The sequence below is a fragment of the Gopherus evgoodei genome, chromosome 1, assembly GCF_007399415.2.
Source record: "Gopherus evgoodei ecotype Sinaloan lineage chromosome 1, rGopEvg1_v1.p, whole genome shotgun sequence".
Taxonomy (NCBI): domain Eukaryota; kingdom Metazoa; phylum Chordata; order Testudines; family Testudinidae; genus Gopherus; species Gopherus evgoodei.
Window position 1 is genome coordinate 134,886,791 of NC_044322.1, and position 1,131,245 is coordinate 136,018,035.

Sequence of the window (1,131,245 nt, forward strand, 5' to 3'; positions counted from 1 at the left end):
TTATCCCTATTTCCAGATCATTTATGAACATGTTGAAAAGCACTGGGCCCAGTACAGACCCCCGGAGAACACCACTATTTACCTCTCTCCATATTTACAATTTCCTATACCAGATTGGGTCAACAGTTCACATTCAGCATGTGGTCTATGCTTAGTGCTTCATGTGATGGCCAAGAAGGCCACCAGGTCCCTCCTCTACCACCAAGGGAGAAACGTCAATACTGTGGGAGAGGGGGTGACTGGTGAGCAGGAGTCCTTTGGGGAGGCAGGCGCTTTGTGTATGGGGAAGTAGGATCCTCCCACCTCTCTGCTGCCTGCCAGATGGATTCTGAGCTGGGCGCCTGCTCTTCTCCCTGCCCCAGCTCATGAAAGGGGGGGGGGGGCGCTCTCTCTTACAGTGTATAGCACAAGTGCGCCTCTTCCTCTCTCCCCCAGGAGCTAGTGCCCCCCCCCCCCAGCCTGGAGGTGTGTATTCTCCATCATCTCTCCTCCCTCCGCAGTGCCTCCACGCGGGCTCCCGCTGTCTCGTCGGGGCTGCGTTGTGGGAGGCTCTGTTGCACGGGCCAGCTCCAGGCAGCCGCCGGCTGCGGAAGGAGCCAGCGTGCAGCGCTCGCTTCTCCTGCTGCCGCCCTCTCCAGCTGCGCCCACCCAAAGGCGCGGGAGACACTGGCAGAGAGGCTCGCCCCCGCCCCCCTTGCTCTGGGGGTACTGCAAGCACTAGCGGGCTCCTGAGCGCGGCCGCCTCCCGCCGCTTGGCCGCACAGAGAGGCGGGGGCCTGAGCTGAAGCGTCTCCTCCCCAGCCATTCAGCCTCTGAGTTTCCCCGGGCGGGGGCGCCGGGGGGGGGCTGCCCTCAGCTCAATGCTGCTGCTCCGAGATGCTGCACGCCCAGCTCCCGGCCGGAGGGGGGTAGCAGCTTCTGCCGCCAGCGTCTTCCTCCGCAAGGGCTGCTGCTGCTGCTGTTGGAGACTCGGGCACCACCTCCTCCCCACCATGGGGCTGCTGCTGCTGGAGTGAGTGAGCGAGCGGAGGGCACAGCTCGCTGCTTGCATGGATGGATGTGTTCAGCTTTGTGAAGATTGCAAAACTCTCGGGGTAGGTTGCTGCTCCCTTCCCATTAGCAGCTAGCCCCCCTTGTGCGCGCCCTGCTGCACTGCTGGCCCCTGGCTGCTGACCCCCGGGGTGCCTTCCGAGGCGTGGGTGGGGGGCGGAAAGACCCTGCCGGGGGGCTGTAGCAAATCCCGCAGCCAGAGCTGCTGCAGCATTCCACTTACCTGACACTCGGGTGAGCTCCTGGGGTTTGGCTGGTGATGGCTTATGGCGTTTCCCCCCTGGCACCTGCTGTGGGATCGTGTAAAAAAAAAAATGTATCCCAAGGCTGCTGCGAAGATAAAGCTGATGAGCTTCTGAGCCTTGGGATGTGATGAAACGTTGTTGTTAATGGGCGATCAGTGGTTCAAACTGTTTGAAAATGTGAAGCCGGCGCCCTGCCTTTAGTTTCCCGTCAGGTTGCAAACAGCTGTGAGGGTGCCCTAGCCGGGGAAGTAGCTGTAGGCAACAGTTACCCTTCTGGGGGTTGACGTGGAACTTCGGATAGGTTGGACAGATAACAGAGCAGTATTTTCAAAAAACACACCGTGATTGACACCCCTCTCACACATACACGAAACGCAATCTATTTAAGAGTTCTTGACTTTTGCGCTCTGAAGTATGGTACTCAGCTTATTGCGAACCGCTTTCATGCCCTACAAAATCTGAGACACAATAGGGGTGATTTTTTAAGAGATGCTGTGAAATCATAATCAGATTGGAAGTGCAGCCTTGTATCATCACACCTAAGTCCCAGGGAGTGCAGTCTTCTTTTTAGCTCTTTCTTGTAAGGTAACATCTGGTTGCTTGAGCTGGTGTCTGATTTAAATACTTTTCCTTCCAAATAATTTTTCTCTCACTGTTAACTGAATGCTGGCCTCTAAGTGCAGAAGGAACTGCCTCTAGATAGTCCTTAGGCCCAAGGCTACAGAGACACACGCACAATCTGAATTGCTCCCTGCCCCCACTGAAAACATTTCCCCCATGGTTAAAAATAATGTATAATATTATTGAGAAAAGAGTTGTGGGAAACCAAATTCCTTCTCAAAGATGGAGTATAAAAGTGCTGTAGTTGCAGGATTTTCCTGATTTTGGTGCAGATAATCTTCCTAAAGGATTTAGCTTTGAATCAGAGTAGCTATGAGTGTTTTGAATTCTTATGGTTTAGTGGTTAGCACTGGCCTTTGCCATTTCTGAAGTGTTCACTGAAGTGGAATGCCATTGGAGGTGGGGAGGGCTTGTTGTAGAAATGAAGCATATATGTTATTTCTGTGGCGTACACGTACAGTACTTGTCAAAATGATTGTTCTGTAAAATTCTATAAAATGATTTTTATAGCAAGCACTAGGTGGACTGAAGTTGTAAAGTCCCATGGGTGTGTGATGTTATAATCTGTGTTTACTCAAGCTTTTTGCCCTAAAATTTACCACCATTGTTACCATGATCAAAGCTCTACTTAAGGGAGTGCTAATATAGAACAACTGCTACTATTCGAACTACATGGCTATCTAACTTTGCTCTGAACAGGTTTACCTGACATGGTTAAAACACCGACAGTCTCCTGAACCTGATGTACACCACCACTCCGACTGTTACTACCACAGGGGAAACTGCATCAGTGGTAACAATTGTGGAAAATTTTAGGGGATATTTTATTTGGTATAGACAGGACCCTAAAGAATAATGTGGCATCTGATTTTTGTTTCAAGATATATTTAATTATTTAGCTTCTTTGTTCAGGATCCGGGGTTAACAAACCCTTTCTTGCAGTAAATGTCACACTTGAGTTCAAATCAAATGGAAAGAGCAGGCACTGGTTAAGGATCAGATGTAGCTCAAGACAATTTGCCAACCTAGGCAAAACTTCAATGTGCGCCCCCAACCTGCTCAGAAATTTGTGGCAGAGCCCCCAGCATCTCCCCAGCTGCTGCAACCCCCAACTCAAGGTCAGAGGCTCACAGGGCAGACCCCAGCTTGGGGCTTCAAGGTCACTGGGCCTGTTGCCGGACCCTGTGGGATGGGAACATTCTGACACCTGAGTGGACTGAGCCAGCCCAGGCCATGGTGAAAGTCCCCTAGGCCCTTGCAAGCAGTTGAGACCCACTCCCTAGATGAGTGATACCTGCAGATGGGGCTGCCCTTCCCAGTGGCCCTTTGTGAGTGGGTTGGCACCAGCTGCCTAAAGCTCAAGAGAGGAGCGAACCCCAGCTCAGCATCCCTGAACAGCGAGCCGCTCAGCTCAACCACAGTGAGACCTAGGCACCAGCCGGGAGCAGCTCCCAGCCCATAAGGCTCTAGTTAAGGCACAGCATAACCATCCCCAAATGAAGCCAACCAGGCTGGAGGTGCTGATCTCACTTGCACAGTAGACTCCTTCCCTGGACAGAGTGGGGTTCTCTGCAACCTGGCCCTGCACCTTGGCCCCTGTACTGCCAGTCCCTGGCCCAGCCCTCCATTCCCCAGCCTATCCCAGCCCACCTGGTCCCCAGCAACCCCCACACTCCCTAGTCTGCCCCTGCCTGCACTTTTCCAGATGAGCTCCTCACTGTTGGGCTCATAAATTGCAGCATGACAGCACCTTCAGAGCCTGGACATGGTGGTGATGAAGCAGTGGCCCCAACTGGGGCAGGAGCCAGGGGCTGCTTGGGCAGCAGGACCTTGGGGACTAGATGCGGAGCAGCAGGTGCAAACTGGGTGCAGAAATGGAGCCAGGTGGGTTGTGGCACTTGTGGCCAGTGCCCTGACAGCATTTGCCAGCAGCAGACCTGAGCTGTGGCCGTGATTTTACCGGCAATGGGGATGGGGAGCAGCTGGAGATGAGGCGGGAGCACTTCCCTGGCAGCCTGGCAGATGGCCACTTCCTGCTTCCCTGAGCCCCGGCTGGTAATCACTCCCTCCCCAGGTCATCTCCTGCCACCACCAATGGAGGGAACCTGGGCAACTTTATACTCGCAGAAATCTGCCGCCTCAGGCAACTGCCTAGTCTACTCTAGCTAGAGCGGCCTCTGTTAAGGATGCTGCACAGAAGACAGTATCATTAAATCAATATACTAGGAATGATTCTTCTAACATTTTAGGAGTCAATTTAACCTCTAATAACACTGGTCTACAATTTTAGAGAAGTCATCTGCTTCAGAGATAAAATGTGATATTTATTATGTATTTTGACGTGCTGAATTCAAATATGACAATTAAAACAACTGGCTACTGTTTCTAAGATATTTAAGTTTTTACATTTTATGTCTATGTATATTGTGTAAATAGTAGAGTTTTAATCATAAATTGTAAACCTAGGTCTTTTCATGTGTTTATGGTTGCTTTACATGATAATATTTCACCTGTCCTGTTTATGTAACACTTTAAAAAACAGCAAAAGGGTTATATAAATAAAATTTATTATGAAACAAAAGGCAGAAAACTATTATGTACATAGTTTAGTTCTATTCAGTGTCTACTCGGCTCTTCTTGGCTTGTCTCTTGTATTCATTAAATGGAGCATCTCTTGTGACTGTCCAGCAATAGTCTGCAAGCATTGATGGGCTCCATTTGCCCTGATAGCCTGCCAGGAGATTCCACTGCTGTAGTCTGGAGCCCAACAGTTCTGCCTTACTCTTGGGTAGTTCCAAATCCCTGACAAGGTCATTCAGTTCACCTTGTGTTATGAGGTGTGGTTCAGAGGAGGAGGATGGGAGAAAATGTGGGTCCTGTGACATTGATGGTTCAGGACCAGAAGTTTCATCCTCTTTCTCTTCCTCGTCTGACTCAAGTGAGAATGATTCTGGTGCATCAGGAACTGGCAGTCCTCCTCCGTGGGGTACTGGGCGTATAGCTGATGGAAAGTTTGGATAATGCACAGTCCACTTTTTCTTCTTTGACACACCTTTCCCAACTGGAGGCACCATGCGGAAGTAACAATTGCTGGTATGATCTGTTGGCTCTCTCCAAATCATTGGCACTGCAAAAGGCATAGATTTCCTTTACCTGTTCAACTACTGGCGAAGATTTGTTGCACAAGTATTGCAGCATATGTGTAGGGCCCACCTCTTGTCCTGATCTCCAATTTTGCAGCCAAAATAAAGGTGATAGGCTTTCTTAACCATAATCGTTATACTGCACTTTTGTGATGCAAAAGTCACTTCACCACAAACATAGCAGAAGTTATCTGCACTGTTCACACAAGTACGAGGCATCTCTGCTCACTTTGGCTAAACAGAAGTGTGTCCTTTTGCAAAATCAAACACTGACAAATAAGAGAACACGACACTGTATGATTTCTAGAGCGGATATAGGGCAATTTGTTCAGCAGAGTGATGTAAGCTTCATTATGATTGCATCACCCATGACTTCTAGGAATAACATGATGCAATTCCTATCATGTATGATGCAATACCAGCTTCAGATTGCATCATTCATTGTTTTGCCTAAAAAGCAAGTACTGTCCAAACCCAGTCATAGATTTATTCATAGATCCGGTCAAAGATATATTTTAGTCATTTCTGGTTTAAATTGAGATCCCTTCCCTTTATAACTCACTTATCCTCCGCCATTCCCAAGTCAAGGGTCATATATACTGACCCATTAGCATATCTTGAAAACTAGAGCCAATCAACAATTTTAAGCATCATTTTCGTTCTCAGTGACCCAGAATTAGTAAAGTTGGACTACATTTATTTCAGAAGCATTTTGGCTGTAGAGCAGTGTAACTCTTTCTTCCCTAACTCTGACCTGTAGTTGACTAACAACATACCTATTGCCGTTACCCAGACAAAGCTCTCCAGCATATTACTCTTTCTCTTCAGGCAAACCAAAGTTCTTTCTGCAATTGGATGACAGGTTTCAAAGCTCAAAACCAGCTTCATTTGATATAAGGACTATAAAGTTCAGATATTGGACTGAGTTAATGCTTTGCTTTGCAATAAATCAGTTTTATGTGGAGTTACTTTTTCACTCTTATTTTCTGGTTATTAAACCAATTAATAGTGTACACAGGGCTTAACTTTGCTGTTTCCTTGGTAACTGTTAGATATATCTTCCCAGTTCGCTGTGTAGAAGAGAGTCTTATGGAGGAACCAGTTTCCACTGTAAGCCCTATTTTTAGCTCCTTCTGTATCTGTTTGGACCTGAAAACTGCCTGTTTTCTCCTAAAGGCAAAGGAGAGTTTTTCTGAAAAGTCTGGGAAAACGGGTCAGACTGTTCTTGATTTAGAGTCTGATCCTGCAGTACAGCTCACTTGGAACAAGGGTTGTCAGGATCTTGGCCATACATAATGTTTCTTTGAGTTCCTGTAGGTCATTCAAATTTTCCATCTAGATAAATCTTGAAAACCAGTGCACAGGCTCTGTCTACTTGTAAGTAACTTTACCCATGTGAATAATCCCATTGACTATTGGAATTTATAATTGTAATAATAAGGTGAGTATTTAAGGTTTGTGTTGGCCCCATTTGTGTACTATAGAAGTGGTTGGTAGGACTTCATAGTTGCAATAGGCATAAAATGGGACATAAACTCTGTCTTTTCTCTAGAAGTAGACAACCAGTTGATGTGAAATTATACACACAATTAGTTATCATGTCCTTCAAACTTCCTATGTAATTTTTACTCCCAGGGTACTGTCCATCTGTCACCCCCTTTAATTACCTTTCTGCATATAGCCCTTTAAAGACTACCCTCTCACAGCAGAACCAACTGTTACACCAAACATCTACAGCTACTATTGTTGATGGGTGGAATAATCTGGTGAATAACCCTTCAGAAGGATGAAAGCAGGCTGCCCTAAATACTTCACAACAAATGTTCTGTTAGTTAATTTAGAAAAATGTGTAATGATTGACCTCAAATGAATATCATAATATTCTTCAGATATACTGACTTCTCTCTCTCTTCCTTGGTAAATAAAGGCTTGACTAGACTTGGAAACTTACCAAAATTGCTATTCCACTCAGAGAGTTATTTCTAAGTATAGAGAAGCCTTAAATAATGGACTAGCCTAGGTGGGTACTGTGTTGTCTACACTGTCTGCATGTACAAAGGCCTGGGTAAATGTGGATGCAGTGTCCATCTGGAGTGTGGGGTCTTTGACTTGTACTGGGATGATAAGAAGGAAAGATAATGAGGTTAACAGTACGTGTTTAGAGGGCGGATGGTGAAGAGAGTTTTGAGTCTTATGGTAGTAATAGTGAGGGACAGCATGATGTGAAGTGGGAAGTTTTGGGTGGGGGAGGGTTAAGGTGGTGATCTGTATATGGAAGGTGAGAGGCCAAGATTTGTGTCTCTAATAATAATAGGAAGTGAACTGTAAGAGTGGTCAGTGGTGGTTTGGAGGGTGTTTAGCTCCCATTCAAGGTCTATATTATTAGGATTTGAAAATCTACTCGCTGATAAATGGAAAGCTTTAACTGATGAGTGTGGGGATCTAACCTATTCCCCGCAAATATGAGCTTTCATATTTGCAAAGCTAGCCTTCCAAATATTGTGTGAATGTGATTCAGTGCAGTGTTGTCCTCCAGAACCTGCTGACAAATAGCTCTAGTGCCTCTGCTGCTATTCATAGCTTTGCCAAGCAGCAACATAATGAAAGTAATTATAGACCAGTCACTTACATTGTTGCTGTTCATTATCCTGTGGGCAAGAGTGTTTGAGACAAGAGTCAAGTCAGTTTCATGCCACTGTTGCTTGTTGGGCTAACTGAGCAATGGCAGGCTTTGGAGTTAATCACAGGGAAGGAATATCCACAGAATGGAGGTTGTAGGAAAAGAGTAAGGTAGTATAGACTTGGTCCATCTCACAGCAGCTGGGAGTTGTGGGAGAAGCAGAGAAATAGGGTATGCCTACACTGCAATAATAGAGTTATCGGTATGGTTGAGGCTGGCCCAGGTCAGCTCACTTGCGCTCAGGGGACTTGGGCTGTGGGGCTAAGAATGTCAGTGTAGCTGTTTGGGCTCAGCTGGAGCATGAAGTCTGAAACCCCATGATAGGGGTGGGTCTCAGAGCCTAGGCTCCGGTGTGAGCCTGAATGTCTACGGTGCAATTTTTAGCCCTGCAGCCTGAGATCCACTAGTCTGAGTCAGTTGACCCAGGTTCTAAGGCTTGGTGCAGTGGTATTTTTATTGCAGTGTAGCTGTATTCATAGAGACCCTACCCCTAGCAGAAACCACAAAGTTCAGGATAGGGCAAAATAAACCAAGTTTCTAATCTTTCAGCAGCTTTAGTGCTAGAAAGGAGAGCTTCAGATTTAGAGATGTCTGTCTTAAGGTTTTATACTACTAGCAATCACCGCAATACCTGAAACCATGAAAATTGGCTGACACTAGCCAAGTCCCAAGTGGACTTCCAGGAGTCAGATTTTTTAAAAATAAAAGCCTGCTGCATGCAAGATGGCACCCTGGGATAAACTCCAGCACTCAGCCTTTCTTTCCAGGTGCTGTGGTGTGTCTGGGGCTGGGATTCTTACTATGATTCATAGACATCACTGGTAGAGCATCTCTTGACTTTCATATATACTTCTGTCTTGTTAGACATTTGTTAATTTTCCAAGCCCTATATGTAATTTAGATTTTGCAAGGGTTTCCAGACTTGGAACCTGGTGGGCTGATCTAGCAGCTGAGGAAGGTGAAATTTCACTCCAAGCAATAGCGCAGCTCCAGTTCTCTTCTCAGGAATTTCATTTAATTAATAATGATTCAAAACAAAGTAACCCAAAAAACTGCCCCTGTTTTACCTTAATCTGTCTCTGGGGCTTCATGGTTCTTCCAGCCCTCCACAGCTGACTTCTGCTCCCTGTAGGTATCCTTCTTGGGTTTTCTGCCTGACTGATGAGAAGAATTCCTCCCATGGCCTTCCTCTGCCTAAGAGACAGGAAGCCCTGTATGCTGTTTCTTGTAGGACATGGGCCTATGACCTGTGACCTGCAATTTATGGCTCCTACTTTTAAAGGCGCCAAGGGCTATAACAGGTGCACTGGGCTACAGGTGTGCACCCTCAGACCCAAAGCCATGTTACTGTAGTTTGAGGGTGAGCAGCTGTATAGTTGGCAGAGTAAAGGTTGTTCTTGGAATCTGCAGTGGGATATTTTATTGTGTGTGTATTTCTTTAAGCAGTTGGTGAAGATATCTGAATATTTATCTGTCTTCTCTGTAAACCATTTCAGTACATTTAAATGTTTAGGTTTTTTTAACTGTGACTTTCCTTAGCATGTTTATTTTTCAATTTCAGTGTTAACTAGCAACCTTCATTAAAAGATAAAAGAAGATTTTTATCTGTCAGTAAAATGTAGGCTATATCATCTGCATACTATTTTTATTGTAAGTACTCTTTTCAATGACTATATCTCATAACATGTGAGTTGTTTCTACTGTTTACCAAAAAATGTGTCAGTAATAAAGTATATGATTATCCTTATGCTCAAGGGAGGTAATTTAAATCTGGAAAATATTTTATTACTCTGTATGATAATTCAAAGACTATGAATTCATCTTTCCTTTCTTCTTTGAGAGGACATGATACTTTGTTCATTGAAAGATTTGACTATATGCATTTTACCTTATGTTTTATTATCTGCTATATAGTGGTGTTATATTTTATCATGTGTCATATATTATAAAGACATATGTCTGTGGTGATGACATTGTTATTACCACTGTATGTAATAATAAATCTCTGGTCTGACAAAGGCTGGTAATTATTGAATCCTTGTATTATAGGCTGTCATGAACTTATAGAATGGTCAGTAAATAAAGGCAAGACAGGTAGCAAACCTACCCTGAAAACTGAAGTGTTCTGTCTTCAGACTAAGTAGAGCGTGTGCAAGAGAAAAGTAAATTTCCACCTGCCATCTGGCTAATGTGCTGTTCCGGGAGGATGAGAAGGGAGCTCAGTTTCCATTCCCATGCAAGCCTTGGCATCTGTTTTCTTTCTTTTATTTTTTTTTAAATGTACAGTGGCATGAACTGTGATATGGCTTTTGTGGTGTAGACACTTGTCCCCAAAGAACAGGACAAACACACCATTTCTTGAGGGAACCTGATTTAGGAAAGTGCCTTTTTTTCAGGAAGCAGGCTTAAGCACATGTTTAACTTTAAGCATGTGCCTAAATCCTCTTGACTTCAATAGGACTTAAGCTCTACTGAAGAGAGATGTGATTAAGCATGTATGGAAGTGGTTTTCTGAATCGGAGCCTATTATTGCACTAGGAGTCTCTGAAACCCTTTCTTTCTGTGAAAAGTCTATATGGAACTCTTTTTTATAGGTTGATTATTACATAGATAAACATGCAAGAAAACTACTTTGGGAAGCTCTTAATAACCTAGATCAAAAGTATTTTAGGAAAAAGTTGCTAAAATAAAGATATTGTAAAGAGGTATAATGAACACATAGAGAACACAACTTCGTAGGGCAGACATGATAAGAGTCCAGATTGTATGAAATTATTCTTCGTTAACTAATGATTTAAAGGAGGAGTGGGATGAAGTAAAAACAGGAGGAGCTTTTCCTGCTAAGCATAGGGATTTGTGAGGCTTCTTTCCAGAAGAGCAGGCAATGAGCAGGACCTGGAGAGAGAGGTCAGAGACATGCTGGCTTTAGGGGTGATCCAGCCACCCTCCAACCCCTATTGACTGTAAAGGGAATTGCTACAGGACAATTTAGGGGTTTCCACAACAGAGTTAAAAATGGTTTTGGGAAAAGAAGCAAGTATTTCAGGTAAGGAATTACTTTATCATAAAAATATTTTCAGTGATTACCAGACTGCAAGCTATTCAATTTTCATTTCAGTAGCAAAGGTATTAAAGGGGATCAACAGCTGTTAGTGTTAGTTTTTAGTAACTACAAGGAGTTTTGGGATATAAGGCACAGTGGTCTTAGAAGAACAAGGGGTATTGGATTAGAATAATAAGGAGGCAAGGGGAGACTTACATAGAATGAGAAGGAAGGCAAAAGAGCCAGAGTAACTACAGAGTGTATGACTGTATGTCAAAGTCACATGGTGGTGCTGGGGAATCAATCCTCTTTTGATTTTTTATGTCTCTTCAAGAAATTATTTTTTTTACAGTCATGCATAAAATGTTGTGAAACTTTCTGTGAATGAGTCTCAAGGAAGTGTTTTGAATATATGATGACAGTTTTCACGTATTCCTTTATAATGGACCATATCATGATTGGAATAGTGATGTTGAGAATGGTGTATTCCCTTCCAGTTCAGTATAGGCATATTAATCACTTATCTTTATAGTAAATATTTCTTGTAATTTTTGAATGATACAGGTCTTTGTTATCCACAGGATCTGCTAATCTTATATATAATAAGAGGAAACCGGTTACATAACAAATGTATGTACATAACAGATGGTCTATAAAACCTTTCAGGTTTTGCTTATGGATTTCTTGATTTCACTGGCTTTGGTTTTTGCTTGTTGTTTTTTAAATCTTCAATTTGTGTTTTACAGTAATCTGCTTTCTAAAAAGGCCAGTATTGCCAAGTCCAAAATGCCCATTATTCTATGGCAGTAAACTCTGAAAGAACTGCTAACAGCTGCCCCAGTGATGGAGGTCAAATTATGCACGTTCTACATCTTACATCTGTTTATTTCTTTTTGTTACAGTATGTTCCATATTTGAAAATGGTCCATATCTAATAAAGTCACTGAGCCCAATTTAGACCAAATGAGACACTACTTTCATTTACTCCAATTCCTGAGTAACTTCATTGACCTCAATTTGCTTAAAGTAGAACCGTCTAAAGTTTGTTTTTCTCCAAATCACCTGCTATAACATAAGCCATTTATGTATAGTCCTAGTGTTCAGGGCTAATAGTAACTAACTTGCATACAATGCTTTCCTTTTCCTCATGGATTGTGTTGAGCAGCAGTGGAATTGCAGACTGCGTATTACATATGATGAAGAATATCTAAAATATACACTACTGTATCCTACTGAGACTTCCTAGTTGTATACGTGAGTGTGCATTTTAGGAATGGATATAGGTGTAATGGTTCTGCTGACTATATGCAAAAAATGAGTAAGGCTGTTTTACAAACTTTTTATGTAGCTTTCAGTAATCTATTGTAGGAAATGACCTTTCAATGAATGCACAAGAACCAGGAGTAGATTAATTCCTTACCCAATAAGGAACCTCTTGACAAGCCAGGTCATGGTTATACATCTTCGGAAGACCTCTGCACACCTATATTGCCTGTTGTTCTATGGCCTTAGAATCTTGAGGAAAGATTCTGCAGATGAAGATGGGGGTGGAGGGAAGGGTTAAAATGTAGAATCATCTAAACTAGAGATGGAAAAAGTCATTAGATCATCTAGTTCTTCCTGATTCTGAGTGGAATCTATATTCATATTCAGCTTAAATATTCCTGCTATGTGATCCTATTAATGACCTAGGACTCTAAAAGGCCTTTTCTGTGCTAGGGAAAAGTGCTTTTTTAATGTGATATATAAAATTGTATAATTCTAATGCAGATAGAACAAATTGTCGCTTTACCTCGATTTAGCTGGTTGAGGTGGAGGTTCACCTCAACCAGTTAAATCAAGATACAGCTGTAACTTTCCCTTTCCAGTAGAGCTGGTCAAAGATTTTCCATCAAAACTATTTTTCCACAGAAAATTGGGTTGTTGATTTAAACAAAATTTTTCATGGAGAGTATCTGCTTTCCTCAGATTATTAACTTTTTTGGTTGGAAAAAGCAAAGTGTTTTGGGCTCAGAAATCTTTAGTTTTCATTTTTTGACAAAAATTCAAATATTTTCCTTAGGGAGAAAAAAATACAATTTTCCAACCATCTCTGCTGCATACATGTGATTTTACAGTGTGTTGAGTATCACGTTATCTGTCATGTTTAAAAAACACACCTTCTTCCTTGTGTAGACATACCTTAAAGAGAGACAGAGTGACTACATCATAAAAAGTACTCTCTCCCTTCCTTGTACTATACTGTTCAGTGTGTTGGCACTGCAGGGCCCGTGGAAAAGAAGTAGGGAAAAGCAAGTTAGTGAATGTGCTGTTTAACAAAATCTTATTTGCATTGAGTGAATTTGAAGCAATCAGTCAAGAATAGCTGATCTTTATGTAAAGTTTAGCTTGTTCTTTGTTCTAAGTCTTTGTCTTTAGATCTCCTCTACATCCTTTCCTTTTTCACAGTAGCCTATGATGATAAATACCTGTTTCACTAAACTCACCATGATAGGGCATCAAGTGTTATCCCCCGACTCCTGTTCTGTGTCCTCTGAGAAAATTAGTTTTCTGTTTAGTATAAACAGATTTTTTTAAGAATCCTTTGTTTTTGAATTTTACTTCACCGAGGCTAGAAGTGCACGCACACACACACACACACACACACCCCAGAGCGCTTTCAAAGGATTATAATACATTGCTTTTACAGTATGAAGTTTCCAATTGGCAATAAAGTCAGAGCTTAAAATCTCACAATTTTCAGCTTTATAATATGAACCAAATTATCTGACTTGTAACAAACTTAAATAACATGCATTCCCTCATAACAATAATTTTCTGGTTATATAGGGTGTCTCAGTTATGTCCTCAAAGTTCTGGAGGCATTCTAATGAGAGAATAGTGTCTGAACTAGAAAAAGGATATTTTATGGATATTACTACAGTTATACTTGTCATGATTATATGTTTCTGAAAACATAGAAAATAATCAGAGACTATTAATGGCTTGTTTCCTTATGTTGTCAGTTTCCAAGCTGAAAATGGATGTTTTGTGGCTGCATTAATTAACTTCAAATATCTTTTTAATCTTCTTTGAACAAGTTTTTTTAAACCACCAGGAATGTTTAGGTAGACAGTTTTTCTATTCTGTCTAACCTGTTTCTTATATTAAATGGTAAATATTCCAAAGTGTCCAATAATAGGCAGTAAAAAGGTTGATATATTTATCAACTAGTTTTGATAAATGTAAATACTGTGAAAAAAATCCCAAACAAGTCCTCTATGGAAAAGGTTTTAAAAACAGCTCTTCCCTGAATTGTTCAGTAAAATTAATTTCTCTTTGTGCTTTATTTTCATTTAGCTATACAAATATTTGTGAAGAATGACTTGTCAGGAGATACGATTAAGAAGGTAGTGAAAAATACGCCAAATGTCTAGATGCTTATCCAATTGTCAAATCTGCAGTATAAGTTTCATAGAGAAGATAAGTTTGTATGCAGTAATCATAGAACAAAAATCAGTAGGAGCAAGTGTCTTTTTTACTCCTTGCTAAGAGCTTGATACAAAAAGATTTACAGGGTCGGAATCTTGGAAATTAATATTCTACTTTCAACAGATACCAACTATCACATGTGGTTATTAAACACATCACATTCAATACATCCCTATTTGGTAACTTTCTGGTCTCTTGTAGACATAAATATATAGCATTTTGATATCAAGGCTTTGCTACAGTGCAGTGTTCTGAGAGCAATGGAGGTGGTGATATGGAGATTTGTCAAGTATGGCACTATGAAGTGAGAGTTGTGGATGTTTAACTAAAGCATACAGGATTTGCCATAGTGGATGATTCACTCATTCATCAAATCTGGTTATCCTGCCTCTGCCAGTGGCCATTACTTCAGAGGAAATGCATAGACTTAATAGTTTAGTGTGTGAAAGGGGAAAGAAGAAAGTTCCTTCCTTACCCTTAAAGATTATATGCTTATGCTTTGAAGCAAGGGACATTACCACACTTACTTAGCATGAATAGCTACGTGTCATTAATGGTAAGCTATTCAGCTCTTTTAACAATTCATCTCCACCCCATGACCTCCTGTACTGGTGAATTACATAGGATATGTGTATACGGTGGGAAGTATTTCCTTTTTCATTTGTTTTAAACTCACCAGGCATTAATGGCATTGAGTTGATCTCTTGTTTTCAGATTATATTATAGTTCCCAGAAAATGAACTAATCTGTGTGTGGGGTGTTGAAATGTTTCTTACACAAGACTAAATAAAACAGTGTTAGTCAATTTAGTTTTTAAAATGACTCATTCACTGACATAACCATTAGCAGTCTAATTAAAGACACAGTACCTGATTCTGGAGTTGATCCTATTATATATATTGTATCAACCAAAAACAGCTTGTGTTTATCAAATGATATATTAGTTATTACTGAACAGTCTTCTCCCTGGTGTTCTTATTTCAGCAGTTTAAGCTCACCCACCCCCAAATATGCACTATTTCTTTCTCTTCATTGCTTTTGATTTTCTAATACACTTTGTGACTTCCATTCTGCTTCATTTTATTTGCCCTTCATTTGTTTTTCACTTGGGAAGATTTATTCTGTCAAATCCCCCATTTCAATAATGTTACATAATTGCTTGGCAATCTTGGCTATGATATAAGTGTCTGGTTTATCTAGCCTTCAAAGCCACATCCACTGGTGATGCTCTGCCCTGGCATCCTAGAAAACAGTGATCCCTCTAGAGCACCAACTAGCTCCATTAAGACACATGTCACATGGAAGTTGTTAGATAACTGGAATCACAGCAATAGCTCAATGTTAATTTTGTTTTTCCTGTTTATGAAGAAAGGGAGTCATTTTGGCCTTTTCTACGTGTATAGTAGTTTTTATATCAGTCTCAAGCTTCACTTTCTTTCTAAGAGCCCAGATTCACTGCTTGCTCAGTAGCCGGGTGGTAGTAAGGTTTAATTAATGTTTAGGCAGTTCTTTGGCATTCTTGAATGAAGGTAACTTCACTATTGAATTTCCATGTGATCTTTGAAAAAGTTTGGTACATAATGACAAATAAAATTAAAGTAGCTGCTGCTGGAGCCAAAAGTCTGCACAGATTTATTTCTAACTCTTCCCCTGATCTTCTCATTTATTAATTTATTTTGGTGAACTAACAGATGCCAAAATTTGTGTGAAATGGTCTTAGGTTCAGGCGATGGTCTCACCCTCCTCCCACCAAACTTTGCTCACATTTCCTATAGGCAAAATCACCTTCTTCTTGGGGTTTCTTAATTAATAAGGTAAATAATACCTCTGAATTACCTGGCACTGGCCACTGTTGGTAGACAGGATACTGGGCTGGATGGACCTTTGGTCTGACCCAGTATGGTCATTCTTATGTTTTTAATAGTGTAGCTGAAATCCCAGCCAAAGCTTTTTCCCTAAATTGACTGTTGCTGCGGTTCTGCGTGTAGGAACTCTGTCTCAGAGTGTAGCTTCTTTGGCCTACAGGGCCCCTACCATCTCCCCATATCCGGAATGGATTTAATGAGATGCATTTGGTACAAATCTTCAGTAGACAGCAGTCAGCAACTTTATGCAAGGGTCTAACATCTGCTATCAGTGTTGTTCAACAGAAGAGCCATGCCCCATGATTTTGCATCTGCTTTCCAGTTTTGGTGGAATGCTTCTGCTGTGACAGCTCCATGATTGGCCATCTTTTCTCTTAGCCTTTTCTCCTGGGAATTTAAAATTTGCATTACATATGGAGATAACATGATCTGTTTTCTAAGATGACAAGCTTAGTTTGACAGTTGATTTGATCTATTTACCGAATATGTTGCATTGAAAAAGACAAACTATATGTGCAATAGAACCCTGTTTATCAGACCTTCCTTTAACTGGCTCTCCGCATTTACTGAACAACCAGGAATCCAGGGCCAGAAGCGGATCATCTGTCCTGTGGCTGCTAGCTTGTGCTGCAGCATCGCATTTTCCCATTATCTGGTTTATCCAGAGTTTTGATTATCTGAGCTGGCCCTGGTCCCAGTTAGACCAGGTAAATGAGGTTCTGCTGTATATAAAATTATAACCCTTTAAAATAAACCTAAATTAATCTCTGTTGAATAAATGGAATATGTCATCTGTGAAGGGTGATTGTGTTTCTTTCACTCTTGGGTAAGGTCATCATAACTCATGCCTAGTGTGTCAAAAGTTAAGGCTTTTTCATTATGTGAATAAACCTAATAAATCACCCTCCATGGTGGGATTTCTTATGTTTTGGTACACAGTGACTTATGTCTTGTGTGGTAGCAAATGCTATAAAATATGACACAAATGTTCAAACAGTGATCATAGTAACAGTCAACTGAACGGAAAACTCATGTGTGTAACTGTCAGTAACTGACTTGGTTTGTGGATTTGATTTCGTGATTGATAATTTTACTGGACAAGAATTTCACTACTAAATACCTAGGACATGGTTTTCAAAAGCAGAGTGTAATTTCGAGTGCCCCACTTGAGATATCATCATAAAGGGCTGGATTTTTATTTAATTCAATTTTTTTTTCAGAAAGGGCTGAGCATGTGTCGTCTGATAATCAGGCCCTTTTAAGGTGGCTGACGTTGACCACCAAATTCCTAGTCAGTTTTGGAAATCTTGGCACTGCATTATAAATTTCTTGTTTGCCCTTATTTGTTATTCCAGATAATTATCAGATCTTATTTCAGTTTTTTTTCCCCACAAAGACACAACATTCACACCCTGAAACATCTTGAAAACATGTACCTTTTCCTTTATACCTCTGGTATTCAGACTCATAGACTCATAGACTTTAGGGTCAGAAGGGACCAATATGATCATCTAGTCTGACCTCCTGCACAAAGCAGGCCACAGAACCCTACCCATCCACTTCTATAACAAACCCCTAACCTATGCCTGAGTTATTGAAGTGTTCAAATTGTGGTTTGAAGACCTCAAGCTGCAGAGAATCCACCAGCAAGTGACCCATGCCCCACGCTGCAGAGGAAGGCGAAAAACTTCTGCCTCTGCCAATCTGCCCCGGAGGAAAATTCCTTCCCGACCCCAAATATGGCGATTAGCTAAACCCTGAGCATGTGGGCAAGACTCACCAGCCAGCACTCAGGAAACAATTCTCTGCAGTAACTCAGATCCCATCCCATCCAACATCCCATCACAGACCACTGGGCATACTTATCTGCTGATAATCAAAGATCAGTTGCCAAAATTAAGCTATCCCATCATACCATCCCTTTCATAAACTTAGTCTTAAAGCCAGATATGATGACTTAGACAGATGACTTCACTGTCCCATGTGTCCCTCTAGTAATGCTGATTGATTGCAGTGACACTGGGTGATGACAGAAGAACTGATCATCTGCAGCTTGCCCAAATTATTTCTGAATTTATCCAGGAATCTGCTCCACCAGATGGGAACCACATAAACATTCAGTGGCCCTTCTTTCTTTCATTCCAGATTAGAATGCCAGCAAAGCTCTAGAAGCACTTTGTCTACAGTGTTTTGTTTGAGGTCTCCCTGTCAGTTATTTGGAAGGAATAATTTGAATGACTCATACACACTGCTAGGTTATAAATTAACTATAACCACTGGACATCGCTGTGGAAAGCTCAGTGAAAGCTTCCTGTCAATGTAGAATGGTGACCAAAAAAGCAAACAAAATATTCTGATGTATTAGGAATGGGATAGAAACTAATCCTGAAAATATTACAATGCCATTATGTAAATTGCTTTTATACCCTCACCTGGAATGTTGTATTCAGTCTGGTCACCATATTGCAAAAAAGATTTAGAAGAAATAGAAGGGTGACAAGTGCCAAAAATTAGAGGCATGGAAAGATTTCCATATGATATGGGATTGAAAAGATTAGGACTGTTCAGTTTAGAGAGTATCAGAGGGGTAGCCGTGTTAGTCTGGATCTGTAAAAGCAGCAAAGAATCCTGTGGCACCTTATAGACTAACAGACGTTTTGGAGCACGAGCTTTCGTGGGTGAATGCCCACTTTGTCGGATGCATGTCAGATGCAGTTTAGAGAGGAGTTGAATAAGAGAGGACATAATGCATGAATAAAGGAGGTAAATGGGGAACTCTTTTATTTACGCTTTCTAATAATAAAGAACGAGGGACATTCAGTGAAATTGAGACGCAGCATATTTAACACGGATAGAAGGAAATAGCCTTACACAAGACATATATAACCTGTCGAACTGTTTGCCTCAAGATAGTAAGATAAGAGTAAAAAGTAGAAGTAAAAAAGAAATATTTATATTGATAATGGAAATATCCACTGTTACATTGGATAGGATAAAATGCGTAAGAGACATAAATCCATACAGAAATCCTTATGCTTCAGGGCATAAGCCAGCCACTCACTGATCAGAGTTTGGGCAGAAACTTCCTCTCGGCAAAGTTTATTTCACCCATCATGGTTTCAGTTGTGATTGGCCATATTGTATGTGTTAGAAAGAGACAAAGGGGTTGGAATAAAAATTCTTGAAGACAGCTGCATTTTTGTTGTTAATTACTTTATTCATTAGTTCATCATATTAATCAATGTAAGGAGCTGTAAGCCAACAACTGCTATCTACGTAGGTAGGTGGAAGGTTTTTTTAATTACATTTTTCTGTATGGTGAATGGTGCAGTATTTTGGTTTTATTTAAATATAAACTGTAATCAAAGGTTTATAAAAGTCTATAGCCTGACATACTGATTTTTAATGTGTGCGGAGATGTATATAGCTGTCTAAACTTTGGTTACTAGTTTGAAAATTAAATTGAGATTAAAAAAACTCTCTGGATTTTATATTATCTACTTAAGTGAACAAATGCTATAAAATTTTGAGAATCTGAAACTGGCGCACTCAGTTGGTTGACAGGTGTTTGCGAATTGTTTAAAACAAAGAAACAGAAAACCTTTTGGTTAGATATCTGCAGGATTTTTCTTACTGTAATGCAGACTTGCTTTTAATTTCGGAACTATAAGAAATTTTATATCAGATGGGGACATTCTAAAAATCACTCTGTCCATTCAAGGAAACTTTAATAAAAAACGTCTTGCTTTGTAAACTCTTACCTGTTGTCTAGAGGAAGCCATAGATTTTTATGTCCCCTCCCTTTCCCCACCTTCCTCAAATGCCCATCACTGTAATCCAGCATCTCCAAAGATGTTTTGTAATAGACTGGGCAGTTAACAGTTTCCCTAAAACAAAACCAGACAAAATATTTCTAATTCAAATTTGACAGTGCTCCAAAGAACATAACTGTCATAATATTTGACATATTTTACCAAAATGAGTTAAGAAAGCTATGCTGCTGGAAAATACGGCTTTCGAAAAATAGATCCCTAGTGCAGCACAACATTCTAATTGGAAAGTAAGCGACTATACAATTATGTTTTTCTTTCCTGATTCTCCGATTCTTTGATTCTAAAATCAGTACAAATAAATAATCCAGGGTCTTACAGCTCTGGAAGACATTCTTAATTACAAAAAGCAACCATAAAATGGATTATTATTTTATAAACCATGAACATTTAGATCTTTTTGTTGATAAACATATGCAAATATGAAAATTATTTTGATTTTATTGCCATTTTTCGTCTGTAGAAGTAATCGTGTTTGTAACATCAGCATGTGTTTACTGCTTGGTGGAACGATACTCAAATTAGCATTTGGCCGGGTATAAAATTTGAACTTGGAATTATTTGCATATGTTCTTTCAAATTTAACATTTAGCCTATCTCATACGGGAGTGAGATTAGAAATGTCACTTTGCATGACCACTGGTGCCACTGCTGAAGGCTCACAAGGTTGCTTAGCTGTGATCATGTAAGTCAGGCACTTCAAAAATGAAATACAGTGGAGTTGCATCATAGACACATTTAATTTACGTGATTTTAACTATACACAGTCGGAAAAAAAAATTTAAAAATGTAAATACTGTACCTGTAGTATGAATTATTCCACCCGCCATTCCACTCAATGAACGTTTGACTATAGGCGATTTTTGCCTCACGTGGTGACTTCAGAACCTAACCCATGCATAAGATGCGACTCCCCCTGTACTTAATGTCCCTGTCATGGGGTGGCCACCACCCAAGTGCCCCCTTGTGGCCAGGAATGCCTCTGCAGTGCCCCCATCTGTATTTCCCCCTTCTTCAAGGCATCTTTAAGAAACTTCACAGTCTTTCTCTTTCAATAACAGCCCTTCTTTAAGTCTGGTTTTCCTTGTTTACAAAGTTATTGAAAGCAAACACAAAAAGGAATTTCCCCAGTCACTCAGTGTCCCCAAAAATCTGTCCCAGGGCATGGCTCCTTCCTCAGAGCCTGGGGGAACAGGAAAAGTTTCCTTCACAGAACCTCTCTTACCAGCCTGTCGCTCCCTCCCCAAGCTGACTCCCTTGTGGCTTTTGCTTTCAGTTTTCTTATAAGAAACCAGCCGCTGGAGGTTCCTTTACTGTGCCTGGTGTCTCTGGCTGGCTCAGTTAGCAAGCCTGCTCCAGGCTTAAGGTCTCCTGCAGGCAGCTCCCTCACTCCCTCTGTTCTCTCACCATTCCATTAAAGCATATTGCAAGTTCTTTTGCTGGAGAGAAACACTTAAAACCCATCTGTCAAGTACTCTATTTAAAACCCAGCAACCAATTTACCTTCATAAAACACAGTGAGAAGTGTTCTATGGGTTATAAATATTTATTCTTCCTGCTGTTTCTTCACTTTGTCATAGAATGTTTTAAAACAAAAACTGTTAACCACTCTGTCTGTCTGTCTAGGCTCTGCATGGTTATGTACTGTGTTTTTGCTAAAACAGTGGAGGCAACGCAAATTAACAAACCTTATTGTTGAAGGTGTGAGAGTGATATCAAGAAGACTGATAGGCAATCATGGAAGTTAAGCGAGTGAAGTCAGAATGGCTTGGGCTCTTGGTGTGTGAAGCGTAAGAGGCAATGAGACTAGTGTTTACCAAAGGGAAAAGGACACTGTATCTAAGGAGGAATTATAGTCAAAACTAGAAAAAGTAGTGTACAGTTCAGTTCCAGTTCTCTGAATTTCCGTTATCTGAAACTCCTAGTTATCTGAATCCAAAGTGCATTCCCCATGCAGCCCTATGTTAGTTAATCACTTGCTAATAACTATAATAATGGCTGTATCAGTTATTATAATTACAAACTTGAAAATCTGTCTCTTTCATCAACAGAAGATGATCCAATAAAAGGTATTACCTCACCCACCTTGTCTCCAATATCCTGGGACCAGCATGGCTGCAACACCACCACAAATGTTAATAACTTCTCAGTTAGCCTCTTTGTGCCTGTTAGTGCTTATCAATAGCTTTGTGTAACAGTTTTGAAATTACCTGCAATTTGGGCTTTTTTACACTACTGGGGTTACAGCATCAGAGCTGCGGTGCCACAGCAGTTCTGCTGTAGCACCGTAGTATAAACATATCCTGCAGTGACAGAAGGGGGTTTTCTGTTGCTGTAGGAACTCCACCTCCCTGAACAATGGTAGCTAGGTTGAAGGAAGCAATCTTCTGTCCACCTAGCCTTGTCTACCCCAAGAGTAATGTCAGCATAGCTACAGTACTCATGGGCATGAATTTTTCATACCCTTGAGTGATGGTAGCTATGTCAATCTAAATTTTTAGTGTTGATCAGGCCTTACTGAGGACTATATCAATGAACCTACAGCTCAACATAGCACTTCTGTTTATCTGAACAGCCAGTTGTCTGAAAGGTTTGGCTATCTCTCAGGCCATTTGGATAAATGGGAGTGTACTGTACTTGGCATTCTGCCTTTGAAATGAGACCAGGAGACTGAATCTTGCCACAAATAACTGAAATTTATTAACTCTGGATTTAAACTTAGTCTTGTTTAGCTGCGATAGTGTCTTTGTTTTATTAGGTCTGCATATTGTGCCGCCCTCGATTCATGAGCAGGACTCCCACTGATATCTGTGTGCTGATTATGAACAGTGAACAATCCTTTAAAGTGGAACTTAAATTTACTGCAGGTTTTTCAAATGTACAGTAACTCCTCACTTAATGTTGTAGTTATTTTGCTGAAAAATGCAACTTTAAGTGAAACAATGTTAAGTGAATCCAATTTCCCTATAAGAACGAACGTAAATGGGGGGGTTAGGTTCCAGGGATTTTTTTTTTTGCCATACAGTACAGTACTACAGTTGCGAGATGCCCCTGCATTACCTCACACAGGCACAGCCCACTGGCACTGGAGACAATGAGGCAGGCAAGGAGGCTGAAGGTGCTGTAGGCTAGAAGAAGCACATTACGCAGCAGCAACGGCAGCTTCCCCTACTGTGCAAGCACCAGGGACAGGGGGGCTCAACCCTTGGCTCACCCACGCCACCCCTTCCCCCAAGCACCCACCCTTAACCCGCTTCTTCCCCCCCCTTTACTCCACATGCCCCATCCTTGCTCCTCCCCTGTCCTTCCCCTGCCTCCTGCCTGCGGCAATCAGCTGACTTGCAGCGTTCAGGAGGGAGGGGGTAGGAGCAAGGACATGGTATGAAGGCTCCCCCTCCCTCCCCTGCCTCCTGAACACCGAAAGCTAGCTGATTGCCACGGCAGGAGGCAGGGGAGGGAGGCGGGAGATGCGCTGCATCCTTGCTCCTCCCCCTTCCTTCCCCTGCCTGCGGCAATCAGCTGGCCTGCAGCGTTCAGGAGGCAGGGGAGGGAGGGTCCTCGTTTCTCCTCACTCCCTCCTGAATGCCGCAAGCCAGCTGATTGCCACGGGCAGGAGGCGGGGAAAGGCACTGATCCGTGGGGTCTGCCGGTGGTAGGCGCTGTGTGTGCGCCTCCTGCCACCGGAGTGGCAGTGTGTGTGTGTGCTTGTGTGTGTCAGGGGCGTAGGGGAGCTGATGCGAGGCTGCCAGCTGTGGACAAAGCAGGCAGCCAAACGACGTTATAGTGAAGCATTGCGCAACTTTAAAGGGAGCATGTTCTGTAGGTGAGCAGGGATGTAAGACAGAAACAACATTAAGCAAGAGGACGTTAAGTGGGGACTTACTGTAATTTAATGTAGAAGTTAGATTATATTTTAGACCATGTAGTATTTTTGCTAAGACTTTCATTTTGATGAGGTACTAGCTTTGTGGAGAGCTTATTGTAAAACGAGCACTTGATTTTTTTTGTATTCTTACTTAAGTTCTGTGCATTACCTTAGTACATTTACTTCTAAGGACCATAGGCAGTAATTCAGCCAATGAGGGCAGGGGACTGGACTCGATGACCTCTCGAGGTCCCTTCCAGTCCTAGAGTCTATGAATCTTTAGCTGGCAAATATTCTCTAGCAAAGGCATTGGTGATTAATATCTCTTACTTTGTAAATCAGTCACTCACAACTGTGGTCTATGTTTTGGGAGAAAAGATCTGTTGGCAGATATGCAAACCATTTCCTACCCAAACTAACCAGAATGTCAAGAATACTATCTTCCCCAGCAGTGTCTTTTGCATTTCAATATTGGCCTCATTATTTTATTTTAGGAGTACACTGTATTAGAATGATATTTTGCACAGGATGGTCAATCAAAAAACAAACCCACAATCCTATTAGTAATTTGCATGTTTTGTTTTGCAGTTCTTTCTGTTTTTCGAGATAGAAATCCAGAAATGTATATCGGTAACTATTTTCTTTCTTACCCTAGATGTGCAGGTTATGATGTTATATTCATAGGCCTAACAAGCTTTTCTAGGAGACTAAAGCAGAACTGTCATTTTGAAGTTACTCAGTTGAACGCTCTTTGAAATCAGTTTAGAAGGCTCCAAGACTATTTTTGTGCTCTCTTTAATTTTTAAGGAAATGTATTGACGCTATCCGCTGATGGTGTTATTTATTAGAGGGAGGGAAGCCATAAGAAAATTGCCCCACAAGCCTGGCAGTACTTCAGGTGCAGGGATGTATCTGCCAAGGCATCAGAGCCCTGATAGAAATCTTTTTCATTTGGGAACTGTGCCAATTGGAAGCCTCATCCCTAGAGATAAAAGGCAAGTGACTTAACCCATTGGTTATGAATAGCTTTCCGTTTCTCAGAGATTTTTTATTTCCTGGATAATTTATAATGCTGAATTTGGAAAAGACGTGCTTTCATTTCTGAGTCAGATTAATTTCCTGAGGGCGGGGAGATATGTTTCCCTAGAACTGTGATCAGTGCAGGCATTGCATTGAGAAATGTTATATAAGGATAGCATTACAGTAGGGGTGTCTCAGGTATGATGTGGGAGCCACACATTTTCCAATAGTACTCCTAATATGGTCCAGCGCAAATTCTCAAAGACTATAGACTGTTCCAATGTGCTGTCCTCTATAATTGCCATATCCATGCCTGAAGGAGGAGATGGCTAAAGCACAAATCAGAAATAATAGCATGTTGTTTTTTTTTCCTATAAAAGAGACTTTGGCTGTGGGAAACTTACAATGAATTGGCAAGCAAAGTTTCAGTGGCTTGAGGAAGTGTGATGTCAGTGAGACAGAACAACACTCCCAGAATGCCTGTGCCCCAAAGCCTCAAGTCTATACACACCCAGGTCCACATGTCCAGAAAAGTTTGACCATCCCTATACTATGGCAGCTTTGCATTAATGAGGACAAATGGTGGTGACACCGGTTAAGTTCTGATCCTTTGGCAGCAAAATGCAGTGTGTCCTGCATGCGGTATTATTGTGATGACGAGCATGCCTCAGAATAGATAAAATGTGTTATAAGTTTATACCAAATTATGATACTTCTGTGAAAGTAATTTGAAATTGAGTGCATTAAAGTCATAAAACACATTTTGTCTTATGAGGATTTATTGCTGTCAAGCTCAGTTGGATTAGAGAGAATGACTGTTGGCCTGCAGTCTGGAGGATAATATTTACTACTGTTCATTACTTCACGTATAAGAGATGTTTAAGTGATTTTAATACTGCTCACATGAAATCTCTAAAGTGAGTTGCATGGGACTGTAACATAAACATTCCCCAGTAAATGAGTAAGTTTACCTCATCAAGTGCTGTTCAGATGGTTTCTTCAGCCACTGCCATTCTTTACTTGCCTGTTGTGCTGTTTGGGGTACAAATGGGCAAATATATTCTTGCAAATAAAACTCAAATTTCCTTCTCTGACCTGCACCTTTTATTCACTTTGCCACTAACATCTGGCTGAGTAAACTGGGTATTCACCAGAATGTTCTCAGGAAGCAAAATGCATTGCAAGTACTCGCATATGCATAACATGAATAAATATACATTCTCATCAGAAATGCACCCACAGCCATTTAGAATACTCATTGCAAATTGGAATGGGGAAGAGGGAGGTTTTGGCAGAGGAGCAGGAGGGAAAAATAAATGAAATGTTCAGCAAAGGGTTAGGAGATGTTGGATAGGGTGCTGTCATCTCCAGGAGAATTGGCAGAAGGGTTCCTCCCCGGCAGGGACATTCCTGGTCATCTGGCTTTGTTCCTGTAGTGCAGCCAGGCAGTGAGGTGGGTGAAGCAGTGCCCTGGTGCCTGTTCCTTTTGGAACACTTTAAAGATGGCATCAAGAGATTTTTGCTCTGCTGCATCTTTATTATACTATATAGATTCTTATTCTGTGCCTTCCAGTAGTGCATTAAGCAACATGACTAATATCTGTCACATGTTTGTTCTCTCACCCTTTTCACAGGGCAAGAAGTGTGTGCAGTGCAGTGGGGTGTTTACACACACACATATGTTATGAGTTTGTTAGAGATGGCAAGGTCAAATAAATGTGCCTTGCAGTGGGAGGGGAAGATGGTGAGTTTTGTGATGGTCCATAGTTCCTGTGAAAGTTCATTTCAGAGTCTGAGACTGGCACCTGAGAAAGCTGTCTGTTGGAAGAGAAGGTATTTGTAGCTATTTGTATTTGTAGAGGCAGTGTGCTGGGAGAGAAGCTGAGCCCTGAGTAGGGGGCAGGGCTTCTCTGACTAGAATAGAATATCAAGGTTGGAAGGGACCTCAGTAGGTCATCTAGTCCAACCTGCTGCTCAAAGCAGGGCCAATCCCCAAACAGATTTTTGCCCTAGATCCCTAAGTGGCCCCCTCAAGGATTGAGCTCACAACCCTGGGTTTAGCAGACTAATGCTCAAACCAATGAGCTATCCCTCCCCTCTTTATAGGAGTCCTATAAAGGTAGCCAGCCAGTCAGGTAGTGGCATAGACAGCTGCAGCGGCACAGGAGCCAGCAAACAGAGCTGTAAATAGGGGAGTTTGATTGGGAGTTTGCAGGGGGAGCTTGGGGGAAGACTAAGAGAGGCAGGCAGAGGATCCGACAGGCTAGTGAAGGGAGTGTGCAGTGTTCTAGCAGTGTCTTGGTGCTTGTTGGGGGTTTGTTTTGCTGTGGGTGGTGGTGTTTTAGTTTGGTTTGTGTTTCCCAGATTTACAGGATTTAGGTGAGAAGGCTATGACAGATACAGAGGCAGCAGTGGTAGTGACCCAAGCCGTGGAGAAGACAATGAAGATGACTGGATGTGGAAGCTGCGGCATGTACATTTTCTTGGAAGAGGTACTTGATAAGAATTTTGTCTGCATGAAGTGCCACCTGATAGAGTTGATGGAAGAAAAGATCCGAGGATTGGAGATGCAGGTGGAAACTGGTTGATTTAGAAGGGGGTTTGAGCGGATGATGGAGCAAAGACATGAGGAGCCTGAATGGAAAAGCTCAGACTTGCAGATGAAAGCAGGACCAAAGAATTTGGAGGGGAAACTGCTGGGTGAGGAAAGTGGACGGTGGAAGCATGTGACTAAGAGAACCAGGCAGAGGAAAAAATGGGCTAATGAAGGAGAAATAAAGCTCAGGAACAGGTTTAGGGAGTTGGAAAATGAAGAAGGGGCACAGCGGGTAGTTGCTGAAGGTGAGAGGGCGAGGAAGAAGAGAAGAGCAGGTAGTCCTGTAAGAGGGGAAGAGTCAATGGAAATAACAACACCAAATGTGAGCCCCAGGAGGATATGGGATGGGTTGCGGAGGATTGCAAGGGTGAATAGGAATTGAGAGGACTTGCAGCCAGAGGGAACAGAGGATAGACCAGAGAAGCACACTATCACCAGGAAAAGGCAGGTCTATGTGATTGGAGACTCCTTACTGAGAAGAATAGACCGGCCTGTAACCAGAGCTGATCCAGAGAACAGAAGGGTGTGCTGTCTGCCGGGTGCTAAGATATGGGATGTGGACCTCAGGCTGAAGAGGATCCTAATGGGAGCGGGAAAGAATCCACTGATTGTCCTTCATGTGGGAATGAACGGCTATATTCTCGCTGGAACATATCAAGGGAGACTTTGCCAGGCTGGGGAAGACGCTTAAGGAAATTGAGTCTCAGGTGATCTTCAGTGGGATTCTGCCTGTTTCTAGCGAAGGGCAACAAGGGTGTGACAGGATTATGATGATCAACAGGCAGTGATGCTATACGGAGGGCTCTGGGATGTATGGCCACTGGGAGGCATTCATGGACAGAGGACTGTTCTCTTGGGATGCAGTTCACCTGAGTAGGGAGGGAAATAGACTTCTAGGATGGAGGCTGGCACAATTGATTAAGAGACCTTTAAACTAGGAATTTGGGGGAGATGGTTGGGAGATTTCCAGGTAATCTCCATGCTGGAATTTAACATTGAGAGGGAAGAAAAAGAAGATAAAAAGGATACAGCCATGGGTAGGAGAATGGACATAAGGAGGAAGGGTAGTGTAGATACTAGTCTGATAGGTGATACTGGTGGTAGAATGTCTGTGCCTAATCGGGTAAAGAATGTCAGTGAAACCAAACAGCAAAAGTTAAGATGTTTGTACACCATTGTGAGGAGCCTAGGTAACAAAGTGGAGGAACTAGAGTTACTGGTGCAGGAAGTAAAACTGGATATAATAGGGATAACAGAAACGTGGTGGAATAGTAGTCATGACTAGAGTACAGGTATTGAAGCTATGTGCTGTTTAGGAAAGACAGAAATAAAGGCAAAGGTGGTGGGGTAGCATTGTATATCAGTGATGAGGTAGACTGTAAAGAAATAAGAAGGGATGGAATCGATAAGACAGAGTCTGTCTGAGCAAAAATCACACTGGGGAGGAAAGCTACTAGCACCTCCCCTGAGATAGTGCTTGGGGTGTGCTTTAGACCACCGGGATCTAATTTGGGTATGAATAGAGATCTTTTTAATGTTTTTAATGAAGTAAATACTAATAGGAATTGTGTGATCATGGGAGACTTTAACTTCCCAGATATAGACTGGAGGACAAGTGCTAGTAACAATAATAGAGCTCAGATTTTCCTAGATGCAATAGCTGATGGATTCCTTCACCAAGTAGTTGCTGAAATGCCATTTTAGATTTGGTTTTGGTGAGTAGTGCGGACCTCATAGAAGAAATGGTTGTAGGGGACAACCTTGGTTCCAGTGATCATGAGCTAATTCAGTTTAAACTAAATGGAACAATAAACAAAAATAGATCTGTGACTAGGGTTTTTGATTTCAAAAGGGCTAACTTAAAAAAATTAAGGAAATTAGTTAGGGAAGTGGATTGGACTGAAGAATATGGGGATCTAAAGGTGGAGGAGGCCTGGAATTACTTAAAGTGAAAGTTGCAGAAACTATCAGAAGCCTGCATCCCAAGAAAGGGGAAAAAATTCGTAGGCAGGAGTTGCAGACCAAGCTGGATAAGCAAGCATCTCAGAGAGAGGTGATTAAGAAAAAGCAGAAAGCCTACAAGGAGTGGAAGATGGGAGGGATCAGCAAGGAAAGTTACCTTATTGAGATCAGAACATGTAGGGATAAAGTGAGAAAGGCCAAAAGCCATGTAGAGTTGAACCTTGCAAAGGGAATTAAAACCAATAGTAAAAGGTTCTATAGCCATATAAATAAGAAGAAAACAAAGGAAGAAGAAGTGGGACCGCTAAACACTGAGGATGGAGTGGAGATTAAGGATAATCTAGCCATTGCCCAATATCTAAACAAATGCTTTGCCTCTATCTTTAATGAGGCAAATGAGGAGTTCAGGGATAATGGTAGGATGACAAATGGGAATGAGGATATGGAGGTAGATAGTACCATATCTGAGGTAGAAGCCAAACTTGAACAGCTTAATGGGACTAAATCGGAGGGCCCAGATAATCTTCATACAAGAATATTAAAGGAACTGGCACATGAAATTGCAAGCCCATTAGAAGATTTTGTAATGAATCTGTACCATATGCCTGGAGAATTGCTAACATAGTTCCTATCTTTAAGAAGGGGAAAAAAGGTGACCTGAGCAACTACAGGCCTGTTAGTTTGACATCTGTAATATGTAAGGTCTTGGAAAAAATTTTGAAGGAGAAAGTAGTTAAGGACATTGAGATCACTGGTAATTGGGACAAATTACAACATGGTTCTACAAAAGTTAAATCAGGCCAAACCAACGTGATCTCCTCCTCTGAGAAGGTAACAGATTTTTTTAGACAAAGGAAACGCAGTGGATCTAATTTACCTCTATTTCAGTAAGGAATTCGATACGGTTCCCCATGGGGAATTATTAGCTAAATTGGAAGAGATGGGGATCAACATGAAAATTGAAAGGTGGATAAGGAACTGGTTAAAGGGGAGACTACAACGGGTCGTACTGAAGGGTGAACTGTCAGGCCTGAGGGAGGTTATTAGTGGAGTTCCTCAGGGATCGGTTTTGGGACCAATCTTATTTAATCTTTTTATTACTGATCTTGGCACAAAAAGTGGAAATGTGCCAATAAAGTCTGCGGATGACACAGAGCAGGGAGGTATTGCTAATACAGAGAAGGACTGAGATATCATACAGGATGATCTGGATGACCTTGTAAACTGGAGTAATAGTAATAGGATGAAATTTAATTGTGAAAAATGCAGGGATTAATAACAAGAATTATTCTTATAAACTCAGTTGGAAGTAACAGAGGAGGAGAAGAACCTCAGAGTATTGGTTGATCACAGGATGACTATGAGCTGCCAATGTGATATGGCCCTGAAAAAAGCTAATGCGGTCTTGGGATGCATCAGGCAAGGTATTTCCAGTAGAGATAAGGAGGTGTTAGTACCGTTATACAAGGCACTGGTGAGATCTCATCTGGAATACTGTGTGCAGTTCTGGTCTCCCATGTTTAAGAAGGATGAATTCAAACTGGAACAGGTTCAGAGACGGGCTACTAGGATGATCCAAGCAATGGAAAACCTGTCTTATGAAAGGAGACTCAAAGAGCTTGGCTTGTTTAGCCTAATCAAAAGAAGGCTGAGGGGGGATATGATTGCTCTTTATAAATATATCAGAGGGATAAATAACAGGGAGGGAGAGGAATTATTTAAGCTCAGTACCAATGAGGACACAAGTACAAATGGATATAAACTGGACACTAGGAAGTTTAGACTTGAAATTAGATTAAGGTTTCTAACTCTCAGAGGAGTGAAGTTCTGGAACAGCCTTCCAAGGGGAGTAGTGGGGGCAAAAGACATATCTGGCTTCAAGACTAAGCTTGATAAGTTTATGGAGGGGATGGTATAATGAGATTGGTTTTTGACTATTAGCGGTAAATATGCCCAATGGCTTGTGATGGGATGTTAGATGGAGTGGAATCTGAGTTACTACAAAGATGTCTGGCTGGTGAGTCTTGCCCACATGCTCAGGGTTTAGCTGATTGCCATATTTGGGGTCGGGAAGGAATTTTCCTCCAGGGCAGATCGGAAGAGGCCCTGGGGTTTTTTCGCCTTCCTCTGCAGCATGGGGCATGGGTCACTTGCAGGAAGATTCTCTGCATCTTGAAGTCTTTAAACCGTGATTTGAGGACTTCAATGGCTCAGACACAGGTTTGAAAGGGGAGTGGGTGGGTGAGATTCTGTGGCCTGTGTCATGCAGGAGGTCAGACTAGATGATCATAATGATCCCTTCTGACTTTAAAGTCTATGATTCTATGATTCTTCTATACAGAGAAGTTTTACCCTATTTTAGAGAGTTACATTGTGTCAGAGGAGCAAAGCTGTTGACCACGGTCTCCATCTTGGAGCTTTAGTTGATCTTTTAGATATCCTTGGCCCAAGTCAAGTCCAAGACCTTGAATTTGATTTGAAATTCTGTGGGAAGCCAGTGAAGAGAGTGTTGGAAAAGTCTGAAGTGCTCATCCTTGCCCATAAAAAAAAAATGATTTGGCATATCTGAAAAAGGTTTATGCTCTGAGAAGGCCCAGTTTACTGTACACAGGATAATGATACACTAACAATGGGGAAAGGGCACCAAGGACAGAGGAAGACACCACAAAAGATGTCTAGGGGCCAGTGTAATATATGCAGAAAACTCACAGGTTTATGTGGATTATGTGGATGAAAGCACAAGTAGCACTATCTCTTTGATACTTAGTGTATAGCAGCAGCTACCAACGTGAAAAGGTAGAAACTTGGGGTCAGGACTAAAGGATTAAGACAGGTGGAGAAGAAACAGCAAAGAGAGTGGAAGTGAAGATAAATGGAAGAAAATGACGGGAGGGGAGAGAAAATTTAAATAATTTATGCCTTACGAAGAATGCATTGCTCTTGTCTTATTCATAGTCAGACCAGCAGCCCTTTTAAGCTAATTACTGTAAATCACATCAATTGCACCATAACATACCAAATTGCTCCAACTTTTCCAACCTTTTTCTGGGAGATCTTGTCTTAGTAGTATTCTTCAAAAGAACAATCGGGCGAGGTAGCTTGTTCATATGAATTCTTTTATTGCCACTTTAAAAATGAAATGTTGGCAACTCTGAGGTAGGAAGGTAATTATGTCTTTGTTGTGGAGTTCCAGTCATTATAATTCTGGGTGCCATCACCTTTTTATTCTGGAGAAAAACATTGAAATTAGTATGAAACAGCAAAGGAGGGAAGTGGGGACTGCGCTTTGGTGATCAGAGTCTTCTGTATCACTACCTCATGGCTGTTTCTTTGTGGATGCGGTGGCAGTACAGGGCTATTCCAGATGGATACAAACAATTAAACAATGTGAAACAGATGGGTTGAGAGGACAAGTGTGTGTGTGTAAGCGGGTGGGGTGGATGAGGAAGATGAAACTCATTTTACACTTAAAAATAAAAGCAACCCTCAGTTTATGGGGCCTAGTTGGCCCCTAGAGCTCTGCTTAAATTGTTCTTTTGAATCCAGGAATGGGCTTCTCAAGAGTAACCTGCACGGAGAGCAGGGGGACCCTGAGGAGAGAGGGTCAAGGTCCACAAGCATGAGCAAAGGCTTCAACCCTGGTAGATCTGTTCGCTCATGGGGGCTGTAAGTCAGAGATTTTACTTTAATCATGTTTATGTCTATGTAAGTGCTGTGTATCTGTGTACAGTATGTATGTAGATATATATGCAGTGGATACACAGGATGATAAATAGTTTTATTTAATTATTTTGCCATGTTTTTGTCATATTCTTGGTAAATTCCTTTGAACTAAAAAAATTCTATCAACTGTACTGAAGTATTTTGTGAATACTTTTGACATGTAGTGTAAATGTCTTGGGAAGCTGTCTGCACTAGAGATGTTTTTTCCAGGATACAAATGTTTGTGGTTTACTAGGAGAAGTAATATATGTTTGTCTTCTGGCACAAAGATTTGAGTATTCATGCTAGCCTTTGCAACAATGTTATCTACCAGGAGATATTTGGCAATCTCTGGCACACAAGCTCTTATTGGCTTCTCAAGCACTTGATCCTCCTTTTTTTTCAAGTGCTTTCACCCTTCTTTACAAGCACCATTTTCCCTCCCTCCTCCCATCACCATGACTTAGCAGCACATTTTTGCGACATTCTCTACTATATCACGACATTAAGCAAATAAACATATAGCATTGGTTGGGGGGGAAGTGAAGACACATTTCTCTTGCCCCACTATCTCTTTCTTTGTATTTTTATTATCCTGCGTTGAAATGAAGAAGAACAACAAGGAATTTCTATAGAAAGTCTATTGTAGTTTCAATTCCACCAGACATTACTTAAGTGACCTTCTAGCATGTTTAATTTCTTACTGAATTGTAAGATTTGTTTTTATCATATACAGCTGAAATAATAAAATACTATAAATTTTCTGTTGTTTATGTTCTAGCAGATCATATTAGTGTCAAAGTATTGTTTGGTTTTAGAGTTAAAACACAAATGTCACATCCTCTCACATTAGCAAATTTTCTTTTAAGTTTTATTTATGCTAAAGTGATATGAAGTCGAAAAGCATTGTTGAAAGTTACTAACAGACTAAAATTTTAGCTGGGTCTTAGCAGAAATGAACATGGCATTAATGTTCTATGGCATTAATGTAATATTACAGATCATTTCTAACAACAAAATTTGTGTAATACCATCAGCAACCTTTGTATCTAATTTAAAAAAATTTGTATGGATACAAAATGGAAGCTCTCGTATTATTTAATACAATGAAACATAATTTTGTTCTTTTTATGTCATTTCATCCAGACACTATATGCGTTTGGCATGGATCTTGGAAAAAAAGTGAAAATAAGAGAGAAATTAGAAGGCTGCCAGTGTTTTTTCTCATAAATTAATTTTGCCCATCTCCCTATGTCATTCTGTGTTAAAATTGAGACACTTAAACACTTGGTGCCTGATCCACTGACCTCAGTAGGCCTTAGACCAGGCCTTTAAAATGGGAAAAGAGGGTAAACCTAGAAATCAAATAATGCTAGCTGCAAGATTTTAAGGTGTACATTGTGCTGGGAAAGAGGTCAGAATTAAAATGGATCCTCTTCCTCCAGTAACTCAGCTAGTAGGGGATGGATTTTCTTGTAAGCATTGCCAGTTACATGAAAAACACACATTTGATATTCTGCAGTTTGGTTCAATTAAAACTTGCATTCTGATTAATGGACACTGGACAATTTCTGCACATAATGTAGTATTTTGGAGAAAAGATTTTGTACAAATAAGTCTTCTGAATCAAACAACTTTGCAATTTAGCCGTTTCATATTGATTATGTGCTAGATTTTATTGTCTAATATTTGAATATAGTGTATGGATGGTAGAATTTTTCCTTCTACAAAGAGCCATTGGAACATTTAAGCACACTTTTTAAAGACCTAGCTTCCATTTAACTGTTACACAATGTATTTTTTCTCACTATTTTAGATTCCCATGGTACATGCATGTAATTAAAAAGTTGTGTTCTATCATCATTCTCCTTTTTCTTCATTCAGTGATGCCCCCTTGCATTGGTTTACTTATCAAAGTCCCCGTTCATCAAAATACTTAGTCGTGTGCTTGAGTGCTTCTCTGAACTAGGGCTAAAATAGTGTGTGTGTGTGTGTGTGTGTGTGTGCGCGCGCACGCGTGTGTGTAGGAATGGGGCATGATGAGTAATAGGCTGATTAGGGCCCTGATCCGGCAACCACACAGATGCTCAACTTCATCATCATCATTATGGCAAATCCCAAAGGGATGTGTTCTTTTTGCAGATTGAGCATCACCTGGATCAACCTTTGGCTAGATCTTTAAGGTGGTATGTTTCTATATATTCAGTTTACGTACATCACTGGCAATCTTATCATGCCATGAAAGCTTTTCACACCCTTGTGATTGTTAGCTGTGCAGCTTCATTCCTTGGTACATTAGCTTTGGAATTTGTTGGTCCTCCATTCTAATAATAGATACCAAGAAAGCCAGCAAATCTGAATAAATGCTGATTGTTGCCTGATTTTATGGGAAATGAATACTATTGTTTAGATAGAGTTATAGGCTTGCCAGTTAATCTGATCAGAAGATAATAAGGTTCTTGTCCCAGAATCAGGATACACAGAATTTGAAGGGACCTTTGGGATGTCTGACAAGGAAACTCACACTGAGAACAAAAGGCAGCTTTAATCCTTTTATTGAGATAAATGAAATAATCAAATAATCAATTACAAAAGCAGTAATATTGTTCTAGCAGTACAGGTAGTATTATATACTATAAGGTTTCTCGATCAATGTATTCTCATCCTGCCTTGATAACCCGGTGATCAGAGAAAGGACCAGCGTTGCCTCTGCCCTACCAAGAGACTTCAATGGTCCAGATTCCTCAAGTCTTGAGGGAGAGGTGAAGAACTTAGAAGAAACTAAATCCAGAAGCTGTAGAAAGACTACAGAAGCTAACTTAAGAGTTTACTTACAACTAACAATTAAGAACTAACAATGACAAACTAACAATGAACTAGCTAAAACTACCCAACAAGGTAGGTTGCCCCTATTATAGAGCCCTAAGTACCCTCCTTCTATGTCCAAACAACTTCCTGACACATAAAAATGTAGGGTGCACTTACTCTGTAGGCTGGCATGTTCGTTCATATGAATGACATATTTGTAACTATTAGAAACTGTTAGCCTCACCTGTTATTTCTGTTCTAACCAGTTGTTTCCATGTTCTTTGTGGTGTACCTGTTAAGTCTGAAAAAGGCCATGAACTTGGTTGGCTTTAACCACTAACTTGCTTTAACTGTCCCACTTAATCTATGTGAAAGGTCACACACATATATACTGTATACTTTAGCTCATCAGCACCTATCTAGGGTAAAGCTCTCGATCATATATATGTTAACTTGCATTAGTTTAACAAACAGGATGTTGTCCATAGGTTCTTTGCATTACAGTTAAAATACTCTAATATAAATTGATAAACCCATTATAATAACAACAAACCTATAATGTAACAAAGATCAAACTCATAAGAAAAGATACATATGCAATCAAGCAGGAGAGCCCTAAAGGCTACATGATGGAGGCGGTTGCTGAGTTCAGCTTTGAATATCCTCATTTCTCATCTCGTCCAGCCACTTGATATGGGGCAGCTGACATAGATGATGAGACTCTAAAGTGTCAATCTGTCGCTCTTCAGCATTCCTCAGTGCTTCCATAAAATAGAGTTGGCATAACCATCATTCTGTAGACTCACAGCTTTGTGGCAGGTTTCACAATATCTCCACAGAGGCCACTGAAGGGTCCGAAACATAGTAGTAGCTGCTAATATATGTGTCCACATCTTTCAGACACACTCCAACAAAGTCTGTGATGCGGCTGAAGTATTTGACAGTTATCATGTGCTCAATGTCCCATCCAGATAGGTTAATACTGAGCTGATTGTAATCTGGAGCTGGAGGTTGCTAGATGATAATGACCAGAGGTGTAGTTTTATCTGGATTAATAACCAGAGCAATGCACGCAGCTTCTTGTCTGACCAGATAGGCCATCATTTGCAGCAATTTACCAAAATGAGCCAACAGCACAGTATCATCGGCATATTCAAGATCTCGAAACAGAATATTGTCCAGGTCAGTGCCACTGAGAGCTGCCTTTTCAATCTTATCCATCAGCTAATCAAAGTCAGTGTTAAACAATGATGGTGATAGAACACAGCCTTGCCAAGCTCCTGTGGAAATAGGAAAGCATGTTGTTTATCTGCCATTGATTTGAACCTATGCTAAATTTCATGCACATGAGTAATTGCTCTGAACTCAAAGGAATTCTGCACTTAACATAAATGTTTGCAGGACTGTAGCCTAAAAAGGAAAGTTTTTACTGTATTAAGACCCAAACATCTTAGTAGCCATCAGTATTGAAAATATGAAAAAAGTTCATGGTTCTTGCAAACGTAATACTGCAAGTAGTTCCATTGGCTTCTATTGCCTTTGGTGTGCAGGATTTTTTTGTCTCCTCCAACTTCATGCTGCTTGTTTACTTGTCGTATTTCTCTCAGTTTGGACAATGGAAATACTAGATAGTTTCAGTTTTTCTGATTTCATGTACTTTTTTTGCTGTCATAAAGCGGCACTACTTGGGTTGAGTTTTATTTTTATTTTTAATTCTTTTAAAACTTTTTTTCCCCCATTGGAAAATTTTAAGCCTGTAATTGGATTTAGGTTTTGATAAAAATTACTTTAACAAAAGCGACATTTTTGGTCCAAATTTGAGGTGCCATTGTCAATTTAAAAATGCCTGTGTCTGAAATCAGTTCAGTGAATCAGCCATGCCTTTCAACAGTGTTATGTTACAGCTGGGATTGGTTTTTGCTTCAAATTTTATATCAGAAATTGGTAATTTATAATGGTCATGCATTTATTTTAATGAAAAAAAGTAAGGTGCAAACATGGGATCTGCTCCTACAAATAGTTATTAATTATCAGAATGTTTACTACCAGGATTAATCATATCTCAAGTGTTTTCATTAAAATAAATTCAAGAGAAATGCAGATCAGTAGTAGCCTGGTTATCTTATTTTACTGATATATTTTTATTTTACTAATATATTTGTATGTAGATCATGTAAAAAACTAGCCAAACAAAAAAAAAAGCCCAACCTAAGTTAAAATAACATTAAAATTGAAAAGTTAGCAACTGTTTGAACTAACATGCCCCTACACCATTAATTCAGCTCCCTTGTATGTATACATTATGATACACTCCTTAATTACATGATCCCATACTTCACTCAGTGCAGAGCATGGATGGTGCTCACTGAATGAGCAACTGTTCGATATTTTCTTTTCTTCTCATTGTTCAGTGTATGGACAATTGACAGTGCACTATCCAAACACTGCATAGACTACAGAATAATTAATTTCTTCATGGCTGTTTCTGTGGTGTTCTCACCATGCTATCTGAGTGCTTTCCAAACACTTATCAATTTATCTTCACTCCCCTGTGATACTTGTGTGTGTGTATTATCCATATCTTACAATGCGGAACTGAGAGATGAGAGAAATTAAAGCCAAGATTGTAATGAGTCCATTAATTTTTGGTGTCCAACCTGAAACAGTTAGGGCCTGATTTTTTTCAGAGTGCTCAGCATTTTTATAGCATTTTATATGTTCAAAGTACATCTCCCATTGACTTCATTTGCAGTTGTGAGCACTTAGTACTTCTGAAAATCTGGCCAGAGGATTCAGGGGGGCCTGGGGCAAAGCAATTTCGGGGGCCCCTTCCATAAAAAAAGTTGCAGTATTATAGAATACTATATTCTCGTGGGGACCCTTGCGGGGCATGGGGCTTGGGGCAAACTGACCCACTTGCCCCCCGGGGCAGCCTTGCACCTGTGAACACTTTGGTTTAAGTGACTTGCCCGAATCACATAAGAACTCTGAGGCAGAGGCTGGGATAAAATCCAGCATTCAGCTGCCTACACTACAAAACCATCCTTTCTCTTCTTGCAGTTCCCTGCCTCTTTCATTACAAGCCTCCTAACTTCTGCAACAAATGAGGCTGGGGTCCTGCAGACAACAGCATCCTTTATTACAAGGACTTGATTCATTCCCTGAGCACTATCCATTCTGTGCACTAAATGAAGCAGGATAGTGAGTATGTAGTATCTGATTATAATGTATATGCACAGTGGGGTCATGGTGAAGTTGCACTGGCAATGTTAATTCTGGATTTTTCTAACTTTTGAGTGCTTGTTTTTGCAACCTTGATTTTGCATAAAAGAATGATTTTAATTTTCTGCCTTTTTAATGTAATTTCCTAATATTTAAAAAGCAAACAAAAAAAACCCTGAAAGAACAAATTCCATCACATAGAACCGGGATCATTAACCTTTGGCATGCGGCTTACCCTGGCGGGCCTGGCTGATTTGTTTACCTGCCGTGTCTGCACGTTCGGCCGATGGCGGCTCTCACTGGCTGCGGTTCACCATCCCAGGCCAATGGGGGCTGTGGGAAGCTGCGCGGGCTGCGGGATGTGCTGGCCGCCACTTCCCGCCACCCCATTGGCCTGGAGTGGCGAACCCTGGCCAGTGGGAGCCGCGATCGGCCGAACCTGCAGCCACGGCAGGTAAACAAACCAGCCCGGCCAACCAGGGGGCTTACCCTGGCGATCCACGTGCCAAAGGTTGCCGATCCCTGACATAGAACTATACTGATCCCCATATTAGTCATCAGCAGCACTGGGATCAATAGATTTACTGCACAGACCCGTACCACTTGAGCTAATGGAGTAACTGACAGCAGTAGCAAGCTGTTAGCTTCTGGTTGAGCTGCTGTAGGGGGATGAGACACCCACACTTTGCCAGTGCGCTTCACAGATACTTCCTGACAGCTGAAGTATGTTAGGTTCAGTTCCAGTGTCTATTGGTAATAGATCCTTATGCACCAATATCCTCTGCCCTTATCCACCCCCTCTCTCCTCCACTACTCCCCTCCATTCTGCTCTCTACCCCTCTGCATTTGGATTAGGCTGCTTCCTCCTTTTTCTCCTCACTCTCGGTCCTATGCTTTCAATATCCCTGCTCTTAATTCCAGTGTTTGGCACCACAGCAGCCCTTAGTAGACAGGAGGGGCAATTGCAAGTAAACTCTCTGCTCAGCCCTTGCAACCTTGGGATAGAACATGCTCAGTTGTTCCATAGGGATTCGCATGGTTAATTTCTTGGTATATAGGAGCTAGGTGGGCATGGAGTATGCTCTGCACAGACAGAATCACTGGAGACTACTACTAGCTAGCTTCTAACCTAACATGGGCTACAGCATTTTTTTAGGGGCTTATGACTTGATCAAATCTGGGTCAATTTTCATAGGGATGGCAAAAGGCACATCCCTGACACTAGGATGTCAGCATCCTTGTCAAACTCCAAGTACCTGCTGTGAAGCATGGAAGTGCTCAAGCTTCTTAGTGAAACGATTAACCCATACTAAAATATTCTTCCAAATAATGTAATTTTCCCTCTCCTCATTCTCACAAATGGCCCAGAAATGTTTTAGTTGACACTTCCCATAATAATTCAGTTAGAGGCAAACACATAGCATGGAAAATTTCAGCCCAAACTCTTAAAAGTTTGGCAAAGATTTAAGTAGCTGAGAACAATCTCATAATGGGAAGCATTACAGAATAGCTCCACCAACTTCACCTTTAATTAATCTAACAAATTAGTTGGATGTCAGTCTCTTGAATTTTCGTGTTAAAATAGCATTACACAACTTTCAGTACCTGGAGAGTCTCTGCACGTCAATATTTGAACTCTGACATTTCATCCTTAAGTGATACTGCATTATTATATAGTGCATTGTCGTGCCTTCTGGAGCCACCTATGTGAATTGATGATATTCTGTGTACCAGTTTCATCCGTAATGAGGTGGTTTTTTGCTTTTTGTTTTTTTTAAAACATATCCTTCCACAGAAAGAAAAATAAATATATTAAAATATATAAAATGTGGGTAATCGATTCTATAAAGTGGAACTAATATGATCCATGCTGAACTTTACTGTAACATCTCAGATGTTGCTGTCTATTCATATTCAGATTATAAACTTCTTGTAGTAATGTGAGTAATAAAACAAACCTGTAGAACAAAGATGCTTGTAAACTAACATTGGATTCTAGTGATGTTGCAAATGTCTTGGACTTGGTGTTTCTGATATATAATGTTGGCATGTCAAACATCATCATCATAAATAGTGTCATACAGATAGCATAACAGTTTTGTTATAGGTAGACCCTCAAATCTGAAACAAGCTCCCTCCTCTACTTCTCCCCTTGGTCTAATGTAGCCCTGGTTTATTGGTCCTTAGGGCATGCTGGAAGATGCATCTCTTGCGACAGGCTGCTATGGAGAGCAGATTTGGATGGGGTTAGATCTGGAGGGTCTAGGAAGGGAGTTCTGTTGCCCATTTAATTTTGTTTTTGTAATTTTCAGATAGGGGATTTTCCTTTTTACAACTCTACAAAAATATAAATCCATATTTATATTTGGGGCTAGATTCTCTCTGTGCATGTATGTGCTATGTGAAGTCAATGGGAACCTTATGTGTTTATCTCATGCCAGCATTTTGGGCCTAGCTATTCACTATTCCATTGGTTCAATTGGGTGCAAGTGACAATTTGTAGAAAAACTGAGTTTGGATGAATAAAAGAGATGGTTAGAGTTGTCACTAGAGTAACCAGTCAAACAAAGACGACTGAATCCAGTCCAGATCATGCGATTGACTTACCACAGATAGGGTTAAATACCAACATTGAAGCTAGTTGCACCTGCACTACAGTGCAGTACAGAGAAATCTGAAGTGGGGCTGTTGAAAGGGGAAAAGGAGCTCCCCCTCTGCACAGAAATATTTGCTGCCTTCACACACAATCAACAGCGCCTACTGGCATGGTGGGGATGGAGAAGCAGATCTAGTCACATTCTTTCTTAGCTGCCCCAAACTTAGTCCCTGGGACTAGTACTGACCCTCCCAGACTCTCCTATAGCTTAGATATACCCTCTCCCAGAACTCCAGCCCTGTGGGTGTTCTGGGTCCACATATTAATTCTTGAAGGGCACGTGATAGGTGTAACAGACAGAATTAATTTTAACACACTATTTCTCTTAACTGCATATGAAATACCTAGATATAAACAAAACTAATAAATCCCACACACATTTTTACCACTCTAAGGCTTCTTTGGGCTAGGGTCAGAGTCCTCTGGGGACATCCAGGGTCCTTCTGCTGTAACACATAGCTTGTCTTAATCATGGAGCCTCTCTCTCTCCTTCAAGTCAGCTTGCTTTGAGCATGGTTGCTCCTTAAGCTAACCTGAGCATCCCCTGCTACAAAAGCATGCCTGTTTCTTTCCCTGCTCCTGCCCAAAGCTTCCCGAGTCTTTCTGAGTGCTCTGAGTGTGTTCCACTACCAACACCTGATTCCTTTGTCCTGCTGCTGGTAATTCTCCATTCTCCAAACCCCAGCCTCCTGCAGACTAGCTGGAGGAAGTGGCTTCTCCCAACTCCAGCCACCCTCCTTAGTAAAGAAATTAATTGGTCAGAGTAGTTGCTAAGGTTAACTACTTTCAATTGTATCTAGTCTGGGAGAGATATGCTTACAGACTTGTCAGCAAAGGTGAAAGCACATAGATATAGAGACGTTCCATGATACAGCAATTTTCCTAAAAGCAACTTCACAATGTCACTGAGAATTCGTAAGTTGTACAGACAGATTCTGCAAATTGTCACTGAGCTACTACTGAGTTTGCACTAATTTCTGGGCAGAAGGGGAACATACAGAATGACACTTGTAGAATTAATTGAGAAGAGTAAACGGTTTAAGAAAAGGCTTTATTTTTAATTATAGCCTGCATGTGGTATGTGGAGTAAATCATTAAAATGTTCTAATTTTTGCAGGATTCTTGTGAATCTTACCTTGAGAGCTCAGGCACATTCTTTTATTACTAAAACGATTTGTTGTTGTGGTATATTGTTCCTTATCTTTTTCTATGTAAAGTGACATACCTTTATCATTCACTACTCTGAAATACAAGAAAGGGGAACTCAAAAGCAGAAGAAAGTCTGACTTTTATATCCTGTAAAGTACTTTTATGTTTCCTGTAAAGCCAAAAATTTATTAAGGCTATTTGTGTCTTTTAACTCCAGTCTATAAATGTGCTCTCTAATCATGACAATTGCTCTATTTCCTCCTACAAACAATGAAACACATGCCCCTTTTTCTAGTGTTTTAAGGGAAAATAGATATTGCACAGCACTGAGATTTCACATTGTTACAACTTTTAAAATCTATAAGACTTCTTCCTACTCTCCTCCTCATCCCTGTATTTAGTGACAAAAAATATAATTATTTGAAAATGAAGAGTATAACTAATCAGTTTTCTACCAAAAGATGGGTGCTACCATTTATTCTGTAAGGATCCACATACATTCCAGTTATAACTCTTGGGATCTGTTCTTTAAACATTAATGAGTTATTTATTCTGGTTCTCATATGCAGTAGAGCTTGCACACTTTAATCTGCATTTGTTTAGATCCTGCCAAATTGCCTCCTTCTCTTCTGTGCCAATATGTTTTTTTGTGTGTAATCCACATCCTGGTTGATGTATTAAAGATCTCTAGAAAAAATGTGCACCATCTGTTTTTAATGAATCAGATTCTATAGTGTGTTCATTACATGTACAGCAAGACTTTATAAATACAACTGCTATATAATAGAGTATATGTATTGAAATGTATGTCAGTAGGTGTAGAAAAGAGTGAAGTGGTAACTATTTTTTCGATATATTTGTTCCCTTGGTATGTTAATCTGGAGCTTTCAAATCTGAGTACATAAAGAGTTGATGAATTGATTCAGATTAACTAAATCTGATTTATTTAATTTTCTTGTGCATGTAAGCAGGGCTGAGGGGCCGAGAACAGGGAGGTTGCTGCTTCTGGTATGGACTAAACAGCCTTTTTTAAATGCTCTGTGGAACAGCTAAATATGTCACTGGTTTGAGACCTGATTCTTCAGCCTTGAAATGAATAATAAATATTCTACTGACTTCAGTAGCATTAGGCTTTGGGTGAATTAAGTCTGCATCAAGACTGTTAATGATGAAGCAGTGTCTCAATTGCATAGACATATCTCAAGTACTGATGCAACATGACAGGATCAGAATACAGGAGTTCAAAAGAGACAGACTTTTCTTTGCAGAATTACCTCAATAACAGTTTCAAAGCTCATTTTTTGGCCTCAAGTTACTCTGACATTTGCTTTGCTTCACTCATTTTCTTCCCAGTAGCTTAAAATGACATTGTTATACTGTGTGTCTGTAACAAACCTATTTGGATAGGAAGCTGTGAAGCCTGCACTGCTAAAACAGTGGTCTAGGTTAGGAACCAGAGATAGCAAGCTCTGAACAGGTGGCAAGCATAGCTTAGCACAATATGACATTAATTTATACTGATGTATTTCACAATGGAATCTGGTTGCTAATTGAGACTTTAATGCAAGACTGTTCTCTGAGACAAAAACTGCCTTTGTCAAAGTATTAGCAATGTGGAAAAGAATGTTTCCAGGGGATTCCCAGGCACAATTCAAATGAGCAAAGATATTTAAATATTTCTCTCTCTCTCTCTAATATATATATGGGAAAGCATTATGTTGGAAAAAACGTTAAACTTAAATTTTTGGCATTAGATAAAATTAGGTAAAATTAATACGGCTGAAGAGTGTGAGCAAGGTGAGAGAGGAAGAGAAAAAACAGTTCACTATTTTTGTGTGAGGTAGAGGAACACAGTTAAACTGGAATGCTGAAAATTACTTTGTAATGAGCTATCCACATTTTGAGGGAGATCAGTCATAGAGATGACCATAGAAACCTTTTAGGTAACAAAGGTATCCTCATTCCAGAGTGGGCTTGTTTCATAGTAGAGGTGAGCCCAGAATGAAACCGTGCATCTGCATTACCTCTGAACTTTGAAAAATTTAACAGCCAAACTGCAGATTGTGCCTATCTCTTTTCCTTATGGTTTATTTTCCAGTGTTCTGTTCAGTCTTGATTTGAATGTCCCAAGCCCTTGCGCTACAGCCACTTTTCTTTGGATGCTCTTATACCATCTGATAGATCTCATTGTCCCTCCTTTATGTCTTCCCATTTCTCTTCAAATAAAATGAAATAATTAAGTGTCAACATAGAGACATAAACCATTTTATTTCAGGTTGGGAAGCAGAGGTAATCTGGATGAGCAGTGTCAAGCTAACAGCTGTACTGTAAAGGAGATATGGGTATAATGTAAAAGCCTGAAGTGCCAGAATGAGGGCAAATTGTGAGATGAACTTTCTTTTTGGCCCAAAATAATTATTTCTGAAATTAATAAATGTTGTCAGTTAGTGTTAGCTTCTGCAATTATGACATCAGACAATTTGAATGTAGTTTTATTAAAACAATATTAAGACTAATATTACAGAAAGTTATTAGCAAAGTTAAATTTTAGCCACATTTAGTACTAACCAAAACTCATATTGCATCCAAGCCACTCTTGTTCAAATTTATAATATTTGAAGCAATAAAAAGTTAAAATGTGGATTTGCTATAATGTGCATGTGAGAACTAAAACCTGAATAAAAGCTAGCCATCTGAGGAATAATTTTACACCTATCCCCCATTATATAAAATCCAGTGAGATAATATCAGTGGAATAACATGTTGTCAGAGGATAATGGTCTCCTGCTGCTACATAGAAAGGCTGAAATACTTAGGGGAATTGTGTGTCATGGAGAAGCCAAGATATTTATTTCCAATGAGGCAGTCACTGATCCTGTGTGAATTTATTACTAATACTTTATTTATCTTATCAGTACCAAATGATTCATAGAGTTTAAGGCCAAAAGAGACAATACGAGTAATTTAGTCTGACCTCCAGTATATCGCAGGCCATTACATTTTACTCTGTTACACCTACATTGAGCCCAATAGCTTGTGTTTAACTAAAAGCATATCCTCCAGAAAGTCATCCAATCTTGATAGGAAAACTGATGGAGAATCCACCATTTTCCTTGCAAGTTTGTTCCAATGGTCAATCAACTTCACTGTTAAGGCACAATTCTTATTTATTTTAATTTGTCTGGCTTCAACTTCTAGCTATTGGTTCTTGGTTCTACATTAAAGAGCCCTTCAGTAACTGACATTTTCTCCCTATTGAGGGTACTTATACACTGTAATCAACTCACTCTCAGTCTTCTTTTTGATAAACTACACAGATTGAGCTTTTTAAGTCTCTCACAATAAGATATTTTCTGCAGACCTCAACATATTTTTGTGGCTATTTTCTGCAACTTTTTCACTTTTGCGACATCCTTTTTAAAATGTGGATTCTAAAACTGTTCACAATATTCTAGTATCAGTCTCACCAATGCTGCGGTAAACTCACCTCCTTATTCCTACTCACTATTGCCCGCTGTGCTCCTCAGTATTTATCACTCTGCAGATCTTTGTGCCATCCACAAATTTTATCAGCAGTGATTTTGTATTTACTTCTAGATCATTGATGCAATAGTGCAGTTTTTCACAAACTTGGGATGCCACTTGTATAGGGAAAGCCCTGGTTTGTTTACCTGCCCCATCTGCAGGTCTGGCCAGTCGCAGCTCCCAGTGACCGCAGTTCGTTGCTCTGTCTGAAGCAGCAAACTGACTTCTTGCATTCCAGGTACCCAGGCCAGTGGCTCTTGTTGATCTGTCAATAGACTTAGGACCAAAAATCTCCCTTGCAGGGCTCCGTCTAACTGTTCAGCTGTAAGACCTGCTAGCAAGTGTCTTGTCTCTAATCATGCACTTGTGCTGTAGAGCTTTCCTATTGTCTCAGAGTAACTCTCCTGTGCTAGTAACGAAAGATGTAACATGATGTTCCCTTGGCCTGCGCCACTTCCAGCAGCTCCCATTGGCCTGGAGTGGCGAACTGTGGCCAGTGGGAGCTGTGATCGGCCGGACCTGTGGATGGGGCAGGTAAACAAACCAGCCCGGCCCACCAGGGGCTTTCCCTATACAAGCAGCGTCCCAAGTTTGGGAAACACTGCAGTATAGAATAGTGTGAAGGCTAGGACTGATCCCTGTGGAATGCAATATGCACCCTATTCAATGATTTGCCATTGACAATTATTTTTTGAGATCTGTCAGCTAGTTTTAACCCATTTAACATTTTTTTACTGATATTTAAGTTTAAATATATTACATGTATGCAATTACCTTTATCAACCAAACCTGGAATTTCCTTTAAGTCAGGCCTGTCAATCAAATCTGCCCTTAGTAAAACCATGTTGACAACCTTAATTATTAGAGCTGGTTGGAATTTTTCTAATTGAATATTTTTCCATTGGAAAATTCTGATCTGTCAAAAGCAAAATGTTGAGTGAACCTCTTTTTTTTTTTTTTTTTTTTACTTTTGATTCACTGACATTTTTGGAATATTTTATTTTAGTTTGACGCAAACGGAATTTTTTTCACCAAGTTTTTGGAGAAAACCAAAGATAAAATCACCTGTTTGCCCATCTCTCCTCCCGTCATTATACCTTGACAGTTTTGTCTGATCTAACTTTTTTAGTTTCATATGCTAACCGAATGAAAAGGCTAAAAGTAAAATTTTCAAAAGCACCTAAGTGACTTAGAAGCCTAGGCTCTAAATCACAGATCTGGCTATTAAGTAAATACTTACTGTACATGGGGTAATACTGAAGCAAACTACTAACATACCCTGTACAAAGAAAACATTGGTGACAAAATTATAATTTTAGCAAAACAATGTATCTAAACATCTAGTGCAATTGTAGGGAGATTTTTAAACCAGTGTACAATCTACAATATAGTTTCTGTACAATAAGTTAGCATCACTTTGAAATATAAAAAGATCCCATAAAGGGAGTTGGATATGTACACCATATTATTAGCTTCATGGATAGTAGCACCTAAAGCTAGTGGAATCCATATAATATCCTCTGTTCATAGAATATTATGGTTGGAAGAGACCTCAGGAGATCATCTAGTCCAAGCCCCTGCTCAAAGCAGGACCAATACAAGCTCATTGTAACCAATACATGTCTCACCGTTACACTTTTTTTAGCTCCCAAAAGCTTTCTACAGGCTATTTTATATTTTGTTTTCAAATGGATTGTCACTTTTTGAAAAGTTTTCACTTTGAAATCTTTAAAAATGAAAAGTTCAGTGATTATTATTCTGACCCAGTAATATTTCCTGAGCAATGACACTGATTACAGAGCTAAAAAGATCTCTCAGAGAATATCTGATACAGTAACATGTTTTGGTTTCACATTTCCTCATCATTTTGAATCACCCCAACATTTTTGTTGTTCAGCATGAAAATAGAAATGAATAACTTTGGGAGTAAGATTCCAAGGAGCAAATACAGTATCTAATACAACTCAATTAAAATGGAGTCCTTATGACCCAACATTAGCTTGTTTATCGTGTACTTCTACTTTGAAAAATGTCCGAAAATTACACCATCAGAATCTGTTTGTGTCTCGATGGTTTTCAGAACAAATTTGCACAAATTATTTAAATAAAATGTTGTTTTTCTAACGGTCCTACTTGCAAACTCAAGTTGAACTGAAAGTCACAATGTCTTACTGCTGATTTATACATCATCATCCCTGTAAAACAGATCCTGCAAGGCCATATTTTGCTACCCCATTTTCAAAGAAGTGACACAGGTGTAAGGGAGGGCAAAAGGCAGCATTGTAGTTGGAACTTAACCATGGTTAATGCATGACCAGGAATGCAATCCAGTTCACTCTATCTTCACAACCGTGTTTACTCTAGAGGAGGAAAGTCAGCTTAATGAAGACATAGTAAGGGATAATGGAACACACAAGGTAGGAGTATTTTCTGCAAGTGGAAAGAAATTAAAAATATTGATTAGAATTGTAGGTAGGTGTTACAGTTAGAGAAAGGACTACCTAATCTGGACAGAAAACTCTGTGAGATCTGAGGCATACAACTAAAATTCTTGTACATGAATTCAAGGAGTCTGGGAAATAAAAAAAAAGAGGACCTGGAACTACTGGTGCAGGAGATCAAACAGTATATTATAGGGATTACAGAAACATGGTGGAATAGAACTCATGAAGGGTATGTGCTGTTTAGGTGAGATAGGAATAAAGGTGGCATTGTACATCAATGAAGCAGTTAATTGTAAAGAAATAAGTGATCATTTGGACAAAAGAGCCAGCTTGGGTCAAGGTCACTGCAGAAGGATTGTAAAAGAGGCTCTATTAGGATAGAGACTGGTGAATAAATGCTACTAATACTGGTAGTTCCAGTTATTCCTTGATGCGACAGACAGTATTCTTCATCACTGCACCAACACGAGGTGATGCAATTTAGACTAAGTTCTGGTAAGTAGTAAGGAGTCGTAGAAGAACTGGTCATAGGAAATACCCTTGGATTCAGTTTAAATTAAATGTAAGGATAATCAAAACGAGGAAATGAACTGTGGCTTTTTATTTCAAAAAGGAAGATTTTGGGAATTAGTTAATGAAATCAACTGGCTTGGAAAGCTCAAGGACTTAAATGTGGAGGAGGCTTGGAAAATCTTCATATCAGATATACAAAAAGCTGTCTGAAGTTTGCATCCTAGGGAAAGCCTCACCCCCAACTGGATGAAACCCTTCAAAAAAGTTCTTAGGTATAAGCAGAGAGCCTAGAGAGAGAATGGAAAAAGGGATTGATCAGCAAAGAAAGTGACATCTCGAAAGTTAGAGAATGTAGGAATAAAGTGAGAGTTGATAAAAAAAAATCAAGCTGAATTAGCTCTTGCCAAGAAAATTCAAATAAATAATAGGGGGTTTTAGCTGTATAATAGAAAAAGAGACAAAAGAAGAATAGGATTAGGCCACTGTGGTGTGTGGATGGGAAGGAGATTAAAGATAATCTGCGTATACCCAAAAACTCAATGAATGCTTGGTTTCAATAAGGGTGGTGATATGGAACATGGTCATGAAGGCAGGATGGCTGATGGAAATGGTGTATAGAAATGGAAGTTATCACATCTGAGGAGGGGAAAAAAAGAGTTTAATGTGCTCAAATTGGGCAGACTGGATAATTTCCATCCCAGAATACTGAAGGAATTGGCACATGAAATTGCTAGTCCAGTAGCAAGAATTTTAACTACATCTATTCATTCTGGGGTAACACCATATGACTGGAGACTAGCTAATGTCCTACCTGCGTTTTAAAAAAGGGAAAAATTGGGATCCAGACAATTAGAGACCTGTTACTCTGATGTGTGGTGGAGCTTGGGCCAGCCTCCACAGGCTGTCTCACTTTGCCCCAGGCTCTACTCCAGACCTGCCCCAACTGTGGCCAGTGCTCCGCTCTCAGCCCTCCTCCTGGTTGTAGCTCTGCTCCTAACTGCAGCCACAGCCATGGCCCCTGGCCTGATTGTGCCTCTGGCCCCATCCTAGCCGCGGCCCCATTCCCAGCCCCGACTTCTGGTGTAAGGAGGGGGTGTGACTGAAAAAGTTTGAGGCCCACCGTCCTAGCCTCATTGAAGTCAATGGCAGTCCTGTTTTAGCGTTATTGATAATTCAGAACCACAGGATCTTGAATGCATATGGATCAGTGTGCTACTTAATAATGGCTGGTGGGAGTCTGTGACAGACCACCAAATTAAACCCAGAGAACAGGATGAGTTACTCCATCAGCATCTGTATGTAAAGAAAAATTGTTGTTATGGTGAACTTCAATTTGGAAGACACATGCTGGAGGTCTCATGCAGCCACTAGTAAAATATCATTACAATTCTAAAAATTGTAGATGATTTTCTAACACAAAAAATACCACACCCACGATGAAGTAACTATATTTTGAACCTCATTATAATGGATTAAGATAAATTAATCACTTGCCTGGAAGTTTGTGGTTCCTAAGGACCAGTCATCATGACCTCATTGTATTCAATATGGGTAAACAAGGGATAGTCTCAAGGAGTAATATATGCATTAGGTGCTTCAAAATGGCTAATTTCCCAAAGCTGAGAAAAATCATGAGCAAAACTGTCAGAGAAGAAAAATTTGAATGAAAAGTAGGAGTTCTTTAAGAAGAGTTTATTAGTTGACCAAAAAGTCTAGAATCCACAATCAAGAAAGAGGATAAATTTGGCTAAAAACCATCATGGTTCAGTGGAAAGTGAAGGCAGGAATAAGAATTTTTTTAAAAAGGGAAAATAGCAATCAATATAATAAATGAAAAATTACAGGTATAAAGACAATTTATAAAGTAAGCTAAAGACATGGCTCTCAGGGCTAAAGACAATAAGGAATTTTTGAAATGTTTTAGAAACAAAAGAAATCCTAGCAAAGGTGTTGGCCATTCAATAAATATTTCTGTATTTGCAAAGGAACAAGATGATATGCTTGTTTCACATTATGATGATTATGTACTTTCCAGTCTATTAGCAACTAAGGAGCAAGTTAAACATTTTAGGGATAAAAATTTTAAAATTATCAGGTCCGGATACCTCGCACCCAGGAGTCCTAAAAGAATTGACTGAGGAGACCTCTTACCTGCTGATGTTAATTGTTAATAAATCTTAGAATACTAGAGAGATTCCAAAGGCTGGAAGAGTGCTACTGTTCTGTCAATATTCCAAAAGAACAAACTGGATTACTTGGGTAACTTTAGGCCATTTAGCCTGACATCGTACAGAATCATACATAATTCAGTTAATAAAGAGTTAATGGATATAAGTATAATTAATAGAACTGGCTGGGAAATAGACTCAGCTCTTCAAAAAAGTTAGTTTGTCCAAACTGGAATTTCTTGCTGATTTAGATGTCTGCAATATTTCATTTGACTGCAGGAACATTTTTGAAACGTGTTTCAGAAACACCCAGAAACCCTGAAAGCACCTTCTCCACGACAGTCTGCCATGCCAGTTGCCAGGGGGCTGGGGACCTTAGGACGCTTAAATGACTGCTATTCATTTCCCCTCCCCCCCCCAATAGAAACAGCAGTTTTTAAACTTACTTGAACTGCTGCATAATTCAGCACCTCATTTAGAAGCTGGGGAGCTTTTGCCTCAGGATTTAGCTCCAGTTTGCAGCATGGTATGTGGGGCCTTGATACCGATGTTTGTCATTCACTCTGGCACTGGAAAAATCATGGGTGTGAATAAAAGTTGGGATTTGTCATCCTTGATCAAGTTTTCTGCAAAACTCTAAACCTTTATTTTTTTTAATCCTAGCTTTTCTGTACACAGTGATACTTTGTAGTCCCCATTCTTGTAGTAAACAGCTTCTAGCCAAAGATGGTAGCATAGGCGCGACACACTCTTCTCTTTGTTTGAATGAGAGGTTCATTAGAAATTATTAATGGTAACCCAATCCTGAAGAGTTTTGGGCACATGCATAGCTTTAGTCTTGTGAATGTTCTCATTGACTACTCATATGAATAATCCCTCTGAAGAACTCAACATGTTCCAAAAGTGTTTGAAAACGAGCAGGATTATGATTGCTCACATTAGTAAATTATGGTAATGCCAAAACCGAATAAGATGGAGTCAGTGCACACTCAAAACTATTGGGAAATATGACGCTGTTGATCCCTGCATGGAAATCTCCTTGATTAATGTGCTAGCTGCATTATGATCCTGGCCAGTAATGGTAACTGCCATCATGCTTTATTCTTTCCTTTTTCCAGGATGGTCTCTTTGCGAGTTCTTCAGAAACGGACTTTGAGGTTCTCTCATTATTTGTGGGATTGTTCCTTTTCTATTTTCAACCCTCAGGAGCATCTGGAAGATGGATGAACTTTTTTTTTTCACCTTCACTTGCTAAGAAAATGGTCTTGTACATTCTGCACTATCAAATTTCTTATACTTTATTGATACTGTCATTGGAACCTTGGTCTTAGGCCCCATCTAGCTCAACAGAATTAGAACTGAGCTTTAGAGGAACATTGAGTTCAAAATCCAGTTTCTCAACAATTTATTTTCCATGCACAGTGTGTGTGTGCATCTATACTTATATATAATATCAAATTAGTACTTTGTTCTAACACTGTGTTAACTTCCTAGGCTAATGTCCCCCTTCCTCCCCCCCACCAGGCTGAACGTAAGCATAGTCTTGGATGTGTTCCTAAGGAGGATGATGCAGGCTTGTGGAATTCTTTTTGCCAGTCACTGGGCTTCCCTGAAGCTGCAGCAGAAAACATGAAAAGATGAAAAAGGCAGGTCCTAGTGATTCTGGTTTTTCCCCCGTTTCCCCCTCTCCTCTCCTGGTGCAGTGTTTCAAGTACCGGTATTGACTTTCTACATCATGGATGGTGATGAGGCCATCCTGGTGGGCCCCATCTTCCCTACAGTGGGTAGGTGAAGGGGATGGTGCCAGTGTGCCCTAAAGGAAGTGAAGGTGAGGGAGAACCCATGCTAAGGGTAAGCACATGTGCTCTTGAAAATCCCATTCTGTAATAAATTAAAAAAGGCAATATGCTTACAAAATGTTTTACTAAGTAATATGTCAAAATATAACTTCTGAAATATCCATAGTTACATTTACATCTAACTATACACATTACAAGATTCCCTGTTTATTGTGCCTTAACGACTTGTAGAACAAATGTGCAAGAGAGAGTTTCGCTTTGTTTAACCTTTGTACCCTGCAAACTCATCCTGGGATCTGAGAGTCAAATTATATTTTCACTTACATACATGCAGCCCTCCTGAAGGCTAACAGAGTTGTACTGGTATTAGCGAGGACCTAATTTGGCTACAGTATTTTTATTTTTGGTGATGTGTGAGACGGATGGAACTCAGCTTGACTCTGATTCCACAGTGATTTTGCATGGCTAACAGTTAGAAAACCATCACTCTCTTTGTGAACTAGGCCATTTGATCTTAGGGCTTGGCTACACTAGAGAGTTGCAGCACTGGTGAGGGGGTTACAGCGCTGCAACTTAGGATGTGGCCACACTTGCAAAGCACGGCCAGCGCTGCAACTCCCTGGTTGCAGCGCTGGCTGTACACCTGGTCGAGCCTCGGGTGTAGGGATTCCAGCGCTGGTGATCCAGCGCTGGTCAGCAAGTGTGGACGCCCACCAGCGCTTTTATTGACCTCCGGGGTATAAGGAGGTATCCCAGAATTCCTGTCCACAACAAGCCGGAAGAAAGGGAGAGCTTGGAGTTCAGCCAAACTGCTTATTTAAAAAACAAACACAGCTCCTGTTTGCTGAGTGAGCTGAGGCAGGCAGGGGAATTACTTTGGAATGTTCACAGCTGTTTGCTTGAAGAGAGAAACAGCACTCTCACACGGCAGGGGGGGGAGGGGGAAGTCCGTGTTCAGCAGTTGCTGATCTGGTCTGACGGGTATTTAGCAGTACATAATTTGCATTTAGTGAATGAGAGAGGAGTGGGGAAAGGGAGTTAGAACTTTTAAAATGATTGAAGGTAGGCACAGTCCTTAGAACTTGCAAGGCAGGGAGCTGAGAACAGTGTCAACTCCAAAAATCCATTCTGTCTGTCTCCTCCACGCTCCCTGTCACATTCCACCCCACCCTCCTTTTTTGAAAAGCACGTTGCAGCCACTTGAATGCTGGGATAGCTGCCCACAATGCACCACTCCCAACAGTGCTGCAAGTGCTGCAAATGTGGCCACACTGCAGCGCTGGTAGCTGTCAGTGTGGCCACACTGCAGCGCTGGTCCTACACAGCTGTACGAACACAGCTGTAACTACCAGCGCTGCAAAACTGTAAGTGTAGCCATATCCTTAGTCAGTGAAACAGAATAAGCCTCAAACCCATTAATGCCTTTTGAATTGTCAATGGTAAGAGTGAAGCTGCACTTTACACATAGTTCCAGCTATCTCTGGTTCTAACATGATTTTTCTGGCCGCTGTAGGTTGGTCCAATTTGGAAGGTAGAATCCAGAGTGGATTTATATAGAAGATACAGAATGTTAAGCAAATACTGATTACAAGCTAATTTTGATTTTATTGTGCTTGGGAAAGTGTTTAATATATTGCAGAACAATTGCAGAAAACAAATTAAGCAACATTAATTTTTAAAAAATGGAAATAACTAAAAAGAATATGATATAGATACCGTCATGCCTATTTATTCTCCCCCAAAAGTTAAAACAGAAATTGGTAAAAATAAAAATATTTTTTTTAAAAAGTGTCTTGAGAATCAAAAGGCACAAACTATATAGAAGACTATTTTTAAAAATAAAACCAGTGTTGTAAGAGGTAAATTAACTGAGGTATAAATCTTACCTTATTTTTGCAAAGCACTGCATTAAAATTAAATTGTTTCCCTGTCAGTGAGGCAAGAGGGAACAAACATTTAAGGGTCAGTAACACATCTTAAAAAACTGTGTCTACCTACCTGCTTGATCCTATTAATTGATAAATTAAATTTGCAGTTATAGTTCATCTCAGGATTCATGTGAGGTTTCATTTACTATTTTTGCATAAACATATCTAGTGCGTTTTAACACAGCATATATTATCACTTGTAAATATTTTAAGATTATGTTTTTCTTAATGTGGTGTAATGTAGTGAATTCCATGATATGCCCCTCCTTCCCTCCTGCAGCCTTAGCTTTTACTGAGTTATGTATTCAGCAACAATGACGTGTCAAGGAAAAACCGAAGAACCTCTCAAGTTTTTTGCTTTATTTCTTAGGGCTCAGAAAACAGACCAAAAATATATGTGTTTTAGCCATCAGCAGTCACGATTTTTGTTATGGCAGAGATGCTACTTATGTTTCTTTTAACTTAGGGTTCTTAAAAGAAGTATTGAATAGGAGAAAGAAGATCAGAATGGAAACCCAAAAGACATTCCACTCAGATTCTTTTAACAGGAAAATTAGGATTAATGCCATATTAAGTACATCAAAATCGACTTAAATGAATGCTTGCTTAACAGATTTATTGAAAAGAACACTTTCAGAGAGTACCAACCATTAATGATTGGGTAAATAATAGTAGAACCCCCATTAAGCTAGTAATTGATAAGGGAATATCTCAAATGAATATGGACTGAAATATGATTAATATTCAAGCAGTTGAAGGAGGGGTAAATGAATGAAATTGTTTATGCAGCAGTTTATATTAGTTCTTGATACAGTGAACCTCTTATGTAAATATTTGATGGAAGGAATAAACTTCATTCAGCCTGTTCATAAAAAAAGGTTTAAGTGCAGGAAGGCTATGTGCATAAAAGCGCTAAATGTACCCAAGACAAAGTAAGGTAGAATGGGCTATTTAAAATAAATAGGATATCTATCACAGAGCTATTTGAGATATGCCAAATACTGGGAAACAAGTGGATCAAACGAAGAATAAGGAAAGGTCATCTGCCAAAGGAATTTAGATGAGGCTCTTTATAATGAGATAAGTCAATGCAAGGAATAGACTTTTGAAGGCAGCTATTGGCAAAACTAGTGTAAAATACATAAAAGAGGAGCTAAACAAATATTTGGAAGGGAAAATGATGTATGACACAGCTGCTCATTTAAATGAATGAACAGACTTGGAATAACTACTTTTTTCTCTTCTTATCTCTAGAGTTGTATAAAGGTAAAATATGTTAGTGACTTTTGCAGATATGGTTTTCAGTACAATCTTTCAAACAACTTTGGGAAACTGGCAGTATTTTTGTGAGCGTTGGTCAATGTAATTTCAAAAATTGGCCATCTTTCTATTTGCTTGTAGTTTGAAAATTGTACACATGTGAAATGATTTCTTTGGGAACCTGATAAAAAGCTAAAAAACCTAGGTTATGGTGCAAGTCGTTTTGTTAAGCTGTGTCAATGGTATGCCTAGATTAGGATAAAACTCAGAACATGTTAGCTAGCACATTCTAAAACTGTAGTGTACACTTGACAAGTTGTACTTCAGCACACGGTAGGTGGTTATGGTGAAGTCTTGTCAAATCTACACTAGAGTCATACAGTATGTTAGGTAGAACATGTGAGCTACCATGTTCTAGCTCTCTTCCCCCTCTCTGCCTGTATCTTTTATCCTAGTTTAGACAAACCCTAGATGTGTCCTGGGAGTGCCAATGTAAAATTGTGATTTCCTTGACAGAGTGTTGGGATAATAATATTCCTGCCATGGCAGTACTTTTCCCCCAGATGATCAAATGCAATGTGGTCTGCTTGTCTAGACAGATGTGGTGGCTCTTTGCTATTCACTGTAAAGTATAAATTAAAATTAACACCAGATGTTTCCACATTAGATCAGATTGAAATTAACATTGCTTTGGATTTGTAACTCTGGACACATTGTATCACTCTCCTTTACACCAATAAAGTATAGGAAGCTCCAGTGGGCTAGTATAATTGATTCTGAAACTTTTGACTCCTGACAAATGACTCTACCTACCTGCTATTTTTGTGTGGTAGAATGGGGGTGAAGAATCATATTGAGGGCATGTCATAAACAGATAGCTAAGGGTTAATGTTCTTTTACCTGGAAAGGAGTAACCTGAAACACCTGACCAGAGGACCAATTAGGAAACAAGACTTTTTCAAATCTGGGTGGAGGGAAGTTTGTGTGTGAGTCCTTTGTTCTTGTCTTGTGCCTGTCTCTCTCTCAGCTATGAGAGGATTTCTGTTTCCTGCCTTTCTAATCTCCTGTTTCCCAGTTGTAAGTACAAAAAGATTGGTTTTTTTTGTATTTACATGTGTGTAGTTGCTGAAGTGTTTTAAATTGTATTCTTTGTGAATAAGGCTGTTTTATTCATATTTCCTTTAAGCAATTAACCCTGTATTTTTCACCTTAATACAGAGAGACAATTTTTATGTATTTTTCTTTCTTTTTACATAAAGCTTTCTTTTTAAGATCTGTTGGAGTTTTTCTTTAGTGGGGAACTCCAGGGAATTGAGTCTGTAGCTCACCAGGAAATTGGTGGGAGGAAGAAGTCAGAGGGAAATCTGTGTGTGTTAGATTTACTAGCCTGACTTTACATTCCCTCAGGGTAAAGGAGGAGGGTGGAGGGGAGCTTGGTTCTCTCTCTCGGTACCTATTCCTAGGACAGGAAATAGGGAGGATGGAGTTCCACTGTTTAGATTCACGGAGCTTGCTTCTGTGTATCTCTCCAGGAACCCAGGGAGGGAGCACCTGGAAGGGAGAAGGGAAAGGAAATGGTTTATTCCCCTTTGTCGTGAGACTCAAGGAATTTGGGTCTTGGGGTCCCCAGGAAAGGTTTTTGGGGGGACCGGAGTGCCCCAAAACACTCTAATTTTTGGGTGGTGCCAGCTTTACCAGGTCCAAGCTGGTAACTAAGCTTGGAGGTTTTCATGCTAACACCCATATTTTGGATGCTAGGGTCCAAATCTGGGAATATGTTATGACAGGGCAGCCTTTTGTATCCTGACCATATGTAATGTGATGCCAAGGCTGCTTGGTTCATTATTTACTCCTGGGGATTCTGTGCCACAGTGGATGCACAGAATTCATATCCAGTGTAGAATTTTTTTCCCACAGAAAATACTTTCTGCCCAAGAAGTGCTGCATTTCCACTTTTTGCCCAACAAAGGCCACTGTGGTGCCAGTACAGCCAGCTGACTGGCAATAACAGCTAACTGTTGGCTGCGTTCATCACAGCAGCCTTCCTGTGGAACCAGATTAGGAGGCAGTGTGGGGAGTGGGTGGTCACAGACAGAGGTTCAGAAGAGCTAGTGAAAGGGACAGACTGGGGCGTGGACTCAGGAGTTAGTGGGATGACAGCATTGAGCCAGGGGCTGAATGGGAGGAGGGTTACAGGGCCACATAGGGACAAGGGAGTAGGGAGGCTCCAGGGCCACATGGGGATGAGGGAGAAGGCTACAGGGCCACTTGGGGCTCGGGACATATGTGCTTGATTGAATGGGAGAGGCTCAGCATCAGCCAGGATATGCATGGGGGAGGCTCCCCAACTCTCTAACAGTTCCTACCCCGCCCCCAAAGAAACTGTTCAGTACTTCTCCCCCTAACACCCAGCAACTCTCCAGGTTCACTCCCAGTCTGCTTTCCTTTCCCTCAGCTCCTCTATTACCCCCGACTCCCCCAAACCTTTACACATCTTCTGAGGGGTGCGGGAAATATGTTTCTGTATTGTAGTTTAAATTCATTATTCAAAATTTTGTGTTAGTAGTCAGGCAATAGATTCCTTCTTAGGCATCTTTTTTTTTGGCCTGTATTGTTACAGACATACTTGCTGACAGATATTTTGATATAAATTCCCAAAATAATTGAAATTGGCACGACTATATCGGCAAATAAAATATGCAGAATTTTGCACTCTTTCAAAATATTGTGTGCAGAATTTTTAACTTTTTGGCACAGAATTTCCCCACAAGTAATTATTGCTCTTTGTGTTTAATCTATCTTTCTAGGCATTTATACAATGTTTATTGCCATGGTATTTGAATGCCACATACCCCTTTGTTTTGAGTAGATTTATGTATTTGTTTGTTTACTTATTTATTCTGTAACATTATGAACAAAGTGCCATAAATGGTGACCATCTTCTGTCTTGTTGGCCCTGGAATGTTATCTTTCACATGATGCTGTTTTATGACCTGTTGATATAAAATATGTCAACTCATTACTGGGTTTTTGACAAATGGGTTGTTATCATGGGCAGCGGGTGGAACCCCCCCCTTCAGGGAGTATAACCCCTGGCTCCGCCCCTTCCACCTGCACCCCTGCTTGGGCTGGACCCCCAACAACCCCCTGCCCCACCCATGGCCGGAGCAATGAGCCCCTCTCCCTCCCCCCTGGCTTGAGGTGCCCTGGGCTGGCCAAAACCCTAGCCCCCCAGCTGCCCGGAGGAGCCCTGACCCATTCTCACTTGCCTGGAGGAGCCCCAGGCCAGCTGCAGCTGCACTGTGTCTCCCCTCTCCAGACCCCAAGACACACAGGAAAAGCCACAGCGTCTCTTCTGGAAGACAAATCTGAGCTTTAGATATGCCCCATGCATGTTCTGGGGCAGCTAAGGCAGTGGTGTCTGCTACTCAGCTTCCTGGGTTCATCAGTAATCTCTCTGGAGTCAGGGAGATTACTGATGAACCTGGGAAACTGAATAGCACATACTGCCTCCTCAGGCACCCTGGAATCTGCATGGGCATAATAAAGCAAAAACTTCCCCACCCAGACCCACAATCAGCTCCAGCGTCAGTGCCTCCCCTGGCCTATTATATCCCTGCACGTGGTTGTTATTTAAAGCTTTATATTATACTTTTTGACTGATGCACTCACACTGTCCTCCTGCTGTTTTGCTTGTTTCTGGGAGGATAAATGATGAAAAACGTGTCTTTTTCATCAACAGAAGTTGGTCCAATAAAATATATATTACCTCAGCCACCTCGTCTCTAATACCCTGGGTGTATGACTACAACAACAGTGCATATGAAAAGTTAGATGCATTTTTAGTTAATTATCAGTGATAATAGTAACAGTGAATATCACCAACATTTGGTCAACACTCAAACTAGAATTTGCAGATAACCATCGTAACAGAAGAATGTTAGGTACTGTAGAGTGCATGTGTATACAATTTTTGTTCATACTATGCTGAATTTCAAAGGAAAGTGTTCTTTAGAGAAGCAAGTGGAAACAAAACTCTCATTTTTTTTGTGAAAAGGGAGGAAAATTATCAGAATAACTGATACCTTTTTTGGATACTTTTTCATGTAAGTATTTCATCCTCATTAGATACAAATGTTGGGGAGTGGGGAGGCAATCTCCTCTATTCTGGGAAGAGGATGATTACAAACAAAATGAGAAGTGAAATATGATAGATGATGAAACGCTGGTTATTTGTTTAAGCTTTCCTGAAGTATAGGATCAGGATCTTATATAATGGTTTTCATATTGTTTATTTCATATATTTGCCTGAAGACAAATGATTGTTAGGTTTCACTGTGAAATATGATTATATTTTCTTCCATATACATTTGGAATTATTTGTAAATGAGAGCAAATACATTAAGAGAAGTTTATTGAACTTGTTTCTCTCATGATATTACAGATGCTGCCTTAATTGCTTGAAGAGATTAAATATATACAAATGAGCAGAAAAGAACATTTGTGTTTAAGGTTATAGAATAAAATGGAAATCTAAGTGCAAACATTTTGCTGAGGTATCATCTTATTATGTAATCTTTTGGATTCTACTTATCAGTGCAATTATGAAACCTATCCACAAGGCTGATGGATGCTAATTGTCAAGAGAGGATTAGGGCACAAAACTGGAAGAAAGTATGTCTTAAACAAAAAAAAAAAAAGCAAATGTTTTTAAAAGGATATTTTCTGTACCTGGTGAGCAAACGAAGTGACTTAGCTTATAGTTTGCAATGTTTTTGAGATGATAGTATTATTATTCCCTTGTTCTGAATTATTGAGCTTGATGCAAAAATTACTGAGTGAAATTTTTACCTTTTTATGTTAGGCAAGATGTTAGATTAGATCATTTTAATGGTTCCTTTTGGCCTTATTATCTATTAATCTATATCACAGGTAAAACAATTTTTACTTCTAAGCCAAGATGTTCAAAATTTATTAGTGATCTTGAATGATTCAAATTTTGAATGCCCAACTTGTGTCCTTAAATAGATTCCATTTTCAGAAAATCGCGCTCCATTAAGGTTATTCAGATTCTGAAAATCTTGTCTCTTAACTGTGTGTTATGAAATGCCATTTTCTGTACCTAAACATTTTTGGTTTTTGCTCCTTAATATCCCTTTAAAGTGAGTAAACAGATACAGGACCTGCTCAGCGAATTCAGATCTACCAGGCCTGCTACTGCCTAGTCCATTTCTCTGAAGTCAGCTCTACCCACTCAGCTACAGCGTGGTCGCGTTCCATAAAGTCAGCTCCACAGAGAATGGGTCCATTTTGACACAGCCAGCTTTTCACAGGTTCCAGAGAGTCTTTGAGTGGGAGAACTCAGTGCAAAGAAAATATTTCTTTGGAGGGTCTCTACTTGCTGGCAGAACCCTGACTTCCGTTGTTGAATTTGGGGTCAGTGTTCACTGTCAGCTCAGAGTGGGCCATTTCCTGTTTTAAATAAAGGTATCTAATATGTAGTCTCTGAGTGCCCTTCCAATATTGGAAGTTATAAAACCAAATGCTCAACTTAGTAAGCTTGCCTCCTCTGCCATGCAACAGCTCTTAATCAAATAAGATTAAGGCGCCCATACACTAGTTTATACCTCAATTCTCCTACTAGAGACGAGTGAAATTTTTTGGCTGATTTTTTTTTTTTTTTTGCCAGAGAATGCCTGTTCGGGTTGACAGAAATGTTTTGTGAATTTGTGTCAAATTCACCAGATTGTTTCAGCTCAGAGAAAAAAAAATCCCCAGAAATCTAAATGTTTCATTTAAACATTTTCAAAACAAAATGTTTAATCTTTTGAAGTGTTTTGTTTCAAATTTTACTTAATTTTTGTTACTTTTTTAAAATAAAAAGCCCTCCAACTGTAAAGGACTGGGGTATAGGCTGTCTGGCCTAGTGGACACAGCTGGGCTGGTGTCATCAAGACAATGACAGCCATGAGGCAGTATAGTCAGTGAGCAGGGATCAGAGTAATAGCCAGAGCTGCGATTCGTAGCAAGTCAGAGTAAGCCTAGGGTCAGAGACTGGAGATAGCACCAAACTGGAATTGGGAGGCAGGGTCAGAGGCAGGTTGGGGTCAGAGACTCGAGATCAGAAGCAAGCAGTAGTTTGGAGAAGTCTGGGTGGTTGCCCAGACAACTTCCTGGACAACCTCCCAGGGTTAAATAGTGAGCATGGGCCAATCAGAGGGTCATAGGATGCTGTCTCTCTAGACCGGTGGTTCTCAAACTTATTTGATGGGGCCCACCTTCTTTGTGTCTGTACTCATTTACACCTGCCCGCACAAATACGTATCTCACCACTCAGCTCTGAAGGCAGAGTGGAGTGCAGTGGCTGGGCACACTGCTCTGAAGGCAGCGCCACACCAGCAGCAGTGTGGAAGTAAAGGTGGCAATGTGCACAGTGATATTTGTCAATATCACTTTTCACCCTTACTTCTGTGCTGCTGCTGCCACCCTGGGGCCGACAGCCAGAGCCTTGCCACCTCCAGGTGAAGGATTGGGGGAAGGGAGGAGAACTTGAGCCCAGGTTGCCTTCCGGTGAGGGAATGTGGGTGGGGAAGGAGAGTCTGGGTTGCTTTATCCAGCTGTCTCCTTTATCCCCACCTCCTGGGTATGTATGGCCGTTCTGCATGAGCGCCAGTCACCTGGGTCTGACAGCCAGAGCTCTTAAAAACCCCAAACCCCACACAGCTTGCGTCTCTTGACACATTCCTGCACCTCCCGTGGGAGACCTGCGAGAACCACTGCTCTAGACCTTTTGGGCAGTACTTCCTGCGCACCTAATCTCCACTATGCTCTTGGGAGGTGACTCTGCATTCCCTCCTAATGGCAACATGCGAATGTCAGTTGTCCTATGTTGTGCAGAGCTGAGTTCGCTCTCATGGATTCTTACATAAACAAAATGAAATGTTTTGTTTGACTCTCTTACCTCTCTTAAAAAGCCCAGGTGAAATAAACAGGCCCAGTTGAGTGCAGGTCTAATTCATCTCCAAATTATTCTTTGTAAGCCACGAAATTTTTGGGTTTTTTTTAAATTGGCAGATATGAGAACTTAACACACCTAAGTAGTGGGTTCATATTGATCTCCAAGGAATGAACTCATACTGATCTCCTAAAAACAAGAAGGCTGTTCTCATGACTTGCGTGTCAATTTCCAGTGTCAGTGGAAGGGTTGCCACTGGATGCCTCGTCATGTTTGCCACCATAGTCTTGTTCTTGTGTACTCTTCTGTTCCTGAATTCTACATGAGCTGTCTGTCTTTAATCTATATTTTTTCTCTTTTTCTTCCCTGTGTAAAGCGATGAGATGAAAGTCTGATTTGATTACTAGTAAAAGTTCATATAAGTTACTATATGTATGTGGCAGAATTATTCAGTTGAGTGGTTGGGTTCACTCTGGCAAAGCTGTTTGTTTATCAGACTTGTACTCCTTCTCTGGCTGCTCTTTCTTTAAGTTTGACTTGCATGTGTTGTTTATGCTGTCTCAAACAATCATCTTTCTGTAGAGTAATGTGTATAAATACATAGCATGTAGCAGAGGAAAGTACCAGGGAAAAGTACCTATAAATTCAAAGATAGTGAGCTGTCAGATCTAGCTTTCAAGGCAAGAAGTTAGAGCCAAATATCAAAGATTTAGATATCAGAGATTTTGTTACAGTGCAGAAAGAAGCTGGCCATAATGTAAGTTTAATTTCAGAACAGCAACTGCAGCTTTTGATTTTTTTTCCAGGAGTTTCTATTGCTTCAATAATCTGTGAGGAAATAGTTTTTCAATGGCTATTCAAATATTTCTCCTTCTTTAATTTCCCTTTTTCACAAAAAACAGGGTTAGGAGCTGGAAGGATTTTTTTTTCATCCTTATTGTTAGGCCTGGGAATATGTAGCGAAAGCATGGTAAGATTTTCTGTGGACTGAAAACTGTTTATAGTACGTTAGCCAGAATAGAATATGTTGAAGAAGTAAACAACTTTTGTTGTCTAATATTGATGTAAAGAAATTCAATTTATATGTGTTTTTTATTTCCTGTTCCTCCCCTTCTTGGGTGTTTGTGCTGAACATTTAGTAAATCCAAAGATTTCTCAGTCAGGACATCCATATGTGGGTGTCTCCAGAGTGTCAGACCAATTGGCAGTTGGCATCCTACTGTAGGACTGTGTCTTACCTTATTCTGTTGGACACCAATGACACAAACAGTCTTGTCTTCTTCCCAGGAGGAAGGCAAACAGGTGCTATTTCAGCTAGATTGTCTTTATAGTTCAGTTAACTAGTGTATCTGAGGAGTCTTCCAACCTCACAGGTTCTGACAGCTGCTTCATGCGTGCATGTCCAGAGTCCATTAGGTTTTTGGGACTACGTTTCCATCACTGAAAAATGTAATCGGCATTTTTGTGCTATTTTCTACCACTCTCTCTGCTAAAATAATAGTAAGGGCCTAATGCAAACTGGAATTCTTTCTTGTATCTGCCCCATTGTCTTTAAGTCATCCATCTTGAAAAAACGTGTGAATTATTGACCATATTATTACCTATTTCTCCATTGCTTTGAATACTTCTGCTTGTAAGTGAATGAAGCTTATAATAATGGGCAACTAGCTCAACACGTGCTGTCAGAGTATGCATTATTCTGAGATCTTCTCATTTATGTCACACTTCAACCATTTAGAAGGTGCCTAGGGCAGAAAGACCAAAGCCACCTCTCTGCCAAGATGCGATAAAAGTTTGGCCTGAAACTTTACTATATGTGGAGGAATTTTAGACCTGGCTGATTCTTCATCAAGACTTTGAAAAACATTCTTTTTAAAAAATAACTTTCCATCTACATGTATTTTCTGTATTTCATTGCTGCATTAGCTGTATAACAAAAGGATATATGTTTCTCAAAGTACAGTTTGATTCTGAAAGAGGGCCAGATGTGACTAGGAAAAAAAAGCGTATTCTTATACACAGATCTTTCTATGAGTTCAGAGTCAGATCTCCTGACTTCAGTGACAAAAATCCAGTTTTATCTCTACTTTTGTAAGCTGTTAAGAGCCAAATCAATTAATGTACTCCTATAGCTAATAGACGTTATTTACTCACCAAGAGTATCTGAGCTCAGCTCAGATTTATCTATTGTGTGTGTGTTTGATAAGAAAAATATCTTCTAACCTTTTTATTTTCCAATGTCCCATAAGTTTTTTTACAATGAATTTATGTTTGTGCAAATATTTTCTTGATTTGCAGAACCACTGGTGGCCCTCTTAGGACTCTATAGTAAAACTACTGCAACACTGGTTCATGGTTTATGATTTATAAGCTGGTTTATGAATATTTGTCAAGTGCACATTTTTATTGCATTGAACATGCCATATCTTATTTGCAAATGTATAGTCCTATTACAATGTATTGCCATTGTCCATTAACACGTATTTTTCAGTTTAGACTACGTAATCCTATTTGCCATGATGCTACCCCAAAACTTGCTACATTTTTTATATAACTATGCCTTTAAATTAAAACACATACAAAATATTGTTGAGCTGACCTGTCTGTTTGTGGTGATGCAGTTGCTTCCCGTGAATGAGAGCTTACACAAGGAAGCAGGATAACTTACAGTAGTGATTTGGTTAAGAGAACACAGCAATAGTAATAATGGCTTGAACATATTCAAGATACACTTCTTCAGAATACAGTGTGTGAAAAGTGTTCTCTAGAGACAAAAACACCTGCTTTTGTTCAGCTCTGTCTCTTTACACTGGCGTGCTCACTGCTGATGCATAAAGCTAGAGAAGTCAGTGTCACACAGAGTTACTGGAGGAGGGTTTGATGGTGCAGGGATCTGTGATTATGAAACAAAGGAGCTGATGGATGTATGTGCACAGTTTACTGACTGAGCACAAGTTCCTCCTCATTATTTCATTAACTGTAAATGATGCAGAAAGGTCACATATTTGCTTAAAGGAGCATATTATAGACATTTCTTTAAATGGACATATTTCCATGTCATACTGAAACTAACCATGCTGGAGAAAGATGATGACACCTTGATAGCTTTTTTAACCATGTAAGCAATTTCTTGAAGTTCTTGCTAGTTTACCATGAACGTTCAGTCTCTCCGGGTAGAAGCAGCATCCATGGAATAGTTTAATAGGAAGTTTTATTGTGGTTTTAGACGCAGTCTGTCAACCAACAGCAATGGGAGACTAGATCAAAGATTCTAAAAAAACAAAAAAATTAAACTATTAAAAATGGTGGGAAGGGGCCATTTAAAAAAAAAATTGAATCAGATTAGCTGCCATTGGCAATTCATTCTGTTTTAACCAATTCTCTCATCTTTAATAAAAGAAGACTGCTAATAACAATATTAATAAAAATATGCTGAGAATGGAGTTGAGAATGATAAAAGGATCCAATGTGGAATCTGTTTAGAGTGCAGTTGTCCCTGAGATAAAACTCAAATGCTTTTTATCTGCAAAGCCATCTGAATCTCCATTCATAATACTTATATGCTTCAGAGTTTATATACTTGGAGGGTAACTCCATCCAGTAAGTCATCAGTGCAATATGTGTATGTTGAATGGCTATTGAACTTCAAGCAAGGAAAATGTTAAGGCCTTGTATAGTCGTGGTAATGTAATGAGGCTGTTTTGAAATAGAGAGTGCCTGATAGGTAGCATTATTAAATCATTCATTATAACTTATGATAGGCAAGGGATCTGTGCCACTGCTGATGTGCAGAATTCTAATAGAATGTTACTACTTCAGGGGCTCCCAGTAGCTACTGTCCTTGTGCAGTCTGCTGCTCAGGCTTGCTAGTAACAGCATATTATTGCTGGGAGGAAGCACTGCCTCCAGGAAAGCCAAATCACCTTCACTTCATCTGTATTAAGAAATGGTTACAGGGCAGAGTACATTTCTGAGCAAATCTTGGCATATAGATTTTGTGCTTGAATTTTGTTTTTATTTTTTATATTAAGTAAAAAGATGATTGTGTTGCTGCATGCTATAAAACATTGAAATGGTAGCTGCAAAATTTTAACTGCTGAATGCACGTTTTTTGGTTGTGCTTTAAACTCCATGCTTGTTTTCCTTTCCTGAATGTGGCTTCCCAACAGTGTCTTATTATTTTGTTTAAAACGAGAAAAGGAAATAAATGGAATTCTTTTTCCTCCCTTTGTCAATTAACAATATACAAAAATAGAATTCCATGAAACTTACAGTAGCATGACCAGCTATTGAAACGTGTTTTAGCATGTAATTTAATAATGCCAACAATTCAGTAGTTCCCTTTTTACCTGTCAGACATGTTGTCTTAAATAATATAATGTGTAGTGAAAGACAGTCCCTGTCCCAAAGACAAGACAGACAAGGGTGAGTGGGGAAATGGAAACACAGAAAGGTAAAAATGCCCAAAGTCACAGAACAAGTCAGTGGCAGAGTTGCGATAACAATGCAGAGCTGCAGTTCTAAGCCCTGTTGACTAGGACACTAGCTTGAAGGCATTCCTTCTGTGTGTGTGTGTGTGTGTGTGTGTGTGTGTGTGTGTGTGTGTGTGTGTGTACACACACCACCTCAATGACAACAACAAATCAGATTCACTAGGTCTATCATCATTTATGTAAGTGTAAAAGACTGGTCTGAATGAGCCCTCCTGTCCATCTACTGATGAAGTGAAGGAAAAGACCTCAAAGCAGACTGAATTTACATAGACACACCTATTTTTCCAGGGTGATCAACTTTGGCTGTATAGCAGGGGTCGGCAACCTTTCAGAAGTGGTGTGCCGAGTCTTCATTTATTCACTCTAATTTAAGGTTTTGCGTGCCAGTACATAATACACTTTACATTAATACATTACAATACATTAATACATTTTAATGTTTTTAGAAGGTCTCTTTCTATAAGTCTAATATATAACTAAACTATTGTTGTATGTAAAATAAATAAGCTTTTTAAAATGTTTAAGAAGCTTCATTTAAAATTAAATTAAAATGCAGAGCCCCCTGGACCAGTGGCCAGAACCTGGGCAGTGAGAGTGCCATTGAAAATCAGCTTGCGTGCCGCCGGTTGCCTATCCCTGCTGTATTGTGTTAAACTTCATTTAAGTCTTGAATGAAGGGGTAATGAATTGTTGTTACCATTATTGTCTGATTAAAGGCTAACAGAACTTTACTTAATATGCCCTGTTTGAGAAGTCATTATAACTGTACCTCAGTCACTAAGTGTGTGGTAGTGAGTGAAATCTAATTCAAAGAGACAAGGGAGGGGGGACAGGTGTTCCTAGCTGGTGGTCAGGACTTTAAGAGTTCTAGATACCATTTAATCCTTCCCTTCTAGTGTTTAAAGACAGACCTTAATAGCCTCAGTTGAGAATCCTCTCTTCTCAGGGGTCACTACAGGTGAAATCCCTGTTAAGCTTGTTCAGGGGTTGAGCCCTATATGTGGTACGGAGAAGTGTACTGGTGTAAGACAACATGGGAAAAAGCAGTGGCAGTGAGGATCCACGCTACTCAGTGAAATCTTTAGAGCTGAAATAACTAAGAAATGGGCTAGGTGGTTGTGGTGCTGTGGGAGTGGACAAGAGAAAGGACTTAGCAGAATGGCAGTGGAAGCATCATTCACCCTGCTCCCTCCTCTAGGGCTGGTGAACCCACCTGTATGTACCTGTGGCCTCAGGGACTTCATTGGCCTTAGACAACAAACGGGGAGTGCAATGTTAAAGGGACCTTTGTCCACTGGACTTTCACACCACAAGGTAGGAAACCGAGGGTGCTGTCTAAAGATACAGTAGGATCAGTGTCTATTTATTGTTTGCATACTTCTGAGTCGCTGTTGTTGTTATTTTCCAAAGTAATGCTGTGTTCATGCTTCCTTAATAAAATGTTTTCTCTGTTTCATAAACAAACTCTGTGCTTGCCAGTGAAGCTGGTTTTGTTTTCCAATTTTAAGAACACTCCTTAGATATTGAACGCAGCCCTTCTTGCTGCTGATACTACCTGGGAGAAGGTTACATAAGCATGGCCTTCTGTGTTCATGTTATCTGGGAATAATGCGGCAGTGAGTGAGCTGAGCGGATAAGAGGATAGATACAAGAAGGATTGATTTATTGATTTTCCTTTATGGAAATCTGCACTCTCAAACCTGCCCCCCCCCCACCCCCCGGAAGCAAGTGCATGCATCTTCAGTAGAATGTGATAAAGAAACTCAAAAATTCAATATCCTTTTCTAAGAAATATGGAATTGTTGTGTCATGTCCACAGAGGGGTCATTTTCCTCCTCCCTCTCATGAATTTAGCCTGTAATTTTCACAGTTAAAACCACAATAAACAACCCATAAAACTGAAGAAAAGCAAACATACAGTACCTGCTTACTGAAAAATCTATTTTGCCTTTTTTGTAATCTTGTAAGAAGTATAGGAGTTCTCACTGCATATTGATTTTGCTGGTATGTGTTTTGAAAAGGTGGGCTATATCCTGAGGTCGTATCCTCCCCACTTCATTTATACTCCCAGCCTTTGAGGTAAGATTGTGGGGAACTAGAAATAATTCATTAATTTTTCTGTAAAAGTGAACGAATGGTGTTTGTACAGTTTATTAAAGATACAACTGCCTCTGGGTCTAACTCCTTACCCTTTTTAGTTTCTGCTGCACTGAAGTATTTAATGCTGAAGTTGCTGCCTAGAAGCAGTGGGGAGGAGGAAGAGACCTACTGATTTTAAAAAGTGTATGTTTACCATACAACTGACCGAAGCTTTTGCATTGCATGTGATACTTTTTCAGAAACTCCCTGTGACCTATCCCTCACTGCCAATGATGTGATTAACTTTGGTGAATTACAGGCCGTGCATGCCACTGCAGGAAGGACTGAATATCAGTTAAATGATTGGCTGAAATAACTAGCAACCTCTTAGGTTGTAGCAGTGAATGGTATAGCTGTGGAGGAGTATTAGGAGAGCACCTTGGAGAATAGAAAACTACAGATTTTGTTAATATGTTTGTTGTTTTGAAGTACAAACCAGAACACTCTATCTACCAATATACAAATAGAGACACTTGAGAACAGTGACAGAGAACAGGAAAGAGCTGGGAAGGAAACTTGCATCCAGAATATATATAGTCACCAGGGCCGGCTCCAGGCCCCAGCGCGTCAAGTGCGTGCTTGGGGCGGCATGCCACGGGGGGGCGCTCTGCCGGTTGCCGGGAGGGCGGCAGGCAGCTCTGGTGGACCTCCCGCAGGTGTCCCTGCAGAGGGTCCGCTGGTCCTGTGGCTCCAGTGGAGCATCAGCAGGCACGCCTGCGGGAGGTACACCGGAGCCGCGGGACTGGCGAGCAGCAGAGCGCCCCCCGCGGCGTGCCACCGTGCTTGGGGCAGCAAAATGGCTAGAGCTGGCCCTGATAGTCACCAGTGAATTCCATGGAGATGGTGACAAAGCTGCCATTTTTCAGCTTCTTTGTTAGTGATTTTGAGCAGGGCTAGGCCTTTAGATTGGAAAAAAATGCTTTTGACACTCAAATTGAAAAGACAATTAATATTGTGCCTTAAGTGACATACATTACATGCTCTTCATGATGGTTTAAATATGTTAGGGGTGTTGTCAATGAAAGAACAGAGATTTTTAATGTGATCAAAGTCATTGTGCTTTAGCAGTCTGTGATGTGTTTTTCCTAGCCCCTAAAGTAAGTCCTGGAGTCCTGCGCCCTGCCATAGTGTTGTCCAACTGAGGCACTGGAAAGCCGCATGATTTGTTTTTTCTTTCCAGATGGTTTGGGGTGGCTAAATCATAGCAAGAGTTTTCAGAGTGTCGCCCTGATCTGAAACAATCTCATGTAGCTTGGTCAGTTTAAGGTCAGATGCTTAAAAAGTGACCGGGCTCCTCTTGTGAGAGGGAAAGATTGAAATGGCTGACTAGAAACCTGGATAGAGAGCTTTGCAGATATATTAGTTGGGTATTTCTTATATGTTGTTAGATCAGATGTACACTATATTTATGAAGTTTAAACCACGTGGCTTGGGAATATGATTGGAGGCTTTGCCAGTTTGGGTTCTTTTGAGTGAACCATAATCCTGTAAATAACAGGAAACGCCACTGAGGGCTTTTTGGTCCTTCACCTGGGACTCCTATGAACCTTCTCTCCATCCATTCAGCCCCTGCCACAGAGACACAAATTACTTGGGAAGGAACTGAAATGCGCTGACCTAAAATGGGACAGTATAGCAGTAACAAGAAGATGGAAATGCTGTTTTCAATTTGTATGTTGTGCTGATTTATTTATAATGTGCCCATCTAAAGCTCTGGGCACATGTACAAAATGTTTTAATAAAACACTGTGATGGGGCATCTGCCCCACACTGGCAGAAAAGGGGCTAAAAGCAGCCCTATGGAGGCTGTGCAGGAGGCAGCCAATCACAGAGGGGCTTATAGGAGCAGCAAATCAGGGCCGAGCTGGCCTGTATAAGAAGGGCTGCAGAGCAGAACAGAACAGAGCAGGAGCAGTCACTCCCTGGAACTTGAGAAGGGAGGAGGACTGGCTGCCTTGCAGGCAGTGGACAGCAAGCACCCTAGACCACGCAGTGTTATAGGCAGAGACCCACAGAGCTAAAGGCAGCTCCTGGCAGGCTGCAGGGATCTGCAGACTGAGGCCCTGATGCACGTGCAAAGAAGGTGCTGGAGCCACTGAAAGAAGCTAAACAGGTCCCTGTGGAAGAGGGGGGAATATGGAGTGTGGCACAGCTGGAGGACAGTGTCCCTGAAGAGGATGCCGTGGTCCTCGGAGTAACATGGGTCCAGGAATAGAGGTGACAGCGAGTGAGACACCACCAAAGAGGATGCAGTGCTAGTTCCCTGGACAGTCAGCAGGAGGTACTGCAGTGGTGAGTCATGCCCCATCACAAGCACATACAAAATACAAGTGGGACAAACAAAGTTCTCCCTGACTCACCTGCTATATGAGTAATTGAAGGAAAAGTGAGGCACTAACAGGGTGAATACAGGTGAGTTCAGAGTGAAGGCGATAAAGTCCTAGGTAAAACCAGCTGATTATTTTTTGTGCAGTTATCTCTTTGGCTGTAAATGGGCCAACCCATGTAAACATAAACCGTTATGTTTTGTGCTGGGAAAGTGTAAATTCAGAGCTGACTGGAGAGATTCCATTCTCAGGTGCAGTGAGGGCATGTTCAGGGTGAGCATAGGGGAGTTTGAAGTGCATGGGACCTGTAAAATTATCCCTTGCTTTATCATTGCATTAGCATAGATTTTTGCTTTTTATATGGTGCAGATGTGTGCATATAATTACACCCCCCCCACACAAACACATGTTAAGCAAGACACAGGATGAGCTTTAGTCTCCCTCTTGAGGTTTAAAAACCTACCCAAAGAAACTGAATTTGGACAGCATGTACAAGTTTTTTATTTATTTTCTGATGGCCAATACCTTGGATTTGTTTTTAGTTATATTTGGAGCTTGATCCTCTGGTCTGATGCCTGTTGTATCATTGTGCATTGCTTTTAAGAATCTCTCAGTGATTTTTAGATAGATGAATGCAGAGGTGGTTGTGGTAACTTTATTTAGAATATTTTGCAGCAGGAAAAGGCTGTTCATTGGCTTACAAAAATATCCTTAACTTGCTCTTTAAAACCAGCTTTTGTGATCTCCTAGTTGCCCTAACTTCTCTTGTATGTACAATCTCAGTATTTCTCATTTGCTGAACAGGTGAGTTACATTTATATTATTTATGTTGCCTTAATTTGGTCATGCGATTGCACTGTTATATTAATGTTGAAGACTTGCTATTATGACAGTAATTTAGAAACATACAGACACAAAAATCAATGTGTTTTTTGTGCACAGCTTTGCCTTCGCTTTATTATCTCAGGCTTTGCCCAACCTGTGGGTGTGTATATGTAATATATGTAATTATATTGTTGCCTTCCCTTACTTCAGGGTTGCTTGTACCCCTTTTGTGGTCCCTTCCTGTGAATATTAAAACAATTCAGTTTTACTTGCACACATTCTATTGGGTAGTGAACTTTTAAGCTCATGACTCAAATATTTGCACAAGAAGTGGTGTGCTAAATGTGAGATGGGACACTGCTTGACACAGCTGAGGGAGAGAGATTCAAAGATCCTTTACTGAAACCCTGGCACAGAGGCAGTTAAATGAGCCAAAAAAGGATGTGGCCCACCCTTCACAACTGTGTATGGATTTCACAAGGGAGCATTAAACTGTAATTTTCACCTCGCCAATAAATCGTACAATCGACAAACTCATTTAGATACGTTGCCCAAGGCCTTTGTGGGAGGAAAAGATTTAAATATTAGGGAACTTTGGAAATACTCTTTTGACTGCTCCTGCTTCTTGAGAGATTCAAAGACTCAGTGGTTTCTTGTTAGAAGCATTACATTTCTCCGATCAAAGAACAGGATCAATACCACATGACTTGTGTGATTAATCACATGTAACCAAAACAGCTTGAATTTCAAATATAGTCTTGTCATAAACAGATTGTTAAGGGTTAATGTCTCTTGTACCTGTAAAGGGTTACAAGCAGGGAACGGGACACCTAACCAGAAGACCAATCAGAAGACAAGATACTTCTAAATTTGGGTGGAGGGAAGCTTTTTTGTGTGTTCTTTGTTTGCTGTGTGTTCTTCTCTTGGAGGGTCTGAGAGAGACCAGACATTACTACAGGCTCTCTAAGTTTCTTTTCTAATAGTAAGTAAAAACAGGCAGTTTGGGTTTTTTGATTGTTTTACTCTATTTGCAATTGTGGATCTGGCTGGTTAACTTTTATATGTGTAGTTGCTGGGAAAATTTTGATTTGTATTGGTACTGGGGGGAAAGTCTCTTTCTGGTGTCTGTAAACTATAGGACCCTGTATATTTACATCTTGAAGTTACAGAGATAATTCTTTACTTTTCCTTTCTTTTATTAAAAGATTTCTTTTTAGAGAACCTGATTAATTTTGTTTTGTTTCCCTTGTTTTAGTCCAGGGGATTGGGATTACTCACCAGGACGGGTGGGAGGGAGATGGGAGGGGGAGAGATAGAATCTCTCTTTGTTTTCCTTGAATCTGTTTGCCTCTTTGTGAAAGGGAAGGGAGATGCTTCTCTGTATGGTGATTGAAGAGGTTGGATCAGTATCTCTCAGGCTAGCCCAGGGAGGGAAATTCTGGGAGGGGGAAAGATGGGGGAATGGTTTATTTCTCCTTGTTTTAAGAACCCAAGGGATCTGGGTTCTTGGGGTCCCCAAGGAAGGTTGGGGAGGTCAGAGTGCCCCAAAACACTATATTTTTGGGTGGTGGCAGTGCTTTCAGATCTAAGCTGGTAATTAAGCTTAGAGGTTTCAGGTGCTAGTCTCTCATTTTCTGAACTCTAAGGTTCAGATCTGAGAAAGATTGCTATGACATGGTGGTAGAGGTGGGATAGATAAGAATCCAAAAGCCAGTAAGATTATTAATTGCTTCTCTGCTAGCTGGTTATAAGCAGAGGGAAGGGGTTTATTTTTTTTAAACTGCAACCAGAGAAATTTTTTTTCCTTGCTCCGTGCTAGCTGGGGATAGGTGAGGGCTATTAAGGTTTAACGACGGTCATTTGTTAGACAAAGCAGCCTTAAGTGGTCAGCAACGCACTCCAGCCAGGACACATTTGTAAATGAAAGAGAGTTTTCTTTTGCTTTTTAACTCTTTCGGGAGAGGCTAGTAAGTTAAAAAGGACTCTGTTGCTAAGCAACCCCAGGAAGCCAACAGAGAACCAGCAGTTCAGGCAGTAAACACCAGAGGGCATCCCAACACAAGAAAACAGAAACCATGACTACCAAGGACCTGACACAGGAACTGGCAAGACTGGAGGCAGAAGAACAAATCAGAAACCCAGACCACAAGCGAGACATGGAAAAGAAACTACAAGAACTAGAAATAAAACAAAAGGAGATGGAGCTGAGAGAAAGAGAAGAAAAAATCAAAGAGGAAACCTACAAAAGAGAGCAAGCAGCCAAAGAGGAAGCCTTCAAAAGAGAGCAAGCAGCCATAGAGGCTGCCCACAGGAGGGAGCTGGAACTCCAGAGGGAGACCCACCGGCAGGCCCTGGACTTAGAACAGGCTAAGCAACAGAACACAGCCAATCCTAACAACACTTCGCTAGTTGTTGTTCCACATTCCAAGAAACTCCCCACCTTCAAGGCAGGTGATGACACTGAGGCCTTCTTAGAAAATTTTGAAAGAGCCTGCCTTGGGTACAGCATCTCTGAAGACCAGTACATGGTAGAATTGAGGCCACTGCTCAGTGGACCCTTAGCAGAGGTGGCGGCTGAAATGCCTAAGGAGAAAATGAACGATTATAAACTTTTTCAAACCAAGGCCAGATAGAGAATGGGGATAACACCTGAACATGTCCGTCGGCGGTTCAGAAACCAAAAATGGAAACCAGATGTGTCATTCCCCCGACATGCCTACCACATTGCAAAGAATTATGAAGCCTGGATATCAGGAACAAAGGTTAACAATCTGGACGAACTGCATCTCCTGAAACAAATGGAGCAGTTCTTAGATGGTATTCCTGAGGAAATAAAGGTACATCCTAGATGGGAAACCCAAAACGGTAACTGAGGCGGGGGAGATTGGAGCCAAATGGATGGAAGTGGCAGAAAAGAAAAAAGCTATTGTCAAGGGGAACGAATACTCCAGAGGGCACACCGACCATAAACCCTACAACCTAGGGCAGCCAAAGGCCCCACCTACAACCCAAGAAAAGCCACAGACACCCTATTCTTCCACTTCACCAGTATCTAGTAACCCACCTCGACCCAGTGACCAGTCAGCTGGAAGATGCTTTAAGTGTAATGAACTGGGACATATAAAGGCCAATTGGAGAGCTAAACTCCAACGAAGAAGTTTCTTGTTGTTCCCCTTGGCAGTATGAAGCCACTTTAGTGCAGCATGGTCAGTTTGTAGTTGGAACCGCCGTCCCCAAACATATGGGCGTAGCTTTTCCAGGGCGTACACAATGGCATAGCATTCCTTTTTACTGACTGACCAGTGACTTTCCCTCTCAGACACTTTCTTGCTGAGAAACACGACAGGATGGAAGTTGTGATCTGTTGCTTCCTGCATGAGCACTGCTCCTATACCACGCTCAGATGCATCCGTGGTTACTAGGAATGGCTTGTCAAAGTCCGGGGCCCTGAGCACAGGGTCAGACATGAGCGTTGCGTTAAGCTGGGTAAAGGCTTTTTGACACTCATCAGTCCACTTAACGGCATTTGGCTGGGTCTTTTTGGTTAGGTCGGTCAATGGGGCAGCGATTTGGCTGTAGTGTGGTACAAATCGCCTGTAGTATCCGGCCAAGCCTAAGAAGGATTGGACCTGTTTCTTTGACCTTGGGACAGGCCACTTTTGGATAGCATCCACTTTGGCCTGTAGGGGGTTTATGGTTCCTCGACCCACCTGGTGCCCCAGGTAAGTCACTCTGTTTTGGCCTATTTGACACTTTTTGGCCTTAACAGTTAGTCCTGCCTGCCTGATGTGCTCAAAGACCTTTTCCAGGTGTAGTAGGTGTTCGGGCCAGGAGTCTGAAAAAATGGCCACATCATCGAGGTAGGCAACTGCAAATTCTCCCAGTCCAGCTAGTAGACCATCTACCAGCCTCTGGAAGGTGGCGGGTGCATTTCGAAGGCCGAAAGGAAGGACATTGAATTCATACACCCCCGCATGGGTGACGAATGCTGACCTCTCCTTGGCAGGTTCATCTAGCGGTACTTGCCAGTACCCCTTGGTTAAGTCTATTGTAGAGATGAACTGGGCACGTCCCAACTTCTCCAATAGCTCATCGGTGCGTGGCATTGGATAGTTGTCCGGACGAGTTACCGCATTTAGCTTACGGTAGTCCACGCAAAAGCGTATTTCCCCATCTGGTTTGGGTACCAGAACCACTGGAGATGCCCATGCACTGGTAGATGAGCGGATTATACCCATCTGTAGCATGTTCTGGATCTCCCGTTCTATAGCAGCTTGGGCATGAGGAGACACCCGGTAGGGTGGGGTTCTGATTGGGTGAGCATTACCTGTATCAATGGAGTGGTATGCCCGTTCAGTCCGTCCTGGGGTGGCTGAGAACAATGGGGCGAAGCTAGCGCACAGCTCCTTGATTTGTCGCCGCTGCAGACATTCCAGGGTGGTTGAGAGGTTCACCTCTTTCACGCCACCGTCTTTTTTCCCGTCGTAGTAGACACCGTTAGGCCACTTAGCATCATCTCCCTGGACTGTAAACTGACAAACCTGTAAATCTCTGGAATAGAAAGGCTTGAGAGAATTAACATGGTACACTTTAGGCTTTAGTGAGGAATTGGGAAATGCTATGAGGTAGTTTACAGTTCCCAGGCGCTCTTGGACCGTGAATGGCCCTTCCCATGATGCTTCCATCTTATGGGCCTGTTGCGCCTTTAAGACCATAACCTGGTCTCCTACCCTGAAAGAACGTTCTCTGGCATGTTTGTCATACCAGGCCTTTTGCTCTTCCTGAGCATCCTTTAGGTTCTCTCTAGCAAGGGCTAAAGAGCGTTGGAGGGTGCTTTGTAGGTTGCTTACAAAGTCCAGAATGTTAGTTCCTGGAGAAGGCGTAAACCCCTCCCATTGCTGCTTCACCAACTGTAATGGCCCCTTAACCTCGTGACCATACACAAGTTCAAATGGTGAAAACCCTAAACTGGGATGTGGTACAGCCCTGTAGGCAAACAGCAACTGCTGCAACACTAGGTCCCAATTATTGGAGAATTGGTTGATGAATTTTTGTATCATGGCCCCCAAAGTTCCATTGAACCTTTCCACCAGGCCATTGGTTTGATGGTGGTACAGGGTGGCAACCAAGTGATTCACCCCATGAGTTTCCCACAGTTTTTCCATGGTCCCTGCCAGGAAATTAGACCCTGAATCTGTAAGGATGTCGGAGGGCCAACCTACCCTGGCAAAGATGTCTGTTAGGGCCAGGCACACAGTGTTAGCCCTGGTGTTGCCTAGAGCTACTGCTTCTGGCCATCGGGTAGCAAAGTCCACTAAAGTCAGTACGTACTGCTTTCCTCTGGGCGTCTTTTTTGGAAAAGGGCCCAGAATATCCACAGCTACTCGCTGAAATGGGACCTCAATTATGGGGAGTGGCTGGAGAGGGGCCTTGACCTGGTCTTGAAGCTTTCCCACTTTTTGGCATACCTCACAAGACCGGACAAACTTGGCAACATCCTTGCCCATCCCCTCCCAGTGGAAGGACTTCCCCAACCGGTCCTTGGTTCTGTTCACCCCAGCATGGCCACTGGGATGATCATGGGCTAAGCTTAAGAGCTTCCCCCGGTACTTAGTTGGAACCACCAACTGTTTTTGCGGCTGCCATTCTTCCCAGTGTCCACCAGAAAGAATTTCCTTGTATAAAAGTCCTTGGTCTATAACAAACCTGGATCGATTAGAAGAGCTGAGAGGTGGTGGGGTGCTCCGTGCCGCCGCCCAAGCTTTCTGAAGGCTGTCATCTGCTTCCTGCTCAGTCTGGAACTGTTCCCTTGAGGCTGGGGTCACCAGTTCTTCCTCAGACTGTGGACTTGGGCTTGGTTCCTCTGGAAGCGATGTAGGTGATGGGGTTGTTTCCGTTGCTGGTGAACCGCTCTCTGCTGGTGCACCTGAGGGTATTTCAGGCTCTGGCTGAGCCTTTTGGGTATGGCTGTCTTTTGCTTTTGCCAGTTCTGGCTCGCTGGCGCCCTCTGGCGTTGAGTTTGAAGATGTGGTTGCACTTGCTGGTGCTGGTTGCTGTTCCAGTTTCGGGCCTGGGACTGGAGATACTGTGGCTGTTTCAGTGGTAGGCATGGAATCCAGGTCCACTACCTCTGTCTGGGTCTTTGGTAACACAGACGGGGCCTCTGTGGACGGCTCAGGAACAGGAATGGGTCTGGAAGCTTGCCTGGTTTGGCTACGTGTAACCATTCCCACTCTCTTGGCCCGCCTCACCTGGTTGGCCAAGTCTTCCCCCAGTAGCATGGGGATAGGATAGTTGTCATAGACTGCAAAAGTCCACATTCCTGACCAGCCTTTGTATTGGACAGGCAGTTGAGCTGTAGGCAAGTCTACAGCTTGTGACATGAAGGGGTAAATTGTCACTTGGGCCTTTGGGTTGATGAATTTGGGGTCAACGAAGGATTGGTGGATAGCTGACACTTGTGCCCCCGTGTCTCTCCACGCAGTAACCTTCTTTCCGCCCACTCTCAAATTTTCCCTTCGCTCCAAGGGTATTTGAGAGGCATCCGGGCCTGGGGATCTTTGGGGTGATGGTGGTGTAATGAATTGCACTCGCATGGTGTTCTTGGGACAGTTGGCCTTGATATGTCCCAGTTCATTACACTTAAAGCATCTTCCATCTGATGGGTCACTGGGCCGAGGTGAGTTACTGGAGACTGGTGAGGTGGAAGGGTAGGGTGTCTGTGGCTTTACTTGGGTGGTATGTGGGGTCTTTGGCTGTCCTCGGTTGTAGGGTTTATGGTCTGTGTGCCCCCTGGGGTAATCGTTCCCCTTGACAGTAGCTTTCTTGCTTTCTGCCAGTTCCATCCATTTGGCTCCAATCTCCCCCGCCTCAGCGAGATCTTTGGGTTTTCCATCTTGTATGTACCGTGTGATGTCTTCAGGAACACCATCCAAGAACTGCTCCATTTGTATGAGGAGGTTCAGTTCTTCCAAGGTTTGAATGTTGTTTCCTGTTATCCAGGCCTCATAGTTTTTTGCAGTGTAGTAGGCGTGTTTGGGAAATGACACCTCTGGTTTCCACTTCTGGGTTCTGAAGCGCCGACGGGCATGATCTGGGGTTATCCCCATCCTGTATCTGGCCTTGGTTTGAAAAAGTTTATAGTCATTCATTTGCTGCTTAGGCATTTCAGCTGCCACCTCTGCTAAAGGTCCACTGAGTTGTGGCCTTAATTCTACCATGTACTGGTCTTCAGGGATGTTGTACCCAAGACAGGCTCTTTCAAAATTTTCCAAGAAGGCCTCGGTGTCATCATCTGCCTTGTAGGTGGGAAATTTCCTGTGCTGTGGAGCAATAATTGGCGCCGGGTTGTTAGGATTGGCTGGCACATGCAGCCCAGCTTTTGCCAACTCCAGTTCATGTTTTCTCTGTTTTTCCTTCTCTTCATTCTCTTTTTGTTGTTTTTCCATTTCTTGGCGGTGGGCCGCCTCTCTTTCTCTCTCTCTTATTTCCATCTCTGTTTGTTTTATTTCCAGTTGTCGCCTGTGTTCAGCTTCTCTGAATTGGTCTTCGGCCTCAATTTTTGCCTTGGTAGACATGGTTCCTGTTTTCTTGTGTTGGGGTGCCCTCCGGTGTTTCTCTTCTGAACTGCAGGCTCTCTGTTGCCTCCTGAAGTCTGCCTAGCAACAGTGCCTTTAGTTAATCTTCAATGTTAAGTAACCTGAAAAACCACTTTATTTGCATGTATATAGTGCTGGTATGACTCTCAATGGGAGTGCTATTGTGTGACAAAAGACTTGTGATAGCACCTTAACGACTTCTTGCTTAACATGCAAGCCACAAACTGCCAGAGAGAGCAGAAAAAAAATCTCTCTGGTTCCCTTTTAAAACCAACTGTTTCTCTCTGCTAAAAAGCCCTTAGCAGAGAAAAGAAAAATATAATATTCCTACTGGCTTCTGGATTCTGTCTAGATCCCACCGCTGCCACCATGTCATAACCTTAGTCCCAGATTTGGACCTTAGCGTCCAAAATATGGGGGTTAGCATGAAAACCTCCAAGCTTAGCTACCAGCTTGGACCTGTTACTTGCTGCCACCACCCAAAAAATTAGAGTGTTTTGGGGCACTCTGGTCCCCCTGAAAAACCTTCCCTGGGGACCCCAAGACCCAAATCTCTTGAGTCTCACAACAAAGGGAAATAATCCTTTTTCCCTCCCCCCTCCAGGTGCTCCTGGAGAGATACACAGACACAAGCTCTGTGAAACTACACAGAGTGACTCCCCCTCTCAGTTCCCAATCCTGGAAACAAAAAGAACTTTCCTATTCCCCCAGAGGGAATGCAAAATCAGGCCAGCAAATCCAACACACACACAGATCTCCCCGATCTCTTCCTCCCACCAATTCCCTGGTGAGTACAGATTCAATTTCCCTGAAGTAAAGAAAAACTCCAACAGGTCTTAAAAGAAAGCTTTGTATAAAAAGAAAGGAAAATACATACAAATGCTCTCTGTATTAAGGTGATACAACACAGGGTCGATTGCTTAAAAGAATATTGAATAAACAGCCTTATTCAAAAAGAATACAAATCAAAGCACTCCAGCACTTATATTCATGCAAATACCAAAGAAAAGAAACCATATAACTTACTATCTAATCTCTTTGTCCATACACTTAGAAACAGAAGACTAAAAAGTAAAAACTACTTCTCCAAAGCTCAGAGAAAGCAGGCAGGCAGAAAACAAAGACTTAGACACACACTTCCCTCCACCCAGAGTTGAAAAAATCCGGTTTTCTGATTGGTCCTCTGGTCAGGTGCTTCAGGTGAAAGAGACATTAACCCTTAACTATCTGTTTATGACACGAGTGCAGTTCATTACACCACCATCACACCAAAGATCCCCAGGCCCAGATGCCTCTCAAATACCTTTGGAGCGAAGGGAAATTTTGAAAGTGGGCGGAAAGAAGGTTACTGTGTGGAGAGACACGGGGGCACAAGTGTCAGCTATCCGCCAATCCTTGGTGGACCCCAAATTCATCAACCCAAAGGCCCAAGTGACAATTTACCCCTTCATGTCACAAGCTGTAGACTTGCCTACAGCTGAACTACCTGTCCAGTACAAAGGCTTGTCAGGAATGTGGACTTTTGCAGTCTATGACAATTATTCCATCCCCATGCTACTGGGGGAAGACTTGGCCAACCAGGTGAAGCGGGCCAAGAGAGTGGGAATGGTTACCCGCAGCCAAACCAGGCAAGCTTCCAGACCCATTCCTGTTCCTGACCGTCGACAGAGGCCCCGTCTGTGTTACAAGAGACCCAGACAAAGGTAGTGGACCCGGATCCCATGATTTCCATAGGGAAACAGCCACAGTCCTTCCAGTCCCAGACCAAGAACTGAAAAAGCAGCCAGCACCAGAACTGTTGCCAGCACTGACGACAGTGCTTGCAAATCCATCTTCAACCCCAACGCCAGAGGGCGCCAGCGAGCCTGAACTGGCAGAAGCAGCAGACAACCGCACCCAAGAGGCTCAGCCAGAGCCTGAAATACCCCCTGGTGCATCAGCGGAGAGCGGTTCACCAGCAACGGAAACAACCCCATCACCTACATCGCTTCCAGAGGGACCAAGCCCAAGTCCACAGTCTAAGGAAGAACTGGTGTCTCCAGCTTCAAGGAAACAGTTCCAGACTGAGCAGGAAGCAGATGACAGCCTTCAGAAAGCTTGGGCGGCGGCACGGAGCACCCCACCACCTCTCAGCTCTTCTAATCGATCCCGGTTTGTTGTAGAACAAGGACTTTTATACAAGGAGACTCTTTCTGGTGGACACCAGGAAGACTGGCATCCTCAAAAACAGTTAGTGGTTCCAGCCAAGTACCGGGAAAAGCTCTTAAGCTTAGCCCATGATCATCCTAGTGGCCATGCTGGGGTGAACAGAACCAAAGACCGATTGGGGAAGTCCTTCCACTGGGAGGGGATGGGCAAGGACGTTGCCAAGTATGTCCGGTCTTGTGAGGTGTGCCAAAGAGTGGGAAAGCCCCAAGACCAGGTCACGGCCCCTCTCCAGCCACTCCCCATAATTGAGGTCCCATTTCAGTGAGTAGCTGTGGGTATTCTGGGTCCTTTCCCAAAAAAGACACCCAGAGGAAAGCAGTACATACTGACTTTCTTGGACTTTGCTACCCGATGGCTGGAAGCAGTAGCTCTAAGCAACACCAGGGCTAAAGCTGTGTACCTGGCCCTAACAGACATTTTTGCTAGGGTAGGTTGGCCCGCTGACATCTTTACAGATTCAGGATCTAATTTTTAGCCTGAGGGCCACATCAGGCTATGGAAATTGTATGGTGGGCCATGAATGATCATGAAATTGGGGGTAGGGGTGTTTGAGTTGGTGAGGGCTCCAGCTGGGGGTGCGGGCTCTGGAGTGGGGCCAGAATTGAGTTCAGGGTGTCAGAGAGGGCTCCAGGTTGGGGTGTGGGGGAGGACTCTGGGGTGGGGATGAGGGGTTTGGGGTGCAGGAGGGCTCCAGGCTGGGATTGACGGGTTTGGAGGGTGTGAGGGGGATCAGGGCTGGAGCAGGGGTTTGGAGTACGGGGGAGAGGTGTAAGGGGTCCGGCTGCGGGTACAGGTTGTAGGGTGGGGCTTGGGATGAGGGTTTGGAGTACAAGTGAGGGCTGAGAGCTGGGATTGAGTGGTTCAGAGGGGGATCAGGGCTGTGGCGGGGGATTGGGGCATGGTTGGGGGGTGCGGGGTGCTTACCACAAGCAGCTCCCAGAAACATGTTCCCACTCCGGCTCCGAGGCACTACCTAGAGACTGTGTACTGCCCCGTCTGCAGGCATCACCCTTGCAGCTCCTATTGGTCAGGAACCACAGCCAATGGGAGCTGTGGGGGTGGCGCCTGTGGATGGCACAGCATGCAGAGCAGCCTGGCCACGCCTCTGCCTAGTAGGAGCCGGAGCGGGGTCATGCTGGCTGCTTCCTGGGAGCTGCATGGAGCGGTGCAAGCCCCTGACCCTGCCTCCCCCCCCCCCCCCCGGCTGGAGCGCTGGAGTGGGGCAGACTTCTGACCCTGCTCCCCGGCGGGAGCTGAAGGCCAATCTGACATGTCGGATGTGGCCCGTAGGGCATAATTTGCCCATCCCTGGTCTAACACTTGGAGTAAACTGTATGAAGTCACAGTACTGCCAACCCCAAACATTTAAAAAAAAAATGAATCAGGCCCTTCCCTTCCCTTCTGTGTTCCTCCGCCCTGCCACCCCGCCCCCAAGCCCCAGCAACATGTGCTTGATTAAATATCATGAGATTAAAAAGAAGCCTAACTTTTTATTTGTCTTCTGTTTTTTTACATTTGTAAGATTTAAGTTTTTTCAATCTTTTCTTCAGAGCCATGAGATCTAGAAACTTACTTCCTTAACAAAACAAAACCCTAAACACCTGCTTCAGGGTTCTCCCAGGATTCCAGGAGCTGGTGCTAAAAGAACATCTAATATTGCAAGGCTTGTGATAATATCATGAGGATTGGCAATGTTCAAATCAATCTGAAGAATTAAACAAACCGCCACCTACCCACACTAAAAAAACAAACACACAACCCTTCCCTCCTAACCAACACACACAATAGTCTCCCCACTACCCCACCCCACAAAAAAAAATTAAAAATCCTTGTCTTAATTTGGAATACTGCTTAATTGAATTTTTCATTTCTGCTGCTCTATCCACAAAGATTCTTGGAATACAATGCAATTTGCTCTTATCTGCCTCCTTTTATCTGGTGTATCCTTAAGGCATTTTTTGGTTCATAAATAAATCCGCATCAAAAGCAAAATCCTACTGAACTGCAGAAACCATAGAAAATAAATATCTTCAATTTAGACTTTTAAAAGCACGGCTTATATTGCCCTTCCAAGAAGACAAATCATGCCACATTTTAAATGTCTTCCTTTACCTAGGTTTTGCCTGGCGTTCTCCAGAGCAACTTCGGTAGATGCCATGCAGAGCTCAGGAAAAAAATAGATACCCAGGACCTAAGTAATGGTTCCATGCTACTTATGGCTATTTACTTAATCAATATTTTATTTTTGTTTTTTTTTATTCCTTGAGATTTGCCAAGAAATCTCAATATTTCAGTTGCATCCAGACATGCAGATGACAGCTAGCAGGTAGTTTTTCCCTGGGAAAGCTGTCCAACTGGAGAAGCTCTTTTTGGCAGAAAAAATCAAGTACTTGGCTCCAGCAGTCAATGGGATGACATTTAAATCTCTCTCTTTTTCTCCCCCCCGCCCCCCCAAGGAATGGGAATGGGAATGCCAACCTTTGCTTTCTGTCACTATTGCAGAGTATCACTTCTAAGCAGCAAAGGCTACCCCAAGTGACTCAGCTTCAAAGTCATTATATACATTTTTACAAATTTTACAGTGATTTCAGTGAAATGTCATATCCAGTATTTAACATAGACTTTTCTAGACCTGAGTGAGGATTTGCTTTCTTTAATCCGTTGGTTTGTAGTGCAGATAGTAATAGGCAAATTTGGGGTGTATTTTCAGTGTTTAGGTTTTTCTTTAAAGCTTCCACTTGTGTGAGATGCCAAAGCCTAAACATGTATCTTAAAAGAATTGTTATGTCATGTGACTGGTACAGCCTGAAAAGAGCTGTTTTAAATAATGTGTATAAATTACATTTATCATCCTCCTTTAGCTGGTAAAGTTCAGTTTTCAGGGTTGGATTTTAAGCTGTAGGCAGAAACGTGTGTGGATTTTTTCTCTATTTAGATGCTTCATTTAGATCTCTTTCCTTCCGCGCTCCCAGCTTAGAAGTGGAAAAGCTCTATTAGGACGTGTAGCCCTTTCCCTTGCTAATGTGGGAATGTTCTCTATAATCCAATTTCAAATGAGACAAAGCCAGGATACCCTCAGCACCTCTCTCTGTTTTACCCTCTTTATGACTGATTAGAGTTTATAGCAGTTCCTTTTGCTGTTTCACATTACACACATCCTCTTTGGAACGGTACAGTACTGGTGGCTAGTCATAACTGGACTATTTGTGTAGGTTTGTCTTTAGGTAGAAAAGAATATGAAGGTTTTTGATATGACATTCACAGATTCTGTGTAGTGAGACATAAGAGAAAGACGTTATGATCTCTTGTTCCTGAAGTTTCAGACTGAGTCTGCAAAAACTCCTGTTTTTGTACATTTTAGAAATCTTCTTTGATGTGTTTCAATGTTCCGGATGAAGAAAATATTTCTCAAAGGGAACATTTTTTTTTCCTTTTAAATTCTACATTATATGGCATGATAGTGGTGAGAGCAAAATTTCCATTGACTTCAGTGGTACCAGGATTCACTGTAGTTGTCAGAGTCTCTGCCTTATGGGTATAGGAATCATTTCTCCCTCCCTATGCAAGAGTGGAGGATGAAGGGAATTCCAGAACTGCTAGAAGGTGAAACCCTAAATTCAGTGGATTGTTGTGTGGAGGGAAGCTGAAAGGCACAAGTGTTTGGGGGGTGAAGAGTGCTTACTGCTACAGAAGTGGAAGAGTGAGCAGGGAATATTTTTGGAATGTAGCAAAATAATCCAAGATCCCATTGTTCTAGCTACAGTCCCCGTCCCTCAGTCCCCCACAAATCCACAGTTTCATACTCCCAGATACTCTTTTCTCCCTCGCCTCCTATTCCTCTACCTCCTCAATCTGTTGATAACTGTGAATGATTCAGTTAAGTAGGGCTTCCCAAATGGCTGTTTAATTTTCTCTTCTGACCCCCTATAGCTTTTGTAACAGGCAGCTGATCTGTGGCAGCCCATGCATCATTTCTCAGACACACATACACTCTCCTGCTCCCACTACTTGTCTTGCAATTCTTCCTCCGCTGATTTCAGCACCCACTTGTGCTATCTGCTAACCCCCTTGACCCCCCATATTTCAGATTTAGGTGGACAAAGAAATGATATGCCCCTGTTCCATGGACAGTGTGCCCTCATATAATAAGAAATCTGAATGTTCTATGTTTTTAGTCGCACAACCCCCAGAGATGCTGCGTAGAAAAATGACATGGTGATGCAACAACCATCACTCAGTATTTTCAAATAACCTGTAAGAAAAATAACTCTATCCATCTGCCCAAGACACAGCACACACAAGTGAGGGATCCCTGTTGCTCAAGTAAATTCAAAAAGCTAGGAAGCTCCCTCTGCAACTTTTCTAAACTGCAGCCATCTCTTCCCTAATCTATGCAGCTACTCAGTAGGCTGAAAGCACTGAAGATGGAACTTGAGAGAAACTGTTTGTGGCACAAACTAATCCATAAAATTTTATTTTGTCTATACACTGATAGGTTCTTGGTTTACAGGATCCTCTGAGGAAAAGATTTAGGAAACATCATGGATAGCACAATTGATGATGTGCAGTGGCAATTAAAAGATCAAAATAGATGTTGGGGTACACTAATGAAGGAATAGAAGATAGTACAGAACACGTGAAAACAGAGTGCTCTTATTTGTGTTCTGTTTTGTTTGGTGACCCTTAAAATATAGCCGAGATTGAAGAGGTCTGTGAAGAGAAATGCAATAGCTACAAGAAGAAATTTAGATATGAGTTGAGAATCGCACTAACTAGGGTGATTTTAGCCTTGAAAGGAGAAGTGTAATCCATCTATTAATGTATTCATATGCTTAAAAAGGCATATATTCCTTATGTCCCATATGATAAACCACAAATAATATCAAAATATGTCACGGAAATTGAAGTAATATCCAAAAATCAAACTAGGGTGGATGCCTACTGGTGGGTAGTACTCTGCATAACATTTACAATGGGAAATTTTTGACGAATGACTCCAGAGAAGATCATTTCTCTTTTTATATATAAAAAAGTGCTATGGGATGTGTAAGGTCCACACAAAGCAAATGAGACTTCTGTTTTTCAGGAGTTATGTAAAAGGCACCCTCCAAATGCCATAGATTGAGAAACCACTTGTTCCAGTGAGCCATCATTTTCTTAAGAAAACTCTTGCAGCTCTTTTTATTGAAATTCAAAAATGATGTTGTCTTTCAGTATTTTCGCAAGAGGAGATATCTGTGCCCCTGTTGCTTCTGAACTCTAACAAGAAATGTGGGTATTTGGAACAGCTTGCTGTACTACATCACTGTCCCGGGATTCTTTGAGGGACATAAGCATTAAGAATTCATTGAGGCTGCTCTGGCGTTGCCTATTACAAATGTGTTTTTATGTACAAGTAACTGAGAAATGGAAAAAATAGATTGGCTTGTCTAATGCTAATTGTGTGTGTGTTTGTGCCTAATTCATTGGAGAGATTGTTGAAGAATGTCATCAATCCATGTGCAATGATTGCACCATAACGATTCTGAAGTTGGTGCCTGCAGGGCCCTTCTGTCATCTGCTGTGTAAGGACTGAGGGCAGCTATCATCTGGTCAATTGACTCCTTTGGAAGCTTTGCTGAGTCTTTCTTTGGTGAATTTGTGAGGCATATTCTTTTGGATTTTCCATTGGAAGGGTGGGGGGGAAGATAGGCACAGTTTGAGTGTGAATGTTTCTCTCTTTTTGCAACTCCCTAGTATGCCTCAGGGCTGGTCTACACTATGGGGGGAAATCAATCTAAGATACGCAACTTCAGCTACGTGAATAATGTAGCTGAAGTTGAAGTATCTTATATCGAATTACCTACAGTCCTCATGGCGCGGGATCGATGTCCGCGGCTCCCCATGTTGACTCCGCTACCGCCGTTCGGGTTGGTGGAGTTCCGGGATCGATATATTGCGTCTAGATGAGACGCGATATATCGATCCCCGAGAAATTGATTGCTACCCGCCGATACAGCGGGTAGTGAAGACGTAGCCTCAGAGGTGTGTTGTTGTACTACTGTAGGTATATCCTAAACCCTAGCAGCTGAGCCCTATAAATGGGAAACTGTATGCCACTGAACTGTGCAAAATTCAGATTTACACAGAATGCAAATAAGGCAAGATATGAGTCCTTTCTTTGCAGAATGTTTTCATTGTTTCGTACAGTATATTTAAAATAAAGGGGTTATAGAATAGTACAGGTATATAGCAGAAATGTTTTGATTTTTAATTTGACTTTGAGCACTGACAAACTTTATTTGAATTTTCAATTACTCAATAGCTTTCCTCACCACATTTCATTCCTTACCAAACGCAGTGTTCCAAGTGGCTCAGTCCATTTTATTGGACAGAGGCGATACTTGAAAGTAAAAATCTTAAAGTACAGCTATTAGTATGTTCTGACAAAACTAATTGTTCAACTGGTGCTTGGATTACTGGGTCCTTCGTCATAATCAGTCATTTGTCATCTTTGTATGGTGGTTGTGCAAGAATGTGGAAATGTGTTCAGTTGTTGTGGCAACTTGCAATTTACCTGCACTGAACCATCGTAACTGCTCTCTCTCAAGGAGAAAAGAATGTATAGTTAAGCAGAGCCACACTTTTAGTGAGATACTTGAATTAAATTTTTGAATTTGGAAATGTCACTAATTGGGCAGGTAGTTATTTATTTATTTATTATTTGTGTCATTGCATCTAGGCATTCTAGTCATGGACCAAGACCCCACTGTGTTAGGTGCTGTACAAACACAGCACAAAAAGTGGTACCTGTCCCAAAGAGCTTAGAATTCTAAGTATAAAACAAGGCAAAGAGATCTAGACAGGGGAGTACAGGGAAACAATGAGGCAGTATTGGTCAGCATGGTAGGCAGAGGTCTCTGCATGTAAGCAATCTCACTGATGTCAAGTTTTCTTTAGGCTTCACATCAAAGGAGAGTTTTAAGGAGGGTTTTGAAAGAGAATATTGAGTTAGTTTTGAAGATATTTATGGAGAACTTCTCCTAATTTGGAGTGGCAGCATGCGGATTAGCACAAGGTACTTATATGAAAATTTAACATGTGGATGATGAAGGCTATGACTTCATTTTAAATGGTTACTTCTCTGTTTTCCTTTCCCTCTTAAACCACCTACTAGTTTCCCAGTCTCATGATTTAGTTTAAAATATTTATATGGACAAGTTGCTTCAGATTAATGCCATACACCAAGCCAAACTTTTCACTTTGGGATTGACTTCTAAAACAAATGTTTGTTCATCTGTTTTCTCTGAACTTCATTTATTGCTGATCCGGCTTAGGTCACACTCGTTATGATGGAGTTTAAGGATTTAGGGACGGGTTAGTGAGAGAATTATTTGAGATATACCTCAAACTATGGTAGACTGACTCATTTTACATAAACAGAGTATGTGTTTGGGGGTGGTTCTTAGGCCTACTTAGCCGCCTGCTGTAGAAATGGAGGCCCAGCTGCTTGCTTCTTTCAGCTTTAGCAATCATTTGACCCTGAGATCAGTTTAGATTTTTATGGCTATCTTCACAAGAAACTTACAGTAGAACCTCAAAGCTATGAACGCCTCAGGAATGGACGTTGTTCATAACTCTGAACAAATGTTATGGCTGTTCTTTCAAAAGTTTACAACTGAACATTGACTTAATACAGCTTTGAAACTTCACTATACAGCAGAAAAACGCTACTTTCCCTTTATTTGTTCAGTAGTTTACATTTAACACAGTACTGTACTACCGTACTATATTTGCTGCTGCTGCTTTTTGGGGGGGGGTGGGTGGGTCTCTGCTGCTACGTGACTGTACTTCCAGTTCCAAATGAGGTGTGTGGTTGACTGGTCAGTTTGTAACTCTGGTGTTTGCAACTCTGAGGTTCTACTGTAATTTTTGTTTCAAAATGAGAGCTGAGAGTCTCTTTACTTTTATAATTATCTCAAATCAGGGAGCTTCACTGCTATGAGCCCCATGATTAACTCTGACAGCACTTCACTGGCATTGTATTTGTATTCCCTTCTCTCCACTCTCTGTGACATTTAGCACAATTAGGTAAATGACAATCTCAGAGGTCTAGCCTGGTGCTCTTCCTGATCCCAAACACAGTATTACACAACAGCACTACTTATTTAGACTTATGAAATATAATAGTCCTCAGTCACTTAATGCATAAACAGAACATTGAAGCTGTAATCGAAGCAGAACGCTTCAGAATGTCAGTAAAAGACTCTAATGGATTCCAAAGTTGAGGATCTCTTGCTAGGGATTTAACACCATTAATTTGGGCTTGAATAGGTACTGGGAGTGGCTGGCTCGCTACAAAAGCAAGTTGGTATTGACACTTCCCCATCAGTTATTGGGAGTGGACCACATCCACCCTGATTGAATTGGTCCTGTCAACACAGGTTCTCCACTTGTAAGGTAACTCTTCTCTTCATGTGTCAGCATATTACAGATGCCTGTATCTGTAATTTTCACTCCATGCATCTGAAAAAGTGGGTTTTTACCCACAAAAGCTTATGCCCAAATAAATCTGTTACTCTTTAAGGTGCCACTAGACTCCTTGTTGTTTTTGTGGATACAGACTAATACGACTACCCCTCTGATTCTTGTTAGGGATGTCTTGCCAGCAGTCCCCTCCCTTGTAATCAGAGGACTAGGGGACGGAGCAACTTGCCATGGAATCATAGAGATGTGATCTCTAAGTTAGAAAAGTCCCAAACTCTTGAGGGTTTTGCAAATCAAACCCTCTACTCTAAGCTACTTGCAGAAGTTGGGATTGGTAGATGTTGTAATGATTTCCTCCAAGATCACGGTTTTGTAACTTGAAAATCTCAGCATTGATGGGGTTTAGTCCAAGGCACATGCTCTTTGAATGTGTAGCAGGTGGCTGGAGTGCTGCTAATACAAGAATATTCATTCCATATCTTTGAGTGGGCTGGGATTTACTTCCACAAGTTACTACAGAAACCAGAACAGATTTCTGGGTAATCAGGGCTACATGTTCCCTGAGGAAAATATTGCTTAGTAGGTAGGCTGCCATGTTCTGTCCTATCTATAATTTCCAGATCTTAAAGTGTAGCTCCATGTCAAATCCTTTTTTTCCCTCTTAAAGGAGACTCTTCAAAAGGGGAGCTAAACCAACGGTCCTGAGACCAAGGTCACTTTATTCATAGGACAGGAGTGCACAAGTTCATCAGAATTGTCCTATCAGTCTGTGCCTCATCTTAACCTGCTGCTTCCAGGAGTGAGAAGAGTTTGGTCCATATGTCCCTTTAATCCTTTTTCCATTTGTTTTGAACACACACAGAGATGCCAATTGTATGTTGGGCTGGATTGTTTTTGTGATCATATCTGCCCATTGAATACTGGTCTGAGCTCTTCTTTTCAGCTGCTATGAGTCAGCAATGTTCATTCACATGGTAGCGTGTGTAGCAAAAGTTACTAAGCCTGTGGTCCGTGGATGGCATCAGAAACAACTCTGACATCTTAATCAAACAGGCTGACAAAGAAAGTGCTGTTGTTGTCATGAATAGGTCGAAATATGAACAAGAGGCTGCTAGGCAGCTCTCCAACACCCCATTCTATAAGCCATTACCCTCTGATCCCACTGAGGGTTACCAAAAGAAACTACACTCTCTGCTCAAGAAACTTCCTGAAAAAGCACAAGAGCAAATCCGCACAGATGCACCCCTAGAATCCTGAGCAGGGGTATTCTATCTACTACCCAAGAGCCATAAACCTGGAAATTCTGGATACCCCATCATCTCAGGCATTGGCACCCTGACAGCAGGACTGTCTGGCTATGTAGACTCCCTCCTCAGGCCCTACGCTACTAGCACTCCTAGCTATCTTCGAGACACCACTGACTTTCTGAGGAAACTACAATCCATTGATCTTCCTGAGAACACCATCCTGGCCACTACAGATGTAGAAGCTCTCTACACCAACATTCCACACAAAGATGGACTACAAGCCATCAGGAATAGTATCCTAGATAATGTCACAGCAAACCTGGTGGCAGAACTTTGACTTTGTCTGCACCCATAACTATTTCATATTTGGGAACAACGTATACCTTCATATCAACGGCACTGCTATGAGTGCCCGCATGACCCCACAGTATGCCAACATTTTTATGGCTGACTTAGAATAATTCTTCCTCGGCTCTCGTCCCCCAACACCCCTGCTCTACTTGCACTACATTGATGACATCTTCATCATCTGGACCCATGGAAAAGAAGCCCTTGAGGAATTCCACCATGATTTCAACAATCTCCACCCCACCATCAACCGCAGCCTGGACCAGTCCACGCAAGAGATCCACTTCCTGGACACTACAGTGCTAATAAGCAATGATCACATAAACACCACCCTATGCTGGAAACCTATTGACCACTATACTTACCTACATGCCTCCAGCTTTCATCCAGAGCACACCACACGATCTATTGTCTACAGCCAAGCTCTACAATACAAACGCATTTGCTCCAACCCCTTAGGCAGACAAATGCCTACAAGATCTCTATCAAGCATTCTTACAACTACAATACCCACCTGCTGAAGAGAAGAAACAGATTGACAGAGCCAGAAGAGTACCCAAAAGTCACCACCTACAGGACAGGCCCAACAAAGAAAGTAACAGAACACCACTAGCCGTCAGCTTCAGCCCCCAACTAAAACCTCTCCAGCGCATCATCAAGGATCTACAACCTATTCTGAAGGACGATCCATCCCTCTCACAGATCTTGGGAGACAGGCCAATCCTTGCTTACAGACAGCCCCCCAACTTGAAGCAAATACTCACCAGCAACCACAGACCACACAACAAACACTAACCCAGGAACCTGTCCTTGCAACAAAGCCCGTTGCCAACTGTCATAAACAGATAGTCAAGGGTTAATAGAACAGAAGTACTTCATCTCTCTTTTGCCTGTAAAGGGTTAAGTTCAGTGAGCCTGGCTGTCACCTGACCAGAGGACCAATCAGGGGACAGGATACTTTCAAATCTTGAGAGAGGGAAGTTTGTGTGTGCTGTTGTTCACTCTGGGGGCTCAGAGGGACCAGACGTGCAACCAGGTTTTTTTCCAATCTCTCCGATACAGGCTCTTATAAGTTCAGAACAGTGAGTAGTAGGTAGATAAAGTGAGTTAGGCTTATGTTTTCTTTATTTGCAAATGTGTATTTGGCTGGAAGGAGTTCAAATGTGTATTTTGCTGAAAGGATTTTAATTTGTACTTGTATACTTAGGCTGGGAGGGTATTCCCAGTGTCTATAGCTGAAAGACCCTGTAACATATTCCATCTTAAATTTACAAAGATAATTTTTACTGTTTTTTCTTTCTTTACTTAAAAGCTTTTCTTGTTTAAGAACCTGATTGTTTTTTATTCTGGTGAGACCCCAGGGGACTGGGTCTGTATTCACAAGGGAATTGGTGGGGAGAAAGGAGGGAAGTGGGGGAGAGAGGTTAATTTTCTCTCTGTGTTAGGATTACTTTCTCTCTCAGGGAGAGTCTGGGAGGGGGAGAGAGAAGAAGGGGGGAAGGTGGATTTTCCTCTCTGTTTCAAGATTCAAGGAGTTTGAATCACAGTGATCTTCCAGGGGAAGCCTGGGAGAAGCAACGGTGAGGGAAAGGGTTTACTTTCCTTGTGTTAAGATCCAGAGGGTCTGGGTCTTGGGGGTCCCTGGACAAGGTTTATGGGGGGACCAGAGTGTACTAGGCACTGGAATTCCTGGTTGGTGGCAGCACTACAAGTACTAAGCTGGTAATTGAGCTTAGAGGAATTCATGCTGGTACCCCACCTTTTTGGACGCTAAGGTTCAGAGTGGGGAATTATACCATGACACCAAATCTGTCCACATATCTATTCAGGGGACACCATAGGACCTAATCACATCAGCCACACTATCAGAGGCTTGTTCACCTGCACATCTACCAATGTGATATATGCCGTCATGTGCCAGCAATGTCCCTCTGCCATGTACATTGGCCAAACCAGACAGTCTCTACCCAAAAGAATTAATGGACACAAATTAGACATCAAGAATTATGACATTCAAAAACCAGTCGGAGAACACTTCAACCTCCCTGGTCATTCGATTACAGGCCTAAAAAGTTGCAATATTAGAACAAAAAAACTTCAAAACCAGAATCCAAAGAGAGACAGAATTGGAATTAATTTGCAAACTGGACACCATTAAATTACTCTTGAATAAAGACTGGGAGTGGATGGGTCATTACACAAAGTAAAACTATTTCCCCATGTTTATCCCCGCCCCCCTCCTCACAACTTTTTGTCAACTGCTGCAAATGGACCATATTGATTACCACTATAAAATTTTTTTCTCTCCTGCTGATAATAGCTCATCTTAACTGATCACTCTCGTTAGAGTGTGTATGGTAACACCTATTGTTTCATGTTCGCGTGCTCTCTCTCTGTATGTCTAATCCTACTGTATTTTCCACTGTATGCATCTGAAGTGGGCTGTAGCCCACGAAAGCTTATGCTGAAATACATTTGTTAGTCTCTACGATGCCACAAGTACTCCTGTTCTTTTTGCGGATGCAGACTAATGCGGCTGCTACTCTGAAACCTGTCATGGTTTTTAGGCACCCTTTATTGTTTGTTCAGTCTTGGCCAAAAGTGTCTCATGAAGGCACGTATCAGTTATTTCAAAATCTTCATGAAACTATCTCCTTTGAACACTTGGTTCACATATTGCTACATAAGGCTTAATGCGTTCCGTTATCATGGTGAATGTTTTTGTGAACGTGTTGATTGCTCACAGTAATGCTTTCTGGTCCTTCTCCAGGCTGCTCCCTGGGTTATGGAGACCTCTCCCACTCTCATTCTCTCACCCACCTACTGAATGGAAGGTTAGCTTGTTTATTTTGAATGCTCATAAGAAAGATTATTTTCTGCCCTAAGTATGGCTCTCTTTGGCCCTCTGTTTACCTATTGATGTATTTACATTGTCTGTAGATGTGCCTAGCCTTCTGTGAATAATTTCATAACACTTAAATAACAATAAGGTAAGAGTTATGATGCATCTCTTCACTTCATTGGCATAGTTGTTCCTTCTGTGGCATGCTTGTGCCATATTGCTAAGCAACACTTAACTGCTACCCACATTCTGTTTGTACTTATTATTGAAATATTTCTAACATTTAATTTCATCTTTTTGAGTGAGCTGTTAGCTATATTTTTGCTGTCATATTGAGTATGGCTCATTCAGAGGAGTAGGGACATTTAATGGCACATACTACATGGTTGACATTGGACATAATTTCTTTTTATGTCCAAGGTCTGGCATAGCATTTGCTTGAAAGTCAGTTCATGTTAATGCTATCCAAAACAGATTTGCTGTTGAAGAATATGCCAGGTGGTTGTCCATGTCTAAAGGCCAATCATAGTTTAGCTAGGAATTTGAATTTCATAAACCCCACTTTTTTTCATTCACCACAGGGGAGACATCCACTGTGCATAAGAACATCAGTGTAAAACTGAAGACAGCAACTTATCTTTTTCTTCTCCTTATCCCATCAACTGGGGTTGACTTGTCATGTAAACATTACACCACCTTTGTCTGCCCAAGGCGGCACTAAGATGCACCTACTTATCTTTTTTTTGATGCAATCCGTCCATTGCTACCTTGACTTTGCTCATGGTTTCACCCTCTCCTACCATGCTACCTTCGCCAGATTACTTTGATTCATCCTCTGCATTTGTCCGAACCAGTAAAGTTGTGGCACTGCTTAATTTGTAATGAAAGATGCCGGGGTTCAAGCAATTTTTTTACATAGGTGCTGGTGCTCAGTCCTAGCAAGCCCTGGCACAAATTAAGCACTGAGTTGTGCTTTCTGGATTTTTGTCAACCACATCACAGACTTTGTGTTATTCCACACTCTTCCGTCACTCTGAAGTCTAGCCTGTGTCTCATGTTCAAGCTTGCCATCTTCTGTGGCCCAGCTGACAAGGTATTTAAACTGGTTTAGTCTCACTCCATTAATCTCGATGTCCAGTTTCCCTGTGGCACCTCTGCTGACCCCCATTCTCATTTTCATGCCATCCGTACTTAGGTGGTCATGTCACTGGCTTGCTGTTTCTCTAGAGCCTTCTTTTGAGGATGCCCTTATTGCTATGTTAGCAATATATAGCATCCTTTTCACATTTTTCCATTGGAATCTTCCTGCTGATATAGTCCATCAATATGATAAATAGCTCTGGACTGAGTGCCAACACCTGGCTCATGCTTTCACTTCAAAGGGAGCTGTCATTCCAAAACATGTTGAGATCACTTTGTTAGGTGATCTATATAGGGCATTCACCATAGTTATAAAATCCTCAGACACCACAGATACTTATTTCCTCAGCTCAGTGGTGCGAGCATTCTTCTGTCCAATTTCTTGTACATTTTTTCTATGTCTATAAAAGCTATTCGTTTGGTGTTCTAGCCAGTTCTCTATCCCTTGCCAAAGTACCAACATGGTATCTGTGATACCTCATTCTTTCTTAATGCCAAACTAATCTTGTCTGAGGAGGGGTTCTACCATTCTCCTAATTCTAGCATCCGGAGTAGGTTCCAGTTCCAGTATTTTATTTCATGTTCCACAAATCAAGAAGAGCTCTTTTGATTGATTTCTCCCCCCCTAGACATGCAAATAACTTAAGACAATTAGTGAGTGATTTATCAATCCATAACTAATGCTCATCTTGCAAAGGATTTTGCAATTGACTGGGTTATTTAAAGAGTGACTGAGGAAAATTTATTTTGCCATGGTGCTCAATGAGACCAGTAATGGTTAAAAAGGAAAGATCGTTACTGAGAAAGAATACTTAGTAGTTGCGCAAAAGTACACAGATGTACTATACTCAGGGTAGATGAAAATCAATGATTTAAAAAAAAAACTTCCTGCATAGGCATGGCATTACATAACTGTCCATTATAAATGTATAGTCTGCAGAACTGAACACTTTCAGAGACTTGTTACTAGACTAGAAGGGGCTAGAAGTAGGCGAATCCTACTTTTTCTTGTTCCACATGTTTTAGAACATCAGAACATGAGGTGAGTCTTTAACATTCATTAAGTGACCATAAGATTCCTATACAATAGAGTATATTAAGAGATTTACATTTCTAACCATCTGCATGGCCAGACTACATAATCAGGGAGATTGCTGATTTATGCAAACCAATAGCATTAGTTAAAACTACATAAAATGGTTCTAAAATAGGAATGGGGGAGGGGGAAGAGGGGAAGACACACTGTTTGCTTCTAGTCCTGCAGGGCTGAAACATAAGGACTTTTACAAGGTTTTATAGCTCTTAATTTTACATGTGGGATTCATGGTGAAGATAGTTAGCCCTAGGGTAGCTGGGGCACCTTGCTTTAAGGTGCAGATAATTACCTGTTGAAAGACTAATATTCATTTCTCAATTATTTGACTCATTGTAGCTTCCGCCCCCCCCCCCCCCCGAAAAGGAAACACTAAGGCCTCATCTACACCTAAAAGATCAACCTAGCTACACCGCTCAGGGGTGAAAAATTCACACCCCTAGTTAAGATGATCTAAGACCTGGTGTTGACACCGCTAGGTTGATGGAAGAATTCTTCCATCAACCTACCTACAGCTTCTTGTAGAGATGAATTACAATGGCAGTGGAAAAACCCCTTCCAGAAGTGTAGGAAGTGTCTACACTACAAATGCTACAGCAGAATAGTTGCAGCACTGCAGCTGTGCCACTGTAGTGCTTCTAGTGTAGGCATAGCCTAATCTTTCAGTAATACAACCCAGACACTGAACTTGCCAAATCTTGCAAGCTAAACAGCGTGAGCCTGGTCAGTGTTTGGATGGAGAACATCTGGGGGAAACCCATGGCTGTGCAAGAAGTGATACTGGTGGATTATACCTCCCTTAGCTACCACTGAACCAGTGCCACAGCATGATGTGCATTGTGTGGTTGGAGTGGCAGTCTTTCTAGTCAGGTATAAAGCTGCTTGACCACTTTTGCCATACTAATGGTCGTTAGGGTTGCCAGTTTTGGTTGAACATATTCCTGAAGTTTTCATCACATGACATAATCATTAATGAAAGATTAATCTTTAATTCCTGAAGACTCCAGGAGAATCCTGGAGGGTTGGCAACCTCAATGGTCATGGGAAATTTTTTTTGCAATAGAACAATTTTTAGTTCAAGTATGCAAGTCAAAAATGACTTTGCTAATTACATCCTGCCTATATAGATTATACTGACAAGTTCAGTTATCCTGTAGAAAGAGAAAAGGTGGGTGAAGAACATAATGGTCAATGAGGGTGAGGTTTGGCAGTTGAATGGCTGCAGTGGTAGGAAAGGGTGGGATGAAAGTAGACCAACAACTAATGGTAATAGAACAAACAAAAGCAAAAAATATCCAGATTCAAAGTTTTGGAGTTGGAAGAATAGGATAGTCACTTAATCCATTCCGTGATAATATGAGATTAATTTAGTGTTGATACATGGATATGCAGAAGTGCAAAAGAGATGTGACATTGGCTAGATTCAGATATAAGATATGAGTAGGTACCATAAGGGAATATGCAAGTTGAGAACTGGAGGGAGGGGAGAGAAAGGTGCTACATATCAAATAACATTTATATATTTAATATTAAATATGTCAGACTCTTTGCAACATAAACTACACATCAGTTTAGTCATAAATTTTGAGATCATTTTAGTTTTTCCCCTATATAAGACTTAGAGTACATCTACACTACAGGATTATTCCGATTTTACATAAACCGGTTTTGTAAAACAGATTGTATAAAGTCGAGTGCACGCGGCCACACTAACCACATTAATTCGATGGTGTGCGTCCATGGTCCGAGGCTAGCGTCGATTTCTGGAGTGTTGCACTGTGGGTAGCTATCCTATAGTTCCTGCAGTCTCCCCTGCCCCTTGGAATTCTGGGTTGAGAGCCCAGTGCCTGATGGGGCAAAAATCATTGTCGTGGGTGGTTCTGAGTCCAGCCTCACCCCTCCGTGAAAGCAGCAGACAACCATTTCGCACCTTTTTTCCTGAGTGAACTGTGCAAACGCCATAGCACAGCAAGCATGGACCCTGCTCAGATCAATACCGCAATCGTGGATGTTGTAAACACCTTGTGCATTCTCGTGCAGTCTATGCTGAACCGGGACCTGCAAAGCCAGGCGAGGAGGAGGTGGCAGCTATGGCAGCGCGGCGACGAGAGTGATGAGGACATGGACATAGAATTATCTCAAACCGCAGGCCCCTGCTCTTTGGAGATCCTGCTGGTAATGGGACAGGTTCTAGCCATTAAACACTGATTTTGGGCCCGGGAAACAAGCACAGACTGGTGGGACCGCATAGTTTTGCAGATGTGGGACAATTTGCAGTGGCTGCGAAACTTTCGCATGCATAAGGGCACTTTCATGGAACTTTGTGACTTGCTTTCCCCTGCCCTGAAACACCAGAATACCAAGATGAGAGCAGCCCTCACAGTTGAGAAGCGAGTGGTAATAGCCCTCTGGAAGCTTGCAATGCCGGACAGCTACCGGTCAGTCGGGAATCAATTTGGAGTGGGAAAATCTACTGTGGGGGCTGCTCTGATGCAAGTAGCCAAAGCAATCAGTAAGCTGCTGCTACGAAAGGTTGTGACTCTGGGAAACGTGCGGGTCATAGTGGATGGCTTTGCTGCAATGGGATTCCCTAACTGTGTGTGTGTGTGTGGGGGCGATAGATGGAACCCCTATCCCTATCTTGGCACCGGAGCACCAGGGCACCCAGTACGTAAACCGCAAGGGGTACTTTTCAATGGTGCTGCAAGCACTGGTGGATCCCAAGGGACGTTTCACCAACATCCACGTGGAATGGCCAGGAAGAGTTCATGATGCTCGCGTCTTCAGAAGCACTGCTCTGTTTAAACTGCTGCAGCAAGGGAATTACTTCCCAGACCAGAAAATAACAGTTGGGGATGTTGAAATGCCTATAGTTATCCTGGGTGACCCAGCCTACCCCTTGATGCCATGGCTCATGAAGCCATACACAGGCAGCCTGGACAGTGGTCAGTAGCTGTTCAACTACAGGCTGAGCAAGTGCAGAATGGTGGTAGAATGTACATTTGGCCATTTAAAGGCGCACTGGCGCACATTACTCACTCGCTCAGACCTCAGCCAAACCAATGTCCCCTTTGTTATTGCTGCTTGCTGTGTGCTCCACAATCTCTGTGAGAGTAAGGGGGAGACCTTTATGGCGGGGTGGGAGGCTGAGGCAAATCACCTGGCCGCTGATTACATGCAGCCAGACACCAGGGCAATTAGAAGAGCACACCACGAAGCAGTGCGCATCAGAGAATCTTTGAAAATGAGTTTCATCATGGGCCAGGGTACGGTGTGACTGCTGTGTTTGTTTCCCCTTCATGAACGCCTCCCCTTTATTGACTGCTTCCCTGTAAGCAACCCACCCTCCCCATTTGATTACAGCTTGCTTAAGGAAATAAAGTCACTATCGTTTAAAAATCATATATTCATTATTAAAAAGTCCATTATAAAAAGAGGGAGAGAACTGACAAGGTATCCCAGGTGTGGTTTGGGAGGAGGATAGGAGGGAAGGAAAAGGCCATTAAAAACATTTCAATGTAATGACAGCCTTTTGGTTGGACTGTCCCATGGGGGTGGAGTGGGCGGGTGCACGAAACCTTCCCCCACGCGTTTTTACATGTCTGTGTGAGGAAGATATAGAACATGATGAGTGGTGGAGGTGGTTACACAGGGGCTGCAGCGGCACTGTGACCCCGCTGCTCTTCCTGAAGCTCCACCAGATGTCGGAGGAGATCAGATTGATCACGCAGCAGCTACAGTGTTGCAGCCCGCCACCGCTGATCTTCTTGCCTACACCTCTGATCTTCCTGCCGCCACCTCTCATCTCGAGCGTCTCTCCTATCCTCACGTTCATCCCTCCTATCCTCACGTTGGTCCCTCCTGTCCTCACATTCACTGGCATCTTTCCTGTACTTTGCTACCACGTCCTTCCACTCATTCAGATGAGCTCTTTCATTGCGGGTTACTTCCATGATTTCCAAGAACATTTCGTCTCACATCTTCTTTTTCCTCCACCTTATCTGAGCTAGCCTTCGGGATGGAGTAGGGAGGCTTGAAAAATTTGCAGTGCATGAGGGAGGGAAAAAAAGGGAGAGAAGTATTTAAAAAGATACATTTTACAGAACAATGGTTATACTCTTTCACAGTGAACAACACTATTCACCTTACATAGCACATGTGATTTCACTACAAGGTTGCATTTTGCATCTTAATATTGAGTGCCTGCGGCTCTGGTGTTACAGATCTCACAGACGCATGTCCGGGCATAAGAATTCAGCTTGCATGCGGCCATGATAAGCCATTGTCTTTCGGCTTCTCCAGCCTTCATATACACAGTGCCCTCTGATGCGTCTTTCCTGTTAACATGCAGCAGCAGAAGCCAACTCCCCCCATCCAATTCTCTAGGATGATTGCTTTACCCCTCCCCCCCACCGCTGATGGCTGGTATCATGGAAGATCACTGCTCATCACCGCCCCCCCCCCGCCCCGCGTGGCTGGTAGCCAGGAAGATTCCTGCTAGCCAAACGCGAAAAAGCTCAGCACTATCCTTCCTCCCCTCCTCCCGCTTGGCTACATGCAAGGAAGGATTTCTTTTAAGCAACAGCCCAATAGGAAAATTCCTGAATTTCAGCCAGGTTACCATGAACGATATCACTCTGCTGAGGATAACAGAGCGAGATAAAGAACGGATGTTTCTTGAATGCCAACAATCACCGGGACCATATGCAGCTAGGCTTTGTCATGCAATGATACCCGATTACTTGCTACATGCATGGCATGGTAAAGTGTCCTACCATGGTGGATGGAACAAGGCTGCCTTGCCCAGAAACCTTCTGCAAAGGCTTTTGGAGTACCTCCAGGAGCGCTTCATGGAGATGTCCCTGGAGGATTTCCGCTCCATCCCCAGACATGTTAACAAACTTTTCCAGTAACTTTACTGGTTGTGAATGCATCCCAAGCCCTCATGGCAGATCAATCATTAAAAAACGCTTGCTTTTAAACCATGTTTTATATTTACAAAGGTACACTCACCAGAGGTTGCTTCCATGGCTTCACTGTCTGGGTTAGTGGCTTGGGAGGGCTGGGAGGGTAAGTCTGTCAGGGTCACAAAAAGCTCCTGGCTGTTGAGGCTAACGGAGTGCTGTGTGCTCTTTGCAGAGTCATCATCCTCCTCCTCCTCCTCCTCATCTTCCCCCTCCGCAGAATCCTCAGCCATGGTTGAGATTACAACCCCCACCTCGGAATCCACGGACGGGGTAAAGTAGTGGTGGCAGACCCCCCCTAGAATTACATGCAGCTCAGCGTAGAAGCGGCATGTTTTTGGCCCTGACCCGGACCTTCTGTTTGCTTCTTTGGTTTTCTGGTAGGCTTGTCTGAGCTCCTTAACTTTCACTCTGCACTGCACTGAGTCCCTGGTGTGGCCTTTTTCCATCATAGCCTTGGAAATTTTTTCAAATATTTTTTCATTTCATCTTTTGGAACGGAGTTCTGTTAGCACTGAATCCTCTCCCCATATAGCGATCAGATCCAGTACCTCCTGTGCGGTCTGTGTTGGAGCTCTTTTTCTATTCTCAGGAGACTGCATTGCTACCTGTGCTGATGAGCTCTGCGTGGTCACCTGTGCTGATCAGAGCTCCATGCTGGGCAAACAGGAAATGCAATTCAGAAGTTCGCGGGGCTTTTCCAGGTTTACCTGGCCAGTGCATCCGAGTTCAGATTGCTGTCCCGAGCGGTCACAGCGGTGCACTGTGGGATACCACCCGGAGGCCAATACCGTCGATTTTGCGGCCACACTAACCCTAATCCGATATGGTAATACTGATTTTAGTGCTACTCCTCTTGTTGGGGAGTACAGAAACCCATTTAAAGAGCCCTTTATATTGATATAAAGGGCCTCATAGTGTGGACGGGTGCAGCGTTAAATCAGTTTAATGCTGCTAAAATCAGTTTAAACGTGTAGTGTAGACCAGGCCTTAGACATTAGGATAAATTCCGAAGTATAACTTGTGTGTTTTAGCTAGGCAGACTCCACTGTGACTCTTTAAAGTGGTTGTACAGGGCTTTAGCTCATCTCCAATGTGTTGTTTATACTTCACTATTCACAAGTGAATTTTGATTCAATATTTTGGACATAATTCAAATTCAAACTTTAATTGTAGTTAAGTTAATAGTTTTAGGGAAAAACAGAATCCTAAGACTTCATTTTACATACATTGTTTCTTTTTCTGTTACAATAATAAGTGCATGCGCAACTGACTTTCCCAATACTCTGTTATGTAACAATAAAAAGACAAGGAGAACAAGCTTGTTTGAAAGTGAATATTAGTCTGCTGAAGTCTGAAATGTGGAGTGAAATAGAACCCATATCTTCATTCCAAACCATCGCAACATTTGTTGTGATCCTTCCTTATCATCAATTTAAAAATGCTCCTTTTTCTTCAGCTGGGCACCAAAATAACCTGAAACAATGGGACACTTATGATCAGATTCTAGTCAATTTTTTTCTGGATTTACAGATCAGAATCTGGCCCTAAACCAAACTCTTATTCACAGCAAAAGTGTAATTAACTTCAAGAGAAATCAGCTCTGCAGTGCTTAGCTTTTTCTTGGTAAAATGCTGCCTGAAAAAGGTGAAGTGTTTGAAACCAAAACCTGTCAGACACTGCAGAGAATAAATATATAAATGTTTATGCTCTTTGAAATGATGAAGAGCTATGCCTTAATTCAGTCTCCCTGTCATTTTTATCGGTTTTCAGTTGCTGGAGATGCTCCTGTTTGAATATCAAAAGCAGATTTACATTTACTTTGAATATTTACATTATTTCTTTTATTGCCAAACTTTAGCTTTTAGCTTGTCTGTTGTAGTAGGTTCCCCGTGGACATTACAAAACATGTAAGACAATATTAATATTGACTGTACTGCAATATATATATATATATATATATATATATATATATATATATATATTAAGATTACTATTATTGTGATTTGTGGAGTGTTCTCCCTTTTTTATGATTTTCACTCTATAATAATGAGATAATAAATGTGTTATTAGATAAACTCTGAGGGAGGGTCTACATTAGAAAAACTACCATTTGCTATGAATGAGTTCAGCTGCACATGATTTGAATACAAGCATAGACCAGGACAAACTACTTTCAGCAGTTTCAGAAAAATGAGGCTCAGATTTGTTTTTGGTTTTAAACAGGGCTGGACTAAAATGTTCAATTAACTTAATTTTCTGTCAGATTTTTTTCATTGGAGTAAATTTTACCAAAAACTGCATCTTTTCTTCAGAAAATTTTTCATTGAAAAACAGAATGCTTTAAAACCAAAATATTTCCACCAAGGACAGACATTTTGATGTGCTGTGCTGCTGTACTGCCTCATGTGAATTATAAGTTGCCTCATGGTTCCTATTTTCCTTTATGGGCTGAGTTCCTCAGCAGGACTACATCTCACATGGTCAAGGACTCCAAAGATATATTGACTCCTATCTCCAGGAAGAGAAACTGTAGAGCATGGTGGGAGAGGAAGATTGCCCTATAGAAGAGAATGGAAGCATGAGGCATCTGAACTACAACTCCTATGAAGCATCACAGTAGCATTTTGAAATCAAAATATTTTCATGTTTGTCCAAAAATTTTCTGTTTTTGAATTTTTGCCAAAAAATCTCCTGTTGCAAACTTAGAAAGCCAGCATTTTCAGCTCCAGTTTTAGCCATGGTTTTTTGAAAAAGGTAAAGTGCAAAAATTTTGTCCTAGATGACACTTACACTGAAACACCTGCAGCTGCACCTGTTGCTGACACATGCTGTAGATACTCATTCTAGTGCAGAACAGACCTGAGGCTGAAGGCTTTGCCCTGAATAGCAGATAAACTCTGATTTGAAGGCAAAGTTCTTCATTAGTTCAGGATATAGTTATTACTAAGTTAACAGGAAGTACTCCTGAGCTGCTGCTGTCTTACAATGAATCTTTAAGTATATATTCACATTTAAAATGAGAAGAGAAAAAAACTTCAGAAAAAATGGACTGTCCAACTACTGAAAGGTGGGTTTTTTTAAATTGAAAATTCTTTTGTAAAATTTGTTTCCATCTTCTCCCATGTATCTTATTCCACCTCTTCCTCTTTCCTTTCCTCTCCCCCCCACCAATACCAACCTGTCTCATTCTACAGGTCGTCATGGTTCCTCTTCCCATAATTTCAATCTATTTTGTTTATACTGTTTCAATCATGAATGGGAGAGACAGGAATCAGTGTTCCCTTTGTAACCAAACTGTAAACATGAATGATGGACAGTTACTGGGACAAGAGCCCTGCTGATCTTGGCTCTGATCCACAACCTGTAGACTTCAGTGGACTTCGGATCAGATCCCTCATAAGGATGGGATTACTGGGTGAGAGAGGAAGGGGAGGAAGATAAGGCCGATTTCATTTGTTTCTATCAGGGTATTTTATCAGTGTTTATCCAATAAACACTGGAAAACACCAGTAATGGTTACTTGTATCTAAGGGCTTGTCTACATGGAGCAAATGCAGACTATGGGGTGTGATTTCTAACGCACACTAATGTGTTGGGCATTAATTGGTCTGTGAAGACCCTGCCGGTGTGCACACACTAGGGAACATAACATTAACATCATGCTGTTTGAAATGGTACTGTTAAAGTGAAAAGGGGAACATTACAAAGAGCTTACTCATTACGCATTACAGCAGTATATATGGTAATGTATGTTAGGAGCTGTGTGAAATCTTGTCTTGGATTAAAACCCCATTGAAGTTGATAGATGTGAATTCACACTTTAGTTAACATAACTGTAAACATAAGCCCCTCCTAAGACAAAATGTTTATGTAAACCACCCAGGAGCTTCTGGGTTAAGTATTTTGGGTAGAAAACACACAGGCCTGGTCTACACTATAGCATAGATCAACGTAAGGGAGTTTGTCGACCTGACTCTGTGAGTATAATGTACACTAAAATGTAGCTTGCACCAATGTAACTCATCCGTTACACCGATTTAATAACTCCACGTCCACAGGAGATGTAGCGATTAAGTGGATGTAGTTAGGCGTTGCTTACATTGGTTGTTGCTGCCTTTCAGAACCATCCACAATGCCCCATAAGTTAAGGCAACATTCACACTTAACAATCTACCAGTCTCCAAACATCTCAACACTAACACACTAGTGCACTGACTGACAACCTTTTATTCCCATTGTTTCCTCATCATAAATCTGTTATCTCAAATCTTTCTAAAGCAACCCATATAATTGTTTGCTTGTGTAGCAGTAGCTCCTACTATATCCGGTCATGGATCAGGACCCCTACAAAAAGATGCCCCAAAGACATACAATCTAAACTAATCTATTTCAAAATTTTGCACTTTGCTTCCATCTGTCCTGATTCTGCTCATCAGGTGCCTTTTACTGTTTACTTTTGAAAAATATAACTAGATCTTCACTTTAAACCTATATAATAAAACATGTACACAGTTTGTGTAAACTCCCTGACCCTCCCCAAACAGAGTGGGATACAAAACTCTATTTTGCACTTCCTCTGGAATGATGGCCAAAGTATGAAGGGACATATGAATCTTTAGCACATTTGGCATGTAAATATCTTGCAACACTAGCTACAACAGTGCCACGCGAATGCCTGTTCTCACTTTCAAGTGACATTGTAATTAAGAAGTGGGCAGCATTATCAAACATAATCACTCAGAAACAAACTTGTTTCTCTGAGTGATTGGCTGAACAAGAAATAGGACTGAGTGGACTTGTCGGATCTAACATTTTACATTTTGTTTGAGTGAAGTTATGTAATAAAAACATTTGTAAGTTGCACTTTCATGATCATGAGATTGCCCTTCTGTAATTGCATGAGGAGAATTGAAAAATAGTATTTCTTTTGTTTATCAGGTTTACAGTTTATATTTATAATAAAAAATAATATAAAGTGAGCATTATACACTTTGTATCTGTTGTAATTGAAATTGATATATCTGAAAATGTAGAAAACATCCAAAACATCTAATAAATTTCAATTGGTGTTCTATTGTTTAACAGTGCAATTAATCACAATTAATTTTTTGAGTTAATCGCGTGAGTTAATGGCGATTAATTGACAGCCCTAGTATTTTGTGTTTTTGTAGATGAAATACATACAATACTGTTGTTCTGGCAAAGATGTTAATAGACGCATGTAATGATTTATTGAAGTATGCAGTGTTGGTCTGAGGGAATTAGAGAGAAGGCGGGTGAGGCCACATCTTATTGGACCAATTTCTGTTGGTGAGAGAGACAAGCTTTCGAGATTTCTGAAGAAGAGCTCTGTGTAAGCTCTAAAGCTTGTCTCTCTCACCCACAAAGTGGATCCAATAAGGAAGATCACCTCACCTACCTTACGTCTGTAATGATTTATTGAAGTAAGGAGTAACCAAGAAGGGAGCTTGGCCTAAGGAAGCCCATGAGGTTTGGCTACCGCAACAATGCTGTAAGGTTGTTAAGGGCATGAATTATATACTCTTTGGACTGCATGGGGACTAGCAGAAGATTCAGCTTCAGAGGTGGTTGTTGTAATCAGACCTCTCTGAGGTTCAGTTGTGTTGCAGAGCAGCTTCACCAAAGAAGGGTTAGTGGGCAAACCTTCTCAAGGAAACCCTTAATTTTGGCAACACAAACTCCATGCCAGTGACAAGGACTTGGCCTAAGGGGTTTCCTGAGTGGAAGGAATAGGGCACAGTTAGCAGAGAGGAACAGACAAAGATCTGAAAGCAAGGGGGCAAAGATCAAAGGTGAGGGAGAGTGGAACTGTTTCTTGGTGGCAACTTTCCTAAAGTTTTTGCAAGTGGGATTGCCTATGTATGACTGCGTGTGCACCTGTGTTGGTGGTAAATAGGGCTTCTGTTCATCTTCTGAATAAACAAATCGAGCTAGAAGAGACAATGCTGTCACTAGTTTCTCTCCCAATGGGAAACCTTATCCACTGCAAAGGTCCAAAATCTGACTTTTCTTGGTAAAGGGCAACAGTTACAATACTAAAGTGTGGTGGGTTTTTTTTTTGTTTTTTTTGTTTTTTTTAAGGATCTCAGAAAAGAGTTCCCAGATCTGTGCACAGTTATAATTACATGTGAAAAATCAGGTAAATGTGCACATGAATGGGTCATATCTTGCCAGGTGCAAAGTATTCCCTGCTGGATGATGGGAGTCCTTGATCAGCATAAAAATAAATGGGACCTCAAGGCACTGAACACCCAGATGGTTGTACCCCTAATTATCTTGCTAAATAGGACACCTATCACCATTAGCCAAACAAATGGTCTTTTTTTCAGGTGTATTTAAGTGATTTATTTACGCAGGCCATTTCTACTCCTACAAGCTTACCGCAGCAAGGTTTTACCGATACAACTGTGCCACTGTAAGATCACTTGTGTAGCCACGTTATGCCAACAGGCAAGAGCTCTCCCATTGACATAACACCAGCTCAATGAGCTGTGATAGTGAGAACGTCTCCCACCGACATAGTGCTCTGCATATGAGCACTTATGCCAGCAAAATTTATATTGCTCAGAGGAGTGAAAGAAGTTTTGCTGACATAAGTGCTAGTGTAGACCTGGCCTGAGTTATTTCAAGTGCATAGACACTTGCCCTTTGATACATGCAACTTTGTGTGCGCAGGCTTGGGCCTCTGACTTCTGAAAATCTGGCCTGCTATTTAATCTGTAGAGCCTGAAAAGGTGCTAACACGTAGCTCTTCTCACAAGTTCTGGATGTCCCGTGTAACTGACAAGTAGCAGAGTGAAGCAAGTCTTATTTTGTGCTGAATTCTAATTTGCAACAGAACCTGCATCTGTAAAGGCAACAACATCTGCTGTTTCTTGCTAAATATAATTCCCATAGAAGAAAATGTATAAATATTCAGTTAAACATAAATCCAAAAGGATCACGTACGGAATCACAGCTGGTCTGATGCCTTCAGGAATAAAAATGTATCTCCATTAGTTTCTGTGAAAATTTTTTAGCTGACTTTTTTAAAAAGTTGCCTTAATATGCAACCATTTGTGTAAATAGTGTTTCAACTGTTGCTGTTGTCAACATTTTTGCATATCATTTTTATTAAACTATGTGATTGCTGACAGCTTGTTTCTTTAGATAACTCCAGTCGGCTTTTTAACTAAGGCTTACTTGCTTAATAGACACTTTTCTTTTTCTCTTGATTGATTAAACTGTCCTTTTTAACTCCGTCAGTTAGTCACTAGACAGGGCTCAGAGGATGACAAGCTTCTGTTTCTCTTGTTTGGTTTTTTTAAGCACCTCTCCTTTGAGATAAAGCTGTTCTTTCTCTTTGTTTTTACCACGGTGAGTTTTTCGTCATTCAGGCTAAATATTGGATGAGTCATTTGCTCCCCTGAATGCATCCAAACATGATTCAAGCCAAACATTGAGCCAAAATTGATTTATTCACATATGTATATTATCAATTTTTGGCATTTGCTGTTCTTGTCTACATTGAACAAATTTAAAAATGAAATCCCGGGAAATGTAAAATTATAGAAGTCCTTGAAACTAGTAACATTAAAAATAGCAATTATCAAGAGTAATGGTTGATGGCATTCTATAACTTGCTCATGAGAATATCTGTCTGCATTCTGGAAACTTAAAATTCTATCTCTGTTTAGGACATTTTCTGCTGTACTGTATGAAATCCATTGAATAGAATTGACCAAAAACAAAACAAAACAAAAAATACCAAAAAAAAACCCCAAAAACTCCACACACTTTCTGCAGAACAAGAAAAATTACAAGGTTCCAAAACTGGACATTTAGAGTTGGTTGAAAAAAGAATCAAAACTTTCTCAAAAAGTGTCTGTCTTGTTTTTTTAGTCAAACCTTCAAGAATTTGAAATTTTGGCAATTAAATATATAGAAATTTTAAGTTTCTTGTCAATGTCAAATTTTGACTGAGACAAAGAACAACAAAATAAATTTTTCATACACACTTTTGAAAATTTCTTTTTTGCTTAAATTTTTGAATTTTTGTTGCTAGCTCTGCTGCTATTTGGCATTGTAGGCAATCGGCAATGGGTGACTGGGCAACAAAATAGCAGATGAAATTCAATGTTGATAAATGCAAAGTGATGCACATTGAAAAACCATAATCCCAGCTATACATATAAAATGATGGGGTCTAAATTAGCTCTGACCATGCAAGAAAGAGATCTTGAAGTCATTGTGGATAGTTCTCTGAAAACATCCACTCAGTGTGCAGCGGCAGCCAAAAAAAGCGAACTGAAAGTTGGAAATCATTAAGAAAGGGATAGATAATAAGACACAAAAGATCATATTGCCTCTATATAAATCCATGGTATGCCCATATCTTGAATACTGCCTGCAGATGTGGTCTCCCCATCTCAAAAAAGATATATTGGAATTGGAAAAGGTTCAGAAAAGGGCAGCAAGAATGATTAGGGGTATGGAACAGCTTCCATATCAGGAGGGATTAATAAAACTGGACTTTTCAGCTTGGAAAAGAGATGACTAACAGAGGATGTGATAGACTTCTATAAAATCATGACTGATGTGCGAAATAGTAAATAAGAAATTATTTACTTCTCATAACACAAGAACTGGGGTCACCAAATGAAAATAGGCATCAGGTTTAAAACAAACAAAAGGAAGTATTTCTTTACACAGTACACAGTCAGGCTGTGGAACGCTTTGCCAGAGAATGTTGTTGTGAAGGCCAAGACTATAACAAGGTTAAAAAAAGAAGTCGATAAGTTCATGGAGGATAGGTCCATAAATGGCTATTAGCCAGGATGGGTAGGGATGGTGTCCCTACCCTCTGATTGCCAGAAGCTGGGAATGGATGACAGGGATGGATCACTTGATTACCTGTTCTGTTCATTGCCTCTGAAGTACTTGGTATTGGCCACTGTCAGAAAACAAGATACTGGGCTAGATGGACCTTTGGTCTAATCCAGAATGGCTGTTCTTATGGTTTGTGCTACATTTTGCCAGGGTAACTTTGTCAGTTTGAGTTTCAGTAAACATGCCTAAAGGAGTTTTATTTTTGGAAATGCTATTTTACTACCTGAATCAGTCTTGGGGCTGCTATGTTTATCATTTGTGAGCCTTCTTCCTAATTGACTGGTATCTTGTTTGCTATGACAAGGTAATTGTCAAAGCAATGGTTCCCAAATTGTGGGTCACAACCCCAAATCAGCAGATGGCAATCCCTTTTGCTCTACAAAATGGCATCCTCCACACACACTGCGACCTCCTACATATGATGCACATGAAGCCATGCTGTGTGGAGGATGCCATTTTGCTTTCCATGCTATTTGGAGTCCCAACAGCAAATCCTTCATTAAAATGGGGTCGTGCCAGGAAAAAATTAGGGAACCCTGTGCTTGAGGATTCCTGAAGTTCTTTTTATTATTTAGCTAAGATGAGATCTGACAGAATTGAAATGATTACATTTCATGATATTCTCTTTATTACTGAGACCTCAGATTTATTAGTCATGATGATTTCATGTCACTTGAAGCAACATTCTGCTGTAATCTCACTTTGGTCTGATAAACTGTGCTTCATACGGTGAAGATCATTTGTTTCAGCAGTCCTCCTAGGAACAGATATCATAAAGCAGAAAGAATAGATAAACTTAACCCAGTTAAGAGTGGAAAATTAAATGTTCTGAATGAACAAAAAAAAATGGCAGATCATTCTTAACTTACATTTTTCGGTTGTTTTAGTTATTTGTATATATGATTTACAAAATATTTCATGGCTCCATTATTGGCCCATATAATTAGTGGGTTTTAGTGCTTTATTTAACATTTCTACAAAAGTATAAATTGAGATGCCATTGGTTCTACTCTGCAGAGGTCATCATGATTAGACCCAGGGAAATAACTGATTTTTGAGTTCACCGACAGTTCTGAAAAATTGGGGAGGGGAAAAAAATCAGTTTGACCTGAACTGAACCCAAATTTTTTCAGAATTTTGGATGAATTGAAAAAAAAATTTGGTTTAAACACAAAGTTTCATTCAACTTAAAATGTCTGTTTTGATTTTGAGCCTGATTTTTTTTAAAAAAGGGAAATTAAATGCACAAAATGGAGACTGTGGGGATACCCCCCTTTATACACACAAGCCCCCAGTGTGAGAGTCTCAGATTCAAATCTCCCCTTTGGAGCAGGGACTTGACCCTAGATCGCCTTCCCCGTCTCCCCCCAGGTGAGTGCCCTAATCATCAGGCTCCGGATTATTTCTAGGGTGAGTTTCTCTGTCTGTCCTATTGAAGCTATTCCACTTTGTATAAAATACTTGAATAGTCATTGGGCCAGAGAGACCGAGAATACCACTCTATGCCTAAGCAGCAAAGAGTCCTGTGGCACCTTCTAGACTAACAGACATATTGGAGCATGAGCTTTCATGGGTGAATACCCACTTTGTCGGATGCATGTGGTGGACCTAGGAGGGGAGTTAGAACCTGGGTCTCCCATATCACAGGTGAATGCCCTTAATCCCTTGGCTGTTGGGTGCAAGAGGCACTATAGCCCCACTCCCCCATCATCATCTTGTTTTATGAATGGTACCTGAATCATCTAGCATAAAAAAGCCAAATGTTTCATTTGAAGTTTGTAACTTTTTTCATTTCAACCTAGACAATCTGCTGAAATCAATATGAATTCATAAAATGCTTGTTGACCTGAATCTGCATTTACTGGTGAAAAGTTTTGGTAAAAATTTGTGCAGCTGTAGTCAATTCTATTTGAAGTTTAACCATGTGTCTGGGGTAGAGTGCGGCGGGGAAATGGGATGGTATAAAATCTCTCAGTTCTTGATAGCACTTTTGATTGTAGCCATTAGTACTCACATTAATGTTACATGAACTAGGGGTTCTTTTCCAAGTTCACTGTGCAAAGGAATTGCAGAAGATAACAAGTTGTGGTTAATACTAAATCATGCTGATTGCAGCTGCTGTTTCAGTTATATCACACAAAGATGAAGGAGGACAGCTAAGACAGGAAATTCTGAGATAGTGGTGACAATACCAGTCCATTATGTTTAGTAGATGTTCATTCTGTTCAATATACAAATGCTCTGTATTTTTAATAGTAGCTATAACTTTAGCTGACTCATACCTTATCATCCTCCTATTGGAGCAACTTACTAGCAATTCTATAGTTAGAATTTAAAGTTGTTTTTTATAGAAACATTTTTTTCATATCACAACACCGGTACAAATGGTTCTTTCTAAATGAAGTTTCTCATGTTTTGGTCTTGATGTGAGATGTAATTTATTTTCTGCCAAGTCTGGCAATATTTTGTTTAGCCACTTTAAAATTATTAGCATGCTAAAACTGACAAATGTTATGTTTGCTGTATTTTTGCTCTTAAATAATTTTTTTCTCAAATTGAGAGAATCTGAAACCTTGCCTGTCATAGGTCTTTATAATATGTCTAAACAGCAACTAGACACTTGCTGCTAGTCTGTGCTAGCTGACTTGGGCTACAGGACTGTTTCATTTCTATATAGACTTCTGGGCTTGGGCTGCAGCCTGGGCTCTAGAACCTTGCAGGGGGAGAGAGTCCCCAGAGCTTGGGCTGGAAGTCTACTGAGCAATGAAACCGCGCAAGCCCCATTAGCCCGAGTCAGGCAGCAGGGGCCAGCTGTGGGCTTTTCTTTGCTGTGTAGACCTAGGGAGATAGTCAGTTTGCTTTGTTTGAACAAATATTTCTTGTTCAGTGTTACAGAAATTCATTATCCAGATTGATATGTTGAGCATACAAATGAGATCATTTTATAATGTAGCTTTCTTTCTTTCTTTCTTGGAAATAGATTGTAATGATACAAAGTTAAACATAAAATGTCTATTGAAAGTTTTTGCAGTGACCGCTTTAATTTTTTATCCTGACCTTTTGGCAACATATAAAAACATATTGCACTACAGATATTTGGTGGTTAACCTTATTTTGTTGCTGTTCTTGAGTCACTTGAATGTCTGTAAATGCTCCTTCACTACTTACATCAATAGATACAAAACCTGTTTCTTGGCAATTTTATCTATACTGCCCCATTTAAGTCAATGGGAGTTTTGCTATTGACTTCAATGGAGCCAGTGTTTCACCCTTTGTCTCAATGACCAGAGTTTATGTGATAGACTAATAATAATAATCCCTAATCCTTATATAGTGCATTTCATCAGCAGATCTCAAAATGTTTTACCATGTAGGAAAGCATCAATATCCTCATTTAACAGATGGGAAAACTGAGGCCTGTGGCCATCCTGGGAATAGGCTTCAGCTGTCCATCTTCATACCTACCAGTGTCAGTAAGAAACTCTGTCCACTAGACAACATTGCCCTGATCAAGTGAAAGACCCTTCTAATGACCAGTTGGTGATCACTGACTTAGGGTGAGATTTAATGAATCTGCTCAACAGCCTTAGCTAACAGCCATACGGGTTTTAGCTCCTGCAGTAGAAGCTCATCCACTAGGCTTCAGAGGTTCCAGGTTCAATCCCACTCGCTGACGACCGGGGTCTGTCGGTGTTACACAGGCAACTGTCCTCTTAAGGGCCTGGGACCAGTAGCCCTGTACTGCAGCTTAGAGCAGAGTTCCTCTCTGTGATGGGTTGCCCCCCTTGGGATGCCACCTGATTTGCTGAGATACCACTGAGCCCACCTGTTCTGCCAGCCTGGGCACCGTTCTTACCTGTTTTACTGAGCCAGACTATTAAGCCTCCTCCAGCACACACACAGGCAGGGCCACACACAACTGGAGAATGGCACAGAAATTGTGAACAGCTCTGGGAAGACTCAGCTTAAGGGGTTTGCCTCCAGCTAGGGTGACTAGACAGCAAGTGTGAAAAATTGGGACAGTGCATGGGGGGGTAATAGAAGCCTATATAAGAGACTCAAAAATCGGGACTGTCCCTATAAAATCAGGATATCTAGTCACCCTACCTCCAGCACTCTGGTGTCCACCTCCTTGGAGTGCGGATCCAAAGTATATTATTAAATCTGCTCCCTCCCTCAATGTGAAGGAAGGTCTGAACAGCCTCTTACACCCTCCCCCCCATTATGAATTGCACAAACTAGGTTATATTTTAAGCAAGAAATAAGTATTAACTTCAAAATGTAAATTTTAACTGATGGCAAACAGAACAAAGCAGATTACTAAGCAAATAAAACAAAACGCACAAATTAAGCAATTTCTATAGGGAAACAAGGAAACAAATAGTATTTGTCACCCTAGGTATTGTTGCAGGCAGATTACAGAAAGTCTTGAAAGGCAGCTGCACTGATCTCCCTCTTGAGACCTCAGGTATTACTCACAAGCTAGGTACCCTTCCAGCTTGGGTTCAATCCTTCTCCTCTCCAGTTCAGTTCTTGCTTCTTTTTCAGTGTTTCTTTGGATGGGGAGGCAGAGGAGAGAACCCTGATGATGTCATTCCCTTGCCTTATGTAGCTCTTGTGTATGGCGGGAACCCCTTGCCTCCCAGTGGAAGAACACTGGTCTTCCAAGAGGTGGGTCCAGTACCAGGTGACTCAGACCTGTGTCTCTGCAGGGCTGTGGCAGCCATTACTCCTAGGCTGTTTGGACTGTCCACGGGAAAACAAAGCTTTTTCACAGTCCATTGTCTTTGCTAATGGGCCATTAGCCCTGTCTGGCTTTTCCATTGTTGTACCTGAAGGCTGGTTGGGGGTGACACCCAAAGTAACACATTTGAAATAGATGTTATTATTATTATTAATTTTCCTAACTTCAGATACAGAAATGATACAGGACAAATTGGATAATCACATTCAGTAAATCATAGCTTTTCCAATGATATCTTACGTGAGCCCATCTTGCATAAAGTATATCTGTTATGGCATATCCATATCATAAGCATATTTTCATAAAGAATATGGAGTGAAATGTCACACCCTCTTTCCCAGCTAATTGAGAGGCACTCTCTGAAGGAGGGCTGCCTTCTTCCACAGAACAGGGAAGATGCTGACAAGAGAAGGAAGCCAAAGCCAGAAAGCTGAGCTCCTGCTAAGATGGGCTAGGAATGGTGGCTTGCTGAGGATAGAAGAGTAGCTCTGTGTGTGGTTGAAGAGCCAGAGCCGAATATGAACTTTTGGGTGGTGGTGGTGGATTTTTTATTTTGAGGACCTTGAGGGCTGTCTTGAGCTGTTTCTATTTAACCAACCTCAGGGAGTGAGAAGGACCATGAGGGAGACTGTGAGGGAGACTGTAAGGGGCCCGGAAAAGGAAAAACAGAGGCAGGCCACATTTGAGCCTCTGGTGCCCAGTGGTGGGGGATCAGAAGGTGGCTGCCCTAGTATAGAGGAATTGAACTGGATCACCTGCATCCCAGGTGAGGTGCCCTCAATCATTGGGCTCAAAATTTTAAAGGAGGTTGTGCTGCTTCCTCTAGTGTTTAGTAAATCTAGCCTGAAAAATCAGAACGGACTATTCTGGAAATGTAAAAAGTTTGTTTGAAAAAAAAAATTCAGTTCAACTGAATGTATTCACCAGAATTGACACACAATTCGCAAGTAGTTTCAGTTAACCCAAAATTATTATGGCAAATCTATTTTTCCCAAGAATGTTACCCAGCTCTACCTCTCAGTATTCATAACTACAAGGGGTAGAGTTAACGTTCTCATTCATTTTCTTGCTTTTGAGGATAAAGCCATCAAAAACTGCATTTTTTTGATGTAGTATTTGTAGTGTTGCAGTGTAGTATTCAACTATGAGCGATTAGGCTATTGAATGGAATACCTACTTTCATATGAAATCCTTAATAAACAATCGAGGGTTTCTGAGAATGACATGCTATAACCAAGAAAATAAATGCAGGTTCTCTGTCTGTCTTAAATCATGCTCGCTGCCCTGGTCTGAGAGCACCTTATGGTAGTATCACATCCAAGAGGTGTGGCTATCTTTGCTCACTCTTTGCCTCCCGCCCCCCCACCCCGTGTCGTATCTTATATATCTGAAGCCAAAAGCAGAAAGTTAGCAATAAAAACATGTAATTAAAACCATGTACAATGTATTCCTGCAGATTCATTTTTGCAAGAGTCTGTCCGTTATTATGCACAGGGAGAGCATAAGAGTGAGAGAAAAACACAGGTGATTATTTTAACATTACAATTTAATTTCAAGCTTGTTCTGGAGAGCGTAGTGGTGTGATTGACAACATAGGTAATTCAACTAGCTGTAATACACTTCACTGTATTAGCATAGTGAATTTCTGCTCTTTTAAAAGGAGTTATTTAAAAGGAGTCACTTCATTAATCCCAATGTAATGATTATGGTGTTGCAGTCATGAATATAGCCATTGGATGACATTCATCACCATGATCTTTGTCTTTTTTGGAGTTGCAGGTAAGGGCTAAGAGGAAGGGTGAAGTGGACAGGCTAGCTAGCCATGGGATTTTTCACCTGTGATAGAAATAATTGAAGGTGTTGCATCCTGAAAAGTAAGGAGACCTGATTCCTTGTGCTTAGAAAATGGGTACATGGCAAAGGAAGGCTTATATGTGTCTCCTGCTTACTCATTATTGGGTGCTTGATATACCTAACCTCAACAAATATAAAAGAGAAGTGAAATTGATTTAGTGCTCTGGCTGCCATTTGATTTATCCAAACTATAAAGCAGTCCCACAAGGGACTAATTTATATAACTAGATAAAACAAAATTAAAATAAAGAGTTCTCACATAACCTGCAAAGACCAGGAAAATTAGTATGAGTGCTAAAAGTTTTTGTTCTTAACTCTCTTGTTCTCCCTTGTGCTCATGTGTTAGAAATCTGCTAAGAGAATCCATAATAGAAAAACATTCCCTCTTAAACATTAGCTTGCTGGCATCTTGTTCTCCTAAAGGGAGGAACTGACAGTCTCCAACACTCACAGGCCTAATGTCTCACTGCCTAGACTAGCCAAAATAGGCATGGATCTAAATCACTGCATATAACCTAGCCACCCCTAGAACTTCTAGAGCTGTGTGAGCAAAGCTGGTTGAAACCCTGGTAGAAAAGATGGATTTGTCCTTTATTGTCAAGAATCTGTCAGCACAGAGGCTAATCATTTTTGAATCTGAGCAAACGTACCTATGAAATAAATGGAAAACTCCTCAAAATGAGTAAAAGTCAAGTCTATATAATCAAATGTAAACAGTTCCTCAGGTCATCTTTGCAAAAGTATCTGGGTGCCAGTGCCTACATGCTACAATGATTGGAATGTTAGAAATGCATATAGATTAAAAAGGTCATCTTCAGCTATCCCTCAACGTGAGGATGATGTCTGCCAAGGAGGTTCATTGGTGGGTTTTTAAATGGCTGGGGAGCCCAATTCGTGCCCTGCATATTTTCCCACAGAAGTAACAGATGTAATTTTGGAGGAGACATAGTTGTTGGCTGGACTGTTTTGCCCTTTATTTCCTCCTTTATCTCTTCTCTGTCTCATGAGTACGTCTGCCCTCCTCAAAATGAGCTGTGGCTTGGTGTGGTGTGGTGCCACTGTTCAGCTTTGTGCCAAGTCCTCCCAGTTTGTTGGGTTGATGCCTCCCTTTTTAAGGTGTACTTTCAGTATGTCTTTGAAACGCTTTCGCTGCTCTCCACGTGCCCTTCTTCTGTGACTTGAGAGAAGAGTACTTGCTTCAGGAGGTGTGTGTCAGGCGCACATACACAGTAGCCAGCCCAGCGGAGTTGGTGTTTCATGAGTTGTGCTTCTATACCGCTGATGTTGGCTACAGAGAGAACGCTGATGTTGGTGCGTCGGTCTTGCCAGCTGATTCTGAGAATCCTTCTGAGGCAGTGCTGCTGGAACCACTCCATCTGCTTGAGATGTCGTCTGTAGGTTACCCAGGTCTCACACCCATAGAGAAGGGTGGGGATAACTGTCTTGTAAACCAAGATCTTGGTGCCTTTTGCAGATCCCTATCACTGATGACTTGTTTGATTAGTCTTCCAAAGGATGTGCTGGCACAGTGCATCCTGTATTCACTTTCTGTGTCAATGCTGGCTGTTTAGGAGAGGTGGCTGCCAAGGTATAGAAAATGGTCCACATTTTCCAAGAGTTCTCCACTGGTGGTGATTTGTGGAATACAAAGAGTAGTTTGTGCAGGTGAGGGCTGGTAGAGTACCTTGGTTTTCCCAATTGTTGAGACACCCAGGCTGTGATAGACCTCTGCAAAAAGGTTTAGGGTGCTTTGCAGGTTGACATCTCTGTGTGCAAGAATGACGCAGTCATCTGCATACTCATCAGTGGTGCCAATCCTCGTGATCTCTTAGTAGACTACTAAAATGATTCTGAACCCAATGAGGATTTTTCCCTTATGGGATTTTCCCCATAAATTTTAATGTATACTCAACTCACTCTGAGGCTGTAGCTTTGCATGCTAAACATGTTTTTTAAGCACAGTGGAAAAAGTGGTTTATAATGCAAACATTGATGCAGTTTTAACTATGAATCAGGGCAGATAGTGAAGACAACTTGTCACTTATCTGTAGGACCTCTGCTTCACTTGTTGCAGGAGTTGTAAGGTGTGTAAGAGGAATGGCAGGAAGCAGGGGTCCTACAGATAAGTGACAAGTTGTCTTCACTATCTGCCCTTCTTCATCCCCAGAACAGCTCCGGCCTGTGCACTGAATGGTGCTGGATCCTGTGAGGGGGAAAAAAATAGCATGTGATCATGTAATTAAAGCTTATATCATAACCCATATGCACAAGGGGACTGAATTAAAGTGGCATAGGCAACTTTAGTTCTGGTATTTCCTAATTTCTCAGTGCTTGTTTTTGCAACCTTAACTTTCTTTTAACATAGTTTTATTTGTGTGTAATTTCTTCGGTTTTTAAAAGATTGGTCACTCAATAACAATCTCCCTGGTCATTCAATAACAGACCTAAAAGTGGCAGTTCTTCACAAAAAAAACTTCAAAAACGGACTCCAACATGAAACTGCAGAACTGGAATTAATTTGCAAACTGGACATCATCAGATTAGGCCTGAATAAAGACTGGGAGTGGTTGGGTCATTATAAAATCTAAACCTAATTTTCCCCATACTCCTTTCCCCCTACTGTTACTCACACCTTCATGTCAGTTGTTTGAAATGGACCATTCTCATTACCAGGGCCATCCAGGGCGCGCCCCCCCCCCGGAGGCCCTGCTCATTACCACTACAAAAGTTTTTTTTCCTCCCTTGGTATCTCACTGTTAATTGAATTGTCTCATTAGACTGACCTCACACTTGGTAAAGCAACTCCCATCTTTTCATGTATTTATACTTGCACCTATATCTTCCACTCCATGTATCTGATGAAGTGGGTTCTAGCACGAAAGCTTATGCCCAAATAAATGTGTTAGTCTCTAAGGTGCCACAAGGACTCCTCATTGTTTTTGCTGATACAGACTAACATGGCTACCACTCTGAAACCTAAAGATTTTGGGCATTTGATTGAAATTCATTTTGGTGGTAAAGGAAGCCCTTTTAAAGGACTTGTCTGCTTTTGCTATGGCTTCTTTTATTTAGTGTTATCAGGAATGACTAAATCTGCTTGATGACACTAACACTAGCAATTGTATCGCTGTAAACTAAGTTTGGTAGCCATGTAGTGAGTATGGCTACTGTGAAGCCATATTACTAATGATAGTAAAATACATTTATTTAGAAGGAATTAAACAGTTATAAGCACACTCATCCCTGTTTGACATCATTTTCAGCCCAACTAATTAGAATGTACTTAAAACCATAACTGAGCATTCAGCAAAATCTGAGGCACTGAAATGTACATGACAGTCAGATATAATGTATGAGAACAGTGACACAAAAGAATGTAAAGTTAATGCACTATAAAGAAACTTCTCTGAAACAAGAGTGGTGGTGGTTAGTCTGTTGTAGTCCCTTGTTATAAGTAATAACTACTGAAGAAACGTCTGTTCATAAATGAATCTACTATTTTGTTTACCCAAAGGAATAGCATAATAGTCAGCCAATGTGCATGTACTGCTGCAGGTTACTCTTTAATGATAGTACACAGGAGACATAATTAACAAAATATTGCAAAGTCACTCTTTCCCCTATTTCTTTGCTTTCAGGACAGGTTGTCAGGTCACTGTCTGAAGTACAAATTGGTTTTAAAATTAAGCAGCCTGTTTTATTAACAGGAGAGTGAGTGTGTGGGGGGAGGGGGGATTAGGGTTTGAGAGAGAAGGCCAAACAGGAATTCATATGAAAACACTGCATTGAGAGCAAGAGCCACAAAAGAAAATATATTTTGATTTTTTTTAAGACCTCAGGCCAAGTGAAAGTTAATAATTGAATTTGATTTCAGAAGGAGCATATGGAATGCTTTAATAGGTTCATTGAATTTTGTTTGGGAAGCAATATTTGTGGCACATGGGTCTGTAGAGCTGATCTATGAGAAGCAGGCTATTCTCAAGCCTTGGTAATAGCCAGTTTAAAAAAAAAGTTGAAATAAAAAAATAGCTGCTTTTACTTAAACCAAAATGTAAGTTGCAGCCATGTAGCATTATTTATTGATGTCTTCACTCACTAACAAAAATTAAACAGGCTGTCCCTATTTGAACAGATCTATTTGTGCTTCTGAACCATCACTTCCTGGCAGCTCCAAATGGAGCACTAAATTGCAACTTGCGTGATAAGCACCATCAGCGCTCCTGAGAACTTCACTCCTGGTTTATCTGTGTTCTAAGATAAGATGCAACTATTTATCTTTGGTTGCTTCAAAGTCATGTCCTTAAGAGTTTTTCTGTGCTGAACACATCCCTTTCTTGTGCCTCAAAAATTAAAGGCCTTTTCTATGTAGATAGAAAGAGCAAAATTCTGAGGATGACTCTGCAGAGTTTCTTGTGAAGCCCCCTCCTTTGAGTTGTGGCATAAGCCTCTTCCCTGGTATTTGCTACTTGGAGTGGTTTCTCTCCTTGCCTCACTTGGATTGGGTTTTCTTTTTGTGCTGCGTGGTGTTTCTACCAAGGTGTTTTCTGGAGTATTAATTTAGATGGAATATATAGGCCAAAGGTGTTAACATAATGCAGTCACTATCTAACAGTAAATGATTTTGAACAAGTTTTGGAGTTTAGTAACAAAGATTTCAGCCTTTTTAGTGGCAAACACACCATTAAAAATCCTTATAACCTGTTATTAAAGATACAGAAAAGAAGGAAAAACAATTGAAACATTTGAAATGTATAGTATTAAATAAGGCATTTATTTTAACAACATCCCTTGTTCCCTCTCCCTTTTACTGGAAAGGATTTTTAGAAGGAAAAACAACCAACCTTGTTTGACTTTTTTTTTTTTTTTTAGATGGCAATAAGTGTCTTTTTTGGGGAAAGGAGAAATTAGTTAAGATGAGCTGGAGCGGTTAGTCTGATCCCATTTCCTAGAAGACGCAACAAGACAAACCCATGCAAGGAGGAGAGAAGAGAATAGCAGAAATAGAAAAGACAGTTTGTGTCACTGGTGTTGACTTTCACTTGCACCCTCGGTGCTGGAGAAACACAGGCATAGCACACAGTTTTATCAGCTACTCTGAGACTAAGCAAACTTGTACCAGCATCAGGCTGTATATGGCATTGTTGGGAGTGGGAATGAGCTTTCCTGCTTCTCACTCAGCTCCCAGCCTCAAAAGCTCAAAACTGAAACCACTCTCTTGGTCTCTGAGTCAGGCTGTGGCTCATCATTGGGCCAGCAAGTTGTCCAGATCACTCCATGCAGAAGTTTCCATATTGGCCTCAGCATGAGTTTGTTCCATTCTGTCTGAACCACTGACTTCAAGCATGCAGGGAAATTAGTAACCATTACTGTATTCCAGTAATTGTAGAACCCGTTAGAGGCTCAATCCAGAGTTCCAGAAGCTGGCAAACTACAAATGGGAGCTACACCTGCAAAGTCACTTCTCAAGAGAGGTTGCGGGTGGCAGTGGAGTGTGAGGGTGGTGAGCCTTCTCAATGTCACAGAGCATGGGGTAATCCATAAGAAAGGCACCATTTAGATCAGTGGAAGCAGAAGACTTCCACGTGGATAGCTTCCTCTCCCTGATAGTTCACTAGTGCACCTTTGGTATGATCCATTTTATCATTAGCTAGGTTTTCCTGTAGGTGCGCAGAAGCAGCTACGGAGGGTCAGTACAGATTGTAAATGTGTTAAATCCAATCACAGGTTTTTTGTGTGGGTAACTTAGCACATCTTCTAAGGATAGTGTCAGAGAAAACAGATGTTTTCTTGATGCTCTGTGCCTCGTCCTTTAAACCTGAAGGAGTCCCTATGGTTGGATTTTCCATTAATTGCAAGGTAAGGAGGACACAGGGAACACATAGAGCTTTCAGGTGCTCTGGTCTTATGGTACTGAACTACTGTATATGTATTCCACAGAGTACCATATTTTCTTTTCTCAAGGGGATTAACCCCAGTATATTAGTGTCACCAGGGATAACTAAAACTAAGGGTGTTATGTAAGTTACCGTATGATGATATAGGACTCCTCGCAGTCCTTAGCTATGAGAAGAGATATCACTCTTTGGCCTGGGCTACACTGGGGGTGTGTGTGGGGGGGGGGGGTGGGATCGACCTAAGATACGCAACTTCAGCTACGAGAATAGCTTAGCTGAAGTTGATGTATCTTACATCAACTTACCTTGCGTCATCATGGGACGAAGTCGACTGCTGCCACTTTCCTGTAGACTCCGCTTCCACCTTTTGCTGCGGTGGAGTACAGGAGTCGACGGCAGAGCAATCGGGGATCGATTTATTTTGTCTACACTAGACATGAAATAAATCTATCCCCGATAGATCGATCACTACCCACTGATACGTTGGGTAGTGTAGACGTACCCTTTGTTAGTGAACTCAGTGAATTGTGAAACAAAATGGGTCTTCATCATTAAGGGGTGTGTGTGTGTGTGTGTGTGTGTGTGTGTGTGTGTGTGTGAGAGAGAGAGATTTATTGGTTAAAAAGGAGATTTTCCAAGGAGTATGTGGTATCTCATGCGGAGCGAAGAAAATTCACACAGTCAACACAGCTGCAAACAAGTCAGGAATCACCTTTATTCTTTTCCACTACCTCCTTATATAGTTAAGTCTGGTTACATAAGAACCAATCATGTGGGCTAACATTATACATGCTAGCAATCTAATTGGACAGAAAGAAAAATCACGTGCTTACCATGCCTCTAATCACGCGATTGGCCAACCGCAACAACGCAATCCCTGACCACACAAAGAAGGATCTACAGCCTCCTCCCCTCTCCTATCCTGAACCAATCGCTCCGTGTGAAACACAGAAAACAAGCGGCTCGGACCAGCCCCCCCAGCCACAGCCACAGGACTCCAGCTGAGGAGGCAACAGACACTCACGTGTGACAGCTGCCGCCCACCTCTGCCCGCGGAGCGCCCTGCGCAGAGACCCACACATACCCGAGATCAGAGGCCGGAGCGGCGCTGAGCCCGGCCGCCTGGGCTCCCCGCGCTGCCCGGCCGGGGCCCCAGCAGCGCCCGGCGTCAGAGCGCATGAGAGGGAGCGAGGAGCGGGGGCCGCGGCCCGAGCCGCTCGCCTCCTCTCCCGGACGGCGGCAGCAGAGAGACCGGCCCGGGGGGAAGCAAGGAGGCAGCGAGGAGGCGGCGGCTCCACGCGAAGAGCCCGGACACAACCCCGGTCCAGCGCCGCACTCCATCAGAGTAGGGAGGATAAGTCCCCACAGGAGTAAACAATGTTGTGGCTGTAAACTGGTTATATACCATTTCCACTGGGTTTTCTTGTTTCACTTCTGAGGTCAGTGTTTTGAGACCCACACAAAAAAGAAATAAAAATAAGCCAGAAGAGAACCATTCTAAATAAATTCAATCTTTCCCATTTTTATTCTTACAGACTTCTCAGCTGGCATGGATTAACCCGTGAGACCTCAGGTTTCTTATTCAAAGCAGACTGAAAGTTTTTCTCCACCTGACAAAAATCAAACCATTTCTATTGATTATGAGATGAACCCTCTTGAACTGTGGACACCAGAAGTGCACACAGTATTCCAGCAGAGATCTAACCAATGCCAAATACACCTCTCTACTCCCACTCAAGATTGTCCTGTTTATACATGAAAGATCACATTAGCCCTTTTGGCCACAGCATTGCACTGGGAGTTCTTGCTCATCTGATTAACCACCCTACCACCCAAAAATCTTTTTCAGAGTCACTGCTTCCCAGGATAGAGTCCCCCATCCTGTAAGTATGGTCTAGATTCTTTGTTCCTAGATGAATACATTGACATTTATCCATATTAAAATACATATTATTTGCTTGTGCCAAGCTTACCCACTGATCCTGATTACTCTGTACCAGTGACCTATCCTTCATTATTTAACATACGCCAATTTTTGTGTCATCTGGAAACTTTATCAGTACTGATTTGACGTTTTTGCAGGAATTTCTCACTGTCAGAAGCAGTGTATGTTGTTGCCCTTTGCAAATGAAGGAGAATTTTTTCCAATGCAAATGCATAACTTAGTTGAATAATGGGGAGTTGTGTGCATGTACATAAAAGGGGCAATATAACTCTAAAGAAAAATGAAAAGAAGCTTTCCCTGATGTGCCTCACTTTTTTCAGCATCGCTGCACCTGAACATATGCACAGTAATTCATAAAGACCAGGGACAGAGCATAAGAACAGCAGTTATAGATCTTAAAAGAAAGCACCTAATAATGTATCCAAAAAAAGCATAATTGTAAAAATACAACCGCACTTACAAGGAAGGAAAACCAATGACAGACAAACAAAGGAATGTTGTGAACTGAAAAATAACAAACTTCTGTCTGCAAATTTTGTGCTTGCTCTTGTTACAAGTAACATTAAAATTACTATAATTGAAAGAATTTAGAGAAAAATACTTCTATTTTCCATTTGTTTACTTTGTTCATTTGCAGCACTTTGTGGATAATCACTTTACCCCTGTACAATCAGCCAGTTTTCTCTGTGTGGGATTTTCCATACGGGAACATCAGAGAGTAAAATGTTTGGGGGGAACAGGAAAATGTGGATGTAAAACCACAAAAATCTGGGAGTGGACTTGGGTATGTTTAGTATCTTGAAGCTGTTTTTATTTTTTCAAATTTATGGTATTTTAAGATAGTCAAGATTTGGCTATTTACTGAAATACCAGCAAGTATAGATGAATGTGGGAAAGTGGAAGTCTTGAGTTCTCCTGAGCATTTAAGCTCCATAAAACTGAATTTTCCAAAGGCTCCTTCAGCGTGCAGCTAAGCTCCTGTAATTTAGGATTGCTGTAGAATTGAATCCTGAAAACTCCCACTCTAACAAACTGCTGAGTATCTGAACTGAACTGGTTCCACTAATGGAAGCAGTTCAAGTAATCTGGATTCTACAGTATTGGGAGGCGATCTGTTTGCATGTGCAGAATAGATAAATACAGGTACAAATTTTGAATTGCCTGTGTAACAATCTGTCTTGTGGAAGCAAATGTCAAGTTTAAGACATCCATAGAAAGAAAGAGTGGCCGTGTAGTTAAGGCATTGCCTTAGGTTTCAGGTATCTTGGTTCAGTTCTTTGCCCTGCGGCAGACTTTCTGTGTGGTATTGGGCAAAGTTCTTTACCCCTCTGTGCTACAGTTCCTCCTGTAAAATGAGGATAATAATGGTTTTCCTTCTCCTACCTTTTGTCTTGTATATTTAGATTGTGAGCTCTTCAGAGTAGGGACTATATATGTCTATACAGCTCTCACCAGCATGTGTGTGTCAATTTAATTTGGGGCCTGGAGCGTCTACTAGAATACAAGTAATAAACACGATAACAAAAGCAGTTCAGTAAAGAATGAATGGCTAGGAAACACTTAACATTGCATATCCTGTACACTTTCTTGTAAAGAGAGCAGAGGATCTTGGCGGCAGCAGCATCCAGTGTGTGTATTTGAAAAAAAACTTTTTAATTTTTAAAATACAATACACTACATATTGTTTACACTTTTTTTTACAGCTTGGATATTTTTCTTTTGTAATTGTGTCCAACCCTAAGTGGCAAATATTAATTTCCATCCTTTTTCCCACCCACCTTCTCTGTGTGGAGTGTGTGTACCAAAGCAAACTGATAATTGGGGGCAGGTTACATTCCTTCGGGGGTGATGAACCAGAGTGGAAATTATCAGACTGGAAGGGCTGTTGAGATCACGCTGCAAGGAGTAGGTAGGCTGTGGCAGCCAGATTGAGACTTTATTCTTAAAGGATGGCTATTGTTATCAAGGCTCTGAGCCATAGCAGCCTATCATTAAGATACCCGAAGTTACAAGGCAGGCAGTGATAGAAACTCTTACTGGTCAGTGTGAAAAACGCCACAATCCCCTCAGCTTTGTTATGGCATTAATAAATTCATCTCAGTGGACATTAATGATGCTCACCAGGATGCAGAGTACCATTTTACTAAGTCCAGAGTAATGACTATAAACACCAAATGATCTGAAGCTACTTAATTTATTTCTGCGGTTCTCAACTGGAAGGCAAACAAGCATATCAAAATGAAAATGTTTTCAGTGCCTAACTGAGGTTTCAGCTCTGAATTAGGGTCTGTGCAGAAAGCTGGAGGATTGGCCTGTGATCTTCCTAGGGGACATCTTTCTTTAGAAGTCTACTGCTTTGAATTTTGACACATAATTGACAATGTCAAAGAGGAGTTATGAAGCTTAAAATCTGGAGGAGCTGTGTCAGCGGAAAGGTCATTTGAAGGTGAATTTGGGAATAAACATGTATTTTGCCTTTTTAAAATTACGAGATAATTATTGAAGAACATTAAAGAAGTGTGAGTCACCCTAGAGGTATAATTCTAACTATTTTTTTTACAGATAGAAAGGTAGTGGGAAAAAAATGGTGCTACTCGGCATGTTTTAAAATTCTGACGACTAAATGATGGCAAAAATGGTTTAAAATGTGGGATAGCACTCTTGATTAGAACAAAACATTTAAAGATCCTTTAGGTGACTGGAAAGATGTTTGTGGAGAGTTTGGCACATTTGCTAGGATTATAAGTGATATCAGAGATAACTATGTGATGCATTTACAGTGCCTGCAATATGGAAGTTTTCATAGACACTATTATACAGTATTTCAAATTAGAGATAGAAGATCTATTATCTAGTTGACACATTGCGTAGTGTTTCTTCTGGTCTAGTGCAGCATATTTTCTAGTTCATTTTTCAATTTAATTTTAAATGACAGAAGCAGTGGGGCTTCATCCACTTCTGAATGTGTCACACAGTTTTTCATGATACTCAGAGTGAAGTATCTTTAAGCTTACCCGCTTGTACTAGCTTAATGTGACACAGTGACCAGTCACATTCTGGGGAGTGAGGAGGTGAGGGTTAACAACAGCAGCAAACCCAGTCGGCTGTAGATGATCTGGCAGGCTCAAATCAACCACCACCCTCTCAGATTATATATTTTCACTGCAGTTTAAAAAAGCTGTGATTGGCCCATACCAGCTGACAGGCTCGGGCTCAAGGGCTGTATAATTGTGGTGTAGATGTTGGGCTTGGGCTGGAGCTCAGTCTTTAGGACCCTGCAAGGTGGTGGTGTCCCAGGGCTTGGGCTGCAGCCCCAATGTATACACTGCAATTAAATAGCCCCTCTAGCCTGAGCACCCATAGGCCAGCCATGGGTGTCTAATTTCAGTGTAGACATATCCAGTGACTGCTAGGAGTGGAAGGGGATCATTCATTCATTCAACTCATTCCAGAGGGGGCAGGGCTAGAGTCAACTTCAGGAATGGTGTTCTGTTGCTGAAAGTGGGAGCTGGTAAAAATTTAGGGTTGCCAAGCCTCCAGGGTTGTCCTGGAGTCTCCAGGAATTAAAAGATTCATCTTTAATTAAAGATTGTGATTTGATGAAACCTCCAGGAATATGTCCAACCAAAACCGGCAGCCCTATGAAAATTGGATATTTGGAGATTCGCAAGTAATGCAGGAAGGCTAGGGCAGAGCCAAGAAGCAGAGTATTGGAGAACATGACAGATGCTTGGAAAAGAAGGAACTGAACCAGTGGGAATTTGGGCACAGAGGGGCCTACCTCCCTTTAAAATCTTGAACTCCAGGAAGGAAGAAAAAGACTTCAATTGGATTTGAATAAGCTGGTGACACCTAATTAATATCTCTTGATCCTTGGTGTTTACACTTGTCAAAAATTGTAGACTGTTGTCATGCTTCCTCTGACTCCATTAATCTTTGGTTAACCAAGCTATAGTGTTCACAGTTTAAATGAATGTAGTATTTATAAATGTGCTTGTAAGTGTAGGAAATACTGAATTAAATATAACTCTGTCCAAGTGGTACATCTCAGTTTTGGATGTTTGATTATACAACTTTCAGTCTTTACTTGCAGTCGAAACCATTTAACCTCTTATTTTTTCTTCTTCTTCTTTGAACTCTCTCCAAGTTGTCTGCATTTTCTGGAACTGAGGTGTCCAAAACAGAAAATGGTGTTATCCCCATTTTATAACATGGAAAACTGAAGCACGCATAGGTTAAGCTAGTTGTCTAGGTCATGCAGTTTTTAGCAGAGCAAGGTATAGAACCCAAATCCAATCCTCCAATCCAAATCTTTTGCCTTAAACACATTATTTTCTCTCCATATAACAATTAAGATCTTGCATCTACTGCATTCCTCATCCTCTGATTTGGTAATTCTATCCTTCTAGTGTAACGACTGCAGTCTAGGGAAAAAAAATTTCCCCTCCTCTTCCTGCTTCCCCAAAATGGTTATCAGATCTGTTTGCATAGTTAGACATGACTGAACTAGTAAGGAGATTACTGTACAAGTGACCTATTTGTTTATCATATTTGAAGACTTAGAATTAGTTTATTTCCCTATATGGACTTCACAAATACCCAATTTTACCTACTAGACTGTGTTTCTGTTCAAAACTGATGATTAGCCCTGACAGGGAAAGTACACATCTGTTGTTGCCAACCTCGCTGAGAAAAAACTTAGTCTAGTTTTAAAAAAAATATTCAGGCTTTATTGGATGTGGGAATCTTAGAGGCAGAGTGGGTTGTATGGGATGCTCACATGCATGCCAATATTCAGAATGCTTTCACAGACTGTTACTGTTCCTTAGCAATATTGGAGCGTAAGAGGGTGTGTGTGTGTGTGCGTGCGCACACTCCCACTGATTTCTTAGCTATGAAGTGCTGTATAAGAAAACTATGAAAAGCATTTCTCCATACCTCGTTCCATTAGAGAAATCAATAAATTGCTACACTTTGCCTTCCTTTTCTGTAACAGCAGGATAAAGGACAGGATTTATATGCTTCATGCCTTCTTTTAAGGAACAGAATTGTCATTTTGTCTTAGAACTGTGTTCCAATCAGAATGTTCTTGTGCTTGAGATCTGATATAAAATATGATAGGAATAATGTATTGGGACGGATCTTTAATTTGTATAAATCAGATTTCAGTTGAAGTAAATGGAGGAATGACCGTCTATACCAGTTAAGAAGCTGGCCCAGTATCTGCACTTCCTGTTTTTACCTAAATTATATAAAATCCGACAAATTAATTTACTTCCTTAACTGGCTCATCTTTTAGCTGGGAAGGACTAGCTATTCCTTCAGGTTTTGAACTGGAAACATCTTAGTATGCTAAAGGTTTCTAGCTTGCCCTGTCATCTAGTCAAGATAGTTTTATATATAATGCCCATGTCTTTAATTGTTTATCTAGGTGGAGGCCATTCATTATTGCTGTCTGTTTAGGTACAGAATAGGTTTTGAACTTTTAAGTGTCGCAATTAATGTTTGTCTCACAAATACAAAATTTCATGTTTTCCAGGTGTATCACATCTTTTTGAAAATGACTTAAGTCAAAACAGTACGTATAAATAAAAAAGCTAGAGAAGAAAACTTTAATTAAAATCATGTTTTCCTCTTTCTCTGTGGTGTACGTAGCTCACATGTGAAGGAAGATGCACTGTTTCCACAATTAGCATATGTAAAGTTTGATTGCTGTATAGATCTGATATTAAGCCTCAATTTAGATACTTAAAGTTACATAGAACTTGTGGGAAGACAAGTTACTGCAACCCTCAAGGATGAATGTTTTAGCATATTCATCTTTACTAGGTTTTTACTGTAATTATTTCACTACTTTTCTCTTTTATTGAATGCTATTAGATTAGCATCTTTCAGGTACTTAAATGAATGGTGCCAGGTTGTGTGGTAGTATTAAATAGCACCAAATATGTGAGTTATCTTGAAAATATGTACAATGATCTAATTTTGGTCTTACCTCATTTTCATAGATAATTACAGATACCCAAGGGTGCACTGGCAGTTTTGTAAGTGACTACACCTATCATTATGTAAAATATACTGAAGAATAGCTGGCTGTGAACCAAATTTTTGGTTGCCATTCGGTTGCCTTCTTCATCTGTTTCTCTGCCACATTGATTACACATCCATTGCAGTGTTACAGCATTAAATCAACTCATCGTGATATGCTATCCTGCTGTAACACCACAACACAATGATGTGTCACACACCATAAAATTTATTTCAGGATTAATAATAAAAAATCATGTACAATTTGAGGTTGGTAGCAACCCTGTTGTGTATTCAGATCTGAATACACTTCAGAAATTATTATCCTTAATTTTATGACTCTACTGTGGAGTACCTGTTTTAATCTGCCAGAAGAATTGATAAATCTCTCATGCTTAGTAGACTCAGCTTCTAAAAAGATTATATATAGCAGATTAACGATGAAATCTGCCCCAGTAGTTACCTCCATGTTGTAGTTGATTTCCTCTTGGGGATCACAGGGTAGATGGATGATATGGTACTGCATGTCTCTCAATTTAAGTTTTATTTAGTGAGTATAGGTTGGGGGCTGGGCCTCTGGGATTTCACTTGAGAACTTAAGATCTAGGTGGGAAGAGCTTCTGGATGCCTAGTTGCACTCAGATAAGGATACTCATGCTCCCTATCTATAGCAGTTTTGTTTATTTTAAATTGACTCTGAGATGAGAGGTATTTGGGCTGTCCTTTTTTGAGGAGGATAAGGTGGAGGGGGAAATCTCACAGGGAGTTGATATTTGTATTGTTCTATGAATAGTGGCCCTCTTTGAACATACCTTTCTTTTGCTGTTGATCAAATTTTTGTTAAAAACGACACACGTGAACCAACTGACTGAAGAGGCTGCCTTTCACAGCACCACACATTTCAAGCTGCTGTGGGCTGAGATGCTCATGTGTAAAGGTCTGACATGATTGGCTCAAAACAACTGCTCAAACTTTTAAAAAAAAAAAAAAGAAAAAAACCCTCCTCATTTCCCGATCTAAACTACTTGATATACTGATTTGTAGTTCTACAGAGGTATTTGCTAATATGGAAAGGCAGAAGAGCATTGTAGAAGCATTACTGTCATAGTTGACATGGATACAGGCAATGTGTCAATATGTAGGGAGTAGAGGCATGATATCCAAACACTGAAATTTCAGTGTGGTGGATGGCAGACATGACACATGTATGGCTGGGGGCAAAGTACTGGATGTGTTGCCTGAGCTGTGATACCATTGCTAGTATGATAGCTGACGGATTCGTTATCTGCAAAATTACCATGGTTCTAGCACTTAATATTTAAACAGTGCTTACCATCCACATCAAATATGCCTCACTTAGTGCTTGGCTAAGTAATAAGTAGGATGTTTTGTTTTGAGAACATCTGTTTTCTTATGCCAGTCATGGCTTACAAGCATGGACGCTTCCAGCCTATTGTCCCATCTGGAGCATAAAAGATTTGATTTGTGTTTTTTGTTTTCTTTTAAATCATAAACTGCAATGGGGATCCAACAAGTTTTGCCAAAAGAATTGTGTGGCATCTGAACAATTTTGTCACTAGCTTATACAATAGTAACATTCAAGATGCCAAGAATGTGAGCTTATTTCTATATGTAAAATAAAAATAGGATATTCTTCGTATATTAATTTCACTGCAGTCCTGAAAACAGAACATATTGGTTTTGATTGGTAGAAAATCAATTATAATAGAAACCCTCATGTAACAGCTGTGTTTAACAAACTGGATAATGAATAGAATCTCCTTTTTTACTGTTGTTGTTTTGGACACTATCTGGTTCTCCTACAGTGAGCGGTGTCGGTCTCTGTTTAATCCCTGATATTCAGTACCCTTACCTGCTAAAGGCATTAAATACCCTTTAATGAGTTGCACTTTTCTCATCGTTTGCTTGAGTTTTAAACCTGTGTACAAGGATACTGTCAGCACTACAGAGTGGTCAAGAACCTTTGGCCTTAAGTCAGCTGGTTATTTCCCCTGCAAGGGAGAAATGAAAGGATTTTCATATAATTATAGATGCACAAAAACAAGGAGGAGTCCTTGTAGCACCTTAGAGACTAACACATTTATTTGGGCATAAGGTTTTGTGGGCTAGAACCCGCTTCATCAGATGCATGGAGTGGAAAATACAGGAGCAGGTATAAATACATGAAAGGATGGGAGTTGCCTTACCAATGTGAGGTCAGTCTGACAAGACAATTCAATAAACAGCAGAATTGTCTTGTTAGATTGACCTTGCACTTAGTTAGACAACTCCCATCCTTTCATGTATTTATACCCGTTTTATACCTTTATTACCTTTCAATGCATCTGATGAAGTGGGTTCTAGTCCACAAAAGCTTATGCCCAAATAAATTTGTTAGTCTCTAAGGTGCCACAAGGACTCCTCATTGTTTTTGCTGATACAGATTAACACGACTACCACTCTGAGACCTATAGATAACACAGGTATTCCTAGTATATCCTTTACTCATAATCTGTACAGACTGTAGATTTAAACAGAGAACTTCCTTTGAACAGACTGCTTGCACTACCAGCCAACATCTGCACAGAACTATCCCTTACGATTATTCATCTCCACAAGGTATTGTGTGGGTCAGGAAGTAGAGTGTGCCCTGTGGGCCTGTCAGGATGCGTTCTGAGAATTCAAAGGAGTCTAAATGTTTCCCTGAGGCGATTTCCATCACTGTGCTCTTGTTAATTGCAAATGACAGCATTCTAAGAAAGATCTTGCCCTTTGAGGGTAAGTGACTGTCACAGAAACTATGTGCACTTAATGTTTGAAAATTCAGGACAGGGCCTTGGAGGCTGTGTTCAGATATACATATGACTGTGCAGGCCTGGGCCTGCACTGCCGGAGACTGACTGGTTCAACAGAAAGCTTGAGAGGCACATTACAAAACAAAATATAGTACCTCACAGGCTGAAAGTTGCAGCCCCAAATAGCGAGTACATGCTCTCCTTTCATAAACCATGAAGTCTTTATTTTAAATATCTGTCTCCTGCTCCATTTATGCTGTGGACTTAGATTTAGATACTCAACTTCAGGGGATCACGGAAGCTTATTACATCTTCAGCCTATAGTCTTCCTTCTTTTAAAGAGGAAAATTAAATTAAAACAAAACACTTCAGAAATGTCATTGAGTTAAGTATGTGTTGTATCTGAACTAGTAAGAGAGGACAATCCTAATGCTCCATCTGGAATTAAAAGAATAAAATTGTCTTCGTCATAAAAATAACTATAGACTATAGGAAGTAGGACATGGAAGTATTCTCACTTAATCAGTCGATTTTAAATGTTTTAAACTCTTCCCTAGTTCCTTTATGACTTTTCTTTGGCTGTCAGCAGTGGAAGAGAAATAGCCAAGTGCCTGGCATGTATGGCTCTCCCTGGGTGACATTAGGACCAGATATGTCACCAGAGAAGACCTCAAGTTCAAATTCAGGCCATAGCACTTCTGTGTCACTTTCCCCACTAGGGGATCCTGTATTTCTCTTGTGAAAAGAGGTGGCCAGGACTAGAACTGGGCGAATAGTTGATTTTTTTTCTGTTTGCTAGCAGTTCGGGAGGGAGGGAGGGAGTGCTTTGGGTTGAACCATGTTTGAAAGCCAGTTTCAGGTGAAATAAAACATTTTGTTCCACCTGAAATGTTTTGTTTCTGGGAATTTTTAAAGGGCTAGATCTGAGGAGGAGGCTGCGGCGATGGTGCCACCATTGCCTGCCATATAAGCCATTACATTTGCCTGATGTGGAGAAGAGGTTTGAACATAGCTCTGGGATTGGACTCTCCAGCTGAAGTTGTTCCACTTTGTACAAAATATTTGAATAGTCACTGGGCCAGAGAGGGCATGAAAATGATTCTCTCTCTAGCCTGGTGATATGGTGTTTTTATCAAGGTCAAGTCTCTGCTCCCGTAACCATTAATTTATTTATACACAGAGGAACAGCTTCAACAGGAGAGACCCGCATCAGAATATTCCATAGTCCCTGTTTAAATCTGTTCTCCTTATCTGACAGAGAATTGAATGAGTCTCTCCCACATCCCAGCTGAGTGCCCTAACCACTAGGCTAAAGGTTATAAGGGGGGTGGTGGCACCATCTCCTCTGGCTGTTTCGTGAATGGCTCTACAGTCTTGAAAAAAATATTTTTTGGCCATAACTATTTGGTGAATGCATGTCAAATCTGCAAATAGTTTGCTGAAAAATGCAAATTTTGGGAAATTTTACTTTTCACTGAAAAAAGTTGCCCAGTTTTAGCCAGCACTCCTAATATTTATCTTGCTTATCCTACTGTGTTGATGATTTGTGCTCAGAAGGTGAGATGAAGCTCTCCTGCTGATGATTGTGCTTGTGCTTGTAGGAGGCACTTGCTTTGTTTTTGACCTATTCCTACAGTAGATTAACTCTGTAATACTATAAAGGGTGTTTGCGAAATTGATCTGTAGCTATAGTTGATTATTTTTCTGCTATACACAAAATAAGGTTCAATTATATTTGCCCTGACTTTGCTCCTTCCTTATTTTTCCAGGTCATTGGGAGTAAAACTTAGCAACTATTAAGAAAATATGTTCTCCTTTGGGTTCCTGTTCTCATATTGGCCAAATGATGTCCATTCTCCACAGCAATTGGGAAGGAATCTTTCTCTGTATTAAGGTGCCTGAAGTACTCTTAGCATGGTACCAATTGTCTTCCCTAACATGAATCTCAGGAACCCAACAGCCACAAATTGCAATTAGGTTGGGCAAAGTTGAGAGAGAGTGTGAGCAAACAGAACATTTTTAATTCCCCCCTTCCCTCCCCAATCTTCTCTATCCCTGTGTCTGTGAAGGGACCTCTTTGCAGTCTCCAGGGACAAGCAGCTGGGGATGTTGCTTTTTCTGAACCGAGTCGTTTGGGGGTGGTGTCAAATACTGCAGATGTAAATCTTGTGAAACTTCCTTAATTTCTGCAGAGCTTTACGGAATGTCTGTCAATGCAGTTTGGCTTTCACTATATCAGGTTAATTCTGAAAAGCCTAACTTTATTGTAGCTACTTTCTGAATAGATAGGAATTGTATGCCCCCATTTATTTTGACTAGGTCTATCTATCTAAGCTATTTCTATAGCTTCCCTCACCATAGAATTGAAGCACTGTATTGTTTTATTGCCATATGTTTAGTGTGGAAAGTTAAGGTTTCCTTCTTGCAGGCCATTATTCATTAAGATATATTTGCTGTATATTCATTCATTTGTTCAGCAGCAGAGAATTGGTTTTGAATTAAAACGGGTGGGGAGGAATGTTTATTTCTCCAAATGCTCCTTTGTTCAGAAACACTGTGCTGTGTGGAACCATTAAAAAGCTAGTATGGGGAATGCAGAAAATTAAAAAGATGTACTCTCTTACCTGACACCTCACCAACCTGAAAGCTCTATAAACCATTATTTCTGATCTTCATTGAAATGCCAGTTCATAGTCTGTTGGCATGGGGCCGGCAAGGGTTGGGGCATAGGAGGGGGTGGAGGGGGTCTGGAGCGTGGGTTCTGGGAGGGAGTTTGGGTGCAAGAGGGGGCTTGGGGCACAAGAGAGACGGCTGGATCCAGGAGCTGCTCACCTCGACCGGTTCCCCACAAGTAGCGATCTGACCAGCTGCTCCTAAGTGGAGGTGCGGGAGGTGGCTCTGTGTGCTACCGCCGTCCCGCCCTGAGCATTGGTTCCACAGCTGCCATTGGCTGGGAACCGTGCCCAATGGGAGCTGTCGGGGCAGAGCCTGAGGATGGGGGCAGTGCACAGAGACATCTGCCACGCCTCTGCCTAGGAGCAGCTGGGCAGGTTGCCACTTGCAGGGAGCCGCCCAAGGTGAGTGGCCCCTTGATCCGGCACCCTGAAACTCCTACCGAACCCTAGCCCTCTTTCCCAAGCCTCCTCCCAAACCCATACTCCCTCCTCGAATCCATGCCCCGCACCCAAACTCACTCCCTCTGAATTAACTGGCATTTTTCACTTACCGGCACCCACTATTTCCCCAACATGCCAGATAAAACAGCTTTTAATGTATTATTGGTGGCTTGCATAATGACTATCTTTCAGGACTTTTTTTAGTCACCTCTGTCCTTACAAAAACTAAACAAAAACCCCAACACCCAGTATTCAATTCCAGGAATTTAAAGTTTAGAATTTACATTTGCACACTGATATAATTATTTAAAGATAATACAGTTGTTGGGGATCTTTCATACTGTGAAAGGTTACAATTCCAATTTTGCAAACATTTCAAGGGTATATGTTAACATTTTAGAAAACAAAAAATAATCAGTGGAAGCAATAGTTCACAGTACAAGCTTTCAGTTGAGAATACAGCAAAATGACTTGTGGTTATATGCATGGACTAAAAGGGGTCTGGGTGTGTGTGTGTGTAGTGGGCAAGAAAGTCAATTATATTACCTCATCTTAGAGCAAACAGTAGACATAACAGTGGCTATTAGGAAATGCGATATAAAAATATATTTTAAATTTAGTATCTCCGCTAACTTTTCAATACTGTAACAAAAATCACTAGCCTACATCATGACAAATTATTCCTATATTAAAAAAATAATGCTAAGCCCCTTTCCTTCCAAAATCTTGAAATGGAACTCCCTGGAACTAAAGAACAATTATGTAATTTCTAGTAGTCTTGTGACTTTTTTTTAAGTAACTGTAAAATATACAGAATTGGAAACATTTTGACAAATAGCATAAGCATTAGTTATGTACAAAGGGAGAGGGGAGTAAAGTGTATGACCAAAGGTACACTACTCTGCGTACAGCAAACTCTTTTACAGAGCACTTCAAGCACTTGAAAACCAAAAGGAAGATATAAAAACAGATAGAGCATATGAAAGAAATGAAGCGGCTTAGTAGAGGAAGTGATACCAAAATATGCTAATACATTCAGCAATGCGCATTCTTATAGGTGGTACTGAACCACAGCATTTTAGTTGTAAAGAATATGTTCTAATGCTGTTTGACCATAGTGAACTACAGAATTGTATAATGTACATATACTGTTCATAGTTTAAACCAGCCATTTGTCTGATAGTTTTCTGTGGAGGGCGAAGGGTATTGGTGGGAGTTAGAAATTTTAATGGAGTCTTCATTTCTATTGTCTTCTGGCTGTGGGAGATTATCTCAGATTTTTGATTATTGAAGACCTTGGGAGAGTGGAATTAGTTTAGTTATATTGTGGTGCTGGGAGCTCTTTAGGTCAGGGGCTGTCTTTTCATGGATTAATAGTTTTAAGTTGACAACAGCTACCATTATGTTAATTTAGTCTGACCTGCAACATACAGGCCTTGGATTCCACCAAGTGGTTCGTGCATCAAGCCATAACTTCTGACTGAGCTAGGGCATATCTTTTACAAAGACTTCCTATCTTGATTCAAAGATTCCAAGTGAGGGAAAATCCATCACATCCTAGCTAACATCTTACAATGATATATTATGCTCACTATCAAACAAAACTTACACTGTATTTCTGTTCAGTTCTATTTTTGTTCTTTGTACAACACCTAGCACAATGGGGTTCTGATCCATGCCTGGGTTTCCTGGACATTCCTGCCGTATAAATAATAACAATGATAATTACACACTTAATTATTGTTGGTGTGCTCAGAGCTTAGTATGGGCATTTTGTAATGTCAAATCAAAATAAATATGTGCTGGCAGTTGTGTGTGGGTCTCTGCCTTCTGCTGGATGGGATCTCTGACCTTCTCAAATGTGTGTCATGAGCCTGAAGGTACAGGTGCTAATAGAGACTCTCCTTTAATTCAAATATTAGTGATTTTTGTTTTGGAGCATAAGGATGAGCCTTCTCTCTGGCTAAAACTACAAATTCCTTTGTGGCCACAGTGTGGAGCCCTTTGTATCTATGGATTTTTTTAATACTACATATTATAAATATCAGTTTTAAAGAGTTTTGTGTATACAGTTATTTGTTTGCTTTAATTTACTTAACATTTGAAACTCTATTCCCCAATTCCCAAGTATGAAAAAAGGGAATTGCCATGTCAGACTTTGCCTTGACTTGAAAACTCACCTACGTTCTCTGTCTCCTTTCCATTCTGGAGCCACCATTTACCATCCACATTTTTCAGACTTCTGCATACCAGCTTACAGCAATTATTACTTAGCCTTCAGATGCACACCATCCTGCACTACCACTTTCAGTGCCTTACATCAACCTGGCCAGCAGGGTCACAGCTCACATCCTCAAAGTCTGATTGTGTCACCTGAGTGGCTTGGCTGTCAGGGCTTTTGTGCCCCTTTCAACTGGATTGAAGCAGATTCTCTTGGGATATTTGGGTGGACTGTTCCATGATGCAATGTACTTCTCTGGTGGACTGTCTTTGTTTGGTGAATGCAATTTTGAGTGTGTTAAGGTGTATGTCCTGGACATTCTCCTTTGTATGTAATTTGTCTTGTCAGAAGCATGGGACAAATTCAGGCCATTTCCCCTTAAAAATATGTAAGTAGAAGTATTATTATTAAATGATCAGAGATAATGAAATCATAATGAAATATTGTTCCGTTCTAATTACAAGTCTGCTGCTTCCTACTTTGTCTGAGTTTACTGGCTCCAGCAAAAACCACTGGATGTCTGAATGCACTGTGTAAGTGCTTATCAGTCTAATGTCAATATTCTCGAAGTTCCTATAGATCTTGATATTAAAGAATGTGGCAAAAATGGTCACGTGCAACATTCAACAACTCTAGTTTAATAGGAGTCTTGTATTTTAACTCGGCAAAATTGTTGTTGTTCTAAAAATAGAGCAAACAAATAATTCCTTTTGTCACTGTCATCATAGACATTTCAGTTTTTATTCCTAATGATATATATCAGAGCATCACTAATTCACACTTCACTAACTTTCCCGCTTAAGAATTTTTAAGAATAATAAAATAAAAATGGTAGTCTCTCTTTCTTTCACAAGAGAAATGCAGCAGCAGGTGCTACAATGAAGTCTATGTTCTTACAAAACATACTACTTAACTTATGAAGCACTGTAAATAATTACAGCTAAATTACAGCTGTCAACACAAATGAGCGAAGTATACTTTGTGACTAGAATCCTTACATTTCTAAGCTTTCTATACTCATTCGCCAAATTCAGTAATTCACATTGGGTCTTCATATCTATCCATTGCATAGATGAAATATTTCCCAATCAAAAGCTTAAAGGGGTGTACTTCTGTTTCTCTGTGTCACCATGTACTCTAATGACATACAGTATGCAATAGTAACGTTTATTTAAAATTTTATTTATACCTATATTTTAATTAAAGCCATTTGTGCTGAGCTAAAAGAATGAACTATATAACTTGTATTAAAAAGCAACATGTCAGAAGTTACAAGGTCAATAACTGTTCAATTAAGACTTTATTTATTTATTTATTTATTTTAAAGAAAAGATGCAGTACTTTGGTACACCCTTTCAATAGCATTTTAGAAGCAAAATTGTAAATCCTTCTGTAAACGGGCGGCACTCACCCCCACGGTGCCTGCTACTGGTCATCCTGGGAATTAGCTCAAATTCCAGCTCGGAGCACCCTCTGCAGGCCGGTGATCCGCCTTTTGGCTACTGGCCCCGTGTCCCTCCCTGGATGCCAGTGCCCCTTTTATGTCCCTGGCAGTGACCCCTTTCTCTTTGGGGATTCCCCCTCCTGGGAACCCCCCATCCTCTATCCCCACTTTGCTTCAGTATTGGCTACTGCCAGTCATTGTCTAGCCCCACGCCCTGGAGCAGACTGCAGTATCAGCCACTCATCATCAGCAAAGGGGTTTGGACCTGCTGCCTTGGCCTACCCCTGGGTTGCACCCTGCAACCCCAGTACCTCCTGGCCTAATCCTAGGCTGCAGCCTGGGGCTTTCCAGGCAGGAGCGCCACTGCCTTTCCCCAGCCCTGCTCCATGCTAGGTACCTTGTCTGGTTTCTCGGCAGCCAAGCCCTTCTCCCTCTACAGCCAGAGGGAGACTCTTTGTGCTCCTGGCTTCTCTACCTTATATAAGGGCCTGTTGCTCAGTTTGGGGCGTGTCCCCAGCTGCTGCCACTTCCCCCAATCAGCCCAGCCTAAAAGGCTGCTTTCTCCAGCTCCAGCCCCAGCCCTTATCCAGGCCTGTTTTCACCCCTTCAGGGCAGGAGCAGGGATCCACCCTGCTACACCTTCCTAGCCCATAAAGGCACTCAATGGCCATCCACAGTAGTCGGGAGTGGCGCACTGGCATGTTGGTTACAGAGGCCTCTTATCTACTTTAACCTCTTGGAGTATATCTACACCGCAATTAAAATCCGCCACTGGCATGTGCCAGCTGATTCAGGCTCGTAGGGCTTGGGCTAAGGCTAGAGTTGCCAACTGTCTAATCACACAAACCCAAATACCTTTACCTCGCCCCTGCCACGTCCCTTCCCCGAGGCCCCACCCCGCCATGCCCCTTCTCCAAGGCCCCAGCCCACTCCTTCCATCCCCACTCCCTCCGTTGTTTGCTCTCCTCTACTTGCCCCAGGCAGGGGGTTGGGGTGGAGGACGAGGTGTGGGGTTCTGGCTCTGGGAGGGAGTTTGGGGGTGGGAGGGGCCTCTGGACTGGGGTAGGGGGTGGGAGTGAGGGGTGTGGGCTCTGGCCGGGAGGTGCTTACCTCGGTCAGCTCCCAGTCAGTGGTGCAGTGGGGCTAGGGTAGGCTCCCTGCCTGCCCTGTCTTTGCACCACTCCCGGAAGCGGCCGGCATGTCCCTGTGGCCCTTGGAGGAGGAGCGGGGGGCTCCGTGCATTGCCCGTGACCACAAGCACCACCACCCACAGCTCCAATTGGCCGCAGTTCCTGGCCTGCCTTAGCCCCACTGTGCCGCAGGACTTTTAGTACCTAAAATCTCCCAGTTTGGCTTCAGTAGCCTCCGGGAGACAGAGCCCGATTCTGGGAGACTCTCGGTGAAACCATGAGGGTTGGCAACCCTAGCTAAGGTGCTGTTTAATTGTGGTGTAGATGTTTGGGCTTGGGCTGGAGCCTGGGTTCTAGGGCCTTGCCTGGGGGAAGGTCCCACAGCCGGGCTCCACCCTGAGCCCAAACAGCTACACCGCAGTTATACATCTCCTTAGCCCGAGCCGAGAGGGCATGGGCCAGCCGTGCATGTCTAATTTGCTGACTCCCTTGCCTTGAATCAGCAAGGTCTGTTGCTGTAGCTGGTGAATGCTGCATTGGTGCCACTTCTTCCCTGTGCTGTGAGCACACACAAGTGTGGTCTGAGTGCAATTTGTGTCACTACCTCCTTGAGGGAAGAGGAAGAGAATGGGGACTCAGTGAGAGAAAGGGGATATTGGAAAGGTAGAGGGAGATAGTGGGGACCCAAGAAAAGAAGGGGGCGAAGGTAGATTCAGGAGGAGGTCGAGCAGGCAGACTGGGGAGTCCAGAAAGGAGACATCAGGGCAGATAAATCACATTTGGGGAGAGAGGAAAATAGAAGTTTGTTTGAGAACAAAGAGAGGAGGAAAAACATTGCATGGGTAAATAGGGAGAAAAAATGAGGAGAGAGTTGAGTGAGCATTAGAGTTAAGCTGAGAACTAGAGAAAGGAGGAAAAAGATGTAGTGGCAAATCCCAGGCTTGGGCAAGGAAAGTTGTAGTTTTGCACCTGTGGAGCATACCCCTGCACAAAACCTGAATAAAGTTCTCCAGGGCTAATCATTGCTTTCCTGAGCTGCTATCAGAATTTGCACCAGAACAACTACACTGATGGCTGGCCATCGATTGCTAAAATTGGGGCCAGAGCCATGGACTGAAAGGATTTAGAAGAGGGAACAGGCAGGGGAAAAGAAAATGAGTGAGAAGGTCACCATCACAGAAAATTGAGGAAAAAATAAGACAGTAGCAGCAGAAGTAAGACAAAATCTTGTAGAAGACAGCGAGGTAATGTGGTAAAGGCTGTTTTTTTTCTATCCTGCCTGTTAGTATAATTCTTTTTTTAAATGAAGCTGAATTGAAGGTAGGCTGGATGGGGTAGTGGGAAGTTGGTGGGAGTGGAAGTGGCTCAGTCCCTGTGTGGCTGTATTGATGCATCCATAATCTAGCGTAGCCTTTAGAAGAGAAGATTGATAGCTTCCCAGCCCAATTCCTTGTTTCATTGCAAATGGTGAAGGGTAAACAAGTATGCAAATACTTTTCATACATGTTGTTCTTTAGCATGTCTCAGCCTACAGCTGGATGCAGACAGTATTTCTGAAGAGTAGTCATTTGTGATGAAAACAATACGGGAACCCAATGGAAAAGACTATGAAACCAGTTTCCAAATTACTTTAATGTTGCTTGAAGAGTCGAAAGCAAAACCATTTGTTTTAATGTTTAAAAATGAAAAAAAGATTTTTAAAATAATTAAATACTAACCAAGCAGTTTGAGAGCTAGTTTACCATCTTTATTTTATTTTCTTACTATTATTATTATTATTATGCACATGCTGTCAGCGTGTTAGTATCACAAATGATTTCACTCTTGTTCTTGGTGACAGTCATGCTTTATCTCATGGACTGTCATGTAGGGTTCCTGAGCTGACCAAATGAGTGTAATTTTACAACAACAAAAATGTTTCAGCGCCCATATTTCATCTTTTGTTTCTTTTAGTTCAGAGAATAATAGCACATGGATAAAGTACCCTGGAGGAAAATGTCTAAAAATGGAAACAATTTTTAGCGTACTATTGCCTTTGTATAAAGCATCTTTGTTCTTTTTGTGTTTGTTTTTTACTTTTAAGGACTATTAAAATGTGTTCTACATATTTATGGTCAAAAGCCAGTGTGGGGTTGGTTACTGAAATTTAAATGCAAGTGCAATTACTATACAGTTATGGAATAGGATATCAGCAGTTTTGTGCTTTAGTGTGGTGCATTATACTTTGCAGGGCTTCAGCATTTCTATTTTAGCACATTGGAGAGTGTAACTCCTGTACTAATGAAATGATGGTAGGAGCACCGTATGGTTGAAGGTGAAGCCATCTCTAGGAGTTCTAGAAGGGGTCAATGAGATTATCCTCTCCCTTTTCATTTTTGCCAACACCCTTCAAAAATTAATGGGCTCATTTTACATTTTTTTTTTAAAGAGGCCTGGCAGGAGGAGCATGGGGAAGATATTAGGCAACCATGTAGTCATTCCGTGGCTACCCAGTAGAGGTTTCTCCATTCAAGATTCAAATAGTGCTCTGTGGGTATAGAGTCAGACTAAGGTGTGGAGCTCAGGCCATACCTACATCACGGAGGGCTTTTAAAACCAAATCTCACAATGGGGATCAAGGCGGAGAACTGTTTTTAAGCTCACCAAAAACTAAAATGAAGTCTTTTCTGAGGTGAAAGATGGCATATATTATAATTTCACCGCATCATAAGGATTTGAAGAGCTAATCCAACTGTGATAAGGGGAATTTTAAGTGGGCAGAATATTACTGGCGCAAATTAGAAATGGCCGTTGTACCACTACTGCTGGGAAAAATGTAATGGGCTCTTGAATGATCACAAGTCTTCAGACTTCTGATTTATGTCTCGTAGGGAATACACTGTCTCCTAACACCATGATGGGTTATTGGTTCCATGCAGACTCATAGGACTGCTGATTGTAGTTACAGAAGTAATCAGCTTTGTTCAATTAAATGACGCAGAGGAATGAGCTATTTATATAAAAGGGCAAAAGGAATTTTATTCATTTTTCTAGACTATAAAAAGTTAGGAGTTTCTTGGACTGAAAATATGACTTTTCAAATAAATGAGACCTCGGAGGTGCTATATAGAGGTACAGAATCTACAATAGCCAACTTCTTTTAAGCTTTAGAGGTTTGATTTCCTGTTTTAGTCCCCAATTAAAATAAAATTAGTTTAAAAAAGTGTAGTGCTGCATTAGAAAACACATAGAATGCAACATGCATAAGCTGTAGTATTCTAGGAAAGTGCTGTCAGCTCCATGTTACTTTTAAACTGCGTATGCATTTAGACTTTCCATAAGGAAAATAGCACAATAACTATTGTCTTTTAATAATGACTTTAAGGTTGAATTTGCCTACAACTATGTGTGAGACTTGGAAGTGCTTTTACATTTCAAGGTGATAAATCTTCAGATGTAATAGAGTATGCTTTAATTGTACCTATATATCTGATAATTAATTTAGAATACTATTAAATTATTATTTTATCTTGTGTTTTTGATTGGTACGCACTTGTATGCATGCCCTTGAAGTTACAGAAATCCTAGAGCTCCAAGAAAGGATGTCTTGGCTTTCTTAGGGAGAAGACGTGGGAAGAAATTATAAAGAAGTCACCATATTTAAAAAAAAAACTCCACTTGCATCATGAGAATTATAATAATTGTTTTAAACTTGTATTCTTATATTACAATTTTATATTTTAAAAATCCAAGTCCCCATCATCTGTTCTGGTCACCTATTTCATTAATTAAAACACACAGTTTACAAAAGATTTGCTCGTGTTTTTGCTCCCAAACGTCGTCCACCCCTCTTTAAAAGTTTGAGAGAAAAATAGATATTAAACACATAGGTGGCACAATGGCTTATGTGCGTTTAACTTTTCCTGGGTTCAAATGATGATCAGGTCACAATAAACAGATTTAAAAACCAAATGCATTAATTTCCATTTATATTATTACCAAACTCTCCAATGTTTTCACTGTCTTTGGTCATGAGAGGCCAGTGTTTGGGATGTTGTAGTCAAGACCAAAAGACATTGGCAGTGCTATGGGGAGCAATTCCTTGGTTTCTCTCTGCAGTATGGTGGGCCCAGACTACTGCTACTTGCTTTTCATCACTAACTCACAACACTTTCAAAAGCTGAAATAAAATAAGCCTCTGTTGAAAGGTTTTATTAAATGGTCTGTAACAGTTTGCTATGGGCTAAAACATGATATGCTGGGCTCCAACCTAGCTTTTCTTTTAAGCAATGTTAAAAGAATCAGTTTAGTCATTTATTACTTCATGAAAGTGCTAAAAAGAAGTTAAAATAGGGGGAGATTCAGATAATGTTTCTTATCACTCAGAAACTTAGTTTTTCAAAGCTGAAATCACAGGATTTTCAGCTCCATGACCCCAGATCAGTACCTGACAACATATGCTGGCTTTTGGGAGCCAGTGGTTCATCTGGGCCGACAGCTCCTCATCCCCTAGGAGTAGTAGGGGTTACATACGTGGAGTAGTCCATGTTATCCTGCCAACTAACCTGCCAGACAGTATATAACATCTGCTTGCTAAGAGCACTTGGGAGCACTGGGCCAAGCCACTGAGCCAACAGTCAGGTCTGTAGCCCAGAAGGTTGTAAGAGGTGATTTTCTCAGTGATGCAGATGTGTTTCTCTAAGGAAATAAATATGTTGCTCAAAGACAGTTACAGAAGAAACTAATCTAAGCCCCTGTGGAGAGAGGCTGTGGTGTGTTGTTCTGTTAGGTCCTAAATAAATAGAGCATCCCTATTGTAATTCAGGGTGAAACTTGGCCTTGTATTTTGAAGATAGTTAGTGGTTCTGTTGCTGATTCATGTGTCAGAAAATATCCCAGCTCAGTCCTTCATAACTGTTAGGTTTGTCATGCTCACATGAGTAAAAAGTACCAAAATCTTATTTTGGTTACTAAAGACAGTAACAATGTCTTAACATATATAGGGACCAGATCTGATGAGAAAAAGAATTTAGATTTTTATGTAGTTACATTGCCAGTCATTTGATTTTTGGGGGGGATCTTATTTGGTTTCATTTATTTTATTGGGGGTGTCTGGAGATTTTGTTCTACGATTTTGGAATGTAGAAAAGTTAAAATGTTATGACATTCTAGATCTAGATGCTTTGTGTTTTATCATATTTGTATTTTAAATGATTTAATGTAAATTACTTTAAACAGACATTCCATAAGACTTATAAGAATAGTATCATCAAAAGCAAGAAAATACTTAATGAGATGTTGAACAAATGAAGCTCTTAACTTCAGTCTCAAAATGTGACAGGTGCAAAAACATGTATCCTGTTCCAAAGTTTTACTTATCAACCAGGAGGTCAACTAAAGATATTTAAACTTGAATTTGCAATTTCCTTGGTAAACATTACTTCCTTTATTATAACATTTTGAATTCTTTATAGAATTGTTGTCTGAGTCTCCTGATTTGGAAATATTGCTAGTTATATGTTAATATATTAGATTTAGATGTTAATATATTTTGTAAGGTAGATACTTTTGTATGTTGTTTGAAATCTCTTATCTTAAAAAAATTAATAATAATAATAATCCTTACGTTATAGTCCTTGACAATGAAGGAGTAATCTGATGGTAAATGCAACTAGAGTTTAGTAAAATATTGTTTTAAAAATTGTTCTTTGAGGTCTGTTGCCTAGTTTTATGTCAAATATGTATCTGAGGTCCTCCATATGTTAGTGAGGGATGAGCAGTGATGCATATCTTTCCTCTATGGCTACAACAAAACCAAAGCATTACTTCGAGGTCTTCTGCCTTGCATTCATTTATAACCAGTTCTAGAGTTAATATGTTGTCACTGAAGGGAAGAGTTTGATTTTGCTAAATGCAGAGTGAGCATATGTGTTCTGTCCATGATGTTGATGTAGTACTAATCAGTAATCTGCATGTTGATATAAAGAAGGAACTGAAGTATTGCAAGGAAGTTATATTATGTTTACAACAAGTGTAGAGTAATTTTAATCCTTTCAAATTCCTGATGAAAAGATTATCATTTGGATGTATCACTATAGGACATTGGATAATTTCTTTTTGCATCTCAGAACACCAAAAGTCATTCTGTAGTGGCTGGGATTTATTAAATTTTTATTTTTAATTTGGTGCAGCATTTGATTTGTGATTATTGTCAGATTAATTTTCTCAGTAACCTTGTATAGTATATAAAAGTGCTATTAATTTCCATGGAATTTCTGTGGAGGTAAACTGAGCAGGACTTCTCCCTGATTATCAGAAGAGCTTCTTGTGATTAATATAATTACACTGTATACTTAAGGATTTGATCAGTTAGTTACTAACTACAACCCATCTACAACCTATCCTGGACAATGATCCCACACTTTCACAGGCCTTGGGTGGCAGGCCAGTCCTCACTCACAGACAACCTGCCAACCTGAAACATATTCTCACCAGTAACTGCACACCGCACCATAGTAACTCTAGCTCAGGAACAAATCCATGCAACAAACCTCAACGCCAACTCTGCCCACATATCTACACCAGCGACACCATCACAGGACCTAACCAGATCAGCCACACCATCACTGGTTCATTCACCTGCACATCCACCAATGTAATATATGCCATCATATGCCAGCAATGCCCCTCTGCTATGTACATCGGCCAAACTGGACAGTCTCTACGGAAAAGGATAAATGGACACAAATCAGACATTAGGAATGTACAATATACAAAAACCTGTAGGAGAGCACTTCAACCTCCCTGGCCACACTATAGCAGACCTTAAGGTGGCCATCCTGCAGCAAAAAAACTTCAGGACCAGACTTCAGAGAGAAACTGCTGAGCTTCAGTTCATCTGCAAATTTGACACCATCAGCTCAGGATTAAACAAAGACTGTGAATGGCTTGCCAATCACAAAACCAGTTTCTCCTCCCTTGGTTTTCACACCTCAACGGCTAGAACAGGGCCTCACCCTCCCTGATTGAACTAACCTCGTTATCTCTAGCTTGCTTGCTTATATATACCTGCCCCTGGAAATTTCCACTACATGCATCTGACGAAGTGGGTATTCACCCATGAAAGCTCATGCTCCAAAACGTCTGTTAGTCTATAAGGTGCTACAGGATTCTTTGCTGCTTATACAAATCCAGACTAACACGGCTACCCCTCTGCTACTAACTAGTATTACTTAAGTACATCTGAATAGAGCTGAGTGGGAAATGGTTTTCCTGTGCCATGAAAATTGTGAAGATTTTAGGAATTTGTATTCATCATCAGAACAACTTGAGACCTTTTGAATTATTTTGTGAAAAGTGAGAGCAAGAGACTTGCCCTAGAATAGCCAATAGGGTAGTTAGGGAATTAACCTGAGAGATGTGAGACTCAGGTTCAAGACCCTACTTTGGCTGACTTGAAGGAGGGACTTGAGCCTGGGTCTCTTACATCCTAGCTGAGTGCTCTAACCACTGGGCTGTAGAGTGAGTCAGTCTCTTGCTGGGCTAATGAATATGTAATTATTTATACAACTGGGAGAGCTACAACAAGAAAGGTTTAGAAAGCTCCACCCCAGAATAGCAAATAGGCTGCTGGTGGTTAGGGCACTGATGAGGGTTCAAGAGCCCCCTGCAAATTGGACAGAGCAGGGGATCTGCATCTGGGTGTCCTAGATGAGTGTTTTAGTCCCTAGGTTGTTGGCTGTTTCTGGGGTGGGACACTCACTCATTCTCACTCTCGGATCTGAGAAACCTTTCCTGTGGAAATGTTTCTGTTTTGACAAATCACATTTTCCCAATAAAAAGCAGCTTTGTTAAAAAAAAAAAAAAATTCCAAATCAGCTCTACATCTGAATCCCGCCCCGCCCCGCCTTGCCAATCCACTTGTTTAATATAACCCTGGGTGTTAGACTATTTTAAAGGAATTTTTAAAGCTCATATGTGTCCCGATTTGACCCTGTCATTTTGTCTAATGTGAATCTGGTTCATTATCCTAAATGGATTGGAGCTGAATACTCCTCATAATAAAGACTTTCTGTTGTCAAAGTGTTCTGAGCCAGAAAATTGTTCTGCAGTTCTGGTATTTGGATGGACTTTTGATTAAAGTCACAGAAGATATGTGTAAAGTTATGGGCAGTCCTTGTGTGGCCCAATGTGGTGCTGTGAGTGTGCCCAACCTTAATTTCCCCTGACTGGGCAGCAGTTGGTTTGCTTTAATAGCCTGGGGAAAGGAGATGCCAACACACATTAGCAAAATAGCATGCCCTCGTTTTGATAAGTTTTTCAGGGCAGGAACAGGTACAACAAATAGTACATAAAGTCTTCAGCTCAGAGTCCTGATTAAGCTCCAAAACTTAAAATTAACAAACTCTCTAGTTAGTCTGGTCTTCTAGAGCAATGGTTCTCAACCCTGGGGGTCCACATACTGTGTCGAAGATTTCCAAAGGGGTCTGCATCTCCATTTGAAATTTTTCTAGGGGTCCACAAATGAAAAGAGGTTGAAAACCACTGTTCTAGAGTACATGTAAACAGCCTGCATCAGCAAGCCTTCCCAACACGGGTCGACAGACTTGGGCCAGTGGGGCTTGTGCTAGTGCTCTAAAAATATATGTATAGTCAGCACTTTGAAGTTGCAGTTCTGGCTGGAGCTCGGGATCTGAAGCCTACGGAGGGTGCTCACAGTGTTCTTCTTTTGCTCTCAGGTGGGCCAACTCTGCCCCCGTTTTATGACTTGGGCCAAGACATGGATGCTAAAGGAGTGCATCTTTTCTAGCTCTGGCGAGTCCTCTGCTTTGTGTGTCTGTAGGTTGTTTATCTGTGCAAGGACTTCAGCCCTGATCCTCTCAGCTGCAGTAACCTTCTCTTATAATTCCTTCCAACTTATTAGTGGATGGGTTTGCTGGGGAACTGTAGTGGGTATCACCATTAGCGCAGCTTCATTTGCAGACAGTCTCCATATTTATGCATGTCAGTATCCAGTTTTTTGAGGGGTGTTCCACTCCTCTCTTTGCATAGTCCTCTAGAACATCGGAGTCATCACTCCACTTGCCTGTATAGACACCAACATCCTGGTAAGTTACTGCCACGATTTCCGCCATATCGCATGTACTAGTGCTGTCATGATGTAGCTGTCCTCTCCAGAGTTGTCCTCTTTAGTCCTCCCTATTTTGTTCCAGGACCGAGTCTGTTCCTGCCTGAGTTTCAAAGCTTCTCGGTTACTTTCTTTTAACCAGAGATACAGGCTTGATGGTCTTGGTAGACATTCTTCTAGTCTCTTAACTGCCCTGCTCATGTCCTGCAGCTCATTCTGGGGTTGCTCTTTCTTGAGCTGTAGGACTAGTTTGAGCCCTTCAGTTCCAACTTCTGGGTGGTTTTCCCTTGTGTAACTCCTTTCCCACTTCAGCTGCCTGGTAGCCAGCAGTCAGGCATTTCTTGGTCTCCGAGTCCCTTGGCTTTTCCAGCTGCGCTATCCTTGTTTCTACAGCCATGAAGAAAGACTGGTACTTGGATCTCATTGGGCTTTCCAGATCCTACAGGTTGGACTTCAAGTTCATATTACCGGGCTGACCTTCAGATTTAATTTTCTTGAGCTGGTTATTCACCATTTCTTTGTTGTTTTGTTCCTTCTCCAGCTGAGTCTGGCATTGCTTTTCCTTTAGGGACAGTGCTTCTTGACCCTGGCAAAGGGCAATCTCTGCAATCACATCATCCTGTTGTGTCATGCCAGGCACCTGGCACATTTAGCAGTTGTCATTTTTTCTTGCTTTTGGACCATCTCAGCCTTCATCTACTCCTGCAGGTGCTGGAACTTCCTCCTTAGCCTCCAGGAAGCCATGCAGTTAACACAGATCTTCTTCAGAAGAGCACCCTATTCATTTTCTAGTGTGTTGATTCAGTCCTTCAGTGTAACCAGAACCAGGTGGCTCCTCTCCTTCTCTGCACTCAGCTCTTTCTGGTTGTTTCCTACTTGTAGGATTTGGCCCTGCTAGTCTGTTTTAGTAAGAGACTGCATCTGGACCTGCAAGTTAGCTAACCGATTTGCAGGAGTTGCTCAGTTTTATAAGTTTTTCCAGACACAAATTGATCCTTAACAGGAAAATTAAACATTTCATATTTACCCAGCCAATCCATTTTCCAATTTTGAGTTTGAGGGAGTGGAGGGGGGGACTAAGTTGAGAGCCTTCTTCTGTTTTCCCCCTGCATTATGGTATATTAGGACCCAGTGGCTCCACTTGGAATCAGGGTGGCACAGTGGGCCAAACAGGGGCTTTTTGTTCCACTCCCACATCACCTTCTTTTTCACTTCCCCCTAGTGGTAGTGGTTCCCTTCACCCTTTTCCTGACTCATTGGTCTTGTTGGAATTAAGCGCTCTCCCTGTGAGGTCTGTAAATGTTTTCTGTTCCACCCACTGGGTGGCTGCTACAAATTGCTGGCTTTTCTAAACCAGGGCTTAGTTCATGGCAAGGTGAGGTGATATCCTGCTTTGAAAGTAGACTAAAGCTCACCAGGGAGCTTTTTAATGCCCAGCAGCAGGGTCCACATGGACACTTAGTGCACGGCAGGCTAGTACATCTCAGCTTTCTACGAACTAAGTGTTCGTTTAGAGTAGACAAGCCCTGCCTCTCTGTCTCCCTGTTGGTTAGCATAGACACAGGGAACACAGGACAGAATCTCTGTTTACTGGTTATGTGTTCAGAACCAAGTGTGCTTTATCTTGAACCACATTTTTGAATGCTTCCTCCCTCTCATCCACAGGAATATGCTGGAAGATTCCTTCTCCTTGAACTAAAAATAAATTTAAGTCCTGCATAAGGGTGTAATGAGTCACCAAAGATGTGAAGGAAATTGCAGAGAAGCTAAATGATTTCTTGCATCATTAAACACTACAAAGAATGATGGGGAAATATCTACCCTAGAGCTACGCTTTGCAGGTGGTGTGGACAGAAGTATCGAAAAAAGGAGACGCAACAACTAGAGAAATTATATTTGGATAAATACCATGTGGGGTTGGTGATTTATTGCAGAGTTCTGAAGGAACTAAAGGCTAAAATAAATGATCAGCTTACTTTTTAGTGATAAATTACATATTATAGTTACTAGTATACCAAGGACTGGAGCGTCTTACAGGGAACAGGACACTAGGAGCTTTACTTTAGTGTCAGGAAAAATACTTGTTAAAATAACAGGAAATAGTTATAAATGACTTAGAAAATGATGGGGACAGATTGGCAAGGCTTCTGTAAGGGTATATAGCACCTCTTTAACTTGTCATTTAAAGATTGAACAAAATAGCTGATAGAAAAGATCAAGAGAATGTAATATTTTAGACTTATGATTTCTTGATTAGTGAAGATTAGAGATACACTGGTAGGTTCAGAATTATTTGTGACCACTCAGGAAAAATGAACTAAGTGGAGGGTCAAAAAGAGAATAAGGCCTTAGATTGTATTAAAAAAGGAACAGAGAAGAAGGCAAAACATGTCATATAAATAAATAGTCGGTCCTTAACTAAAATACTGTTTTTGATCAGCTTACCTCAAAGAAGATGTAGCAAAAATGGAAATTGTTCCAGAATGGTCAACAAAAATTATTAGTAACCTGAAATATGAGGTGAGAGATATTAGCTGTATTATTTAATTACACCTCTACCGCGATATAACGGTGTGCTTGGGAGCCAAAAAATCTTACCGCGTTGTAGGTGAAACCGCGTTATATCGAACTTGCTTTGATCCACCGGAGTGCCCAGCGGCCCCCCCACCCCCGAGCACTGCTTTACTGCATTATATCTGAATTTGTGTTATATCGGGTTGCGTTATATCAAGGTAGAGGCATGTTATTTAATAATAATCATGAGAGATATTTGCAATGAAATCTAAAACTATACAAAGATCATGTGATTTAGGATTTCATTACAAACTTGAGACTTGGTCCTAGCTTGATGGTTTACGAACATTTCTACTGAACATGGTCCGACTTACGGATTTGAACCATATAAAATTCATGATTTTAAAAAGGTTGCAGTGTGAAGCCAGATAAAATTAAGCAGTTTCAAGTAATTTTCATTGTATGGTTTTGTATTTGATGAAAACTCTAATCTTTAGAGGAAGACGGGACATGTGCCCACCTGAAACTGAGAAAAATATTTGCATGTATCCCTGCTATGTGAACCTTTTGAGTTTCATGCAGCTCTGTTAAAATTAAGTGGACTATTTGTTTAGAAAGAAGAAGGATTATGATCATTTTAAAAATGCTCAATTCTGTAGTTTATTCTCAGGCAAATGTGCCATTGACATTAGTTGAAACTAAGTTGAAAAGCTTTTTATGTTCATGGACCTTTCCAGGGAGATATTTCTCTTTGAAAAGGTTTTCATGCAGAATTCTGTCTCTAATATTCCTTCCAATCATTATAAACTACAATATTAATGTATGTGTGTTTCGTGATTCTGCTTAATTGGCAATGTATATCAGACTTTAAGATAATCAAATGAATGAGAGGAATCATCTATATCTACCTAGGTGGGACTAAATTCATCATATGAGAGCTACAGTGACCATATGGATAATGAGTGCAATGACTTGTGTGTGAATGAGTAAAAATTGTGTGTGTTCTATGTCAGCCTTTCTTAGGATATTAAGTGGCTCCTTTTGTTTGTTTACACTCTTTCCTAATTTCCCCATCTCTTCTCCAGGCCTCCACACACACATTAAGGAACTTGCACCAAGAAACTCATTTTCAGTTTATTTATTTTAAAGAGTCTTTTTGTCTTTTGCTTTATGGCTAATATTTGTAATGCTTTCTAAAATGATTCATTTTTCATGTTCTTATGTATGATGTAAAACTGCAATATAAAAAGTCCAAACAAACAAGAATACAAAGGTACTCGATTAAAAGGCCTCAGATTTAAGCAGATGCAAAAGTACCCCCCAAAAAACCAAAATATTTTTAACATATAATTAACTGTTGAAACTAACTTGACACAGGAGGTTGTTGGATAAAATATTGTAGTGAGATCCAAAAAAGGGATTTAACATTTATTTATATGTATCTGTGGTTACATTAGCGAAGATAAAAATTATGAGGGCCGTCCATTCTTTTCAGTGTATGTGAACTGATCACCAGATGGGTCATGATGAGGAAAATTCTTTCTTTCCCATCTCCCTGGTATATGTTTGCTAATTTGAGTGCGTTTATGGAGGATTTTACAGATTATTTTTCAGATCCTGCAGTCGCATTCTTGGATGCAGGATGGTAGAAGTAGATGAACCACTGATCTGTTCTATTGTGGCAACTCCTAGAATCCAATAACTAGTCAGTTTTTCCTGATGTAAAGATTTACATTTTGGTCACTGGACCTCTTTAGTTAAAAGTTTTATTCTGAGCTAGAGAACCAGTTATAGACCCTGTAGAAATCTTATCACAATGGGCTTGTTGTGGTGTTCATTGTGTAAAAGGGACCATAGAACATACTGAGTAAATTACAGTAGATTCATATGTGTTTATTTTGGTTTCTTTAATGTACCTATCCACAACACTAGGCCCCTTGTATACAATTTTAACCTCCGAAATCAGGAATAAAATTCAGAAACCTATGGCTTAATGTAATCTGTGCTTACTTTGAGCTGATAGGTGTATTTTTTTTTTTTTTACTGAATGCAGCGTGAGTTGAGGGAAGGAGTACCGTTAACTTCTACATACAAATCTTCATAACATGAATATTTTTCACATTAGTCTCTCTCTGAATCCAGCTGCCCCAACTCCAGGCTGTTTCCCTGTTCTCATTCCAGAGATGGAAGGAGCATCGAATGGGAAATTCTCTATCTAAAACAAAGACTGGAGATTTACCCAAGAAGAAAAAAATGGGTCCATATATTGTCCTCATGCAGAAATCCTACTGATGTTAATGGAAATTCTGAATATAGACTGAGACCAGTATATGGCCATTAAACATTAAGGGCTAAATTACTGTTGTTAACAGTGACTATATAGTCTTTGGATAAGGCTGAATTGCCCTTACACATTTTATTTAAAGTGGCTTTTTTCAATGTAGGACATAATTGGAGAAATTTGTGTTGGCCATTTCTTGATTTTTATGGAAGCTTGTTTCTAGATTTCCCCCAATGTGCACACTTGGCTGTGCTGCTTTGTTTTTCTTTCACCTTAGCAATATAAATGATTGTGAAATAAAAATCTATCTGAGCAGTGAACATTAACAGTGACAAAGGAATCCTTCCTAGCAATGTAACAATCCATCCAATGAAGTCAAACATTGTCCGGTGATGGAAAGAGATGCTTTTGAAACCAGAGGGATTATAAGAGGAACAGGTGTACTTGGGAGGAATAATAACTAGCCTTATTTCAGTTAGTGGAATCTTCAGATATGTCAGGTTTCCAGATACAGTGTTATCTGGACAGGACACAGCATATCAGAATTTTAAGTATACATCTCAACTGTTATAGTCTGTATTTTCAAATCCTTTTTTCTTATAGACAACAGGCCATGTTTACATCTCAGCATTTAAATTGTAACTGAAGTACAATGCAGCACTCAATCTTCTGCGGAAAATTAGCATTGATATGGTGGAAAGGGAGGCAACCAAGGACAGAGCAGATATGAGAGCAAGTAGCGGAGACTGAGTGATATTAGACCTAGCTAGTTTAGCTCTCTGAACAGTAAGTAGTACGGTGAATAATAAATGGAATAAATAGATATATTTAGTTGATACATCCTTGCATTGTTAGGCTGTGGACCCAGTACTGCTAACGCAAAGCTTTCAAAAACTATAAATCAGGCCATCAAAAATTATGAGATTGGCTAAAGATTGTGAGATTTTAAAAATACTGTTATAATCCTGGATGAGTCATTGGGGGGAAGGATAGCTCAGAGGTTTGAGCATTGGCTTGCTAAACCCAGGGTTGTGAGTTCAATCCTTGAGGGGGCCACTTAGGGATCAGGGCAAAAAATTGGTCCTGCTAGTGAAGGCAGGGGACTGCACTCAATGACTTTTCAAGGTCTCTTCCAGTTCTAGGAGATTGGTATATCTCCAATTATATTATTATCCATCCCCCCCTTGTGCAGGGTCACTGGTCTGCTGTATTGGGTAAATTTTTTGGATCCCATGTACTTCTAAGCCAGCTGGGTCTGAGCAGTCTCTCTCTCTTTGGCCTTTCTGGTATATTCGTGGGGTGCACATTTCCTATATGGCACCCTTCCTAGGGTAAAAGGGCCCTGCAGTCCAACTGCCCTCAGCCCTGAGACCAATGCTGAAGACCCCAAGTATCTAATGCACACACTTCCTGGTGCTGCACTCTAGATTGCAGTTTAACTCTTTGGGGATAACATGACAGGTATAGGAAGGAATAGACAGGTCTTGCTAAGAAAATTCTTAAACAACAAACTTTACTACTAGAAAGCAGTCAAGGGACTTGCAGATCTGTAGGAAACCAACAAACACTTGAACACAATTCCCTCCCTTGGTGACCTCACCACTGTCGAGAATATTTTCGGTTCTGGTTAGTGTCTTTCAGAGAGATCAATTTTTTCCTGCTCCCTCTTCTCCCACTCCTTCTTGCTGAGTCTTCTGGTTCTGGCAACACTCTCCCCTGTTGCTAGAGAGGCTGTCTTTCTAAAAGCCATCTGTAACCTCTTGTGAAGGGGTCAGCTGGAGAAAAACTGCAGCTCTTCCAGTCATGTGCTCAGGCTGGGGAGGATTTCAGCACCCACCATTTCCCCTAGACATGTTTCTGTGAAGAGATAGTGCATTCAAAGGCAAATGCCCCTTCTGGCAGAAACTCCATTGTTCAAGACAGAGAAACCCAGTTACTGCTGATATCTCCTTGATAGTCCTATCACATTTTTCAAGACATTTTACTCACTGTGTGACAGGATCCTGCTAGCAAAAAGATAATCCAATTCACAGTCCTTGCTACAATCATACGTATTTCACAAAACAAATAGGAATTAATAAATAGACATAGATCTGTTTTGGGATTTGCATTCTGGCTTTGAGTCTTTATGGTTCTAATTTTCATGCTTTTTGCCACAGTGATGATTTCTGGAAGCTTACTTTTTGAAACCATGAAAACTGAGATGTGTTAGGGTGGCCAGGTGTCCTGTTTTTGACCAGAAAGTGCAGTCGAAAGGAGGACCTGATGGTGTCTGCTCAGATCTACTGACTGGACACCCAAAGTCCAGTTACTGCAAGCAGGAGAGACACCGAGTTATCACCCACACCAGCCCCTACTCAGCCAGGACCACCACCTACCTGCATCAGGTGGCTGCAGTTCCCAGCCCTGGCTCTGAAGAAGAGTCCCTCCTGACCTGGGCAGAGGAGGGGGAAAGAACGGAAGACCAATGAGGGAGGGGGAAAGAGGAGCAAATGGTGTGTGTGGGAAGGGGCAGGGCAGGGGTGAGGACAGCGAAAGGGGTGGGGCAGGAGAGGTTCTGGCACTTCTGCTGGAATGTCTGATTTTTAAATATTACAAAGTTGGCAACCCTAGATACGCAATCTGATTCCAGAAGCTGTGGCTTTAAGAAAAGCGCCAAATATTTTGAGTTGACCACACTATTTCTTGTCTGATAAAAAAGGTAGATATATGGTACACAATCCTGTGTAGCATTCACGAGCATAGGACCATGGTTTCTTACCCTGGACAATAATATAAATAGTTCAACTTCAAAGCATGGTTAACAACTCTGAAAAACTAGACAACTCTGTAGTGGACTAAATTGGTGGGCAGATGTGCAGTGTGAGCTTGTTATATTTGTTTGGCCAACAGCAAAGCAACACTTGGTAGTCAGAAGGCCATCAGGCAATAACATTTTCCAGCGACTCCTCTTAATGCTGTGAAAGTGGCAAAAACACTTTAAAAATTACCCCCCCCCCAGTATGAGATGATCTGTGTACTATTTTCCACCAATACCACTGATATCCCAGATGTCAGGCTATTCAAGGTTTCAAGTAATTGTGCTCTTTTAAAATTCATCTTTCTCATCACCTCAACGTTTGTAGTTTTGGTTATCCAGCTAAATCTTAACTTTCCTCTGTAACACCAAAACTTAAATGCCCTGAGTTGTCTGTGTCCTCTTTAAGTGTCCAGCTCTTACATCCGTACAGGAGGATTGACCATATGTAGCACTTCAGCAGTCTGATCCGGATGTATAGTTTTAACTTTTGACAACACAGGAGCCTTTGGCTGTTTCTGAATATATTTTTTGCAAGCGTAATCCTTTCGATTTCTTCATTGCATATTCCATCTGATACTAGATTCCCCAAATCGGGGAAACTATTCACTTGTTTTACTACTTGACCCTAGATACAGGTGTTGCCCACCTTGTGCATTACTGTGTTTACATATTATCATACTTTTTTGTCTTCATAATGTTGATTGTCATTCCATATTTCTTGATGGCATTGTTCACAGCAATAAGCATGTTTTAAGGTTCTTCTCTAGTTGAAGCAATACAAAGTAAGTTGTCATATCTTATGTTGATGTATACGTCATTGACATGTATGCCCTGGTTGGTGTCTTCTAAACTTACCTTCATTATGCCTTTTATGTATATGTTGAATAGTTGCAGAGGTAGGATACAACTTTGGCATACATTGTTCTTGATTCTGCAATACAATACTCAGAGATTTCATAATTCATTCAGATTGCTGCTTTCTGTTTCCAGTACATTAATTTTAGATTTTAGAAGTCAGTACTACATTCCTCAAAGATATTGTGATAAAGTTCCTCCTCTACCTTGGTGGGTCCTGTGCTTATTGGCAGATTTGCTCGCCTCAGAGATCTTCCCCACAGTCTCGGTCAACTTCTCCTGTGTCTGATCAGGAGTTGGGATGTTTGGGGGGAACCTAGGCCTGCCCTCTACTCCGGGTTCCAGCCCAGGGCCCTGTGGATTGCAGCTGCCTATAGTGCCTCCAACTACAGCTACAACTCCCTGGGCTACTTCCCCATTGCCTCCTCCAAACACCTTCTTTATCCTCACCACAGGACCTTCCTCCTGGTGTCTGATAACGCTTGTACTCCTCAGTCCTCCAGCAGCACACCCTCTTGCTCCCAGCTTCTCATACGCATCCCACAAACTGATGTCAGCTTCTTGACTGGCTGCAGGTGTTCTAATCAGCCTGTCTGTCTTAATTGTTTCCAGAAAGCTCCTGATTGTTCTGGAACCTTCTCTGTTACCTTACCCGGGGAAGGGGAACCTACTTAACGTGGGGCTGCCTTCTATCACTTTTCTGTAGCCATCTGGCCTGACCCTCTCACAATATGTATCCTCTTGTTATATTGGATTTTATCAAATGCTTTCTCAAAATCCACAAAACACACACACATTTCCTTTTGCACTTCTATCACATGCTCACATTAGAGCTACAGGGAAAAAATTGCTTCCTCCGTGTCTACTCCTGGGTGGAAAACAAACTGACTTCTGCTAATTCTTGTTGTGAGATGTTGCTGTTTCTGTGTGTCAACAATTTTTAACAAAACTTTTAGTGTGGCTTACCAGACTTATAGTTCATTGTTGTTCACTTTCTCTGGCATTATTAACCTTTGCTAGAGGAATGAAGATTGAACTCTTAAAGTCCTCTGGAAGGTCTCCTTGCATATATATCTGATTAAAATGTTTTAGCTCATAAGTTTTTGAATCTTTATTCAGATTGTAGCATTTCAACCATCTACCCTCACTGCTTTTCCTTGCTTTCCAGGGGAGGGGAGAGGAGGGATTGCTCAGTGGTTTGAGCATTGGCTTGCGAAACCCAGGGTTGTGAGTTCAATTCTTGAGGGGGCCACTTAGGGATCTGGGGCAAAAATCAGTACTTGGTCCTGCTAGTGAAGGCAGGGGGCTGGACTCAGTGACCTTTCAAGATCTCTTCTGGTTCTAGAGGTTGGTCTGTCTCCTATTATTATTGTACTTTTTAGTGTTTTTTCAAGTTCTCACATTGTAACAGGCAGTGTTTTTTCTTCTGTTTCGATGTCTACATCTTCCAGTTTTTCAGATTCATCAAAAAGTTCCTTTGACATATTCTGTCCGTCTTTCTGGGTTACTGTTGGTTTTGTAGCATATTCTATCTTTCTTAGTTCTAATACCACTATTTCCTTTTCTTGGTTTCTTTATTTGTTTCGTGGTTCTTTTTATGGTGTGATGAACCTCTTTGTGGTTATGTCTGATTTTATATTCTTTGATTTAATCGCATCTTTGTTCTAGCCATTTTTCTTTTGCCTCTGCTTGCTTTTTTAATCTGTGTAACTTTCAATATTCCTTCACTTTTCCTATTTTTACACTCTTCTTGCATTTATTAAGTTTATAATTTCCTGTATCATGCATGGTTGCTTAGCATCACATCTTTTCTCTCCCAATACACACACAGTGTCTGTATGTAGTGCTGTGTTAAACGTCTCCATTTCAGTCTAGAGGGTCTTCATTATTGTATTTGTGGGAGATATCAAAACTTTGGTTTGACTTTTGATTTATATGCTTGTTGTAAATAGACATACATAATGAATGAGCTGCTCACATTCATTGCTTTAGATACATGTAGATTTATATTTCTTGATTTGAGAAATCAAGATTTGCAAAGGTTTTCATAGTGGCAATATATTCTCTTATTTGTGTAATCTCTCATTTGTGCTTCTGAGAATCAGATATCTCCTACAGTAAGCTTTCTTCCTGATATTTGGATCTTGAGACAATTCCATTAGACCTGGCTGAAAATTTTCTATCAAAACTCTTTTTTTAATGGAAAATTGGGTTTTCAGTGCAACATATTTTTCTCAACAAACTCTGCTTTCTGCAGAAAACTTCAATATTTTGTCTAAAAGATGCCCTAAACATGAAATATTTTGAGTCAAAACAGTGCTGCAGTGCCTCATGGGAGTTGCTTATCCTGTTTATACTCCCATTCTCCTCTATAGACTGAGTTCTGTGGCTGGACTCTATCTTCCATTATGCGCCACAGCCAGAGACTGCTATAATTAATTCTTTTCCCTTACTAGTGAGAAAGGTGGGTGCATCATGCGAGATGGAGTTCAGCCATTGAGCATAAGCTCCAGGACTACAACTCCTATGTGGCACCATAATGCCATTTTAAATAAAAATATTTCAGTTTTCAGTTGAAATATTTAGTGTTCTTTTTATATTTTGCCAACATTTTCCACATAAAATTTTGAAAAAAATGTTTTGTCCAAATTTCTTCATGAAAATATTACTATTTTCTGACCAGTTCTAATTTTCATGGAGTTCAAGAGTCAGAAATGCTATGCTAGAATCACCTATAAAAGTTCAGTGTACAATTTCCCATGCAAGATGGAGTTTGCAAGGAAGGAAATAGTCTTTCTACTATATCAAAAAGGGGGAAAAAAACATGCAATCCTACCTATATGTTCTTTGAATATGGTTGGGTGAGACCTGTCTCCTTCCATAATATAAGTAAGACATTTTCAAGCAGTGTATCTTTTTAAATGCATTTCATATTTGCCCCTGAATCACATCAGTGGTCTTGTTGTGAATCAAGTGAAAACATAAAGAATCTCAAGATCAGACATATTTGTAAAATCAAAATGATTTGTCACCATACAGGTTGCACATTGTCACTGACTTAATTTAATTCCTTTTCACTTTTTGAGTGTACTTGTGTTGCACTCTGAATCTTAAATAAGACTCAGAACAACAACATTCTTGTTTAGCAATCGTGAGTTTCAGGCTTTAACAGTATTTATCAGAAGCTTCTTCTAATGGCTCTAATAAGTAATTTCAAGCAACTGAAATAAAACAAAAACATCTTTAAGAAAGGGAAGAGAGGATAGAGGTTCCTCTTTTACCCACCGAGCATTCATGTTACTGCCAAATTTACATCATTGACATTATGGCGCTGAGCAAATTATCTCTACCGTTGTGAAAGAGGATTTTGATTAAAACACAAGAATAGCTGATGTAACATCACCTGCTTTCTGTTAACATTTTTATATTTGCATCTGTTCTTATTGGGGTGCAAGTTTCCTGGGTTCAGTACAGATACTGTTTTAAAGTAAACCAGTCACAATAGTAAAGAAAACTGCTACATGATCACATTTAGTTATTGTTGTTACTTGCTATTATTTTGGGGCATGAAGTGTGCAAGGATGACGACTTGCCTGAAGAGCTTAAAACAGAGGTCCCCAAACTGTGGGGTACAGAGGAACATTATGGGGAGCACAGCAGGAGCAGGGCCTGGGCCAGCCCCCACAGGAGGTGAGGAGCATCACCCAGCCCCCAACCCTGTGCCTGGCCCAATCGTTGGCTCCACACCTAACCATGAGCCTAGCTACTGGCTCCCGCTGTGGCTTGGCTCCCAGCCCCGCTTCCATCCCTAGCCTTGTCCGCGGCTCCATTCCAATCCCAGGGCCAAGGCCGGGAGTGGAGCTGGACACAGGCCCAGCTGCCAGCCCCCACTAACAAGGGAGGTAAGAAGGGGCATGACTCTGAAAAGTTTGGGGACCACTGGTTTAAAACCTAAATTCAGACATGACACCAAAAGGCAAAATATTGTTGCAAGTGCAGTGATCTGGGAGGCTACTGTTCACACTAGAGCAGACAACTGTTGTCATTGCTCTCATGCCTCGCTCTGCACTCTAAAATTTGGACAAAATCGGGCAGAGCCTTACAAGTGTAGGCAGAGCAACTGGAAGCATCTCCCATGGAGATGACGGCAAGGCCTTTACCTCCATTATAAAGCAGGGAGGGCTCAAGGAACTGGGGAGAGTAGAGAAAAGAACATTTCCTAGCTCTTCAACCCCTTCTCTTGGGTGTGCTGCTGGAACCTGCTGGGAGGCTGTGACATATCCCTGAGATACAACCTGAAACTGTGGGACTACTGTGCCCCCTTAACTATCCAGCCTGAGCTGTCTCGGGATGCTTTGCTAGTGACAAGCAACACCAGACCCCTCCAGGTGCTGTGATCATTCGTCAACAACATGTAGGGACACGTCCAGCTAAGTTGCATGAATGCCACTCATGAAATATACATGGGGAAACACCAGCAAATCCCCCACAACCTTGCACCGTCCTACACTGCTCAAGACTTCTCTTGAAACTGTTTTCTAGACAGCAGTAGATAGTGGAGAGAAGAAATTTTGGATTCTATACCAAGCTTTGGAATGGGAGGAGAGTCTGGTTAGTTAGAGCAATGGTTAGAGCTAGGATAGCCAAAGAAAAATGATACAACATAATCAGCTTGAAAGACAATGTGTCTAAGACTTGGGTCTGCCATGTTAGAGACTTGGGTCCTATTCCAAGTTCTGCTTGGAATGAGCTTGTGCTGCCTCAGCCCATTACTTGAAAAATTGGGTAGGTTAATATTTGACTGCCTTCTGTGGGACACTGTGTGGTCTTGGTCAGTAATAAAAGGATCTGCTGTGTACAGAACTATAAATGGCAGAGGTGAGACCAGAACTTCTGGATCCCACTTAGTGCACCTGACCCTAGGCTACAAGGTTTTTCGGTGGGAATCTCTCTCTCTTGTCTGCAGAAAATTGCACAGTTTAGTGGAGTGGATAGCCTGGTCCAACTTGAATGTGGAATTTTCAGCAAAATTCATTACACATGAGAAGTATAGTGTGTGCAATTATTTTTTATCCTGAGACATGCACACAGAAATGGGGGTCAGTGGGCTTTTTTTCAGAGTGTTCAAATATCAGAATGCAGAGCCTAAATATCATGCAGTGTATATTTCTGTATACACACATTTCTTTCAGTCTGTCATGATTTTGTAAGTAGAGAGGTTGGCAGTGCTGCAAAACAAGAAAATTCATAAACAATAAAGGAGGGGGGAAAAAAGAGGTAGGACAAGGGTTAGAATAACATCCTACAGTTACTCAGCAAGGCATGTACACGTGATGGTTGTGGTTTGATTTTAATTCATGATTTATTCAGTGACTATTTACAAATCTGGGATAGATGAACAGAGCTTGGCAGCATGTCTCACATTCTGAATCACTTTTTTTCAGGAATGAGAACTTGTTTTGCTCTTAAGCAGCCATTTTGTCTGCCAAGTTGACGTTTTCTTGCTTGGCATATTCAGAAGAAAGCCCCTAGGAAAGAATTAATGCTAAGCATCTCCTGAACCATAATGCAGCTGATATACTATGCTGTGTATAAAACATTGACGATTTACTCATTTTCACAATATTTCAAAACTACCAAGCAAGAGTTTGATTTTAGAAATAAAACAACATTTTTTATTCATGGTACAAACTACAGCTATGGAATTTTTAGGGGGGATTACTATTTATGAACATTTTATTTGAAAACCAGATTGTACTTAGTAAATTGTGCCTGACTAAACCTGATCCTGATGATTGAATATGTACCAGCTGGCTTTTGGTTTGCTAAACTTTTGATCTCTAAAGATTGTTTTAAATCAGAGCTCACACTCTCTAGAAGAAATGCCTCTCTCCCTGATCCTGTAATTATATTTATACTATTATACAGAATTGGGTAGTAAATCTTTTAGACAAGGAGATTTTTTTGTCTCTTTTGTCTCTGCACGGTTTTGCTTTCAAAGGCTCTGGAGGAGACTCTCTGTGTTGGAAGCAGAGCACAGCTCCATATTCAAAGGTAGGCCTGAAATAAGCTTTGGAAAGGGACACTCTTCACAACTAGGATACCCCAGAGGAATGCATTGCTACTACATCTTGTTAAAAACCAGGAGGTTGTGCTGCTGCTGTTGTGTTCGTAAAGATACAGAGTTTTGCCTCCTCTGTCAGTTTTGTGTCTTGGTAGTGATTTGAAATCAAGCTGCAAAAAGAGTACTGCTGTTACCATCCTTAAGAGGACCAAGTGTGATGGGAATTTGTGTTCTCCTGTGTCCAGCCGTTGAAACTTAGTTAAATTTTGTGTATGTTTCCTGAAAACATAACATTATGTGCAGATAATTCCTTTTACTGTTTTACTCAAGAACCTAATTAAGATTGTGACGTTCTATACCTTGGAGTGTACTGTAACCCCCATGTTCCTCATTTTCATATAATCCTAATCTTACATATTAACTATGCTTTGTAAGGTATCAGGTGAAAGGTTATGATCTGCTGAAAGTCATTTCTCTCTCCATAGAGTATATGTATATCATTAATGCATATGAAGTCATGAGAATTGTGTAGTATGGTTGTCACTAAAACATGCTGTGCATTGGGGGAATCAGCCAGATATTAGCTCTCCAAAGGCAACAGCAAGGAAAGCAGCCAACACCTGGGTGGGGTGTCAATCAACCCATCAGCAGCCATTGTCCAGCAAGGGAGCTACAATGCGATGACTCACCTGCATGAGGCCCCACCAGGGGAATTGCTCAACCTTGCTTGAAGAGACTCAGTAATGCTCACCTGACTTTGAAGGAGGTGGAGGCAAATCCAAGAGGGAAGAAAGGACATGATAAAAGGGAGAGACATTTGCCATGCTGGCTCTCTCTCTTCTACCTACATCTACAGAAACCACCACCACCAAGCGACTGAAGCACTGATCAAAGGGGAGAGCCTGACTGAAAAGTAACCAGACAGTCTGTGGTGAGAAACACCTGAGTTTGTGAGGGCACTGAAAGTTTTAAGATCAGCTTAGAATTAGTTTTGCTTTTATTTCATTTGACCAAATCTGACTTGTTATGCTTTGACTTATGATCACTTAAAATCTATCTTTATGGCTAATAAGTTTATTTGTTTGTTCTACCTGAAGCAGTGCATTTGGTTTGAAGTGTATCCGAGGCTCCCCTCGGGATAACAAGTCTGGTACATATCAATTTCTTTGTTAAATTGACAAACTCATATAAGGTTTGCAGCGTCCAGCGGGCATAACTGGTTCCTAGGGTTGTGTCTGGGATCGGAGATATTGGCTAGTGTCATTCGGTTGCATAATCCAAAGAGCAGTTTATATGCCAGAGGCTGTGCATGAACAGCCCAGAAGTGGGGGTTCTCACAGCAAAGCAGGGTAGGGCTGGCTCCTAGAGTCAAGGATTGGAGTGGCCTAGCAGATCATTGGTCCAGGTAACACCAGAGGGGAATGTTCATTAATTTTTTGCATGCAAGGAGACTCTGATGTGAACAAAGACGCAGACTTATTTTTAAATCTGTAACCTGTAGATACAATTTGTTTCCTTTGAAAAATTCAGAATATTTCCATTGTATTCAGGAAGCGGTATTAGAATCCCTTTGTAGCTAATGAAATACTTGTACATTCACATATCAGTAAATAGTAGTAAGTTTTCTAGCAATGTAGTTACAGATTGATGTATTTTAAGCCCTTTTCTATAAAGAAAAGAAATACTTTTGTTCCAAAAAGTAATATCAGATACAGAGCTGGGTGAATAATTTCTAATGAATATTTTATCTAATGAATATTGTCTTTCTCTGCATTAGCAGGGACATACCAACCTTTCTTTTTTCAAACTTATTCATTGTTCAGAATTGTTCAAAGGATTATTTTTTTGGTTTAGCTCTTTTACCTGCTATTCAAAATTCAAACTGTTGCTTGGTTGTAGATCACATAAATATGTGACCTAGTTTTTTTCCTCTTTTCTGATTGGGTGAATGCCATTTTTATTATATGGGTTCTGGCAGAAATGCTTATGGGTAAACAAATTTAATGTTTGTGGAGGCTTAGCACCTGCTTTTTGCTGTAAAACAGAAAGTGACCACAGAAGGCATACAAACCTGCTTATTTGCATAAATATGTTTTTAGCCCTTCTCTAATCTAATTCAAAACATTTCACTAGTGCAAGTTCAGCCTTAAATAAAAAAGAAGCAATATGTCACAGAAAAAGATTAGTTATAAAGAGTTAATAAGGACACATTAAATTTAATATGGTTCTTCCTATGGTTTATAAACCACGTGTATTGGGAACAGAGGACTTGACTCAGTCACAGCCCTAATTTTCATATTGAACTTGATAGTTGAAGCAGCTGCCATTTTCTGTAGCGGCTTTTCAGTACATATTACACATTCATAAATGGTTGGATTTTTTAGACTATTTTTTTAAATGTGAAATGTTTTGTTACAGGTTACAGTGGGGAAAGTTAGTTTGGGACCTTAGAGCCCAGAGAAAGTATCTATCCTTCCTTGCCTCCACAATATGGTATGGTGCTTATATTACAAATGTTATCAATAAATTATATTTCTAGAGGAGAATTTCCTGATAATACTGGGGGCATGATTGTGATTGCTCTACTTCTTGTACTTGGGGCACCACTAATTCCTTTTAAGCTTAGCTGCTGCTGCTGGCGACTCCTTTGCTGCTCGTTAGCAATTTGGTTTGAAGGAGGACACGTTGTCCTGTGAATTATTTTTTTGTTTCTTCCTTTTTTCTTGTTTCCTCCTTTTGTCTTCCTCTTTGAGGATCATTCATTAATTAACTCCAATTATGGTAGTACTGTTCTTGCAATTTACTGTACTTTCCCATATTATCACTTTTCTTTAAGGCTTCCAAAACTTCCTTGCACAAGAATAATTTTTTTTCTCTCTTAGCCACAATTTTGTAAGTTACCATTGCAGGTCTCCAGATAAACTTTTGCCTATCTGTCAGTGATTTAAATGTAAAAGACATAGTGATGTGTGCAGGATTCATTTATAACCCTCACCAGACTCATATGAGAAATGGCATCATTAATTCATCACTGGACGTCTGTGAGCAGTAGCGGGACTTGTGTTAAAAATTTTCTAATGTAAATATCCTTTGCTTGGTCCCTGGAAGGAGATTATTTAGCTCACCCTAGGTGTCATTACTAATGGCTTGTAACTGGACTTTAAAACCAATCAGTGAGATAATGTTTATGGCACATTAGGCTGTATAGCAGGTCTGTGCTCTGCAGGTAGCCAGGGCCTAGTTATGTTTATTAAAAATATCCTGAACAAATATGCTTTAAGCCGTAGTCAATTATTGGATGGCTAGACCCTTTTCCCCTTGACTTTTTCCATGACGTTGAATATGTGATTACCCATCAGCAAACTGGTGTGCTGCAATCAACGTTTTGTTTCATTAATTTGATTTTAAAGGGTCTATTAGCTAAGTAATGAAAAAAATAGATGTCAGACTCAGAATGACTTGGTCACATATGTTTTCCCATATAGTATTTTGTATCTGCTTATTTTTAGTTTTATTTAATCTAATCTCTTAACTGTATATACTTCAGTTTTGTATCTTAATATGGTTTCTTCTGAAGCATTCATCTGGGGCTTTGCCTTCTTCCACCAGGATTCGTACTTTACCATGTTCATTCTTCTTCAGCCTGCTTGCTAATGGGAATGTTTTTGTTTCAGGCATGGAAAAGCATGATTTATTATATCTGTTTATTTCAGCTTATAACTTTGCACTCTAAAATAAATAAATAAATATATTGCTGATAATGCGTGACCCCCTGCTGCAATCTGGACAAACCAGTATATACATCAAAGATTGTTCTATCCCTTCTGTTAGGTGGCATTCAGTATCCTGGTGGCATCACTGCCTGTTTCAAGGGAGCACGGGCAAATATTTCTAGAGATTAATGGGTCCTCTTACTGCTGGGGAAAGAGAAATGTTACTTTTATAGAATTCAGTGTTCTTCTCACTCACTTCCCAAGGCTAGCATCTCCTCACAAACGAAAAAGAGCCCCTCCTCAAATCTGTTTAATGACATTTAACACTTGCACAATCATTCCACTCTACTTTTATCTGCATCAGGTTTTCTCATGGGCTACGTTGCTATTCTAAAGTATTTGTGAGGGGAGGCGATTCCAAGGCTTCAGGTGGATTAACAGCCATATGAAAATTTGGAGGTTCAAAATGGAAAACTCTTCACTCTACCCCAAAAAGCCATCAGGACCTGAGGATATTATGGCATTTGTTAACCTGAGATTGCTTCATGTTACCTGTGCTGTGGATTAGACCATCAGAATTTTTATGTCCATTCCCTGGGCAACCTCAGGAAAGCAGACAAAATCATGGTGATAACAGCTGCAGTAATGGAGTGATGGCTGTTTTTTTTTGTTTTTTGTTTTGTTCCAGGATGGAATCCCACATATGGTGTTAGAACCAATTTGGGGGAAAAATCTCAACCGCATCATGTTCTGGGAACTCGCCCTAATAATGAACTGGGGAGGGGAAAAAATCTCACATTATCACCACAAAACACTCACCTAAAAGTTTTGGTAGACGTCTAGATAGGAAAAGAACCCATTTCCCCTCAATTGAGAGGACAGCAAAAACTGAAAAAGCAAGTCCCTCATTAATTTCCCTGATTCAGTTGTAACAATGCCAATCCCACCTGAGGCAACAATAGAAGCTAATTGCCCTTCAAATTCCTTCAGAGAGGACAGGTCAACTCTTGCTTATGTTCTCAAATAGGAGGCCCTCTTTAGATAGTATTGGCTGTGGACAACATTCTTTTTAAGCTATGGAAGCTCTCACGTCAAGAGGAAAGTAAATATTTTTTATCTCTTCTGTAATCACTTTTGGTTGGTCTGTTTGACAGCTAGGAGGAGCAAACCTCATCATCTGGCCTAGTGGCAACCACGTCACAGAAAACAGCAAATTTACTGGAAATGGTGTTTTTCCACTTGAAATGATTTTCTTATTAGCTTAAAAATACAGCAAGAAGTATTAGCTAAAATTAGCACCACTTCAACCACAGAAGAGAGAATAAATTGAAAGAGGTCTTGACACTTAAATGTGAGCAAAAGCATATTTACAACAGTTGTTTTCTTTACAAAATGTTTTTCCAGACAAGACATGATCATGTACATTAGTCCATGCAGCTGTCTGTCTGTCTTTCTCTCACTCTCTCATTTACTCATTTATTTTATAATAGTCTTGGGCAAACATAAATGTGTTTTTCAAACCCTAGGCCTGTTTGGCCCATCTCCCAGGTCCTTAATGCAGAGAACCAAAGTCTTTTAAACAACAGAGCTGCATGTACTTTGAACTGCTTATGCTTAAATGGAGCTCTGCGGCTTTGGTGCATGGATATATTGGCCGTCCTGAATTGATTTAGCTGCCAGCCCAGAGATATTAAATAGAATGGAAATTCTTTGAAAAATAGAAACAGCCAGTAATCAAAGTGCCTGCTCTCTGCTTACTTGTCATACCAAATAACAAAAATGTTGTGAAGCGGCACAACATTTTCAGTGTGATTTGTTGCATCACTTACACACATTTAGATGGCAAACCATGACAAGCATTACAAGAAGTAATGGGCTTTAAGCAGGGAGAAAGTCACAATTAAGCTGAAACTTAGAGAACTGTGAATACAGTTGAACAATGTAACATGCTCTTAGGAGAGCTAGTGATATCATTGCCATGGAGATGTTCCAAACTGGATTTGACACCTATGTTTGGGGGATAATTTTATCAGTCCTCCATCTAGAGGAATGGACTAGCTATTAATAGCCCCTTAGATCTCTGTTTGAATTCTAATGAATCTGTGGTCTACTGCATTTGAAGCTGCCTTAAAAGTCTATGAGCAGTTCACTATCTTATCAAGTCATTTTAAACCCCATTGTTTGGTTCCTTCGGTTAGTAATCAGGAAGAAATGCTGAGGATGGCATGATCTCCTGTAATTTCTAGAAACAGAAACTGAAGACCTGCATCTGCAGCAGATTGTGTGACATCGTATTTTATATAATAATTTGGCAAATGTGACTGGAGCTGGGAGAAATTTTGACCAAAACATTTTTTAGTGAAAAATGCAGATTTGGGTCCATGGAAACATTTCACGAATTTGCAACCACGTCACTGACTTGTTCTGGCTCTTTCTTCTTCTTCTTCTGGCCACCAGTCTCCACAATGTCTGAAAAAAAAAATCAAAATGCTTTGTGTGACAGATATGGCAATGTTCTGGGAGACCTTACTGAATTAAATTTAAGTATCTTTGGCGTTCCATTGTATTAAATTAAAACCGTAGCTTATGTATTATTGTGGGCTGGGAGTGTGTGTAACCTCTTGAAAGGTGGAGATGTTACAGATGTGATACCTGGGAGTTCAAAGAAGTATATTGAAAATGTACCAAGCAAACATGCATTTCTGGAACCATAAATGTTACATGGATTTCATGGGGAATATCTCAGTACAGGTTAATGCAAATATTCCCTCTCTGGCTATGCAGAAATCCAGCCTCTTGAAGCTACACTCTGAACAGAGGGAGCTTGTCTGCTGATTACTTGTTTTTGGAGACTAGATATCAAAGCCTGAGATGTGTAAAGAAATGGCTGAACTGCCCAGCATGAGTTCTGGTTCTGAATCAGACATGTTTATGAACTTGTAAACATGGGGAAAACCCAGTTGTGGGTTTTGAAGGACTGACACTTACTAAGAAACCTAGGCTGAAGTTGGAGGTCACCTATAATAATAATAATTAATAATTAATACCTCTGGTAAGCTTTTTAGCATGCATGTGGGTTCTTTCATTGTTTTTAAGGCATTTTCTCTATAATGCTTTCAACTTAAGAATACATATGCTTACTGAGAAAGGGTTATGTGGCAACCTATAACTGTGGTCAATACACTGGTCACAGCCTCTGGAGAGAAAGCAAAGCACAGATTCTGGCCTTTTAGGCATGCTGGCTTGCTGGGGATATTGCAATACATAGCTAGGATCTGTGCAGCCTTAAAAACTGCTGGTCAGGAAAGAGTAAGACATGAGTCTCTGCCCAAGAGAAGTGATAATTTGGAGCTGGAATCTTGTAAGTGGGTGCCCTCGAGGGACCGTGGAAGGGGGAATATAGGTGCAGTTCACCTGAAATGCTAACGTTTTGTTTTGATGTTTTCAAATGTTTCAATTTTTTTATTTGAAATGACAGTTTCTGAAAATTTCCAGCAATTTTATTTTTAAAAAATCATTAACAGTTATGGAAATTTAAATGAATCATTTCATTTCAAGTCAAACTAAACATTTTGTATGACCTAAATGATTTAAAAATTTTTTAGAACTGTCAACAAATCAAAAAATCAGTTTATTTGCAAAGCGGTAGTCATTACTCTGTGATCAGTGGAACAGTTGTGTTTCTGTCTTAATGGTGAAGGCTGCAAGCTGAAAAAAGGGGCAATTTTGTCATCCTAGAAAAGTTTCAATTGTGCATGTCTCATTCTTCAAAACATTCACTGTGAACCTATAGCATTCCACACACACATATTTAATTGCTACTGTTCTAGGACTCCTAAACCTTAGTTGCTTAGTGGCAGCAAATTGATCAGAATCTTTTAAGTTCCACTTCCTTGCTCTGCCCACTGACCAAACTAATGAAGTGCAGCATTGGGCAGACTGTTATAATCTTTGAACCAGTTTGCTAATTCTGAGTTATTGGAGAGGAACAAGAGACAGACAACAATAGGAGAGAGAGAAACAAAAGCCTGAGGAAGCAGGAGACTGAAACAGGCTCGGATACAACAAAAACAAAGTAGAAGGGAAATAGAGGAAACACAGGCATGGGCTGGAGACCAGAAGAAATTGTAGAAGAGACAGAGAAAAATATTAAAGGGAGAAAGAAAATGAAAGCAAGAAGCAATACAAAATAGCCCAGGAAGATTTAAGGAGAACCAAAATGGCGGGGAAATTATATTAGGATGAATGTCTTATTGTTAGATGTGTTTGAAGAGACTGTCAAAAGAGCACATCTAACATAGAGAGAGAAGCTATATTAATGAAAATTTGGCGCATGCATATAGGGGAATAAGAACTCTGCATCATCTGGGAAATTTCTGTACACTGTTGGCATTTTTGCGGCATTTGTCTTTTGATAAGATGTATGAGAGACGCTGGGATTGGGAAGGCGGTAGTGGAGATAGTTCATGAGAGGATTTCTCTTGTACGTGTGTACAGAATGTAACCTAATGGAAACCAAGGTAATGCCGGTGGCCAGATATTCTAAGAATGACGACTGCATTTCAGGAGTGGAGAGAACAAAATGCATGAATTCACCATAGGCCAGTGTATATTTTTTATTAAAAAAGCCAAGAATGCAGTTCAAATGTATGGGTTCACCCCCACCCCAAAAAGTAGTGAGATTTAAAAAAATATTTTTGGGATGGTTCAAGGGTTATTTGCTTTATTTTTGAGCCCTCAAGATTTATGTTTTCAAGCTTTTCTCCACAAAAATTAGGATTACAAGTGTACCTTTAAAAAAAATGAAGTAATGACATGGATCCAGTAGCTGGATTGTAAGAAAAATTCCAAACATTGAGACTTATGGTAAAGGGGCTGATCCTCAACTTGTATAAATTGTCACAGCTCCATTAATGGGCTGAGGATCTGCCCCAAAATCACCAACACTGAGTTTGTCATGTCTTCGCTTTTAAGTTAGTTTCTTAATGATTTCTACCAAACTCTTATTTTTTTAAATGTTTATCTTCAAAGGAAGGACGGGAAATGGGATGACTCAGTAGAGTTATGTCCAATGGCAGAAAGGGCTGATTTGGGTAGAAGTGTAGCTTCTATTTCGACCAGTGCTGTTTGTTGCAAGTCAGTATGTTAAATAGTTTAAATATAGTGTCTGTGAGGAGTTGCAAATGATCCTGTGGGAGTTAGGCACCCAACTCCCATTGAATTTCAGTAGGAGTTAGGCATTTAATTCCCTTAATTGTCTTTGGAAATACCAGTCAGAACATTTGAGGCTTGTTCAAAACAACATATTGGGCTAGATTCAGCAAAGCTGGCCCACAGAGGTGCAAATTCCAACTTCCTGCACCAGCAATGACTATCAGCAGAATGGGAAATTACCATTATGCAGAAAATATGGTTGTAGAAGTTCTGTCAATGGTGGAGCCCTTTAAAACACACCACATTTTCTTCAGAGAGCTGTTGCATCCACAGGCTTTCTAGATGAGCTGGCCAAATCTTGTGTTTTGGCCTGCACTCACCATTTTTGGGACAGTGTAAGCCTCTTACATGCCCTACCTTGCAAATGTCGTCCTAAACTGTAGAGTTACAGCTGTTTTGTGCTGCTGCAACCCAGTTGATGGTGCATTTGGCCCAATATCCGTATGAAATATAATCACAAGTTGACTGTGACAATGTTAATACAGTGCCTCTACTAGCTGTGTAAGAATACTTATGTAGACTAGGCTGATCATAAGACTATCTCTGTTATTCTAGTTCATACTCTGTATTTCTCCTTTACAGAGATGCTTTCCAGGTATTGATTTCTGTGCAGGTTCCTATAGATAACTACTTCTGATAAATCGCTAGTGCTTCTAAAGTAATAAGGGTCTCTTCCCTGTTGTATACAAGTGGTGGTTTTGTTAGTCCTCTCTGTTTTAGGTACTTATACGCCCCTATCACTGTAGTATCTGAGCACTTCACAATCTTTTAATCCCTCAACACCCCTGCAAGAGAGAGAAGAACTATTATTCCCATTTTACAGATGGTAACTGAGGCAAAGTGACTTGCCAAAGGTCACACAGGAAGCCTGTGATGGATCAGAGAATGTAAACCTTGGTCTTCCAAGTCCTAGGCTAGTGCCCACACCAGTAGCCCTCAAGTTATGAAGTCATGGAATCCATGACTTCCTGGCACCCGGGGACTACAGAGTTACCCCACAGGCCGTAACTTCCTCAAGTTAGCCTGTACAGTGAGAGAGCTGGCTACTGTTTCCTGCACTTTCCTTTCCAGTTCCTTTGTCATTATGAAAGCCTTTTTAAGAATCACCATAGCTTTCCTTCTAAAACTAGGATTAATTTCATACTTGCCAAGAGGTGACTGTCGCTGGTGTTTGCTCTTGAACTTCTCCAGACAAGGTTGATGGTATATCATGTTTAGATTTGGTCATGGTCTTTAACATTATATTTATATGAACAGAAATATTTCATATTCTGATTCCTTTATGTGTTGGTTGTATAGGATTATATGCTTTCCTGATTAAAAGCACTAGTTGTCCAGGAGGTCAGAGATAGAGGACGATAGTTATGTCATGGTTATATCTAATATTCTGAAACAGTTAAGTGGTGACCACAGTAGAGCAGAGAAGTAACTTCAAATTTATAACTCATTATTCAGAGTTATAAATAGAGTTAAACAAAATATGGCACATTGGTTCAACTGTTACATTTTGCAGATCAGATATTGATGTTATACTGATGTTTGATATCAGGATATTTTTCTTTTTATTGCACCCTTCTGCCCATTAAAAATTAGAGTAGGTAACTGGTTCAGTTGTTCTGCCAAATAAAAAAAAAAAAATTCTGGTTCTGAAAAAACCAACAAAAAACCCCACACAAGATATTTTCTGTGCTTGGAAATATGTTCAGCTAGGGTCATTACAGGCAGAAGATAACATTTTGTATCACAGTAAAAATGAACAACTCAAATATCAAGCTGCTCAATATTTATTTGGTATTCTGTCTGTCAGCTCTTTGTGAGATGGGAGAAGCCCCACATACCATACACAAAAAGAACATTGCTGTTTTAAATCAAGTGCATTGGTTTCAGTGGGCTTCACAGTAGGGTTGCCAGCTTTCTAATCCCAGAAAACTGAACACCCTGGCCCCACCTGTTCCCTGAGGCCCCGCCCCTGCCTGAGGCTCCACCCCCTGCTCTCTCCATCCCCGTCCCCCTCCATAGCTTGCTCTCCCCTACCCTCTCGCATGCTCATTTTCCCTGCAGGGCCCAAACAGGCATATTTATTGTTTTGATAGATGTATTATGCTAAATTCAGGTTTTATTTTTTACAGGATGCTAGAGCTGGCAGCAAAATAGTCAAAAAGGGTAATTTAAAAAAAAATGAAATTTCACAAAAGTTTTCATGATTCTTTCCCTCTCCTCTTCCCATTTTTTGTAAGCAGCTCCATGTTCTTTGTTCACTAAAGTTATTGTAATTTTATGTGTGGAATTAGCACCATACTTTATCATTGCTGCAATGGGTCCATTAAAGACCCACTCCCGAACCCCAAACACAAATCTACAGAGCACAATCACAGAGATGGACACCTGTCCAAATACGTATATAAATAAATATGAAGAAACTGACTCCCACACCTTCATGCAGATACACACATGTATTCATGTGTACACATCTAGCATGCACTAACACACACACTTCCACATTATTTATTATTACAATTGTTAAGTGTCTAGAGACCCCAACTAAGATCAGGGCTCCAGGGTGGTAGGTGCTGGACATACACATAAAAAGAGAGAGTCTGCAATAAAGAGTTAATGTAGCTAGACAAAGGTGGGGAGAAATGTATGATACATTGGCGCTTCTGCAATTACTAGTCATCAACGTTCACTTTTAAGAAATAAAATACGTTTCTTTTAGAGTTCCTGTCTCTTTTAAAAATGTGTTATGAAATGAATACACACATTTTATGTCATCAATTTTTTGTAAGCAAGTCCAGCAAAAGGAATAACAGTCAAAGAGTTAGGCTGCAAATTTTATTCACACAGGTATACACACATGCGACAGTACATGCAGCTCCCTACACAAAGAGACACTTTTTCATACAATTTTCCAGGGGCTGCCTAAAACACCCAGCCGGGAAGGGAGGAGGGTGGGCTAGAGAGGAAAATATGGGGGAGTGGGTGGAGGAGAGAGGATGGGGAAGGAAAGAGGCCAAGGACAAGAACAAGGTGGGGGTGAGAGGGGGCAGTGACGGTAAGAGGAGGGGGTGTGGGGGGGGTATGTGTGGTGAATGGGGTTGCAGGGAGAGGCAGAAGGCTACAGGTGCATGAGGATGTCGGGGGCACAGGAGTGTATAGGGACATAATGGGAGTGCAGCAGTGTATGGAGGTGAATGGGGTTCAGGGCTGTGGGGGGTGAGGGACATGGGAGTGGCGGTTCTGGGAGATGGAAAGGATGGGTGGGAGAGCTCTGTGAAGGGTACAGGGCTGAGATGGGTAGGTGTGGGCGGCAGGATGGGATGGGACAAGGGAGGAATGCAATGATCGGGAGTTGGGGGATGGGACGGGGAGGGTTACAGTGCGGGGGATAGGGGTGCAGCCTCATTCCCAGCACTCGGAGACAGGGATACACAGACCTCCAACTCCTGGGTGCCGGCGATGGGGCGACAGACCGCGGTTTGCAGCAGGGCACACGCCACAGCTTCAGCCCAGCCCCGCGAGGAGAAGAGGGCCGGTCAGCAGCGGAAGAAGCACGTGTGCCATGTGACCCCTCAACAGCCACTTGCTGAATGCTCGCGAGTGGCGCTAGTTTCTCCTCTGCCCAGACGCAGCCAATGGGAGCTGTGCCTGTGGGTGTGTGTGTGGGGGGGGTGCAGCATGCAGACCCCTTCCCCCTGGCAGCCCCTAAGGCTAGGAGCCAGATATGCTAGCTGCTTCCAGACCCAGGAGTTGCGTGGGCCATGGTATTAGCAGGGAGCCTGCCAGCCCCCCTGCGGCACCGCGAACTGGACATTCAACAGCCCGGTCAGCAGTGCAATCTGATTCTGTGAAGTTTTGACGTGGAAACATTATGTTTTCTATCCATAATGAGGAAAACGTGCTTTGTCTGGATTTCAGATTTTAAAAAATCGGGGGAAAAAGCGCTTTCAAATATGAGAGCATAAAGTTAAGTTTATAAATCCATATTTAGACCACTAAGTAAGTGGCCTGCTTGCAAATGTAGTGAGTATCCATCAGTCTCCATTGACTTCAGCAGGAATTTCTGCTCAGTGCTTTTGAAACTCAGGCCACTTATACAGGTGACGTAATACAGATTTAGAAAAAGTTTGAAAATCTGAGCAATAATGTTTTCATGAGAGAGTATACTTAAGCCATCTTGAACTGATTCATAGTTCTGATCCCCCAGCAGACTGGCAGGTTAACTTCTTGTACCTTCCTCCAACAAAAATTGGTGCAATAAAAAATATTACCTCCCCTTCCTGATCATGTTAACTTAGGGGTCGGCAACCTGTGGCACGAGTGCCAAAGACAGCATGTGAGCCAATTTTTAATGGCACGCTGCTACCTGCTGGGGTCCTGGCCCCACTCAGATCCTCCGCCCACTGCTTTCTCCTGTGGGAGCAGGAGGCGGAAGCTTGGTCCTGCCAGCAGCCAAGCTCCCACCTCCCCACTTCTTCCCCCAGCACGGTGCTTTCCTGCCCCTCCTCCTCTCCCTCCCTGCGCTGATCAGCTGATCACCCTTGCAAGGGGGAGGGGGAGCAGAAACGCAGCGTGCTTGCTGCTCTGGGGAGGAGGCAGAGAAGAGATGGGGACAGATGGGGTCCTGGGGAAAGGGGTGGAATTGGGGGATATCCTTCCAGCTCTCTGCCGTGAGCTGCTCATGGCAGGGTGCTGGGAGTACCCCCACGAGCCAAGCACCCCAGCCCTCTGCCCCGACCCCTGCACCCCCCCTCCACACACCCAGCCCTCTGCCCTGACCCCTGCACCTCTCCACATACCCAGCCCTGACTTCTGCACCCCCCCACATGTACCCAGCCATCCTACACCCTGACTCCTGCACCCCCTCACACACCTCCAGCCCCCGTTCTGACTCCTGCAACCCCCACATATACCCAGCCCCCCACACCCCATGCGCTGACACTTGCACCCCCCCACATCCCCACCCCCACCCTGAGCACCAAACAGGAGCTCCTACAGCCCACCCCACACACACATTCCCACCTGCACCCTGGTCTGGAGTCCCGGCCACCGGCCCCATTCAGCCCACTGCCGCACTAGGTGAACGGAACCCCGGGCGGGCAGTGGGCTGAGACCCCAGCTGGCAGGAGCCGGCAGCTGAAACCCCAGAGCGGCGGTGGGCTGAGCCGCTTAGCCTGCTGCCGCTCGGGGGTTCCAGCTGCTGGCCCTTACTAACCAGGGTCCCCACTGCATCCCCACTCACCTTGCTTCTGTTTGGAGTTCCAGCGCAGGCCCCTTGCAAGACAGGATCCAGGCTTCCGGTCCTGCTCAGATTTACCAGCCGCCAGCTCCCCTCTCCTCAGCTGCCGATCTGGGGTTCTAGCTACTGACCTCCTGCCAACGGTTATCAGCTGATCACTCAGAAGCCTGTGTGCAGCTTAAAGTATCCAAATACGTGCCACCAGACATTCGAAAACTCAGCAAGGAACAGCAAGGGCAAGGATCACACTAAATTAATAAGATCTGCATTTTAATTTAATTTTAAATAAAGCTTCTGAAACATTTTGAAAACCTTGTTTACATATAAGAGTAGTTTGGTTATATATTATAGACTTAGAGAGAGATCTAAAAAACGTTAAAATGTAATACCAGCATGCGAAACCTTAAGTTAAAGTGAATAAGTGAAGACTTGGCACACCACTTCTGAAAGGTAGCCGACCTCTGTGTTAACTCCTTATAGTTAAAGCAATTTAAAGGTGCAGTACATCAAATACAAAATCATAACATTTCTTCTATATTTACATAACTATGCGTACCACCAGAGAAACCTGCTTTTAACACATAATTTTAATAAGCTTACAGCAACAAATGAAACAGAGAGCAAAAGATACCCCAGTAGTAATAGTCTAAACCTACAAAATGTATATAAAATTATCCATGGCATGAGTCTTTACAGAGTCAGAGTCTTTCACATCAAAAATACTTGATGAACCCAAGAGAAAAATCCCAGTTCAAGCCATAATAATACATACATTATTACTATAATTTTCATCTTGAAAATGCTTTACCTACATTAGCTAATTTAATCCGTCCAGCAGCAGTACTTTGGCAGAGCTCTGATTCTGAGGGCAAATTTTCATTAAAACTTTGATAGGAATACAATTGCTCCTTCTGTGCCTTCATCCATGAAAGAAATTTGTCACATTCCAATGGAGACTTGACAGGACAGAAATGATATTACTTGACCTTTTCTACCAATATATGTATATGCTGCACCAATTGACTATTTTATGCCTAATTGGATGCAAAACTCCTAAAGGAACTCAGTGGAATCTTATCCTACATTTTAGCAAGCTACCCTTTCTCCTTCATCTCTCTCCACTTCCCCCCGCCCTTCCTACCCACCCCTTCCCGCCCCCCAAAAAAAGAAAAAGGAAAAAAGCAGGTAGAGAACTAAGAATACCTAAGAGCCAGATAATCCTGCCATCCTTATTCACCATAAATACTACTGATACCTCACTACACAAACAATGGTGTGTACATAAGGAAGAAACTTGAAAGCATTTGTGCAACTTTTCTAATCCCTATAAATTACCAGGAATTTACTTGAAAAGCGATAAGTACCAACAAAGTTTGAACTGAACTAGTGTGTCATACTGGCATAATACCAGCTTGTCATACTAGCTCACAAAAGGCACTGATGACTTTTACTGTAATTTCCTGGGCTGTCCTGCCACACTGCAGCTATTGTGAGAACAGAGCATTTCTCAGAACACGCATAGCCTTTCTGAAACTCCCTATCAAGTAAAGTGAGGCAAGTGTGAGTCTGAAATACCTATTTTCTGGAACCAGTGTGTCACTAGCATTAGCTGCAAATCTAATATTCTTGGTGTACCAAGTCCCAGAGTGCAAGTGGTAGGATGCAGCTGTTGCCAAATGTGAAGAATTCACGAAGAGTGCAACTTCAGAGTGCAGGTGGTAATGAAGAAAAGTTGTTATAGGAGGTAGCTCAGTGATAGGCAAATAAATAAGGAGACTAAAGAATTATAACGTAGAGTTAAAAGGAATGAAATGGGGGATTTGATGAAGGCAAGGAGATAAACAAAAATAGATTTAAAAACCAAAAAAAAGAGGCAACATAATTTAAGGTTAGTAATCTTTTTTCATTTTTCTTTGACTAAAAGGAGATGTGGAGGAGATGATGGTGAGATAGGATGCAGAATCTTTGTCAATCATGCTTCCAAGTTTGGTGACTGTGCTGAGTAGGGAGCAAACCAGCACCTTTGCCCCCAGTAATCTGAAAACAGACTACCTGTTTTTGTTCTGGCTAGATGACCATAGTTTAACAACCCTCCCCCCCGCCAATGTCTTGCTTGCTGTCTTGAAATTTGAGCTCTCTGGGCAGACACTGTGATTTCCTACATATGTGGAGGTGCTACTTAATATAAATAATAATTTAATGGTTGAGAACTGTAGAATGATATGTGGATGGCAAGAAAAACTCAGTGTTTGCCAAGCCTGTTAGTTATTTTTTGATAGCTGGTTAAATCTAGTTATCCCAACCCAATAGAGATGACCTAATATGAAAGCCAGTATAGAAGGAATAATTTGCAAAATCATCCTGCAGTGTCCAAACGCTTAACATTACAATATAGTCGTCTTTAAAGGACTACAGAATCTGGATAGTTCAGTATGTTTAGTTTCTATGATTTTTATGCAAATTACTATCAGGGAGCTTTAGAAATTAATGTGTGTGTCACATGGATTACTAATAAAGGGGATAAAGCACAATTATTTTTAGCCCAGTATTGCCAATAATATCTTGTTATATTTCTAAGGGTCTTAATGTCCAGTAAGTTATATGTGTAAAATACAAATAGAACGTACAATAATGCACACGTTCACGTCACACACGAACAGTACCAGTAAATAAATTAGATTGTTATTCAAAAATCTTCCTAATTGGGTTATTATACAGATATAATAGAATTTGTCCACTTTATTAGAAATCCATGGGGGACACACATTATAATTTCTATTTCTATATTTACACAGAATGTATATCTAATATATGTATATATACAGACTATATATACAAGTATACATATAATGAATAATTGTAAAATGTGGAATAATTGCAGGCATGATAATACATAGCAGTGAAATGTAAGAGAGCCTTGTAATAAAACCTCATTGAGGATGCAGAGAGTATGTTTCAGCATTAGGCATTCTCCTCATGTTTCACATAAATGCATCCTGTTCTCATGAGAAGCTGAGCAGTGCATTTGCACCGGCTCATTCAAACTGAATGTTGGTAAAAGAAGAGTCTTGAGCAAACAGAGAACAGCCTGGCATTTTTTAAAGACAGGAGAAAGGTTAAGCTGTCTGCTGCTCATACTGCTGTTTATTGGATATTTTAGCTGCTGGCATCCATGTATACTGAATGAGTACTTCAAAAAATCATTGGCAAGCTTTTGGATTGCTGCACAGCACTGGGCTGGATGAAATTAAACAAAGACTGTTTTACAATAAAGTTAGATCTTCATAATCTTTTTCACTTGTGGTTGCATCTCTGAGATTGGATAGATAGCATTTTTCTGGGAGGGGAAAAAGGATGAGAAATGCCTTTCCAGGTTTATGCATCCTTCTTTTTGTTTTTTTACTAAATTGTGACAGCACTGCAGCTGGAGCTGGAAAAAATATATATATAATTCCACGCATTTGGCATTTCCTAGACCAAGCAATTTAAAAAAAAAAAAGGGCTCTGTATTTACAACAGCTTAAAAACCAATGTGCAGAGCACTGAACCTGAACTTGAACATTTTCTCCATACTGCAGTGAGTGATTACATGGAGTCAGATACCCCTTTTGGGTGAGGTACAGGCATCATCTCGCGTCTCTGTGGGATATTTTAAGAAGAACGCTAACTGATCACAGTAAGGAAAAGGTAAGACTGCAGATGCATACAAGGTTATTTCTGTTTTGTCCAATGTTTTTCTATAGTTTTTCCAAAGAGAAGAGTTAGAGTGCTAAGACATTTATATATTCTTGTAAATTACTGGTCTTTTATTCAAGTTGAAGGAAAGAACTTTCTTCTCCTTTTGAAAGTGCCTCTACCTTTATATCTAGCTATCAGTTACGCACTGCTACCCAATAACAATTTTTCTTAATATTTAAGGAAGTACATAACACATATGTTGTCAGGGCTATTAAAGTCTGAGAATCGAAGGCTTCTTTTACAGGACTAATGCTGAGAATCCTTCTTTTTTTTTCCTCCTTCATGATGCAGCAGTGGGGGCATGCGCATAGTTTGGGGGCAGGGGAGGCATTGCCCTCTCATATGGCAAGCCTTGGACAGGCATGGCATCTGCCCCAAACACACGGCCCTATTTGCCTGACTGGAGCTCTTCCCCTACCCCAAACTACATTTATGGGTGGGTGTGAAAGGTTTTGCAGGGATACAAATCCAAAGAAACTTTCGATGTGGCTCTGTGTGATGCAAGTGATGTTCACTTGCTAGGTGAATGTAATCTGCAGTACTTTCTGTGAGGGAAAATGTCACTTAAAAAAAACGGTTTTGAGTTAAAGAAACCTGACTTACTTCACAAATGTAAATTCTGTTTTGTAGCTGGCATGTCAAACACTATCTTTGGTTAGTATTCATGGAAAAAATAAGTGTATAGCAGTTGTGTAACCAGTAGCATCTCATGGCTGCTTTGGCATGTCTCTTTACACACTCTTTGGTTCCAAGTTCTGCATAGGTGTAAGCTGAGCTCACATGCATAATAAATTGCTTTCTTGATTGGTTGGATTCATTTAAAAGCATTATAACAACAGCGTTGTAGGTAATAACATGTTCCATGCACACTATCTCGAGGAATTGGAATGCAGTAATATTGTCAGATGAACAATATACATCAAATGGTCCTAATACCATTTTTATCACTTATCATAAACCATGCACTAATGAACATTCATAACAATTGACATTTCTATATAGAGTGGTGATTTTGTGTTTATAATCCTGGGTATGTGCAGGGAGGGGGATTGGGAGATTGTTTGCACAGTGTTGGAACTACAGCAATGGCACCGGACACTAGAACCACATGAATCACAAGATCTAGTGTAATAAAGCATGCTGTGCAAATAAAAAATAAATGCTTTCACAATGTGCCCTGGGTGTCTGTCTAATGGACTTTCAGAATGGATGGTTTTCCTAGCTGTATTTTTACACCAAAGTATTATGTGCACATCATTGTTGTTCAGTCATATGTGGAATTGTTAGTGTAGTCTACTGTGGGTTATTGTGAAGGAGCTGGATGCCCTCTCAGATTCCAGTAAATGTCCCATGTTAGAGAAGGGAAGAAATAGTCTGGCAATACAATTACAGTCCAAAGGATTTTCCTTGTGCCTTCATCACATGTCCAGGACTCTGGGGTGAAATATTCTTTTTTCTTGGTGGTAGAGACTGGCAGACAACTCTTTGTTATGAAAAAAGAAATAATATACCTTTGAATGTTACCGCTTCTCAGAATTGCTGAGATAAGAGACTAACCTTCATGTGGGATAGACAGCCATTTCAAATCTGATGGACAATTCAATTAGATTTTGATGTTATCAAATAATATATTTTCACCAATTTGTCTGTTTTTAATTGCTTTTTCAGAGATGCCTATCATCTCAATTTTCTTTTGGGATTATCTGAGGGAAGTCAGGGGTAAAATCAAAACATTGTTAGTGAACATTTAACAAGTGTATGTGATAACATTTCAGGCTTTTCTGAAATCTCAGGATTAATGTTTTATGCACTTTAGAGCTGCATATTGTTCATCATGTCAGGAATGTGCTTGAAGGAGTCTTCTTGCTTACTTTGCTAAGATGGGGGCCAACCCATTTTGCTGAATACCACCCACTATCAGAGCTAATCTAATCCTAGTGCTTTTATGCACTGAGGCCTCTGATTCAGTAACAAACCAATAATAACCAGTCAACCAATATATTTACATATTTGTTTGACCTCTCCTTTCTTGGATTTACTAAAGAACAGCTCTTAGCCAGTTCTCAAGTTGGAATCAATATTGTATATTAGGTTTTAATTTTCTTGGTCAACCTCTACAGTCTCTCTCCCAGTAAATTTTAGTGTATGTACTACAGAGTGACAAACATATGGCCCCTTTGGGCATCTTGTCTACTATCAAGTGTGAGAGCAATGGAAAACATGTCCATAGTTTTCAGAACTGGGTGTTAGCTGATGCAGAAAGCTGGAAGGTGTCTGATGTACTAGTGTTGGAGGTTTTGGAAATGGAGATACCTGTTAAAACCTGCCTATTCTCATAGACTCATAGACTTTAGGGTCAGAAGGGACCAATATGATCATCTAGTCTGACCTCCTGCACAAAGCAGGCCACAGAATCCTACCCATCCACTTCTACAACAAACCCCTAACCTATGTCTGAGTTACTGAAGTCTTCAAATTGTGGTTTGAAGACCTCAAGCTGCAGAGAATCCACCAGCAAGTGACCCATGCCCCACGCTGCAGAGGAAGGCGAAAAACCTCTGCCTCTGCCAATCTGCCCCGGAGGAAAATTCCTTCCCGACCCCAAATATGGCGATCAGCTAAACCCTGAGCATGTGGGCAAGACTCACCAGCCAGCACTCAGGAAAGAATTCTCTGCAGTAACTCAGATCCCATCCCATCACAGACCACTGGGCATACTTACCTGCTGATAATCAAAGATCAGTTGCCAAAATTAGGCTATCCCATCATACCATCCCTTCCATAAACTTATCAAGCTTAGTCTTGAAGCCAGATATGTCTTTTGCCCCCACTACTCCCCTTGGAAGGCTGTTCCAGAACCTCACTCCTCTAATGGTTAGAAACCTTCGTCTCATTTCAAGTCTAAACTTCCTAGTGTCCAGTTTATACCCATTTGTTCTTGTGTCTGCATTGGTACTAAGCTTAAATAATTCCTCTCCCTCCCTGATCTTTATCCCTCTGATATATTTATAAAGAGCAAGCATATCCCTCAGCCTTCTTTTGGGTAGGCTAAACAAGCCAAGCTCTTTGAGTCTCCTTTCATAAGACAGGTTTTCCATTCCTCGGATCATCCTAGTAGCCCGTCTCTGAACCTGTTCCAGTTTGAATTCATCCTTCTTAAACATGGGAGACCAGAACTGCACACAGTATTCCAGATGAGGTCTCACCAGTGCCTTATATAATGGTACTAACACCTCCTTATCTTTGCTGGAAATACCTCGCCTGATGCATCCTAAAACTGCATTAGCTTTTTTAACGACCATATCACATTGGCGGCTCATAGTCATCCTGTGATCAATCAGTACTCCAAGGTCCTTCTCCTCCTCTGTTGCTTCCAACTGATGTGTCCCCAATTTATAACTAAAATTCTTATTATTAATCCCTAAATGCATGACCTTGCACTTTTCCCTATTAAATTTCATCCTATTACTATTACTCCAGTTTACAAGGTCATCCAGATCTTCCTGTATGATATCCCGGTCCTTCTCTGTGTTAGCAATACCTCCTAGCTTTGTGTCATCCGCAGACTTTATTAGCACATTCTCGCTTTTTGTGCCAAGGTCAGTAATAAAAAGGTTAAATAAGTTTGGCCCCAAAACTCATCCTTGAGGAACTCCACTAGTAACCTCCTTCCAGCATGACAGTTCACCCTTCAGTACGACCCGTTGTAGTCTCCCCTTTAACCAGTTCCTTATCCACCTTTCAATTTTCATATTGATCCCCATCTTTTCCAATTTAACTAATAATTCCCCATGTGGAACCGTGTCAGTTGCCTTACTGAAATCGAGGTAAATTAGATCTACTGCATTTCCTTTGTCTAAATAATCTGTCACCTTCTCAAAGAAGGAGATCAGGTTGGTTTGGCATGATCTACCTTCTGTAAAACCATGTTGTAATTTGTCCCAATTACCATTGACCTCAATGTCCTTAACTACTTTCTCCTTCAAAATTTTTTTCCAAGACCTTACATACTACAGATGTCAAACTAACAGGCCTATAGTTACTCGGATCACTTTTTTCCCTTTCTTAAAGATAGGAACTATCTTAGCAATTCTCCATTCGCATGGTACAACCCCTGAGTTTACCGATTCATTAAAAATTCTTGCTAATGGGCTTGCAATTTCATGTGCCAGTTCCTTTAATATTCTTGGATGAAGATTATCTGGGCCCTCTGATTTTGTCCCATTAAGCTGTTCAAGTTTGGCTTCTACCTCAGATATGGTACTATCTACCTCCATATCCTCATTCCCATTTGTCATCCTTCCATTATCCCTAAGCTCCTCATTAGCCTTATTAAAGACTGAGGCAAAGTATTTATTTAGATATTGGGCCATGCCTAGGTTATCCTTAACCTCCATTCCATCCTCAGTGTTTAGTGGTCCCACTTCTTCTTTCTTTGTTTTCTTCTTAGTTATATGGCTATAGAACCTTTTAGTATTGGTTTTAATTCCCTTTGCAAGGTTCAACTCTGCTTGGCTTTCAGCCTTTCTCACTTTATCCCTACATGTTCTGACCTCAATAAGGTAGCTTTCCTTGCTAATTCCACCCTTCTTCCACTCCTTGTAGGCTTTCTGCTTTTTCTTAATCACCTCTCTGAGATGCTTGCTCATCCAGCTTGGTCTACAACTCCTGCCTATGGTTTTTTTCCCCCTTTCTTGGGATGCAGGCTTCTGATAGTTTCTGCAGCTTCGACTTAAAGTAATTCCAGGCCTCCTCCGCATTTAGATCCACAAGTTCTTCAGTCCAATGCACTTCCCTAACTAATTTCCTTAATTCTTTAAAGTTAGCCCTTGAGAAGTAAAAAACCCTAGTCCCAGATCTATTTTTGTTTTTCCTTCCATCTAGTTTGAACTGAATTAGCTCATGGTCACTCCAGCCAAGGTTGTCCCCTACAACCATTTCTTCTAGGATATCCTCACTACTCACCAAAACCAAATCTAAAATGGCATCCCCTCTTGTTGGTTCTTCAACTACTTGGTGAAGAAATCCATCAGCTATCACATCCAGAAAAATCTGAGCCCTATTATTCTTACTAGCACTTGTCCTCCAGTCTATATCTGGGAAGTTAAAGTCTCCCATGATCACACAATTCCCATTAGTGTTTACTTCATTAAAATAATTAAAGAGGTCTCTATCCATATCCAGATCAGATCCCAGCGGTCTGTAGCACACCCCAAGCACTATCTCAGGGGAGGCTCTAGTAGCTTTCTTTCCTAGTGTGATTTTTGCCCAGACAGACTCTGTCTTATCCATTCCATCACTTCTTATTTCTTTACAGTTTACCTCATCATTGATATACAATGCTACTCCACCACCTTTGCCTTTATTTCTGTCTTTCCTAAACAGCACATAGCCTTCAATACCTGTACTCCAGTCATGACTACTATTCCACCATGTTTCTGTTATCTCTAGAATATGCGGTTTCACTTCCTGCACCAGTAGCTCTAGTTCCTCCATTTTGTTACCTAGGCTCCTCGCATTAGTGTACAGACATCTTAATTTTTGCCGTTTGGCTTCACTGACATTCTTTACCCTGTTAGGCACAGACATTCTACCACCAGCGTCACCTGTTAGACTGGTATCTACACTATCCTTCCTCCTTATGTCAATTCTTCTGTCCACGGCTGTATCCCCTCTTACTTTGTTTTCTTCCCTCTCAAGGTTAAATTCCGGTGTGGAGATCACCTGGACATCTCCCAACTATCTCCCCCAAATTCCTAGTTTAAAGCTCTCTTAATCAGTTGGGCGAGCCTCCATCCTAGAAGTCTATTTCCCTCCTTACTCAGGTGAAGTCCATCCCGAGAGAACAGTCTTCTGTCCATAAATGCATCCCAGTAGCCGTACATCCCAAAGCCCTCCTTATAGCACCCTGCCTGAGCCATCTGTTGATTGCCATAATCTTGTCACACCTTTGTTGCCCTTCTCTAGGAACCGGCAGAATCCCACTGAAGATCACCTGAGCCTCGATTTCCTTAAGCGTCTAACCCCAGTCTGGCATAGTCTCCCTTGATACGTTCCAGTGAGAATCTAGCCATATCATTCGTTCCCACATGAAGGACAATCAGTGGATTCTTTCCCGCTCCCGTTAGGATCCTTTTCAGCCTCAGGTCCACATTCCGTATCTTAGCACCCAGCAGACAGCACACCCTTCTGTTCTCTGGATCAGCTCTAGTTACAGGCCTGTCTATTCTTCTCAGTAAGGAGTCCCCAATCACATAGACCTGCCTTTTCCTGGTGACAGTGTGATTCTCCGGTCTATCCCCTGCACCCACTGGCTGCAAGTCCTCTCGATTCCTATTCACCCTTGCTATACTCCTGGGGATCATATTTGGTGTTGCCTCCATTGACTCCTCCCCTCTTCCTGTAGGACTAACAGCTCTTCTCTTTTTCCTTGCCCTCTCTCCTTCAGCAACCACCTGCTGTGTCCCTTCTTCCTTTTCCAACTCCCCAAACCTGTTCCTGAATGCTATTCCTCCTTCACTGGCCCGTGTTTTCCTCTGCCTGGTTCTCTTAGTCACATGCTTCCACCGTCCACTTTCCTCACCCAGCAGTCTCTCCTCAGAATTCTTTGGTCCTGCTTCCATCTGCAAGTGTGAGCTTATCCCTTCAGCCTCCTCATGTCTTTGCTCCATCATCTGTTCGAACCCCCTTCTAAACTCGACCAGAGTTTGCACCTGCATCTCCAGTCCTCAGATCTTTTCTTCCATCAGCTCTATCAGGCGGCACTTCATGCAGACAAAACTCTTTTCAGGTACCCCCTCCAGGATCACGTACATACCGCAGCTTCCACATCCAGTCATCCTCATTGTGTCTTTCACTGCTGCCTCTGTATCAGTCATAGCCTTCCCACCTAAAACCTGGTAGTCCAAGAAACACAACACAACACAAACCCCCAATAGGCACCAGAGCACTGGCAGACCACCACCCACTCCCTTAACTAGCCTGTCAGTTCCTCTGTCTAGGTCTCTTAGTCTCCCCCTGTCAACTCCCTCTGAAACTCCCCTGTTTACAGCTCTGTTTGCTGGCTACTCTGCCGCTGCAGCTGTCTATGCCGTTACCTGACTGGCTGGCTACTTTTATAGGACCCCTGAGCAGGTAAACCCCGCCCCCTAAACAGGGCTCAGCTTCTCTCACAGCACACTGCCCCTAGCAGCCTCCACAAATACAAACTACACAATACAATACACAAAATACAAAAACCTGCTCCTCCTGATCCCTGCTGGTGAGGAACTGAACTGATTTCTTGAGACAAGTAAAAATCAGAGCTGAGATTTTTTTTGGGTGGAGGGGACTCATCCTTGTGTTTGGGGGAGAAAAAAAAACCTTTGCCACTGCTGTCCATGAAGTTCTTCTTCTGTGGAAATCCTTAGGCTTACTCAGCCTTAAGTGTATGTGCAGACATGGAACTGCAAGGCTAAGTATAGGAATTCCATGCAGGGCTGGTTCTAGGGGCAATCTAGCAGGGTGGTCACCAACTTCCAGGGGGCATTGTGCTGTTGGCCTTTTTGCCCCCTCCTCTTTGATTTGCTGGCAATTTTTGCTCTGCTGTGATTGGCAAGCCTTTTATTTTCCTGCAATGATTGGCTGGCGTTGTTTTTTTTTTGCTGGTTTGTTTCTGTTGGTTTGGTTCTTTGCTCAGTTTCCAGGGAGGGTGGATGACACCAAAAATACGTTGCTCTCTAGCTGGCAAAACAGCTAGGGCCACTCCTGATTTTGTGTGTGTGTGTGTGTGCGCACGCATTCGGATGGTGGTAATATTTGAAGCATACTTATTGAGTATGGAAGTACGATTTGAGAGGAATAGTCTTGTGCTTAAGGCACTAGACTGTGACTCAGGAGAGCTGGATTCAGTTTCTGGCTGTGCTACAGTCTTATGTACATCCCTCCATGTCTTAGTTTCCAATAATAATACTGCTCTACTTCAGTGGGGCGGCGGTTGAGGATAAACTCAGAACCATTTTTCTGAGGTTCTTGGAAACCATCAATAAAAGACCATAGAAATTCCTAGAAAGACAATAGAAAAGTCCTGACCTATAATATGTCATCATTTATTCCTCTTTTTGGTCACCATTTAGTTTAAAGGGGAAAAATTTCAAATGGAAGATAAGTTGTCTTCTAAGACATGAAATTAGCTAACCCGTGATGATGATGCTAGTGGGATTCTGCATTCATTTCTCTTGATTTTAATAGCTGTGGCTTGTTCTAGAACTAGTAGGTTGTAATTTTAAACTTGTATAGTCCAGGCTACACAAAAGGAAGGTTGTGAAAAGTGAATTTATATATTTTTTTGCCAAATCTGATTTAGAAATATGTTATTGTGAAGTCTCTAGAGTTCTGCTGATTTAATTTAACCTCACTTTTTGATGCAAGTTACATTTTGATATTCAGTTGACACTTTTTAATCTAGTTATGTAGGAATTGCCATACCGGATCAGATTACAAAGTCTGCCTAGTACATTGTCTTCTATCTCACACTAGCCAGTACCAGATTTTTTAAGATGCTGAACAGAAAGGTGCCAGTTACTCTGTAGTGGGCAATCATGGAATAACCTAAAGTCAGGTTAGAATAGATCCATAGATGTTAAGGCCAAAAGGGTACATTATGATAATATAGTTTGACCTCCTGCATAACACAGATGAAATAACCTTGCCCAGTAATTTTTACATGAAGACCACAATTGTAGCATAGTTGGTCTGTAGCACAATTTCTGAAAACAAAAATCCAATCTTGATTTGAAGACTTCAGGTGATAGAGGATCCACCACTTCCCTAAATAAGTTCTTCTAATGCAGGGGTTCCCAAATGTGGTTCGCAGCTTGTTCAGGGTAAGCCCCTGGCGGTCCGCGGGATGCTTTGTTTACCTGAGTATCTGCAGGTATGGCCGCTCGCAGCTCCCAGTGGCTGCGGTTCGCTGTTCCTGGCCAATGGGAGCTGCTGGGAGCTGCAAGCGGCCATGCCTGTGGATGCTCAGGTAAACAAAGCATCTTGTAGCCCGCCAGGGGCTTACTCTGAATAAGCCATGAACCAAGTTTGAGAACCCCTGTCCTAATGGTTAATTACTCTCACTGACTAGAAACCAGGAGAAAATGTTTAGGGGCATGTGAATAGTGTGAGGAGGACTGCTGCGATGGTCTACAGGGAGAAAGATGATTAGAACATCTAATTTATGACAAAATAAAAGTCCTCTTTGTTTGTTACAGACATTTTTGTGTATAAAACACATAGGATGATAACTTCATAGACACAAAGGGCAGTTAGGTCTTAAGCTCCCACTGGCTATCAAAGGGAGTTGGTTGTCTAACTGCTATTTATGCCTTTTGAAAATCTTACTCATAACTTACTGGAAAACTTTTTTTCAGTTTTCAAGACTTTCTTCTCTATGTTTAAGATTACGGAGAATGTAAATGTCAAAGTTCCATAATTAGTTTTATCTAAGGGCTTGGAGAAGAAAATCACCTTATTAGTTGAAAGACCAGAAACAAAACTAGACTTAGAGAGAGAGAGTGTGTGTTTAAAATGAACCTGTAAAGGAAGGAGTTGTCAGTTTGCAAAGAAGGGCTGGATGAATTCATTAAGTGTGTTGACAGACCTGCGCAAATATTTAGTAATTGCTCATGTGATTACACTGAACAGGATTCTGTAGTTCTCTATTATGTGGCAGATATGTGAGGAATGAGTTCTAGAGACAGTCTCTGGAACGACTATATTATATTATATTTAATAAATAGAAAAAGGCTTATGTTAGAGATACAATATACAATGCCAACTAAAAATAAACTTCTAGCAGATTGTCACCATCTGATATAAGATTTTAATAGCAAGATAGAAAATAGAATAAATTACAGCAAGATTTGTATGGCCTTGTTTCTTCAAAGAGTAAACAATGCCTACTGCAGAAGGTGTTGCTTACAGAAGTTTGTTGCTCTCCATGGTGCCATGAAACATTTTGCATGCATATATATCTTTGAGCATTATAAAAATATAGAACAGCAATATAAAAAAGAGAGGAAGCATTTGTAATAAATGTGAATTATAAGACTCTCCCTATTTTCAAGTAATACAGTCATGTAAAGTAATACAACCTTTTCGGCATGACAAGATGCAACACAATAAAGGATGTGTTGAAAAGTTTTTCCTGTAATATCCCAGTGATACGTCCTTGGCATTAATGACTAATGATTAATGGTTACTTTGCTCTTAATGCTAGCTAAAAAAGCCATATTGGCTTGAGTTAATGCAGTGGGACCACAATGGAGTATGTAATTTCATCTGATCAGAGTCCCCATTGCAATGGAGCAAGACTCATCAGGAAGAGAGCTCAGACCAGTAGTCAAGGAAATGGGAAATAACCACCATTTTTTTCAAAATAAATAGCAGACATATCTCTACTTTATGGCTTTGTATCTGTTTGATATAATTCTATATATGTATGTTTAGGCATGTTATTGAATAAAAACAAATTTGAATTAATATTAGCCAGAAACACCTCAATAATCACACACTGCTATACCAATGTTGATGGCTAAACCATAATTGATCAAATCTGACTTGAAATCCCAGGTTCAGCTTGTAGACCTGGCATTTAACTGTGTGTCGGGGGGAAGTTGAAATTAAACTAAAGCTCCAGTCTTGAAAACTGATCCCCGTGATCCTTGTTGAGCCCCACTGATTTCACAGTTGAGCATTTTAGCTTATTTTTCTAACATGGTTATCTTCGGAGAGAGATCATAAGCCATTCTTGGCCATATGCATGGGGGGGTACAAAAGCTTGGCCATTATGCATAGGGAGCCAGCTAACGATTTGTCTGGTGTGAACCAGTGAGCTAACCTTACACAACATACATCAAAGCCCTCAGCGTAGCTAGGAGATGTGATCAAAGCTGTTGCACTCTGGCTATCTCTGGGCACTGGAACATCTTATTGAGGGTATGTGATCTTCATGCAGCTTAGAACAGACTTGAAGCTGCTTTAAAATGCATAAGGATTGAAGGAATGCTAAGGAAGAGGTGAAGTAACATTTACCAGTTCCCTCTTAGATCTTACACTAAACATACCTTTGCTAAATGTTGTGGGATAGGAGTATCTTCGTTTATTTTTGCTAGCTGCTTCCTTGTTTGGAATGTTTTGGGTTAGACATGTTGTATCAACTTGACATGAGATTATGAGAAATAAAATGGTATCCCCAAGTTTCTTGAGAATGTCTTCATTCTTTGCCTCCAGATATCATTTTTCAAAGATGGAGATTCCACACTTTTTGTGTGGCTGTTCCAGGTTTTTCCCAAAAAGAAATTTCATTGCTATAGAAAGCAGTGCAATCCATTAATTGTTATAGAAAAATTAATACACGCTCACCCTAAGCTGAGACAAAGGAATAAACAAACAGATGCAAGATGAAAGAAAGATGAAAGGTATCTTGTAAGCTGTGAAGCTAGTAATGAGCTAGCTATGTGTTTTAAAAAATTAAAAAATAAGTTGAGCACTACTTTGTTTGAAAACAAGGTTTTTGTTTGCTGTGTGGTTGTTGGTTATTTATTATTAAAATGACATTGTACTGGGACTGTACAGGACACAAATGTAATTAGTTCATACCCCAGTGAGTTTACAGTCTAATGTATTCACCATACTGTTTTCTAGCATCTTAATCTGAGGGAATAGTGAAATAGTTGTCTTTTCATGGTTAGTATAATCATTTTTTTGGATTAGAATAGGGATTACTGCATATACCAGTGAAATTGTCCTGCCTTGGATAGTTTATAAAATCTCAACGTATTTTATAAAGGAATTGGTTAGAGTAGTTATTTGTGTATGAAAATGGTGCCAACAATAGTTCATACAAAGTCTAGGATACCCAGCTGTTTTCAGAATTGCATTTGGATCTCTTAACTTGTACTCAGACAGCCACCAAGGCTGGGCAAGACCTTGTCTTAATTTCTCATCCAAAGGATGGAATGAAGTTGAGATGATGGTAATCCTATAAAAACAACTGTTAATCATTGTGTTCTGTTCTGCACTCCCAAGGACTCTGTGACAGGTTAAATTGCAGATGATAATAATAATGGATCTCTGTAAAAGTAGTGGGGGACTTCTCGACATGCTGGAGCTGAGAGATGACAAAGAGGGCGAATATAAAACAAGGAAGCAAGGCAATGAATCAGAAAGAAAGTTCCTCTCCAGAAACTGATAGGTTGCTAATGGATGCCCTTATGACTCTCTCAGCTATAATCTATATATTGCATGCATTTAATTTATCTGTTGGAATGTTCACATTACAAAATACTTTGGGTTTCTTCCATTTATAAATTATACATTTACAAATGATGATTCTAAGAAGCTAAGACCAGCTTCTTTAAAAAAGTGTTAAGTATCAGGCATAGTCTTTCTGACGCAACAAGTGGGATCTAGTTTTGGCTTTTCTAATGTCTGAATAGTTAAACTGTGAACAAAACTCTGGTGTTGAGCGAAGTTATTTATTATATTGATTAGCTATAACTCACAGCCATCTAGCAGAGCTAAAGTGCAGTTGTTGTTTACATCTCAGTGCTCGTATTTCATTCCTGTTTTGAGCCAAAGTGCTGAACCATGACAAATCTACAATGCAAAATGTTTCCTTATAAAGATTAAGCACAGTGATTTTGCAAACTGGAATAGAGTTTATTTAACAAAGTGTCAGGAAAAATATCAAGTTCACTAGCCAAGCCCCCATCCCACTACAGGGTGTTATTTCCAGGCCTAGACAGAGCTTGATTTCAGTTTGCCACTTCAGAAGCTTGACATTTACTGCATATTAGAGTTGGGTATTGGGCACTGACATATTAAGCTGAACAAGCATCTGTTGTCATAGTTGTGGGGCAATGACCAGCAACAATAGGAGTTCTCCATCTGCAAATGTGATGCATAATGGATCCGTTTCCAAAGCTGTAGTGACAAACATCTTCTCAAGAAAATTAAGACACTGGAGGTTTCATTGGGAAGAAACAGGAATGCACCAATAGGGTATAGTTACAACATGCATTGTCTGCAGCATTTACAGTATGTGGGGCTGAAACTGAGATCTGAAATTGGTGTCTAATTGGAGTCTTATTACTTGCTGCTGAGAAAGAGAGAATTTAATAGGGGAATTGCAGAAGGATGAGGTAGGGTGGATTTCCACCAGTTATAGTAGCTCAATCTGCCATAGATATTGTAAGGCATCTATTTGCCAGCTGCTATTCATTAAGCAATTTTAAGGTGTATTTTGAAACATTAGCAGTAGTTCAGTTGTTGGAGAGGAGAAATTTTTTTTCTGGGTTCTGATATATCAGAAGAAATAGCTTCTAGAGAGGAAACAAATTAGATGTTTTGAGAGGCGGGATCTGTTTTCAATTTAGGAAGGAGATTGTAAAGTGAAATATGAAGAAGAGGGTTCCACCACTCTGTCCCATATTGTAACCAGTTTTTATACCTCTTCTTTAATATGTAAAAACTACTGATTGTATTTGGTCCATTCTTTTGAATTTCTCTTTAGATTATAAATAAATGTAAATTCTCATTGGTACTTTGGTTTGGTTTTACATGTTGTTCATTATATAACAGAGCACAGGAAGTGCAACCATTTACATTTTAAGGGAATAAAGAACAATTGTTTGAAAAGATATGGGGGGACAGCTGTATTTTAAGATACAACATACAATATGTTGTTTATGGTATAAAATCATACCTTTAGATCACAGGATATTAGCCCTTGCATAACATTTGCTTGAAAGCTGAGGCAAACATTGTCAAGCCCAAAGCTAAGCTCCTAAATCTGTGATTAGTCTCCCAAATAAAAATAGCCTGATTATAATAGATGCTGAGCCCCCACAGAGCTGATTGAAAATGGTTAGTACCCTTGAATATTGGGCTGCTTTTATTTAAGAACCTAAATATAGGTTTAGGACCCCAGGTTTGATAAGTTTGGCCATAATTTTTATGTAGACAAATGCGTCCAAGTAGCTCCTTACTGGATATGAGTCATGGGACGTTAGGCACAAAATAAGAGCTGTCCCTTGAAGTATGCAATGGATGGGCATCATGAGCCGCAGCAGAGATATGTAGCATAACTATTATTCCTCTTCAGCATTTTATTTCTTTTGGAGCCTCCTTAGGTTTTGGGAGCTGGCAAAACTGGTATGAACAACCAATATTTAAAAAAATTCTTCTTTCTGAGTGCTGCTATAATAAGCATAGGATCCACCAATCTCTGTGACAACTATATATTTTTCTTTTTATATGCTCTTTCCAGAGGAGCAGTGTGCAATCTAGGGCTAGTTTACATTGTTTATGTCTGGTTTTAGACAGTGGATATTTAGATGTGTGTAAGGGGATAAGGAAAAAAACTGGGAAAGAGAAAAATGGGGCTAAACCAGGCAATTCTGAAGCTCAGAAAAATGTGTGTAAAACAATTTTAAAGCTGCTTCTAGATCATTCTAACTTGTGTGACCTGGTTGCCGTTGGTCTTTCTAACCTTGTTTTAAAGGTTTTGTATTTTTACAAGAATTAACTTTTTAAAACCATGTCTTCCTAAGAATACAGTGTATGTTAGGCACAAATAGCTTTTCTTTAATATAATCTATTTTAAGGCATCTTGTTCTAACTTTTTCAAAAAACAAAAGTACCACATCAATTACAAGGAAAATTCTATTGTCCATGCATATTTTAATTTTGTGCATCAGAAATTATCCTGAAACAATATTCAGGATGTGAACACCTTGAATTTTGAGGACATTTGGATCTTGAACCAAACTTTCCAGCTCTGAACCATTTCTTCTTTACATTTTCAAGATGTTACGTGTGGTAAAACAGGGCTGTGTGTAGTTCAGTGATCACACGCCGGGTGACGTTTTTCTTTATTTTACGTATCTGACAGGGACAGCTGCTTTTTGCTCATGTAGAGTCATGAAGCTTGTTTTTGTGTGTGTGTGTGTGTGTGTGTGTAAGCAGTAAAGTAGTAAATATGTGCAGGTGGGAAGCACAGAATATCGAGAAGAAACTCGTGCTGTGCTATTGAAAAATGCTTCCTGATCAAACCATGGGATGCGGCAGAAGAGTTCAGATTGTCAGGATTACTTCCAGAGATACCATAAAAGCAACATAATGACATCCCAGGCTAATGCAGAGATAGTATTAAGTATTTCCAGACTTCGAAAGCTTTGCTAAAAAGGTACTTGGAGTATATAATCTGGAAATGTATTTCAATGTAGAGCATTTTTTTGTTGATCAACCAAAGAAGGTTTTGAAAGTTCTAAAGGTTTTACCAGAATGCTTAGGACACTCTGTGAAGCAGGTTAAGACTCACCTCACACCTTAACCCATCTATTCTGGATGGGTTAATATTATTGTATGGGTTAATATTATTGTCTAGCATCTTAAATTCTTTTATATTACTTAAAGTAACTTTATCAACTTAAAACCTGGTCAATTTTAAAAAACAAATTAAAATAACATGAAGTTCTACACCTGACCTTGAGTTCTGGCGTTGATTTTTGTTGTTTTTAAAGTGACATTTATTTCCACTCATTCCTCTTGCTTTCTTCATGTAGAAGGAGGAACTGATTTACTGTATGGAGTAGAGAGGAAATAGTAATGCTCTCTATATACGGAATGCTATCAAATGCACAGAGTAAATAAATGATATGCAGAATTATTTTCTCTAATATTTTTCGCTTACAGTAATCTTAGCAGTTACCTATAGGGAACAATAATAGGTAAATTATTTATGGACAGAATGCTATTTTTATTTTTTTTAAGTTAATCATTTTCCTGCAAACTGAAGATGTCCTCTACAAAGTGACTGTTTAAATATACCATATTTTTACTGCTCCCTGCCTGGCCCAGTGTCATGTCATATCCAACCTATCTGTTCCCTCTGCTTCCAGAGTTGATCATCAGACATTAGTAACAAAATGTAAACTTTTTCTCCTGTTACCATTGTAAGTCAACTCAGCTAAGACAGAGTTGAAGTCTACTCTTCCTTGCACATCATCTACAGAGTTTACTGTATGGAATGTTCTAGTATATTTACCAGCTACACCTTTATTAGGGTCCATTTTCTTGTACCTTTGCAAACCCACTGATAGGACTGGAGTTATACTAGAGTTACTGAAGGTGTAATCTGGACTGCAGAACTCTTTTTTTTTTTTTTTTTGTGGGGAGTGGAGGGAAGAACTCATAGTGATTCATGAAAATACAAGATTTTGGCTTGATTCTGAGTTCTCAGTTGAGATTAGAGGACTGGCGGTGAGAAAAAAAACAACCCCTCTTTATTTGTAATTTAGCACATTTGATTTGGAAATAATTGAGAGACAGCAAGAAATATGGCACCCCACAATCACATTTTGCAGTTTCAGGATGGAACTGCACTTTAAAGTTTATTGTATTTAAAAGACTCCAGAAAGTGCCTGCTTTTCTGTTTTTTTTTTAATCAATTAATTTTGAAACATCAGGGGACAAAATATCATTTTGTTTTCCTTTATTCTAAAATGTTTTTATGGAAAGTATAAGAATATTTATGGTTGTGGCACTTGCTACAAGATTATTTTAAGTTTTGAAAGTTTGTTTACTATGTGTATATTTCTTGATTGCAATTAATTTCTCAGTTTCAGTTTTATGATCTTTATTCATGCATTTAAAATAAAATATTAACATATTAACAGATTTCTGAAGCCTATCAATTCTCTGTGAAAACAGATGGACCAGTTCTGTGAAACTATATGGGAAAACAGAAGGAAAGAGCCTCAGCTGTGTCATAGGTTAGAAGTAAAAAAGGCCTGAGCTATACTAGATAGTTGAAATTAGCCTCTCATGTCATAGAATGAACGTAGAAGCTGTAAACATTTGATGTCCTGATTCTCAGAAGCACTGAGCACCCAGAAATCCCAGTGATGAGAGGAGCTGCAGGTGCCTCACATCTCTGAAAATCTGGTCATGAAGATGTCCTGCAATTTAAGTAATTTAAAAAAAATTGTCATGTGCAGTGGCTTTTATTTTTGTTGTTCTGTTCGTGCTGCTTTACCATGTATTTTAAAAAAAATTTCTGGAGGACCTCTTGGAGGAGAATAAATGTGACCATTTGGTATCTCTATCTCACGCACTGCTCTCCCATGCCCAGAGTAGAGCTCCAAGACTACCATTACAGTACATGGTCAGGAAAGAGTATCTCTTCCCATAAAATAGCATGTTAAACATTTATTCAGGTAGGAGTCAAAACACAAACTTTTATCTAATTTCTTGGAGCTTGGAATGATGTGAGATCAAAACCAGGCCCTTAAGGAGAGCTCCTTAATCTCTAGTATATGATTGAGTATAGTCAGAATATTTTTTCAACTAACCTTAAGGATTGTTGATGTCAAGGAGAGTTGTGTGTGCAGATTGGGGTCAGCAGAAGGTCCTAAAATTTAATGTAATAGGTGAATTGCTGTGGTCTGCACTTGTAAAGTTCCTGATATCAGAAGCTTATAAAGTAAAGTTATAGGACACTAAAGAAATGTTTGGTAAGGGAAAATATCCACAAAAACTACTATTCTTTCTTGATATATACTTGGAAAAAAATGACCTGGGATACTTGTTAGTTGCTTTAAACACTGGTTTTCATAGAGAAATAATAGAGCTGGTATTTATTTGTGTCAGGCAGGCAGTAGCCAATACAGCTCTCTTGTACAGTATTTAATAGAAGCCATGAATTTATATAAAGTATGTACTTTTTTGTGTAGTGAATTAAAACTAGTTTGGAATTCACTTAGGAAAATATTTGCTGGGTTTGTCTGCCATAGATTCTGAATCTTAGAGAAATGTAATTGTTATGCTCAGTCACATCTAAGCAGAAATGGGAAAAATAAAGAGCATGCTTTTATTGCAGAGGGCACCTGGTTTTGCAATTACTGAGTATTTTTCCATGTGTACCGCAGCTTCTAGATGTTGAACTCATCTGTCATAGACTCCAAATAAAAGTCTGCTGCGCAGGAAAAATCCTTTTTTTTTTCAAGTCACAAATCCCGTTACCTTCCACCCCTTCTGACTTGCCATTTTACTTTCCCCCAATTTCAATTCTGTTATGGTTTTAGAGGTTGCTGTCTGGAGACTAACTAGAAACTAATTATTTACATCAGCTTTTGAATGGTAAGAAACCATTCCTGTCAACGTCTTGTGGGTTAAAAATGGTGTTATAACTGAAATGAGAGGAAAAAGACAAGATGATAATCAGAATTATGTACCAGGTCTGTAATATATTGTATACCATTAGAAAAGTGATAAATCCAGGTTTCTACTGGTACCGTTCAACGTACTCATTTCTAGCCTTTATGGGTCCTAAAATACTAGACCGTATAATTGATATTAATCCCATGGTTTAGAGTTTCAGGTTAGATCATCTAGTCTGACCTCCTGTATATCTGGCACTGATCCATGTCTTACTATAGCAAGCCTCAGACCTTTGCCCAGTGTAACTTGCAACCCCTTTGTACTGAAATAAAATAACGTTAAAAGGAGGGTATGTTAGTATAGCCCAAGCTGAGCAATAATCTACATGCTCTCTGATTTTTCTTTGAGTTAGGAATGGAGTCTGCCCCTAATTTGCTTGTAGCATATTTGACGAAGTATATGACCTGATTTTTCTCTGTATTTTAATTAACAGAGCCTGGAAACAAAATGATGACAAACATAGTATTCTAACAGGCAATGGTATCAAGAGGAAGTTGAGTTCTTAATAAACATGTTTGATTTGTCTTCTCATGTTGAAAGAGTCCATCTGTGAAATGAAAATTGCATTTAGCAGACTCAGCCAGGATCATAGTGTTTAGAGGCAGTGGAGGAGGAGGATATTGAAAATAAAGAATACCACCAATAACTTGAGTTGAATATTCAAAATAGTGAGTGTGAATTTAAGACATTCAGTTACAAAATGCTCATAAAACGAACAAGTATTTCAAGAATAAATTAGTGAGACAATTTTCAAAAGAGCTTATTCTACATCTAGTTGGTTTTGGGTATTTTGATGTATAGACTGTTCTATTGCTCTTGGTAGGTGGACATTGAATTATTAAAAAATACTTCTCATTCTGGGCTCCTTGTTGCTTTTCCTTGTAATACCAGGTGTTAAATAGACTCCATTTTTCACTAGTCTCCCCTCATGGGTGTGATAAGAATGGGTATGATCTGTGTTTGAAAATTCTTCATTGACCATACCTAATCACAATTAGAGACACATTTTAAATAACCCTGTAAAACAACAAATACATCCATTACAATAAAGACTAGACAGGTTGGCAAGCACTTGCCACTTTCACAATTTCTGTTTCATGCCATACCTGTAAAAAAGCATTCTCAGCAGCAAATTGTCCCCACACCATTATAGGTCATTATAGCTCCAAGGGAAGTGTGATACTTGCTGTGAATCATCAGTACCATTTCATCAACAGCCAGTTGCTATACAGAGGTTTCGCAACCAAGGTTTACTGTTTAGCTAGCCTAGCAGATCTTTTGGAATCACAACATGTAGTGATATACCAACTGGTTGGACAGAAAGCAGCTATTGTGCTGTCTTTCCTAAAAAGCTTGTTTAAATGTTATTTCAGTAATCAGCTGGCAGGGTGCTCGACACACTCTTTTGTGGAAATACGTGTCCTCTCTTCAAAAGAGCCCCAGTGGTGGATCCCATTCTGATAGGCATTGTACAAATACCAAATGAACAGGTGTCCCTGCCCCAAAGACCTTTATGTCTTGCTCTTCAGGTAGCCTTAGGAATGGAGTTTGAATTTAGGGTTGCCCCCAAATCTGTTTTCTGTCATAGTCAATACAATTGGTACTGTTGTAGTATTACCAATTCTTTTTATGGCTTCTCAGTTTAAATTATAGATTTATCAGTGATATTTGATGGCCCACATTAAGTTGTTTAATTCTCATCCCAAGCTAGTTATCAAAGTACTTAAAATTGGGAATCATACCACTCTGTAGGGAGAATTAAAGGAAATTTTTGTACTTGATTCTTGGCTTGCTTCCTGAAAAAGGAACTAGATGTATCTTTTGTTACTGTATAATTGAAAGCTATAAAAATGCCATCTAGGAGTTAGGTGGAAGCATGGATAAAACATTGGCATTACATCTAAGAGTCTGGATCTTCCAAATCCATTCTGAACTCCTGAAGGAACTATTATTTCCTATCTTACAAAAAGCCTGTGCATAGAATTTTGGCACAGGTTGCTGCTGTAAGTGGCAGGAACTAATCTAATTTAGGTTTAAAGAAGAATTCTTGTGGGCAGGTTTTCATTGCTTCCTGAAGACTACAAAGAGAAAAACAAGAGGTACTCCAAAACTCAATATATTGCAGGGGAAGATTAAAATAAACTAGTGGTTTTATTTCTTATTACCTTTTGAAACAGAGTTGTGCAATTTTTGAGGATGGTATGGTATGTTCCAGCAATGAGATCTAGTCTTTACCTGGGACAAATTTTGCTCGGAATCGTTTTCAAAGAAGGCATTTGACACTGTTTGAAGTAGTGTATGTCTGTATTGCTAGTTGGGGCTGTCAGCCTTTTCAAAACATCAACCATTCAAGTTTTAAAAAAAATCTGGTTTGGAGGGTAAGTGAAGGCAGCTATAAAAATAATAAAATAAAATATTAATAAAAATATATAACAAATGGAAGAAAGGTGAAGTAATGAATATAAATTAGAAGCCAGGAATTAACATGACACACATGATGTGGATTAAAAGCTGGCTAACTGATAGGTCTCAAAATATAATAGTACATGGGGAATCATCACTGAAAGAGTGTGTTTCATATGGAGTCTTGCAGTTCTTGACCCTTCTATACTTGAGATTTTTATTAATGACCTGGAAGGAAATGTAAAATCATCACTGAGACAGTTTGCAGATGATGCGAAAATGGAGGGAATGGTAAATAATGAAGAGGCTAGGTCACAGATAAGAGTAATGTGCAAGCAAGCCATGTATTTTAATATGGCTAAATTTATACATCTAGGAACAAAGACTGTAGGCCAGGGGTCAGCAACCTTTCAGAAGTGGTGTGCCGAGTCTTCATTTATTCACTTTAATTTAAGGTTTCGCGTGCCAATAATACTACTTAACCTTTTTAGAAGGTCTCTTTCTGTAAGTCTATAATATATAACCGAACTATTGTTGTGTGTAAATTAAATAAGGTTTCATAATGTTTAAGGAGCTTCATTTAAAATTAAATTAAAATGCAGAGTCCCCTGGACCAGTGGCCAAGACCCAGGCAGTGTAAGTGCCACTGAAAATCAGCTCGCATCCCACCTTTGGCACCCGGCCATAGGTTGCCTACCCCTGCTGTAGGCCATACTTACGTGATAGGGGGCTCTATCCTGGGAAGCAGTGACTCTGAAAAAGATTTGGGGATCGTGGTTTATCCATACTGTGTGTGATGTATGCATACTGTGTCCAGTTTTGGTGTCCACACTTCAAGAAAGATGTTGATTAAATTGGAGAAGGTTCAGAGAGCTGCCACAAGAATGAATGAAGGATTAGAAAACATGCCTTATAGTGATAGATCCAAGGAGCTCAGTCTATTTTGCTTAACAAAGGGATGGTTTGATTACAGTCTTTAAGTACCTACATGGGAATAAATACTTAATAATTGACTCTTCAGTCTAGCAGAGAAACTTATAAACTATCCAATGGCAGGAAGTTGAACCTAGACAAATTCAGAATGCAAACAAAGTGTACATTTTTAACAGTGAGGAATATTAACCATTGGAACAATTAACCAAGGGTCATGATGGATTCTCCATCACTGACGATTTTTAAATGAAGATTGGATGTTTTTCTAAAAAATATGCTCTCGGAATGACTTAGGGCCTGTGTTATAGAAGTCAGATTAGATGACCAGGAATCAGGAGTTCACACTAGATGACCACAGTGGTTCCTTCTGGCCTTGGAATCTATGCGTGTATATTCATGTACTTGAATAATACATGTGTAACCCTTCTGCCCCTCTGAGTTGGCAGCAACAAGGGCCGGGTTCAGTATCCAGGGGTTCCGTTTCAGTAACACAATGCATAACCGGCTCGAGCCCCCACCCAGTGACCTGGTACACTCACATATCACACCCCCCTGGGCGCCTCTAGGAGGCAATACTTCCCCTCTTGCAAGCACGGAGTCTGAGTGTAGCAAAATCTTTTTAATAAAGGAAGGAATCTATGCCGCATCCCATTGGAGAAACACCACAAATAGGGTTATAACATAAACCATAAACAAAAACCCACCTCCAAATACGTTTGGCACTGTCCTTTTTCCCCTTAGGGTTTTAAGTCCAATCACCCCAAAGTCCAACAACCCAAAAGTCTCTGGTCAATGCCACCCCAGAGTTCGAGAGTTTATCTGTAGAGGTCCCTCCCCGCAGCCTGGGTAGAAAGGGGCACCTTACGTGGTCCGGGGCCAACTGCCCTGCCTCTCCGTGGGTTCTGCTTCCGCCTTCTCCATGAACTGCTCCGCTTCACCAGCTGCTCCACTCTGCTCCTCCAGCCATCCTCAGAAACTGCTCCACTCCACCAGCTGCTCTGCTCCATGAGCTGCTCCAGTTCTCCCTGCAAACTGCTCGGCTCTGCTCACTCTGTGGGCCGCTCCACCCGTCCCACAGCTACTCCGCTCTGCCAGCTGCTCCGCTGCCACCAGCCGTCCCGTGACCCGCTCCAGCTGCCCCCGCAACTGCTCCACTCCGCCAGCCGCTCTGTTCCACAGTATATCTTCAGGCTCCCCCACTAGTTAGCACTGTACTCAGTGCTCTCAGCTCAATAATTTCAGCTTTTTAGTGATTTCAACTCTTAGTAGGGGAGCTCCAGTGCTAGTGCACCATTAGCCCAAAGTGAATTCAGCTCAGTAACCTGTATTTAGATTCTTGAGGGAATAAAAAAATCAACTCTGACATTCCACAGTGGAGAGAGAAGGAGGTGGAACTGGTGCTTCTGGTTCCACAAGGAGACTGCACCACCAGGCACAGATACCTGTCCCCAGCCTCTCTCTCCTCACTGGGTTTTGGAACCCATGTTCCTTGTCTAGCAAGTAGCACCCAACTGAGTCATTTGTCACCAAGCAGTCCCACAGCTCGGCAGTCTGGGATAGAGTAGGCGTGCCTATGCAAATACACTCTCTGAAATTCTTTCCACCAGATGTCAGGGTAGAGCTTATCCTGACTCTGCTTACACATGCAAATGTATTACATAATTGTAATACTCCCACACTTTAACATAATACAATAAATACATCTTAGACCTGAAAAAACTAGGCTCCCAGTGTCTTCACTACCACAGTGTAGTCTCCAGTATGATCTTCATTGAAAGACTCCTCAGCAGCCTCCATCACAACCATCCTCACATAACTTAATTTATAAATTAAACCTCCTCATTTATAATTTAAAAAAATACTCAAGGGCAATTTTAATAATGGAGTGGGTATCTGTCTCTAGGGATCCAAGATATCTTTAGCAGTAGCAAGCCTTCTGCCATTTCTGGTCTATTTTTGATAGTTAAAACCCAGCAGCTATGGAAAGGGCCATTAGTAATAATTTTGGCTTTAAGCAAAAACTGATGATAAATCCGATTTTTATGCTTACTTCAGCTGAGGTCATAATTGCCGCAATGGGGGAAGCTCGTTTTTAATTTGACAAATGTTGGATTTTCTCTGTATTGTACTAAAGAAATAAGGCAGAGGAGCTTATGTATACACTATGGTTATTCAAAGGCCAGCTCCTTGACATCATGTTGTCCCATCTTCTGGGTGGTGGTGGGAAATGCCATTCATTTGGGAACAATAAATTAAAATTAGAGATGCTTTCTTTCAATTATTCATGCTCTGCACATAGAGAACAGGAGGCAAAAGCAAACTCTTGTTATTAATCACCTTATATTAGATTTTAGACAGAGTGTGATTGCTGCCACATCAAGAAGTCTAAAAGTCTCTACAAGGAGCAGCAGCAAATTGAGGAATATAAGAATTTAGGATTTCTACATGGAGATTTAGAGAAGTCCACTGTCTCTGAATGGGCTTGGTTGACTGAGGATCTGGAAGGGTAAACAGCAGTGGAGTTGGTAACATCCAGATACAAGGTGGAACAGAAAGCTGAAATATAAAATATATAAGACAGCAGCTATTGAAGTTAAGTATTTCTAGATTATCAGTCCCCTCTCTTATCTCATTCTCCATACTTTCTGTTTCAAAAGTAACTCCAGAGGATCTTAAACAGCATCTACAAGAGTTAAACATTTTAAAATGGACTGGTCTAGTTAACTTACACTCCTGCATTTTAAGAGTTTTTGTCTAAGGAGCTGTCTGAACTGTCAATATTGCTTTTAATAATTTTTTAGAGAAATGTGAAAATTTCAAAGGCTTGGAAGAAAGCCAGCACTGTGCCAATATTTAGAAAAAATAAATGGGATGACCTGGGTAATTATAGGCTGGTTAATTTGACACTGAAAAATAATGGAATGGAAAATATGGAAATCAATAAATAAAAATTGTAGGTCAATAATGTAATTAATGCAAATCAGTCTGTTTTTATGGAAAAAGGTCCCAAGAAACAAACTCAGATTATTCTTTGACAAAACCAAAGTCTGCTTGATAAAGGTGTTGACATAATAAACTTGGCTTTTTTGACTTACAACCACACAACATTCTAATGGAATCTTAGGTGGTTTCATCACCGCTGTATGAAGTGTATTATATCAACCAACTTTGTCCTTGTTCCACCACAGACTTTTTGTGTGACCTTGTGCAAGTCTTAGTGTCTCTGTGCTCCAAATACCCATTTATAAAATGGGATAATCATACTTTCCTACATCATGGTGGTATTTCAAGGCTAAATACATTAAAGGATTGAGGCACTCTGATACTATGATGATGTACCTATGATAGATGTGTTCCAAATACAGAACAAAATTATTTATTGAACACGTCTGCATTCACTACAGCATTTCATCACCTCCACTTAGTAATGGACCCAGTGTTAGCATTCCTTTTTTGTTCCCTGGTATATTGGAAAAATTCCTCCATATTGCTCTTAACCTGTTTGGCCGTAGATAACTCATGAATACTGTTAGAGCTATTTTCAACAACGTTTGTTCCCTTTCTAGTCAATTGATATGTTCCTTGCATCCACAAAGAAGATGTTTTCCTGGGTTTTCAGAGTGGCTAAGGAACATCTCAAACAGGCCTTGAATTTTCAGGGCAAATAGTGACTGAGGTTGAACCATTTCATACTTGGCTGGTGACATGCCAGTGTGGATGGAGCTGCCTGCATAAATGTTTAAAATAGTTCTCTGACCAGTAGAGTGTGTCAGGAGTGAAACTACCAGTTCTGCTGCACAGTTACACAGCTCAATGTTTTCCAAACTTGGGACGCTGCTTGTGCAGGGAAAGCCCCTGGCGGTCCGGGCCAGTTTGTTTACCTGCCCTGTCCGCAAGTCTGGCCGATCGCGGCTCCCACTGGCCGTGGTTCGCCGCTGCAGGCCAATGGGTGCTGCTGGAAGCAGTGGCCAGCACGACCCTTGGCCTGCACCTCTTCTAGCAGCCCCCATTGGCCTGCAGCAGCGAACCACGGCCAGTGGAAGCCGCGATCGGCCAGACCTGCGGACAGGGCAGGTAAACAAACCGGCCTGGACCGCCAGGGGCTTTCCCTGCACAAGCAGCGTCCCAAGTTTGGGAAACACTAACCTAGCTGATGAGCATTCAGCAGTTTGCTAGCTGAGTACCCTCTCTGACTTCCCTCCCAAATGTTGTTCCCTCTGTCTATACACTTATCTCAGCCTCCACTAATATCTGTCCTACTCATAAACCTCAGGTGGTTTGTTGGCTTAAGATATGATTAGAGGAGGGGCCTTTTTGAGGTGAGGTTAACATACGGGGCTTGACTTACAGAGGGGTGCATTTCTGAGGGTATGTCTATATCTACAATTTTGCAGCGCTGGTTGTTACAGCTGTATTAGTACAGCTGTATAGGGCCAGCGCTGCAGAGTGGCCACACTTACAGCAACTAGCGCTGCAAGTGGTGTTAGATGTGGCCACACTGCAGCGCTGTTGGGCGGCTTCAAGGGGGGTTCGGGGAACGCGAGAGCAAACCGGGGAAGGAGACCAGCTTCGCCGCGGTTTGCTCTTGCGTTCCCCGAACCCCCCTGCAAACCGCAGGGAAGGAGACCTGCTTGCACGGGGGTTCGGGGAACACGAGAGCAAACCGGGGAAGGAGACCAGCTTCGCCGCGGTTTGCTCTCGCGTTCCCCGAACCCCCCTGCAAACCGCAGGGAAGGAGACCTGCTTGCTCGGGGATTCGGGGAACGCAAGAGCAAACCGCAGGGAAGGAGACCTGCTTGCTCGGGGATTCGGGGAACGCGAGAGCAAACCGCAGGGAAGGAGACCTGCTTGCTCGGGGATTCGGGGAACGTGAGAGCAAACCGCAGGGAAGGAGACCTGCTTGCACGGGGGTTCGGGGAACGCGAGAGCAAACCGGGGAAGGAGACCAGCTTCGCCGCGGTTTGCTCTCGCGTTCCCCGAACCCCCCTGCAAACCGCAGGGAAGGAGACCTGCTTGCACGGGGGTTCGGGGAACGCGAGAGCAAACCGCAGGGAAGGAGACCTGCTTGCACAGGGGTTCGGGGAACGCGAGAGCAAACCGCAGGGAAGGAGACCTGCTTGCTCGGGGGTTCGGGGAACGCGAGAGCAAACCGGGGAAGGAGACCTGCTTGATTACCAGAGGCTTCCTCAGGTATGCTGGGATACCTGCTTATTCCACGGAGGTCAAGAAAAGCGCTGGTAAGTGTCTACACTTGATTACCAGCGCTGGATTACCAGCGCTGGATCCTCTACACCCGAGACAAAACGGGATTACGGCCAGCGCTGCAAACAGGGATTTGCAGCGCTGGTGATGCCCTGCAGATGTGTACACCTCCTAAGTTGCAGCGCTGTAACCCCCTCACCAGCGCTGCAACTTTGTGATGTAGACAAGCCCTGAGAAGGGAAGGAACTACAGAGGGCATAGATAGAGGAAGAATGGCAGTGGTATGTGTGACACCTCACACACACACACACACACACACACACACACACTCTCTGAATGTTTTTGCTGCTTCTGTTTAAAACTAACCAATTGAAACATAAATCATTTCAAGTGTCTTTGGGTGACAAAGACTTAGAAAGAAAGCGGAGACAATTTGCTTCAGAAGCTGATGAGCAGTACAATATCTAATCACTGATGCAAATTAAAAGTATTGCAGTGGGGGTGTGATATTGGCTAACCTACAATGGAGGAAAAGATAACACTGAAATAACAACGTTGCTGTGAAGTTCTTGGAGGCAGAGGAAAATTTAAAATCTTCATGAATTGGTATAATTGGACATTTCCCCAGGGTATCAGAACATTTTTGGTTGCAGGGAACCATTTTGTCCGTCCACCTAGTTCATGTTTGTACCTTGTCATGTTTCTCATCTTTAAATGGCTGTCTACAGGAGCTAGTTAATGTTTTCTGGATTTTGAGTTTCTGATGGGAGAAATCAATTTTTGAAATCTATTTTATTATACAGAAGAGTATAGATAACAATTATGTAAACCAGGTTATTTGGTGGTGTTTTGTGAGTATTTAAACTTTATCATTATATCATTAAATAGTCCAACAAATTACTTAAAATATGTCTTTGGACAGGCAGCCTACAAACCATATTATAATGACACTTTACTTAGCATGAAGGGTGACAGCCTACAAAGATGGATCCTGATGATTCCAACTTGCATTAGAACAATAATACTTCACATCTATATAGCATAGTATTTCCATCAGTATCTCAATGTACTTTTACAAACACATCAGTCTTGGAACAGAAAGATAGGTCACCTATTAAATCTATTTTGCAGACTGGTGAACTGAGGAACAAAAAGTTAAGTAACTCACCCATGTTCATTCAGAGAGTTCATGCAGTGGGGTGGAAATAGAACCCAGGAATGCTGACTCCCTTTCAAAGAGCCATTAGATCAGGCAATCTTCTATTCCATCTTTTACTCTTACTGCCAAACTTCATAGGGATTGTATCAACAGTCTGTAATTTTAGGTTTATATCTCATTTGAATAGAGAACAAAAGACCCTTGTTAGAGCCTTGGTATTTTTAAAAATGGTGATTTCTGATACCATCTGCAGACAAGACTTTCATTTTAGTAAAACACACAAAAAATCCTGTGCTTTAAGTTACAAGACTTTCATACATCTTTCAAAGAAGGGACTGCTGTACCAAATTCAAAGAAAAAATTATAATGAGAATGGAACTGAATAGTTTTCTTTATAGAAATCAGTGCTTTTTAAAAATAGAAATAGTCTGACATTGTTTAAGATAGCTCTTGGTGTATTCACTGCAGCAAATATTCCATTACAAGATAGCCATTATTTTGGCTAGTCAGCTTATTTTCCTGTCCCAAAAATCATGCCAATAATTCCCATTGGCTGATGTGACCTCTGCTGGAGGGAAAAGAGTTGATCCTTCTGTAGTTGTTCCTGACAGATCGCTTTGTGACATGCTCCTTTTATTCATTTATTTATCGCTACATCAAATGTTTCTACACACCAGGGGATTGAAATAATCTGCATGGTTTGTCATTTATCTCTTGCCATACATCTCATTAAAACAAAAAATGAATGAAATTTTTATCATAATAAGCTTGTAGATGAACTTGCTCTCCAGCTTTCTACAACTTGCAATTTGCTGCTATTTTGTTTCATTTCTATTTTTGTAAATGAAAAATCTCTCTTCCTAATATTTAGATCCACAAACAATTGCTTCCTTGCTTTCCTCAGAATCTTCCCTTCCACCTTCTCCTGTCACACTATCTTCACCAGAGCCTTTTCGTTCATCCTTTGCTGTGTCTGAGGCAGCAAAGTTGTGCTTCCTGGTTTTTGTAAGCCACATCATGGATTTTGATTTCCATCCTAATGCTTTCATTTTGAAATCTGCCATCTCTTTATCACTATGCTGCTGCACCATTCAGCGTTATGGGGTGCATCAGGATTCTATACAGTTGGTATTTCAGTCTCAGGGGCATCCACTTGTTATATGCAACAAGTCAGATGTTATTCCACACTCTTCCAGTGCTTCCCAGTCTGTACTGTATCTCATGGTCAAGCTCATTGTCTTCTGTAACCTAGCTGGTAAGGTATTTAACTGGTTACTCTGGTTTGGTTGAACTCTATAACCGGGTCCTTTCCTCGGTCCCCCTAGCTGAAGCTCTTTGCTGTTCCAATAAAGCACTATGAGCCTCTTCTTAATGCAGCACCTGTGGCTTTTATTCACACAAAGTCCCCACCACCAGTGATACTATTTACAGAGCTTTACAGGTCTTACTGTCTCCTCTTTTACAGGGAGTCTACTCTAGCCTGGAGACTGCCCTTTCTCTGGCCATTCCCCCCTCCTTCTGGCTGCCAGCCAGCCTTTATGGCTCTTCAACCTGCAGACCTACAGGTGCAGCCAGTTCCAGAGGCCAGGCACCAGACTTCTCCCCAGCCCCAATCTATTTCCCCTGATTGGGGCTGAGCAGGGGCTACTTAGGTGCCCTTGCAGCAGCACCCTGCTACAAACTCCATTAATCTCTATATCCAGTTTCTCCCCTGGCACCTCTGCTGATCCATATAACCTCAGTTTTAGTCATGTTCATTTTCATCCCATGTCTGCTTGGCTGGTCATGCCGCTGATTTAGTTTCCCCTACATCTTCTTTTGAGGGGTGCCCTTATTGCATATAGCAGCTTTGCACTTTTTCCCATTGGGACCTTCCTGCTGACATAATCCATCAATATGATAAATAGCAGTGGATTGCGGACCGACCCCTGATGCAGTCAGACTTTCACTTCAAAAGGACTTGCATAATGTTGTAGCTGTGTCGGTCCCAGGGTTAAAAGGTATTACCTCACCCGCCTTGTCTCTTCAAAGGGACTTGTCATTTTAAAACACACTAAGATCACTGCTTTAAGTGATCTATATAGTGCATTCACCATAGCTATTAAATCTTCAGATATTCCATGTTTCCTCAGGACTGGCGTAAGCATCCTTCTGTCCACTCTATTGTATGCCTTTCCAAGGTCTGTAAAAGCTCAGATGCTGTCTTGTGGGTACTCTAGCTGCTCCTGTATTTCTCAGCATCTTCATCCCATGAAACAGTAGCTTTATCCCTCAATGGTTTCTGCATTCCTGGATGCTTTCCTTTTTATTGGGACCAAGATAGACCTGTACCAATCTTTGGGAATTCTGTTGTCTTGCCATGCAGATTTAACCACTCTGCTCATCCATCCTGTGTCTCTTTTGCCCAAGACTCTCACTAGGTCCACATGTCTCCATCAGGTTCCACTGCCTTAGTGTTCTTCATTTTCTGGACAGCATTTCTCATCTCTCCCTCAATTATGTCAGATTCGGGCATCATGACAGGAACACACATTTGCAATTCTACTCAAAAGGGGTTAGCGTCATTTGAGATTATTGAAATATTGTTTCCAAATCTCTTAATTTGTTTGGCTTTTACTAGCAGTGTCCCCTGGTCATCATTTACAAATGGTGTTGCAGTACCATCCTCTTTCCCTTTGTGTCTTGTTTTTTGCAAAATTATAGACCGTTTTACTAGCCAGATTTGGATAGTTTACAAGCTCATTGTAAAGTAGTTTACAAGCTCATTTAAAGCACTCTTGGGCCTTCTTCACAGCTCGTTTTCTTCTTTATATTTGCTTTCATTGTACTCAGTCAATTCATGTATTTTTCTTTACGTACCATTTTCTTGTTTCAGATTGGTAACTGCAGTTCATCCGTCCACCTCTTTCCCTTAGATTTCCCCGTCTGCATTAGGGATGTAAAATGTTAAATGCATTAGGCTAATCGATTAACCAACATTAACCGTTAACCCCCAGCCGTGCCGCACTGGCTGGACTGGCCACGTAGTGCTGGGCCCTGGCTGTGCAGCGTCTGCTGGCCAGCTGACTGGCCCCAAGAGCAACCCCAGCCCCACTCCCTTTAATCAGTTAACCATTTAAATGATAGAATTTTATTCGTTTAAATGGTTAACTTTTTAAACTAGATTTACATCCCTAATCTGCACCATCCACACACTCTTCTGCTGCTGCAATCCATGTTCTTTTGAGCTGGTTCCATTCCTTTTCTGCTGATATCAAATCTATTTTCAGATACTTATCCTATACTGCTTACCCAAACTTCTCTGCCACGCTTCCCCTTAGAACACTTTAATTTTGTTTCTTTTGAGCTTAGCTACCGACTTGTCCATTGCTCTACTGCAGTCTTTGCCACACCCCTTGGCTATATAAAATTGTCTATAGATTGGCTCTGTAAAATTGTCTGTAGATTCATTTTCTGTTAAAACATATAAGGTATGTACCATAGTTCTAGAAACCTTAATATGCTTTCATATTAAAAGGCTTATTACTTCATTTTGAAAGATACAGTAACACACAATGTTCTGTATGTATATGATATTCTGCATATAAACTGATTAATCTTTCATTTTCTAAGTGATTTTTTTTCTGTCAAAACCTCAAAATTCAGAAGATGTCAACAATTTCTTATTTATTTGAAGCTCTGACATCTTGTCACTATATTATCTTATTTATGGGTTACCAACCTAAGTACCCAGAGTGCATTCTGGGACAGTATGTGTACTCTGTTTACACTTACAAAACTAATAAAAGGCACTTGAGTGAATTTGCTTAATCACCCACCAGGGTTCCTAGTTCCTGGAGTGCTGTGGTCATCCTTCTCCACAGAATTATATACAATCCCTGGCCCACAATGATAAGTCCCAAAGAAAATGCAGGAAATTGTCATTTGTCACAAATACCACTGGGTACTTTTCTTGGTATTTTATGCCATTGCACATAGTTCCCCAGAAAGACAATACAAGGACTATCTTCTTGATGAGAGGATGACTGAATTTCTAATTATTCATTTTAATATTCTTTAGTTTGTTTTGTGCTTTGAAGAGAGAGATTTGCATAGTTTTTTGTTTGCCAATCAGCAAAAGATGTCTTGACTGTAGTAGATGATTATTTACATGCAGAATGAAAGGGTAATGTTTATAGAATTGTCCTGGGATTTGGCCGTATAATTGTTATAATGGTGTCTTTCCCAACCCCAAACTGCCAAAAAAGCATAAAAATATGCATTTCACATAGGATAATTGCAATATGCAGTCTTGGATCAAAGAGCCTGTATTAGAACAGAGGGGGAAAGAACAGGGCATAATTTGCCTTAGTTCACCTGCCAAAAATGTTTCAATTGGAGGCTTGCTTCTCTAGAGGGTGGGGGAAGGGTTGGAAATGAAGGCTGGTTGTTCAGTAATTTTCTGCCTATTAACCCATAGCAGCCATGTTCACACTTCAAAACAGACAGTGCATAGAAACCACTATAAAAACCAATTTAATAAACTGTTTCAGATAGTACAGTTTTTACCTCTGTGGGCACAGAAAGAAGACTGGAAGATTTCCTAATGGCTCTATCTCTTCTCTAATTTCTGTGATTCTTTGAATTTTCTAGAGGCCAAATTTCTGATCTTATTTCTGGGAGTCAGCGTTGTTTTGGGTAAACTGATATTCTCATTTATGGCCATGTACTCTATTTAGGGCTTCCCTTCAGGTTTGGTTAGGTACTACTACTTAGGTCAAGCAATTTGACCTCCCCAAAATAGAGCAGTGACATGATTGCAATCTAACATTTAAACTTGTGAGGAAAAGCAGGATTTTATTGAAGGATGGGTGTCGCATGTCCAGCATGCAGGATGACAGCAGGTCTTGTGCACACTCATTTCCCAAATCGCACTGTTGTATTAAATAACATTGTATTATCACTTGCCATATATGTTAGGATTATTTTCTGGTTTCTGTGGTGTGAAAAACCTTTTATGGTAACTCCTGCCATGCCTGACTGAAGTTAGCCTACTACATTAATTCTGTCAAAATAAGGTCTAAGTCACAAGTTAGCAATAACCTACACAGTAGAAACTATGACCCTGCAACTGTGGTTGTTAGTAAGCACTCTAAAAATCATGACATATCAGGTAGTGAGTGCTGAAGGAAAACTTTAATAGGAATGCTTCTTTAATTCTGTTTGTAAAAGGGACTGCAAGGAGCATTTGGATTTGAATTTATAAGCTTCCAGTTATGTGATACATTTTGTTTGTTTCTGTCTTTTCATACAGAAGGAGAAAAAAATCAATGCCATGGCTTTACCCATATTACATCATTTGGGCTGAATCTCACAAATATCTCCATTAGTTTCTTTCCTTTTATATAGAAGCTAAAAAAGCCAATCAATAGATTTGACTTGAAAGCTTCTATTTTGAATTTTTGTTCACTTTAGAACAAGTAGTTTTGCAGATTAACTCTGTTGTGGGGGATGGATACAGAAGATGTTATGCTCCCAAATTATGGGCTGCTGCATCATTTGGGCTTGTTAGTGGATAGTTACAAATGTTGCAACATTGTATTATATTTCATGCAAAAAAGCCTACAAAATTAAATGTATCATTTACATTTCCAGCTTTAATGAGTGACAGCAAACCTGCAATAACTCATTAATGTTCATGGACCATTTAGACTATTTCCCAGTGGAACTAAATAATAGATAAAACTATCCAACAAGGATTATGGATTTGTAGCATCTGCTTTATGTTGTGATGGTATTGCAATTTTAACCTGAATGTTTTGAAAGCTTCTTGTGTATAATTGAGGGGACAAACTGTGTGTTTTCTCCATCAAGTTAAAATTACAAATAGGTTTCCTAGAACTTTACCAAGATGGAAAAAAGAATTTTTGTTTCTACTTGATATATTTTCTGAGACCTATATTAGTTCCACTATTCTTCCTGAATGTGTGCCACTTTTTAAAAAAAAAAAACTATGTACAATTTCAGTGCCCTCAATTTCACAATTTACATGAAAAGGAACTTCTCCACACTAGATTTTATAAAACTGTTCTAAAGTGTAACCAGAATGACAGTTGCTCTGTCAATATCCCCAACAGTAATGCATTATTTAGCATGTTCATGCTCCACTGTACATAGTAGAGCAGCTCTTTTTTCTGTGCCAACTTTTAAGATAGGAATAACATAGTTCAATATCTTTAGATTTAAAAAAATAATAATTTGGATTATTTGAAATCACTTTGCTTTTATAGGAGAAGGAAGTGCTGTTCCAAAGGTTGAATCTCAAATTGACATACTTTTTTTAGATTTCTTCGCGTGCCCTCCCTCCCCCATTTTTCCAGTGCAGATTAGATAAGGGTCTAATTTCCTGAAAGAGTAGGCCAGTTGACAAGTACTCCCTTGAGAAACTGATGAAAACGCATGTAATCCGAAGCTTGACTGCCCCTCATAGTAATAATTTCCAGTCTTGGAAGGTATTACTTCTAGCTGGGAAAGTAATTACTTTCTTCTAGCTGGGAAAGTAATAATTTGGTCCATTGAGTAATAGTCAATAGTTACATTTTCATATATTCTTATCTTTGAGGAATCTGTGAGATAGTCTTAAAGTGCATTTACCTCCTTTCCTTTGTCTTCTTTCGCATTTCAGGTCCATACTGCACCCATGCTGGATGTATGCAACTGATTTCTTGAAGGCTCGTTATATAGTCTCTGCTTGTCTCTTTTTTCTTTCGAGTTACATCTTTGCTAAATAGCTATCTTTATGCACCCAAAATGAATTAATGTATATGTGAGTACAGTATGGAGGCATTAAAAAGAGATTTTCACAGTTTTCTTCAAAGAACTGAAGAAAATAAGACACTCCATCCATTATCAAACTTCTTGGCATCTAATCTCATCTTAAAGCATGGAGCATTTACAGTGCAGTTCCGTTAGTGTTTAATGGGAGACTTGTTACTCCCTCTGAGCAATAAAACCGGTTTGTTTGGGCAGTAAAATTGCTGAATAGTTTTTTGAAGCCGTTTTCTAAATGTTGTGGAATGAAGAGTATTTTAAATGTTTCACTTAGACTAGTTTAGGTAGGAGAATTGAAAACTACTCCTTTTATTTAAACATACATACAGAAATGAAGTGTACAGGTAGTATTGATGTCTGTCTCAGGATTGAAATACTCTGGTTTCCAGAACAGTTTGAGTAAAAGGTGCTTTAAGTTTCCTTTCATAGCCAAAGAATCTCTGCTAGACGGCAGCTATTTGCATCATAACCAACCTGGGTTGGATTCCACTCACAGGCAAAGGGATACTGTAAAAGTCTCTATATCCATGGCTAATCCCTTGAGACATCCAGTCCCCTTACCTTGACAGCATTTCTTAAAATATAGAACATCCTGAAAGAGATTGTTGTGTGTTGGAAGTTAGATCAGCAATCTCAGCTACATTGGTTGGCGTATTCTGTTTTGTAAAGCTGGATGTCTTAGAGTTCAAGGATTTATTTTCTCAACTGACTCATCCTTCATATTAGAAAGACAAAGTGGGGGAGGTAATATCTTTTATTGGACCAACTTCTGTTGGTGAGAGAGACAAGCTTTCAAGCTTCACAGAGCTCTTCATCCTTCATGTGTCACATTTAACCCCCACCCCCCAACATTCTGACTTGCAGTTTAACAATAAATAACAACACTTGGGTTATCTCCTATTATACATAGTGTATAATATATTGTATTAGACACAATGGTTCATGCATGGAGTTTATTACAGATTGACAGGAAGTAATATATTTGAATTGGTGGTTTGGCTGGGGGGGTTAAAAAATAGCTTTGGAGTTTAACATAAGGGTTTCCAAGTAGGAATACTATCATAGTACTGTAAGATAGTTGTTTTTCATAATTAACTTAGCCATCACAGTGTTGTTTTAAAAGTGAATTATGCAGGCTTTGGAAAAATGAGTAAGCCCTCTGATAAATGCTGTGCGCCTCAAATAGAAAAGCTAAAAGAGAAGATAAAGTTTTGTAAATGTGTAAGTCACTGTGGAGCCAAAGTCTTATTCACTTTCAGATAAAATGTATAATTGTCCCAAATTGTTTGCAGTCTACCTTTAAAATGATGTCCTCCTTTAGAAAATAGCATGTGGTTTTGTTTTATGCAAATATTTAATAAATATACTGCTTCAGCTTCAGACATATTTGGTCGTTGTTAGTGTTTGCAGACAAAGCATCCTATTAAGTATTTGATAATGCCAGTTTGAGTGTAATAGTTTCATAGCATTAAGGTTTCAGGTGAGTAATTTGGAACAGCATAGTCTCTTTTACCTTTTATGGGTAAAATTACATTTTGCACCTTAACTACAAAACTAAAGTGACACAAACAGCTTTCAGCACTGGCTTTGTTGGGCAATAATTGAAAACTGACACCTTTTTATAAATATGAAATAGAAATATGTAACAGTAGGAACTGGATGCTCATCTTGCAGGATGGAGCTTTACCCATGCAGTCAGCCTTATATAGTGTTCATTGGGTAAAATTCTGAAAAATAAACTCTTAAGATCCTGCCATTAAATGATTCACAGAACCCAATCTCTCTCTCTCTCTCCCTATCTCTCTCTCATTGTGTGCTGTCACCCATCACCATAATATCTGAGCAGCTCCCATATAAAATCAAAATCAATAGCAACAGTATAGTTCATGGGACTTCTCCCTTTTTGGGTCAGGTTTTTTGTTTTTAATCTTTTCTATTTTATTAATGTATGTTTCTCAGGTTTGTTTTGATTCATAGGGGTTTATTGCACAGAAGAAAGTATCAGTATTGTGAGTGTCATGCTTCTTGTGGAAAGGTTTTTTCAAAGAGGATAGTTTGCAGCATTTCCTAAAAGAAGGTCATATTCTGGATTTGCCTATCTCTTTTGGAAGTTTGTTCTCTAGCTGGATCCCCTCTACCAAGAATGATTTATCCCCAGATCTTATGTGCTTCATCGTGGGCCTTGAGATCTGCGTTGCCACAGAGGAATACGGCTGTCCAAGTGCTTCATTGATTAAAATGGGGTCTTTAATGTAGCTGGGGCTTGATCCATTGCTTGCTTTGAAAATTAGAACCGATGCCATAAACTGGCTTTGAAAGTTAACTGGGAGCCAGTGAAGGTGCATAAGCACAGATCTGATGTGCTTATGGATGTCTAGAATATGGAGAAGGTGGGCAGCTACAGTCCAGACCAGCAAGAGCCTGTGCAAATGACTTCACATTCAGTTTGAGAGTCATTTCCAACAGTCTAACCTGAAGGTGACAAATCCATAGATCACTGTGGCCAAGCCCTTCCAATTGCAATTTCATAGCAAGGTGTAGTGAAAGATATATCATTTTAGATACTCAGAAAGAACAGGAGTACTTGTGGCACCTTAGAGACTAACAGATTTATTTCAGCATAAGCTTTCTTGGGCTACAGCTCACTTCTTCGGATGCATAGAATGGAACACACGGACAGGAGATTTTTATACATACAGAGAACATGAAAAGGTGGAAGTACCCATACCAACTGGAAGAGTCCAATCAATTGAGATGAGCTATCATCAGCAGGAGAAAAAACAAACAACTAACTCCCCCCCCCCCCAAAAAAAAAAACCTGTGAAGTGATAATTGAGATGACCCATAGAAGGTCTGAGGAGAACTTAACATAGGGAAATAGATTCAATTAGTGTAATAACCCAACCATTCCCAGTCCCAGTTACATTAGGAATATATTTTAAAAACTCAGCTGATTGTAAAATGGGATCATTTTCTGGCAAACAGCAAGGTACTAGTCTTTTTATGGTTCTGGCTTACCTGTCCTTCCTTAATGAATCAGTTTTGCTATGAAAAAGTTAACGGTTTCAGTGTGTTACTTCTGACCAAATCCTATGATGCAGAACAGCTTATGAAATCTCCCATCCATTATCTGAACCTGTAAAAGAAAGGGAGAAAAATCTATATATCATGGATTTTATTCAGCTTCAGGCAGTCTGTGACTTATTATATTGTGATTTGGCAGCCATATAAAAATTAAATGCTATTTGGATTCTTGTCATCTGTATTACTTAAAAACTGAAAGTTTCAGTAAACCAGGCTATAGAATAGCATTAGATGGGTTATTATTCCAAACGTTTTAACAGTCCAAAAGAAACTAGATGTTTTGCAAAAACTGGAGGGAAAAGGAAATGGGTTTTGGAGTGTAATATGATACCTCCTGTGGCCTCTGAACACATGTACAATCATTTGACATAATTATTGTACAAAAAATACCAAGCAATAAAGAAGTAAATAACATAAAACCGAAAGGATAAGGACAGTGTTTTACCTGGACATTTATAGAATAGACCACTGGCTTCACGGTATTTTATCTCCAATATATCTGTAACACGGCTAGTATCCTTTAGTCTCTGGAGGCCAATCAGTGCATCAAACATGATGGGTGCAAAAATGAGCCCTAACCTCAGTGTGAAGGAGGTAAAGAACTGAGCAGGAAAAGACCTTGGAAGGTTGTAGTCTTCATGCTTCAGTCTTAACTCCCAATCCAAAAATAAGATCCAAAGTGTGCACACGCATAGACACAACCACTGCCTAGAATAGTTCCATAGTGGCCATGAGCACCTTAGACCTTGGGTACACTTGCAAGTTAGAGCACATTAAATCAGCCCTGGGTGCCCTAACTTCTGAGGTGTCCACACTGGCAAGGCACGTAGACCGCCTGGACTCTGCAGCTGGAGTGTTCCTGGTAATCCACCTCCACAAGAAGCACAGAGCTTGCTGAGCCCTGCCTGGAGTGCTGGGGTGTCACTGTGGATAACGTGTTGCATTACTGAGCTGTGATTGGCCTTCAGAAACATCCCATAATCCCCTGAAGTCAAGTGGCCACTTTTGTCATTGTTTTGAATTCGGCTGCCGGCATGCAGATATCCCCTTTCAAAACTCTGTTTCTGACTGTCGGCATGCTTATCTGCTCTGGGACAAAGGAACCATTACTGAGGAATGCTCTTGCTGCAGAGGCAGGTGTTTGTGCATGTGTGTGTGTATGTGAGAGAGAGAGAGAGGGGTTGGAGAGTGGGCGCTGATGTTAGGGTTTTCCCCTTCTCCCTGCCGCTGTCTGAACTTACAAGACAACAGACTGACACACTCTGCCCCCCAAAACACACGGTCTCTCCCCCTACATACATACAACACACTCCCTGTCACACTCCACACAACCCCCCACTTGAAAAGCACGCTGCAGCCACTTGCACACTGGGATAGCTACCACAATGCACTGCTCTCTGTGGCATTGCAAGAGTTGTTAATGTGGCCACGCCACTGCGCTTGCAGCTGACAGTGTAAACACAGCAGCGCTTTCCCTGCTGCGGTCTCCAAGGGCTGGTTTAACTCCCGGTGCTCTGTATCTGCAAGTGTAGCCATGCCCTTAGTCAACACACCAGAGCAATCATCTGCAACTAAGGAACAAAAGGACTTGCTGTCTCCGGTACCACACTGGAGAAAAACATCTATTCCTGTCAGATAGGGAGATCTGAAGTGCAGAGGGACTAGCCCAGATTTAATTTTATCTAGGGATTCTCATGCTGTGTGGACATAGAATCATAGATTATTAGGGTTGGAAGGGACCTCAAGAGATCATCTAGTCCAACCCCCTGCTCAAAGCAGGACCAATCCCCAAATGGCCCTCTCAAGGATTGAACTCACAACCCTGGGTTTAGCAGGCCAATGCTCAAACCACTGAGCTATCCTTCCCCCCAAGGAGGGATGTTCAGACCTGCTTCTGAGATGAATGTCCTCCTTCGTATGAGGTTAAATGCAATCAGCACAGCTGCACTGTTTTCCTGGCCTTCTCTGTGCTCATTCTAAACTGAGTATATTACCAATGAAAGATGAGCCAATAAACTCTGATGAATCATCCAGACAGATCTCAGCAATGCATGCAAATCAGGGACCTTATGATTGAATTATGGTTTATGACAACCTCGTTATCCAAAGAACATGCATTAATCAGCATGAACTTTCCTATAGGGTCAGTCAGGTCTCTGTCAGCCACTGTTCTGTGTTCCACAGATGGAACCCCAGAGAGGACCAGAATAAATGTTGATTGCTGGTCTACATCTGGAAAAAGTCTTTTGACCTTCATTTACCATGCCCACTACAAACTTTGGTGAATCAGTCGTCTCTCCCCTTCAGACCCAGTCTCTATTTCCCTATTCCTCCAAATTTCTACTCTAATGCTTGTTGTTCTGTCCTCTTAGCCACCAGATGGTAGCCATTAAAGGGACAGGACTGCTGTAGCTGACTTAACCAGTAAGGACTTCCAAGTAATTAAGGTTTTTCTGACAGACAAAAGATTTTAGAAAGCAGTGCATTACAGGCAAAGATGGAAGCATACAATCAAGAATCCTTTAAAACCACCTCAGATAGAATTTCCAACCCCCAAATTGACGGTCACCATCTTACCACAGAACTGCTGCCAGAGTAGAACACTTGTGTTTGAAGGTCTAGGGTAGAGGGATTCTGTGGACATCTAGCCATTCTGCTATTGAGGTTAGTCAAAGTAAAACACACAGGGATGCATCTCTTCCACAGAGCTGGATATCTAGTATCCCTTAAGAACATCCCTCACAGTCTACACCCATCCAGCCATCATACGCTGTCCATAATTACAAAATGTCCTCTCCCACTAAGCATTGACAAGGGCCTCAGTTCCTGTTGTGGGAAAGACGTGATTAACAAATACTGTAAATAAAACCTCAGCCCTGTCTTTCACTGTAGGTGTGAAATACCATGGTGGAACTTGGCTATGACGGAGTGACCACAGCCAAAGATTCCATACCTTACCTTTTTAATATCTCTCAGTAATGTCAGCTAAAGACTGAACTCAAACATTTCCTACTTCTTTAAATAGCACAGTTCTAACCCTTTGCCTCTCCCACTGTTGCCACAGCAAGGTTTTATTTTGCTTCTTTTCCTTTGCTTGGAATAGATAAAGAAGGATGATGTAGGCAGTTCAAACGGAATGTAGTGTACCCCCATATGATCTCATCCAAGTAAGGACAATTAAGATGTTTTTTACTTGCATTGTTGGATGAATACACAGGATTTTTGAGCAACAGGATTTTCCAGGAACGTATCTGTGAACTCAACTGAAGGTTAATGTAAATGTGTGGGATGCTCTAAAGGTATCATTACAGGAATCACTGAACTGTGTCACAAGCATTTCAGGGATCAGAATAGAGTATAAAATGAAATCGGGCAGTTCTAGTCTGATCCCCAAATCTCGGCATAAGAAAATGCATAATTCAAATGATAACATCAGGAGACTGCATAAATGTACAGTATTATCAAATCTTAAATATCAAAATAAAAAACCTAAATAAATGAAGTATATTTACTGACCTTTTCAGTTCTTCTCTCCTCTTAGTTTAAATTCAACTTCAAGAAAACAATCTTACGGAATTTTACCATTTTTTTTTCTCATTCAAACATGAGCTACTTTCTATTCAAAATGATATATTTATTTGGTAGAGTATTTTGCCCGTTACATTGCCCCCTTTCTACTGTAAATAATGAACAAATAAACTATAGCCAAAGAATGAAAAAAAAAAACCCTTTTACCTGAGACCGCTTGGAATGTATTTAAGGTCTTAAGGATTTCATGAAAAAAATAATTTCCTGAAATGTGAATTGCTGTAACTCCATCCCTAGCAAAAAATGAACATCTAATGGTATTAGTTACTATGGAGTTAAGTCTATTGCTATTGTCTGAATTTAGTATATATACATAAAATAACCTTACAAGCCAAATAAAACTTGTTCTATCAGCCCATTTATATTTACCAAAGGGAATGTAATGGCTTCTTCATTACATTCTCTTGATCTGATAGAACAAGTTTTATTTGGCTTGTAAGGTTATACACACAAATAAACAAAGAGCATCACAAAATGCTTATAAAATATGCCAAATTTTACCCCCCTGAATGATTACTTATGCTTTCAATTTAACATATGGATCTTAAGAAGAGTAAACATGGAAATATATAATGTAGATTTAGCTAATCTCTGCTTCAGATTTGCATTCTATTTCCAGATGTTTGCATCAGTTGCTTTTTCTAGTTATTGAATCGTTAGTGATAGAAAAACAGCCCACAATCCAGCAATGTTTTCTTTGCAAAGAGACTGCTTGATGTATAGTTCTGTACATCGCAGAGCACCAGATGAGGTACTGTAGTCTACAAAAGGCATAAAATACTCTACCAAAACAAATGTCAGGAAACTATCTCTATACATAAAAGAGCCTATAATGATTCAATCATATTGCAGTGAATATCCAGATTTATTATGCTTCAAATAAATCCAGATGGCCTCTGGTCAATCATTTTTGATATTCATCGTAACAGAAGTTAGTACCTCCTTATTATGTACTTGGAATCTGAAACACTTAAGTGTAAAATACAGGCATTTTGGAGTTGTGGGAATATCAAAATGCATTTAAAACTGATAGGCATCTACTATTTTTTTTGCCATCCTTTTAATATCAACAGTTTTGATATTTGCTAAGTTTTTTTCCTCTGCAAATCATCATATAGGATCATATATAGAGAAAATATTTTTGTCTGAATTGTAATTCAGTTTGTTTCCCTTTTTTGTTAGGGAGAAATGAACTCACTTTGCCTAATTTTTTCCCACCCAAACAATGTGGGTTTAAAAAATGGAACTCAAATAGGGTTTGTATTCTACTTACAGGGACCTGTTAACTTAAAAAAAATCACATTATCTCTGAAAATTGCTGACCAAGTATTTCTCCACATAGCACCTATAATTACTGTAAATGACATAGTAGAGGAAAAATGCCTCCCTCCCCCTTTTTTTTACTTCATGCATTGAGAGAAAACTCTATATACAGTGATCAATTTCACAGTTTCTGCTACAATAGTCAATTACAAGCTCACTGGCGACCTGGTCTTATACTGGTATTCATTAGTGTGTATACCTGTGCCAGTGAAAAGTTCTATCTAAATCAATAGTTCTCTGCACAGGTACAGGGATCCTCCAGTAGTGAATCCTCCTGTAGGATCAGGGCCTCAGTAAGTTCACTCTTTTCTTTGTGTGTGGGTTTCTCTCCTTCCCCTCACCCCACACTCACAGCAAAAGTGGGAAAAGAATTTTTTTTTTAAAGCAAACCACAACAATTCACAAGGTATCTTCGGTGGATGTACTTTCTATAACTACTTTGGACTTTTTTAAAAAAGGATTCAAGTTGAGGGGTCACTTATAAGAAACTGGCGGAAAAAGGAGCAAGAGAAAATATAGGATGAGACAAGGAACAGAGCGTGCTAGGGGGGAAAACTCACAGAAGAGCCAACATTAAGGAACAAAGAAAGGAGAGCGAAAAAGAATCAAACTTGTTTTAAGTTAAATTCTTTCTTTATTTTTAAAGATGAAAAAGAGGGGCTGAGTACTTAAACTAATTATTGGGTACATAAAACTAATTAGAGAGGTTTGCAAAATCTTGAACTCTGAGCTCACTTTTTAAATGGGATTTTAAGATCTAAAGGAGGGAGGTGTTAGGGGAGTCTATTAATGGGAGATGAAATCAATCAAACCCTACTAGATGGGCATGTTCATGTTTTCCCCTGTCCCAATTTTGAGCTGGATGTCCCCGTATCCTTAGGTTTGTAGGATCTGAAACAATCGTGAAGTATCCTCAGACTGGTGTAGTACTGTATCATGATGCAGCATCCTGCTGTGATGGTCAAACTTCACATTTTAGAGAGACAAGGTGGTGAGGTAATATCTTTTATTGGACCAGCTTCTGTGGGTGAAGGAGATAAGCTTTCAAGCTACGTAGGTACTGAAGAATAACTCTATGTAGATAAAAGCTTGTCTCTTTCACCCACAGAACCTGGTCCAGTAAAAGGTATTTTCTCACCCCACCACCACCCTTGTTTCTCTAATCTCCTGGGACTAACACAGCTACAACACTGCAAACAAACTTCAGTTATGTAAGAAGGTAGGAAGGTCCAGGGGACGAAAAGCCAGGTCAATAAGAATCCACAGACATCACAGCATCATGATGTTTGTGAAGGTGGTAAAAGGTTAACCTCTTCCCTTGAAACTTCAGAAATATTTCAGTTACCACATGTGAGAAAACTCTCACTATGGGTGCCATATGTGAAAATTGCTCCATATTTCTCGCATTTCAGTAAACTAAAAAACATGTCCATTCCAGATAGTCACGGGGAAAACAATAAGGTAATCATGAATCCTTCACCCCAGGGTATCCACACAGTAATAGGTTATAGGGTGAAATCCTGGAAAGGCAAAACTGCCATAGAGTTTATGGGGTCAGGTTTTCACCCACAGCATACCACACTGTAAGATTATGGTTGACATTCACCCTCAATTGCTTCCAACAATAATTCTGTCATTAAGCAAGTGTCACCCATTGACAAGTGAGGCTAACTCCTATTTATCAGCATCTGGTCTGCAGGTCCAAGAAGCATTTTACAAAACACCAGTGTGGGTCTGCAGTATCCAGGAAATAATCCTGCATAAGCAGGCCATAGCTCACATACATACATTAAAGATCCAAGAATTTAAGGTTAATGGCAGCATATATGAATGAAAGCAAAAAAGAAAAGTGGAACTCTGTATTTGAGCTTTTCCATATTTCTCTTATTCTCTGTATCTTACATTTCTTATTAATGGTCTTCATTGCATGTTACTTTGAATGGTTTGTTTTGTTTTTTGCTTTAAATGAAAGGTTGAAACAGCCCACTATTTGTTTTTGAGTTATCTTTTAACAAATATGTACATATTGTGAGATATTCTATCCAACAGCTAGCAGATTCTATCATATATAGTCTGTACAGCTTTTTGATGTCATTTTCGAGGATGGACTTTAATCATGAAAGCAGTGTCTGATTCTATATGTATTTAATATATGCTGTGACATTCATGCCTTTAAGAACTGCCGGGTGAAATAGTAAAAAGATGTTTAAACATATCTGATTAATTATGTGTGAACCAAGGAAAGCCCCAAATTCTAAGAAAGTGAGGAAAAAATAATGTAAATTGCATGAGTGTTTTCAAAACTGTTTCATAAAGTTTTATATCAAAATGTGATCATCGGCTACTAGGCTGATATCTTTCCTTCATGTAGAAAATACAATTCCTTGTTCTGGTCCTTTTTAAGTGAATGTGGAACTTAATAAAACATAGAAACATGCACAGACATCTGCGGTAATCATGTTATGATGAAGTGCTGTATTCAGTCTAGTGAGCAAGCACAATATAATTACAGAAATTTCCAGTGTGCTTGGTTGGTTCTGTTGTTGGGTGTTGTAGTTATAAAAAGGTTTGTTGCTTCTCTGCATAGCCTATGTGGTATTTTTATTATTTCAGTTGTATTTGATTTGTGTATTTGCAAATTTAATTGTGTTCCCAACTGCCATTGTAAATGCAGCAAGACGTTGTCTGTTTGTCCATCGTGAGGAGAGAAGTATGGCATCTAGAATGAATACATTCAGGAGATACTCTGTAGCAGTTACAAAGCACTGTTCATTCTTGCATAGTATAATCTCAGTATGAATAATAATTCATGTCCAGCAAAATGTTATGACTGCAGTTTTAGAGAATTAATATTCCTTCCTCTGAATCTGCATTCAAACACAAATTAATAGACCAAACTCTGTTAGGTAGATACTAGTCATTTAGGTGGCATAAGCCTCATTTAACCAAGGATGTCCTACTTGACAAAAATTTGATCCTGACATTTGGAATGTGCCTATGTGTGTGAGAACATGTTTTGTTTGCTTCCATAGTGACAAAAGATGTAAGAAGCTCTTTTTTTTGAAAGAGGAAATTGATTTATTGGTTTAGATTTATAGAAAATACCTTTTTATTATGTGAAAAATTGCCACTGACTTCAGTGGGCCCAGGATTTCAGCAATGGTGATTGTTACAATGAGTGATTCGCATCAGTCCAGGATCAAAATTACAGAAATTCCTGGGTTGGAGAAACTCAGTGAGGGTAATTCAGTTAACTGAAATGATATTGCAAATTATTTTATGTGTGTCTATATATAAAATAATCCTCAATATCAGTTCAGTTAACTGAATTAACATATAGATGGTACTCAGCAAGGGATTATGTTTCATTTGAATTGCTATCTTTAAAAAGCTGTAAAATTAAAACACAATGATTTCTGCTGTATGTCTCTAAAATGGCATTGGGAAGTAGTAGCTAAGTGAGACATCTGAGCAAGGCCACTAGAGCTGGATGAATAATTGATTTTTTGGTTCACTTGATTTTCCAAAAAGTTGAGTGAGGGGGCAGGAAAGGTTGGGGTTTAAACTGAATTTGAAAATTTTTGGTGAATCATCAAAAGAAGCCTGGTTTGGGTGGAACAAAATGTTTAATTCCACCAAAAATGTTTTGTTTTGTTGGTGCTTTTAAGGGGCTAGATTCAGAAAATGGGGGGAGAAGAAGCTGCTGCTGCCTCCCCTCGTAAGCTTTAGCTCTGTGGTTAAGGCTCACCTGGGATATGGGAGATACTTTTTTCAGTTCTCCCTTCCTCTTGCTTGGGAGAAGGGATTTTGAACTTGGGTCTCCCACAGAATGGGTCAGGATATTTGCTCCGGGCTATGAGGTGCTCTCAGTCTCACCTGTTGAAGCTGTTCCACTGTGGATAAATAATTAAATAGTCATTGGAGCAGGAACATGAATTTGGGTGTCCCATCTCCCAAGTGAGTGCGCTAGCTCACCACTCTTTCTTTGGCCCAAGGACTATTTATTGATACAAAGTGGAACAGCTTCAACAGGAGACAGAGAAACACCTACTGTAGATTGGCCTGTAGCCCAGGAGTTCGGGCGCTCTCTTGATATGTAGGAGATCAAACCTTAAATCACTGCTTGAATGATAAGATTGTTCAATTATACGAAGCTAGAGGCTGCATTAAGCAACCAAACACAGTTTAAAGTCATTACAGAATGGCTCTCAACTTTCTTTCTCTCCTGACCCAGTGATAAATAACATGTTATTAAGGAATATATTTTCAGGGATCACTGAAAGTTAGTAATGCTTATTATCTCCCTCACTAATTCATTTCCATTATACTAGCAGAATACAGTTTTTCTGTCCAGTTTGGTGTCAGGCAAAATCTGGCTGAGGCCATACAGATTATAATTAGAAGAAGGTAGAATAAGGTCTTAAATTTCAGTGGGCACCCGAAGACAAAAATAGATTATGATAATATCCCATCTCTCTTTTGGAAAAGCGTCTGCCCCTTAGATTTACCTGGGAGACTATTTATGTAAAAGTTAACATTAAAGGAACACCAACTTCAAAGGAAATAAACATTATTGGATAAATTGATTTTTTGCACAGCTACATTATTATTGTTCAGGAATAGTATAGGAGAAAGAAACAATTTTGCCTAGCAGAAGGTTAAAGGAAGCTGACTATGGTAGATAAACAAGGTTCTGTGTATTAGGTCTGCCATGTGAAACAGGCTTGAAATTGTTTGCCTGAATCCTTCCTGCATCTTACCGCTACCCCATGACCTCCTGCCAGGCCCCCTCCCCCACTTAGCAAGTACTGGAAAAAGATTAAATGGGTTCTGCTTACTGACAAGCGACTTGTTACATGGGCCAGATATAAGGGAGATGGAAATGGCTATCTAGATGGAAGGTGTGGGCTGAGAGAGGAACCCTGAGTTGAATGTCAGTTAATTTGGTTTGTTTTTTGTCAATAAAGCCAAACCTCAGGCAAGAGAAGAACTATTCACTCAGCATAGTTTGTGGACTTTGCTTTAGAGCAGATTGGGGAAGGCCACCTGCTCGCACCATGCTTTCTGACACACCTGTGGACTGCATACACGATCCAGTTGTGCTCTCAAGGAAGACAAAGCTGTTGCAAAGAAGCTAGATTAATTCATTGTATCAGTCTTCACTGCAGAGAATGTGAGGGAGATTCTCACATTTGAGCCATTCTTTTTAATTGACAGATCTGAGGAACTGTCCCAGATTGAAGTGTCAGAGGTGGTTTTGGAACAAATTGATAAATTAAACAATCAAGTCACCAGGACCACATGGGATTCACCCAAGAGTTCTGCAGGAACTCCAATATGAAATTGCAGAACTAGTAACTGTGGTTATGTAACCTGTTGCTTAAATCAGCGTTTGTGCCAGATGACTGGAGGGTAGTTAATGTATAATTGATTAAAAAAAAAAAGGCTCCAGAGGTGATTCCAGCAGTTAGAGGCCAGCAAACCAACTTTAGTACTGGGAAAACTGGCTGAAACTACAGTAAAGAACAGAATTATCAGACATGTAAATGAACATGATAAGTTGGGGAAGAGTCAGCACAGCTTTTGTAAAAGGAAATCATGCCTCACCAATCTATTAGAATTATTTAAGGCTGTCAGTGAGCATATGAACAAGGATGATCCAGTCAATGTAGTGTATTTGGACTTTCAGGGCCATCAATATTATTAGCCAAGATGTTCAGGGAAGCAACCCTGTGCTGGGTATTCCTAAATGTCTGACTGCCAGAAGCTGAGACTTGATGACAGGGAATAGATCACTCAAAATTACCCTCTTCTGTTCATTCCCTCTGAAGCATCTGGCACCAGCCACTGTCAAAAGAGACAAAGAATCCTGTGGCACCTTATAGACTAACAGACGTTTTGGAGCATGAGCTTTCGTGGGTGAATACCCACTTCCTCAGATGCATGTCAAAAGAGAGGATACTGCGTTAGATGGACCATTGGTCTGACCCCGTATGGCCATTCTTATGTTCACTCAGAATATAAGGTTATTTATTATCAGATTTAGCTTTTCTTTCTTTTATAAGCATTCAGTGTTGTTCAGGCATAGTCTTGTGTTCGGAAACTGTAGCATTTATGTTTTATAGTTTTCTGTTGTATGCAGAAAATGGGTCTCTTGGGTTTATAAGAAACCTGAGAATGTAATAATACATGGACTACGACATACCCTTAGTGTAAAGGTGAGATACTATAAAGAGCACTCTTTCTACATTATTTGTCATTACAACTATTTGAAACTTTTCCCCAAAAAAGTTTTGTAGTTGATGAATGGTTCTTTTGCAAAACTAAAACTTTTTATAAAAAATGTCTTTACTATAAAAACGTTCTGGATTTTGTGCAATTTTCTATGAAATATTTTATCAGAATTTTTTTTTAGATCATGGAAGATTCAGTTTATTTGAAAACTGGGTTTTCAGTAAATGGAAAACTTCAAAATGTATTTCAATAAAAATTTTGGAAATTTTTTTAAACTTCTGAAGAACGGATGATGTATCCATTTCAAAGACACATTGTAGTGAGACTGTAATGGGAGATACTTAGTGGTGTTGGGTTTATTTTGTTTTTTTTTTTGTTTTTGTTGGAAAAATCATTTTCCTTTTATTTAACCAGCTTTACTTGGTATGTTTTGGACTTTATGGATTTAATTTCAATACTTTCCATCTTTGTGTAAAATACATTTTGTCTCATAGCTAAAGCTAAGATTTTGTCATGGATATTTTTAGTAAGTCAGGGACAGGTCACAGGCTTCCGTTAATTTTTCTTTATTGCCCGTGACCTGTCTGTAACTTTAACTAAAAATATCCATGATAAAATGGGAAGGGGCTGGGCAGCTGTGGGGTGGCTGGGAGCTTCAGGGCTGCAGGATTCCTCTGCCCTCTTGGCAGCTTGGGGGCTGCGAGGATCCTCCTGTCCCGCTGTGGCAGCTTGGGGGCTGCGAGGATCCTCCTGTCCTGCTGTGGCAGCTTGGGGGCTGCGAGGATCCTCCTGTCCCGCCATGGCAGCTTGGGGGCTGTGAGGATTCCCCTGTTGCCACCGTGATGGGGAACTGTCGGGGATGCCCCTGACCTGCTGCCGTGGCCGGGTAACTGTGGGTTACCCCTGCCTCCCCGGGTAGCTGTGGGGATACCCCTGACCCACTGTGGTGGTGGGGAGCTGCAGGGTACCACCACTGCCCATGGTGGCTTGAAATTTGGGGGGCCCCTGCCTCATGCAGTAGAGGTACATCACAGCTCCCTGCCACTGCGGGAGGCAGCGGGACCCTGCACCTCCCAGCTGTTGCGGTTGAAATCACAAAGGAAGTCACGAATTCCATGTCTTTTGGGACCTCCGTGACAAAATCATAGCCTTACTTATAGCACACCAAATAAATAAGTTGCTCTATTAATTAGAAAAGAGAGAAGTTTTCATACTTAAAACAATATTAGGCTGCTAATGCTTCTTTACAAGAAGCCAACCTGGGTGCCAAGAATTCAGTTACATTTAATCTGTAGAACATATGGCATTTCCCAAATGTTAGTCAAACAAATACTTAGGAGGAAAAAAACACTTGTTGTGTAGTATGTGTGTAAAATCACGTATATAAAATTATATATGTGCAGCTGATAAATTGCACAGCGATGGACGAAACAAACTCATCATGCACCTTTGACAACCTCATCTGTCATTTTTCCACTAATTCATCTCATTTAGATTTATTGTAACATGTAGCAACTTCAAACAGCTGCTGACTTTTTAAAAATCTTGCCAGTGAAATGGTCCTTCCACCAAATTACCTTGCCTGAGGCTCCAGGCAGGCAAGAGTCAGTTCTGTGTTAATAACTGCTCTTCTATAGGTAAAAATGCCAAGAAAGCCCCATGATATCAGACCTTCAAATCATGACTTATTTATGTCTAGAAAACCTACTCTAGTTCTCCTTTAGATATTTTTATGGCTCCTCTTGAATTTTGTTCACACACTTTAGACTTGTAAATCATATGTAAAATGGGGGGGGTTTAATGTATATGGCATATATGAAGTACATTTCGTGTGGTTTGAAGGTTTTGTCGGCATTCACTTGGGAAGACATACACAATTTACTGAAGACTTTGTCTATTCCAACTTCGTGCTGATAAAACCTTATACTTCACCACACTATCATGTATGCCCCAGAAATATGTTCTGTCCCTCCTCCCACTTAGAAATACACATCTGACAATGTTCCAAAGGTTAAAAAAGGTCAACTGGAGAAGTGTTCTATTCTCTATACAAATAGTAGCAAGACGGTTTAATAGGTATCATCAATATGCCGACCCAACAGGGAAGTGGGAGCTCATTGAAGCTTAATACGTTAAAGGGAACTTACCAAATGATATCCCAGACTGTGGGCACTCTCATATTCTTACTAGTCCTCCCTCAGCCTCACTTCCACTTAGCAAAATACCAGTCAGTGGTAAAAGTTTCAGTGTGGTTCTCTATAGTCATATAATGTACGTAATTCTAAATCTTCTGTTCTTAACAGTTCAGCACTATAAAGGCAATGATTAGAAGAATTACCTCTCTTGAAGGGACAGGAAGCCTTGGAAGGGATGCTTATACTTGTATTTTCTTCTGTCATTTAGCTTACTCTTTAATATTTATATTTAACAAATTAAATCTCAAAATTGTGGCTTATAATGGATACATTGGCCTTCCTGATCCTGCCACAATTCTAGTCACCGTTCTGACTTCTGTGTATGAATTCCCATAGTTTAAAATGATTCATGTATATATCTAGTCTCAAACTGAATGTTCCCTCGGAGGATCTTTGTGTAACTAGTAATATTTCTTGGTCTATTCCTATTATCATTTTGGAAACTTGCACAACCAACAGAAAAAGGTAGATAAAATCCCACTACTCTACATGGTGAGGCACTCTGAGATCATGAAGAGAAGCATGGTATAGGAACCTAGAGAGAGAGAGACTGAAGAGGAAGGAATTATGCTCTGCCAAATAAAGAGCCTTTCTCAAGAATGTTGTTCTTGCTCTGGCTTTTAAATGTCTGGTCTTCACAAAACAAGAAGCACAAGTTACTATACAGTAAGTGGGGTAATTAAAATTTTATTACAAGTGTAACGGGGTACACTCACTGCAGGCGGAACCTCCTTGTGGCTACATCTGTGGAATAGCTCCCACCTGATCTGGCTCCCCCTTCTGTTGGTGACTCACACAGTGACTCTTTCTCTCTTCAGTCCTCCAGCCAGGTCACGATATAGTCTTTCCCTTCCAGGGTACCATTGACACAGCAGATACTCAACTGTTTCTTGGATTTTGCATGTGTCCCACAACCTATCTTTGTTGTGGTTTAAAAAATATAAATGACTATTCGATCAGTGACCTGTTGGAGCATTGAAGATATCTGGAGTGCTATCATTGCTATTAAGTGTACTATTATCCTCAAGCTTAGGACATATTTCACAGAACCTTTACCCGTTTTTCCCTCTGTGTACCATAGCTCTTGTTATTCCTTCTTAAATTCTTTCTTAACCAAACTTTTGAAGTCCTATTTACTTAAAGGGATCTTTATATCAACCGCCTCATTTTTAAGGCACTTTTTTTTGCTGCTTTATCTGCCTTTTCATTGCCTGGTATCCTGACATGCCCTGGAATCCTGACTATTACTATATGTATACCTAATTGTGCTATCTTCGTAGTTAAGAACAGTAGTTCATTGATTATGTCATTTCTGCTTTCCATGGTTTCCTTTCTAATCACCATTATTCCCCATAAAGGGTCAGATAGGATAGCAGTCATAGTTGGGCATGTACAGCCCTTATCCAGATCAGAGCCAACAGTATGCCCATCACTTTGTCCATCATAATGGCCACAAACCTGGATAGTGTCATAGATCTCTTAATTCCAAATTCAGGGATACAAAAGTTCCCACTCTGCCTGTGTTGTCATCTCTAAAGCCATCAGTATAGATTTGGCAATGCTGACCCCATATGCCATGTATAAACACACAAATCTTAGATGTCATATTTGACAGTTCTGTTCTTCCCTTTGTTTTATTATATAATTCTAAATCCACAATTGGAGAGAGAACCGTCCAGCTATAATCTGATTTCCAATGACTAAAGATTTTAATTTCTCCAGTCCTTCCTTTTCACTCAACTCCGTTAGCCACCTTTTGACCCTGTTAGCATATGGGAGTTTGTGGCATCCAGTTATTCTTTTCTAATTAATTCCCAACAATCCTCATATATTCATTTAGTACTCATCTTTGTTTTCTTAGCCCAAAAAGTTAAATCTAACTATTTCATCCTTAAATTTATAGGCATTTTGGTGATTGCCACCTGCAGCACACACAACGGAGTTGTAATGCTTGCACCACTTGCAGTTGGTAGATCTTGGGCTTGGATTGGCGCTAATATTTTAAGTTTTGATTTAGAAGCTGAATTAAAGTTTTGACATCCATTATCTAAAACTGGTCTTATGAATGCCCTATATAGTATCAACAGTGTTTTCTTATCTATACCCCAGTTGTTCTCAGCAATACTTTAAAGCAGATTCAGCCCATTTTTAACATTTAATCTTGATCTTATCTCTTGTCAGTGGCTCTCAACCTTTCCAGACTATTGTACCCCTTTCAAAAGTCTGATTTGTCTCGTGTACGCCCAAGTTTCACCTCACTTAAAAACTACTTGCTTACAAAATCAGACATAAAAATACAAGTGTCAAAGCACAGTGTTACTGAAAAATTGCTTACTTCCTCATTTTTACCATATAATTATAAAATATATAAAGTGGAATGTAAATATTGAACTTACAGTTCAGTGGATAATATATAGAGCAGTATAAACAAGTCCATTGTTTGTATGAAATTTTAGTTTGTACTGACTTTGCTAGTGCTTTTTATGTAGCCTGTTGTAAGAGTAGGCAAATATCCAGATGAGTTAATATACCCCCTGGAAGACCTCCGTGTACTCCAGAGGTACACGCATCCCTACCTGAGAACCACTGATCTACATGACTCTTCCAAATAAGTTTGCTATGGAACATAACTCCTGAGAATGTAAAATATTGAACTACCTCTATTATTTCTGTATAGAGACATAAGTTCCATTCTTTCCTAGGCTTTTTTTTTATAAAGATCATTCCCTTTGTTTTAGCAAGTGAGAACTGTAAATCCCAAGTATCTCCCCATTTTGAAATCCCCCTGGTTTCTTTCCCAGTTATCTTAAGTTTTCTGGGTTGGGCCCAAATAGCATAGCTGTCCACAAATAGAGTAGCATCAGGTCTTGTGCACAATTTGCCAGGTTTTCCTATTGGTATACAACCGCTTGCTTCCATGGTATATCCCTTCCCCATGTAATTTCAATAAAACCCTTAAATTCTCTTCCGGTAGGTGCTTAAGCATTGAATTACATATGTTGTCTTTACCTGGACCTGTATTTTTAATTTTGTCTCTAGATGTTGTAAGTTCCTGTATGCTGAAATTTCCATTCAGTATGTCATCTTTACATTGTACCCAGCCATGTAAGAGCTCACAATTTCCTTCAGCAAACATTCTTTTTTGTTCACAAAACTCTAGCCCCCTTCTGCTGCAAACTTTCTGGCTTTATACCTTAGCTAGCTTTTTCCTCAGCCAGGCTTTATTGGCTGTAATTTTCAATCAAGCCAGACTCTCCAATAAATGCATTCTATAAGGTTAATTGGCCCTATCTGCACCATCTTAACCCTTCAGAGCTGGTGTAGGGTGAAAACCGCATCACAGCAAGAACAGACTCAATGATGATCACCCCAAGGTATTACAGAGCATAGATTGCATTGTAGTACAGACACTGTGTGATGTAAATTGAAATTTAAACACTCTTAACTGAAATGTATTTTTAAATATTCATCAGAAAACTGAAGTTTTGCTTCACTTGTCCTTGGCTTGCAGCTTCCCCAGTTATGTTGTTGGACCTTCATATTTTGTAGTGAGGGTATGGAGAAAGCTGCAAAAGTCTCCAGGAGGGAGACTTGTACCTGAACTTTGAAAGCAATGCTGTAAGCAAGTATTTCTGTTTTACCACAGTATTCCAATCTAGGCCATTGCTTTCACACATGAATTAGGTTATTGCCACAATAGTTAAAAGAAGATGCAAAAGAGACAGTTACAGTCTCATACTCCTCTTTTTATGCTGATTACTCAAATTGGTAAAAATTCTGGCCACTCTGTTAAAAAGAAATACTAAATGAAATCACTCTGATCCAGTTACCTCTACTGCAAGCAGCAAAGAATCCTGTAGCACCTTATAGACTAACAGGTGTTTTGGAGCATGAGCTTTCGTGGGTGAATACCCACTTCATCGGATGCAAGCAGTTTTCATGAATATAAAAGTTAGAAAGCTTTTACTATTAATGTGAAAAGGAGGAGGAAGGAATACTCGATTAGTGCACACCTTTTAATCTTTTAATCTCAAAGCCAAATTCTTATTCTGATCTCACAACAGTGTAAGGGGGTCACTACATCAAAGCCAGTGAAATTACCCCTTTGTAACCTGACATAAAACCAGAACTGGATCGATTACTTGCCAAATTATTAAAAATAAAGTGTAGTTTATATATCAGTTTAACTGCAGATTCTTTGGAATGAAAGATGATGAAAAGAAGGAGCCAAATTCTTTCTGGTATAATTCCATGGGCTTCAGAATAGGAATGATCAGCATAAACTCCAACCCTACGTATATCGCTGCTTTAATTTCCTCCAATTTTCCCTCTTTAATACCCAGAATTGTTTTGTTCTTGCACTGAACAAGGGACTTTATTGGAATAAGAAAAGTATTATCCCTAAAGCTTTTCTCTCTTTCACTGTAGAGTTTCTACCATGAAAACCATGAGTTTTACCTATATCCCTCCCCCACCCAAAGGAAAAAAAAACCTAGCTTTCTGCTTTGGATATAATGAAAGGGTACATATGTACTTACACTGTATTTTTCTCAAACTCTTGCCTTTATTTGTTGTTCATGCCTCTTTCTGTAGGATGCTTTCTGGCTCCTGTTTGGCCAAATGGCTTCTCTCTCGATTAGTATCCTTAAAGCACTCCTCTTCTGTGCTTGCAAGGCTTTTCAATTCTAAAGTTCAAAGTGTGGGTAGGAGAATGGTCAGAGGCAACACCAGAAGATCTCTTCAGTGGAGACATATCCTAAAAGCCCAAGAGAAGATCTGCTGTAATTCTCACACAGGCAAACCTCCAGGGGTGGAATCCTGGCCCCATTTAAGTCAAAGGGAGTTTTACCATTGTTTTCAGTGGGGTTAGAATTTGACTCCAGGCAAATTAGAGTTTTGCCAGATTAAGAATGGCAGGAGCGGCCCCTTTAAATTGAAAATTTAGTACTTATTGTATCTTCCTCTGTAGCGGCAGAATGCCCAGTCTGCCTACTATACACAATAACATATATACAGACTTCCCAGAATAAACTCACCTTTGAGCTGAGACTAAGCATGAGAAATTTTAGCCCAAAGGAATTTTGTGTGAGTGTGTGGAAACTTGAAGCAGTGGAAAATGGAAGTCAGGATAGAATAGGCCCTGCAAGCTACAATTTCTACCTTACAAATGTATACAGTTTTACTGGGCTTACAGGTTGCCTAATTTCCCATAACATGAAACCTAGCGCTATGTTTTTCATTTTGTAAAAAATTTTTTTTCTTTTTTGGAAAACTACATGAATTGCTCAGAGGTAACTATAAAGTAGTTTTGAATAAATTAGGGCATGCATCCGACGAAGTGGGTATTCACCCACGAAAGCTCATGCTCCAAAACGTCTGTTAGTCTATAAGGTGCCACAGGATTCTTTGCTGCTTTTACAGATTCAGACTAACATGACTACCCCTCTGATATTTAAGGCTATCTATTATTTAAGGAAATGCAGAAAGACAACATACATACTTACACAGCCTTACAGGCCATGGAATCATAGATTCTAAGGTCAGAAGGCACCACTGCGATCATCTAGTCTGACCTCCTGTATAATACAGGCCATAGAACTTCCCCAAAATAATTCCTAGAGCACAGTTTTAGAAAAACATCCCAATCTTGATTGAAAAATTGTCCATAATGGAGAATCCACCACGACCCTTGGTAGTGAGCCCTTTCCTGATCATAAAATAATTCATTGCAATGGGGTTGCAAATGGTGTTTTGCTCTCTGAAGAACCAGTGTGGAAATTCATTTTTAAAATGTCACGAGGTTGACTTTAAATACCTTGTTTTTGTTTCAGTTATTTATTCATTCCATCTGAATTGCCTCGGTCTTTATTTTTCTTGTCATTTTATTAATGTCTTCTCCCAAATGAAAATAATTTTAGGGCTGGTTTATGTTATAACGATCAATATTTGGCTAACAAGTTGTCAGTGACCTTTTACAAACAGTTAAAAGACCAGCCTGTTTTTATTATTAATATTATTAATTTTGTGCTGTGCAGTTGTTATAACTTTTTATGGCTAGTTATAAATGTACCAGGTGTATGATTCAGCGCCAGTAAAAAGCTTGTAAATGACTACTGATGAGGCCAAAATTGGTGGTTCTAAAAATGAACTGCTATGAGGAGTTCTTGTAGTTCAGTGAATTGCCACCTTGAAGCAGAGTTAAGATTGACACAGCCAGTCTGGTGAAACCATGATAGAGGCTCTGAAAGCAGCTGTTCTGGAGATAGGCACGGGAGTTTTATCTTGAATGCAGTTGTATGTATTTCTGATTTTGAAAGAGGAAAGCAGAGCACAATTCAGGGCATTTGTGGAAAGTCATGACATAATCTGAATCTCATCTTTTAATTTGTTTTTGTATTATTCAGTGCTGCATAACATTGGAAATTGTTGCATTAACTGACTTATGGCAGCGTAAAACATCTCTCCTATTGACATTACCAAAATGCATCTCATCCAACTAGAAACTTTTAAAATAAAACCAGACAGACTACTCCTGGTTTTCAGTTTTGATACAAACCCAAAACTTGGACCAGGTTTTTCAAAATATTTGCAAACCTTTTAATAGTGAATTTAATAGTTTTGATGGAACTTGTTTTGAGAAGATTTTTTTTTTTTTAGTAAACAAGAAGAAAGTTTAGGCAAGGGGTGGCCAACCTGTGGCTCCAGGTCTACATGCAACTCTTCAGAAGCTAATATGTTGCTCCTTGTATAGGCGCCGACTCTGGGGCTGGAGCTACTGGTGCCAACTTTAACCATGTGCCAGGGGGTGCTCACTGCTCAACTCCTGGCTCTGCCACAGGCCCTCCCCCATTCCACCCCTTCCCGCCCCCTCCCCTTAGCCTGCTGTGCCCTCGGTTCTCCCTCACCCAAGACTCCTGCATGCCAAGAAACAGCTGATCAGGAGGTACGGGGAGGGAAGGAGAAGGAGGTGCTGATCGGCGGGGCTGCCAATAGAGTGGGAGGCACTGGGAGCGGCGGCAGGGAGGGGGAGAGCTGATGGTGGGGGCTGCTGATATATCACTGTGGCTCTTTGGCAATGTCCATTGATAAATTCTGGCTCCTTCTCAGGCTCATGTTGGTTAGGATTTTTTTTAATGGCAGGAAGTATATTTAAAAAAATCCGAAACAAAGATGCCTGAATTTTATTTTTAAATGGCCTAATCTTAATTCCTAGAAGCTTGTCTTATAGCAGGAGATATTATTTGATTAACCTTACTGAAAATTATTTTATATATATATATACATACACTGTTGAGGACATGATGCTACTACCCGACAGTCTTAACTCATTAAGTGGACACCCTGGAATTCTAGATGGCTATTAATATTTCATATATTTATACAGTCATGAATGATTAATGCAGGTTACTGCACTACAGTCTAAGAGTTTAAAAGGAGGTTGGGAAATAAAAAGATGACATGGCATGCTTTCCACTGTGAAAAGATTTCCCAGGGGATCAGTGAAGACTGAAGAGAGGGATCCAGTGAAAAATGGAGAATTAATTTAAAGAAAATGCTTTAACTTGTTGTAATTTGATAAGATGTAACATAAAAATTTAACTCGCTTGAACATTATATTGCTATCTACTTGATAAGGAATACCTAGAAATATAAGTATCAGTGGCATTAAATATCATAAATTAACCGCAGAGATTTTTTTCAAATAGGCTACAAAAGGAAGGTTATTATCTTGAAATTGTCTGTACTGTGGGCAATTCCTCTCGTCAGTGTGTTTTCTATCCCCATTGTATGGTTGGCTCTGCCATTTTTTGAGGTGTTGCTGTTGAGAAGCCGCTGTTTTGAAGTGTTTTTTGTCCGTTGGACTCAGGGGAAACCTTGTCTGCTCCAGTACATGCAAAGCTCCCTGGGTTGGTACCTCTGTGGGGGAGTTTACAGTCTAAGTGATTCACCTTAATGACCCCCCCCACACACACACACATGGTTTTTGGTTCCTAGATGAGCTGTGGTACCCCTCCCAACTGGAGTTGCTTACAAACTCTGGCCCACAGTGATACACAAACTTAATACAATATGTTACATCAAAGATAATGCATGAGATTCCAATATCTATCACAGTACTAGCTGGTATTTGATTTCTGCAGAGAAAACACTAAAAGTATAAGGCTTGGTCTCCACCTAAGATTTATTGGCATAGGTATGCCAGCAAAAGGCCTACTGTACACATGTTTATACAGGACTGACAAAAGCTTCATCAGTATAAGCACTCTTATACGGACATAACACCAGCCGCAATAGAGGGTTTTTGTTGGTATCGCAATACTTGTATAATTATACTGGCAAAACATTTCTGAGTTGTTTGAAAGTGTCATGAAATCCAGTGCTTCTGTGCACTGCTGTGGCAGTAAATTTTTTAGGCAATTGAGGAGAATATGTCTGGAGAATGTGTGCTGTTTTGTTGCAAACCATGCAACTAAGAAAATACAGTTTGTGCCATACTACCTCAGTTTGGTTTGGCTAACCCATTTGTTCTCTCTTTAAAGAGAGAAGAGGTAGAGCTGTTCTTGGGGTTCAAGCAAAGGACTGAGTTGTCAGGAGATGTTACTTCAGTCCTCTCCCACAGACTTCCCGTGTGACCTAGTCTCTCCACGCTGTAATTTTCTGATCTGTAAAACAGGGATGGGTGATAACATTTTATGAGAGTTTTATGAAGCTTAATTCAATAAAGTTTGTAGACTGCTTTGAAGTCCTTAAAGGAAAGATATAAGAAATAATTTATTGTAATAACTTGAGCGCTCTCTGTTATTTACAAAATAATAATCCTAACATAAGTAAACTTCAAAGTTGAGGGTGTCTTTGGAAAAAAACAGGCTGATAGCTAAGGAGTTTCTTAACCCAGGTTATGGTTAATACCGAGTTAACATGAAGTTATGGAGAAGTGCTGTCTTACTCTGTGTTCTTGTATAATGTTGTTATCCCACTCCTATTTGAAATGTCACAAATATGAATTTTGCCCCCAAAGTTGGTGAAAATGTTAAATCTGGTTTACCTTGCAAGTGGCTTAATTAATCAGTTTCTGGCTCAAGAGTGTGTCTCTGAAAACAAAACTTTTCTAAATAATGCTCAGGTGTACATTTGCTGGGAATTTTACCTTTGCAGTGCAGCAGATAATGTTTAAGGCAGCTATATTAAGACTCATAGAGCTCATTAAGTGATTATGGATTTAGTCAAAATTTACACAGTAGGAGGAACCATAAGTATCTGGTTACCAAGGTTGTATTGCATTGTATGCTCAATGTTCATTTTCAGTCATCTGTTAATGGTTTCATGTTAACTAGTATTATCAAAGCTATACGTGGAGTAAAGAGGACACATTCTGTACTTGGAATGTTAATGTTTTATTCTATGTCATTTTTCATTGTGATGTATTCTCAGTTCTAGCAGAATTAACTACAAGGAGTTGCGGTAGAAGGGATGAGATTCATAAGGAGGCTATTGCATGTGTTTTCTTGCCTTTCCTGTTTGGCAATATGTACAATTATTATGAAGCCAGATGTTGATGCCAGCATGATGGCTCAATATGCAGGAAAAAGAGTGCAAAGCCTGTCAGGGATGGCCACTGGGCAGAACTGGTTAGATTAAGAATTTCAGTTTGGCTCTGTTAGTACAAATGTCATCTGAAAGGATTTTTTATAGTGTCAGTTGTGTCTGCAAAGGGGAATAAAAAATATCAGGAGGTAATGATGTATTATTGACCTTGCATTGTTGAGCTGGTATAGAATGCTATAATTTTTTTTAAAGACTATACCATGAAGATGATGGATATAGGATATAAAAAAGAAATAAATTGGGATCTGTATAGCTGAACTTTGTATTTCCTCCTCCCAATGCAGTGTTTGCTCATTCTGTCTTGCCACTGGACAAATGCATTTGCTTCTTCACCCTTCATTATTATTATTATGTGGTTATGTACAAAAAACTGTCTAGATTTTATAGCCTATGACTATAAAATTAATTGTTATGTCTAGAGTACGCTGTCTCAGTACAGAATGCTAGAGCAGACAGATGAGTCCAGTACTGAAGAATCTTTAGATGAATGATACTTGTGTTTGCTGGTTTAGCACCCTCCTCTGCTACTCCTTTTGTGCTTAGAGTGCCTCTATACATGTAAGACGTTCCTTTTCTTTTTTTAGAAATAAAAGAAATGCTTAGACTGAAGAGAAGGTGAAAGTTGTAGAATCTTTTGAATTGTTTGCTGAAGTTGTTTTTCCTGGTTCGCAACACAGCAAATCATTTAGAGTTTGTTTTGCTTTCAGGGTCTGTAGGAATTAACCTGTATCTGTTGTCTGAATTGATACCTGATGCTAACTGAACACAGGAGTGAAAGTAACGTTAAGCACTTACCTGTATGAGCACCTGGCTCTGGAAGACGTGGGGCCTCAAGCGGAAGGGGCAGGGCTAGGGTGACCAGATATCCTAATTTTATGGGGCTTTGTCTTATATAAGTGCCTATTAACCCCAACCCCTGTCCCGATTTTTCACATTTGCTGTCTGGTCACCCTAGGCGGGGCTGGGGGTCAGACTCCCCCCAGCCAGCCCATCCATGCTGCCTGTCCCGTGCCACCCGGGCTCAGGCAGTGATTTAAAGGGCCCAGAGCTCTGGCTGCTGCTGCGGTAGCAGCAACAGTATCCAGGAGTCCTGGGCCGTTTTAAATCACCGTCCGTGGGGCAGCTGCCCCTGTTGCCTCCTCCTGTCAGCGGCCTGGGGCGGGGAGCAAAAGGGGCAGCTACGTTAAAGCGCTGCTGCGGTAACACTTTAACATTGACTGCGTACTGGCCGGTACTTGTGACCCCTTCTTAATGGTACACCGTACCGGCTTACTTTCACCCCTGATTGAACATCAAGAAACACATTTTCCTTTTAATATCAGCAGCAGGGCCGGCTCCAGGCACCAGCATTCCAAGCTGGTGCTTGGGGCGGCAAGCTGCACGGGGCGGCAGTCCCTGTTGTTTTGCCCCCAAGCAGCGTGCCGAATTTCCACCGTGGACAGCAGGGGGAATCCATGTGCCCTTAGGGCGGCTCGCGTGTTTCCGCAGTGGCAGCAGTTCAGCAGCAGCTTCTGTGTTTAGCTGTCAGTAGTGGCTTCAGCTAAACATAGAAGCTGCCGCCGAATTGCCGCTGCCGTGGAAATGTGCCTGCCGCCCTAAGGGCACACGGACTGCCCCTGCCGTCTGTGGCGGCAATTTGGCGTGCTGCTTGGGGTGGCGAAAACTGTAGAGCCAGCCCTGATCAGCAGAAGTATTGCAGGTGAAGATGGAACTGCATTGACTGAGCTATGTAGCTGGAGAACATAACAACAGCCATACTGGGATAGACCAATGTCTATCTTAGACCAATATCCTGTCTTCTGACCATGGCCAATGCCAGGTGCTTCAGGGCAGTATTTCGAGTCTTTTACCTCTGAGAACAAAAATCCACATTAACTGAAAAAGAAAAGAAATTGAAAGAGAACAGGTTACAATTAGCTAATAGCTAGTTTTAATCTAAGACAATGTACTGGGGTGTGGGAAGGAGGGGGAGGACAGGACATTAATGTTTGGATCAGCATATACAACTGAAATGTCACACAGTTTTGAAAATATGTTAGCCAATACTTTCCCCTTCATATGCCCTCTGTCAGTTTTCCCTTCCAGCACTAATGAGTTCGGAATACTTTCGGGTCCATGTTCAATGCTGTCTTTCCTCACCTTGATATGTTTTCTGAAGCCCAAATAGAGGCTTTGTTGTTCTCCGCTGGTTACAGGATGTAGAGACAGGCAATTCACAACATTTCTGGACTAATCACTTGAAAGTGCACATGCAGTCATTAAGAATTTTTTTAGTTAAAATCTCTGTACTTAGAGTCCTCCAATGCCTTCCAGAATCTGAAGGCGTGCTTTGTTTGTTCTTTTCTCAATCAGATAAGGATCTCAAACAGTACATGGATTCTGCATAATTATTTTATTACAATAAAAATCTCTCTAGAGGGGCAACGTTTCATTTACTTTATCGTATTTTTCAGTGTAATCCTATTTGTCATTGCACAGAAGCTAATGTATAGCAGCTTTTTATTTAATGCAGACATGGTTACCGATTGCTGCTTGCGGATCTGCTCTTACCCTCTTGCAGTATTCACACCCCCACTACGCATCCACAAGAGGTCTGTTGTAACTAAGGAAGGAGTCTCATTTGCTAAGCTGCTAAGTATGGTTATTCCAAATGTTGCTGGTTAGGGCTGGTTTTCTTTATTCAACATGTTTTCAAGTGAACTTGATTTATCTTTTTGAAAGAGATTATGACTACATTGTTTCTTACTTCCCTTGGTTTCTGGCCATGAACAAGTGTCTCAACATTGATGTTCACCTCACTAATTAAGAACTCTCTTCCTTTTGTATCTGCTGTGTGTGAGACAGAACAAGGTTAATGGAAGTTTAAGCATATTTGAAGAATATCATTGCTTTAATACTTGGCACTGTCTGGAGATGCTGATTAACTTGGCATCAGTCATTTTGTCTAATTGTAAGTGTTAGCTTTCATAACTGAATTGCCAAGTGCTTCGGAAGGCTAACATAAAGTAAAACAGCGTGTTACTTCATTGCATTTTGCCTAAAAATAAAGGTCTTTTTTTAATACAATGTAAAGCAGATGGAAAGAAAATACTTCGAATTCAAAAATCCAAATCTATGCTGAAACCAAATCTATATGCAGACTGTACTGTAGATACAGAACATATTTACTGCAAAAGTAACACTATTTTAGTGTTTTAACGTGAAAGTTTATGGAAAATATTCTACTATCCATTAAGCAGTTGGAGTAATACCATGCACAGAACAAAAATATTTTACATGAACATCTTCTTATACATCTGAAAGGATTTTTATTTTTAAAAATCTCATATGTTGAAAAATGTCAGTGTCCAGCATGTCACTTTGAAGATGGAAGAGGCTCTGGCAAGGGAATTAATCCTTTCACAGTATGTCAATAACATAAAATATCCACAAAAAAATAATCATTAAGCTGTCACAGTTCAAGGAATTTTTACTGAAAACTTGCGTAACAGCAGCTCATGGTAATGGATGCTATAGAAATCCCAAAGACAGATCGTTATCTACCAACTTAACCTACCTGCCTGATTGCTGGCTGAGTGTGGAAATGCCAATGGTGTAACAGATACTTTCCCCTGCAGGACTGTGCACCTTTTGCTGATTTCTCTTATAGTACAGATGGTTTATAACACAACTGGGTTGATAGTAATTGCTGTAATACAGAAAAGAACCTGATAGGAATACTTGGTATTATTTCAGATTAGATTTTCAAAAAACAGTCTTAATTGCTTATATACTCTCAGTTGTTTAAAGAGCCATTTTCATGATGATAATGAATAGGGATTGCATGATGGCATATCTTAATAGTTTCTTTGGCATGAATTTAGTATTGCTGCAATACTCATCAAAGGTGAAGCCATAAGTGGGGTATTGGATAGCGTTCCAATCATGTGCTAATCAACCTTTGTATATACTACTCAGCATCAAGTATTCACAATGGCACATATTTTAGGGAGTTAATATTTTGCCTGGCATTTTTTTGACTTTCTCTGCTTATGCAGCCAGGCTTCCCTAGATACCATGGATAAAATCCTGGCAACACTGAAGTCAGTGGTAAAACTCCCATTTACTTCAGTAGGGCCAAGATCTCTAACCATGTGCCCAACAATATAGGACTCAGAAAAAACTAAATTTTAAATAATGTTATAGGAACTATACCTAAATAGCTTTTCAATACATAATGACATTTTGATTTAAAGGTCCAATATCCAGAAACCTAACATGTCTGTGCTGTCGTATTGAATAACTGAGAAATTCTCCGCTTGACAGTTGAAAGCGGCGGTCCTCAAGCGGTGGGTCAGGACCCTAAAGTGGGTTGCAACCCCATTTTAATGAGGTTGCCAGGGCTGGCTTAGATTTGCTGAGGCCTAGGGTTGAAGCCAAAGCCCAAGCCGCACTGTCCTGTGCCAAAGCTGAAGCCTGGGGCTGAAGCCAAAGCCCAAGGGCTTCAGCCCTGGATGGCAAGGCTCTGGTTACAGGCCCACTGCGGTGGGGTTCAGGCAGGCTCAAGCTTCATTCCCCCCTCCTGGGGTCGTGTGATAGTTTTTGTTGTCAGAAGGGGATCATGGTGCAATGAAGTTTGAGAACTCCAAGTTGAAAGCACTGATCCTTAAGCTGTGGTTTGTGAACAGGTGGTGATTTGGGGAGAGCTAGCTGGTCCACATGATGGCGAATGGGAGGGATAGCATCCATCAGACAGTCTGTGTGTGTTGAGATGTAGTATATGCTGTGACCAAGTTTAAAACTACCTGGTGTAAAACTCCCATTTGTAGCTTTGATTGGTTGTGAGATGTTGGTCCTGAACCTTTCACAGGCGCATGACTGAATATTGCTTATCGAGGGCATGTGTGATTTTTAGGGAGGGACAATCCATATTTGAGGGAAAATAAAACATTTGTGTCACCTGTTTTTAAAGGTAGCTGTATGGAACTGCTCAGAGGCTGATAATATTAGAAATAGTCCTGATGGAGATGGATTAGTGGGCAGAGTGAGGGTGAGGTGGTCACAGATGAATAATAAATGCAGTTTATAGCATGGATCTGCATTTTGTCATGTAGGTAACATTTCATCACATTTGATGTGTGAGATTTCAGTACTTAACTGGTAAATAACAGAGACGTTAAGAATTATAATTTTTTAAACTTTAGTTAAATAACCTGAGGGGGATGAAAGCAAATAAATGACAAAATTGAGAGGGAGGGAACTGGTTCCTTTTTAATACCATCCAACCTGTGGTAGGTGTGTGTTTGTGTCTTGTAATGCCAGAAGGGATGTATATGTCTCTTTATTGCTGTGCTGGCCTTTATTTCACACTGCATCACTCTGTGATGATGCAAGATGAACAAACGATTCTCAATAAATATAGCGGTGTATTCTCATCCTAAATATGCCAGGATTTTGTGTATATCCATAAATCATATTAATTCAAATTAATGTAAATATGCATGTAGTGGGGTGGACTGCCCCACTCCCTGGGAGGATGGGCTGTGGCAGGCCAGGGAGCCTGCGCAGCCCAGGAGCCAATCAGAAAAGGGCTAATGGGGAGCCAATCAGGGCCCAGATTAGGTGGAGCCAATCAGGGACAGGCTCACCAATATATAAAAGCTGCCCAGAGCAGGAGCAGTCACTGTCCCTGGCCTTTAAGAGGAGAAGGTCAGTCTCCAAGGGGGGAGACTAGCACCATGGACAGTGCAGTGCAGTGCAGTGCAGTGATGGGCAGTGCTGGGCAGTGCTGGGCAGTGCAGTGCAGTGCTGGGCAGGGTCAGGGAGGCTTGAAGGCTCTAGCCCAGAGCCACCAGGCTGCAGACCCTGAGGGGAAGGGCCTAGCGGGTGCAAGGGGCTGTAGGGGAAGCGGCCCAGGGAAACAGACAGAGGAGGGGAAGAAAGAGGACAGCGAGGCTGATGCCAGAGGGTCCCTGGGCCGGGACCCAGAGTAGAGGGTGGGCCTGGGTCCCCCCCCTTCCTTCTTGCAGTACATCCAGCCATTGGCCATAGGGAGCGGCCATTATAGACCATGCCAGATCCCTGCCAAGAGGGATTAGACTGTAGGGCATGTGGTTGCACATGATGGCTGGAATGGAGGACTGCTGATGATTGATCCCTGGAAGGGGGTGCAGATGGACTAAGGGGCACTGCCGGAGGGCAGTGGCCTCGAAGAGGACGCCACCGAACAGGGAGCAACGTGGGTCCAGAAATGCCAACCGAGGGCAGAAAAATGGACAGGACACCACCAGGAGGGGGCGCTCCACTGGAATTGAACTAATTCCCAGAGTTACCAGCAGGAGGCGCCGGGTGGTGAGTCCCAACCCGTTTACAATGCAGATTTTCAAATTGAGATGAAAACTGCTTTTGCTGAAGTTTTGGTAGTATCTGATCACTAAATTTGTGAGCAAGATAGTGAATATCAGAAGAAATCTGTCTTGAAAATATTTACAGTAGCTTTGATCTTTCCATCAGGCTAATCTTCAGAAGGGTGAATGTGCAACGTCCTCCATGAGGTGCTGGGGCTTGTCAGCACTACTGCTGATCAGCAGGAGGTGCTTGCTGGTGACAATAGTACATTTATCCTGGATTGGAGATGCCGCTCCTGCAGTACTCTCAACCACTAGGAGTCAGTTCCCCTGCATGACAGCACGCCGCATTGACACTAGATTGCTGGGCTACCTATGCTTTTGGTTTTTAATCAGTATTAATATTTAAAACTGATCTATAATAATGGTGTATTTTGCCCAGGAGACTTTTTGTCTAGCTCAGAAGAGTAGTTTTAATGATACAGAAACTCCCAATGTGAGGATGCTGTTCTGCTATGTTATATGAAAGCCAGATAAAGCACAGGTGCTTGGACATGCAGCCTGGTGTATTAAAATAAATCAGAATAAAAGTGCTAGTTTAGAGAATATCAGGATAAACAGTCTTTTACTTAAAAGTCTAAAATTGCCTGCTTGATGCCTAGCCAAAGGACATGGTACTACTATCTTTTAATTAAGATGGCACTGCATTTATTTTCATGCAACATTAAGTTAATCTGTTCCAATTGAGTCCAAATCAGAGAAAAAAATGTGCACACTTATAAGCCATAAGGTTCTTTCTATGTTAATGTCTGGAGTCGAATTATAATTTTACACAGAGAGGGGAAGGCTGACATGGAAGCAAAACCAAAGCTATTGGACCAATTGATAACAAATAGTCACTGCAGAATATCCACAGTAACTGCATACTTTCATTTATCTATTGTATGAAGGATAGGCATATTTTCCCCCCAGTGCTTAGGTAGTACAAGATAAATGTAAAGTTGCCAATAAATAAATAAATAAATAAAATTAAATTAAGAAATACATATTCTCTTGTAGTCAATATGTAAAGTTTACATCTTGACAATGACTAACTTCTATTGTGTCATAATTCTGGAGTAAATCAGTTGGAGATAAATGAGTTATTTTGGCTGGTATAATCTAGAGCAGAATTTGACCCAATGTATTTATTTGGATTCTGGGTCTAATGTAAATTAAAAGAAGATTTGTTTGTAAGGACTGACTTTACATTCGGAATTGAGATCTGAGACCATCTCTTGGGATGACATCACAGGACATGAGCTGAGCAAGTTTTTGCCCTTAGAAAACAGGATACTCTTGTTCATTCTTGGACAACCTTTATATGACAATTCTGGGGGCTAGTTAAAATGCATGCTGATACAATCTGCTTTTCAAAAGACTTCCACATTTAAGTAGCTAGCTCCAGATTTTATAGTAGTTAAGATTTCTAATCTCAGAGTAGGATTTCTGTTCATTCTACAAGCTTATTTACATATAAGAAAAAAGAGACACACCCCCCCCCCAGAATTGAATAGTTCATAGTGTTGCTTTTTTTCATTACAAACACTTATCACATCAGAAGTTTGTTCCTATTACTGATATGGAAGCATGTAAACAGTCCAAGGAGGAAGATCCTTCTCTCATTCACTATCCCTGTTCTTGTATATTGCAGTCTACTCATTCCTGTTTGTTTTCAGCAGCATAGACCAACTTGAGTTTGTTTTCATCAATTTCTCTGCTTTCTGCTCTGATTTGAATTATCAAAATTCTAACTCTGGGACAACATTTCTCTCCCTTCTCGTCAGTACTTCCTTTCACACTTCCCCTCTGATCATACTATTAATTCTGAGGCATAGGAAGAAAACTTGTCCCATAATCAGATTTTGGATAATTGAAACTTTTAGCTACTATAAAACCTTGAGTAAAAAAAACATTTCATCACCTTTCTCATAACTACAGTATGGTACCTATAACATCTGTAAATCACAAATGTTGATGTTCCCCATGAGGTGTCACCCAGGATGCTCCCTGTCTCCCTTTTTGATTCATCTGTCATGGGTCATCTGTAAATCGTTGGGACCTTAAAGGACAACATTGGTGGCAAAGGTTTTTCATAGATTTTAAAACCAGAAGGGACCATCATAACTTTCTAGTCTGACCTCCTGAACTTCACCTGTTAATTTCTTCATCAAGCCCCTAACTTCACTTTGAGTAACAGTATTTCTTTTAGAAAGAGATCCAATTGTAATTTAAAGAGCTCAGGTGATGAAGAATCCATTGCATCCTTAGGTAATTTGTTCCAATGGTTAATTAGTTTGGATTTGTCCAGCATCAGCTTCCCACTACAAAGACTTGTTATGCTTTTCTCTAGTTTAAAGAGCCATCTGCTATCAGAATTCTCTTCCCAATGAAGGCACTTGTAGGCCATGTTAAAGTCATGTCTTAACCTTCTCTTGGATAAACTATATAGATTGAGCTAGGGTACTTAAGGGCCATTAGTGCAGGAGAAAAGATTAGTTAATAAAATACTATTAAACCATTCACAGTGTTCAGCTGTCCCTAAAGGCTGCAGGAAACCCAGTACTAGCACCCAGTAGGTCTCCCTTACCTCAAACTGAAGGAGGCAATGGTCAGTCCATAACAGATGAGTAATATCTTTTCCAACTTCCACTCTTTTTGTGTGACTTTTTATTGACTTTTATATGAAAAAAAGACAAGCAAAAAATTATACCTTTTTGTATGTTCCCCAATATTACACGCATCCCAGGATTGCTGACAGACTTGTGCAATTTTAAAGCTCATCGAAGCTGCAAAGCCTGACAGTACAAAACCAAACATACTATCTAGACATAACACATTAGGGTGGGGATTTTAGTAGTAAAATAGGAGAAGACAGATAGAAATGGGAAAATGAGGGAAGAAAGAGATGAGGGAGAGGTTTCTGTACAATAGATCCACAAAGTGCCGAACCAGAAGCCTTGGTAACTGCAGCGCCACTGTCATGAAGAATGTGATCTTCCTGCCTAGAGTCTCAGTGCTGGAGGGAGACAGATTTGATGTAGTGGTTAACTTTTCTGAACATTTATCCAGAAGTCAACCCCCCCATTAAATTTGGTACATTACAATTTGACCCTCCAACCTTTAAAAAGGATACACCATTTGCCACTGCTTTGCCATTGCTTATGTCTTTTTCTCCTTGATAACTACAATTGTGTATATTTTTTAAAATAAAAAACATTGTATTGATTGTAAGCTTACAATCAGGAAAACATCTGATAGGACCCAAAATACTGAGGTCCCCTAGCCTTCCCACAATTCTTCTCCAAATTTACAACTAAACTTAATTCGATTTCTTTTCCATTTGTGTTGACTATCTAGTGTGTCTATCTGTACAACCCTGAGTACTCCAGCAGGAGCTGGGGAGAGGAAGAAGCTATAAATAAAATAATTTTATTATTTAGAAGGACTTTACAGTTTTTCTCCAGCAATCGCATACCCCTCCATGTCAATATCAACAGTAGAACAAGTTTATCGCCAACTGTGTGCAGTAAATCATACTGTCTGAGAAAAGTGAAATGAGAGTGCCGTGCCTGAAGGAATATTTTCAGTTTGTCATCCCGCGCAAAGAAAAAAGGTCTCTTCACTTTACTATTCCTCCAGGAAAGAACAAGAGAATAAAATGCCCAAGATCAATATTGCTCCTGGTATATCATTCAAAGCCTTCCCTTAAGATGGGAAATAAAAATCATGCTGCTTGTGTTTCACAGTTGTGGTCCTTCTTTCCTGTGCAAGTTCTCTACATGACTGCATGGCATTCAACAAAGCAGCCAAATATGGTGCCTCCGACTGGCATTGGGGTGGAGTTTGATTTATGTTCTACTTTAAATATGATTTTCAAAAGGAAGAAAAGGGATTTTTTTATCTGTTATGAATTGTATATATTTACAAGAAATGAAGACTCTACAAAGTACTTATCAATCAAGCTACAACCCATATATGTGAGGCTTTTTTTTTATGGCTTCAGATGTGTGGCCTTTTTGAAAATCTACTGATGCTGCTACGTGAGACACAAATTATTGTCATTGTCACTGGACTTTGGATATCGATCTGGCAAGATTAGACAAAAGACAAGCCTCCAAGTGTAAATCTGTGATATGATGTAAATAGTATCAAGTGTTTCGTGCCTTAAAGGGGAGTCCCACACACAAAGAAAGTTACAAATGTAGAAGTGCGGTCCAATCCAATGCTCTGACAAACTATAAAAAAAGACTTAAAGGCACTCAAACAGGAATGGAATATGCTTTTCAAGCTTCAGCTGTGGTAAATGTTTGATGAAAATGTAGATATAAAAAACAAAGGTAACCCCCCTAATGGGGATGGAAAACTTTGTGCTTAAGCTATTTGTATCTAAATAGAAATGACGCTGTGATCTGTCTTGGCTTGGGTTATATGTTTCATTCATCCATACATAAAATTAAAAGGTTGTAGTGCAAAGCTCTGAGCCATATTTCACTCGAAGATGTGTGTTAAGCTAGACTGGTTTACTGGCCTCCTTCCAAAAAAAGTCTTTCTACTTTGTCTGTTTGTTAGTTAAACCAATGGGTATTGTCTTCCAGTAGAATAGAAGAGTATTTCATTTTGTTTTCCTTACAAGTAAAAGAATAAGTAATAGGATTAAGTAGGTATCAGCCTTAATTGCATGAATGTAATGAGGAGAGACATTGAACAATTTCAGAGAACGTGAGGAATTTTCATGTTTTTTTTCTAAAGTTGATTTAAATTCATTTTGGTTAGGGACACCATAAACTAGAGCTGTCTTTCTTTCATCAGTTGAATGACAGCCCCTTTTCCTTGGGCTATGGTTGCATTCCCAAAGTACAGTGATGAAGAGAAACTTCCCCTGAAGGTCACTCTCTTCTGTTTCAGAAGCTGATGCATCTTTCAAAGTAGACTAGTAAAGGCTTTCGCTAAGCTGAAACAGGCAAAAGTCAGGATAAATCAAGCTATTTCAATGAAACTTGGACATAGAGAAAGGAAATAGAATTTTGAAAGTATTTTAGAATACTTACCCTCAATTGGCTTATCAAACCAAATACCATGTGGTGAATGGGATGAATGATTTAAGGAGGAAAACAGTTTAAGAAAATATCTCCAATATGGTTGTTCATGTGTAATCATCTAGTATCTCTGTTCAAGTTGTGTTCTTGTCCATTGAAAAGCAAATGGTAGTGAAAACGTGTACTATGAGAACATGCTTTTTCCACTGGCTGGTTTATTTGCCTTCAGCAGTTAGTCTCTTAAAATCATAGCTAAGGATTAAAGTGTTGATAAGAATATATTGAATGACAGGATAGTTTATATTAGCCACTAGAAGTTACTAGAATGAATTAATGCATAGCCAGAGTTTAGCTGAGGATGAACTTTATCAAGCATTGACAGGACTGGGCCCTTGATATTCAGAGCTCTCTTGAAGTCCATGATATATTTAAGCCTGGAGTAATTTAAATGTTTGCCACGCAATTTTGGGGATGAAGACATTTTAACATGGATGGACTAATGGAATTTATGTAGCTCCATATGCTGCAACATGAGAAATCAGCAGCCGCAGCAGTTAGTGGTGTACTCCTTTTGTGTACTGAAAATTCTGTCACAAAGAACAGCTGTCAGATTCTGCAGACACCTGCACAAACAAGTGCATGCTCTGCACTTCATGCACCTATGTACTAACGCCTTTCACAAAATATAATCTGCAAGCCTCGTGTTTTCTTGGGTTTTAAATTCTGATTAAATCTCTCCAAATTTCTAATTGTTTGTTTGTATGTGCACACTCACATGCACATTTCTCAAACTGGACATCCTGACCCAAAAGGGAGTTGCGGAGCGGTGTGTGAGTGGGGGTGTCACAAGTTTGTTTTAGGGGGATTGTGGTATTGCCACCCTTACTTCCGCACTGCCTTCAGAGCTGGGCAGGAGAGAGCGGTGGCTATCGGGTGGTTGCTCTGTTCTGAAGGCAGCACCCTGCCAGCTGTAGCACAGAAGTAAGGGTGGCAATACCATACCATGCCAACTTTCTGTGCTGCTGCCTTCAGAGCTGGGTGGCCAGAGAGTGGCAACTGCTGACTGAGGACCCAGCAGTGCAGAAGCAAGGGTACCATACCGTGTCATCCTTCCTTCTGTGCTGCTGCTGGCAGTGGCTCTGCCTTTAGAGCTGGGCTCCCGGCCAGCAGCTGCCGCTCTCCAGCTACCCAGCTCTGAAGGCAGCACCACCACCAGCAGCAGCACAGAAGTAAGGGTAGCAGTACAGCAACCTCCCACACCCACAATAACCTTGTGACCCCCCACACACACACGCAACTCCTTTTTGGGTCAGGACCCCTGCAATTACAATACCATGACATTTCAAATTTAAATAACTGAAATCATGAAATTTACTATTTTAAAAATTCTGTGACCATGAAATTGACCAAAATGGACTCTGAATTTGGTAGGGCCCTGCTGATAATGGAACTGCATGGCCAGAAAGGGTTTTTTACAAATACGTAAAGAGCAAGAGATCAAGGACACAGAAGTGCTGAGGGGAACCTGGTGACAGATGAGCTAGATTTTTTTGGATGAAGGGAAGGGGAGACTACATTATTTTATGCCTGCCGGTGCAGCAAAAAGTGTGAAGGAAAATTTAGCAGAAACTGATATAAATAATTTCATCCTCTAAGGACCATGAATATTAATGAAGCAAAGGGTGACAAAAAACATAAAAGAAAGTAGAGCCATTTTAAAAAGTGAATGCTGAAAGAAAATAGCTGGTATCCCCTAATTCTGAAAGGGAGGGTGGAGGAACTTTTATAAAATAAATAATTAAACAAAAACAATAACAACAACAAAACCAACAGTTCCCTAGAAACTAGAGAGACCCCACAATGTTGAAGAGACACTAACATGAAGCCCATTTTTAAAGGAGATCAAAGGAAAGATGAGATAATTAGACATGTGAGAGTTTGAGCTCTACCTGAAAATATTCTGGAGTCATTGTTCCAAGGCAGAATAAGAGAAGACTGAGAGAGTGTAATAGATCTTGCTGCCCCTTCAAAGAGAAACCCTAGGCATAACTGTTACTGTCTCTGCTCAGGACTAGGGTATTCTGGGGCGAGAGGTTGTGCTTTTGGCCGGGAGTCCAGAAACTAGGCTGGAAGCAAAGCGTTATGAGAGAGAAAATTTAAGAAGCATCTTTTTTCATTGTAGGGAGGGTTAGGGCTAGGCTTGTTCATTCTGTGTGAGAACAAAATTCAGAGTAAGGTATGCAAATATTCAGAGCTTGTGACCATTCATGTCATAATCCATTTTGTCATTTTTCAAACCTCATTTTCTTTTCCTACGTATGGGGTGTGTGTCTACAGTGCAATTGGGAGGTGTGATCATCCAGGTCCTGGGTGGGTGGGACTAGCTCATTCTACTGCTGTTTCACTTCCATTGTTACTCGAGCTAGCTTTGATGTAGCTGGATCAGAGCTAGCTTGTATATACCTACTTGTGCTTCATGTATGCAGTGGTGTTATAGCTGTGTCGGTCCCAGGATATTAGAGAGACCAGGTGGTTGAGGTGATGTATGTTATTGGACCAACTTCTGTTGGTGTGAGAGACAAACTTGAAGAGTTCTGTGAAGTTCTAAAATTGATCTCTGACCAACAGAAGTTGGTCCAATAAAAGATATTACCTCACCCTCCTCATCTCTCTTCTGTCACTCCTCCTCATTGCAGTGCAGACACATTCCCAAATAGTCATAAGGTCCACCACACTGATCAGAATAGGGAGCTGTGAGTTTTATTAGATATTATAGAAGTATAAAACAATCAGTTCAGTGTCTAACTGAAAATTGGGTAAAGCGATCGTATGTCCTGAGATTTTTTAGCACAATCCAGTTTTTCAGTTGTTCTATTGGTGTCTCAAAAACTTTTCAGGATACCTGAAATGTCCTGTTTGTTGTTTCATCAATCAAAACATTTTTAATATCTAATATAAACCTAGTTTAAGACATAACAAGTAGTTTTTGCTTTGTATGTACATGGAATAAGTGTTCATCTGCTAAACAAGATTTGGATTGAAAAGTTAAGTTAGATAGAGTGTGACCTTATGAAAACCTGCTTTTTCAAAAGTGAAACTTCATTTCTGATTTTCATTTTTTTTCATTTTTTTTTCTTTTTTCATATCTTTCTCTCCCTTTTTTCTCTCAGCCTTCCCTACATGCACTCGCCCTCAACCATTCATTGCCAAAATGGTGAAAGGAGAAAAGGAGAGGGAAAAAAAAGAAAAGGTGGGAGGAGTAGAATTTTCTAAATCAGTTCTTTTTGAAAATTCCAAACCAAAAATATTTTTGCAACCATTTTGTTTGTTTTTCACCCAGCTCTTGTGTAGACACCATCAAGGCTCCTCTTTTTTCCCCCCTCTGAGTACGTGCTAGAGGTTTCAGTGTGGCATGACAAACTCAGAAAACTTGAGTTATTGGAAAAAATCCTTCACTCTGAGATACACGCACATTTCACTGTTAAATCAAAAGCTGGAAGCAGTGATGGCAGCACACTTAGACAAAACTTAGAACACCTTTTTTATTTCATAACCTTAAATATGTCATCACTAGGTTTTTATTTTTTATTTTGGCAATACAGTCACCTTAACATTGGGTTGTAGTACAGAGCACAGATTAGGTGAGCTACTGATGACACTGCAAACGTGCATTATTGTGTACAACATTGCATGAGAGCTGTGAAGATTTACAGTAGAAAAAGTAGAGAAGAAAGGAAAATGCTAGAGGCTAACGAGACTTCTAATGAGTAGTTATGAAAATGAAGTTCAGAATAATTAGAGAAGTGTACAGTTAAAGTGATATTCTCAGGATACATCATGGTTTTTAAATTCCTTATTAATAGCATTGTAGATTATTAGAACCTATTTAAAAAAAAAATTCGCTGCCTAGTATGCCAATAAGTCTGTCTGCCATGGTACAGCCAGTTGATGAGAGATGTTGCATTGATGCGATTTTGAACAAATAGATTTTATTTTCTGGAGAACATTCTTTTTTGAAAAAGAGAAAATACACATCATGGGAGCAGGTTATGAGTTGTTAAAGTGTAATCATTCTTGTTCATAAGGTAAATAGACTTAATGGTTGCAAGAGCCTGAATTAGAGATGTTTACCCAGGCAGTGGAACTAATGAGGTCCAAACAGCCTGATGACTGTCTGCAAATATTGACAGTCTGAACAATAATTTACAGATCCTCAGCCATCACCTGCCAAATCTCACACTGCATGAGATGTTAATGTACACGACAGTGCTAATGAGCATGCACTGTACCCCGAAGCACACCACCCCAATGCATACACTTAGATCTGATCTACACCTAAAACTTAGGTCTAGCTTGCTGTGTCACTCGGGTGTGTGAAAAATTCACATCCCTGAGAGAAACAGTTAAGCCAACTTAAGCCCCAGCCAGTGGTCACCACTAGTTCAATGACAGATTTCTTCCGTCGACCTACCTCTTCTCAAGGGAGAGGCTTAACTACAGTGATGGAAAAAAGCCCTTGCATTGTTGTTGTAGTAAGTGTCTATACTAAGAGCTACAGAAGGATAGCTTTCAGAGTGGTAGCCATGCTAGTCTGTATCAGCAAAAAGAACAGGAGTACTTGTGGCACCTTAAAGACTACAAATTTATTTGAGCATAAGCTTTTGTGGGCTAAAACCCACTTCATCAGATGCATGCAGTGGAAAATACAGTAGGAAGATATATACACACACACACACACACAGAACATGAAACAATGGATGTTGCAATACACACTATAACAAGAGTAATCAGTTAAGGTGAGCTATTATCAGCTGGAGAAGGGGGGAAAAAAAACAAACCTTTTGTAGTGATAATCAGGATGGCCCATTTCTAACAGCTGACAAGAAGGTGTGAGTAACAGTAGGGGGAAGATTAGCATGGGGAAATAGTTTTACTTTGTGTAATGACCCATCCACTCCCAGTATTTATTCAAGCCTGATTTAATGATGTCCAGTTTGCAAATTAATTCCAATTCAGCAGTCTCTCATTGGAGTCTGTTTTTGAAGTTTTTTGTTGTAATATTGCGACTTTTTTAGGTCTGTAATTGAGTGACCAGAGAGATTGAAGTGTTCTCCGACTGGTTTTTGAATGTTATACTTCTTGACGTCTGATTTGTGTCCATTTATTCTTTTATGAAGAGACTGTCTGGTTTGGCTTATGTACATGGCAGAGGGGCATTGCATAGACATACCCACACTAACTTACAGAGATGCCTTTTTGGTCGTGATGTAGACATCAAAGAGAACCAAATTGTGTTCCATCACAGCTGTGCAATGCCACAGAATTCAGCAACTTCAGTGGGCTTGCATGGGTGAAACTGAGAGTATAACTAGACTCCATGGGTGAAATTCTTGCTCCAGTGAAATCAATAACAAAACTCCCTTTCCCCTCAATGAGATCAGGATTTCACTCTGTGTGTCTTTTATAATAGTGATGCAAAATTCTAGTTCTAACAGATAGGTTCTGTATTCTTAGGTGCTTTTGTGGGAATTGTTTACAGCAGAGGTGGGCAAACTAAGGGCTGCGGGCCACATGCAGCCCACGGGACCCTCCTGCCCGGCCCCTGAGCTTCTGCCTCGGGAGGCTAGCTCCCGACCCTCCCCTGCAGTGACCCCCTCCCCTCCAGCCTCAGCTCGCTCTGCCACCGGCACAATGCTCTGGGTGCAGGGCTGCACACTCTTGCCAGGCAGAGCAGCTGCAGAGCCTGGCCTGACCTGGTGCTCTGTGCAGCCTGGTGGCGTGGCTGGCTCCAGCCGGACGGCGCAGCTGTCCGTCTTGGTGCTCTGGGCTGCGTGGCTGTAGCGCTGCCAGCCACCAGTGCTCCAGGCAGCGTGGTAAGGGGGCAGAGAGCAGGGGGGGTTGGATAGAGGGCAGGGGAGTTCGAAGTGCTAGTCAAGGGCTGGGGGTGTGGATAGGAGTTGGGGCAATAAGAGAGCAGGGAACAGGGGGGTTGAAGGGGGCAGGGGTCCTGGGGGGCAATTCGGAAGGAGGGGGGGGTTGGATGGGGCAGTGGGGGACAGTCAGGGGCAGGGGTTCTGGGGGCTGTCCGGGGAGGTTGGGTGGGGCAGGAGTCCCAGGGCGGCCATCAGAGGCTGAGAAGCAGGAGGGGCTGGTTGGGGGCGGGGGCCAGGCCACACCTGGCTGTTTGGGGATGCACAGCCCAATGTGGCCCTCAGGCCAAAAAGTTTGTCCACCCCTGGTTTACAGGCATCTAAGGGCAGAATTTATTCCCTTAACTTCAAGATGAGTGATTTAAAATTACTTATTTACAGTAATTCATTTTCATTAACTATCTTGTTCTACTGGAGAAATTATTAGTTGATAGAAAAAACTATTCAAAAGGCTTGTGAATTTGTGATCTTCAAATAAATCGAATTAATGGAGCAATTTAGCTTTGATCAGTTTAATATTCCTTTTTATTTTACACCTGCAATTTGTCTTAAAAGGCTCTCAAAAACTTGGAAACATTTTTAAAAAAGCAATTAGTAAACATTTGTACATCAACTTACAGTATAAAAGTTGCAAAGTAAGGTTACATGCATGAAATAGATCTGAAAATTAAAGAAATGGGGTGTGGGTGATGAAAGTAACTGGATTGGCATGAGATAATTCACTCTTTTTCTGTCTTTATGAATAATTCTTACCTGGGTTTCAAAAACTCTCAGCTATCAGTTTGAATCTGTCAGTCATAGAAAATTTTTACCTGCTCCTTTGTTTTGGTTTCTTTTAACTTTGTTTCTGTCTATTTAACTAGAAAAGAGAGAAATGATGTAGCTGATATAGCAGACATAGGGGACATGTACAAGAGAGGAAGTATGGCCTGGTGGTTAGGGTATTAACCTGGCACTTAGGAGCCCAGGTTCAGTTCTGTCTCTGCTGCAGCCTTCATGTATGATCTTGGGTAAAGCACTGAGGGCTTGTCTCCATGGTACCACTAGTGCAGACTAGATGGGTGAGAATTTATAGAGCACTCTAAATGCCCCTTGTAGACCCAGCTGGCATGAACTAAAATACCTAGTGCCTAACCCCCATTTGGAAGAGAACTGTATCAACATGAACTATTGTACTAGCATGGTCTACACAGGGCAGTCAGAACACAACACATAAGAGTGCTTTATAAATCACACCTCTGTAGAGTGCACTGCAGTACTGTTCCCTAAGTGTGTCTGTGCCTCAGTTCCCCATCAGTCAAATGGAAATAAAAATGCTTCCCTACCTCATGGGAGGATGTGTATATGAAGATAAATACATTAAAGATTATAAAGGTCTATAACAACTTCATGTACAGAAGTTCTTAAACTAGAAAAAAAGTAAGGAGGCAAACACAACAGCGAAGTGAAAATAGAGTGAGGGGTTGTATTGGAAAGATAATGGTAAATTTTGCTATAGCAAGTCTTAGCTGAAGATTGAAAAGATTAGAAAAATCTCAGTGTAGTAAACATCACACTTGGAAATTAATCCTGCTCTCCATGGGTTTCTTCTATTGGAACTGGGGACCATCTCATTCCAGTTCACTGTAATACTGTTAGTAGTAAGCACCAACAATGTGAAGTATAGTGTATAAAATGGTTTAAATTGAATAATTTGGCTTCTTTTTAAACCAGCTGTAACATGTGGTGCATATGCTAGAGCAGGGGTTGGCACCACCGTGTTGCGCGATGGACACTTAACAAAATTACCGTACTTAGTGACGGACATGGGTGGTGAGGGGAGGGAGGCGGGTTATGTCATTTGGTCATTCAATTTTTTGAAAAATTACCATGGACCTCCAAATTTTTACCACAGAGACGTTGCTGACCCCTGTACTAGAACTGCATTCATCCCTTACTGGCACAGTGAGCCTTCCTGCAGCAGTGTGGCCCATTCTGGTGCACAGTATATGCATCCTGGAGGAGGGCAGGTCACGTTTCCACTGTTGGTGCCCTTCCTTGCTGATTCTATCAGTGTGGGGCACTTGCATCTTCTGCTGCAAACCCATAGGCAGTGACTGCAGAGAGAACGTGTTGAATCAGTGCGACCTCTGCTCACACCTCTTTCCCCAGCTGGCCTTAACCCACTCTTAGGTGGGTTGTTATCCTTCTGTGGGCGCCACAGTGGAGGAGTTTGCAATGGTCACCTTTCGCTATTGCATATTTCTCTCCAAAAGAGCTTTGCATTGCCAGGTGTCCTATACTCTAGTTTATTCAGCAGCAACAAGCATAAATCATGGGTGATTTAAAAAAAGTCTTACAGGCACAGGCAGTTCATCCATCCAGCCACTTAACCTTTGATAGATCCTGTGCCTTAAGAGCCCTGAATGTATGTAATAACAGATGTTTATTTTGCCAATACTTTCTCTTCTACAAGTTGCTAAAGCACCAGCCACATTTAGAGCACTGTATTGATAATGTATTGAATTAGAGGAAAATTAAACTACTTCTTTGAGCGCTGGTCCCTATGTGTATTCCACACGTGGGTACAGTGACCAGACAGTAAGTGTGAAAAATCAGGCTGGAGATGAGGGGGTAATTGGCACCTATATAAGACAAAGCTCCAAATATCGGGACTGTCCGTATAAAATCGGGACATCTGGTCACCTTACATGTGGGTATGCATGAGCGCCATGCACCTGCATGTCTAGATTCTTAACTAGCATTGTCTGTTGGCCTGCACATGCACAGTTGTTCTCCGCATGCTGCAGACTGAGGGCATAAGTGACAGTGTGGGACAACACCTCTCCCGTTCCTTCTTACCGCTGTATGGCTTGAATCAGAATCCACTGTATCTACAGATTTCTACAGCTTCTTATAGCCTGTGAACAGATATTCTAAATAATTTTTATATTAGCATGGTTTGAGTTTTATATGCTATGGTTAGTATAGCTTTGTTTCCCCCCTTGCTGGGCACTTCATCCCCACAGTCTGAGATTATGCCCAGAGTTCCCCATTTCAAGAATTGCTTCTCTTGGCCTCTTTCCTTCTCTGTGAAAGATGACCACCAACGCTGCCTCTACTCTCTCGGTGAGATGCACATCTCTGCAAAGTGCAGCATCTGCTGCTTGTTTCCCCTACAAACACATGAAGGTTGTGAGCATCAGCTGAGGAAACATTTTATGCAGAAGTCCATGAGACCTCACTGATCCGGGCCAAGGAGAGTCTCCCCTGTACATTGGCCCCAACCAACAATTAGCATGCCTCCAAGCATGATCTTTGGAGTGGAGCCATTCAGAGGTTGTCTGGCATACCCCAGCCTCCTACACCTCCACACCTAAAAGAGCTGAGAGGCCAAAGGAGTAGAGCTCCTTTCCCCCCACCCAGCACCCAATTTGCTGATGGTGTAGGCAGCCATGGAAAGAGCAAGGTCACAACATCCTAAGATCACTCCAGCTGACAAGGACTCAAAGAGGTTGGACCTTTTGGGAAGAAAGGTATTCTCCTCTACAAGCCTGCAATTCTGCATTGCCAACTATCAGGCTTTGTTGACAGAACATGATTTTAACTACTTTAGACTAGCGGACTTTAAGGATAATCTTCCCCTTGAAGACAGAGCCCAATTTCAGTCCTTCATTGAAGAAGGCAGACTAGTGGCAAAAGCATCCCTACGAGCTGCAGTGGATGCAGCAGGCACGGCATGTAGAGGGCTAGCTGCTGGTGTAGTTATGAAGCATGAGTCTTGGCTTCACTTTCTGAGGTTCCCCAGGAAGATGCAGAATGCCATAGAGGACTTAACATTTAATGAGTCAGACTTATTCAGCAAGAAAACAGAGTCTCCACACTCCTACATTGACCCTATGGTCCCTGAGAATTTAAACCCTGGCCCCAAAGAGAAACACCACAGGCAGGTATATAGGCCAAGACTGCCCCCTCCACAAATGTTCTACCACCAGTGTCCAGCCAAGCCTCTGGGCAAGCAACAGAGAGTTCAAAAACCTTGATTTTCAGCTCTCTCTACTACTATGACCTCTATCCACTCCCACCCACTCTAAGTGCTTCTCTTGACACCTCAGTTGAGAACTGCCTCTCTTTATTGATACCAGCCACGTCTGTCCCCTCCCCTCCAGTCTTTGGAAGATCTCTCTCACTTTGTTACCCACAACTGGGACTCTGGTCTTGAAATCATCCACCATGGTTACTCTGTTGAATATCTCTCTCTTTCCCCTCATAAACAACTTTCCCAGTTCCTCCTCAAGGGCCAGTCTCATGAGCATATTCTTTGCTAAAAGACTGATTCTCTTCTCCAGTGAGCGGCAATAGAATGAGAGCCACCTCAGTAGCAAGGCAAGGGTTTCTATTCTCCATACTTCTTAGTTCCCAAAAAAGACAGGGCGGATACCCATTCTGGACCTTCGACAACTGAACATCTTCATTTAGAAGTTAAAATTTAGGAGAGTTACACTATCATAAATCTACCTACAGGAGGGAATGAAGTGCGTGGCTCTCAACATGAAGGATGCCTGTTTTCATGTAGATATTCATTCATCCCACAGACAAGTTTCTTTGGTTTCTGGGAGTTCTGAAACACTGAGTTCATTGTGTCTCTCTTTGGACTAGCAACAGCACCCAGGGTTTTCACAAAGGATTTCTCTGAGGTGGCAGTCCAAATGAGATGTCTCAGCTACCCAGTCTTCTCATACTTGCATGACTGGCTCCTGACAAGTCACTCTAACCATGAGGTCAGGTTGGTGACATTATTCCTGCTCCATCTTCTAGCAGCACTTGCTGGCTGCATGAACAGAGAAGAATCCACTTTGACTCTCACAGGGATGATAAACTTTATCAGAGTGACACTGGACTCAGTTTCAGCAAGAGCTTTCCTTCCAACAGAAGGATTTCAATCAATGAGCAATCTGATATCACATGTTAGTCGCAGACCAAACACTATGTCAGAGTGTGCCTTTCTCTACTAGGTCACATGGCCTCATGTACTTATGTGACGCCATTTGCCAGACTTCATTTACACTGCCTACAGGCCTACCCCTGGTCCATCTACTCACCGGACAAGGACCACATGAACACCAGTGTGACTGTTCCCCACCAGTGTCATCACCTCTCTTACCTAGTGGTCAAACCCAGAATGAGTTTCAAGTGGGAGTCCCCTTCAACACTCCCACCACCAGTGTCACCATCGTAACAGATGCATCCCTTCTAGAATGGGGTGCTTGCCTGAACAACCATACCCTACAGGGCATTGGACCATGCAGGAAGCCCAGACTGCACATCTACTTCCTGTGGTATGATACATCTACTTCCTGGAACTGAGAGCAGTCCAACTGACCTGCAGGGCCTTCCTCCCTTTCATACATTGACTTCTTATCCACATAATGTCAGACATCACCACCATGGTCTTTTATATAAACAAGCAGGTTGGAGCAAGGTCCCTCCTCATCTGCCTGGAAGCAGTCAGGTTGTAGAATTGGTACATTAGAAAGCACATCTCTGTCCAAGCCACATACCTACCAGGTGCTCAGACTTCTGTAGCAGACAGCCTAAGTGGGCATTTCTCTGCAGATCATGAGTGGGAAATACATAACTCTGTCCTGAATGATGTATTCACTAAATGTGGAACACCACAATACGATCTTTCCAGGTCCCAAACCAATAGGAAACCTCCAGAGCAACTGTGGGTCACGACTCCGAGGGTGATGCTTTCTTGTTATCATGGACAGACCAACTCAGACGTGCCCTTCCTCCCATGCCCCTGCTACTACAGGTCTTGTGAAAGATCCATTATGACAGGGCATAGCACCCAATGGACAGTTTTGGTTCCCAGAACATCTAAGAATGTCAGCTGTCCTCTCATCAGGATATGTCTTTTCCTGGATCTTCAAACTCAGGAAGATGGCAAAATCAGACACCCCAATCCAAACCCATTTAGCCTCATAGCCTGGATTTTGGATGGGCATTAGATCTAAAATGCTCATGTTCGGAAATCATCCAAACCATTTTTACTCAGAGTAGGAAAGATTCAACTAGGACCTGCTAACTATCTAAATGGAGACATTTCTGATATATTTTTGATATTAAAATACTCTCTGGGAGCCCTTTTCATAAGCCTCATCAGAATTAATATATTTTCATAAATGAAAACATTTAACTTTGGTTTTTGAGTTGAAATGCTAATGCAGCCATTGGTTCAGTGTTTTCTTTTCTTCAGGATCTTAAATATCACATCAATATAGTGTAATTTCTCTACTTAACCAAAGCACAATCAGTCTTCCTCAGACTCTGCAGATATTCCAATCATTTTAGGTTATCTCCTGTTACTGAAGAACTCAGGTCTTTCCCTTTGCTCATTGCAAGTCCATCAAGCAGTGATCAATGCCTTCTTTCCTCCAGGAGATGGGCATTCCATTTTTACTCACCCAATAGCAGTTAAATTCCTGAAGGACCTAGTCAGGACCTTTCTGCCAATGATTAAGCCTACACGCTAATGGGACCACAGATTTGTCAGTACTCATCAGACCAACATTTGAATCTTTGGCCACATGCCCCACCTTTCCATGAAGGTTGCATTTTAAGTTGCTATTACTTCGGCCACAAGGGTGAACAAGATGGCAACTCTCATGCTGATCCACCATATGCTATTTTTCATAAGGAGAAGGTCTCCCTTCACCTTCATCCATGTCAACCAACCTATCCACTTACCTCTTTCTTCCTGTATCAGAGGGTAGCCGTGTTAGTCTGGATCTGTAAAAGCAGCAAAGAATCCTGTGGCACCTTATAGACTAACAGACGTTTTGGAGCATGAGCTTACGTGGGTGAATACCCACTTCCTCAGATGCATGTCATGTATTCACCCACGAAAGCTCATGCTCCAAAACGTCTGTTAGTCTATAAGGTGCCACAGGATTCTTTGCTGCTTTTACTGTTTCTTCCTGAAGCCTCATGCTTCCATCGAAGAGAAAAGACTTCATTCTCTGGATGCCAGACATCAGAGGTGAAAGTAAGCCCCAGGCCCTTTAAATTGCCACCAGAGTCCCGCTGCTGGACTGGGGTAGCAACGGGGCTCTGGGGGTTATGTAAAGGGCTGGAGTTCCCGCTGCCTCTACTGCCCTGGGCCCTTTGAATAGCCGCCAGAGCCCTGCCACCACTACCCTAGGGCTCCAGGAGCTATTTAAAGGGCCGGGGCAGTAGAAGCAGGGGAGTCCTGGGCCCTTTAAATAACCCCCAGAGCCCTGGAGTAGTGGCAGGGCTCTGGTGGCTATTTTAAGGGCCTGGGGCTCCCGCTGCCTATAGGGCCCTGGCCCTTTAAATCGCTCCCAAAGCCCTGCTGCCAGATCCTGGTGTAGCAGCGCGAGCTGGAGGCTCTGGCAGCGGTTTAAAGGGCCTGGGGCGATAGCGGTGGCCAAGCCCTGGGCTCTTTTAAATAGCTGCCAGAGCCCCCAGCTGCCACTGCTACCCTGGTGGGGGAGGAGGAGGGCACTTACGGGTACAGGGTGGGCTGGGGTTGGCTCTGATCCCGCCTCTTCCACCTGAGGCCCCGCCCTTTCTGGGGGCCTGAGCCGGCCCCAACCCAGCCCTGTACCGGTACATCTTACTCTGGCATTCTACCTACAAAGGACCAAACCAATCAAAAAATCACCAATTCTATTTCTTGCTATACAACAAGGGTCACGAGGACAAGCAGTATTTTCTCAGACAATCTCTAAATGGATTTCTGGTTCATCATCACATGCTACCAATTAGCACATGTCCCTCACCCAGATGAGGTAAAGGCATGCTCCACGAGATTGCAAGCTGCTTCGGACATACATATGAAACCAGACATACACAGAGCGGCTATCTGGTGTTCCTGTCACATGTTCACAAAATGTTATGTGCTAGCTGAGGCCTTTGCTGCAAATACAGCTCTGGGGACTGCAGTTTTTCAAGCCGACATCCTCGCACCCTCCTCTGGACTGAATACTGCTGATTAGTTACCCAGGTGTGGAATACACAGAGAGATCAGCACTCCAAGAAGAAATGGAGGCTACTACTTGTAACTGGAAGTTCTTCTGGATATGTGGTACCTAGCTGTATTCCACTATCCACCGCTCTGCTTTGGATCCTGTTGGAGTCACGGTAAAAGAAGAGGAACTGGAGAGGTGTTGGTTCATGCCGCCTCTTATGCTCTTGATCTGGAATATAAGGAGAGGGAGCACGTGCGGGCCATCGAACACTGCTTGTTAAGAATCTCTGAACTTGGGCACATGGCACGAACATGTACCCACATGTGGAACACAGATAGGGAGCAAGCATCTTGAGGAACTTCCATTTACAAGTAAATCACCTCCGTTTCTTCTTCAAGAGTTAAGATACATTTCTTTTTCCACTGATTTTAAGATTAAAACTAAACAGAAAATGTGATGTAAAAATGCATCTACAAATGAGATCAAAGCATAGGCCATGAAACAGAAAAGCAAAAATTCTAAGCAGCATCTTTGTTTTCCAAATAGTCTTCCACTGTATGCAAGTGAACTAAAGCTAACTGTGTCACATACCTTTGTAGCAGTAGGAACCCTTTAGTTTTGCAGTGTAGTGCAGAAAAAGATCTGTGAAGTATGAAAATCTGTTAAAACATGAGGCATTAAAAAGTGCACCATTTGTAACCTGCTGGGTTTGTCTTTAACATTGAGCTGAGCATCTTGAAGTTAGTCATGGTCTTTGCTGTTCAATGTATATAAAAGAAACTGTGTGTTCAGGTTAAAACCTATCTATTTGAGAGAACTGGTATTAAAAATGGCATTCCAGTTAAATGCCAAACCTGGCTCTCATGCAGTGTTGTTGCCAGACCTGAAGAAGAGCTTTGTGTAAGCTCGAAAGCTTGTCTGTCTCATCAGCAGAATTTGGTCCAATAAAAGATACTACATCACCACCTGTCTCTGTAATAAACCTGGTTCTTGACACTAAAGGAAAATCAAAGAAAATGATGCATCCATGAGAATGCATTTAAAAATACCTCTTTGTTTCTCTTTAGCATAGCTTTCATTTCAGGTTTTAAAAGCCTTTTATTTGTGGTCCCATTAATAACCATTTTGACCTCTCTGCTGGCATAAATGACTGAGCAATTGAAAATCAAAGCAACATGGTGGGATTGGTAGATATGAATGGTAGATAAGAACCAGGAGATTGCTGTGATATAATGCAGCATATTAAAGGACATGATGGATGAAGAAAATGATTAGGAATGAAATCTGCTTATTCGCCAATGGAATGAGAATGACATATTGTTCATTTTCTTATTCCATTTTTGACAGTTACTCTAACTTGTGTCTCTCTGTATCCAAGGGTTGACAGGGTGGGGGAGGAAAACTAAAATTAGAGCACATATTGCTAATGCATTGTAATTGCTTTAATCTCTGATTGCTGGACCATCAGGACTTAGATAATGTACTGCCAGATTACTGATTCCACTTGATGGGAGTGCTGAAGCACAACCCTAAATTTCCTAAACCTCTGTCATTTATTGCACAAAAATATACTGTAACCCATTTTTCAAGGCATGTAATGAAATATTATTTTGTGAATACTATCAGTCCAGGTAAATGTAACCCTACTGGTCATGGTGAACAAAGCAACATTCTTTATTAAATTGTGCACTGATAGACACACCTACTAGAAGTGGAAATGCACACAGTTTTTGCATTTGTTTATTGCCACAAGCTGGCTGGCCCTTTAAGGCAAGCAAGGCTCAGCCTTGCCTGTGACCTAGAAGCTAGTTTCCAGCTGATAGTGATAGGACAATTTACGGCTAATTAGTGACTCCAGCTGTGAAATGGTTAGGACAAGACTATACAGAGTGGGTGTGGTGTGATGGGGGGGGCGGGCGGATAAAAAGATACTGTGGAGAAAACAACTCTTCTGTGGGTAGGCGAACCAGCAGAGTTCCTGTGGGGGAGGCCCTCAGGTAGGTCAGTAAAAGCACTTTATTGGAGGCCACAAGAGGTGGAAGACTTATTAGGTCAACTGGGGAGGGAGAAGCCCCAGGCCTAAGTACCAAAGGGAGGTAAGCACAGCTGCAGGGAAGCAGCTAAGGGGACTAATAGGTAGGAAGTGGCCCAGGGAAACAGCAGCACATTTGAAGGAATAGACATAGCTATTTAATGCAGGATCCCTGGGCTGGATCCCAGAGTAGAGGGTAGGCCTTGGTTCCCCAACCAGCCCCTAAGGACGGGGTATGCAATAGTATAAGCCGATTAAGGCTTCTGGGAGGGAGGACCTGAGGGAGGGCCAGTAAGAACACTTGGGTGGTGCCCAAGAGGGGTGGAAGAATTATTATTTGGACATACACCTTTGAGTTCTAATTGGACCTTTTGTTATCCAAGAAGGGGACTCGACATCATGTGACTTGGCCAATGGGCCAAACCATGGAAGATTCAGTGAGAGGCAGACAGCCAATAGGAGGCGCCAGAGACAAGGGACTCTTGCAGCATCGCACCCTGACACAAGGGGGCACTGTGGGTGATGAGTACATCACCATACACCTACCTGAAAATGATGCAGTGAGTCCTTGTCTGGCTACAGAAAGAAAGAAGATGAAGCCTCTTTAGGGAGCAGCACCCAAAGGAATTGTGAAGAGGGGGGGAAAGGGAACTCACCTGGACAGAGCCTAGGGGGAAGGGACATGGCAGGAAGAGATTTGGGGAAACAGTAACCCAACATGTGTCTGGAGAGAAGGTTGGGTCTTTATACTCGTGCACCTCGGTAAAACCTGTCTCTGTCTTGGTCCAACAGCTCTGATTCATGGGATCAGTATAAGGCTAGGTTTGTATGTTCAGTCCTGGGCCTTTCACTAGTCACCTTTTTCTTTTGGGGCTGGGAAGGAATATTTCCTGCTCTGCTACACTGGCCAGGCATGGGGAGAGGCAGGAGGAATTGCCTTCCCCACAGCTGGTCAGAGATAGGGTTAGGTCAGATATGTTGCAACTTAACAGATAACGGGTTTGGCAGGTGTCCTGTGCAGGTAAATAGGATTTAGAAGGGGTCTTGTGGAGAGGCATCCACTAAGGAAATTGGGGAAAGTAGGGTTGGGTTGCCTAATGTTTGATACAGTGGGGAGACAACCACCCTGCTTTCTCCCCAGTACCCCCACCCCCAAACCTTATATAAGAGGAGAGTGGCAGGGTCCTAGTAAAGGATCAGTTTGTAAATGATGAAAGATGTTGAGCTGGATGGGATGGTTTATTGCCTACTGTTCCCAAGTACATTAAGTGAATAAAGTTACAACCTAATTCAACCACATCCATCATATTCAGTCTTTCTGCGTGGCTGGGACAATGATATGATTCACAGACCTATCTGACAGAGACCAAAATATGTCACTGTCTCCAATGTTTTGATACTAGTTACAATTTGTTTTCTGATATAAGCCCATACTTAAGTGACTATTAGCAACTTCATGTAAAAGGGAGAAATATTTGAATTTGATCTTTTTCTAAATCATACAACTCCATGCTACTGCTGATTCCCTCTCCCTCTCCCCACACACACCTGGCACACTAATTTTAAAAGCTGCCTTTTCTATTTATTATCCAAAACAGGATACTGTTTAAGGTCTGAGATACACCAGCTGTTGCTAATCAAAACAAAAAAAGAAAGAAATACTGTGATTTGTAAAGTAATAGCTAAAAGCCTGCAGTGGCCTTTTTAAAAAAAAAAAAATTCTGAGTTGACAATCTTTGGAAACAGTGGGCTGATTTAGTGATCTGGTCCTTTAGTAACATTATCATCGAATCATATCCTTTGGAAGCAGCATACCATATATTTTGACTGCCAAGAAAAGGAGAGGTCACGTAATGAAGGCAGCAGTGTGAGCTTTTAAAAAAGCTATTAATTCTGTGTTCTGCTGATTTTTTTGACAGACTGTATAATCTGAAGTAAAAAAAAAAAATTGTTCATTACTACAGAGTACTGGAAGGTTAAAATGTGAAATGAAGCATTTTACACAATAGACCCACACAATAATCTAGTGTTACCTCAAGTGTTTTATTGCTCCTCCTGTCAGACTTCATAGGCAAATTGCCCATTTATCAATCATTATATTAGCAGTTATTTTTCCAAAGGAAGCCTAGAGACCATTAGCATAACTTTAATTTTAGATGTTTATCTTATATGTATGTTTTTAAACGCAATACATGAGCAATGTTATGGCATAACTTAGCACTGTGCTATCTTAGAATTAATTTTGCACAGTCAGGCTACAATGAAAGTACATTATGAACTTTAAAAAAAAAATCACATTTTGGTCTGGAAATATTTGCCTTCTAGTGGTGTTCATTTTAAGATCACTAAAGCTGAAAGAGAGAAAAGTAGTTTCTTTATTTTTTCAGTTTATTTACCTTATTTGTTTTTTACAGCATTTTGTGTAAATGTGCAAACTTCACTGTTTCCCCTCTATAGGCAGTAAATCACCATCACCTTTTGTTTGTGTCTGTCTCTCACACATCTTAAACAGCCAGAAGATGTGATTGTAACACCACACAAATTGTGAGGGGAATTCAGTTGAAAGTATAGTTCCTGAAACTACTTTTAACTTTTTTTTTTTTTTTGTAATTGACTCTCTAACTTTTTTTCATTTCCAAGATAATATTTTAGCTGGCAATTATTTCCATATCTCTCTCTCTGCCTCTCTGCCTTCCCTTCAGGCTTTCTTCTTTTGTATCTTTCCGGAAAACTCTGACTTTCTCTGGAGCTTCAGGTTTCCAGTGCCAAATACCAGAACAGCTATCAACGGTGGTTTATTTCACTGATATTTCAGAGTGGTTTCATACTTAGAGAATTTTCCTTCTGAAAACCATCCTTGAGCTAGTGGTTGGGTCAGTTGGCATAGAGAAGAGTGAAAGGTCTGTAACATGAATGGACCTTTTGTCTACTATGTGTGTTTGGGGTCTAGGATACGCTGAATTAGTTCCCAAGCTAGGCTCTGTTAGGAATTCTGCCTTTAGTTGCACATTCTTTTTTATGTATTTTCTTTTTAAAAGAAGAAAACCAAACAAAGCTGCTGTTTGAATTAATTCTTCTGATTAAAAAAAGTTCCCAACGCTGCCTTTGCAAACTTTCTTTTAGGCTTCCTTTCTTCTGGCTGATGTCATCATCTTGGTTGACTTTGCATGACTCTTCCTCCTTAGGTTCAGATTCCTGTGTCAGCCACTTTGTTTGAAAAAATGCCAACTTTGAAGTGGCCTTATCTTGTTTTGTACAATCCATCTACATTCTTTGATGCCTTCATAAACATATTTAAACAGTAATATAAATCACTGAAGTCATCTTCTCCAGCAGTCTTAATGTGGCTCAACATCAGTAGGATGAAACAGCTATATAAATCTTCAGCCTCTGTATCAATACCTGTTTATTGTGCTTTCTTACTCGTATATGATTTACATGCTGTCATTGCTTCTGTTTGATTCTGAACAATGTCTACATAACTTCTCATCAAGCATTTAACAAGCCTTATGAGTCATGACCCCGGGTTCTTATGATGCTTGGTGGTTGGCTATCCTCCAAAGGCTTTCACTTCATATTAGCTTTTTAACACACAAGTCAAATATTTCATCAGGTCCTTGAATATGCTCTAGATTCTTTGAGTACCTTTGATTATTTAAGTACTAAATGTTCATTAAGGAACATTTCATATTTACATTTGAAAATACAAACATTTTAATTGCCTTGTATAGTTATTTCTACCTGAGCAAAGTTAGTGCAAAACACAACCATTCTGCTTTGATAGTGTTTACACTCAATTTGCACTGGTGTAAACTACACAGGGTTTAGGGCAACAGAGAATCAGGCCTGTTTTCCTGGCACTATGTCCTTATGGTTTCTGAAACACAGAATTTCTTCAGACTGATGTTTGTTTTCTTAAGGGTGCCTGTGTCCAGAGTGCTTTAAATAGGTTAAGAAACTGTATGGAGATTTGTGGTTTTCTCCTTCTTTCTTGGTCAGTGTGATTCTCCATGAAAAGGGATTGTCATTCATGTAATAGCTCAATAGGTTAAAATACAATATGCAACTCTCATTCCCTATTATGATGTAAACCAGACCACAGATAAAGAGAAGCACTTCTTTCACCAAAGCAACAAGAGTTTCTGGTAACCCGGCCAGCTGGTTCTCAATGTGAAAACTGTTGTGACACTTCCTGGGAGTATCCCTTGGCATGAGGAAGCTTTGTCTGTGCCTGCCAGGGGTCAGCTCCCCAAGTCCATCTGCCATGGGCAACACAAACACTCCTCCCTAGACCTACGCTGGTCCTGCTCATGTTCTCGTTCTCTCTCTCTCTCTCTCCAGGTTAGTGATGATAAGCACATTCCAATCTCCAAGCATCTCCTTGCAGTGTCCAGCTCCTGTTGCATGAGACAGTCGCAGTATTCACAGATTCACTGCTTCCAAAGAAGCAGTACACCTCAGTTCAGGGCCAGCTCCAGGCCCCAGCGCGCCAAGCGCGTGCTTGGGGCGGCATGCTGTGGGGAGCGCTCTGCCGGTTGCTGGGAGGGCGGCAGGCAGCTGTGGTGGACCTCCCGCAGGCACTGTCCGCTGGTCCCGCGGCTCTGGTGGAGCATCCGCAGGCACGCCTGCGGGAGGTCCACCAGAGCCATGGGACCGGCGAGCAGCAGAGCGCCCCCTGCGGCGTGCCCCCTATGCACACCCCGCGGCGAAATGGCTAGAGCCGGCCCTGCCTCAGCTTACCGGCTATATCTCAGATCATCACTCCACTTAACACTGTGATAAAGTACCTTCTCTACCTTGGTGGGTCCTGCACTTATTGGTGGATTTTGCTTGCCTCAGAGATTTACAGTAGCCCTCAGTTTGGCCACTTTTGTGGCTCAAATCTGCTGTTCGCTCTTATAACCACATCACTGGCTAGTATGGGGAAAAAGAGTAAGAACAATTCCTGCAGTTTCTGCTGATCCACCATGATGTGGGTCAGGGAACAGCCCAGAGACCCTCCACTCTGATGGAACCTCCTGTGTTGGATCAGGAGTTGAGAGGTTTGGGGGAAACCTGGGCCCACCCTCTACCCCGGGTTCCAGCCCAGGGCTCTGTGGATTGCAGTTGTCTAGAGTGCCTTCTGGTACAGCTGTACGACAGCTACAATTCCCTGGGCTACTTCCCCATGGCCTCCTCCCAACACCTTCTTTATCATCACCACAGGACCTTCCCCCTGATGTCTGTTAACCCTTGTACTCCTCAATCCTCCAGCAGCATGTCCTCTCACTCCCAGCTCCTTATGCATGCTTCACTAACTGGAGTGAGAACCTTTTTAAACCAGGTGTCCTGATTAGCTTTAATTCGAGCAGCTTCCCAATTGGCTACAAGTGTCCTAATTAGTCTGCCTGCCTTAATTAGTTCGAGAAAGTTCCTGAGTATTCTGGAATAGTCCCTGTTATCTTACTCAGGGAAACAGGACATGTTGAACCTGGAACTAATGTATCTACCTTCGACCACACTCTTGTAGCCATCTGGCCTGACCCTGTCACAACACACAGTTCTTAAGTATGTTTATAGGGAAAGCAAGTAAAAGTTTATTTGACAAAGTAGAGAGATTCTCAAGAGATACAAAATGCTATGAAACATTTTGCTGAGTTGGTTCATTTAATGTATGGTGTAGGAAAGGAAACTGTGGGAGAAACTCTTCTTAATATTTCTTTTTATTTTATTGCTCCCTAAAACTTTCATATTCGTCCTCATTTTCACTTATTCCCCTTTTCTCTCCCCTTGATTCTGTCATTTCTTCTGTCTACACTGTTCCATTTATCTGCTTAGCCCAATCCTGACTAGAGCCTTCTCTCATTCTGTTGTGGATATGCACAGCAGCCTTCAAGTTAATATGCAGCAAGCTCCTCCCGCTTCTCCCTCATAACTAAACATCTACTCTATGCTATATAACATCTGCAGACATTGCATCACACTGCTTGTTCTGTGTTGTACTTGGATCTCACCTCCAGTGTTTGCTCTGACTGCTATATAAATAATAATCTTATTACACATAAAAATATATTTCCCGTGCACTTTTCAAAATGGAGTGTGCTGATCCAGATTTTAATGAAAATGTAAAATGTACCTAGAATCACACAGATGGCAAGCTTTCATGCTACATAAAACATGTAGTGTGTAACAAACTAGTTAATATATTGTATCATTTATTTAAAATATGATGAAAATTTGCCGTGTTAAATTCCAAATGATCTAATCTATACTGCCATAAACTGTGATTATTAGGAGCAGTAGATGAACTCTACAACATCTGCAGATGGTTTTTTTTTGTTTTTTTAAGGGAAGAGTGGCTATAGATTTTCTTTTGTACATTTGGATTCTGTTTTCTCTCTGGGACGAAGCACAAGTTAAGTATGAATGAGACTTTTCCGTAGATGATTGGGCTTTACATTGGAAAAACTGGGAGGGAGAAAATGATTTAGCTGCATGAATGGGACAAGACCTTTTAACATAAGAGCAACAAAAAAAGTTGCATTTTCTACTTTTGTATAATACAATAGTCTTCTTTAATATTAATTACTGTTCTGCCAGGCATAGGATTTAAATGTTGATGCTTCTCATTTTATGGAAAGTATTAGTGCAGCTAATATGATACTAAGCATGAATTTTGTTTATCACCCATACAAAGGTGTTAGCCATTATGTAAGAGAACTTAACAAGTGCACAGATTTGCTAAGAAATGAGGCATTTTAAAAAGACTAGGTCCAGAAATCAAGTTTTGTCTGTTTACTAAGCAAGAAAGAATCAAGCATGCTTTACCAGTCCCATTTTTTTTCTAAAACATTGAATAAACTTGATCATAGAAAACTATGGTCAAAAAAGCTGTTTAAGCAGAAAAGCAACCCAGCACACGCTTCATTTCTTAAAAAATAGTCTCTTACTCTTTCTGTATAATAATGTTGTATAATAGCGCATAGCTAGACTGACCAGACAGCAAGCAGGGCCGGCTTTAGGCCTATTCCACCAATTCCCCTGAACTGGGTCCTGCGCCTAAGAGGGCCCCGCACCCAGTGAGAATCCCTTCCCTGGCTAGAGGCGCCTTTAATTTTTACTCACCTGGCGGCGCTCCGGGTCTTCGGCGGCACTTTGGCAGTGGGTCTTTCATTCACTCTGGGTCTTCGGCGGCACTTTGGCAGCAGGTCCTTCAGTGTCGCTGAAGGCCTGGAGTGAGTGAAGAACCTGCCGCCGAAGACTCGGAGCACCACCCTGTGAGTAGAAGCCCCCCGTGTTTTGTTTTTTGTTTTGTTTTAAAGTCATCCCTGCCAGGGCCCCGTCGAAACTGTTAGAATTGGGCCCCACACACCCTAAAGCCGGCCCTGACAGCAAGTATGAAAATCAGGGGTGGGGGAAATAGATACCTATATAAGAGAGAACCCCAAATATTGGGACTGTCCCTATAAAATCAGGACATCTGGTCAACCTACGCATAGCTGCAGCATCTTATAGACAAGCAACTGAAACACAGGTAAACAAGCCTTTTTTAAAAATCCAGGCCCAAACCATAGTTTGCCAGTTAAGTTAGATTCAGGTGCTCACAAGACTAGACTCTGAAGGGGGAAATATTTTCTTCTGAAATTGTGACTAGCTCTAATGGGGTTGATGAGCCTCAAACCAAAAACCACCACAGCAACAAAAGAGAATTTTTCTTCGAGTGATTACACATGTGCATTCCACTCTTGGTGTGCCTGTCTTCTGTGCACAGTCACCAAAATTTTTTCCCTCGGGGGTACCATTTGGGGTGACTTGAGCGCCCTCAGCTGCTGCAGGATGCTAGTGCCAGTCTAAAGAACCCAGCCCTCCCCACACCTCCTCAATTCCTCCTTTCTGGAAATTCCAATGTAAAGGGGTAGGAGGGCAGGTTGTGGAATGGACATATGTAACATGAAGAACAACAGTTAAAAAAGGTTAGTAACTGTTTTTTCTTGTGACTGTATACAGTGAGTTCACAGTGATGTTAACAATGTGTGGGGGGAGTGAGAAAATGAAGACAATATGTGGGTCATGTATGAGACAGCAGCAGGTGAACAACAAAAGCAGCTGAACCTAGTGGAAGGCAGAGATGGGGGGAGAATAAGACGAGAGAGGAAAAAGAGGGGAAAGCAAGAACAATTTATGAAAAACTAAGAATTCTCAGATCTGAAAACTGTAAAGTACAGCTGCTGCTGCTGCTACAGGGAAAACTAGAGGCAGGTTCCAGAGAGAAATTCTACAGGAAGCCGACAGATGCCTACCATCTGAATAAAATAAGGTTAGGAGCAGAAATTCTGATCATAGAATCATAGAAGATTAGGGTTGGAAGAGACCTCAGGAGGTCATCTAGTCCAAGACCCTGCTCAAAGCAGGACCAACCCCAACTAAATCATCCCAGCCAGGGCTTTGTCAAGCCAGACCTTAAAAACCTCTAAGGAAGGAGATTCCACCACTTCCCTAGGTAACCCATTCCAGTGCTTCACCGCCCTCCTAGTGAAATAGTTTTTCAGAATATCCAGCCTAGACCTCCCCCACTGCAACTTGAGACCATTGCTCCTTATTCTGTCATCTGAATCAATTTTGAAATTGAGGAAAGTGATCAGGAACAGTCAGCATGGATTCATCAAGGGCAAGTCATGCCTGACTAACCTAATTGCCTTGTACGATGAGACAACTGACTCTGCGGATGAGGGGAAAGCAGTGGACATGTTATTCCTTGACTTTAACAAAGCTTTTGATATGGTCTCCCGTGGTATTCTTGCCAGCAAGAAGTATGGGCTGGATGAATGGACTATAAGGTGGATAGAAAGCTGGCTAGATCATCGGGCTCAACGGATAGTCATCAATGCCTCCATGTTTAGTTGGCAGCTGGTATCAAGCAGAGTGCCCCGAGGGTCGGTCCTGGGGCCAGTTTTGTTCAATGTCTTCATTAATGATCTGAAGGATGGCCTGGATTGCACCCTCAGCAAGTTTGCAGATGAAACTGAACTGGGAGGAGATATGCCTGAGGGTAGGGATAGGATACAGAGGGACTAGACAAATTAGAGGATTGAGCCAAATGAAATCTGATGAGATTCAACAAGAACAAGAGCAGAGTCCTGCACTTAGGACGGAAGAATCCATGTACTGCTACAGACTAGGGCCCGAGTGGCTAGCCAGCAGTTCTGCAGAAAAGGACCTAGGGGTTACAGTGAATGAGAAGCTGGATGAGAGTCAACAGTGTGCCCTTGTTGCCAAGAAGTCTAACGGCATTTTGGGCTGTATAAGTATGAGCATTTCCAGCAGATTGAGGGACATGATCATTCCCCTCTCTTCGGCATTGGTGAGGCCTCATCTGGAGTACTGTGTCCAGTTTTGGGCCCCACACTGTAAGAAGTATGTGGAAAAATTGGAAAGAGTCCTGCGGAAGGCAACAAAAATGATTAGGGGGCTGGAACTTATGAGGAGATTTAAGAGAAGAGTCTGAGGGAACTGGGATTATTTAATCTGCAGAAAAGAAGAATGAGGGAGGGATTTGATAGCTGCTTTCAACTATCTGAAAGGGAGATCCAAAGAGGATGGCTCTAGACCAGGGGTCGGCAACCTCTGGCATGCGGCTCACCAGGGTAAGCACCCTGGTGGACCATACCAGTTTGTTTACCTGCCGCCTCCGCAGGTTTGGCCGATCATGGTTCTCACTGACTGCAGTTCGCTGCTCCGGATCAATGGAGGGAGCAGGAAGTGGCGCAGGCCGAGGGAAGTGCTGTCTGCGGTTTCCCACCGCCTCCACTGGCCCAGAGCAGCAAACTGCCGCCACTGGGAGCCGCGATTGGCCAAACCTGCAGAGGCAGCAGGTAAACAAACTAGTCCGGCCCGCCAGGGTGCTTACGCTGGCGATCCACATGCCGGAGGTTGCCAACCGCTGATCTAGACTGTTCTCAGTGGTACCAGATGACAGAACAAGGAGTAATTGTCTCAAGTTGCAGTGGGGAAGGTTAAGTATGGATAGTAGGAACACAGGAGGGTGGTGAAGCATTGGAATGGGTTACATAGGAAGGTGGTGGAATCTCCTTCCTTAGAGGTTTTTAAGGTCAGACTTGACAAAGCTGTGGCTGGGATGATTTAGTTGGGGACTGTGGTCCTGCTTTGAGCAGGGGGTTGGACTAGATGACATCTGGAGCTACAGGGCATTCTTCCTTCAAGAGGAGGTTTCATTGACATTTCCCCAACCAGCTGTAGCTTTATCCTGTAGCCCAGAGAGCTAGTCTTAGCATTTTACTTTACTTAGCACTAATGCAAAGAACCTGCAGGCCTGTATCCTGTATGGTAGGGGTTCTCAAACTGGGGGTTGCGACCCCTCCGGCTGTCATGAGGTTATTACATGGGGATCGCAAGCTGTCAGCCTCCACGCTAAACCCCACTTTGCCTCCAGCATTTATAATGGTGTTAAATATATAAAAAAGTGTTTTTAAATTTATAAAGGGGGAGTTGCACTCAGAGGCTTGCTAAGTGAAAGGGGTCACCAGTACAATAGTTTGAGAACTACTGCTGTAAGACATTAACTTAAGCAGTTAGCATAAGACTTTGAAGCCTGTGAACTTTGGCAGAGATAAGTGGCCTGTCAGTGACCATGGGTTTTGGGGAATTGGGAACAGGATGCTGGAGGGCTGGTGGAAGGCTGTATAAAGTGTTACCAGGTAACCATAGGAATAATTAACTGAGACTAGACTAGGATATTTTAGGATAAAATGTTGGCAAATGCTTAATTGCGAACTTGCCTTGGGAACGAATTGATAATGGTGATGGTAATAAGCTAAAATAATTAATATACTAACCTATAGGGTAAGGAGACCACAACATTATTAGGGTGAAGAAGGTAGATCTGGACAAGGGAGGCTGGACATTTTGTATGAATATTCACGACAGTCCCTAGGCCCTTTAATAGGCCAGACCACCAAGTAAGAGGGATCTGACCTTATCTGGATCTAGATCTGGATCCTTGGATCGTTTGGTGTGCCAGTGACAGAGCAGGGCTGTTGTCTCTTACATCAGATTCCCAAGAAAGGGTGTGAGTATATGCAAGGAGTGGTAAAAGATGCTACTATAGTTCTGTATTTTTGCTGTCTTTTTATGTGGTAGGGAGCATTTGTGTCTTGTGCTAATAAAATTGCTTCGAGTTTTGCTTTGCCCATAGTGTGCATGTCTTCATTGTGCACACCAGAGTTCCCAGTTAGATACTAAACCTGATAATCTCGATTCTGTTGTGCCTGTTTCTGGGACTAGAATCCTACAATTGCAGCTCATTAGTGTGTAATTAATTGGAAATCAAATAATTAATAATCCATAACCACTTAATCATTGGGCAACAATCACTAGCTCTAGCTATCATGTGTCTAATGCAGGGACCATGTCTACAAACACATTTGTAAGGACCTCAGCTCAGTGAGGCCCTGAACCTAATTTTGGACATCGCCACAGTATAAATAATAACAAAGAGCAGTCTGCCTGGTTGGAAGCAAAAAGTGCCTTATTCACTTCATCACGCTACTTGTAGCTTTATTCTTTGCAGTGGGACGAACTGGAACACAGAGAAAAAGAAAAGTAGAAGAACAGGAATGAGCTCACAAAAAGACTAAGGGAGGAGTATGATGAAAAGTCTAATTATAGTGTGTCCTGGATGTTTTTAATCCTCAAACTAGTACGGAAGTAATGGTATGTGATTAGAATTGCATACAAGGGTTATTATATGTGGAGGGACGTGTAATTGATGGAGTGCAGGTTCAAAATAGGGAAATAGCAGGCAACTAATGATGAGATGTCGACAAGTCAGAGTGGTACAGAGCCTTTAAACTGAGCATAAAGAGTTTTGAATTGATGCTGGATGGGGAGGGAGTGTAAGTGAAGAGACTCATGAAAGGAGTGATGTGGACAGAGCTCTGGGCTCAAAGATGAGTGTTGTGACAGCAGCCAGCTCTGCACCCCCTGCCCACAGCCACCCCCTGCCAAACCCCCTACCCTGTCTCCAGCCAACCCCTGCCACACACCCCTGCAGCCTTGCCCAAAGCCAGCCAGCCCCTCACACACCCCTGCCCGCTCCAGCCCTGCACACCCTTCCCAGCCCGCACCCGCTGCCCTGTCTCCAGCCAACCCCTGCTGCACCCCCCTGCCTGAAGCCAGCCAGTCCCGCACTCCTCTGTCTCTAGCCCTGCCAACCCCTGCTGCACCCCCCTGCAGTCCTGCCTGAAGCCAGCCCGGCCCACACTTCCCTGTCTCCAGCCAGCCCCGCACCCCTTGCCCTGCCTGCAGCCAGACCCTACCTCCAGTCAGCCCCTGCCCTGCCTCCAACCAGCCCCATGTCCACTGCTGCCCTGCAGTTCCCAGGGCAGTAACCCTGCACACTTGCTTCAATAAGGGGGACAGGGAGCAGCTGGGACCCAGTCATGTGCACACCTCCAGGGAGTGGCGGGGACCCACACATGTGAAATGGCAGTCATTAATAACCAATCAATAGCATATATGATGCAATGTACATAATATATAAATTTATTATTTATATGGTTATGGAAAGTAAATAATACATGGTAGAAATGAGAGGCTAATTTTTTTACTTTTTTTTTTTTTTTAGTCATCTCTGCCAGGGCCCCGCTGAAAATGTTCGAATTGGGCCCCGCACTTCCTAAAGCCGGCCCTGATCCCCACGCAAGCTATCTGCTGGGGTGGGGAAGCAAGGGCTGCCACTGCTTCTCTTCGGGAAGGCTAGAGCCTCCCTCTTCACCAGCTCATCATTTCCTAGACAAACACCTGTCAGGGATGGTCTAGATAATACTTGCCACGAGCTAGATAGCCTCTTGAGATCCTTTCAGTCCTACGATTCTATGATTCCTGATTTCAGATGGGATGCGATCCTGACCTCTCACTGGCCACCTTATTAGAGAACGTTGTGTGAACCCCTACAGCAGAGGGTGCAGGTGGTGCAGGCAACAGCCTTCCCTGACAACCAGGAAACCACCTCCCTCCCTTCCAAAAAGGCATCAGCAGCCAGAGTGCCCTTGCACAGGGAGCAGGAACCAAGGGGCTTCTTGTGTGAATACCAGAAGATCAGCAACAAGCAGGACCCTGTCTCTTCTTTTTACCAGCAGCCCAGCAGTGGCAGATGGGTCCATCTGAGAAGAGTGGCAGCAGCAATAGTTGGGGATACTCAGCCCAATGTACATACCAAAGTTCCTGCTGGGCTGGACATAGACAGACTGCCTAAGAGGCATCTTAGTGGTCCCCCATTGAGATGAGTCTGGAAGCTCACAGAGTCAGTGGATGAATTCGGAGCTAGAACTTATTAGAGGGAAATGAACCTTGTCATAGGGTGAGCTATGCGCTTTTGTAGGGGTTCAGCGTTAAGTTCCGTTTTGTGCCTGATTTTTCGTTCCCCAATTACAGGAATTCTGGGGTTTGTAGTGCCATTAGACTTGTAGGCTGGGAGGAAGGAGAATAAAAACCAAGCCATTTTGTATTGCCATGTGAGACCTGTGGAAAGCAAGGAATAATTCATAGATTTATGAGCTCAGTAATTATTAATATTTGGGAGTGTCTGTGCTGAGAGACCTGAACGGGAACAGTTTAGCTGTTATGTTTCTGCAGGGAAGGGTGACTACTTCCTGGAACATCTATGCCAATAGGTGAACCCAGGCATCTAGGGGGTAGGACTTTTTGAACTTGTGACACAAAGGTAGAAAGGCTCTTTGTATCACTAATGAGAGGGATGGGGCAGCCTGAGGAGGTGATCTGAATGTTTGGGGTTTTCCAGAACAAGTGTTGAGACACACAGTGACTCCTCGCTTAACGTTGTAGTTCTGTTCCTGAAAAATGCTACTTGAAGCGAAACGATGTTAAGTGAGTCCAATTTTCCCCATAAGAATTAATATAAATGAGGGGGATTAAGTTCCAAGGCAATTTTTTTCGCCAGACAAAAGACATTATATGCATATATAGTATATATTTTAAATAATTTTAAGCAAACTATTTAATTCTGTACTCACTAATGATGATGATTGTGAAGCTTGATTGAGGTGGGGCATAGAGGGGTTGGGGCATGGAGGCTTACCTCACTCCGCCCCTCACTCCGGCGCTCCTGCCAGGGAGCGGGGTCAGGGGCTTGCCTGCTCCCCGCCTGGAATGCTGGGCGGGCGGAGTGGGATAAGCCCTCGCGCCCTGACCTTGCTCCCCAGCTGGAACGCCAGGTGGGTGGAACAGGGCAAACTCCCGCTCAACGGCTGGAACGCCGTGCAGGCAGAATGGGGCAAGCCCTTGTGCCCTGACTCTGCTCCCCGGCAGGAACACTGGGAAGGCAGGCAGATGGAACGGGGTAAGCCAAACAACCTTATAACGAAACGTTGCATCACTTTAAACAATTATGTTCTCTAATAGATCAGCAATCTAATAATGAAACAATGTTAACTGGGATGATTTTAAGTGAGGAGTTACTGTATTTTGTTTATTTTTAAACAATACCCCAGGAAGGGCAGACTTTGTTTGTGGAACTCTAGTTGTATTGTGTGATTACACCAGACCCAAGAGGAAAACTGTGTTTGGATGCTAGAAGACTGACATTCCTGTGTATTTGTCTGAAACAGCTGTATGTTGAACGGGGTCAAGGACCTGTAGAAAGGCCATGGGATTTGTCTGAGGAGGGTATCCTTATTCAAATTATGTAAACATGAAAAGAAATGTGACATTAGGGCCAGACAGTGGTTCTTTCCACCTCCCCCAGCACAGGCAGTGTTTCTTTCTTTCTCTCTCTCCCCCCGTTCTGACTCAGTTTGCCATCAATTGAATTCTAGAAGCCTAAGCACATGTGTGGGATGGTTTTCCTGAGCTTTGTTTCATTTGTAGTAGTGCTTCCGAGAATACAAAAAATGGTGCACATGGTGTACGAGAACTAACAATGTCTTGTTTGTTCACTATGACCGTGATCCATCAAAGCATGAAAAAACATGCTTAACTTTAGCCTCTGTGAAGCCCCACTGAGGTCTCCGTCTGAAGTGAGTAGGAGTCTTCTCCTGTGCTTACGGTGGTTGGAGGCTTAGTGTGACTTTCATTTGTAATGATGTCCATGAATCTTACTCATGCACTTCATTTTCTCTAGCTGTGCTTGTGCTGTATACTTCTGGATGTATTTGTTGAGTCAGTCAGTAAATCACCTGGGGAAACTTTGGCTGGGGGAGGGAAGAGCAGATTTTTCTTGTTGGAGTCATGTGGTTTTTCTGAGTCAACACCAAGTATGTTCCTAAAAAATGTATTTTTCTCAGTTGTTTTCTTAAAGTTAATATGACTGGTTTTCTGCTTGACACATTCTTTTATCAGAAGGTACATCCCATTTATTTTCCTGTGCATTCTCTCACGCGGTGTCAGGTCCAGACCCTTGTCCACCACTGTATCCAAATAGTGGGGGCTCCGGCACATAGGTGGATTCCTTCACAGCGTATAACATTTCTTGTTGAGTGAGAAATGGTTCAGTGTGGAACTAGAGCTATCTCCTATAGACAAATGCTTTGAGAGCTTTCCCCTCCACCGAATAGCTGCTGGATATGAGCAGAACAGGCCTTGTAAAATATTTGCTCAACATTTTGTGTGTGTGCAGAGATAACAGCCCTTTGAGCTGTCCTTGATCATGCAACCAGATTTCTGTGTCTACTCTGTCGTCTGGTGTGTCTTGCTCTGCAGCAGGGTTTTGATAGGAGGCTATGACAATTGATCTTGATAGCACAGCAGTGCACTCTCTTTTTTGCAAGTTAAAATAGAAAGATTGACAGGCCTAGTGGTTCAGTGCAGGCTCTTGTCTTCCGGAATGAGGGACAACTGGGCTAAGCATTTTTATTCCTGAGGTGGGGGCAGATTAAATGTCATAGAAATAACATGTTTAGTTTTCCAGTTTCCATTTTGTTTTTTTAAGTTATTAGCATTTAACAATGGAGTGATTTCAGGGGGAAAATAAACAAAAACCCTAAAACCAGCTGGATATTAGGATAATAAAAATTTGCTTTCAAAAATTTAAGTGGTTTCAGTTTTGAGGTGTAAAAGGAGATACTGAGCAATATGCATTTTCATTAGCTACTTCTTGTAATGGTTTCAATCATACATATTCTGAATACTATTCAATCTAAATACTGTATTTATTGACAAGATGGATCACTGATCTGTAGATTAAGGACTCTCTAAGTACATGTAGATGTGATAAATAGACTCATAACATTCCCTAGCCATATATATTATGCACACTACTGATAATAGGAGACTCAGGTTTTCACTTCATCTAGAAGTCCTGAATGCTGTCATGAAAGAGATGGCCCACTACTGCAAAAGATGGAGACTTAAACCTTGTAAAAGATGGGTTCCAGCTGCTTCCATTTATACCATGCAAAGGCCAACAAACAGCTCAGCATGTTCCCGAATGGATACTGGATGGTTCACAACCCAAAGTCTGTGTATCTTGGTGTTGCATTGGACAATACTTTGACTTGCAAGGAACGCCTTACCAAGACCTCATTGAAAGTAAAGACAGGAAACAATCTGATCAGCAAACGAGCTGGTTTAATGTGGGGAACCAATCTACAGATGCTACAGTTCTGGACTTGCTTTCTGATATTCTGTTGCAGAGTATTGCTTCCTGGTGTGGTTCAGCTCTTCACGTAGACACTCAGCTCAGTGGAACTGGATAAAATAACAAGTACCAGGATAATGAGCGGCCTGGCCTGGCTGGCATTCCGGTCCTATATTGCCCCTCCTGGCATCAGCAACACGTTGCCTTGCAGAGAGAGAGTCTGCTCCTTAAAAAGATGCCACATCTACCCATTTAAAGATGTGTTTAATCTACCGAGCTGAAGCTCAAGGTGTGTTTGGACAATTCCCCTAAAGAATTTCAGTTTCACTTCCAAGTATCATACTAGGTAGCAAGGACAAGCTCAGACATAGCCAGTGCCCATCTTACGGCAAATCCCCTAGTTTTGACTTTCTATGCCATCTTTGAGTAAAGCTCAGTTATTTCAGAGGTGGAGTGATCAGATTGAGACCACATATTTGCAGGCTGCATCTGTCAGCAAGGGCTGCCTGGTTCCCTCATGAACTTGGACAATGCCCTTTCTTCACCTATTGAATGGTTAAGTCAATTAAACTAACATGCTTGACTTGACCATTTGTGAGATGCTGTGTGTGTGTGTGTGTGTGTGTGTGTGTGTGTGTGTGTACACACACACACACACACTCTCTCTCTCTCTCTCTCTCTCTCTCTCTCTCTCTCTCTCTCTCTCTGAAACGGAGCTGTGATATAGTTTTCCAAGTGAGATGACAACCGTTCTGTGTAATTTCAGTTGCCACTTAGACACTTTCATGGATTTTGTAATAGGCCTGAACCAATTTGAACTCAAGCTTCCATACATTTGAATCAAAAACTGTAAATGAAACTCAGAGGATGTAAATGAATGGCTTGTCTATGGGTATAAACTGGACACCAGGAAGTTTAGACTGGCATTAGAGGAAGGTTTCTAACCATTAGAGGAGTGAGGTTCTGGAGTGGCCTTCCAAGGGGAGTAGTGGGGGCAAACGACATATCTGGCCTCAAGACTAAGCTTGAGAAGTTTATGGAGGGGATGGTATGATGGGATAGCCTCATTTTGGCAATTAATTGATCTTTGATTATTAGCAGGTAAATAGGTCTAATGGTCTGTGATGGGATGTTAGATGAGGTGGGATCTCAGTTACTACAGAGAATTCTTTCCGTAACTCAGACATAGGCTAGGGGGTTGTTACAGGAGTGGGTGGGTGAGATTCTGTGGCCTGCATTGTGCAGAAGGTCATATTAAATTATCATAATGGTCCTGTCTGACCTTAAAGTCTGAGTCTAAACAGAGAGTGAGTGTGCAACAAGTTGGGGTGTAAGTCTACCTCGCCGCACAATCTTTACCGTATTTAGCCTCACGACACTCCTGTGAGGTAGGGAATTGCTATCATCTCCAATTTACAGATGGGAAATTTAGTCATACCTGACTAAGGGACTTTTTGAGGATCCCACAGGATGTCTGTGACCCAGCAAGAATTTAATTCGGGTCTCCCATTGCCTGGGTTAGCATTTTGCTCTGGGGACATGCTTCCTCCCCACTTACCAGTGTGGAGACTGCCCATCCCATCTCATGATTGCGCTAGATGAAGAGTCTGACCAACTATTAAGGGGGGCACATGAACAGGCAGCCAAGAGATCATTTATATATAACCAGGAAAAAGGCAAGATTCCCAGCTATAAAAAAATGGCTTTCCAACCTAGGTTTATTTTGTCACAGGTACAGGTCAAGCTGTGCTTTAAACTACTTTTAGACCCATCTCAGGTGCACCCTTTAGGTGACAGGTTTGGCTTCTTGCACCTCTTTCAAGGGGGGGACTCTGTGGTCCAACCACTGTTAGACTGGGTAACTGGGCCACCATAGCCACCTTGTTTTCTGACTGTGTAAACATGACAGCCTCAACTAGGGTGACCAGACATCCCAATAAAATTGGGACTGTCCGAATATTTCGGTCAGGACACAATTTGTCCTGATATTTTGCAGCACTCCCCCCCCTTTTTTTTTTTCTGCTGGTGGACCCCCCCACTCTGTGTTCCAATATTTTCTTCCTCTCATCTGGTCACCCTAGCCTTAACTATACTAGGCACCTGCAAGAAAATTTCTCTTAAGGAGTCTGTGACGAATGGCTGATTAAAGTAACTCAACAGTTTTATCAGAACAAACATTGCTTATTCACCCGAAGGTACATAGTAAGCGGTAAAAGGGATAAAACCGCTGGTTCTCACCTACAATGTATTCTTTCCTTGCACTTTATCCTTTCCATGTTAGGTAAGTTCCACTCAGCCTAGCCATTCCAGTTCCTGGGCTGGTAGTTGACAGACCGCCCCTGGGACATCCTCCAGGCTCCTTGTTAGAAACTCCTCTCCAGTCATTGCTGCCCATTCATTCCCACTTCATCTCTAGGCTGGAGTTTTCAGAGGATTAGTATCCTCTTTGATCCCAAGTTCCAGCCTGAGAAGAATAAACCTTGCTAGTCTAGCTGGAATATCCACCTGCCTGGCTCCAAAGTTAATAGCTTCCCCGTTGTATCCATGAGAACCCTTGGGATTCCCTCTGACAGGACCTTTTCATTGGCATTGTTTTGGTTCCTGTTTCTTCCCCACAGCCTCCTTTGAGTTAACTCCTTGCAGTTGGACAGAATAATATCAAGCAGCTAAACTGAAGTGCATATGGTAGTTATAAAAAAAAAAAAATAAAGAATACTCCTTCATTCTTCATGCTGTGCAAACTGCTGGGAAGTATCAATGCTAATCAACCCTGAGCTCCATTAATGCAGCAATTTAAAAACTATATTTGGATGGGAGAAGATTATCTAGATCTTCATGAATTGTGAAAAGCTGCATGGGAAGTATGGGAACATTAATAATAATAATAATAATTCTCAGCTCATACATAGCACTGTTTAACTAAGTGTTTTACAACATTGAATAATGTATCTTTTTACAGATGGGCAAACTGAGGTACAAACAAGTGAGTGATAGTGTATCTTTTCAGTGAAAAGTATTAAAATTATAAAAAAACCCTGTTCTTACGGCACATGTCTACACACATAGTTTCTAGGTAGTTTTATTACTATCATGAAAATTACTGTTAAAATGTGTTAGATAAGCTCTTAAGTATTAATTTGAGTTGGAGACATCAGTCTATGAACTATATGGAGTATATTCTGTAGGCAATTTACTACTCATTTTAAAATCTCCCACTCTGATGTTTTTGCTTTCGATATAGGCTCCTCAACTGTTCTTGTCTTCCTCTATCAGATGCCTGTAAGCTTTGAGAGGGATACAAGACTGCATTATACAATATTATTGAAGATTCATTTTTAAAAGCATTAATTTTCTTCTTAATAAGAACACTTGATTTGTTAAACTGCTTTAATCAGGAATGGCTTAGTTGCTTTATCTGGGATAATGTAGCAAATCTGACATTTATTTGTTTCTTTAACATGAGTAATCTTAATTTTATTAAGATTTCCAACATGCTCAAATATTAGAACTAAGCTCTGTTTTATTGAAATGCCTATGTTTAGATATGCTTATTGAAATGTTTTTTACTCCTTAAAGATACAGTGCTTACTTAGTGTGATTTTGTAATGAAATTCTCTAGCACTCTATTGTAATTCTCTATTTTATATGTAAATTATATTTTGAAGCACTGTATCTTTCCTCAGTAGTGATTTAAGCCTTCAAATAATGAAAAAGAGGTTAGTTTGTTTGTTTTTAATGATTCATTACTCCTTTGGGAAAGACAAACTATGTACACTGTTACAGAATTCAGCAGTTTGGAATAAATTGTTTAGTACCCATAGATAGCTATTTTTCATTTTTATTTTTTTTAAGTGCTCACTAGGTTACACTTCACTCTGTATTTCTCTAGAGGAAATAGATAGGTGGATATAGATATGTCTTTTTTATTATTTCAGTAGCCTCATTGGTGGTCATTATGGTAAATATGAGATGAGGCCCCTGCTCACAATGTGGCTTATACAAATACCATGAGTAAAAGTTACAAATACCATGAGTAAAAGTTACCACTAGCATGGGATAGAGAGAGGAATGGGTTTATATATATATATATATATATATATAGTTATAGAATCCTAAAATTGGATCAGATCATCCCATCTCCTTCAGGGTCTGGAGCAGGGGTTCTCAGACTTTTGTACTGGTGACCCCTTTCACATAGGTAGCCTCTGAATGCAACCCCACCCCTTATACATTAAAAACACTTTTTTTTATATATTTAACCTCATTATAAATGCTGCAGGCAAAGTGGGGTTTGGGGTGGAGGCTGACAGCTCGCAATTCCCCCATGTAATAACCTCGCAACCCCCTGAGGGGTCCCGACCCCTAGTTTGAGAACCCGTGGTCTGGAGGGTCTCTGAATGGATTCTATGTGTTGTGGTGTCCCCTGCATCCCTTCCTACTCCACACAGATATCCATGCTTCAGTTCATGCTGTTACAAGTCTAGACTTAGGCTCTATGCCTGTAACTCCCTGAGTGGTGGCATTTATTCACAGGACCTGGAACATCTCTTGCAGAAGAGGGAAAGGACCAGGTTATAAAAGTTGACTTTCCATGGGGCTGAGACCTCCCTGCTTATGTGTGGAGTTGGAAGGTCAGACATTCCAAAACCTATCCAGGATGATGGGGCCCTTAGTTGGAAACACAGATGAACCTTCCATGTACCCCTCTTGTAGGTGTTTCTTTGGAGTAGTACAGTTTGGCCCAGATCAGCAATGGAGAGTGCTGAAGTGGAGATCAGCAGCAAGATGCTGGCAGAAAAAATGTGAATTGCAAGAAGCTATTTGAAGGAGAAGTAATGGATAATAAATGGATGTAATTACAAATACATATAGAATGGATACAGCATCCCTATACAGTACCTAAGTATGATGGATTTTCTTTATTACCACATAAGAAACGCATAATAGGTTGATAGTAACAGGAGTGTGCATCACATGGGAATTGAACATTTACATAGCTTCTTGTGCCATTTAGTGCATTAACGTGCCTAGTTTGCCACAAGGATTCTATGATTAAACTGTAAGTGTTGGGAATTTATCATACTGGAACAGAGGAGTTAGCAAAGACTAGAACTGTTTTTGTCTGTTTTTTCTTCTCTTGATTGTGCTGCAATATATAGGAAAAATAATTGTAGTGATAGATATATGTGGCCATACCCTGAGTTCAAGTCCCTTTCACAGACAGGACCTTATAAATGATTGCAAATCACATTCCTTCATAACTACTAGGAATAAGTTGATTGAGATTAAAACTGAAAAGACTCCTTTCTGCAACCAGGAGATTGTCTGAGAGAATATTTCACAGATCTGAAGCTACTCAGATGTCACAGTGGTAGATGTGGTATGCAAGTATTGATAAACTAGAAAAATCAGACTTTCTCCTTTGTTTCTAAGTTTATTTTTTGCTAATTTTCAGCCACAGGACCAAGTCTTCAGGTTGGCCACATCCTTCAGGAACCTGGAGCTTGAACCAGGGCCCACCCTATGGATGGGAGATGACGACAAACAGAGATGGGAGAGACTACTTCATCAAGTAGGTTGAACAGATTTAGCATGAGCTTTTTGCTACAAATGGGTGAAGGTTGCAGTTCAGTACTATAACTCCAGTACTTAGCACTCTTTCTCTCTGCATCTTGAGTTGACATCAGCTTCAACTTTACCATATTCATATTCAACTGATCTGGTTTGTGCACAAAGGGATGGTCTTGACCACTCTTTATTGTATCCTGTCTCTTTCATGCTTGCATATCATGGGTATCTTCTGATACTGATAGAAAGACAGATAACTTAAGGATCTGTTTTTCTTGGTATTTGATGTTCTGCTGAAGACAGTTTCCTAGAAAAGAACCTTACAGTGAAGAATTACAGTAAATATGATTCACAAAACATCCCCCCCAGATTTAAAGAATGAGGCAAAAGATCAGTTTTGACTGGGACTAACAAATCTGCTCTGTCTCTGACATGTGATCTCTTTTAGTTTGCCTAATACATTCATCATACTGGCAAAGAGAAAATAAGTTCTGTGATCCTATCTAGTGTATAATCTAATTCTTAGCTGTGCAGGCAAATGGAAATCTAAGATCCATGATCCTTTGCCTCTGGGTTTAAAGGATTGTAAGAGAAATTAAAAGGAATGATTAGATTGTAAACAAAGTTTGTTTGCTTTTTTCCCCTTTAAAATATTCCATAATTACTCTTTTGAACTCTTTATGTGCCTCTGATTTAAAATAGATTTTCCTATCTAAGTAAGTGGAGCTCTGGTTTGGACTGTAGTTTGGAACACTTTTTTGCTAAGAACAAATGAAATAGCAGAACTATCATTTGGTTTTACTCTATTTGCTACATATTAGTCTAATTTACTTCGGCAAAGACCAGGCTAAGTGTTATTTCAGAAGCAGGATTTCAAAAGTGCTCCACATATAGAACTGGTGGTCAGAATTTCTGAAGAGCTCAGCTCCTGTTAAGGCACCTAAATTAAGTGTCCAAAATTTCAAAAGGCCCTAGAACCCAGCAGCAGCCATGGTTCTAACTTTAATTGTTCTTAATGGGAGCTCTGGGTGCTGAGCGCCTTTGAAAATCTGGGGTGAGATCCTCATCCACACTCTTTACGCTGTTGGAATGTTATAAAGGGTTGGAATGTTATAAAGGAGCCCTAGAAGCTGTGCATCTAGTTTAAGGCGAATTGTCCTAGCACAAAAACTGAGGCAGACAAAGAACTCACTCATAGGCACAGGAGACATAATGGAGGCAGGAAGGGTGCACTGGGGACAGAGCCACAGAATGTAGATTCTGAGTAGGCCCTGGGCAACCAGGGACATAAATTTAAACAGGCCTCAGGGTGTTTAAATTATGTCAAGGGCTGTAAACCAGCCCAGGACTGAGATGGTGTAGCCTACCCTAGCCACCCTCGCCACAGCCATTAGTTCTCATCCGTGGACTTGAACATTTTTCCCAACTCATATATCACATGACCTTACAGGCTGGGATGTTGTCATAGCATTCTTTCTCAAATCTGAACCTTAGAGTCCAGGAATGAGATACTAGCATGAATTTCCCTAAGCTTAATTACCAGCTTAGATCTGATAGGCTGCCACCACCCAAAAATATAGTGTTTTGGGGCACTCTGACCTCCCCAACCTTCCCTGGGGACCCCAAGAACCCAGATCCCTTAGGTTCTTAAAACAAGGAGAAATAAACCATTCCCCCACCTTCCCCCTCTCAGAACTTCCCTCCCTGGGCTATCCTGAGATACTGATCTAACCTCTTAAATCACCATACAGAGAAGCATCTCCCTTCCCTTCCACAGAGAGGCAAACAGATTCAAGAAAAACAGAGAGAGATTTTATCTCTTCCCCTCTCGTCTCCCCACCGTCCTGGTGAGTTATCCCAATCCCCTGGGATAAAACAAGGGAAACAGAGAAAAAACAATCAATGAGGTTCTCTAAAAAGAAATATTTTATTAAAAGAAAGGAAAAAGTAAAGAATTATCTCTGTAACTTCAAGATGTAAATATTACAGGGTCTTATAGCTTACAGACACCAGCAAGAGACTTTCCCTCCAGTACTAATACAAATCAAAATATTCCCAGCAACTACACATATAAAAGTTAACCAGCCAGATCCACAAATGCAAATAGAGTAAACAATTAAAAAACCTAAACCGCCTGTTTTACTTACTATATGAAAAGAAACTTAGAGAGCCTGTAGTAATGTCTGGTCTCTCTCAGACCCTCCGAGAGAAGAACAAAGAAATCACACCCAAACTTCCCTCCACCCGAATTTAAAAGTATCTTGTCTTCTGATTGGTCTTCTGGTCAGGTGTCCAGTTTCCTGCTTGTAACCCTTTACAGGTATAAGAGACATTAACCCTTAACACTCTGTTTATGACAGATGTGTGTGTCAATACAATAACTTCTCACTTAATGTTGTAGTTATGTTCCTGAAAAATGCAACTTTAAGTGAAATGATGTTAAGCGAATCCAGTTTCCCCATAAGAATGAATGTAAATGGGGGGGTTAGGTTCCACTGGAACAGGTACAGAGAAGGGCTACTAGGATGATCTGAGGAATGGAAAACCTGTCATAAGGTTTATAGCTTATAAACCTGTCATAAGGTTTATAGCTTTATACCCCACACAGGCACTCAAAGAGTTTGGCTTGTTTAGCCTAACCAAAAGAAGGCTGAGGGGAGATTTGATTGCTCTTTATAAATATATCAGAGGGATAAATATCAGGGAGGGAGAGGAATTATTTAAGCCTAGTACCAAGGTGGACACAAGAACAAATGGATGTAAACTGGACATTAGGAAGTTTAGACTTGAAATTAGATGAAGGCTTCTAACCATTAGAGCAAGGGTAGGCAACCTTTCAGAAGTAGTGTGCCGAGTCTTCATTTATATACTCTTTAATTTAAGGTTTCGCTTGCCAGTAATACATTTTAATGTTTTTAGAAGGTCTTTTTCTCTAAGTCTATAATATATAACTCAACTATGGTTGTACGTAAAGTAAATGAGTGTTTTTAAAATGTTTAAGAAGCTTCTTTTAAAATTAAAATCCAGAGCTGCTCTGACCAGTGGCCAGGACCCGGGCAGTGCGAGTGCCGCTTAAAATCAGCTCGCGTGCCACCTTCGGCACACGTGTCATAGGTTACCTACCCCTGCATTAGAGGAATGAAGTTCTGGAACAGCCTTCCAAGGGGAGTAGCAGGGGCAAGAGACATATCTGGCTTCAAGATTAAGCTTGATAAGTTTATGGAGGGGATGGTATGATGAGAGAGCCTAATCTTGGCAAATAATTGATTTTTGATTATTAGCAGGTAAATATGCCCAATGCTCTGTGATGGGATGTTAAATGGGGTGGGATCTGAGTTACTACAGAGAATTGTTTCCTGGGTGCTGGCTGGTGAGTCTTGCCCACATGCTCAGGGTTTAGCCGATCGCCCTATCTGGAGTTGGGAATGAATTTTCCTCCAGGGCAGATTGGCAGAGGCCCTGGAGGTTTTTCGCCTTCCTCTGCAGTGTGGGGCCTGGGTCATTTGCTGGAAGATTCTCTTCATCTTGAGGCCTTTAAACCACGATTTGAGGACTTCAATAACTCAGACATAGATTAGGGGGTTGTTACAGGAGTGGGTGGGTGAGATTCTGTGGCCTGTGTTGTGCAGAAGGTCAGACTAGATGATCATAATGGTCCTTTCTGACCTTAAAGTCTGAGCCTGAGGGTAATTTTTTTTGCCATATAGTAGAGTACTATAGTTGGAAGATGCCCTTGCGTTACCCCACACAGGCACTGGAGACAATGAGGCAGGCAAGGAGGCTGAAGGTGCTGTAGGCTAGGAGAAGCACATTGCTCAGCAGCGGCAGCTTCCCCTACTCTGCAAGCACCAGGGGCAGGGAGCTCAGCCTACCCGTACCCTCAGCCTACCCGTACCACTCCTTCCCCCAAACTCCCACCCTTAACCTGCCTCTTCTCCCCCACCCCACACCACATGCGACATCCTCACTCCTCCCCCCTCCCTCCCCTACCTCCTGCCCGCAGCAATCTGCTGGCTTCCAGCATTCAGGAGGCAGGGAAGAGGAGCAAGGACATGGCACACAGGCTCCCCCTCTCTCCGTCTCCTGCCTCCCGAACACCGCAAGCCAGCTGATTGCCGCAGGTAAGAGAAGGAGAGCCTGCGGGCTGAGTCCTTGCTCCTCCTAAACGCCACAAGCCAGCTGATTGTCGCTGGGGGAGTAGGGGAAAGGCGCTGATCCACAGGGTCTGCCGGCACACAGGAGGTGCTGGGGGGGAGCGTAGGGGAGTTGATGGGAGGGCTGCCAGCTGTGGACAAAGCAGTCAGCCAAACAATGTTATAGCGAAGCATTGCACAACTTTAAATGGAGCATGTTCTATAATTGAGCGGGGATGTAAGATCGAAACAACATTAAGCGAGAGGACGTTAAGTGGGGAGTTACTATCTTTCAAGTATCTTTTTGGGTAAACTGTATTTTAGTACCTCCAGCTACTAGCCAGCAGAGATACTTTAAAAAGTCAGTAGTTTTCTTTAATAATTACCTCTCGAATTCTTATGCTTACACTCTGCTAGATTAAATTCAAAGTGCTGTGGTGTTTCCATTTACAGGATTCTTTCTGAAATATTTTAGTCATTTAGTATTTAACTGTCAGCTTTACTGAATATGATTACCCAGCGGTAACTAAAAATCCCAAAGACTATTTCCAAAATGCACTAATCAGGTATATAATTTGGGAAGAATCTTTTAGAATTGTGCATTTTTGCTATTGTTACAAAGGCCTAGTGAAGAATTTAGACAGGATCTTCCCAGAACTTTATAGCTGTCATTTGCTTTAACAGTAGTATCTAGCTAGTGAAGACAACCATTAAGCTTGATTCCTGTGTCCTCTAACTTCCAGAATGATACTAGTCACAAATGATAGTCTAATTCTCATGGATCAGTACGGAGCTGTACCTTACTATATTGAATGCATTAGCACTCATGAATTCTGTAAATTAATAGAGCATTTTCAAAGTTAATATCTTACTGGTAATTATCACCTCTGTCTGCAATTTTTGTTGTTTGATTCCCTCTTAATATGTTGAAGCCCCATATTGTTTTACTGCCTTTCAAAATATTGTCGAAATTATCTGATCAAAATTCCTTAACAGTCAAAAGGACCTTTTATGTTGCCAAATTATACTGACCTTAGCATTTAATTTTTGTATTTAGTGTGTGTTTAGTGCTCATAAAGATGCTAAATTAACATTCTAGAGATGATAGCCCTCTATTCCCTTTGGGGCCATTATTCTAGCTGCAATTGGCTATTTATTTGTTTGGATGTATACAAACTGTAATTGAAGAGCACCCAACTGGTGTTCTGGATGCCCTTGACAGTTCTTTTAAAACGGTAACATAAGTAGGCCCATTAATTTTTCACACATCAACAACTGAAATTAGTTGAGTTTGCGCACAACCCCCAGCCCTTCCCAACACCCATTTCCTCGTAGCTCAGAGAAATGAGATGAACATTACCATGTTTTTACAGAACTGGGAACGAAGTTAGGACTTGTCTGCGCTTAAAATGCTACATTGGTGCAACTGCACCACTGCAGTTGGCCACTGTAGCGCTTCAGTGGAGACACTACCTGTGCCAATGGGAGGGTTTCTTCCATTGGAGTAGGTATTCCACCTCGCTGAGAGGTGGTAGCTAGGTTGATGGGAGAATTCTACTATCAGTCTAGTGCTGTCTACACCAGGGGTTAGGTCGGTTTATCTGCGTCCCTCAGGGGGCATGTCTACACGACAAACTTAAATCAATCTGTGTTAGTATGACCTACAGCCATTGCGGTGGCTGATGTCCACACTACCCTCCTTCTGTTGGTGATGTGCATTCTCACCAGGAGCACTTCTACTGACTGAAGAGGGGCAGTGTGGGGGCTGAGAGATGGAGTCTCAGCTCTCCACTGTTCCCCACTGGGAACCCAGCTGCCCCCCGGGCTTCTCGCCTTCCCACTCCCTACCAGGAGTGACTTCTTACCTCCCCGAGTGGGAGCAGAGTGCTGGGATGAGGGGGGCAGCTGGGCTCTAGCTGGAGTCCACCCCCAGCCTCCAGCTTTCTTGTCAATTTTCATGGAGCCCTGAAATTGACAAGAATGACAGCTAACAGCTGATGTACCTAATGCAGTGTCTAGAGGTACACCGTGTCGCCCTAACTGCATTGACTTGAGCCCTGCACCTCTCATGTGGGTTGTGTTATTAGGATGGTGATGTAGGGCACTTACATCGGCAAGAGGAAGTCTGTAGTGTGTACACTGATGTAATTAGATCAGCATAAGCTGCCTTACATCAGCCTAACTCTGTAGTGTAGCCCAAGTCAGGGATGTGGAGTTTTCACACTCCTGAGTGCTATAGTTATACCAACTTAATTCCCTAGTGTAGACCAGGCTTTAGTGCCAAAGGCGGAGGGCCTAGCTGAGAACATCCTGCCAGCCACTCCCTCTCTTTTATACAGACCACTCTGGGACAGTATTTCACTGACAGAGAGCCAGTGTTTTAGATAAATCATTTAGTGCTTTACAGGTCAAAACCAACATCTTAAAATCAATTTGGAAATCACGAGGCAGACAGTGTAGGCTATAGAGCATAGATTTAATATGCTCATTTGCCACCAAATTCTGCACTAGATTTAATGTAGCCCCACGTAATGTTCATTGCAATAGTCTAATCTCATGGAGGCCAAGCTAAGGAACAATCCACATCTGAAAGAAAAGTGCAGCAACCTCTTAGCTGTCCACAGATGGAACAAAAACTGACCTGGCTGTAGCTGGTACCTGATTAAACTCTTAATGTTTAAAATGCCCAAATACTTGGTTGATAAGTATAGCCATCTTACTAAAAGCTAAGCATGGTTTGACTTGGTCATGACTAAGATGGGAAAACTCTTTGAAAAAAAGTAAGGTGACTGAACTAATAGCACTGTCTGGTGTTGGACGTGGAGGATGGGCAGTCTGTTGCTGAACATCCTTAGTTTTGAATGGGAAGTAAAATGAGGTGCTGACAACTTCTGGCTATTAACAATTCTGTGGTACTTTTTAAGGCTCCTGTCCTTGACAAATGCCAATTAAGACATTCTACTTCTTTAATATCCCTTTGCATTATAACCAGATACAATAGTTATCATAATTTCTCATCATTAAACTGTTTTGCTGTGTTGCTGACACCATTTTAATGGCTGGTATGTGTCATCTCTGAAATTGCTGTGTTTTTATGATAGTTAAACAGTTAACACTATGGGTATGTCTACACTATGAAATTAGGTCGATTTAATAGAAGTCAGTTTTTTAGAAATCAGTTTTGATACAGTCGATTGTGTGTCCTCACTAAGCGCATTAAGTTGGTGGTGTGCATCCACAGTACCAAGAATAGTGTCAACTTTCGGAGTGTTGCACTCTGGTAGCTATCCCACAGTTGCCGCAGTCTCCGCCGCCCATTGGAATTCTGGATTGAGCTCCCAATGCCTGATGGGGCAAAAACATTGTCACGGGTGGTTCTGGGTACATGTCGTCAGGCCCCACCCCCTACCCCCGTGAAAGCAATAGCAAAAAATCGTTTCTCGCCTTTTTTCCTGGATTACGCAGGCAGACGACATACCACGGCAAGCATGAAGCCTGCTTAGCTCACTGTCATCGTATGTCTCCTGGGTGCTGCTGGCCAACCTCGGTTAGTTTGGTCGGGGTGCCTGGGCAGACATGGATGCTCCTGGCAGGCCTTGGTGAGGTCGGTCGGGGGTGCCTGGGCAAAAATGGGAATGACTCCAGGTCGTTCTCTTCTTTCATTTTCGTCTAATGGAGATTCAGTCCTGCCTGGAATATCATGCCAGCTGGAGGCTTCTGCCTCAGGCTGCTCTCCCAGTCAGCAGCACCATGCTACCTACCCCAGCCTACCCCTTGCTCCCATGGCTCATGAAACCTGGAGAGCAGTAAGGAGCAGTTCATCTATAGGCTGAGCAAGTGCATAATAGTGGTAGAATGTGCCTCTGGACATTTAAAAGCTCGAGGACACAGTTTACTGACTTGCTTAGACCTCAGTGAAACCAATATTCCCGTCATTATTACTGCTTGCTGTGTTCTCCACAATATCTGAGAGTAAGGAGGAGATGTTTATGGTGGGGTGGGAGGTTGAGGCAAATCGCCTGGCTGCTGATTATGCGCAGCCAGACACCAGGGTGGTTAGAAGAGTGCAGCAGGGCATGCTGCACATCAGAGAAGCTTTGAAAACCAGTTTCATCACTGGCCAAGCTACAGTGTGAAAGTTCTGTTTGTTCCTCCTTCATGAAAACCCGCCCCCTTGGTTCACTATACTTACCTGTAAGTCAACCGCCCTCCCCTCCCACCTTCGATCTCCGCTTGCAGAGGCAATAAAGACATTGTTGTTTCAAATTCAAGCATTCTTTATTAATTTGCCAAGGTAGCCCAGGTGGTGTGGGGGAGGAGGGAAGCACAGGGGTGGAGTAGTTGTAGGGGCACCCCCTAGAATGGCATGCAGCTCATCATAGAAGCAGCATGTCTGGTGCTCTGACCCGGAGTGGCTGTTTTCCTCTCTGGTTCTTTGGTAGGCTTCATGCAGCACTGCTGCGGGTCCCTGTTATAACCTCTGTCCTTCATGCCCTTGGAGATTTTTTTTCAAATATTCCGGCATTTTGTCTTTTGGAATGGAGTTCGGATAGGATGGATTCATCTCCCCCATACAGTGATCAGATGCAGTACCTCATGTTTGGTCCATGCTGGAGCTCTTGCGATTCTGTGCTGATGACCTCTGCATGGTCACCTGTGCTGATCAGCTCGCTACGCTGACCAAACAGGAAATGAAATTCAAAAGTTCGCAGAGCTTTTCCTGTCTACCTGGCCAGTGCATCTGAGTTGAGAGTGCTGTCCAGAGCAGTCACAATGGAGCACTCGGGGATAGTTCCCGGAGGCCAATACCATCAAATTGTGTCCACACTACCCCAAATTCGACGCAGCAGGGTTGATTTCAGCGTTAATCCCCTCGTTGGGGAGGAGTAGAGAAATTGATTTAAGAGCCCTTAAAGTCAACAAAAATGGCTTCATCATGTGAACGAGTGCAGGCTAAAATCAATCAAAGGCTGCTAAATTCGACTGAAACTCGTAGTGTAGACCAGGGCTATGTGTAGTTAGCCACCGTTTGATGCAGGTGAAAGGTGATCTGTAACTAATGGGTCTGATGCATCACTGCATTACTTCAGTTATATATTGATGTAACTCCACTAAAAATCAATGCAGTTTAACCAGCATAAAACTGGAGCAACACAGTGCTGAAGGAGGCCTCACATCTTTATCAGTTTCATAACACATGCAGCCATCGCAAAGGTAGTTTCATTAAATTTAATCAGTGAGGTTATTTTTCAATCTTTTGCTCCCATGTGCTCCTCATTCTGATGACCATACCTTGGCAAAGAGGGTTAGCTGGAGCTTCTCTAAGGAATCTGTCATGACATTCCTTGAGTTAGCTGAAGGGTTTGGGCAGCACAGATGTGAAGTGGTTATTCCCTTAGGAACTAAGGGTATTGCCTCTGCTGCTCTCCTAGCCCATGGTGAAGGACAGAGCTTGGTACCTGCAATCAGAGCCTTTACATTGCAGTATGAGCATAGATCACTATGATACTGGTACAAACCCAGGAATTTTGTGTATCATCCTATCTGATGGCCAGTGACTGGAAGTCCCAAACATAACCAGCTTAGGGCCCTGGGTTTACCAGACTTATAGGATCCCTTATGATATATGTAGGGGCTAAATCTTAATGAAATTCAGATACACTTAAGTCAGCGGTTCTCAGACTTTTGTACTGGTGACCCTTTTCACATAGCAACCCTCTGAGTGCGACGCCCCCCCCATAAGTGAAAAACACTTTTTTAAAAAATACATTTAACACCATTATAAATGCTGGAGGCAAAGCAGGGTTTGGGGTGGAGGCTGACAGCTCATGACCCCCCATGTAATAACCTCTCGACCCCCTGAGAGGTCCTGATCCCCAGTTTGAGAATCCCTGACGTAAGTTATTGTACGCAGATATATTGAACAGAGGTAGGTTGAAAATAATTAACATTTTGTCAGTAAGGCTGAAAGTAATCAAAGCAATGATGAATTCATATTACATACAAAAACAAATATACCGATTTAATGGAAGGGAAAGAATGAATGCTCTGGTGGGATAAGATTATGTAGTCCTTTGGTACTTCATGTCAGTCTCACTTGCCTGCTGATAAAGTATGTGGACCGCACTGGTTGGATGTTATATTGCATTGTTTATCGTGTATTTTATATTAGTGGCTCTCAACCTTTCCAGACTACTGTATCTCTTGCAGGAGTCTGATTTGTCTTGTGTATCCCCAAGTTTCACCTCACTTAAAAACTACTTGCTTACAAAATCAGATATAAAAATACAGAAATGTCACAACACACTATTACTGAAAAATTGCTTGCTTTCTCATTTTTACTATATAATTATAAAATAAACCAATTGGAATATAAATACTGACATTTCAGTGTATAGTACAGGGGTCGGCAACCTCTGGCACACGGCTCGCCAGGGTAAGCACCCTGGTGGACTGGGCCGGTTTGTTTACCTACCGCGTCTGCAGGTTTGGCCAATCGTGGCTCCCACTGGCCTCAGTTTGCTGCTCCAGGCCAATGGAGGCTACGGGAAGTGGCACGAGCCAAGGGATGTGCTGGCCGCAGCCTCCTCCAGCCCCCATTGGCCTGGAGCAGCGAACTGCAGCCAGTGGGAGCCACGATTGGCCAAACCTGCAGACACGGTAGGTAAACAAACCGGCCCAGTCCACCAGGGTGCTTACCCTGGTGAGCCACGTGCCAGAGGTTGCCGACCCCTGGTGTAGTATATAGAGCAGTATAAACAAGTGATGTTCTATATGAAATTTTAGTTTGTACTGACTTTTCTAGTGCTTTTTATATAGCCTGTTGTAAAACTAGGCAAATATCTAGATGAGTTACTGTACCCACTGAAAGACCTCTGTACCCCCAGAGGTACATGTACCCCTGCTTGAGAACCACTGCTTTACATGAGAAAAATCACAGTACATGTTACTGTATGAGACATTTTGTAATGATGACTAAGGATAGCACTAGCTTTTAAAACACTCTGATCAGCGTGCATCATCCCTCTGAAGTGGTAATGCATATTACGTTAAATAACTATCACTTGGGTGCATTAGAAACAGCTACTTTCAGAGAGCAAATAGCTCAAGAATTTAGTTATGAGATTTGAAGCCATTTACTGCTGCACCGAGTCACCAGTTCAAATCTAGCAACGGTTGCTAGTGAACTATGGTCCTTACCATCTATGCCCCAGTGGCCTGTGTGAAATGTGGTGCTGGTACCTCGGTGTATATCTACACTGGAGCCCTAAGTCAACCTAAGTTAGGTTGACTTATAGCCCACTACAGTAATTACTGCAGTGGATGATGCCCACAATACTCCCCAGGAGTGGCTATACTGACTGAAGAGGGGCAGTGTGGGAATCAGCTCCGTGCAGCTCCCTACCAGGAACCCAGCTGCCTGGTCTTAGCTGGGAGTCGGGGAGAGCAGCCTCCCAGGCTTCTTGGATCCCAGAGTGGGGAGCCTCCGGCCAGCAGCCTAACTGGGAGTGGGCTTTCTTGTCAGTTTCACAGCTCTGCCAACCAACAGTTCATGTAAGTAATTCAGGGTCTACACAGACACTGCTTTGCCGTAACTACACCATCATAAGCTGTACACCTCTCATGGAGGTGGAGTTCTGTCAATACAGTAGGGCACTTACATCAGCAGGACAAGGCTGTACTTTACACACTGACATAATTAGGTCAACATAAGCTGCATTACATGGACCTAACTGTGTAGTCTGGACCAGGCCTCAGTGATGAATATGGAGGGTAATGCATAGGACAGTAGACAGATCTTAATGAGACAGATCTCCACATCACAAAAACAGGCATGAATTTTAATCCTTGTTGGCCATCTCAGAAGAGGGGACCAAAGATAGACTTAGTAATTACTCACTTGCCCTTGCAGTGGTCCCTTTCAGGCTTGAGTGAGACACAGAGATGGGGACAGTGTGCTCTTGCTGCTGCTATGCTTGTATTTGTTAGTTGTTTAAGTAGAAGTCTTCAGTGTCAATAACTGTTAAACGAGCACCTTTCATGAGCACTAAATTAACTTAAAAATAAGGCCAGTAATTTCCTTTCCTTCCCTTCATTTTGACCTCTGGATTCTCAGAACAAAAGAGCACGAGGAATGCTTTGGAAATTGATAGTTATGCCTGTGGAAAAAGAAAAGAGATCAGCAAGATAGCAACTCTCATGTTGTCTTTGAGGTTTTAATATACATACAGTTAACAAATTATATTACATTGGAGGAGATATAGCAATTTATATCTTTTTCTCGTTTTGACTAAAACTCCTTAAATCAAGTATACAAGGTGCCGATGGGTTTTGCATAAGCAAATGAAATAGTTCATCCAATGCAACATTGATTGCTTTTTGAGTTGCATTATTTACTGTGTCATATGTATATTTCCATTTAACAGTAGGCCATATTTAAACATATTGTAGTTATGAAATTAGAGGGAAAGAAAATCTAATAGCATCTCTATATGAAATAAAAGGTAACTTATATGGTGTCAACGCAAAGGCTTTCTGGCATGAGTTCTAAGCAATGGTGTTGGAACTAGGTCACTCTCTGACTTAAAATAGTAATAATACACCACAAATACATGGTTTCCATCTTCAGCACCCCCACTATAAAAATTGTTTCAACATCCCTGATACTAAGACATGTTTATTCTTTTCACTGAAGCAAATTTGGTTCCTTCTTTCAAATATGGGACTGCACCTGTGCACTGAGCTAATAAATGGTAGCTTCCACTGCCTGACACTTTGCAGAATTGATACAAAAGCCTTTAATTGAAATACTTTGAGAAGCGACTATCAGTTCACTACGTCCTTTTTACAGGATGCAAAATGGCCATCCTGTTCAACTTCAAAAGACACTTTTCTTGAATTAGGTCAAGTTTTCCATTAGCTAAAATTCTATTAGGTAAAACTTCTTACTCCTTTTTTTTTTTTTTTTTTTTTTTTTAATGTGCTCACTTGCAATAGCCTCATGAGATAAACAACTAATTTTAGTAAAGGTTGCATGGGGATGGCAATTGTATCATGTTAATCCTCATATTAATCCTAAAACACACACAATATAATGCAGGATCAGTATAGAATAGCTAACAGCATATATTTAATGCACTGCTGGTCTATTTTCTATACATTTATTATATAGAATACATAATACACCATAATTTGAAATGTTTACAATGTGAATTTGAATACTAACCTGAAATTTAGGCCAGGTTCATTAGTGGATATGGCATGAACTTGGAGTGATCATAGGGTTTCAGGAGGAAGCCATGTAAAACATGATGATTCTGAGTTTCACTTAGTTGTTTAGTTTATTCAAGTAAAAATTCAGAGGCTATGAACCCAGGTGAATTGAAACAATGTTTTGCATAACCCACCTGTGAACAGAAAACACCACATTTTCCACTGCTCAATTGATTTTGTTTATTTCATGTGTTCCCATGTGACCTGCATTTGCGGGAAAAAATCCTGCCAACCTGTTGTAGATCACAAGGGGAAATGTTTGGCCTCCATTTTAATTCAGATCAGCATTTTGCCACACCAACAAACCAACACTGAGTTGGACACATCTTTCATAGTCTGCTCAAAAAAGTCCCAAGACTATAAAAATCAAGATTACAATGATTGTGTAGAATTGTACTCACAGCTCCAGCAAGATGTAATCAATTATGTTGTTCCCAGATGAAATCCCCCAAATGATCTCAACTTATTTAATTTACATCATGTTCTCATTCACTGGTATCCTCAAAGACATACTCAGATTGCTGACTGAGTGCATTCTAACTCCACCCGTTGATTTAGACTGGATAAATTTCTGTCTTGCTGCATTGGTATGCCCCAATGGTTGCATCAGTTGAAATGTCCTGCAGTATATTTTATCATCCCTGCCCACTGCTGTTTTTCACATGTGATTCAGACATTTTCAAGCATAGTATTCTCCTTTACTTTTCCCAGCTGTATCTGAAGATCACAGTTCTCTTTCCTGAGACATATAATGTTATCAGCTTTGTGAATTTTGGCTTGTGAAATTGTTGTCCTTCACCATCATTGCCTAGCTCAACAATGGCACAGTTGCAGGATGGCTAAACTGTTGTCCAAAGTCATCTGTGCTTGTAAACAAAAATCCTGTCAATAGTGTCATGTAATTCATGACTTCACAAAACACCAAAGCATACACAATTCATCTATTTCACAATATATCTATAGCCAGAAGGACTATTTTGCCCCAAGTAATAAGTCTGTAAGTCATACTGTGTGTGTTTTACCTGAACTTATGTCCTTTGGTGAACTTCATCTAACTCTTTTGCTGCTTGTTGTCCTCCTGGACAGTTTCTAGAACAGTAAGCCTGGTTGTCTCTTCTAGCAGACATGAGTTTGCTTCCTTCTTGCATATAGTTTGTACATCTGGCTTTCTGATAGTGTGGTCATGACGGCAAACAATCATTGATGATATTAATAGCAAGCCATTCAGACACCCTTATTACTAAGAACCAAAAATGTATACCTGATGTAGAAGGGAGGCTCACCAGCATACTAATCAGTTTGCCTGTCTAGGATATCTCCAGATCAGCTGATCTTCTTTCGTAGTATCCCTCTAGAGTTTGGTCCATCAGAAGGTTCTCAAGGATATCTCCAGGGATAGAGTATGGTGAAGGTCTCATGGTCGTTACCCCACTATGTTCTTGGAAGAGCTACTGTAGTGTAAATCACCTCTCAGTTTAGTCTCAGAGAACAGAGTCACAATGAAAATTTGAGGCGGCAGCTACCTGTGCACTGCCTGGTTGCATTGCCATCCTGCAGCTGTCTCTCCAAGAGAAGAATCACATTGAGGTAGTGCAGAAACCAGTTACAGTTTATTTGGACAGTTTGCAAAGTGGCGGAAGAGGAGGCAGTGATGGGTTAGCCTTGCATTGCTTTTGGAAGCAGCATTTTCACGGTGTTACCACAAGTTGAGTGGAAGGAATGCTATAGAAGAGTGCAAACCGAAAACTACAGTAGGGAAATTTACCATTTCCCCCTAATTTTGTATAGATTGCATATGATACATTAGGATATTTATTAAATTGTAAATAGTAATTTTAGTGTGGCTAAGCTGACTTGTTTTTATTTCGTCCTCTCAAATGAGCATGTCAGTTCTAAGAGGCAAGTAATAACACTTTTATTTGGCAAGCAGGATGAATGATTCATTAATTATTTCAGACTCTCATTGGGCATCTCCACTTAGACCCAACTCAGTAAATTTCTTCTTCCCCCATACACTTAGGCACAACAAAACCACGCAGGGTTGATCTGTGGGTGTTTTCTCTTCTCTAATAATTTAAAATTGTAAAAACAAAACAACCCTCAGTTTCAGCAAGAATTTGAGTGGATAAATGTAACCATTTGAAAGTTACTGAGCCTACTGTATACAAAATGAAGAACATTTTGAGCTTCTGCTCACCTTTTCTGCATGAACAAAGATATCCAGTGAAACTGAAAGGCAACAAATTTAACAGTGAGAAAGTAGTAGTTTGTTTTTATAACCGGTATAAATAACATGTGTAACTCATTGCCACAGAAACAGGGTTAGAAATGTGCATCTCTAATTAATCCTCTTGTGAAAAAACAACATGTAATTTAAATGTGAACAGATATAAATCTATACGTTTTAGGCAGGTTATTCTGTAATTGTGAGGTTTCTTGCACCTTCCTCTGAAGTATCTGATATGGGATGCAGAGACAAGATAGACTAGATAGACAACTCTTCTGATTGGTATGGCAATTACTATTTTTCTGCTCTTCCTGCAACTAAAATGAATACTGTGCTGTAAGGGGAAGTATAGTATCTCTCTTTCAGCCTGCCTGAGAATTTGCTTCATAAGGCTTGCACCTGCTCTCTCAATTGATGTTTTCTTGAGAGGTAGAATTGTTCCAATGGGGAGGGGAGTTGGAGTAAAAGACAAAACAACAGGGAAGCACAAACACAAATTAATGCTTAAAGGATAGTTGAATAATTAGGAGGAAGCAGAAGATTTTTTTATAGAGCAACCTAAGTGTCAATGGTCTGCTTAGAAACAACTTTCATACATTTTCGAAAGGAAAGTGACTGTTAGATTAATCAAACTTCTTGCAAGAGGGAGGGGACACTGAATTTAACACTAGTCCTTCACTCTCAGAAAGGGTTGCTTTATTTATAAAATACGAGAGATGTAGTGAACTGAATATTGACTGAGAAATCCTTTTTTAAACAAATAGTGATATGACATTGGCATGTGGGATTACTATATTCTAAGTAAATGAACAATAAGGCCAGGGAAGACTGATGCCCTTCAGAAAGAGTTGAGAGGGATAATAAACTAGTCTAGAAAGAAGACACTTCATTTTAGGTTAAGTTATATATTAATGGACCGTATTCAGCAGAAGAGAAATAGTTGTTTCAGAAAAGCATAAACTGGCAGATAGGATTGTTTAATTGTCTATTTCCCTACATTTTTTTGATAACATGGTGAAGCCGTTCATTTCAGGGTCCTGGTCTCAACATTCAGGATCTATTTTGTGACCTTTTCCCCACCATCTTTTCCAAATTCATATGCCATGCGAGCTGGAGGCATGTAACTGAAGCTTAGTGTTCCATGGATGTCTGAGAGATCTTACATCCTGAATTAGGGTGTGTGATGGAAATTAGTTGGAATAAAAGATGGAGATTTCCCAGCAGATAGGGGAGGGCGTTGGGATCTGCGGAACTCATGTGTCCTACTTCAGAAGACATCCTGTTTATTCAGCGGGCTCAACTAATTTTCATTGTAGAATCCTGATAGTATGAAGTAACTTATACTTCACACCACCAGTAAGTATGTGCAGTAAAACATCACATCAACATTTCAGCATGCCCTTCAGCGAGTGGTGTGCAAGTTACTTCATTTGGTGAAGAATCTTATCCCTAGGTTGTAAGTATTATCTGTTTTCTATACCATTATTTTTTATAGAGGAATTAAATAAAAGCATAACTTCCTGTTTATGTAGCACCTAGAATACAAAATGCTATGTTCAGGTTCTGCAGAGCCAGCCAGTAAGAAGAGAGGTAGAAAAATCTAACAAATTAGCAATCCTAGTCAAGATCATTGCATGGAAACACTGTAAATGAGAGAGAACCATATTGATTTGCGCTCCAGAAACACACGAGAAAAATTAGCCTATGCCTAATACAAAGGAATTGCAGAACTGTGGAGAAAAGGGTGGGGGGGATGAAAATTACCAAAATATACTGATGTTGTGCCTTTAAAGAATACAGTCCAGCCATACAGAGCTTCATGTCATGTATGTGTGGGATCTGAAACAATTACTTATTGTATTGTACATCTTTCAGGAAATATGGTATTTATGATGACTTTGCAACAGCTCTTAAAATAATTTGAAGGGCACACAGATTGAGGAGAACATGATTGCTAGAAGCAGAAATTGATATTGGAGCCAACAAAGAAACAGATAATGATCTATGAAAATGCAATCCTATTGTAAGACATAATTGTTTGGAGTATTACTGTAGAATAGTGTAATACTTTGTTTTAATAAGGGATACTCATAATGCTAATGAAACACTACATAATTTAATTCTTATTTATATGTGGTCCTATTGTAAATTACCTTTTCTACAATAAAATACTACTTCATTACATTCAAAATGTTGAGCTCCCAACTATAATGTTAAGCAGACACACTGTATGTGTATGTTATGAATGCATAAAATGAGCAAATATCTTAACTGCACCCAAGCTAATCTAGTCACTAACAGCAGTGTGACTCATTGGAACATTTAAAAGGTCATTTATCTGTCTAATGTTCACTAGTATCCTATGCTGTTCTATGAAAAAAGTCTCAATTTAAAATAAACCAATTAAACTGTGTGGCTGTTCAATTAAATTTTACCATGGCAACAAGGATTAGGCACATAGAGTACAAACCTGCTGACAGTGCAGAGATTATTCCTAGTTTTACCCTAATAGCAATAGCCAGTTGCAGTTAAATTTTCTGCACCAAACATTGTGAGATGTAAAATGAAGGGGATTGAAGTGCTTGTGATGCATCTTGGGACATCAGAGAATATTTTCCTGACAGGGGAAGTAATTAGCTAAAATTACAAATAGGAACATGACAGACATAAAAATGTGTAGGATCATGGGATTTAATCAGCGTTCCCTAATTAAATCCTTGGGATGCATTTTGTTTAGAATACATATAGAATGTAATATAAAGGAGACTGCCATAATTCTATACATTCAACAAACTGATAGCTTCTTTTTCTTCATTTTTAAATGAAAAGGGACCTTTCAACAATTTTAAGTGGGAAGGGGAGAATTGTTGTCTGCAACCACACTATGGAATGCAATTTTCCTTTCTAATCTTTCCTTTTATACACACATGAGTAAAGTTACATATATAGTCCTTTTGAAGTGTGTATTTTTCCTATGCTTTGATCAGGGCAAAGTGTTCATTGATCTGTCTGTGGAATCCCATGAACACAATCAGATTTTAGATTTCTCTTTAGAAGAATATTCTGGCTGCTGTCATAACATTCTGTTGATGGAATGGTAGGACAATACAATGATCTGTCCTTAACCATTGATATGGTAGCTTCTAAATGCATTCTTCACATTATCTTCCTAAATCAATTTTGTACACAGATGACTTTTGACCAATGAATTGCATAGGGTGTATGTTGGAATGTCAGTGACAGAAATCATGCTCCAAGTTAGATTGACTACAACAGAGTTTTTAAATCCCTATGGTGTGTCTGTAGTAGAGACAATTAACCTTTACTTTTCTCATTGCATCTGTTACATCCTAGTCAGTGACACAGGTGTTGCTGTTGGATAGATTTATTAATCTCATTTTCCTCTGCTGGGATACACAGAACCAGCAAGGAGTTTCTCATTTACTTTGAGTGTACTGATTGGATTCAGAATGAATTGGATATTTTCATGGTGCCAGATCTGTGTCTGGAAGGGATAAGTGTAATATCCTTTCTGGTTTGCTCAGAGGCCCTAAAAGAGCTACCTCTTTACCATGAAACTAATTGCTATCTGAGATCTTCCTGTCTTGTGGAATGGTAAGCTGCTAGTTACCCTCCGCTGTATATTTCTTGACGCTGGAGTGTTTACCACTGCCTCAGAACTTCATTTAAAGATTATTGAGGAGGGTGTAGTAAAGCAAATGTGGTGCTATCTGGAGTCCTCAGTTTTTCATGGTCCCTTTCAATTCAGCTTTGACACAATACAATATAGAACTGCACTAGTCTCATTGGTTGAGCATCTCCTTCTCTTGATGGATAAACATGAGGTGACCATGCTAAATCTCTTATTTCATTGAAGCATTAACCACCAGGTTTTGTTTGTCCTCTAGTGTTCATTCACTGGGATAAATGGTGCTACCCTAGACTGGTTCTCTTCTTTCCTCTCTAAGAGATCCCTGAAGGTGATTTTGGTGTCATGTTTATCTGCCCGGAGGTCAGTTTTCCATATGATTGTGATTTTTTTCTGCCACTCTTCCCATTCAACTTATGACTGAGACAGCTGGAGACAGGTTGTAAATCTGTTTGGGTCAAAATGCTATCAACATATGAATGATCTGTAGCTATGTATCTTGTTTTTGGCAAATCCAGGCTGCATGGTGTCTCCCAATATCTGGTTAGGATGTGGACTTTGATGAGAGTGAGTTAGCAGATATGTAATCCAAACCAGTAAGAGTTGATAGTAAGATGAAAGATATTCAGGTCATGATTACCCTGTCCCCCAGGTTGAGGTGGATTGTCCATGAAAGAGGTCTGCAGTTCGGAAGATGCTTTTGGATGCATGTAGGCACTTGTTCCCAAAATCTCCTTTTTTTAAAATCTATCTTGTAAAATACTTGCAATCCTTTCTGTTAGATCCAGAACTTGGCTGAATTAAACCATGCATCTGTGACTTGTAGGTTAGATTGTCGCAGTATATGACACCCATGAAGACAATTCTCTGGCTATAGCTGGTTCAAAATGCAGCTGCCCACCAACTGCATTGGCTTCCAATTCACTTCAGGTGCAATTCAAGCTACTGGTTGAATATATGGCTTGGGTCATCAATATCTGAGAAATCTCTCTCTCTCTCCATGTGTACATTCTCAGCAGCAGAGATCTTAAGCTGGATTGCTCAGGATAAGAGTCCCTATATGTAAATGTTTGGCTGATATGGGGATATTCATACTAGAGGGACCTTGATTCTGAAATTTGCTTCCCACTATGGTCTGTCAGAGTCCAGATTTGTTGGGTCTCCCATGATGTTGCAGGTCGTTTCCTTTTCTGCACCTTTTTGTGGTGTAATTTATTTTGTATTTGTTTAGATGAAAAACTTTTTTTTGAATTAAGAATCATGCCATCATACCTGCCCGAAGATGTATTGAGTGCATTTATAAAGGGACAAATAAATACTGAATACTCTTTATACTGGCTTGTACAGTTTGTGCTGACTTGAAACTGTTCTGTCTGTGTAGGGGCTTAAATCTGCCAAGGTTTAAAAAACAAAATCCCATATCCATAGATTCATAGAAGTATGTTTAAAGTTCATGAGACAGATGCAGGGGCTATACCAAAGCACCAGCAGTCAGAATTAACTCCCTGCTCAGGTATCTCGTAGGTGTAGAAGGGAGAGGTAATGAGACATAGATGGAGACTTAAGGCAAAATTAGGAGGTCCAGGAAGCTCTATATTAAAAAATAATAAAAAAAAACACCATTAGCCAACCAGGAGGAAACTTCTTAGGAGTCAGTGCTCACTCCTGGGGTGGGGAGGGATAGCTCAGTGGTTTGAGCACTGGCCTGCTAAACTCAGGGTTGTGAGTTCAATCGGTGAGGGGGCCATTTAGGGATTGGGGCAAAAATCTGTTTGAGGGTTGGTCCTGCTTTGAGCAGGGGGTTGGACTAGATGACTTCCTGAGGTCCCTTCCAACCTTGATATTCTATGATATGGAGAGAGCAGTGTTTTATCTGCAGCCTGAGAAGGTATTTTTTTCCTTAAAAACTTCTTGTTTTAAAATCCAGCTAGTGCCTCAAGTTGCACAATAAAAACTTAGAGAAAAGTCATCTTGATAAAACATTTTGTTTTGTCATGAGGGTCAGCTGTGCCAAATTACACAAATAGTACATAGGGATTTAGTTGTATGAATCCATTCTCAGCATTACACTAAAAACGTATCTACTAGTCTCCTAACACCCTTTAGGAAAAGAGGTTTTGTGTTTGGAGGTTTTTTAATTTAGATTGGTTAAAGATAGCTATTATGTGCTGAAGAATCCCAAAGCATCCATTTGGATTCCTCCACAACAACGCTTACGATTTTTAAAATATACAAGATTTCAAAAGAATGAGAGATGATGAGGAATGTAACCCATCTAGGTCTCAAAGGCCGTTAGCACAGCTCGCTTTAACCTGGGCATCTGTACCACAGCTGGCCAGGAGCAACATAGGACATTAAATCCAGTCATAGTTATCAAAACATTATGGGAGTTGGAACAGAGACTAGAGTGTTCTCTCTTTCTCTGCTTAGAAACAGCTCTGTTCATTTTCAGACTACAGTTAATTAAAGCAGAAGCAAGCTAATGGCTGAATCATGAGACAACCTGCATCTATGGCACAATATCCTAAAGGGGAATCCTATCTCTTGAACATAGTGTGTAATGGTTACACAACTGCCTAATCCATCTCTTGAGATGGAGTCTATGATTTTAGGTAAAAAATTGGGTCCTTTGCAATGATGCCAGGATGTTAGGGCCTAGTTAGGACAGGATAAGAATTAGCTTATGTTGTCAGATGTGGTGTTGTCAGATGCTACCAGTAAGGTGCTCTGCTCTCTCCTTGTTGGTATCACTCGGCTGCGTGTGTGTGTTCCCTCTTGTGCTGTCCCAGCTCTGCAGATAGCTGACACAGCAGACCCGAAGAGAACCCCCAATGACCACAGAGTCTAGTAAGGCACGTCGGCCAGGTTTATTGCACTCGGACACACTTGCAGGGTCCCCGTAGATTACTTAGTCTACCGGGCATACTGCGACAGAGTGCCTCTTGTCAATGGACTCGGCTCAGTTAGTGGCGGGACTTTCCACTGCCCCCTAGGCCGGACAAAGACATCGCCCCAGGGATACATTTTTATACACAGGTACAAACAAGTTACACATCACTCCTGACGTATTGAGGTGCAGCCCCTCTACGTAGTAAGGTACAACCTCTCTATGTAGTAAAGTGCCGCCTCTCACCTTGTACATGTTGGTTCAATCAAAACAACTCTATCCATCATATTACCCTTTTGCTCCTGTCATTGGGATGGGTCGGCCTGTTCCTTGTTATCTGTGTGGAATGTGCAAGTATGTGAATGTTCTGATCTCTAGTGTTCAGTACCTTTTAGGTACGTATCTTCTTGCAGCATCAGCCCTTTCCTTGCCAGCTTCTGTGAGCAGGGCCTGCCTCTGGCTCACAGCTTCACTTTGCTTTATGTTAGCAAAGTCTTGACCATTACTTTAGTTCAGGCCTCAGGCCTCATACTGGGCCTTTATTAGGGCCTTCACTTACTACATTCCCCCACTTTTTGTCTTTTTATGGGGAGGATGTTTACCCATTGTCCCGGAAAAGCATAATGCATGGACTAAAGATAACCCAGTGGGCTAAACACTGTTATGTGGTTACCTTATTTTACCATCCATACACTTATGCCCCATCTGTCTGTTTAGTCTGCACATCATACTGGGCCTTTATCAGGGCCTTCACTTACTACAGCTTACAACTGCTTGGAGCAGGAAGTTTGTTTACCTAAATTCCCACGTGCATGGCAACAAGCAGTACTGCACATCCTATATGAGTCTAGAATAGATTGAGGTTTCATCCACCTACTCCTTACACATCAGACTGATCATCCCCAGGATCAGTCATCCCAGTGCACAAACAGGACACCAACTCAAAGTGGCACCACACCCTGTCATAACCTACAAACATATCTCTTCTGCTGTGATGATCAACAGACCTTTCAAGATCCAAGGATCCTGTACATGTTTATCACAGCATGTGGTGTACCTCATTCAGTGCATGAAATGCTGCATGTGGGTAAAACCAGATAATCACTTAGCTCCTGAATGAACTCTCACAAAACTTCAGACAAAAACACCATCTCACCCATCAATGAACACTTTTCACAAAGCGATCATTGCAGTTCTGATCTTTCAGTACTTGTCTTCAAAGAAAATCTGCACAATATCTTCAAAAAGTGAGATAGTGGGAACTTAAACTCATAACTCTACTAGACACTAAAAACCACGGACTCAACAGGGACACTGGTTTTATGGCTCATTACAATTTGTAACACTCCACAACCTGCTAACTGTTAATTGCTTCAAACCTCTTATACATAAGTCTGACCCTCAATTGTCCACTTTATTGCAAGTATCTTTGTACAGTAGGTTACCTCTTATGCTTAACAATGTGTCCCAACTGGTATTTAGCTCAGATACTTTGATTTCCCTCCCCAGGCCTGAGGAAGAGCTCAGTGTAGCTTAAAAGCTTGTACCTTCCACCAACAGAAGTTGATCCAATAAAAGATATCACCTCACCCACCTTGTCTCTCTCAGAGCCAGCTGTATACCAGTTAGTCTCCTGTCACTTACATTGGAGTCAGGATTTGGTCTTATGTAAACATTTTTAACTGTTTGAACTCCCAGGCACATCTGGGCAATTCAGAATGCCACAGATGATATATTGCTTGCACTGCAGTAACACCTAAAGTCTACCAACCATTGTCTACTGGGGCTCCATTGTGTTCAGTACTGTAGAAATCATAATAAGACGTGATCCCTGCCCCACAAGCATGTAATCTAGATAGAGAAGTAATGTGGATCGGGAGAAGGGAAATATCCCCTTTTGCAGATGGAAAACTGAGGTACAGCAAGATTAAAGGTCTAGTCCAATGGCACACAAAGTTTGTAGTAGTCCAAGGAATTGAACCCAAACCTCCTGAATTCTAGTCCAGTGCTTTTACAAGACAACTTTTCCTTTGCCAGTATGGGCTGTAAATGAACTAGAGGATACAGGGAAAGAAGTAATCAAACCTCTATTTGGTGGGCTAAATATTGTGGAAAATACATGTCTAAAAGCAATAGTGGTGGTTTGTTGCAAAGATTAATGGTAGAAAGAAGATCCTTTTGCTCCCCTTTTTGTTTTTTAAAACTTGTTTTGTCACATGAACAAATACTAACACAAACCATGTACTTACCTGAAATACGTATTTAGCCATCTTTTGATTTCCCATGATTTCAGATGGTTCTAGTGTGGAGATAATTCATTAGCGTTGATTTACATTCCTTAGAAAAGAAGATGAAATAAAGCATTTGCTTGTGTGATTATTTATGTACTGTAATTTCCATTTAGCAGCCACAAACCTCATACTGAAATATATGTGCCAAAATTTCAAACTTGGGTTCCTAAAGTTTGACACTTCAAAACGTATATGGGCTTCTGATTTTGAGATGCCAAAACATCCACAACCCCCAGTAGGAGACACTGGCTCAACAGCTCTGAAAATCCAGTTATTTTATTTTAGGAGCCTGAATAAGCATTTAGATTATGAACTTTGCCACCCAGGTTAGGATTTTCGAAAAGATCTATGGGAGATGGATGTTTAAATCCTTGATTCCCTGTCATGGGATCACTTGTCACATTGGCATCTCCTGCTCAGTGTTTCAGGAATTAGCTCCATCCCATTGGGTGTGCCCTCGAGTGGTGGTGGTTCTCCCATCCTTGCCTCCACCTGCAGACCTGTCTGCTTCGTGGCACAGCCCTCCAGCCGTGTCACCATCTGCTTCCCCCCCCTTCAAGGGGGACTCCTTGAACAAGAGTCCAATCACTCCTCGCAGCAGCTTGGCAGTCCATAGTGGGGCTGCTCCTTCAGTGGCTAGTGGTTGGCAGATGCCCAGTCCGATCCATTACTCCGGGGCCCCAATGCAGGGACCCTGCAAACAGCAGCTTCCTGCTGCCTCTTCCTTACAGCTCACTGTCTCTATCCCCTGAGCGACTTCCTCACAGCCTTAGCTCCTTCTGCTCCTGCCTCTGGCTCCAGCTCCTTTACCCTCTTCCCAGGGCCTCGAGCCTGTAAGTCCTGGCAGCCCATCAGGAACTTTCCCTAGCTTCCCAGGTCTGGCTAGCACCTGCCCTCCCCCAGGAGCTGGTCTCTCTGTAGCCCTCTAGTAAGCCAGTCTTCTCCCTAGGGCTTCCTGCAGCAGACTCCCTCACTCTGGTCTGCAGCTTCCTTTTATATGGACTGGCAAGGCCCTGATTGGCTGGTCCAGCCACCACCCTAATTCTCTGTACCTGCTGCCCTAGTTGTCTGTTTCCCCCACAGCCACTCCTTTGGCTACCTATGGCTCAGCCTCCCTAGGCTGGTTTTAACCCTCTCAGGGCCAGTGCAGAGCAGGCACCCCGTCACACTCCCCTTTTGAAAATCCCAGGCTCAGGCTTGGAAATATTGGCCAGAATCATGTTGTGTGTGAAAGTATAATATAAAATACACTAGCATGTTGTGCACCTTTTTTTCTTGGTGGTAACAGATTATGAAGAGACTTTAAAAAGCAAAATTAGACTGTTACTAACACAGACACTTTTGAAATGACCTATTTTTAGTATCTGTTTGAAGTGGCCCCTATTAACATAATAATGCCTGAGCAGCTCACAATCATTAATCAATTTATTGCCAGAATACCCCGTGAGGTGGTATTATCCCCATTTTACAGATGGGGAACTGAGGCACCAAGAGAGACTAAATGACTTACCCACAGTCACACAGAAAGTCTGTGGTGGAGTGTGGAATTGAACAGAGGTGTCTTGAGTCCCAAGCTAACATCCTAAGCATTGGACCAGCCACCAGCATTATCTTATTCATATAAACCCTCTATCTGGCTACCTATTCTAGGATTTTCTTTAGACCTGGCAACATAGAAGCTAAGCATTCAGCTTATAGATGGGCAGTGGATTTCCAACCATTGGAGGACCTTGGAAGGCTTTACAAATACTAATGAAACAGGTAGGTCAGCTCAATCAGCTCTGTTTTACAGACAGCTCAAGGCAATTTAGCCTTCCAGTTTAAAACTGGAATAAAGACCAATGTTTTTAGTATGATGGATGACAACTCCGTAAAAAGCTATTTTGCTTTCATCGGGAGATAGCAGAGGAAATGTATTTCCTTGTTTATTTATAAGCAGGAACAGCAAAAAATAGTCTTTCAGGAAAATAAGAAATATCTACAATTTTATTAAAGTGAAACCACTAAAGTGAACTGCTAATATGGGGACAAGAAGCTCAGTGTGTCAGCCATATTTTATTACTAACATCTTTGAGTTTTATATTATTGTCCAATAAGGGCAGGGATGAATCAATTAATTTCATCAAGATATGTAGACTGTCATCTTTTACCCACATTGGTAAAAAAATAATCGCTGATATCTGAAATATTCTTTTGACTGCAGGGTGCAGAATTCTGTAGCTCATATGCACTGGTACAGTACTATGGTAAATGTATTCAGTGACTTTAGAGCTGGAGGAACATTTCTGAATCAGTTCTACTACTACCAGTAATGTAAAGCCTCATGCTTTGTAAATGTGCAAATCTGACAATTCTGCAGACCCCAGAATAATAACACTTTGAATTCATTTGTCATTGGAATGATGTGAGCTTCCAAATCCTTAGCAGTTATGGCATCCTATGTAATAATGTCCTTTTTTAAAACCTAAAGTTGCAGGTTGATCTTTCAAAACATCAGTCTGAAGGCAGTCTTTTTCCTCAGTGTTCAATAAACACAATGTAGTGCTTGGCAGCTACAGTAAATGGTTCCTCTGAGCAAATCCACCAACAGCTGCAGAGAAGGGGCAGCTTATGCCCCAGAGTACCCAAGCGAGGTTCGACTTCAAATACACTGTAAGAATGTGCAGACTATAGTAGATTGCCCTTGGTGTGCAAGTAGGTTTCAACAAAGTAAATAGAGTCAAGCACAACAGTGCTGCTCAAATATAGGAGGGTAGGAATTGCCATACTGGAACAAACCCATCGTTTATCCATTCTAGTATCAGGACTCTGACAGCCTAGATGTTTCAGAGGGGAAATGCAAGAGACCCCATAGTAGACAGATGTGGGATAGAGTGCCCTCCATGAAACCCCATGTTGTTAAAGATTGGCTTAAGCCTTGAAACATGAGGTTTTTAATCTTTCCCAAACTTTTGTTTTGTTGTTATAATTCTGGTTATTCTTGAGATCCATGTAAATATCCAATCTCTCTTTGAAATTTTGCTAAATTCTTGGCCTCAACAATATATTATTGTCTAATTACACATTGTATGAAAGAGTATTTCTTCTATTGGTTTTGAATTTGCTGCCTTTCAGTTTCACTGAATGTCCTCTTATGAGACAGGTAGAACAAAAGTCCCTATCCATCTTTTCAGTACATTAGTGAGATATGGTGGGTGAGTGAGGTAATATTATTGGACCAACTTAAGAAACTAACTCACTCACCTTGTCTTCCTAATATCCTGGGACCAACATGGCTACAACTACACTGCATTTTCAGCACATTCATTATTCTGTCATGTTCCTTGTAATTCATCCCCTTATTCTCAGGGAAACAATCCCAATCTTTTCTATGAATGATATTACAAAGGTTTTATTTATTTTCGTTTACTGTTTCAATTAAAGTAATTTTAAGGCGATGTACAAATTAAATCAAGAAGATGCAATATTTTGGTTTGTAGGTTACAGATGAACCATGCCATTGCATCTTTAATATTTCATTTACTGCACAGCTACTTCCTCTTCCACTTTCGCTGGATCAGTTAATCTTTTGCCTGGAGCCGCCCCTGGTGCCAGACTTGCCCTACGTGCAGCAGCTTTGCTTGCAGTTCTGTCAATTTCTCCATAATATGAGTAACTATCCAGAATTCCTTAACTACCAGTTAACAGGATCACCAGTCCAGCTACTTTTGAAAACATTTAGTGAAGAAAAAACATATACTATACTAGAATGTCCTCTATTAGTATGGCCACAGGAAATGAAACAACTAAACAGGCTATGGACTGCTTTTCTATTCTGTGTAGGTTCTTATACCACCACCACCATCATAGTATATCTGCACCTTAAAGTAGTGTATTAAACAACATGACTATCATCTTTCACAAGTGATTTGTTCTGTCTCTCATCCGCTTCCCCAGTGAGAGAACTGTGTGTACAGAGTTTTCTTTTGTTCTGGCAGAGTTTTGTTTTTGTGTTTTTTAATGTACTCTGTTATAGATTAGAGAATGTAAAAATTTGTGCAGCAAAATTTGAGTTCAGTTATGGGGGAATTGATAGCACTATCTAAAACAGAGGTGGGCAAACTATGGCCTGCGGGCCACATCTGGCCCACGGGCCCATCCTGCCTGGCTCCCGAGCTCCTGGCCCCTCCTGTGCTGTCTCCCCTCCCCCGCAGCCTCAGCTCGTTCACTCCGTTGCCAGCACAGTGCTTTGAGTGGCAGGGCTGTGAGCTCCTGGGGAAGCGCAGCTGCAGAGCCTGGGCTGACCTGGTCTTTGTGCTGCATGGTGGTGGCAGTGGCAGCGTGGCCCAGCTCCAGCCGGGCAATGCGGCTGTAGCATTGCCAGCCACCGGTGCTCCAGACGGTAAGGGGTCAGGAAGCGGGGAGTGGGTTTGTTGCCGGCAGATAACTGCCTGAGGCCAAGCAACAGCTAGGGGGGTCTGTCACTTTGTGTGCCACGCCAATAAACACACCAGGGTGGAGAAGCAAACCAAGTTTATTTGAGCTCAAATAAGGTGCAAGGGAGAAAATCTCAAATCCTGCCCCCCTAAGACAAGCAGTTTCTTCCTTTTATATCCCAGTTGTTTACTACAAAACTTTTTCATGCTGACTAGCTGATTTCTCACTCCCCCCTCCTTTCCCATCCAGCTGCAGTATCTTTTCTCATTCAGTCTTTTGTCTTCCCCCTTCCTCCCCCCTCTCCGCTGCTGAGACATGTATACAGTATCTTAAACGGCCTTGAGCGTGCTTTAGCCTAGCTTTAATGTATTGCAGCAGTGAACCATTGTTCCTCCATGTTAAACACTTTGTGTAACCTAGTGTAACCTAATGTACTAACAGCTGCAAAAATGTAGTGTTAGCAGTTAGTTTTCGGTTGTAACAGCCAGTTCATTGAGGCCTACAACAGGAGGGCTTCATTGACACTTGTGGTCTACCCCCTTTTCGAGTTACCTAGGGTTATGCCAGAGTGACATCAACAGGTTGGATAGAGGGCAGGGAGTTTGGGGTGGTGGTCAGGGGATAGGGGTGTGGATAGGGATCAGGGTGGTTGGCAGGAGGGAACAGGGGGTTGAATTGGGGGTAGGGATTCCGGGGGATCAGTCAGGAAGGAGGAGGTGTTGGATGGGATGGCAGGGGGCAGTCAGGGGATGGAGCATCGGTGGTTGGATCGGGTAGGGGTCCCAGGAGTCTCAGGAATGAGAGGAGGGTTTGGATGGGGCAGTCCGGGGACAGGGGGCGGGGGTGTGTGGATGGGACAGGAGTCCCGGGTGGGGCAAATAGAAGGTGGGGGCCAGGCCACGACCCCCTCCCCTAACCGGTCCTCCAACAATTTACAAAAAACAGTATGGCCCTCAGGCCAAAAAATTTGCCCGCCCTGATCAAATATTAAGCACGGTTGGACATTTCCCATTATAAAACCATGCTTTTAGTGGCTTAATACTTAGCCAAACTTTAGATATCTGGTATGAAATTTTTCTTGCTGTGTGTCTACCTCAGGCTGTTAAGTCAAAATGGCTCAGCAGATTCTGAGACCAAGACCAGCAAAAAAAGTGTTGTTTTGCCCATGTTATAAAATTCTGGCAGCCTTTTATGAGAGAAGCTCTAGTGCACCCACAGTTTAGAGCAAGGACTTGAAATTTGGCAGATAAATTGACTTTATGTCAGGAATGTGCCTTTGGCCATTCCTTTGAAAACTGCCCAAATTTAGCCATATTATAAACCTTTAAAAATGATCAGTAGATTTTTCAGACTTCAGCAAAAACTCACTCATGCTTGAGCTTTTGCATGTGACTGGATTGTGCCCAAACTCAGACACTGAGCATGCTCCATCTCAGGGTTACAGAGCATCAGAAAGACATTTCTGTGTATTGGCTGCTCTGGGTTGGGCCAGGGCCGAACACAGGAACCAAGAGCAGAGAGTCTATCTCTCCTGTGCTCTTAATAGCCCTCCTGCTGACACCGAGGCTGTTTCAGTTGTAAAGAGTGAAGCTTATTGCATATTGAATAAATGGAACTTTATTAAACCCTGGGGACTGCCCTGTCCATGAGGTTGAGTTGTGACCAAGTTCTCGATTTCCATGCTGTTCTTTCAACAACAATCCCTCCAAGGATCATGGGCCCTCTGATTCCAGTTCCACTGATCATGATGCACATGCAGGGTGGTGGAGAAGCCACCTGGCTCGAGGACTGGAATTCATTGGGCAAATAGGCTGGCACAAGGAGCTAGGGAGGAAACTGAAATTGGATGAGGAGCCTTGGCAAGAAGAGATGACTGAGGTGAAAAGCCTGAGGAGTGGAGACTTGGACTGGGTGGGCAAGGAGAATGGGACTGGGATGAAGAACCAAGAGAAGAGGACACAGCACTGGGACAGGGACAGGTTGGAGGGGACAGAACAGAAGCGGTCAAGCTTCAAAAAGGAGACAGACAGAAAAAATCTGTGACTGCTAGACACACTTGCCTCCAGAGCTTGGAATGGAACTGAAGATTTCTGAGTTTCTCCATTCCTCTGTTGTTGGCAGAGTTCTGTGAAACCCACTAGCAAACTGTCTCATTCCCTTCTACGGCTCATCCATATAGGAGTGACAGCCTACTATTGCGATCATTACCTCAAGTAGCAAAGGTCTGTATAGTGGATTTAATGGTTTCAGCCCTGCTGATGAGTCATGTGGATGTTAGTGTGATTCTGTATGATGGAACTTTTTTTTTTTTAATTTTGCTTATTTAAAAACCTAAGAGATCACACAGCAAGAACTACATTAAGAGAATATTATTCAGATTGCAAAGTCAAGCACTCACAAGTTAGGAAATAGCCTTAATTAGGCCCTGTTGTGCATTTACATTATGCTAGTCTTTAAGCCCATGAACTTGCTCTGGTGATGAATCAGGGTTGTGTAATAAAAGAGTTTATTTTCTGTCAGACCTCTGCCTCCTTTATTTCAGAAGTTGGAAGGTCTGTGGTGAATGAGACAGGGGACTGCAGGAAGAGAAAGAATTGATTCATGAGTAAAGCAGTTGAATGCTGCCCTGAAGAGCTGGATTCTGTTTTTGTCTCTACCATAGACTTCCTCTGTAGTCCCGCTGGAATCCAGGAGGTGGGCGGGCGAAAGCTAAAGAACCTCCACCAGTCTGGGATTCCAAATAATTGCGAGGGACAACTAATGATATAACAGGAATGGGAGTGAGGTCACAGGGCTAAACAAAGGGAACCTGATGAGAACACCAAGCAGAGAACCCTGGATAGTGCCCACTGCTCCTCAAAGGTGTCAAGGGAGCCAGTGGACGCTGCCCAGAGGAGCGGAATGCGTGAGCGGACTGAGAAGCAGAAATAGGCTCCACAGTTGCAGGAAACCCTGTTGGCCAACCTCCTCTCCCTGGTTTTGTAGATGGTCATTTTGGCCAGGGCTAGGAGGTCCTGCAAGTTTGTGGGGACACAGATAGGTAGTGCGTAGATAAGAAGGTGAAGGGAAAAGTGCAACTAAAAACATAATAAAATATCTAGGAGGAGCCGGAATAGGAGCTGCAACCTGGCGAACTCCAGATATACATGCACCAGGGTCTCCTTCATGCCGCAAAAGGGGCAGGTGTCCAGGAGGAGAGTTAACAGCACCAACTACACACCTGTGCTCACGGCTCCGTAGTGTTAGGCAAGCCACTTACACCAAACTTATAATGTGTTCCTCATTTTCTGGATGCTCAGTTTGCACAGACAACCTTAATTCTGGCATTTACTAATGTCTGAGTGCCTGAGTATTCAGCCTTAATATTCTTTTAACACAGCGTGGCGGGTGTTTCTTAAATATTGTTTTAAAGCAAAGGTTCTGTCTCTTATGAGTGTTTTGACACTCACCACAAGCGTAGTGACATTAAACCTAGTGGCCTAGTTTGGTTGATTATCCTTCCCAAACACGCCGTAGTTTGTTTTATAAGGTATTCTTATTTCCCATCCTAAAAAATTGGGTAGTGTTAGTGTGTGTTCTACTTGTATGTTAGTGATGGGTGAAGTAATAGCAAAAGAGACAGTGTATAAATAAATCTTTCTAATAGAAAGTCAAACAGCCAATTTATAGTCTTAGATCTACATATTTGGCTCTCACTGAAAGCAATAGGAGTTGCATGTATAGATTGTAGGTTAGAATTTAGGTCCTTTTTCTAAATGCCTTTGGATTTTTTTTCTGGATAAAAGGTATGTGCTAACCAAAGGTCATGGTAGATTCTCTGTTGCTGATGATTTTAAAATCAAAATGTGTATTTTTTCTAAAATAAATATTCTAGGAATTATTTTGGGGAAGTTGAATGACCTGTATTCTACAGCAGGTCAGACTAGATGATCACAATGGTTCTTTCGGGCCTTAGAATCTATGAAAGAAAATATCACTACCATTAATAACAATTCTGTTATACACAATAATGCTACACTCTGCTGTCTGGACGGGGAGGGTGGGGGGCATAAGGGAGGAAATTGTGTTTTCCCCAAAATATATGTTTTATATTGGCAGGTAGGGAGAATCACTAATCAGCATTCTGAAATATGGAACAATGAGGGTTTATAAATTTAGTTTTCGTGATTTTACACTCAATTGACTCCCAGAGAGTTTATGCAACTCTTTAATCAACTTAATATTTTTACTGAATTTTGTAGAATGAACCAACATTTTCAGTTTTCCCATGAGAAAGTTTACCTAACTCTATCTTCCTCCATGTGCTTGTCCATGCCTATGTGTGCATGCATATTTATATATAGGGCCTTTTTTGTCTTCCTCTCACCTTCCTTAGTCCATTTCTCCTCCTTTTCCTGGCCTTGAAAGCCATAAAGCCTAATGCTTGTTTATCTCTCTACCCTTTTCTCCTCTTGCTTCCAGGAGATCCCTTTCATCCCGCCAAAGGCACAACTACTTCACCCATTTTGTAAAAGCAGCAAAGAATCCTGTGGCACCTTATAGACTAACAGACGTTTTGGAGCATGAGCTTTCGTGGGTGAATACCCACTTCCTCAGATGCATGTAAGGTGCCACAGGATTCTTTGCTGCTTTTACAGATCCAGACTAACACGGCTACCCTCTGATACTTCACCCATTTTGTGTTCTCTTCTCTCTCTTCTTCCCGTGCTCCCTTCATATTTGTCTTCCAGAATGCCTGTACATTCTAGTCTCCCTACAAAGAAGTGTTAATAAGCTAGGTGATCAAAGTTAATTATATATGCAAAACAAAAATAATGCAGCTAGGTACTATGTGAGCTAAGCATTTCCATTCAGTCACTGTGTTGTCACTATAGCCCATCCTTCTACAACGTCTATATGTTGCTTATTTTGAGACTAAATTCGTTAGGCAGAGGGAATTTTTGTTTTCATTATTGTTTGCACACTGCATAGCAAACGCTATTTCTTCTAGATGAAAGATTAACAGTACTGTAATAACAATAATATTCAAATTCAAATTACCTTATTCAGATTACATAAAAACCATGTAGGCAAATATTATGGTCAGATACATTGTCCATATTAATAAATTATGTTGGGACTCAGGAATGGCTTCAGATAACTTGCATGCTGTGAAGATAGGTAATCTGACAGAATCTAGAGTTTAGAAAAAATATGGTGTCGTTGTCCCCAAACATGAACATTATTGGTTTTAAAGCATGCACCTCATGCTAGGCTTTTATGTACTAAGTTACTGTGACAGCATATCTCCCTCAGAGATGTTGTTCATTGTTTAATAATGCATTTCAGTGCAGTTGGTAAATAAAGGCTAAAAAATGAATACAAGAAAAGCTTTATTGACTCTTTTATATGGACTCCGTTCATGTTATCTTGATTTCACACTGAGGAAATAGCTTTATTAAGAATGATTGACATGCACTAACTTAACAAATTAAGGGGCAGATTTTCCGGTGGTGTGAATCCGCATGGCTTCATTGACTTCAATGGAGCTGCACTGATTTATACCAGTGATGCATCTGGCAGGAAAGCTTTTGTTATGATATTTTACTGCTTTACATATGAGCTGTAACATTGCAATTGTTTAATGACCCTTAACAATTTATTTTTCTCTTTTCTTCCCCTCTGCACTTCCATCATTTGACCAACCACTTCAGCTTTCAAATGCTATCCTCATTAACTGTGTCTGAGTAATTGTAGATTATGGTTCAGAACTGTAGTGCTATTGCATAATTATAGATGATACATTTTAATTTTGCTTTTTAATTAGAAATAATAGTCAAAATGTGCTTTGGGTTTTTGTGAAGTTTTCAGTTGGCAGCATATGGCTTTCCTTTTCTCTCTCCTCTATTAAAGCAGCTATATTTGGAAGTTTGCTACTTGTAAGCAGAAATCCTTTTAGTATCATATTAGAGTCCAATGTTGTGAACATTTATGCACATGCTTAACTATAAGCACATAAATAATCCTACTGACTTTGGTGGGGCTCTATTATGCAGTTTATAAGAGAAGCACATGTAAGTACGGCAAGATCAGCACCTTATCTGCTACAGATCATATGGAAAATCTCTTGCCAGAATAGATAAGTTTTGGTTGTACTCAATTCTGTGTAAGTCATCCAGCAATTAAAATCATCCTTATATTTTGATATAATAAGGCAGGACAATTACAAGAAAAACTAGTTTAAAATGTATCTTCAGAGTTGTAATACAAGCTCCTTTTCCCTGAGTATAAATATTTAATTCTTTGAAGGATAAAGAAAAATAATGGTTTGGCTCATTTCATAAAAGGTACCTTTTGGAGTTGGAGTAATTATTTTTCCATGCAATAGAATGAAACAAAATCTTCTTTTAGAATAAAGGCAAGACAGCAGTCTAAAATGATCAAAACAAAATTATTATAGATTATTACCTAGCAACCTGGTGTGTTTTTTAATGAACCTTCTACTGAGCTACATTTAAAGATCTTCAAATTTTGACTTTCCATGTGGAATTGCTTGCAATTTTATGTCTTATTCAAAATATAAACTAAAAAGGCAGTTCTGGGTGAATAAATGTTTCATACATTTTTAACCTCATACATGAGAGGCATTTTAAAATAGGTTTAAAAACTAATGTGTTTGAAAGCAGATTCATTTGATTCCATTATAATCAGCTCGCCACTCTACCTTTTCTGGATATAATGGGACTGGCAAAGGCCCCTGTATTTATAATTGCACTACTCTTCTCATTCTAAACTCCTGTTTGTTACTAATAACTTTCCAAAACATTCACATTTCAGACTGAAATTCTGTAAACTTCATCTCTGACAAATTCCAAACATGATTTTCTTTTTTAGTGTTTTGAGCAAATATGATTCAACTATTTGCCATTTGTGAGACTGAGTACGGTGGAAACAAATAATGTTTTGGTTTTTTTTTAAAGCATCTGTTTTTTAAACCAGACTTAGTACTGAAAAAGCTGAGGATAGAAAGTTGAAATATGGAAGGGAAATATCCTTCACTGAAAAATATCTATCTTTGTTCTGATGAAAACTGCTTTTCATGTGACTGTGTTGTGACTGTTTGAAAATTGCTGTCCGGATTCACACAAATTGCTCTCTGGGTATACAAATTACATTGACTAAGATCGGGGCGGCTCCAGGCATCAGCACGCCAAGCGCGTGCTTGGGGTGGCAAGCCACTGGGGGCGCTCTGTCGGTCGCCACGAGGGCGGCAGGCAGGCTGCCTTCGGTGGCTTGTATGCGGAGGGTCCACTGGTCCCGCGGCTTCGGCAGACCTTCCGCAGGCAAGTCGCCGAAGGCAGCCTGCTTGCTGTGCTTGGGGTGGCAAAATGCCTAGAGCTGCCGCTGACAAAGATAACACTAAGCTCGTAAAGTGCTGCACGCAAATCTGTACCTAACTTATGTGGCGAATGAGGTAGGGCTTATCTTGTAACATGCACAGTGAATGAAGGTGCTTATCTTGTAAGACTCCCCAATGTACACATTTGAGATGCCCTGGACTCATTAAGGATACACAGTTCAGCGCACTAAAGTCAAAAAATAAGAGCACTGAGGTTTTCCATGCATCCTTAACTCCGTCCATTTGTGCTTATGCATTACAATACAGTCTTTAATTCCACAGTCACACATTTTTCAAACAAGTATTATATAATATCATAATTTTTCTGCAATTTTGCATGTTGTATATGTGTCATGCCTTGTCATTTTTTTCCTTCATTTTACGTTTTCAATATGGCCAGGATTTTTAAAAATGACTAGTGATTTTAGGTGTCCAACCTGAGACACCTTAAAAAGGCATAATTTTCAGAGGGTGGCTGCTCAGGGCTTTCTGCAAATGACTCTTTTAAGTCATCTCAAGTTAGGCATTCAAAAAAGGAGACCATCAAAGTAAGTAGATATTTTGGAAAATCTTGACCTATGGTCAAGCCTACATAAAATGTTTTTATGCAATACATTTTTTTCTCTGGGAAATATATATTAGTAAGTTAGTTATTTAGACATATGCAGTACTGTTCAATTTCATCTAGCAATATATCTTTTCATAGGGTGCTATTCGGGAATTAATTGATTTACACCAACACACAAGGAACATGCTCTTTCTAAAGAGCAATTCACAAACTGAGGCATTTGACTATAAAACTAACCTACCTGCATACTTAGTTGGCCTATAAATAACAGCAACATTTCACTAATGCTCTATGTTGCTGTATTTAATTTATATTACAAAGTGTAAGAACTAAATACTGTGTATTTTTATAGAAAAGCTTTATTGGCCTGTGTATCTGGCAAGCACAAAGTAATGGAATATTATACGGTACCATACGTGTGGTCGTAGAGGAAAAAACAAGATACTGTAATATTTGATAAATAGCATTCAGTCAGGTTCTATGCAAAAGGGGCAGCGTTAATGCAAAAGGGGCAGCATTAATGTTTGTGTGTACGACCTTAACTTTTTCATTTCCCAACTCCTGTGTACTTAAGCATGCAATCTTAATTTTTTCTTAATGTATTTTTAAAAGATATTTAAGAGAACGATTCACAAAATGTTTTATCTGCTTGTTCATGTGTTATTTCATGCATCTTCTAGAAGCTATTGGAAAAAATAGTTAATGTTACCCATAAATTAAGAGCCATTTCTAAATTCAATGTGGGAAATATTGCTATTTTGATAACATGGATTTTGGATTTTGCCCAGGAAAGTGTTGTCATGTTGATGTTTGTAGTTTAATTGCCGCTGCATTAAATGCCAGAAAGTGGGTAACTGACTCCTGTATAATATAGTTATAGAGTCATGTCCTGTAGCCCTTTCTGCATGTGGCATTCCCACTGGTTTCACTGGAAGTTCTGTGTGCAGAATAGTTGCAAGATCATCATAAATTTAAGCCCCCTAAGTTTCTAAGTCTTTTATTATCATCCTTTGTTTATTGTCTGACAATGTGGACTCTCACAAATCCCCATAGTGTTAGGAGCTATGCATTTATATTATATATTCCCAGCCCCGGATTGTTTATAATCTCTTATGGTACTAAATTGACTTCAGAAGTATCTGGAGAAATAAAAATAAATTGGAAGTATTTTTATCTTAGTAAAATTCCAATTTTTCCACCATATATGAATATTCACTTTTATTACTAATCCACTTGGAAAAGTAGGGGGTTCCTACTTCGATAAGATCCCATTTTATACAAGTCCTTGGAGAACTTGATTAAGAACACTTAAATGCACTTAGAATAAGAAGATCCTATCATGTCACTGAAGCTTACAAAATATATTTATGCAACACTCTCTCATCCAGCTGGTTGAGCCGTGCTTCTTGCATTCATTACATACTACATAGCAGCCCACAGCTACTGCAGCCTCCTGCCACAACTGTTCAGTGGCAACCTTCAGCAGGCACCAACAACAGGGCTGACAGGGACATATATACTTAAAAGAAAGATTTGTTATCTGAATTGCAGAGGTAGACAGTGAATTGGGCTCATTCTGAACCTTGATTTCTGTGCCTTTGTATCTTGATTAGCAACCTATTGGTAGCATGAATTATTCTTTCAGAGTTTCTTAAGAGGAGGCTTGAAAGTTATTTTCCAAAGTACCCAGAACGAAAGCAAATTGCATTAGATCTATATTTTCCCTCCAATGTTTTATTAGTCGCAGTCTTTGGTAAGCATGAGTAAATCAGTAGACCATTTGCACAGAAGTAAAGTAAAACAGCAATCATTAACTGTTATTTATCTAAGGTAAATCCTAGGTCCTTACTAGCTGTCTTAAAGAGAACCTATAAATTCACTGACTGCTGTCAGGCGGGTGAAAATTTAGACGGTTCTATTTTTGTCTTGTATAGTTGAGTTTTTTATATAATGCATATGATATACTAATCTCCATTACTTCCCAATGAGACTACAGCAACATACTCTACCTGGATATGGAAAATTCAAGTGATATGGAAGGCCATAGCACATCATCAGGATAAGTTACTGTGAGAACATCAGACGTGATCTCTATTTATTATACGTGCTCCCTATGGAATATCACATCAAATAAAAGATCTCAGTTTTTAACTTCAAGACTCCTAAGGAATCTGGCTCAGGTTACTTAAATGATCACTTTGTGCTCTGGGAACAAGTCCCCAGTCGATGATGGAACTGTCGACTGCAAGGATAAATCTTGTTTGTGCAGTAGATGGAACTTTCTCAGAGGCCTGTGCAAAATGGTAGAACTCTCTCCTGTGGAAACTGAGGGCCATTTCAAACGTCACCACTTTCTATTCCAAGTGCAGGGTGCACTTCTTCAGCCTGATCATCACAAACGCAAATCACATAGTGCTTCTTAATAAACAAACAGTTGGAAAAGGGACCATATGTGACAGACACCAGGTGATTTGTTTGGGTGCATCTCTGGAAGGTCATAGGCGTGATATACTTATTATTTGTATTATCATAGAGCCTCCGAGTACTAGTCTTGGACCAGTGCCCCATTGTGCTGGGCGGAGTACAAACAGAGAACCAGAATATAATTCTATTAAGAGATCCCAGTATGTATAAAGGCACCTAGTTTAATCCAGCCCTGTCTGCTTAGTAGTTTCCTCTGGTCAATAAACAGTCACTTACGCCATACCTGTGCCTATTGAAGAATTTCATTTTCATCTTTTAAAGGAAGTGGCAACCATTTTGTTGCTTTATCTTCCCAGTTTTTATGGTAGATTCTGTTGTCTAGTTTAATATTTACTAGTAGTGATAACTCAGTGCTAGAGATAGACTTAACACTAATTCTGGGTGTCGGTGCTCTGGAGAATCCTGCATTCAGAATTATTAAACAGACCATATAGACAGACACTTTGCCTATAACTTGTTTGCTCATTTATATACAGAAGAATGGAGATGAATAGCTAATTTTGCTGCAGAGAGTTGCCTGCTCTGAATCCCAAATATTCCATATTTTGAAACCTGCAGGAGCTTGATCAAAACGATATAGCGCACTCTTCCACTGACAGCGGGGATTAATTGTTCAACCCCTCCATTCCCCCTCCTTCCCCAATCTCCAACAAAAGAGAATTTGCATCATGATTTAGAAAGTAAATTAAATACTTCCAGCATGGCTAGCACAGCTCTAATGTCTCCTGAAGATTACACTGGCATTGTAGACTTCCCTGAAGGAGCAGAAAGGAAAGTGCATAGAAAAGCAAAAAGAAAGTGAGCACCACAAAAAGAGCTGTATGCACATATTTAACTGGATAGGTCTTGCCACTTAATTTCAGTGTAAGGGATTCATCTGGCTGTAACTGAATGCAAAATGCAGAGGTCTGGCCATTCAATGTGAGAAATGAATACAGGCCAATTTTCAGGAGAGCTCTGAGACTGAAGAGATTTAAGAAACTAAGTTTTATAATACCAAAACTTTAAATTTTTAGTGAGGTCCTAGAATAAATCACCAGTATATCCCAAGTAAGGTTAATTTTGCCAAGAGATGAAGAAATGACTATGTTTGAAGTTCATGACAAATATTGGTAGTATTATGAAAAGAGTTGGTGGGAAGGCCTTGTGCTGTGTTTTCATGACCGGAAATACACGATTGATGATGATGGCTATTTGCACACTGGTACTGTGATCACCAGTATGGAAAGCATAAGTCACTAGTATTTGAGCTGGACTCTCTATTAGCTGTCAATATATGTAGCAGGCTCTCCTCCTTGTTAGGGCCATATGCTAATCTTGATTCATCTTTGTCTAGGTTCTTAAATAGTGCCCATCACTGTAATATCAAAGTGCCTCCACAGTCACAGTGTGTATCTTTTTCTCCTTGATATGGTCAGGTCTTTTTCTAATCCTTTTCTCCCCCCACTTCTAATTCACTCCCCCTCCCCACACACACTATTACTTCTGTTCAGTCTTCCTCTTTTTTCTCCTTCTTTTTTGAAGGCTGTGTTCATTCTTTTCTCATCCTGCAATGAGTACCACTGCTTTAGACTCATAGAATATCAGGGGTGGAAGGGACTTCAGGAGGTCATCTAGTCCAACCCCCTGCTCAAAGCAGGACTAATCCCCAGACAGATTTTTGCCCAGTTCCCTAAATGGCCCCCTCAGTGATTGAACCCACAACCCTGGGTTTAGCAGGCTAATGCTATCCACTAGTTTTGGCCTTGTTGCTGAGAGAGTCTCTTTTCCTTCTGTCAAGAGCTTTACCCTTGAGTCTGGCCTTGCCTGTGGAGCGTAGATGTGGTGGGAGTGTGATGACTGGTGTGCATTGCCTTCTTGCTTATTGCTTCCTGTGCCTGTTTATTTCCTGTTACTCAGGACCTGCTGCTACATACCCACCATTTGGAGTGTTATGATGCTTTGTTTACACTGTTGCTGACTTAACTGGTTCATGGTTATTACCGACCTGCGTGTCTTGCTTTGATTTCCTTGTTTTGGGATTGCTCTTCTTGTTGTGAGGGGGGAGGGATAGCTCAGTGGTTTGAGCATAGGCCTGCTAAACCCAGGGTTGTGAGTTCAACCCTTGATGGAGGCTACCTAGGGATCTGGGGCAAAAATCAGTACTTGGTCCTGCTATTGGAGGCAGGCAGCTGGACTCAATGACCTTTCAAGGTCTCTTCCAGTTAGAGAGAGGCTATCTCCAAAAGAGGAACTATCTGCAGAATCTTGGATCATTTCCATTGCAGGCAGAACACAAGGGGAGGTGTAACATCCATGTTGAAAAAGATGCAGGGCAATCTATGACTAATTGTAGGTGGGGATAAAAGCAACTTTTGCTACATCACTATCTAAATATTCAGCAGAAGCCTAGGAGCACACCTTGATTGTAGACTGATTTGACACACTGAGGGCAGACCAGTTTGGTGGAGGGTGAGGTGATTATGATTGCCAGGACCTCAACATTTTTCTCTCTTCTCACCAGCATCACATCTGTCTTGCCCAATTTCAGTTTCAGCCAGATGCTTTCCATCCAGGTGCTGCTACCCAGCCAGGCATAGAGCGGGGCAGGGGTAGGGGGGCAGAGGGTTGAGAGACATTGCTGTTAGCATCAGAGGTGAATGAAATGTAGAGCTGGGTATCAGCCGCATACTGCTGGCATTTGGGGCACTGCTGCCTCATGATTTCATGCAACCTCTTTTAGATGTTAAAAAAGGGATATGGGAAGAAGTCTGGATCGTCTGTGACAGTGGTATGGTGTGGGGGGTCATATGCTACATTTGGGATCAAGTTGTGGGGTTTCTCTCTTTAACAGTGGCTTAGCTATCCCTGTCAACAGGAGGTCTTAGCTGATTTGTTGTTTGGAGTTTAGAGGTATTTGATAACATTTTTTGCCAGTGCTACTCCAGTTTCCTTCCTTACTGAGAGGATGTATTTCTCTTTCTGGTGAGTGTCCGTATGGGTGGAAGCCAGCTTTGTGTATTTTAAAGAGCTGTGGCAGATATAATGTCATTTGTTTATAGAAGTGGCTCCTATTATGTATCTGTTCCTACTAGAAGGGAAGGAGGAGAGAAACTAAACTGGCTGCAGTTACAGGCTGTTCTGGTTCCTTAATGTTGCATGTATTTGGTTCTGAAAAAAAGTCAAGATTCAGAAATATTTTCCTAGGACTGGGACCATTACTTTGAACCACTGTGTTACTCTACAGAATTCATATTGAAAACTTTATACAATGTGAATGTTCCTCTAAACCACACATGATTTATTTTCCTAGTAACAAAACAAAAATGGACAAACATAATGATCCCTGAACAAGCAATACTTAGAGGACCTTTGAAAATGAATTTGATTTAAAATATTAACCATTTCCAGCATCAGTTGCTGGTGTCCATAAATGGCTTGGACCTAACAATGAGCAGATTACATATACCTCACTGAAGAGGACGATCTTCCTCACCAGATGTTTAATCCATTTAAACATAGTAAAGGGAGTTGTGGTGCTTTTAGTTCCGTTCACTTTTTTAATAGCATGTGTGAGTTTAAGATTTCTGTGAAATGGTGCACAGTGTTCTAAAACAGAACTTGCAGGATGCGGGAGTAGGTTCTGTTTTTTTCTCCTTTTTATTTATTCATTTTTGTGATTTATCTGGTTTGTAAAATTAGGCTCCTTGACAAAACTGAGTTACTGAAACCTCTGTAATCAATCATCATGAGTTCTTGATTTGTGGCATAATGAAAATTTGATTTACATATTTTATTAAATAAAAAAAACTCTGATTAAATGGTGAAGACTGACTCTGTTTATAGACTTGACTTTATGCAAACTGAAAACACATAAAAGATCTGTTGTCTGGGTAACTGTGCCTTATTTTTGAGCTGATGTGTGTAAAAACATTAACAGTCAATCTGTCTACTGAAGAGTATGCATCTCCTATGGAATGGCCTCTTTATTTTGTGAGTGAAGACAACAAATTACAAGCTAAGTAGAAACATTAAAATGTAATAGTACTTAGGGGCAGTAGGATATTGCATGAGTCAAAATTACATAATTCTCAAAGATATTACTTTTACCTTTAAAAAGGTTTTTCAAAGTGCTGTCTTCAATGCCTGACAAATATGTAACATAAGAATGGTCATACTGGATCATACCAAAGGTCAATCTAGCCCAGTATCCTGTCTTCCAACAGTGGCTGATGCCAGGTGCCTCAGAGGGAATGAACAAAACAGGTAACCATCAAGTAATCCATCCCATCGCCCATTCCCAGCTTCTGGTAAACAGAGGTTAGGGGCACCATTCCTGTCAGGATAGGGTCTAATCCTGTAAAACAGTTACTTCCATGAGTGCTTGCCACTGTGAGTGAACAGGACAACTCAATGCCAGTGCTTTCTACTTACTGAAATGACTGGGACTACTGACAGTGTTAAGCACTGAACCTAGTAATATCTCTTTGCCTGGTTGGGGCCGTACATTTGAATCTATAAAAATGCAAGAAATACTTGACCTGAGTGATCTCAGCCCTGCTGGTGAGGCTACCTGTGTCAGAGCATACTGCACATGGGATTCCAAAGCAAAGTTGGACCTTTTGGTGTGCTTATTTACATGCTGAGACACAAAATGCACTTCCAGAGCACAGATGTTTCAGAGTAATATTGCTGACTGATATCTGAGAATGAACTGACAGTTTTGGGCGTGATTCTGGGCAGCAGTCAGTTTACCCTTACTCAGTAGCTGGCTGTACCGGTGTTACCCAGGCATGAGTGTCACAGGTCCCTCTCTGTGCTGACCCACACAGGATAAGAGCTATTACAGCCCCTGGTTTAAAAGCTCTGGCTCTTTAGCTCATCCTGAAGCAGCTCATGCTTTATGGTCTAGAGCAGGGGTAGGCAACCTATGTCACGCGTGCCGAAGGCAGCACACAAGCTGATTTTCAGTGGCACTCACACTGCCCGGCTCCTGGCCACTGGTCCAGGGGACTCTGCATTTTAATTTAACTTTAAATGAAGCTTCTTAAACATTTGTAAAACCTTATTTACTTTACATACAGTAATAATTTAGTTTATATATTACAGACTTATAAAAAGAGACCTTCTAAAAATGTATTATCAGCGCGCGAAATCTTAAATTAGAGTGAATAAATGAAGACTCGGTACACCACTTCTGAAAGGGTGCCCACCCTGATCTAGAGGTCACTGGTTCCTTGATGGGGAGCTATATGGTGAGTGGGTGTTGCAGGTCCCACACTGTGCTGATCTGCTGAGGGTGATCGGCCAGCTATATCGGAAGAAGGACGGGAGATACTGGATATGATTTAATCAGGCTGTAACATTATTATTAGATGTCTGGGACTACCTAGCTAATAACCTCATTATCATTTCAATATCTACCCCGGGGACTTCCGCTAGCATCCCCTGTTCTCCATCCTGGTCCCCAGCCAACCCATTGCTGGGACCTTACCATCCCCTCGCCTTGAATGAGAGTTAAGGTGGGCTGTAAAAGAAGGGTGGTTGGCTCCCGGTCATGCCAGTCAGAGGTGCCCTGAAACCTTCCCTCCGACCCTCCATTCTGATCCTTTAATGAATACCTCTTTTAAGTCCTTTACCAAGCCATTTATCTGGTCACTGTACCTGCACTGGACACCTGCCCCAAACTTACATCATGAGTTGCAACAACATAGCCTAACTCCCTTCCCTACTCACTGTAACAAATCCTCCCCATCCCTGAACTTGCTGTGGAGAAGGCGAAAAACCCTCCACTCCATCTTTGCCAATCTGGTGGTGAGGGAAAATTCATTCCCAGCCCCTCCCCCAAGAAAAAAGCAGCTAGCACAATGCCCACAGCAAATCCTGACCAAACCTGGTATTTGCCACTTCCCGAGGGTCAGAGGGTGAGTGCTGCTCTACCTGCTTTGGGGAAAAGAAGCTTCTCCCTCTGGGCTTACCCTTTATCAATCCCCCAGCCCTTCCAGTCCCTCAGGGATGAGTCAGCATCATGACACTGACCCACTCTGCTTTTGCAACAGTGTCTATGCCTCTCTCTCACCCCCTACCTTTAAAGCGCTATAACCCTTCCCCTGGCAAGTCAGATACTGTCCTCCCCTTTAATGTGTAGTGCAGTCAGTTCTTACAGTCTCCAGCTACAGAGTCTAGGTTCTTTAGATCAGTTCATGCTTTCAGCTCTAAAGATCCATGTTGTGTCAGTCAAGACACCATCCATCACACCAATATTTCTCAATATGGCTCTATTGGATTCTGCAGACCTGAAAAACAAAATGGCTCTTCTGAAGAAGTATGATTTTTAACAGCAGGTTTGAAATATTTAGGGCCTGACTTATTTACCCTAACATCCTTCACACAGATGTGGCATAAATTGCATTTTTACTTAGTATAAATGAGAATCAGACTTCAGTCCCCAAGGAGTTGCATTTTCAAATATAGACGGGTTTTGCTCAACTCCAAGGTGTCCTGAGCACTGAGGCATCTGACATCTATGGGTAAGACCAATTCTGGGTGTCTCAAATCTCCCTAAACTATCATGACTCTTAAGCGTGACTTGATAAAAAGTAATAAATGGAAAGGTTTGAAAATGTCAATGTTTGTACCTTTAAAATTATTCAATTGATTTCCTTCAAGCTTGGCTTGTTTCTAGGTCTTCTGAAGATTTAAAAAATCAAGTCATATCTGAATACTGCATGTACTGTAAATTAACGTGTGTGAGATTGTATAGAAATTCTAGTTTGCATTATTATAGTAAGTAAAAATAATATTATAGAGGCTTTTCTTTTAACCTTGACTGCATGGCCCAAATTCAACCTCAGCATTACCTTTTTAAGGTTAGAGATTTTTGCCTGGATTATAACAGTACTATTTTTCAGTACAAAATAAATATTTCATTTTATTCATTGTAGAATCCAAGTAAATTGAAATCAGAAAAAAAGCTTTACACACACATTTCAACAGACATTCCAGAGTTTTGCATACCATGGGTTCAGTAAGTCAGTGATTTTTTTTAAATAGTGTATACATGTTCATATGAGGAAAGTGGGAACTTCTCTAGACATATAATTAACTCAAAAATCAAATGCAGTAAATGTGGTAAGTTCTTATTAATATGAGTGCCTGTTATTTCAGATGTGCTGAGTACTTGTGGCTGCCACTGACTTCAGCTGAAGTTGTGTCAGTATTTATGAAAATCAGGCTATAAGATGCTGATACTGTAAAGGACTAAGTGCTTGTAACTCCATTGAAATCGGTAGGAGTTGTGTGTGCTTAGCACTTCTCGGTATCATGCATTATGTTTGTAAGTAGTTTTAGGAATTCAATTAGGATTTAACAGGGAAGCCTGCATGAAATTAATTGGATATCGGTAAACTTAATTACTGAAAGTTCTGACATTAAGCATGCGTATGTTACTTTATTTAACAAAGATGTAAAATAGTTAATTAAACGTAAAAGTATTGCATTTTTCATTAACATTATTCTGCCCATTATAATGTTATGTTAATTACATTTGACTTTCAATCTGCTCTTTAAAAAAAATGCATAACATTATAAATGCCCTGTTAAAACCTTCATATGCCTATCTCATCAAAATTAAATGCTTATTTAGAGACCATGTAAAACTCCACTTTATGCTGTTTGCAATGGTGAAAAGAGAAACTGATACAATAAGATATACTGGAACTATTATGCTTCCCTTAATTCATTTGTACAGTTATTAGAGTTTTACATAATGGTACATTAATGTAATATAAAATATTCTAAAACATTTTTGTGGTATTTGAAAAATTAGAGAATTAATATGCAGTATTAATGGAAAATATGTAGGCTGAATATCTCAAAATACTCTTTCCTCTATTATCATTCTCTTCGCTAAAGATTTATACCACGCTAATCGCTGTAGTATTTGAGCACTGTGCGATGAGATTACACATCTGTCATGTGTTGTTTTGCTCTCTCACCTGGGGGGGAAGCATGTGCAGAACAGTGTCTTCTTTTAGTAGGGTTTTAGGTGGGATATTTTGTTTGGTTTTTGCTATGTATTATGTTGGAGAAGACAAGGGCAAAGAAATGCACGCAAAAATGGTTTGCACAAATGTACCTGGTGTGGTTGGTTTGTTGATCTAAGACCTTTAAGCTAAAGGCAGCACTAATTTAGTTTGCCTGTTCCTATATTTATAAGCTTGGCAGAATTCTTTTTATATAATTTTGACATATTGTCAATATTTATTTATAAAATTAAATGTTCACTGTGGGGTAAATTATGGGGAGGGGGTGAGACAATTACTAAATGACAATAGATGTTGAGATTCAAAAAGTGAAAGCTTTATAACTGTGAAAACACAAACTGTCAACATCAAATGTCAACATATGCAAAGTAAATATCCTTAAATCAAACTCTAAGTTCTCAAGCAGCATTTTTCTGTAAACTTTGATTATCGAACATGGAAATACGTTTGCATCAGTTTGTGTGTGTACAATGAAATCTACGTTTATTGACATCTACTGATAAGTCTAATCCTTCAATCCTTCCTATCTTCTTATTTTTTCATAAAAGACAAGGTTATACTCTTCCTTATGGAGAGAATCAGCAGTCCAGCATTTAAGCTTCACAAGAGCTTCATTTGAAAACTTATATTTTAGTAGTAACTGCTAGGAAAGGATTGCTTATAGAAACAAAGAGAATAACGTTTGGCAGTCTCAGCAAAAGACAGAAGAATAAAGATTTGCAATAAATTCATATATGTTATGCAATAATACATTAGTTTATCGTTGTCAAATTAAGCATTTCCTGACACTTAACTGACCTGATTAAACCCATATGGATATGTTTCATATGTTACTTATGGATTATGTAATGTATTATAGAACTTTAACATTAGCCCGTATATGATCTCATGAGTCAAATATATAAGCATGTGTCTTTTATGATCTACAAGTTCAAAAAGTTGTTGAGCTCAGTGTAGGAATTACTGGGTGACATTCTACAGCTGGTGTTAAGCAGGAAGTCAGAATTAGATGATTAATGGTCCTTTGTGGCTTTAAATATATTAATCACATTGTCGTATCAGTTGCATATATCTTTGCTGTATGTGAAACCATGCTTGCTTCACTTCACACTCTCAGGTCTTTCACGGTTCTTATCTGGAAAGGCTCTGTCTTTTAACCTTCTTTTTACTATACCTCCTTGTGGTGGGATTTTTGTCAGTTTACACAAAATAATCAGGGTTGGTCTGGATGAATATTTGGATGGGAAATCTCTAAGGAGCACCTAGGTTGGTGATTATTCAGTGCGCTTCAGCCTGCGCTGAAGCAATGGTCTTGCTTGATGTACAGGTGTACTGTGTGGCTGGAGAGGAGGTCTGTTACAACAGATATAAAAGCAAGGCCCTGAATACAGCTGGTGGAAAAATTTCCAATTTCCATTTTTTCTAATATGAACAGAAGCAAATTTTTCACGTTTCGTGGCTCTAGTTCTGACAACGGCATTTTTGGTGTTTATGTGAGGGCCAGTAGTGTATCCAGCATTGTACAAAACATAGAAAACACAAGGGGCTTATAACTGAAATTTAGTACAATTGGTACAGTCCATGCCTATACACATACACACATATATTAGATATAAGGTGACCAGACATCCCATTTTTAAAGGGACAGTCCTGTATTTAAACCCTCCTTGCAGCTATCCCAACTTTTTCTTAAAAACGGGCAAATTGTTCAGTATTTTCTGTCTCCCTCCCCCATCAGTACTGGTGGGTCCTGCTGTTGGTTAGATCCTTGCTTGCCAGCTGCCTGTCCACCAGCAGTGAGTGTGGAGGGTCCAGTGGCTGATGATGGGGGTGGGTGTGCAGGGCGAAGATGCAGTGTGCGGGACCAGCTGCTCCCCTTGCTGGTCTGTCAATGCAGCCCCTGCTGCATGCTGGCTCTCAGCCAGCAGTGCCCTCCCCCCCCCCCCCCGTCCCATTTCCAGCTGGCATTGGCTGCACACTGGGAGCTGCGGTGGCTGGTGAGTGTGGGCAGGTGCCAGGCAACCGCTGGTTACGTGTCACCTCTGCTGCCCACCCGGCAGCCCTTTATGTGCTCCCCCTCTCTCTGTCCTCTCCCTGCTTTGCCCCCGCCCAAGCCCCGCCGCTCCCCCATATCCTCCATGGCAGGACACGTCCCACTCCCAGCGCTGTGCAGAGAACCAGTCCCTGGTTGGAGCCCTCAGCTCACCAACAGCCTGGCCATCAGGCTCCTTCCTTCCCCCACTGCCTCTGGCTGGCCCAGCACCCTGTGAATTTCCAAGACCCTCTGGCCTGGGGTGCTGGCCAGGAGGAGCCGAGCCCTGCGTGTGCCAAAGCACCTCACAGCACTGGCACGAGGAAGTCTCTTTGCCCCTCAGCTAAGCTCTGGAGTGCTGGTGGTCGGAGGGAGCGATTTCCAGTCTATTCCCGCCATGAACCTGCAGGCTCCATAGCAGTTCCCGGGGCCTAACAACCCTCTTCAAACCTCCCCATCCATCCTGGTCCTGCCCCCAGGGAGCACGGGGCTGCTCTGTCCTCTAGGCACCATCCCCTGCTGAGTCACCTCTCTGGTGGGTTTCGCTGAAGCCCTGGCAGTCAGTGGTGCACAATGCATCCTTCGGGCATAACCCCTTCCTGCCTGTGCTGTAGCCAGAGGCAGCTGGCTTATGTTGATAGCCAGCAGCAGCCTGGAGGTGTTAGCTACCTTTCACCACTGCATGGGCAGGAAGGAACAAGCTGCTTCCAGCCACTCTGGGGAAGGGGTGGTGAGGGGAAAGAGAGAAACTCTGCAAAGACATGGGCCATGTCATCCCTTCCCTCCCGCACAGTGCCAAAAGGCTGCTGCTGGCCACATTCTGGTGTGAACCCTGGCAGAAATCTGGGGCGGGGGGGGAATGTGACCCTGCGTGCCCTCACCCTCATGTGTTGCCTTGGGAAGACGCGCCACCAGGTACCAGGAGAGGTGGGTCTGTCCCAGGGGCCCAGCCAGGCATGGAAGGCAGAGAGCACTGGGCAGAGAGGGTTGGGTTGGTCAGTTACCCTCCCCCCTGTGTGAGAGAAGTGTATGGAAGTGTGTGTGTATCACCTCTCCGTGTGTGTGTGGGGAAATAGGGGTGTCTGTGTCACCCCTCCCCATGTGAGCCTTAAAGATAAGAAGGTAAATAAAGAATCCAACTACGCAGTATTTCTTTTTAACAGGGGCTCAGTCAACTTGATGTTAATTTGAATGTTTGTACTGCATCGTTCTGGTTGATTTCTTTTCAACTCGCTTGAATATGAGTAATTTTACCAGGTGTCCTGTATTCAGCATAGGAAAATATGGTCACCCTAATTAGACATATGTAGCACATTGATGATGCATATGTGGAACATTAGAAATCCATGCTGATAGTGGATTTTTTCTGTTAAATGTATATTGAATACTTGGTTCTGGTTGAAAGGCTTTGTGGAATAAGTGAGTTTTAAGGAGGGATTTGAAAAAGGAGTTGGAGGTTTACTGTCCAAGAATGGGAAGGAGTAAGTTTGAGGAATAAAAGGTGGCATGGAAGAAAATCTGTAGATAGGAATGGAAGGAAGTGACAATGACACGGGTGGCTAGAGAAACCCTGTATACAGTGAGATGGGACGTGAGACATAATGAAAACAGATGCGAGCATGGAAAGAGTTTGGACAAATCAGGCTGATGTAGTTAATCACAGAATATGTCATATGAAGAGAACCATCTCTGATTTATGGTGGACTAAAGCCTGAAGACTAGCTCTCTACTATGAGGTCGATGCACTTAAGAGGAAGTTCATCCCGGTGTAGAAGGGCTGCATCAGGCCCTATATGCCACTTAAGCTCTCCACAGGAGTCTGAAGTGGGACAGGAGTGATGCTTAGGTCTCAAAATAGAAATAATCTCACCAATACAGAGGAGATTTGACTGTGGTGAGACATTGTTTGAATGAATGCTAGCCCTATTTGTGTTATGTTTATTTTTATGGTTGAAGTATACGAAGAAGATCAAAACTGTGACATGACAGATCATGTACTGGCAATAAAGACAGAGGGGCAAAGTTGCTATTTGTGTTAACTCCAATGTTGTTACTTGCGCTAAATAATGTGGAGGGAAATAGATTAGAGTAGCTGATGATATCAATTAGATAACTAACAGTTTTGCTACTCCAGTCTTAAAGTGGTAATATTTTGGTCCATGTCTAATGTCTTTGGTCTATACTGTAGTTTAAAGTGATCACGATAAGTCAAGTGCCTGTACTAACAATTTTTTCTACACTTTAAATCTTAGTTCTCTTGGAAATTGAGAAATTCATATTCTATCTGTCCCTTTCTGAATGAATAATTTGCTAGGAATTCTCACTTTCCTATCAAGGCATAAGAAATTAGGGGGAAAATCGTTTACGAGAAAAGTCTGAAATGTAGCTAGTCTTTGTGATAGTTTTCATTACTAATGCATGTTATCAATACATGGTCTTAATAAAGATACTGGATTTATGGCATATTACAATGATCTGTAAGCCACTAACTCCGCTTTTTGTCATATGACTACAGGGATGTTAACAGGCCAATTTATCTAGAATGGTAAGAATATGTGCTAATTACTTATGCTAAACTATCTGATCAATCTTGTATTTAGCTGTGGCACTCTTAGAACTTTTCTTCAGGCTGGGAAAGATACTGAGTGGCTTGAAAGCTCTCTCTCACCAATAGAAGTTGGTCCAATAAAAGCTATTACCTCACTCAATTTGTCTCTGAAATGCATGTTAGTCACAGATTTAGAAAGAGGAAAATACAGCTACATACCCTATCCTAAAAGAAGCATCATAATTTTATTTTACCACATTTTTAATGTTGCCCCCAAAGGTGTTTTTTCTTCTAAACCCATTTGAGTAAGTACAGAAAATATGTATTCTACTTGTCCTTTATTATTTGTTTTTATTTTTTTAATTCCTAAAACATTATTTTTGTATTTGAATATAAAATAAAATAATTACTACATACTTCTTAACACTCACTACCATTCACACCGTTGCTTTCACTACCACTTTAATAAAGGTATAGGTATATATTGGCAGAAAGATATTTAAAGGGACACTGGAAACTTAAAAGTTACACTTCTATTGTACCTACTGTTATAATTAAAACCTAAGATTACTGTAACTGAACGAGATAGATTAGAGGAGAAAAATAGTAATTTATTTTTGCTCTTTATTTACTTTGTGCATTTGACAGCCTTTTGTGTACACTGGTAGTCAGTTTCAGATTCATATATAGTTAGTTTCTCTATTACTACTCTGGTAATTCCCAGACTATAAAGGAGATAAAATATTTTTGAATAGAATAGGAAATGTGATTTCATCCCCAACAAATTGGCAAGATGAGGTTAGGTGCAGTATTTGAACCTACTGGTAATTTTTTTTTCAGTTCACTAGATTTCAAGTTTCTCTTTGTCCCTTTAAAGAGAGTTCAGAATATGATACAAATCTAAAACAAACAAGGAGTCAAAACCTTAAATTTATAACTTGGTTCTTGTCATGTTCTTTACATTACCTAAATTTTGAGGATGAAATTCTGACCTCACTGAAGTTGATTGTTTTTCCATTGATTTCACTGGGGTCAGGATTTCACCCAGGGTTTTTTAATTTCCAAGCTTTGGGTTCTTTGAAAAGAAAAATAAATTATGGACAGTGCTAAAAGGTTATATTGTTAAACTGACAGAGTGTAGTTGTTCAGTGTAAATAATGAGGTAGCACATATGTTGTTTTTGACAGATCAGCATATAACCCTCTCGGCTCTATGTAATAAATGGTAGAAAAGAGGGTAAATCAAGAAAAATACACGACACAATGTATTGACATACCAAATTTTATGCCACAGGAATCTTTCTATAAGGGACTCACGCAACACGAAAACAAGAGTTTATAGTGGAAACACTTATACATGCTTCACTATTGCTCATTTACATATCCAGATCATAAAATGATTATTTGTGGATGGTCATATTCATAGGCCAACAGTGGTAAAAGAACTCATTTAGAAATCCTCTTGCTAGCCCGCTATTAACTCTTTAGACAATGTTTTACAGTCAGTCTAGGCAAAATGCATCACAGTGCACTTGTTCTACAAAAAGGCCATGTGAACATTTAAACACCACTCAAACCCTGGGTCTTTAAGTGTTGTACAGAACCTTCCATAAAATGATGTGTACCTACAGTGTCTTCCGGATGCGGATGATACCAAGTTACATATCTCCTCCATTTTCTCTGACCAGGCTGAGGCAGTGGAGTGAATGGCCCAATGTCTACTGTAAGTCAGGGCTTTGATGAGGGCTGTTGGTTTCTGAGTGAAGTTCATAGTGTTGGTTTTAACCTGTAATGCCCTAACTGGTTCAAGTATCAGAAGGGTAGCCATGTTAGTCTGGATCTGTAAAAGCAGCAAAGAATCCTGTGGCACCTTATAGACTAACAGACGTTTTGGAGCATGAGCTTTCGTGGGTGAATACCCACTTCGTCAGAGCATGACAAAAGCTCATGTTCCAAAACGTCTGTTAGTCTGTAAGGTGCCACAGGATTCTTTGCTGCTCTAACTGGTTCAGGATCTAGTTATCAGAGAACTTGCCTATTTTCTTATATTATCTTTCCAGAATTGAGAACACCAGAATTACTCAAGCTGGGGTTAAAGGAAAAGGGCTGCTGGTGTGGCATCTTGGTGGGTTCTATGGGTGTCCCCCAATTTGGAGTTTGTTTCCCAGATTGGTTGCTATAGGCAAGACAGATTATCCTATTGGACTTAAAAGCCCACCCCTTTCTTCTGGGCATTTGAGTACAAGGTAGATGGAGGGATGTGGAATTGGGTGAGAGGGCTTTTGAGTAGACTGTAAACTCTCTGGGGCCAGGAACTGACTCTCTTTCTTCTTCATGCAGCAGCTATCGCAGTGGGGACGTGCTCCCTGGCTGGGCACTACTGAAATACACATTTTTTAAAACCTTGATTATTTTATACTTGCATATTGTAAAATGTAATGTGTTGTGTTGTAAATGTTCCCAGTGAAGTGGATGGGTGTTTGTTATAAAGATGAGTAAATAAAACTCTCCGCTGGCCCAGTATGATCCTTATTCCCCCCCCCCCGCCCCTAGGCCTAATTTCAATGTATGTACGATAGCTTGAGGGGCACGACAGTTATGTCCTTTTCAAAGAAAGTTGCTAACTGCTTTATGGAGGAAGTTGACACAGAAAATCATTTAGTTGCATTGTGTTAAAGGACAGACAATGATCTATCAGACAATTTAATTAACACACACATTTCCCTCTATATCCCAAGTTTAATTTTCACGATAGCTCTATTGGACAAACTTACCTCCTTACAGTACAATATGTCATTCCAGGTTATTTAAATTTTGTTCTCTATGATCATTTTGCCAGGGAGAAGTTGAGGCAGGTTAGTAGTCAGGAACAGTAACCCTGCCTATTTGTACACTTTGAATGAGCAAGGGGGGGTTCCCTTCGTCTTTCCTTCCCACTCTTTACAAAATAGGAAGTAACAAAAAGAATAAGAAATGCTGAGACTCTCAGCTCTGCATTTTAGAGATTACTACAAAATCTTGATAATTTCTGTAGCAAGTAAATATATTCCATGCACATTTTGTTGCCTCTAGATCCCTTTTATTTAATGTTAAACAGCTACTGTAAAGTGGCCAAACTATAAAGAGCTCTTTCTCCCACTTGCTTTACTTCACTGCATTAACAGAACTTCCTTGTGAAAGCATTGTATCTTCATAAGCTTCTCTGCCCATGAGTCTCCAGAGAGAAGAATATATACAGTGTCTGTGGAATAAGAGACAGCTCACTGCACTGAACTAGATTCTTTCCCTATATGTGTGTGAGTGATATGCATAACTGAATGCTTTCTTACAGGTCTGTTTTGCTGTCAGTCAGAGCTGAAATAAAAAGGCTGAGTCCAGTGAGCTGCATTTAACAAAACTATACAGCGGTTTATGCCACATAATATCTAAACCTTTAAAACCCATGAGTTATGGATAGATTGTAGCAGTTCTAATATTAGGCTGTTTCTTCTCAATACATGGTGAGAGTAAATATAAACATTTATGTTGCTACTCACACATCACTTAAGCAGAGAAACAGAGTAGCCTTGCAAGAAATTGGTGGATGAAATGATCAGTCCTTTCCTCGTTACTAATCCCTATCAGCATAGTGTCTAGGAACCCAAGTCATGGACCTGTCCCCAGTATGATAGCTCTCTACAAACAGAGAGCAAAAAGATTATTCCTGCCACCCAAAGTATTTCTCTCTCTCTCTCTCTCTCTCTCTATATATATATATATATATATATATATTCCCCTCTCTCCTCCTCAACAAAAAAGTTAAAGATGAGTAAATAAAACCCTCCACTGGCCCAATATGATCCTTATCCCCCCAGGCCTAATTTCAATGTATGTACAATATCTTGAGGGGAACCCCCCTACCTTTGACTCAAGGTTTCTAGTCTGCATGTCCCACTGACAAACTATAAAAAGATGAAAAGGATGGAAATAAGCAGTTTAGTCATTCAATAGCCCACTTCTATACCTGCTTATCCATTCCCTTTCTCAACAAGGAGACTAAATTTAATTATTAAAGTGTGAAACAAAGGGAATTTCTTTAAGTACCAGCTACTAATGTCTCTACTACACACACCTGAGAGACCACCCTGTGTGATTCTGCCACAGTTTCAGTTAGTTGAGATACAAGAAAGAAGGGACTGCCAGTGGGGCATTTTCTGTGAGGGCTCTTGGCCCTGGAGCTTGCTCTTCACTGAGATCTGAAATAAACTAAAACTGTTGATATTTAGAGCACACTGCAAACCCCATCTATTTGCCAAGTCTTTGGCAGACAGCTGGGGCTGTGGGCGGAATTGGATTAGAATAGAGAGGTGTACCTTTTTTGCTTACTTAAGTTACTAGCTGGAAAATTCATTTGCATTCTGTGGTGTGCTTGCTGGGTATTACTTTGTGGATTGTCATTTTAAATAATTATTAAAGAGCCTGTCTTTTGTGCTTAAAACAAAAGAAAAATATGAATGTACAATTAGTAGGGTGTCGAGCAATTAAAAAATGTATTGCAATTAATCGCATGATTCAAAAAATTAATCATGATTCATCGCACTGAATACCATTTATTTAAACATTTTTGAATGTTTTCCACATTTTCAAATATATTGATTTAAATTACAACACAGAATACAAAGTGTGCCATGCTTACTTTATATTTATTTTGATTACAAATATTTACACTATAAAAACAAAACAAAAGAAATAGCATATTTCAGTTTACCTAATGCAAGTACTGTAGTACAATCTTCTTATCATGAAAGTTGAATTTACAAATGTAGAATTATGTACAAAAAATAACTGCATTCAAAAATAAAACAATGTAAAACTTTAGAGCCTACAAGTCCACTCAGTCATACTTCTTGTTCAGCCTATCGCTCAAACAAGTTTGTTTACATTTGTAGCCGATAATGCTGCCCGCTTCTTGTTTGCAATGTGACCAGAAAGTGAGAACAAGTGTTTGCATAACATTGTTGTAACTGGTTTCGCAAGATATTTACGCGCCAGAGATGCTGAACATTTGTATTCCTCTTTCATGCTTCAGCCAGCATTCCAGAGGACAGGAGTCCATGCTGCTGGCGGGTTGTCAAGGCTGATTCTTCACTCTGGCACTTCGAGTGCAGAAAGTGGGGGTCTGCAAGGATTCTAAAAATTAATACTGGCCACTCCAGGCTTGTATTAAATTCACAAGATTACAGCTTCTCTCTGACCTTGGATGGGTAGATGCTGCCACCATCCAAGTGCAGAACCCATTTGAGAGCCCAGGAAGGCACACTTGGGAATTCCTTCCTGTGGGGTACCCTCAAGCCCTTTCACCCACTCCGGGGAAGAGCTGAGAAAGGGGGGGAAAAAAGGAAATCAGCTGTTGCCACCAGCTAATTAAACAAAATGTGCACAAACCTCTTAAACAAAAATCCAATTCTGTTCTTACAAAAGGTAAATTGTATTATTAAAAAAATGGAAAATACATCTGGGAACTCAGGCTATTGCTAGAGCAACTACAAGAATTAAGCTTTCTTGAGGTCCAGCTTAAAGGTTACAAGCAAAACAAAAGCACCCGGGGTTAGCACAGAGGAATCCACAAGCTATAATGAAATAAAAGGGATAAACCTAATTGCATCTTCCTAGACATTTCCTGATCTACTTACATATCTGGGGGTTTAAATTAGTAGTTTCTAGGTACAATACTGGTGATTTTTTTCCTACCTGGCCCAAGCTTCTTACAGCATAGCTGCTGTCCTTTCTGCCTGTCCCCGGGAGAACATCAACAGACAACTAAAGGGGAGTCTCTTTTCAAGTTTAAAAAGTTCTAGCCTTCCCATTGGCTCTTTTGACCAGGTGCCCACTCACTTCCTTTTACCTATACATAGCAGTGAGACTTTTTAACCCTTTACAGATAGAGCAAGTAGAAAACAGCTACTCGGAGGGATTTTATAGCTACTGGCTGGCTGGGTGGCCATAAAAGAGAGCTTACCCCTCATCCCCCTTCATTTATCACATGGGTTCTGCTCGATAACTATGCTAAGTTGTGTGGACTGACTCATGTTCATTTTCATCATCTGAGTCAGATGCCACCAGCAGAAGGTTGATTTTTCTTTTTTAGTGGTTTGGGTTCTGTAGTTTCGGAGTGTTGCTCTTTTAAGACTCCTGAAAGTATGCTCCACACCTCTTCCCTCTCAGATTTTGGAAGACACTTCAGATTCTTAAACCTTGGGTCGAGTGCTGTGCTATCTTTAGAAATCTCACATTATTGCCTTTGCGTTTTGTCAAATCTTCAGTGAAAATGTTTTTAAAATGAACAACAAGTGCTGGATCATCATCTGAGATGGCTATTCCATGAAATATATGGCAGAATGTGGATAAAACACAGAACAGGAGACATACAATTGTCCTCCAAGGAGTTCAGTCACAAATTTTAATTAAGCTTTTTTTTTTTTTTTAACAAATGTCATCACCATGGAAGCATGTCCTCTGGAGTGGTGACTGAAGCATGAAGGGGCATATAAATATTTAGCATATCATATAAATACCTTACAAAAGTGCCATGCGTATGCCCGTTCTCACTTTCAAGTGACATTGTAAATAAGAAGCGAGCAGCATTATCTCCCATAAATGTAAACAGACTTGTTTCTCTTAGTAATTGGCTGAACAAGATGTAGAACTGAGTGGACTTGTACGCTCTTAAGTTATACACTGTTTTGTTTTTTTAGTGTAATTACATAACAAATCTGCGTTTTGTACCTTCGCGATAAAGAAGTTGAACTACGGTACTTGTATGAGGTGAATTGAAAAATATTTTTTTGTTATTTTACAGTGCAAATATTTGTAATCAGAAATACCGTAAGGTGAGCAGAGTATGCTTTTTATTCTCTGTTGTAACTGAAATGAATATATTTGAGAATGTAGAAAGATATCCAAAAATACTTAATAAATTTCAATTGGTATTCTGTTGTTTAGCAGTCCGATTAAAACAGCAATTAATCGTGATTAATTTTTTAATCACAATTAATCTTTTGAGTTAATCATATGAGTTAACTGCAATTAATTGACAGCCCTAATTAGTAGTAGTATTGTTAATTTTCCACATTCTACTTTCATTGTGGGTGTTTTTTCCTCTCCAAATCCTATTTACAGTAATAGAAACTACATAGATAAGTCTCTCACATACATGATAAAAGACAGTATTTCAGTCATGTGTTTAGGCTATACCAGATGTGGCAATGTGGTCTGATGGGTATTCTCTAATGTGGTGTGCTCCACATTTTCTTATTGCAACAGGCACATTCACCATGCTGTTAGGGCACCCTCGTTCTGTGTTTACAGAGATAGCAACTTGCCTCTGAAAGCAAGTTTGATCTCACCTGAACAGTCTCTAGTGAGGAGCTTGCATATTCTAATCAGCACATCAGAAGCCAGGACCTCATTTGAGGTTTTTCTCTTTTGTCTTGCTCTGCTGGTTAAGTGAATTCTTCACCTTGGATTGGATATACTAATTCCTTATTCTTGCTGAGAGAGTAATGCTCAGGGGCTCCATTGACGCCCCATTTCCACTTGATATGCAGAGCTTGGGTAGGCACAAGTAGATGGATTACTGTCTTTCCACTTAGAATGAAACCTGTCAGAAGCAGGACAAATACGAATTGCTCATTCCATTTTGGTGTGGACTCTTTCAACCCCAATTAATTTACTGTATATTTTCAGTTCAGAAATCCTCTAGCCTTTTTCTCCTCTTTGTCTTAGGAGTTGCATTCCACTACGCTCAGCAACAGGGATTCACTGATGCATGTAAAGAAGGTGGCAGGAAACTAAGTTTCAGCTCATTTTTAAAAGGGCCTCAATTAGTTTTTTAATCAAAAGGTAAACAAACACCTTTCATGGAAAAGCTCCAGTGTAGTTTAAATCATAATCCAGTAAGTGCCAACAGCTCCTATTTTTAGAACTTGTAATAATTCTGCTTCTAAATAGAAACTACTGTACAAGCCTTCATTAAATGGTTATTCTGTGGGCCTATCTAGACCAGGAGAATGATTTGTCAGCTCTCTTTATCCATAAGACTAATTGTCAAGGCCACATAGGCCACGTCCAGACTAGATATTAAAATCGATTTTAGATACGCAACTTCAGCTACGGGAATAACGTAGCTGAAGTCGAATTTCTAAAATCGAGGTACTCACCAGTCTGGACGGCGCTGCATCGATGTCCGCGGCTCTCCGTGTCGATTCCGGAACTCCGTTCGGGTTGATGGAGTTCCGGAATCGATGTAAGCGTGCTCGGGGATCGATACATCGCGTCCAGACTAGACGCGATATATCGATCCCCGAGCAATCGATTTTAACCCGCCGATGCCGCGGGTTAGTCTGGACGAGGGCATAGAAAGCATCGGATTCTTCTCTCACTTATAGCATGTCAAATGAAGAGTAACTCCTAATGTCAGTGAAGTTAGTCTGATGTATGTGAGAGAAGAAAAAAGCCAAGAAACAATAGGCAGCAGCCCAACACCTGGGCAGGAGGGACTACCAAGAACGTACCACTGTTAGGGTATGGCTACACTTACATTTGTGCAGCGCTGGGAGTTACAGCTGTGTTCGTACAGCTGTGTAGGGCCAGCGCTGCAGTGTGGCCACACTGACAGCTACCAGCGCTGCAGTGTGGCCACATTTGCAGCATTTGCAGCGCTGTTGGGAGTGATGCATTGTGGGCAGCTATCCCACAGAGCACCTCGTCCCATTTTGGCGCTGTGGGTTGTGGGAAGGGGACGGAAGGGTGCGGGTCTTTCCGCTTCCTGTTCCAATGCCCCGTGGTGCTTTGCTACACATTCCAAGCAGTTTGGCGCCATTGTGAGTCTGCAGCACGATTTCTGTTACAAATGGAGCCCGAGCTGCTGAGGACCTTGCTGATGAATGTTGCCAGCACATCACGTTTGGCAGTTGAGCTATTCCTTCAGCTCCAAAGTGACAGTGAGGAGTCAGACAATGATATTGAAACGCCTGATGCGCAAGACACTAAATTGCTTGTTGCAGTAACGGACGTGCTCAGCACTGTGGAACGCCGCCTTTGGGCTCGGGAAATGAGCACTGAGTGGTGGGATCACATCATCCTGCAAGCCTGGGATGACGAGCAGTGGTTGCAGAACTTTCGGATGAGAAAAGCCACTTTCATGGACTGTGTGCTGAGCTCACCCCTATCTTGCGGCGCAGGGACACGAGATTGAGAGCTGCCCTGCCAGTGGAGAAGCGGGTGGCTATTGCAATCTGGAAGCTGGCAACTCCAGACAGCTACCGATCGGTGGCGAATCAGTTTGGAGTGGGAAAGTCGACCGTTGGAATAGTGTTGATGCAAGTTTGCACGGCCATTAATCGCACCCTGCTAAGAAGAATCGTGACTCTGGGGAACGTGCAGGACATTGTGGATGGCTTTGCACAAACGGGTTTCCCTAACTGCAATCAATGGGAAGCATATTCCTATTCTGGCACCACCCCACCTGGCAGCCGAGTATATTAATCGCAAGGGGTATTTCTCTGTGGTTCTCCAAGCGCTTGTGGATCACCATGGGTGTTTCACTGACATTTACTCAGGATGGCCTGGAAAGGTGCATGATGCACGCATCTTTCGGAACAGTGCCCTGTTCAGGAAGCTGCTGGCTGGGACTTTTTTCCCAGACCACAAGATCACAGTAGGGGACGTCAAAATGCCCATTGTGATCCTTGGAGACCCCGCTTACCCCTTAATGCCATGGCTCATGAAACCGTATACAGGGAAGCTTGACAGGAGCAAGGATCGGTTCAACTACAGGCTGAGCCGGTGCAGAATGACTGTGGAGTGTGCTTTTGGCCATTTAAAAGCGCTCTGGAGGTGTCTCTACTGGAAGCTAGATTTGGGGGAAAGCAGCATCTCCGCTGTTATATCTGCATGCTGTACCCTCCATAATATTTGTGAAGGGAAAGGTGAAAGATTCAGTGAGGAATGGACCTCCGAGGTTCGACGCCTAGAGGCTGAATTTGCACAGCCAGAGAGCAGGGCTACTAGAGAGGCCCAGCAAAGGGCTTCAAGGATTAAGGATGCCTTAAGGGAGCAATTTGAGGCTGAAAGCCAACAGTAATGTTTGGTGCCTTTGCTGTGCCCGTTTTCCCTTGGGGTACAGTATTTCTCACTTTCTGCAATAATAAAAAATGTTTTAAAAGCCAAGAAATCATTTATTCAAAATACAGTACATAAAAGGGCAGGGGGGTAGCGTGGTGGACTGTCCATTCAGAGGTTTGAATATGTCCTGCTTGGATTGCTGTTCAATGCCTGCTGCACTTCAGGATTAATATGCTGCATCGTGATGGGGGTTGAGTGCATAGGGTAAGGGTTGTAGTTCTCAGGGCTGGTAGGTGAACATACAGGTGTTGGGGGCAGCTAGTGGTGGTAAGAACCAGGCTGCTGGAGAAAGGTGTTTTGTGCAAATACTGGGGAACAAGGGAGAGAGCTTTGGGAGAGGTGGGAGTTACCACAGTACTGATCTGCCTGCATGGCTACGAGAGACTGCATACAGTCCGTTTGGCGAGCCAGGAGGCTTATCAGCTGCTTTGTGCTTTTCTTGGTAGCCAATTCCTTTCTCCTGCTCTGTGTTTGCCTCCACTCATGCATTTTCTCTCTCCAGTCCTGCAGCCTCTTACTGTCTCTGGCGTACTGATTCATAACTGCTTTGATCAAATCTTCTTTTGATTTTCTAGGATTTTTCCTCAAGTTCTGTAGTCTTCGCGCAGGCGGTGATAGGGCTGGAGGATTCAAGGACACTTAAAATAACAGAAATAGAAACATTTAATACAGAGGCTACATTGTTTATTATCACAGTGAAGGAGTTTGTAGACTTTTTGTAGCATCATTTCCACATACCAAACATAGCACAGAGAGGCCACGGCAGCGAAGGCATGGCGAGCAATGGGGTGAGTGTTTCTGTCGCGACTTCACCTGGGAAGGGGAACTGCCTGAGGGCTGGGGTTTCTGTGCATTGGGGAAAGCAGAGGGCAGCTACTTGGGGACCTGCACTGAACACTCATCACTACATTTTCAACAGGATTTTCTACTGCCAGATATATCACTTCTGCGTGTTACCTGGGAAGAGAGGGAGGGTCTTCTACAGCAATGTGGATTCCGCCCTGGTCCCTATGCAGCTTGCCTGTGTGCAGCAATGGTCCCCCCACCCCTTGCGGCATGGTGGTGCGGACGAGTTAGCCTGACTGGGACAAGGACCACGGTGGCTCTCCCTATAAACTTGCGCAAGCACATTGCCCACGCTCTGGCTGCAACTTTTGAAGAGATTACCGAGGCCGATTACAGAGACGTGATAGACCAAATCAATGGGCTATTCCACATTTAGGCATGCATGCAGGCAGCCATAACCCCCACCCTCCTCTCACAAAACATTTCCATCCTAAAAATAAAATCTGCTTACCGGGAACATGCTCCTCTGCTTCTTCTTCACCAACAAGTTCCAGCTGCTGTGACTGGCTAGCCTCCTCCTGGCTTGAGAAGAGCTCCTGGCTGCATGCCTCCTGGGACTCTGGGGTGTCTCCCTCCACCCCAGTAGCCTCACTCTTGGCTTCCTCTACACCCTCCCCCATTTCTCCCTGCTCTGAACTCTCCATCGTGCTCCTCGGATTGGCAGTGGGGTCACACCCAAGTATGGCATCCAGCTCCTTGTAAAAACGGCAGGTCGTGGGGGCAGCTCCTGGGCGGCGATTTCCCTCACGGGCTTTGCAATAGGCACTGCGCAGCTCCTTTACTTTTACCCTGCACTGCAACGCATCCCGTTAATGGCCCCTTAGCAGCAAGGACTTTGATATCTGCCCATAGGTATCATAATTTCTACAGCTGGAGCACAGCTGTGATTGCACAGCTTCCTCACCCCAAACACTGATGAGGTCCTGCAGCTCGGAAGTGTTCCACGCTGAGGCTCGTTTGGGGCGTGGAGGCATGGTCACTGATTGATTGATTGCACTCCACACCTGGCTGAGCAAACAGGAAGGGGATTTTTTAAATTCCCGGGACATTTAAAGGGCGGGTCACCTGAGCCCAGGGCAGTGGAGTGTGAAACGATGAGCAGAGTGGCTGAAAAGCTATGCTGGGATACCTCCTAATACCCCGGAGGCCAATAAAAGTGCTTTTGGTGTCCACACTTGATGACCAGAGCTGCATCACCAGCGCTGGAATCGCTACACCCCAGGCAGACCAGGTGTACAGCCAGTGCTGCAACCAGGGAGTTGCAGCACTGGCTGTGCTTTGCAAGTGTGGACACAGAGTGAGTTGCAGTGCTGTAACCCCATCAGCAGCGCTGCAACTCTCCAGTGTAGCCATGGCCTTAGGGGTTAAGTTAAAACCTCGTTCAAACTGCTGTGTGAATGTGCTCTTCATTTTAGATAATTCTTAAGGGGCCAAGTCTACACTTAAAATGCTGCACGAATGCAGCTGTGCCGCTGTAACATTTTAATGAAGAAACTCTAAGCCAATGGGACAAAAATCTCTTGTTGGCATAGTTAATCCACCTTGCAGTATCAAGGTCAGTGGGAGAAGCCTTCTCGCCAACATAGTGCTGTCTACACCAACACTTAGTTCAGTATAGCTGCTTTGCGCAGGGGTGTGGATTTTTCCATATGTAGCTTTGACATAGTTATACCGAAGTAATTCTGCAGGGTAGACCTGCCCTTAGAGTCTGCCCAGAAATGAGCACCATGTGGTAGGGGTGGTTTTGTGACCAGGTGTGCTGCGGGGGCGGGGGGGGGCCTGTCTGTGTGAGAGAACATACACAAACTCAGAATAGACCCAGCAGAAGCAAAAAGCAAGAAAGCCAAGCCAGTACCCAGTGAGCACAGTGTGACCCTGGGAAAAGCTAGAGAAAGCATTTCCGAGTCTCTCTTGGCTAAAAAGGCTTGGGACTGTACACTAGGAAACTGCTTCTTTTGTTCTTGGTTCCTCCTGCATTTGGAGGAGGAGGACTTTTTGTACGTTCTTTGTAAGTAAACAAGATTGAATCAAAGAAAATACCAGACTCCATCCATCTCTATTTCCAGCTGGAACATCCCTCAGGCTCTGAATTTTGGATATCTGCTTGGGTCAAAAAGGGGCAACACTACACTCCATTTGTCTCCAGGTCCAATTAGAGCCTTCAATGGACAGAGCTGCTTGGATGTGTCAGAGAAGGAGTGACACCAATACAGTGGTCACTATGAAAATCAGCATTGCCAGCTGTTTACTACACCATGCTTGGCTCTCCATTCTGGCTATATATGTCAAGAGGTGAACACTGTTACTGAAGGAGAGATGAGTGGATTGGTGTTTTCCGGCAGTCCCATGTAGCTGGCAGAATCAAGGGTGCAAGTGAACAGCATTTTTCTGATACTAATGTTTTAGATTTTGAAAAATTAGATGTTTTGTATTCATCCCTTGTGGATGAGTCAATTTAATTGAGGTGGTTCTCTATGAAATTCAAAGGGATAGTTCAAAAATGCCATATCATTTCCCCTCCTTAAGCAAGCTGAGGCAGCATGACTTCCTATTCTCTGTTACCACCTCTCCTGTTATGCATAGCTCCTTCCCTCCCTGGAGAGTCTCTTGGCAGGAAAGTCTCTTCCCACCTACCCATCCCTGTTTGTCCCTTTTCTCCTTTATCCCTCAGTGCCACTGAAAAGTACTATGTCACTTCCATTATGCGGCTTGTGCCCCAGGTGTCTTAAGGCAGTGAGCCAGGCTCAAACTTTAAATACACAGAGGCCTGAAAATGTTGGAGTGTGACTTGAGAAAAAAACAAACACTTCCGAAGGCCAAGTTCTTAGACAACAAAACAAAATTCAAGCAAACGGCTGCTAATTTATGGATGTAGTTTGAATGTGAAGTAGGGCTTATTTCCAAATCCTTTCATGATTTGAGTCTAACAGATTGCACAACTGCTTACCTTCCTAAGGCAGCATTAGAATGAAGCTGAAATATATTTAATATCCTATCATCAACATCAGAGCAGTACCTGTCATTATAAAAATATCTGCAATAGCAGAAAATCTCTCCCAATACCTGCCTGAAAATGAGGGTAAAACACTGCATTTTTCCCTTTCAGGTCGGTAATCATGCAGGTTCTGTTTGTTAGGATTTTGTTTCACTTTATCTTGCTCTGGGGTACATCACATGGGAAGTGGAGGAGGAGGAGGAGAAGGAGTCTGGAAAATGTTTGTGCATGTCAGATTTCACTGTATCCAATTTCATGAAAAAGCTGCCGACGACTTCTGAAACCAGCAAAACCTTTTTTCTTTCTAATTACATTTTCACCATATGCTCATCCAGATGGCTTATATTGACATGTTCTAGGGTGTTATAAATGACCTTGCTTTAGAGAATTTAACCACTGAAGAAGCTTATGAAAAAATAGAATTGACACTGACAGAAAAATGATCAGAATCTTTTCTTTCTAGGACAATTCTTCAAATTATTTCTTGTATCTGTGATATTGACCCAGACTCTCACACAATTAGTCAACTTTTGTCAGGCATCACCATTCATTGCAACAGTGGAAATACAGGATCAGGGTTTTATTGATGTCTAGACATTAACTCCTTCATGAACTGATTAAAATGCGTTAGTTTCTAAAAAGAAATTCTGCAATTCCAATTGTGAATTACCTTAATCTTTACTGGACAGTAGAAGAGTGTATGCAGCCACCAGATTCTCTTTCAGTAGTGGTCACTTTACTTAACAGCCTATCTAAATATTTTAATATCTTTTCCAGTGTTTCTGTTGCCAGGAGAAAAATAAGCAAGCTTGATGCATATTTGTTGAGCGCATTTAACTGCCCTAATTCTAAACAACATGCATGGAATCTCAGAGTGTAAATTAACTTAGAGAAAAAGCACATGTGAGGGTACAAGGGACTGGGAAAAGGGATATAGAGTGTCTCATCTCAAGGTTATTAGTTTAAAATAGACCAGGTTGATAGTGACCACAAGTTGCAACCATCCAGTTTTTTAGGTAGTCTTTGTGAAATGAGTTTGATGGTCTTATTCCGGCTCTCAGACACCATAATTGGCTTTAATTGTCATCATTGCTGTGGCAGTCTCAGCAGAGAAGGCAAAGACTGAATGAGTATATAGGCAATGTCAAGCCGTGTTGCCATGTCTCACAGTTTTATCCCAAGTCTCAGGATATCAAGTATTTGGAGGTTTTACTTGACACCGCAGCTTCTGGAGATGAGGGATTATGTACAAATCACAGCTTTCAGCTAAAAAATTTTTTGGCACTCAGCAAAGGAAAGCTCAAAAATGTGATCTGAGAACACCCTCATGGGTCAAAATACAGGAAGAAAATAAAATGAACCGTAAACTTATTATTTCGAAAAAAATCTCAGAATTAAACCAATCTCTGGATTTTGGAAGGCATGACTCATTATTTTTGAATGTTTGAGGTTGGCAGTCTTTCTTCTGTCCTTTGGCCTGTACCGAAGTACATTGCAAGGGCATTGTTCAGTGTATCTAGGACTGTATCTACATTGCAATCCAGAGGTGTGATTGCAACCTATGTAGATCAATCTAGCTCAGTTATGTCCACACCTGCTGCAGTCACACCTCTGAATTCAGCATAGACATACCTTAAATGTGAATAAATTTGGCTCTTTATGCCTGTCAATCTGGCTGCTTTCGTATGTGGTAAATTCACAACAAGTTTTTAAAAAATTTAAAATAAAAGAAAATATAATTTAGTTGAGCCTCAGTAAATTAAAGTTTGTTTGGAAATATATAAGGATTTGATCAATCCACCTCTTTTTCTTACAGACCATTCCATTTTTTTCATTAGTCAGACGCCCACAAAATACTGACTTTGACTCAACCTCTGACTTAGATATTATTCATTCAGGCTAAGATTTTCCAAAGGGTTTAAGGTACCAACTTCTTATGAATGTCAATGAGAAAATTACAGCCTTAATCAATAATATACAGCCCTGATCTTTTAATTCATAAAAATGAGGTTTCTACAGTCACCGTTGAACAATATGGATACCGTTGTAACCAGGACAGGAAGTCTTTCTGCTGGAAAATCCTACCTCCATTCCAATCCAATTGCCAGTCACTCAGTAATCCAAGAGATCTGACATTTCTGTAGACTCTCTCTCTCTCTCCTTTCAGTTATTGAAACTGACTGCATCTGCCAAATTTCAAGGCAAAAACTATATTAATAAGGAGTTGAAATTGAGAGTACAGATCAGTAATTTAACAAAACCTACATTAAGTGATGTTGTAATTATCCCAAACCAAGCATTATAAATGCATGAAATTCAGTGTTCAGATTAAATTAAAAAGAATTCAAAACATGCTGAAGTATGAAAAGGCACAAATGAGGTCTACAAACAACTTAAGCTCTGGGCTGTAGTGACATGCGATGGGATGTGACTCACCACGGCAGCACCTCCTACTGGGAATTAGCTCTGCACCCTCTTCTGGTGGTGTCTCACCCACCAGCACCTCTGCTCCTGGACTCACATCACTCCCAGGACCGTGGCATCCCCTTCATGACACTGCCCTCCGGCTGTGCCATGCTCCATGTTCTCCCCTTCCAGGAGACCTACAATCTCTGCCCAACCACTTCCCCCAGTGGCAACTGCCATCCATTGTCCTGGGGCCACTTTCCAAGCAGCTCCAGCACCCTCTTCTGCCCTTACCTTAAGGCCTCAGCCTGCAGGCCCTAGCAGCCAGCCTGGAGCTCTCTCTGGCTCCCCAGTCCCTGCTTGCAGCACTGAATTGTCTCAGGTGCTGGGGCTTCTTCCCCCCTGCTAGGAGCCTGGTCTTCTCCCCTCAGGTTCTAGTCAGCTACTGAACTCTGCTCTGCCTGCAGCCCTTCTTATATGGGCCTACCAGATCATGACTGGCTACTCCTCTCAGCCCCTTTCTAATTGTCTACCTCTGGCACAGCCTCCCTAGGGCTGCTTTTAACTCCTTTTCTGCCAGTGAGAGCCCAATCACGTGACACTGTGCAATAACCATATGATTATGATTAATGAATGTTAGTAACTGTAGTCACAGATTATATTAAATTTGTCAAGACACATTAGAATTGTTTTCTCTCTGGGTATCATTGCAGGATATAGATAAAGTTGTTGGGGCATCTTAACTATGCATTCCATAATAGCATGCATGATAATTACAATTTCCCTGTAATGTATTTTACCTTAAAATTACTGATACATATTCTCAATCTGAACTCCATTTTAAACTAGTTTTTGTCTGGGAATTTCTTTGGGTATTTTTGTGGTTTAAAATTAAAAATTTCACTCATGGACCTCAAAGAGAGTGTTCCTATGTAAGATGTCTAATGAGTGGCAGATATTGCTTAAAAAAATGTAAACATTTTTGGCCAGGCACTCGAGTATGCTCTGGCTGTTTTATGCCACTTTGAAGCAGTGCAAACCAAGTGGAGCATACTGGCCAGTTAAACTGGTTTTGCAGTTTCTTTGCAAAGCTCCTGGAGTACTCCCACCCCAAGTTTCCCCTCCCTCTTCTAATTTCCCCCTTCCTGTCACACCTCACTACATTCCCCTGTGCACATGCACACACACCAGTTTTTACCTTCCTTTTAAACCCTCACACGCGCGCGCGCACACACACACACTCCTTCCCTTGTTCCTCCCTGTGATGAGGTTCCCTCACCATTCGTGGCACCTCCTCCTGGCCATACTGGGGATTATCTCTGCCAGATACTGCACCCTCCTCAGCAGACTCTCTATCTATCTTCTCAGTCTATAGCCTCTCATGCTCTTGGAGTGGCAGCCTCTTGTGCTCACAGAGCAGAGGGCCCATGGCTTGGCCCTCCAGCAGGTCTTTAAGGCCCTCCCCTTCCAGGGAAATCACAGTCTCTCTGGACCAGCTGCTCAGCAGACGTTGCCAACACCTGGTGCCACTACCCAGTGGCTGGTAGAACCCAAGCCTGCCCTCTGCACTGGGTTCCAGCCCAGGGAACCTATAACTTGTAGCCAAGACATGTACTATCCTTGCAGCTGTTTCCCTGGGCCTCTTCCTATGTACCTGGCTCCCCTCTCTCTTTGGGTTTGCCAGCCCACTCTCCGTCTTCTCAGGGATCAGAGAGGTAGCCGTGTTAGTCTGTATCAGCAAAAACAACGAGGAGTCCTTGTGGCACCTTAGAGACTAACAAATTTATTTGGGCATAAGCTTTCGTGGGCTAGAACCCACTTCATCAGATGCATGGAGTGGAAAATGCAGGAGCAGGTATAAATACATGAAAAGATGGGAATTGCCTTACGGAGTGAAGGTCAGTCTAAACAAGACAATTCAATTAACAGCAGGATACCAAGGGAGGAAAAATAACTTTTGAAGTAACAGTAGGGGGAAATTAGCATGGCGGAAATTAGGTTTAGGTTTTGTAATTACCCAACCATTCCTTGTCTTTATTCAGGTATGTTCATGGCTGTGAATTTGGCAGGGCTCTAACTGTGGTGCTACAACTGGCTCCTCAATATTGAGCAGATTGGAAGAGAAAAAGTATCTGTGTCAACACCTGCCAGCTGTCGCAAAGCTTTGAGTAGTCATCTTATCTCTAATAGGGGTCTGTCCTAGGGAAACCCCACCTGGAGCACCCTTCCTCAGTAGGCCATGGCATAACAGGCATACTTGCCTCAGTTTCCCTTCTTCGGAGTCCCGAGTAACTCTGCTGGAAGCATTCTTTATCCAGTCACCTCAGGCTTTCTGCTCAATGCATTGCAATCCACTCTTCCTAGTGGGAATCCCCACAGCTTCTCTGGAGGGAATTCATTCTCACCAGTAAAGCCTCCTTACTCCCCCTGTCCCTCAGCCCTCTTCATTCCTCTGGCTCCAGCTTTACAGCGTGGAGATGTCAGTGTATAAGTCCTGCTGCTGTTCCCCTGCCTTCAGCTTTTCCCAGGAACCTCCTACAGGGACCTCCCACAGTCTCCTGATCTCTGGCAGCACTAAAGTGCCCTTTCCTTAGTTCCTTCAAGGACATCCCCCCTCTGCATTCCAGATGCCCTCTCTTAAAACCCAGTTAGGAAATAGCTGAGGAATCACAGGTGCACTGACCTTTTCCTCCTTAAAGGGCCAGTGCCACCCTGTGAAAGAGTCATATACATTCATCTTGCTGTTCACCTGTAATCCTTCTGGATAAGGTTCCTATATACAGGAGTGTTCTGTACAGCCATTTGTGGAAGTGTAAATTGTGGTGACTTATTAGATGATATTTTGTAGGTGGATAGCCTTAAAAAAAATCACTAAAACAGGCTGCGCTACTCAAAATCATGATTGACTGCTCCCTGCTGATATTCTGTTTTAGGCTTTGGATAATAGATACTGTGCTGCCACTGGGGATTCTTAAGATAAGATGATGCAAAGGGTGGAACCATGCATCAAAGAGCACAGCTGCTCCTTTGAACAGCCCCTGTTCCTGTTGTTGGAATTTGTTATCTGGGATGCTACAGTTGACACCATTTTCTCCTTATTCAATCCAGACTAAATGCTAGAGTACCTGGGGACCTAAATATACAAAGGCAGAAAAGGACAGCAATCCTGAAAGGCTAGTATTTTTCCAAGGCTCAGGCACTGGCATCCAAATCATTCACTTATTCACCATTTTGTAAATACTTCAATGTATTGATGGCAGCCTCAAATGATGAAGAACCTGTTACAGAAATGAAGGCTACAATCACCAGGAGAAAATGATTAGACATAGGATTTTAACATAATTTAGAGGAGAAGGTTTTCAAGTGAGAGATACAGAAAAACAAAGGGAAGATGTTTGAAACCTCATGATCACTACCCAAGTGCAGTTTAAAATGTTAAATAGGCAAGTTTCTGAAATGTCAGTGTCCTCTAAAACAGGGTCTTGATTAAAGACAAGAGCTTTGGAAACCCAAATCAATAGCTGGAATTGATTCTGGGGATCCTGAAGATACTGACATAAGTACTATATTTCAACCACTATAATCAAAATAGATGGCAGCTTTTCTAAACATCTCATAAAAATTGACCCAATATCAATAGAAAAATGTTACAAGATTCTCAAGGGTGGAAGTAGGAGACAGTGTGGGCCGGTTGTTACTAACATTGCTTGATGTATAGGAAAAGAGGGAAATTACAGGCTGAATTTATTCCTTGTCATAGTTCCCAGGCCACAAGGGGCCATTGTGTTCATCTAGTCTGACTTTCTGTATAACATAAGCCATAGAACTTCTCCAAAATAATTCCTAGACATATCTTTTATTAAAACATCTAATTGTGATTTTAAAATTGCCAGTGATGGAGAATCCACCTGACCCTTGCTAAATTGTTTCTAACGTTAATTATCCCCACTGTTAAAAATATATCCCTTATTTCCCGTTTGAATTAGTCTAGCTTCAGCTTCCAGACACTGGATCATATTATACCTTTCTCTGCTAAATTGAAGAACACATTATCAAATATTTGTTCCTAATGGCAGCAGTGTTCCCTCTAATTTTTCCCACCCATGTGCAGAATGAATTTTGTTATGTGCACCAATATGGAGGTGATGTGTGACTCATCACCTCCATATTGGTGTACATAACAAAATTTATGTGGTGGTGTGGGGCCAAGGGGTTTGGAGTGTGAGAGGGGGCTCAGGGCTGGGGCAGAGGGTTGGGGTGGAGGGCGTGAGAGCTCTGTCTGGGGGTGTGGGCTCTGGGGTGGGCCTGGAGATGAGGGGCTCAAGGCTGGGGCAGAGGGTTGGGGTGCAGGGGTAGGGGCTCTGTCTGGGGGTGCGGGTTCTGGGGTGGAGCTGGAGATGAGGGTCTCAGGGCTGGGGCAGAAGGTTGGGGTGCAGGGAGTGAGAGCTCTGTCGGGGGTGTGGGCTCTGGGTTGGGGAGATGAGGGGGGTTGGGTGCAGTGGGACTCCCTGGGGCTACTGTGGGGAGAAAGGACTTTCCCCCTACCCCACCCCACCTCACCCGAGCTCTATCTCCCTGCAACAGCAGCAGCACCTGGGCTGGGAGGAGAGAGAGACACCTCTCCCTGCTGTGGCAGGTCCAGGCCAGGCTGGATTGGGGCCAGGGGAGGGGCGCCTGTCCCCTGGCCGCAGCAGATTCGGCGCTGGGCTCAGTCAGGGCCAGGGCAGGGGCACTGTGGCAGGTCCAGAGCTTAGGGAGAGACATCTCTCCTCGCCGCAGTTCTGAGTGTCTGTGAAAGGCTTAATAGGCATCTGTGCGGCCGTGCAGCTTAGAGGGAACTTAGCATGTCTGTACTTATAGACTGTAATTAAGTCAGCCCTTAACCTTCTCTTTGTGAAGCTAAATATATTGAGCTCCTTTAGTCTATCACTCTAAGGCATGTTTTCTAATCTTTTAATCATTCTCATGGCTCTTCTCCGAACCCTCTCCAGTTTATCAACATCCTTCTTGAATAGCGGGCACCAGAACTGGACACGCTATTCTAGAACTGGTTGTACTAGTGTCAGCTTTGGAAGTAAAATAACCACTCTGTTCCTACTCAAGATTCCTCTGTTTATGCATCCAAGATTTGCATTAGCCCTTTTTGCCACAGCATTGCACTAGAAGCCCATGTTCAACTGTTTATCAACCATCACCCCCAAATCTTTTTCAGAGTCACTGCTTCCCAGGATAGAGTCCCCCCATGCAGTATGTACAGTCTACAGTCTTTGTCCCTAGATTTAGCCATATTAAAACACACATTGTTTGCTTGCACCCTGCATACCAAGTGATCCTGGTAGCTCTAAATCAGTGACCTGTCTTTTTCATTTCCCTCCCCCCAAGTTTTTTTGTCATCTGCCAACTTTAGCAGTGGTGATTTTATATGTTCGTCTAGGTCACTGAAAAATATTACATAATGCAGGCCAATTTAGAAATAAAGAGATAAGATTCAAATGTCTAAGGTGTTCATTTTTGTCATATGTGAGCTGTACTATACAAACTAGGAGAAAATACATTTCTAGTCATAGAATAAGCTGGGACAGGACAGCAGGTTCTTTTTTTGCTGACTCACCCTAATGCAAATATTAGGACCCTGCACAGAGGTACAAAGCTGTTTCAGCTGACTTGCTCTGACTCAGACTAAGTCCTATTAGCACCAGCCATGACTATAAAAGGGTTTGATCAAGGGAACCCATGAGCATAGATGGAGAGGTCCTGCAGGGAGAAACTTTGGAAAAATACTGAGGCTTGTTTTGTTGGTTCTTTTTAAGTTAACAATAAAAACTAACTACAGGAACAGAGAACATTTGTACCGGTACCAGTGGGACTGTATAAGTGTGTTAGGTGTAGGGAGGAGAAACCACCAACTTGAAGAGGCTTTAAACATGGAAGGATGATTGGTGCACACAGCTTTTCTACATATTACAAGTTACACATACATTTCCTGGGGTGTTCTTGCAGGAATGTGAAAACCTCAATTCTTGAAGATGGAAGGAGAGGGAAGATGAGGTAGACCTCTGAACCTGAATGAAATCCCACCCAATTCTCATTTATTATGAATGTTTTTTATGATATAGAGGGAGATGGTGTTTGAGTCTGCTAGTATTACAGTCCATATATTCCTAAGGAGACCGACTTTCAAACTGACAATATGTCACACTGGATGACTTTCCTGTTCCTTAACCTTTTCTGCTCAAAAAGGGTGCTTAACAGCACGATCTTCTCCTGCCAGATAAAGACTTCTGTTTTCTACGATATGACTTTGATAACTTAAATTAATTGATTTTAACCATTTCTTATGCACAGAGTTTGAGTGTGACATTCTACCAGAATAAACCGAGACTTATCTTTTTGAGGGTTGATTCTACCTAGTACTGTAATAAGAAGACAAAGTCATCACCAATTGTTGTTGTTTTCCTTCTCTTCTTTTTCATTTTTCTTTCTCCTCTGTATTAATCTTCTTTTGATCCAAAAACAAATGATCCAGTGTTCTAAATATACAATTGAGTGTTACATTTGTTTCCAGGGGCTTGAGGCTGCTCAAGTATATGCAAACTGTGCTGAATGTTTTATACTTAAGGCTACACGTTGACTGGGAATGCCCTCTCCTCTCACACATGTTACAGCAGATAATTGGGCACTTCATTTTCTGGAATGTAATTGTAACATTTTAAATAAATACAAGGTTGCTTTATTTTCCTCCTCTCCCTGGCAAATGGAGGATGAAAAATTCAAAATACAAAAGCGGAAACCTTGATTTTTCTCATATATTTAGAGCTGGTCAAATGTATACTGTCAGATGTGGGAGTTGTGTGCAGGTATAAGTATTGGTTAGTGAATTAGCTCTTTAGTCTGAGATATATTATTAACCTCTGTGTAAGAAAACTAATGCATAAGATTGTAAAACATTAATTAAGCTGAGACTTTGGTTCTTTCAGAGAGACTATCTCAAATATTCCTTCTATCCTGTAAGTGTAAGGTGTTTGGCTTGCATAGGTACCACAAAAACACATTTTAATGATCCTTTCCTTTTTTTCATTCATTTTTTCCCCACAGTCACATGACACAGTCGGCCACATTTGAAGATCCTCGAATAGAGAGCTGCCAAATCACCCCTCCAGCCCCTCGTAAAGTGGAAATGAGGAGGGATCCTGTGCTGGGATTCGGTTTTGTGGCTGGCAGTGAAAAACCAGTTGTTGTACGCTCCGTAACACCAGGTATGGTTTTTCCCCTTGCCTGGCCCCAAAAGCAGGTTTTGAGACTTTACTAACTCCCTTTCTATGCTGGCTGTATTGCTGGCAGTGAGATGGATGTGCTCAGATTTCCAGCATGACTGCATTGACTTTTAATGTTGTCTGCTAAGAGATTTGATTTCTTTGGAATTGCTTTTTTAAACTGAATTTAATGTAATAATTTTGAACTTGTATTTACACTGACTGAGGCCTGCTGGGACTAAATACCACAGCACATGTGAGTATTATTAATGCATTCCAGTAACCAAGTGAATCATGGATGCTAGATAGAATCATAGAATATCAGGGTCGGAAGGGACCTCAGAAGGTCATCTAATCCAACCCCCTGCTCAAAGCAGGACCAATCCCCAGGCAGATTTTTACCCCAGTTCCCTAAATGGCCCCCTCAAGGATTGAACTCACAACCCTGGGTTTAGCAGGGAAATGCTCAAACCACTGAGCTATCCCTCCCCACTAGTATTCCAAGGGTATGTCTACACTGCAGTTAAAATCCTGCAGCTGGCCCATGCCAGCTGCCCTGGGCTCAGGTGCTCAGGCTGCAGGACTGTATAATTGCAGTATAGGAGTTCGGGCTAAGGCTGGAGCTCAAGCTCTAGGACCCTATGAGGTGGGAATATCCCAGAGCTCGGGCTGCAGTGCAATTAAACAGCCCCGCTAGTCTGAGCCCCATTAGCCTGAGCCCTGCGAGCCTGAGTCAGCTGGCACAGGCCACCCACAGGTGTCTAACTGCTATGTAGACATACCCTACATTCTGATATGCTGAACATTCCTTTATAATGATGGAATGATGTCAGACTGGAGGAGGTCTCAAGTGGGGTTTCACAGGGATCTGTTCAGGATCTGGTGTTGTTTAACATCTTTATTAATTTTCTAGATGTAAGTATAGAGAGCATAATGATCAAGTTTGCAGATGACACAAAGCTAGGGGACAGTTGCCAATACTTTGGAGAATTCTGCTAAAATTCAAAGGGATCTTGATAAATTGGAGGCTGGGCTATAGACAACAAAATGAAATTCAACAAAGACAAATGTAAGGTCCTACAGTTAAGGAAGAAAAACCAAATGCACAAATACAGAATGGGGGAGAACTGGCTTGGCAGCAGCACTGCTGCAAAGGATCTGGGAGTTGTGGTGGCTTATGCCTTCAACATGAATCAGCAATGTGATGCTATTGCAAAAAAAGCAAATACAATTTTGAGTTGTGGCAGGGGGCCACAGGCCTCCATACGCTGCTCCAACCCCGAGCACCAGCTCTGCACTCCCATTGGCCAGGAATGGGCCAATGGGAACTGGGGGAGGCAGTGCCTGCAGGCAAGAGTCGTGTGAAGCCTCTTGCAGGCCTCTGCCTAGCAGCCAGACCTGCCGCTGGCCACTTCTAGGGAGCAGAGCAGTCCGCGGTGCCAGGACAGGCAGGAAGCCTGCTTCTGCACACTGGCTGTGCCACTGACTGGCAGCCACTGGAGGTAAGCCCATGCCCCAATCCCCTGCCCCAGCCCTGAGCTCCCCCAAACCTGAAACCCCTTCCTGCACCCCAAACCCCTCATCCCTAGCCTACCCCAAGCCTGCACCCCCAGCCCAGAGCCCTGACCCTCTTCTGCAACCCAACCCTGTGCCCCAGCCCAGAGCCCCGTCCCGCACCCTGAACCCCTCATTCCCAGCCCCACCCTGCTGCCCTCACCCCCGCACCCTAACCCTCTGCCCCAGCCCTGAGCCCCTACCACATCCCCAGCTCCATTGGGTCATAGGCATCAACAATTTTCTTCAACTGGGTCCCCAGAAAAAAGTTTGAAAAACACTGATGTAGGGAAACTGGAAAGGATCGAGAGACAGGTGACAAAGCTGATCAAAGGGATGGAATACAAACCATATGAGCAAAGACTGAAGGAACTGGGTATGTTTAGCTTGGAAAAGGAGAGATTAAGGCAGGGGATATGATAGCAGTCTTCAAATACTTGAAAGGCTGCCATAAAAAAAGATGGAGAAAAGTTGTTCTCTCTTGCCACAGAGGGCGGGACAAGAGGCAATGGGTTCAAACTACAGCATAGCTGACTTAGACTAAATCTCAGGAAAAACTTCTTAACTGTAAGAACAGTGGGACAATGGAACAGACACCTCAAGAGGTAATGGAAGCTCCTTCACTGGAGGTTTTCAAAAGGAGGCTAAAGAGCCACCCGTCTTGGATGATTTAGACCCAACAAATCCTGCATCTTTGCAGGGGGTTAGACTAGATGACCCTTGCAGTCCCTTCTAACCCTACAATTCTATGATTCTGTAACGGCTTGTACTTGGGAATATTGTTTCTCACTGCACTCGTTCCAAACTTGTTAGCAGCAAAAAGCCAATATCATAGTTATTATTCTTAGCCATTACTGTTGTTTGACTTTACTGGTTGACCAACTTCATTTAAAGAAAGAATTTTATTCAATTTTTATTTCTATTCTGTATAGTTTCTTATACCACCCACCTCACATAGTTTCTGAACTTCTTCCATAATGCATTCAGTTATGTGATTAAACTATGTTATGTATAAGTTTTTCTTCTCTCATCCACTCATCAGGGTGAGAACTGAGTGTGCAGCGTAGGGTTTTATTTTGGTAGGGATTTTGTTGCTGCTGGGGTTTGGTTTTTTGTTTTCTTTATGGACACTGCACTGTGTTTATATTAGAGAAGGCAGGATCAGAGAAATGCACCTTTCACTTGTCAGGGAAGATGGTGAGGTTTGTGACAACCATTAGTTCCTGGGAGAGTTTGTTCCACATTCTCAGATTAGACTAACAGACGTTTTGGAGCATGAGCTTTCGTGGGTGAATACCCACTTTGTCAGATGCATGTAGTGGAAATTTCCAGGCCTGCATATATATACCTGCCCCTGGAAATTTCCACTACATGCATCTGATGAAGTGGGTATTCACCCACGAAAGCTCATGCTCCAAAACGTTTGTTAGTTTATAAGATGCCACAGGACACTTTGCTGCTTTTACAGATCCAGACTAACACGGCTACCCCTCTGATACTCGATATTATCAGATTGGCTGCTGAGAAAGCTCTGTCTCCTATATAGAGGAGTTTTGCCTTTGTGATAGAAAGTTCAATTTTGCCTCACAAATGGAGTTATTGATCATGGTCTTCATCCCGAAGTTTTAGGCAAACTTATAGACATACTGGGCCCAGGCCATAGATTGCCTTGAAGACAAGGACAAAGACCTTAAACTTTCAATATTCTTTTGAAAGCACTGTAAAGAGCAGAGGACAAGCAGAACTGCCAGTAGAACATCTACATGTGATTTGCCCAGATGTGTGTGCAAATGGTGTTTGTACTGCTTGCAAATAAAGCAAATTATGCAGTTAGGATCTAGCCCCCCTGAAGTCCTGATTAATCTCAGACAATTCTTTCCCCCGAAATAGCTTTACTTAGTGTAACTCTCATATTTAAAGCCCAGTTGGGGAAGCATATTTATATTCAATCACCAAAGTCATTGCTATTTATATTCAATCATCAAAACAAGAGTGGGGACAAATACAGTGGAACCTATGTGCATTTGTACATAGCGAAACTCCATTTATAGTGGATTCAGAAGTAAAATAAAACTCCAAACCAAACAGAAGCACAGCTTCCGCTTGTTGTCTGAATGAATTGTGTCAGGCAGTAAGAATTTTTTTCTTTTAAGATTTCATCTTCTGTTTTATACCATTGTTACAAAGTTTAAAGACAAGACATTAGCACAAGTATAATCTTTCATCTGAGGCTGTGACACTGTGCTCCTTTTTCGTGAGCTTGTTAAGGGAAGCAAAAAGCTTGTTGTGTGCTTCCAAAGAGTAAAATTGTTGTTATAGTGGTGCAGGAGTGCCACTATTCTTAAGGTTGCGTCATGACATCTGTGTAAAAGTTGATCTTTCTAAGTCCTATAAAATCAACATGCTTAGTCAGATGTTTTGAAACCTGTTGTGCCTTAGGAGAGTACCAGGTAGGGTTAATGACCCAAATCTGAAGTCATTTAAGACAGATGTTCCCCAAAATCGATATTTGTTTTAAAGTTTCTAGGTTTCTGTTTGTTTGTTTTTTGCCTAGAACTAAAGACCAAACTATTGATCTGATGCAGGTCAAAATGGTCTCAGTCTGTCAAGGTTTGCCCAAGGGAGTGCATGGCACCCATTAAATCTTTGGGGGACTCAAACTGAGAACAGTAATTATGAAAATGTACATTTTTACACTGCACATGCACCAGTACAGAAGAATGACTAGAGGGTCTCTTCCAATATTTTATATGCTTTAAAGCTAGACTCTTTTAAGTGCTTTAAAATCCAGATGGTTAATCTGATGCTTCGAAATTTGGTGTGCCCCATGGGGGTGTGGAGGTAGCACAGGTAATTCAAATTTGACCAAAAGGTTTGTTAAAGTGAGAAGTATTAACAAAGGAATGAATCATAGACCTCTTGATTGCTGTGAACTCATCCCTCAATTAACATAACTAAGGATAATTTCATTGAAAGTCCCCACCTAAGACAAAAGAAGTTCTGGACAGGGAGGGTTGCTACCATTTGTGAGTCATGGCTAGCAATTTTCTTCTGGGGTCAATGTAATCAAAGTATTAGTGGGGGAGGGGGGAATTAGACATGCGAATGCTTCCTGGGAGGGAAAGTGTATCAGAGGCCAGAGGAGTGTGGGAACTGGGGGAGAGGAGTTTAGGGAACCAGTGATGTTACGCCAGGGCAGAAATGGAGATGGATGGTATGGGAGGCAAGAGAGTTTGGGGACTCAGACACGGGAGGCATGGCACCTCCTCAGCTCTGCCAGTGCACCCTAACTCTCTTGCACCCTGAGTTCTACCTGTGCACTTCAATCCCCTCATCGCAACCACCCTGCAGCCTGAGCTTTGCCGATGCACCCAAACCCCCATGAACTCCACATTAGAGCCCTGCACTGGACTATTTTTAATCCTGCAATACCCACTCCTACACGCTCTCGCTATTATGGCAGCAAGTCCTGTGGGACCTGCAGGATCCTGCTATCTCTGCACTAATCAGGCACAGGGCTCTATTCCACAGCTCTGAGTGCACCCCAACATGCCTGAACCCCAACTCCACAGCTCTGACAGTGCATCCCAACCTGCATGTGATGCATCTTGGGGGCACCCAGGGCTGTAAGTTTGTTGCCACATGCCTCCAGCACAAACCAGTCTATCAGCCACTCCAGCACTCTCCTCTGTCTTTGCCCTGCAAGCTGACAATAGATGGCTCCAAGTCCCTTCAAAGTGTCTCCTTGTGTTTTCCAGCCACTGATCCCTGAATACCCACAGAAATCCCAGATCCTCCGTTCCCAAAGGAACAGTGTACCCCAGTTTACCAGCTTTACCTTAGACAAGTGGTTCTCAATCTTTCCATACTACTATACCCCTTTCAGAGTCTGATTTGTCTTGTGTACCCCAGTTTCAGCTCACTTAAAAACTACTTGCTTACAAAATCAAACATAAAAATACAAAAGTGCCACTGCAAACTGTTACTGAAAAATTGCTTAGTTTCTCATTTTTACCATATAATTATAGATCAATTGGAATATACATTTCAGTGTATAGTATTGTGGCAAAGTACCTGCCTCTCCTCTGCTAGCTCAGTCCTTCTTAGTCTTGGAGACACAGGCTTGGGCAAAGCAAAAGCCCTTCACAGTCGCTCAGGGTCTGGCTGATCCCTTCTCAGTCAGGCCCTTGTTCTGTTTTCCTCTCCTTCTGGGGAGAGTGCAATCTGCCTTGCAAGAAAAGTTTCAGAATTCAGCTGCCCCTACTTGCTGGCAGCTACTCTACTTCTCTCCTCCCCCCTGCTTCCCTGCCAGGGAGGGTTTAAAAAGGTTTCCAGCCATTGGGGCCACCTGAAACTAATTAGCTCCCTGGTAACCGCTGTTCCAGCTGAACCATATTCCTCCATGGTTAAGCCTTCTGGGACTAATTACTACCCCTCTCCTGGTAGCTAAGTGTCCTGAGTTTGCCACATATCCTTCCCCCCCACCCCCCCGCTCAGCACTACGGGGTTGGGCTACTTGGGTCGGAAAGCAGTGCACCCTCGACAGGCCATCCGCATTGCCATGTTGGGTTCTCGACCTGTGTCACACCGTGAAGTGGAAGGGTCGAAGCGATGGGAACCATCTCGTTACTCTCGCATTTTTGTCCTTGTTTTGGTGCATCCACTGCAACGGGGCATGGTCCGTGACCAGGGTAAACCTCCGTCCCAGTAGATAATAGCGGTGGCTTTCAACGGCCCATTTTACTGCCAAGCATTCCTTTTCCACTATGGCCTACTTCCATTCCCTAGGCAGGAGCTTTCTACTGAGGAAGAGGACGGGGTGTTCGTCATCTCCGACCATTTGTGAAAGCACCGCCCCCAGCCCTACTTCAGAGGCATCTGTTTGTAGGATAAACTCCTCCGTCCAGTTGGGAGCTATCAGTACGGGGTCTGTGCAGAGGGCCGTTCGCAGATCTGCAAAAGCGGCTTCAGCCGCAGCAAACCATTTTACTATATCTGCGCCCCGAGCCCTGGTCAGGTCCGTTAATGAGCATGCCCTGGTGGCGAAGTGGGGAATGAAACGTCTATAGTACCCCACGAGTCCGAGGAATGCTCGGATCTGTTTTTTCCAGAGTGGCCGGTGCCACTTCTGTATGGCGTCTAGCTTGTTGCGTTGGGGCCTCACCATGCCCCTCCCCACTATATATCCAAGGTATTTGGCCTCAGCTAACCCGATCGAACATTTGGAGGGATTTGCAGTCAGTCCAGCCTTTCTCAGGGTATCCAGGACTGCCTCTACCTTTCTTAGGTGCGTCTCCCAGTCGGGGCTATATATGATGACGTCATCAAGATAGGCAGCAGCGTACTCCCCATGGGACTGTAACAGTTTGTCCATCAGCCGCTGGAAGGTAGCGGGAGCCCCATGCAACCCAAAGGGAAGAACAGTGTACTGATATAGTCCTTCTGGGGTTGCAAAGGCCGTCTTCTCCTTGTCGGCTTTAGCCAGGGGGATCTGCCAATAGCCCTTAGTAAGATCAAGGGTAGACATGAAACGGGCCTTTCCCAGTCTGTCAATCAGCTCAGCTATCCTGGGTAAAGGGTAGGCGTCAAATTGGGACACCTCATTTAGCTTGCGGAAGTCATTGCAGAACCTTATACTGCCGTCTGGCTTAGGCACTAAAACCACGGGACTGGACCATTGACTGAGACTCTTCAATGACTACTAAGGCCAGCATCTTCCTGACCTCTTTCGTAATCTCTTCTCTCTTGGCCTCCGGGATCCGGTATGGCTTGATGTGCACCTTCACTCCAGGTTCTGTGAAGATGTGATGGTGAACCTCAGTAGTCCTGCCTGGCTTTTCCGAGAACGCATCTTGGTTGCGTTTGATCAGGCTGACCACTTCGGATCGTTGTTCCGGGGTCAGCTCCGGGGATATTCCTACCAGGTTGGGCTGATCGCCTTTAGGGGATGGTGCCCCCAGCGCAGCTACCAGAGCTTCTCTATCCTGCCAAGGTTTCAGCAGATTTATATGGTAGATCTGCTCCAGCTTCCGGCGACCCGGCTGCCGGACCTTATAGTCAACTTCTCCTACAGCTTCGATTACCTCATAGGGCCCCTGCCATCTGGCCAGGAGCTTGCTCTCCGCCGTGGGTATGAGCACCATCACCCGGTCCCCCACCTGGGACTTCCGGGACCATGCTTGACGATTGTAGTACGTCCGTTGCGTCCCTTGGGCCTTCTCCATGTGTTCGCACACAAGAGGGGTGACTCGGGCTATTCGGTCTTTCATTTGCAGCACATGTTCCACAATGTTTCTCCCCGGGTTCGGCTGTTCTTCCCAGTCTTCTTTAGTCAGGTCCAGTATGCCCCTGGGGTGTCGACCATATAACAGCTCGAAGGGGGAGAATCCAGTGGAAGCCTGAGGAACTTCCCGTATGGCAAACAGTACATAAGGTAGCAGGGCATCCCAGTCTTTTCCGTCGCGGCTAATCACCTTCCGTAACAGGCTCTTCAGCGTCCTATTAAAACGTTCAATGAGGCCATCGGTCTGGGGATGGTAGACCGACGTTCTGAGGGTCCGTATGTGAAGCATGGTACACAAGTCCGTCATCTGTTTAGAAACAAAGGGGGTCCCGTGGTCCATCAGGATCTCCTTAGGTATCCCTGCTCTGGAGAATATCTAGACTAACTCTTTGGCTATGGTCTTGGACATGGCATTCCGTAGGGGGATGGTCTCGGGGTAGTGGGTGGCATAATCTAGTACTACCAGGATGTATTGATGGCCCCGGGCTGACTTCTCCAATGGCCCCACTATGTCCATAGCTATTCGCTCGAATGGAACCTCAGTAATCGGCAGAGGTACCAGAGGGGCCCTTAAGTATGGTCAGGGCCCATGTATTTGGCACTTTGGACAGGAGGAACAATATCGCCAGACTGCCGCATAAATACCAGGCCAAAAAAACCTCTGTAGAATCCGATCGAAAGTCTTATGCATCCCTAGGTGGACCCCAAATAGATGACTGTGGGCCAGATCCATTACTGCTTTTTGATGCTTCCGGGGGACCAAGAGTTGTTCAATGATTTGCTCTTGGACGCAGACTACTCTATACAGCAGATCTTTTTTAATCATATAATACGGCCCTGGGCCCTTAGTTCTCCCCTCCACTGGGACCCCATTTACCTTGACTACTTCCTTAAAAATGTTGTGGTATGTGGGATCGTTGGCCTGATCCTGACCAAAAGTCCCACGTGCAATCCCTATTGGCCCTATTTCAGAGGGGTCTACCTCCGTCTTCCCCTCAGGGACAGCGCCTGGGGAACCCGGTCCAACAATTTGGTTGTAGTTGGCCGACCCCGTCCTGCTGTCAGCTGAGTCCCCTCTTTCCCCTGCCAGTGTAAGCGTCAGGTACCGAGTCAGGATCCTCGTCCCCCTCCTTTTATCGGCCCTCCATTCCCTCCGAGTCTTCCTGGACTTCCCCAGTGGGAAGAACACATCCTGGCTAAACTCGTGGAAGGCGGGGAGAGGGTCCCTGATCTGGGCCACCCTTTGGGTCCCAGAGTCCTTCTCCCTCATCCCTGGGGAGTAGGCCATCAAACCCCGGGAAGTCTCATCCAATAAGGACAGGGTAAGGGAGTTTCGGAACGACTCCCACTGTCAACTCAGCGGGGTTCCCAAGAACTTCTATGAGTACGGGAACGGTCAGATAATAGCTGATATCCCCATGTACACAGGATATTCCCGAGCGCTTGGCCTGGGATAGTTGGCCCGGCCTGACCAGCTTCCCTGAGACCAGTGTGACTGCACTTCCCGAGTCTATTAATGCTGTGGTCTCTATACCATTCAGTGTAACGGGCCTAGTGTACCTATGGGGGACCATCGCAACCCCGACTAGACTTATTAGCTCGCATGGTCCCCCTATATCTCCCAGTTCACACTGCATGGGCTCTCCTAGATTAGGGCATTGGGCAGCAATATGCCCTGATTCACCACAGGCATAACAGCGGTACCCCCCTCGGGGCAGCCCCCTATTTTTCGGGCTGCTGGGATTTATCCCCTGAGCCTTTCTTCCCCAGTCCTCCAGTCTTTCCGGGGCTGCTGGCAGCTCTTCCACCTCCTGCCTCCCCTCCATTTTCCGGCCTGGAGCTAGGGCAAACCGGGGCCTCGGCGCAGAGGCTGGTCTCCGATACTGGCGCCTTCCTCCCCTGGTGGTCTGAGAAAGTTCTTGGGCTGCTAAGTGCCTCTCCACAAGAGCAACTAGATCGTCATAAGAGGAGGGATCATTTTGGCGGACCCACCCCTGTATGTCGGGCAGCAACCCTCTCATGTACCTGTCCAATACCAGGGTTTCTAGTACCTTCTCCAGCCCACGGGCCTTGGGGCAGAGCCACTTCCACGCAAGGTGTATCAAATCAAATAGCTGGGACCTCGGTGGTTTGTCCTCCTGGTACTTCCACTCGTGGAAGCACTGGACCCTTATGGATGGCGTCACGCCTGCCCTCGCCACGATTTCTGCCTTCAGCCGAGGGTAATCCATAGCCGCTTCTGCGGTCATGTTGAAGTAGGCTTTCTGGGCCTCTCCACACAGGAATGGAGCTAGCAGACCTGCCCACTGGTCTTGGGGCCAGGCCTCCCGCAGTGCCATCCTCTCGAACACGAGGAGATACGCCTCTATATCATCATCTGTTGTCATCTTCTGTAAGTAGTTGCTTGCCCGTAGCGGCCAGGTCCCCTGGGCCTCGTGCGTCATCGTGGTCAGGGCCTTCAACTGGTTCACTACCTTGGTCAGGGTGGCTCAATCTTGGGCCGCCTGGCTCATCAGCAGCTGGTTGGTCTCCTGTTGTACCTGTACGGACTCTCGCTGGGCCGCCACCTGTACTTGGGTAGCCTCTTGTTGAGCCGCAGTGGCCTGCATCAACGCCTTCAGTACATCCTCCATTCCCCTCCCCCCAAAATTTTTTTCTCTTTTTTTTTTTTTTTTTTTTTACTTTGCCCTGTGATGGCTTGCCACCGAGCCTTACTCACTAGTACATCCCACTCCTGACGCCACGTGTGGCAAAGTACTTGCCTTTCCTCTGCTAGCTCAGTCCTTCTTAGCCTTGGAGACACAGGCTTGGCCAAAGCAAAAGCCCTTCACAGTCGTGCAGGGTCTGGCTGATCCCTTCTCAGTCAGGCCCTTGTTCTGTTTTCCTCTCCTTCTGGGGAGAGTGCAATCTGCCTTGCAAGAAAAGTTTCAGAGTTCAGCTGCCCCTACTCACTGGCAGCTACTCTACTTCTCTCCTCCCCCCTGCTTCCCTGCCAGGGAGGGTTTAAAAAGATCTCCAGCCATTGGGGCCACCTGAAACGAATTAGCTCCCTGGTAACCCCTGTTCCAGCTGAACCTTATTCCTCCATGGTTAAGCCTTCTGGGACTAATTTCTACCCCTCTCCTAGTAGCTAAGTGTCCTGAGTTTGCCACAGTATAAAGAGCAGTATAAACAAGTCATTGTCTGTATGAAATTTTAGCTTGTACTGACTTCGCTAGTGCTTTTGATGTAGCCTGTTGTAAAACTAGGCAAATATCTAGATGAGGTGAGGTACCCGCTGTAAGACCTCTGCCTTGCACCCCAGGTTGAGAATCACTGCCTTAAACCACTGCTCCTGTATTACACACAGCACTCGAGTTCATTTATAGCAGATGATGATGTCCTCCTTGCTTCTTCAGACTATTAATTCCTAACAGGAGCGTATCTTTTCATGGTCAAAAACCTTGGAAATTCAGTGGCAAATAATTATGTTAATACAAAGTTAAGGCTGAGTAGAGCAAAACTCAATCTTCTGAAAACTAGGAAATGTGCAGTTAAGGTTGCCCATGCAACTGTAACTCTACCCTCTTTCAGCACTGCCACAATATGCCCTAGTAACATGTACCTTTGCTCGGCCAACCCCACAGTTGCTGAAAATGTATAGGCTCTTCACCTCCTTTGATAACCCATTCACACTCACTTACAGGATTGCATCTAACACTGTCAGAGAACAAAAAGGAATTTCGTGGTCAGAAGTTTGAGTTTTGCTCATTTCAACCTTCTACAAGGGGATAATGTACCACCAAGAAATCATAACCTTACATTTGAGTAGAGTTGGAAACCAAAGCTCTAGGCTGTAGCTTTCATATCCGAGCACCTAACATTAGAGTCCTATTGTAATTCCATAGAGGCACTTAAATAAAAGTGGCCTGATTTTTCACCTGAAACTCCCATTGACTTGTTGGGGAAAATCAGGTCTCAGTTATTTAAGTGCCTAAATATAATTTTAAGAGCCTAACATCAGGCACTGTGGTATGTACATTTAGGTTGTTAGCTTTCCAGTGAGGGTGTATTATCAGCAAAGTGCTTTAGACCTCCAAGCCAAACCATATGTAATACCTGCACAGTAGAGGAGACTGTTCATGGGTTTATAATGGTCTACTAACCCCTGCTTATTTCTCACTTTTCTCCAGGTGGCCCCTCTGAAGGAAAACTTATACCAGGAGATCAGATCATAATGATTAATGATGAGCCAGTCAGCACTGCTCCAAGGGAGAGAGTCATTGACCTTGTCAGGTAGTTGATGCCTTCGTCCTACCAAATAAACCATGAGCCCAGTGGTTTACTGCCAGTACAGTCACTTGATAATGTGGCATTCTTGCCTTCTCAGAGAAGAGAAAGTGGAAAATAATGTTACTGAGCTTATAACAAATGTTGATGGAATTGTGTATTACTGACGGGAAACTTCCTTACATCTATACTGCGGAAGTATGAATAAATGTGAAAAAATATATTAAAGCACCTCCAAAAGAGTTGGTGGTTGAAGGACAGGTTACCTTGACGATTAAAGGTTGTTTCATATGCAGAGCTTGAAAAACCCACTCGTCTGGTTGCTTGGGTAAGGGAAATGTTGGAACAGTTTGGCCAGTTGACTGGGACAGGGTACGGAGAATCTGGCATTTTTGGCGTCTTCCCTGAGGGTTGGGTTGTGGGGACAATCCTTAGAGCAGAGTAGGCCAGGTGGTTGCTGCTTTACACTGTTTTTCAGGACAGTAGTGGAGTGGGACTAAAGAGGGAACAGAGTAGCCTAGGATATGGGGCTATCTTACCTTCAGGGTTGGGGAACGCAGGAAGAGGTGAGCCTGTGAGTGGATAGGTGCATATATGTGTCTGTGGGGAGGAGGGGGAGCGGCTTTTGGGTAGTGCATGCTTGAGTGGACAGCATATGAGTTTGTGTGAGTAAGTGTGTGTTGGGTGGGTGAGTGTGAGGAATGAGGGAGATAAATTATAAAAAGTACAAGACAGAGGGAGAAGGAGGGAAAGAAGTTAGAGAACAGAAGACAAAGTAGGAAAAGAAAGATGAAGTTTATTGTGGGGTGGAGAAAGAGAGAAGGAAAAGAGGGAACAACACACAAAGATGCAACGTGATGTATAACAGTGGGAAAAAAGTGAAGTGAAGCCATAGAGATGAAAGAAAGCATAACAAAACTCAGGAGCTGGAGTAAGTTAGAGTATGTTTTAACAAGTTTATTAAATAGAAAGTTGATTGGCAAAAAATATAGTACCCAGTTGTTTTAAACTTCAGAGGCATGACTCTTAGAGGGCAGTGTGTTATATGTATTTTTTTCACTTGGACTAGTACGCTTTTTTCTTGGGCTACCTGGTGTCAGGAAAACTTCAGGATATGATTGTATACATTTTTTGGCTGATAGGTTAAATGGAGGGTCCTTCTCTCCAAATCTGGCAACCACCAATGTTGAAAGTAAATTGCCTGTGACACTTTTCTAAAAGAGTCAGTTCTGAATTTCAATTTATGAACTTCTACAACAGCTGTGATTCTCTGGGATGATGCAGATCACAATACATAGGATGAAGCGCATGAGAGTTGAGGACAAAGTGTTCTCTGTCAAGGGAATCTGGCTGTGCAATAAAACAGGAGACTGTGTGACTCAAAAGTTTACCATCTTTAGGAAATGCTGCATACCTTCCTTTTCAAAAATTATTTTCTGCTATAGCAAGAAAGATACGTCAAGGTTCCTTCCCCACTCTGAACTTTAGGGTACAGATGTGGGGATCTGCATGAACACCTCTAAGCTTAATTACTAACTTAGATTTAGTACCACTGCCACCATCCAGAATTTCAGTGTCTGGATCACTCCCTGTCCCCCCAAAACCTTCCCCTCCCTGGGTAGCCTTGAGAGACTCCTTCACCAATTCCCTAGTGAGTCCAGATCCAATCCCTTGGATCTAAAAACAAGGAAAAATCAATCAGGTATTAAGAAAAGGCTTTTAATTGAAGAAAAGAAAGGTAAAAGAAAACCCTCTGGGAGAGATTAGCATACCAGCTACTCTCTCAGACAACAGATTCAAAACACAGAGGATGTTCCCCTGGGCACAAATTTAGTTACACAAAAAAAAAATACCCAATTTGATTCTATCTCTATTTGCATAAGACAGGTTAGAAAGAAACAAACATAAACCTATTTATTCCTTTCTAAAACTTACTGCTCTGATAAGAGGCCGGTTCCTTGATCTTTTTCACTCTGGCTGAAACTGAAAACTCTAAACAAAAGAAAAACTTCCCTCCTTCCTTTTGAAACATCTTGTTCCCCCAGTGGTTCCTCTAGTCAGGTGTTAGCTAGGCTAGGTGAATTTTTTTATCCCTTTACAGGTAAAAGAGGCATTAACCCTTAACCATCTGTTTATGACAGATACGCACAACAGTGACATGACAACTTTGAAAAATAAAAGAAAATAAAAAACTGTAACAAACAACTGAACCAACCAATAAAAACAAAATTCATAAAGCAGAGATTTAGCCCCAAAAAGTGTTAAAGTCTCTATTGGGTCCATTTAGGAGCTTTGCTATTGCTTAATTTTATGTGGAAGCACTCCGATATTACAGTGATGGGTGGCAGTATGAAACAGATAAGATAGTTTTATGTAGCATAAAGGCATCCCAAAGAAGTTTCAATGACCAGTTAAATACTATCATGTTGTAGTATATATGCTTTTCCTGATTGTTTCGGATGTATAACACATAAGTCCCATTATCGACAGTGGGATACAGCCCCAACTCCCTCCCCTGTTTCAGTAATTTACAGTAATAGGAAAAATAGACTGTCTAATTAGGATTGAGGCAAATTAGGAGGTCCCTCTGTGAAGAGAAGTTGAGAAGCTGATCCATGTTGAATGTGAAAGTAGTACTCTTTGATCATATTGACTCCTTAGATAGTGTCTTGGCTATGCTACTGTAAACAATCCTTTAAGTGTTGTTGAATTCCATCTTTTCATGGTGCTTTCCTTGTAGTTGAATTGTATCACTGCTCTCTACATGTGCCTGTCTCTGGGACTTTGTCAGAAATTGCTTTTTCTTTGAGTTTCACAAAGGGCTGTATTAGCAGTATGTACATCATTCCGCATAAAGAGCTTATCATCATTTCAACAGTGACATCTGGAATGATTAGACAAGGCCTGCAGTCACCACATCATGACAGAAGCAGTTCACTGCACCAGTACAGTAGTGCATCGCTTTCATATCTTATCTAACCCAAGGTCATTCTTGGGTCGGACACATTCATATCTTTGAAAGCTACACTTTGTCTCAGTTTGCAGCGCAGACAGAGGAAATTTTGAAATCTTGTTTTTTGACTGGTAGGCATATGTCTGCAGTCAGTGATGGGTAAGCTCTCTTCCCAGAGAAGGATATATATTAAAAAGATATAACCGCATAATATTGCAGGGGAGGGGGAATGGCGAGGGGATGCATGACCTTATTGTATACTGCAGATCAGGTGTAAGAACTGCTTAGCATTAGCTATGTGAAAGTTGCTTCTATCCAACCCTGCCAGGAAGCTTAGTGCAAAACCAAGAAAGGATTTGCTTTTATAGTTGTAGAGAATGGAAGAAAAAAATCAGTCTCATTTGAAAATATAGCCGTCTTGTGCCAAATATAGAGGAAAGCTTTAAAAGTATTTTTACACAACGATAAAAGGTTTTAAACTGAAATATGGGCAGGACTCAATGTTTCAAACAAAAGTATATAAAAATTAGAGTTGTCGAGCCAAGTCTTGAATATTATATCAGAGTATAGATTCTGTTTAATTTCTAATTGCATGCTAATCAAAATCAAGTAAATGTAATGGGGAAATATCTTTGTGAGGACAGTATTGTTTTAGAAGAGAACATCAAAATGGGGATATTGATTAAATGTAACTTTAAATTCAAAGAAAGAAAAGATTTATACTTCAGAATCCACACCAAAAAATGGTATCTGAATTGTGATGAAATTATATAGCTGTCTTTCCCCATTCTGCCATTAGAACAAACCACTTTCCCAACCAGTAAATTTGCAGTATTTGTTTCCTCAAAATTGCCAGGGGCTACCGTTTTGCTTCAATTGCTTTCCTTTGGACTGGGTGCTATTAGTGCCAAAGCTCCTCGGTAACTTTTTCCTTCCTATGTGATGCAAAACGAGTAGAAAATTATTGCAATATAAGGTGCACCAGTTTTAGTAAATGATGGAGGAGATACACTTGGTAGTATGAAATTTGCACTGTTGCATCACTTTTTCTCTTCATGAAATGTTAATATGTTATTACATCACTTGGGGGTCATTTTAGAATTGGTTACATTAAAACAGGCCGGTTGTAAAAATTTTAACCTTCCCATAAACTGCGTAACTCTGCACTGATGCAACATCTGGGTAGTTAAGAGGTTTCTCGTCAGAGACACAGTAAAGGATTTTTTTGTTTATTTGTTTTTAAGTAGTCTGTAAATTGAGGAATACTACTGCTAGGCTGTGAGGTCTGGAGATTAGCAAGGATACATATTATATAATAATGAACTGTGTCTGTAGTTTATTCTCATCCATCTCATTTTCCTTGATTCTTGCTTTACTAGTAACATTTAATTAAAGTCCAGGTCATCACTGAAACCCATAGTCGCAGAGATATTGGTAATGCATGGTTTGCAATTGTAACATGTAAGCTCTCATTATTTCTGGTAATGTTCAATGGCTTTTGGGCTGTATTCTACTCAGCTGAGCTATTTCAAGGAAGAGACACAGCAGTCATGTTTATAATATTTCCTAAAAAAGACAGGTCACATTTTTATGAATAACTGGTGGCTGCATTTTAAAAGGGATCTCTTCAGGAGCAAATTACGGAAAAATGGGAAAAGGAGATTACTTGAAAACAAGTTCATTTGTAAATGTATCATTAATATCTAGGCAAGGAGTAGGCAAACTGAATACCAAATAAAGTAAGATCTAGTTAAAGAACAGACTGTGCAACATTGTAGCAGTAGCTGCGAGATCTTGTTTTTATTATACATCTGCTACAAATGCTGTGACTCTTAAATTTATCACAGATTAATTAGTTATCTCCCATACTGGGGGATAGCTTTAATGTCAACACAGATTTTTGTGTGTTTGAAGGTGAACTGTGTCAACCTAACCATGTTATATGGTATAGAAATTAATTGCTGACTAAATGCATGAAGATCTTGGAGCTTCTGTAGTATTACATTTCTCAGCAACATTTCTTATTTTTATTAATTAATTTAAAACTTGCATCGCCACAGGTAAACAAGTCAATATAGCCAACTCAGTTTTATCACGGTTAGGTAAATATTTTTTAATGAGTCATTTGTTTCCTAATGTAATGTATATGTATGTAAGGGATGTGTGTGTGTATTATGTATGTATCTAATGTAAATATTTTGAAAATGTTAATATTTAGGACGTATGTGTGTTTTATATGTATGCACATATATTTTATATACACATACACTCATTCTAAGATTAGCAAATTAAAGTATTTTTACTTAACAATATGTTTTAATTACGTTTACAGTGTCTGTGACCCAAGGCACCCCTATACTCACATCCTACACGCTACTGCAATAATATTTGTTCAAAATATGCCTTCTGAGGTATCATTTGAAAACTAACAACACAATGGAATATATGTAACAACAATTTCATTGTGAAATATATGTAACAACATTATGTGTACAGATATAAACTCTCTCTCTCTCTGTAATATTACTAGGACATGTTTAAGACCAGACAGCCTAACATAGGTGAAGGTAATAACAGGTTTGCCCTAGACAAAGCAATGAGTTTTTACCTCAATTGCTTATTAGCAGTAAACAAAGCCATCAAGCTAAACTAGCTGGGTTTATACTGAACTCCAGAGACAGAGATTTAACATGTCTTATGCATGCCAGCAGGGCCACCCAGAAAGGGGAGCAAGAGGGGCAATTTTCCCTGGGACCCGCAGGGGCCCTGCGAACCCTAGTCCGGTGGCGGTCCGAGTCTTCAGCACCGGGGGGGCCCTTCAGTGCTGCCGAAGACCTGGAGTGACTCAAGGGCCCTCCGCCGCCGAAATGCCCTGCAAACCCTGGCCCAGTGGTGGTCCAGGTCTTCGGTGGCATTTCAGCGGCGGGCGACCCTTCAGTTGCTCTGGGTCTTCAGCGACATTTTGGTGGCGAAGGGCCCTTCAGTGCTGCCGAAGATGCAGAGCTAATTTGATGGTGTCAAGTTTGCAGATTAATTCCAGTTCTGCAGTTTCCCATTGAAGTCTGTTTTTGAAGGTTTTTTTATTGAAGAATGGCCACTTTTAAGCCTGTTATTGAATGTGTCTACCTTTATTTTTTTACTTGATATCATTTAATCCATGCTGTTTAATAAACTTGTTTTGCTATCATTATAAATCATCAGTATTAGGTAAATTCCATAAAGTCTATGCTTCTAGTAAGCTGACAGGTTGGAGAGGCAGAGACCCTACTACTTTTTCTGTGAGGATCTTGTGAGAGGGACAAGTACCTACAATAGGACAATTTTGGGGCTAATTCAGGGCTGGAAGGATTTTAAGGTTAGCCTGCGTTTGGATAACCTGGTTGCAGGGCCGGCTCCAGACACCAGCCTACCAAGCACGTGCTTGGGGCGGCACCTTGGGACGGGGCAGCATTTGGGGTTTGGTTTTGGTTTTTTTTGGTTTGACCGGGCGGCACTGGGGGGAGGTGGGGACTTGGACAGCTTGGCGGGGGCGGGCTTCAACAGCACGGTGCTCAGGGGGGCGGGGACTTGGGCGACGCGACGCTTGGGGGACGGGGTGACATGACACTCGGGTGGCGGGGCGGTGCTCTTTGTTTTTGCTTGGAGCAGCAAAAATGTTAGAGCCGGCCCTGCCTGGTTGTGCAAAGCCAGGGTGAGTCTTGTCAACTGTTAGCAAGCTGTTGGGACCAGAGCTGTGAACTAAAGCTACACAGCCACAAGACACCCAGAATTACTAGGCAGACCTTAATGCCTTATTGGCCTGGCTGAACCCAAAGTGTCACAGTGACACATAAACATTTTCAACCAATATAGCAAACTCCACCTCTGCCAATTAAAAATAAGTTTGGCTATTAAAGGATTTGATAACAGCATTCTTTGCTTTAATAGCACTGTAAATGTAAAAATTCTCTCCTTTTATTAAAGTAGGCCTCTAGTTCTTTCCATAAATAGTCTGTTTTTCTCTATTGCAAAACTCACTCATAAATCATTGTTTCTAGTTTCAGTTGTGTTTTCTTGGGGGTATTTTTCTTGGTATTTGGATGTTTTATTACAGGAACATGTATTATTTTCACGTTAGAAAAAAAGATGGGGTCTCTGAGACTAATTTACTGCTGTAATAACAGTATTTCAGTTTTTGCAGTATTCCACAAAAAGACTAATTGCAAATTGGAACAACTGAGGATAGTTCAATCCATTATGTGATGTCAGTCCTATTTCATATTTAAGAGAAGTGACTGAAAACCATTTCTGAAGTAACCATTGCCTTGGCAAATTAGCATATCCTGCGGCATAAAGATCTGGAAGATTCTTTCTCTGTAATTTTACAATTTATTTTTCTCTCTATTTTTACAATTAAAGAAGTTGCATATTGAATTTAATCACTACCATGGGATTTAAATACAGGATGCATCTACTCTATCCATCTACCCATAATGGCTAAACATGCACACTGCTGTGGAGTTTCACTTGATAGACTGCATGTACTCGCTTCTTTCTTCAACAACAACATAACAAAGTAAATAAAATCAAATATAGTCAAGTACTACCATATATTTCTCCAAGATATTACATATCGGCCAAGACATTTGAAATCTACTTTTTCCAGTAGATCACATGTATGTTAAGTCAGTATTTCAGTAAACCAGTGCTTGTGGATTATTACTCTAGCCTAGTGTTTGTAAGTATAAGCTATATATATATGTGTCTGCATGATGTTATTGTACTTGCAGCTCAGTTGATAAATCCAATAGCACCAGGTACTACATGTTTTGTTTCAGTGTATGATGTGAACCATCATTGTTCTGAGCCTTTGAGTTTTAGTATTGAACATGTTAGCAAACTCACAAATAGAAGAGGTGAAACCCATTGAAGTCAGTGAGTGTTCTGCCATTGACTTCAAGGGGACAAAGATTTTTACATAATGGGCGCCTTGAGTCAAGTCGACTGAGAATAGAACTGGGAGTCAGAACACTGGGGTTCAATTCCTGACTGACTCTGTGAGATTAGAGAAATCACATAAGCCTCTTGATCATGCTTGCCTCAGTCGGTCATCTGTAAAATGGGTTGAAAAATGGTTACCCACCTTGTTAAAGCTCCTTAAGAGCTAAAGATAGGGAAATCATCTAAAGTATTATTTGTTATTAAAAACTAAGATCAATCATGGAAGTTCTTTTTTTTTTAAATAATTATGTCTGAAAAGAAATGGACACACATTCACACCTACCTTTAAAGAGCAGTAAACTGACCTACCCTATAAAGATTTGGGCACAAGCAGTGAACAAAGTTAAATGCAATAATCAAAATGTTCAGAACATGATCCCTTTATTCCTTTCTTTTTGTAAGTTCTCTTTCAAATGTATCAGGCTGGATATTTTGTAAAACCAGCAAATTGTCAGCAACTAACTCTGACCTTTTCAAAATTCCTGGATTTGATGTGTCATCCAAATGAAGTATTATGCCTCAGGTTACATCATCATGCCATGTTACTCTTTGGAAAGAAGAATTATCGCTGATAAATTTCAGGTCAGCTATTCAGTAACAAATTGCTATATGGTTAGTGAACACTATAGTTAGGACAAGGAGATGTGAAATGGCTGTGCTAAGAGCAAAGAAATTGTGCAAAATGACTTTTTTGGATGGAACCAACAAGGATAGCTTTTATCTTTCCGGTCTGATGGAAACTGACTTACCACTTACCTGAAACTTAGACAAAATTAAATCTTACTGGGAATATGTAAAAATAATAAAATGCCAAAAACTAAGATTAAGGTGCTTTAGAATCAATGTGACAAGCTGAAAGTCTGATTTTTATAGTCTTTCTCTCTCCTTGTTGTGCTTTGATAATATAATCTACATGGTAGTTAATCATGCTTTGGGGACCCCTCAACATGTACATGTAGGTGGGCAAGTTACAACGAAGCATCAGAAGATGGTAGAGTGTCTGATCTCTCTATTGATCAGGATACACTGGCAAGTGAATGACAGACATGGGTGGATTTAAGCAAGTGTAGTTTCTGAAACTATTTTTAGTTCCTTTTTAAAAATGAACTAGTTTTCATGGCAATGGTGTATCTTTAAGGGCCACATTTCCAAAAGTGCACACATTTTTCACACACCCATCTTAATTGCATAATGTGTGCATACAACTCAAGGACTTGCTGCTCACCTGCCTGTGCGTAAAACTCAAACTTTCACATGTGCATCAGGTATTGCATGAATACTTTTTGCTCATGCTTATGAATTTTTTGCTTTACAATCAAAATTAAGGACTTCTCATGCCAATTCTTAGAGCTGGTCCCGAAATTGTTGTAAAAATATTTTCTTGCTTTTCAATGGACATTTTTTTTGCCAAAATTTTCTGACAAGCTCTACCAATTAACCAACCAGCCAGAACCCAGAGAACTGCCAAAAAGGTTAAGCATAGAAAGACAACTTTTTAAAGGTATATAGGTATTTGATTTCAATAAGAGTTAGATGCATAATTACCTTTTAAAAATTTGGACCATAATTGAATTTCAGTGGCCAAAAAGGATGAATTCCCAGTTAAGGCAAATAATAGAAAGGAAAAAGGAGTAGCAAATACAAATGGTCAAAGATAGACTCCTTGTAAGAGAAAAGATTTGCTGAAACCTTCTAAAGGCACTCACCATGGAGTCTGCCAAATATTTGAGGCAGAGAAGACCAGAATCCAACTATGAAAGTTCTATGTTCAGCCGAAACCTGTCTTTATATTGGGAGTGATGATAGACCAGCTCCAGTTGATAATACCCTTTTTTCCATTATTGAAATGTAAGAGAAACCTAATTTGAGCTTGTGCATGTTTTTTTCTTCTTAGTCAGTTTCCAAAGTTGATATTCTCTAGGTATTAGACTTTCCACTTGCACTGACATGTTCCAGCCTCCACTGGACTAGAGGAAGCAGCAGAAGCAGCAATAACAGGGAAACGTTTAGTCGGATTTTATTTCATACGGAGTACGTCCCTCAGGGATTCCGTATTCTTACTTTGTCTTCATATTATACCTTATATAAAATAAGAATTTCAAAAATCAAACCTCAGAGGTGAACCCAAAATGCAATAAAAACGGACAGCTTCTCCCCACAGGCAGGTTTGCTGTACAGTGTGTAGCTAGTAACAGTATGTGATGAAATGTAAACTGTTTTTGTTTGTTCTTGTACTTCTTTCCACAGGCTGGAGGCTCTGAACTATTTTACCTTCTCTGTAACAAAAAATCATTTTAGTCCATTGATTTCACTCTTATTTCCAGTAATTCAGTTTAATTAAACTAGAAGGCTCAGTGAAGTCCAAGTTTGTACTGACCACAGGTCAAAGAATAAAGAACTCAAGAGAGGCAAAATCTTGTCACCTCCTACTGCGAGATGTTACCACAGTATGACATCCACTTTTCTTTTATCTTTTCAGCAGGTCTTCTAGTCAGACCTCAGTGCACAAAAAAGACATCTCTTTTTCTGAGGGGGAAAATAGTACCATTGTCTGAACTTTCTTGTGTTTTTATACTTTACTTACAGAAATAGGAGCCATGAGGCTAAATCCCTGTAGTGAAATTTTCACTTCATGCATTCTGTTTCTCTTCAATGTTTTTTTTCTTCTGCGCATCATTACAATATGTCTGAACTTCACGATTAAAATAAATTGATTTTCCATAGATATCCTAGCTAACAAAGGACTATATTCTCTGCCTGAAACTTTAAGGAGAATAACAACAACTCTTAGTTTTAGAAGACAGCTCAAAATATTAAAACCACTTGATCAATCCGTTTTGCTCTCCAGATACTCCTGAATTCTTTAGCTTATGAACAAATCTGTGCCCTTTTCTGCTTTTTTCACAGTTTTTGAGAATGTTATGTATTTTTAAAGTTGGCCTTTTAGACCAAAAATAGTCTCTCTCCTTCTCCTCACCCATTCCTCTCATGCTCTTTCTCTGAAATTTCCACTTGTATCAAAAGCCTTTGAATTAAATATTGGTACAAATAAATTAGTAGTTTTATTAAGTCATAAGATAATTGAAACTATTTATGAATGTACCATAGCAACCATGATCATATGACATTTTCATTTGAGCGACTGTCCAGCAGACTTGCCAAGGTCAGCAGTAATTCACATAATTGGCACAGAATCAAAGAAGGAAATAAGCTGTATATTGAAACCAGCAAATGGAGGAAAGATAGGCAAGCTCCTTTTAAGCCTTATTTTTCTGGGAGAAAAGAGGCAACATAGTCTCATGTTTAAGTATCTAGGTCATAGTGTATTAGGCATGTTTACAATATGCAAATATCATTTTCAAGACCTTTCTCTATAGAACAAATACTGTATCATAAATATGGTATGTGTGTGTATGTATATATGTATGTATACATGTGTACATACAGAGAGATGGGAACATGACTGTGTGGCATGGCATATAAAGGTTTTATCAGCATAACTTTGGTATACATTCGTTGCTCGTAAGTAGCAAAACCCCACGGTTATGTAGGTTAGCCTAAGTGAGAACTAATTAAGCCTTTTTTGCCACCTCATATCATATGTACTGTGTACATGCCATATATGTGTTACAGGAAAAATTATTTTGTAGACTTTTGAATATTTATTGGATCTATTTTTGTATTCTTTTTCTGATAAAGTCAAGGGCCATAATTAGCATGAGGTCAAATGATCTAAAATTGTTATACATAAAAAATGACAAACTTTGAAATCTGTCATCTTGAACCCTTCCACTGGTAGCAGCACTTGGTGTGTGTCCTGTTGGGAAGCTGAGAATTTCCTCTCTCCAAGGAAGCTTAAACTATTTGATTTATCCAAGAGAATGTTAAGAGGTGACTTGATCACAATCTACAAGTACCTATGTGAGGAAGAGATTTTGGATACTAGATGGTTATTTAATCAAACAGAAAAAGGCATAACAAGATCCAATGTTGGGAAGCATTGGGAAGCTGGAAATTTCCCTTTTCCACTAACATAAAACTCTTATTTCAAATCCAAGTTAGTCATGTATGGAAAATCTGTCTCTGGTCTGGGAATAGGCATTGAGCTGGAATAATTTTGGCAAAAATTCCATATTTTACCTGAGGAGGAAGCAATGTTTCTATGGCAAATTACTTTTCAAAAATGGGATTGAAACTGGGTAGAGGATGTGGCTATTAGAATAAATCCTGGGGCATACTGATTAATGGACAGATGGCAGGTGAGGAAATCAAAGCTGTGTGATAAATTTATCACATGCCTCTGTAGATTTATCAAATGATTATTACCTCCACATGTAGATAGATAGGTAGATTAGATTAGGCTCCTAAATCCATATTAAAATAGCCTGATTTTCAAAGTACTTAGGCCCTCCTGAGATACCATAGAACAGTGGTACCCAACCTTTTCGTGTAGCGGGCGCCAGACGAAGGACCATGGCGGCGGTGTAGCATCCGCCGAAATGCCACCCAATTTCTGCAGCATTTCGGCGGTGACACCTCTCGATGATGCTGCTTGCCCCCACGGTGGGGATCCCTACCATAGAATATATCTATCCATGCGACTGCACTTTATGTTCACAAAGAGCTTCCTATTCTATAATCATAACTTTTGCTTATTAGGTTAAATAGATGAGTGCACAAATGGACGCAAATCATAACAAAAATACAAATTACAATGGGTTTCTTAAAAACCTTAAATCATTCAGTGACTAATTTTTAAATTTTGGTTTAGAATATTGCAGTGTTATAGATGCATAAATGTAGGGATTAATTTACCTTTTGAAGTCTGACAGGTTTCAGAGTGGTAGCCATGTTAGTCTGTATCAGCAAAAAGAATGAGGAGCACTTGTGGCACCTCAGAGACTAACAAATTTATTTGGGCATAAGCTCTCGTGGCTATTATCAGCAGGAGAAAAAAACTTTTGTAGTGATAATCAGGATGGCCCATTTCCAACAGTGGACAAGAAGGTGTGAGTAACAGTAGGGGAAAAATTAGCACGGGGAAATAATTTTACTTTGTGTAATGACCCATCCACTCCCAGTCTTTATTCAAGCCTAATTTAATGGTGTCCAGTTTGCAAATCAATTCCAATTGTGCAGTTTCTCGTTAGTCTGTTTTTGAAGTTTTTTTGTTGGAGAATTGCAACTTTTAGGTCTCCACTAAAACCTCTCCAGCGCATCATTAAGGATCTACAACCTATCCTGAAGGACGATCCCTCGCTCTCACAGATCTTGGGAGACAGGCCAGTCCTCGCATACAGACAGCCCTGAACCTCAAGCAAATACTCACCAGCAACCACACAACAAAAACATTAACCCAGGAAACTATCCCCCGCACCTTTTAATGTCTTGTCTGGACTATCATAGCAGCTGGAGGCTGCCTCCCCCTCATTTTATCTCACTAACAAGTCAGTGTTTCTTATTCCTGCATTCTTTATTACTTCATCACACAAATGCGGGGACACAGCAACGGTAGCCCAGGAGGGTTGGGGAAGCAGGGAAGCAACGGTGGGGTTGTTGCAGGGGCACCCCCTAGAATGGCATGTAGCTCATCATTTCTGCAGGATCTGACACAGAGTGGCTGTGCTCTCTAGTACACTGGTTCTCTAGCACACTTGCCCCGTATTCTAGGCAGGACTGACTCTATTTTTAGAACAACATAAAGGAGGGAATGACCCTGGGGGTCATTCCTATTTTTGTCTTTGCGCCCCCAGCCGACCTCAGCCAGGAGCACCCATGACAGCAGCAGACGGTACAGAACGACTGATAACCGTCATCTCATCACCAATTTACAATGGCATGGCAAACGATACAGAACAACTGATAACTGTCTCTGCTATCTTGCAAAGGCAAATGAATGCTGCTGTGTAGCGCTGCAGTACCGCCTCTGTTAGCAACATCCAGTAGCCATACGGTGACAGTAAAAAAAAAAAGCTGAACAGGCTCCATGGTTGCCGTGCTATGGCATCTGCCAGGGCAATCCAGGGGAAAAGGGCGCGAAATGATTGTCTGCCGTTACTTTCACGGAGGAAGGAATGAGTGACGACATTTACCCAGAATCACCCGCGACACAGTTTTTGCACCATCATATATTGAGGTCTCAACCCAGAATTCCAATGGGCGGGGGAGACTGTGGGAACTATGGGATAGCGACCCACAGCACAATGCTCCAGAAATCGACACTAGCCTCGGACCGTGGACACACACCACCGAATTAATGTGCTTAGTGTGGCCGCGTGCACTGGACTTTATACAATCTGTTTTACAAAACCGGTTTATGTAAAATCGGAATAATCCTGTAGTGTAGACATACCCTAACAAAACACTCCAGTGAAGAAAGCAAAAAATATTCAAAATTGACCATTTTTGTAACTTAAACATCATTTAATCTGCTAACAAAATGGCTCAAGAATTTGTAGGTGACTTGATGCCATCTGTACATCCTAGGACAGATCCTTTAAGGAAAAAATGTATTTTAACATTCTATTTATTGATTTTAAGTGTGTGAACAATAGAAATTCCTAACCATAAAAATACTAAAATACGTATTATTGTGTGTGCCATGTTATATACTAGATCCATGCAATCCTTTTCTATCTAACAATAAATGCTCCCTTCCCCAAGGGATTGTAAAAGGAAATGTTTGACAAACATATTTATAAAGGGACCGTAAAAGAGAGCAAAGCCACATGGCTTGTGCACCAACCCTCAGTTTACTTAGGACAAGTATAGTATAATAGTTCTCCAGCAAAATGGGCCTGATCCAAGGCAGTTGAAGTGAGTGGAACTCATTTAATTGATTTCAGTGGAATTTGGATCAGCCCTTATGCGAAATGCCTCACAGATTAATTATAACAGCAGTATATCTACCCTGCTGGTTTATAGCACGCACGGGGATAAAATAAAAATGTAACACATTTTTTAAGGAGATGTTTATTCATATTGATCCTAAAAGATACATAACTTTATGATAAAGCATCATCCCAAAGGCCAGCCATTCTGACCATTGCAGATCCATTTCCCATCAATATACCTAATCCTAGCAAGCAGGTGTGTGATCTCCTCATATGGGTGCCTACTGGAAGTACAATATACCGACAGATGAAAATGGAAGGTATTCCAAGGAAGCTAAACCCATTTTTCCCTGCTATATATACTATATTGATAGTATAAAATGCAAAACTAAACAATGTTTGCATATTCTGAATGTGATATGTTCTATGAATGTTTATAAATCAAAATAAATAATAATTTTAAGTAAACAATTGTAGAAAGGTGACTTTACCTAAATAGTGTCTTGCAAACACACTCTCTCCATTTTTTGCTTCTCTTTGTCCTGCTTCCACATCAACACCTCCAGTCATTGGTTCTACAGAGTGTATTGTGTACTCAACGGTGGTGCTAATGTGTGTTGCCCAACAGCACTCTTCCATTTTGGTTTTCACCAATGATTGGTGATGTAATTTTTGAGTGGCAGCAGGGAGTAAGCTCTCTTTCCATGCCACCTTCTTCTGTCTCCCCAATCAATTTGCTAAGGCTGCCCTAAGCTGATGGACAGATACACCAACCAGGAAAGGTGTATTAAAAAAAAAAGTGTTGCCAACTCTCGCAGTTCTATCACGTCTTACAATATTCATTGTTTTCTTAAAAACCCACCTCCTGGAATCATGTGGCTCTGGATATATCTACACTTCAGTGTAAGCCCAGGGTTGGAACTCAGATTCAAGCTTAACCCACTTTCTGTCTGCACACAAAGTGCACTAACCCAGGATCTCAGGCTCAAACTCTGCACTCATGGGTCCTAAGTCAAGCTGGGACCCAGGGTTCAAGCCTTATTACTTTGCACTGTACATGCAGCCCCACTGGACTCATGCTCTTGGAGTCTGCTCAAAGTATCCCACAGGTCAACTTTCTTTGTCCTCTGGACAGTCAACTTTGATGGACAAGTCAAGTTTTCCCAGATAACATCACAAACGAAAGGCTAGAGTGGCCACATTTTGGGAGGGCACTAGGAAGTCTGAGACAGAGGTGTTTACATTCAGGCCCACATAATGCAGTGTAGATCCTGGGGCCCCAGGGTGGGAACCTGGGTTCAGCATGACCCCTCAAGGTTCAAACATCAGAAGGCAAATAAAAAGATCCAAAAATGATCATTTAAAAAAAATCCCATGAATGGGATCCAGTCTGATGATTTGTGACGCCAGACTCATCACTGTTGAATGCTTGAGGTTGGTTCTGCTAAAACAAACCTTCCAACACAGTTCTTTTCCTCAGGGTTTCACTTTTTTAACACAAAGGGGTCCAAAAGAAGAGAAAAATCAACTCAAAACACTTGGCAACCACTTCCAGAGGGCTTTCCAGCTTTCAGCAAGGCAGGGAAGCAAGGACACTCCCCTTCCTTTTACAGTGCCTCCTCCATCATACCTTTCACCTTCCTTGTGCAGACTCATCCCAGGTCAGCCACATGATAGGCTGGGACTCTAGTAACTCTTTACCAGCTGGAAGAGATGACTCACTGGGGGGGGAGCATGTGGGGTCACATACCCCCCTCTCTCCAATTTGCTCCTTGGCTTGTGCTGAGCATGCTCAGTAACACTGCTGAACCTGGCTGCCTTCACTCTAACCCCCTCCCATCAGCAGGCATGAGTCCTCTTTGCCAGCAAGGTTGTAAGGAATGTCTTCCTATCTCATCACAGCTACTTTCTCCTCTTGTGTTATAGGTGAGAGATCATCACAACAAAAACGTTTTAAAACTCTAATTGACTTTTTACCACTTTTGCTGTTTGTTTTTCACTTTCCTGAAGCTGCGTGGTGTTTCACTTTCCATTCCAAAATGCTGTTTGGGTTTTGGGTTTTCAACCCTGCATAAGAATTTTTTCCTTCTTTAAAACTCTTATTATTCGTTACAATGTAGATTAAATCATCCTATTAGAACCTTTGGGATTTTGACATTGTCCCTTTAAAGTGAATAAATTGTATTGTGCTCTTCAATGGGATTTCCATCTTCCATAGGACATCCATCTTGGCTTAAGCATTAAGCCCACCAGACGTTTTTTAGCATCATAGTTTACGTTTATATTCTGTTATGCTCACTGTCACATTGTTTGCAACTGCTGAAGTTCTAATGGAGTTGATGAACTGAGATGAAAAGCAAATGTCAACCAGTGCTCCTACAGTATCATATGCAACTGTTGAATGTGTGTTTGATCATAAATATTAATAAATAGTGTCCTCGTTACCTGGCAAGGGAATGTAAGAATTTACTATACAGGATCAGAACCAACATCCATCTAGTCCAGGTCCTGTTTCTGACAATGGCCAGAATCAGCTGCCTCAGAGAAAGGTGCAAGAAACGCAGTAGTTATGGAATAACCTGCCCCAAGGAAGGCATCTTCATAAAATTCCCTTTAGCTAGAGATTGTCTTATACCCTGAAGCATGAGGATTTATATCCCTTGTAAAACTCTTGCTTACCATTTAAAAAAAAACATAACTCTGAATATTCTTGGTATCCAAATAAATATTCAGGCCTCCTTACATGTGTTGTATTCTGACAGTGAGTTAAAGGTCCTTGCTTTCTTCCCTCCCACAGTCCTTTGCAGTCTTTTACACTATCTCCTCCTCACTTGCTGTATATGAAAGTAAAGGATCTCCTTGCAGAGAGTATTAAGGAGCCTTGTGAGATCTTTCCAGTGCAAAGATAGTTGCCCCCTGCTCCAAGATCTGTATTCGGAGGCATACCTCTGCATGCAGATTTCCCCACTCTAATGGAGAAGGGAGGACTGGAGTTGGGAGTGATGATGCTGTGGAGATGGATGAGTCATTTGCCTAGTAAATGGGTCATCCATCTCCACAGCATCATCAACCCCAACTCCACCCGTCCCCTGTTCTAGATCCCATGGAGAGCACCATGCGAATCTGAGGTCTGCTCTGTAGGAAAGGATGGAGACCGGATGGGCCAAGGGAAGAACTGGGGAGATTGGGAGGGGAGTGCACCTTTTTCCTTCTCTAGCCCTATGGAGAATCTCCAGAAAAGATATTTGTATTATCTCTTCTGCTGCCTCTCCCCAGTGGGGGCTTCAGGGGCAATTGAATGCAGTTGAACCACACTACAAGACACTATTGAGAAGTGGGGAGCAGAGCCGTGGCAAAGGTCTCTGGCCTCCTGTGGGTGCCCATGGATTTGTAAGTTTTGTGGGGACGAGGGAGAGAGAGAGCAAACACTGCCACCTAATGGGATGAAATGGAGAATCTTTTCAGTTTTATCTCACCAGTGGCTCTTACAATGTTTTTTCCAACGGGAGGAAATCATGTGGCCTTGGTGTCTTTTCGCAGTGCAATGGCACAGAGCTCAGGAGAGTCACTAACACTATTAAACTCTGAGAATCATAGCCAGACAGCAATATTACTATGACGATTAAAGCAAGAAGACACTTTCCAGTGGGAACTTTATATATTCGGTGTACCAGAACCTCTCAGAACAGATAAGTGCTATTGACAACTGCTGTGTGCCGTACAGCCTAGAGAAGAGTTACTCATTCTGTCTCCTAGCATAAGGTGAGGAAGAGTCTCAGTTTTTAATGGGCTTTTCAGTGTGCTGGTGTAGTTAGTTGAAATGTTGAGCTTCTGGGTTTTTTCCTTTCTGGTGACCTTTGAGACATTGAGAAAGCTTAGCTTACCTCCCATGAACCTGACCTCCATTCTTCAAAAAAGCTGCAGGGAAGATACAAGCTTTGAAAATTTTCTGGCAGATGGCAGGAGAGGAGGAGGGAAGAGACTGGCAGCTGAAAAAAACTCCTTGCCCTTCCTTTTTAATGTAGAATCTTCTCTGCTAACTTTGAGTCCAGTTCTTCCAGGAAAACTTCCTCCCCTATATCCTTGCTTTTAAATAATCATGTGACCGTTGATAATTTACAGAACAGGAACTCATACTCTGAGACAGACCTTTTAACTTCATTGAAATGAAGGAGAGGTTTCTGGAGTAGCAAAGCAGGCAATATAATAAATATTTCTCTTTTTTTAAAAAAAAAAATAATTGTGTGCACAAGATTTTAGAAACAACTCCCAAGGCCTTGACTGGATTTACATACAAGATGATGTTCAGTCAGGGATTGTTTTCTACTGTTATATTTTTATTAAACCCTCAACCATTGTGCAGTAGGTGGCATTAGTTCCCATGGGAGTTAGGCACATAAATACCTTTGAGGATCTGGGCCTTTGATCAGAGGATGGAGAGAAAGTTTTAATATCCAATACTGACAGACTGACAACTTTCACTAGCGCTAAATTTAATTTTTAAAAAGTTTTTGTTTCTTTGTTTTTAAATAAAATTCTCAATCAGTGTGTGTGTGGGAGGGAACTATGTGACCATGCAGTGAAGACTATTATGTCCATGGGGCACTAGTGATGTCAGATTGACCTCTATGAGATTAAATTTTGACAAGTCTACTTTAAATTCTGTGTTTTGACACTTACCCTTTAAATCAGGAGTTCGGCCTATGTCCTTTGTATGCTAAACCTTCTGGTGCATTCCCCCTGAGTACTGAATTTTAATGCCTGCCCTTGGAGTGAAGAATTTGTTCTTACACAGGTAGATCATTGTCAGCACACCCAAATCAACAGCTAGGGCTCTGGAAGCCCTTATGCTTATCACAAAATTACAGCTAAGGTGAGGGGCAGCTATTGAACCTGATGACTCTGTCAATTGTCTGAACATTCTCAGAAAAATAACAGATTTAAAAGTACAAGACTGTTTAAGAATAGAAAGAAATGTACACTAGAGCGGGAGGTAAAGCAAGCCCCCAAAATACTGCACTCTAAATCATTGTCCTGTTATAGCAGAAAAGATTAAATATCTCATTTTTCCACAGACTGTCTGAAGCCTGTTTGCATGCTTAGGATGTTAGTGAGATTTTTTCCCTTATGTAATTGCAAAATATAGCTTTTTAATTGTATTGTCCAAACATTGTTTTAATATCTAGGCAATGTGGATTACATAATAAACTGTGATATTTCTTCTCCAGTTTACATTCTCAGAAACCATGGCCTTGATTTCAAGAGGGGCTTGATATTTTGCAGTACATATTCTGCTCTTTCTGCATTCAGCCATCAAGGCAGGAGGAGTGGTAGGCAGAAATGAATTTAATAATGAAATGTTATATAACTAAGAATACAATGAATATTATCTCTGGCTTGACATAAAATTGTGACAGTATTCTTTGGTTTCTGTAAGGTAGGTCACCAAATATGTAGCTCTGTTTTTTTTTTTCCTTTTAATTGAGTGGCTCTCAACCTTTCCAGACTACTGTACCCCCTCAGGAATCTGATTTCTCTTGTGTACCCCAAGTTTCACCTCACTTTAAAACTGCTTGCTTACAAAAATCAGACGTAAAAATACAAAAGTGTCAAAGTACACTGTTATTGAAAAATAGCTTACTGTCTTATTTCTACCATATAATTATAAAATAAATCAATTGGAATATAAATACTGTACTTACATTTCAGTGTATAGTATACAGAGCAGTATAAGCAAGTCATTGTAAGAAATTTTAGTTTGTACTGACTTCACTAGTGCTTTTTATGTAGCCTGCTGTAAAACTAGGCAAATATCAAGATGAGTTGCTGTACCCTCTGAAAGACCTCTGTGTACCCCCCAGGGGTACGTGTACCCCTGGTTGAGAACCACTGCTTTAATCTACTTGCTGCTAAAATTTTAAAATGTGCATAGAACTGGCATGTGGCTTCTAGAAAGAACCACATGTATAACCTTAGTCTTCGATGGGACATTCTGATACAGATGACAGTCAGGAGAGAAAGGACCGTGGAGAGGATTTATCTGTCTCTGGAACCTAATTTCATTTTCTGTAGACAAAAATCAATGAGCTTTCCCGGTTCCACCTGGAAGAGTCTCATGACTGGCTTCTTAATTTTAAATATATATTGAAATAATGATATCCATTTTCAGTTAGTGGGTTATGGTCAGGGAATGCTCCCCAAAGATGGAGCAAAGTTATGGTCAGGCAAGGCTTTCTTCTTTCCTCTTGCACACCATCTACAGCAGTGGTCAACAACCGGTAGATCAGGATCAACTGGTTGATCCTGGAGATTCTCCCAGTCGATCGCGATCTCTGGCCGCTAGAAGTCCAGCAGGGTTTGCTCGCTGCTGGCCGCAGCCCCATGCCACTCCTAGAAGCAGCCTGCATGCCCACGCGGCCTGGGGGGCAGAGGTCTCCACAAGCTGCTCCTGCCTGCAGGTACTGCCCCCACAGCTCCCATTGGTGAGAACAGGGAACTGTGGCCAATGGGATCTGTGGGGGCTGTGCCTGCAGAGAGGGGCAATGAGTGGAGCCTTGTGGTCCCCACTCCCCATCCCCAAAGGCTACAGGGGTGCGTTGGCCCCTTCCGGGAGTCGCATGCCTTAGCCCCGCTGCGCCACTGACCAGGAGCCGCTCACAGTAAGTGCTGCCCGACAGGAGTCCACACCCCAACCCCCAGTCCTGAGCCTCCTCCTGGAGCCAGCACCCCATACACTCTCCTGCACCCCAAGCCTCTGCCCCAGCCCTGATCCCCCTTCCAGAACCGGCACCCCTCACCCCCTCCTTTACCCCAACACTCTGCCCCAGCCCATAGCCCCTTCCTGCACCCAGACTCCCTCCCAGAACTTGCACCCCTCACTCCCTCCTGCACCCCAACACTCTGCCCCAGGCTCAGCCTGGAGCCTCTTCTCACACTGCGAACCCCTCAGCCCCAGCCCAGAGCCCACACCCTCTCCCAACCCCTTACCTGAGCCTGGTGAAAGTGAGTGAGGGTGGGGGAGAGTGAGTGATGGAGGGAGGGGGAATGGAGTGAGAGGGGTGGGGCTTCAGGGAAGGGGCAGGGCCTCGGGGAAGAGGAAGGATAGATCCTGGGTTGCACTTAAATTAAAAAAGTGATCTTGGGCATAAAAAGATTGGAGACCACTGATCTACAGTAACTTTTGGAAGCTCTAAAGCCAAACTTTGAAAAATATGTAAGTAGCTAGTATCCATGAACTAATCCAGTCATCAAAGCATGCCTTGTGACTAGATCCAACTGTGATTTCACTTCCCTGCAACATGGAGTCTAAAAGCATAAAAAGAGATTTGTAGTAGTGTGTTGCCCTTAAAGTTATGTTTTGCCTGTGGGGTGAAAAGCTTTAAAAACAAGATGAGTCAGGAGTATACAAAAGATCTATTTTCTCTCACATGACCAAAACCTACATTTAACAAAATTTTCTATCTCCTACATTTATGTTGTTAACCTCTCCATGCCCCCTGCCCTGTTTACTGTAAAGCCTGAAAGCAGACTTTTGTTTGTGACAAATTACTTCACAGAAACATTATTATGGAAATTAGTAATATGGACATGGAAATGCCTTTTCCCTGAATCAAAACTCTTTCTTGGTTAAATATTTTTCCCTGAAGGAAAGTGTTCTAGTATTACATGTAGTTAAGGAAGGAGTTGAAAGGGGAAACTCATAATTTGGGTTGTTCTCTAAGATTGCTCTGTCTGAAAAATGTACTGCAGAGCTAGAACTCTCTTAACCACATTCCCAGGCTGGATCGTCTGCCTTTTGCTCCCTTCTCCTCATGGATGTGAAGGGGAGTACTTGGCCCATGGTGCTGGGCATTTTAATTGTAAGGTGGCCTGCATGAGACATAATGTGCAAGCAATGATTTGGGTCTATTAATCCAAGATAATTCTCCCTGCCATCATCACCTTCAACAAATTGAACCCAGAATCTTGATGCTGTGAACCTAGCTGCCTGAAAAACAAATTAAGTGGTCACTCCGTGAAAAGATGTTTTTTATACCCATAGGGACAGCAGCAATGTAACCTTTCTGCTGCCACTGCTATACCTACTATCTAATGAAAAAACAAATGTTGGCAATACCAGTCCCTAATCTTCATTAGCATCGATATTCACTCCAAAAATAATCAATAATGATTTACTATGATTAACGTGGGAGCAATTCGCATAATTCACATTGGAAGCTCACATTGGAAGCCAAAACAACTCAATCTGAAAGAAGAAGTTGAGGGCTTGAAAAATGTACCTAATGTCTACTAGCCAGAATGAAAAAGCCCCGTGATGCCATGCCCCCTGCAATTTAAAGGAATAATACAGGTCTGGTCTCTTGCAGGTGTTGTATACTTGATTGAATTGTGACTGTACAAATCTACTATTATTATTTCACTCCATTTGGGAAAGCTGCGTAGCAACAGAGGCTGATGCTGGGGCTTTTCAGTGTGATGAAGAACCAAAAGCAGAGATCAAGTAGGAAGCAGGGTAGCACAGATGCTGCACACAGCAGCTAGAAGGTTGCTTCTGTTAATGTTCAAAATGTGTTAGCGACAGGTGCTTTGCAGTTTTGGAAGGGGACACAGGACCTGCGGTGGAGCAAACAATCTTTTCAATATTTTAAGGGCTGATTGAATAACAGAAAAATATATATCCTTTGCACATGTAATTCAGTGAATGTATCTGTTCATCAAATAGTACGTGACCAGCTACAAGAGCTGGTCGGATACTACAAAAAGTGGTTGTCAAATGAATTATTCAACAAATACCTGTCAAATTCATCCAATGTGTTCTCTAAGTTTTGTTCTTCCTTTTTTTATATTTCCTTTTCCCTCCTGACTTCACTATATTTTTAATCTTTCCTCCCTCACTCCCTCAGCTTCCCAGATGCTGCAAGGTGGGTTGTCTACTATTCTACCCTCTCTGCTATCCAGCGCTAGTGAACAGCTCCAGAGTCTGCTACTGCTCAGAGTTTTCCCCAAACAGCAGTGTGAGAGTTTACCTGATTCTGGTCAGTTAACTGCTTCCCTCTGGGTTCTGAATAGCAACAGTGAACCCTAACAAGACGGATTAGTTTTTATTCTGCTCCAGCTTGGCAAAGCTCTGAGCCACAGCAGTAAAACTTAGCAGTAGTAGGCTTAGGAACTCAAACTGCATCAATTTACACTTGGTTCAGACTTGGAAGCTTATCTTCACAACAGTAAGGGATAAAACCTCCTTTACTAGTGAAAGCTTAGATTCTGCAGAAGTTGATAGCACTTGCCTTGGAAAGATTCCTACTCACTCTGAGTGAGTGAATTTTGTGAAATTTGCAAGCAATTGATAAATATGCATTTGCTTTTTAGTTTACCTAAAATATTTTTATTAGCAAGCTTATTTTGTCAAAGATAATACAAAACAAATTATGTACATTACTGGTAATGCATACCACCCCAGTTAGGAAAGATTTTTTTTTTTCACTGCAGAGTGCTATGAGCATAAATACAATTATTTTAATTAGCCAAGACATTCTTTTCGGTCTCTGAAAACTAATAAAAGAAAAAACTAAACCCATTGTTTTACACTGAATAGATTAACAACTTACCCAAGTACTGATTTTAAAATAATTTTTGAAGTAAAAATAAAAGTGTAGCTTTAGAGCTTTACACACTCCAGATTCAAAACATATGCCCAAGATGCTCTTTACAGTAAATTATATAAATGAATGAGAATATGTATTAAACTGGCCAGCAACACTGCTGAATCAGAATTTCTGCTTGGCTTCTGCCCATTTTCTCAAATCTTTCTTGGGGTTAGGAGGGAGAGATTTATGGCAATCATTTCCATGTGGAAAAGACTTCCATATACAGATGCACAAATGAAGGGGTTTAAGTGCCAGGATTCTGGTCTGAATTACTGTGCCGTGTGCATGAGAACTTGGGACAGGTCCCCTGTTTAGCCGCTAACAAAAACCATTATAAAATCTCATTTGCCATGAGTTTGTGCAGCTTCCAATGACACATGGATGTATGTTTTTGGCAACCACCATACCAATTTTCCATCCCACACTCAGTAAGCAGAAATCATTCTGAATTAGTCTCTGCAGTTCAGTGCCTGCTAATGGTCTAACCTTGGAGATATAACAGAAAAAGTCAGCCAGTGACCACCTAAATTTTGCTTAATGTGAAATTAAATAAGTTGGAAGAGTTGCTCTTTAAATTGTCTCTATGTCGATGTGTAATGATTTAAAACTTACTCAAGTAGAAACTTCTTCACATAGGAAAGGGAATGAAACTCTTAGATTAGGTCAAAAAGCCTAGTCCTCAAAAGTAGATAAGAATTCAAGTAGCATTCAGGCAGCTGAAAGAAAAAAGGGTCACTCTTTGGCTGAATATCTTTTTTAACCAAGAGCAATAAACTTAATAATGTCGGAGAGAGAGAGAGAGCACAATCTCTGTAATATAGCACTTGAAAATTCAATATGCTTCAGAAATCAAGAAATGTACTTCATTTCAAAATCTTTCCCCCTCTTCATTTTTTCTCTTTCTGCTACTGGGTTATTGTTAAAAGCTTAGACAATGTTTTTAATGTGCTTTAGACACAAAAATCATTACATAAATGTTAGGTATTAGTAAGTCTATAAAACAAAATATTCCCAAGACATTTAATGGATTTAGGTTATCTTCTAATCTTCAAGAGTTTATCAAAATGATATTCAGAAAAAAAAACAATTGGAAGCTTCATATGAAAAGCATATGTCAGAAGAATACCTATCCCTGTATTGCAACATACATCATGCACTGGTCTAACAGGATAGGGAAAATATCAATGAATATTGACAACAGGAGCCTCTTATAAGCATATGCTATAGCTGTTGGGTCTCATTGCAAGAGTCAGAAAGCTAGAATAAATATTGTAAAAGGTTATGGTTGTTCTGCAGCATCATTAAATATCCTCAAAAATGTACCTTATTTCAAATGAACATGGTCTCTGCAATATTTAATGCACTGTTCTTAGAAATAAGATCTAAAAATCAAATAATTATGTGTGAAAATCTCAGTCACCACTGATGATGTAAGAGGTCTTCTCTGCAGCATGTGATATCAGGAACAGCCTTATATTTCTGTGTATCACATCATTGTCTCATTTCAAATTTAAAACCTATCCTTTACAGATCTGAACTTCCTTCTTTCTCTGACAGTGTTTGTGTAGCTGTCATATGATATATCTGCACCACTGCTTATTTTAACTAATATTAATTATCTTTAAAGTATTTTGGGATACAGCATGTACAAGCAGTACAACGTTGCATTTTAGTACATTATAAATATTAAATTCTCCTCCCTAACCTGGGTTTGGGCTTGGCTACACTTGCAGATGTAGGGTGCTGGGAGTTAAACTAGCCTTCGGAGACCACAGGAGGGAAAACGCTGTTGAGTGTTTACACTGTCAGCTGCAAATGCACTGGCGTGGCCACATAGCAGCTCTTGCAACGCCACAAAGAGCAGTGCATTGTGATAGCTATCCAAATGTGCAAATGGCTGCAACGTGCTTTTCAAATGGCAGGGGGTAGAGTGTGACAAGGAGTGTGTTGTGTGTATGTTGGGGGGAGAGAGACCATGTGTTTTGGGGGGCTGAGAGTGTGTCGACATGCTGTCTTGTAGGTTCAGACAGCAGCAGACCCTCCTCTTTCCCCCCCTCCACACACAACAGCAGCATTCCACACTAATGGTTTGCTTTGTCCTGGAGCAGATAAGCATTCTGGCTGTCAGAAACGGAGCTTTGAAAGGGCATATCTGCATGCAGCTGATTTCAAAACAATGAGAAGAGTGGCCACTTTACTTCTGGGGATTATGAGACATTTCCAGAGGCCAATCACAGCGCAGTAATGCAACACCTCGTCCACAATGATGCTGGGGCGTTTCAGCCGGGGAGCAGCAAGCTTTATGCTTCTCATGGAGGTGAATTAGCAGGAGCACTCCAGGTGCAGAATCCAGGCACTTTACGTGCCTTGCCAGTGTGGACCCCTCAGGAGTTAGTGCGCCTGGGGATGTTTTAATGTGCTCTTAACTTGCAAGTGAAGCCAAGCCCTTTATTTAGGTGTTTCTGAAACCTTAATTTTCACCTTGCTCTTGCAGCATTCATAAATTATGTACTTATTGAGTGTTCTTACATCAAGTATCACTGGAAAGATAAACCATTCTCATTTCCCCTGGTATATAACAATTTGATGAATTACAAACCACTGTTATACATACCCACTTGTCACTGAGGTGTAGAGATTCCCCCCACACACACACACAAGCTGTTACATAAAAAATGGTGTTACTGGCCATAATGAATCTTTGACAAAGTCTGCCTATGACAGAGCTGTCTGCTGGAAAACTTGCAGGGTAGGGAGAGGAAACCTTATGGCAGGTATGCTGAAAGCATGACCCATAGGCCAAATGAATCCTGCCAAATCCTAAAATGCAAGCCACAGAATGTAACTGCAGAATGAGAATAAAGCTAGCTGATCTTCTAGATGTTATGTTGGGATTCTTTTTTAAATTCTGGGTAAATTAGAAAATAAACTATTATTGTGTCTCTCTCCAGGATGATGTGTTTGAGCAAATATGAGTGTTTGTATTTACCATATTTTGTAATTAAAAAGTGTTGACAGGTGGATGCAAGTTAGGCGTCAATACAGTCTTCTGTGTTGCAAAGTCTGGGCACTGCTGCCTTAAGAAGACTGACAAACCTCACTCTGTGCTTACAAACAGGAGTGGTAGAACTGGGGGATGGGAGGAAGGGAGCAGTGGGGGGCAGTGCCCCCGCAATAGAAATATTTTGAGGACTGACCTGTGTTTACACCCCTATTCATAGTTCTTAAGCTAGTTGTTTTGTGCACTCAGGACAGGGGTGGGGTTCCAGAGCTGCTGAGGTGGAGGCAAGAGCGGGACCTAGAGTGACTGAAACACTTCCATGCCTGGGTGACCAGGATTGGGCTGGAACACAGGCAGGATTGGGGATGATCAGGGAGAGCCTCAATAGCTCCCCTTGTGCCCCGTGCAGAGTACCCACCCTGACTCCCCTTCCTATCTCAAACTCCCTGCTCTGCCCGCTGCCCCAACTCCCCTCTGCCACTCCCTGCATAGAGCACCCACCCTAAGGTGACCAGATGTCCCAATTTTATAAGGACAGTCCTGATTTTTGGGTCTTTTCCTTATATAGGCTCCTATTACCCACCAGCCCCGTCCTGATTTTTCGCACTTGCTGTGTGGTCACCCTACCACCCTGACACTCAGACCTCCTCCTGTTCCCGCAACTCTCCCCATGCTTAGTACACTTAGATTTCAGCATGTACCTCTGCCCCTCCCCGCCATTCAAAACAAGCTTCCACTGCCTCTGCTTACAAACACTTACTGTAGACCCCAGTTCAGAAAAGTGCTGACATAGCACTGTGTTGACACTGCTTTAATTCGATGTAAGTTACGTCGCTCGGGGGGGGGAGTGGTTTTTTCACACCCCTGAGTGACATAACTTACATTGACTTACACTCTAGTCTAGACAAGCCCTGAGCCTCCTGGGCCGTGTGGCATTGTGCATGAGCATTGTACAGCACGCAAGACTCTGACTCAGGCCTCTGCAAGCCTGGCTAACCACAGTGTACTCCTCTTCTTATCATCCCCTTAACTTGGTTCTCACTGAATCTCATTACAGTGGGAGCTGGACAGGAGCAGCCTTCAGAATGGGAGCCCACTTAGGACCTATCAGAACACAAGGCCTCTGGACCCAAGGAGAACTCTCCCTGCACATCAATGTCAGGGAACTCAGGGCAATACGCCTAGCATGCCAGGCATTTCTGCCCCACTTGACAGGCAAATCTATTTCATTCCTTACTAACAACGTGATGGTCTTGTTCTCCATAAACGGGCAAGGGAGTACACGTTCTTCCCCCCCATCTCAGGAAGCAGTCTTTTCAGAAGTGGTGTGCCAAGTCTTTGTTTATTTACTGTAATTTAAGATTTCACGTGCCAGTAATACATTTTACATTTACAGTGACTGACAGACGGAACACCAGACTGGCAATGGGCTGAGCGGGGCTGGAAGCTGGGACCCCGGCTGGCAGGGGCCAGCAGATGGAACCCCAGACCGGCAGCGGGCTGAGCCACTCAGCCCACTGCCGGCCTAAGGTCCTGGCTGCCGACTCTGCTCAGCTCACTGATGGCCCAGGGTTCCGTCCATCCATGTCAGCAGATGGCTGAGCGGGGCCAGTGGCCGGGACCCCGACTGGCAGCAGAGTGCCACTAAAAATCAGCTCGCGTGCGGACTTTGGCACTCGTGCCGCAGGCTGCTGACTCCTGCACCAGAAGCTTCCTACCCTCCCAGGGCTCAGAACCTGCTAGCAGATCACCTCAGCATGTCTTTCTCTTCTCATGGTCTCTCCATCCAGACATTGTAAGGGACATCTTCCAACAGTGGGAGACTCTCCTTATAGACCTGTTTGCCACCCACATCAGCAGGAAATGCCACCAGTTCTGCTCCCTCAGGGGCCACAGCTCGTGGTCTCTTGGAGATGTGTTCCTGTTACCATGGACAAAGCACCAGTACTGTTCTTTTCCGCCTACCCCACTGATCCACACAATTCTGATGAAGATCAAGCAGGACAGAGCACAGGTCAACCTCATAGCCCCGGCATGGCCCAGACAGCATCGGTTCTCCTCCCTCGTGGCCATGTCAGTGGAGATGCCCTTAAAGCTCCTGTCACATGCGGACTTGATATCCAGGGATCACGGTTGAATGCTTCACCCAAATCTCACTGCATCTGACGGCCTGGAAGCTCCCTGGCTAAGTCCAGAAGAGGTTTATTCAGAGCACATCCAAGAAGTCCTGATGGGCAGTAGAAAGCTATGTACCAGGGTTGCCTCCCTGGCAAAATGAAAGAGGTTCTCCATCTTGTGTTCACAACGACGAGTCCTGCCTCTGCAGTCTTCTCCTCAGCTCAGTCTAGACTACCTGCTTTCATTAAGAAAGCAATGGCTAGCCCTTTCCTCGGTTAAGGTTCATCTAGCAGCCATCTCGGCCTTCCATCCCAAGATCGACAACTATTCTGTCTTTTCACATGACTTGGTAGTCAAGTTCTCAAGGACCTGGAGAGGGTGTACCCACAGGTTAGGGATCCCACCCCTCCATGGGATTTAAACCTGGTCCTGTGAAAGCTTACAGGACCCCCTGTTTGAACCATTGGAAACATGCTCGCTGATACACTTATCTTGGAAAGTAGCCTTCCTGGTGGCCATCACCTTGGCCAGATGGGTTTCAGAGATCCAAGCTCTCACTTCAGAACCCCATATACAGTCTTTTTCAAAAACACGATCCAGTTGCGACCGCACCTGTCATTCCTCCTGAAAGTTATGTTTTAGTTCCATTGCAGTCAAGCAGTTTTTCTGCTGGTGTTCTAACCTAATCCTCATGCGAACACGAAGTAACAATGACTCCACTCACTGGATGTACAGCATATGCGAGCCTTCTACATACAAAGGACCAAACCATTCTACAGATCAACTCAGCTGTTCATTGTAATAGCAGAAAGGATGAGAGAGATCCCCATTTCTGCACAAAGAATTTCATCATGGATCACTTCATGTATCAAGACATGTTACACTCTTGCGAGCAGCCTGCCCTTAGCTAACCTGATGGCTTATTCTACAAGGTCTCAAGCCTCTTCTGCCACTTCCTTAGCGCAGGTCCCACCCTGGTTGTTGGTTCATACATTCATCGTGCACCATGCCATGACACAACAAACCAGAGACGATGCTGACTTCAGCCGGCCCTTAATCTCCGAACTGACCTTCAGGTCAACTGCTTGTGAGTCACCTACATTGGAATGGATATGTGCAAGCACTCAAAGCAGAAAAATGGTTACTAACCTTTCTGTAACTGTTATTCTTTGAGATGTGTTGCAGAAGTCCATTCCAAATCCTCCATCCCCTCTTCGGAGATGGTCAGTAACAAGAAACCAAAAGAGGACAGGGTTGGCAGGGCGTATATCAGCACTATAAGTGTGCAACGCCAGAGGGCACTAGAGCCAACCCAATGGATACCAGTAAGGGAAAAATTTCCAGCAACTGTATTCGTGGCACACAGCTACCTGCATTGGAATGGACATGTGCAACACATCTCGAAGAACAACAGAAAGATTAGCAACCATTTTTTCTCCTTTCCTAGCATCCCCTGATGCTTCCCATGACTCAGCCCTCAGGCCAGATTATTTTAAGTCTCTCCGTTTCCAGAGAAGATTAAACTACAGTAAAATAAGGCCACTTTACTTCAGATTGAAAGTGTCCACATGGGATTAATGCTAAGAAAGCAATCTTGTCTGTGTTTCACTAGTGCTATGTTAGAAAGTACCAGTCCATCCTTTGTATTCAATAAGGTGTCATCTGTGGCTGACCTTTTCATCCGCTGCAGGAAGTGAAAGTTTTGATTACTTCAGTCCTGGGCTGTTACTTGTTACTGTAATGAGTGGAGAAGCACAGAGCCTATTTAGAAAGGGGGCTTTCTTGACAGGATCTGCAATTCAGTGAAAAGAAAAATATCAGTTCTTTATGCCTCCAAGGATATTCAAACAATAATGGGAAGTAATCACTCAGTAAAAGTCACAAGTTTTGGAGAGTTACTCCCATATTTCCATAAATATACTTTACCTTCTTCCACCAATGGGGTAAAAATCAAGTGGCCAGGTAATTTCATCAAGACATCTGAGGGAGTCTCCAAAACTTATTTTGATCACAGAACAGCCTCTGCATCCTGAAACTCATTCAAAAACATGACTCACTCAGTGCCTCTTCCCTCACCCATCCCCAACTGGATTGGTTCTGAACCCACTAGGAACATCAGAAACATCCCAAGGAATTTAGAGCATGAGAAAAATATTTAAAAGACTAGAAATTTCTAACATTTCTACCTTTTTTTGGTAACATGAATGTATTCATCTTGACAGTGTTTGCTCTGTTTTTACTGTCGAAAGCGGAATATTTGATATGCCTGCCTGAGAAGGCTTGCTCTGCACTCCTCCACTTGCACTTGCAGTTTAAGTCCTCAACAAGTATGTTGACACAAAGGGTCAGAGTTTTGTATCATATATGTGCCAATGTGTATCTGATGTGTCACCTGCATATAACTGATTGTATTTGCACACATGAAAGTATGCACTAAATTGCACTTGTCTTGCCTGAAAACTCTGTCCAAAACTGTGCATCCATTTTTGTAGGAAACACTCTTACTCCGAGACAATGCACACAATTCATGCAATAGCAACAGTGCGGCCTGATGAATGAAGTCTTAGTTTTCAAGGGAATGGGAGCTGCCTCTTTTTTAAGTGAGATCTCCCTCCTCTGTATACTGATTTAAAGTAATTTACAGTACTTCTGTAATTCCCTTCTTAGAGACATGAGATAAATAGCCATCTTGGGGCCAGCCTTCATTGCACCTTATTGATTATACATCTAAAGTTAACTCTGCCTTAGAGCTCTTGGAACTTTGGTAATTAACAAAAGAGAGTGCGCAACATTCAAAACTTTGGCCTGGCTGAGTTATCTCCGACTTCCAGATGAAGGTTCATCTCAATTTATCTATTTTTGATCCTGTAAAACAAACAAGCAGAAAGGCCAATTAGAAGAGGAAAGCTGAACAATTAATTATTAGACAAGTGAGCTCCATTTTTAAAAGGTCAGTTTTTCTCACTGGGAGTATACTGTACACAGCTGCGGCCTGGTTCTCTGCTGCCTTACACCTTGTGTAATCATTTACATAAGTGCAGAGTGGCCAGAAAATTATGATTGGATGAAAGACTCATTCCTACTGAAATATACATGCACATCAATCAGGCTCCCCATGCTTAAACACTGGTCACAATGAGCAATGCTGGTTCTGTTGGATCAGTAGGGCATGTGAACTCTAGGGCTGAAGACATTCCACTTAACACTACTGACCATGGCACCCTTGAGAATTAAATTGGGGGCCTATCAACCTTCCTAAGCACTTTGAACTGATAACAATGATCACAGAGCTGTATGAAGAGAAAGCTGATCTAATAAATAACTTTAAATTGTACTGGAAGCCAGTGTGGAAAGAAAGAACTGAGGTAATATGCTTGATGCAATTAACATTGCTAAGCAGCTGAGGAGCCACAATCTGCTCTAGTTGATGCTTCCAAAGAGTTTCTGATGCTACTTGTATTGTTGTAAATGGAGCTCAAAATACTGTGGGTCCTATATAAACAGTTGGCATTTTGGCTGGTGTATTTGTTTTTGGGGAACCAGCATAGGAGTTAAATCAAGTGCCACCCATAGGTTGGCATGGGCGCCATTTCCAGTTCAGATGGAGATGTTAAGGTTGCTCATTTGGAAGTACCTGAATAAAGCAGATGGAGGCAGATTTCTGTGGGTTTAGGAGTTTGTTGATGGGATCTATAAATAATACACTGTCAAACAAAACCACTATTAGTCATGGGTATGGATGACTCGTAATGTGCTGTCAGGCAAAACATATTAAAAGTCAGGGGCGTGGTTGGGCTATGTGGTTTAAACAAAAACAAACAAACACAAACATGGGATTCCACAGAAATCAATTGAGGGCAGGGTAGCAAAACCTTTCACACAATGGCCTGCACATAACATACAGGTTTATCTCCTGGGGCTTGGTCCTCAAATAGGCTCCAGGATAATCTCCATTACTTTATTGCCTTTCCTGTGTTTATACTGGCATAGCAGATGCCTTGCCTCACTTTTACAAAACAGGTTTTGGAAGATGGCACCAGGAGCCAGCCAAGAACCTGAGTGAATTTTGCTAGCTACATGGAACCTGGGGTAGGATGGTTAGCAATGTAGCATGGAGATCCACTGACTCCTTTCACATGTCAAAGCTATGGGACAAGTCTCAACAAATTCATACAATTACAGGAGCAGAAAGGCTGATCACCCAATGGCCCATTACAGAGCAGCGGGTGCTGCAGTGCACAGAGTCACGTGCAACCTATCAATTGGCATCCTCAACAATCTTGGAATCACCTCTCGGCTGTTACATTTATCGTTTGGCTAAATGGTTATCCATATGACACAGCAGTCTTAACTCAAAGGTTGCTGGCAGTGTGGTGGTTTTCCAATGGCCCCATGCAGCAATCATGCAGGCACGTCACAGTTAACATCCTTAGGAATCTAAGTGGTCTTGCTCAGAGCAGCATTCTGAAAAACAGTTTGGGTACTTTTGGAATCAGCAAGCTGATGCCTGGGTTAGGTAGAGGCATTGTGGAGTGGGGGCTTGGAACTGGGTTATGTACACCAGGAGGGTCAAGCAGGGATATTAAACTTGCGATGATCAATGACTGATCAAGGAGACTGGGCAGCATTTGCTATCTTCCTGAAAGGCTGGGAGCTTGGTTCTGCCTTATGGAATTTGGTTCTCAGTCATTCGCAATCAAGGGCCACAAGAGCAGTGGTGCACCGGGGTACAGGGGCACCGGCAATTCTGACAATTGGATGTTGGCATTCAGAGGCATACAATATGATGTGCAACCTTGGGTGGTCAGTCTCCATTAATGTGTTGTGATTCCATTCCAGATGAGGGCAAACTGGCCATCAAGGCGGTGTTGTGGATCTGTGAGCACAGGATTGTTTTTCTTATGCATATAGGCAGATGTCCTAGTGGCCTTAAGGGTTGGCAACTGGGGTCCAGTGACGGGGCAAGGCTGCGTTAACATGGAAGGAGAAGCATGTTATTGGACCAGCTCGTGCCACTGCTGTGCACTGAGGGGCCTGTCAGCAGTCACTGACATGATGTGGAGAACACTAGTTGGGACTGTGTAAAGGAGTTCAATTACTGCCCAGAACAAGAAGGGGCTTGATGCAGAGCTGTGTTGTCAGACATGCATTAACGCAGGGTCTGGCTGGGAGCCATGGAGCGCCACCTAGGTGGACGAGGCTCGAAAGATTCTAACAGCGGGGTGGCCAAATCCCTTGGGGTCATAAAAGGCTCAGCAATTTGGGCATCCTGGGGCATCAAATTATTCAGGGAGTCTGGGCTTCCCCTGTAAATCCTGGGAACCCATTTGTTTTGCCCAATATAAAAGGGGGGGGCAGTAAAAGATGTCTGGGAACCCAAATGTGTTTGGCGGAGAGGCAGTCAAGCTAATCACTGGCACCTCCTTGTGGCAGCTGTCCAGTGCACGTATTCCATAGGGAAGGTACAGTAACCAAATAAATGGCTTGGAAAAGGACTTAAAAATAGGTGTTAGTTAAAGGAACAAATGGGCGGCAGTTGGGGACACCTCTGACTGGTATGGCAAGGAGCCAACCCCCCATTTTTATAGCCCAGCTTAACCTTCCTATGAGGGGGGTGGATGGTAAGGTCCTAGCAATGGATTTGGTAGAGGGACCTGGATGGAAAAGGAGGGGGAGCTGGTAAAAGCCCCCCGGGTAATTACAGAATAAACATGAGGTTACCTGAACTGTACAAGTTTATCTGCTGGGTAGTCTGACACAGCTAATAATAAAGTTGCGGCCTGATTAAACCCATATCAAATGTTTCCTGTCCTTCTTTCTGTATAGCCAGACAATAACATTGCTAAGCCACAATCTGCTCTAGTTGGCGCTTCCAAATAGCTTATGATGCTACTTGTATGCTTGTAAATGGAGCTGAAAATACTGTGGGTCCTTTAGAAACAATTGGTGATTTAGATGGTGTATTTGTTTCAGTTTGCTTTTTGTGGTGGTGGTGGTAATTTCTTAGGTAGTAAAACAGTGACATTTACATAGGTGGAATTCCTAGGACTTTCCCCACCATGACAATAAAGGAAAAATTAAAGTGAAATCAGTTCCCATAAAACCGACAAACAGTCCTAGAGAATGAGGGCTTCTTTCTCCCCCAAATCTTTATAGCAGCAACACAAGCTTCCTTTCACTATCAGCCAACATGCCTCAATCCTGATCTGACGGGGCCACTTCTAATAGCAAGAGAATAATTCAATCTCCACACATACTCACTCCTTGGCCCCGTGCTGAGACTGCCAAGAAGAGTTCCAATTAGTGCCAATTGCAGACTATGACAGTTTTAAAGATCGACTTTCACACTGTGCCAAATCTTTAAAAGAGAGAACATTTATATAAAAAGCAATGTGCTTTGACAATAATTTTCCGTATTGCTGTTGCTATTATTGAAGATATTTATGTTAGAATCAGTGTCTCCTCTCTCTCAACCTAGTTTCTACTTCTGCTTGATCTGGCAGTGCAGTAATAATCGTATGCTTGTGTCTTTTTATGTGGCAGTGACCATTTTAACCATCCATTATTTGAACTATTTGAGGGGTCAGATTTGTTTGAATACGAACCCTGCAAAACTACCAGCTTCACATGCAGACTAATTCTGCTTCTGGAAATCTTCACATCTGTAATATCAGACTTAAATCTCTCGAGAAGATTTTTTTTAATGTTTTTTCCTGAATCGGTGCAGCTATCCGAACTAAAATACTGCTAGGAATAATTAAATACATGAAAAAATGCGTTAGAAATTTTGGTCGATTGGCACTGGACATCCCCAAATCTAATGGCTCATTGTATTTTCCTACCAGTTGCCATGGGTGAGGTTCTCCAAGAGTCTTAAGCCACTTTTGTACTTCAGCCCTCCCAAGAGCTTACAGCGGCACAGCTGCACCACTGTAAGGTCTCCCATGTAGCTGTTCTATGCTGGCAGGAGAGAGCTCTCACATCTGCATAATTAAACCACCCCCAACAAGCAACAATAGCTATGTCAAGAGATGCTTTCCTGCCGACGTAGCGCTGTCCACATCAGCATTTCTGTCAGTGTAACTTATGTCACTCAGACAAGTGTTTTTTCACACCCCTGAGCGACATAAGTTATACCGATAAAAGTGCTAGTGTAGACATAGCTCTGGGTGCATGTCTCAATTATGGGAGCCCCCCAGGGGCTACCCTATAGCCACAGGGCTGCCTGGAATTTCCTCAGTACTGTGTACAATGGCCTCATCCCTGATATAGCAGCGCTTGCAAAAGAGTCTTTGGGAGGCATCCATCTGACTGTCTTTTTCAGTAATTGTACTGGAGGAATTCTGCCCCAGCCAGAACCAGGGTTTTAAGACCCCTTTACACTGCTCCAGATCTTTTATAAAGAGGTTAGGAGTGAGGATCTCACCCAGAATTCTAACATGGTACTGTGTACCACCATGGAGCTGATTATGAGCTCTTAGCCATACCTTTAAGTTGTGGAGGGTGCTGAGTCACAAGCCCAGATCCACAAGGGTACTTACTGACCAAACCCCCAGATGTAGGTGCCTAAATCCCAGGTTTAGGCTCCACTACAACTCAGAAAATTCCCACTGGCATACCCCCAAACCCTGTAGTCATCTAAATTCATTCAGCACCTGAATATTCAAGGTAAAAGTTGCGTAGGTGCCTATGTTTCTGCCTCTGGGCATCTGCACTGCTGCCTCGCTCCAGGTGTCTGGATGCCTGTTTCCTGCCTAAGCTCCAATGCTATCCACAAACCAGAGGAAGACAAGCTTCACTTGCCTGTGGGGCCTGATCTAGTAGATGTGCCCCAAACATGCCTAACATTCGTGGAAGTGGCCCAAGGTGTAGGAGATGCAGGTTCAATTCCTCCCTCTATCTGACTAGGAGAAGGGATTTAACTAGGGGTGTCTAGCCACTAGACCATGGGGTAGTCTTATGTGGGGCTCCCTCAGTCTCTTATTGAAGCTGTGCTACTGTGGATAAATGAGTCATAGGTCCAGAGAGAAAGAGCAAGTGAAAATAACTTTATAGCCTGGTGCGGTGAGAGACACAGGGTTCAGTCCTCTACTCCAGTAAGTCTTTAAGAAATGTTCCTGACCTCTGCTAGATCCCATAAATTCACATGGAGCTTGGAGACAACCTCTGTCCCTCAGGGGAACAGTCAGCCAGAAACTTTAAAATTCCAAATAGATTGGAGTTTTGAATTCCCTTACATAAGGATAACTCGTGTATGAGAACTCAGGGATTGTGTAGGTGGGTGTGTGGGTATGTGTGTGGGGACGATGTATACACACACACGGATATATATGCAGTTAAAATAAAGCAAACCCTTTGAAACCAAATATAATGGACTACAGTAGATTGATCTCAGATTTAAGATGAAAAATCTTTTGCTGTCTTAATGTTTACAGTAATGAATGACATTAAAATGCATAGTCACAGAGCTTTATTAGTCTAGTTCTGGGAAGTTAAAAATGGCTTCATTTTGCTTTGAATACGATTGATATTTTTGCCAACCTATTACTTTTGGCTTCCAGATTTTAACTCAGAGGATGAACACAACACTATGTTTCTTTAAGTCAGAAAATGTAATTATGTATGGAGTCTCTGGTGACAATCATAATTCTCAGCCCAACAAGATTCAAATATGAAACACAGACCTTTGTCACATATGGCAAAGACCCAAAATGCAAGACACAGCATAGACATTTCAGGGAAGGAAGATCTTAGTGATATCATCGTTATCATTGCATTTCCAAACAATAGTTTTAGAATCTCATGATTCATACTGAATGGCTCAGAGATAAGTTTGAGCCTAAAAGGGAGGGCGTCCCTGATTGACATAATATAAATACTACTGCTGTCGTGTAATACAATTTCTAAGTACTGTATACAGTGTTAGCTGCTCTTGCTGGGGACTTGGCCTCCTTATCTGTACAGAGTGAGCAGGGGCAGCTGTAGACATTTCACTGCCCCAAACACAGCGTCATGCCGCGGGGGGTACTCTGCCGGTCGCCGGTCCCGTGGCTCTGGTGGACCTCTCACAGGCGTGCCTGCGGAGGGTCCGCTGGTCCCGCGGCTTCCGTGGAACCACGGGACCAGTGGACCCTCTGCAGGCATGCTACCGAAGTCTGCCTGCCTGCCTCCCTCCCGGCGACCAGCAGAGCGCCCCCCGCGGCATGCCGCCCCAAGCACACGCTTGGCATACAGGGGCCTGGAGCCGCCCCTGAGAGTGAGATACCTAGTATGCATCTGAGTGCTGTGAGAGTTCATATTTTTCAGTAAAATAGATAGCAAATAAGTTCTAGTGCTCAGTTCGTAAGAATGAATACAGATTGTGCCCGTCCCTCACTCTCCTTCCTTACATACTGTATTTTCTGTGATTATGAAGCACAGAGACAACTACTTCCTTGGTCCATATCTCTCCACGTGCAGCGGCAGCTCTAGGCACCAGCGCACCAAGCGCGTGCCTGAGGCAGCAAGCCGCAGGGGAGTGGGCTGCCAGTCCCTGTGAGGCCGGCAGTCAGGCAGCCTTCAGCGGCTTGCTTGTGGGAGGTCCTACAGTCCCGGGGATTTGGCAGCAATTCGGCCTCGGGACCAGCGGACCTCCTGCGGGCAAGCCACCGAAGGCTGCCTGATTGCCGTGCTTGGGGCGGCAAAAAAGCTAGAGCCGCCCCTGTCCACGAGATACTGCCCCGACCTACTCTGTAATTTGATTCTCAGACCTCTTTTTCTTATGGCTGAAGTACCTGCAAGGAGTAGGTGGAATGAACAGATATAAACATAATACAGGGCTTTGCAAAGGTCAAAGAGATGAAACACTGAATTTCCCCTTCTCTTTGTAGTTTTGTATGTCTCAGTTAATTCCCTTTCCTGAAATGAAGAGAACTTGACCATAGGTACTTGAATTCTTTGTTGGCTGGGCAGATGATAGAGCACCCTAAAAATCTAGAGGTTTCGTCAATGCCATGAAATACAGATTTGGTCTCTTAGCTTGTATGGTCTAAATTCTGCTTTTGATTACAATCTTTTTTCAACTCATTAAGTGATGGGTGGATCAGTAGAATAAAAATGTGGAAATCTGATGGAAATTACAGACATTTTGATATGCATAAATACCTTCTGAAGCTATACTTTAGTTATGGGGATAAAAAAGAAAAGAAGGCTTGTGCAAAGGGAAATTTTGACAGATTTTTATCTTTGTCATAGAATCATAGAATATCAGGGTTGGAAGGGACCTCAGGAGGTCATCTAGTCCAACCCCCTGCTCAAAGCAGGACCAATTCCCAACTAACTAAATAATCCCTGCCAGGGCTTTGTCAAGCCTGATCTTAAAGACCTCTAAGGAAGGAGATTCCACCACCTCCCTAGGTAACCCATTCCAGTGCTTCACCACTCTCTGAGTGAAAAAGTTTTTCCTAATATCCAACTTAAACCTCCCCCACTGCAACTTGAGACCATTACTCCTTGTTCTGTCATCAGGTACCACTGAGAACAGTCTAGATCCATCTTCTTTGGAACCCCCTTTCAGGTAGTTGAAAGCAGCTATCAAATCTCCCCTCATTCTTCTCTTCTGCAGACTAAACAATCCCAGTTCCCTCAGCCTCTTCTCATAAGTCATGTGCTCCAGCCCCCGCTGGACTCTTTCCAATTTTTCCACATCCTTCTTGGAGTGTGGGGCCCAAAACTGGACACCAATGTCGAATAGAGGGGAATGATCACATCCCTCGATCTGCTGGCAATGCCCCCTACTTATACAGCCCAAAGTGCCGTTTGCCTTTTTGGCAACAAGGGCACACTGTTGACTCATATCCAGCTTCTCGTCCACTGTAACCCCTAGGTCCTTTTCTGCAGAACTGCTTCCTAGCCATTCGGTCCCTAGTCTGTAACAGTGAATGGGATTCTTCCATCCTAAGTGCAGGACTCTGCACTTGTCCTTGTTGAACCTCATCAGGTTTCTTTTGGCCCAGTCCTCTAATTTGTCTAGGTCCCTCTGTATCCTATCCCTACCCTCCAGCGTATCTACCACTCCTCCAAGTTTAGTGTCATCTGCAAACTTGCTGAGAGTGCAGTCCATGCCATCCTACAGATCATTAATGAAGATATTGAACAAAACCAGCCTCAGGACCGACCCTTGGGGCACTCCCCTTGAAACTGGCTGCCAACTAGACATGGAGCCATTGATCACTACCCGTTGAGCCCGATGATCTAGCCAGCTTTCTATCCACCTTACAGTCCAATCATCCAGCCCATACTACTTTAACTTGCTGGCAAGAATACTGTGGGAAACCGTATCAAAAGCTTTGCTAAAGTCAAGGAATAACACATCCACTCCTTTCTCCTCATCCACAGACCCAGTTATCTCCTCATAGAAGGCAGTTAGGTTAGTCAGGCATGACTTGCCCTTGGTGAATCCATGCTGACTGTTCCTGATCACTTTCCTCTCCTCTAAGTGCTTCAGAATTGATTCCTTGAGGACCTGCTCCATGATTTTTCCAGGGACTGAGGTGAGGCTGACTGGGGTAGTTCCCCAAATCCTCCTCCTTCCCTTTTTTAAAGATGGGCACTACAGTAGCCTTTTTCCAGTCATCCAGGACCTCCCCCGTTCGCCATGAGTTTTCAAAGATAATGGCCAATGGCTCTGCAGTCGCCTCTGCCAACTCCTTTAACACCCTTGGATGCAGCGCATCTGGCCTCATGGACTTGTGCTCATCCAGTTTTTCTAAATAGTCCCGAACTACTTCTTTCTCCACAGAGGGCTGGTCACCTTGTCCCCCTACTGTGCTGCCCAGTGCAGCTGTCTGGGAGCTGACCTTGTTTGTGAAGACAGAGGCAAAAAAGACATTGAGTACATTAGCTTTTTCCACATCCTCTGTTACTAGGTTGCCTCCCTCATTCAGTAAGGGGCCCACATTTTCCTTGACTTTCTTCTTGTTGCTAACATACTTGAAGAAACCCTTCTTGTTACTCTTAACATCTCTTGCTAGCTGCAACTCCAAGTGTGATTTGGCCTTCCTGATTTCACTCCTGCATGCTTGAGCAATATTTTTATACTCCTCCCTGGTCATTTGTCCAATCTCCCACTTCTTGTAAACTTCTTTTTTGCGTTTAAGATGAGCAAGGATTTCACTCTTAAGTCAAGCTGGTCGCCTGCCATATTTACTATTCTTCCTGCACATCAGGATGGTTTTTTTCCTTCAACCTCAATAAGGATTCTTTAAAATACAGCCAGCTCCCCTGGACTCCTTTCCCCCTCAGTTTGTTTTTGTATTTAATATCTAATAGCACACACACACCCGGCAGGGGTGGAGGTGAGTAGGTTGTGTGTGTGTACATATATCTACACTTTATATATACTCCATATATATATAGAGAGAGAGAGAGAAAGATACATACTTGATGGAGTAGTGTAGTATGCAGGTTTTATAGTTTTAATATACATGTGCATATATACACATCTATATAAGAATTATATGGTGGTGTGCATGGTAAGGGTTTCATCAGCATGAGTTTGGGCTAGTTTTGAAGTCATGAGTGAGTGGGATAATGATACAAGTGCTGTCAGATTGAAAGATGAAAAGCGCTATGTAAGAGCAAGGTTTTATTATTCCTTCACGAGGTGCACACCAGGTCATCTCAAACAGATGGTGGTAAAACATTTACATTACATGCCACCATCGTGTATTTTGCATGAGCCCTATGTACTACAGAAAACTATTTAAAGTAATGTTTTAGAATCTTTAAAAATTGTATTTTAATGCCTACTTTGTGTGCCTCTCTGTCCATAAAGCCAGGTGCCTCGGTATTATTAATCCAATTGTACAAGGCTCAGAAGGAGCCCTAAAAATGACCAGATATGCCTTCTTACACCTAAAAATACCTGATTTATGGTCCAATTTCAAAGGTCATTCCAGTGCAAGTGCTGGTCCTATTGGGAAGCTGGGAATTGCCCCCAAGATTGAATTTTAAATTAGTGACCATTTTGTTATTAAAAAATAAATAAATTAAAAAAATCTGATACTGGCCCAGTCAGAATCTTGCCTATCCTGGGTCTTGGACAGGTTTAATTTAAGGAGGAAAAACATTTCTATGACAAATTATTTTTTTTTAAATGACAAGACTTTAAAGTTGCCTGTAGCAGAGTGCAGCAGGGCCCCCTCAGCTCCTGCCTCTACTAGGTCCACAAAGTCACTCTTAGACCCTGGGGGTAGTAACCACTGGTGCAATTTATTTACAGGCTTGTTCCCACCACCATTTAACCATGTACAGTTGGCCCTTCACCACCTATAGGAAGGAGGTGCTACCTCCCTGCCTTTTTCCCTTTATTTCTGCTCCCCCTTTGGCTTTCTTCCCCTGAAGCTTTTATACATCCCCAGGCTAATTAGGCAGCAGCTGTCTTTGCTTCCCCAATCAGGGCCAGGTTATCTCCAGCCAGCTCTAATTTATTCCCCTAAATGAGAGCTGGCTGACTGAGGGTTGAATCAGCAACCCCTTTGCCCAGCACCCTGTCACATACCCAATGGTTGAAATGTTAGAATAAGTTCCTGGGCCGATGCATCAGTGGTGGCAAGGAAGATGGCCAATTGGACATGAAATATTTGCCTGTAAATCAGTTTACTTACCTACCTTGATGGATGTAGATATAGATAAATATGTAGACACCATATCTATAGTGATGAGATTTCTCATGATAAATTGCATTTATTGCATATTTTTGATTGCGCAAAATTGTAGTAGGTTTTTCACTCAACCAGATATAGTTCTATTATTTTTATTAGTTGATTATAAACACAGGATTGAGATTTTCTTAAAATCTATTAGCTTTAATTTAATAGAGGTTTAAGGTAATTCCCTCTATAAACTTCCATGATCCTAAAATTTGCTATTTTTCCTCAGAAATATCAGCACCATGAGTCAAGGAGCACATACTGTTTCATGAGTGAATACATCTTACTAATGGAGTCTAGCCCTAAATGCAGAATATGATTTCTGAAAATAAAAAATTCATGCTTGTAATATTCTTCCAAGCAACTATTTATTTTAACTAGACTAAAATGATTTGTAGACTTTTCTATGAAAGGATGTTTAATTTATGTACCATATGTAGCTCTTCCAAAGCTTCACTGTCGTTCAGTGTTGTGGTGGTGGTGGTTGTTTTAATTCTTCTTCTTCTTCTTCTACCTGGGATAGAGGATACAATAGACAAAACCAAAGCTTTCAATTCCTCTTGCTCAAGGGGACATAGCAGTTTTCAGGTATCTAAAATGATGTCATAAGGAAGAGGGAGAAAACTTGTTCATCTTAGCCTGTAAGGATAGAACAAGAAGCAATGGGCTTAAACTGCAGCAAGAGAGGCTTAGGTTGGACATTAGGAAAAAGTTCCCAACTGTCAGGGTGGTTAAACACTGGAATAAACTGCCTAGGGAGGTTGTGGAATCTCCATCTCTGGAGATATTTAAGAGTAGGTTATATAAATGTCTATCCGGGATGGTCTAGACAGTATTTGGTCCTGCCATGAGGGCAGGGGACTGGACTCGATGACCTCATGGGGTCCCTTCCAGCCTTAGAATGAATGTATGAATCTATGAGTCTGTACTATTTTAATGAAATAATGCAGATATTATGATTAATGGGATAATCTCGTTGATGCGAGAACTGAGGAAGTCTTATCATTTTGACTCAAAATGTGTAGAGTTTCCCTGAGTTGCACGTGTGCAATGCCATGGACAGGAGTAGAATCTGATAGGCTGGTTGGGGTAGTCTGTTGACCAATTTTCATAGCAGATGATGGAACCCTGCAAGAAAATGCTGAGTTCACCAGGCACATGCCAAAGAGATTTTCTTACCAGTCCTTGAGTGTCTCCTCTATTTCCTTTTCCCACGGTTCCATTGATTTTTTTCCAATGGTATTTCAAAACAGCACAGGGTGATTGCATACAGAACCAGTGATATGGTGCTTAACCCTACATTTGTGATTTATTTTAGTTTATTCTACGGAACAGTTCTGGCATTCAAATTAGTTTCACTTCACTTGGCCAGGCAATAAATCACATAAGCAGGCAATTAATTACATTTGAAATTAGGAAAACCTACAGAAAATCAACTCCATCTCAACCAAATGGCAACTTACCTTTTCTTAGCTAATAAAAACCAAGCAATCCAATGATGTAATAAATGAAGTATTGACTTGGGTTTTCTCTTTTTATAATTGAATAAGCATTTATTTGTCCCTTTAAATTATCAGAATCACTTGATCATGCAAAATCCTAGTGGTTTCCTCTCCAGTTTTAATAGCCTTGACATGGAATTTAGGGTTGTCCTGTAAACTCTCCTGCTCAGATAATTGTGCTGCTTACCTGGTTTCAATTCACTGGTTTACCCAAAGAAGAGCTATAAGATTTTTAAAGAATGATCTTTCTTTGATAATGTTGTAAATATTTTACTGTAAATGGGATATTCTCAAAATCTTCCTTTCCTCCAGTTCCCAAAGATGAATTCAGGACGCCTCTCGGGGCCAAATTCTGCCTTCACTTTTACCCATCCCTCCCCAGTATCTTAAATCTGCAGGAGCTGGATAGCATGAGAAACAACTGCATTTTATTAAGCAAGTGAAAGAAATATGTAGTTTGCAAATGATAAACAGATTTGATGAATCCAAATCTATTCCACGCTCAGTAGGGAAAGCTATCATTGCCACGCACAATTGTTTGATGAAGCCAATAATATCTCCCAGTGTAAACTGCATAATAAGGTTCAAGTCAGGTTGCTCTGTTACATTGGAAAACACTTCATTTTTTATATTCATTGTGACTTTGGCATATTATTCATCTCTCTAATGCTCTGCTATGTGATTGTAATAAACACTTGGCCACAGGATCACAGTTTTCTCCATTAAAAAGAAAAGCTTATTATCTTTAGAGCATGAAAGTATGGCTCTTCACTCTTTTTTTCCCTTTACAGAAGCTGCAAAGAATCGATCCTCCTGACTGTTGTTCAGCCTTACCCTGTAAGTATCTATAATGTTTTCTGAATGAGTTTCCTAGCAACGTAGATGCTTTTGTCTGCCTACTTTCTGTCTGTCTCTACCTTATCTACATAACAAAAAATGTAAGAGAAACAAAGCCAGTGCCTTTGAAGATAAAATTTAAGACTATACACCACTGCGTACATCAGTGGAACAATTTAACAGTGATTTAAATAGTAATGGTATGTTTTGACTTGTACTAGGAGTTTACCTAGTGCTTAGACAGCAGGCTGAGTTCTATTCCCAGCAATCCTACTGACTTGCTGGGCAGACTGACCAACTCTCACGGTATGTCAGCGAGACTCCTATTTGTAACCAAAAACTCCCAACTCCTGATTTAATAATGTTATCTCCAGCAGTGTGGGAAGGGGATCTCAGGACAGGTGATCTGACAGTGCCAGAGCCAGGAGGGAGTGGAGCAGGAAGCTGGGAGGGGAAAGCCCTATCTGCATGCTGTGGTGAGATCTTCAACCACTGCTGGAATGGGAAGTCATGAGCTTTGCCATCTTGAATCCTAGAGCTCAAAATTGAACTGCTCCATTGGCTCACTCCTTACAAGACAGGGATGATGCTGGCATGCTGTTGTTTGAGGTGGGAGTGATGGGCATGGCTTGGTGAAGGGGCATGGCTTGTATGTGTTTAGGAAGGAGACTCAGGCAGGCCAGGGAGATCTCGAAAGAAAAGCAGCCAAGGAGAGCAGGGAATGTGGGAAGCAGAGGTACTTGCCACCTTCCCCTGTTGGGGGGCTCAGTGCTGGGTGGGGAGAGAGAAGGAACCCCATTTGGGTCTAGGGGGAAAGAGGCTGAAAGGAGAGTAAAGCTCATATTGGCTCAGAATCTGGAGGGGCTGAGTCTTTTGAGCTGGACAGGAAGGGGCATTGATGGGCTAGAATCTCAGTTCATTGAGACACAGATTTGGTCTGTTACTATAATGGGTTTTGGGGTTTTCCCTCCTCTGCAAGTCCCCCCACCCACCCAGCTTCGGCCCAGGAATAATCTGGGGGTTGCGATACCCTCAGAAAAGGTGTACATTTTGTGATGAAAGATAAATATAGCAAGCTTCCCCTCCCCGCTTATATGTTTGTAAAAGGAGAATTAAACCAATAGTAAAGGATTAAAATATTGAAATGGGCAACCTTTATATGTAGATTTAATTTGCTAAAACTTTAGCTCTGTGTGGGTGGAAAAATCAGTGCATCCAAGGTGTAATTATTTTTACAGAGTACAGATTAAATATATTAGCCATTGTCAAATTAAATGTCCCACTTTATACATTAGAAACATTACTGTCAAAGAGGCATATGCATAGTAGAAAGTCATATGGCAGCCTGTTTTCCAGTAGTGAATGCTGCAGCGAGAGCCAGCACACAGGAATGGGGAGCTAGGCCAGCCCTGTGAGACAAGAGCCACCACTCTAGGGTGAGCTTCGGGCTGGCTTGCTCTCCAACCCACCCACCCCCTGCCTGGGCCTACCAGTTCCTGAGGGCAGGACACAAGCCCCCCCTCTCCTCAAACAGATCACATCCCGCAGGGGTAGGACCCAACCTCAGGGTCTCCCATCTCAGGGGGGGGAGTCAACCCCCATTAGCCTTCCATTCCCTATCTTCCTGAAATTAGTTTGAAAATGTTGATCAGTAGGTTGCTGGGTGACTGTGGGCAAGTCCCTTAACTTTTCTGTGCTTCAGTTTCAAGCTCTGTTATATGAGGATACTTACCTACCTCACATGGCTGTTGTGAGGCATAAATCAGTATTACAATGCACTTTGAGATCTTTAGTTGAAAGGTGCTATTTCAAATGTGTGGAGTTGAGCAGTATGATAGCGCTTTACAGCCATGTTCTACACTGAGCTGACCAATTCTGAACCTGTTTGGATCTTAGTGTGTAGGTAAGCAAATGAGAATCCAGTCCTGGTGGATTCTCATGAAAAATTTTAATTTTGAAAAAATGCAATTATTTGACAAGTATTTTTTTAGAAAAATTTCATCCAGCTCCACTCCTGAGGAACATTTGTGTTTCCATTACTGCAGGAAAAATGCCCACCAATGGGAATTACAGGATTGTCATTATTTCTTTATTATTTTTCCTAAGACAACAGTTTACACTTGCTGTGTTTAGCATTTGTATTGTTTTCATGCTTAGAACAAACTGTAGGTGAAAATAGCAATAATGCAGATTGATAATACTCTGCTCTGCTACTCAATGTAACTCACTTAGTATTTTTTTAAAACTTTACAGATAGGTTTTGTTTAAGCTCATTCATTTTAATTACAACCAAAACAAAACACTGTGGTCTTTTGTTCTTCCTGTCAATCTAATAAATCTTTCCCAAGTTAATTTGAATATCATCTCTTCTGATAAGAAAATGGTTGAACAGCTGAAGCACTTTGAAGTAGTTTAAAGTTTTGGTTTTTTGGAAGTTTGATATTTGATTATCATTTGAAACCATTTTACTCTGTAGATGAATTACCATCCCACAAGGTATCTTACTCTGTTTAGTTCATTAACTGGCCTATTGTGTTATGTGTTCAGACTTTGTGAATGGAACTCACTTCATAGTCTGACAGGTTTTCTTCGTTAACCCTTTAATGACCCCACTGAAGTGGCTGGGAATTTTGCACTGACTTCAGTGGGACCAGGATTTCAACCCTGGAATGTAAGGTAGTGTGATGGAAAAGGACAAACAAGTCCAGTTTCCTTTTTATGGCCTTTTAAAAAGTGCTTCTGGACATATGCATCCATATGTCAAACAAAGTCAACATTTATTGAAAAACTTCAGTAGATTATACAGATTCATGTGAGCATGTGAATTATAGACAATGTAGCCAACCCTTGTGATTTGCTTGTGAGTCTCATGATATTTGGAGTTTTCCTTGAAAACCTAGCTCCTAGAATCACATAATTCGGAGAGAGTCCCAGCTTTCATGTAAAAGAAAAAATAAGTTTCTAGCCCTCACAGTTCTGGAGAAAAGCTTGAAAACATGAAGTGAGGCTCAGAAAACATTAGGCAAATAAAAAGAACCCAGAATGAATTTTTTTTTATCCCATGATTTTGTAGCCAATCTCAAACCGCATTTTTTAAAAAAACCTAGGCAAATTGCCATTTTTTCACACCCACTCCTTAGACCTTGTCGAAAGTACAACTTCTAAACAGAACCTTATCTCTCTAGTATGCTGGGACCAAGTCAGCTACAGCAACACTGCAAACAACTTTTAAACAAGTTTTTAATCAGTTATAGGCATAGTTGGCTCTAAATCCATCTGCACACAACATGGTTAAAACTTGGTTAGTAATAATGTCACTGAGTGTAGCACTCCTAACAGAAGTCTTGTATCGTACCTTGTAGTCTTCCAGCAACAGCCATTTTCTTGTTTGGGCATGACCTCTCAACTGTGTTTTGTATAACAGGTTTGCTTGTCTATCAGTAAATGTTAGTTACCATCCACACACAAACTGATAAAAAATATTTCTATTGGTAATAATTGAAGTTTACAGATGGGCAAAGTAAGAAAAATGCTGCTTGAGAACTTACTAGAGTTTGATTTAAGGAAATTTACTTTATATGTTTTGACATGTGATGTTGACAAGCTGTGTTTTAACAGTTATAAAGCTTTAACTTTTTGAAGCTCCGTGTCTACTGGCATTAAATAATTACAGTCTCATCCCTCTATTCTCTGACACCCTCTAATAATTTCCCACAAGTGTGAAAATTTAGATAAATAAAAACAGCAACAATTCTTAAAATAAACATGTATATTATCCATTGAAAGTATTAAAAAAATAAAGAATTCTGCCAAGCCAATCTATCTTCCTCCCATCTTCATATGCAGTACAAGATCCCCGATTTGCATTGCCCCTCCTGTTGATGGCATTTCTCCTTCAAGGTATTCTTCAAGCACACAATCCTCATTCTGAGGCAGTATGCGATAACTGTCCAGGTTTTCCCAGAATGCATTTGTGTAAACAATTTGGCAGCATTGGATATGTGAAAATAAGAACATAAGAACAGTCATACTGGGTCAGGCCAATGATGCATTTATCCCAGTATCCTGTCTCTGACAGTGGCCAGTACTAGGTGCTTCAGAGGGAATAAACAGAACAGGGCAATTATCAAATGATCCATCCTATTGTCCAGTCCCCGCTTCTGGTAGTTGGAGGTTTAGGGACACCCAGAGCAAGGGTTGCATCCCTGATCATCTTAGCTAATAGCCGTTGATTAATCTATCTTCAGTGAACTTATCTAATTCTTTTTTTAATCCATTTATACTTTTGGCCTTCAGAACATCCCATGGCAACGAGTTCTACAATTTGACTGTTTTATGTGAAGAAATACTTACTTCCTTTCTGCCTATTAATTTCATTGTGTGCTCCTAATTCTTATGTTATGTGAAGAGGTAAATAACACTCGCCTATTCACTTTCTCTAGACCTTTCATGATTTTATAGATCTCTATCATATCCCCCTTAGTTGTCTCTTTTCTAAACTGAACCGTCTCAGCCTTTTAAATCTCTCCTCACATGGAAGCTGTTTCATACCCCTAATAACTTTTGTTGCCTTTCTCTGTACCTTTTCCAGTTATAATATATGTTTTCTCAGATGGGGTGACCAGAACTGTACACAGTATTCAAGATGTGAGCATACCATGGATTTATATAAGTGGCATTCTGGCAATATGTTTTGTTTTGTTATCTGTCAACATTCTATTAGCTTTTTTGACCACCACTGCACATTGAGTATTTGTTTTCAGAGAACTATACAGAAAGACTCTTTGTCATGCCTTATTACATTTGTGCACTTGACTTGCCAGAATTTATGTTTCTTTCTGTTTTCCTCGCTAGGATTCGACTTCCAGTTTCTAAAGAATGCCTTTTTGCTTCTAACCACCTCTTTTACTCTGCTGTTTAGCCATGGTGACATTCTTTTGGTCCTCTTACTGTTTTTATTTCTATATTTATTTGGGGTATACATTTAGTTTGAACCTCTATTATGGTGTCTTTAAATAGTCTCCATGCAATTTGCAGGAATTTCACTTTTGTGACTGTTCCTTTTCATTTCTATTTAACAAGCTCTCTCATTTTTGTATAGTTCCTCTTTCTAAAATTAAATGCTACTGTGGTAGCTTTTTTTGGAATTTTTCCCCTACAAGGATGTTAAATTTAATTACATTACGGTTGCTATTTCGGAGTGGTTCAGCTATATTCACCAGATCCTGTGCGCCACTTAGGACTAACTCAAGAATTTCCTCTCCCGTAGTCAGAAGAATGGAAGAGTGCCTCAAGCTTATTCTCTCTGGTCCTCTCTTTCCAACATATTTTGTCTTACCTTTTACCCTTCCAGCTCTCATTCTTCTGCCCTTAGTTCTCCTTTCCTCCTAAACTTACCCTTTTTCAATTCTCTCTTTATTCCTCCTCACATGCTCTTCTTTACATCTGGTGGCTGGATCTGGATTGGCTGATGGTACTGTCAGTCACAGAACCTACTGTCCTTCCTGCAAAAGCTGCTCTGTAGAGCTGAGTGTAGTGCAGCACTACTCACTCCTCACAGACACACACTTTTTCTTTTATGCCTCTCAGCTGTTGAATAAGAAACAGAGGCCCTTCCACATGAGACATAATCAGCAAGAGTAAGGGGAGTAGCAGATACCCAAGTGATCAAAGGAGGTATAACTGCGCAGGTGATCAGCACAGCAGTAGTATAGATATGGAGAGAAATAGGCCAGGCAGGAGGCCAGGTGATACGTCCCAGCATTCCACTAAATCTGGAACAAATCCTTGGTTTCAGTAGAATCATCTGGGACCATCTCTGTAAACTAGGATGTCTGATGATTTAGCTACTCATCATTGTTTACTATAGAATGAACCAGATGATTTTTCCATGATGCTTTCATTAAAATAAATATCGGTGATTCTTCACCTTGGTGGCATGTGCTGTGTATATGCATGGCCAATAACTGCTCTAAAAATAGCAAAATGTAATTGGTTGGCTCTGATACACAACATTGTTTTAAAAACCTCAAACAGTTATCAAATGCCAGGAATAGGGTAGCTACTTCAGCATTGAAATTCATGGTTCAAAAATTTATCAGTCACTGTGCATTGAAAATAATCCATCAGTGCAATGTGGTTGTTATATATTGTGCAGTAAAAAACTGACTTTTCAGTTTTTGATGTTTTCATTATTTTATTACAGTACTTACACGTGCATTGCTGCTGTTCCTGTTGCAAACCAGTTGAGATGTCTAAGTGAACAGCAGGGCTGGCTCCAGGCACCAGCATTCCAAGCTGGTGCTTGGGGCAGCAGTCTGCAAGGGGAGGCAGTCCCTGTTGTTTTGCCCCCAAGCAGTGCGCCGAATTGCTGCCGCGGACGACGGGGGGCAGTCCGTGTGCCCTTAGGGTAGCAGGCGCATTTCCGCGATGGCAGCAATTCGGCAGCAGCTTCTATGTTTAGCTGTCCATGGCAGGGTCAGGGCGGTAAGATTGTAACGTCAAGTATATGGGGTGCAAAGCCATGGGGTGCAAAGGTGGTATTCAGTCTTCACCCTTATATCCCCTCCAAACAAACCTCCAAGGGTGTATTACTCCATCTTGTTCAAAGACCAAACTAACTGAGATACCATATAAGAGTCTTGAGTGTGCTATCTGTTGGCTGATTGGACTATTAATGAAGTTGTCCATGAGAATAAAACCCTAGACCATAGGGAGAAAGGTATTTTTATTTCATTGTCCATATACAAGTAAACATGATACAACTTCAAAGATAAATCTGAACTCTTAACAGAAAGAACTGTTATTGGCATTATTTAGGTTGTGCTAGTATTTAGTTTGCATTTACATATTCTGATTCCTCCATTGAAATGGATCCTCACATTTGCAAAAATAGTTCTAATTAGGATGCTTTTATCACAGACAGTGCAAATATCTCACAATGACAGACACATTGCATCAGTGTAAATACCTCCCGCTTAAGGTCATTAACTGAGAATAATGTCTTCCATTTGGCTAAAAGATGATGCATCAGAAACAAATGAACCTGTCACTTTGTGATTCATTAATCACTGGTATCGTATGCTCAGGCTACAAATATGAAGACATTAAGATGGAATTCACGTACTGAATATCCCTTCTATTTTCTTACTGGTCTTTTGTTAGACATATGAATTATGAAAGTTAATAAAAACTATTTTTCTTCTCTGAATTAGTTCATCAGCTTTTAGAATGAAAATACTAAGAGCCGGGTTGATGTGGACACCTATGCCATAGTATGCCAAATGCAGAGGTCACACCATTATTAAAATTCTTAACCAGCTGGGACAATTCCCTCCAAATACTCGGGAGGGCTGTTCCAGTGCAAATTTTCACTGGTTACAAATGGCCCTGGCTTCTATAAATCTGAGGGCAGGTCTGAGGGCAAAGGCCACTCTATACCCTCAGGCCTGTCCAGGGTCCCTGACTGGAAGCCAGAGTGCCAGCCCCCTCCTTCCTCCACACAGGAAATAGGAGAAATGGGATCTCCATGCTGTGCGGGACATAGAGGCATGTCCCCTCATCATGCAGTGGTACACTCAGGGGCCTGTCCAAGCAACCCATTGTGTTACTGAGACTTCATTTTGGAACCATTTAAACCCACAAATAGCTCTGGTATCCAGCAAAGTTATGACAATATAATTTAAACTCCCAAGCAAGATTTCTGAGATGCCAAATGGAAGGTGAGAAAACCCACACAGAAATTTTGCCAATATTGTCATATGGGAAAAATTCCTTCCAGGCTCCAGACAAAACTTGTCAATCAGCCTAGTCCTCGGCATCATAAGAGCTCTAGCTCTAGGGAGGTGTCTCCTGCTCTTGATGCAGTCTTTCTTGGGGTTCCAGCTTTTTCTTAACTGATCTCCTTCAATTCACCTACAGTTAGACCAGTCCATAAACTCTGAACCCAAATTGATTCTCTCCACCCTCCAACTTCAGGGCTTGCAGCCTTCTTTTGTTTCCTTGTTTGATTCTTAGAGGCAACCTGGCATGGTGCTGTGGCCCCTTTGCTGTCTTGGGCCTTTCTGCCTCCCTTTCTCTCTGTTCTCCTTCCTTGATAACTGGGCTTGTTTTCTTTATTGGTCAGAGCCTCCACGATTGGCAGTTCTGGCAGCTGCACTGGAGTGTGGTCAGCCTGATTGTCTGTAAGCAGAGAAGACTCTCTCCTCCCTTCTGCCTTTTTCGGTATGGGCTTTGTAAAGCCCATTACAGATGGGTAAGGGCAGGGCTGGACCAGAGCCAAATTAGTGATTTACCAGCATTAAGAGCAAATAGAAACTATTCCCTGCCTTGTCAGGTGAGAGCCAGTCAGCCAGCCCCCTCATGGCTCTGCTTTCCACTGGCACCAGAAGTAGAAAGGTCAGGCTCCATTACTTGGATACCATGTGGGATAGCACCCTGCACACACTGGAGAAGGGAAGGAATGAGAAGGAAACATCACCCTTTCTCTCTCCCATACACACACACATTCAGAGAGGGTGAGGGGAAGTAGAAGGAGCATGTGTAGCACTGCCCCAGCCGCTTCCCCTGAGGGATATACCCCTCAGCCCCTTCTGGAGGAAGGAGAGTGTCCCCATTGCCTCCAGGTATGTTAAAGTCACACCCTGGCTAGTGAGGAGAGCATTGCCAGAGGGACCTCAACCCATATGCTACAATTGACCACACAATTTCCAAGGCAACTTTTGAACATTTGGGCCTAAATCTTTGAGTTTCATCTTCTGCTCAGTGCCCCTGAAAACACTGAACAGATATGCATATACATCCTTCTGGTCATTCATGTAGCGTCTGATATCTAGTGACCGTGTTGTGTTGGGTCTCTCTAACAAAAAATTGTCAGGAGACTAATAAAGGGCTAATGCAGTTACATTTGAGGGGAAAGAATCATTCTCCATGTTTGTTGCCTTGAATTCTCTAATTCTAGAATGAATCTTCATGTGGTGAAGATTAGAGCAGAATAAATTTAAATAGTGGGTTGTGCAGTATTTTCAGTTATCTGGGAATCCTGATATGAAACCTGACTTCATTCTAGTTCCCTCTCAAGCTCTCTTGAGAGTATCAAAAGAAACTAAATGGGACCAGTGCACCATTCTTTCTCCCTCTGACAAAAGTGTATTTCAACAAAACTGAATTGCTACAGAGAGTCACACAGCAGCAATGCTCCTTTTGCCACGCCTTGAAGTGTGTCTATTAGAAGATCAGTTCACAACCAGAAAGCAAGTGATCTTTTCCCTAAAGCATATCAGCTGTGGATATTTTACTGTTCTACATCATTCACTGGGAACTCATGTGGACTGTGAAATTTTACTTTGTTTTGTTTTGGTTTTTTGTTACCTTGCATAAATTCTTGCTGTGACCAATAGATTTTGACAGCAGGTATAGGCAAACAATGCCTAGCAAAATAACATCCTGCTGTCCCCAAACTATACTCTTCTTGACTCAAACCTGTATTCAGGCATGGATCTTTACTTCCTCAAGAGATACCTGGTTCAGGATCCCTGACATCCCACCCCAAACTTTACAGTACCCAGACTTCTCTCTACATTACTGCTTTCTATGTTTTGCCCTTCTCACTGAATGTGAGCGCCTTGGATTATTTTTCGCCAGAGGAATTATTAGCTTGCATTTTTTTCTAACCTGATTCTCATTTTGTTGTTTTCTGGGTCATTGTTTCTAATCTTTTCAGCTCTTTCTGTATTATTTACAGAACTGGTTTTTGCAATTCATCCCAATTAGTCTTACCTGGGAATTTCCTGTCGTATAACATTTCTAATATGCAGCTTACAGTCAGAGCTGTCAGAGAAAGGGCAGATACACCTGATCCATGAATGTGTTTCCTGGCTCAAGTTTGGATTCAGGGAAGTGGGGTGACGCTAGGGTTTGCTAATAGAATACAGAACCTTTCACTCCTAGTGCACCCAGTTTGTGTTTCGTGGTTTGTGTAGTTGCTGCAGTTATTGCCAGCTAATGGCTATTCATTAGCCTGTGTGAAATGAGTTTCTGATGTCAGTCTGGTTTCTAGAAGCCACGTGTCCAAATCACGAAAAATAATTTTTAATCAGTCTTAACAAAGGCCAGGGACTGGAAGGACATGGAGGCAGAACTAACTCCATGGTTACTATGCCTGGGCAAGGTTCGAAGCATAGTGTCAGGGAGTGTTGAAATTATACATTACTGTGCTTTGTGGATAATGGAGAATTAATTCCAGGATCATCAATCCATTCATGCACTAATTTCTCTCTCTCTCACACACACACACACAGACACACACACCAACCAACCAACCTTTTGGGTATTGGAATTCTACAGAGCTAATGAAATAACTCTTCAATACATGGGGTGAATTTTCAGATATGCTCCCCATTGGCCTACCTCAACTGTTGAAGTCAGTGGGTGACAGCTGAGGCCCATTGAAATCAATGCCACAACTCCCTTTGACTTCAAAAGGGCCAGGATTTCATCCAGTGACCTGGATGGGGGGGGGGCAAGAGGATAGAGTCAGACCAAAGCTGATTGCTTTTGAAAATCTCTCTCAGGAGCCCTAAGTATGTTACTGATCTCAAATTAACACATCTAAAAAATGGAAACCTTTTCTTTTTGTCTGAGCAGAAGTAATTTGTTGTTAAAAATAGGCCAAATCATCCAGTCATGGCTCAGCCAAAACTCCTAATATTCAATAAGAATTTTTCTTGATTAACGGCTGAACATTTGGCCTTGAGTGAACTTGGTGTGGAGTGCAATGGACAAAAGTAGACTAGAGGATTCCTAAATTAGGGTCAGTGATGAATTATCTTTAATTTTGTAACAGTTTTCAAAAGTGGGAGAATGAGGGAAATATCTCTATTATTTTGTATAAACATCATGTGCACTTCAGTATATCTATGTGATATCCTGCCAAAGGAGGCTGTAAGGGGGAAACCAGGGAGGATTGAAATAATGGCAAAAGTAAGGTGCTATTTTAGAGAATGCCAAGGGGAAAAATGGGGAAGGTATTAATTGGGAAATACCCATTGCCTTGGTAATGATGCTGCCGGCATTGCAAAACTTTCAGAGACTGTGTGTGTGGGTATGTGTGTGTGTGTCAACATTAGGCAGCAATTCTGCAGAAAAGGACCTAGGGGTTACAGTGGATGAGAAGCTGAATATGAGTCAACAGTGTACCCTTGTTGCCAAGAAGGCTAATGGCATTTTGGGCTGTATAAGTAGGGGCAATGCCAGCAGATCGAGGGACGTGATCACTCCCCTCCAAAGAGGATGGATCTAGACTGTTCTCCGTGGTACCAGATGAGAGAACAAGGAGTAACCGTCTCAAGTTGCAGTGGGGGAGGTTTAGGTTGGATATTAGGAAAAACTTTTTCACTAGGAGGGTGGTAAAACACTGGAACGGGTTACCTATGGAGGTGGTGGAATCTCCTTCCTTAGAAGTTTTTAAGGTCAGGCTTGATGAAGCCCTGGCTGGGATGATTTAGTTGGGGATTGGTCCTGCTTTGAGCAGGCAGTTGGACTAGATCATCTCCTGAGGTCTCTTCCAACCCTGGTATTCTATGATTCTATTATTCTCTTCTATGATTAAACAGTGCAAAAGTTTTCCATTTGAATAAAAGGTCACTGACTAGTCACTGATCAAGGCTCACTCATGCAAACAAGCATGGTTGACAGCAATCAATGAAAAAGCCCCATGAGGAGTTCCCAGTGACTGTGTGAGCACTTTGTATTGCTCCAGTCTGGTCGCTGAATAAACTGCAAGCTTTCAATGCATGTGTCTGTATCTACTTAATTTTTCCATGCCTCCAGGAATACTATGATTTACGTTAATTATTCGATTAACAATGCACAGAGCATATTGTCATATACTTGGAGTACCTGACATATGAGAAAATGGAGAGTATAGGTCACTGAGGCAAGAAGGGTAGGTTATGCTTGAGAATTATATTACATGTTTTATTTATTTCTTCCAGTCTCCTAAATCAGCATTTATCAGTGCTGCAAAAAAGGCAAGATTGAAGTCCAACCCGGTCAAAGTGCGCTTCTCTGAAGAAGTCATTATCAATGGCCAGATTTCAGTGAGTACCTCAAGCCATTTTAACTTGAAGAAGGAACAAGACCATTTCAGTCAAAGGCACTCTATAAAGTTCTACAGAGAGAAAAGTGTACAGTAAGCACAACTTCGGTACCATTGTAGAAAATATAGTAGAGGTTTTGGAAAGACACATTTTAAAATATCTAAATAAATTAAAGTCCTTTAATTAGGCTCAGAGCACTACAAACTTCTATAAATATAAAATTTTAAATTCCAGTAGGATTACAGTTCATGTGTCTCATATCTTAATTTAGCATATGGTTTGTTTTTCTTCTGTAGAGTTGTTGGGGGTTTTGTTGTTGTTTTAAAGGAAATTTTGTAACTGGAAAACCTGTAAACTCCGGTGAAGTAGTATGTCAGGAAAACAGATTAACACTAATTTAAAGACCTCTTTAAAATTCAGTTTATCAACTGCATGTCATTCTTTCTCTAACCTGTCCCTGGGCAAAGTCATCTCTCCTTCCAAAGACAGAGCTTTTTAAAGATGAACTCCTGGTTTGCTTGCTTGTTTTATAAATTGCCAGAAGATGATGATTCATATATGTCTTCTTCTGAGTTCTTTGTATACATAGAGCAAACTCATAATTTTCATTTTGTTAATCGGCAATTTCACTTAGAAAAACCAGTAATCACCTTCTGTTTTGCCCCCCATGAATGAATCAAATTTCCTTTTAACATTACCATTTCCAGACTGCCACAAAAGAAACTAGCAATATACATTATTGTTTGTGAATGATAATACTTACACTTCATTGCCAGCAACACATTGGTGAGACTCCACAGCATTCTCACGCTACCACAGTAGGGATGCTGTAATATAATCCGTGGATTAAAAGTATGGTAAATTAGCATTCTGCAGTCAAAGGGAAATTTTTGTTTTTCATTTTTAATTTAAAATCTGTATCTGTTTCAGTTTTAAGATTTAAATTGCACAGGATACAATAAACAGGAAAATAATATGTTCACCCTGAGTCATAGCAGTAACATGTAACATCAACTTTTACTCATACAGTTCAAGTAAACAAGACTGAATTCTTAAAAAAAACCTGTATTCTTTTAAATGTATCTGGCCTTCTAGTTTCTAAAAAAATTCTTTCTTTAACTTATCTGAGGAAATATTATTTTAAACAATGGTTTAGGTTTCTGAATTGGCTTCAGGTGTCAGGAATATGTGCCACTTGCCGGTGAAAAATTACTTTGGAGGAGCCTGTCCCAAAACCCCACATCCCAACAGCCCTGAAATATAGGTGTTCGGAATAGAGCTGGGCAAAATGTTTCAGTTGAATAGTAAATTTGCCAGAAAATGCAGTTTCAGGATGACTGAAAATTTTCACCAGTTCATGAATAGTTTTAGCCAAATAAATAATGAGAAGGAAAGATTTTGAAGTTGAAATGGTTCCTTTCCATATTTTCTAAATTAACTGTTTTGACAGTTTGTTTTTAATCAACATTCTCTAAACAAAATGTCATTTTGAATTGACCTTTTGAAATTAAATATTGTTTTGACTTGACTTTCATTTCATAAATATTGTTTGAAAAATTTTGAATGTTTTTTCAATCAACCCAAATGAAATGTTTTCATTTCAGTGAGGAAGAAATTAAACAATTCAGTTTCTGTTTGAAATTAGCCTTTTTTTCTGAACCAAAAAATCATTAATTTACTCAATTCTAGTTCAGAATCCAGAGCTGTATTCATATCCTGCTGTTTGGCACCAGCCCTCACTGCTACACATTGCAGGAAAGAGTATTGACCAGTTCTATCCCTGATGCATCTTTAGGGATGTCAATGAAGGTACACCAGGAATGAATGTGACCATATGAGTTTAATTTGACATCATGAGAGGTCAGCCTGTTATACAATGTAACTTTACAGTGATGTGATAAATAGTTCCCAAATAGATATTTTCTAACTGCATCTGCATAAATCACACTTTCTTGCACAACATTATCATAGAAAACAAAGCAATGGTGCAAAAGGACAGTTAAAATTGATAAATTTGCAGGAATTTTGTGCTGCATTCTTATCACTTAAAAACAAACAACGGAATCATTTCTGCATGAAAATACAGATTTCTGTTGTAAATGAGGACAGAACTTTCATTATGGTAGGCATTTACTTGTAATCAGATTTATCAATTACAGATGGAAAAGCTAATGCAGTCTAACAATTAGTGCGTCTGTCACTTACAGCTATAGTGCATATCACTGGAGTCTCCTGAGGCAAGGCATTGCTAATTCTGCTTTGGGTTTGATCCAACATTCCATTTTCAGACGTCACCAGCCTTCCCTGCTTTGTGCTGTCCTTCCTATAGAATAAAATTTATGTTCTTCTTGTTGCATGCAAAGTGTAATCTAATTCACTAATCTGTTTTAACAGGAAACTGTTAAGGACAATTCACTTCTCTTCATGCCAAATGTACTGAAGGTATATCTTGAAAATGGGCAAACCAAATCCTTCCGTTTTGACTGCAGTACTTCAATAAAGGTAGGCTAATCTACCAAACCTCATAACGTACACTGCCAAGGATGCCATTAAAGCATTCTGAAAGGCCTTTGTAACAGAAGAACAAAAACTCCAATAGTCTCAGAATTTGGGCCTGAGCCTGGACCATCATGTTGTTCATAGCTGGCTTCATAGATGTGAATAGTAAAGAAGTAATAAGATTCTGCTCTGGTTTTCTGCCAATAAAAGCATAATGTTGTATCAATGAAGCAAAAATAGGAGTGATAATTTTAATGTGACTGCAGCTTAATTTAATTATATACATGGACCTTGCTCAGGTTTGATATTCTCCCAAATGCCAGCATGATTTGTCAGCAAAGCCAAAAGGTAAGGAGATAAAGATGTTGGTTGCTAATTGAATATCATCTAGCCTGTAGTCTAGTGAAATCAGGATGGGATAACGTAGAGTTATTCTGACAATAAATTGTTCATGTCAGTGTATTGTCTCCTTTTCTTCAACATATTTCATAGAGAGCCTAAATCACAAGGTGAAGTTGTGACATACAGTTACTGCAAGTAGGGCGTAGAGCCTGTTCCGTTCAGTTCTAGGTAGGTTCTTCTACCTCACTCATCACTGTAATATCTGAGCACCTTCCGATAGTGCATTAAGAAACATAACTAACAGCTGACGTGTTTGTTCCTGCATGTGTGCAGTGGAGTGTTTTGTTTGATGATGTCATACACACACACATTGCTATATGTTTATGTTAGAGAAGGCAAGGTCAAAGAAATGCACTTTGCAGTTATAATGGAAGGGGTGAGGTTTGTGGTGGTCGTTAGTTCCTCTGGGAGTTCCTTCCATAGCCTAAGACCAGTGCCCGAGAAAGCTCTGTCAGGATGACTTCTCTCTGTCAAAGTCACAGGTGAGTTTTCAAGGTACTATAGTGATGAAGATCATATAAGTAGATAAAGAGTGACTTGAGGGATTTCTTCTTTTGCACTTCAGCACCTGATGTTTTCTATCACAACCATTTATTCAAAATTTTCCTGTTTTATTTTTCAACATGAGTCTCATGGTGATTATTTCATGATGTTCAATCAGTTTGACCTCAGTTTTCTTCAGCTGCAGTGATAAGGACAGATTTTTACTGAAGTGAAGGCAGGGAAATTTTGATTAGTTGGTTAGAAGATACTGGGAACTGGGAGAGAAGATTGGTTAGGAATTAATATCAGGTGCTATACAGATTAAAGAGAAAAATGTTGGCTGGTTTTAATAATTGGACGCATGCACCTCTTATTAGCATATTCAGAAAAAGCAATTAGTAAAAAGCACATGTCACAGTGTCATGTTACTTCTCATTAGCAAACATCTTTCTTCAAATTACTGTTATATTGTTTGTTTTTGAGCACAAATTAGAAGTGTCAATAAGAGTAGATTGACTGGGTAGGTTTTAAATTCCCTGTGAGTCAACACAGTAATAATAGTAACTTGCACTATTTAAATGGTGGCTTGCAACTGGTTAATGACGTGGTTTATTTTTTAAGGTTTATAGACTCCTGTCCAATCACACACACACACACACACACACACTCCACTCTTGCACCAATTTGTTATACTTCCATGAAAAATGGTTAATTGATCTATTAGTTGGATTGTTATTCATCAGATGCTCTCTTTAGGATCCAGATGGATAGAATTTGCTAATGTATATTTAACAATCATTGGGATGAATGTAAATGCTTTAATAATTTCACCAGTATATCGTAAATCTGCATTTCAATGTTGATTTTATTTTGTCTTTCCCTCTGTCACTGCACTTACCAAACTAACAATAATTGCCGAATGATGTTAATGGTCTAGATATGCTTTATAGATCAACATAGAAAGTAAAGTGATAATTAGGGATAGTTGAACAGGTTTGGGTGAAATAAAGATTGGATTTAGACAATTTAATACTTAATTGTAATTTTAGAAACAATTACACTTGAAATGATCACCCTTATTTTAAGATTTATGTCATTGTGAAAGAGTTTTGCTATAATCCCTGTCTGCCTCGCTTTTATAATAAAAACAAAACCCCAACTTTGGGGCTGCCTAGGAGACGTCATTATTGTTGACTTTATTTTGATCATTTTTAAATATATAAATATGGCTCTACAAATCAGGGGTATTAATGTCTCTTAACAAGAGATTTGACTGCATATTTTTTTAAAAATCCTTCACTATAAGTACAAATCTATTCAGATTCATTGAAATATATGGGAATTGTGTCCAGTCTCACCCTATGATTTGGTGGTCCCACTTTGAAATGCTGGAGAGGTTTATGTTCTCTGTTTTGGAGGGAGATATTGCCTATTTTTAGGGTGAATCTGAGGCATATAGTTTTAGAATTGTATGAACATAATTCAGTTGCCACAAAAGACTATCCATCACAATAATTTTATATACAACATACATTTTTCGTACACAGTTCTAAAAATCTGGTCCCAAAGGTCTGGAGTTTAACTCAGAGAAGCCTAAACATAAAGGATCTTATTCTGCACTTGTTTCTATCTTGTATAATTGTTTACAGCTGTGCAAAGTGAGAGTAAAACACAACCATTCTGACTTGGAGTATTTAACTTCCACTTTATACTTGTGTGAATGACTAGACAATCTGCAAGGCAATGGAAAATCAGGCCGCAAGCCTTTTCTGATTTTAATCACATTTTATAAATCCTCTCTTAATTAGGATGTCATCTTAACGCTCCAAGAAAAGCTTTCCATCAAGTGTATTGAACACTTTTCATTGATGCTGGAGCAGAGGATTGAAGGAGCTGGAGCCAAACTTCTCTTGCTGCATGAACAGGAGACTCTAGCTCAGGTTGGTGTAATAATACATGGAAGTTGATATTAGATCATCTGTAAATTAACTGTTCCTCCAATTACTTATGTGAATTAATTAAGATGCACTGAATGAAACACTACCAGCATCTACACATGATTATTGGTTATGATAGTATGACTCTCCCGGAGTGTCAGTTTGTCTATTATCTAGACATCATATTTTGATGCTTTGGTAGCCCATTACAAAGGGATATGAAACTTCATAAGTGATCATATTTATAACTAGAAAATATGTATCATATCCTTTTTCGTATCATATATAGTACTACTCATAAATATAATTGAACAGACAAAAAGTTTCATTGCAACAGGCCGGAGAACTTTATTCAGTTTATCAAAACTCTTTTAAATATTTATGATTTAGTCTTTTGCATCCTGACTGGTTACCAAGATATTTCTGTGTAAGTTGAAGCTGTCTTCCTTCTGGTCATTTCCCACCTATTTTAGCAAAACTTTCCAAAAAAGTTTCAGGGGTCCTATGGAAAAATAATTACAACTCTCAAGGGCACTGTGATCATGTAGTTAAAGAATGTATCATAATGCAAATGCACAAGGAGGCCTGTGCAACCCTAAATCTTGTATTTCTTAACTTTGAAGTGCTTGATTATGCAACCTGAACATTCTTTGAACATATTTTTGTGTGTCGTTTATATGAAGTATATGGGATTTTCAGAAGCACTCAGTGCTGGCCTCACTTTGCTCCCTCTTTGAAGTCAATGGTAAAGCTTCCGTTGAAATCAATGGGAGCAGAGTTAGGCCAATGCAAGGGGCTTAAGAAAATCCCATTCAGAGCTTTTATGTATACACACACACTATACCTTGGTATTTGGGAACAGAGATACAGAGAAAGTGCAGGACAATCTAAAGGTTTAGAGGGGTTTTTTTAAGCAAATATATTATACACCTCTACCCTGATGTAATGTGACCCTATATAACACGAATTCAGATATAACGCGGTAAAGCAGTGCTCCAGGGGTGGTGGGGCTGCACACTCTGGCGGATCAAAGCAAGTTCAATATAATGCGGTTTCACCTATAACATGGTAAGATGTTTTGGCTCCCGAGGACAGCGTTATATTGAGGTAGAGGTGTGTGTATGTCTGTGTGTGTGTGTGTATATATGTATATATATATATATATATACACACACACAAAAAAAATATATTACAAAGATTGCTAGAGCAAGACAGTTATTCCTTAAAAGATTTTAATGCTAAGCATAGCTTCTGTCAATCAATGAATAGAATAATATGATTATAAATTGTTAATATATAATGTTATATTTATAAATAATATAAAATGCTAACTTTCTATCCAGATTTGGTAGAATTAAATGGACTACATTTATTATGCATTATTCTATGGCTTTCTTCATTGGAGTTCCTACTTCAATTTACCATCGTACACTTGCTACTGACAATATTTTATTGTAGCAGAAGTGGAGAATGACCAATTTATCCGATTTTCCCACAACTTACTTGGTAGCTTGACTTTATGCTCAGCCTGCTGTTACTTTTATAAGTTTTATGCTGCCTGTCAATTAAAGAAGTTTATCTTGAAATAGTGGATGACTCTATTGTCATCATGTAGTGCAAGAGTCTTTATATCTCTTGCTCTAGAATCACATAGCTAAAAAAGTGCTTAATAGGGATTGACTCAAATCTCTTTTACAAATAAGGTTTTTTTTTCCCCCTGAAACCACCACCTATTATTTTCTTTCTCAAAAGGTAATTTTCAATAAGATTTTCTTGCAAATCTGTATCAACAAATGTTCTGTGACTGAGAAAAAAACATACAAACAAAACCTGTTTAATCTATTACTTTGAGGGCTACCAAGATCAAATACTTGGAAATCATACCGTGAAAGTCTCTTAAAGTTAATTCACTTTTTTCATGGAACAAATTCACTGTCAGTGGAGAATAACTATATCCAACATTTTAGTTTGCACATTGCACTGGAAGAATCCAGTACTTTCATTGCACTTAGATGTGTTTGGGCAGTTTGTGTCCTGATAAATCTTCAGCTGTTCCTGGTCCCACACACATACATATTTAAAGACGGACAGAGTTCAATTTTCATTTTGCCAAACCTGATGCAATGCCCATTAAGTCAAGTCAATGGAAGTCTCTCTGTTGACGTAGGTGGGCTCTGGATCAGGTTTAAAGTATCTAAAACTAAGAACAGCATTCCAAATCCAGTGTTTCAAAGTGCTAATAAGATAATTGCACTCTTCTAGGTAACCCAGAGGCCAAGCTCCCATAAGATGAGATGTTTGTTCAGAATCAGCTTCGTCCCAAAGGATCCCATTGACCTTTTAAGAAGAGATCCAGTTGCTTTTGAATATCTATATGTACAGGTAAGTGAAAACATAACTAGTCTTAGTATAAGCTAAGAAAACATGTAGATGGCAACTTTGAATGTACTTTTTGTTTGTGCTTTCACAGATAAAAATTGGGCAATGGGAGGGTCCTGATTTTTAAACATATTGATTATGTTACCTAAACCCACCACAGTCTGAAAGATGTGCAGGTGTTTATTTTCCAACAAAGTCCCTATCCCCTCCAAGTCCTCACAGAAATACCTCTTATATGCTAATACTGTGGCATCCTTCCAAAGAGTATGCAGCTCTAGGAGCTTAAGGAAGTGAGCTGGCAGCACTTCCCAGCAATTGTTTCTTGTCCTGTAATGTCATTCATGGAAAATCTCTTGGAGGATAGGAAAGATGGTGCGCACACAGCGGGGATGCAGGCAGAACATGCTTGTATCAAAATACATATGCCATTTGCTCTTTGGCAGCTACCTGGATTCTTCTGAGGCATCCAGACCTTCATGAATACCCAGCGCATCTGAGAGACATAGCTTACTGTCAGTGTAATGCCACCTTTCAGCATGGGGTCAATCCATAATGGAGCCTTCTTTAAAATCTATCAATAAAAGCTTGTTTATGCTTCGCTTTTTAAGTCAAAGATTTTTAAACTTGATGCTCCCTCTCCTGGTTCTTTGACAGAGCTGTAATGATGTGGTTCAGGAGAGGTTTGGACCTGAGCTGAAATATGATATTGCTCTGCGGCTGGCTGCATTGCAAATGTATATTGCGACTGTGACCACCAGACAAACTCAGAAAATCTCCCTCAAATATATTGAGTAAGTATAGTGTATAGAGCATTCCTCAAAAACAAAGGTTAGAGAGTGTTTGTAGGTCTTTTGCATGTTGGTCGATTGGTCTGTCTGTCTGCATATCCTGATTTTAGATTTGTGTGCTTTCAGTGCACTTTTAATTCTCGTATTGTACTTGCCCATCTGTTGACTAAACCATGCTTAGCAAGATGGCCTCTACCTGAAACACACCAGCTTTAAACCTCTCTTCCTCTGTGATTGCCACAGACCCCAGAGCACTGAGCTGAGAGCCTCATGTGATCCCTATGGCTAATTTGGAAGTGATTCCACTTCACTTTTGAGGGGGCAACATTTACAGCTCTCCCCATCCAGAAGGATGGTCAGCACAACACAAAGCCCCTGAGAAAGAGGTGCAGTTGCCAATTTTGACCTGATTGTTCCTTGACTGTTGCATTCCATCATGTCTCCAAATACACAGGTTGTATAACACATGCTGAGCTAAATTGCCTTCTCAGTTACCCTGGTGCAACCTGTGGCCCAGTGTGCTCATAGTGGGGTGTAATATGAAATATAGGTCTAAAAACCCCTTATAAAGAACAAATAAAACAGAGCAAGGAGACCCTTGCCATTGTGCCTAAAGAAACATTCCTTATAGAAAATGTAGAATTGTACCACGGTTTATGTGTATATTCCTGCATCTATTCATAAACTGGAGGTGAGGAACTAAAGATTAAAAATAAGAGTCTTTGAAAACAGCTTGGAAAATCCCTGGGGTAGTAAGAGCCTCACACTGCAAATGTTAAAGCATCTTATTTTTCTATGAAACAGTATGTACTCTGAGTACAGAAAATAATCTGTTATAGCACAACTGGTGCCTTCACCAACTCTCCCTGTGCTTTCAGGCATTCATTTTCTCAGCATCACAGCCACCATCTAGTCTTAGATAAATAATCAACACAGGAATGTGAAATTAAAGATATGCCTTTTATTGCAGAAAAGAATGGGGATTAGAGACTTTTCTTCCATCTGCTGTGCTGCAAAGCATGAAAGAAAAGAACATAAAGAAAGCACTTTCACACCTTGTCAAAGCAAATCAAAACCTAGTTCCTCCGGGTAAAAAGGTATTTGCATCTTAATGGAAAATATATTTTAAAGACCAGAGAGGACTGCATGCACGGGAAATGTTTAAAATTAGTTCTTTGGAGAAATACCTAGCCAGTATATTTTCAAAGATTGTTAGACTGTATAACTTTCAGTGCCTATTACCACATTTCCAAGAACAATTAAAAATAATTAATTATACCCCAGCTAAAGCATCTCTTCATTTTTAGAATGGTGGAAAATTGATTATTAACCACCAGGGTATGCCTAGGATTTTTAAAATTCATTTAGCACCTGCTGTTAATGCAAACTTGTTAGAGAATTACGTTCTGTATGCTTCTAATGCTCTAAGCTATGTTAACCAATGAGCCTGGCACAGACATAAGACATTTTCATGGTACTACAGGATGATTTGCTCTGGCGCCGCAAGGTAAAGTGACCACAGTTGGCAAGATGTCACTTGATAAATTATCTCCCTTATTGTAATTGAATCTTCCGTGTTGTTATAATATGCCTAGTCTTGGTATTAAGCCTTTGCTTCAACTGGGAAAACTGTGAGGGAAAATGTCTGAGGACATTTGTCTGTTTATACCATATATATGCAGCTTTTAGATACTGAGACACTCTGTGAATGGCAGAATACCAGCGGCTTGATCCAAAACCTATTGAACTCAACAGAAAGACACCCATTAACTTCAGTGGGTTTCAGCTCGGGACCCAAGAGAGGAACATAATTCTATGTTTATTTTAGTACCGCTAAATGTTAGCGGTTAACTGAAAGCTAATTGCCAAATTTTTAACTGAACAAACTAATGTTTAGCCTTTACATAGTTGCAGCAAAAGCTGAAATGGTGTCAGCTCTATGTATTTTATCATAGTAGTTCAGGTATGTTTGAATCCATCCCTGCTGCTGGATTCCCAGCTGGCAATAGTGGCCCACAATAGCTTATGCTATCTTCAGTTACAACAGAGATTACAATGCTGCCTCCCTGATGCACACCTTGACAAAATTATCTATGCTTTTTGTTACCTTCAGGTTGGGCTGCTATCATGGGCTCTGCTGAGGGCTTCTCTTGAAATACATAGTGCAGCCACCTGCATGTTTAGCAGGACAAGACAACGTGAAAACCCTGGTGCTCTGTAGTGACTAACAATCCGCTCTGGGAGTAAATCCAGGAAGTGGTTATCTTCTATAAATTTGGTTCCCTTCAGTGATTAGGACCCTTCCTATCTCAGAGGTTTTGTCTCTTTTTCACAATCATTGTGTTCCATTTGACTACTTTAGCTATCTGTCCCCAGGACTGAATCCCTAGTGAAGGATAGGAGAAGACATTTTCAGTAGAAGACTGAGCACTAAAGCCTAAATCTGGAGACCTGTAGGATGGCAATGCATGATAAATGTATTTATTCAAATTTTCCTAATATGGGCATGAGGTATACCACTGGACAGGATGAAGTGGTAAAATCATAGAAATGCAAGACTGGAAAGGACCTCGAGTAGTCATCAAGTCCAGCCCCCTGTGCTGAGGCAGGACCTGTAAACCAACATCATCCTTGACATGTGCTTGTTCAACCTGTTTTTAAAAATCTCCAATGATGGGGATTCCATAGCTTCCTTTGGAAGTCTATTTGATAATTTAACTGCCCTTATGATTAGAAAACTTTTCCGAATATCTAACCTAAATCTCCCTTATTGCAGATTAAGCCTGTTCCTTCTTGTCCATGTGCCCACTTTTTGGAACTAAGGGGGGCTTGATTTGCATGCAAAATATATTTTTTAAACTGTGGATTTTGAGGTTTTTGCCTGAGCAAGGGCTGCAGATTTTGGGCTACATTATTTGTATGAATTTAAGAGAGTTTTTTTTTCAGTCTAAAAATTATACTCGAGTTCTTAATTTTTAAATTGTTTTCCCCAAAAAATTAAACAGCAAGCAAACACAGCACTCCTGCCCCCCCCAAAAAACCCTTCATTTAAACCTATATGTAAATTATTCCTATTTTTCATGGGAATAAATTATGGCATGTTTGTATGTATCTCTTTCTATTTTTCAGGTTCATCCTCTGTTACGGGTAGTGGAAAAGTAACTAAATTACTTCTTAGTAGTAAGTTAGAAATAAAATCCTATATATCACAAATATCTAGCAAAATGTGCCATTTATAACTGTTCTTAGCAATTTTTTTAACATCTTGTTCTTTTTAAATTCACATTGGTAAACCAAATTTTAAAGAACTGCTACTGATAGTGATCATGAATAGGAACTCCAGTCTACTCTTGAAATCCCTCAATGAACAGATGTTTAATCTGAGTAGTCTAACATTTTCCTTTTACTGGAAAAGTTCCTATGTACTTGCAGTGCCCTGATGCAACCCATGCATGAGTCTTGAGTACATCTGATCAAAATAAATAAGATTTTAATTCCAAGATCTGAAATCCTGTTCCTTCATCAGGAAGTCAAATATGTAATGATTTATCGTCAGTCTGATGAGCTCTTGTCACAGTCCAGTCTCCTTAGGCTGTGTAATCATGTTTTAGTTCTTCCATTTCCATATGTGTGGATTCCCCCCACTGCATCTTACTCCTGTAATAACATCAGAGGTTTCCTTCTCCTCAGCTGTCTGCTCTGCAAGCCAAGGTGCATTACCTCAAGTTCCTCAGCGATCTGCGATTATATGGGGGGCGTGTGTTCAAGGCAACATTAGTGGTAACGTTTTCCTTTATTTTCTTGATAATTTTCTCCCATTAATTTGTATCTGCCTCATTCTCACATTTGCTTTAAGGAAATTCAAGTCCAAATCAAACATTCTAAAATAACATATACACTATGTTGGATCATACCACGCAAACACTTTTGTTTTATTCTTCTTGAAAATGTCTTCCGTTGTATTCTGATTTGCAGCTTGGAGGTAGCATTCATTTGATGGATGATACTATGGGTATAATTATAAAATACTAAAGCTGTTGAATAAAAAATTATTCTTTTAAGACATATACTCTACATTCACCCATGAAAACCACAATACAGTCAGTTTCTAACAAAAAGAAATTGTGACATGATAACTTTTATTTTATTCATTTTACTATAAATCTAGTACAATCACGTACCTATTGTTGGTTTTGTTTGGTTTTGCCTTTTACCGAAGAATTTACTAATTCATGGCAAAGAACTACTATGCAAATGAAATCTCATAAAAATGAAACAGGGTAGAAATGGTGTTTTTGTTTCATCTTATTTTATTTTTGTTATGCAAAACCTGTCAGGTTTCTGACTCTTTTTTAAATTTTTATTTTCTTCTGTTTATGTTATAGCAAGGAGAAAAGCGTTCAGAAGTGACTTTGTTAGTAGGGCCCCGCTATGGTATCAGCCACGTGATCAACACCAAAACGAACTTGGTGGCCCTGCTAGCAGACTTTAGCCACGTTAACAGGATCGAGATGTTTACAGAAGATGAGAGCACTGTTAGAGTTGAGCTCCATGTCTTAGATGTAAAAGTAAGTTGACTGTTGATTTGTATCAATTTAGTATCTTAAAATAGCACAATTTTCATTTTCCCTCTGTATTGGAATAGTTGATAAAGTTGTGCATGATTTTGTTATAAATATTTCATGCTACCAATATTATGAATGTGTATTTTAGAATTGTTTTAGCCAAATGGCATACAACTGATTGCTTAGGAACATAGGAATTTCCATATCACTTAAGACCAGCTAGCTAGTCCAGTAGTATTCTGTTCCAGATGCTTCAGAGGAAGGTAAGAGAAACCCCACAGTGGACAGCTCTGGAACAACCTGCCTAAAAGGGAAATTTCTTCCCAATCCCAGTAACTCTTCTGAATTCTTTATTCTATCTACTGTAATTGTGGGGGCTCTTGTTCTTCATATAAATGTCTGATCCTCTTTTGAATCCTACTGAGCTCTTTGCCTCAGTGGAAATGAGTGAAATCTTGCATATTACATCCTCTCAGTGCAGTTTATAGGATCTTGAAGCTTTATGGTGGAAGCTTTCATAGACTTTCTATAGAATTGTATAGAGGATAAATAGAGCTTAAAGTGGGAAATATCACAGTATGCAAAAGTTCGATACTTTTAAGCTAAGGATGCTACCAATTTTCCTTTTTCTTACAAAGGTATATGGAAAAATTACACATGGAATGTTTACCAAGCTCTTCTTTCAAACACTTAACTTTTATTGACAAGTATTAGTTCAGTATATTTAAGTTGATAATATTGCTGCAACTTGATCTGGATGCACCAGAAAACATTATTGGCTGGTGAGCACCTTTAGCTCCCTGGACAATAATAATATCAGAAGATCCCAGAGTGCTTTATAGCTATTAATGTCACAGAGCACCCCTTTGGGGTAATTATGTGGATGGGGAAACTGAGACAGAGCTAAATGACTCATTTTGTTCACACAGAAGTTTTGTGGCAAAACCAGGAATCTCCTAGTCCTACGATGTAATCAGAAGATCATCCTTCCTCTGTGTTTAAGACCAGGTAGTTTGAAGGAGCCAGGAGATGGGAGTCTAAGAAGGCTAAAATACTTTATAATACTAATTAGAGCTGTTGATTAATCACACTTAACTCATGCAATTAACTAAAAAAAATCACGATTAATCACAGTTTTAATCGCACTGTTAAACAATAAACTACCAGTTGAAATGTATTCAATATTTTGAATGTTTTTCTACATTTTCATATATATTGTATTCTGTGTTGTAATTGAAATCAAAGTGTATGTTATTTTTTATTACAAATATTTGCACTGTAAAAATGATAACAAAAGAAATAGTATTTTTAATTTACCTCATACAAGTATTGTAATGCAATCTTTTTGTTGTGAGAGTGCAACTTACAAATGTAGATTTTTTTTGTTATATAACTGCACTCAGAAACAAAACAATGTAAAACTTGAGAGCCTACAAGTTCACTCAGTCCTACTTCTTGTTCAGCCAATTGCTAAAACAAACAAGTTTGTTCACATTTATAGGAGATAATGCTGCCCTCTTCTTATTTACAATACCATCAGAAAGTGAGAACTGTCATTTGCATGGCACTTTTGTAGCTGGTGTTGCAAGGTATTTGCGTGCCAGATATGCTAAACATTCATATGTCCCTTCATGCTTTGGCCACTATTCCGGAGGACACTCTTCCATGCTGATGGTGCTTATTAAAAAAATGTGTTAATTAGATTTGTGACTGAACTCCTTGGGGGAGAATTGTATGTCCCGTACTCTTTTTCACCTACATTCTTCCATATATTTCATGTTACAGCAGTCTCAGATGATGACCCAGCTCATGTTGTTCATCTTAAGAACACTATCGCTGCAGATTTGACAAAATGCAAAGAAGGTACCAATGTGAGATTTCTAAAGATAGCTACAGCACTGGACCCAAGGTTTAAGGTTGAAGTGCCTTCCAAAATCTGAGAGGGACAAAGTGGGGTGCATGCTTGCAGAAGTCTTAAAAGAGCACACTCTAATGTGGAAACTACAGAATCCAAACCAACAAAACAGAAAATCATCCTTCTGCTGGTGGCATCTGACTCAGATAACAAAAATGAACATGCGTTGGTCCTCACTACTTTGGATTGTTATTGAGCAGAACCCATCGTCAGCATGGATGCATGTCCCCTTGAATGGTGGCTGAAGCATGAAGGGACATATGAATCTTTAGCACATTATTAGCCAGCTACAACAGTGCCATGAGAATCCTGTTCTCACTTTCAGGTGACACTGTAAACAAGAAGAGGGCAGCATTATCTCCTGCAAATGTAAACAACTTATTTGTCTGCGCGATTGGCTGAACAAGAAGTAGGACTAAGTGGATTTGCAGGCTCTAAAATTTTACATTCTTTTATTTTTTAATGCAGGTTTTTTTGTACATAATTCTACATTTGTAAGTTCAATTTCCATGATAAAGAGATTGCACTACAGTACTTGCATTAGGTGAATTGAAAAATACTATTTCTTTTGGGTTTTTTTACAGCGCAAATACTTGTAATCAAAAATATATATAAAGTGAGTATTCTACACTTTGTTTTCTGTGTGGTAATTGAAATAAATATATTTGAAAATGTAGAAAACATCCAAAAATATTTAAATAAATGGTATTATATTATTGTTTAACAGTGCAATTAATCGCACGATTAATCGCGATTAATTTTTTTATCGTTTGACAGCCCTAATACTAATAGCTAAGCAACACAGACCATAAAGCAGAGAAGTAATCTGTAGTAACCTGCCAGTTCAGTGAGGGAAGAGAAATATAAATGATGAGTATCAAGAATGACAAGGAAAATGAGTCGCGCAAGATTTATATGGACTAAGTAGCAAGAGGGTCAAAATATCTATTCTGCTTCCTGTCAAAAGGAGAAACCTACCAAAAGTAGTGTTATGATGGCACTTGAATAAGGATATGGAAATTTTGCATATGATTATCAGTAACTGAAAAATAACATGAAACAGAAGTTCCACTATCACAGTGGGTAGGCCTAGGAAGTGGTTGATATTGGCCAGGAAATAGGCATGACCATAGCAACTGGAAAATACTTTAAGTACAAAATAAATCTGCTCAAACCCTTGACAGAAATCCAGAATGAGGGCACCACTAACAGCATTTGCCTTCCACTTATGATGAATTCCTCCATGGGATGCAAGGGGAGGGAGTGGGCCTCACTGAGTAAGGAAGGGGTAATTTACATCTGCCTGTAGTAGCACTAGTGAATGTGGCCAAAGTCTTCATTCCTCAATCAGTAAAAGGGAATGATAATATCTCTCAGGGTTACTGTGAAGCTTAATTAGTTAATGCTTGTAAAGCACTTTAAGATCTTTGGTTGAAAAGTTCTATAGAAGTGCAAACAGCTTGAGTCTTTCTTTTACCATTAATTTTCTTTTTCAGTATTCCCTCTACCATGTTATTTCCAAAAAGTCATCCATAAAAGTTTAGTTGCGTATAGGTTATGAAAAGAGTGAACAGCAGGTCACAGTAATGCTCTTGATATTTAAAATCTCTCTGAAAATCATCTACTTTTATTGATCCTCTCATAAAATTCAGCATCAAGAAAGCATTTCAAACACCTCTCTATATACATGCACACCTGCTCCATCTTAAGACTAACATAATAAGAATTGATTCACTCATCTTTGGTTAATAATTTGTTTTAATTTTATGCCCAAAGTTGACTGCTTTGTGTCAAGCATGTGTCCTTATACCAAGGCTCCTGTACTTCTGAACAAAATCTCACATTGCCCAGAAGCAAAATGATAAATAACCATAACAATAATTGCCTGGATTTTTCCATTGGGTCTGAAACTGCACATGTGAATAAGGGTGTCATGGAATTATGTCAACACCATGTGTATTGGCTTAAGATTCTACACTATGGATTTTAAAAAAACACATATACCCTTGTCATAAACAGATAAGTAAGAGTTAATAGAACAAAAGTGCTTCATATCTCTTTTGCCTGGATAGGGTTAACAAGAACAGTGAGCCTGGCTGTCACCTGACCAGAGGACCAGTCAGAAGACAGGATACTTTCAAATCTTGAGGGAGGGAAGTTTGTGTGTGTGCTGTTAGTTTTTGGTTGTTGTTCACTCTGGGGGCTCGGAGGGACCAGATGTGCAACCAGGTTTCTCTCCAATCTCCCTGATACAGTTTCTTATAGATCCAGAATAGTGAGTACGAGGTAGATAAAGCAAGTTAGGCTTATGTTTGTTTTCTTTATTTGCAAATGTGTATTTGGCTGGGAGGAGTTCAAATGTGTATTTGGCTGGAAGGAGTTCAAATGTGTATTTGCTGAAAAGATTTTAATTTGTACTTGAATACTTAGGCTGGCAGGGTATTCCCAGTGTCTATAGCTGAAAGACCCTGTACCTATTCCATTTTAAATTTACAAAGATAATTTTTACTTTTTTTTTCCTTCTTTAATTAAAAGCTTTTCTTGTTTAAGAACCTGATTGTTTTTTTATTCTGGTGAGACCCCAGGGGACTGGGTCTGGATCCACCAGGGAATTGGAGGGGAGAAAGGAGGGAAGGGGGAGAGAGAGGCTAATTTCTCTCTGTGTTAGGATTACTTCTCTCTCAGAAAGAGTCTGGGAGGGGAAGAGATAAGGAGGGGGAAAGATGCATTTCCCTCTCTGTTTAAGATTCAAGGAGTTTGAATCACAGTGATCTTCCAGGGTAACCCAGGGAGGGGAAGCCTGGGAGAGGCAACGGTGAGGGAAAGGGTTTTCTTTCCTTGTGTTAAGATCCAGAGGGTCTGGGACTTGGGGATCCCCGGGCAAGGTTTTGGGGGGACCAGAGTGTACCAGACACTGGAATTCCTGGTTGGTGGCAACGCTACAGGTCCTAAGCTGGTAATCAAGCTTAGAGGAATTCATGCTGATACCCCATCTTTTGGACGCTAAGGTTCAGAGTGGGGAATTATACCATGACAACCCTATTTTGTGCTTTGTCTTAGACAGCTATGATCAGAGAACCTTGTTTTGATCAAGAGGGCAAGTGCACAGCCTCCTTCAGGACCAATTGTCAATTAGTTTGCAGGAGAGTCCAATAAAATCTTCCCATAAATGTGGATACTGCTACAGCAAGTGTCGGCAACCTTTCAGAAGTGGTGTGCTGCGTCTTCATTTATTCATTCTAATTTAAGGTTTCATGTGCCAGTCATATATTTTAAAATTTTTGAAGATCTCTTTCTATAAGTCTATAATATATAACTAAACTATTGTTGTATGTAAAGTAAATAAGGCTTTTAAAATGTTTAAGAAGCTTCATTTAAAATTAAATTAAAATGGAGAGCCCCCCGAACTGGTGGCCAGGACCCGGGCAGTGTGAGTGCCACTGAAAATCAGCTCACATGCCGCCTTCGGCACCCGTGCCATAGGTTGCCTACCCCTGTGCTACAGTATGGCACTCCCGGACTTTCAGCGAGCTGTAGCAGTGATCGCATGGGTCATTACAGTGTAGCAAGGTGCTGGGCTCTAGATCCACACCCTGGCTTTCCAGGCAGTTACTTACCATGTAGACAAACTCTAGGGTACACCAGTGAGAGAGGTGAAAGGTTTAGTTTTAAAATTTTATGAACAATATTAACATTTTAATAAGTTCTAGATGTTAAGCATCTTAGAACTCACTTGAGAATTGAAGCGTTTATTATTAATAATTATATAGACAGCAATACAAATATTAGTTAAGCATCAAGTTAATTTAAAATGTCCAGTTAGACATTTTCCTTGCTTCATCTCCCGAACATTTTGTACCCTAAATATTGTTTTCAATCAGACCTTTCAGAGCTGAGGAAAACTAATTTATTTTTTGATTTTCCAATGTAGCATTTGTGAAATAATTCCTATAATTTACATTTTATAAATATACTAATTTTAATAAGTCATGTTTCAGCAAGTAAATGTATTAAGAATGAATAGCCTTAACGAAGACTTGGTTGTTTCCTTCATAGCCTATTACTCTGCTAATGGAATCATCAGATGCAATGAACCTTGCCTGTTTAACAGCTGGATACTATAAACTACTGGTTGATTCAAGGCGCTCAATATTTAACATGGCCAACAAGAAAAATGCAGGAAACCGAGAAACAGGTATTTATTGCATAATGCATTAACAGAAGTCACATGTATAAAACAAGGCCTCGATACTGTGATTGGACCCACGCGGACAAAATTCCATTGATGTCAGTAGTGCTGTGTGCAGGTACAGGGGTATGTCCACTCAGATCTGATTGCTAGTTTGGGGCCTAGAGTTGTAATATATAAATTTGGCATTGTAGTATTTTAAGGTTCAGCCATTGTTCGTATTAATGGTAACATAAAATGTTTAATGTATTACTCCTCGTGCCACAGTGAAGCAAATGAATGATCATTTGTTTGCATACAGGTTATAACATTTTATATAACTAGAGTCTTCATGCAGAAATGTGAGGTGCTGGGTTTTTTTAGATTATCATAACAAGTCCTGGGTTATTATTTCACCTAGTTTTAGTTTAATTCTCTGCCCTTACAGCATAAAAACATCCAGTTAATCTTAATTCTTAAACCAAGAGATCCATATCTTGAAGTAGAGGAGCGTTTGAAAATGGTTTGACTGTAAAAGGGACAAGTTTATGTAGCTGTTCTATATTTAAAACATTGCTTATTCAGAATTAACAAGTCAATATTATAAAATTTGATGAAGCGGTTCATTTGTTAAATGACTGTTGCTTTTATTTTGCCAAACTGTAGGAAATGAAAATAGAGGGAAGTATAACCTCCATGCTTCTGAGTGGAACTGTGTACCAAAAACTACTACATTCATGGCTGAAGGGGATCAAGAGGTCCAAAGAACATTTGTAGACCCAAAACAGAAGACTGCAGAAGTTTCCGAAAGCCCCACGTGTCAAAAAGACCACAGGCATGTGTACATAGAAAATACCTATAATTCAGGTGGACTCGATCAGAAGCTGACCAAACAAGATGACTCCACTGAGGCAGCAGAAAACAGAAGTTTAAACCAGCAGTCATTACTGTCACTCTCAGGACTGGAATCTACCAAGAAAGCACAGGACTCTCCAAGGGGAGCAAAAGTATCCTTTATATTTGGAGATCACAGCTTGGATGGTATCAGTCCCCAAACCCTTGGCTATGAAAGACTTCTGGATGAAAGTCCAGAAGTATTGGACAAACAGAGAGCTATTTATATTAGCAGTACCAATGACATTAAAGGTCTAGAATTGTCTCCAGATGTTGAAAGCATTCAGTTTGCTACAAATTCTGTTTATGCAAGCATGAACGATGGCAAAATATTTGGAGCTGCAGAAGGGATAGAAGAGCCCTTGTTGCATGACATTTGTTATGCGGAAAACACAGATGATGTTGAAGATGAAGATGAAGTTAGCTGTGAGGAGGACATTATGGTAGGAGAAATCAGTAGGCCTACCCTTCTCAGTCTTTCTGGTTCAAGTGATGATATTATTGATTTGACATCACTCCCCCCTCCGGAAGGTGATGATAATGAAGATGACTTCCTATTACATTCTTTAAACATGGCCATTGCTGCTCCTCCACCTGGCTTCAGGGACAGTTCAGATGAGGAAGACTCTCAGCACCAAACAACACAGTATTTAGAAGACAAGGAGCAAGCTAGCAATGTAGGAAATGATGACATTCCAGTGTCACTCATTGATGCTGTCCCTACTAATACTGAGGGGAAGTGTGACAAGGGGCTAGATGATGCTGTAGTCTCCACTCTTCAAGCACTAGAGGCTTTGACTGCTTCAGAGGAACAGCAGACAAATGGCAATTCAGGTTCTTTCACCATAGTTACATTTATTCATTGAGCATCATTCCACTTCATCCATTTGCGCCATTTAGCCTTGGAAACATTCCATTCTATGTTTTTACCATCATGTACACACCTCACATTCCATATCATGTGGTGGAACTACCATAAAGTTGCTAAGTTATCTTTCTTGGGGATTATGCAGTAAAATTGGAGTATGCTTTAAAATAAACCATAAAAATCCCTTTATTTTTATGTTTAACACACCCCATTTTCTAATCCGTTTATTCAAGTGCCTCAGATGCTTTCATTAATTGGCTCTTATTTTTTGTGGCATGCAGGTGTAGCAATCTTGCGAGCATATAGCCCTGAGTCATCTTCAGATTCTGGCAATGAAACAAATTCTTCTGAAATGACTGAAAATTCTGAACTAACCGCAGCACAGAGACAGTCAGAAAACTCCACACGTATGTTTTTGACCACTAGTGAAGGGTACCAACCCCTTGTGGAAGAGCAAACAGAGTTCCCCGTTGCTAAGAATCAGGCTGGAGGACCACTTGCAAAATTCTCACAGTCCATAGCCGATTGTCAAACTGCTGAGCTACAGTCAAAAGTTGTGCCTTCTTCGAAGCAGATTCTTCATTCAGACAGTATGGAAATGGAACCAGAGACCATGGAAACAAAATCTGTCACTGACTATTTTAGCAAATTGCACATGGGGTCTTTGGTATACTCTTGTACTAGTAAAAGGAAAAATAAGATGACTGATGGTGAAGTGAAAGCAGCCTGTGATGGTAATGTTACTGTGAAGAAGTATCAGGGAGCTAAAAAAGCAGAGACTGATGAAGATCTAAATGCTATATGTGGTACTCTTTCTTCAAGAGATGGTCAACGCATAAGCACTTTTAATGTGGAGAGAACTGCCTTTCGCCAAAGATGGTATGCTGCTGCCGATGATGAAGCAGCAGATAAACCAAGCTCAGAAACAGTGAATGGGAAGACATTTCCAAGAGTTTCTGGTCTTAGTAAAACAGATACTGGCTCTAAGAATGAAGTGAATGCTGAAGTTAATGAGGGTGATACTTCAGCACTTGGCCCAGGTGAAAACTTTTTGTCTGATATGACTAATGTGTCTTCAGCCAAAGACCTAAATGACTCAGAAGATGCACATGACCATTCTTCAAAGCTACCGGAAGCTGAGCAGAGTGTGAGTAGACTTTGTGAATATCACTTGACCAAGCGCATGTCATCTTTGCAAAGTGAAGGCCATTTTTCTCTGCAAAGCTCCCAGTGTTCTTCAGTGGATGCAGGATGCAGCACAGGCAGTAGCCCATGTGCTACCCCAGTTGAATCTCCTCTTTGTACTTCTGATGTTAAGCACATTATCTCGGATTCATCTGTGAAGGGCATTAGCTATATTCCAGCAGATGAAAGAGTTGCCATTCTTCCAAACCATGGAACAACGTACAAGGAACTACATCAGCAGTCAGAAGCTGTGTGTCATAGAATGACAATGCCTGCCATTCATTCAGCAGTTAATGCTGAACCACTGTTTGGCACTTTGAGAGATGGATGTCATCGGATCCCCAAGATTAAAGAAACTACAGGTACAGCAGTTTCAAAGCATGTGTTTTTAAGACACATATTTAATAGGGTGTATATGTAAAAACCAAGTGTGAAGATTACGTCATCTCTTATCTGAATGCATACTGTCAATCTAGAGTGGACAGTGAAATTAGGTCTAAACTGTTTCTATTCATTCTCACTTTCTGGTTCTGCTGTGTGGCTTCTGCTAAAATAACCCCAATTAACATGTTGACACTCAAGAAAACATTTCTATTAGCATTAGCTTTTTTCAAATGTTTCCCAATCTCCCTGACAAGGCTGTCTATTGGAAAGAACATGGCTTGAATGCTACATCAGAATTTCTAAAATGTTGTTTCTTTTGATTTTCTGCATACTTCGGTAGAGCTAGATATATTTGAGCCATATAAGCTTTAACAATGTATGTAAATTTGGGGTAGTGAAGGAATCTGTGATTTAATTATCACATATTATATACTATTTGCCTTCCATGTGGCTAAAATAAGTGACTTTTGCTAAAATAAACAGTTGTACAGAATAATCTCCAGATAGCAATATGAAAAGTGTGTGGTTATTGATAGGCCAGGAAAGCCTTAGAGCACTAACTGTAAAGAAGAGAAAGAAATGGGATTAACTATGCATCCTTTTAATTTAAAAACCCATTGCATAAGTTTCCTGTAGGGATAGCTTAGGTGCAGTATCCTAATCACATAATTTAAGACCTAATTGTCATAACATTTTTCCCAGATCTGGACCTTAGCGTCCAAAATATGGGTGTTAGCATGAAAACCTCCAAGTTTAGTTACCAGCTTGGACCTGGTAAAGCTGCCAACAGCCAGGAATCTATACAGTGCCTGGCGCACTGTGGTCTCCCCAAAACCTTCCCTGGGGGACCCCCAGACTCAGATTCCTTGAGTCTCACAACAAAGGGGAATAAACCATTTCCCTTCCCCGTCCTCCCCTCCAGGTGTTCTCTCCCTGGGTTCCTGGAGAGATATACAGAAGCAAGCTCCGTGAATCTAAACAGAGGGACTCCACCCTCCCTGTTTCCAGTCCTGGAAAACAGAAGTACCGAGAGCTAATCTCTCTTCCCCCCTCACCCAGAGGGTATGCAAAGTCAGGCTTAGTAAATCTAACACAAAGAGATTTTCCCCCTGACTTCTTCCTCCTACCAATTCCCTGGTGAGCTGCAGACTCAATTCCCTGGAGTCCCCACTAAAGAAAAACTCCAACAGGTTTTAAAAAGAAAGCTTCATATAAAAAGAAAGAAAAGGACATAAAAATGGTCTCTCTGTATTAAAGTGACAAATACAGGGTCATTTGCTTAAAAGAAAAAAATGAATAAACAGCCTTATCCAAAAAGAATATAATTTAAACATTCCAGCAACAACACACATGTAAATACAAAAGAAAACAATATAAACCTTATTGTCTTACTATCTTTGTACTTACAACTTGGAAACAGAAGATTAGAAAGCCAGGAGATAGAAAAATCACTCTCATAGCCGAGAGGGCACAGACACAAGACAAAGAACAAAGAACTCACACACAAACTTGCCTCCACCCAGATTTGAAAAAGTCTTGTTTCCTGATTGGTCCTCTGGTCAGGTGTTTCAGGTTACTGATGTTACCCCTTTACAGGTAAAAGAACATTAACCCTTAGCTATCTGTTTATGACACTAATTTTAAGAGATTTTATAAAATTTTGGTTTGGGGGGTTTTGTTTGTTTTTAATTTAATTGAAAACAATATTTTGTTGGGGGTTTAAACATTCTGGTTGCAACTGAAACACAGAAGCATTGTGTAAGTTTATGAGAACCAAAAAATGAAGCTGACAAGAAGCAAAAGTGAAACAGTTTCTTTTCACTGCCTAAAAAATGCATATTGCGAAACAGAATAAAAATAAATGGAATTTTCAAAATTCTTTCCATTTTAGTAACATAAGGGATTTTTATGTCAATATCCCTTTAAATACTAAATGGGGAACTTCCATTCCTATTAGCAGAGGAGTGATGTTCATGAAAGTTCTGTGGAACAATTTTCTGCTGCCTCACATTGTAAGTCAGAGTGTGGTAATAGAGGGAGTAGTCAGTTATTCATAAATGAGAATATGTTGATAGATTTATTTTTTAATTTCATGTTTAGAGAAACATGAAGACATCTGACTATTTTCTGAAAGACACATTACTATACATGCATGGTACTAACTGAAATGGGGGTCCTGGAAAAATATTGTGAATCTATTAGGACAGGTCATTTTTTTTAAAAAGTCCATAAAAGATACTTAGAAATTCAGTCTATGAATATTATCAGTGTGATGCTTAATTATTCTCTCTGTTCTTCTACTACCCCTAGTGTAGCTTTCACCGAGCCTGGAAAGGGAAGACGAGGGGGCATGCCTTCAGCTTTTCCTAAACAGCCTCTAACTGACTCCATCATGCTGTCATCCAACATTCGCTCAGAATCAAAGGTGCCGAGTCAAAATCAAGACTCTTGTGACATTCCTAAAGTAAAACAGGGATGCGGGGCAGCAGTTAGTTTATGGCCATATGACACAATGGGAGGAAGCCTCAGAATGCCACACAGCAGGAAGGTATTGAGACGCAGCAGCAGTGTCATTGCAGGATCCACAGGCATTGAGATGCTTCTTGAGAAGAAGAAGGCTGCATTCGGTCTGAAATGTCTAGACATTGCTGCAAGAGATGATTCCAAGGCAGAAAAAAGAGTGGAACTCCCTCTGGGCAAAAAGTTATCCAAAAGCTATTCTCAAAGTTCTGTGAATGTTAGCACTGACATCAAAGACAATAAAAGGTCTTCGGTCACCAGCTCCATGCGGAAGGACTCCAAACAGTACAGAATATTGCCCTTACGAAAGTCAGATGCCAGCAACTGGAGATGCCGGGGCCCGTTTAGCTATTGTTTCCTAAACAGAGGAAATGACAATGAGGATGATGAAGATGATGGAGACAACAACCACCTCTCATGCCTCTATGAACCACAGATACCGTGTGGATTACCAGAACCAGCCAGTCAGTCTTTTTCCATTGAAAAGGAGAAGAAAGCTATTGAGCCCCCCAAACAGATACTAAATAGTACACCTGACAAGAGCAATGCTGAAGACCAAGGTGGCCAAACTGATACGAATCTCAGTGACATGGCCTTTGATGCACAAATCACAAGAATAAATGTGATGAAAGAGAAAACTTATGCAATGCCTGATGGATTTCGTGCAGCACAAAAAGATGCCAATGAGCTGCTCTCTATGGTCCGAGCAAGTGTGGGGAAGAGGGAAGATTTACATCCGGAAACATATGACCTTAAACTTTCTCAGTACAAACAACTGTTATCCATAGGATCGAGACAGTTGGGAAGTGCCTGCAGGAAAATGGCCATGGCTGATAAAAGCCCCGAGGAAATGCTTCTAGCTATGACTTCCAGCTTTCAAGTGCTCTGTTGCTTAACAGAAGCCTGCATGCGTTTAGTGAAAGTCATGAACTCTGAAACACAGCAGCAGGAAATTATAGCTAAAATAGATGAGGTCGTAATAAACTACATTTGTCTTCTGAAAGCTGCAGAAGCAGTGTCAGACAAGACCTCCGATGATCCTAGCATTAAACTCTTGGCTCGACATTCGACTACCATGGCCGCTATTGTAAGCACACTAACACGTTCTCTTAAAATGCTTTTAAACAAATAAAATACAAACGTCACTTCATAATCTACCTTTGCGAAGCCATACATAAAACCTTTTGTTTACTGTATGTGTATGAACTAATATAACAAACTCAGCTCCTTCTATCTGTATATTTTGTTATTTTATAAAAAATAAGTGAGAGAATAAAAAAAAATAGTTCTACTACCGAACATTGACAAAGTACTGGCCAGATCTATCCTTCTGTTTATATTTTAAATAAAATGACAAAAAAAGAAAAACAAAAAACAAATATTCCCACAAGAGCATATTGACGTTTGGCTATTTTTCATATAGTCAAATCTACAGGTGTGTGATGTGAGATTTTAAAGCCTGTGATGTCAGAGGAATTGTTTCCTGTTCCCTCCGAATTTCCATTTGGAGAACATTACATCCACATTTAGAAATAAGAAATGGAATCATAATGTATATAACACAGTATTTAATGTTTTAAAATTATAATTTTTAAGCATTGGAAATAGCAAAAAGACATTTAAAATCCAAAAGACTATTATGACTTACTAGAGAATATATATGTAATAAATAACTCTTTTGTTCATATTGCCTGGTTACCTGATGCTTCTTTTCTAGGAAATGCTTCTATATTGTAAATAGAGAAAATGATAGTATCTGATATACATGGTAGAATGTTGCATTTTGGGACCAAATGATAACTGTGTGGAAGGTAGGGAAGAAGGGTGGAGGGCATAGAAGGTAGAATGGGGTTATTTTTTTCTTTGTGATGAAAGAACTGCAAGAAATGCATTGATTTAATTGAAGATAGAAGAACCTAATGGCCAGGTCTAAAATCCTTTCATTGGTGAACAGAAACCAAAGGAAAACCATTAGGAAGTTACAATTCTTGTACAATTTTATCATAAATAAATGAATCATGTTTATTTTGTTAATGTATTTTACAGTTCATGTCAGATGATTCTAGATGTATACATGTAAACACCTTCAAAATAAAATTAATCTTTTGGAAAAAAATAACCTTTTTGCCAAAAAAACAAACAAACTCTCAAACAGGTTCTTTTACTGGTGTTGGAAAGAGCATTTTGTGACAGCTTCTCTAATCAGAACTTTTCTGTAAAATATACAGTAGCATTAAAGTTGCAACCCAGGCAAGGTAAAAGAATTCAGAGTTTCAGCAACTCTTAGGCTTTAAAGGGGAGATTTTTTTAAAGTGCCTCTGAGCTTTAGGCAACCCAGCCCTAGTGAATGCGTTAAATCCCTAAACTCTTGTGAAAATATTCCCCCTAACTTGTACCTCGTGTAGGTATTATGGCCCATGTTTTTCATAATCTCGCATGTAGGGGTTGATGTAATAAAAACAACCATAAAGGTCTTGATTTGAAAACTGCACTTGCCTACTCAGCTGTAGCAAAGCTGAGGCTTTCTTTGTTGAGTGAGGGGACCTAAGACCTCAGAATCGAACCATTTGCTAAAAAAAAGGAAGTGTGATTACAAAGAATAACCTACCGAGCGTGAAGACAAGCAAGCAGTGTTGTCTTCGTGAGTCTGCACACAGACAACTCCAGAGACTGTGCTTCAGTTTATAGCTTTGTCAAACAGCAACAAAGTGAAATTAAAAAGACTATGGTAAGCTTCACTGCTGCCATTCGGTTTTATAGCTGCTATTTCACTGTGAGCAGCATTAAAATTGTCAAGATAGATCTTCATCTCCCTCAGCAGTGATGTTTAAGCATATTGCACTGAAAAGATGAAGTGAATTATTTTACTTGAGACACATTCTTCCACTGCTTAGACACCTATGTCAAGTCTAGAGTGAAGGATAACATTTTCAGAGATGCCTATGTCCCATTTTCAAAAGCTACTTAAATGCTTAGAAGCTGAATCCCAATTGACTTACAATGCAGTTTTTGCTTCATAGGGTATTCAATGGGTAGCGATCGATCTATCAGGGATCGATTTATCACGTGTAGTGTAGACGCGATAAATCGATACCCGATTGCTCTCCTGTTGACTGCTGAACTCCAGCTCGGCGAGAGGCGGAAGCAAAGTAAGTCATTTTAATTTGATCTAAGTTACGTCGAATTCAGTTACGCTATTCTCATAGCTGAAGTTGCATATCTTAGATCGATGCCCCTCTCCTTGTAGACCAGTGCCTACATCGCTTTTGAAAAAAATGGCACTTAGGTTCCTAAGTCACTTAGGCACTTTTGAACGTTTTGTCCTAAATTCATCTCAGTTGTAGCTCTATTGAAATCAGATTATTCGAGTTAATGGATTTACACCAAGCATGAATTTGGCTATGCAGGTTTAATTTTCATTACCAGTATTGTTAATTATCGTTACTCTTTGTACTGTCATAGCAGGTAGTCAGCCCAGTCATCAACCAGATCCCCATTGTGCAAGGTACAAACACAGAACAAAATGATGGACTCAACCCCAAAGAGTTTTCTGCTAAGAATGTAGCAATGATATTATCCATAGTTTATAACTTCCCATATGAAGCTCAGCAAGTAACAAGTGCTGATTTTTGGACAAAAGAAAGTTAATTAATAAGCCACTGTGACAGCTTTGAAATCCCTAAAAAATATTTTGTGCACTTCTTTGACTTGGCTGAATGGAGGCAGGGAAAGAGACAGTTACCATATTTTTTAATGGACAATTCTATTTTCCTCCAAGTGTTCTCTAAACAAAACTTTGAGATCCTCTGTCAGTGATAATAGGGTTTGGACGCCCTTGGCAACTGAAAAACCCATCAGAGCCATTTAATGATGATGCTATAGGTCCTGATTTAACCTGCTACTTCTACACAGTGGAAATAGCAGTCTACAGGAACTAATAATGGGACAGCAGCTTTTCTGTCTGAAATAACCAGGGTGAGCTGCGTTAATAATTAATCTGGTGGCACTTCCCTAGGAGCTTAAGGAGGGACCTGTCACCACTTCTGAGAAGCCAGGTAGGGAGCCTGCCAGCCCTGCCAAACCTCACCTCACCAGCACCAATGGGGGTCCCAGGCTGCTCCCGCCCGAGCACCCGTGGTGCCTCCTGGACTGCCTCCCCGAACACTCGCAGTGCCCCCTGCACCGCCCCACCTGAGTACCTGTGGGGACCCCCCATGCACCTGCGGCCCCCCTCTGGCCACACACCCCCAGAGCACCCATTCAGCCCCCAGGCCACAAACCGCCAGAGCACTTGTGGCACTCCCCTGGGCCGCATTCCCCCCCCAAGCACCTGTGGTCCTGTGCCCCTGCAGCACCCCCTAGGCTCCCCTGAGCACCCGCAGTGCACCCCCACCCCCCAAGTACTTGATTAAATTTTGGGAGTGCTGCAAGTCATGGACGGACGGGTCACCGGCTAAGTTCCCTCTAAGTTGTGCAGCCATGCAGCTGCCTGTTAAGTCCCACACAGAGGCTCAAGGCTGTGGCAGAGAGAGGTGCCTCTCCACCATCCCCAAGCTGCTGCAGCGAGAGAGGGCTGGGGGGAGTCCTCTCTCCCCACTGCAGCCCTGGGCAGCCTTCAGCCCAAACCCCTCATCCCTGGCCCCACCCCAACCTTCTGCCCCAGTCCTGAGCCCCCTCCCAGTCCCCAAACCCATCATCCATGGCCCCACCCAAGAGCCTTCACCTCTAGCCAGAGCCCTCACCCCTGCACCCAATCCTCTGCCCCAGCCCTGAGCCCCCTCCTGCACTCCAAACCTCTCATCCCCAGAGCCCGCACCCCAGCTGGAGCCCTCACCCCCTGCATACAACCCTCTGCCCCAGTTCTGAGCCCCCTCCTGCACCTCGAACCTTTGAGCCCCACCCCAGAGCCTGTACCCCCAGCCAGAGCCCTCCTCCCCCTGAACCCCATCCCTGAACCCTGTCCCAAAGCCAGAACCCCTCATCCCCAGCCCCACCCCAGAGTCCACACCCCCAGCCATAGCCTGCCCCCCCTTCCACACCTCAACCGTCTGCCCCAGCCCTGAGCCCCCTCCCACACTCCGAACCCCTTGGCCCCTCTCCCACCACATGAATTTTGTTATGTGCACCAATGTGAAGGTGATATGCTGCACATCACCTCCATATTGGTGCACCTAACAAAATTCATTCTGCACATGGATGTACAAAATTAGAGGGAACACTGGTCACAGGCTGTGAATTTTTGTTTACTGCCCGTGACCTGTCCATGACTTTTACTAAAAATACCAGTGACTAAAACGTAGCCTTGTTCATACTACATCAATAAAATTGTTAGTCATCTCTGAAAGCCAAAAGCGGCCATCAGTTACACCTGTGAAATACCACAGCAGGCTTATGGGATTCCTGTGGTGTAATGGAAAACGATGGGTTTGTACAGATGAGGGCAGTATTAGGCTTGCAAAATATTTACTACTGCTGATGATATGTGAGCCAGAGGAATGCAGTTTGACTCTAATGTTGAATGTGCAGGTAACAGTAGCTAGAAAAAGCATATTTTTAAATGATGATACAGGGATCATTGAGAGATGTTAAACATGAGACTCCTACATTAGACTCCTACAATGCTATTTTTAAATTAACTTTTCAGAGAGGAAAAAATCATTTTAAGTCCTTCTTTGGTTATATACTGCAATGCTCCTCATTGTTTTCTGTGCTTTAACAGTTTTCACTCAAAGGACTCGGTAGACAAAAGACACCATCTGTACGATTTACTTCATTCCATTCAGGAGTTTGAGGGGTGGGGAGCTATGGGGTTCAGAACTGAGATCAGAAATCTGTTTTGCATGATAATTCACCATTGAAGCTATGGTCCACGAGCTCCATTCAGGTCCACGGATAGTTCCCTCTAAGGTGCGCGCCTGGGCAGATGCACACAAGAGAACGAAGGGCCACCTGCCTAATTAATGAAGCCGTGCAGGCTTAGTTCCACTAATTAGGTGCCTGGACCCTGGAGATGTGCATGTAAGGTGAGGTGGTGGCCTTGAGGGGAATAAGGGGTAGGTGGGAGGAGGCAGTGGGGTGAGAAGAGGGGTTGGGGTAAATTTGGGATGTGCAGGGCTGCGGTGGCCAGAGTAAAAGACGACTTTCCCCAGTTCCATGGCTGCATCCACCGGGGAGAGACCCCTCCCTCCTTCCCAGCCCCCGCTCAGGGGCTGCTGCAGCGAGGGACAGAGGGCACATCGATCACATTAGAAAGGTAAGACTACTGTTATTAAAATGAGTTGTGTGCTTTTATTTGTAGAACAAAAAATTTAATTATTAAGGTTTTTATCTAGCACTTTTATCCAAAGTGCTTTACAATAGTTACTAATGGTACAAACAACATTTGGAAAGATCATTAAGTGGTCTGGCAAGACCGTCAGCAATTTTCAAGTGGTCTGTGAAAAAAAAGTTTGAGAATCACTGTTTTAGAGCAATGGACAGCGTCAAGACATACTACAGTTACTGTTATGTGCTCTCATCTTAATTCTAGTATAATAAAGTTTGTTTCTGATCTCAGACCTATTTCTAACATCACTACCTCACATCTAAATTAGTTAGGCGTAAAGTCTGATAACCCTATACTCCCAGCCAGCACCGAGAGCTTTGACTTCAGTGCATGTGATGTGGTCCTTCCACACAGTGGGTAGGTTTTCAGAGCCCGTGACAGGTGGATGTTGAGGAGAGCTTCGTGGGAAATCCCTGTGACTCAATATGCAGGATGACTGGAAGGGGAGCCAGGGGATCCATTTTTAGTTTGGATTTTTTAGTCCAGGGGTTCTCAAGCTGGGGGTCGGGACCCCTTAGGGGGTCGCGAGGTTATTACATGGGAGTTCGCGAGCTGTCAGCCTCCACCCCAAACCCCGCTTTGCCTCCAGCGTTTATAATGATGTTAAATATAAAAACAAGTGTTTTTAATTTATAAGAGGGATCACACTCAGAGGCTTGCTATGTGAAAGGGGGTCACAAGTACAATAGTTTGAGGACCACTGCTTAGTCGTTGTCATCCATGGAGTGAGCCTATGACAACTGCGGGATAATCCACTCCTGAGGCTGCAGTAGGGGACATGATTCTGCTGCTGCTCTGTCACATGGAGAACTACAGGATTCTCTAGTCGACAGTCTGCCTACTTGGGTTGTACAACAGGGACAACAGTTGGCCCTTAAAATGGTTGTGCTGTGAATAAACAGTGCTATCCCCATATCTACCAGAGTTCTAATATCTACTGACTTCTCAGGGACCATCCCAAGGGACTGAGGCCTTCAACCTTTTCTGTCACATCAAACCATTCTTGCCTCTCCTTTCTTCTGATGCTTTCTGCAGTGTGAATGGAAAACTGCATGCCCTGCATGCTGCCAGTTTTACGTCAAAGTCAACATGCAATTTAAATGGATAATCTGAGCTTCCCAAATGAGTCTAAATATTTAATTTTTAGTTCTGTTGGTCTGACCCAGTAACTTTGGTTTGTAGCTACACGTGTCATACACCTAATTCTACAGCTGTCTCTCACCCAAATAATACTTAACCATTACTGCCTGAAATGGTCAGTTGTGTCTGCTGAGTTATTCCAATCTCAACAACATTGTTTGTGAAGTATTTATCCACATAGGACTACATTCTATTTAGACTCTGGCTTTCTGGCTTATTAATAGCAGTTAATTCATGCAATAAACTCAAAAAAATTGATTGTGATTAAAAAAAATATCATGATTAATCACAGTTTTAATCGCAATGTTAAGCAATAGAATACCAAGTGAAATTTATTATAATATTTTGGATGTTTTTCTCCCTTTTCAAATAAATTGATTTCAGTTACAACACAGAATACAAAGTGTACAGTGCTCACTTTATATTATTTTTATTACAAATATTTAAAAATTATAAACAAAAGAAATAGTATTTTTCAATTCACCTTATACAAGTAGTGTAGTTCAATCTCTTTCTCGTGAAAGTGCAACTTACAAATGTAGATTTATTTTGGTTACATAACTGCACTAAAAACCAAAACGATGTAAAACTTTAGAACTTACAAATCCACTCAGTCCTACCTCTTGTTCAGCCAATCTCTAAGACAAACAAGTTTATTACATTTACGGGAGATAATACTGCCGGCTTATTATTTACAATGTCACCTGAAAGTGGAGCAGGCGCATGCATGGCACTTTTGTAACCGGCATTGCAAGGTATTTATGTGCTAGGTATGCTAAACATTCTTATGCCCCTACATGCTTCAGCCATCTTTCCAGAGGACATGCTTCCATGCTAATGAGGCTCATTTAAAAAATAATGTTTTAATTAAATTTGTGACTTAATTCCTTGCGGGACAATTGTATGTCTCCTGCTCTGTTTTACCTGCCTTCTACCATATATTTCATGTTATAAAAGTCTCGGATGATGACCCAGCACATGCTGGGGTTTTTTAAGAACACTTTCACTGCAGATTTAACAAAATGCAAAGAAAGTACCAGTGTGAGATTTCTAAAGATAGCTCCAGCACTCAACCATGAGTGGACTTGTAGGCTCTAAATTTTACATTGTTTTATTTTTGAATGCAGGTTTTTTTTTACATATTTCTACATTTGTAAATTCAACTTTCATGATCAAGAGATTGCACTACAGTACTTGCCATAGAGGAATTGAAAAATACTATTTGTTTTGTTTTTTACAGTGCAAATATTTGTAATAAAATATAAAGTGAGTATTCTACACTTTGTATTCTGTGTTGTAACTGAAATCAGTATATTTTAAAATGTAGAAAACATCCAAAAATATTTAAATAAATGGTATTCTATTATTGTTTAACAGTGCAATTAATCGTGATTAATTTTTTTTATTGCTTGACAGCCCTACTTAAGACCCCTATCCACAAATTACTTTGGCATACTGGCCTTGTTTAACCCCTTGATTTCAATTCATTGAAGATAATTATGGTTAGGATTTCATGGGTCTGCTCTACATTTTTGCCAGTTTTTATTGCTTATTTTCACCTTGTTTTATCAGGCAATTTAAAAAACGGAGAAAAACTTCTCAACAAGAATGTTTCATGGGGTTTTAGTTTCAAAAATCTCTCATATCCTTTTACAAGAAATGTACTTATTGCAATATTTTTTCTAAATCATTCATCGCAGCATAATTGTAAAAAGAACAACCTATTTCAAATGTACAGCGTGTGAGATCAGAGCAGAACAACACTACATTTCTCAAGGCGCCTAGTACAGTACATATTAAGAGCAAGTAAGGGTGTGGCAGGGGGGTAGTTATTTCATTTGTACAGTACTTTGACTATAAAGTCAGCTCAGCCCTCTCACAGAGAAAGAGCAACAAATGAGCCCCAGGGAAGGAACTCTTGAGGATCCCTTTGTGGAGATCACCATCCCATCCAGTGGGCCCCATTCCCCAACCTGGTAGATTACCTCGGGATCTGTAGGAGGCCAAAGCCATCTGCGAAGCGGCTCTCTGTTCTGTCCTCTCATATATCCCTTTCCATGACTTAATGCAATGATAAGATTGACAAATCAAGCACTTGTTTGCAATGTAATTGTAGCCATGTCAGTGCTAGGATAATAGAGAGACAAGGCAGGTGAGGTGATAGCTTTTAGTGGATCAATATCTGTTGGTGAAACAGACAAGCTTTCACAGAGCTCTTCAGAGCAGACTTTAAGAGCTCTGTGCAGCTCAAAAGCTTGTCTCTCTCCCCAAGAAGTTGGTCATTATCTCACTCACCTTGTCTCTGTAAATCAAGCACTTGATAGAGAGTGATCTAGGACTGTGATCACTTTGAAATCTAGGTAGCTTTTCTGTATGGATTTATCTCACTGCCAGTGTGTGTAGGGAGGGGAGTTAAAAAATATTTAACATCTTTTTCTTTCCTCTGTTCCTGTATGAAAGACCCCATCAACAGGGGGAAATAAATGTTACATCATACAGGGGAGAAAGGGAAACTTACTGTATATATTGTCCAATGCACACAACAGACAGCAAAAGTAGATATGTTTCTAATCTTTTTACAGGTCCAAAAACAATTGTAACAATAATTAATAAAAAAAAATTAAGAGTGTGATTTTCAAAAGGGTTTGTCCTGTTATTAGGACTTAATTCTTCACTGACAGTTTATTTTAGAAATCCAAATAAATGTTAGGATTGTTTACTTGCCTGAGGTATTCCTTGTTTTGGTTTGAATTTGGGGGTGGGGGAGAGATAGCTCAGTAGTTTGAGCACTGGCCTGCTAAACACAGGGTTGTGAGTTCAATGCTTGAGGGGGCCACTTAAGGATCTGGGGCAAAATCAGTACTTGGTCCTGCTAGTGAAGACAGGGGGCTGGACTTGATGACCAAGGTCCCTTCCAGTTTCAGGAGATAGGCTATCTCCATCAATTGGCATTATTAGTATAATCTTGCTCTAAAATGCATGAAATTGCACTTGAATTTTCAAAATTTTCTGGGGAGGACTTTCATTTAAAATGTTCTTGCTGTTTTACAGCCTCCCTATTTGTGCTTGCCACTGGCTGACCTCAGGCAAGTCCTTTCAACTCCCTGATCCTCAGTTTCCCCATCTGTTAAAATGGGGATTATAATGCTTAGAGATGACCTACAGATGGAAAAACTAGGGATTATTATTATTAATTGCATATCTGGGTGCTACATGAATGCTTTCTAATAATAAAATGTTTCAAGTCAATCTACAAAACAAGGCAAAACTGAAGAAAACAAATTATATACAGAGTTTCTGAATCCCACAGAAAGTTTGCACATCACTGTACATGTAATGTGTTGAAATATATAAATGATTAGTGGAACAAGAAGAATTAGGACTTCTGGTGATGTTTAGCAAATGAAAGAGTTTTAAAACCTTATTTACTTTACATACAACAATAGTTTAGTTATATATTATAGACTTATAGAAATAGACCTTCTAAAAACATTAAAATGTATTACTGGCACGTGAAACCTTAAATCAGAGTGCATAAATGAAGACTCGGCACAGCACTTCTGAGAGGTTGCCGATCCCTGCTCTAGTCAGTGCCTTTAAGGAGGAGTGGGCACAGTTGGGAGTTCTCTGCTCAGCATCCCCTTCTGATTCCCTGATTTTTAATCTTTAAAATTCACTCATGTCCCTCTCTATTTTATTTGTTGTCTCCATTATTTATTTGTGGTCTGGGTTCAGTGGCCCTTCCCCCTTCGTTGAGTAGGGAGCGCTTTTAGCTTTGGGTGGCCTTAGGCCCTCTGCTTCCTGGCAACCACAGAAGGTACACACCTTCCAACTTGTGTAACAAATGAGGCAGGGGTTCTATGAACAGCCTCCTTTCACTACACAATCCTGATCTGTCTGCAGTGCATATCCAGCCTGTGGAAAGAACGAGACAGAGGTCCTGTGGGAAAAACAGAATATGAACATGTAATTAAATAATATATCATCAGACCTCTTATCCTTAGGTTTACATGGTCCATCTAGCCCAGTATCCCGTCTTCCGACAGTGGCCGATGCCAGGTGCCTCAGAGGGAATGAACAGAACAGATAATCATCAAGTGATCCATCCCCTGTCTTCCACTCCCAGCTTCTGGCAAACAGAGGCTAGGGACACCATCCCTGCCCATCCCGCCTAATAGCCATGGATGGACCTATCCTCCATGAATTTATCTAGTTCTTTTTTGAACCCTGTTATAGTCAATGTAGTCCTATTAAATCTTGTATTCTGTTTCCAAGACCACATTATAATGTGATTTAGACACTTTAAACAATAAACATCTGACCAATAGAAAGGAAATATGGGAAGAGCAAATTTGTGTTTCAGAGTCATTTAACGTACTACTCAAACATTTTATAGGGAAACACTTATTTTAAATTGCTTGTAATGGGCTTATTACACATTTTAATGCAAATTGAGATGTCATTTTCTATGTAAAGGTTAACCATCCCACTGAAAGAACATTCAGTTATGTTATATCCATACATTTGTGCAAGTTAAATCATAGAGCAATACAGCACGCAAGAGCACAGTTCCTATTTGTGTCCAGGCTTGGTAAAGTAAAAGATAACTAGATCCCTCTTGCAGTGTCTGCTATCATGGGCTTTCAGCTGGCAAAACCATACTTGATGAAAATAAGAAACAATGCTTCTTAAAATGTATAAAGTAATTTCTAGTAAAACTAACTGTATGGAAATATTTTTAATACAACTTCCAGTTCTCTAGTGGCTGAATTGGCATTCAAGTGAATTCAAGTTCAGAGGGTATAAGCCTGGCATTTTCTCTTTTCTACACTTCTATTTGGAACAAGAGAAACATAAAATGAAGACAGGTTTCAGAGTAGCAGCTGTGTTAGTGTGTATCCACAAAAAGAACAGGAGGAATGAAGAGAGGAGTGACAGATGAAAGAAGTAAAAGTTAATATGAAGCATAAAATGATCAATAAAAAAGTACAAACTAAATTACCTTCAATTCCAGCTGTTAGAATGATCTGTACACTTTAAGAGAAAAGTGAATAGATTTTTTTTTTCAGAATTTTTATTCATGAATATCTCCTTTGTCTTCTCCTAATCCCATCATATGGGGTCAGGCTGTCATGCGAGTATCTGCCATCTTTTTCTGTCTGAGGCAGCACCAAGATCTACCTTATGACAATCTTCTTTGATATAATCCATCCACTGCTTTTTCAGCTGTAATGTGTATATGAATACACATAAAACAGAATTTAATTAATGAATTCAGGCTAATGAATTAATTAATTCGGGCTATAATTTCAGTTCAGACGTGTGCCTTGTTCTCTCCTGCCAAAAACTGTACAATGCCTCATCTAGCTAGATCTTGTAGGACTGATAGGCCCAGGTCCAAAGAAAAGTACAAACAGGAAAAAAAAACAAAAACCTAACCTTGTGCTATGAGTAACAAAGGGAAAATTGGTTTCCTTATCTGTAGCTTTTGTTTCTCAGAATGCAAACATAATCTGATCTGAACAGCTCTGGTGAATAGATTGCTAGGTTAATAAACTTCCCCATTTCACAGTAAGAGAAGCATCTGAGACAATGTTTTTGTTTGTTTGTTTGTTTGTTTTCCTTGAATTTACTCTCACGGTGCTGGACCACTGCAGCATTGTTTGCTGACCTGAAAAGAGCACTTCCAAAGTACATTCATTTGGTACTTGGTAGAAGTATTTCTAATTATGTTGTAGATGACAGGAACAATAGAGTTACAGGTGTAAAATGCACAAATTTAATGTGATTAAGAATATTTTGTTATATAAGGAAGATCTCTACAGCCCCGTGGGTGCCCCCTTTATATGTAGGTATTTCAGACCTATTGCTTAGGCCATGTCATAAACAGATGGTTATGGGTTAATGTCTCTTTTACCTGTAAAGGGTTAAGAAACTCAGTAAACCTGGCTGACACCTGACCAGAGGACCAATAGGGGGACAAGATACTTTCAAATCTTGGGGGAGGGAAGTCTTTGTTTGTGCTTTTTGTTTGGTTCGTTGTTCGCTCTGGGGACATCATTCCAGGTTTTCCCAATCCTTCTGAATCAGTCTTTCATGTTTTAAAATTGTAAGTAATAGCAAGGCAAGGTGGATTAGTCTTATGTTTGTTTTCTTAACTTCTAAATGTGTCTTTTTGCTGGAAGGATTTTTACCTCTGTTTGCTGTAACTTTGAATCTAAGGCTGAGGGGGGTGTCCCTCCAGTCTATATGAATCTGAGTACCCTGTAAAGCATTTTCCATCCTGATTTTACAGAGATAATTTTTACTTTTTCTTTCTTTAATTAAAAGCTTTCTTTTTAAGAACCTGATTGATTTATCCTTGTTTTAAGATCCAAGGAGTTTGGATTGGTGTGAAGCCTCTCAAGGCAACCTAGGGAGGGGAAAGTCAGGGGGGAAAAGGAGGGGGATGGTTAATTCCTCTTTGTTTTAAGATCCAAGGAGTTTGGCTCTGTGTGAAGCCTCTCAAGGCAACCCAGGGAGGGGAAAGTCGGGGGGAGAAAAGGAGGGGGATGGTTAATTCCTCTTTGTTTTAAGATCCAAGGAGTTTGGCTCTGTGTGAAGCCTCTCAAGGCAACCCAGGGAGGGGAAAGTCTGGGGGGAAAAGGAGGGGGATGGTTAATTTCTCCTTGTTTTAAGACCCAAGGGGTTTGGGTCTGGGTTCCCCAGGGAAGGTTTTGGGGGAACAGAAAGTGTGCCAGACACTAAATTCTGGCTGGTGACAGCGTACCAGACCTAAGCTGATAATTAAGCTTAGAAGTGTTCATGCAAGTCCCCACTTCTTGTATTCTAAAGTTCAAAGTGGGGGGAAAAAAACCTTGACAGGCCCTAAGCAGTTCTTCCAACCAAAAGTATGCATAAGTGGTAAAAGGTAACATTTAAAAAAATCACTTTTAATAAGCTAAAATGTTAAAAGTAACAGAGGGAATAGTTTTTTTAATGATTTACTCAACATTCTGACAGCTTACCTTTAAATGTCCCTTGATATGTCAATTCTCTGAAACCATTTTTCTTACTATTTTAATACATTCCACATTCTTCTTAACCTAGAAGCCCTTTTGTATTAGTGAGAGGCAGAATTACGTCTCTAGAGTCCACCGCTAATCATCACACTGGCTGCAGGACATAGTACACTGAATTCTAACTCCATATCTTTCTATTTCACTTTACCAAATTATACAATGAATGTATTTGAAATAAAGATAAAATACAATTCCTGGAAAAAAAAAAACCTTCAAAAAAACTAAAATCAAATCGATGCACGATTTTTAATTGGTCTTTCTCATGCCAAAATTATACAAGATGTCTGATTGGCCTTTGTGACACCCAGGATGGAAGGAGTGTTAATGGGGAGGACACAACATTGATTCTTCTGGAATGTATAATAATTCATTTTTTGAAACAAATCTTAGTTTCTTCTGCCTAAGGTTATGGCTACACTACAGAGCTAACAGCAGTGCAGCATCGATGCAGCTATAAGCTCTCTAGTGTAACCTGCTATAAGGACCAGTCTACACTGGCAAAGCTAAAGCGCTAAACCACCTCAACAAGGGCTGTAGCTCCCAGCTCTGGGGCACTGTTAACACTGTCACTTTACAGCGCTGCAACTTGCTGCATTCGGGTGTGTTTTTTCACACCCCTAAGTGAGAAAGTTGTAGCGTTGTTAATTGCCAGTGTAGACAAGCCCTAAACCAATGGAAGAGATCTCTCCTGTCAATTTAATGAATCCACCCCAGGAGCGGCAGCAGCTAGGTCAGCAGCAGCAGTTCTTCCAGCAACATAGCACTGTCCACACCAGTGCTTATGTCAGTGTAACTTATGTCGCACAGGCGGTAGCTTATTCACACCCCTGAGCTACATAAGTTATACTGACATAAGTGGTAGTGTAGACATAGTGTCAGTGTCTATAGGAAAACCTCACAGTCTGACTGACTTTCCATAATCTGTGCTTGGTTCCAGGTCATCAATCGGATTTCTTAATGATTTGCAGTGTTATGTATTTTAAATTAGAATAGCCCTGTGTCAGTCAGTCAGCCCTACCTTTTCCATTATTATCACAGTCTCAAGCAGTCTTGAATAAAAGACATCAGACTTCTTGCCTATGCAACTATTTAAAGACTGAATCACCATTACTTATTAAGATCTGTTACATGGGAATTCAAAGCTGTATCTTTTAATGGTGTTAACCAAAACCAGGTTGGGAATGTGCCCTGTTTATTAAAAGCATGAAACGAAAATGCTGACTCTTTAGTAGACTCTTTTTAAGTTCAACAACGACAACAACAACAAAGCCCCAGTGGGGGTTCTCCATCTTCCTAATAACAAAAAACAAACCAGTTGCTAAAGGCACTAAGCACTAAAGCCTCTACAGAAAAAAAAAATAGATGCAATCAATTTGACTTCAGGACTGTCCAGATCCACCTTGTTGTTTCTGACTCATATCAGTGTGAAAAAAGCAAACTATTAAATCACCATCTCAACTATATATCGCCATATCAAAATGGAATAAAAACTTGATATAGATTTGCCGTATTTGTCCTTGAAAAGGTGATAAAGGCAGAGGCCATTCTACCTTTTTCTGGTAATAAAAAAGATACTTTTGTGCCAAATAACTGAATTCTTTAGGTGTATATAATGTATCTGTTGGCACAAAAAAATGAAACATTACAGTAGAATTGTGTGAAAATAAACACACAACAAAAAAAAACAAAGGCAAGCTGCATATTCACCTCAGTTAATTTTTTGCACTGCCATGTGGCCCTCTGCTGGGGACTTTTTGCTACTTGTCTGTTGCTGAGCAGTGGCCATGGAAGAAGTGGCTGGCATAGTTAAGTCTGCCTATCTAAAAATTATTTTCTGTGATCTGATTTTTGGAGAGAGTTCAAATCCATGAATACAGGAAAAACTTAAATTAGAGCTGAATTTTCCAGTGCTAGTCAATCATATGCACTTGAAGAAAGATGCTTCTCTGGGTCAAAGTCTGAGTATGATAATATACGTGTTAGTCATACAACAGCTATCACGTTATACCTTCTACTTTATCCATTTATATTAAAATCGATTGAAGTAACTAATTGTTGATGCTGACAATGATTTTAAAATGGAGAAAATTACCAGTGCTAAACTCTGATTCCTTGAGTAAAATTTTTCAGGTTGCTACAGATCAGGGCCATTATGAACAATAACATGAGTGTTACTTCACATTTTTAGACTACAGTAAAAGCTGTTTTATCCGGCACTTTACCAACCAGCAAGCTCTATAAACTGCCATTTCTGATTTTCATAGGAAGTCTGGTTTATACTCCAGTTGGCGCAGGGCTGGCAGGCTCCCTACCTGGGTTTGCAAGGCTCCCTGCAAGTGGTGATGTGTCCCTGCTGCTCCTAGGTGGAGGAACAGCCACAAGGGGTTCGAAGTGCAGAGGGGGTGTGGGCTGGAGGTTGGGGTGCAGGAGTGGGTACAGGGTGTGGGTTCTGGGAGGGAGTCTGGGTGCAGGAGGGGGCTCGGGGCAGGGGGTTGGGGTGCCAGATCCAGGCAGTGCTCACCTCGGTGGAGGCTCAGCTGTGGGAGCAGTGCCTGTGAGTGGAGGCAGTGCACAGTAACTGTATTAAACAGGAAGTAAATGGGGATTATCTTGAACACAGAAAGGCTCAAGCTTAGGTATCATGTTCCTGTATCAGAAATGGACTGGCTACAGAGCTTACTTATATACACTAGATGTATTCATTGTTAAATCCTTTACTGTTCTACCAGCTCTGACTGAGGTTCGTTTAAATAAGGTATTGTATACACATTGCCACCTAATGGCTGTACAGTATAATACAGTTTAGCATTCCATTATATCTCACCCTTTAAATTCTACATTCCTACCATTTACAGTATTATGCTGTCTTTGAAGTTCAGTATGTATCAGTCTGAATCATACTGGTTATTTAATTACATGATCCGAATGCGTAACAACTTGGTCATCTGGCTGTCCATTAGTTGCAGCAACTGACCAAGGCCAGTTTGGAATCCCTGAGTTGTCCTCTTCTTGTTCGGCACCTGCCATCTGTAGAGTTTGTTCTGTGGATTGTTCTTTCATAGGAACAAACTGTAGATGTTGACAGTTTCTGCTGAACTCTTCACTATCGGTCTTGATCACATATAATCTGGTTGCTGAATTCTTTTTCTTCATGAGAGCTGGAGTTGTCTACCCTTTCTCTCCATCAAATTTGACATGAACATGGTCACCAGTTTTTAGACCTGGCAGTTCTCTAACTGAGTGATGTCCATTGAAAAAGGGTTCATAAGCTCTTATAACCTTTTTTTTATCTGATTTGGCTACTCTCTTCAGGTCTGGCCACTTTGAAAATAGGTTCTTTTCCAAAGTTGAAACAGTAGTCCTGTGTTGTCTTTGTATCAGGGGTTGGGCTGGACTATATCCAATAGCTGCTGTTGGTGTTGATCTGTAACACATAAGAGCAATTAATGGATCTTCCTGCTGTAGGATTTTCTTGGCTGTCTGTACAGCTCTCTCGGCCTCTCCATTCACTTGTGGGTAATGTGGGCTGCTAGTAATATGATCAAAATCATATTTCTTTAGGAATTATTTAAATTCTGCTGCAGTGAATTGCAGTCCATTGTCCATCACTAGTTTTTTTGAAATACCAAAGTGAACAAAAGCACACTTCAGTTTCTCAATAACACTAACATTATTTCAATATTCCAGGAAAAACAGTCCATGATGATCAGGTAATGATGTCCTCTGAATTCGCATAAATCTACAGTTAGTCTCTGCCATGGTCTGTCTGGTAGATGTGTTGTTAGTAAAGGTTCCTTGTGTTGTGTTGGTCTATTAGTTCTGCAGTGTTCATGTGCAGATACTTTGGTCTTTATGTCCTTGCTGATGCCTGGCCACCACACTAACTGGTTGGCTCATTCATGGCATTTAGTTAATTCTTGAACCTTCATGGATAAGGTTTAGGATTTTTTCGTCTCATTTTGTTTGCAATTATGATGCCATTAAGAATATTCAATCATTTGACTCAGTTAATTGTCCATTTGACTCACTTAATTGTTCACTGAAAAATAGTTTCTTGTCACTTCGACAGTGTCCTTTGGATACTTGGGCCAGCCACCCCAAATGTAACTTAGAGCTTCCTGAAGTTACGTGTCTGTCGAGATTACTTTTTGTAGATGAGGTAGTCTTTCCTGTCCACAGCATCCACGTACACATTTATGCAGGGACTGGAACCATTAAAAGGTTTGGTTAGGGTCTGGTTTGGGTTCATCAATATTTCCTAACTCTCTGATTTAGACACTAACTTAGAATGATGGTTTCGTAACCAGTTCAATCACTTTGAATCTGTTTGAAGTGGTTCAGATACATATCCTGAGGACTAATGTTACACACTCTTATGCTTGCATTATAACTTCTACTAAAAAAAAAAAGATAAATATTTCTTTCACTTTAGAAAAAATATATTTTAAACAAGTTATTTGCACATATTCGTACAACATCTTCCAGAACTCTGTCAGTCATATTTGACCACTGAGGTGACAACCTGTATTTCACCACAGAAAATGCCCTTTATACACTGACTTACGTAGCAGGAACAAGCACTCAGCAGAACGTGGGGAGAGGGAGGAGATGGAGAGAGAAGAGAGGTGTTCTGGGAGTTTTAATTCCCTTCCATGGGCAGACCTCTACCTGGACATAACAGACAGAAGGACTATCAATCCCAGAACCCCTCTCTCCCCCTCCTCCCTCTCTTTGCATCTCCTGCAATAGCATCCTGAGAAGTATAGTCTCTGCCCCTCTCTCTCTAGGTTTCGAGCAGAGAGAGACCCTTCCTCAGCACCCCCAAAAGACCCTTCCCTGGGACCTGATTATTGAACCCTGTTATTTTGAACCAGATACCAGGTTTTTTAGGTGTTTTGGGGGAATTGTTGGTTTCAGCTTAGGTTCAATGTGAGTGTGAATTTTCAGGTCAGTTTCAGTTCCGGTTCACTCAAAAAACCTATCTGAACTATTTTCCGGGTTCAGGTTCGAGTTCAGTTCGATTCCCTGCCTTTACATCATCTTTGTACTCATGGGTAGTTGAGTACAAATGCAGAGCTTCTTGACAGAGGGTCTGCTACTACCAGATTTTCCCCAGGAAGATGTTTAGCAATTGGGTTAAATCACATTAACCTTAGCAATAGATGTTGGCATCTCAGTGGTGCTTGATCCAGGTCTTTTCCGTTGATGAGGGTTACAAGCAATTTATGGTCTATTATCAGTGTAAATGAATCCAGTCCATACAGATATCTATAAAAGTTCTCATATGCCCTGTCATAAACAGATAAGAAAAGTTAATAGCACAGAAGTACTTTATATCTCTTTGACTGTAAAGAGTTAACAAGTTCTGTAAGCCTGGCTGTCACCTGACCAGAGGACCAATCAGGGGACAGGATACTTTCAAATCTTGAGGGAGGGAAGTTTTTGTGCTGTGCTGTTAGATTTTGGTTGTTGTTCACTCTGGGGGCTCAGAGGGACCAGACGTGCAACCAGGTTTCTCTCCAATCTCCCTGATACAGGTTCTTATAGATTCAGAATAGTGAGTGCTAGGTAGATAAGGCGAGTTAGGCTTATGTTTGTTTTCTTTATTTGCAAATGTGCATTTGGCTGAAAGGAGTTTAATAGTGTATTTGGCTGAAAGGAGTTCAAATTTGTATTTTCGCTGAAAGGATTTTAATTTGTATTTGAATACCTAGACTGGGAGGGTATTCCCAGTGCCTATAGCTAAAAGACCCTGTACCTATTCCATTTTTTTAAAATTTACAAAGATAATTTTTACTGTTTTTTCTTTCTTTAATTAAAAGCTTTTCTTGTTTAAGAACCTGATTGTTTTTTAATTCTGGTGAGACCCCAGGGGACTGGGTCTGGATTCACCAGGGGATTGGTGGGGAGAAAGGAGGGAAGGGAGAGAGAGAGGCTAATTTCTCTCTGTGCCAGGATTACTTTCTCTCAGGAGGAGTCTGGGAGGGGGAAAGAAAAGGAGGGAGGAAGGTGAATTGTCCTCTCTGTTTTGTGATTCAAGGAGTTTGAATCACAGTGATCTTCCAGGGTAACCCAGGGAGGGGAAGCCTGGGAGAGGCAACAATGAGGGAAAGGGTTTACTTTCCTTGTGTTAAGATCCAGAGGGTCTGGGTCTTGGGGGTCCCCGGGCAAGGTTTTGTGGGGACCAGAGTGTACCAGGCACTGGAATTCCTGGTTGGTGGCAGTGCTACAGGTTCTAAGCTGGTAATTGAGCTTAGAGGAATTCATGCTGGTACCCCATCTTTTGGACTCTAAGGTTCAGAGTGGGGAATTGTACCATGACATGGTGTGCAGTGTATGGGATAGATAGATAGATAGATAGATAAGATAGAATCCAAAAGCCAGTGAGGTTTTTATTTCTCTCCCTGCTAGCTATCTGCAGGCAGACTGAGAGGTTTGGGTTTAGAAGCAAAAGCCAGTAGGATTTTTTCTCTCTCTTTTCTCTCTGCTAGCTGTTTGTAAGCAGGAGAGAGGGTTTTTAAAAATAAACAAACAGCCAGAAAATTTTTTCCTTTTCTCCTTTCTGGTTGTGCAGAGAGACTGCCTGAAGGCAGAGGCATTAGAGTTTAACAAGGATCTTTGTTAAACAAAGGGACTCCAGTTGTGAGTCACCATACACCAGCAAAACACATTTGCAAATGAAAGGTACCCTTTTGTTCTAGTTTTATTTGGGAAGGCTTGTTAGAAACACTCTGTTGCTTAGCAACAGAGCAGGCAGCAGAAGAACAGTAATTCAGACAGTAAACCAGCAGAGGGCACCCCAGCTCAAGAAAGCAGGAACCATGACTACCAAGGATGCCCTAAAACAGGAGCCAGCGAGACTGGAGGCAGAGGAACAAATCAAAGACGCAGAGCACAAGTGAGATATGGAAAAAAAATACAAGAACTAGAAATAAAACAAAAAGAGATGGAGCTAAGAGAAAGAGAAAAGGAGGCTGCCGACAGAAGAGAATTGGAATTCCTGAGGGAAACCCACCGGCAGGCCCTGGAATTAGAAAAGGCTAAGCAACAGAACCCAGCCAATCCTAACAACCCTTCACCAATAATGGTTCCACAGCACAAGAAATTTCCCACCTACAAGGCAGGTGATGACACTGAGGCCTTCTTAGAAAATTTTGAAAGAGCCTGCCTTGGGTACAGCATCTCTGAAGACCAGTACGTGGTAGAATTGAGGCCACTGCTCAGTGGACCCTTAGCAGAGGTGGCGGCTGAAATGCCTAAGGAGAAAATGAACTATTATAAACTTTTTCAAACCAAGGCCAGATACAGAATGGGGATAACACCTGAACATGCCCGTCGGTGGTTCAGAGCCCTAAAATGGAAACCAGATGTGTCATTCCCCCGACACGCCTACCACATTGCAAAGAATTATGAAGCCTGGATATCAGGAACAAAGGTTAACAATCTGGACGAACTGCACCTCCTGATACAAATGGAGCAGTTCTTAGATGGTGTTCCTGAAGAAATAGAAAGGTACATCCTAGCTAGGAAGCCCAAAACGGTAACTGAGGAGGGGGAGATTGGAGCCAAATGGATGGAAGTGGCAGAAAAGAAAAAAGCTACTGTCAAGGGGAGCGACTACCCCAGGGGGCACACCGACAATAAACCCTATCACCGAGGGCAACCCAGGACCCCACCTACAACCCAAGGAAAGCCGCCAACGCCCTATTCTCTCACCTCACCAATCTCCAGTAACCCACTTCAGCCCAGTGACCAGTCAGCTGGGCGATGCTTCAAGTGTAATGAACTGGGACATATAAAGGCCAACTGCCCCAAGAACCCCAACCGAGTGCAGTTCATTATATCTCCATCACTCCAAAGATCCCCAGGCCTAGATGCCTCTCAAATACCCTCGGAGCGAAGGGAAATTTTGAGAGTGGGCAGAAAGAAGATTATCGCGTGGAGAGACACGGGGGCACAAGTGTCAGCTATCCACCAACCCTTGGTGGACCCCAAATTCATCAACCCAAAGGCTCAAGTGACAATTTTCCCCTTCATGTCCCAAGCGGTAAACTTGCCTACAGCTAAACTGCCTGTCCAGTACAAAGGCTGGTCAGGAATGTGGACATTTGCAGTCTACGACAATTATCACATCCCCATGCTACTGGGGGAAGACTTGGCCAACCAGGTAAAGTGGACCAAGAGGGTGGGAATGGTTACACGCAGCCAAGCCAGGCAAGCTTCCAGACCCATCCCTGTTCCTAAGCCGTCCACAGGGGCCCCGTCTGTGTTAGAAGAGACCCAGACAGAGGTAGTGGACCCGGATCCCCTGCCAACAACTGCAACAGCCACAGTACTTCCAGTCCCAGACCCGGACCTGGAAACGCAACCAGCAGCAGAACCATTGCCAGCACTGATGCCAGCACTTGCAAACGCATCTTCAACCCCAACGCCAGAGGGCACCAGCAAGTCTGAACTGGCAGAAACAGCAGACAACCATACCCAAGAGGTTCATCCAGAGCCTGAAATACCACCTGGTGCACCAGTGGAGAGCGGTTCACCAGCCACGAAAACAACCTCATCGCCTACATCGCTTCCAGAGGGACCAAGCCCAAGACCACAGTCTAAGGAAGAACTGGTGTCTCCAGCCTCCAGGAAACAGTTCCAGACTGAGCAGGAAGCAGATGACAGCCTTCAGAAAGCTTGGGCGGTGGCACGGAGCACCCCACCGCCTCTCAGCTCTTCTAACTGATCCCGGTTTGTTATAGAACAAGGGCTTTTATATAAGGAGACTCTTTCTGGTGGACACCGGGAAGACTGGCATCCACAAAAACAGTTGGTGGTCCCAACTAAGTACTGGGGGAAGCTCTTAAGCTTGGCCCATGATCATCCCAGTGGTCATGCTGGGGTGAATAGAACTACAGACAGGTTGGGGAAGTCCTTCCACTGGGAGGGGATGGGCAAGGATGTTGCCAAGTATGTCCGGTCTTGTGAGGTATGCCAAAAAGTGGGAAAGCCCCAAGACTAGGCCAAGGCCCCTCTCCAACCACTCCCCATAATAGAGGTCCCATTTCAGCAAGTAGCTGTGGATATTCTGGGTCCTTTCTCAAAAAAGACACCCAGAGGAAAGCAGTACATATTGACTTTTGTAGACTTTGCTACCCGATGGCCAGAAGCAGTGGCTCTAGGCAACACTAGGGCTAAAACTGTGTGCCAGGCCCTAGCAGACATTTTTGGCAGGGTAGGTTGGCCCTCCGATATCGTTACGGATTCAGGAACAAATTTCCTGGCAGGGACCAGGAAAGAACTGTGGGAAACTCATGGGGTGAATCACTTAGTTGCCACCCCTTACCACCATCAAACCAATGGCCTGGTGGAAAGGTTTAATGGAACTTTGGGGACCATGATCCGTAAATTCGTGAATGAACATTCCAGTGACTGGGACCTAGTGTTGCGGCAGTTGCTCTTTGCTTACAGGGCTGTACCACATCCCAGTTTAGGATTCTCACCGTTTCAGCTCGTGTATGGCCACGAGGTTAAAGGGCCATTACAGTTGGTGAAGCAGCAATGGGAGAGGTTTACACCCACTCCAGGAACTAACATTCTGGACTTTGTGAGCAACCTACAGGATACCCTCCGACACTCTTTAGCCCTTGCTAAAGAAAACCTAAAGGATGCTCAAAAAGAGCAAAAAGCCTGGTATGATAGACATACCAGAGAGCATTCCTTCAAGGTAAGAGACCAGGTTATGGTCTTAAAGGCGCAACAGGCCCATAAAATGGAAGCATCATGGGAAGGGCCATTCAAGGTCCAAGAGCACCTGGGAGCTGTTAACTACCTCATAGCATTTCCCAATTCCCCCCTAAAGCCCAAAGTGTACCACGTTAATTCTCTCAAGCCCTTTTATTCCAGAGACTTGCAGATTTGTCAGTTTACAGCCCAGGGAGAAGATGATGCTGAGTGGCCTGACGGTGTCTACAATGAAGTGATGGTGGCGTGGAAGAGGTAAACGTCTCCACAACCCTGAAAGGTCTGCAGTGGCAACAGATCAAGAAGTTGATGCACTCTCCTATGAAATTTCCCTAAAATCAACTGGTTAAAAATTGTCCTTACAATGTGAAAAATCTTGTAGTTTTACTTAATTAGTGGCATATGTAAGGATGCATGTGTTTATTGATCTGTTTATTTTAAAGTTCTAGGGAGAAATCATTGCCAGTGTACTTCCACACTGTCAGCGATTTGGGTGGCGTGTCATAAACAGATAAGAAAAGCTAATAGCACAGAAATACTTTATATCTCTTTGACAAGTTAACAAGTTCTGTAAGCCTGGCTGTCACCTGACCAGAGGACCAATCAGAGGACAGGATACTTTCAAATCTTGAGGGAGGGAAGTTTTTGTGCTGTGCTGTTAGATTTTGGTTGTTGTTCACTCTGGGGGCTCAGAGGGACCAGACGTGCAACCAGGTTTCTCTCCAATCTCCCTGATACAGGTTCTTATAGATTCAAAATAGTGAGTACTAGGTAGATAAGGCGAGTTAGGCTTATGTTTGTTTTCTTTATTTGCAAATGTGCATTTGGCTGAAAGGAGTTCAAATTTGTATTTTGGCTGAAAGGATTTTAATTTGTACTTGAATACTTAGACTGGGAGAGTATTCCCAGTGCCTATAGCTAAAAGATCCTGTACCTATTCCATTTTTTTTAAATTTACAAAGATAATTTTTACTGTTTTTTCTTTCTTTAATTAAAAGCTTTTCTTGTTTAAGAACCTAATTGTTTTTTTTTATTCTGGTGAGACCCCAGGGGACTGGGTCTGGATTCACCAGGGAATTGGTGGGGAGAAAGGAGGGAAGGGAGAGAGAGAGGTTAATTTCTCTCTGTGCCAGGATTACTTTCTCTCAGGAAGAGTCTGGGAGGGGGAAAGAGAAGGAGGAAGGTGAATTGTCCTCTCTGTTTTGTGATTCAAGGAGTTTGAATCACAGTGATCTTCCAGGGTAACCCAGGGAGGGGAAGCCTGGGAGAGGCAACGGTGAGGGAAAGGGTTTACTTTCCTTATGTTAAGATCCAGGTCTTGGGGGTCCCTGGGCAAGGTTTTGTGGGGACCAGAGTGTACCAGGCACTGGAATTCCTGGTTGGTGGCAGCGCTACAGGTCCTAAGCTGGTAATTGAGCTTAGAGGAATTCATGCTGGTACCCCATCTTTTGGACTCTAAGGTTCAGAGTGGGGAATTGTACTATGACATGCCTATACACTTGCCAGGCACACCTTTTCAATTTGTGCATATCATTTTTCAGGTTCTGTAAGTGTGTGAGAACAAACTGCAACTGGCTTCCACTCAGAGCCATATTGTTGCAACAACATACCACACAGGCTGTAGCTTGTGGTGTGAGATTGTGCACATCATAGTACTTGAAAACTGGAGCTGTTGAGCTCATTTCTTTGACGTTTTAGAAGGCAGTTTCTTGATTTGGCCCCAAAGTCAAATGCATCTTCACTATGAACAATTCAGTCAATGGTTTTTTTCGTTGTAGAAAGGGCTTGTAGGTATCGACCAAAATAATTTACTATCTCTAGTATACCTCTCAGTTCTGGTACATTAAATTATGCATTCAATTCTCAAAGTGCTTGTACTTTCTCAGGGCTAGGACTGTTTCCATCTTTGTTTATTGTCTGTCCAAAAAACTTGATTTGGGGTAGACAGAAAAAGCATTTTTCCTTGTTTAGCTTTGGTCTAGACTGACTGATTATGCCTAGGAATTCATTGAGGGTTTTTTGTGTTCTTCCATCAAAGATGCATATATCAGAACATTGTCCATGAAAACTATAACTCCCTTGTGTTTAACAGTTCTGGCATCGTTCTTTAGAAAATTTCAATTCCACTGGTAGTTTCGAAAGGTCACCTTTGAAAGCAAAAGCTCTCAAAATGTGTGATATGTGTAGTCAGTTTAGCACTTTCTTTGGCTAAAAGAATTTGCCAGAATCCACTCGAGGCACCCACTTTGCAGAATACTGTAATTCCTTTTACTTTGGGGAGAAAGTCATCCCAGTGTTGGGAGGATATATTTTTCTCCCATAACTGCTTCATTAAGTCTTTGAAGATTCACACAGATTAATATTTTTCCATTTTTGTTTATAACTGGTATCCTTAGGGCACATCATGGTGTTGTCTGAGATTTTTCTCCGTTATGTCAGTGTGCTCCATCCTATTTTATTTTGTTTCCACTTTATGAAGTAATGGGATAGCAAGGTGTATGTACGCTATATGCAGAGGTGAAAGTAAGCCTGTACACGCCGGTACGGCATACCAGCAAGAGCTGGTGCACCATACCGGGGCGGCCCGGCTTCCCCACGCTGCAATTAAAGGGCCTGGAGCTCCCAGCAACAGCTGGAGCCCCAGGCCCTTTAAATTGCTGCCAAAGCCCCACTGCCGGAGCCCTGGGGTAGTGGCAGTGGGGCTCTGGGGGTTATTTAAGGGCCAGGGCTCCCGCTGCCTCTACTGCTCTGAGCCCTTTAAATAGCCACCGGAGACCCGCTGCCGCTAACCCAGGGCTCCAGCAGCAGGGCTCTGGGGGCTATTTAAAGGGTCGAGGAGGTAGAAGCTAGGAAGTCCTGGGAAAATTACAGTCTATCAAATATGATTATGTAAGCAAAGTCAGGATGAGCTCTACCCTGACATCTGGTGGTGAATTATGGGAAGTGTGGAAAGAATTTCAGGAAGTGTGAAATCTCAGATATTTGCATGGGCACACCCAGCATAGCCCAAGGCAGCCTGAGATGGTTATTTTGACAGCTCTGGGATCCCCAATTTCTTTGTTATTGGGGCAGGATAAATAAAGTGTTGCCACCTGATTATGTGAATGAGGAACTACAAGACTGCTTTATGTCAGAGATGTCTCAATATAAATTAAGTGACGCTTGCTAGACAAGGGACATGAGTTCCAAAACCCAGTGAATTGAGAGAGGTTGGGGACTGGTGTGTGTACCTGATGATATGGGCCCCTTTTGAGGGCCTGGAACACCAATTACACATTCTCCTCTCTCCACTGTAAAAGAGTAGAGCTAATTTTGATTCCATTAGGAGTCCATCTAGAGACTGCTGAGCTGAATTCATGTTGGTCCAATGGTGCACCAGCACCAGGGCTCCCCTACTAAGAGCTGAAATCACTGAAAGAGCTGAGCTGAGATCACTGAGTGCTGTGTTAACTGGTGGGGGAGCCTGAAGACCTATTGTTAAGCAGCTGGCAGAGTGGAGCAGTTTGCAGCATGTTGGAGCAGCCCATGGAACAGTGAGTGGAGTGAAGTGGTTTGCAGGTATGGCTGGAGGAGCGGCACAGCTGGTGTAGTGGAGCTGGTCGTGGTGAAGGCTGCAGCAGAACTCCACGGAGAGGCGGAGCAGTTGGCCCTGGCCCACGTAAGGTGCCCCTTAACACCTTGTGTGGACTCCCCCCCACAACCCCATTTCCACTCAGGCTTGGGGGGTAAAACTCTGCAGATAAACTTTTGAATTCTGGGGTGGCACTAACCAGAGACTTTTGGGTTGTTGGACTTCGGGGTGATTGGGCTTAAGACCCTAAGGGGGAAAGGACGTTGCCAAAAGTACTTGGAGGTGGGTTTTTGCTTATGGTTTGTGTTATAATCCTGTTTGTGGTGTTTCTCCAATGGGATGCCTCACTGTTTCCTTCCTTTATTAAAAGGATTTTGCTTTACACAGACTCCGTGCTTGCGAGAGGGGAATTATTGCCTCCTGGAGGCGCCCGGGGGGGTGTGGTATGTAAGTGTCCCAGGTCACTGGGTGGGGGCTCAAGCCGGTTATGCATTGTGTTATTGAAACGGAACCCCTGGATACTGAACCCGGCCCTTGTTGCTGCCAACTCAGAGAGGCAGAAGGGTTACAATTATCCTGGTTAATATCCATGTATCATCTTTGTATATAAAGTTATGAATATTGATTATGTATGTGTATCTTATACATGTGTTGTATTCCTGGGTAACAACCACCAGATAGGATTTACATCAAGACTAGACAGCTATGTGTTGATGGCCCATTAAGGACACTTCACTCTAATAATGGGCCATAGAAGAAACTCACCCCATCCAGTAGGTCTTCCGGTGGACACCTCAAACTCTGACTGTGACTCAGCAAACTATGTAAGAACATGTGATATGTTCATGTGACCCTGGACTCCATCTTGGGCCACTAACTTTTCACAAACACGGGCTGCGGACTTTGTTTGGGACATTACATTTCTATTCAGATGGCAGAGGATGTAAAAAACGCACCTGGGACATTTACATTTTGTCTTCATTTCCCGCTTCATTTCTCTGTACTAGATTTCTATCAAGGAAGCTCTGAAAAAGGACTGATGACTCCCAATCTGTTTGGATAATTCCAGAGAGACTTGTGCAAGCTAGCAGTTTATTCCATCACTGCTACAAACCTGATATACATATAAGTGATTGCAAAGTCTTTATATGATATCTTAAACATTTATAACTCTCTTCTGTTTTATATTATTAAACCTTTAATTTTTCGTTATTAAAAGATTGGCATCTTTTTCTTGGGTAAAATCTGAGTTATATATTGACCTGGCTAAATGGCTGATCCATTGGGATTAGAAGGACCCTATATCTGATTAAATTGGTTTTCAGTAACTACTCATCATAAAGTCCAGTGTCTGAGTGATGAGCCAAGGGCTGGAATGCCTAAGGAGACTACATTTTTGACTTCTTGTTAACCAGAAGTTCACTTTTGTTACTGGCATAGTATAATCTAATGACAGAATAACCACCAGTTTGGGGTGAGTCTGCTCTATTTCTCAGCAGTCTGTCCTGAATTTGACATTCTCAGCTGGGACCCGCTGAGGCATGATGACAGCTGTGATAGGTTTTTATCTGATATTTTCATTTTTTGCATTCCCATAATCAGATTTTTCAGCCAATGAATGCAAATCTCTTATAAAATATTCAACATTTCCCCCTGGTTCTTGAATTCTCTGGTGGAAACATGCTCTCTCATAAACGGCATTTCTCTGAGGTATAAAGTATGCATCAAACAAAACCAGAATCCTTACTTGTTATCTTTGTGACTGTCTTCCGTAAATTCAAAGAATTTAAAGATATGCTCTGCTTGCTTCCCCATAGCATAAATTAAAGATACCTGTACATCATCTGTTTCTTTGTGGAGTTTGTTTGCAATTCAAAGTCTTGCAAAATACTGCTTCCAGTCTGTCTACTGTGAAGGTTTGTCAAAGCTGAAATTCTCTGGGGCACTGAAGTGTGGGATGTTCATAAGATCCTCCAACCTCTGTTGCTTTGTTCCTTCTGTTTCTGTTCTTAGATTACTCCTGACATCATGTCATGTTCCTGTACCAGATATGGACTGGCTGTAGAGCTTACTTATACACACAAGATGGGTTCCTCATAAGATCCTTTAATGCTCTGCCAGGTATGGCTGAAATTTGTTTAAATAAGGTATTTTGCAAATACTGTCACCTAGTGGTTGAACTGTATAATACAGTTTAGCATTAGAGAGATTGCTTCCAGGTACCCAGAAGCCTGTTCTCAGGGAACCCTGCATGCAGGCCTGGGACTTCCAAGCTCACCGAACAGCAAGTCCTACCTTTTCAGTGGCTGGCTCCAGACCCTCTCTCAGAGTGGCTTCCCCCCTCTCATACTATTCCCAAGGATGGGCATTTTACTGAAGACTTTCTTTACTGGTCAGGTTACCTCTACTTTCCTGGGCTTTATTCTTGCCCATCATTTGAACTCTAACCTTCAAGCCCCTTTCTCTCAGAGTGTGTCTGGCTTGCAGGAAAAATCCCATGGTACCAAGTCTCAGAGCCCAGGTCAGCTGACTCAGACAAGGGCTGCGGGCTAAAAATTGCTGTGTAGCCATTCAGGCTCTGGCCTGAGCCTGGGCTCTGATACCCTACCCTCTTGTTGGGTCTCAGAGCCCCGGGCTCCAGCCCAAGCCTGAACATCTACATGGCAATTTTATAGCCCCACAGCCCAAGCCCTATGAGCCTGAGTCAGCTGACCTGGGCCAGCTGTGGCCGTGCCATGAGCCTTTTATTCATACCTTCAAATAAACAATGAGAAGTCTGGTGGCACCTTAAAGACTAACAGATTTATTTGAGCATAAGCTTTCATGGGTAAAAAACTCACTTCTTCAGATGCATCTGAAGAAGTGGGTTTTTTAACCATGAAAGCTTATGCCCAAATAAATCTGTTAGTCTTTAAGGTGCCACCAGACTCCTCATTGTTTTTGTGGATACAGACTAACACAGCCCCTCTGATACTTGATACCTTCGAAAGCTGCTCCTTCTCTGATGAGGTGTGTTGATGGCCATCCAGGCACAGTGGCTATAACTCCCCTGAACCATCAGGGGCCCATCATTCAAAATAGTGTCTCTCCTCTCTCCATCTTGGTTGCCTAGCAGACTCTGAGTCTGCCCTGAGTCCTCCTACCATCCAGGGACAGCACCTCCCCCTGAGTTACTTGCATAGAGATCCAGGAACCAAGGTAAATGCCACAGGGGTTACATTTGTATAAAGTACTCAAACCTATCTGGGTGGCCTCCCAAATCCTCTACTGAGATATAATGACATTTATAGTACTAGTCCCTGTCTAAGCCTTTGAACCAGTGCATTCAACTGCACTGACCCAAGAGGAACTCTAAAGGGGAAAGTTGCCTTCTTGGAGCTACAAGGCACACATATGCTATGTTGCTTCAGGAGCTGTGGGGCACACTCCCAACCCCAGAAGGCTGTGCTGTATAGAGTGGGAGGGCCATGTCTTACCTTTCTGGAAGTGTCTTGTGTCCCACCAATCATAAGGAGGGAATGGTCCGTGTGCCCTACCAAACACAGGAACTGAAGTTGTGATCTGGTGCTGCTCAAGAGTTCAGTGAGATGGGTGGTCCTTATCCCTGCTCCCTCCTTCGAGGAACAACCAGACACAACCCATAGTATTGAGGAGGAGATGTCTTTTAAGGCTTAACTTTTTTCAAAGAATATTTACATAGTCTCTATTTGTCATAAACCAACCTTCTCCCATGTACAGAGTTTGAATATGCCTTCTCCCAAATACAAAGGGCAACTGCACATCTTGGTGCCCACAATGAGCTCTCAGCTGACCTCCTGAGTCTTAGTTACACAGAAAAGAGAAAATATATTTGAATTTTAGGCACTGACTCCCTAAGGTGGGCCTCTTAGGTTCTGCAGCAGCTCTTGAGTACCAACAAAGCACCAGTCACTGCAGTATCAAAGTAGTGCCTACTACAGGTGCCGGCTTAGTCTGAGTACCGGGGGTGCTCAACTCCCTGCTCTGTCCCAGGCCCTGCCCCCACCCAACCCCTTCTCCTGAGCCCCCACCTGCCCATTTCCCACCCCCACTGTGCCCCCACCCCACTACTTCCCACCCAGTTCTGCCCCCTCTTCCCAAGCACACCTTGTCCCTGCTCCTCCCCCTTCCCCCGCCAGCACCTCCTGCATGCAACGGAATAGCTGATCGTGGCAGGAGGGAGGCTCTGGGGGGAAGCTGGCTTCCAGTGGGTGCTAAGCATCCCTAATTTTTTTCCATGAAGTCAGCATCACATGACATGACAATGTGAACATTTTAGGTCCAAACATTACATTAAAGCTGTTACAATGTAATCAGAAAAAAAATCTTTGATTGTAATCTACAACTTCATGACAAAGAGATGCTAAAATATAGGTGTATAGCCACTAGTCTGGCAGACCTTCCTGCACATAAACAAAATGGGGCAAATTCCAGCTCTGGAAACAGGTATATTACTTATACTGACTTCAGTGAGAGATGTAAGTAGAGGAAGGTAGAATTTGGCTCAATGTGCTGTACTTGTACTCCCCCTTCTGGCTCTGTAACAGTTGTGCTGGCCTCAGGCAATGATGCTGATGCACAAACAAAAGTGCATTGGCAAGATAAGGTAGGTTATGGACATAGAAACTGTTTCTGTTTAACAAGAGCAGTTGTGTTATACCTCATCAATAAGGCTACATTTTAGTCACCGGTATTTTTAGTAAAAGACATGGAAAGGTCACGGGCACTAAACAAAAATTCACAGCCTGTGACCTGTCCATGACTTGTACTATATATCCCCGAATAAATCTTGGTTGGGGAGTGCTTGTGGGGGGATGGCACCCGGGGAGCACCACAGGTGCTTGGGGGGGTGGTCTGGGGGGCACTGCAGGTGCTCGGGGTGGGCTAGGACCCCCACTATTGCTGGGGGGGGATTTGACAGGGCTGGCATGCACCCCTCAAGGTAAGCACTTCCCAGAGTCATCACCCTCTCCTGTGCCCCATCCCTGAGCCCCCTCCCACACGCACCCAAACGTCTGCTGCTGGGGGAGCAGTGGCCTGAGACTGCCCCTGCAGCAGCTGGTGTGGTTGGCCCAGGGGCTGCCCGAGCTGCTCAGGTGGCCCCTGGGCTGACCGCACTGGCTATTGCAGAAGTCACGTAGGTCCTGGAAAGTCACAGAATCCGTGACTTCCGTGACAAACTCGCAGCCTTACTCATCAGTAATGGCAGGCTTAGAATTCATTCTACACTAATATTTTACTTTTTGAAAATATATATCCAACACTGGAAAATCTCTCAGCTCCTCCAATCAAAGGGCTGCAATACTATTCAGAATCTAGCTCCTTGGGGTGACCAATCACCTCATCCAATACTCTACACTCTTTTTTTTTTTTAAGCATATGTTAAACTACTGTTTCTATGAGTCCTTTGTTCTCATCTATGTAGAAAGAAAATAACCAACCAACAATAAATTTGAAGGCCAAACATTATCCCACCTACCTACAAATAGTATGACCTTAAAAAAAAACCCAAAAAACAAAGACAGATTTTGGAACAAGCAAAGTTTGGCATGAATTCTACAGCAGAGGCCTCCTCTCTTTGGAACCCCCTTAGTTAAAGCTTGAAGCCCTCTGCTAATTGCAAAAGTGGCTGTGTGGAAAAAGCACAGAGGTGGCTCTCATGTAGACTCATCCCAAGCTATAAATGGATACACAAGTCAAAAACCAAACATTTTAAATTTCATCTGGAAATAAATAGGCAGCCAGTGCAGATCATGAATCCTGCTAGTGGCATTTTCCCTAATTAATGCCAGGTGATTTCCCACCTTCCATTAAAAGTTTCTTTTCAACACTCAGACTCCATGCTTGTGAGAGGGGAAGTATTGCCTCTTAGACACGGCCAGGGATGGTGCGTAATTTTTCCACATTATGGGTGGAGGCTCAAGCTGGTTCTGTGTTGTATTGTTGAAAAAGAACAATTAGATATTGAACCTGACCTTGGTTGCTGCCAACTCCACCTGGCAGAAGAGTTACATATAAAAGAAAAGTTGCCACCTCCTGGCTATGAAAGAAAATTGTCCTGGTCACTGCAGCTCAAATGCTCATTTCACAGCAGCTAAGATCACAAATTGAGAAATTAAGAAACAAACTAAAGAAATAACTTCCCAATGGCCCCATGTGATAGACCTATGACATCACCTTTGGGGATAATGAGCAGAAATACTCAGCAAAAAAGGGAGAGATCCAAAGTGCAGCCTATCTACGCCCGCTACGGGCCACAGGCAAGTCAGCAACATCTCATGATCAATGGTATCAAAGGCAGATGATGGATCTTAGAATATCAACAGGTGAAATCCTGGCCTCATTGAAGTAAATAGAAGCTTTGCCATTGACTTCAGTTGTGTCAGGAATTCACCCTTGATCTTTATCTGAACATAAGATGAGATCATCTATCAACAAAGAAAATACCATCTTTATTCCATTCCATCTCTGCAAAATGCGGCTATGAATGCTCAGTACATGACTTTCAAGTGTTCATTACTTTTAAAAATTATTATTTTTTTCTAGACCAGCTATTCTGCAATAAGAACAGGAGTACTTGTGGCACCTTAGAGACTAACAAATTTATTTCAGTATAAGCTTTTGTGGGCTTATGCTTGTCTGTTGGTACTTAGGCACATAAATGAAAGTAGTCTAATCAAGGACTTCTGAAAATATATGCGATCATCCGCAATGCTAGGTAAGGACTTTAGTGACATCAACAAATTTAGTGGTTTCAATTACTCCATGATTTAGCATTTATAAAGAGTTTGGGGATCTTTTACGACAAAAGGTACTGTAGCTAATGTAACATTTTTATTTATTATAAAAGTGATTTAAAATCTGAGGTAAAGAAAATAATATCTGCTGTGACCATGGTCCTAGTGGTCCTAGTGGGGAGCCACCTATGGCCAATTAGGGTGAACTGCAAAGAATGGGGCAGACAATCCCCATAAAGATGCTGGATATTTCAGTACTTAGATTCACCAAGCCAGCATAAAACAGCTTCTTTATTACCATACTGGTTATTCAGAAGTCCAAACAACACAGTTCAGCCTCAGGCCTCCATCCAGGTTCCCACATCAAATATGATGAAAATTTCTGTAAATCTTATTTCATTATATAAAAGAAAAGGTTCTACCAATCCCAAAGGATCGGACACATTACCTCCCAGGTTAATGAATGTTTCAGATCTTACCCAAATATATGCTACAGTCAATTCTTATTAACTAAACTAAAATTTATTTAAAAAACAAAAGAGAGAGAGTATGGTTAAAAGATCAATATACATACAGACATGAGTTCAACTCACTGAAGTGCAGATTCATAGCAGAGATGGTGAGCTTCGTAATTGCAAAGAGTTCCCTTAAAATTCAGTTCATAGGTTATAGTCTAATGTCCAAATCTCATATTCAGGGCATATCAGTAAAGGTGCCAACTTCCACTGTTCCCAGTGGGTGCTCTAGCCCCCTGACCTGCCTCTGCACCACCCTCCCTGCACCCATTCCATCCCTTCCCCAAAGTCCCTGCCCCCATTCCACCACCTTCCCCAAGTCCCCGTCCCTGCTCCGCCTCTTCTCCACCTCCTCCCCTGAGCGTGTCACATTTCCGCTTCTCCCCTCCCTCCCGGCATGCCGCCAAACAGCTGTTTGGCAGTGGCCGGATGGAAGCACTGGGAGGTAGGTGTAGGAGCGGGGATTCGGCATGCTTGGGGGGGAGAGTAGGGGAAATATGATGGGGGGTGATGGGAGCTTGGCTGCCAGTGGGTAAAGAGCACCCACTAATTTTTCCCTGTGGGTGCTCCAGCCCAGGAGTCAGCACCTATGCGAATCAGCATAACTTAGACCTCAGTCTTATGACTCAAACTTCCCTGATGAAGCCTAAGCAAATCTGAGATGACAGAATCAGGACCCAAGGATCTTTTATACAATTTCATGTCTTTTGACAAGTTGGAATTCTTCAGGGAAGGAAAGGTAATTAGGATGACTTTGAAGGAGATCCATCACTGGTACTTAGCTATATGAATTAACATAATGCCATTTGCTTGTTCCTCCACCATTCACAGTACATTTCAAAGAGAGATGAATACTGAAATATCCCGTGTTTACAATTCATTTACATGACAGGATGTTCTTTTGACCTCTGAATTATCAGAATACAGCATAGACAGGGACTGTTGATTACATTGTCCGCCATACTATACATATGTAAATACACAAAACCACAAACATTATCTCTCCATACCTCTTCTGTGGGTTATTCATTTTGCAGGATGTTTAACCCTTTCTTCTAGTCAGATTTCATTTTTCAATAAATATTTTTAGAAGAATGACTGAGCTCAGAAACCCTAATTGTTCAAAATTGATAGCAAATTAATCTGTGAATTTATTTATAAGCACATGAGGTTCTCTCTGACACTACTGACTTTTGAAACTTTGCACAATGGAGTTCACATGAGATGCATAAGACTCAATGCTGGCATTGAGTCTAGTTGTCATGGGGAGGAAAGGAACCAGAGGAACACAGCCATCTATTCTGTAGAAACTAATTTAATCATATCCTTCAAGTCTGGGAGACCGAATCAAATCACAGAGACTTTTAATGTCAATGAGCTGCTAGCTATTTGCCCTGCAGAATTACAAGGAAACATTAATGATGATAACACTTTATTAATGCCATTAGCTTAACACCTTTTTTAAAAAAATCTTTAAGGTCAATAAGAATTACTGCCTGAATTGCCTGGAGGCAAATTAGATTGAAATTGTTTTCTGTGATTTATGTGTTTTTCATTAAAGATTTCAACCTTCTGTAAAATCTGTACAGAAGTAAAAGCTGTCCATGGTCATTTATTACAGTGACAAAGTGTGGGAGACTAAGAAGTAAAGCCATCGTTCTTTGCATTCACTCAGATACAGTGTCACTGAACTTACGGAGTGCAAACAGTTTTAGTACTCACACCACAATTTGCCTAATCATGGTGGAGGTGGTGGAGAAGGAAGCACAGCTAGGTCCCTTGTACTATATTATTTCCTAGCACGTGATGTTTGTTTAATGCAAGCTAATTTTCTGCTGTCACTTCCAAAAGTACCATCTTCTGGAAGCCACTTTATACTAAGCTTAGGAAATGACTCCCTCCCCATGAGGTTCTGAGGTGTTTTCCTGTATGAACTTCCTGTGTTACTGCCAACCAGGAAAATGTACAAATCAGGAGACAGACATTAAAAAAGCACGAGGCTGGTATAAAACTCATGAGCTTTATTTGATTCCCATGACTTTGGGAGAGAGGGTCTGTTTTCTAATTTGGTAATTCAGGGAAATGTATACTCTTTCTGTCTGTCTCTGGTACATGTACGTTCCAAGCTGAAGCACACACACATGCTTACAGCTCAGTCCCTCACTCTCTCATAGCTCACTGAAGTAGAACTCTTCATGTGTTTCTCCTCTGTTTTTCCTGTCACTGAGAGAATTGGCAAAGCTGAGGAACTGGTAAATCTTTAAGCTTAATGAATTTCAGGTTCTTAGCCATCAATCAGTGAAACTTGATTTAAACTAGCCAGAACTTTAAAAGCTGCCACAGGCTTTAAAACCCTGTAAGGTGCAAAATATGGTGATATTTGTCATTGGTGCTATCAAAAATTTACCACTTTGGGTTCAGAAGAGTTTAGATAAAAATGTCATTCTGGTTTGTGCACCCTTTAAGTTTCACTTTAAATGAAGTTCTACCTTAAGAAGTGAATAATGACGTAGGGTTCTGTTGGCATTTATTTCCTAGCAAATTTGCTCACTTTGCACTTTTATTTATTTATTTTTCTCAGAGTATGGCATTGACCCCCGCAAACTCACCATGGGATTTGGCAGTCATGCTGGCCTCTTTCTGACTTCTGCATCTGCACACATAATAAAAGTTCTAAAGGACAAATTGAACTCTGGAATAGCTGTACACTGGTTTTAAGAGAGGTCACAGAAGTGTCACTGATGACATACACCTGTACAGTTGTCAGATTATCTGAGTGTATAATTTTGCCTGCACAAACTGTGTTATAAGAGATGGAAAGAAACCAGCTTGACTGTCAGAGTCCAGGGGGAGTTTGTTGGACTAGAACAGGGATCGGTAACCTTTGGCACGCGGCACACTAGGGTAAGCACCCTGATGGGCCGGGCCGGTTTGTTTATCAGTCGCGTCCGCAGGTTCGGCTGATCGTGGCTCCCAGTGGCCACAGTTCGCCGCTGCAGGCCAATGGGGGCTATGGGAAGCGGCATGGGACGAGGGATGTGCTGGCCGCTGCTTTCTGCTGCCCCCATTGGCCTGCAGTGGCGAACCGCAGCCACTGGGAGCCGCGATCAGCTGAACCTGCAGACACGGCAGGTAAACAAACCGGCCCGGCCCACCAGGGTGTTTACCCTGGTAGGCAGCATGCCAAAGGTTGTCGATCCCTGGACTAGAAATTAGAAATAAATCAAAATATCAAAATTAATGAGATACTATCAATATGGAACCTCAAAATGCCCTTATTACTTAGAAATACATATCTAAAAACAGCATTGTGGATTCCATGTTTGTGTCTCATTGGTTCTGTATCAACTTAGAACAATTTTCAAGTAAAATTGTCTTTTCTTCACTGTGAGGCTATACCCCATAATGCTTTATGGGAATATGACATAACTGGAATATATTTTGTGCCGCCTGTGCCATGTAACATATCTCTGTAAAAGTTATGGTCTACTATATCTAGTCATCCTATTTGTACACATATATCATTTTGTACTTGAGGTTAAGAATATTGTCTATATACTTACTTAGAAATCAAGCAAGCTTTGTGAGGCATTTGGTCAGTTTCTTTAGGAAGGAATTTGCAAGATTAAGTACTTGATCAGGAAGCACTTGGGAAACAATGGATCTTGGAATACTCCAATCCACATAAGGTGGCTTCCTGGAGACATACAAGATACCATGTGGGCAACAGCTTCTGCCTGTAAAGACTGTGAGTCATGCATGGACATATGACTTGCCCAAGTGACTCCTAAACTCCATCTTGGAGCTAGACTTTGCATAGGAGTGAAGAGGGGGGTCTCCACCCACAAGAGAAAGTCTAGTTAAACCCCTGGGAGACCTCTCCATTTGGTCTTCAGCTGGTTAAAGAGGGAGCATCTGCCCCCCGCCCCAGGATACTTGGAAGAAACTGGAACAAAGTGGTATGAGTGATTGCTGGATCCAGGCTAAAAAGGGAGCATTCTGGAACTGGTGAGGATCTTATCTGTATTCAGTTTGATAGACATAGATTTGCACATGTTATTTTATTTGCTTGATGACTTACTTTGCTCTGTTTGTTACTACATGGAGCCACTTAAATCCTACTTTCTGTATTTAATAAAATCATGTTTTATTTATTAATTAACTCAGAGTATGTATTAATACCTGGAGGAGAGCAAACAACTGTCCATATCTCTCGATCAGTGTTATAGAGGACGAACAATTTATGAGTTTACCCCGCATAAGCTTTATACAGGGTAAAACGGATTTATTTGAGTTTAGACTCCATTGGGAGTTGGGCATCTGAGTGCTAAAGACAAGCACACTTCTGTGAGCTGTTTTCAGGTAAACCTGCAGCTTTGGGGCAAGTAATTCATACCCTGGGTCTTTGTTGGAGCAGATGGAGTGGCTGGCTCAGCAAGACAGGGTGCTGGACACCTGAGCTGGCAGGGAAAACAGGAGCAGAGGTAGTTCTGGCACATCAGTTGGCAGCTCCCAAGGGGGTTTCTGTGATCCAACCCATCACATTCATCTCTCCCTCACCCCACAGTTGGCCCTGCAAATTCAACATGGGAAGTAAACATCAAAATGTTTTTTTTTTGTGTTTGTGCTTCATCTCAGTAATAAATGAGCCTGCAGATAAAATTTTGCCCTCAGTGATATCTCTGTAACCCCATGGAAAGCAGCATAATTTGACTTGCAAAATCTGTGTTACTGGGGGTGGTATGTGAGAAAGAAAGACTTTACATTCAGTGGGTTGAGTTTTCAGGACTTGCAGATAGAAATTGTAATTTGAGTATGTGATCTGCAAGTCATTGCTGCGAATTAGAGATAAAAAACTTTCCTTGAAAACTAAGGGTGGGAGGGTGACTGGTAGCTTATGACAAATGTTTCAGTAGAGTTTTTCTTTCCCTTTTTGCCTCTCTCTCTCTCTTTCTAATACAATCTCTTTCTATTTGTTTTCCACTGTTTCCCACTGTCTGCTTTATTTTTCACTGTTTCAAATTGATTTTTTTTTCTTTCTGGTCTCTTTTGTCTAAACCGAATGTGAACCCCTAGTACTGCTTAGGTCTGAGCTGAACTTTCAAATCCATGATGTTCAAGAAAGTTTAAATTACATGGGTGTGACCTTCCCCTGTGATGTTATCTGGACTGGTGATCTGCTAGGTCACTCCAAGTCTTGACTCTGGGAGCCAGCCTTACCCTACTCTACTGCAAGAATCCTCACTCCTGGGCTGTTCACGCACAACCTCTAGAAGATGCTGTTTGGATTGTGAAATCGAATGACACTAGCCAATACTTCAGTCCCAGACACAACCGTAGGAATCTTCGCCTTGCAGTGTCCAGTTATGCTCACTGGATGCTGCAAGTTTATATGAGTTTGCCAGTTTAACAAAGAAATTAATATGTACCAGGCTTGTTCTCCCAAGGAGAGTCTCTGACACACTTCAAACCAAATGCACTGCTTCAGATAGAATAAACAAATAAACTTATTAACTATAAAGACAGATTTTAAGTGATTCTAAGTCAAAGCATAACAAGTCAGATTTGGTCAAATGAAATAAAAGCAAAACACATTCTAAGCTGATCTTAACACTTTCAGTGCCCTCACAAACTTAGATGCTTCTCACCGCAGGCTGGCTGATTGCTCTTCAGCCAGGCTCTCCGCTTTGATCAGTGCTTCAGTCGCTTGGTGTGGTGACTGTAGATGTAGGTGGAAGAGAAAGAACATGGCAAACGTCTCTTCCTTTTATCATGTGCTTTCTTCCCTCTTGGCTTTGCCCACCCTCCCCCCCGCACCTTTCAGAGTCAGGTGAGCATTACTAAGTCTCTTCAAGCAAGGTTGAGCAATTCCCCTGGTGTGGCCTCGTGCAGGTGAGTCATTGCATTGTAGCCCCCTTGCTGGACAATGGCTCTTGATGGGTTGTTTGACACCTCGCCGGAGTGTTGGTTACTTTCCTTGCTGTTGCCTCTGTGGAGCTAATATCTGGCTGATTCCCAAACTTACAGCATGTTTTAGTGACAACCATACTACACAATTCTCATAACTTCATATGCATTAATGATATACATATACTCTATGGAGAGATAAATGACTTTCAGCAGATCATAATCTTTCCCCTGATACCTTACAAGGCATGCTTTATACATAAGACCACGATTATATGAACATGAGGAATATGGGGGTTACAGCATGCTCTCCCAAGGTATAGAATGTCACAATGGGCTCTCTCTTTCTTAAAGATAGCCCAAGGTTTTATCTTCCAGAGTCCCAAATCCACAGTTGTTTTAGACTACAGGGAGTTACCATGCCAGCACATAATATGACACTGTGACACAAAGGAAAATAATGGGACCACTTCATCTTGCCTGGAGATGAATTTTACAAATACTATATTTTATATATATAATTTTTGCACAAAATAAAATAAAAAATAGTTGAGCTAGAGACTGAATATAGTAACTAACACTATCGTTAGTAAGTATGACAAGAAGCTTCTCTGGGCTTCCCAACAAACTAAATTAAGTTACTCCCAACCTTAATGCTGCATTAAAATTTTGTATATTTAAATTACTGTGTTCTGTGCACAGGCCAGAGGCCTGCCTAACACTAATGACAACAGTTAATATTTTGTACATATAAAATATCTTTCTTCAGAGGCTCTTCAGGGGGCTATATAAACCTTTATGCCAAGGAAAAAGAGAAACAAAAGGTTCCCCTCCTTTTCCTGCTAGGTTCTTTATCTACATAAAGATGGAGAGGAGATTGTATCCCCAGTTCATGCATGTGCCTCCGTGCCTGGATCTCTCCCCATATCTATATAAGAGGCTGATCAACCATCTCCCCAGCAGCATCCCCCACCTCCCTGGCAACCCTCAGTAGCCTCCCTGCTGGTCTGTGGACTGGTAAAAAAGTAGACAGGCTTACTGGAAAAACATGGGGAGAAAAAGGGGAAGGGAAGGGACACATCATCCTCTCCATTGCCATGGAGATTGGACAAGAAAGGTAACACAGCCCGGGGTGCATTATCTGTTCTGCAATATCCCAGGGCAGCCATGCCCTGGGCAGGTCAAAGATTGGGGCAGAGCTGCCCTGAAGCAAAGCTGTAGAGAGGCCCTGGCCTCCCTATCCTCTCTCACAAAGTTTGGACATAGGTCCCACAGTCTATACTGTGTAGGGCTGGCGGCAGCGAGGTGGGGTCAAATTCCACCCGCAACTAAACTATTAGGGAAAAAACTGCATGAGAAGATCCTCATGGAGTTTTCTTCTCTGGAACCACACAGCAACCCCCTGTTGAGATTTACCGCAGGTGAGCTAGATCGGGCCTATAATAATTCTGTGTGCTTCAATATCCAAAAATAGTACATTTGACATTCTTTTGGGGCGATTTTGGAATTACAGAGATCAGTTAAACAAAGCTGTTTGCTGAGAGAGCAAATCATATGGCTGACCCTTGGGATTATGTGAGGTAGGCCCAGTCTCTCTCTTGCTCACAGATGTTGTAATTCATGTCACCTATACCACATGACATTTAGCAGGAAGTTTTACATGTACTCCAAAACAAAAGCATGAAATTGAGTTTTGAAATATGTGTCCAACTGTCCAGATATCACAAAGTGCTTTGCTTCCAATTTCTGTGAAGGATTTATGGGCGTCAAAAGGTTTGGCATGAAACCTAGCTAGTTTTTCTTTCCTTGTTCTTCTCAGAATCCAAGCAAATTTGTGTGGCTTTGTAATGAAACATACACATAGCTTTATTTAAGTAGTCCCTTTCAGTTTAAGAAATTAGTATTGATATTCTGGTAGTGCCCACAATGTGCAATTTATGATCCACACATACAGGAAGACATTGTCTCTGTGCTGAAGGGCTCACAACCCAGAATTTAGCCATGACACAATGAGTGAAGGAGAGACAAATAAAGGGAGAGGCTTAGGGGTTGAACAGGATTACAAAAAATAAGATTGTGTGATGACTGGGTGAATTCCAAGGTCGGCTCCAGCTTTTTTGCTGCCCCAAGCGGCAAAGTGGAAAAAAAAAAGAAAAGAAAAGAAAAGATAAAGCTGATCATAGACTCTAGGACTGGAAGGGACCTCGAGAGGTCATCGAGTCCAGTCCCCTGCCCTCATGGCACGACCAAATACTGTCTAGACCATCCCTAATAGACATTTGTCTAACCTACTCTTAAATATCTCCAGAGATGGAGATTCCACAACTTCCCTAGGCAATCTATTCCAGTGTTTAACTACCCTGACAGTTAGGAACTTTTTCCTAATGCCCAACCTAAATCTCCCTTGCTGCCGTTTAAGCCCATTGCTTCTTGTTCTATCATTGGAGGCTAAGGTGAACAAGTTTTCTCCCTCCTCCTGATGACACCCTTTTAGATACCTGAAAACTGCTATCATGTCCCCTCTCAGTCTTCTCTTTTCCAAACTAAACAAACCCAATTCCTTCAGCCTTCCTTCATAGGTCATGTTCTCAAGACCTTTAATCATTCTTGTTGCTCTTCTCTGGACCCTCTCCAATTTTTCCACATCTTTCTTGAAATGCGGTGCCCAGAACTGGACAAATACTCCAGCTGAGGCCTAACCAGTGCAGAGTAAAGCGGAAGAATGACTTCTCGTGTCTTGTTTACAATACACCTGTTAATGCATCCCAGAATCACGTTTGCTTTTTTTGCAACTGTATCACACTGTTGATTCATATTAAGCTTGTGGTCTATTATGACCCCTAGATCTCTTTCTGCCATACTCCTTCCTAGACAGTCTCTTCCCATTCTGTATGTGTGAAACTGATTGTTTCTTCCTAAGTGGAGCACTTTGCATTTATCTTTATTGAACTTCATCCTGTTTACCTCAGACCATTTCTCCAATTTGTCCAGATCATTTTGAATTTTGACCCCGTCCTCCAAAGCAGTTGCAATCCCTCCCAGTTTGGTATTGTTCGCAAACTTAATAAGCGTACTTTCTATGCCAACATCTATGTCGTTGATGAAGATATTGAACAGAGCCGGTCCCAAAACAGACCCCTGCGGAACCCCACTTGTTATACCTTTCCAGCAGGATTGGGAGCCATTAATAACGACTCTCTGAGTATGGTTATCCAGCCAGTTATGTACCCACCTTATAGTAGCCCCATCTAAATTGTACTTTCCTAGTTTATCTATAAGAATATCATGTGAGACCGTATCAAATGCCTTACTAAAGTCTAGGTATATCACATCCACCGCTTCTCCCTTATCCACAAGGCTCGTTATCCTATCAAAGAATGTTATCAGATTAGTTTGACATGATTTGTTCTTTACAAATCCATGCTGGCTATTCCCTATCACCTTACCACCTTCCAAGTGTTTGCAGATGATTTTTTAATTACCTGCTCCATTATCTTCCCTGGCACAGAAGTTAAACTAACTGGTCTGTAGTTTCCTGGGTTGTTTTTATTTCCCTTTTTATAGATGGGCACTATATTTGCCCCCTTCCAGTCTTCTGGAGTCTCCCCCGTCTCCCATGATTTCCCAAAGATAATAGCTAGAGGCTCAGATACCTCCTCTATTAACTCCTTGAGCTCAGTCTTGCCACTTCATTCTTCTGTGGCAATTCGGCAACAGGTCCTTTGCTCCCTCTCTTCCTCTTTGGTGGCACTTTGGCAGCAGCTCAAAGAGGAAGAGAGGGACTGAGGGACCCACTACCAAATTGCTGCCAAAGACCTGGACGTGCTGCCCCTTTCCATTGGCCGCCCCAAGCACCTGCTTCTTTTGCTGGTGCCCGGAGCTGGCCTTTGTGAGTTCCAACCATTGCAGTGTTAATGTGATGGTCACATAGCTGAGAGCAGGCCCTGACTAAGATACTGAGCAACTGTGCTATTATACCATCAGAAAACAGGCATTGCAACAATGGAGGAAAAGAGAAACAACATACAACAGAGGTGAAGAATAACTGGAAAAGACGATCTAGAGAGAGGCCCAGATCTTCAAAGGTATGTAAGTGTCCAACTCCATTGAAATCAATGGGAGTTAGGCACTTAAGTACTTTTGAGGATCTGGGCCAAAACCTTATGAGTGCCCTGTAATTTTTTTTCTATTACTCCTTTCAACTTACCAGAGTCATCTAGGGCCAGATTCTGATACCCTTACACATACCAAATACTGTAGTAACTTGCTTCACAAATCTTGAAGATTTCAACTGAACTCTTCATAGAGTAAGTACTATACAAGGTGAGTAGGGAGATCAAAACCTGGCCCTTAATGTATAATCTATTCCTGCATGTTTTTGTGCATATAGGTCTGATAAATTGAGGGGACTTAGGCAAAGTTTTGGGAGCTGCACAAAATATATCATCTGGACATCTTACAAGCATCCATTTGGCCTTGGAAGGAAGGGTACTAGAGGAAGAGGGGGTGAGTGACGCTTGGAAGGAGGAGTGGTATGCCATGCTCAGGTACAATAAAGAGTCAGGACAACAAGCTGGAAGGAAGCATCAATATGCTGTGGACCGGTCAAAATATATTGTCCTGGTCATGCCACTGTGCATCCAGCATTCTGTCCCTTCTGTGAACCAATGTTACAAATAAGAAGACAATATATATTCTAGGATGGTAAAACGTGTTTGTTTCTTGAGCAACATTGCCATCTAGTTAGAGTGACCAGACACCCGTTTTTAAAGGGACAGTCCCATCTTTAAGCTGTCCTGCAGCTGTCCTGACTTTTTCTTAAAAATAGGCAAATTGTCCCGAATTCTCTGTTTCCCTCCCACATCAGTACTGGTAGGTCCTGCTGCTGGCTGGATCCCTGCTTGCCAGCTGCCCGCCCACCAGCAGTGAGTGTGGAGGCAGGAGGACCAGTGGCTGACGATGGGGGTGGGGGTGTAAGGCTGGTGGCAGAGCGAAGATGCAGCGCATGGGACCAGCCACTCCCCTTGCTGGTCTGTCAGTTCAGCCCCTGCTGCATGCTGGCTCTCAGCCAGCAGTGTTGCACCCCCTATCCCATTTTCGCTGGCATTGGCTGCGCGCTGTGAGCTGCAGTGGCTGGTGAGTGCAGGCAGGCGCCAGGCAGCCGCCAGTTACATGTCACCTCTGCTGCCCACCCAGCAGCCCTTTATGTGCTCCCCCTCTAGCAGTCCTCTCCTTGCTTTGCCCCTTCCCCCTCCCAAGCCCTGCTGCTCCCCCATATCCCCCATGGCAGGGCACATCCCACTCCCAGCGCTCCCACATCCCATTCCAAACACCCTACGGCCTGGGGTGCTGGCCAGGAGGAGCCAAGCCCTGCATGTGCCAAAGCCCCGCACAGCACTGTCACGGGGAAGCCTCTCCACCCCTCAGCTAAGCTCGGGAGTGGTGGTGGTGGTGGGAGCGATTTCCAGTCTATTCCCACCATGAACCTGTAGGCTCCATAGCAGTCCCTGGGTCTTAACAACCCTCTTCAAACCTCTCCCAGCCCCCAATCCACCCTAGGTCCTGCCTCCAGGGAGCGCAGGGCTGCTCTGTCCTCTAGGCACCCTCCCCTACTGAGTCACCTCTCTGGAGGGGTTTGCTTGAAGCCTCTGCACAATGCATCCTTAGGGCTTAACCCCTTCCTGCCTGTGCTGTAGCCAGAGACAGCTGGTTTATGTTGATAGCCAGCAGCAGCCTGGAGGTGTTAGCTACCTTTCACCACTGCATGGGCAGGAAGGAACAAGCTGCTTCCAGCCACACTGGGGAAGGGGTAGTGAGGGGAAAGAGAGAGACTCTGCAAAGACATGGGCCATGTCATCCCTTCCCTCCCGCACAGTGCCAAAAGGCTGCTGCTGGCCACATTCTGGTGTGAACCCTGGCAGAAATCTGGGGAGGGAGGGGGAGGAGGATGTGACCCTGCTTGCCTCGGGAAGACCTGGTGCCAGCTACCAGGAGAGCTGGGTCTGTCCCAGGGGCCCAGCCAGGCATGGAGGGCAGAAAGCACTGGGCAGGGAGGGTCGAGCTGGTCGATTACCATCCCTCCCGCCCCCTGTGTGAGAGAGGTGTATGGAAGTGTGTCTGTGTCACCTCTCCCCATGAGTGTGTGTGTGTGTGGGGGAAATAGAGTGTCTGTGTCACCCCCTCCCCATGTGAACCCTAAAGTCTTAAAGATAAGAAGATAAATAAAAAGAATTCAACTACGCATTATTTCTTTTTAACAAGGGCTCAGTCAACTTGATGTTAATTTGAATGTTTGTACTGCATAGTTCTGACTGATTGCCATTGAACTTGCTTGAATATGAGTAATTTTACCAGGTGTCCCGTATTTAGCATAGGGAAATATGGTCACCCTACAGCTAGTTATTTAAAAGCACTCTCTGTAGTATCTAATTGATTATGTTAAATCACAAAGGTATAAAATTGTCTTGAATTAAGCTGTTTAAAGTTGTTTTTAATGGCTAGAACATAAGATAAACACAATTGCTGAAAATAAAACAAGGATCGATTACATCTACTGAAACTATAAGAGATCACTTTGTTGGCCAGCAGCAAAGTCCTGTAGTACAACAACAACTAGCTCCAGGTCTATATAAGACAGAATAATATTTGATATCTTTCTCTCTGGAATTACTGTACCTTTCCTCACTGAGAAGTTCAACAGCTTCATATCAGCAGAAAACAGATTGGACACAGCAAAAGGATTTTTGTACTCTCACTAATACCATTTAGTTTTGCTGGCAAGTATGAGGAGAGTCTTCTGATTGGTATATTGTGAATATTTGTACAGAATAGATAAACATCTATGCATTTTTCTAAAATGTAGTTTATACAATAAACATTCATCAGTTAGTTAAATACTTTTTATATTGCCTCTCACTCAAAAAGTACTTAGGTGTTTAACATAAATTAATTAAATAATGAGTCCTAAATTTGAATTAATAGATCAGTTGTAACTCTTCAGAAAAAAGACACACACACACACACACACACACACACACACACACACACACACACACACACACACACACACACACAAACACACACAAGGCAAAGATTCATAATGAATTGTAAAAACAATGTCAGAGAAACTCCAATGGACAGTCTTAGGCCCAGAATTATCCCTCTTCAAGGGACGCAAGGACCAATGGGAGGCAGGTTGGTTCTCCCATATCCTGAAGTTACTGAAGAGGTCTGTTTGGCCCCACGTGGAGGTTAGGGCTGCCCTAAATTGCACCTTGGCTGCCATGACCGCTCTGTGGGGAATAGCCAGGATATTAAAGTGCCCTAGCCATGCTGTTTCCTGCCACAGCACACCTTCCTCCCACCAGTTATTCCTCACCTCAGCTATGCCTCCAGAACTAGGAGCTCTTCTGAAGGTAAGGGCAGCGGTGTCCTGTCAATACACCCTCTCTCTCCTACTTCAGCCACGCCTGTGCTTCAGCCACTGCCACATGCTCAGTAGTGAGCTACTGTGCCATGTGCTTGCTTGCCGTTTAGTTGTTTGTAGGATGCAGTGGTGTCACAAGGGGGCCTCAGCACACTTGCCAACACTGACAGACCAAAACAAATAGAATTTTAATTTGCATAAATGTGTATAATTCAGAAATGCAGATCATTTAATTCTAAACTCCATAATTTATTCTTCCTCCCTTCAAAAACACCCTCTACCTCCACCACATCTCATTTTGCCTCTTCTCCCCAACATGCACAAACATCCCAGACATACACACACATTTAATTCTGCATCTGCCTTCGTGTCGATTGTCTCACTGCAGCTTTTGCCCTGTGCTCAGTCACAGCTCTGCCTCTCAACAGGGATCTGGTCTTTGCTCCCCGTCCTGTCCTATGAAAAGAGCAATGCCTTCAGCTGCTGTGATGTAGGAGTCAAGGCCTACCAGCCTGGTTCTTCAGCTCCTTCCCTCTTGTTTTGGGACCCCAGCAGCTGTCACAATTTTAGGTTTGTCCTGTTCCTATCCCCTCTGGGTGGTTGGCAGAACAGCAGGAAGCTGTTGTTCCCCACTGTTTGTAGGGCAAGGGGAGAAAAGCACTAGCTACTTCATGTACCAGAGAACCAGGTTCTGCCCTCAGCAGCTGTAGCAGCTCTGTTTGACTGCTTTGCCCTAGAATGTAAGAGGATAGAGAATGGGGTTGCCAACCCTCCAGGATTTCCCTAGAGTCTCCAGGAATTAAAGATTACTCTTTAATGAAATATTATGGCATGTGATTAAATCTTCAGGAATTCATCCAACCAAAGCTGGCAACCCTAACAGGGAAAGGCAGTCAATCAGATGGGAATTTCTCTATAGACTATGGATTTTCTTTGTAGATCCACAGGAGAGCTGAAAAGTCTATTGAGTTGCAAGTCTGGACTCAGAGAGGTCACAAGCATCTGCAAGTGAGCAAGAAATTCCCCCAACTTTCAGCTCACCAGCCTCAGCTCCATCCTGACTGCTTCCTGTAGTGGTCTTCTCACTGTCACCAGAGGTTGATATCACCATGTCTGCAGTAGCAGGGATTCTTCTCTCCTGAAAGCTGCCTGCCTAGGCTGTGACTATAGTTCTGTTCCTGATGCAGAGTAGAGCGAGAGCCCAGGCCAGGAGGAGATTCAACGGCTAGACTCATGAGCACTGAAAACTGAGTCCAACTCCTATCACTCCCAACTGTGAGTCAGATCTACTAGGACAAGGAGAGGCAGGATGATAATTGAGGAAGAAATAAAAATATATCTGTGTTATACTTCTCTGCTTGTTCTGAGAATTAGCTTGAGTTTTTCCCTCCAAGGTTGCATTCACACTGCTGCTCATCTTTGGGAATATTCATAGTCATGCATCTTAAACTGCAAATGTACTTTTTGCAATTCTAACCTGACTAGATAGTATTATGATGTTACAAATAGATTATAGAGGGAACTGATGGTGCAGAATATTGGATTATGGGAACAACTGCAACTCTCCTTTTCAAGGTGCTTGTATGCAAATGTAATATATGGGTGATAAGAGGCCAACATCATGGGCTGATCAGAGATTGAAGTCAACATCTTGACAGTAATTGGGAGATGATAGGTAGGATGTGGATAGGCCATAAAGGGTCCTGAAAGTGAAGCCAAGCACCTTATGTTTGGTGCAACAGAACAGGGGAGCTAGTGAAGGGATTCAAAGAGATGGGGTTGTACACATACAATAGTCTGCAAAAACCTCATGATAAAACCATTCTCCCAATTCCTACAATAAAACATAGACAGGTACAGTGATTTTCTATTCTCCTCCTCTGGGACATCACTGCCAGGTCACCTAGCTAGAAGTCCACCAGCACTCAGTTCCCAGTTCCTTTCTGCCTTTGTTCCAGGGCCCCATTCTTCAGGCCATGCACCTGAGAGTGACCAGCAGTTGCATGACTCTTTGGCCCAAAATATAGTCCAAAAACTCGTCCATTTTCAGCTTCCTGGCACTGGCTCTCCAGCTCAAGAAGGTCACCAAACTAGCCCCTCCACTGGGCTTGTAGACCTTCTTCTCTGTTCCCAGAGAGGAACTGCATAGTTTTCATCTCCTCGCAGGGTCCCTGTTTCTCCCAGGCAGCACTCTCCTGCACCTTTCTTTGCTCTCAATCTGTGCTTTCAGGCAGCTCTCTCCTGTCTTCCCTGTATGTGCCCCAACTGACTTCTTTTACCCCAGTTGGGAGGCAGCTAATCAGGTACAGGTGCACTGGACCCTATTCTTTCTCAAAGGGGCCAGTCACCCTGTGACATGGTCAAAGTGACAGGCCAAAAGAATGCTCTTTGCAGTTGCCTTGTGAATGTATATAAGTGGGGGAAAGCTTGAAAAGAAAATTGTGGTCACTGGGAGCTGTGGGGGGCCGTGCCTGTGGACAGTCAATGTAAACAAAATGTCTCATGGCCCGCCAGTGGATTACTCTGATGGGTCACATGTCGAAGGTTGCTGACCCCTGGTGTAAAGGGTCCTTTGGCAGCAGACCTGGTGCAGTTCCACTTGACAAAAATAGAGGCAGGGGTGTGGAGCCCAGATCAGGGAGAATTCCGTGCACAGCTTCTAATGGGAGATTTGGGGGTATGCCGGGAATGGGGTAGAGACAGAAGATCTTTCCCTCTTTCCCTATTTGAAGATCCTGAGACTCTACCTGAATTGCTCAGAGAATTTCCCCTTATGTAGGCACTTTTTGTATGAAGTATTTTTTTTAAATTAGCTCTTCTTTTGTCACAGTGAATGTTTTTTGTATTGCTTTTCCTTTGGGTACCCTACATCTGTGTGGTGGATGATTAGGGAATGATTCCATAGGAATGAATGAAGAAGAAAAAAAGAAATGAGGCTAATAAATCACAAACCAGACTAAATTTTGAGGAGTGATGAAAAATATGTCTTTCTGTATAAATAATATATGAATCCTGGAGAACATGACTAGAAATTTCTATGAAGTGGGACCTTGAATACAAAGCAATAACTTTATATATAAAGGTTTTGAAGTCTTTATAAAATAATAAAGCTCCTCAACTGATTTATTACTGTGTGTCTTATTTACAAGCTATTTTATACACTGATATTTTTGACAGAGTATTTGAAGGTGTTATTAGAGCTGCGTCTAATTTGGGATCAGGCTACAATACCAGAAAGCAAACTTAGGGTTTGACTACACTTGCAGGTGTGCAGCGCTAGGCGTTACAGCTGTCGTCGTACAGCTGTGTAGGGAAAGCGCTGGAGTGTGGCCACACTGACAGCTACCAGCGCTGCAGTGTGGCCATGTTTGCAGCATTAGCAGCAGTGTTGGGAGTGGTGCATTATGGGCAGCAATCCCACAGAGCACCTCATCCCATTTTGGCGCCATGGGTTGTGAGAAGGGGGTGGAGGGTGCGGGTCATTCTGCTTCCTGTCCCAACGCCCCGTGATGCATCGCTTCACATCCCAGCAAGCTCTGTTTTTCCGTCCATGTTTGGCGCCATCTTGACTCTCTCAATGGTTTCTGTGCAGCACGATTTCTGTGGGAAATGGAGCCCAAAATGCTGAGGAGTATGCTGACGAGACTTGCCAGCACATCACGTTTGGCAGTTGAGCTATTCCCTAAGATCCAAAGTGATGAGGAGTCCGACGATGCTAGAGAGTCGCCTGATGAGTATGACACTAAATTGCTTCTGGCATTCACGGAAATGCTCAGTACTATGGAATGCCACTTTTGGGCTTGGGAAACAAGCACTGAGTGGTGGGATCACATTGTCGTGGAAGTCTGGGATGACGAGCAGTGGCTGAAGAACTTTCGGATGAGAAAAAACATTTTCATGGAATTGTGTGAGGCACTCGCCCCCACCCTGCAGCGCAAGGACACGAGATTGAGAGCTGCCCTGCTGGTGGAGAAGCGGGTGGCTATTGCAATCTGGAAGCTGGCAACTCCAGACAGCTACTGATCAGTCGGGAACCAGTTTGGAGTGGGAAAGTCGACCACTGGAATCCTGTTGATGCAAGTTTGCAGGGCCATTAATCGCATCCTGCTAAGAAGAACCGTAACTCTGGGGAACGTGCAGGACACTGTAGATGGCTTTGCACAAATAGGTTTCCCTAAATGTGGAGGGGCGATAGATGGGATGCATATTCCTATTCTGGCCCCACCCCACCTAGCATCTGAGTACGTTAATCGGAAGGGGTATTGCTCTATGGGTCTCCAGGTGCTTGTGGATCACCATGGGCATTTCATTGACATTAACACAGGCTGGCCTGGAAAGGTGCATGATGCACGCATCTTTCAGAACACTGGCCTGTTCAGGAAGCTGCAGGCAGGGACCTTTTTTCCCAGACCGGAAGATTACAGTAGGGGATGTTGAAATTCCCATTGTGATCCTTGGAGACCCCACTTATCCGTTAATGCCTTGGCTCATGAAGCTGTATACAGGGAAGCTTGACAGGAGCAAGGACCAGTTCAACTACAGGCTGAGCCGGTGCCGAATGACTGTGGAGTGTGCTTTTGGCCGTTTAAAGGGGTGCTGGTGATCTCTGTATGGGAAGCTAGACTTGGGGGAAAGCAGCATCCCCGTGGTTATATCCGCGTGCTGTACCCTCCATAATATTTGTGAAGAGAAGGGTGAAACATTCAGTCAGGCATGGACCTCTGAGGTTCAATGCCTGGAGGCTGAATTTGCACAGCCAGAGAGCAGGGCTACTAGAGAGGCCCAGCACAGGGCTGCAAGGATTAGGGATGCCTTGAGGGAGGAATTTGAGTCTGAAAACCAACAGTAATGTTTGGTGCCTTGTACGAGAGTGAAGTGCAGTGGTTACAATGTTAGTAGGAATCTGTGTTTCCTAAGCTGATTTGCAGTGTCTGTTTCTCTCCTGGGCTAAGGTATCTTTGACTTTCTGCAATAATAAAGACTGTTTTCAAAGCCAAGAATTCATTTATTGAAAAGAAAATAACTTTACTGACAGACACACAACATTTTGGGAACCTAAAAGGGCAGCGGGGTGGGGTGTGGACCTGTACAGTCACAGGTTTGAATATGTCCTGTCTGGAGTGCTGTGCAATGACTGCTGCACTTCAGGATGGCTATACTGCATGGTGATGGGGGTTGAGTGCAGAGGGTAAGGGTCCTAGTTCTCAGGGCTGGTTGGTGAACATACAGGTGTTGGAGGCAGCTGGTGGTGCTAAGAACTTGGATGCTGGGGAAGGGGGTTTTGAGCTGACATTTGGGACACAAGGGAAAGAGCTTTGGGATGGGGGCGGGGGCGGCAAGGTAGTGCTCTGTCTGCATGGCTACAACCGCCTGGATAGAGTCTGCTTGGGGTGCCAGGATGCTTATCAGCTGCTTTGTGCTTTTCTTCCTGGCTGCTGCGTTTTTCTGGCAGATCCTGCTTTCCCTTTTCCTCCAGTCTTGCACTTTTTGATTCTCTGTGACAGAGTGATCCATAACTGCCTGCAGCATGTCTTCTTTGCGTTTTCGCGGCTTCTTCTGGAGGTTTTGGAGTCTTTGAGCTGTTGATAACATGGGCAGCCAAGGTCTTAAGGTTGCTTGTGGAAAGACAAAAAAAGGCAACACTTAACAGAGGCAGCATTGTTTATATCAGACAGTTATTCCTAGACAGTGAAGGAGTTTACAGTCTTCACAATAGCATAATTTTCCCATACCAAAGAGAGCGCACATAACCCACTGGAGCCCCAAAATGGTGAGTAAGGGGGACTGATTGCTTCAGGGCTGTACTGTCCTCAGGGTTTCTGTGCATTGGGGAAAGCAAACAGCTGCAGGGGGCACCTACACTGAACACTCTCCCAACATTTTCCACAGGAGTTGATCCTGGAAGATATCTCGCTGCTGCAGGTCACCTGGGAAGAGCAGGATGGTCTTCTACAGCCATGCGGATTCCGCCCTGGCCCCTATGCAGCTTGCCTCTGTCTTGCAATGGTCCCCCCACCCCTCGCGGCACAGTGGCATGGACGAGTTAGCCTGACTAGGACCACAGTGGCTCTCCCAATAAACTTGCGCAAGCACATTGCCCATGCTCTGGCTGAAACTTTTGAAGAGATTACTGAGGCCGATTACCACGACGTGATAGACCACATCAGTGGGCTATTCCACATCTAGGCATGCATGTATGCAACCCTAACCCTCCCTCCTCTCATGAAAAATTTCCATCCTGAAAATAAAAGCCACTTACCGGGAACCCGCTCCTCCGTTTGTCCTCCACCAAGTACCGGCTGCTGCGACTGGCTACCTTCCTCCTGGCTTGAGAAGAGCTCCTGGCTGCATGCCTCCAGGGACTCTGGGGTGTCTCCCCAAACCCCAGTACCCTCACTCTCGTTTCCTCCTCCCCCACCATCCTCCTCCCTCCCCCCGGCTCTGAAGCGTCCATTGTGGTCCTCGGATTGGTGGTGGGGTCACTCCCAAGTATCACCTCCAGCTCTTTGTAAAAACAGCAGGTCGTTGGGGCAGTGCTGGAGTGGTGGTTTCCCTCGCGGGCTTTGCAATAGGTACTCCGCAGCTCCTTCACTTTAACCCTGCACTGCAGCGCATCCTGGTCATGGCCCCTTTCCAGCATGGCCCTTGATATCTGCCCATAGGTATCATAATTCCTACAGCTGGAGCGCAGCTGGGATTGCACAGCTTCCTCCCCACAAACACTGATGAGGTCCAGCAACTCGCCATTGCTCCGTGCTGGGGCTCGTTTGGCGCATGGAGGCATGGTCACTTGGAAAGATTCACTCCACACCTGGCTGAGCAAATAGGAAGGGGATTTTTAAAATTTCCAGGGCATTTAAAGGGCGGGTCACCTGAGGCCAGGGCAGTAGAGTTCGAACTGATGAGCAGAGTGGCTGAACAGGCATTCTGGGATACCTCTGAATAACTCTGGAGGCCAATAACAGGAGTTTGGTGGCCACACTGGCGGAGCAGTGCTGAATCACCAGCGCTGCAGTCGTTATTCTCGAGGCCGAGGTGGAGTACAGCCAGCGCTGTAGCCAGGGAGATACAGCGCTGTATGTGCCTTGCAAGTGTGGACAGTGAGTTGTAGTGCTGTAAAGCAACCACCGGCGCTGCAACTCTCCAGTGTAGCCAAGCCCTAAGGTAGTTCTTTTCAAAAGGTCTGAAATGTGACAACCCATAGTAAAAACACAAAGACCATTGAGTATGCTATAAAGTTCTTAAATAATTATGTTTAAAAGTACATGCTTTCTTATTCAACTTTTAAAAGACTTCTTCCCTTAGCCTCACACTAAAAGTGAACATTATAGGCAACTGCTCAGCTCGTGCTGATGTAAAATAGGGGAAATTTTTTTCATTCATTTCTGTAACATTCAGCAAAATCACCACACTTTTTGATAATCTGAGCTGCATAAAAGAGCCTTGCAGAATTCCATTCATCCACTAACCTGAGCTAAACAGGACTTTTTCTTTGGTGATTATAACAAATGTATTAACTTTACTATCAACAATCCACTCTTGTTTTAATTTATTTAAAAGTTTTTTGCCATTCTGGTCATGGAGAAAACCTTTATAGTGTAAAATGAGTATAACCAAAGTTGCAGTTGGCTAACTTCCTCCAGCTTTTTCTTCCATTCCTTGTTGTAATAAATTTTATCAGAATGTAAACTGATTTGGAAACTTTGCCTTTAGAAATGTCAATTATTAACATCCCCTGATTTAATTCTGGTATCATTTCTGCATTTGCTTTGAGCTTGGACTTGTTTTGTACTCATGCTGAAGTCATTTATTTTTTATGTTTTTGTTTAGTATTGTACTTATATGAGAATTGTTTGCCCATTACCTAAATCACTGGCAACATTTATAATAATTATATAAAAAATGTAACATACTGCTAACCAGAGGCACCGACTTTGTGATTTGCCAGGGAGTGCTCGATCACCCACTCCACCCCCTTCCCCAACCCTGCTCCACCTCTTCCCGCCCCCCGCCCCATCTCTTCCCGCCTCCGGTCCAGTCCTGCCCCGTCTCTTCCCGCCCTATTCCCCGAGCGCCCCACTCCTCTCCCCTTCCCTCCAGTGCCTCCTGCATGCCACCAAACAGCTGATCCATGGCAGCAGGAGGCACTCGGGGGGGGAAGGGAGAGGAGCTGATTGGCAGGGCTGCCAGTGGAGCACCTATGGAGACGGCACCTATGTTGCTAACAACTATTTGCATCCAAGTTTTACAACTGCTCCAGTTAAACAAAATTCAGAGTAAACATCTCTAACCAATAGCCAAAACCTGTAAAACATATAATACTCTTTCCCACCAACCTTCTTCAGGTAAGAGAATGAAGGCTTGATCACCTCCCACCCAGGACCAAAATCAGACCCTTAGGGTATGTCTATACTTCAATAAAAGACCTGCAGCTGGCCCAGGTCAACTAACTCGGGCTCATAGGGCTAAAAATTGCAGTGTAGACGTTTGGGCTCAGGCTGTAGCCTGGACTCTGAAACGCTTGCAGAGAGTCTAATGGAAGACAGAAAACTCTGTGGGTGGTTAGATTCTTTTCTTCAACTCCTGCACAATGGGTATTATTCTACCAACACAGAGACCTTCAGATCCACAGGTAGCAGGGCCATCTACAATGAGGCTCAATGCCTTCAGACAAGCTCTGTGTGGCCTTCTGCCTCTGCACAGGCTTCCTGGCAACACTGAAAAGACTTTTCAACAATGTAAAAGAAGACATAGAAAAGTGATTGCAGTCTCAGATTATTGATTCTGTCAAAATTTCAACAGAAACCTGGCAGGTTGGTTTTCTGCCCACCTGGGATCTCTTGGCAGCTGGGTTCTGGACTGCCCGAATCCAAAGGTATTTGCCTCCCAAGGCTACCCAATTCCCCAACTGCCCATTTGCCAGACTCCCAGAGCAGTCCAACTTCCTGGCTTCCAAGGCTCCTTACTCCCTGCGCAACTGCCCTCCTGAGTTCTGTGACTCCCCAGGCAGTCAAGGAGCCCAGAGAGCTGGTTGCCTGGGGAGTTAGACTCTATGAGAATTTGGAGAACGAGTGGAAAAACTCCATTTTGGTTCTCTTGAAATGGAATTTTTCATAATGTTTTTGTTCCAATTAACCCTACATGCAGCTCAAGCAGGGGTAAACTCCACCTGTGTAAATCCCTGCTTTCCTTGTCTACACTAAGGATTTGCCACTGTAGCTATACCAAAGACCAAAATTGGGACTAATTCCCAATGTAGTCAAGTCCCTAATGTATATCTGTGTGGTGGGGAAGAAGTAGCGCTGCTGGGCCTTGTTGTCCTCTGATCTAATGGAAAAGGGAAGGGGTTTTTTTATGTTTTCAATTTCCTTCTGTTGGTATTTGCAACCTAAACAATGCAGGATTGTGCCAGCATGTGGCAAACTGAAATGGACTAGAAACTGACTAAAAACAGAAGATGGTGCAATAAAATATATATATTACCTCGCCCACCTTTTCTCTCTAAAAACAAGTGAAACAGGTTAGTTTATTTTCATTCTCCAAACCAAAAGTACTAAGCAATATCATAAATGGTGAAAAATAAATTAGAGTTTTTTTCAATTTTAATGATATTTGCAGAAATAATGTTTTTAATGTTTTAAATATAACTTTTAATCCGACAGTTTTCCTTTAAATTACTAATCACTTATAAAGCACCGTAAATGGATGCAGCAGTTTACAAAATAAAAAAATAAAAAATCTTCAAAAGTCATCTTGTTGCCAGGTCTGAAGATTTTATTGCAAGTCTGGTGATAACTGCTGTATTTCTTAAAGCCCAACTCCTAGAATCAAGAAATTGCATGAGAATATTACAGTCTATGGAAAAAGAAAAGAAAATAAGTTTCTATCCCTCCTAATTACAGAGAAAGTGTTGAGAACATGAAGTGAGTGTACCCTAAAGGCTCAGAAAGTAAATAAAAAGAACCTAAAATATATTATTTTTGTGTCATGAGCCTGGGGGGGGCCTGACATGTTTTTGAACATTTGCAGTTGGAAATATTGCTAAAATAACTCACAAGATAACATCGTTAAGCCGTTAAGGCAAGAAATTGAGAACAAGGTACTGAGAATTTGGTGAAACCATGCTGAAGCTCTTATTTCTTTTAAAATTATTTTATTTGTATTATTTATTATTTGTAATTTATACTTAAAAACCAGTACAGCTCTGGAAGAACTGATCATTGTTTGAAAACAATGAAATTGCAGTGCCAGAATATGAGGACAGTAGAGTTACACAGGTATAATTGTGATATTGCCAGTTCTTGCTATTTTTTTCCACAAATCTCACAACGTTTGATGTTTATCTTTAAAAGCTTCAGTTTCAAGAGAAAAGTGACTAGGTGAAAATCTCTGCTTTCATTAAAAAAAAAAGAAGTTTCTAGCTTCAAGGTTGGAGAGGAAAGATTGAAAATGTGACCCAAGCATACCCTGGTAACTCAATGCAAATAAAAATGATCCTAATTATTTATTTTAAATCTCACAAATTTTAAATCAATTTCATAACTCTATCTGTGGCATGACTCATGATTGATGAACATTTGGGGTAGGCAATTCTGTAAATGAGGGCAGAATTTGGCCCACAGAATCTTTTACAAGAGATAACTGTGAAAGGCAGGAAAGAACCAACTTAACATTTAGTTCCCACGCCTCACTGAAAAGGCTGAGTTTAAAAAAAATAAAAATTGTTATTTACAATAAGAGGAAATTTTTACCAGAATTCATTGTGAGACAATAAACGTGGAAACCCACAGCGACATTTTGTAGTTTGAGCACTGGCCTGCTAAACCCAGGGTTGTGAGTTCAATCCTTGAGGGGGTCACTTAGGTATCTGGGGAAAAATCAGCATTTGGTCCTGCTAGTGAAGGCAGGGGGCTGGACTTGACCTTTTGGGATCCTTTCCAGTTCTATGATATATATATATATACATATACCTATGTATATATGAGTCATTTCTCAGAGTATAACAGTTTTATTTTGAGGAAATTGGAAAGAGGAATAACACTGCTGACTTACCAGGAAAGGTTTGCAAAATGTTTGTTCATAGCAAGGGGGGTAAAATGGGTGAAAGGGGAAAAAAGCAATAGAAAAACAAAAATAGTTTACAGTTTCCTAGAAATCAGTTTACATCAGGATTCTGACTTCAGCTTCTGAATTCTTAGAAGAAACTTATCTTCACTACCCTACATTACTAGAACTCTGTCTTGGGCCTGGTCTACACTACGCGTTTAAACTGAATTTAGCAGCATTAAACCGATTTATATATCGATATAAAGGGCTCTTTAGACCGGTTTCTGTATTCCTCCCCAACGAGAGGAATAGCGCTGAAACCAGTATTGCCATGTCGGATTAGGGTTAGCGTGGCCGCAAATCGACAGTATTGGCCTCCAGGTGGTATCTCACAGTGCACCATTGTGACCGCTCTGGAAAGCAGTCTGAACTCGGATGCACTGGCCAGGTAGACAGGAAAAGCCCCACGAACTTTTGAATTTCATTTCCTGTTTGCCCAGCGTGGAACTCTGATCAGCACGGGTGGCGATGCAGTCCCAAATCCAAAAAGAGCTCCAACATGGACCATATGGGAGATACTGGATCTGATCGCTGTATGGGGAGACAAATCTGTTCTATCAGACCTCCGTTACAGAAGACGAAATGACAAAGCATTTGAAAAAACCTCCAGGCTATGATAGACAGAGGCCACAGCAGGGACTCAGCACAATGCTGTGTGACAAGCATAATGGAAAGCCAAAGAATCAAATGGACACTCATGGAGGGAGGGAGGGAGGACTGAGGACTCCAGCTATCCCACAGTCCCCGCAGTCTCCGAAAAGCATTTGCATTCTTGGCTAAGCTCCCAATGCCTGAAGGGTCAAAAACATTGTCCGGGGTGGTTCAGGGTATATCTCGTCAATTTACCCCCACTCCCCGCCATGAAAGAAAAGGGATAAAAATCATTTCTTGCCATTTTTCAATGTCACCATATATCTACTGCATGCTGCTGGTAGACACGTTGCTGCGGTGCTGAACAGCAGCATCCTCTCCCCTTCCTTTCCTGATGGCAGATGGTACAAAATGGTGGAAAACCGTCATCAGCCCATGAGTGCTCCTGGCTGGCCTCGGTGAGATCTGCCGGGGGCGCCTGGGTAAAAATGGGAATGATTCCCTGTCATTCCTGGCAGATGGTACAAAATGCTGGGTAACCGTCCTCATCATAGCAGCTGGAGCCTGAGGTGCATCAGCACCCCCCCCACCCCCTTTTGTGTCTAAAGAAAAGATTCTGTATTCCCTGGACTATCATAGCTGCGGGAGGCTGTGCTCCTCTCCCCCCACCCTTTAATGTCCTGCCTGGACTATCATAGCAGTTGGAGGCTGCCTCCCCGTCATTTTATCTCGCTAAAAAGTCAGTGTTTCTTATTCCTGCATTCTTTATTACTTCATCACACAAATGGGGGGACACTGCCACGGTAGCCCAGGAGGGGTGTGGGAGAAGGGAAGAAATGGGTGGCGTTGTTGCAGGGGCATTCCCTAGAATGGCATGCAGCTCATCATTTCTGTGGGATCTCTGGGGCTCTGACCTGGAGCGGTTGTGCTCTCTGGCTCTCTAGAAGACTTGCCCCATATTCTAGGCAGGACTGACTCTACTTTTAGACAAAACATAAAGAAGGGAATGACCCGGGGAGTCATTCCCATTGTTGTCCATGTGCCCCCGGCCGACCTCAGTGAGGCCAGCCAGGAGCACCCATGACAGCAGCAGACGGTACAAAATGATTGATAACCGTCATCACCAATTTCCAGTTGCAAACGGTACAAAATGATTGATAACCATCATCTCATCGCCAATTTACAATGGCAGATGGCGCAATAGGGATGGTAACCATCTCTGCTACCTTGCAAAGGCAAATGAATGCTACTGTGTAGCACTGCAGTAGCGCCTCTGTCACCATCATCCAGTACACATACGGTGACAGTGACAAAAGGCAAAACAGGCTCCATGGTTGCCATGCTATGGCATCTGCCAGGGCAATCCAGGGAAAAAGGGTATGAAATGATTGTCTGCCGTTCCTTTCACGGAGGAAGGATTGAGTGATGACATTTACCCAGAATCTCCCGCGACACTATTTTTGCACTATCATGCATTGGGATCTCAACCCAGAATTCCAATGGGCGGGGGAGACTGCGGGAACTATGGGATAGCTACGGGATAGCTACCCACAGTGCAATGCTCCGGAAATTGATGCTAGCCTCGGTACATGGACGCACGCCACCAAATTAATGTGCTTAGAGTGGCCGCGTGCACTCGACTTTATACAATCTGTTTTACAAAACCGGCTTATGTAAAATCAGAATAATCCCGTAGCGCAGACATACCCTTGAAGACAGCAACAGGTTTCTGCACCAATACTTTTCCACTGCAGAATTACCTATATTGCCCCAGTTCTGCTAGTTGGTAGTTGCTATAACTGTGGTTCCTTAAATTAGCCACAGCTGAACTGACTGGGGTCTACTACCAGGTAATTATCAGGAAACAGGAATCTCTTTTGATCAAGGAAAGCGAAAAATTCTTATGTCCCACATCAGGTAAGAATCTCTCTGCTTTCAGGGGTTGGGAGAAAGGAGGAACTACCTAAAATAAAACTTTTTTCATTGAAAGACAGTTTCTCTTCCTATAGCCGAGGGTTTCTACAAAATTAAGTCAACTTAAATTAACATAAAGCCATCACAGTAATTAAAGCAGTTGTTCACGTCCACACTACGCTCCTTCTGTTGGTGGTGTGTGTCCTCACCAGGAGTGCTCCCATGGACTGAAGTGGAGCATATGGGGTACTAATAGTTGGAGTCCCAAAGCCCTGGTGCTCACAGCTGGTCCTCTATCTGCTCCAGTGCCAAAAGCCCAAGCTGTTTGTCCAGCAGGGCCTGCGCTTCCATTTAGGCGACCTAGGCGGTCGCCTAGGGCACCAGGATTTGGGGGGGCGGCATTTTGCCACCCTCAGAGGCAATTCAGCGGCAAGGGGTCCTTCCGCGCTCCGGGTCTTTGGCGGCAATTCTGCGGCGGGTCCTTCACTCGCTCCGGGACCCGCTGCTGAAGTGCCCCGAAGACCAGGAGCGCAGAAGGACCACCCCGCCGCAGAACTGCCACCCACCAGGAGCGCGGGAAGGACCCCCTAGGCAGGGCTGGCTCCGACCGGGACCGCGGGAGGCGGCAGGCGGCTTCGGTGGACCTTCCGCAGGTGTGCGCAGGTGCACGCCTGCGGCAGGTCCACTGGAGCCACAGGACCAGCAAGCGGCAGAGCGCCCCCCGCTGTGCTTGGGGCAGCGAAATGGTTAGAGCCGGCCCTGCACCTAGGGCGCCAAAAACCCTGGCGCCACTCCTGTTGCCCAGCACTCAGTTCACACCTTGGGCTGTCAGCTTGGGGACGAGGGCAGATGACAGCTATAAGCCCTGCTGTCAAAAAATCCAATTTTCTGCTCAGAAATAATTATGATGGAAAATCTTTTGACACTTCATAAATATGGAATATTACAGTTTATCCTGCTCCTGCAAGCACTTTTACAGGAGCTTAACATTACTATCCATTGAAAACATGGATAGTGAAATTAAACATATACAAGAGTTTGCCGCAGTGGAGCCTCAATTTTCACAGATTACGTTGGAGGAAACTGAAGTGTTCCTGGGACATTATTCCAAAGGCTTTTGGCTGTGTGGAATTGAAAGTAGTAAATGTAAAGGGAAAGACAGTAGAAAGTACTGAGTGAAAGGGAAGCAAAAATGCATTAGATAACAAAACCTAATATGTTTTTAAAACTATCAAAATAGATCTATAATTGAATACAATTGTAGGTTATTCAAACTCCCAGGAAACTGACACTACCAGATTAAATTATACTATACCTGAATTTTTTTTTTTACATATTGTTGTTACAAGTAATACTGTAACTGAAAGATAGGCAAACATACTTTTTTCTCTTGTTTACTTTCTGTATTTTGTGGGTATAATCCCTGTGGTAGCATGGACACAGAGTGGAAGAGGAGAGAGAAATACTTTTTAAAAAACAGAAAATCCGATTACAAGCCTAGAAAAACTGGCAGAGGGGTCAGGGCAGGTGCAGCACCTCAAACTTTTATTACTTTTAATGACTAGCTTTTGAGTTGATGGCATCACTCAAAACACAAAGCTACAAGTGTGGGAGATGTCATCGCACAAGTGGATCCCTCTCATCTGAGCGTGAAGGAGATGCATGCGGATGAGGGAATGATGGCCCTGTCCCCTTGCATCACCAATGCAGATAAATAACAGCTCCTATGTTCAGGGATGACAAGGGGAACGAGTGCACCATGGACCCCAAACTGTCTGTGTAACTACAGCAGAAGGGTTGGGCCTGGTGATTATAATGAGCCCTGGGGCCCCAAATGTCCCTTGCCAGGCCTGTACATTGCTGGCTAGGCTGCTGCTCGCTCTCTAGCGCGCCTCAGCTCATGGCCCAGCCTCTGCATGGGCTAATGGTGCACTTCAGTGCCGGGCCAAAGGTTGATGCTGACCCATGACCCAGGCTGATGCTGAGATCTTGGGTTTGCATCCTCCCAGCTCCCCTCTGCTCTCGTGGGCCCCAAGCCCCCCTCGACTGTCAGCCAACCTGGCCAACCCACAACAGCCTCCCCCAACCGTCACTCTCATTCCAACGGTCACCATACCCCGACTCCCCGCCACGTGCCCCTATTGGCTGGGCCGCCGCGCCGCACCGCCCCCTCCTCCCCGCGCGCTGGCAGGGGGCGGGCCCGGGGCCGCCTGTTATTTGACCTGGAGCCCGCGCGCGCTCCCGCGCTCTCGCTCTTTCCGCCTCCGCTGGGGAATCACGGCTCGAGCTCTGCCGCCGCCGCCGCCTCCTTCCCGGCCATGCCTAACATCGTGCTCTTCAGCGGCAGCTCGCACCAGGACCTGTCCCAGCGCGTGGCCGAGCGGCTGGGCCTGGAGCTGGGCAAGGTGGTGACCAAGAAATTCAGCAACCAGGAAACCAGGTGAGGCGCGCGCGCGCGCGGGGGGGGTTAATGAAGCGGGGCCGCTTGGGGGGTGGGGGCAGGGCCTGCGTTACCTGCTCTCCCCCGCGTCACTGGTCCCGCCTGATATTTGGGGGAGGGGAGGCAGGGAGGAGAAGACATTGTATTTACGAGTTGTGTGTTTTAAGCACTAAGCTTAAGAGTTGTGTGTGATGCTGTTTTGATGACCCCCCCCCCTTGCTGTGGTATGTAGGTGTCACCTAAATGAACATCTGTTCTTTCCCAAAAGAGCCTAGTATTTTTGTTATTGGCTGCTGCTGTTTTGTTTTGCCCCATTCGTAACTTTGTCTCCAGGAAGGATGCTGCTGGCCGTTCTCTATTCTCTCTTTTGGAGGGAAGGTGTAAGGATCATCCTGCTGTCAGCTAGTAGGTAAATTATCTACAGCTGTTAAATTAACAGTTGAGAGTATGTGGCAGAGAATGCCCTCACTGGAGAACATCGTTTTAGGCCTTGTCTACACTGCCACTTCACAGTGCTGCAACTTTCTCGCTCAGGGGTATGGAAAAAACACCTCCCAAAGCACTGCAAATTTCAGTGCTGAAAAGTGCTAGTGTAGACAGTGCACAAGTGCAAGTAGCCGTGTTCTCAGCACTGGTAGCCACTCCCCTTGTGGGGGTGAGTTTTTTATCTCTTTCCCAGTACTGGTGCCGCAACTGCACAGCCATGTTAAAGTGTTTTAACGTTGCTAGTGAAGACATACCTATAGGGCTTGGCTGCACTTGCAAGTTAGAGCTCATTAAAGCAGTCGCAGGCACCCTAACTCATGACCTGTCCACACTGGCAAGGCACTTAGAGCGGCTGGACTCTGCAGCAGGAGTGCTCCTGGTAATCCACCTCCACAAGAAGCATAAAGCTTGCTGTGCCTCTGCTGAAATGCCCTAGCGTCAGCATGAATGAAGTGTTGGATTATTGCGCAATGGTTGGCCTCCAGAAATGTCCCATAATCCCCTTAAGTCAAGTGGCCGCTCTTGTCATTGTTTTGGAATCGGCTGTAGGAATGTGGATATGCCCTTTCAAAGCCCCGTTTCTGACAGCTGGCTGCTTATCTGCTCTGGGACAAGGAAAGCCATTAGTGTGGAATGTTGCTTGCTGTGAGTGTATGTAAGGGGGGGGGAGGTCTGCTGCTGTCTTAACTTACAAGAGACAGCATGCTGACGTGCTTTCAGTTCCCAAAAAAAACCTCTCTCTCTCTCTCCCCCTACATACACACAACACACTCCCTGTCACCCTCCACCCTGACTCCCCCATTTGAGAAGAACATTGCAGCCACTTGCACACTGGGATAGCAACCACAATGCGCTGCTCTTTGTGGCATTGCAAGAGCTACTCATGTGGCCATGCCAGTGCATTTGCAGTTGACAGTGTAAACACATGGCAGCATTTTCCCTGCTGCATTCTCCGAAGGCTGGTTTTAACTCCCAGCGCTCTACCTCTACAAATGTAGCCATGCCCTTAGACTCATGCTGTAAAGTCCTGTTGATTGATTGTATCTGTAATAGTGGATTTTGTGACTATATACCTATGAGTTTGCATAGTATAGAATTCTATGAGGTAGAGCCTGAAGGGACCTCAAAAGGTCATCTAGTCCAGCCCCGTTCTCTGAGGGAGGGCCAAGTAAACCTAGAGAATACCTGACAGATACTTGTCCAATCTGGTCTTAAAACGTTCAGTGGTGGGAATTCCACAACCCCCCTTGGAAGCCTATTCCAGAGCTTAACTACGTATATCGTTAAGTGGGGTTTTTTGTTTTTGTTTTTTGTTTTTTCTTGTATACCTAACCTAAATCTTGTGGCAGATTAAGCATGTTTCTTTTTGTCCTACCTTCCGTGGGCACGGAGAACAATTGATCACCCTCCTTTGTACAACACCCCTTAATGTATTTGAAGACTGTGATCAGGTTCCCCCTCGGTCTTCTTTTCTCAAGACTAAAAATGGCCAGATTTTTTGTGATAGATCGGGTTTTCTAAAGCTTTAATCATTTTTGTTGCTCTCCTTTGGACTCTCCGGTTTGTACACATCTTTCCTAAAGGGTGGTGCCTGCAGTTGGACATAGTACTGCAGCTGTAGCCTCACCAATACCAACTAGAGTGGGACAGTTATCTCTCTCACCTCTTAAATAAATCGCTTCTGTTAATACACCCCAGAATAGCTGTCTTTTTTTTCTGGTTGCATCATACTGTTGACTTGTATTTACTTTGTGATCCACTATAACCCCTAGATCCTTTTCAGCAGTACATCTGCCTAGCCCAGTGGTCCCCAAACTATGGGTCATACTGTCCTGGGGGGAGCATGGAGGAACATTTGGTTACGAACTGGGGACTGATCAACCACACAGCTCATTTGGAACCAGAAGTACGCAATCAGGCAGTAGCAGAAATTGGTACTGTTTTTAACATAAACTGCTAAAACAATAAAGGGAAAGGTTTTATAGTGTGTGTGTGTGTGGGGGGGGGGTGTTTTCCTTTTTTAAAGATTTGACATGGTAAGGAAACTGTTTGTTTCTGTGCTTGTTTCATTTAAATTAAGATGTTTAAAAGCAGCATTTTTCTTCGCATATTAAAGTTTCAAAGTCAATGTTCAGTTGTAAACTTTTGAAAAACAACCATAACTTTTTGTTCAGATTTACCAACAGCCTCCATTCCTGAGGTGTTCATAACTCTGAGGTTCTACTCTAACTTAATCTAGACCACACTTCCCTACTTTGCTTATGCTAATATTGTGTGGAGCTGTGTCAAAAGCCTTACTAAAATCAAATCTACTTCCACTGCATCAGACACGCTGTCTAAGAAAGAAATTAGGTTGGTTTGGCATATTTAGTTCCTGACAAATCCAGACAAGCTGTTCCTTCTAAGTGTATTACCTTCTAGGTGCTTACAATCTGATTGCTTGATTACTTGTTCCAGTATCTTTTCTGGTGTTGAAGTTCGACTGACTTGTCTATAATTCCCTTGATCCTCTGTTCCCCCTTTTAAAGATAGGTACCGTTTGCCCTTTTCCAGTTCTCTAGTACCTCACCTGTCCTCTGAGTTCTGGGAGATAATGGGTAACGGTTCCAAGATCGCTTTTGTTAGTTCTTTAGGTACTGCAGGATGAATGTCATCAGGCCCTGCTAACTTTAATGCATCTAACTTACCTAAATATTCTTTAACCTGTTCTTTCACTATTTTGGCTTGCATTCCTTCCCCACTTGTTGTTAATATTGTGTTGAGTATCTGGCCACTATTAACCTTTTCTAGTAAAGTTTGAAGCAAAATAGGCATTAAACTCATCAGTTTTCTTGATGTCATTAGTTAACTCTCCTCGGCTGCTAATAAGGGGGCCTACATTTTCATTCATCTTTCTCTTGCTCCTAATTTATTTAATAAGCTCTCTTTTTATTGCCTTTTGTGTTCCTTGCACAGAGTAACTCATTTTGTGCCTTAGCCTTTCTGATTTTATCCATACATGCCTTTGTACTCCTTGGCAATTTGTCCATGTTTTCACGTTTTGTAGGATTGCTTTTTGATTTTCAGATAGTTAAAGAGCTCCTGTTGTAACAATATTGGCCTCTTACTAGTACTCCTTTTTCCTTTGCAACAAGATAGTTTTCAGTTGTGCCTTTAATATTGTCGTTCTGAGAAACTGCCAGCTCTCCTTTACTACTCCTTCGCTTAGATTTTCTTCCCACGAGACCTTACCTGCCAGTTCTGAGTCTACTTTGTATAAACCAGAAGGTTCTCTTTCTAAAATGATCATTGGGAAAAGGGAACACTACTTTCTCATTTTGTATAAACAAAACCTAAATTGTACCAGAAGCATATCTCTGAGTCTTATTGTATATAACTGTAATCTTCTTTCTGTATCAGTTTTTTTTAAGATTGCTAAAATGTGTAACTAAGTAAATGTGCATTGTTATGCAACACATTGCACAGAAGTCAATAATTAACCAATTGACTCAATATTAAAATACTCAATCATCCCATAAGAGAACCTCACTCTTTTCACACAACACTTACACAAAAACCTGTGTAAATAGATAAACCTTGCTCTCAGGGTCAACTAACTGGTGTTCAGCTATGGGAGATAATCCCAGGGACGAAAGACCTTAACTATAAACTATAAACTTATTGCTAAACCTGGCTCATGCTTATGCTTATGGATTTGGCAATCATAATCTGTCCCCTTGCGCAAACTGCAACAGATTTTTAAGGCTGTACAATCATGAAAGCTGGAGGAGGGCACCCCTGCCATTAAGTGTGGGGCTAGGCCACAGGAAGGTCCAGTGTCAAAATGTGCCTAAAATCCTAGATTGCCTTAATTTGGGCCTGTAAATATGTAAGAATACTTGGAGTGGTGATGAAACAGAAGCCTTGCATATGGAAAAGAAGTGTGTAGTGAAATATGAGCACTCCATTTTTGAGGGCTTCCTTTGCAATTTTAATGGCTAGAGACTTTTTTTATTTTTTTAAAAAACTGAAGAATAGATGAGGTCTCTCTTCTTTCCCCTCCCACCAAGCCAACTAATTTCCCATGAAGGCATGCCCCATACTTTGGGAAACACTAGATTGGAGCACAAGTCAAAAGCTTCTATTTCTGAATCTGCACCAAATGTCTGAACACTTGTGCCTGAAATTACTCATCTGGAAAATTGAACTAAAATAATAAATGGTGGGTATATCAAAATATTATCATTTGTAAAATGAGTAAGATTCTCAGAAGGATACAAAAGGCAAGATTTTAAAGGTATTAGGTGCCTTGTGAGATTTTTTTTCAAAAGCACCTAAGGTGCCTAACTCCCATTAATTTAAATGGGAGTAAGGCACCTAGTTGCCTTAAATGACTTTGTACTCTGTGCCATTTTCAAAAGTGAACTAGGCACTTAAGAGCTTGATTCTCATTGGGGATTTGGACTCCAGGTTGCCTAAGTCACTCTTGAATTAGAACCTAAACACTTCTCAAAATGTTACCTTAGTTTTTGTTTTTAATTAAAAACTTCTTAATTATGTGGCTTAAGGTAGATCCTATGATTGGACCTATAAGGCCTGTACTTCAATCTGTCTTCAGATATTTTCATCTCTCCCATTTTTTTTCCTGTTCCACCACAGGCTTCTTCTACATTTTAACATTTTGATTAAAATTCCCCATCAATGCTAATGCTGCTTGGAACATACAATGTGTCAGAATATTTCAGATGTCTCCCTGATTTTGAGTTTCCTTGAGTAATGATTGCATGCTTGAGCCCTTCGACTAATACAGGCCTGCACAACGTATGGCCCTCAGGCCGTATGTGGCCCACGTGGGCTCACTGTGTGGCCCGTGGGGGGTGAGTAAGCAAGCGGCAGAGTGGGGCAAGCCAATGGCTGGCTAGCTGGCCGGCCGGGGTGGTGAAGAGGCCAGTGGCGGGCTGGGGAGTGAGGGTGAGGCAGCAGCAGAAGGTAAGAGGCTGGCAGTGGGGGGAACTAGTGGGTGGCTGACCTGTTCTACTGATCTTGTGTCTCATAAAAATTGGTTCTTTTTGCTGCTTTTCTCTGGGCTGTGGGTTGTCCCAATGCTGCAAGGAGAGTGTTTTCCAAAGGAAAGTGCTTGCTTCTAACCCCCAAGGCCATCAGTATGTCTGCTCTTCTCTAGTCAGCCCACTTGACTTTGATTGTCCTTGGTCTGGCTCCCATCCCCTCTTCAAGGGTTGCAGCTGTCTTGAAGTGGCTGCCTTCCATGCCTTTCTCATTCATACCTCATTCATTCAACAGGGCAATTGATTACAAAGTGGGGGGAAGATCTTATTCTACTTCAAGCAAAAAGACATTTTTCTTTTACCTTAATTATACTATCGTAGGGGCCTGCTATAATATATTACCAAGGTTCAATAGTGCTGTTTTGGTGGGGCAGTGCGCGGGGGGGATGTGTTTCAGGGGGGCTGCGCAGCGCTCAGTGGGGGGGGGGGACGGTAGTGGGTTTTGGCCCTCAGCTGTTTTCTTTGGAGTAATATGGCCCTCGCAGCTTTGAGTTGTGCAGGTCTGGACTAACAGAAGAAATGTGTGTAAGGATGGTCTACAAGCCTTAACTTGTAATTCCATTGAAGTTATGGTGAAGTTTGCAGTGAGTAAACTTAAACATGGTACAAGTCTTTGCAGTATTGTGGTCTAGGAGAACACTGAAAATTTGTTCTTGTGCCTACTTGTTAGAAGTAGTTGTAGAAAATCACATACTCTACTCCTGGGGAAACTCTGTGCCATGCATGCACACAGAATTCATGGCTCCACAATTTCTTTGCTTCGCCACAGAAAAATGGGGAAGTAAAGAAATCTGTGGGGCACACATACATCTTCCCCAGCAGCCCGAGTGCATCTGTTGGAGCACTTGGAGCATCTGGTGGAGATGTAAATCAGCACGGGGGAGACATCAGACATCTCTTTTGCTGGCTATTGTGGCATGCTGGGTGTGGAGGGTTAGGGCTTCAGGTTGTTTGGAGGTAAGCATGATGCAGGCTTTGTCCCCTCATAGCAGAAAATGTAGTAGCCTGCCTGCATATTTGTTACTGTTGCTATTAGTGAATTCTTCCCATTCTTAGTCAGTTCCTCCAGGAGCATAAAACACATTTAAAATTTTTAAAAGGCTCCTTTACATTGCCAGAATGGTGTAAAGGAGCCTTATTGTAAATGAAAGTAAGGGAGTCCTCAGCTAGCAAGATCTCTATGCTTTCTCGCTTTTGTCCTGTGCCACAGTGGGACAGTGGCATAGGTTACAGCTCAGGATCTGTTTTACTTACCCATTTAAAAAAGACTTTTTGAGAGCAAATAAAATATCTATCAAGTAGTCAATAAAATGTCAGGACTGTCTGAACCAAGCACTTCTCAAAGTAGCCATCCAGATCCAGATAAAGTTACAAAAAGGGATATTCGTTCTTTTGCACAATGTGAACAACCATCACATTGCGCATCAAAAACGGCTAGATCAGCTTCTTGTGCTCGAGAATTCCCTACAAAACTGCATGTGGATGGGGACAAATTATTTTGCACATCCTGCAATGTTGTTCTCAACTTGAGTCTGGCATTTGAGAGCGGGAAACCTTGCACTATTAAAACATTTGACGTTCACGAAGAATTGCAGATATATTTTTAGTTCTTATCTAGAGCTCCTTTCAGAAAGCACCTCCAAGTTCTTCAAATTTAGGGAGGCTGAAAACTTGTCCCCTGTTGAAAGACTTACCTTTCTAGATCTCTTTTTAAAGAGGCATTCCACAAAGCTTCTGAAAAGCTTGACAAACATTTGTCGTTTGGAGAACCGGGTCTGAATTTTCTGAAGGCTTATAAGTTATTTGATCCTCATCATGTTTATATACTTCCAGAACACTGAATATTTTCAAGCAATACCTGGTTGTTTTTTCTTTTTCCTAAGGTACCTGAATAAGAGCTAAAACTGTACAGAAAAAAGATTTTGCCTGAAGCTATTGAAAGTCAATCTATTTTTGTAGACCTCCAAGTGTTTTGGCTTTCAGTGATAGAGAATTCTAAATATTTCCAAACTGGCCTTGAATTGTGTAAATGCTGTCTCAAACTTTGCAGATGCAGAGAGAAGTTTTTCACTGCACAACTTGATCCTTTCTGCCAGAAGGAAATTACTAAGTGAGAAAAACTTGAAAGCTTAGTTTTCTGTACTATAATTTAAATGAAAATACAGGATTATCACTGGAATGCAGGCTATTGGTACCAAGTATTTGTAACTTAACTTTCATGTGCTTAGGAAATGCTGAATAGTTATTGTGGCTTTTTTCTGTATTGTAGATTAAATAAACTATCAAAATAATTGAATCTGGTGTGATTAAAAATTCTGCGTACTTTGTCAAAATAATGCAATATAATTTTTCGGTGCAGAAATTGACCAGGAGTAATAATTTCAAGTGCCACAAGTGCTACAATTTCTAAGCAAATGGGTGAAGCATAAAGCTGCATCTAGCAGTTTGGTTGTTAGTGGGGTTTTTTTTTAAACCTACCATGAAAGATCACTAAGGTAAAATTACTACTCAGTGAGTGTCAACAGAATCTCTATGTGAGTAGTTTAGGTAAACTGAGTATTACCAAATAGTTGAATCTGATTAAACTATGCAAAAAAAAATAGTTGTAATATTAGTGCAAAGGCATGGATCTTACCCCTTCTCTACATCCTCACTAAATTACATTGTGTAAACATAAACAATCCAAAATAGATTGCCGTATATACTCGTTCATAAACCAAATTTTTTTAGTAAAAAAGGGAAGTACCAGAGAAGGAGGTCAGCTTATGAACTGGTATAGAGAGGGAGAGGTGGGACACAGTCCATCCCCCGCCAACAGAGAGCGCAAGGAGAGGTAGCACAGCCAGCAGAGACAGAAGGGAAGAGGCGGTGCCAGTGTCTCTCCACTTATGGCCACGCTGCTCTCCCCCCAGCCTCCGAAGCAGCTGCAGCTCCGGGGCTGGCAGACTGCAGTTATGCCGCTTGGACCTGCCCCCCAGAGCAGGCTGTGGCCGTGCCACCTGGCCTGCCGGACCACGCTGTGGCTGTGCCACCCGGCCCAGCCCACTGGAGCAGGCTGTGGCCGCACTGGCCAGGCTGCTGGAGCAGCTCCAGCCAGGTCAGAGACCTCCTCCCCTGGCCCTCCCCAGATAAGGTGGGAAGGGATGTGATGGGAATAGTGTGGGGGTCCCGGGCTAGGGGTGGGCTCTTGTGGGGAGTGATCATAGGGGTTACTCCCCTGACTCCTAGCTTCTCCCTTCCAAAAAAATTTCCCCACCAGTTGCTGTCCCGGCCCATCAGGATAAGCAGCTGGCACACCGGGAGACTTTGTTTACTTAGGTTTACCTCCATGTCTGTGGACACTCGAGGTAAACAAACTATCTGGCCCCCCAGCAGCTTGTCCTGTTGGCCTGGGAGCCAAAGTTTGCTGATCCCTGAATTATAGTGTCGGCTTATGAATGGGTTATAACAATTTTCCATTTTTACTTGTCCATCTTGGGGGAGGTCGTCTTATGAACGAACAGGATTGACTGAGTATATACAAATTAGTAATTGGGTCCCGATACATCTACAAAAGTCACTTTTTTCCAGTAATATATCTAGGCTTTTCAGAATTCAACTATTATCATTTTGATTGGATAATATCTATTTTTAAGAATTTTTTTCCTATTTTTATAGGATGTTGTGGGAAATTATGGGGAGGAGATCAGACAATTTAATGTCAAACATTGATTCAAAAAGTTAAAGCTTTATAACTGTTAAAACAAACTGTCAGCATCACCGTCAAAATACACAAGGTGAAATCCCTAAACTCTTGTTTTCAAGCAGCATTTTTCTTTCCTTGTTTATAAATTTTGATTATTGATGGAAATATGATTTTATTGGTTTGTGGGTTTACAGTGAGGTAGACATTTGCTGATTTACCAACTAAAAATCTCAGTTACCCTAGATATACTTGGGCTTGTATCTGTTAAAATTCTGACTTATGTTAGCTTAGTATTTTAAGAAAAAAAAGTGGCTACTGATTTCATTCTTGCTCTCCTACTTCTGTGCTGTTGTACTTCTTATTTGTCTTCACAATAGATGGTTTTATTGAATCTTTCTAGGAACTTTTTTGTATGCACTTGGGTGTAAACTGAAGACACTGAGAATTAGACAAACAACTGGCAGAAGATCATACTTCTCTCAAGGAAAATTCTGACTAATTTATCCTTTATTAAATTGCTAAATAGTGGCTAAGGAATGAGTTGCATATCCAATCTGATGAGTTTTTGCTGCCTCACTTCAATTCTGAACTTTGAGAAGGTAAACATTGAGAGTGCTAGCATGTTGCATGACTATCTTTAGCTAGTTGTAAGAAAACCTTCTTGTAGGCAAACATACTTTTTCACTTCTGTGGTACCTCTAATTAGATTGGGGTGGCCAAACTTACTGGCCCTCCGAGCTACATATGGCAATCTACAGAAGTTCGAGAGCTGGAGCACACCTGCCGAGGGTTGGGACGTGGCCCCACTCCTGCTGAAGCCCTGAGCCCTGGCAGAATCCCGAAGCCCTCCCTACCCACTGTGCAGAAGCCCCTCTCGCATCACTGTGCTGCAAGGCAGAGGTCCTGAGCTCCTCTTCCACCCAGCCTGGTAGGTGGAGAATGGGGGTTAGTGGGGGGCTCCACAAGCTGCACTTTAATAGTAAAAGAGCCGCATATGGCTCGTGAGCCACAGTTTGGCCACCCCTGAATTAGATGATCACTAAGTGAGCTATGAAAATGTTAATTTCAGCCTGATTTCATCCTAAAATCTTTGTGTGCACATTGCTGTAGAGGTTTGCAAACACATGACCTAACAGCTCTCACTTGTGCCTACAAAATAGGTGTGTAGTTCTGAGGTGAAAAACATGGCCTCAAATCTCTATACGCTGAGAGTGAAGGGAACATTATTCTCCTTTTCCAAGTTAGTCAGTAGGCTTAAAGGTCGTAGCTAGCTCAAGGACATTAGTAAGCAACAGTCATTGGTATATTGAAAAAGAGAATGCAGGCTAAGTGGCTCCCAGTGCTATGCTCTAATCCAGGGGTTCTCAAACTTTCATTGCGCCATGACCCCTTTCTGACAACAAAATTACATCATCACTCCAGGCAGGCTGGGCCAAAGCCCAAGAGCTTCAGCCTCAGGCATAGGGCCTGTAATCTGAGCCCCACTGCCTAGGGCTGAAGCCCTTGGGCTTTGGCCCTACATGGAGGGGCTCAGGCTTCTGCCCTGGGCCCCAGCAAATCTAAGCCAGTCCTGGTGACCCCATTAAAATGGGGTTGCAACTCACTTTGGGTCCTGACCCGCAGTTTGAGAACCACTGCTCTAGTCACTGGAATATACTTCTCCCAAAGGTATATACATACTGAATGCATAAGCTACATTATTGGTTCTATTTTAATTATTTTAGTAATAGCTATAAAGAAAGTTAAAAATGTTACAACAAACTGTCTTCTGCATGTAGTAAAAATGAATACACTTCAGTTAACAAACTTTCCCCAACTACATAACTATTTACAAATTATTGATTACTTGTTGTAATTACTACAATCTTTTATTTCTTTCTTCCACTTAGCCTTTCTCTCTGTCATTCTGAGGCTATTTCTCAGCTTTGGCAGTGTCTCCTTTTTACATTTCACTTATTCCTTCTCTTTCCCTTGTGTAATAGTTCTCCTGATGGGTATAAAAATAAGTCTTTAACTTTAAAGATTTTATTCAGAAGAAATGTTACAGGGTTCTTGTACATGGTGATATTATGAACCATTTTCCTAATCTCCTTCAGACCTATCCCAAAGTTCTTGCGTGCTAGGGTAACGTGTTTACTGAGAGGTTGAGAGAAGTCCACTTTAGGGCTAGATTAGTAGGGTCAGCACAAATATTTGTTTTTTAATTATGCTTAGATATTCGAATACTTGATGCAAGTGTGTCACTGTCCCTGCCTAAACTGATGCCCCCATATGCTAACATGAAATTAATTTTTATTATAGGTGGGGCCAGTAGCATCACCTATCATTAAGGTTGCTTGACGCTTCCCATTATAAGGCATGGTCTTCAGTTGCATGTAACTTTGTCAGACTTCAACCATTTGGGCTGAAATTGGGTGTCTGCCTTCGGGTGAACTTTTTTTTGTTTGTTTTTAAATTTCAGTCAAAACGAACGGTTTTGAGAATGAGGCTAGGAAAAAAATATTGTTTTGTCTGTTATAAAACTCTGGCAACCTTTCCTTTGAACAGTTCTAGTGGCCCCATGTTTTGGCACAGGCACTTGAAATTTGCAGAAGGGTGGCCTCTCTCAGGGATGTGCCTTACCCGTCCCTATAAAAATTCTCCCAAATATTTGACCACGTTATAAGCCTTTGAAAATTCTCAGTTTGCATATGATCAGTAGAGACTTGGTAGAGGTTAACAGCAGATCTCCAAAGATTCCATCTTCACTGAGTGTGCTCAAGCTTCTCATAGCTATTAATGTTGACCAGAGTTCATGGGTCATGCCTGCAGAGTGGAATTGCATGAACCTACTTCCTCAGGGCCATGGAAGTGAATCCAGACGTTTGCTGTAATGGGTGCTGTGGGTTGGGACCGGGGACTGGAATTGATAGCAGAAAGCGTCTGTCACCTGTACTATCAATGACCCTCCCACTTGCTGGTGACCAGGTAGCATGGAGGAGGAAGTAGTCAATCAAATGCAAAGGGAACAAAAGCTGGACCAGAGGGGAGGGAAAGGAGTAGTTTAGGACAAGGAGTCTGGTGAGGCTGGGACTGGAGAGTGGGGAGAAAATCCTGGGTTATAGGAGTCTGAGACTGGGTTGGGAAACCTGAATTGTGGAGGCTGGGATTGGGTAGACAAGGAGAATGGGACTGGGATGAGGAGCCAGGGGTGGAGAAGAGACAAGACAAGGGACAGATGGAGGGGATGGGTGGAACTAGTCAAGCTTTGTGGGGAAGGGAACAGGCTGAAGAGTCTAGAATGGAACCCAAGATTCTGCAGTCACACTGTTCCTCAGCTGTCACCAAATATCTGTGAAACCCACTGACTCATCTGCCTCTAATGCTGGTCCGCATAGAAGATGACAACCTACCATTGCTATCAGTTAGTCTGTTAACTCAAGTGACAGAGGCCTGTAGTGGATCTAAATGTTGTAGTCCAATCTGGACATCAGTATGATGGCCCCTGATGGGATTTCCGTTTTACCATTTTGCCTCTTTTAAAAACTTACGAAATTGCACACCAAACAGAAATGTTAAAAGAACATTACGTTAGCGGAGTCTAACACAAGTTAGAAAATTCAAGAATTAAGGTTCCCTGTGCATTCCTATTTCAGACCTGAAGTGCCTATGCATTATGCTGCAGTCTTTAATTACATGATCACTTGCTATTTTTTCCACAGGACTCTTGATTCTTTTAGTGTGCAGAATGGGGTCACACACTGAACAGTGAGGAGAAAACAAAATTTTGAATAGATACTCATTAAGTGAGCACAGTCCATTCTGTTTGTAATGTTTGTTCAGATGTGTATACATGCAATACAAGGTGTACCTCTCCTTCCTGTAAGTGCTTCATGACACATGTAAAAAAAAAAAAAAACTACAGTATACTCTCACTATTATAAACCTGTTGAGAGCCAAGCCTTTTGTCCATTATTGCCAGGGGGTCGTTATAGCAAAGGGACAGTCAAAACAAGAACAATAAACTGCTAAAGTTAATGAAATCACTTTGGATAAAGGTGTTAGCTAAATTCATTAATAAAATAACTACTTGTGACACGAATCCTGTACTGTTTCAGTTCTAAAAGAGAATATTTCATCAGTTTTGCTTTGCCATGCTGGTTGCATGGAAGCTGTATGAGCCAACATCAGCATTTGACAAGAGTTGTAAGATGTTTATTGCCTCAACATCCTTCATTTCCATCCATGCAATCGCAGTCTCTAACCTCAGATGCAAATGGGGCAGGGAGTGCTGATTCATCTGTGTCCTTAATTTCATTTTCCTGGGCATTTGACATCCTTAACACTTTGCAAATGATGTCTTCATCTGTCAGCATGGTGATCACTGCACACTTATCTACATGAAGCCATTCACTACAACTTCAGGATCCTCTACTCCAGTGGTTCTCAACCAGAGGTACATGTACCTCTGGGGTACACAGAAGCCTTCCAGAGGGACATAAACTCATTTAGATATTTGTCTAGTTTTACAACAGGCTACATAAAAAGCACTAGTGAAGTCAGTACAAACTAAAATTTCATACAGTTACTTGCTTATAGTGCTCTATATTCTATACACTGAAATGCAAGTGTAATATTTATATTCCAATTGATTTATTATGATAAAGTAAGCAATTTTTCAGTAATAATGTGCTTTTATTTCTGATTTTGTAAGCAAGAAGTTTTTAAGTGAGGTGTAAACTTGGGGTATGCAAGACAAATCAGTCCAGAAAGGGGTTCAGTAGTCTGGAAAAGTTAAGTCACTGCTCTACTCCATCCAGCAAATGAAAGCATCCAGACATCGAACAGAAAAAGCATCCAGACGTCGTACAGAAGTTAGTCATTGTTGTCGTTTTCCAGTTGTGCATGCATGTTCAGTACTGTACTGTAGTTGGGATCCAGGTACAGGTTTGTTATAGACTAGGATTTGTAATTATGAATTATGATATGGCGAGGCGTATTCTTCTACAATCCTCATAATTATAATGCATCTGAAAATATAGTTAGGATTTTATGGTCTCCCACGAGGGTCATCCTTGTTCCTTGCAGCTACGGGGCCAGCCTGAAGGGTGATGAATAGGACTAGGGTGAGTTCCCAAGCTATGGGGCTCTCATGAAACCATGCCTGCTCCCTCTAGTCTCTTCTGAGCAGGGCTCCAGCTCCTGATGATTGCATTGTGGCAATGTGGCTAGGACATTTGAAGCTTTATAAATCTGACTGTCTGATTGGATTATGAACCCAAATATAGATATGGATTTAAATGAGCTGATAGTATTACCATGCAGGACAAGACAAGACAAGAATAGTATGTTGTGTATGCTTAAGGAAGAGAAAGAGACAAAGGGTTGAGCAAATTTTTTTATTTTTATTTTTAAATTAGACCACCTTCTGTAAGTGAGAGAGACAAACTTTTGAGCTTCCACAGGGCTGCTCTTCAGGTTTAGGAAATATACTCAGTCACACTTTATAGCGCTGCAAGTTTCTTGCCCAGCGCTGTAAGCTAATCCCCACAGCTCTCCCAGCGCTGGCGCCGCGATCACACTTTCACTTCAAAGCACTGCCGTGGCAGTGCTGTACAGCTGCAAGTGTAGCCATACACTCAATCACACTGAGGAAGAGCTCTGTATAAGCTCTCCTGCTTCTCTCTCTCTCTCCCCAACAGAAGTTGATCCAATAAAAAATATTGCCTCACCCACCTTTTCTCTCATATCCTGGGATTGACATGACCACACTAACACTGTAATAAGTTAGTTTAATGTCTGTGATTAGTACCATGCAGAAGGTCTCGGTTTGCTTCAAGAGTTTGATTTCTTGCCCTTTAGGCCTGTAGGGAGCCAAAAGTATGTAGTGCTCCATGCTCAGCCTATTGCATTTTTTTAAATTTGCTTTGCCCTTTTAAATCAGCTTTAGCTTTACATTCTGTGGTAGGGGATGTCGGTACATTGCATGCTGCAGTTCCTTGGGAAGCATGAGGCATTAATTTTGTGGCAAAACTGAACATTGTAAATCTGTGGAAGAAGGGAGAGTAAAATAAAGGGAACCTCTTACATTCCAGTGTAGAGAAATAAAGGAAGCAAACCCAGTTTCAAAAAAAAAAAAAAAGCAGACTGTTTAAGTATTTTGAATTACAAGCTGAAGTAAAAACTGCTTTTCATGTGCTTTTGGGAGTAGTGTCAGTTTCTTGATCTGAATAGTGTTTTTTAGTGTGGAGGAAAAAATTCGTTGCCTCTAGGCAACTTCATAAAAACAAATATTTTCTCTAGCTAAATAAACAAATAATGGAGTCGAGTGATGAAATAATTCTAATCTATCTTGTTGATGTTTTAATGGCTTGTGATCTTTTGATGCTCCAAGCCTCCTTTGGAGATAGCAAGAAGACCATGTAAAACAAGTTAAGATTTTCTTTTCAGTGTCTACACTACCAGTTATGTTGACATAATTTATGTCGCTTAGGTTGGTGTAACTTCTGTCGCTCAGGGGGGTGACTTATTCATACCCCTAAGTGCCAGTGTGAACAGTGCTATGTCAGATGAAGAACTTCTCCCGCTGACATAGCTACTGGTGCTCGTTGGGGTTGGATTAATTAAATCAATGGTAGAGCTCTATCCTGTTGTCTTAGAGCAGCTACACTAGAGAGCTTATAGCTGTGCAGCTGCATCCGTACAACTATGCTACTATAAACTCTCTAGTATAGCCATAGCCTCAGTGTTAGACTGAATGAGAGTGGCTTTTGTTCTTTATCAACTATAATTTTATGCAGCTTGGTATAAACCTTTCAGGTGGTGCATTTAGAGTAAAATAGCAAAGTTTCGATATTTTTTTGCAATATACATAGTAAAATGTACTGTGTGTGCTAAATGAACAATCATATATCTACACATACTGGACTATTAGAACTACTGAGAGCTATTAGTAGTTTTCTTTTTAAAAATCCATTTCATGAACTCAGAAGTGTTTGTTCCTATAATTATTTCTTCTGTTTAAGTACTTTAAATAATTCATTGGCCTAACCTTACTCTTTTTCAGTGTAGAGATTGGTGAAAGTGTGAGAGGGGAAGATGTGTACATCATCCAGAGTGGCTGTGGAGAAATCAATGATAACTTGATGGAACTTCTAATAATGATCAATGCTTGCAAGATTGCATCATCGTCCAGGGTGACTGCAGTAATTCCATGTTTTCCATATGCCAGGCAAGATAAGAAAGACAAGGTAGGTGAGGTGTGTTGAATTACAAAGCCAATATCAAACTACACTCGAATTTCTTTCCCATTTGTCCGAATCAAAATTTTTTAAGATAATCAATACATTTTTGTAAATGCTTCTAGGAGACTGACCAGACTTGTTTACATTACCAGTATTTGCCTTTCTCAAAAATTATTATATAATTCTTGAAGGACTGTTGGTAACCAAAATGAATAAGACAAGCCATTCAGTTATTTATATTTTGATAGACAATTTCAGCTAGGAGTCTGTTCACAGGTGCAGGTTTTGTGTGTGTTCAGTCTTCTGTTTTGGAAAACTATGTTAAGTTAACTTCAGTTTTGAGGGCTATATTGTTTTGGAGAGTGTCTTTCTATAATTCAACACTTCTGTACATTAAAAGAGAAGGGTACACCCTTTATAAACTAATTGAGTTGTTACGTTTTAATAAATACTTAAACATAGGCTATATTTTATTAAACGTGAAATAGAGGTCATAGAGATGTAGGAAAAGAGACATTAATAGAAGTGAAGAACAACCACTAGAGTGGGAAAACTGAAGTGCTCTAACCATTCTTCAGGCAGCTGGTGGAGGTGGGAATGGGAGCCTCGGATAGATAGATTATACAGAAAAAGGGGTAGCTAATAGTAAAACATTCCATTAACATCCTTGCAGGGGAAGGAACTGTCATTGGTTATGCCAGGTTAATGAAACTGTTTGTCTGGAAAACTCTTCAGTCATGTTGCTAGATATTTATTTATTTTGTGTAGGACATAGTATTAATCCTGTAAGATGATTTGTTAATAGAAAACTGATATTTTCAAATTAAACACGTACTTGGATGTTCTGGATCTGCGCTCCCTAATATCTAACTTAAATCTTCTTTGTTGCAAATTAAGACCATTACTACTAGTCCTACCTTCACTGGGCATGGAGAACAATTGATCACCGACCTCTATATAAAAGTCCTCAGTTTGTTTGAAGACTGTGATCAGGTCCCCCCTCAGCTGTCTTTTCTCCAGACTAAAAATGCATAGTTTTTAACCTTTCCTCATTGGTCAAGGTTTCTAAATCTGTTATTTTGCTGTCCTGTGGATTCTCTCTCCAGTTTGTCCACATCTTTACTAAAGTTAGCACCCAGAACTGTTAGCACCCACTCCACCTCCCCTCTGGCAACTACCTCTTCTCCCCCCCTTCCTTCCCGTGGATGCCTACACTCTTCTTACGTTGGAGAGAAGTTGTATACATAGTCTAAGAATCAAATCCCACAAGGTATTGGCGTTGCAGGTGTTTACCAGTCCTCAGAATTTAGTGCAATGTCACTAAAAAAAAAACAAACCTGTATGACAGTGGTACTAGTATATAAAAGAAAACAAAAACTTAACCCAGTTTTGAAAATTTTAATCACCTTTGTAATTAAAACAGTTGGGAATACTTGCCGTTTTGTCTCCTTTTCCTCTACTTGCTATAGAGGTAGACAGAGTTTTGAGGGTGGGAAGTTGTGGCTAATTTTTTTTATTTGTGCGGTTGGGAGGGAGATGCTGATTTTTCTCTTTTTAATATCACCCCATATAAGATATAATTCTTCTATATAGGCATGTAAATTAGTAAAATAAATGTTAAGTATTGTGATCATGTAACTAAAGAGTGTATTTAAGTTTGATTTAAGACTTCGTGTACCATCTTGAGTGCTTCCTAATGCCAGTGCAGTGTTTCAGAAATTATTAAATGCCATGCTTAACATTAAAAAAAGTTTCTAAATAATTTTGCCAATAGTAATGCATGTAAAAACTTTTTTTAAAATTTGAAATATTTTGATTATGTAAGGAAGAAATTGGGAAGTTAAGTAATGGCAAATGTATTAAATATTGCAGCTGCTTAAAATAAAATTTAGCACTGGAAGAAAAGCCAACAATGACTTTAGATGCATTGAAACTTGAAATAAGCAGTGAGCAAGAAGTAGATTGGGGTAGGCAATCTATGACACAGGTGCCAAAGGCGGCACACAAGCTGATTTTCAGTGGCACTCACACTGCCCGGGTCCTGGCCGCCAGTCCGGGGGGCTCTGCATTTTAATTTAATTTTAAATGAAGCTTCTTACACATTTTAAAAGTCTTATTTACATTGTATACAACAATAGTTTAGTTATATATTATAAACTTCTAGAAAGAGACCTTCTAAAAACATTAAAATGTATTACTGGCACGCGAAACCTTAAATCAGAGTGAATAAATGAAGATTCGGCACACCACTTCTGAAAGGTTGCTGATCCCTGAAGTAGATCTTTCTCTTTAGGTTAAATAATGAATGTGTTCTCTGTCTTACATTGCTGATTTAGAGTTCTTCCCCCATCCCCTTCTCTTTCTCTGATTTACCAGGAAACAAGTAGAATGAGCAAACTAATTAATTTAAACAACATTCAGAAGTAATATGATCTATCTGGGTCTCATGGCCATCTCAGATACATTTCTTGGATATGAGGAATTCTTCAAATAGAAAAAACCCATATTTTCATTGTCTCAGTATCCATTTTGTCATTTGTCCCATTTTTTGATTCTATTTATCTACTTTGTTTTTCCATAACATCAGTATGTTGATATTTTTGTTTTCTTCTATCTGAGATTAAGAAACAATATCAGGTTGGGATACTACAGAAGATGTAAAGTGAAATCTCTAAATGTGTATCTAATAATTGTCTTTTAAATTTAATTTGACTGTATCTTTTTACAATTTTGTAAAACATGGCTTGTTCCTCAGAGTCGTGCTCCAATCTCTGCAAAACTTGTTGCCAATATGCTGTCTGTTGCTGGGGCTGACCACATCATCACCATGGATTTGCATGCTTCTCAGATACAGGTAATTACAAGTTCTTGTTGACTGCAGCTAGGAGTTTCCCTATTGTGTTAATGTGATAGGTTAACTCCTTGCCAAACCACATTCCTTTTTGTGCTTTTCTCACAGCTGTGAGAGAGAGGCTATTCTGATGCTCCAGGGAGAAGGAAAACTGTCCCAAAGATTATTTAAATATACATAATTTTAACGCAGAATTTAAGAGAAACAAACCTTGCTTCAGGACAGAGACCAAGCCTACCTTAAGTAGCTGACTTGCTAATATTAATATCATTCATATTTCTAAATCTGAGGGGTTTGACAGAATTGGGTAGAAGTTCAAAGTGTACTAGAACCCCCAGCGCATACAGTACACAGGCAGTCTTCTATTTATAGTATTTCATAAGTATTTAGTACAACTAAAGTATTTTGCTAATATAATGGGGGGTTCTAATCTTGTATACTTATTGATGAGTGTTAATTGAATTTAACAGTAAGATATGAAGCTTTCTTCACTTCTATTTTTGTGAATTATGTGTTAATGAAAGTGAAAAGTTGATGGCTTTAGGTAGAACCAGACATGCAGGGTAGTCACTGTTCAGTATCCCTGCACACAGCACTATCAAGCTGTCTTATTTCTTACTAGCAAATACCTGCTTTTTCCAGTCTTGAGGTTCTATTTAACCAGAACTACCAGTCACAGTAGTTTTTAAAGTGTGGACCAAAGACCTTTTTACTTGTAATCTAACCTGATTTTCAGGAGTGACATACTATTGTATTGCAATCTTGTACAAGTATTATAAGGGGAAAAAATACTTGTTAATTATTCTGCTGATGCTAACTTGCATCTTCCCGGTCTTGAAATACCAGTGTTCATTTCTAGCAGTTATTCTTTTAATATTAAAAGAATAAGAAAATAATTTATAATAGACATTACTTTTAGCTTAAGTTCCTTTTAAAATAAAGCTTTCATGAGAATGAGTTTACTCAGCTATGTACTTAAGGCTTCTTCTCCCTGCCCCCCCGTCCCCCAAAATTACCCTCTGGTTTTAGAGTGTAAAGTCATTAGTGATGCTTTCCCTTCCCTTTATTGCTAATGAGTGTGATTTTTAAAAGGGCTTGTGTTTGCCTAACTATACTCACATTGAAGTAAGTGGGAATTTTACTATTGACTTCAGTGAGAGCAGAATTAGGCCAGTGTAGAAAACTTTTTTGAAAAGCCAACCCTACATGTTCAAGTTGAGTAAGTGATTGTTTTTTATTTTTTTCTAATAATTTTATTCTAAACAAAGCATAGTGGAAAGCTAATATATGTTAAGAACTGTTTTTCTGTTTGTACTCAGGGTTTCTTTGATATTCCAGTGGATAACTTGTATGCAGAACCTGCAGTGTTGCAATGGATTAAAGAGAATATTTTGGAATGGAGAAACTGTATCATAGTCTCACCTGATGCAGGTGGAGCAAAAAGGTAGTGTGCAAACTATGACTTGTCCATAGAGTTCAACTATTAATATACAGTCTGTTTCAGAGAAAGGAATGGTTTGCTCATACTTCTTGGCTGATTTTTTGTTTATTGCTGAAAATAGTATGAGGCAGTAGCTATAAAGACTGATGGCTCCAGTTCCATTGTAATGAAACAATAGTCCTTCCAATGTAGTTCATGCTTGGTTATATGTAGGAATTTTCTGTATTCTAAAGAAAATATTTTCTCTCTCTCCCTGAATATGGCCTCATTACCTGAGTCCCTGTACAGGAGGAAAGAGGCTTTTCCTGCTGCATGCTTCTTTAGCACAGTTACTGCACCTCTTCCTGCTTCTCTCTGGAGCTACATACATTTCCCTTCTCTATTCAAGCATGTGGCCTACTCTCACTGTACCTGCTGGAGTTTAGATAAGAGCGTACTTGAGTCATATTTCTTTAATAATAATAATTAATTTTAAAAAGAGTTGTTGCATTCCTGGCTGAAAAGCTATTGACTCAAGTTTAGTGATATGTAATCAGAAAAATAATTTGGTGGAAATATTAAACAAGCTTGGAGAGAGGGGAAGAAATGTGGAGGTGTTAGGTTAATGGCATATTACTTCAATCATGGTATCCATTATTACTCATTCAGCAGATCATCTTTTGTTTGGTTCTGGTCAAATATGAATTGATGTCAGAATTCTGAATCATGCTATCTGTGAAGTGACAAAGTACTCCTTATAGATGGAACACTTCCCAAGCAGAGATTGTTGGTCATCCTGCTGATAAGAAGTCAACTGGAAACTTGGAGATTGTGGCAGGGAGGGGGAGAACAGTTAGGTCATCTAGTCCAGGAATGGGCAAACTTTTTGGCCCGAGGGCCACATTGGGGTTGCACAACTGTATGGAGGGCCGGGTAGGGAAGGCTGTGCCTCCCCAAACAGCCTGCCCCCTGCCCCCATCTGCCCCCTCCCACTTTCTGCCTCTTAATTCCACCTCTCAAAATCCCTAACCCATCCAACACCCCTGCTTCCTGTCCCCTGATTGCCCTGACCCCTATCCACATCCCCACCCCTGACAGCCCCCCCCAAGACTCCCACCCCCTATCCAACTGCCCTCTGCTCCTTGTCCGCTGACCAACCCCTCCCAGGACCCCCACCGCAACTGCCCCCTGGGATTCCACCCCCTTACCCACCTTCCCCTGTCCCCTGACTGCCTTCCTGACCCCTATCCACATTCCCACCCCCTGGGATTCCCACTCCCAATCCTCCCTGTTCTCCATCCCCTGACCGCCCCCCTCAGAATCTCTGCCCCGTTCAACTGCCCCTCTCCTCCCTGACTGCCCCCCAGGATACCCTGCTCCCTTACCCCCTCCCCCCCGCTCCCTGCCCTCTTACCAGCAGCAGGAGCTCGCAGCCACGCCACCTGGCCAGAGCCAGCTGTGCTCCCTACACTGTCTAGCGGGAGTGGTGGGCCAGAGTGGGGCCAGCATGGCTGTGGGGGAAGGGGGGCAGCGGGGGAGGGACTGGGAACTAGGCTCCCTGGCTGGGAGCTCAGGGGCCGGGCAGGACGGTCCCGTGGGCTGGATGTGGCCCATAGGCTGTAGTTTGCCCATGTCTGATCTAGTCCCTCTCATTGCCGGTGAAGGACTGCCATAAAGTGGATTTGACCAAAGCCTCATGTTTGTCACAAGTTTAGATGGTTAACAGCCAAAAAAGAGAAGGGAAAGGTATCACTTGGCTACTTAGCATACATAATCTATTTTGAAGAATATTACAGATTTGGAGAGAGACTGTGTATAAAGCATTCCAAAGATAATCTAGAAAATTAAGTGACTTCCATTTTCAGTCCAAGATGATGATATTTATTTCCCCCACCCCCTCCCCAGAGCTGAAACAATTCAGTCTTGTGGTAGAATTCAGCAAGTGGCAGAGACAAGCTATCTGGTAAACTTTATATATTTTATCAAATTAATTGCTTACAAGGGCTTTTTTTACAAAAAACATTTGCTTGTATTTAGCATGACTGTATTTAGCATATCTTCATGTTGTAAAGTAATCAGACACTGCCTCTTGAAGTGGGGGACAATTTTCTTTAACATGAAAAGACAGAAACATTTATGTATGTTATCCAGCTAATTACTACACCTCTACCCCGGTATAACGCCACTTGATACAACATGAATTAGGATAGAATGCGGTAAAACAGCGCTCCGGGAAGCAGGGCTGTGCACTCCGGCGGATCAAATCAAGTTCGATACAACACAGTTTCACCTATAACGCAGTAAGATTTTTTTTGGCTCCCGTGGACTGCGTTGTATCAAGGTAGAGGTGTATATTCTGTGTGAGAGAGAGGACTACCTAAACAAGCTCCACAATTAACTCTGGATTTCTAAAAATAATTAGCAGTAACACAAGTTACTGGAAGAGCAGCATGTTGGGGGTTTTTCTTTTAATGAATGATCTTGACCTAGATCTGGAAATATTTACAGATAGAATGATTTGCATACAGTAGAACCCCATTTATCAGACCCTCCCTTAACTGGCTCTCTGCATTTACCGAACAACCAGGACTCCAGGGCCAGATTTGGGTGATCTCTTCTGTGGCCGCTAGATGATGCTGCAGCATCTCATTTTTCTCCAGTTTATCTGGAGCTGGACTTAGTCCCAATTAGTCTGGATAAATGGAGTTCTGCTGTATATATTAGAGACAAGCTGGGTGAGGTAATATCGGTTATTGGACCAACTTCTGTTGATCAGATCTGAAAAAGAGCTCTATGTAAGCTTGAAAGTTTGAGTCTCTCACCAACAGAAGTTGGTTCAATATTGCCTCACCCAGCTTGTCTCTCTCATATCCAGGGAAGGACCAAGGTTTCTGCAACACTGCTTACATGCATATGATTGTGAAGATTTGGAATATCTGGATTCTGTCACTTCCTCTTACAACCCTATCCATTGTCCTGTTAGCCAGCCTATTAAAGGTATTTTGTGATTTGAAGTTAGACATAAAACTACTGTTGATGATTTGTGCTCCTGTATTATCAGGACCTGTTATGAAAATATGTGCTCTAGTGTACAAAAAATGTAAAAATACTTTGACTTATCCCATTGTAGTCAAATAGAAGTCATTTTGAGATTATATTTAAAAGATGACACCCTCTGGAAACTAAATTCTGATACTGGTTCAGCTGTGGTTTTGGGTGGTATACAAGAATAGTCCCTATTTCAGAAAGATTGAGATTGCCTTCTGTCTGCTGGTTGTCTTTATTAATACATAACAGAGACTGATTATTTTTAAAGATTAATTGAATATTGGTGTGGGGAATACTTGAAACAGTAATTTTTAAAGGAAAGTACAGTTTAATTTTTTTTACAATCTTAATATGAAAAGGTATCAATCTGTTTTTTAAAAACAATCTTGTCAAAAATTTGTTATGCAATAGCTAGAATTTAATATTTTTGTAGAGATCAGTATGTCCACAAGAGGTCACTCTTAGCATCCTATGAAATCTTCAGTAATTAAAAGTAGCTTGTAGATGAACGTTGTGAATTACGAACCAAGTGCTGAACATCAGAAAAGAGACATGGAGAATGAAATTAGTCAAGTCCTCCTCATTTACTCCAGTTTACAAGTGGCTATAAGGTTGTTAATTTAAAAAACCCAACTATGGTACTATCCATTTCAGTTGAAATGCGATTTTTAAACATGAAGATCTTTTATATATTAAGGCATTTCTAATGTTATCAGTACAATGCCATTTTTTATAAATAGCCCCAATTCTGAATTTACTTATTTCTAACTAATCTAGTTGTGTTTAAATATTGCAATAATCTATTAGAACAGGGGTTCTCAACCTTTTTCTTTCTGAGGCCCCCCTAACATACTATAAAAACTCCATGGCCCACATGTGCCACAACTGTTTTTATGCATATCCAGTAGATTAAAACCCAAGGCCAGCATTAGGGCATAGCAAGCAGGGCAATTGCCCGGGGTACCACACCACAAGGCCTTACATGAAGCTAAGTTGCTCAGGCTTCACCTTCAGCCCCAGGCAGTTTACTACCCCTGTTCTTCTTCGAGTGATTGCTCATGTCCATTCCAGGTAGGTGTACGCGCTGTGTGTGCACGTCTGCCAGAAACTTTTTACCCTAGCAACTCCAGTGGGCCGGCAGGTCGCCCCCTAGAGTGGTGCCAGTATGGCACCAGATATATACCCCTGCTGGCCTGCCCGCTCCTCAGTTCCTTCTTACCGCCGTGTCGGTTGCTGGAACTGTGGAGTGCGGCTTGCTGACCTCCACGTCCCTAGCTCTCCTGTTCGTCGTTTGACTTGTAAATAATTCTTAGTTAAGTGGTAGATAGTCTTTTAGTATAGAAATAGTTAGAATCTTGTAAATAGTTATCGACCGTTGCCTGCGGGTGGGCCGTTGCCCTCCCCGGCACCGGGCCCATGCCTGGCTCGCCGGGTTTCAAGCAGTGCTCGGCGTGCAAGAAGCCGATGCCCACAAGCGATCCCCACGACGCGTGCCTTAAGTGCCTAGGGGAATCGCACATTAGTGACAAGTGCCGCATTTGTAAGGCTTTTAAGCCTTGCACTAAAAAGGAGAGAGACCAAAGACTCCGCGCTCTCCTTATGGAAGCGGCTCTGTCTCCGGCACCGCAGTCAGCCAGTTCCACTCCGGCACCAGACTGCGCCGGCACCGCCAAGACTCCCCGCCACCAACCATCTCCGGCACCGGGAGCAGATCTACGTCCCTCGGCGTCTGCGACACCATCAAGGCAGACCCGAGGGGACCGCCAGGCACCTACCTCAGCCGCGGCACTGCCTGCAGGACTGCTGTCGACTCCGGGCCCGGAAGGTCTGTCAAGTCCAGCCCCACCTAGCTCCCCCATAAGATCAGGGGTTGAGCTAAGGGTCCCGTCGACGCCAGAGACTTTCGCCTCGGCTCGGGACTTAATTGCACTGACGGAGCCATCTCAGCCTCAGCCGGCACCCCCGGGACGCATAACTTCCAGGGGCAAGCCGATGCTTCGAGCACTGTCTCCCGAGTCCCGGCACCGATCACCTCGGAGGCGCGAACGCTCACGCTCGGGGCACCGCTTGGAGTCCCGGCACCGGTCGCCCAGACGGTACCGGTCGTACTCGCGGCACCGATCACCATCCGCACGGTCCTGGTTGGGCTTATCTCACCGCCGGCACCGAGACTCCAGGAGCCGTTCACCTCGGTGTTCGGCCCCACGGTCGACCTCCCGGCCCCGAACCGGTGGCAGGTCCCGAACCCGGTCGACCTCCCGGCACCGCGCTGGTAGTAGGTCCCGGTCTCCGCTGCCGTCCCGGCACCGTGTTCTCAGAAGGTCGCGGTCCCGCTCCCGACACCGACGTTGCTCCCGATCCCAGTCGGGATCTCGGCACAGATTGTCACGCCGTTCTCGGTCCCGATCCCGGTACCGATGTGGATCGCGGCACCGGGCCTCGGCACCGAGGGGAGCGTCAGTCACGGCGCATAGAGCTGCATACCAACCAAGCTCAGCGCCCCCTTGGCCTTCTAGGGAGCCGTCAGTCTCCTCCCACGCTGACAGTGCCTATGCCATGGCACAGGACAGGCACGCTGCCCTGTTCCAAGACCCTCCACCACAAGAATGAGGGCCTCCACAGTGGGGGTTTTGGACCCCATGGGCATACTCTCAGGCCCAGGGTCTGCAACACATTACCCCCCGCCTTGTGGCGGAGCGCAGACCACCGGAGGTGACGGTGTCTAGACCCCCTCACTCCCCGGAAACAGACGGTACTCACCGGGACCCAGAGCTCCCTCCGGAAACGAAGGTGCAGCCCCTCACGGAACCCCCCGTGGACACTTTGTTGCCGGGGGTCTCCTCGTCCTCGTCTCCGGATGAGGCAGTGGCGGGTACCTCGTCCTCCAGTCCCCCCCCCCCCCCGCTGGATTTGAGGGCACACAAAGACCACCTCCGCTGAGTGGCACAGAACCTGAACTTGCAGGAGGAGGAGGTATCGGAAATTGAGGACCCGGTGGTGAGCATCCTTTCAGCTGATGCGCCCACCAGAGTGGCCCTACCCTTCATAAAAACGATCCAGACTAATGCCACTAACATCTGGCAGTCACCGGCCTCCATCCCTCCGACCGCTCGAGGGGTGGAGCGAAAGTACATGGCCCCCTCAAAGGGCTATGAATACTTATATGTTCACCCGACCCCCTGCTCGTTGGTGGTCCAGTCAGTGAACGATAGGGAGCGCCACGGGCAAGAGGCCCCAGCGCCCAAGTCGAAGGAGGCGAGGCGGATGGACCTCCTGGGCCGCAAGATCTATTCGGCGGGGGCGCTGCAGATCCGGGTATCAAACCAACAGGCCCTCCTCAGCTGCTACTCCTTCAATTCCTGGGTAGCGGCGGAGAAGTTTGTGGAGCTCTTGCCCCAGGATGCACGCCAGGAATTTTCCACCATCCTGGACGAGGGCAAGAAAGTAGCAAGAACATCGCTACAGGCCTCCCTTGATGCTGCCGACTCGGCCGCTCGGACCCTAGCTTCGGGGCTCACGATGTGCCGGATCTCTTGGCTGCAGGTCTCTGGCCTTCCGCCGGAGCTCCGGTACACAATCTAGGACCTCCCCTTCGAAGGCCAGGGCCTGTTTTCGGATAAAACAGACCCTAGACTGAAAGATCTTAAAGATAACAAGGTCATAATAAGATCGCTGGGCATGCATACGCCGGCGACACAACGCAGGCCATTCAGGCAGCAAAACCAGCAGCAGCGGCGGCCATACCCTCAGTTCCGCCTGCGGCAGGACCCTTCGAGGCGCCGAGGCAGGAACAACCGCTGCAGGCAGTCTGGTGGGCAAACGGGGCAGAACCAAGGCTCCACCAAGGCCCCTCCAGGGCCTAAGCCTTCATTTTGAAGGTGCGCCCGAGGGCGCAGTACCAGTTTCCCCTCCGGATCCTTCCCCGCAGTTTTCCAACCGCCTTTCCTTTTTCCTCCCGGCGTGGACCCAAATAACGTCGGACCTTTGGGTCTTGCGTACGGTGCAGGCCGGTTATCGCCTGCAGTTTTCTTTGCCCCCACTCTCCCACCCACCATCCCCGTCCCTCTTCAGGGACCCCTCTCACGAGCAATTCCTCCGTCAGGAAGTGCACGCACTCTTTGCCAAGGGAGCCATAGAGGCGGTTCCGGAAAACGAGAAGGGCAAGGGGTTTTATTCCCGTTACTTTCTAATCCCCAAATCCAAGGGCGGCCTCAGGCCCATCCTCGACCTGCAGGAACTCAACAAGTATATCATGAAGTTGAAGTTCCGCATGGTATCCCTTGGAACCATCATCCCATCCCTGGATCCCGGAGACTGGTACGCCGCCCTCGATATGCAGGACGCCTACTTTCACATCTCTATTGCCCCCCAACACAGGCGTTTCCTCCGCTTTGTGGCCGACCGCCAACATTACCAATTTGCGGTCCTTCCGTTTGGCCTCTCTACGGCCCCGAGAGTGTTTACAAAATGCATGGCAGTCGTCGTCGCACACCTTCGACGTTGCCGCATCCACGTCTTCCCCTACTTAGATGACTGGCTGATCCGAGGCACGTCGGAACTGCAGGTCCGCGACCATGTCGCCAGGATCAGCACCCTCTTTGCGGCCTTGGGCCTCGTAATCAATGTGGACAAGTCTACTCTACTCCCCACGCAGTGGATAGAGTTTATCGGGGCCGTTCTAGACTCTGCCCTGGCCAGGGCCTTGTTACCCTTGCCCAGGTTCCAGTCGTTGTCGGATATCATTCTATGGTTGCGAGCGGCCCCGCTGACCTCAATACGAACATGTCTGGCCCTCCTAGGCCACATGGCAGCCTGCACGTTTGTAATGGCATGTGCCCGACTCCGCATGAGACCTCTTCAATCATGGCTCATTGCGCAGTATCGGCCGGCCAGACAGTCGTTGGACACGGTCGTCACCGTCCCTCAGAGGGTGCTGGACTCTCTTCGCTGGTGGCTGGACCAATCTGTAGTCTGTGCGGGGCTCCCGTTCCATCCGCCCCAACCTTCGGCATCCCTGACCACGGACACCTCCGATCTGGGCTGGGGGGCTCACTGCGGCACCCAGAGAACTCAGGGCTTGTGGACACCACAAAAGATCAACCTCCATATCAACGTATGAGAGTTGAGAGCGGTCCGCCTTGCTTGTCAAGCTTTTGTCCATCTCCTCAAGGTCGTTGTGCCGCGGTGTTCACCGACAACATGACGACCATGTTTTACATCAACAAGCAGGGCGGCACCAGGTCCTCTCCCCTCTGTCTCGAGGCAATATGTCTCTGGGAGTTTTGCATAGCCCATTCGATTCACCTTTCCGCCTCCTATCTCCCGGGAGTGCGGAACACCATAGCGGATCGGCTGAGCAGATCCTTCCGTTCGCACGAGTGGTCCCTCCGTCCGGACGTCGCCCTCTCACTCTTCCAGAGGTGGGGTTGTCCCCGGACGGACCTCTTCGCGTCCAGGGTGAACAGGAAGTGTGAACAGGAAGTGTTGAACATTCTGCTCCTTCCAGGGTCGGGAGCCAGGGTCTCTAGCGGATGCATTCCTGATCCCATGGACAGCCCACCTGTTTTATGCTTTCCCGCCCATTCTGCTGATTCACAGAGTTCTCATCAAGGTGCGCAGAGACAGAGCCCGGGTGATTCTCATAGCTCCAGCATGGGCCAGACAGCACTGGTACCCCATGTTGCTGGACCTCTCAGTAGCCAACCCAGTTACCCTGCCCCTTCATCGGGACCTGATCACTCAGGACCACGGCAGGCTCTGTCACCCGGACCTTCCGTCTCTACACCTTACGGCATGGCTCCTGCGTGGTTGACAGACTCCGAGTTGCGATGTTCCACCCCGGTTCGCGAGGTTCTCATGGGCAGCAGAAAGCCTTCCACCAGAGCGACTTACACAGCTAAGTGGAAGCGTTTCTCCTGCTGGTGTTCAGAGAAAGCTTTTCGCCCTATGGAGACTCCCGTCACCACTCTTTTGGACTACATCTGGTCCCTTAAGACCCAGGGTCTGGCATTGTTGTCCCTCCGAGTCCACCTAGCCGCCATCTCTGTGTTTCATTGTGGAGTGGACGGATGTTCTGTCTTCTCTCACCCTATGGTGGCGAGATTCCTGAAGGGGCTGGAGCGGCTTTATCCACAAATTCGCCCTCCGGCCCCTTCATGGGACCTCAGCCTGGTCCTAACTCAGCTCATGGGCCCTCCATTCGAGCCATTAGCTACTTGCTCCCTGCCCTACCTCTCATGGAAGACCGCCTTCCTTGTGGCCATTACCTCAGCTAGACGAGTGTCAGAGCTGAGGGCCCTCACGGTGGACCCACCGTATACCGTCTTCCATAGAGACAAGGTACAGCGGCCTCACCCTGCCTTTCTTCCCAAGGTGGTCTCAGCTTTCCATGTGAACCAAGAGATTTTCCTCCCAGTCTTCTTCCCCAAGCCCCATTCGTCCCGCAGGGAGCAGCAGCTCCACTCGCTAGATTTCCGATGGGCACTAGCATTTTATGTGGACAGGACCACACCCTTCCGCAAGTCACCTCAGTTATTTGTGGCAGTAGCGGACCGGGTCAAGGGGCTGCCGATTTCCTCCCAAAGGTTATCTTCATGGGTTACCTCCTGCATCAGGACCTGCTACGACCTGGCCCAAGTTCCGACGGGCCGTGTGACTGCTCACTCCACCAGAGCACAGGCATCATCGCTGGCTTTCCTCGCCCGCGTGCCAATACAAGAGATCTGTAGGGCGGAGACCTGGTCATCGGTCCATACATTCGCTTCCCATTACGCCCTGGTCCAGCAGTCGAGAGATGATGCAGCCTTTGGTTCTGCAGTGCTCCAGGCTGCGACTTCTCACTCCGACCCCACCGCCTAGGTAAGGCTTGGGAATCGCCTACCTGGAATGGATATGAGCAATCACTCGAAGAAGAAAAGACGGTTACTGTTGTTCTTCGAGATGTGTTGCTCATATCCATTCCACACCCGCCCTCCTTCCCCACTGTCGGAGTAGCCGGCAAGAAGGAACTGAGGAGCGGGCGGGGCGGCAGGGGTATATATCTGGTGCCATACTGGCGCCACTCTAGGGGGCGACCTGCCGGCCCACTGGAGTTGCTAGGGTAAAAAGTTTCCGGCAGACGTGCACGCGCGGCGCGTACACCTACCTGGAATGGATATGAGCAACACATCTCGCAGAACAACAGTTACAAAGATGAGTAACCGTCTTTTCTCTGGTTTATTTTCGCAGATCCCCTGAAACCTGCTCACAGACCCCCAGGGTGGCCCCGGACCTATGGTTGAGAACCACTGTACTAGAAGTTTATGAATAGTTGGCATGTATTGTGTATGCATAGCACTTGCCAACAAGATACTAACAAACCTAAACTTTGACTTGCCTACATTTGTCTGATATGCAATATTTGTTTCAAACTTCAGGAAAAGGAGATTTTAAAAATAACTAAAACATTTAAGTCAGCAGTCTATATACCTTTAGCATTCAATATTAAGCTGGTGTTTAGCTAATGAGTTAGATTTCTTAACTACATGTAGCTTTTCTAGTTTACTTCCTAATTAAAACATAACCTGTTCTTTCCATCTTCTTGCAATATGACAAGCCCTGATGTCCCCCTAGATCAGGGGTCTCAAACACATGGCCGGCAAGCTCCTCACAGCCCCCTCAACCCTCCTGCCATCCCCCAGCGTTTACCTAGAGTGGCTCTGGCCCGGCACACACTGGAGGCAGGATAGGCTCCCTGCCCCTGTGCTGCTCTGGGAAGGGGAATGAATGTGGGGGAAGAGAGGCATGGGAGTGTGTGTTGCTGTTGCTTCAGGCACCACCCCCAGCAGCTCCCATTGGCCGCAGTTTCCTGTTCCTGGCCAATGGGAGCTGCTGGGGGAGGTGCCTGAAGCAACAGCAAGGTGTGCCTCTCTTTCCCCCATGTTCTTTCCACAGTGAGCCTGCCCTGCCCCTGGTGCATGCTGTGCCAAAGCCCCGGAGGTCAGGGAGGAGGCAGAGCTGGAGTGGGGGTTTTGGGGAAGGGGGGCAGGGCCGCAGTGGGGGTGGGGCTGAGGTGTCAGTAATGTAGCCCTCAGGGCAGTATACTAGTCCGCATGGTCATTTGAGTTTGAGACCCCTGCCCTGGACAGTAGCCTTTCTTTTGGGAACGCCATCTAAGGCTGTTTTCACTACCACACAGTATGTTTTGTAGTGCTGAAAGGGATCAGGCATCAGAGGCCTATCTTTTCTTCATATTAGTGGGACATCAAGGCTTCATGTATTGCAAAGTGTGCTTGTAGCACTAGGCTTTAAACAGCTAGTTATATGGAGATATGCCTATCTCATAGAGCTGGAAGGGACCTTGAAAGGTCATCAAGTCCAGTCCCCTGCCTTCACAGCAGGACCAAGTACTGTCCCTGACAGATTTTTTTTTTGCCTCAGATCCCTAAATGGCCCCCTCAGGGATTGAACTCGCAACCATGGGTTTAGCAGGCCAATGCTCAAACCACTAAGCTGTAGTTGCTTGGGCTGTGCTCAAGGAAAATTCTCTGATTTACAATACTTTGTAGTAAACCCTTAAGCATGTATCTTTATAATGCAAATATGAGTAGACCATGTTAAAAAAATGTTTTCTGACATGGACTCTTTACACTGGGGAAGTGATGAATACTCTTCCTCATCCACATAAAAGCACTAGTGGATTATTAATTCTGCTATGTGCCCCAAATATGGTTAAACATTCCTGTTCTCATTAAATATATTTGAATAGTGGCCTTCTGTAAGGAAGGAGTTCAGTACCTGAAAACTAAAAAGTCAGTCCAAAAAAACCAAACAACATACGTCTGAAGAATGATTTTTGGTGTCTTATGCTGCTGTGGCTGTAAGCCCCATTGCTTAACAGAAGAGCAGCATTGGTGCTACTACCTACATCAATATGTTGTGATATTTGAAAATGTTTTGGTGTATTGTAACTTCTTTTTTTCTTTATTTTAAGACAATTATTTCTACAGCAGGCACATGCAGTTTCTTTTCCTCTTGTTTCTGAAAAGTGTATTTCAAAAACATGTTTTTGTCTTTCTTACAACTTAGGGTTACTTCAATCGCAGATAGATTGAATGTTGAATTTGCTCTGATTCACAAGGAAAGAAAGAAAGCTAACGAAGTGGACAGAATGGTCTTGGTTGGTGATGTGAAAGATAGGATAGCTATTCTTGTCGATGACATGGCTGACACATGTGGCACAGTGTGTCATGCAGCAGACAAGTAAGTATTGTTCCAAATTGACGGAGTACCCCACTGTACATTCCCCAGTCTGTTGCAAGTTGGCCAGATTGCTTGGTCCTTCGCCTCGCTGCTTCCATTTCAGCTGGGTCTGGATAGTGTCTAGTTGTTAGATTTTTTTCTCGGTCTGTAGGGCACACTCCTAGCCTCAGACCCCATGTCTGACTTCTTCCTTGGGGCCTGGAGTGCCATCACCCTTGAAATCAGTGTGTGAGACTTACCAAGCTCCCTAGTACTTATACATGCTCCCTTAGAGCTCCCCTTATGCTGTGGTTTGAGTTTCCAGTTTGACCCCTTCAGAGACAACGTAGCAGAAAAGCAAGGAACATAGGCTTAGCAAGAAATTTCTTAACCAGAGTGACTTTACATTTAAATACATGAGAATTATAGAACTTTGAAAATAGAAGTTCTGGAATACACTCTGCCCTAATCTGATCTGGCCAGTTCTGGGAATCTAAAGTCTGTCGGCATTTCAGATTGGGCAGAGTCCTTCTGGCAAGTCACATTGGTGAGGATCAAACCTCCCCCGTGCCCCTCCCCCCACGACAGCAACTTCACTCTTAAATAGAGCCTCATGGTGCTATCTGCTTCTGCCCCACGGGTAGTTGTTGCCCCTTCTTGTAGGCTCCTGTATAGAGAAACTGTTGTTCTGTGGTGGTAGGCCAGTACATGGGAAAGAGTCAGTGGCCCTAGGTTGCTTTGTTGTGGCTTTTAATGCTCTTCAGTGAGGTGTCAAACACTCTCCCTGAGCAGGACAGCAGTCTGGAATGCAGTAAAATAGTATATTCTTGGGCATGTCAAGGCTTGTGCAGTCACAATACCCAATACTTCCACGCATAGCATAAGTCAGCTTACGTGTGTAAAGTTATTTGTGCTTAAACGTTTGCAGGATTGGGACCTCAGGCTGTAAATTCAGCAGAGCAGGGCAGCTTTTTTGTGTGTATTTATAGGACACCTAGCAAGACAGACCCCTCTTGGGTGGCCTTGTTATTACTATATGTATAAAATGGCGGGGTTTAAATTAGCTGTTACCACTTAGAGATCTTGGAGTCATTGTGGATAAATCTCTGAAAACATCTGTTTAATGTTCAGAGGCAGTCAAAAAGGCTAACAGAACGTTGGGAATCTTTAAGAAAGGGATAGATAATCGGACAAAAAATATCATATTGCCTCCATATAAATCAGTGGTTCTCAAACTTTTGCATTAGTGAACCCTTTCACACAGTAAACCTCTGAATGTGCCCCTCTCCCTCAATTAAAAATACACTTCTACCCCAATATAACGCTGGCTTACCACGTTATAGGTGAAACCGCATTATATCGAACTTGCTTTGATCTGCTGGAGTGTGCAGTCCCTCTCCCCTCCCCTGAGCTCTGCTTTACCACGTTATATCAGAATTCGTGTTATATTGGGGTAGAGGTGTACATTATTTATAATTAACACTGCTATAAATACTAGAGGAGAAGCAGGATTTTGAGGGTGGAGGCTGATGGCTCACGACCTCCCATGTAATAACCTCACAACCCCCTCAGGGTAACGACCCCCAGTTTGAGAACCCCGATATAAATCCATGATATACCCACATCTTGAATACCATGTACCTATCTGGTCACCCCATCTCAAAAAAGATGTATTGGAATTGGAAAAGGTACAGCAAAGGGCAAGAAAAATTATTAGGGGAATGGAACGGCTTCTGTATGAGGAGAGATTAATAAGACTGGGACTTTTTAGCTTAGAAAAGAGACAGCTAAGGGGGATATGATAGAGGTCTATAAAATCATGACTTGTATGGAGAAAGTAAATAAGGATGTGTTGTTTACTCCCTCTCATAAGACTAGAGGTCATCAAATGAAATTAATGGGCAGCAGGTTTAAAACACGCACAAGGAAGTATTTCTTCACATGATGCACAGTCAGCCTGTGGAACTCTTTGCCAGAGGATGTTGTGAAGACGAAGACTATAACCAGGTTGAAAAAAGAACTAGCTAAGTTGATGGAGCATAGGTCTATCAGTGGCTATTTGCCAGGATGGGCAGTGATGCAAAACCATGCTCTCAAGTGTCCCTAGCCTCTGTTTGCCAGATGCTAGGAATGGGCGACAGGGTGATTACTGTTCTGTTCATTCCCTCTGAAGAATTGGCCACTGCGCGAAGATAGGTTACTGGACTAGATAAACCATTGGTCTGACACAGTATGGCCGTTCTTGTGTTCTTATAATACAAATAATAAATGATAATGTGGTGTGAAAAGCACTTAGAAGAATTCTCAAAGAAAAATAGGAAAAATAATTTAGTTTTGTTTTAACTGTTAGAAATCCTGCTTCATCTAATGCAACAATTCTGGGAAGAGATCTCTGCTCTAGTTTAGAGTTACAGCTCAAAGAGGTGCTCTCCTTATATACATAGCTGCCATTCTTTTTAGGCTGAGTAAATCAGATGGAACTTTTAGAATTTACAGATCTTTATTCATAATGGTCTTCAGAAAAATCTTGTGAATTTGAAAGAAGTAATGTGCAAAACCATAATTCTTTTCAATATGGTATGTAATGCAAAGGTTTATTCTGCATTTTTTAGCTCACTTTGGATACTCCGTAATATAAACAGCTAAAAACAAAGCTAATTTAACTTAAATTTGAGAGGTCAGTACTGACTGAACAAATGGTTCTTATCCTGACTAAGCAGGTGGAAAGGGTTTTGTCTGGCTGAACCAGGTTTTCAGCTAGCTTTGTTTGTTTTTAATTTGTTTAATTCTGTTTATTTAAAAATAGACAGAACTGTATTGCCTTCTCTAGAAAAAATGTGTGATGAATCAAGTTTGAACTCCTGTAAAAAAGCGGCCTTTGGCAGGACGCTACTGAGAGTATCCATTCAGGACAAATTGCTTAGAGCAGGGCAGTCACAGCCCAAGGCTGGGGGTCCTTCACTACTAAGGCACACCAAACCAGCGGGACTTTGGTTTTACCCCATTGGCTAACCAGAAGTCATATAAGCAATTCCTTCAGACACTCCAGTTCCCCAGTGTCACCATCCGCACCACTTCTTATGGGGGATGAATAGTTATGAAAACCAATACCCCAGGGGGGAAAAAAGGTTCTCCTGATCCCAGAGGACAAAACCCCAGGCCCAGGTCAATATAGAAGTCAGATCTTACCCACAAATCAAGCTGTTGCCAATCCGTTAGAATCTAAAATCTAAGGGTCTAGTCATTAAAAGAAAGAAATACAGATGCATTAAAATTGGTTAAATGGAATCAAATACACACAACAATTGCAAAATTCTTAGTTCAGGTTGTTTGAGACTTGATGGGATTACTGCTGATTTAAACCAATTAAGTTCATGTCAATAACATCACAACTGCATAAGGAGCAGTTTGGAGGGGCCAGGCCAGTGGACTGCACTTCAGTATGTATTAGACAAATACCTGTCAAAGATGGTCCAGATAACACTTAGTCTTGCCATAAGTGCAGGGGACTGGATTAGATGGCCTCTCAAGGCCCCTTCCAGTCCTATGATTATGTTCTAATTAATTTACTGAAGCAAGAATCACTTAGCAAGATTATGGCTACTAATCTCAGATGTGGTGTTTGTCTCTCTACAATGTAGAGGAGTCAGAGCCCTCTTTCCTCTTACTATCTCCCACTCATCAAACTTACAAAAATACCATCTGCAATTCCAAAAACTTGAATCAGGTAGCTAAATGGTTCTGTCTGATCCAGCTCTTCTTTGAGTAGCATCCCTAGGGTGTTCCACTCTGGTACACTATAGTGCCCCCTGCGCCTTTGATCAGAGACTTCTAGCAGTGTCTGTTTGGCCTGTGCACCACCCTCAGTTCCTTCTCAACTGCCTTGGCTTGAGACGGAGGTCTGGCAGTTGTCCTGTTGAGCTTTCCTCAACTTTAGCTTCTGCTTTTATTAATAGTTAGTATGAGTTTCATTAGTTAGTAAGTAGTAATAGTATAGCTTCTTGTTAAAAAGGAAAATATATATAATTTTCTCTCATATTGTATTTAGTTAGTACTTCTGCTTTACTGGAAGGTTGAATGTTTGGCTGGCTTCAAATGTTTGTCATGCCTGGAGGAGATCCTGGTTGGTGACAGGCACTCCCACTGCATCGTTGCCTCGGGGAATTGCATGTTGCCCAGAAGTGTAAGTTTTGTTTGGCACTAAAGTCAAGAGCCAGAAAAAACAGAAGGCTTCATCTCCAGGTCTCCCAAGAGGAAGACAAGACTTCTGTCAAAGGAATGTTCCCCTAGCACAATAGGTAGAGAATCTATCTCTAAAAGGCAAGGTCATCAGTATCTTCAGTTACTTTGGTGCCATTGGCGTTTCAATCATGTACCAGTGAGGTTAATGGTTCCTCTGTGACCCAGGGCATGGCTAGACTGAAAGATAGGAAAGCCTTGGACCTGGAGAGATCTTTGGTACCATTAACGGATTGAGGCACCAAAAAAGAGCTTTCTCACTACTGAAGAAGTGTGGAGTTATGACTGTGCTTTCCTCTGAACACCCTGAGACTTATGGTACCGTCAGCGCCCTTGGCCACAATCACCTTGGTGCAGGCTGCAGGCTCTGTACCAATAGCACTCTTGGTACCACAGGAGTTCTGTTTTCCCCAGGACCTGGCTATATCTGAGATGTCTGATTCTCTGCTCCTCAGTGTAAATGTGCTGTTGACACAGAGGACATGGAGATCACCTAAAGTTCACTTGGTACTGATGGATCTCTCCTGATGCTTTACTGTTCCAGTCTGAGCTTGAGGAAGAGGATTCTGGTGCAGACCTTGCCTTGGAGTCTCAAGTGTCAGTTCAGGATTCTCTCTTCGCTTCTATAGAGGCTCCTTTCTAGAAGCCTCTGGCAAAGCTGCAACTACTTGTGGCCCACAATTGCCACCAACACGTGGCTGGCATGAGCACCCCTGGATGCCACCTCCTGTGCCTTATGCGCCTCCTCGGCCATATTGGGACCCAGGGGAGGCCTATTGCTCATTCATTTGCCTGTCTTCCATCCCAGACTGCATCTAGATAATCAGGAGACACTGCTTTATCCCTTTATGGATGCTAAAAACTGTATGTCTTGTTTACTGTGTCCTCTCCTGTAGAGAGATGAGGCCTAATTATTGAACTTTTGATAGAGTAAAGAGAACCATAATGCATTAACAAGAGGAAGATCCTGACCTGCACAAATAGATGGCTTTATTAGCTGATTGAGGAGTTCATAAAGCAATACTTTTATCCTGTGACTTTTTTTTTTTTTTTCCTTTTCCACCCCGAAATCTGAAGCTTGGAAAGAAGTCTTACATCCTTTCTTCATTGTTTCCAAACATAATTGAGTCACAGGGGACAATAAAGATGTGGCCCGTATCCCAAGTAATCGCCACAGATGTTTGAAAATGTCCATTTCTAAATAGTTTATACATGCAGTTCAAGTAAGTTGGATCTCCAGCAATCTACTTGATTTGAACTTTTTCTAAAAAAAAAAAGTATTGGAATTCAGATTGTAGACTAACCTTGGTTAAAGTGTAACTATTTTAGATCATCACAATAGCTACTGACACCCATTGACTTAGTTCATAATTATTCACTAGCAAGTGTAGTGTTGGGAGCTCACTGGGATGTGTTTTTGGTCAGCCTTTCCTAATATCCATACTGTCAGAGTTCAGGGCAACTGCGCCTGCGTTTTCCCCTCAGTGGTCCAGCAAGGGCACCCACTTTAGGGTTCTGGCTCCCAGCCATCACCTCTTGGGTAGAGACCCACATATCTCCCTCCCTCCTGACCATAGAATTTCCAAGCTGAGAGTCAGTTTACTACTAGATTATTTATTCCAATGTTCTTTTTTTGGTCTGCTGGTCTCCAGTATCCAGTTTGAACCATTGAAGGGACCATGAATGAGTAATCAGCTAGACAATGGATCTCTTCCCCAGGGTTAAGCTTCAAAGAGCTGATGACTGGAGGAATTATAGTAGCATCCCCCATCCTCCTAAAGAAGTTACATATAATCTCATAACACAAAAAAAAAATTACATTTTTAATACAAAGGATGTCAAAAGTGTTAAACTTAATAAGGTTTATCTGAGGGTATTGCTTTATTATGCATATAGGCTAGCAGATGCTCAAAACTGTACTACATGATTTTACAGGGGTTATTACCTTTATGTAGTCTATTGAAGGAATCAGTATATAAACTAATCTTTTATACCAAGAAATTATCTGGTTTTGTTATATCCTAAGTAACACTTTGCAAACTTACCTGTTTTTCCCCATATTTTTTAGGTTAGTGTCTGCTGGAGCCACTAAAGTTTATGCTATTCTGACTCATGGGATCTTCTCTGGCCCTGCTATTTCTCGGATCAATAATGCTTCATTTGAGGCTGTTGTAGTAACTAACACAATCCCACAGGATGAGAAAATGAAAAATTGTCCCAAGATTCAGGTACTGTGTGTGTTTGGTGTAGCTTTTCATCTGCTTGATAAAATCTAGAATTCAGTTCTAGATGCTAGGATCTCATGCCACTGACATAAGATACTGTTCACAAATTCACTGGACAGTTGTCTTGTTTGTAGAACTTATTCCTAAATGACATTGAAGGATTCGACTGTCCCTTTAAAATTCTGTTGATATCTAGTGAGTTTTAAAAAGACTTCATATACGGCAGCTTCTCCTGAATACCTCTGATTTCAGGGGGTTGGGGCTGGGGGGTTTAACTGGTGGGTCAAACTAAGAAGTCCCCCTTTTTTTGCTGACAATGTACATCATGTTATGTTTTCATATGAGAAATTAATATAATTATATTGAAGTCTTTGATTTGATTTCCTGATGTCAAATCTGACATCAGGAATCATTACATTCAAAAACCAGTGGGAGAACACTTCAACCTCTCTAACCACTCAGTGACAGACATGAAGGTGGCAATTTTGCAACAAAAAAACTTCAAAAACAGACTCCTGAACTCGAATTAATATGCAAATTAGATACAATTAACTTAGATTTAAACAGAGACTGGGAATGATTGGGTCATTACACAAATTGAATCTATTTCCCCATGTTAAGTTCTCCTCACACCATCTATGGATCATCTCGATTATCACTTCAAAGGTTGTTTTTTTTTCTCCTGCTGCTGATAGCTCGTCTCAATTGATTGGCCTCTTAGTTGGTGTGGGTACTTCCACCTTTTCATGTTCTCTATATGTATAAATATCTTCTGTCTATGTGTTTCATTCTATGCATCCGAATAAGTGAGCTGTAGCCCATGAAAGGTTATGCTGAAATAAATTTGTTAGTCTCTAAGGTGCCACAAGTACTTCTGTTCTTTTTGCGGTTACAGACTAACATGGCTGCTACTCTGAAACCTGATTTGTTCCTTGTATTGATTGAGGTGTTAGTTTAAAAATAACTTTTTTTTGTGAAATACCAGACAGCTGAAGTTACATTGTACCAAAAAAAGTTTGAATGAATCTCGGGACAACCTCACAAAAAGCCTGGTGCTCCCTTGGGAGTTTCTTCTGGAGAAAACAAAATTTTGTTGTTGTGATGGTTTTGTTGATTTATTTTAAAGCTGCTTCAGCTTGAGAGCACCAAAAGGCACATTACGTTCTGATATAATACAGTAGTCAATTGAATAAACTAAAGCCAATTTGGTATTAACAGAAACAAGACTTGTGGTAAAGATCGGTAGTTCTGTAAACTTACTTCAAGGAGACATTGCCATCTAGTGGATAAAATTGTTAAGAAACTTGATTGTATTCCTTGCTGTGTAGTTTTGGATTAGTCTCTTAGTGCTCAGTTTATCAATTTTTAAAATAGATATAGTAAGCAGTCCTCAGAGGTGAGGTTTATCTAGTTAATGTTTGTAAAGCACTTTGAGTTCCTTAGAAGAAAGATGCTGTAAATTCTAATGGTCACTAGTGTTAGTGGTATAATTGTATTTTCTTGATTGCTTTTAGGTTATTGACATTTCCATGATTCTGGCTGAGGCAATCCGAAGAACACACAACGGCGAATCTGTGTCCTACCTGTTCAGCCATGTTCCACTATAACTGCAAGAGATTAGTGTTTTCCTGTTGGTTGTGTCCACCAGCACTGTCACCCTTTTTAAATAATGCGACTCAACAATGAGTTGACTCTCTTGGTGAAAAGCTTCAGCTCTTGCATACTTAAAGATGTTTTTGTTTTCTAATAAATCTTTGTTTATTGTAAATGGGTAGTACAGCTCCATTTTGCAAAATCTCTTGTGAATACGCTTAAGGATTTTGAAGGGGAGACTTCAATACTTACCTGTAGGAATAGTCACAGGTAACTTTTTGATTCTGTATTTGTCTATAGCAAGAAGGTCAATATCATTTCAAAACTTTTTGTATTTGTGGGGCTGCCAAAGGTAGCCCAATTTTAAAATATTTCATTTAGTTTATATTTAATAAATTGGATGGGCAATGAGGTAGTTCTCCTGCTGTATAATATTGAATCTTGTCTAGGCTGTTAACTAAACATTGGAATAAGGGATCAAATGTGTATTCTTTTAACAGTTAAATATTTTTTTACTTGGCAAAATTCTGTGGTACCTTGATGCCCACCTACTTCATATACCTCATGATTAAAAATTGCTGGGCAAATTGACTTTTTGTGGGGTCAGCATAAGTGTAGATTGGAGATTAGTTGCTTGTGTTCTCTTCCTACTAAACTACTGCCTCAAATGTCTAATTTCTAAAGCTGGGACCACAGCCGTCACTTCTCTGCATATGGTAGTTAATAGAATTTGTACATTCAAAACGTTATGCTTCATTTAGAACTAAATGTCTCAATTATAGGGATCTTGTATCTATACATTAGTCTTTTAAGTAACCTACTAAAATTTGAACTTTATTTACATCTTCAGTTTTAACCATGAGTCTGTCACTTTATAGGTCTTTTCAAAAAAATTTGAGACTTCCATAACAAAATTAAAGTGAACTAGTGACACAGTATTCAGTGTGCTACATTATGGAGTATATCAAATTCCAAAGTTCAAACAGTGATTGATTGTGTATGTGTGTAAAATTAGTTACCGTTTTTCCCCCTCTGGAAAGCTCATTGCACTGTGTCATTCTGTTCTGCTCTATGTTGGTCAGCTGCAGTTTTCAGTTTTCCTGTTTCATAGTTCAGTATCTGACATGTCAGCCATACATGTTAATACATCTGTTAACATGTAAATTCTAATAGTCACTAGTATTAGTGGTACAGTAAAATATTTCTTAAAGCTATCCTACCTCTTTACAGACAGTGGACCTTGACCATTCTGATAGGTGAGATCTTTATTGTTGTACAGCCAGCTGAGTGGTCTGGTTTCTCAACAGTTGCAGGTACTCCGTAACAAAGGAGCAAAAACCATTGTGAAAATAACAGTTTTGAGTTGAAATGTTGAGACTCTTACCCTTAAGTATTGGTTGTAAATTCCTTTAGTAATTGTAAGGGTTTATGACTAAATCAAAATCCTTACTCCTTGGAGATTACAATTCCAAGTTCTGAAGGGACTTGGCGACCTAAAAGCATGGACAGCACTCAGACACAGCACACTAAAGGTGTTGAGGTTTCAGTTGAGCTAAGGTAAAATTCACACACACAGATCATGAGAGGATATCCAGGTTTCCACCTGATGTCGTTAATTACAATTTCATTTTCCATATCTTAGAAATGAGTCTTTTTTTTTTAATTGTTGTGGGGATCCCCCCAAAAAACCCTGATTTCTGCCAATCTTACTATATTATGGTACGGTATAACTTTAAATATGCTTATTTTTCAGTGGCATTTTAGGCAGCCTAATGTTCTATTCCAGTGTCTGCCTAATATAATTCTAAAACTGCTTTAGTTTGGTATTGCCAGCTCTTTCCAGGGATTTTTAAAAAATCCACTTGTACTGTTTTTATCAGTAAGGAGAGAAATAGTGGTGGTGAGCATATCCATGTCAATAATCCAAAGAAAATGCAATTCAGGCGTCTGTCTACTGAGAACTTCTAGCCCTGATTTAATTTTCAAATCTTGTAATATAACATGACAAGACGAATCTGTTGCCTACCTGCTGCAGAAGAGATTTTATATCGAATTATTTTACCTCTTGTAGTCTTAATTTTAGAGATGTCTAGCTTTATCACATTGCAGTTAAGTCTACCCCAAAACTATGGCTGATTAGCCATGATCATACCAAACTTTCTTTTAACTTACCTGTTCTTTTGCTAGTATATTTAGTACTATAGACCATATCTGTTGTCTTGCTCTGCAGTCAGGGCTCTGTTACAAATGAAATGTTCAACTTTGCCACTACCATGCTCATGTATTTTTAATAAATCTTAAAACTACTTGTGTTTACAAGTTGTTGTTTTCCTTTATTCTCTTGTTGCATTGGTTTATTGAGACCGCTTATTACAAGTATTGAGTTGAGGAGGCATGGGAAGCGTAGCCTGTGGTATTTTTCCAAGCCCTGCTTACAAACTGTGCACAGCCATCCCAGACACCAAAACAAGCTACCCTTCCATTAGTGCAGATCTTCGTAATAGGTTCATCTTCCTCCCTCTTCAAATGCTCTAACAAGCACTAAAATAGTTACAGTAATGTTTAAATTATTTCTATTGGGCATCTGATAAAACCTATATGAACAGGGGCAGTTCTTGCTTCTCAGGTTATGCATTTTGAAGTTTTTCAGAAAAAATGATTCAATTGAAACAATTTAGGAGGATGATCATGAGGGTCAGAGGAGGTGAAGTGGCTTTTGATGACCCTGTGAATATCCAGCTAGTCTTGGTAAAGTTATAAGCCACAGGAAGTGGCTTTATTATGTGTTCAGTAGATTTTGTTGTAAGCTTGCTCCTCTATTTTCTGATCATGTGAATTGTGCATGCTTCCTATCCCCAAGACACAGTCCCTATCATTTTGAGTCAGCCATACAGACCAAATGAACCCCTCCTCCCATCAAAATACCAAATACCATTTGGCATAAAGAAAGAAAGAATTAGGTTGCAAGCTAGTAAATCCAGAGTTCAGTTTTGGCTGCTTCTGATTGAAATGCATGACATGAATAGCACCAACCTTATTATTGAGCAATTCTAACTCTACCAAATCAGTGTATGTGCAACATGCCCAGACGTTTGATGGCATCAGGTGGATAGCTGGTAGCCCACCATTGAAATAAGTCAGTGGGCACTTATCAAGGATATGAAACACAGTCTGAAGTTGACCACAGCTGCATTGCAGGTCATTAGAAAAATCACATTTTAAAGAGATTGGCAGCACAGTTTCCCTATCCTGTTTGAAACTGGTTCAGAGATGACCACGGTTGCCTTGGCATATCAAAACCCAGTGGACAGATGGTTGGGTCAATGACAGGAAAGTGATTTAAGAACGATTGTTACTGACCACTCATTGCAACAAGCAGATTCCACTGTCACGTCCTGTGGTGGTGTAAAATGCATCTAGAAGACACGCCAACTGGTGGGTGGTTGAAGAGCTCTGCATACAAATACAGGTTGCTGTTCTCACATTTTTTGGCAAACAGCATGTCAGAGATCCTCCCACAGGGGCTGAGCAGGGACCTCCTTCCCCCGGGCTGCCCCAGGTGCTGGGCAGGGGCCACAGCAGGTGTGTGGCACAGGGGAAGTGTGCTGTGCTCCAGCTACTCACCTGTGCAAGGTAGGGGTGCTGGCTGGAGGGTGTGGGGTGCAGCAAGGTAGGAGCAGCAGTGGGAGTTGGGGGTGGAGCACTCTCACTGCCCATCCCTGACACTGCTGTTGCCACTGCCCATGATGCTGACATTGTGGGAGGTGTAAAGGGAGACTCTGGCATGGGTGACAACTGGACTTCAAGTGTCTGGACAGCATTTCTGACTGGACCTTTTGGTCAAAAAGGACACCTGGCAACCTTACACCCACCCCTACCCTCTCTCACACCTGGGGACTGACTAACCAAACCCTCCCTGCCTGGTGCTTTCTGTCCTCTTAGCCCTGCTGGCTCGCTGGGACAGGCCCACATCCACTACCTCATGTTGCATCTTCCAAGCCTGAGGTCACCACCTGCTCCCACTGACCAGCCACCACATTGGGCAGCCACCAGGAAACAGGATTCGGAGTGGGACCCTGCTGGCTGACAACTGGCACACAGTAGGGGCTGTGCTTATGGATTTGGCAGTAGGAGTCCCCTGGCACCACATGCTGCATCTTCCTGTCACCACCTTGTGCACCCATCCCCACTGTCAACCCCCATCCCTCACCATTGGTGGGCGAGTGGCTGGCAAGCAAGGATCCAGCCAGCAGAAGGACCTGTTGGTACTGAAATCGGGGAGGCAGAAAATACGGGACAATATGCCTGTATTTAAGCCGTCTGCCAGATGCTGGATTTTTTGCTAAATACATTGACTGTTCCGTTAGCTAGGGTGACTAGACATCCTAGTCTATGTGGTGTAGTGTTACAATTGTACATGACAGAACTTGTAATCTTAAACAATCCTCCGATAGGAACTACTATACAAAACCACCCTGTGTTTTAAAGTATTTTAATAAAAATTACACAAGCATGCATGTTTGAAAACACCATAATTAAGATTTACGTGGAATGTTAAGTTTTGTGTATGCTTTATGCCAGTGTCTTCGATTACATGATCATGTACTCCTCCCCCCCCCCCCCAAGGGCCCCTGCTTTTCAGTGCTTAGGTTGCAGACCTGAAAAACCATTATTTCTGCATTCTTGTGGTAAAGACTCTGGTTTTTTTCCTACTTTGAATATGTACATGAAGTTACAGTAAAAACAAATCACATAAACCAATACCACAAACAAAATATCCATCTATTCAAAGGCCAGTAGGGACCATTGTGATATCTCATCTGACCTTCTGTATAGCACAAGCCATAGAACTTCTCCAAAATATTTCCAGAGCATATCATGTAGAAAAAAACCCAATCTTGATTTAAAAATGGTCAATGGTAGATTTTCCATCCCACATTGTACAGTTCATCCCTTGGGTGGGGAAAATGTTATGTAAACAAGCAGGCCTGGGAGAGTGTGTGGGGAAGACCAACACACTGTAGCTCAGTTGGAGCAAGTCAGAAGCAGATTCCAGAATCAAGGGCCCTTTACTGAAAAAGCCCTGCCCCTTAACAGACTAATCTAGTGACTGCCAGCTTGAGTGCCCCAACTGTCTGAGCAAAGCACAAGTGGTCTTTAAGACAGCACTCATAATAAAAGGCTTTATAAAGCAAAACCAAAACTTTTTGAATTATGGCTAGAAAGCAGTGCTATTGTTGAAGAACATACATGATATGGTCAACTTAAGGTGTACTAAATAAATAACATGCATTCACTAATTATTTACTCATCTTCAAGCATTGGCCAAGTACAGCCAAACTTTCCTGCAGATTGGATTTTTGCAGTGGTATGGATAAGAGGGGGCTGATGAAGCATTCTTGGTGGCTGATGGAAAAGGACTTGCCTCTGCAATTCATGTTCTTTTCTGGCTCAACAGCTCAAATGTGATGACTTTTTAGACTTGTTACAAGGGCCACCTATTTCTAGGCTTTTTCTAGATGTGGGTTGACTGAGGAGGAGATTGAGAAGGATAACTGAGACAGGCTTCGAAAGATGTAGGAAATTCTGATCCATCTGGTTCACTTATGGACCTGATATGGGACCCTTATATAAAAACAACCTTAATAAAATATGTGCAATATGCTTAGCACCTGGGATCGATGCTATAAATAAAATGTAGTAAGATCCACATCTGAAACAAGAGGTTGCACCCTCCTTACACACAGGGTGCAGGGGAAATTTTTCTCCTAGGCTCCCCAGATATCAACTGAGTCCTGGTCTACACTGCAAGTTTAGGTCAAATTTAGAAGCATTAGATCGATTTAACCCTGCACTCGTCCACATGACGAAACCATTTTTGTCAACTTAAAGGGCTCTTAAAATTGATTTCTGTAATCCTCCCTGACAAGGGGATTAGTGCTGAAATTGACATCGCCAGGTCCAATTTGGGGTAGTGTGGATGCAATCCTACGGTATTGGCCTCCGGGAGTTATCCCAGAGTGCTTCTTGTGACTGCTCTGGACAGCGCTCTCAACTCAGATGCACTGGCCAGGTAGACAGAAGAAGCCCCACGAACTTTTGAATTTCATTTCCTGTTTGGCCAGCGTGGCGAGCTGGTCTCTGCACGGTGAGCTGGTCTCTGCACGGTCACCTGGGCTGCTCATCATTTGCAAAAGAACTCCAGCGTGGACCAAACAGGAGGTACTGGATCTGACTGCTGTATGGAGAGACGAATCTGTGCTATAAGAACTCTGTTCCAAAAGATTAAATGCCAAAATATTTGAAAAAAATCTCCAAGGGCATGAAGGTCAGAGGCTATAACAGGGACCTGCAGCAGTGCTGCTTGAAACTTAAGGAGCTCAGGCAAGCCTACCAAAGAGGCAAATCACTGCTCCGGATCAGACCCCCAGACATGCCTCTTCTATTATGAGCTGCATGCAGTTCTAAGGGGTGCCCCACCACTACCCCACCCCTGTTTGGGGGGGAGTCTCACGCAACAGTGATGAGGAATTTGGGGATGAGGAAGATGGGGAGGAAGTGGGTAGCACACAGCAGGCAAGCGGAGAAAGAGTCCTCCGCCATAGCCAGGAACTGTTTATCACCTTGGAGACCATACCCTCCCAACCCTCCTAAGGTGGGCTCTTGGACCTTGAAGGCAGAGAAGGTGCTTTTGGTGAGTGTACCTTTTGTAAATATAATATATGGTCTAGAAGCAAGAGTGTTTAATGATTAATTTGCCCTGAAGACTTGGGATGCATTTGCAGCCAGTACAGCTACTAGAATGCATTCAGGCAACATCTGTTCTTTATCTCTGTGTATCCTCAGAAGAGTGATGATATTCATTGGCACCTGGTTGAAATAGGAGAATTTTATTAAGGGGACATTCAGAGGCAAAATATGACCTTGTGCTGAAAGAACATGTGCTATGTAATGTTAACAGCTTGGTTCACCAGGAAAGAATCTACCCATTGTTCTTTAAAAATGTCTTTTTAAATACTACTCTCCTTTTTTTTTCCCCTCCCACAGCTGCAAATGTTTCAATGCTCTCCCTGTCATCTCCATCCCAGAGGCTAGTGCAGATAAGAAGGCGAAAATAACGCACTCACGATGAAATGTTCTCTGAGCTCATGCAGTCCTGCCACACTGAAAGAGCTCAGCAAAATGAGTGGAGGCAGACAATGTCGGAGTCCGGGAAAGCATAAAATGAACCCTGGGACAGGTGGCAGGAGCAAGATGATAGGTGGTGGCAGCGTTATGAGAGGAAACAGGATGCAATGCTGAGGCTACTGGAAGTTCAAACTGATATGGTCTGACATATGGTTGAGCTGCAGGAAAGGCAGCAGGAGCACAAACCACTACTGTAGCCCCTGTGTAACTGACCGCCCTCATCTCCACGTTCCATATCCTCCTCACCCAAGATGCCCAAGAACGCCAGATGGGGGACGGGGAGAGATGGACATTTGGGCACCCAGCAACTGCCAAAAGACTGCCTCACCCTCCATATCCTCCTCCACCCAAGACTGCCCATGCAACAGAAGGCTGGCATTCAAAAAGTTTTGAAGTGCAGTGTGGCCTTGTCCTTCCCTCCTCCCCAACCCCTCCTGGGCTACCTTGTCAGTTATCCCCCTATTTGTGTGACCAATTAATAAAGAATGCATGAATTTTAAACAGCAATGACTTTATTGCCTCTGCAAGCAGTGATCGAAGGGGGGAAGTCTCGGTTTGCTTACAGGGAAGTAGAGTGAACCAATGGGGGCTGGGGGGTTCATCAAGGAGAAACAAACAGAACTTTCACACCGTAGCCTGGCCAGTCATTAAACTAGTTTTCAAAGCTTCTCTGATGTGCACCACACCCTCTTATAATCTTCTACCTGCCCTGGTGTCTGGCTCAGGGCTGCCCAGAGGCTCAGGGGGGACAAGTGGGGCAATTTGCCTCAGGCCCCAGACCCCACAGGGGCCCCCACGAGAATGGCTGAGGCTCGCCTCCACCCTTCCCTCAGCGCGTCCTGGACAGCGCTGCAGCCGCATGGCGGGGGGGGGGCCTGAGCTCAGAGCCACCTGGTAAGGGGGCGGGGCTGAGAGCTCTGAGCAGGGAGAAGCTCAGGCCCACCCCCTGACCCACACTGCAGCGCTGTTCAGCGCCACTTCTAGATGCACGCGCTGAGGCACTGAGGTGGGGGTGGGGTTGGATAAGGGGCAGGGAGCGTAAGCGCAATGAAAACTTAACCCTCACTGTGCAGTTTACAAGATGATGATGATGCCGATGATGACGACTCAGCTTCATTCTATGCAGTGGCAGACTATCCTCTGTAGTTGCCTCTATCTTAATTAGAAAATAAAATAGCTGTGGTTCTTCATGAAAAAGTCATGAGACAGAGAAATTCTTGTAATTTATGCAGATCACTTATTTGCCACTGCATAACTCATCAGAATTAGTAATGTAATTACAGTGTTTTGGTTGTAATTGGTATTCCAGTTAGCTTTGTTTAGAGCTAGCCATTCATAGGAGGCCATGATATGTAAACTTGAAAATTAAGTGTAAAATTTCTGAAGGATAGGTGATCAAAGACATCTACGTTTATAGAATCATAGAAATGTAGGGCTGGAAGGGACCTTGAGAAGTCATCAAATCCAGCCCCCTACTCTGAGACGTGTAAAGGGAGTCCCGGGGACAGTCGGGGACAGGGAGGGGGGTTGGATTAGGGGCGTTTTGGGGGGGGGTAGTCAGGGGACAAGGAGCAGGATGGGTCAGGGATTCTTAAAAAATTCTCATTTCATTTGAAATGTTTAGCAGGGTTTTTATTTGTTTGTTTGTTTTTGTTTTTCTGCTTCTTGGTGAAACAAGAACCAAAAAAGCCTCCAAGGTTTTCAATTTGTTGTTACCCCTCTACCCCGCCTCCTTTTTCTCCCTCTTTACCTTTTTCTCTCCCCGCCCCCGGGAGGGAAAAGGAGGTGAGGAGAAGGAAAGCCCAAGAAAGGAAAAGCTCAATGAAAACCATTTTTAAAGACTTTAATTTAAGTGGAAAACAAAAGTTGAATGAAACAACATTTTTCTACGCATTTTTTCTTAAATGTTGTTTTGATTGAACAAAAAAATCACCCAGCTTTAGTTGTAACTGCACAGGCTTCTGTATGCTCCTTATGCCTAGCCTGAATGGCCCACTGGCCTGAGTTCAGTCTCATAGGGGGCACCTGCTAAATATGGTTTGCTTACCTTAACCCTCAGCTTCTCACCCAGCCTCTGTCCCAGTGCCTAGATATCTGGCTGAAACTGTTTCTTTTGCTGGATGGCATGAGCACATTTCTCCTTCTGACTTATAACTGAGTCATTCCTTGGGCAAAGAAGAAAAATAGTGTATTTCTGCTCTTCAGATTAACCACAAGATATTTCTACATTATTTTAGCCAAGTATGTGCTTGGCCTGCCTGCTAAGGCTCAGTCATGTGCAGGTAGGTGAAATAGTGGGTGAAAAACTGGATGGACAAGAGTAATCAAGGAATGGTTATCAATGATACACTTTCAAAGTGGGGAAATGTGTCCAGCAGCTCCCACAGGGGTCCAGTATTATTCAATATTTTCATAAATCAATTGGATAATGGAGTCGAAAGTTCAGCTAGGCAATTTGCAGATGACACCAGGCTGGGAGGGGTTGAAAGCACTTTGGAGGACAGGGTTAGAATTTGAAATGCCCTTGATAAATTGGAGGATTGGTCTGAAATCAGCAGATGAAATTCAGTAAAAACAAGTGCAAAGTACTACACTTAGGAATGAAAAATCAAATGCATAACTACAAAATGGGGAATAACTAGCTAGGCAATAGTACTGCTGGAAAAGGATCTGGGGATTATAGTGAATCACAAAGTGAATGTGTCAACAGTATGATGCAGCTACAAAAGAGACTAATATCATACTAGATTATGACGTATGTTGCAACCTTGTGCAGTATCTCTGGGGATACATACTGTATTAAGCTTATGAATGGTTTATGTATCACTGTGGGCCAGGGACTGTATGCAACTCAGGGCAGTGGAGGAGAGTGAGCGGGAATGATACCACAGTTCCTCCAGGAACTAAAAGCAGTGAATGGTGATTTAAGGTGAATCACTCAGGTTGTTAAGACCTCCGGAGAGGTACCATGCCTGGGGATGCTTGCATAAACTGGTTCAAACTAGGTTTTCCAGAGACCAACTGACTAAGAAAGGATGTTTGGCATAAAAAGTCTACATTTAAACTGACTCAGGGCCTTCTTTTGATTCAGCAAGCAGACAAGTCCTTCTGACCAAAAACGCCCTTCCAGAAGGGTTGGAAGGACTTTGGCTTACTAGGGCCCCCGTCAGTGACATCTGATAAGCTTTTAGAGAGTGTCATAAGCATACAGTTAAGGGTTAATTCCTCTTTTTTGCCTGTAAAGGGTTAAGAAGATCACATAACCTAGCTGACACCTGACCAACAGGACCAATAAGGAGACAAGATACTTTCAAATCTGGGAGGAAGGAAAGTCTTTGTCTGTCTGTTGTTGTGCGTGCTTTTGCCAGAGAAGATCAAGGAGGTAAGCCATCTAACTCCATTAAAATTCAAAAGTTTTGGATTTTTTTAAAGCAGAATTTTTTTACTGTTTCTTTAAACAATCAAACACAGCAAGCAACAAATATCTGGCCACATACTTCTGAAACCCCAAATCATGTTCAAGTTTTGGCAAACATTTCAGCTTTTCAATTAAAAAAACCCACAACAAATTTTGAAGGAAAGCAGACATTGTTCGTGATTTTTTCTGCTTTTTAAAAACTCTTAGTTTTTGATCCAAAAAAAGTTTTGACAGAAAATATTTGGCCAACCTTTTTAATGAGCTTTAGTGCCTTTTAGCACTAGCTGATGCTGAGAACCAGTGATACCTTGTAAAGGTGACTTGAAAAGAATTTTTCTGAAAACTGGGTTTGTGCTGAGATGTGGAAGGTTTTTAAATGTTTATTTTTCCCAAGGCCACCTTGGGCAAGTGGGACAAGTGGGGCAATTTTTCCCGGACCCCATGGTAGCCCCCATGAGAATACAGTATTCTATAGTATTGCAACTTTTTTTTATGGAAGGGGCCCCCAAAATTGCTTTGCCCCAGGCCCCCTGAATCCTCTGGGCAGCCCTAGTCTGGCTGCGCGTAATCAGCAGTCAGGCGATTTACCTCAACCTCCCACCCCACTATAAACATCTCCCCCTTACTCTCATAGATATTGTGGAGCACACAGCAAGCAGTAATAACAATGGGAATATTGGTTTCGCTGAGGTCTAAGCTATTCAGTAAACTGCTCCAGCATGCTTTTAAACATCCAAATGCACATTCTACCACCATTCTGTACTTGCTCAGCCTATAGTTGAACAACTCTTGACTACTGTCCAGGGTACCTGTGTATGGCTTCATGAGCCATGGCATTAAGGGATAGATTGGGTCCGCAAGGATAACTACAGGCATTTCAACATCCCCAACAGTTATTTTCTGGTTTGGAAAGTAAGTCCCTTCCTGTAGCTGTTCAGACAAACTAGAGTTCCTGAAGATGTGAGCGCCGTGTGCCTTTCCCAGCCATCTCACGTTGATGTTGATGAAACATCCCTTGTGATCCACCAGTGCTTGCAGCATCATTGAAACATACCCCTTTATGTACTGGATCCCAAGATAGGGATATGGGTTCCATCTATCACCACACCACAGTTAGGGAATCCGATTGCAGCAAAGCCATCCACTATGACCTGCACATTTCCCAGAGTCATTACCCTTGAAAGCAGAAACTCAGTGATTGCACTGGCTACTTGGATCACAGCAGCCTCCACAGTAGATTTGCCCAGTTCAAATTGATTCCCGAGTGACTGGTAGCTGTCTGGCATTGCAAGCTTCCAGAGGGCTATCGCCACTCACTTGTGAACTGTGAGGACTACTCTCATCTTGGTATTCTTGCGCTTCAGGGCAGGGGAAAGCAAGTCACAAAGTTCCGTGAAAGTGCCCTTACGCATGCTACTGGGAATCATCCCAGACCCACAACACTATGCGGTCCCACCAGTCTATGCTTGTTTCCGGGGCCCAGAATTGGCATTCCATGACATGAGCCTACCCCATTGCCACCTTTGAGAACAGTCTGTCCACATCCTCATCACTCTCGTCACTGTGCTGCTGTCGCCTCCTCGCCTGCTTTTGCAGGTTCTGGTTCTGCACATACTTCAGGATAATGTGTGAGGTGTTTACAATGCCTATCACTGCCACAGTAATCTGAGCAAGCTCCATGCTTGCCGTGGTATGGTGTCTGCAGGAGAGCAGAGTTTCAGAGGAAGCGGTGGATGACGAAATAGATATTTATAGAGAGAAGCCAGGAGAATAGATATTTATAGAGAACAGCAAGCAGATCTGCGAGGTGGATTCATGAGAGCAGGAAAGCAGAGTTGCAGCGGAAAGGGGAATCCATGACAGCCAACATAGAGAAATTCATTATCGATTGAGACAAGAGCAGAGGAGCAGAGTTGCAGCAGAAGCAGTGGATAACAACGGTCATATAGAGGACCTTTGAAGTGGATTCATGGCATCAGGAGAGCAGACTGGCAGCAGAAGAGGTGGTTGGATGGCTAGTTTTGCCGACCTATTGCACCATTTGCTGCCAGCAGCACTAGGACACAACAGAGGTGGTATCCCTTAGCTGAGCTGAGCGGGCTGCATGCTTGCTGTGATATGGTGAGATAAGCGCAGGAGAATAGAGTTGCAGTGGATACCACGAGAATAGATATTTATTCAGAATGACGAGAGGACCTGCGAGGTGGATTCATGGCACCAGGAGAGCAGAGTGGCAGCAGAAGCGGTTGTTCGATGATGATGGTTAGCAGTCCTATTGCACAGTCTGCTGAAAGCAGTATGGCACCTGCACGGAAAAAAGGCGTGAAATGATTGTCTGCCATTGCTTTCATGGTGGGAGGGGTGACCGATGACATGTACTCAAAACCACTCGTGACAATGTTTTTGCCCCATCAGGCATTAGGAGCTCAACCCAGAATTCCAACGGGCGGTGGAGACTGCAGGAACTGTGGGATAGTTACCCACAGGGCAACGCTCTGAAAGTTGACACTAGTTACAGTACTGTGGATGCACTCCACCGATTTAATGCACTTAGTGAAGACACACATAATCGACTGTATAAAATTGCTTCTTAAAAAATTGACTTCTATAAATTCAACCTAATTTTGTAATATAGACATACCCTTACAGCAATAGCAGATGGGAATGCCTCTTCAGCCAAGGAACTAATGTTCCTTTGCTATTCCTTCAGCTTTCCTTCCCCCCAAACAACCAGTAATACCTGTCTCCTACCTATGTTGCACTTAAGTAGACCTCATTCAAACCCCAGTCAAGTCTAGACAATAGGAAAGCCAGCTCTAGTAAACAGACAAAGAGCTGCCATTGTCTAAATCTGTATTGTGAGAGTGCCTCTCTGCATTTTAATGGGACAGTGGAACAGGGATTCTGTAGGTCACTTTTTATTTGTCATATTCCAGTGCAAACAGATTTTTTTTGGCATGTACTAAGACAAATTTATGATTTAGGAAACAGGTATCAATTGTACAACACAAAACCAAGTGGGTTAAGTTCTTATTGCCATGGGCCTCAAATAGCTGAATTTGGACCATCAATCTTTTTTATTTATAGTGCAATATTATTTAATTCTGGTTTGCAGAAGCAAGCACTGAATTAATTATATAGCTCAGTTTGTGTTCTACCCAGCTGTAAGTGAGGCTTCCGTAGTCTGAGCAGGCCTACTGTGTTTCCTCTTTTGTGTACTGTCTTGAGTATTTTTAGTTCTTACCACCACAATTCTGTAACTGTTATCAGCCAGGATCCTACAGTTCCACAGTTATCTGCCGTGATCATTTGTTGTTGTTTTTTCTCCATTTTCCATTTCTCTTTGGGGTTCACATTGTGCATCTGTCTATTTTGGTGTAAAGCTCTATTGTACTGTATATTCATCAAAAAAATGAGTAAGATTTTTTTCTAAGAATTTGGTCACACTACCTGTTAAATCACCTGGTAAGTATCATACTTTGAAAATTGTACTCAATGTGACATTACTACAGTAAATGGCTAAATAATAGCATGATGAAATCAGAAATCGAGGTGAGGGCGAACCCCTGGTCTCCAGTCCAACAGATGCAGGTGGCTTGTAAATGGGCACCCCTGAAACAACTGCCAGTTGCTCGGATTCATCAACTAGTCTGTTACTCGTGTCACAGCAGTTAATGCTGCATAAACCGTTTAGGTCTCAGGCCTCCTGTGGACTGGTCAGCAGTCTTTTGTTTGTTTGTGTGTGTGGAAATATGTTTTCTGTGTTTCCTTTCTTGGTTGTGCCCACTTCCATGGAGAGAAAAGATATCCTCGCTGTACAATGGGGGTACTTTTCTACTGAGCAACTTTCACCTTCACAATAGAGAAGGGAGAATTGGCCAGATGTAGGGGAAAATGCTTACTTTTATGATTAGTGCTATGGATTCTCTGTCAACACAGAGCAGTCAGGACCTTAGGGTTTATCTCTTCTCTTCACATGACACATTGCATGGAATTTAATTTGTCTACCACAGATGGCTGAAAAGTTGTGTTGCTCTTGGGTGATTGAAACTGTGATTCCTAGAAGTGCCAGCAGCCTTATTTTCAGAGATTCTGCGCATGCCCAATTCCCATTTAATATAATGATTCAGGGCCTCTGAGAAGCATGCCATAGGTCTGAAGTTTCAGACCACTGAGCTATCTTGTATGCTCACACTCTCTTTCTAAAGGGCAATATCATTCTCTATGTTGTGTGAGGTTTGAAACATTTCTCACCTGGCGAGGTGGGGGGGACTTTTTGTTTCACTAATGTGCCTTTCCAGTCACCAGGCAGTTTCAGTTTACAGTGAATTGAAACTTAAATGCTACACGGTGGGTAACTGCCAAATTCAATTTAGAAAAAAAACCAGAAATAAAATCAGCATAATTATGGTTTCCAAAAGGAAACTTGTTTATACAATAGTTAAAACTAGTGCATTGGTGGCTATGCACTCATGGGGATGGTTTCAAAGGGAGCATCTCTGAAAGTCATTGAGCATTGGGTGTTTAGCCAACATTTATGCCTTTGAAAAGCTCCCCTAACTCAATAGGTGGCACACAGCTGTTTTTAAACAAGCATATAACTCTTCAGAGGGGGTTAACACTGTGACACTGACAGACCAGAAGCCAGCCGTTGCCAAAGCTTTAGGACTCAGCTGAGCACTGACAAATTCATTGATGGAAACTGGTCTCATTTTCCTGTGTGATAATATGGTTAAAATGGGTATTGGACTTATAATAATGTGTTTAGACTTTATGAAATGCTTGCAAGATGCTGCATGCATGAATCTCACTTATAATATCTTTATCACATGCTATAAGGTAATATTTAAGGGGCTGGTTTTTTTTGTTTTGTAACTGTAAAAATGTTTGCTCTGAAACTGTGAACCCAGTCCGGAGGATTATCTCCTGCCCACCAAGAAGGTTTGTCAAAACTAAATGGGCCATCATGAGACATCACAATACAAAGACTATTAATTGCCCCCTTACACCCATGAAGATGCTATTGGCAAAAGGGCTCATCCTTTGAATTCTGGAAGAAGGAACTAATAATAGCTGGTGAAAAATGTTTACTTCTTTTGCTATTTGGATTGTCACAGGACCAGACCTACAAAACAGAAGCAGAGATCTCCAGGGTCAACCTGGGTTAGTCTCAAAAGTTATTCAGAGCAGACAGATTACTACAACAGTCACCTTTTGAAGCCATAGACTGTAACTTATTTGTATCTATAGCTTGCCTGATTTAGCCTTGTAATAACCCTCTCATTTCTTTCCTTAGTTAATAAATCCTTAGATAGTTTACTATAGGATTGACTACAAGTGTTCTCTTTGGTGTGAGATATAAGGTACAAATTGACCTAGGGTAAATGATGGATCCTTTGGGACCTCTGGTCCTTTGGGACTGGGAGTAACCTGAGTGTTTTGTGATCTTTGGTGTGTAGCGACCACCTATCACTAAATCCACCTTGCCTGGGTGGCAAGATAGAGTGGAATGCCCAAGTGATAGAGTGGAATGCCCAAGTGACTCAATGTTAAGGCTGTTATAATGTGTTGGGAGTTCACACTTATTACTGGATTGGTGAAATCTAATTACAGAACTGTGAAATCCAGACCTATGTCACCGTTGCCTTTCAACTTAGGGTGCCTTGCACTGCCTTACTGTTGTAGCTCCAAGCCTGCACCACTCACAAACACTTTACCAGCATGCAGGTCACTACCAGATGTGTGTGTTTAACTGCAGCCTGCTAGTCACACCCTGGCTCTCACCAGCCTTGATTATACTGCAGGGTGACCCAACAAACCCCTGTTCTGGATTTTCCCCCAGAAATGTGAGTCCTATACTGCCCAACCCGCTTTTGGACAGTCCAAATATATTAAGTCTGTTATTCCTTTAAGGGAATAATATACACACAGCTTGCCACTCTAAAAGGAGATACTCAGACACTTGAATGTAAACAAGTTTATTAACTACAAAGAGAGAGATTTTAAGTAAGAAATTGTTACTAAATAAAGAGAAAATGTTTTCTAGTGCCCAGTTTAACAAAGTACACTGCTACCTCGATATAACGCCACCCGACACGAATTTGGATATAACGCGGTAAAGCAGTGCTCTGGGGGGCGGGGCTGCGCACTCTGGAGGATCAAAGCAAGTTCAGTATAACACGGTTTCACCTATAACGTGGTAAGATTTTTTTGGCTCCCAAGGACAGTGTTATATCGAGGTAGAGGTGTATATTCAATTTAAAGCGAAGTTTCTCACTGTATGCTTCCAACAGCATTACTGAGCAAACTCTTCCGGTCAGGACCTCTCCCCCAGAGTCCAATGGCTGTTTCCTTTGTCTTCTCAAATGTGGAGAATAAGATGGGCCAGGAAGAAAGAGAAGAGTGTCTTGGAGTGTTTGCCCCTCCTTTGAGTAGTTTCAATCCCTCTTTGAAAAGCATTTCCAGCTGAGAATGTGGAGGAAGGAGACCTCATGCTGTTTCTTTGCTAAAATGCAGGTCTTTGTCCATGCCCCCTTTTCTTGCCATAGAATGGCCTCTTGACAGATGAAGGCCCATCAATTTTGTTAACACCTGGCTGCAGCATAAGCTTTCCTTTTATCTTTGAGAAATTGATTTAGCCACTCCCCAGACTTATTTGGGAAACAGTTCTGTCATGCTTTCAGTTTATGTTCATAATGTTCATAAGTTCATTGATTTTATACATAATGTTGCTATGTGGACTTTACCATAATATGATTGATCAGCAAGTTATGAGTTTTCAAATGATACCTCACAAGGCATACTTAGTACAAAGATTATTACAATCAGGTGGAGGGTGTGATTTTGGGGTGCATTCTGTCACAAGAAACCAGTTTGGGGGTCTCTGCTCTGCTTCTTGGCAGTCTGCCCTGAAGTTGGCACTCACAGTTGAGCCACTCCAGACAGCGTGACACACACCTTGCAGGTTTAATGGACAGTCTCCCATTGAACTTCAGTTGGTTTTGGACCAGTCCCTTAATGAACATCCATTTTGTAATATTAAATGCATCAAACAAATTATTTCCATAGCACTAAAGCAGTAGTTCTTAACCTTTTGTAGTGGTGACCCCTTTCACATAGCAAGCCCCTGAGTGTGACTCCCCCTTATAAATTAAAAATATATAAAAATGCGTTTAACACCATTATAAATGCTGGAGGAAAAGCGGGGCTCGGGGTGGTGGCCAACCCCCAGTTTGAGAACCCCTGTACTAAAGGCATGCACTGAGGTTTAGAGAAGAATTAGATATATGCAGGCCCTCAGGACTGATAGTCTGTTAAGTATTCTAACTGGACTGCCTACATAAATTAAGTAGAACCACTTATAAAGTATTTTTCCTTCTATAAAAATGTGTTTGCAGGTCTCACAGAACTAAGCAGAGTTTTAGCAAAGCTGATGCATTATTTATAATACCTGAAAGTGAAAGACTAAATGTACCATCTATGAAAAGAAATGTCTAGCTGCCTGGGTCTATCAGCAAAACCAAATGTTATTGTATTGATAACATATCTTTAGGAATGGAGAACAGAATGTAGGCAACTATAAGCCTGATTGTGGCCACTGAATGCTCCGAACAAAATAACATTATGCCTCTTTGTGTGTTGGGAGTGGGGGAAAAGCACTACAGAGGTAGGATGGTCCAGTAGTTAGGGGCTAGCCTTAGTCTTGGAAGACGAGGGTTTAAATCCCTGCTCTGTGACATACTTCCTGTGTGACCACGGGCAAGTCACTTAGGCCCAGATCCTCCAAACTATTTGGACTCATTAATGCCTATTGATGTCTCCCTTCAATGATCTGGGCCTTAGTCTTTCTATGCCTCAGTTCTCAATCTGTAAAACTGTGAGTTTAAATGCATTAAACAACTGTGAAGCACTCAGATACTATGGTAATGGGAGCCATGTTAGTACCCTAGACTGATCTGTTAGATGCTTGCACCAGTGTAACTACGTCAGCTACTACAGTGTCCCACATCTTAGTTACCTGCCTTCAATGCCCCCACCCTTAAAAGACATTGCTTCTACAAAGTCTTTCACCATTAATCCACCAGGACAAGATATTAAATATCCAAAATAATCCATAGCTGTGAACTAATATATTTTGCATTTGATTCATATTACATTTTTTATTTAAACTGTAAGCCTCTTAGGCTAGGGAACATGTCTGTTTATTATACAACTTCAGGTATACTGGTGGTGTTCAAAAAGAGACCTGATCGTTGATTTGGATAGGAATGGGATTGGACCTTAACTAATCATAGTTAAATTTCCAGTTCTAAACTATTTTAATGTCAGGATACTCTCTCTATTCACACTGCTTCTAACAACATTGCCATCTTAGAAAGAGGAAGTTGAACTTGTGCGAATCTTGGGTCATCTGAGTGGATATTATTCCTTTCTAGCAACAATCTTCTCCCTACCCAGTTCATTTTTTTAAATTCTCCTCCTTAAATATTTTGGCATTGTGCACCCACTGTGGTCACCCATGTTCCCTCAGCTGGGCTTGTCAGGAGATTCTTGGAGTAGGAGTCACCATACCCAATCTGTCTGCTGAAGGGATGAGAGAGAGACAGATTGTATTTGGCTAAAATAGGCCATTTGAAAAGGAAGCTATATAAAAACATGGCAAACTTGATAGTGAATTGCTATATAGAATCTGTGACAGTGCACCTCTTCTTCATGAGCAAATGTGGACTCTGGGAAAAGGGGAAATAAGTACAGGTAAAAAACCCTGAGCTGTTTTTATCGGCTTAGAGGGTGGGCTGGAATAAATGAGGTCCCAAAGGCTTAATTTAAATATATAGCTTTGAGGAAGTGAGTAGCAGCAGCTGTTTAACATGTAATTGATTTCTCAACTTTCATCTTGACTGAAGAAACAATAGTATCCTAACATTATTCTTATGCCGTTTTCTGCTTTCTTCTGTACCTGAGCTGAAGCAGTGGGCACCCCTTTCAAGCTGTTGTGTCTCCCCTTTGATTTCCAGTTTTCGCTGGGGAAAAGTCACCTCTAAGTCTTGGAAGAACACAGAAAATGGTAGGTTCAGCTTCCAATTTAAGCATATTCTTAGAGCTCGGTGAAACGGGAACTGCAATGTGGGTGAGAGGGGGATTTTGCAGACTGTATCCTCTTCCCTTTCCATCCCAACACCAATTTCATAATTTGTCATAATGATTATAGTTGGCATTACACAATAAGATGGATCAGGGGACAGATAACATTTGCTTCTACTATTTTATTTCAAGTTTAGTATTATAGTATGTTAATAACAATAATCTCTTCCAAAATGTTCATATCTCTTGGGATGCTATTTTCTCTCTGTGCTCCAATTATATTTTGCCTTTAAAATCTGTATAAAACAAACAGGAATGATAAAAGTCCATGTAGAAAATATCCCTAGTGCATTGTTTCTGAATATTTGATGAATACTGTAAGTCAGATGTGGATTTTATAGGGTTTATACAAGTCATAATTGGTCCTTACATTGTCATGGACAGCCACACGGTCAGATTATAAAAATATGTTGATTTACATGAAACAATGAAATGCTAGCATTTTCCCAGAGGATCACTTGATCAAATGTTAATCAAGCAGAAAGAGGCCCTTTTTGCACTTCCTACAATAGCAACTTGGTTATGCAGAAAACAATCGCAACGGTTGCAGCTATTCTTTTAAACTTCAGTTTCTTTTACTCTGAAGACTTTGACACAAATTATTATTGCTAATTCCATCTTCTTTCTACAAAGAACTTGGAAAGACACTACTCTTGTTTGTATTATAATAGTCTGCAATGTGGACAAAAAAATTTAGAGACAGTTTCTTAACCAAAGACCTTACAATCAAAATAGATAAGACAGATGAATGGTGAGGAAAGAATGGAAGTGGCGCTCCCCCCATTTCATGGATGGGAAACTGAGCACAGACACATTAAGAGCCAGATTTTTAAAGGTATTTAGGCACCAAAAGATGCAGAAATTGATAGGAGATAGTGCCTACTGAAATTTTCAAAATTACAGAGCTGCATTTTAAGCATTTAAAACACCTTTAGAAATCTGGCCCTACGTAGCTTGCCCAGGATCACACAGGAAGCCTGTGATATAGATGCTGACTCTGTGGGTGACCAGGCTTCAAGCACCCACTGAAAAAAAATAGGAGAGGTGCTCAGCTCACACTCTGCTCTGAGGACCCGCCCCCACTTGGCCTCTTGCCCTCAAGGCTCCTTCCACCGCTCACACAGTGAGGAGGGGATGGAGAGGAGCGGGCGGTGGGTGGGACCTCAGGGGGAAGAGGCTGAGTGGGAATGGGGCCTCAGAGCAGAATGAAGATGGAACTGGGACCCTCCTGCATGTGGGCCCAGCATCAGCATGCCATTGTAAACCCAGCACTGCCCTCACAAGCCACAGTGTTGCCGACAGTTTCATCCAGAAAGCTACAGTGAGATGTAACGTCTTTAGACTGGGTCACTAATGAAGACAGCTTGTAGATGAGCGCAATGATTTTAATATACTGTAATTCACACTATGATTATGTAGTTCATTAATATCTTAATAAGGATTAAATTAAGATACCAATGATAGACACATATTCAATAACTAGGATTAGAGAAGTGTATAAATATGCTGAAAATAGCACCCCCCAAGCTGGCAGAGCTCCCCCGTCCCCAACATACACCCCTCTTCAAAATCACTCACCAGCAAAACCAAAAGTCAGTGCCTGTGCCAGAGCTAAGAATTGAGCCCAGGTTTCCCAAGTACCAGTCCAATACCTTAATCACAGCACCATCCTTCTTCTCTAAGAAATGTATCCAAAAAGTGTCAAAGCACAGGTTTGAATAAAATGTCTAAATTGTCCATAGCGAACCATCATAGTGAAGAATCCAACAGCATTTTTGTTACAGCAAGACCTGAACAAACCTGAGCTTGAAAGTTCGAGTTCAACAAACATACGTTGGTCTTTGTTTGGGGATGGGAGGATTGGCATCCTTATCTCCTTTTCTCCTCTTCATCCTGACATGTTGTCATAAACAGATAGTAGGAGTTAATAGAACAGAAGTACTTTATATCTCTTTTGCCTGTAAAGGGTTAACAAAATCAGTGAGCCTGGATGTCACCTGACCAGAGGACCAATCAGGGGCAGGATACTTTCAAATCTTGAGGGAGGGAAGTTTTTTGTGTGTGCTGTTAGTTTTTGGTGGTTGTTCTCTCTGGGTTCTGAGAGGGACCAGGCATGCAACCAGGTTTCTCTCCAATCTCTCCGATACAGGCTCTTATGAGTTTCAGAATAGTGAGTACTAGGTAGATAAGGCGAGTTAGGCTTATGTTTGTTTTCTTTATTTGCAAATGTGTATTTGGCTGGGAGGAGTTCAAATGTGTATTTGGCTGGGAGGATTTTAATTTGTACTTGTATACTTAGGCTGGGAGGGTATTTCCAGTGTCTATAGCTGAAAGACCCTGTACCTATTCCATTTTAAATTTACAAAGATAATTTTTACTGTTTTTCTCTCTTTAATTAAGTTTCTTGTTTAAGAACCTGATTTTTTTTTATTCTGGTGTGAGACCCCAGGGGACGGGGTCTGGATTCACCAGGGAATTGGTGGGGAGAAAGGAGGGAAGGGGGAGAGAGAGGCTAATTTTTCTCTGTGTTAGGATTACTTTCTCTCTCAGGGAGAGTCTGGGAGGGGGAGAGAGAAGGAGGGGGGAAGGTGCATTTTCCTCTCTGTTTAAGATTCAAGGAGTTTGAATCACAGTGATCTTCCAGGGTAACCCAGGGAGGGGAAACCTGGGAGAGGCAACAGTGGGGGAAAGGGTTTACTTTCCTTGTGGTAAGATCCAGAGGGTCTGGGTCTTGGGGTTCCCTGGGCAAGGTCTTGGGGGGACCAGAGTGTACCAGGCACTGGAATTCCTGGTTGGTGGCAGCGCTACAGGTTCTAAGCTGGTAATTAAGCTTAGAGGAATTCATGCTGGTACCCCATCTTTTGGACGCTAAGGTTCAGAGTGGGGAATTATACCATGACACGTGATGATGCCTCTCTTGTCTTCTGCCAGATAAGCCCCTTGAAACACACTGCTCCGACTCCCAGCAGGCTCTTTGAGCTACCCACAATGGGTTGTCATTAGACATGTCTTCCCCTATAATAGTGCTTGTGGAGAAACTCCCACTGACCTCTGTGACAGACACTCTTCATAATTCTGGAGAAGAGCTAGAGAGCCTGAGGCTTCCTTAGCAACCTTGTGCTAGAGATTGTGTATAGCCTCAAGTATCCTGCTCCTGGTTCTGGAGAAGACCTTGCTGTCAGTAGAGGAGCAGCTGTTTGTAAGTCACCCTTTTGGTAGCAATTTTCATTATTCTAATAATCATTTATGTATTTACTTATCCCTTATAAAAGTTACTGATTGCGTATGTGCTGTTACTGAGTTTACTAAATGTGCTTCTTAAAATGAAGTGATGCATAATATTGTTGAAATTTTTCTCTTGCAACTTATTATTTAACAAATTATTTATTATTATTATTATTTAACAAAAATAATTCGTTTTCCAACCAAATGAAGATTTCAATGGGTAATTTTTTATCTTGTTCAAAGTTCTCAGTTAATTTCTTCAGGTTTTTTTCCCCAGTTAATTTGGTTCTCAGTTAATTTTTTTTAAATTTGTCCCCTCTTTATCTTCCTTTTTTCCCTCCTCCTTCACCACCTCTATTATTTATTAACGAAAAATATTGAGTTGCGGGGGTGATTTTTTTAACTGCTGCTCTGCATATTACCTAATTTGTCTACCCTTATAATCCCGTTATTCACTGATCTCATTTAAATCAGGAGTTCTCAACCTACAGGTTGCAACCAATTTCTCTTACTTTATGGCTACATGGAAGTGTAGGAGGATTCTGGCAACTTTTGGTGTTGTCAAATGGAGTCACAGTATGGGAAAGGTTGAAGTTCCTTAGGAATTTAGAGAACTGATCTGAACCTTATATGAAAATAAATGAAATTTGTCTCATCGACATAAAAGATCTCCTAGGACACAATCCAGCTGCCATTGAAGTCAATGGCAAAACTCCCATTGACTTCAATTGGATGAGAATCAGGTAGGATGACCAGACTGCAAGTGTGAAAAATTGGGACAGGGGTAGGAGGTAACAGGTGCTTATATAAGACAAAGCCCCAAATATCGGGACTGTCCCTATAAAATTGGGACATCTGGTCACCCGATACCAATTCAGAGGCAAGCAATGGCTCCCTGAACCTTCTCCAAAGAGAAAGCACGAGACCCAGCATAACAGTACCGGCAATTTGCCACAGTACTCAATGATTTTTTTACCTCTGTCTTCACAAACAAGGACAGCTCCCAGACTGCTGCACTGGGCAACACAGTATGGGGAGAAGGTGACCAGCCCTCAGTGGAGAAAGAAGTGGCTCGGGACTATTTAAAAGCACTAGACGAGCACAAGTCCATGGGTCCGGATGCACTGCATCCGAGGGTGCTAAAGGAGCTGGCGGATGTGATTGCAGAGCCATTGGCCATTATCTTTGAAAACTCATGGCGAATGGAGGAGGTCATGAATGACTGGAAAAAGGCTAATGTAGTGCCCATCTTTAAAAAAGGGAAGAAGGAGGATCCGGGGAACTACAGGCAAGTCAGTCTCACCTCAGTCCCTGACAAAATCATGGAGCAGGTCCTCAAGGAATCAATTCTGAAGCCCTTGGAGTAGAGGAAAGTGATCAGGAACAGTCAGCATGGATTCACCAAGGGCAAGTCATGCCTGACTAACCTAATTGCCTTCTATGAGGAGATAACTGGGTCTGTGGATGAGGGGAAAGGAGTGGATGTGTTATTCCTTGACTTTAGCAAAGCTTTTGATACGGTCTCCCACAGTATTCTTGTCAGCAAGTTAAAGAAGTATGGGCTGGATGAATGAACTATAAGGTGGATAGAAAGCTGGCTAGATCGTTGGGCTCAATGGGTAGTGATCAACAGCTCTATGTCTAGTTGGCAGCCGGTTTCAAGCAGAGTGCCCCAAGGGTCTGTCCTGGGGCCGGTTTTGTTCAATATCTTCATTAATGATCTGGAGAATGGCGTGGACTGCACTCTCGGCAAGTTTGCAGATGACACTAAACTGGGAGGAGTGGTAGATACACTGGAGGGTAGGGATAGGATACAGAGGGACCTAGACAAATTAGGGGATTGGGCCAAAAGAAACCTGATGAGGTTCAACAAGGATGAGTGCAGAGTCCTGCACTTAGGATGGAAGAATCCCATTCATTCTTACAGACTAGGGACCGAATGGCTAGGAAGCAGTTCTGCAGAAAAGGACCTAGGGGTTACAGTGGACAAGAAGCTGGATATGAGTCAACAGTGTGCCCTTGTTGCCAAGAAGGCTAACGGTATTTTGGGCTGTATAAGTAGGGGCATTGCCAGCAGATTGAGGGATATGATCATTCCCCTCCATTCGACATTGGTGAGGCCTCATCTGGAGTATGGATCCAGTTTTGGGCCCCACACTACAAGAAGGATGTGGAAAAATTGGAAAGAGTCCAGCGGAGGGCAACAAAAATGATTAGGGGCTGGAGCACGTGACTTATGAGGAGAGGCTGAGGAAACTGGGATTGTTTAGTCTGCAGAAGAGAAGAATGAGGGGGGATTTGATAGTTGCTTTCAACTACCTGAAAGGGGGTTCCCAAGTGGATGGATCTAGACTGTTCTCAGTGGTAGCAGATGACAGAACAAGGAGTAATGGTCTCAGGTTGCAGTGGGGGAGGTTTAGGTTGGATATAAGGAAAAACTTTTTCACTCGGAGAGTGGTGAAGCACTGGAATGGGTTACCTAGGTAGGTGGTGGAATCTCCTTCCTTAGAGGTTTTTAAGGTCAGGCTTGACAAAGCCCTGGCTGGGATGATTTAGTTGGGAATTGGTCCTGCTTTGAGCAGGGGGTTGGACTAGATGACCTCCTGAGGTCCCTTCCAGCCCTGATATTCTATGATTCTATGACTTTTTATGTCCATATTTTAGTACTGAAGCTTTATATTGGAAAGTTGATAGAATAAATCTCCTGAAGTTCTTAAACCAACTATTGACCCTAGAGAACAGAAATGCAGTGTCACGTGAGAGCCTTTCCATCTATTTCTCATGGTTGGTCTCTTTCAGTTCTTGTCAACTCCTTTGTATACCTCTGGGGCTGGCTATTTTAGGTTACAAATAAATACAAAATGGCCGGGGTGGAGAAGCAGCAGGGGAGCAACTTAAGTGCGCAGAATATAATAACATGAATACCTAAATATTCAAAATGCCTATGTTATCTATCAAGTGTGTCTGAATTAGTGTTCAACAGCACTTTCCCAGACTTTCAGTTTACTGGGTGGCTTGTAATAAAGAAAAGATTTCACACAGGACTGAAGAAACACTTGGGCATACCTCGTGGTATCTGGTTAAGCATCTGATTTTCAGTGTAATTAGCTGCTTAATTGAACATCCACATTTAGTCAATACATTCCCTCATTTCATTAAAGAGCACTGTGTGTAATGTTTTGTTCTCCAGTCCTTACACATCAAATTACTGAGAGAGAAATTTTAATTATGAATTTTTTTAAAGTTTTCATTGAATGTATGCACCAATCAAAAAAAGATCCAGATAAAAGCCAGTTCCAAAATAACACAGTAAATAAGGGTAGTTACAATTGTATTGAAATTCAGGTGACTGACAACTTCAGTGAATAATATTACTTGAACAAAAAATGCACTGCACATGAAAGAAAGAAATGTCCACTAGAATGCTAAGTAAGGTTACTTCCCTATTTCTGTCACCCCCCTACCAATACAAATATAAATAAAAAGAGTGGCCAAAATCACAAAGATAGGTGTGAAACGAGAGCTCATTTGGGGAGATTCTGTGAACTGAAATTCTGTGGGTTTTGGCTTTCTTATTTAGCTATTATTATTTGTTAAAGGGACCTAGCCAATTTAAAAGTACACCTCTGCTTGATTCCTTTTAACCTATCATTGTTACATCAACACCTTGGTTTACTGGCCTGAATTTTCAAAAGTATATAGTGATTTTGTTAAATAGTGATAGTATATTTTGTTTGATTTAAAGGGTGCTGCGTACCTACCTGCTGAAAATCAGGCCTCTTTAATGTGTCTTAAATTGGGCACCCAAGTCACTAGTCACTTTTTGAAAATGTACAGTTTGACCACATGGAGATCAAGTCAGGGTGTTAATGTGTAGCACACTAGCCTAGCCTGCTCCACACAAAGTTTTTGAGTGGACCCACTACCGCACACTGAAAATTCTATAGTGTACAGCAGTAGATCGAAGCACTCTACGGAACATTTAGTGCATGGCAAGGGGTCCGCATGGCTAGTTAGTGCACAGCAGGCTTTTCTGCAGTAGATGTACACTCCAACTTGCCACATACTAAGGCTCCATATAGACCAGCCCTTACGCCACTGTGAACTGAACCTGAGTATCTTAAAACCAAAAACACACTATTTTTTCCATTTGTTTATTTTGTGCATTTGACAGCAATTTGTGCAATAGTCATTTCATTGCTTCCCTTTTGTATAGCTACAGCTTATTATGTATTTAAAATGAACTCTTGAAACATTTCTCCTGTACCTTTAAATATAATATTACTATATTCTCAAAGGATATATAGAAGTACAATATAGGGGAAAATCCTGAGTGTGAAAAGAAACAAATGTCAGATCTCTCCTTGCTGAGTTAATATATGCAGCTGGACTGTTTTGATAGATTTCTGTGTGGGGTTTATTTAATCCTTTTAAATTGAGCTACTTTATTCCACACAAGTTTTCAGATGGATTTCTCTGGGCCTACATGAGTATAATGTAGCTGTGCACGGAAATGGAGATTACCCAAAGAGAATTCCCAGGTATATGAATTTTAATTTGTCTTTCACAACACTTTTGAGTAAGTTCTTTAATGTTCTGTACTACTTTATTGAATAGAGAACTTTGGGATCTACTATTTAATAGTTAAAAGGGAAAAATAATTGTAGATCTATATTGCAACTGTACTAAATAAATATGTGTTTCTTTCCTTCTTTTCAGGCCTTTCACACATGGCCCTCAAACAGATTGCTCTTCCTCTTGCTCTTCCTGTTTTCCAAGCTGCTGTCAGCCAGATGGTTTCCTAAAAGTTTACCCTGTGATGTGAAAGTAGAAGCTTCAAAAGCCAATGTGATAGTGGACTGCAGTGATCGTCGTCTGACCGAAATTCCACATGGGATTCCTCGTAACGCTACCAACCTGACTCTCACCATTAACCATATTCCAAACATTTACCCAACATCCTTTGTCCATCTTGATAATCTTGTGGAGATTGATTTCAGGTGCAACTGTGTGCCTGTTCGACTGGGGCCGAAGGATCATGTGTGCACCAGGAGACTGCAGATCCAGAACAGTAGCTTTGCCACTCTCACAAAGTTAGAGTCATTGTACTTGGATGGAAATCAGCTATCAGAAATACCTAGGGGTCTTCCTCCTAATTTACGCCTGCTGAGCCTTGAAGCAAACAGCATTTTTTCCATTACAAAAGAGAATTTGTCAGAACTTGGAAACATAGAAATGTTGTACCTGGGACAGAACTGCTATTACCGTAATCCGTGCAATGTTTCATTTGAAATTGAAGAAGCAGCCTTCCAGGACTTGAGAAATTTAACCATATTGTCCCTGAAATCCAATAATTTAACCTACATTCCACACAATTTGTCATCCACTTTAAAGGAACTGTACCTTTACAATAACATGATTCAAAAAGTTCAGGAACATGATTTAAATGACCTTTACAATTTGGAAATTCTTGATTTAAGTGGCAACTGCCCTCGCTGTTACAATGCCCCATTTCCATGTACTCCGTGCCCTAATGATGCCCCAATTTGGATCCATCACAAGGCCTTCGATGCCTTAAAACAATTAAAAATTCTGCGCCTTCACAGTAACTCCCTTCACAATGTACCCAGTAGCTGGTTTAAGAACACCAAGAATCTCAAAGTGCTTGACCTTTCCCAAAATTTCCTGGCCAAAGAAATTGGAGAAGCTTGTTTTTTGAACTTTATCCCCAACCTTGTAGAGCTGGATCTCTCCTTTAATTTTGAACTTCAGGTCTATTCTTCGTTTTTGAACCTGTCTAAGACATTTTCCTCCCTTTCACACCTGGAAATCTTGAGAGTTAAGGGTTATGTTTTTAGAGAATTGAGTCAAGAAAACCTACGTCCATTGCTTCATCTTAGAAATTTGACAGTCTTGGACCTGGGAACTAATTTTATCAAACTTGCTAACTTGAGTATGTTTAAAAAATTCCCATCTCTTAAAATGATAGACCTCTCAGTAAATAAAATATCTCCTTCTTCAGGTGAATTCAAAAATCATGGTTTTTGTTCTATCCCCATGGCTTCAGTAGATCAATACAAAAGTCGAATGGTGCAGGAAATGCATTATTTCAGGTATGATGAGTATGGACGAAGTTGTAAATCCAAAGACAAAGAGGCTGCTTCCTTCCAACCTTCTGTCAATGAGGACTGCCTCAGTTATGGGGAAACCCTGGATCTAAGCAGAAACAACATATTTTTTATCAACCCCTCTGACTTCCAGCATCTCACTTTCCTCAAATGCCTCAACTTGTCAGGTAATGCTATCAGCCAGACTTTGAATGGAAGTGAGTTCTACCCTCTGTCTGGACTGAAATATCTGGATTTTTCTAACAATCGGATTGATTTGCTGTACTCGACTGCCTTCCAGGAACTAAAAGATCTGGAAATTCTAGACCTGAGCGATAACAAACATTATTTTCTGGCAGAAGGTATTACTCATAAGCTTGATTTTACAAAGAATTTGACCTTTCTGAAGAAGCTGATGATGAATGGGAATGAAATTTCCACTTCTACTAATATGGGAATGGAAAGTCATTCTCTTCAGACTTTGGAATTCAAAGGAAATCACCTAGATGTTTTATGGAGGGATGGGGATAGTAGATACTTGTCATTTTTCAAGAATCTGACTAACCTAGAGCAACTGGACATTTCCTACAACTTTCTGAGTTTTTTGCCTCTTGGTGCTTTTGAAGGCATGCCTCCACGGCTCAAGGTACTCAGCTTAACCAATAATATGCTGAAGTCTTTCAACTGGGGGAAACTCCCCTTTTTGGAAAAACTAGAAACCTTGGATCTTAGCAACAATCTGTTGAGTACCGTCCCCCGGGAGCTGTCCAATTGCTCTGCAACCCTGCACAAACTGATACTAAAGAACAATAGGATCCGACGGCTGACTAAGTACTTTCTCAGAGATGCTTTCCAGTTAAAATACTTGGACCTCAGCTCAAACAAAATCCAAATAATTAAGAAATCTAGCTTCCCAGAGAATGTTATCAGCAATCTGGAGATGTTGCTTTTACATGGCAACCCTTTCAAGTGCATTTGTGATGCTGTGTGGTTTGTTTGGTGGATCAACCAGACTGAGGTTACGATTCCCCTGCTGGCCACAGACGTGACCTGTGCAGGCCCAGGAGCACAAAAAGGTAAGAGTGTGATTTTATTGGATCTGTATTCCTGCGAATTGGACTCCTCTTATGTGATCCTGTACTCTGTGTCGGCATCAGCTATCCTGTGTCTGATGGTGTTCACAGTTACAAGTCACCTCTATTTCTGGGATGTGTGGTATAGTTACCATTTCTGCACTGCCAAGATAAAGGGCTATCGGCGTTTACATTCACCAGAAACTTGCTATGATGCTTTTATTTCCTACGATAACGAAGATCCAGCTGTAACTGAATGGATCTTGAAAGAACTAGTTGAAAACCTGGAAGATCAAAAAGATAAACAGTTCAATTTATGTTTGGAAGAAAGAGATTGGCTGCCGGGGCAACCAGTTTTAGACAACCTTTCCCAGAGCATACAACTGAGCCGAAAAACCATATTTGTGCTGACTAACAAGTACACAACAAGTGGCATCTTTAAGACAGCATTTTACATGGCACACCAGAGACTTATGGATGAAAAAGTGGATGTGATTATCTTGATATTTCTTGAGAGAGTTCTGAAGAAGTCCAGGTACCTCCGGCTGAGGAAGAGGCTGTGCAGTAGCTCTGTCCTAGAGTGGCCAACCAATCCTCGGTCCCAGTGTTACTTCTGGCAGTGTCTGAAAAATGCACTAGCAACAAATAATGACATGACCTACAACAAACTGTTCCGAGAAACTGTGTAGCTCTCCCATACCCTGTAAAATCTTAGTGTGATACTGAGTAGACTGGGTGACAATGAAACTCAAATTTTATTTGAAGAAGGTTTCAAAGCATGGGAGATAATTTAAGCCTGACATTATATCAAAAGTTAGATGCCACAACTAATATTGCAAAGACAATATTTTACTTGTCTCTCTGCAACATGATAGCCTTACATTTAACCACCACCAGCTGCCAACCAGGCTGTTTCAATGACGTGCACCTTACCTGGCACTTACTGCTACACATAGAAATAAAATGCACTACCAGTTGGAAGACTCAGGTTTGGAACAGAATCATAGCTTCCAGTTTTCAGTTCAGTGGAGGTTAAGAGTATCTCATGTAGGTTGGCTCAAATACCTCTGAGACCACTTACTTGTGTTACTGTATTACATGGACTACTAAGAGGAGTTTAGCTGTGCTTGAAACTGCTGCTCTTTGGATCATTGTTAGAGTAAATAGTATTCTCATATAAAACTGTAGGTCACCAACTCAAAGCAGCACCAAACGCTACCAGAACAACAGATACAAAACCTGTAGACATATTTCCACTGCTACGATGATCAATACACCCCACAACACACCTTTCAGGGCCCATGAATTCCACACGTGCTTATCACAAGATGTGGTGTACATCATCCAGTGCACTAGATGCTTCAATAACAACTATGTGGGTGAAACCAGACAATCACTATGCTCTCAGATGAATTCTCACTGAAAAATGGCAAATACACCATATCACCTGTGGGTGAACACTTTTCACAGAATAATCACTCTACATCTGACCTCTCAGTCCTCATTCTGGAAGGAAACCTGCCCAACATCTTCAAAAGACAAGCCTGGGAGCTTAAATTCATAACTTCTCTAGACACTAAAAATCATGGACTCAATAAAACACTGTATTTATGGCTTATTACAACAATCTATAAGCCATTAACAACCCCCTTCTCTTGCTCCTGGATGCCTTTTCCCCTCCCTTCCTTCTCACCTCCCTCATCCCCAATGACTGAAGAAGTGTTAATGGGGCACTTCATCTTGAATGGTCCCTTGAAATATGTGTTAACTACTTATGCTAAACAATCTGTTCCACCTTGTATTTAACTGTGACACTGAGTATGTTTCCTAGACCTGAAGAAGAGCTCTGTGTAAGCTTATAAGAACATAAGAACGACCATCCTGGGTCAGACCAAAGGTTCATCTAGCTCAGTATTCTGTCTTCCGACTGTGGCCAATGCCAGGTGCCCCAGAGGGAATGAACAGAACAGATAATTATCAAGTGATCCATCCTCTGTCACCCATTCCCAGCTTCTGGCAAACAGAGGCTAGGGACGCCATCCCTGCCCCCCCAGCTAATACCCATTGATGGACCTATCCTTCATGAATTTATCTGGGTCTTTTTAAAACCTGTTATAGTCCCGGCCTTCACAACACCCTCTGGCAAAGAGTTTCACCAGTTGACTGTGTGTTGTGTGAAGAAATACTTCCTTTTGTTTGTTTTAAACCTGCTGCCTATTAATTTCATTTTGTGGCCCCTAGTTCTTGTGTTATGAGAAGGAGTAAATAACATTTCCTTATTTACTTTCTCCACAACAGTCATGATTTTATAGACCTCTATCATGTCCCCTCTTAGTTGTCTCTTTTCCAAGCTGAAAAGTCTGTCTTATTTATTCATGCTTCTCTCTGAACTATTGCTTCAGACTGCTGATGGGCTAAAACAAAGACTCTGCACTGGTTTGCACTTGGGTCACATTTTGAAGATGATCATTGCAAGCATAAGATCCAAAGACTTTTAAAAAATGTATAGTTAAAGTACAAAATAGCAAGTACCAGAAAAGTACCTGGCCCCAGATCCTCCAAGGTATTTAGGAGTCTAACACTCATTGATTTCAATGGGAGTTAAGCACCTAAGTAACTTTGAGTATCTGGGTGCTGTTCACTCTCCTGGTGGATCTCAGCCCAATCTAACCCCTGCTTGTAAGAAAAAAAAAAGGAAATAAACATACCCAAGAGATTGTTAGCAAATGCCCTAAATTGTTTACAGCTTGGATACCTCAGAGAAGAGAATGACAGTGAAGATCAATTGAGGAGCTTAAGCCCTCTGCCTTAACTGTGAGAGGAGCTGAGCATGAACTTGCTTACCCTGTTGGTCTACCAGAGCCAGAGTCACAAATAGACTTAGGCACCTAAATGGCACTTAGGCCCCTAAATCAACATTTAGATGCCACTGGTATTCACAAAACACCTGCTTGGCTGCTGCCTAACCTTGTAGGTGTGTAAACTAACGTCATGGCTAAATTTTCACTGTAAAAGTTTCTTAGGCACCTATGTGTCTGCCTCTGGGCATGCGCACTGCTGCCTCACATTGGTTATCCGCATGCCAAAGGTGCAGTGCAGCAATCCAGGGAAAGCTAGGCATTCCTCCGGTGACCCCACCTGCAGCACCTGAGCTGATAGGTGTGGTCAGGGCATGGCTACCCGATTGGGGCCCATTCAGAATCCATGAGAAGGAAGTGCCCATTTTATAACTTTTATCCCCAGCGATTAGAGAATTTACCCAGGCTGTGGGAGATCCAGAGTCAATACCCCTCCCCTGCTGTGACACACACATTGCAATTGTATGCAATAGCTGTGGGAAACATTTGGTGGTAAACATATGAAAGGTTTACGTAACACTGTGGGCCGGGGATTGTATGTTACTTCAGGAGGAAGGGTTGCTGCAGTTCCACCAGGAACTAGAAACAGTATGTGGTAATTAAAATGAATAACCTCCAGAGAGGTACCACTCCCTGGGGAGGCTGGCCTATACTAGTTCAAGCTGGGTTTTCCAGAGATCCTTAGACAAAGAATAAACAGTCTGGGTTTAGATTAACTTGGAGCCTTTTCTGTGACCCAGCAAAGGGACAGGACCTTTTGTCCATGTTGGGATGATGGGGGAGGGGGTGTGTGAGGGGCAAACCTTGCAGAAGGATTGGAAAGACTGGCTTGCTAGGGCTCCATAAGACGGATGGGTCACTACTGGTAAGTCTCAGCATATCTACATGAACTTTTATTGTTTTTAATGTATGTTTTCTTTGCAAAACTTTTAACTGAAAGAATAAATGTGCTTGCATAGAAAGAGCTGTGTGGTTACTGGGAACTGCTGGCAATACACTGGTCACAGGGGCAGCTCTAGCCTTTATGCCACCCCAAGCATGGCAGTCAGGCAGCCTTCAGTGGTTTGCCTGCAGAAGGTCCCCGGTCCCGTGGCTTTGGCGTACCCGCTGCGAATTGCCAGCGAATCCGCGGGACCGGTGGACTTCCCGCAGACGCGCTGCCAAAGGCTGCCTGACTGCCACCCTCGCGGGGATCGGCAGGGTGCCTCCTGCAGCTTGTTGCCCCAGGAATGCACTTGGAGCACTGGTACCTGGAGCTGCCGCTGGCTGGTCATAGCCCTTGGAGAGAAAGCAAAGCACAGGTGCTAGCCATTAGGCAAACTCGCTTGTTGGGGATATTACAGTGTAAGGCTTGGTCTACACTACACAGTTAGGTGCATGCGAGGCCGCTTACGTTGACCTAATTATGTCAGGGTGTACACTACAGCCTTGTCTCGCTGATATAAGCACCCTACTACACGGACATAATAACTCCACCTCCATGAGAGGTGTAGCATTTGTGTCAGTGTGGTTAGGACCAGGCGACACAGTCTCTGTGTAGACACTGCCTTATTTACATCAGCTGCTGCGCAGAGTGAGCAGTGAGCCAAGAAGCCTGGGCAGTTGACACCTACTCCCAGCAGGGAACAGGGAGGTGAGAAGCCCAGGGTGGCTGGCCCCTGCTCCTGGCAGAGAGAGCTGAGAGCCCAGAGGGCAGCTGGGCTCCCTGTGAGAAGCTGCACAGGGGCGAGAGCCCTGGCTCCCAGTCCCCCACACTGCACCTCTTCAGTCGGTGAAAGCACTCCTAGTGAGGACGCCCACCACCAACAGAAGAAGGGTAGTGTGGATGTCAGCCATCATGGTCCTGTCAGCGACCATCATCCAGCCATCAGCCACCTAACATAGATTGACTTAAGTCTGTATAGACATGCCCTAAGGCAGGGGGCGATGTAGCCTTAAAAATGCTTGGTTAGAAGGCAGAGAGAAGTGGCTCCACCCAGCAATGACCCATACCTGCCTATAATGGGGGGCAGAATGAGGGCAACAGCTTCAGCAGGTGTTCCTCAGCATGCTCAGTTTGTGTGAGCATGCTCAGTAGAAGCCAAGCAGAAAATTGGCAGGGGGGGGCACGTGACCCCTTTCCCCCCATGTGTCACCTCTAGCTCCACCCCTCCACCCCCCCAGAGAGGTAATGGCTGGGAACAGGAAACTTTAAGTGGAGGGGGGGATACATGTGCAGTTACACTGAAACTCTGACAGCCACCTTATAACTTTCAACCAAGGGTTAGAGCACTTAGCCAGACTGTAGGAGACTCAGGTTCACTTCCTCCTTCTGCCCAAGGGGGTGAACAGAGATCTCCCCCATCTCAGGAGAATGCTCTAACCAGTGACCTATGTATGGGGTATTCTGATGGGAGATTCTCTCAGTCTCTTGTGTTGAAGCTGTTGCACTATAGATCACTAATTCACTGGAGCAAGGGCAGTGTATCCCACCTCCTCATGTCAATGCCTTCATCACCAAGCGATCGAGTCATTTTCTTCATCCCTTTGCTCCAAATGCTATTTCAGTACTTAGCCGGAGTGGAATAACTTGGAAGGAGCTGCATACCAAACTATCCCAGTGCTCAGTCGAATGGGCACACTTGTGGAATGTGGGTGAACCCTATCTGAGTCCTTTCTCCCTATCAGACACGGGGGCCAGGGGCATTGAACCTCAGTCTCCTGCAGGGTGGATGAGCGCTCTAATTACTGGGCATTTCTTGCACAAAACATTTAGGAACCTGCCTCTCGGAGAGGGTTCACGGTTGTGAGCTGATGCACTGAATTCCCTGAGGGGGTGTGGGCTAGGACCCACCCTCTTGTCAACATCTTCATTTGGCTAGTTTAGGCCAGCAGCTGCCTCACATGCTGACTTTTGTCGATCCCACTCTGAGCTACCCATCTCTCCCCGTTCACCGTATAGGGCCTAACTCAGGCGTTGTGGATCCCAGTGATTTTCTAAGCACATAAATATTAGGTGTTGCAACACAATGCTTCAGACCCTTTCTGAATCTGGCTCCCAGTGTCTGACTTTATTTACTTTCAGGTCACACTGCAACGCTTGCCTTTGTTCATAGTTAGTTAATTATGGTACAGATTTCGATCCTTTGAAGTCAGTGGGCCTCAATGTGGGAGGAATGACAACTTGGTCCTAGATTAACACACAGAGAATGGCGCAAATCTGGAAGCCTGTTAGCAACATTTTGGTGAACAAAGCCCCCACGTTTCATAAATATGTTATTTCTGTGGCCTGATTACACTTAGGGTGACCAGATGTCCTGATTTTATAGGGACAGTCCCGATTTTTTCTCTTATATAGGCTCCTATTACCCGCCCCCGACGCACCCTGTCCCAATTTTTCACATTTGCTGACTGGTCACCCTAACTACACTCAACACTTCTTAGCCTATGGCAAGATCATACCATCTAATGGGATGGTATTGACAGAATTAGCAGTATTTTAATAGCAGTCACATGTGCTGAAGGGATGCGCCTCTCTATACCTTAATTATAGTGTGACCATCATAATACTATGATCATATTGATTGGAAATACAGCTTTGGTTACAGCTGATTAGTTGCCGGACCCATCCTTCCTTAGCTTGTGCCACGCTAACATGAGCAGGACTAAGGGGCAGGTTGTAGACTGCCTAAGACGTCCTGTTGTACAGCTGGTACTATGCTTAGAAACCCCAGATCATCTTGCTTTTTGTTCTTCAGCACTAACATGTGGGAATCCCTCAGGTAAGAGATACACTGTAAATAGAAAGCAGGCATATTATGTTGCAGGGTGTTTTATGAGGGAACATCACAATAGTATTTGAGAGCTGAAAACAAAAGGAGAGTGGGAGGCTGGCTGTGTGTGGGCTGCCAGCGGAACCAACGGTTAAGCAACATTGCACACCAAAAATAGAAAATGTTCATCTTGCCTTGTCCTCAGCATTTCCTGCCTCCTGCCTCCAAGCTTGCTGAGCCTTGCTTTGCAAAGGCCTCTCAAAACAAGCTCTGAATATGAGGAAGCAAAAGTTCAAAATAAAATGTGTGACTATAATTATCTCCATATTGTCATTGTTGGCTAAGAGAAACTTGGGAGTGGGGAGGGGGGTAGATTCACAGAAAGGAATTAGGTGCCCGTCACCTTAGGCACCTAAATCCCAGAATCAGGCCCCACAGGATTCATAAAACTCCTGCTCAGTTGCTGCTGCCTAATGCCGTAGGTGCCTAAATTCAACTGGTATCTAAGTTTTTGCAGTAAAAGCTGCCTCTGGTGAGATGGGCTTCAAACACAGTTGTTACCTCTCAGGGGCATGCCCTAACCCCTGGGGAAAGACTATTTCAGTGCAAGTGAGTCTCATTCTCTCCTATTGAAGCTGTTCCACTATGAAATAGTGAAAGAGTCATTGGGCCGGAGCAAGAGGAAGAAAGAGTGCACAAGTTAGAGAATGACTCTAGCCTGTGGTTATAACATTCATCTGAGAGGTGATCGAGCCAGGCTTCAGTCCCCTTGCTCTGATAACGCTTTCATTAGTCACCCACTGTGGAACATCTTCAGCAGGAAAGACTGAGAGAGCCCTCCAGGACAGTCTGGCATAGCCCAGTAGTTTGGGCACTCACCTGAGATGTGGCAGAGCTTTTTTCAAGCCCTTTCTCCCCTTGAGCAGAGGTGGTATTTGAACTGGGGAGCGAGGGGGGAGTCTCCTACATCCCAGGTGAGTACTCCAACCCTGGGGCTAAAAGTTGCAAAGACAGTCCTCCTCTCCCCTCTCTTTTTGCTAACAGTATAGGCGTCTACTGCCAAGAGAGGAGTCAAAGCTGAGAATCTCAAGCAAGGCAAGGTGCCTCCCTTCAGCCTGACTCTGGCTCCTATCTCCATGACAGGAGCAGGGATTAGGACACCCCCATTTCTTTGCAGCTCCCACCGACAAGCTTAACCATGGAGCTGCTGAGCTTGCTGGCTTCTGTCAATCCTATGCTAAGGTGCCTAATCTCTCACCATTCTTTGTCTAGGGAGCCTAATTCAGGTGTTGTGAATCCCAGTGATTATTCTTGGTGTCATGCAGCATCACCACACCAAATCTAACCTTTGACTTCTTTTTCTGTGCTTTTGTCTGCCTTAGAGAAGCAGGTCATGCTATGTGAAGGTAGCAATGTGATGAGGAAGCAACAACCACAAATCTTTGTTGTTGTTGTTTTCCTTTTGGCCAACGTGTAATAAAAATCCCTCACACAGCACATACAGATGTTGTATGTTTTCTCCTCTCATATAGTCATGGTACATTTTCCCGGGTTCCCACTACCATAGAAAGTCAAATGTCCCAAATCCCCATGTCTTTCTCCACACCTTCATGATTAGTTAATGCTATTCATGTACAGGAGATGCGAACAGGTATAAAGAGGTAGATGGCACCAGTATTTGCACTAACATGGACAAGGGGCACTGTGCAAAAGTGATATATGCAGTGCTATGTAGGCTTTTGATTGTTCGCTATGCTCTCCTGGAACTGGCATGGAAACCTGTAAGTATGGCAATGCCATCCAAGCATAGAGGCCTGTATATATAATGATGAGCCAAATTCTACAGCTGTTTCTAAGCTTTCTGCTGGCAACAGTCTACGTGCAGTCATTCCACACACCCACCTCCTCAAGCCAGATATGCTGGGGAGGAATAGCAGGTGGGGGCCTGCCACCACTGGGAGTGAGAAACTATACCAGCAGCAACCAAAGCTATTCCTCCAGGTAGGGTGGGGAGGAGGAGAGGAGACAATAGTGGCTCAGGTGAGGTCCCCTCCAGCACCGACAAGCCAGACGCCAGCAGGAGGAAACCGCCCACTCCACCAAGTCACATGAGGTTTCCTATAGTCTCATATGCCAGTCATGGAGGCTGACTGAAGAACTCCCAGGGGCAGACCTAAGCATCTTTGGTATTGAATCAGCAGTTAGAGCTCCTGCAAGATCAGGCAGAGGTAGTTTGGGCCAAACTATCCCTCTCCCATAGGAACTGAGACATCCGTGTGGGGCTTGTCAGTCACTGGCCCATGACAATCCTGGACCTTGCTGTTGGCCCCGGACACCTGCGACAAACCGCTTGACAGGGGCCCTTCTCCCTCAGACAGAAAAGGAAACAGGCAAAGCTCCTCTCCTGGTCTCTAATGAATGATGGTGCCAGCTTTCTGGTTGTGGGAGAGGAGGAATGTTCACAAAATGGCATGTTTACAGTTGCCATATGGAATGAGGATAAAAGATGGTAGGAGGGAGAAGGAACGTGGCTGAGGAAGGCATACTGGACCCTCGATGGGAATTTTAGTGGGTTAGGACTACACACCCTCAATTTCTGTAAATATTGTGGAACAAGATGTGCATAACAAGTAAGTAACCTTGTGATCTTATTTTTGTAATCCTCATCAGCCCCTCCCCCTATTTCGCCAGCTGTTGCTTGTAAAAATGTCTTGTTGGGTAATACCATTCAAGCAAAAAAGTAAAAGTAGGGGCTGCCGCATGGGTTATGTTTACTGTTAGATTGCATGCTCTTTAGGGGGATCAGGGGTGGGGTGGGGTGGGGTGGGGAGAGAATGTGTCAGTCTTTATGGTCTATAAGGCAACTAGCACACTATAGTTGCTACAAATAAATAAATAAATAAATAAGTAAAGACTTTCGCACATTGCTACTTCATTGAAGGCACAGGCAATGCCTCAACTTCCGCTTTAGAGGAGATATTCGAGCATGGAAGAAAGCCTGCACAAAAGTTAATGACACAGGCTGCATTAAGTTTTTCCATTGCTTTGCTTTGGGACGGGTGTGTATGTCGTGGTGGTAAGACACTGCACTTCCCTCTAGTCCAGGGGTGGGCAAACTATGGCCTGGGGGTGTCATCCGGCCCTCCAGAGGTTTTAACTCTGCCCTTGAGCTCTAACCGGGGAGTGGGAACTGGGGCTTGCCCCACTCGGCTCCTGGAAGCTGCGGCATGTCCCTCCACTGGCTCTATATGTAGGGGCAGCCGGGGGCTCCGCATGCAGCCAGTGGGAGCTGCAGGGGCAGTGCCTGTGGACGCAGCAGCATGCAGAGCTGCCTGGCTGTGCCGCCATGTAGGAGCTGCAGGGGGACATGCCGCTTCTTCTGGGAACTGCTTGAGGTAAGTGCCGTGTGGAGCCTGCACCCCTGACCCTCTCCTGCACCCCAACCTCCTGCCCCAGGCCTGATCCCCCTCCCTCCCACTGAACCCCTCCATCCTAGCCCGGAGGAAGCTCCTGCACCCCCAACCCCACCCCAGAGCCCACACCCCCAGCCGGAGCCCACACCCCTCCCCTCATGCCCCTACCCCAAGCCTGGAGCCCCCTCCCACATCCTGAACTCCTCATGTCTGGCCCCACCCCAGAGCCCATTCCCCCAGCCAGAGCCCTCACCCCAACCCCCAATTTCAAGAGCATTCATGGCCCACCATACAATTTCCATACTCAAATTTTGTCTACCCCTGCTCTAGTCCCATCCCCAGTCATGGAACACTGCAGAGGCTAATGGGAGCAGGGATGGCCAGGGTCACAGAAGTAGCCGACCATCTGCCCCTGTAGAGGTTACCCTCCACACAGGAAATATGGGGGACAATCAGGCTTATTGTTAATTTCAGATCAACATATACAGAGAGTTTTGTTGTTGCTTTCGGCACCCCAAAGCCCAAATACTGTGGAAATAATATTTCTTATATGTTACAGGGATCACACCTGGCAGCAGATAACCCATACATATCACACCATTCTTGTTTTAACCTTTACAAAGAAAAATACTCATTTTCTTCTGTGTGGAAATTTCATGAATTTAGTAAACAATCCTACTAGAATGACACTAATTCCTTAATGCAGACACTGAGCCACAAGAAAAGTGTGATTCAACAAGGGTAACATTTTCAAAAGCACCGAAGGGACTTAATAAGCAAAATCCTATTTTCAAAAGTGACTTTGAAAGTCAATGGGACTTAGACAGCTAAGTCACTGAGCACTTTGAATGTGCTACATTTACAATCTTACCCCAAATATTTCACTACTTATACAATAAACAAAATAATTATTTCTTGTATACAAAACAATGCCTGAACTCATCACAAGAGCTTTTAAACCAGACGAGAGTGAAATATCCAATAAATGTTATTTTTAGAATAAGAATATTAGAAAGAGTGATATGTTAGATATCTTTTTTAAAAATAAGACCTTTAAAGACAAACTAAAGGTATTTAAATGGTTCAAAAGAGACAAGAAATGTAAGATTACAAAACAAAAATGTGAGAGCGAAGAAATATAGTCAGTTCTTGGACTACAATGATTGCACAAACTAGTTTTTGTTCCTCTAAGTTCCCTAAGTTATTTCTGATATTAGTAATTTGACAAATAAATAATTTTATTAATGTATAGTGAAAATGAAATCTGTAGCTTTTGTTGTAAATTTCATATGCATGTATTTTAAATACTTGAACATATTTTGGAATTCTGTGTTTAAATTATCATTATATAATGAATTTTATGTGAAGAGAAATATTGCAAAATTCAACAAAGTATTCCCAATACTCAGTAACAGATATTCAACAATCCAAATGGATATTAATTGGCTTTATCTCATCCCAGATTAGAGACAGTAAAACCCAATATTACACAAAAGTATCTATAATTAAAGTCTGTACTGACTGAATTCAAAAATGCCATGAAAAAATATGGACTACAAAATTAGCAATATGTGCCAAACGCAAACATATGTGTGAAACTTCACATAACTGGCTGTTATCTTTGATGCACAAAATTGATGACTGTATCCTTTGCTGATAATAACAACATTTATTTGGCACTTTACATAGTCACAGCATTCTACAGTCATTAATTATTTACACTGGGAACACATTCAGTGACTACATTGTTACTGTGCTTTACAGTGACTGTAGTGAAAAGAACAGCTGAAAAATGGAGAACAGTAAATTCAGTCAGGCACTTGGCAAATATATGAAATAATGTTGTATACAATCTAGTCTGGAATGAACAACTGACACTTGATATTACATGGTAGTTTTCCAAACTCACCTGGCCAGAGCTCTGGCAATCAAATGAGAGCTGTGAAAAGTGGATGCACTCTGTGAAAACAGCACTAGTGAATAATTGTATGACACAAAATGGAGACTGGTTAACTTTAATCCATACACTTAACTGAAATATGGTTGCGTTTGTGGTGGCAACTTCACAGAAGCAGTTAGATCATGTTTCCTGCCAGTCATAGACCATATATCTACCATAAAGAGAGCTAATACGATCAGGGCAATACCAGCCAGGCAGAGGAGCAACAGAAACAATTCATAGATTTTAGTGCCAGAAGGGATCAGAGTGATCATCTAACCTAATCTGACTTCCTCCATAACACAGGCCATTGAATTTCACCCAGTAATTCCTACATAAAATCCACAGCTTCTTGTGCTAGAGTATATCGTTTAGGAAGACATCCAAACTCAATTTAAAGACTTCAAGTGATGGAAAATTCACCACATCCCTATGTAGGTTGTTCCAATATTTAAAATCTAAACTTCACTTTAATAAAATACATAGCTTGAGCTTCGTAAGGCTCTCTCACCATAATGCAGAATTTCCAGACCTCAAGTAAGCGCATTAGTGCAGCAACTGAGTCTATGTGCCAAATTCCACAGTCCTTACTACTCCTGACTTCAGCGATTGCTATATATTACAGCTTAAATCAGTATGTCATGTTGCTCAGGAGTGTGAATTAGGCATTGCTCTTATTTATTAAGCTTTGGTTGCCAGTCAGGGAACAGAAACAATGCCATATTAGAAGACTAGTAAAGTTAACTCAAATCATCATAATAATAAAGAATTCATAGGTTGAAATCAGTTTGCTTAAGCTATTTGGCAAACAATTCTGAATAATGTCTACATTTATAGAAGACAACGGTAAAGGGAACTACATTTACCAACTATATGATTTATCCTGAATTGTTGTCTAGCTCTATTGAAGAGCACACCTAAGTATGGTTAACAGGTCTGGTAGAATTTTCATTACATTGTACAGCATTGTACACAATTTCCATTAAGAATGTCTTCCTATCTGCCTGTAAGGTGTCTTCCACAATGGGTCCTCAGCCTGAGCGGGGCCTCCGGGAACCAGTGTGATACAAATAATAAACAGGACTTGTGATCAGAGTTTACATCAAATTGTACACCTTCGGTTAAATTGAGCTGCTGTGGAGGCAGAGTGCTCAGCCTCTTGTTTAAAAGGGAGTACATTACATTCCATCTCTGTCGAATGACTCTTGGCCAGATAATGCTGATGGGCCTTGAACATAGCCATGTCTGTCTCCCTTGGCTAGAGGAAGGATTGCCATAATATAGGGCATACAGGTTGATGGATAAGTAGAGAAGGCAAATTAAGTAATGCATAGAATGTTGGCAACCCCAAAGAATCTCTCTCAGCAAAAAACAGAACAAAACCCACAGGATCACACCATGACAAACATTTAGGTTTGACTTCAAATGAAATAAGCACTTAAATCTTCACTTCCTTACTAAATAATTAATTTGAATACCTCTCTCTTTTACTTCCAGGTCATTTTGTCTCCTTTGTTGTTAGTTTTGATGTGTTATTCTTATTTTTACGTCTAATGTTGCTTTGTCTTTTCTACTATTGCTCTTCAGTCATACTCTTTTGCTTTCATAAGTTCCTGATAACAAATAGCATTTTGTAAATACAGTTAACTGCTAGTCTGAAGGATCCCAAAGTGCTTTAAAGAATTTCACAAGTACAGTAGCTATTCTATCTTAGCAACATTACACAACAGTGTCACAGGAGAGGAATGAAGAATAACTTCCAGTAAAACTAAATGGGGAATTTATGTAGGCAGAATGTAATTATCGAAACTGGAATTCAGTCAGGCCACAGGAACATACCCCTAGTTTTGTGGAATAATTCCATCTGATGTTTAATTGACCATAAATGGTCTGAGCCTTTATTTCCCCCGTCATCATGAAGACATGTAGTTCATATTTCCTAATTTTTTATTCTCCTCTTGATCTTCCTCTTTATGCCCCTTCACTTCCTGTTTTGTAGGGGCTTGTGTAAAGAAAACCATGTGCCACAACCTTAACATTGGCATAGTCTCTGTAATCATCATAATACTTTTTTTGGATTTACTTTCAAATGGAGAAGTATTTCATGCCAACCACTCAATAGGAGACGTTTTATCTATATGGCTTAGAAGAATGTCCTGAAGGCAGATTTTGTGCCCGTCTACAATGTAGAAGACCACTTAGGAAAGTGCACATTCTCATAACTGCATCACTGCACTAGAAGTATCTACTTAGTTGCTAGTGTTGATTCTTCATTTCTGCAAGTAAGTGATTAAATCCCTTTGCTGAAACTCACAGTTCAACAATTCTTTAACACAAATGTATTCGACTATTTCTCTCTCTCTTTTTTGTGAGCTTGTGCCAGTTTGCATGTGTGTGACAGAGTGATAGCTAGACATGTTTATATAGGAGTATTACATATTGTGCCAAACTTCTTGTTATTTCTTAGGATATGCTCTCATCAAGTTTTTAATGCATATGATTTGTAGCATAGTATCTATCCTTTCTTAACAATACTCAACTGATATTCAAAATATCTCCTAATCTCCTGTTCAGTGCGCGCGTGTGTGTGTGTGTGTGTGTGTGTGTACACTCACTTACATACACCCATAGTGAACCTGAAATCAGGAGATATTTTATTATCAATTGAGTAGTGTATGTATGTGTACACACACACACACACACACACACACACACACACACACACACACACACACACACACACACAGTGGGACAGTACTGAAGGCCTTACACAAAACAAGATTCTTCTATTCTACAATGGCAATTAAACTCCATGAGACTCTGCTCAAGGAATTTCCTCCAAATTCTGCCATCAAAGGAAGGTGACAGAGTTTGGACGTCAGAGAATAGAGAGTGGTTCATCCTCCAAATCTGTGACTGGCAGAAGGGATCTGCTGGAGATGCTGAACCATCCACTTGAAGGATGTGGATAACGTTTTCAGAAATGTGTGCCTAAAGCTAGGCTTCTCAATAAATGGCCTGATTTTCAAAAGTGATGAGCTTCCAGCACCTCTCACTGAAGGCAGCTGCTAAATGATTAGTGCTTTTGAAAATCAAGCCATTTTTTAATGAGTGTAAATATGGATTTAGGAGCTCAACTTTAAGCACCTATTTTGGAGATCATTGCTTTGAGCCTCTATACTCACTTCAGTTCCCAGCTCCCTGTTTGTGTGGCTCCCATGGGAGTTACTAAGAACTAAACAAAAACTCAGTAAAAATGAGTTAAAATCTCATGTATGAATATATTTGTGTGTGAGAATGTACTGTGTGATATGATTTTTTTAGTATAAGAAAAAGTAATATAGACAAAGTTCAGCACCTCAGCCATTGCTGAGGCATCATTTTATTCCTCTTCTCGTTAATTAATGGACCTACTTTCCCCCAAGCATTTCCAAGACAGAGGAAAGCAGTTACTAAGAAAAGACTCAGGAATCATCACAGAGAATCACTTCAACAGAAACTCTCAGGACTATGCTGTGGCAACAAAGGGTACTGTGATCCAGGGATGTATAAATAGATGAAATTCAGGTAGAAGTAGGGAAGTGATCTTGTCTCTGTATGCAGTGTTGGTAAGATTGTTACTGCCCTTCAAGAGGAATGAAAAAATACTAGAGAGAGTTCAATAGAGACCACAGAAATGATACAGGGGCTAGAAAACAAGGCTTATGATGTGAGGCTTAAAGAGAGAAACTTTTTCAGCTTATTGAAGAGAAGATTGAGAGGTGGCTTGATCACTGCATCTAGGCATTCACACAGGGGAATATATCAGATAGTGGGAGGCTTTTCAACCTTGCAGACAATATCCAATGGCTGGAAGGTGAACTTAGACAAATTCAACCTTGAAATAAGATGCAATTTCCTAGCTGTGAGGGTTATTACCCTGGAAGAGTGTACCAAGGAGGTGGTGTACTGGCTGTCACTTGGAGTCTTTAAGTCTTTCTAAAAGACTTGCTTTACTCTAGCTTCTGGGAGAAATTCTACAGCCTGTGCATGTTGAGGTTAGTTGGGGAGGGTGGGCACAGTTGGTCCCATCTGGCCTTGAAGTCTGTGAATATAAGTCCCCTTGTTCATCTCTTCCTTCATGGACCTTGTGGAAACTGGGATTGCCTATGTTTCCCTCAATATGCTCATCACACTTGTAGCTCTGCATTAAGATAATAGGTCTAATCAGATCTCATGCCTCAGGGCTTCAGGTGGCTGCCTGCAGGGATCAGGAAGAATTTGTTTTTTCCTGATGCACAATTATAATTGTAATTTATCACCTTCCTCTGAAGCATTAGAGATCAGCCGTGGTGAGAGTTGGAATACTGGTTGGAGTAGACTGATGCTTTGAAGTGGTACACAGAATCCTCTCTCATAGATGCCTGGCTAGTGTGTCTTGCTCGTGTTCTCAGGGTCCAGCTGATCACCAGATCTGGGATCTGGAAGGAATTTCCCACCAGGTCATATTGCCAGGGACCTGGGTTTGGTTCTTTTGTTTTGCCTTCCTCTGCAGCATGGAGTGTGGGTTGCCTGCCAGGATCACCTTGGCATTTCTCACCTCATTAATTCAAAGACACTGCACAAGTTGATCTCTAGAGTACAGTTGAACTTTAAATTTGACCACTTAACACATGTTATAGGCACACTGCCATGTCTATACTAGGCTGTTAACACTTGCTAGCTAATATGTGCTAGCTAAGACCCTCAAAAGCAAGTCTCATGATGACAGGAAAAATAGTGCAATGGCGACATCACAAGAGCCAAGAGAGCGAAAGCTGAAGGGATTTTAGTTAGACTGTTTAAAACCCTCCGTTTGTTTTTGTAAACACCTATTTAACATCAATGATTAATTAGCCTTTGGGATAAAGGAAGCATTTGTTAAATATTCCACACTCTAACCCTTTTCGTTAAAGTACTAAAAGTATAGTGGACATTAAACAAAACCAGGGTAATGGGTCCTGTGGCACCTTATACACTAACAGATGTATTGGAGCATGAGCTTCTGTGGGTGAATATCCACTTCGTCGGATGAAAGCTCATGGCCAATATGTCTGTTAGTCTATAAGGTGCCACAGGATTCTTTGCTGCTTTTACAGATCCAGACTAACACGGCTACCCCTCTGCTATTTGACAAGGTAATGGGTACAACTGGTCAAAATCTTACAATGTCCTTCTCACTCAAAGAACTTAACAGAAATTTCCCTCAGAAATCGTCTTTCTGTTAAAAATTAATTTATTCCATTTTGGGCAGCATATAGTGTATGTATCAACAGTAATAACTGAAATTATGTTGCTGGTCAATTTTGATAATAATCACAAATGGCCTGTACACTATACTAGTAGTATGTTTTGTTTGTATTTTTGTGGTTTGGACACATATATTTAAAAATTATTAAGATTACAATGTGAAATATTATATGCACATGAACACCACCTGTCATCAACAATATACCAAAACCATTAATCTGCCAGTTTCTTTTTAATTAGGTAAATATGGCTACCGTGCCCCAAAACCTGTTCTTCTTACTCCTCCTGATTCAACCTGAGTTTGGTTTCTCCACTCGTCATCAATGGGTTTCGAAGGACCTACCTTGCAAAATAAAAGCAAAACAGAACAGCTCCTCGATTCTCCTTGATTGTAGTAAACAAAAGCTGAGAGCAGTCCCTCAGGAAATATATACAAATGTTACTGGCTTGATTTTGTCTTTCAACTGGATTGAAGAGATTTCTAAAGAGGATTTTCAGAACTTTAAGGACCTTACATTTTTTAAATTAAACTGGAATTGGCATGTTAAGCCAAAAGAATCTAATTTTGATTTGTCTCCAAAACCTTTACAAATACTAGATGCAACTTTTTCAAACTTAAGACATTTAAAGGAATTACATCTTAATGGCAATCAGCTAATCAGAGTGCCTGCAGGGATTTCACCTAGCATTACTTCACTAAGTCTAAAGTCCAATAACATTGTTACTATTAGCAAGAACACCTTCAACGAACTCACAAAATTGAAGGAACTCTATATGGACCAGAACTGTTACTATGGTAATGTCTGTGAAAAACGGTTCAACATGGAAGAAGGGGCTTTTTCAGCCCTCACCAGTTTGACTGTGCTGTCACTTTCCTATAACAACTTGACCCAGGTGCCACCCAAACTGCCTGTGTCACTACAAGAACTTTATTTGAGTCATACCAAGATAAAGAACATCAGTCAAGATGATTTTAAGAAACTGGTTAATCTAGAAGTTCTTGATTTAAGTGGGAACTGTCCAAAATGCTTCAATACACCTTTTCCATGTGAACCTTGCACTGGAAACGCCGCCATTCAAATACATCCTCTGGCTTTCCAGAATCTTAAAAAATTAAAGACTTTGGTTCTATCCAGCACGTCACTCACTAGTGTACCCACTATTTGGTTTAAAAACATGCCAGAGCTAGAGGTGCTGCACCTTGCATCTAACTTCTTAATGACCGAAATAGCTACTGGAGAATTCTTACAGAATTTATCTTCTTTAGAGGAACTTGACCTATCTTTCAACTACCAGAAACAAATATACTCACGATATCTAACCCTCTCACCATACTTTTCTTCCTTAGTATCTCTAAAACGATTATATATTAAAGGATATGTCTTCAAAGAATTAGATAAACTCCACTTAGAACCTTTGTTTCCTCTGAGAAAGCTAAATATCCTGGACCTTGGGTTAAATTTTATTAAAAGAGTTGATATGTCTGTCTTCCAGGCTTTTAGGAACCTCACCGAAATATACTTGAAAGAAAACAAAATATTCCCACAAACAACAGAAAGGCCTAGTTTTTTAAAATCATTTAAGAAAGAGGATTATTTCATCAATTATCATCGGACCTTGGTGTGGAAACACAAGTTGAACCCTTCTGTCATATATTCTGATAAAAAAAAGCAATCACATTACTTCCTTAAACAGCTTTGTACCTCATACGGTACAGCCTTGGATTTGAGTTTAAACAATATTTTCTTCATTAACCCATATCAGTTTAAAGGCTTTGGGGATATAGCTTGTTTGAATTTGTCTTCAAATGCCCTGGGCCAGGCTTTCAATGGCACTGAATTAATCTATTTACCTAATCTCAAATATTTAGACCTCTCATATAATAAACTGGATTTGACCAGTTACTCCGCATTTAAAGAACTACCTAACCTAGAGGTATTAGACCTTAGCTATAACAAGCACTATTTTCTAGTGACAGGTTTTGCACATCAACTACTATTTATTGAAAATCTTCCTAATTTAAAAATTTTAAACTTAAGCTGGAATGACATTTCTGCACTAACAAAATTTGAACTAAGGAGTGACTCCCTTCAAAAACTAGACTTCAAAGGAAACCACCTTGACAACTTATGGAAAAATGGAGAAACGAATCACATACAATTGTTTAAGCATCTAAAAAAGCTGACACATCTTGACATCTCATACAACAGACTTCGAAATATCCCCACTAAGGCTTTCCAAAATCTGCCTCAGAAATTAACTAAATTGTATATAAATAACAACAAACTACATACCCTCAGCTGGGAAAATCTTAGATACTTTAAATCTCTGAAGTTGCTTGACTTAAGTCAGAACAAACTGAAGGCTGTTGATATCCAGTACAACTATACAAAGTCTCTCCAGACTCTGCTGCTGCGGGAGAACAAGATTTCCAGGATTGTCGTTGGGTTGTCTGAGAGAGGCAGCAGCCTCCTGTACCTGGATTTGAGTTACAACCAACTGCAAGTCTTAAATGAGTCAACTTTCTTATCAGGACTTGTACAACATTTGAAGGTTTTAAAATTAAAAGGGAACCCGTTTGATTGCACCTGCAAAAACAATATCTTCATAAGGTGGATTCAGAAAACCAAAACTCCAATCTCACAAGTAGCAAGAAATGTCATTTGCATGAACCCTGAGGACCAAAGACAGCACAGCATTCTCTTGATTGACCTGCATGCTTGCATTCTGGATAGTGTTGCAGCAATATTATTTTATATTTCTTTCTTCACTATTATTAGCATTATGATAATAGCAGTTACTAAACATTTATTTTATTGGGATGTGTGGTATACTTATCGTTCTTGTATGGCAAAAATAAGAGGATACAAGAATATAGCCACAGACAAAGCTCTCTATGATGCTTACATAGCCTATGATACTCAGGATGCGACAGTAACTGACTGGGTAATAAATGAGCTACGATTTCATCTAGAAGAAAATGGAGACAAGCACGTTCTGCTTTGTTTGGAGGAAAGGGACTGGGAGCCAGGAAAGGCTGTCATTGACAACCTTGCACAGAGCATCCATCACAGCAGAAAGACAATATTTGTTCTAACCAAAAGATATGTGAAAAACGGGAACTTTAAAACTGCTTTTTATATCGCTCTGCAGAGACTAATGGATGAGAATACAGATGTAATTGTGCTTATTCTACTGGAGCCGGTGCTACAGCATTCCCAGTACCTGAGGCTGAGAAGGAGGATCTGCAAGAGCTCTGTTCTTGACTGGCCTAAGAATCCGCACGCTGAAGGCCTTTTCTGGCAAAGACTAAAAAGTGCAGTGCTAACTGATAACAGTATTCGAGAAGATGGGATGTACAATATATAGAAAGGGATTACAACAGCTAGCTTTAGTTCTCAAAAAGTAACTTGTGATTTTCAGTGTCTCAGTATTTGGGTGCCAAATTTTAAATGCATTAAAAAGAGTCCTAATTTGGGGAGGGGGGTTGTTCAGCATTTTCTGAAAATCAGGCTGCTCTATGTTATCTCTTGCTGGACAACCAACATCACTGGTCACCTTTGAAAACTTTGGGTGGTTTTCTTAAAGTTTTATGGGGTGTACTCTATGGTAAGTACTTACAGTTTAATGTACCTGTTATACTGCTATATTGTACTGAAGAGAGTCTGCTTTACAAGGTTAAAGTAAAATAGCTAAAATAAAATCATAGAGACAGAATTAATAACATGCACAAACTTGCTGCATATAAACAATATTTTTTTCTTTCTCTTCCTGTGCTACATTTTTCTGTAGTGGACGAAAGTTTATTCTCTAACAAGGCAAAGTTTGCTTAGCTATTCACTTTTTTCTGTATCTTTATATTTATAGGCAATGTATTTATTACAACTTTATTTCTTGAATTGTATATAAATTTGTAATTATAAGTAGATACAAAATTCTATTATAAAATTTATGATTACATAATAATTGCCTTCAGAATTGCAACTACTTTGAGCCTGGGCTCTGCTGCGTGTACGGCAGGTTTAATCCTTTGTCAAGCTTGATACACATTTATGATGCTATATTAATAATGACACTAGAAATTTTTTATGGAGTTGATGGCTTCTTTGTGTCATAATGTCATTCAGCCATCTGCCATTGCTTCATATTTTTTTCTGTTACACTGTTATTAAGATGTCTTTTTATATATGTACGAGTATTAATTTGTATATGTTACACCACCTCATGTAAAGGAACAGACAGACTGATTCTGGCCACTGGCCTATGCTGCCTAATAGCCAATCTTCCTTTTTTTACGTTGTCAACTGTATTTTCTTTAGAAACTGTTCACTAGTGATTTTAAAAGTAAATTCAAAATTGGGCATAAAGGTTAATATACATATGCAGAGGTAAGAATAAATATGTAGGTAAACGTATAAATAGGAATGTGGACGTGTTATTGATACAGTGTTATAACTATCATTTGGTTCACAAAGAACTGGTGCAGTATTGCTATAACAAAGGAGGAAAGTAGGATTTGGCAAAGCATAGATTTATACAGGTGTTTGTTGTAGCAATGTTATACATGGAGAAGTACACAAGCAGTTGTTTTACAAATTGCTTGTGATAGGAAGATGTATGGGTAACTAGGTTTGTTCAGTTTAGGGATCATTATTTGGATGATAAGCTGACATATTATTGGCTGGTTTTAAGTTGGGGCCATCATTTCTTTTTGTTTCATGTACGGTTTCCACACAGTGTGAGGTAAAGCCCAACAGTGTATTTACTGCTCTTGGGATTGTCTAAGGGTATGTTTTCCCTGCAGCCTTAGCTCAAGTTATTTACACTAAGTTACATCTCTTGAGTTAGCCTAGCTCGAGTGAAAGCAGCTGTACTACAAAACAATGCTTGAGCCACACAGAATGATTGATTTAGCATCAGCGACACAACTACTTTCTACCTCATCACTACCTCAAGCATCAGTAGCACTTGGGCTTCAACCCAGACACTCCAAGCACCACCTAACTCGAGCTAGAGACTTTTGTGCATGGACAATAGTTGGGTTAGGGGCAGGGGCGGCTCCAAGCCCCAGCACGCCAAGTGCGTGCTTGGGGCAGCATGCTGCGGGGGGCGCTCTGCCGGTCGCCGGGAGGGTGGCGGGACCAGCGGATCCTCCACAGCCACGCCTGCGGGAGGTCCACTGGAGCCGCAGGACCAGAGGACCCTCCGCAGCCACGCCTGCGGGAGGTCCACCGGAGCCATGGGACCGGCGAGCGGCAGTGCCCCCCGCGGCATGATGCAGTGCTTGGGGCGGTGAAGTGTCTAGAGCCGCTCCTGTTTAGGGGCAACATTTGAGTTACATCTTGGACTAACACAGCAGTGAAACAACTCCCAATTCCAGCTGTTATCCATTCCATCTCTCATATTTCTTTTAGTTTCTTTAGCCACATCTCATTTGTAGTGCTTTCCTTCATGAGCCAGAATATTTTCTTGCATTTAAGCATTTTCTTGTAGTTGTTAATATTTTGAATGAGTATTGTCTGTTATGAAACTGCTATAAAAGTTCATGAAAAGGCCCACCAGGATATAGAAACAGGTCTAGTTTTTAATACGGTTTATTTCAAAGGTTTTCGGTAAATGTTTGTGAATGGGTGACCAGGCCCAGAAATTTGTGTGGGGACTGAGTTGCCCCTGTCCTGTCCAGCAGAGGTTGGAGTCATTCTAATTCATTTTGCTGGTCAGCACTGGGAGCTGAAAGCGGCCTGTCAGTAGTGCCATTAGCATTTTCTCCAAGGGGGTGTGTGAGAAGAGTGGTGCTTTGAGCATTCTGAAAATGTCTGATCATATGCCATTTTATCATTATCCTGAAATTCTATTTCTGTGCTACGTGTGTATGCTGTGACTCACCTGCTGAGAGCTGCATAGAGAGTAACAATGTGTCTTTTTAAGCTTTAGGTTTAAACTTAGATTTCCTTCAGTTTTTTTGTTGCCATTTCAGATCTTATCAGTTTTCAGGAATATCTTGGTTTTCCTGGATTTTCTCCTTGTTGGAATCCATTCCTGCTACATACCGATATCTGGGATCATTAATTTCATGGCTCTAGTAAGTTTCCATGACAATGATACTGTAATTGTACATAACAGAAGCTATAAGATTATTGAAATGAAAGGCCTGACACAGGATTAGGAGGAAGGGGCTTAATTTGAGCAGTTGCACCCAAGCTAGTATCCTTAACGTGTATTTGGATGGGATAAGGCAGGTATCATTCCACTGAAGACAAGGGTGTTACATTGGTGTAAAAATGTTGTAAATAAGAGAATAAGGCCCAACATTTTCAGTACCTTATAAAGAAAAAAATAAAATGAAATAAACTTGCTTTTATTTAAACAAAGCAACTTTTACTGGTGGATACTCTGGGTTAACTCCAGATCCACCAACAAATTAGTTTATTTCAAGAAAAACAAAAAGTGAGACTTATATTTTGTTCTTTCCTTTTACTTTCAGGAGGAGGAGGAAAAGCTGGTTATTTTAGCCCAAAATAGGCTTTTCTCAAAGATATTAAGGATGTCTACTGGCTTTGGGGGGTATTATTTATGTTTGATATAGAAAATAGGCTGATTTTTTTCAGTGCCCATACAATGTTACTCTAAGAAGTGTCATAACTGAAAGGTCCTTGAATGAACAGCATTGTAGGAGTGTTTATTTTGATCAAGTGAGCCACCTGGATACAGAAATATCTAAAAGTCACCTTGCTCACCATTGTGAGGAAGGGGTTCACTGTTCCTCACATGAATAGTCCCACTGACTTCTATTTAAATAAAATTATTAGCTGACTTCTTAGTGTGACATTATTCACACTTTTAACATACAGAATACTTCTACACTTCTGTTTTGCCTTTATTATAAAACTGTAAAACATCTTATTCCTGTTTCTTAGTTCTTGATTCCATTAAAAACATGAGACTTCCCTTTTGTCTTCTTCACTTCCCAATTCTGAAGGCTTCCTACTCCTGCTCTTTGTGCAAACTTGTAAGTATGTCTCTATTAATGCTGAAACAGTCCTGTTCTTTATACGCAGCATGCACTATCTGCTCAAATTAACTGTTTATTTCCAAACCTGGATACAGATGGAGATGGAGAATTTCACATTTAATTTCTTGCCAGAAGTGATTTTTGATATGCTGGAGAAAAGGATTTTTTGAAGGTAGACTTTATGTTACTCTCCAATGATGTACAAGTCAGGCTTCCGCAACTGATTTCCATGGGCACACTCTTTACCGCAAGAACACATTATTATTGATGTATTGCTTCCTACTAGTGAGAAATCTTCATTTCTGTAAGTAAGTGGTACAGTTATAAGACTGTCTATTTCTATTTGAACAAGTTGAGAACTTTCCATTTTCTCATATATATATATATTTTAAAGTTAGTAAATGTCTAATAATTCTTGGGGATTTTAGAAAAAAACTCTACTATATCCATTGTATTAAAATTAACATTTGGTTCTAATTTTATCACTGCTAATAATTTTTGCTGCTTATCTTTCATTCTTTATTGAATGGACATTGTCAAGGCTGTCAGCTCCAACATTTGCCTTCCTACTCCATTTTGCTACAAAAACACTCTGGGATCTGTGTTTCATTCTTCTGTTGATCCTGTTTTAGTGATTGTAGTAGAGCGGCGCCGGAACTCAACCCTCCTTGCGGGCGGAGGGAAGCCACACCGGCCCACCGCACTCTGTTGGCTCGGGGTCCGTCCCTTGCTGCGGGGCAGAGTGAACCCACAACAGTTAGCAAGTGACCCAGACCCCTGGGCAGGGCGGGGCAACACACACAGTCTAGGCTTAGGCCTTGTCAGCTGGGCTGAGCCTAGGGGAACAGTATGTAAGCATGCCCAGGCCCTTGGGCAGGGCGGGGCAACACACACAGTCTAGGCTCAGGCCTCGTCAGCGGTGCTGAGCACAGGGGAACAGTATATAGCTTCCACTGGTCGGGGAGGGGGAGTCTGCCACCCTTGAAGGGGTGGCAGGGGGAACGCAGGCCCTCCCACTCCACTGCGTTCCAGCCCGGGGCCCTAGTAGCGGTCAACACCGCTGGCGGTCAGTGGGGGATCCTGACCGAAACACACTGCCATCTGCTCAGGTGAGCCTGCAGCCTGACTGGGGTCGGCTGCCCCCGGGCCACTTCCAACCTCCCCCTCGCTGGGTACCTGCCCTCTGCCAGCGTAGTCCGGGGGGTCCCAGATCATGGGTTCCTCAGGGTGTCCGATGTCGGGAGGTCCAGTCCACTCGTTGGGATATCGGGCGTCCGGAGGTCCGGTCCACTCCTCGGGGTACCGGGCGTCGGGAGGTCCAGACAGCTCCTCCAAAGGCCGAGCGTCGGACCGCTCAGGCAGCTCCTCTGAGTACTGGCCCCAGGGGAGGTCAGGCCAGTACCCCTCTGGGTACTGGGCACGGGGTAGGCCGGGCCCAGCAGGAGCTTGGGCCCTAGCGTCTGCCTTCTCTGGCAGTCTCCTCCTAACTGAGCGCTGGGGCCGGGCTTTTGTACTTCCGGTCCCGCCCCCCGACTTCCGGGGGGCGGGGACAGGCGGGATGGGCCTTGGGCTTCCTGTCCCACCCCTTGACTTCCGGGGGAGCGGGGACAGGTGGCGGGGCCTCCGCCCGTGGCCTATGTCCCTCAGGAGCACGGGGGAGTGGGGCCCCCTCGCTACAGTGATTAATACAAAAGCAGTTATACATAAGGGAGTTTCATCTGTGTCATGATTTGTAATTTCCTATATAACCAAAAAGAAATGTGCTAATCTGTGCTTGCTGTGTGATTAATTCAGTGATGCCAGGGACTGACACGCACATATGTAAGCCTGCCCCGCCCCAATATTCCTGTAGTCTAGTTGAATGCTCCCTGAATTGGGAAAGAGACAATGAGTTCAAATTTCATCTCTACTGACTGTAGTTTATATTCCTATGCATCTCACCAGCCTTATTATTCATCAAGGCTACCAGGCAATCTGGTATGAGTTGCCTTCTCATTTTACAAATATATAAAAGGTGGGAAAGAAACACACAAAAACTTCACGTAACGATAGCTAAAGTTGCATCAGGACACTCCCAACCAACTGAAAATGTGAAAAGTATGGAAACATGTTAGGGGAAAAGTCTCCTACATTCCTGGGCACTTTTGGATTGCCCAAAGCACTGTTGGTAACACACTACCACTCTCCATAAGGCTTTTGCATCCACCTCCAGCAGATAGATACCGAAAAGCAATGCATACACCAACTTATCAAACTCACACTCAAAACATTAACAGTGACCTCAGTATTGTTAAAGCAGAATAATTTTCTGAATGTGTGACTGAGATGAGTTGATCTGTTGACACAGGGGCACCCAAGCAGTATGAAGACTTTGTACTAGAGTGCTAATCTGATGACTTTGCACTGCGCATTGCTTTTTGGTATCTACTGGAGGTGAATGTGAAGTTTTTGAATGTTTATAACCAAAGGTGTAATTTGGGGGTGTTAGTCAGAAATACTCAAGTAAAAGAGCTTAGTGGTAAAGTTGGCTAACATAGCAACTTTAGTTTGTGGACCTGATCCCACGCTCACTGATTCAATAGAAAGACTCGGTTAACTTTATTGGATGTGCGATCAGGCCCTACGTTTACTGATCTTAATCTAGCTCGTATTTCTGAACAAGGCATAGCCACCATATAATTCAGTCTACTTGCTATGACTAACAGTCTTTGCTCAAGAGAGGTAGGGGCAGTATAGCAGAAGTTTGGGTGAACAGTGGCTGAGCAGAATGGAGAAATTTCCCCAGTATCTGCACTATACATGGCCCATGCCAGAGCTATTAATGCAATGATCCCTAGGGCCTAAATTCACTCACAACTTTAATAAACACTCAGCTACAACTGACAATGTCTGCAAAGGCTAAGATAGCTGTACATATACAGGATCATGTACTGCACATGCACATTGGACCAGGCCCTAAGTTCACTGAAATAACTAGGCCCCAGATCCTCCAAGTTAGGCCTGAACTCCCATGTAATGAGTACTAAATAAAGACACCAAACGTACCAGAATGGTGGCTCCAGACCTGTGGGACTGTCTGGGTTCAGTTCCCCACTCTAGGCATTGTGACCTGCAGGGTTGCTATGCTGCTCAGGTTTGGCCTGAGCCCCCTGTGATCAGGATGGAAGGGAGTCCAGGTCAAACCTGAGCAGCACTGTGCACCAGGTCACAACCCACCTGGAATGGGGAGCTGAACCCAGCCAACCCCACAGGACCAAAGTCACAAAGAGCTGCCTTTCAACGCCGCGCCAGGACTCCCACACAACCCTTTGACACATTCTGGTGTCCCAATGTTGGGTAGAGATTCATGGGTTGGGAAACCCTGGTTTAGAGCGGGGCTGCTGTAAACTATATTGAAAGCAACTGGTCCCTAGCCACTTCCAGGATTGGGGAGCTGCAAATACATCCACCTCCCTCAGCTGTAGCTAGTGGATTCTGGGTGTAGCTGAGGACTGTGGTCATTTAATTTCCAGTCATTGTAATATGTATAACAGCAGTTGGTTCTGCCTCTGATGTAACCTTATGACTGCTTTCGAAGTATGAAATAATACCTGAGACGCTTTCATATTAACATAGGATACTTGATATAGACAATATTTATCACTGCACACCAAAATCATCCAAAACAACATTCATTGCCCTCTGGACACTTTTTAACTATGGGTGGCAAAAGTTGATAAAGTAACAAACAACTTCAATCCATGATGTTCAGGTCATGATATTTATGAAATACTTGGTCATGTTTTAATTATGTTATTAATGTAGGTTTGTGCACTAATTAGCATATGGTAAAATGAAGCATAAATGCTTCATCAGATGCCACTACTGTTATTAATGAGTCATTCATCTAAGAACATAAGAACGGCCATACTGGGACAGACCAAAGGTCCATCTTGCCGAGTATCCTGTCTTCTGACATTGGCCAATGCCAGGTGTCCCAGAGGGAATGAACAGAACAGGTCATCATCAAGTGATCCATGCCCTGTTGCCCATTCCAAACTTCTGGCAAACAGAGACTAAGGACACCATCTCTGCCCATTCCGGCTAATAGTCATTGATGGACCTATCCTCCATGAATTTATCTAGTTCATTTTTAAACCCTGCTATAGTCTAGGCCTTCACCACATCCTCTGGTAAGGAGTTCCACAGGTTGACTTGCGCTGTGTGAAGAAATACTTCCTTTTGTTTGTTTTAAACTTGCTGCCTATTAATTTAATTTGATGATCCCTAGTTCTTGTGTATGAGAAAGAGTAAATAACACTTCCTTGTTTACTTTCTCCACATCAGTCATGATTTTATAGACCTCTATCATATCCCCCCTTAGTCATCTCTTTTCCAGGATGAAAAGTCCCAGTCTTATTAATCTCTCCACATACGGAAGCTGTTCCATATCTCTAATCATTTTTGTTGCCCTTTTCTAAACCTTTTCCAATTCCAGTATATCTGTTCTGAAGTGAGGCGACCACATCTGCACACAGTATTCAAGATGTGGGCGTACCATGGGTTTATACAGAGGCAATATGATATTTTCTGTCTTATTACCTATCCCTTTCTTAATGATTCCCAACATTCTGTTAGCATTATTGACTGGTGCTGCACATTGAGTGGATGTTTTCAGAGATCTATTCACAATGACTCCAAGATCTTTTTCTTGAGTGGTAACAGATAATTTAGATATGTATAGTTCGGATTACATTTTCCAGTGGCATTACTTTGCATTTATCAACACTGAATTTTATGTGCCATTTTGTTGCCCAGTCACCCAGGTTTGTGAGATCCCTTTGTAACTCTTTGCAGTCAGCTTTGGATTTAACTAGACCCTAGAATCTATGTATCTATGTATGTATGAATAGTTTTGTATCATCTACAAATTTTGTCACTTCACTGTTTACCCCTTTTTCCAGATCATTTATGAATATGGTAAATAGGACTGGTCCCAGTACAGATCCCTGGGGGTAGGGCCGTCCTTACCCATATGCAAAACTACTCAGCTCCATAGAACATCAGGAAATTTGGGGCACCAAATTGCCCCAAATTTCCTGGTGCCCTACACAGCTGCGTGCTGCTCCAGCGGCCAGCCCGATCCCCTGGCTGGATGAGCTGGCCAGGAAAGCTGCCCCTGCCCCTGCTCTGCTTCTTCCCACCCCTGCTCCACCGCAGCCCTGCCCTCACTCCACCCCTTCCCCAAAGCCCCCACTCCTGCTCCTCCCCAGCCCTGTCCCCTCACTATACTCCTTCCCCTGAGCTATGTCCTGGGGAACTGCAGTAGGGGTTGGGTGCACCCTGCACTCACTGGGTGGCTGAAAGTGGAGCAACCCAGCCCCCGCCTGCTCCACTCCGTCGGCTCCCAGCTGTGCTGCCAGTGACAGCTGGGGACAGTTCCTCCGCCCCAGGACCTGCTGGGAGCCAGGGGAGCAGAGCGCAGCAGGCTGGGGCCAGGTCACTCCACTTCCCACTGCCCCATGAGTGCGGGGTAGGTCCTGCCCTCCAATCACTGGGTGGCAAGAAGTGAAGCAACCCATCCCCAACCTGCTCTGCTCTGCCGGTTCATGCTAGGGGGCGGTTTCCACCCTAGCCCCCAAGCCTGCTCCTGCCCCCCCACGGAGGCTTGGGGCCAGCCTCCCCTTCCCCCTGTGGTGGGGTGGGGCTGTATAGGGCACCACAATGTCTAGGGACGGCCCTGCCTGGGGGACACCACTATTTACTTCCCTCCATTCTGAAAACTGACCTCTTATTCCTACCCTTTGTTTCTTATCTTTTAACCAGTCACCGATCCATGAGAGAACCTTCCCTCTTATCCCATGACAGCTTACTTTGATTAAGAGTCTTTGGTGAGAGACCTTGTCAAAGGATTTCTGAAAATCTAGGTACATTATATCCACTGGATCCCCCTTGTCCACATGCTTGTTGACCCCCTCAAAGAATTCTAGTAGATTGGTGAGGCATGATTTCCCTTTACAAAAACCATGTTGACTCTTCCACAACAAATCATGTTTATCTATATGTCTGACAATTTTGTTCTTTACTATAGTTTCAACCAGTTTGCCCAGTACTGAAGTTAAGCTTACCGGCCTATAATTGCCATGATCGCCTCCGGAATCTTTTAAAAAAATTGGCATCACATTAGCTATCCTCCAGTCATCTGGTACAGAGCTGAGTTAAATGATAGGTTACATACCACAGTTAGCAGTTCTGCAATTTTACATTTGAATTCCTTCAGAACTCTTGGGTGAATACCATCTCATCCTGGTGATTTATTATTGTATCTTTATCAATTTGTTCCAAAATCTCCTTTAATGACACTTCAATCTGGGACAGTTCCTCAGATTTGTTACCTAAAAAGAATTGTTCAGGTTTGGGAATCTCCCTCACATCCTCAGATATGAAGACCGATGCAAAGAATTCATTTAGTTTCTCTGAAATGGCCGAATCATCCTTGAGTGCTTCTTTATCATCTCAGTCATAGAGTGGCTCCTTTGGTTGTTTAGCAGGCTTCCTGCTTCTGATGTACTTAAAAATATTCTTATTATTTTTTGAATCTCTGGCAAGCCGTTCTTAAATTCTCTTCGGCCTTCCTAATCATATTTTTACATTTAATTTGCCAAAGTTTATGCTCCTTTCTATTTTCCTCTATAGGATTTAACTTCCACTTTTTGAAGGATGCCATTTTGCCTCTTACTTTTTTTATTTTTTTTTAGGATAAAATGGCTGCCATCTCATACAAACTGCTTTGCTTACTCTTCACGATTCATGTGGAGTCTGGAATCTTCTATTATCCCTGGGTCTCTAAGAAAATGCCTTGTAAAGTGTATGTAGAAAACAGTAGTTCCTCCATAATCTTTGACTGCAGGCATCAACATTTAAAGGCAGTGCCACTGGAAATAAATGACAATGCTACCTGTTTGATACTTTCATATAACCATATTAAAAATGTTTCTCATGTGATCTTCCAAAAGTTGAGGAATCTTATGCAGTTATATCTTAACTATAATGCAATAAATCAGTCAATGGCACAGCCTCTTGGCTTGTTTTGAAACTTAACAAAATTAGAGAAATTAGCTCTCAATCACCTGCAGGAAGTTCCCAAAGGTCTCTCACCTAGTATAACCTCATTAGAACTGAATGCCAACAAAATAGTTTCTATTAAGAACAACACCGTCTCAGAACTCAAAAATCTGAAGGAACTCTACATGGATCAGAACTGTTACTATAGCAATCCCTGCGGAAAAACTTTTGAAAAAGAGGATGAGGCTTTTGTAGCCCTCACCAATTTGACTGTGCTGTCACTTTCCTATAACAATCTGACCCGAGAGCCCCTCAATTTGCCCTCATCTCTAAGGGAACTTTATCTTGGCTTTAATAAAATAACAAGAATTAGCCAGGGTGATTTTAATGAATTGGTTAATTTGCACCTTCTTGACCTAAGCAGGAACTGTCCAAGATGTTGTAATGCCCCCTTTCCATGTGAACCCTGCATTATAAACTCTTCCATTCAAATACACCAATTTGCTTTCCAAAATCTTAAGAAATTAAAGATTTTGGTTCTCACCAGCACCTCACTAACTAGTGTACCAGCCATCTGGTTGCAGAACATGACACAGCTAAAGGCGCTGCATCTGGCATTTAACTATTTACAAAATGAAATAGCATCTGGTGAGTTCTTACGGGAGTTGACTTCTTTAGAGGAACTTGACTTATCTTTCAGCTTTGAGGAAGAAGTATACTTATCATATCTAAACCTCTCACAACATTTTTCTTCTCTAGTCTCTTTAAAAAGATTACATCTTAAAGGTTATATTTTCCAAGACCTGTGTGAAAAGCACTTACAACCTCTAATAGCTCTAAAAAAGCAGAATATCCTTGATCTTGGGATACATTTTATTAAACAAATTGATCTCGCTGTATTCCAGGATTTTAGTAATCTAACAGAAATCTACTTAACAGATTGTAACACTTAACACTTTTTGTAGGGAACAATAATTGTCTTTTAGAACAGGTTGGAAAAAAGGCATTCCCAAAATATTGCCATCTAACTCTGGAACGAGAAGGCCAGCCAAGCCCTTCAGTTATGCAAAAGTATAAAAAAATAGACCATTTCTTGTATTACATTATTGGGCCCCAGTGTTCTTCAGATGGCAAAGCATTGGATATGAGCTCAAACAGCCTTATCTTCATAAACCCAAATCAGTTTAAAAGTTTTAAGGATATAGCCTGCTTGAATTTGTCTTCAAATGGTATTAGCCAAGCTTTCAATGGCACTGAATTCAACCTAACCAAACTCAAATATTTAGACTCATCAAATAACAAATTGGATTTTGCTTATGGTTTTGCATTTAATGAAATGAAACTTCTCAAAGTGTTAGACCTGACCCATAACAAGCATTATTTTCGCCTGGCAGGAGTCACACTTAGACTGGCATTTATTGAAAAGCTTCCTCAGCTAAAGGTTTTAAACTTAAGTTGGAATGTTATTTCCACACTGACAGACAGACAGTTAAGCAGCAAATCCCCTGAAGAATTAGTTTTTAAAGGAAACTGCCTTGATATTTTATGGGGCAACAAACATGAAAGATTTTTTTTTTTAAGAATCTCGGTAGCCTAACATACATTGATATATCCCACAATAGACCTTTAAAAATCCCTGCTAGAGTATTCCTGAGCCTGCCACCAAACCTAACACAGCTATTCCTAAGCAACAACAGATTGCAAGTGCTTATCTTTGCAAACCTCTCCAGACTGAAATATTTGAAGCTGCTTGACCTGAGTCAAAATAATTTCAGAACTGTTCATATTTCATTCAAACAGTCTCTGCTGTTGAGGTGTAACAGGATTTCAGAGATTGCTGTGGACTTTTCAAATACAAATGGCAGCCTTCTGTTCCTTGATTCGAGTCACAACAAGCTAAAATATATGAACCAGTCAACACTGGTTCATATACAAAAGTGTAAAATATTTAAAGTTAAAGGGCAACCCTTTTGATTGCACTTGCCAAAACAGTGACTTCATAAAATGGATACAGACAACTAATATTTATATATCACGGCTAGCAACAAAAGTCAACTGTGCAATCTGCATACTTGTACTTTGGAGGAAGTTGCTGCAACATTATTTTATGTTTCATTCTTCGCTGTTATTATGTTGATAGCTGTTACAAAACATTTTTTTACTGGGATGTCTAGTATACATACTATATTTGTGCAGTGAAATTAAAAGGATACAAATCTACAGCCACAGACAAAGCTCTCTATGATGCTTACATAACCTGTGATACTCAGGATGCGACAGTAACCGACTGAGTAATAAATGAGCTACGATTTCATCTAGAGGAAAATGGAGACAAACACATTCTGCTGTGTTTGGAGGAAAGGGACTGGGAGCCGGGAAAAGCTGTCATTGACAACCTTGCACAGAGCATCCATCACAGCAGAAAGACGATATTTGTTCTAACTGAAAGATATGTGAAAAACGGGATCTTTAAAACTGCTTTTTATATCGCTCTGCAGAGGCTAATGGATGAGAATACAGATGTAATTGTGTTTATTCTACTGGAGCCAGTGCTACAGCATTCCCAGTACCTGAGGCTGAGAAGGAGGATCTGCAAGAGCTCTGTTCTTGACTGGGCTAAGAATCCGCATGCTGAAGGCCTTTTCTGGCAAAGACTAAAAAGTGCAGTGCTAACTGATAACAGCATGTGAGATGATGGGGTGTACAGTATACAGAAAGGGGTTTTCCTTGCTGATTGAATGGGGATGTTTTATGGGAAGCATCTTTCATCTAACGTAACTGTGACAAAGTTTTATGTCCCAAAGAGTCTGCCTTGCATATTTTAAAGCCCTGTAGCTAAAAACACGTAATATGAAACTATTCTGTGAAATGCATAACCTCAGTGCTCACAGAATTTTCAGCTTTTAATAATATTTACTGTTCATGTATAGGAAGTTTATTCTTTAATATTGTGTGATCCTGGGCAACTAACTTTACCTCTGCATACCTCCCTTTACACTTCTGTAAGACTCACTTCTAAATTCATGTTTGTAAAGTGCTATGCAGTCCTGTAGCGGGGGAGTAATCCCACTCCTGCCCTGAAGGGCTTAAAACAGCCCTGCAAGAGGGCTGTGGTGGGGAACCAGTAAGCCTAGGCTGATTGGGGAAGCAGCCGCAGCTAGGCCACACCCCAATCAGGCCACAGCTGGCCCTATAAAGAGGCTGCTAAGCTGGCAGTGAGAGTGTTTCTCTTTAGATGCTGAGAGGGATGGGCCTGGCTTCTGGGAGCTGAGCTGGGTACCGAGACTGGAGCAGGGCTGGGGAAAGGCCAGAGGTGCTGGGGAGCTCTGGCCTGGAAAACCCTCAGGCTGCAGGCCTTGTTAAAGTCCAAGAAAGGTAATGGGGTTGCAGAGGTGCAGCCCCAGGGTAGGCAAAGGGAGCAGGTCCAAACACTCCTTGCCAGTCATGAGTGGCAATTATACTGCAGTCAGCCCCAGTAAGTGGGGGGTAGCTGGTGACCGGCTACCTCCCACTTACTGGGGCTGACTGCAGTAGTCAAAGGCTGAGGTGAGGTGAGGATAGGAGGATAGGGTCCCTGGGGAGGGGAGACACAGTGACACTGCAGGGGCACTGCAGTGACCCCAGGACCAGCGGAAAGCTGGACACCAGCCTGCAGAAGACACTCCTGAGTGGAAAGAGCTAATTCCCTGGATGATCATCAGGAGGCACTGCAGCGGTGAGCCATCACCCTGTTACAGTTCCCCTTATCAAAGGCACTAGGAGTCTGATCTTGCTAATGGGAGTTTTGCCATAGATTTTATTAGGCTCAAGATTGGGCCCTGTGTCTATTCATGGTATTACTGTTATTAATAAGGTAATGTTAATAATCAGTCCAAATAATTCCTCTCTTTCTGTACTAGATTGTGATGGGGTGTCTGCTCCACACTGACCATTAGGGGTTAATAGAGCTCTAGAGAGGCTGCGCAGGAGACAGTCAATTAGAGAGGGGCTGCAAGGAGTAGCCAATCAGGGCCGGGCTTGCCCATATAAGAAGGGCTGCAGAGCAGAGCAGCTTCAGTTGCTCCCTGGAGCTCAAGAGATGTTAAGAGTGACAAGAAGGTAGCAAGAGATGTTAAGAGTAACAAGAAGAGTTTCTTCAGGTATGCTAGCAACAAGAAGAAAGTCAAGGAAAGTGTGAGCCCCTTACTGAATGAGGGAGGCAATCTAGTGACAGAGGATGTGGAAAAAGCTAATGTACTCGATGCTTTTTTTGTCTCTGTCTTCACGAACAAGGTCAGCTCCCAGACTGCTGCACTGGGTGGCACAGTATAGGGAGGAGGTGACCAGCCCTCTGCGGAGAAAGAAGTGGTTTGGGGGTATTTAGAAAAACTGGACAAAAACAAGTCCATGGGCCTGGATGCATTGCCTCCAAGGTTGCTAAAGGAGTTGGTGGATGTGATTGCAAAGCCATTGGCCACTTTCTTTGAAAATACATGGCAATCAGGGGAGGTCCCAGATGACTGGAAAAAGGCTACTGTAGTGCCCATCTTTAAAAAAGGGAAGAAGGAGGATCCAGGGAACTATAGGCCAGTCAGCCTCATCTCAGTCCCTGGAAAAATCATGGAGCAGGTCCTCAGGGAATCAATTCTGAAGCACTTAGAGAAGAGGAAAGTGATCAGGAACAGTCAGCATGGATTCCACAAGGGCAAGTCATGCCTGAGTAACCTAATTGCCTTCTATGAGGAGATAACTGGGTCTGTGGATGAGGGGAAAGGAGTGGATGTGTTATTCCTTGACTTTAGCAAAGCTTTTGATATGGTCTCTCACAGTATTCTTGCCGGCAAGTTAAAGAAGTATGGGTTGGATGAATGGACTATAAGGTGGATAGAAAGCTGGCTAGATCATCGGGCTCAACAAGTAGTGATCAATGGCTCCATGTCTAGTTGGCAACTGGTTTCAAGCAGAGTGCCCCAAGGATCAGTCCTGGGGCTGGTTTTGTTCAATATCTTCATTAATGATCTGGAGGATGGCATGGACCGCACTCTCAGCAAGTTTGCAGATGACACTAAATTGGGAAGAGTGGTAGATACGCTGGAGGGTAGGGATAGGATACAGAGGGACGTAGACAAATTAAAGGATTAGGCCAAAAGAAACCTGATAATGTTCAACAAGACAAGTGCAGAGTCCTGCACTTGGGATGGAAGAATCCCATTCACTGTTACAGACTAGGGACCGAATGGCTAGGAAGCAGTTCTGCAGAAAAGGACCTAGGGGTTACAGTGGACGAGAAGCTGGATATGAGTCAACAGTGTGCCCTTGTTGCCAAGAAGGCTAATGGCATTTTGGGCTGTATGGGTAGGGGTATTGCCAGCATATCGAGGGACATGATCATTCCCCTCTATTCGACATTGGTGAGGCCTCATCTGGAGTACTGTGTCCAGTTTTGGGCCCCATACTACAAGAAGGATGTGGAGAAATTGGAAAGAGTCCAGCGGAGAGCACATGATTTATGAGGAGAGGCTGAGGGAACTGGGATTGTTTAGTCTGCAGAAGAGAAGAATGAGGGGGGATTTGGTAACTGCTTTCAACTTCTGCATGCACAGGCAGAAATCGTGGAACAACAACATCGCTTGCCTCACAACTTAAGTCGTGCAGAACGCAATGCGATCCACAGCCTCAGAAACCACCCTGACATTATCATCAAAGAGGCTGATAAAGGAGGTGCCGTTGTCATCATGAACAGGTCTGACTACCAAAAGGAGGCTGCCAGACAACTCTCCAATACCAAATTCTACAGGCCACTTCCCTCAGATCCCACGGAGGAATACACTAAGAAACTACAGCATCTACTCAGGACACTCCCTACACTAACACCAGAAGAAATCAACATACTCCTAGAGCCCCAACCAGGGTTATTCTATCTACTACCCAAGATCCACAAACCTGGAAATCCTGGACGCCCCATCATCTCGGGCATTGGCACTCTCACTGAAGGACTGTCTGGATATATGGACTCTCTACTCAGACCCTATGCCACCAGCACTCCCAGCTATCTCCGTGACACCACTGATTTCCTGAGGAAACTACAATGCATTGGTCACCTCCCAGAAAACACCATCCTAGCCACCATGGATGTAGAGACTCTCTACACAAACATCCCACACACAGATGGAATACAAGCTGTCAGGAACACTATCCCTGATGATGCCACAGCACAACTGGCTGCTGAGCTCTGTGACTTTATACTTACACACAACTATTTCAAATTTGATGACAATATATATCTCCAGATCAGTGGCACAGCTATGGGCACCCGCATGGCCCCACAATATGCCAATATCTTTATGGCCGACCTGGAACAACGCTTCCTCAGCTCTCATCCACTCACGCCCCTTCTCTACCTATGCTACATTGATGACATCTTCATCATCTGGACCCATGGGAAGGAGACTCTGGAAAAATTCCACCACGATTTCAACAGCTTCCACCCCACCATCAACCTCAGCCTGGACCAATCTACACGGGAGGCCCACTTTCTTGACACCACGGTGCAAATAAGTGATGGTCACATTAACACCACCCTATATCGAAAACCTACCGACCGCTATGCCTACCTTCATGCCTCCAGCTTCCATCCCGGACACATCATACGATCCATTGTCTACAGCCAAGCACTGAGGTACAACCGCATCTGCTCTAACCCCTCACACAGAGACCAACACCTACAAAATCTCCACCAAGCATTCTCAAAACTACAATACCCACCTGAGGAAATAAGGAAACAGATTAACAGAGCCAGACGTGTACCCAGAAGCCTCCTACTGCAAGACAAACCCAAGAAAGAAACCAACAGGACTCCACTGGCCATCACATACAGCCCCCAGCTAAAACCCCTCCAACGCATCATCAAGGATCTACAACCCATCCTGGACAATGATCCCACACTTTCACAGGCCTTGGGTGGCAGGCCAGTCCTTGCCCACAGACAACCTGCCAACGTGAAACATATTCTCACCAGTAACTGCACACCGCACCATAATAACTCTAGCTCAGGAACCAATCCATGCAACAAACCTCGATGCCAACTCTGCCCACATATCTACACCAGCGACACCATCACAGGACCTAACCAGATCAGCCACACCATCACTGGTTCATTCACCTGCACATCCACCAATGTAACATACGCCATCATATGCCAGCAATGCCCCTCTGCTATGTACATCGGCCAAGCTGGACAGTCTCTACGGAAAAGGATAAATGGACATAAATCAGACATTAGGAATGGCAATATACAAAAACCTGTAGGAGAGCACTTCAACCTCCTTGGCCACACTATAGCAGACCTTAAGGTGGCCATCCTGCAGCAAAAAAACTTCAGGACCAGACTTCAAAGAGAAACTGCTGAGCTTCAGTTCATCTGCAAATTTGACACCATCAGCTCAGGATTGAACAAAGACTGTGAATGGCTTGCCAACTACAGAACCAGTTTCTCCTCTCTTGGTTTTCACACCTCAACTGCTAGAACAGGGCCTCATCCTCCCTGACTGAACTGACCTCGTTATCTCTAGCTTGCTTGCTTGCATATATATACCTGCCCCTGGAAATTTCCACTACATGCATCTGAGGAAGTGGGTATTCACCCACGAAAGCTCATGCTCCAAAACGTCTGTTAGTCTATAAGGTGCCACAGGATTCTTTGCTGCTTTTACAGATCCAGACTAACATGGCTACCCCTCTGATACCTGAAAGAGGGTTCCAAAGAGGATGGATCTAGACTGTTCTCAGTGGTAGCAGATGACAGAACCAGGAGTAATGGTCTCAAGTTGCAGTGGGGAGGTTTAGGTTGGATATTAGGAAAAACATTTTCACTAGGAGGGAGGTGAAGCACTGGAATGGGTTACCTAGGGAGATGGTGCAATCCCCTTCCTTAGAGGTTTTTAAGGTCAGTTTTGACAAAGCCCTGGCTGGGATGATTTGTTGGGTTTGGTCCTGCTTTGAGCAGGGGGTTGGACTAGATGATCTCCTGAGGTCCCTTCCAACCCTGATATTCTATGACTGGCTGCCCTACAGAAGGAAGAAAACTAGCACCTTGGACAGAACGCTGCTGGGCAGGGTCAGGAAAGTGAGAGCGAGCTCCTGGCTGACTGCTAAGACGGGCATGCTGAGGCCCTGAGACAAAGGCAGAGAAGGTCCTGGGGCTGTGGGGAAGTGGCCCAGGGAAGTAGACTGAGAGGTTGGAGGGGACGCAGCATGTGGCTGCCCTCTACAGGGTCACTGGGCTGGGACCCAGAGTAGTGGGCAGGCCTGAGTACCCCCTGCCCCCACTACCACTAAGGATGTGGCTGGACAGAAGACTGCTGTTGCCCCGAAGGGAGGGAAGCACAGAGTACTGCACAGCCAGAGGACTGTATCATGAAGAGGATGCTGTGGTCCTGGGAGTTTCTTGGGTCCAGGAGCAGAAGTGACGGTGGCAAGACATCACCAGAAAAAGGCACACTGGTGAAAAGAGCTAATCCCCAGGACAGCCAGCAGAAGGTGCCACAATGGTGAGTCGCATCTGTCACAAGGATGCATGTGATTATTGTGAGGATTTGACCAGGTTTGTTCCTCTGATAGGCTGTTATAGTGTATTCATTTCATAACTAGTGTGACAGACCCAGGCCAGTGGGGTACAGGAGTCTGGTAGAGGGCAAATATACTGGTCACTGGATGAGTAGTTTTCTGTTCCCTGAGTGACCAGAGCAGGGGCTGCGCTAGAGTAATCAGGAACCTGCTAGAACCAATTAAGGCAGACAGGCTGATTAGAACACCTGCAGCCAATCAAGGCAGGCTAATCAGGGCACCTGGATTTAAAAAGGAGCTCACTCCAGTCAGGGAGGAGGGAGCCAGAGGAGAGGAAGTGTGCGTGAGGAGCTGGGAGCAAGAGGCACAAGGAGCTGAGAGTGAGAGGGTGTGCTGCTGGAGGACTACGGAGTACAAGCGTTATCAGACACCAGGAGGAAGGTCCTGTGGTGAGGATAAAGAAGGTGGGTGGAGGAGGCCATGGGGAAGTAGCCCAGGGAGTTGTAGCTGTCATGCAGCTGTTACAAGAGACACTATAGACAGCTGCAATCCACAGGGCCCTGGCCTGGAACCTGGAGTAGAGGGTGGGCCCAAGTTCCCCCCAAACCTCCCAGCTCCTGATCAAACACAGGAGGAGATGATCCAGACTCTGGGGAAGATCACTGAGGTGAGAAAATCTGCCAATAAGCACAGGACCCACCAAGGTAGAGAAGGAACTTTTTCATACTAGCTACTGAAGTTCACCTCTCGCCTTACCCTGCAGCTGCTCCACGTGTGAGACTCCCATACTAGTCAGTGGGCCAAAGCCACAGCCCCAGTAAAGCTGGGTACTTGGCCCACCTTGGCCTATGGGACTCCCCAAGTGGCATAGTGCTATGTCATCCCACCCAGAGCCTTTGCCCTCTCACTTCTTCTGGTCCTGCCCAAAGTGCAGCTAGGATGCACCTGAGGGTTAGGGCAATGAGTACCAATGCACAAAATGTCTGCAAGATCTGATCCCTACTTTGTATTTATCATATCTCCTTCTCTAGTTAACACAGGGCCCAGTCATGCTCTGGTTGACGAGCAAAACTCCCATTAACTTCAGTCAGAGGGTGATCAACTTGCAGTGGTATGTTTCATACAATAAAGTGGATCCAGCACAAGGTGGAGCTGAATTTAAGGAGGCAAATTGGCACACTGAGAAGGCGCTTAAGCTGCCTCAACAGGTGCAGGAAGGAAGCTTAAGCAATATTAAATAACTCATCTGGTCAAGCTTTTGCTGAAGCTGTGTCAGTGTCCATAAATGGAGGTATTGCTGCTTCCACAACCACAGCATGGGAACGTTAAAGTTTTGTGGGCTACAGTTGGTCTGGTTTGGAGCATTAGGTCTCAAGCCTGTTTCCACTACCCTTCACCAATGACAAGTAATCTCTGAACCCTGGAGACCTGGCAAGTTGATGTGACAGAGTGGGAGGGGTGTGCGGATCTATGCGTCAGTCTGTCAAAGTCACATAGCCTTATAATTCCACTATGCCTGTAACAGTGTGTCTGAGCAGTATAATGTCTCAGAATCGGCATCCCAACTAATAATTAAAACTGGTCTTTCACCATGATAGGTCCTGACTTCAGCATGGGGAAGGAGATGACATGGTCATGAAAAAAATATCTTCACCTCTCCAAAATCCAGTCCAACCCCCTAGATAACATGCAGGGTGTGCCTCTGACCAGGGCCGGCTTTAGGAAGTGCGGGGCCCAATTCGAACATTTTCGGCGGGGCCCTGGCAGGGATGACTTAAAAAAAAAGTGGAAAAAAAAGCCTTTCATTTCTTTCATGTATTCTTTACTTTCCATAACTATATGAATAATAAAATTATATATTATATACATTGCATCATAGATGCTGTTGATTGACTATTAATGACCGCCATTTCACATGTGTGGGTCCCTGCCACTCCCTGGGGGTGTGCACATATGTTGGTCCCAGCTGCTCCCTGCTCCCCTCATTGAAGCAGGTGTGCAGGGTTACTGCCCTGGAAACTGCAGGGCAGCAGTGGACATGGGGCTGGCTGGAGGCAGGGCAGGGGCTGACTGGAGGTAGGGTCTGGCTGCAGGCAGGGCAAGAGGTGTGGGGCTGGTTGGAGACAGGGGGTGTGGGGCGAGCTGGCTTCAGGCAGGGGGGTGCAGCAGGGGTTTGCAGGTCTGGAGACAGCGGAGTGTGGAACTGGCTGGCTTCAGGCAGTGGGGTGCAGCAGGGGTTGACTGGAGACAGGGCAGAGGGTGCGGGCTGGGCAGGGTGTGCAGGGCTTGTGCGGGCAGCAGTGTGTGGGGGGCTGGCTGGCTTTGGGCAGGGCTGAAGGGGTGTGTGGCAAGGGTTGGCTGGAGACAGGACAGGGGGTTTGGCAGCGGCTGGCTGTGGGCACAGGGTGCAGAGCTAGCTGCAGGCAGGGGGGGCTGGACTGGTGTGGGCAGGTCAGGGGGTGCAGCAGAGGCAGCTGGAACCCCAGCCCTTTAAGTAGCCCCCAAACCCACTTCTACCCTGCCCCGGACCTTTTAAATAGCCACGGGAGCGATGGGGAATGCATGGGGGAGGCGGGGCTCCAGCGGCTATTTAAAGAACCAGGGTGGCAAAGGCAGCTGGAGCCCCGGGCCCTCTAAATAGCCCCCGGAGCCCCTCACTGCCCCAGGGCTCTGGGGGCTATTTAAAGGGCCCAGAGCTCCAGCCGGGGTTGCGGGGCTTGCCACGCTCTGGCCGGAGCTCCAGCCGGGGTCGCGGGGCTTGCCGCACTCTGGCTGGAGCATGGCAAGCCCCGTGGCCTCGATCTCCTGGCCGGAGCGTGGCAAAGCCCCGCCGCCCCCCTCTCCCAGCTGGAGCCCCGGCCGGAGCGTGGCAAGCCCCGCCGCCCCGGCTGGAGCTCTAGCTGGGAGAGCGGGGCCATGCCGTGCTCCCGCCGGCGCTTTGCTCAAAGGAGCGGGACTATGGAAGACCCTGGAGCAGACTGCAGCCGGGACGGGGGTAAGTTAAAAAAAAATTAAAAAGGTGCCTAAGGCGTGGGGCCCTCTTAGGCGCGGGGCCCGATTCCCCGGAATCGGTCGAATCGGCCTAAAGCCGGCCCTGCCTCTGACTAGGAGCTGAGACTGAAACCAGGCAGTTCCTTGCTTATTACATGATCCTGATCTCACAGGTGCTCAGCCAAAAAACCTAGTCACTTTGAAGTCTGAGCTCTCTTCCTTCCCTTGATAGATTGCGGGAGGAGGGGGCAGTAAGGGAGAGGGAAAAGAAGGACCTGCTGGGGTCCTCAATCATGTGAAGTTGGTGGGGAACACAAATCATACTACTTCCAGCCATGAAGACAGTAACATATGAATATGTGTACATTGTTGTATGCATGTTACAACTACCTTGCAAAGCTCATGCTCCAATATGTCTGTTAGTCTATAGGGTGCCAAAGGATGCTTTGCTGCTTTTACAGATCCAGACAAACATGGCTACCCCTCTGATACTTGATACCTTGCAAAGCTATCTTACTTAGCACTCACATGCCACCTTACTATTTGAAAGCTATGCTTTTCAGCTGAGCATGTATTGCACTGTAAAATTTTCAAAGCTGCCCCTGAAGAGGATAATATCCCTTTAGGTCAGACGTGGGCAAACTACTGCCTGTGGGCCACATCCGGTCTGCGGGACCATCCTGCTTGGCCCTCGAGCTCCTGGGCAGGGAGCCTAGTCCCCAGTCTCTTCCCCGCAGTCCCTCCTCCCCCACAGCCATGGTCTGGCCCACCGCTTCTGCTGGGCAGTGTGGAGAGTGCAGCTGGCTCTGGCTGGGTGTTGCGGCTGCTGGTAAGGGGGCCGGGATGGGGGGGTTGGGTAAGGGAGTAGGGGGGTCTAGGGGGCAGTCAGGGAGGAGGGGGCAGTTGAACGGGGTGGAGGTTCTGGGGGGGTGGTCAGGGGATGGGGAACAGGGAGGGTTGGGAGTGGGAGTCCTAGGGGGGGCCTGTCAGGGGGCGGGGATGTGGATAGGGGTTGGGAGGGCAGTCAGAGGACAGGGAGTGAGGGATTGGATAAGAGGGTGGGATCCTTAGGGGCAGTTAGGGGTGGGGGTCCCGGGAGGGGCTGATCAGGGGATGAGGACCAGAGGGCAGTTGGATGGGGGGGGGGTTCCAGGGGGACTGTCAGGGGGCGGGGGTGTGCATAGGGGGTGGAGGATCCCAGGAGGGGGTGGTCAGGGGACAAGGAGCGGGGTGGGGGTTAGATGGGTTGGGGGTTCTGAGGAGGGCAGTCATGGGGTGCAAAATGGGAGGGGTGGATAGGAAGTGGGGGTCAGGCTGTATGGGGAGGCACAGCCTTCCCTAGACGGCCCTCCATACAATTGCACAACCTCAATCGATGTGGCCCTCAGACCAAAAAGTTTGCCCATACCTGCTTTTAAGTAGTTGGGGAGCCATCTAGTGGCCTCCCTGTATTCTACATTTTACAAACCAGCCAAAGCAGCAATCTGTATAGGTTAATTAGACCTTGTATGTTGCTTATCTTTAGTAAACATGGTAAACTGGATCCCACTGTGCCCATGTGGTGTCTTTCTTCCCACAATTATCATTGTGTAAAGGGCAAAAGACAGAACAAAGAACAATCCTAATGTTATGCTGCAAGAGAAAATCTCAGCCTTTGTGATTTTTTTGTCTCTGATTTACGTTTTATCTTCTGAATAGTTTGCCAGCTTTCTGTTCTCTGATATGGATTTTCCCTGGCTTACAAAGTTATTGTTCACCCATGCTTCAATTGGCCACTTTTTGTCATTTCAGTTTATCAGCATTTTCTTGTGCCAAGTGAGTCAATAAATTACACTACCAAAATAGGTGTGGCTTCTATTCTTCCCACTTGGGCTATAATAAACCACAAGCCAGCTTCTGTTGTCACTGTAGTGGCCAATTTGAGGAAGTTGATCAGTGTACTTCAGTTACCATCTGTGTGATCAGCTTCTGGTGCCTACCCCTTTCGGTCTGTTTTAAAAACTCTTCACTGGACTGACATCTTTTATAGCAGAAAAATAAAGAAAGTAAGTATTTTTATTTTACAAAAGTGCATACATGCAACCATGAATTTTAAAGAAACTTTGATTTTTTTCCTCCTGATTTATGTCAGAGTAAATGAGATCAGAATCAGCACCACAGCATCTAGATAGAAAATCTCTAATTAGCAGGAAGTTTGGAAGAAATTTGTGCTTTTAAGTATTGTGCATGCTGAAGCTGTATGTTAAGAAGTGGCACTGGTAACTCTATCATGTCGAAAGGAATAAAAACATTGCAATCTTTTTTTAAAAATGTTTCATTAGACAATTTTATATTTTGTTTAAATATTGTGGCTTACCAATCAAGTTATATAGATTTGTCATCTCTTGCAGATCATTCTAAAACTTGGATGCTTTTATTCATCAATTTCTAAATTAAATGTAATTTTGTTAACAGGTTAAGTGTTTTGATCATACAGTGCCTAATTTTATCTAATATATAACTTGAACACAATTTTTACAAAATGATAATAAAAAAAGTATGACTATGGTCTCCTTGGCTTCTTTGCCTTTCTTCTTTCCACTTCTTTCACCCCTTCATTCTTCTTGTTTATATGCTTATCTGTTACATTATGAATCTTGCTTTCAGCATATTAGGAGTTTCCTTCCTATCAATTTTCCTCTCTTTAGCGTTAATCTAAAAAATTAGACATCTGAAGGATAAAACTATGTCTCTGATCCCACAGACACACGTGAATAAATTCGTGGTTGTGAGTATTCCCACTGAGCTCAATAAGACTATTCCTGTGTACAACTGTTACTGATTTGCCTACATGTTTGAAGGATCAGAACCAAACGTACACTCCAATCTGAGGTCTGACTTCAAAAGTTGGCCCAGTTAAAGATATGATCTCACCCACCTTGTCTCTCTAATATCCTGGGACCAGCTTGGCTACAACAACATTACAAATGGCTCAAACTGAGGTGTGCACAGCAGCTTTGCATGCCTGCGCTAATATGGCTAAAGATAACAGTGTAGACGCGGAGGCTGTAGCAACACATGTTGGTAGCCAGGGTTCCAGGCAGACTTGTACAGCTCACACTGTTGCATCTAAACTGCTATTTTTTGCCAGGCTAGTGCAGCTCTGTCTAGCTGAGCTGTAATCACACCTTAGATTGCAGTGTAGACACTCCCTTAAGATTGTAATGAGAATCTAAATTGACTTGTTACCTAAAGTTCAATTCTCTGTTTCCAAAACAAGGTTCAAATATTTTGGCTTTCAGGGTTTTTGCTGGCATCTCATTTGTAAACCACAGTTGCTGACAAGGCGCCTGCTCCTGCTTCCAATTCAGTCTATAGAAATGTTACCACTGACTTCATTGGGAGCAGGAGCAGGGGGTCAAAATGATCCTCAGAATTTCAGGTATTTCTAACCATAACACAAGCAGCTATCATGGAGTGATTTCAAACCAACACTGCTATTGACATAGTTAATGCAGCGTAAATAAGGCAGGCGTCTTTTTGTGACAATAATAGTCACATAAAAACCTTCATGGCCTGATCCAAAGCCCAGTGAAGTCAATAGGTGTTTTTCTATTGACTTCAATGAGCTTTGGAACATTTCCCTAATTTTTATCCAATAATCCTGAGAAAGGGAAGTAAAGCAGTGGAAAAGTAGTAGAGTGAATTCCAAGGAAAATGCTGCCTGGTAAATAATTCTGATCAGCTTTTTCTAAGTCAAAGAAGCTATTCCAAATTGTTTGTGTTCCGCTAGAGATAAATCATATTTCCTATTTCACAACCGGAATTGCTGGTGTTGTTTGTATGTATTCAGGGTGGCACGTGATTTCTGCAGAGTAGCAGTAAAAGCCCAGTTAAGTCATGCACTCATTGCTCAGGCAAAACCTCCACTGAATTCAAACGGAATTGCATGACTTGTGTATAATCACATTTTTTCTAACAAATGATGCCATTGAAGTAATTGTTTTAATACATTTATTTCAGCATCTGTAATTAGGCCCTAGAAAAAAATCAGGCAACAAATAATAAATGCACGTAACTTGCTGTTGGAAAGGTGGCACTGAATTATTGCTTCTAAACATGGATGTGTCTATTGTGTAGGATTACTGTCTTCATTTCAGGGTCCTGCTAACATAAACTGCATGTGAGCTCAGCCAGCTAGTTCGTTACATAGGGAAATCACATGCCTCCCACCTAGCTTTTTATACATGAAATTAGCACTAATCAGCACTGGGTTCTTAGCAAAACATGGATATTCATGGGCTGTACTGCAGCTTTGGCATAAGTTGGTGCAACTCCATTGAAACCAAGGAAGTTGTATTCATCTCCACCATGTATTAGCGTGGCCCCAAATACTTTACAATGCAGTATTTTAAAATTAGAAAATGGGAGAAGGAATTGGAGAGTTCAAGGGAACTGGTACAATGATAAGGAACCCTGTGCCTCTGAGCACTGGTCTGAATCCAATCCCTATGCCTAACTGGTAGCCTGGCTGAGGCAGGGTGAGCATTTTTGAACTGGTTGCCAGTGCCTTCCTATTCGTACTCCTCCCAGTCTCTTCCCGCCACTTTCTCTCCCAAATTACTTTTGTTTTGAGAAATACTTGCCCTGTTTATTCCGTTATGCAGTTTTTAGGTAGAGCTTTTTAAAAATGGCATCAGGATGTTTAGCTGTCCATTTTTTTAAAATCACTAAAAAGAAATCTAACTCGCAAAAAGATGGCCCAGAAAGACTAACCTGAGGAGAGACCGAAAAGACTGGGGCTGTTCATTTCTGAATGGGGTCCAGCTCCAGGGCTGGGGCAAGGCTTTCCCTGTAATTGTGGGAGCCATTTTGGTACCGGGCACAGGAACTGAGAGCAGAAGATTGCCTCTCCTGTGCAATCAGTGCTCCCCCATCCCCACTCCCCATGATACCCAGGCAGCATGGAAGAGAAGGGAGAAGCATCCTGACATGAATGAAGAGGAGTGAGGGCAGAGCTGGAGGGGCAGCATTAGGAGCAAGTTGTGTGAGGAGTAGAGGAACAGAGAGAAAGAGGCGCAACCTGGATAGGACAGAAGGAGAGAGGACAGGCTGGAGATACATGCTAGGGTACAGAGGCAAAAGTATGTGTTGGGCAGGGGGTGGGCCTGATGGAAGGGAAAGAAGCAAAAACGGTCTGTAGCCACTAGAGAATAGTCCCCTCCAGAACCAGCAACTGGAGTCTAGATTCCTGCATACCAATATTCTTCTGCTGTCTAGCAAATAGCTGAGAAATGCACTGACAAAATATATCTCATCTGCCTGTAGTGGTTGGTGCAGCATAGAGAAGAACAGCCTACTAATGCTGCTAGTTACTCCACTAGCTCAAGCAGTAGAGGACTGTGTGGTGGATCTAAAGGTCTCACCCTTCTGACAACTCTTGTGGGTGTCAATATGATTCTATGAGATGCAAGAGTTTGGGGTTTTTTCAGTTTGTTTTTTAGAAAGTGACAGAAAAAAACTTACATTAAAAAAGAACATGAAGGTTCCAAAGGCAATCACCGAAAATTAGGAAATGCCAGAATTAAGTTTGCCTGTGCAACCTTAATTGAGTTCCCTTGTGCATATGCATTATGAAACAATCTTTAATCACATGAGCACATGCTATTTTATCTACAAGGCACCTGCCTCATGCTGTGCACAGGTTGGATGATGCTAAAATGCCATTATAATTGATTTCTATACTATATATAATTTCCTATCAACCTTGCAACTAAAAAATTTTTGGTTACACTTGTAATGGGAGGGATAAAGAAGAAGAACTAAAATGTCTTAAAAACCATAGCTACAATGTACAAAAAAACCCTAGTGATTTTGGGTGCCTATGTTTTTGGGTATACAAGCTGAGATAACCTTGACAAGATCTGCTTTTCAGAAACTGCTCAGAATCATCCCTTAAAAATCAGGTCTTTTAAATTTGTTTTACATTAAGCACCAGAAATTCAGGCATACAGTTTTGCAAATCTTGGTCCATGAATTGATGAACTGATGATGCTATTTTCAAAACTGCTATACCAATGCCACCTATTTATTATTATTAAAAGCACACTCTCTTTTTTAAGGGAAACATGAATCCCACAATCTCAAATCTGATATGGCTACTTCTTCTGGCTTATGGTACTTCAGAAATTCTTGCTGAGACCAAGTATCCTAGAACCCTGCCATGTGATGTCAGCGTGAATAACTCCTCCGTCATACTTGACTGCAGTGCCCGCCAACTGAGAAGTGTACCTGCTGCAATGCATGGTAATGTAACAGAATTAAAGCTCTCAGACAACCTTATAAATGAGGTGTTTAAAGAATCTTTTCAGGGCCTGAATAATCTTATGAAAATAGATCTAAACAGGAATCAGTACTCTAAGGCAGAGGAAGAGGCTCATGATTTGTGTAAAAAAGGAATGGTAATTGAAAATGGAACTTTTGCTAACTTAACAAAGCTAAGAGAACTACTAGCTGATGAAAACCACCTATGTAAAATACCAGTTGGGATGCCATTGTCCTTAACCTCACTGAGTTTGAGACATAACAACATGCTTTCTGTCCGTCGGCAACATTTTTCAGAACTCACACAACTGAAAGAACTCTATATGGATGGAAATTGTTATTATGGCAATCCCTGTGAAAAACCTTTCCTCGCAGACCATGGGGCTTTCTCAGACCTCACTATTTTGACAGTCCTGTCACTTGCCTTCAACAACCTGACCCGAGTTCCAAGCAAACTGCCTTCGTCTCTAAGGAAACTTTACCTCAACAGCAACAAGATCAAAACCATCAACCAAGATGATTTTAATGAACTGCCTAATGTAGAAGTCCTTGACTTAAGTGGAAACTGTCCAAGGTGCTACAATGCCCCCTACCCATGTGAACCTTGCAGTGGGGATTCTGCCATCCAAATACATCCTCTTGCTTTCCAGCATCTGAAAAATTTGCAGAATTTAAACCTCTCCAGCACCTCTCTCATTAGCTTACCTGCCAGCTGGTTTTATAACACGACTCAGTTAAAGGTACTGCATCTTGAATTTAACTACTTAATAAAGGAAATAGCCTCTGGAGAGTTTTTACTCCAGCTGCCTTATTTGGAGGTGCTTGATTTATCTTTTAACTATGCAAGAAAATCATACCCGAGGTATATAAATATTTCAGATAAGTTCTCCAACCTGGTCTCTCTCCAGCAACTGCACTTAAGAGGTTACGTGTTCAAGGAACTTAAGAGCAAACACCTTCGGCCTCTCATGAATCTTACTAAACTATACACCCTCAATTTAGGAGTCAACTTTATCAAGCAAATTGATCTCAGTGTGTTTCAGCTCTTTGCTAATCTGACTACAATTTCTTTGTCTGACAACAGGATATCACCCATATTAGAGGGCAGCAATAACAGTGTTATTAGAAGAGAATCAGTCCAAAATCATGTAATTCAAAGTCGTTCAATAGATACTGATCTTGAGCCATCAGTAAACAGTATGCTACCAGCAGAAGGCCAATCCAGTAGCAGTGTGTATAATCCTAGTTTTCCTTTAATCAAACCTCAATGCAGCATGTATGGTAAATCATTAGATCTAAGCTTAAACAGTATTTTCTTCATTGACCAACAGCAATTTAAAGGTTTCCATGATATAGCCTGTTTGAATTTGTCTTCGAATGGCATTGGACAAGCTTTGAATGGCTCTGAATTTATCTTTCTACCTAATCTCAAATATTTAGATCTGTCTTTTAATAAACTTGATTTGGCTTATCACTATGCATTTTATGAACTGCCTAAGCTAGAGGTACTGGACCTCAGCTACAACATACACTATTTTATTGTGTCAGGAATAACACACAGATTGGGATTTACTGAAAATCTTCCATATCTAAAAGTTTTAAACTTAAGTTACAATGCAATTTTTACACTCACAGAGCCTAATCTAACTAGCAGCTCCCTGAAAGAATTAGTGTTCAAAGGAAACCGCCTTGATATTTTATGGAAACATGGAGATAACAGATACATAAATATTTTTAAAAACCTCTGCAATCTGACTCATCTGGACATATCCCACAACAGACTTAGTGAAATTCCTACCAAGGCATTTCATAGCCTGCCACAAAGTCTAATTGAGCTACACATAACCAACAATGAATTAAAGCACTTTGATTGGACAGCCCTGCAACAATTTGAGAACCTCACATTATTGGATCTGAGCTCAAACAAACTGTCTTTTGTAACTGATAATCTTGCTAGCTGCACAGCTTCCCTTCAGAGACTAGTGCTTCAACAAAACAAGATTTCTCAGCTTGCTGATGGATTTTTTAACAAAGCCCGCAGCCTCTTACATCTTGATTTAAGTTACAATGAGCTGCGTTCCATAAACCAGTCAATACGTCAGTATGATAACTTAATTTATTTAGAGCTTCTGGACTTAAAAGGAAACCCTTTCGAATGCACCTGTGCAACTGTTGATTTCAAAAACTGGATAAACCATTATGTTAATGTTAGTATCCCACGACTGGCAACAGATGTCATTTGTGCAACACCTGGAGATCAAAGAGGGAAAAGCATCATAAGTTTAGACATATATGCCTGTACTTTGGATAATGTTGCAGCAATATGCTTTTCTGTATCATTCTTCATTATTTTGACCATTATGATGACAGCTATCACAAAACATTTATTTTATTGGGATGCCTGGTATATTTACTATTTTTGTACGGCAAAACTAAAAGGATATAAATCTCTTGGCATGACCAAAGCTCTCTATGATGCTTACATAGCTTATGATACTAAGGATATGACAGTAACCGACTGGGTAATAAATGAGCTACGATTTCGTCTAGAGGAAAATGGAGACAAACACATTCTGCTGTGTTTGGAGGAAAGGGACTGGGAGCCGGGAAAGGCTGTCATTGACAACCTTGCACAAAGCATCCATCACAGCAGAAAGACAATATTTGTTCTAACCGAAAGATATGTGAAAAACGGGAACTTTAAAACTGCTTTTTATATCGCTCTGCAGAGGCTAATGGATGAGAATACAGATGTGATTGTGTTTATTCTACTGGAGCCAGTGCTACAGCATTCCCAGTATCTGAGGCTGAGAAGGAGGATCTGCAAGAGCTCTGTTCTTGACTGGCCTAAGAATCCACACGCTGAAGGCCTTTTCTGGCAAAATCTAAAAAGTGTAGTGCTAACAGAAAATTATAAAAGATATAATGCATTGTACACAGATTCCATTAAATGACAGTAAAGAGAGAAGAATGTCTTCCTTGTAGCAGATATCTTTATATTGAGACATTATCAGTTTTGAGTACATAATTAGAATCTAGTTATAACAGCATCATTGGACGTGTTGATTCTCTACTAATGTGTTTGAGGAAGTTTGAAGGAAACAAACATTACTGTACTTTGGCCTGAATTCATGTCAGTTATTATACTACAGGCAAGTGGAAGATCATAATCACACATACTATGCTGTACTGATGATTTGTGTAAATTGTTTCTCAATATTTGTCAGTTATCACCACTAATTACATACATAATTAGCCATTATTAATCGTATTTTTAACATCATGGAACTTCCAAAACTATCTGACTTGCTAGTGAGAATTAAGAAAAGTCTCACCTTTGGCTACCTTTTAATGAAACAGTTTTTATCCTTCAGTCCAATGATACTTACTAACAATAGCTGCGGCTTAACAGGGACACTTTCAAGTGGTCTAGTGGTGCTTCTTTGTGTGTTTTAGTCTTGTGTTGATTTAGAATGTTTGCTTCTTTAAAATCAGGTTTTGCTTTCTGGTATACCTGTTATACATATGGAAAGTGTACACGCTGTGACCTTACTGCCTGACTCTGTTCCTTAGCCATCAATTACCTATGCTTGGATCCAGTGTCAGATGTCTTGTAACTGCCCTTGCTACTAGCATGGGGCATTATATTACACTGGTCTGTCTAATAACTGACGTCTGTAATTTCATGGACTACATTATTACTCTTAGAATTGTGTCTTCTCTTACATCAGCATCCTCTTAATGGGTGCAAATGGCTATCTACCATAGGGAATAAAAGAATTCTACTCTATTAGTGGAAATCATCCTAATAAACTGATTCACTGATAAACCAATTAATAAAGACTGATATTTTCAATTATACCTAAAGGAGTTTGGTGCCCAAATGCTATTGGAACAGGGGTTCTCAAACTAGCGGTCGGGACTCCTCAGGGGGTTGTGAGGTTATTACACGCTGTCAACCTTCACCCCAAACTCCGCTTTGCCTTCAGTATTCATAATTGTGTTAAATATATTAAAAAAGTTTTTAATTTATAAGGGGGGGGTCACACTCAGAGGCTTGATATGTGAAAGAGGTCACCAGTAAAAAAGTTTGAGAGCTACTGCATTAGAAGCTAATAAGACTGGGGTGCCTAACTCCCAGAGGCCCCACTGAAGAGCTAAACCAAACTGTCTTATCAGGAGGAATGGCATGAAGGTTAGATGACAACAAAATCAACAACATTTGTACAAGTCATCAGCTAGTAATACTTAAATGGGAGAATCCAACTTACTGAATGTAAAACAGAACACAATGGAACGATACTTTTCTCAGTTATACCTGAGCAGCTCTACTCAAGTCAATGATTTTGGATGTGGTACTTTGACCCTTTAACAGAAATGAATACATTGACCAATAAAGCTTATAGGAGCTTTTCAATTATCTTCTTCCTTATAACTAGAGCTGGGCAGGAAATGAGTTTTCCATCCTGCAAAAATTATAGATAGCAATTGTCATAAACAGATAGCTAAGGGTTAATGTCTCTTTCACCTGAAACACCTGACCAGAGAACCAATCAGGAAACCGGATTTTTTCAACTTTGGGTGGAGGGAATTGTGTGTCTGAGTCTTTTGTCTGTCTGCCTGCTGTCTCTGAGCTTTGGAGAAGTAGTTCTGTTTTCTAATCTTCTGTTTCTAAGTGTAAGGACAAAGAGATCAGATAGTAAGTTATATGGTTTCTTTTCTTTGGTATTTACATGAATATAAGTGCTGGAGTGCTTTGATTTGTATTCTTTTGAATAAGGCTGTTTATTCAATATTCTTTTAAGCAATCGACCCTGTGTTGTATCATCTTAATACAGAGAGAACATGTGTATGTATTTTTCTTTCTTTTTTATATAAAGCTTTCTTTTAAGACCTGTTGGAGTTTTCTTTACTTCAGGGAAATTAAGTCTGTACTCACCAGGGAATTGGTGGGAGGAAGAAATCAAGGGGAGATCTGTGTGTTGGATTGCTAGCCTGATTTTGCATTTCCTCTGGGTGAAGAGGAAAGTGCTTTTGTTCCAGGATTGGAAACGGAGAGGGCAAGTCCCTCGGTTTGGATTCACAGAGCTTGTGTCTGTGTATCTCTCCAGGAGCACCTGGAGGGGGGAAGGGAAAAAGGATTATTTCCCTTTGTTGTGAGACTCAAGGGATTTGGGTCTTGGGGTCCCCAGGGAAGGTTTTTCAGGGGGACCAGAGTGCCCCAAAACACTCTAATTTTTTGGGTGGTGGCAGCAAGTACCAGGTCCAAGCTGGTAACTAAGCTTGGAGGTTTTCATGCTAACCCCCATATTTTGGACGCTAAGGTCCAAATCTGGGAATAAGGTTATGTCATGGTGTAGCAGCGGTGGGATCTAGACAGAATCCAGAAGCCAGTAGGAATATTATATTTTTCTTTTCTCTGCTAAGGGCTTTTTAGCAGAGAGAAACAGTTTGGTTTTAAAAGGGAACCAGAGAGAATTTTTTTTTCTGCTCTCTCTAGCAGTTTGTGGTTTGCATGTTAAGCGAGAAGCCATTAAGAGACTGTTGAGGGCCTTTTGTCATGCAATAGCCCTCCCATTAGGAGGCAAGTACCAGCACTTATATGCATGCAAATAAAGTGGTTTTTCAGGTTTACTTAACATTGAAGATTAGCTAAAGGCACTGTTGCTAGGCAGACTTCAGGAGGCAACAGAGCCTGCAGTTCAAAAGAGAAACACCGGAGGGCACCCCAACACAAGAAAACAGGAACCATGTCTACCAGGACAAAAATGGAGGCTGAAGACCAATTCAAAGAAGCTGAACACAGGCGAGAGATGGAAAAACACAAACAGGAACTAGAAATAAAACAAAAAGAGATGGAGATAAAAGAAAAGGAAGAAAACATGAAACTGGCAGCCTTCCAAAGAGAACAGGCAGCCCAAGAGGCAGCACACAAAAGAAAACTAGAAGAAGAAGAGGTGGCCTACCGAAGGAAACAAGCAGAAGATGAGGCGGCCCACCGCCGAGACATGGAAAAACACCAAAAAGAAATGGAAAAACAATAAAAAGAAATGGAAAAACAACAAAAAGAGAATGAAGAGAAGGAAAAACAGAGAAAACATGAACTGGAGTTGGCAAAAGCTGGGCTGCATGTGCCAGCCACCCCTAACAACCCGGCGCCAATTACTGCTCCACAGCACAGAAAATTTCCCACCTACAAGGCAGGTGATGACACCGAGGCCTTCTTGGAAAATTTTGAAAGAGCCTGTCTTGGGTACAGCATTCCCGAAGACCAGTACATGGTAGAATTAAGGCCACACCTCAGTGGACCTTTAGCAGAGGTGGCAGCTGAAATGCCTAAGCGGCAAATGAATGACTATAAACTTTTTCAAACCAAGGCCAGATACAGGATGGGGATAACCCCAGATCATGCCCGTCGGCGTTTCAGAACCCATAAGTGGAAACCAGAGGTGTCATTTCCCAAACACGCCTACTACATTGCAAAAAACTATGAGGCCTGGCTAACAGGAAACAACATTCAAACCTTGGAAGAACTGAACCTCCTCATACAAATGGAGCAGTTCTTGGATGGTGTTCCTGAAGACATCACACGGTACATACAAGATAGAAATCCCAAAGATATCGCTGAGGCGGGGGAGATTGGAGCCAAATGGATGGAACTGGCAGAAAGCAAGAAAGCTACTGTCAAGGGGAACGATTACCCCAGGGGGCACACAGACCATAAACCCTACAACCGAGGACAGCCAAAGACCCCACATACCACCCAAGTAAAGCCACAGATACCCTACCCTTCAATCGCACCAGTCTCCAGTAACTCACCTCGGCCCAGTGACCCATCAGATGGAAGATGCTTTAAGTGTAATGAACTGGGACATATCAAGGCCAACTGTCCCAAGAACACCATGCGAGTGCAATTCATTACACCTCCATCACACCAAAGATCCCCAGGACCAGATGCCTCTCAAATACCCTTGGAGCGAAGGGAAAATTTGAGAGTGGGCGGAAAGAAGGTTACTGCGTGGAGAGACACGGGGGCACAAGTGTCAGCTATCCACCAATCCTTCGTTGACCCCAAATTCATCAACCCAAAGGCCAAAGTTACAATTTACCCCTTCATGTCACAAGCTGTAGACTTGCCTACAGCTGAACTGCCTGTCCAGTACAAAGGCTGGTCAGGAATGTGGACTTTTGCAGTCTATGACAATTATCCTATCCCCATGCTACTGGGGGAAGACTTGGCCAACCAGGTGAGGCGGGCCAAGAGAGTGGGAATGGTTACCCGTAGCCAAACCAGGCAAGCTTCCAGACCCATTCCTGTTCCTGAGCCGTCCACAGAGGCCCCGTCTGTGTTACCAGAGACCCAGACAGAGGTAGTGGACCCGGATTCAATGCCTACCACTGAAACAGCCACAGCATCTCCAGTACCAGGCCCGGAACTGGAACAGCAACCAGCACCAGCAAGTGCAACCACATCTTCAAACTCAACGCCAGAGGGCGCCAGCGAGCCAGAACTGGCAGAAGCACACGACAGCCATACCCAAAAGGCTCAGCCAGAGCCTGAAATACCCTCAGGTGCACCAGCGGAGAGCGGTTCACCAGCAACGGAAACAACACCATCACCTACATCGCTTCCAGAGGGACCAAGCCCAAGTCCACAGTCTGAGGAAGAACTGGTGACCCCAGCCTCAAGGGAACAGTTCCAGGCTGAGCAGGAAGCAGATGACAGCCTTCAGAAAGCGTGGGCGGCGGCACAGAGCACCCCACCGCCTCTCAGCTCTTCTAATCGATCCCGGTTTGTTATAGACCAAGGACTTTTATACAAGGAAATTCTTTCTGGTGGACACCGGGAAGAATGGCAGCCGCAAAAACAGTTGGTGGTTCCAACTAAGTACCGGGGGAAGCTCTTAAGCTTAGCCCATGATCATCCCAGTGGCCATGCTGGGGTGAACAGAACCAAGGACCGGTTGGGGAAGTCCTTCCACTGGGAGGGGATGGGCAAGGATGTTGCCAAGTATGTCCGGTCTTGTGAGGTATGCCAAAGAGTGGGTAAGCCTCAAGACCAGGTCAAGGCCCCTCTCCAACCACTCCCCATAATTGAGGTCCCATTTCAGCGAGTAGCTGTGGATATTCTGGGCCCTTTTCCAAAAAAGACGCCCAGAGGAAAGCAGTACGTACTAACTTTAGTAGACTTTGCTACCCGATGGCCAGAAGCAGTAGCTCTAGGCAACACCAGGGCTAACACTGTGTGCCTGGCCCTAACAGACATCTTTGCCAGGGTAGGTTGGCCCTCTGACATCCTTACAGATTCAGGGTCTAATTTCCTGGCAGGGACCATGGAAAAACTGTGGGAAACTCATGGGGTGAATCACTTGGTTGCCACCCCGTACCACCATCAAACCAATGGCCTGGTGGAAAGGTTCAATGGAACTTTGGGGGCCATGATACGAAAATTCATCAACGAATTCTCCAATAATTGGGACCTAGTGTTGCAGCAGTTGCTGTTTGCCTACAGGGCTGTACCACATCCCAGTTTAGGGTTTTCACCATTTGAACTTGTGTATGGTCACGAGGTTAAGGGGCCATTACAGTTGGTGAAGCAGCAATGGGAGGGGTTTACGCCTTCTCCAGGAACTAACATTCTGGACTTTGTAAGCAACCTACAAAGCACCCTCCGACACTCTTTAGCCCTTGCTAGAGAGAACCTAAAGGATGCTCAGGAAGAGCAAAAGGCCTGGTATGACAGACATGCCAGAGAACGTTCCTTCAAGGTAGGAGACCAGGTTATGGTCTTGAAGGCGCAACAGGCCCATAAGATGGAAGCATCATGGGAAGGGCCATTCACGGTCCAAGAGCGCCTGGGAGCTGTAAACTACCTCATAGCATTTCCCAATTCCTCACTAAAGCCTAAAGTGTACCATGTTAATTCTCTCAAGCCTTTCTATTCCAGAGACTTACAGGTTTGTCAGTTTACAGTCCAGGGAGATGATGCTGAGTGGCCTGACGGTGTCTACTACGACGGAAAAAAAGACGGTGGCGTGGAAGAGGTGAACCTCTCAACCACCCTGGAACGTCTGCAGCGGCAACAAATTAAGGAGCTGTGCACTAGCTTCGCCCCATTGTTCTCAGCCACCCCAGGACGGACTGAACGGGCATACCACTCCATTGATACAGGTAATGCTCACCCAATCAGAACCCCACCCTACCGAGTGTCTCCTCATGCCCAAGCTGCTATAGAACGGGAGATCCAAAACATGCTACAGATGGGTATAATCCGCCCATCGACCAGTGCATGGGCATCTCCAGTGGTTCTGGTACCCAAACCAGATGGGGAAATACGCTTTTGCGTGGACTACCGTAAGCTAAATGCGGTAACTCGTCCGGACAACTATCCAATGCCACGCACTGATGAGCTATTGGAGAAGTTGGCACGTGCCCAGTTCATCTCTACAATAGACTTAACCAAGGGGTACTGGCAAGTACCGCTAGATGAACTTGCCAAGGAGAGGTCAGCATTCGTCACCCATGCGGGGGTGTATGAATTCAATGTCCTTCCTTTCGGCCTTCGAAATGCACCCGCCACCTTCCAGAGGCTGGTAGATGGTCTACTAGCTGGACTGGGAGAATTTGCAGTTGCCTACCTCGATGATGTGGCCATTTTTTCAGACTCCTGGCCCGAACACCTACTCCACCTGGAAAAGGTCTTTGAGCGCATCAGGCAGGCAGGACTAACTGTTAAGGCCAAAAAGTGTCAAATAGGCCAAAACAGAGTGACTTACCTGGGGCACCAGGTGGGTCGAGGAACCATAAACCCCCTACAGGCCAAGGTGAATGCTATCCAAAAGTGGCCTGTCCCAAGGTCAAAGAAACAGGTCCAATCCTTCTTAGGCTTGGCCGGATACTACAGGCGATTTGTACCACACTACAGCCAAATCGCTGCCCCATTGACCGACCTGACCAAAAAGACCCAGCCAAATGCAGTTAAGTGGACTGATGAGTGTCAAAAGGCCTTTACCCAACTTAAGGCAACACTCATGTCTGACCCTGTACTCAGGGCCCCGGATTTTGACAAGCCATTCCTAGTAACCACAGATGCATCTGAGCGTGGTATAGGAGCAGTGCTCATGCAGGAAGCAACAGATCACAACTTCCATCCTGTCGTGTTCCTCAGCAAGAAACTGTCTGAGAGGGAAAGTCACTGGTCAGTCAGTGAAAAGGAATGCTATGCCATTGTGTACGCCCTGGAAAAGCTACGCCCATATGTTTGGGGACGGCGGTTCCAACTACAAACTGACCATGCTGCACTAAAGTGGCTTCATACTGCCAAGGGGAACAACAAGAAACTTCTTCGTTGGAGTTTAGCTCTCCAAGATTTTGATTTTGAAATTCAACACATCACAGGAGCTTCTAACAAAGTTGCTGATGCACTCTCCCGTGAGAGTTTCCCAGAATCCAGTAGTTAAAAAGTGTTCTTAAAATGTAAAAGTCTGTTAGTTATATACTTAGTGGTATATGTAAAGGTGCATGTGTTGTATTACCCTGGTTATTTTCAAGTTCTAGAAGGAAATTGCCGCCAGTGAGCTTCCCCACTGTCTGCAATTTGGGGGGCGTGTCATAAACAGATAGCTAAGGGTTAATGTCTCTTTCACCTGAAACACCTGACCAGAGAACCAATCAGGAAACCGGATTTTTTCAACTTTGGGTGGAGGGAATTGTGTGTCTGAGTCTTTTGTCTGTCTGCCTGCTGTCTCTGAGCTTTGGAGAAGTAGTTCTGTTTTCTAATCTTCTGTTTCTAAGTGTAAGGACAAAGAGATCAGATAGTAAGTTATATGGTTTCTTTTCTTTGGTATTTACATGAATATAAGTGCTGGAGTGCTTTGATTTGTATTCTTTTGAATAAGGCTGTTTATTCAATATTCTTTTAAGCAATCGACCCTGTGTTGTATCATCTTAATACAGAGAGAACATGTGTATGTATTTTTCTTTCTTTTTTATATAAAGCTTTCTTTTAAGACCTGTTGGAGTTTTCTTTACTTCAGGGAAATTAAGTCTGTACTCACCAGGGAATTGGTGGGAGGAAGAAATCAAGGGGAGATCTGTGTGTTGGATTGCTAGCCTGATTTTGCATTTCCTCTGGGTGAAGAGGAAAGTGCTTTTGTTCCAGGATTGGAAACGGAGAGGGCAAGTCCCTCGGTTTGGATTCACAGAGCTTGTGTCTGTGTATCTCTCCAGGAGCACCTGGAGGGGGGAAGGGAAAAAGGATTATTTCCCTTTGTTGTGAGACTCAAGGGATTTGGGTCTTGGGGTCCCCAGGGAAGGTTTTTCAGGGGGACCAGAGTGCCCCAAAACACTCTAATTTTTTGGTGGTGGCAGCAAGTACCAGGTCCAAGCTGGTAACTAAGCTTGGAGGTTTTCATGCTAACCCCCATATTTTGGACGCTAAGGTCCAAATCTGGGAATAAGGTTATGTCAGCAATACATTTTCCCATCCTGAGTTGGAATAAGACAAAATCTCAAATATTTTCACAAACTGAAAATCTGAAAAAAATTTGGTTCAGTTCAATCATGTTCAATTTCAATTCTGACCTTTTCAAAATCCTTTTTTTTTTTTTTTGGTCTAAATTTACTAATATTTTGAAACAGTTTTTGAGACTTAAACCTCTCAAAACTTTTCATTTGGTAAATGTCAAAATGGGACACTATTGAAACATTTGTCCCCAGTCATTTTCCGAATCAGGAGATTAGTCAAAACTGGCCCTGTTTTGCGAGCAGTTTTTATTGTGACAAACCCATTTTTGGGGGAAAAGGTGGTTCATTGAAAAATTCCTGACCAGCTCTACTTTTAATTTTCACTCTCTCTTGACATTTACAGAGTGACATTGTCACTGCCCGGCTCATACTGTGCTGATGCAACCTGGGAGCACACATGTCTGTGGTCACATCAGGTGATGCCAGGTCACGGAAAGTCTAGTTTTCACTATCCTTCTAACTTTAACAAAAAGCAACTTTGAAACAACACATGAACTGACAGTTCTGAGTCAGAATATTTCCATAGATAGTTTCACATTTTCACTTTCATTTCTCCGCTATTGCAAAGCTGGAAAAAATACCCAAAGTCTCGTTTCCTAGTCATGCCCCTGGTATTTTATCTCAATTAAATCTCATGACAGTCTGAGAAATCAGAGGCCTGGTCTGCTAATAATTGCTGCTAGCAATAGCTAGAGAGCTAGAGCTCTTTGTAAAGTCTCTCTCTGTGGGCGTTTGCATAGTGTATTGGGATTGGATTCAAAGGCCTTATTTTTTCTTTCAGAACTCATTTCTACTTCTGAATAGGTCGAAAAGATAACACTAACCCCTACATTTGTTTAGCTATTGGCTAGAATTCACAACAAATCTTTGAAAAAATGTACGGTCACCTGTTAAAAAGCTGCCATGCAAATATTCGGTAACTGTTTTTTGAAATGACTGTTAAAGACCTCTCCTTGCTGCTATGGAAATCAATAGCAAAATATCAATTGACCTCAGTAATAGCAGGATGGGGCCTTTATTATTCACAAGTTTACTGTGAGTACATATCTGCTGAGTGTAGCAAGTCTAGATATTGGACCAGATCCTGCTTACTTATTCATACAAGTTGGTTTCAGTGGGAATATTTCTGTAACTCAGCAGGATTTGTCCAATAATGGCATTCAGGGCTTCTCTACATGGCAAGTTGCTGCGTGGCAAGCCAGGGTATGAATCAACACACACCATCTTGCTGTGCAGTAACATTCCATATGGTCACTGCTAGAGTGCTGTGAAAGTCCTAGAGTGCGGCTTGGTGTACTATGACTTGAAAGCTTAGTATGTCAAGCTCCACTTTGGGACTCTCAGTGCTCTGCAGCTGGGCCCACATGGGATGTCACTGTGTGACAAGCTCATGCAATGTAGAGTCACACCCTGACTTGCCACATAGTAACTTTCCCTGTAGACAAGTCCTTACAGAATCACAGAATCCTAGAAATTAGGTTCAGAAATGACTTATTACATCATTTAATCTATACCCCTGCCTATACAGTATGCTTCCCTACAGTAGATTTCCTAGCTTTATCCAATCTTTTAACTGTCACAAGCAATGATGTTTCCACTATATTCCTTAGGAGACTGTTCTAGGATCCATTACATGTTGTCAAGGCTGATTCCTCACTCCGGCACTCCGAGTGCAGAAGGTGGGGGCCCGCAAGGACTCTAAAAATTAATACTGGCCACTCCAGGCTTGTATTCAGGGCTGTCCTTACCCATATGCAAAGTCCACAGCTGATGCCCTGCACATCTGCGTGCTGCTCCAGCCCCTGCTCCAGCTCTTCCCCAGGGCTCCTGTCCCTGCTCTGCCCCGCCCCTTCCCCACCCCAGCCCCACCCCCACTCCCCTGAACTCTGCAGCAGGGCTGAGGATGCACTCACCAGCAGTGGGAGTGCAGTGACCCAGACTGAGCCATGCCACTGGTGAGTGCTGGGGGTGGTTCACTCCTGCCCCCCAAGCCAGCCCAGCCCTGCCCCCTTGCTCCCCTCTGCAGAGGCCTGCTCCCTTACCCCCCCCCCCCCGCGTAGGGTCCCAGAATGGCTAGGGACGGCCCTGCTTGTATTAAACTCCCAAGGTTACAGCTTTTTTCTGATCTTGGATTGGTAAATGCTTCCATGACCCAAGTGTAAAACCCCTTTGAAAACCTAGGAAGGCACACTTGGAAATTCCTCCTGTGGGGTATCCTCAAGCCCTTTCACTCTCTTTCCCCTCTGGGGAAAAACTGAGAAAGAAAAACAAAAAAAATCAGCTGTTGCCACCAGCTTATTAAACAACATGTGCACAAATCTCTTAGGGACACAAAAATTTAATTCTGTTCTTAAAAAAGGTAAATTTTATTAAAAAACAAAAAAGAAAATATATCTGGGAACTTAGGCTATTGAGAACAACTACAAAATTATGCATTTAGGATAGTTTCTTGAGGTCCAGCTTAAAGGTTACAAGTATAGTTTTTCCTTTCCCCTCACTCCAGGAAAACAACCACAGACAGACAAAAGGGGAATCTTGTTTCAATTTTTAAAAAGTTCTAGCCTTCCTATTGGCTCTCCTGGCCAGGTGCCCACTCACTTCTTTTAATCCTTTACAGATAAAGCAAGAAGAGAACAGCTACTAAGAGGTATTTTTTAGCTAACTGGCTGGCTGGCTCCATAAAAGGGAGCTACCCCCCACCCCTTTCATTTATCACATATGTGATTAGCAGGAAGTTCTTCCTGACATTCAGACTATATTTGCTTTTCTCAGTTTCATCTCAGTATTCCTAGTTATACCCGTTGCCGCCACAACCTAGTAAAGCATGCCACTTTAAGCACATGAGCAGTCCCTGTTCTTTGCTGTACCGGGACCTTAAAAAGTAGATGCCTATCTTTAAAAGCCCTGCATAGTTGTTAAGTGCTGATGTAAAGAGATGCACAGAGGAAGCTATTTACAGTGCACAACGACACGTTTCTATTAGTCCTAATAATCCCTAAAGAACTATGCTACATATTTTTCAGCACAATCTACTGTCACCTAAACTACTACTTACATACACACAGATAGAGCTATCTCATAACTTTTATATAGAGATTTCAGCAGCAGCAGCAGCAAAAACCAGCCCTACTTAAAATAATACCCAGTGTCAATTCCAGATTTTTAGCATGTGACAAGTGGCTTCATGTATAAAGAACAACAATGTGCACTCAAACAAATATTCATGCTACCATGTGTAGAATCCAACACTTCATCATGCATTTAAAAAAGTGAAATGTCCAAGGAAATGATTCTGAGACCAGATATTTTTTTAAAACTAGTATCCAGCTCACAGAAAACAAACAAACAAAAGGAATTAAAAGGGAAGTATTGCCCCATCTGATCCTCCTTCCTTTTATTTTATTTGCCGCATAACCACAACTTCTCTGTTCGAAAATGAAGATTGATAATTAGCTTTGGTAATTTCATATTAGTTCCTCGGCAGCTCAAGGGAAAAACAGAAATGATATTAAAATCTACCAAAAGACAGAAGTATACTATAATAAATCCCTGAGAATTAGCTGATGTTTCCTGTGTTGCTTTGGTTACATGAAGACTTCCTCATCACTACTTTAAAGGTACATCCGCACTGCACGCTCCTTACGGTGCTGGGTACATACACAGCTCTTCCCGCATTTCCCAGCACAGGTATATAAATAGTAGTGTTGATGGTGAGGCATTGCTTAGGTGAGGAAACCCTTCTGAAACCTGTGGGTACGTACGCTTCATGGCTCTCTACTTGGCCAAGCAGTGCCTCCTATGCATAGGTGCTGACTTCCTCTCTATCCAGGGGGTGCTCGACCCCCACCCCTGCCCTTGGCCCACTCCCAGTCCACCCCTTCCTCCAAGTCTCCACCCCTGCTCTGCCCACAGCCCCACTCTATCCCCTTCCCCAAGCCCCCCACCCCTGCCTCTTCCTGCCCCCACTAAGCCCCTGCTCTGCCCCTGCCCTGCCTCTTTCTGCCCCCTCCCCTCCCCACAGCAGGGCCAGGGCTGGAGCCAGGGCTGTGCGATCCCCATGGCTGTGGCTCGAGCTGGGTCTGCACACTCCCCCATGCCTGCAATCGGAGCCGGGATTGTGCCCTCCCCAAGGCTGCAGCCAGAGGGCTGTGCCCCTTTCTCCCATGGTGGGGCTCAGGCTGTCAGTCCTCCCGTGGCATGGCATGGCATTTCCAGCTGTCATTCCTCCTGTCCATCCCTCAGCCCTCCTCCCTGGTTGTTTTTAGTAAAAGTCACTGACAGGTCATGGGCAATAAACAAAACATCAAGGGAGCCTGTGACCTGTTTGTGACTTTTACTAAAAATAACTGTGACAAAGTCTTAACCTTAGGGATGTTGCATGTACAGTCTGGTCATAGGAGTGGTGAGGGAATGGAGCATGCCCAGCGCAGGTGAAATCTTTGGAGAATTTAGCTGCCCCTCAACAAGTCTCTTCTGAGCATGTGCACATGAGGATTTTTCAAAGGTAACTTGGCCAGATTTTCAGAGGGCTAGTAATGGACACCAGGGTGACCCCTTCCCCCTGCCCCTTTGCAAATTTCAAGTCCCTGCTACAAAGCATGGAAGCACAGATCTTCTCATGAAAACTGCTGGGGAAAAATTTTCACATGGGCAGAACAGTGTATTTTCCCTTAGACTCATTCTTGTGTGATCCTTCTGCCAGGTGGTATCAGCAGCCACAAGAGCCAGGTAACCAGGTTCAATATCATAGAGATCTTCTTAACCTTGGAAAACAGAACCAGCTCGAGCCCCCACCCAAAAATCTTGGAACACTAAACATCACCTCTGGGTGCCTCTAAGAAGCAATACTTCTGCACTTATAAATGAATTTTAACCCAAAACAACCGAAATTGATCACTGAGGCAAAGCAGATCTGTCTGCTGATCACCTAGACAAAGTAGGTATGTATGCAAATACAGTCTGCTCTTGATATCTTTTCCCCCAGTTCATCCAGGACCATTTCAGATTTGGGGAGGGGGATAACTTTAACCATGAGGGACTACTTTATACTGCATCAATAGTCCGAAGTCACTTAAAAACTAGTCCAATCTATTTATTTAAACAATTTTTTATTAACACATTGGTCTATACCTTTAAAAAGAATCACTAGCTACAATATAATTAAATGATAGATGTTAGCAGCATTGACTTAACACAAATGTTGGCAGCCAAATTTTACAAATTGTTCAGATTGGCTTGGGTTTATGTTCACTGAAGGGTTTATACAAATAGTTATGATAAACACAAAGGATTAAGTTGGAAGGAGGTTTCTAGTGTGTTGCTATAAGGATTGGTGAGAGTAAACATCACTTCAATGAAATTCACATATGCTACTCAAGCTGGTGAGATTCTGCCACCCTCAGAAATGTTAAACAGTCAGTACGACAGGAGATAAGAATATTTACCAGTTGGAAGAGAAGGAGATACAGCAGAAACAAAACAAAACAAAAAAACCAAAGCGCTGCCCCACCACCCCAAGATTGGCGGCTCCTTAGAAGGTGCTGCCCCAAGCACGTGCTTGGTCGGCTGGTGCATGGAGCCGGCCCACATCACTGCCTGCCCGTGCCCTGCCAGCCTGGAGCCGCCTTCTCCCCAAGCTCCTGGGAAGCCGCATCGCTCCCTACTCCACTCCCTATGGCTTTAGCAATCTTGGACTCCCTGCCGCAGCAGCGGCTGCTGCCCAAGGGCTGCCAGCTGCAGGTCGGAGATGGTGACATCAGCCGGCCTGCAGCTGGCCCTATTGACAGCAGTGCAGCAGCAGGAGGGGGCGCAGGGATGGGGGGAAAGGAAAAGGAGACCGTGGCTGCTAGTCCATCTGCGGGGGTGGATCATGGCCCTGCCAGAGGATACAGGATTAAAGAGCTGCAAAAGTGTAACCCTCCTCAGCATGTGCCACCTTCCAAGGCTTCATCGCCATCCATCCCTGCAGCCCTGTGGAGCAGGTAAATAGAACCCCATTTTGGGGGATACTGAGGCAAAGAACAGGGACGTGACTTGCCCAAGGTCACCCGGGGAGTCGTTGTCTGCCCACACTAGGTATTAATCTGGGATTCAGGGGCAGCACATTGAAAGTTTTCAGTGAAGAAACACGGCTGTCTCGAGCCCTCATGGCTACAAGGAAAATCTTCCAAAGGTGATGGGCATCTAGCCAACACAGTTCTGCCTGAGTCTGCAGCCAGCCTGAGACAACAGCTCTAGGAAATGCGGCAGTAACTGTTAAGTCTAATTACGACACCATCAGAGCCAGATTTTCATGTAACATGGGTGACTAGCTGCATGGTGCACAACCACTGCAAGTGTGCGAGCAACTCATGTTAAGTGCACCTCAACCCTGGGCAGGCTGCAGCACCCAAGAGATTTTTGTTCTCCCACTGAATGACAGCAGATGCATAGTAACCTTACTAGTAGAAGTTTAGTGACCACATTAGGGCCATATCCTCCCCACTCCCAGCACTGGGCCAACTGCCCCTCATCATTTTCCTGATTGCCTGTATTGTTATTGGTGGGAGATCTGCTGTGGATTGAGGATTGTATATGAACCTGCCTTTGCAGGCTCAGTACTGACCCAGCATTCAAAATAAATTGCCCTGAGTTTCAGAAGTATTGAGAACCCTGGAGTTCCCACAGACATCGGGGGAACTGCAGGTGCTCAGCATCTCTGAAAATCAGGCCCAGAATGACACTGATGCCTCTGCCCTGTGCCAGAGCTCTCTGAGTAAGGGGCTTTAGCAGCGATTGGTGTGGGGCAGAGTAAAGCAACCAGGATGGTTATGACAGAGGCTGGAACTCTGTTCTTGCCTCACACCTGTGGGGAAGACAGGCCTTCAGACACCCTTGCCCGCCTGCATTGCACTTTCCAGCCGAGAAGCACGGAAACATTTCACACCTTAGCGCTGGGGGGAGCTGAAGCCCAGAATGGGGAAGTAACTTGCCTGAAGTCATCCAGTGAGTTGGTGCCAGAGTGAAGAATAGAAGCCAGATCCTGACTCCCAGCTCTGTGCTCTGATCCCCAAAACAGTCCTTTCCAGATCCGGGCAGAAGGGACTCTAGCCACATGCAGGAGACCCAAGGCCATTTATTTTCATTAAATACGTAGACTAAACAGTGAAATTAATAAATGTTCAAGCCGAACATGTATTAATTCTAACGAACAATGCCACATTATGCAGTATTCATTTTTGAAAGTTTATAATAAGCAATGCTTCGGGGGGGAGGGGAGGAGAAGAGGGGGTGCAAGGTGAAAGTTTCGCCTAGGGTGCAAAATATCCTTGCACCAGCCCTGGCCGGAAGGCAGAAGTTGAGGAGTAACAGCTCCTCAAAAGATATCTGGGGAAAAGATCCTAGAAAAGTGCAACCCCTGTGTGGGGAGATTTGGTAAAATCCAGGCATTCACAGGGGAATTAATGTTTCTGTGTCACAGCTTATGGACCTGACCCAAAGCCAATTGCTGGCAAAGGAAAGACTCCCACAGACAAGTGGGACTAAATGGCAGAATGAATGGCCACACTGGGGTACTGCCATTCACTTCAAAATTAGAGATTGGAAAAAATTGGAAAGTTTAAAGTGTAGTTGAAAAACTATTTGTGGTGATGGGCTTGTTTCTTCACAGCAGGGAAAGATTCCAGGTTGTCTAGGTTTCTACTGCATTGATAGCTTAAAGTCACTTAAAAAGTAGCCCCAAACTGGCCCCATCTATTTCTTTATTTCCATACTTCACCCACTCTGCCACAGTGCACAACTGGCTAAGCGGATAATAATGACAACACTGAGTTAGGCCACTACAAATGAAAGAATTGAAAAAATGTAATGTAGTTGGTAGCTACTTGCATGTTTTACTTTCTGCATTTATCTAAGTGTAGACAATGAAAAAAATCAATTCTATTACTTTTAATTCATTTAACTTTCAATGTCCTCATACTCCTTGTTTGGGTTTCAAACACTGCACAGGAATCTTGGTCTATGAACTATTTGCAGTCAGATATGTAGCCTTTTAAAAGCAGTTTTAGAACCACTGGTATGATAACTTGGTTGTTTTTTTTTAAAGATATAGGTGTTGGAACTAGAGTTGCTGGGGGTGCAGCACCCCTTGGCTTGAAGTGGTTTCCATCATATATGTTAGAGGGCTTATTCCTTCACCTTTCCACTTCCCTGGTCCTTCTCACATGAACAGAGAGCAACGATACCCGAAGTCTGAAGGTTCAAACAATTTGATGTTTCTTGGAGTGAACTTCCAGCAAGCTTAAATCTAGTTCCTTTTTCCTTATTTTCAAATCCCAACTTACTTCCTGTTTGCCCCTAATTTAGATAGTAATATTCTCAGCTATATCTTAACCAACCATTTTACTGAAATTTACCTAACCAATCCCAACATATTGTAACATCATTAGCTAACTGGGGGAGGGATAGCTCAGTGGTTTGAGCCTTGGCCTGCTAAACCCAAGGTGTGAGCTCAATCTTGAAGGGGGGCCATTTGGGGCAAAATCAATATTTGGTCTTGTTAGTAAAGGTAGAGGGCTGGACTCCATGACATTTTGGGGTCCCTTCCAGCTCTGTGAGATAGGTATACCACCACATTAATGAGTTTACACCCAGAAAAATTAATTATATAGCAGACAGAAATAATCACAGAACCAGACAGAGACCATGCAAATAAACAATAGCAAAGTGGGAACTATAATGTCAAAACAATACAGAGTGAGGATTTCACAACTACATCCATAAAGACATAAGGGTTTCCCAACTTTGTCTATTGATAAGTGAGTTCCTACCAAACAGAAAACTATCAAACTAAATTACCTTTTACATCTTCCAAGCTCTTCCCTTTCTCTGGAGGTGATAGATCGGATCACCTTTCTAACAGCCCCAGATTGCCTTATTTCAATATGACTGGTTTGAAATGAGTGAGGACGTGCTTATGGCTGCTCCTACTGCTTAGCCAAAGTGTTTAGCTTAAGAACAGGGCCTCAGACTGTCACAGTAAGAGAAGGCCCTTACACAGGCAGACAATGATTTTGATTCTTTCTTTTAGACCTCTATAACTAGCTAAACGATAAACATTTACCTAAATTCTTAAAGTACAGGCCTTTACAGACAGGCCTGTATATCTATATCTTGACAATATACAGGGCCAGCACAGTGGCTGAATGATCTCTAAATTACTCTTAGGCATGATATTTTTGGAGATCTTTTTAATTAACCATGAAAGATTATAATCACAGATTATGTGTTGTAACTTGATCTTTCATTACTAACCTAAATGAGCTGATGCTAAGCTACAGGGGTTAAGATGAACATTTAAAAGTTTGCCAAGGGGGAAAGTAGTATTAGAGAGAAAGTATGTGCATTAATTCACAAATGAAGGAAGCAATTAAATTAATGATTGCTCAAAAGTAGCTGAGGTACTTAAAGAAGATATTTTTTAAAAAATCTTTCTTAAAAATCACTATCTAGAGTGTAATTAAATGATGGATGTTAGCAACACAGATCTATAACAAACAAATTTTGGCAGCTAAATCTTACAAATTGTTCTGATTGGCTTGGGTTTATGTGCACTGAAGGGTTTATACAAATGGTTATGATAAATACAAAGGACTAAATTGGAAGGATTTGAGAGAGTAAACATCACTTCAGTGAAATTCACAGATGGTACTCAAGTGAGACTCTGCCACCCTCAGAAATATTAAAGCGTAAGTAAAGAAAAGCTAAGCTTTCTTACCAGTTAGAAGAGCAGGACATACAGCACAGCAGACACACAGCTATAAAATGGATGTGTAAAGGCAGCAGTTGCTTGTATCTGTACATATAAAGAACCAGCAGCTCCTCAAAGGATGTTCTGGGAAAAAGGTTCTAGAAAAGGCGAACCCTGGGGAGATTTGGTAAGATCAGGGCATTCACAGAGGAATCAGCATTTGTGTGTAACAGCCTATATGAACCTACCTGGTAACCTGACCCAAAGCCCATTGCTGGGAAAGGAAAGACCCTCACAGACAAGTGGGACTAGCTGGCAGAATAAATGGCCACTCTGGGGTACTGCCATTCCACAAAACATTAGAAAGTTGGAAATAATGGGAAAGTTTAAAGTGTAATTTAAACAATATTTGTGATGTGACAGCATGCTTGATTCTTGACAGCAGGGAATGATTCCAGGTGGTCATTCTTCAGCTGCTCTTGCAGCCTGAAACTTCCAAAGCTGAGCTGTCTGTGGGGATAATAATTATCCCCTGAATGTGTCTGGGCAGCAGCCTCCTCCTGCACTTGAGCAGCCCCGTGTCTACTGGTGTCACAGCAGATCATGATGAAATTTGCAGAAAGTATCTTCTGACCTAAACACAGAGCTTGAGAGCTTCTTCACATCCCCCCACAGCATATTTGTTTCAGGAATGAATTTTTTAAAAGTGCTGCAAAAGCTTCCAGCCCTGCTATTGGCTCTGCCAGATACACCTCTGCATTCCTATTGGCCAAGCAAAGAATAGGTGGGGGGCGGGAAGGGGGAGAGGGGCAAGCAACAGTTGCTCCAGGCCACTGGCTGGTGAGGGCAGGAGGGATTGGAGCAAGCAGCAGTGCTCCCAGCTGGGGGAGGGATAGCTCAGTGGTTTGCGCATTAGCCTGCTCAACTCAGGGCTTGTGAGTTCAATCCTTGAGGAGGCCATTTAGCAAGCTGGGGTAAAAATCTGTCTGGGGATTGGTCCTGTTCTGAGCAGGGGGTTAGACTAGATGACCTCCCAGGGTCCCCTCCAACCCTGATATTTTATCATGGTATAAAACTCAGGGATGAGGGGCACTTGAGCTCATAGACTTTAAGGTCAGAAGGGACCATTATGATCATCTAGTCTGACCTCCTGCACAATGCAGGCCACAGAACCTCACCCACCCACTCCTGTAACAAACCCTAACCTATGTCTGATTACTGAAGTTCTCAAATCTTGTTTTAAAGACCACAAGGTGCAGAGACTCCTCCAGCAATCTCCCTCTGCCTCCTCTAAATGGTGCTCCTGAGTTCATCACTAGATGTCAGGGGAGAGCTCTTTCAGACCCTGCTTACACTTGGAAATGGGCTGAATAGTTTTAGCTAAATCTTAACCAAAAATTCATTCTGAGGCAGGCACCTGACATGGGAAATTTCAGGCTCAGTGGTTAGAGATTGGCAAAATTATAAGCAGCTGAAAACAAGTCTTATAATGGAAAGTGTTGGGCAACCTTAACTATATGCATTGCTATATGTGCCATCTGCAATGCAAGTATATATTTCTTACATATTAAATACATGTAATTTTATGTAACAATGAGGTAAAAACATGGGTACCAATACATAACTACCAAGAATTTTTCAAGCTTCAAGGTACAAAATAATATTTTCTTTAAAATCTTTCTCTCAGGAGGTCCACCAATAGATGTAGAGAGTAACTGTAGACCAGACTCTGTGAGTGAGTTTTCTTAGGACAGTGGATACAAGAACATTCTTGTAATCTGCTGGCAAGGAGATAAGGAGGGAGACTGAGAACAGGTGAAAAAGCATATGATATAGTGGGCCATCTAGTGGCTCATTCAGAAGTTACAAGCATATAGTAGGAAAGAGCCCTTTGAGTTGGGAGACAGTGATGGAGGAGGAAGGACAGATGGAACAGAAAAGAGTGCTGGGGCTGATTTAAAGGTGCAGGATCAGACTGGAGGTTTGTTGAATATTCCCAGTCCTAATCTGGAAGTTCATTTTATAGGAGCACCATTTAGAAAATCCTAATGGACACATTCAGATTTTTCACTGAATTTTCTGCTTCATTACACAAATTATGCAAATGCACAAAGACTATTAACTGTACTACTGCGGTAGATCAGACAGGTTAGCTATACACAATTATATCTTAACAGTCATCAACTTCCTTTCGTGCTGTTTAGTACTAGGCACAAGGTGGGAAGGGGAGAAAGAAAGAACAGTCACACTAGCTTATAAAAGCAAAGTGCTCTTTAGGGAGTGTACTTCGCTATTTATGGAGTACTCACCAGTCTTCTCTACATGGAGAATCTGCCCTTCCATTCCTATGATCTTTTTTAAGCTGTTACTTGGTGGGGGAACAGAGATCACCTCTAGAGTGCAGTGTTTCCCTTAAAATGTAATAACATAAATGAACATCAGTAATAATGTAAATAGTACAGGCCCATTCTGTTCCATAGCCCTCCACTATTTAAAATACAATTTCTAAAACCATTACATTTCTTTGAAACTTGGTGCCCTTTAAACTGTGCTTGCTAATCAATGGAATTCATGTCTAAAGCACATGCATGCATTACTTTAACAGTGTCTTCGTGTAGCATTATTCTTTCTGGCAGTCTATCCTAGGCCCTGATCCAGCAACATACTTTAAGTACATGCTCAACTTTAATCACACAATTGCCTTGCACATGACTAGGACTACCCACATGCTTAAAACCGAGCATGTGCTTTTGTGCTTTCCTGGACGATAGCCGTAATTAGTGTTTCAAATACTATCAAGACAATTTTCCTAACTTTTAAATTCAGTTTTTTGTAATCTCTAGATTTTTAATAACCTGTTGAAATTTTAAAACATAAATATGTTTCCTGGTATGATTTTCTTTTCTCTATTGTATTTGGAATTCGAGTAGTTTATCACTGTAGGCTGGAGGGTTTCTCATGAGTGCTGTGTTGATAGCATTGATTTTTTTTAATAGAAAAAAGCATTGAAATATTTGTTTTGGGAAAATGTCACATATAAATAATATGTACTATGCAAACAGAGAAATACAACAAATGTAGGTCAAATTTTTGCTTTACTAACCTTACAGTGTCCCTTCAGGCGATTATTGCCAATATCTTTTGTACTATATGGTATAAAAATGGACTTCGGTGAGTAAGTTCAAATACCAAATGGTATAAATTAATAACATTAATTCAGTGTCCAATTAGCTTGTCATTATGTAAATCGGAAAAAATCCTGCCTATACAAGAGCTGTACTGTATAGGCACAATGTGGACAATTTTACTTCTGGAAACTTTCCAACCAAAATGTACTTATGGGCTCCATTTATCCTAGGTATATCACCATTACTATATGTGACCTGGGATGATTTGGCTCAGTAGGTTTGGCATTTCTGATTGGAACCCTTCTGTGCTCTACATAGAAGCTGGTTTCCCTCTCTCAAAACTGGCTGAGGCAACTGGCTGTTGAACAGCAGCTGAATCACCCCTCAGTAAGAATATAGGGTTGAGCCCTAGCAAGACAAAAGGTGTTAGGACTCATGATAAGAAGGGCAGATGGATGTGGTAGATAAATGCAGGTCAAGCTTGGGGGCGGAGTTATGAAGAGGTAGCATAGACAAGGGAAGTGAACAAAGGTCACACTAAAAAACAAGAACACAGAAAAATATTTGTATATGGTATTTGCAAGGTGCGCTTCAACGTGGTGTTTAAGCACCTTTGGATCATCAACTCCAGTGTGGTTGTATTGTTAATCATGTTAATTATGGCAGTGCCTAGGGACCATCTGAAAATGGGGTCTCATTACAAACACAAAGTAGTTGATATGCCAGAAGCATAGGTAGTGCAGACAGAAAAAGAATCATGCAGCTAAGCGATGCAATCAAAAGAGAATGGGACAGATGGAAGTGTGTGAGAAGGGCTGAAAAAAAAGAGGAAAGGGACCAGCAGCAGTACCTACAAGAAAAGATAAGGTTGCCAGCTATTTGTTTTTGTCCTACATAAATAAAATAATACATAATGTTATTATTATTTATTATTAATATTATTAATAATAATAAATAATAATAATCACATCCCAGCACCGTGATTCAGCATGATGTTGTAACTTTTGTCTCTTAATGATCTGATGTATGCAGTGACATTCAAAATAAATTCAGGACTTTAATTTTCCCCATGGAGCCATAAGATGCAAAGTAGCCAATTTCAGAAAAGATACCTTTCTATAGATTCCACAGTACATTTTAAAAACCCACAAAAATATGTTTTTAAAAGATCTAAAGAGGCAACATTTTTACAAGGCATCTGAAATGTTGCATAAGTTCCATAAGTCCAGCATGGTTTGACTAAAATTGTGTGTTCATGTGTATGTACAGGAGGGGGCAAAAATATGTACTCCTCTGTTTTCTACTCTGAAAAATCAATTTGTGCAGTAGAAAATACACTGCACTGGTACTGAATGAAATGGATTTTTACAGCAGGAAATTCCTAGAGAGCCCTGCCGCATGGATGTACTTACTTTTAAATAGGCAGCAATGTTAATTAGAATTTAGATTCTTTTAAAGTTCTAACAGTCAGGATCTATAAGTCTGTTTGTGCTTATTCTTTTGCATTTATTTATGCTTATAGATGGCTTGACAAATACACAATGTACACAAAAGCCTTTGCTTTCTTATTCTATAAGACCAGATGGCTTAACCCTTTCAAAATGGAGCAGTGTGTTTATTGTTTCGCATTCATTCTTTGTGTCAGCAAAATCCCTACCAACATACAAATAAATATGCATGTTATCTGAAGATGTTGTGAGTAAGTACTAAAATGTGGATTAGGTGAGAAAAAGGTTAAGTAAGTATCTGTTGATTGATCCGTCTTATTTATAAGGCACCTGTCACATTGGTATCTAAGAACAAATTCCTATAGAGACTGTGTATATTTCTGATCATGATCTGATGCATATTTTAATTTTTGTATTGTGCTAACTGGATCATTTAAAGCCAGATCTCTCAACAACAGTATCTAGGATGGACAAGCTTTCACTCTTCCTTGGTTCTTTCATGATAGCAGAGACCTCTGTAAGTGCCACTGTGGAGGGTGGAGGGTTGCTGCAAGGTTAGGAAGCCCGAATAGGTGGGTAGAGCAATAGACAGAAGCTATAAGCAGGAGTCTTTCAGCAGGAAGGGAAGCCTGAAGTGAATACAAGCACCTTTGGAAAAACTGTTTCAGGATTTCAACAGAGGGAAGGCTCCCATCTAAACCAGGGGGCCTTCATGGTGACAAGACAAAATGGCTCTCACTTACCAGTGGAAAAGTCAGTCCCCTAATTCTTGACTTGATCAGAGAGCTGCTTATATCTAAGAACCCAATCTGGTTACATCAAATTCAAGAATCTGCTTTTGTCTGTGTAGTGTTTACGCTGTGCTGAGTTGGAGTAATGTCTCAGAATACATGTTCTCTAGTTCTTGCCCACTCTGGTAAGGAGGGTGCATGAAAGTGAAAGCTTCTTAGATTTGTTTGGGGTGGAGCGCTGGGTCTCCATTGCTGAGTTTTATTTGATGCTTTAAATTTATTCATTATCCCAATATGCCAAATTCTATTGTACCAAGCACTACGGAGAAGGTAGCTCGCTGAGAAGAGCCTGAGAAAATGTATGTGAAATATGTCCCCATGTATTATGGTTGAAAGAGTTTAGGGTTAGCCAGGAAGTCTGGATAATATGCTGCAGAAAAGTTAAAAAAACCTTTAAATATAGTCGGGCTGTGCACTGAGGAGCTCCATTGGTAACCCTCCCCATGAGCCTATGAAGAAACAGAATTGCTCTTCTACTGCGGCTAATGCAGACTTCCCTGCAGCTTCTACTTTCCCTCCCACTAGTGGGGCAATAACTCAATGGATCTGCGTAGTCACCATCCCATCCTGAACATCCTCTGTGCACGTACGTCCTGATCTAGTCCACTGAAGTTGATGGAATTCTTCCTATTGATTTCAATGTGTTTTGGACCAAGGCCTAATTCACAGCAAGCCCTCACATAACACAGCTCATGCTCATGGAAACTTGCCTTCACTTTATTCAGTGGAACTGCACTGGTTTTAACAAAAAGGCTATCGCTGTAGCTTTCATATTCATGCTAATCATCCCCGATGCTTAAAGGGCCAGCTCCTGCACAGAACTCCTAGTTAATCCAGTGGTTGTTTTCTCTGCATACAGAATGCAGGAGTAGGCGCTGCTCTTAAGATTGCCTGTTCCTCACTGGAATCCTCATCAGTCAGCCAAATGATCACAGGCAAGATTTTCAAAAGCATCTAAATGCTTTAGTAGCTTAAATGCCATTTCAAAAGTGATTTAGGCCATCAGGAGTTTCAATGAAACTCAATGGAACTTGGCTCCTAAATGCTAAAAATGGGAGTCAGGCTCCAAATCACTTACATGCCTTTGAAAATTATATCCCCTGTCTTTAGCTGAAGATACGAGTACTTGATAGGTGGGTTTTGAAAAACATAAACAGAAATTGTTTCACCTTTAGGGGGCGAAACAGCGAGTTGCAGGATGAAAACAGCCTTGTTCTAATTTCCTAACTATATGGTTTTCCATCATGCTTTATGCTTGATGCATTAGTGCTTGGGCCTGAGAGAAAAGGAGCGTCTTTCCTATTTCTAAGAAAACTAGTCCCTCCTGACTCCCTGCCACAGAGGACTAGGCATGTCAGACTGCTAATTTATTTGTAAACTCTCACAGGAATACTGAGATTAGGCAGGAATGACAATGGTGCAATGTGAGAGACAAGGTGGGTGAGGTAATGTCTTTTATTGGACCATCTTGTTATCAAAGATACGACCTCACCCACCTTGTCTCTCATAGCCTGGAACCAACATGACTACAACACCATTGCAAACAACAATGGTGCAGTGTACCAAGGGACAGAAGACAGATTGATTTAAACTCATTAATATGCTTGTGGAAAAGTTACCCTACATTCACATTTACCCAAAAGTCATTTTACAGCATCTCTGGGATCTACACCAGAAAAATGCCTTGGCCCAAAGAAGTGATCCATTCTCTAGAGCAGGCTGAGCAGTCTCCTCACTTGAGACCTCATTCCTTCTCCATTACCAAAAACTCCTTCACCTTTCATTCCTTTCTGTTATACATTAATTGAAAACACACAGTATATTTCTTTCTCAAATGCAATTTTGACTGCAAGAGCCAAGAGCTATCTTTGAGGCACCAATCTATATAAGCATCTCATTTCAGTCTCCTTCACCTCGCTGACTAATATGAGGTAGGAATGAGTTGGTCAATGCCCCAGGCCCACTTTGGCACAGTAATACAGGACAAAGGCTAGGGCTAATGGAACACTATTTTAGATACGATCAATTGTTATACTCTTTGCTTGCCCATATAAAAAGTAATGGATGCTATTACGTTTTTTAATTCAAGGACAATTACTAAAGAAGCGGGACACAGATCTAACACATTTTTATTAAAATGTTAAAGGGCAACTATCTGGACTATATTAATAATCACAAGTGGCTTTCTGTGCATAGAGACTTTTCCTGTCAGCTTTCACGGACGTCTTAATGACTTCAGAAAATAAGAGATCTGCCAAGTATAATTCATTAGTACAGTTTACACACAGTTACGTACAGCATTACCTCAACAAAACACTCCACAACTATTCACCTACCCAATATATATTTCATGATGTTATTTCTTCCCTCTCTATTCCCTTCCCCCCACCCCCAGTGATTAATGTTAAAAGCATCACTATGGCAGATGAAATTCAGTATTGATACATTCAAGATGGGAGGAATAATTTGAACTAATCATATACATTATTGGGTTCTCAATTACTTTTAACCACTCAGGGAAAAGACCTGGGCATTCAATGGCCACTGGAATTAGTGGATACTGACTCTTAGTATGTAACAGGGATATTAACCGCAAGTCAAATACCAGAAATCAGGCCAAGTCAGGAGACCAGGATCAGGAGACAAGACAGGGATCGGGAACCATGAATCAAATACCAGGAATCAGGCTAAGTCAAGGAAAAAGGAAACCAGGATCAGGCATGGGTAGCACTGAGTGAGCAGTCCAAGCAGGGTGCAGTCCAGCTGCATGGACAACTTTCTGTTCCTCCTTTGGACTTAGGGGGAGCAGGCCAGTCAGGAACTCTAGTTTTCCAGCAACTGGAATTCAGGGGTGGAGCTGTCTATCTGAGCTGGGTTTCAAGGACTCCTAATCCAAGCTGATGCTAGAAAGCCATCAGATGGAGGATTGGAGCATGATGACTCCCACGGACTCCATGGACTTGGGTTTGAGATCAGTGGCACATTACACCACCTGTCCCTTAGAGGTGCCCTCTGAGTGACATCAGTCCAGGGTGACTCTTATGGAAGGCTTGTATGAGGGCAGGGGCATGAACATTTTATGCTGACTCCCAGGTATGCTCCTCAGAGCTGTAGCCCTCCCAGTCAATTAAATACCAGAGTCTCCTTGTTTAAGTTTGGAGGCCAGGACTTAGTGAATGATATATTCCTTTTGGCCTTGTACGTGCACTGGTTTGGGTGGGGTGGCTGTTGGGTCCTAGGAAAAAACGAGTTCTCTGAGTATCAGTCTAGAAGTGATACAGGGAACACGGGGTGGATTTGAAGGTGATAGGATAGGTGGAGCTCAAATGTAACGGGATTAATTTGTTGCCAGATTCAGTGGGGATTGAAGAATTGGTAGTCTAGTTTACAAGAATGTCTGTCCATGTGAAGGTGCTCTGTTGAGAGCCATGTATTTGTCCCACTGAATAGGTGGGGCCCTGCTCCTTACTGTTTGTAGTTTGTTTTCTCCTTTTCCAGGTGTTCTCTCACTTCCTCCTGGATTTGATGGATCCATTGTACCAGTCTGAGGTGACTGGGTTACAGGAGGTTGTGGGTAGTTTTGGATGAAATTGGGTGGTCATGCCAGAACCTAAAACTCACTTGTGGCCCTCTATCAGAGGTAACACGATCTGAGTGGCCACTGAGTTGGACTGTGTGGTTTATCCATAGCTGGGTGACTTCCTCAGCAGAGGGTAGACTGGTGCTGGGAATAAAGTGGGTCATCTTGGTGAAATGGTCTACCACAGTCAAACTTGTCATAAATCTGTTGGATTTCAGTAGTTCCATGACAAATCCGAGGAGACTGCCGACCAAGGTCAGGATGGGGTTTCCAGAAGTTGGAGAAGACCACAAGGTTTGTAGAGTGGTGTCTTGAGGCAAGCACACACACTGCAGGAAGAAACAGATGCCTGCACTGTGGGTTGCACTTGGAGCCACCAGAAGAAAGCGGTCAGTAGCCATTGCGTCTTAGAGTGTCCAAAGTGTCCTGCCAAAGCAGAGTCATGACAAAACTATAGGTCCGTCACACTTGCAGGACCCAGGGGAATGTAAATACGTCATTCATGAATGTGATTCCCTCCTGGGTATCATGTGGTTCTTTGTTTACTGTGGCCAGTTCAGCAGGTGGAATCCCCAAAGCAGGTGCAATATGAATCAGTATGAATAGAGCCTGGTACACAGTTGCATTAAGGAAGTTTTGAAGCTTGAGAATGTGGACTGGTTCCTGGCTGAGGCCTTGTTAGTCAGCACCATATTCTCTCTTTCAGGACAGGGCATTGACATTGCCATTTTTGGTCGCAAGGCAGTATGTAATGGTAAAATTGAATTGTGAGAAGAACAAAGTCCCCCAGACCTGCCATTGGCTCAGAGCCTTGGCCCTGCACAAGTACTCCAGGTTTTCATGGTCAGTAAACACTTGAAACGGGTGATGAGCCCCTTTTATGTAATGTTGCCACTCCTAACAGGTAGTCTTGATTGCCAGAAGTTCTTTATCCAGGATCTCATTGTTTTGCTCCATGGGTATTACTTTCCTAGAGCAGAGATTTTCAAAGTGAAGGTTGGGACCCAGTACTGAGTCACAGAATGAAAGGCACTGGGTCATGGTGGCTCTGGTCAGCACCGCCAACCAGGCTGTTAAAAGTCCTGTCAGCGGTGCTGCCTGGCTAAGGCAGGTTATTCCCTACCTGTTCTGACACCGCGCTGCGCCTCGGAAGTGGCCAGCAGAGGTCTGTCTCCTAGGCGGGGAGGCCATGGGGCTCCATGTGCTGTCCCCGCCCTGAGCACTGGCTCCGCACTCCACTCCTATTGGCCGGTACGTGGCCAATGGGCGCTAGGTGGAGGGGCAGTGTCTGCGGATGAGAGCCACATGGAGCCGCTTGCACACCTCCGCCTAAGAGCCAGACCTGCTGCTGGCTGCTTCCAGGGTGCAGCATGGTCTACGATGCCAAGACAGGCAGGAAGCCTGCCTTAGCACCTCTGCTGCACCGCTGACTGGGAACCGCCTGGGGTAAGCTGATGCCCCAACCCCACATCCCAATCTCCTGTCCCAGTCCTAAGCTCCCCCAAACCCGGAGCCTCTTCCTGCACCCCAAACCCTTCATCCCCAGCCCCACCCTGCAGCCCTCACCCCCCAAATCCCAACCCTCTGCAGCAGCCCTGAGCCCCTCCCACACCCCAAACCCATCATTCCCAACTTTGTTGGGTCGTGGATATCAACAATTTTCTTCAACTGGGTCGCCAGAAAAAAAGTTTGAAAACCACTGTCCTAGAGTAATAGGTGCATGGGTTCAATACTTGCTCTTGCCTGTGTTTTCAGAAGAAAACAACTCCAGTTGTAATGCTGGAGATGTTGGCTTCCATGACACAAGCTTGCATGACAGCTGGGTGAGCCAATATGGAAGTGGTGATGAAGGTAAGCTTGAATTGTTCAAATGCATGCTGGGCCTCAAGGATTAATGGAACTGGATGTTTTTCTGGAGTAAAGTGGTAAGGGGTGTGATTTGTTTATTAAAATTTGGAATGAAAAGTCAATAGAAATTTACAAAACCCCAAAACTGCTGTAGATCACATACTGGGGGTAGCTGCCCAGTCTCAGACAGCCTGGACCTTGTGTGGGTCCATCTTGATTCCCTCAGGGGACAGGATAAAGCTCAAGAACTTTGTGGAGGTCTAGTCGAATACTCACTTCTCAGGCTTGGCATAGTGACCATGCTGCTATAATCTCTCCAAGACAGTTCACTCATGGATGGCGTGCTGTACAGAGTTATCCAAAAGGGCCAATATATCCTCCAGAAAGACCCTCATGTTCTGATCCAATATATCTATCTCCCAACACACAATTAAAATGTTGGAAGGTTGCCAGGGCACTTGTCAACTTGAATAGGATCACTAAGTATTCAAAGGAGCCGTAGCAGTTTCAGACTCCTTGGCTCTGATGTACACAAGTTTGTAGGCTCCAAGGTCCAGAAGTCCAATCTGCTGAATATACATGTGGCCCTTACACAGTCCAATAATTCTAGAATCAGTGGTAGATGATACTGGTAGAAGACACTGGTTCCTGATCATCGTCTGGTTTAAGGTTCAGTAGCTGAGACAGAGTCGGAAACTGCTGTCTTTTTTCTTGACAAAGAGGACTGGCACACCAGCCCGTGAGGTTGATTAGCTGATGAACCCTCTGGCCAGGTTCTCCTAAAGGTAGTCAGGTAGCTTAACCAGCTTGGATTCTGACATGGTGCAAATCCATCCTAATGGTATTTTTTGCTCCTGGCTGCAATTCTGTAAGGCAGTCATAGTCCTGGTGAGGAGGGAGGATTTCCTGTGTTCTTCTTTTCAAATACGTCAGTGTAGTCATTATATTTAAGGGGGCATTCCAGCATGTGTTCAGCAGGCATTCCTGCCTAGGTGATCATCTCTGCATGAGCCCTCTGTAGCCTGGGTGCTGGAGCAACATCAGTTTGATCCCAACAATACTGCTGACAGAATTCTTAAGGGCAACTGGCCTCCTGTTCTTGTCAGTGAATGAGTGGATTATGAAGGGTCAGCTAGGAGATGCTGAGAATCAGAGGGAAGTGTAGGTATTGAACGATACAACCAAATCACAATCTCTCTCAGTGCCTTTGGGTAGTAGTTTCCAAGGGAAATCGCTGGACTCAAAGACAGAGCTGAGCCATCAATAGTTTCTATTAGATCTGAAGTGCCCTTGTATCACAAAGGAATCTGCAGGGCCCAGGCTGCTGCTACATATATGAAATTGTCAGCTGCTCCCAAATCAATGAGGGCCCACTGGATGGGAATTCATTGCAGCTCTCCAGAGATACACAGCTGGATAGGAAGCTACAAACGCAAAGTCCCCAGGTGGAGTTTGGTGCATGTCCCAGTCAGGACTGAGGTGCAGGGAATACTTTTCTCATAAAGCCAGTAAGGGGACCAGCCTGTAACCTGAGCTGACTTGTCTCCTGGAGGTTTGCAGGGGAAAGGCAGAAATGGTGTGGCCAGGTTTGCTGCAACAGAAGCATATGTGGTAGTGATGGTGTTGTTCCTTTTCTTCAGGGGTGAGCTGTTGACAAGCCAGATCCATCTGCATTGGTTCAGTGGGTGGAACAGGTGCTGAGGTAACGGTACAGATAAGGTGTTATCCTGGGATTTCAGAACCCACAGTAGGGGGCTGTAGGGAGCCTTTTTTTCCCCACCCTCCATTCCTGTAGCTGATTATCTACAACATGGAATAGAGAGGCCAGTGAAGGCATCTAGATATGGGCCAGTTCATCTTTGATCTTCTCCTGCAGACCCCACTGGAAATGGTACTGCTGTGCTGCCTGGCTCCACTCCGTGCCTGCAGAGAGACGGCGGAAGTGCCACATAGGAAACACCTTTCCTTAGAGCAGCCTTGGCTAATGGGCACGATGTGGGTCATCAAGGAAGACAGCACAGGTCTGTTACTCTCTAGCAAGGGAGAGGCCTAATACAAAGCCTCCCCCATCAGCAGGCTGATCACCAAGCCCACCTTGGCCAGGTCAGAGGCGTAGGTCAGGGGGCACAAGAGGAACAAAAGGCAGCATTGGTTCATGAAGCCCCAGAAGTGCTGGCAACTCCCCTTGAATTGTTCTGGTAATGGTTTAGGAAAGGGCACTGTGGGCTGTGTCCAAAGTGCAGTGCTTCCTGTGCAAAGCTGGCTTACTTGATCCTACAATAGCTGATTGATTGAGGTCAGCTTCATGACTTGGGCCTGCAGCACTTTATTATCCCCCTGGAGGCAGGTGGCCCGTTTGGGCAAGTTCAGAGTCTCTGGAGGTAATGGTTGGGCTGCTGGTTCCATACTTCTCACACAGGGCCCACCCCTGGAGGATTACTGCATGGTCCATCCAAACTATCAAGACCAGGATATAGTTAGCATAGGGTGAGAGGCCAGGTCCCCACACCAGCTGGGGTTCAGAACCAGGAGGTCATGATCTGAGGTCAGGAACTGAAGGTCAGATACCAGGAATCAGGCCAAGTCAGGGAACAACGAGGTCAGGGTCAGGAGATGAGCCAGAGCTCAGGAACCAAGAGTCAGAGACCAGGAATCAAGCAGGGTCAGAAGATCAAGTACAGGAGCGCATAGTGCTGGGTGAGTACTGAGCAATCCAAAGCAGGGTAGAGCCCACTGGTACAGACAACTTCCTGTTTCTTCTTCTGGCTTCACTAGAGGGAGTGGGCCAATCAAGAGTTCCAGGGTTCCAGCGGTTGGGCATCAGGGGTGCAGTCATCCATCTCAGCTGAGCTTCAAGGAGTCCCAATTCTAGCTGATGCCAGCAAACCATGGGGTGGAGGGTTGGTGAGTGATGACCCCCCCAGGGACCATGTGGACCCAGGTTTGAGACATGTGGGTCATGACAGTCCTAGTGTAAGTGAGAGTTCTGGTCATCACATCTCATTTTATAGATAGATAGATAGATGGAACCAGATAATATATCAGAAATTGAAGTGGTTCCAAGATTCATGAAAAGATCTTTATGGTAAGAGAGCCTGGAAAGACTGGGACAAGTTTAGAGTGAAGGTGAGTGAAAGGGGATGTGACAGAGTTATACAAAAACAATGAATGACATAGAAAAGCTAATCAGGGACTTTCATTTACCCTGTCTCATCATACAAAAAGGGGACATTCATTGAAATTGAAAGGCAACAAATTTACAAGTGATAAAAATGCATTTTTATAAAACACATAATTAAGTTGTGGAGCTCGTTACCACAAGATACAGCTGAGATCAAGAGCTTAGTAGTATTCACAAAAGAATTAAATATTTATATGACTAATAAGACCATGCACAGTAACATTAGGATAATTTTTTATTTGAAGGAATATAAGTCTCATGCTTCATACCATAAGCCAACAGCAAACCGACGGGGCTCCCAAATCATTAATACATTATTTATGTGATGAGACAAGGTTTTCTGGCCCTTCACTGTTAACCTGGTGAAAACTGACCATTTATTTCTACTCTGATTTCTACTTTTTAACCAGGTTCTAATCCATAACAGTACTTTTATCTCATCTTGTGGCTACTGCTTAGTTTCCATAATAGAGTCTTGCCAATAGATTTTTGAACGTCCACATAAATGTAGTTACCCACTCTCTTTTATCGACTGTTCTGCTGACTCTCTCATTCTAACGGGTTGGGAGGAAGGCATACTTTTATTTTCAAGACTTTACAATGGTTTATCATATACGTCATGAACAAAGTTATAACTGTCTTTGATTATTATTTCAACTAATGTACCTGGTCTTGAAGTAGGACTCACTGGTCTGTGGTTCCCAGAATCACCCCCAATATCTTAATTTTGAAAATAGATGCAACACTATCTATCTTTCAGTCCTCTGGTATAGTGGATGACTTACTAGGAGACGGTATGCTTTTGTTAGGAGCTCAGCTCCCTCTAAGCTTTTGTGAGTGAGTAAGACAGAGTGACTTATTGTAATTTAAATTATCGGTTTGTTCCAATGCCTCTTCGTTTGACAAATTAATTTCTGACAGATGGACAGATGGGGGAGTACAAGGAAACAATGAGACGCTACTGGTCAGGATGATAGGCAGTGGTCACAGCACCTCAGCAACCTAACCATTCCCAAATGCTAAGAACTTATCTATTCTTAGAAATTGACCAGACTACTATTGTGGAATAAACTATACTGTAATAACTATCTAGATACCTTCCTGGGAGGATGTTCTTATTCTGGAATAAGAGTGCCTTTCCCTGATTTAGCTCGATTCATAAGATAACTCAGAAGTAGTCACTCTTTATTCCAGAATAAGAGTGTCTTTATGGGGAGATATTCCAGAATAGCTGTTGTAGAATAATTTATCCATGTGATTCATATGAAGTTCATGAGCAGTGACTGCATAAATTCTAAAGTATCAACCTGTGTAATGTGGGAGCTTTTTTATGTGCAGTATTGAGTTCAGATCTACTTTCTACTTCTTGGCTGGATACACATAACAAAGAATCTCTAGTATCCAAAAGTTCTCAAACTATGTACATTCAGCACACCAAAATTTAGCTGCCTCTGGAGTGAAGGGCAGCAGTCATGTGGATAGCCAATTTCAGAGGACTGAAGGCTTTTGATCAGAGCACTAAGGCAATCTTCTGCCTCATATGCAGTTTTCCATGGGATTATTAATATTCACAGAAATGGACACAACATTCTACTCTTGCTGGTAATGCAATTAAGTTCCTGGACTGCTTAAAACCTCACTTGATCACTTGGATTCTGGAAAGAGCTATACGATATTTTTAGTTGTCCCAATTTTGGGAATGAAGGGAAGTAACATTTTAAATTCTCTTATTTACCTCTACTGCTTACACAATCCCCAAAAGTTGGCAATCCTCCTGCCACAGGAGTGCTGTATTAATGCTCATTAATGCTACTCCACACATCAGATAGAGAGAGGGAGGCTTTTAAAAGCTAAATGTGGCATTGGTGATAGCTTGGTGGTTTGAACGTTGACCTGCCAAACCCAGGGTTATGAGTTCAATCCTTGAGGGGGCCATTTAGGGAACCGGGGTAAAAATCTGTCTGGGGGTTAGTCCTGCTTTGAGCAAGGGGTTGAAAGGGACCTCAGGAGAATGACCTCCAGAGGTCCCATTCAACACTGAGATTCTGTGATTTCCACCCCCAAGGGGAAGAACACGCAGTTTCCATAGTGTTCTTGTAGCCTGGGCTTGTTTACACAGTGCAGCAATATGTATCAGAGGGGAGTAAATGCTTTTAAGTGTTGCACTCTAACTGCCCTTGGCAAACCCTTCTGACACACTCTACATGGTTCCTGATGCATGTTAATGTAGGACTCTTTCAAACAGGACTACATCAATGTGCACTAAGTATCTTGTCAAGAGCATCAGCAGGATCTACAGTGCAGCATATTAAGAGTGTTCTACAGCAGTGGTTCTCAAAGCTGGTCTACTGCTTGGTCAGGGAAAGACGCTGGAGGACTGGGCTGCCCCGTCCACAGGTCCGTTCGATCGTGTCTCCCACTGGTCGGGGTTCGCTGCTCCAGGGGCTGTGGGAAGCAGCGCAGGACAAGGGATGTGCTGGCTGCTGCTTCCCTCCGCTCCCATTGGCCTGGAGCGGCGAACTGCGGCCAGTGACAGGAGCCGCAATTGGTCGAACCTGCGGATGTGGCAGGTAAACAAACTGGCCTGGCCCGCCAGAGGCTTTTCCTAAACAAGCAGCAGACCGGCATTGAGAACTACTACTCTACAGTTTACACCCCTCTGGTGTGCACTGCCATATCACATAGACAAGCACCTAGTTTCTCCATTTTTCAACAATGATATTTACATATGTGACGCCAGTTTGAATATTGAATTGGCGTTTGGGCCCATTTTAGCAGCATATGACTCCGTTCATACTGGTACTTTTTTGACAGGAGAAATAGCTCTAATAAATCTTATCATACTTACAAAAGACTAGGAAGCTGCATACATTTGATCAAAAAATATTTTTCTCCTTATGGAGATAAACCACTTAACAGCTTCTGCATAAAAATTAAACAAAGCAAACAGTGATTAATTGTGTTTAGAGTAGCTGTCCACAACTCATGAGCTCCAGGATGAGAGAAACCAACCCTGCCCTATTCCAACTATTCTGAAAAACAAGAGATAGCTGGTCAGATTCAAAGGCATATTTATGTTCCAAAAGTATCTTGATGACTGGATGTTGGTGAAATTGACAAAAGTAGGATGACAGTAGCCCTTAAATAAACATTCAATATTAGCCAAGTGTGTGAAACACTGTCGTAGGCTGGACGAGTGCATGGATTTGTTTTCATCAGTACTAGTTAGAAATATCAGGGCTAATTCTCCTTTCACTCAGTCCTGTTTGAATCAAGAATAACTGTGCACAGAGACAGTAAAGTATGTGTTATACCAGTGTTTCTCAAACTGGGGTTGCCGCTTGTGTAGGGAAATCCCCTGGCAGGCCGGGCTGGTTTGTTTACCTGCCCCGTCCACTGCTGCTCCAGGCCAATGGGAGCTGCTGGAAGCAGCACGGGCCGAGGGACTTACTGACCAATGCTTCCAGCAGCCCCATTGGCCTGCAGCAGCGAACCCTGGCCAGTGGGAGCCACGATCAGCCAGACCTGTGGATGGGGCAGGTAAACAAACTGGCTCGTCCTGCCAGGGGCTTTCCCTACACAAGCGGTGACCCCAGTTTGAGAAACACTGAGTTATACACTAACAAATCAGGATAGTAACATTTTATATTGACTTTGCACTGGTGAAAATAACTACAGGTTGCAGCGCAATTGAGAATCAAGCCCAGTGGACTAACACCAATGTAAACAAGAGATGAATAGAGCCTGTTATGCTCAGAACAGAACGGTTCCAAAAGGATTCGTGGTGCCCATTGAAACTATCCATTTAACTACTGAAGTATGCGTCAATAAATGCCACATGATAACAACAAATAGCTATTAAAATTAGTAATCACTGACCAACATTTTCAAACATTGATGATGAAAGTTAGTTTTCCAGATCCATATTTAGACACCTTAATAAGACTTACTTAGATGCCTAAATATGGATTGAAGTGTCTAATTTTAGACACATTTTTACAGTTATGAACACTATTACAAGTACTTTGGATGTTTTAACAGTATTAATGTTTGTGCCAATACAAATCCCAACCTATTGGTGGCAGCAGTTCGCTGCTAGTGTACAGAACTTTGGCCAATACCATGGCCTTTAAGTATCCAGATTCAAGGGCAAAGAACCATTGAACTTTTACTTATAATTCAATCTAGCCTTTTACTCCTGTTTCTCAACCCAGAATTCTGATTTTACCAGAACTAGTGTGTGAGACTAATCAGCCGGAGATTTAGATGGTGTAAAGAAATGTTCATTACATAAATAAAAAGTATGGGCTCCACTCTGTTCTTATTGATGTCACTAGCAAAATTGCCCTTGACTTAAAGATTGGAGCCTGCATATTTTTCTCTCTGCTACTACGTTTTATAGTAAGCTCAGTTACAAAGGGTACTTGACCCATAAACACAAAAGGAGCTTTGTAAGTGGCTGGCTGTGATGACACATTGCTGGCAATTGCCCTCTGTATGTTAATGATTGTTTGAGTGTGTATATGATAATTTCCTGAGAACCACAACACACCCCAGAAAACATTCTGAGATTTTATTGCATTCCTGAGGTGTTTGAAGTCACTCAGCCTTTAGCCCTCATCATCCTGTGCTTCAGAACACCAAGGTGACCAGAGACACGAGATAATCACAAGGAAATGAGCTATCTGTTGTCTCTTTTTGCTTCATTCAGATATAAATGAATCTGTATCTACTGACAATATGAATAACAGAGAAAGTAGGAGGTGATATCACAAAAAAGTAGACATACCAGATTGAGTTAATGCCTGAAAATAAAGCTATTCTCCCTTCGGTGCATGTAACCCTGAGAATATGTGCTCAGAGAAGGATGCCCTCACAAAAGTGCTGAGGAAGAAATAAAAGAAAAGCCCTCTCCCTCCCTCCCACCCCCCAGCTCCCACTAACTTTTTGTCCTGAACAACAAGTTCCCTTCCTGGTATTTTCGTGTGTAGGTTTACTTCTCTAAATGGGAAGTTTTAAAAATAAAAGTCACAAGCATTCACAATCACAGACCTCTGGCATTGGCCCTTATTGTGCTGCATGAATAAGTTGAAACAATAGCTTTATAAAAAAAAATAGTGCTTTCTGCAGAATAGTGTCATTCCCCCACTTCTCCCCCCAGTGACAAACAATCTTTAGTGGTGCTTGAAAACACAAGACATGTACAATTTCAGGGCCAGCCCCTGGCACATACCAATCTTGCATTTCAAAAAAAACAACACCCCTCCAACCCCATCCCCCACAAAGAAACAAACTTGTGACTTTGCTCAACAGTTCCCCTTTCCAGCAGGATCTATGACTGCATTCTTGCTGTAACATCATGAAAAAGCCTCTCCCTTGAAAGATAAACGTGGGGACCCAACACTTGCCAGTTCCAAGAAAGAACTGTACTGATCCTATCCTGAGCGGTACACTTTTCTGACTCCTGACTGGGGTGACAAAGCATTCAGATTCCCCTCCCTGCCTCCACCCCGCCTCAAGAAATCCCCTTAAAAAAAACCTGTGCTGCTTGTGGTGTTTGCCTGAGGCACCCTAGGGTCCCTTGGACTTTTTCTATAGAACCTTTCCCTCTAACTTACCCTGCACAATTGGTTATTATGTTTGCAACTTGCTACAAAAGGAAGAATCTTAGGCCTTGGCTACACTTGAGAGTTACAGCACTGTTGGTGGATCAGGACTATACCACAGGGTGAGTAAGGCCAGATAGCAAATGTATAAGGCTTAGAGTGCCTATAATATACGAGATGGTGCTACTTTAAAAATATAAAAATCTCATAGTACTAGTTTAGGACCACTTATGTATGTAGGCCCAATCCTCAAAGGTATTTAGACACCTAATACCCATTGAAATCTGTCTAGTGCCACTGGCTATTGTTTCTTCCCTTGTGTTAATTTGGGCCATCCCCTTTCCAAGGAACTTGTGATAAGAATTGCTTTCCTATCATTTACGTACAGGTATATTGATATGTTTATATGCTCAACAAAGAGGCCATGGTATTTTGGAGGCAAAGCCAGCTTTATCTTTACATAGATAGGGAGCCATATGCAATGGTCACATAAAGGTCCATCCTCCCTCTCTTCCCCACCCTTGCTCTATATGTTTTATGTAGTCACATTTCTTTTGCCTCAGATTTCTAATTGTATTCTGTGTTGACACATACACAGGATATGATTAGCAGCCACTACATAGGAGAGGCCTGGCACTGGAATTGCAAGGGTTTTGTTAATTAGGACTGAGGTGCATTAGCAGAGCTGCATGGTAAAGTGTGCACAATACCTTCATGCACTATACCAATGCTTTCAAAAGCATTATATTCACACACATAAATTGAAAGAGAAGAATGACTTGACAGGAGATTTCCTGGCAGTGTTTTGTTTACTTTTCTTTCAGATACTTTGCATAACAAAAATACACACTTTTTAGATACATTTTAAACTCAGTATTTACAAACACTTCAGCCGATAAAATACTCCCACCAAAATGTAGCACCCAACTTTCCTTCCCTCTGCTGTGTGTGTAACAGACAGAAGAATGTGAGAAGAAAACAACTCACTTCCATCAGAAGTTGAAAACTAGAGTTCAGTGCCTTCTTACTCTCTGCCCTTTGTTTTAGACTGTAGGCAGAGAACACATTCTAATCAGCGTGTCACAATGGCTTATTTTCTAAACAACTTTTTTGTATTGTTATTTGTGCATATTAAAATACAGGCTGCTCACCTATGCAGACAAAAGGGAAGGAAGCAAACCCAAACCCAGACCCAGAGGCAGAAGGGAGCCTTAGCACCCTCCTCCATCCAGGAGAGCCTGTGGAAGCCCCTGAACTCCAAGAGATAAACTTCAGTTTCCTAAACCCTCTGTTGCTACCCTGTGAGTTTCACCTTATTAATGTCATGGCCTGTTGCAAATTTCCCATCATCTGGCCCAACAAAAAGGAGACTATATTATTTGTAAAGCCAATTAGCACTGGGATTAGCATTTTGTAACTGCTCTTTTGGAATTAAAGCTGTGAAAAAATAGTATGCCCCTTTAAATAGCCTGTTTAATGAATACTTTTATATCTACCTAAAAAAAAAGATTTGCACACGTTTTTGAGTGTCTCAATAACCTGCTAGAATTAGTACTGAATAGAGTGTAATATAAAAAAGGATGTATTGAGTGTTGTATTTAAGTGCTTTATTCCATTATATCATAATAGCAAAATAATGGTGTCAGCAAATACTCAGCCTGCAACAAGGAGCATTGTTAGTCTAGCAGAGCCTTAAAAAATTGCAACATGTGAGCATCTTATTTACATTTTCAATTCCCATTGCCAACTCCTGGTTGTATGTAACCTTGTTTGCAAACTGCAGAGAAAGTAAGTTCTGACAGACAATGAAAGTCATCTGAGAATAAGATTTCTCATGTGAAGTTCAAATCCTGGACAACCAATCATTTGGTTGCTCTTCTCTAAGTTTACTTGCCAGATGATGGAGAAATTTATATGCAGATTTCTTTTTTATTCATTCATTCATTTATTGTGCTCTTTCCATCATAATGGACTAAATGACATGGGAATTAATCTCGGCCACTGTGTCACATAGATATTTCTCATTCCTCATTTTTACTATAATTACTTCCATGTATGTGTGTTTTAATTAACTCAGACACAGTCTGGAGGAATTAGTACCAGGTTGGAAGTCTTGAATTTTAATCACATCTCTGACTGCCACTGACTGGGGCCTGATCCAGCACCCATTGAAGTCAATGACATACTCCCAAGTGGGGATACTTTCATTGATTTCAGTGGATTTCAGACTGGGTCCTTGCTGCTTTGCCCTAGGGAAGTCATTTAGCATCTCTGCTTCCCAGTCTCCTAATAAGTGCAATATTTACCTTAAAGAGGGTGTTAATATTTGTGTGTTGCTATATTTGTACAATGCTTTGGACATATAAAATGATGCATGAGGGCTCTCAATTATTATCACCATTCACTATTTCTCCTGTTACAACTAGCAAAAACACGAGACAGGATTTGCAGCCTCTCTGTTTATTTGTTCCTTCATTGAGTTACAGTACACTACATTAGCATGAGGCCAACTCCTGTCTAACATGCTGAAAAGTGCATGCCTTTAACACGCAAACAGCTACCAGAATGCATGTCCAATGAGGCATTACATCACTGAAGATGTATTGATTTAATTTTTTTTTAAATCAGGAGAAGAAATTGATGACAAAACCTAATGAAGTAATGAAAAATTTAACAGATCATCAATATCCAGAACAAGAATTTCTAAGCCAGCTATTCAATACAGACTATGTCCTAGTTGGTGTATTTATGAGCTTTGCATTGGTACCTTCAAGTGCACTTTGAAGTTTCCTGTCCCCTAGAGTATTTTGCAATGGATTAGTACTGGATGATCAAGCACCTTTCTCACCAGTCACAATATACCTAAAAAGTATGGCACGAAGGCACGCAAATTCTGTAACTCCCGTCACTCATAAAATATGCCCTATAGAGAGGCATTTACAGTCAGAAATTACTTCCATTTTATTTCCTGCCATTACTCAATAAGCACATTTATTTCAATAGGAGAAAAATGTCAGCATCAGGTCATAAGTGTATTACAATAAACAGGCTTTTGATATTTAACATAGGAGTAGATTCTAAATATCCCAGCCTGAGTGCATGGGAGCAGGCGGGACTAGGGAGGGTGGCAAGCTGAAGCTGAAAGACTAGAGCCCTAGCATGGGCTCTAGGGATTTGGAACCATAACTGAATCTAAATTTGGGCTAGATACTCAGCGGGTGTAAATCACCATGGAAGTCAGTGGAGCTCCTCTGATTTATGCCAGCTGGGCATCTGATGAGGTACCTGCCATTGGGCCAACTGCTTTCAGAAATACAGGCCCAAATCCTGTAAACGCTCACACACATGCCTAACTCTAATCACATGAGTATTCCCATTGAAGTCAAGGAGAGTACAATGAGATCACTCACATACTTACAGATAAGCACACACATAAGTGTTTGCTGGAGCCATAGAAGTGAAGAAATAGGCAGTCTGCTCTGGGAACTTTTAAGAAAAATTTGCACTCAACTCATTTCAGTGGTTACAAAGATCCTTTTGAAAGCCCAAAGATCTGAGATTGTGGAGCCATAATGGACTTCATACCCTGTAGAAAAGGGCCAATAATTGGAATATTTTAACTATTCAGATTTACAAGATTCAATGTTCACAAAATTTGGAAGTAGTGAAATAATCATAATTCTATCCTATAAAACTTGCTAACATATTAGCAAAGTTGCTTTGTGTTTAATAAAGAAAATATTCCAGGATCCTTTTAACACTTTTATTATGAAGTGCTATAATAAACATCTATGTCCCAACCATTTCTCAGGAAACTATAGTACTGTATGTTCTTTTCCATTTCTTTTCTAAGTAGTTCCTTTGGCCTTCAGTCTTGTGTGTTTCCCAGATCATGGAAACTATTTCTTGACCCTTTTTGCCCTCATACATGGGGTTGCCTCCTGGGTGAACAATATGAGTTAAATCCTGGCCCTAGTGAAGTCAACGAGACTTTTGCTGGGACTCCAGTGGGGCCAGGATTTCTCCCTACGAAATTAAGACTCTGTGGATTTTATGTAGCCTGCCTAGTAATAGGTGAAGGCAAAGCCATTTAGTAGCCACTCTGTGTGGCATGCTCTCCTCAGGAACTGGCATAGATGTATTCATAATGACCAGTGTAAATTACGAACAGGAGTATTGTGGCACCTTAGAGACGAATAGATTTATTTGAGCATAAGCTTTTGTGGGCTACAGCCCACTTCATCGGATGCACAGAATAGAACATATAGTGAGGCGCTATATATACATACAGAGAACATGAAAAGGTGGGAGTTACCCTACCAACTCTAAGGCCACGTCCACACTACAGAGTAAAATCGAAATTAATAAAATCGATTTTATAAAACCTGTTTTATAAAATTGATTTTATGCGTCCACACTAGGGCACATTACTTCGGTGGTGTGCGTCCATGGTCCCAGGCTACCATTGATTTCCGGAGCGGTGCACTCTGGGTAGCTCAGTAAAAGAATGGGACCAATAACTTCGATTTCCATCCACACTAACCCTAAATCGATATAGTAATATCGATTTTAGGGTTACTCCTCTCGTTGAGCAGGAGTACAGAAATCGATTTTAAGACCCCTTAAAATCGATTTTAAGTGCCTTGTAGTGTGGACGGGTACAGCGTTAAATCGATTTAACGCTGTTTAAATCGATTTAACGCTGTAGTGTGGACCAGGCCTAAGAGGCTAATTAATTAACAGTGTAAACTAATGCTGCTTAGGAGTTGTAGCTTCAAATGCCCTCCAACACACATACACAGAGGTTGCCAGGGCATGGAGCCAAGGAGCAACACAGCGGGCAACATGGGTCTCCAAATAGATGTCCCAGGATCAGCGAAGATTAAATGAATTTCCGCATACACAATCCAGGACCCCACAAGCCTTGCCCCTTTGGTGTGACCTGCGAAACTCCCTTTCCCCCATTCTCCAGGACAGGAGACAATGAATCAGGATAGTTAAAACTCAGAGATTTAACTGAACTTTTTCGCTTCTATGTATTTTTGCATGGATAGTTTGGCGTATTGTCCAATCCTGTATACACAGAAACAATATTCCAGCCATCCTCCCCTCCCCCATATCCAAAAATTACCCAAACATCTAGACCCTCGTGTTGTCACAAATGGATCATTTTACTCCTTTAGATGTGCTGCTTATGTTTGCAATGCTCGGTGCAGGGAAGCTTGAAATATACAGCATGGAGAGGTCCCAGGCCTTGCTTAGCTGAGGCCTAGTATTGTGGAAATCCTGTATATACCATGCCTCTGTCTGTCCTCCAACCACAAAGAATCAGAATCTGAAGCATACAATGAGATGTATGGTCTGTGATAACCCAGCTGTAGTGAATGGAGCTAGGGGTGGAGAGGGGCAAGTCGGGGTCTCCTTAGAGCTATTGTCTGCTGGGGCTGGGAGAAAGCCTGCCTATATGATTTCTTTCTTTCACTCGCAGCACAATCGCAAGGACAGCAGGGGGGCAGTTCCTGGAGTCTGCTATCTGATAGAGATGAGGTTTTGTAAGTGAGGAAATTTGAGTAACATGAGCAGTAAGAAACTATTGCTCAACAAAAAGAAATCCACAAAAACTTTGAGCAAAAATATAGCAGGTTTTTGGAAATGCAGCACAATATGATCACAACATGGCTGCAGTTTCTCTACAAAATGTAAAAAAAAACAGCTATCACTGGACCTTCCGGCCTCCAGACACACTAAGAGGAAGTAAAAATGAACAAAGAAAAGCAGCAATTACAAACAGTAAGCACTTTGTTATGCTATTTTCTGGAGCCAGCATATTGTTGCCATTGATTTTTTAAGCAAAACTTCCCATTAATTTCAACTGAGATTTCTGCTTAATAATGGTTGGCATGATATGGCCCAGAGTTATCATCTGTTAAAAAGGTATTGTTCTAACTAGAGTGGTTTTAAAATGGGATCCCCCCCACAGCCGTCCGGTAGCTGGGATTTTAGCACCAAATGCAATAACCCACCTGATGTCAGACAGTTTTCAAGGACCAGAAGACAGTAACAGCTGCAAATAAAAATACAAGCGGAAAATCCTTTCACATCGACATGAAGGGGAACCATGGAGTGACAGACATTGTCATTTCACACACACACCCCACCACCGCCTTCCATCGTTGCATTAGGACCACAGAGATAGCATCCCCCTGTGTTGTATTGGTTTGCTGCGCATTTACGATGCCCGTTTTCTAGTAGGGGGGCGCGCGTCATGTCCTAGCTGCTACAACAGGCCTTCCCTTGTGATAGTCTGCCATTAGTACGAATATCACACCCACAAATGCCCTAACTTTCTTTTCAGGGACAGCTGTCTACACAAATAATGCTTTCCATAGGGGAGCTGGTTGCTGGCTTTTGCTTTTATAGCGCAGTAATACATAATAAATAATAATAGTTAATAAATAACATAAAAAAGGAAGCAAGGAACTGGGAGTGTAGTGAAAGGGTTAAAGCAGACTCAGTGACATCACTCTCATTTGCATAGAAGTGAGGATATAACTGCTCATGCAGCGAAAGCGCGTATGCTACAGTCCAGAGCAGCAGCTGTAAAGACTACGGTTACTTCTGTGCAGAGCATCAGTGGTGAGGACACAATTTATATTTCAACTCTGGTTTTCTTTCCCTCGCTCTCCCCTTTTATTAGCACGCATTTCTCCATGTCTGTGCTGATGAGTGTGGATTTTTAACCCAATTCCTTCTTCAACACCCTTTGCTTTGTTACTAAGTTTCAGGATGGAATAATCCTGATGCTTTGAAATGCTCCCAAGAGATTTTAATTGTAAGCCAGTGCTTAAGACTAGTGGCGTCGTTAAAGTTGGACAGATTGGGTGAAAATGTTAAATGCGAGTCCAAGGAAAGAATGGGGGAAGCCCTCTCGGTTTCCTTTGTTCTGGCTTAACAAAAAAGCTGGCATCTTAGTCGACACTAATTGAATATTGTAGTATCTGTGACCTAACAGCAGGAGATTTTTGTTGATCTACGCATTGCTTCTTCCTTCCCTGCTATTTAGAAGGGAATTTACTACAAGCAGATGTGTGCTAAAATCTCAAACTCCCAATACAGGGAGGAGAGCAAGGGGAGGTTGTATTGTTTAAACCTTCAGCTGCTGAAAGAGGGTGTGAGTGCTTGTGTGTGCATCTGTACAAGAAAATCTCTGTTTGAATCCAGGCAGCGTTGTATCTGTGGCTGCATTGCTGAGAAGGAGACAGGCAGCAAACAGCAAGGGCGGTGGTTTGAGCTTCCTTAGTCTGCAGCTGCAGTTCTTTGTGAGGAGAAAAGAATGCAGGACTTCATCCAAATGTGCTAAAGGAAGAAAGAGCAGACAGACAGACCCCAAGATGGAGAATGTGATTAGCATAGGCTAGTTGCTTGGCATTGGCATTATTTTACATTTTTAAATTTGTGTTTTGTGCATGAAATCTTTTTTTTTTAAGATAAATAGCCTCTTCCAGGCACCATCCTCCTATTGTTCTGTTCAGAACAACGTGGAAACATTGAAGAGATTTTAATGAGAAGAAAACAGTCTCAACAATAGGCAATTGTTTTGATAATGGATTAAATTTCCACTTTAAAAAAAATGATCTGATGATAAAACAACGTATTTCCTGCATTGATTTTATTTTAAACTCCTTAATCAGCCTTGGCTAGATTTGTACATGCCATTTCACCCCACAGTATGTTACACGATGAATTTTATTTCGCTGAATATATATCTTTTTACAAAAAAAGAGAGAGAGGCTATTACGTGCCTCTTAAAGAGGGAGACGGGAGGCGGGGTTGCTGGCTGAAGATCAAGGAGTGAGTAACGCATTTCTGAATAAAAGGTGGAGGAGTCAAACTGTCTTTCGTTTCCACATACAGATTAATCTGCAAAAATGTCCGACAAACCAGATATGGCTGAAATTGAGAAATTTGACAAGACTAAATTGAAGAAAACAGAAACGCAAGAGAAAAATCCATTGCCTTCAAAAGAAAGTAAGTATGTATAATTTAACAGGGAGAGGGAAAAGGCAAGGAAAAGATAAAGACAGGGCAGAGAGAGTTTTTATACATATACATTATGTGAAATATATATGAGATTACTGAATAGATCTAAAATATCTGAACCACTGTAAAGTTACATGTAGTAGTACATTTTGCAATTAAGATAATTTTCTACCAATTTTATAAATCTACAATTGATTTCTATATTCCATAAAAATGTAACACTTATATTTTAAAAATGTCAAGTATTTCATCTTTATTTTTAAAATTCTTATTTTTGTCCTCTCTTCTAGCAATTGAACAGGAGAAGCAAGCGGGTGAATCGTAATGAAATCTGCCCTTCCAAATTATGCACTGTACATTCCACAAGCATTGCCTTCTTATTTTACTTTTTAGCTGTTTAACTTTGTAAGATGCAAAGAGGTTGGATAAAGTTTAAATGACTGTACTGCCCCTTTCACATCAAAAAATAGAGAGAACTACTGACACTGAATGAAGGCGCGCTGCCTTTCCATCTGCCTGTCTGGGTTTGGTCCTGGTGGCATGAAAGAGCTTGCATGTTGATGAAAGAAGAACTTGGGTGGGACTACAGTAAACTGGTAACACGAATAAATGCAAAGCTGTACCAAGGTCCTGCGAGCTGTAAAATGCAGTTAATCGAGTGCCATTTTTTTTGTTCAAATGATTTTAATTATTGGAATGCACAATTTTTTTAATATGCAAATAAAATGTTTTAAAATCTGGATGGTATTGATGTGCTATCTTTTGGACAGTGATATCACAGGATGAAGCCTTAGTACCTGTGTTAACATGTGTGGGATGCTAGGAGACCTTCAGAGATTATTTAAAAAAAAAACAAACGTTTTTGGCTCTTGATATATGCTCTTGCCAATTTCAGTCCTACAACACTTCAAATAGATTTTTCATTCATATTTATATGCATCACAGCTAACTGTTTGCTTTCCTGTAAATATGCTTCATTCTAATATTTATTTTTCAAATTTGAGAAATTAGCATTTTTGTATTTTTTTAAAACATTTCTTTTATAGAAATCATTCTGTATCTTCACCCTGAATTGTACTTTCTTCCTGCAAATATGTTATTAATCTGCATTCAGTTTAGTAGGCCATACAATAATAATACATGAAGACAACAACAAGGTAGCCAGACTTTTGCCTATTGTTGACAACTCATTCTTTGTGTTATGCTAAAAGTAAAACTATTAATGATCGTTTAATAAAGGGTATTCTGTGCAAATGAAGTTCAGAATTAAATATAGTTTGGATCTGTTCAGAGCTCCATTGGGTAATGTCTTTATTAGTCACTGTATGATGATCTGACCTAGAATCTTGTTTGTAAAAAGTTAAATTAATAATTTAGGGATAAAATCCATGTTGAGTTAAAAAATATCAATTACTGGAAGAAAACAGCCTTGTAAACCAGGAGACTAGGATGCCATTTCACATAACCTGCTTCCCAAATTCAGATGTACACATTCATCTCCCTTCCCTGTCACATGACATTGGGTGAAATTCTGGACCCATTTTAAAGGCAATGGGCATCAGGATTTCATCCTTTTTCCAGAATTTCATGGCTAAGCATCCAGCAGCCTGAAATGACGCTTCATATGGGTGTTGTGGGGATGGTCTGTGAAGGTCACTAATATCTTAGCTTATTCAGTGTCTGTAAGACTTGTTCCTGCACTTTCTTCTTGATGCTGGATCAGCTGTCCCCAGGGGTGCCATGTGAATGAATTGCAAGGGAGACAAATTCATCCCTAGGGGTAACCCCATCGATTTCATTGAGCCTTTTCCCTGAGTAAGGCATATAGATCAGGGACCTAATTCTGCAAGATGCTCAGTGCACCTAGTCTGTATTCAAAAGGTACTGGGAGCACTCACCACCTCACAGGATGAATTCTGTTCTTGACTGAATTCTCATCAGCATGAGTGCACAACTTGATTCCTCTAGCTTAATACTTATGAACAGAATAAAGGCCTGATGCTGTGTGGCCTTAACTCCCACTGAAGTCAATGAAAATTGAAGGCATTCAACATCTTGTATGATCAAGTGTTTAATAAGGAAGTCTACATATTCTAAGAACTAGGACTCAGTGAAATGCTGATGTAGTCCATTGAAAATCTGTTGGCAAAAATGCTTCAAGATAATTCCATTATGTTTAGGGTGGTCCATTAGAAAATAAAGTCAGTTATCTTTGCTTGCGTTAGATTTTTTTAGGCTTTCATTTTCTTCCTCATGCATTGTAGAAAAGGTACAGGAAACCAGTTAATCGAGTCTCTGAAAAATCGTTTAGACAATCACATCCTAGCTTCTGATGTTAATCAGCTGGCACAGGAAGTAGCATATGACTAAACTCAAGAGTTACAGTCTACGTTGTATGTATGCGAGTCGCGGTCGATTAGAGTGGCGGTGAGCATCTGCTTGCACTAGTTCATCTCTGCAAAGATAACCATAGCAATATCAGAGCAATATATTTAAAAGAATTAGAACACTAGACATGGAGGACCAGATCCTCAGTGTAAATTGGCATTGCTCTATTTAAATCAATGAGCTATGCTGCTTTAAACCAGTTGAGGAGCTGGCCCAATATTATGTATTTGTGGTACTGTGGCCAGTAGCTTCACACTACCTTTTTTGGCATGCATTTAGATTGATGACTCATGAACTTGACCTGTAGCTATCTGACTGAAGCTTTGATAAATTATAATTTTGTGTGTGTGTGTGTGGTGTGTGTGTGTGTGTGTGTGTGTGTTGTAAAAGTGAACATAGGATGGCTCAGACAAATGGTAATTGGATATAGAACCTTTCCCTTCTAGGTCACTGGTCCAAATGTACCAGAAGTCAATAATGTCCAAAGACTGTTACCATCTGCTAGCCGTTTGGTGGCCTACAGTATATGAGTTTCCAGCCCGGTTTCTAGTAGGGAGGTGATTATGTCACAACTGATGTGAATTAGCCCTATTGTCAGGATCCTCAATAGAGAGGCAAAGCACTGAATGAATGAATATATGCAGTCACCAGAATTTGATGGTGATCCCTCCAGGTCAGATTTGAAGAGTACTGGGCCCCATTCTCCATTGCTTTACACCATGTGTAGCCATTTATATCAGTGCAAAGTGAGTGCACAGTGGCCGCAAAACATTCCCCGCACTGTGAAAAGAGAGTTCTAATATTGGTAGCATCTTACATTCACGTGGCACAAGTGTAAGTGAGCACAAGGGGCAAGGCAGAGGAGAATCAGACCTGCTGTGATGCTCCTGACTCTTATAGCTATACTGTGAATAATAAACAGATGGGTTTAGGTTTAGGCTGTAGTGCTGTCAGTCTAGCAACTTTCACCAGTATTAAATTCACTACTAAAATTACAGGCAAGAAACCTGGTTATGAAAAAAGGTCATTTGAAACAGAGCAGCACATATGGTTTTTGATCTCACATGCTGTGCAGCCACATCAGCCCAGCCCCCTCAGAGACAAGTCTTTATGATGTCTGATGTGCTGTCTCTCCCACCCCCACCAGAAATGCAGCTCAGCTTTAGAGAACTGCCTAGGTTTTGAAATGTTTAGCTGTGCCTTCAAGCTCTGAAGCAAATTGTTCATTTAGGGTTTTAAATAAGATTTTTCACTGTCATACAAGCTGCAAGATACATGTATTGAACAGAAAACATCATTCCCAATATCCAAAATAGCACCTTTGGTACTAAATTTATAGAAAAAAATTGTTGAGCCTTTCCTTAATGCAAACATTTAGGCTATTTTGTGCAATGCTGAATGTGTGATAAAACACCACTCCCTTAGTACCTTTACTTCCCTAGTAACCGGGTAGAAAAGAAACACCAAAGACCAGTTTCTGGCTTTTAGGTTAATCATAAGTGGCTAACACACGTAGCCACTGAAGAAAATTATTTTTAAAAAGAAGGGATGAATAAGTACAAGTCCAAATGGTACATTAAAGTAATTCATGTGTTTGACTGTGGAAAATAAGCCAAGCCATGGGGGATAATGCAAAAAAATAACATAGGAAAGAGAATTGGGCATTTTAATTCCACATATGGTAGAATTTTCTTTATGCAATTAGAAATATAGCTGAAACTTACTTATTCATACACCTTAGTACAATATGCAAATCACCTTAGAAATCTGTAAGAGAAGGCTGGGGAAGCAGTTTCCTCTGACACTATTGATGTGCCTATTTTATACACTTTGCAATGCCAACAGAATGGGAAATGGAATTGTAAATAAAACTGGCTATTAATTTGTATAAAAGCATTTCATATATCATCTCCATGTTATTTGTACACTGTTTGACAGATTAATTTGCCACTGTCCCTGTGATATAATTATTTTTAGAAGCATCGATGTTAACCATGTACCTATTTTAAAGCTGTATAACTTGTGACAAGGAAGAATCCATTTTCCCTCCTGCTCTGAGTGAAGGATTTCCAAATTAAAGGCCTGATTTCAATACTGCTGCCTTGAGCTTTCAAAAATCATGAGGCAGACCCCCAAAAATCCTGAGGTTTTTTTTAGAAATAATACATATGGGTTTTTTCTTTTTTGTTTTATTTGCCTTCTGTTTTACGGTGCACTGAGGTCACATTTTTCAGCTTTCCTTCTTAGCCACAAGGACTAAAACAATGGGGAAAAAAGAAAATGCAAAACGTGAGATTCTCACAAAATCTCTGGTCTCCAGTGCTGGGGCTTTAAGAAAAATGTCAAATAGTGTGAGACTCACAATAAAATTGTGAGATTTGGCAACACTGAATTGGTTCTGCCACCCTTATGCACATTAAGGTAGTATTTTATGGCCCAAATCAATAGGACTGCTCACTACTTACTACTCAGTATGAGAAGAGTCACCAAAAGAGGCTATCAGCTATAAGCAAAAAATCTCTAAAATATATGGAACCTGTTGTTCTGGGTTTTCTGATGCTTTGGATTTATTTTCTGATGCTTTTTAATTTATTTACCTAATATAGACTGTTTCTCGTATTGAATAATGAAAAAATGATTAGCAAATACAAGGACTGCAATGTATTTGCCTCTTATTCTCTGGGATCGTATTATTTGGATGGTCACCCACTCACGACAGCTCATCCCAAAAAATTGTGTGTTATTCATCATTCTGCTGTTCATAACATTTAATTCCTGAAATCAGGGAGCAGAAACAGTATCACGTGACCTCGCTGACCAATCACACACAATGAATAGCAAATAGTTAACGTGAACAGTTCAAGAACAATCCATAGCTTGACTTTTTTTGCATAATCCTTATGAATACTGAATACCCTTGCAGAAATTATAATCTGTTTAGGAGGCATTTGACAACAGGGTGGTGGTAAATTAGCAAGTACTATTAGTTTGCAGTAAATAATTCAGCCAACCCAAGTTTCCTGTGATGGTCTGAACCTGCAGTAGTGCCAAAATTAGAAGATGAGACAGATGCAGATGTGATAGCTAGATTTATAGGGTGATATCCCCATTGAAATCAATGCCAAAATTCCCATTACCTTCAATGAGGCCAGGATTTCACCCATAATGGTAGTATAGTTTACAAGCTGTTTTGAATAATCTGAACACAAATTTCTACGGTGGATATGTCTTTACCTCCACTGAGTTACACTGTTACTGGACTTCTGCAGTTAGGGCAGAGTGCCAGAGCTGTAAATCTTGCCAGATTGTTATTGCCTGTCAGCACCTTACTGCTGTGGGTGGCATTTCCACTTAGGACAGCTCAACATTGTCTTCCCTCTACAATCTGATTCAAAGGGCAGTTTATGCAGTTATTGGCCACCAACCAGTAGGAAGTGCATGGATGCATGTCTTTCTCTGAGTCTTCTTAGCCAGAAAGTGAGAGGTGGTAGAGGAGATGGTGGAAATGGCTGTAAATTGGGAAATTAAGAAAAAATCCATAACTAGAACATAGAACATAATAATACTTTAAAAATCAAATGTTCTTTATATTAGTTTTCACTTGATTTCTTATACTGGTGCTTATTTACCATATGTTTTGGCTTTTAAAACACTTTGAAATGGTGAAATATTGCTGCAAAACACAATTATTAGCACTGGAATTCATTTTCAAGTCACTCTAGTTAATGTACAAATATATCTGGAGGTAATAATCATGTGATAATTGTGGAACCACATGAGAAGTCATGTGATAAATTAATTATACAACTAGGACCCTCACCAGCCCTGTGACTTCTAACACATCTAATGGAGCAATAGTTCTTACTTTCCAAATTTTTGAACATCTTCCTGCAGCTGCCATTTAAAAAAAAAAAAAAAAAAACCAACCAAACAAAAAATCTCCCAAGGAAATGTTTTTCTTCCTTTCCTCCAAATATGGAATTTCCTCTTGAAATTACTCCCACTCAAAGCCCAGTGTGGAAAACAATCAGGACTACATTAATGACAGGGTTAAGGTCTGATAGGTCTTGACCCTGCAGACATAGAATGGGAACCTTGCACTAGCGGAAAGGGAAGCATCCCCTTTTCCAGTGAGACACACCAAACTTGTTTCTAGCTGTGGAGGGGCCTGACTCAAATATTGGACCTTAATTTATGGCTAGAGAGGGTCATTTTTAGAGGTTTATATGGCTCCCCTCTGATCCCTATACCCTTAGCACCATGGAACCTAAATTAGTAGGCTAGGTGGAGGGATAGAAAAAATAATCTCACTAACCTTTTTGAAAACTCTCTAAAATATTCTAAATTAGCTAGTCTCTGGCTTTACCATGTAAGAGTAGTGTGGCCTTCCTAAACTCAGACAATTAAAACTTTACCCCACACACACAATATTAGACCAGCTTCTGGGATCTGTGTAGATTAGCAGGGAGCGTATGCTGATGTGGTTTTTGTGACCCATCTACCCTTTAGTGCCAGCTGGCAAGGGAGTTACAAGAATATCCTGATTCTGGTGTGTACATTCTAGTTCACCAAAGAATGTCATGTGAGGACATAAAGCCAGGGACATACTGGTCATCGTTATGGCTGTGAGGTGTATTACAGATACTATGTAAGGAGTTATGTATATACTCTGAAAATATGTTCTTAGACTCTGCATCACAACAGAGGTGGAGAAACAGGTTCCTGTCAGACGAGATGTTTATTCACCCACCTCTTGTTGGATGTAAATTAAGCAAGCTAACACAGTGGATGTCTATTTGCATATGAAATTATTGAAGGGGTGTGAATGTCAACAGGAAAGAGCACACAGGAAAAAGAAACACTGGGGGGCATATCGTTGCTAATTACAAACAATGAATTTTGGGGATATAAGCAGAAGGCAGAAAAGACAAACCTTATCCCGCACCATGAGAGTAACTGGACAGTGTATTTACATTCATAAAATGGAATCTCAACCAACCTTAGTTGAAGGCATTGAAAAAGGCTTGGACGGGAAGTTAGCTGTTAAGTTTATTCTCTAGAAAGCATGTTATGAATTTTGTTTTATATATAACCCTTTGTTTCCATTATCCTCATTCATGATCTCTTGAATCTCTGATTATAACTTTTTATTGTTTCACTATAACTATATCTCAGTGCTGGGGTATTAAAGAAGAGCTGATCCTTAGCTGAATCACACAAGCTAGTGTGTACACAACTCCTTTGGGGAGAGCAGACCTACTATTTCTGCGGACTGCTCAGTGAAGAAGCGGCTGCACACGACATGGGAACACTTTGGGAACTGGGTACACTTATTTTAACTTGCATGGCAAAGGAAGGGCTGGCAGAGCCCAGAGAAGAGTGTTTTGGGTGACTAACAGGCTGGTTGTGTCAGGGAGCTGACACACAGTTAAGCACAAGCGGGTCACCCTCATGCAGGAGGCAGGGGGTGGCAAGGTGACTTACAGCCCTGAGTGCCTTGAGAACTGGCATAGCTTTATTATTATTACTTATTGTTTTGTATTATGGTACCACCTGTCATGAATCAGCATCCCAGTGCATTAGGCACTCTGAAAACACAAAGCAAAAAGATGGCTCTGACTCTAAAAATTTATAATTTAAATTGTAAGCTACCCCACAATCCCAGGGCATGTCCACACCTGATCATTCCCTGGGATAATTAGGAGAGGCTGAGGGCTGGACTGTTCTAACTTGCGGCAATTGCCTGAAATAGTAAGATTGTTCTTGACAGAGTTTTAATGACCATATAACTAACAAGTGGTAAATGCATTATTACCTTTATTATTTCCACTTATGTGGTTATGAATAAGCATGTACTATTCTCTTCACTGACTGAGCACCCCAGGTGGCCAAGAAGGTATTACTAAAATTGTAGCATTTAACTCTATGACTGTTGGGACAGAGCAATGTGCCACTGAGAAAGGGAAGGTCCCAGGTGGAGGTACTGAGAGGATTAACACAGAAAGGTAAACTAAGAACATAAGAACAGCCGTACTGAGTGAGACCAAAGGTCCATCTAGCCAAGTATCCTAATGATATCAAACCCATTTTCTGAAGCCTAACATGGTCAGCCAAGGGAGAGATAAGAAGAGTGAATCAGCTACAGAGCACCCTTCCCGAATGGAAATGTGGCAAGGTCTTACCTTAGGGATACATTCCCAGAAAAAGGCATCATCTCCACAGTGTCCTTGATCTCCTCTGCATTCAGGGGCACAGGAGAAACCAGCAAGGCCTGAAACATTGCTGATGCCAGCTTATGTTTGTTCTGCTTTTACCTTTTCTTATGCTGTCATGTCTTGTCATGTCTCATCCTGGTGCACAGCAATCTACCTCTTCAAAATAGCAAAGTTAGGCCTGTCCTCCGGGTTGCTCCTGGTGCAATTTGTTGCTCCATGTTGTATATGTTGCAGGCTGCCAAGTTCCTGTGTGCTTGTCAGCTCCAGTTTGTTTACTCTGGCCTGTGGACCATTCAGGGGTGCCTAGAGTCCTAGACCTGAGTCATCCTGATCTTTTTGCGCATCTGCCTATAGAGCAACAGATAGTATTGATATTGTCGCTGCTTTCTGATGGCAAGAAGAGACTAGGAGGGCAAGTTGTTTACATGGTTTCTTTAAAACCACAACAATAATGGAAAAAAACTTTTTTGTGGGAGGGAGGGAAGCACTCAAGAGGAAAGGGGGCTAACTAGCTGAAGCTAAAGGAGGGAAGCAAGCAAGATAGCTTTCTCCTATTTGTCATTTTCAGTCTTTTTCCTATAATTCCTTTGGAAAATGTCTTGGAAAATACCCACTTTCTCTTTCTTTGAAAAATATCCATTACATTTTGTTACATTCATTGCCAATGCAGCTGTTTCAAGGATGATGCTAAGTAACAAATCGTTGAGGTGGGGAATTTAAGATACATTTGTAAAAATGATTGGTTGGTACCAATAAGTTCTGGTAGCTTGCACCATTCCACTAATGGAAAGCAGCCATAAAGCTGGTTTAACCAGCCATTTATTTGGATTTATTGCTTCTTCCCATCATAGGAGTGGTGTGAAGTAGCCTGAATGTGCAGCTGGATCTTCATTTTATGTAATTATAGAGACATTGCTATTTTAGGGAAATATCACTGTTCAGCCAAAGACTTTGCTTCATAGTGGCATAGCCAGGTCTACCAACAAATCTCAGACTAAGAATACATCTGAAGCCATGAGGAGGTCTGAGGGTCGCATGAAGATGTGACTAGGTGGGTATTACTATGACTCTAAAAGGAATTCAAATTTGTGATGATTTTTATAAGGGTAATCATTTCCCAGAGATAGCTAGGGAAATGTAAAAAGTGAGTGAGTGTTTAGGCTTCGGTGATATTATTCATTCCTTATAATTCCAACAGCATTAGGATAAGAAGTGTCTCATGCGAAAGACTGAATTGTTCACCCTCTGGTCTGTCACATGAAAGAGAGAAAGGTGGATCCTACACAATTCATGACTGTAAAAGCAGCTGATGCTTGTTTGGACCATGCAGAGAATTAAGCTCCCATGAAGAGGTTTACATTTTTGTTTTTGGAACAACTTTAATGACCACTCTGTGAAATGTACAAAAATCAGCAGCTGCATTGGGCATGGCAGTTTGCTTGCCAGCATTAAATGGGGGAACACTGCAAAATGAGTGTAGCAGGGCTTCTCGCTGAGAGGTATTAGTGTAATGCGCAGAGATTGCAGGTGAATAAACCTTTAAGGGTGAATAAACTTTTAAGGAAAAGACTGCATGTTGCATAGTTCTAAGCTTGTACACGTATGGCAGGCTGCTTCCTGGTGCTTTGCTTGTTAAAAATCATCTCTGCAAGTGTAGGAGGTGTTAGTTCCACTGAGAAATGTCAGTATAGCTCTCAGCGTCCTTGCTGCCTTTTTAAAGGTTAGAGCTAGGAACAGTAAACTTCTGCCTGGCATTCTCTGAAAGGTCTGTAAATGATGGCATGTTTATATCATTGAGGAAAGCTATATAATCACGCATACAGTAATATCCTAATGTAATAAATGTCACTTCACATATTTTGGATGGGATTTGGTGAGCCAATGATACCTACATGACTTTGTTTTCAATACAGAATATAGGGCATGCTGTGGATATCAATGTATATTTTGCCTGTGGTATCTATCATGGGAAATACAGACACTGTATTTAGATTTGGAATAACTTAAGCTTACTTTTTAAAACCTGGGGCCTAAAGTTAGCCTTCTAAATCCATATCTAGGATGCGGGGGGGAGAAAGAGAGGGAAATAAAGGTCAGTCAAGCACCCAAAGATGCTTAACTCACATTTCTCCCTTTGCAAATCCTGTGCCCCAAATAAGTGCCCCGATTTTCAAAGGTGCTGAGCACTCACAGCTTCCCCTAGCCCTTGAGGAGATTTATGGCTGCTTAGTGCATCTGAAATCAAGCCAGTCTTATGTAAGTACCTAAATATGAATTTAGATACGTAACTGTAGGCATCCCCTTTTGTAAAGTTTGGCCCAAGACTCTAAGGCTTTGTCTACATTGCCGATTGATCGACAAAAGACAAAAGTTTTGCCACGGCAAGTGAAAGTATTTTGTCCGCAAAAGTGCCGACAAACAGCATTACACTGCCAGACTTTTAGCAACACGGCCACGTCGCTTAAAGCGGTGTAGTGTAGACAAAACCTAAATTAGCTTCTATTGTACCTGTCAGGCAGGTGTCAACTGTGATGAGTGCTTATCAAAAGGCCTGAAGGTTTTGGATAGATCTCCCATCTTTGGATGCTTATGTAAAATTTAATTAAATCTTCTGAGTTTTTCTTTCTCCTTCCTTTCCCACTGCTTTCTTTATTTGACATTTTTCTCCTTTTTTTCCAAACCTAGTCATCTCCCCTCCCCTCCCAACTTCTTGTCTTCCTCTCTGTTCCTATTCCCCCAATACAATTTTCTCTTTGGCTGATCCTCCAATAATTCCAGTTCTGTATTCGCATGAACCTTGTCTTTTCCTCAGCACTTACACTGCCCTGATCCAAAATCTGTTTGTATGCCTGTGACCCAAGAACCTCTTAATGCCAGCTGCCAAGCGTGTTACAGGAAGATCCTGATTCTGGTATGCACATTCTGGTTCACCAAATAATGCAATGTGAGGTCACAGATGAAAGCTGCTGTCACATTAGTTATTAATATCTCTGTGAACAATACGTAAGGAGTTATGTATATACACTGAAATATTAATCTTAGATCTGTATCAAGGTATTAGTCCCCAGCAAAGGTGAAAAACAGTCCTATCAGACAAAAGATGCTTATTCACTTATCTCTCTGTCAGGATGTAAATTAAGCATTGTAAGATGACACAATGTCTGCCCATTTCAATACGAAGGTCAAATGTTAACCAAGAGATGTGAAGACAACTGGAAAGGGGTAAACAGGAAAAAACAAGCCATAGTTATCCTGTTTATGAGCAAGATGATGAACTTTGGATCTATTTCTAGAAAGCAAAGATGACACCCCTTCATCTTGCACCTAGGACCATAGGCACCATCTTTTCCCGGTGCCGATGGGTGCTTATCCCCGGCCCCGCCCTCAGCTCCACCCCCACCCATCCCCCATTCCAACCCTTCCCCAAAATCCCCGCCTCAACTCTACCCCCCCTCCCTGCCCTATTGGACTCCTTCCCCAAATCCCCGCTCCAGCCCTGCCTCTTCTCAGAGCGTGCCCCATTCTCTCTCCTCTCCCCTCCCTCCCAGCACTTGCCACCCCAAAACAGCTGTTTCAGGGCGGCAAGCACTGGGAGCTAAGGGGAAGCGGGGACGTGGCGTGCTCAGGGGAAGAGGCGGAGGTGAGCTGGGGTGGGGGGGCAGAGAGCTGCCAGTGGGTGCAGAGCACTTACCAATTTTCTTTCATGGGTGCTCCAGCCCCTGAGCAACCCATGGAGTTGGTGCCTATGCCTAGGACATAAACAGATAGTGCATTATATTAATGAAAATGGCATCTGGTTGAAAACCTGAAGAGGACCTTGGGTAACATAATCTTGTTTAGATAGGACACTAAACTGTTAGTTAAATTTAGTTTCTAGAAAGCATGTTATGATTTTGTTTTATATGTAACCATTTGTTTCCCATATCCTTACTCACTAGCTACTGAATCTCTAAGTCTTTGATAATAAATTTGTTAGTGTTTTTCACTATAAATATATCTCAATACTGTAAAATGATGAATCTGACAAGCTGGTGTGTACTGTTCCTTTGGGAACAACAGGCCTGGTAATTCTCTGAGTGTCCCATGGATAGGGGCAGGACTCTACAGGGAATGCTCTGAGAACTTAGGGACTGATGTGTGGCTGTCACTACCTGCACAGAAAGGGTCAGGCCTGAAAGGTGGTACTTATGCTGCCAGCGGCCACTGTTTCAGGGAGCTGGTCCACAGCAGGCACAACCCAGACTAGACTCCTTCATATTAGGGCAAGTAGTGGTGAGGTACCTCACAGCTCTGCATACCCCTGGGAATGTCACAGTGCCACCTCTCCCACGAAGCCCTCTCACTACCTTTGGTAATATCTTGAATCCCTCATACCGTGTCACAGCAGGTCTGCGGGCTGTCTGGTGTCTCCAAATTCTTCACACTCAGCAGTGATATTCTGCCAAACTTTTTAACTGGAGGCTCCTGCCAAAAATCTTTTGCCTCAGGTGGCTAGACCTGTGCTAGACCTGTGTAATACTCCTTCGTCCCCTCCCACTCGTCCTCAGATAAGCAAGACAGAAGACAAAAGCTGACCCAGCAGAGTAGGCCAGTGGAATATCAGCAAATGGGGCAGAATTAGGGACAGTATAGACTGTTCATCAGGAAGAAGAGGATATTTATCTAAATATTCGTATAAACTTGATTTACTGTTTACCTCAGCTTCAGGGCAGTGTTTTGTTATGTTTTTTTCTGTGTAGATCTATAAGGAGGTTAAGTTACATAGAAAAAAATGGAATTTATTACAAATAATAGACTTCTGGACCTGAAACCCATTGATATGTAATATTGCTCTACTTGCTAACAGAAAGATTGATTCCTTGTAGATATTTAGTATTGTGTCTTGGAGTTGCAGACCAGGCTCTGACACAGAAATCAATGAGATTTTTACCAGTACAGCTAGAGCGTATATGGAGACACTAAAATATTTGGCTTAAGTATAGGCTAGGAGCTAACAAAAGAGAAATGGCACACATGTACGTATACTGAGGCAAATGAAATCAATAGGCCAAATCCAGAGAAAGCCAGGTGCTTGCAATTCTTAAGAGTCAAAGGGAGTAGCAGGTTTCAGAGTAGCAGCCGTGTTAGTCTGTATCCGCAAAAAGAACAGGAGTACTTGTGGCACCTTAGAGACTAACACATTTATTTCAGCATAAGCTTTCGTGGGCTACAGCCTACTTCTTCAGATGCATCCGAAGGAGGAAGTAGCAGATATTCAGCCCTTTTCAGGATTTGAGTCAATGCAAAACTGACCTAAGTAAAAACTGCAGAATGTGACCCCATTTTTAAAAACCCTGTAATTTCCAATGAAGTGTAGATTGAAATTTTTCCCAGTGTGATCACAGGCTCAGATTCTATTCACCCTGAATACTGCCTTACCCACACTAGTATCCCCTTTATTTTCAGTGCGGCTTTTCATGCGAGACGAACATAAGAATAGGTGAAAAACTGAGCCCCAAGGGATTAAGGGCTAAGTTGTGACTTGGGGCTTGTCTACATCAGAAAGTTGCAGCGCTGGTGAGGGATTACAGCGCTGCAACTTTGAAGGTGTACACATCTGCAGGGCATCACCAGCGCTGCAACTTCTGTTTGCAGCGCTGGCCGTACTCCCGTTTTGTCTCGGGTGTAGAGGATCCAGTGCTGGTGATCCAGCGCTGTAATCCAATGTAGACACTTACCAGCGCTTTTCTTGACCTCCGTGGAAGGAGGAAGCCTCTGGTAATGAAGCTGGTCTCACTTTCCCGGTTTGCTCTCTCGTTCCCCGAACCCCGAGCAAGCAGGTCTCCTTCCCTGCGGTTTGCAGGGTGGCTCCGGGAACGAGAGAGCAAACCGCGGCGAAGCTGGTCTCCTTTCCCGGTTTACTCTCTCGTTCCCCGAACCGCCGAGCAAGCGGTTCTCCTTCCCTGCGGTTTGCAGGGTGGCTCCGGGAACGCGAGAGCAAACCGCGGCGAAGCTGTCTCCTTCCCCGGCTGCTCTCTCGTTCCCGGAACCCCGAGCAAGCAGGTCTCCTTCCCTGCGGTTTGCAGGGTGGCCTCCGGGAACGCGAGAGCAAACCGCGGCGAAGCTGTCTCCTTTCCCGGTTTTGCTCTCTCGTTCCCCGAACCGCCGAGCAAGCGGTTCTCCTTCCTGCGGTTTGCAGGGTGGCTCCGGGAAGGCGAGAGCAAACCGCGGCGAAGCTGGTCTCCTTCCCGGTTTGCTCTCTCGTTCCCCGAACCGCCGAGCAAGCGGTTCTCCTTCCCTGCGGTTTGCAGGGTGGCTCCGGGAACGCGAGAGCAAACCGCGGCGAAGCTGGTCTCCTTCCCCGGCTTGCTCTCCTCGTTCCCGGAACCCCGAGCAAGCAGGTCTCCTTCCCTGCGGTTTGCAGGGTGGGTCCGGGAACGCGAGAGCAAACCGCGGCGAAGCTGGTCTCCTTCCCCGGCTTGCTCTCTCGTTCCCGGAACCCGAGCAAGCGGTTCTCCTTCCCTGAGGTTTGCAGGGTGGCTCCGGGAACGCAAGAGCAACCGCGGCGAAGCTGGTCTCCTTCCCTGGTTTGCTCTCGTGTTCCCCTAACAAGCAGGTCTCCTTCCCTGCGGTTTGCTGGGTGGCTCCGGGAACGCGAGAGCAAACCGCGGCGAAGCTGGTCTCCTTTCCCGGTTTGCTCTCGCGTTCCCGGAACCCCCCTTGAAGCCGCCCAACAGCGCTGCAGTGTGGCCACATCTAACACCACTTGCAGCGCTGGTTGCTGTAAGTGTGGCCACTCTGCAGCGCTGGCCCTATACAGCTGTACTAATACAGCTGTAACAACCAGCGCTGCCAAATTTTAGATGTAGACATGGCCTTGGACTACATACACGAGGGGAAGGGTAGGCTCTGGTTAGGACCTTGGGTTCAGATGCTTAATCCCCTGCTGCTTCTCCTTCCCCCTCCCACCTTCACCCCCTCCCCCCAGAGCATGTGGGCAGGGATGAATGGGACCCCAATGAAACACCAGTCATTACTGCTGCTGGCTGGTGTAGGGAAAGCAAGAAGGGAATTGTGCCTTGTAGGGTGTGCCTGTGTCACCATTCCTTCTGTGATGAGCATTTTATGCATTGCCCCAGGGCCAGGCCTTAAGACACAATCTACATTAAAAAGAAGGACAGGTGGAAAAATAATCAGTGGTTTGCTGAATACTACAGTACTTGACATCTTTTTTAAATTCATTTTTATTGATTTTCTTACAGAAGTGATACAATTTGCAGAGGTGTTGTGGGAGTGTCGTCTTTACAATGCCTGTCCTCTGCTACGGTGCCGTTTCATTAGCAAAGAGCATTAAAAGAGGAAAGAAAGAAACAGACAATAGGAAGAACAAATTAATAAAAACTTGTAATCATCTGTCAGTCACTAATGGTCAAGTCGGTAAACCCATATTCACATGAGCCATCCCATCAGAATTGCATGTGTGAAAGGTGCTATTCAATCTGAATTCCGGTGGCAGAAGGCAATGGGGCTACTTCTGTGAGTAGCTGTTTAGATGGAATAAGTGTTTGCTGGTGCAGGTTCCGTTCTTCTTCTTTGTGTGACTATATCATTTGATTACATGACCAAGTCCTGGTCTTTGTTCTTCAGAAAGCTAAATTATTTATAATCCATTGCGGCATTTCAGTTACAAGCATTGACTTCCTCCATCAAATTTAATAAAGTCCAGGAAATTATCCCATACTTGTGAAATTTCTCCATGTTAGTATATTCCTTATAGCTTGTTTCTTTTACACAGGCAGAATATATATCTTTAATCCAATAATACCCTGTCAACCATGTGCTCTTCACACAGCTCTTTCTGTTTTGCAAGTAACAAGCCCATCTTCACAAATTCAGTGTTTTTAATACACATTCAATCAATCACAGACAAGAGGCATAACACGAGCCCACTTCACTCTACATATGCAAACAGTATTTCTGATGGCGACGCCAGACACCCAATACTCTTTGATCAAGCAGACATTTCCAGTAGTTGATGGATGGCTAATGTCTCCAGTGTATTTTAAAGTATTTAGAATTATTAGGGTACATATGGTACAGATTTATAACAGTTATATAAATGCAGGGTGAAAACTGGTAATGTGTTAATTTGCATATAGTTAACGGCAATATATTTTAAATTTATGTGTATGAGCATTCTGACAAATCAATATTAGGTTGTAAATCCTGTTCCAGTTTTACCTTAGCAGGTTGCAAGTGTCTGTTTTTTAATTTGTCATTACGATCTGTAATTTGGAGATTATGGGTCAGATTCTCTGCTAGTATGAACTGGGGTAGCACCACTGATGGGGCTCAGTGGAACTATGGCAATTTATATCAGCTGTGAATCTGCCTTTGTATCTTCCTAGTGATTATGCTTAGGCTGAGATAATCAAAGAATAACGCAGTGCCACAGTTCTTGGGTGAGCTGCTCCTCTGACTCCTCCTGGTCTTTCTGAGCACACACCTCTCTGGGTCTCAGGCCTCAAGCTGTCACCTTTCTCTTGGGGTGGAATGATTCACCTACTCAGACTTGTTGGCCCCTGGGTAGCAGTCCTCTGTGTATCAACCATGATCACCCTGGAAGGTCTTACTTTGGCTCAGACCTTGGAGCAGTGGTAACCAGTAACCAAATAGCCTCCTTGAAGCAAAGTATCATTTATTTAGAACAAAAGCATTTAAGAGAAAACATCTTAAAACATAAAATGGACTGTACACATATCTAGCTCTTCTCTGGATCTGGGCAGGCCCTACTGTTTAGACTCCCCAGAGTCTCTCTTTCAGTGTCAGCCTGTCTCCTTAGACAGCTACTGACAAGTGACCTCCCTTCTGCCACTGACAAAAGCTTTTAATTCTTCAGCGTTCTTTTGATCTCTAGCCTCACAGCTTTGGCAAAATTAGACTTGCTACTTCTTAGAGGCCAGAGACAGGTTTACTGACGCTAACGGCTTGCCACCGCGTGTGTTGAGATGTCCTTATCTAGATTTATTATGTGACTTTCTCGTTTTTTGCTCTTCCTACAGTCCTCTATTAGTTAGATCAATATTGTCATGCAGAATTCCAATAATCCCAATATACCATAACTTCCTCTCACTTATCAGGTCACATGCAGTGTTCATAAAATGGTTAGAGCTCAGTATTCTAACCTTATGATATGTCAGTTCCACATCCACACACGGATCTCCTTTCTGCAAGTGAAAGCGGAGGGTGTGCACCTCTATGATAATCATCCCATCAGCATTGGGCCTCATAGTAACCACATCCTTGGGAAGATGGTAGTCCAAGGTACACATGATTTTTACCTTCTCACCCCCCAACAGCTGGCCTGAATTCACCAAACTATTGGTGTAGCCTGCAGCTGCACTGACATTTGTTCAAAACTCCCTCTGTGATGTGTTATTCCCCTGTGCATGGGACTTGCATGGGCAGTAGGTGTAGGAGAAGTTCTGCCAGAGGAAGATTGTGATGGCCGTGGATGCTGTTATGCAGACTGAAATGCTAAGGTTGCACTCTCTATGGATTTGGTGGCTAAGTCTCCTTCCTGCTTTAAATCAAAAGCTTTCAAAACACCACTGCATTGGAGCTATGTATAGATAGTGTATATTTGTCCACCTCTGAAAATTTTATATTGATATACATGGGAAGTAAACTAAGCTCAGAATAGCCAAAGGTTTTGTTGTTCTCATTGTTTAAACAGTTATTTCAGTTGTTTCCATTCGTTTTGCTACATACTTACAAATGGCTTCTGTGCCCCAAATAATAGGGTTGGAAATGAACAACTGCTAATTCTTCCTCTTTGTGTGGTAGCTTAAAGGCTTCCAACTGCACCTCCTTTTACACCCCACCTCATGTTTTTCTGCCCAATCTGCTTCACACCTGCAAGCACATTTCCCTCTAATAAAGCAGGTACTAAATGATGTTTTAAATGCCTAAATGTTTCATCACCTATGCTCACCAAATGAATGGTAAGTTAGTTGTATATGTTGTCAGGGCACATATGTATTAAAGGGAAACACTCCAGCTGTTGATCAATTAATATTAAAAGATATTTAGATTATTTACCATAATGTTGTATGGTCAGTAGCATCTGGGAGCAGCAATAGGGTCAGTAATAGACAATAAATATATCTCCCCATTTATTATAGTGGTATGACTTGGATGTCTTGGTGTAAGTAGTCTATGGATATCATATTAGCTAGAGGTTCCATCCTCAAGGCAAATAAAATTTGGGACAGGGGAAAATCTCTACTATCTTCCCTGTGAAACTGAAATATGTTGACTTTACTTTGTTTGATTCTAATTTTGTCTACGGGACTGGAATATTACAATATAGTCCCATTTATAATGTATTTACCCAAATTATTTTGCCTAGAGTGAGAAACAAATTCCCAATGAACTGAGTCAAACATCAAAATTATCATTGACTTCATTGTCCTTTATTTTCTGACATTATGTTAAAAGGACACTGTGCATGGCTGATGTCTCACCTGTCCTAGATCCCTCCTCCTTGGAGGAGAATTAAACTAGTGTGAACTAAGGCCACTTCACTTCTGAAAGAGACTGTTCACATAGGACTAAAAAGTCTTTAATGTATGTACATCGATTTCATACCTTTAGTTTAATTTTGGCTTAATTTTCCTTAGTGTCTCCTAGACAAGCCCTCAGAATTGTTATAACTTACATGCTGAAGGGCAAGAAGAGATGTGAATTAAGGAAGGTGAAATTCAAAACTACAGTGATCATGACTGTTAAAATAGCAAGCAGCACCTGCTATAAGGCAAGCAGATGGACTGGATGCACGTTTGGTTCTCTCTATCTATACATTATTTTTTCTATTGAGTCATATCAGTGGTTAAAATTATTTTGAACAACCACCAAATAGTCTATGATGTAACTCCTGCACCTACACTGAAAACTGTTCTTAACTGTAAAATGTAACAGCATATTCAGCATCATTATTGTTCTAGATATTTTCACAGTTTAACCTAAAGGACTAATTTTTTTAAGTGACTGGTGATTTTGAGTGCCTCAGTTTTTGGGTCCTAACTTAGGATGCCTTAAATGGCATGAATGTTAATAAATGCTAAGCACCCTCCCTCTGGAAATCAGGCCCCTGCACCCCAAAATCAGAAAACTTAATATTTGTCCACTTACCTAGATCCATATCTTGTAAATTGCTTCTCAATGTTGCTCAATAGTACATATTGCAAATGTGTACTTACATAGGTACAGCATGCACAGATAAAGTCGAACAGTACAAAGTGTAACAGTATGACTATGACACACCTACAGTAGCAATATTAGAAAGGGACCATTAGAAATGTGCCTTTAGAGATCTACCGAGAGCATGTAGGTGACTTTTTATTTTTTAATAGCTGAATTAGTCTCTCCCTTCTTTTAAAGACTGAAAGCAATTCAAAGGCTAGAAACAGCAGTCTTCAGACCGCACTAAGAAATGTTTTGACAAATATTCAACATGAAAAAAAACGCACCTTATTTAATAATTTAGCATCTAGAATTAAGGCATGAAATCAGAGCTTCATGAATCAAGGTTAGCTAACAATCAAACAGCAGAAGCTATTATCAGATAGAGCTACTATCACAGGATCATCATGGTATGATGTATAACAACCACTCCCCCCGCACACCTCCTCCCCCTATTACCGAGATACAGAAAGTAACCATTCAGGGAGATAATGCTGCTAACATTCTTGCAATGTATTGCTTTGATAGAATTTGTAGATGTTACTTTTCCTATATTTAAAAAGGAGACAGATAAACACTGAGAAACAACTCTGATATTATAATCAAAGGGGCTGACAAAGGAGGAGCTGTAGTCATAATGAACAGGTTGGATTATGAACAGGAGGCTGCCAGGCACTCCCCAACACCACCTATTACAGGCCACTATCTTCCAATCCTGCTGAGTGTTACCAAAAGAAACTACACCATCTGCTCAAGAAACTCCCTGCTATAGCACAGGAACAATCTACTCAGACCCACCTCCAGAACCCCGACCAGGGATATTCTATCTGCTACCCAAGATCCATAAACCTGGAAATCCTGGATGCCCCGCATCATCTCAGGCATTGGTACTCTTATAGCAGGATTGCCTGGTTATTTGGACTCTCTCCTCAGACCCTACACTACTAACACTCCAGCTATCTTCGAGACACCACTGACTTCCTGAGGAAACTACAATGCATTGGTGATCTTCCTGAAAACACCATCCTGGCCACCATGGATGTAGAAGCTCTTTACACCAATATTCCACATGGGGATGGACTACAAGCTGTCAGGAACAGTATCGCTGATGAGGCCATGGCACACTCAGTGGCTGAGCTTTGTGACTTTGTCCTCACCCACAACCATTTCAGATTTGGGGACAACTTATACCTTCAAGTCAGCAGCACAGCTATGGTTACTCGCATGACCCCACAGTACGCCAACATTTGTATGCCTGACTTAGAACAACACTTTTTCAGCTCTTGTCCCCAGCACCCCTCCTCTACTTGTGCTACATAGATGACATCTTCATCATATGGACCCACAGGAAGGAGGCCCTTGAAGAATTCCACCTGGATTTCAACAATTTCCACCCTACCATAAACCTCAGCCTGTACCAGTACACACAAGAGATCCACTTCCTGGACTCTACAGTGCAAATAAGTGATGGTCACATAAACACTACCCTATACCGGAAACCTACTGACCTCTCTCCACTTACATACATGCCTCCAGCTTCCATCCAGGACCCATCACACAATCCATTTTCTGCAGCCAAGCCCTAAGATACAACTGAATTTGCTCCAATCCCTCAGATAGAGACAAATACCTACAAGATCTTTATCAAGCATTCTTAAAACTACAGTACCCACCTGAGGAAGTGAGAAAACAGACTGACAGAGTGAGACGGGTACCCAGAAGTCACCTACTACAGGACAGGCCCAACATGGAAAATAACAGAACACCACTGGCCATCACATATAGCCCCCAAATAAAGCCTCTCAAGCACATCATCAACAATTTACAACCTATCCTGGAATGATCCCTCACTCTCACAGACCTTGGGAAGCAGGCCAGTCCTCGCTTACAGACAGCCCCCCAACCTGAAGCAAATACTCGCCAGCAACTCCACACACTCCACAGAAACACTAACCCAGGAACCAAACCCTGTAACAAACCTTGTTGCCTATTCTGTCCCCATATCTACTCTAGCGACACAATCAGAGGACCCAATCACACCAGTCACACCATCAGGACTCATTCACCGCACATCTACTAATGTGATATATGCCATCATGTGCCAGCAATGCCCCACTGCCAGTCCCTAAGTAAAAGAATAAATGGACATAAATCAGACATCAGGAATGGTAACATACAAAAGCCAGTAGGAGAACACTTCAATCTCCCTGACATGCTATAACAGATTTAAAACTAGCCATACTTGAACAAAAAAACTTCAGAAACAGACTTCAAGAGAAACTGCAGAACTAAAATTCATTTGCAAATTTAACACCATTAATTTGGGCTTGAATAGGGACTAGGAACGATTGTTTCATTACAGAAGAAACTTTTCCTCTCCTGGAATTGACACCTCCTCATCTATTATTGGGAGTGAACTACATCCACCCTGACTGTATTGGCCCTGTCAACACTGCTTCTCCACTTGTGAGGTAACTCCATTCTCTTCATGTGTCAGAATAACAATGCCTGCATCTGTAATTTTCACTCCATGCATCTGAAGAAGTGGGTTTTTTACCCACGAAAGCTTATGCCCAAATAAATCAGTTAGTCTTTAAGGTGCCACTGGACTCCTTGTTTTTGTGGATACAGACTAACATGGCTACCCCCTGATACTGAAATGTGGTTACCCTTCCTGGTTATTTACCCTGCAGCCAACATACAATCTGCCACTACTGCAGTTCCAGTCTCAGGAGGAGAAAACCATCCTGAAAGATAAGGGGACAGTTCTTCCATTTCACTGTTAAAACATAGTAAATGTTTCAAGTAGTACAAACTTACCGCCTGGTCCTGAAAGCCCGCCATTCATCACTATTATTTGTACTGTGGTAGCACCTAGGAGCCCCAGTCATGGACCAGGATCCATTGTGCTAGGCACTGTAAAAACACAGAACAAAAAGATGGTCTCTGACCCAAAGAGCTAAACATGGAACTCCTACTGGAGTCTGTTGCCTGAAGCTTGCAAGACTGAACCCTCATTGGTCTTTAGTGGTTACTGGCAACAAATTGTATTTCTTCTAAAGGATTACTTGCCTTAGAATATGGTAAGAGTGCAGAACCTCTTAAATTAACAAAAATTATGTTACAAGGGTGCATTCTGGCATACAACAAATTCTTAGCCCACCAAGACTGGTGCTTAAGGGACATTCTTACCATAATATCCATTGGTATTGTGGTATGATCAGAGCAGTCAGATACTTGTAGATGTCCTTCTTGTGTTGCAAGTACTTTCACAAGAACACAAAGGTTGAAAATGTGTTCTGTGGTATTTCTTCCAGCATGAAAGCCAGCTTGTTCTTCAGCAAATGATATTCTACACTTGCGCCTTCATCTGTTCAATATGACTTTCAATATCACTTTGCTGGGATGGCTAATTAAGCTTATGGTCTGGTAATTTTGAAACAACTGCAGGTTGCCTTTCTTTGGCAGAGGGACAATTTGTGACTGTGTCCATGTTGACGACCACACACTGGTCTGCCAGATCTTGTTGCAGATCTTGGTGAATACATCTATTACTATTTCTCCTCCGAATTTCATCATTTCAGATGGGATGTTGTCAATACCTGTAGCCTTTCCATTCTTGAGTGATTTCACAGTTGTATCCACTTCTTCATGCAGTCATCCTCCTCTGTTGAATCTGGGCTGTCTAGGTCACTAAGATCTCCATTTATCTAGTGGTTGTACAGATCAGAGCAGTAGTCTGTCCACCTATTGATAATGTCCCTTTCTTCTGGAAGATTGTTCCCTTCTTTGTCTTGAATTGCATTAGCTTTGATACATCTTTCCTTTATCAGATCTTTTACAACCTGCAAGGCTCATTTGCTATTTTTATTATTGATACACTCTTCAATTTTAGAGCATTGGTTTTCAATCCATATCTCCTTGGCCATCTTCATTCCTTCTTGATCTTTCTGCCAATCGCTCTGTATTTATCAGCTCCCTCAGTGCTGTTCTTGTCTCTCTTAAGTCTCTTCTAATGTCACACATTTGTAGTATTTCATTTGTGACCTCTGTTTTTATTTTCTTATGGTATTTCCCAAGGATGCCCATTGGTGCCTCATTCATTACAGTGTTGAAATTGTTGGTCATTGTTTCTATGTCTTCCTCTAGAGGAAGCAGCAGGGCAAATTTTCTGTTTTTTTTTTTGTTTTTTTGTTGTTATTGTTGCTTGAAATGACTCTGCAATGTTTTGGTCTCTGAGGCTTTCTAAGTCATACCTGGTTCTGGTGAATTTTGGCATGACGATTTTCCTTAGCCGCAGCCAAAAGTTTAGCATCACAAGGTCGTGATCACTTCCAATATTAGCACCAGGGAAGCTCCTTGTTTTAGCTCTGTTAATCCCAGAATGAATTGGTTTTGCACCATGATGTAGTCAATCTGGCTGTGATGTAGACCATCAGGTGCATGACATGTTGATTGTCTGGATACTTTATGTGCTCCTAATGTGTTTGCAAGAACCAAATTGTTATAGCTGGCAAATTCCAAAAGTCTCAATCCTCTTATTGGTTACCACATTACAGAAAGGGCCACAATAATCTCGCCAATCTGCCTGTGCATCAGTACTCACTTTAGCATTCCAATCTCCCTGTACAATCAGGATATCTTTCTTGTGTACCTTATTGATGATGTCTTGGAGTTGATTAAAAAAATCTTTAATTTGCTCATCGTCATAATCTGTTGTAGGGGCACATAGATTTGTAGCACTGTGATATTAAATGGTACTGCCTTTAGATGGATGGAAATAAGACTGCAGGATATTGAATGGCATCCTAATACTGAATTCCTGATATCTTTATGCACAAGAAATCCTATGCCATTGACACGTTTGTCCTCTCCACCGTAATAGAGTACATTACCTTCTTCCTTTAGTGCCTCTCCAAAGTTCTTCCATCTGACCTCAGAGATTCCTAGGAGGTGCCAGGTGTTGTTCCATTTCGTACGTGAGTTCTTTCAACCTACCTATTTGTCCTCAATGTCCTTATATTCCATGTGGCAATGGTGATGTTATCTCTTCCATGGATCCTTTTTGTTGGGGTTACACCAGTAGTATACTTGTTGTGTCCGCCCTGGTGGGACACGTATGGCATGGTCATTATTAACCCGGGCTGCGACCAATCTGGTATGGACATGGTTGACTTGCTCATCATATGGTGTGTCTTGGGCAAATTTCTAAACTGGTGGAGCCCATCCCTCTCTAGGAAGCCCTCTTTTAATCACCTTTTATGACATGCAGGAGGAGCGGTGGGCCTATTCTGTCCCTAGACCCACAGGGGGAACTTCAGCTATGCATGGAATAATAATTAAAAATAATAAAATGTGCTTCTCACAAAGACAGAAAATCAGTGTTCTTATCCTTGTAGTGTCTGAATATGCATACAAATCCCTGGGATTTCATCTGTAAGGTACCATAAGTTGAAGTCTTCATTCAGAGCTCAATTCCCATTGACTTCAATGGGCTTTGGATCAGGCCCCTATTTACCAAAGTTAAACATGGTCTTCATTCCTATGCACTCATTACTATAGTATCAAGTTGGCATATGTATTTATATTGTGCAGTAGGGAGACAATGCCAAACAAGTACAAAGCTATTGACATGCAAACAATCTAAATACATGAAGTAATATAGTAATGAACAAATAATACACTACAACAATCAGTAAACATGGAATGGGGTGTGTTTTCAGAGATGGAATGAAACATGGATTGTTACCAAGTATTATGAGCTCCTAAGTTATCTTGTTTAACAGGAATGCAGTATGGTTGAAGGAGTGCTGTATTTATTCCTTCTAAATCTACCAGGAAACTAAATTCAAAAACCTCTTCTATCAATTAGGTTCAAAGCCCCATTATGCTAGGCAGCCTACAAATATACAGTAATAATAACCTCTACCTGCACCATTAGTGACATAAACTAAAGCAATTAGGGCCACTCTTGAAATGATTCCCAGCTCTTGACAATGGCAAGTGAATGGGTGCGCTGTGACTGCTGGTTGTTATGCCAAACATAATTGTCCCTCAGGTACTTTTTTCCTCCTTCCTTCCCCCCTTGTATTTGTTCTATCACCTGTTGTCTCTCATTGTATGCTTAGATTGTAAAGCTTATTGCTGGGTACAAGATCTAGCACAACCCCTTACTGGAGCCTCCACTACACTAGAAATAATTTAAGTAAATAATAACAAATAGCTCAAAGTGAATATGTTTTGGATCATATGTAATAAATTGGGTAATGCATTTTATATAGTGTGATGAACTGGGAATGTTCTTAATGTTGCTCTGAATACTGTGTTGGTGCCTCAGTGTCCCCTAGGCAGTTCTTAATATCTAGGTGGTGAAATCAGGGTGTGTGATTGCTGCAGAGCAAAGAGCCAGTGCACCTAAATGCCTGGCACTCTGTCTCCTAGCAACTGATGGCCTGGGCCCCTCCTCTGCAAAGGTGCCAGCTGAAGGTGTTGGAGACAAAGGGATCAGGTGACCTCCTGGCCCAGGAAACGAGCTGAGCAGAGAGGAGGGGCTGGAGGGGTTGTTAGTCTGGAGCTGGCTGGGGGCAGACGTGGGGGTCTGGCTCACTGCCCCCCAGAATGGACCCGGCCAAGGGGTCCGGTTCGCTGTATCTACAAGCTCTGTTTTAGACCCTGTTCCTGTCATCGAATAAACCTCTGTTTTACTGGCTGGCTGAGAGTCACGTCTGACTGCAAAGTGGGGGTGCAGGACCCTGTGGCTTCCCCAGGACTGCGCCTGGGTGGGCTCGCTGTGGGAAGCGCACGGAGGGGCAGAGAATGCTGAATGCTCCAAGGAGAGACCCAGGAGGTGAAGACGTGTGAGCTTCTTGCCCTGAACAAGTCTGCTCCAAGGGAGAGGAGGCTCCCCAAAGTCCTGCCTGGCTTTGTGGGGAGCTGTTCCAGAGCATTGCCCGGGGACTCCGTGACATATAGTATAAACTAAAGACATAATTTAATAAAAATGAAACCTAGTTATAATCATATCACTAGGATCCTAATACTGTTCCCATTTAAGTCCACAGGAAAGCTCCCACTGAAAGCAGTGGTCAAATCAGGTGTTTAGCTAACACCTTTGTAGGATGCTCTAAAGACTGGCTATTAATCTGTGGCACTATAGGTAGGATGGAATGTGCTAAATTTGTCATTGAAAAGGTTGTTTTGTCCATTAACATTTTGCACGTGTTTTCGGTGGTTATGGATGTATAAAGGATTGACCATTAAACTCAATAGTCTTTTATATTCCTTAAAGCAATGAGCAGTGAATCATAAAGATATCAGCCACAAACACACACACTGGAGTCTCACAAGAGACTAGGAGGAACATCCCATGCAAAAACAGGAAAAGGGAAGGGAAATTCTGACTGTGCATAAGAGGAAGGAGCTGCTTTATCAGTGATAAAGGACCTAATTGTGTAGTTAGTATACAGTCTGAATTGGTTGTGGCATGTGGCACGTCATCCAAGGTAACTCAGGGAGCACATACAGCAGGTGTGCAGGCTGCACTGTCCTTTCAAACTGTGCAGCATCTTCCCTATGATGGGTCTTCCCACAGGGTCATGAGCTGCTGTGGGAGAGGGGTCTGGCTACGGCCCCACCTCTTCTCCATCCACAGTGGGGGCAGAAAAAGAGTATTCCTCATGCTTCTGCATTTTCCCCAGCACAAACTGTGCAACTAAGACCGGCCCTTGTGCATGATGTGCATGTGGAAGACATTGCTTGTGTCCTCCCTTTCTGTGAGCACCCACACAAGGGCCAGTCACCAGGGTGGCTCCAGGCACCAGTGCAGCAAGCGCATGCCTGGGGCGGCAAGCCAAGAGGGTGGGGGAGCGGCCTACCGCTTGCCGTGAGGGCGGCAGTCAGGGAGCCTTCAGCGGTGTTTCTGTGGGAGGTCTACCAGTCCCGTGACTTTGGCAGCAATTCGGTGGCAGGTACGCCGAAGGTGCGGGACTGGCAGATCACCTGCAGAAATGCCACCGGACGTCCCGCAGAAAGCTGCTGAAGGCTGCCTGACTGCCATGCTTGGGGCAGCAAAAAACAGAGAGCCGCCCCTGCCAGTCACAACCTAGCCCTAACATTCAGCTGGTACCAAAAAGGGCCCGATTCTTCTCTTTCTTGGACCAGTGTAAATCAGGATTAACTCTGCGAAAGTAAATGCTTATACACTGATGTCAAACTACTATGAGGGGGGAATTATCACTATAGATTTTTTTAATGTAGTGAATCTCAAACTAAATAATTTCTTCTCTTGGAACAAGTTTTTTTCCCCTCTTGATGAAATTACCATTGACATATTCCCCATTAGGAGCTGGATCACCGAAGACGGGGATTTTAATCTCCTGTGTGGCAGAACGTCATGTCAATAAAATGTATAGAATCTCCTCACTCCAGACCAACAGTCTGTGGGGAAAAAATGTCCAGACCTCCTGGGCTTCAGAGATTCTCTCACCAATAGAGCACAACTTTTCAAGTCAACATCAGTTCTGGCAGATGACAGGGTGTACCTTGTTCTATAGAATGGGATTTATTTAGTTCAGGACTGAGAAGTGAGTAATACAGCAGCAAGAACCTGACAAATCTCTCTCCTCTGAGAAACAAACAAACCTCAAACTCTAACACATGTTCCATTGTCCTTGGGAAAAAGATACATTTCCTCTTGTTGCAGACTTCCTGATACAGTACTCAGGGAATGCACAGAGTTACCTCATGGCCCAACACAATAGAGCAAAACTAAAACAAGAAAGCAGTTTACGTACTTACTTACATGTGCATATTCTAATTTTTTCCTCCAGATTATTTTAGCAGAGGGAACAGGTGCACTGGCCAGGCTTATTCAGAACAAAATAGAACGTCTGCAAAATGTAAAAATACCAGCACCATGCTTTATCAGGTAATAGTATGCCAGACAGTAATACATAGGGGACAAGTGCAGGACAATGGGCACTGGAAGGCCCGGGATCTAAAACTGAGGGGGTGTAAAACCTTCCTAGGACTTTCAACATTAGGTCCTGTTAGGCACTGCCTTGCACCTTGCATACTTACGAAAACTGGTGCAAAGTGAGTTTAAACATTACCAAGGCCCAGATTCTAAGCTGCATCCAAGTTGCACTTGACCCAGTTTAGGAGGCTGTATGGCTCTAAGTTACCTTTTCATTCAAACAATACTAGGGCTGTCTGGAGACTGGGTCTCAGGCCTACCCCTGGTCCCAACATCACTGGGATCACCAGGGAGTAAGCCCTGGTTACACCCCCTTCCTCTCAGTTATACCTTATTCACAAGAGGCTGAGAAGCTGGCTGGCGAATGTTACCTGATAATTTCCTGGCATGGAGAAGAAATCTCAAGAGGCAGGATTCTCCAGTTTTACAGCTACTTCATTCTACTATCATAGTGCAAAGTAGCCAGTGCCAGGCCAGGATCTGTTCCTTCATGTTTCATACCCACTTCACACAGGTATGAATAATTATGCAAGATGCCTGGTAGTGGGTCATCTGGCCTCATGATCTGTTTTTAACTCCAGTTCATCCAGATGCTCCTCATGGAACAAGAGAAAAGACATTTTACAAGAACCAGGTAAAGTACCTAGCATTCCAAAAATGAAGCTCAGCTAATAATGTGCTAATTCTCAGATTCCATCTGGGCTATCTTACAAAAAAAAGTGTTGGGTTCTTGGTAACACATTCATTTGTACAGAGATTTACATGGTGGCAAAACTACTTCTATTTTTAAGCCACCCTTTAGTTAGTGGCTGAAAGGGGGGGGGATCCTAATTGTTTTTATATGTTCTATAATGTAAATTCACTTACTCAAATATTCATTAGACATTTTTGTTTCTTAGCCACCTTTACAGTAAGTTTTCACCGAGTATGTTTTCTTTAAGCTTGTCCTGTGTTTCAGTTTGAACTCAACTTGTCAGATAAAGTTGTTACCCATGAAACAAATTAATTTTTTTTGTGCCATTTAAAATATATCTTTATTTAGGCTAGAAAACGGCAAAAAGATGTGTAAAATGTATTCATGAAGAGCACAAAGACCAGAGCTTCCTGGCCCGGTATGAAAAAGTATCATGCATTACAGACTCCTTCTCTTGCCAAATACTGTCAGGAAGTGACACTGTTCTCCAGAGACTGCACTTTCAAATAGCAATTTCAACAAGAAGGACAAAAAGGAAGCAAAAAAACCAAAACAAAACAAAAAAAAACCCCTCTGCTCTTCTTTATTACTGCTAGTTTTATTTAAGACAAGGCCAAAAAGCTGCAGATACACATTGTTTGTACGGTTAAAAAAGAAAGTGCTTAAAATAGTCTGTGAAAAATATATCACCAAATCACTAAAACATTCATGGTTTACGCAAGGTAAATAAAATACTGTGAAACATGAGTGCTGAATTTCCTTAAACAGTAGAGAATTTTGCTAAACCACACTTCACTAACCTGTATACCTGGGTGAAATCCTTACCTTGCTGAAGTCAGTGGCAAAGCTCCATTGACTTCAGTGGGTATGTGTACAGTGAAAAGTAAGCCCAGGATCATTTGACCTCGAGTTAGCAGACCCTGTGTTTGCTAACCTACGTCTTAACTGTCTACACTCATCTGTAACCCCAGATTATAACCTGGAGTTCCAACACCCATTATCTGGGCCCAAGTCCAAACACCCATATCCCAGACTTCCTAGTGCCCTCCCAAAATGTGACTGCTCTAGCCATTTCTTCATGGTGCAACATGGGAAAACTTGACCGTCACCAAACTTGTCTGTCCAAAGGACAAAGAAAGTCACCCTTTGCTATTGTGTAATACTCTTGGCAGACTCCCAGAGCACTAGTTCAGTGGGGCTGAGTCTAGGTCCTGGCTTGACTCAGACTGGACCACTCCCCACCTGCATGGGGTCCTGGGACCGTGGGTCCAAGCCCTGGGTAAGTGATAGTTGTGTGTAGATGGAAGAGGGGTTAGGCTTGAGCCTGAGTTCAAACACTGGGTTTATATTACAGCCATACTCAGTGGGGCTAGGATTTCACTCCTTGAGTCAGTTCCTACAGTCCCTGCTCAGGAGGGGACTGTAAAACCAGGGCACTTATAATTTGCATAGACGAATAGCAGTCCCTCTCAATGCGTCATCTAAGCCTTAACAGCAGATGCTGGAGTGAGGAATTATATTAAAACCACATTATTTAACAAACCTACTACAATGCCTTTACAATAAGAAATGAGTCAAAGATACTTATGTATATTGATGCTAAGATATTTATACAAGGTTTGTGGGAGTTGACTACACCACATATTCTGTACAAGCCTTGGCTAAGTATTGCTGCTTTTTTCTCCCAATTCCCCCAACCCACCCTTCATATTGATTTCTTACCTGACCCCATCACTTTGTTGCATCATGCCTGAAATTAGAATGTAAAGCATCCTCCGTCAGGATTAAGATGGGGCAGATCCCCAGTTGAAGTCAATGGAAATACAACACTCCACACCAATGGAGCATCTGTCCCCATCACTTCTTACTTGTACTGTATGAGCTCATCACATATTTGGGTGCTGTAAAATAATATAGACAATAGTTAATGGCAATTTTAATTATGAAATATAAGAAATAATTACACATAAATGACCACTTGCAAAATAAATTAACAAAAATATATTTTGCACCAATAGAAGTCAATGGTAAAGCCTCTTATGACTTTAGTGATGCAGGATCAAGTCATTCAGGACCAGCCCTGCTTCCATTGAATTTTATGGCAAAATTCTGACTGACTGCATTGGGAGCAGGATCAGATCTTTACTCACTAATTTACAAAATTCAGTCATTCACAATGAGCGCCCAGTCATGGGGAGCATGAATCCTAAAGAACTGGCAAAAGCCAAGGCTTTTTTTGTTCTTATTATAATAATTATAGAGCTGTCCAGTACGTATTAAAAGATAAGCAGGGTTGCTGCAATGCAAGTGTTTTGTATGTAAAGGCATTCTGAGGCAGATACTAGTCATTGTTACACTACATCACTGATACTATATACACTAGCTACCTATGCCCACCAGCCATACCAAACCATATTAAGTAATTCTAGCCCAGATCGTCTAACGCAGTGGTTCTCAAACTGTGGGTTGGGACCCCAAAGTGAGTCCCGGGTGGTGGGGCTTGGGTGGGCTCAGGCTTTTGGTTCCCCGCTCCTGGGGTCCTGTAATAATTTTTGTTTTCAGAAGGGGGTCACGGTGCAATGAAGTTTGAGAACCCCTGCTCTAAGGTATTTAGGCTCCTAACTTCCATTGATTACGATAGAAGTTAAGAGTCTATATACCTCTGAGGACCTGGGTATCTCCGCTCACAGGATCCACTGTCACTGTGCTCTTCCAAGAGCACTGGCTTTAAGTTTTCATTGCCTTGTTTCTTTATTTTTTCAATTTTCCATTGAAGCTGGTGAATGTTAATTCTTCTGTGGGGAGTGACAATACTGGTCAGAGACAGGCATTGTGCTCATACTGTGTCCTAGTGCTAACTGAGGGGCCTACAGCCTTGGGGAGAGCCTGAAGAGAAACTCATGCTGAACTGGGTCAAGTCAACTGTGGGGTGTGTGTGTGGGGGGGGGTGTGTGAGAGAGAGAGAGAGATCATTGTAATTGTTTAAGTTGACACCACTAAACAGATGTTAGCCAGTCTGCTCTGCTGGTGAAAAGCCAATTCATGAATCCTGCACTAGAATGCTGGTTTATAATATTTCTTTGGCTGTGGAATTGCTCATTGACCAGAGAATTTATTTAAATCCTCTCTGTCATAAACAGATGGTTAAGGGTTAATGTCTCTTTTACCTGTAAAGGGTTAAGAAGCTCAGTGAACCTGGCTGACATCTGACCAGAGGACCAATGGGGGGACAAGATACTTTCAAATCTCTGTGGAGGGAAGTCTTTGTTTGTGCTGTTTGTTTTGTTTGTTGTTCGCTCTTGGGGCTAAGAGGGACCAGACCTGCACCCCAGGTTTCCCCAATCTTTCTGAAACAGTCTCTCATGTTCAAAATAGTAAGTACTAGCTAGAAAAGGTGGATTAGTCTTATGTTTGTTTTCTTAACTTGTGAATGTGTATTTTGCTGGAAGTATTTTTACCTCTGTTTGCTGTAACTTGAATTTCAGGCTGGGGGGGGGAAGTTCCTCTAGTCTATATAAGCTGAATACCCTGTAAACATTTTCCATCCTAATTTTACAGAGATAATTGTTACTTTTTCTTTCTTTAATTAAAAGCTTTCTTTTTTAAGAACCTGATTGATTTTCCCCCCTTGTTTAAGACCCAAGGGGATTGGGTCTGAACTCACCAGGGATTGGTGGGGGGAAAGAAGTTGGGGGGGAGAAGGTTAATTCCTCTCTGTTTTAAGATCCGAGGAGTTTGGATCAGTGTAGTCTCTCAGGGTATCCCAGGGAGGGGAAAGTCTGGGAGGGGGAAAGGAGGGGGGATGGTTTATTTCTCCTTGTTTTAAGACCCAAGGGGTTTGGGTCTTGGGTTCCCCAGGGAAGGTTTTGGGGGAATAGAAAGTGTGCCAAACACTGTGTTTTGGCTGGTGGCGGCACTATCAGGTCTAAGCTAGGAATTAAGCTTAGAAGGGTACATGCAAGTCCCCACTTTTGGACGCTAAAGTTCAAACTGGGGGAAAAATACCTTGACACTCTCGCTCACTGATGGAATAGTATTTTAGGAATAATACTACTACACATTGGAGGATACATCAGTAAAAGAGAATAGTAAATGCACAAAGGCAATAAGCTTTTTTACTTGACAAAGTACCACTTGAGTTACTATCATTTACAAGTAATAATCCATTTATAGGGTAAAGAGAAGGAATGACAGGAAAAAATGTATGGGTAGATGACAAGAGGAAGGCTGAGGACTACAGATTTAGCCTATTTAAAATTCAGTTTATTTCATCTACATTCCACTTTGAGCCTTCCTGAATGTCAGGAAAGAACATTAGGCAGTGTTTCTGTAAGATATGCCATCCTCTATTGATACCATTTGAAGACACTGAAGGAAAAACCACTCAAATGAAGTCCACGTTTTATCCTATGTAACCAGAGTTCTAAACGTACATATATAAACTTTAAGCATGACAAAAATTGAAATATTCTGTATTATTTTACTAAGGAATGTGCTGAGAATTGCACTGGCAGGTAGGATGCCAATCTTGAGACATACATTCCTTTCTACATAGTAGCCAGCACAATTCTACTATATTGCTGAATTTTTTTTCTTCTGAAGGTACAGTACAGAAAAGTGGTGGCTCTAGTATTAATATTGCAGTTAGAAAAACTGACTGATGTTCTCTAAAATCCCATTATGACTTCTAGGGGGTGGGGCAGGGTAGTTCCTCATAACTTTGAATAATCTATTCATTTGGTTAGTGGATTCCTGGCCAAGTTTTCAAAAGGTAATTTGCAGCTGTAATGTCCTGCCAAAGATTAGCTATTTCAGGATCCACAAAAGTTCCTAACAGTTACAATACTGATGTATTACTAAGTCTTCTAAATGGAGTGAGAAGGAAACTAGTTGAAAGATATGTTTTACTGCACATTTTGCAAGAAGACAGACTGAAAATGTGACTTTTCACATTTTTTCTTGTCATATCCAGAATATCTACCAATCAGCAATATATAGAAAATGTTTGCATAACTGCATAAACATTTACAGAACAATTCCTTTTAACGCTAGAGTTTTCATGGAATTTTATTATTGATAGCTGGGTTTGCTTAGTTCTCCTTCCTCTCCCCATTGTTACTCATTAGTGTAATTAATATGTAGTGTTGGCATAGCTTCCATCATTGCATTTTCCACTGGGGGAAAAAGAAAAAAAACCCTCTATTTTGCATTTACAGCCCATAGTTTCCATGTTGCCTTTTCTCACTTGTCACATTAAAACTCTAAAATAATAATCCTCTTCAAATAATTCTTGCCCTAATTTTAGAACTGCTAATGGGATTGTAAAAAAACCTTTTCAAAATCCCTTGCTAAACACTATTATTTTATATACTCTCTAGGAGCAAGCAGCTCACAAGCCCTCTGCTTTGCCAAAATACACACAACAAAGCATGCAGCCAACTCCCCTGCTGTGCCAAAATTCGCACAGGAACACGTAGCTAGCTGTTCCACAAGGCAAGGATCTTGCGCAGTTTACCTGTGGTTCTCAAACTGTGGGTCTGGACCCCAACATGGGTTGTGACTCCTTTTTAATGGGGTCTCTGGGGCTGGCATTAGATTTGCTGGGGCCTGGGGCCAAAGCCCTGCCACCTGCAGGCAACGCTGAAGCCTGAGAGCTTCAGCTCTGGCTGGCGGGGCTCAGGTTACAAGCCTTGTGCATAGGGCTGAAGCCCTTGAGCTTTGCCCCCCTCCCACCCAGGGGTGGGACTTGGGTTTTGGCTTTGCCCCCCCCACTCCACGGGCCACAGGGCTCAGGGTTTGGTCCCCACTCCCGGTGTCATGTAGTAATCCTGGTGTCAGGAGGAGGTTATGGTGCAGTGAATTTGGAAAACCTCTGGCTAGCATAAACTTGGCTGCTGCAAAATAATATACAATTATAATGACCAATAATAGTTAGTACACCTCCTTCTTCTTGGTGGTCTCTAACTTCAGGGTGGGTCAATTAAGTACAGGCTGGATCCAATGGAGGCTAATAAATAGCCAATTCTACTTCTTGCAGCACCTGGCATTTTCTCAAGGCTATACCATCCTTCAAGAACTGACCTGCCCCCTCCTGCATAGCTGGTGAAGTTAGATGTAATCACAGGTGAAAGTTGCAGATGCAGATGCTGTATTGCCCACTGTAAAGTGAAGCACTTTTTGGGATGTCAATAAGAAAATTACCACTTCTGCCCTGTAAGAAGTTCCACTCTTTGGACTCAGAAAGCAGGTAATGGGAAGATGTGTAGATGATTAATCAAGTGAGCATCCGTATTTAAAAGACCATAAAAGAGTAAGAGGAAACAAGGGCATTTTTCCGAGGAGACAGAGTAAGAATGGTGAGGCCTAGTAAACACAATAGAAAGACTGAGCATTCCAAGAGTTATAGATGTGAACTTGGAACCTGAGTAGATTATGAAGCCACTGTTGGGGACTGTTTTTGTTGTTTGTTTGCTTTATAAACTAACTTCATAAACTAACTTTGATAGTGGGTAGTAAAGACCTGTTGGTCTCCTGTACCCCCTTTTCTCTCTCTCCATCTTGCAAGAATTCAAAACCAGTTCAGCATGTCATTAGACAGAATAGCGATCCCATTGAGAAAAGTGACCTTGAACACTGCTTCAGCCTCCTGTGCTACCTTTAAACATGTCCAGAAATCAAATAGTTATTCAGCAAAATGATCCTATTAAAACCGATTGCTGGGGATGAGTAATTGTAGATTCTACTTTGGAACATGTCCATGTACCAAAGCTAACATCAACCACAAAAATTATACGGAAGAAGATTTATTGCACCATAAATATTATTAGTGAAAGCCCTTGGCATTGCACATTACATGCCTATGTAAAAAGAACAAGGAGACAGAAATTTTTGCAACAGAAATTCAGTCTTTACTGAAGCTCCAAAACATCACATGAGTTTGCATATAGTGTTTAAAATAGCAACACATTGACTTTGAGAGCCAATTATTTACATGCTAATTCGATTTATCTGGGTAGATTTGGTTTAAATGTTTTTGGTTTTGGTTTTGGTTTAGCCTTACAAGCACACTTAATGTTGAAACTGCTGAGGGATACTAGTCAGTGCAGATGAAAAAATAATAGCCAGGAAGGAAAGAATATTTTGCAGTTATTTGTTGAAAGCAGTATCTGAATTTCAACGAACAAGTTCACACATCAGGGAGGTGCACACGACATGGCTGCTATTGCTAAAGGTTCTGTTGGTATTTCCTTTCGAGGCATCTTTTCATTCAAAAATATCAACTCAGCCATAGAGATTATTTTTCAGCTGAAATTTTGCAGGCAAGTGTTTATCTTGGGAAAGAGCTGTTATTTCTTTAAACATGATTGCTTATAGAGTTCAGCCATTTTGTGTGTGGTTTGCTATCTCTATTTTCATGTTGCTGCATAAGTGGAGGCTGAACGTTAAAAAAAAAGTGGGCATCTCATTGAACTAATGTTTTTCAATATGGTACAAAAAGTAAGTGTTTTTTGTTCTCTATGTTTGGCGCCAATTTTTTTTATGGGCTTTTAAATTGTTCATGCAGACAGATATTATACCTGGAGGTCATCAGGTCTGCACATGCAAATACAGATTGCGTGAAAAATTGGAATTCAGTCTGAGGTTCCTTGGAAACACACTTGTCCATGCATAGCCTTTTGTTTTATGAATTTTATTTTTTAAGACATTCTTACTTAATACTAGTACTTAGAGAACTTCTCAAGCATGCATCCCAAAGGTCAAGGTTTTCAAAAGTGATGGGATTTTGTATGCCTAACTAGAGACACCTTAAAGCAACCTGATTTCCATAGTGGTGGTTGCTTTGTGTAGATAAGGCATCTCAAACTAGTAGAGGCCCCTAAAATCACTGGACATTTTTGAAAAACTTAGCCAAAGTGCGTTAACAAGGTATGGAGGCATTATTATACCCATTTTACCAATGGGAAAACTAAGGCCTGGTCTACACTTAAGAATTGGATTAACTTAGCTATGTTGCTCACAGCTATGAAAAGATTTGTGCCTGTGCAACATAGTTAGGTCAGCCTAGCTCCCTAGGTAGACATGGCTAGATCAATGGAAGAATTCTGCCATCAATATAGCTACCGCCTCTTGGAGCGGTGGATTAACTACATCGACTGAAAAACCCCTTCAGTCTATGCAGGAGGTTTCTACACCAAGATTGCTACAAGTGGCACAAATGCAGAGCTGTAGGTGTGCCACTGCAGCAGCTGTAGAATAGACATACCCTAGGGACAAAAATGTTAAACGGTTTGCCAGAGATACGAATAGAGCCCAGGACTCTTTAATGCCATGCCCTATCCACTACACCATTTTACCTCCCTGTTTAGACTTTATGATCCTTTGTATTAGGATATTTCTTACATGCATTGTTTACCCTTTAAAAACAGTAAATAAAATAGAAGGGATCTGCTAATCTAGTTTTCTTAAGTGTTTTCTTATTAATGTAGCCAAGCAGGACCTTGTCTACACTGCCACTTTACAGCGCTGCAACTTTCTTGCTTAGGGGTGTGAAAAAAACACCTCCATGAGCGCAGCAAGTTTCGCGCTGTAAAGTGGCAGTGTAGACAATGCACCAGGGGTAGTTACACCCCTCGTAGAGGTGTTTTTTTTTTAATAGCCCGGCTGGTGCCACGACTACACAGCCCCATTCAAGCGCCTTTATGTTGCTAGTGAAGACATACCTAAGCATGTATGGTTTGTGCCACATGTACTCTAAGGGCTACTCAGAGGGAGTATGATGAGTTAAGAAGGGAGTGTCTACAATGCTCTGAACTTTTTTGTCTTTTTCAGGTTAAGCCTCAGTCCCCTCACATTATTATAACTCTATTATAATTCTCTTTAGAGAGTTTAATCTAAAAAGGTCACTAACTTCATTTAGTGGAGTCCTTCTGTGGGGGCAGAGGCTGTTTCCCACCAATCCCCTATATAAAGCATCTGATGAAGGTTGATCCTTCCTAGCTGCTACACATCCCTATTTTTCAGTTGTCCCTTGAGTGGCGGGGGCTGGGGTATGTGTTGTTCCTTTGTTATTTATCTGGAAGCTTTTCTGCAGCCTTGACAATCCCATCTAACAGAAACAAAGAAATGATCATTGGATCAGCAGCTCAGACCTTAGACCAGCCCCTCAATAACCTTGGAAGATTGTGGTGCACATTTACATTACATCCCTCTCCCATCCCCTTACCTCATTTTGCTTGATGAAGTGATAATCAACAGGCCTTGAGCAGTGGCAAGCAGATAATCCAGGAGGTACAGAGGTTGCTTTGCAATGTAAGGCCTGAGGGCTACTCCAGCTGAAGTGACTACAGAATTCTAAAACAAAAGCGGGAGACTAAGCACTGTGCATGGGGAGACAGTCTGCAATCACCAGCTTTTGGAGTGAGATTAATTATTAATTTCTTCTGAGCAGCCGTTCCAAGAAAGAATAAGACAAAAACAGCATTTGCTGCAGGTCTGCTCAGCTGTATTTTTTCTTCTTTTTTATAATCATACACATACATGTTATATGTATTGTGCACATACTATAGAGATATGGATGGATGTATTTATACATACCACGTGTATGAAGGTAGATATCCCATGGGACGAACAAATTTACCAGGTGCTTTAACCATCATATCTGCCCTCTCCCTACTAATGCTAACACACTGCACATCTCTAGAGCTTCATAACAGCCACTATTAAAAGTGTTAAAAATCAGGTGGCAGGGACAGTCTTTTTGCTCTGGGTTTGTATAGCATCTAAAGTTTCACACACATTAGGAGGCTGAATTAAAGACTGTGGTTGGGCTGACCTTGACTTGCTAACGCCTGTGAAAACCACAAATTGCCTTGTCTTCATTAGGATCTTACCGAGGGTGACCAGACAGCAAGTGTGAAAAATCGGGATAGGGGGTGGGAGATAATAGGAGCTTATATAAGAAAAAGACCCCAAAATCGGGACTGTCCCTATAAAATTGGGACATCTGGTCACCCTAATATTACCTCATGTTGGCCAATTCCTGTTAAGAGCACATCTTTCTTCCTAGTGAAGATAAAGCCTCAGAAGATGTGAATTCTTTAACAGATTTCTATTCAGTAAGGTATTTAAGCCCAGGCCTAATTTTAAGCACCTGAGTAGTGCCACTGAAGCATGCTTCATTCGCTGCTTAAGTTTAAACATGCTGAAAGGTGCATAAGAACATTTGTTGAATCAGGGGCTGGAATATTAAATGGGTTGGAAATAATGTGCCAAACCCTGATTGCCTTACTCAGATGAGTAATCACATTCATTTTAATGGGACTACGCAGGTAAGTAAGGTGAACAGGATCTGACCCAATTTTTGCTAGTCAGTATCTGCAAATAATGTAAATCTGTAAATAATGACTCTTGCCTTGGCTTCTGCTGTTGATATGGCATGGGCACAAGTAATCTATCTTCTGAGTTTTGAAAATACTTGATCAGGATTTATTCGTTCTGCTTATAAACAAACAGATTGCCTCAAAATCCTATCAAATTCTGATTAAATTGCTATGCTAGAGTCAACAGGTACAGGCTATAGGATTATTGCTTGTTATAAGCCACAGCAACAGGTCTGAGTTGCTAGTGAAAGCTTTTAATAGAAGAAATCATTCCACTAATATTTAGTGGGGATGAGGACTCAACATCATTTCCTGCAGAGCTGCAGCAGGAGAGTACCTAACGCGGTCTGCAGATCTTTGACCAATGGCTTCACGGTCTTCCCTGGAGACCGATTAAGCTGTAACTTATTTTCCTGCATGCAAAATGAGAATGCCAGTAAAAGGGAGCAGATGATGGTCCCATTAAAGCAGCCCAGGCGAAAAACAGAAAAAAACAAAATCCATAAATAAATAAGAGCAACAGCTGTAAGAAGATTTGGAACTGGAGGATAAGGAAGTTCTGAAATTTGTAAAATAGGAAGGGGTGGCTTTATTTACTCACTGTTGATGGTACTTCCTGTTGTGACCCCTGTACAATGTTTCATAACAGCTTGGGGACTGCAAAATTTTGTGCAATAATGAGGAACAAAGATTCTTAGTTCCACTATGGTATCTAGAAGACATAATGCCTGTTTTATCTAGTGCTGCCAAAAACTGCAGTAGGTCCAGAAAAGAAAAAGACAGCAACAAGCAATTTTAGCTTGTAGAAAATAATAATCTCGGTATTCAAAGTGCCAGAATCTAAGCTCAATTACCCTGGTGTAAATCCTGGTAACTGTGTGTTACCTCACAGTGTTGTAAGCAGCCACATTGTTTATAAAGCACTTGAAAAATGAAACAGCCCATCACATCAACAATCAGCCTTACCAAGAGGCTCTGTGTGCTGCATGTCTGTTTGTCCATCCTCGGAACAGGAAAGCAGGGTCAGGGGAGTGACATAGGGAAGGTAGCCTGGAGCTACCTTTGTGCCTGTGTCACGGTTACTCTATTGCACCAACTTGGAGCAGCTCTTTATGGGGCCATTATGCTGTTACAAAACAATCTGAAAACAATGCCAGTCTCCTCCTTCCTCATCACTTGCCTGCCAGTCTCTACATCCCCCCTATGTGGGGGCTAGGAGGGTGCTGGTGTGGAAGGCATATTGGCTCTATGCCATCAAGAGAAAACCCTCCGCCGTGATCTATTCTGCAGGGACTATTTAAGATCTGTTTATAGACATTTTGCGCTAATAGAGCAGAATAAATGGGCCACAGCATGAAACGCAATTGTGGCCTATACCTTTAGACATGCAGCTCAATAAGAGGTGTGAAAGAACAAGCAAATACATCTCAGGATAGCTGCACGACAACTGCAGATGAGCTGAAATCATGGCTCATGGCATTTACTAAGTAAATCCAAGTGGATTATTTGCTAGAAATACACCCACACTTCAAATACTGTGATAACTGGCAATAAAATGGAGCCTCGAAATGCAGCCAAGAAGCTGAAATAAAGTACCTGAGAGGGACAGGCAGCACATAAGTCATACAAATCATTCTGAATCACCATACTATTGGGAAGCGATTCTGGATGGTTGCAGTTCATCTGATAATACATGTGATACAAAAGGCATATATTGCACATTTGTAAGCTAATGCGCTTTAAAGAGATAATCGGAGATGAACAAGGGAAGGGTGGGATTTAGAGGTATTAAAACATAGCTTGTGATGTTTATTAAAACACTTAGTCCAATGGAAAAGTTGTGTTTGAAAGGAGCAAGACTGAACTGTTTGTCTTAAGAACCAAAACTCCTAAGCAGAATAGAACAGGCCTCTATTTTCACAGCAAAATCATATCATTTATAATTGTGTATTGTTTCTGCATTTACACGTTGTTTGTCAAGTATGACAGTCTGCCGCAAAAGACCACACAACAAGGGCTATAGCTGGGGAAGGGAAGAATGAATATATCCTGGGCTGTTTTCTGTTTGTATTAGATGGTCAAATTGTTCTCTCAGACCCCTGTACCAAGACAGACTGCTGCATCCCAGGGAGATTCACTCCTGGGAGAAGTCAGCTGCAGAGGTTTCACTAGAGGAGGACATCTTTAACTGTGGATCAAGTTTGATAAGATAATTGCAGGTAGAAGTTACCTGGGAACTTGGACAGTACCTCTTCAGCGTAAAAGGATATCACCTCATCCCTGACTAGCATTGAGTAATTTTGGGGCTAAGCTGGCCCCTACGTGCAGTATAGGATGTGGGTGCCGTGAATCACTGTATCTTCACTCAGAACAGACATTCTGACACCTGGGAAGTCCCTGACTCAGGCTGATGGCATCCTTGCATCCCTGGGCTGAATCTGGCCCCATATGTGTAAAAAATGTTCCTATGGCATGAACTCAGGGAGTTCACTGATAGTCTAAATAAAGTCACTTTAAACGTTCTAAAGGGATTTTGTTTATCTCATTGGAACAAGAACAATAATAACCAAACCAAATCACACATGTCCTACTGGTAGAGAGAGCAAATCAGTTGGAAATGGAGACTCGCCAGTCCAGCTAATTCTTTAGAATAAGTTATATATAGTCTTTGGTGGATACTTTAGCTGTGCCATTTGTATCCTTTAAACATAAAGAGTAGGGCGATTACTTTTCATTTTCTCTGTAAAATAGTTTATAGTGACTACCACGTTTGGCTTGACTGACAGCCTTGAAGATGGAAGCCATCTGTTTATTGGGAACATCATGAGCAACAGTAAGACAGGTTCATCAATATTGTCTCATCAACTTGCCCCTCACCTGACCTAGAAGGACAACTTCTACAGTCTCTTAATTCCTCCCTCTCCTGGCACTACTAACAAATATGCCAATTCATGCCAGCTATGGTGAAGGATTTGAGTCTACCAGGAAGTTGGAATTGGATTGAGACCACCAACTCATTTCACAAAGGCCAATGACCAGCCCATCAGATGGCTTTCCATTGCAAGACCTAGTGAATATCAAAGCAGGAACTCAGAAGAGAACAAAAACGTGATCCATTTTGTTCTTATTTTTACTGCTTCTGTGGTACACATTTTGGGAGATGTGGAACAGCTGTGCTCTGCCTCCTTGTCTCAGTCACATGCTAGATACATAGTGCTCAGGGGACTTGTGTCTCACCTTCAAAATGTACACAAATTTCAGCTTAGCATTAAAAACATAGCACTGAAAAGTACAAATACCAGCTAAGTATAACAGAGTATTAAAAGTACAAAAATGGTCTGAATAGAGGTGCAGTCATGAGGTAACAAATATAATGAGTGAAGTTTGCAGCTCTCTCTGTAACTTCAGCACACCACCATTTTTGGTTTTACATCCAGATAGAATGGTAATATTGTAGAGAAGGGGAAGGACAATTATATTCTTGTCAGGTTCCTTCCTGAACCCAATATATGCTATTTTCTTCACTTAGAGTTAGACTGGAACTCCTCCAATCTCCATTCTCCTGTGTGGATCTGCCTGGACGTAAGGGTGGGGAAGTACGCTGTGGCCTGTAAAAAATATGTAGCAGATTACCCCTCTCTCCACACAAGAGGGGAAGCTCTGAGGAAGCTGTACATAACAGAGATCTCTCTGAGGCATAATGTCTCTCAAGGTTACTCCTGGTGCTGAGTGCCTTATATACTATTCTGTGCTCAGGGCTGTATCTTAAGGCACGACACAGTCATTAGTAATGTTGATGGGAAAACTCCCTTCCTTATCTCTGCTGTTCATGATGACTAATATTTACCTTAAATCCACAATTCTGAAGCCTAACAAATAGTGCTAGTGTATGAAGATGCCACTTTGCCTGCCTATGTGTTCTGCTCTTGTACCTCTATCATACGATCAGCCACGTAATGGGCGTTGTATGCCTGAAGAAAAATAAAACTCTGTGCATTGGAGAGCACAGAATTGGGCAGAAAATACATTTCTTGCAGTTCCTTTCCTTAGCTGGTATTTTGTCTCTTCTGAACATATTCTGAATGAGTCACAACAACTCAGAAGTACATAGCAACAGTACTCACCAAAAAGTCATACATCCCTATACTGGCAAGTACAGGACTAGAAAAGAAGATGGAGCCCTTAACTTCACCTGCTGAAAAATTATTGCCAGCCTAATGTTCCTGAGATATTCTGGGATGTCCCCTTAATTATTCTGGGATGGGAAGTGGTGATAATATAGATATAAATAAACATCAGAGGGGTAGCCGTGTTAGTCTGGATCTGTAAAAGCAGCAAAGAATCCTGTGGCACCTTATAGACTAACAGACATTTTGGAGCATGAGCTTTCAGGGGTGAATACTCACTTGGTCAAATGCATGTAGTGGAAATTTCCAGGGGCAGGTACATATATGCAAGCAAGCTAGAGATAATGAGGTTAGTTCAGCCAGGGAGGATGAGGCCCTATTCTAGCAGTTGAGGTGTGAAAACCAAAGGAGGAGAAACTGGCCCTGCAGTTGGCAAGCCACCCACAGTCCCCGTTTAATCCTAAACTGATGGCGCCAAACCTGCAGATGAACCAAAGCTCAGCAGTCCCTCCCTGAAGTCTGGTCCTGAAGTTTTTTTGCTGCAGGATGGCCACCTTAAGGTCTGCTATAGTGTGGCCTGGGAGGTTGAAGTGTTCTCCTACAGGTTCCCTTCTACAGATCCCAGACACAGGAGGGAACACTTTTTGAAACTCACTATGGGATATTTTCACATCTACTTGAACAACTGTCAGACACAGGCAGAAGGGACTTAACATCAAAGCCTAGTTAGAAGGATAGTGCCTGTAAGGATGCAGCCCAGCCCTCCCCCCATTACTGCAGTGCAGGATCAGCACCTGGGCTTGTTTCAACTCTTGGTTACATCAGTGGAAGGGTTTGCGGTAGTGGAAAGTCTGGCAAGAAGGGGCTGCATCTTTGAACCTCACTCTGCATGGGCGGGTGTGTGTGTGGCAGGGGACGCAGTCAGTCAGTGCAAGCTGAAAACAGGATAGTGCTCTGTGCGGAAGGGATGTGGCCAGCCTGCTCGGTGGTGCACTGATTCAGCACATCTCTAGGCAATTTCTGCTGGAAGGATCCCTGGCTGTAATTTAAAGTGGTCCTGTCCCAGATGAAGTCCTGGGGGGGCGGGATACAGAGCTAATGCTACTTCTCAGGCTGGTGTGGGGCTATGGGAAGGGTTGTATTCCCACATCACTGGCAGGAGTGAATGTGACCTGGCATCTTTTCTACACACCAAATGTATTGTTCTTGTCTTTCTAAGAGTCACCCTGCCCCCCATCCCATCCCCCCGGCTATCCACTCTCACTACTTGTTAATGTGATGAGAACCAAAGGATAATGTGCATGTTAGCACCAAAGCAACAAGAATATCCTGAACAGGCAGGGGAAGTGATCTAGATAGCCTAGGAGGTGTTTTTCTATCTTGAAGTTCTATTGTGTTATGAAGGAATATATATTAAAAAAAAGAAAGCACCATGCTTCACTCTCTCTTTTTGTGGGTCAGATTTAGATCAATATGATTTTGTGTTGAGTAGCATATTCTTGCCATTGTTTCAGAAAGTAAAAGTTTGCCCAGTTCCCTTTTTTTTAAGTGATGACCCACAGCAGAATAAGAAGCAGCCCTGTGATTTAAATTTGGAGAACAAGGGGCTACCGGAGCTGTTGGCCCCCGAAAACTTCCTGTGATCCATTTCCTTTTCACTTGTTATTACAGAGAGAGACATGGCATAATACATACTGGTCTGACAACTGGGTTTTTTTCTATGACTCAAATTTTGTGGCAAGTCTAAATACATCTAAGGCAGTCAAAGCAGGAAGCATGCCAGGGGCATGGCCAGGACATTCCTATGCCCTGACTAATTTTGGCTATTGTGCCAGAATTGTGCTAACAGGAGAATATCTCAAAGGTGTAAATAAGCCACCACTTACATTTCCTCTGTGTGTAAATTATACCCACTTAAGCATCTCCTTACATTCACTCATTGAAAAGTGGGCGTAATTAGTCCTGATGGAGTCTGAGTGCATCTAAGGGTACATCCAGACTACCCGCCGTATCGGAGGGTAGCAATTGATTTTTCGGGGATCGATATATCACGTCTCATCTAGAGGTGATATATCGATCCCCAAACGTGCTCCTGTCGACTCCGGAGCTCCACTGGAGCGAGCGGCGGTAGCAGAGTCGACATAGGGAGCTGCAGACGTCGATCCCGCGCCGTGAGGACCCGAGGTAAATCGATCTAAGATACTTCGATTTCAGCTATGCTATTCACGTAGCTGAAGTTGCATATCTTAGATCGATACCCACCTCAGTGTAGACCAGCCCTTAGGGTGTGTCTACACTACCCACCGGATCGGCGGGCAGCGGTCAATGCAGTGGGTCAATTTATCGTGTCTAGTCTAGATGTAGTAAATCGATCCCCAAGTGCTCTTCCGTCGACTCCTGTACTCTACCGCTATGAGAAGCACAGCTGGAGTCGATGGGGGGAGGGGGGCGGGTAGCAACTGATACATCGAACACTACCTGCTGATCCAGCGGGTAGTATAGACGCATCCTTAGATCGATTCCCACCCCCTAGTGTAGACCAGAGTGTAACTTACACCATCTCACAATTCACCTCTGAACTCTGTCTCCAAATCCTTCTCACTATGATGTTACAACATAAGATAATGTCACTAGATAACATGAACAAGGCTTTACAATTTTGTAATGTTTAATGGTAGTAGCTTTGGATTTTTTGCTAGCTCAGGTGGATTTCTTTGAAGTGATTAAGTTTAATACCTGCAACATCGCATCAGGCTCACCCCCTTTAATAATAAATTTAGGAGATTTGAAAAATTTACCTCAAAAGCATTTAACTGACTTAGCAGCCTAAATCTCATTTTTAAAGTGGCATCAGAACTTTAGAAAAGCTTCCATTCCGCTCCTCCCCCCTTCCTCCCTCCCAATTACCTGATTATTTCTAAAAATGAGTATGTGGGGCATGTAAACTGTTTTTAATTTTTAGAAAATGTGGGGAGTGTCTCTTTAGATATTTTTAAAAAGCAAACCAAAATGTATGAAAGATCAGGCATCTTTTAAAGCAAAGAAAACTGTCCTCCCAGCTATTTCTACACCTATTGTTAACCAAAGAAAGTAGAAGATGTGTCGTTTTAAAACAAGAACAACAGCTGAACGTAGATGCCAAAAGAAGAGGCTGCAAATGCCTTTGATTAACCCTGACGTTCAATATGGAATCATGATTCCAGTAACCCATGTCTCATGTAACATAACCAAATGCTGAAGAGGACCTAGATGAATGAGTTTGCTTTAAAAGTATTTTAAATGCATCAGTCCCCACATATAATCATGCAAATCCGGTGGACTTGAGTATTGGCTACCTCCCCTCTCCCACCAGTTGTTCCCTTATCCAGACAGTTGTCTCAATGGCAAGGAGTGAGTATGCAACAGGAGACTGATGGGGAAAGGGAGGGCCTCTCTCTTTCTTCGACAGCGTTACTTAATAACTGCTGCTAAAGGCGAAAGACCCTGTCCTTATTTGTGATATACCTAGCCATAGTAATGAATGAGCACGTATGAGAATGGAAGTGTGAGTGCTCTGTGATGGGATGTGATTTACTGTGCCTGACTGTCAATGTGATTCATTAAGTGTGTGTCTAGAAGGAGAGCAGAGTGCCTGGAGAGCCTAGCAGAGCTAGGCAAAGGAAAATATAAAACCTGTCCAGTTTTGAGGGCTCATGCTCTCTGCTTACAGAGTCATCAGTCTTCCTGTTTGGAACCTCAAACACCAATCTAGGATGCTGTCTGAAAATGATATGAGGACTTTTTTCTGCACTGCACTTTTCTCTCTTCCTTTATCACTGTCTTTTTCTCACACTGACTTTCCCCTTCTCTCATTTTCTCTTCTTCTCCTCCCCTCTCTCCATCAGCTTTTCTCAAAGAAAGGATGAAGATGCCTCTCCACTCTTTCTGTTCCTGTTATTCAGCATCTATGCAGTCCTGACCAAATGTTTGTGGGTCCGAGAAACATGGGCTTTCCACTGATTCCAGTTCCAAAGGTGGGCTAGGTATATATTAATAAATACTATTTTTTCATACAACACAGTGATTATACAATTCTTGATTTGCTCCATCGTATCTCCACTTTACTTCAGAAAACGCAAACACTAGGCAAATCACATGATGCAAGCCAATAAAAATCACGCAAAAGAAGGAAAAGTATAAATAATGTTGACCTGGTGATAGGGTGTGAGTTTTATACTAAAATAATAGATTATTTATGATATGTTATTTAAATTATTAATTATGTGTACTAAAGTTGTACCAGCCTTTTCCATGTAGGGATCTTAAAGAATTTTATAAATATAAGACACTTGCCAAATGTATCATGCTGCTCTGATCCAAATAAAGTAGAATAACCTATTACAGCTACCAACTATTGTTAAAGTAGTCGAGGCCTATGCTTTGGAGCGGAAGGTCCTGGATTCATTCCCTGCTGGCAACCATTACGTAAACAATTAACTGGTCACACAACATCCCATGAGTTCTTAGCATACCCATTTCACAGGCCACCAAACTGAAGCACAGAAAGACTAAGTGACTTATCCAAGGTCACACATAGCAAGTCAGAGCAGAGCTGGGTGTAGAAACCAAGAATACTGACTCCTTCTGCCTCTTTTTAACCATTGGCCACAAAACCTCTCAGAAGTGCAATAGTATAATTGTTATGTTGTATTATTTATTACTTGTATTTTGCTAGACGTCACAATATGCTAGGCACTGTTCAAACATATTGTAAGCTCTCTGGGGTAGAGACTAAGTATGAGACAAGAGACAACAGTGGATACAGAAAGACAGATGGAGGAGTACAAGGCAACAGTATTGGTCAGCATGGTAGATTGTGGTCTAACAATGCCACATTTTTTGTCGGCACCATGACAACGGAAGGATTTGCAGGAGGACCATGATGTAGCTTTGCGGATGTGTATAGGAAGCTCCTTCCAAGCACGAGGGGCAGCATGGGAGAAAGCTCAAAGGTGCTTTTTTTGAAAATGTAACTAGTGGGTGATGGAGCCTGGCATCATGGGCCGATCAGAGGCAGGAGTCAATCATACGTGAACAGTTTAAAAAAACAAACATGCTGTGTTTGAACAACATGGAACTGAAAACCTAGCACCAGTCAGAGCCACACAGCAAGGGTGTGGGTGTTACAGGCAAGGAAAGATTCACATTAATTGCTGCTGGTCCGATCAGAGGATAGAGATCTACAGACAATGGGGATGTTAGCTCACAGACTGCGCTTCTCCCTGAGACTAGAATCCAGCCCTTGGAATGGAACTTTTACTTGAGCACAGACCATTCAGAAATACACAGGACAGATGCCTCATTTATGTCACAGTTTTTTCTATTTTAACTGCAACCCTATATGTGCTCCCAAGTATCTATATGCTGGCTTAGTGATGCCATTTACTTTGCCACCCAAACTGAGTGTATAATACCTAGAGCTAAAGCAAACGGAAGGATTTCCATTCACACATTTGCAGTTACGGCACAGATCATGTTACACATTTGCTTTGTCTCTCCAAAGCTGTGCTTCATGGCATTCCACATGCAGTACTCGAGGCAGTGAATTTCCATAACTGAATGATGACCTATATGTAAGGCAGAAGCAATGATGCCCGCTGTCAGAGCTCATACTCTAGCGTGCACCCTGGCTGCCTTCCAAGCCGGAGCTTGAGATTCTGAGAAATTTCATTTCCTGGCTTGTCCCCACTGGGTAACAGGTTGGATGTGGAGAGTTTGGAAGGGAAGGTCACTTCAGAAAGAAGGAGTGGAAACTGTTTACTACAATTCATGTAAGTACTGATCTGACAGAGTTTGCTGATATACATAGCACAATTAATAAAGTGATAAAGAGATTGAAAAGCCTGTGCTTGTAAGAAGTCAGAGTATTATTCAGCCATGACAGAGCTGTTTTAGAATCTGGCAAATTCTTGGCAGTATGTGAATGATTTTATTCAAAATTTGATGTTCACCATTGCAGCTTGAATCTCAAGGTAGAAAGTGGATCAGGGGAAATTACCCACACTTGAAACTATACGAGAGACTTGAAAATATAGTTTCTAAAGACCCAGTCAGACTCTGGCCCATTTTCCGTTACTGTGAAACTGAGACAGAAGCAACTAAAGATGAGGGTGCAGAGCTGGATTAATTTATCTTTGCAGTGTTAACAACCCTGATGTGAACTTCCTGTTTCTGTTCACTTTTTTTTCTGCAAGAGAAGTAGCCTGTTGGAATGCTGCACATAACTAGGGTAAGCTGATCTGAGTCATCAATGCTTTCTGAAGTTAAACAAGGCAGTCCAAGCAGAGTGGTTAAAGCAGCAGGCCAAATTCTTCTCTGTTACCCCGTGTGCATCTAGAGTAACTCACTCACCTCACCTCCACTGAATTACTTTGGATTTACGCTGGTGTAGCTGACAGCACAATATGACCCCATATCTCAAAGGAGGCAGGGCCAATTTCATTAGCAATTTCAATGACTGAGAGGACATAGCGTGCTTGAGAAATGGGCATGCGGCAAAACATGTTGTTTAAGTTCTGGAAGGTGGAATAAAAGCTTAAATTAAACTATCCCTGCATATTGCAAAGTGTGGATGACACATGGGAAAGACTCCCTGCCCAATCCACCCTAATAACAAGGATTAAAAAAAAAAAGAACAAAACAAAAGGGAAAGTCCTAGACTACGGAAGCTGCACTTCTGCTTATCAGTGAGTCAAACCACCAGCAAAAAAAGAAAAGAAAAAAAAATCTGACAGTTCAAAAAGAAGGTTCTGTAAATTAGACACGCCTAAGAAAGGGTTGCCTGAATCGTAAAGAGGCTGTGCTAACTAGTCTTTAGGGTTTTGGTGGAGCTAGATAAGGCTTTAGATCAATCACAGCTTGCTTCAGGCCACTGACTTTGTCTTTAATGCAAGTTAAAGTTTTACAACTGCTGAAGTGACAGAACAAAAAAATTAATGAACATGACCTTATAATGATCCTCTTCTATGGTAAGCAATTTATTGCAGTCTAATGATTGCAGAGCAATGTTAGCTTTCTTTTTACCTCATCCCATTGTGGCAGATATAATGGAAACTATTTCAGCATAAAAACTGCTAAGGAATTATTTGACCAATTTCAGCAATGGGGAAGCGTTTGCTCTTGACATTTTGCCCAGCCTGTGTGCTAGACATTTCTTCCTCCCCTCCCCCATTGTGAGGAGATTTCCCGCCTTATTTTACACCAACCTCCTTTCCTGCAAGGCTCATTCATGACTATTTCTTTGTGTGGCTGTTGAGGACTGGATGGAGTTGCATCGAGAGCCCATCAATGCACAAAGGGGTCACTGCAGAGTGGCATGAAGTGTTCTGTCCTTCAAGTCCAGGGAGTACGAGACTGCACCTAAAACACAAGCCCAGGGTGTCTGTGGTAAAAGGCAGAACAGCATTAATCACAGTGTCACTTGGCTGCTAAGTGCCATTCTTAAACACCTGCTCCATCTTTCTTACTCCATCTTTCTTTTCTTCCTTGGACCACTCTTTCTTTTCCCCTCCCTGGATCCATCATCACCTGGTTCTACCCTTTTCTCTCTGCTCAATTCATCCCTTCTCCACTCCCTCCTGTTGTTTTTCCCCTTACAGATACACTTGTGTATTCTGTCTTCACCTTTGGAGTCTCAGTTTTCCTGAAGGATGAGCATCTTCTGGGACACAGCAGTAACCTCTATCCTTGACTCTACTTCCTGATAAACTTGGTGATTGCCATGCTATCAGAAGAGACCATTTGATGTATAAGCATCCAAGATTTGCCATTCTTGTCAAATCTGGATATCTGCAGGCAAAGACTTCAATAGCAATTACTGTGCCAAATACTGTGCCAAACACACACACATGTAGAAATGCATTATCCAGTGTGACAAAGTTCCTCCTCTACCTTGGTGGGTCCTGCGCTTATTGGCAGATTTGCTCACCTCAGTGATCTTCCCCACAGTCTGGGTCAACTCCTCCTGTGTCTGATCAGGAGTTGGGAGGCTTGGGGGGAACCCAGGCCTGCCCTCTACTCCAGGTTCCAGCCCAGGGCCCTGTGGATTGCAGCTGTCTAAAGTATCTCCTGTAACAGCTGCATGACAGCTACACCTCCCTGGGCTACTTCCCCATGTCCTCCTTCAAACACCTTCTTTATCCTCACCACAGGACCTTCCTCCTGGTGTCTGATAACGCTTGTACTCCTTAGTCCTCCAGCAGCACACCCTCTCACTCTCAGCTCCTTGTGCCTCTTGCTCCCAGCTTCTCTCACACACACTTCCTCTCCTCTGGCTCCCCCCCACCCCCACCTGACTGGAGTGAGCTCCTTTTTAAACCCAGGTGCCCTGATTAGCCTGCCTTGATTGGCTGCAGGTGTTCTAATCAGCCTATCTGCCTGAATTGGTTCTAGCAGGTTCTTGATTACTCTAATGCAGCCCCTGCTCTGGTCACTCAGGGAACAGAAAACTACTCATCCAGTGACCAGTATATTTGCTCTGTACCAGACTCCTGTACCCCTCTGGCCTGGGTCTGTCACACCAGCAAATATTTCAATGTTCTCTCATTTTTCGGGGAAAAGAATGCCAAACTGATGAACAACACTCAGCCACAAAACAGAACATGAAGCAAGATGAACAGCACAGAGCTGCTCTCTGCATAACTGCATTGGAACAACACCTACACCAACTGTTGACCATCAGAGAAGGCAAGTGGGGAATACATGGTTCATGTTTAGTGAGAAAATAAAATGCCAATATCCTGAAACTTTGACTATTTTCTCAAGTTCTTAGATTTTAAATGGATTTCACTGAGCTCCATTGCTTCTCCTGGTAATGTGGGAATGAGGAGTATTACCACAATGCATAATGGACTGCACATGTCCTTTACTGTTATTCAAGACAAGAAATGCTTTATCTTATGAAGCAAGGGAACTGGAAGTACATTTCTCACTTATTTCTATAAACTGACCGAGCATATGTTAGTGTTAGACACTGCTGCATTAACCTTCTTTTTCTTCTGTCAGATACGCTGCTAAGAAACCAGAATATTTTCCCAGTGTAACACAGCAGTAATCCCCAGGGGGATGCTCTAAAGAGCTTGTGAGCCAGCCAGGCTGCTGAAGGAGCCTCCACCAGGGAGGGTTCTGAGGAACCAACCCTTCTCCATGTTTGTAATAATTTTAGTATTTATTTGATTCAACTATCTGTTAAAATTACTAACACCTAAAATAATATTGCCTGCAGTGCACCTTAAAAACCGAATGCCTCTCTAGCAATTCCAGATGTTAATTGTACCGTCTAACAATTTTGCACTCAAGATACCAAAATAAAATCCAGCAGCCATCAAATCTATTACTGTTACCATCATCTTTATTCCAAAGGGATATCACATCCCCTCAGAACCACAGATCAGAATACTAAGTGAGGAGAGAAAGCAATGTCTACTGGACTGAGCACTGAGCAATGAAATTTTATTAAAGTAAATGTTTGAAATGAAATATACACAGATTGAGAGGGAAGGTACTGTAATCTGGGATCAGGCTTGGGTTATGGGGGGTTACAGATGTGTTTGCAAGGATGGAGATACATACGTATCGCATAACTGGCATAGACCCAGATTGGGGTGCTTCTAAATTCTAATCACGCTTCTGCCATTGACCCACTGGAGGGACTTGGCTAGGGCTCTCATCCTTTGTCTCACAGCTTGTTTACATGCAGAGTTGCACTGGTTTAACTCTAGGTGGGATTTTAAACCTATGTAGTTAAACCAGTACAAAAGGCTGTGTGGCAGTTTATACTAAGCTTGTTTCAGTTTAGTTTAGGTTGATCAGAAGCAGCTTAGAGCTAAACCAAAACAAGATCCTCTTGACCAAATAAAAGTGTCCACATAGGAATCTGCACTAAACTGGATTAATTAAAACTGGCGCAACTCTGTACATTTGAATTTAGTGCATAGACAAGACCTCAGTTTTCCCATCTACATGATGGTGATTGTAATACTCCTTGGATTCATGGGGGCTGTGTTGCCTCATTAGTTAGGGGCAGATTTTGCAATCTATATCTTGGTTCCAGGACTACTCATTACATTACTCAGTGTGGCTAAAGGTGGCAAACTCTGGCTCTTAGGCCTTGTCTACACACATAAGTATTGGAGAGTTAAAGTGCTACAACCCCTTTAAAAATAATTCCCTTTCCCATATGAAAATAGCTACTGTGCCATAAAACACTTTTATACTGGAATAATGGCATCTGCACTAGGGGTTGTAGTGATATAAATATATTAGTAAAAAATAAATCCCCCCCCCCGCAACGGAAATAGTTATATTGGTATAAAAATCTGTGTGTAGGCCAGGTCTTAGTGTTAGTCCAGCACTTGGGAAACTGAAAAGTGGTATGTAAGTACTAACTATTATCAAGACATTAATAATGTAATGTGTGAGTAGCAGGATAATTCCAAAAGGCTAGAATCAAAGGCAAAGGGTAAGTATGAGGAAGGATGGGGTAGGAACCATAAGCAGAGGAATGCGTGTCTTTAGTACTGTACTGTAGGGCCCAGATTTTGAGACATTATTGCAGTGCCTGAATTGCATATGCACAACATCCAGTGTGCAAAGCCAGGATCCCTAAAACATGTGCCCACTGAAAACCTTAGCCATAAAGTCAGACTCATGCCCCATATAGAAATGGAATCACTGCAGTCGTTATTTCACAATAAATCATTTACTGTTACAGCTAATTTGCTTTAGGGCTTGGGGGACTGGAAGAATAAAATAACTTTGCCTATGGCTGTTTTGAGAATTACACAACAGGAAATTCAGTGCTCAGTGACTTGAATAGTACTACTACATTCCAAATACCCCAGAACAAACTGCTGCAATAAGAAAGGCCATACTGGGTCAGACCAATGGGCCATCTAGCCCAGTATCCTGTCCTCTGACTGTGGCTATTGTCAGGTGCTTCAGAGGGGGTGAACAGAACAGGCAATTCACCAAATGGTTCATCCCTGTCGTCCATTCCTAGCTTTTGGCAATCAGAGGCTGGGGACCGCTAACTCGATTCTTCACAATTGTTTTCAATCATGAAAAAGTATTGTAGTGGACAAAAGGTGTATGTGAAATGTCAGAGGCCACTTGTCACACCTTCAGCCCAGTTCCCTCTTATGGCTCTTAGAGGCTTCTTGCTTTCTTGTTCTCCCCATTGCAGCTGGTCTCCTATTCCAAAATGTTCTTTCTGTCCTCACCCACACCCTCAGGTTCCCATCCCTCCACCCATCTTCTACATGTCCCACAATCCTACCCTCCCTGCTGTTCAGAGACTCGTGGATGTGGAGAACTTCCCATGCTCAGGCCCTTCACCAATGACACTAGCAGAAATACAGCTGACTAAGCACGGCCTTTCACTCTAACTCAGTTCAGGCTTATACTGTAAAATCTGGAGAGACTTTGGGAGTAAAGCATATCACATTTGGCATAGCCAGCTTCTGTTTTCCTGATTAAACAGTTTACATAACACTCTTCAGTCTGAAGTCAGAGAGCTGTGTTTGCAACAGATTTTAAATCAGAACTCCCTCTCTTCTGTTTTCCCAGCTATATTGCTGGACTCGGATATATCCAAAGCAAAATAAATCTGAGGGTAAAAAAGCTTTGAAACTGTTGCTTTAGCTCAGAAAAGTCTTTTACAGTTCCTAACTGCACAGTTCACAGCCAGCACATGTACCCTACATATTCAGGCCTCCTCACTTCCTCTAACAGCTTCCCAGACACTTAGGAGACAAAGCAATTGAGGGGCTGATGGCTTCAAATTTCCTTTTGACAGCCATATTGTGCCTGAGTAAAACTTTAGAGATTATTTATACTAGGTACATATGCACCAGCTGAACTACTCAGTGCAGTAACTTTGCATCAGGCTCACACTGTTGTGATTTACTCTGGGTATGTCTACACTATGGGATTATTCCGATTTTACATAAACCAGTTTTGTAAAACAGATTGTATAAAGTCGAGCGCACTCGGCCACACTAAGCACATTAATTCGGTGGTGTGCGTCCACGTACCGAGGCTAGCGTCGATTTCCAGAGTGTTGCACTGTGGGTAGCTATCCTGTAGCTATCCAATAGTTCCCGCCGTCTCCCCCGCCCCTTGGAATTCTGGGTTGAGATCCCAGTGCCTGATGAGGCAAAAAACATTGTCGCAGGTGGTTCTGAGTATAGCCTCACCCCTCCCTCCGTGAAAGCAGCAGCAGCAAACTGTTTCACGCCTTTTTTCCTGGGTGAACTGTGCAAACGCCATAGCCCAGCAAGCATGGACCCTGCTCCGATCAAGACTGCAATTGTGGACGTTGTAAACACCTCGTGCATTCTTGTACAATCTATGCTGAACCAGGACCTGAAAGCCAGGTGAGGAAGCGGCGACTACGGCAGAGCGGCAAGGAGAGTGATAAGGACATGGACACAGAATTCTCTCAAACCGCGGGCCCCTGTGCTTTGGAGATCCTGCTGGTAATGGGGCAGGTTGTAGCCATTTAACGCCGATTTTGGGCCTGGGAAACAAGTACAGACTGGTGGGACCGCATAGTTTTGCAAGTTTGGGATGATTCGCAGTGGCTGCAAAACTTTCGCATGCGTAAGGGCACTTTCATGGAACTTTGTGACTTGCTTTCCCCTGCCCTGAAATGTCATAATACCAAGCAAGTGGCAATAGCCCTCTGGAAGCTTGCAACACCAGACAGCTACCGGTCAGTCAGGAATCAATTTGGAGTGGGAAAATCTACTGTGGGAGCTGCTGTGATGCAAGTAGCCAAAGCAATCATTAAGCTGCTGCTATAAAAGATTGTGACTCTGGGAAACGTGCAGGTCGTAGGGGATAGCTTTGCTGCAATGGGATTCCCTAACTGTGGGGGGGCGATAGATGGAACCCATATCCCTATCTTGGCACCTGGAGCACCAGGGCACCCAGTACGTAAACCGCAAGGGGTACTTTTCAATGATGCTGGAAGCACTGGTGGATCACAAGGGACATTTCACCAACATCCACATGGGATGGCCAGGAAGAGTTCATGACGCTCACATCTTCAGGAGCACTACTCTGTTTAAACGGCTGCAGCAAGGGAATTACTTCCCAGACCAGAAAATAACAGTTGGGGATGTTGAAATGCCTATAGTTATCCTGGGAGACCCAGCCTACCCCTTGATGCCATAGCTCATGAAGCCATACACAGGCAGCCTGGACAGTAGTCAGGAGCTGTTCAACTACAGGCTGAGCAAGTGCAGAATGTTGGTAGAATGTGCATTTGGCTGTTTAAAGGTGCACTGGTGACTACTGACTCACTCAGACCTCAGCCAAACCAATGTCCCTATTGTTATTGCTGCTTGCTGTGTGCTCCACAGTCTCTGAGAGAGTAAGGGGGAGACGTTTATGGTGGGGTGGGAGGCTGAGGCAAATCACCTGGCCGCTGATTACGCGCAGCCAGACACCAGAGCGATTAGAAGAGCACACCAGGAAGCAGTGCGCATCAGAGAAGTTCTGAAAAAGAATTTCATCATGGGCCAGAGTACGATGTGACTGTTGTGTTTGTTTCCTCTTGATGAACCCCCCCCTTGATTGACTCATTCCCTGTAAGCAACCCACCCTCCCCCTTCGATTACAGCTTGCTTAAGGAAATAAAGTCACTATCGTTTAAAAATCATTTATTCTTTATTAAAAAGTCATTATAAAAAGATGGAGGGAACTGACAAGGTATCCCGGGTATGGTTTGGGAGGATGATAGGAAGGAAGGAAAAGGCCACTAAAAATATTTCAAAGTAATGACAGCCTTTAGGTTGGGCTGTCCACGGGGTTGGAGTGGGCCTGTGCACGAAGCCTTCCCCCAAGCTTTCTTACACGTCTGGGTGAGGAAGATATGAAACATGATGAGGGGTGAAGGTAGTTACACAAGGGCTGCAGTGGCACTCTGTGACCCTGCTGCTGTTCCTGAAGCTCCACCAGATGTTGGAGGATGTCAGTTTGATCACGCAGCAGCCCCAGCGTTGCATCCCGCCACCGCATATCTTCCTGCCTACACCTCTGATCTTCCTGGTGCCAGCTCTCATCTCGAGCATCCCTCCTGTCCTCACGTTCACTGGCATCTTACCTGTAATTTGATACCATGTCCTTCCACTCATTCAGATGAGCTCTTTCATTGTGGGTTACTTCCATGATTTCCGAGAACATTTCGTCTCGCGTCTTTTTTTTCCTCCGCCTTATCTGAGCTAGCCTTCGGGATGGAGTAGGGAGGCTTGAAAAATTTGCAGCTGCATGAGGGAGGTAAAAAAGGGAGAGAAGTATTTTAAAAGATACATTTTACAGAACAATGGATATACTCTTTCACAGTGAACAACACTATTCACCTTACATAGCACATGTGATTTCACTACAAGGTTGCATTTTGCATCTTCATACTGAGTGCCTGCAGCTCTGGTGTTAGAGATCTCACAGCCACAGGTCCGGGCAGCAGAATTCAGCTTGCATGCGGCCATGGTGAGCCATAGTCTTTCAGTTTCTGCAGCCTTCATATACACAGTGCCCTCCTTTCCCAAATACCAAGCAAATCCTGTTCAGTGCTGCTTCTTTCCTGTTAACATGCAGCAGCAGAAACCACCCCCCCATCCAATTCTCTGGGATGATAGCTTTACCTCTCCCCCCACCGCGTGGCTGGTATCATGGAAGATCACTGCTAATCACCCCCCTTTTCCCCCCACCACGTGGCTGGTAGCAGGAAAGATCCCTGCTAACCAAACGCGAAAAAGCTCAGCACCATTCCTTCCCCCGCTTGGCTACCTGCAAGGAAGGATTTCTTTTAAGCAACAGACAAACAGCCCAGTAGGAATGGCCATCTCTGTCCCCTTAATTAAATTCCTGAATTTCAACTAGGTTACCATGAACGATATCACTCTCCTGAGGATAACACAGCGAGATAAAGAACGGATGTTGCTTGAATGCCAGCAAACACCGGGACCATATGCAGCTAGGCTTTGTCATGCAATGCTACCAGATTACTTGCTACATGCATGGCGTGGTCAAGTGTCCTACCATGGTGGACGGAATAAGGCTGCCTTGCCCAGAAACCTTCTGCATAGGCTTTTGGCGTACCTCCAAGAGGGCTTCATGGAGATGTCCCTGGAGGATTTCCGCTCCATTCCCAGACATGTTAACAAACTTTTCCAATAACTGTACTGGCCGCAAATGCATCCCAAGTCCTCAGGGCAAATAAATCATTAAAAAAAGCTTGCTTTTAAACCATGCTTTATATTTACAAAGATACTCTCACCAGAGGTCCCTTCCATGGCTTCATTGTCTGGGCTAATGGCTTGGGAGGGCTGTGAGGGTAATTCCGTCTGGGTGAGAAAAAGCTCCTGGCTGTTGGGGAGAACGGAGTGCTGTGTGTTCTCTGCAAGCTCATCCTCCTCTTCCTCCTCCTCATCTTCCCAGTCCGCAGAATCCTCAGCCATGGCTGAGATTACCACCCCCACCTCGGAATCCACGGACAGGGGCGAGGTAGTGGTGGCAGACCCCTCTAGAATTGCATGCAGCTCAGCGTAGAAGCAGCATGTTTTTGGCCCTGCCCCGGACCTTCCATTTGCTTCTTTGGTTTTCTGGTAGGCTTGTCTGAGCTCCTTAACTTTCATTCTGCACTGCACTGAGTCCCTGGTGTGGCCTTTCTCCATCAGAGCCTTGGAAATTTTTTCAAATTTTTTTTCATTTCGTCTTTTGGAATGGAGTTCTGTTAGCACAGAATCCTCTCCCCATATAGCGATCAGATCCAGTACCTCCCGTGCGGTCCATGCTGGTGCTCTTTTTCGATTCTCAGGAGACTGCATTGTTACCTGTGCTGATGAGCTCTGCGTGGTCACCTGTGCTGGTGAGCTCTCCATGCTGGCCAAACAGGAAATGAAATTCAAAAGTTTGCAGGGCTTTTCCTGTCTACCTGGCCAGTGCATCTGAGTTCAGATAGCTGTCCAGAGCAGTCACAGTAGTGCACTGTGGGATACTGCCCGGAGGCCAATACCATCGATCTGCGGCCACACTAAGCCTAATCCAATATGGTAATACCGATTTCAGCGCTACTCCTCTCGTCGGGGAGGAGTACGGAAACCAGTTTAAAGAGCCCTTGATATAAAGGGCCTTGTTGTGTGCAGTGTTAAATCAGTTTAACTCTGCTAAAATCAGTATAAACACGTAGTGTAGACCAGGCCTCTGATAGCTTCCTGGGGCAGTCACACCAGGACAGCACATCTACACTATGGGGCTGCATTGGTGCAGATACAGTGATGTAAACAATAAGGCCCCAACTCCTAAAGTAAGTCAATGGAAGTGTTTGAGGAGTAAGATAGGAACAAAGGAATTGCCAGATTGAATCAGACCTGAGGTTCAGCTAGTCCAATATCCTGTCTCTGATAGTCACCAGCACGAAATGTCTCATTGGAAGGTAAGAACCCTGCAGTAGGCAGATGGGGCATAATCTGTCTCCACATTATATCTCATCTTGATCTCTAATAGTTAAAGATAAGCTTAACCCCTGAAATGTGTGGTTTAATCTTTCTTCCAAAAGTGTTCTTAGCAATAAAGTCTGAATATTCTTAAGAATGTAAGAATTGCCATACTGGGTCAAACCAGTTATACCCCAAGCAGAGCAGGAGTACAGCCAGGAGTACAGCCAGCCCTGCAGCTAGGGAGATGCAGCGCTGTATGTGCCTTGCAAGTGTGGACGGTGAGTAAGTTGCAGAGCTGTAAACCCACCACCAGCGCTGCAACTCTCCAGTGTAGCCAAGCCCCTAGCATCCTGTCTTCCGACAGCAGCCAATGCCAGATACTTCAAATGGAATGAACAGACCAGAGGAGTTATCAAGTAATCCTTCCCCTGTCATTCAGTCCTAACATCTGGCAGTCACAGGCTTATGGAAAACCCAGAGCATGAGGTTGCATCCCTGACCGTCTTGCTCCAGGTTTACATTCCAATCCTGTTTTTAAAAGGGATCTATTTCCCCAATTTGTATCATTCTGAGGTAATCTAGGTGGTTGCCATAGTAACATCTGACAGCAAAGGTGGAGAAGGAGTTGACAAACTTCAAGCTTCTCTACCGTCCCCAGCGATCGAAGTTAATAAAACTGTTCTGGATTAAAATACAAACGTTTGTGCGCTGATTAAACAGGAAATCATGCAGTGTTTCACCTCCCCCATCTCTCCCTTCCCAGTGTTGGAAAAGGAGACCCATGCCAATAAGAGGTGATCAAGAAACTTGCGGCTGACTAACTCAAGACAATTCAATGCCAAACCCCAGTGGACGTGAAACCAGTCAACTATATCACAGGCCCATCATGACATTGTTTTAAACTGGTCAACATATGCTGTGTAAAAGAGTGAAAGCATTTTGCTGCCTCTAAAAAGTATATTTTAAGAAAAGAAAATGTACAAGATTAGCAAGTTTGTACTTTTAATATAAGTATCCAAGCTGCAACATGCAACCTGTTTTCTCATTTCAGAAATAAAATGGTATTTTTAGAGTAAGTAGTACAAAGAACAGACAATTTAGAGTATAAGTTGTTCTCTTTGGAAGGGGTGGGGGAAAAGGAGAAGTATTTTGGTGCTATATAAAATATTGCAATGGATATGTTGCAGGATGTTTTTCCCTAAAAATAACTGGTGTGCCTTTGTTTAAATCATTTTGTATATAAAGGGCCCAACTGAGCAGGGCACTGAGCACCTTAAACTCTTGAGCGCACTCAGCATTGCCAAGGAGAAGGCCTAAAGTTTGTGCAACAGTAAAAGCAGAAAAAGAGTCCAACTTTGCAAATGTTTACCGACCCCAATGTAGCTGAAAAGAAAAAAGAAAGCTTCATTTCATTTCCATCATGAACCACTTTTAAGAAAGCAGAGAACCGTGCAACTTGCTGGCACTGAGCAATATTCTGGGGACAGCTCACTCGGTACTTTCCTAACGATAGCAGGCACCTATTTGCTTTGAAGCGGTTGCGATCCTTGTTGAAATACATCTTTAAAAACAGGAAGCTGTATAATTATGATTTTCTAGCAACCTCGCCCTTTTTTGTGAACCAGGCTCTGGCTACAGGCCATTTGCTTTGATTCAAACCCAACTGTTATCAAACTCAGGTATTTCCTATTTTCCTTCAAACATATACAGCAAGCGCTTAGAAACAACTTTTCTCAGAATGATTAACTCATCCCTGAGCCGGAGCAGAGCATATTAGAGCCTTAGAAATATGACACTCAAAAGACTTTAGTACTTCTAACTTGAGTTTGTTTGTGTTTTGTTTTTATGAGGGGGAGGGGAGATCTTTTGCACTATGCAAATATTATCCTAGCTGAAAATACCAGGAAACTACTGAGAATGGATTTACAGGAATGACACCAGAGGCAGCATGTATAACTGTGTAAGCAATAAGTAGACTCATAGTACATTAGTACTTAGAAGAAAGGCCTCTCTGTACAAGAGTGCAAGACTTGCTGCTGGAGAAGTTACAGGATGTAAAATTGGTTTTAAGAAACATTTAATCTCTTATCTAAAGATGTCTTACCAGTAAGATGAACTGAAACTGTGACTGCTCCGTGTTGTTGCCTGCTACTCTTTTACAATATGGGTCAGGTAAGTAATGGCATGCTCCACACAGTCATCACACCTACCATCCTCAGAATCCTGAAGCCAGCCTTATGTACAGATAGAAGGGAGGAACATTTGGGTGGAGGGGCAAGGAGAATCCTAAAAAAGCTGGTTTCAGAGTAGCAGCCGTGTTAGTCTGTATCCGCAAAAAGAACAGGAGTACTTGTGTGGCACCTTAGAGACTAACAAATTTATTTCAGCTGTTTGGCAGGCCCACCCAGAAATGTGAAGACATTCCTTCTCCAAGTCTGTAACTGCATTGAGGGATGACATCTCTCCAGTGCCAACAGAGGAGTTTTCCATAGAGGGTGAGACACAAGAGAAGGTCCAGGATGGGATCACAGTGTCATCACTTTGTTTCAAGAATTTTCTTGTTAGTATTTGTGAGGTGATCCTGGGGCATCAATGGGAGAATGAGAAGACATTGGGGATTAGACCTAAAATAGCACTCATTTGGCTTTACTTGCAAGCTAAGGCACAGATTTTCTCAATATTATTCATGCTGAGTAGTATCCAGCCAAAGTAAAAAAGGATTGAATATTTATATGGATTGCAAGACCAGAGTGGATGAACTGGAGGAGCTAAGGGAAACACAGAGGTACACAGATGAGTCTTTCTGGGACACAGTGCAGTGGTCGCCCCCTCCTTTCCTCCCCCCCCCCCCCCCCCCCCCCCGCATCTGACAGCCTCTGTGCTGTTGAGGAGGATGAAAGTCTTGAGGAAGGAGAACATCAAACTGGAACAGAGGGAAATGATCCCATAATTGGGACCCTCCTTCCAGATGATGTCTTGGTATCCTCACAAACTGGTCCAACAGTTTATATAGTCCAAGGATATAGCTGAACTGCTCAGTAATAACAACCATAATGTAATTAAATGCTACATCCCTGTAAGCATTTACAACTACCAAAGAAGCATTTAACTTCAGAAAAGGAACTACACAAAAATTAGGAAGACAATTAAATGGAAATGAAAAGGTACAGTCCCAAAAGTGAAATACCCGCATGGTGCACGGAAGCTTTTTTAAAAACACCATAATAGAGGCTCAAATTACATCAGAAGCAGCAAGCAAGCCTGCCAAGCAATCAGTGCAGCCACTGTATGGTTGAGGTGCTAAAGGAGCACTCAAGGAAGACAAAGCCGCTGCAGAGAAGTGAAATAAATTCTTTGTGTCAGTTTTGATGCAGTGGATGTGAGGGAGATTCCCATTCTTTTTAGATCACAAATCAGAACTGTCCCAAACTGAGATGTCAATTGGAGGAGGTTTTGGAACAAATTGATAAATAAAACAATCAGAAAACACCAAGACCAGATGGTATTTACCTAACAGTTCTGAAGTAACTCAAATATGAAATTGCACAACTGCTAACTGTGGTACGTAACCTAGCACTTAAATCTGCTTCTGTACCAGATGACTGGAAGATAGCTAATGTGACACCAATTTTTTTAAAAGGCTCCAGAGGCAATACTGGCAATTACAGGCAAGCAAGCCTGACTTCGGTACCAGGAAAATTAGCTGACACTATAATAAAGAACAGAATTGTCAGACACACAGATGAACATAATTTGTTGGAGAAGAGTCCACACGGCTTTTTTAAAGGGAAATCATACCTCACCAACCTGCTGGCATTCTTTCAGGGGTGTCAACAAACATGGACAGGGGTGATCCAGTGGATATAGAGTACTTGGATTTTCAGAAAGCCTTTGATAAGGTCCCTCATCCAAAGCTTCTAAGCAAAGTAAGCAGTTGTGGGATAAAAGGGAAGGTCATGTCATGGATCAGAACATGGTTAAAAGACAGGAAACAAAGGGTAGGAATAAATGGTCAGTTTTCAGAATGGAGAGAAGAAATGGTGGTATCTCGCAGGGATCTGTAGTGGGACCACTGCTGTTCAACACATTCATAGATCGGGAAACAGTGAGGAGTCAAAGTTTGCAGATGATACAAAACTACTAAAGATAGTTATGTCCAAAGCAAACTGCAAAGAGTTACAAAGGGATCTCACAAAACTGGGTAACTGGACAACAAAATGGCAAATGAACTTCAATGTGGATAAGTACAAAGTAATGCACAATGAAAAATAATCTCAACCAAAATACAAAATGATAGGGTCTAAATTAGCTGTTACCACTCAAAGAAGAGATCCTGGAGTCATTGCAGATAGTTCATTGACATGTAGTGGCAGTTAAAAAAGCTAACAGGATATTAGGAAGCATTAAGAAAGTGACAGACAATAAGACAGTAAATATCACAGTGCCATTATCTAGATCCTTGGTAGGCTCACACCTTGAATAGTGCATGCAGCTCTGGTTGCCCCATCTCAAAAAAGATAATATTCATGGGCAGCTGGTGACCTGGCCACTGTGGGATCAGGGGCGGCTCTAGATATTTCGCCGCCCCAAGCACAGCGGCATGCCGCAGGGGGCGCTCTGCCGGTCGCCGGTCCCACTGCTCCGGTGGACCTCCCACAGGCATGCCTGTGGAGAGTCCGTTGGTCCTGCGGCTCCACCGAAGCCGTGGGACCAGCGGACCCTCTGCAGGCATACCGCCGAAGACTAGCTGCCTGCTGCTCTCCCGGCGACCAGCAGAGCGCCCACCGCAGCATGCCACCCCAAACATGCTCTTGGTGTGCTGGGGCCTGGAGCTGCCCCTGTGTGGGAGGCTAACCCCTGGCACCTCCTCTTGTGCCTGAGACCCCTCCCTTTCCTGTCCCCTCTCCCTTGCAGGAGCCCAGAGCACCCCCACCTCGGCCTGAATGCTGGGTGGCCAGGTGGCGTGGCCACAGGCAGCACGACCCCAGCACCAGCTGCCCCGAGTCCCCATAGCAGGAAGGCTGGACAGCCACAGCCCCAGCCAGCCAGGGCCAGGGCAGATCGCAAGGAACTGTAGGAAGGGTCTGGGGGCGGGGCCATGCCTGTCTGTTTGGGAAGGCACAGCTTCCCCCAGCCTATGATATCCATCACCCATGGATATATTAGAAAGGGCAAAGAGAAGGGCAACAAAAATGATAAAGGGTATGGAACAGCTTCCATATGAGGGGAGATTTAAAAGATTGGGAGTATTCTGTTTGGAGAAGAGACTAAGGGGGAATATGATAGACTAAGGGTCTATAAAATCATGAATGGTGTGGTAAAAAGTGAATAACGAAGTGTTATTTAGCCCTTTACAGAACACAAAAACCAGGGACAACCTGATGAATTTCATAAGCAGTAGGTTTAAAACAAAGGAAATACTTCTTCACACAATGCACATTCAGTCTATGGAACTTGTTGCCAGGGGATGTTGTGAATGGCTAATAGCCATTGATGGACCTATCCTTCATGAATTTATCTAATTCTTTGGATGTTGTAAATGCCAAAAGTATAATGGATTAGTAAAACCACTCTCATTGTGAATAAAAGTGTCCTTAATTCAATTTAGCTTAATTCACTTCCAATAAGAAGTAATTATTCTGGGATGAAATCACTTTTATTCTATACTAGTGGTCACACAGAAAGCTAGTATGGAATAGTTTATTCTGGTTATTTTCCACACATAGACAAGCCCTGCATGCATTCTGTATCACAAAGGGCCTGATCAGAGGACATACTGAGCACCCTCAGCTCCCATTAAATGGTGCAGGCTAAGCAGCTTGCAGGAGGCATTTGGCACCTAGCAGAATCTGATCCATAGTGCATACAGTATGCTGATCCTGACCCATATGACATTTACTTGTTCATGCAAGTTACTGTGATAGCATACAGAAATGTCTAACAACCTCTTGTAATCTGCTCAGAAATACCATACCATTAAAGGTGATAGGCCTTTGTGGCAATGTGGGCTAACTAGGCATGTTCTCCTTTAGCAATGGACAGCTGCCTGACATATGCATCTCTGATCAATACTAGCTTTGCTTCCTCTTTCATCCATGCTTTGGATATGAATGGATTAGCATAGATGTAATAAACAAATGAAAGTCATCCTGCCAGTCTGCATGGTAGAATTCTCTCTCAGGCTTATCTATACCATGGGTGAAATTCTGAAACTTCCACTGAATTCAGGGCTAGGGTTTCAGATGCTCATGTCTCCGTGTACATCCAAGGCTATGATCTCTGAGGGTGACCCTCCTGGATTTCATTGCAACAATAGGGTTGTGAGTAGAGCTGGGCAAGAACTGGCTTTCCTGTCCCACAAGAATCTGAGGGCTTGGCTACACTTGCAAGTTACAAAGCAATACAGGAGCCCCGGGCACACTAACTCACTCCCCGTCCACACTGGCAAGGCACGTAGAGTGCTCTGACTCCCTGGCTACAGCGCTGCTGGTGCTCCACCTTGGCAAGTGGAATAACATTTGCTGCGCCCCCACTGGAGCACCGCAGTGCCAGCGTGGATGAGGTGTTGCATTACTGCGCTGCGATTGACCTCTGGAAACCTCCCATAATCTCCTTAAGTCAAGTGACCACTCTTGTCATTGTTTGAACTCGCTGTAGGAATGCGGATATGCCCTTTCAAAGCTCTGTTTCTGACAGCTGGCTGCTTCTCTGCTCTGGGACAAAGGAACCATTACTGAGATATGCTGTCAAGTATCAGAGGGGTAGCCGTGTTAGTCTGGATCTGTAAAAGCAGCAAAGAATCCTGTAGCACCTTATAGACTAACAGACATTTTGGAGCATGAGCTTTCGTGGGTGAATACCCACTTCGTCAGATGCATATAGTGGAAATTTCCAGGGGCAGGTATATATATGCAAGCAAGCTGGAGATAACGAGGTTAGTTCAATCAGGGAGGATGAGGCCTTGTTCTAGCAGTTGAGGTGCGAAAGCCAAGGGAGAAGAAACTGGTTTTGTAGTTGGCAAGCCATTCACAGTCTTTGTTTAATCCTGAGCTGATGGTGTCAAATTTGCAGATGAACTGAAGCTCAGCAGTTTCTCTTTGAAGTCTGGTCCTGAAGTTTTTTTGCTGCAGGATGGCCACCTTAAGATCTGCTATAGTGTGGCCAGGGAGGTTGAAGTGTTCTCCTACAGGTTTTTGTATATTGCCATTCCTAATATCTGATTTGTGTCCGTTTATCCTTTTCCATAGAGACTGTCCAGTTTGTCCGATGTACATAGCAGAGGGGCATTGCTGGCATATGATGGTGTATATTACATTGGTGGACATGCAGGTGAATGATGGTGTGGCTGAGATATACTGTTTGCTTTGAGCGAGTGAGAGAGAGGCGGCGGGTGGGGAGAAAGATTTGCTGCTGTCTGAACTTACAAGACAGTATGCTGACACGTGCTCAGCCACCCCAAAACCCACTCTCTCTCCCTCCACATACACACAACACACTCCCTGTCACACTCCACCCCACCCCTGCATTTGAAAAGCACATGGCAGCCACGTGCATGATGGGATAGGTGTCACAATGCACTGCTCTTTGTGGCGTTGCAAGAGCTGCTAATGTGGCCCCGTCAGTGCGCTTCCCTGCTGCAGTGTCTGAAGGCTGGTTTAACTCCCAGCGCTCTACAATTGCAAGTGTAGCCAAGCCCTCTTTCAAAGGAGGGGGGGAGAGGTGAAAGAGATTTCCAAAAATGTTCCCATTCTGAATTATGACAAAATGTCAAAATCTCAGAAATGTTCACAAAATTTTTCCATGAAAAAAATTCAAATTCAGATAATAAGTTTTCGTTTCTAACCTATTTTAAATAATTTTGTCATTAAATCATCAATTTAAGCATGATAACAGAGGACAATAGAGTTATAGGGAATAGCCAGGATGATTTGTCAAGAACAAATCATGCCAAACCAACCTAATTTCTTCTTTGATAGCTCTACTGGCCTAGTAGATGGGGAGACGCAGTAGACATGATTTAATCTTGATTTACTAAGGCTTTTCACACAGTCCCACATGACATTCTTGAGAGCAAACTAGGGAAATGTGGTCTAAATGAAATTACTATGAGGTGGGTGCACAATTTGTTGACAGACCATACTCAAAGAGTAGTTATCAATGGTTAACTGTCAAACTGAGAGGACGTATCTAATGCATTTCACAGGGGTCAGTACTAGTCAATATTTTCAATAATGACTTGGATAATTGAGCGGAGAATATGTTATAAAATTCGCAGATGACTCCAAGCTGGGAGGGGTTGCAAGCACTTTGGAAGATAGTTTGAGAACTCAAAGTAACCTTGACAAATTAGAGAATTGGTCTTTAATTAACAACATGAAAATTCAGTAAAGACAAGTGCCAAGTACTTTACTTAGGAAGGAAAAAAATCAAATGCACAACTATGAAATGGAGACGAGATGACTAGGTGTTGTACTGCTGAAAAGGATATGGGGGTTGTAGTGGATCACATAGTGAATGTGAGTCAACGATATGATGCAGTTGCTAAAAAGGCTAATATTATTTGGAGGTGTATTTACAGGAACATCCTACGTAAAAGCTGGAAGGTAATTGTTCTGCTCTACTTGGCACTGATAATGTCTCAGTTAGAATACTATGTCCAATTCTGGATGCCAAAGGAGAGCAACAAAAGATGTCAGAAAAAGATGTCAGAAAACCTGATATATGAAGAAAGGGGAAAAAAGTGGACATGTTTAATCTTGACAAAAGAAAATTGAGAGGCCACCTGATTTCAAGCTTTAGGTATGTTAGGGACTGTCATAAAGAGGACAATGATCAATTGTTCTTGATGTCCACTGAAGGCAGGACAAGAAATAATGGGCTGAATCTGCAGTAATGGAGTTTTAGGTTTGATATTATGGAATACTTTAATTATAAGGTTAGTTAAGCTCTGAAATAGGCTTCCAAAAGAGATTGTGGAATCCCCATCACCGGAGGTTTTAAAGAATAGATTGGACAAACGCCTGTCAGAGATGGTCTAGCTTTACTTGGTCCTGCCTCAGCCCTGGAGTGGGGGTGGACTTGACTTCTGAAGGTCTCTTCCAGCCCCACTCCAGGGCTGAGGCAGGACCATTTCTAAGATTCCATGATTCTTTGATGTTTAGTATAAATGAAGTTGAATTTCAAAACAAGAAGTCATTTCAAACCAAACCAAGAAACAAAAACTTTGAATTTAGAAAATATTGAAAGAAAACTCTTTTCCTAAAAAAAGTTGAAGAAAATTTGTCAACTCTGACCTTTTCCCATGAACCATTTCAGTTTTGATGAACCAATGTTTTTTAACAAAAAAATGTTTTGTTGAAAAATTCCTGATCAGTTGCAGTTGCTGAGATATAGTACATACAGTTTCATTGGGTTCTGGCCACATCTGTCCAGTGTAGAGTGGGGGCTAAATCTATAGAACCCTTGAATGCCATTTTTCAGAGTATGTGCCATACATGCTAAAACTTAAGGGGATTAATTTGTGTAGATTTTTCATTTTTAATGGTAGGCATATGGATTCTAATTTGAAAGTGACAACTAGAAATAGGCCTGAGCCGTGAAATTCAAACCTTGATTCAGATTTCAAACCTCCCAGGTATGGAAGTGTTTGGATAATAAAGAGAGAGATTAGTTGTGAAATTAAGACCAAGATATGGGTTCTGATTTCCAGACCCTCTATGTTGTAGTTCAGGTCCTGGGTTTCAGTTCAAGTCCAACAGATGACAAAGTGTGCAAGTATATTAGATAGTAGGGATGTTCAAGCCAGTTTAGTTAAAATAAGAACCTTGCTTCCAATTTGTTTGATTGTTTAAAAAAGGTCCAGAGGCCTCTGCAGTTCAGATAAGCTTTTGACAGTGTCCAGATTTTTAGATGCTTAATCATTCCAAAGCTTTGGAGGATCGCCTGTTGCTACTAGATATACCACATACCTCTGTTACTTTATGAGACATATGACTGAAGACCAAGAATCTTCAACTACCTGACTAGTTCAGGTCTTCCATGTAATTGCCCTTCTTAAAGTGTTATCATTTTTATCAAATATTGTGAATAACCTATTTGTAATAAGTAATGAGTCCTAATCTGTGTGGGTCACCCTGGCTACACACATACAATGAAAACCTTTGTCTGGCAAGTGCAAAACACTACAGTAACATTTTGTAAAACCAGTTGTAGGACCTAATTTTGTTCTCACGTCTGCTGGCTTTATACCTGTGCAACTCCATTGACTTTAATATAAATCAGGAGTAACTCAACTAGATTAATGAATCTGGATCAGGCCTGAAGTTCTTGACTATTAATGCTAATTTGTGCCCCATAAAAAGGAGCAAAACTGTCCAGTGGAGGATCCCTCCTAAATAGGGGAATATGCTGATCGTGTAGGTCCCCCTCAACATCTAGCACTGTGGGCATGTTTGGGGAAAGAGGAAGTGGCCAGAACATATCGAAAACTTTGTCCTCTCCAATTGCTGGAACAGTCCCTTGGGGCCATAGGTAACTTCATGCTGAGGATCAAACTTGTGACTAGACATCCCAACAATTGGAAGTGGTGGGGAAGAGTAGAACAGACCCCATAAAAGTAGCATAAAGCTATCTTTGTCTGTTCCTGTGCCACGCCCTTGCCAGCTGGCCCAGAGAATCCAACCTAGAATGTTTAAACTGTCTTATATGAGTCTCTTGCTTCATTAGTCTCAAGACAATATTTGAAACCAATGGCCTTAGTTAGAAGGGGGGCAGACAAATGGGAAGAAAAGGAAAGGGCAAAGGGCCATTAAAGGGAAGGAGCATGAGAGGGACGGGGAGAAGAAGGTAAAAGGCGTCAGGGATGGAGTGACGCTGAGGTGAAGAGACTGCAAGGGGGAGGGTTGGCACAAACAGCCAATCAGTCCAGGACAGAGAAAGTCTAATCAAAACTCTTGAAAGTTCTCTGAGGATATGTCTACACTGCAGCTGGAAGGTGCAACTCCCAGGGCAGGTAGACTTATGGACACTAGCTCTGCTTGAGCTGATGCGCTGAAGCTAGCAGCATGGCTGCAACAGCTTGGGTTAGCTGCCTGAATGTGCCCAGAGGGTTGGCTGGGATTATACACAGGTGGTTAGTCCAAGCGGCTGCTGCTACATTGCTACTTTTAGCATTTGAGCTTGATCAAAGCTAATGTGGGTCCTGAAAATTACACCCCTGGCTGCAATGTAGACATGCCCTGAACATCCAGAAGTCCCTGCTTTGCAGCTTCTGTCCCTATTAGCTGGAGTCTCTCTTCAGTTTTCCCCGAAGGCATATTGAGAGGGAAGGCATCACCTGGGTCCTAATGCCCTCATAATAGAGATGTATAAAATTTTAGGGCAAAAATTCTTCTGATTCATATCCATGAAACTGTGCAGTCAGTAAAGAGACCTTGAGGTTGAGTCTTAATGGGGAACACAGAAGCAGCACCAATGAGGATCCGATTAATAATGCATAAGTACCAGTGTGTCTGAGCTTTTTATAGACAGAGACCCTGACTAAAAAACCCTGCTTGAAACTAATCACATCTCTGAATATGTACCTGGACCCTAGAGTTTTACTGGGGAGTCAAGCATTTTTCCTTCATGATGAAGCTGGAGGAGCTGTAAGGAGGAAGATGGATTGCAATCACATATTTAATATGGTCTGCTTTAGGGAGATGCTTTTGGCTTTTTATTAAGAAAAAAAAACAAAAACAAAACAAAACCCAAATGCTAGATTAGTCAGGACAACTGAGAGTTGTATGTGCTGTTTTAAAACACTGGGTTTTTATTTTGTCGTACCCTATGTTGATTCAGCTGCAAATCCTGATCACGTAAGGATGTGAAGGATAGTGTGAGCTTGTAAGATGTATGAAACAGACAAGCATATGAGCTTGGAGGCTTGGAGACTCTAGCTAGGTAGGGCGGTGGTGTGACCGTATCTTCAGTTTGTGACCTGCAATAACATATTAAAAAGATTAGTACTGCTTCTCTTTTTGGATTAATGTAGGTAATGACTTCAGGGATTGGGTGTGGAAAGGTGACATGCACCTGGAGAAGATATTGGAAGGCAAGAACACACACACACACACACAGAGGATTTGTACAATATCAATAAAGAATGTTTTCAGAAATGACACCATGTAAATACATGACACAGTATAATTGATGGAATTGCTTATTTAAGCAATTCAAGGAGCTATACCATCATTAACTGCAGTTTCTTACTTAGTATTTTTGGTTTCTCAAAGTGAATACAAGTTCATGAAAGATGACATCTCTGGGGTCTGATGTCCTCTGTCAGTCCACAGCATGTGGGTACAGCACAAAGCAGTACAAGCGTCTCTGGGCCATCCTGACATGTGCTGCAGCACAAGACAAGAGGTTAGTTCCATTTCCAGGCAGTTTATCTGCTCAAACTGCCAACACAGATTCCAGTTAGTGCCATTTTTAAAATAGACACTGTTTAACCATAAACTGGACTGGATCAAATTCATTCATACCATAGATCAGCCACCAGCTGGTAATAACTTCGGCACTACTGGCCTATGCTGAATACAAACCAGTGGCTGAGGCCCTGTCTACACTGGGATTTTAACCACCTAGAGCAGCTGCACTGAGGCAAATTGAACTGAACAGGTATAAATCAATTCTGGACTAGGGGTTTGCATGGCTGAGCTCATAGGTGGCTAAAATCCCAGTGCAAAAGAGGCCTGAAGTATAAGAAAATGTAATTACTCCCATTACTAACTGCCTGAGCTATATAGCCCTGTTACTCGTTCTTTTAACATGAAATCCTTCATATATATACACACATACACACACACACCCCAACACCCCTCTGCCCCGATATAACATGACCCGATATAACACAAATTCGGATATAACAAGGTAAAGCAGTGCTCTGGGGGGTGGAGGAGGCTGCGCACTCCAGTGGATCAAAGCAAGTTCGATATAATGTAATTTCACCTATAATACAGTCAGATTTTTTGGCTCCCGAGGACAGCATTACATCGGGGTAGAGGTGTACATATTATATTATTTTGAAACTTTTTTCTTAGCTTTAGTTAATTGTAAAACCCTCCCAACATTTATCTTTTATAAAATAACCTGGTTTGACTACTTTAGCCATCAAATCTTGCCATTTAGACTGACTTAATTCAGTTAATATCTTGGCTGATTGCCAGCATGTTACTTTAGTGAAATGTATTATGGCTGGAGTAGAGGCGATTTAGATGGAAGCACAGCCATTAGAAGCAATGTACTATGTACAAGATATAGTCCCTATTTAACATATCACAATTTTCCTTGCAGGAAAACAAAACAAAACTGATTGCTCACAATGAGAAGAAAAAAAAAAGCAAAGCCTGGCATTGTTTCTTAAAATACCTGTAATTTGAACTAGACAATGTCAGGGACAATAGTTCAAACCTCAGTGCATTGTGTGCAAACCTCTTAAGAAATGGGAGTTAGATGAACACCAGGCTTCTAAGCCTTAGCTATTTTTGTTAATCTAGACTAAACAAAAAGATTTGCTTTTTGAGGTAGGTCAGGGTGAGAAATAAAGGAAGAGAAAGAGCATAAGGGTATGTCTAGACTACGGGTGCTACAATGGCACAGCTGCAGTGCTGCAACTCTGCTGCTGTAATGCCATCGTGTAGATGTTTCCTACTTTGACAAAAGCGGTTTTTCCACCTATGTGGGTAATCAGCTTCCAGAAGCAGTGGTAGCCCTCGGTTGACGGAAGAATTCTTCCGTTGACGTAATCGTGTCTACACCAGGGGTTAGGCTGGCTGAACTACTGCGCTCCGGAGTGTGAACTTTTCAAACTGCTGAGCAACATGGCTAAGTTGATCTAAATGTTAAGTGCAGACAGTGCCTAAAAGGAGGACTCCACAGATATTGTTACTTCACTTCCTTTCTTTGTTTGCAAACCATGGAACATAATTAGGCCAATTTCACAGCAATTAAAATGTTTCTAGACCAAGTAACAGGTAAGCACTGGGGCTCCATATCAGGGGAAGACTGAAATCGGACACAGGATTTGTCTGTGGCTGTCACAGATGACAAGGATAGCTAAGCATGTTTGCCTGGGAGTCAGATAAGCAGAAGACTCCTCCAATTCATTCACTAGTTTGGATTTGAGAAGGTAGTAGTTTGAACTGTTGTCATGGTCTCTGGCTGTGAACCCCTACCAGTCAGAATCCAATAACACAGATATATTCTTTCATGAAGAGGCATCCCCTCTGAAAATTGTCCTGAATGGATCCTACTAGGGTGACCAGATTCCCGATTTTATAGGGACAGTCCTGATTTGGGGGCATTTTCTTATATAGGCAACTATTTGCCCCTACCCCCTTCCCAATTTTTTTTACACCTGCTGTCTGGTTACCCTAGATCCTACGCATTGGCCTTCGCCTCAGAGTTAACAGACTCAATATTTTAGATTAATATTGACTTGTGGCCAACTGCACATCATTTAAAACTATTACTTTAAAATGGATTAGCAGTATGCTTTCATTCCGTGTGTGTTTAAACTAAATCCCAAGGCTGCTAGAGCTGTTTGATTACTTACTTCACAAGGAATTAGTGGCAATTTAAGGTCAGTTTCTAGCCAAATGAGAATTTCAGATCTCTGCTCATCTCTCATTATGTATATTGATCTTTTTTTAAATATTGCACATGCAAATTATTTTGCAGCAAACACAAAAAGCTCAAGAAGGCAGCAGCAGCAGTAGCCATAATCAGATTCTGAACAGACAGTGCATGGAGGAGTTTGGTTTCTCTTCTGCTTTTAGCAACGGCTGGGATTACCTTTTCTTCCAGTGAGAGGCAAAGCTATTGAATTGTTGCAGGATCATTTTTTCCCAGCAAGTAGACAGTTTTAACAATTCATGCACACGTGGTTCTTCCCCAGCGTCTCTGAATTCCAGACTTCCAGCTGGGTGCCATTTGATAATGAAAAGGACCTGACAAGCACTTCCCAGCCATCCCATAGCAGAGCTAGTCCCCGTTTTATAAAGCAAAAGGCAATTTTGTCTGATCCTTGCTGGTATCCCATGAGGGAATGGAGTGAACAAGCTTCACGAATGATTTCCAGCTTGGTGGAGATGCAATAAGAGACCGGAATTAGAGAGGAATTGAGGAGAGTAAAAAGAAAACCAAGAGGCCTCACACTTGCACTCATTTTGCATAGCTAAAAACAGCAGCCCACTTATTTAATTTGGACTGCAGAGTTAAGCAATCAGCCCATTCCATTTGCAATACGTTAGCTATAAATGGACATTCTTGCCCAAGAGCACTCTTTTGAGCAAAACTGAGCATTCAAACAATGTGCATGATGGAGGAGGGGAGCTCGGTCTGAGGATTATTGCTACATACCGAGGTAACTCCAAGTTTCATTAGCAAATGTGTGCTCATTTATATCAATCTGGGTGCATACAAACGTGGTTTGTTTCCTACAGCTGTTGTGTGCATGAGAGGGGGTGCTGAGGGAGCAGGGGTTCCTGCTTCACTGCTTGTGAAGGTTAAATGGACTTAGTGGGACAGAATTGCATCAAAAATTCAACCTTTCAGCCATGAAGTGCTAATGTGGGCATAGCCTTTTAAAAAGAGCTGCCAGTTTTATGACAACAATCTAATCTCCTCCCCCCCGTAGTACATGCCAGTCCAGATTGCTGTTAGTGCGTCACATTTGCAATTGTATGGAAACAGCAGAATTAGCTCTGCATGCTTTGCCTGTTTATGTTTTGTTTTGTATCATCTTATTTCTGTTAACATATGCAGTGACAACCTGTTAAAAAATCAGAACCTTTATTGCACACACAAACCATATATGTGAAGTAGGTTACAATTCCATAATAATATTTCTCAGCATCACTGTTGTATAGACTTATTTTCTTTGTAATAAAATTACTGTAATTTCTTTTGTGAACTCATGAAAAAGTGCTATTCTACCCTCTCCAATCCAGGCTCTTCCTGGAGGAATATTTGCAGAGCCTAGTGATAGCCACTGAACAGTCAACATTTGCTAATAATAACCACAGCAGTTTGAAAGAAGACTTTTCATAGGGAGATCTAAGGTAACTATGTGATAACAAATGGCACTTATAAACTTTACAACAACTTCTATGGCATATATCAATGAATTGCAGATATGAACTTTTGACTCCAATGGAAAGGTTTTGCATGTGTTTTTAAATGAGCATTTTAACAAATATTGTGGGGAGGGGGTTTTCACAAATATAGCAACTATTCCGTCCCTTGGAATGTCTGTTCCATTGTGTGAAAGATGTTCTTTTTCAACAAAGAAAGTGCCGTGATTCCAAATGTAGTGTCCTACATGAATATTACTGAAAGGGCTTCTAGGCTGCGCAGTCATGAGCATATGGAGGGAAGCCAAACTGGACACACAAAATGTCATGAAGGGACCATGTGGCAGTGATGGACAATTACGTGAGATATTTCCCTGCCTCTGCAGAATATCTGGGCAGCTGACAGGCTACACAGGAGAGAAGGAGCTGGAAAGGAGCCAAATAACAGCAAATCTACATGGTCTGTTCCCTTTCCTTTGCATATTGAAGCCCACATAAAAACCTGGGATTAGTTAATGCTGCTCAGAGCAGCATCAGCTACTGCTCCAGAATTTATTTCCTCCATTGGCAGGGTCACACAGTGCAGCACCACAGCTAACTGGCAAAATGCCTGACCAGGAACTGCCTCTTTTGCAGTGTGGTTGTAGTCCTGTTGGTCCCAGGATATTAGAAAGACATGGTGAATGAGATAATAGGATTTTTCACAGACCCACCCAGAGGGAAGCATGGTGGCTCATCCCCTCCTAGTGCCTGCTGGGCCAGCTCTCTCCCTCCCTGAGCACAATAATAGCGTTTATTAGACCAAACTGGTCCAATAAACGCTATTACTGCACCCCCTTGACTGCCTTTTGCAGTGCTCAGGGAGGGAGAGAGAGGGCCAAGGAGGCACTAGGAGGGGATGAACCACCATGCTTCCCTCTAGATGGGTCTGTGAAAAATCCTTTCTTAACTACGTAGGTCATTAGCCTCTGCCCGTTTTCACATTCCCTTCCCAGCCACTCTGTGCATCTGATGAAGTGGGCTGTAGCCCCTGAAAGCTTATGCTCAAATACATTTGTTAGTCTCTATGGTGCCACAAGGACTCCTCGTTCTTTTTTCAGACAGAAATGTAACCTTCTAGCTGCACTTTAAGGGTACATCTGCACAGTAGCTGGGATCCTGCTTGAGCTAGCATGCTAAAAAGAGCAGTGTAGCCAGGGGTAGCATAGGCAGCCGCTCAGGCTTATTGCCTGAATACAAACCCACTGAGACACCTGGTGTGTACACAGGTGGCTACCCGGAGCTGCTGCCCATCTTGCTGCCCCAGCTACACTGCTACTATTAGTGCGCTAGCTCAAGCAGAGCTAGCTTGTGCCTGGCTACCTGCCCTGGGAAATATTCTCCCAGATACAGGGTAGATGTATCCTAAAAGGATGCTCGGCTTTTGGAATATTCCCCTCTACCCCATGACTTTTACTGCCAGTAGGCAACAAACCTTTATGGCCCAAGACACCCAAGTTAGGTTCTAGTGTTGTAGCGACCCTAGAAAACCATGGAAACAGTAATGCAGAGGCCTAGGGTGTCAGTGGACTGAAAATTGGATATGAGTTTGCTCTTCAAAATGGCAGGGGAAAAACAGAAGCATAGTGCAGTTTTGGGTTGCATCTATTGAGGCATCACAAGATTGAGCCGGGAAGTGGCAGAATTTTCTCTGACTTTTCTACATCGTCCCAGTGTTAAGGTGCCCAGAACTGATTACAGATTTGCAGAAAAGGATTGAAAACTATATATGACTTAATTATAATGGATAATTCAACATCTGATTAATACACTTCTACCTCGATATAACGTGACCTGATATAACACGAATTCAGATATAACACAGTAAAGCAGTGCTCGCGGGGGGGCGGAGCGGGGCAGGGCTGTGCACTCCAGAGGATCAAAGCAAGTTCAATATAATGCAGTTTCACCTATAACACAGGAAGATTTTTTGGCTCCCGAGGACAGCATTATATTGAGGTAGAGGTGTCTATTCTTTTTCTGTATGCAGTCGATCTCAGAACAAATTTGATTCCGATAACACAGGGATTACGAATAGTCACTGTTCATGCTGCATGACTGATCAGCTAAATTATATGACATTTTCATTCCCTGATTAGGTGACCTAATTAGCCACGAATATTCTTATCTGTTAGACAAATCTACTGTGCAAATAATAAGACCACTTTTCTGTAATTGCCATTATAGCATTTTCAGTGTGATTGTTCTCAAGGATATTTATGTACACCAGAATTCACCAAGATTTTGCTTTTTATGAACACTTTTGTGAGCAAAACCTTGCTTATTCAACTGTTAACGCAATCAAGTGAAGGTGGTCTAGGATACTGGTGGAGTGAATCTGTGTTTTATTCACAAAATGCTTTTTTGCTGCATTCACGGCATGTATTGAGGAGGGTAATTAACAGTGATTAATGAACAAGAGGGAGTGACTTATTAGAAGAGATAGGAGAAACTAAATAGGTGCTTCTTGGCTAAGCAATGACTCAAAAAAGGCATCTGCAACTACTTGAAGGATGGAAACGTTCAGGGCCAGATTCTGATATATTATTCAACACGGGTAAGGTCTTGCTCCACAAATGGCCTCTTTGAAGCCAATGGGATTAGTCCTGAAGTAAGATGATTCTAAGTGTGAATAAAGGCTCAGCATCTGGCCCTAAAAGAGAAATTACTTAGCGTGGTACAAGTCAGGGGAGACACTGGGACAAAAGTTAACAAAAGAAAATTTAAGGTTTCATATTAAAAAGATCTTCCCAACAGGGCATTCTATAATACTGGGAATAGTTTTCCAATAGCTCTGGTGGAAGTCTCTCCATCATTGGGGCATTTAAACTAGGCAAAAATAATAGGAAATATATTACAAGGAAGACTTGTGCTGGGGGAGAGCGTCTAGCTCATACTCCTAGATAAGGCCAGAAGGGACCGTTATGATCATCTAGTCTGACCTCCTGCACATCACAGCACCTCACCCACCCACTCCTGCAACAGCCCCATAACCTCTGGCTGAGTTACTGAAGTCCTCAAATCTTGATTAAAAGACTTCAAGTGACAGAGAATCCACTAGTTGCCTAACAGGTCTTTTCAAACACAAATTATGATGATTGGAAGAATCAAGGTTATCCTGCATAGACCGATCAAGTTGCTCAGCTCCAACACAATGCACAGATTCTTAGCAGAGACCATAAATCTCTTTGTGACTCCTATCTTTTCTTTACAGTTTCCTCGACTGTCAAGAGCATGGGGAGTGAAGGCTGAGCTAAACCTCTGAAAAACATTTAGGTCACCTCCCAGCAAATACACCAAGGAACTGCCAAAGAAAAGCATAACAATCTTTCAGCTTCAATCATTTCAGCTGAAATTATAATGCAGAGGAATGTCGACGTGACTGGTAGGTTTTAGCGGAAAGAGCTCATTCCCCCAGTCCCCACCCCCTGCCCCCTGTGCTCAAAATGTTGTATTTTTTGACATGACCAAATTTCCAAAGGCACAAAAGATCCCTCCAAGTGGTAAGTTATCCCATTGCCTATCATGATGATTTCTTCCTTGTTCTTTTTCAAATGAGAGTCCATGCACCAGGCAGCAATCTGAGGATTGTACAGATGAAATAGAAGAAACTCCTTTTATAATGTGCTCATTGCTTTTAATTTAACAGGGCTGTTGGCTGCCTTTGCCCTGGGCTGAGATTACCTAGTTCAGAAATAGGGAAAATAATGAAACCAAAACCAAATAGAAAAGCACTCATCAAAACAATTTGAGGTGCTCAGGAGCAGGAGAATGTTATGTAAATGAGCTGACACAGTACGGAAATGGCTAAAGACAATAGGAGAACAATATATGGTACTTTCAGACTCTTGACTGGAGGAAAAGTGTGCAGTGGTAAGTAGGTAAATAAATATTAATCCCATACTCTTTGTATTGGCACAGCAGTGTTAGCTGCACAACAGAGTAGTGGACCCAGAGAGGAGATTTCTGGGTGACTGAGTGGATACACACCACTGGAGAAGTAGCTTTGGCAGCCATCCTGTATTGTGGCACTGCCATCCCAAATCATCGGTGACTGACACTCTCTGAATAGTTTCACTCTCTCCGCTGAGTTTACACTCTTCAAATACTTGTAGACAATTACGAGAGCTCCCCTCAGTCACTGTTTAGTCAACTGTACATAATTTTGTGCTTTTTAATCTTTCCTCCCATGTCAGTGATACCAGTCCCTTAGTCCCGTTTGTTATTCTTTGCAGAATTCTCTCCATTATGAGATGCTCAAACCCAGGACCACCTGTGGGGAGAGAGGGCAAAAGGCTCAGGCCGCCCCAGACCCTAATTTGAGAGGGCTCCTGAATTGAGTGGTGTTGCAGCCTGGCACATGGAGTTGCAGAGTCACTCAAGTTTGGCCCAGCTGCCCCTTTGTCATGACAAACTTTGCCCCGGCCCTCCAAGAACTTCTGCATGGCCCTGCTCAAAGCTGAATGCAATAGTTGCAAAATTTATTATTGTAATTATTTAGTATTTGTATTGTGACAAAGTAATTAAAAGAGGTCATGCTATTAAACACTCAATTATTGCATAATGATCTAAAACATTGAATAACGCAACCTCAGAGTAAAAGTCCCCATGTACTAAGGGCTGTACACTCTTTGAAAAAAGACAGACTTGTGACAAAGAGCTTACAGTCTGCGATGAGACAGCAGGTGGAGAAAAACAAATGGGAGAAGACAAGGTAATAGTGACATGACTGTGCGTGGGTGGTATAAGCAGCAGCAGTCTCAGGATACTCACTGCCTATTTGAAGGGAACCTAGCAGTAAAATATTTCCCATGAATGCGATATGATCTGAATATGCCAAACACTTTAGTTTGTGGGGATGGAAAACAGAAGAAAATATTAAATCTTTAACTCATGCTGAAACACTGCACTGTGGTGCCATAAAGTATGGAAGGAAGACAAAAGAGGAAGTGATAATATGGTTAACTGTTAAGAAAGATGATAAAATAGTCTACATAACGAGACATACAATACAGTCACTTAAATTACTCCCAATTCTTTTACAACCTTAAACTAAAACAAGCTTCATTATGTTAGAACAGCTAAAATGCAACCCTTGTGCAAGGAAGAGCAATAAGTATAATTGTGTGTGTGTGTCTTCAAGATCATTTACTGAGAACATGCCTAGTATTCTGCTTTGCTGGGGCAACTGTGGCAAAAGCAAACACAAGCTGAATGATTTAGGAGCCCAAGCCCTATCTTTTACCTCTAGTACCAGATTCAAACCTCTATGACTGGACCAGAGATATACAAAAAAACAAGGACAAATTTCTGTTGTTTTTACTTTGTTGTGGAAGGTCTGAATGAATGACACTTAGGACTGAATTTTATTCTTTTTTTTTTTTAATTACTTAAACTAGGAAGGTATTTAATCTTTTTCTTTCTTGCAACTTTCCTATTCAGCCTTCTTCCAGAACTCATGATCGTATGCCAGGCTGTCATGCAGATTGGTCTTTCTGAGGTTCACTGGTATCCAGTCCACGTGCTGAGTCGTTGGTCATCTTCCATCCACAGTCATCGCAAGAGTCATTGTACTGACACAGCTGTCCAATCTCCACTGGTTATGCCCACACCAACATAGCCTGGCCTCCCTCAACCTGTCCAGGGGCGGTGAGTTATATGGGCCTGTGGTGCCCAGGCTCCAGCAAATTCAGGGCTCGGGGTGCCCGGCTCCACCATTGTTCAGGTCTGGGTCTCTCCCTCCAGCCCCCCCTTGCTGCCCCGCATGCCTCCCCCAAGGGTCAGTATCTGCCCTGGGCAGTGGACAGCTGCCCCCTGCAGCTCCGCACTGCACTCCTTCGCTGGCCGTTGCTGCTGCCTGCTACAAGGGAGCGGCACCGGGGCAGGCTGAGGCAGCTGCTGCACCTGAGGAGGTGAATGGCAGACCCCTCTCCCCAGCAGATGACTCCGAGTCAACTCCAGGGGGGGAGGGAGCTTATCCTGGCAGGATCTCCTGAAGAGCAACCTGGGGGGGCTTGGGTGAGTGTCATGCTGGGGAGGAGGTCCCTGCTCCCCTGGAGCTCACTGCTGCTGGTGGGGAGAGGACTAGGGGGGAGACCTCCTCTCTGGCCCCTGCCCCAGGACAGCCTGCCTGCTGCATCCCAAACGCCTCATCCCTGGTCCAGCCCCACACCCCACCCCCTCCTGCACCTCAACCCCCTACCCCAGCCCAGAGCCTGCACCCAGCACCCAAACTCTGTCCCAGAGCCCACACCCCTCCTGCACCCAAACTTCCTCCCAGAGCCTGCACCCCAAACTCCCTCCCAGGCAGGTGTGGGGGGAGGGAAGGGTGAGACTTGGACCCGTTCTGGGCACCACCAGAAATTATACAAACCTGCCACCCCTGAACCTGTCTTCAGTTGGAGCAAACTGCATGAATCCCCTTTCAATCTTGTTTCATTTTCTATCATGAAGTGCCAATTATTTGAACATCTCAACATCTTCATTTCCTTTTTTGTGGCAAGCCAAGTTTCTGTTCCGTACATTAAGATGGGTCAAATTGCAGTTTTATACACTATCTTTTAACTTTATTGGCATATTTTGTTTACAGAGAACTGGGGTCAGCTGCCACCATTTGCACTATGCAGCTTTAGTAAGATGCTGGGCTTCACCATCATCAGTCGCCATTGATTCTCGGTATTTAAATTGTTTCACTGTTCTAAGCTGTCTGCCTGTAATATCCTTTATGGTGAGTGCTCCTCCCTTAGATATCATAACCTCAGTGTTACTAACATGTGCCCTCAGGCTAGCCGGCTCACAACTACATTGCCGCTATTCAAAGTTGGCTTGTTGGATCTCGCATTCTTCCACACATCTCTAAATCATCTGCAAACAGCATCTTCCAAGGCAAATCCCTTCGTATAGTCTCACTCATCACCTATCCATCCACAGCTGCAAACTAAAAGGGGCTCAACACTGACCTCTGAGGCAGGCCAATGTTTACCAGAAATTCTCTACTGTAGCCCCATTTAGTTTTGACTATGTTTGTCACTCCACCACACATGTTTAAAGTAATATTTTATTGAATTAGGATATGTTGTAATGTCACCCATAGTAAAGTAATACATCTCTAGAGAATGGACTTGAATTTAAGGTATTGTAAATGTATTCCTTACATTGGAATGTACATCTCTTTTTCAAATATGCTTGTCCTATTCGTTTAGCCTATTTTTTTCTCCCCTCCCCCTGCCTTCTTCATCTTATATCTGTAATGCAGAGAAAACTGGCTGCTGATCAAAGAAAGTGGAAGAGTGGTGAAGTAATATATCAGTACTTCCCCAATTCCTGGATTGCTGCAAGCATCCTGTTAATATCTGAAATCCCCATTTTTGGTCTTTTTTACTGTAAGATACAATTGGAAAGGTCACAACATTTCTAGGTTGTTTGAATCAAGTCTATTTTCAGTTTTGTGGGTTTAAATGTCCAAAAATACTCAGGATATCTCTGATGAAGACATACAATAGAAAATAGGCACAAACAAGTACTGTAAACAATATCTAGAACCTACACCCCATCAACTCATCCACTCCTTTACCCTGTTCCTGATCTCTTGAACACTGGAAATTCCCATGTGTTCTGCAATGGCCATTTCTTATGCTCAGAAATACTTCCTACCTCATTTGATACAAGCATCTGTTGGTAATTAGATAAAAATAATCACTAGTATAAACATGACTGGTCTGGCCCAATCTATCCTAAAAAGTACATTCTGCAAGTCAGCCTATTTTTATTCATTGGGCATTTGCCTTCTCCATGCTCATCATGAATAAAATGCATGCAACATGATTTCATCCCCATGGAAAAATAAATCAAACAACCCAAAGTATAACAGCTATGATGGAAACAAATGCTTCATAGGTTAAAATTGCTAGAGACCCACAGACAAAACAAGGGTAAATATGTAGATGTGATAACATTTATTACTGAAATTATTTTGAGGGCCTTCCAAGGTATTCAACCACCCTCCCCGCATACAGTTTCTCCCTCCTTTACTTCCCTCCTGTCCTCAGAGGAGTCTCACTGCAGTAAATGTCTCCCATCTGATACCATGGAAGGCTGGGACACAATTCTCTCCAGAACCTATCAAGACCATTCCAAGAATCAGCCACAGATGACAGTCCATGAGTGTACCAGGTGTTACCTCCCACATCTAGACACCCTCAGAGTCAGATAAAACTGTCATTGCAGCTTTCCACATTCTCCACCCCCCACCGTGATTAGTTCACTTTTCCTGAATCTTATCCAGGCTTTACGAAGTGTTCATATTGAGTCTAATCCAGCCTTCCACTGAATCTAATCTAGCTCGATCTAGTGTTTAAACTACTCTTAGAGCATAATATTTTATGGACTGAGAAAGCCACAGTGCAGCTGAAAGCTCTGGGGAAGCAGTGACGCTTAAGTTGAACTGTGGCTTTCTTTGTCCATGAAGCATTCTGTCATAGGGTTCAGCATGGATTTCCACAAAACTGGCTCATGTCTGCCAGCCAGAGTAGAAGAGAAGAGGAGGCCATGGCCCCACCTTCCCGTGGGGATTCTAGCACCACTGACAGCACTAGATTCCTTAAGACTTTGCAGGCTGGTAATACAAAGATTGAGTTTGTGATGGTCACTCTTAGTTCCATGCAGGACTAGGCCTAATCTAACCTAATTTGGATTATCTAGCAGAAAGGTTGCTGTGTTCTAATTCCGGGAGTCTACACAAGGGCACTATTGCTAACATATTGCTAACACTGGTATTAGCAATGTTGGCAACATGGTAAAGGAAGACCACTAGTTGTCATCATCTTTTTAAGCATTACCTATCTAAAGTATCTTTGGATATGTCTACAGAGCAACCAAAAACCTGCAGCTGGCCCGTGCCAGATGACTTGGGCTCATGGAGAGCAGGCTGGGGGGCTGTTTCATTGCTGTGTAGACTTCTGGGTTACGGCTGGAACCCGAGCTCTGGGACACTTCCACCGCGCAGTGTCCGAGAGCCCAGATTCTAGCTGAGCCTAGAAATCTACACAACAATGAAACAGCCTCACAGCCCTAGTACTGTGAGCCAGAGTTGGCTGGCACAGGTGAGCCATGGATTTTTCTTAGATATGTAGACATACCTTATATGGTCTTGAACTCATGGTCTTTAATGCATTTTTGCCCTCATAATACCCTTGTGAGATAGGTCAGCATTATTATCCCTATTTTACAGATTGGGAACTGAAGTCCAGAAAGACTAGACCATGTTTCCTTTGATTATATAATTCCGTTCAAAGCAGGTCTAATTGATATGGTGTTTAAAATCACCATTGATGGCCTGCAATGGAAACAATGCCCAAAGAAAAGCCTTTCTGGAGACTCTCAGTTGCAGTGGGCTTTCTAGGATTTAAATGACTTTCACTATAAAATGCTTGCAGCCATTTCTAGGATAGATGGGCTTCAGTTACAAAAATCTGATTCATGCCCACACTTTCCCAGAGGTCAGGCTTGCTCAGGTCTGGGGTTTTCTTCAGGCCTGACTGTAGGTTAACCTAAAGCTAGAAAGAAAATTATGCTCTTAAAATTGGTTTGCTTGTCCCACAGCAGATTATTTTTTGATTTAGTCTGACCAGATTTATTAGTGATAATGCTATCTCCAGTTTTTGCACAAGGTAGTATTACCTGTCTCAGATCTGGTCTACACTTTAGATCTACCTAGGTATGTCACCCCCTCTCCCCCCCCACCCAAAAAAAATCACACCCTTGAGGCCCATAGTTAAACCAAACTAACCTCCAGGGTAGACACAGCTAGTTCGACTGAAGAATTCTTTCATCCACCTAGCTACTACTGCTCAGGGAGGTGGATTACTTACAGCAACAGAAAAAAACCCATCTATACTATGGCGGCACAGCTTCAGTGCTGCAGCTGCACTGCTGAGGTGCCTGTACTGTAGACATGCCCTCAGCCTGTTGGAAGGGAGCCTGCAGGCCCTGCTGTGACTAACCACCATTGTTTTGGGGTAAAGCACTAATGTCAGTGAGAAAGAAGCCTCCTACCCAAAGAGGAAGGCAACCATCTCTGGCTTGATTTACTCAAATACCATCACAGCTCATCTTGAGTTTATACCGCTTCACACCGTGCGCTCATTTGCCAGGAACAACTCCAGAAATGTATTCACATAAATAGAGCATCTAGACACAAGAGTTTGATTGAGCTCTAACACAAGTTTTTTGGGTCAAGCTGCATATACAAGGTGGTTCACTAGAGTTTGGGGGCATTTTACGTTGGAAGCCCCATAAAGAAACAAAAGGGAACTTTCCACTATGGGCCCAAGGTGCAGTTAAAACTGACTTGTTTTGTTGCATGAAAATTCAGTTTCTGTTTTCCACATAAGTTATTTTCCATGTAAATAGTTTTTTAATTAACTTCTAGCCAGCAAGCAAAGCAAAACATGATTTATGGCTCTTTTAGTAACAAATCCATTGTGCATCTTCTGATGCAGCTGCCTGCCATTGGTGGGTAATTTTAAAGCAGTTCGTGTTTAAACAGCCCTGATGTTTTCTGGAGCAAAACTGCGGCAATGATACTCAGTCATCTGACTGAGCAGGAATCCTTCCTCCTCTCCACTTTGATCTATGGGGGATGTGAAATGCCCACCCATTCAAAATGGAAAATGATTTCAATACTTTTGCCAAGATTTGAGGGCTATGGAAGATGGTGAATGGTGGGTGCCTGCTTCTAGATGGCTGGTATTTTGATACTGTACATGGTGTGCCTTTGCCTTCAGAGAGACTTCCACACTACAGCAAACAGAAACAGTGATTATAAACAAGACAGCAAATTTGAGGTCATACCTTCCCTGCCACACGAAGAGAAGCAGTTTATAATACTTCAATGGAGTGCTACATATTTGTATGCCACTGGCACCTTGGGGTCCCAAGCCACAGCTGCAGCAGCACAGGAGCCAGCAAACAGAGCTGTACACAGGGGAGTTTCAGTGGGAGTTCTGTTGGAGGAGCAGGTTCTTGTAGATTGTATTATGTAGTGTGTAGTTTGTAGATTGTGGATTGTATTGTGTAGTGTGTGTGTGTGTGGAGGCTACTAGGGGCAGTATGCTGGGAGAGCAGCGGAGCCCTGATTAGGGGGCGGGGCTTACCTGATTAGGGGTCCTATATAAGTAGCCAGCCAGTCAGGCAGCGGCACAGGAGCCAACAAACAGAGCTGTAAACAGGGGAATTTCAGTGGGAGTTTCCAGGGGGAGGTTGCAGGGGAGGCTAAGACAAAGGAACCGACAAGCAAGTCAAGGGATAGGGTGGTGGTCTGGTGCCTGCTGGGGGCTTGTGTTGGGTTGACTACCAGGTGTCAGGTGTGAAGGCCATGACTGATACAGAGGCAGCAGTGAAAGACACAATGAGGATGACTGGATGTGGAAGCTGCGGCATGTACATGATCCTGGAGGGGGCGCCTGAAAAGAGCTTTGTCTGCATGAAGTGCTGCCTGATAGAGCTGATGGAAGAGAAGATCCGAGGACTGGAGATGCAGGTGGAAACTCTGGTTGAGTTCAGAAGGGGGGTTGAGCAGACGATGGAGCACAGACACGAGGGGGCTGAAGGGATAAGCTCAGATGTGCGGATGGAAGCAGGACCAAAGAATTCTGAGGAGAGACTGCTGGGGGAGGAAAGTGGATGGTGGAAGCATGTGACTAAGAGAACGAAGCAGAGGAAAAGACGGGCCAGTGAAGGACAAATAGAACTCAGGAACAGGTTTGCAGAGTTGGAAAATGAAGAAGGGGCACAGTAGGTGGTCGCTGAAGGAGAGAGGGCAAGGAAAAAGAGAAAAACTGATAGTCCTGCAAGAGGAGGGGAGGAGTCAATGGAGGCAACACCAAATATGACCCCCAGGAGGATTGCAAGGGGGAATAGGAATCGAGAGGACTTACAGCTGGTGGGTGTGGGAGATAGATTGGAGAAGCACACTGTCACCAGGAAAAGGCAGGTCTACGTGATTGGAGACTCCTTACTGAGAAGAATAGACAGGCCTGTGACTAGAGCTGATCAGGAGAACAGAAGGGTGTACTGTATGCCGGGTGCTAAGATACAGGATGTGGACCTGAGGCTGAAAAGAATACTAGCGGGAGCGGGGAAGAATCCTTTGATTGTCCTTCATGTGGGAATGAATGATATGGCCAGATACCCTCTGGAATGTATCAAGGGAGACTATGCCAGACTGGGGAAGATGCTTAAGGAAATCGAGGCTCAGGTGATCTTCAGTGGGATTCTGCCGGTTCCTAGAGAAGGGCAACAAAGGTGTGACAAGATTATGGCGATCAACAGATGGCTCAGGCAGTGGTGCTATAAGGAGGGTTTTGGGATGTACGGCCATTGGGAAGCATTTACGGACAGAAGACTGTTCTCTCGGGATGGACTTCACCTGAGCAAGGAGGGAAATAGACTTTTAGGATGGAGGCTCGCCGACCTGATTAAGAGAGCTTTAAACTAGAAATTTGGGGGAGATGGTTGGGAGATGTTCAGGAGATCTCCACACCGGAATTTAACCTTGAGAGGGAAGTAAACAAAGTAAGAGGGGATACAGCCGTGGACAGAAGAATTGGCATAAGGAGGAAGGGTAGTGTAGATAACAGACTAACAGGTGATGTTGGTGGTAGAATGTCCGTGCCTAACAGGGTACAGAATGTGAGTGAAGCCAAATGGCAAAAATTAAGATGTCTGTACACTAATGCGAGGAGCCTAGGGAACAAAATGGAGGAACTAGAGCTACTGGTGCAGGAAGTGAAACCGGATATTATAGGGATAACAGAAACGTGGTGAAATAGTAGTCATGACTGGAGTACAGGTTTTGAAGGCTATGTGCTGTTTAGGAAAGATAGAAATAAAGGCGAAGGTGGTGGAGTAGCATTGTACATCAATGAGGAGGTTAACTGTAAAGAAATAAGAAGTGATGGAATGGACAAGACAGAGTCTGTCTGGGCAAAAATCACACTGGGAAAGAAAGCTACTAGAGCCTCCCCTGAGATAGTGCTTGGGGTGTGCTACAGACCACTGGGATCTGATTTGGATATAGACAGAGACCTCTTTAATGTTTTTAAGGAAGTAAACACTAATGGGAAATGTGTGATCATGGGAGACTTTAACTTCCCAGATATAGACTGGAGTACAAGTGCTAGCAAGAATAGTAGAGCTCAGATTTTTCTGGATGTGATAGCTGATGGATTCCTTCACCAAGTAGTTGAAGAACCGACAAGAGGGGATGCCATTTTAGATTTGGTTTTGGTGAGCAGTGAGGACCTCATAGAAGAAATGGTTGTAGGGGACAACCTTGGTTCGAGTGATCATGAGCTGATTCAGTTCAAACTAGATGGAAGGATAAACAAAAATAGATCTGGGACTAGGGTTTTTTATTTCAAAAGGGCTAACTTTAAAGAATTAAGGAAATTAGTTAGGGAAGTGGATTGGACTGAAGAACTTATGGATCTAAATGCGGAAGAGGCCTGGAACTACTTTAAGTCGCAGCTGCAGAAACTATCGGAAGCCTGCATCCCAAGAAAGGGGAAAAAAACCATAGGCATGAGTTGTAGACCAAGCTGGATGAGCAAGCATCTCAGAGAGGTGATTAAGAAAAAGCAGAAACCCTACAAGGAGTGGAAGAAGGATGGGATTAGCAAGGAAAGCTATCTTAGTGAGGTCAGAACATGTAGGGATAAAGTGAGAAAGGCTGAAAGCCAAGTAGAATTGAACTTTGCAAAAGGAATTAAAACCAATAGTAAAAGGTTCTATAGCCATATAAATAAGAAGAAAACGAAGAAAGAAGAAGTGGGACCTCTACACACTGAGGATGGAAAGGAGGTTAAGGTTAACCTAGGCATGGCCCAATATCTAAATAAGTACTTTGCCTCAGTCTTTAATAAGGCTAATGGGGAGCTTAGGGGTAATGGAAGGATGACAAAAGGGAATGAGGATATGGAGGTGGATATTACTACATCTGAGGTAGAAGCCATACTTGAACAGCTTAATGGGACAAAATTGGAGGGCCTGGACAATCTTCATCAGAGAATATTAAAGGATCTGGCGCATGAAATTGCAAGCCCGTTAGCGAGAATTTTTAATGAATCAGTAAACTCAGGGGTTGTATTGTATGAGTGGAGAATTGCTAACGTAGTTCCTATCTTTAAGAAAGGGAGAAAGAGTGATCCGAGTAACTATAGGCCTATTAGTTTGACATCTATAGTATGTAAGGTCTTGGAAAAAATTTTGAAGGAGAAAGTAGTTAAGGACATTGAGGTCAATGGTAATTGGGACAAAGTACAACATGGTTTTACTAAAGATAGATTGTGCCAAACCAACCTGATCTCCTTCTTTGAGAAGGTGACAGATTATTTAGACAAAGGAAATGCGGTAGACTTAATTTACCTCGATTTCAGTAAGGCATTTGACACGGTTCCACATGCGGAATTATTAGTCAAATTGGAAAAGATGGGGATCAATATGAAAATTGAAAGGTGGATAAGGAACTGGTTAAAGGGGAGACTACAACGGGTCGTACTGAAGGGTGAACTGTCAGGCTGGAAGGAGGTTACTAGTGGAGTTCCTCAAGGATCGGTTCTGGGACCAATCTTATTTAACCTTTTTATTACTGACCTTGGCACAAAAAGCAGGAATGTGCTAATAAAGTTCACGGATGACACAAAGCTGGGGGGTATTGCTAACACGGAGAAGGACCGGGATATCATACAGGAAGAACTGGATGACCTTGTAAACTAGAGTAATAATAATAGGATGAAATTTAATAGTGAAAAGTGCAAGGTCATGCACTTAGGGATTAATAATAAGAACTTTTGATATAGATTGGGGACGCATCAGTTGGAAGCAACAGAGGAGGAGAAGGACCTTGGGGTATTGGTAGATCACAGGATGACTATGAGCCGCCAATGTGATATGGCTGTTAAAAAAGCTAATGCGGTTTTAGGCTGCATCAGGCGAGGTATTTCCAGCAAAGATAAGGAGGTGTTAGTACCGTTATATAAGGCGCTGGTGAGACCTCACCTGGAATACTGTGTGCAGTTCTGGTCTCCCATGTTTAAGAAGGATGAATTCAAACTGGAACAGGTTCAGAGACGGGATAACTAGGATGATCCGAGGAATGGAAAACCTGTCATATGAAAGGAGACTCAAAGAGCTTGGCTTGTTTAGTCTAGCCAAAAGAAGGCTGAGGGGGGATATGCTTGCTCTTTATAAATATATCAGAGGGATTAATATTAGGGAGGGAGAGGAATTATTTAAGCTTAATACCAATGTAGATACAAGAACGAATGGGTATAAACTGGACAATAGGAAGTTTAGACTTTAAATTAGATGAAGGTTTCTAACCATTAGAGGAGTGAAGTTCTGGAACAGCCTTCCAAGGGGAGTAGTGGGGGCAAAAGACATATCTGGCTTTAAAATTAAGTTTGATAAGTTTATGGAAGGGATGGTATGATGGGAGAGCCTAATTTTGGCAATTGATCTTTGATTATCGCCAAATAAGTATGCCCAGTGGTTGGTGATGGGATGTTGGATGGGATGGGATCTGAGTTACTGCAGAGGATTCTTTTCTGAGTGCTGGCTGGTGCGTCTTGCCCACATGCTCAGGGTTTAGCTGATTGCCATATTTGGGGTCGGGAGGGAATTTTCCTCCAGGGCAGATTGGCAGAGGCCCTGGAGGTTTTTCGCCTTCCCCTGCAGCGTGGGGCATGGGTCACTTGCTGATGGATTCTCTGCAGCTTGAGGTCTTCAAACCACAATTTGAAGACTTCAATAACTCGGACATAGGTTAGGGGTTTGTTATAGAAGTGGATGGGTAGGGTTCTGTGGCCTGCTTTGTGCAGGAGGTCGGACTAGATGATCACATTGGTCCCTTCTGACCCTAGAATCTATGAATCTACCTGAAAGGAGGTTCCAAAAAGGTTGGATCTAGACTATTCTCAGTGGTAGCAGATGACAGAACAAGGAGTAATGGTCTCAAGTTGCAGTGGGGGAGGTTTAGGTTGGACATTAGGAAAAACTTTTTCACTAGGAGGGTGGTGAAGCACTGGAATGGGTTACCTCGGGAGGTGGTGGAATTTCCTTAGAGGTTTTTAAGGTCAGGCTTGACAAAACGCTGGCTGGGATGATTTAGTTGGGGTTGGTCCTGCTCTGAGCAGAGGATTGGACTAGATGACCTCCTGAGGTCCCTTCCAACCCTGATACTCTATGTGGCTGCTCTTGGAGACAGCTGCACCACCCCCCCCCGCCCCGTGTTCACTAGGCACTGTACAAACATATAATAAGAAACAATCCCTGCTCTGAAGAGCTTACAGTCTAAATAGACTGAGATAAGTTAGATTTGCTGAGTGATCTGAATGATGGGTCATGTAATGTTAGTTCCACCTGATGCTGCACCATTGAAATCAATGGCAGTTTTACCATGACTTCAATGGAATATAGCCTGTGGTATTAGCTTTTTTCTAAAAAAAAAAATTAAAAAAAAGTAAGTTTATACCCTTTTTACCCCCATTATGGTGTATAGAACTGCGAGCATTTTTATTTTAAAATGTTTGGTTTTATTTCCCTGGTTGGTGTTTCACCTTCAAAATATTCAGAACACTAATTCCTGTCCTACTTGTTTAACTGGGAAGTCTTTATTAGAGGTATCGGGCATGGACTGTGAGTTGCCTCAGTCCTTCAGTGAAAGGTCTGTCTGCTCTCCTCCAGAGGGAATTTCCTCATGAGCCATAGTTGATCTCCCCAAACCACGGGCATGATATTTGAGCCCCTTCCTGCTGGCAGAGGTGCACAAAAAGTCTTCACATTCTAACATTAGACACTGAACACACCATATATCAGATTATATGAAAAACAAAATTGGATAGCCATCAATTTTCCAAGTGATACAACTGTTTCCATTCAGCACTGAATAATCACTGCATGTCCTTGTACTATATTTGGTTGATGTTCCACATGTTTGTATTTTCCTCTTTTTGATCTTATGGAACCTTTTTTGAATCATAAATCTATCAATCTCTCATCTCACTTTTGCCCCCCATGGAATGATTTTATCTTGACCTGCTCTATTTTGTATCTAGCAACAAGAGAGCTCTCTTGTTATCACCAATAATATAGGCAGGCCTAGATTTTATAAAATGGTTACTTGGGGTGCATCAATTTTTGGGTAGCAAGCTTGACATGCAATAAAGGGGATTGATTTGCACAAAGTGAGTGCTCAGCAGCTGTGAAAGTCAGGCTCCTTTAAGGTTTCTCAAGTTATATAAAAACTGAGGTACCCAAACAATTTTGAAAATCGTACCCAGAATTCTAGGAGGCCTCTAAACCCCAATGTAGGGTACACAAAGCAACACATTTAGCACAGGTAACATAGTAAACATTTCCATAACAGGCTACTCTCCATCTTGTATATCCCTTCCCTTGGAAATCGTTAGCATCTTTGCAAAAATACAAATAAACAATGGCTGGTTTTTACCTGGTAGAACTATAGAAAATTGCCGTTTCCAGTGCTCTCTTGATATCTGCATGCTCACAACTCCAGGAGTGAAAGACTCAGTCAAGAAATCAAACCCACATTTTAAAAAAGAAAGTGTACAACAGTTGTCTTAAAATGTGTGATCCAGCCTTCATTTTTTATTGCTATAATATCTGCCTGTATTTAGCTGGTTGGAAATTACTATTCCACTGTCTGATTTAGATGCAAGTCAAGCTTTGTTAACAGTGGAAATTGAACCTGATAGAGAAAGGAACAATGATGAGAAACTAAAGGGGAAAAATGGCAGGATGTGCCCCAGGTTTATTCATGCATAACATTGCAGATAATTAATATTTTACAGCTTCCTCTGAAGCATCTGGTACTGGCCACTGTAGGAGAAAGGATACTTGGCTAGATGGAAAATTGGTCTGACCCTATCTGGCAGTTCCTATGCAAGTTTGGCCATAAACCCCTTTTTCTATGTTCCCAGCCCTTGTGGTTGAATGAATGAGTTTTGCTTCAAAGAAATTATTCTGCTATAGCGAAATGTTGAACTAAAAAGCACAGTGTTCCTGGCTTAGAAAGGAAACACCACAAAAGTTGGTACATTTGTCCAATCAGGCTCGGAAACAAAGGGTACAAGAATCCCATCTTAGTTTTTGAAGAAAGCAGTTTCAGTGCTACCAAATGACACTCATGACTCTCTGCTTGTGCAGGAGCTGTGAAGGAGTAAATAATCCTATGTGGAAAGAAGGAAAACTAACCTGAAACTACACAGTGGATTGGTTCGGTTCAATCCCAATGGAAACTGAGCCTGCAGAAGAGCTGTAGTTAAGTGAGATATTGCCATCATTTGAAACTGAACATATTTCATCAATATTCTTCATGCTAATTTCAGTTTAACCTCACTACCTTTACAATATAGTATTTAAAATGTGGCCTTAAAAGTCTGTTGAAGAATGAATGACTAGCTAAATGCCCAGTAAGCAATTTTTCCTCTATGTTTAAATATATAAAATACAATGTGAAGGAAGAAATTATGCAGCTATTATAGTGATGAGACAGTAATAAAATGCACTTGTGTTACTTCTATGACTTTGGTAATTAATATGGCAATTACATTTAATTGCTTTATTTTTGAAAAAGGCAGATAAGATCATGTAAGTAGTTAGTTCTAATGTTCACATTGATAACTAGAGAACTCACCCTTATTCTGCTTCCACTGAAATCAACTGGAGTTCCACCATCTACTTTAATGGGAGCAGCACTGGGCCATTTTATTATGTACTTATTAAACTGGTTGTATGTTATTTACTATTTAGCCTCAAAACTGGAACAAGAGTCTATAACAGATAGTCTATACCCTACTGTGTAATGGAAAGAATGATGCACTGTACTTCTTATAGGATGATCTCAAATAAGTTTACATTAGAAATTAATTAATCCTCATAACACTTCTGTGAGGTAGGTAGTATCGGCATAAAGAGCAAAAAGCTTCAAAAGTATCCTAGGTGAATTAGGAGCCTAAGTCCTGTTTTCAAAAGCAACTTGGGCACTTAGGAGCCCAAGTCCATTGACTTTCAGCGAGACAGACGTAAGTGCCTAAATGACATAAAGTAAAATCTTAAACTCTTAAATCACTTGGGTGCATTCGAAAGCTTTTAACAGCATGATTAAATGACTTGTCCTAGGTCACACAATGATTTAGGGGAAGAGCTAGGAACAGAACCCAGAACTCCTACTTTCCTATTCTAATCAGTAGAATACACCCCCGCTTCCATGTCTAGTCCACATTTGTATTTTCTGTTTTGATATTGGTAGAACATGCACAAAGCATACAGGGAACTGAGATCAACCACAAGACTAGTTCTCATTTCTGTTTTCAGAGTTGCTAAAGCCTTTACTACTTTTTACCATTCCTGAGGGGGAAGGAGGTGAAGAAAAAGAACATACACTCACACAGTGTGTCAGCAAAATTAGCAAATTTTAAATATTTAAAGTATTTGACTCTGCACTTAACTAAATTGCTATGTATTACATAACGCACTTAAGCATGTGCTCAACTTCAAGCCCATACTTAGCTGAATTAGGAGCAAACTTCCCCTAACAGTAGAACACCTAAAACTTGATAACCCTGTTGTTTATACTGTGCTTCAAGTCTCATTTTGGATATGACACTAAAACAGGCCAACACTTTTAGGCAAACACCAGATCTGTAGTCTTGCTTACATAAAATGTGACAGATTAGGAGCCTGCTGGGAACTGGACGGACAGGAACACTGTGGGAGATCAGAGGGCTCAGAGTGAATTGAGGTACTCGTATGGTCACCTCTTCCCAGTTTTAAAGTACTTCTTTAAAGTACAAGTAACTTGTTTCTTCCTAAGCTTTTTTTGCAGTTTGACTACTCTGGCAGCCTCATATTTATTTCTTTTCAGCTCTTTTTCCTACTTTTCTCAGTCCATTTTGCCCCCAACTGCTGTCATTTGTTAACCTTTCAGAGGCCAGTCTTCAACTTTTAAAAAGCATTTTGAATGGTTTTATATTGACAAACAGCAGCCTTAGTGCTTCCCTGGGGAGTTCTCCGGTGATTTGTAAGTCTAATTTATTATTTCACAAGGGTGAAAACTAGAGAAGCGAGGGAAGAGAAGACAAGAACATAGAATGAATTCAGTGTCTGACTCCTCTTTGCAAGTGGATAGGAAGTTCCTCTCAGGAGCCATGCCACAGAATGTTGCAAAGAGAGCTGCATAAGTAGTTTAGCGATTACAAATTATGGTGCTTATTGGAGATAAAAAATATCCCAACAGTACAAAATTCTGCATCCATTTTACCTCACTGAAGAGCTCCTTAGAAAAAAAAGGAATATTGTCTTATACTAAAGCCCATCTGAAAGTCCCTGAGGGCTGCCCCTGTGTTATCAAAGGCTGCAATATCGTTTCTGATACACATTCCCTCTCTTCAAATATTACAATCTGTTATAATCCTTCAGGGTAACTGAGAGGCATAAGGATCATCATCAGAGAGGGAACCTAGTTTTCAGAAGTGTGTGCCTAGATTCTGATCCTGCAATGTTACTGAATACCTCCTGAGAGACACTGAACACCCTCAATTCCCTTTCACTTCAGGGGAGTGTAGGGCACACAGCATCTACTTGGAGGTATACTGCCTCTAGCAGCATTGAGTTCTAGGGGCACATATCCCACACTTACTCACACCATCTCTTCAGTGCATAATTAACCATTTTGTGCACCCGCATCCGCTGCGGGTGCAAAATTGGGGCTTACAGGCACTATTAGGCAGTCCCTTCTGAAATCTGTGCCTGTTGTGTTGGCTGTTAGCTTCAGTTTATGCAATTTAAGATCTTATTTTACTAAGCTTGTTTTCCACACTTCTGGAAGAAAATACAAGGTAATACTATTTGTTAGAGGGCTTATTTCTTTACCTTGCCTGTGTCCCTGTTCCCATTTCCCCCCTCCTCTTAGCAAAACATGATTTCAATTCCCCCACCCCCATTCCCTGTTTCCATTCCACCCCCTTACTTCTTGATTAATTGCAAACTATACAGTAAAACTTAAATTCTGCTTAGCTATACTGTAACCAATCATTTTACTAAAATTTAATTAATCAATCCTAACACATTGTAACATAATTATTTAACCAATTATATCCCACCACCTTAACTGGTTTACACCCAATAAAATTAATTATACAGCAAACAAAAACAATTACAGAACTGGACACAGATTATACAAATAAACAATAGAAAAGTAAAAATGACAGTAATAAAACAATACAAAAATATGGATTTTACATTCCAGCTATTAATAAGTTCCTGCCAGACACAATGCTATTAAACTAAGTTTTCTTTTACATCTTCCAGGTTCTTCTTTTTCTCTAAAGGTGATAAAAGTATCAGAACAGAATTGTATTTTTAACAGCCCAATAGCACCTTATTTTAATGTAACTAGTTTGAAATGTAAAAATGTAACCATACACTTCCCAGCTTATGGCTGCCTCTGCTACTTGGTCAAAGGCCTTAGCCTAAAACAGGGCCTCAGACTGTCACAGTAAAAAAAGGCCCTTACACAGACAGTAATTTTAATTCTCTCTTTTATACGTCTATAACTAGCTTAGTAATAAAAATACACCTAAATTCTTAAAGTATAGGCCTTTGCAAACAGGCCTAAATATCAAATCCTAACACTATTAAGTAAAGAAACTTCTCTCTCGGTATCATCTGTTTTGGATGCTTTTCTTAACTTCAGTTTCAGTCTCTGTCATGGTGTACGGAAGGATATTTTTGTAATATTTAAAACCCACAAGTCACTCAGTTTAGCTGGGAAGAATTTGATGGTGATTCCAAGGAAAACACATCCAAGTGACAGACAGTGAGGGCTATGCACAGTTAGTTTATTGGTTACTTAGCTCTCAGCTTTATAGTTTTGAAAATCAGAGAGTCTGGAATATACTCCTATAATATTACTGAATGCAAAGAACCTTTGACATGCTAGGTCAGATTTTCAAATGAACTCAAGGCCGGATTTTTCAAGTGCTCAATGCTCACAGCCGCAGCTAGATTTTAGCTCAGTGTCCAGTGTGCTGTGTTCTTCTGAAAACATGGCTACTTATTTTGGTGTGCAAATGGAAGCTAAGCCCAGCTAGCAATCTAGTCCCACCTGTGGGAACTGAGCACTTTTGAGAACTTGGCCCTCGGCGGACAGATACTCTTTGAATCTGAGCTGGCAAACATTTTTAATTCTATGCCTTTCTTCAACAAAAACAAAAACAAAAAGTGTTTTATATCAAAACAGAAATTTCCATGAAAAATATCAGATTTCAACAAAACAGATCAAGTTCTTGTGGAAAACCCACCAAAACAATTTGTTTTGTTTTTTCTCCCAGGAAATCCAAAAACCTTTGAAGAAAAAGTTAGATAAAACTGAAGTGTTTTTAATCTCCATCAAAAAAATTTCATGGGAACAAAACCCATATTCCTGACTCATTCTACTTCAAATCATACCACATTTCTTTCTTCCTCCACCCCTCTGGAAAGAGTAATGCTTTCCACATCAAAAAGAAATCTTTAAACACCAAAAGAAGTACCTCTTATTACAGCTGTAGTTATTGATGCACATTGTACAGTCCCCAATACCAATATATATTTATTAAAATGTGTCCTAAGAGTAACATAAATCTCAAATACATAAGAAAAATCCTGCACTTGAACATAGGTCATCAAGGCCAGTACCCTGCTATCACAGAGAATTCTCATTGGATTGACTTACCCACCTCGAACAGTGCTTTATTATATTAAAGAGATTACTTCAATAACGATACAGAACATTGGTTGGCCAAAGAGTAGACCGCAAGAGGGAAGTATTAGACAGGGTTGTTTTTTAGCTCTTTGTTGGGGAAGACATTCACTGAGATGGAAGATAGATTTTGTCTTCTTGTGTTAAAGAATATTTGAGGTCCTATTGGATAATACTGGAGAAAGTTTTTTGTCTTGTGAGTCCTATTGAGCAGCTGAGGGAACCCCTCAGCTGCTCAATAGGACTGTAGCACACCTAAAGAGTTTGCTTAGCACCCCATTGGATGATGAAAACAGACAAACTAGTGGGAGGAAAATCAAAGGAAGATTTGAAAGCTCCAGTGGTGCTCTATCTACTGCATTCCATAGCCAGACAGGAGCCTTGTTGATAAATTCTCTCCCTTTGAGATGTGGTGCATGGAGGTTCATTGCTGCATAATCTCACTAGCTGTTGCTCCAAAAGCAACTATAAATGTCAAATGTTGCAAGAAAACCCACATAGGTTTCCTGTTTCTTATGGCTCAAGATAAAGGTTACACGACACAGCATGTATTCAGTAAGTTCATTGTAGCAGTTGTTTTCTATCACTGCTAGAGTTAAAGATCCATCAGTATTTCTACTAGAAACCCCATATTTCAAGGAGAAGATAACTTGGCTCAATAAAGAAAATCATTTGGCAAAAAGGGCCCCAGCACCAGATATTAAATGCACAGATTTGTAGAAAGATATGGTACAATGCATGCTCTTGGCACACTCAGAAAAATGCACAAAACAGGGATAATCCTTACCAGAGATAGCAAAAGTGAAAACTCCACCCCCTGCAAATTAAGTCATAATAAACCTACATTCAAATTAAAAATGTCAATTAAATCCACAGACACAGATCAGGGGAAAACACATTTAGATCTGGTATTCTGTCTCCTGTTGTGTGGTCATCACTGTTACAGGCAGCTATGACGGGGGTCTCTAAGCACTTTGCAGTTTCATATCTCCCGATATGATGTGGCCAAAGCATGATGCTTTTTTTGTGTGGTGATTGCTTCCCTCTGGAAACAATACGCCTGATTCTATTCTCTTTTACACTAGTGTAAATCAGCAATAACTCCAGTAAAGTCAGTGGTGTACATCAATATAATGCACGAGATAAGCATCAATCTCGGCACCTCTTAGTTACATTACCCAAGGGGAGGTGTTACCACAATGGGTGTGCAACTCCTACTTGTGACTACTCAGTGCTTAGCTGAGCCCTGGCACCTCTAGCGCTTGGCAGTTCATAGCCCCAGCACCTCTGGGCTTGGCATGTCAGTTATGCAAGTAAAAAAAATTGCTTGAGCCAAGGCACCTCTTTCATTACAAATTCAGACCTATTCTCTATGGTTACGTCTACACTACAAACTAGGGGTGTGATTTCCCTGGTTGTGTACACAAACTTGGGCTGGCTCTCATTGAGTTAGCACAAGTATAAATAGCAGCGTAGCCACAGTACAATGGGTAGCAGCAGCAGAGGCCCAACTGAGCCATGCTGCGTACGAACCTGCCTGAAACCAGTGGGTACGACAGCAAGTACAAGTATAGTTACACAGGCAGGGGAATCACAGCCCTCGCACGCAGCATACACGAAGCCTTTATGTGGCAACAGAGAACTTCTGTAGAAATACTGGTTGCTATTTCAGTATCTCCATTCAGTGAACGCGGCAGGCACCGCCGCTGGGAGCTGTCAGGTTGCTGATGCTTCCGGAAGAAATTCTATTCAGATGACATAAAAAGATGATCTTCACTTGGTGAGACTACTGCAAACTCTATGCTATTCCCAGGCTAAAATGAATCAGGTAAGTCAGGGGGCTCTGGTTTGCAGCAAACTTGCCTCATTACAACCTTCTTGATAACTTACCCCCAAAGCAAAGAGAAGGCAGGATGATGACTGACAAAATCACCAGTTTCAAGAGAACTACTTGAACTTCACTGCTTGTCTGAGGGAAGCCAGATCTCGCCCTTCCTTAGTGAGGGCTCAAACAACATTAGAGTCTTACTTTCTGATTTGATTTTACTGGCCCTGAGGGAGAGCCCATGAAACTCAACCAGAGAAGATGCTACATTTGTCCCATTTGGGCATGGATCTATCACTATGAAAGAATCAATTCAAGTCAAATCAAACCAGTCTTATCCATAATAGGAAAGCTCACTGTAAGAAATGTTCAAGTCTGCTTAAGCAGAGGCAGCCTAAATTTCCCTAGGCTATTCATTATCCAGAATAGTTCTGCTGGATGCCTTAAGCACTTTGGCATTAACAGGAGGCAGCAAGGGCTGATGTTTAATGCCTATTTGTGCATACCTTTAGAACACCTCAAACAAAAAAAATCCTTTGTAAAATGTGTATACAGCTAGTCTCTGCAGTCACTACACAGCCATTATTCCTAACACTGTCACCCTGGCCCTCACTCTCACAGCCCTGGAGTTTGTCACGCCCACCTTTTGGCATCCTGTTTTAACTTGGCCTATCACTGACTAAGGCAGAGACTATGCAGTTGTACCACATCATGAATAATAGGGCCCTCCCTTGACTGGGCCATTCTAGAATACAGATAAACAAAATGAATCTTCTTTGTAACTAGATGTAGGGTGTAACAAAAGGCCGAAGTAACCCGATCTTCCTGGGGACTTGTGTGCCTAAGTCACTTAGGTTCTTTTGAAAATTCCCCATATTGTGAGTAGAACCCATTCTGTAGAACGCTGGACATTTTCTTGTCAAGGATGACTTTAATGATGAATTGTCTGGCTTTTGTGGATTTAAGTTGGCTTCTTTATACTAATGAAGCACTTTGTGCATGTGTGGTTTTAGATATATATATTTTAAACTCAGCTGTGGCTGAAATGAGCTCTAACACCACTTGGAAGTCTTTTTTTAATTGTAACTAATTTCTTTTGCAAATCTTGGCCTTCTGTACAGCAGCAGAGTAGTGTGAGTCCCAGCACAAGCAGACAGACAGACTTGCACTAGCTCAGCTCAAGCTAACATGGCAAAAATAGCAGTGTGGATGTTGCAGCACTGGTGGTGAGTTGGGCTAGCCATCTAAATCCAAGCCCACCCAACCCCCTGGGTCTGAGCTAGAGTGAAACACCACCCATTCTACAGTGCTCACCCTACTGTTTTTAGGCTAAAAAATTTTTTAGCACCCAAGTGCAACCTGAGCTAGCACAAGTCTGCCCACACTGGGAATCACGCTTCTCAGCTGCTGTATAGACATACCCATAGGGCCTGATTTAAAGCCCATTGAAATAATTCCTACTCACTTCAGTGGGCTTTCAATCGTGGCCATAAAAATCCCATTCACGTCAATGGAAATTACACATGCATAAGGGCTCCAGGATCAGGTCCAGATGGAACTTGAATTGCCAAACTGAAAAACTGCCAAATGACCCCAGCCACTGCTTCTCTATTTAAAGGAAAATTCTGAGTACTGCTTTGTATTTACATTGTACCAGCTCCTGCCTTTACACTGTAAACTCTCTAGGACCAGAGGCCTGTTTGTTTGGCAAAGTACCATGTATGCTCACAATGCTATAGAAATAAAATTAATAAAAAGACTCCAGTGCCACAAAGTTATCTAGAGTCTAAGGAAAACTACAGGAAGAGGAACAAAAGGACTAGAAAAGAGCATGAGTAGTTTCTTACCAGTCTGCCCCCCTCCTCCCATGCCCTGTGAAATATTTCAGTGCTCATCTTCACAGATAAAGCGAGTTTTAAATGCGTATAAAGAAATCCCATGTTTGGTAGGAAAAACTTGCTATTATTTAACTGAGTGCAGGGGTAGTTATGTCTGTCTTGGCATGTTCCACTAAATAAGGCTTAGATTTATTATCTTCTCTCTCTTTGGAGATCATTTCCCAGTTATGCAAGAGGCTTTGATTTAATCCCATGGAGTGTATCTCAGATAACAAAAAAATGGTTGCACAAGCAGAGGAGCAAACTCATCTGAGAAAATGTCACAAGAAAGTGTGAAAGCAGCTGACATTTTTGTTTTAGCACATTCATTTATGCTGGGCTAGCACATTCATGCCCTATCCACATTCTCTGCATTCAATGAAAGTGGTTCTTTTTAATCATTATTGCTAAGCTTGTGTATTCGTTTTCCCGGGTGGCATTTTTTCCGTGTGTAAGTATACCAGGAAGCTAGCATCCAAAGTGAAAAAAAAAAAAAAAGGAAAACTCTGATGTGGTGAAGCATCAGTAGTGAGAGAGCATGTGTCTCATGTGTCACCCACGCAGCTTGGCATACTATAAAATGGCAGGAGCGTCTGCCTCCCAAAGACACTAAAATCAGATACAGACCCATGTCTTTTTTGTTGTCCTACAAGACTACAGCGGAGATGAGCAGAGAGACCCAGCCCCGTTTCCCAAACACGATGCATCTAAATCTTGCTAACGTCAACATTTCCTGCAACAAACGTTAAAGCACCAAGTATTAGTTTAATATAACCCTTCCAGCCAGTTAAAATGCAGGTTAGGGAAGAAACCCTTTCCATATTTGGCATCAGACTTGCTTCACTCCATAAACCTAATATCATATTGACTAATCATAGGGCATACTTTTGATCTGAATATTATCTCTTTTTTGCCGTTTTTTGTAAGGAAGCTTCATCATCTTTGCAGATGTGCCGATGCTTTTGAAGTCTCATATTCAGCAAGAGAAAAGCCAGACAAGGAGAGAGTTTTGTCTTTTTTCATTTGCTTGGTGTTCCCCTGCCCTCCAATAAGTTTAAAGTACATGTGGATAACATTGCATTTTTTCCATGATACCTTGCTTCTTTCTTTAGAATAATTTGATTAAAATGTGAGGGATCTGCATAGACGGGCAGGAGCAGTTTGCAAGATTTTAGTTAAATGCAAGGTTGTTAAAGAGAAAGGATACAACTGTCACAGGACCAAGGCCTTTGCCCTAGTTGCATCAGCTGTCTTTAGCAATCTCACATTTAACCAATCCCTTGCAAGCTACCTCTGCATATTTATGTAGATCCCTCTCATTTTAATGCAAATTATCTGGAAACAAGGCTCTGCCTACAGAAAAATGTGAGTTTTTCTACATTTCTTATTAAATAAAGTACATTTTCTCCTTCTTTGATTTCTTTCTTTCTTGAATAAAGAGTCAAAACTAGTCAGTGTGTGTGATAAGTTCGCGGAATAAGGTAACTCTGATGCCAAATATGGGCAGAAACTCTTTAAAAAAAATCTGCATTTTAATTAGCTGCATTTTACACAAATACTTGGTGCTTCAAGGAGACCTTGAAATTCAAGTCCCAGTGGTTTAGTCACAGGAATACAGTGAGCAAGGTATTGCTCATAATACATTGCTGCTAATTATCATGTTCTAGGGTATCTATGGCTCTGAACTCTCCCAGCCAATATTTATTTAAAAAGCTATTTGTGAAAGCATTAGGTTGTCCTTCACCTGGCCCCCTCCAGGAGGAGTTAATAAAATTGAACAGGAACATATAGAAATAAAGTAGCTGGTCTCCTAGCCAATGCTTGCTCTCTGCTCATGCACATCTAGAAAAGCACCCAACTGTGCAGAGCCTGATTCTCCACTATACCAGTAACACTTCACTGAAGGCCATGGCATCACACCAGCATAAAACTGGTGTAACGCAGTGAAGTGTTAGGTCACTAATTTCTCTGAAGTTTTAAAGGGAGGAGCTGTTGTAATCCTGAGCCACTCCCCTCCCAGTATGCTCTCTTAATCCACAGAGCTTTTATGAGAGTTGTATGCATTCCGTTCTCCATAGTGTAGATTTGGGATTTTGGGGGAGGTAGGGGTGGGGGTTGCTACTAAAGTAAGGAGCAAGACGCTAAACAGTAGCAGTTATTTATTATTTCAGCCATCTCAATCATTCATTACTCAGCTTCCCCTATCAGCAAACTTTTTTTTTGTTTGTCTTCACTTCCTTTTCCCCTCCTGAATGCATCTGTAGAAGGTCTGCACTTTCAATGCTATATTAATAGTAATTACAAGTCTTTCATGCTTCCTTTAACTAGAATGATTTTGCACCACTTCTTTCTCCCTTTCTTTGCTTCTGAAAGGTATTTACTGCCAACCCAGTCTCTGGTTTCATCACTGCCTTCTCTAACATTTCTTGCATTATTTCCCCTCCATAACTTTCCCTTTGCAGACCCATTATTATTTCTTACTTCACAATCAGTGGTTACTGAGCCAGCATGTTATTATTTATGTGCCTTTCCTCTTTCTAGCAGGCAGCAGAGTTCAATAAACATTGGTGTTCAAATGGCTCAAAATAATCCTGATGTTTCTTCTAGCATTTTATACAGATAGGTACATGGATAATAAACACGCACACACTTGCAGTACAGAGTAGGATTTTAGTTAGATTCTTCCTGGAATCATCAAAGGCAGGAAAGTGGCTATCAAGGTCAGGGAGGTGGGAGTGAATGTTTTCAGATTTCAAGCCAGGGATATTGAGCCTATGAGAAGCTCCGGAGAATACTGGCTGCATTACCCAGCACCAACGCCCCTTCCAGCTCCATTTACAGAGCCACATTGTCACTAGCTCTATGGAGCTATGGGTTCCCACAAAAATGCAGCTGGCAGCATGGGATGGGGTGGGGGACAGGATAGCATTAGCATATGACAGGAAAACAAGGTTAAAAACAAAAGGAAGGGGAAGTATTTGAATGGTGAGTACAGATTCCACAGGAATTTAACCATTTCATGGCATTTTTTCTTATATCACAGTTTCAAAAAAGAAAAAATAAAGAAGAAGCCACGGCTTCTCACTGTTCAATTCTGTAACAATCTGGACATGGTATACTCCAATGAATAATTATTTGCATTACAATAGCACCCAGAGGCCCCAGCCAAAATGGGGAAGAGGAGCTCACTCTAAGAGATAGAGCCTGCCATCTAAATATGCAAGAGAGACAAAAGATGGAAAGGGAAACAGAGGCACAGGCAAAAGTGACCTGTCCCAGGTTGATCCAGGAATAGCATCTAGATCTCTGGAATCACAGCCCAGCACCCTACCCACTGGATCAAGCTGCTTCTCTTTAAGACAATATAATTAATTTTGACTTATGGATCTTTTGTGTTCTGCCATGAAGTCAATAGTGCAATGAAGTGTTCCCAGGTCTTTTATATGTTTTGTTAGCTGTAACTTAGATCACAACTTATTGTATCTGGCAACCACTGCGACAGATCCAAAAGATCAGCGGAACTGTCTGGCTCCCTTGTAGGTAGAGAAAGGTGACAGAGACAGACAATCTTTCACAACAGGGAGCTAACATAGTAACATGTGGATATACGGTACTTTATTTTTATTGGACAGCATGAACTTTCAATTCTTGTACAGGTTGTAATATCTCATTATTGTTTATATGAGCAAATAAATGGTTCTTAAAATTGAAGTTCTTTGAACTATTCATTTCAAGCACAGATACTGTCTGTAACAACGTTTGCTGTGTCCCAGGCAATAAAATGATATTAGTGTGGAGACAGTTCACTTACTTCTAAATCTAACTCAGGTCAAACGTAAGGTAGTGGTCGTAGATTGCTTTTTTAAAAAAAGGTAAGATTATACTGTGCTGGGATGAACTACAGTTATAGCATGTTCAACCACTGGAGCAAACTACCAAGGGAAGGGATGGACTCTCCATCTCTGATGTGCATTTCAAGTCTGAGTGCCTTTCTGGAAGATAGATACTTTCATAGAAATGTAGGAGTGGAACGGCCCTTGAGAAGTCATCAAGTCTAGCCCTGAAAGGTGTTTGTCCAACCTGTTCTTTAAAACCTCCAGTGATGGGGATTCTACAACCTCCCTTCGAAGACAAGCTTAACTACCTTTATAGTTAGAAAGTTTTTTATAATACCCAGTTAGCAAATATCATTGTTGTTGAAACCTGCCCATGGCTCTTTGAATTTCAGTTGAACCTGAGAAGCTTCAAATGCATTTCTACTTCACTGAGGACTGGATAGTGACCCAATTACCACCACAGGAGAGCAGATAGTCACACAAATGTCCCATCACTGGCACTAGTTCTGAGAATGACCCCCCCACCTCAAAGCCCCATGCCTTCCAAAAAAAAGAAAAAAAAAACCTGATACACATTCCCATCTGGGGTTTCTTATACAGCCACTGTAGTTATCAGATTTTGTCAGTTAGACCTTGACCCTTCAAGCTGCTGAATGCAGGTGGATGCCCAGTGCCTCACGGAGTTCCACTGAAGTCACTAAACAGCTTGCAGTATGGAAGCCATAGCCAGCAACACTTAGCACACACAGCTCTTTCTCACTGCACTCTATTTCTAGAGCACCTGAGGCTACGTCTACACCCGGAGCTAGGGCAGGGATGATTTCCAGCTTGAGTAAGATATACTCACACCAGCTTTCTTTGAGCTAACACTCTGAAAACCATAGTGTGGCCGTGGTACATACCCACAGGGGCTGGGCAGATTTGTACTTAGAATGGCTGGCCTGTGCTGCCACTGACTGCTGCCTGGGCTACTGCAGCTACACTTCTATTTGCAGAGTGCTTGTAAGTATGTCTGCTTGCTCTAGGAATCACAGCTCCAGCTCCATGTGTAGATGAAGCCTTAATGCTGTAAAACAAGGCTTTCAATATTTGGTTAACACGTGGGTACCTATACACTCAAATCAGTGCAGCCCATCCTCTATAATTTTCCATGCTCCAAACATAGACTTTAAAACAACAACAAAAAGCACTGTAACTTCCATAGAATGCTGTAGCAAGCCTCTAGTGAAAAAACTGGAATGGCAAGAATGCCCTCCTTCTGAAAAACTAATAGAGGATTCCTAGGAAACTAATCATACTGGCAGACAAACCTGATCCTTAGAACCAAAGAGCAGGGAAATTATTTTCAGACACAGCTTTCTGCTCTGCCCAAGTGAAATGGCTGGAAGTTGAAGCTGAACAAATTCAGGCTAGAAATAAAGTGTAAATTTTTAACAGTGAGTGTAATTAACCATTGAAACAGCCTACCAAGGGTCACGGTGGATTCTCCATCACTGGCAATTTTTAAACCAAGAGACTGGATGTTTTTCTAAAAGATATGCTCTAGAAATTATTTTGATGGAAGTGCTATGGCCTGTTCTATGCAGAAGATCAGACTAGATGATCATAACAGTCCCTTCTGGCCTTGGAATCTATGAACCTATAATTTTATGAAGCATTAATTGCTTTGCTATATTCTTTCCTGAGGCCAGTCTATATCTGGCCATTGATAAAGAAGTAGAGTGGATACTTGGACACAAATATTGCCCTGCTCCTCTCCAAAAAAAATCAGTACTTCAAAGGATACCACAAAGGAGGCAATGTTTTGTGATAGATGCTGCAAAATAAAAAAAGAACAGTTTTAAAAAATGGTATTTCTGGAAAAGGTGTAAAAACATGTCTTCCCCCACTAAGGAGAATATTTGTGGCATAATTATGAGCATATATTTTTGATATATTCCAATCCCTAAACATCTGGATAGCAAAACTCTGGTTGTTGTATATTTTATGCTACTCTTACAGGGTGAAAAAGAAAGGAGAAATTAGAGATGCAGCCATACACTCACATACTGAGTTAATATTTAAAGGATTAGGGAGAACATACCATCTCCTCAGAAATAAGAAAGGGGAAGATGGGGCAAGAACTTACCAACTTGAAGAGATGTAGCCAGAAGCAATCAGCTGCAAAATGGCCACTTCAGGGTTGCAGCTGTTTGAGTCTGCCAGATTTAAAGGACTAGCCCTAGAAAGGTGGGGAAAGGGAGGCAGAGTGTTTATAACCTTGCATTATGGAGAGCTAGTAGGTACCAGGCAGGTGTTGTTTTGTTGTTCATGTTGGTTTTTCCAGGAGATTTAGGAGGGTTAATACACATCCCCCAGCTCTGTCCCAAATCATTGACTTCTAGTGATGTATGATCAGATGGGGAGATGTGTATCTCTGAAACCCTCTGAAACCCCATAGAAAAGATAGCAAAAAATTAATTTATCTTGAGGCTTCATTAACTTGTGGGACCCCTCCCTGCACCTGACAACCATGGCTATGGAAAACCATTCCAATGGAGCAGTGTTCTCAGAGAGCTGGGAATTGCCTAGAGAGGTTGTAGATGTCTCCTTGTCAGTGTTCCTAGACCTGTGGATCCCAGGGAATCTGCTGGAGCTGAAGACACAATTGTGACAGGGCGGGATACGTCTGGGTCTAACTGTGAACTGTATTATGCCTAGTGAATAGAGGCCAACATCTACAAAGGGGTTAGATTCCTAAAGCCCAGGTTTAGATGGCAGTGTGATTCACAAAACCCCGATTCAGTTGCCACCTAAACCTATAGATGCCTCAATGCATTGGAGCCTAAATTTTCACTGTAACAGTCCCCTAGGCACTTGCATTTTGGTCTCTGGGCATGCACACTTTTGCCTTCAGGCAGGTACCCAGATGCCTATCTCCTGCCTAAGCCCCAACATGAACCTCAAACCAGGTGAAGATAGATGTGGCAAAGCCTACCTTGCTTGTGAGGCCCAATCAAGTGGCCACACTCAGAGCATGCCTAATCCCGCTCAGAATGCCCCCCGGGGTAATGGGGAGAAAGAGGCCTCTCTTATAAGCTTCAGCCCAGTGGTTAGGACACTCATCCAGAATGTGGAAGATCCCAGTTCAATTTTCCCCTCTGCCTGATGTGGTCCCTTTGTGGATATGGGCCAGAGTGACTAGACTCAGCCCAGATCCAGTTAGGTTATAGAAGTACATGGCATCCAGGAGTTAGGTTCACTTGCACCAGACCGTTGGCTGTTCAGATGTGGGACTGGACCGTATTGTAACAATAATCACTATCTGCTCTATGAGGGAAGAGGCACACTTCTGCTGCCCAGTAAAATGAGTTGGGGAAAACTGTCAGGGACTCCTCATGGCTTTTCCCTCCTGCTATGGTTTTTCTGTGGAAGGGGATGATCTAGCCTACTGCTAGCTGCAGTTACTATTTGTTCATCTTCAGCAGGATTTTCAGGTTCTAGTAGGGCAGGATGTTCTGGTACTTGTATAAACCATTTATTGTTTTTCTGTGCATTTTCATAATACACAGTGCTGATATAGGATACTTCAAAACTCATTGCATCTCGTGGTAAGCCTGAGTCCCTCTGCGTGCAAAGAATGCCCTGTTAGATAACACCTCATATTCAACAGATATAATTTAACAAGAGAACCCCCATTATCTATGATTCATTGGACCAGACCAGATTACTGTTGCTTAGAAAACCTTCAGGGGAGCACCTGGGGAAGGAGGAATGTGTATGAAGTACTCTTTATGAAGTTTTCCCCAAGTCATGCCTTTAGAAGTGGTATAGTTTGCCCCTTGTGGAACAAAGCGAGGGTTCTGCCCCAAATATAATGAATCCCTCAAGGCCCATGGGGATCCACCAGAGGTAAAAAGCCAGGTGCACAGAAACGCTATGCTTCTGCATTGCCCTCTCTTTGTCTCCCTAGCAGTATGCTTCTATAGGAGCCATGTTGCCAGAGACAGCCACCAGTATGGAGTTTGGCTATAAAGTCAATGAAGCTGGTGACTGGGCTGGGGAGGAAATGATGCATGTTCACCACACTGGATCCATGGATGTCCTTCCATAACATTTGGGGAGAGAAAGAGAAACAATGCCATGGAAGTGCACCTCTGCCTTTCACCATAGAGGTGTAGCAGATCTGAGTCTGGAGAATTCCTTCCACATGCAGTTCTCTGGGGCGTTATCTTGCTCATTGAGAAGAACTGCATAACATCATCAGAAGATGGTAATATATTATGATGACATATAGGATGGCAGGCAAACTAGTGTTCAAATGATGGATTAGGTCACAGAGAAATGAGAAAAGTCAGTCCAGCTGGTTGCTCTTTGTGTTTGAAAGGATGGAACAATGATTCCTAAATATTGTAATTTTGTTGGGTTCATCTCAATTGTAACCCATCTGTATGAATAATCAGGGTTTCCAATGTTAAAAATAAACTATTTCTAGAAGGCAACTCCATGCTTTCATGCATTTATACCTGCTCCTGTATTTTCCACTCCATGCATTTGATGAAGTGGGTTCTAGCCCATGAAAGCTTATGCCCAAATATATTTATTAATCTCTAAGATGCCACAAGGACTCCTCTTTGTTATTACATCAATTACCTCTGACAAGTCTCACTTACCAGCGGCTCATTTGCTACTATTGAGAAAGAACAGTTCGTGGTTGTTATCAAGTTATGGATGGGCACCAGTTTGCCCTGTCTTGCATCATCTTAGCTGTGCTCTAATGTGGAGTTTTAATGTTTATTTAGGACCTACCTTGTCTTATAGAGTTTATAGTGTGTGTCTAATAAGGCCTGGCCTGTATGTTTTTTATAACTGTCTCAGATGGGGTGTGGGTTTTTTTCTGATGTAGTTATGCCAGTACACCCCCTAATATCTATGCAGCTATAATAGGATAAAGGTACCTGATGACGGTTTAGCTTATTCTCCTTCCCATGTGTGAAAAAGCTATACCAACATAAACACCTTTTTACTGGATAACGCTGTCCATACTGGGCATGGTAAGATACCGGTATAGTTAAAGGTGAACAATCTGGGAAAGACAAAGCCTAACACTATTCACTCACTTCTTCAGAGTTGCCATATTGATTTTTTAACTAATGTTTGTAATTTACAGTGTTTTCCTTGGTGTATTATAACTGCCTGAATCTAGTGTAAAATACCTAATTGTTTGTTATATGCTGATCTTTTTTATATAAAAACTAAGCCTTCCAGGAAGCCTGCCTTCTTTCATAAACATCCTCCCCACCAAATACAGTCTTCAAGAGAGACAATGGAGAAAACAGAAGCCGTGTTAATATCTGGAGCTGGAAAACCAGAAGCTCTGATATTTATGGGGCATGTTTCAGGGGTTCGTGTATAAGGTGTTTCCAAGGAGACAAATCCCCGAGAGGAGCTATTAATAAATCTTTGCTCTGGCGAGGAGATCCAATAAACAAGATTATCTGCAATATGATTACCCAATTATGTCATGCTTTTAGGAAATAGCTATGACTGACAAACAACAATATAAAGATGAGCGTGACAATTACTAGGGATGTGTCTGCTTAGGATTAGGGGAGAGTAGTTGCTCAAAAAGCAAACTGTGGAGGCAAGGTAGATTTCACCGAGTCTGGGCAATAGACAACATTTCCTTGGATTCATATGCTAGTCTAAAGTTTGCATTATCTGGAATTTAAACTGCCTCAGACATCTTAGATTTTTGAACTGCCTCACTTGGTCAGGCAATCAATGAAAACAATGTCAGAGGAAGTACCTAAAATAAGTAAAAAAATGAGATTAAAAAGTGATCTCAAACTTGCCGGACTAATTTTTGACTGTTGGCCTAAAATTTATTAGTCTTTTTGTTTGAGAAAATATCAGAGGAGATATATTTGGACACTTATGTCAAACACATTTTTATGTTTTGATTAAAATGGCACTTGAAGGTATTCAGTAATGTACCTGAAGAGTTATGCAATATTTAAACTGGAAATCAGGATATAAAACTTCTGTTGCATGTACTGCCACAAGCTTTCCGTGCGACCTTGGAAAAGTGACTTAAATCACCTAGGTCGAGCTCACTGTTGTGCTGCACCTTGTCTTGTCATTTACACTGGCACAGAGGGAGCTGTAACTAGAGCTGGCCATAAAACATTTGATTTTCTTTTGGGAAAATCTAAACAAAATATTTCATTGCGAATCAGTTGGAGTCAACTTGGAATATTTTGTTTTGTTGAATTGACTGAAATATTTAGTTTTGAATCAGTTCAACATGAAACTGTACTTCTCTATCATGACACGCTGCCTCATGGGAGTGGCAGTTTGGGCTCTCATTCTTTCCAGTGGGCTACGCTCACTGGAGGACTACATCTCCTATAATGCAATGTCTACCCTCTTTGGCCAAGTTGTGTGGTGCATCATAGTAGATACATGATTCTCAGTTCATCATAGGAGATGTGTCCACTCAGGGAGCCTGGCCCATAGTGGAAAATGGGGGCATCAGGCTCTGAAACTAAACTCCCAGGAAGCAATGCTACACAATAGGGAAATGAAGTTTAGTATCGAACTGACTCAAAACAAAGTGTTTCGGATCACTTTAGCAAACCCAAAAGAAACATTTAGACATTTCCAAATCACAGTGTTTTGCAGTATTTCCAACCTTTTGGTCCCAATCTGGGCTTGTGCTGGGGCAACTTTCAGCCCCAGTCAAGAAGGGGTTAAAATGCTCCTTTGAGCTCAGTGAGTCCCAGCTCACTGCACCTGTGAGGTCTTTCAATCGTGGAGAAGGGCAAGGCCTCAAAAGGAGAATGCCAGCTCAGTCTGTGACATTCAAGAGCAAAGAGAGCTATGGCCCGGAGCTCCCAGGAGCTGTCTACTGGGAAACTGCTTCAAAGAACCAGGAACCCCAGCCCCCTGAGGAAATAGAGACAAGAGCTTTTCTTTTTGGAGTCCTGGCACAGCCTTGGTTGGTAGACACACAAGGGTAGTGAGGCCACTCACATGCTTCTGGAATACTGGAATCCCATGTCTGATACTGGACAAAATCACATCTGGTTTGTCCCAGCACCAGAAGGGGGACAAGCCACCCCAAAAGAGGGCAATCTGGTTCAAGATTGGATGAATGGCCTTCCTAGACTTTCCTCCCAAGGACTGGCCCTTTTTGTGGGCTATTGAGGATTTTTACCTTTTTTTTGGGCTACTTAGAATATCAGGGTTAGAAGGAACCTCAGGAGGTCATCTAGTCCACCCACCTGCTTAAAGCAGGGCCAATCCCCAGATAGATTTTTGTCCCAGATGGCCCCCTCAAGGTTTGAGCTCATAACCCTGGGTTTCATAGGCCAATGCCCAAACCACTAAGCTATTCCTTCCCCTCTTGAAATGCCTTAGGAGAGGGCAGATGGCCTAAGAGGTACAGCTGACAGGCTGTACCCCAAGCTTGGAACCCAGACAACAGCGGTGCCAGTTTCCAGAGAAGGACGTCCAAAACAAGAAAGGGATGCCCCCAAAGGGGTGCCAGAGAGCCTATCACAGGGCTGAAAACAAATATCAAAGGGAAGGAAATCTTGAATTTCACCCAGCTTTAGCTGTAACATACCAGAATGGAACTGGAGTGTCTTACACTCATCTTGGACTCACTTTGGACTGGTGTAAGTTACTACAGGGCAATGGTAAAAGAAGGCTGCTGTGCCTCAGTGACTGCACAGGGAAAATGGAGAAGACAATACTTACCTACCTCATGGGGTACCTTTTGTGATGAAAGGCACTGTATAAAAGGTAAGACATCATAGTAAGTATTATTATCACCATCCTTATTATTAATTATTTGTATTACCATAGTGCTAGGTGCCCTAGTCATGGACCACAACACCTTTGTGCTAGGCTGTACAAACACAAAACAGAAAGACAATCTATGCCCCTCTTTCCTATTGATTTAGAGTTACTCCAGTGAACTTGCTAAAACTTCAATCCAGCAAAGCACTTAAGCATGTGCTTAACATTAAGCATGGGAGTAGTCCCAAAAAAATCAACAAAACTGCTCATCTGCTCAAAGTGAAGCCCATACCTGAGTGCTTTGCTAGGTCTGGATGTAAGAGGTTGTGGAATCACCTTCCAGTTGGAGATAATCAAAGCTAGAACCGACACCTATCTATGAAGGAGGGTTCCAGTTCAACTGATTTCCAAGACTCAAGCTTTCAAGAATTTTCAAGGACTCTTAGAAGCTTTTCTGTAACATTCTATCATTTAACTAGCCCAATAAAATGTTATCTACAACCTGTTATTATTTAGTAATGGACATGTTGGAAGATCTTTAGCTTATATCATAGGGCCTGTAATATTTAACTCATATATATAAGAATTGATCTATGCCAATCACTTCTTATGAACTGAAGTCCTATGTAAATTATGAAAATTATTCTCTCATACTGAAGAAAACATTCTCATACACTACTGCCTGCTACTGTTTTCAGTGAGGTTACTGAAGGTTTACCTCAATTTTACCTACTCAGGAGTTTCTTTTTCTTTCATTTAGCAGTGGAGAAGTGATTTTGGAAAGTGTTTCCCTTTCAAAAATCTGGAAGAAAAGAAAAACGAACAAATAAACAAATCACTGCTGGCTGGTGTTTCTTCACAGTGTGATATTTTATCAGTAAAATGTATCAAAAGTGTTGGAGAAATTACCTGTACACAGGCCTCACAGAAGAGGCTCTGGAGTTCTTTACAGGCTCTTCTGAGGCAATCTGAAAATTAAATGGACCTTGCACAGCCTGGGATAGCTTCGTTAAACAACAAACGAGACCAGATGGGCTCCACAGTGATGAGCCTGACAGACAAAAATGATATGCTGGAAAATCAAATTGTGGTAACAGACACCATACTACAAATTAATCTTATATAGATTTAAAAAAAATCAAAAGCCCTCAAGACCAAAGAAAATAAGTCACTCACATTTAAACTAGAATGTGTGGAAAACATTATTTATTTAAATATTAGTCTGGCTGGATTCCTGGAAGAAATAGCAGGAAAAGATATCTATTGGATTCCTAGACAGTTGGCTACCACAACTCTAGAGGCAAGCACAAAATTTTCCCTGAGCTGGAGACTGTGACTGTAAATCCAGTGGTGTTACCCTAGATTTCACTGGTGTAACTGACAGCAGAATTTGGCTCTAATTAATTAGTCTTTATGACACCCTTGTGAGGTTAGAATGGTAATTAATCCAGCAAGAGAAGAATCTGATCTTAATTACTTGAAGATGAGCTCTGTGTAGCTCAAATAAGTTGGTTCAGTAAAACACTAGTGCCCAACCTTATTACTCAGGAGGGACACATAAACCTAAGCACAATCTTGTGTGGGCCAGACAGATTTTACATATTTTGATAAGATCTAAAGTCACCTGTACGGATTTATATTTTTTAAGTTCAGCTTGTTTCATATGAATTTAGATAGGTTCTTACTATGGACAATATTGTCTATTTATGTACTTGTGTAAACTAAAATGATGTCTACGTGACAACAAAATGCTAATGAATCGACCGTCAGTATATTGTGGTGAAGCAGGCTGCAGGCCTTATGAAATGCTCTGGTAGGCAGTGGCTGTCCGTTGGGCACCCCTGCAATCAAAGATATTACCTCACTCACCTTGTCTCTCTTGGTTATCAAGGTGTAAATTTATTTTCATCTCCTCTATCTCTCTAGCTACTGAAGGATTAGATTCTGCCTCACTTATTCCCATTGAGTCATACCTTTGTACACAAGTAGTTCCATTGTAATAAGTGAGCCTTCTTGTGGAGTAAGATACAAAACAACATAAGTAAAGTTGGTAAAATCTGGCTTCCAGGAATCAAGGAACAATTCTCTCCCACTTTGCGTTCAGGGAGACGGTGAAGCATCTATCTGCTGTATCCTGCCCAATTTTCAGTATGTCCCACCAAAAATCAATATTACTTTAGGAAGCAGGATAAGCAGATAAGCGCCTGAATTAAGTACTGCAATGCACTGGACAGAATGAAATGGAAACAGATTTAAGGACAAAAGATGAAAACTAACAAATGGCTTGAATATAGGTCAAACCTTAATAGTGATTATTTGCTTTGTGAAGCATATGATTGGATACGATGCTCTTGTTTGTTACTGTTCAAACACAGAGCACAATGGTACTAGGTGGGCAGGCATATCCAAAGCACAGGACCTCTCTTCATGTTTGTGGCGTGCCCCTTCCCATACAAGCCTCTTCTCACTCCCTCACTCAATCCATAGTGGCTAGCCCCTGACTGGTCCTCATTACCCACACCCACCCCAGAGTGGTCAGCAAGAGGCCAGTGAGTACTACTCACATTTTACTGCCTTCCTACACATACTGCTTCAGAGAGCAACACTGGCATTAAGGGGGGAGGAAGGCAGGGGTCAGTCGGCAGACAGATGGATAAGCTGCTTCAAAAGAGCTGCATGGCACCTGCTTCCCCCAGCTGCAGCTTTCTGCAGCAACAGTGATAATTCAGAACTTACCTCCATTCCTCTCTTCTGCCAAGAAAGGAAGGAGAAGGACTGTTTAAGTCTTTCCTCTCTAGAAGCAGCAGCTTCAGAGTTTGTGGGTTTGGAAGCCCCTGACACCACCAGGTTAGGATTTGCATATATCTTGGCAATGAGAAATTACGTCTGGCAGATAGGCCCTGATCCTGCCCTAAACAGGGGTCTAGATGGGTGGAGCTCAGTGAAGGGTTGGGGCTTTATTTTAAGGCCTTCCCTTTTCCCCTTTTCATTATTCTACTTGTGCTAGATAATAATCCTGGATATAAACTAATTATAGGAGTCTGAGAGTCACGTAGGCCCCACCCCATTATTTATTTCCTAGCCCAGCTGCTGAGGTGTTGAAGAAGAGCTTGCAGTTCTTGAGTGAGTCAAGGCCATGGCTACACTGGCGCTTTACAGCGCTGCAACTTTCGTGCTAAGGGGTGTGAAAAAACACCCCCCTGAGCGCTGCAAGGTACAGCGCTGTAAAGCCTCAGTGTAATCAGTGCCGCAGCGCTGGGAGTGCGGCTCCCAGCGCCTCAAGCTACACCCGTAGAGGATGTGGTTTACGTGCAGTGCTGGGAGAGCTCTCTCCCAGCGCTGGCGCTGCGACCAAACTCACACATCAAAGCTCTGCTGCGGCAGCGCTTTGAAGTTTCAAGTGTAGCCATACCCTCAGTTTTTCACTGGCAGAGAAGTGAATGGATGAAAACCCAAGAGAACATTTCCTAGGTGTTTACACTCTTGAATAAGGCATTTGGTGAGCTAATGCAGGAGCCATATTTACAATTCACAGGCACAGCTCTGCCTTGGCACTTCAGCTAACAAGCACCAAACTCAAGCATCAAAACTGTTATTTTCATTGCCTCAAAAGACTCTGGGTGGAATCCTGGCTTCAGTGAAGTCCATGACAAAACTCCCACTTCAGTGGCACCACGATTTCATCCCCTCTCCCAAATTCTGGTGTGTGTGTGTGTTAATCCAGCCCCAACCACACTGAGCCCTTCAATCCTTGGTTTGTCAAGCAGCCATCACTTCACTCAGGACTTGTCTACACTGGGGACATCAGCCACTCGTCTAGATACAATGACACAAACTCCACGTTTAGACAGGCAAAGCTGCTATAAACTGCAGTTCACGGCAGTCCATTTCATCCCTGCTCTAATCTGGCCTACACCACATTGGTGCAAATGGTGGCTTCCAATACTTCGTCTGTATAAAGTAGAGATTTGCTCCATCAAAGTTACACCAATGACTGTAACTGAGCCTGGTAAATGTCCAGTGTGAGCAAGGGGTCAGCCTCAAGTAGGTGCTCTTCAGCCCTACAGAAAGGAAGTCACATTCAACTGCAAAGAGAGCCTGTTTGGATTTAATGATCTCCCTTTAATGCAAAGTCTAGCTACATATAAACAGCACTTACCTATTCTTTGGTCAGATACCTCGAGGGCCTGCTATTACCCATAAAGGTTCCCAGTAATGTTTTTCATGTTTAACCCGTTCGAGGCAGCCACGTGGCGGTGAATGAGAATCCCTGATCCTTGATGTCTACACTGCACACTTTACAATGGTGCAGCTGTGCCGCTGCAGTCGCACCGTTGTAAAGTGCACTGTGTGGCTGCTCTTTATCACCAGGAGAGAGCTCTCCTGGTGACAAAATGAAACCACCTTCAATGAGGGGCAGTAGGTGTTTTTTTCACACCCCTGAGCGACAAAAGTTTTAGCGATGAAAGTGCCAAGTAGACATAGCCTTACACAGGCATTATGTTTCCATACACACTCCTTGGGTGGTTTACCTCAGTCCTGTCTCAGTGACACTTCGCCTCTGCAGAAATATAACCAAGTCCTAAGGGTGGGGGGGAAGGGTGGATGGATTTCATTCCCCACTAACTCCACATATTTCTCCCCCACACAAAACTCATTTGTAAACACTGGGAGGGCTGGTAGGAACTTCACTCTGAGAGGTTATACATTTTGTTGTTTAGAGGTTATTTTGAGCGGGACCCAGGAAAGAATGAGGAGCCAGGGAAGTTGTCTGACAGCATGGGTGACATGGTTAATGCTTCCTTGCACTTGTGATACAAACAGGCAGTGACGTGCTGCACCAGCCTGCATCTGGAGAGCTGGGAGTTGGGGAGGCCATAGCAGAGGGAGCTACAATAGTTTAGGCATGAAATATACATTCAGCACATCTTTTTCCCAGGGAGAGATTGGCCTTGCCTGCTGCTATGCTCTCTGAACAGACATACTGTTCTTGACAGTTCTCTGTGTATTTGATTTGTGGAGGTGGTATATAGGGGACACATGTCTGTCCTAAATGTTTTTTTCCCCCTGCAGTCAGACTGTCTTGATAAGATGTGTATGCTGTTGAGATACCACAGTGACTGTGAGACTGGTTCAAGCAGTACAAACAATAACAAGAGACAACATACTGTTTATCTAAATGCTACATGGTCCCCTGTTGCTTTAGCAGAACCATGGGAGTAGAATCTACCTGTGTATCTAAGGCAAATATTGTCAGTCATCATCAGCTGCTAGCCACATGGTGCTTTGTTATGTGTGATTTAACAGTACCTTGCAGAAATGATTGCTGAGATCAGCTGAATCAGTACCAGAATTTATTGATGAAGAAAAAACCATCTGCTAAAGCTAACATGACAGTCTAACAGTGGCATTATTACCATTTTGCCAGTTAATCCCCGGACCCAGCAATGGCTGCGTTTATTAGTTCATTGTCTCCTGTTATGGGACTGTTACAGTTTTATTACTGCAAGCAAAGCTTAGTATTTGGAGCAGCATGGGAGAAAAGTGCTTACTTGAAAATTTAAAGAGTGGGCAGTGGACGTCGTGGGCCAATCAGAGGTGAGCATTGACAGCTCGAGAGTGAATGAGAGATGATGATGGGTAGGCTGGGGATCTGATGCCTAGCACAATGGGGTCCTGATCCATCAGTAGGGTTCCTAGGGACCATGGTACTACAAATAACTAAGTAAATAAACACATTGTGTTGAGAAGGTACTGGACAGGGATGTCCTTTTGTTCATACAAGAGGAAGCTGTCACTTAGATGGTGAAGTGCAAGGTGGAGAAGGCCCGCCAGCACTGTCTGCAGTACTAGTGGCCCCAAAGGGAACATGGAAAGGCAAGTCCATGGTCCTGCCCCACAATGTATTTAGAGAATACTAAGAAAAGTACTGACTATGTCTGGGTATAGTGGCTTTCCCTCCCACCCGTGGAGGCATGATGCTGTACGTAGGTTTAATGTTTCCAGGCACTGGCTTTTGGCTGGTTGACCTCTCTCCCCTCAGTGATGGTCTACCCTGCAGAAGGATAATTGAACCTTAAGATTTGTTCTCACTCCATTTACAAGAAAGAAAATGTAAGCTGTTCAAAGGGATTTTTCTTATATCCACCTTTTTTTCAGGGCTAATTTGCTTTCTATTAGGTTTTCCATTCCTCATGTAAAAAAAAAAGATCTAGAGTACATTAAGGGAGTTCTATTTAATATAAAATGTCCTACAAGTAAACAGTAACATATTCATTTTACTGCCTGTCACCAGGTTGATAAACTACTTTGTTTTTCCAAAAGCTGGTCAGTTGCCATTAAGGTGATGAGAATAAAAACACAACTTAACTCATCCGTTTACCAAAAAACAGAAGTGGGCCTAGTCAGCCAACTTTGCAGAAAGTTTTTGTTTCAGATTTTAAGGAGTTGGGGAGTAAAATATGTTAGCTAAGCCTCCAGCTAGAGTTCATGCATTTACATAAATTCCTTTTCTTTCCAGTGGAGTCTGACCCTGGTTCTTGAGGCTTGGGTGAGAGACAGAAGAGTTGCCTTTTCAAGCTTATACAGCTTTTGGAAAGCCTCCTGCTTCCTTATTACTCATAAATCAAAGATTCTTAAAGGGCCCCTGCAGCCTCCACTCGATAAAAGCCTCCTATTTAAAAGCTCCCCCTCCATCTTTAGAAATAAATATTCCTTAAATTAAAAGTAGACACTAATAAATCACTTGCACGATACAACTGCTCCCCACTGCTCACCCTGTATCATCTGGCTTTAAGACTGTAGCACACAAGGGTCTTCCAGTTACATTATTTATGACTCTTGTATGTGTCTAACCCCACCGCTTACACAACTTCATCTATGGGAGACAGAACTTTCTGTTCAATAAATAATGGAAATACTGGCAAAATACCTACTCCATAAAGAAGCACCCACTGTACTTCCCACCGAAGGAGAGTAGGGCCTCCATGCCTCAGCACAGCCTGTTTTTTCAACATGTCAATGTGTATACTGCAGCGTCTGTAAGCCATGGACTGATGCAAATTGAAAATGAAAGATGTTGACAAAAAATGTCAGCACAATTGCTATGAGAATAATGATTTGTGACTGTTTTGCCTGGGTATCTAAAATATTTTCATGAATAAAGAATCCAGGCTTTTGGGTGGCAAATAACTCATTAAAATGCTGATTTGCAACTTGTTTGCAGGGTTGTTTTTTTTAAAGAAAGAAAGAAAGAAAGAAAGAAAGAAAGAAAGAAAGAAAGAAAGAAAGAAAACACCAGTGCATGATAATTTCATGTACATTCAGGGTTTTTTCCCCTTATGTCTGTGACATGTGAAACTCTAGAGACCTCTTTATCCTTTATCCACCCAGGTGACATTTTGCTAATGCAGACTGCTGCTGTCAGCAGATTGTTTTTGTAGAGTTTGGGGGCATACGGTATTTACATCATTTGCTATGTATGGCTGGCAACTCCTCTACAGACAGATTAAGTGACACTAGATATTTTTTAAGGGAGCAAAACTTTCTGGTTTATCATCTATACCTCAGTAGCAATCTGAGCCCCAGTTGTTGTTATTAGTTATTTGTATTACCATAGCACCCAGTAGCACCAGTCGTGAACCCAAACCCCATTGTGCTAGGAGCTGTACAAACAGAGAACAAGTTCACATCCTTAAACTGCTTGAATTATCCAATGTCAGATCTTCTTTATTATATAGAGTGCTTTATTTTAAAAAAATTAATAGGGAAGGGAGGGCTCACTGTAGACAGAATCTGTGGGGATTTCAGGTGGTTGTTGAAAAGGTCATGTTCAAGCTCCTAAAATATCACTGAATGGGTTAAAAACATTATCTCATATCCAAAACTCAGTGCCAGTCTTGAAGCCATGCACCTTTCAGACCATTACCTCACCTGGACTCAAGAACAAATGCATCCTCTTAAACACCAGTGTCTCTCAAACAGCATCAGCAGAGCCTTGTTCTCACAGGCACACACATTGAGACAGCTCTTTTTCTGCAGATTACCTTTTAGTCCAGACATGCACATTCAGAGAGATCACTTTCACAGCCTTCTTATGTGGCCAACACTTGCAGTCTCCCTTTCAGATCACAATCCAGTCTCATACACACACGTAAGCTGCACGTCAATTTTTACAATTGTCCTCAGATTTCTGATCATCACAGTAACCCTGTTTTCATAATAAAAATTTCATCCTTCTTTTTACACTGTCATAAATCTAATGGAGTCCTAGGTAACCCTTATGCTAAGGGGCTGGAAGATAGGATTATAAAAAGAAATGCAACTAACAGGAAAGTGAAGGGTTGTAAATTAAAATAGATTGCCTTCTACCAGAGATGACCCATGCCTGGGAGAGGGGAGGGGGAAAGGGGGAAGAAGAGGTCAGAGTGAGGATAGCCAGATTCAGCAATGTTACTGAACATGCTCAGTCCGTGTGAGCATGCTCAGTACAAACCAAGCAGCAAATCTAGGAGGCATGTGACCCCACATGCCCCGCCCCTTCACCTCTGTCTGCTGCTTTAACCTACACCGTTTCTTCAGCTCCTTGGCATGTACATTACACTCCTTTGCATATTGAAAGAGGATATAATAGATCTAAGGAACTCTAGCAGAGCACAAACCTGCGGCCCAGGAGGAGTGAGAGCTATGGTAGTTTAAGTCACCTTTGCAACATCCTATCCTGTTTGCCTGATGGTCCTCAGAAGGCAGATTCACCGCTGTCTTACACAGTTCCTGTGCGGATTAGGTCCTCCCCAGTGAGGCAGTAGTAAAAAAAGAAGTGGGTACTAATCTAAACTAAACTCTGTATTCCCAATATGAGAAGTGGTTAAACTCCATTTACCTTCCTGTACCCTCAACTATACTACTGGCCCTTCCCCAGTTAAAACCAGGTTTTTAGGGCCCTTTTATGTGGCATAAAGGGGCCAGCACTGAGGTGATGATCTTACCCCTAGTTTCTCCATTTTCTCCTCCACTGATGTGTTGTTTGTTTCTTTCTAAGGTTAGCATAAAATATGTCATGCTGTTTTGGTACATTTACATACTGATGTGACTAGTGGCTTAATTGGATGCTGGGAACATTAACATTGCCCTCTGGTATACCCCTGACATTGTGCTGACTGAAACACATAGATAAGGAAAGACAAATGTGGTGGATATCTGAGAAATATTTTCTTAGCAATAACAACCAAATAAAAGCTCTCCAACTGTTGCACTAATACTTGACAAGAGGTGCTAACAGCACTGAATGGGTGAAAACAGATAACGGTTCCCATACAAATAAATTGCCATGAGCAGAGTAAATGTCTATCACATGTAGAGGTTTCCAGGTTGTCTGTGAACTTGAAAATTTGCCATGAACAGCCTTCAATTACTTCAACAGCACAACTTTCGTATTTCCCCCCAGTTCATTTCCTCTGTGTTTTAGAAACTCTTCATCAAAGTTCAGAAAATAAACAGTAGTAATACTTTGCTAGCTGTTATATAGTGCCTTTCACTGAAGATCTAGATGCAACATAAAGACATGGGCAGCTATCACTATCTACATCTTATTGATGGAGAAACTGAGGTCCAGATAGGGGAAGGCCTGATTTTTAGAAGTAGCCGCAAACATTATGTGCCTCCATTGCTGAGTCCCTTTAGATCTTTAGACACTTGGGACTAGACCTCTCTGCTCTGGCCAAGCAACCCTTTGGGTAAATGAGGAGAGGAATGGCGAAGGATGCTGTTCCACCCCCCAGGCTGCTAGCCTTGGGATTACCTGGTCCTACCATTCCCCTTAGCTATCTAGTTCCCTCAGTGAAAATATGTGTGCAGTTTTTTAATACAGTCATAAGACAAACCAGGACTTGTAGTAAAATAGTGAGTATTTTAGAAAGCATCAATGCAAATGAGATAAACTACCCAAGAAGTATTTCAAAGAATTCCTGGTGAATACCTTATAGCTTCTGTGATCAGTTCAATCTATTCAACCATAGGTATCAGTTGTTCCCAGCCCATCAGAGGATAAAGTTCTCTTCAGCGATGCTTCTATCCAAAGGGAGCCTTTACCTGCTAAAGCACTGAAAAATGTAGAGCCAGCAGCTTCTATGCATTACCAGAAACATGCTCCTGTCAAAGAAGCCCTCCTTTCAGCAGCACTAGGAGCAAGAATTTGGCTAAAAGCATTGAACTCATTTTCTCCCTCATCCTTTCCACACACTGACAGCTATTTGAAAACCAGAGACACATAGCCTTTCTGCTTACAATGCCCTTTTACAGTGCATGTAAAATGGCATGTAGTTACTTACATGCTAGATTGTAAACCACACTCTGACAGACTGCTAAAAAGAGAAGGGGTGGGGGTGATGCAGTTAATAAAGGAATCCTTCATCCTGGCACCCAGCCAGCCACCAAGAGATAGCAAAGTTGGAATAGCTTTTCAGCAGCCACTGCATGGAAATAACACTGATTCACAAAGGACACTCCCCATTAAGCTTCTGGTTTCTTGAGGTAATTGCAAATAATGTTGCATGGATACAGGCAGCTGAAGGGAAAAACACAGATTCTGATGAATCATGAAATTGCCTGCCCTGAGCTCTAAAATAACTCTGTGTAAAAATTCACAGGAGTCTGTTGCAAAAATAGAAAAAGAAGCCTCTGTTTTCCACAGATGAACTTCCTCTTATCTCCCCTCCCCCACTCTGTAATGCCTTCCTGTGCTGCTATTTGCTTGATGCCAGAGACTAGCCTTGCATACAGCAGAGGCTCCTGCATAGAATCACTCCAGCATTAAAAGGGTGGGTTGCTGCATTCAAACTAAGAAGCTGGTGCCTTCTCTCCTGTGACTGCCTGCCCAGGCTAAGTTCAGGGGCGATGGTAGCCTGGAGTGGACAATGCTCACGGTCACGTTGGTCATCAGCTTTTACATTTTCTTCCATTTTAAAAACATTTAAGCACAGCAGGACAGCTCTTACTGAAATGCAGCCTCGCTGGTTGTGAGAAGAGCCAGATGCTAACATAACTGTAGTGGAGAGAAACTAACAAAACCTGGAAGAACTAAAGAGGTGCAACATGGTTTTGCACATCAAGGAAATTCCAGTACATTTCTTCTTCTTTTGGTGGTTTCACATAGGCAAAAAGAAAATTTTGGCAAAAAATCATGGCTTGATTGATTTCACTCACAGAGTGTCGCAGCAGAGGAAGGCGAGGAAGAGCAAGCATACTTGTCTTGCTATTTGGCTGAATTTTGCATTTCTTAAAATACATGATGTACTGGAGGAAGAGAGGAGTTCATGCAATGAAAACGCTGCGGTGTTGGTTATGGCACAGATCATCAAAGAGCCACATTCTGATCCCCTTCTCACACTGAGTAGCACCTTACTCTATGAGTAGTTCCCCCCTCCCCTCTCCAAACTCAGTGAGGCTACTGATGGAATAAGATCTTATTCAGCAAGAATGAGACTGTCAGAATCTGGCCCGTGGTATGATAGGGAATATAAACAGAGGGACATTAAGATACTTATCAATGGTTAGATTCTGCCATCTTGCCTACAAGGGGGCCACTTAGAGAGAATAGGACTACTCAATATTAGGCTGCTATGTCTATACTGGTAATTGAGCAACAAAACTTTTGTCATTCAGAGGTGCTAACCCCACCCCCACCCCAAAAAGACAAAAGTTTTGCCACAACAAATATCAGTGTGAACAGCGCGTTGTCAGCAGGAGCGCTCTCCTGTCGACAATGCAAATGCTGCTTGTTGGGGGTGAAAATATTTTGTCAGCAAAAGTGCCGACAAACAGCAGCTACACTGCCCGACTTTTAGCGACACGGCTGTGTCGACACGGCCATGTCACTGAAAGCTGTGTAGTGTAGATAAAGCCTTAGTAAGGAGGGCAGAATCTGTCCCATAATACACTGGGAAATAATGGTTATTATATATATTGCAGTAACGCTAGAAGGCCAACCCCAGAACAGAGCTCCATTGTGCTCTGAGTTGTACGTACAGCGTAAAGCTGCCCCAAAGAGTTTACAGTCCAAACTGATAAGACAGACAAAGGAAGGAGAAAGTATTATCCCATTTGACAAATGAGGAACTCGGGCCCGAGAGAAACTCAAGGATTTCCCAAGATCATACAGGCAGTCCAATGGTTCAGTGTTCAAGCAGCCTTTGTCAAAGGGTGCCTCAGGAATCCTGACATGATTATCACGAATCAGAAGAAACTATCCTTGCTTTTTGCATCCTTAGACAATAATCCACAGGACATGAAGAAATAAAAAGGGCTGATTTGGTTGTTCTAAAATATTAAGCCGCATGATGAGTGGGTGTTAACCATTTGGTCTTATCTTTTTCCCAAAATAATTTGATGTCTTGTTTACTGACTGGTTGTTCCTTCCTTGCAATTTTATAAATGCATAAGGTCAAATTCACAAGCTAGGCTATGTCCTCAGCTAGTTTAAACTATCACTGAAGCCAATAGAGCTATGCTGGTTTAACACCAGTTGAGGATCTGCCTGTGATGTGGTGCAGGGTCTCTGGCTAAAGAACGTCCACTACAGTAGAGCTGAGTAATGCACCTGTCAACCTCCATTCTGCTTAGCATCTGGTCACCCCAAAAGTGGACGTGGCTAAGGCAGCTGGGGTGCACCAAAAACCTCATATCTAAACACCTCAGAGTTTTGAGGTAGTCTGGATTTGGATCCAAATCAGGGCCAGCCTTAGGGGTGGGTGATAAGAGCATTTGCCCTGAACGAACACTATATTCCAAGAGAACATATCCCTGGGCTGTTTTTTTAAATTTGTCTTTTTTCTTTCTTTCTTTCTTTCTTTCTTTCTTTCTTTCTTTACTCAGCTGCTCAGGAGCGGGTTGCTCTATCAACAATTTCTGCCCTGAGTGGCAAAACATCTACAGCCAGCCCTTATTCAAACTTCAGGATAAGGCCCTATCTCCATAATGAGTCAAATTAAAACTAGGTCCCACTTCTTCCACTCCCCCCACCCAGTATTTGGGGAACTGCATCCAAATACCCTTGAACGTGGGGCTCAGGTTCTTCATCAATCTTTATGAAGTTTGGAAATTGCACAAATGCCTTATAAAAAGGCTTATTAAACCTAATTTATTTTATCCATTTTGGAAAAATGGGTTTTAGATTAAGAGCCAGGGAGTTATCCAGCATTTTCAAAAAGCAGCAGAGTAGCCATAAAGCTAGATCCACAAAGGGGACCGAGGGCATGTCTACACTAGAAATGCTACAGCGCTTGTAGTAGTGCCATGTAGACGCTTATTACAGAGATGGAAGAGATTCTTCCATCCACCTTCAAGAGGTGGTAGCTAGGTTGATGGGAGACTTCTTCTGACTAGCAATGTCTACATCAGGCCTTAGATTGGCTTAATTACATCTCATAGGCATGAAATTTTTCATAGCCCTGAGAGATGTAGTTGTGCTGACCTAACTTTGTAGAGTAGAGCAGCCCTTAGACGCAGAGTTGCTATGCCTCAATTTAGCTGCCATACCACCCAGTGGATCCTCAGCCATGAGTTAAGTGCCCAGGCTCCCTGTACAGTACATGGGGAGATTTAGGCACCTAGGAATGGGATCCACAGAAGCCAGCAAGCTGAGCTAGCCCATAGGGAATATTAAGAAGGGTGAGGCCTAAGCCCTGCCCCTCAGAGGACATTAGGCATCTAAATCTGAATGAGACGGAAATGCCTATCTCCACTCAGGATTCACAGCCATGAAGCCTCAACTGAACTCAGATATTTACATCATGTCATCCCTTTCTTGTAAACAAACAAATGAGACAGATGGTGGTGATGCCCCTCCCCCATCCCATTTTTATAACCTGTAGCCAAGTGGTTAGTGGATTCATCCAGATGTGGGAGACACAGATTAAATTCCTTCCCTCTCTGCCTGAATCAGAGCAGGGACTGAAGCCTGTGACCCATCCCCCAAGTGGTTAGGGCACTCCTCTAGAAGGTGGAAGACCTGCGTTCAAATCCCTCATCTGGGTGTGACAGAGGGGGGAAGTCAAGCCAGGGTCTCCCACAGCCAAGGTGAATGCTCTAACCCCACTAGGCTACTGATCTGGTAGAAAGGAACTGCTACCCTTTTTGTTGTGCAGGGCCTGATCCAGTAGGTGTGCTCTAAGGCAGCTTCTAAGAATGCCTACTGGATTGGGCCTCACAGGTAGAGAATGCCTAGTTTAAGGATCACGCCAGGGCTTAGACAGCATCAGGACTTACATGGCTTTGTACATTCCTACAGGCAGGAAATTAGGCACCTATGGCACTTTGCTCACAGAAACTTAGGTGCATAGGGAATTTGGGCACCTACAGGGTTAGGCAGCAACTGAATCTAGATTTTGAGGATCTAAATTTTATACTTAGGCACCTGAAGTGGCAGGTTTGCACCCAAAATCTTTTGTGTGTCTAGTCCAATGTCCATCAGGGGCTTTGATGGATGCTACTATTTCAGGTCCTGAAATAGGTTTTTCTAATTCAAAGAGGTGATATTAGGATCAGCAGTGAGATAGGAATAGTGGGAGGGGGGGAGGGGAGGGGAGGAGAATGTATCTTTGCCTGCTTAGATCTGAATCAGAACTCCAAATGAGTGTTTGCAAATTACATTCAAATTAAAACTACCCAGTTGTGGGTGCACACTTTTTTTTGGATGTATGCTCATGAGAAGGAAAAATTGTCCTGAATACTTTTAGAGATATATAGTCACATCAGAAAATACAAGTCCGCAGTGGAAGGATTTCCCTGGCCAGCCTGAAAGCTTTTGTAGGCTAGGGAATCAGCCAGTCAAAGATCATACAGTCAATCACATTACTCAAATACTGAATTACGAATGGTTATGTTACCAGTGGCAAATATTGCATAAGCAATTCTGAGGATGAAATATGTTTGCATAAACTATTAATGAAATATTTTTAAATGATGACTAAATGTTAGTGTTGTTTTATTCCCTCAACCCACTTGTCCTCACTGTCTTGAGTGTTAGGTATAGGCTGGGCTAAAGCAAAAATCAAACAAGGAATGATCTTGTACTTACTGAATATATATTTGCATCTGTAAAAGCAGAGCATTTATTTATCACTGACAGCTTCATTTTGCAGTGTAATTGTGTACTTTAAGACATACCTTGCTATTGTATGTACAATCACAGAAATCAATGTATGTTACAAGAAGCTGAATGTCCACAAGGAAATAATACTGTAGGTCACAGTTGTTGGTAATGGAATGACAGTGTTGGATGTGTGTAACTTACAAAAGAGCACTAGTATACTCAGTTGAGGAAGGAAACATCTGTGGGGGTCATGAAGGAGCCATTGAGACCCTGAGCTGTTAGAAATTTTCTGAATTTTGATTTTTGTTGGGAAAAAAAAGGGTGAATATTTCACAAAAAAAATTTCAGCAAAAAAGTAATCTTATTCTTCCATCAGTGATATTGAGATCCATGTGTTTCTACTGTGCCCATTACCATTTTGTGTGGTCAGATCAGAGCCATGTTGGGAAAATTGTCCCCACAGATACCAACACAGGAAAAGAAAGAATAAGGATGCAACAAAACCTACATTTTCAAAAGCGACTAGTGAGTTTGGATGCCCAAATTTGTTAGACTCTAAGGTGCCACAAATAATCCTCATTGTTTTTATTAGAAGATTGTAGCTGGGTTTCTTGGGATCAAGAAACACAGCACAATGTGATTATCTGGAGTAGCTGAAATGTAGCCTACAACATAGATAGCTAACACATCCCATTGTTAGATAACATCAGGACAGAGTCAGTGGACAATATTTATGTTTGAATAGCAACAACTCAAACTATTAAGCTAAAACTAGAAATGAGCCAAAATGGTTTAGAAACCGGTGAACAAGTCTTGCAATTTGGGTGGGTTCCTTACAATAAATGAAACTGATGGTGAGTATCAGGCAATTAGTAGAAGTTATATAATGTCCCCAAATTGGTATTGCTTGGGACATTTGAAAGTTCAGCCTTTGAGTAGCAGTGCATCTGGGACTGACATTAATACATGTCACATACTGGGGTCCTTTGATGTTCCTAACAGTACAGCGGTGACATGATGTCTAAGTGACCTGAGTGCCAGTCGTGGGCAGCGGGTGAAGCTTCCTCTGGAGGAGGCTAGCTCCCTATCCTGCCTCTTCTGCCCATGGCCCCGCCCACACTCCACCCCTGCTCTGCCCCAGCCCCTACCATGCTCGGCCCCATCCCTGCTCCCCCTCCCCCCACCATCTGCTGCTTACCGCGTCCCTCCTCTTCTCCCCCATAAGGCCCTCACTGCCCACCACTTCCCTCCTCTCCTCCACCTCCCTCCCCCGTGGAGGTGAAGGGTGAGGGGGGACATGTCGAGTGACAGGCAGCCTCATGAGGGTGGGGGTGTGGAGGAGAGGAAGGAGATGGTGGGCGGGGGGCTCTTGCGGGGATAGGGGGTGAGAAAGGATGCAGAGAACAGTGGGCAGGGGAGTCTCACAAGGGGTCTTGGAGGAAAAGAGGGATGTGACAAGCGGGGGGGACATCCGGAGGAGAGGGTGGAGGAGAGGAGGGTCATGGCAAGCAGATTCCTGGGGTGGGGGGCTGGACTGGAGGAGAAGCAGCAGTGGGAGCCTTGGGGAAGGGGCGGAGCAGGAAGGGAAAGAGGCACAGCACAGGCAGGGCCACGACAGTGTCCGGCAGTGGGTCAGTGGCAGCTGTATCAGAAGAGGCTTTGCCTCCCCTGGTTTATTATACCTGCTGCCTGTGGTGCTGGTTCACAAGAGACTTTGACTTGTCTCAGAGAAACCTTCCCTCTTTGGCCAGAAGTGAACCTGTATTATCAACTTCCACAGGTCAAGTAGCAGGAAGGTATTTGCAGATGGTAAAGTGGATGTGGTATGTCACTACAGACCTAACCGTAACTAGAATAAAAATCATCAGACCCCCATCTTTTCTATGCCTAGTATCAAAAGCCAAAGGAAAACACAGATTTCAAAAGTGCATTGTCTCTTTTATCATCAGAACATAAGAGCGAGCATACTCAATCAGACCAAAGGTCCATCTAGCTCAGTATCCTGTCTTCCAAAAGTGGCCAGCGCCAGGTACCCCAGAGAAAATGAACAGAACAGATAATAATCAAGTGATCCATCCCCTATCACCCATTCCCAGCTTCTGGCAAACAGAGGCGAGGGACACCATCCCTGTCCATCCTGGCTAATAGCCATTGATGGACCTATCCTCCATGAATGTATCTAGTTCTTTTTTTGAAGCCTGTTATAATTTTAATTCTCTTTTATCATGTTGCACATCCCTTGAAGCCAGTAAAGGAGAAATGTGGTCATCTCTATCTTCCGCTGGCAAATTGGACTCCCTGTCTACTTGCTTTATTCCTCACCCCAGCAAAAGGGATGTACTTTAACACCTTCAAAATTAACAGGGCAAACCCAGGATTTGAGATCCTGAGCTTTACTTTAAACCAGAGGCTTGCCATTCACATAGAAAGGTCTTGCTGAGAGCTCATTTTCTTCAGTTTCATTCATTATGGTGCATGCTATAGTCATTATCAGCAATTGTCCGCTAATGCTACCCCCACAGCTCTGCTGTTTGTACTTCATGAGTCACTCACTTCCCTGCTGCAACTGAAAACAGGATTTCTTCATCCTGCGGTAGCCATGTACTTTGCCCCTGATTACCTCACTTCCATTGGACTAGGCAGAACTGGTGAGGTTCGCTTAGAGATAAGGCGGTGTGTGTATGATACAGGCACAGTATTTGTGCCAGGGCTGACAAACCTGTTTTCACCCCTCATTATAAACTTATAAATTATATGATTAAAGCTATTTTGGCTACAGACTCACTAAACCATGCAGCATGCACAGCTTTCAGAAGCATGAGTTTATCTTTCTGGAAAGGAACAACAAGCTGGCCACTCTGACTTTTAAATTTGTTCATATGTGTTTGACTAATGTGGTGAAAGCTAGTCTACCTCCATTGGCCTCTTGTGGAAACAACTGTCTACTTTATATATAGATTGTTCCGTGCTCTCCTCTTCTGTCAAAAATCCCGCCCCCTAGTCCTGCCTTAGCGCACTCTACTTGCAAAAACTCCCTCTCAAAACCTAAGCTTCAGATGATACAAAGTATCATGCAGGTTATCTTCAGCGTCAGCCCGTATATGGACTTTTCCTCTTTCCCCATTCATCCAAATCACAAACGTAAGGGTACAATGTACGTATAATCTACCCATCTATTCCCCTAAAGGTAAAGGAAATGGCGTGTGTGTGACTGCTTACAGACCTGACAAGTGGTGAGAGGTCAGGTTTCTCTACAGCCTTTCAGTTTCAATTTACAAAGCTTTCAGGGTATACTGACTTGAATTGCATATTGGTCTGTATGGATCTGATACACACTGCACTTCTAATTCAGTGGTTCTCAACCAGGGTACACGTACCCCTGAGGGTACACAGAGGTCTTTCAGGGACCAACTCCTCTAGATATTTGCCTAGTTTTACATCAGGTTACATTGAAAAGCACTAGTGAAGTCAGTACTACTAAAATTTCATACAGTGACTTATTTATACTGCTCTCTATATTATACACTGAAATGTAAGTACAATATTTATATTCCAATTGGTTTATAATTATATGGTAAAATAAGACAGTAAGCAATTTTTCAGTAACAGTGTGCTGTGATCCTTTTGTATTTTTATGTCTGATTTTATAAGCAAGTAATTTTTAAGTGAGTTGAAACTTGGGGTACGCAAGACAAATCAGACTGCTGAAAGGGGTACAGTAGTCTGGAAAGGTCTAGTTCACTGCATCTCTCCTTGCACTTTCAGGCTTGGAAATTATTTTTTCAACTCCCTTTGGGACGTAACAGAAAATTTGGAGTGGGTTTATATTACAAGTCAAATACAAATTACTTGTGGTATTGAGTTGAGTGCTTGACTGTGTCCCACGGCTATGTTCTCTGCTATTGCTTTTAGTACAGAAAGATAGGGAGAGATCCTGTTTACCTGGCAGATTGAGGAGTGGTGATCTGATAGCAGGTGTCAAGCCCCACCCACTGTCAATAAGTACTCATCTGAGGTGGATGGGATTGGCTCTTAAATAAAACTGCACTTACTGAAAGATAAGTCTGAAGCCTACCATGGAAATTTGTTGAAGAATGAGGCAAACTGAAGTGTAGTTTTCACAAAATCATGCTGCACCCCCAGCTATGTCCAGGAAGAGCACTATCTAGTGCACTGATCTTTAAAGGGTGTGTTGGTTTCAGAATAACCACAAGACCACTAATAGCTATTTTTTTTAAAAAATCAATGTAACATAGTAGTAAAAAGAAACAAGTTCATAAGAAAAGCATATTCAGCAAGGGCATTCAGCCTGTATAAAGATATTTGCTTTTTAAGATCCAATAATTACAGATTTTAAAATTATTTTTTAACAAGGAGAATAAACATAGCTTACAATCAGGCTATATCTACACTACAGTTTATGCCGACATAATTTATGTTGCTCAGCAGCATGAATAAACCATCCCCCTGAGCGACATAAATTACGCTTGTGTGCTGAGTGCTATGTTGGCGGGAGAGCTTCCCCCACCGACATAGCTGCTTATTACAGGGGTGGTTTTTTTATGCTGACAGGAGAGCTCTCTCCCATCAGCTTAGAGTGTGTTCACCACATGTGCTGCAGTGGTCAGCTGTACCGGTACAACTGTGCCACTACAGCGCCATACATATAGACATGGCTTCAGAAATTAGATGTGTGGAGACAGAAGATGACTAGGAAAGGGTACAAAATAAACCCGCCTCAAGCTTGGTTTTAAAAGATACAGGTTGAGTTTTCAAAGGAGCCCAAGGAAATCAGGTGTCCAGCTACCAAAGATATTAATATTAACTCTCTTAGATGCCTTTGAAATTCCCAGCCACAGAGTCTTGGAATTGGTAGGGCTCTAGGGCCTGACAACTAGGGCTGGTTGAAAATTTTGCATTGAAAATTGGGTTTTCCAACTGAATAAAAACATCCACAGAAAGCGTCTGCATTCCTTAAACTGAATCTAAACATTTTCAGCTGAAAGTTTTTGGGTTTGGGCAAAGTTTGGAAAACCTTTTCAGTTTTTCAATGGAAAGACAAAATTTTCTCTGAAAATTTCAAATCAAAATTTTCCAGTGGAAAAATAAACATTTCCTTACCAGCTCTTCTTTGGATACACACCTCACAGTGCTAAAGAATAGGGAATTCAAATTCAGAATCCTAACATATTTAAATCTTTAACATCACAATACTACAGGCCAATATGCAATCCAAGTCTATGTCTAAAAAAGATGAGGTTTTAATGTGGGGTAACTAAGTGGCTCTTTGCAGGGGGTAGGTTTCAGAGCCTGGACTCCAGCCCGAGGCTTTGTCTATACTATAATTTTAGAGTCCCGCAGCCCAAGCCCCACAAACCCAAGTCAGCTCACCCCAAGCCAGTCACAGCGGTGCCATTGGTCTTTTTATTACAGTGTAGACATTCCCTTGGTGAGGTCAACACTCCACTCCACATACTACCCCCATGGTTCACTTCACCTAGCTACCTCACAGTAAAACTACCTTGCTCTTGTCTCCGCTAGGATTCTACAGCTGGATAGGTAATGCAGGCTAGTTATTCCACACTAAAAGCACTCCTTTTTTGGCAGTGAGTTCAAAGCCCAAGCCGCTTGTCATGAAGAGATTTTGAATCAAGAAAGACATTGAAACAGTTGCCTTCACTTCAGTCAACAATTTGGACACCATAGACTTTCAAACGGCATTTTCAAAGAATTCTAGAACTCTACAAGGTCTAAAATGATGTAATAAGCAGAATGTTGGTACAGCACTTTTCAGCAAGAAGTGCAACAGGAGGTGGCGATACTGTTAAATGTCATTATTGCATTGGCCCTAACTTCCAGATCTGTGGTGATTGTTTACAAGAAACAAATTGCTGACACTGCTGACGAATGGACACAGGGAATCCAGCCCCAAACACAATGTGCAGCCCTACCTCAAAATGGGTTTAGCCTACCTCTAATATGGAGCTGCTGCTCTACAGTTTTGGTTTCGTTTGATTATTTGTTTCCATTTCACCAGAAAAGGAAATTTTATTTTTACTCTTATTTTAGCTTTGAAGCACATCTTTCTGGGAAGACCTCTCTTCTGACTTCACTGCCCATTATTGGGATTTTGTTGAGCGTCTACTCGAATGTGCAAACAAGTCAAACATGGATATTTTTGCCTGTGTTTTAAAGGAATAAGGAAGTCACCTTTCATAAAAAAAAGTGAGTAGTCCGGCCACTTGAAATAAATGTTTGCAAATAAATAAATTTGCACCATTTCCTTGATCATCTTTATCCTCTCGGACCAAAATAAAGAGGGAGGTTTATAATCATGTTCCCAGAAAGTTTTCTCTTTTGTTTAAAGTGAAGTACTTAGCATGAGCTACCTTAAGCAGCTTTCTTTACTCATATATAGATGATGGGCTGAAACAGAAAATTAAATATAATTTTTTCCAGAGCTAGCCACATGCAGCTTATTTGCCAATACACTAAAATGTCTTCCCTGACCTCTGTCAATCTTTCATCACAGGTTTCTTTCACAGAATGAGTTTGTCTGAGTAGTCCCCCGCCTTTCCTCAAAGGACGAGAAAAAATCCCATGTAGCGATATGCTCATTTGCACCCAGAAATGGCATCAGCACAATAATACTTTATGCTACGACCACTGTGGTAGTTGCTGTCTGACTAGTTTCCAGAAAACATTCTTTATCACAAGCAGGGGCAGCGGTCCTGATTTTCTGAACTACAGCATGACCCTCTCTCACTCCCAGCAAGTACCCTTACAAATCTTGGTCAATATTCCTCTCCACACTCGTGCATTTGTCATTAACCAGAAGCTAAAGAATGAATTAAGCCTGATAATATACCCCTGTGGAACAGATAGCTATTATACCAATTTTACAGTTGGAGAGCCTGAGGAGCAGGAAAATGAAGGGATTTTCCAGAGATTACCAAGTATGTCTATGGCAGAACTGGGAACTAACCACCTGCCTCCCAGACCTGCCTTCTAATCACCTATTCCCAGTTCAAGAGGCAACACTGAGTTCAGATCAAAATTCTCCACTCTTCCCAAGCATGCCTGGTGTGCTTTTGTTTCTTCTACGCTTTTCAGGTTGACTCATAATCCTTTGCTGCAATGCCATCATGCCTCTGAAAACAGTTAATAGCCTTTCTAGTGAGTAACTACCATCATAGGCGGCAGGTATAATAGGCCGGGGAAGGCTCAGCCTTCCGCAGCGCAGCCACTGCCATAGGATGACAGGTTGAGTGTTTTTACTGAGGGCATGACTATGCTTGCAGTTGTAGAGCGCTGGGAGTTAAACCAGCCTTCGGAGACCACAGCAGGGAAAATGCTGCTGAGTGCTTACACTCTCAGCTGTAAGCACACTGGCATGGCCACATTAGCAGCTCTTGCAATGCCACAAAGAGCGGTGCATTGTGACAGCTATCCTAGCATGCATGTGGCTGCAACGTGCTTTTTGAATGCGAGGGTGGGGTGGAGTGTGACAGGGAGTGTGTTGTGTGTATGTGGAGGGAGAGAGAGTGGGTTTTGGGGGGGGCGGAGAGCGTGTCAGCATGCTGTCTTGTAAGTTCAGACAGCAGCAGACCTTCTTCCTCACTCACCCCCACGCCCCGCCTCTCTTTCACTCACTCAAAGCAAGCAGCATTTCTCAGTAATGGTTCCTTTGTCCTGGAGCAGATAAGCAGCCAGCTATCAAGAAACGGAGCTTTGAGAGGGTATAGCCACATTCCTACAGCGAGTTCAAACAATGACAAGAGTGGCCACTTGATTTAAGAGGATTAGCGAATGTTTCCAGAGGTCAATCACAGCACAGTAATGCAAAACCTCGTCCACACTGGCACTGCGGCACTCCAGTGTGGGCACAGCAAATGTTATTCTACTTGCCGAGGTGGAGCACCAGCAGCATTGTAGCCACAGAGTCAGAGCGCTTTACATGCCTTGCCAGTGTGGATGGATAGTGAACTAGTGCACCCAGGGCTCCTTTATTGCTCTGTAATTCTCAAATGTAGCCAAGCCCTTAGTATTATGTGCTATGCGGGTTCCAGAGCAGCTGAGGAGGTGGTATCTGCTATTCAGCTTCCTGGGTTCATCAGTAGTCTCCCTGGACTCCAGAGAGATCACTGATGAACCCAGGAAGCTGAGTAACAGATGCCAACTCTTTAGCCACCCAGGAAGCTGCATGGCACATATGAAAGGCTGAGCATTTTTCCGCTGAGCAGCTCTGGGTCTCAGGAGGAGAGGCGCACTGAATTTCTCATTCTCCACTGGGGCTGCTTGGGCCGACCTGGGGCTAGGGCAGTTGGGGCTGCTTGGGGCAGCTGGCCAGTGCGGCTGGGGCTCCTCATGAGGGGTGGGACTCAGGTTTCTGGCCAGCCCAGGGCTTCCCTGGCCATGGGAGGAGGGCCGTGGGGCTCTGGGTTCCTACTGCAGGGGGCGCGGGAGCCTTGTGTGGAAGGGGAGGGGCTGGGAGCTACCCAAGGCTACCATCTAGCTACTGGAAATACTAGGCAATATGTTGTGGCTACTCAGTGACTAGCCCGAATAAGCATAAAAGGTGCTTTGTAATTGACCTTTTGGAATTAGATCTTCCAGTCACTATTCCCTCCTCCCTTCTCTCCTTCCTACTTTTCTCTTAGTCCTCATCTTCTTGTGACTCCGGTGGAGCCAGGCCAATTTACACCAGCTGTGGATCTGGCCAATGGTTCCTGTCCACACAACACGTTAAGCAACCAGTGACTCTTTACTGGATGATGTCCCTGCCAGCTGTACAGCATGGAACAAGTTCAGTTCCACAAATGCTTATTTGGCTGTGTGAGTAACCTGCAATCTCTTGGCTAGTTTAAGAGCCTGGGACTTGTTTGCTGGTCATGGCACTCATATAAAACTGTTCAGATAGCTGAACATTTTGAGCTGAAAAGCAACCACATTCACCAGCTCTCTACTATGGAGAAGTAAGGACAATTCACTTGCTAGGAGGGTGAGACTTGCTGTGAGCACTTGCCGTTTATTTGCGGTGAGAAGAGCATACAAGCCAACTTGAAATCAGCCAGACATCATCAGAAAAAGCATCAGAATGGAGTCAGTAAGCTGCTGTATAGCACCAGGAAAGATGAAATGTAGCTGCAATATACTCAGATGAAGGACTCAAACAAGGCATGTAAGCTGCTCCCAGCTACGTGAGTGAGCACATTTGGCCAGCTGCGGCTTGGACTGTGTAATTGAATGACACTAGCCAATATCTTCAGTCCCAGACACAACCCTGGGAACCCCTATCTTGCACTGTCCAGTTATGCCCACTGGATGCTGCAAGCATATATGAGTTCATCAATTTAACAAATAAATTGATATATACCAGGCTTGTTAGCCCAAGGGGAGTCTCTGATATGCTTCAAACCGGACTGCTTCAGATAGAATAAACAAATTTATTAACTACAAAAGATAGATTTTAAGTGATTATAAGTCAAAGCACAAGAAGTCAGATTTGATCAAATGAAATATATGCAAAATGCATTCTAAGCTGATCTTAATACATTCAGTGCCCTTACAAACTCAGATGCTTCTCGGCAGAGGCTGGCTGGTTGCTCTTCAGCCAGGCTCTCCCCTTTGATCAGCACTTCAATCGCTTGGTGTGGTGTCTGAATATGGAGGTGGAAGAGAGAACGATCCAGATAAATGTCTCTCCCTTTTATCATGTCCTTCTTCCCTCTTGGCTTTTCCCCACCTCCCTTCAGAGTCAGGTGAGCATTACCTCATCACAGTCCCAAACCGACCAAAGGAAGGGGGGGTGACTCACTTGAGAGTCCAACAGATCCTTTATTGCTGCCTAGGCCAGTGTCCTTTGTTCCTGTGAGGCTGGGCTGGGTTTGTCTCATACATGCCCTGATGGAGGTGTGAACTGCCCATCTGCTCCTGGAGAGTTTTTGCCTGGGCTTGTTTTAAGCCATGAGGACACAGTTTCAGCCTCATTGAAGTTACAACCTATAACATCACTATAACAACTATGCTCAGTGCATCATGAGCCTTCCAAAGACACCCAACATGACAAACTTTGCACTGGATACCACACAATCATATTATAAGGATGAACATCGGGGTGCAGGCTGTTCCCCTGAGGTACAGAGTGTCACACATCCCCTTAACCCCAGTCCCATAAACCCAAATCAGCTGGCATGGGCCAGCTGCAGGTGTCTAATTGCAAAGTAGACATGCCCTTAATCTCTTTTCAAATCTGATCTGAAAACATCTTTTTTTCTATGCCTATACAGTTGCCTTTAAAGTTTTCTATCCTCTCCTATTATGCATTAATTAACTGTAAGTGTACTTAACTCAGTAAAGCTCTTGGGGATATAATTTTAAGATCCAATACAAATTAAATTGAATTGTACTTTTGCCCTAATGCTAAATGAAGAAATTGACTACCTATTTTCCCTAAACAGAAGAGTGCTTGAGTTGCTGACTAAGTGGCAGTTCTGCAGAAAAGGACCTGGGGATTACAGTGGACGAGAAGCTGGATATGAGTCAGCAATGTGCCCTTGTTGCCAAGAAGGCTAACAGCATATTGGGCTGCATTAGTAGGAGCATTGCCAACAGATCGAGGGAAGTTATAATTCCCCTCTATTCGGCCCTGGTGAGCTCACATCTGGAGTATTGTGTTCAGTTTCCCCCTTCCTACCCCCCTCCACTACAGAAAGGATGTGGACTAATTGGAGAGGGTTCAGCAGAGGGAAATGAAAATGATTTGAGATCTGGGGCACACGACTTATGAGGAGAGGCTGAGAGAAGAGTGAGGGGGGATTTGATAGCAGCCTTCAACTACCTGAAAGGGGATTCCAAAGAGGATGGAGCTAGGCTGTTCTCAGTGGTGGCAGATGACAGAAAAAGGAGTAATGATCTCAAGTTGCAGTGTGGGAGGTTTAGGCTGGATATTAGGAAACACTATTTCACTAGGAGGGTTGTGAAACACTGGAATGGGTTACCTAGAGAGGTGGTGGAATCTCCATCCTTAGAGGTTTTTAAGGCCTGGCTTGACAAAGCCCTGGCTGGGATGATTTAGTTGGGGTTGGTCCTGCTCTGAGCAGGGGGTTGGACTAGATGACCTCCTGAGGTCTCTTCCAACCCTGATATTCTATGATTCTAAATTTTTAGGTCCAGATTGAAGGCATTTCTAAGGTCACTTGGAACAGTTCTCTGCTGGGATGCCAGCACCAGCCTTAATTTTAAGTAACAACACAATCCCAAATTTGAACATGCTTAGTGTGCTGAAAGATGCAAAAATATTCTAAATGTAATCAGAGCACCCACCATTCCCATTGACTTGAATGGGAATAGCCAGTTTTCAGTACTTCTTTGTCCCAGAGTAATCAATCATATATAATTACTTTTTTTCATGTCCACTAAACAATTTGTAATGATTATATTTTCAGTTTAATTTTAATAGCTCTGTATTAGCTTCACTTCTGAATGGGGGAACTGCCCCATTAAAAGAGTCTAAATTTCTGAAGCCTCAACCAGGTTGCCATTTATTTTTGGACTTTTACCCTGAAAAATGAGTGCTAGAGTGACATGGAATGTGGTGACTTAGAAGACCAGCATGGAAAGGGTTTGTCAGATGCTGAAACACCTCGTGACCATTAGCCTTAAGGTTCATAGCGACAAAGAGTCCTGTGGCACCTTATAGACTAACAGAAGTATTGGAGCATGAGCTTTTGTGGGTGAATACCCACTTCATCAGATCCAGACTAACATGGCTACCCCTCTGATATTTGACACCATGCAAGGTTCATAGAGCTCTAGAGTTTTTCACTTTAACAGCAGGCATGAGGAAAATCTAATGAGAAACTCTCCAATTCAATGCATGGTGTCAAGTATCAGGGGGTAGCACTCCATGCATCTGAAGAAGTGGGTTTGTTACGCACGAAAGCTTATGCCCAAATCAATCTGTTAGTCTTTAAGGTGCCACCGGACTCCTTGTTGTTTCTACAATTCTACTATGTCCTAAAATACATCTTTCTTTCTTTTAACAAAAGAAACCCTCTTTTTGAAAGAGATGTTGCATCTGCCAGTATTACAGCAGAATTGCCCATCTAGTGGAGAATTCAGTGGAGTTACACCAAAGATTCAGGTAGGTAGATACTGCAAGAAATTATTCATCAACATTCGCTTAAATAAAGGCACAGTTGTTCTGATACTTTTCACATCCCTTTACCTTTGTTTTCCTATAGAAATGCATACAAGGGAATATTGTTCACAAGAATGTTCGTGAAAAGAAACAGTCTTACAAATATTAGTGTGAACTTATTTCTTTGTGAAGGATCAATCTGGAAATGACATTCAGTCCTTCCTATTTATAAAAATTCAGTCATGCGGTCTGAGAGCAGAAACCACATCGTGGGTCTACTTCTTCACTCTCTCACACAGCTTTCCACTCCCAAGGAAGTGTAGAACTGCTAAACAGTTGCAATGGTGAAGAAAACAACAACAATATAATGGATGGAGAGTCAGATACCCTGTGTGACTTCCATTCCCACAGATTGAACAACAAACAGCAAGTGCTAGTGTAGTTGCAGCTGTGTAAGTCCCAGGATATCAGAGAAACAAGGTGGACGAGGTAACATCTTTTATTGGACCAGCTTCTGTTGGTGTACCATGGGGTTCAAAAGCTTGAACTCTTTTGCTGGTATAACTGTGTCTATACTAAGCAACAAAGAGTCCTGTGGCACCTTATAGACTAACAGATGTATTGGAACATGATCTTTCGTGGATGAATACCCACTTGGTCAGACACACGTCTGTACTAGCGCATGTGTCTATACTAGAGCTTCTGCTGGCATAGCTGTGTTGGCTCTGGGGTTATTTTCTTCACGCTTCTAGCCAACATAGCTATGCTGCCAAAACTTTGTAGTGTAGACTATGGGCATGGCTACACTTGCAAATGTAGAGCCCTTTGAGTTAAATCAGCCTTCGCAGAGCGCAGTAGGGAAAGTGCTGCAGTCTGTTCACACTGGCAGTGGCGTTGGGAGAGGTGCATTATGAGCATCAATCCCACAGAGCACCTCTTCCCATTCTGGCACTGTGGCAAAGGGGGTGGGGGCTGCAGGGTATTTTGAGTCCTGTCCCAACACCCCGTGATATCAGTTCATATCCCAGCAATCCCTGTGCTTCTGTCCATATTTGGTGCCATCTTTCAACGTTTTTCTACTGCGCGCTCTGTCTTCCCTTTCGGTCTGTGGAATTGGAGCCCGCACTGCTGAGGAATATGCTGACGCATCTTTCCAGCACGTCACGTTTGGCAGTCGAGTTACTCCTTAAGATCCAAACTGACATGAGGACTCCAACCATGATATTGACTCGAGTAACGCGTACAACACGAGATCGTTTGTGGCATTCACAGACATGTTCACCACCACGGAATGCCACTTTTGGGCTCGAGAAACAAGTACTGAGTGGTGGGGTCACATCATCCTGCAAGTCTGGGATGACGAGCAGTGACTGCAGAACTTTCGGATGAGAAAAGCCACTTTCATGGGACTGTGTGAGGAGCTCGTCCCCACCCTGCGGCACAAGGACAAGAGATTGAGAGCTGCTCTAACGGTGGAGAAGCGGATGGTTATTGCAATCTGGTAGCTGGCAACTCCAGACAGCTACCGATCTGTTGCTAATCAGTTTGGAGTGGGAAAGTTGACTGTTGGAATCATGTTGATGCAAGTTTGCAGGGCCATTAATTGCATACTGCTCAGAAGAACCGTGACTCTAGGTAACGTTTCCCTAACTGCGGAGGGGCAATAGATGGGATGCATATTCCAATTCTGGCACCAGTCCACCTAGCCCCCCGATTATGTTAATTGGAAGGGGTATTTCTCCATGGTTCTCCAGGCACTTGTGGATCACCTTGGGTGTTTCATTGACATGTACGCAGGCTGGCCCGGAAAGGTGCCTGAAGCACACATGTTTCGGAACACTGGCCTGTTCAGGAAACTGCAAGTCAGGACTTTTTTCCCAGACCAGAAGATCACCGTAGGGGAAGTTGAAATGCCCATTGTGATCCTTGGAGACCCTGCTTACCCTTTAATGCTGTGGATCATGAAACGCTACTCAGGGAGCCTTGACAGCAACAAGGACCGGTTCAACAACAGGCTGAACTGGTGCAGAATGACTGTGGAGTGTGCTTTTGGCCATTTAAAGGGCCGCTGGTCCTCTCTGTAGGGGAAGCTGGACCTGGCCAATGACAACATTCCCCAGTTATATCTGCACTGTGCTGTACACTCCATAACATTTGTGAAGGGAAGGGTGAAAGATTCACTCAGGCATGGAACTCGGCGGTTCAACATCTGGGGGATGAATTTGAACAGCCAGAGACAAGGGCTATTAGAGGGGCCCAGCGTGGGGCTGCAAGGCTTAGGGATGTCTGGAGGGAGCAATTTGAGGCTGAAAGCCATCAGTAATATTTGGTGCCCTGCATGGGAGTGAAGTGCAGTGGTTCCAATGTTAGTAGAAATCTGTGTTTGCTATGCTGACTTGCAGTGCCTGTTGCTTTCCTGGGCTAAGGTATCTTTTACTTTATGCAATATAAAGAATGTTTTCAAAGCCAAAAAATCCATTTATTGAAAAGAAACACAACTGCTTGGGAAACAGAAAGGGCAAGAGGGTGGGGTGGGGAATGGTACAACCACAAATTTATGTATGTCCTGTTATCATACTCAGCCTTCCTGTCTGGAGTGCTGTGCAATGAGTGCTGCACTTCAGGCTGGTTATACTGCATAGTGATGGGTGTCGAGTGCAGTGGGTAAGGGTCATTGTTTTCAGGTCTGGGTGGTGAAACTACAGGTGTTGGAGGCAGCTGGTGGTGATAAGAACCCAGATGTTTGGGAAAGTGGGTTGGGGGCACAAGGGAAAGAGATTTGAGACAAGGGCTGTAGGGGGTGCGGGGCGGGAGCGGTAGTGCTCCACCTGCATGGCTACAAGCACCTGGATTGAGTCCGCTTGGTGCTCCATGATAGCTATCAGCTGATCCATGCTTTGCTGCCAGAGCTCTGCGCTTTTTTGCTGGCGCTTCTCATTCTGCTGGCAGATCCGCCTTTCACTCTCCCTCCACTCCTGTGCTTTTAGATTCTTATTAAGGGACTGCTGCATTACTTCACGCAGCATGTCTTCTTTGCTTCTACGTGGCCTCTTAATTTTTTGGAGTCTTTCGGATGGTGATAACATGGACAGCTGAGATCTCAAGGTTGCACCTGTAAAGGCAAAATGCAACTAACAGAGGCAGCATTGTTCACACCTGACAGAGCAATGATTCCCTTGTACTTAAGGGCAAGCACACTCTATACAATACATAATTTGCCCCTCCCAAAGCAAGCGCACATAACTCACGGGAGCCCCAAAATGGTGAGTAAGCACATGGGTAAGGGGGACTGATTGTTTCAGGGCTCTCCTCTCCTCTGGGGTTCTGTGCCTTGGGGAGAGCCAACAGCGGCAGGGGGCCCCTATTCTGAATACTGTTTCCATATTTTCCACAGGAGTTCATCCTGGAAGATATCTCGCTGCTGAGGGTGACCTGGGAAGCAAGGGAGGGTCTTCTACTGCAATGCAGCTTCCACCCTGGCCCATATGCATCTTGCCTGTGTGCAGCAACAGTCCCCCACACCCCTCACAGCACAGTGACATGGACATGTTAGCTTGATTGGGACAAGGACCATGGTGGCTCTCCCTAGAAACCCGCGCAAGTGCATTGCCCAACTCCTGGATGATACCTTTGAAGGGATCACTGAGGCCGATTACCGCGATATGAGAGAGCACATCAACCCCCTATTCTGTATCTACGCATGCATGCAGCTCTAACTCTCCTCGCTCCAAGAGCCCACACCGAATAATTTCCTTCCCAGAATAAAAGCAGCTTATCAGGAACCTCCTCTGATGTTTGTCCTTCCCCAAGCACTGGCCACCACTACTGGCTACCTTCCTCTTGGTTTGAGCACAGCTCCTGGCTGCATGCATCTAGGGATGCTGGGCTGTCTCCCTCCTCCTCAGCACCCTCATTCCTGCTATCCTCTTCCTCCTGCCTTGTTGAAGTGGGCTCTGAAATGTCCATGGTGGTACTCGGAGTGGAGGTGGGGTTGCCCCCAAGTATCGCATCCAGCTCTTTGTAAAAACAGCAGGTTATGGGGGCACCACCGGCATGGTGGTTTGCCTTGCAGACTTCGCAGTAGGCATTCTGCAGCTCCTTCACTTTAACCCTGCTCTGCAGTGTGTTCTGGTTATGGCCCCTTTTTATCATGTCCCTTGATACCTGCCTGAAGGTATTGCAATCCTATTGCTGGACATAGCGGTGACTGGACAGCTTCCTCCCCCTAAACACTGATGAGGTCCAGCACCTCGTCATTGCTCCATATTGGGGATCGCCTGGCACGTGGAGGCATGGTCACCTGGAAAGATTCACTGAGAGCACTCCACGCCTGGCTGAGAAAACAGGAAGAAGATTTTCAAAATTCCCAGAGAATTTAAAGGGCAGATCTGATGGTTGGTCACCTAAGGGCAGGGCAGTAGAGTTCAAAGTGATGACCAGAGTGGCAAGAACAGGCATTGTGGGACACTTCTGGAGGCCGATCAGAGCATATTAACAGACCAGCGCGTCCACACTGTCACTGTGGCACTCCAGCAGGGGCACATCAAACGTTATTCCACTCGCCGAGGTGGAGTACCAGGAGCGCTCTGGCCGTGGAGTCTGGGCGCTCTAAGTGCCTTGCCAGTGTGGACATGTCGTGAGTTAATGTGCTCTAACTCACAAGTGTAGCCATGCCCTAAGTCTTACATTGGTTTAACTCTTGGTAACGCATCTTCATACCAGTATAATTGTGTCTACTCTAGGGATTGTACCAGTATAGCTATACTGGTAAAAATAAATTGCACCCCCAAAGAACATAATTATACCGGTACAAAACCTATGTGTAGACGAAGCCTGAGAGCTTGTCCACATGAGAAAGTTGCACTGGTATAATTCAAATTGAATATTAAACCAATATTGTTAAATCAGTGCAAACAGCTGTGTGGACATTTATTTCAGTAGAGGAGTGGCTTATTTTGGTTTAGCTAAACCTGTTCCTAACCTACTTAAGTTTAACTTAAATAAGATGCTCCTACCAAAATAAGCTTCCATGCAGCCTTTTGCATTGATTTAACTATATTGGTTTAATTTCACACTTTATGTTATCCCAATGCAACTTTCTTGTGTAGACAAGCCAGTGATCTCAAAAATCTTCCTTTTATATTTTTAGGTTGAGATCCTCAGCAAATATAAATCAGCACAGGTCTGCTTCATGAACAATACATGGACAGAAAAAGAGCTAAGTTAATCTAATACATTATTTGTTATGACAAGTTTGTTCGGAGCCACACATCACTCTGCTGTTCAGGTATCTGTCAGTAGTAGCTCCAAAGGGATCAATAAACTTCAGGAGATTTTCCTGTTACTATATCCTTTTATTTTATCCTCACCTTTAGTTTTCACTCTGATTGATAAAGCCACATGTCATTTAATTCAGATGGTGTTATAAAGTGGATATACTCCTAACTGCACCTCCTAGTCTCCTGTGTTTCTCTTTTGATCTCTGAATGAAATGTGATGCACCATCATGCCAGAAAACTTTCTACTTTCTCTTTAATCTGCTTCCCTGTGGCTTGATGAAGAAACAAACTCTCTAAAGCCTGCTCTTTATACTCTTAAGACCATATCCTTAGCGGGTGTAAATCAGACTATCTCCAATTCAGTGTTGCTCGACTTACATGTAATTATGCTGCCTTACATCCACTGAGGAGCTGAACTATATTTTTAGTTAGTCCAATAAAAAGGCCTTGCTTGAAACTTTGTGTCATTCAGTTTTTTACTGTATTTCATAAAAGCTATCACATATAGGTAATAGCCCAGTTTTGCTCCCATTTATCTTGATGTGAAAACTCCCATAAATAACTTCAGTGGGAAACAGATCAGGCCCAATATATGAAATATGACAATATGTTAAAATAGAAGCATGAGACTTATTTTAAATATTTATTGTGGGTACAATAAGGAGGTACTGGGAAATGAGTGAGGGGGAGAATTAGTTAAAATTCTGCAACCAAATTGACAACAAGGGAGTTGTAATGGTTTTCCTGCTTGAGGTAATTATCTTCTCCCTGAATACTCTTCCAGTTCCAGCTGCTTTGATCAACTCTGTGATGAGATGATTTATGTGACGACTTGTAAAACTAGAGCTGGGAAAAAAATTGCCCAAACCTTTCGATGAAAAAGGAAGATTGGGTGACCCTAAAGCATTTAGCAAATTTGTGTTTATTTTGCCAAATTGCTTTGGTTAAAAGAAAAAAAAGTAAAAAAAAAAATCTGAAAACTGAAACATTTTGCTTTGACATTTTGCTTTGAAATAACTTCATTTTTGAAATGTTCTTTTTTTTTAAATTAAAGTAAAATAGCATTCCAGATCTACATGACTGGAGGGAAGGTGGGTGTTGGAATTGCCAGTGAACAGAAAAATCTACAATTCACACAACTTTACAGAAAAGTACTTCTGTAACATTATGGTTTGGAGTGCGGGTAGGGGAGTGGGAATGGACCAATGGCAGGTATTAAAAAAAAAAACAAGAAAAGAGGCACTACACTCCCATCTTCAATTTAATAGTAATAATACCTACCTCTTATATAGCTCTTTTCATCCATAGATCTCAAAGCACTTTACAAGGGAGGTCAGCATCATTATCTCCATTTTACAGCTGGGAAAAGTGAGGCACAGAGTGGTGCCGTAACTTGCCCAAGGGCACCCAAGTGGCAAAGCCAGGAATAAAACTGAGGTCTCCCATGTTGCAGTCAAATGTTCCATCTAATAGGTCACATTGCCTCTCTATTTACTCAGGTTGAACAATACACTCAGTACATATTTCACAAAATAAGCAAAGTAAAAATATAAATTTACTGCCTGCAGCTTAGTTATAATTCTGAAGGTATGTCTACACTGGCAAGTTTCTGCTCCACAAATTATACCACTTTTATTAAAATGCTGGAATTAAACCACTGTTGCGTGTCCACACTGTGACGCCGGAGCGCATCCACGTTAGCAGCTCTTGCAACGGCAAAGACAGCAGTGCATTGTGGGTAGCTATCCCACTGTGCAACTGGCCTCAGGGTGCTTTAGGAAGGGTTTTCAATGCCTCGTGGGGCAGGCACAGATTCACATTACGCAGGTTTCCCAAACCCATTGTTCCACGATGCTTTCTAACTGAAGTGTGAAAGGCAGGAGGGAGTGTGTGACAGGGTGTGTGTATGGAGAGGGGGAGAGAGACAGTTTGTTTTGGGGGCCAGAGAGTGTGTCAGCATGCTATCTTGTAAATTCAGACAGTGGCAGGAAGCAACCAGTCCTAGGGGAGGGGGAAAGCCCGATATCAGCCACCCGCCTCCCTGGACTCTCTGCACAGTACTCTCTCTGTGTCACACACACACACACACACACACACACAGACATCTGCCTCTATGTTCAGCAGCACGAGCATTCCACATTAATGGTTTGCTTTGTGTCCTGGAGCAGATCAGGGTGACCAGATAGCAAGTGTGAAAAATCGGGATGGGGTGGGGGGTAATAGGCCTCTATATAAGAAAAAGCCCCAAGTATCAGGACTGTCCCATAAAATCAGGACATCTGGTCACCTAAAGCATAGCACACAACGGCTGTCAGAAACCGTGCTTTGAAAGGGGAGGGGCGCATGTCTCCAGGGCAGCCAAGTTCAAAACAATGAGCAGAGCAGTCACTTGAGGCATTATGGGACAGCTCTGGAGGCCAATTACAGCTAGGCTGACCAGATAGCAAGTGTAAAAAATCAGGACTGGAGTGGGGGGTAATAGGTGCCTATATACGAAAAAGCCCCCAAAATCTGGACTGTCCCTATAAAATCGGGACATCTGGTCACCCTAATTACAGCACAGAAAGCAATCAAGCATCTGCACTGGCAATACAGCCCTGGAGCCCCTGGGCAAATAGCCTTACAACTCTCATTGAGGTGTTTTTTTTGCAGCGCTGCAACTGAGGAGTTTCTGCTCACAAAGTGGCTGGGCAGTGTGGACACGTCTGCAGTTTGAGTGCAAAAAGCTGCTTTACTGCACAGAAACTTGCCAGTGTAGACAAGCCCTGAGACAGAATTGTTACTGAAATTATAGATTCCCCATTCTTTCCTTTCCTCTCTCCTCTGTGAGTGCATCACCCCTGGGGACAGGGTTTATCAGTAGCGAAGGGAGATAAGTGTTTTAGCAGCCCCTTATTCTAATATTGACTGCACAAGACTGTGGTAAAGGCTTTTTACCTGCTGTAAAAGTTACAAGGTCTGAGAGCTTTGATCAATTAAACAATTAACACTTCAAAGAGTCTACTGGTCAGAGCTAACAGATAACCTGACTATGCTGGGCTTTGCTAGTTTATTATTCAAATGAAGTTTGTAAAAGGAATTCCACTTGGGCAATCAAGCCTTTGAAGCCATGCAAAGACACCAGTTGAGGGTTACCATTTCAAAGAAGTTTTTACAACAACATGAACATAGAATAATTTTGGTGAGGACCAGATAATTCTTTCTCAAACTGACTAAGCTGAAAAGAACTCAAGCAGGGCTAACTGAAACAGTTCATGAGCTGCTCCAAGAGCTGCCCTTATATGAGGCCCGTATAAAGATTTTATTTTTTTTAACTTAGGGACACAGCATGGGTGTGGCAGAGTTTCAGGGAGTTGTGAGTTTGTCAGTTTCCTCTGGTGACAGTTGAAATGTGATCAGAAACTAGCTTTGGTGGAGACAGATGCATCAGAAAACCAACAAAAAGTACGGAGAACACAGATCGATACATAGACATCTAATAGGACCAAAAGATTTCCTTAGGCTATGGTTACACTAGAGAATTTACAGCACTGTAAACTGCAGCTCTAAGCTGATGGGAGAAAGCCTGTTGACTTAATTAACCCACTATCCTGCCAACATAGCACTGTCCACACCAGCACTTAGGTCGGTGTCACTTATGTCGCTCAGGGGGACTGGTTTCTTCACACCTCTGAGTGACAAGTTGTACTGACATAAGTGGTAGTATAGACAAAAGAAAAGTTATTTCTACATACGTATAGAAGCCTTTTATCTTGAAGACCCCCAACTGCTTCACAAAATTCTCCTCAGCCGCTGACACGGACTATTGCTAGCCCCGTTCAAAAATCATGAGTTAGGTTCCCCCAAATTATGAGATTAGTTTACAAATCAAAAGTATTATTATTAATAATAATAATATTGTTTGGGGGTCTCTTTATTCCCTTTATGGGGTTGAGCCTTGAGGAGTCATGTTTTCAAGCTTTTTCTCTGCAGCCATAAGGGCATTAAAATGTACATTTAAAAATAATATTGAAAGAAAGCTGAGATTCTCATGTAATCACTTATCACTTCACTCCTGGTGCAGACAGCACTATGTCAATAGAAGGGCTTTTCCCACTGACTTAGCAACCACCTCTTGGGGAGGTGGGGTATCTACATTGACAGGTTAGATCTTCACTCAATACTGCGGTGGTGCTGTGCTGCTGCAGTGCTGTAAGTATAAACAAGCCCTAAGAACACCAAATACCAGCAGATTGGTGAGAAGATTCTGAGAGAAAACACTGAGCAGCTGTAATGTTCACAGACCCCAGTTGTCAGTAGCTGAGATCAAACCTGGGGTCTCTAGGGCATGAGCCTCTACTACATGAGCGAAACGCCAACTGGCTCTTAGTTAAGGCTGTAGAGCAGACTCTTATGATTCTCTCTAGGTGGTCTCAATGCCACTAGATGGGACAGAGCACCACAACCTGGAGGTGTGTGGGTTACGCAGCCATCACAAAGGTGACACTAGCAACTTTTGATCTGTGTCTACCAGTAATATCCAGTTGAAATGATCAGGGAAATTAAGGTTGGGAGAAACTGGAATGTAGCCAGGATCCCCAGGATGTATCCTCCTACTCTTGTGCACACTCTTAAAAGAAAAGCCATCAAGTCTTTTGGGTCACATACATTTACACAGTTTGTTGGCATTTTTGGTAAATAAAATCATATTTTTTTTTAGTGTTTCTGACATTTTTAGTAGTCCCATCACTGCCTTACAACTTTTAAAACTTAGGATTCAATTACTCTAACAAGCCTGAGCCATACAAGGAAAGCAAGAGAGAGAGTCTGACTTCTAGGCCAAAGAGGTCTGGGTACACAACTGAACTATCTGTTGCTTTCCAGAGCCTTTGTGTAGAGATGGGTCCAAATCCAACCTGCAGATCCAGACCCCCCCCCCGGACTAAACTTAGGGGGGTGAGGGAGGCTCAGGATCTAAAACGAACTCTGGACCTGAATTGCCTACAATCTCTATCACTGAAACAGATCCACCAGTGGTAGCAAAGCTGGGAGTACTAGCATAGATCATACACCAGCATTTTTAACACAATGTTGTGTAATTTGAGGAACCAAAAGAAGGTATATTAACTAAAGGGTATGTAAAAATAAGGCATAGCCTACACCTTCTCATCTCATCCTGTTAATTGCTTTTCTGACCCCTCAGCATGTGAGCTACACTAGCTTAGAGTCAATGACCCTGTCATGGATCTCTTTTACCTTGTCCTGTAGTGATGCAGTTGATATCTGATAAAGTAGCTTAAGTCAGCTGTTTGGTGGAATTAGGAAAACTCCACAAGTCCGAACAAACAATAGCTCCAACAAGCCATTCTTCACCCTTTCTAGGGCACAGTCCTCCTGTGGGTGTAATAATAATAATAAGAGACATGCCAATCTCTTAGAACTGGAAGGGACCTTGAAAGGTCATTGAGCTGAGTCCAGCCCCCTGCCTTCACTAGCAGGACCAAGTACTAATTTTTGCCCCAGATCCCTAAGTGGCCCCCTCAAGGATTGAGCTTATAACCCTGGGTTTATCAGGCCAATGCTCAAACCACTGAGCTATCCCTCTGCCTGTGTCTAGGCAATCTCCCTCCCTCACTGTTTGAGAGGAACAAAGGGGGATTTTTCACCTGCCTCTCCCCATCTGTGGGCCCCAAACAGGAAGCTAGCACTCAGTTCATGTCCCAAGCCCTTTGCCCAAAGCATCTTCCTAGGGGAATTGCACAAGTACCTCCAGATATGCACACATCCACCTGGGAGCTGAAAAACAGTTCCTAAATCCTTGAACATAATGGTTTGAAACTAACTGAGTTTTAAAAGACTCTAAAAATATTTTCAGTAGTTTAAATTCCCCCCTATGCAAAGGACCAGCACAAAGACTGGGCCTTATTTAAGTCCTATTTCAAGGACTCTAAATGCTAGAGACAATAACCATTCATACACTACGTATTCAAAAACAAATCAGCCATGATTCTGCTGCACATTAAATGATCTTGGAACAGCACTCGTCCAGCGTTCAACTTTTTAAACATCTGTTTGAAAACATGTTGTTAGCGCTTGCAGTAAAGTCTAAGGTTACTCTGGGAATTAAGAGGCGGCTGTTTTCAGTGTACTCCACAGACTGGTTAAAATGCTTTTGTTTATGAGCATGTGCTTCCTAGTGAGAAGAGCAGCATTGATGTGTATCTGGAAATTGAGCAGTAAGAGAATGAATGATGACTAAAGAAACTATTGCATTTGTTTTCATTTTCTGAGGGGGTGAGGGGAAGCAATAGCAACATTTTAAAACAATGAAGTTTAAGATTAAATATTAGTAAAAAAGGGAAAGAAGGCATGTGGAATGGTCCTCGGACATTATTTCCCATATCCGAGTGCTGAGGGCTAAGGAAAAGCAAACTGGGCCCAGATCCAAATCCATAAAACCATTTCCTTCCTGTTAGAATTCAAAGGAATAAATGCCGGAAAAAAAACATCCTCACTTTAATGCACATACTATTACATCCTTGGTTTAACCATTTTTATAGTTACATTGAGCTAATTCATAATTCCATAGGAATTTTACTAAACTATTTTTCCTTGTTTGGGCAACAATGTGTTATTATTGCGCTTAGACACATTCACTGTTCAAGATGGGCCTGATGCATTGACTTCAGTAAGCTTTGGCTTAGGCCATATAAACATACCAAGAGTAAATCAGAGTATCTGGCAGAGAGAGAGAGAGAGAGAGAGAGAGAGAGAGAGAGAGAGAGAGAGAGAGAGTGTGTGTGCGTGCGTGCAGCTACAGACAGAAGGTCTGATCCTGCACTCATTGAGTTCAAATGCAAAGCCATCACTGACTGCAGGTAGAGCAGAATCGGGCCCTGAGTTATCTCAGCCGTGGTTTGGAAAGAGTCTGGTGCCTCTCTGGTGTGACCTCTGCAAGTGTGAGCACAAAGCATGCCTTGCTCTTCATGCGGTTCATTAGATGAAACCAGAAGAGTGAACAAGTGCAAATGTACACTACCTAGCAAAGATATTATGTTCCTGCTCAAGGGAGAGGAGTTAGGGATGTGTATAACACTCCACAGGGCCACTCTCCAGTACAGTTGGTAGGCCTGGTGTTTCCCTTCTTAATCTGTTTGTGAGGAACGCCATTGCAGTTCCACACCAAACTTTCAGGTAGAAGAGAGAGGGCAGTGAGAGAAGGGAGAGAACAAAAGAAAAGCATTCATAGTTTGCTCTGGGAGCTAAGTTCTCATTGTTTAACTCAAGCTTTATAAAATAGTTTGTTCTTCACATAGACAGGCTCTGGTCCTTCAAAGGTAACTGAAATCAATGAAAAGCTGCCCACTAATTTTAGTAAGCTCTGGACCAGTCCCCTAATGAGCGAAGTTTCCATGGTTGGTTGGTTCTTGTTAGTTCTGGTAGATCAACTCCAGAAAGAGCTGTAGAAAACCTCTCACCACCAGGTCTTTTGGCACAAGGGGTGAGGATGGCAAGGGTGTTATTTAGAATTTAAAAGTATATAGAACTTTGAATTCACTTTATTTATTGCATCTGCCAACTGATGGCCAGGTCTCAAGGTAACCAATTAGCTGAGCACCAGATCTGGCATCTATACTTGATGGACTAAATTCTGCTCTGGTGTAAGCTGAGAGCAGAATTTAGCCTACTTGACATGCATCCTGCACATTACTGCAACCAAGCCTCGAACTAGGACCCCCTCTTTGTCCACAGGCAGTCCTAGTTCTAGGGGCAAACAGGGTGGTTTCCCTGGGCATCAGCTCCCAGAGGGCACCATACAGCTGTGCCACTTGGCCATTTTCCCCCTCTGCTGCTGCAGTAAGGGATTGGGGGGAAAAAACTGAAAATATTTTCTACCTTGGATGGCAAAACAACTAGGGCTGCTCCAGGCAGCAGGTGAACCATAAAGCAGCTCCTCCCTGACTATGCCAATAATGGTACTTGGCATGCCAGTGCTGGAAGTTGTTGTTATTCTACCATACAAAAAGTAACAGCAAGCTGTTTCTCTTTTTTGGTTTCCAGTCATTATTTGTATTTAGGTTTATAACAATGCACCCTTACAACCTGTTTCAGGACACTGTGATGGTTTCATATGCACAGATTTAGCCCCTTAATACCTAAGAAATGGTGAGTACTGTATTGTGCCACAGCTCTGTCAGACCAGTGGAGGAAGTGAAGTTTGATCCTTGAAGCACCAACCACCGAGCACCCTGCTACCATCCTTGGATTTTTAACTATAAGAATGTCAGCTCAGGCCCCTTAGCTGACCTCAAATGCCACAACCACATAGAGAGAGAGAAGGTAGGTCATGCTATTTGCATGCAGTGCATAGGCACATTACTTCAGTGGGAGCACCAGGAAGCATTGTTCAGAGAACACCCATCCTCCTGGTCTCCCTGGCTGTGATGGAGGGGAGAGAAGGGAGTAACTGACTACAGCCCTTTACAGGCTGTTTTTGATACTCCTTCTCATCCCCCACGCAGCCAGCCTGAGCCATCTTTGCTGGATTTGCCTAGTCTCTGCCCCATCTCACTCAGTCTGCACCCAGTTTCTCCTAGGGAAAGCTCTGGAGCTGCACCTGTGACTGGATCTTACAGCCCAGGCAAAGGGATAGATCCTTACTCCCTCCTACTCCCATGCATATCCAGTTAGGATATGTCTACATGGTAGGCAGGAACCCATGGCAGTTTGGGCCTGCAGAGCCTGGGGCTACAGACTTGGGCTCATGCTATGGTACTAAAAGTAACTGTATCTGGAGCTTGGACTCTGAAGCCCTGGGAGGAGCTACACAGTTATTTTTAGTGCCGTAGTGTGAAGCAGAGTCTGTAGATCAGGGTTCCGAGACTTGCCACCACAAGTTTCTGCTTGCTGTGTAGATGTACCCTTTAGGTTTAGGTCACAATGAGGGCCACAGCCATATAAGGCATTGTAGATCTGGGTCAACACTTGGAAGCACTTCAAGGGCTACATTTTCAAAGCAGTTCCCCAAAGCTGCACTCCCAAAAGGTGTGGACACATTTATTTGGCACCAGCAGAGAAGTGCACTCACATATTTTGAAGGTGAGTTTTGGAAGTTGTTTACAAAATTTGGACAACATACCCACTAATAGGTACTTTTAGGAGAACTCACATAGTAGCAGCTATGGCCCAGATCCTCAAAGATATTTAGACTCCTAACTTCCACTAAAATCAATGAAAGTTAGGAATCTAAATACCTTTGAGAGCTTTTGCGCACACCAGGGGTTGGCAACCTATGGCATGCGAGTCGATTTTTAATGGCACACTGCAGCCACCGTTGGCCCTGCTCAGCACGCTGCTGAACCCCAGCAGCAGGCTGAGAGGGGCCAATGGCCAGAACCCTGGCAGGCAGCAGTGTGCCATTAAAAATCCTGCCCAGCCCAGCCCGCTCTTCTCCATCACCTGCCTACCGCTCTCTCTGACGGGGGCAGGGGGCGGAAGCAAGCTTGGTCCTGGCGGCTGCTGCTGTAGGGCAGGCTCCTCTGGCAGCCAATCTTCCCCTTCCCCCACCTCTTCCCCCAGCATGCTGCATCGTGCCCTGCCTCCTCTCCCTCCCTGCTGCCAATGGTCCTTGCGAGGGAGGGGAGAAGAGGAGCCCCAGTGCCTTCGCTGCTCAGACTGGGAAGGAGGTGGGGAAGGGAGGCAGGAGTGGGGCCTTGGGGAAGGGGGGTGGAATCAGGGCATATCCCTCCAGCCCCCTGCCATAAGACGCTCAGGGCAGAGGGCTGGAAGCACCCCCCGATCCCAGCCCACCCCCTTGCCCTCTGCCCTGACCCCTGCACCCTCCTCACACCCCAGCTCCCTGGACCCCCCATGACCCCAGCCCTGACTCTGGCACCCCCCCCACACACACCTCCAGCCCTCTGCCCTGACTTCTACATGGTGCGCCCTCCTCACACACACCCTGCACTGACTCCTGCACTCCCCACACATACCCCCCCACACCGCATGCCCTGACTCTTGCATGCCCAGATCCCCACCCTGAGCACCAAATGGGAGCTCCTACACCCCCTCACACATTCCCACTTGCACCCTTCGCACCAAATGGGAGCTGCCCAGGTAAGGGCTCCACACCCACATCTCTTGCCCCAACCCTGACCCCCTCCCTCATTCTAGCTCCTGGCCAGACCCTGCACCCCAACCCCCAGACTGCTTTTTTCACCCCCAGCCCTGTGCTCAGTGCACTCCCACCCTCAGCTCAGTACAGAGAGAGAGGAAGAGAATGGGCCAGAACCAGGGAGAAGGTAGGTACCCACTGTATGTGGGCAGGGCCGGGACCCCAGACCGGCAGTGGGCTGAGCGGGGCTGGCAGCCGGGACCCTGGCTGGCAGGAGCCAGCGGACAGAACCCCAGACCAGCAGCTGGCTGAGCAGGCCAGCAGCGTAAGATCAGCATTTTAATTTAATTTTAAATGAAGCTTCTTAAACATTTTGAAAACCTTGTTTACTTTACATACAACAGTAGTTTAGTTATATAATATATAGACTTATAGAAAGAGACCTTCTAAAAACATTAAAATGTATTACCAGCACTCGAAACCTTAAATTAAAGTGAATAAATGAAGACTCGGCACACCACTTCTGAAAGGTTGCCAACCCCTGGCCTATACCCTTCCAGTATCACTTCTGGGTTATATCCTGCCACAGACTTTTATATCCCATGCCAGGAGCTCCAAATGCAGATCCATGGCAATACAGTCATGCCATGCAAAGAAAAAATGGACAGTTACTCCTAAAACAACATATTGCAGATAAATCATAGACAGTACTTCAAACTGTACCCCCAAACTTCATCTCCAAAGCAGACTGTGAAATCAACACAGCATGTTGCTGGGAAAATTGCAGAAGAACCACCCACAAAGGATGGAATAGTCTGAAGTAGCAGGTATTTCCAGTACTCCAAACCTAGGAGAGAAGTAAGCCTACCTAACACTGGCAGCAAAAAAACAGACATGCCTCCAAGCTGACCCCAATATTAGAAACTTGTTCTGCTTGAACTCCAGTCAGCTCCATCAAATTTCATTGCATTATATCCTGGTTCTTGGGAGACAGACCTCATGTCTTTTATCACACAGCTCATGTTGTCACAAATGTTTTCATAACAGCTTGCTCATTCTCTAATTAGGGAGAATAATCCAAGACTTCAGAGACAGTCTCAAAATACAGACTGCAGGGAGCGAAGATTCACGCGTGCCACAAGACTAACAAAACTAATCAGACAGAGCTCACAAATCAGCTTTGTGCTGACTCCATAGATCTTCCAGGGTTGATCTGGTTGGATATGATTTTGTAATAATGACAGGAGGAGAACTGAACGGCAAAATAAAAAGTCCATACATGGTAGTAGTAATACCAGAGTCAAATATAGTATGTCTCAAGATGAAGGACCCATAAATCAAGGCATCCATAACAAAGAAAGATTTTTGAAATGGTTAGCCTGATTGACTGGGTGAGATATTGCTCCCGGGTGAAGGATATCAAAGACAGCAGGTACTTCAGTAAAAAGCATTAATGGCTGTAGTGCTAGTAGATATGCAGATTCTGTGTTGTACCATCTGCATACCCTGAGGTAGCAGAGATTAGGGTTCTTGCCAGAGCTGACTAGAACAACTAGTAAGGAATACTCTACATCTCAATTGAGAGGGTGGTTTCCAGCTAAAATGTTTTTGCAACACTCAGAGGCTGCTTCTGCTAGAGTCTAGGAGCCAGCTGTAGTTCAGGCTGGATACTAATCAATCAAAACGAATAACTAGCTCAGTCTGGTTCATTGTTCTGGAATTATTACACATTATCTGATTTGATGGAAATGAAAATAGTTTCTATTCTTGAAGATATTTTTCCAAATATCACAACAATCATGACAGAGATTTTTGGTTGGTTTCTTTTCCCTGCACCAAATTCATTCCACCAAATAATTCTGTTTACAACTGAAGGAATCTCAGCTGATACAGACAGGAGCACGAAAATCTTTATAAGCCTGTAAATAAAAGATGGTTTAAAAGTGGGGCATGTGGAAGGGGATTATGTTTTTCATTAGCGAAGAGAGATCTAAACCAACAAACCACAACAGCTGAGACCCTTTGCAGCTTTTCAGATTCATATTTGCTCTCTTTTCATACACAAATACAAAGAGATAGACAGACCAGGGCCGAGATTAGAAACACTGCACAGGGAAACAAAAGTTTTACTGAATGTATATTAGCTCTTATTTTAGGAAACACGAAAGAATTTAAATCTATGTTTTAAAAAAAAGATCTTCTAGATTTAGAGGCTCAAAGAATCCTAGCCCTTTTTGTACTGAAATACAAATGGTTTTAGTATGCAGTTTCTACAATTACAAAAGAGAGCTGAGAAATTAGGCATAGGGACTATCAAATACCAGTGACATTTTAGTATGAATTGCAAAACCTGGTGTTTCCATCCAATTTTTAGTTTCTCTTATGAAAGTTATGACAGAAAGTAATCCAAAGTGGAAGACTAACATTATTTAGGAATCCCCTTAAAAATTAAACTGGAAAAAAAAATGTTTACATTGGAATGATAAAGATTCCAGATATTTTCCTCTCTTGTTGCTCTGATTGTTAAGAATTTATGCTGTATTAATTACTTAAAATATTGGACACACAAAAGCCAGGCTTATTGTGATCAGATGGAATACAATCCCACTTTTCTTACCAGGACACATGGAGACTCTTAACTCCGTATTTCCTCTCTGTCAGCCAGTGCTTAATGGTCAAGATGATAAGCAGTTGCGGCAGGCAACTAAAGGGCAACTGGGCAAAGGTGATTTTGAGTTAACAATTTTTTACTAGCAAATGTATATAAAAATCTGTTCCATGTATTTCTTTTCCTTCCTCCTTTCCCTCCATCAGTATGTTACTTGTCTACTCAGGGCCTAGCCCAGGGGTAGGCAACCTATGGTATGCGTGCCAAAGGCGGCACGTGAGATGATTTTCAGTGGCACTCACACTGCCTTGGTCCTGGCCACCGGTGTCAGGGGCTCTGCATTTTAAATTAATTTAAAAAGAAGCTTCTTAAACATTTTAAAAATCTTGTTTATTTTACATACAACAATAGTTTAGTTATATATTATAGACTTATAGAAAGAGACCTTCTAAAAACATTAAAATGTATTACTGACACGCGAAACCTTAAATTAGAGTGAATAAATGAAGACTTGGCACAGCACTTCTGAAAGGTTGCCGACCCCTGGCTAGCCCCACACTTTCACTGAGCATTGTGCAGGCAGACCCTGGCACCCTCAGCAGAACCCACTGACTTCTGCTTTCTGGCTATAATGTGTTTTTTATCTGCAAAACTTATTTCCTAGATGGAGTCAGTGGGCTGTCGGCAAGATTCTCAATCTAGAATGGGGCCCTTAGTTTGTCAACTCTTTAGGGGAGGGACTATAAGCCAGATTTTTAAAGGTATTTAAGTGCCTGTCTCCATTTCAGATACCTAAATACCTTTGACATTCTGGCCCTGTGTCTACTTCTCTTTATATGGTACCTGGCGGGATGAAATCTCAGTTCTTTGATCACAACCATTCATTATTGTTATAGAAAAAGTAGCAGAAATTAACATATCTAGAAAAGCAGCAAAGAATCCTGTGGCACCTTATAGACTAACAGACGTTTTGGAGCATGAGCTTTCGTGGGTGAATACCCACTTCCTCAGATGCATGTCATGACATGCATCTGAGGAAGTGGGTATTCACCCACGAAAGCTCATGCTCCAAAACGTCTGTTAGTCTATAAGGTGCCACAGGATTCTTTGCTGCTTTTACAGATCCAGACTAACACGGCTACCCTCTGATACATATCTAGAAAAGTGGAACCTGCTGGCAGTATGTCCACAGGAGGACCATCCAGCATCTTCATAGTGTATTGCAGTTTCATGCAACATAACGTGATGATCAAGCCGTGAAAATGAATTTGATTTCAGCAGTATTTTGGGAAGGGTCGCTTGTAAGCCAGGGGTTAATTCATTGTGTTTAAGTAAAGGAAGTGAAGGGGCCAGAGAAGGAGTAGAGAGGGAGAGGGATTAGTTATTATAGAAGTGTTCTATTGCAGTTGTCAGCTGAAATATTCACTGGGTAGAGGTGGCTAACAATACACACATCAGAGAATACAAATATAAGAATTAGTTCTATCAGTTAATATTATTGGTTCATTTAGGGCCATAACAATGATGCACACTCAAATATCTCAGTGGAAAATGGTTCAGCCGAACATTGCGGCTTACATAAGATCCTGAAAGAACACTTTCATTATCAGCTTCTGGCTATCAGCACCACTTCATATCCAGCTCTCTGTTTATGTGTTCTGCTCAGAAAGCATTCAACATTGAAGATAGATATTTGGCAATAACATCCCTATGAAAGTGATACCCCTTCTGGGGAAATACTGAAGGATCATTATTCAGACAAGGAAAATAGAAACTCAAGGAGAAAAATGTGATTGTTTCCCCTCTTAAATGTCTCCCCCACACAAGCTCTTGGCCTAGGCATCCTCTTTCCTTTAGCTAGGGAAGGAGAAAGTGAGCCAGCCAGTTTTTCCGCTGTAGTAAATGTTAGTGTGGTTCTTTGGCCAGATGCTCAGATTCACTCAATAGCTGGCTGCAGCCCCACTACAGACAAAGGAGCTGATTCTCCTTTCCCTTATGCCAGCGTAACAGAGGTTTCATGTGACTAAAGTCAGTGGAGTTGCGCTGGCGTGGGTGAGTAGAGGATCAAGCCTAATCTTCCCCCCCGCCCCCAACTTCCACTAGCTCCGGGCTTGGTACCTGGGGTCCCCTTGTCCTTTTCTTACCATCAAGTTCACAAAAAGAATAAATAAATGAATGAATACATAAATAAATAAAATTATGCTGTTCATTTTTCAGCATCATCAGACTCAGAATGAACAGGAGCACTTGTCAAGTATCAAAAGGGTAACCATGTTAGTCTGGATCTGTAAAAAGCAACAAAGAGTCCTGTGGCACCTTATAAACTAATAGAAGTATTGGAGCATAAGCTATCGTGGGTGAATACCCACTTCATCAGATGCAAGATGAAATCTGACGAAGTAGGTATTCACCCACGAAAGCTTATGCTCCAATACTTCCAGGAGTACTTGTGGCACCTTAGAGACTAACAAAGCTTATGCTCAAATAAATTTGTTAATCTCTAAGGTGCCACAAGTACTCCTGTTCTTTTTGTGGATACAGACTAACACAGATGCTACTCTGAAACCAGACTCAGAATGTTTATTAGCAGCAGGTCCGCTTGGCTTGCCACATGTGGCAAATTATTTGAAATTACATCTCCAACTCTTCCCTTTTCTTTTAATACTGTACATGGTCCCCAACCTGGCCATCTGAAATGCTGGGTAAGCCCTGTGCTTCTGTATTGCCCATTGGAAACCATGCCCTCTCTCTCCCCTTCTCCTTGCCAAACTATCATAGCCTGTATTAACTTTTCAGAATATTCTTCTCTGCAGTGATGGGGGATGATGCACAAAATACAACCGGATCTTTCTCTCCCCAAAGATTGGCATAGAAGCCCCTTCATATGGCTGGTACCACGGAAGTGAGTGACTGTCACCCCCATGGGCGGGCAGAAGAGGTGTCTATGTGCAGAGGTCAGAGCATAGATCAGGCTGGGACAATTGGACCCACATGCTTGTTAACTTGTCTTTACATAAGCCTTCTAACTGGTTTGGTTAAATCACTTCATCAGAAATCCCCTGTAGTGTCTATACTGAGCAGATTTTTGATAATATGAGACAAACAATTCTGTCCTCTGCATTTTTTCCAGAATCTCCTGGAAAAATGGAAGGAGAGTTGTTTTTTCCCACTTTTTGGTGGATAAAATGCTGGTCACTTTACTACATTAGCACTCCCAATGTTGTTATCTTTGGAGCTGCCTCTGTGATAGCAAGGTTATAAAAAAAATTCAATGTGTAAACACTGCCTTGAAGACCCAGTGAAATTAATAAAATGCAAATTCAGACTCCAAGGCCCTGCCCAAAACTCACTGAAATTAATGTGAATCTTTCCATTGACTTCAGAGAGCTTTGGAACACCCCACAAGGATATTGTAATGCATTCCAGGCAGGTGCCCTGCCTGGGAAAGGGACTTGATATTTTGTGGAATGAGAATCTTCACTGAGAAGCCACCACAGAGTAATCTGGAGCCATCAACTTGGATTGTCTCTCAACATGGAACAATGTATTTTCTACACAGGGGCTTCAACATGGCCAACATGCCTGCATCTTTTCAGTCTGGGCACGTGGCAAGAGGAAAGATATAATATTTAAGGGTGAGTTGTGCTTCTCTGAGCAGGGGGGCAGACCATCACCAGATGTGAGCAGGACTGGCTGGAGACGGAGATGGCAGAAGGGACTCCGCCTAGCCTATACCATATTTAAGCAGTAGAATGGCGATTATCAAATGTTAACAAGCAAGGAATGGAATATCAGAGGTTCCAGTTACTGACAGTAGACCCCAGTTCTCAAGTGGAGAATTTTAGGAATTTGCTAAGGAAGTTTGAGTGTAACCTATCTCACTGAAGCATCTCCAGAGGAGCAGGATGGCTGAAAGTGAAAAATATCTTAAAGGAGGCAAAACATGATGAAGTTTCATTTCTAGTTCTGTTGGATTTCACTTATTGCCAGTAAAAGTAGCTTCTCCAGCAGGGCTATTAATGGGCACATAAACAAAGACTTTACTTTCAGTAAGAACTGCTTGACCTGCACAAACACCAAACTTACAAATACTGCACGAAAGGCAAAGGAACAAAAATATTACTTTGAAAGACAGACGAAAAACCACTGTTTAGGCTGACAGCTCAGCAAACAGTCCATAGGGCAAGTGACAAGAACAACTCAACACCAGTAAGTGTCATTTTATCTCCAGGGCAGGACCACAATCCTATATTATAGAAATGAACAGCTAGGGAAAATGGAGAAATCATTGAGATTTACTTGACAAATCAGAGATGTGACAGGCCACCTGCTGGTAGAGGAAAAAAAGGTAAAAACTAAATTCCTCAAGGAATAGATAAGGGGAAAAGAATGTGTATCCATGCCAGAAGAATCACTGCATATACTCATATCACCAAGGTTACCAAATGCAGAATTATTACAGAGACAAGCCTCACCAAGGCTTCCAAGTCCAAGTAGCAGCTGATTGAAATCGCAACATAATCATCTTGGAGTGAGTCACATTAGCAGCCATATCCTGAGAGGCACAGCCAGATACACACAGGGCTGAAATAAACCACAGATGACTAATAGAATAACTTTTAAAAATGTATTTCCGGTATAATGTTATTTCAAAGTTGGAGGTATTGGCTGAGGAATTAAAGAAACTAATATGTGAGATGTAAGATGTCAGGGTGTTTCTATGATACTGCCTTTGTTACACTGCCTCTGGGTATATTCACTGTATGCTAGGAGCCAGATCTCAGCTGATGTAAACTGGGACAGCTCAGTCAAAAAAATCAATGGAGCGACACTGATTTACATCAGCTGAGGATATCACCCTACTTATTTTCAGCAGCCTGACAAGTCACAGGATTGCCTACCTAATTATACAGGGTCTGATTCAAACTCCACTAAGTTTGACTTCAGTGGGCATTGAATCAGGCTAATAGTTAACAGAAGTGCTGTGCCTGCCTTCTGAGTGTTTACAAACCAGGATCTTCTTCTTCCATATTTTCCCCTGTTAAACTAACCGAGCTTTACTTTGGGCTCAATCCTATAAGTTGCTGAGTGCTCTGGCTCTGATCCATCAAAACACTTTTGTGCAGACATGCACAGGACTACTCAGGTGTTCAGTGTTAAGCACATGGTTAAATACTTTGCTGGATGATGACCAGGGAGTTTAGCAAGTTCAGGGTTGAGCTCTTTAGCTTATAATGAAGAAATAGAACCAAGTATATAGCAAGTAATTAAAAATCAAACTGTAAATAATGTTCTGTTACCTGGCTAGGTGAAAGCCCTTGAGAATAGAACTGTTACCAGCAACAACAACAAAACCACAACCACGCATCATTGCATTGTGATTATATTTGATGAGCTCAGAACTAGTCCACCTTTCCCAGTGTACTCAACACATTTACATTTTGATACAAACCATGAAAGCCAGGATGTTCAAAGTTTAGATCGATGCTACATCTGTGGAAACAGAGAGACAACACAAGAAGGGGCATAATGACAAGAATCAAAAAAGAGTATTGGCTTAAATGTACCTTTTGAATTTCTTGGCTTTTGCAATATTTAAATATAGAGGGTTTTCTTCCACTGTGAATTCCTCTGGGGTTGTGATTTAAACTTCAAAAAGGGAAGAGGAGAAAGAAAACCTTTTTATCATGGAAGTTGATAAAAAAGGCATAGACTAGAATGGCACCTTTTGTTCTGATATTTCAGTCAGCTGAATGTAATTCATGCAAATATGTACTTAGGATCAATGTAATATGTATTTAGCTGCATTTAAAAGGATTTTTATTTACCTGGTTAAATAGGTACTTTGGTTTGGACATTACATGTATTTTTTCCTAACAGAATACAGTAATGGAAGGCTACTGTTATGGTTTATCATATTTTGACCATGTTGTTATTATTTAGAGAATATCTGTTATATATGTCCCATGTTATGTGTTGTTTACTGATGCTTAAGCTCTAATGGTCTCTCACATAAATCCTTCTCAGCATGTGAATTACTGATCAGATACTCCCTAATGATATGCTGTCAATCTAGCTGCCAGCTACAAACACTAAAATGCACATGCTAAAAATCTAAGAGGTTGTATTTAGAAAAAATGAGGAGCATAGTCAGTCAATACATTGCATTTCTAAATACAATATTGTGATTTCCCCCAAATACCTAAAGGAAATATATTCCTATTACGGATTTGTGGTCTACAGAATTTCAGTTTGAAAAACAAAGCCATTTTCAGTTGTACAAATGCAAAACATTCTAAACAATTAAAACTTTGTTTTGCAAGTGAAAAATGTCCAAATCCAAATAGCTTTGGGCTAAGGTTGTATTGGAGGGCATGAACCAAAATCCTGATCCTAGCAGCCTCCAGATTTGGAGGTTATTTGGATTAAACACTGAAACTCTTGTCCGTATCCAAATGTTGCACCTGGTGCTTAACTCTATAATAAGCAAATCACAAATCCCAATTCTGAATCTCCCATTAAACCTGGGGCTAGGTTGTGATTTTACCCAAATAAGTTCAAGTAAGAGGCACCATGTAGTTGGGCTGCTACACTAACGGATGTGGGGGAAGTAATCTAAATCAGCTATAGGACTCTCCTTCTCCCCAGCTCAACTGCTCTGGCTAGCAAGTCGTGGAGGCCAAATTTCATTTGTTAATAAAAAAGTAGAAGTAACCTACAGAGATTGCTTTCCTGCTCTACTCACACTGTAATCCAGTATGGGTAGTATATAATTCAGGTCACAGTTTTGCTTATTGAGCAGGAAGAGTTTTGAAATATAAAATGGAAGAAAAGGGAAATTGATAGTAATTAATATAATCAGAAACTAGGAATTGCAGAAAATTGATAAGGGAAGCAAAGGGACACAAGAAGAAATCTATGGCCAGCAGCATTAAAGACAATAAGTAGGAGGTTTTTAAATAATATATTAGGGACAAAAAGAATCCTAATCATTGTATTGGTACATTGCTAGATAGAAATGCTATAATTATCAATAATAATACAGAAAAGACAGAAGTATTCAACAAATATTTCTGTTCTACATTTGCAAAAAAAACCCAACAGATTATGCAGTCATATCATAACACACTTTCCATTTCACTAGTATCTCAGTATGATAACAGCATGTCCCAAAATTAGAGATTTTTAAATCAGGAAGTCCAGATAAGTTGCATCCAAGAGTTTTTAAAGAGCTGGCTGAGGAGCACACTGGACCATTAATGTCGATTTTCAGTAAGTCTTGGAACACCAGGGAAGTTCCAAAGTCTAGAAGAAAATGAATGTCATACCAATATTTGAAAAGAGTAAACAGGATACTCCTGGTAATCATAGGTCTGTCAGTCTGATATTGACCCAATTCAAGATAATGCAGCAGCTGACATGGGACAATTAATAAAGATTGAAACACGGTAATATATTTAATGCCAATCAGTATGAGTTTATGGAAAAATAGATCCTGTCAAACTAAACTGATATTTTTATTATGAACTGAAATAGTATTGATGTAATATATTTAGACTTCTGTAAAATGTTTGACATCCTTGCAGGGGTGACTGGGAACATGGCTTTAATGTCCCAAGATGCAGTTTTCTCCCTCCCCTGATTTCATCTGCAGCCCAGTCTTTTTCAAACGACCGGCATAGCTGCACATATGCCATCCCCAGAGAAGCATGAACCCCACTCAGCTGTGCACTATTGTGCTGAGTGTTACAAACACCACGCAACTTATTCTGCAGTGTTTCCAGAACTGCTAGAGGAACTGCCTCGTAGAACATGGCAATGGCCTCCAAGCAGCACTGCTGGAAGTCGTGGAATGAAACAATTCCCTGTTACAGCTGCCAGTCACACAGTAGCTGAACATGGTGGAGTGCCAGTTCTGGTTCCGAAAAACAAACACTGACTGGTGGGATCGCATTGTCATGCAGCTATGGGATGACAAGCAGTGGCTGCAGAACTTTTGTATGTGCAAGGCCACTTTCCAGGAACAGTGTGTGGAGCACTCCCCAGGCCTGCAGTACAGTGACGCCAAAATGAGACCTGCTATGATAGTGGAGAAGCGAGTGGTCGTCACTATGTGGAAGCCTGCAATGCCAGACTGCCACCGCTCAGTAGGGAATCAGTTTGGAGTTGGTAAATCCACCATGGGGGTTGCTGTGATACAAGTGTGCAGGGCCATTAATTGCCTTCCGCCAAGAAGGATAGTGACTCTGGGCAGTGTGCAGGACGTACCAGATGGTTTTGTTGCAGTCGGGTTCCCTAACTGTGGCAAGGCAATAAATGTCACCAGTCAATCTTGCCAAAGAGTACATAAACAGAAAGGGATACTTTTCTATGGTGTTGCAAGAGCTCATGGATCACCGAGGGCATTTTACTGACATCAGCTTGGGATGGTCTGGGAAGCTGTATCTTTAAGAACACAGGTCTGTTCAGAAAGCTGCAAGCAGGGACTTTCTTTCCTGACCGAAAAATCATCATTGGTGAAGTTGAAATGCCAATAGCGATCCTGGGAGACACAGCCTACCCCTTACTCCCATGGCTCATGAAGCCATACACCAGACACCTGGACAGAAGCAAGGATTGGTTCAACCATAGGCTCAGTAAGTGCACAATGATGGTTGAATGTACCTTTGGCCACTTTAAGGGTTTGCTCACTAGGTTAGACCTCAGTGGAAAAAAAAATTCCCATGGTTACAGCTGCCTGCTGTTTGTTTCATAATACATGTGAAGCAAAGGAAGAGAAGTTTCCACTGGGGTGAGGAATGGAGGCAGATAGGCTGTCTGCTAATTTTGAGAAGTTAGATACCAGGGCTATAAGAAGAGCTCAGCAGAGAGCAATGCAGCTCAAGGAGGCTTTGAAAACCCATTTTAGGGATGACCACAGTAATGTGTGTTGCTTTTCTGTGATCGTTGCTGGCTGTGATTGCTGTGTTTCTTTCTTGTGCATATCTCCATGCCTCGGTTTCCCTATGCCCCCACCCCCACCCCACTCTTTGAATTAATAAAGATTTCATTTTCAAGACATGGACTTTTATTGCACATGTATATAAACGCTGAAAGATCTGACAAAGAATTAAACCTTGGAAAGACAGTGAAATAAAATTGGGAGGGGGGCAACACATTCATTTTGTCTTTAAGAGTACAGTGGCCTTGCCTGTTATACATCATCATGTGTGCAACTGTTGTTGTTGGCACCCTGCCCCGGGGCTGAGTGGAAGGGATATTGTATTGTCCCCCCCTTGCCTAGTGGAACGTGTGTGAAGGGAGCAGGCGGAGTATGACGATGTTGGAATGCTGTCTCTCATAGGTGATCCTAGCTGATATCATGCTCCTAACAGTAACAGAGTCAGCAAGGGAACAGCTGCTGCAAGAGTCTGCACAGGAGCCAGCTTCCAACTTTCCCCGGGGGTGCTCTACCCCCGCTCAGCCCCAGGCCCCACCCCTGCCCAGCCTCTTCCAGCCCCCACTCCACCCCTGCCCCACCTATTCCCTCCCAGTTCCACCTGCTCCTCCCTCTTCCTCCCAGTGCCTCCTGCATGCTGCGGAACAGCTGATCCGCAGTGGGTAGAGGGACAGGAAGGAGTTGATCAGCGGAGTTGCTGGCTAGAGGGAGGCACAGTGGGGAAGGGAGGGGAGCTTGGCTACTGGTGGGTGCTAAGCACCCCAGAGCACGCACAAAGTTGGCACCTATGCATCCAGGTACAGACCGGGTCCTTATGCTGCTGTGCTGCATGCTGCAATGATGCCATCTGAATTAATACTGTAGCAATGTGGGAAAGTGTCCTACCACAGTGGAAGAAATAAGGCAGTTCTACCTAGAAACCTTCCACAATGGATTGCAGAGCACCTTCAGGAACGTTTCCTGGAGATCTCTGTGGAGGATTCTCAGGACATGCCTTTGCACATAAACAATCTTTTGCTCATGGCACTCTCTGCTTAGCTGGTGTGGCCACTGGGAAAGTGATAGCCACTCTACCTCAACTGGTTTTTAAAAAATAAATAAAAAATTGCATATAAGAACATGTGATCCCAAAATATTAATTGGAATAGCACACTCACCAGAGGTTCTTCCCCAGCATCACACTCAACCATGCTGCTGTGCTGCGACTGGGGTTACAAACAGCTCTTGGCTCTTTGGGACACTGGATCCCCTGCTCGCCTGTCCCCGATTCTCCTTCTCCTCCAAGACGCCTCCTCAGTGTTGCCTGCAGTGGTTGGGGACTCTAACTCCTCAGAGGTATCCACGCTGCTCTGGGAGGTTGTGGTGGGGTTGCCACTGAGAATCGCATGCAGCTCTTTGTAAAAGCACCATATCTGGGGTGCTGAATCAGAATGACTGTTTGCCTCCCTTGCTTTCTGGTATGCCTGCCGCAGTTCCTTGATTTTGACACAGCACTGCTGTGTGTTCCTGTGTAGCCCTTCTCCCCCATACCGCACGTGAACTGCTCGTATATGTCTACATTTCTTCAGCTGGATTGGAGCTGTGTCTACAGAGCCTCTTCTCCCCATAGACCCAGAAGGTCCACCATTTCCTGTGCACTCCAGGCAGGAGCGCACTTGGAGCCAGACTGATCTGCTGGGAAGGGGCTGTTTCCTGTGTAGTTGGCTGGGTGGGCAGCAGAGTTGAGAATGGTGACCAGAGTGGTCACAGTGGAGCATTGTGGGACAGCTCCTGGAGGCCAGTTAAGTCAACATAAGCAATGCAGTGTCACACTGCCACCCCATTGATCTACCTATGCCGAATTAAGTGCTACGCCTCTCACAGAGGTGGAGTAATTAAGTTGACAGAGCAGGTGAGTTACATGGGAGGAAGGGACCTGCTAGTGTTGACACAGACATTATTAGGTTGAGTAACTATGTAGTGTAGGCCAGGCCTTAGTAAACAGCAATTTAAAACTGCAGTGGTAGGTAAAACAAAAGAGGCTAGGTAAGTCTGTAAAAGACATTAAAGTTCAAAGACCAAAACATCTGAGTCTTATCTGTGAACGCATACAGCTGCTGATAACCGCTGCTTGAGTCACATTATTTATTTAGCAGTTACTGGTATGCATCCTGTAAATTACCCTGTGTTTAGGAAAAGTCCCTAAAACCACTTTTGTTCTGGAAGAGACCAAAATAAGATATGAACTGTTTCTGCAGTACGTAACGAATTCTGAAAAACTAAGTAGCTGGTTCTTCCCTTGCTTCATCGCTTTAGGGAAGCAAGGGAAGAAGCTCCAGCACTAAGCTTTTTTCAGGTCAGCTACTGTACTGAGTAACAGGGAGCAAACAAACAAATGAAACACAGAATTCCTGTTGATGTTGAGAATGACTCACCTCTCACCACTCCATTTTGGCAGTGGATTTAGCCAACTGTAACCCTTTTTTGACCTAAACAACTGGTCAAAGTCTGGGGCTCTGGGGATGTTCCAGTTGGAAGTAGAAATTGTTGGAGTCTGATATTTGATGAAATCTTGTTTACTTTTAAGGAAGGTACAAAGTCTCTGAATGCAAAAAGAACGAAAAGGAGCAGTTTTGTAGCTTACAGCCCCAAGCCTGTAAGCGCTCTCACTAGCTTTCTCCACTGACATAGCGCTGTGCACACTAGTGCTTATGTCAGCATAACTGATGTCACTCAGAGGGGTGGAATATTCATATCTGAGTGACATAAGTTTTACTGATATAGATGGTAGTATAAACATAGCCTACGTTTTTGGTTATTGCGAATATTAATTCTTGCAAAGGTTGCCTAGAGTTTGTCATGGGGCCTTCTATATATCTAAGTACTTTCAACATTTTCCCTGCCTAAAGCAGATAAACTTTGGGCTATATATTAATTATGCTTTCCATCAATGTTAACATCTTTGTGTAGCTACTTTATGTACACATAATTACAATGCCCCTTCTTTTTCCTCATCAACTTTTGTACTTCTGGATCCATTTAATTTCTATATCATATCCATAAAACAGAACAGACACCCCACACTTTTGGTGTGTTCCATAATTAGATTTTACAAAGCCAGTAACAAATGTGAACTAGATCACCATAGAGTCAGACTTCTAGTCTATATTGCTACCCAGGCAGACTGGACTTAGTGATAAACGGTCACTTACACCAAAAATCGCTCCATATTCAGGTTGCTTCCAGTCCCAAGAGACCAGTCATTTATCCTAGATCAACTGGTACTGTAGATCTTACACCAAAGACAGCACCTGTAGCCAATCCTGTAATAAACTATCTAAAGGTTTAACAACTAGGAAAAAGAAATGAGAGAGATGTTTACATGTTAATTCAAGTAAACATATACACACAAATGGGTTACCATCTAAATCCAATTGTAGGGCTGGTCTACACTGGGGGCGTGATCGATCTAAGATACGCAACTTCAGCTACATTAATAGCGTAGCTGAAGTCGAAGTATCTTAGAACGAGTTACCTACCATCCTCACAGCATGGGATCGACGTCCACGGCTCCCCCTGTCAACTCCGCTACTGACGTTCACGTTGGTGGAGTTCAGGAGTCGACAGGAGCACGTTTGGGGACCTATATATTGCATCTAGATGAGACGCGATATATCGATCTCCGAGAAATTGATTGCTACCCGCCGATACGGCCAGTAGTGAAGACGTACCCGTAGAGATTTGTCAGTTCTTTCAGGAGAGACCCAGGAGATATTCCTTGGGGATCTCTAGCTTCAGTTTGGTTTGTCTGACCCTGTGAGAGTTCAAACAACAAAGAGATGAAAAATCTTCATGTCAACTATCTTTATTTCCCACTACCAGCATTCAAAGCTATCTAATGAGGCCTTCAGCACATATTTCTCAATAGGTGATTGGGGCAATTAACAAAACTTATGCCTTATACTGGCCTGCTTAAATTTTAATAGTCCTCCTGGATGAGTTGGGGGAGGGACAATTCCCATGCCTGGGTTCACAAGTTCAGAGCAAACATTTTCAAAGTTATAAAGCAAAACACACATATTTTCTTATAGCATGTAACACAGACCTTACAAATGAGATTAATGCATACAACAATTTACAAGTATTTCATAAAGCTTAAATACTAAACATATTCTTATAAGACTAATATTCATTTTGAGCAAAACTAGCATACCCGTGAACTGGTCTGGTCTTCAGCTGTAAAATCCCTGCTGGAGCATGTGCCCAGATCTAGCAGATATCAAACAAAACTTTGTCCTGAAAAGAAATGCAGACAGACAGGCCTGAAGCTTGCACTGAATTCCATTCACTTCAGTGGAACACCGTGAAAATGTAAAGGTCTATGCATGTATTTCTTTGCGGGTTCTAAAACAATCAATTGTGAGCTGCAAAAAGAACAGGAGTACTTGTGGCACCTTAGAGAACAACAAATTAAGTGTCTTAGTCTCTAAGGTGCCACAAGTACTCCTATTCTTTTTGCGGATACAGACTAACATGGCTGCTACTTTGAAAATTGTGAGCTGCTGAGCACTCAAACACACACTGAAGTCAATGGGATTTAAAGGTGCAACCTATGAGCTTGGTCTCAATAGCTGAGATTGCAATGAATAAATTCCTTTTTCGACCAATTAACTCTGAAATACTTAAATTTGAAAGAGAGAGGCTGTTTCTTCCAATCTTCACATTTCAAAAGACTTGCTTCTGCCTTGCCTAAATTCCACATATAATTATCAAGCTCTTATATGTTTCAGACACTGTTGCTTTAAAAGGAGGATGAGTGTCAGCATATGGGAAAACAGAAAAGAACAAGGGGTAGAGGGGGGGACACTAAAAGCTTGGGACTAGGATAGATACTCTGCTGGCCTGCACTGTTTTGTTGTGAGCCAGGTTAGTCACAGACATATCTGATAAAGAAAGCACCATAACAATACACCATTTGTGTACGCTCTTCCTTTTATCTCTACTCAGCAATGACTGTAAGAAATGGGGAGGAGACAAACGATCCATCTGCAGGCTTGACTGAAACTTTCATTTTCTAGTACTAGGAATGTATAACTTCGAAATTATTTGAACCGGGGAAGTTTTCAGCACTTTTTGCAGAACCTTCTGCTTTTATTAAATTTCTGTTTCAGATGCTTGTGCCTCAAACTGTTGTTTTTTCTCTAGGTTTCTGAAGCTTTGTGCTGGTTCTGAGCATGGACCTGTGGGTTTCCCATGGAGGAAAGAGCTCACAGAAGAAGAGCATACCAGCCGAATACTCCCATATGGCCCTGAGAGGACAATTTTGCAGAGTTATTTTTATTGTTTTTTTAAATCAACGGTGGCAACAATAGATCAAATTCTCCTCTCAGTTAAACCCATACAGATCCAATGACTTTATTAAAAATAAAATTAGGTTAATTGACTTTCAGTCTCAGTGTGTTTCCCTTAAGTCCTTTGTCTTGCAATCAGATTGGCATAAGCAGAGTCTTGGGTCCACATGGAGTCCTCTGAAATTTACTGGGCTGTACAAAGGCATATGGGTCTGCCTGTGCGCATCCAAATGGGGGACCGGAGACCAATTTTGCATTTTGATTGCTATCAGTATCTTATTTGGCATGGGATTTCTGTTGGGATTTGAACACTAAACATAACCTTTTGCAGATTTTGAAAAATGTCTGATAAAAAACATCCTTAAAATGCCTTTTGAAGGAACATAGGTGTACAGCAGGTATTTACAGTATTAGGATAAAGAACAATTAAGATAATGTTCATAGAAGCTGGAAAGTCAGCTCCGACCACCAGGTCTACTTTAGTTTTGAATCAATATCATTGCAACTGAATATGGCGCCTCAAATTTCCAACATTTAAATCACTTATTTGACCCAGGTAATTGATAGCCATGAATCATAAGAGTGGATAATATGAGGCACTGCAAAATATTGAAGGGGCTAGAAAATGGTTTGTTTGTCTTGTTTTCTGTGTTGCTGAGCCTACAAAGTGATCCCTGCTGATCCATTGACACTGTAGATTGAACTTTTTGCCAAACACACTGTTTCCAAAGTATACATATGAGATGGCTCTAGATGACAGATCGTCTTGTGCAGTTAGTGTCTTCATTTAAGATGGGAAAAGAAGCTATATAATCTTAGAGCTGCTTCCTAAATTGAAAACATATGTTTATTACTTAAAAAAACCTGCCAAAATTACATGTTGTAGGAGCATGACACATATAGCAAGAAGAAGATAGATGATGCATCAAATAAAGAAATATGCCAATTCCTCACACAAAATGTATATTATGAAAGTATTTAATTTGCTTGAGATGTGTTGGCATGAAACATCTGCTGCAGCTTTCATTTCTTTCTGACTTTAGCACATTTTAATAGTCTTGCCAACCATAGAACAGTCTCTATGGCACTTCTTATTAAAAAAATTAGCATAGAAAACCCCCAAACCACCTTTGCTGTTATTGTCAAAGCTTTTTTTAAAAGGAATTAACAGTCCTGAGACTTCAAGGGACGTAAAAGCTGTGTCACATTGTATGATGCATCTAGCTATTTCAGCGGTTCCCAGCTGTTCGTCTGCGCAGATTTGGCTGGTCACATACTTTAAGCTGCTTTGTTTCCAGCTGCTAAATCACAGTAATAAACAAATACACCAAGTGTTTCCTAGTAGAGCTTTCCCATGTAAACAATTGCTGTAGTTACCACAGGGACCATGTGTGTTTGTGAATGGGCGTGGTGGTGTGCTGTACAGTTGTGACTAGGAGGGGAGGCAGGCTGTGCAATTGTAATTAAGTGTAATTGTAATTGTGTGGCTCACACAATTCTGAAGATATGGCCATGAGATTCTTTCTACTTAACTATAGCCCCCACTGTAAAAATGTTTGTGGTCCCAACCTAATCATGTTCACAGTTGTTTCACACACATTTCTACAAAAGGATATTGAACCACCCCTACCCAAAACATCATCATTCCCTGTAATTGTGATTTAATATTTATTTTCTATTAGTGCTCAGAGGCCTCAATCACTGGCAGGAATGAGGATACATTGGGCAAGGCCCCGTACAAACACTTAGGGCTTCTGTACACTTAAAACGCTGCCACTGCACTTTCAGCAAAGATGTACCCTATGCCAACCGTCGGTGTAGGTACTCCACCTCCCCAAGGGCCAGTAGCTAGGTCAATGGAAGACTTCTCGGGGCTTAGGTCAGTTTAACTGAATCGCTCAAGGGGGTGGATTTTTCACTTCCTGGAGTGACAAAGTTATGCCAAACTAACTTCCTAATGTGGACCATAGTAAAAGACAGTCTCTGCCCTGAGAGCTGACAACCTAATGCCCTCATCCTACAAAGACTTACGCACATTCTCAAAGCCAATGGGATGAATTATGTGCTCAGAATGAAGTATGTGCTTAAATCTTTGCAGGATTGAGGACTAAATAGACAAGGGATGTATGAAGTGTTGGTGGGACAAGGAAATAATGAAATGCCTATGATTAAAAATATATATGCACATAAACTTAGCCTTCATAGATCAAAGTGTTACTGCAGAGATGAGTGTTGAAGGAGAGGGCAGTGACCTTACCAATCATTTCACTGCAGGGTTCTTCTAATGCAGCTCTAGTGCTGGGCCTGCATTTCTAGTATCTAGTACATTTAACAACCACACCCACCCACCACCCACTATCATGGCTTATTTTATGCTATATTGGAATAAAACAGGATAATGAGTTAAAGGAGTGCTTTCTAGGAGGTATAGTAATTTTAGCAGCTTTGGTTTTACTTGTTATTGCTTATAATTCAGACTAGATTTTTTTTTACCAAAGGTGTCTGAGTGCACAGAGATTTCTATATGAAGAATGATCATTTGTACTTATTAAGATTTACTTTGCTGTACTTTGCTGGGTGCCATCTGGAAAGTAGTGACTTAGTCATATTCCTCTTGAAGTAGAGAATTCATCAGTTGGCAATGCAGACCAGTGGTTTTTTCATTTAGAGTCCCCTAGCTTCTGTGAACCGTGTTATTCAAAGGCATTATTTGTAATATACATGTTTTCACAAAAAGAATACCATCTCAGACCTTATATTCCTTGAAAGTGGCTTTCCATTTTCCTACTCCATATCTGCCCAGAACTCTAGTTGGTCAGACCATTAGAGACTGTAATTAAAGGATATTTATTAATTTCTATACCTCTGTTAATTTATACCAAAGTATCCAGATTTCTAAAGAGTCCTTCTCTTTTGCTAGAGAATTAAGTTGATTGTTCTTCAAAGTTTGTCTTACCTATTACTTTAACAAGGTGTGTTGGGGAGAGGACGTGGAGTAGGTTGCTGCAGAGAGGTTGGAATTATTATGGATTAATAGAGCATGAAAATAAAATAGTAACAAGTTCAAGTAAAATAGAAACGGTTGTTGGATGAGCATGAACCTTGCTTAAAAATTCACAATAAGAGCTGTGAAATCACTCCAAAGCCATTGGCAGATGAATGAAAAATAGAGCAGTGTAAACCCATGCAAGTCTAGGTGGAACCAGCTGGAGATTATTGTGTGTGTTGATATCTGGTTTGCACAGGTTCAGAGGACAGGATCATCTCAGGACCCATATGTAAATCCATGGTAGAGATCATCCTCAAATCAATGGCTTGCCGATGACAATGTTCTATAACTAGATTTCACCAAGCCAGTAACAAATGTTAACATCTGGATCACTGTACCAGTCTCAACACGAAGTCACAGACGGTCCCCTTAGGCAGATCAATTGGTACTTTGGATCTTACATCAAAGACAACACTGTAACCAATTCAATAGTAAACTAGCAATATATTAGCTAAGCAAAAGAATGAGAGTTATTGAGAGGTTAAAGCAGGTAAAACACATGCACAAGTGAATCACAGTTTGTAATTCCAAATGGTGGCAGTGATGTAATAAGTAAGCCAGTCCAGTCTAGTATGGCATACTGGCAAGAGCCTGTACACAGCCGACTGTACCGGCAGGGAACAGCTTCCCCAGGCTGGTAATTTAAAAGGGCCCTGAGCTCCCGGCAGCCGCTGGAGCCCCTGGTCCTTGAAATCACCACCAGACCCCCGTGGCTCCTGGCTGCAGCTACTGCTACCGTGGGGCTTCAGCGGTGATTTAAAGGGCCCAGTGCTCCTGGCCACCGCTACAAAAGCCGGAGCCCCAGGCCCTTTAAATTGCTGCCAGAGCCCAGGCATAGTGGCAGAAATTTAAAGGGTTTGGAGATTTAAAGGGCTCCCTTCTGCCTGAGGCCCCACCCCTTCCACCCGAGGAACCCCCCATCCTGCCTGCTTAGGACCCCGGCCCTGTGTACCAGTAAGTTACTTTCATCCCTGACTCAGGATACCCAGATTGTCTCTGGGAATCTCCGATTTGCAACTGGTACACTGCCCTCTAAGAGTCCCAACAGTCCAGAGATGAAGGATCTTCCTTTGAATTCATTCTTACATCTTCTGACAGAAGACAAGCTGACAGAGTCTCCACCTATGTGGGATTTCCTTTGATGATGGTGAGTGAGGAATGTACTTTGTCTTTTGACCATAATGACCACTTGTTTTGAAATTAGCATTTTCCTTTAAAGTCCTTCATTAGCATTTCACAAGATTTCTTTGATGGATTATTTAGTTACAGGAGTATACACAATGTAAATGTTTGCTATTACATTATAACAGACTAGTGAAAACAATGTCCCATTAGTTTTCATGAAGTTTAAACACCAAATACACTCTTATACACCTAACCATAACTTTGATCTATCCTAATATACCAGTGAATTGATCTGAATACTCTAGCATGACCTGGTCTGCCAGTGTCACAACAGCAATCAAGAAAGCACATGGGAATATTAGCATTCATCATGTTAGCTCCACAGTTTTTTGTTAGAGTGGATTTATTTTCTTATTAATATTTCTGTTAGGATAATATAAAGTCATTTACATAACAGTGATCTTGACACAGACATTTTGATATTACTACCACCACTACAAAAAGTTGAAGGTCCATAAAGCTCAAACCCACCCTAAACTTGTCTCTCTTTTGAAATTTGACAAAGTTTTTTGTCCATTTTAAAAGCCCTTTCGCTTTTTGGTTCTAGCTGGAACTTGCAATAGAAGTACCACAATAGGTTATTCTCATGGTACACAAGGCCCAGCTGGTACCAGCAAGTATTGGAGATAGGCAGCTAGATAGATGGGTTGCTTGTTGCAGAAAGCTGCATTGCAAGTAACACTGGAATGAAGTAAAAGCACAAGTCAAATAACAAAGCCATTTAGAATCAGAAACCTCATAAAACTCACTCCTTGTTGGCCTCCATTTCAATCTGAAAACTCAGAGTAGAGCCAAAAAAGTTTGGCTAGGATGTACAAACCCCCAGGGGGATCCTGAGTCACTTCTAAAGAAAGTGAAGCCTGCCCTTGTATGCTATCTCATAATAAAACCAGGTGAAACTTGATTATTTTGTGGGTTTGGTTTAAACCACGAATACAGAGCAAAATTTGCGCTATATGAGTTAGTTAAACATCCATGCACCTAGGCCAAAGAAATCGCTTGACAAAACCATGTGAAAACCTAGCCACCATATTTCATACTGCTCCTCTTGTGACTTAGAGGAAGTGAATGTCAAGGGTTCTAGAGACATTTAAGAGACAGATCTTTAGCTGGTATAAATCCTTGATTTCGTTGGCTACATTATGTCACCAGCTAAGGATCTGGCCCTAATACTTTAATAATACACGCAGATTTTCTGAGGCCTCCTCTACAGCTTCATTTTTGCTGAGTATTTCTCATGCATCAGTGAAAACAGAAGTTTCAAATAAAGAGAGGAACTGAAGTGAGGCCAAGTATATTTATGTAAACACTGGAGCCAAGAAGGAAGAGAGAGATATACTAACATTGTACTGTGAACTGAGCTGCATACCAGGAATACCTTGGACATCATTCACACAGTTTACACCTACATGTCAGTAATGTGTTGAAAATTCCCCCATCTGATGTGACATGAAATTCTTGGCTATCACTGAAAACAATGAAATTAACTTTCAGATGTTCTGCATAAACACATCATCACCTCTGCAAGGATTTAGCAGTGGGAAACTCATGGGGTGCAGAAAAGCTCCACAGCTGTGGATGCTGTAAGAGAAGAAACCAAAATATTTACAGATGTCAAGGAACAACACATTGCCCATACAGAATAAAGGGTTGGATGTAATAAGCACAATTTTGTACTAGAAATTATCTGTAGATAATGGCTTGGTAACAGATTTGAACACAGCCAAGAAAGAAAAATAATCCAATTTAAATATCACAATGATATGTTATGCTGATACATTCTTAAATTTGCCAACACAATTAACATCAAGTACTGGTGTGTAGACAAAAGTAACACTATCAAATACCCATTTTCATCAGTTATTTGATAGGCTTTGTGCAAAAATGTAATAAACACATAAACGCATTTTATTAAAGAGACGTCATGATCAGAAAAGTGATTAGGCAAAAAAGGTTGTTTGCTGTGTTGTTGTAGCCCAGTTGGCCGCTGGATATGAGAGACAAGGTAGATTTGGTAATATCTTTTATAGGACCAAAATGGCGCCATTATCTTCAACAACAGTGTTTCCTGTTTGTATTCAGAGTCACTCTCTACTGACTTAAATGACTCACAAAAAAAGGTTTTCCCTCCTGTTTTACTTCAGCTGATATTCAAGTGCTAACAGAGCTGCAGTACACGAGATTATGCTGGGTCTCATTTTGACTCACGCATCAGCAGAACCATTACACAGCCCATCAGGGTAATCCACTGGCAGGTCTTGAGACATTTTGTTTACAACAACTGTCTGCAGGCACGGCCCCCTGCAGCCCTTAGTGGCTGCGGTTCACCACTGCTGGCCAATGGGAGCTGCGGGAAGCAGTGCAGGCCACAGGGAAACCTTGGAGTCTCTTGTTTACATTTATTTCAAACAGTATGTCATGCCACAACACTAAGCCACACAGAAATTTGAAGTTATGTATGTTTCTGAGGATTCTATTTCTCTCTGCCACTGTTCTCCCACGAACAGTTCCTGTCATAGCATTAGCCTCCATAATGGCAACTATGGCATCATATATCTTCCCAATTTGGTGTTTGATAGGCTTTATCGCCTCCACTCAACTTTCCCATCATGTGGCATTCAGTGGTTTCAGTGTAAGAAAAGATGTTTCCAGATGTTGCTTCAAAATTTGCCATGATGAGTTGATGCAGAGAAAAATACATAGATGCTTTGAATTACATTAAAAAATTCAGCAGCCTCACTAGAAGCTGATGCTGCATCACTGATCACCAAGTTCAATGAATGAGAACTGCATGGGACAAAAAAAGCTCGAGGGTTTAACTCTCGGATCTGTGTCTGCACTCCTCTGTTCTTTCCTCTCATGTTGGCACCATTATCATAGGCCTGACCTCTCATGTCAGCTATCACAATTCCCCCATCTTCCAGCTTTTTAAGAAGCACATTTGTCATAGTAGCTCCTGTAGAATCATCAATATCAATAAATTCTAGAAAATGCTCTCTGACAGTCACCATTGCAGGGACATTTTCTGTAGGTTCTATTGTTACAAAACACACCATTAAAGTCATTTGTTCCATATGGCTGATGTCAGGTGTGTTGTCCAGAATAACAGAGCAATATCTTGCTGACTTCAGATCTGCCACAATCTTCTGTTTGACTTTTGTTGTCAGTAACTATATGATCTCATTTTGAATTGTTTTTCCAAGGTAGTGGTGTGTGTACATTTCTTGGGTGGTGACTCTTCTTAGATGTTTCTGGAATACAGCATCAAACTCAGCCATCAGCTCCACAATTTTAAGGAAGTTTCCATTGTTTGGCACATACAGCTGATCTGAAGTGCCATACAGTCCTGGACTTTGGGTAGAAAGCGTTCTCACAATGGCAATGAGCCTTTTAAGAACATTTTGCCAGTAAAGAGACTCTGATGCAATCTTCTCTTGATGCTGATCATCTATGGTGGCCTTTAACCTTAGTCTCATCTCAAGCTCTTTCCACCTATGGAATGCTCTCTGGTGATTTGTTGCCTTCTCATGGCATGCCAGATTTCTAGCCAGATTTTTCCAGTCCTTTGTTCCTGTAGAACCCAATGTGGCTGGAACATTAGACTAAAAGAGTCTGCAATAAAAACAGTATGCAGCATTCTGGGTTTGAGTACATAAGCCATGGCCTCTCCACTTTGTCATCATTGGGGATTTCACACCAGTAATGTGTTGGATGGAAACTTCTCTTTTCATTGTCTTTGGGGAACATGGAGTTTTTCACTTGCTGTGGCCCATGCAGTACAAGGAAGTCCCTCAGGCTACTGCTCAAGTGGGTCCACAGTCCTGGATCATCTAGACTTAAGGAACTAAACTCAGCAGCAGCTGTTTCTTGGGCCTCCACCACACTCTTCTCTGATCTACACTTTTCTTCAGGAATGTGCATAGTTACATCCATTTGAGATGGAGAAATGGATGCTGCAGTAGCTGCCAGGTCACCTGCACTCTGAATAACTGGAAGATCAGGCATTTTCTCACCATTCACATCCTCACTGTGGCTGGAAGGCTCACCATGAACATTTGTGTCTATGCATCTAAAGAGAGCTCATTCCTGCTTAGATAGAAAAGCTTCCTTTGCTTGCTTTCTTTTTCTGAACACTGCCCCAGAGGGACATTTTTTCTTTCACTCATGACTGCTGTTCTGTGCCAGCTAGAGTGGCTCTCAACACTCAGTTGAAGGGGACAAATAAGCAGGCTGGTAGCAGGGCCTAAGCGAGGGAAGATATCAGTGTTTAAGGGCCTAAGTGGCTCCTATTGCTTCAGCTGACTGCCTGTTCTCCTCAAGTGGGTTCAGGGAAGCAGCAGGAAACAGGAAGTTCCCTGAGAAGCTGATATTAATCAGTCCAGGCTCCTGGGGGGTGCTAGAGAGCTACATAAGAGGCTCCTCCTCCTCTCTCCCTGCAGCTCCTGCTGCTTTCTGTTATTCCCTCTCACCTTTTCTCCTGTCTGCCTGTTATGTCTCTTGTGCCCTCCTTCCTCCAGCACAGCACTCCACCATCTCAGTGCAGCTAGAGCAGAGAGAATACATATGCACCAGCAGCAGACACAATTTTCTACACTCTGGGTCCTAGTGGTGCCCCCCCACAGTCTGCCACCTGAGGCAGCCGCCTCAGTTCACCTCATGGTAAGGCCAGCCCTGGCCGTAAAGGCGGTTGATGGGGGGTAAAGGTAGAGAGGAGAGAACAGGGGGAAGGGTACTGGGGAGAAGCAGCGGCACAGGAGCAGTGCCTCAGGGAAGAGGCAGCGGCCCAGGGATGGGGCCTTAGGGAAAGAGGCAGCACAGGGATGGGGCCACGGTTTGGGCGTGGTGGCCCCCCTACACACACTTTTAGGGAGTTTCTGCCACTACTACCCTGAAGCAATGGGCCAGATTCCGTACACAGTGTGAAGCCCTTTTGCTCCACTCAGTAGATATAAAGGGGCCATAATCTAGCCCAGTAGAGAATTCCGCAGGAGGAAAACTCCCAGCTGGAACAAGTGTGCGAGTGTTTCTAACCCACCCCTCCTAGTATAACGGGTGAGTCTGGAGTGGGAGAGGATGTGACAAGAACAGGCAGAGAGTGGGGTAGAGTTCCAGTATGCCAGGCCTCTAGGGTCTATTAAGATGTAGTCCCAAATTCCTGATTCTTCTTTTACTCATACCTTTTTGACACTGGTACAGTGGGGTTGGGAAAAGGCAAATAAGGGCCAGAAGATAAAAGCCTGTTGCATATAAAGGAAAGAGGGTTTGAGATGAACAGGAAAAAAAATTGGAGTGCAAAGAAGATAGTGATTTAACAGAAATCTCAAAGGGTCAGATCTATTTAAAAATCATTTCTAAGCAGCAGAGGGATATGGCTATAGAATTTGGCATTTCTTTGCCACATGTTTAAATATTGCAAAGAGCAATTACTAAGAGCCAGGAAAGTGCTTACAGATGCAACAATTGGTTATTAAAATCTGTCTGGTAGAAAGCCAGCAAGAGGAGTGTCCGTACACTGCTAGAGAAAGTGATTAAAACATAAACAGGATGCACTGAAGTAGCCAAATACATTTAAAAGAATATTCTATTCATGTGCCACTTCATTAGTTAGCTCTTCTGCACAATACTTATGCTTTGTCCAATGCAGCCGCTGTATTCCTTGCCAGCAGAGAGACGCTCTTGATATTTCAGCATATGGCTTGGAAGGAGTGATTCAGTATTTATTAACTGATAAAAAATAAATGTGCAAATATTTTAAGGCCAAGGTCCACATACAATGGATGCAAAAGAACACCCACAATGTGCACATGAAATTACCAAAACTTCACACTCAGCCTAGACTAAATAGCATGAAAATTGCTAGTTAGATGCCTAATTAGTCATTTGCCACGCTCTTTCCCAATTACCCATGCAACTGTAATACCTGTATATACAATTATGAGTACACAAGCTGTACACTTTTTTTTTGCAAATTTCACCCCAACTTTATACTTGATTCAAATTTTCATCACATATGAACCATCCAACAGATTTTGACCTTTTCTATGTTCATGCTCAGACTGATTTATCCAAATGTATTTGTTATTCATATATATTTTCCTAATATTTTAAATGAACAGTCTTCAACCTGTTGGTTGCTCATACACTTTTCACTTTGATTGTTTTTGCTATTTGAGTATTTGCTCATTTGCGGTATGAGTCTCATAGAATTCTTTCTGCTCCCTGACTCCCTTAATATTTTGAACAGGAGAATAAACAAAAAGCAAGTAAGAAATAGCAAGATACTCTTGTTTACTTGCACATATGCTTGCTCATGTGTGAATATAGGTATTGACATGAAGAATAGCCGTTCTCCAGCCACCCAAGCAGGGCCAGTGCAACCATTTAGGCAAACTAGGCAGCTACCTAGGGCACCTAGTGGTTGACGGCACCTAAAAGCCCACTCAGGTGAGGAGGTGGAGTGGAGGTGAGCTGGAGCGGGGGGCAGGGAGGCGCGGGGAGGGCCGCCCACAGTAATGGGGAGGGTGCACAGGGGAACCGCTCCCTGACACAGATCACCTCCATTCTGCCTCCTCTGCTGAGCACACAGCCCCCACTCTAAGTCTCCTCCAATCGGCACTGCAAGCCTGGAAGGGGAGGAGAATTAGAGTGGCCCCGGTGTGCTCAGCGGAGGAGGCGAAGCCGAGGTGAGCTGGGGCAGGCTCCCTAAGCAGGGTTAGCTGCTGTGGGGTGGAGGGAGTCTCCCCGGGTGGGGTTAGCTGCCGCAGAGGGGCTCCCCAGGCAGGCTTAGCTGCTGCAGAGGGGGGCTCCCCAGGCAAGGTTAGCTGGCGCAGGGGGAGGGGGGGCTCCCTGGGCGGGGTTAGCTTCCACGGGTGGGGGGGTCTCCCCGGGCAGGGTTAGCTTCCCCGGGGGGGGGGTGTCTCCCCGGGCAGGGTTAGCTGCAGGGGGTGTAGCTGCTGCAGGGGTGGGCTCCCCAGGTGGGGCGCTAAATTGGCTGCCGCGGGGAGGGGGGTAGGGTTATCTGGGTGGGGGGGTGATGCAAGGTGGAAGTTTCACCTAGGGCATGAAACTTCCTTGCACAGGCGCTGCACCCAAGGGAGTGAAAAGCCAGTTACTGAAATGTTCACAAACAGTGACGACAAGGAGGCGCAATCATGGTTCAACCAAAAAGCTATTGAACATTCAGATGAATATTGATGATCACCATTTATGCAGGTTTCTACTTACCATGCAGAAACCCCACCCACGTGTCTACTTTTACAAGCATTTTCATGATTTCTCTTATTCCACCCATTATTCATCGAATATCTCCCCCCAACTAGTTTGTATAGCCAATAGCCACTCCTTTTCAAAGCTCTCCTCAGCTCTTACTTCTCTCAGGGCAACTACAGGAAAAGGCCAGATCATAATGACTGTTCAGAGGGCCAGCGGGGGATCACTGATATTTAGGAAAGGACTCTGAACAATAAAGCTTGCACATAGTCAGTCTGTGTAAATTTATGTTCTTATTACTGTTCTCTCCCCTTACCTCCTACTGTTTGATACACTCATATGTTTTGTACGGTCTTAAACTAGACTGCAAGCTCCCTGGGGATGGGTCTGTGTCCTCATATGTGGTTGTACAGTACCTAGCATAAAAGGATCTTGATAGTGATTGGAGTCTTTGAATGCTTTCAAAATAACAATAAAATAAATATAAATAAACAACAACAATAATAAAATAATAAAGAATTATAATGAATAATAATAATGAGTTAAAGAAAATGAGAAGGGTAGCTATATAAAAGGATAAAAGCAGCAAGACATCACTAGAAGGATGTAATATAGTGTCTGGTACCTTCCAGTTCACTAGACTCTCTTAGTCTCAATGTCTCAATGCCTCAATGCCTACACCAGCTGTCTTGTGGCACTATTTGTGAAGGAAGATGCAGCAGTCTCCATATTCTTGTGTAATCAAGCAGAGTTATTCTGTTAGTTTGGCTTTCACCATGCCCACAATGGCCTCAGCCAGCTTCCTCACAGCAGTTTGAGCAAGGGATCACAATCCCTTTTACCTTTGATCACATGTTCAGACCTCTATTTCTATACTTACAGTTCTGACTGTGAAGAACTGAGAAACATGCAATATAGTTATGGAATAATAGGTGTGACTCAGTTTCCCCTCTCACCATGTATTGTTACACTCTGGTAAAGAAGGGGTTAATTCCTTTCTTTGGCCTTGCCTACGCTTGCAGATGTGCAGCGCTGGGAGTTACAGCTGTCTTCATACAGCTGTGTAGGGAAAGCGCTTCAGTGTGCCCACACTGACAGCTACCAGCGCTGCAGTGTGGCCACATTTGCAGCATTTGCAGCGCTGTTGAGAGTGGTGCATTATGGGCAGCTATCCCACAGCGCACCTTGTCCCATTTTGGCACCATGAATTGTGGGAAGGGGGCGGAGGATGTGGGTCATTCTGCTTCCTGTCCCAAAGCCCCATGATGCATTGCTTTGCATCCCAGTAATCCCTGTTTTTCCGTCCACGTTTGGCAACATCTTGACTCTTTCAACGGTTTCTGTGCAGCGCGATTTCCATGGGAAATGAAGCCCGAGCTGCTGAGGAGTATGCTGATGAGTCTCGCCAGCACATCACGTTTGGCAGTTGAGCTATTCCTTATGATCCAAAATGATGAGGAGTCCGATGATGATAGCGAGTCACCTGATGCGTACGACACAAAATTGCTGCTGGCATTCACGGAAATGGTCAGCACCGTGCAACGCCACTTTTGGGCTCTGGAAACAAGCATTGAGTGGTGGGATCACATCGTCATGGAAGTCTGGGATGACGCGCAGTGGCTGCAGAACTTTCGGATGAGAAAAGCCACTTTCATGGGACTGCGTGCTGAGCTCGCCCCCACCCTGCGGCACAAGACCATGAGATTGAGAGCTGTCCTGCCGGTGGAGAAGCGGGTGGCTATTGCAGTCTGGAAGCTGGCAACTCTAGACAGCTATTGATCGGCCGGGAACCAGTTTGGAGTGGGGAAGTCGACTGTTGGGATCGTTTTGATGCAAGTTTGCAGGGCCATTAATCGCATCCTGCTAAGAAGAACCGTGACTCTGGGGAACTTGCAGGACATTGTAGATGGCTTTGCACAAATGGGTTTCCCTAACTGTGGAGTGGCAATAGATGGGACGCATATTCCTATTCTGGCACCACCCCACCTAGCATCCAAGTACGTTAATCGGAAGAGGTATTTCACTATGATTCTCCAGGTGCTTGTGGATCACCGTGGGCGTTTCATTGACATTAACACAGGCTGGCCTGGAAGGGTGCATGATGCACGCATCATTCGGAACATTGGCCTGTTCAGGAAGCTGCAGGCAGGGACTTTTTTCCCAGATCAGAAGATCGCAGCAGGGGACGTTGAAATGCCCATTGTGATCCTTGGAGACTCCTCTTACCCGTTAATGCCTTGGCTCATGAAACCGTATACAGGGAAGCTTGACAGGAGCAAGGACTGGTTCAACTACAGGCTGACCCGGTGCCAAATGACTGTGGAGTGTGCTTTTGGCTGCTTAAAAGGGTGCTGGATATCTCTGTATGGGAAGCTAGACTTGGGGGAAAGCAGCATCCCTGCAGTTATATCCACTTGCTGTACCCTCCATAATATTTGTGAAGGGAAGGGTGAAACATTCAGTCAGGCATGGACCTCTGAGTTTCAATGCCTGGAGGCTGAATTTGAACTGCCAGAGAGCAGGGCTACTAGAGAGGCCCAGCACAGGGCTTCAAGGATTAGGGATGCCTTGAGGGAGGAATTTGAGGCTGAAAACCAACAGTAATGTTTGGTGCCTTGCACAGGAGTGAAGTGCAGTGGTTACAATGTTAGTAGGAATCTGTTTTTTCTAAAATGATTTGCAGTGCCTGTTTCTTTCCTGGGCTAAGGTATCTTTCACTTTCTGCAATAATAAAGATTGTTTTCAAAGCCAAGAATTCATTTATTGAAAAGAAAATAACTTTCTTGACAGACACACAACATTTTGGGAACCTAAAAGGGCAGGGGGATGGGGTGGTGAACTGTACAGTCACAGGTTTGAATATGTCCTGTCTGGAGTGCTGTGCAATGACTGCTGCACTTCAGGATGGCTATACTGCATGGTGATGGGGGTTGAGTGCAGAGGGTAAGGGTTGTAGTTCTCAGGGCTGGTTGGTGAACGTACAGGTGTTGGAGGCAGCTGGTGGTGGTAAGAACCTGGATGCTGGGGAAGGGGGTTTGGAGCTGACATTGGGGCACAAGTGAAAGAGTTTTGGCAGGGGGGCGGGGGCTGTACGGTAGTGCTCTGCCTGAATGTCTACGAGGGCCTGGATAGAGTCCGCTTGGCGCGTCAGGATGCTTATCAGCTGCTTTGTGCTTTTCTTCCTGGCCACTGCATTTCTGTGGCGGATCCTGCTTTCCTTTTCCCTCCAGTCCTGCAGTTTTGATTCTTTCTGGCAGAGTGATCCATAACTGCTTGCAGCAGGTCATCTTTGCTTTTTTGCGGCTTCTTCCGCAGGTTTTGGAGTCTTTCAGTTGTTGATAATACGGGCATCCAAGAAGTCAAGGTTGCTTGTAGAAAGGCAAAAAAGGCAACAGTTTACAGAGGCAGCATTGTTTAGATCTCAGACAGTTATTCCCACACAGTGAAGGAGTTTAAAGTCTTCACAATAGAATAATTTTCCCATGCCAAAGAGAGAGCATATAACCCACAGAAGGCCCGAAATTGTGAGTAAGGGGGACTGATTGATTGCTTCTGGGCTGTACTGGGGTTTCTGTGTGTTGGGGAAAGCAAACAGCTTCAGGGGACACCTACACTGAACAGTCTCCAAACATTTTCCACAGGAGTTGATCCTGCAAGATATCCGCTGCTGCGGGTCACCTGGGAAGAGCGGGAGGATTGCTTCTACAGCAATGTGGATTCCGCCCTGGCCCCTATGCAGCTTGCCTGTGTGCAGCAATGGTCCCCCCACCCCTTGCAGCACAGTGGCGCGGATGCGTTAGCCTGACTGGGACAAGGACCACAGTGGCTCTCCCAATAAACTTGTGCAAGCGCATTGCCCACGCTCTGGCTGAAACTTTTGAAGAGATTACCGAGGCCGATTACCACGACGTGATAGACCACATCAATGGGCTATTCCACATCTAGGCATGCATGCATGCATCCCTAACCCTCCCTGCTCTCCCGAAACATTTCCATCCTGAAAATACAAGCTGCTTACCGGGAACCCACTCCTCTGCTTGTCCTTCACCAAGTACCGGCTGCTGCGACTGGCTACCTTCCTCCTGGCTTGAGAAGAGCTCCTGGCTGCATGCTTCCTGGGACTCTGGGGTGTCTCCCCCCATCCCAGAACCCTCACTCTCGGTTTCCTCCTCCCCCCCCTCTGCCCCCCCCTGCTCTGAAGTGTCCATCGTGGTCCTTGGATTGGCAGTAGGGTCACCCCCAAGTATCGCGTCCAGCTCTTTGTAAAAACGGCAGGTCGTGGGGGCAGCACCAGAGCGGCGGTTTCCCTCACGGGCTTTGCAATAGGCACTCCGCAGCTCCTTCACTTTAATCCTGCACTGCAGCACGTCCTGGTCATGGCCCCTTTCCAGCATGGCTCTTGATATCTGCCCATAGGTATCGTAATTCCTACGGCTGGAGCGCAGCTGTGATTGCACAGCTTCCTCCCCACAAACACTGATGAGGTCCAGCAACTCACCATTGCTCCAAGCTGGGGCTCGTTTGGCGCATGGAGGCACGGTCACCTGGAAAGATTCACTGATTGCACTCCACATCTGGCTGAGCAAACAGGAAGGGGATTTTTAAAATCCCCGGGGCATTTAAAGGGCAGGTCACCTGAGGCCAGGGCAGTAGTTTGAACTGATGAGCAGAGTGGCTGAACAGGCATTGTGGGATACTTCCGAATTCCTCTGAAGGCCAATAACAGCGCTTTTGGTGGTCACACCGGCAGAGTAGCGCTGCATTACCAGCTCTGCAGTCGTTATTCCCCAGGCAGAGGTAGAGTACAGCCAGCACTGTATCCAGGGAGATACAGCGCTGGATGTGCCTTGCAAGTGTGGACGGTGTGTTAACTGCAGCGCTGTAAAGCCACCACCAGCACTGCAACTCTCCAGTGTAGCGAAGCCCTTCAGGCCCCATGGCTACACTTACAGTTCTGCAGTGCTGGTAGTTACAGCTGTGTTCGTACAGCTGTGTAGGGCCAGCGCTGCAGTGTGGCCACACTGACAGCTACCAGTGCTGCAGTGTGGCCACATTTGCAACATTTGCAGCGCTGTTGGGAGTGGTGCATTGTGGGCAGCTATCCCAGCATTCAAGTGGCTGCAACGTGCTTTTCAAAAGAGGGGGGTGGGGTGGAGTGTGACAGGGAGCGTGGAGGAGACAGAGAGAATGGATTTTTGGAGTTGACACTGTTCTCAGCTCCCTGCCTTGCAAGTTCTAAGGACTGGAAGACACACAGTGCCTACCTTCAATCATTTTAAAAGTTCTGACCCCCTTCCCCCACCCCTCTCTCATTCACTAAATGCAAATTATGTACTCCTAAATAGCCATCAGACCAGATAAGCATCTGCTCAACATGGACTTCCCCCTCCCCCTCTGCCGTGTGAGCGTGCTGTTTGTCTCTTCAAGCAAACAGCTGTGAACATTCCAAAGTAATTCCCCTGCCTGCCTCCGCTCGCTCAGCAAACAGGAGCTGTGTTTGTTTTTTAAATAAGCAGTTTGGCTGAACTCCGAGCTCTCCCTTTCTTCCGGTTTGTTGTGGACAGGAATTCTGGGATACCTCCTTATACCCTGGAGGTCAATAAAAGTGCTGGTGGGGTCCACACTTGCTGACCAGCGCTGGATCACCAGTGCTGGAATCGCTACACCCGAGGCTCGACTGGGTGTACAGCCAGCGCTGCAACCAGGGAGTTGCAGCGCTGGCCGTGCTTTGCAAGTGTGGCCACATCCTAAGTTGCAGCGCTGTAACCCCCTCACCAGCGCCGCAACTCTCTAGTGTAGCCATGGCCTGAGGGGAAGTCGCTAAGCATGAATGAACTAACATCACTTGAGGGTAATTAATGCAAATCTCTAGACAGCTAAACAAGGTGAGTAGAAGAAGTACCATCCCCTGAGGGAAATTGCATATGCTGGCTTTGACCAAATTCAAGAGGCCCAGTAAACAGAGAACAGAAAGTTGTACAGAGTGTTCAACCTGTTATATAGTAAGGGTCACTCTTACTGGATGGAAGAACTGGTATTGCATAAGTGACCAAGAGGGACAGACCCTGAAGAAAGGGCTTGAAGGAGTTTGAAACCTACCAGAGTCTCCATGGATAATATGAGTAACATGCACATAAGTTGTTTATTGTTTAAGATATATTTCCTCTGTAATGCTTTTGTTCTAAATAAAAATACTTTGCTTTGTGAAGGCTTGATGGTCACTGGGAAACCTGTCATAGCCCTTCGGAGAGAAAAGGACTGCAACTGCTGAACTAAACTCAGACATGCTGAGATGACCACAGTGAGTTATACTAGGAAGTTGCAGCCCACATCCCTGGTCTTAAAGGAGAGGTATGCAAGTTCCTGCCCCAAGAAAGTGATAAAAGGGTCAGAGGTGTAGTTACTTTGGAACGGTGACACTTTGGCCTGTTCTACACCAAAGAGTTAGGTCGATGCAAGGCAGCTTACGTCGACCTTACACTAAAATTTGGCTCTTGCTGACGTAACTACCCCACTATGCCAACATAATAATGACACCTTCACGAGAGGTGTAGAATCAATATCAATGTAGTTAGATTGACAATGTCAGTGTAGACCCTGCGTTGCTTTCATCGACTGTTATTGGCTTCCAGAAGCTGTCCCACAATGCTCTGTACTGACAGTACAATCAGTACAAGCGCCCCTGGTGCAGGATGTGCATGGCTGACACAAGGAGCAAAATACAGACATGCACAAGTGATGTAATTACTGTGGCAGCTGTACGCCAACGTAAGTTAGGTCGACTTACTTTGGTAGTGCAGACATGCCCTCTAACTTAAGGTTATATCTACACTAGAAACGCTACAGCGGCACAGAGGCAGCTGCATTGCTGTAGTGCAGACACTTACTCCACCTCACCTAGCCATGTCTACATCGGCACTTAGGTCAACTTAGGTACATCATACAGGTAGCCAACAGTGGTTAACCCCTTCATTAGTTATGACATTCAACATCAGTTATTTTAAATTAAACCAAGTTTATCATCAAGTCAGGGGTTTGGCTGAAACTTCCTCCCACACTGTGATCAGCTTAGCAAGTCTGAGTTTGGTTCGGCAATTGCTGTCCTTTTCTTTTCCAAGGGCTATGACAGGTTTACCAGTGACCATCCAGCCTTCAAAAAGCAACAGTGCCAACGCCCCCACCCCACACACACCCCACCACTACCACTGGTGTACCCTAGTGTCTCTGCAGGGGAGGAGATTACCCTGTGTCCCTTCTGTTATGTCCACTGCATACTTTCTCAGTGTCATTCACACCATGGGTTATCTGCTCTTTGTTCTAGCCTAATGACAATGCTTTGGCATGTTAATTGTCCTGGCAGGGGGTACCAACCTGATTCTGTCTCAGTCTGCCTTCAAAGAAAGACAGAGGCTATAACTGTTTTATAAGTTCCTCAACATAATACTACTCTAGTTCATATGAGTTATTGCAGTATTGTTGTAGTGGTGTCAGTACCACTACCACACTTTATTAGGTGTTAGAGAGAGAAGGTGGTGAGGTGGTATCTTATTAGACCTTATTCTGTTGGTGAGAGAGACAGCTTGTAAAAGACGTTGGTCCAATTAAAGATATGACCTCACCACCTCCTCTTTCTAATATATGAGAGAATGACAGATTAATGCTGACCTGTCATTGCAGTCCCTCCAGATCAGAGCTGAGGCACAGTGGTGGGAGCAGCAGGAGGAGGAAACCTGAACTGCCATCACTCCTCTCGCTCATACATCTGTTCAGACTTTACAGAACCTCCTCTCATCAATTCTCTTCATAGTTTCTATCGTAAGAAAAACAGATTTTTTTTTAAACCCATATATGTGGCTATAGATTGAGGAGAACAGCAACAATAATATCTGATATCAATATTTGAAAGTGAACGTCCTGCCATAGATGAAATACTGAAAGGACTGCCCAGAGTCTGGTAAATCTACTATGTTAGCACTAACTACTGCAATAAATATATTTTATTTCCAAAAATGAAAGGCTATAGAAATTGCCCTTTACCAAGATCATTTTCATTATTTTCCAACTTAATTCCATGAAGAACATTTGAAAGCCAACTGTGTGTGAGAGAGACAGAGACAGAGACAGAGAGATGCAGGGAAAAGGGGGAGAGGATAGAGAGTAATAAGTGATCAGTACTGAATCAGCTCTGCACAAAGCAAAGAAAAATCCATATTTTTTCCTTTTTGCAATTTTAGTTATAGATCTTGATTTTCAGTCCTCAAGGTTATTGAAAGTCATGACATAGCCTAACAAGCAGCACCACAAGTAGTTCCTGGCTTAACTCTGCTGTTGTTATGCTACCTTTGCCCATCAATCACCTCTTGATATCAGTGGAACATTGGGATGTACCTGGTATAATCAGTGGTATGTCCCTAGACTTAGGTGCAGTCAAGTGGTTAGAGGTCTGTTTGCTTCTCCTACTAAGCTCTGACTTATAGCAGTGCTATATTCATGGGCTATAATAAGACATCTTTCTAAGGAAGAGCTATTCTACTTTTCTTCCTCCTTCATGTAGCCTTTCATTAGATTTTCTGGTCTTTCCCCAAGATATTCTTTGTGGGAGAATAGGAACAAAAGTCCCTCTGACCATCTTGTGTTCTCTGGGAGCTTATTACAGTAAGACAAGTTCTTCAGGGGGTGAAAATATTCCAGGAAGTTATTTATCAATTCTCAAGAAATTAGTTCACAGAGCACAAAAATAAATGCTCAATAAATGAAAGTAAACGAAATAAGTACAGTCAGGCCTCAATTTGCACAGTATTTTTTTGCACAGTTTCAGTTATGACCCTTTATTTTTGCACACGGTATGGATTCACTTTTACACGGTGCAGAGCAGTTGCCAAGATGTGCAGATCAGTGGCGTAAACAGGACAGGACACAACACTTGGGTGGGCCCCAACTTTGAGTGGATGGACAATGACAGGCGGGGGAGGGGAAGCAGGATGGATGGGGCAGGAGGGATCGGGGCCACTTCCCCTCCCCGCCTCCAGCCGGCCTTGCCTGCGACAATGGACACTCCAGCCAGTAAAGGTTAATAGCAAGTTTAAAGTTCTTTTTTTTAAAAAAATAAAACCTCTATTGCATTGTAGAAGGGCTCAGCCGAGGCTCGTCTCTCCGTGTGGCTGTGGGGTATCCCACCGCCTTGCACTAGGTCGCAAACACACAGTCGGGAGCTCAGGCCCTTAAGCAGGGGCTGAGCCAATAGTTCAATACAAGCCCAGGCCCTAGGTCAGGGCAGGGCAGCAAACACACAGTCAGGAGCTCAGGCCTCTGAGTGTCTGGTGCGAGGGGGAGACGGCCACCCATGAGTGGGGTGGCAGTGGGGACACAGGCCCATCCTCTCCACTGCATCCCAGACCAGGGCCCTAGCAGCAGCAGGAGACTCACTGCTGTGTCAGTGGGGATCCTGACCGCAACACACTGACATTGGTTCTGGACCTGCTGCAGCCAGACTAGGGTCGGCTGCCCCCAGGCTACTTCTGGACTCCCCCTCGTAAGGTACCTGGGTTTGGTCGGCGTCCTCGGCGGTTCCCAGCACCATCGGTAACTAGTGAAGGGTAGGCTCAGCTGCTCCTCGGGGTAGCTGGCGAGGGGTAGGCTCAGCTGCTCCTCGGGGTAGCTGGCGAAGGGTAGGCTCAGCTTCTCCTTGGGGTAGCTGGCGAGGGGTAGGTTCATTTGGCCCAGTCAGTCATCGGGTCAGCCACGGCCTGCTGGTGTCCCCCAACCCAGAGCTAGGCCACAGGCATCTGGCCTCTCTGGCGGCTGGCTCTCATCTGAGCTTTGCAGTGGGGCTTTTCTACTTCCGGTCCCGCGCCGTGACCTCTGGGGGGCAGGCGCAGGATCCACTGGCTCCGCCCACATTGGTGCTAGGGGAGGCTCGTCCATCCACAGGGCTGTGGGGTATCCCATCGCCTCACTACATGCATAAATTAGAGAGGTCGTCTTGTGAGCCTGGAACCTAAACCCTGATTTCCCATAGACTCTTGGTATCTTTTTATGCAATTTCTATTTGCATGGCGTTTTTTCAAGAACGTAACCACCATATAAATCAAGGCTCAACTGTACATACAAAGTGGTGCATCCGTCTGTTTGCTTTCATTTTCTGCTGCTACATCAATTCAAAAATGCTCTCATCTCTCTCCTTTTCAGTCTCAAGCAATCCGATAGGGCTAAGGTCATCACACCAGATATTCTGCAGGGCTAATGTTTAAGACGTAAACGTCAGGCCTAACATCTCTTTCAACTGCTTCTCATTTTGAGAGAGACCTATTTTCGTCCTACAGTTACTTAGGTTACATATTTTTAATGTTGAAAATGATGTACCTGACCTCACTGCCAACTCTCATCTCTTCCTTGGTCCTCTTGGTGTTTCACCAGGTGTTTGGCTGCCACAGCCTTTGCAATACCAGGAGAGGGCACTTTTGCCCCTAACTTCTTGATAGAGATAGTTGCAGAGTGCCTTTCCTTCCTTGACAACAGACTTCACCACACTCACAGCAGATTTATTTATAAGAAAAATGTTAATTAGAAGCAGAGAAGAATATGGAGTAAAAACAAACCAACAAAAAAACCCAGCTTGCATAAGATAAACTAGGCCAGGCAGTCTCAGAAAGTTACAGAAAGAAAGAACATGTGTATATGTTCCAAAACAAACAAACTCTGGTTCCAACTCCAGTGCCTGAGTTCCAACGCCACGCTGACCCCAGCAAGTGAAAGAGCCTTTCTTCATTGCATCCAGAGATCTGTCTTCTTCCTGCCCCTCCACTCTTTCCCAGACATGTCTCCCATCATCTAAGGCCTAGTCTACACACAGATTTTGTACCACTATAACTATATCAGTAATGGGGCATGATTTTTAAAAAAAAATCAAAATGTGTATATAGACACAACCCTAATGTAGATGCATTCATGCTGTATAAAGGTGCCTTATATTCTTCTCAAACAGCATGGTGAAACTATATCTACACTAGCGGAGAATTGTCCCACTTTAACTGTACCAGTACAGATACAAATATTTTATGTAGATAAGGCCTTAGTTCTTCTTCAGCTAAGGTTTCCCTGGTTACTTATGAACACAAAAACATTTTGGACTTGCTGCCAAAGCTGAAGCTTTTGTTTTCACTACTACAAAAAAGTGTTTTTACCACAGGAGACAAACCACATCCTAGGTATCCTGCTGTGAAATCCTAGTGGAAAGAAGGCTTGGTACCATCCAGTAGTCCAGGGACATCTACATCGAACACATCTCCAGCCACCGACACTGCTAGGAGGCGTGAGCCAGAGCAATGTTGTGCATCGACTACAACAGTGTTTCCCAAACTGGGGTTCATGAACCCCCAGGGATTCATGAAATATTACAGGGGGTTCTCGGGGAAAAATTCCCTAATGGTGGACAGAGCTGTCCCTAGGGACCCCGAGTAGGATGGGACACTGAGGAGAATTAACCTTCAAGACTCCTTATAAGAAATGGAAAGGGAAGTGAATATTTTTTGTTGTTTTTTAAATTAAATAGGCAGCTGGGATTATTTTTTAAATTATTGTGAAGAACAAGTTTAAGCTTTGTTGTAACGTGCGTTGTTTGCCTGCAGTGCTCAAGACCTGAATGCTTGTGTAGGAGGAACTCTTTGAGCTGGCTTCTTAAATATCTTCAAGCTGTTTCACATCTGATACTCCTTGATGAAACATAGGAGCCTTGTCTTATAACAGGCTTATTCAAAGTGATACAAGCTACAAAAGTCAGATCTTGGACGAGTGTTGCCATGTTCATAATGCAATAAAAATACTGTCATAATAAATAATTAATACATAATGTGTAATAAACATGTCACAAAAACAAATTTTATATTTCCGAGATCACTGCTTTTATAATTTATACTCAAGTAAAGGAGAAAATCCCTAGAAATATTCATTTTTAAGAGGGGGTTCACGAGACTTGACATTTTACTGAAAGGGTTTCACAGGTTGTTAAAGTTTGGGAACCACTGGACTACAAGAAAGGGACTGAGAGACTTTATCCATTAGACCATGGGAACTGGAACCATAAAGTCACTGAACGTTAAATCTCACTAAATGAGGGTCAATCCATCATCATCGTATCCACTCATTATACTCCACATCTAAACACAACCATTATATGAACAACATAACCTCACATCTCAATGTCTTTGACCCATTAACATTTTACCCCCCAATTGGGGACACTGCAGATTATGTATTCCTTACACCATCTGATCTTAAACCAAACTTTGCACCTCTTGATAATCTGTATATTATTCTCTGATAACCAGAAACTTCTATGCTTAATCTCTGTATCATTCACTTTTTAAAAAACACATCTTAATAAAATTTTTACTGAGAGGTCAACTCTGGGGGAGCAGGGGGAGGGGTGGGCAGCGGCGGGAAGGAGAGATTATAACACTGACCTGGCCTAGCTACCCAAGGCTAAGAACTACAGATGCCTTGCCTCTGAATTTTTTAGCACTGCTTTAAAAGGTGTTTTATTTTGTTTTGTTTGTTTTACAATGAGATAGCAAATGCAAGATAGTTATCTTGCTGTAAAATCCCAAGTGGGGAGGAGACAAGGCACCTGCAGTGTTTACCTTGAGGTAGCTAGGTGAGATCAGCACTGTACCTTGCCTGGGGCTGACCTCACTTAATTTACCTTGCAATAAATTTAATCCTGTCCTGTGGTGAAACAAAACAAAATAAAACCATCTTTTTTGTCAATGAAGAGAAGCCCTCCACTAGGATTTCACAGTGAGATAACTATTGCATGTTAGTTATGGTGCTGTAAAAAACACTTTTTGGCAGTGAAGACATCACCAAAGAAAGCCTACTGAGGATGCAATGACCTTTACTAGCCCTGTTTCAAAGAGTTAACGACCTATCTCAAAGACAGCTTTTCAGAGATTGGTCTGTCCAATAAGTAAAGTGGTTTCTGATGGGCCATGCACATTGAGAAAGGTAGTGTCACATGACTTTGTGGAGTTAACGGTGCTTGACAAGAGTATGTCTACACTGCACACTTACCTCAGGCTTTTACTCAGGTTTTAGTCTTAAATCCTTCCTCTCCTCCCCCCCACCTTCCAGAAAAATCTCAGAACAGGTTTGGAGATGCTTTAAGTCCAGACTACTTTATCTATGTGGGGGATGAGTTAGAGTACAGGCTCCCCTTTAACTCAGGCTGGAACATGCCCACTTTGCAGTGAAAAGAATGCAGGCTAAGCTACTCGAGTACTGGTAGTCCTCCAGTGACTTCCATCAATTCCCTATAAAGGACACACACAAGTTCTTCCTCAATTGTGAAAGAATTCTAGAGCATCTCAGCACACAGAACTATGGAATAGGCACCTAGGCACGCATGGGTGTGTGCCATAACAGCAAGGACACAGTAACATGGGCAGGGCTTTGCACTGGGTACTCACACCAAAGCTACACTAACCCAGGTGCCAATCACTCAGGTTGATTGTGCAGTACAGCCACAACCTTACATGTGGATATCAGCTGCCGCACTATGGGAGACTCGTACAGAAGACAGCTCCTCCTTCTTTGGCCCCAAGTGCCTCAAAACCTTGTAATGCCTGTTCCTCAGTTCACCTGTGGAAGTATTTCTGTAAGGGTTCATGAAAACGAGGAACTATGTCACTGAAGCAACTACTGGAGTGATTTCTGTTTCATAAGAAATAGGGATGGAAGGAGGTAGAAGGTTATCTAGTCCATTTCCTGCCATTGCAACACCCCTCCTCAGACTCGGTGATGTATTGTTTTGCTTTTATCTAGTGGTTTTGAATGGTTCCTTTTGGAAACTTGACAGTTTCTATTCATGGTTGTACTCTGGTCACTGTCAGGGACCTGATAAAAGGAAAAGGAAAGCCTACAAATAAAAAAAACAAAACCAAGTCATCATGAATCTTTTCAGGCTCAGAAACCCAGCTCAGCTTTAGAGCTGAGTAACTGAAGAGGTCAGGGGGAGTGTCTTTTGTCAGCAGTGGGAATATATGAGGAGGATGCAAAGTATCTGCAAGAAAAACTAGAGATAACATGAGCCCAACCAAAGTAAAAAGTGCAACCTCCCAGATGGTGAGATGGTTCAGGCCATTACGAAGGTTAGGGCCTGGCATTACCTTCAGAACCAACTCTGGGTTTCTATTCCAAACCAGCCCTGTGAGCTCTGGGTTTTTGTTTATTTTGTTCAGATTCATCTTCAATGCTAGAGCTAAAGGCGAATGACTCAGAAGACTGTAGGGCTCATTGGCTGGCTAAAAGTCTCCCTCTGCTCCACACCATTATATCCATGTTTCATGTTTACCAGCTTGGATGTTAACATTATTATATTTATGGCTTACAAAGCACACAAGATCATTGCTCTCCCTCTCCCCTGCAATCAATTTTTTCCATAGATTCTTAGGAAGGCATGTGGCCTTTAACAGACTGAGCTCTTAGTCTATCCTGCATTGTGTTATTCTCTTTCATGCACATTCTAAGTAGAAAATTAGTTACCTTTTTGGAGCATGGAACAGCCTAGATTACTTACGGATCTAAGCTCACTGTACTGCATCAGCACTCAAATACTCTGTCACTCTGCAGGTAAAGGCAGGTTGTGTCTGGCACTGTACCTCTGCAAGGGGGCAGGACTGTGTGTGTGCATAGGTGCTGGAGCTAGGGGTTCTGGGGGTCCTGCTGCACCCTTTGGCTTGAAGTGGTTTCCATTATATACAGGGTTTACAGTTTGGTTCAATGGCTGTCAGCACCTCCACTATACAAATTGTCCCAGCACCCCTGTGTGAGTGAAGACTTTTCACCTTACACCTCTGAACACATTCCCACAGAGAGCACCAGGACTGTGTGAGGCTAGTTTTGTGCTCGCTGTACGTTCCCCAAAGGTGGTGGGGTGAGGATGGAACCCATTTTAAATCATCCAGCAGAGTTAAGATGTAGAGATGGAATAGATAGGGGAGAAGTGTGCCCCGTACCATTTGAACAGGTGGCAGTATTGGTGTTCTCAGAGCCCAGGGCAGAATTTTGTCTGAGCCAGCCAGAATGTCTCCAGGAATTTGCGGTGCTGTGTGGTCCCTACTCTCTCCCCCACTCCCTACTTTTTCAGCATTTGTAATATATGAAACTCACAATGCAGGCTGCTGCTTCAAAGCCACAATACAGTCCCAAATGTGTACAGTCCATTCAGCCATGTTTAAACACACCTTCTCATGTTACCTTAGTAACAACCTTGAGGAAATCCCCAAGTAATTAATCTAGCTGTGCAATTGCTTAAGGTTCATTACAAGGGAAGCAGTTGTCTGGCTCCTTTCTGATTGCTTGTAACATTTCTATATTTAGAAAAGAAATGCATGCCTGCTGATTCCAGAAGCCTCCCTCCCTTGTGTCAAAGAGGGGTGAAGAGGAGTGAGTGACCATGTACACCTTGTAAAATCATTTACTCAGCTAGAGCATACATGCTTATCAACCAACATTACACGTAATAACTGAATGGTCCCTGTGACATTACTCCCCATATTCAACATGGAAATATTATTATAATATAATTATGGCATAACTAAGATGTGTTTTATGCAAGATTGGTCATGTGAGATATCATTAGACAGGTTATGATTTACTGAATATTATTATCCTATTTGTATGCTTGTATCATTTCTGTATCTGAAGTTAGGAGCATTGACTATATATCTGTACTACAAATTGGGTTTACACATGGGGAATGCAGTCAGTCTAGTTGGCTTGCTGGGAACAAGTCAGTGGACCATTGGGGAAAACAATAGGTCCTTGAAGATGCTAATCTCCCACCTTCCTGGGAAGCTTTCCTGGGATGCTATAAACAGCCTCTGACTCATGACTGCTTTGACACTGCAAGGTCATGTGATCAAGTCACCTGTACTAGACTCCATGATAGAATACCAGTGTTTTCCACTTAAAGGGGTGGGAAGACAAAAGATTCCCACCATATGTAAAACCTATTTAAGTCAGGGAAGAGACATAATCAGTGTTCATTTTTCACTGAATCCCCACCCAAGATGATAGCTGTGAACATCTAAGAAAAAAGAGTGGGGCAGGTGGAGAAGAGCTGAGCCCAGCCTGGAAAGCTGTCTAGCCTGTGAAGGAAACATCTGAAGTTTGAAGCTGCAAGCAAGAGCAGCTTACATTCAAGAACCTCTGCAATCTGCCTAAAACAACATTTAGGGTGTGAAATTACTACTTGTAACCAGTTACTTTAAGTATCTTAAGCTTAAATTGTGTGTTTGTTTCATTTGATAGGTAATCTGCTTTGATCTATTTGCTATCCCTTATAATCACTTAAAATCTATCTTTTGTAGTTAATAAGCTTGTTTTTGTTTTCTCTAAAACCAGTTTGTGGAATTTATAACTGGCGGTGGGAGGGGGCAAAAGCTGTGCATCTCTTCCCCCACATTGAGTGAAGGGGCGAGTTTCAATGAGCTTACACGGTACAGGTCTCTGTGCAGTGCAAGACCATACAATTTTGGGTTTATTGTCCAGATGAGGAGTGCACTTGAGTGCTGGGCAATTCCTTAGCTGAAGCCTTCTCATGCAGAGCTGATTTCAGTGTCTGTGTCTTTCTGCAGCTGGGTGTGGCCCTACCTATGTGTGTGCTGGAGGAGGCTTGAGGGCCTGGCTCAGTGATCAGTGTAAGGGAGCCCAGGCTGGTCGAACAGGCAGGCTCAGTGGTACCCCAGTACAGCAGGTGGCACCCTGCGGTGGAGAGAGGCAACTCATCACAGTCCCCCTAAGAGGGATTGGAGATTCAGCTGCTTTTCTGAGTGTCTCAAGTTGTGGAGGCCCTTTCCCAGAGCGCCTACTGACAGTTGCCAGGTCTTTCCCTCCAGCACTGTGCACACAGAAGGCACTCCGATGTTCATAGACTCATAGATTTTAAGGCAAGAAGGGACCATTATGATCATTTAGTCTGACTGCATAATCACAGGCCCTGGAAATTCACCAAGTCATTCCCACAGTGGAGGGAATTAGTCTGTCCTATCATACAAGTGAACACTATCAAACCCAATAACTTGCATAAAAACATATCTCACAGAAATACATTTCCCATCCCCTACACCCACTGGACTGTAGATATCTTTGGGGCAGAGACCATGTTTTTGTATGATTTCTACAGTGCCTAGCACAATGACAAGGGCTCTACGTACTTCAGTAAAACAAATAAATAATAATACCACCAACACCTTTGATTATCCAGTTGCAGGACTGTTCTCTTACTTATGGTTGCAGCTCTTTGAGGGATATACCTTTAAGAATCCTGATGATGGTAGTCATGACCAATGGTCAGAGCAGGTTCAAACCTGAGGCTAAGCATAGCAAAAGAGTTCATAGTCCAGTTCTAAGTTGGAGTTGCTACAAAGGTTCAAGTTGGGTTTCAGGTCAGGAGGTGAGTCCAAATCAAGCCAAGGTCAAAGCCAGTGCAAAAATATTTACGGCAGCTATAGAAGGTCCACACTGTTGCCTAACATTTCCTAGAAAGCCCCTGGGGTTTATATAGGGTGGGGAGCCAATCAGGAGTCATGAGGCTCGTTGAACCCCCGTGAGGTGGGACTTCCCATGGTCTGTGTCATAGAACATAGAATATCAGGGTTGGAAGGGACCTCAGGAAGTCACCTAGTCCAACTCCCTGCTCAAAGCAGGACCAAACCCCAACTAAATCAGGTCATGATTAGCAGACTACAAGCTGGGTGGCAATGTGGTGTTGATCATTGCCTTAGCAACTTAACAAGTCTGGGTTCAAGAGCTGCTGGGCCTTATGATACCTCAGGTTTTTCTTCATGATGCTAACATCCCCCATTTGAAGAAAGCACTAGTTCATCTACAGTTTCCATTAAGTCTCAGGAAATGTAAAGTTCTGAGGTAATTTTTGCTGTAATTAGCTGGAATTGGAGAAAAAAAGAGAGGTAAATCTATTTTAAATGGGTGATGCATTTCCTGCTAGTGTATAGGGAACTGTATATACACACTGTTTAGAGCTAATGCCCTGTACAGTATATTACTGAATTCTCCTTCTGCAGATCTCCTTGTATAATTCTTTTATTATTTTGATTTTTAAGAAACTAAAAAGTCACCTATTCCAGGCTCTACAGACCCCAGCTTTTCTTTAATATACACCCACAGAAAGAGAAAGCAAATGATCTTTGTTCTATTTTCCTGTGGGTGTGAGAGGAATAGTTCCCTATGTAACCAATGCTTCTGACATCAGACATCATTTGATACACCATGTGACAGGTGTCTCGCCAGTGGAGCATGAAAACATTCCATTGGATAGACTTCTCTGCAAGAGATGATCGTCATTGATCAGTGTCAAGTGCTGCTGGATCCTGCTCTCAGCAGAGCTATGATTCATACTGTGCAGCTTGTAATTAGGGATGAGTAAACATATTCAACTATAATGTAAACTAAGCTGAATCTTTTCCGGCGGCTTGAATTAAACGTCTGTTGAAAACAGAGTTTGGTGATAGATATATACCCCACCGAGGAGAAGAAAGACGGAGGGTCCCAAAATGGCCGCTATTCTCTTCCACTGTCTCTATAGGCCTCTAACAGATTTTGCTAGGCCTGGTCCACACCACGCCGTTAAACCGATTTTAACAGCGTTAAATCTATTTAACGCTGCACCCGTCCACACTACACTGCTCTTTATATCAATTTAAAGGGCTCTTTAAATCAATTTCTGTACTCCTACAAAACGAGAGGAGTAAAGCTAAAATCGATATTACTATATCGATTTAGGGTTAGTGTGGACGCAAATTGACGTTATTGGCCTCATTCTTTTACAGTAGCTACCCACAGTGCACCGCTCCAGAAATCGACGCTAGCCTCGGACAACGGACGCACACCACCGAATTAATGTGCCTAGTGGGGACACACACAACCGACTTTATAATATCTGTTTTATAAAATCGGTTTAAGCTAATTCGAATTTATCCTGTAGTGTAGATGTACCCCTAGACTGCTATCCCTGCAACACATTCTAACTCTCATTGAGCTTTATGTCCTCTCAATATTACTTTTGCCTTCATGAGATAAACTTAATATGGGGAACAAAATCAGCTTTCATGGGCCTATGCCCTCACGCTAGGAATTTGGGAGAGAGAGCTCTTGAACGCTGATTCAGCAATCCCCTTGAGCCATAGGTTTCCTAATGTGCCAGGGAGTGTTCCCCCTGGCTCTGCCCCAGGCCCCACCCCATCCCTGCTCCTTCCCTGTGACCCCCCAGAACACTGCAGAACAGCTGATCACGGCAGGCAGGAGGTGCTGGGTGGAGGGGAGGTGCTGATGTGTTGGCATCTATGCCTTGAGCATGGGCTTAACTTTAAGTGCATCTGTCACAGATCCACAGGTTCTGTACTAGGTGCTGGCTTTTAAACAGTGCCTTGGACGTGCCCCTGCAGTGTGCCAAACCCCCAAGAGGTCCCACTCCTTCCTAAGGGTAGGCCACATGGCCTCAGTGCCTGCAAGGACTGGTCTACACTGTAAAGTTAGGTCGACCTAAGCAGCCTTGCGTCACCCTAGTTGTGCATGTGTCTGCCTGCTCGAACACAATTGAGACACGGTCAATGTACTGAGGACAATGCAATGCAAATGTTGCTATCTGCTTTTCATTCCCTTGCAGGGTTAGGCAGGAGGGAAGGGGGACATGCAGAGCAGTTTGTTTATTGACATAGGGACGTCCCTTGAATCCTCCTGAGAGATCTCAATGAAATTATCATGGACATACTCTGCAATCCTCTGCTGAAGGCTTCTAGGGATGGCTGCCTTATTTCATCCGCTGCAAGGGGACACTTCCCTACACCAGTCAGCGATAACTTCAGCAGACAGCATTGCGGTGCACAAGCTAGTGGTATATGGGCTCAGGCAGCTTCAGGATGCCTGCAGCAGCTGTGCTCTTTGTGCCTTTGTTAACCTCAGGAGTGAGATGATAGTTAAAATCATCACCTCTTATGGAACATGGTGCCAGTACTCAGTGTCATGGCCCCAGGCTCATAGTTTCATGCAACCGAGCAATTCCCTCAACTCTAGTGGGCCATACTCACCCTGACAGGTGCTGTGAGTGGTGCTGTGCTTAAGCATGCCCAAGCAGAAGTGTCAATGAGCACATCTTGTTTAAAACTTTAGGGCAGCAAAGGAAGGGAGTTCTGAACGTTAACGTTTGCTTCACATTGTGACTATATTGACAATTATACCTCTCTGTGTTTATCTGCAGCTCCTGCCATTGCAGCCTTGAGGGTCTCCCCCTCCATACCCGTGGAATGCCTGACCCAGCTGAAGAGGAGAAAGAAGACGACTTGGGATAACATGTTCACTGAGATCCTGCAAGCTAGGGCTGCATCAAACCACGAGCAGGGGGCCTGGAGGGTGAATATTTCAGACTATGTGGAGAAGGAAAAAGTGGACAGAAGAAAGGCCCAGGAGTCCTAGCAAGAAAAGGAGAGGGAGATGCACCAGAACATAATGGGGATTCTCTAGCAGCAGACATAGATGCTGCAGACTCTTGTGGACCTACAGGTTCAACACTCACTGGCTTGTCCCACCCCCGCAATCCATGGAGAAGTCCATTTTAGCACGTCCCTATAATCCCCCCTCAATATTCCACATGGCATCAGGGCTGCATCCCTACCCCTTCCACACCACACCGGTGGGACAGTAAAGACTACCACAGCTACGCTGACTTGAAAGAGCCATGACTGGTGTATGTGCTGCCAAAATTGACATGGATGTTCTTTCCCCTTAAGTTCTACTTCATTAGTTAATTAAGTTTTTAATATATTTGCTTTTAAATTTAACAGATTTTTTCCACTGGTTTTGTTACTCAATAAAATTCTATTTTTTGAAAAATAATTCATCTTTATTAGTTCACAGCATATGCTGCACAATGCCGACCAGTACTTAAAGCACTCACCCACTGTGACAGAACTCATAGGATCAGTGACAGTGTAATAATCACAAATGCACAGCAAGCACCACAAAATTAACAGGTGCATTGAGAGTATTATAGTCAGAGATGTGCACCAAGCACCATACAGTTCCTAATGGGCCCCAAAACTTAAGGGCCCAGTAGAGCCCAATCCACTACAATGAATTACTGTGGCTCATGTTAAAGTGCTCTTTCAAGGCCTCCTGCAGCTGTACAGCTAGCATTGAGGGGAGAGCTGCTCTACCTCAACCCCAGCATCAACTTTTCCCCCTTTGTTTCACAGATATTTTGCAGAACCCAGCCAGCAGCTATAACCATCGGGATATTTTTTTCACTGAGATCTAATCTTGTCAGTAAAATCTATCAAAAGCACATTCAACTCTCATTCTGCACTTGGTGAAATGGTAGTTGAATCTTTCCTTGGTATTGTCAAGGAATGAGCCTGAGGAGCACGGAGTAGGCTGGGTCCCCCAGAATCACTATTGGCATTTCAACATTGCCAGTGGTGATCTTCTGGTTGGGAGAAAAAAGGTCTTACTTGTAGCTTTCTAACACGCCTGTTTAAGATGCCTTACCTAACCAGCCAACACTGAGGTCAGTGAAGCATCCCCGGAGATCCATCAGTGCTTGCATAACCATAGAAAAGTAGCCCTTTCTGTTGATATCCTCTGTGGCAAGATGAGCTGGGCCAAAATAGAGATATGCATGCTATTGCTCCATTGCATTTCAGGAATCCCATTGCTGTAAATCCACCCCCTATGTCCTGCACATTATTACGGACCTCACAGAGGCACCTCTGTAGCTGCACTGCTGTAAGGTCTCCCATGCAGCCACTCTATGCCAGTGGGAGAGAGCATTTAACGCACCCCAAAACAAGCAGCAGTAGCTATGTTGAGAGACACTCCCCCAATAACATAGCACTGTCCACACCACTGCTTTTGTCAGTGAAACTTTTGTCACTCGTGGGGGTAGTTTTTCATACCCTGACCAACAAAAGTTTTGCCAACAAAAGTGGTAGTGTAGACAAAACCTTAGTTACCGACATCCAGACAAGGTCATTAATTTTCATGAACAATGTGACTGTAGGGAGCCAGGGTGGCCTACTTCTGAACTTAGAGGGTAAAGAGCCATTCTTTTAGCCTGAGTGGGCGGAAGGAGGAGGGGTGGAACAGGGAGTACAAAAGGCGAGGCCCTTAGCCAAGTCAGGGCAGCACCAGGGAGGGAGACTGACACAGGCTGCTGGCTGTTCCCTGTAGACCCTGCTGCTGAACCAGGGGATGCCCTGGGTCAGGGGAAACCTCACCTTGGGGAAGGACTCAGGCTACCAGGACTGCCAGCCACAGAGTACCCCAAGAAACTGGAGGAGCCAGACAGCTACCTGAGCCCAACACTGAGGGTGAGCTGGAGCTACCAGGGCTACCAGCGGCGGAATATTCCAATGAGTTGGAGGAACCAGAGGGACCCACTTCTCGAGAGACCAGGTAGGAAGTAGCCAAGGAGCAGAACTGGACAGTGAGGTGAGTTAGTATTTGATCAGCATATTGCGGACGGATCCCCGCTGACTCAGTGGCAGGACGCTCTCCTTCTGCCACTGTCAGGGCCCTGGGCTGGAACATAGCGGAGTCGGGTGGGCCTGCATTCCCCTGCATTCCCAACTCAGGGTGGCTGAGGACTCTTGCCAGCGCTAAAGAGCTAAGGACTCTTGCCAGCGCTCCCCGGCCTGAGGGGCGCATCATGGGCTCTTGCCAGCGCTCCCCGGCTTGAGGGGAATGCCACGGGCTCTGGCTGGTACTCCTGTGTCATGCCAACTGCAACAACACCTCCCTCCGCTAATTCCCCATTGATGGAGAGGTGTGACCAAGGCCTTTCGGTGTGGCAGTAGCTCCCCACCGCCCCCTGGCGCTTGGCGGACCACCCGAGACCTTGCTACACTAACATCAAGCAAAGTCTTATCCTAACACATCTTTGATCTAAGGTTAATTAAGTACAAAGATAGCAATTACAGGAAACAGATAGGTGGGAACAATTTTTATCGTTTCATTAGCTTTCATGCATCTAAAGCAAATATAATTACAGGGCACATGCCAAGTACAGGTAACATGATAACATCCCTTTTTGTTCTGTTCTAACACGTGCATTGGTACACTTAACACTTCCTTGAGGTTGTGACCTGAGCTGGCTAGCAGGCAGTGCCACAGCCCCCACAGTGGATTTTCCAATTCCATATTGATTGCCCACAGACCAGTAGCAATCCAGCATTGCAAGTTTCTACAGTGCAATTGCTACTCACTTCTCCACTGTCAGTGCAGTTCTCATTCTTGTCTCCCTGACCTGGGATGAGCTCACAGATCCAGGAACGTGGCCTTTCGCATCCAAAAGTTCAACTCATCATTCCAAACCTGAATTACGATGTAATCTCACCAGTCAATGCTTATTTCTTGGGTGCAGAAATGGTGCTCCGCTGTCTGCAGTTGACCCGTGAACACCACCAGCAAGCTTGGATTGTTTTTCACTATGTCCCACAGCAATCTGTTCTCTACTGCTGATGCAGTTGTTCTTGTCACTCTGCCAGTGTGTGCCTGTGCTTGCAATGCTCACACACAAACTGCCTGAAGACCTTCTTCTAGTCAAACACAGTGTTCTCCCCATCCCCTTTAGGAACTTGTGCATCTTTGTGTTTACAAAGATACATTCCTTAGCTCACTCGGCCAAGGAGAGGGGAGACAGAAGGTGTGTTCCCCTTGAGAGCTCTCACTCCTGGCTGTGACTCAAAAGCTGCCATGGTTAGTATATCAGTCATGTGCATGCATAATTGTCACCTTGTGTCAGTGCTTCACATACTCACCAGGAGTGCTTTGTGTTGATGCAAAGTGAAGTGCATGATGGCTAGGTATCCCAGTGTGCCATGCACCACCCACCAGTGCAATGCCTTTTGAGGAATTTTTGCAGTGTGTAGAGAGACATACATGAGTCATGCAGAGGGGTTGGGCATAAGGGGTCAAGTTCCGATCATGCATCTTTCTCCATCCTCTAATTCCATCCCAATCCCATAATTTTCACAGGGTTTTTTTTTTCAAATCCCAGAAACCTGTGTGGCACTCATCACTGTTCCAAGTATCAGAGGGGTAGCCGTGTTAGTCTGGATCTGTAAAAGCAGCAAAGAATCCTGTGGCACCTTATAGACTAACAGACGTTTTGGAGCATGAGCTTTCGTGGGTGAATACCCACTTCCTCAGATGCATGTAATGGATCTGAGGAAGTGTGTATTCACCCACGAAAGCTCATGCTCCAAAACGTCTGTTAGTCTATAAGGTGCCACAGGATTCTTTGCTGCTTCATCACTATTCGTTAACTGTGACAGAATCATGGAGCTCACACAACTCTGTGTTAGTCTCATGAACATTGTAAACACAGGATGAACAGTTCTCTGGTAGAGGTGTAGGAAGTATCTCAACAATGGGGGATTCTGACGATTTCTTTGAAGACAAATTGCTAAGGGATATAGAGACAATTCAAGGCTGTTGGTGGTGTTCACGGAGCAGCTGGAGGTGGTAGAATGTGGCTTCTGGCCCTGATAAATGAGCACAGACTGGAGGGATTCATCATGATACTGGTTTTGGATGATGAGCAGTGGCTGCAAAACCAATGGATATGAAAGGCCACCTTCCTTCCAGCACATGGACACCAGACTGAGAACTGCACTGTGAAGACGTGAGTGGCAATTGCACTGTGGGAGCTTGCAATGATGGATTGCCACTGATCAGCGGGCAATCATTTTGGAATTGGAAAATCTGCAGTGCATGCCGTTGTAATGCAAATGTGATCATATCTGAGACTCTGAGCAATGTGCAGGACATCATGGATGGATCTGAAGCAATGAGGTTCCTGAACTGCAGCAGGCACACCAAAAGACCAGGGAGTGCAACAACAGATCTGGTGCTGAGCCACAGACTTGCTGCTTTTACAACGAGCTGCAAGCCATACTTGGTGGAGACCCCACCAGCAGCCTGCAGAGCACTGTGGATACCACCTAGGAGCTTAAGTCACAGACCTCTGACTCCCTCACCTGAAACACTGTAGAAGATGGAAGTTGATGGATGCTCTAGCGCAACGTATCTGGTAGTAATTTCATTGACCTGCATGTCCTACACCCTTGCAATAGGTGGCAGTACCGCATCCCTGTATATGTTCTCAGAGCCCAGGGCAGAATTTTGTATGCTTTTGGTTTACAACCAAAAGAAATAATATGAGGGAAAAAAATCTCTAAATCTGTATACAGTGACATTGTGCCTAATTAAGACATGCACATGTCCAACATGAAGTGTGCTAGAAGTGAGATTTAAGTTTACCATGGTCAGTTGGAGTTTGGACACGCTCTGTGATAAAGTTTTTCTTCTTTCTAAATAAAACTAGCCATTTCAAGAGATTCCATAGGTTCAAAAAGTATTGCGCCCTGCTCTATATTGTGGTCCTCCCCAAACGGGTGGATGTGCTTTGCCCCTGGAAAATGGTTTTATTGAAGAATTCTCCTTGAATGTGCATTGTCTTCCAGTACAATGCCCTCAGAATGCTTTCCTATCACTATTAACTGGAGTGAAACTCTGAGCCCATACTTATTGGTACATTGAGCTGTGACGTTGTCCCAGAAACGCTGTCACCAGAATGACACACTCACATCCACAAAATTGCACTTTGTGGGCAGGGCCGGCTCCAAGCACCAGCACAGGAAGCAGGTGCTTGGGGCAGTCAAGGGAAAGGGGTGGCACAATGGGCTCTTTGGAGGCAATTCAGCGGCAGGTCCCTTGGTCCCTCTCAGAGGGAAGGACCTGCCGCCGAATTGCCGCCAAAGAAGAAAGTGGCGTGGTGGAACTGCCACCGATTGCGATCACGGCTTTTTTTTTTTTGCTTTTTTTTTCCCTGCCGCTTGGGGCAGCAAAAACCCTGGAGCCAGCCCTGTTTGTGGGCTACTATACACAGGCTTTACTTGTAGGTGGTGGTGCTGTAATAAGTTATCCTAGGAAAATCCACTTTTCAATGAAAAAGTCTAGCAAAACATGAAGATCTGATTCCCAGGTAATCGAGTCTGACATACAGAAACCATCCCAGAATACTTCAGAAAGTTGAACAGTACATAAACGCAGCCTAATAAATGGATTATAATGCTAAGCACAAGAAGAAAATTATTGTAATTATGTCCAAGTATTGTGGGATTCCTCCAACTAATGAAGGGCCACTAGAGAACAAAGCAAGAGCTGTTCTAACTGTAGAGATGCCACTGAAGAAGTTAAAGACCACTTCAGTGGAGAAAGAGGAGCCACCGTTATGAAAGGTGAAGGAAATACAGCCAAAGCAGGATAGTAAGCTACTCTGTTCTAGTGTTAGTTTAAGAATAACGGAGAGGCAGAAAGGGAAAAGAAGGCGAGGCAGACCCTCTTGATGGGACTATAGCCTTCAAATTCCCAGTTATCTTTTCTTTATTTCTTATTTTCTTTGTTCTATAGATAATATTTCATGTTCTGGTTAAAACATGCATTATATTTTTAGCTATTTAAATGTTTATTTACTCTAATTAGAGATTACTTGATTTTTAATGATTTTTTAAACTTCACAGGCCAGTTGTTCTGATCAAGTAGACTATGACAACATACTCCTCTGAGCAGTTCCCTATCTGACACTCCTGGATAGAAGGGCTGTCATCTCCAGCTGTTAGCTGTAGTTTATATGATTCTGTGTACCCCATACCAAGCTGGAACTAAAGTCTGCAGCAAGGTCAATCTAATTCAGTACCATAACCTCTGTGTTATTTTTCCTGATATTAACTGCCACGTATTCAACACTGGCCCACATTTTTGGTTTTCACTGTGCCACAGATTTTTGTATCGACAAGACATGACTGTGCTGAAGTTGTCAGGTGGAAAGATGGAGGTCAGCGCAGCTGTGTTTGGGAACAGCTGGGTAGACATGAGAGGCATTTGGTATTGTGGGATGAGCTGGATGCTTCTGTTAAAATGAACAATACTGAAATGGTTAAATGTGTTTCAGTTTAAACTGACATATTTAGGTTTAAGAGTTAACAATCCCATTGAGATGCTCGGGATAGTTCACACCTCTCAGAGTTATCCTTTCAGGTGGATCTATAGAAAATTCCATAGCTAGAGAATCATGGGATACAAAGGGCCTTAATTCTCATACAGAATATCAACGATTTTCATTTGTGTACTTAAAGTCAATCTTTGCTCAATGCATATGTGTTCATCTCTCCCATTTTCCTCTTCAAATCTTAGTATTACTGTATAGGAACTATAATTAGTCTATATGTTCTTAGAGTCTGTTCACGTCGCTCACAAATCTCATTTAGATTTTGCCTGTGACTGTCACAAACAAAATATTTTTGCTAATTAATTCTTCCATATATATCAGAAAACTAGCTGAATTCTCCTGTTGTCTGATCCTAGAATGGTGTGTCAAATACAACCACACAAACAAGGTCCAAACACTTCACTTTATTCACTGTGATTTCTAACTTACCTGGACTACTCAGTTATGATTCCTGGAACTGCAGCAACTCCCTCCCAGCACTCACTAACCTCTCAGTGGAGGGAGGTCTAATGTGTGCTGAGTCTATGTGATTTCAGGCAGTGCCAGGGCCTTTGTTCTGATGTTTGCAGGGACTCCATTTGACCTTGGATCAGCCCTGTACCTGGAGGCCTTGGGGTTGCTCTCCTACCCTTGCATGTAAAACTTCTCTTTGAAATGCAATAGTCACACACAGTACTCACTGTGCCTGGTTTTAGTAACAGCTTCCCAAGGGGAAAAGGTCTTTCTGCTGTCTGGTTTTATAATTGGATGAAGCTCTGGGAACAGCCTTTCTACCCAGAGCATTTTTGAAGCAGGAGCAGTTTTTTCCACTGTCAGGCAGGTCTCCTGGCTCTGAGCCAGCAGCCTCACCAGGGCATTCCTGGTTCCCCACAGATAGCCTGAGGGATGAAATTTCATTGAACAGCAATATGCATATCTACCTCATCTAGAATCATTAAAAAAACATACTGTATAGCTATGGAAAAATGACTCCTACCCTAGTGTGGCTACATTTCTTAGCTAACCACTTTTCACATGTGAATGTATTTGTAATCCTCTTTTTGTTAACTTATTCCTTCCCCCACCTTGGTGACCGTATGTGATAAATGTACTGCGCCAGCTAACTCACTTCCCTTACAAGAGAAAACTTCCCTTCTGTTCCTCTGGACTTTCCCATTTATGTTCCATCTGTATGATTGATCCTCCTCTGTCGGGGCCCTAGTGTATACTCTTACCCCTGTAGCTTTTCTTAATTCTTTTTGCAAATAAAGAACTAATAGGTGCAGATGTTGCCTGAAAATAACTTCCACAGCCACCCCAGCCCTTCCCCAATTAAACCCGGTTCACAGCATGCATTACTGTACATTAAGGCTTTGGGTTTGGTTTGTTATCTGGGTCCCTGAAGGAGGCAATAACGGTGAGGAAGCTATTAGTTTTTAGAGTTGACCGTCACCTGCTTCAGGAACTCCAATCTATTTCTCCCAGAAGGATGGACTGTAATATAAAACTATGTGAAGGCTAAAGATGGCTACTTGACATGAATAAAATAGATGTATTCCTGCATCCAGAACTCGAACTGAACCATTTTGGACTGAGCCATTTTTTGATATTCCAAAATGTTTGAAGGACATGCCTCTCATTAGTCATCTTTTCTTGTCTCTGTACTTCCTGGTTCTAGCTGGCAGTGGAAGAAGAACTGCAGAAACAGAAGAAGAGAGGCTGTTGTAGAGCTGCCTCTCAGGGAGGCAATGTGGGCCAGTGGATAGGGCACTGGCCTGAGCGGCAAGTGGCCTGAGTTCTCCTCCTGGCTCTTCTACTGACCTGCTATGTAACCTTGGGCAAGTCACTTCACCTCTCTTTCCCCTCCCATCCTTGGTCTGTCTAGCACAGGGATGGGCAATGTTTGGCACACAGCCTGCCAGGGTAAGCCCCCTGGCAGGCCAGGCCAGTTTGTTTACTTACCACGTCCACAGGTTCAACCAATCACAGCTCCCACTGGCTGTGGTTTGCCACTCCAGGCCAATGGGGACTGCAGGAAGTTGCGACCAGCGTGTCTCTCAGCCTGTGCCGCTTCCCGCAGCCCCCATTGGCCTGTAGCGGCGAACCAATCCCTAGTCTAGCACAATGGTGGCCTCTAGATGCTATGGTAATACAAACAATTAATACTAATATTTCCAGAAGCAGGAAGTCTCATGGGAACTCACTGACTTTGGTGAAGCAATGCTGACTTATATCCGCTGAATCTCTGGCCCATAAAACCTGCAGGTTGTACACATTTCTGGTCAGTGCTTTTAGGAGAGCAGAGATGTTGACAGATGCATCCTTTGCTCCTCAAGTCTTGCTGTTCAAGTGGGATTCCCTGGGGTAGGTACAGGAGAATATGCCTGGTACTGTTCTTGCTGAATGGAAAGGGATGCGCTTCCGGCTAGCGTGTGGTGCACACCACAGTTTATATGCTATTTGGCAGGAGAGCTGAGCACACCCCCTAGCTGGTGCATATCTAACTGGCTACATGGTATGTTTCACTTGAGATTCAGCCAGTTAACGAACTCAGTCTCCCCAGGCTATAAATCCCTAGAATGATTCTTTCAAGATAGTGTTGCACTTCAGTAAAATTACAGTACATCAGTGCAAGAAGGTAGCTTGCCCCTTTACAGTCCAAGAGTCCCAGGGCTAGCCAGCCCTCTTTAACTAGCCCAGTCCTGCCATACCTGTGCTGGATGTAGCACTTAAGAGGGGAGAAAGCCCAGCAGTCAGGGGCGGCCTGGGGAGGAGAGCAGTTGAGCTGGATTGTGGCTGAAGAGCTGTGGGACAGGAGATAACTCTCCAGGGAGGCAGTGTTGGGACTGGTGCTCCATAAGAGGAATAGAGAGGTCCTCTAAAGTCCCTTTAAATTAGGGTGACCAGAGAGGTGAACAGGAGCCCAATAGGGATGAGAGACTCCTGCCTGAGGAGGGATGAAAGATATTGGGTAATGTTTCATTTTGTTTATACTTTTGAGCTCTACTAAGGAGCCCAGTGACAAGCCCTGGGACCTGCTGCTCTGTGAAAGAAGAGTGCAGTTCTGTTAAGTTCTATTTGATTTAGAGTAGGCAGACCTTTATAGGTACCAAATAAACAGATGACAGTTAACATTAATACCAACATTAACGTCTCAAAGCATTGCAAAAAAGATGGCAGCTTCAGGGTCTCACCTCATTAGATGGAAGGTCACCATCAAAAAATGATTAAATTTAAATTACAGGGGACTTTCCTTAAAACAGGAGACAAGTGGGTCTTTTCATTTTTATATCAGAGGTTGGTCTTGAACTTGTCAAAAGGATTTCAAAACACGGCAGGTCCAATTCACCACTTTTACATAATCCCAATGAATCTAATGGAGTTACTCTGACTTTACACCAGGTTGAAAGGACACTCAGGTCCTGTAAGTTCACTTTTATGAGCAAAATGATGTTCGCTGCTCCTGCGAGGAACTGCCTAAGCAAGAATAACGCTATTTATTAAACTCACCTGCCTTCAATGGAAATAGACCAGTTTACACTAGTTGCGCATTTGGCCCTATGAGCAGAAACTTTTATGGCAAAAATCTAAAAGTCTCCAGTAAATTCTTCGAAAATGTCCTCATTGTGTACCAAACAAAGCTGAAACCTATACTAGTGTTTCAGATGTCAAAGCAGATGATGTATTAATTATCAGGGATTGTACAAGGTTTTGTTGAACATAACAGGTTATTTACAGCACTCTATTTTAAGTCTGAGCTGTAAAGGAACAGTCTATGTCACCTACGCTGACTCCTATTAAATCAGTCTAACTAACTGCCACAGTCATCACCTTTCTAGATGTTTTATGGAGAGGAGAAACAAGTTTTAAAACTTGGCAACAGTATTTATTAACTGAAAATATGATCCTTCCTGGAGTGTTTGTGTACCAGATTTATAAACCGTACTTTAAACCTGCACTGGATCTTCAGTATCCTCCTCTCCACATGCTTGCCCTCATCCTGGAATAGATATGGGCTTCTCCTCATGACTATCTTGGACTTGTGCTAATTCTGTATAATCAAATCAATCTAGAGCAAGCTGAGCTATAACGAGACAAAAATCATGTGACGCCTGTACCTACAATGTAGAGCTATTGTATTAATTGCTTTAACAGTGCTATTTTCAAAGGCTCATACCTTGAGCAAATACAAACCATTGTTTTAGAAGGCTAAGAGAGAAGATTGAGCTATTTTGTAACCTAATTTGATATTTTCAAGAATTCTGTTTCAGTAAAACTGGACTCCTGTAAATAATTCAAATTCAAATAACCCCTTGTAATGGTCCCTCGCTCTCCCTCTCAGAGGGAGGTCACTCAGGCTGGTCCTGTCTGGCCAGGACTAGAGTCTGCAGAACAGCCAATAGGGTTGGATGATCACTAGTCACTGTCAGGCTTTAGCCTGGGTTTGGGTGGCTCAAGCTGTCAGCCCTCAAACAGAGCCTTTCAGGGCTGGCTGTGGCCTGGGCAGAGCTCAGGCAGCCAGCAAACAAACAGTCCTTAGGGGAACTAGGTCTTGGGCTTGAAGAGGCTCAGGCTACCAACAAGCAACAGTCTCAGGGCTGGCTGTGGCCTGGGCAGAGCTCAGGCAGCCAGCAAACAATGAGTAAGCTGGTAAGAGAGGCTCCTTCCTCAGTGCTAGAGCTTCCCTGCACAGTGTAGGGAGTCAGCCACCCTAGGGTGGGATGTCAGGGTGATGCAGGCCCACCCTACTCCATCGTGTCCCAGCCCAGGGCCCTGGCAGAGGCAGGACTGGCTGCTGCTGCATCAGCGGGGATCCGGCCGCAACATGCTGACCAAGCCACACCTGGCTCTGCAGCTGGCTGCTCCGGGGCTGCCCCTGGGCCACTTCCGCCCTTCCTGGGGTTTGGTACCTGTAGCCTCCAGGCCTCCTCCAGCTCCTCAAGGTACCACAACGGCAGGCACTCCAGGCCAGTCCTCATTGGCATCTGGGGATCGGGAACAGCCAGGCATAGGTTCCCCTCTGGGCTGCAGCAGAATGGGTGGCGCATCCTTCTCTTCCAAAGGCTCTGCCCCAACTGTGCTGCAGAGCCTGCCTTTTATACTTCCGGCCACACCCCGGTACTTCTGGCGAGGGAGGCGGGGTGATCTAGGCTCTGCCTTCCAAGGGGAGTGTAATGGTCTCTCGTTCTCCCACTCAGAGGGAGGCCACTCAGCCTCATTACACCCCTATATTCAAATAACCCATTGCAATAGTGCATGAAACAAAAGGATGTAATTAATATATATACAATGTAGATCACTGTACAGTTTAGCTGTTCTCATTCTAATCTGCTTCCATTCTGCGCAGAAAATGAGCCCACATGACTATTTGATCCTGGGCAATAATAAACAATTTAAAGAAAAGTGAGGCTGGGCTTTATTGTAAGTGATGATCTTACCAAATTAGATCAGAAAAGAAGAGGGTTCCTTAGCAGTCATATAATCCAAAGTCAACCTGTAAAAAGAAAAAAAAATGGTTTGCATACACATTAATCAATTAGAGAACAATTTTCAAAAATTATCTAAAGAGACAGGTATAAATGGCCACTGACATAGTGAAGTTTGACAATGTTCACAGGACAAAAAGCCCGAATTCTTTCCAAACCATTAGGCCTATCTGAACTGAACACTCTGACATAATACTGTATTATGTGAGACAGTGTCTGCTGCCATTTAAAGGAATTTGAAGACTATGCTAAAAATATAGTTATAATTTCATCTGCTGAAAAACCCTGCTTTTTCAGACATAACAATGGCCACCAGTGCATTTTGGTTTGTAAACATTTTGTTTTTCTACCGCTGTATTTTTCTGCTTAAGTAATCTAAACCGAAGAGATGGCAGAAACAGGCAGGCCTTGCAAGCTGTTTAATATTCCTTTGCAGCAAGAAAGTGAAAAGCCACAATATAAACAGATGACAATTATCCCTTTCAACTTGTTTTCCTGTTAACCATGTTAAACTAAAGTTTCCTAGGTAATCACTTTTTGAGAGCCATTTCCTTTCATGTGTTTGAACGATGCTTAAACCAATTGAGGTCTGACATATGGCCAGCTGAGCCAACATGCATATGAAATGATTTGCCATTACCAAGCACTGTGAAAACTCCATGTAACGTGATTAGAAGACCATAAGACCAGGATGGAGCACCATATACTCATATGCGAAGTGATAAAATCCTTGGTCCTAGGTAGAATTTGATTGCAAGGTTGTGGTATTAAGACTGTCTTAGCCCAAGAAAATGTGGTCTACACAGTGTTTCATATTAGCTGCTGCCTGGAGAATACACATTTCAGCTGAATTCGTTTTGAAGGGGAAAAGAGATCAATAGTTCAGAAATACCTATTCAACCTCTCTTTCTTCTCCCTCTAGCTATAGGCATGTCTGTCCACTGGCAATTATCAAAGCAAAAAAAGCGTTTCAGGAATCCAAAAAGAGATGCTTCAAGGGGAAAATGACATCTGTTTTGAGGTGAGAAAAAGGCATCTGTTATTAATTTATGCAGCATGTACATAACAGACAACTGAAACATTCTGTTTGGGTTTATTTGACATTTATATTCTTCGATCATTATATATGGAGAGAATGGGGAACGGTGTTACAGAAGAAAAGAGCATATATATATATTCTTTCTTTATAATTCTCAGGCTAGTCAAATCCCAAAAGGGAAAGAAAAGGGTTGAAAAAGACAAAGGAAGTCGGGAGAAGAAAGAGTCTGAGGGTCCCTATAGTCTGATTAACAGCACAAGTTTCCCTTTCTTTTCTGGCAGTAAATCTTTCAACTGCACATATCATGAAAACATGACCAAAAAATCTTTTCACAAAAACAAAACCGATTCAAAGGCATAAAACCCCATCAATTGAGATTGTTATATTGTTGCACATGATGGTTCAAATTATATCCAACCCTCCCCATTGCTACAATTTTCCCAATACAAGTCAGACCCCAGCTCTCTATATTTCAAAGATGCCACTTGTGGCTTATAAAAGAATGTTAGCATCATATGTTCTGTCAGCTATAGCATCTCCTCCGATACCTATGATAATGTTTACATATTCAGGCCATCTGCCCTTTTAGTGATTGGTATTTGCAGGTGTAAATGAAGCAAAACATGTTTTGAAAGCAAGAGATTTTAAACCAGGCCCCAGTGGCCAATTTATTGCTTGAATGCTGGAAAATGCATACAGGCATCTAGTGGTTAGAGAACCCGTAGCAATGAGAAATGGAACAGAGAATACAGAGTACAATAAATGGAAACTAAGTCCTAGATACATAGCAGTGACAACGAGAAATTGAAGTTGCTAACATAGCCAATCTTTCTTGACACCACGGTGCAAATAAGTGATGGTCACATTAACACCACCCTACATCGAAAACCCACCGACCGCTATGCCTACCTTCATGCCTCCAGCTTCCATCCCGGACACATCACACGATCCATTGTCTACAGCCAAGCACTGAGGTACAACCGCATCAGCTCTAACCCCTCACACAGAGACCAACACCTACAAAATCTCCACCAAGCATTCTCAAAACTACAATACCCGCACGAGGAAATAAGGAAACAGATCAACAGAGCCAGCCGTGTACCCAGAAGCCTCCTACTGCAAGACAAACCCAAGAAAGAAACCAACAGGACTCCACTGGCCATCACATACAGCCCCCAGCTAAATCCCCTCCAATGCATCATCAAGGATCTACAACCCATCCTGAACAATGATCCCACACTTTCACAGGCCTTGGGTGGCAGGCCAATCCTTGCCCACAGACAACCTGCCAACCTGAAACATATTCTCACCAGTAACTGCACACCGCACCATAATAACTCTAGCTCAGGAACCAATCCATGCAACAAACCTCGATGCCAACTCTGCCCACATATCTACACCAGCGACACCATCACAGGACCTAACCAGATCAGCCACACCATCACTGGTTCATTCACCTGCACATCCACCAATGTAATATATGCCATCATATGCCAGCAATGCCCCTCTGTTATGTACATCGGCCAAACTGGACAGTCTCTACGGAAAAGGATAAATGGACACAAATCAGACATTAGGAATGTACAATATACAAAAACCTGTAGGAGAGCACTTCAACCTCCTTGGCCACACTATAGCAGACCTTAAGGTGGCCATCCTGCAGCAAAAAAACTTCAGGACCAGACTTCAAAGAGAAACTGCTGAGCTTCAGTTCATCTGCAAATTTGACACCATCAGCTCAGGATTGAACAACGACTGTGAATGGCTTGCCAATCACAAAGCCAGTTTCTCCTCTCTTGGTTTTCACACCTCAACCGCTAGAACAGGGCCTCATCCTCCCTGATTGAACTGACCTCATTATCTCTAGCTTGCTTGCTAGCATATATATACCTGCCCCTGGAAACTTCCACTACATGCATCTGAGGAAGTGGGTATTCACCCACGAAAGCTCATGCTCCAAAACGTCTGTTAGTCTATAAGGTGCCACAGGATTCTTTGCTGCTTTTACAGATCCAGACTAACACGGCTACCCCTCTGATACTCATAGCCAATCTGAGCTACTGTATAAATCAAAGCTCCCTGCTGCTGCCAATAATGGGGGGACGGTTGTGAGACAGAGTTGCAAAACTGTAGGAACACTCAGAGGCACAGTGCCTGAGGCAGGCGAGATCTCTAGAAGACTTGGGGTAGCATACCTTTGACAGTGTATAAAAAATTATTAAAGCTAATGTTAAATATATATATATATAACACATAGGTTGGGAAAAGAGTGTCTGTACATCTGGATATAGTGCTTAGATTATCCACAACTATAAAGTTAGTTTTTAAAGTCATATGAAACACAGAGTACATAATCAGCAATAACCCAAATTTAGGTGAATAGGTTTAACAATACAGTTTAGATACCAGAATCCTAATACTTGGATACATCACTCATGAAAAGCTGTACCGAGATTTGGTTGTGGAAAGTAAAGTATACCAAAAAGTGGAGATTGTCCCTCAGTAATTGAGAATTAGGTTGGTTGTCCATTTAGAAAATACAGTCCATGAGGAAAGTATTTGTAACTTTCCTCACTGTGCTTCTCATCGGCACTCCAGCTCATCCCTCCTGCTATTGCCGATGAATACATTTCCCTCAATTCTGATCTAGCTCAGATAGTCTGTTTGGAGCAATAGGGCCCCTTGCCCAGCTCTGATAAGGTTTCTAGCACCAAGTGTGTGTCTACACTTGGAGCTGGGGGTGTGATTTCCAGCTTGTGGAGACATGCTTGCACTAGCATGCTAAAAATAGAGTGTAGTAACGCCAGTATGAGCTGCGGGAGGGGCTAGTTCATGCCCACTGAAGACCCTAGGCATGTAATCTAGGTGGTGAGCCTGTTACTCACACACTCTAGGGCACCTGCCTTTACCTTTCCGTTGGCTCAAGGTGTAACCCTATTAATTTAGGCACCCCCACCCTTTCCAGGTTCCTAGGGCTCCAGGTGAAAGGCACCTAACTTTACCCCTCCCTGTGCTCCAGGCTCTCCTCCTCTGTGGGCTCAGGTTATAATATCCTTTCCCTGTGGACTCAGAGTAAACACCCATTCCCTGTGGACTCAGAGCCCTATGGGTCTGCAGGGTCTTTTACCAATGAAAGAGTCTTAAACAGTAATATCCATAATCTCTATTTATTAACAATCACCAAAACAGAATGCACATGCTAAGCATACAATGCTCACCACTCCCAATAAGGCAGATAAACTTCTGCTCCTGGCCAGTCAGGATCAGGATGGGGACTCCAGCTTCTGCACAGTGTGACTGGCAGGGTGTTGAGGTCGGGATCATAAAGACAAAACAATAAAGAAGTAGGGATTTCACAACCACAATTGTTGATAAGTGGTTCCTTGCCAGAGCGAATGCTATCAAAAATCTTCTTTAACCATTTTAAGATCCGTTTCTTTATCTGGTGATGGTGGGTACTATTGGACATAAAAGGCTGGGCTGAAGCCTGTCAATATGTCCACTTTACAGTGGGCAACAGAGGCTTCTGAATTACTACACAGTCTTATTTCTAAACCCTGATGCCTTATTTGACCACACACAGGCAAACAGGCACGCAGCTAGTAGTAACTTGCAACATATGTTTCTGTTTATGGGTTTAAATATACCAGCAACATTTATGAACTAAAAGAAAAAATGGTTACATTTTCCTCCTTCCCTTTCAGATCTTTCCTGCTGTAATGTAACTGACTTCAGCTACTGATAGATGAGTATGAGCTAACGTGTTTTTTTTCTTTTTAATTAAATAATTCTGTGTATTTGGGGTCCTCTTGAAATCATGTATCCTGGAAAAAAAAATCCTTTCCTGTGCCTAACCTACATTTCAAAATCTATAGTAGGGAAAGAGAAGCTGTGCTTGATTTGTGAAATTGGAACAATGTAAAGAACGAGGAGTACTTGTGGCACCTTAGAGACTAACAAATCTATTTGAGCATAAGCTTTTGTGGGCTAAATCCCACTTCATCGGATGCATGGAGTGGAAGATACAGTAAGAAGATATATAACATATATATATATAGAACATGAAAAAATGGGTGTTGTCATATCAACTGTAACGAGAGTAATTAATTAACGTGAGCTATTATGTGAGCTATTATCAGCAGAAGACTTTTGTAGTGATAATCAGGATGGCCTATTTCCAACCATTGGCAAGAATGTGTGAGTAACAGTGTGTGCAGGGGGGAAATTAGCATGGGGAAAACAATTTTACTTTTTACGAAAGCTTATGTTCAAATAAATGTATTACTCTCTTCGGTGCCACAAGCACTCCTCGTTCTTTTTGCTGATTCAGACTAACACAGTTACCACTCTGAAACCTGGAACAATGAAAGCTATTACAATTGAAAATCAAACAAAGGAAAGTGGCCTTTCCACTGGTCATACAGTTCTTTATGGCTCTCATTACTAAACGCAAAAATAGAAGCATATGAACAACAGAATTTGGGCTGTACTGTGGCTGACCAGTGCTCATGTAGCCTTTGGGGTCCTGCTGAGTGGGCCATCTGAGGCAAGGTCCTCATCTTCCATGTTTGTACTCCACCCAGCACAACTGATTGAAGCCTTAGTCATTACCATATTACAAATAACAAATAATAATAATAATAACCTGGGTGGTGGTGGAGGGTTACCACTGGTGGGGACACTGACCATTCAAAAACAGGGCAGTAAAGACATGGAGAGAGTAGAGATATTGTTCCACCTTCTGAACACTGGCCAGCATAGCCATATTAATGTGAAGAGTAAGCATATGATGCATCCTGTCTTGGTGTGACCCAGCTGGCTGCTGCTACACCAAGTGCTCCCTGGAAACCCTAGGAGAAGCCCCAGCAAATATTCTCGTTAGGTGCTCCCATTACAGCACATCTTTCCGTGCCAGCCTCCATTCCAGTGTGGGCTATGTCTGAAAGCCACATTCCATCCAGCCCTTAAAGCGCAGAGACTATCATTTTACACTTTTTCAACAACTTCCCCCCAATGGACTAGTAAGGTATTTTATGGTTCTGATTTTCATCCAGTGGAATAAGAGCAGCAACAGGAGGAAATGAGAAGACATAGTGATAGGGACATTAGCCATTCTAAATAGCATTGGAATTAGGCCTGTTTTATGCACCATAGACAAGAATATTACACTGTGTACTAAAAGAATTCACAGTGATCCAGGTGAATAAAGTTTTAATGGTCTCAGAAGTTTTACCATCAAATGGAAAGTTCCATTTGGGGGCTGAACTTGTTCCCCCTTAAGTTTATGGCAAACTCCCCTTGATCAGGCCCTTAGCTGGAAAAAGATAATCCCACCTCTGCCTTGGAAAAGCAAATGTATAAAGAAGAGGAACTTCCCATTTGTGTCAATGTCTGATTCTTGAGAAATATTTGATCATCTGCACTCTGGATCTAGTTCTCCACCATCTTGCCTCTTGTGCAGTCATTTACCCATGTGCAAAGTGAATGTCAAATGCTACCAGATCAGGATGGCAATGTTTTACACTCACTTTTCACAGACATAAGTGACTACACAAGGTGCATGGTGTGATGGGTTGGACCCCCCCTTTTGAGGTGCCACCAACTGTGCTGGGGTCCCACTGAGCCTGTCCATTCTACCAGCTTGAGCTTCCTCACCCTGTCCTTGCTGTGGCAGGCCCTCAAGCCTTCTCTAGCACACACACAGGTAAGGCCACACCCAGCTGCAGAGTCAGACTGAAATCAGCAATGTTTGGAAGGATTCAGCTCGGGGATTTACCCAGCACTCATGTGCACACCTTCTTTGGGGTGTAAACCCAAAATAATCTTGTCTTGTGCTGCACAGAGAAATGTACAGCGTAAGCTAATTGAAACTCACCCTCTCCCTCAGAATGGAGAGAGATATGCATAGCACCTTGACCCCCCAGTTATGAATTGCACAAACTGGGTTTTAGAAAACAAAATAATTTTATTAACTACAAAAGGTAGATTTTAAGTGATTATAAGTGATAGCCAAAGATTAAAGCAGATTACCGCAGTAAATAAACAAAAACTGTAAACTGAGTTTAACACACTGGATAGGTAGGATATAAATTAGCAAATTCTCACCCTTAGTGATAAACAGGCTGGCAGATTTTTAAGGGACAAGTTGCCTTGGTTTTCCCAGGTTTTCATACACAGGCTAAAAATCCTAGCCTGGGACCATCACTTCTTTCAGTTCATACCGTGTGTCTTTATCTCTCCTGGGGAGGATTCACATAATTTTTCCCATTCTTAGACCACACCCTGCAAGTCTGGCTGGATTTGGTACTTGCAGGTCTGTGAACTGTACATTATCCCAGGAACTATCTCAGAGATGGCTTTAGACAATGGGAACTATTTGACCCAGGTCACAGCAAAAGAGCTTTCCAGCAAGTGGGGAGAAGATATAAAAGGGGGACAATGACATCATGAGGGGACTTCACTCTCCTTACAACAACACATCTGGAAACACCCGAGGAACTTTTTTAAAGTCTGTATTTATAAAATGTGTATATGAGTTAAACTACAAAGGGCTAAATTGATCCCTGTTGTGTAACTCAAGACTTGCTAACTTTTGTGATATCTGGTGTTCTTCTTAAAGCCCAGCTCTTGGAGTGATGAAATTATGCAAGAATCTCAGCTTTCATTTCTTAAAAAAATAAATAATTCTTTAGTAAAAAAAGAGCTTTTGGGAAGTGGGGGGCATGTCACTGTAATCCACAGTTCACAGACCCAGACACGGAAGAACTGCAAGTACCAAATCCAGCCAAACTTACAGGGTGTGGTAACCTGGTCTAAGAGTGGGAAAATCATGTGAGACCTAAGAGGGGTACACTCATAGAGACCAAAGAAAGGAACCAAAGAAAGGATGATTTGCCTTGCAGCTATTACAGTACCATCTAAGTGCCTTAATGTAGTCGCTCACCCTCTCCACATGTGTACATGCGTGCACACATACAAACAGAGAGAGAGAGAGATTCCAATTGCTTTTAGAAAAGCAAACGCTCATAAAGCTAATAACTTAAAATTATTAAAATAATTTTTGAAGGGTTGTGAGCCATTATATTGTCAATCACCTTCAAAGCCATATATCAGCCACCAGTATCCAAGAAGGCAAATTGGTTATAATATTTAAAAAGAGCAGCTGTTTGTGTGGGTTGAAGGGGTGGATCAGTATGGTTCATTATGTGTCATTAAATGTTTCTCATGCTGATGTATTTTTGAACGGCTCATTGTATGTGAGACAATGAACCAGGATCATTGTGAGTGTAGGGAAGATTAAAGACTTGTCAACACACAAACAAAACTGTACATTTAGGTAGTAAACATTGTGACACAAACCAACAAAAAACAGGAAATTAAATATTAAGGATGAATGTCTGATCTTAACTCAAACATTATGACTATGGACTTCTTCACAGGTGCTAGATTTAACTAATCTGATTATGATGGCCTGTCCCTAAAAGAACCCCAATGCCAGACGGTACTCTGTTTTCATGATCTATACCCAAAAGGAGATATGTAATATATCATGGGGAAACTAATAATTCATAGATCATTAATATTCTTGCATAATATATACACAGTAAACCCACAAAGAACTTTAAAAATATGTGCTGGAAATATGTTCTTATAATAAATTTGGCTAAGCCACATACCAGACAAAGGAGCGTGGTTCCGCCTGCTTGCATGCATCTTATATGTAAATTAAGCAAGGTGTGACCAAAGACACACAAAAAGCACATTTACATGCAAGGTAAACAATGCCATCAGGAGCGTAAGAGGGGAAAGTTGACCACTTAGCAATCTCCATGGGGGATGGCGACTGCACCCCCAGGAAACCTTCCTGTCCCTTGAAACAGGGCGAATGAACTTTGGGAAGATGTAAAGAAAAAGCCATTTTGGCATCCTTCACCACAGGAGACAAAGGAACTGAGCACTTTGAGATCTGTGAATGGTCCTGGCCAGAGAGTCTGGTCAACCATTCTGGTTCAGAGACTTGGTGGGAAACACTTCTTTGCACAAGAGATGCTAGTTTATTAAATCAGGTTTTAGCCTTAAAAAAAGGGAAAATATGCTTCTGTTTGCTTGTGACTCTTTCTATCTTTACTCCTTGTACATGGTATCACTTACACCTATGACTTTCTAATTAATAAATGCGTTTTACTTTGACTATAAACCAGTTCAGTACTTTGATTAAAATATAGCGTGTGTTAACCCCAGTTGAGGTAATAGCATGCTGTGTGTTGTCTTTTTAAGGAAGCGTGAACTTAATAACCTCCACGAACGTTCAGTCAGAGGGCTGGACAAAGCAAAGAGATCTCTGAGGAACTCAGAAGTTAGGGTTCACCAACTGTTACCTGCTAGGCAAGGTTTGGACTGGAAGAGTCCTGAAGAGTTTGCTGGGAGGGCAGACACGTTGGTGTGTCAGGGAGCTGATACATAGCTTAGCAGCAGCAAAACTCTCAATTGCTGAGGCAGAGGGTTAACACAGCAACTCCCAATTCTGAGAACCCTGGCAGGTTGTCACAGAAAGACAGTGGAATCCACATTTAGTGGTGTAATTGCGGGGGAGGGGTGGAAGATTGATTTATCTATAAGTAAAACTGTGCAAAAATATGAACATCACTCCCCTTAACTATGAGCCTGATCCAAAGCCCACTGTAGCTGATGGAATAATTGCCATGGACTTTAATGGGCTCTGGATCACTCCCTATAAAAGGAGATTCCTCTTTTTCTGAATTCACGCTAAATGATTGATTTCACTTTTGGAACACAACAATATCTAACACTGAACTGGTGGAGGAACATTGGTTGAAAGGATTCCAGCCAGAAAAACTGTTGAAGCATGTAATGAGAGAAATCTTTGCTTTGAATCCATTTCGATTCTGTTAGATATTAGTTGCATGTTACCTTTTATTTGCTTCTAACTCATTCTGACTCTTTTGCCTGTAAACATATTATGTTTCTAACGGAAGCGTTTGAAATTTTTCAGTCAAAGCACCTGCCCAACTTGCTATTTTTATAAGGCAATCATGATATCACTAAGGCATTAGCAAAAGGAATGAAATATTCACAAAATTTTACAGTTAGTTCAGTGATATATATATTAAATACACTTTTTATTATTTATCATGCACCTTTAACCACCTTGTCTTTCTTCTGCCCACTAATCCACATCCTGCTGGGACTTGCACAATACCATTTCACCAGGGGATGGGGAAAAAGAACCATCCAGTACAGTATATACAAACATTATTCAGCCAGATGTAGAGTTATTGTTTCATGGCATTACCAGTACGTACATAGGACTAGGTCATTAGATTTCCATTTCGTACTCAGAGTCACATGTAAGGCATTTATTTTTCCAAGTGACAGCAACTTTGATTTTCCAAACAAAATGTAATACAAGACCAAAATAACATTAACTAGCAAATTGTAGAAGCACAAAACATCTTTATACCACTGAGCTGCACCGCTTCAATGAGGTCCACATTGCCTTTGAAAGTAGATGAGTTCGGTTATCTTTCCGCTGATGAGTTGCATTTGAGCGCAGCAGAGACTCTGTGCTGGAGTGCCAGTTCCGCTTTTCACTTATCAACTGAAAAGTACTCACTCACTGTGGGTCATGTCATAATTTGTTCAGCTATTTTTCTGAAGACCAAACAGCCAGATGGTTAATTCCAGTTTTAAAAAAAAAGTATGTGGGAGGAAAGCCCCCTGGGCACCCTGCTTCTCACACAGCAGGCTGAATCGCTGTGCAGAAGTTTGGATTGTTGACCCAGTGAATGTGCCCAAAGATCCTTTTCAGTAAGACAAAAACTGCAGTTTCTCTATTTGCATATCAGAGGTGGAACTGTGGTGGGAAATGGTGCAGGAAACAAAGGATGGAGCTCAGGGTCATTGTCTGACTGGTGCTCACAGAAACAGAAAAAATGATAATTGGCCATTCGCTGTGCAGTGACAGACAGATGTTGACATTTTTCCCCCTTGGGTGATCAAACTTCACCCCTAGTCCAAGGAATGGTTCCTTGTATGCCACTTGGGGCATCCAGATGACGAGCTTTCAAAGGGAGCTGTTGTAAGCAACAGAATCCCCTATTTACATACAAGCAGATACAACCCACACTGAAAGAGTAGCTGGAGAGATTTTGGGGGGTCACACTTTAAATTATATCTCAAACAAGATTTTAATTCACATTTAAAAAGATTGGCTGCAAATGTTAGTTTAGTGCCAGGTCGCCCTCCTCCCCCTGGAGAATCTGGGGGAAGGAGCCAGAGAAGCAGGAAAAGTCTGCAAGATTTTAGTCATTGATTTCCCTGACAGATCCTGGGAAATCCACATGGAAGGAATTCCTTATCTCTGTAGAGGCAGGAACCATCTGTATATAGTGCCACTTTGCTCTGCTGTCTCTCCTCCTTGGCCGCATATTGCTCTCTTGACTGCTCAAAAGGGGATTTAACACCACTTGTGGCAGCATTAACTTCAGCTGGGACATTCAAAGGATTGGGAGAGAGAGAGAGAGCTTTTCACCACCTTCACTTGCCTCCCCAAACCACAGACATAATCTACAATCTCAAAATAGATTATTATTATTATTAATAACAAGTTTATCCCATTTTCTTCATGCCTTAGATTGCTTGGCGAACAACAGATCTGAGCAAAAATATCTTTAGATAGCAGGTTTGGTTATGCTGAATATTTTTCTACATTTATTGATTTAAAAATCCATTGCTTTTTTCAGAATTCAAAGAACTGTCCACCTCTACATTTGTTATTCAGCAGCCTTATTATATGCGATGGGCCTCTGTACTGAAGCTGTCTAAGCCAAATGTCAGGGCAGTGTATATTGATTCACGAAAGACAGCATGAATATTGCAGATGAAACCACTTTGGGATACTTGAACTGTTTGCAGAGTTTAGTTACAAGTTAAGTATGGCTATTCAGAGATCAGGCTAATACCTGCACAGATCCAAATTGCATGCACTATTGGATGGTCAATACCAGAGAACAGTGCAATACAAAACACTAAGATCAAATTTGGAGCAAAGGAACACAGAGTAGTGATCCTGGCAAAGAGGCTCAGAAATGACTGATGAGTTAAACAAATATAAAACATAGCAATGCAATGGACAACCAAGCAATTTATATTAATTTAAAGTCATAATTTACTGTATTGTAATCATAGTTCTGCTCTCATTTCTCAGGACCGCTTCCACAGGCCATGCTGTTCTCTAGATATTGGCTATTTCAAATGATGAATTGATTTAATATATATAGTGCTGGTCAGGATTTTTTCAATAAAACTCTCTTGTGGGAAAATGCCAATTTGTCAAAATGGAATCTTTTCATGGGAACATATCAATTTTGATTACATTTTCATCAAGAATATTTTTCTGATCCAGAAAGGACTTTGTAGTCAAAACTACCTCAGATTAGCCACGAGCCCACTGGTTGGGGCACTCACCTGGGAGGTAGAAGATCCAGGGTATGGCTACACTTGACATTTCAAAGCGCTGCCGCGGCAGCGCTGCGGGAGTGCTGCAGCGGGAGCACTTTGAAGTGTGAGTATGGTCGGAGCGCCAGCACTGTGAGAGAGCTCTCCCAGCACTGCACATAAACCACATCCTCTACGAGTGTACCTTGCAGCGCTGGGAGCCGCGCTCCCAGCGCTGCGGCACTGATTACACTGAGGCTTTACAGTGCTGTATCTTGCAGCGCTCAGGGGGGTGTTTTTTCATACCCCTGAGCGTGAAAGTTGCAGCGCTGTAAAGTGCCAGTGTAGCCAAGGCCCCAGGTTTAAATCCCTCCTCTGCCTGATTCAGAGACCACTGGGCTCTAGACCCAGTCTCCCTTTGTCAGTCTCTCCTGTTGGAGCTGCTTCACTTCATATAACGAATTAAGTATTCATGGGACCAGAGGAAGATGGACTTTGTTTCTCTCGAATGTGGGATACCAACATTCCGGAGCAGGGACTTGAAGGCGGTCTCCCAGATAAGTGCCCAAACCACAAGACTGTTTCTTAATCTGGCATCTCGCTGCTTTTACAAGAAAAAAGTCAAAAGGTCTCCATTTTGTCCCAGAGCAGAAGACTTAACATGTCGGAAATCTTAAAACTTTTCCTGGGAAAGGAAAACTATTTCCCAGTCAGCTGTAATCATATGTATTCTTTTCCTTAGGATTCTATACGAAAATTGCACTTAAATGGGCCCATTTCTTTAAAAAGTTTCCAAGGGAAGTAAGCCCACTTCATGCTGCCTACTCAAGGTTCAAGGCGTACAGGTCCAGTTCAGTGATGCAAGAGCGACACAAAGGGGATGTAATCTGACTGCTGATGACCTGAGAATATTCTTTTGGTAGAGAGGAATTCGGAACTCGTATAAAGACAGGAGAACCGGCTTCTACAACTAATTGCCAATGGGGGCGTGTTGGGGAAGTGAAGTGATGTGTCAGGAGTGGGGCAAGTGACCATAGCCAGCTGGCCCCTGGCTGCACTAGCTTATGCAGAGCTTAGGCGGGAGCAGAGTGAGAATCAAGGAGCTGTAAATAGTTCTTGGATGTATTTCCCTTCCTCCTGCATGCCAAGACACACTTGGCACAGAAGAGAATCTGGCCCCTAACCATAAAATTCAGATCCAAGTTCAGGAATGTTTGGAAAGTTTAGGTGTCTTTGGATTCAGGGGTTTGGTTCAAACCCATCTCTAATTTTATGGACTCATTAATGGTCTTTTAAGCTCTTTGTTACATATAAAAATTCATTGAATGATTTCAAATAAATTTCCATGAATAGAAAATGGGACTCAATTTCTTGGCTAAATTATTCATTGTGAATTATTCATGAAGCTCCTCATAATTGGACAGACTATAGTTCAGTGAATATGGAAAGTCATGCTTCTTCTGCTCTCTCCCATCGGGGGAGGATGGCAGGGGGAAAGTGGGGGGGGGAAGGCATCACAAGGCAGCTGACCTACAGAGCAGACACTACACACATACCTTACAAGCATAATTTCTATTTGCGCCCATAACTCTTCTTTTATTCCCCAAAATTCATATAAATACATAACTGTTGAGTATCAAGGGGTAGCCATGTTAGTCTGCATCCAGGACTATTCAGGAGTCTGGTGGCACCTTAAAGACTGAGATTTATTTGGGCATAAGATTTCGTGGGTAAAAAAACCTCACTTCTTCAGATGCATCAAATACAATAAATACATAACATTACTTGGGGCTTTAGGAAAGGTTTATTTTCCATTGCACACTTAGCTCCTGCACATTCCAGAATACACTTCCCCAGCCTCTAGTGCCAGCTCCGCAGCTCTGATTGGCCGGAACCGCAACCAGTGGGAGCTGCAGGGGAGGTGCCTGCAGGTGTGAGGGCAGCGTGCAGAGCCTCCCTGGCCGCCCATGTGCCTAGAGGCTGCAGGGACCTGGTGGCTGCTCCTGGGAGCCATGGTAAGCACTGCTGAGACCCCATACCCAGAAGCCACTCTTGCAACCCAGAGTCTCCTCCTGCACCCAAACTCCCTCCCAGAGCCCGTACCCCCCCAACACCCTGCCCCAGTCCTGAGCCCCTCCTGCTTCACAAACCCCTCATCCCTGGCCCTACCCCAGAGCCCACACCCTAGGCCCAGGAACCTTGCCCCCCCCAGCACACCCCAATCCCTTGCCTCACCCCGGTGAAAGTGAGTGATGGTGCAGGAGAGCAAGTGACAGAGGGAGGGGGATGCAGAGAGTGGGGGAAGGGCCTCAGGGAAGGGGTGGAGCCTGAGGGCATGGGCGAGGCAGAAGTGTTCAGTTTTGTGCATTAGAAAGTTGGCAACCCTATCTCCACTACTCTGGAGGCCATGATAGACAGTTAACATGCAATCCGTCAAAATCATTTGTGTAGAGGCACTTTTCAGAGTAAAGCCACACTTTATGGTTGAGTCAAACTTATACTGGGAGTTGATATAGGAGTATTTATATTTATATTTATTCATCATAAAGTCCTTACAAAATACAATAGTGCTAGTGATCCCAGATTAGGGGGTATGAGTATCCTGGGTTAGGCGGCACTTTACTGTATAAAAATTACTCTTCGGTTCATACCCAAAGTGCACTGAAATTAATAAGCAAATGAAATCCCTGTCTATCTATGGGATGGGTTGTTCTGATGGGAGGGTAAAACTCTGGGCCTAAATCCCAGAGTTTTTTTACACCATCCCCACAACAGAAGGACGGAGCTCTAATGCAGAAGACAAAAGCCTACTTTTGAGAGCCTCCTGAACAGGGGTTCCACACAGTGGAGGTGTTACTGAGTCCCACTGCAGAAAACAAGGAGTGAAGATCTGTATTGTCAGGCCCCTGGAAAGGAGACCTGCTGCCAGGATAGTATGTGGGGCATATGGCTCTTTTCTTCCTCCACCTAAGAGAAACTGCCACTGCAAGTGAGAAATGGTTGCAGGGAGGTAAGGAATTTCTAGACAAAAAAGGTTTGAGGGCTCTCATTTTATCCATATCAGTGAGTCAATCTCATCCGAAAACCGCCTGCTCTGTAGTAATCCAATCTGGGTTTACAACACGATGATGTCGGGTTTTCCCAAATCGTAGTATTTATGAATGGAACTTTCATCCTTTCTATTTTCAATAGCGTCATCTCGATTTGCGATATGGGATATTTTACAATCCGTGAAGCTGAACTGTGAAAACAGCAAACTGTTAATAAAACTCCATACTTTTTTGGCAGAGTAGTGCAGAAGTGAACGCTAGTGTTTATTTCAAGTGTTGCGTTATGGGGGTGCCTCTGAGACTGTGCTTCTGGGAGTGCTGTCTGGATCACTCAACAACCAAGCCAGCAAAGACTGGCAAGGACATTGCAGGGGTGAAGTTTCCACAGAAGGAACACAGACCAGGAGAGCTATTAGCCAGACTGATGTTGTCTCCAAAGGCCATTGATTATCTTGATGAAGCTTAGCAGCAATGGCCCCATCTATTGGGCAATGACAAACACTCAGAGGTATCTGGCCCACTCTGGGAATTTAGGCCAAAGGAATGCTTCTTGGCTTTCCCCCCTCCTCTTTTGTAAATACATACAAACTGAGCTGGAAAGAGAACAGCCCCCAGAGGAGAAAGCCACTTAATAACATGAGAGATCCTACACAATATTGAACAATAATGAGATTCCCTCCAGGACAATACTCAAGGCAAACTGTGGGTGCCGCAGCCTCTCCCCTCACAATCCCTATATTCAGTCAGTGCAAAAAACAGTAAATCCAACAACTTTGGGAATGCCGCTGTGTCAGATAGGATTGTATTAACCTGGAATACTCAGAGCCAAATTTCCAACCTTGTCTCTGAGGAGGTGTGCTCCCCATAGACCAGTTTTGTGCATCAAGCAAGTTCGCAGAAGCGAAGAGCACATCCAAAACATGTCAGCTATATGCAAAAAGTGGGTATGCAAAATCAGTGACCAGGACTGGATCTTTGGTCTGTATATCCATGGAAGATCAACACCACATCCACACTCCTATATCCATGCAGTGACACTGCTAAGAGAGTTAAATAATGTTTCCCCTTTCAGCCAGGCAGAAGGCATTCCTTTTCTTATGTCGTAGCAGCACATAGTTCTCTCACTGCTGTGGCCACATGTTCTCTCCCTTCAGAAGGAGCACAGCACTATTTAACTGAATTTAACTCCATCAGTATTGAATGAGATCACAGCTGGTTTAAATCTCAAGACCTCACTATATATCTGGAAAGAAGACAAAATACTCAGCAAAAAACCCAGCGACGATGAGAGAAATCCAGAAAAAACAGAAATATGTTTAGAATGCCTTATTTGGTGAACTGACTCTAACACAGAGAGTTCAAAGAATTGCCTGAAACTCTGAGAATTCTCCAGGTTTGTGTGTGTAATGTCACTGTTCTCTAAAGAAGAGAAATCCCTTTCACATCAATATCAAAAAGATCCATATATAAATACAAAATAAACTGTCAGGTTAAAAAACAAGTTTTTTAAACAAAGTTTTAGTGTGTGACATTACACTTTTGATTATGAAATCTTATGCAATTATAAAATTTGAGTTTACTTTTCATTATTTATTGGGTTTACTTTTTGCATTCCTATCTGCTTAGGCAATGAAACTACTAGACTAATCTATTTTGCTCTTGGGTTTTAGTCAATTTTGCTCTTGTGTTCTCATGGACTAGCATAATGCTGAAGTGCAAGCACAGAATTTAGATTGTAAATGTTGCAGAGGAATGTTTATTTGTTTAAAAAAACATGTTTTCATAAAACCTTGGAATGCTTTGCTAACCCTGGATCAATTATGCGTAAACTTGCATAAACAATTTTTTTCAAACTACTCATAAGTCATATACACTGTGGCTTAATCCTCTACTGAAGACGGATTCTGTGAAAGTTCTCTGATCCTTCAAAAGCTTTCAGTATTTTCTGTTTCACAATAGCCATTACCAGCCCCTTCTCTCAAGTTCACTAACCTTTCAATAGGTCATTTCCCTTCCCTTCCACTTCGCCTCCAAAAAATTCCCCTGTTCTCCCTTCTCCCAATTGTTGTTAGTTGTGAGCAGTTTCCTGGGCAGAAATAGTTCACTGTAGAAACAAACCGTAAACTGTCAGAAGCCATGTTACAGAAACCAGTGTGGAATGCACCATCTACCTATCAGAAAATGGACACAATTTTACAGGCAGGAGCCTACAACAACATATTAGCATTGAGGTTCTGTTTTTATAGAGGAAATATTCCTTCCAGCTACACACAGTGCTCATGTACCCCATAAAATCTCTAATATAAACAAGCAGTTAGTAAGTGTAAGTGTGTGTATGTGTGAGAGAGAGAAAGAGAGAGTTTTACAGTTAAAACCCAAAGTTTAAAGATATGGGGAAGGGCTGGGAGGGAGTTAAATTTCAAAGTTTCATTAAAAAATTGCAGTGCAAAATTTCACCAAAAAGTGTTGTTATTTCACTGTCACTGCCAATTTTACAATCACATGTACATAAATATTTTTAAATTGTAATTTTCCTGTGGCACCCACAATTTCATAAGTGCTGTACAAACATACAGAAAGACTGTCCTGATGCACTTTCACAGACAAACAAAGGTTAGGTTAGACCCTAACCCTAACCCAAGTAAATTTGTTAAGGTGATGATTGGCTTCATCACGATAATACTTTCCACTTGCAATCATTTAATTTATTGTAATCATCTTGGCAACAGTGGGTCTTCGGGAGGCATATGAACTTGGACAGAGTAGTAGCTTTGTGGACCAGCTCAAGAAAGGCCTTCAGGCATACAGGGCAGTGTGGTGGAAACCATCGAGAGAGACAGTTGCATGGATTCCATAGATTCCATGGGTAGAAGGGACCATTGTTGTGCGAGAAGCGGCCAGACAGAAAGTGGAATTTAGGATGAGAATCTTGAACTTGAAGTGGCAGAAGAGATGGAGCCAGTGAAGGAATTCAGAGATGGAAGGATATGGTCAGAGCATTTTAGCAATTCAAACAGACTGGAGGAGGTTGAGATTGATGTCAGCCAGGGAGGGGAAGTAATCAAGTCAGGAAACAAAGAGTATTTGAATGGGGGGGTTAGGTGTCATGACAGAAAGGAAAGATCAGATCTTAGAGATGATATGCAGGGACAAGTGTCAGGATTTTGATACAGCTTGGATATTTGACTCCTTCCCCTCCCATTCTCCCAAGATAACCCTAGGTTTGGGGTCCAAGTGACAGACAGGATGGTATGGTAGTCAACAGGAAAACAGAATGGGGGGGCGGGTAGAGTTAAGGAGGAAATAAGGGGGCTGGGTTTTGTCGTGTTAAGTTTCAGTGAAGAATGAGACATCCAGGAGGAGATGTCAATCAGAGAGGCTGCAATGAGGGACTTGATGGATGGAGACTAGTCAGGAGTGAACAAGTCAAGTTATCAGGATACCAAGCACAGAGCTGTATAAGCCACTCAGAGCACACCAAGACAGGGGGTACATCAGGAAAAGGGGAGGCCAAGGACAAAGGGATCTTACCATGTAAAATGTCTTTCATCCTAACTTTTACTAGCCCACCAAACCAAAAGTTCTCAAATTTCAAAATTTCAAAGCAAACAAAGCAAAATCAATACATGGGGAATTTTTCCCCCCAAAATTGCCTCCTCTTTTGACCAGCTCTAATAATTAAGAATCAGAGTGCCCTCTTTGTTAAGTGCTGTACAAATATATAAGTTCACCTACACAGATACATGGCCCCAACCCTGAAGAGTTCACAGTCTAATGAAAACCAAGAAACAACCAATGGGACAAGCACTCAGAGGGAAGGGAGAAGGCTAACAGTAACAGGACCATACAGTTACACAGTCTTGAGTCCTGCAAGTGTACAGCTCATTGGTTCTGAGTCATTTAAAATTTGCTTCCATTATTATTTCAAGAATTCCCTATCTAACCTGAACGCCATACAATTTCTTAGCATACTTTCTAGCCTCTGGATAAAAGGACCCTTAGCTGACTATCATTGTTTTTATGTATTTTTCCACCTCTGACATAATCAATTCCCATCAGCAGCTCTGTGTAGTATACTGTAGTAGAGCGGCACCGGGGCTCAACCCTCCTTGTGGGTGGAGGGGAGCCACACCGGCCCACCGTGCTCCGTTGGCTCGGGGTCCATCCCTTGCTGCGGGGCGGAGTGAACCCACAACAGTTAGCAAGTGGCCCAGGCCCTTGGGCAGGGCGGGGCAACACACACAGTCTAGGCTCAGGCCTCGTCAGCGGTGCTGAGCACAGGGGAACAGTATATAGCTTCCACTGGTCGGGGAGGGGGAGTCTGCCACCCTTGAAGGGGTGGCAGGGGGAACGCAGGCCCTCCCACTCCACTGCGTTCCAGCCCAGGGCCCTAGTAGCGGTCAACACCGCTAGCGGTCAGTGGGGGATCCTGACTGAAACACACTGCCATCTGCTCAGGTGAGCCTGCAGCCTGACTGGGGTCGGCTGCCCCCGGGCCACTTCCAACCTCCCCCTCACTGGGTACCTGCCCTCTGCCAGCGTAGTCCGGGGGGTCCCAGATCATGGGTTCCTCAGGGTGTCCGGCGTCGGGAGGTCCAGTCCACTCGTTGGGATATCGGGTGTCAGGAGGTCCGGTCCACTCCTCGGGGGCGTCGGGAGGTCCAGACAGCTCCTCCAAAGGCCGAGCGTCGGACCGCTCAGGCAGCTCCTCTGAGTACTGGCCCCAGGGGAGGTCAGGCCAGTACCCCTCTGGGTACTGGGCACGGGGTAGGCCGGGCCCAGCAGGAGCTTGGGCCCTAGCGTCTGCCTTCTCTGGCAGCCTCCTCCTAACTGAGCGCTGGGGCCGGGCTTTTGTACTTCCGGTCCCGCCCCCGACTTCCGGGGAGCGGGGACAGGCGGGACGGGCCTTGGACTTCCTGTCCCACCCCGTGACTTCCGGGGGGCGGGGACAGGCGCCTCCGCCCGTGGCTGCACCTTCTCTGGCCTATGTCCCTCAGGAGCGCGGGGGAGTGGCCAATGTGTATTGTATGTCCCCTTTGTGCCCTTAACACACACTGAGCAGAGGGTTACAGAGAGATTATTAGCATCATTTAAAAATTATAAACCATCCCCACAACTCTTTCAGCTGATGAGTCCTTTCTCCCTATATGAGTCCCCTTCCTCCCCTTCTCTAGAGCACCTAGAGAGGCCACTGAAGTTCTCAGCATTTTTCACTCTTTGCTGCTGTCTGGGGGACAGGGAGGGGTTCCTACAGATGTGAAGTGCAAGAGGGAAGGAAGTCCAGTGATCAATTACAGTGTATGCACTCTTGATGTCACTGTGGTCCAAGGCCTGTGAACCATTACTTGACCCCCTGTTCAGTTACTTCTCTTTCCCAAACCTCTCGCACTCAACAGTCAATCTCCCAACTTCACAAAATAGCTCAGTCTGGAATTGCTGACACCAGGGCTCTTGGTCTGTAAAGGTTCCGCTCCCCTGCTCCCCCTCAAAGTCCTGGTTTCATACAGGGTAAAGGCATGAGGATAGGGAGAGCCAGGGCCAGCTCCAAGGGTTTTGCTGCCCCAAGCAACCAAAAAAAAAAAAAAAGTTGCGATCGCAATCTGCGGCAATTCAGCAGGAGGTCCTTTGCTCTGAGCAGGAGTGAGGGACCCTCCGCTGAATTGTGGCCGAATACCCGAAAGTGCCACCCCCCTCCGGAGTTGCCACCTCAAGCACCTGCTTGACAAGCTGGTGCCTGGAGCCGGCCCTGGGGACAGCGCTACCAAATCCTTCCCTTTACCCCTGTCCACTGCTGCTGCTGTCAGCCACCAGTGCTATGTCTCTCTTTCCTGGAGGATGAGGATACTGAAACCTTCTAATAGGGCCATTCCGCCTGGTAAATTTCGCCAGGAACCCAAAAGTACTTTACAAAGTACATAGTAAAAGTTAAATCATTTGAGTCACCACGGAAACACAGCCACCTCTGGGATGGAAAGCCACAACTGTTAAACAGCATGTTGCAACAGGAAGTCTAGAGTATCATATCTAAATGCATTGGCAAAGGGAATTCACAGCAAACTTTGAGGATGTTTTTCATTTCTGCATATGTAAACTGCTTTTGTCAAGTGCCAAAATCCATAATTTGGAGAAAGCTTCCTACAACTGTAGTTAGTTACAATCAGAGATGAGCCACTGTTGTGAGATTCAGCTCTGGACTTCAGATCCCCCTCAAAGTTTGCAGCGTTCAGAACCAGGATGGTTTTGCTTGTTTGTTTGTTTGTTTGTTTGTTTTTGCCCATCTCTACTTACAATATTGACTTAATTCAGATTTGGAGACCGTGTAGCAAAGGCATCCCTAAAACAGGTCATCCTTCATGAAAAATACCACCACCATGTGCTGTCCCCAAGCCAAAGGCTGCAGTACATTTTTAAGTATGTGGATGTGATTTGGGGTTGTCACTGAAACTTTGGCAGAGAAACAAATTATCTTGGCTTTACAACATTCTGCTGTAAAGATGCTTCTCCCCCTCCCCCATTCCTCAGATTATTCTGACATCAAATGGCAATGTCAGAAATAATTGTGATCCTAATTCAGAAACTGTTGGTGGGTAAGTGGGGGAAGGGGGAAGACAAGGAGGTCCCCTTGCTTCCTTTTCTGAGAGCAGACTCTGACTGTTCAGCTTTGTTCCATACTAAAGAGGGACCCAGTGTGCTGCACATGTGGTCTTCATTAGTGACTCTTTGTTCTCCCTTTGAAATTCTTAAATCCTTGGATTGTAACTTTAACACACATGGAAGAGGTGGGGGAATAAGACCAGTGGATTCATCACTGAGAAATCCAGGACAGACATGGATGTGAACATTTTTTGTATGGACATGGGATAGTTGTTAACCTTCTGAACTGTGAGAAAATAAGAAAATCCACTACTTCTCCATCGAAGCTAAAACCAAAAATAAATAACTTCTTTGAAATTGGAAGCACGAAATGATAGAGTGCAATGGTTATAATTCCATTGCTCTGTGTATACACATGTGCTTGCATATGTGTTTTTGTGGTCACAAGAGTGCTGTGGGTTTCCAGCAGACTGGAATTTGCAAATATTTCTAAAGGAGAGAGAAGCCAGAAAGAAAAGAAGCTGGGATTGATTTGGCAATCTGAAATAATGGATGTTGTTTTCTGCTCATTAGGAACCATGTCACAGAATTGCTGTTTAATCAATGTGCATTCTCTGAAACTGCATGGAGTTCTCTCATGCTTTAAAAATGTATGTTTCCTTTCCTTGCTGTGTACTGAGGAATGAAGTTGTTTGGAAAAGACCTTTCAAAAGATGCATGTATTATTTATACTTGATTGTGCCCATCAAATGATAGCACTTGGATTTCAGGCCACCTTAATTCACGACTGCACATGCCTGGCTTTGCATAACTGAAATCAGTTAGATATTGTTGAAAGCTAAAGATATTAGCAGCAAAAAACAACAAACAAACAAAAACAAGTAAAACCATATCAGTTAAGCTAGAGGTAATTTGGTTTTTCTCCCACAGTCAGAGGGAAATAAAGATTTTGTATACCACTGAGAAAATGACATTTTATCACTGTTAAGGAAAACAATTTTGGAGGAATGTGGCAGAAGCATTCCCTTTCATCAGCCAAACATTTTCGGAATGTTGATAAACTCAGGCGGCTGAGGGGAAGCTTTTTTCTTTGTGTCTCTATGCTCAGTTGTAGCCTGAAGTCTTTAGGTAATGGAGGTTGCATTCATCTGGCATCAGTCCAAAAGGACAGCATTGCTAACCTACCATATCATGCAGTTTAGAATAAAAACAACTGCTGAGGCTCTGTGCTGAAGAGGGCCAGACCCAACAACTATAGAAATAGAAAGAGAATGACCCCGATCAGCATCAGCAATGGCATTCCTTATGGGTTGGGGATTATGAAGATCGTCAGATCAGTGTGTGGAAAAAGCTCATCTCTGCGCAGCCACACCATAACGGCTGAGAGCTTCAGATATTTCTACCCCATCTGAAAACCACTATTGAAATGAATGGAGCAATCTAACTGAAGTTGTTGTCTAATATATCTGGGGGTTTAGGTTTTGCCTTCCATCACTTTTTTTCGTTGCTGCTCACCTGTGCCCCCTCCCTTTCTATTAACAGTAGTGGTAACAAAAACATTATAAAAAACACCACTTAGATCCTCCACTATTTATTAAATTATGCATTTGAAACAGATTGAAGCTGGGCTGCAATATATGGATGCAATCTTTTCTTGGGTACCATTTTCCTCTTCATTTTTGGCCTGGTACATGGGGATTTTGCTGTACTTCAGCCCCCCAGGAATATCAGTGGGAAACTGCAGAGCTGTATTCCAACTCAACCTTTTCAAATTGTGGGGAGTTTGTTGCAGGGTACTAAGTTTCTCTGTATATTTGTAGAAAATACCATTGTGTATACTTCGGACTTGTGCATGCAGAATATGGAGTGCCCTCAGCGCCACTGCAGTGAAAGGACAGTCCCTTGACAGAACTGGACCCTTCATTACCTCATGTTGGGCTCATTTTAGATTAAAGATCTACTATAGCAATATTCCTTTATATCAAAAATCTCTGGGATAAATTTTCAAAAGTAACTAGTGTTTTGTATGCCAAACTTGACACTTTAAAGGGACCTTCTTTTCAGAAGATGAGTAATCATCAGTTTCTGCAAATCAGCCTCTTTAATGGATCTCATGTAGAGATCCCAAAAAGGAGGCATCCAAAACCACTAGTCACTTTGGAAATGTAAGTCCTCTAGCTCTTCCTTATATGAACTTCCTTTTATAATTGCACGTTTACAGCAGAAGTACTAAATAATAACCTTTCTCAGATGTGTTGGAGGCACTTGGTTCTACCTAAGGCACATATTCTCAGTGCTTACTACAAATGGGGATGATATCCTTGACCTCCTTTGTTAAGCGTTTTGAGATTTACTGATGAAAAGTGCTATGTAAGAAGTAGGTGTATTATTATGAATAATTATAACAATAAGTATCACACAATGTTGTCTTATCACTGAATTTAGTGATCCTCCATTAAGATCTGAGTAAGATGCAAGCTTGACCTAAAACTAGGGTTGTCAAGCAATTAAAAAAATTATTTGTGATTAATCACACAATTAAAATTAATTGTAATTAATTGCACTGTTAATAATAGAATACTATTTATATAAATATTTGTGGATATTTTCCACTTTTTCACATATATTGATTTCAATCACAACACAGAATACAAAGTGTACAGTGCTCACTTTATGTTTATATTTTGTTATAAATATTTGTACTATAAAAATTATAGAAATAATATTTTCAACTCACTTAATACAAGTACTGTAGTGCAATCTCTTTATCATGAAAGTTTAACTTAAAAATGTAGAATTATATACAAAAAATCCTGCATTCAAAAATAAAACAAATTTTAGAGCCTACAAGTCCACTCAGTCCTACTTCTTGTTCAGCCAATCGCTCAGACAAACATGTTGTTTACATTTGCAGAAGATAATGCTGTCCGCTTCTTGTTTACAACATCACCTGAAAGTGAGAACAGGCACTGTTGTAGCTGGCATTGCAAGATATTTACATGCCAGATGCACTAAAGATTCATATGTCCCTTCATGCTTCAATCACCATTCCAGAGGACATGTGTCCATGCTCATGGTTTCTGCGATAATAATCCAAAGCACTTCAGACTAGTGCATGTTCATTTTCATCATCTGAGTCAGATGCTACCATCAGTAGGTTGATTTTCTTTTTTGGTGGTTCGGGTTCTCTAGTTTCTGCGTTGGAGTGTTGCTCTTTTAAGACATCTGAAAACATGTTCCACACCCCATTCCAATCAGATTTTAAAGGCACTTCATATTCCTAAATCTTGGGTCAAGTGCTGTAGTTATCTTTAGGAATCTCACATCGGTACCTTGTGAAAGCGTTCTTAAAATGCTAGGTCATTGCCCGAGACTGCTATAACATGAAATATATGGCAGAATGCGGGTAAAACAGAGCATGAGACATACAATTCTCCACTAAGGAGTTCCGTCACAAATTTAATTAATGCATTATTTTTTTAATGAGTGTCATCACCATGGAAGAATGTCCTCCTGAATGGTGGCCAAAGCATGAAGGGGCATATGAATGTTCAGCATATCTGGCACGTAAATACCTTGCAATGCCTGTACAAAACTGCCATGCAAACATCTGCTCTCACTTTCAGGTGACATGGTAAATAAGAAGCGGGCAGCAGTATCTTCCGTAAAAGTAAACAAACTTGTTTCTCTTAGCGATTGGCTGAAAAAGAAGTAGAACTGAGTGGACTTGTAGGGTCTAAAGTTTTATCTTGTTTTGTTTTTGAGTGCAGTTATGTAACAAAATCTACATTTGTTAGCTTTCACGTTAAAGAGATTGTACTACAGTACTTGTATGAGATGAATTGAAAAATATTATTTCTTTTATCATTTTTACAGTGCAAATATTTGTAATAAATAATATAAAGTGAGCAGTGTACACATAGTATTCTGTGTTGTAAATTGAAATCAGTATATTTGCATATGTAGAAAAACATCCAAATTATTTAATAGATTTTAGTTGGTAGTCTATTTTTTAACAGTGTGATTAAAACTGCGATTAATCACAATTTTTTTTAATCATAATTACTTTTTTGAGTTAATCACAAGTTAATTGTGATTAACTGACAGCCCTACTTAAAACCAGAAGCATGAGCTTCCTTCTTGATCTCAGTTCTTATTTTCTATACTTTTATCACATTACCTCTTATTCATCTCCTCTCAAAGGCAAACCATCCAAACTTCTCAATCTCTTTTCATTTGGAAGTTTTTTTTCATGATCCTAATCATTTCCAGCAGCTGCCTCTAAAGCCCTTACAATTCTACAATGTCCTTTTTGAAATGGGGTGACCAGAACCAACACTGTATTTCAGGTGAGGGTGAGCCACTGATTTGTATAATGGCATTGAAATATTTTCCATTTGATTGGTGTGCACTGAACAGTGGTTGTCATGAAGCTGCCCACAAAGATTCCAAGGGAAAGATTTTCAGAAGCACTTAAATGACTTTAGTTGCCCAAGACCCATTAACATTTTTTACTGCCTGAGTAGTTCTATTCAAAATGTTTAGTCTTAAAGTTTCACCTTACTAAAATATTGCACTGTGAATGTGTTTCCCTTCTGTTTGTTGCTTATATTGGCTCATTATTGTACTTAATTGCAATAATGTCAAGCAAGCAGATAAAGGAATATAACACTTAAAATAGGAAATGTAAATACAGAATATTCTGAGTATCACATACAGTAAGGCCGTTTTGCACTGCCAGTGATTCAGCAGGGCCTTAGTGTAAGTGAAAGTGATGGTGGCTATGACAGAGATTTCTGAACATATATGGCATATTGGATGGGTGCATGTATATGAGAGAGAGGTAAAGAAAGAAAGCATAAAGCCAGCAAGAAATAATTATACCCTATCACGACTTCTAATTTTCCCTGTACAGTCTCTGTAATGTCTAGAAATCAGACATAAATTTGAGTTTCTTTATAATTGTACAGAAATTGACTTAATATATTTCCATATTTTAAACAGCCATTTCACATGAGAAAAGGTGATTTCAAGTTAGCTCTTGGCTACAAGATTATTAACATTGTTGATAGTATTGTTATAGTATTGTCACCCCTTTTCAGCCCAAGTAATTAGCTAATATTCTGAGTGTTGTGAGCTGTTTTCATTGGGAGAAATTGATGATGGAGTCAGGTATCTTTGATGCAATCCTTTTTATTTACAAAGAATGAACAAAGTCCTATGTCCTTGAACACAGCAGTAATCAGACACCAGGAAACAATTTCTTTACTCACAGTTCCAAGCCCCTTTCCAAACAGCAATTAGCCCCAAAAGCTCTCTCTCAGGACTTTTTCTCAGGGCCATGCTCCTAGTGCTTGTTTTGGCTGCCTCTTTGGCCTTGTGCACCTTGTCTCTGTGTCTGTTTCTCTCTCACACACTTAGACATACACAGCTCCACCAACCAATGCCCCAACTCCTGCACCTGCTATTTCAGTATCCAGGGAGACTCCTGGGGCCACATGGTTCAGCTTCTACTCAAGCCCTGCCATGTGTGTACCTGTGGTTTGAGTATTGCTCTTATTGATTCAGCTGTCTGGTTCCATAAAGGAACTCAATTGCTTTTTACCCTTATTCTGAACGAAATGTGGCTGTTACACCCACCAGCTTCAATGAGGTTTGCCCCAGTTCATAACAATATACTTTATGAGCCAGAGCCTGAAAATACCTGTTTCCTGAGTGCTGGCAGCCATAACAAGGAAATGGAACAGCAGATTTTGCTGCACTTCCCTATGTTGTGTGCACCACTAGCTGAGCTGCAAAGAGAGTGTTTGCTGACAATGGGCTCTAAAGTGCAAGAATATGGTGTGATAATTGTAAGAACAAAAGGTAGAAAAACACTCCTGAGTTGGCCTCCCCATATGCTGCTCACTCCAATAAGTTGGCAGTATTGTATTACTTCTGGCCTCCCCTGTGATTTCTTTTAATTACCGTTCTCCACTGCATTACAAAATGAATAATGAGGCATTTGTCCCTGACCAGTCACAACAATTTACTTGAGCAGGAACCACAATCTGCTCCGGCTAAAAATAGCTAAAAATAAGTATATAAAAAAACCTGGAAGCTAAATTATATAATTTATAAAAAAATATTTGACATTAAATGCAAAGGGCAATCTTGAATTTTCCTGGATCTACAGTATTTGGCAGCAGTCACACTAAAATATGCATGTTCTCTGCAAGCAAGAGACACTTCAATGTATGTGACACATTTGCCTTTGAGAGAAAGACAGTCTCTTTCCTAGTTCCTCCTTTTCAGTCATTAAAGCATATTTGTTCACTGCTTAAAGTCCAAAAGCAAAGACAACTGAAAGCAGTAGTAGCAGTTTTCTTTAATAAACTGTACAGACCTCTCTTGGGCACACTGATTTCAATTATATAGAAGTCAAGCTTCAGTGAATGCTCAGTTTTCCTAAATAGGGCAATGGCGCTTCCTAGATATTTTTTTCCTCTGTTGCTTAATAGGGTTCAAGGATTACACCTAAATAAATACCTCAAAATGAAAGGCCACAGATATTCACCAGAAATTTTATATAGAATTGTGTTCATATACCCCTTTTGTGTTGGCTTCCCACAAAATATCTAGCAAATGAGTCTACCAGCAGAAATGTTTGTCACCGCAGCCAGTTGCAAACAAATACTGACTTGATAGAGATTTCAAATTCATAATTGATAGTATGCAAATCAGAAATCTGATTCTAGGTATTATGCTCATACAGTTGCAAATGAGCTATATACCATGGTTTATTAAAAAAATAGTTGGCAAATAATTCTGAACAACAAATAATTAGAGAAAATTGCAATCTCTTTGCAGACAACCTGCACACAGAAAAATATGTAATTCAAATGAGTTATCCATTATGAATTACTCTCCTATCTGTCAAGTTTAAGATTAGTTGAGTGAACTACATAAAACAAATTCTAAACATCCCCTTTTTAGTTTGCATTGAAGTAGAAATGAAGGATAGTTGGCTTTGAGGTCCAATGGCAAATATTTGAATTCAGAGATGGATAATGGAGAATGTGTTCAGAGACAGATCTGGTTTAGCTACCAGCTAAGGTTCAGTGTTTGGGTTGTAAGGTGGATCAGAGCTAGGGTTTGGTTTCAGGTTCAGAGCTAATGGCACTGAAGTATCACAAGCTTTCCTTGTAAGATTTTGGGCCAAATGATCAAACACCCACAAGTTCAAGAAATGTGGGAAATCACAGTGATTTCATTGTCATTCAAGCAGGAACTGAAATACTGGCCCTTCCAGTTTAAACTCCTACCCATGGTTAAATCCTCACCAAAATCCAGGAAATTTAGCTCTTGGAATTTGAAGTGGTTTGGATTCAAGGTTCTGATTTTAATATTCAGTACCATCGATCTGTATTTAGCATGCAATGGACAGACCAGCCACAGTACATGAGAAATTCCTAACTCTGAAATCCAAACAGGGTGAAATTATGGCCACTTCCTAGTGCAGGAGAGCTGGAGGAGAGGGGCTCCTACCCATGGGTTGGCCATCCATTGGCCACAGATACTGTACTGGCATGTGCAGTAGAGGGGGACAGCCAGTACCCCTGGCAGTGCTAACAGCTTCACTGAAGGTGAGTCGGGGTGAGAATGGGCAAGGGTCCCGTGGGCATACAGGGCTATAATGGGGGCTACCTGTTGTACCAGTATAGTAAGTCTCTGTTCCCACACAACACAATGGTCCTCTCATTTATACTGTGTGAATGGGAAGAGAATGTGCAAGTTACATACCCACCAGCAGGACAAGGTGAAAGAGAAGAAAGCACAGGTGTGTTCTATGTGACACATCTGTTATTGGCACAAGGTGCTGGAGGACAGAAAACCATGGTCATGGGTTGTTTGTGTGCTCTGTAAGAAAAGTGCAGTAGGCATGTGTGATGTTAGCGGACCAGGTCAATCCAGGGCCACAGGCCAATTTATTTGCCATTAGGATAGATCAAAATACTATACTATAAATATAGATTCAAAGAAAAATCCTATATTAGTTTGGATTCTAACAAGGCAAAATAACTGAATGAGAAGACAGAGTTCCCCAGAGTTATTCTGGGTAGCCCTGAAAGACTTTTGGGAAATTGGCATTTTATTACATCACTGCCACCATTTGGAAGTTACAAACTGATTTACCTGTTGTTATATATTACCTGCTTTAACCTCTCAATAACTCTCATTCTTTTTACTTATCTAATAAACCTATAGTTAGTTTAATATGGAATTGGCTGCCAGCATTGTCTTTGGTGTAAGATCTGGAGTACCAATTGATCTGAGGTAAGGGGTTGGTCACTTGGGACTGGGAGCAACCTGATGTGGTGTGATTCTTGGTTTAAGTGACCATTAAATCACAAAGTCCAGTTTGTCTGGGTGGAGATAGGCTGCAGACTTTAAGGGTACTGACTGTGACCTCATGGCGAGACTGGTATAGTGATCCAGGAGTTCACATTTGTTACTGGCTTGGGGAAATCTAATCATAGAACACACCACCAGCTTGCAGTGTCAGCCCTTGTTTTCTGTCAGTCTGCCCTGATGGAGGCACTCACAGTTGCGAGCTACTCCAGACAGCGTGACAGCATGATCTTCTGAAAAAGGAGATGTGAGCAAAACCAAAACCTGGAGCTGTATGCTCTCCGTTCAGAAGCAGCTTACGGGAAGTGAATACAATAGCTAGTAACAAACCTGCCCTTTCCCTTCTGCATACAAGAACATACCATCCTGTATGCACAGAGCATTTTTCTGTGTGAGCTCATTTGAGAGTGCAGCGATTGTCTCATTTCACCCACATAGCCATTATGAAGGCATTTAGTGCACTGGATGAGGTGCACCACATGTTGTGATAGGCATGTGTAGAAACCATGAATCTTGCAAATTGTGTTGTTGGGGGAAGTTGATCTTTGTAGCAGTGGAGATATGTCTGCAGGTTTTCCATCAGTTGTTCTGCAGGGTCTGCTGCTGCTTGGAGTAGTGTGTCTTGGTTTATGGAGAGCTTGCTTCTGATGATGAGCCTGATGAATTTGTGGGTTATTTGGTGTTTGGGAAAAATTTATTTCAGGATAGGGGTTGTATGGGTTGTAATTTTTTAATGATACCCTCTATGGGTTCCAGCGTGGGATATCGGTGACAACTGGGTTGTGCAGTCAGTGGTTTTCTGGGTTTTTTTGGTCCTGTATTGAAGGAGGTTCTCTCAGGATATTCAGGTGGCCCATTCCATGATGTGGTCTAGTTCTCTGGTGAAGTGTCCTCACTGGGTGAAGGAGGTTTCAAGTGTGTTAAGGTGTGTATCTCAGACTTTCTGCCCAGAGCCTATGTTGTGATATCTGAGTGCCTGGCTGTAGATAACAGATTTCTTGGTATGTTTAGGGTGGTTACTGGATCTGTGAAAGTAAGTTTGTTGATCCATGGGTTTCTTGAATACAGTTGTCTGTAGGGTTTCATTGCTGAAACTGATAATGGCATCCACTAAATTAATGCTGATATGGGATTGTTCTAGGGACAGTTTGAAGAATGGGTCGTCTACAATATGCTAGATATCTACACCTCTAACCTCTTCTACAATAAACAGAACAATTCATTGATGAACAGTTTTTGTTCTGTCGTACATTCTGGTGTACACAATGTGGTACACTTGAGGTGTATCAGAGTTTTGTTTTTTTTACCATGTGTAATTGTCATGCACACGGAGAGAAAAATACCAGGGGTGAAATTCTGGTCCTACTGAAGTCAATAGCAAAACACCTTGATGTCAATAGGGTCAGGATTTCACCCCAGGTCTCAAACACCAGACTGATAGGTACACTATGAAAGATTGGGGAAGAGAAAGAGCAAGAGATGTAACCTATATTATTATCTGTTCCTTATGATGGGAGCTGTGTACAGTATTTCACAAATATCACTCTTATATGCTTCTGATATATCCCTGCTGCCTTGCACTACTTCTTCGGTTAGCATAAACCTAGCTGATTGCTATGGTTACGTGATATCTGCTGCTGATCTCTATGAAAAATAAGTGTACATGCTTTTTCAACATTAAGTAAACATTGCATTTTTTCTTATCTGAAATTTTCTTACTCATTAAAACTACATCCATTGATGACAAATTATAGACAATTATAATTAGTATAGAATGCTGCATTACGTCTCCTCATAACACAAGCTACCACATCAGACTTATGCATTCTACACTGACGTCTCATAGAATATCAAATCAACTTCAAGGTCTTGGTCCTTATCTCCAAGGTCAATGGCTTGGTCCCAGCATATGGAAAAGATCGCCTAGATGTCCAGGTTGAGGACGTGACATCATTGACCCCTTCTCTGGCACAATGGATTTTTTTTGCCAAAAGGGTAAAAATTCAGCTGAATAGGAGACAGAGCTTTTTCAGGCGCTGATCCAAAGCTGTGATATGAAATCCCATGGGAACTAAGGACAATCACAAAGCACCCCACCTTCCACTCTAAATGTCAGGCACATGTATTTCCCCTTGCCTCCTCTAGCTTAAACATACAGCAGCAGGAATATTTTAAAAAAATCCTACCAAACTGCAACACTGCACTGCATCCACAATTCTCTCCCTAGAGAAAGAATGAAAGAAAAAACAAACCACACATGACAAATGTCAATCATGCCACCTAATGCATTACTGGAAGGCACTCAATTACTATAGGGATGAGTGGAGTCCTTCCTTTTTGATCCAAAAACTGACATGAGATTGTAGCCACGAGAGTAAAACTCTGTTGGAAAAGTTTGAAGGATTGGAAACTGACAGAGTTTCCATGCGGAAGAGGGGTGAAACTAGGTAAGCTAGCAAGCATGTAGACTGTTCCTTATTTTCTCATATTTTTTCTCTGTAATGCTTTTGTCCTAAAATAAATGTACTGTGTTTTGTGAAAGCTAGCTGGTCACTGGTATTTACTGTCATAGCCTTTGAGAGAGAGAGAGAGACAGACAGACAGACAGACAAAGAGTGCATGCAGAGGGATACGCACAGTAAAAGGAAAGAACTGCTGCCTAAATCCCCAGTCTGGAGACAAAGGGATGCAGGTCTCCACCTTGAGAAAGGACATGGCTAAGAAGTCTGAGTCCTTAGTGGGTGCCCTGAAAAGTTGTCAGAGGTATATTTAACCTTGGAACTGTGATAGTGACCTCTAGGGTGCTATATACAACTCTTAAATAATAAATAACACTAATCACACACATTTATATCCACTGAGGAGAGACTGTAGATCAGTACGTGCACATTGACCTCATCTCCCATCATTCCAAGACATGACTCCACAATTTGGTGCTTTGCTGGGCCATGAATCATCAGCTCAGCCATCTACAATATCCCACATTAAATAAATGTCTGCCAGATAAAAACCAATTGAAAAGAATGCTGGCTGCTGTGAGAAAAGAGGAAAGAGTGAGGTTGGTGACGGAGATGACTCATCGGGAGAACCAAAAATGATAATCCAGAGCATATAAAACAAATATACCAGATGGGAATAGGATAAATTAGTACATCAAAGAAGAAACACTGGAATCAAGGCAAAAGAAGTACTTCAAGACAAATAATGTGCATATGTTCTGAGAGCCGGCCTAATGCTAAAATCATCAGCAAGAGCAAGAATTAGCAGAATATTTTAACAGAGCAACCAGTGAAGTTAAGAATTGCAATAAGAAATGGAAAAAGGATAAATGTAGCTGCTTGTCTGTCCTGGCCGTGAAAATGAGGCTTGTTGCTGAAAACTGGAGGCAAACAGCTAAATAGAAAGAAGGGTGAACCTGAGCACTGCCCAGCTGCTTGGCAACAGAGAATTTTTAAAGGCCAAAAGGGACCATTATGATCATCTAGTCTGAACTCCTGCGTAACACAGACCATGGAATTTTACCCAGTAATTCCTGGATTAAAATAAAGGCTAGGAAGAGCCTTTAAGTTGAACCCAGTGTAATGGGTGGCACATAGACTCATTAGCCCAGAAGGAGTACCAAGAAGCACTAGTGAATAAGGTCCAAATCCAAAGTTTACTTGAATGGTTCCTTGAAACATGTTAACTACTTACACTTAAACAATCTGTATTTAGCCGTGACACTTTTAGTTAGTTTCCCAGACCTGAAGAAGAGCTCTGTGTAAGCTCAAAAGCTTGTCTCTCTCACCAACAGAAACATCACCTCACTCACCTTGTCTCTCTAAGGTCAATAGAAATCATCGTATGGACTTTAGTGGGCGTTGGATCAGGCCCTTAGAGTCACCAGTCCTTCATTGTTCCCCTGTTCTCCAGGGAAACATAATCTCCTAAATGTTTTTACGGGGGTGTAGTGTATTCCCCTCCATCCTACTCCTCATGTGCCTGACCAGCTCCATGCCCCATCCCCATGCACTTGTTCATAGTGGGGAGTATCAGGTTTGTAGTCTTTGCTTCACCCATCCCCCAATCCCATGTTTGGAGCCACAATCCATGAGGAGAGGAGACTCTACTCCCTCTTGCTCCTCTGCTTAACTGCAAATGACCAGGGCAGAAACTCTCAGGGCCAGACTGTGAATCCCTTACATCAGTGAGTGGTTACAGGAGTTGACTTCGGTGGGGCCACCCCTGTGAGGAGCTGCTTGCCAGTGTGAGTTAGGGGGTCACAATCTAGTCTTAGACTAGTAAAACCTCAAATGTTTAGAATTAAATTGTGAAGTTAATTACTACTAGGTAAGTATCATTGTGAACCTTATGAACATTTGCTAAATCTCAGCAACAATAGGCTAGTAATAGCTATTTTGTTAAGGCATCTGCAAATACAACTCTCCCTAAATAACGGGAACATACACACTTCAATGAATTCTGCAGCTACTACTGGAAAACACAGACTGGTGATAGGAAAACTCTGTTAAAACTCAAAACTGTTTTGGGACAAGCATATGGGTCAGTTATTTTATCCAAAACAATTCCCCCACCCCTAGTCATATAGAACCTTCCTGAAAGGACCATCAACTTAAATTTATTTACAGAAGGGTTTTATTATGAAGCCTAGGCCCAGTATTGCCACTCCCAGGTGTTCAAAAATTATGCAACACACCTCCAAAAATCATGAGACTGGCTTAAAAATTATGAGAGTTTTACCATTAAAAATTTGGGGTCTTTTTATTTGCCTTCTGGTTTTTAAGCCTTTTGGGTTCATATTTTCAAGTTTCTCTGTGCAACCATGAGGGCTAGAAACGTTTAGGTTTGGTTAAAAAAAAACAAGATTTTCACATGATTCCGTCTTGAGCTGCAGCTTTGAGAAAAACACCAAATATGGCAAGACTGTCAATAAAACCAGAAGGTATGGCAGCACTGCAGGCTTATGAGGGTAGAGTGTGCTTTGGTATGGTCTCTACTTCTCCAAAAATTGCACAAGGAGAATTCTGTCGTGATGGAGAAAAGATAAATTCAAAGAATTTTGTTATATCCTACTGACAACGGGCAACACTGACAGATCCCAGTCATCAGCGGCATCAAACCTGGGACCGCTGGAGCTTGATAAATAAGCTTCTACTACATGAGTTAAAAGACACCTGTCTCTTAGACAAGGCAATAGTAGAGACATCAATATCTAGTTGGTCTGAGTGCTAATAGAGGAGGACAGAGTGCCACGTCAAGTAGGCATGGGTTACAAATAGGACTGTCGCACAATTAATTGCACACTTAATAAGAGAATATCATTTATTTAAATATTTTTGGATGTTTTCTACATTTTCAAATACATTGATTTCCATTACAACACAGAAAACAAAGCGTGCAGTGCTTACTTTATATTTAATTTTATTACAAATATTTGCACAGTAAAAAACAAATAAAAATAGTATATTTCAATTCACCTAATATAAGTACTGTAGTGAAATCTCTTTATCATGAAAGTTGAACTTACAAATCTAGAATTATGTACAAAAAATAACTGCATTCAAAAATAAAACAATGCAAAACTTTAGAGCCTACAAGTCTACTTGGTCCTACTTCAGCCAATCACTCAGACAAAAAAATTTGGTTACATTTGCAGGAGATAATACTGCCTGCTTCTTGTTTACAACATCACCTGAAAGTGAGAACAGGGCATTCACATGACACTGTTGTAACCGCATGGCATGTAACCACATGGCACTGTTGTAATCGCATGACGTTGTAGCAGGCATCGCAAGACATTTACATGCCAGATGCGCTAAAGATTCATGCTTCAACCACCATTTGAGAGGAAACGCATCCATGCTAATGACGGGTTCTGCTCGATAACAATCCAAAGCAGAATGGGCTGACACATATTCATTTTCATCATCTGAGTCAGATGCCACCAGCAGAAAGTTGATTGGCATTGGGTTTTGTTAATGGTTTTGTGTAGTCAGGCTCTCTCAACATATCTCTCATCATGACATGTTTCAAAAAATATGACTGACTGAAGCTGAGAGCAAAGCAACCTGCATAACAAAATATACAGACTCCAACTTGGTCTACTCTCGAAAATTAGGTCAGTACTATAACTACGTCAGGGGTGTAAAAAATCAACACCCCTAAGCGATGCAGTTAAACTGACCAGGGTAGATTCTAGCACAAGGTTGACAGGGGAATACCCCTCCCATCAGCACAGGTAGTATCTGCACTGCAGCACTACATAGCTGCACTGTTGCAGCATTTAAGTGCAGCCAAGCTTTTAATAGCAGAATTAGGGACACTTTAATGCAAACATGCAACTCCTTTCAAGAAATGATATCGAAAAGCTCCAATCTAAGAGACTGGAATGTGCAGCTTGTGGGAAATGTTATCCTACTGATCTCTTGTCTGCCAGTGAGTGCGAAATTTGCTTTATTATGCAGGGAGAAACCAACTGTCATCCCAGGCAGAGAAAGATTAATGTAAACTTGTTAAACCTTCAGTAACCACAAATAGCACAGAAGACAAGGGAAAAGCCTTTAACAAACCATATGTAAAAGTAGAGGGTTGGTTTGGGGGTGTCTGTTATAGTAAATACTTGCCATAAAAAAATAAACCTCAGGAAAATGGGATGATAGCATAGATGTAGCTGGAAGATCATCAGGCCTGACTGTGCTCTAAATCAGCTATCATCTGTATAATCAATATGACATGGAAGTGAAGACTGATTCCACTTAAGTCTGTGGAGTCACAATGGAGAATATGAGAGCAGAACCAGGCACTCTAGCACTTCTGTGTTTAGCAATTTAATCCTTCTCATTTACTTGTAAACATTTGGCATGGGGTAATGCAATAAAGAAGATAATATCCTGGAAAATCCCACTCTGTGTCCCTAAACAAAGTTTGGTCAACCAAATGAACAGCCTGAGAAGATTCCATCCTGAATTTTACTGAAGGCCCTGTGCAGAGCAGGATGGGATGTTTGATGCTGGCTGGTTAGTTCTATAAAGATGTTCAGTAAAATTGTTTGTATTCAACAAAGTCACTAGTTCTGTACTTTGATACTGAGTCTCAGTGTACTGCATCAATTTTCCATTAACTTGTACGACACAACAAAGGATATGGCCAAATTGGCAGAAATTTAAGTAATCTTTTCCTATATACAACATCCGGCAACATCAAGTGGCAGGACAGGATTCCCAACACTGAAGCTCTTGAGAGGTGCCAAATCCCTGGCATTGAGATTATGCTAATCAGGAGTCAACTTCACTAGGTCAGACATGTGGACCACATTGGGGTTTCCTATATACAGCATGGGAACCTGCAGTATGGGTCACTCATCCCTTCTTCCCTTTCTACTAAACAAAGGGTGACCACCAACTTCTCCTGGCAGCCTTTGCTGCTGTCAGCTTCCTGGTCAGGTGGGCTTTCTCCTAATTAAGGCTTTCTTCCCAGCTTTAATTTGCCCAGCTTGTTGCCTCATTAGGTGATTGGGCCCACCTGGCCTACCAGTATGGGGTGTATGCTCCAACACATTGACCAAATTCATTAGAGTTGCATAGGATATAAGTCCAGGGTGGAATTTTGCACTAAAGAAATGAGAAAATTGCAGGAAACTTGTACAATGTTCACTTCACTCTTAAGTGTGGAAAACTCTTTATTTCATTAGAAAGGAGTGTTTTTAACTCAAGTTAGCTAACACATGTTAAAATCCTAATGTAGACAAGGAAGTTCACCCTTATGGTTTGTCTAGCTAACATATCTTAAGAACACACCTTTGTCCCTAGAGGAGATATGTTCTAGGGTAGAATACAGCCAGCTCTTAGAGATCTCCCACAAAGCTCTTCACGTCACCAAATACCAGCCCTATCATGGGAGTTTTGTAAGCAGAACAGCCACATGGGGAGCCAATCATACTGCCTGCAAAGCAATGGGAAAGATTGGATGCAGATTCTAAAAAACCTGCCATACAGGGGAATGTTTGGGGTGGACCAAGAAAAGGGAAATTGGATATTTGCTTTTAGAGGTTCAGTGGCTCATTACCCCCAGAGAGAATACATACAAGTGAGTGCCTAGCCCATCGGTCAGAACAGAGTCCATAGAAGGGATGCACTGTGGACCTGTGGCCCATCAGCAAGTTGAATAGAAAAGAATTTACCCCAAACTGCACACACAAAGCCAATCTATGTGGGCTTTGCACAGGCAGGGGTGAGATGCTCTATTAGAGCACAAAAATAGATCATATTTCCCTAATATAGTAGATGGGCATTACGATATGTAAATCAACAAAGAATTTGGCCATAGATATAGTTGTAAATGCCTGTTAATTTTCACAAACCAATCCAAAACCACACCATTCTACAGAAGAGGTCTCACTGCCTCTCTGGGCAAGCTTATTTTTGGAGATGTCAAACTTGCATAAGCCATCTGGGAAGTTTCCCAGGTTTGCTGTGAAAATTATGTGAAGCGACACAGTGCCACCAACAGTAGCACCAAAACCTCTCTGAGTACATGCTGGTTGCTGGCCAGCTGGCATTTTAAATAAGCAATTTAGAAAATGGCAATTTCGGTGAGAGCTGCCCACAGAATACTTCTCATTGGATTAAATGCATGTAACTTAGCAGGGTTTTTCTGAGCCAAACCGCCAAACCTTCTGAGACTTGTCTAATGTTTTATCCTTCACTGATTATAGCCTTAAGAAGAAGAAAAAACTGGTCAAACATATTTATTCAAAAGTACATGTATTTAGACTATTTACTGTATATATTTCTGTTGCATCCTTTACCATCATATCAAGTATCTTCACAAAAGCTTAAATACCACTCTTATACTAGCCTTTAAAGTTAGCAATGTAGCTAAAAATGCCTGACTGAATTGGTATAGATACACCATGACCTAAATGTTGCCAGGCCTGTACTCCGGAAGACTGTTAAAGGAATATAAGTCAGCAACATATGATAGACTAGTACTGTACACAATAGGCTAAAAGATCTGATATAGCCCAAAAAGAAGCAAAGGCTGGGGAGACTTGTTCAGGTTTTTTGTAACTTTAATTGAGCAGTTTTACATACATTAAGCGCCAACTCTTGGATGCACTAAAGCTGATGGCAAGCTGTCCCCAGGGGCAGCTCCAGGTACCAGCGCTCCAAGCTGCGGGGGGTGCTCTGCTGGTCGCTGCTAGGACAGCAGGCAGGGTGCCTTCGGCGGCTTGCCTGTGGAGGGTCCGCTGGTCCTGCAGCTTCGGTGGACCTGCGGGAGGTCCGCCAAAGCCGCGGGACCAGCAGACCCTCCATGCTCGGGGCGGCAAAATGTCTAGAGCCACTCCTGGCTGCCCCCCCCCCTTGACTTCATCTGGGCCATGATTTGGTCCTGAAGGAAATGTGAATCAAAACAGGATGACAATAGAATATTGATTTCTGTTAACATTTATAGCACAATTTTAAACTTTAATTTAGAATATTTCACCAATAAAATATGCTCTCCTGAAGCCCTGGAATGAACACAAGAATCTGACTATAAGAAGTCAAATAAAATAGGTTGTTTATAAAGATCTTGAGTTCATCATAAATATAAAATACATGCTTAAACTGTCATGTACATTTAAAAATGTTGGAGAAAATGTGTTAAACCTCTATTTTTGTTAGACATTTGTTCAGGAATTTTTTTAGTACTGCTCTGAATGCACCATTTGCTAATTCTCATGTGAGCAATAGTATTTAAAAGGCTTCCAAATAATAATTAAATGATTCTCTCCCCTACACAGATTTATATTTTCAAAATGCTAATTGATGCTCAAAACCCCCTTGTGAAGTAGGTTTTGAAAGTGTCACTGTCCCAGTTTTACAGAGTGAGTGGGAAAGAGATTCAGCAAGGTGAAATGACTTGCCCAAAGCAAGTCAATGACAGAACAGGGACTTGAACTCAACAATGCTTTGCATCCAAAGTTGTGCTCAGTCCATGGCACCACTCTGCCCCCCAAACACATATGGGGAGGTATGTGAGGAGGATGGGTGGTACGGGGTGGAGTTCTTGCTCTAAAACATGCGGCATTGGCTCCTGTCCCAGGTAGGCTATTGAGCTAATTGGAACATTATTGGCCTAGTGGATAAGGGGGAAGCTATAGACATGAAATATCTTAATTTTAGTAAGGTTTTTTTGACACAGTCCTACATGAGATTCTCAAAAGCAAACTCAGGAAATGTGGTTTAGATGAAATTACTATAAATCAGGTGTAAACTGGTTGAAAGACCGTAATCAAAGAGTAGTTAGCAATGGGTCACTGTCAAACCGCAGGGACATATCTAGCGTGACTCTGCAGAGGTCTGTCCTCAGTCTGGTACTATTCAATATTTTCATTAATTAGTTGGATAATGGAGTAGAGAGTATGCGTAAAATCTGCAGAGGACACCAAGCCTGGAGGCATTGCAAGCATTCTGGAGGATAGAATACTTCTATGATAGCAATATGACAGCAAGTCATTTAAAATCTTGTTTTTTTCAAGACCACTCCTCTCCTTCACACTGGTTCTGTATTGTGGTATGTAATGCAATAGAGTGGAATATCAGATGGGTGGATGCTAATGGGTGGATAGAGAGATATACTGGCTTTTAATATTTCTTCTATAATATTTTTAAATATGGCAATACAGTACTTTATACCGAATTTAAGATATTTCTGTCATAATTTACTGTGTAAAAATTATGCCATCCTATCGGCACTAGTTCTGAGAGAATGCTGACTAAATGAACTTGTACAAAATCCTAGTATTTCCAGTCTTCGACCTCGCTATCCTATTAATGAGGAAGTAGGGCAAGTCTACTAATATTTAACACTTCCATCCGTTGCTGACTTACCAGTTCACAAATTGTGAAAGTGTGTCCAATATGTTTTGTGTTATACTATATACATGAAAGATGGTTTAGTATCAGCAATTAAGAATTCACTGGCCTTCATTTTATTTCAATATTTCTTTTGTGCAGAGGGAAGTATCCAACTCCAGAATAAATTGCCAAAGTAGCTCTGCAGATTATAAAAACATATGGCACAAGGAAAATTTCTACCCCAGTGCGACTTGCAAATAAATGGCTAGATTGTGCAATCCTTACTGGCATAATGCAGTATTATTTATTTCTTATACTATATTAGAGGAGTTCCTGGAGGCGCAAAACAACATCTAGGTACCCCATTTGGCTAGGTCCTCTGTAAACAAATAGTCAAAGATAGTTCCTGCCCCCCAAAAGAATTTACACTCAAAGTAGAAAAGATAGAGGAAGGGTAGAAGAAAGATTATAACATACAAGCAGAAGATTAGTAATTGAGGGAAAAATGAGATTAAGCAATTTGTCCTCAGTCACAAAGGAAGTCTATATAATGACTTCAAATTGAACTCTGTCCACTTGAGTCACAGTCCATTGAGTCACAGTCCATCCAATCTTTACCTCCTAGCAACAGAGGGGTTTTGGCATTATAACCATTCATATTTACACAGTACATTGTTGTAAAATACTATAGATTAACACTATGGCATCTAAAGTCTACACTAGGTAAAAGGAAGAAATCTCTCTAGCAAGTGCCTTTCCCAAAACTGGAGCCAAACAGGAATCAGACTCACTGTATAGACAGGAGATAGCATCTGTGTGAAAATAGGCAGACTGTGGATTTTTGGAATTGTGTGTCTGAGGCTGATGGGTATATACTAATTTTCTGTGGCAGCAGAATAGAATAGCATTTTCCATTGGAACCTTGACCCTTTTATAGGGACATGTGGGGAGGCAACAGAAATGCATTTTGTCCTGCGTGCCTGGTAGCTCAGACTGCACTGAAGGAATTTAGTGACAACATAGCGAGAAAACCTATGGGGAGTACACCGTTTTGCAAGCAAACAAATTTTAAATTACAATCTATTTCTCTGCATTACCTCCCCCACAGTCTATTACCTTTTATCCTCTTATTTCATCATCATAATTCTCTGCAAGCACCAGTATTCGTTAACATATCCAAGCATAATCTTGCCTCTGCCTCATGTAATAGGCTACTAAAATCATTTGCAAAACATGGAATCCCATCAAATAGTACATTGCCAGATGATAAACTGCACTACTAGGCTGACACCATAGTGTGCTCCATGTCTCATTTTCTAAGTCGGGTCAGGACCTAAGGGATAATTACTCTCCTACTTGCCTGCCTCACCTAGTTATATCAAATACATTATAAGGTTCAGGACAGCATGGTGTGTCTGAAATATCAGATATCCAGCTGCAGCTGGCATTTGTCAGGAAACAGTTACAAGAATTGTACATTCCTTGAAAAGCTCTCTTATCCCTATAAGGATTATTTTTATCTGTCAGTGGCACCCTCGTAAATACTAGGATTTTCATTCCTGCAGAATGCAACAGATCACCTGGACTGCTGTGCTTATCAGAAATTTGTGCTCTGAAAAGAAAAGCGACCACATTTATCAATACACATGGCATGCCTACCTCATCAAGCAAGAACCTGATTCAACATGAAGAGCTGATATTATGGCTGCATGAAATTTTCCTAGCCTTTAATGTGTGAATCTGAATGTTCATTTGAGTTCAGGTAAGAGAAATCTATATTTGGGATAAGGCAGAGGAGTATTTCAGTCATATATGTAACCTCTGCAAACAGTTGACTAAGTCCCTGATTTACAAAAATGAGTCCCTGATGTTACATATATACCTCAGTAATATTTAGCCACCTGAATAAGTTGTCCGATTTTCAGAAGTACTGGGCACCCACTGAAGTCCATGGGAACTACTGAATGCTTAGGATTTTTCTTAAAAATCAGGCTATATTTCTCCCTAGTGACTAAAAAAGATCCACTGGTTTATATAGTAGGCCAAAATCAGCCTATTTTATTCATTCCAGCAATGGGACTACTTCCATGAATAAGATACAGGTTTGGACCTGTCTTTAAATGTGCTCAGTTTGATATCAGCTTATTAATATGAAATCATTGTGGGGTTTTCAATGCAGACTGCAGATATGCCCTTTGTTCAAACCAGCCTATTTATTTTAAAGAACCTAGAGATAAATCAGACTCTGAAAGCCAGGTTTTTGAAGATGCAGTCCAAAGAGCAAGAATAAATTCCCTGCTTCATTAAAACAGGTTCCTGCACTGTTTGGTGTTAAGAAACTTTTAATCCATTTTATTTTCAGATTTTTTTTTATAAAGATAAATGATTGTGTTACTCCACAGTCTTGTCATCTAATATTATGCATTGTATGTCCTGCATAAAGCTGGTCAGGAATGTTCTGTTGGAAAATACTGATTTTGCTGAAAAGTTTTGAAACTTAGACTCAGATCTGAATATTTTGGTTTTTTAACTAACCCTAAATGTATTGTTTTGAATCAGTTAAAAAAAAATTAAACTGCATTTCCTACGGCACATTATCTTATGGGTGTTGTAGTTCTAGCCAACATTCTCCTTTCCTACAGGTTCACTGAAGGACTACATCTCCCATAAGGCAATACTTTGATTTCCGTCTGACTTAGCTGCATGGTGCATCATGGTAATCACATGACTCTGGATGCATTATGGGTGATGTAGTCTGACCCGAAAGCCTGGCCCATAGATGAGAATGGATGCTGGAACTACAACTACCATAGGGTAGTATCCCATAGGCAAATACAAATTAATGTTGAAATAAAATGTTCATCTGCTGCTGACGTACCAGTTTTGAAACTAAGCCTTTTAGGTCATTTCACCAAACGGAAATGAAACATTTTAATTTTGGGAATGCTTAGTGTTGATCAATAATATTGTAAGAAAATGTTTCAGTATTTGCCAAATGATTTTTTAAAAAATTCTGTTCAAGAGAAACTTTCAAAATTTCAATTTTTTGTCCCAGTTTGATGAAAACAAATGTTCAAATGTCAGCATTTCCCACAGGACAGAAATTCCAAATTTCACTTGCCTCTACTCCTGCATAATATTTTTTGTATTGTATTGAAGTATACTCAATAGTGTAACTGCAGTTGTGCTAGGACACTCATGTATATCTCATGCAGGCTTCCCTGTGAGCAATATGCTGATGAAATAAGTATACAAGAACAATAACCTCTGTAGAGGACTATTATTTAGTGATACCAAAAAAAGTTTTGGTTTTTTTTCCTTTGAGCTAAGGCTAATGTATCTTGACTCCCAGGTACATTAATCTTAATTGTATATACAATCCACTTACTTATAACAAAATATCTTTGTATAGCACACTTAATCTTTATTCCAGAGCCTGTTGCTAGGCATAGAAAGGCTACATTCAGTGTCATTGTGCTCCCCAATTCTGCAGCTGGGGAAACAATTCTGAAAAATGACTCCCTGACCTATGGCCAGCCCTAGGTTTTCTCAGTTTCCATGCAATATAAAGCTTGTGAGGCTCCAATCTAGCTCTTTCTTCACCTGTGATCAGACAAGAACCCACCTTTGTATACAAGACCTCCTAGCAGCCCCCTGCCCTTGTAACCCCCTCCACCTAATTTCACCCATTTGCAAGGCTCCGTGACCTGGAAGACAGAGGAGGAAGTATATATGAAGTTTCTGTTTGTTTTGCCATGCACCATTATGTTTGGATTCAGTGGGTAGATTACAGGACTGAGAGTCAAGAAACCTGGGTTCTATTCCTAGCTCTGCCACCGACCTCTTGCATGACCTTGGGCAAATCACTTCACCTCTTTGGTACCTCATTTCCCCCTCCTACTCTTTGTTTGTCTAGTCTATTTAAACTGTAAGCTCTTCAGGGTAGGAACTGTCCTTCCTAGATTTGTACAGTGCCTAGCATGAAGACTGCAACCTCAGCTGGACCTTCTAAGCACTACTCTAAAGCAAAGCAGAGACACACAGGATATTTTTTATTTATGTATTTAGCATTCAGGGCTGGCTTTAGGCCTATTCCACCAATTCCCCCGAATTGAGCCCCGCGCCTAAGAGGGCCCCGCGCCCAGTGAGAATCCCTACCCTGGCTAGAGGCGCCTTTTAAATTTTTACTCACCTGGCGGCACTTTGGGTCTTCAGGGGCACTTCGGCGGCAGGTCTTTCACCCGCTCCGGGTCTTCGGCGGCAGGCCCTTCGCTTGCTCTGGGTCTTCAGTGGCACTTCAGCGGCAGGTCCTTCAGTGCCGCCAAAGACCTGGAGCGAGTGAAGGACCCACCACCGAAGACTTGGAGCACCGCTTGGTGAGTACAAGCCCCACATGTTTTTTACATGTGTTGTTTTTGTTTGTTTTTTGTTTGTTTTTGTTTTTTTAGTCATCCCTGCCGGGGCCCCATTGAAACTGTTCGAATTGGGCCCCGCACTTCCTAAAGCCGGCCCTGTTAGCATTTGTGTGTTTTTTGAAAGATAAATACTTTTTTATGTTTTTATTTATTTGCATGACTTGTGTGTAAGGAGGAGGGAGTTACTGTGGGGGAGGAGTTGATTTCCTTCAAAAACAAAAGCCAGAGATATATGATGAGCTATGACTGGATAACAATTAACGTCACCATGTCTCAAATCAGTTGCCAGACAGCCAATGGCTTTTTTCTTTTTTCTTTTTTTATAAAGGCCTATTGACTGTTCAGCGGGGCAATAGTGCACAATTTAGGTCATAAACTTGTCTCAAGTAAAAAGAACAGGAGTACTTGTGGCACCTTAGAGACTAACAAATTTATTTCAGCATGAGCTTTCATGAGCTACAGCTCACTTCTTCGGATGCATAGAATGGAACACACGGACAGGAGATATTTATACATACAGAGAACATGAAAAGGTGGAAGTATGCATACCAACAGGATGAGTCTAATCAACTGGGATGAGCTATCATCAGCAGGAGAAAAAAAAACCTAGAAGCCCCCTAGAAGCTCTAATTGAGCTTGATGACCCATTGTGCACTGTACAGACACACAGTAATCAGAACCTGTCCCAAAGTACTTACAATCTGAACAGACAAAACAGACCCAGGGGGTCAAGGGAAGGATCATAATGAAGGACCCCAAAAAAGTTCTGAGGAAGGAAGCTGTGGGATTCTTTTTTTTTTTTTGAAATGTGTCAAGTTCAATTTCAGAACTCTACATTAGTGATGTCCTAAATTACAGTAACAAATAATGAGGTAACACCAGGTTTGTAGGTTTACAGACCTAAATGGAGGTGAAAATGAGTGCCGTATCTTATTATTGACAGTGAGCTCAGCTGCGTACTCAATTCCCCATCCTTGGACTTGTCTCAGGTTGTGCAGGCACTAAGTCCCTACTCCTGCTAACTTTACTCACGTAAGTAAGGACTGTTCATGTGAGTCCATTTTCCTGCTCCCCACTTTTGGTGCACTTTGGTTCCACCTGCTGGATTTCATAGGGGTGGGGGGCAGTTCCCAGGTTCTAAAGATTCTCAGACAGTTGAGAAGGGGATCACCACAATTTTGGGACATGGTATCATAGCCAGGCAAGAATTGGCTTAGTAGAGATGGGAAACCCAGGGATTTGTAACAAGAAAGGTAGATAGGGCTCTGCAAGAGAGAACCCCAGAAAACCATTGGCTGGCTCTGACTGAGAGGTAAATCCTATCACAGGTTAGGAATTGAATCTTCTAAATGATTTAAAAACAAACCCATCCAGTGAAGTTTAGAAAATGACAGTTGCTCCCCTTTTGCATTCTAATCATGTAAGGCTTTGGTTAACTGACCAGACTGACCAGAATAAAACACTTGCAATGCTTCGATACATCATTTGGAGATACAAATTTCTGACCTGAGTCCAGACACTTACAGAGAATGCTGAGTCTGCAGATTCCAGATTGTTGTTCTTGGTCATTCTGATTATTCTTAGCCACCCATCCTAATTAGTTATTGAAATAAAGCTCCCTTATTTTAAATGTTATTGTCTAAATCAGTGTTTCCCAAACTTGGGACGCCGTTTGTGTAGGGAAAGCCCCTGGCAGACTGGGCCAGTTTGTTTACCTGCCCCTTCCACAGGTCCGGCCGATTGCGGCTCCCAGTGGCCCCGGTTTGCTGCTCCAGGCCAATGGGAGCTGCTGGAAGCAGCAGCCAGTACGTCCCTCAGCCTGGGCCACTTCCAGCAGTTCCCATTGGCCTGGGGCGGTGAACCGCAGCCAATGGGAGCCGTGATTGGCCGGACGGGCAGGTAAACAAACTGGCCTGCCCCACCAAAGGCTTCCCCTACACAAGTGGCATTCCAAGTTTGTGAAACACTGGTCTTAATGAAACTTCAGGCTTCGTGCTTCAGTGCTGATTAGTAAAGATACTGTCAGCAGTTGACTACATGCTGGGTGACTCTGCACAAGTCAGGCATTTAGTTATCATTAGGTATCGTTTGGTTTGTTTGATGTTTGATAAAATGTTTCAGATCAGTATACAAATGAAGGACAACAGACCTGTTCTAAAAATAGGTATGGTATATTTTTAAATATGGGATTCTGCAAGTCCTAAAAGTAGATTAATTACTTTTGGGGGAAAGGACGGAGAAATTGAGAGTTGGGTATGTTGGTTTTCTTTTAAAGCACCTGCTTTTAATATGCTTCTGCAAAGCTGACACACAATTTTTTGTATAATGGTTCTATGAAGCAGTTGGGAAATAGAGGCAGGTAGGTGGAAGGATAAACAAAAATACATCTCCACCTCATTTCACCTCAATTGTATGCAAGGCTTTGGAACAAATTTTGAAAGAGAAAGTAGTTAAGGACATAGAGGTAAATGGTAATTGGGATAAAACACAACATGGTTTTACAAAAGGTAGATCATGGCAGACCAACCTGATTTCCTTATTTGAGAAAATAACTGGGTTTTTTTAGACAAAGGAAATTCAGTAGATTTAATCACCTGGATTTCAGTAAGACATTTGTTGCAGTTCCACATGGGGAATTATTAGTTAAATTAGAGAAGATGGGGCTTAATATGAAAACTGAAAAGTGAATAAGGAATTGGTTAAAGGGAAGACTACAATGGGTCACACTGAAAGGTGATCTGTCAGGCTGGAGAGAGATTACTAGTGGAGTTCCTCAGGGATCAGTCTTGGGACCAATTGTATTTAACATTTTTATGTATGACCTTGGCATAAAAAGTGGGAATGTGCTAATAAAATTTGTGAATGACACAAAGTTGGGAGGTATAGCCAATATGAAGTAGGACCAGAATATCACACAACAAGCTCTGGCCAATCTTGAAAACTGGAGTAATATTAATGGAATGAAATTTAATAGTGCAAAGTGCAAGGTTATGCACCTAGGGACTAACAACAAGAATTTTTGCTATAAACTGGGGATTTATCAGTTGGAAGTGACCAAGAAGGAGAAAGACTTGGGTATATTGGCTGAGCAAAGGATGACTGTGAGCTGCCAATGAGATGCAGCTGTGAAAAAGGCTAAAGCAGTCCTAGGATGCATCAAGTGAGGTATTTCCAGTCGAGACAGGGAAGTGTTATTACCACTATACAAGGCACTGATGAGACCTCATCTGGAATACTGTATCCAATTTTGGTCTCCCATACCTATTTTATGAGAGGAGACTCAAAGAGCTTGCCTTGTTTACCCTAGTCAAATGAAGGTTGAGGGGAGATATGATTGCTCCCTATAAATACCAGGGAAACTAATTTCCCTTTGGTAGTCTGTGTATGTGTGTGGGAAATGGTGCTAACTGGATGAATTTTCCTTAGGAAAATTATCATGATTTAAAATGTATTGATCCTTATTCCACCTTTGCTTCCCCATCACAAAGCTATTGATAGTAAAAACTTCAATTAGCTCCCTGCTGTATTACATGGACTATATGCTACTTAGAAAGCAAGAGGAAGAGGCCTTTGAAACTAGGACAGTGAGATATAACACCAGCTAGAATCAAAGGAAAACATTTATGTATATATTCTAACAGTTGTATCCAGCAAACATGATCTGGGCACTGCTAAAGGCCATTTGGCAGCAGGAATGGACTAATCAATTATTGTTACAAATCAAAAATATATTGGGTTTGCATTCCAATTTCGAAGGCCAATCACAATCTGGCAGGTTAAAAGTCACCCATTTGCCTTTCATTTCTTGAAGACACTTTCTATTCTTTAAAGTATTTTTCTTCTTTTTTTAAACCCAAGGAGCTCTCTTCTGGCTCAAAAAGTGATGTGTGGTTTCTGGTGCACCTTATCTGTTCACTGAACAAATGGGCTCTGCTGCAGAACAGTCACAGCCCTGAGCCTTTAACTCACACCTTTGAGAAGCAAAAAGGTACGCCACATAAATTAAAGAGGGCAGAACCTTGACAGCGGTCAAGGCACATACTCTTTCTGAAAGCGTTTCCTGGAAGGGTGGCAATTTGGAGACATTGACCATGTTCTGAAACTGTTTTCAAGAACTGATCCTGAACGAATCTTTCTGTTTAAAAACAAATGAAAGTAAAACCATTGGCTGAAAACTACTCGTGATTATTTCTGAACAATTATTGTAACTAAATCTGGCCCACCCACACTGCATACCATTGTCTAGCACAATTGCGTTGTCTGAAACATTTTTCTTCCTGGATTATTGAAAATAAATTGAAAACCACGATCATTTTCTTACATTTTTTACACGATTAAAACAAATGCCCTCCATGCCTACATGCAGGAGTAGCACTTCTTTGCTCCTCTGTGTGGCCTATGTGCTCTGTGGGTCACAACATGGCAGGTCACAACCTCTGGGCATGACTACAGCCCTCTCCTGTACCGTTAAGTAGGCAGGAATGGAGAATGGATGGAACCTTGGTTCTGACCCTCTCTGCAATGTACCAGCCAGCATACCTGAGCCTGTGCAGTGTGGGTACCAACAGTAGATCAAGAGGGGAGTCAGGGAGAGAACTGTGTGTCCAAAAGTCACAGTGCTCTCTCTGACCTGCTGCTGGGGCAGTGCAGCTATGTGCTTCATTGTGGGCACATTGTAAACTGATGATTTAAGCTTTAGTTTGGCTTCTCAGTCTGACAGGTCCACACTGATTTATCAATAGTTTCAAACCAGGAGCACTCTCTCCCCTGGCACCAATGGTGGGAAATACTTAGGGCTGGTCAAAAAAAAGTGTTGACCAAAAAACCTTCTAATAAAAAAATGGGGTTTCATAAAAAGTGAAGTTTTTGCAAAAGCAAAAATTTGTTTTCCAAAAAAATTTCTAAATTATTTTTTAAATGGAAATTCATAAAAAAATTCAAAATTCCCACTTTCAGGTTGGTTTGTCTACTGCAGAAAAGGAAAGGAAAGGTTAAAAGTGATGGAAAGCACTATAAAAGCAGCAAAGAATCCTGTGGCACCTTATAGACTAACAGACGTTTTGGAGCATGAGCTTTCGTGGGTGAATACCCACTTCCTCAGATGCATGTAATGGAAAAATCCAGGGGCAGGTATATATATGTGTGCTAGCAAGCAGGCTAGAGATAACGAGGTCAGTTCAATCAGGGAGGATGAGGCCCTGTTCTAGCAGTTGAGGTGTGAAAACCAAGAGAGGAGAAACTGGTTCTGTAATTGGCAAGCCATTCACAGTCTTTGTTCAATCCTGAGCTGATGGTGTCAAATTTGCAAATGTTCTGTTTAGTTGGCTGAAAGGCATTAGAGAGGCTAAATGTAAGACATCTCTCACATTTGTTCTTCTACTTTAAATTTCAGATTACATGAAGGCTAAATAATTTTGGATGAGATAAAATCAGAGGCAAACCATAGGCTAAGGATTATGAGACTATTAAATTATCCATGGGGGAGTGTAATCCCCAGTGAAACCCTGCAGAGAAGATTTCTAGTTCACCTACAGTGTGTGATCATACTAAATCAGTCAGGGTTGTCAACCTTTATTTACCTCAAGCAGCTCTGTAAGCTCTCTAAGCATTTTATTTTCTGTGGTTAGGCACTAGAACACAATCATCTTAGGTGACTACAAAGGCAAATCGTAGTGATATACAGAACAAACTGTACTGACAATTTAAAAACTAATGCAGGAAGTCTTGCTTTTCTTTAATGCGAGTTTTATTGTTACAGAGTCAAATTAACTTTATGCTGATGTGGATATGAAACAAAACCACTTTACATTATCTATTCCTGTACTGTGCAGAAATTAAAAATAACTGGCTGTTCAGCTTTACTTTCTATGCAGCATCTTTACTATGAAAGTCATGCAATTTACCAGTCACTGATAACCTGTAATTAAGCAAATATGTGAGTCATCATTCAAAATAGCATTGAAGACTAAAACACTTAATATATTGCACGCCTTTCAAACCAAAATATTGAACATGAAAAGTGAAGGGTTGGATCAGGATACCTAAATATTATAGGCTCAATTCTTAGCCCCTGAACCAGCTGTTTTGCCAAGCTCAGCAATGCAAAGCTGCCTTAAAAGGACAGCCCAAGGATTCTCCCAACAGAGAGAAATGCTCAGGTGGCACAGAGTTGGCATATCTGGCTTTGTTCCACAGGCTTTTCATCTCCTCCAAGAAGGATATAAGAAGGGGGTGGGGAAATGTAGATAGATGCCATGTTAGTGGTAGGGAGATTCAGAATGGCGCATGCAGCTCTCTGCATGATCCTCAACAGGCACAGTGGGACTGTTGCCGTCAGTCCAATTTAGAGCAGCCCTTAGGTCCCTGGTTGGCCAATGATCAGGGAAGTGGAAAGGTGGCTTAGAGCTCTCCTCAGCTGTATTGGGTATAAATTTAGTGCAATTGAGGATTGAGCCCTAGAACTTAAAGATCTTAAACCTTAGGAAGAAAATGCAGTGCTATAAACATCTATTAAGAAACATGCTATAACAAACAAACAAAATAAAGTCCAAGGCAGAAATATATACTCTCAGGGCTTTAAAAAGGCCAGTTTCACAAAGCTGAAAACAATTCTGAGTCAAATCAGCAGGAAGATTTTAATCAGAAAAATATGAATTGGAAATTATTTCAGAACATTACACTTGATGCCTAAAAAAAGCCACAATCCCTAAAATTGAGGAGGAAGACCATATTGGTTAAAAAACCATCCTGGTTTAGAGGGGAAGTGAATTCAGCTATAAACATTTTAAAAATAATGTATAACAAATTAAAGAAAGGGGAAGTTGATAGTAATGAATGTAAATCAGAAGCTATGAATAGTAGAAAATTGATAAGGGAAGTAAAGGGACACAAGGAGAAATCTGTGGCCAGCAGAGTTGATAACAATAAGAGGATTTTTAAAGTATATTAGGCACAAAAAAGAATCTTGACTATGGTATTGGTCCATTACCAGATGGAAATGGTAGAATTACCAATAATAATGCAGAAAAGACAGAAGCTTCAATAACTATTTCTGTTCTGTATTTGGGAAAATAAAAGATGATGTAGTCTCATCATACGATAGGAAGGATGACAACATTATTTCCAGTCCACTAATATCCCAGGAGGATTGGAACAATTTACTAAAGATCGTGGGGGATTCTCCACTACTGACAAATTTTAAAATAAGATTGGATGCTTTTCTAAAAGATATGCTCTGGGAATTATTTTGGGGGAAGTTCTATGGCCTGTGTTATGCATGAGATCAGACTACATGATCATAATGGTCCCTTCTGGCCTTGGCCTCTATGGAAGTAAGAACAGCTGTTCTTTCAATATCTTTTGAAAATCATTTTAGAAAATTATTTCAGTGGATAAAGTGAGAAAAATGATCAGTCCTGAAAGACATTTTATTTTCTTATTGCTTTATATTGCTTTATTTACCAGATTTCTCTAAAAGTAAAAGTAAACTTCAGTATAAACTATGGAAAAGCAGGGCTTCAGTTTCCATTAGAAAGATTCCAGTCCTGCAAAGATCTATGCACTTGCTTAATTTGAGTTCAGTGGGATTATTCATATGCTTCAATTTAAGCACATGTATAAATTTGTGCAGGATAAGGGCCTAAATCATTTAAACTAATAACAGTAATGCAATCTCAAGGGGCGGGGTGAAGCAACCACCTCTCTAATTCTGTGTCTTCCACTAATCACCTTGGTAAAGTCTCCAAAAGCAAAGGGCAAGGAGAGTGGGTAGTGGAATACACATAGATATCACATATCTCAAAGAACTTGTTACTGTACAAGGTAAGTAACTAGATTTTCTTCTTCAAGTGATGATCCCTAAGTGTATTCCAGTCAAGGTGATTCACAAGCAGCGGCGGCTCAACTTTTTTGCTGCCCCAAGCATTGCAGGCAGGCTGCCTTTGGCAGCACCCTTGTGGGAGGTCCCCGGTCCTGCGGCTTCAGTGTATCCAGCGCCGAATTGCCGTCGAATCTGCGGGACCGGCGGACCTCCCACAGGCAAGCCGCCGTAGGCTGCCTGACTGCCGCCCTCGCAGCAACTGGCAGGGTGCCCCCCCCCGGGGGGGGTATTCCACTACCCCCCCCCCCCCCCGGCTTGCTGCCTCAGGCACACACTTGGAGCGCTGGTGCCTGGAGCCACCGCTGTTCACCAGCAGTACCCATTAAGGAGGGCGCAAGGAATCCTACTTCACCACAGATCACAAGACTTCTGTGCAGAAAGCTGCATCTGCTGAAGAAACTTGAACCAGGGGTGATGCCTACACTGTATTGCTCTCCAGGAGGGGAACACTCTGAAGAAAAGCCACTCTGGTAACCTGGGCTTTGACCAAGTAGGCTCTGACAGTTTGAGGAGGGGATGTCGTCATCATCAACTCATAGCAAAGAAGGATGCGACCAGAGATCCATTCAGAAAATCTCTGTGAGGAAATAGCTTCCCCTTTCATACATTTAGCAAAGGTGATGAGTAGTCTAGGAGAATCCTGGAAGAGTTTTGTCCTCTATAGGTTGAATGCCTAGCCTGGATGAACATCCAGAGAATAGAGTTTCCAATCTTGTTTGGTGGTTTTGGGTAGAAAATAGATAGGGGTATGACCTGATTTAAGTGGAATTCAGGAGGAACCTGTAGACTGAATTTAGGGGTAACTTCAAAGAGACCTTATCCTAATGGAAGACCATGTAGGGAGGGTCCACAGTAAGAGCCCAAGCTGACCCTTCTGGGGGATGTGATTGCCGTCAGATAGACAGAGCCATGGAGTGTTGACAATATGAGACTGAGGGAAAGGTAGCAGAAGAGGTTTCAGTAGCAGAAGAGGTTTCAGTAGCAGAGGAAAGGTTCTGTCAAGGTCTTCTGAAAACCTCAAACCTCTGAGCCCTCTGGAAGTATCCAACAATATTGGCACCAGACTGAAAATCTCTTCCATTTTGCAGCATAACATTTTTTCATCGATACTTTCCTGATATTATTAGGGTTGGACTGTTCCACCTCTGAGCACAACCTCTCTACATTAATTATCCATTCACATACTTGGCTGTTGGACAGATGGATGCTGGGTTGGAGTGGTCTCGCTCTTGTCTTGAGTCAACAGGTTTGGAAATAGCTCAAATTACATGCACCGCCATGAAGCCATCTGGAGGATGTTGGTGATCCAAAACTGCCTCAACCATCAGGATGCCACTAGGATTACTAATGCTTTCTCTATGTGGAAATAGGGGTTCTTTTAATCAAGAGCTGCAAACTTTTGTTCAGAGAGTGGATTATAGAGACCAGGTGATCATTCTGAATCTTGAACAGCGGATGACAATATTCATTTTTCTGAGTTCGAGAAGGGGTCTCCATCCTCCCTTCTTTTGGGGAATGGGGAAATATCGTGAACAAAAACCCTTGCCACTGTGCTATGGAGGGACCAGTTCTAAAGCTCCTAGATGCAGTAGGGAGCCTACTGCTTTTTGGAGTGTTCTCTCATGAGATCGGTCCATGAAGAGGGATGGGGAGGGGGGCTTTGTTGAAGGGATTGACAAATTCTATTGTATAGCTGCTGGTAATGGCTCTGTAGGACCCACTGTCTGACGTGGTATCATGCCACACAAGAAAGAAGCAGGCCAGGTGCCTACCGAAAGGAGTGTGGGTGTCAGGTGATAGGAGGGCTAGTTTGTGGCTCTTGGAGGTGCCATCAAAATGATTTCTTGGTGGGGAGCTGGGGCTGGGGCTTAAATGACAAAGGGATGTTCTGTCTGGTATGCTCTGGCTCTTCCTGGGAGGTCTGGAGGCCTTTTGATGTTTAAAGGGCTAAGCAACAGGACATTGCTTATATTGTGGTGGTTGGGAGTATTTTCTCTGAGTTGCTGGAGAATTTATATAGAGGAACAGATGGTTGTGTAAGAGTCCTTAGAAGTTTGCAATGACTCATCCCTTCTGCCACCAAAGAGGTTGCCCTCTAAGGGAAGATCGTCCACAGCGGCTTGTACTTCCTTTGAAAACACAAAGATTTGGGCCCTCAAGCTTATTTAATGACAAGACAAGTGAACATGGAATGAGAAGCCAGGTCCACTGCATCTACTGAGCTAGATTGACCCTCCTCCAAGGTTATCATCTTACCATCATCAACAATGGCCCAGAATGGTGTCTAAGCTCTTAGGGTAGTGCATTGGTGAACTCAGAAAACTTATTATAATTAACAAAATCATATTTAGGCATCAAGGCCTGATAACTCACAATGTAGAACTGTAGGCTAGTTGAGGTGAAACTCTTTCTTCTGAAGAGGTCTAATCATTTGGCATCCTTGTTGCAGGGAGTAGACCTAGGTTGATGCAGTCTGTTATGTTCAGTTATGGCTTGTACCAATAGAGTTTGGTGAGGGGTATGAAAAGAAGTATTCCACTCCCTTAAGATTGTACAAAGTATTTTTCTCTGTTCCTTTCACGGTGGGGTTGGAAGTGCCTGGCATATTCTGAGACCATGTTAGCTGTCTCTAATATGTCCTTGTTGATTGAAAATGCCACCTTGGTAGGGCCTGCACTGTGGAGGATATCTAGCAGGTTGTAAGTGATACCTGAACTTCCTACAGGGGATTCTGGAATGCATCCATGATTCTCCCCAGGAGGTCTTGGAATTGCTTATAGCCATAAGGGGTAATTGCTTCATCAGGACATGAAGATGAAAACACTGCTAGGGCAAGTAGGTTCATTTTTTTCAGGGTGCTCCTCCTCCTCATAGTGCTCCTGAGTGGGCTGAGGTTGTTCCCTGTGGGGTGACCTCTGTCTGAACTCCTGCTCTGATTCGCTGTAATCAGGACATCTCAGATACAAATCCCAGGATCCCCAATAGGGCCAGTGTGTGAGAGCATATGGGTAAGGAGGAGGTACCCATAAGGAAGAGTACCACTGGTCCTGAGCTAAGTAGGGCATCCTACAGCAGTAGGAGGGTACCCAAGAGACTCTGTAACCTCTTTCAGGACTAATCTTGCATCTTGGTACAGTTGATGGAGACAGTTCTGACCCTAAGCACCCCTGTATTCACACCCCACACACTACTACAATGATGTTTGTACAAAATATGCCTTGTAAGGTATTATTTGAAAACAAATAGCACACTGGTAATTCATACCATGTAAAATTCATGTGTTAACCTTGTAGGAGAAGTTATGAAATCCCTCTGTATCATGTTTCTAGAACAAGTTTAAGGACAAGACTGCCTAGCTTTGATGAAGGTGATAGACAGGTCTGTCCTAGACAAAGAAATGTGGGTTTACCTCAATTCACATATTAGCCATAAACAAAGGTATCAAGGGGGTGGGGTGGGGAGTTGTCTTGAACTTGAGAGATGGAGAATTAACATGGCTTCTGCACCCCAGAGAGATTTAGGAGACTGAATCTCCAGGAGGCCTTCCTGACTCTGAAAACAAAGACAATTTTATGGAAATATAAATAACAGAGAGACATCTTTAAAATAAGGGAAACCAGCACCTCGTACTTGCGTAGAAGGGTCTGACAGAGACAGTCAGTAATGCTGGACAAAGAATAATTGGTGAGAGAAACTATCTTAAACAAAGACTGCATCTTGCTAGATTAAGTGTTAGACTTTTAGATGTGTGTTTTCACTTTTATTTTCCTGTAACCATCTTTATCCTTCTTTCTTTTACTCAGCATCACTTAACTTATGTCCTGTTCTTAATAAACTTGTTTTATTTTTATCTAAACCAACCAGTGCTGTGCTTGAATTGGGTTAACTCCAGTTAATGTGGCAAGCTGCTGGGTACTGATTCTTTAAAGGAACAAGCAAACCTTATTATTTCTCTGAATGGTCCAGGAAAAGGCTTGACATTTCAGGGAAGATGGGGTTTGGGGGAAATTTGGAGCTGGGGGTGTATTGGAGTCACTTACCTAGTAGTAACCAAAGCTGGTGGAAACTAGAGTGCAGCTGTGGTGTAACTAGCAGACTGCTGGAGCCAGAGTTGCTGAACATACAGGGCTGCTTAATATACAGACACTCAATGCATGCTGGCTGGGAGTGTCCAGACAACCTCTCACTAATCTCAGTTGCACCCCAAAATGTGACACCACTGTCTGTCTCAGTCTCAAAATTGCCAGAGGAGTATGAGTTCTCAGGCTGAGCAGCTGAAAGCAGATGTCTCATACAGGGCCGGCTCTAGCCATTTTGCCGCCCCAAGCACGGCAGCACGCCACGGGGGGCGCTCTGCCGCTCGCCGGTCCTGCAGCTCTAGTGGATCTCCCGCAGGCGTCCCTGCGGAGGATCCGCTGGTCCCGCATCTCCGGTGGACCTCCCACAGAGCGCCCCCCGTGGCATGCCGCCCCAAGCACATGCTTGGCGCGCTGGGGCCTGGAGCCGGCCCTGGTCTCATAACAACTCAGCTGGTCGATGGTACCAGCAAATGGCAGACAGACAATGTGAGTGCCTCTCTGGTGGTTACCAGCTCCAAGAGTATCAGCAACTCAGGGTCAGAATAGAGAGCTAGGTTGTTGAGGACAGCATACCCAGTCCTTGAGGATGGGCAGAGAGAGGAGCTGCTGCCTCATGGCAGAGCCAACAGTGCTGATTTAGGTTGTGAAGAAAGTGTTGGTACCACTGAATCCTTCTCACTATGGGACAGTATTGTCAGTTCAGCCAGTGAAACCTCCTTTCTTGTGCTTACCAGTGTTGGGGCCAGTACCAAACCTTCAGCAATCAGTGGCTGTAGAACACTCTTGGCTCTCAGTATTGTCAAGTCAGACCTATACCTCCATGAGCTTCTCACACATCTGTACCAGACTGTGGAGTCTTGCCAGATTTGGAGGGTACAGGGGAAGAAATCCTCTTCTTGAATGAGGGCTTGGGGTTTCCTCTGTTTTTTGTAAGAGTGCTTGCTCTTACCTTCCTTCTATCTGCTGTGCCTACTAAAATCCTCAGCTCTGCCCTCTGATGATCCAGAGCCAGGGAGCACCGTGCTCAGAGATCACTTCCCAGTGATTCTGGTCAATGGTCAGGGGATCTGATGACACAGGGTCAGACTGAGCCCTCATTGAGCATTCCATCAGGAATCTTCTGACCTGGGATTCTTGAGGTTGCAGGTTTCAAAGAGAAAAGGAATAACAGATATTGAACTTGGAGGGGATTGGAGGTCCCCAGAGCAATATAAACTAGTGCCATGGAAGTCACTAACTGAGATGTCCTGAGGGCACTGCAGCCCATGCAGGACTTGAAACAGGGGATCTTTGGAATACTAAGCAAACCATGGGGATATCAGGGAGCCTGCAAATCCCCACTAGCAGTAACCAATCACTAAAAACTAGCTAGTAAAGGGTACAACTATTTGTTTGATAGAGTTACAGGCCGATAGGTCACTGTCAAACTTGGAGGGCATATTTAATGGGGTCCTGCAGTAGTCTGTCCTGGGTCTGTACTATTCAATATTTTCATGAATGTCTTGGTTAATGGAGTGAAGATCTAAGAGTACGCTTGTAAAATCTGCAGATGACATGAAGCTGGAAGGGGTTGCAAGCACTTTGGAGGACAGGAATAGAATTCAAAAGGACCTGGAAAAATTGGAGAATTGGTGTGAATTCAGCAAGATGAAATTGAATAAAGACAAGTAAAAGGTACTTCACTTAGGAAGGAAAAACCAAATTGGGGAATAATTGGTTAGATGGCAGTATTATGAAAAGGACCTGGGGTGATGGTGGATCACAAATTGAAGGAGTCAACAATGTGATGCAATTGAGAAAAAAGCTAATATTCTGGGGTGTATTAACTGGAGTGTTGAATGTATGTCCTGGGAGGTAATTGCCCCCTTTACTTGGCACTAGTGAGTCCTCAGCTGTAGCTACTGGGTCCAATTCTGGGTGCCACACATTAGGAAAGATGTAGACAAATTGGAAAAAATCCAGCAGACAGCAACAAAAATGAAATGACCTCATCAATCATAAGGTGCGATTGCAGCTCATGTAGACATACCCTACCTAGCTTTAATCTAGCTGGCTCGGGTACTGGTAGCAGTGAAGCTGTGGTAGCATGGGCTTCAATGCAGGCTAGCCACCCGAGTACTTACCCACGGTTCCGGGTACCTCCCCTTTAAGACATGCACACTTAGGATGACCGGACAGCAACTGTGAAAAATCGGGACAGGGTGTGGGGGGTAATAGGAGTCTATAGAAGAAAAAGACCCAAAAATCAGGACTGTCCCTATAAAATCGGGGCATCTGGTAACCCTATGCACACTGGTAAAACTAAAGCAAACTTAACATCTCCAGACACTCAAAAGGCTTTTCTTTTAAAATGACAGAACAGTAGCTTCCCATTACTGCTGTTTTTAGTTAACCAGTCACTAAGCACCATGAATGGTACTAATTAAGTGCTTCCTACTAACCCTGGCTGTGGAGTTTGCCTTTACTATCAGTCCAATTGGATTTAATTTATAAGTGTAATTTAGAAGGGAATTTTCAGAGAGGAAAAAAGGGTTCTCACGAGGACCAATAATAGCATCTGTAATTACATCAGTTGCTAAGATAAGAGTAAATCCAATCTTGTGCTTCATATTGCATAAACCAGACAAAAGGAATTTCCCTCTCCATGTACCATATTGCAGGACTGGCAAGGTACATTAGTGTACATTATGGGCAGGAGTGCACTTTCCACTGAAACATTAAATATTGATTACTAGAAGCAATAGATCAGATAATGTCTATTGGATGAGGATGAAGTTGGAATGTCATAGGGACATGGCACTTGGGATGATCTGAAAAGAATTATGTCACTTAGAACCAATCAAAACACAGTTCCTTATTCATGGAGCATCTGCAGAATGAAAGTGGGGTGAGGGTGCGACATGTGGTAGCATATTGTACAGAAATAAAGTTTTGAGGCAGGGAGCAGTATGTGTCAGTTACTTCAGAACAGTCTAACAGTTACAAGGACATGTCACATGAGGTAACCTGAGAAGTATTTTGTCACTTATACATCCTCAAATCTCAGTGATATATTCAAATTAAGAGGCAATTACACCAGGTGGGACTGAGGTCTCTCCTCCAATGCAGAAAACTTTGTTCTTAAAAACATGAACACATATCACTATAAAATTCAATCTAATTTATTTTGGTGACATTTCTAAAAATTTAATCTTACAGCAAAGAAATTAGAAAATAAACCAAACCTTTGACTAAGGAATCAACATTTGTCTTGTGTCAAATAAGCTTCTGCCAGAGTCCAGCCACCTTTTCCCCATACAGCTACTCGCTCCACACCTATGTGGAGTAGTTGTTCTTGTTAGGAGAGCTGGTTGCAACATTTTTGATGGGATGGTTTTCTGTAGAAAAATACAATTTTGTCAAATCAAAACATTTTATGGGAATGAGACTATTTCAATTAAATTTTCTGTAGGAAAAAGTCTACATTCACTGTTTTGACTTTCTCATTTCAGTAATGTCAAAACATTTCATTTCAGTGTTGAGCCCACTTCATTTTGATAAGATAAAAATGATGTGTCAACCTTTTCATTCTGGTTTGTTTCATTGGAACTTCTATATTATATGTAATATTACATTAAATTCAGATTGGTAAAGCATAACACAACATTTTAACTTACCAAATAACATGCTTCTGCCTTATTGAAATGACACATTGTTTGATGGTTCTGAATCAAAGTTTGTCAGAATTTTTATTTCACAGGAAATTTCAACTTTGTTTTCCAATTCAGAATTTTTTTTAATATCTTAATTCTCTGACCAGCTCTAGTTATTAGATACGGTTATAGGTGTGGCTGCAGAGACCAAAGATCATTCTCCATTTTGGAAGACAGAGAGTCCTTGACTGCAGGGGGCAGAACAAACGGTGGCTGGCTGAAGCTTGCGGACGACTCACATTGCTGTTTTATGTAATGTTTAAATAAAAATAATTTAGTTGTTAAATACCAGCTGAACAGCACGTACACAACCAGCAAGGATGGACAGCCTGAAACCATCACCTGAATTGAGACCTGGGGACAATGTGGAAGAATCATGGAAGCATTTCAAACAAAAGTTCTTGTGGTGTATGCCTACAGTGAATGCACATACAGTGAGCAGTGCAGGAAAGTGTCCTTATTATTCAGTGTAGCTGGTGCAGTGTTCCTAGATTAGTTTTCAGCTCACACTCACAGGAAAAAAAATGATTCTGTTAAAACTAGCGTAGCTGGAAGCTTATCGTGTACATAGAAAGAATGAAAGCTATGAAAGATTCCTCTTCCATCGGAGTGTAAATGCCACAAGAAAATATTTTAGGAACATTCCAGATTAGAAACTCAAGAGCGAGTCTTGCAATTTTTGTCACTTAAGAGATTGCCTGATAGAGACAGGGTAATGGTGGGCTGTAGACCATAGATTTGTAAACTTGTGTGTTTAAGTCATTGAGGTTTGTTTTTTGTGTTTTGTTTTTTGTTTGTGCCCTAAGTTGTATACGCAAACTTGGCAATTGCATATATACTTGTGAATGAACCACTAGGAAACTGAAAAATACATGTTTTGTGCATACAACTTAGGGACCAGTTCTGAAAATTTAGTCTTAAATGTTTGCACAGCTTTTTCGACAACCAGATCTGTTCTTCTAATCACTGTGTCTTTCACAGGCTTCAGCTGGGATTGTCTCCGTATTGCCATTTGTAAATGTGGACTGAAAGGTTAAGGCCCTTGGCAGTGTGATTTGGGAACAAACTATGATGAGTCCCATCTTGAATGTTAGCTCCACTGTATGTTATGTACAGTCATGCAATGTGATATAACCAGATGGGATGCATCACTGCAATGACAAAGCAGAGACTTAAACAAGGGCCTTAAAAAGGGGGTTGCAGTTTTTATCTTTGAAAATATGTAAAAGTTGAAAAGCATTATTGTGGCTTGTTTATTGCAAATCATCAGAAGTTGAAATGGAAAAAAAAAAGTTAGAGCTATTACTTTCCTACATAGAGAGTCTGAGGTCATCCTTTCCCTTGCAGAATCCAGGGCCTTAGGGAGTGTTGCCTCCTTGAAGTTTTAGATACTTAAAAGGACACGGTCAAATTATTTGGGCTTCAGTGATTGTCCATGGATTGGTAGTAGAAAATATGCCTAAAGTGCCAACTCCAAGATCTGTTTTGTTTGCTATTAGCTGTATTTATTACTTATAGATGGGTGAGAAAGTCCCAAACTTTTTGCTCCTTTTAAAATGTTTATGGCTGAGACTTCGTGATAGATATTGCAGCCACATGCAGTTTCTTCGAGGACAATATTTTATTAAATTTATGAATGTTTTATATATCATTGTGGGCCAGGGATTGTATGCAAATCCATGGGCAGAGGGTTACCACAGCTCCTCCAGGAACTAAAAACAGCAAGGGGTGATTATTCAAGTCCCTGAAATTGTAAACTGCTCCAAAAACACACTATCCACTGGGTTGGTTTGCATATACTGGTTTAGGGCAGTCCCCCAGGAGAGGCAAGAGACACACACAAAAATTGGGATATAAAGGCTGAGTTTAAACAGACTCAGTGTTTTCCTTTTGATTCAGCAAATGGACAAGACTTTTGGCCCTAAGAGGGCCCCAAATTTGCTGAAGCATTGGAAGGACTTTGGCCTTCCAGGGCCCCATAGGACTGATAGATGATTTCTGGTACACTTAGTATGTGTGCAGAACCTTTGATTGTTTTATTATGTTTTCTCTGTGATGCTTTTCCCCTAAGAATAAATGTACTTTGCTTTGTGAAGTTGGTAACCGAGATTCACTGTTGTAGTCTCCCCTCCATTGAGAAGGAGAGAGCTACATGTGCTGGACCCTGATCAGATATGCTGGGGAAATCACAATGAGGTGCAGAGGAACTGCAAGATTAACCCCTGATGTGGAAGGAGAGACACGGGTCTCTGCCAAAGGAAGTGACAACTAAGAAGCTTGAGACTTCAAGTGGATGTTTAAGTGGTCAAACGTGCAGTTAACCCTGAAACTGTGACAGACTTCTCTGTGTGTAACTCATTGCAGCCCCATGCACCAGTAGATTATTCAGACCTGTTTCACAGGGTCTCTAATAAAACTCCTATCTCCCATTCAGCAATACATTGCCTGCTCATTGCATCTGCATGTCTCCTCTGTCCTTTCCCACTGCTGTGCCACTTCTTTTTTGAAATGCCAAGCACAATCAGTTGTACTGAGCATGGCACCACTCACTGACACTGTGACCATGCCCCCGTAACACATCCTCATTACAATACAGGCCTTTTGTGAGGAGGAACAGCTTCAGCAGGAGAGACTAAAGGAGATTTGCATCAGACTATCCCAGGACCCAGTGGAGCACTCTCCTCAGAGATGGGACACTTCTGTTCAAATCCTTTCCCTCATCAGGCAGAGGCGGGAATTGAACCTTGGTCTCCCACTTTCTGGGTGAGTGTCTAATCACTGTGCTAAAAGTCATAGCCTAGGCAACACCATATCCTCCTTGCTTTGTGTGGACCCAAGACCAACACCTAATTCATTCTCACAAGAAACAGCTTTGGAACCTATGTGGCCTGACTCCAGGAGAGGGACTCCCAGCTGTGGATCATAAGCACAGATAGGAGTCTCCCTACAGCCTTAGGCACTGAACTGGTGAGAGAGGTGGTGTTTATCATACACTCCTCTCCTTGGCATCTCCCTTTGGCTTAGGCAGCTCCCCATCTAGCTTGCTGGCTTTTGTGGATCCCATTCTTAGGTGCTTATCTCTCCCCATTCATTGTATAAGGAGCCTAGGAATCTAACTCAGGCTTTGAGGATCCCATTGTTGTTTGTATGATTTTCTAGGTGCCTAAAAGTTAGACATTACAATGCTCAGCATCACAACAGTTAAGTCCCTATGTGGATCGGGCCCTCAAATCCTGTTGATTCATACGCCCTGATCCTTGTGGAATAAGCTGCATGCTGCCAATGAGACTCACTTGCATATCTACAAGGATCACCCATTAACCCCTCCATTCATGTTACAGTGTTGGGGCAGCTCATTTTGGGGAGAATGGTTTTACCCTCCTCTTCACAAGACCTTTTGTGCAGTCCCTTCCCTGCATCAGACCCTTACACTAACTTGGTTGCTGAGCTAATGAGTCCTGCAGAGCAATGTTAAAACTAGCTGCTCAGCATTCTTGCAGAGAAGAAGAAAACTAGCCCATCTGTATCAGAGGGAAGGAAGAAGAAAACAAATTGAGCAGCGTCAGCCATTTACAAAACACTTAGCATGTTGCCTGCTGACCCAGTCAGGCTTCAGGCTTTATCTATAAATTAACTTATTTGCATCTGAATTATTTCCAGTACATAGGGTATCTCCCAAGGTTATCATCAGGATCTGTGGGACTGAATCCGTTGCCAGGGAAATGCACTGGATAATTGTTCTTTGACATTTTTATGCCCCAAACTGGGTTCCTCTCTTAAAGATTGGGGGAGGGGGGGGTTAAAAATATTTTATTTTGTGTAGAAGTCAGTAATGCCAGCCTAAAGAGAAATACATGTTGTGCCTTTGCACATGTGGATTCTGGGTAGCATGGGGGAGGGGAGGAAGGAGGGTAGAGAAATGGCACTGATTTGATACAGGAAAGCCCCTTTTCGTCTCTTAGATATGAGGGCTTCTTACTTCTTTGTTGAATTTAGTGATAAATGCATAGCTTTCAGTGAAGCTCCAGGAGGAACTACTTCATGTTGGAAGATTTCACTCTCTAGATTGCCCTCTAGAAAAAAGTAATCCACTTTCGGAACCTAAACAAAAGGTTTGCTGTGCTTTGTGGGTGTATGGGCTCTGACAGCAGCTGCAAGCTCCAATGTCTATGCTGCTGGGGTAATCAGAAACATGTTACATGGAGGCAGCAAGCTTAAAGAGCTTAACAACCCAGCTAAGGGGCCTGTCATTTCCTTCAGGAGGCTGACAGCAGGGTAAAAAAGACAGTATATGCGGGAAATTACCAAAGCTAATGGTCTTCTTCCTACTTCATACAGCTAAGAAGATATAAACGAGAGGAAATCACTAAAAAAACTAAAATAAAACCACAATAAAATAATTTGAAGGGATAAATCTTCTACCATCACCTGCTGTCCACGTAGGGTAGATTTTCAGTATTTCCTTATGTCCAATGTGTAGGCCATATGAATTTGAAAACCAAAACCCTTCATTAAAAATAACAGACTTGCTAAGTGACATCCCTTTATTCACGTATCAAATAATTTACAACCCTAACTAGCATCATGTCACCTCACCCAGACTCTTTGTGTAACAATTGAGGCTTTTAATGAAAAGAAAAGAACAATGGGGCAGATTCTATCAAGTACAAACGACATGTATTTTATCACAGCACAACCACCATAATTCTAGCCCACGGACATTTTTTAATATACTATTTATGTTATCTTGATTTCAGCATTTATATATTTTCTTGTAATCTTTACTTTCTGTTAAACATAGTAGGGTAATATTTCACATTTTTCAATTGTAAAATGATTTGGTATCATATTTATAACTGACGTGTCTGGAGATTGAAGTTGTTGATGTAGGCAACATGTCCAAAAGAAGAACTATGTAACATTGCTGATTTATAAATGTGGACTTGTGCTTGAGGTGTCATTAACATGCGGTCTGATCTTGCAAATGCTTCCACATGAGTGATTTTAGAACTATTCTCCTTCATGAGTATTTGAAAAAAGAAGGCGTGTTCCTTTTTCAGACATTGAGGCTTAAAACACTACAGTAATCCAGCTCCAGTGCTGCTCTAGTACTTCAGCAAACACTCACTACAGAGTTGGGAGAAGTTCTCCCATCACTGTAGTTAAAGAGCCTCCCCAAGAAGCAGTAGCTAGGTCAATGGAAAAGCTTCCATCTCCCTAACGCTGCCTACACATGAGGTTAGGTCAGCATCGCTACACCCCTGAGACATAGCCATGTTGTTGTAAGTTTTCACTGTAGACCACCCTTAAATTGCTAATTATTATTTGTTAATTTATTATCATAGTGCCTAGGAACCCTAGTCATGGACCAGAACCCAATTGCACGAGAAGCTGTGTGAACCCAGAACAAAATGATGGTCTTTGTCCCAAGGAGTCTATATTTTGGTCAGAGTTAAGGCTGTTATTTCATAATGAAATATGCTTCTATTTATTCTTGATAAGAATAAAGTGTTAATGTCCACAGACAGTGCAATGTTCATGATATCCTTAATTATTCATTCCCTTGCTTTCAAGTATGTGGATTTTGAAAATCAGGAGAGAGATCACTTGATCATTGCCTGTTAGGTTCACTCCCTCTGGGGCAGCTGGCATTGGCCACTGTTAGCAGACAGGATGCTGGGCCGGATGGACCTTTGGTCTGACGCAGTACGGCGGTTCTTATGTTCTTATGAAAATGATTTGATAAGTAACTACCTATTGGTCACACTTAGCCACCTCAAGTTGGTGTTTTAAATGAAGTTTGTTGTGTTTGGAATCAACTCATTTTTAAACCTCTTTCATTTTTCTTTTATTGTAAGTAAATGCAGACACTGTTTTTAAAGTTTAAATAAATCAGATGGAGAGAATCAAAGGTTAATTTAATTAAAACAGTGAGGGGCACTGGCCAAGGTAATAAGAGCTGGAAACCAACAGCCACATTCTCTTAATAGCTGTGAAATTGTAACAGAAATGATATACCAATGAAAATGCACAGTAGTCCATCATTCCAACCTCTTCATGGGGGTGTCATGGAAAGCATTCATTGATGAGAACACTAAGGGCCTAATTAACACAGAGATGAGTCAGACCCACTGTGTACAAGCAATACACCATTACACTGTCTTTCTTTGTTAATTAACTCAAGCAAGAAGATATGGAAAGACAGATATGGTCACTCTGCAGCTAAAATAGCTGTGCATACTTGTGCAGTACCACCTTCCTTCATTCTGAACATTGGCAATAAGTAATTAAAAAAATTATTTAGCAAACCTTAACTGTCATACCCAAGAGTGGAGCTCAGGTCTTTTGGTATGATAGTCAGAGCCTGATCTAGCAAGCTGCAGTGCCTCCCAGCCAAGTCATTTCTGTACTTTGACTACGCATCCAGAAAATATGGCCATTAATAAGCTCTTGTACTTATACAGTACTTTAAAACTGTAGGTCTCAAAGAGCTAAGCGAAGGTAGGATAGCACTATTAATCTATTTCTAGTTGTTCTCAGGGCCGTCCCTAGCCATTTTGGTGCCCTATGCAGCACCCCCTCTCTTGGGGGGCTCGCCCCAGGCTTCCAGGGGAGAGGGGCGGCCCCAGGCCTCCGTGGGGAGAGGGCCGGGGGTAAGGGCGGAACCACCCCCAGTCCGCTCTGCTCTGCTCCCATAGCTTCCAGCCTTGGGGGGCTGGGGGGAACCACCCCCCAGCACTTGCCAGCAGTGCGGCTGGAATCCAGGGGAGTGGAGCAGACTGCAGCAAGGTCGCTCCACTTACCATGCGGTGAGTGCAGGCCTGTCCCGTGCAGCAGTCCTCAGGGGAGTAGAGGCAGGGCTGGGGAGGAGCAGGGGTGACAAGAGGTGGGGCTGGGGGCCATGGGGAAGAGGCAGAGCAGAGTCTGGAGCAGTACACAGCTCCGCAGGGCACCAGGAATTGTGCAATTTATATGAAAGATACCATGGTCTAGTGGATAAAAGATTGGTTAGTTGAAGTGAATTTTGTTACTGGTTCAGGTACAAACTTCCAATGTGATATCTGGAAAGTCACGAAAGTGCTTCAGCTTTCTCCATCCCAGAAGTTAGGATACAACAGTCATTCTCAACCTCACCAAGGTAATGGTGTGAACTAAATAAAGATTAGGATGTCCAGAGATTTAGTTGGGCTTTTCTGTGAAAAAGCTGGACCTAGAACTCAGGATCTGTGCATGTTCTCCATTGACCTAGGGTACATTTAGGTAAGGCATTCAAGAAGAGTCAGATTGCTGCTGTATAAATCCATGGTATGCCCAAATCTTGAGCACTGCATGCAGATCTGGTCACCCCATCTCAAAAAAGACATATTAAATATTGTTCTCTGTCAGCTTCACCGAGCAGGAATCTGGTGGCAATATCCTAAATATTTTACTATTCCTGCTCTTGAAAACTCTCTTATACACAAGGTAATGTCAAAATCAAACTATGCCTCAGATTCTATGGTGTAGTGTAATTTTATTGAACAAATGGAGTTTGACTCAGAACAACCCAAACCAGCTACTGTTGCTGCTCAGTGCTCAGCACAGTTGCTGGAAATTTTTCCACACAGGATGAGTTTTAATCTGTTCTGTGGGTTTTCTTAATTACTGCAATGCCATTAGCTATGCTACATAATAGCATTGCTGTAGGAATAAGAAAAGCTTTTAAAGATCAGCCATGGATCTGAAACTCTCATCTGGTAGTCAGAAAGCAGGAGTTAAACCACTTCTAAATCATATAGTCACTTGGCTAGATCAAGAAACACAACAATTTTCTCCAAGACAATTATTTAATAAGAAACCCTGATTTTTTCAAAAATACACTCTTGGTAATATTTTTACAAATTGTATTTAAGGTAATAAATAAATGGGCCAAATTCAGATCCTATTCCACTTTGTGCAGCAAACAGGCATAACTCAACGTTGCAACATTAACCATGCAAAAACAGCATTAACAAAAACTGTATTCTCACTTGACCACACTAGTACACGTGCAGGAATCCTGTACATGAGACATGGGGCAGCAAGATCAAAAGACAGTACATGCTAAAATTTACTGACTGTGCTCCCTTGCCACAAGAATGTTCTTCCATGGCTCTGGCCATTGAGAATCTATCGAATGTGAACTGGGGGCGGGGTAGGAGAATAGTGAACAACAGTTCCCCACTTTTTCATCCCACCATGTTTCTGTTATCCCTATAATATCTGGTTTCACTTCCCGCACCAGTAACTCTAGTTCCTCCATTTTGTTACCTATGCTCCTTGAAATGGTGTACAAACATCTTAATTTTTGCTGTTTGGCTTCACTGACATTCTTTACCCGATTAGGCACAGACATTCTACCACCAGTATCTCTTATTAGACTGGTAGCTACCCTACCCTTCCTCCTTATATCCATTCTCCTACCCATGGCTGTATCCTTTCTTACTTTGTTTTCTTCCTTCTCAATGTTAAATTCCGGTGTGGAGATTACCTGGACATCTCCCAACCATCTCCCCCAAATTTCTAGTTTAAAGCTCTCTTAATCACTTGTGCCAGCTTCCATCCAAGAAGTTTATTTCCCTCCTTACTCAGGTGAAGTCAATCCCAAAAGAACAGTCCTCTGTCCCTGAATGCTTCCCAGTGGCCATACATCCCAAAGCCCTCCTTATAGCACCACTGCCTGAACCATCTGTTGATTGCCATAATCTTGTCACACTTTTGTTGCCTTTGTCTAGGAACAGGCAGAATCCCGCTGAAGATCACCTCAGCCTCAATTTCCTTAAGCATCTTCCTCAGCCTGGCATAGTCTTCCTTGATACGTTCCAGCGAGAATCTAGCCGTATCATTTGTTCCCACATGAAGGACAATCAGCAGATTCTTTCCTGCTCCCCTTAGGATCCTCTTCAGCCTCAGGTCCACATCCCGTATCTTAGCACCCGGTAGACAGTACACCCTTCTGTTCTCCGGATCAGCTCTAGTTACAGGCCTGTCTATTCTTCTCAGTAGGGAGTCCCCAGTCATGCAGACCTGCCTTTTCCTGGTGATGATGTGATTTTCCGGTCTATCCCCTGTTCCCTCTGGCTGCAAGTCCTCTCAATTTCTATTGTCTCCTGAAATCCTCCGCAATCCATCCCATATCCTCCTGGGGCTCATATTTGGTGGCGATATCTCCGTTGACTCTTCCCCTCTTCCTACAGGACTAGCTGTTCTTCTCTTCCTCGCCCTCTCACCTTCAGCAATCACCTGCTGTGCCCCTTCTTCATTTTCCAACTCTGCAAACCTGTTCCTGAGCTCTATTTCTCCTTCACTAGCCCATCTTTTCCTCTGTCTGGTTCTCTTAGTCACATGCTTCCACTGTCCACTTTCCTCACCCAGCAGTCTCTCCTCAGAATTCTTTGGTCCTGCTTCCATCTGCAAGTCTGAGCTTTTACCTTCAGCCTCCTCATGTCTTTGCTGCATCATCTGCTCAAACACCCTTCTAAACTCAACCAGAGTTTCCACCTGCATCTCCAGTCCTCGGATCTTTTCTTCCATCAGCTCTACCAGGCGGCACTTCATGCAGGCAAAACTCTTTTCAGGTACCCCCTCCAGGATCATGTACATGCCTCAGCTTCCACATCCAGTCATCCTAATTGTGCCTTTCACTGCTGCCTCTGTATCAGTCATAGCCTTCCCACCTAAAACCTGGTAGTCCAGGAAACACAAACCAAACCAAACCACCACCACCCACAGCAAAACAAACCCCCAATGGACACCAGAACACCAGCAGAACACCACCCACTCCCTTTATTAACCTGCCTGTTCCTCTGCCTAGCTTTCTTAGGGTATGTCTACATCTACAATTTTGCAGCGCTGGTTGTTACAGCTGTATTAGTACAGCTGTATAGGGCCAGCGCTGCAGAGTGGCCACACTTACAGCAACCAGTGCTGCAAGTGGTGTTAGATGTGGCCACACTGCAGCGCTGTTGGGTGGCTTCAAGGGGGGTTCGGGGAACGTGAGAGCAAATCGGGGAAGGAGACCAGCTTCGTCGCGGTTTGCTCTCGCGTTCCCCGAACCCCCCTGCAAACCGCAGGGAAGGAGACCTGCTTGCACGGGGGTTCGGGGAACGCGAGAGCAAACCGGGGAAGGAGACCAGCTTCGCCGCAGTTTGCTCTCGCGTTCCCCGAACCCCCCTGCAAACCGCAGGGAAGGAGACCTGCTTGCTCAGGGATTCGGGGAACGCGAGAGCAAACCGGGGAAGGAGACCAGCTTCGCCGCGGTTTGCTCTCGCGTTCCCCGAACCCCCCTGCAAACCGCAGGGAAGGAGACCTGCTTGCACGGGGGTTCGGGGAACGCGAGAGCAAACCGGGGAAGGAGACCAGCTTCGCCGCGGTTTGCTCTCGCGTTCCCCGAACCCCCCCTGCAAACCGCAGGGAAGGAGACCTGCTTGCTCGGGGGTTCGGGGAACGCGAGAGCAAACCGGGGAAGGAGACCCGCTTGATTACCAGAGGCTTCCTCAGGTATGCTGGGATACCTGCTTATTCCACGGAGGTCAAGAAAAGCGCTGGTAAGTGTCTACACTTGATTACCAGCGCTGGATCACCAGCGCTGGATCCTCTACATCCGAGACAAAACGGGAGTACGGCCAGCGCTGCAAACAGGGAGTTGCAGCGCTGGTGATGCCCTGCAGATGTGTACACCTCCTAAGTTGCAGCGCTGTAACCCCCTCACCAGCGCTGCAACTTTGTGATGTAGACAAGCCCTCAGTCTGCTCCAACAGACCTCCCACTGAAACTCCCCTGTTTACAGCTGTTTGCTGGCTCCTGTGCCACTGCAGCTGTCTATGCCGCTGCCTGACTGGCTGGCTACCTTTATAGGACCCCTAAGCAGAGAAGCCCCACCTCCTAATCAGGGCTCAGCTTCTCTCCCAGCACACTGCCCCTACCAGCCTCCACACATATAACTACAAAGTACAATACACAAAATACAAAAACCTTCTCCTCCAACAGAACTCCCACTGAAACTCCCATTTACAGCTCTGTTCTGAACCAGCCAGTCTCCTTGCAGGTTTTCTATGGGTATTGGAAGCTTGTCATTTTCACATCTGCTTGTGCTAATCAGATCTATGGGTACATCTACACTATGGGATAATTCCGATTTTACATAAACCGGTTTTATAAAATAGACTGTATAAAGTCGAGGGCACGCGGCCACACTAAGCACATTAATTCGGCGGTATGCATCCATGGTCTGAGGCTAGCTTCGATTTCCGGAGCGTTGCACTGTGGGTAGCTATTCCATAGCTATCCCATAGTTCCTGCAGTCTCCCCCTGCCCCTTAGAATTCTGGGTTGAGAGCCCAGTGGCTGATGGGGCAAAAATCATAGTCGTGGGTAGTTCTGGGTAAATGTCGTCAGTCATTCCTTCCTCCGGGAAAGCAACGGCAGACAATCATTTTGCGCCCTTTTTCCCTGGATTGTCCTGGCAGACGCCATAGCATGGCAACCATGGAGCCCGTTCAGCTTTTTTTTTTACAGTCACTGTATGTGTACTGGATGCCGCGGACAGACGCGATACTCCAGCGCTACACAGCAGCATTCATTTGCTTTTACATGATTGCAGAGATGGTTATCAGTCGTTCTGTACTGTCTGCTGCCAGGGTAATTTGGCAATGAGATGATGGTTATCTGTCCTTCTGTACTGTCTGCTGCTATCATGGGTGCCCCTGGCTGAGGTCAGCCGGGGGCGCAAAAGCAAAACTGGGAATGACTCCCCGAGTCAATCCCTCCTTTATGGTTTCTAAAAATAGAGTCAGTCCTGCCTAGAATTTGGGGCAAGTGTACTAGAGAAGCAGTGTATCAGAGAGCACAGCTGCTCCGTGTCAGATCCTGCAGAAATGATGAGCTACATGCCATTCATGGGGGGTGCCCCTGCAACAACCTCACCCATTGCTTCTCTCCTCCCCCAACCTTCCTGGGCTACCGTGGCAGTGTCCCCCCCATTTGTGTCATGAAGTTATAAAGAATGCAGGAATAAGAAAGAGTGACTTGTTAGTGAGATAAAATGAAGTGCTATGACAGTCCAGGCAGGACATTAAGCGGTGTGGAGGAGAGGAGCCCAGCATCCCGTTGCTATGATAGTCCAGGCAGTACAGAATCTTTTCTTTACACAGGAAAGGGAGTGGGCTGATGGAGCTCAGCCCCCAGTTGCTATGATGAGGACGGTTACCAGCCATTCTGTCCCATCTACTGGGAATGACCAGGAATCATTCCTATTTTTACCCAGGCGCCTCCAGCCAACCTCACCTGAGGCAAGCTAGGAGCACTCACGGGCCGATGGTGATGACAGATATCAGTCATATTGTACCGTCTGCCACCGGGGAGGGTGTCATAAACAGATAGTTAAGGGTTAATGTTTCTCTTACCTGTAAAGGGTTAACAAACAGGGACCCAAACACCTGACCAGAGGACCAATCAGGAAACAAGATACTTTCAAATCTAGGTGGAGGGAAGCCTTTGTTTGTGGGTTTTGGGTTTGGGCGTTGTTCTCTCTGGGTCCTGGACGGGACTAGAGGTGCAACCAGGTTTCTGCCAATCTCCCTGCTACAGTCTCTTATCTATTCAGAATAGTGAGTAAGTACAAAGGCGGTTATAGTTTTCTAACTTGTTTTTCTTTATTTGCAGATGTGTACTTGCTGGAAGTAGCTCAAATTGTGTTTCTGCTGGAGAAAGCTTCTTTCTATTGTCTATAAGCTATAAAAACCCTGTATATTTACCATCTTGATTACAGAGACAATTTTTATGTTTTTTCCTTCTTTATTAAAGTTTTCCTCTTTTTTAGTACCTAATTGATTTTTTTGGGTTATCTTTTGTAAGACTCCAGGGAAGGGAGTCTGCACTCACCAGGGAATTGGTGGGAGAAAGGAAAGGAAGGAGGGAAGAAAAACCTGCTCTCTTCGCTTATCTCTGTATCTCTCTCCAGGGAAGAAGGGAGGGGGAAGGTAACATTCCTCTCGGGGTGGGGATTCAAGGAATTGAATCACAGTGGTCTCCTAGTGTACCCAGGGCGGGAAAGAGCTGGGAGGAAGAAAGGAGGGGGAAGGGAAATGGTTTATTCCCCTTTGTTTTGAGACTCAAGGAATCTGAGTCTTGGGGGTCCCCAGGGAAGGGCTTGGGGGGACCAGAGGGTATCAGGCCCTGGAATTCCTGATTGGTGGCAGCGCTACAGAATCTAAGCTGGTAATAAGGCTTAGAGGACTTTAGGCTAGTACCCATATCCTGGACGCTAAGGTCCAGAGTTGGGAATTATACTATGACAGAGGGGAGAGGAGCGGATACTGCTCTTCACTGCTGCAGCATCGCGTCTACCAGCAGCATTCAGTAGATATAGGGTGACATTGAAAAAAGTCAAGAAACGATTTCTTTCCCTTTTCTTTCACGTGGGGGGGGAGGGAGTAAATTGACGAGCTATTCCCTGAACCACGTCGGACAATGTGTTTGACCCTACAGGCATTGGGAGCTCAGCCAAGAATGCAAATACTTTTCGGAGACTGCTGTGGACTGTGGGATAGCTGGAGTCCTCAGTACCCCATCCTTCCCTCCATGAGTGTCCGTTTGAGTCTCTGGCTTCCCGTTACGCTTGTCACGCAGCACTGTGTAGCCTGAGATTTTTTTTTCAAACGCTTTGGCATTTCGTCTTCTGTAATGGAGCTCTGATAGAACAGATTTGTTTCCCCATACAGCGATCAGATTCAGTATCTCCCGTACGGTCCATGCTGGAGCTCTTTTTGGATTTGGGACTGCATTGCCACCCTGTCATAAACAGATAGCTAAGGGTTAATGTCTCTTTCACCTATAAAAAGTTAACAAACAGTGACCTGCGAACACCTGACCAGAGGACCAATCAGGAGACAAGACACTTTCAAATCTCGTGGAGGGAAGCCTTTGTTTGTGGGTTTTGAGTTTGGCTTTGTTCTCTCTGGGTCCTGGATGGGGCTGGAGGTGCAACCAGGTTTCTGCCAATCTCCCTGCTACAGTCTCTTATCTATTCAGAATTGTAAGTAAGAAAAGGCAGGCATAGTCTTTTAATTTGGGGTTTTTTTTCATTTGCATATGTGTACTTGCTGGAAGTAGCTTAAATTGTGTTTCTGCTGGAGAAAGTTTCTTTCTATTGTTTATAAGTTGAAAGACCCTGTAACTGTTTACCATCTAAAGTGCAGAGATAAACCTTTTACTTTTTTTCTTTCTTTTTTTATTAAAAGTTTTGCTTTTAAGACCTGTGTGATTTTTTTCTCCTAGTTAAGGTTCAAGGGAATTGGTGGGGAGAAGAGAAGGATAAATTTTCTCTTTGTGTTAGATTCACGCAGCTTGTATTGCCTCTGGATGAGGGGGAAGGTAACACTCCTCTCGGTGTGGTGATTCAAGAAGTTGAATCAGGCGATCTCCTAGTGTTCCCAGGGCAGGAAGGAGCTGGGAGGAAGAAGGGAGGGGGAAGGGAATGGTTTATTTCCCTTTGTTGTGAGACTCAAGGAATCTGGGTCTTGGGGTCCCCTGGGAAGGTTTTGTGGGGACCAGAGGGTGTCAGGCCCTAAAAATTCCTGACTGGTGGCAGCGCTACAGAATCTAAGCTGGTAATTAAGCTTAGAGGACTTTATGCTAGTAACCATATCCTGGACGCTAAGGTCCAGATTTGGGAATTATACTTGACAACCCGTGCTGATCAGAGCTCCACGCTGGGCAAACAGGAAATGAAAATCAAAATTTCGCGGGGCTTTTCCTGTTTACCTGGCCACTGCATCTGAGCTGAGATTGCTGTCCAGAGTGGTCACAGTGGTGCACTGTGGGATACCGCCCGGAGGCCAATACCGTTGATTTGCGGCCACACTAATCCTATCCGATATGGTAATACCGATTTTAGCGCTACTCCTCTTGTTGGGGAGGGCTACAGAAACCGATATAAAGAGCCCTTTATATCGATATAAAGGGCCTCATAGTGTGGACGGGTACAGCATTAAATCGGTTTAACACTGCTAAAATCGGTGTAAACGCGTAGTGTAGACCAGGCTCAGTATCCTATTACATCACTGCATGCCCACTAATTAGTTTTTGCATTTTACAATTTTTAAGGTAAAGATTCTTGTCTTCCCAAATATTTCTAAAGTACACAGAATATGGGACAGTGTTACCAATTATGTTCTTAACTTTAATCTTTTGACCAATTAATTTTGGCCAACAGGCTTTACAAACACTAATTATAACCTCTGTTTTTCTGCTCATTTGTGGCCTGTTCATATGTCCACTGAAGTCTATTACAAAACATCCATTAGGCCACATCTTCAGCTGCTCTAACTGAAATCAATGGAAATATGCTGATTTATGCCTGTTGAGGCTCTGTCTCATTGACTGTAATTGGAACAACAGGATCAAGTCCTTAGTTAGAAGAACAGATATGACCTCTTAACATAATCCCAGTCTATTGAGCAGTGCACAGTGTAAATCACTTTCAACAGAGTGACAGCAGAGGATCAGATCAAATAACCTGGAGGCCAACTATTAAAGAAAGAAACAACTATTAAAGAAAGAAACGAGGAAAAGAGACCCCAAAGAAAATAGAAGAATTCAAAAAAAGAACAATCAAGCATGATAAGATGCTTTCTGCAACAGCCTTAAGGCTATGTTGTACGTGGATGTAAATAATTAGATGATGCCCATGCTTTTCATTGGGCCTATTCCTTAAATTCCTACTGACTTCAGTGAGAGTGCTGCCTAGCTAAAGCTTTCAAAGCGGAGCCCAGTGGGTAGAAGATTTGCATTAAAGCATCAAAACATTTCCAGAAACAATTCTTTACCTTAGTCCGCAACACTTGAATGGGAAAATATCCTGGATCTGAAATCCTCATTCAAGGATTTCAGATGTATTTGCAGGACAGATTTCATGAACAGGAAGGAGCTCCCATGGATGAACTGTATGCATCCTTGAATTTGCACTTTTACCATGGTGACTGGACACTAGATAGATTAGACTGGAGAGAGACTTTCAAATACACAAATCTAGGAGATGCACAATTAGACCTCAGGATGAATCTATAAAGGGTACATCAAAGTCATCAGCTCATCCATAATCACATTTTTACTGCTCTTGTTGGCAATGCATTTTTAGCTGAACTGTGGGAGATGCTCATGTAACGAAGGCTTATATCTTTAATCTACCAGACCTGCTTATTTAAATGGCCATTGGGCATTAATAGCTTGATTTCTCTATCACACATAAAACACCTCAACTTCTTTTAAAACATGCTGGCATCAATTTTCATTGAGTTTTGAGAGACGTGTGGCTACAGCACCAGGCAAGTCTTTGAAAATACACCCTGAGAAATAAAGGGCAGGATTGGTCTTGTGACAAGAACACAGGATTGAGTACAAGGTGACCTGGGGTTCTTATCATGCCACTGACTTCCTGTGTGATCTTGGGCAAGTCACTTCATCTCATCTGTTCCTCAGTTTCCCCACTGATGATATTGGGATAACAATACCTGTTTAATGGGTTTTGAGAGATTAAATTTACTAAGGGTGTGATCCAAAGACCAACTGGAATCACTGGAAACACATCAAGGGGCTTTAAATGAGACACTGAATGTTTGTGAAGCATTTCTAGATCCTCTGGTCTGATGGCATAATATTAGTGCAAAGGATTATTAATTATTATTATAGTGCTGAGGAAGAAGAGACGTGCAACTCAATCTTATTTTTCTTTCCTTGTAGTTTTAGTAACATTGTTGTCTAAAAATATACTTAGTTAAATCTCTCCTGCATCTACGCTTCTATTTCAGTGCTCGGTCAAACCTTAACTGAGCACACTACAATTTCAAGGGTTTTTTGGACCATCCTGAAACTTTATAATGCCTATAGGCATCTGCCTTTCTAGAGGCTACTGGAATGTCCATGGTGTAAATATATTTTTTAACTATATGTGTATTTTTGGTATTCATTATCTATCAATTGCTACAGTTAAACTGAATTTCAAGACATAGTTACAGTCCTGGAACACATTCAGTTTGGATATATCTTGTTTGTTATAATGCTGGAAAAACTCCCTCCCTGAACCCCTCAAAATTCTCTCATTTGTAGTAAACATGCTTTATCACTCAATGTATTTGTTTGGTTGCCTATAACTCTCTTTATTCTGAGAAAATTGTAAATATGGGTACTTATTAATACACTTAAATGAAGCATAGTAGCTGACTTTCCTCAACAATTTGTGATCAGTATTTTTAAACTCTATATGGGGTTTCACCTCAGTGACTTCCATTAAAATGGATGGAAGACTTATGGTTAAGCTTTCAAATTGCTGAAGGGAAAATAACCAGGTTTTAGCACTCCAGGACAGACATAATCCTCTCTAATCATATATCATATTGCCACAGTTTAAGACTTCATGCTTTGATGTACAAAGCTTGCAGTTTAGAATGCTATATCAGGTATTATTTTTATACAGGGGGTGGGTCAAATTCATCGTAGACCTGGTTCTATGAGGGTAGCCTTTATGTCTGTCTGGAACCTTCATGGTCACTGGGGTCAATACTAAATTGATTCTGAGGCCTTTACACTCATACATCCTGATGCAGAGGTGGAGCAGCAGAGCTGTCCTTAGTTTATGTAATATACACAGTACTGGAAATAATGACACACTCAACTTTTTGGCACTCTGGCAAGTATAAGAAAATAACTCTATAGCAAAGTTACGATGAAAAAATGGGTTGAAAGGAGAAATATATTATGTTAAACGAAGTTGGAGGAAAATAGCACTAAAATAACTGTTTAACACAGTTGTGCCCTTGAGGCCTTAGTCTCCAGCAGATATTCAGTATAATGGGTGGGGGAGATGGAAGGGATAAGATGGAGAGGAAGTTCTAACCCAATAAATCCAGACATTTTGCAGGCAGTAAATGCTAAAGTATTGTCATAGTAATTGACATCACATATGCCCTAAGCTAAAATGTATTGATTGCAGAGGTCAGCATTTTAGGCAGAAACAGCAGGCATCCTTATCCATTAGCCCTGAAATATTGAATCTAACTAGGGAAATGGGGGTTGGGGGGAGAGGCAAGGAGGGACAGGAATTAATGGGTGATAACATTATCTTTGTCTTCCAATGATGGGAACTTATTCTCCATTCAGCATATGCCAGCATTTACAGCATTGCTAAAGACTCTTATGGATTTCCCCATTTCTCAGTCTACTCAACATGTGTTTGAATTCAGAATAGCCACAAACAACGTAACTTAAAATAATGCACACCAGACTACAGAATGGTGTATCTATCACTGTACTACTCAAATGGGTCTGATGATTTTCAAATGTCCAAGTACTTCTGTTAATATTATTAAAAATACAGACCCAGGAAAAGCCGCAGAGAGCTTTAAAAAGGAAACCATGTAAGGCTATGTCTCCACCTGGAGCTAGTAGTGTGATTCCCAACTTGAGTAGACAGGCTAGTGTGCTTAAAATAGTAGCATAGCTACAGCAGTACATTCAGTAGCAAGCAGTAGCCACATAGAGGACAAACCTGGCCAGACCCCAGAGTATGTGTTCAGGATTGCTATACTGCATCACCACTCGAAAAGTGCCAGGGGAACTCTAGTGTCTATGCAGAGCAAACATGACCTCTGTTTTTAAGGTGAATGACCCATGCAGTGAAATACTGAGTGATACTCACTTAGTCTACTTCTTTAGGAAAATGAAGGGATATATCAACCCTACTTGAACTTCAACATGTGGTTCCAGGGATTCTATATATCCCAAATCTGATGCTTAGATCACTAAGAGATCCCTTCCAGAACTGGACAACCACTCAAGTAGTTGAACTATGACTTATTGGACCAGTGATGTGAAAGCTTAAGGATGTAATACCTGACAGAAACCAAAGCCAAATAAAAAATACAATTTAATACTGTTTTACAAAGTTATTATTACAATTTATTTGCCTATTTTGTTTCATTCTATTGATGGAAACAGAGTAGACGAAAGATATCTTCAGCAGCCACACATAGAATCAGGGTTGGGCTCAACCCCATGTGGATGGAAGATCCTGGCTACAATAGCACAATAAGTAGAAGCTGTGCCTTTGGGAAGAAAGATTATTTTTACCACTCTTTAAAGTAGGCCCTGATCAGTAAAAGCTAGATTCTGATCCCTTGACACATGAGTTGTACTTTGCTCCAATTAAGTCAGTGGAGTATGCTGCTATTCAGGGTGAATACAAATATTCCAATTTGGCGTTAGCATTGTGGAAAACTACTGGAAAAGACTACTGAAGACAGTGGAAGTCTTGACTTCAGTAGACTTCAGATCAGGCCCATTTTGAACAACATTCTGCACTTTCTGAACATTAGTGGTCACTCTCTTTCTACTTTTTAAATATAATATGACAGTTCAGTCACACCACTGGTAAGACAAAGCAGTTTATAGTCCATCTTAGTGGCTACTAGGGCTGTCAAGTGATTAAAAAAATTAATCATGATTAATCATGCAATTAAAAACATTAAAAGCATGATTAATTGTATGATTAATCATGCTGTTAAACAATAATAGAGTATCATTTGTTTAAATATTTTTTGATGTTTTCTACATTTTCAAATATATTGATTTCAATTACAACACAGAATATAAAGTGTAACTTACTCACTTTATATTTATTTTTATTACAAATATTTGCACTGTAAAAAACAAAATAAATAGTATTTTTCATTTCATCTCACAGTACTGTAGTGCAATCTCTTTATCATGAAAATTGAACTTACAAATGTAGAATTATGTACAAAAAACTGCATTCAAAAACAAAACAATGTAAAACTTTAGAGCCTACAAGTCCACTCAGTCATACTTTTTGTTCAGCCAGTCTCTCAGACAAACAAGTTTAAAATGTCACCTGAAAGTGAGAACAAGCATTTGCATGGCACTGTTATTGTCAGCGTTGCAAGATATTTATGTGCCTGATGCGCTAAAAATTTGTATGTCTCTTCATGCTTCAACCACCATTCCAGAGGACATGTGTCCATGCTGATGATGAGTTCTGTTCGATAACGATCCAAAGCAGTGCAGACTGACTCATGTTCATTTTCATCATCTGAGTCAGATGCCACCAGCAGAAGGTTGATTTTCTTTTTTGGCGGTTCCGGCTCTGTAGTTTCCGCATCAGAGTGTTGGTCTTTTCAGACTTCTGAAAGCATGCTCCACATCTTGTCCCTCTCAGATTTTGGAAGGCACTTAAGATTCTTAAACCTTGGATTGAGTGCTGTAGCTATCTTTAGAAGTCTCACATTGGTACCTTCTTTGCGTTTTGTCAAATCTGAAGAGAAAGTGTGCTGAAAATGAACAACATGTGCTGGTTCATCTTCCGAGACTGCTCCAACATGAAATATATGGCAGAATGCAGGTAAAACAGAGAAGGAGACATACAGTTCTCCCGCAAGGAGTTCAGTCACAAATGTAATTAACACATTATTTTTTTAATGAGCATGATCAGCATGGAAGTATGTCCTCTGGAATGGTGGCCAAAGCATGAAGAGTTATACGAATGTTTAGCATATCTGGCACATAAATACCTTGCAATGCTGGCTACAAAAGTGCCATGCAAACACCTGTTCTCACTTTCAGGTGACCTTGTAAATAAGAAGAGGGCAGCATTATCTCCCATAAACATAAACAAACTTGTTTGTCTTAGCAACAAGAAATAGGACTGAGTAGACTTGTTGGTCCTACATTGTTTTGTTTTTGAGTGCAGTTATGTAACCAAAAAAAATCTACATTTGTAAGTTGCACTTCAACAATAAAGAGATTGCATTATAGTACTTGTATCAGGTGAATTCAAAAATAGTATTTCTTTTGTTTCTCATTTTTAGAGTGCAAATATTTGTAATCAAAATAATATAAAGTGAGTAGTGTACACTTTGTAGTCTGTGTTGTAATTGAAATCAATATATTTGAAAAAGTAGAAAAACATTCAAAAATATTTAATAAATTTCAATTGGTATTGTATTGTTTAACAGTGTGATAAAACTGTGATTAATCACAATTAATGTTTTAAATCGCAATTACTTTTTTTAAATTAGTCTGTGAGTTAACTGCGATTAATCGATAGCTCTAGTGCTTACTGCTCTATTTGCAAAAATAAAACCCACCCCACTACTACCCAGAATTCATCTGTTCAACGTGGAAAACTTTTTGAATATTTTGAAGCTGATAATTCAATAGTGCACCAAATGGGAATAATATTAACTAATTACTAACTCTAAATGGTTAATGTTACCCAAAATTGGGCCAACTAGTAAGCCTAGGGAGGACTAATGACCCACCACAGTTTAGCACAAAGCAGCACGTTTATTATACTGAGAGCTAAGCTCAAAAGAAGGGGATGTGAGGGTCACACTCACACTCACACACTCATGCTCCCAGGATAGGAACGGCACTGGAGATGTCAGGATCCTTTAAGGTAAGTGTCCCACAGCGCAGCGATGGACAATGTGATGAAGGTAAGTCTTTCCGAGGCACGATGAAATGCAATGTGGTGAACCACTGGCCAGGCGGTCCGGGTGAAGGGCCTTCATGGGAGATACCATCTTCTGAGTGCACTCCTGAGCACATGGCTCCTTCCCCTTTTAAGGACCTGCTCCTCAAGATCTGCAACTAGAGATGACTTGGCCACGTCTGGTTGGTCACACTCCACCAGTGTCCATCCAGTGTCCTTGCATTGGGCATGTGATCGCTGTCTAATCAGAGTGTCAGACACCTTGTCTACCTGGGAGATCTTCTGATCTTCCAGCGGCTCAAGCAGCCCATTCATCCCACAAACACTCCAGGAGGGAGGGAAAAGCCACTTCACAGGTATTCAAAGAGGGAGAGGAGACAAAAGAGAGGCGGGGAAGGTGTAACAGACCTTTTGAACCTACAGGTTATACAGAGCACACAGATCACTGCCGCTCCTACAACAGTTAACATAATCAAATCAAGATACTCATCACTAATGCAATCCAGCAAACAAGTGGGGTAAAAAGGAAAGCAGACTCTAAGCCCAGAAGCTATTATAGCTGTATGAATTCACCAATTAAGCCAAAGAAGCAGGTGCGGCTCTGTATTTTGCCGCCCCGAACACAGCAGTCAGGCAGCTTTCGGCGGCTTGCCTGCGGGAGGTCCGCCAATCCTGCGTCTTCGGCGTACCCGCCACCGAATTGCTGCCAAAGCCACGGGACCGGTGAACCTCCCACAGGCATGCCGCTGAAGGTAGCCTGATTGCCGCCCTCATGGTGACCGGCAGGCCGCCGCCTGCGGCTTGCCGCCCCAGGCATGAGCTTAGTGTGCTGGTGCCTGGAGCCGTCCCTACAAAGAAACCCCTACAAATTTCATGATTTAGCTGCCACCAACTCATATATCCTTTCTACATATTGATCTCCAATGTATCTGTCAGGCACAGACATGAAGGAGTGAGGGCTGCTTGGCATACAGACAAGTTCACTACTTTTTTTTTTGCTTTTTCAAATTAAGACAGTTTAGATAAAGGTCATGAAGACCGTTAAAGCATCAAAGAATCCTGTGGCCCCTTATAGACTAACAGACGTTTTGGAGCATGAGCTTTCGTGGGTGAATACCCACTTCGTCAGATGCATGTAGTGGAAATTTCCAGGGGCAGAGTGGACTTGTAGGCTCGGGCTCCAAATGCATGTTGTTGTTGTTGTGGCCTTTGTTTATGTATTTTGTAGTCATCACATTTCTGATATTATACAAGTGTGGTCTTCTGGGAGGGATTGCAACTGCTTTGGAGGACAGGGTCAAAATTCAAAATGATCTGGACAAATTGGAGAAATGGTCTGAGGTAAACAGGATGAAGTTCAATAAAAATAAATGCAAAGTGCTCCACTTAGGAAGGAACAATCAGTTTCACACATACAGAATGGGAAGAGACTGTCTAGGAAGGAGTATGGCAGAAAGAGATCTAGGGGTCATAGTGGACCACAAGCTTTTTGAATGGTCTGATCTGCTATTGTAAATCCTGTTTCATTTTCACAGGTGAACCAGAGCAAAGAGGAATAAAACAAGTTGCATAAGATATACTAGATGGATGAATTGTAGAGAACTTCTGTCTAATCATAGCAACCTCTCTATTCACTCATTCAATGAATTATCTCTATAAATATGTCATTGCACATGTGTGTGCATGTACCCACACTATTACAGTAACAGGAACTGGGTGTACATTCACAAAAGTATTGTCAGTTTTTGGCCTTTTGCAGCAATTTCATTAGCTCTATCCCAGATCAACTCCTTTGTGGATTCGACATGATTGTTCATATATTATGCTTCTCCCTCAACTCCACACAAATTAACACTGCACTATTTCGGTGAGTATTTATATTTGCTAATCCATTATGGATTCCTCTCTTTGGTCTTCATTTGCCTAAATATGTACAATACTCCCATGGTAAACTGGATTAGAAGGAATCCTTTTGGGGAAAGAATTCAATAATTCAAATCTTTATTTCTCAAAAAAAGGACAATAAAAGAAACAAAGACACAGTTGGATCACATTCTAACAGTGTTTTTAAAATGTCATAAAAGATTGCAAATGCATATTATGGAATTTTATGCTAGCTATTACGTTATATAAATTTTCCTGGATATATTGTTAAATTCATGGAATGTATGGGTGTGTTGAATTAGGAAGACATTTTAATCTCAGAAGCATAAGCACTAAGGACCAGATCCAAAGCCCATTGAAGTCATTGATTTGGATCATGTTTCAATAAGTTGACAAGTGATAAAATAACTGTGCTTTTTATTTTTAGTGACTGGTTAAACTGACATTGGACGAGACATATGAAAATAGTTGTGAAAATGCTTCTCAGAGCTACATGATATTATTTTGTTTTAAAAGTCTATTTTTTAAAAACACAAAGCATCTCTCATGTCACTATGTTTGCATGATTCTAGCCCACTTGTTGCTTATGTTTTCATAGGATTTCTCTGGCAAGTTCAGTGAGGACAAATAAACCATATCAATAAAGAGAATAAAAAGTGACAAAGAGTTCTGTGGCACCTTATAAACTAACAGACCTATTGGAGCATAAGCTTTCGTGGGTGAATACCCACTTCGTTGGATGCATGCATGCAACGAAGTGGGTATTCACCCACGAAAGTTTATTCTCTAATACGTCTGTTAGTCTATAAGGTGCCACAGGACTCTTTGTTGCTTTTTACAGATCCAGACTAACACAGCTACCCCTCTGATACTTAATAAAGAGAGTGTAATTTATCTATATGCAGATAAAGAAGAGAGCTGCCCTAGAGAACTGTTTCTAGGAAAGAGCATACATGCTGCACAGAGGACAGAAGCATTTGATAGGGCCCAAAGTAATTGTGTGGAATCCTCTTCCTCTCATCCCCATAGTTAGTAGGTGCTGCTAAGGGAGGTCACATGCATGCAATGCATTCAATGCCCAAATTCAAAGCTTTGTATTTCCATGCTCTGACTTGTTCAGCTTAGTGTTGCTTGCACATTTGTCCCTCAGTTATTTGCTTTTTAATCACCCCCATCCCAATTTGGCACTCACAGCTGGTTCATAAGTACAGCTCTCTACTAGCAAAAGGACCATATAACTTAAGAGAAAGCTGCCTTCAAACACTGCCTATGAACAAAGGTTAAACATAGTCAAACTCGAGCTCCATACTAATTAAATGCTTCTCTCTGTCCCTCCTTCCCTTTCTTCCTCTTTCCCTACAACAGCCCAGCCTACCAGGGAACCCTGTTTTCTGCCCTAAACATCCAAATCACAATGTGTCACACTAAACTGTGCAGCATAAAAATTCTCCTGGATTTTCACTACGTCAGGGTCTCGTCAGTAAGAAGACATAGATGAAAAGGACGAGGATTTATTTATTTTTAATAACAGGGAGAAAAAGCCAAATGGGCCGCAGAGAAAAAAGAGCACAGCTCTATCAGCAGCCATTGGGGCGGAATTACAGCCCACTGCAACATTCAGCAGAACACTTCCCTCAAAAGAGCTTCAAGTGAAAGGCAATTTGGAAACAGGAGAATGACTGTGGGATGCAATTATGGTGATTAGTTCCACTGGAAATAGGGCTTTGTAACAATCCCCTCTAGGGCTTATGTTGAAGTCCATGTGTTTAAACCACGCCAACTGCTGTTTACACAGCAGCCTATACTTAGCTTAACAGGAAGGCTATACTGGCTTCAAGTTGCCTACAACTAGTGCTGACTGGAAAACAAAGTCTCTTTTGTGAAAGAAAAAGAGAAAGAGAGCCTAGAACAATCAGGGAACTTGAGAGATCCATATTCTAGTACTGCTCTGAATAAGGCAGCTATTGGCTATATTCTGGGATCTCTCCTTCTCTCTGACAAAACAAAACAAAACAAAAACCCTTTTAACTGAAAATTTCTTTACCAGCTCTAGCCACAACCAATCACTATAAGCAAAACAGATGTAGATAGTTACAAGATAAAATTATTGTAAACACATGATGGTATTAGTACACATCACTATAATAGAATTTTAGCTTCCTTGAAAGTGTAAAGATATCTGTAAATGGATGTTCAATAAACCAAATTTTAAACAACTACAATTCACTTTGGGCCAGATTATGACTGCCTTACTCTCATTAACCATTACCTTACTCCACAATAGTATCAATGATGTAAGGTATTATTTATCATTAGTACGAATATCACCACCTCACCCTTAAATTAGACAATATGGGGGAGATTTTTCATAGGCACAAATAGGAGTTGTGTGTCTAATCATCCTTTCTGCCTTTGAGAAATCTCTCTCTTAAAAGGCAATAGCTTTTTAAGAGTAAAAGGATTTGTTCCAATGACAGAAATATTTCACTGATGAATGGAAAGAATTAGGTCTTCCCAGAAAGCAAGTTTTAAAAAGTCATTAATTTTATTCAAGACAGCCAGGAAATCCTCAAGAAGTTGTCCATACAAAGTAAAAGGTTAAAAGAAATAAGTAACCTGGCTTATTAAATTTGAACTTCAAGAGGGAGTTCACGGAATTACTCATTTTCTAAAAGCAATAACCAGAGGGTTGTGCAGCTTGCTCACATGCAAGAGCACATCCTCACAGCACCAAAATCTCTGCTTTATTACTTAATATAGAATTGACAAGGGAGTGGGGGACTAGAGACTTTAATCAGAAATTTCAAGAGCGGAAGGATGATAAATCACATGACACAGTAAAGCCTGTTCACATTCTGTCTCTCCAACACAGTATCACTACAGCTTAACACTCCCCAGGTGGCTGTGTTGGGTCCTAGACCCATGTACTTCCCTGGATTCAAGTAGGTTCCAGCACTTTCTTTTGCCTCTCTGGTACATTTACAGTGTGTCAGTCTGTTACCCTTTCACAGAAATGGAACCAGACAGTGCAGCTGCCCTAAGCCCCCAAGTTCAGTGCTGATTCCTCAGACTCTGCCAATGGCTTTATCATGCCCTCTCCCAAAACTCCAGCCATGTGGGTGCTCTGGGGTCTATACTTTAACTCTTAGGGAGCAAGTGACAGTGAAGACTGAAGCAAAAAGACATGAAAGCATGCCCTTCTGTCCTGTCCAAAGCCAATCTTCCTTCTTCCTGTTCTCCAGGGCCAGCTCCAGGCACCAGCGAAGGAAGCAAGTGCCTGGGGCAGCCAATAGAAAGAGGCAGCACTCCATCCATCATTGAGGCAACATGTCTGGGTCTGCGGCAGCAATTCGGTGGCGGGTCCTTCAGTTCCTCTCTTCCTTTTTGACAGTACTTCGGTGGAAGCTCAATCGGGTTTTTCTTATTTTCTTGTTTCTCTTTTTTTCTGGGCAAGGGGGCAAAAAAGCTGGACCTGGCCCTGCTGTTCTCTGACTAAGCACATGTCTACATGGTGGGTGGTGGTTGTCCCTACCCCTCTGGGTTGGAGGGAGGCCACAACGCCTCATTACACCTTTGGGATCTTGGCCTAGTATTGGGGGAATTAGCAGTTAGTCATTAGTGTCCCGACTGGCCTAATGGGGTTGAACTCCCAGATAGGCAATTAGTTTCTACCAACAGTCTATAGCCCTTGGGCTCTTTAAGCAGGGACTGGGCAAACAGGCTATTGGCTCTGGTCTCTTGATGCAGAGACAGAGCAAACCTAGTAGTCAATTAGCTCTGGTCTCTTGATGCAGAGATAGAGGAAACCTAGTGGTCAATTAGCTCTGGTCTCTTGATGCAGAGACAGGGCAAAGCCAGTAATCAATTAGTTCCAGGCTCTAGTTGCAGAGACAAAGCAAATCCAGTAGGCAATTGTCTCTGGTCTCTTGATGCAGAGACAGCGCAAACCCAGGGGTCGGGTGTCCTAGCTATGGAGGATGATTAACGAATGCAGGCCCCTGGACCTGGCAAGGAGAAGCTGCCACCCCAGAGATGGAGTGGTAGATGGGGCCCAAGCCCACCCTACTCCACCAGGTCCCTAACATTGGCGGAGTGGTCCACCACTGGGTTAGCGGGGATTCCAGCCAAAACATGATAACCCTGCTGCAGACAGAACTACAGCCAGATTGAGGTTAGCTGTCCCTGTGCCACTTCCTCCTTTCCCCTCGGGATGTACCTGGGTCAGCAGGTCATCCTCCAGCCCTTCTGGGTAGGTGGCCAGTGGCAGTCCCGGCAGATTGATGACAGAAGCAAGTTCCGGTGTGGGCAGGGTGCCGCAGGGATCAACAGTGTCAGAGGCTGGGAGCGAACAGGATTCATCTGCCTCCCTCCGAGTTTCAGTCCCAACTGAGTGGAAGGTCCCACCCTTTATACTTCCTGTCCTGCTTACATACTTCCAGTGGGAGGGGAAAGGCAGGCCTGGCTCTGCCCACTTGGACACAGAGGGTGGTTCCTACCCCTCTGGCTCGGAGAGATGCCACACTGCCTCTCTACACTACACTTCAAAATTAAGTTAACTGAAGTGATGTCGACATATAGCCACTGCAGTAATTAGTTTGATTTTTAATATCCACACTATGCTCCTTCTGTCAGCAGTGCACATCCTCACTGGGAGCACTTGCACCCATGTAACTGACAGTGCCCCACAATGCCCCACACTGACATCTTGAGCTCCGCTGCCCGGGGCTCACAGCTGGAGCCCCACTACCACTTCCTGGTGAGGGATTGGCGGGGGGGGTGGGTAAGGCAGAGAAGAGCCGGAGCCCTGCCTCTTGGTGAGGAATTGAGGTAGGGGAGAAGAGAGCCCAAGCTCAGGCAGTGGGACTCCAGCAGTCAGCCCTGGGCAGCAACAGGCGTTGTAAACAACACAGCATCTACACTGTCACTGTGTTGACCTAATGACTACATCAACTTAAGCACTAAGCTGCTCGCAGAGGTGAAGTTATTAAGTCGGTGTAGTGGGCGACTTACATTGGTGTGAGCGACATTTTAGTGTACTTACAGAGTTAGGATGATGTAAGCTGCCTTACGTCAACCTAATTCTGTAGTGTAGACCAGGCCTTAGTCCTTCAAGTTTGTGTGCCCTACCACCACCGCCATCTGGTACCTTTGGTCAGCTGCTGGGGATTTTCCACTCTCCACACCCAACCCCCTGCCAGAGGCACCAACTTTCTAATGTGCCAGGGGGTGCTCGACCCCTGCTGTGTCCCAGGCCCCACCCCCACTCCATCCCTTTCCTCAAGGCCCATCCCTGCTCTGCCTCTTCCTGCCCACACCCCATGTCTCTTCTCCCCACTACTCCACTCCCGCTCCACTCCGCCCCACCTCTTCCCATCCTGTTCCGCCTCCTCCCCTGAGCGCATCCCACCCTCACTCCTTCCCCTTCCCCCTAGAGCCTCCTGCCCATCACAGAACAGCTGATCATGACAGGCAGGAGATGCTGGGAGGGAGGGGAAGGTACTGATTGGGGGGGCTGCTGGTAGGTGCTTAGCACCCACCATTTTTTCCCATGGATGCTCCATCCCCGGAGCACCCACAGAGTCAGTGCCTATGCCCCCTGGAGAGAAGTTGGAACAAACTGGCTTCCTCCAGCCATTCTATTGATCTATCTGGGCCAATTCTATTCACTATTTAACAGCTCTTAATGACAGTCTCTTCAAAGACAGGCTCCATTTCCTAGTGTCAGGGGCAGCTCCAGGCACCAGCACGCCAAACGCGTGCCTGGGGCGGCAAGGCACGGGGAGCACTCTGCTGGTCGCCACGAGGGCAGCAGGCAGGTTGCCTTCAGTGGCATGCCTGCGGAGGGTCCACTGGTCCCGTGGCTCCGGTGGACCTCCCGCAGGCGTGCCGCCGAATCCACGGGACCGGGGACCTCCCACAGGCAAGCCACCGAAAGCAGCCAGCCTGCCATGCTTGGGGCAGCAAAATACCTAGAGCCGCCCTGGCCTAGCCTAGTGTCACCACCTTTTAGAATTTCAGTCCAACATGGCGGAAAAAAAAGACAACAAAGAAGGTAGCCAGATTTACAATCAAAGTGGAGTTTGCCACTTGATAAAGATATATACAGAGAGTTCATAACTTTAAAACAGGAATTTGTTAGTTGTACATTAGAAAGACATGGTGGGTGACATATTTTATTGGACCAACTTCCTTTGAAGTTGAAGTTGGTCCAATAAAAGATATGATCTCACCCACCTAGTCTCTCTAATATTCTGGGACTAACAGGGCTACAACTACACTGCATACAACAATTATTTGTACAGGTTCCCTCCAAATCATCTAACGTAACTTTCCCTTATGCTACTTCTCAAGAACTCGGTCCACATCTCACCCTCCCCTGTATCAAAGGCTCACTCATCTACAGCTTTAAATTGAAGCTTGAAGGCAACTGGGAATGTCTGGAAATATCTAAACCTACACAGGCCAGAATGGGGAGCATGGTTGTTTTGGAATCAAGGTGACCTACTGTGTCACATTATAGAGAAGCAGTAGTTAAGGTTGCAATCTACTTCCATTACTAAACCCTATTTTGTTCTCCTATAACTTTGGCTAGGATGATTGGTTTGGCCTGACCTGAAAATTGTTTCATTTACTCTGACAGCAAAGAAGAATGAGGAATTGCTTTCAAACTTGGCAAAAAAAAAAAGTCACAGGGCATTAAAAACTACCCCAATTTTGAAAGTGTGACTTTTGTCTACCATTTCTGTCCTTTTAATACACAACTCATTAGAATGTACATAAAAAGCCCCAGATCACTGGCTGGTTTGAAAAATTGGCTCTTAAAAATAACATAGTTTCACTTTCCCTCCCTTTGGTTCCTGTTTCCCCTTCAGTTCCTCCCCAACCCTCGCCCATTACTCACCCTCTCCCTCTCTCTGTGGCAACTGACCTCTTTTTGCCCATATATTGAGTGCAAGCTCCTTTAAAGGCTGCTCAGTGGCCCACTCTCCCTGCTGGTTGTCTCTCTCAACTGTATGCGTCTGTTTCTCCGCTCGATCCCCTCCCCAAGACACATGTTGCTGATCTGAGTGCACCCCATCTCTTTGGGCGGTGGGGGCATATCCTACAGGTGGGATAGTACTGATGTCATTCTTTCCAGCAGCAACTTTCTTTTCAATGTTAATATTATTTTCTTGAACACAAGGCAGACAGTGATGATCACCTCTAAAGTGAACACATCTCTAGGGGTCCAATCCTGCAAATCCTTACTTACATGTGTTGTCTTGACTTCAGTGGGAGTACTCATGTGAGTAATGGAAATTTGCTCAACTAAAGGGATTACAAGATCAGGCCAGTTGTATAAACACAGTAAACCATTGTCATTTTTGTACACAGTCAGATCAGTCCAAGTGTTTCTCAACAGGGAAATAATGAGACCACATGAATAAAGTAGCAAAAATTAATAAATAGATGTATCAGGTCTCCAGTATGCAAATGTAAGTTTTGGATGGCCTGAAAATTATTTAACCTAAGACACGAACATTCACAGTAAGGGAAGGCCTGCTTAAATTTCCATTACAACACAAATAATGTAATTCTTGTAACAAATAAGAATAATGAAAGACATAAACAACAATGGACAAGTTATGCAAAATTTGAGATATAGCCCAGTTCTTAGGATCCAAATCAACACTAAATTTAAATATTTCTTGCCTATCTAGTGATTTCTGCCACAATAGTTCTAGACTTAAAAATGAATCTATGTTAAACACAAAACAATAAACTGTAAGAATGCTTTGATCTTATTGCCCTTGTTTAATATTGCACATAGCTTGTTATAGGTCAACTACATTAATTGTGAAGTGGAGCTAGTCTCTTATAAGGAAGGCTCATTCAGATCTAAGAAGCCTTCCAAATAAGTATATAAAAGTATCCATTGAATAATCTAAGGTGCCCCGTAATTTGCTACTTGAACTTCTTCTATCATTTCTAGAGCAAATACTGTTTTGATTTCGTGCCAGGCTGAACTATTTTAGTTTATCTGGGGTTGATTGCACTTTGCATTATTGAGGTTGCCGAACACTTCCCATTGTAAGATCCTGTTTTCAGTTGCTTATAACTTTGCTACACATCAACTGTTTGGGCTGATATTTTCCATGCCAGTTGTCTACTTCAGGCTATGTCTACACTACAGAGCATATGCCAGCATAGCCCCATAGTGTAGACACAGCATATAAAGACTTCTGCTGTTGTAGGAACACCACCTTCCTGAATGATGTTCATTATGCCAGCCGAAGCCCTTTTCTGTCAGCGTATCTGTGTCTACACTGGGATTTTCTCAGCATAGCTATGTTACTACGGTGTATGGTTTTGTCACATGCCTGACACCACAGCTATGACAGTGTAGACCAGTCTCCGGCAGAACTTTGAAAAATTTAGCAAAACTGTTTCCCCAGTTTCTGAGAACAAGACTAGGAAAATATATGTTGTTTTGCCCATGTTAAAAATAAATCCTGGTAATCTTATCTTTGAAAAGTTCTAGCACCTCTATCTTCAAGCAGAGACTTGAAATTTGGCAGGGGATAAGAGGAAAACTGGGACTGGAAATTAATTAGTTGAGAGGGTGGAGAGGCCAGAGGATGGAGAGGCCAGAGGGGGCATCTACACTACAAAGTTAGGTCATCTTAACTACATTGCTTCAGGCTGTGAAAAATTTCACAGCCTGCACAGCATGATAAGCCAACCTAAGCTCTGGTGTAGACACTACTAGGCTTACAGAAGAATTCTTCTGTCAATCTAGCTAGAGCTTCTTGGAGAAATGGATTTACTACATGATGAAAGAATCCCTTCCGCCACTGTAGTAAGAATACAGAGCTGCAGCTGTACTGCTGTAGCATTTCTAGTGTAGACATACCCTGAGACAGGATGAGAAGCCCAAAGAACGGAGACTGGAACCACTTTGGTGAAGAGAATGGGACTGGGATGAGCAGTGATAGATTTAGAGTTAGTGGGGCCCTATGCACAGTTTCACAGGAGTACAAGCTGACCCTTGGGACCCAGCTAAGAAAAAGATCATTCTCTCTTATCTCGCCCCACCCCATTTTTCATTCTTTTTTCCTTCATCCTTCATCCTCCATTATAAGTAATAGGAAGTAAATGAAAATAAAGTGAGGGACCTTGACTGGGGCAGGGGGTTAGGGAGTGTGAGGGAGTGAAGGGTGCAGGCTCTGGGAGGAAGTTTGGGTGCAGGGTGCAGGCTCTGGGCTGGGGAAGGTGGCTGGGGTACAGGAGAGGGGCAGGGGGACAGCGCTGACATCGGTTGGCACAGCTCCCACAGCCACCGGAACTCACACCCCTCTGGCAGCTGATCCTAGGCGGGGGGGACATGGGGATCTCTGTGTGCCACTGTCTGCAGGCGCTGCCCCTGCAGTTCCCATTGGCCACAGTTCCTGCCCAATGAGAGCTGCATAGTCAGAGCTTGGGGCAGGGACCATGCGTGGGGACACACACTGAGGGCACAGGGACATGCCGGCCACTCCTGGGAGCAAAGTGGCCCAGAGGGAGGGAGGCAGAATGGGCAGGGAGCTGCCTTAGCCCTGCTGCTGGCACATCTCTGCACACTCCTTGAGGGGAGGGGGCAGCGAGTCTCTGTGCGCTGCCCGAGGTGGGAGCAGTGCACGGAGCCACCTCCCTGCTGCCAAGTGTTCACAGACATGTGCCAGCAGTCAGCCACTTCCGGGAGTGGTGTGGGGCCATTGGCCATGGCATGCAGGCAGCCTGCCTCCCTGAGCCCTACTGCACCACCGGCAGGGACTTGGGGGCAGGTTGTCAGATATTTGTCCTGCATTTTCTTCTTCTACCCCCGCCCCATCATTGGGGGTTTCGTTCCACCACACAGTCTGTTTCATGGTAAATCTGCTCCTGGGGACGAGGAGGAATGGGGAAGAGACAGAATTGGAATAGGGACAGGTTGGAGGGGACAGGACAGAAGGGGGAATGTACAAATGTAATCAGACCACTTGCAACCTTAATTCTGGCATTTCCTAACTTTTGAGTGCTTGGCTTTGCACCCTTAATAATTTTATTTTAATGTATTTTTTGTGTAATAATTATATATTTTATATAATGCTTTTTTACACACACACACACACACACACACACACACACACACACACACACACACACACACACACACACACACACACACAGAGAACATTAAAGTTGCAAAGTCAAGTTCTCAAAAAAAGTTAGGAAATGCCAGAATAAACATTGCCCATGCAACCTTACTCAGTCACCTTGTACAGTCGCATTAAGATATGCTCTTTAATTACTTGATCACTTGCAATTTTTTCTATGTGTCCACTACCTCATTTAGTGAATGGGTAGTTGTGATGGTTCCCAGTGATAGTCCCCTCCAGGCTTCTGCAGCCCCCCATCTCTCTCTACAAGTTAGAGGTAGACACACTCCAACACCCAAGTCTTCCAAGCATCTCCCTGAGGTATCCAGCCTCTGTTCCACTGAATACTTTCAGAATTCACAGATTCACTACTCTCAAAGGAGTAGTACACACCAGATTATCTGTTTCACCTCAGAATCACTGCTCCGCTTACCTCACAGCTATGTTTATAGTGATAACAAGACTAAATGTATTCAACAAAGAACAGAGATTCCAATAATAGCGATTAAGATTAAAGGAAACAAAGCATTACATATAATACATAACCATAACATGCATTCTAGAGCCTAAACCTAACTAACAATATGACCTTTTATCTAATAAAGTACTGCTTACCCAAAGTCCTTCTCACTCTGGTTTTCAATCAGGACAGTTGAGACCCTCCTTTCACAAGACCAAGCCTGTTACCAGCTTGTCTTCCTAGATGAAGGATGCCAGAACCTCACTGTGAACCCTGAGATATATTACATTTGTTCTTCACCTCTAAAAAGCTCCCCCTTCACCAATTCCTGAAGTCTCCACACTCTCTTCATTAGCATTTGGCTCAGTACGAAAGTAGACTTCCATGGTAAGATACACAATGCACAATAGTCAACCAGGGAGATAAGTGTTTCCTGCCTCTTGTCTGGTGTACTGTAAGGCATGCTACCTCTTGGTCACCTGCCTTTAACTGCAAGGCTTGAAGAACATAATTTCCAATATACACAGAGATAAAAGTAAGTCTGTACACAGCTGACTGTACCGGCAGGGGGCAGCTTCTCCAGTTGGGCAATTTAAAAGGGCCCTGGCTCCCAACAACGGCCGGAGCCTCTGGCCCTTTAAATCACCACCGGAGCCCCGGGCTCCAGGCTACTGTCGCAGATACAGCTACAGCTACTATGCGACTCTGGCGGTGAATTAAAGGGCCCAGGAATTTAAAGGCCCCACCACTTCTGCCTGAGTCCTCGCCCCTACCACCCAAGGCCCTCCCTTCCCCCACTTAGGCCCTGCATACTGGTAAGTCCCATAAGTTACTTTCACCCCTGAATATACATATCTATCTCCTTACATATTATGCATATGTAACCCCACTCCTGTTCACCATTCCAGTAAGAAGTTGTTTAAGATAAGGTAAGTCTGCCATATGGCTTTTTATACAACTTTGTGGGACTGGGCCTGAGGTTCCTCAGTGTGCTTTGCATGCGCCAGTGTGTATGCACCTCACACTAAACCCACTCAGACTTACTGCCAGGAACAGTTTTATTCTGTAAGGAAACACAAAACATGATTCCAGTCCAGCAGCCTTTTCTCTGCTTGCCTTGTGCTCCCAACTTCAGTGCTAAAACTTCCTGTTCGGAGGGTAGAGGGTACTTCCTGGAGAGTTCTCTCAACACAGAGTAGTTCAGAGGCGACATGTGTTAGGGACATGCAGGGTCATGTCGTTCCCCTCCATCCCCCGATTTCTCAGGATGTCTCTCACTGGGACACCCAGCAGCAAGGAGGCATTGGCTCCCCCTGGCAGTAGCACTCACTGTGTGTCCATGCAGTGCGGGTAGGAAGGAAGCAGCAGGTCAGCTCCCTGCAGGCTGGTTCCCCTGTTTCCCTCTATTACAATATCTACAGACATGGGACTCAACTTGCCCAGGGTAGGGTGGTTTCTCCAGAAATCCTGTCATGGTTGTGACCTGTGACCCTGAATCAATTAAGACCTTGAACAGGATACCACTGACCTCCAAATTTTCTTCGTTCGGGGTTCCCACCAGGCCAGAATGCTCAGTTGCTACTGGCAGAGTATGCAGGGAAGTTGTGCACCCTGCTGCTATTGGGGGGACTTTTCATCAGCTCTTTGCCCTTCACCTGACTCTTGGTGTCTAACCGTAATAATTTAAAGAACAGGGAACCTCAGCTTGAGCTGACTTCATGGGGAGGAGCTGAACAGATTGATGACAGCCCTGGGCTATGTGGCCTTCTTGTCTACAATGGTAGCATATGAAACAACCTCTGGCTGTGGACACTAACATCAGGGGAACCTTGACCACATCCCCATTGAGAATTTTGGGGTATGTCCCCCTGAAAAATGTATTCTGTTGCAATTCCTGTTCCTCCAGTTGTCCCATTCTCTCATGGCTCTGTCTCTGGAGGACAGTCAGCTCCTGGATTAGCCCAGTAAGGCCCGTCACTGCTTCCTGTAGCATGTGGCCTGGAGTACTCCTGGGTGGAGGCACCTCTGGAGCAATCCGCACAGCATCGTCTGCCAGGGCAGCTTGTTGCATATTGTTTATCATCTGGACGGGCACATCCATTCTACTTTCTATATTTTTCTCCTGGGATAGCTGATGCAGTTCTCTTTGTAGCTGTCAGAATGTCAGGTAGCAGGGCTGCAGAGGTGCCAATCTGTTGTGGACTTCTCACTACTGGATGCCCACATGAACTACTGTGTCAATTTATAGCTCCAATCAGGGAAAGGACGGCCCCCTCAGAGCTTCTCCTCTGCTACCCACAGCGAGGCCCCTAGTTTGATGGCATAGGATGAGACTGTTTCTCTTGGGCATTGGCGTCTTTCATAAAAGTCTGCCATGGGATCCGGAGACAAATGGCAGTTGTTATACTCCGCTCTAAGTTCTTCAATGGCTCAGGCTGGAAATTGCTCCTGGAGGTGGCAGGTTAAGGTCCCCTCACTCAATGAAGCAGTTCAAAAATAAAACAATGTAAAACTTTAGAGCCTATAAATCCACTCAGTCCTATTTCAATTGCTACGACAAATAAGTTTGTTTACATTTACAGGAGATAATCCTGCCTGCTTCTTGTTTACAACATTACCTGAAAGTGAGAACAGGCATTCTCATGGCACTGTTGTAGCCAGCTATGACGTTCCCCTCTGAAGTTGTCTGGACCAGTGATCTGTTAGGCCACTCCAATTCTTGACTCTGTGAGCCGGCTTTACTCTGCTGTGCTGTGAGAACCCCCACTCCTGGGCTGTTCACGCACAGCCTCTGGCACGTAAGCTGCTCCCAGCTACTTACAAGCGAATGACACTAGCCAATATCTCTGGTCCCAGACACAACCCTAGGAACCTCCGTCTTGCAGTGTCCAGTTATGCCCACTGGATGCTGCAAGCTTATACAAGTTCATCAATTTAACAAAGAAATTGATATGTATCAGGCTTGTTCTCCCAAGGGGAGCCTCTGATACACTTCAAACCAAAGGTTCAGATAGAATAAACAAACAGATTTATTAGCTATAAAGATCAATTTAAAGTGATTATAAGTCAAAGCATAACAAGTCAGATTTGGTCAAATGAAATAAAAGCAAAACACATTCTAAGCTGATCTTAACACTTTCAACATCCTTACAAACTTAGATGCTTCTCACCACAAGCTGGCTGGTTACTTTTCAGTCAGGCTCTCCCCTTTGATAGCATTTCAGTCGCTTGGTGGTGGTGGTGTCTGTAGATGCAGGTGGAAGAGAGAGAGCGTGGCAAAATGTCTCTCCCTTTTATCATGTCCTTTCTTTCCCCCTGGTTTTGCCCCCTCCCCTTCAGAGTCAGGTGAGCATTACCTTATCGCAGTCCCAAACTGATCAAAGGAAAGGGGGTGACTCCCTTGAGGGTCTAACAGATTCTTTTGTTGCGGCCCAAGCCAGCGTCCATTGTTCCTGTGAGCCTGGGCTGGGTTTGTCCCATCCATGCCCTGACGAGATGTGAACAGCCCCTCTGCTCTTGAAGAGTTTTTGCATGGGCTTGCTTTAAGCCCTGAGGATAAATTTTCAGCCTCCTAACTATATACATGAAACTATATCCTATAACCTTACTATAATGTTACTGTAACAATTACAATAACATTACTATAACAACCACGTTCAGTGCATTACGAGCCTTCCAAAGACACCCAACATAACAAACTTTGCACTGGATACCACACAATCATTTTATAAAGATGAACATAGGGGTGTAAGGAGTTCCCCCGAGGTACACAGCATCACACCGGAGTCACAAGATATTTACATGCCAGATGCACTAAAGATTAATATGTCCCTTCATGCTTCGACCAGCATTCCAGAGGACGTGTCCATGCTGATGATGGGTTCTGCTCAATAACAATCCAAAGCAATGCAGATCGATGGATGTTCTTTTTTATCATCTGAGTCAGAGCCAGCAGCAGAAGGTTGATTTTCATTTTTCGTGGTTCACGTTCTGTAGTTTTCACATTGGAGGGTTGCTCTTTTAAGACTTCTGAAAGCATGCTTGACATCTCATCCCTTTCAGATTTAGGAAGGCACTTCAGATTCTTAAACCTTGGGTTGAGTGCTGTAGCTACCTTTAAAAATCTCATGTTGGTACCTTTTTTGTGTTTTGTCAAATCTGGGGTGAAAGCGTTCTTAAAAACGAACAACATGTGTTGGGTCATCACCGAGACTGCTGTAACATGAAATATATGGCAGAATGCAAGCAAAACAGAGCAGGACACACACAATTCTCACCCAAGGAGTTCAGTCACAAATTTAATTAACACATTATTTTTTTAACAAGCGTCATTAGCATGGAAGCATGTCCTCTGGAATGGTGGCTGAAGCGAGAAGAGGTATAAGAATGTTTAGCATATCTGGCGTGTAAATATCCTGCAATGCCAGCTACTGAAATGCCATGTGAATGCCTATTCTCACTTTCAGATGACATTTTAAATAAGAAACTGGCAGCATTATTTCCCATAAATGTAAACAAACTCGTTTGTATTAGTGATTGGTTGAACAAGAAGTAGGACTGTGTGGACTTGTAGGCTCTAAAGTTTTACATTGTTTTATTTTTGAGTGCAGTTATTAACAAAAAAAATCTACATTTGTAAGTTGCTCTTTCGCAATAAAGAGATTGCACTATAGAACCTGTATGAGGTGAATTGAAAAATAGTATTTCTTTATCCTTCTTACAGCACAAATATTTGTAATCAATAATATAAATTGAGTACTGTACACTTTGAATTTTGTGTTGTAATTAAAACCAATATATTTGAAAATGTAGAAAAAAATTCCAAATATTTAATAAATGTCAATTGGTATTCTATTGTTTAACAGTGCGATTAAAACTGTGATTAATCACGATTCATTTTTAAAATCATGATTAATTTTTTTTGGTTAATTGCGTGAGTTAACTGCGATTAATTGACAGCCCTAGTTATATTGCTCGAACACTCAAAGTTCTTACTGATTTCAGTGGGAGTTCAAGGTGAAGTTGAACAGACTTTTCCTACAAAATATGCATTTGTATCCAAAAGAACTTAATAGATGTAAGTGCTGAGTTACTCAAAAGTCAGTGGGTACGTTCTTGTTCCCTTCAATTGATGTCTTGGCAGGAACATCTCCTTGGGATCATGTTATGATTTATTGACTACACAGCAATCAAAGCATTAATTAGGTCAAGCCATGTCAATTGTAAAAAAAGCTTAATTAGTAGTTTAAAATGAAATCCAGATGCCCTCATCATTTCAAGGGAGAAAAGGCAATAAGCAGTTTTTCCCTGTGCTATGTGGCATGCATCCAAGTTGAACTCTCATATGAAAATAAGTGAGTTCATTGTTCTGAACTTGCAGCCAACTGGGCTGTTTGTGCCTTCAGTTTTGTCTGAATGTTTTACAGCTGAGAAGTACATAACATACTTTAAATAAAAGAGAGAAAAAACAGTAACAGTAACTAATGAAATCTAAATAATATCATATTTTATTTCTTTGTACATTTGTGAACATTACGTAACATTTGGATCCACTGACTAAACTGATTTGAAAATAGCTCAATTATTAATGTATTTCTCTGTTTCCATAGAAACTCTTAGACCATTAATGACACGCAGAAGTGAATAAAGTCCATGACCATATAATTTGTTCCACTTTTCTCAACAAGACTGATGAAGACATAGCAGTTAACATCACAAAGAAAGCTCACCTATAGGATAGATTTTGGGAGTACTAGTCTTCTGTACCTCCTTACTTAGAAACAGCCATTTCTGCTCTCTGACCACAAGCATCTTGCAAAAAGCTCAACCCCACCATTGACAAATTTTGGCTTTTATCAGCACAGCAAAAAAACCAGGACTTGCTGTGCAAAACTAGGAAATTTAGCAAAATGTTATGGTAAATGATTGAAATCCACAAAACAATTGAGAAAATGATGAAAACAGCAACCAGTGCCCAAGAATATTGTTTTTCTTAAACTGTGAATGAAATCCAATGACACTTTGCACTGAAAAAAGGTCCCCCCACCCTTTATTAGTTTGTTTAGTGTTGGAAAAGGTGGTTAACTGACAGTCTTGGAAAGTGAAGTCACAGCCTCCCCCTCAGGGAACTAAGAGGAAGAAAGTCTCCGATTACACCTCTGCTCAGATGTCCTGCTCAGATTTTGATTGTGGCCATGCCAGGGAGAGCAGGAGGTACTCATCCATCCAAGACTTCTGCAGCAAGTAGAGAGGACAGAAAAGAAAGGGAAGGAGTTTAGGGACAGGAAGGGAAGGGAGTGGGAGGAGTCTTGGATCCAGCCCCCCTCTACGCAGTGAACCAACTAGCTCACCAGCTACACTGGGGGATGTGAACTTCTCTGTGAAAAGGATAAAGTAACTTACTCCTACCCGACAGCAAGCAGGAAGCAGTGAAGGAATTGTGCCTCAGAAGGGTGTCTGAGGCACACAATGCCTCATAGGGCTGCATCTGGGATTGTGCATCTTGCATATCATCCCTTCTTCAGGGTTTTGCCCAAAGTCACAAGCTAGCCCTCAGTCCATAGAAAAGGTGTATATAGCATGGGAAGTAGCTTCCTTATGCTGCCCTGTCAACGTGACTTGAACCTATGCAGTAATCAGCTCAATCTCAAGCCCATTCAGTCTTTAGCCTTACTGCCATGAAGGATGCAAACTAGTGCTAAGTTTGGTGGTGGATTGGAGGAGGGTATTGGTTCAGTAGGAACTGGTGTGTCTAGCGACATCAGCTTGGTTCCATCAGGATCAACCATCAGGTGGTATTTATATTCTCCAGAGTACAATGATCAGAAAAGGAAGCCCATACATTAGTAGTTCCTCAGGCCAGAACATGAGTGTAAGTCATGAATGCTCTATGCTCTCAGAATCACAGTGTAGACAAAGAAAACCCATGACAGGGCCCTTATCTAATGTAGTCCTCCAACCCAGTTTACTCTATATTTTCACTCTCAAGGACACGGTAACATGAATGTCACTAAACAGTGCATAAGGCACAATTAAGCTGCAACATTATTTTTCTCCTCGTCTCTCTCAACTAGCTTGTGTGTAGGCAAGGAAAAAATACCGCACAATTACTATCTGCCAAGTAGCTCTGAAGACATTATATAGTGCTGAAGACAAGCCCTGCCGTGCAAACTGATGAAAGAAGAAAAGAAACATTCCAAGTTTTAAAATGATTCCAGGGGCTGCTGCTCAGGTCAAGGATTATCCTGCAGTGACACTGAATTTCCGGACTATACAAGGGTTAGGCCTTTGGATGAAGTAAAGGAAATTTGTACCAGTGAGTCAGTTCACTCCCTTAGCTGCTGCTAGGGTAACAAACAGACACCAGAAAACTTCTGCCACAAAGAGATTGTTAGTGGCATTCCTTCATTAGGAAAATGGGGCTGAGCCTGCGCTCATGGACTTCAGAGGGAGCAAAGTGGACTTCAGAGGCCCAGTTTGTAAATTTCATTTTGAAACTGCTATAAAGGAAAATTCAAAAGTAGAAAAAGAAAAGTAAAAAAAAATCACAGAAACACAAAATATTTCCAGCAAATTTTAACAAAATTAAGACATTTCACAGTGATTTTTATCCAAATAATGCTTGATTTTAATCTGAAATGATTAAAATTCATTTGCAGCTACGATATAAAAGGGGTTTTTATTACAGCTAAATTTCATCTTACAGATATATCAGTAATTAGTCTACCTGCACAATATAGTTTGAAATTAACATGAAATTGAGTGTATAGTAACCACAGCATGGCTCCAAATGTGGATGTCCATCACCATGTATATCATTAGTCAGACTGGAAAAGTGCTTCACTTTATATGAAGCATTTTTGAGACCAAGAGCAGAATCAAGCAGTGAGTCTGATTCCCTGACAAATGATGCATGGAGACACTTAGGAGCAGGAGTTTGTGCTATGCCATTTTTATTCATCACTTATATAGCATTTAGGTGCACTGGGTAATTTATAATAGGTAGAACATATCAAACAAAGAATATAATCCCTGCTCCATAGTGCTTACAATATAAAAGAAATGACTGGACACAATCTGACACAAACAGTTCCATAAATTACTATCTAGGGCTTTATGGAGTGGAATGAGGCATTTTAGCTGGAATTGGTCATGGGATAGGTGGGTTTTCTGTCTTTTTTAATTTGATAATTAAAAGAGGAAAGGAAAGGCATACATGAATTGTGAGACTGCTCCAGGTGCAGCGGGCAGTCACAAGTTAGAAATACTCTCTTAGGTATCTATACCCTTATGGAGTTTAGATATTTCTTTTGGATATGATTAATTTGAAGGAAACCAAGGTGGATGAGTAACCTTTTAAGTAGAAGAGTATACAGAGACAGGAAGGATGGGTGAATTAGTGTGGCTAGAAACAATCAATATGAGCATGGTATCTTAGTTATGAGGATCTGGATAGTGGGGTGTAATGGATAATGGGGGATAATGGTTTGGGCTGCAAAGGCAGCTCTTGTGGTTTGCCTGGAGAGCTTTACTCCAGTGCTCAGCTGTGTCACTTTGATGCCAATTTAGGATGGTTGAGAAATCAGAACATGACGGTAGGCTGGAGATATGGAGCACCAAAGGGTAGGGTTTGATAGAAGGGTGTGGGTCCCTTGATCCTCGTGGTAGCAAGCAGGGGACAAGAAGACCGGAAGGTAGTTAGAGGGATTATAAACGAGGTGGTGCAGCTATCTTGCATCCAGCCTAGAGTACAGAAAGACTCCCACATCAAAGCTGGATAAATACAGAGTGTTCCTCATCCACTTTCTTTGAGGTTCCATTGGACTGTATTGGAAAACTGATCATTGACTAACAGATCAGTCTTGTGTGGGACAAAGTTCTATACTCAGTGTGTATAGGGGGTTAGCAATAGAGCATGTGGTACCCAGTTTTATGTCTCCATCTCATCTCAGATAATCCATCAGGAGTGGTTTGCTAGAAAATGAGCTGGCTAAGGCTTAAACCAGGTAAGATGGAGCCAATATTGAAAGGTTGAGAAGCAACTAGAAGCTATTGCAGACATTATATTGACTACCTTGATCAAGAACGTACACCTGCTGTTTGTTATCCAAATCCATAATTTGGGGGTCTGGTTATACCAAGATCACCAAGTAGCAGCTTGGCTGGCATTTTTCCATCTGTTGTTGTCCAGACATATATGACCTTGACTTTCAGATGCAAATCTTGCTATTGTTATCCATGCCATTGCCTTGGCTATTTCAAGATCAGACCACTGCAATATTCTCTGCAGGGGGACACTCCTTAAGGGTATTTGGTAATTGACACTGATACAGAACATAGCCACCTGTCTGGTGAATGGTGCCTTGACAGGAGCAGCTGACATCAGTAACCTGCACTGGTTAGCTGCCACTCAGTGTTGTCTCTCTCTCTCTTTCCATGTAATATTACTATAGTAGCAATCAGCTGAAGTGCTTGAACTGGAGTTCCCAAGGTACAGACAGCAGAGGAGCTACTAGCAGACTGTACCAACACTTCTCTGTGAGGAACAGACCTTTGGAATTCCCTCCCCCACTTAGCCCAAATCTACTCACTTTCAAAATATGACTATCTGTTATCCAAGCTTTTGAGGGCAGGGCCACCCAGAGGATTCAGGGGGCCTGAGGCAAAGCAATTTTGGGGGTCACTTCCATAAAAAAAAGTTCCAATACTATAGAATACTATATTCTCATGGGGGCCTGGGGCAAATTGCCCCACTTGCCCCTCCCGCCCCTGGGCAGCCCTGTTTGAGGGAGGGAGGAAGTAAGAGGGAATGATACAGAATCTGAGGTAGAATAGGGTATTGTTACTTGATCATCACTGGATTCTGTAATGGATTAGACCTGTTCAGATGCTTTTCTTTGTGGTCAAATTTTGCATGCTGTTATGTTCGTAACATGCTCACAGAGAAGTTAGACAAAAACATTCTTGCTGGAAGGTTGCAATGTAACACTACTTTATTTCTTAGAATTCAGAACGACACCACACAAGAACACAAAACAGAGACAGAAAAAGCATGCTGCTCCCTAAAGCAGAGAAGTACAAATCAACCCATCCAGGGGGTGGCACGTATCGTTGGGGAAAGGAGGGTATGCCTCCCCAAACAGCCCAGTGTGGCCCCACCCAGACTCTGCCCCTTTCTGTTGCCCTTCCCCCTTGGGCCCAGCCCAGGAAGGCTGCTTGTCTTCAGGGAAGCATGCTGGGACTGGGAGGGCCACTGGCCCACATGTCTGGTGCTTGGGAGCTGGTGGGCCGTGTGCCACCTGCCCGCTACTTGGAGGCTGGGGGGCGTGCACCTGGTGCTGCGATGGGGGTGGGGGGAGGGCTAGTGGCTGCTGGGGGGGAAGCTCAGGGCTCTGGTGGGGGAAAGAGGTGGGAGGGGCAGAATCTGGTGCCAGAGGGGTGGGCCTGCCAGGGGCTAGCCTCCCTGAGCCAGAGGTTCACCTGTCACCCATGAACTCATCTTACTTTAGGCTGGCTCTCTGCAGACTGACTGAGATCACATGCTTCCCTGCAGAACCCCGTAGCCTGCAAGTAAGACCAAAAAATATCTCTTACTCTTAAAGTGACAGCTTGTCATTTTAACACTTTTTTTACACCACACACTGGTTTTTAAGGCATGGCAGAACACCTGGAGATTTAAATGGGTGCCTTTTTTGGTTTAAAAATCAAAGTAAATGAAGTATCAGGGGGTAGCCGTGTTAGTCTGGATCTGTAAAAGCAGCAAAGAATCCTGTGGCACCTTAAAGACTAACAGACGTTTTGGAGCATGAGCTTTTGTGGGTGAATACCCACTTCGTCAGATGCATGTAGTGGAAATTTCCAGAGGCAGGTATATATATGCAGGAAAGCTAGAGATAATGAGGTTAGTTCAATCAGGGAGGATGAGGCCCTGTTCTAGCAGTTGAGGTGTGAAAACCAAGGGAGGAGAAACTGGTTTTGTAGTTGGCAGGCCATTCACAGTCTTTGTTTAATCCTGAGCTGATAGTGTCAAATTTGCAGATGAACTGAAGCTCAGCAGTTTCTCTTTGAAGTCTGGTCCTGAAGTTTTTTTGCTACAGGATGGCCACCTTAAGGTCTCCTATAGTGTGGCCAGGGAGGCTGAAGTGTTCTCCTACAGGTTTTTGTATATTGCCATTCCTAATATCTGATTTGTGTCTGTTTATCCTTTTCCGTAGCGACTGTCCAGTTTGGCTGATGTACATAGCAGAGGGGCATTGCTGGCATATGATGGCATATATTACATTGGTGGATGTGCAGGTGAATGAACCGGTGATAGTGTGGCTGATCTGGTTAGGTCCTGTGATGGTGTCGCTGGTGTAGATATGTGGGCAGAGTTGGCATTGAGGTTTGTTGCATGGATTGGTTCCTGAGCTAGAGTTACTATGGTGCGGTGTGCAGTTACTGGTGAGAATATGTTTCAGGTTGGCAGATTGCCTGTGGGGGAGGACTGGCCTGCCACCCAAGGCCTATGAAAGTGTGGGATCGTTGTCCAGGATGGGTTGTAGATCCCTGATGATGCGTTGGAGTTCATCTGCAAATTTGACACCATCAGCTCAGGATTAAACAAAGACTGTGAATGGCTTGCCAACTACAAAACTAGTTTCTCCTCCCTTGGTTTTCACACCTCAACTGCTAGAACAGGGCCTCATCCTCCCTGATTGAACTAACCTCATTATCTCTAGCTTGCCTGCATACATATACCTGCCCCTGGAAATTTCCACTACATGCATCTGACGAAGTGGGTATTCACCCACGAAAGCTCATGCTCCAAAACATCTGTTAGTCTATAAGGTGCCACAGGATTCTTTGCTGCTTTTAAAGTAAATGAAGTGGGAAAAGATGAGAAAAGTGAGGGCTTGAGTGAGCCAGAAAAAATGGGAGGTGTCATGGGGGCCATGAGAACAGGGATAGAGGCAGAGCTGAGATATGGTGTTATATTGGCAAACCCCTCTGGTGTTGGAAGAAAAAGGAAACAGCATTTTAAACATTCATGTGTGCATTTGGGGGTAGGAGACTCCAAGAACAACAATCAGGGAATAATGGAGGAAAAATATCTATTTAAAAAGGAGCGAAATCATTTTGCATTTACTCATTTCAGTTCATCCCAGTTTCTCTGACTTACTTAATCTTTTCCAAATAAGTAGATACAGATTATAAATGTAAATCAGATATTTTGGGTTGGACTTGGTAACTGAAGCTTGCCAAACAGATTCAGACACAGGCTTTTATAGGCATGCTGTAAAAACAGAAATGCTGTAAACAAACCATAGAAAAGGATGTTTACGGTCATTTTCTTCTCCCTATCCTCTTCCTCCTATCAGTTCACAGGGCAACACATTACATGTTTGTTCTCTTGGTAGCTATGGTTCCATTTGCAACACACCCACTGACATAATGTGATGTCTTGGCCTGTGAAGCTTTGGGATAAGCTTATTTCAAAATTATATGGTAAAGAAGCAGAATATCCTCAAAGTATCTTAAATCTGCATTTGTAGATGAAAAAGTAAAGAATCGTGTCTCACGGTGGTTACAAGAATGACCATATTTTCATGACATTTCACGGCATAGTGTAATCACAATGTCATTTTTTACAACATTAAGTAAAATATGGAAATTTGGGAAGTTCTTTGTACTCTGCCATAACAAAACACATATGTTCATTTAGTTTATTCCCTACATTCTCTAATTGCTCCCTCCTCCTTTTACACATTTGTTCACATGTATATCAAGCAATTTGCTTCTGTGTCTGCTTTTTTCAGTGCTATCTGCAGGGATGAAGTAGACAGATACTGAGCTAAAGTCTGTCCTCATTTGCAATAGTGCAACTCCACTGACTCCAAGACAGTTTCGTTTTCCCACACAAGCAGGAAAACCAGAATAAATTATTCAAAATTCCATCCCTTTTCTTCTCTTTCTTTACTAATGATGTGGAAATGTGAATGTCAGAAGTGGGCCAGTAGCATGCCTGCTCCTGTGCAGTTATGAGGAATGGGGAATGGTGGGTGGGGATGTCCATAAAAGCGATTGGGTTTCAGGATCCCATCCAGAATAGTGCATACGGCTTTTCCCTTGATTCACAAAGAATGTGGTACTGATCCATAATTTAACCAAAGTTTGACAGATGACAGACAGCATGTGTATTTGTCTGGAAAAGTAAAGTGTGTCATCATTAACACACATCCTTTTTACACCATCAGTAGAACAATTCATATGTAACTGCATATTGGGAGGACCCCCTCAGTCTCAAACACCAAAAGTTTACCAAAACCTCCCTCATGCTGCAAGACCAAATAGCCCAATTATAAACTAATAACAATCCTAAAGTATCCTATGACTTTCATCCCAGTGTACATATAAATTACTAACCATCTACTATTTCCCTATTTAGGTACAGCAAATAGGTTCCAGGTTGAGTTGCTACTGAGATATTCTTAAGATGAATTACTAACATGCTATAATGAAAAATTGCTAGTGTGCTACCTTGGGCTCTTTATGAATTTTTGAACAGGAAAGCTTTTCTCTACTCCCAGAAGGCCAAATGCAGCCCTGCTGGCTTCTTTTTGCATTCCCATTCCACTCTGTTGTACTAGCAGTTCTTATTTACTCATTGTGTAAGCTTCCCAGTTCTCCTGTGTGAACATTTCTACAAACATTTTCATAAAAATCACTAATGACTGTATATCTTTGTATAGCCATTCCCAACAGCTATTCAGTTGTAGCCTTAAAATGTCCATCAAAACAGAAATTCAATGAAAAATGGGGCAGAAGGGAAGAGAGGTTTTTTAAAATCTGTTTCTGATCACCTCATACACACAGACTGTAATCATTTTAGCATTTCTGATAGGTTTGCTTGTGCCTCTGCAGAAGGAGAGCAGTGCTGGGGGGGACTGTTTAAGCAAGAGAGGATCAGGATATGGAAAATGGGGTTTTCAACACGTTTATTAGATAAACAGTCTCCACTGGCAATGTAACATTGTATTCTACTATATGTATGCCCATCACTGTGTTATGTGAACTCCACTTGTGGTACATGCAGGGGATCAGACACACACACTTCTGGGATTGCTATCACCGCAGGCTTCACTTTCCTTCATTCTGCTATACTAAAGTGTCTGCAGCCAAATAGTTGTTGCCCCCTGTGTGAATGGTGATGTGAAGGAAAGGGAGCCCTGCCTCCTCCTCCCACCGCTCAGCACATCTGCACTTTAACTTCCACAGTTTGGCCCTAAATGAATATATTTGATGGGGAGGATTTTGTCTTTTAAATAAATAATGGAGTTTCTTTCCAGGATCCAATTAAATGGATGTTTTAAAAATCAAGGATTTCTTTCATATGGAAAGATTTTAATAAGCCATTTAGCTGAAAGCACAATCTATCTTTGAGTGACCCTTTGTGCAGAGAAATAGGCACCCAAGAATAATCCATGTGTTATAGTCTGAAGAGCTCTGTCATCAAGGATGCAAGCAAGGAAAAAAACATAGCACCTCATTTTTATGTGAGGTTTTTAAAAAGTGTATTTAACTGTGTCAGCTCCCTTGCCTACAGTCACAGGCTATTGTTCTCCACAGTGACTCTCCAACCTTCTCAGATCCACACAGGGAAGAAATCCCATTCATCATTATTGATTACTTTAGGCCTTGAAGGGCTTTGTGAGGCAAAGCCTTGTGTCAATGTAGGATAACGGGCATGGTCAGACCCTCTCTAGGATTCTTTGTTTAGGTTTGTTGGGGTGCCTGTGGCACTCTGTGGGCTTGTCTACATCACAAAGTTGCAGCGCTGGTGAGGGGGTTACAGCGCTGCAACTTAGGAGGTGTACACATCTGCAGGGCATCACCAGCGCTGCAACTCCCTGTTTGCAGCGCTGGCCGTACTCCCGTTTTGTCTCGGGTGTAGAGGATCCAGCGCTGGTGATCCAGCGCTGGTAATCAAGTGTAGACACTTACCAGCGCTTTTCTTGACCTCCGTGGAATAAGCAGGTATCCCAGCATACCTGAGGAAGCCTCTGGCAATCAAGCTGGTCTCCTTCCCCGGTTTGCTCTCGCGTTCCCCGAACCTCCGTGCAAGCAGGTCTCCTTCCCTGCGGTTTGCAGGGTGGTTCGGGGAACGCGAGAGCAAACCGCAGCAAAGCTGGTCTCCTTCCCCGGTTCGCTCTCGCGTTCCCCGAACCTCCGTGCAAGCAGGTCTCCTTCCCTGCAGTTTGCAGGGGGGTTCGGGGAACGCGAGAGCAAACCGCGGCGAAGCTGGTCTCCTTCCCCAGTTTGCTCTCGCGTTCCCCGAACCCCCCTTGAAGCCGCCCAACAGCGCTGCAGTATGGCCACATCTAACACCACTTGCAGCGCTGGTTGCTGTAAGTGTGGCCACTCTGCAGCGCTGGCCCTATACAGCTGTACTAATACAGCTGTAACAACCAGCGCTGCAAAATTTTAGATGTAGACATACCCTGTGTATATGTCTAAACTGAACATCCTGAAGCAGAGCTCTGTGTTAACTCAGAAGCTTGTCTCTTTCATCAACAGAAGTTGGTCCAATAAAAGATATGACCTCACCTGCTTTCTCTCCATAATATCCAGGGAGGAGGGATAGCTCAGTGGTTTGAGCATTAGCCTACTAAACCCAGGGTTATGAGTTCAATGCTTCAGAGGGCCATTTGGGGATTAGCCCTGCTTTGAGCAGGGGGTTGGATTAGATGACCTCCTGAGGTCCCTTCCAACTCTAATAATATATGATAAACATGACTACAACAACCCTGCAGTAAACTGAGTATCAGTTCCATACAGCACAAAAAGCTAAGAGAGAATTGCACTGCCAGGATCAAGTTTGCTTTACAAACTATTGGGAAGGTGGGAAACAATAATATTCAGTTATGTGGAAAGTCAGGGACATTTTTCAGGTAAGAACACAGACTTTGGTGTTTGTTTGGAAAAATCTATGCATCCAGAAGTTTATGGGCTTGATGCAGGAAATAGTGAGTGAAATTCTGTAGCCTGTGTTATGCAGAAGATCAGACTGGGGTAAAATTTCAGAAGTGCCTAATTGACTCAGGAGTCTACATCTAATTTTCAAAAGTGACTTGGCCATTTAGGAGCCTTAGTCTCATTGATTCACAATTTTTAATTCCACAAAATTCAGGGTTGTTTGTATGTAGGGCTTTTGTTTAGCTTAATATTAGAGATAGGAGCCAGTTCTGAGTTTTACAATGGAGCCCCTAAATTTAGACTATGAATCTCAACTAAAGCCTGAAATTATTTGCGTCCAGGGTTTGTGCTTGGTTCTCTCATTTGTAAGAGTAGCAACTATATTAGGGAAACCGTTTCACATGTGATGTTTAATTTTGTAAAAACAACTTGGGATATAGTTTTATGAAAGATGCTGTACAGAACAAAACTATATTCTTTTGTAGCAGTTGCTAGTACCATTAATATTGTTCCATCATATGCCACTGGAATAGTAGATCCCAGAGAACTGCCAGAGGCAGAGTGCCAGCATTTAAAACCCTATCAGAACCAACAGACCAAAAAGCTGTCCTTCCTTTCTCTTCTCAAATTATAAAAGAAATTTAAATTGCAGGGGAGAGATGAGGATGGGAACTGGGGAACAAGATATCCTTCTACTGAGCTCATAAAAATATGCAGACTTCCAGATATCAAAATCTGGGAATTTTGTTATGTATCAAAACAGTGTCTGGCGTATTCCAAAGTCCAGGTTCATGCATCTTAGTATGGGCTGAGATTTGGAACACGTAGACTTCACCATGCATCAGAAGTTCTCTTTTGGGACCAAAAAAGAATGAGATATGGAACATGCTGGACTCCATTATATGTTGATGTTGTAGCCAGAAGCTTATATTTGGAACCATGTCTATTTTTGTTAATTAGTCCAATAAAAAAAAATATGACAGGTTTTTCTATATTCCCATTTTAATTAGAGTATTATTTTGCTGGCTGTTGACTAAAACAATGAATGACTTTGAGCCAAACTCTGGACTCAAATATTCTCATGAGACTCCCACGTTAGCCTGTCTGTCTCCTTTCATAGGCCCAATCACTGTAATATATCAGCATATCTAATAAATATTAGTGAATTTATCTTCACAGGTAGAGAATTATTAGTGCCATTGTTCTAAAGGTGGGAAACTAAGATACAGGGAAATTAAAGGTTTGGTTGCTTTGGATGGAACTAGAGCTGGTCAGGAATTTTCTGACAAAATAGGTTTTAATTGGAAAAATACTGTACTGTCAACATCAACATTTTTACTGGGAACTTTCATTGGGAAGATTTCTCGGGCACAGAATGGAATCTCTGGCCAAAACTTCAGAGAGAATGTGAAAGAATAGCTGAGTCGTTAGGGCACTCATTCTAGGTAAGTGAGAGATCTAGGTTCATGTCCCTGCTCTGAATAAGGCAGAACAACAACTTGTCTCCCACATCCCTAGAGGATACCCTGTCCACTGGACTATTTGGGGGAGGAGGGTGAAGTTTCTCTCACTTCTTTTGCAAAAAAACAAAAAACTTTGAAACATGTCAGTCTCATCCTGATGTAAAATAGGAATTTTTTGAAATAATAAAATCTGTTTCCCACGCAATGAGACTACTATATTGTGGATACTTCTCTTAAAACATCTGCCCAGTGTGCAATGGCTGTCAAAAAAGCTAACAGAAAGTTAGGAAGCATTAGGAAAGGGCTAGATAATAAGACAGAAAATATCATAATGCCATTATATAAATCCACGGTATGCCCACACCTTGAATATTGCATGCAGTTCTGGTTGCCACATCTAAAAAATATATATATTAGAATTGTGAAAATACAGAGATGGGAAGCAAAAATTACTAGGGGTATGGAACAGCTTCCATACAAGGAGAGATTAAAAAGACAAACTATTCAGGTTAGAAAAGAGATGACTAAGAGGGAATAGGATAGAGGTCTATAAAAATCATGAATGATATGGAGGAAGTGAATAAGGAAGTCTTATTCACCGCTTCATGTAACATAAGAACCAGAGGTCACCCAATGAAATTAATAGTCAGAAGGTTTAAAATAAATATAAGGAAGTACTCCTTCCAACAACACAGAGTCAACATGTAGAATGCATTGCCAGGAGATGTTGTGAAGGCCAAAACTACAGTGGGGTTCAAAAAAGATTAGATAAGTTCATGTAGGGTAGGCCCTTCAACGGCTATTAGTCAAGATGGTCAAAGAAGCAATCCCATGTTTTGGGTGCCCCTAAGTCTCTGACTGCCAGAAGCTGGGCCTGGTTGACGGGATGGATCACTCAATAATTGCCCTGTTTTGTTCATTCCCTCTGAAGCATCTGGCACCACTCATTGTTGGAAGGCAGGATACTGGGCTAGATGGATCATTGGTCTGACCTAATATGGCCATTCTTATGTTCTTACGCAGTAGCAGACTAAGATAGTATTGAGCATGAGATGGCAGAATCAGACAGGACAGCTATGAAAGACCAACTAATTGAAAACAAGTCTCCTGAATCCCAATCCACTGCCTCAACCATCCTTTCTGTCAAAATATGGTAATAATTGGGACTTTATCAGTTGGAAAGGTAATATGGCACACACAAAATATCTAATCAGTTCTTAAAATGTAGTGGGGATAACTTCTTGTTTCAGAAGTAATCAGGAGGACCATTTTAGATTTCATTCTGACTAACTGGGAGGAATTGCTTGTGAATCTGAAGGTGAAAAGCAGTTTGGGTGAAAGTGATCATGAAATGATAGATTTCCTGATTCTAAGTGTAAGCAGAGTTAGGATGAGCTCTACCCTGACATCTGGTGGAAAGAATTTCAGAGAGTGTATTTGCATAGGCACGCCTACCCCATCCCATGCTGCCGAGCTGTGGGACTGCTTGGTGACAAATGACTCAACCTCAGTTGAGTGGTACTTGCTAGACAAGGGACATGGGTTCCAAAACCCAGTGAATGGAGAGAGAGGCTGGGGACAGGTATCTGTGCCTGGTGGTGCAGTCTCCTTGTGGAGCCAGAAGCACCAGTTCCACCCCCTTCTCACTCCACTGTGGAATGTCAGAGTTGATTTTTTTATTCCCTCAAGAATCTAAATACAGGTTACTGAGCTGAACTCACTTTGGGCTAATGGTGCACTAGCACTGGGGCTCCCCTACTAAGAGCTGAGATCACTAAGAGTAGATTTCACTAAAGAGCTGAAATTACTGAGCTGAGAGCACTAAGTACTGTGCTAACTAGTGGGGGAGCCTGAAGCGATACTGTGGAACAGAGCAGCTGGTGGAGTGGAGCAGTTGTGGGGACAGCTGGAGCGGACCACGGGACAGCTAGTGGCAGCCTAGCGGCTGGCAGAGCGGAGTAGCTGTGGGATGGGTGGAGCGGCCCACAGAGCGAGAGGAGCCGAGCAGTTTGCAGGGAGAACTGGAGCAGCTCATGGAGCAGAGCAGCTGGTGGAGCGGAGCAGTTTCTGAGGACGGCTGGAGGAGCACAGTGGAGCGGCTGGTAAAGCGGAGCAGTTCGTGGAGAAGGCGGAAGCAGAACCCACGGAGAGGCAGGGCAGTTGGCCCCGGACCACGTAAGGTGCCCCTTTCTACCCAGGCGGGGGGGAGGGACCTCTACAGATAAACTCTCGAACTCTGGGGTGGCATTGACCAGAGACTTTTGGGTTGTTGGACTTTGGGGTGATTGGACTTAAAACCCTAAGGGGAAAAAGGACAGTGCCAAATGTACTTGGAGGTGGGTTTTTGTTTATGGTTTGTGTTATAACCCTGTTTGTGGTGTTTCTACAATGGGATGCCGCATAGATTCCTTCCTTTATTAAAAAGATTTTGCTATACTCAGACTCCGTGCTTGCGAGAGGGGAAGTATTGCCTCCTAGAGGCGCCCAGGGGGGTGTGGTATGTGAGTGTCCCAGGTCACTGGGTGGGGGCTCGAGCCGGTTATGCATTGTGTTACTGAAACGGAACCCCTGGATACTGAACCCGGCCCTTGTTGCTGCCAACTCAGAGGGGCAGAAAGGTTGTCACTGGGTGGGGGCTCGAGCCGGTTGTGCATTGTGTTACTGAAACGGAACCCCTGGATACTGAACCCGGCCCTTGTTGCTGCCAACTCAGAGGGGCAGAAAGGTTACATAAGGAAAGGAAGGCATGAGAGAAGCAGAATAAGGACAGCGGACTTCAAAAAAAAGCAGCCTTTAACAAACTCGAGAGAACTGATAGGTAAAATCCCATGGGAAGAAAATCTAAGGGCAAAAAGAGTTCAGGAGAACTGGCAGTTTCTCAGATAATACCAAAGGTGCACCTGTAAACTATCCCGATGAGAGGGAAAGATAGGAAGAATAGTATGAGGCCAATATGGCTCCATCAGGAGCTCTTTAAAGACCTGAAAATCAAAAAGGAATTCTACAAAAAAAGGGGAAATATGGACAAATTGCTGAGGAGGTCAAGCATATAGGGCCTAAATCAGAAAGGCTAAGGCACAAAATGAGTTACATCTGACAATAGGCAAAAATGGCAATAAAAAGAGGTTTAATAAATACATTAGGAGCAAGAGAACAATGAAAGAAAGGGAGATTTAGGTTAGATAATAGGGGAAATTTTCCAATGATAAAAGATAGTTAAACACTAGAATTGTGCTTCCAGAATCCCCATCACTTGGGGTTTTTAAGAACAGTTCAGACAAACACCTATCAGGGATGGTCTAGGTTCGCTTGGTCCTGCCTCAGCACAAAGGACTGGACTATATGACCTCTTGGAGGCACTTCAACACCTATATTTCTATTATTCTATGTATTTGACACACAAAAAATGGCTTTATATTTAAGAATTAATTTTAAAACCCTGTCATTTAAGAGATCTGGCTCAACTCACATAGCCTTTATCTACAGCAATCCTAACATACTACTGTATGTCTTTTCAAAAGGACACTGCTACCCTATGTAAACAGAGAGATAGGACTTCTGATGGGGTTTTCATTCCTCTCTGCTACTAATATCTATCCAAGTTAAGTGCATGCATCAGTGAAAGAATTCATCATAGCAATTGTTTGTCTGCCTCTCCCCCTCCATTATTGTTATTACTTGGACTATAGTAGATAGGAACAAGTATATATATATATCCCTTTCCATTTCTTCACCAGTCATTACATTGATTGCTATGTAAAACTGTTCATTTATTTAAGCTCTCACTGTCTTTTGAAGGTTATGCAACTGGCAATAGTTAGGATAACCTTTAGTTTGATCTTTGTAAGCAATCACATGTTGGGAAGCAGCACCATTTAAGGTTTGATGAAGTAGTGACTTTTATGCAAAGTGGTTTCTGAAAATTGAGGTCAGGCTCAACCTCTGGGGAAAGTAAATTTTAATCTCTACAAAAGATTTTATTTAATTTTTAACTTTAAACAGAAATCATTAAGAGTGACTGAAAAACATTTTCTGCTCTTTTTTAAATGAAAATTTCCAACCAGCTGAGTAAGGCAAGCCACTGGCTAGCAATCTGGCACCCCATCAAACTAATTTTGACCCAGAAGAGATATTCAACAAACACCTGGAAGAGAGGACCAGGATGGTGTGTCATCCACTCAACAGCTGACATACACTGCAATATAAAAGTGCACTGAAGAAATAACTACCAGTATGTCAGGCATATTGTGGAAACATAAGAAGCCTCCAGGGCTAAAAGTAGCTTAGTTCCCTGAGGACTAGTATTTTATGTCTTTCTAATACGTTCAGGAGGCAACCAGTAAAATCAAAATGGAGGGAAGGATGAGTGCAAGAAACAGAGAGAGCCCATTCTGAACTGCCAAATATTATTTTGTTCGTGTAAATGAATACGGTGTAGAATCGAAGTTGTATTTTAGGTTGAGGGGATGGGAACTCTTGCAAAGACAAAAATGAATAGGCTTGTTAAGGCCAATCTTGCTCCCAGTGTCTTCGATGGAAGGATTGGGCTCTTTATGGAATGTTGATGTATAGTGATGGATCAATGGTGGAAAGAATTCTAGTCCCAGATTTTTAAAGATATTGATGTGTTGCTGCACTCAGAGTTGCAGTAACTGATTTAGGAGCCTGTCTCATTTTCAAAAGGTATTTAGGCACAAAAGGGATTTAGGAGTTTAAAACTCCTTAGGTATTGCAATGCTGAGCACAGCAACACCTAAATATGCTTAATAATCTGGGCCATAGCCTGAGGTTATTGCTGCATTCAGACAATTTTCTGCCACTGCAGGGCATTTCTTGTATGATCTCCTATGTTCTATTTGCCATCATTCCCCTGTTTCCCATGGCTTGTTTCTGTCTTCTCTTGTTTTTCCTCCATGTTTCCTTAAAACACAAAGCAGGAAAAAAAAAAAGGACAAGTAATTTTCTGATATGAGTTTGGCTTTATATTGTACATAGCTTGGGGGGAGGGTTGTTTGTTTTAATTGAATTGTGATAGTGTTTCTCCCTCCTCCCCCAACAATAAAAACACTTAATAAAAAAGGGCTTTAAATAACAAAATAGTCAACATCTTAAGCCTAGTTCCATGATAATTTCCAAGGAAAAAGGTCCTTATCCAAAGCCCTCCTTCACATGCTGCAAGTTAGGACTTATGGAATAAAAAATCAGGGTCATGGTCACTGTGAACACCATTTTCATAAAGGCTTTAATCATTATGCTCTAGTTAGGCTGCAATCTGTTGCGTTTGATGCAGGAATTATTGGGTGAAACTCTATGGCAGGGTTTCTCAAATAGGGGTCACCGCTTGTGTAGGAAAAGCCCCTGGGAGGCCGGTCCGGTTTGTTTACCTGCCCCATCCGCAGGTCCGGCTGATAGCAGCTCCCACTGGCCATGGTTTGCCGCTGCAGGCCAATGGAGGCTGCTGGAAGTGGCTCGGCCGAGGGATTTACTGGCCGCCGGTTCCAGCAGCTCCCATTGGCCCGGAGCAGTGATCTGCAGCCAGTGGGAGCCGTGATCGGACGGATCTGAGGACAGGGCAGGTAAACAAACTGGCCCGGCCTGCAAGGCGCTTTCCCTATACAAGTGGCGACCTCAGTTTGAGAAACCCTGTTCTATGGCCTGTGCTATGCAGGAGGTCAGATTAGATGATTATAATGGTCTCTTCTGGCCTTAAAACATATGAAACTCCCTAGTAAAATGAGGAGAAAAAGTGTAGTTGGTGTAAGAGGTTAGAAAGGATTTAAGAAATGTCTTATTGCAGTACTTTCTGCCCCCAGTATGGCTTTTTAGCATGTGTGACGTAAAAATAACTGCTTTGTGAATGAGCAGAATATTTTCTCCTCCTGTACCAGGCCTCCTATGTCTGATACTAGGGAGGGGAGAATGTTTCAAGGATGAATCAGAGCTGTATTGCATAGTAGAAAATATCATAATATAAAAGATTTTATCAGGAGAAAAGAAGATTTTCCACTTCTCTTCTTATATACAAAGGTTTAGGAGACAGCTGGAAGAAGAAGCATTATAAAATATTCAGTAGGCTTTTTAACTGTTGTTTTAAACATGCCTTCCCTGTAGGCTCCATTTTGTCCAAGTCCAGGTGGTTACTCGCAGGGAAGAGCATGTTTTCCTGCTCTCTGAGAAATCCTTCAAACCACATGGGGTTTCAAGCAAGACAATAAAAGGGGACCAGCATGTGACCTGATTGATTTTTCAGAGGTGCTGAGGATCTGCAACCTCTACTGAAATTAGAGAGGTCAGAAGGGTACAATGCCTTTAAAAATCAGTTAGGTCATTTATTGAGGTGAGTTAATATGGATTCATATTCCTAACTTTAGGCACTCATTGGGAAACTTTTCCCTAGGAATCTAAATGGGTATTTAAGTTGGAATGCTGGAGGCAGGTGAGTATGAAGGTGATATTTTATATAGTCATTTTTCTGGCAGCAACTGCATTTGTAATGCGACAGGGCAGACAAGCCTGTCACCGGATCAGTGTTACTGAGATTCAGGCAAGTTAGTTCAGCAGTGAACCAGGGTAATCAGGATCGACAAGAATTCCATTAACAGCTACTAAGGGGATTTAAAACATTCTGTGAATTGGCCTTGAATGAAGCTCTTAAGCTTGAATTCTCCATCTTCCTGTGATTCAGCACCACATATGTAACATTAGGAGAAAAAAATATATATAAACCAAACAAGCCTCCATATATTTGTTTGTAACGATTGGTCGGCCAGGCATTGACGCCAATATCTCAGATCTTTTGCAGCTTCTGCAGGAAAGTTTCTGATGAACAGAGCCCTAAGCATCTATTCAGAGACATCGCTCTAGTGGAAAGATAAATGTTATTCCTTCTACAGTAGAGGTCTGATTGTTAGCTCTGATAGAGATAGACTGTAAATGGAGCTTGTATGAGCAGAGATAAAAAGGAGCTTCAGGTTTAAAAAAACAAAAACAGCAGGAAAGAGATGAACTAAGAAGGGTCAATGAGTCTAAAATAACCACTTATGTCAAGGGACCAAAACATACTAAGTGTACGATGACAGGCTGGGAATAAGATTGGAGTCTGCTAGTAAGTAATTCCTTTAGTTATGGTAGAAGCAGGGTTCTGGAGTCACTGAGCAGACAAATAATATCAGTAAGCTAGCACAGAGCAATTTAAATCCATATTTATTTCAGATAAATTAATATGTATATGCTTCTTGTGACCTTTGCCAAACGCCATTCTTTATCATCCCAAATAGCATTTCAAACATTTTAATCAGGGTAAGATTTAGATGTCTTTTTTTTTCCTTTTTTTTCCTTGTTTTAAAGTGAGACTCTCTCTCTCAACACAAAAGCTGAGTGGAGTCCTTCAAAATACTAAGATGGTCTGACTAGCTACGAGCAGTTTCATCAAAGTAAACAAGCTGCAAGTGGCACCCTTCTTTAGTCCAAGTACAATAGCTTACAGTTCTTGCCATACAAAGGAGAGAGGTGGAAAAGAAAGAGGAGCATGACTTTCTTCTATTTGTTTAAGTTCAGAGAGAGATCATGCATGCCAGGATCTCTAGAATCTGACCCAGCTGAATTCTGAGATGTTGCAATTTAGCAGAAGAAAGAAAAAATGCAGCGACGTGGAGTTTTAACAGTCCTAGTGACTGCTTCTTCCATTCACATGTAGAGAGCTTACATGGCTAGTTCCCATCAAATCCAAAAGGCATTGCAGACCTGTAATCCCTCATCTATCAATGGACAAAGATACATAACTACAAAAGTGAGATGAAAGTTAAGAGCCAGCTCACATAGTAGCCCCTCTTTGAGGCAAACATGGTGATGATCATCTCTATCATTGACCATCAGCTCAAAAGAGCACAGCCAGCCCAAGCTACCATTTCTTCTACTTTGAAACTGCTGCAAACTCTTTTCATTCCAGCCTGCCACCAGCAAAGTACTTACACGTGTGCGGCTACAGAATGTAGTTAGCAGAAGCTGTTAATAAACACAGCAGCCATCTCTTTCCCACACACCATTACCCCCAACCCATGGGAATTCAACCACATCAGCTCTACAATGTGTCTTGGATATCCTAGACTCCAAATCTGGACCTCATGGATGGTAGCCAGTAATGTCTTCGGAAGATACCACGCTTCATGTCCCTGACCAGGACTTTGTAATGTTCAAAATAGACAATGCATCCATCCCAAACTATCCCCTCTGGATTTGTGATTGGAGGGTCCTTTCTGCAATCAGAAGGAGGGATATTTGCTCCCCCCTCACAGAAATTACTTCTCCCAGAGACCTCTGTCATAAGCTTTTACAGCACAACGGAGCTTAGTAAGGCCCTGGTTTTAAACCCAAACTAGTGCATGCTGGGACAAGACACTTACAGATTTCAGGCAGATGACTGGAAATGCCAGATGGGTTCAACTAAGCTGGTTTGTTCTTTACCTTAATACTGAACCTGAACATTGTTAAGACTCCCAGGTACGGTGACCAGATGTCCTGATTATATAGGGACAGTCCCGATTTTGGGGTCTTTTTCTTATATAGGCTCCTATTACCCCTCACCCCGTCCCGATTTTTTCACATTTGCTGTCTAGTCACCCTACTCCCAGGGTATGTCTATACAGTGATTAAACACTCATTGCTGGCCTGGGTCAGCTGACTGAGGCTCATGAGGCTGGGGCTGCTGAGATGTAAAATTGCTGTGTAGATATTTGGGCTCAGACTAGAGCCCAAGTTCTGGGACCCCACGACTGGGAAGGGTCCCAGAGCCTGGGCTCCAGCCCAAGCACAGACATCTATACTGCAATTTTTAGCCCCACAACCTGAGCCCTGTGAGCCTGAGCCAGCTGATACAGGCCAGCCAAAGTTGTTCCGTGGGTCTTTTATTCCAGTGTAGTCGACATACCCTTGTAACCTGGGAGATAAGACAGCTTAATTCTCTGGTTCCACCATGCCACTTGCCTGATGGAGAAAATTAACATAAAGGACTGGCAACAGAGTAATTTTTTTTAATTATATTAAAAGTGGAACCTGTTACGTGACTTCTGTTCTGATTGTGTTGATCATTCACTAGTTTAGTGGAGAAGCCTTGAAGCATGGGGTTCCTACCATCTCTTCCCAGCACACTGCTGTTGTACAGTATGTCCCTTTCTGAATCTATATGGCAATAAGAGCTATATAGAGCTGAATAAAACATTGTTGTGATGCTGTTTGAGATGGGAGGGAAAATGGTCTCCCCTATCTGCCTCATCCTGGTTGAAATGCAGGAGGAGTAAGCAAAAACGTATGTTTGCATGGGCTTCTGTGAGCCCTCCAGAGAAAAATAGGTGTCATACTGTACAATGCTGTTTCTTCTTACAGTCATTCAGTGATGCTGTTGACTGCTAAATTATGAAGGACTACAGCAATATGGCTAAGCCACAGAGAAAGGAGAGCAAAAAATACTGGCTGTCTATTTTTAAGACACATACATCTCTATAAAGGAAACAATAACATTGGGAGAGTGAGATAGGCATTTAAAAGTAATAAATGTAAGGCATTTCACTAATAAGGAAGCATTATAGGGTTTATTCTAAGCTCCAGTAACAAGGCCATACAATGACCATATATCTGAGGGGGAAGGTGGAGAGCAGAAAATCAATACTTATTTGTGACACATATTCAAGTACATAGAAACCCGTTTTAAGTGATCACTCAAGCAAGCAACAACTTGCAGTGGCCTTCAATAAGAAGGTGGAGCAAAAATAATAATACATTTAGGTCCGTCATTTAAGACAGGAGTCTTAAAGATGGTCTCTTATACAAGTTTCACTGTATTTATATTTAGAATGAGCTGCAACGAATTCATTACAAAAACCAAGAGAACTTGCTGCCTGATGAGGTTTTGCTTATGATCTGCCTTCCTTCCAAATGACCTACTTAGTTCTCAACATTTAGATATGCATTGCATGTAATTGGACTGTATGCAGCAGGAATAGCAAAGAGCTTTCTAGCTGGAGGATGTGATTTGAAAGAGCAGTGATCAATGGATCCTGGCATTAGTATCTTTCTTCTTTCTCTTCATAACTGGTATGGCCATCAATATACATAAACCTTTAACTAAGAGAACATGGTAGTATGCTTTTCCTTAGTTTGAGCAATGGATTTAAAAAAAAGAGTCATTTTTCTAAATACCACACAAATATACCTCTGGTTTGCATAAATGGTCTAATAACACACACATGTTTTAGGACATATTGCTTAACAGAACTGGTTGAAATTTTTTGTTCAAAACTTTTTTTTTAAACTGGAAACTCTTGCATAAAGCTCCTGTTTTATCTAAATGTTCCATATTTTTGTCATAGCCAGAAATGTCGATTTTTGCTTTGTCTGTTGCCCTCTGTCCCTTTTACTCCTTCTTTCTCTCTCCAGGGTTTGGGGTGGGTTTGTTTTGTTTAGCTTTGCTTTTCACTGCTCTTTAATTTTTCCTTTTGCTGCTCTGTTGCTTCAAAGGATTAAGTTTTGAAAAAAGGTTAGACTGGCAAAAGGCAAAATGGAAAAAAAAAAAAAAAAACAACCTCCCTGCCAGACCCTAAATATTATTCATTCTGTTGCATTCAGTAGCAAAAAGCGGGAAAGGGGAAAAAGAAAAAAAAATTGAAAATATTGACTTTTTAAAAAAATTACTAGACCACTCTCCTCCACCCTGTGATAACTCCAAAGGACATAGAAAGGGGCAGGAAACCAGGCCAGCCTCTTGGACAATGAAAGGCCTGGCTGGCAGATGTCCTGGGAACCTTTACATATAAGAAGCAGTTAATATGGCTTTATGGAAAGTAGGTCTTGTCAAGAAAACCTGATTTCATTCTTTGACGAGGTTACAAATTTGGTTGATAAAGGTAATGACATAGATGTTATATACACCTCTACCCCAATATAACACAAATTCTGATATAACGTGGTAAAGCAGTGCTCCAAGGGGGCGGGGTTGCACACTCTGGAAGATCAAAGCAAGTTCAATATAACATGATTTCACCTATAGCACAGTAAGATTTTTTGGCTCCCAGGACAGTGTTATATCAGGGTAGAGCTGTATTTAGACTTTAGTAATATGTTTGACTTGGTACCTCATGACATTCTGACTAAAATAATGAGCACTATGCAACATTTTTATCTGGGGGAAGTTCTATGGCCTGTGTTATACAGGGGGTCAGACTAGATGATCACAATGGCTTTGTAATCTATGAATTTCAATGGAGCACATGGTGTATGGATTAAGAACCAGCTAACTGACTGATCTAAAAAAGTAAGCTGTCAATGGAGAATCATCATCAAATAGGTTTTTTCTAGTGGCACTCCTCAGGGATCGGTACTAGGCCTGACATTATTCAGTATCTTTATCAATGATCTGGAAATAAATATAAAAATCACAGCTGATAAAATTTGTGAACAACAGAAAGATTGGCAACGTGGTAAATAATGATGAGCAAAGGACAGCCATACAGAACAATCTGAATGTCACTTTGAAGCTGGGCCTATAGAAACACAATGTGTTTTCATACAGCCAAATGCAAAGTTATACATCTAGAAACGAGGAATGCAGACCATACCTACAGAATGAGGGATTATATCCTGGAAAGCATGGAAAAGGTTTCATGGTTCAGAGTGCACAAGCAATTCAACATCAGTTCCCAATTCTGTGGCAAAAGGAGTTAATGCAATTCTTGGATGTATAAAAAGGGCAGGAGTGAATAGCATAAATGAGGGAGTAATGATTAAGAGTAGGGAGGTGATTTTACCTCCACATACAGCAGTGGTGATACTGAAATGGGAATACTGGGTATAGTTCTGGTGTGCACATTTTAAAAAGAATGTTGAAAAATTAGAGAGGGTGTAAAAAGAGTCATAAAAATTATTTGAGGGGTGGAGAAAATGCCCCAGAGTGAGAGACTGTTTAGTTTATCGAAAAGAAGCTCAGGAGGTAACTAGATGATGGTGTATAAACTTTCATGGGTAGAAAATAGCAGATACTAAAGGCTCCTACTAAAACATCCCAATATGCCATTAGCCTTCTTGGCAACAAGGGCACACTGTTGACTCATATCCACCTTCTCGTCCACTGTAATCCTCAGGTCCTTTTCTGCAGAACTGCCACTTAGCCAGTCAGTCCCCAGTCTGTAGCAGTGCATGAGATTCTTCTGGCCTAAGTGCAGGACTCTGCACTTATCCTTGTTGAACCTCATCAGATTTATATTTGGCCCAATTCTTCAATTTGTCTAGGTCACTCTGGACCCTATCCCTACTCTCCAGCATATCTGCCTCTCCCCCCAGCTTAGTGTCATCTGTGAACTTGTTGAGGGTGCAATCCATCCCATTATCCAGATTATTAATGAAGATGTTGAACAAAAACGGCCCCAGGACTGACCCCTGGGGCACTCCGCTTGATACTGGCTGCCAACTAGACATCAAGCCATTGATCACTACCAATTGAGTCCAACGATCTAGCCAGCTTTCTATCCACCTTATTGTCCATTCATCCAATCGATACTTCTTTAACTTGCTGGCAAGAATACTGTGGGAGACCATATCAAAAGCCCTGTTAAAGTCAAGGGATATCATGTTCACCACTTTCACCATATCCACAGAGCCAGTTATCTCATCATAGAAGGCAATCAGGTTGGTCAGGCATGACTTGCCCTTGGTGAATCCATGTTGACTGTTCCTGATCACCTTCCTCTCCTTCAAGTGCTTCAAAGTGGATTCTTTGAGGATCTGCTCCATGATTTTTCCAGGGACTGAGATGAGGCTGACCGGTCTGTAGTTCCCCAAATTCTCCTTCTTCCCTTTTTTAAAGATGGGCACCATATTTGCCTTTTTCCAATCATCCGGGACTTCCCCCAATCACACTAGTTTAGGCTCTGGGTCACACTAGCCCCGCCCGTAGCCCCGTGGCACAAATGAGGAGTGTCAGTAGAAAGGCAGCCGGGAAGATGATGAAAAAGCACTGCTACTGCGTTGCCATCTCTGACTAGTGGGCCAGACAAGCGAGAGCCTGGGAGAGGCAGCTAAGTGACTGCAATAAAAGTAGGAGCTGTCCTCAGATCAATGGACTGAGGAACAAGAGCCAGAAGGCTAGCAGGTAAAGTCATAAGAGAGACCTGGAGTTGATGGTATGGAGACAGGTAAAGAATCAGCCAGCAAGGCTGCAAGGAGAAGGCCAAGATTTAGCAGGAACAGAAGCCATTCGGGTTGGTAGGAAGCTAGAGTGAAGTCAGAAAAGAACTACCCACCCCAGACACCAACTGAAGAGCAGTAGCATAGGAAGCCAAACTGCTGCACAAGATGTGCCAATCAGCTACAACTAATCTAGAAAAAAGTAGCAGCTTTCCACTGACACAGGGGCAGGAGAGCTCCAGATGCTGGAATACAGCTGCAGTAGAAAGCTGTGAGATAGCCCTCGTCCAGACTAACCCGCGGCATCGGCGGGTTAAAATCGATTGCTCGGGGATCGATATATCGCGTCTAGTCTGGACGCAGTGTATCGATCCCCGAGCGCGCTTACATCGATTCCGGAACTCCATCAATCCAAACGGAGTTCCGGAATCGACACGGAGAGCCGCGGACATCGATGCGGCGCCGTCCAGACTGGTGAGTACCTCGATTTTAGAAATTCGACTTCAGCTACGTTATTCTCGTAGCTGAAGTTGCGTATCTAAAATCGATTTTAATTCCTAGTCTGGACGTGGCCATAGGGTCTGCAGAGGAAGTAACCCATATGTTTTGTGCTTCAAATATCAGTGCTTTTTAAAATAGAGCACAATAAGATATGGCACACTTCTGCTCCCATCATCCACAGCAGAAGGAAAACGCACTTGTCTTTAAGAAAAGAAAGTTCCGCAATCATGAAAGAGAGTTTCTTTGGTTAAAACCCATGCTGGTTAAGAGGGGAGGTGAAAGCAGCAATAAAAATTAAAAACATATATAACAAAATGGAAAAATGGGGAAGCTGATGACAATGAAAACAGCAGTGAGGAAATGCAGATAACTGAAAATGAAAACTAAAGGAATCTTTTAAATATATGTGGTTGTTAATGTTAAGAATAATAAGAAGTTAGGCAATGTGCAGCACAGAGGAGCAGATTCCTTGAGATCCAGAGCCATTCACTAATATCCATTTTAGAGGTGTCAAGTGATTAAAAAAAAATTGTCATGATTAATCACACTGTTAAACAATAATAGAATACCATTTATTTAAATATTTTTGGATGTTTTCTACATTTTCAAATATATTGATTTCAGTTACAACACAGAAAACAAAGTGTACAGTGCTCACTTTATATTTACTTTTATTACAAATATTTTCAGTGTAAAAAACAAAAGAAAAATAATATATTTCAATTCACCTCATACAAATACTGTAGTGCAATCTCTTTATCATGAAAGTTGAACTTACAAATGTAGAATTATGTACGAATAAATTTCATTCAAAAATAAAACAATGTAAAATTTTAGAGTCTGCAAGTCCATCCAGTCCTAGTTCTTGTTCAGCCAATCACTCGGACAAACAAGTTTGTTTACATTTGCAGGAGATAACGCTGCCCACTTCTTGTTTACAATGTCACCTGAAAGTGAGAACAGGCGTTCGCATGGAACTGTTGTAGGCGGCGTCGCAAGATATTTACATGCCAGATGTGCTAAAGGTGCATATGTCCCTTCATACGTAAACCACCATTCCAAGTGACATGCGTCCATGCTGATGACGGGTTCTGCTCGATAATAAGCCTAAGAGTATGTGTTTCCAAGCTCCTTCCAGTAGTGCACAGCCTGCCAGATGATTTTAAATTTGATTTAGGGAGAGCACCTAGTTCCCTGGCTCCAAAGACAGTCTCAAATACCAGACCTCATGCATTGATTGTCAGATTTCTCAGTTTTAGTGTAAAAGAAATAATAATGCTGCTAGCTCATGGAAAAAAACATTTAATGAACATTTTTGAACAATGACAAGGAAGCTTTAAATTCATGAAACATTTTTCCACAACTCTTTTTGATTTTTTTGATGGGCAAAAAAATCCCATTCTTATTTTTTTTTTTGATTCCTAGTTCCCTACTGGAGAAAGGTGGGGGGGGGGTTTAAATTTAGATTTTAAAGATAAATTTGGTTTTTTCCTCACTTTCTCACACATTAAAAAAACAAACAAAAAAAAAACTTCCTCTCTTATTTCCCACTAGAAAAATAGAGAGAGTGGGACTTCACCCACAATTTCAAAAAAATCATTTGACTGCAGTAGCAGTCAAAAAAGCTAACAGAATGTTAGGAGCCATTAGGAAAGGGATAGATATTAAGACCAAAAATATCATAATACCACTCGATAAATCCATGGTATGCCCATACCTTGAATACTGTGTGTAGTTCTGGTCACCTCATCTCAAAAAAGATATATTAAAATTGGAAAAAGTACAGAGAAGGGCAACAAAAATGATAGAGATAGGGAATAGTTTCCATACAAGGAGAGATTAAAAAGACTGGGACTATTCAGTTTAGAAATGAAACAACAAAAGGAGGATGTGATAGAGGTCTATAAAATTATGAGTGGTGTGGAGAAAGTGAATAAAGAAGTTTATTTACCCCTTCATGCGTAGGTGCTGGAACTAGGGGTGCTGCTGCACCCCCCAGCTTAAGTGATTTCAATTATATACAGGGTTTACAGTTTGGTTCCATGGCTCTCAGCACCCCCACTATACAAATTGCTTCAGCACCCCTGCCTTCATGTAATACAAGAACCAGGAGTCGCCCACTGAAATTAAAAGGCAGCAGGTTTAAAACAAACATAAGGAAGTACCACTTTACATGATACATGGTCAATTTGTGGAACTCATTGCCAGGGGTGTTGTGAAGGCCAAAAGTATAACTGAGAAAAGAATGAGAAGTTCATGGAGGATAGGTCCATCAATGGCTATTAGCCAAGATGGTCAGGGATGCAACCCCATGCTTTGGGTGTCCTTGAACCTCTGACTGCCAGAATCTGGGACTGCTCTGTTCTGTTCATTCTCCCTGAAGCACCTGGCACTGGCCACTCTCACAAGATAGGATACCGGGCTAGATGGACAACTGGTCTGACCCAGTATGGCCATTCTTATTTATAAACAAAAACAACAAAAAAGAAAAATGTAATGGTCATTATAATCCCACTTTTGGATTAAAAACTTTTAGTAGAAATCTTTGACCAAATTTCTCAATATATCTACTCCCTATGTATTAAATCTTGTAGTCAGTGGCTTCAGGTATGCTTATATTACATGGTGAAGAGGAAATAGTAGTTGTGATTTGGTAACCAATGATAAAGATTGAGTTTGCAGAAGTGGCAGAAAAAAAAGTACCGGTAATCTTTTTTATTTTTCAACTGAGCAGATTTGATATGGAGTTATTGGAAGAGAAAAAATATGAGCTTTCAATGTCACTTTTACAGAATCACTTTACTCACTATAATGGCTCTTTCCAAACTGGCAAAGTATTTTAGATTGTTGTAGGTATTGTCGTAGCTGTGTTGATCCTGTGATATTAGAGAGAAAAGGTGGGTGAGATAATATCTTCTATTAGACCAACTTCTGTTAGTGAGAGAGACGCTGTGTAAGCTCAGAAGCTTCTCTCTCTCACCAACAAGACTTGATCCAAGAAAAGATATTACCTCACCCACCTTGTCTCTCTAATATACTTTAGAGTTTGAAAGCTGCTTGCATGCCTGTACAGCAGTCAGGATGGCACCAGGGGTTTGAGCGCCCTAGGCGGATAGCAATTTCGCCACCCCACGCGCTGGTCCCGCGGCTCCAGTGGAGCTGCCACAGTCGTGCCTGCAGAGGGTCTGGTGCTCCGTGGCTCCGGTGGAGCTGCCGCAGTGGTGCCTGCAGAGGGTCCGGTGCTCCGCGGCTCCGGTGGAGCTGCCACAGTCATGCCTGTGGGAGGTCCACCAGAGCCGCGCGAGGAGCCAACCGTCAGCAGTCATGACTGTGGCAACTCCACCAGAGCTACGGACCAGCGGACCCTCCACAGGCACCACTGCGGCAGCTCCACCGGAGCCACCTGCCGCCCCCTCCTGCAAAATGGCGCCCACCAATTATTCTGGCGCCCTAGGCGATTGTCTAGGCTGCCTAAATGGTAGCGCCGGCCCTGACAGCAGTGCTTCTCAAAGTTGGGCCACCGCTTGTTTAGGGTAAGCACCCTGGTGGTCTGGGCCGGTTTGTTTATCTGCCACGTCTTCAGGTTTGGCGAATTGCAGCTCCCACTGGCTGCGGTTCATCGCTCCAGGCTAATGGGGGCTGCTGGAAGTGGCGCGAGCCGAGGGATATGCTGGCCACCCTTCCCGCAGCCCCCATTGGCCTGGAGCGGCAAACCGCGGCCAGTGGGAGCCGCGATCAGCCGAACCTGCGGACACAGCAGGTAAACAAACAGGCCCAGCCCGCCAGGGGCTTTCCCTGAATAAGCGGCGGACTGGCTTTGAGAAGCACTGATCTACAGTACTCTAGCTGCATCCCATATGGATTATACAACCATTTTTATTTTCTTACTTGTATACTAGAACATACACTTATATGACAGACAATATCAGCGAAGCCATGAACTTTGAATATGTGATTATCTAGCAGAGCAGAAGGCACTATTCTAGTCTGTCTGGGACTGAATATAATATGTATTAAATAAAACCTGTCTAAAACCTTCTATACTGAAATTTGGGGCAGAAAACATGGCTCATTTTCTTTTGCAAGTGCTATGTGTGCTGTCCTTTTGATGATTACAAAAAGGTTATTAATAAGTTTGCCCAATGAGCCAAAAGTCTCTAAAGATGAACAGTAATTTCATTCCTTACATGGTGGGTTTTTTTGTTCTTTAAAACAAGGAAAGGAAATATTTTTAGAAGACTGTAAACTGTTTAGAATAGAACTAAGCAGTTTTGAAATGGTCTCTTTTTAACCCCTTCCTGGCCACCTGTATATATACATCGTCATCCCTTGAGCCCCCTGAATACTGGACCTCAGCAATACATGCCTGACCCCTGTGCAATAAACTGTACTGTCATTCACACAATTAAAGTTCCTGCACAAATCATCGTGATTTCAGATGGCAATTAATCCAGGAGCTACTGACAGATAGATCATAAGGGCTGGGTCTCAATTTTTTGTAGTATGGGGCCTTTAATCTTCCAATAATTGACACATATTTTAACCCATAATTGCTTCTGCAAAGTGGTGATAGCTTACTGTGCGACTCTGTATCTGGTGATCTCTGATTGATGGGTTATTAGTATGATGGGCCATAGCATGTGTGTTTCTAATTGTATAAACTGCATATACCCTGAATATGCAGGTTAATGATTCAAAATGCAGTGTGTAATAAGTCATTAAAAATGCAGTAGTTACGGTACATGCCTGATGATCATCATGGCTGCATGGTGTATTTTATTCTGTTTGTGTTATCACAGATTAATACTATCAGAGAGAAATAATACAGGGAAGGCAAAAATAAGAGAGAAGGAACTTTTGAAGGCATCTGCCAATTTTACTACTATTCAGAATAGTGCTGTATTGGAAAAAAAATCTTACTGTATGGCCAAATAATAATAAATCATGTACTAATACTAATGAACCTCAAATTCACAAGCAATGAAAGGCAAAAATCCTGAAACTACAAATCTTTTTCCCCTCACCCAATAGCTAATTACCACATTTGATTTAATAACAGCTGTAGATGAGTTAAAGAAAATCCCTTCTAAGGGATCAACTTTTCACTACAGCTAATGTTTACTGATGTGATGAGTTAAAAACCTTTGGCAAGAAGGTTCCTGTTGTAAAAGACAACCACTTAGCTATTGCATAGCTGTGCATGCTAGCACCATTATGGCAGTATAGATTACACAAAAATCATGTTAGAGTGCTGGCTATGAACCAGAAAACATGCGATGTGCAATTTTATTTACAGGGATTCAAATTCTTTTTAAAAAAATCATCTGCATCTTTTAACTAATTACAGCTTGTTTTTAAAATTGATTCCATTTTGTGTGCAAATGCCCAATTTTGTTCATGTTAGCTACAGAAGACATTGATGCCAGTGGTAGTTTTGCAAGAGTACCCTTTTAAAAAAGGTACATTCCTACAGTAACGGTCCAAAGCACTGAAGTTTATTATAGAAATACTGCAGTGTTTGCGGCTCATAGTGTAGAATGGTGAGGGGAGTGTGTGTGTATATTATATATATTTATGTAGGCAAGGCAAGCAAGGTTTCACCCCCAAATGCAATAAACAAAATCTCTTCTTTACAGAGGATGGAAACAATAAAAAATATAAGAGAAAGTAGTGTAAGCAGGTGTATTCAATCAATATATCTGTTCTGTATTCTGGAAAAAACAGATAATGTAGTCATATCATATGATGATGATAATACTGTTTCCATTCCACTAGTATCTCAGAAGGCTGTTAAATAGCATCTACTAAAGATAGACATTTTTAAATCTGCAGGTCCAGATAACTTGAATCCAAGAGTTTTCAAAGATCTAGCTGAGGAGCTTACTGGACCATTAATATTGATTTTCAATAAGTCTTGGAATATTGGGGAACTTCGAGAAGACTGGAAGAAAGCTAATATTCTGCCAATATTTAAAAAGGGTAAACAGGATGATGCAGGTAATTATAGACCAGTCAGTCTGACATCAATTCCAGTCAAGAAAGTGGAGCGACTGATACGGCACTCAATTAAGAAAGTATTAAGGACAGTGAAATAATAATGCCAATCAACATGAGTTTATGGTAAAGAAATCCTATCCAACTAACTGGATCTTTTTTTTTCCCCGTGAGATTACAAGTTTGGGTGATAAAAGCAATAGTGTCTATGTAATACACTTTGACTTCTGTAAGGCATTTGACTTGGTATCGCATCATATTCTGATTTGAAAACCAGAATGTTATAAACTTAACATGACATACATTAAATTAATTAAAAGCTGGCCAACTGATAAGTATCAAAATGTAATTGTAAATGAATCATCATTTAGCAGGTATGTTTCTAATGAGATCTGCAGAGATTCAGTGTTGGTCCTATGCTGTTTAGCATTTTTATCAATGACCTCGAAGAAAATATAAAACCATCACTGACAAAGTTTGCAGATGACACAAAAATTAGGGGATTGGTAAATAAAGAAGAGAACAAGTCATTGATTCAGAATGATCTGGCTTGCTTAGAAAAATGAATGCAAGCAAACAAGGTGTTTTAATATGGCTAAATGTAAATGTAATACCTATCAGGAATGGTCTAGTTATTACTTAATGCCCTGCCGTGAGTGTAGGGGACTGGACTAGAAGATTTATTGAGGTCCCTTCTGGTCCTACATTTCTATGCTCTAGAAACAAAGAACATAGGACATACTTACAGGATGAGGTGGCTATCTTGGAAAGCAGTGACTGAAAAATACTTGGGAGTCATGATGAATAATCAGCTGAACATGAGCCCCTTGTGCAACACTGTAGGCAAAAGGGCTAATGCATTCCTTGGATGCATAAACAGGGGAATTGTGAATAGGAATACAGAGATTATTTTACCGGTCTACTTGGCACTGGTGTGACTGCTGCTGGAATACTGTGTCAACAGCTCAAGAAGGATGTTGATAAATTGGAGAGGGTTCAGAGAAGAGCCATGAGAATGATTAAAGGATTAGAAAACATGCCTTAGAGTGATACTCAAAGAGCTCAATCTGTTTATCTTAAAGAGAAGGTTAAGGGGTGACTCGATCACACCCTAAGTATTTTCATGGGGAACAAATATTTAATTATTGGCTCTTCAATCAAGCAGAGAACGGTATAACATGATCCAATGGCTGAAAGTTGAAGAGAGATGAATTTAGACAGGAAATAAGGCACACATTTTTAGCAGTGAGGACAGTTAACCATTGGAACAATTTACCAAGGATTGTGGTGGATTCTTCATCACTGGCAGTTTTTAAATCAAGATTGGATGTTTTTCTAAAAGCTGTGCTCTAGGAATTATTTTGGGGGAAATTCTATGGCCTGTGTTATACAGGAGGTCAGATTAGATTATCACAATGGTCCCTTCTGGCCTTAGAATCTATGAAATGTCATACACTAGAGAGGACTAAACAACAGCTAATGGCAATGGACTATCTGGGGCAGTGGAAAGGGAAAACAGTGCCTCATCACATAACTGTTTAACAATACAATATCACTAGCTGCATGTACTAGGACTCCTCACCTCTGCTGCAAAACACTGAGGCAAAAGCTCCTTACAGGTTCCTATACTGATTTCACAGAGATAACTAATGCTTTTAACCAACTACAGCAAATGCACTCTAGAGCTTAGCTAGTGCTTAACTCTTGTATATCAAGGGAAGGAGGTGAGAGGGTCTGAGAACAGAATGCTGCAGCACATTACCAATGTGGAACAAGGTTAGGTGATTGGACAGCTCAGTCCTGAATTTCCTGGCACTTCTTACTTTAAATTACAAAATTACACTGTTTTATGGAAGATTATTGTATTTAATGTTGTTATTTTAATGGAGGCTTGTATGTTGCAGATTTTTCATAAAAGACTACCCTGCATGGACACAGCATTTGGTATCTGTCCAGTGGGCGTAGAATCCTACAGCTCCTATATGAGACACCAATGCAGACAACAGTAAAGTAAGTAGCTTCTGTCTATGCACATATAATAAACTATGGCTCCATAATCTCACATTTCCATAGACATCTTTAGAGGTTTGCCACTGACTTCAATGGGAGCAATATCAGGCATCAAGAGCACAAGGTTCTAACACTTGAGCTAAAGGAGAACTCCTTTTATATTGAGGCAGTAATAAACAGTATAATCACTGGGTCATGACCTCAGGAAGACACAAAACCATGCACAATCAGACCAGCATATTACACACAATAGCTGCTCTTCAAATATGAATAACTTATCTGGCTTAAACAGTATCAAAATCCAGGCTTGTTCTATGCTACCAACCCATGCCGATATAACTACGTCACACAGGGGTGTGAAAAATCCGGACTCCTGAGCAACGCAGCTACACAGACATAGCGCTGTCTGCACTGGGGGTTAGGTTGATGGGAGGACTTCTCCAGTCGACATGATACCACCTCTCAGGGAGGTGGAGTACCTATGTTGATGGGAGAAGCTCTCCCAGCAGTCTAGGTATTGTCTTCACTAAGCACTACAACAGCCAGCTGCACTGGTGCAGCTGTAATGCTGTAAGTGTAAACAAGCCTTACATAGCTTTTTTTTAAATCCATTTTTGTTGCTATAAAAATGAGAGAAGGAATGAAAAACAAAACATAGATCAACTGCAGTTCAGTGAGAAGTAGACTCAGAGCAGGAAATAATTCTGGGTGGGAGGGACAGCTCAGAGAGGGGGAGCATTAGCCTGCTAAACCCAGAGTTGTGAGCTCAATCCTTGAGGGGGACATTTAAGGATCTGGGGGAAAAATCTGTCTGGGGATTGGTCCTGCTTTGAACAGGGAATTGGACTAGATGACCTCCTGAGGTCCCTTCCAACCCTGATATTCTATGATTCTAAGTCTTATGGTCTGTGTTATGCAGAATGTCAGACTAGATGATCACTATGGTTCTTTCTAGCCTTTAAAAACCAAAACTTATATATATATATATACACATATATATACACACACACACACACACATACAGTGTTCTGCTCTAAATAAAGCAAAGCCAAAATAAGATGATATTTTTAATAAATGAAGTACAGGCTACAGATCTGTGTGCTACAATTTAACACAATGCATATTAAAATAAATGGGACTGGGAAAGAGATTGGAGAAAGAAACACTTAAAAAAAAATTAAAACTACAGTATCTCAGCAGTGCCAGAAAACTAGAAGACAAAACTCTTCCCAAAGCAACACAGAAACATCATTGTAATAGGAGATTGGATGACTCAGGGGACTGGAATGGAATATGGCCCCTTTCACCTTTAGGTCACGGGTTTGAGCTATTGTATGTAATATGCTGGCTGAGACTAGAAGTTGTTACTATCTGATGGGCGTTTGGTCAGTGACCTATGTGAAATTTGTTGGTCATCTCAGCCTTGTCTGTAGGGGACAGCTGTCCAGATCACACAAGCCATCGTCACAATGGTTACCCAATACATACTGTTCTCCCAGACGCCACATCCATTCAGTAATTGCCCACACGGCTTGAAGCACTAAGGGATACCAAGGTTACACTGCTGCCTTCTGTTTCAGGAGCTGACAGGCATGCTTGCCCAGCCTGAAAGAGACTAAGAGAAATCCTCATGTCCCCTTTGTTCTTCAGTCCTGATATTCGCCCTCCTCTCTTCTCTGCAGGACTGAGAGAAAGGTTGTCTGCATTCCTCTATAATTATCACAGTACTGCCAACCCCAAGCATTCAAAAAGCATGAGTCAGCTCCCCTCCCCCAAAATAATCAATAGATTAGCCTTAAAATCATGACCTTTTTAAAAAATATATATTAAATTTGGGCTTCCCACCGCCTTTAAATGTGCTTTCTGACTTTATGGTACACAGTTTCAAGCTTTTCTCTAAAAAAACAGTGAAGAGACAGGTGACACTTAAAAGACTAATAGATTTATTTGGGCATAAGCTTTCATCCGTGCATCTGAAGAAGTGGGTTTTTTATCTATGAAAAAATAACTCTGTTAGTCTTTAAGGTTCCAACAGATTCCTCATTGTTTTTGTGGATACAGACTAACACGGTTACCCCTCTGAAGTTTTTCTCTGCAACCATGAAGGTTAGAAACTTACTTTAAAAAATGAAAACTGAGTTGTATGTATTCACATGACTCCAAGATCTGGGGCTTTAAGAAAAACATCAAATATCATGAGACTCTTGATAAAAATCAAGAGTTAACAACACTGCATCTTAATATGTTTGTTTAAAATATATCCTGTTCGCATACATGGAGTACAAGCATCAGCATTTCTACTGGTGCTTAGAGGACGCAATGCCTAGACACCGAGGGATCGGACCCAAAGCCTGCTGAAGTCAATGGGAATCATTCACAATGGGCTTTGGACCAGAGCCAAAAAGACCAGTATTGGATCTTTGTCTTTTCCAAGTCCCAGAGGAATACTAGTAAAGGGATTTTGACTCACTGTTGTAGGCTGCCATGTCAAAATTCATTTTCCCATCTGCTTCAGTATCCATTCTTGGATAGCATTAATGTAGCAAACACTGTCTGAGAGAGCTCTGTCTCTCTCAGAAGTGATGTAGGATGGGCTTGACATGATTTTCTTCACTTACATTCACACAGTCCATTCAATTGGTCTTCCCATTATCAGTTTCCTCCACATCTTCGTACTTCCTCCACCTTCAACCCAGTAACCAAAACAGACACTTCAGCGTCTGTGCCCTGCTGACCACTAGCCAGTGCCATCATGCATTAGCTGAATCAATCATTTCAGCAGCTTAATTCACTCTTCCTCTCACTTTCCCCTCCCATGAAGGAAACAGTTTGCAATTCCTGCAGGTGACACACACTAAAATGCCACCCAACACAACTGCAACATGACAAAACCTCCTGAACAACCAGGGATCACACAGCACACTGCAGCAATGCACTGAAGCACAAGCCTGTTTCCCATAAATTACAGATCCAGGGCCTAATCCCATAGTTCTTGTTGAGGCAAAACTCCCATTTGATTTCAGGGATCCCGAGTCATTCACTGGGAATTCTGCCTAGCTGAAAGGGTCTGGCCAAGAGAGTTATGAAGCACACAGCTATCGACTCCCATTGACTTCAGTGGGAGCTGAGGGCCCTCAGGCCTCACAGTGATCAGGCCCTAGTTCTGGGCCTTCAGAGTAGATGCTGCCCAACATGTGTGTTAACTCAAGAAAGCCCCTTTAAAAAAAAAAAAAGCTTTTTAAGAATTAAACTCCCAAATAATAACATTTTAAGAGTATTTTCTCATTGTGCTGAGCTGTAGAATTACACCCATAACTCTCCATAGAGATAAAAAGGGTTTATACGTTCAAGGGGTCACACACAAACAAGCCCCGATAACATACTAACTCAGCAGCACCCTGCAGTGCCCATCAAGGGACTCAAAACAGCTCCCCACAGTATAAAATCTCTGTCATTCCCTTTGTCAACACAGCCAATAAATGAAGGCATCAGTTTTATGTGGGTTTGTGCCCACAGGCTATGCGATGGACCCACAGGTTCTGCTTCTCCTTTATGGAGGCGCACTAAACACCAGCAAATCTTGTTAGGGATAAAGGGAGGTTCAGAAGGAAAGAAGCACTGGCTTGATGGAACTTCTCCTCCCCCACTGGACAGTCCAGTCGAAACCCTTCTATGAGGATACAACAAGCTTGGGCTCGACAAGTCAGGGGAAAGTAAGCCAAGAGAACATGTGGCTGAGGATAGAGCTGCTTTCCATGGCAAAATGCCCACTAAACCTTGTGAGGTTTCTCCATCAGCTGATAGTTTAAGGACAAACCTCCTGCCCTTTCCACAGAGGGTGGGCACCCCTCACCCCCGATGAATCAGTAAGGAAGGAATGCCACAAGCTGTAACTTACAGCATTAGAGAAACTGGCTTATTATTTTTTAGAGCAGAAGTTTATAATTAGGGCCAGGCAAAATGATTGGGATAAAAGAACAACCCTAAACTTTCACCCTAGACTCAAGCAACACTCTCAAAGAAATCTTTGAGAGTGTGAAAAAGATTGGTGAATTTTTAAAATATGTAATGATATATCGGGCCTTCCTCTTTTTAGCGTGCCTGTTGGAAGGGACAAAACGCCACAACTGAGGCTGATCTCATGTTATTTCTAGTCTTACAGTAAAATCCCATGCCACACATAAGAAAGTTTGTATTAATGTGTGAGTGCATAAACTCTGGAGATTTGGATAGTTCAGATAAGCATCTGAACTTTTGGATTCTTACCCAGGCTGAACAGAACCACTAAATCTTTAGTAGCTCATTATAACTGCTACATTATCACATTGTACAAGAACTGTTTGAGGCTACATTTCTGTTTTTAATAGAAAAAAAGCTTTAAATATAGCAGATTATTTTCTCTGCCCTGTGTGACATGAGCTATAATCATTTGTATTTCCACCTTTCAGGAACACCATCTGTTTGTGACCATTAAAATCCATTTTCTATGCTGAAGAGATAGGATCTTAAGAGGGATCTATTCAGCCACCATCCAGACACTACAGCCATTCCTAAGGGATCTATTACTGTCTGACACACCCAAGTATTTATGAGCTATAAACTGCCTGCCTAGAATGGAGATTCATCAGTTATGCACAGGAGATGCTGACAATGATGGAGCACGTTGTGGCTGGAATACAAGGGGGAAAAAAAAGATTTCCTCTCAACTAGCAGCTGTATCGATCAGTTATTTTTCACTGTGGTACATCAACTTCAAACCATTTGCTTTGGCTTCTCCAACAACCAAGGTTAACACAAACAGATGCTTCAGAAGTGACGCCCAAATTATACTATTGAAAGGTCTCCATTTTTCATCATTATTGTCTGCTCTGGTGTCTTCACTAGTTTGCCTTTAAAGTGCTATTTTCTTGAGCTGAACACCCCACAAATCAATATAATGGTTGTTTAGGGCCCAGCCTCACATGCGCAGTCCTAGTGAAACCAGGGGAACTGCAGCTTGCATAAGTCAGGGTCTGCAGGATCGAGACCTCATTTTGCATTCTATGGCTGGTCTACACTGGGGGGCGGGGGGGATGTAAGATATGCAACTTCAGCTACAGGAATAGCGTAGCTGAAGTCGGCGTATCTTATTTCGACTTACCTCCCGTCCTTACGGAGCAGGATTGACAGCCACGGCTCCGCTGTCAACTCCACTTCCGCTTCTCGCTCTGGTGGAGTTCCAGAGTCGACAGGGAGCGCGGCGGGGATTGACTTATCGTGTCTAGACAAGACGCGATAAATCGATCCCCAATAGATCGATCGCTACCCGTAGTGTGGACATACCCTATCTTTCATACTGACTATATCCCAAAAAACTTACAATAACTGCCATGTTAGGACATACATAATAGAACAGGGAGACAAAAATTTGGAGGTATAAGCAAGAAAAATAACATGTTTTCAAGCTGCGACTGGAAAGGAGATAGATACTGGAAGTCTGTTGGAAATGACAGATGCTACAGAAGAGAAGGCTCTCACATCAATACTGGCGAGATCATGTGAAAGGACAAAGAAAAGAAAAAGGGGGCTAGACAAAATGAGAGAGTAGCAGGATGGTTGTGTGGCATACACACAGATGCCTGGACTCAGGAGACACCAAGTCCGTTCCTGTTTTGCTACCCAATTATTGCGTATTTAGTCTCTCTGTGTCTCCACTCCTTAGCAGTGAAATGGGGAAAATACAACCTACCTCAAAAGGATATTATTAGACATTCCAATACCATGATGATGGGAGCTATGTAAATACCTAGATGGGAGGGAGGGAGGGAGACAAAGTCCATGAATGTATATGCATTCAGATTATACAAGAAAAACATTCAATAGTTTATTCTTAGGTCTCATGAATTTTACTGGCCAGCTCTGCTCAGCTGGTATACTCCAGAAAGTACCATTTTGTGATACTAGAGAGGAAACTCTGGAGCCAGTTTATGAAAATCAACTAGAATAGAAATCTTAGCATACAGAAAGGTTGAAAAGTTTCTTTAAATTTTAATGTATATGCAGCCACACCCTTGTACACTTCCTGGGCTTTGTGATAGTTATAGGCCTTTTCAGTACCTGGCAGCTTTCTGATTCTATACAACACTGGAAATGTAAGTTTTATGCAAGAAGTCCTCTGTTTAGAAATGTGTCTTGTTCTACAGGTGCCAACAAGTGCCATACTCGCTTTACAATGGTCCATAATGCCAAGGGAGAGTAATGATACTGGAAACAGGTTCCAGCTGCAGTTTAGTGCTAGTTCTAAAATTTCTCCAAATTTTGAGTAATCAGATAGAGGTTTTTTGTTGAGCCTATCTCTAAATGAAGTTAGTTGACATGTAATCGCTTCGGGAAAAGATGTACTGTAGTGTGCTTGTTAAACTTTTTAGTCTATTACTGTTGCTTTTACAAATGTTATTTTAGGGGTCCTGGATGTACATTACAGTTTCAAATTTGTTTCTCCTACGCAACAGTACATAAAGTATTTGCTTTTATTTTCAGCTTGGCCAAAGACCCTAGAAGTCCAAAGGAATTCAAGTGTAAATTGTCTTTTTTTTTTTTGGCCTGCTTATTACCAAGTCACAGTGAAATCCTCATTCTTCTACAGGCAAAAGTAAGAGTGCTTGCAAGAAGTTTGTGGTTTTCTGTTCTCTGGCTCACTGACACATAACCCAGCCATGACTGCTTACGACAACAGGCAGGAACTTGCTACCTTATTTGGCCACATAGCACCCTTGTGGTGATAACTGGCTGACTACTGATTCTAGAACAGACTGAAGCACCCATATATGACACTATCACCTGCAAAACTGAATAGCAATGTCTGCCAGGAATTCACAGTGGGTATGCACTTCCTTTGGAATAAATATAGCACATTTGCAACATCTGGTGCTTTCCTGGGCATCTCTCTTACATATTAACAACAAAAAAGTAAACCATGCTTTCCTAGAAAATATCTTAAATCATTCCTTTTCGTTGTATGGATTTCTTTCATTTTTCTCCTCCTTAGCTAGCTATGCTTAACACCCTGTTTGAATATGTACTTCTGCTGCTCTGCATGCGAGTACACATGCACACACACACTTCCCTCCAGAGTTTTTGTGTGCATTGATTCGCAGTTGTTAGCATTCCTCCCAACATGCCCATTGTTACTAGACACATCCCTTATCAGGATCTGTCTCCTTCAGTTTCAATTTACATATGGCTGCATTCCACTTAGATCATCTCATTTTCATCACAAAGAAATCCCTAGCATCAGAAACGCTGAATTACAATACTATGGTAATAGACAATATTACCGATGCTGCAAAAATAGATCCCATGTTATTTAAAGCTCCCTGTATTTATTTTTCATCATAGTTCAAGCCTTTTTCTCTTGAGTTCCACAATCAGGCCTGACTGAGGGCTCCTAAATATGCATTTCTGTTATACAGATCTTAAACCTCGTTATCATTCTCTAGCAGGCAGGCAGAAGAATCATTTAGCAAGTTTCAGAGCAAGGTATCCCCTCATTCTGTTAGTTAGTTTATGGTAAAGGAGGACATAAACCTATCAGAAGAGGCAAAGCAGAACATTCAGTGGCAGTACATCTCAGACAGGAATGTTGCGCTGTCACACGAAGGAAACAAAGAAACAAAAACCTCTTCCGGCTTTTGTGAGCCAAAGCTGCGGTTAGCCTCAAATAAGAGCCCAAGGCGCCCTCTTCTGCCTTAAATTATAGCTTGCACAGCACATCACTAGAAATATATATATATTTGAAATCACAGTATCTAAGCACAGACACAAAAATATAAGCACTCCCATTGAGCTAAGAAAAGCTGGGTGATTTAAAAGTCAGTGTAAATCATGTGAGTTTTTTATTTGAATTGTGCCTCAAAACAATTTCAGAAGTCATTTTTGCCAGTTAATGCAGCTCTTTTCTTTAAGCTCAGGCCTGTTCTAACAGATGCGCACCAACCTTCCTCTCTAATTACTTCAGTAGGGCTTGGCAGCACCTTGTGTATCATCTGCTCTCTGGCCTGCTTGCACTTCCTGGTCAGCAAATGGTGCTCTCTGAACTGTCCCAGGCGTCCATATCCATCCAGCAGAAGCAAAATAAGTAGTAGCACTTCTCTGCTCAGTATACAGATACAGCTGTAGGACTGCCCTGTTAGGCAGAAGGAGATAATATAGCACCACTCTAAGGTATTATAAGAATCTCCTAAATGCTGGCTTATATTTTAAATTGAAATGAACCTGAGCTTCTGTCGTCTTAGTTCTGAAGGAGAGGAAAGGTTTGAATCAAATAGGAAAAATTGTTTTAAAAAAATCATTTTAAAAAGGCAGAATTGTTTATTTTTGCAAAACAGATCAATTGTCTCCATATCTCACTGCCTTTGCTGGGGTTACACAAGTGTGACCAAGGGCATAAGTTAAAGATAATAAGCCAAATTGATCAGTGTGTTGTATAAAGCTCAGTGATTACTCTGATTTGCACATGTGTAAATGAATGCAGGATGTGTCTCACAAAATGATGATGATGAAACAACACTCCAATCCTAAACTGAATTTGCAGGAATGGCAGGTAGCAAAACATCTTTTTACTCTACATTTGATCTGGAGTGAGACAGACACTAAACATGAAGCCCCAGGAGGCCATAAACAGTCATTTCTGGGACTCAGTACTGTATAAAATAAATGTAAGTCACCATAAAAATCACTCTCAGAAGTTTGGTTCAGGGAGCTTCTAGGATTTAGCTCCATATAAAACAGAGGCAGATGGAGTATCTGTCCCAAGACGCTTACAGTCTAAGGGCTAGATGGAGCCATAGGGGCAGGTGCATCACCCTAGAAGGAGCCTCTCTTACAGCTTCGGATGCAAATTATTTCCCGTTCATGCCTAGTCAGTGTGTAGGATGAGCAGAATCATTACTCCACCCTCTTCCCACCTCTCCCTTGCCCTCTTGCTTGAATGAAGCTGGAAAAGCCATCAGGCATTGAGTCATTCACGTACCCTAGATCTCTCCCCACACCCCCTTTAGTGCATTAATGCTGAAAGCCCTTGTGGAAGAATTGCGTTAAGCTGCAATTTAACTATAGAGAGAAGCTGGTCATTTGGCACAGAAGAGAGAAATTTCTAAGCATAATATGTAAAAGGAAGAATGGAAATATGAGGAGAGATAAGGATACAAAAGGGGCATGAAAGATGGTAGCATGAGTGAAGTGTAGGCAATGGAGGGTTACTCGAAGTTGGAACTCTCATGATATTATTTCCACAACTTGTTATGGTCATTCTGGAGATACCATATGAAAATCTTCTGATAGAGTAGTTCAGCTCTTCCTCTTTTAATCATGGCAAGAAAGCAGAAGCTAACAATCTGAAAAAAAATCTTTTTGAATTTTTTTTTTTTGGACCTGAATATCCTATGCCATCTTGAGGCTGGGGGTGGACTGGCTAAGCAGCAGTTCTGCAGAAAAGGATGTGGAGATTACAGTGGACGAGAAGCTGGATATGAGTCAGCAGCAGTGTGCCCTTGTTGCCAAGAAGGCCAACAGCATATTGGGCTGTATTAATAGGAGCATTGCCAGCAGATCGAGGGAAGTGATTATTCCCCTCTATTCGACACTGGTGAGGTCGCACCTGGAGTATTGCGACCACTTTTGGTCCCCCCACTATAGCAGACATGTGGACAAATTGGAGAGAGTCCAGCAGAGGGCAATGAAAATTATTAGGGGGGTTGGGTACATGACTTACGAGGAGAGGCTGAGGAAACTGGGGTTATTTAGTCTGGAGGAGAGACGAGTGACGGGGGATTTGATAGCAGCCGTCAACCACCTGAAAGGGGGTTCCAAAGAGGATGGATCTAGACTGTTCTCAGTGGTGGCAGATGACAGAACAAGGAGTAATGGTCTCAAGTTGCAGTGGAAGAGGTCTAGGTTGGATATTAGGAACACTATTTCACTAGGAGGGCGGTGAAGCACTGGAATGGGTTACCTAGGGAGGTGGTGGAATCTCCGTCCTTAGAGGTTTTTAAGGGCCGACTTGACAAAGCCTTGGCTGGGATGATTTAGTTGGGGATTAGGTCCTGCTTTGAGCAGGGAATTGGACTAGATGATCTCCTGAGGTCATCCCTAAACCCAAGGGCACTTTTGGAGTGGAGCTGTTTTTTATATAAAATTAATTAAATATTATATCAACATGTGATCTAATATATATGTTAGGTGCTCATTACAGTATTATTCTATGATTCTATTATTCTATTTGTAAGAGAAAATAATATGCTTATTTACAGGTGATCAATATGTAACTTCACTGTACCATTATCTGTGTTAATTTTAGTCACTTTACATGAAGTTCCAAGCAATTCTCCATATGCACAAAACAACACAGAGATTCATATACTGACCTGTCATTTACTATACAGGAAATAGTGTGCTTTCTATGACAGCTAAGTAATGTCATTGTGGTACAATAAACTTCAGAAGTCACATTAATAGAATTCAAAACAACACAGGCAAAAGCTATTCTTGTTATAGGACTGCTGTTAACTTTGGGGAATTTTAACAGGTGCTTGGAGCCAATCTTCACCTCATGTTCTTTTTGCCACTAGATTAAGCATCCCGAATGTATTACTTTCTTTGATAAACAAAGATTGGGATATAATCAGAGACATTATAGAAAAAATTGCACATAAATGGTCAGTAAATCAGGAACTGGTTTAGAAGTCAAGATATTTGCTGTCTATTCCAGCTCTGACATGGACTTGCTTTGTTACTTTGAGCATGCCACCACTCTGTGCCTCAGTTTCCCCATCTGTAGAATGGGGATAATATGCTTACCCATTTTTTTAAAAGTGCTTTAAGATCTAATGTTGGTTTTTAAATGTATGTCAAGGGCACCCTAAGCCCAAGGGCACTTCTGGAGTGGAGCTGTTTTTTATATAAAATTAATTAAATATTATATCAACATGTGATCTAATATATATGTTGGGTGCTCATTACAGTATTATCCAAAGTGCCATATACAGTAATTACAAAATAATCACATACAGTTGGTAATAGAATAATCTATAAGGCAGTTATAGTTCTTTGTGATTAAAAAGAAACAGTAAATCACTATGATATTTACCCTTGCTGTTCCCTATATCCTGAAGACTTACAAATCAAAGAAATTATCAACAGAGTCAGCTCCATTAGATTGTGCTGATAGTAGTAAGCCAGTAATTAAAACCTAAATGTGTGCCTTTATAATGTCACTGGGAATCTAGAAATTAAGCAAGTAAATATTCAGCTACTTTTTTGCCCATTTCACAATACAAGTTACCACTAGCCATTGGGCCTTTGGAAACTGGAGCTTGGTTTTCACTGACCACTCTCTCAATGGTAAAATTACATAAAGCAGAAGGTAAGACAACTGGATCTTCATGAGCTAAAAAAGCTATGCAACTCAAAACATTTTCACTAGAGGGACTAATTTTTTCTGACTCAGATGTAGAAATAACTATTAATCTACTAGAGCCAGACAGTCTTATTTAATGAAGCATCAGTTTAGTTGGGATAAGGCCTACCTAACAATGGTCTATAAAACTTGAAGGTTATATATCCTGAGCATTTCTATCTCCGGTAACAACAGATCATCTTTCTAAAAATATGAATCTCTATCTCCATTAATATTTTCTAGGCCAAAAGAATCACGTTAAGTAAAAGGGACCTTTTGTCCCAGTAAAACTGGGATGATCCTAGTTTTTCATGTGTGTTCCAGTATGCAGGAACGTCTTTTAGGAATTTTGCTATGTTTCAATTTTTTAATTTCAATCATTATAGATAGATTAGATAATAACTACAAAAAATGTTTGTTGAATCATACTGTTACATGTTACCCCAAATAGAACTTGTTCCGTTTTTACCAGGGCAACCAGGCCAGCAGAAGGAGTAGTTAGTATGATGAACAGTGTGTGGAGAGAAAAGAAGAGTCAGAGGAGTGGAGACAGTAACAAGGCTGTTCTTCTGCACAGAGTGAACACCAATGATGCTCGTTCATCATTTCATGACAACTCATTCAGAATACTAAGGACCGAAAAAAATCCTCCATGCCGAGAAATGTGCACATGCTGCTGTTGAGTCAGAAGCTGGCAGTAATGACAACAGCAGGCACTTCTTAAAAAGTCTTTTGTATAATTATTCTGCAACCTCATTTTTTTTAAAAATGGGAGCACATTGAAGCGCACGACGGAACTTTTGGTGTACAACAGTAGGCTTCACATGGCAAGTTAGTGCTCAGCAAGCTAATGTGCAATAGAGTCACACTCTAGCCTGTCATGTAGACACTCTCTGAGTCTCAGTCTCAGTTCTCCATCTATTAAAAAAATGGAGACAATCCTTTCCTATCTCGCAGGACCAAATAAATATCTCATATAAATAGCTAAGAAAAAAATTCCATGGGAAAGAAAAAAAATAACCAAAAAGAAGTGCCTCCTTTTGAGCACTGAAATCCCTCTGCAGAAACATGGCAGGTCTGACAAAAGAGGACAGATGAGCACTGCCTAGCCAATGGAACTATGTGCAGAAAAAGTAACAGAATAGAAGCTAGTCCAAGCAAAGGCCAAGGATGGCTGTTTGGAATCTCTGCCTAGAGACCATTACAAGCTGAATGCACTGTATATGCTTTTCCAGCTCGACTACTGTCCCAGCAAAACAGTAATAGCTAAAATCCCCATGGGAGAAGAATCAATTAGAGGTTAGTGTCTTTCAGCCAAAGTTATCATCCCTTGTGTATTTTCACTAAGGTAACTCTAGGGACAAATATGCCTCCTACCTTTTAAGAAAAGAAAATAAGATTTGTTAAAGAAAGACAAACACAATCTGATCCTTAGAAGTATAAACAAGTATATGGTTTCTTCCCCATGCCCCCCATTGGGAAAGAGCAAGTCATCTTTACCTCAATATAATAGTTCTCCCACATGTACAAACATACTCCAGTTTCTTCACTGCTAGCTGCTTGATTTAAAGGCAACTTTATTCACAGATCAAAGGATTTCACATAGTGATGAATTATACTCAAGTGTTAAATAGCTTAATTTAACAGATATGGATTCCTTGATTTGGAATTTACTATTGCAATCTGACTTTCCATCTACTCACCAGGATTGCACTGCACTGCTGATATTACTGTCTTTTGTAGCAATATTAATAATGTCCTTTGTTAAGCCCTGAAAACCTGGAACTGGTGCAGGAAGATAACTTGTGGAATAAGATGTTATCACCATCATTAGAGCAGTGAACAGAACCCCACTGCTTTCCCATGGACATCTCATGAATGGACACTTGGTTTTGAGCTACAAGTGCTACATGCTGGTCACCACCAGGGAAACAGGCCACATTTCACTCACTGGGAGGGAAACACTTGCAGTATTTATTCATTGTATTACTGCAGTGTCCAGACACAATGTTTAGGAGCAGGGCTTGCAGCACTAGACACTGTACACACATTGTATTCTTTTGCTCTCATAAGCTAACAGTCTCATTGGCAGAGCTTATGAGGCTGAACACTTGTCTTGATGGCATTTTTCTGTCTGTTTGGATGTAACCTATTAACTTTTGAACACTGCATCAAGTTGATTTCAGGGAATGTTCTCGGCATTAATGGGCAGAACCCTACTGATTTGGGAGCAGGGGGGAATCAGAAAACTGGAAGGGGTACAATGGGAGACACACACAGCCCCTGCCATCTGTTTAGCAGAGCCACAGCTTCAGGAACCTCTGCAATTTTTTTATAAATCAAATAACTGGTTGACTGCTAACACCTTCCAGCATAACACTACCACATCTCAACTCTGCTCAGCCACTCAATACAATTTAACATTTTGACCCAGTGAATTACTTTTCTCCCAGACATAAAGAAGAGAAATAATAATGGAGGGGAAGTGGAGGCATACAGATCCCTGACGGGGGTGGAGAATGGGGAACTGTGGTATAGGATGGAAAGGGGTATACACAGAGTGCCTGGCATGGGGGAAATAGGGGACCCTGGTATGAAGGGAGGAGAAATGTTGAGTGCACAGAACCCCTCGCAGGGTGAAATTGGGGGACACTGGTGTGGCAGGAAGGCAGAATAGAAGTACACACAGAGACCCTGGCAAGGGGCAGAGCGAGGGAAATGGGGATTAGCACATGGATGGGAGAATGGGGAACCCTGGGATGGAGGGAAGTGGAGAATAAGGAGCACATAGAGCCCCTGGATAAGATAGGAGAGTTGGAGGGTGTGAAGGTATTATTCCCACTTCGAACTTTAGTGACCAAAAAGTGGGGACCTGCATGTATCCTTCTAAGCTTAGTTCCTAGCTTAGATCTGATAACGCTGCCACCAACCAGAAATTCCAGTGTCTGGTACACTCCCTGTCCCCCCCAATATCTTCCCTGGGGGACCCAAGACCCAAACCCCTTGGGTCTTAAAACAAAGGGAAATAAACCGTTCCCTCTCCTTTCCCCTCTCCCAGACTTCCCTTCCCTGGGTTACCCTGAGAGATACACTGATCCAAACTCCTTGGATCCTAAAACAGAGAGGAATTAACCTTCCCCCCACCTCCTTTCCCCCCCACCAATCCCCTGGTGAGTTCAGACCCAATCCCCTTGGGTCTTAAACAAGGGAAAAAATCAATCAGGTTCTTAAAAAAGAAAGCTTTTAATTAAAGAAAGAAAAAAGTAAAAATTATCTCTGTAAAATCAAGATGGAAAATGTTACAGGGTATTCAGCTTATATAGACTAGAGGGACTCCCTCCCCCCCTAGCCTAAGATACAAGTTACAGCAAACAGAGGTAAAATATCCTTCCAGCAAAATACACACTTGCAAGTTAAGGAAACAAACATAAGCCTAATCTGCCTTTTCTAGCCAGTACTTACTATTTTGAACATGAGAGATGGTTTCAGAAAGATTGGAGAAAGATCTGGTTGCACGTCTGGTCCCTCTTAACCCCAAGAGCAAACAAAGAACAAAACAAACAGCACAAACAAAGACTTCCCTCCACAGAGATTTGAAAGTATCTTGTCCCCCCATTGGTCCTTTGGTCAGGTGTCAGCCAGGTTCACTGAGCCTCTTAACCCTTTACAGGTAAAAGAGACATTAACCTTTAACCGTCTGTTTATGACAGAGGGTTGCAGGGAATCCCTGAAATAGAAGATAATGGGAGAGTGGCAAACAGGAAGGCTTGGGGCGGGGGCAGGGGAAGCAGAATTGAAGCCCAGGTGTGTGCAATGAACTTGGCTTGCAGAAATTGCAAAGTGAGTGACACTCTAGTTTAACACAAGAGATAATTTTTTTTTTAAAAAGCATCTATCACTTTGTCTCTAGCCATCAGTTATTGAAACCACCCAAAATTCATTGATTCGCTGTTGCATTAGGGAGCTTGTATTACAAGCTCTGTACTGCACCTTTCAGTAGAGAGAGATCTGTTCAGAGGAGTTGCCATTTTGTGCTCAGAAGAGCTATCTAGGTGGTGTGCTCTCTGAGGGCATGTCTACACTACGGGGGTCACAGCAGCACAGCTGCAGCTATGCCACTGTAGCACGTAGTGTAGACACTTCCTACATGGACAGAAGGGGTAATCTGCCTCCCCAAAGCGGCGGTAGCTAGATGGAAGGAGAATCTGAAGGGAGCACTGTCACAGGAATCAACATAGGCTCCCCTTCAAGAAAGGAAAGCTTACTGGAAGCCTGGCTCAGCAAATGAGCTCATTTTTACTGCAAATCCCCCTCCATCTCTTTTCACACACTCACACTTACTGCCCCAGTAACTGTACAACACAGAGCATCAAGAGTATCCAGGCTAAGTGGGGCCTGCAGCCACCAAAGTTTCAGACCTTCCCCTCTAAACTTTTGCTCCTCCTGTGTAGGCTCCTCCCCGCTTTCCAAGGCCAATCTAACCTCTCATTCATTCTCCCAGCTGCCACAGAATGGGTTTCTCTCTTGAGTCATTGATATTCTTCCATTAAGGCAGCCCTTCTTAGCCCAGTGGGCATATGGGCAGCAGCAATGGACTGTGTGTTACGCTGTCACCTGCCGCTCTGCAGACAGAAACCCACCCTCTGTGGTGCCCAGAATCCTCCACTACTTGATCCTCATTACCCATTACCTGGTAACAATGCTCCACTGTTATCTAATGATGGGGCTGTAGGGATCAAAGGTCATCCTCCATTCCCAGCAGGCTGGGTTTTGAACCGCTGAGAGTCCAAAATAGACTGTGGCTGGCTGCAGCTTGCAGCACGGTCTCATTGTTGTGTGATGTAATGTTAAAAATAATTTAGCTGTTATATGCAAGCTCCCTGTACCTTTAAAAGGACAACATAGGAGACATTTGAAAGCTGAAATGTTGTGCCCTGCAGGAACTCCCAGATTTCACTGCACAGACCGATGTCATTAACCCTGGCAAAATAATAGTACCCCAGCACCTGACACTTTCCATAGCCTGGGTTTCATAGAGACTTGTTCCTAACTCCTAGGAATTACGTGTTTTTTACATTTCATCCATGCTATGTAAAATTTACCGAATAGATCAGGAACAATTCTGAGGACTGTTGTGCATCAACTATTACTAAGAGGAGCAGTAACAAGTTATGACCATCGACTAACAGGTTACCAGGCCTGAGAAATATCAGATTAAGATACTTGGGTTTTCAAAAGAATTTTACTGATCTCTCTGGCTCTAACCTAAGCTCAAATCAGTCTGACGATTTGTTTGAAAGAAACATGCAAAGAAATGCCCCCCACTTGTTTCTCCCCTCTACTTACTTCACCAAAGGTAACATACTGCAATAGGTCACTAGTACAGGTCAGATTTTAAGCGTCCAGCAGCTAAACCGAGCTTAGCAAATAAATAATATGTTTATGATGATTACTAGAACAGATTTTCCTGCTCTAAGAAAGCCAGCAAAAACATACTCTTTTTTCTTGTTTTGGGGTAATCAAATAACAGCTCAGGTGAAAGTCTTAATCCACCCATGAGCACTGGGACTCTCACAAATGGAACATTAGTCTACTGTTGCTGGGCCATCCTCCTGGGCACTCTTCATCATTCTCCCCTCCGGTTAAATTTTTCACGGTGATAGATACAGCTGCACCTCTGGACCAAACAGCAAAAACAGACAGCTGATGAGATTTTTACATGCATTAGTGAGCAGTTACTCATACAAGCAGTCCCAATGACTTCAGTGGAACTACTCATGTGAGTAACTGCTCATTAAAGTAAGGGCTCATAATTTTGCCCAGAGTGAATTTCTGAATTTTTCAGACATACTTCATATTGACGTACAATCTCTTAGCTTCTTTCTGCTTCTCTATCACACCCACAATTATTAAATATATATATGTATGCACATGCATGGGTAAGTAAGAAAAAAGACAGACTAATTTTTAACATATATCTACATCTACATGTGTTTGTGTGCACATGTGTATTTATAAAATTTGGGTTGTTTTTCTTCTGTATAAACACACAAATGTAAAAGAGAGAAAGAGGAACAAAGAAATTAAGCTTTTGTGCTAGATGTTTTAAAATAAGCCATCAGCATGGAATATAAGGTAAAATACGAAACATTCATAAATTGTTGATATGACAATATGGTCTGGAGAAAGGTGCTCCGAAGGAGGAGTCTGGAACTTGAGTTTAGTCTCAGCTCTTTCACTACTCAGATAAATCACTTTACTCATCTGCATATCAGATTTCTCCAACCTATAAAAATACTTTATGGTGTTGAGAATATTCTCAATGACAGATAGACTCTCCACGAATTTGTGCTTTTAGAAGAATCCCTGGAGGCAAAGTGAACAAGAACGTGGAAGTCAGACAGACACTTTGGGCATGGCTACACTTGCAGCTGTACAGCGCTGGGAGTTACAGCTGTCTTCGTACAGCTGTGTAGGGAAAGCGCTGCAGTGTGGCCACACTGACAGCTACCAGCACTGCAGTGTGGCCACATTTGCAGCATTTGCAGCGCTGTTGGGAGTGGTGCATTATGAGCAGCTATCCCACAGAGCACCTCATCCCATTTTGGCACCGTGGGTTATGGGAAGGGGACGGAAGGGTGCAGGTCATTCCACTTCCTGTCCCAATGCCCCGTGATGCATTGCTTCACATCCCAGCAATCACTGTTTTTTTGTCCACGTTTGGCGCCATTATGACTCTCCCAACGGTTTCTGTGCAGCACGACTTCTGGGGGAAATGGAGCACGAGCTGCTGAGGAGTATGCTGATGAGTCTCGCCAGCACATCACGTTTGGCAGTTGAGCTATTCCTTCAGCTCCAAAGTGACAGTGAGGAGTCCGACGATGATATTGAGTTGCCTGACGCGTATGACACTAAATTGCTTGTGGCATTCATGGAAATGCTCAGCACCGTGGAACGCTGCTTTTGGGCTCGGGAAACAAGCACTGAGTGGTGGGATCACATCATCATGGAAGTCTGGGATGACGAGCAGTGGCTGCAGAACTTTCGGATGAGAAAAGCCACTTTCATGGGACTGTGTGCTGGGCTCACCACCACCCTGCAGCGCAAGGACACAAGGTTGAGAGCTGCCCTGCCAGTGGAGAAGCGGGTGGCTATTGCAATCTGGAAGATGGCAACTCCAGACAGCTACCAATCAGTTGGGAACCAGTTTGGAGTGGGAAAGTCGACCGTTGGAATCATGTTGATGCAAGTTTGCAGGGCCATTAATCGCATCCTGATAAGAAGAACCGTGACTCTGGGGAACATGCAGGACATTGTGGATGGCTTTGCACAAGTGGGTTTCCCTAACTGTGGAGGGGCGATAGATGGGATGCTGTCATGGTATAATTCCCCACTCTGAACCTTAGTGTCCAAAAGATGGGGTACCAGCATGAATTCCTCTAAGCTCAATTACCCGCTTAGTACTTGTAGCGCTGCCACCAACCAGGAATTCTAGTGCCTGGTACACTCCGGTCCCCCCTAAAACCTTGCCCAGGGACCCCCAAGACCCAGACCCTCTGGATCTTAACACAAGGAAAATAAACCCTCTCCCTCACCGTTGCCTCTCCCAGACTTCCCCTCCCTGGGTTACCCTGGAAGATCACTGTGATTCAAACTCCTTGAATCTTAAAACAGAGAGGAAAATTCACCTTCCCCACTCCTTCTCTCTCCCCCTCCCAGACTCTCCCTGAGAGAGAAAGTAATCCTAACACAGAGAGAAAATTAACCTCTCTCTCCCTCTTTCTTCCTTTCTCCCCACCAATTCCCTGGTGAATCCAGACCCAGTCCCCTGGGGTCTCACCAGAATAAAAAAAACAATCAGGTTCTTAAACAAGAAAAGCTTTTAATTAAAGAAAGAAAAAACAGTAAAAATTATCTTTGTAAATTTAAGATGGAATATGTCACAGAGTCTTTCAGCTATAGACACTGGGAATACCCTCCCAGCCTAAGTATACAAGTACAAATTAAAATCCTTTCAGCAAAATACAAATTTGAACTCTTTCCAGCCAAATACACATTTGCAAATAAAGAAAACAAACATAAGCCTAACTCGCTCTATCTACCTAGTACTTACTAGTCTGGACATATAAGAGACTGTATCACAGAGATTGGAGAGAAACCTGGTTGCACGTCTGGTCACTCTCAGAATCCAGAGAGAACAACAACCAAAAACTAACAGCACACACAAAAACTTCCCTCCCTCAAGATTTGAAAGTATCCTGTCCACTGATTGGTCCTCTGGTCAGGTGACAGCCAGGCTCACTGAACTCGTTAACCCTTTACAGTCAAAAGAGACATGAAGTACTCCTGTTCTATTAACCCTTAACTATCTGTTTATGACAGATGCATATTCCTATTCTAGCACCACCCCACCTAGCATCCAAGTACATTAATTGGAAGGGGTATTTCTCTATGGTTCTCCAGGCGCTTGTGGATCACCGTGGGTATTTCATTGACATTAACACAGGCTGGCCTGGAAGGGTGCATGATGCACGCATCTTTCGGAACAGTGGCCTGTTCAGGAAGATGAAGGCCGGGACTTTTTTCCCAGACCGGAAGATCACAGTAGGGGACGTTGAAATGCCCACTGTGATCCTTGGAGACCCCGCTTACCCGTTAATGCCTTGGCTCATGAAACCGTATACAGAGAAGCTTGACAGGAACAAGGACCGGTTCAACTACAGGCTGAGCCAGTGCCAAATGACTGTGGAGTGTGCTTTTGGCCGTTTAAAAGGGCGCTGGTGATCTCTGTATGGGAAGCTAGACTTGGGAGAAAGCAGCATCCCTGTGGTTATATCCGCGTGCTGTACCCTCCATAATATTTGTGAAGGGAAGGGTGAAACATTCAGTCAAGAATGGACCTCCGAGGTTCAACGCCTGGAGGCTAAATTTGAACTGCCAGAGAGCAGGGCTACTAGAGAGGCCCAGCACAGGGCTACAAGGATTAGGGATGCCTTGAGGGAGGAATTTGAGGCTGAAAAACCAACAGTAATGTTTGGTGCCTTGCACGGGAGTGAAGTGCAGTGGTTACAATGTTAGTAGGAATCTGTTTTTCCTAAAATGATTTGCAGTGCCTATTTCTTTCCTGGGCTAAGGTATCTTTCACTTTCTGCAAGAATAAAGATTGTTTTCAAAGCCAAGAATTCATTTATTGAAAAGAAAATAACTTTCTTGACAGACACACAACATTTTGGGAACCTAAAAGGGCAGGGGGATGGGGTGGTGAACTGTATAGTCACAGGTTTGAATATGTCCTGTCTGGAGTGCTGTGCAATGACTGCTGCACTTCAGGATGGCTATACTGCATGGTGATGGGGGTTGAGTGCAGAGGGTAAGGGTCCTAGTTCTCAGGGCTGGTTGGTGAACGTACAGGTGTTGGAGGCAGCTGGTGGTGGTAAGAACCTGGATGCTCGGGAAGGGGGTTTGGAGCTGACATTGGGGCACAAGAGAAAGAGCTTTGGGATGTGGGGGGGAGCCGGCAAGGTAGCGCTCTGCCTGCATGGCTATGAGTGACTGGATAGAGTCCGCTTGGCACGCCAGGATGCTTATCAGCTGCTTTGTGCTTTTCTTCTTAGCCGCTGCGTTTCTCTGGCAGATCCTGCTTTCCCTTTCCCTCCAGTCCTGCAGTTTTTTCCTCCAGTCCTGCAGTGTTTTACTCTCTCTGGCAGAGTGATCCATAACTGCTTTCAGCGTGTCTTCTTTGCTTTTTCACAGCTTCTTCCTGAGGTTTTGTAGCCTCTGAGCAGTCGATGATACAGGCAGTCGAGTAGTCAAGGATACTTTTCAAAAGGCAAAAATGGCAACAGTTAACAGAGGCAGCATTGTTTATCATCTCACCCAGACAGTTATTCCCACACAGTTTACAGTCTTCACTTTAGCATACTTTTCCCATACCAAACAGAGCGCACATAACCAACAGGAGCCCCGAAATGGTGAGTAAGGGGGACTGATTGTTTCAGGGATGTGCAGGGGTTTCTGTGCGTTGGGGAAAGCAAACAGCTGTGGGGGGTATCTACACTGAACACTCTCCCAACATTTTCCACAGGAGTTTATCCTGGAAGATATCTCACTGCTGCAGGTCACCTGGGAAGAGCGGGAGGGTCTTCTACAGCAATGTGGATTCCGTCCTGGCCCCTATGCAGCTTGCCTGTGTGCAGCAATGGTCCCCCAACCCTTCGCGGCACAGTGGCGCGGACGTGTTAGCCTGACTGGGACAAGGACCACAGTGGCTCTCCCAATAAACTTGCGGAAGCGCATTGCCCACGCTCTGGCTGAAACTTTTGAAGAAATTACCGAGGCCGATTACCACGACGTGATAGACCACATCAATGGGCTATTCCACATCTAGGCATGCATGCATGCAGTCCTAACCCCTCCTCCTCTCCCGAAACATTTCCATCCTGAAAATAAAAGCCGCGTACCGGTAACCCGCTCCTCTGCTTGTTCTTCACCAAGTACCGGCTGCTGCGACTGGCTACCTTCCTCCTGGCTTGAGAAGAGTTCCTGGCTGCTTGCTTCCTGGGACTCTGGGGTGTCTCCCCCCACCCCAGTACCCTCAGTCTCGGTTTCTTCCCTCCTTCCCTCTCATCCTCCTCCTCCTCTCCCCCACCGTCCCCCCCCCCGCCGCTCTGAAGTGTCCATCATGGTTGTCGGATTGGCACTGGGGTCACCCCCAAGTATCGCATCCAGCTCCTTGTAAAAACGGCAGGTCATGGGGGCAGCACCAGAGCAGCGGTTTCCCTCGCGGGCTTTGCAATAGGCACTCTGCAGCTTCTTCACTTTAACCCTGCACTGCACTGTGTCCCGGTGCAGTGCAGGCTTTCCAGCATGGGTCTTGATATCTGCCGATAGGTATTGTAATTCCTATGGCTGAAGCGCAGCTGTGACTGCACAGCTTCCTCCCCCAAACATTGATGAGGTCCAGCCACTCACCATTGCTCCAAGCTGGGGCTCGTTTGGCGCGTGGAGGCATGGTCACCTGGAAAGATTCACTGATTGCACTCCACACCTGGCTGAGCAAACAGGAAGGGGATTTTTTAAATTCCCGGGGCATTTAAAGGGCGGGTCACCTGAGGCCAGGGCAGTAGAGTTCGAACTGATGAGCAGAGTGGCTGAACAGGCATTCTGGGATACCTCCGAATAACTCTGGAGGCCAATAACAGCACTTTTGGTGGCTACACTTGGGGAGCAGTGCTGAATCACCAGCGCTGCAGTCGTTATTCTCCAGGTCGAGGTGGAGTACAGCCAGTGCTGCAGCCAGGGAGATGCAGCGCTGGATGTGCCTTGCAAGTGTGGATGGTGAGTAAGCTGCAGCGCTTTAAAGTCACCACCGGTGCTGCAACTCTCCAGTGTAGCCAAGCCCTTTATTTACTTTATCATTGTCAATAATTAATGCTCTTTGCTTCCATCTAGTGGTGATGTTCTGCCATTAAACTCCACGGTGCCAGAGATTTCAAGCTATTTTTTCTCCGATTTAACTTTATTTTGTTAGAATATTTTGGGGTTGGGGAAATTTGGAATGGTGGCTGGGGTTGTTTGTTTTAAACTCATTGAAGCAAAAGGTAACTAGCTGATCCAAACTGCAAAAGCTTCCACTCTCCCTGCTTACCCGGTTTCATTGCCCAGGCTCTGGGCCCAGCCTGAACATCTACGCCGCTATTTTTAGCCCCATACAACTAGCCTGCGTCAGTTGACCCAGGCTGTGAGAATCGCTGCCGTGGGTCTTTATTTGCAGTGTAAATGTACCCTGAGTTTCCAGATGGCCCGTACAAAATAAAAACTCCACAGAGTACTCACTGCAAGGGAAATTCACAGGGCTCACACAACAACTACTTTAGTCCCTTTTTAAGAGAATCACATTATGTTCACGCCAAGTACAATGCAGTGAAGAGAAATTATACATTTCTATGCCACACAGACCCATGCTAGATTGTTACAAAAATGGTCAGTAAAATGGCAGAAGTAGTTCACATTGCACGGGGAATTCATCCCAGGGGGAAGGGGCCCATACACAGTACTATGCATCAGTTAGTTCCCCTGGAGAAAGATGAGTGAGCTAATGAGCCAATTAGCCCATCTGCTTGATAAAGAGGAACAGGAAGGAAGCATCAAGGGGACAGAGAAAGAGGAATAGCTGAGCCCAGCCTCCCAGAGGCCTCAGGGTAGGGAGACCTCTGCTCCTCTCAGGTCCTGAGGAGAGAGCGGAAAGCACAGAGGATACTATAAATAGTGCTGTTGCATGGGACTGCGAAGGTGTTGGTTAGGGAATGCAAAGATGTGGCATGGTGGATATATTGCCAGTAGAGTCCGAGCCTGTTTCTGTGGTGTGAAAGGGCAGGAGCAGAACCCTCCCTGCTACAGATGGGTTTTGAGAATTTATTTAAAAAATAACTGTTTGTCTTTTATATCAAGGTGCATTAAAATGCTACTCTACAAAGAATGCCGAATTGTTGGAGCCCACTACACCACTGACATATGGTCAATTTATGATGGCTCTGCTAGGGGAAAGTGGCTGTAAAGCCTTCCTAAAGGCAGCCGAGTGCCAGTTAGGGAGCTCATGTGGCTGCTCCACCTGTGTTATGCATTAAACTATCCCCTGATAATAGCCCCAGCATAGGGGAGACATAATGGTGAGGTAAAGTCACCTTGGCCCCCACCCCTTACTCCCTACACTGAGCCATGTTCTGGTCAGGATGAATTTGGCCTTAGCTCAGGTATAACATTGGGAAGTTAATTTATTATGCCAAACTGCTATCAAAACATTTTCAAATAATTATCACAAGTGAGGAAATATAGCACTATGCATTAGAGAGTCCCGAATATTGTAGCTTCATTTTAAACCCACCTGTGTGCTCAGTCCATTAGTTATGAAAGCTATAAGACACAAGTAGATATGGTTGAAACCTTTGAGGGGGTTTCGTAGGGAGAAGATTCCAACAATTCCAGATCATCAACAAAAAATACATTTAAAATTTATTAACACTTCCACTCATAGCCTTATTACAGATTTAGCAGGTAATGCAACATGTTAGTGTCACCACTTTGCAATGAGAAATGGTAAAGGGAACACACTTTGTCTTATAGCGGCTATAAAAACAAATCTGTGACCAGCCATTGGATGTCACCCTTGCTTCACACAAGTGCAGCTTAAAAACCATGTACCAGGTACTACAATCCATCAGTCACAGTACCAGCATTTCAGATCAGTTGTTTCTCATTAAAATTCAAACAAACTTCCACTTTCTCCTCTCCCGATTGCACATGTGGTCAGCAGAACTACAAAGATTTTGCCAGCTAGGAAGAGGAAGTCTTGTTCTGATCCACCAAGAGTTGGCAAGACCTGCTACAGGAAATCCTATTAAGGATTACAAAGAAAAAACTTATTCTACACATGAGCATTCAAGGAGATTTTCCCCCAGTGAAATTATTTAGGTTCCATCTATTGGCACTCTAATGCAGACAAGTCATTTTTGTATACAGCAGTTAAAATCTTTATGTTCAGATCTGCATATTTATTTTTATGCCGTACCCTATAATCTTAAAGTGTTTCCCAGGCATCAATGATTAAGCTTCAGGATATTACTGTGAAGTAGGTATGATAAGGTTATCAGATGTGGGAACTATGGCATAATATCAGAGACAGGACTAGATCCCTGGTTTTTATTTAAACTCTTGCTCCCTAACCACAACGATTGCCATGTATTTGCAGGCCAGATTCCCAAATATGGAGATTCTAGAGAGTGAAGATGTGGGTGTTGACTTTACCAGGGAAAATGCCTGGTCGTTTACCCAAATGAGGAGGATAGCTATATATGAATCAAATATATCAGTTAACAAACCAGCAAGTTAGCAAGTCTGCTTCTACTGAATCACCTTAAAAATGTTTCATGGAGCTTGTTCTCTGAAATCTGCAATTCATATTGAATTTCCCAAGTGATTTCCCTCATTCAAACATAATACACCAGAATCAGAAATATACTTTGTGAATGAATAAAAGGCAATGGAATAGAAAAAGACTTAAAATTAAAGCAATTGTGTGTGAACAGACTAAAAAATTACAGTGGATTTCCAAAGTGAGCTAATGAAGAGTTGTCAATGCCCCATTACATCACCTTAGAAAAGTTTGAGTTCAAAGTCGGGATTGGACTTTTATTTCCTATTTTATTGTATTAAATTATGCTGTGCATATGCTACACTTGCATAGCAACCCTTCCTTTCCAAAATACTTCACAAAATCTCTCCTGTAATATACATCTATTTTATAACTCACATTCATGGCTCTGTAATGTAATAAATTACATAGAAATTTTATTTACACTTGTTAGGGATGATATAACTATTTATGACAGGTTTCAGAGTAGCAGCCATGTTAGTCTGTATCTGCAAAAAAAACAGGAGTAGTTGTGGCACCTTACAGACTAACAAATTTATTTGGGTATAAGCTTTTGTGGACTAAAACCCACTTTATCGGATGCATGCAGTGGAAAATAAAGTAGGAAGATATATATGTACACCGAGAACAGGAAACAATGGGCGTTACCATACACGCTGCAACGAGAGTGATCAGTTAAGGTGAGCTATTACAAACAGGAGAGAAAAAAAACTTTTCGTAGTGGTAATCAAAATGGCCCATTTCCAACAGTTGACAGGAAGGTGTGAGGAACTGTAGTGGGGGGCAGAAAATAAACATGGTGAAATAGTTTTACTTAGTGTAATGACCCATCCACTCTCAATCTTATTCAAGCCTAATTTAATGGTGTCCGTTTTGCAATTAATTCCAATTAATCAGTCTCTCATTGGAGTTTGTTTTTGAAGTTTTTTTGCTCTAATATTGAGATTTTTGGGTCTGTAATCGAGTGACCAGGGAGGTTGAAGTGTTCTCCAACTGGTTTTTGAATGTTATAATTCTTGACGTCTGATTTGTGTCCATTTATTCTTTTATGTAGAGACTGTCTGGTTTGGCCAATGTACATGGCAGAGAGGCATTGCTGGCACATGATGACATATATCACACTGGTAGATATGCAGGTGAACGTGCCTCTGATAGTGTGGCTGATGTGATTAGGTCCTATGATTGTGTCCCCTGAATAGATATGTGAACAGATTCAGTGGACCCCACTACAAAAAGTTTTTTTTCTCTCCTTCTGGTAATAGCTCCCCTCAGGGTTCCCCAACACGGTGCCTGCGGGCGCCACGTCCTGGCCAGCGGTGGAGCATCCGCCAAAATGCCGCCGAATTTCAGCGGCATTTCAGCGGTGACACCTCTTGATGATGCCGCTTGCCACCAACAAGCAACGTCATTGAAAGGCATTGCCGCCGAAACGCCGCAGAAATTCGGCGGCATTTAGTCAGATGCTCCACCGCCGCCACGGTCCTTCGTCTAGCGGACCCCTGGCTCACCTTGACTGATTACTCTCATTACAGTGTGTTTGGCAACACCCATTGTTTCATATTCTCTGTGTATATGTATATCTTCCTACTGTATTTTTCACTGCATGCATCTGATGAAGTGGGTTTTAGCCCATGAAAGCTTATGCTCAAATAAATTTGTTAGTCTCAAAGGTGCCGCAAGTACTCCTGTTCTTTCTGCATATTTATGAATCATACCTAAGCAGTTAACCTCTATATCTCACCAAACTGTCATTTATTCTGTGTGTATGTACAACATACACACACACACACACATGCAAATTAGCTGGCGTGCTACTGAAGGGTATAGTTAAGGTTGTGTAAGTTTCAGTCACTCAATTTCCACCAACCTCAGTGAAATTTAAGGCAACTTTAAACACGCAACTGCTTTCATTAAATTCAGCAATAAAAGCACCTCAGAGGGATCTTTCAAGTGATGGCTCAGTCTGAAAATTTTGATAAAAATGGAGAATGGTTCTCTGAGTGCAAGAGGGAGCTATAAGCAGATAGTTATTCTGAAAATCTGAATTCAGAGCTATCTTTAAGCAAATAACCACCCTCCAAGACTGAGGATTAGTTAACCTTATGGGAGAACTGCTTTCTATTTTGGAATTTGACACCCAGATGTCATGTTGAAAGCTGCACAAGGGCTGTATTGCCTGGTTAATCCATTAGTGGGAGTTGACTAGCTAAAAAACTCCATGATTGAAACAAAGAACTTTCCCTTTGATACAAACTTTAAAATTTCATCAAATAAGCACATCAACCAAACAGATATTGCAAGGCTGGGAAACCTAACAGGCTCCTCAGAGCAGGAATTAGTCTTCTTTTATGTTTGCGTAGTGTCTAACATGCCACCATTCTGATCAGAACAATGCTAATAAATCTACCAGCTATGGTACATACAGGCTTGGAAAGATTCAATTTTTTGTCAGTGAATGCCAGTAAAGTTTGATTTACACATACACAAATGAAAAAAATTTACAGATAGGCAAAGCAAGAAAAATGTTGCTTTAGCACTTATTAGGAGTTTGATTTAAGGTTATTTACCTTGTATATGTTGACATATGATGTTGACAATTTGTGTTTTCAAGCTTTAACTTTTTTAATCTCAACATCTACAGTCATTAAATTGTAATTAGTGTCTGACACACACTCCCTCGTAATTTCCCACAACTGTGAAAATGTAAATTGATAAAAAAAATTATGACGTTTAAAAACAAACATTGATATTATCCATCAAAATTATTTTTAAAAAAATTTAATCTGCCAAGCCTACTAATAAATACTTATGTACATTCATCACACTGCCCTACCACTCTCCCTGTCTGTTCTGTATGTGTATGGAGACAGGTGAGTTTTGAGGGGAGTTTTAAAATAAGATGCTTTGAAATGTAAGTTAGAGGGCTTTTGTTTCTAAAAGCAGATATGTATTTAAAATACTCTTAATAACTTATTTAAAATAGGGCTGTCAAGTGATTAAAAAATTAATCATGGTTAATTATGCTGTTAAGCAATAATAGAATACCATTTATTTAAATATTTTGGATGTTTTCAAATATAGTGATTTCAATTACAATACAGATTACAAAGTGTACAGTGCTCACTTTATATTTATTTTTTATTACAAATATTTGCATTGTAAAAAAGAAACAAAAGAAATAGTATTTTTTAATTCACCTAATATGAGTACTATAGGGCAATCTCTTTATCATGAAAGTTGAGCTTACAAATGAATAAGTATGTACAAAAAACTGCACTCAAAAACAAAACAACGCAAAACTTTAGAGCCGACAAGTCCATTCAGTCCTACTTCTTGTTCAGCCAATTGCTAAGAGAAACAAGTTTGTTCACATTTGCAGGAGATAATGCTGCCTGCTATTTGTTTACAATGTGACCTGAAAGTGAGGACATGCATTCACATGGCACTGTTGTAGCCCGCACCACAAGATATTTACATGTCAGATATGCTAAAGATTCACATGTCCCTTCATGCTTTAACCACCATTTGTTATGTAACAAAGTTTAAAAAATGTATATTTTTAAATTGCACTTTCATGATAAAGAGATTGCACTACAGTACGGGTATAAGGTGAATTTAAAAGTACAATTTATTTTGTTTATCATGTTTATAGTGCAAACATTTGTAAACAAAAATAATAATATAAAGTTAGCACTGTATATTTTATATTCTGCATTGTAATTGAAATCAATATATTTTAAAATGTAGAAAAACCTCCAAAAATATTTACTAAATTTCAATTGGTATTCTATTGTTTAACAGTACAATGAAAACTGCAATTAATTTTTTAATCACCGTTAATTTTTTTGTTAATCACATGAGTTAACTGTGATTGACAGCTGTAATTTAAAATATAGTATATTTAGAGACTCTTCCATTTAAGCATGCCATATTACCAACTCTTGCCATTTTAATCTTGAGTTTCAAACTATTTCCTATGTTTCTCTCAGCAGCAGTTCCTGGAGTCATGGGATTATGCAAGATTCTCAGTTTGCCTTTTTTATTTTATTTTATTTTTAAATAAGTGCTTGGGGTTGGCAATATTGAGCTTGATATTTGAGGCTTACTCTGTGTGGAACACTCATTAGATTTTGCAGGATTATTTGTTTCTATGGGTTCCTATCCAAGGACAGCTTACTGATATTACATACAGAATGCATACAGCAAGTCATGTCTGGGATTAATATTATCTGTCTCTTTATCTGGTAGGTTTTGATATTGTAAAATATACCCAGATGTAGGACTTGAAAAAACATCCAAAAAGATTGTTCATAGTTGAAGTTTCAGACAGCGGTATGCAGCAGCAAATTGGTGCAATGTGCTGCACAGACGAAGGAGCAAATAGCCTTTTCAGACATATCAGTGGTTGGTAAAATTAAGTTCAGCACATGGGGAAAACGTTTGGATTTCAACAGACAGTGTTGTTTAGTGTTCAAAGCAAAATTGCTGAGCTTTACTCAGACAATTCCCATTGCTCAAATGAAATGATAGATTTCCTAAACATTGGAAAAGTTTTGCCACAGCTGAAACTTTAGAAATAAATTTGTTTGGACTGCGAAAATGGAGACAGACCATTAGATGAGACGTGCTTCCAAAACTAGTTATTATATATGTTTTAGAAAACAATCAAAACAGGCATGAACTCAAAGTGCCTGCATCTTAATATATGTAATTGCACAGTTTATGCATTCATTTCATTTTTGTGAAAACGTTCATCCTTCATGTGCAGAACTCTCATGGAGATTCTAATACAATGGGTTTGCTGGAATAGACCTAAAAACTGCAATCTGTGTTGTTATGGGACAACAACTTCATGATTCCAAACTACTTAGTAATATTTTCCAATTTATCCAAATCTAAGGCATTTGGATAAATTGGAAAATACTACTAAGTAGTTTGGAATTATGTATTATCACAAGATCAGCTTTTCTCATGCCATTTCCAGTACTTCCTGACTTTGACCAGGTTGGAATATGCAATGAGAATTCCCTCTCATACTTCATATTAGTACCTAGGAGTACCTCCCAACAAAAAAACAGGAAGCCTGCAGGCATGTGAAATTTTACAAAAGTTAAGTTTGCAAACCACAAAGGTTTGACGTTGGGTTAAAATTTCAGATAGAAAGTTTTTGTCATTTCTTTGTTACCTGAATGAATTTACCCATCACTGCATACTAACCTTACTCCTGATGGAATTCTGTGCCACTGCGCATGCAGAGAATTCATGTCCCTCACAGATTTTTTCCTCCGTGGAATATAGATTCTGCAGTAGAGGTGCTGCAGTTACACATTCCTCCCATTACTGGCTGCTGAGGTGTCAGAAAAGAGGGCAGCCAGCTGGCAGAGAGGGAGTGGGAGAGGCTGCATTCCTCATAGTAGGGCCAGGTGAGGAGGCACAGATGGACAGAGCGGGCCACACAGGGCTGCTGGGGGATCAAAGACGGGGATTCAGAAGGGTTAGCAGAGAGGACAGACTGGGGCACGGGCTCAGGAGCTAATGTGGTGACAACACTAAGCCAGGGGCTGCATAGGAGGGGTGCTGCAGGGCTACATGGGGACAGGAGGCGGTCAGGAGGTGCAGGAACAAATGAGGATGGGGTCACGTATGCCTGGATGAATTGAAAATGGTGTGATTATATTGTGTTATTTTGACAAATGAAATATGTAGAATTTTGCATAATTTTAAAATATTGTACACATATTTTTTAACGTTTTGGCACAGAATTCCCCCAGAAGTATAATCTGAACTCCTCAGATGACAAGACACAAGAACTGCAGATTGTATAATACTTGTGCTATTTGAAATATAACAATAAGGGCTGGATCTTGTCACATCACTCTCTGCCCTACCAGCAAATCCAAGGCAAAATAATCTTTTTTTTTTCCCTATTCTATTCATTCTTGGTATTAGGCCAAGCCCTGATCCTTCCTCAAGATCCTTGATCTCGATATGAGTTTTGCCCAAATAAGGGCCACAGGATTTGGCCCCTATATATTTGTCTATCTTCACTAAAATATGCTCTTGCAGCTTCACCAAATGTTCTAAAATCATGAGTAAGGCCCTCCAAAAATGAGACTGGCTTAAAAATGAGATTTTTAAAAATACATTTTGGGTTCTTATGATATGCCTTTTAATGTTGGTGTCTTTATGGTTCACATTTTCTAGCTTCCCCCTGTAACCACAAAGTTTAGAAACTTCCTTAAAAGGAGAGAGAGAGCATCCACTAAGGTTCTCATGTTACCACATGACTCCAGGAGCTGGGTCTTTTAAGAAAACACACTAAATATCACGAGACTCATGGCAGGATCATGAGAGTTAGCAACATTGCAACTGAAAGCACCAATTTAAACTCTGTAGACATGCCATCCCCAGGCAGCTTTGAAGCTTTTGAAGCTTGAAGAGAGACTGGTTATTTCAGAGAAGCTGAATTTTTCTAAAACTCATCATTTTTCTAATTGGTGCTGATTTTTGAAAACACTAAAGCTCAAGTGAGATCAGCAAAGGAGTCTGACGAACTGAAAAGTTGGCTCTTACGTAAAGGCCAGTTGATCCCTAAACTAAGGAAACTTCAAAACAGCAACAAATAGCGTGAAGATACTGTTTAAAGTGACAGTAGCATCAAAGTCCCTAACAAGCTTCAGGTTACTCCTGGAATCTAAAGTTAATAATGCAATCAAATACATGTCGCAGGAGGTAAGGTTAAATGGGTGAGTGATGGCATGTGTGCTATTGAAAAACACATTCAATTGGCTGCATTGTACAAAGAAAAAAAAAGGGCATAACCAATGGAATGACAGTATATTTTTCCTATTTATTTATATTATAGCAGTGCCTCGAGGCCCTGATCAGTATCAAGGCCACATTGTGCTGGGAACTGTACAAACAGATTAGCACAGACCCTACCCTAAAGAGCAAATCTAAATCAAGTTTATGCACACCTACTGAAGGGTTAAAATCCATGTGAATTTTATATAACAACCTGGTATATGGATTGTGCCAGCTCTTTTCCAGACCCAAACTCCAGAGTATGGTCAAGAGACCAGAGGCCTAGCAAATAGTGATCAGCTAAGAGAAAGCTGGGGTAAACAGATAATCTTGTTTTGCTAAAATAAAACTAGTCAGCAAATTGTCAGGTGTTGGAGCTAAGAACTAAATAATTGTGTTTTATTCAGAGTTGCAGATTGAACAAAGGATCCCTGTTCCTATTGTGTTAGTTTCTTCTGTGGGAAGACGTTCTTCCCACAGATCCAACCTTGAGCTTATGAAAAGTTGGCACATGTCAGTATAAGATATGGCATCCTCCCACCTCCCCTTCCAAGGGATCAATGCCTGCCTTAAGACACAAAGAAGACAATCTTTATTGCCATATACTTTCACTATTTCTGTTTTAACCCCTAGGAATGTATCTGCTGAACAATCAGAGGAGCTTCCCATTCCTATGGACCCCAAATCAGAATTCAACATACATATTTTATACTAATAACATTTTATCAAAGTATTAATTAAATGTTAACTTGCTAACTTGAGACCATGGGTGGATACATTATGTAATCTGTTAACCATTGCCTACTGTGCTATCTTATCTTGCTGCAAAACCTATCCCGGGGTGCGGAACTGCCTACCCCGTCACTTTCCCCCCGCACATAGAAAATCCATATATTCCATTGTAATCAATTAATTGATAGTGTCTCTGAGCCTAATAAGCAAAGTGACACTCCGCCAGCGCTGTGTGTAATAAACTCCTATGCTTGACCTCTACAAAATGTGGATTTATGTCCTTCACCTACACTCCATGGACACTTAGCCATATAAAAACAGAAGAATATTTCTAGCATAGACAAGTTGTCACATGACAAATCTCAGAAGAATGCCATCCACTCAGGATTTATCTTTATTTTGTAAGGCCTTTATTACATAGACATATGTCACAGTGTTTGGGTGAAAGAACAATAGACCCCCTTCCTGAGGTCTATACTCTGCTTTTTTTTCCTCCTCGGACTCAAATAGAATTTATGGTTTCAATTCACAGGTGGCATTTTTCCTTCAGGTTTCAGAGTAGCAGCCGTGTTAGTCTGTATCCACAAAAAGAACAGGAATACTTGTGGCCACTTAGAGACTAACAGAGGGGCAGTGCTGGCACATGATGGCATATATCACGTTGGTAGATGTGCAAGTGAACGAGCAATGCCCCTCTGCCACGTACAGTGGCCAAACCGAACAGTATCTATGCAAAAGAATAAATGGACACAAATCTGACATCAGGAATCATAATATTCAAAAACCAGTGGGAGAATTACTTCAACCTCTCTAACCACTCAGTGACAGACTTGAAGGTGGCAATTTTGCAACAAAAAAACTTCAAAAACAGACTCCAGAGACCACTGAACTCAAATTAATATGCAAATTAGATACAATTAACTTAGGTTTAAACAGAGACTCGGAATGGTTGGGTCATTACACTAATTGAATCTATTTCCCCATGTTAAGTTCGCCTCACACCTTCTGTGGGTCATCTCGATTATCACTTCAAAGGTTTTTTTTTCTCCTGCTGATGATAGCTCATCTGAATTGACTGGCCTCCTACAGTTGGCATGGCTACTTCCACCTTTGCATGTTCTCTGTATGTATAAATATCTCCTGTCTGTGAGTTCCATTCTATGTATCTGAAGAAGTGAGCTGTAGCCCACGAAAGCTTATGCTGAAATAAATTTTTTAGTCTCTAAGGTGCCACAAGTACTCCTATTTTTTCTTCAGTTGGCGCACAAACAAATGACTAATGTAAATAAAGATATGAACTAGCTTCTTTTAAACTGCTCGAGATAGTAAAGAAGCTTCCTCTGCAGGCTTCCTTACTCCAAAGGTCTCTCCAGATAAGTCCATCCCCTTCCAGAAAGTAGAAAAGCTTTATAGAACTCGTTTTCAGTGATGTTTTGTGTATCAGAGTCAGCTGACTCCCTTAACTGAACGATAGAATTCAATGTCCTTCCTTCTCTCCAAGCTCAGCTGCTGAGGGCTAAGACCTCATCCTTCACATATTCTATGTACATTTCCAAAACTATGTATTACAATAACAACTAAGGATCTGAACCAAAGCCCATTAAAATCAACGAGAATATTTCCATTGGATCAGGCCTCATAATACTAGGTACTTTCAAAAGGAATAAAAACCAATAAGCCTCAAATAAATGTACTTTAATGTACCACAACCACTTCTGTTGTCCTCTCTTTCACCTTTATATAGTAATGGGACACCCGTTTTTATTTTAAAAAGCATCAATAGGGTAATGTTTTTTCTTCACTAATGCAGACAGCTTAGTAGTATATTGCTTTAGCATCTTTGAAATTTTCAACCTGTATTTGTTTACCTGCAAACTTACATGTTTTTTTCAACTCTATGCTTCTTTTGCTAAAGGTGCATAGTGTATCTCATAGCAAATTGTTACATTTCACTCTGTGAGCTCTTCTATGCAGGTCAAGAGAATTCATACATGCTTGGAACCAGCCCACTGTAGGTGCTGCAGCAATATATATAATAAAATGTTTCCAAGAGAACCTTGGCAGCATTTTTTTCCCCAGACTTTAGAAAAGCATTTGTACTTCAGTATCAAAATCCAATATAAGTGTTTATGAAAAGCCAAACCCGAAGAAAACTTGTACCAATGGAGTCTCAGTGTCTGCTGTATTTTATGGCTAGACATATCCTGTAACTAACCACACACTTTTCAGAGGATCATATGTAGTATTTAACCTTGAACAGTTCTCCAGACAATCATATGGTAAACCCATTAAGAAGAACGTACATGGCCCGCTAGCCACACCAGTGATCAAAGGTCATGCCGTTTTTATGCCTATCACATAACAATAGGAACAGAATGTACGATTTACATTCTATACTCTCGATTACAAGATTTGGGATTCGGAACAGTAGACTATGAATATTTTAGAGTGTATTTTAGGTTGCTAGGCTGCATATTTAATATGTCTCCTTTCTTCCCTTCTATCCAGAGAATTGTTTTTGTTTTTAGAGTATGTACATCCTTCCTGTTAACCTGTAAAGCCTATTAGTGTTTTCTTAATTTATGGCAAGAAGTTTTAAGCTACTGTGGCTGTAGAGGTCTACCCAACCAAACAGGAACACATGAAAGACTATCTGTTGCCTTGCCCGCTCTGGTCAGTCATTGCAGGTGAAGTGCTTCAACATATCAGACTCATCCAGTAGAAACTCGAAAAAATGGAAGAATTGGTTTCTGCAATTTGTGGACATGTGTCCAACTACTATATTGTACATCTAAGGACAGTCTACCAGAGCAAATGGTCATCTTCAGGAAATCATCTTTGCCATGTAAGGTGGTCAGTCAGAACACGATGACATACTTCAGTAGCTTAGGCATTATTATTGTAAGCCACAAAAATGTGATTTTAGAAGTTAAAAACCAAAGGAATTTGAGATAAGATGTTATTACTGCTATTCCACCTACATTTTTCATGATTGCCCTCCAGTTTAATCATTGGCACTTCTCTGCTCCTTTCAGTGGTAGTGATGGTGGGAGAGAGAGGTATTAGATTTGACACACATTTATTAGAGGTTTCTTGACGCTAAAACACCTTCTCTCTCTATCCTAAACCTGAGATAGATCAGACAGTTATTACTGTGCAGGTTCCCCTCTCCGCAACAATTACAAGAATGTTACTAAAAAGCACAAAAGTCACTACCTAAGCTTTATGGATCCCTCAGTTAATGGTTAAGTATCAGGAAGAAGTCTTCTTTGGAAACAAATAGACTGAGAGATGTTGGAACCTTAAGAATTTTCCCCCACCTCTGTTTTAAACTCTCATCTTTAACAAGGAGGACTAAGATTGCAGTCACAGATCATCATTCTTCTAGCCTAAACAAGAGATAAAGATTTCCTTTGGAGGCTGTCAACAATCCTAATCAAGCAGCTTGTTGAGCAATCTGAAGTTCTCCTCAAGGCTGAATGCATTAACCTTCCCAGAACCTGCTAATGCAAGGAACCCAAAACTGTCACTGTTATTCTTTCATATGGCGTTGCACAGGACTACTACTATGCCACCAGGTGTCTCAACATTAAAGGTAACTGTGACAACTGGCTGGCTGCTACCAAGCCTTTCAAAGTCCACAGTCATATGTGGGTACCACAGAATTCCCTAATCTGATTCTCTGGATTTCTCCCACCATGGGAGTTTCCATAACACATGTGGCCACCAAAGGGAGACAAATTCAAAGGTGAAGGAAGCAGAAGAGAAAGTAAAGGGGCAGAGGAAAGGTCACAGCTGACATTCTACTATGTTGATGGCATGAAGAAAGTTGTCTTGTAATTCAGGACTGGGCAACAGTGATGTTAGTCATGCAAATATGCAAAACTTGTGAAATATTACACCTCTAGGTCACTAGTTTAGACTGGGTTCTTTTTGGATTTTTTATTATTTAAACATTTCTCTATGTTAAAATCTTCACAAAGGGAGTATTCATATATGCAGGAATTAATGTAACAACATTTACAGTTCTATAGTTCCTTACATCTGAAGATCTTAAATCACTATGTAAACTTTAGTGAATTAACCTTATTATCCTCATTTTACGGAAGTGGAAATTGTCACAGAGAGATTAAGTGCACATGGCCACCTAGAAAATTTGAGACTAGAAACAAAATCTATGTCATATTAATTTCTCTCGGCCATGCTGCCTCTCTATGTTATTTTCTCTCTCTAATAGCGATGTTTCTTTATTTCTCCTCAGATATGGTAGAAAATGTCTGTATCTGAATAAGACTGTTCTTCCCAATAGACTCCTAAATCATAGAAGAGCAGGGTTGGAAGGGACCTCAGGAGGTCATCTAGTCCAACCTGGTGCTCAAAGCAGGACCAATCCCCAGAGAGATTTTTAGTCTCAGATCCCTAAATGGCCCCCTCAAAGATTGAACTCACAACGCTGCATTTAGCAGGCCAATGCTCAAACCACTGAGCTAGACTGCAGTGCAATTATAACTCCATTGTTTATGCCATCACACAGTCTAATGCTATGAAAAAAATATTACAAACTCAGCATCATGACTTCAATGCAGTATCAAACAGGAAGAGGTGCTAATCCACGCACTGCCCCTTCTGCTGGCTAAAGAAAATATGAGAAGCCCTGTCATAAACAGATAGTTAAGAGTTAATGTCTCTTTTACCTGTAAAGGGTTAACAAACAGTGAACCTGAAACAGCTGACCAGAGGACCAACCAAGAAACAAGATACTTTCAAATCTCGGTGGAGGGAAGCCTTTGTTTGTGTTTTTGGGGTTTTGCTTTGTTCTCTCTGGGTCCTGAAAGGGACCAGACGTGCAATCAGGTTTCTTGCCAATCTCCCTGCTACGGTCTCTTATATATTCAGAATAGTGAGTATTAAGTAGAAAAGGCGGTTATAGTCTTTTGATTGTTTTCTGTATTTGCAAATGTGTATTTTGCTGGATGGATTTTGATCGATATTTGTGCTGGGGAGAGATTTCTTTCTGGTGTTTATAAGCTGAAAGACCCTGTAATATTCCATCTTGATTTTACAGAGATTTCTTACTTTTTTCTTTCTTTTATTAAAAGCTTTTCTTTTTAAAAGACCTGAGTAATTTTTTTCCCCTTGTTAAGGCTCAAAGGAACTGAGTCTGTACTCACCAGGGAATTGGTGGGAGAAGGGAAGGAGGAGTGGGGGAGGAAAGGTGAATTTCCTCTGTGTTTTAGATTCACGGAGCTTGAATCTGTCTCTCTCTCCAGAATAGCACAGGAAGTGAAAGCCTGGGAGGGGGAGAGAAGGGGGAGAAAAAACCTGATTTCTCTGTGTTGTGATTCAAGGAGTTTGAATCACGGTGATCTCCTAGTGTACCCAGGGAGGAAAGATCTGGGAGGAAGAAAGGAGGGGGAAGGGAAATGGTTTATTCCCCTTTGTTGTGAGACTCAAGGAATTTGGGTCTTGGGGTCCCCAGGGAAGGTTTTTGGGGGGACCAAAGTGCCCCAAAACACTATATTTTTGGGTGGTGGCAGCCTATCAGATCTAAGCTGGTAATTAAGCTTAGAGGAATTCATGCTGGTACCCCATCTTTTGGACTCTAAGGTTCAGATTGGGGAATTATACCATGACAAGCCCATAAAAGAGGAGTGTCTGTAAAATGTATTATGCACTCTTCCCCTCAGTGGCTGATCCACAGAGGATAACAACCTACTACTGCTACCAGTAAAGGTGTTCTATCTTAAGTGGTTGAGGTCTGTGCTGTGGTGATGAGCCCCATTGACTTTATGTAGGATCAAGATATAAAGCCTGGCCTATGCAGAAAGTTGTACCAATATAAACAAAAATGTGTGACTTTATCTAGTATGACTGCCTGTATAAACACAGACCATGTAACTTCTCCAAAATAATTCCTAGAACATATCTTTAGAAAAACATCCAATCTTGATTTAAAATTTGTCAGTGATTTAGTATCCACCATGACCCTTGGTAAGTTGTTTCAATGGCTAATTACTTTCACTGTCAAAAATGTGTGCTTTATTTCTAGTCTGAATTTGTCTAGCCTAATTTTTCAACTTTAAACCGGGTTTATATCCGATTAGTTTGCACATGTACATTTTAATGCAGCCAATTTAAATTAAAACAGTGCAACTTCTGTGTTTACAGAAACCCTTAAACTGTAAGCTCTTTGAAGCAGGGATGACATCTTAGTTCTCTATGAAGTGCCTACCACACTGATATGCCCTATAAAAATAACCAACCACCAATGAAAATATAAACATTACGTTATAATTCTTAACAAAAAGCCCTCAATATGGTTTCCATATCAAAATTAACTTCTGTTATGTCCATGTGGGAAAGCTAAATTTGCCTAAGCAATACTGGAACAAAAGAAATGTAAAAAAAAGAAAAAAAACCCACTAAAAACCGCCTTTTCCCAAGAACTCAATCCCATCCAAATAAGAGGCATTCCAACTACTCTGAATGTCATTTTCATATTACAGACAGAAGTTACAATATAAGAAACTGGAGAATGCTGAGTTCATTGCTTCAAGTTTTACATTATCTTAAACTTGACTCTGAATTTCATTAATTTATGATTAGTGTCTTTTGGATGCCATAAGTCAAGTCTGATCAGATCTGACAGTTATAATTACCTCTTTTTCAGAAACAGTGCCAAAATGTGTCTAAAACATTTTACTTCTGGATATAAGGGGAAAAAAATGAAAAAAAAATGATTGCTGATCATTCTAAATATATATTGTCTTTCATATTTGCCATGTTGGATTCTTGAAAGTTTTTGTCCAACTTTTAGTGATGCATGTGACTTTTTTCCTATAGCTCTTTTCTGGGAAGGCCAAAAAAGCTACTTCATTAAAAAATATGGGCATCGTGTAAGTGACATGCAAGTTAAAGTTCCCTGGTGGCTGCTTTAAATGTATTCATCCAACTTTTTCCTCATAAAGACAAAGACTGGCTAATGTGTACAGCTTGTCCATATAAAGCAGTTTCTCCCCATTTTCCTACTTTTTAAGGTTTTCAAATCTGAGTGGAATTCAAATTCTCTAAAAAAAGGTACACAAGAAGCATGAATAGCTCAGCAAATATTAGACCCCATCAATGAAAGACACGCTTTTACAACATTAGGAGGGTTCTGAGGAACACTTTTGCATATTCATCCAATTCATTTAGATAATATTATTGTTTGCCTGATAATCGATACATGTGCTCTGCTTCCTAAAGTTATATTGCAATGGAAGCATAACAGACAATGTTATGTGCAAAAAGTTTTGACCAATCAGCTCTGATGTTAGCTATTCTTCATTTTAAAGTGTTGGTCAACAAAATATGATTTTGCTAAATGTAGTGGAAGGAAAATGGTGCAGCTGTTATCTTTATACTTTGGAAATATTTTGATGGAAACATTTTGCTCTCTGATCCTTTAACCATCATCTAGGAATTTAATGAATCACTTATTGTGTCCATTCAAGGCTACTATATACCAGTGAGTTGAATGGAATACAAAAATTCCTGATACTTTTGAAGGGCCATAGAGACAGCACTTCACAGGATGAACATCATATGCCCACAGGGAACTGAAAGAGTTAATGGCCTTGTTCCATTAGAAACAAAGGGACCCTAGTGACTTGAGATATGATGAAATTTTGTGTACAGTACAGTAGAATGAAAGCTCAGTGCATTGCAGTGTGAAGACTGTAGTTCTTGTTAGAGTGAAATTTCATGTAGTATGTTGGTGTTGTATTTTGGTGATAGGGAGGTGAGTGGCAGTTGTGGATTGCTCACTATGTTTTCTTGTATAGCCAATGCAGTTTGTAAGGATTGAGGAGAGAGTTCTTCTCTATGGCTATTGTTCTGTTCTCCTCTTAGATTATTGTTCACATTATTCTCTTATAGGCCCGTTCTTCCCTAGGGCTGTTAGCTATGCAGCCATTTTCCTACATTACTTTAAAAATGTTTATTGGCCTTTATACTATTCTACTTCCAGACATTTAAGGGTTGGAAAATAAGCTGATGTTTGTTTCTCTTTCCTAAACAGTTTTCTCAGTTGTCTCATTTCTTTACAGTATATTTTCACATATAAATATAAGCAAAACCTTTCAGTGCAATAATGTATTCCCTAAATCAGGGGAAACTACAACTACAGCTGTGCATTCATTTGTTAAATATTGCATGTCTGGGAATAAGATGATGAAAGTCACTGAAGTTGAACTCTTCTCTTTTTTAAAATATATATGTCTTTATTATTACACCCAATTTGTCTATATTTGCTTTAGGCAAAATGACCTCTGCATCTAAACCAGAAACAGCTGAACAAATGATAGTGTCTGAAGCTGAATCACACACACATTTGTGGATTACATGAGTGGCCAACATGCATGTACTTCCTTCTCTTCTGCTTCCCATTCTTTTATGTTCCTGCAGAATTTTCCTCTCAAAATTGACCCCAAAGTCACCCTATTATAGCGCTACTCAGTCTCTTACAACGAAGAAACTATTTTCTGCTGTGATGGAATCACACACAGTTACAGATCACTATGGTGTTCTCTGGACCTATGGACTTTGTATAAGCTACAGTAAGAGACAGACGACCAAGCCCCTGAAGCTGGGGTGATTGAAGTCATCATCAACAACTCCTCCATGCCATTCTTGATTTGTGGTTCTCCCCACACAAAAGATAAGAGATTCAGTGCATTAGCCCCTCATTCACAGTGTGCGCTCTAAAATGTTTTAGACCAGCACTTCCCGCCACCCCCATTGGCCTGGGACGGTGAACCGCAGCCAGCGGGAGCCATGATCGGCCGAACCTACCGATGGGGCAGGTAAACAAACTGGCCTGGCCCGCCAGGGTGCTTACCCTGGCGAGCCGCATGCCAGGGTTGCCAACCCCTGTTTTAGACTCACAGTGGTATTCACACTGGGGTACTCATACTCTAGGGGTACGTGAGAAAAAGTCCGTAACGGTGGGCAACGCATTTCATTTAGTAAGACTTGGCAATCTAATCAACGTTTAATCTCCTTTTAGTTAAAACTGCAGTTGCATTGGTGTATGTTTCCTTTCTACTGTGTGACTCAGAATGAGATGTTTGCAAACTGCAGGGCCACCCAGAGGATTCAGGGGCAAAGCAATTTCAGGGGCTCCTTCCATAAAAAAAAGTTGCAATGCTATAGAATACTATATTCTTGTGGGGGCACCTGTGGGGCCCAGGGCAAATTGCCCCACTTGCCACCTCCCTCCCCCAGGCTGGCCCTGTCAAATTGTGGGGTGTGACCCATAGAAGGGGGCAGAGGAACATTTCGGGGGAGCAAGTGGTTCACGCCAGCCCCACACAACGGGCTTACAGAGGGAGCACAACTGCCACCCCCGATTCATCTCAACAAGCCACCCAGCCTGTCAGAGTTGGGGGGGAGGGGTGCGCAACCAAAAGTTGTTACTCAAAAGGGGGCTCAGTTCATCAAATTTGACAACCGTTGTTTCAGAGATTTATATTAATGACAAGAATGAGACTAGAATATGCCAGTAGCAAAACACCATTATGCAACAGTTACTGGATTGCACTGGATTGCACACAGCCCATTCAAAGTCAATGGCAAAGCTATCGTCGACTTCAACAGGATCAGACCCAGCATTTTCCACTGAACTTCCAGTTTATGGTAACAGGGCTTAGGGTGATCAGATAGCAACTGTTAAAAAAACGGGACAGGGGGTGGGAGGTAATATGTGCTTATACAAGAAAAGGTCCCAAAAACAGAACTGTCCCTTTAAAAATGGGATATCTGGTCACCCTAACAGGGCTGAACCTCTAATTTTCCATGCACCGGAGTAAATTCTCAACAGCACAAAAATACCTTACTAACTTACCACCTGGATATAATTACGATTAGTGCGACATACAAAGGAAGAGACTATACAGTAAATGGTTATAACCAATACCATTGCAGTGGGTGCTGCTCAATTTATCATTTACTTATCCTATGCACCCCTCTAGCTCTTCTTCTTCCTGACAACCAGGTCTTTTCATATTTCATGCTACTTCAGAGCTTCCTAGACTACGTCTTCACTATCTGCCGTATCGGCGAGTAGCAATTGATTCCTCGGGGATCAATATATAGCATCTCATCTAGATGCGATATATCGATCCCCAAACGTGCTTATATCGATTCCGGAACTCCACCAACCCCAACGGAGTTGCGGAGTTGACATGGGAAGCCGCGGACATCGATCCCGCGCCGTGAGGACGGTGAGTAATTCGATCTGAGATACTTCGACTTCAGCTACGTTGTTCACGTAACTGAAGTTGCGTATCTGAGATAGATTTTCCCCTGTACTGTAGACCAGCCCTAAGTGAGTTACTCTGTGGCTAGAGTAGACTGAAGGAATGGGAGGACTTTGTGCTGCCTCCACACATTCTTAGTAATTCCCAGGGCTAAAGTAATAGCCTCAACCTCGCTTCAAATATGCATAAATGGCAGGGCCATGAGAAGAAGTTTGTGAAGGAAGAAGAACTAAAGAGAGACAAGATTTTAAAACTGCATTCAACTTCCTAGGGTGAATAGAACTTTGAAATCCTTTCTGACACTGAAGAACAAACAGAACTGAAGAAAAAAATCAAACTGAACAATAAAAAGAAACAGAAGAGAAATATTCTTTCACAACCCACTAACTCAAATGGATACAGCAGAAATTAAACTGATTAAAGATAAGAGGCTTTTCACTGGGGGCCCTGAGGGAGTCTAATTAACCAAATTCTAGAAATGGCAATAATGCCTCACATTGATTTCACTGTCAGATACTTGGCTGAAAATCAAGTGCTTCAAAAGACATTAATAGGGAAAAAATGTAATGTCTGATGATGAAGCAGACAGGCTGATATAAGCTATGAAATCTTTAATTTAAGAATTCCCAAGGAAGTATTATGAGCATAAAAATGATAAACCCCCTCAAACAGGATACAAATAGCAATGTATATACAGATAAACCATCCTAAAATATATTATCAGCATAACTGTATCACGGCAATATCCTCTTCATGCAGTAAATAATACTAGTAATCAGAGTAATGAGCAATAAACCTCAGAAAATGGAGTTACTCAGGTTACTGTGTTCTGTATTGGCAACTTTGGAATCCACTTACACAAAACTATGTCAGCATCTGTAACTTTTTCTAGTCAATTCTAAATAGCACCTTTCTTGTCCTTGGGCAGGTGAGCTAATTTTTGATGAAATAGAGATATTCCATATGTAATTATAACTGATGTAACGCCTTTGATTTCCTTGTTATTACTCAGAAAAACACTATTTCAGAGCTGAATTTAGCCCACTATCATTTTTCATTGTTTTTCTATTCTTTATAATAGTACTGTCACTGCCAGCTCCTGAAGATTTGAAAGTCAGTTGCAATAAGAGCTATGCCAGCTTTGACCTGGAAATGTAAGTGAATTAAACCTCCACTGAACAACCACGGCTCTCTTTGTACACTGTATGCAAGGCTTTTAGGGGAAGGAGAAGGTTGGCAATGACATTTTATTATGCATTTCCACTGAGATTATAACTATTCCAGAGAGTGATGTCAACACATAGAAACTACAGCACCATACTACTTAGAGCTGGTTGGGAAAAAAAACAACAACAAGAAGATTCATGTTCTCTCCTCCAAAACACACAGACACACACAATTTTAAAATAGACGTTTCACAGAAAATTTCAGTTTTTCTGCCAAAATTCAAATACCAAAAATATTCAGTTTTGACAGAAATATTTCAGTTTTCAACAACACAAAAGTTTTCCAAGAAAAGCAGACAGGCACTTTCTGTGAAAAACTTTGCTTTTGCTGCAAACTCAATTTTCTGTCAAAAACAGTTTTGGAGGGATAATTTTAAACCAGCTGTAATTCTTCCATAATGTATATCACAGTCACTATGACTCCAGCTCTCTCTTTTTCACTCTGACAGTTAGTCTTGTATTGTTTCAAATATTTAGACCTTAGAGCAGTGTAAGAAAGACATCAGTACTCTCATGGAACAAGAAGATCCTTTGAGTCTCACAGATTCACTCCACATACATCTAGTCTACACTAAAAAGTTATGTCGATCCAACTACATGAAAAATCCACACTCCTGGGTGACATAGTTAAGCCAGCCTAACCCCCTGCAGAGACAGCGCAAGTTCGACAGAAGAATCCTTCCATCAATCTAGCTACCCCCACTTGGGGAGGTGGATTATCTACACCAGTGGGAGAATCCCTCCCACCAACATAGTAGGGTTGCCAGGTTTTGGTTGGACATATTCCTGGAGGTTTCATCACATGACATAATCTTTAAATAAACATTAGTCTTTAGTTCCTGGAGACTTCAGGACAATCCTGGAGGGTTGGCAACCCTAGGCATAGTATCTACAAAGAAGCGCTATAGCTGCAGCATTTCAAGTGTACTCAAGCCCTAAGTTTCACTTTGAAAGAGTAAGAGATGGAAAATAAAATATTTCAGATAAGATCATTATAAAACTGAATCTGTCTTTAGACTTAAAAAGATCTATGAATTTAAAAAAATCATTAAGTGTTATTATTACTGGCTTTTTTAAGAGACAGTAATAATAATAATAATAGTAATAATAATAAGTGTTATTATTACTGGCTTTTTTAAAGGTAGAAAAACCAATAGAAGTATGAAAATTCAGTGCTAATTAATCTTAAAAAGCATTCTTGACTTGCACCACATTTGGGCATTAGTATTACAAAAAAAGTGTCCTTTTGATATGTGATGATATATAAATCATATTCGGAGCTATGGACCAGATTCTCAGCCAATGTAAATCAACACAGCTCTGCTGGCATCAAGAGAACTGCCATGACATGCAACTTTTCTCCATATTAGAGCTAGCTGAAAGGTTGAAACATTCTTATCCCATATTTTGATCAACTCTGCTAATATATATATGAGCTGAGAATCTGAAGCCTAATAAATAGAGCTGATTAAAAAAAATGAATAACAAGATTTCAAAAGTGCGGCCAGTTCTAATATTGAGTGAAGTTGTACAAAACTTTGTATGATATTCCATCTAGTTTAATCTAAGCTTATACACAGCATTATTCAGCATGAACAGTGGATAATCTATTTTAGGTGCTTATATGGTCCCCTTCAATGTAGTCTCTGAGCACATCACAATAGTCAATGAATTTATCCATTCTGTTCTGCATAGAACACCATCCTCATCACTGTAGTATTTTAAAGCCTTCCAGCAGCACATTAAGCCACATGGCTACACACTGGTCATGTGTTTGTCGTTTCCGCCAGTCCTTAGAGGAAGAAGCATGTGCAGTGGAGTGTCTAGGTTTGGGGAGAGTGGGGGGTGAGTTATGTATATATACAGCAGTTGTTATATGTTTATGTTAGAGAAAACAAGGTCAAAAGAAATACACCTTTCGCTTGGAGCAGAAGATGGTGAGGTTTTGATCGTCCTTAGCCCCTGGGGGAGTTCATTCCACAGTCTCGAACTTGCCCCCAGGAAAGATCTTGTCTTCTGCACAAACTAGCTCTATGCTGATTTGAGAGAGTTCCATTTTGCGTGAGGAGCGTCTTCGTCCTGGAGCCTTAGATGGTCTTTTAGGTATCCTGAGCCCAGCCCATGAAGTGCTTTGAAGGTAAGGACTGAGATTCATGTGTGAGATTTGAACTTCATTCAAAATTCTATGGGAAGCCAGTATAGAGAAAGGAGGATGGTTCTGATGTGTTCACAGTAGCCTATGTTGCTGAGGAGACATGTCTGCAGTGTTCTGTACTAGTTGGCATTTCCTAAGTGCTGAAGCCTTCATGCCCAAGTATATTGCATTGCTGTAATGTAGCATAAATAACTGAGGCTACGTCATCATCCACCAGGATGGGTCAGATTTTCCTTGCCAAGCAGAGATGGTAGAAATATCACACATGGATGCGGTTATGTGAGAGTTCAGTGTCAGCAAGACATCCAAGAGTATTCCTAGACCACAGACTGACCAACCAATGGTGGGTGTTATCTTCAACCAACGGAGACTGCACCATGGCCTCAAGTTCTTCAAAATACTTTCCTCAGCCCACCAGCATCACTTCTGTCTTGGTCTGGTTCAGCTGCTGCCAGTTATTCTTTATCCAAGAGCTGATCTCATCCAAGCACTGGGCCACCTCAGTGGTAGTGCTGTAGACATACATAGTGGAGGACAGGTCGAGCTGTGTATCATCTGCATATTGCCGGCACTTGAGTCTATATCATCTGACCAGTTCACCTACTGGTTGCATTAGATGTTGGAAAGGGCTGGAGAGAGAACTGATCCTTGTGAAACTCTGCAAGTGAGGAATCTAGCAGAAGAGGTGCAGTTTCCCCTCACTATTCACTGGCTGCATCCCTCCAGGAAGGACTCAAACCATTTTAGTGGATTATTGTGAACCCTGCCACAGCAGGCAAAACCACGGAATCTCATAATCAGCAGTATTGAGTGCAACAGAGAGGTCCAGCAGGATGAGAATGGATGTCTGTCTTTTATCCACTGACAGGAAGAGATTATCCATCATTGGCACCAAAGCCATTTCAGTTCCGTGTCCTGGCCTGAATCCAGACTGTGCCAGATGTAGAATCGGCTTCAATTTGATGAGCTTGTAGTTGGCCTTTAGCTTGCTTCTCTATGAACTTGCCCAGGAATGGGAGGATTAAGAGTGGGTGGTAGTTGGCTAGGACTGAAGGATCCAAGGTGGCTTTCTTCACTGTTCATTGGACTATGGCATGGTTGAATGTGAAAGAGGAGGTTTCGTCTCTGAATGAGATATTGGATATTTCAGTCACAAGTGGGCACCTGTTGTTCATCACTCTTCTTCACAAGCCAGGAAGGGCATGGTTCAGATTCAGCAGGCTTGGTTGAGACTCCTTTAGGCTGTCCAGAACTTCTTAATGAGGGAAAGTACTGAACTCTGAGAATTCAGGGGAGCTGTTGCTTGGTGACTATAGAAGGAATGGATTCATGCTCTTTGAGAAACAGGGCCGGCTTTAAGAACTGAGGAGCTCGATTCGAATACCCAGAGGCGGTCTGGGTCTTCGATGGCACTTCAGTGGCGAGGGGTCCTTCACTCGCTCCGGATCCTTTGCTGCCAAAATGCCACTCAAGACCCCGAGCAAGTGAAGGACCCCCTGCCACCAGAGTGCCTCCGAAGACCCAGACCACTGCCAGGTATGTAAAAAAAAAAATTAAACAGGTGCCTAAGGCGCGGGGCCCTCTTAGGCACGGGGCCTGATTTTGGGGAATCGGAGGAATCGGCCTAAAGCCAGCCCTGTTGAGAAGCCTTCCCAAATGTGTGATCTTTTCAGCTGAGTAGGATGATCGTTCTTTACAGCAGTTGGTGCTCAGCTCTGATGCAGGTTCGAGACACTCAGGACTAATGAAGCAGTTCACCACTCTGGGGAACTCATTGGGGAGGGATTTGGCAGTTTCAGTGGATGTTGACAAAAGGTTCTCTTGCTCTGTAGTACAGCCTCAGCATAGCCTTTGAGGAATTCATTGTGTTTCATACTGTCTGAATTAGCTTTTGTTTTTCCCGCCAGCAGCATTCGAGTTTCAGCCCCTCTCTTTTCATCTGTTGAAAGGTGTCAGAAAACCAAGGAGATCTGTGTGAGTGGAAGAGCTCTTCAGGAGTCAGCATGCCAATAGTCAAGGACAGTGCATAACAGTAATGATTCACCAGGGCCTTGGCTTCTCATCCTGTGGGTGGAGTGCTGCGGTCCTTTAGCCAGGCTCAGGGAATTTGTCAGAGACCGTAAGTCACGATCAAATCAGGATCACTAGTCTTTCTTATTTATTCTTAGAATACCCCTATGAAGTACTATTATCCCCATTTTACATATGGAGAAGTCACAAAGGAACTAAGGCCATGGCTACGCTACAAAATTATGTCAACCTAACTTATGTCAGCATACAACCACCAGAGTTATTAAACCATTTGTGTGGGTGGATGGGTGCACTCTTGACTCCTTGTGTCAGCAGTGAGCATCCTCACCAGGAGCGCATGTGTCAAATGTATTGTTAGAGTGAGGCATTGTGGGATGGGTCCTGAAAGCCAGTAACAGCTGATGTAAGCAAAACAGAGTCTACACTGACACTGCGTTGACCTAATTACATCAACTGTGTTTCTATGCTGCTCAGGAAGGTAGTGTTTCTAAATCAACATAGAGAGGTACTTACATTGGCAGGAGCCAAATATAAGTGAAGACACATCTGCAGCTAGATTGACGCAAGGCAGCTTAAGTCGACCTAACCCCGTAGTGCAGACCAGGAAGGGTGACCAGATGTCCTGATTTTATAGGGACAGTCCTGATTTTTGGGTCTTTTTCGTATATGGGCTCCTATCACCTGCCACTGCCTATCCCAATTTTTCACACTTGCTGTCTGGTCTGCCTAAGACCAGGCCTCCGTGACTTTCCCAGGGTCACACTGAGGTTTGTAGCAGAGCAGGAATTTAACCTGGGTCTCCCACGGGCCAAGCTAGCACCCTAACCACTGGACCATCCGTCTTCTGTAAGGCAATGGAACTGCCACATCAAAGACACCCATCTTATATATTCTCAGACACAACAACTGTGCACCTGGAGCTGCAGGGATGTTTGCAGCTGCAAGTGACATTTTCCCCAGGCTTTAAATGTTATGAAGATCTGGATAATGATAAAAGGAATAAAAATGTCCATAAGTAACTGACAGCTATTAACTGTATGCCTGCAAGCTTTTTTTCTTCTCAGTTGAAATGTATGCTGTGGATTTTCATGTGTGAAATTTTTAATCTGCATATTCTCAGTCCTCTCAGGAAACAAGCTTGTGGCTAGGCAATCACGCAAAAGGAACACTCGAGAAGACATTCAGGAGGTGTTATGAATAAGTAAGTTGCATGAGATTTTTCCAGTTTAACTATCATTTCCATTAATATGAAGAATTTCCCAGTCTATTTTTAGATTTAACCATATATTGTTAGCTAGACACAAGCACAAGTGTACCATTCGCATCACAAAGTATCATTTGTATCTGTACACAGAAGTATTTGAATGAATCTCCCCCAAAGTAGCACAATGGCAAAGATTATGGAGTCATTTAGGATGTTAACACAAGGAACTGTTAATGTTTTTAAAAAGTTAATGAAAAATGGAACCTCTGGATCCAGTTTTGCCATCTGTGCTCATGTTGAGTAGTATCCTACTTGTTGCTTTCAAGGAGCAACGGGTAAGATACTGTGATGGGTTGCTCACAGAAACCCCTTTGGGACTGCCACTGAAGTGCTTAGACTCCCTCTGAGCCTGTTTTCCCTGCCAGCTTGCGACTTCAGTCCCTTGCCCGGTTTGAGCCAGACACACTTGCCTGCTACAAACACAGATCCAAGTCTGAACCATGTCACCCACAAGCTGCAGGCTTAACTGAAAACAGCTTAAGAAGTGCTTCTGTCTCCAGCACTCAGATACCCAGCTCCCAATGGGGTCCAAACCCCAAATAAATCCGTTTTACCCTGTATAAAGCTTATACCGGGTAAACTCATAAATTGTTTGTCCTCTATAACACTGATAGAGTGATGTGCACAGCTGTTTGTCCCCCCAGGTATTAATACTTACTCTGGGTTAATTAATAAGTAAAAAGTGATTTTATTAAATACAAAAGGTAGGATTTAAGTGGTTCCAAGTAATAACAGACAGAACAACGTGAATTACCAAGCAAAATAAAATAAAACATGCAAGTCTAACCCTAATACAGTAAGAAAACTGAATACAGATAAAATCTCACCCTCAGAGATATTTCAATAAGCTTCTTTCACAGACTGGATGCCTTCCTAGTCTGGGCACAATCCTTTCCCTGGTACAGTCCTTGTTCCAGCTCAGGTGGTAGTTAGGGGATTTCTCATGATTGCAGCCCCCTTTGTTCTGTTCCACCCTCTGTGATGGGGCAAGGCCAGATGACTACAGTAAAGTACTGAGGAACAGGTATGTTAGCCCCAGGCTAAACAAATCCCTAGGACCATGGTAACCAATGGCGGGACCTCCTGCCACCTCTCGAGGGTGAGGAGCCCCGGTGGGCCAGCTTGTACTCTGCCCTGGTCCCGAGGCCCGCCAAGGATATCGGTTGGCGGCTCCTTCACGGAGCCGTGAGCACGGGTGTGTACTTGGCGCAGTTCACGTCTGTCCCTAGCACCTGCCCTTTCTGTGGTGAGGAGGAGACCTTGGCGCACGTTTATTTGGAGTGCGCCAGGTTGCAGCCCCTGTTCCGGCTCCTCCTGAATATTTTCCTGCATTTTTGGTTGCACTTTTCCCCTCACCTTTTTATCTACACGCTCCCCATCCATGGCCCCACGAAGTTGCGGGATCTCCTTCTCAACCTCCTCTTGGCCCTGGCCAAACTGGCCATCTACAACACCAGGGAGAGGAGGTTGGCCGACGGGGTTTCCTGCGACTGTAGGGCCTATTTCCGTTCCTCCGTCTGCTCACGCATCCGGGCAGAGTTCCTCTGGGCGGCGTCCACTGGCTCCCTTGACGCCTTCGAGGAGCAGTGGGCGTTGTCCAGGGTTCTCTGCTCGGTGTCCCCATCAGGTTCCCTTCGTTTAGCCCTATGACCTCACTCCCGATCCTGTTTTTTTTCATTAGCTGTCCCCCGTAATTACTTGGTGTCCCAGACCTGTGGGTCCTCCCCTTAGGCTGGGGGGAGGCCCTTTAGAAGTGGGCGGGCTTCGCCCGCCCACCCCCACTGGATGCCAATAGGACCATGGTAACCAAATGGCAGTTGCTACAGGTTAATCAAGGCACCTGGGGCCAATTAAGATCTTTCTAGAAGGCAGTGGAGATAGCTACTTTGATTAGAACACCTGCAGCCAATCAAAGCAGGCTAATCAGTGCACCTGGGTTTAAAAAGGAGCTCACTCCAGTCAGGCAGGGAGGAGCCAGAGGAGAAGGAGCGTGTGTGAGGAGCTGGGAGCAAGAGGCACAAGGAGCTGTGACTGAGAGGGTGTGCTACTGGAGGATTGAGGAATTATCAAACAATCAAGCATTATCAGACACCAGGAGGAAGGTCCTGTGGTGAGGATAAAGAAGGTGTTTGGAGGAGGCCACGGGGAAGTAGCCCAGGGAGTTGTAGCTGTCATGCAGCTGTTACAGGAGGCACTATAGACAGCTGTGATCCACAGGGCCCTGGGCTGGAACCCAGAGTAGAGGGTGGGCTCGGGTTCCCCCCAAACTTCGCAACTTCTGATCAGACACAGGAGGAGTTGACCCAGACTGTGGGTTCCACCACAGGGGAAGATCACTGAGGTGAGCAAATCTGCCAATAAGTGCAGGACCCAGCAAGGTAGAGGAGGAACTTTGTCACACCTCTTATATCTTTTGCACAAGGCGGGAATCCTTTGTTCCTCTCTGGGTTCCCACCCCTCCTTCTAAACGGAAAAGCATCAGGTTAAAGATGGATTCCCATTCAGGTGACACAATCACATGTCACTGTAAGACTTCATTACCCACATGCCAGGACACACCTATACAGGAAGACTTACAAGTAAACAGAGCCATATACAATCAATTGTCCTAGTTGATGGGAGCCGTCAAGATTCCAAATCACCATTAATGGCCCACACCTTGCATAATTACAATTGGACCTCAGACTTATATTTCATATTTCTAGTTTCAGATGTAAGAATGATACATTTATATAAATAGGATGACCACATTCAGTAGATTATAAGCTTTGTAATGATACCTTTCAAGAGACCTTTTCCATGAAGCATATTCCAGTTACATTATATTCACACTCATTAGTATATTTTCATAAAATTATATAGAGTGCAACGTCACAGATACATTTAATAGTACTCCTTGTGTAGTGAGTAAGCATATTGAATCTGTCCCTTTGGTGTTATTACTTCTGTTATTTCCAGAAAGCCTATGTACTTTTCACAACCCTTTAATGTAAAAATAATTACATTTTTATTGTGTATGATATTTCCTGCACCAAAGCCACAAAAACTGCACCATCTGACAGAAATGTCTTTTCTCACCCAATTCTGGGTGGGCTATATCTTCTGTGCTGCAATGCATAAAGGGGTTAAGTATCAGAGGGGTAGCCGTGCTAGTCTGGATCTGCAAAAGCAGCAAAGAGTCCTGTGGCACCTTAGAGACTAACAGATGTATTGGAGCATGAGCTTTCGTCGGATGCATGTAGTGGAAATTTCCAGAGGCAGGTATAAATATGGAAGCACAGGGATTGCTAGGATGCAAAGCAAAGCATCATAGGGCATTGGGACAGGACCCAGGATGCCCCACGACCCCCTCCTTCCCACAACTCTTACTGGCAGAAGAGGAAGAGATGCTTTGTGGGATAGCTCCTCAGAGTGCACCACTCTGAATACCGCTGCAAGTGTGAACATACTATTGTACAGGCAGCTGGCAGTGTGAACACACTATAGCGGTTTCCTTCAGTGCTCTCTAAGCAGCACTGTAGCTCCCAGCACTGTAGCTCTGCCTGTGTAGACATGTCCTTAGGTAGGGGGCTTCAGATTAACTCATCTTGACAGTTAAGTTAATTGCAGGGAGCGTTCACACCCAACCTCAAAGAGGGTGTGATCCAAGCAGTCACCAGTATCTCTCAGCAGGATACTTTGTCTCTCTAAGTGTTATGTAATAACCATATTCACTTACAACATGCTATTAAAAGAAAGAGGAAAAAGAAACAGTGTATTTATGGCTAATTGCATATAAAACTACTTAGAATTTCAAATTAGGTGAAGATCTGAGGCATTTGACACATTGCCCCTCTGTGGTACAAAGGTAGTTCATCAATTTAAATTAACTGGGTTTTATATCAGAGATGGTATTTCTGAAAAGTGCTTGCTAGTTAAGCAAGCCTACATGGCAGCAGTGTAGACCTGTCTTTGCAGATGGGTAGATGAAATTGTCTAGTTACCTTAATAACATGCAGGAGGTGAAGGCCTGGTTATTTGGGTCTGCCACAAAGGGGTTATGTCAAAGTTGCTGAGATATTAATGAAGACAGGCATCTTTTTAGAGTAAGATGTTAGAGTGATTAAACTCAATGAAATGACAGTGAATTATAAGCTCCAACTCATGTTCAAGTCTGTTGACTGCATACCATCACACACATTTATACATTACCTTGGTCCTTTGTCTGAAGTATCAGGCTACAAGACTACAAGTTTGACAGAATCTGATAAACCATTACACAAATTGAAGCAGACACACTACTTGGAATGCTGCAAACAGTTCACATCTAATTACCTTCTGGAAACTACTTAAAGAGTTCAGAGCTGTGGTTTTTACCCAGAGCATGCGCAGTAGCAATCATGCTGACCTTGCCTGAGAACCAGAGAGACACATTTAAGCCAGCTTTTCCCATATGCATTTTACCAAAGCCAGATGCAGTAACTGATAACACAAACACAAAACCAACTCCAGCATGCATGCGGTGGCATGTATAGCCACCTCAAAAATAAAGCCTGATGTAAGCTGCTTTCAGTCAACCCTCTCAACAAAGATAGAAACATAATAGGAAATCCATTGGTCTCCCTGCACAATGGGTCTTACTACACTAGGGAAAGTCTCTTTGCATGCTCTTTCAATCAGGATATTTGCTGTGCCCCATGCAGATGAAAGTGAAACTTCACAGGAGACAGAGCTGTCCCACCTCCCTTCAGTACTTTTTAATAGTTTATCCATATGTGAATCCTGTTCCTCTATCAAGACTAGTAGAATATGGAGGGTAATTTGAAATAACCTAGGGTATTTCAAGAGCTAAATGAAATACTGTTTTAATTTTTTCAGTATAACATATCCAGTGTGGAGGAGGAAAAGCATCTGAGACAAAAAAGGTAAGTATTCATACAGTTTTCTTCCCCTACACAGGGCCGGCTCCAGGGCACCAGACCAGCAAATAGCTGCTTGGGGCGGCCAATGGTGAGGGGTGGCACTAGGATGACCAGATAGCAAATGTGAAAAACCGGGACAGGGGACGGGGGGTAATAGGAGCCTATGTAAGAAAAAGCCTCAAATATCGGGACTGTCCATATAAAATCAGGACATCTGGTCACTCTAGACGGCACATCCACGTCTTTAGCAGCAATTCAGTGGCGGGTCCCTCATTCCCTCTCGGAGCAAACGACTAGCCACCAAATTGCCACCGAAGACTGAAGTGGTGGCAGTAGAGCTCCCGCAGATCCACTGCTTTTCTTCTTCTTCTTTTCCTTTTTCCTGCTTGGGGCAGCAAAAACCCTGGAGCCGGCCCTGCCCTACACTCCCCCTCCCTCTTCCTTTCTTAAGGGCAGAGAACAATAACCACACAAATGAGAAGTGGAGTGAGAGGAGTAGCTTCTTCAAGAAATATGGTTTCATAACAGACAGCAGGGTTTATGCCATCATTCTCTGGGGGCTATTCATAAAGTATTAGGCCTGGAAAATCTTGCTATGAGGTCAAATTTGGCATTCAAGGTGCACACGGTAAATTCCCATTGATTTCACTGGCAAATCACACGCCTACATCCAATAACAGAATTTGGGCCTTTATGTTCTCAAACCCTCGATAGCTTTTAACTGATGAGCTAAAATTGGAATGGACCTTAGCCGTTGAATGGGAAGCTTTGCTAATTGGTAGAATTGCAGTGCAAAATGAACACATTACCATAGGGTAAATTTCAATACACTCTTTGCCTCACTTACAAGAATGAGCAGGGAGAGACAAGGCAGAGAGAGTGGTCACATATTGCATTTCCAGCATTTCATGGCAGCTTTCTCAGCAAGTTCAGATCCTGCGTCATCCAAGTCTTTACAGTAAATGGAAAAACTCCAGGCAGAGTTGGATCAGATGCAGAGTGGAGTAGATGTGGCCAATGAATCTATAACTACACAGATCTTTTGGCCAGTTATCCCCACTCTAACCAAGTAGGGAGATTCAGGGCACAGAGATTACTACAGGCCATGAGCTGCAGGAGAAGTTCTGCTACTGTAGAGACATATGATCAGTCTTTAACCAGGGGAGAATCTTTATTGTCCTTCACTCAGTGCAAACTTTTCCCATGCAAAGCCATTGATTTGATTTGAACAAGTGTGCATGCCAGTGTGTCATTTGATTACTGCACCATCTTTTGAAAGAAGTCCTACAGACTGTGGTATATAATGTAGAGTTATCTCTATACAGTCTTACTGAAGCCCTCATTTTCTATCTTTCTAGAAATTATCCATAATTTAGTAGCTTTCTGACACATTTTTGTTGTAGCATGTTTTTGTTAATAAGAAAGAGAAGGGATTTGGTAGTGATATATGGACTCCATTTGAAGGCCATTCTGTGGCCAATATGAGTTGCTGATCACAATCCAGTTGTTTTCCATGTGACAAAAGACAATTACCCAGCTGCTACCACTTTAGCAATCCCAGCGGGATTAAATGCCAGTTCATATAAATAGAGCTGAGGCATACTGAGCTAGCAGTGTAGAGAAATGTGTACTCTGTCTATTTCCTTATCCATTCTGTGGCTGGAGAATGTACTTTTTGTATTCCATACTTTCACCCTAACACTTTTTACAATCACTGAGGTACTTATATGACCCCTATCATAGAATGTGAGCACTTTAAAGAATTACTGAATTTATCTTCACTATATCCCCCCATGAAATAGGGAAAGGTGACACAAAGAAGTTATACGATTTGCCCAGCATCACACAAGAAGAGTATGGCAGAACCAGAAACTGAACAGAGATATCCTATGTCTCAGAGTAGCATCTTCATCACAAGACCGTCCTTCCTGCCCTAATATAGAAATGGGTCTGTCATCCTGTATTTCAGATCTGAAGATAAACTTCACAGTTTTCTCCCATCTCAGTAACAGGCCTAATCAATAATCTGAATCCCTCAGACTTTGACTCCTGATCAGAACTTTGGCAGCCCAGTCCCAACACAACACTGAAAGCAATTGGGGTGGAGAGGGGGGAGGAGGGAGATTGATGTAAGAACATAAGAACGACCATATTGGGTCAGACCAATGGTCCATCTAGCCGAGAATCCTGTCTTCTGACAGTGGCCAGTGCCAGATACTTCAGAACAGGGCAACCATTGAGTGATCCATTCCCTGTTATCCAGTCCCAGCATCTGGCAGTCAGAGGCTTAGGGGCACCCAGAGCATGGAGTCACATCCCTGATCCTCTTGGCTAAATAGCCATTGATGGACCTATCCTCCATGAACTGAACCTCTTGTTCAAAGAATTAGATATTGACGAGATTCTGTTCAAGGCTCCCAACAAAGTTGTGAACTTGCCTATTAAGTTAGAAAGTTCAACAGTCTGCACCCAGGATTGTTTTCAGAAACAATCCATGCACAGACAAGCAATTGATCAGGAGAGTATTTTAACTATCAGCTTGCCAAAATGTGGCAGACTGAATGAATATTTAGAGGTGTAATTTAGTAGAAAGATGATCTCAAGTTTACATTTCAAACAAATCCATGATGTTATAAAATACCTCCACTTCACAACAGCCACCATACAGCCTCATTGTGCCAATAGCTACAAGGTATCCCTGCAGGGTAGATCCTTTTAAGAATTTTCTTTATAATTTTCAAAGTTGAGGGAACATCCATGGTTCATTCCTTTTACTGTTAACTTCAGAAGAGGATAAAGAAAAAAAAAACAGTGAAAATTTATTTAGTCTTAGGGTCTCTCAAATTTCAAGTGTAGGTAGTGACAGAAAGCATGATCCGTAACACTTCCAAAGCACCTTCTGTTACTTAAAAGCTTGTGGATTCTGTCAGTCAGCAATAACTGACCTAAGTGCAGGGCTGCTTGTAACAGAGTCGTCGTCCCCCTGCCTCCACACACACACACACACACACACACACACACACACACACACACACACACACACACACACACACACACCCCTCTTATACCTCACCCCACAGGTTGACTAGTTTTTCAAAGTGAAAAACTGAGACACCAATGGGAGTTATCACTGAGAGGGTTTTAATTAAGGGTGGGGGGAAAATGAAGGTGTTTAGTGGGGAATTAGAAAAGCACTCTACAGCAGAGTTAACATCCAAATCTGGAATGTTCAAATCATTCCCAAGGAACAGAATAGGAGTCCTAACAGAAGAGTCTAAGCCTACACTGCAAGTGAAGCTCACACTTTACCACAGGTTGGCATAGCCATGCTTGCTTTAATCTAGTTTGCAGGGCTAACAATAGCAGTGTAGATGTGGTAATACGGGATAGCAACCAAAGTACATACCCAGGCTTTGTGGCAGGTTTGTACTCTGGGGATACAACTGCACATGAATAAAAGATCACAGCACGTTTGCGGCTGGTCCAGGTCAGCTGGCTTGAACTCAAGGGCTTGGGCTGAAGGGATAAAAATCTCTGTGCAGATGTTTGGGTTCAGGCTGGAGCTGAAGCCTGGGTTGCAGCTGCTATTGTTACCCATGTTAGCTGGATAAAAGCAAGCACAGGTATGCTAACCTGTGCAAGGGTCATACTTTCACTTGCAATGTAGCCTTTCTATAGAGGAGAAGGCAAATTGCTATAGGGAATTCACCGCCTTATAGAGTCTCCTGCTGAAAAGCTAAGAATAGTGCTGCAAACACCACTGGCCAAAACTCAGAAAGAAAGAACATGATTTCAGGATGCGAAGGTTTGATTTGGGGAGAAAGAAAGAAAGAAAGAAAGAAAGAAAGAAAGAAAGAAAGAAAAACCCTCTTCAGGAAGTCAGCCAAGGCCAAAAAGTTAGTTTACTATATACACATACACACGTGCACACTGTAATGACATTGATCTGAAGCTTTGCTCTATAGGTAAGAGATTAAAAGTTGGTCAGAATAGACATTCTGGCTATAACCTCTTAAAATGTATCATTTTTTCACGTTGGAATTGAAGGACTTTAGTCTCTTGATTCCACTTTGACACAATGATAAGTAACAATCAGGTGCACACTACTGTTATTTCCTGGCCATGACTGATTTATCTAGGAGTTTTCCCCTTTGTTTGGTTATTCTACATTTCTACGTAGTTTAGTAACAAACTCTGAGCATGGGCACAGTAGAACCTCAGAGTTACGAATTGACCAATCGACCACACACTTCATTTGAAACCAGAAATACACAATCAGGCAGCTGCAGAAAAACAAAACAAAAGCAATTACAGTACAGTACTATGTTAAACATAAACTACTAACAAAATAAAGGGAAAGCATAATTTTTTTCTGTAAAGTTTCAAAGCTGTATTAAGTCAACATTCAGTTGTAAATTTTTGAAAGAACAATCATAACATTTTGTTCAGAGTTACAAACATTTCAGAGTTACGAACAACTTTCATCCCTGAGGTGTTCATAACTGAGGTTCTACTGTACTTGGGGTCAAGAAGAGTTAGGTTTCAAATCAGAATGCAAGCTGGGGATTACTATAGGTACTTGCAATAAAAAAAAAATTCTCTTGAAAGGCACAAGACAGTGATATTTAATCGCTCCCTAGGTTCCCATTTTAATTTATCTTTGTCTCTCTTCCCACCCCCAAAAAAGGCTACTGTAATTGAGAGAAGTGATTTATGCATCATACTTATGGCTGGCTCACCTGTGCGTTTTATTTTATTTTTACTCCTCTTTGTTGCCATGACTGTTATTAAAGAATGGGGAGGGGGAAGTAATAACTCAGGGCTTTCCTAGCACTGGAAAGCGAGACAGATTTTCTGGTGATATATTGAGCAGTTTTGAAGACACTGCAAAGGAAGAGTCAGAACTCCATACTAGTCTGGATGATATTTTTGACAGCAGAGCATTTTGACTACATTTCAGTGGTATCTGTTCTGCATCACCCGGCTCACCAGTCACTAATGTATCTCCACGTGTTGGTTCCAGTATGCCAGGGTGTATGAGCTGTTCCTCTTATTAGCCAAGGAATGCTCAATAGAAGACGTGCGATTTCTTTATTTACATGTAATTTAAAACTGACAACTTTTATATCAGATTTACTACAGGAACTTATCTAGTATTTGAGGTGCCATACATTCTTTCAGAGAAATAAATACTAAAATTAAATCAAATGGATTGGAATACAGAAAGGGAGTTTCCCCACACATCACCAATGAAGGTCTCCTTTCTCCACTCACTCATACCACATTCAGTCCACCCACAAAAGGAAAGCCTGAGAGAATAAGTAGTTCCCGCAGAATGTCCTGAAAGTCAACAGATTCAGGCTTTGTCAGACCAGTGATGGGGAGAAAGGGAACAGCAAGAAACTCATTGATTTTAATCCTATCAATCAAAACCCGCACCTTGCAGAAATACCAGCTTCTCCCAGAAACAAAGTGGAAGCTAATGCAGACTCTCTTAGGGGTTTTATACTCCTGTCCAGCACCATAGCATGAGCACAAAGAGCAGGTGTGATGTACTCCCTGGGAGAAGCACCACATTCTGCACCAGCTGACATTTCCAAATATTCTTATGGCATGGCCTGTGTTTCTTTTAGAATATAGTAAGAAATCAGTTCCTAAGATGAAAAAAGCTCTGGATCATTGTGTAAAGGACCATATGTGCCCCGACACCTCTAGGTTTGGCAGTTCATAGCCCCGGCACCTCTGGGCTTGGCATGTCAGTCATGGAAGTAAAAAAATTGCTTGAGCCTGGCACCTCTTTCATTACAAATTAAGGACCGCTTGCCACCCATTTGAGTTTCTCTGGAACAGCCCTCCCAGGATTGAAGGGATTTGACCTGCCAAACTCCAAAAGGTGCTCCCCATCCCAAGCAAACAAAATGTAAGCATTCCTGAAGGGAAAAGAGAAATCAGTCTATTGTACAGGGCACAAAAGGGAGAAAGCTTACATAGAATCTGACCTGGATTTATTCACTTTACATTTCCCAATTTCCTGTAATTCTTCATACAATGCTGTTTTATCAATTACAAGCACATCTGGCAAATAAAATGTAGTAAAAAAAACAAAAAAAACCAACAACATCAGTTCAAACTGGTATTGGTATTTGTTCATCAAAAAAAAAAGAAGAAAATGCCATTCATGGAGCCTGATTAAAAAAACCCCATGATTTAAAACTAAAGGGAACTGCACCTGGGGAAGAGATTTGCTCCACATGACAGCAGCCTTCGAAGACACTGTAGCTCTGTTTACACAGTCTGCAAGAGAGGAAGAGGCCATTGTAGACTGGGATTCATTTCCAAGAGAAGCAAATAAGTTACAGCCTCACTGTACATTACTTACTGCTGAGATTCAGACTGACAGGGTCATCAATTTTATAAACAGAAAAAAAATCTGCCAATGATAAGAATCACAGATGGTCACTATCTTCTAACACTAAAACATCCCCCAAAACAGTTTGCTCACTAACACTACCATAGGTGCTTAACTAGGGGTGCTACTGCACCCCCGGCTTGAAGTGGTTTCCATTATATATGGAGTTTACAATCTGGGTCAATGGCTCTCAGCATCGCCTCTATAAAAATTGTTCCAGCACTCCTGAACAGTGCTATACTTGCGTTTCTTGCTTCACTGCGTAGTTTCTACTTAGAACTTTCCCCCATTTCCCATCCAGACTTTTTTCAGATTTAAACAAACAATACACCTATTCTCACATGTCTGGTTGAACATGCTTTCCTTTTTTGGTTTATCTTAATCCCACTCCTTTTTCCATCATATCCCTCAGTTGATTCTTCTAGGTGAAACATCATTGTCACTCAATGACGCAGTCATCCAAGCAGTACAAATGTACAATCCCTGAGAGTCATTCTGTCCAACAAACTCTCAGACTGTCGATTTGATTCAAGCCCCATTTCCTCATTTCCTTAATGCTGGGCCAGATATCCGTCTTCAAGAGAGACAATTGCTCCTTCCCCTTCCTCCAATGGGCCAGTTGCTTCCAGTGGGCCAGAGCATTCCTGATAAATGATCCAACAGTGGAAGTTTAATGTATCTCCACACAGTAACTAGGCTGGGCATGGCTTCCACCATCACAGAGAAAAGGGCAGAGCTGTCTTCCAAAAACAAACCTAGCATCTCTTGAATTTATTCTTTGATTGCTCTATCTTCCTTGGTAACTTATTTCATATATTTATTGACCTTCGCCTGAAGCACTTCTGTTCAAGGCTCCCCATTACAGTAAGTATCATAGATTCTGAACCTTCATGAATGCTGGGGGGCGGGAGGGATCTCTGTTGACTAATTGTGACCTAGGCTTTATCTCTTTCCCAGCATGGATCAGATTATCAAAGAGGTCAGCTGCCATTTAGGTGACAAAATAAATGGCCAGTAAGTGGAGCTTGAGGGTGCTGATCCCTTTTGAAAGTCTGGCCCCATGTGCATATAAAAGCAATATTTCCTACAGTGAAGTATCCACCCAAAAAACAGCAGTAGCAGCAACATGGCACTGGCTGAATTCAAAATTTGCACTTTACAAAATACTGAAACTATTTCATGTCCCTCATTGTGTTTCACTGTGAACAAAACTTCACTCTATCCAAGTTCACCCTCATCAGATTCCATTGTGTGCACATACATATGTAACATACACACACGCAAATATGTAGCAGGATGAAAACTGTTAGCATCAGTCCATTATTTTCATCTATTAGTTTCCTAAATAATAGGGTATTGGATTTCTTATCTTTAAATTGAATAAGCACATCCATTCAACTGATAACTGTATTGCTAAAGGAGGACTGCAGGAGATTGTTTGGATATATAATGCAAATGGGCTCTCTATAGTGTGGCATGGGAATTAAAAACAGACCTAGTAGAATTTTATCAGCTAACTCATAACAATGTTATTACGTTATTGCCTTTTGCAACATGGCTGTCAATTTTTGGATGTGCTGATTGAATCTTACATTACAGAAATTCTATTCCAAATTATTGAGCAAGTTAAAGGACTAAAATGCTAATTTGAGGCTAGCAGTTCTCATCCATCATTATTTATTAAAGCACTTACAATCAAGATAATGATCAGAGGATGAAGAATTGTGTTCCACAAGTGGAATTTCCCAGAACAAATGCAGGAAATGGAGATTATATTATAGTGGTTAAAAGAAAGAGAGAGAGAGAGAGAGAGAGACTGCTGGCCATGGGAAAAGCCAGTATCTTGTAACAGGATAGCACTCGTTATGTATGGATCAATACTTACTATACTTTTTCATATAGAAAACTGAACATTACAAAGGCACTGATATACCATATTAAAGATCCTGAAGTGAGGAAAATAACACAATTTAGACAAGATAGTATCTGAGTTACTTAGAGACACTTAAGAACAACAGTGAACGCAAATCCCAGAAAGAATGATAATAAAGCTAATGTGCCTAAATATTTTAATATTCAGTTATGTTTTTAAAGATTCTCATCAAATCTGTGCACCTTATTTGTTTTAAGACTCTGGATTACATGTTAGAAACATTAGAAAATATTTGTTATAGTGTGAATGATCTTTGTTTGCATTACACCTTTCACCCAGATGGAGCAAGGGAACTTTGATTTATCTGTACAGGTAGGGGCAAAGTTTGCAGACAGGAAATCCCTGTGCTTATTGCTGCAGTACAGCCATTACTGGGAAGAACATGGCAGCTGTTCAACAGCAAAGAACAATGCTACTGTTTAGGACCCATCCAACTGAAGTTACAAATGAAAGTAGAAAGGTTGTTACCTCCAGCCAACCTAAACTGAGATTTGATCAAGCAGTCAAGATTAACCATCACTCCCTCTCATAAGAAGACATGTCTAGTTACTACCCATGGTGAAGACCCAAGTTTTACAAACAACAAAAGCTGGCAGCTCCAGCCACATGATGCTCATTAACATCATACTAGTGCATTTGTTCCAACTTTGGTGTTGAGGTGAGGGATTTGAATATATTTGCATTACTAATACTGTTGAGGCCTGCTGCTTGCTTCAGGTCTGCCATATGAGCATTTAGGAACTGATGTAGGCATTGTTCCCACTTCTAGTATTACAAAGGCACCCGTTCAGTGTCTATACCTTCTACTCCTAGCTTACCCATTCAAACAGAACAGCCATGAAATAAAATACCACACATAAACACAAAATGTCATTCACCACTCAGAGATGGATGATTACAACGTTCTAATCCACGTATTGGGCCAGATCCTCAGATTACAATGGAGCTGCTCCTATTTACACCAGCTGAGGCTCTGCTCTGCTGTAAGCAAATAAAAACTGAGAAGCTCAGATATATTTTTAAACATAATACCTACAAGCAGGGTTCTTCATTACAAATAGAAATGCCAGCTATCCAAGTCTGGGTTCTGCCACTCCACCAGTCATCACCCCCTTCTGCTGTTGACCCTGTTTCTTTCTCTTTTCCTCAGTTTTTTGACAGGAAGCCTCCATTTCCTGATATGTTGGGCTCTCCAAATCCCACAGTTTATTCAGCAGAAATAAACTGAAACCGCATAGGATCCCACACATCACCATATAAAGTAGCAAGACCTATACCTGGGATTTAAGAAGACACCACAGTGACAACCAAGCAAGAAGGGAAACAAATACAAATAGAAGATGACTAGCTCTACAGCAAGATCAAAGGAGTTATGTCCTGGCTGGCTACAGAAGTCTGAAATACAAAAGGTAAGAACTTGAAGGGCTGTAAAGGCTGCTGAAAATCTTCATGATCACATATTCGTGGTAGTTATGGGAATAGCTTATGTTCCTTGAAGAAAAGGTAGACCTGAGGCTATGAGGGCAGGGACTTGATGGAAATCTCTTCTCTCTGCCTCCCATGGTTACCCACTCTCAGCACCACCTGCCACACCATTATAGCAGTGGAAGGAGAAATAGCTCTTCAGACTGATTGGGTAGGGCCTGCCAGAGATCGCCTTCCCCTGCCCAATACTGCTTTCAGCTGTAGCTCCTTACTTTTGGTACAGATTATTTTTTAGATCATCATTATTAGGATCTGGTGCTCTAATTAGTTAAATTCTGACTCCTCAAGAGTTCCAGAGCTGGTTACCTCTCTAAAAGTGAGAGTCAAAAAGTATCCATAATGTGTTTTTAGCATGTGAGTGATTCAAAACTCCTACTTTTGAGACTCTCTCTCCCTCAAGTCCTGTACTGTTCTAATTCCATTCTTCCTGAAAACGAAAAAGGTTACCTGCATGAATTTCCACCACATGGAGACTGTGTACCAAGGTCCTCAAAGGTGACAAACCCTTGGAAGAGTTACAGAGTTTAAAAAACTTTGTGACAAATAATAAAAGCTGTGAGGATATAACAGTCACCAGTTAATTTTGCCAACTTCACTTTCCCGCTAAGTTCTCAACCTAAAGTTCTCAATGGTTCCTTGACTATGGGGGGTGGGGAGGGAAGCACAGGTTCTCCAGTTATACTCACAAAAAGTTATATATGAGCAGAAGGAGTGCCTTGAAAGCAGCTTCTTTTAGAAGGTACAATGGCTGTGTTCATTCAGAGCAATGCTATGGATTCCTTGGAATAGCTTTTTGGGGAGGTGGACAAGGAGATTCTGTAACACATAATAAGCCTGGGCAACATTTACTTTCATAACAGCTGTTTGCCATTTACTGCATCAAATACACCACATATCGTAACTTTAAGGCTATAGTACTTATGAATAAGAGATTATAATTTGCTGGATTTGTGGATAAACTACCAAGTGCCACAGAAGAGTTGCTTAAAGCCATATAGAGTTTATGGTGAGAAAATAACAAAGCTTTTCAGAGAAAGAGCAGGGAGGTCTTCCTTCTGTGAAGGGTGCTGTGCAGAGGTTAAGCATTGAAACTCCTTAATGAGAGTTGTAATTGTTTTCTGTTTGACACAGAGAGTAATAAAAAGCAGATGTCTCAGAGCAGCTGCCTTGGATTGGGGATGGGAGAAGCAACAGGATGCAGTAGGTTTGGAAGTGCTACTTTATTTACAGTCTATACACTGCTGAAGAGACAAAAAAAGTGGGGTAATCTCATATTTAAAGAGATTTTTGCAGCAGGGATCTAATAAATACTGCTGCCATTAGGTCTAGTTTTACACTCTGGATATGAGCAACAGATAGATTTTAAACGGATGCATGTGAGAGAAAATATCCTTAATACATAATCATAGACACTCAAATATATGCTAAAGAGAAATAAATGTCTAACATGCAAGATTTAAAGGGAGGAAAAGACTGATGGGTTTGGTGGAAAAAGTTCCCAGATAGATTGGTCAAGTGGCTTTCAACAATGGAGCATCAGAAGGAGATACAAGAGAATGCCAAGACTGACGGAGCAGGGTAAGTAGGTGGGTAAGTGGTTAAGGAGGTAAAAATGGAATGACAATAGAAAGTGTTGGACAATGGAAGTGATCTCATTTTAGTGGGAAAAATTAATTCACAATGCTGCAGCTAGGTTATGTGCCAAAAAGAGAATGGGTATTTAGAAAGTTCGCAAAAGAGGAAATTGTGATAATCAAAATGGAAAACTATTTCACAGAGTTTAAGGCCAGAAGTCTGACCTTATGTGTATCATAGTCCATTAAATTTCATGCAGTTACCCCTGTGATGAGCCCAATGACTTTAAACTAATGCATTTCAGTCCTCAAGAGATTATACTGTTAGATGCCAGAGACAGAGAACAGGAGAGACCAAGGTGCCCAAAGTCCCTGCAATGGCAGGGAATTAATTAGACGAGACTTGCATAGATGATCCTAACAGGTGATCCATGCCCCATGCTGCAGAGGAAGGCAAAAAACCCTGTGTCCCTGCCACTCTGACCTGGGCAAAATTCCTTCTAGACCCCAACTCTATGATCAGTTTGACCCTGAGCATGTGAGCAAGATACAACAATCAGGCATCTGAGAACTTCAGCGCATTGGTACACACCATCTGCAACTGTGGCCAATCTCTGTTGCTTCAAAGGAAAGTGGGGGAAAAAACAAGAATACATCTGGCCAATTGTTGCATCAGGGAGAAAAATTCCTTTCTGACCCCTGTAGGTAACTGTCTAAAGTGCTGAAGCATAAGAATTTTTATAGACATGATCTTAATGCAGCACTGCATGTGTTAGGAGAATGCTGAGAACAATGCAGACAATCCTGTCTCCTATGGCCCATGAGGAAAGGAGATGAACCAAGAGATTCCTAGCTTCCAAGGCCACAAGGGACCATGCTGACCCTCCAGCCTGATCCCCAGCACACAAAAAGCTCATTGAATTTCTCTGAGAAGTTGGAGTAAAGCATACCTTTTAAGACAAGGCATATCTTAATACCAACTGATGGGTCATCCATCACCTCCCCCTGCTAAGCTGTTCCAATGTTTAATTGCCTTCACAGCCAAGAAATTGCCTCTTATTTAAAGGTTGAATTTGTGTATCTTGTTATGCCTTTGTCAGCAAGGTTGAAAAGCCCCTCCATCAGATATTTTCCATGTGTGAGTGACAATATGCAGTGATCAGATCACCTCCCAAACCACTCTTAGATAAGGAGCTCAACCTATTCAGTTTAAGCCTCACATCATAAGGCTTGTTTTCCAGTCTCTGGGTCATTTGGGGGGCCCTCCCTATTCTCTCCAGTATTTCCACATTCTTCCTTAAGTATGGACACCAGAACTGGACAGAGTAGTCTAGTAGTGGTCTTACCAGTGCTGTGTAGGGAAGTGATCTTGCCTCTGTACTTCTGCTTGATATCCCTCTATTTATACATGCAGGGATTGAATTGGCCCTTTTTGCTGCACTACTGTACTGATGAAGTGGACACCGGTTTCTCCAAAACTAAGTCTGGGAAAGTGGCAGGAATGGATGGGATATACCCAGAATTCCCAAAGAATCTTGATCCAAAGACAAGAGGGTGACTGGCAGAAACCTTCAGCAACATCCATTCTTCTGGCCGAATACCCAAAGAGTGGAAGGTAGTCAAGATTATAGACATTTTGAAGCCCAGAAAAGAAGCCATTAACCCAAAAAGCTACTGGGCCATCTCCTTTCTGAGCTGTTGCTATAAACTGTTGGCACGGCACCTACCAGGGCCAGCTCTAGGTTTTTTGCCGCCCCAAGCAAAACAAATTTTGGTTGCCCCCACCCTAGCCCTGGGCTCCCCCCGACCACAGCCCCCTGCCTTCCCAGCCCTGGGCTCCCCCCAATCCCACACCCCCCTGCCTTCCCAGCTCTGGGCTCCCCCCCCAACCCACACCCCCCTGCCGTCCCAGCTCTGGGCTCTCCCCACACACACACACCCTCCACTCCAGCCCTGGGCTCTCCCCCCGTCCATGCTGCCCAGCTCTGGGCTCCTCCCTTCCACCTCACCAGTGCCCCCTCACCCACACATACCCTGCCGCCCCAGCCCTGGGTTCTTCCCCCTCCACCGGCACCCTCAGCCCTGGGCTCTCTCCCCCCCTGCACCTTCTTTCAGCCCCAGCCCTGGGTCACTGGTAACTTACTCCCAAGGTGGGTCATTCGACAGGTCATTTAATCACAGAGTACAGACAGGATTGGTTCCCATATGGTTAAAGAACTGCAGTAAAGTGGAACAATTTTCAGCTTGTGTGATTGGAGGATATCTGGATGCATATTATAAGACTGTTCTCCATAAATAAGGAAAAGTTGAGGTGCCTTTGTTATTCTTTTGTTCCACTCTTTCTTTCTATGGGGAATCTGCCAATGCAATATTACTGTCTTCCTATTAAACAAATTAAAAGGCAATGGCTGTTGAAAATAGCAATTCCAGTCCTAAAAACCACTGGGAAGCATTTCTTGCTCAATTTTATCCTACTTTTGCTACAGCAAGTTACAGTGGATCACTATATTTGATTTGGGAGAAATGAAGTAACAGCTGTCCAAACTGAGCTTGAGCACTCCTGAATTTTGAAGTGTTCAAATCTGGAAGGCAGGTGCTCAATTCCCTTTCTGAATATTAGCTAAATCTGGAAAGGAAAAGTCAATTTCTGCTTCCATGGCTCAGAAGTGGAAATCCTCCTATGTGCCTCGTACTGTATCTAAAGCTGCCGAAGTCCCCTAGCAGAGTCTCCCCCCCCTTACTTTCCATTTTAAATTCTAGAGAGGTGCATTGTCTATTTAGTCCACCCAATTCCTTCTTTGGGGGCTGCAAGATGAGGTCACACCAGTATCCCTAATCCAGTCTGGGGATGTCTTCTGAAGGGGATATCTGGGCCAAAGCCTTTTACTCCTTGGGCACACTTGTTCCCCATTTACAGTGCTACCCCGCTCAAGCAGTGAGCTCTCCATTCACAGCAAGCTGCAGCATAAGGTTTCAGCTACCATAACCCCTCCCTCTCCCTTTCCTGTTGATAGCGGCCAAGGGAATGCTGGGAAATGTAGTTTTTTCCCTGCTCCAGGGTTGGCTCTATAGGCTGGGGGCTAACCAAGGAACAACAGCTCCCTGGGCCCCCTGTTGGTTCTCAGCTCCCAGGCTGGATCCCTGCCGGCTGTCGACCCTGCAAATGGGCTGCCCCAAGCACCTGCTTGCTTTGCTGGTACCTAGAGCCGCCCCTGGCACCTACTTGAAAGCTAACAGCCCATACTTGAGCAATGAGTCCCCAGTGAGCAGGCTGGATTTAGAACTGGTCAGAATTGCTGTGACTAGGTGCTTGCCTTAACCAACTACACAGAATCTGGCTACCAGAGAAAATTAAAAACAGCAGTAGCATTCACTGGTCTTTCTTCTGCATATCCTATTGTAAGGTGCAAAGGTCTCTTGCTAAACTTATCATTAGCTTTCCCATGCCAACCAAATAGATGCTGAGTAACAGACAATTAACTGTACACCTTGGTGAGTCTGCCAGTAAATCACAGAGATTGAACAACAGCCTCCCATAGGGTTCCATTTTAGCACCTGCCTTGTTCCATCTCTGTGCCAGTGACATTCCGGTCACATCATCCTGTAAATTCATCTGTGTAGATGACACAGCACTAGCAGCACAAGCATCCACTCTGAAGACCACAGAAAATGTCATGAACAATGACCTCCAGACACTTGACACATATTTCAAAGCTTGACGACTGAAATCCAACACTTCAAAAATATTCATCTCTGCCTTTCACCTGCAAAATCATGAGGTCAAAGTGCCATTGAAAGTGGACTTTTGTGATCTGCCTTTTTCACATGACCACAATCCAGCGTTACCTTCCATCGGATGCTGAGCTATCACCAATGCTTTGACAACACCAGAAAGCAGATAAGGACAAGGGCCAACATCATCCAGCAGGACACTAGCGCACCTGGGGATGTGATGCACACATGCTTCGAATGTCAGTACAAGCCCTGGTCATGCTATTAGCTGAGTATTGTGCACCAGTTCGGTGCAACAGCTCCCACATCATCTCATTGACACTCAAATTAATGCCGTGCTCAGGACTGTTAGCAGCTCTCTCAAATCAATACTAATACTGTGACTTCCAGTTTTGGTGGGCATCATGCCAGACAACATCAGGTGAGACACTACTGTGGTCCAGGAGTACAACAAAATCCTGGTTACTCCTGACCTGCCAATACACCAAGACCTCAATTCACTGCTACTCCCCCGAATCAAATCCAGGGAGACTTTCTGGATACATGCATCAATGCTATTGGCCAATGGAAAGGACACCAGCACTCGCTGGCTCAAATGTGATGTCCCAAACAAAGACCTGAAAAACTGACAAAAGAATTCCCGGGATTTTGCCTTCCCTGTATGTGGTGAACATCATTTAACCACTTTCGGACAAACTAATGGAAGATATGGATATTGCTGCCACAAATGGGAAAAGAAAATCAAAGAATAACCAAATTGTGATTCTGGTGAAGAACAAGCCATGCGATACATCCTGGACAACTGCCCCATTCATTCTTACAGTGATAGCACAAGTGGGAATCCATCTAGCTGTCCAAGAAGCATTAGAACCGCTTACAAATCTCAAAAATCAATTACAGTCCCAGCCTATTGTTTTTCAAAATACCATACAAAAGAAAATGTCTGCACTGAGAGCTCACAATGAGACAATTCTCTGCAATGACCCCAAAGTCATTCTCTGAGTCACTGCTCTCTCCAACAAAGTCTCCCACCCTAAAGGAATAACTTACATTCTTGGTTCCAAGATGTATTAACTTGCATTGACTGTATGATTGATTCATTGTTAATTTGGTTAAGATCTCAGAGGCCCTAGGACATTGCACACAGATTTATTATAATGTATTAGTTCTTATATTAAAGGATGCTTCTAGCAGAGGACAGAATCAATTTAAGAACAGGTCCCAACAGGGAATCTGGAGATGATAAGCACTTATACTGACACAAGGAAATGTGGGAAGAAAAGTAATTTTTTGAACTCAAAAGATACTGCTGAGATTTCTAGCATTGAGAGTAAATTTGAGATCTAGCCCTGATCCTGCACTGAACACTGCACTGGGGGGCACTTGCATGATGCTCAGCACAGGATTGGGGCCAACAATAATTTCAGAGACACTGACTGAACACAGAACAAAAAGAGAGAGAGATTGCATAAATAGATTGTTCATGTGAATTGTCTTTACTAAAAGAATCCAAGTTACATAAGAATTTCTGTGTCTAATCACACATTTGTTCATTTGAATGAGAATTTCTGAATTTGTATTTTTCTTGGATAAACTCCTGATTCTACCAAGATTTATCTGAGAAGGGGAATGTAATAAAAATTACAAGAAAAGCGGTTTACACGATACTGAACGGAGACTGAGAGGGTTCACAAAGCTCAGCTGAAAAGCAAGACATCATCTTTTTTCAGAACCATAACTTGGCATCCCAAAATCTGGATTTCTCAGTGCTGAAGGGCTTTCTGCAGGGCCGGCTCTAACTTTTTTGCCACCCCAAGCAAAAAAAAGAGTGCCGCCCCCCCAAGCACTGTGCCGTTCAAGTCCCCTCCCCCCCGAGCACCACGCCACCCAAGCCTCCTGTCAAGGAGTTTTTCCCCACTTTGAACTTTAGCGTCCAAAAAGTGGGGACCTGCATGATCACTTTTAAGCTTAATTACTAGCTTAAATTTGGTACACTGCCACCAGCCAAAATATAGTGTTTGGCACACTTCCTGTTCCCCCAAAACCTTCCCTGGGGAACCCAAGACCCAAACCCCTTGGGTCTTAAAACTAGGAGAAATAAACCATCTCCCTTCCTTTCCTCCCCCCAGACTTTCCCCTCCCTGGGTTGCCTTGGGAAGCTACACAGATCCAAACTCCTTGGATCTTAAAACAAGGAGGAGTTAACCATTCCCTTCCATTTCCCCCTACCAATCCCTGGTGAGTTTAGACTAAATCCCTTCGATTCCAAAACAAGGAAAAAATCAATCAGGTTCTTAAAAAGAAAGCTTTTAATTAAAGAAAGAAAAGGTAAAAATTATCTTTGTGAAATCAGGATGGAAAATGCTTACAGGGTACTCAGATTCATATAGCCTAGAGGGACTCCCCTCCCCCCAGCTTGAGATTCAAAGTTACAGCAAACAGAGGTAAAAATCCTTCCATCAAAAGGAAAAACATTCACAAGTTGAAAGAAAACAAACATAAGACTAATCCGCCTGGTCTGGCTACTTACAAGTTGGAAACATAAAAGACTGATTCAGAAAGATTTGGAGAGTCTGGTTGTACGTCTGGGTCCCTCTTTGTCCCAAGAGCGAACAACGAATAAAACAAACAACACAAACAAAGACTTCCCTCCACCAAGATTTGAAAGTATCTTGTCCCCCGATTGGTCCTCTGGTCAGGTGTCAGCCAGGTTTACTTAGCTTCTTAACCCTTTACAGGTAAAAGAGACATTAACCCTTAACTATCTGTTTATGACACCCCCACCCTCCCAAGCACCGCGCCGTGCTGCCAAAACCCCCTGCCCCTCCCAAGTGCCGCGCCGTGCTGCCCAATTCCCCACTCCCCCCAAGCACTACGCCGCACCGCCCAAGTCCCCGCTCCCCTGAGCCACCGCCCAAGTCCCCCACCACTCCAAGCGCCACGACGCCAAAGCCCCCTGCGCCCTCCACCCCCTGAGCTCCGCACCACCAAAGACCCCCGCGCCCTTGCCGCCCAACTCCCTGCCCCCCTCGAGCGCCGTGCTGCCGAAGCCCCCCGTGCCCTCACCCCCCGAGCACCACACCGCCCAAGTCCCCACCCCCCTGAGCACCACGCTGCCAAAGCCCCCCCCCCGAGCGCCACCTGGTTGAAACACAAACAAACAAACAAAAACCTCCAGCACTGCCCAGCCGAACCAAAAAAACAACAACAAAAAATAAACGAGCGCCGCCCTGCCCCAAGGTGCCACCCCAAGCATGTGCTTGGTTGGCTGGTGCCTGGAGCCGGCCCTGGCTGTCTGGGGGAGTCTGGCCGCAGCCCCGCTCCTTCTGCCCAAGGCCTCACCCCTTCTGGGCCCCCAGAGCTGCCCCTCACCTTGCCCAGGACCCCGCCCACCCTGTGTACCAATAAGTCCTTTAAGTTACTTACTTTCTTTCCTGCCTAGTCCCTGGTACAAAACTCAGCTTCCTGGTGGGGTCAGATAAATATCACCTTTCTTCCATATGCTGTGCTAGCCATTTTATTTAAAAACATCAAAAGGAATTAAGCTGTTAAAGTTTAAAGCTCCAAAGGGTTGAATTACAAGGCAATCAGTAACCATTTAATACATTAGTGTAACCTAGTAAAGGTATATATTTTGTACCCTTTCATTTTTAAAGGTATAGTTTCACTGCATGGGCTTTAAAGTCATCTTTTTCTGTCAGAAAGAAGACAGCTATGACAGAGATTCTATTTTATTAGACAAACATGGAAAATCTCATATAAAGAGGATCAACAGTACTTGAATTTTCTTGTTACAGATGTATGTAGCTCAAGGAGCATAAGACCTACATTTCAGTATGTAAAGAAATAGTAAAATAGTCCACAGCTTTTTGGCTAGGGGAGCCGAAACCAAAGAATCACGACAAAAGCCAGGAATTTATATTTGTAAAAATTCTCAGTCAAAACCACATAGGGGTCTCTTATTACATTAATTCATAAAGCTGCTGGAAATGGCAATCCCTGTTGTATGGGCAGACTGCATAGGAATCAATGTTTAAAAAACCAGATGGGGAAATATGATCTCAAATGTGGGGCTTTGTATGTTGAATGTTTGGTGTTAGGTTCTTCACACTGAACTTGCAGCATTCTTCAGGATCAAGGATTTCATGACAACATAACAGAGGAAAAGAAAAAAAACAAAAACAAAAACAAAAAAACCCAAGTGAGAATAAAAAGGACAATTTTTAAAACTTACTGCCATTTGTACTAAGACTCTAGGATTCAATGTTCTTAGGATAGTTTACCATTGTTACTTTTTTCTTAAAAGTTGGTTGTTAAGACAGCATCTTAAAACAACCAACTTTTAAGAAAAAAGTAACAATGGTAAACTATCCTAAGAACATTGAATCCTAGAGAGTCTTAGTACAAATGGCAGTAAGTTTTTATTCTCACTTGGGTTTTTTTTGTTTTTGTTTTTTTCTTTTCCTCTGTTATGTTGTCATCGTCATCCAACACTGAGTCGGTTAAGTAGATTTGGTATGGTGGATGTGCACAGCTAGTTTGGCTCTCTATACACAAGGAAACTGGCAAAGGCTGTCAGTATAGGGTCCCTAGGAACCAATGTTAAAACACTTGAATGGCTCTTTTAAGGGGGTAGATAGATGTTTTTAAAGGCACAAATGGCACTTATCCGGCCTCCACTGAAAGCCAACGGGAGTTAGGCACCTAAGGGCTAGATCTACAAAGAGAACTTAGTGTATGTCTACACTGGGGTGTGGGGAGACAACAACTATAGCAGCGAGTCTGTAGGTGTGTCAATTGTCCCAGAATATTTCATAGTCCAGTGACTAGGAGACTCACCTTGGGGGTGGAGAGACCCAAGTTCAAGTCCTTGTTCCTCTCAGGCAGAGTTGCCCAAATCCTGAGTGAATGCTCTAACTCTGGAATTACAGGATAAAAGGAGACACCATCTCCTCCAACTGTCTGATGCAGGCTCTCCTCCAGTAGGCATGTTCTAAGGAAGCCTCTATGCACACCTACTAGATCAGGTAAGATAGGAGAGAGAACACCTTGTTTGAGGATGCGGCTGGGGCTTAGGTGTTAATTTGGCACCAACCATCAGGTTTTAGGTAGCTGTGCACGTTCCCACTGACAGATTTTTAGGCATCCAGGGACTATATTGGCAGAAATTTAGGCTCCTAGAGAATTTAGGTGTCTACAGAGCTAGATGGCAAATGAATGTGGATTTTTCGAATCTAAATTTTGGATCTGACAGTTAAACTGTCCTTTTTGATGGGCCACAAGGTCAAACCTGAGTAGTCTGCAACCCCATATGCCAGGTCACAATGCTACTTGGTTTTTAAGTCTCAAGAATTTTTTTTTCTGTAATGGCTCTGAAAATGATTTTGTCGCATGTCCACTAGTAATAAATCATTTCAGTACCAGTTCAGCCGGAATTGTTGCTGGTAGCCATTGTCATGAGAAACAAAGTTCAGTATAATACCTAACTGAGGCTTATGTTAGGTTTAACCCTGCTTGCCTTACCCATAGGAGCAGTTTTATGTACTTAGCATGGGACTGCTCAAGTGATTATTAGGAGCAAGATTTGGCTTGTGGAGTATAAAAAACTGGGTAGTAATGTGGAAATCCCGCAGTGAGAGACCTGTTGATTTTAAACACAATGAAATATCTGTAAATTAAAATGTTATGAATTAAATGTCTTTCTAATGTTTAAGAGAAGGATAAAAGGCTTATCTGTATTTTAAATCACTGTAGATTATATCACATAAACCAAATGAAAACTTGTTTTACATTACCTTAGTACTGATCAGGGAATTTTACTAAGATCACTGTGTAAGTGTGAGTGAATGCAGCCTTACGAATATGAACATGGTAGTGATATTATATGACTGACAAGTGAAATACAGAGGGATTATTCAGTGTTAGTGAGAAATCAAGTTAATCCCACACCACAGTCTATGGGCTAAATTGTTTGCTTTACTCATACAAGACTCTGTTGAGCTCAAGGGCGACTTTGTGTCAGTACAGCAAGCAGGATTTCATTCCATGTAGACAAGGGTTTTATAGGTCAAAGAGGCCCAGGAGAAGGGATTTCTTGTTATAGGGCCCACACACAACTGAAGTCAACTACAACACGCCCAGTGATTCAACAAGTACAGGATTGGGCCCTTAAGTGTAGAATTTGTTCCATTTTCAGTATATGTACCACTTCAGCTCAGACAGCAATGTTTCATTCAGGGCCTGACCCTGCAGCTTTATAGAGACATGACTTCCACTGAAACCAATGGCATTATAGGTCACAATCCTGCAAAGGTTTATGCATGTGTTTAACTTTACACATGAGTAGTCCCACTGAAGTCAACAGGGTTGCTCATATGCATATAGGCGTACATTTTTTGTAGAAGTGGAGCCATTGTGCGCCTAACACTGAAAACTCAGCCTTTTCAGTGCATAGTCCTCAACCTGCTTGAGTCCAGAGGTAGCAAATGGACCTTGAAAAGAAGCCCAGGACCCCAGATGAGGGACTCATCAACACTCATAAATAACCTTCAGGAAACAACAAGGAGCTCATTCCTTGGCCATGTTTTCCTGATTTGCCATTTCTGATTCCAATAAAGTGTATCAGTAAAAAGTGGGCTAACAGTAGTGCCCTGGTACAGAAGTAAACTGCAGCTGAAAAGATGGGATCTATGGCTGAATAAAGAAAAGCTGAGAGAGATTTTAGATTTGTGGAAGTGGTCCACAAGGTCATAATTATTTAATGTGACCTTTCGGACCACTCTCATCTGGTCTGTATTGTGAATGGCCCTGTGTGAGTACTGAGGGAAAGGTAGAAGAAGAGTCCTTAAAAGCCCCTCACACCGGGGGTCAGCCCCAGTTTCAATCCCACAGTTGCCCTTCTTTATCAGAGAGATTACTCCCTGCTAAAGCCAACTGGAACACGTGCCACTCCCAAAGGGGTTGGGAACAGGGCTGGAGCTTCCATTTAGGGGGCACCAGGATTTGGGAGGGCTATTCGGCTGCGGGGGGTCCTTCCCCGCTCTGGGTCGTCGGTGGCAATTCTGCGGCAGGTCCTTCACTCGCTCCGGGACCCGCCGCCGAAGTGCCCCGAAGACTGGGAGCGCAGAAGGACCCCTGCCTAGGACCCCAAAAACCCTGGCGCCGCTCCTGGTTGGGAAGTAGGGTGTGGAACAAGTCAGATGTTCCAGTGGGTATTCACAGGGAGCAGTTAATGTACATGTGGCATAGGCCACCACAGCTGACTGACCATGCAAAAGAGCTCATGCTGACCCCCTGAAGGGGTAGCCACGTAGTGCACTTCATTGAACACTACAATGTGTGAGCCTTGAACTCTACAACATGGGTCTGTGCCTAACAGACAGTGGGCCTGATTCTCCTCTCATTTCCCTGGTATAAATGAGGAGTGACTTCACTGAAATCAATGATTATACTCTGGTGTAAAGCTGATGTGTGGGAGAGGAGAAACAGACCTGTCAGATAATCAGGATACCTAAGAAATAGTTTGTTATGCAGGGATTAGTGCATGTCTTGGATGAATTGCGAGATATACAAGGCTCCAGAAATGCACTAATCCTTTGTAAATGTATTGCCTGTCATGTTCTATTATTATTTTGGAAAATATTTTCTTAAAATAAGGGGAAAAGGTCATATCTGAGCAATTACTAGGTATAATTGGCATGGCTATGACATCATTGACACCACTCAGCAAGTTCAGTTTGTGTCCAGGGTTCATTTAATTATGTAGAATAAGAAACAGGAAATTCTTAACTAAGGTTTCCCATAGTGTGTGAGTATGTGGGGCAGGGGGACTTTGTATAACTGCTGCAGAGATTCATGCAGAGTCTTTACAGCAGCTGATCCTAGTGACCATGAGTTAGTGAATTTTAAAATTATATGCTGACATTGGTACAAATGAGAATGTGTATGTCTGTTGTTGGGGGAAACAAATCACTTATTTTTGTAACTACACCTCTACCTCGATATAACACTGTCCTCGGGAGCCAAAAAAATCTTAAAGCATTATAGGTGAAATCGCATTATATTGAACTTGCTTTGATCCACCGGAGTGTGCAGCCCTGCCCCCCTGGAGGGCTGCTTTACTGCATTATATCTGAATTCGTGTTATATCAGGTCGCATTATATCCAGGTAGAGGTGTATTTGAAAAGGAAACATTGTAAATTGAATTTGCTGTAAATTTAGTTCAGATTCTGCCCAATCGTACATCTGAATTTTGAAAGAGCAGAATTTGTCCCATCATTTTAAACCTGGGTAGTAGTGCCTTTTGAAGCACTAGACTATTAAATGCATGTGCCTTGTGTATTGTTTGGGGGCTGGCTGGAATCCAGGAAGTTTGGGCTGGACATTTTATGTGCTAATTATTTAGCTATACTATGTTTATTGTGATAACCTCCCAGTATTGCTGATTCTTATGCTTTCCTGCTGTCAGTATTATACTTTTGTTACCCAAAGGAACACCATAGAATGTATAAGCAGTGTAAATCTGTCACTTTGGGAATTTACATTATGCCTGTGTGCTTTGTTTAGAGAGGAAAAAATGAAAAGTCTGGGTGGAGATTTTATCATCACCTCATTGGCTTTCTACACACCAGAGATTAAAAACATTTAGAGTTCAGTAGTGTGGAAGGTCAGGAAGGAAAACAAAATAATAGCCCAGACAGAGGTGGAGTGGAGAAATCCTGGATAAATCAGCCAGGAATATAATCAGCCTTGTATAAGTGTTTGGTAAGGGCTCTTTGATGGGCTGGTAATCCATCCAAGAGGGAAATTAAACATCCTGTTGCTCCTTTAATGACATTAATGAACAATTCAAAAGAGGTCTGCAGTACACACCTGTTTCTCATATGACTCTACCATATCTGAGCAGGATGATCTCAGATAAAAAATAGGAATGACAGAAGACTGATATCAGCTCCCCTGTTTCTCAGGATATTGCGTCATCTTTTCTACTGGCACTGAACTGACATTGCACTATTTATACCAAAGCTCAGATGGCTCTCATCAGATGACCAATTGCCCCAAGTCTTTGAAAGGTAATTGCCCAGGTAGTGCAAGGCATTTGAGTGTGGGAGACAGGAAGAAAGAGTATAGGGTGGAGGAATTAATAGAAGCTGGGTTCTCACTTTTTCCTTTTATCCTTGGAATAAATTTCAGTCTGATCTCACAAAGTGGACAGGCCCCAAACCATCTCTGGGCTAGCTGAGTAAACATTTCTTATGGATGAGTGTGAGTACTGACTTCCATTGAAAGGAAACTCATTGACGGGCAGGCTCCACAGCAAAGCAGGAGGTCTGTGTTTGGGAACAACCTCTGGAGTGTTTGGCAAAGTGGAGGTCACATGGCTTGAAGATGTCACACTCTCAAGCCTTGTCTACAATATTGCTATAACCAAATCGAGGGACCTGGTCACAG

At 42.2% G+C, this 1,131,245-nt stretch overlaps 6 protein-coding genes and 4 long non-coding RNA genes across 19 annotated transcripts; 7 read left to right on the forward strand and 3 right to left on the reverse strand.

The window, feature by feature from the left end:
• Positions 1 to 515: 515 nt before the first annotated feature.
• Positions 516 to 467,094, forward strand: FRMPD4 (FERM and PDZ domain containing 4). 7 transcript variants are annotated; one of them, XM_030572864.1, is made up of 18 exons: positions 516 to 1,094; positions 32,938 to 33,057; positions 294,971 to 295,087; positions 370,499 to 370,659; positions 382,666 to 382,768; positions 428,279 to 428,324; positions 440,318 to 440,422; positions 442,817 to 442,924; positions 445,615 to 445,746; positions 448,006 to 448,125; positions 448,777 to 448,913; positions 449,881 to 450,007; positions 452,601 to 452,690; positions 453,296 to 453,478; positions 459,447 to 459,585; positions 460,225 to 461,286; positions 461,602 to 462,867; positions 465,200 to 465,286. In XM_030572864.1, exons 1-18 carry the CDS (start codon positions 1,054 to 1,056, stop codon positions 465,202 to 465,204), a joined length of 4,062 nt encoding a protein of 1,353 aa, XP_030428724.1. In that variant the 5' UTR covers positions 516 to 1,053; the 3' UTR covers positions 465,205 to 465,286. The 7 variants fall into 7 exon arrangements, with proteins under 7 accessions (XP_030428724.1, XP_030428668.1, XP_030428688.1 ...); XM_030572808.1 differs by having other exon boundaries at positions 518 to 1,094; positions 465,205 to 467,094; XM_030572828.1 differs by lacking the exon at positions 32,938 to 33,057 and adding an exon at positions 69,212 to 69,327 and having other exon boundaries at positions 518 to 1,094; positions 465,205 to 467,094.
• On the reverse strand, positions 14,278 to 21,687 carry LOC115656314. The gene is made up of 3 exons (XR_004001627.1): positions 20,751 to 21,687; positions 19,880 to 20,005; positions 14,278 to 16,505 (listed from the first exon to the last, which is right to left on the reverse strand). It is a non-coding gene; the product is annotated as an uncharacterized LOC115656314 (long non-coding RNA).
• On the reverse strand, positions 440,411 to 513,957 carry LOC115656326. Its single transcript, XR_004001629.1, has 3 exons — positions 513,791 to 513,957; positions 441,186 to 441,249; positions 440,411 to 440,493 (listed from the first exon to the last, which is right to left on the reverse strand). It is a non-coding gene; the product is annotated as an uncharacterized LOC115656326 (long non-coding RNA).
• Positions 493,841 to 496,890, reverse strand: LOC115656322. The gene is made up of 3 exons (XR_004001628.1): positions 496,712 to 496,890; positions 495,069 to 495,274; positions 493,841 to 494,349 (listed from the first exon to the last, which is right to left on the reverse strand). It is a non-coding gene; the product is annotated as an uncharacterized LOC115656322 (long non-coding RNA).
• A 15,712-nt stretch (positions 513,958 to 529,669) lies between the features above and the next one.
• Positions 529,670 to 573,242, forward strand: PRPS2 (phosphoribosyl pyrophosphate synthetase 2). Of its 2 annotated transcripts, XM_030572896.1 has the most exons (7): positions 529,671 to 529,889; positions 546,151 to 546,334; positions 549,084 to 549,182; positions 550,499 to 550,623; positions 562,714 to 562,887; positions 569,174 to 569,333; positions 570,845 to 573,239. In XM_030572896.1, the coding sequence occupies exons 1-7, from the start codon at positions 529,768 to 529,770 to the stop codon at positions 570,935 to 570,937; spliced, it is 957 nt and encodes a 318-aa protein (XP_030428756.1). In that variant the 5' UTR covers positions 529,671 to 529,767; the 3' UTR covers positions 570,938 to 573,239. The 2 variants fall into 2 exon arrangements, with proteins under 2 accessions (XP_030428766.1, XP_030428756.1); XM_030572906.1 differs by lacking the exon at positions 562,714 to 562,887 and having other exon boundaries at positions 529,670 to 529,889; positions 570,845 to 573,242.
• Positions 573,243 to 590,469: 17,227 nt separating this feature from the next.
• Positions 590,470 to 602,563, forward strand: TLR7 (toll like receptor 7). The gene is made up of 2 exons (XM_030572936.1): positions 590,470 to 590,596; positions 598,618 to 602,563. Exons 1-2 carry the CDS (start codon positions 590,594 to 590,596, stop codon positions 601,765 to 601,767), a joined length of 3,153 nt encoding a protein of 1,050 aa, XP_030428796.1. The 5' UTR covers positions 590,470 to 590,593; the 3' UTR covers positions 601,768 to 602,563.
• Positions 602,564 to 603,414: 851 nt separating this feature from the next.
• On the forward strand, positions 603,415 to 622,150 carry LOC115656361 (toll-like receptor 8). Of its 2 annotated transcripts, none has more exons than XM_030572957.1 (2): positions 603,415 to 604,801; positions 618,549 to 622,150. In XM_030572957.1, exon 2 carries the CDS (start codon positions 618,555 to 618,557, stop codon positions 621,675 to 621,677), a length of 3,123 nt encoding a protein of 1,040 aa, XP_030428817.1. In that variant the 5' UTR covers positions 603,415 to 604,801; positions 618,549 to 618,554; the 3' UTR covers positions 621,678 to 622,150. The 2 variants fall into 2 exon arrangements, with proteins under 2 accessions (XP_030428817.1, XP_030428807.1); XM_030572947.1 differs by lacking the exon at positions 603,415 to 604,801 and adding an exon at positions 615,256 to 615,322.
• Positions 622,151 to 625,199: 3,049 nt separating this feature from the next.
• TLR8 (toll like receptor 8) lies at positions 625,200 to 653,964 on the forward strand. Of its 2 annotated transcripts, none has more exons than XM_030572918.1 (2): positions 625,200 to 625,317; positions 650,001 to 653,964. In XM_030572918.1, the coding sequence occupies exons 1-2, from the start codon at positions 625,246 to 625,248 to the stop codon at positions 653,154 to 653,156; spliced, it is 3,228 nt and encodes a 1,075-aa protein (XP_030428778.1). In that variant the 5' UTR covers positions 625,200 to 625,245; the 3' UTR covers positions 653,157 to 653,964. The 2 variants fall into 2 exon arrangements, with proteins under 2 accessions (XP_030428778.1, XP_030428786.1); XM_030572926.1 differs by lacking the exon at positions 625,200 to 625,317 and adding an exon at positions 645,841 to 645,944.
• Positions 653,965 to 697,566: 43,602 nt separating this feature from the next.
• TMSB4X (thymosin beta 4 X-linked) lies at positions 697,567 to 699,817 on the forward strand. The gene is made up of 3 exons (XM_030572972.1): positions 697,567 to 697,673; positions 698,952 to 699,065; positions 699,368 to 699,817. The coding sequence occupies exons 2-3, from the start codon at positions 698,966 to 698,968 to the stop codon at positions 699,400 to 699,402; spliced, it is 135 nt and encodes a 44-aa protein (XP_030428832.1). The 5' UTR covers positions 697,567 to 697,673; positions 698,952 to 698,965; the 3' UTR covers positions 699,403 to 699,817.
• Positions 699,818 to 774,900: 75,083 nt separating this feature from the next.
• LOC115646305 lies at positions 774,901 to 794,205 on the forward strand. Its single transcript, XR_003998989.1, has 6 exons — positions 774,901 to 774,967; positions 775,554 to 775,664; positions 778,930 to 779,100; positions 781,158 to 781,364; positions 782,305 to 782,442; positions 793,941 to 794,205. It is a non-coding gene; the product is annotated as an uncharacterized LOC115646305 (long non-coding RNA).
• Positions 794,206 to 1,131,245: the final 337,040 nt, after the last annotated feature.

What these genes read in the sequence shown, in the direction of transcription:
- FRMPD4 (XM_030572808.1), top strand. Translation starts at nt 1,054, where the DNA reads ATGGATGTGTTCAGCTTTGTGAAGATTGCAAAACTCTCGGG. An exon ending in TGTACGCTCCGTAACACCAG is followed by an intron (nt 370,660 to 382,665) that starts GTATGGTTTTTC and finishes ACTTTTCTCCAG; the next exon opens with GTGGCCCCTCTGAAGGAAAA. An exon ending in TTGAATATCTATATGTACAG is followed by an intron (nt 448,126 to 448,776) that starts GTAAGTGAAAAC and finishes GTTCTTTGACAG; the next exon opens with AGCTGTAATGATGTGGTTCA.
- LOC115656361 (XM_030572957.1), top strand. Translation starts at nt 618,555, where the DNA reads ATGGCTACCGTGCCCCAAAACCTGTTCTTCTTACTCCTCCTGATTCAA.
- TMSB4X (XM_030572972.1), top strand. Translation starts at nt 698,966, where the DNA reads ATGTCCGACAAACCAGATATGGCTGAAATTGAGAAATTTGACAAGACT. An exon ending in TCCATTGCCTTCAAAAGAAA is followed by an intron (nt 699,066 to 699,367) that starts GTAAGTATGTAT and finishes CCTCTCTTCTAG; the next exon opens with CAATTGAACAGGAGAAGCAA.
- PRPS2 (XM_030572896.1), top strand. Translation starts at nt 529,768, where the DNA reads ATGCCTAACATCGTGCTCTTCAGCGGCAGCTCGCACCAGGACCTGTCC. An exon ending in GATGCAGGTGGAGCAAAAAG is followed by an intron (nt 550,624 to 562,713) that starts GTAGTGTGCAAA and finishes CTTACAACTTAG; the next exon opens with GGTTACTTCAATCGCAGATA. An exon ending in AAAATTGTCCCAAGATTCAG is followed by an intron (nt 569,334 to 570,844) that starts GTACTGTGTGTG and finishes GATTGCTTTTAG; the next exon opens with GTTATTGACATTTCCATGAT.
- TLR8 (XM_030572918.1), top strand. Translation starts at nt 625,246, where the DNA reads ATGAGACTTCCCTTTTGTCTTCTTCACTTCCCAATTCTGAAGGCTTCC. An exon ending in CCTGCTCTTTGTGCAAACTT is followed by an intron (nt 625,318 to 650,000) that starts GTAAGTATGTCT and finishes CTCTTTTTTAAG; the next exon opens with GGAAACATGAATCCCACAAT.